Raw genomic sequence first — 1,153,433 nt, forward strand, 5'->3', positions numbered from 1 at the left:
TAATACTTGATAAAGATTTAAACTATATAACAATTTTAAAGAAAGTCTAAAACACCAGATAGTCTTGAAACCTCGCATGCTTCACCGTTTAATAAAATTATGACTCATTTTAGTAAGAACATGCTTTTTTAGTAAGAAAAAATGCTTTCTGAGCTAAGTTTGAACTGCTGGGGCACATGGGACACCCACAAACCCAGTCAGCAGAAGTCTCAAACTCCTAAAAGATTAAAGGAAAAATACATTAGTGTGTACAGAGAATGAAAAAAAAAAAATCCCCAATGGTTCTAATCTATAAACGGAAGTAAAACTAAAACTCCCCTAAAATCCCCCCAATCATCAATCCTTATAAATTCAGCACTTATTTTCTTCCTTTACTTCTGGAGACCCTCATTAAACAACACGAAAACCTTTGCTGACTTTTATCTCGTAAAACAGAGCCCTCAAATGACACTAAGCAGGGATACCGACCTCCAAAATCACAAACTGTTTTACTTCTAAAACCATGCATGCAAACGTGGGGTTTCCTGAGTTCTGCTAGGGGCGGGCTGTCTGGACCCCCGTGTATTTTTTTTTTTTTTTTTTTTTTTTTGGCAGGTGTGCAATCCAGGGTGCGCGCGCTGTGCAGGGAGGGGAACAGAGGTGTGCGGTGGGCACCGCCTGGCCCGGGCGGGGCGGGGTGGGTGGGGCCCGGGTGTGTGCTGGGGTGAGAGTGAAGGACATGTGACAATACGACGGTGGCGGCTGCAGGATCCGGGAGGGGAGTGAAAGCTCCGCCGGGGCGCTCCATTAGTGAGCGGTGATAGCTGCCGCCCACTTGTATTGAGGCGTCCTTTGTCACTAACAAGTTAAATTAGAGATGTTATTTATTTAAGAAGGAAAAAAAAACCCTAGCCAAACATCCTATGAATACATATGCTCACATCCCCTACTCCTCCAACTCCTAATTTCCCCGTCTCCAGAGGGCACAGTTGTAAACCTTGACGAAAATCCAATCTTCTGTGCGGGAATTTCCCCCCACCGCTTGCCGCCCCCGCGACAGTGAGTGGGAGCTGGAGGAGCTCTGGTCCCGCTGCCCGGGAGCACGCGAAGCCGGGCGACCGCGGTGCGGCGGCTGGGGAGGAGGGGAGGCGGCGGGACTTGGCGCGGGTCGGCGCCGCCGCGGCCCGGGAGCGGGGTTTGCTCAGGAAAAGGCGCCGCCGCGGCCCCCGGCCCTGGGCTCCCCGCCCGCGCGCCTCCCGGGCCTCGCGGCGCGCTAGGCGCACCGCGGCAGCGCGAGCGCCGAATGGGAGCGGCGGCCCGGCCGGCCCTGCAGCCCCGCGGGCAGCAGCCAGGGCGACCGCGGAGGCGGCGGGCAGGGCGCGTGCGCACTGCAGGGGCGCCAGATTTGGCGGGAGGGGGAGTGTCCAAAGCTCTTTGTTTGATGGCATCTCTGTTTACAGAGTTTACACTTTAATATCAACCTGTTTCCTCCTCCTCCTTCTCCTCCTCCTCCGTGACCTCCTCCTCCTCTTTCTCCTGAGAAACTTCGCCCCGGCGGTGCGGAGCGCCGCTGCGCAGCCGGGGAGGGACGCAGGCAGGCGGCGGGCAGCGGGAGGCGGCAGCCCGGTGCGGTCCCCGCGGCTCTCGGCGGAGCCCCGCGCCCGCCGCGCCATGGCCCGAAGACCCCGGCACAGGTAACGGGGAGCCGGGCGGGCGACCGAGGGCGGGGGCGCGCGGGGTCGCGCAGGGCGCCAGGCACCCGGGAGCAGGTGGAAATTCGTTCCGGGATCATCTGAGGGGCTGTCAGACTCTTGGAAGACCTGGAGCCCCTGCCTCGGCAGCAGAAGCCGCTCCAGAGACTGATGAATGGAAGAGTCTTTGCGGGAAATGTATCCGGACGTTGGGAAGCACGCCCTGCGGCTCATTTTGCAAGTTGCATGGGGATACATTTTTCTTTAGGGGGAAAAAGAAAGCAGCACGTTCCAGCCGGGGGCAGAGCGGTGCCCACCAGCCCCGGGGAGCCCACCAGGTGCTTGGCTTGATGCCGCGGGTGTCGGCGAGGGATCCGCAGCGTAATTGCTGGATGCATTGAGATATGTTTGGACTTGGAAGTGCAGAGCATATGGCAGATACAGGGAAAATGCTGGATTGTTTAGTAGCTGCAGGTAGTTCATTTAAATTTCATTCATTCTTTATGGAGGCGAGGACCAGTGTCAGCTGACAGGCGGCTGAAAAGCAGATTTTAGGGGGATAAAGGGGTCTTTACTTTTGCAAATTGTCTTAAGACCTGGTTTTGGAGGTTCGAATCATTATTCTCTGAAAGGCTTTTATTTCCACTGCAAACATTGCACGCGCACCCACACGCACCGGCGTCGCACATGTCACTGCACTTAGGGAGGCTCGCCGGGAAGATGGGTGCAATCCCTTCACATTTTTGGCCGGACAGATGGGAAGAGGGAGAGGAGGAGGGAAATGCTCGTCCGAACTGTCATTTGCTGGTTCCCCAGCCTCCACCGGCCTCTGGACTTCCCCAGCAGCACACGCCGGGGCTCCCTGCGAGCGGCGGGTGCCAGGGCTAGCTCGGCAGCCGTCGCGGTCGCCACTCGGCTCAAGGGGACCGAGGCCGGCAGCACCCAAGGCCGCTGCCGCGCAACCGGGACGCGATCCCCGCGGGCTCTGCTCCCAGGCGAAAGGTCCCTGCGCGGCGCGCACACGTGGATGCGGCTGAGGTCGCCGCGCCTCCTCGCACCCTCCTTCAGCCGCCTTAGGTCGCCCCGGCCGAGGCGCGGTGACCGGACAGACCCTCGCGAAGGAGTTCTAGGGAGAAGTCCGTGGAGGCAAAGCAAATCCATTCGCCTTTCCTTAGGTTGTTTGATTTTCTCCTACTGGTTTGTTGTTGAGCCTGCGGACGCTGGTCCCCGCGCGGCGCTGGGAAGTTGCAAAGAGCGTGGGTGGAGATCCTGCAGCAGCACCCGCGGGCTGGGCTGGGCGGGGAGCAGCGCCGGGGCTTGGCTGGGCTCTAGGGACGAGAGGGCGACTTGGGGGAGCTCCGGACTCCCTATGCCTCCCCCGGAACCTGGCCGCGCGGGGCGGTGTGCCCTCGAGGGCTCCACTTTTCACCTTTAGGACTTCACAGGACAGCTACTGGGATCATCTGTATTTTTTTTTTTTTTTTCCGAGAGCTGAAACTGGCAGCAGGAGGAGGGAGTCGGGCAGGGGTGCTGGGAGGAGGCGCGGCCGAGGCTCCGCGCCCCGAGGTCTCGGCCGCCCCCGCGGGGCGGGGCCGCGCAGGTTCCCTGAGGCTCCAGGTAGCCCTGAGGGGAGGCGGCTGGGAGGGGCGGGAGCCTTGAACCTGCCTCAGGGGGAAGAGAAACCCGACTGCGGGCTCGGAGCCGTTTCTTGCAAGGGCGAGCGTCAACTCGGCAGGGATTGTATTAACCAGGTCAGCGAAATGAGTTTGAACCCCTCCGAATCACAGTAGCGGCCACAAGGCACTTCCTCCCGCTCCCCTCCCTCTTCCCAACCCCCAGCACCTCTTTTCTTTTTCGTTTCTTTGCACGGTTTGTTTCCTTGACAGAATGTAACATTCATAGTTGTACTCTTGTAACCACACCGGGTCTAGCAGGTGGGGAGTCGAGTGCATCAACCCTGAAATCAGCCTTTGAAAATCCTCTGACTGTTGGGTCTGAGATCTTGTCAGAGCAGATAAAGGAAAAGTTATTTCAGGTTCCTTAGTAGAAATTAATCATGCTACTAGGACGACTTAGAGCAAGCAAATCGCATGCAAAGTTCAAAGGCGAGCCTGGGTGGCCAGCCTGGCAGGGAGACTCAGGAGCTAGGAGGGTGAGCAGCCCCGGACTCGCCCTGCTGCGTCCTGGCCCCTTCAGGTCCTGCAGAAGTCACCCTCCACCTTGCCCCCAAGACCTTGGTTTTGCACATCTTTGCCTCCGTGCTTAGCTTTTAAGAGGCACGGAAGGACATGGCATGGTCATGTATTAGCGCTGGAAAGTACCTTAGAAATAGGATCCAAGCAAGCCCTTATGTAAAGGCGAGGAACTGAAGTCTTGAGAGAGAGGAAGTGATTTGTCCAAGTCATACAGCTAGATGGAGGCTAGACTAGAACCTTTGCCTCCAGAACCCTAGTCCTGTTGATTCCCGTGCTCTCACCTGACGTTGGCTGCCCCCTGCGGGCGGCTGAATAGGTTGCTTGTTCCTGGGTTGTTAAACTGCTGCCAAGAGAGAGAGGTGCTCAATGACTACTCTGAAAAATGTCCTCAGTTCTGAAAATGTGACCTCTAGATCCAGCCAAACCTGAAAAGTTAATTCGACTTGAATCTATGACTGCAGTTTCAGATTCCTCTGGTTTTCTTGGTGTCTCTCACATTTCACAAGGGACTGCATTTGGGGGCTTTCCAAGGAGTTCCCTATGAATCTTTCAAAAGATGCAGACTTACACCTCTGGGCTTTATAGCATTTTTTTTTTTTTTTTGCTTTGCCATATCGTGTTTTATATTTTTGTAGTTCTTATTCAGAAGTTGTTTAGTGCCTCCTGTTGACAGTGAAAACAGAACTAGACTGTTGTTTCAAAATACAGACACTAAATGAAAGGAATTATTACAGATTATAAATATATATTTCCTGGGATTTTATTTGGTGGTGGTGGTATTTTAAATTTGGATTACATCATGTCACCATACAACCTGGACTCTCAGATTGTTGCTTAAAATAATAGCTTTAAATTATAAGAACCTCCAATTCAGGATTTTTGGTAAGCACTTCAACTTCACTTGTAGGGGGCTGGTAATATGCATATGCGAGTTAGTTTGGAAGGACAGAACCTGCAATGAATATAACTTCTTTTTAAAAACAATGATTTACATTATGATATGGCTTTATATCATTGTTTTTATTGGTCTTAGTTTAATGAGTTTCCCAACATTGCAATGACAAATTTTAGTGAAGTTTCTAAGATAGTATTTTTCCTATTTTAAGTTTTATAAGGAAAACTATAAAATAAACTGTGTCTGTAAAATTATTGTCATCTAACCAGTATATGATTAACAAACAGTAAGCATATAGTTACTTCTTCAAAAGTCATAAAATTTCCTAGGTTAGGTTAACTAAACAAAAGAAAAAGCTTTCGAAAATAGTAATGGGTTCTTTTAAATCCACGGATTTCTTCTGGGGAAATCCCTTCTGGATTAGGTTACATTTTATAATATTTCAAACACCATTCTGTCAGAGACAGAAAAAACAAGAGTAAGTAAGACTCTGACTAACAAGTGGCCTAATTATTCACTTAGTTACTCTAGAAACTAAGTATTGTAAACATGGGCACAAGTTGGATCAACCAGGCCTGGAGTTGTGAGCAATTTGGTATTAATTTTATTTACAAAACATTAAAGTTTGATCACTCAATGTTCTTATCTTTGCTTCGGTTTTAAAATCCCTTCCTCTTAGATTCTCCTAATCCTCTAGACTTTATGGGATCACTATAATTCTGTTTTGGGGTATACTACTTCTTGATTTTTTTCTTCTTTTGATAAAACAAAAACCCCATTGGAATAGCATAGTTGAATTGTTTATTATGTTTGAGAAATATTATTTAAACGAGGTGACAAATGCCAAAGATTTTGAGTGTGCACTTACATAAAGGACATGGGTTCTTGTTCCTTTTCTTGTCCTTAACCTTACGTTTTCAACTTAAACCACTGGTTGGAAGGTAGCCAAATGTGTAACTTGTCCCTGGTCTAATAGTAACAGCAGGTTCAGACATGCAGGGGAATAGGAAGGTGCCAGGTCCTTGGCCGTATCTGTGGATACCCATAACAGCAGAACCAGTTTACAATACTAGAGCAACAGAATGCAGCAAACAATCTTGTTGTGCAAGTTTTCAAAGTTTTGTCTTCATAACCTTTGAAAAGATTGTTGAGGAGTTTTGTGTAAGTTTTGTAATCCAGTAGTAGTCTAAATCCTCTTGTTTCAGCCCACGTCTACTCATTCTTATTTCTGCAGCATATATAGCAGTGACGAGGATGATGAGGACTTTGAGATGTGTGACCATGACTATGATGGGCTGCTTCCCAAGTCTGGAAAGCGTCACTTGGGGAAAACAAGGTGGACCCGGGAAGAGGTAACTAATCATTTTATCAAGATGCAGAAAATAGAGTGTATAATTTATAAAAAACAAAATTTCAACTAAACTACAGGTGCTCAAGCTCATTAGCAGGCTCCTTGAGATCTTATCCTAGCCCACATGTACAGCGTGCCCTATGCCCCCCACTTCATTATATTATCCATTTCCACACTATTTGCAGTTCTTTGAATGTCCTCTTCTCATTTTAGGCTTCATCTATGTTTCCTTCTGCCTGTTGAGTTCTCATCCTTTTGTCCCGCCTCTTCTTCCTACTTTTACATTACCCATGAAGGCATCACCTCTTCTGTGAAGCCATCCCTGGCTTCGCCGGACAGGATTGGATGCATCCTCCTGTGATCCCATGCATGGGTGCGTGTTCTACTTTATTATTGCCGGGACATATATACCTCCTCCAGCTGACTGCAAGTCTGTTGAGGGTAGGGCTCATGTCTATTCATCTTTGTGTTTCCTGAATTCACAAGTGCTTTGACCCAAAGTAGGATATTAATAAATGTTCTTTCAATAAGTGAATGACTTGCTACTCCCAAAAACAAAACAAACAAAAGAATAAAACAAAACACTCAGAGAACTCATCTTTTTACAGTGTATTCATTTAATATCCTTGATATACTTAACAGAGCCATCTGTATGAAGGTATGTTTTAACAGCATCCAATAATGGATGGAGACACATCTGCTTCTCCTGTTTCTTTTTCGGCTGGCTTATCAAAAGTTTGATTTTGTAGGAATGGAAAAATATTTTAGAAGCAAAATTATTAATATGTGGAGAAAAGTTTCTCTAATGTTCTTAAACATTTTTGCAACTAATTTTGGGTGATTCGTGTTACAATAAACGGTATTGGCTCCTCTTCAGTTTCACTGTTCTCTGCTTCATTTAAACCAGAGCTCCTTTTAACAGGCAGGTAGGATTCCCAGAGAGGCCCATAGGAAATTCATATTTTACCTATTAAGATTATCCACTTGGATAATCCTTATGATACAGAAGTTCTGTTGTCAACATTGGTTTCCTAATTCTTGTGTCTGTATTGTACCGGGGACCTCCATTGTGTGTGAATGTTAACCTTTGCAGAAACATAAGAAGGAATGCATTTATATACTTATGAACTGGTAGGATTGCGAATAACATATAAACTAAAAGAACTGATTAGCTGGAAATGCTTAGTGTCTTTTGTGTTCTAACACATTTGGCCTATCTAAATCTAACTGATTTTCTTATATAGCCTTCAAATTTAATTTTAAAAATGGTCTTTATTTCTTTATAAAAAGTTAAACTAACTGGAAATATTCTATTTCTTGCTCAAGATCCTATTTATTACCATAGGTAAATGTGTACTGAATCTAGCACTGGAATGCATTTTTTCCTAACAGAGTAAAGCTGTTATTTATAATAAACACTCAATATATGCCAGGCATTATGATAAATGTTTTGCAAAATTGCCTCATGTAATCCCCAAATAACCCTGTTAATATCAGCCTCATGTTAATAAATTGCCTCATGTAATTCCCAAATAACCCTGTTAATTTCCATTTTATAGATGGCAATACGAAGGCCCAGAAAGGTAAAATGGTATACCCACTTTACACAATTAATAGTTGAGTCAAGATGCCAACTCTGGTCTGACTCTAAATAAATCTATACTCCCAAGTCCATATATTACATTAATATCTGCTGTATTTGGATACTTTAGAGAGATTTTTTATTCTAGATTCGTTCCCTCATTCACTTTAACTTGAACAGAGTTATATAGTAAATAACTGATATCCTAGTATTACCTTTAAATGTCTTAGGATGAAAAACTGAAGAAGCTGGTGGAACAGAATGGAACAGATGACTGGAAAGTTATTGCCAATTATCTCCCGGTAAGTTAGTAATTTTTTCTTATAACAAAAGGAAAGCTTCTCCCAAAGATTTCTATAAAAGTATTCTAGGAGGAGTTATTAAGATAGTGTATAATTTACTCACATTTAAGAAATGGGAGAAATGCCCTACCCATAACTTATATTTTATATTATAATGCATATAATTAAATTATTAGAATTTAGGTGATTAGAATCAATTATTATAATTTAGATTATCAAATTTTAAAAACAATTGCTTCTTGTTTTATCTTTTCATTTATAGGATAATTAGTATTTTGATGATTTGTTACATGGTAGATGATTAAACTTGATATTTCCTCCAAGTCAGTTTTTCCTAAATTCCCTTTTTTTGTCAATAGCAATACTTTTGGCACCAAGGTTTAAAATTCTGGAGACCTTTCTTGACTTATCACATTCCCCCAACCCCTACATCTAAGCAGTTACTAAGGACCCTGGAATTCCTTTATAGTCAGTCTCGTCCTTTGCGTTCTCATGGCTGTGCTGAAGGTTAGGCTCCTGCCCTCTCATTTGGACTAATTTGGACTATCATATAACTTCCTAACTGGCTTCCCCACTTGTAGTTTTCCATTTTTCTTTCTTTTTTTTTTTTTTTTTTTTTTTCGAGATGGAATCTAGCTTTGTTTCCCAGGCTGGAGTGCAGTGGCACGATCTCAGCTCACTGCAACCTCCACCTCCCAGGTTCAAGGGATTCTCGTGCCTCAGCCCCCTTAGTAGATGGGATTACAGGTGCCCGCCACCACGCCTGGCTAATTTTTGTATTTTTAGTAGAGACAAGGTTTCACCATATTGATCAGGCTGGTCCCAAACTCCTGACCTCAAGTGATCTGCCCACCTCAGCCTCCCAAAGTGCTAGGATTGCAGGCCTGAGCTACTCTGCCCAGCCAGTTTTCTACTTTTCCATTCATCCCAAACACCATTGGCAGGTGGAACTTCCTAAAATGCAGCTGTACCTTATCTTTTCAAAACCAACCACAGTGACAGAATCTCACAAATTAAGTAAACTGCCTTGACCTGGCACACAGAGGCCCTCCTCTATTGCCCCAACTTACAGCTCCAGTTCTGTTTCCTACTTCCTCTCTCTAAGCAGGTTTGCTTGAATTTATTTCTGCTTTCCCTCCTCTGGGCTTTTGCTCCTGGTCTTCCCACTTCCTAGAATATTCTCCCTTTATGTCACCAATTAAAGTTCTGTCCATCCTTCGAAGTCCTTATGAAGGGCTCTTCAAGACTCCTCCCAAGGAAACCATTTCTCCTCCTAAGAAGATGCGTCTCTCCTCACTTCAGTATCATTTTGCTTTGGTCTTTTCTTCCAGATGAATCAAATTCAGCCTCTGTGATAGTCATCTACCTGTCTTTTTCCTTCTTAGAAGATTACAAACTCCTGTAACATAGGACCTATCTTTTATGCATCTTTATTCTTTCTGCAATATAAATACTTTGGTCCTGGATTGAAGCGCATCTGTTGTCTGAATGGGAAGCAAACTTTAGTCTTTTAGGGCGGTTTCCATGAAAGCCTGACAACATAGAATCTCTGTCAAGCCTCAGGCTATGTAGATACTCTGCAAAAGTATCTGAAGTTAAGGTTAACTTGGCAGGCACATGTGTAGTATGATGGTCCTTTAGATCATGTGGCAGGAATGTTTCCCTCAGGAGGCAGAGTGTCTAATTTAAATGCAACTTTGATATATTACTTGCATGTTCTGTAGCCTGTAAGTAATGAGGGATAGATGAGCTGTAAACATGCTCTCAAATGTTCTTAAATATTTTCACTGCATATGGTCTATGTGTGATTCCTATTACAACAAAAAATTCATGTGCTTATCACATTATATCTTGATTGTGGTGCATACTTTGTCTAGAATCGAACAGATGTGCAGTGCCAGCACCGATGGCAGAAAGTACTAAACCCTGAGCTCATCAAGGGTCCTTGGACCAAAGAAGAAGATCAGAGAGTAAGTTCTTTCTTCATTGGTGTGTGAATCATAATTAAGAATATTCCCAAAATGCTAATATTTTCCTATTTGAGGAAGCAGGTAAAATGGGCAAACAGGAAGTAGAGGACTCTATTCCCATATTTCCAAGAATGAAAGCAAATTTTGGAAATTTTCTAAAGATCTTGTAACACTGAAGAATGATTATACTGACTCATTACATAACTTTAAAACATAGGTTATTTTTGTGTGTTTGTCTGAAGGTGATAGAGCTTGTACAGAAATACGGTCCGAAACGTTGGTCTGTTATTGCCAAGCACTTAAAGGGGAGAATTGGAAAACAATGTAGGGAGAGGTGGCATAACCACTTGAATCCAGAAGTTAAGAAAACCTCCTGGACAGAAGAGGAAGACAGAATTATTTACCAGGCACACAAGAGACTGGGGAACAGATGGGCAGAAATCGCAAAGCTACTGCCTGGACGGTAATAATATGTCAAAAAATATATTGATCGGGAAGAATGAGGGAGTGGGTATTGAACATTCTGCTTTAAATGTATGGTGAGTAAATGATATTTCATCAGTCATAAGTGTTTTTATTAGATAAACCAGCTACATAGCTTTTAGAGATTGAAGACATCTTAGAGTTTATTTGGTTGAGAACTTCCAGGATCCGCCTGACAGTGAGCCCTGGGTGAAGACATTTAGCTTTCCCCAGCCTCAATTTCCCCATTTCCAAAATGAATCATACAGGGCCAGTGTTAGGATCAAGTAAAATGAATGTCAAAGGACTTGGTAAACTATAAAACTCTAAATGCATAGAAAGAAACTGAAGACAGTTTGTCTCTGGCAGTTCCCGTAGCTGGTTAAGTGACTCAAAGGAACTCAGCTACCATTTTCCTGATAACCATCATTCATTTCTTTTAATTTTTTTTAATTATTATTTTTTAGAGACAGAGGCTTGTTCTGTCACACATGAGTGACAGAGTGCAGTGGCATGATCATAGCTCAATACATCCTTGAACTCCTGGGCTCAAGGGATCCTCCCACCTCAGCTTCTTGAGTAGCTAGGACTACAGGTGCACCCCACTACACCCAGCTGATTTTAAAATATTTTTTGTAGAGATGAGATCTTGCTATGTTACCCAGGCTGGTATCAAACTCCTGGCCTCAAACAATCCTTTTGCCTCCCAAAGTGCTGGGATTATAGGCATGGGCCACCATACCTGGCCACCAGTATTCATTTCAGTATACCACTTTGCTTAATTTTTTACTTCATTGATTAAAGAAATAATGTATTTCTTGAATTCTCATACCACTTCCAGGTTTTTGAATAATGTCAGGGTAATAATGCTTTCTTTTTAATGAACAAGGCAAGAAAATGACCTCATTATAAGGGATAACTATGGAAGCTCATTTTTGTCCCATTTTTCCCACTTAAGTAGTATATAACAGATTTTGTTACTTTGGAAAGCAATACTTGTAATGATAAATCTTGCATTAAAATGATGTAGATCGAAAATATTAAAAATAGTTTTATTCTTGAGCTTCATAATCCAGGAGAAAGTTTATATAGTATTCTCTAGTGATGCTCCAAAGCATTTGCACCTCTGTAGTTCAGTATAAACTTAGAAATTTTAAGAGGTTGGTAAAAAGAGGCCTTTCCTCCCATATGGCCTGAGAGGATACACTGCTGATTCTTCTCAAAATTAACAGGGCTATTGAACTTCCTCTTTCTTTAGCATACATTCCCCCACCCCCATTGAAATAGAAAAAGGGAGGCTTAAACGGTTTTTTTGAATTGAGAAACTGTTTTCCTGAGAATGGAAAGACTTTAGTAAAAATGCGTTGCTGTTTGAAAATATACTAGGGGTTAGGATCTTTCCCTTCGGGATCCCATTTTCCACTCTCATCTCTGTCTGATTCGGAAAACAATTGGGGTGGCTTTCAAAGGGTAGGAGGTTTTTTGGTCTCAAAAGTTCTCACTAGTGCTTTGAGAGATAAAAGTGAAGTATTCTTCATCAGCAGCATCTTATCATCCACCAAACTTCACCATGTCCCTCTCGTGGTGTGTAGGCCCTGCTGTGCCACATTCAAAGGAGTAATTTCTCCAAGGCAGCTGGAACTTTACATTGTGTTGGAATCTTGTACCACGACCGGTCAGAATAAACATGAAGCATTATTGTATTGAAAGTACTCCTTTACCAAGGAAATGAAATGGTTAAAAGATACTGATATTTCTAGAAAACGACATGCATTCCAGATTGTGTAACTAAGAGCAGTCTATGGATTTCTAACTAGGCAATAGAGAAAACCTGATCTTAGGGGGTGGAGAAGAAGGAAACAATTAAAAAGAGAAAACAACTATTAGGTCCAAGGGAAAGGTCTCTGTTAGAAACAGTTTTCTGTCAATTCACTTTAATCTGAATTGAAATTTTTGTTTGTGAAATTTGTGTGATATATTTCTGTGCAGAACTGATAATGCTATCAAGAACCACTGGAATTCTACAATGCGTCGGAAGGTTGAACAGGAAGGTTATCTGCAGGAGTCTTCAAAAGCCAGCCAGCCAGCCGTGGCCACAAGCTTCCAGAAGAACAGTCATTTGATGGGTTTTACTCAGGCTCCACCTACAGCTCAACTCCCTACAACTGGCCAGCCCACTGTTAACAACGACTATTCCTATTACCACATTTCTGAAGCACAAAATGTAAGCCATTCCTGTGAATCTAGTGTAATGGGAGAGATGGTTAGATTAGCTCCAGGTAATAATCATACTTTGCAGTTGTATACTTTTCAGAGAACTTTCCAGAGCATGATCATGGCCAGTCTTCACCTATGCCCTTGAAGTAGATAGGGTGTAGGTATTGTTTGTTACCCCTGGTTTATGTCTCCAGAAACGAGGATGGTAAGTGCTTTGCCCAGGATGACGCAACTCATAGAGATAGTGCTGACTAGAAAACGAGCTGTCCGATTCTAACTTGCTGCTTCAAATCTAATTTGAAGGCAACCTTTGAATGTAAATTTACTTAAGGTACCATTGAAGAATAGGGGAATGGAGTCGCATTTGTAGATGTTTTTCTCTTCCAAAACGAAAAGGGAAGGTAGTATTATGTTTAAAGAGGAGAGAGTTTGACACTGAAATTCAGTGGTTATGGTACGTTTCATTCTGGCAGTGATCAGGCAGACTGTCTTAATTTATTCACTCAGTAAGTGTTTACCTTCTTACTCTGAGTCAGGAGCAGAACTTTGTGACATTCATTTTCTGATGTCTCCTTTTAGTCTCCATTGGATCAGTGTGATCCCTTCCTTATTTCTAGATATTTATATTTAGGGAAAGAGAAAATCCATAATAGGTGGAAAAAGAAGAAGAAAGAGGAAAAAAATTGAGAAACTTTAATCTTAAGACTAACAATAATAAATGATAAAACTTACCCAAGAATAGAGAGCTCATATGCAAATTATATGCAAAACATGTTCATAAATAGTTTTTATTCTTCTCTGTCTGTTCATGGATTTGACTACAAACTTTACAGAAAGGTCTCAGATGAATAAATTATCATAAGAAGTCCTGTGCTTTTTATTAAAACTCAAAATTATTCCAAGAAAAATATTTTTATTTACAAACAGCTGGTGCCATCAGTTTTTCCCATAGAAACAATTTTGAAACATTCAGTAATGTATTTTAGAATATATTTTTTATTTTTTTTATTGTGTTTTTCTCTAATTAAGGAACACTTCCCAAAATTTAAAGTACTCATCAACACTTCCCAAGGATTTTTCACTATGTTCCTTTAGCTGTTTAGCCATTTTAAAGGCCTGGCTAAATTTCACATTAAAAGGTTTTAAAAATTTGTTTAGTGTATTTTATCAGTAAAGTGTTTTTTTTTTCTCTCAGTCCCAGAACAGGAAGGCAAGTCCCCTGAAGCATACGTAGCCCTGAATGACGTGGCCTTTGTTTTGTCTTTTGCATCTAGGTCTCCAGTCATGTTCCATACCCTGTAGCGTTACATGTAAATATAGTCAATGTCCCTCAGCCAGCTGCCGCCGCCATTCAGGTAAGATCGTTGATCATTCACTGTTCAAAGCACCACTTTTAAGAAATGCTTATTTCTTTCATCTAAACACATATTTTCACCTGAGCAACTGAAGTAAAAAGGAAAGGGAACATGGAGAGGAGAGCAGAGTCTTGGCCAGCAATCTATTAATCTTGTCTCCTAGAATGAGTTTGCTCTGGAATTTTCTGATTCTTTGATGTTGCAAGGTGAAATAACTTATCAGTCAGCATCCACTCTAGCCTGAGATTTCACATCACTCCCTTAAGTCTGAAATAAGATTCACAAAGATTTCTGTAGGAGCCAAATTTGGTTGGTGGTGTTGTCACAGTGAGGCTCTTTGGGCTGTGTGGTACCTCATGACTGTATTGGCTACACCCATTGTATTTGCAGCTTCCAATCAGAACTTTGTCTTTATTTCCCTTACCTTGTAATTTCAGAGACACTATAATGATGAAGACCCTGAGAAGGAAAAGCGAATCAAGGAATTAGAATTGCTCCTAATGTCAACCGAGAATGAGCTAAAAGGACAACAGGCGCTACCAGTAAGACTGTCATCATGTGCTTGAATGAGGGGATAGCAGCTTTGCCTCAGTTTACCTAAACACTCTTCTCTTCTAAATATTACACTTACCAAGGCTCCATGTGTCCATTCAGAATGTCTCAACACAAGAAGTTGCTTGTAGTAAAATGTAGTTGGTATCAGATTATATGCTGATTAAATTGGAAGCAGTCTTTTTGTAATTGCAATAAAAATACAATATCCACTTATGATTGTTACCATCAATTTTTTTTTCTTCAGAAGGACTATAATCAGTTTAGACTAGCAAAGATAAAATGAATGAAAATCTGCATTTTCTACAGAGCTATGTATCTATATGGTACCATTTTTGTTTTTTCCTATTATTTTGTTAACCTATATTTTCATATTTTATAATTTCAGACATGATTTGATGCATGTTCAGTATATACATGTAAAAGGTTATATATAAAACCTCTTCATAAATAACATTAGCTGCTCTCTTTTATTTGCATGTGTGAAAGTTATGTGGGCCGTTACTGAATTCTGACATCTTTAGCGACTGGGCAGCCAACTGGGATGGCTCCATGTGCTTTGTAACATATGTAGTTAACCAACAAAGACAATAAAACAGAAGTGATGCCCAGTAGGTATTCCTAGGGGTAAATTTATTTTTTGTTAAATAATAAGATGATTATGTGCACATGCTAGTTCGACCACTTTTTAACTTTAGTTAATGTTTTGCAATTTCTCCTGTTGTGTGGTCATACTGTAAGGAGACTTCTGTTAATTTGCTCTTCTGCTTTCCTAACCACGTTGATTTGGCAGCGCTTCACTGCATCAGTGCAATCTGTAGCATTAGAAAGGGATAGAAGCAACAAGAATATGTGTAGATCAAAGCAACTCTAACTCCTGAGTCCTCTAGCTTTTTTGTGGTTAGAATGCAAATAGGACAGTTCTTCAGTTCTTCACTCACAGCAAGCATTTATGGACCTTTGGCAAATTATATTAAAGTGGAATTTTAAGACAATATGATAATTATACTTCGAAATATAGACATATGATTTGACATTTTTACAAAATGATAACAAGGTAATCATATAGGTACAACCTCTAGCACTATTAAAAACAGGGTCTTGCATTGATAAAAGGAAACATCTTGACAACTGTTTCATAGGCGTAAGTTTGGGATGATGCAACTACTCTTATCTTTCCTCCAACAGCATCTGATACCTTGTGCAACTTCATTGCTAAGTTCCTTCTCCCTTTCTTCTGTCCTCTCTTTATTTCTACACCCTTCCCCCTTCCTTAGACACAGAACCACACATGCAGCTACCCCGGGTGGCACAGCACCACCATTGCCGACCACACCAGACCTCATGGAGACAGTGCACCTGTTTCCTGTTTGGGAGAACACCACTCCACTCCATCTCTGCCAGCGGATCCTGGCTCCCTACCTGAAGAAAGCGCCTCGCCAGCAAGGTGCATGATCGTCCACCAGGGCACCATTCTGGATAATGTTAAGAACCTCTTAGAATTTGCAGAAACACTCCAATTTATAGATTCTGTAAGTAGAATTGTGAAGGGAAGTTAACGATTCTGGAAGATAAATTAGAAAACCCTTTTCTTAAATCATTGCCATTTTCTATAGCCAAGATGTTATTAGCATATATTAATGTAAAGGTAGAAGTATGATTTTCATCTTCGTGAATATGTTTTTTCAAAGATCTGATTTCATAGCCTACCGAGACAAAAGTATTTATAAATACTTACAAAATGGAACTTTTGAAGGAAGAGTTTTTTTTCACATTTTCACACTTTTCCTTCAAAAGTCATATTTTTAAAGATAGTCAAATTGATGACTTATAAAGCAGAGCTTGGATTATGGGAACGGAATGGTGTTTGAGTTACTTTTAACTTTTTTTTTTTCTTTGCTTACTTCATGGTGCTTCTCTAGAATTTTGTCTTGCTTTTGAACAGCACATTAATGATTTGGCTTACTCAGAGCTGAAAGCAATCTTTTAGTGTATTTGAAGTGATAATCAGCTCCTTGGTCATACCTGGCTCTTTCCACAAAATGCTGATTATCGATTACTGGTCCCATTGCTTCACTAAGATGAATCATCTTTTGTGAAACAAATTTGTATTCAGCACCTCCTCAGCAAACACTTGGTTCCTTTCCCAGTTGATTAAAAATCCTTTACTGCACACTCCTTGGATAGGAGATGACCATTGCCATAATATGCCATCTAGAAAAGGCCTTCATTTTGCTTTCCATTGCGTGCAGACGTAGAGTGTTGAGAGGTCCCTGCAGCACATCAGAGGGCCGGCCTCGAGGCAGCCCACTAGACCCCGCTCTACTGCAGTATAATAGAGCAACTGCTCATCTTGAAGCTGTTGCTCAAGAAGCCAAACCAACGGGCCCAGTGTTTGCTTTGTGTTGAGCATCTCTCTCTCAGTGCTGTGTTTCAGGTGATGATGGCACACACTGTCTCAAAGTTCTGTGCCTCCCACATTGTTTCAGGATTCTTCATCATGGTGTGATCTCAGCAGTTTTGAATTCTTTGAAGAAGCAGATTTTTCACCTAGCCAACATCACACAGGCAAAGCCCTACAGCTTCAGCAAAGAGAGGGCAATGGGACTAAACCTGCAGGAGAACCTAGCCCAAGGGTGAACAAACGTATGTTGAGTGAGAGTTCACTTGACCCACCCAAGGTCTTACCTCCTGCGAGGCACAGCACAATTCCACTGGTCATCCTTCGAAAAAAACGGGGCCGGGGCCAGGCCAGCCCCTTAGCCACTGGAGACTCTAGCTCCTTCATATTTGCTGACGTCAGCAGTTCAACTCCCAAGCGTTCCCCTGTCAAAAGCCTACCCTTCTCTCCCTCGCAGGTAGAACACAATTTCTGCACAGCTGTTACTCATTTTCAACAGACACCTGAGCCTTAATAATCTAGAAACTAATACTTCGGAACAAATGACTAATTACTGCTGCCTTCGCTGATTTCATTCCGTCGTTGAATCTAGCTGTTGCTAAGTTATACTGCCTCCCAAAGTTTAGGCTGTCTGCAGGCTAACTGTTGATTTTGGCATCATTCTCCCTCTTTTACTTTTTGGGTGGTTTTGACAGATAGTTGCATGAAACGTATTTTTATTTCCTTCAACACTAGAGTTTAACATTTCTGTCCCTTTCTTTTTCTCTCATCTGATCCCTCCCTTTAAAATTGTTAACATCATTTCTTCCTCGTTGTTCATTTATTCTTATGCGATTCACTGACCCAGGGGAGGAGGGAACCAAATTGTGTTTATATAACATTTGGGTTGCAACTAGAAAATTTAAAGCTAGAAAATTTAAAGTTTCCAATTCATCTTTAAGTGGAAGAGTTTGGGAAGAGGATGAGAAACAAATGCTTAAGGAAAAACATATTTTTAATTTCAGTTTCTCAACATTGGCTCTTTTGAGTTGTGCCATACTATTTTATTAGTGCAGTTTTTGCCAGCGAATATTTTTTTTCATACAGCTTTTTTCAGGCATGAAAATCACAGTTCTTATCAGAGATTTGTGTTCCTAAATTATTTAAATAATTAAAATTAATAGATAATTTGGCACTGTAAAACATTTTTCCAATTGTATCTGTTGAATTTGTTTTAAGAACAGATTTAGGGATGATATAGGTATATACATTTGGGAAACACCGAATCAAACAAACTTAAGAGTAGGTTTCTTAGCTGGGCATAGTGGCATGGGCCTGTAGTCCTAGCTACTGGGGAAGCTAAGGCAGGAGGATCGCTTAAGCCCAGGAGTTCAAGTTCAGCCTGGGAAACGTAGCGAGACCCCATTTCTTTAAATACTTTTTTTTTGAACTGCAGGCCTTCTCAGAGTTATTAACATGCCGTTGTGCCTTGTGAATTTCTGGGAGGAGATTACGATATGTTGTGTTTCCCAAATTTATTTTACCTTGGAATTGTTCAAGGAACACCTAGTTTTTTTCCCAGAACTTTAGTGTTCTGAGAGACCCAGTTTATTATTCAAGAATTTTCCACATAATGTAAACCTTCTGTAATACTAATTTTGGTTCATAGATTATTAAAGAGAAAAAACATAGTATGAAAGGAAACTATTAATTATTAACTATTATTTTCCCCAAAATCACTAAAGCCTTTTAAATGTTAATAAAGACCACATCTCATTCTCTTTAATGACAAGTGTCATTTATTGAGGGTATTTTCTCACAGTTTTGCAAGTTTTTCAGCATTGACCCTAAATTTTATTTCTTGGAAACCACACGCAAATCCTGGGTGCTCAATTGAAATAAAACAATACCCTAGTCAACATAACATGCTTGTTAGCATCTTTATTATTTAATATAGTGGGTCAGTAAAACATTCTTGTTATCTAGGTGTGATTTTTAAATTGGGGAGAATAAAGAATTACCATCTAATTTAAGTAATTTTTTTCTTTCTCTCCATATTTAGTTCTTAAACACTTCCAGTAACCATGAAAACTCAGACTTGGAAATGCCTTCTTTAACTTCCACCCCCCTCATTGGTCACAAATTGACTGTTACAACACCATTTCATAGAGACCAGACTGTGAAAACTCAAAAGGAAAATACTGTGTAAGTCTTTGGTTCAGGAATAAAATGATTTATCTTATTTACTTATATTTAATTAATGGAATATAGTTCCCAGATGTCTGATCCACTTGTATGTGCATAATTTTACTGACCATTTATATATAATCATGTCCATTCCCACATTGAATATATCTGTCCTGGGCATATTACAACTACCTACAGGTAGAAGATGGGAAGATAAACTAGATTACCTTTTGTAACTTGCTCCAAAATGTCCTATATATGCACAAGTAGTTTTCATAAAACTTTTCCATTCAGTTTGTTTGTTCCCTCCATAAGGCCTTCTTATGAAAGCCAGATTTTCAACCTCTTTCCTCTCTTATTATAAGCTTCAGAATAAGAACGAGTATGGTTTCTTACCTAGTTTGTATTTTTATTTAATTTTATTTATTTACTTTTAGTTTGTATTTTTTAATCTTATTTTTTCTTTTTGAATTTATGTGTAGATAGGACCTCTTCTGACATCCCCAGGAATATTATATGATTAGAAGCCAAGGGATGAGTAAGCAGTCATTTTTATTCAATAAAGCCTTAATCAATTCAGAGAAATGGTAGAGAAAGTGTGAATTATCAGAAACCTTGAAAAGAAATGCACTCTTATTTCGAAGTACAAAAAGTAAATTTTAAAAGGTTAACATGTTCTGTAGCATGGGCTCTGTTTTCATGAATAGGGAAAACTGATTTGTAAATGACATCAGGTCTTCTTGATGCTCATAGTCTTATACAGATCATAGGCACTACATGTGTCTTCAGAGCCATTAAGGAAAGATGTTAAATCATTTAATGCTTTTAGTCTTCGGGGTATAATATTTTGAAATCTTTGAAAATATGTGATATGCATATTCCCTTTTTCTTAACGAATAATATGATTAATCAGCATACCCCAATTCCATATCCGGAACAGAGTTTATTGTATTCAGTGGAAAAATATTAAATGTAACAGGTAAAGCCATGTAGGGACATTTATTCTTTTTTATTGAGCCACTGCTTGTTTTCTTTTTAAAGTTTTAGAACCCCAGCTATCAAAAGGTCAATCTTAGAAAGCTCTCCAAGAACTCCTACACCATTCAAACATGCACTTGCAGCTCAAGAAATTAAATACGGTCCCCTGAAGATGCTAGTAAGTTCTAGAAAAGTTCTTGGGTTTCATTGGTTTATTAGTCCCACCAGGAGTTCTCTCTGATGCAAAAATACCCACTCTTCCCTTTAGCCTCAGACACCCTCTCATCTAGTAGAAGATCTGCAGGATGTGATCAAACAGGAATCTGATGAATCTGGAATTGTTGCTGAGTTTCAAGAAAATGGACCACCCTTACTGAAGAAAATCAAACAAGAGGTAAACACGAAATCCTTTGGAAGCAACAAGCTGAGAATCCTGCCCCCTTTGTTCCTTGTGTGCAGCCTGATGTGTCTGCCTCAACACCACCACTTCTCATGCAAGATTTTCATACAAGGTGCAGTGAAAAGGTACTGCCAGACTGTAGGCATCATCAACCTTTCCTTTGGGAAGCCAAGCCATCTCTATCTACTTCATGTTTGAACAGAAAACATGCTAGAGAGTATCAAGAAGAGGGAGGGAAACAGGTTTTTAATGTACTTTTAAACATTACTGATTATAGAAAGTTGATATTTCATTTTTAGATTTGAAGAATTGGAATTTAAATTAAAATAATAGTATCTTTAATTAATTGTATCAAAAAAAGGGAGGCCAGGTGCGGTGGCTCACGCCTGTAATCCCAGCACTTTGGGAGGCCGAGGCGGGCAGATCACAAGGTCAGGAGATGGAGATCATCCTGGCTAACATGGTGAAACCCCTTCTCTACTAAAAATACAAAAAAATTAATCGAGTGTGGTGGCAGGCACCTGTAGTCCCAGCTACTCGGGAGTCTGAGGCAGAATTATGGCGTGAACCCGGGAGGCAGATCTTGCAGTGAGCCAAGATCGCACCACTGCACTCCAGCCTGGGCTACAGAGTGAGACTCTGTCTCAAAAAAAATAAAAATAAAAATAAAAAAAGGGAATCTAACCTGCAAGGATCAAAGTTTTAGCTTGTTAGCTGTTTTCCAGCAGGTTAGATACAGTGCTTCTTGAATTTATTTTCATGTAAAGATAAGTATTTGTTTTTTCATAGCTAAAAATCTGATTTGCTTATTTAGTAATGGAGAGTTTTACCAGAAGTGTGACTAAAAACCAGTCTTTTGTCACCAAAAGATCTTTCATGTCACCAAAATAAAATCCTTGACAGACACAACACTACTAGGTGTATCATTAAAATATATTCTTAATAGAATAAACACCTAAAATCAGAACATTGGTTGAAAACGTAGGAGCTTTACAGGGGCAGTAAATTTGGAGCTAGTCACATTTTAAATTTGCCATCAGTGGTTCTTTGTTGAATCCAGAAGATAGAGCAAATTGAGCTGATAGTGTAAGTTAGCAACATAGCTTTATAAAAGTATTTGAGGGACTGGCCAGAAATATACTCCTGACTGTACATGTTTCATAGGAAGTTCTAGAAACAACAAAGCACTTTCTATATGCTTTTAGGTGGAATCTCCAACTGATAAATCAGGAAACTTCTTCTGCTCACACCACTGGGAAGGGGACAGTCTGAATACCCAACTGTTCACACAGACCTCGCCTGTGGCAGACGCACCGGTAAGTACGTGTGCACCAGCCCCCCAGTTGTATGTGACGCTGGTGCCTCACAAAATCCTGTGTGTGGCATGTGGGGCTGCTGCAGTTTCAGCACTCCCTCTTTAAGGCATCTTATTTCTAAATATTCTCCTGCACATGATTTTTAAAAAATGATTATTAATGTAGAGTATAAAGTTGAGATTTTTTCATGTATTAGAAACATTGCAGACTTTTTCATTATTTGTTTTCTTATTATTTGAGTGCCTTGGCCATTTAAAAAAATCTGCTACATGGATATAAAAACTATGTTCATTTTTATATTTTCCTTTATTTGTCTTCTAAATAATACTGTCTTCTTGTTAAGTTGTCTCTTGTTTGGTTTGTGTAGCATCACATATGGTATCAACCACATTGTCTATAGTAGATGCCCAGTATTGTACCCAATTGCTTTGGGTTACTACCACCATTTTTAAAGTTTATAATTCGTGAATGGTTGTCCTTATGTCTTAAGGAAAATCAGAGCTAATAACAACTGCTAAGATTTATTTAGTAGGTACTAAGTGGTAAGTACTGTTCTAGGGGCTTTCGATGAATTAATTCAGTGAATTCTCACAATTATCCTGTAAGGTTGGTATTGTTTTTATTGATTTTTATTTTTTTTGAGACGGAGTTTCGCTCTTGTTGCCCAGACTGGAGTGCAATGGCACGATTTCGGCTCACCGCAACCTCTGCCTCCCGGGTTCAAGCGATTCTCCTGCCTCAGTCTCCTGAGAAGCTGGGATTACAGGCACCCGCCACCACACCCGGCTAATTTTGAATTTTTAGTAGAGACGGGGTTTCTCCATGTTGGTCAGGCTGGTCTTGAACTCCCGACCTCAGGTGATCCACCCACCTCGGCCTCCCAAAGTGCTGGGATTACAGGCGTGAGCCACCGCGCCTGGCCAGGTAGGTATTATTATCATTTCTATTATGTCAACTGGAAAACAGAGGCACAAAGAGGCTTAGTCATTTGCTCAAGATTATATACCTAATAAGGGATGGTGCTGGGCTGGAACTCAGAAAGTCTTGTTCTAAATTCCCTACTTTTCACCATTTTTTGCCAATAATTTATAGCTCTAAAATATTGATAGTTCTGTACCAATATATGAAATAAAGTGTTCTCTCCCCAGAACTTAGTAAATCTTCTATTTTGAAAGGCATGTATTTATTAATTCATTTAGCAGATGTTTTTTGAGTGCCTAACACATGCCTAGAACTCTGGGATCCCAAAGGAGCTTGTGTTGTGATGTTTGCGACAATGGGATTAAGGTTCAGACATAGTTGAGTTCTCCTTTTAGCTCATAGTGGGGAGAATTTCTGGCAGATAACTGCATTTTTTTATGCTAATGTGTATCATCTCATAGTAATCTACTCTCCACAGTGTTAGAAAAATGTTGGCTCTCATATTATCCAACCTCATTTAAATTTCAAATTATTCTCCTCCCGTTAGAATATTCTTTCAAGCTCCGTTTTAATGGCGCCAGCATCAGAAGATGAAGACAATGTTCTCAAAGCATTTACAGTACCTAAAAACAGGTCCCTGGCGAGCCCCTTGCAGGTAATTACTATTCCAACATTGGTATTTTAAAATTCATTCACTGAAAAACTGTCATCTTTGGTGGTGGTGCTGGTGGTGATGGTGATGGTAGTGCTGGTGGTCTGTTTTTTGTTTTCAACATTTTAGACATAGAGGAGTAATGCTTTTATACAATTCTTGATGTCTAGAAAAATCCAATAATTCCTTTTTGCTACTCATATGAGACATGCTAGAAATTTTTATGAGTGCAGATTCCCCAAAGCATGATGAAATGAAACATTTCTTACTGTGACTGAGACTAAGATGTATTACACGTGTGTCAATATCTTCTTCTGCCCTCAAATGTTTTATAAAAATATATCGATATAGTTTATGTTCCAAATTTTTTATTTTTTATGCTGTATCCCTAGGCAACCAAAGCTCAGAGACTGTTCCAATTTTAAATGAAGTCTGAAATTAGTCAGACAGAAAATAATTGCAATGTATTTGACTGTCAGAATAAGAAAGTCAACTGTCAATGTTGTAAGGTCAATCTGAAGTTGACCATCTGCTGTCAGGTTTTAATATCAAAAGAGATTTCCCTTGTAACCCTAAAGTGGGTGTGTGTTGATGAAATATAACAAATTCCAAATTAATCCTGAGCCAAATGTAAATAAGAATGCAAATTTTGCTTCCCTAAATTATTTAAAGCAGTTTCTAACATTTAATAGCCCAATACCCAGCCACCTGCAGAGCCCTTTCCTCCATCCCCCTGTGCCATGCAGAGGGAAACTTCTTAACCCTAGAGGAAGTGAAGAGCCTGGATTCAGAAGCTGAAAGTCATATTTCTTGCTGTAAGTTAAATGGCACGATCATAGGACAGCAACCTTTGAGAGTCTGCCCATTCCCTTAAAGGGTTTTCCCATTCTTGTGATAGTTTCTCATTCCAAGTTGTGAGAATCTGAAAACTTGCCCTATTTAAGTATTTGCGATGCTTAGTTTTTCAGGGTTTTTTGTTGATGTTGCTTTGTTTTTTGAAACAGGGTCTTACCCTGTGGCCCAGGCTGGAGTGTAGTGGGGTGATCTCAGCTCACTGCAACCTCCACCTCCCAGATTCAAGTGATTCTTGTGCCTCAGCCTCCCAGTTAGCTGGAATTACAGGTGTGAGCCACTGGCCACCCAGCTGTTTTTTTTGTATTTTTGGATAGAGACGAGGTTTTGCCATGTTAGCCAGGCAGGTCTCGAATTCCTGGTTTCAAGCGATCTGCCCACCTCGGCCTCCTACAGTGCTGGGATTACAGCTGTGAGCTACCGCACCCGGCCGGTGCTTAGTATTATTTTTAAATAAGGGTCGCAAGCACATTTTGTTTAATTAAATCAGATTGCTTCCTTCCTGGCCTCTATCTGACAGCAATTGTTTTGGTAAAATGGCTGTGGACTGGAGTGTGAGACAGGGAGTCAGTATTTATGGGGAATCTGGACAAGTTCCTGCATCAGTGAGGCTAGAGTCGGCCCCGTGTGGAGAAGACTCAGAATACCACAAAGAGGCTGACTCAGTGGCTCATGCCTGTAATCCCAGCACTTTGGGAGGCCAAGGCAGGTGGATAACTTGAGGTCAGGAGTTTGAGACCAGCCTGGCCAACACGGTGAAACCCCATCTCTACTAATCCCAGCTACTCGGGAGGCTGAGGCAGGAGGATTGCTGGAACCCAGGAGGCAGAGGCTGCAGTGAGCCGAGATCGTGACACTGCACTCCAGCCTGGGTGACAGAATGAGACTCCATCTCAAAAAAAAAGAATATCACAAAGAATTGGGAGATGAGGAAGAGAATGAACTCCACCCAGACATAAGAGGAACCCAGAAAGGGAGTTACAAAGATTTCAAGGCAAAGGGTAGCCATTTCAAAATTTTCCTGAAAGCTGTTCTTAGGTCCAGAAGGAAAGCTTTTGCTTTTTTTTTTTTTTATTCCCGCCTAAGTTACTTGGCCCTTGGTTTCTAGAGAACAGAATTCAACTACTGCTATTAGTGTTTTAATTAAGTTAGATTAAGTTTTGTGTGTATTTTCTAACCTAGCCTGGGGCCAACTTGTATTTGTAGTAGTATAGAAAAAGTCTGTTCTAAATTTCAAAAAGCCAACACATAAATATACTTGGGGACAATTACCATTACATAAGTTGAAACCCATAGTTCAGTATTGAACTTTATCAGTATATTTGTATTTTATTTAATGGAAATACTGGTTATCTTTGAAACTCAAAATTAAGTTGTAGCTGTTTTATTAATGTGTATTCTCCTATCAGTGAGTCATATTGGCACTTTATGGATTCTAACATCTGTACACTGAGATTAAGTTGTGTATGGTGAAGGTAATATTTGTCAATTCTATCAAACTGAATAATTGAGACTTGAAAGTTACTTTTAGAGTCAATACTCCTGTCTAAACTATATAGTTTACTGGTTTACACTGACCAGATATATTTTAATAATCTGCTATAAAGCCAGGCGCAGTGGCTCATGACTGTAATCACAACACTTTGGGAAGCCAAGACTGGAGGATAGCTTGAGACCAGGAGTTTGAGACCAGCCTGGGCAACATAGCGAGACTCAGTCTCTATTAAAAAAATAATTAGCTGGGCCGGGCGCGGTGGCTCACGCCTGTAATCCCAGCACTTTGGGAGGCCGAGACGGGTAGATCACGAGGTCAGGAGATCGAGACCATCCTGGCTAACACAGTGAAACCCTGTCTCTACTAAAAATACAAAAAAATTAGCCAGGCGTAGTGGTGGGCGCCTGTAGTCCCAGCTACTTGGGAGGCTGAGGCAGGAGAATGGCGTGAACTCGGGAGGTAGAGCTTGAACTCGGGAGCCGAGATAGTGCCACTGCACTCCAGCCTGGGTGACTGAGTGAGACTCCATCTCAAAAAATAATAATAATGATAATTAGCTGGGTGTAGTGGTGCACACCTGTAATCCTAGCTACTTGGGAGGCTAGAGCGGGAGGATCCCTTAAGCCCAGGAGTTTGAGGTTACAGTGAGCTATGATTATACCCCTGCACTCTAGCCTGGAAGACAAGAGCAAGACCTTGTCTCTAAAAATAATTTTTTTAAGGCCAGCCACGGTGGCTCACGCCTGTAATCCCAGCACTTTGGGAGGGTGAGGCAGGTGGATCACAAGGTCAGGAATTTGAGACCAGCCTGGCCAACACGATGAAACCCTGTCTTTACTAAAAATACAAAAAAATAGCCAGGCGTGGTGATGCGCACATGTAATCCCAGCTACTTGGGAGGCTGCGGCAGGAGAATTGCTTGAACCCAGGAGGTGAAAGTTGCAGTGAGCCCAGATCGCGCCATTGCACTCCAGCCCAGGCAATAGAGTGAGACTCCATATAAAAAAAAAAAAATTAATCTGCTATAATAGATACTAATTTATTTTAAGAAATACTTAGTGAATGTTGCTCTACATACTTGCCAGTTGGGAGGAAAAAAGAAATATTCACTAAATGAATGAATGCTATACACCAAGTATCTTCTTTATTTTATGTCCTGGAGTTCTAGCTTCTGATACCACAGAAATATGTGATTTCTAAAAGGTTCCAGACTATTGTGATTAAGTATTGGAAAATGCATCAAGTGACTCTAAATATTTATAAACATATATGGCCTATATTTCATATAATCCTGACTAATAATATTTCTATAGAAGTTTTTATGCAATTTGGTAATTTTGTTTGTTTAAAACACAGTGCTATTTCATATATTTCTATTGATAATCCAATTTGACCTAATTAGGCATATTTCTCACACATGGTATTATTGAACATATTAAAGTGATTATTTAGTTAAAGTTATTAAACGATATGTATTTTACTTGAGTACTTTATATAATCTATAATTTTTGTAATTTGTACTTAAAATAAATCAAATATTAAGTGGGATTTTAGCCAAATCATCTAGACATTTTTGTCATAATGCTTTTATTAAAACAGCAAAATAGGAGTTTCAAAATATTTTAAAATTTGAATACTTCTAAAATGTAAAATGTTTGCAACTGGTGTAATGCAGTTGATCGTCTATCCCTCTAAATTGTCTAAATAACTTAGGGGCAAGAACAGTTTATTGAAGAACACAGGAACTGTGCAGTTCTGTGTTTTATCATTTTAGTTTTAATCACCCCAGCTTGATTATGGTAATAACATTTTAGGCAAGCAATTATTACTATTTTTGAGGCCCATATACTGGGCCATTATGGTTTTGCTTCTAACATACATATAAATGCACATGCAATATGTATAAATTACGTTTGCTGTTTTAAAATTAGAAATGCCAAGAAGCTATGTGTTTGACATTTTATTATAAATTTTATACACACATAGAAGTATGGAAAATATACTATGTTCTAGAGTCAACAACTGTTATCATTTTGCCATATTTACCTCATCTCTTTTTTTTTTGAGATGGAATCTCATTCTGTCGCCCAGGCTGGGGCGCAGTGACGTGATCTCAGCTCACTGTAACCTCTGCTTCCCAGGTTCAAGCGATTCTTCTGCCTCAGTCCTCTGAGTAGCTGGGACTACAGACATCTGCCACCATGCCTGGCTAATTTTTGTATTTTTAGTAGAGATAGAGTTTCACCATGTTGGCTAGTCTGGTCTCGAACTGCTAACCTCAAGTGGTCCACCTGCCTCGGCCTCCCAAAGTGCTGGGATTATAGATGTGAGCCACCGCGCCTGGCCTACCTCATCTCTTTTTTATGAAGTTTTTATTTTTATTTTTTAATTTTTTTTTTTAATTTTTTTTTTTTTTGAGACAGTCTCGTTCTGTCACCCAGGCTGGAGTGCAGTGGCAGGATCTCAGCTCACTGCAACCTCCACCTCTTGGGTTCAAGTGGTTCTTCTGCCTCAGCCTCTCAAGTAGCTGGCGCGTGTCACCATGCCTGGCTAATTTTTGGAATTTTTGGTATTTTTAGTAGGGACGGGGTTTCACCATGTTAGCCAGGATGGTCTCAATCTCCTGACCTCATGATCGGCCCGCCTCGGCCTCCCAAAGTGCTGGGATTACAGATGTGAGCCACTGCACCCGGCCAGTTTTTTATTTTTTATTTTTTTGAGACAAGGCTTTGCTCTGTCACCCAGGCTAGAGTGCCGTGGCAAGATCATGGCTCACTGCAGCCTACCTTCTGGACTCAAGCAATCCTCCTACCTCAGCCTCCTGAGTAGCTGGGACTATAGGCACATGCCACCATGCCCAACTAGTTTTTTTTTTGTTTTTTTTTTTTTTTTTTTTAGAGATGGGGTCTCCCTGTGTTCCCCAGCCTGGCCTCAAACTCCTGGGCTCAAGCAGTCCTTCTGCCTTGACCTCCCAAAGTGCTGGGATTACAGGCGGGAGCCACCCTGCCCAGCCTGAAGTATTTTAAAGTAAATTCCAACTAATATAACATTTTATTCTCATGTACTTCCAGATGTGTCTCTAAAAATAGACATTTTAATATATAACCTAATACCGTCATTACATATTTAACAATAATTCTTTAATCTTCTCATTCTCAGGTATATTTAAATTTTCCCATTAATCCAAAAAAGAATCAAAATTGAAACAATTTCACACATTGCATTTGGTTAAGCCTCTTAAATCTCTTTTACTCTCTAGTCCAGTGCTGTCTAATAGAACTTCTACAGTGATGTGAAGGAAATATCTAATATGCTGCTATCCACTATGATAGCCAGTGGCTTTTGAGCACTTGAAATATGGCAAGTGCTGCTGAGGAACAGAATTTTCAATTTGAATGAATTTAAGTTGCTTTAATTTAATAGCCACATTTCCTTACTCTCTTACTGGAATCAGCCATTTCCGCATGGTGCTCTGAATCCTCTTAGTCAGAAATGGTACATAGACACCAAAATCAGGGTGCTAAGTCTGTCCATTGTTATGTGGGTTGTCATTGAGATACAAATAATTTTTTTTTTTTTTTTTTTGAGGCAGTCTCACTCTGTCACCCAGGCTGCAGTGCAGTGGTACAATTTTGGCTTACTGCAACCTCCACCTTCTGGGTCCAAGCTATTCTCCTGCCTCAGTCTCCCAAGTAGTTGGGATTACAGGCGGCCACCACCACACTCAGCTAATTTTTGTATTTTTAGTAGAGACATGGTTTCACCATGTTGGCCAGGCCAGGCTCAAACTCCCAACCTCAGGTGATCTGCCTGTCTCATCCTCCCAAAGTGCTGGAATTACAGGCATGAGCCGCCACACCCAGCCAAGACTCAGTGAATTTTAATAATCCAGAGCTCTCCAGGTATCCACCTAATCTATAATCTACAGTGCTTAAATAGAGGCTTTTATAAGCCGTTATGTACAATCATGTTATGTTTGTTTTTTCAATTACTTAGTCTTTTTCCAAAAGGAATTTGCAACAGCTGCATAATCTTATAATTGTTATGTTTCTTTTATATTTTCACAGTTGTTTTAATTTTAAATTGTAAAAGCAAACAGGATATTCTTACAATAAAAATGTTCTGAGATGTTTTTCATATTTGTGTCTTTCATGTGGCTCAGAATATATGAGATTTTCGTGTCATATCATTGTCAGTATTCAGCCTTTTCTCCACATTGTGTGGGGTAGAGGATAGAGTCTAGCAGCTTATAAAATGGTCACAAATGGGGAAGTAGTGAAAACATGCAGCCTAGAAAGCATGCATTTGTGGTAGGAAAGGCACTGTGGAATGCTGCTGGATTCTGCCGTTCAGTAGTTACCCGAGAGAGACTGAGGCAGACGCACAGCTCCCTCCTCAGCAAGGAGAAAAGAGTTGCCTGCTATCCTCAGCGTGCTTTCCATTTCCTTTGTTTTGAAATAAGCACATTATGCTAATCAACTTTTCTTAAGGTAGACATTTTTATTGGTAGATCAAAAACTGTACTTTAAGTTATAAGCCTTCTGAACTTCTGTATTTTTCTCTTAAATTATAATTTCCTTTTATTCCTATTTAAAACCCAAGTGTAAAAGATGTGTTCATAGGCTTTCTACTCACTCACTTTCCTCTTTTTCATAACCACAGAATGACAGCCTTAAATTTTAATTTCCTGACTTGGCTTGCCCATGGCCTGACTTTTTTAAAACGAGTTTAAGTTAAAGAAATTTCTCCGGCCATTATTATTTAAACACATTTACACAGTATCAAAGAATTTAAAAATATTGCTAGCAGTTGATACTCCCCTCAGCCTTCGGTTCAGCGTGTTTTAGATTGCTCCTATTATGTTATTTGTTTATGAACTTTTATATTTTTCAAAAAAATAAGGCAAGCCCTTTTTGCCTGATAGGCACTGCTGAGCAGTATAATAAACAAGGGTGGGGGCAACAGAACCTGGGTTCCAGGCTAGACTCCACCATTTTCAAATGTCATGACTTTAATTCATCAAGTGAACACAGTTAAGCAAACTATAAGTTTGGGACCATGGAATATCCTTCGCTCATCACACAGGTTACTGTGAAGATCAAATGGATATAATATTGCTTTCAAGATGGCGGCACACTTGCCACTATACACTGGTGGTATTATTAGACATAGTCCCTGTCCTTGAAATGCAGGCAAGGAGCCCTCACCAAAGGCCAGGGTGGTTTTTTGTTTTTCGGGTTTTTGTTTGTTTTTTTCATTGTGGTATATTATTTCCTCTGGCATGCTATTCCCTGTCCCACTCTTAGAGAACTGTGTCAGTGGGTCACCAAAAGAGAAAGCTGATTCAACTGATTCCTTGAAATAAAGGTAGTCAGACCTCGTGGTATGATGGAGATGAAGCAACTGATTTACTGGTGTCCTCTATTTTTCTGCTGCTCGTGTTATTTAAACAGACATGGAGACCGTCTGCACATGACAGAGATCTTTCTGAGCCCTTTTCATCTAGTGTGCTGTGCTGACCCGCTCCCCTGGATGCCTGCACACTCATTTGGTTCTCCCTTTTGGTCACTTTTTTCCACTTACCCTGGCAGAAATTCACGTGGCTGTCAGTAGTAATTCAGTGACCTCCTTCTAAAACTGTTATAAATTAAGCAGCTTTTCTGTGTATAGCTTTTGGGTTGAACTGAGAAAGGCTAAGTGAAGGGAGAAGCTATGTTGAGCTCAGAGTCAGAATGCCCTGCCCCAGACATTTTGAGATGTGGATTTTTCATTTGTTTTGTTTGGTGACACTTAGAGAGAATAAACATTCTGAGATAAAATCTTCCTTGGGCAGGCCAGCAAAGATAGAATTGCTTTAGAGCAATTTGGCACTGGTCTTAATCTTAATAGTTTGGAACTCATATGTGACTAAGGAAAAGGATATTGCAAAAAGTTGTGCCACCCTAGGCTATGTGATATAAACTTAGAAAGTCTATCAACATGAAAGGTGAAGAGACCTCTAGAGACATCTGGGACAAACTCCAAATTTGGGAAAGGTCCATCCACATTTGCAATTGTTAATTTAGGCTTGGGAAGTGGAGGCATTGGTGGATGAGGCAACTTCCAATCACCGTCTCAACTTTTATTTCCCTAACTTTTAAGATTATTTTCTATAGAAAATCAGTAGTGCTGAAGTTGGAGTCATTTAATTGATTTGTGCCAACCTAGGGAAGCATTTACTCTCGAGAAAAGTTTGGTAACCATTAACCTTACCTTAGCAACATTTCAGTTTAAGCTTATCCCTGACTTTCAAGAGACAATTAAAGATTTCTACAGTCTCTCTTATAACTGATCCGTTTTTTCAAAAGATGTCCCTTTGGGAAGGAATTCTCGTTTTTAGAATTTTAGTCCAGAGGAAGTATTTTTTTTTCAAATAGGTGAAATAGAATAAGCAGAAAATTCTTATTTTTTACTGTTTTAGATACCATTGATGCCTGCTTGTTTTAAAACAAAACACAATAAAAACATAATACCATCTGATGAGTTGCTTTGGTTTTACTTTTTTTTTTTTTTTTTTTTTTTTTTTAGTTTATACAAGTTTCTTATTAGGTCAGCAAATTGTAAAACACATAATTTGCCAAGGCTTTTGAAGCCAGCAGATACTGGGTGAAGTTGCTGTATGAATATAATAATAAGAACCGTTTTTGTTCAGCTTGATGAAAAAACTATTCATATTCTAAATGAAAATGTGAAGATCATCTAATTCTGACAGAAAACCACCTGTGGACATGGTCTTGTTTCTTTTTATTTTTTCTGTTTTCTACAAAGGATGGCAATATTTATTTAAAGTGCTTTAACAGGATATCCCAGTTAAAGCTTTGACAGACTGTTTATAGTTCACTTCTGCCCAGGGGCAATTAAAGGCACATTACAGGATAAGCGAGATGACTCCCCGGCCACAGGAGGAGGATGTGTGGGTAGGATTATTAATGTTGAAATGAATTATGATAGAGTGACATGTCTGCAAGAGCACCATGGGTTAGTAACTTAAGAATTCATATGCAGAAACCCATAATTCTCAGCAGTTCTTTAGGGTAAATGAAACTAAAGTTTAGGGAGAGAGAACAAGGAGAATTTGCAGAGATATGTATGACAGTATTTAAAAATGTTCTTCCAGCACAAAGACATTAATCTTCCTTTGTCAAAATAATTCTTTCTGCATGAAAAGCTGGCATGGGGCCCCCAGGCTTCAGGTAAGATGGGAGAAAGGGAGCATTTCTTTTTTTTTGTACCAAAGTACTCAATCTTCTGATCTTCCTTGACTTTCACGACATAGGCATATGTCTACTCTGACCAGTTTGTTTCATTTATTGTGGTAAGATGTGCTTGTCTTGTGCTTTCCTGGTGCAAAAAGGGAGCTGCCTCGCTCATGCTTGGTGACCTTTTTGTTCCTACACACAGCGGTTCTCGTACATGGTGGCTACCACATCCTGGTGTTTGTCTATACTGGGAGAATCAGGCGTTCCAAGTCATCTTGGCTGCCCTAGCTCTGAGCTTCGGGGGATATATTACTCAGAAATGCTATGCTTTCTGGAATTTGGATATTTCATTTTTATTTGTTTCTTGGTAAGTTCTTTTTTGACTTAGGAGAAGCTAACTATTTGGAAAGGTCTCTCAGAACTCAATTACAAATATATGGTACCTTCTTTATACTGATCTCATTTTTAAATACCTAGTCCTGGAGGAAGAGCTAAATATGAATACAGTGATGAGCCATGTAGGGGATCTCACAGGAACACAGTCAGATTTCAAGTTGAAAATAGATTCAGTTGATAATACTTAGTACTAGATTCTCCTGAATCAACTTTGGGAATTCTGAGTCAACCTAAGGACTATATTACAAAGGATCAGACCTTGACTTTTAGGGCAGGTATAGTGGCTAACGCCTGTAATCCCAGCACTTTGGGAGGCCGAGGCAAGTGGATCACTTCAGTCCAGGAGGTTGAGACCAGCCTGTGCAACACAGCGCGACCCCCACTCTACAAAAAATTTTTTTAAAAAAACATAGCTGGGCATGGTGACACACTCCTGTAGTCCCAGCTACTCAGGAGGCTGAGGTGGGAGGCTCGCTTGAGCCCAGGAGTTTGAGGGAGCTGTGATCACGCCCCTGCACTCCAGCCTGGGCAACAGAATGAGGCCCTATGTCTAAAAAAAGAAAAATAGAAAAGAAAATTCTATATTGATTGAAGCCCAGCTGAATAGAAAAAAAAAAAAAATTCTAATAGGCCATTTTAAAGACTTTGGAAAAATTCTTAGCTAGAGTAAAACAGAAACAATCCTTTCTTTCCTGGTTCTCACATCTCCATTCTCACCTTCATTCCCCTTCCCCTCCATTCGTTTCAAATATTTTTCTTTTCTATGTGTGTCCTTATGTAAATTTAAATTTGCATACAAGATATTATGATATTAAGATATTTCATTCTGCTTCCTGTTTTGTCACTTGTTCTTTAAGATCCAAGTCCGTGGCTCCATGTGCATCTAATCATTGCTATAAGCCCTGCATCGTACTTCATATTCACCATATTGAACTATTCACCCTCAAGTGGTCACTATTAAATGTCACACTGTTGTAGCGACTACAAATGCAAGCTCAGTAACTGAAAAGATAACATTAAATTTTGTTATTTAATTGGTTTCCTGTGTCAATTTCGTGTTTCGGGAATTTGTATGGACAGATAGACACCAGAGAGATATGTGTATTTCACCTGCATGCTTGAGGCTAGAGAAACATGATTTATTCAGAACTATTTCAAATACTGTAACTAATCTGGTAATTTTGTTTAGGAAAACATTAAATTTGGAATAGAAGGCAATTCAGAATACCTGTCTATTATCTTTGTCTTGTCATTTTGAGATACTCAGTTCCTGGAAAATACTATGATAATCCATCTTGCTATGTAGTATTTCAAGTTATACGTTGAGCCTCTGAGCTTTCAGAGTGAACATTTCTATTCATAGACAGTGCTGTTGACATCAGTGGGGAGATGGCACAAGCTTTGTGCCCTAGGAAAGTTTAAAAGCTAGAACATTACACTGCAAACCCTACGTCAGGAAACTTTGTTCCAGCAACTAGGCAAGGAAACCCTACCACTGTACCCATACCTTGTTTTAGTAGAATTATGTTTCTTTGCTAAGAAATCTGGTGACTCTCACACCCCATCTCAACACTTTCCTGGATTCCAAGGCCCTGGTGCCCTGAGCACACAATTTCCCAGATTCCTTTTATTGTTCCTGATAAGAACTCGAATAGAGGCAGTGTCTGGTACTCACTAGGGGTGTGGTCCCATGGGTGACATTCTTGCTCCATCATTTCTTACCCGGGTAACCTTGAATATGGCGCCTAAATCCTCTTTTCCTTTCAAATTGCCTGGTCTGTAAAATGGATGCAGTGAATGGTACCTATGCCACAGGTGTTTTGTGTGAGAATTAAATGAGAGGAGTTATATCAATAACACTTAGAGGCATGCGGGGCATATAGTGAGGGCTTGTTTTATGTTGTTGTTTAACCCTTTCTTTCTCTGCCCTTGCCCCCTCCACATCCCCTCCCACTGGCAATATACAAATTGCAGCTTCCTGCCTCTTTCCTGCTATCTCGCTCCCTGGATGACATCCCTGCGTTTCCATCTCTCTCTTCCCTAATCTTAGCTGTTTTCACCCTTTCCCTACAGCATTGCCTTGACAGTTCCTCATGTCCCATCCCCTCTTCCCATGGGCAACACCACAAACCTGCACACACGGCCTGTTATTATTCCTCCTGTTTCACCTGTGTCCATTCTGTCTCATAAAGGACACTGTAGGCTCTGAAGAGCTAAGGCCTTTCTTATTCTTTTATCCCATGGAAAATAATCCCTCCAGAAAGCAATACCAGGAATAGTGCTTTTTCTAACCCACTGGTTTCCTTTTGAGCTTACAGCCACCAAATCTTATATCTGTTTGTGTTTCTGTTCCCCTCTCTGCATTGACTGCTAGAGAGATCAAGCGGGAGGTTACATCTAGCTGGGGCACTGTGCTTTATGGCAGGTGTTTTGTGTGCAAATCTCATACCATCTTCATGTTACAGTTGTTCCTTAGTCTCCATGGGGGATTTGTTTCAGAACCCACAAGGACACCAAAGTCCAGGAATGCTCAAGTCCCTGATATAAAATAGCATTGTGTTTGCATATAACCTACACACATCTTCCCATATAATTTTTTTTATTATTTGTATACATTCATGGGGTACAAGTGTAATTTTGTTACATGGATATATTGCGTAGTGGTCAAAGTCAAGGCTGTGAGTGTATTTATCACTGGAATAATGTACATAGTACCCGTTCATTCCTGTATACTTTAAATCATCTCTAGATTACTTATAATAGCTAATACAATGTAAATGCTATGGAAATAGTTGTTATATTGTTAGGGGATAACAACAAGGAAAAAACCTATACATGTTCAATACACAGCAATTTTTTTTTCTAAATATTTTTGATCTGCCATTGATTGAATCTATGGATGTGGAACCCACAGATATGGAACCCACAGATGCAGAGGGCCAACTGTGTTTATTTTTTCCAAATTTGTTTCCCTATGACACTGCCGTGTACACATTTTTAAACTCTGTTGTCTTGTATTTCTTTTCTAATCATCTTGCGTCCTTTTGGAAACCAAGTGGGGCATAAATAGTACATGTTTGCATTTGAGGCAACACAGAGGCATCACAGGAGCTGGAGACAGCAAAGTTCAAAGCCAGTCCACCACTTACTTACAGAGTGGCCTTGGGCAAGTTACTTCCATTTTCTGTCTCCATTCTCTAGCCTGTCTAGAGAGAGAATGAACCTGCCTCCCGGGGTGATTGTGCTGTTTTAATGAAATAATGCATGTGAAATGTGAAGTGCCATTGTCCCTGGCATGGAGATGCTGTCCTTAGATATTAGGTCCATCTTGTATCTTCTAGTATATCTTTAAAAATTAAACTATACTGGCTTCATGCCTGTAGTCCCAGCACTTTGGGAGGCCAAGACGGGCAGATCACTTGAGTCTAGGAATTCAAGACCAACCTGGGCAACATGGTGAAACCCTGTCTCTACAGAAAATACAAAAATTAGCGGGGCTTGGTGGCACGTGCCTGTAGTCCCAGCTGCTTGGGAAGCTGAGGTAGGAGGATCACTTGAGCCCAGGAGGCTGAGGCTACAGTGAGCTGTGATTGCACCAATACTGATCAACCTGGTATGACAGAGCATGACTCTGTCTCAAAAAAAAAAAAAAAAAAGAAAAAAATTAAACTATACTGATAAATATTTCTAAAGTAATTGATGAAAACATATATACGACACTTAGCAGGTGTTGATCAATTCCAGCGCGTGCATGAGCTGCTTCGCACTGCGGCTACGGCACTCAGCAGTTTGCTTAGTGAGTAGATGGCCATAGCTCACCTTAGGTATCTGGAGAATAATGCTCATTCCTGTCTCCAGCTTGGTAAAATTGCCTAATAGATGGAAGGCATTAAATATGAAGATGTGATTATATCTTATGAAGCTGCTTGGAATGGGTTTTCCCTCTTAACAAATAATTTCTGATCATCCATATCCCTTAAGAACACCGGATTTCTGGGGGCCAGGGAGGTAAGATTCTATCTGACAAAGCCTTTCTGGTGTCAACCACTTGCCATCTGTTGGTCAGTGCTGGCCCTGCTGGGTCTATAGAATGAGCTTCTTTGTCTGACGTTCCTGTTGCCCTCCCTTTCCCCATCAGCCTTGTAGCAGTACCTGGGAACCTGCATCCTGTGGAAAGATGGAGGAGCAGATGACAGCTTCCAGTCAAGCTCGTAAATACGTGAATGCATTCTCAGCCCGGACGCTGGTCATGTGAGACATTTCCAGAAAAGCATTATGGTTTTCAGAACACTTCAAGTTGACTTGGGATATATCATTCCTCAACATGAAACTTTTCATGAATGGGAGAAGAACCTATTTTTGTTGTGGTACAACAGTTGAGAGCAGCACCAAGTGCATTTAGTTGAATGAAATCTTATTGGATTTCACCCAACTAAAAGGATTTTTAAAAATAAATAACAGTCTTACCTAAATTATTAGGTAATGAATTGTAGCCAGTTGTTAATATCTTAATGCAGATTTTTTAAAAAAACATAAAATGATTTATCTGTATTTTAAAGGATCCAACAGATCAGTATTTTTTCCTGTGATGGGTTTTTGAAATTTTACACATAAAAGGTACTCCAGTATTTCACCTTTCTCGATCACTAAACATATGCATATATTTTTAAAAATCAGTAAAAGCATTACTATAAGTGTAGACTTAATACCATGAAACATTTAATCCAGATTATAAATGCTCATTTATGGTTAATGACATTGAAGGTACATTTATTGTACCAAACCATTTTATGAGTTTTCTGTTAGCTTGCTTTAAAAATTATTACTGTAAGAAATAGTTTTATAAAAAATTATATTTTTATTCAGTAATTTAATTTTGTAAATGCCAAATGAAAAACGTTTTTTGCTGCTATGGTCTTAGCCTGTAGACATGCTGCTAGTATCAGAGGGGCAGTAGAGCTTGGACAGAAAGAAAAGAAACTTGGTGTTAGGTAATTGACTATGCACTAGTATTTCAGACTTTTTAATTTTATATATATATACATTTTTTTCCTTTTGTAATACATTTGAAAACTTGTTTGGGAGACTCTGCATTTTTTATTGTGGTTTTTTTGTTATTGTTGGTTTATAAAAGCATGCGTTGCACTTCTTTTTTGGGAGATCTGTGTTGTTGATGTTCTATGTTTTGTTTTGAGTGTAGCCTGACTGTTTTATAATTTGGGAGTTCTGCATTTGATCCGCATCCTCTGTGGTTTCTAAGTGTATGGTCTCAGAACTGTTGCATGGATCCTGTGTTTGCAGCTGGGGAGACAGAAACTGTGATTGATAGCCAGTCACTGCCTTAAGAACATTTGATGCAAGATGGCCAGCACTGAACTTTTGAGATATGACGGTGTACTTACTGCCTTGTAGCAAAATAAAGATGTGCCCTTATTTTACCTACTTTTGTTTTCTCTCTTATTTGTCACTATGGACAATAGTTACACTTTAAAGAAAATGGAGCAGACTCAAAGTGTTTTCCTCTAATAATTGCACACCATATGCACTTCGTGTGAAGAAGCCAGGAATCATTACAATGGAGAAGAAAGAACAAGCAAACCGAGTTAAATAGTTCATAAACAATCACATGGACAATGGGGAGGAATCTTTCAGAATGCATCAGTCAGGGCCTAGCGGCATTTGAGTGCGGATGCTCTAAGGGGAATTCGTTCACAAATGTACTGATACCACAGACGTGGGCAGGGGCTAGGAGAGCAACAGGGTGCAGGCCTGAAGGCACCTGGAAGGCCGCCTGGAGGGGGACAGTCAGGAAAGCAGGAGCCCTTGAGAGGAGCACTAGCCTTTGACGAGACCACTGCCATCAAAGGAGACCCCACAGGGAGGGAGCCAAGGGTAAACCCTAACTTTGTTTCCCCATTTCTCCTATCTCTGCCAGGGGGTCCTCACTGGTAGAACCAACCAGAAGCTGGAGGACAAGGGAGGTCCCGTATGGGAGCCGGCCTGTGAGCCTTCAAGGGTATGCAGAGTCGTTTGTTCAGAATAGCCCCATTTCACAGATGAATCTCTACTGGCTCCATCTTCAGCCTAGTGTTCTCTTCACTATGCTGTAATACCCCTTTTAACATAAATTCCTTTAAATTTCCTTTACTCACTCTGTTCCAGCTCTGAATTCTCATAAGCATGATACACTTGGTGTTCGTATAGCCAAGGATTTGTTATGCCTAATTACTAGTTTTTAAGTCGATTTGGTGGACTTTTACTGTCCTGCTGATAGATGACATGACACGTCTTCCCAGTGTTAGGAAGCTCTTTATATTCGTGCCCTCTCTGAGTATTTTTCCAAGCACTGACTCTGCCACTTACTAGCAGTTTGAACTTAGACAAGTCACTCACATCTCTGAGCCTTGTTTCCTTATCTGGGCAATGAGTTCTTTCCCACCGTGAAACTTTTAAGTAATGCACTATACAAATGTTTGTTATTATGTACACTTTCCACAGTCCAGTGATGCTTGCTGTGTGGTGTGTTGAATGCCCATCTTGCTGATAATGTGCACTGCCAATTACACAGTTAGACTGAGAGGTCACTTAATTATTAATGACAAGAGTGAACTCAACATCTTACAGAACTGAAATAGATATTTATATTTCCAACACACTTGTAACCCAATAACTAGAGACTAAAAACCTAACTTCATGAAAAGGCGTGTAAATTTAGCTGTTAGGGTCAAATACTCACACTCACAGAACACCCGGTTCACAAGCATCCCCCAAACGTTGATTGTTCTGATCAATTTTGAAAATCATCCTGCTCTCTACAGCAGGAATTCAGGTAGTATAAGTGAAAACAGTATTATATACTACTTAAATGAAAGGCTGCACTTGTGAGTTACTATGTGTGAAGTTGCTTCTGCATATGTCCATCCAGAGAATAGGAGAGACACTGAGAAGACTGATGTGTCCCCGGCCTCTAGATGGGACTGAAAATTCAAGATAAGAGAGATGCCCAGGGATAAACTTCCTTCTTTCTTTAGAAATTATACAATATTATAACTGAAAGGGAAGTTAGATATCATCAGGGCTTCCAATAAGGGGCTCACTGCTTTGCTTTATTGAAAGAAAATCAGTTTTAAAGCCAGACCAATCTTTTTTTTTTCTTTTTAAATATAGATGGCATCTTGCCATCTTGCCCAGGCTGGTCTCAAATTCCTGGGTTCAACCAATCCTCCCACGTCAGCCTCCCAAAGTGCTGGGATTACAGGTGTGAGCCACTGCACCCGGCCACCAATTTTGATTTGAATTCAGACCCTACCCTTTACCAGCTATGTGACTTTGTAGCTTCATTTTACTTATATTTTAATTATACTGGAGATAAAAATGCATCTCCAGTCAAGGTTGTTGGCTATTGTGAAGATTCTGCAAGTAAATACATTCTCGCATCTCTGTAAAATGTTGCAGTGCCTGTTGATTAGGTAAGTCACCATGATGACTTATAATCAATTAGAGAAAAATGTCTGTTACCCAGCGATGGGAAAGTGAATACCTCAGAGACCCATGTCCCCAATTGTGTGTTAAAACTATTCTATGTTAAAAACTTACTTTAAAACTCAATTATATCTTCTCAAAATATTCCTAATCATTCTAACATATTTTAGTTAATATGTTTCTCCTTCTTGTACAAATATGTATGTGGGAAGTAGGGGGCATATTTTTCCTTAAGCTTGCTGCTTTCTAATCCAAAAAAAATGTGATGTGCAGGTCTATTACACTCCACTTAAAATACTTACAACATTGGGGCTTATTTTTCTCCTTTGAACCATTACTATTATAAAAATCAATTCTTCCTTAGTCACCATTTTTAGAGGGTAGAGTTGAGGAAAGGAAGTCAGCTACAATACAAATCTCTTTGTAAAAGTAAAGTTTAGCGACTTGGGAGGCTGAAGTAGGAGGATCCCTTGAGCCCAGGAGTTTGAGACCAGCCTGGACAACACAGAGAGACCCCATCTCTGAAAATAAATAAATTTCAAAAGTAAAGTTTACTTATATACAATTATACATAGTAACTTTGCTCCCTATAGCAAAAGGAATCTAAACTATAAATCTTATGGAGCTTGTTAGTGTTCTGGTAACAAAGTTAATAATTTTTTAAAATTAATATTCAGTGAAAATAATCTTGGCCAGATGCGGTGGCTCATGCCTGTAATCCCAGCACTTTGGGAGGCCAAGGCAGGTGGATCACCTGGGGTCGGGAGTTCGAGACCAGCCTGGGTGGCCAACATGGCAAAACCCTGTCTCCACTAAAAGTACAAAAATTAGTGGGGCGTGATGGTGCGTGCCTGTAATCCCAGCTACTCGGGAGGCTGAGGCACGAGAATCGCTTGAACCTGTGAGGTGGAGGTTGCAGTGAGCCAAGATTGCACCACTGCACTCCAGCATGGGCGACAGAGGAACACTCCATCTCAAAAAAAAAAAAAAAAGACAAGAAAATAATCTTGATGCTAATATGGAAATTAAAGAGGTTGTTTGATATTTGTCTTTAGACTATATTTCTTTAATTCAACTAGTACATGTCGAGGCTCTATTTTGTGCCAGGTGTTGTATCAGAAGTTGGGGTTAGAGCTCAGAACAACACAGATCAAAGTCCCTGCCCTCTGTGAGCTTATGTTCAGATGGGAGATACAGAGGAGTAAAGGTTACTACAATATAATCAGAATAGGGATAACAGAGACCACAGGAGAGCACCAGATCTACACGTGGAGGAACAAGACAGGTTTCCTACAGAAATGACACGTAGGCAGGACTGACAGATAAAGTCAGGCAAAAGTTGGAAAGGACAGTAGAGTAAGATGTGACATCTTAAACTTGCTGAATAAAAACACCCAAATATAACAACTTATCTTTAAATTCATGATGATATATTGTATTTGGACGCTCAGGCAGTTCTACTCCCTGAGTATATCTAGTTAGTATATTCTTTTCCCATGCTCCAAACAACAGTTTCACACCCCTTTCTCTCAAACTCTCCATCCCATTTCTACCCAGTCCCAGCAGATAACTTTGGCTCATACATGAATGAGAAAAGAGAAGCCGTCAACAGCCACACCTGCATGCCTACTCTGTCTCTTGTTAGCATGGGTGAGCATGCCCAGCTGCAATCATGGACCAGCCCATCCATCTGGCCTCTGCAAGCCATTCCTCTGTATCCTCAGGGGCTTCATCTTGTGAATACTCTCTCTCTCCCCGACATCGTCATTGTCTTCCTCTCTCCCAATTATTCCATCACATTAACATGGCCTACAACTCCCAGCAGGAAAGACAATATTCCCTAATCAGTATAGTTTAATTTTTTTCTTTTTCTTTTTCTTTTTTTTTTTGGGCGGGGGGGACAGAGTCATGCTTTGTCATACCAGGCTAATCAGTATTGGCACAATCAGGGCTCACTGCAGCCTCAGCCTCCTGGGCTCATGTGATCCTCCTACCTCAGCTTACCAAGTAGCTGGGACCACAGGCACATGCCCCCAAGCCCCATTAATTTTTGTACTTTCTGTAGAGACAAGGTTTCACCATGTTGCCCAGGCTGGTCTCAAACTCTTGGACTCAAGTGGGCAATATCCCCTTATATACCCCATCATACCACCCCATTTATCTGCTCCTCAGCAAAACTGCTTAAGGGAATTCTATATGGCAGGTCCCCACTTCCCCAGGTTGCCTCCCCTCTGCCCACTCCACATGAACTTTCATTGCCCCCACTCCGCCATGCCTGCCTCTTCAGTGTCACCAGTAACCTCCACTTTGCCAAATCCTGTAGTCATTTCTTGGGCCTCATTTTACTTTACTTATTGGCAGCAGTCAACAGAGTTGACACCCCCTCTTTCTCGAACCATTTTTCTCTCTTGGCTTCAGGCATGACTCTCTTGGTTTTCCTGCTTCTCACTGGTTCCCTCTGTTTGCTGCTCCTCCTCACTTTGGGCCTCAAGTGGCCCTTTCCTCCTTCTCTCTCCATCATTCTTCCTAAAGGATTTCATCAGTGCTGTGGCTTTAAATACCACCTCTTCACCCCTGAGCCCACTCTGAAATTCTAGACTCCTGCAGCCTATTCCATGTTAACATCTTCCCCATATAAGCATCTTAGATTAAGTATGAACAAAACAGAACTCATAATCACTTAAATGCTTTTTTCTCATTAGCAGTAATTGGCCCTTCTATCTTAATTTCTTCATTTCTCAAGCCAAAAATTTGTCATCCTTGGTTTCTCTCTTTACCTTATTACCCTCCTTACACTCAAATGCTCAGAAAGACCTGAATATTCTATCTGCAAAATGTATCTTAAATGTGTCTGCTTTTTCTATTACCTGTAATAATATTATTAGTAATGACATAATATTTATGAAGTGCTCATAATATGCTAGGGAAGAAGAAAGAGGGAGAGAGAAAAGAAGAAGAAAGGTGATGTCTCAGAGGTGAGTTTTGAGAAACTGAAAGAGAAACCTTGTGGAAAAAAAAAAAGATATGAGGCTGGAAAGAAAAGCAGTGTAAATAGAGCTTGAACTTTGTCCGTAGAGATATGGGGAGTTATGGAATGGTTTCGGCGGGGATATAAGATTACTTATTTATAGCTGATTCATATAAATAATTTTGTTCAAATCCCTTTTTCATAGACAGTATAAAATTAAACCTTAGGTTAGCAGGGCCAAATGCTGGCAGAGCCTGAATCTTATACTCGGTTAATTGGATTGTACGTAGTGCACTTCCTACTGCTTCTTAATTTCAAAAGAATGTGCTTTAATCCCAGAAAAATCTTATTGAAAACATATCTTTTGATCCAAAGTTCATAAGGGCTGTTTTCACATTTTATAGTCCATAAAGTAATTAGTTCAGGAAGAACTGATTACTTAAAACTCTTTTCTTTTTTAAGAGCAGAATATTATCAACAAATAATTTCTCTAAAACTTTCCTCATCATTTTCAAAAGCCAAATCTTCTATTGAATTTTTCATATGGAATAATCCTTGATTATATTTTTATATTTTGGTCATTAAGAAATTCTGCCAATATTTGTTCTTGAAGGTGTTCTTAGCTTAATTTTATATTTTCTTTTGCTCTTTAATCTAGAATGCATTTGTAGAGTCAATGGTCCTCAGAAACACATTGGAAATTTGTTTAAAATGGAGATTCTGGACATCACCCTCAGGGATTCTGATTTATGAGTCAGGTGTAGACCTAGGAATGTTTAACAAGCTTGCAGCTGATTCTAATGCAGGTGATCTGAGAGGACCACACTAAAACACCCTGCCTTACTCCCCCCAACCCTGTGTTTTCTGTCTAAACACTTCCCAATAGCTTTCAATTCCTTTGGGGCCCATAATTTTTAATTAAAATGCCCATTTGTCTATAGAGTATTAGAAAAATATTAAGACCCTAACTATAAGTAGATTTTCTTAAATCCAGGGAATTATTATGTTCCAGATGTTGGTACTAATAAAGGCTAACCTTGGCCTCTGATCCATCTTTTGTTTGATTTTTATAATATATGGGGAAGCATAATTTTGTATATATCTAAACCTCTTTAGAAATATGGTTCAATTGCATATGATCTGTCATAAGGGAATTTATATCTCACGAAGTTAAGTGCACAAACAAAACAAGACCGAAAAAAAAAAAAAAAACACACACACACACATATTTTCGTTCAGAAATCCTTGGTTCTAAACCAGTCTCTAATCAACATGCCAAAAACCCTTGTTTCAAATCACTTTACTCCTCTGTGCTTTGGGATTTCTATTTAAATGGGGTAAGTATTTAATCCTGTATATGGTTACAAAGCCCAGGGAGAACCTCATATCAAAGACAAAATTGAAAGAAAGCTTTAGTAGCCCAGAGACATTGGAATACCAAGGATAAAATTGTGAGGTTTTTCTGCTAGAAAACATCCTCTGAAATGAACTTGTAAGTTAACAAATCACCCTTCATCTGTGTTTGGGGGCAGATGTTAGGCAGAGTCAGGATTTGTTTTCATTCGGTCACTTTTCTAAAGAATACAAATCCATCCACATTCTTTAATGGTTCTAAATAGCTAACGATGGACAGACAACTCCCTTCCCTTCCTCGGTCAGTTTCCGAGTCAAGGCACGCAGTGCTCAGTGTATGACCTGAAGCCTTCTGAAAACTGGTCATTTGTTAGGGTAGTCGCCAGTTTGGTCTTACTTTGAACATCCCAAATTTATTTCCTTCCCCTTTTCAAATATTCCAAAATGAAAGACATTAGGAGCACGTATTCTGGTTAAATACGGTGATTGAAAATATGAATGAATGCCGCTCCATCATGAAATTTCACTAAATGACAATGAATCAGCAAATAAGGGGCATAAATATACAAGTTAAAGAGAACAGGTAAGAGATTATTTGTCAAGAGCCTATAACTCATTTATTTATTCAACAAATATTTATTGAGCACCTCCTCTGCAAGCAAGACAGAATTCAAAACAATTAAATATGCATTACATATACAGCATATATGTTTACATATAAAGAATATATAACATATATATGAAGTTACTGGCAGAGTAATATTTTCTTGGATAGTCACAGATGTATTAAGAAACAGGCTTGTTTCAAATTTGCTTTTTTAATAACCATATTTCTTTAACATATTCTTTTTCGTCTTTTACCATTTCTGATATCAGACTGTGTCTTTAACATGGTCTGATTTTTCTTTTGTTGAAAATTTATTAAACCCATAGAGTCTTATAATTGATGATACCATAAAATAAAGGAAAAGCTTGGAAATTAACCAGCAGAAATTTCAGAAAGGACTCCTTAGGTTTCTTTCTTTTTTTTTTTTTTCTTCTTCTGAGACAAAGTCTCACTCTGTCACCCAGGCTGGAGTGTGCAGTGGTGAGAGCTCAGCTAACTTTCATTAGTAATGAAACCAGCAGGTGTTCTGCTCCCCAAAAACTTTGTCCATTGTCTCCAGACACTCAGAGCCACATGCTTAACTGTGTCTCATGGGTTAATGCATGTCTGAACCTTTTCAGGGTGGAAACTCCCTTTTTTCTTTGGTGTCTAACCCAATGCCCAACATGACATAAGTGCTCAGTAAATATTCAGACAATCCACGTATGAATGTGGTTGAGCATCTGTGAGTGGTCTCACCTCCACCCTACATGTGTTATTATGGTCAACCACTTCATCTCTGTGGGTCTCTGCTTGCTCAGCTATAAATTAGTTGGGATCAGCTCAGCCATAGATTCCCTCCAACTCTAATTATCTCTGAGTAAATGAAGTCATGAAGATATGGGAAACTGAGGCAGGAGAATAGGGTCTAGAGGCAAGGGAACCTAGGGCTGATTCACAATTAATTCCTAGAATTAAATCAAAAGGAAAACCCCCAACTTGCCATGCCCAACTATCAAAAGGACCAGAGGCTACTCCCTTTACAACCCCCCAACTTTTTCCACATGGCAGATGAAATATTGAAAGTACCTCTGATTGGTCCCCTCCGGCAACCAATCAGGTTGGTCATGGGTCAAGTCTTCATTTGCATAGTAGTATAACTTTGTAACTTCACTTCAGCCTCTAATTAATCCCCTCCCACAACCAGTAAGACTGATCATGGGCCACAACTTCGTTTACATAGGGTGTACACCAAGTAACCAATGGGAAACCTCTAGAGGGTATTTAAGTCCCAGAAAATTGTGTAACTGGGCTCCTGAGCCACTTGCTCAGGTCTGCTCCCATCCTGTGGAGTATGCTTTCATTTTCAATAAATCTCTGCCTGTGTTGCTTCATTCTTTCCTTGCTTTATTTGCACATTTTGTCCAATTCTTTGTCCAAGACACCAAGAACCTGGACACCCTCCACCGGTAACAAAACTACAGTGATTTTAGAGGGTTTGTTTGAAGTGTGTATTGCTCATGAAGGTAATGCCTTTGATAACATTTGCTAAACACCAAGTAAAGGAAGGGAGGCATTTCCACACTTTGGGTCTCCTCCCATCTCTATCCCGAAGCCTCAAAATTTCTGCTTAAATGGGAGTCGAAGGAACCCAGCAATACTCAGTTGTGTCACTTAAAGGCTGTGCAACTTCGGGAAGCTTTCTGTATGTCTTACAGCTAGTTCATATCACAAGCCAGCTGTTTCATCATGCAAAAGTCTAAAACAACTTACATCTATTTTCTAACATTCTTATGGAAAAACCAATACTGTTGAACAGAGATGGGCAAATTATAGCTCTTGGCCAAATCTGGCCCACTTCCTGTTTTAATAAATGCAGTTTTATTGGAACACAGCCACACCCTTTTATTTCCCATATTATCTATGGTTAGTTTTCTGCTGCAATGGTGGAGTGAAATAGTTGCAACAGAGACCATGTGACCTCCAAAACCTGAAATATTTACTATCTGGCCCTTTACAGAAGAAAAGTTTGTGACCCCAGCCCTAGAAGAAAAGTAATCAAAAATCACAGTAGCAGTACTAGTGGTGAAGATAATGGATTCTGCTTCATTTAAACAGTGTAACTGAGCTTGTGATTTTTCTTTTCTTTCTTTTTTTTTTTTTTTTTTTTGAGATGGAGTTTTGCTCTTGTTGCCCAGGCTGGAGTGCAATGGCGCAATCTTGGCTTACCGCAGCCTCCACCTCCTGGGTTCAAGCGATTCCCGCCTCAGCCCCCTGAGTAGCTGGGATTACAGGCATACTCCACCATGCCCAGCTAATTTTGGATTTTTTGTAGAGATGGGGTTTTTCCATGTTGGTCAGGCTGGTCTTGAACTCCCGATCTCAGGTAATCCGCCCGCCTTGGCCTCCCAAAGTGCTGGGATTACAGGCATGAGCCACCGCACTCAGCTGTGATTTTTCTATTACCTAGGTCCTTTTGTTGGCTACACACCATGACTGCTTCTGTTTGAGAGTTGAGAACATCTGGTAGGTTAAATTGCCAATATTTGACTGATTTGACCTACAATATGTGGTCAACTTCATGTGACTCAACCTAATACCTAATACTTTGGCTTCCTTCAGTGTGTTCAGTTTCAATTCCCTGTTCCCTTTGTAGTCTTCCAGCTACCTCAGTGATGCTTAATCTTAGCTGTGTATTAGAATCACCTGAAGAACTTAAAAAAAATTAATGCCCAGGCCACACCCAGGACCAAGTGAAGCAGAATCTCAAGGGGGAGAAACCCAGCTCTCGGTAATTTTGGAAGGCACCCCAGGTGATTCTGAAGTGCAGTAAGTCTTGAGAACTATGGAACTACCAAGAGCTTTTGGCAATACACATGTGCTGGGTGCTATAGACTCCTTCCAGCTGGAGAAAAGAATGTGGACAACTGTAATGAATAATTGAGGCAAGCCTGCATAGTGGTTCTCAAACGTCAGCATGCATCCAATCACCTGGTGGGCTTGTGAAAACACAGATTTTTGGTGCCAACCCCTCAGTTTCTGATTCTGTAGGTCTGGGTTGAGGCCTGAGCATTTGTAATTCTAACAAATTCCCAGGTGACGTTGATACCATTGGTCCAGGACCCACACTTTAAGAACCACTGTACCATTACCATCTCCCATGGGCACCGTGCCTAGCTCATAGTAAGTCCTTTGTTATGTGTTTGCTGAACAGATAATGGAATTCTGGTGGCGTCTATGCTGGCAATTCGTCTGTGTTAGATGCTAGGATATAGCAGTGAACAAGACAAACAGTATCTGTCTTCATGGAGCACACACTCTAGAGAGAAATACATGACCTCAAGGGTGGGTGTGAATACTACAAAAGGGAAGCATGGAATACTGTAGTGGCCCGTAGAAATCACCGAGCCCAGGGCATCCTAGCCTTCTGAAAATCCCTCTTTTAAATAGCATTTTCCCAGGGTCTATCATCACTAGGTCAACTGGAAGACAGGGAGAGAATGCTCACTTGGAAAGATCGGTGAGTTGTGTGGGGGCAGGAAGACACAGAGAGAGAGAGAACAGGTGCACTGCTTGATAGATTAAAAGAAGAGTAAAAAGTGAGCTTCACCAGGAGTCAGATTTAGGTTCCTACTTTGTTCTTATTGCCACTGGCTATAAACATAGGCCTATTTAATCAATTATGAAATTAGATTGCCTCTCATATATCTACAGTCCTCATAATTCCCAAGAGGAAGGCTGTGGAGGTGTCAGTGAAGATTATATAACTCTTTCCTCTGCCCCCCTCACACACGTACAGTGTCCAGAGTGCTAGTCTACCTTAGAATTAGAGGTCTCCACTTCCAGTTATTTGAGCTACTTAAGATTGCAAAGACCCAAGACACATTCAGACTCAGGTGGTCTCAGCTAATGGGGCCTTTCTGTAAGGACACAAAGAGAAGTGTGGGAGAGGCAAAAAGGGTTTCAGCAGCAACAATATTCAGGCCTTGAGCTGGTAGGTTGGTTAGCTGGGATACTGCGGTGATTCTGATGGCACAATTTCCCCTTTAGTCTTCATTTCCGTGGCTCAGTTGCTGTTCCCTCTGCCCACGCAGGTCTACAGGCCCACTAAGAGCACCCTCTGTCTCTCAAAATGGTTACAGCCTCATATTATCTTCATAACCAATAGGGTGACAGGATTGTTTTTGATCTGGGCTTAATTTTTGAATTTTTTTTTTTTCCTTAAGACGGAATCTCACTCTGTCGCCCAGGCTAGAGTGCAGTAGCGCGATCTCGGCTCACTGCAAGCTTTGCCTCTCTGGTTCAAGCGATTCTCCTGCCTCAGCCTCCCGAGCAGCTGGGATTACAGGCACGTGCCACCACACCTGGCTAATTTTTGATTTTTAATAGAGACGGGGTTTCACCAGGCTGGCCAGGTTGGTCTTGAACTCCTGACCTCAGGTGATCCGCCCACCTCACCCTCCCAAAGTGCTCAGATTACAGGCGTGAGCCACCAAGCCCAGCCGAATCTTTTCTCGTTTTTCTTTCTTTTACAAGCTAGTAGTATCAGAGGGCCTCATTTTTTTTTTTTAAGCTAAAGTCTCAGTAATCTTGTCCACAGGGAAATCCATGAATAAAGTACTACACCAATAATAGATTTTGGTGGAGTAGAATTTTTCCTGACTACTGCAAGACAATTGAGTAAGTTTCTCCACAATTCCCTCCTTCCGTCCTCTTCCCATTTCTCTAGTTGTTTTCCTCTGAGTGCTCTCTTGGTAGGTATTAACATTTTTTCAACGTCTTCTTATCTCCAAGCAGGATGGTGGTGGTTTTAGCAGGGAGAGGAGGAGGCGCAGGACTACACTCACCGGAGAAGCTCCCAGCAACCATAATCAGGCAGCCAGAGAGCTCACCCCACCCCATCTACGAAAACAACCAGTATATATTGAAATTTGTGGAGCTCCCTAAGTCACAAGTCTCAAATCTATTTATAATAATGATTATGGGGTCCCTTTGGTTCAATTATTATTTAAGAGAGTAGTCTGGGACATGAAGTAGCATGTGCTTGGGACAAAAAATCAATTATAGGGCTATGTGGGCCTTATTCTAGTTGAAAACAGTTGTGGAGTAATTCCAGGGCCCCACTTCCAGAACTCTGCCAGAACTCCAGCTCTGTAGCACATGCTGACTGCTCTTCCTCCTAACTTCTATAATAGCTGAATCATTCTTCTGGAGTTGCCTTACCTCTTCTCTCCACCACTATATGTGTTTTTTAGTTTTCTCTACTCAGTGGATTTCACCCTCTGTCCCACATATCTAACCCCTTTGGCAGAGCCGTGAGATAATCTTCTACCCTTCTACAGCCCCCTAGTCCATGATTTTCTTTCCTTATCTTTTATCTTTGTTTGTGTCACTATAGAGAAGGAAGTCCCGGGAGTTTAAACAAAAAAAAAAGAAAGAAAGAAAATAAAGACAGACCCAAAATATGACTCAGAATTAGAGCTTCAATGAAGGAACACTCTCTGGGCCACCGGGCAGGAGTTGCATTCTTGCCAACCCTTCCTATGAGCAGGCAGGCAATGCCACCATTCAGACTATGTAAGTCATTTTGAAACTGATTGCAGTTGGCGCTTTTATTGGTGTCCTTCCTTTGAAGTTGACTTACAGATCATTGGTGGTTTTGTCTGCAGAACCTGGTGCCAAGGTGAAGTGACAAACCTTTGCTCACAAAGCAATATTCTTAACAGTCTTTTGTCCTGGGCTACCTACCTATCCAATTAAAGGTGAATACAGATAGATTGGTGGATGGATAGGGATGGCTAGATGGATTGATGCTATGCTAGAGCAAGTAGTGTAAGATGTCAATTGTAGATCTAGGCCTAAGTGCACGGATGTTTGCTTTAAAAATCTTTTGACTAGGAGCGGTAGCTCATGCTTGTAATCCCAGCCCTTTGAGAGGCTGAGGCAGGCAGATCACTTGAGGTCAAGAGTTCAAGACCAGCCTGGTCAACACTGGCAAAACCCCATCTCTGCTAAAAATATAAAAATTAGCCGGGTGTGGTGGTGTGCAACTGTAGTCCCAGCTACTCCGGAGGCTGAGGCAGGAGAATCATATGAACCCGGGAGGCGGAGGTTGCAGTGAGCCAGGGTCTCACCACTGCACTCCAGACGGCGACAGAGCAAGACTCTGTCAAAAAAAAGAAAAAACTTTTGACTTTTCTGGACTTTTAAAATATTCATAATAAAATATTGACAGGAAGAGTGAACGCCATGCAGTGGTAAGGTTAGTGGTACATTATAAACATTTGAAAGCTGAGCATACAAGTAAGACTGGAGAGATGTTATGGGATTTTTTGTGGAGTTTTTGTGTGTGTGTGTGTGTGCGTGCGTATGTGTTTGTTTTTTTGGAGGCATGGTCTGGCTCTGTTGCCCAGGCTGGAGCATAGTGGCACTATCATGGCTCACTGCACCCTCTGCCTCCCAGGCTCAAGCTGTCCTCCTACCTCAGCCTCCTGAATAGCTGGGACTGCAGGCATGCGCCACCACACGGGGCTAATTTTTGTATTTTTTGTAGAGACAGAGTTTCGCCATGTTGCCAAGCTGCTCTCAAACTCCTGGTCTCAAGTGATCTACCTGCCTCCGCCTCCCAAAGTGCTGGGATTACAGGTGTGAGCAACTGGACTTGACCTTTTTAAAAAATTAAATGGCTTATAGTTATAAGTTAGTGATTTCTTTACTCCATATTTTCCAAATTAAAGACAGATGTTAGACTGGGTATGAAGGCTCACACCTGCAATCCCAGCACTTTGAGAGGCCAAGGTGGGCGGATCACCTGAGGTCAGGAGTTCAAGGCTATCTGGACAACATGGTAAAACCCCATCTCTGCTAAAAACACAAAATTAGCCGGGTGTGGTGGCACATGCCTGTAATCCCAGCTACTCAGGAGGCTGAGGCAGGAGAATCGCTTGAACAAGGGAGGCAGAGGTTGCAGTGAGCTGAGATCACACCATTACACTCTAGCCTGGGCAACAAGAATGAAACTCCATCTCTAAAAAAAAAAAAAAAAAAAAAAAGTATGTGCAAGAAGAGAAATGATGATTAACATTTTGAAGGCCTTAAAGGAAATACACTACCTGATGCCAAACCACTGATCATTTACTAACACGTGGAAAAAGGATGAGTTTTGGTGTCAGACGGTAATAAGAATATGCCTGCCTCTTCCATTAGGGGAAGTGACTTCATCTCTCTGAGCCTCAGTTTTTTTCATGTATCATGTGTTTTGTGGGGGAGGGTGTGGGGGAGGGTTTGGGGGATAATACCTACATCTTAAAGTTATAAGGTTTAAATGTTCTGTAAGAGATAAAGTAAAAAAGATAAGGTACGCTGTAAATATTACTTAAGAAATCAAGTAAAATAATTGTTAACACAAAAAGACTTTTTTGTTATCCAAACATTTCAGACACAACCCCCAAAATTTGGCCAATGCTGTGTGAATGGCACCACTAGAGCATTTTGAAAGGTCAGAGGTCCTGAAGACCTTCAATTAAATTCTCCTTTAAGTCTGAAGCCCCTAAAATGTATCATACATTTAATGGTTTTTTTCCACTCTTAGGAAAAAGATGGAAATAAAATACTGTGGCTTTTAACTGGAGTTCTTCGGTAAATTACACAAAATCTGAGTGTGACTTTCACAGAAAGATACTTTGCCTGTTATTGAAACATATGGAGTCTGTCGTGCTTGTGAAGTTTCTGTGAGAAACGTTTGTCCCAGACTACTGTTTAATGTTGCTCCTAAGAACAGGGTGGGACTTATCCGTTTGACCTGCCTCCAAAGAGAAATGGAACTATGATCATATTAGCAAAGCAACCCAAAATTTAGTGTCTTAAAATAACAACCATGAATTCCTTCTGGTGCATCTCCAGTTCTGCTGACCTCAGATACCTTCCCTCAAGCAACTGCCATCCGCTCTGCCTCTGGATTGGGCTGGATGAGGAGCCTGGGCTGTTCACAGGGTGGCTCAGCAGAGTTTGAAAGGGGCAGGTGGAAGCATGCATTGTCTCTAGAGATGAGGGCTCAGCACAGACAATCACTTCTTTTGCAGTCTCGTGGTCTAAGCAGGCCACAGGATCAGCTGAGAGTCAAGCGGAGTGGACACAGACTCCACCACTGCAGAGGGAGCTGAATAATTGCAGCCATTTTTGCAAACCATCCATCAAAGCGAGCACCACAGCAATCCTCTGCACCCTGAAATGTGCCACCAGAAGGGTCAGCACGTCTTCCCCTTTAAAGCATATGTGCAGTTGTTCAAACAGAATCCAGTTTCAAGATTGCTCATCAAAAGATGAGAAACCTGAAACAAGGAAATCTTGTGAGCAGATGGAAGGCCAGTAAGATAACATCTGAACATTCTATAATACTACTTTGGATGGAGAATAAAATAGCAATAGATAATCTGTTCGCTAGTCTCTGAGTCTCTTGACATCATGAAATTGATGATGTCATGATATCATGATTTATTTTTTATATATTCAAAATTTGGTCTAACTCAGAAAACAGAGTTATTCCTGTGTTGGACATCAAAGGGCCTTTTATATTCTGCAGTACATTCGTGTGCATATTCTAGAGAAACCTTGAGAAACAGCTTTTCCTTAGCTGAGATGTGTAAGTCCTGAGTGCCTGGTCTGCAGGCTTCTCCTCATGAGCAGGAGGCCCATGGAATCTTCTGGACTCCTGAGCTAGAAATAATCCTCCTCCCCTCTCACCTCAAAGAACAGTTTATGAATATTTTCATCTCTCTTTACCCTTTATACACATACTTCGTCTTCCTCACAAGATTTATTTATTTATTTTTTGAGACAGGGTCTCACTCTGTCACCCAGGCTAGAGTGCAGTGGTGCGATCATGGCTCACTGTAGCCTGAAACTCCTGGCATCAAGTGATCCTTCTACCTCAGCCTCCCAAAGTGCTGGGATTATAGGAATGAGCCACCATGTCTAGCTTCTCACAAGATTTTTATGTCAGACCTCTTTTTTGTATTCATCTTGGTGTCTCCCATAGCACTTAATACAGTGCCTCCTGGATACTGGAGCAGAGCAGGGCTGTTACTTAGCTGTGTGTGTCACTCATAGTTGGTGTCCATTCTGATTGCTTAGTGGCCATACCATATCACTGGTAAATAAACACACACACGCACGCATGCACACACACACAGGGAGAGAGAGAGATTCATTTGACTAATAGAGAATCTGTGGACGTTGAATCTATTATTATACGGGATTATATACTCCAAAATGCCCTCCTAGTCCAATATAACTAGCTCCTGTATACATTTCAACAAACATACTTTTAAAACGAATTTTTAGCCTCGCAAAAATATAGGAGGAATCTCTAAACCTCCCACCCAAGGAAGACAAAGAATAAGAGGACAGAGAGGCCTAGCAGACAAAATCCAAGCCATATGCAGCAAGTAACCCCAGAAGCAGAAGCCACTCTGGGAGAACATTCTCTTACTAGCTCTGGAACATGGAGACCTCCACATTCATCCGGGACCCCCAGAGGGGACTAAAGTGCTTCCAGGTTGGTAGCTGTGGTGGACAGAATTCTAAAGATGACCCCTTCATGCAGAGTCCTGTGCCCTACTTATGCAAATGCTAAGCTAGGCACAGCTATGAAAGAGTTTTGCAGTTGTCACTAAACTCCCGAGTCAGCCACCCTGCATGAAGATCATACTGGTGGGCTTAGCCCAGCAGGCAAGCCCTTTAAAGCAGATAATTTTCTCTAGAAAGTAGCAGAAGAGGAAGTCAGAGAAATTCAAAGCGTGAGGGGATTCACGCCTATTATTGGCTTTGAGGATATAGGGGTCCTCATGCCAGGAACAAAGAGAAGACCCTAGAGCTGAGAGTCACTCCCACCTGACAGCTAGCAAGGAAGGGGGTCCTCCGTGCTCACCAACCACAGGATCTGAATTCTGTCAGCAGCCTGAAGGAGCTTGAAAGCTGATTCTTCTTCCCCAGGACGTCCAGATAAGCACTTCATCCAGCATCTGCCTCCATTTCGGCCCTGTGAAACCCTAAGAACCCAGCCCTCTCCTCCTAGCCTGTGGACAACATCCCTGTGAGCTCATAAAGGAGGGCTGTTTTAAGTGGCTAAGTTTGTGGTAATATGTTATGTAGCAAGATGTGTGACTATGAAGTTTAAATGTGTGAAGTTTAAAGGGGAAAGGGAATACAAACCACCTACTCCTGATAACTGGTTAAAAGGAAAACTGTCACCAGATAAAATCAAGTCTCAGTGAAGGGAAAGAGATCAGGCAGCACTGAAGTTTGACATGTGCCTGTCAAAATGAGAAGATGATAGGATGACCAGAAAGATGCTCACAAACACAGTTATCAAATATCAAGTTCTCCTTCCTTCCTTCCTTCCTTCCTTACCTTCCTTCCTCCCTCCTTCCCTGCCTCCCTTCCCTCCTTCCCTGCCTCCCTTCCCTCCTTCCCTGCCTCCCTTCCCTCCTTCCCTGCCTCCCTTCCCTCCTTCCCTCCCTCCTTCCCTCCCTCCTTCCTTCCTTCCTTTTCTTCTTTCTTTCCTTCCTTTTTTTCTTTCTTTCCTTCCTTCTTTCTCTCTCTTTCTTCCTTTCTCTTTCTTTTTCTGTCACAGGATAAAAGATTACATTTATAAAGCTACATGAAAAGCACATATCTCTGCTTTTCATAAAGCAGAAAATATCACAGTCAGATGGAGGTAGATCTTCCTACTTCCCAAAAAGTTTCCCAAAGGGATAGATAGCTGTAACTGTACATTCCTACCATCTTAGAGTGAGGATTCTGCCAGGCATGAAAAACTCCTTTGTCCCCTCTTGCCTGATGCTGATGGAAACCCTGCCTTCCTGCCTCTCCTAACACCTTCCTGTTTGCTCTAGATGCAGCAAGATGAAGGCAAATGTCCCAAGAGCACCGTGAGCGGGCTTAGCTTCAGGCTGGTCTGAAGCCCAAACCCATGGTTGGTTTTGTTTCGTTTCATTTCAAGACAGGGTCTTACTCTGTTGCCCAGGCTGGAGTGCAGTGGTACAATCATGGCTCACTGCAGGCTCAAACTCCTGGACTCAAGCAATCCTCCCATCTCAGCCTCTGGAGTAGCTGGGATGATAGGCACGTGCTGCCTCACTCAGCTAATTTTTTTATTTTTTGTAGAGACGGGCTCTCGCTATGTTACCCAGGCTGGTCTCAAACTCCTGCCCTCAAGAGATTCTCCTGCCTCAGCCTCCCAGAATGCTGGAATTACAGGTATGAGCTGCCATGCTCAGCACCATGAGGGTTTCTTGATGATAGAAGGGGAGCTTCAGAAGGCTCAGGGAAAACAATACGAGGTGCATCTGAGAAGTGAATTAGCACTCAAAAAAGAAATGTGGGGTCGGGTGCAGCGGCTCATGCCTGTAATCCCAGCACGTTGGGAGGCCAAGGGAGAAGGACTGCTTGAGCCCAGGAGTTCCAGGTGGTGGTGAGCTATGATTGTGCCACTGTACTCCAGCCTAGGCAACAAAGCAAGACCCTATCTCTAAAAAAAGAAAGGAAGAAAAAAAGAAATGTAGGCCCTGAACATGACTCTGTCATTTTGGGCCTGGTGGTGCTAAGCCATTTAATCTTCCTGACATAATGTACTGTGTGGGGGGGTGGGGTCAGGGTGCTGAAGGGGGCAGGGCAGGGAGAAGACAGGAGCTCTCCCAAGTGTGCTGAGAGAATTGTTGTTTTTTCACTTGGACACATGAAAAAATGACAAAATTCATAAACTCTAGGGGAATTGTGGGATTTAAGTCATAGTTCTATTGGTCTTACAATGGTGTAAATATTTTTTCCCAAAGATGTACTACAGTCACTTCCATGTTGCTCAATGTGAGATGACAGGCCAGACACAGTGGCTCATGCTTGTAATCCCAGCATTCTGGGAGGCTGAGGTGAGAGGATCGTTTGAGGCCAGGAGGTCATGACCAGCCTGGTAAACATAGTGAGACCCCATTTCTACAAAAAATAATTTTAAAAAAAAGAATGTGAGATAATAGTCCAATTGTCCAGTGATACATCTCTCCTGCCTCCTTGTCTTCATACATTTTCTATTCATGTGAATATTTGCTTGTTTTTTTGTTTTTTGTTTTTTTTTTTAGATGGAGTTTTGCTCTTGTCCCCCAGGCTGGAGTGCAATGGCGCCATCTCTGCTCACTGCAACCTCCACTTCCCGGGTTCAAGCAATTCTCCTGCCTCAGCCTCCCAAGTAGCTGGGATTACAGGCGTGCGCTACCACACCCAGCTGAATTTTGTACTTTTAATAGAGATGAGGTTTCACCATGTTGGGCAGGATGGTCTCAAACTCCTGACCTCAAGTGATCCACCCGCCTCGGCCTTCCAAAGTGCTGGGATTACAGGCGTGAGCCACCGCGCCTGGCCATTTGGCCATTTGCACAGTTGAATATGTACTCGGCTTGCACATACTTTTTTTAACTTCCTTATTTATTGACTTGATCAGTTGTGATTTCTGTGATGGTGACTGTGTTTACTTGGGGAAAAAACCCAAAACAGAAGTCCTGGCTATTGTTTTTCTCAAAAATGTTTACGAGATTAGCAAGGCAAACTCTGTTGTCAGGAAAAGTCATGAGCAACCCATAAGTATTTAATGCTCATAAAATCATAAGTGTATGTAAGATGCTAATACAGTTGAGCTGAACTATAAGGAATGGGACTGTGTACCCCTGCGATTGCATACAAAGTTATGTATAACTGTGCTTTTCTCCACGAAAAGGGTCTTTAGGATTTGAGAACTCTTTAGTCTTGACCCCTGTAGTTATTGTTTTCTTGGATGCAAATGACAGGAACCTAACTTAACTATCTCAACCGCATCTTCAGAAGGTAGGCGTGGGGATAGCCTCAAAGGCAGCTGGAGGCAGAGACTACAATGGCGTCAGGGTTGTTTCTGCTTCTTCTGTGGGTCAGCTTCATTCTCTCAAGCCACCAGCAGCTTCAGACTCACATCCTGATAAGCTTGCTACCTCCCAGCTCCAAGTATGAACATCTCAGGGAAAGACACTCCCTCACTGGCCCAGCCTGAGTCCATGCTGCTTGGATCAGATTCACTAGAAGCAGACCCTGCCATGAGGCTGTGTGTGTGAGTGTGATGTATTAGGTTGGTGCAAAAGTAATTGAGGTTTTTTGCCATTAAAAGCAATGACAAAACGGGCAACTACTTTTGCACCAAACTAATATAATGAAAGTGCTCTAAGAGAAAGAAAATGGGAGGTAGGGGGCTCGGGGGAAGTACAGGGAACAGGACAGGGAATGGGGAAGAAGCCAAGCAAGAGTATGATTTCAGGAAAATTCCAGTCTTAGCCTTATCCTGCAAGGTCACTCTAGTGTATAAATGATGCTCTGAGTTATCCAGACACCAGACAAGTTTCCTGGGCTTTAAACTCCCAAAGCAGTCAGGCATTGGCTAAAGGCCACCCCAGGGAGCATGAATTTCAAGTGCTTCTGACTCTTTGCACTTGTCTGCAGGCAACGTATAAAGGCAAAACATCTTCAGTAGCCTAGGATAGACCTCAGAAAAGAGTCACAGATGTGAGCTCTTAGACACAAAGCACACAGAGCCAAGAGCACAGGCATGCAGAAATGGGTACGCCAGTGGAGTGGCACAAAGAACCAAGAGTGTCTGTTACACGAGGCTTTTTCGGGTGCCTTGGAATTCCATGTATCCTCTGTTGATTCAAGGTCTCTCTTCTTGAACAGTGATGTGGCCAAGAATGTGGGGTGACATAAATGATGGCTGCTAGCATTGGATTTCATGGCTAAAACTAGGAGAAGAAGTTCCTCCAAAGGAATGTGATAGACAGGTAAAATATAATTGTCTACTAAAAGTACTCCTAAAAGATTAAGAACATGAAAGCGCTTTCAAACCGGAATTCTGCAGATAACATTGAAGTTTCAAAGAGTCTTGGTCTTGAGATCTAACATTTGAATACAGTATTATAATGGATGCAACATTCAGTTCTTTATGACACTTGTTCTTTTGAATATTTACTCATGGAGATGTCATTTGTAAAAAGAGTTTCTAATAGAAATAAAAAGCTCTGGAGAATTTCAAAAACCATTCATAAATAAAATGTGTTTGAACTCATAGCAGCGTTTGAGTAAGGACAGATTTATGGGGAACTTATCTGGCTGTTCTCTGCTATCTTGATCTCAATTGAAGAAAATAGAATATACCTGAAATTTTTTGTTGAAAATATTTTAGTCTTAGAAAACAGTGTTTAGAGTTAAGAGACTATCATGTCTTCTTTATTTTTTAAAAAAAGCAATTTTGAAGTTGGAAAATTATTAAAGGTATATATTATGATTTACAGCTGATTTCAAGAGTACACATTTTGAAACAAAATATTACAGAATATTATAAAGCAAATGTTTCTTCAACCTATTAAAAAATACAGAATGAGGCAGCTGCAAGGAAAGAGGCATTCTCAATTTGCTGGAGATTTTTACAGAATTCATTAAACACTGAGATCACATTGAAGACTGGAGAAAGCTCAGAGGTGCTTGGATTTCATTCATGAGGACAGTTTACAATGGATCAGAAAAGCTTATTTCCAGTTTACAAAAATGATAGCCAGGCACAGGACAATACTGCTAAGATGAAGGGAAAGTCAATGGAGTTGTAGAAAAGTTCCAGGAGGAAGAACCAAGGGTTCGCTTATGCACCGATGGCCACGTAGCACCTATTTTCTGGTCTATTCTTGCTCCTTGGTTTTAAATGTCTTAATAGCCTTCATACCTTTCAAGGCTTGACTCACTCCCCTTGGACCTGATTCTTGACATTTCTCTGTGATGTGGATCTACAATCCTCTTATTGGCTATGATGTATATTGGCCTCTCCATTCATATCTGCCTCGGGCTGTTCTGAGCGAAAATTCATGTAGTCCAGCATGGCTCACAATATCCATTGCTAAAATATTCCAGTCATCGTTTGTTACTTTATTCCAGGTAGCACAAGAAATAATTTCTCAGGTTTAAAGCAATACCACCAAATCCCAACATGATGCTTTAAAGTTGATGACATGATTTCAAATTTCATTTAAAAGAAGGAATATGTTAAATATCAAAGAATATTCTAGAAAAGAAAAAGATGAAGAAGAAAGCCAGCACTGCCCTATAAGGGAGCATATTCCAAAGCGACACTAAATGCGTATGTAGCACTGGGTTGAGATAGCTCTGTGTTTATAAGAATTTAATATATCATAAGGGAGGCTGCATAAAATGACCAGGAAAGAAAGGAACAGTGGTTAGTAGTTAGTAATTGGAGTAAAAAACCCATTTATACTTGTATCATATGCTACATGATATAGTAAAAAAGCTAAATATTATTTTAATTTATAGAAAAAGTTGAATATCAAATATCTAATTGCTGGATTACTTTATTAACTTTAGAAGATGAAATCACAATGCCAAAAGTCAATAAATTTAGCTAAAGAAATGAGCTGGGCATGGTGGCTCACACCTGTAATCCTAGCACTTTGGGAGGCCGAGGTGGGAGGATCATGAGGTCAGGTGTTCAAGACCAGCCTGGCCAATGTGGTAAAATCCCATCTCTACTAAAAATACAAAAATTAGCCGGGCATGGTGGCACGCACCTATAATCTCAGTTACTCGGGAGGCTGAGACAGGAGATTCGCTTGAACCTGGGAGGCAGAGGTTGCAGTGAGCTGAGATTGTGCCATTGCACTCCAGCCTCGTGACAGAGCGAGAAAAAAAAAAAAAGAAATGTTGAGGACTGGTGCGATGGCTCACGCCTTTTAATCCCAGCACTTTGGGAGGCCGAGGTGGGTGGATCACTTGAGGTAAGGAGTTCGAGACCAGCCTGGCCAACATGGTGAAACAATGTCTCTACTGAAAACACAAAAATTAGCTGGGCATGGTGGCAGGCACCTGTAATCCCAGCTACTCGGGAGGCTGAGGCAGGAAAATTGCTTGAACCTGGGAGGCAGAGGTTGCAGTGAGCACAGATTGCGCCACTGCACTCCAGCCTGGGCAATGAGCCAGACTCCGAGAAAAAAAAAAAAGAAGAAGAAAGAAAGAAAGAGAGGAAGGAAGGAAGGAAGGAAAGAAAGAAAGAAAAGAAATGTTGAAAGCATTTACATTTCAAAAAAAAAAAATCTTCCTTAACCAAAGTAGAAAGTCATAAAAGAGGCTGTGAAAACTGAATATAGCAAAAATGTTAAATACAGCAATTCTTTACTATTTAAAACAGTCATACAAGCTAATAAAAAAAACACAGAGATCCTAGTAGATCAATGAATATTTCAACAAAAGAAGCATAATTAGTAAATAAAAGACTTAAAATTATGAACCTCACTAAAAATAAAATACATGCATCGAAGTGTGAGGATTTTTTGGCAATTCAAACTGTTAGAAGAGGGTGTGGAATTTGCTACTCTCATCTTCTGTTGCTGGCAGTGTGAATTGCTACAAATATTTTGGAAAACAAGTTAACAATATTATATAAAGAACAGTAAAAATCTTTATTTGCCTTGAGACAATAATTCCACTTCTGGAAACTCGGTATAAAAATGGCAAAATAAATAAGAAGAGGTAGGATTTAGCACAGGAAGAAAGGAAGAAAACAGGATTTGAAGTTAAGAAGTTGGAAGAAAGAAAGGAAGAAAACAAGCTATATATTCAACAATAAGACATTAATTAAATTATGGTACAATGAAGCCATTTGAAACATGACCAGGTGCAGTGGCTTACATCTGCAATCTCAGCACTTTGGGAGACTGATACAGGAGGATTGTTTGAGCCCAGGAGTTCGAGACCAGCCTGGCCAACATAGCAAGACCTCATCTCTACAAAAAAATTTAAAAAATTAGCCATGCTCAGTGGTGTACAATTGTAGTCCCAATTACTCATGAGGCTGAGGCAGGAGGATGGCTTGAGCTAGGGAGAATGAGGCTACAGTGAGCAGTGATCATGCCACTACACTCCTACTCCTGCCTGGGTGGTAGAGCAAGGACCTATCTACGTTTTAAAAATTTTATATATATATATATATATAGTAGCCTACATAAAGGAGGTAAAATGGCCACTGTGAAATGTTCAGTAAAGGAACACAGGGTCTATCATTATGCACATATGAAATGAGCTACCATGTAAACAAATGAGAATGCCTAAGAACTAATATTAGATGGAAATTTTCAAAAGGGAAAATAGTTGGGATTTACTGTGTCCATCTTCCAAATTTTCTTTACTGTTACTTTATATCCCTAACAATAGTAACAAATCATAGACAATGATGAGAAGGAAATTAATGCAAACCCCAACACCTCCAGGCCAGCAGACAGGACCCATTCTTCAGTGTTCACAAGGAGACGAGCAGCTTTTCATTGACCCTGCATATTGCTAGAATATGGATCACAAAGAAAACATAGGAAAATTAAAAGAAATAGACCTGGTCAGGCGCAGTGGCTCATGACTGTAACTCCAGCCCTCTGGGAGGCCAAGGCAGGTGGATCACTTGAGGTAAGGAGTTCGAGACAAGCCTGGCCAACGTGATGAAACCCCAACTCTACTAAAAATACAAAAATTAGCCAGACGTGGTGGCATGTGCCTGTAGTCCCAGCTACTCAGGAGGCTGAGACAGGAGGATCACTTGAACCCGGGAGGCAGAGGCTGCAGTGAGCCAAGACTGCGCCACTGCACTCCAGCCTGGGCGATAGAGTGAGACTCCATCTCAATAAATAAATAAATAAAATAGATCTATTTATGTATTCATTTAAGCCAGGAGATGCGGAAACACATCCCCTTTCTACATACACATGGAAGAATATTATTCAGGTAAACGATTATTCATATTTCCATGCAAGCTTTCAGCAAGCACCTGATAAAATCTTCTGACTAGGGATTGAGGATTGAGTCACTTATTGGCGCTTTGTTGTATTAATCACCAGCATCAAATAATAAACTATCAGTCACTCAGTTGTACAGGCTGCTACACGGGCCTTTATCTGATAACAATGCACTTCACCATAGTTACAAAGGTACTTTTTCTAAGAAAATAGGATAATTTGGCCTTTGAACAGGCTTTCTCCCTCTTCCTATCTACCTTACCCTTGTTTGATTGCTTTGGTGCCTGAATTTGGTCAGAAGGAGGGGAGCAAAGGGACTCACTCCCTGCTCTAGGTTTTTGCTGCTGGCATCAGGGAACAGGCTGTCCTTTGTAATGATTAATACCAACATGATGGAATTTTCCTATTGTTCAGTTGTCATTTCTAAGCTCTGTGTTGCTGTCAGCCTGGCAGCCAAGAAAAACCCCTCTAACAACCCTAGAAACCACTGCCCTGGCTTGGAATCAATGGGCAGCAGTGTTTCTGAGCTGACAGTTTCAGGTGGAAGAGACAGCAGATTTTCAGCTGTACCTGCTTTGGCCTCCTCAACTGTGAAACGCTCCAGGTGCCTATTTCCTTTAAATACCTAAGCCTGAGACTACAAGTGAAAAAGGATCTCCATTTCCTGCTCCCTACTTCTCTGGTTGCAAAACTGTCTTTTTGACAGATTATTAGAATCTTTAAAGCTGAGAGGTGAGTTTGGGTTATTTTTTTCATTTTTTCTTTTCCAGTGCTTACACTGATGGTTTTAGAACATCTGAAAGGCAGGGTACAATTTAGTTTCTAGGGCGGCATTCAGCCGCACGTCTGTCAGAATTCCACTGGCCCTGCGGTGGGGATGCTGGGAAGGGACACTTGGAGGAAGCCGTGGTTGTTAGTTAGCAAAGTGTTACTGCAATCTGCATTTTATATAAGGAATACGGGCCTTTAAAATACTTCTAGTACAGTTCCGGCTTCAGACTGACAGCTTGTTTACTGTTCTATATTGTATAGCTAATATAATTTGGGTCTTGGTAAATAATTCACTCCAGCTGGGCGCAGCAGCGGATGCCTGTAATCCCAGCACTTTGGGAGGCTTAGGCAGGAGGATTGCTTGAGCATAGGAGTTTGAGACCAGCCGAGGCAGCACGGGGAGACTCCATCGCTACAAAAAAAATAAAGAAATTAGCTGGATACAATGGTTCACACCTGTGATCCCAGCTACTTGGGAGACTGAGGTAGGAGGATCACTTGAGCCCAGGTTGGCCCAGGTGAGCCGTGATTGGGCCACTGCATTCCAGCCTGGGTGACAGAGCAAGACATTGTTTAAGGAAAAAAAAAAAAGAATTAACTCCCTTGTAGACACTGATATGAGCAATAAACTGGAACAAGACAAGAATCCTGACACTCTAAATATTGTGCTGAGGCCACAGATTATTTAAAACTTATGTATAATACAATGACAGGGTTCAGGACATGCTCTCCTAGATACGGCACCTTGCTTGGCACTTGAGAAAACAGCAGAGGCAGGAAAGCCTCCCTCACCTTCCCGACACTCTTCTTTCTGTAGCAGGTCATAAAACTCTCATTCCAGGGATGCTGTTCTATCCCATAGGGAAAGAATGTCCTTGTCTCTGAAGACACAAGGATATGGAGAAGAACCTGAACAAGCAGCCCTTGCTAAGTTCACCTTAGTTTATCACCATTTGATCACACCCCTTTTGTCCAATCTCACTTCTCCACAAGGATCTACTTCTTCATCAAACTTAGCATAAAAATACACAGGTTTCCTTGTCTCCTTGGGTCTTTATTTCTGAAGCCTCCCGTGTCACATAAAACTTATATTAAATAAATTCTTATGCTTTTCTCTTGTTAAGCTGTCTTCTGTGTAGGGCCTCAGCCTTGAATCTTGATGTGATGAAAAGATATTACTTTTCTCCTCTACAGTTTCTGGTGCCCAACGTGGGGCAACGGAGACATCATACTCCCTCTAAAGCTGGCAGAAAAGATCCTGAGACAACCGACAAAAAGGCAGCAGAAGGTAGGAATTCTCATCTAGGTCAGCTCTCTGCATCTCTGTCTATAATGCCCAGTCAAGACAGGAGGTAAGGCCGGGCGCGGTGGCTCACCCGTGTAGTCCTAGCACTTTGGGAGGCTAAGGCAAGTGGATCACCTGAGGCCAGGAGTTCAAGACCAGCCTAGCCAACATGGTGAAACCCCGTCTCTACTAGAAATACAAAATTAGCTGGGCATGGTGGCTCACACCTGTAATCCCAGCTACCTGGGAGGCTGAGGCATGAGAATCGCCTGAACCTGGGAGGTGGAGGTTGCAGTGAGCCACTGCCCTCCAGCCTGGGTGACAGAGCAAGACTCTGTCTCCAAAAAAAAAAAGATGGTGTAAAAACTTCTCCTAGTGCTTCCTTTCTCAATTCAGGCCAGCAGGAGAAAACATTTGTTTGGGTTGTGGTATTAAATAAATTTGTCTTCTCTTTTTCTTGTTATTCTGTCTTTTGTTATAGGTATGTTAGGGTAAAGGGGTCTGGATCCAGATGCCAAGAGAGGGTTGTTGGATCTTGTGCAAGAAAGAATTCAGGGCAAGTCCATAAAGTGAAAGCAAGTTTATTAAGAAAGTGGAGGAATAGAAGAATGGCTACTCCATTGACAGAGCAGACCCAAGGGCTGCTGGTTGCCCATTTTTATGGTTATTTCTTGAAAATATGCTAAACAAGGGGTGGATTATTCATGCCTCCCTTTTTTAGACCATATAGGGTATCTTGCTTATGTTGCCATGGCATTTGTAAACTGTCATGGCGCTGGTGGGAGTGTAGCAGTCAGGACGACCAGAGGTCACTCTCGTCGCCATCTTGGTTTTGGTGGGTCTTGGCTGGCTTCTTTACTGCAACCCATTTTATCAGCAAGGTCTTTATGACCTGTATCTTGTGCTGACCTCATATCTCATCCTGTGACTTAGAATGCCTAATCATCTGGGAATGCAGCCCAGTAGGCCTCAGCCTTATTTTACCCAGCTCCTGTTCAAGACAGAGTTGCTCTAGTGCAAATGTCTCTGATAGGTGCCTCAGCCATGGACCTAGTGATGGGTGAGAAAAAGATTGGGTTTTCTCCCTTACAACCCAATCAGTCAAAAAGATGCAAAATTTCGTTTTTTATGTAGATTATCAGACACAATTCTTTATGTGCCTCACTGAGGCAATATTTTTTAGAAAATATTTGCCTGCATTACAGTAGTCCCCTGTTATCCACAGTTTCACTTTTTGAGGTTCAGTATTCACAATAAGATGTTTTGAGAGAGAGACCACATTCACATAACTTGTATTACAGTCTATTTGTTCTATTTTATTATTGTTGTTGTTAATCTCTTACTATGCCTAATTTATACGTTAGACTTTCTCATGGGTATGTATGTATAAAAAGAAACAGAGTATATGCAGGGTTTGGGCTATCCAGGGTTTCAGACACACACTGTGGGGCTTGGGACATAATCCACCAAGGATAAAGGTGTGAGAGACAGGACTAGCTGGCCGACTAAGAATCCCTAAGCCTAGCTGAGAAGGTGACCGCATCCACCTTTAAAAACGGGGCTTGCAGCCAGGCGCGGTGGCTCACGCTTGTAATCCCAGCACTTTGGGAGGCCGAGGCGGGCGGATCACGAGGTCAGGAGATCGAGACCACGGTGAAACCCCGTCTCTACTAAAAATACAAAAAATTAGCCGGGCGTGGTGGCGGGCGCCTGTAGTCCCAGCTACTTGGAGAGGCTGAGGCAGGAGAATGGCGTGAACCCGGGAGGCGGAGCTTGCAGTGAGCCGAGATTGTGCCACTGCACTCCAAACTGGGTGACAGAGCGAGACTCCGTCTCAAAAAAAAAAAAAAAAAAAAAGAAAAAAAAAAACGAGGCTTGCAACTTAGCTCACACCTGACCAATCAGGTAGTAACGAGAGCTCACTAAAATGCTAATTAGGCTAAAACAGGAGGTAAAGAAAAAAGAAATAGCCAATCATCTATTGCCTTAGAGCACAGGGGGAGGGACAATGACCAGGATATAAACCCAAGCACTGGAGATGGCAACGGCAACCCCCTTTGGGTCCCTTCCCATTTTATGGGAGCTCTGTTTGCACTCTATTAAATCTTGCAACTGCGCACTCTTCTGGTTCGTGTTTGTTACAGCTTGAGCTGAGCTTTCCCTTGCCGTCCACCACTGCTGTTTGCTGCTGTCACAGACCCGCCGCTGACTTCCACCCCTCTGGATCCAGCAGGGTGTCCCCTGTGCTCCTGATCCAGTGAGGCGCCAACTGTGGCTCCCGCTCGGGCTAATGGCTTGCCATTGTTCCTACATGGCTAAGTGCCCGGGTTCGTCCTAATCGAGCTGAACACTAGTTGCTGGGTTCCACAGTTCTCTTCCATGACTCACGTCTTCTAATAGAGCTATAATACTCACCTCATGGCCCAAGATTCCATTCCTTGGAATCCGTGAGGCCATGAGCCCCAGGTCAGAGAATAAGAGGCTTCCGCCATTTTGGAAGCGGCCTGCCACTATCTTGGGAACTCTGGGAGCAAGGACCCCCAGTAACAGGTGGACTACTGTATTTAAATTTTCCCCTCTTCTCCCATAATGTAAACATCTCACAACATGCAGGTACTTCCAAGAAATGAGAACAATTTCCAAATGGAATCATGACACTAAAGAAAATTCAGAAATTTAAGAAATCTTTAGGTTCACATGGATACAATTTGTATTTTAGACAAAAGAAGTTCAGTTTCCCAGGAGTGACCACAGGATGTGCCCATGATATCTTGGCAGCCTTTACTGGTGGCTTCTTCAGTGAGGGCTGATGAGTATCTGTTTTTACTGGGGACCTTGACAGCTGACTTGGGCCTTCCAGGCTTCAAACTCCTTGTGTGAGGTTATTCAGGCCATCCTTCCACAGGAGAGTATCAGAGAAGAGGCCATGAAGGGCAGGAGACCCCAAGATCTGCTCCACTGTGGGGCCTGCTTTGTAGCAGACCCATATACTTTCTTGTTCATGTTCCTTTCTCAATGTAGATGGTCCTCAGTGTCCTCTTCGGTAAAATGGAGATAATAATTCCACCTAGCCGGAGCAGTGGCTCACGCCTATAATCCCAGCACTTTGGGAGGCTGAGGTGGGCGGATCACCTGAAGTCAGGAGTTCAAGACCAGCCTGACCAACATGGAGAAACCCCGTCTCTACTAAAAATACAAAATTAGCCGGGCATGGTGGCACATGCCTGTAATCCCAGCTACTCACGAGGCTGAGGCAGGAGAATCGCTTGAACCCAGGAGGCAGAGGTTGCAGTGAGCCGAGATCGTGCCATTGCACTCCAGCCTGGGCAACAAGGGCAAAACTCCGTCTCAAAAAATAATAATAATTCCACCTGATGTGATTGTTTTGAAGAATAAAGATGTTCCCATGAGTCAAACCCCTGGCACAGTGTATTGCCGATAGAACGAACTAAATAATAGCTAGAAATAATGAAAAAATTTAAATATTATAATCAGGATGTGAGGAAAGAGTTTAGTTAGAAAGTCTGTTCTATATTTCCTACAGGAGATAGACACTCTGTTACAAATCTTGAGTAGAGTTGCGGTTGGTTACAATACATAAATTTATTCTTACTTTGTACACCTAAACCTAGGGGCTCTTGAATTAAGATGAAAGGTTATGCAAAACTATGTTTTATTACCAGGGCCCAGATCCCTTTTTCTTTTTTTAAAGTAGAACTGCAGGATCCAGAAAAAGCTTAAAAAGACAAAGCACCCTATTCACTTCCTCCCACAGACCTTCCCATTTCCTCTGATTCCATCCTACAATAATCGAACAGCTGTTGTGCAAAGAAAGGAACAAGTGAGTCTCCTTCCTTCTTACCTCCATCTTGACTGGGCTCAGCTCTGAAAGAAGAAAGTTCTTTTCCAGTAGGTTTGATCTCTTTCCTCTCCTTTCCTTCTGCTAACCAAGGCTTAGTCTCATACCTTCCCTGACGTTTTTACAGATTTTATAGTGTTGGGATTTAAACTATCTCATTCTTCAGGAATCATCTTGCTATCAAAGCTGAGTTAGAGTTAAAGTAAATGGATTTTGTATTCACGGTTCTGTGTTTTTAACCTCTTTTGGCTACTTTATTTTCTTCAGAGAAGTATTGTTTGGTTCACTGTCTTGATATTTTACTTTTCATTCAAACTCTCTTGTCAATGGGTTAAACCGCAAAGTGCAATTTACAAAATGTTGAGAAATGAAGTATTATTCACTAATAATACGGATGATAACTGTCATGCACGTCTGTTTGAAGAGACCACCAAACAGGCTTTGTGTGAGCAACGAGGCTGTTTATTTCACCTGGGTGCAGGCAGGATGAGTCCGAAAAGAGAGCCAGCGAAGGGAGATAGGCTTGGGCTCAGAGGCCTGACAATAACTAAGATAAGTTTCTTATTTTGTTGAGCTGGTTCTAGAAGGTAAACAAAAGTTAGTTTAAGTACAGTGTTTCGTCCACATTTATGCAGGGCTCACTCTAGGCAGAGTTCTATTTTGGTGACTGTGGGAAATCACCAAAAATGTGGGAAAAAATGACCCCCACACACGAGTGACTCGTGTAAATTAAACGGGATGGGGACTTTCAAGAGAGTTTTTTTGTCCAGGTTCCCTATTTCTAAGTATGTCTATAGTTATGTCAATAAATAAGTAATGTCACCCGTGTTCCCATGTCTGTGGATGAGGGATGCTAAAGTGCATGATTGCATAACCACTTAAGATTGTTCTGGAGTGAATGAAGAAGTGTGTGTGTGTGTGTGTGTGTGTGTGTGTGTGTGTGTGAATGATACTTGACCATGTGTCTACATCATTTCCATGTGCTTCAGTGAAGGAGCCTCATTCATTCCATCTCTCTTGCCTCTGGCGTTAGAAACATCTCTGTGCAGGCCTGCCTTGAACAAGGGGTAGACACCGCCTTAGGGAATTAAAAGTATGTTTTCCAGTGCTTGAGATATAGTGAAGAAATGTGTCAGCTGGTGAAAAAAGCTTGGTCTTCTGGCGAGGTCCCGAGTGGGCCCACAGGCCTTACGGGGGCAGGGCCAGCAGCAGGTTCTTTTCCGGAGAATGCCGGGAGGATACTCTCAGCAAACAAGTGAGGCCTCCGGTAATGCAATCTGACAGTGTTCCCAGTGGTGGGCGGCCAGCGGGGAGGGCCAAGAGAGTGCTGGTGGTTAGGGAAGGATTTGCATAATTATATTCACCTGAGGGACTCCATTTACCCAACAATGCGTCTCATTGTGGTAAAGCCAGCAGCTGGCCATACAGTTAGAACAATGTGAGCTTTGGTCTTATTCTTCCAAAACAAATGCTTGGACTTTGAAAAAAAGTGACAATTAGCATTTCGAATGGTATAGAGTTATGAATAGTACACATGTTAGCATGATGTGTAACACTCTGTATTGTGAGGTGTGCATTTGTATGCAGGACTTCTGTTACTTCGTACTGCAGCAGAAGGATTATATACTAGTAACAGTACTATATTCCTATGTGCATGACCTATACTGTAGACATTTCGTATAATAACATGCCATAATGTATACTTGAGATTTATGCATTAAATGCCCATGAACAAGTGAGATGACCCCTGAAATAGGCATTCTCTCCCGATGTTTGGTAGAGTTAGATATTAAAGGCATTTTCAGTGTAAGGCACTTACTGTTTTAAGCTCAGTACAGTGGCTTTTGTTTTCTGACTGTGACGGATTACAATGGATTTGAGAGATGCGAATCAGGATTTCGAGGAGGCGCTTTATTGAAGAGGCTGCAGGGTTCACACAGGGCTGGCTCTCTGGCTGGGGGCATGTTTACCTAAGACTCCAAATAGACAGAGTGCAGATATGAGGACCTAGCGCAAATATTGTGCCCGGCTCATTTCCTGGTATTGCCCACATTGACATTCAAAAGGGAGGTGTGAGGAGTGAAGGCTGTGTAGGTTTAGAGGCAATTCTTTTTATTATGTCCAGTACTTGTTACATTTTGTCCCTCAAAATGAGAACACAGGATGCATTTCTAAGGGAAGAAAGCCCCTAAAGGGGTTTGTCTATTCTCAATTTTAATGAAGTACACGTTTTAAATATCGTGTTTGTAAGCACAGCAGCATTGGAATTTCTTTTCAGCATTTTATTGAAAAGTAGGGAAATACTGGAGCATTCCAACTGGGGAAGGAAACTAAGCTTCTCCTTTGAAGCTCCAGCTGCACTTAGGTCTAATGCAAAAGGCAGTATTTGCTTTAGCCACTTCCTGACTTTCTCATGCGATGTGGAAACTAGAAGTTAGCTGGATTCCAAAGCTGGGAGTCAAATCCTAGGTCCATGCCCTTGGCTCAGTCCCTGTCTTCCAGAGACGGCATCCTGAGTAAAGACAAACACCGCTGTTTTTTCTCTTCCTCCAGACCGGGTGGTGGAATGACAAGTGACTGTCGTTCTGCTGCTATGGAGAATGTGCACTCAGAGGAAGACAGCGGTAAGTAATAATACATCGCTGGATGGTGGGTCTGTGGTACCTTGCACACACAGGAAGCCTCCTCGGGAATGCCCCATATGGCAGGCCCTGTCAGTTCTCAAGACCCAGCCTCCCTCTGTGCCTCATCAGCCTGCCACCACCTTGCCACCAAAGTGAGCATTCTCAAACAAAAACTCTCTCCTTGAAATTCCCATGGCTCCCATGACTTACGGCAGTGGTCCTCAATCCTGACCGCAGATCAGAGCCACCTGGACACAACCGCACCCCAAACCTTCGCAAACAGAATTCCCGGGGACAGACAGGACACAGAAAGAAAATCTGTATTTGTCGTTTACTTTTCAAGTCTTTAACCTTTTTGGAATCAGAGATATAATTCCAGCCACACAAAAGAACTCAAGCTTCCATGATGTGTATTTCCAGAGGAATTCCATTTTCCTCCTGAATTGCCTCTGAGGAATCCTGGGTTAAAGGAGGGGAGTGATAGTTCAATTTTCCTTGATTTTTTCTTTTTCCTGTTACACCAGCTGAGACCTCCTGTCCTCAACTTTTTCCTTGATCAGTTTGGAGGTCTTGATATCTGTCTTTGTATCACTTTACCCTCTGCTTTCCCCAGGACATCCCCACCACCAGGCTGTCACTGAGCAGTGGTATAAAGCTTAACTAATAACCTGGTATAAAACTTAACTGAAGACCTTAAGGTATAAAGCTTAACTAATGCTGACACTGAGCAGTGGTATAAAGCTTAACTAATGACCTAATGGTGAAAGACAGCAATAGGAAACAACGTAATATTCCATACCAGACACCACTGCTCCCGTGTGACTTGGCCTTTCCCACCATTAGACAAGTTAGTGCCTGGCCATTGCTGTCCTGATGCCCTGACCTTATCCGCCCCCTGCCCCTTCTTCCCCTCTTATCTCCTCTCCTGTACTCCAGTTTCAAGTTCTTTCCCTTTCTCTCCAACCCAAAAATCATCTCCGTCTTCCTCTGGGAACCACCCAGATGATGCCCAAGTTGAAGGCATCTTCCCCGTGTCTGACCACCACCCTTCGTTTTGCAGAGCAGCTTTACACTTTTGGCATCAAGCTCCCCCTCCAGCCAAGCCCCACTGAGCCTTGTATCTAAGAAACAGTATCAGCATGCATTTCCTAAAGAAGCGTTCTCCGAAAACAAATTCTTTCATTTTCTCTACATGGTCAGATTTTTAAAATTACAAATATCTTTCTTGCTGGAACTGATTCTCAAAAGCTCTCCAGATGATTCTGCTACAGGTGATCCCCTGACGGTGTCTGGGAACCAGGGCCGCCTTCTCTGTGGAAGTGTTACTGGAAAGGGGGTCCCTACCCAGACCCCAAAAGAGAGTTCTTGGATCTTGCACAAGAGAGAATTCTGGGCGAGTCCACAGAGTAAAGTGAAAGCAGGTTTATTAGAGAAGTAAAGAAACAAAGGATGGCTATTCCATAGGCAGAGCAGCCCCGAAGGCTGCTGGTTGGCTATTTTTATGGTTGTTTTTTGATCATATGCTAAACAAATGATAGATTATTCTTGAGTTTTCTGGGAAAGGGGTGGAGAATCTCCCCCAACTGAGGGTTCCTCCCCTATTTAAGACATATAGACTAAGTTCCAGATGTTGCCATGACATCTGTAAACTGTGATGGCACTGGTGGGAGTGTCTTTTAGCATGCTAATGCATTATAATTAGCATGTAACAAGCAGTAAGGACGACCCAGGTCACTTTCATGGTATTCTTGGTTTTGGTGGGTTTTGGCCGGCTTCTTTACTGCGTGCTGTTTTTTATCAGTAGGGTCTTTATGACTGACCTGTATCTTGTGATACCAGTCCTGCCAACTTCCCATCTCATCCTGTGACTAAAAACACTTAAACTCCTGGGAATGTAGCCCAGCAGGTCTCATCTTCATTTTACGCAGCCCCTATTCAAGATGGAGTCACTTTGGTTCAAATACCTCTGGCAGAATATGCTAATGAGAGCCTCGGCCATCTTGTAGATGGACTCCTGCTTATCCCAGGATAATTTTTTCCACCTTTTGCTCCATGTAACACCAATGTAACTTTTTCTTTTGTCACACTGCTATACTTTGTACCTATCAGTCTGGAAGCAGTCATCTTGCAGTAAGGGGATTTGGGTGTTGTCACTTTCAGACTTCCCAACCGGTCCGAGAGCACCTTGAAAGCAAGTCTTGCTCATTATGATGTCTCTGGCAGTTCAGTATGCTTGGCACAGAGGGGAGTGTTCTGCAGTGTTTACTGAATGAAGATGTGGAATGATAATGCATGCTGGAGGAGGCAATAAGGAGGTCATTAGTGACAGTGGTCACTCTCCAAGAGATGCTCACTGGGGACAGGCTGCTCCCAGAGCTGCTGCTGATGGGACCTGTATACAAGTGTTTAACCGATGGGATCCTCCCCACCTCCACTCTCTAGCCACACCCTCTGATATGGCCTCAGCCCTAAGGAAGGATGTCATTTACTTACTGATCTACCCAGACAGTCATGGTTTTAGTTTGTCAGTGGGAGGAGGCCCCTGTGAACTCACTCAGAGGCACTGCCCCTGTAGCAGAGTCCTTGGCTGCTGTGTTGCTCCCATCTCCTGAGATAGCAGTCATGATTAGAACCCTACTGCATCACTGTATTCCATTTTCTCTGTGAAGGGGATAAACCTATCACAGAATGAAAGGAAGGTACTTTAGGAAGGCCATCATCACCTCACATCTGAAAAATGTTCAAAGAGCCCAAGATGTTCCACAGGCCACTCAAACTCCACATGTGCAAAATTCAAGTCTTCACCTCTCTTGGGCACATCTGCCCTCCTCCTGCGTGTCCTTCATTGGGTACACCTGATTGCCAACCTAGAAGTCCTTTTGCTTCACCACTCCTCTCAGTCTGCCCACAAGTCTTACCGGGTTCACCTCAGAAGGTTAGTTCCCGTTACCACCTCCCCTTCATTCTTCCCTCACGGCCCCGCCTTGGTCCAGCATCCTCCCTTGATTAGATAATGCTTTCCTCACAAGTTTCATTTCCAGATGCCCTCCAGATATCCTCTAAAAACAGGATCTGATTGCCCTGTGGTGTGGTTTGGCTGTGACCCCACCCAAATCTCATCTTGAATTGTAGCTCCCGTAATTCCCATGCATTGCAGGAAGGACCTGGTGGGAGGTTATTGAATCATGGGGGCAGGTCTTTCCCATGCTGTTCTCATGACAGTGAATAATTCTCACGAGATCTGATGGTTTTATAAATGAGAGTTTCCCTGGACACAACCCCACACCTGCACATGCTCTCACTTGCTGGCTGCCCTTTGTAAGACCTCCGTTTGCTCTTCCTTCACCTTCCGCCATGATTGTGAGGCCTCCCCAGCCATGTGGAACTGTGAGTCCATTAAACCTCTTTCCTTTATAAATTACCCAGTCTCGGGTATGTCTTTATTAGCAGCCTGAGAATGGACTAATACACCTTGCTTTAAACACTTGCATGTCCCTTGTTTACTCTCAGCCCACTGGACGAGTCCTGACTCTCTAGTTTGGTATACCAGCCCACTGACTTCTGTGCCCACCTACCCCTCTGGGCTTTTCAGCAGCGCCTGCACGGGCACAGTGTTTCAGCCAGGTTCCTGAGCATGACCAGCTCCTGCAGCCTCCTTGGCTTTGCACGCGCTGTTCCCTGTGCCTGCACCCTCCCTCCTGTGTGTTGGACTCATCACCAGATGACTCTGAATCCTCCTCCAAGTTCTCTATGCCTTCGCTGTGCAATTGTGCACACCTCATTGTCACACGTAGTGTCCACATGCAATCATTTATTTTATCTTCCCCACAGGACCTTGGTGTCATGAAAGGTGATGAGTTCTTCATTTTTCTCTCCCCACAATCTGTTGAAGTGTCTAGTATGTATTTGGTACAAAGTAAATCTTTATCAAATTGAAAGTCTATCGGGGCTGGGTGCGGTGGCTCACGCCTGTAATCCCAGCACTTGGGGAGGCCAAAGCGGGCAGATCACTAGAGGCCGGGAGTTCGAGCCTGGTTAACGTGGTGAAACCCTATCTCTACTAAAAATACAAAAAATTAGCTAGGCATGGTGGCATGTGCCTGTAGTCCCAGCTACTCAGGAGGTTGAGACAGGAGAATCACTTGAACCTAGGAGGTAGAGGTTGCAGTGAGCCAAGATTGCACCACTGCATTCCAGCCTGGGCAACAGAGAGAGACTTTGTCTCAAAAAAAAAAAAAAAAAGTCTATCAGCAGGACCTCAACAGCTGTACACTGGAATAATGGAATAGCAGGCAACTACCAAGAATGAGTTAGTTCCCCACATATTGATGATAATTTCAGGGTGATATTCACAGGTACCCTTATTTTTTTTGTAAAAATAGAAAAATAACTCTTTACATTTGCTTTTGCCTATCTGAATGTAGAGAAACGTACGGAAGCCATGCTTGATTGACCCAGTGAGCGAGATTGGAGGAAGGAAAGGAAGGGTGATTTTCTTTATAACTCTATTGTTTGACTCCTCACAAAAAGCTTTACTGCTTCTGTAAAACCAATTAGGCAAAATCAAGTAAATGGTTGCTGGATGAGTAAATAGTAAACTTCAGGAAAGAAGTTTTGAGAAAAGGAGGAACACTGATTCTGTTACCTCTGAAGAAAACCAAAATTGGCAGAACATATAATTACAGTATTATTATTCACTTTGCAAAGGAATTTTCTCTCCCCTAAAAGGATCTTCATGGGCTTCTTTTAAAAGGCAACTCCAGTGAAGCTCTGACGCATTTCATCCTCTTCGTCATGTCATTAACTGCAATACTTGACAGAGGGTGGGGCTGAGAAAGAGAAAGTTTTAAGAGTCGGTGCCAATTGAAGATCAATCTGCAATGAGATAAGCTCCATTGATATTATAATGTAATTATGGGGGGAAATTATTACATTGAAAAAATTCAAAGTTCACCTAGCTTTTCTGGAGGAGAGGCACCAGAGGAGCCTACCGGAAGGAGAAGGAAAGTTGTCCCGCTTCCCAGGGCTGGGGATCACAGGAAAGGTCATGGGCTTGAGGGTACTTCTCCAAACTCTAGCAGATAAATTATGCCCAAATCCCACATCTTACTGAGAAAGCAGGTGTCTGCAATTAGTCACGGAAGGGAGGTGGGTGGTCGTGGGCAGAGAAGAAAAATTTTTTTAATAAAAAAATAAAAGTTAGGCAAAATAGAACTTGACAGTCACCATGCAAACAGAAGAAACACTACGAAAGTGACATCATTAGCATGGCTGTGGGCCTGTCTTATCCTTTGGTCTCTAAAGCAGGAGACAATGAGAGCTACTTACTGACTCATTTTTATTATTTGATAAAAGAAAAAAAGTCAATCAGTCAGGCTTACCTTATTGACTTACTAATGTCCTTGTCACTAAGGGATAATTTTAAAAAGGATTTTTCTACCAAAAGAAGAGAAATCAATTCACAGACCTCTTTGGGCTCCCACCCACAATTCGTATAGGATAAAATCAAGTTTAAAACAGAGAGTGCACCCATAAGGTTGAGAAGACATCTTGCGGTGGATCCTTTGCATAACATGAAACAAGTTGGTTGGCCTTTCTCTGTAAAGAGCAAGATAGTAAATATTTCAGGCTTTCTGGGCCAAGAAATACAATCAAGGATATTATGTAGTTACTTGTATAACAAGAGCAAAACCATTTTTTCCCACAACTTTTAAAATTGATCAATTTCAAAACTTTATGACCAGTACAGTTTGCATTTTATATTGTTTTCATGTGTCATGAAATAATATTCTCATTAAATTTTCCTGCAAGCATTTGAAAATGGAAAAAGCATTCTTAGCTTGTGGGTCACACAAAAATAGGTTGTGGCCTAGATTTGGCCCTGGGGCCATCATTTGCTGACCCCCGACATAGAACACTTCTGAGTCATGTCAGGATCCTTAATCAGTTAGGTCATCCAAGCTCAGATTGAACTGGGACATGGTTTCAGAATCCTTCTCAACACTGCATGCCTGCTAGAGACAACCACAGGATGTGAGGAGGGAGAGGCTCTTGGCTCTGCAGTAGCCATCTGATGGCTGCCTAAAGGACCGTGAACTCAGTTATCACCAGCATTCTCCCTACTCTTTCCGATCTGGGTGCAGTTGGCTCAGTCCTCCATCCCCAGCCTCGGGAAAGTCTCTCTCCCAGATCTCTGCTCCTCCTCAGCAAGCTTGCACGTTGTGCCGAGGAGCAATCGCTTCTGCTGCTACGAATTCACTTGCCCTTGTGAATTCACGTGCCCTTCATCCTTGCCTCATCCAGAACAGGGAATACAATTATTTTGATATTTTAAGTATTTTTTATAAGCCCACAGAATTTTAATGGAAGTTTGGAGAGACAATGGCAGTTTACACAGCAGAAGTAATAGCATCTGATCAGCATCATTGTTTAAGTCACCATCATAGCTAACACTTCCAGGAAACTGATTTCTTTTGCCAGGAGGTTTTCACATATTATTTGATCCTGTAATAATCAGTAGAAATAGGCTTTTTCTTTTTAACAGTTATTATCCTGTTTTACAAAAAAGAAATGAAGCTTAAGAGACTGAGCAGCTTGCTAATCACAGAGCAAGTTAATGATAGAGATGAATTTTGAACACAGTCAAGTCAGACAGTGACTTATGCCTGTAATCCCAGCACTTTGAGAGGCCAAGGCAGGCGGATCATTTGAAGTCAGGAGTTCAAGACCAGCCTGGTTAACATAGTGAAACCCCGTATGTCTTAAAAATACAAAAATTAGTCGGGCATGGTGGTACACGCCTATAGTCACAGCTACTAGCTAGGCTGAGGTGGGAGGATTGCTCAAACCCGGGAGGTGGAGGTTGCAGTGAGCTGAGATCGCTTCATTTCACTCTAGCCTGGGTGGCAGAGTGAGATTCTGTCTCAAACAAACAAACAAACAAACACCACAATCAATGACCTAGAACGCAATCAATGACCCAGAGCCCATGCACCTAAACACAACACAGGTTCTCCCTCTACAGCACTTTAATTGAACATCAGACTTTTTTGTTGTTGTTGTTGAAAGTTCTTCTATCACCTACCTCCCTGGGAATTCTCACTAGCCTGACCACCTCATAGAGTGTCCTGGCTTCTGCTCACGCTCCTGGCTCCTCTCCTTGCCCATGTCTTTCTCACCTCTTCTCCCAGATTGTTTTCATGAACTCTTAGTACCTTGATCCAATTCTTTAGAGTAATTTAGTTCTTGCCAGCTCATGTTCCCAAACTGAACTCTAGCAGAAGCCTTCTGAGGGACATAATGTCATTTTACAGGAAGAAAATATTCATTGGCCAATTGCATGTGGAAAACTAGGAGAAGGCCCATAAGGAGAAGGTGGAAGAAATGAAGCACACTAGAAAATCAGAAAATTGAGTGATGTTTTCCTTTCTGAGAGAGAAGAGGGACAGTAAACAAGTGGGAGTGTATGAAGGCAGAGCAGATGTAAGACTTTTAAAAAAAGAGGTTGCTTTGCCCCAAACTATTTAGTCAGGTCTTCTATACACAAAAACGCCTTGTGAGAAAATGCAGAATGTGAGAAATCAAGAAACGAAGAATTCGCTGGAGATAAATGGTGGGAAATGAATGTAAGCTCCCTGAGCATTTAAAGAAATTCTATAAACTTTCCATATTGGATTTTTGACACTGGACTTTCTACAGGGCACACTAATGTTATCTAAATCCTTGGAAACAGGGTGAATCTACATGATAGAGTGGAAGCCACAAGGGAAGAAGAGATTCTATCTGGGTGTGGAGAATGAAAAAAAAAAAGGTGTAAAGAGGGTGAATGTATAGTCATCTGGAAGCCATGTCACAGAGAGGAGGGGAGAGATTAAAGGGGACCTGAATAAGAGCAGGATGGTAGGGCTTGAAAGGATGGGATGAACATGAGAGACGTGATGACTCTGGTCAACAGAGACCTCTCTAGGGATGTCAACCAGAAAGGGATGTAATGTAGGAAATTAGGTGTTTTTAGACTTCTTTAGGAGGGCAAGACAAACGGGCTCTGGGCTGACCTCTAGGAATGAACAACATTGCAGAATGGCCCTCCTGGGAATTGCACCCCTGACTCAACAGTGCTAGGGAATCAAGAGACCACTTTTAGCACAATAGATTTCTGAAAGAACCCACCCTAGCTGTGGGAGGTGCTGCGGTCCTGCAAGTACTAGCTGGAGAGCTACGCTAGGCTGCTCCATCTGCAACAGCAAAATGTGTAGAGCCCAGCCCCTGCCTTGCAGCCCCCATTGCAGCAGTGACTGGACGCGGGAGCACCACTGTGCTTGCCAGCAGAAACCAGCAGAGAAAGATCTCTTCCACTTCAACCTGCCCTTCAGATTCCACATGAGTGCTTCTTATGGGGGATCTTAATTCCATTAAGAACCCTGCCCTACCAAGCCGTATTGGAGTCAGAGGCAAAAGGAAATGTCAGCAATACTACATTACTTTTTATTTTTTATTTTAATTAATTAATTTATTTATTTATTTATTTATTTTGACAGGGTCTGGCTCTGTCATCCAGGCTGGAGTGCAGTGACTCAATCATGGCTCGCTGCAGCCTTAACTTCCAGACCTCAGGTGATTCTCCCACCTCAGCCTGTCAAGTAGCTGGGACTACAGGCACACACCATCATTCCCAGCTAATTATTTTGTATTTTTTTTTTTTTATAAAGACAGGGTTTCACCATGTTGCCCAGGCTGGTCTCGAACTCAAGAACTGACTGAGCTCAAGCAATCTGCCTGCCTCCTTCTCCCAGACTGCTGGGACTACAGGTGCAAGCCACTGCACCCGGCTACTTTTTAATTTTTCAAAATACTGCATTAAGAGTATTTATCTTGGCAGGGTGCGGTGGCTCACGCTGTAATCCCAGCACTTTGGGAGGCTGAGGTGGGCGGATCACAAGGTCAGGAGATCGAGACCGTCCTGGCTAACATGGTGAAACCCCGTCTCTACTAAAACAATATAAAAAATTAGCTGGGCATGGTTGCAGGCGCCTATAGTCCCAGCTACTCGGGAGGCTGAAGCAAGAGAATGGCGTGAACCCAGGAGGCAGAGCTTGCAGTGAGCTGAGATCGTACCACTGCACTCCAGCCTGGGCAGCAGAGTGAGACTCCATCTCAAAAAAAAAAAAAAAAAAGTGTGTTTATCTTGATTACTGAGTTTTTTGATGCCCCTTAAATTTTGTGCCTGGGATGCCTTGCTTGCCTCATCCTAGACCTGGCCCTGTTAAGAACTCCAGTTACAAGGGAGTCTTAGGAATACCGTTTTTAGCTTTTCATCCTCTGTGGTACTGACGGCACCAGGGAAGAGGCTGGGATGAAGGTAGCACCATCTACGAGAGCCATCCCTCTCAACTTGGCTAGGGCTGTGGAATCCAGCTGTTTGGTCAAACACCAGTCCAGATGTTGCTGTGAGGTATTTTAAATAAATATTTTATTTTGTAAGAAAAATAACAAACTTTTTTGGAAACAGTCTCTCTCTGTCACCCAGGCTTGAGTGCCATGTCACTATCATAACTCACTGCAGCCTGGAACTCCTGGGCTCAGGCAATCCTCCTGCCTCACCCTCCCAAGTAGCTAGGACTACAGGTGTGAGTCACCGCAATCACCTGGTTTCTTCATTTTTTGTAGAGACAGGGGTCTCGCTATGTTGCCTAGGCTGGTCTTGAACTCCTGGCCTCAAACAATCCTCCAGCCTCGACCTCTCAAAGTGTTGGTATTACAGGTATGAGCTACCATGCCAGCTGGTATTTTTTAGATGTGACTGACATTTAAGTCTCTGAGTAAAGCAGATGACCCTCCCTAGTGTGAGTGGCCTCATCTAATCAGTTGAAGCCTTTCATAGAAAACCGAGGTTCCCCTCACTCCTAAGAGGAAGGAACTCTGCCTCCAGACTGCCTTCTGGCTCAACACAACATCAGCTGTTGCTGGAATTTCCAGTCTGCCCTGCAAACTGCCGGTTCCCACCATTGGGTGAGCCAATTCCTGAAAGTAAATCTTTATCTCTATTTCTATTTCTGTCTCTGTCTCTATCCCTATCCCTATCTCTATCTCTCCTCTTTGGTTCTGTTTCCTGGGAGAACTCTGACCAATACACTTGGAGGAGGTGACAGAAGTGAAGGGCCAGTCTGCTAGCTCTACCGCGGTGGAGATGGAAGTAACAATACTGGGGTAACAATACCCTTCATATAGAAGGAGAGAAGGAAGAGGCTAAGTTGGTTCCCAGGTTCCCGTGTGGGTGACCGCGATAAGGACGACAGATAAGTACCAGATATCTCCATGAGAAAACAGAGCACATGCTCATTGTCTTTGGAAGATGCAGTTCCCTGATCTCCCACATGCAGCTCTGTTCCAGTGCATGAGATCCACCCTGTGTATTTCACAAATTGGTTGCCTGGGACAAGTAATTTGGTTATTGCTTGCTTATTCATTCATTAAATGCACGCTTATTAAGTGTGTCCTGTGTCAGGTACTGTTGCAGGCTTGGGAGAAACAATGGTGAATGAAAGCTGAGATGGCTTCTTTCATGATGTTTTCAATCTAATTCAGAGAGATGTGACAAACAAACACAACACAAACAAAGGGAACAGTCCCAGGTGGTGATGTGTGCAGCCGGAACAGTGAAACAGGGCAGTGTGATGGAGCTGCAGGGAGTAGGTGCTGCCTGACACGGCCACTCACATTGAATATGCCAGGACCCCCATTCCAGCATCACATATGGTCTAAGTGTGGGGGAACATTGACCTGTCCTGTGTGTGACCAGCTGGAATGACCAGCTGAAAGAGCCCCAGGCTTATATGACAAGTTACTAAAGGGGAACCCGAGCCCAGGACAAATGTCTGTGATGAACAGCTTCTTCCTCTCTTAGCCTATTCAGGCTAAAATACCATAGGCTGGGCAACTTAGAAATACAGACTTTTTTTCCTACCCATTCTGGAAGTTGGTTGCCAGCAGATTTGTTGTTTGGTGAGGGCCTGCTTCCTGGTTCCTAGGCGGTGTCTTCTAGTGGTGTACAAATGTGGAAGGAGTGAGGGTTCTCTCTTGAGCCTCTTTCATAAGGGCACTCATCCCATTCATGGAGCTCCACCCTTACGACCTAATCACCTCCTAAAGACCCTGCTCCCTAATGTCATCACCTGGGGGTTAGGATTTCAACATGTGAATCTGCAGGGGACATACACGTGCAGGCCATAGCTGTTCTCCATGCTGATGGGTAATGGGCAGTCACTGAATGAGTCTCTGTGAGGCAATGGAGGGGGAGCTGGGTGGCAAGGCCCAGGCCCAGGCTGAGTCTACAAAGAGCAGCATCAGGATCTGCCGGGAGACAGAAGCTCTTTGGGGTGAAGGTGATGCCTATTCGTTGTTGTGTTTCCAGCAGTGACACAGTATTTGGCACATGGCAAGTCCTCTGTAAATACTGGTTGATGAATTAAGGAATCCCTTGGCTGAAGGTGGAGGGGCCGGCTACTGTGGGACCAGGGAGCCTTTGCATTGTGGATGATTTCTTCATACTTGGGAGAAGTATTTTCCTCCTTCCATAAGACAAGTCCCAGAGCCTCCCAGATGGGAAGGGCTGTCTGGTCAAATGACTCTGACTTTGTCTTTTTAATTTCAACACTTGCTGTTCCCTGGGGGACTACGATTCACTTTAATGCTGCCACCAAAGTGAGGCCAGCCAGTCCTTCCCGTCTGGGAGGCTTTCCTTAGGTTTGCCACCTTAGCACCGCTGAGATGGCCTGGGAATTTAGGAAGACTTATTTAAATGCGAAGGGAGTGGAAAAGATGACTAAGCCAAGAGCATGCATGAGGAATAAAAGCTGTCAGGTTTCTGCTGTCTGGTTTTCTCATCTTTCTATAATTTTCTGGCTTTGGTGCTCCATACTATGCAGAAAGAACCCCAAAAGATGAGTACAGTTTTCCACACAACCTGACTCAGCTCTAGGCCCATCTTCACAAATAGGGAACAAATCTTACTTCCCTTCCACACTGAAACAGGTATTTGCCATTAAGAAAAGATCACCGGATTCAACAAATCAAAGTATAGGGCACTCAGTTAAATTTGAATTTCATGTAAATAACACAGAATTCTTTGATATAAGTAGGTCTCAAATATTGCAAGTTCCAAATGTGGCACGAGGCATACGTATCTTAAAAATGATTTGCTATTTATCTGAAATTCAAATTTGACTGGGAGTCTTGTATTTTATGTGGCAACCCAAGGGAAAGATTTGAACCCTGCCACTAGCATAGGGCCTTTCCACTCAGGGCTCATCCTGGGTTCCTGCCTGAGGCCTCCACACCTCCTCCAGGGTTTGGTGGAACTTTTATAACTGTTCCAATAAGTGGCTTCTCCCTTGACTGGAGACTCTACCCACCTCCATGCCTACATGTGCAGGGGTCCTTGCCTGTCTGGACAGAATCTCAATATCTGAATCATGCATGGAGCATACCAGCCACACAACAGGAATTACACACTTCGCCACAGTTTATCGGTCGGCATAGAAGAGCTTCGCATTTTTCTTTGGGAACACAAAGCTCAGTTCCCCCAATGACCATGCTGAAAAATCCCAAGGACAGTAAGCTTCATGATAGATACAGTGGCTATTCGGAGGAGAACACGTCAATTTCTCTTACATATCAGAGGATTAAATAGTCATCCAACCCTAAGACATGCCCAGGAGCTGTTTTCAGCTCTGTTTTAACCTGTTGAGCTCCAAATAGAAACTTCTATATTTTTATCTTATGTTACGCTTCCTTTGAGGGAGTCAGTCTATAGGGTAGTGAGGTTAAAAAGAAATAACAACTTTCAAGAAAACAATCTAAAATAAGCACCTGTGTGGCGATTATAAAAATATACAAATTTCCTTTGCCTCTAGTGGTCATGTTGAAGCCCACACATTTGTGATGTGCATCGAGCCACACAGTTCTTTTCCATTTGCCCTTTTAGGTCAGATCTGTTAGATTTCCTCCCTCCCCACCACGTGATCAGTGCAAGATTTCTTGCTTTCTCTTGTTGAAGCAGAGTGCTAATACTGTTTAACCCTTGATTCAAATATCCTGGGTAATGGTCACATGCCCCGTAATAAAATATGTCCAAAGATTAGCTGGAAGTCCCGGGCCTGCTTCTCTTACTAACTCTGGCTGTCTCAGTAGTGTTTACAAGTGTCTCTAGTTACCTCCCTTTCTCCTTTGCTTAAGTGGGCATGAGATTTTGAATTCCTTAATAGATTTTAAGTTCAGCAAGAACAAGGACCTTGCCTTGTTCACTGTTCTATTGGTTTGCTAGGGCTACCATATAAAATATCACACACTAAGTGGCCTAAGCAACAGAAATTTATTTTCTCGTAGTTCTCATAGTTCTGGGGGCTGGAAGGCCAAGATCCAGGTGTCGGCAGGTTTGGTTTGTGCAGAGGCCTCTCTCCTTGGCTTGCAGGTGGCCACCTTCTTTCTGTGTCCTCACATGGTCTTTCCTCAGTGCAGGAGCCCTTGAGTGTTTTTGTCTGTAAAATTTCCTCTTCTTAAAAGGACACCAGTCAGTTGGATTAGGGCCCATGCTAACAACCTTATTTTAACTTAATCGCCTTAAAAGTTTTATTATTATTATTATTATTTTAGAGACATGGTCTCGCTCTGTCACCCAGACTGGAGTGCAGTGGTGCAATTATGGCTCACTGCAACCTTGAACTCCTGGGCGCAAGTGATCTTCCCACTCCAACCTCCTGAGAAGCTGGGACTACAGGTTTGCATCAGCACATCTGGCTAATTTTTAAATTTTTTGCAGAGACAGGGTCTCACTGTGTTGCCTAGGCTGGTTTTAAACTCCTGGCCTCAAGTGATCCTCTTGCCTTGGCCTCCCTAAGTGCTGAGCCACTGCGCCCAGGCCTTAATCACGTTTCTAAAGGTCCTATCTCCAGATACGGTCACATTCGAGGTTCTGAGGGTTAGGGCTTCAATGTATGAATTTCAGAGGACATGTAATTCAGCCCATAACAGTCACCATTAGTCCAATAACTAATGTAGTGCCTGGTACGTGATAGATGATAAATTTTGTACTCATTTGTTGAATGAGTTCAAAAACTTTGATAATGTCATTGGTGAGGCACATTTACTTAGAGTTCCTTGTTAAGCCAGAGCATCGGGTTTTTAAGCTTCTTTCCTTCCTGCACACCTTAGTGGTCATCCGTTGTGTCATGGAAAGTCATCTGGCCATGTATATAACTTGTATGACACCCTCCCTTCCACAGAGGATGCTGTACAGTAAGTGTGTGCCTCACACTCGCAGGCAGAGAGCCTGTCCTGTCCAGGTTGTTGCCACCTGCCGTACATGCAGCAGGCTGCGATGGCGACCCAGACTCCCAGCTGTCATTCTCCAGCCCTCCTTTTGGCAAATGCTTGGCATGCATCTCCACATTTCCTTTATTTCCTTCAAATTGGGAAGAAAAAAAAATAGAATCTGTCAAAGATCTCCTGCTACTTGTGTAGGGAGAAGGGGAGCCTCAACAACTTACCCATTGTCTAGGCGTTGCTCTACCAGTCTTTCAGGAAAAAAAAAAGCCCCAAAACTTTGATCCCTGGGGAGGTGAAGCGGAAGTTGATCTTCACCATTAAATTTTTTTATAGATAGCAAAGTCCATGCTTCCACCTGCATCCAAAGCACGGAGGCAGCTGGCAGAACAAAGCACCAGAGAAAAATAGCTGACCAGAATCTCTTAAATTGCCTGTGTACAGGTGCAGCTTGTTTTTCATCTTGGTGGCAGCCACTAGTGATTGACAATGTTTTACCCAGAGGACTTAACTCTTTTTTTGCCTAGATGAGCCAAAGAGACAAGTCTCATGGTTTAGAAAATAGTTCATACCCCTCTGTAGGTTCTAAGCAATTCAGCCCAAAGGCATGGGAACCGTACTTCGAACTAATGCCACCTGCAACAAAAGAAGGAACGACACGATGTCAGAGAAAAAGTTTAAAAAAATATATTGCTAGGTCTCTCCAGCTTTGAAGCCAAGGCTGGGGCATGTCTTATTTTTTTAATCGATAGATAGATGGAGACGGCATGTGACAAATGCACCTCTGGAATAGGATGCGTTACAAGTTGAACTCTCTGGGTGTTGAGTAAGTCTTAAGCTACCTGTCCCAGAAAACCCATCCCTTTATGCCCTCAGCTTTTTTTTTTTTTTTTTTGATTACCATTAAACAAGTTATTTTAGATGGTAGACAAGCAGTAGAGAGGAGACAACATCGTGCAGCCTGGTTTAAAAACCTCCAAAGACAGAACCGGGCAGCTTCGCTGGTCCTGAGCTGGTTCGGTTGTGTTTCCCCCAGGACTCCCATTGCATCTCACCTGGGTTACTTTTCATAGTTGTGTGCAAGGACATTTGCCACTGGGGAGTCCCCCACCCAAGTGGTTGCATTTGTGTGGAGACGAGACAGACAGGACTATAGGTAGAATGCTCTCTCTCTCTGGCAGTCTTGTGGGAGCGTTGATGGAAGAATGAATTGGGTGATTATACTGGGATGTGGGCAATCTTTATCTAAGGAAGAAGCAAAAACTGTGAGTACTGCAGGAATAGCTCTCAGGACCATTACAAGAGTTAACCATTTGGAAAGAAGCTAAGCACAAGGGAGGAATAACCTCCTAAACACCGAGCCTTCCTAGGGAGAGAAGGGAAGTTGGTAACTGGTGATTATAAGCTAGCACTTCAAGGGAAGCCCCCAGAGCTGTTTGGGGTGGGGGGTAGGGGGCACTCCTCAGCAGAGTCCTGAGGCAAGGCAAAGAGCTTGCTTTAAAAGTATATATATTACTTTTTTTAGAGACAGGGTCTTGCTGTGTTGCCCAGGCTAGACTGCAGTGATGCAGTCAGGGCTCACTGTAGCCCTGACCTCCCGAGCTCAAGTGACCCTCCCACCTCAGCCCCCCGAGTAGCTGGGACTACAGGCATGTACCACCATGCCCAGCTAATTTACTTTATTTGTAATTTAATTTTTGTAGGGATGGGGGGGGTCTCTGTATATTGCCCAGGCTGGCTTCGAACTCCTGACCTCAAGCGATCCTCTTGTCTTGGCTTCTCAATGTGTTGGGATTACAGGTGTGAGCCACAGTGCCCAACCAAGAGCTTGTTAATGAAGTGTTAGTATTGTGGATCCCATGGCTTCTCATTCTGGTAGCTGCATTGTAAATCACCTTCTCTCAGCACAAGGAACACTACAGATGACCATTCTTGATGATGAACATGCCCGAAACATACCGTAACACAAGCACAGAGCGTGAGCTCAATAACTCACAGCCATGGAGCAGTGTCTTGGCTTCTGAATGGAAGAAATGACATATACACAACTCTGATACTTCCTTAGAGAGGCTTAGTAAAATCATCACACTTGCCCAGCCAGGGAGCTCCCCATTCTGTGTCTTTGGCTTTGACGTGGCCTTTGAAATGAGTACATGCTAGGTTGAAGGCATTTGTCTGGATGTTCTGGTCTCCATACTCACACCTGTTAACTTGGCAGTAAAATAATCAAAGGAACTCTGTGGCCTGGAAAGCAATCCATCTCATTGATAAATCAAACTTTTTGTATGAATCTTGATGAAACTGTGTGGCCAAAAGTGATTGAATTTAAAAATTTTGAATTTTCATGAATTGTTTTGATCTTAGACATAGATTACACCTGTTAGTGATTGTGCATGAAATAAACTACCAAGATTATGTGGGAATCATAGCCTTGGTACCATGGTGGTAATCCAAATGAGGCAGATGCTTGGATGCAGGTCAACTTCATCAGAACAAAAGGTGCCGTCAACCAGACAGAGATACTATAAGGAGTAGCCTCAGACATGCTACAAGCCGAGGTCAGGAGAAGCACCTCCTCCCCTTTGGAGTCTAGGGTAGGCGTATCTGCACCATGCCTCTGCTTCCATCCAATTCACAGAAGCTGCATAAATGGTAAGAAGATCTCTTTAAGTTCTGCTTCAATATTTATCCCTTTCACTTGTACTGCTGTCACCACTACAAGCTGGAAGCAGAGAACTCCCAGGCCCAGAGAGGCCCATGGGGACACTGAGAGCTGCCGATTTTCTTTTCCCTTTGGCCATTTTATGAGGGAGACACCGTGCACATTCTAACAGATTTGTGCACAAGGGGTTATAGCATGCTCTATATTCTTGGCCTTGAAAATTTTTTTTTTAAGTTTGTAAAGGTAATTATGACTGTTTACAGTACTGAGGGCAAAGCCCCACCCTGGGCTTCAGGCCAGGGGCTCTGGGAGTTGAGTGTAGTGGGCTGAGCCAAGTCCAAGACAAAAGCACAATTATGCTCACCTAAAAACCCACGCTGGTGGTAGGGGGATGAAGGAAACACCCACACAAATGGGAGGTGTGTGGAGGGAGGAGCTTCCTTTGAAGTTTTGCATAAATCGTGGAAATTTTTTTCCTATAGAGCTGGGAATGAAGATTCTTGGTTTTCATCCTGGATCTCTTATTGAGTATTGAGCTGTGCCATAAGGAAATGGGCTTCCTTCTTACTTGATTTACCAATGTTTAAAACTGAACTTTAAAGACAAGAATTTTGGAAGAATTTAGAGGAAAACGGGACACCTTGTACAAGGTTTCACAAAGCTTTCTTAATTTTTTTGGCAGAAAGAAACTGAAGTCAGCCCCGGTGCAGTGGCTGACACCTGTAATCCCAGCACTTTGGGAGGCCGAGGCGGGCAGACCACCTGAGGTCAGGAGTTTGAGACTAGCCTGACCAACATAGTGAAACCCCGTCTCTACTAAAAATACAAAACAAAAACAAAAACAAAAACAATTAGCTGGGTGTGGTGGTGTGCACCTGTAATCCCAGCTACTCAGGAGGCTGAGGCAGGAGAATTGCTGAAACCCAGGAGGCGGAGGTTGCAGTGAGCCGAGATCGCACCACTGTACTGCAGTCTGGGCAACAGAGCGAGACTGCAACTCAAAAAAAAAAAAAAAAAAAAAAAAGGTACTCAAGTCAGACACCAAAAGACTCTCTTTTTTAAGCCCATCTCCCTTCTTTCTGATCCAGGTCCATTTTCTACTTATGAAAGTTTAAACACCACGGGGTGAAAAATTGTTGCTACAGCCTATTGGGTTCTCTGGGTCAGGAGATAATTAGCAAATACTCAACTACTTGCATACATTACCTTCCTGTTAACTCTGCTGTACTTTTTCTGCCTGCCAGGATTAAGGCCAGATGATTATTTGTCCTAATGTTATGAATCATTGACAAGAAAAGCGTGTAATGGCAGTGTTGACATGCCTTTACATCCATTGGCACCACAAGGTAACCAGGAGCAATCAGTGACAGGGAAAACTGGAACATATTGTGGGGGAAGTGGAGGGGGGGCCCTCCCTGGCCTCAGAATGGCTGGAGCAGGAATTCCTCACCACCTGCTTCAGTTCCCAAAAGGCAGGCTCTAGAGATTTGGTACCATAGTTCACAGGGAGAAGAATTTTCCCATTTAGTCCAGGAGGAATATGATTTTTAGGAAACAGATGCAGAAACCTGACGTTGGCTCACAGCGGCCTTGGTGAAGCCAAGGGCTAAGTTTCGGGGCATTGGCCTGCCCTTCATTGCTGCACACACCCAGATGCACACACCTGACAGAACTTGAGCAATCGGCTCTGTGTGCCCAGCTCTCCACTGCCTGGCAGCAAAGAGGAAAGGGGAATTACAGGCAGGCTTGACTTGAAACACTGCTCTGGCCCCACCTGAATTCCAGGTGCCCCAGGGAGTCCCTTCAACCACCTGGAATTGAGGCTGTTTCAAGGTACAGATGCGGTGTGTGTTTGTCTTGCTTTTGTTTGCACCTTCTACCAGCTGGAAGCCAGAAGGTGTGGGGCTCTGCAAACAATTTTGATGTAAATAAAGAGAATGTAAGAATTAAAAAGACACCTTGCAGCTGAGCCCAGGGCGGAGGGGCGGGGGTACAGGCTAAGAGAGGAGGGAGGTGGAAAGCGGGGAGGAGTGGAAATAGAGTTCCTCTAGGAAATAGAAATAGACACAGGGCCAATGTGGGATGATGTGATCCTGTTGCATATTTTCCATATGTTAATATGCCTCCATAAGATTCCTCCTCAGACCGGTTATTGATAGATAGAAAATAAGCCTGTGGGCCTAGATCTGCCTCTGCTCTTTATTTATTGAATGTGCCTACTATATGCCAGCACTAAGGTAAGCACTGGTAATAAATGTGAAAACACATTATCATGTGACAGACAGCAAATTAACACCTACAATGAGGCTGTTTATGGTGCAACAAGGGCTGCGAGTGATAAAGGGCCATCTCTGTCTCCTTAGGACAGTGTGGGAACACACCAAGAAGGAAGATCTTCCACAAGGACCTCTCCTTTCATCCCAAAGCAACCCTAATAGTCATAATTCTCACAAGGGTGTGGAACGCATTGGGGATGGTCTTTTATTCATCATTCTTTTTGGACTAGGATAACTTCTCCGTATCACATAAATTTTGAAAAAAAAAAGTTTACTCAAACGTTAAAGGTTTTTTTTGTTTTTGTTTTTTTCTTTGTTACCCAGGCTGGAGTACAGTAGCACAATCACAGCTCACGGCAGCCTCAACCTTCTAGGCTCCAAGCGATCCTCCCATTTCAGCCTCCCAAGTAGCTGGGACCACAGGCACATGCCACTATGCCTGGCTAATTTTTTTGTATTTTTTTGTAGAGACGGGGTTTCACCATGTTGCCCAGGCTGGTCTCAAAACTCCTGGGCTTAAGTGATCGGCCCGCTTTGGCCTCCTAAACTGTTAGGATTACAGGCGTGAGCCACTGTGCCTGGACTAAATGTTAAAGGTTGATGTAAATATGCAAATATTTCCAGAACAATATGCAACCTTGAGATCATTTTGATCAACCTATTTTGTTGAAGATTGTTTTGTAAAAGGTATTAGAAATTTGGAAAATATTAAATGTTTAGCTTTCTTCCCTTTTTTTCTTTTTCTTTTTCTTTTTTTTTTTTTTAGAGACAGGGTCTCACTGTTACCCAGGCTGGGGTGCAGTGGTGTGATCATGGTTCACTTCAGCCTCATTCTCCTGGGCTCAAGCAATCTTTCCACCTCAGCCTCCCGAGAATCTGGAACTACAGGTGTGTGCCACCACGCCTGGCTATTTTATTTCTTATTTTTTGTGGAGACGAGGTCTCACTATGTTGTGTAGGCTGGTCTGGATCTTACACATTTTTTAATAATAAAAAGTTACTTTTTGTCAACTGTGAGTGGAAGAAGCATTTAAAAGAAGCTAGTTCATTTTAAAAGAAATACAGTGTATAGTTTGGCACACTCAAGGGCAGTAACCTAATGATTAAGAGGGGAATTTTGGAGTCAGACATCCCAGAAATCTGATCCTGACACCCCAACTTAAAAGCTGTGCGATCTCAGACACATTGTTTAACCTTTCTGAGCTTTAGGGTTTTTGTTTTGTTTTTAAATGGAAGTAGTAATATCTACCTTGTAAGTTTATTCTGAATATTAAATGAGATAGTGCACATAACTTTCCTAACAAGAATCCTAGTTTACCTAGTGTGTGCTCAGCAGATGCTAGCTATTATTAAAATTAGTCTATAATATGAATAATTATAACAATAAACACTTTTTCTTTTCCTGATAAATTATGACTATAGGACAAAGTAAATTGGAATAATGGCAATTATTTTGTGAACTTAATAGCTGCAGCCTACTAAAGTGGTTAAATAAATTTTTGAGCAGAGTGATGTGGTATCACTAAGAGTAATTTATTTATTTTATTTTATTATATATATTTTTTGAGACAGAGTCTCCCTCTGTTGCCCAGGCTGGAATGCAGTGGTGTCGTCTTGGCTCACTGCAACCTCCACCTCCTGGGTTTAAGCAATTCTCCTGCCTCAGCCTCCTGAGTAGCTGGGATGACAGATGCTCGCCACTGCACCTGGCTGATTTTTATATTTTTAGTAGAGACGGGGTTTTGCCACGTTGGCCAGGCTGGTCTCGAATTCCTAGCCTCAAGTAATCCACCTGCCTCGGCCTCCCAAAGTGCTGGGATTATAGGCGAGAGCCACCACACTTGGCTAAGAGTGATTTATTTAATATGATAAATGCCAAAATTACATTTCTCTAGCTGTGTAGACAGAGTGGGTGCCATAGTGAGGTTACCCACAATGGCCTCCATTCTTAAGGAGCTGACCAGACTAACATTTATACTTAGAAGTATAGTTACACAAATCCTCAGAAGGAGTATAAACTCAAAAGTTGAAAGCACATCAAGAGTAAATTAAAGGTGTTCAGCAGCATTGCTGTCAGTAGCATAGAAACCCGAGTGACAGTGCCCTGACCATGCGCAGATGCAGCTGAACTGAACCAGTGCCAGAGGACTTTGAGCTCCATGTCTTTCCTCCAGCCAGTCAGTGTGAGTGTGACTTCTATACCTCGGTCTCGTGGTCATCAGGGTGCTCTTGAAACTTTTTTTTTTTTTAGATAGTCTCGCTCTGTCGTCCAGGCTGGAGTGCAGTGGCGTCATCTCACTGTAACCTCTGCCTCCTGGGTTCAAGTGATTCTCCTGCCTCAGCCTCCTCACCTGCAGCTGGGACTACAGGTGCGTGCCACCACGACTGGCTGATTTTTGTATTTTTGGTAGAGATGGGGTTTCACCATGTTGGTCAGGCTGGTCTCGAACTCCTGACCTCATGATCTGCCTGCCTCGGCCTCCCAAAGTGTCGGGATTACAGGCGTGAGCCACTATATCCGGCCAAAACTTTTAATGTCAACACTGCTGGGCTGGATATTGGGCTTGCTTGTTGAACAAAGAGTTGTGTGATAAAAATATGGGTGATGCAAAGGACTAGGTTCACTTAATGGCATGAAGACTCATCCAAGGAACTGTGAATCCTTATCATTGGATGATCAGACTCAGCCACAGTGATGCTCTGGACTTTTGTTTATAAATCTAGGAATCTTTTCTCTCAGATAACTATTGAAATTGTAAAGAAAAAAGTGACCAAGATATCAGATTCACAGGCAACAGTGTTTAGATATACAAATTTTTAGAAGTCTTTTGAAGGCTATTTATCCACAGATGAATGAGAATGCAAAATATGATGCAAAGCAGATTTAACCTTCTGGCTAATTTGCCTCAATAAAAAAAGTTAAAGACATAAAAGGAAGATTACATCCACATTTTAAGATTGTGTCTTTATGTAAATAAAAAGTTACTCAGCATGCACTTCAGGCATGAGTAAAGGTCTCCAAGTTCACAGCGTGGAAGGGACTTCCATCTAGGATTCCCCAGCATCAGGAGCAGACTGAGACAGTGATCAGTAGTCGTGTTAATGGTTAAATTTTGAGTTCAGTGAATGCTACTGGCTGAAGTCAGGCAGAGAAGAAAAAAGGGAGCCAGAAATGAGAAAAAAAGAGAGTGTGATATAGGGAAGAGAGAATGAAAAAAGAAAGAAGACAGCTGTGACCACGGGAAGCTATGGTAGAATGACTAATGAAATATTTTTAGATTTCTCCATAAATTCCCTATTCTTGCTGGGCATTTAGCATTTTAAAAAGATTATATTCCATTTGAGAACGTTCTGTGATACTGAGCAATTATAAGAATTGTCTCAGGCAGAAAAGATATATTGAATAATACATGTTGATTGATAGATGGAGAATATTAGTAGATTGTTATTTCAACCTTTCTATTGTGATCCACACCCAGGTCTGAACAGCATTTTCAGCCTCCTACTGTGTGCCAAGTCAGTGGCTGGTGTCATGCATACTAAGATGTGCATGATAGCATTTCTTTTTTTTTTTTTTTTTTTTTTTTTTGAGATGGTCTCGCTGTCACCCAGGCTGGAGTGCAGTGGCGCGATCTCGGCTCACTGCAGGCTCCGCTCCCTGGGGTTCATGCCATTCTCCTGCCTCAGCCTCCCGAGTAGCTGGGACTACAGGCGCCCGCCACCTTGCCCGGCTGATTTTTTGTATTTTTAGTAGAGACGGGGTTTCGCCATGTTAGCCAGGATGGTCTCGATCTCCTGACCTCGTGATCCGTCCATCTCAAAGTGCTGGGATTACAAGAGTGAGCCACCGCGCCTGGCCGCATGATAGCATTTCTAACTTTCGTGAGCTCACAATCTATAGGTATGTCAGTTTCAATGTTCTGTGCTAATGTCTTGATAGGCATTAGGTGTAGGGCATAATGAGAACACTGGGAGGTAACTCACCCAACGTTAACAGATCAGGAAAGGAATCTTAGTGCATGTGACATTTGAGATGAAACCAGAATGGCAATACCCAGGAAAGGCACTGGGAAAAAACTGTTTTCAAGTAGCAAGAACTCAAGGGCTTGGAGTGTCAATGGTCATCGGAGGGAAGTAGTGTGGTCCTGCTGCCATGTGAGCAGAGGACTTCCACAGCAAGCCAATGAACCTGGAAAAGCCACAGGAGCGGATCCTGGAGGCTTTTGTCCACCCTGCTGAGCTGCTTGCACTTTTTCAGCTGAGATCGGGCGCATTCAGGGTGGTATGGCTGTAAACAATACTTGGACTTTTACAGGTATCAACCAAGTTTCTTAATTTTTCTGTCACTTCCAAGGTGACTGAATTTCATTTGTGGTATCAGAGGGCACAAAAATAGATGTATAGGAATTATTCTAGGCAAACAGGAAGATCTCAATTGATTTAGGATAATGGATGGGGCTTCAGTGTGGAGTTTTAAGGAGGCCGTGGTGTAGTCAGGCTTGCATTTCATGAAGTGGTCTGTGGTACTTCCAAGCTGGTGAGTTGATCTCATGAAGCTTTAGGTCAAATGGAAATATATTGCCCCTTAATAGAAAACACAATTTATTTGCATTTGAACAATAACTATTGGATTTGAATATACAATGCATTAAATGACTGTGTTTTGTTTGGCTCATAAAAAGGTTTTGAAAAAGGAATTCTGGTCTTTTCTGCATATTTCTTTTTCCCATCTACAAAACATAATTAAAAAAATTTAAATGCTCTTGATACAAAAACATAAACTGTGGAAAGGACACCCTATTTCATAAATGGTGCTAGAAAAACTGGATAGCCACGTGTAGAAGAATGAAACTGGATCCATATTTCTCACCTTATACAAAAATCTACTCAAGGTGGATCAAAGATTTAAATCTAAGACCTGAAACCATAAAAATTATAGAAGATAATCTTGAAAAACTCTTCTGGACATCGGCCTAGGCAAATAATTCATGACTCAAACCCCGAAAGCAAATGCAGCAAAACAAAAATAAATAGGACCTGATTAAATTAAAAAGCTTCTGCACAGCAAAAGAAATAATCATCAGAGTAAACAAAAAACGCACAGAATGGGAGGAAATATTTGCAAATTATGCACCTAACAAAGGACTAGTATCCAGAATCTACAAGGAACTCAAATCAGCAAGAAAAAAAACATCCCATCAAGAAGTAGGCAAATGACATAAATAGACATTTCTCAAAAGAAGATATACAAATTGCCAGCAAACATAAATAAATGCTCAACATCACTAAACATCAGGGAAATGTAAGTTAAAACCACAATGAGATATCACCTTACTCCTGCAAGAATGGCCATTATTACACTTGATCTTAGCCAAAAGGCTGAGAAACGATAAGAATGGCCATCATTAAAGTCAGAAAACAATAGATGTTGGTGTGGATGTGGTGAAAAGGTAACAGTTTTACACTGCTGGTGGGAATGTAAATTAGTACAACCTCTGTGGATAACAATATGGAGATTCCTTAAAGAACTAAGCGTAGATCTACCAGCAACCCCATTACTGGCTATCTACCCAAAGGAAAATAAGTCATTAAATGAAAAAACACATGCACACACATGTTTATTGCAGCACAATTCACAGCTTCAAAGATATAGAACAAACCTAAGTGGCCATCAACCAATGAGTGGATAAAGAAAATGTGGCATGTTGCGCTGGGCGCAGTGGCTCACACCTGTAATCTCAGCACTTTGGGAGGCCAAGGTGGGTGAATCACCTGAGGTCAAGAGTTTGAGACCAGCTTGGCCAACATGGTGAAACCTCGTCTCTACTAAAAATACAAAAAAAAAAGAAAAAAGAAAAAAATTAGCCAGGCATGGTGGCAGGTGCCTGTAATCCCAGCTACTCTGGAGGCTGAGGTAAAAGAAATCGCTTGAATCAGGGAGGCGGAGGTTGCAGTGAGCCGAGATCGTGCTATTGCATTCCAGCTTGGGGAACAAGAGCGAAACTCTGTCTCAAAAACAAAACAAAACAAACAACAAAAAAAGAAAATGTGGCATGTATACACCATGGAATACTACTCAGTCATAAAAAGGGACAAAATAATGTCTTTTGCAGCAACTTGGATAGTGCTGAAGGCCATGATTCTAAGTGAAGTAACTCAGGGATGGGAAACCAAATACCATACGTTCTCACTTATAAGTGGGAGCTAAGCTATGAGGACATAAGGACATACAGTGATATATTGTCTTTGGAGACTCAGAAGGGGGAAGGTGGGAGGAGGGGTGTGGGATAAAAAACTATATATGGGGTACAACATACACTACTTGGGTGATGGGTACACTAAAATCTCAGACTTCACCGCTATATAATTAATCCATGTAATCAAAAACCACCTGTACACTAAAAGCTATTGAAATAAAAAATATTTTTAAAAATTCTCTTATTTGACCTGTGTTTGGATTTCATATTTTAGGTTCTTGCATAAAAATAAAATAACACAGAGAATTGCAGCAAAAACACAAACAAAAATGACTACAGGAAGAGACCATAAGTTGATTCCCAAAAACATATATCTAAATTAGCCTTACTAATTCACAGTTGCGTCTTACACAGGGAACACAGATTGGCTTGTCTTATAATTTATTTCCACATTTCTCAGATGTCAGTAAAGAATTTTCCTGTTTGGAAAAACACACCACTGGGCAGAGGGCACCTGGGTTCTGATCAATGGTTGTTGGTCTAGTCATTTGACTTCTTTGTAACTGGCTTTTAAAAGTGGGAGAATAATGCTTTTTTTGTCTACTAAAGATTGTTACGAGGCTCAAGTTTGGTAGAGTATGGAGTTCCTCTGATAGCCACTGTAGGGTGACAGCAGCCATAATAAATATGTGACAATTTCAAGGTGAAACAGAGCAGAAGAGCCAGGGTTCCTGGTTCAAGTGTCTGTCAACAAAATGGGCATTCAGCAATTAAGCTGTTGAGTAAGTGAATGTGTACACATTCACATTTTGACATACACATACATTAAAACACATATTTAAGTGTTAAAATTATTGAGGATCCTAAATTATAAAAATATATTTAGGAAAGTAGTCCTTAATTCCAGCTACTGGTAGGTAAATAGAATTAGTCACACTATCTGTATCCAGTTGTCAATATAGTCAAAAAATGAAAATAAATGGTGGGGAGGGCGAGAGGAGGGAGAGCATCAGGGCAAATAGCTAATGCATGCGGGGCTTAAAACCTAGATGACAGGTTGATGTGTGCCACAAACCACCATGGCACACGTATACCTATGTAACAAACCTGTGCGTTCTGCACGTGCATCCCGGAACTTAAAGTAAAATAAAAATAAAAATAAAAACCTAACGTCCTCCTGCCATGTGTGCATAGAAATGTCATTTTTCCTGACTCTCTGATGCCACCTTGCTTACATTTTTTACCTACTTTTACCCTCATTTTTTTCAAACTCATCATTTGTAATAACCTGGTTTTATTATTATTTTTTTAATTTCCTTTTTTTCTTTTTTTTGAGACGGAGTCTTATTCTGCCGCCCAGGCTGGAGTGCAGTGGCACGATCTTGGCTCACTGCAATGTCTGCCTCTTGGGTTCATGCGATTCTCCTGCCTCAGCCTCCCGAGTAGCAGGGATTACAGGCACACACCACCACGCTCGGCTAATTTTTTGTGTATTTTTAGTAGAGACGGGATTTCACTATGTTGGCCAGACTGGTCTCGAACTCCTGACCTCGTGATCCGCCCGCCTCAGCCTCCCAAAGTGCTGAGATTACAGGCGTGAGCTATCGTGCCTGGCCTATAATAACCTGGTTTTAAAGGGGGATTTATCAGAACATAGACCGTATTCTATGAGGGATATTCAGTTTTAGTTGTGTAGGAGGTTGAGAAAATACAGGACTTTTCAGCATTAGGATTTGATGATGCTGCTTTAGGTGAGAATGTTCCCTGAACAGCGGGAGTTGGCAGAAGGAGGCAGGGTGCTGCCACTGGTGTCTGTGGTCCTGGACAAGTCAATTGTGTGAAAGAAGGGTCTTCGTTCTCATGTTTTTGGGCACACCCTCCACCTGATTTCCCAACTGTGACATGGAATAGCTCTGGAGGGGGTCCTTCTGGTGGAGGAAGCGGGAGTGCACACAAGCTTCTCCATGGTCTCTCATTCACGTTTCCCTTGAGCTACTCAGTTTGGGGATCTGCTGGATGCTTTTCTTTTAAAACTTAAGCCCAAGCAACAAACCTCTTAGGTCTTCGAGACAGGATCCATTTCCAATAGTAAGAATAAAGAAGGAAAATACAAAGAACACACAACTAGTCAAGTGTTTACGGTTAACCTGCAGTAAGCAGGCTGGGACCACTTGAGACCCCTTGCCCAGCTTCTCACCTCTTTCCCACTGAGCAGGACTCATTCTCCATCACCTGGGACCTTTCCCCAACATCTTTTCCCTCTCACTGAAATGTCCAGATTTAAGGTTCTCAGACCCCCTTGACTCCACTTGTTTGTAGACTGAGAAACTGATCTTCCCTAGGAAATGGGCAAGGCCGTGGACCGTCATACAATATAGGTCTCACTTTTCATGGGAAGTATCACTTCACTTCTGGAGCAAGAAGTCTCGTTTACTACACAGCTCCATCCTTAGCATCAGTCACTATTTCACCTGCATCAAATTACACACATCAAGTAAAGAGCGGCTCTTTCTTTCACACTGATATGAACCAACAAATAACATATTGTTAGATAGGATCTACTTTGGCCAAAAACCCCACAAGCTTTACATTTTCTTCTTTCTCTGGACTGGATGGGGTTGGAGCAGGAATAATTTCTGTATTATTTGTACTTTAAGTTTGCAAATGACAAGACTGCAGCTTCCAAAAGAGGCTGGCACATAGAAGCTGGTCTTGTGAGCTTGGCTTACAGGAAAAGAATGTGTTCGAGAGACAACCAAGAGAGAACTGATCTTCAAATCTTCCAGGAGAGAATCCATCTTATCTAGCCCGAGGGACATGGCAGAGAAAAGACTGAACTCATGATTTAAGTCTGGGATATTTTCCATATTCTATATATTGTTATTTTGAAATTCAAAAACTAAAATCTGTCCTTGGCTACAGGGTACTCTAAATATAACAGCCTTATATTCATGTATGAAGGCAAAAAAAAAAAATCTACCTTCACTTAATGTGACTACAGGATCTCTAACAACTATAGTATAACAGTCTGTCGCAAGTGTATTGGATGTTTCAGTTTGCCAGACCTGTCATGATAAATTAATTACAGGATGTTGCAGAAATGGCAAAGCTCCAGCAGCATCTTGCATAGTTTAATATAGACCCATTTCCCCATTTCAATGTATTTGTGGTTAGATAAATCCTCAGAAATTTACAGCTGCTATAGACTAGTTTATTATGTACTCTGCCTGCACACATGATAAGTATAAGAATTCAATGTGCTTAAAGTGCATAGATTTTACTGATATTCCTTTACCACCATGGAAATATTTAGTTGCTAAAAGTAGCTTCAGTAGACACTTCTGAACGTTAACTTTTGTATAATACGCAGGGATGGTTAAACACATTACTGTGCTTAGCTTTTATTAAAGAATCATAGTTCAGGAAAAGTTATGTGGAGCATTTATACAGAATGGCCCTGTGAACAAATTTAAGACAAAAAAAAAACACAAAACCTTAACTACTGATTCTCAGCTGAAAACATCGAAAAACCAAACTGAAGCTACCAAACTTTTCTCCAGGGAACCTTCTTCCTTTAGTCTTGTGACCACTTTGCGCAAGCTTCAGTTGCTTATTTTTGCTCTGGCAGCAAGTTATGTTCCTCAACTTCTTGCTTTTTCCTCCTTTCAGACTATTTTTTTCTTATCTTCACTAACATCTCCACTCCAAGCAATGTTAAGAAATCATCCTTTGATTGGCAATATTTGAGTTTACTTATATAAATGTTTTATAAGGAAGCCATTCTTAAATTTCCTTCTATTCTTTCATTGGGCTCAAATGATTTTTATGAAGAAATGAACTACAATGAGTAAAAATCATATTGTTTAGTATTTAGAAATAACACTGAAGTATATATTGGGCCATTTTGACCTAAGTGATAAGAGGTAGAACATGAATTATGTGTGATGTACATACCCCCTTTTTTTAGATCGAGGAGAAACTAAAATTGCTGATTGTTAGCAGCACTAGCCTCCCTAGCTTTTTGAGACAAAAATAACCCATCTATAATCAATATGAATTTGAGGTGTTAGGAAAGCAACTTTAGAAAACAGACTGCTCACAACATATGCTTGATGGAGATTTGAAGGGGATCATTAGAAAAATAGCATTCTTTGTGTTTACAAAACAAATGTTTTTGTTATACAGTTCCCGCCTTAGCTTAAAGTATTTCCTATTCACCTTAATAATTAGAGCAGAAGGATATGAAGAATGAAGTGCCTCATTACCAAGTTTGCTTCCTGGGTCTCGGCAGAGAGTAGCTGTCTGCTTTTGCCTAGTCAGGCCATTGTTAACCCTAAATGATGCTGACGTTTAATTCTCCTGCATATAATTGTGTCCATCCATAGAATGAGTTCTCCAGTCAACACAGCCTTTTGATTGACATGCTTCTTGATGTTTTTATTATCTCATATATGACTGGAATGGCGCCTTTTTGGTTTCTTGAATAAAATGTTACTGTACACGTAATTAGTTTGATTCTATAGAATCTGTTTCTTAAGGAAACATAATTATAGTATGGAGTAAAGATTTACTAAAATAATTATCTGATAAACAAATGATCAGTTTTTTAAAAGAAATGTTCACTCAGATATATTTTATTTTATTTAGGTCACTGTTGAATGACAAACATTTGAGATGTTTCTAGTCCCTGAGTGTGGTCACAGGCACATGCCAACTGCTTCCTTACTCTTGTGTGTGCTGTCATGTCCAAATATCAGCATTTTCCTCTCCACAGCAACTGAGATCCAGTACTTTACAGATCACCCAGTGGAGTCTGAGATCTCCATTTGCAACTAGCAGTGGCTGGAGTTGTGCAGTTGGAGAAGTTACTTAACCTTCAGAACTTGGTTTCCTTAGTTGTAGAGCAGGGAAGATTATATCTCATGGATTTGATGTGAAGAGTAAATAAGGTCATGTACATAATAAAGTGAAGATTTGGGGACTATTTTTGGTACAGTTCAATTAAATAGAAACGAACAAATATATAGCTTAAAACATTTGGATTGCTTAAAAGTGTTTCCATAATTCACTAAACAGATATGGCCATCAGATGGAAATCATTTGAATACATACAAAAGTGTAAGGTCACTAACTTTTGTTATAGTTTCTAGAACTTCCTCTTAAAAATGTTTGTGGCTAAATATATGACTAAAGTGACAATATGTCACATGAAGCTATAAAATGGTAAGTTATTTCTCAGATACAGTCTTGCTGAGCTTCCTAAAGAAATCTTTCTTTAAATTCTTCTATAATTTAAAGATAATATTAAGGTCAAGTATTCATTTGTATGTGACAGAAACCCTGCACAAGATTTCAGAAGTACCAAGCGTTAGCCATTTAAAAGCACTGATTTTATTTAAAATATGCATTTTAAACATAAACTTGCATTCACTGTGTAAAATATTTCATGTTTTAAATCTTTTAAAAACTTCATTTTTATTCTAGCTTTCCAAGTCCTATACATAGTATCATTTCAATATTGAAGAAACATTAATCTTCAAGACAGAGTTGGATCAATAATTGGGCAGTGCATTTCTAACAAAGGTTTAAAAATATTTAGATATAGAAGAAGATAGCGTCAAATTGTTACTTGTTTGGAGAAAAGAGATGACATGGGATAAAATTCAACACTTTCAGAATAAAGATAACACAAACCCAATTTGTTATAAGGAAATGTTTAATGCCATACATCATCAATTGGATTCTGGTGTCTGATTTTCTGCTTGATTATCAGCTGGATCTATTGCTTGGAGGGCACTGTCATGACCTCCCCCACTCCATCTCATCTCAGATTGTGTGGTAAAGACCTTTTATTAATCTATTCATGAACATAACTCTAGTCTTACTTTGTCAGCAAGACAAACGGGAAAAGGACCGGGCTTTCAGTAGAGCCAAATTTTCCTGGTGTTTGCTTCAACTGCTATTTTTGTCTTTAGTAGTTGCAATATAAAAATAACCCTTTATTTTTCATATAAACATCAAGATCTTAGCAAATGCTTAGCTCCCCCTGACATATTTTTCATTCATCTTAAATTATTTCTAAACCTGTTGAAATTCTTGGTGATTCAATCAGAAAATCAACATATATCTCAAAATTATTAGCTGAAACTGCAGAGAAACAGATATTTTTATTTTTAAATTATCAAGTGCATTCACACGACAGAAAAAAACAAGCTTGTACAAGAGTGACTCAAGCTGGCTGGGCCCAGCTGTACCTGACACACAGACTTATGCATTCAGAACAATGAAAATTCAGTGCCATCAGAACAGACTTTTGGACTGATGGCTATAGGCTTCACCAGTTATCAGTGCCACTCAACACTTTCAAAAATGCCTTTTTTTAAAAGTTCTACACAGCGGGACATGTTTACCAATTTTTATGCCTCTACATGTGCAGGGATAAGAGCCAAATATATTTTTATTAGAAGGTATTTCACACTGGGTATACATCTGGGCAAAATTTACACCTCAATGCCCAACATTGTTTTTCTCACTTCTTATTTTAATGGAATTGACTGTCTAATTTGGGTAAGTCTTTCTAATTTTATATTAGTTTTCACTTTCTTGGGGCTAAATATTTTATCAGCAGAGCTTATCACACAGTTGAGAAAGGAGTCAAGAAAAGAACAAAAAATGAATACCCCATTATAATATCAAACTTCAAAACATATAGTCTATAATAATGACACTATTATTCTGGAACTTAAAAATAAATAATGCAATATGATAATGTAAAAATATTAAGTTTAAAATAAATATTAAACAATGTAAGTCTACAAAATAGGTATGTGCTTAAATATGAAATGCCTTTTTTAAAAAGTAAAGACATTTGGCACACTGTTGCCAGTCCAGCCAAAAATCACTTTTAGTTTAGGTCTATGAAGTTACCTATATGATTTGTTTTTAAGAAACACAAAATTTTAATTAGAAAGTAAATTGTTTTCTTTTAATGTCTTTGTTACTGAGACCGTTTTGAATACGCCATATTCTAAAGCTGCTTATCTTTTTTGTTTTTTGGAGACAGAGTCTTGCTCTGTCGCCCAGGCTGGAGTGCAATGGCGTGATCTTGGCTCACTGCAACCTCCGCCTCCCGGGTCAAGCGATTCTCCTGCCTCAGTAGATGGGATTACAGGTGCCTGCCATGACACCTGGCTGATTTTTGTATTTTTAGTAGAGATGGGGTTTCACCATGTTGGTCAGGCTGGTGGTGAACTCCTGACCTTAGGTGATTCACCTGCCTCGACCTCCCAAAGTGCTAGGATTACAGGCGTGAGGCACCGTGCCCGGTCAGTTGCTTATCTTTTAAATAAAGTGAATTTCAAAAACAGATACTTCATATTCTGGGCATAACATCACACATACAACCACATTACCAATATAATAATATTAAATGATTACTTAACAGACATCCTAACAATGCAAACACCTTTTATTCACATTTGCTGAGTAGCAATTACAGTGTTTTCTTCATTAGTTTTCCAACACTGGTAATGTAATTATGATGCAATTACTAACAATATAAGTACCAATACTTTGACCAACAACAATCACAATGGTTTATAACAACTGAACTCAAAGGCCACATTGACTTTTCCACCCACAACTTGATTCTGATTTTTCTAGAGTCATTCATAAGAACAAGAAGTGGATCCTTTCTTCCTCCTTAGTATCTGAAAATTCTGAACTCTGAAGAGAAATTCCATTTGGTTTAATTTGTCATTTTTACCTCTGTGCATTTGGGCATCTCTTAACTTTTCTTCAATTCTTTACTGGAAAGAAAAATACACAAAATGTACTAAATAAACTTGAATAATGTCTTCTGACTACAACCAAATCTTAGTGTGCTCAGGCAACAGCACAGGTAATAAAGGACACTGTGTAAAACACAAACACATACAAACACAACCGAAAAAGACCAAAATACTAATTTCCTATCTTCTAGTTTGCCTCTCAAACATTGTTAGCATCTTTTTGTATCATTAGCAATTGTCTAAGGCCTGCTCCTGCATTGACAGGTTAATGTAAGCAAGAAAGAAATATAATTCCCAAATATAGACACTGAAAACTCCAAACCATAAGTAACTTACAGAAATGAAGAGCAGGCAATCAGAGTATATGAAATTCTTCATTCAATGGGAAAAAAAGCCCTCACGGATGATATTCAGGGTTAGTGATTCGGAAGGATATAGATAATTTTATTAAATAGCATTCTTTCATCTAGTCTATGGTTATGCCTAGTTTTATATAATTAGGTTATTACATTTTTCAAATCAATTAAAAAATGGGTTGTCTCATTTTTGATCAAGATAGCAATAATTAAGCATCTAGATGTGGCTTTGATGTAAAACAAGTTATACAATTCATAAAAATCAAGAACCAATATGCAGATGAAACAAGAAGTTGCTTCCTTAGAGAGCATGTAGTATTTGCACTACAACTAGTGTGAGATAAACTAGTGGGGCTAAACCTAACATTTTTTAATGCAATCATTCATACAGCATTGGTAAGTTCTGGACTTACACAAAAAGGTTACTGTCCTTCTTCTACAGAGAAAGGCTTAATACCTGGTTGTCCTTAGAAAACACATGGCAGTTTCAGAACGATGGCAAATCTGGTTAAGGTAGCAGTCAACTCCATCGACCACTTCTGAGAAAAGTGACAGCTGGCACACTGTGGCAAGAAAGGGCAATGGCTAACCATTCCTGAAGGGCTTTCCCTGGGGGCAGAGGAGGGGTAGGGGACACCTGTGCTTTAAGGAACAGGCCCAATCTTAAATCAATGGTCGCACTATCTTTTCATATAAAACACATTTACACATGAGGGGCAAAAAATTCTTTATCACTTGATGTTTCTTGATTTTAAATCTGTTAAGCAGAGCTACTCCAGGTAAGCTTGTATCATATATAGAAGCCCAAAAATATGTTCCAGTGAAGCTCATGAATGCACATGAAGTTGAGTATAAAAATGGTACAGATAAGGCATGCCAAGGTATAATACCACTAGGGGCAAAAAAAGTCTCCCTGTACATATACAGAAAAAGTACGTAAAACTTTCACCAAATTAGGATCTGATAAAAATGGAAAAGAAAGTAGTTTCAATGAAGGCTGGGCTAAAGTCACACAGAGACATATAAACTTCTGCAACAGGCAGTGAGGAGGGTAAAGGATCTTACAGGAAGAATAAGGCAAAACAAAGTGAGAGGAAGAGAAGAGTTCATGGTGGTGGGAGGACAAAAAAGAAGAAAAACAGAAAAGGGAAGGGGGAGAAGAGAAGAACAGCTGGAAATTAGTGAGATGGATCCTGCACATGCAGAAGATGTAGGACAAGTAAAATCAATCAGGTGGTGACTGCACTGTAAGAAGTAAACAGAGAAGCCAGAAGGACCTTCAGGAGCAGAACCCAAAGAGAAATTCAACTCGAAAAATCTAAAGTAGGCAGCAAAGGTAACATCTTTGAGGGAAATGACTCAGACTCAGAAGAGGAAGAAACACACTGGATAGAGAATGACAAAGATGGCACATAAACGGGAGAAAAGAGACAGAATAAAGATGGTCAAGTGCACCCTTCGGACATTGGCGGCTCCCTCCTGACGATGGGAGGAAAATCAAGAGTGGCACACTGGCTTGATGAACGCTAACAGCAAAGGGACCTGAAAGCTAGGAGACAGCAGGGATGTGCTGAAAGAGGGAGAAGACATCTAACCAAAAGACAAGAATAAATGCAAAGCCATTCCTTCTCTATCTTCTCGTAAAGTATCTCTGTAATCTAACAGAGGAAGAAAGTAACGAAGCAAAGGCCTTTTTAAAGGCTCTTGTGATGAAAAGAGAAAGAAACATTCTTCTTCTTTTTTTGTTTGAGATGGAGTCTCGCTCTGTTGCCCAGGCAGGAGTACAGTGGCCCAATCTCGGCTCACTGCAAGTTCCGCCTCCCAGGTTCACGCCATTCTCCTGCCTCAGCCTCCTGAGTAGCTGCGACTACAGGCGCCCACCACCATGCCCGGCTAATTTTTTGTACTTTTAGTAGAGATGGGGTTTCACCGTGTTAGCCAGGATGGTCTCGATCTCCTGACCTTGTGATCCACCCACCTCAGCCTCCCAAAGTGCTGGGATTACAGGTGTGAGCCACCGCGCCCGGCCTAGAAAGAAACATTCTTCTTAGCAAGCTTATGAAAACAAGTATGAAACTAGGTTAGTGTTTGCGTGTATGTTATGTCTGGGGAATAAGATTCATAAAAATACTGGGCAATGGCCAGGCATTGTGGCTCATGCCTGTCATCCCAGCATTTTGGGAGGCTGAGGCAGGCGATCACTTGAGGTCAGGAGTTCGAAACCAGCCTGGCCAACATGGTGAAACCCCATCTCTACTAAAATACAAAAATTAGCCAGGTGTGGTGGTGGCTGCCTGTAATCCCAGCTACTCGGGAGGCTGAGGCAGGAGAATCACTTGAATCCAGGAGGTGGAGGTTACAGTGAGCCGAGATCGCACCATTGCAGTCCAGCCTGGGCAACACAGCAAGACTCCCTCTCAAAAAAACAAAAACAAAACACAACAAAAAAACTTGGACCTTACCCCACAAGACATTCAATCCAATAGATCTTCCCTGAAGGTTTACTTCTGTGGCAAGACACCAGGCTAAGGGGGAGGAAAAAAATGTGAGTATGTATTAAATAATAGCCCCTGACTGGAAGCACTGGCCATCTAATCAGAGTTAATATACAAAGCAATGTGTAAGAGAAACAGCCCTGAACTTGGGGCAAGAAGATTAATTTCTAGTTCAGGCACTTTGTAGCTGTAACTTTGAAACCTTGGTTTCTTTAAATGTAGAAACAACAGGCTGTATTAGAAAATTCTAAAAATTACATTCATTTTGAAAGAAATGATCAAGTAGTAAATATACACTAAGATAAATTAGAAAATGCACAAAGTTAAAATAGAAGAAAAAAATTACTATAATCTTACTACTCAGATAATTATTGATGTCCTTTGATGTATATTACATAAACTATTTTATAATCTTTTTTACTTAAAAATCATAAACATCTTTTCATGTCCATAAAAATACTTCCATAATATGATGAATAACCATACAATATTCTGTTATACAAATACTTCATATTTTAATCAACTCTTTATTTTAAAAACACTGCTTGAAAGAGTAGCCTTTTAACTAAATCTCTCCATGTATACTTGAATACTTTCCTATAAGAGATTCCTTGAAGTTGAACTGTCAGGTCAAATAGATGCACATTTTGAAAACAAAACAAAACAAAACAAAACCCCTAACATATTACCTAATTATACTCCACAAAGAATGGATCAATCTTATAGCATTACCAGCAGTGTAAGCGGGAATCCACATCCCATTTTCTCATCAGTACTAGGTATGTATCGTAAGTTTGAAACTTGTCATTTTGAAAGGGTAAAATACCATCTCATTTTATAGTTTTAATTTTCATTAATTCGATAAATGGATGGTAAACATTTTTCATATGTCTGTTGCCATTTATATTTATCCCTTTAAGAATCCTTTAAGAATGTCCTGTGTATACCTTTGTCCTGTTTTTCTACTGGTGTGTTTTTTTTTCTTGTTGAAAAACCTCCTCTTAGAGCTTTTTATTTGTTAAGGGTATTACTCCTGGCCAGGCGCGGTGGCTCACCCCTGTAATCCCAGCACTTTGGGAGGCTGAGGCAGGCGGATGGCTTGAGGTCAGGAGTTCAAGACTAGCCTGGGCAACATGGCAAAACCCTGTCTCTACTAAAATACAAAAATTAGCTGGGTGTGGTGATTCGTGCCTGTAGTCCCAGCTACTCGGGAAGGCTGAGGCAGGAGAATCACTTGAACCTGGGAGGTGGAGATTGCAGTGAGCTGAGATTGCACCACTGCATTCTAGGCTGGGTGACAGAGCAAGACGTCTCAAAAAAAAAAAAAAAAAAAAAGAGTATTACTCTTCTATGGGTAAATCTCTTCCATTGCAGGTTATTGTTCATTTAAAAATTCTATGATTTTTTTTCTTTTTGACCTGCATAATTTTAAAGTTTCCATTATTTAAAAATCTGTTTTATAATGTTTTCCAATTCTGGTATCAAGATTAAAAATCATTCCTTAGCCCATGATTATATAACTATTCATCTATATGCTTCTGTACAATTAGATTTTAGTTTTCTACAGTGGAAAAATAAAAATATGAAAATTTTACATCTAGTTCCTACAAAATGACAAATTCATAAACGTGGACATGAACAGCTTTGTAACATTTCACTTTCAACAGAAACTTCACTTCTACTTAATAGAGAAAAGGCCTTCTGGCAGGCCTTTCCTATACCCCAACCCCTACCATCCAAACACATTTTCCCACTGGTGTGTCTCGGTGGAAAAACTGGCCCACTCTTGAGCTGTAATCCTCTGGAGTTCCTTAGGCCCCCAGGGACTATCACTCTGCTCTGACACCGCAGATGGCTCCTTCTCAAGTGGCTCTTTCCTCTCAGTTTGTAAATATTCTTGTTATTCCCCTCTTTATAAAGATCTTGTCTATACCCGGTGTTTTCCACTAGTTACTGCCTAGCTTTTTCTTACCTTTAAATTCCAGATTCTAAAGAGAGTAAGACTATCTTACAGTCTTTTTCCCTTTGGGCTGGAGACAATCTGATTTATGCTTCCGGGTTTCTCCATCAAAACTATCTTCTCCAAGGTCGCAAATGGCCTCCTGGTTACAGATCCCAAATGAGACTTGTCAGTCCTTATTTTACTTGCCTCTCTCTGGTATTTGTCCTTGCTGACCATGCTTTCCTAAATCTTTTCCAGTTGACAACATAGCGCAACTTTCTATTGGTTTTCCCCTTACCTCTATTAGAGTGACTTTTCGGCCTGCTTGCTTGTTCTTCCTCATCTGTGTATCCATTATGTGTCCTTGGTCCTCATGGCTCTGTTCTTTGCTCATTTCAGAACTATAGGAGGGAAAGATCAGAAACAAGGAGCCAGTAAAAGAGAGCTGAGCTAAAAGCTCAGACGAGGCTTTGATCTAGGGACGTGGCAGTGGAAATAAAAACGGGGATAAATGTGAGGATATGACAGAGAAAAACATCTGGCAGAACTAATGAGTATACATGGGGGTGACAGACAGGGAATTGCTTAAAATAACGTAAACAGACAAACCTTTGGCTGGTTGGGCTCCTTCTTAGCCATGATAAAGGGACAAGAATAAAATGTCAAAATCTTAAACTATTATCTGTGGACTTACAGAATAAAATAAATTTCATCTGTCTCAGAAAAATATTAGATGCTTGGGAAAAATCAGAAAGTTCTATCAACTTAGGTAGAAACACACACACACACACACACACACACACACACACACACACACACGTAAAAGTATAGGACATTCATTCACGACAAGAAAAGAAATGAAGGAAGATTATATATAAGAAAGCTGTAATATTCTGATCTGTGGAATGAGCAATGTAGCTTTTCAAATGATTCAATGGCAATAGCAAAATATAAAACAAATGTTTTGTGGATGAGTGTGTAGTAATGCACTTTATATTAGGAGAAAGAAAACACAAAAACAATGAAAAAAAGGAAAACTGAAGAATGGAACAGAGTATCTTCTCTCTAAGTTGTCTAGGAATGGTGAGAAACACCACAGAGGAGCTTGAAAAAGATGCAAGAATTTCAAAATCAGCTATTAAATAGGACTGAATAGGGATTCTTGTGAACCAAATGATATTTCCCCAAAATTCATATGTTGACGCCTGAACTCTTAATGTAACTGTATTTGGAGACAGGGGCTTCTAGGGAGATAACTAAGGTTAAATGGGGTCAGAAGAGTGGGGTTCTAATCTAATAAGACTAGAGTCCTTAGAAGATGGAAAGATGAAACCAGAGCGTGCTCTTTTTGCACAGAGAAGAGGCCATGTGAGGACACAACGAGAAGGCAGCCATCTCCAAGCCAGGAAGAGAAGCCTCACGGGAAACCAATCCTGCTGACACCTTGATCTTGGGACTTCTAGCCCCCAGAACTGTGTGAAAATAAGTTTCTGTAGTTTAAGCAATGAAGTCTGTGGTATTCTCTGTGGCACCCTGAATAGACTAATAAAGAAATGTATAAGTAAGTGAAATGAAGTCAGATGACTGAGAATGAAAAGGTCAGAAATTACAAAGAAGAAAGGACAGTAAATTTAGATAGAATGATAAAAGAACAAAGGAAAGGTTAAGTTCTGAAAAAAAGCACTGATAACACAATCTTAATCTTTCTGAAGTGTACCCTTTTGGCCTTCCAAGGAATCTATATTCTAGACTGATAAGGTGAATAAGGGAAGCAAGCCAAAGATAATACAGCAGAGACAATGATACAATGGACTGTGGCAAACTGGAGAATGGATGACTCATCTAAAGGAGGCAGTCCATCTCAGCTCATTGATGGATGTCATCAAAGAATGTAGAGCTGTGGTCCAGAACTCTGGATTATTTTCAAGAAGTCAGAAATCTGTATTTCTTTTAGGTGAAAATTTTTTTTTTTTTTTTTTTTTTTTTGAGATGGAGTCTTGCTCTGTCACCAAGGCTGGAGTGCAGTGGCACGATCTCGGCTCACTGCAAGCTCCACCTCTCGGGTTCACACCATTCTCCTCCCTTAGCCTCCCGAGTAGCTGGGACCACAGGCGCCTGCCACCTCGCCCGGCTAATTTTTTGTATTTTTTAGTAGAGACGGGGTTTCACCGTGTTAGCCAGGATGGTCTCGATCTCCTGACCTTGTGACCCACCCGCCTCGGCCTCCCAAAGTGCTGGGATTACAGGCCTGAGCCACCGCGCCTGGCCTTAGGTGAAATATTTAAATATCTGGGCAGCTAATTACACACACACACACACACACACAAACATACACACGAGACCCCATGCATACTTGCTGGTCTGAGAGTATCCCAGGCACTGCCATACTTTTGTGCCTTAGCTCCTGACTTCTAGGCCCTATTCTTCTTGTTTACCCTGTCGTGTCTATATGGTCTTTAATTCTGTCTTCATCTTTGGCTTTCTCTGACCACTAAAGCCCACTCTAGGAAGATCAGACTGTAGTGATCCTCTTTCTTCTTTTATCTCTCACAATCTATACACAATCTATCAAAAAGCTACCTTGAAAATACATAGAACATCTAGACCTTTGCTTGTAGCCCAGATAGAGTAGGAGGAACCAGATTTACCTCTTGTTTAAAACAACAACAACAACAACAACAACAACAAACCTGAACAAAATACACGAAACAACAATTTTCAAGATACTGAGCCACAGATGATGAAGATCTGCAAAAGGTCCCCCTCAAGTATCCAGCAGTGAACTGATGAGTGCACACATCTGGGAAAATTACTTGAGGCCCGGAACAGTGTTTATTCCCACTAGCAATGAACAGAACTGTTCCCGAGGAAGCCCAGACACTGGCCTTACTAGACAAAGACTTAAAATCCGTAATTAAAAATGTGTTCAAAGAACTAAAGGAAACATGTATGAAGAACTAACATATGAGCAATGTCTCATTAAATAGAGAATATGAATAAAGAAATAGAAATTACACAAGAAGGAATACTAAATCTACGCAAACTATTCTAGAAAATTGAAGAGGTGGGAATTCTTCCCAAATTGTTTCATGAAGCCAGCATTATCTTCTTATCAAAATCAGCTTAAGATGTTACAAAAAAAAAATTACAGACCCATATTTCTCATGAACGAAATACAAGAAGTTCTAAAGGAAATTTTAGCAAATCAAATTCAACAAGCGTTATCCTTTATAAAAAGGATAACACACCACTAAGTAGGGTTTATCCGAGGAACGCGAAGTTGGTTTAACATTTCAATATCAATGTAACTCACCATATTAAGAAATTTAAAAACAAAAACCATAGATTACTTAACCAATGCAAAAACACGTTTGAGAAATCAAACATCTATTCCTGACAAAAACTCTTAGGAGTTTTTGCCCTAATAAAGGGCATTTATAAAAAACCTAGAATAACATCATACTTCATGGTAAAAGATCAAATGCTCCTATTCATTTCCCGCATGATCAGGAACGTGACAAGAATGTCTATTCTAACTAGTTTTATTCAACATTGTATTAAAGGTTCTACCCAGTGTAACAGGGCAAAAAAAAAAAAGAAAGAAAAAAAAAGAAACAAAAGGCACCCAGATTGTGAAGAAAGAAAACTGTTTTTTATTTGCATGCTTGTCTGTCTACATAGAATATCTCATGGAATCTACTAAAAGCTATTACAACTAACAAGTGAGTTTAGTAGGTTGGCATAAAACAAGATCGACATACAATAATCAGTAGTATTTCTATCAACTAGCAACAAATACCTGTAAATTGAAACTTAAAAACAATACCATTTACATATGAAATATGTAGGAATAAATCAACCAAAGACCTATACACTGTATGTCCAAGACCTATACATTGAAAACTAAAAAACATTACCAAGAGAAATTAAACAAGTTGTACATAAATGCAAAGATATATCATGTTAATGACTCAGATGATTGAATACTGTTAAAATGTCAATTCTCCCCAAATTAATATCTGGATTAAATGCAATATCAACTGGAATATGCTATAGAAATTGATAAGCTAATTCTAAAATTCATGTGGAAATGGAAAGAACCCTAAATATTAAATAGCCAAGCCAACTTTGAAAAGGACAAAGTTGGAGGACTAATACTACCTGATTACAAAACTACTCAGTAACTAAAATAATGTGGTAGTAGCATAAAGATAGAGGAATAGAAAAATAATTGGCTGGGTGCCTTGGCTCACACCTGTAATCCCAGCACTTGGGGAGGCTGAGGCTGGTGGATCACTTGAGGCCAGAAGTTTGAGACCAGCCTGGCTAACATAGTGAAACCCCATCTCTACTAAAAATACAATAAATTAGCTGGGTGTGGTGGTGTGCACCTGTAATCCCAGCTACTCATGAGGCTGAGGCAGGAGAGAATCACCTGAACCCAGGAGGCGGAGTTTGCAGTGAGCCGAGATCGTGCCACTGCACTCCAGCCCGGGCGACAGTGCAAGACTCCATCTCAAAAAAACAAAACAAAACAAAACACCCAGCATTAGCTTGTGTAGTGGTGTATGCTACTCAGGTGGCTGAGGCAGGAGAACTGCTTGAACCCTGGAGGCAGAGGTTGCAGTGAGCCAAGATCACACCACTGCACTCCAGCCTGGATGACAAAGGGAGATTCTGCCTCAAAACAAACAAACAACCCTCCCCCGCCAAAAAAAACCCAAAAGAGAAATAGAAAAAAGACAGACCATAAACAGACCCACATTTATAAGAAGAGCTGATTTCAACAAAGGTGCAAAGGCCATTCAGTTGAGACAGAGTTGTTTTTCAAAAAATGATGCTGGAACAACTGGATATCCAAATGCAAAAAAAAAAAAAAAAAAAAAAAAAAGAAAAAAGTAAACTCTGATCCAAAACTCACATCACATATTACATATACAAACTAACTGAAAACAGTTCATAGTCTTAAATAAAAAATTATAAAACTTCTACAAGAAAATATAAGAGAAAACTTTAGTGGCTTTGGGTTGGCAGAGGTTTCTTAGATATTATACTACAGCATGATTTGGTAAAAGAAAAAATTTGATAAATGGGACTTCAACAAAGTAAAAAACAGTTTGCTCTTCAAAAGTCACTGCCAAAAGAATAAAAAGGCAAAACACAGATTAGGAAAAATATTTGAAAATCACAGTTGATAAAGAACATATTTAGAATATATAAGTGACTCTTAAAACTTAATAAAACAAATAACCTATTACAAATGAGCAAAAGATCTGAACAGAAATTTCACCAAAGAAGATGTATGCATGGAAGGTAAGCACATCAAAGGATGCTTAACATCATTAGTTGTTGGGGATATGCAAAATCAAACCACAATGATATATCTCTACATGTATTAGAATGGCTAAATTAGAAACACTGACCATATCAACTATTGGTGAGAAAGCAGAACTCATACATGTTGGTAGGACTGTAAAAAGGTACAATTGTACGGAAAACAATTTGGCAGTTTCTTAAAAAGTTAAGCATAAACCAACTATATAATCCAGCCATTCTACTCCAAGGTGTCACCCAAGAAAAATGAAAGCATAACCTTCTTCAATGCCTCTTTCAGTGATACGATGTTAAACAAACAAAAAACCCCCTATGTTCATACAAAGACTTGTACATAAATGTTGATATTAGCTTTATTTGTAGTAGCCACAAAAACTTGTACATAAATGTTGACATTAACTTTATTTGTAGTAGCCGCAAAGTGGAAATGATTCAAAGGTCCATCAACAAAGGTACATGAATAAACAAACTGTGGTATTTAAAACTCTAGACAGTGAGAGAAAGTAGATCAGTGATTATCAGGGGATGCGGCTCAGGGAGATGTAGGAGGGCAAAAATTACAAAAGAGCATCAGAAGTCTTGGAGAGATGGGTATGCTCATTACCTTAATTGTGGTGATGATGGTTCATGGGTATTTACCCATGTCGAAACTTAAACCGTTTTATTTTATTTTATTATTTTATTTTTTTGAGATGGAGTCTCACTCTGTCTCCCAGGCTGGAGTGCAGTGGCACGATCTCGGCTCACTGCAATCTCCACCTCCCAGGTTCAAGCGATTCTCCTGCCTCAGCCTCCTGAGGAGCTGGGATTACAGGCGCCTGCCACCATGTCCGGCTAATTTTTTTGCATTTTTAATAGAGACGAGGTTTCACCATGTTGGCCAGGCTGGTCTCGAACTCCTTACCTCAGATGATCCGTTTGCCTCGGCCTCCCAAAGTGCTAAGATTACAGGCGTGAGCCACCGCGCCCGGCCACAATTTATTTTATATCAAGTGTATCTCTTTATAAGTTAGAAATATATATGCATACACAAAATCTGACCTCTTTTCACTAACTTCATTGCTCCCACTTTTTTCCAAGGCACCACTGCCAAGTCTCACCTGGATAATTCCAGTATTATTTTAACTGGTCTTTCTGATTCAACCCTTGTCCATTAATGTCTATTATTATCTTAAATGTCAGAAGGATTCTGTTAAATTGTTAAGTCACTTCCTGTGTTTAATGGCTTCCTACTTCACTTGGTGTAAAAGCCAGAAGTCTTATAATAGTATATAAGATCTTGTTACTGTCTCTGATTTTATCCAATCTCTCCCACTTGCTTACTCTACTCTAAAAAGCCTAATTTCCTTACTTTTCTTTGAGGGTAACAGGTATGCTTCTGCTTCAGGGCCCACTGCACTTGTCTTCTACATACTCACATGACTCAATTCCCTGCCTCCTTCCACTTTTCCCAGGCCTTCTCTCACGCTCTGATTTACAACTGCAACCTTCATGTCTCCTTTCCTTTCCCCTACCCATGCTTTATTTTTCTCCACAGTGTAGCACACATCTGGTATAATTAGACATTTTACTTATTTTGCATATAAGTAAATAAAATGTTAGCTCCTTATAGCAGGGATTTTTATCTGTTTACTGCTGTATCCTCAGTGCCTAGAACACTGTGTGTGACATTGTAGGTGCTCAGCAAATCTATATTTAGCAAATGACTATTATATGTCTGTCTTCCTTGCCACACTGGGCACTTCCACAATGTACAAGTTGTGTATCATATCATTCGTCACTGCATTTCAGTGCCTAGTATAGCACCTGGAACAGAGAGCAGATGATCACATTTTCCCAATTGGACTGATGCTCACAAATGAACTACTGACACCTTGAAAGGCTAATCCTGATCCTTCCTCTTTATGGCAGTAGCATCGAGGTCTAGGACAAGACCAAATTCTTGATACAGACAAATAATGTTTGCTCAGGGTCATGTAAAATGCTGGGCAAATACAGCAAGACATGTCTCCTAGCCCCACCTTCCAATCATCAGATGCCCTCAAAACACTCACACTGCATTCTTCTAGAGCCACAATCTCTATCCTGTTTTTTTCTCCCACTGCAATTCCCCAACTCCAAGACACTAATCAGTCAGTCTCCTCCCACTCTCTCCCTTCTCTTCATAGCCGTATGCTCCTTTAGACTAGTTCTTTCCCACACCACATCCAAATGCCCTCCCATGAGGCAGACAAAAGCTCAGTTGAAGCCTTACCTTCATCTAGAGGCCTTCTCTAGCTATGCATATTCCTCCTGCCTTCTCATTCAGCTCTCTTCTGTAATTACAATTTGCATCACATCATTTTGCACCTAATTATATAATTGGTTGCCTTCTAAATGCTTCTTATTTCTATTTCCTCATCTGACCTGTAATGCTTCTTTAATATCTCTCAATGCATCTAGCTCACTGCTGAGCACACTGCGAGGTCACACACACGACAATAAATGCCTTTAATTTTAGAAATTGGGGGTGGGATGAGGGTTTAAAAAAGGCAGAAAATGGATAATAAAAGTAAAAATTTAGAAGAAAAGTGGTGAGTAGCAGGATTATTTTAGAAAAAAAATGTGGACTATAAACTACCTCTTCATAAATGAAAGAGCCTGGAATGGTTATTTTAAAGATGGAAAAAAATATACAGTGGAGTGACAGGATGCTTGGAATTGACATTTATAGCTGCACCATATTAAGAAGAGATTTCATTCATTTAGTTCAGATTTCAAGGTTTATAAATAAATGACTTTAATATGATTAACTATATGAATTAACCACCCTCTGAACAAAGCTGTTAATGAAATAAAGGATGCTATGTTAAAAAAAACCCAACAAAATTCAATACAGGCTATATTAGTAACGACGGAACATTAATACTACTTGTTAAGGATGACAGCATATTTATAGCAGCCTCATTACCAACTCTGACTTAGGCAGTAGATAATATATGAAGAACACCATGGGGCATGCAGTACATGTACAAAATGTAGAAGTTTAAGATTTTCAGGAAAATACCTTTGTTAAATTAACCTATAGAAGTTTCTTCTAGATACCTTAAAAAAGAGAATGTAACTTTACTAAAATGTGTATAAATTGCTTGCACAGAAGTGACTGACATTTCTCAAAAAAAAAAAAAAAGAAATTCAAGTGGAAAGTAATAAGAGGCTGTCTATGTGGCTCATTTACATATATTGGTCAACCAACTAATAAGCAAAAGTTACAAACTGAAAGGCAGGGCTGCAAAGAAACAAAAAATTAGCCTCTGTCCATTTACTTGGGTACAAGAAACTCATTTAGGTAAATCAAAGAAATGACTTCTTTGTACGTGCTGGGCTCTAGTGTTTCCACCACCAACTCGCCTACAGTTTTCAAGTCATGAGAAATCTATCTTAATTCATCCTTACTTCTAAGAAATTGTAAGTAGGGAAAGTCCAAAAGCTTTAGATGAACTTGGGCATTTAGACATATCTGAACTTCTCATGAAAATTTTTATTTTCAGAAGCATCTTCAAAAAGAGAAGTTAAGCTACACTGACATCCTTTAGAAGCCGAGATGTTTATGAGGTTTTATTGAACTTTAATCTGGAGGGCATGACATGGATCTCTGTATCTCGTGAAAACTGGTATAAAATGTAGACTGAGTGAGGAGTATGTAGCAGACATTTTTTCATTTGCATAATATTAAGTAAAAAGTTCTAAAAATTTTTATGAAACATGTTCAAAGACACCAAGATCACTGTTCCCATGATGTGTTAAACATGGTCATTTTTTTTGGTTGTTGAAACAGTCTGTCCTTATTGTTTCTAGTGTATTTTGTTGTTGAGTATACACTCCTTAGGGTCAGTGACTGTTTATCTACTATTACGTAAAATTTTAAATGTCCAGAGACTGGAACTAAAAACATATCTGACTGATAACAGTAAAACAAGAAACTATAAAAGCTGGAGAGATTATAGAAAGAATTTCTAAGGTATCTTCTAGATCATGATTCTGTGATTTTTAAAAATTACATTTGTCTTTCATCTGTACAGTGAAATATGTCTTGTTAAATGCTGCATGATTTTATTAGACAATTCCTGTAAATAACTGTCATCTGAATCAGAATTTTTGTACTGGAAGAGACATATTATTCTTCAAATTGCCAAAGCATATAGCAGGGTTAACTTGAACAAATATTTTCCCCAAGGAAGCTCAGCAGGGATTGTCTGTGCGCATGTGTGAGTAAGCAAGCACCCAGCAATGTATGTGGGGTGGTGGTGATGGGATGGGAGGGTATGATAGCTAAGCTGTTCAAGGCTGTCACACTTCTGTTATATTTTATTAGTAATGTAATTTGAATATAAAATTTGGACATAATGTTAGGTCCAAAAGATAATCTAAAATGATAAAAATTGAGAAATATTTTGGGAATGCTTTGATGTGAAATTTTTTTTTGAGGTAAAAGAGTGACTTCTGATGGGTACATTAAGTGACACAGCAAGTACTAATTAAAAATCTAAAAACTTTCCAGAGTTCTTTTAAAATAAATACTTCAAAATAAATTACCCAAATACATTAAGCATTTATAGAAAATATATAATGACAATGTTCCGCTTATTAGCTTTTTTCTTAATGCTTCAAAAAAGGCATTCATAATTTTACTTTTAACAAATCATTCACTTGTTTTCAGTTAATGTTATTTCAAAATAGTACTCAAATAAAAATAAATGACAAAATAGGTCCTCTAAAGTTTTGTGTGATACTAGTTTAATAGGATTTCTTATAACTTTGTAATAATGCACATTCTCAGAGTCCAACTATTAAAATATTCATAGTTTAAACAGCCGGGAGCGGTGGCTCATGCCTGTAATTCCAGTACTTTGGGAAGCCGAGGCAGGTGGTTCACCTGAGGTCAGGAGTTCAAGACCAGCCTGGCCAACATGGTGAAACCCTGTCTCTACTAAAAATACAAAAATTAGCCGGCGGTAGTGGCACATGCCTGTAATCCCAGCTACTTGGGAGGCTGAGGCAGGAGAACTGCTTGAGCCCAGGAGGTGGAGGTTGCAGTGAGCTGAGTCTGTGCCACTGCACTCCAGCCTGGGTGACAGAGCAAGACTCTGTCTCCAAAAAAAAAAAAAAAAAAAAAAAAAAAAGAAAAGAAAAAAAAATTCATAAACAAGCTAAACTCCTTTAAAATCAACTATCTGAAATTTAACTTATAGTTTGATAATGTTATAAAAATGAGAAATGGAGAAATTGTCCTTAAAAGAAAACCCCAACCATTTATCACTGCAAATTATTTTGAAGAAGTTGCTTACTGTGTTATAGATTCTGAGCCTAGTTTGAAGTCCTGGGACTTGTTCTTATTGATTGATTGCTGTGGAAAAAAAGGAAAAACAAGTAGTCAGTAAAAAATGAGAAAAGACAACACAGTCAATATTCACATGCTGAAAACCCACCAACTTCCTGAATGGGGAGAGAATATGCCTGTTCTGAACAGGAATATCTATGCCCATCCTGAACATATACTGTCTATCAGGACAATATATTTGCTCCCATGAAAAACCAAGGAAGTAGTTCTCCAGAGAGTTTAAGCACTCTTTATAAGTAAAGTCAGCTTTCAGGTATGTGACAAAAAAAAAATCAGTTGTGAATCGGTTTAAATTAATCTCCCAATACAATGTCGTATATTACTTAAGCTCTAAATATATCTTTCAGCCTGCATCTTTCCTTCATATTCTTTATCGTACACTCTACATTTTCATAGTGATACGCATTGAACTGTATGCAAGAGTTTGAATTTGAAAGCTCTTTAAATCTACAAAATGTGTTCAGTATATCTTGTTTTATTAATGGCACGTTTGTGAGAAAAACAATAAGCACTTTCAAGGGTACCAAATTATACCCTGAGCATTGGATACTTCCTTTAGAATCTGAAACATTAACTTCAAATTAAAGTATACTGTGGGAAATTGAGTTTGATATGATATATAATATTCTATAAATCAACCTAATGTTGCTATAAAATGAATTGCAATTTTTTTTTAGAGATAATCACGTTATGGAAAGGATCCGTTTAACACTCACAAAGAAAATATGAATTGTTACTATGTTGAAGTTCAATAATATACAAATGAAAGAGATATACCATATGTTCCTAATTATTTCAGTAATCCAGAAAACATAAAAACAAAATGAAATGAAAGAAAAGGAATAGAACCTTCTCTTTCAGTCTTGTTTGAGTAACTGCTTTCCCAGTGTTATCTCTACTGAAGCTTGTTTGGCCTTTTTAGATTTCCTTCTTCACAATCAGATTTCTGCAAGATCATCCTTCGGCAAGATTTGGCACTATCTTTAAACAAGCATTACTTTTCTTACAGATTTCAAGAGGACATTATGCTTTTCTGGTAATTATATGATTATTACTGCTAGCTGTATAGCTTTAAGTCAAGCATAGTAAAAACAATTAAAGAGCAAGGAGACTCTGTGGTGAAAGGTGAGTGTTGTAACAGGTGACCCATTTGGTAGAACAACAAAAGAATCCATGACATCTTAATTTTTCTCCACCAGTGGAATTGCTCTGACTCAGTTAAAACGTGTTTGGGAAAAAAGTACATACACATGGGAAATTTCAGATTCAACTACTAATTCAGACTGCCCTCATCCAATAGAGCAATAAGCAAAGAAAATCATCAAAACCTCAGAAAGCACCATCATAACAGAAATTATCTTGTTTCTTCCCAGACTTGTGAAATAAATTCTAAACACAGCAATCAAATTAAATGGGAAATGTTTTACTCTTTTCTTTTTTTTAAGAGATGGGGTCATGCTTTGTTGCTCAGGCTGGAGTACAGTGGCATGATCATAGCTCACCGTAGCCTTGAACTCCTGGGCTCAAGCAATCCTCCCGCCTCAGCCTTCTGAGTTGCTGGGATTACAGGTGTGCGCCTCCATGTCCAGCTATTCTTTACAAGGTCTCGGTATCATTTTTATCTCTTTGCCCATGGTAAGACCAGCATCTTACTATCAGTATAGGTATGTATGAAACTTGATAAAACTTTTCAAAAAATAACTCAACATAAGGGCTCTAATCAGAAATTCTCATCAATTTGAACCTATTCCAGAGGCTGAGGGGAGAGAAGTCATACTGAACTGTATACCAGTGTTAAGCCAATGTTACTTTTAATTATTTTTTGTTATCCTGAAAAATGAATAACAATATGTTGCCATGTGCAGGTCTTGCCAATTCTGCTAAGTCTGTTCATGTGAAATGGATACTGTGATATCCTCAGAAAGTTTGTTTTAGGTATGTTAAACATGGTCCCTGCCATCTTTTCTACTGTGTATTCCTATCACTGGCATACCCAAATCCTTTTTAATGATGCAGAGGCAGCTTAGCCTGTGTTCAAATTATATGATTCCTAAGTTAATAGGGGTTCCACATTACAAAGTTTACCACTTACTTGAAAAGGACACTGACTTAACTAGGACCAATATTTGACTTCTAAACACCTTTACTCACTCATTTCTTGGTCTCAGCAGCAGTACGTCATATAGGTAGTTACTCATGGAGGCAGAAGCAGGGGGAAGAAGGAGGTGTCTCTGTGAGCTGTTTTGTTTTATTTTACCTTTAAACCAAAAAGCCCCCAAGGCTGGTGTGCAATCAGCCCGCAAATACCCCCCACCATCGACAAGGCCAAAGAACATGACTGCCCTTCTTTCCACACACACTTCTCAGAAAGTTGTTTTATGACTTTGTTTCCTCTTCATGGATATCATTGATTTAGAGAGGAGGGGATGAAGAGAGGAAAAATGAGCAAAGCAAAAGTGATGAGTGAAAGGACCAGAATCTAGAGAGTTGTGCTTTCCAAACCCTCACAACTTGTTAGTGATGCTTTTAAATTTAAATGCAATGAGAGTTAACATAAAATAAATCATTAATGGAATGATTAAATGCTTCCACTGATTATGTGGAAATTTATAAGGAAGAAAACAACTCATAGATAGCTTTGTAAAAGAGAAATGGGCTATGCAAACAATTCCCCCAAATATTTTTATAAACTTGAAGAATGAATATAAAATTAGGTTAATGTTCAATCAATGTATGTTACATCTAGCACACGAGATTTAAATAAGGCAAATTTATGATACAGTATAGTTCTATTTTTACATGCGGCTTATATACCTCATGATAGATATACCTTTTCCATATAACTTCACAGTTTGTTTATATCTACTTTGTAGGAGTTTTTAAAAAAAGGATGCAAGAGAGGAAAAACAACTAAGGTTGGTGGTTCCATTCGTGTCTTGGTTCTGTCATTAACTCTATGTGGCCTGAGTAAACCACTTAGCCTCTCTTGGGGTCTTTTTTTTTTTTTTTTTCTTCACTTGAAAGTAGATGAGGGTTCAAAATAAAAACATAAGCATCATAGCACCATTCTCTTATTTTACAGACCAGGAATTGGAGGCCCAGAGTTACCAAGGTTATAGAAGTAGTCTGAAGGTTATACTAGTGTTTTTCAAACTGATTTAATGGCAAAACTATTTTCAATACAATTTTATTCAAAAGGCTCATGTATAAATATGTGAAAGAAGAATTACTCTGGGTGAAACTAGGTTTACATGGCCTGGCACCCCCTACTTCCCAATCCTATGCCCCCAGATCCCTGAGGAATAGGGCTCTATAAATGACAGTTTACAAACTATTGGAGTATACAAGCTCTAAACAAGACTAGAAAGGTTTCTTTCATTGCTACAACTCTGTTTCCAGGAGCACAATTTTAGGATTTTAAATATTCACATAAGTTTGAAGTTTTCTTTGACTTTAGAATGTATGTATGTGTATATTTGTTTATTCACTTACTTTCTAATTTGAGACAGGATCTTGCTGTCACTCAGGCTGGAGTGCAGTGGCGTGATCATAGCTCACTATGGCCTTGACCTCCTGGGCTCAGGCCAACCTGTGGGCTCAGGCCAATCTGTGGCCTCAGTCTCTTGAGTAGCTGGGACTACAGGTGTATGCCATCATGTCTAATTTTTTTTTGATTTTTTAGTAGAGATGAGGTTTCACTATATCGTCCAGGTTAGCCTTAAACTCCTGGCCTCAAGCAATCCTCCTGCCCCAGCTTCCCAAAGTGCTAGAATTATGCGCATGAGCCACCAGGCCCGGCCTGATTTCAGAATTACTGATAATGTATCTGGTTTACTTGATGTTAAATCCTCCAATTATAATGCTCTTCTTTAAGGGAAAAAATTCTTCTGTATTAAGATGCAGTTTCTAGAAGCATACTGTAACAAAAAGTGAAGACCGCCGGGTGTGGTGGCTCACACCTGTAATCCCAGCACTTTGGGAGGCCAAGGCAGGGAGATCACAAGGTCAGGAGTCCAAGACCAGCCTGGCCAACATAGTGAAACCCCGGTTGCTACTAAAAATGCAAAAATTAGCCGGGTGTGGTGGCGGGCACCTGTAATCCCAGTTACTCGGGAGGCTGAGGCAGGAGAATTGCTTGAACCCAGGAGGCGGAGGTTGCAGTGAGTCAAGATTGTGCCACGGCACTCCAACCTGTGAGACAGAGCGAGATTCCATCTCCAAAAAGTGAAGACCATCCTGATCACGATTTGTAGTTTTGGATACTAATTGTGCCAATTAAAAACAGTAACAAATACTTATCTGTGGGGCAGCATAATTAGGAGGGTGTTTTGGAAGATAAGGCAAAATAGGTGAGAAAGTCTATTTAATCTTTGAGGGGTGAGACCTAGATAAAAACTTATGAGATTTGGACTTTATAGACAAATATGGAGCCAACTAAGATTTATGCACCGGTAGGTCACATGATTTGTTTTCTATTTTAGGAAAGTATCTTCAGGAGGCAGGTAAAAGGTGCAATGAAGACTGAAGAATGAGAGAATGGATATTGTTATCAGCAGAGACCAGAAGGCTGTATACCAGGCAGTGGCTGTTACACGGAAATATCCTTCCCAAGTTCGTTCCCTTCAATTCACTCTAAAAAAAAATGGCATTCCTTAAGGCCCCGTCTTCTACCCTTTGTCATTTTCATTCTTGACACTCCTCTATTCCCATGGATTCAGATATCAAGTTTTCTTCAGAATGTAACAACTTAGCAATGGTTAGTTTTCAGCAAAGCAAGTTTAAATATAGCAATTTTTCTGAAAATATACTTGGATTCATAAATTTTAATCAAAACTATCTTGCAAATATGAGTTTTTAGCAAATCTCTCTTAAGCCTCATAGATGCCTGCAAGGTATCTGCAATTGGCTGTTGCAGGTGCTATGAACTTTACAGGTCTCAAATTGAAGTCCTTCCTATATTCTTACACACTGAGATGTTTCAATTAGAAAGTCAGAATTCTTTTCCTTCACATGGATTTAGTCATCAATTCCTAGCTCCTTATTATTTTTGGCTTGAATTATTGCAACAGCCCCTTCTGGTCTTACTTCTTTCAGTAGGCTTTTCCCAGTCTTTCAGAGCTTCTAGAAGGAGCTTTTGAAACAACCAATATGATCAGGTCATCCCCTTGCTTTAAATATTTGATGGCTCCTTACCACCTTCAGGATAAAATTCACCTCCTTAACCTGCCAGCCAAGGACCTCCTCAATCCTGTCCACTTGTTAAGTCCAGCTTTTTCTGCTTTCTACCTTGCATCCTAAGCTGCAGCCATTATGAAACATTTCTGGCCACAGTAGGCTTTTGCACATGCTGTTTCTAATGCCTCAAATGAATCCTCCCACCCACCCAGCTCCTCTTAAAACCTAATTCATCCACTTCTCACCACATGGTCTCATAGTTTCCCTTCACCGTCCTTTTATTGCTTTTGTGTTTCATTTTGTGACTCTCTGATTAAAGTTACTTTCACCTGTTAGACGTACGTTCCATAAGTGCAAGGACTATTTTTGTTTTATTGACCATTATACCATCCAGACTGTCTTCTACTACAGTGCACGGAAAACCAGCAGGCACTCAAAGTATGTGTTAAATGAATAAATAAAAATGCCAATGCTGGTAGGTGAGTGGGGATGGGGATCACTGATTGAATAAGGACCAGAAGAATGTGAGAAAGGAAAATGACCAAAAGCACAACTGGAGAGGTCTGCCATAGAAAGGAAAAGCAGTTCCTTCTCTGATACCCGAAAACAGCTGCAGGAGGGTAAAATTACAGAAATATAGAGAAAGTAGGGATGAAAATGTGAGGGGATTCATATTATATGGCCTCTCTTCAAGAAAGCAGAAGACCAAGTCAACTTGGAGTAAGAAATCAGCAGCTTGAGTGAGAAACGTGGACATTCTTTTCTGACCTGCTGCTGTAGAGAATGGGGTAGAGTCAGTAGGGAAGAACAAAAAAGATGACCAAGACCACAGGCCTCATGAGGTAGGTAATCACAAATCTCATGAAGAAACAGTGTCAATACAATACTATAATTTTTACAAAAGCTATGATTTAATACCAGAGTAGAAGTGAGAAAAATGGGCAACTTGTTGTGCCCCCACCAATCCTGGGCACTAGTGAAAGAAATGGACAACTAAATGTCCCCCCACCAGGCGTGAGGGTTGGTGAGACAAGTGAAACACTCCAAGTGCTACTGATGCATCTGGCATCATATTGCTAAATAACCCTGCTTTTATTTCCTAGTGGTCTGAGAGGCCTGGTTTGAGAAGAATGAAAACTGATGGCAGACAACCACGGAGGCAAGAAGCACCAGAATGCACTCCCTTTCTTAGAATTCCTGCAAACTGAAGGGTCATTTGGGTTACCCACTTCCTCTTTTGGGACTAAATTATTTCCTAATCTCTTATCACTAGGGAATAGTTCTTCCCAAACCAGGTCACCAAAATACAGTGGTGTGTAAGAGGTGGCTGCTTAAAAACGCCTATAGCAATGGGGAAGCGGTAAGAGAGGTAAAAAGAGAACAGACTCATTAAGTACAAAAAAATTCAAATAAAAGAGTAATAAAAGCAAATTTGTTCCAACATGTTGAAACATCTTTTATTTTATGCATGGCTTGTCTGAATAAAAGACACACTTAAATAAGAAAAAGTTCTTCCCTTTTTATGTACCTAAAGGGGAACCATATTAAAATGAGAGACCAATATGACCCATTATTGTGATTGCTAAGTAATTATAAAAATATTAGCATACAGTTGATTTTCCATAGTTTATGAAAAGATTAGCGTATGGTTAACTTCTGAAGCAAAGGAAATTAACATTAGTCAATAGATATCTAAATTTAATCATTAGACATTTTATATATACTCATCACTTTGAGTCTCACAAAGCTGGATATATCTTTATGTAAAATTCTTGTTTTTAAGTAGGGTAGTCTACAGCTCATATACCACTACTCATACACTGGCAGTTAATGGAATAATGTAAGCAAAATTACTTTACAGGATCTTAAAATGAAAAGTTTTTTATTTTACACTTATAAGTGTTTTTTCCTTTAATTACAATGTTTATATTGTAATTTATATATATTATACATAAAAATTAAAATAGAGCAGTGGTTCTCAACTGGAGAGTGAGGGGTGATTTTGACCCCTGGAGAAATCTGGCCGTGTCTGAAAGACATTTTTGATTGTCACAAGTGGGAAGAGGTGCATCTAGTGGACAGAGGCCAACAATGGCACTAACCATGTTATAATGCACAGCATATTCCCAACAACAAAGAATTATCCAGCCCCAAATGCCAACAGTGCCGAGGTTGAGAAACCCTGGAATAGAATGGTTGACAAAACAAAGAGGATAGCAGAGTTAGGGTGATGGAGAACTTCCAAAAAAAGGTCATGCTGCTTGTCAAGTCAGAAGATACAACGACTGATACTAGTCAATTTGGCCACTGTCTAAAGGACAATTTATGACTAGGAATGATTCGTGGGAAGTTCTCTCAATAACATCTTTCACATTTTAGATTTGTAATAGACTTTTAGAGGGATGTTACTAATATTTAGGTTAATCCTCTGCTTTTTTTTTGCGACACAGAGTCTTGCTCTGTTGCCCAGACTTGAGTGCAGTAGCACGATCACTATTCACTGCAGCCTCATCCTCTCAGGCTAAAGCGATCCTCCCACCTCAGCCTCCCAAGCAGCTGGGACTACAGATGCACACTACCATGCCTGGATAATTTTTGTATGTTTTATAGAGATGGGGTTTCACCATGTTGCCCAGGCTGGTCTCGAACTCCTGAGCTCAAGTGATCCATCCACCTTGGCCTCCCAAAATGCTAGGATTAAAAGCACGAGCCACTGTGCCCTGCCGAACCTTTGAAAAAACATCATGAAGAGCAAATATGTTACTTGATAAAAACAAGCCTTAGAATTTGAGAATTTATAGTATTCTCTAAACTAAGTTTTAACGGAAGATCTGTGTAAGAAAATGAGATGTGGCAGAGGCTGAGCTCAGAGACTCAAATCAGCTAAATAAGGAGTGGGTTGCTAAACAGAAAAGCAATTCATCCCTAGGTTATTCTGTCAAACTTTCAATTAACGAGAATTTAGGAAGATATCGAGGAAATGACACATTCCCTAAACCTTGTTTTGTAGTTAAACTACAGGGGGATTTTGTTATGTTCCCTTCATTTCAGAACCACTGGCAATTATCTAGGTACTGCCTTCAGGCTGGATAAACTGAGAAGATAAGCAGCCTGCAGGGTCTCACCTTGTAGAGAGTTAAGAGGGTCCTGGAAACATGGAGAGCACTTGCCCAAAGTGGCAAGAAACAGGGCTGTTGTGGGAGAAGAGACAAAGCAGGGGCTGAGGTACATATATCAAATACAATGGCAGAGGCACAGGTGGAAAAGAAGCAGTCAGATGAGTTGCCAGACCTTCAAGAGAATCAAGGCCTTATAAGTTCCTTTCAGAGTAGGAGAGAGTCCCTATGAACTTCTCGAGGCTTTGAGATTCCTCTGTGTAGGTCATTTCGGGACTCTATTGTTGGGAGTGGAATCTGTGGGTGTGAGGTAAAGGTAACTCACACAGCCTTTGCTGTTACATCACTGGGATACCACCCACCTTCTTTATGGGACACTTATCTCTCTAGACTCCAGAATATCACGTATTTTTCAAATGTAAATAACATTTATATGAAATTAATACTTTTTATTCAAAACAGGTGTTATAAGTTATTGAAACAAATTATGGGGAAAGAAAAAACAATTAGTGCTATCTGCATTGAAATTCTTCAAGGGACACAAATAAGCACTTTAGTTTTTTTTTTTTTTTTGAAACGGAGTTTCACTCTTGTTGCCCAGCCTCGAGTGCAATGGCGTGATCTCGGCTCACTGCAATCTATGCCTCCTGAGATCAAGCGATTCTCCTGCCTCAGCCTCCCTAGTAGCTGAGATTACAGGCATGTGCCACCACACCCAGCTAATTTTGTATTTTTAGTAGAGACGGGGTTTCTCCATGTTGGTCAGGCTGGTATCAAACTTCCGACCTCAGGTGATCCACCTGCCTTGGCCTCCCAAAGTGCTGGGATTACAGACGTGAGCCACCGTGCCTGGCCGCATGTTAGTTTTAACTTACTTATAAGGTAAGACTTCAGGTCAGTTTCATCACTATCCTTGAAATATATAAAGTTAGTTTTGATTCAGTTCTCTTCAGATAAAGAAAGAAAACTTCAAATACTACAAAAAGTTTAAAGCAAATCCAAGCATAAATTAATTTTATTAAATATAATGGAGATAAATCACTGTATTTTCTTTGATGAACAGAATTACTAAAGTAAAAAAATACAAATTGATATTATTCTTTAGCAATAGAAAAGAAGCAACAATTACGACCATATTTCCAATGATTTAGTGTATATTAACCAACTACTGGCTATTTGGAAAACCTGTTTCACCATAACAAAAATCTGCACTGTCTATTAAAAATTTGTTGTTGGACTTAACATAATAATAAATCATATTATTCCTATGATTAACAATAATTCAGATTCATTCCTGTTACAGGGATCAGTAAATGGAAAAAAATTTTCTCTATAAAGTGATATTTGAAAATAGTGTTACACAGCACAATTATTAGATACTTTGAAGACTAAGAAAAACACATGCACATTGAGGGCAATATATTTATTGCCTACCATTTTTCTGAGAGGCTGACAGATTCACCAATGTAAAATTTTGCGTGTGTGTGTGTTTGGCTAGAAGAGGAACTACCATGAAGTTATCTAATGCTTTTGGGTTCTCTGTTCTTGTTTTGAACTAGGCAAGAAAGCAGCTGTTCCTGAAAATAACTAGAGTGTACACTTTGGTTTAGAATAGTCTGTCCTTTGGAATTAAGCCAGCATGCTCTTATTGACTCTACATGCTTAATAAAATAATGAAAATTATTAAGACATTCCTCTGCTCATGTGAAGATTAGCTATAATAGATATTTTTGTAATTATCTTGAATAGCAAAACCAATAACTATTATTCATTTAATGAATTTTTAGAGAAGAATATAAGCAAAAATAACAGTAGTTTCTCCCCATCTTAAAAAATAATCTAACATTTCTGTGCATACTTATTACCGTACATCTAGCATTTATATAAAAACACACTTGACTGTATTAATGTTGAAACACTAATAGAAGGTAAATAGTACTTTCCTACTTTGGGTTTTGTTTTTTAGAAATAACAACAAAGAAAACAGCATTTTCGGGAATTAAAAAAACAGATTTTAGGAATCAAAAAAAGAAAACTGGGTATTTTGGTACCTAAAAATGGTTAAAAAATAGGATTGTCTCTGCTAATTAGAAAAGAGGCCAGGAGTGGTGGCTCGCACTTGTAATTGCAGCATTTTGGGAGGCCGAGGCGTGCAGATCACTTGAGGCTAGGAGTCTGAGATCAGCCTGGCCAACATGGTGAAACTCCATCTCTACTAAAAGTACAAACATTAGCAGGGCGTGGTGGCCCACACCTGTAGTCCGAGCTACTTGGGAGACTGAGGCAGGAGAATCACTTGAACTGGGGAGGCAGAGGTTGCAGTGAGCTGGGATCCCATCACTGCACTCCAACCTGGGTGACAGGGCGAGACCCCGCCTCAAAAAAAAAAAAAAAAAAAAAGATGTCAAAGATATATTGAGAAAAGAAAAAGCAGAATCTTAAGTATGATCCTAGTTTCATAAACATAAAAAATAGAAAAAGACATGTATTTATATATGCAAGAACATTTTTGTAAGCATATGCAAGAAACAGAATGAGCATAAATATTAGCAGGACAGAAGACTCATTTTTCATTTTATACTATTCTTTACTGGTTAAAATTTTAAAACTATGAACATATATTATTTTTTATAGTAGAACAACTCTAGTAATTAAAAAAAATTTTAGTAGTAACTTTCCTCCCCAAATAAATGGATCATAAAGGTTAATGCTTAGGCTAGCAAAAATAAAAAGGCTAAAACCAAAAAAAGTCCAAAATACAAAAAATAGAATAAAGTTTGTCAGCACTACTCGTTTTCAAAGCTTCTGAGTTTCTCTCCTTCCTGGTAACACTTATATTCTCTTTTCTGTTAGATGCAATTTGTAGCACACCTTGGTGAAAATGTTATGGAATGAACTTGGAGGAAAACATTTTCCTGCTCCCACTCCCCTGTGGTATAAGTTGTTACTGATTTGTTTCGGGATGATTAACTCATCTCGTCCCCTCCTCCTCCAGTGAAGAGCCAGCAACAAATGCTGCCATCACCCACTAACATTTCAATGAACCAGATGAAATGCTGGAAGGTACCTGGCACAATTAGCAACAGAGCAGGTGTGTTCCACTTGGAAGAACATGTAAGATGCAGCAGCTGCCAAGCTATTAAGAGGTATAATTTTACTTCTTATTCTATAGTTTGAAAAGAAATAATTTTAAAAAGGAAAGAAAATGATTGAGGTTTGTTTCCTTTTTTCATTAAAAATATAGAGTACAATTCTTAAAACTTACACATGAAGAAGGGTACAATGAAACAAACACCAAACGGATGTGGGCTGGGCACGGTGGCTCATGCCTATAATCCCAGCAGTTTGGGAGGCTGAGGCAGGTGGATCACTTGAGGTCAGGAGTTCGAGGCCAGCCTGACCAAACTAGCGAAACGCTGTCTCTACTAAAAATACAAAAATTAGCCAGGCACGGTGGTGCACGCCTGTAATCTCAGCTACGTGGGAGGTTGAGGCATGAGAACTGCTTGAACTTGGGAGATGGAGGTTGCAGTGAGCTGAGATCTCACCACTGTACTTCAGCTTGGCAATAGAGCGAGCCTGTCTCAAAAAAAAAAAACAAAAACAAAAACCAACCAATCAACCAAAGAAAACAAAAACAAACAAACCAAAAAACCAGGGACGTAAAAAACCAGTGTGATACAGAACCTGGCTAACTGTGCAGGTACCAACTGTATGTGTGTGTTGCTAACTAGGTGGTGGAGGAAAATGGGCACTGGCCTGAGAATATGGAGGCCATGCTCCTAATTAGCAGCATCATTTTAAATGAACTTCTTATAGCTTCCCGGATCTCAATTTCCTGTAGAATGAAGGAGTTGATTAGAATCACTAAAGATGATCTCTAAGGTCCTTTCCATGTCACTAGTTCTGTAATTCTATGAACTTAGATGCCCCAAAATTTTAGTCACTTTATCAGAGACTACTTTTCATGTTCTTTCTTAAAAAAAAGTGATAATAAAAATAAGACTTGCACATGAAATTAAATATCTGATGGACTCTGTGGGAGGTTTACAAGGTAAGGTCTTGATAAAATCAAACCATATATATTTTAATAAAGGAGCTAAATTTAAGAAATGCAACTAGCCAGGTGCTAAGAAGCTCAGTTACACATTTCTCAAAAGTTGGCTGTTAGTTCCATGACTCAGAGTGCACCCAAAGCATTTTAATTACTTGAGGCAACATTATATTTCTTAGGGGCTTCTTTTTACATAAACATAGATCATTTGTTATACCTTCTCTCACTGGGAAGTAAAATACTGTCTTACACACATAGCGCATTCCTAAGGGAAAAAAATATATGCAGGATTCTATTCTAACACATGGATTCAGATAGAGAAGATCAAATCATGTTCTTCAACAAAAGAAATCCACACATCTTAAGCTTTAAAGCCTAATTTGAATTCCATATCCGCCATGAGAACATTCCCACTCCCTTGCCCAAATGGAGTTTTATCCTCTGCAACTCCTTTACATGACTGTAAATTCCTTAAATCTATCAGAATTAAGGTTTGGGCATCAGTGGGATTAGCCTGAAGTAGACCTCAAGGGTGACTGACGATGGTATCTGAAGAACTGGTCTGCTGCAATATGAATATGAAGGTATGTTTGAAGCATGGAGATCAGTTTGGGAGGGGCAAAAGTCATAGGGAATTTAAAAAATCAACTACAGTCTAAACTAAGACTATGATGCACTGAGTCCACCTAAGTAGAAGAGTGGCACAGGCAGTGAGAACTGGGAAGTTTTGGAAACAAGTAGGAGGTCCCTATCCATAAGAACACAGGCACATCAGGAAGAGGAAGGGGCAATGCCAACTTCACAGGTAAGACACTGACAGAGTTCTTTTTATTTCCTCTGGCAGAGTCAGTGTTAACTCAAGGGTAATAGAAACATACTAAGTTGGCGGGGGGGTCAGGTCACCTCAGTTTCAAAGGTTAGCATTGCTGCAGAGTCAGGGACATGAGAAAATCACAAAAAGTCAAGGCTGTATCTTTCATATCATCACGCAGTTTTTAATATGGACTAAAAGTATTGTTAGCTGTCACAGCAACCGTTTATACCAATGTTATAAATGCTTCCACTGCATTAAAGGTTTTTATGTTGTAAATTTAGACCTCAGGTTTGTGTTATGTTTGTGTTAACCTCATGTTTATGTTATGGACCTCATGTTTGTGTAACCCCCAAATTCATGTGTTAAAATCCTAACTCTCAACGAGATGGTTATTAGGAGGTATTTGGGAGGTAATTAGGTCTTGACAGCAGAGCCCTCAAAAATGGTATTGGTGCTTTTATAATGAGAGACACAAAAAAGCTTGCTTCCTCTCTCTGCTCTCTGCCCAGTGAGGATAAGTGAGGCTGCAAACCAGGGAGGAGACTTTCACCAGACCCTGGATCTGCCAGCACACTGATCATGAACTTCCCAGCTTCCAGAAGTGTGAGAAAAAAATTTTGTTAAGCCACCCAGTCTACATTTGTTACAGCAGACACAACTAAAACAAGCATTTTCCTAAATTCTTAAATCTGCTGCTGAATTACAAACAATGGGTAATATTACACATGTAATATTTGCCCATAATCAAATTCCTGCCAATCCTCAACTGTATCCCTTAACAGTCCTTACATTGTTATAGGCAACCATCACCATATATCCTTGCTTATTTGAAACTGATGTTTTACCAAGAAACCATTTTTCTTTCAGTTCCTTACAGCACAGGCTACTCATTCTCACATACCCATTCTCACATAGTTCATGGTTCTCTCATGAACCATGACAGCCGGGAGTTAACAATGGCCTCCTCTTAGTTCCCTATTGCTGATTTTAGGGTATTGCAATGCCAAAGCACTTTTCCTTGGGTGCTCTGACACCTGGCTATTACATCTCCTGCTTATCTTTGCATCTGTGATCTGCAGACCTTGTGGTCACTCTAACACAATGGCTGTCAATATTGGCTGCACATTAGAACTACCTGGAAAGCTTTTGAAATCTGCCCTTGCCTAGGTCATATTTTACCAACTAAATGTATCTGAAGGGGTGGAGATTGTTATCCATATCTAGTTTTTTAACTGGTTTGGTGATTTCAATGTGAAGCCAAAGTTGAGACCTTTGTTCTAACCTAAGAATTAAGGATGTCAGCTCTTTGTTCATCAGTTTCCTCTTCATCCTAACTCTTGCTATCATCTTGGAATCTTAATGTTCAAGAGTACAACCTGTCCAACACTCTGGGTCCTAGTTCCTTGACCAGTTCAACTCTAATAACATGTTCCTCAATTTCACTTCAGCTTTTATACATACTTTATGAATTTATCATAACCTGAGCTGCTTGACATCTGAGATACTAAATAAGCAAAAGAGTTTATGGCCTTGAACACTATAGTTTCAGCTTGCTGACTCCTTTTCCATGTGACACTATGCGTCTACCTGGTCCCCGGTAGCTTGCTGTAACCTTGTAGAGGAGAATGTGCTTTCTAACTCTGCCAATCTTCTGATTCTACGTCCTTTCCAACTGGATAATCCTCTATGGTGCATCACTCTGGTAATTCTTACCAATGCTATCAAGTCTCTTAACCTCTTGTGTTCCTTTCATATTCACAACTCCAATTATATATTAAACCAAATCTGCCTTCTCTACTGCTATACCCTAGATGCTGAGAAGAGACTACTGAAGAAAAAAAATCCAACTGTACAGATTTATGCCACCTCCATTCTTATGGTATGCAAAACAGCAGCTCCCAGAACTACCAAGAAATCTTTTTATATATCCTAAATGAGCCTCTATTTTCCTTACTCAGATGGTTATTATTCTTCTTGTGCTCCTATCTCACTCCTTTGCCACTCGCATTAGAAATGAACCTCCCTTTTTGTTTTGGAGAACATAAAAATATCTTTAATTTCTAGACTTCAACCTTTTATTAACTTATCTGCATCCCTATCCACACTTACCTGTTTAGAGGGGCACTGCTCTAAGCTCCATACTGTTGACATTTTTGGCCAGAGAATTCTTTGCTGAGGGGAGCTGTCCTCTTCCTCTGCATTCTAGGAAACTGAGCAACATCCATGACCTCTACCCACCAGTATTATCCCCCACCTTGTAGTTGAGAAAACAAAAAACATCTCCAAACATTGCCAAATGACTCCTGGAAGGCACAATCACTCTCAGTTGAGAACCCTCTGCTTGGAGCAAGACTAATCTGTCAATCTGTCTTTCCAATAAAGTACTTCCTGCTTCCTCCAAGATCCACTGTGTCCTTGGTGTCCTTTCTTTGTCTATCTTCAACCTGAACCTGTCTATTGGCTTTGTCTCCTTAATATATAATTTTACGTCTGTCCATTATTTAAAAAATCATTCATGGACACCAGACCTCTCTTTAGCCACTGAGGAATATTTTTTTATTCTTCAAAGTGAAGCTTTGAGAATGGCTTCCATGAGAGTTCACATGCTGAGGCCTCATTCTACCTTTACTCTGCTCTTCAATCCTTGCCACTCTATTGATACTGGTATAAAGCTACCAGGGTCCTCTTGACGACCAAATGCTTCGACAATCTAACTGCTTGGCTGTTTCCAACTATACTCTTCTTGAACCTCTCTACCTCTTCTGGCTTCCAGGGCACTTTTTTTCTTTTTATTATTTTTTCTTTTTTTCCTTTTCCTTTATTCTTTCTTAATCTTCTCTTCCTTTGACTGTCCCTTAATACTAGTGTTTAATTAGGTTCTGTCCTTGGCCTTCTGCTCTTATAGCTCTATGACATACTTTCTGGGCTCTGCCTTCATTACAAGCTTCCACTTACTGATATAATAGAACTAACACACTAATTCTCATTTGATTTTGAAGCTCTACATTCTCTCAAATTACAATCCTGCATTTCTGGCTCCCAGTGAATATTTCTATCTGGGAGCACTACAGATACTACTAACAAATTGAGATATCTAAAACCGAGCTTATCATATCTTACTCTGCAAGGAATGGTGATTCCTTTTCCCTGTCTTCCCAAATCTTTCTTATTTATTTCATTACTTCTATGGCACCACTACTTGTTCAGTTGTATAAGTCAAGACCCTTAGCAAAATCCTAGATTCCACTTCACTAATAAAATCCAATCAATCATAAAATCCTGTCAATTACAGCTTATGTCCCCTGCCCTCCATCCCCACTAGTTCAGGTTTTTGTATTTTATTTCCATAGATTCCTAATTTCCTTGTGCTAGGTCCTTAGCTACCTCAAATTCAGCAACTATTCTGCTGCACTAGAATGACCTTTCTAACATGCAAATCTGTTCATGTCATTCCCTGAATTACGTCCTTCAGGGGATCCCCTTCGTCAGGAGTATAAAATTTAAGTGTTTTAGCAGAGTATGCTACGCTCTTCTGTGGCCTGGTTCCTGCATTTCTCCTGTTCTTCTATTAGAACTTATGCCCAGACATAATCATACCATCCCATAACTTACTCATGTTATTCCCTCTGCCGGAAAGCTTTTTCTAACTTCATTGACCTAACACATATTTTTGCATCCTAGATGCCTCAGGTCAAATATTTCCTCCTTGGGAATTCTTCATGGACTACCCCAGGGTATATTTAAGAGGGTTTCTTTGTATGTGTTCCCAATATACTGTGTACATATCTGCATTATAGTTTCTACCAGAGTCTACTGGACTTGCTTGCTTGCAGGTGTATGCACCAGCCTGTAAGCAACTTAAGGGCAAGTGCCTTGCCTACTCCTGAAACTCCTGTTTCAGTGGAGATTAATACAGTGCATGGATGAAGGCATTCAATAAATACATGCTGAATGACTGAACGATATACGTCAGGTTCAACTGTCAAAAAACTTTATTTTGACACTAATGATATGTACATGAAAGTATTTGTAAAAAAAACCTATGTTAGTTCATGGAATCAAGAAGTAGTGAGGTTATTCAGTCTAAGGGAAGAGCTAATGTAATATAATAAAACAAGTTTAGTAAGCAATATACATGATAGTACAGTGCTTATTAAACCTTTCTACCACAGTACTGCTAACATCAGAAGAATACTGATTAACATCCCTGAAGGGTCTGATGACACAGACTAAAATACATGACATTTCTCTGGCTGCTCTGGCTGATAATACATCCACATTCATTTTAATGTAAAAACATTTTAAATTATCTGCAAGTAAAAGGAATGCTCCAAAAAGATAGAACATCTTAATTTTGTGAACTCCAGTGATCTCCAGCATAAATGTTTACCTCCCAGGTGGGGCTGATGACACCGTCAATGTCACAGTTAAAGAAATAAGTGAAGAGTAGAAATAGCACACCTAAAGCCACAAGTTCTACTTTGGGTCCTTGTCCCATCACTTAGGCTGTGACTTGGAGTCTACTTTAACCTCTCTGGGCCTCCTCAGTTTCCTTATCTGGAAAATGGCTATAATATGTGCCTTATATATTTCATAATGATGTTTGTACCAAGACATAAAAAATAATGTGAACAATGAAGGATAATAAGCATAAAAAATAAAGTAATATTTTATCCAGAGAGAGTGAAAATCTTCTGAGTACATATGCAATACATATTCTCAAAAACATTTACCTTTTGAGGAGCTGGAGATTTTTCTATTTTTTCCTCAGGGCTTAAAGGAGGGGATCGCTCCTTTATCTCAGGAGGCAGTTCTTGATACAGTGCTGAAATTGGAAAAAGGAATTCATGTAATCAAACTGAGGAGCACTGCTCCATGGGGGAAAAACAACGATGGTAGGGGCAAATATGAAATTAAAGAAATTGATATTCAATTCCTTGGTGTACCAATAAGATACCTAAAACTTACTTGTTATGGCAATTTGCAATTTTACTCATTAGTTATCAAAAGAACTATGATTGGAAAATTTTAATCATCTGGATTTCAGAAATGCAGAAGGTGTCATTTTCACTTATTATGTGGTCAGACAGATGCTTATTTTATTTTATCTCAATACACATTTACCAGGAACCTGCTAAATGCCAGGATATCTGCTAGGAACTGCTGGAGAACATATGGAGATCATCAAAAGATAGTCTTCATTAGCAAGGAGCTTACAATCTGGTCAGAGAAAGACATGTTTACAAGTAACCATAAAATAAATGTGACATTATTTGAAAGTGAAATAATTACAAACTCTGATGTGGGGATGGAAAATGCTTAATGGAAGAAGTGGTAGGTGTATCAGACTCTGAAGACTAGGTAGGATTTTACCAGTCAGAGGTATGCAGAAAAAACAATTTGGGGGCAGGGCGTGGTGGCTCATGCCAGTACTTTGGGAGGCCGAGGTGGGCGGATCCCTTGAGGCCAAGAGTTTGAGACCAGCCTGGCCAACATGGTGAAATCCCATCCCTACCCAAAAATATAATAATTAGCTGGGCATGGTGGCGTGCACCTGTAGTTCCAGCTTTGGGAGGCTGAGGCATTGGAATTGTCTGAACCTGAGAGGTGGAGGTTGCAGTGAGCCAAGACAGCACCACTGCACTCCAGCCTGGGAGACAGGGCGAGCCTCTGTCTCAAAAAAAAAGAAAGGATAATTTGGGAAGATGATATGAAATCAATAGCATGGAGTTAGGACTATATATGATATTGAATCTATATACAGTGTTGAATTTAAGATTCTTATAATCCAGTATTCTATATCATCTATTGAATCTATACAGGGTATTGAATCTAAAGAGCTATGTGCAAATTTTAAAGGGTTAAAACAAAAATATATTTTGGTTAAGAACATCTCTGAATTGAAAGAAATTGCTGAAATATACTTGACCAAAATTGTACAACTAAGATTATGAGATATACTAATTGTCTTTGTATGTAGAGTGATTTTATTATTGGGTTTATCTCATATTTTAAGGGTGTTAGATGTGATGGGGGGAAGCTGATCATGTTGTTCTTTTCAGTGCCTTAAGATACAAAGAGAGTAAGTTCTTTATAACAGTGGGAGTACGAACTTCTTTTATTGTGTTGTTCTCTTAGAGGACAGGCTCTCTTACAGTATCTGCATGCATACTTCCTTAGATTCTGCTCTTATACTCCCTTAGATAATTTACTTTGCATAGTTGGCTTCAGATAAAGATCAAGGACAATTCTTCCTACTATTTTTAGACTAGAATATGCTACTGACGGTCATTTTTTTCTCTAATGTTAAAACTGGGCAATTGAGTTTTTTGTTAAATTCAGGTAAAAAAAGGATAAAAGGGAAAGGGAAATAACCCCTAATGAAGTGTGAGAGTTCAATCATTACAGTCTCAGATTTTCTAAGTTTTTTTGTTGTTGTTGTTCTGGTCTATACAAGGCTTTTTAAAGAAGCAGTGACTGATGCTAAAAGAAAACATAAATTATTCTGGGTTACAATAAGGAATTATGGCAGTTGAAGGATGGTCATTATTGAGACAAAGAATTAATTTCTGTATGTAGCCATCAACTCATCACTGCAATATGCTTCAGACGTCTGGCTTTGATCATCATGGAAGAAGAACAAATTTCATTAGCTTTTAAAAAAAATTTATTTTTTGTGGAGATGGAGTCTTGTTATATTGCCCAGGCTGGTCTCAATCTCTTGGCATCAAGTGATCCTCCCTCTTCAGCCTCCTGAAGTGTTGGGATTACAGGCATGAGCTGCTGCATCTGGCCTCATTAGCTTTTTAATTCACTGTAGCTCAAATATCTATATCCTCTCAAGATCTGCAAGCCTAAGAGGTTATTTTTGTAAACTAGATTCTCAAATTAAAGCACTTGATCCCACCCCGCCTAGAGATACACAAGTGAGAAAATTTAAAAAATATTTCCATTTGTATACGAAAAGAGTAATGGATTGTAATATTTCGTTAAAATGAGGCATACTCCAGAGTGACTACCATTGTGCCAGCAGATCTTGATTTAAAAAGTTTGATTTAAACAGAAGCTACCCCTGTTTAACCTCAGCTGTTAACCCTGTGGGAGACCCAGCGATGAGAAGAAGGAACTTGGCTATTTTAGATGATCTGGAAGTTAGAAGTGCTGAGCTTATAGAACTTATATGCTGTCTTATACCTACATGGGAATTAACTTGCCCTAAAATTTCTTCCTTTCATACGGCCTTCTGTTTTTTCCATTACACAATCTCATCTAAACACAAAAATATACCTCTAACAGAGTTTAAGAGTCATATGTCAAAATTAGCTGGGCATGGTAGCATGCGCCTGTAGTTCCAGCTACTCAGGAGGCTGAGATGGGAGGACTGATTGAGCCCGGGAGGTCAAGGCTGCAGTGAGCCATGACTGCATCACTGCACTCTAGCCTGGGTGACAAAGTGAGACCCTGTCTCAGAAAAAAAAAAAAAAAAAAAAGAAAAAAAAAGAGTTATATGTCATTTACTACTTACAAGAAGGTAACTAAAACAGATACACAGAAGAAATTAAGAATTTTATGAGAGTGAGAAGTAGTACAATTTTTGAGACACATAGCACTTTTTAGGGGAGGAGTCTGCTGACTGTGGCAGATAAGCTGAAGAAGGGAGCTGCAATGGGACTTAGGGCACTTGAGAGACTGGGGAGGGGAGCAATGGGAAGGATCTGGCTGAAGACAAGGTCGTGGGAAGGTGCCAAAGACAGATAATTATATCTAGGCTTAGCCCAGCATCCGGTAATCACGAAGGAAATTCTTCTTCTATTCCTTCATCTCTTTGGCTGTCAAAATTGAAAACTTAAGTTAGAATCAATAATATTTTGGTTTAGTCGTAGTTTTGGGTTAAACAGTTTCATGGACTAGCCTGAAAACAAATTATTATTTATAATAATTATTTCTTTGCAGAAACAAAAGACTTAAATATTCAAAAACACAGATTGTTCTCAATTTCAAGGCCGCCTATACTACAATTTTTTTTTTTTTTGAGACAGAGTTTTGCTCTGTTGCTAGGCTGGAGTGCAGTGGCACGATCTTGGCTCACTGCAACCTCCGCCTCCCGGGTTCAAGCGATTCTCCCGCCTCAGCCTCCCAAGTAGCTGGGATTATAGATGCCCTCCACCACGCCTGGCTAATTTTTTGTATTGTTAGTAGAGACAAAGTTTTGCCATGTTGGCCAGGCTGGTCTTGAACTCCTGACCTCAAGTGATCTGCCTGCCTCGGCCTCCCAAAGTGCTGGGATTACAGGCGTGAGCCACAGTGCCTGGCCTGCCTATACTACATTTTGAATCAGAACCAGAATTTTTGTGCTTACAGAAGAAAAGCTTACAGATGATATCATTTAATTCCTTCATTTTACAGAAGGTAACTGGGGCATATGAGTGTAAGATGTTGAGCTGAGGTTAGAAGTCAGTTTTCCTGACCCCTGAGTGTTGTGCTTTTCCTAGCATGCTATCAGGTTAATTGTGGATAGGATGTATTCTTCTGAAGAAGCACTACTGTACTTCTCCCCTTTAATGATAGTTTTAAAGTTATTATTATTTTTGTTTTCAGGCTCTCTGCGTTAGTTCTGTTTTCAACTCTCAAGGCCTAGTGGTGAATCTACAGCTTTCAGAAACTCATATTTAGATTTTCTTCTCTAGCTCTTTTTTTTGCATTTTTAAGCTATCATTTATTGAACAAAAACCATTATTAAAACACAAAGTAGAAATTAAAATACAAGAAAGGTTCATAGTCTTGTCACATCACATGGTAAGTTCCAGGCTTTGTCAACATGTGCACATAACTTTTAAATAATTGTCATTTATCAACTTTGTGCTTACATATTTTCAGCTCTAGCTCATTTTTTCCCCCATAAATGAGGGCTAAATTTACTTGAGAATGAAACAACTTATTGTAGTTTTGTTTTCACAGGTAACCAGCTAGGACTGAGGTATACAAAGTAAAAGAATGCAGTTGGGGAACTAGAAGCTCTTAAGATGCCAGTCAGCTGAGGAGTCACTGTGGCAAGAGAAGAACTGACAGAACTGTGCATGAGGCAGGTGGCAGGGTCAAATGAGTTGAATAAGAAAGCTGGTAGCTAGAGGGGCAGGGTCCCTGAGGATAAGAAGTCCACGAAACAAACATTCCAATCTCAGAATGTAGCAGCTTTCTAACGTATTAGTGCCTCCTCTTTTTATTTTTTTACATCATGAGAATGAAAAGCAATACCCATTGGTAAACATATGCAAAGGTTACAAAGACAGTAAATTAAAGACTAGAAAATGATAAAATCTTGGACTATCAGTTATACCATACTAGTAAACCAGGAAGGGAGCATAAAACTTACTTTCACTAGCCACATGATTAGCTGGAAAATAACCTTCCTGTCCCTTTCCTATGCTGCCATACCACCAGTCTTCATTATCTTTGAAAAACACTCGGATAATGTCTCCACGATGGATGGTTAGTTCATCTGATCGATTCGCTGTGTAGTCATAAAGAGCCACTACCTAAAAGAGAGATAAGACCACCACAGCTTTATCACAACTGTACCACAGAGAAAACCCCCAACATTCACTTCCTCTTGCAGAAGAGCAGCTGAAACCAAAGCAGTACTTTGGTAAGTGTGAGGCTGTCTCAAGGTTTGCTAATGGGATGAGGGGTGGTGGGAACACAGCAGGAGAAGCAAGATAAAAGACTGCGGGATTGAGAAATGGTTACGAGCATTCAATACACTAAGATTAGCTTCAAAATAGCAGATGTTAATTTTTTAAAGTAAATTACTTGTGAAGCAAATAAAAAAAAGCTCACACACCATTTACTTTTTTAGAATTGTTTTATACTACCTTTATGTCTCATTCTCTGTGCTAAGCAGATGCATCTGAAAAAAATTCTTCAGAAGGTTTACAGTTTTACAAAAAGGAAAAACTCAGTGGAACAATCTGATTGCACTGCTTAGTTTACTGTTAATGTCTTTTTTTGAGATAAATTTCTCTACACACGTACATATATATGTTTTATATCAACAACTTAAGCCTTCTATCTTTAAAAAGTATCCTTATAAGTTATTTTTACTTGATACGAATTTAAGAGGAAAAGCCTTTTCATGAGAATCCTCTTCTTTGTGTTACAGTAATCATTATATTTGATTTCCTTTTCTTTTGAAAACCCAAGTCAAAATGATATGGCAGTGGCTGCACAGGCATTTAAAAATCCTTGGCAGGGCATGGTGGCTCATGCCTGTAATCTCAGCACTTTGGGAGGCTGAGGCAGGAGGATTGCTTGAAGCCAAGAGTTCGAGATCAACCTGAGCAACAAAGCCAGACCTCCATCTCTATACAAAAAAATAAAAAAAATCAGTTGGCTGTGGCAGTGTGTGTCTGCAGTCCTAGCACTCAGGAGGCTGGGGTGGGAGGATCACTTGAGCCCCGGGGTTTGGAGGCTGCAGTGACCTATGACTGCACCACTACACTTCAGCTTGCGTGATGCAGAAAGACCTTGCCTCAAAAAAAAAAAGGAAAAGAAGAAACAAATCCCTTATAGTAGTTAAAGGCAGGAAGAACTCAATTCATTTTAGATTTAGATCTGATACACTGTATAAAGTACGACATAATAACATCTATATTAAATAATACATTTATGCTGTTTTCCCCTCTACTTAAACAGTATCTGAAAATGTATAGGTTATACAACTACATATGTAATGGAAAATTACATATATAGTAATATATATATATTTATAGCATGTCTCAGTGTGCACAGCACGTGAGAGTCCAGGGAAGAGAAACCTAAGAGTCCCACGTGGTGGGAACCCGGCATTAGACGTGAGAGCTGAGACAGAAGGCTAGGAGAAGCTGAGACTCATGGAGTAAGGAGGGCTCGGATCATGCATGTTGAAAAAGTTCAGACTTAATAATATGGCCAATGGAAAGGCACAGAAGGGTTTGAACCAGAGGATTCCATTACAGTTCACATAACTGTTTCTGATACCTTTTAATCCATTTGACAATATTTATTAACACATCAGGCAATTCTAACGAATGAGTTTGGACTTAACTGCTGTCACCATATAACGGCAGTAATGATAATTTAATTCAACTGGCTCAAATGCAATGCCTATTGTACAGCTTAGCATAGTATCTAATGTACAACATGCGATACAGGGTGTTATTTAAGGTTTACAACTTTTTTTTTTTTTTTTTTGAGATGGAGTCTGGCTCTGTCACCCAGGCTGGAGTGCACTGGCGCGATCTCGGCTCACTGCAACCTCCGCCACCTGGGTTCAAGCGATTCTCCTGCCTCAGCCTCCTGAGTAGTTGGGATTACAGGCGCCCACCACCATGCCTGGCTAATTTTTGTATTTTTAGTAGAGACAGGGTTTCGCCATGTTGGTCAGGCTGGTTTTGAACTCCTGACCTCAGGTGATCCGCTTGCCGTGGCCTCCCAAAGTGTTGGGATTACAGGCGTGAGCCACTGCGTCCGGCCACAAGTTATAACTTTAGTATACTGATGTTAAGTCACTTACATACAAGCGGAACTTTTAACTTTTCTCTTTGTTCTCCAAATTTCTCTTTCATTCTCTTACCTGGTACTATCATAGGAGAGGAAAGCTAATTAAAATGTGCTGAGTGCGCACCATGTTCTCGATACCATGCTAGTTGTTTAGGTGTCATTCTGCTTAATCCTTATGACAACTTGGTCAGGCCATGTATCCTTATTTCCATTTTACAAAAGAGGAATTTGATGTCCAGAGAAATTTAGGAACTTCTCTAAAGTCAAGTAAACTAGTAAGTGATAGAACCAAGACTTAAACCCAGTCTCAACCTCTTTCCTTCCTTCCCTTCTTTCTTTCTTTTCCCCTAGTTCCAGGAAACTCTGTGATGGTTTGTTCCTGTTGTTCCTTATCCTGGCTGTGGTACAAAACACAACTTTAATGAGTCTCATGCAAAGATGAGGTTAATGTATGCTTATTTGTTTGGAGTCCTAGGTGGCTGCTGGGAAGGAGAGCAGGCGAATTCAGCTTAGGCAACAGAATCACTTACGAAATCCTACATCAGGCTGTGTCACTGTGTGAACCTTGGAAAGTCTGAAGCTTATCAAGTGAAGTCTGAAAATTTTTCTTGAATTTTACACACAGGGATGTCTTGATAAAAGAATCCCTTCAGAGGCACAGGGGTCCAAAAAGCCTATAAGAGCCCACATTACACCTCTTCTATTACTGTACCTACTGATTACTCTCTTCTTACAGAATCAAATACACACATCAATTTTGCATGGCCCACTAGTACCTGTAAACATGTTCTGCACTCTGTGACTGTTATGGACTGAATTGTGTCACTCAAAATTCATAGGTTGAAGCCCTATCCCCCAGTGTGAATGTATTTGGAAACATGGCCTTTATGGAGGTAATTCATGTTAAATGAAATCATAGGGGTGGGGCCTGGATTAACAGGACTGGCATTTTTATAAGAGGAAGATACAGTGAGAAAGTGGCCATCTGCAAGCCAACAAGAGAGGCAGTAGGAGAAACCGACTGTGCTAGCACCTTGATCTTGGTCTTCTAGCCTCCAGAATTGTGAGAAAATAAATTTCTTCTTCTTTTTTTAAAAAATTATTTCAATAGCTCTAGGGGTACAAGTGGTTTCTGGTTACATGGATGAATTGTACAGTGGTGAAGTCTGGGCTTTCAGTGCACCTGTCATGTAAATAGTATACACTGTACCCCACAGGTAATTTTTTTTTTTTTTTTTTTTTTTGAGATAGAGTCTTCGTCTCTCGCCCAGGCTGGAGTGCAGTGGCGCCATCTCAGCTCACTGCAAACTCTGCCTCCCGGGTTCAAGCTATTCTCCTGCCTTGGCCTCCCGAGTAGCTGGGATTACGGGTGCCCGCCACCATGCTCAGCCAATTTTTGTATTTGTAGTAGAGATGGGGTTTCACCATGTTGGCCAGGCTGGTCTCAAACTCCTGACCTCAGGTGATCCGCCTGCCTTGGCCTCCCAAAGTGCTGGGATTACAGACATGAACCGCTGCACCTGGCCCCCGACAGGTAATTTTTCATTCTTCATCCCTCTCCCACCCTCCTTCCACTCTTCTGACTCTCCAATGTCCATTATACCTCTCTGTATGCCCTTGTGTAGCTTAGCTCCTACTTTTAAGTGAGAACACGTAGTATGTGGTTTTTTGTTCCTGAGTTACTTCACTTAGGATAATGGTCCCAGTCCCATACAAGTTGCTGCAAAATACATTATTTCATACTTTTTAAAATGGATGAGTAGCAGTCGACATACATATACATATCACACTGAGAAAATAAATTTCTGTAAAACCACCCAGTCTGTGGTATTTTGTTAGGGCAGCCCTAGCAGGCTAGTACATTTGTAAACCTGATGGTGTCAGATGAACCACTTACTACTACCCCAGCCTAAAACTACAAATGTGTAATGCCTCACTTGTATCCATTTCAGGTCCTCAGCAACTTACAGAACCATGTTCCACACTATTAAGCTGTCATCTCCAGATGTAGAAATGTCTTTGTCATAAAACTCTACAACCAGCATCCTTGGGAGGGTGATGACTGGTGAGGCTACGTTCTTTAAAGCAAAGAAATTGGAGCATGACATCATAATACCATTGCTGACATTCAAGTACAGGCGGACCTCATTTTATTGTATTTCACAGTGTGGTGTTATAATATGTATTATGTTTCCGTTTGCAGGTCCTGGTTCATAACTCCTATATCCCTTGTTACAGTTTTTTGGTTTAATGGTGGGTATGTTAGGCTTTAGGGGCAGGCCTCAGAAAACAGAATGTCTCTGATCTCCTTCTGCTCTCCTTTTACCTGCCCCAAGGTAGGGCTCTAATCACCACCCCCTACCTTTCTGACTGTAGGTCTTATGAACAATCAGAGGGTCCTTCCCCGCTCTACCCTGGAGGAAGGAATGCTGATGTCACGGAGCTTCCACAAAAACCTAAGAGGACTGGGTTAACAGAGCTTCCAGATAGCTGAACAAATGGAGATTCCAGGACAGTCGCGCCCCAGGGAGGTCATGGAAGCCTCCCCTCCTTCCCTCATAGGTCGCTCTATGTATCTCTTCATCTGTTTCCTTTGTAACATGCCTTGTAATAAACTAGTACATATAAGTAAGTGTTTCTCTGAGTTCCATGAGTTACTCCAGCAAATTAAGTGAACTGGAAGAGGAGGTTGTGGGAACCCCAACTTGAAGCCGGTTGGTCAAGAGTTCTGGAAGCCTGTACTTGTGAATGGTGCCGGGGGGGGGGGGTGGGCGGGGGTGCAATCTTGGGGACTGAGCCCTCAACCTGTGGGATCTGACATTGTCTTCAAGTAGAGGGTACTAGAATTGAATTGGAGTACATCTAGCTGGTCATGGAAGTCTTCTATGTTAATTGTGGTGTGAGAGCACAGTGAAAACGTGGTGGGAAAGTTTTTCCCAAACACGCAGATACTGCAATTTTTTTGCCAACTGAAGGTTTGTGGCAACCCTGCATTGAGCAAGTCTATCAAGGCCATTTTTTTCCAACAGCATGTGCTTACTTGTGTCTGTGTATCATATTCTGGTAATTCTTACAATAGTTCAAATTTTTCCATTATTGTTATATCTGTTATGATGATCTACGATGGGTGACCTTTGATGTTACCAATGTAATTGTTTTGGGGTGCCATAAACCATAGCCATAGAAGACAATAACTTAATTGATAAATGTTGTGCATGTTTTGATTGCTTCACCAACCAACCTCCACCCTCTTACCCCCTACCACCAGGTCTCTCTCCCCTTCTCCTTGGGCTTCCTATTCCCTGAGATATAATGGTATTGAAATTAGGCCAATTAATAACTCTATAACGGCCCCTAAGTGTTCAAACCAAAAGAGTTGCAAGTCCTTCATTTTAAATAAAAATCTAGAAATGATTAAGTTTAGTGAGGAAGGGATGTAGAAAGCTGATAGAAGCAAAAAACTGGCCTTTTGTGCCAAACAGTAAAGTTATGAATACAAAGGAAAAGTTCTTGAAGGAAATTAAAAGTGCTATTCCTGTGAACACATGAATGATAAGAAAGCAAAACAGCCTTATTGCTGATATGGAAGTTTTAGTGGTCTGGATAGAAGATCAAACAAGCCACAACATTCTCTTAAGCCAAAGTCCAATTCAGAGCAAAGTCTTAACTCTCTTCAATTCTATGAAGGCTGAGAAAGGTGAGGAAGCTGCAGAAGAAAAGTTGGAAGCTAGCAGAGGTTGCTTCATGAAGTGTGAAGAAAGAAGCCATCTCCATAACATAGAAGTGCAAGGTGAAGCTGCAAGTGCTGAGGTACAAGCTGCAGCAAGTTATCCAGATCAGGTAAGATCACTAATGAAGGTGGCTATACTAAAGAATAGATTTTCTCCATGGAGATTTAAACAGACTTATATTGGAAGAAGATGCCGTCTAGGACTTTCATAGCTAGAGAGGAGAAGTCAATGACTGGTTTAAAAGCTTCAAAGAACAGGCTGACTCTCCTGTTAGGAACTAATATAGCTGGTGACTTCAAGTTGAAGCCAGTGTTCATTTGCCATTTCAAAAATCCCAGAGCCCTTAAGAATTATGTTAAATCTACTCTGTCTCTCCTCTATAAATAGAAGAACAAATCTAGATGATAGCCCATCCATCTACAGCACAGTTTACTGAATATTTTAAGCCCTACTGCTTTGTGACCTTCTGCTCAGAAAAAAAAGATTCCTTTCAAAATATTACTTCTCACTGGTCTGCCAAAGAGCTCTGATGGAGATGCACAAGGAGATAAATGTTGTTTTCATGCCAGCTACCACAACATCCATTCTGTAGCCCATGGATCAAGGAGTAGTTTTGACTTTCAAGTTTTGTTATTTAAGAAATATATTTCTTAAGTCCATAGCTGACATAGACAGTGATTCCTCTGATGAATATGAGCAAGTAAGTTGAAAACCTTCCGGAAAGGATGCACTATTCTAGATGACATTAAGAAGATTTGTGATTCACAGGAGGACATTCGATTGTCAACATTAACAGGAGTGTGGAAGGTTTATTCTGACCCTCATGGATGACTCTGAGGGTTTTAAGACTTCAGTGGAGGAAGTAACTGGAGATTTGGTGGAAACAGAAGTGGAGCCTGAACACGTGATTGAATTGCTGCAATCTCATGATAAAACGAATGGATAAAGAGTTGTTTCTTATGGATGAACAAAGAAAGTGGTTTCTTCAGATGGAATCTAATCCTGGTGAAGATGCTGTGACTCTTGCTGAAATAACAGAGGATGTAGAATATCACATAAATTTAGTTGATAAAGCAGCAGCAGGGTTTGAGAGTACTGAATCCAATTCTCAAAGTTTTACTTCGGGTAAAATGCTATCAGACAGCACTGCATGCTACAGAGAAATCTTTTGTGAAAGGAAGAGTCAATCGATGTGGCAAATTTCATTTTTGTCTCATTTTAAGAAATTGCCACAGTCACCACAACCTTCAGCAACCACCAGTCTGATCAGTCAGCTGCCATCAACACTGAGGCAAGACCTGCCTCCAGTAAAAAGATGACTTGCTGAAGGCTGAGACGATCATTGGTATTTTTTAGCAATCAAGTAGTTTTTTCATTAACATACGTACACTGATCATTTAGACATGGTGGTGCTACTACATACTTAATAGACTACAGTAAACATAGTTTTAAACATAGTTTTCTATGTACTGAGAAAGCCCCGAATTTGTGTGACTTGTTTCACTGTGATATTCACCTTATTGCAGTGGTCTGGAACCAAATCGGCAATATCTTCAAGGTATAACTGTGCAGAATTGCTATGCAATGAGGAATCAGGGTGGTTTCACATGCTATCATCTGTCCACATGACAGCAGCCGAATCTAACCATTCAGTTAGGATTATTCCCTTAACATATGAAGGACAAAAACAACGTGGCTCATGGGAATCTGCTTGTATTTCAGCGTTTTTATCCAATGTGCTGTGAACTTCTCATATGAAGATCACTTACTGTCTTCTGATCATCATATTGTATGTAGTAAACTTCTTTGCTTGTTTTAATTTGGCAGTGGATTCTGGGTAAATCATAACTTCCCTATGTCCAATTAGATATTATTATTTCAATATTTTATAATAAATTAAAGTTCTACAAAGAGGTTAGGTGGCACAGTCCTATCCAGAGGTTTGTTCTGAAGTAACAGTCTATTTTCTCCTTGTTCAGTCAGGCATCACTATAGAAATATCTTTCTTGACCATTCTTTTGATGAATGTCTTTTATAACACACCATTTCTTGCACCCTGTGGTTTGGCATGTAGGAGAGTATCTTCAGCAATATGACTCAAATCTTGAGCTGACAGAGTAATTAGGAAATCTTTCTGTGACAGAAGTTTAAAGACACGAGCTAATATGTCCATCTTGGTAATGACAGGACTAGAAAATGAGATGTTTCACAAAATCCACGTGGTCAAATTTTGACCACTGTTCACATATTTGAAACAGAGTTCTTCCTTTTCTCAAAGCTTGAGGGGTTGCTTGGGCATAATCATGGTCTCAGTGTCACTGGACTGGCAAGTTTTGTTTTTTTGACACACTATTTTCAGTCTTTTCCAGCACTGCTCAAAAGCAGTGCTTTCCAAACACCATTTCTTGATTCAGGCAGAGTCTGCCAGGCTATTCTAAGACATTAGGGGAATTCCTTTCTGTATTTTCTTTCAAGGGATTAAATATTATTATAGTGGTCTCTGAAGAATTCTCACTGACGCCTGGTCAATGAAACCAGTGTACTGAGGGAACACCAACCAGCAGAGTTCAGCAGCATAGCTGTTCCTTACAGTTTTATCCACAATGCAATCCAATAACTGATGTTTGTAATACCTCCAAGTCATTCGACAAGCTAAGCACTGAATAAATTCACATGCTTGAGCACTTTTTCCTTCAGCACTACTTCAACTGGGCCCATAATCACTTGGGAACTTCTCTGTGCCAGTCTAATAAGGCAATGTGGCATCTGGATCCCACCACCTTCTTTATGCTTTCTCCTTGACTAACCTGATTTCAGACTTTGGGCTTCCAGAACTGTCAGTGAATAAATGTCTTAGGTTTTAAGCCACCAAGTTTGTGGTAGTTTGCTCCAACAGCCCTAGGAAACTAATAGACATGATTTTTACTTTGGTGAGTGCTGGATTTTCTTCTATTTCTTTAAAGAGTGTTGGACCTTGTTCTGGCATGCAATTACTTGATACCAGTTTTCAGGTTTAGGTTTTTTTTTTTTTTTTTTTGAGACAGAGTCTCACTTTGTCACCCAGACTGGAGTGCAGTGGTGCAATCTTGGCTCACTGCAACCTCTGTCTCCCGGGTTCAAGCGATTTTCCTGCCTCAGCCACCTGAGTAGCTGGGATTACAGGCGTGCGCCATTACGCCCAGCTAATTTTTGTATTTTTAGTAGAGATGGGGTTTCACCATGTTGGTCAGGCTGGTCTCGATCTCCTGAGCTCGTGATCTGCCTGCCTCAGCCTCTAAAGTGTTGGGATTACAGGCGTAAGCCACCGCTCCTGGCCCAGGTTTAGGTTTTGATAGAGCATATTCAGAGAAGACTTTACTCTAGGGCTAAATTAACCCTACTGCCAAGGTGTGATCTTCCTGATGATTCTACCTGATGCCCCAGGTATATTGCATATTGAATAAAAATTACAAGCCATTGGACTAAGCTCCTGAACTAGGCCCCAACAGACCAGACTAACAATCGAAATGAAGTCACTCGTGCTGAAGTTCTATGTCATCAAACCAAAACTAATTGTTAATTCACCTTCTAAGAAATTGCGAGAGAAAGAGAGCCAGTTTCCCAAACAGGCCAGTTTAAATTTCCAACCAGTATGGTAATGAAGCGCCCTCTGTTTTAATCCTGACAACAAAAAGTAGCCTGAAGTTAACCAGTTATTTTTCTATTATTCTGTTTTCCTTTTTCTGATATACAAGGAAAGTAACTTTAAAAAACCAATCTGCTCTTTATTCTTTGTTTCTCCCTCCATTCCTTCTCTGTCTATAAAACCAACTTCTTTTGCTCAGCTCATTGGAACATATATTCTATTTTATGGAATGAAATGCTGCCCCATTCTGGCAAATAAGCCAATTAAGATCTTTAAATTTATTATACTTTTGTCTTCTGACAGAAGGTTTATCATTCTGGCTATCAGAAATGTGAATTTTTGCCATCCTGTTGTTGTGTTTTCTACTCTCTGATGGTCCTTTTCTTACGAAGTTTTGCTCCACACATGTGCAGATCAGCACTCAGCCAAAGACTTCAGGGTACTCCTTAGGATTACTGGTACAATTATTACCGTTTAATATAGAGCCAAATATAAAGTAACATTTTAGTAATTATTTAAAAAGTGAAATAAAATAGGCTTTAAGAAAGTCCCATTTCTCAATAATGTCAAAGATAAAAAATATTTGTAGAAAACCAAATTTAACAATAAATCCTGAATTGTATAGAAGCACATTATTAAATATTCAAATGATTCCTTTACTAATAGTGACACTAGGACTATATTTTATTTCATAAGAGGAATAAAGAAACATATAGCCCTATTTCTAGCATCATGTAGTAGAAACATACAGTCCCTTACCATTATATCCAGGGACAACCCTAAAGATATTTATAAAAAAGAAATCAAGGTCCTATTATTTTTAACTGATCTTATCTGGATAATAATAGATTAAGAAAACAGAGATAAAGAAAGTAAATAATTGCACACAGTTTATTGCCTCTGTATCAGATAAATGATCTATTCCTATCTTGCTGTATAATGCAATGACATGTGAAACTTAAACACTTCAAACAAGCATTTGAAAGTATTTAATTCCAAATATCTTCTGATAAAATAATGACTAAAGGTATTGGAAAGAATGCCAAACTATAAATCATGAGAATTGGTTTCCAGTCCTGTGTAGGCCTCCAAGGTTTAAGTACTCAGACCACATATCTGTAAAATAAGAGGTCTAGACAAGATGATATGTGGTATACCTTCCAGCTTTAAAACTTTACCAAACTAAGTACTCAAATAATTATATCAAAAGAACAGCATTCATACATTTTAAGGTAAATTGAAAATATTAATTTATTGGACAAAATCATAGCTTTATTGTTTATGATCATACATTAACTGGAAAAGCTTTTGTCTGATTGCTGCAATAGTATACAGGAAAAGCCTCTTAGTAATATTAGACAACAATAACGATAAAGCATTTCCTCTGAATTCACCATTTGGAAATACTTTTCTTATTCTTTGACAAATAGGGATGACTTTCCAAGTTAGACTGAACTTGACCTTTGGGCTTCAAAAATAAAGCCACTTTACATGTGAAAGCTCATTTTTATATGATGGTGCTATCATCTGAATGTTTGTGCCCCTCAAATTCATATGTTGAAACTTAATCATCGATGTGATGATGGGGCCTTTGGGAGGTGATTAGGTCGTGAAGGCAGGAATGGAATTAAAGCCCTTACAAAAGAAACCCCAGAGAGCTTCCCTGCCCTTTCCACTCGTGAGGACACAGCACGACGACGTCATCTATGAACCAGGAAATGAGCCCTCATCAGACATCAAATCCGCCAGTCCCTTGAGCTTGGACTTCCCAGTCTCCAGAAATGTGAGAAATAAACTTCAGTCATTTATAAGTCACTCAGTCTATGGTATTTTGTTACGGCAGCCCAAACAGACTAAGACAATTGGTATGAATTAAACCTTTTCTTACTGCGAATCGCAACTCACATACTTTATTATAAGAAATAATCGGTGTTACATTGAAAAAGTTTCTAAAATACATCATTTTATTGGCTATTCCCTAAAAATAAATCAAGAGAATTCTGCAGACCTTTATACACTGGACTACAGATTTGTTAAGAGAAGAAAAAATCATAGTGTATTTTCATTTTCTTTCTTGGGAGGGATAATCTGCTCACTATAAAAATAAAATTATGAATCACTGATTAGGGTTATCGAAATGTACTCCGCAGACCTGTAGCAGCAACATCACCTGGAAACTTGTTAGAAATGTAAATTCTTGGGCTCTATTCCAAATCAAGTGCATCATAAATTCTGGGGATGGCCCAGTAATCTGTGTTTTAGCAAGTCTTTCAGCAATTCTGATGTACCTAACATTTAGTTAATACTTTATTTTACTGGTCTACTTTATAAAACATATATACTTATTTCTGCACATATCAAGTAGTAACTGAATGGGTAAGAAAGATAATTTAAAATATAAAGTCAAATCTCAGAATGTTATTGGCCAAACTTAAGAAATTAACCTACTCTTGCTTTCTGAGTTATTAGCTTTACTTATCTTGCTTAGTTTCCCACCCGTCACACTGAAATGCCCACTAGCTCCAGATTTGGTCAATTTAACATCTACTTTGTCATTTTTTTTCAACAAGCTTATGCTCAAACTGCAACTAGGAGTATAGTATATAATTTTTAGGTTTCCTTAAAATCTCTTAAAGATTAGCCAAATTTTAAAATAGAAAAATATGCAAACTTTAAAAATTGAATCTGTTCATCCAACAACAATCATCTGTTACCTATTATCAAATACTCCTACAGGCTAAGGAGAGAATAATGAATAAAAGAAATAAAAAAAAAACACTCTCAGAGAGCTTCCATTTTTTGGGATGTTACATCGTATTTGGTTTGGTATTCCTTTTCAAAAAAAAGGGTACCTCTAACATTTGTACAAGTTGCTCTTCTGTTTTTCTACTTTTATGTTGCTAATAAATAGTACCAAGGTGCATGCAGATATATAATATTAAAATAATAATTTGTGCATGAATTATTTCAGAAAAGTATAATGAATTTCTTTAAATTCTCTTAATGAACTGTAAGCTGTAAGTAAATGTAAAATTACTAGTAATAGACACAGACAGTATTTTTGAATGAGAATAAATCCAAGTATTTGTAAATAACATCCTACTCATGATTTAGATACAGTTTCAGTAGTTATAAAACATTTTAGAAATATATAAACAGGACCGGACGTGGTGGCTCACGCCTGTAATCCCAACCTAGGTGGGTGGATCACCTGAGGTCAGGAGTTCGAGACCAGCCTGGTCAACATGGTGAAACCCCGTCTCTACTAAAAATAGAAAAATTAGCTGGGCGTGGTGGAGCACGCCTGTAGTCCCAGCTACTCGGGAGGCTGAGGCAGGAGAATCGCTTGAACCCAGGAGGCAGAGGTTGTAGCGAGCCAAGATCGCACCACTGCACTGCACCCTGGGTGACTAGAGCAAAACTCTGTCTAAAAATAAATAAACAAATAAATAAATAAACATCCATATTTATAAATACAGACATACACTACATAATGACATTTCAGTCAGTGACGTACTGCATATATGACAGTGGTCCCATATGATAATGGAGCTGAAAAATTCCTATTGCCTACTTACATTATAGCTGTCATAATGTCACAGCACAATTAATTTTTAAATAAATTTAGTGTAGCCTGGGCTGGGGGCGGTGGCTCACACTTATAAATCCCAGCACTCTGGGAGGCTGAGGTGGGCGGATCACTTGAGTCCAGGAGTTCGAGACAAGCCTAGACAACACGGTGAAACCCTGTCTCTAGTAAAAATACAAAAATTAACCAGGCATTGGTGATGCGTGCCTGTAGTCCCAGCTACTTGGGAGGCTGAGGCAGGAGGATAGCTTGAGCCCTGGAAGTCGAGGCTGCAGTGAGCTGAGATCATGCCACTGCACTCCAGCCTGGATAACAAAGTGAGACCCTGCCTTTATAATAATCTCCTGTATCTTATGAGGTATTCTGTTTTTTAAACATTTCATTTAGATGCTTTAATTTTATTCAACCAAGGTTTTAGAACTCATTAGCTCTCAAACAATCATACAGACCTCAGTTGGGTTTTCTCTCAGCATTGATGTTCATTTACTGTTACTATTAATCATCTGATACATTATAGACATGCCTGTGTATTTGTCTAGATATATTTAGGAATATAGGTATCTACCATTTACTTAATGCTTGCTATGTGTCAGGAAGGTGTTAACCATTTTATACTATACATATATGTGTGTGCACAGATACACACACGCATACACATATATTCATAACTACCCCATTTAGTGTTTATCATGCCTTCGTTTCCTTAACTATAAACTAAAAGAATTGTTATTTTTAAGTTACACAGTTTAGCAGAATAGAGATGTGAGCAAGTCTGCTTTTCTCCCACGTCTATGCTCTTCTTAATCACTAGACTTACATTATAAGCCCTCATGGAACCATGGGAACACAAACCTGCTTGGTTCACTGCTTGTCACTTTCCTTAAAATTATGCCAAAAAAGGGGTCTTAAAGACTTGGCATTTCTTTATTAATAATGAAGACACCTGAAGAAGATCAACAAAGTACTTTTCTTCATACTCATTTCTCACTCACAATTTGTTGAGGCCACCAAACAAGCAAGCTACACAGGAAATTGAAATTAGACTAAGGTGGCAGCATACATGTACCACATACACATATATGTATACATTAACATACATACATATGTATACATTAACATTTCTGTCCATTTGATTACTGAAGTTGGTATTTAGGGGTGCAGGAAATTACTAAAATGACTAGAAGAAAGTTACTGTGGAAAGGCTGTGAAGAGGCCAAGTGCAGTGGCTCATGCCTGTAATCCCAGCATTTTGGGAGGTCAAGGAAGGAGGATCACCTGAGCCCAGGAGTTCGAGACCAACCTGGGCAACAGAGTGAGACCCCTATCTCTACAAAAAAATTAAAAAAATCAGCTGGGTGTGGTGGTGTGCATCTGCAGTCCCAGCTACTCAGGAGGCTGAGGTAGGAGGACTGCTTGAACCCGGGAGGTCAAGGCTGCAGTGAGCCGTGATGATGTTGCTACTGCACTCCAGCCTGGGTCACAGAGTGAGATTCTGTCTCAAAAAAAAAAAAAAAAAAAAGGCTGTGAAGAAATCTTGAGTACTAAAATTAAATGAGAAAGAGGATAGCCAAACATCAGTAATTAACTGCTTATTTTACTAAAATACCAAGGCTTATCTAATTCCAATGTCAATCCAAATATTCTAGGAGAAGCTTGTGTACATGCATATGAGCATTTGGTTTATGGGGAAGAAGATAAGGATATAATAAGAGAAAGGATAATGAAGAAGCATAGTAGAAAACATCCCTGGCTGGGTGCGGTGGCTCACGCCTGTAATCCCAGCACTTTGGGAGGCTGAGGCGGGTGGATCACCTGAGGTCAGGAGTTCGAGACCAGCCTGGCCAATGTGGTGAAGCCCCGTCTCTACTAATAATACAAAAAAATTTAGCCGGGCATGGTGGCGCACACCTGTAATCCCAGCTACTCAGGAAGCTGAGGCAGGAGAATCACTTGAACCTGGGAGGTGGAGGTTGCAGTGAGCTGAGATCGCACCACTGCACTCCAGCCTGGGCGACAAGGGTGAAACTCCAACTCAAAAAAAAAAAAAAAAGAAAAAAGAAAAAAGAGAAAAAATATCTCTACGTTAGCACGTTAGCATATAATTCTAATTGTGATACATAAGGAAATATAGACAGTTGATTAGGGGACTCTAAAACTTATCAAAAAGCATTTTGAATGGCTAAATAGAAAGTAGCAAATAAAATCTTCAGAAACAAATGGAAAACTCTGAGCTTAAGGATAAATGAGTAAAGGGGAATAACTTCCAGAACAGTGAAGCAGTGAAATGGGCTCCTCCATCAATGCAAGAACACTGGGATTAACTGTCAAAATCAACTTTATCAGAACTCTGAAAACTAACTAAAGGCTTGCAATAATCTCAAGAGTGTGAATTTAAAAATAACAGCCAAATATCAGTAAAAACAGCAAGCTTTGTGGAATTTTAATTTTCTCTATTCCTATCATCCCCTTGCCAACTCCGTGGTAGCTTTACAAGTCAACAATCTCACAACTATGGCCGTTGTGAAAACTAGCAGCCTAGCAGTTACTAGACAGGGCACAATGGGCCTGGAGCACCTCCAAAACCCAATCGCAAAGAAATGTCACTTTATGACCTGTGTAGCAGCTCCCTGAAAAGCTCCATTCCCAGAGCTCATCTTTCCTTTTTTTTTTTTTTTGAGACCCAGAGTGTCACTCTGTCGCCCAGACTGGAGTGCAGTGGTGCAATCTCGGCTCACTGCAACCTCTGCCTACCGGGTTCAAGCGATTCTCCTGACTCAGCCTCCCAAGTAGCTGGGATTACAGGTGCCCACCACCACATCCCAGGGCTCATCTTTTTAAGATGTGACTCATAGCATGCTGTGTGAATGATTATATCCCTAGGGCATTTGTCAAAAGCAATTAATGGTAACTGTTTAACACTGCACCTGCCTTAGGTGGTGACATGAGTTAGGACTAGAGAAGTTAATTTCCAGTTTGCTACATTATATAATCTCAAATATCCTCTTATCAAAAAATTACGAAAGATGCAAGGAAAGAGGAAAGTATGTCTCCATATGGGAGGCAAAATAGTTAACAGAATTGCTCCTGAGAAAGCCCAGATGTTGGACTTACTAGACAAATATTTTAAATACTATTATAAGTATGTTCAAAGACCTAAAGGAAAACTTGTCTAAAGAATTAAGAGAAAGTATACATGATACCTCACTAAACAAACAAACAAAAAATCAATATAGAGATATAATTTTAAAAAACAAGTGAAATTCTGCAGTTGAAAAGAACAATATTCACTAGAGGGACTCAATAGTAGATATAAACTGGCAGAAGAATCAGTAAACTTGAAGATGAGTAAATTGAGATGATTTAGTCTGAGGAACAGAAGGAAAATAGAATGAACAAAAATGAACAGAGCCTCAGAGAATTATAGGATGCCATCAAATGTACCAACATATGCGTAACGGGACTCCCAGAAGAAGAGTCACAGAAAGGGGGAAAAATGACCCCAAACTTCCCAAATTTGATGGAAAACATTAATGTGCACATTGACAAGCTAAATCAACTCCAAGTAGAATAGATTAAAAAAGATCCATATCTAGACAAATCATGGTCCAATGACTGAAGGCCAAAGATAGGATCTCAAAAGCAACAAGAATAAAACAACTCATCACACAGAAGTGATTCTCAATAAGATTAACAGTAGATATCTCATAAAAAAATGTGAAGGCCAGAAGTTAGTGGGATGATGCTTTTGATATTGTGTTGAAAGCAGACTCAACCAAGAGTTCAAACTATCCAGCAAAACATCCTTTAACAAAAGAAAAAAGGAAGGGGCCAGGTGCGGTGGCTCACGCCTGTAATCCCAGCACTTTGGGAGGCTGAGGCGGGTGGATCATGAGGTCAGGAGTTCAAGACCAGCCTGACCAACACGGTGAAACCTTGTCTCTACTAAAAATACAAAAAAATTAGCTGGGCGTGGTGGCACGCGCCTGTAATCTCAGCTACTGAGGAGGCTGAGGCAGGAGAATTGCCTGAACCTGGGAGGTGGAGGTTGCGGTAAGCTGAGATCGCACCGTGCACTCCATCCTGGGCGACAGAGCGAGACTCTGTCTCAAAAAACAAAAACCAAAACCAAAACAAACAAACAAAAAGGAAGGATAAGCAGTGTCCTGGGTTCCTGAAAAAATAAATGAAAAAAAAAAGGTGAAATAAATACATTGCAAGATAACTGATAATTCAGTAAGTTTGTTGCTCATGGACCTGCCCTTCAAGAAAAATAGAAGTCCTTCACACTGAAATGAAAGAGCATTGACAGTAACTAAAATCCATTTAAAGAAATAAAGAACACTGATAAAGGTAACTACACAAAATATAAAAACCAGTATATATATATATATATATATATATATATATATATATATATATATGTTTTTGTTTGTAATTCTTTTCTCTCCATCTAATTAAAAAAAACTTTGTAAAGAAATAGTTATAAAAATAAGTTGGTGGGCTTAAAATGGATAAAGATGTAATTTGTATAAGAACAGCACAAAGGAGGCAGAAGGGAAATGAACTATCTTGGAGCACAGTTTTTATATACTACTGAAATTAACTTGGTATTAATCCAAACTAGATTGTTTTGAGATGTTAATTGTAATTCTAAGGGTAAACACTGAAAAAACTCAAGAAAATATACTAAAGGGAAAAGAAAATTAAAATTATATAGTAAAAAAATACTAATTTAACGCCCAAAAGTAATGATGAAACAAAGGAAAAACAACAACGATAATATATCAGACATATAAAACTCCAAAACCAAATTGTAGACATCATCCTATCTTATCAGTAATTTCACTAAGTGTAAATAGATTAAACACTCCAAATAAAAAGCAGAGATTATCAGAATGGATAAAATAAATAATCCAATTACAAGCTATGTACAAGAACACTTCAGATTTAAGGACACAAGACTGTTGAAAAATGGAAAAAGACACACCATGCAAATGGAAATCAAAAGAGAACCGGAGTGGCTATTCTAATATCAGGCAAAATAGACTTTAAGACAAAAACTCACTCACTAGAGACAAAGAAGGACATTTTATAATAATAAAAGGGTCAACCAATCAGGAAGACTTAAAAAGTATAAACATATAAGTACATGATACAGTCTCAAAATAAAGATCAACATAAAAATAGATTTAATCAATGCTGTAATAGATGTCTATACAATGCTTCACTTAACAAAAGCAGAATACATGTTCTTCTCGAGTGTCCATAGAACATTCTCTAGGAGACAATATGTTAGGCCCAAAAATAAAACTTATTTAAATAAATTTTAAAAACCTGAAAGCATAGAAAGTATGTTCTCCAACCATGATAAACTGAAAAAGCAATCATTCACAGAAAATTTCACAATGTGTGGAACGTAAACAACATACTCCAAATAACCATTGGGTCCAAAAATAAAACCCCAGGGAAATTACAAGAGAATAAATGAAAAGAAAAACACGATATACCAATATGTATTGGGTGTAGAAAAAGCAGTAATTTGATGAAATTTTATAGCTGTAAATGTTTTTATTAAGAGAAAAACGATATCAAGTGAATATTTTTACTCTATACCTTAAAATTGTTAAATAAAAATTAAACCCAAAGGAAGCAGAGGGAAAAAAATATAGAGTGGAAATAAATAAAACAACAAATAGAAAAAGAGTAGAGAAAATTAGTGAAATAAAAATTGGTTCTTCGAAAGATCAAGAAAATTGACAGAACTTCAAATAGACTGGCCAGGGTAGAAAAAACAAAAGGTAAGATCCAAATTAATAAAATCAGGAATGAAAGAAGGAGTATCATTAACTACTTTAGGGAAATGAAATGGATTATAAGGAAATGAACTATCAACTGTATGTTAACAAATTAAATGGCTTATATGAAAGGGACAAAAAAAATCCTAGAAAGACGCAACTTAAAACTGACTGAAGAAGAGAGAAAATGTGAATAGGCCAATAAAGAGATTAAACCAGTAATCAAAAAACTGCCCAGAATGCATCATTGGTGAATTGTACCAAATGTTTAAAGAAATGCCAATCCTTCACAAACTTCCCTAAAATAAGAGAGAAATGAACATTTTCTAATTCATTCCATGGGATCGGTATTACCGTGATCCCAAAACCAGACAAGAAAATTACAGATCAATGTCCCTTATGAATACTGATGCAAAACTCTCAACAATATACCAATAAACAGAATCAACAACATATGAAAAAGACTATATTATACATCATAACAAGCGGGATTTGTCAAGGGAATGACAGGTTGGCTTAACATATGAAAATCTATCGATGTAACAGACCATATTAATAGTATTAAATGTAAGATCCACAGAATAAACTCAGTAGATACGGAAAAGCATTTAACAAAATTTAACATCATTTCCTAAGAAAAACACTCAACAAAGTAAGAACGCAAGGAAATGTCCTCAATCTGATAATACATAATAACCTGATATATAGCCTATAAAGGCTATATATAGGCTACACACACACACACACACACACACACACACACACACATAACAGCATAGCTAATTTCATAATTAATGGTGAAAGACTGACAGTTTATCTCCTAAGATTAGGAAAAAGACAGGGACATTCATTCACACCACTTCAACATTGTACTGGAGGTTCTAACTGGAAAAATTAGGCAAGAAAAAAAAAAAGGCACCCAGATCAGAAAGGAGAAGTAAAACTATCTCTATTAGCAGAGTATGCAGACAATCTCAAAGAACTGACCCCCACAACAAGAAAATCTAAAAAAAAAAAAACCCCAGAAAAACCTGTTAGAATATACAAATTCAAAAAGGTCTCAGGATACATGACCAATATACAAAAAACCACTTATCTTTCTATACCCAAGCAACAAACATCTTTACCTGAGTAATGAACAATCTGAACATAACACCAATTCCATTTGCAATGGCATACAAATAAATTTAACAAAAAAACGCTGAAAACCACAAAACACCATTGAAAAAATTTAAACAGACCTAAATAAATGGACCTATGCTAAAAGACTGAGAAGACTTAATGTTTTCACAATTTAATCTATGAATTCAATGCAATTCTCATAAAAAATTTTTGCAAAGGCTGAGAAAGTGATCATAAGATTCCTATGGAAATGCAAGGGATTTAAAATAGCCAAAACAATCTCGAAAAAGAACAAGGTTGAAGGACACACCCTGATTTTAAAACTTCTACAGAGGTACAGTAATTAAAACAGTGTAATGCTGACCATAGAACAGGCGTGTGTATGGATCAATGCAAAAAAATTCAGACTCTAGATATATAAACTCTTACATTTTTGTTCAACTGATTTTCAACAAGGGTGCCAAGACCATTAAAAAGAAAAAAAAAAAACACCAAAAAACAAACAAAAAAACCCCACTTTTTTCAACAACAGCTAAATGCAAAAGAATAAAGTTGGATCCTTAACTCACATCATCTACAAAAGTAAAGTCAAACTGGATTATAGACCTTAAAGGTAACAGCTAAATATATAAAACCCTCATAAGAAAATCTGAGAGTCAATCTTCAGATCAGGCAATGGTTTCTTAGATATAACATCATAGGTATAAGTGACAAAATAAAAAAGTAAACTAAACTTTATCAAAATCTAAAAAATTTTGTGTGTCAAAGGATATGATCAAGAAAGAGAAAAGACAACCTACAGAATGGAAGAAAATATTTGCAAATAATATACAGTCAACCTTCGGCACCCTTGGAGGACTGGTTCCAGGATCCCCCTTGGATAACAAAATCTGTGGATGTTCAAGTCCCTTATATAAAATAGTATTGCATACAACTTACACAATCCTCCCATACACTTTAATCTCCAGATTTATAATACCTAATACAATGTAAATGCTATATAAATAGTTGTTATACTATTTTTTGTTTATATTATTTTTATTTTCATATTGTTATTTTTTTTCAAATGTTTTCCATTTGTAGTTGGTTGAATCCGTGAATGCAGAACCTACAAACATGGAGGGCTGAATGTATCTAATAAGAGACGTGTATCCAGACTATACAAATAACTCTTACAAGTCAGTAATAAACAGGATAACTTAATTAGCTACAAATAATATAAATATATTTACATTAAAAATTTATATAGATTTTACAAAATTTTACAATTTATTTTTATATACTATATAGGTATATTTATATACTATATGCCTGGTATATATTAAGTACTCAATAAGAGTTAAGTATAATTATTACTAAATTCCTAAGTTATTCAAGTATTAACAAGGAATGATGTTTTCTGCGGAATACCTATAGCTATGTGACCATATTTTCCAAACCAAATATAGATTTGTTAACTTCAAACCCTCCCTCCCTTCCTTCCTCCCTCCCTTCCTTTCTTCCCTCCCTCTCTCTTCCTTCCTTTCCTTTTTTTTCTTTCTCTCTCTTTCTTTCCTTTTCTTTCTTTCTTTCCCTTCCTTTCTCCTTTCCTTTCTCTCTCTTTCTTTCTAGAATTACAGGAGAATCCATAAAGTGAAAGCAAGTTTATTAGGAAAGTAAAGGAATAAATAACGGCTCTCCATAGGCAGAGCAAGCCTACTTCAACTCCATTTCTGAAAACCAAAAATTATTTCTCAGTTTGGTGAAATAAGCTCTGATTCACACACACACACACACACACACACACACACACACAGTATATTAAAAAATCTAGTATACATAATTATATAACAAAACATAATTATAATCTCCCCAATTAGAAAATGAGCAAAGAATCTGAATTAGATATTTCTCCAAAGAAAACATAAAACTGTCATTTCAGAAGATGCTCTCATTATTGTCATTGGGAAATGCAAATGAAAATCATGAGGTGTCACTTCCCATCCACTAGGACAGCTATAATACAAAATCAGTAACAAGTTAGGGTGTGGGGACATTGCAACACTCATTCATGTCTGGTGTGATTGTAAAGTGGTTCAGTTGCTTTGGAAAACATTTTGACAATTCCTCAAAAGGTTAAACAGAGTTACCATATGATGCGGCAATTCTACTCCTAGATACATGCCCAAGAGAACGGAAAACTTACGTCCACGCGAAAACCTGTACATGAATGCTCACAGAGTAATATTCATGGTAGCTAAAAATGGAAGCAACCCAAATGTCCATCAGTGAATTAATGGACAAAAAATGTGGCATATCCATATACTTGATAATATTTTTGGTCATCAAAAGGAATGAAGTTCTGATACATGCCACGCCACAACATGGATGAACTTTGAAAACATTATGGTAAGTGAAAAAAAGCCAGACACAAAAGGCTACACAGTGCATTTATATAAAATATCCAGAATAGGCAAACCCATAGAGATGGAAAGTTGATTAGTAGTTGTTGGGGGGTGAAGAAATGGAAAGGATCATTGCTAATGAGTACGAGATTTCTTCTGGGGGGGCAACGAATGTTTTAAAATTAGATAGAGGTGGTGGCTGCAAAACTCTATAAATATATTAAAACCCACTGAATGGTACACTTTAAAAGGGTGCATTTTATGCCATGTGAATGATATACAAATAAAGCTGATATAAAAAAAGAACATCATAGAAATGATTGTTAAAGGAAGTGTAGTTGGTTATGATGAAGAAAGCAACAGTGCAAGCAAAAATACACGTAAGGAGACCATATTTCTCCATGTCAGAGAAGACAAGCTTGATCCTGGCCATGGAAATGGACAAAAGAGGTGAGACTGTGGAAATATAATCAAAGGAGAAAGCAACATCTGTGGGACATAAGAGAACTAGCTAAGCTTAACATATTATACCAAAGTAGTGCTCATAAGACCAAACAGCTGGTAGTACCAATGACAGAAAATTGAAGTGGAAAGGCCCAGTGAAGGTCCTGGGGAAGACAGGAGTTTTATTGAGCTGTGCTTATTTTTATTTTTATTTTATTTTTATATATTTATTTAGTTAGTTTTTGAGATGGAGTCTCACTTTGTCACCCAGGCTGGAGTGCAGTGGCACGATCTCGGCTCACTGCAAGCTCCACCTCCTGGGTTCACGTCATTCTCCTGCCTCACCCTCCCGAGTAGCTGGGACTACAGGTGCCCGCCACCATGCCCGGCTATTTTTTTTTTTTATTTTTATTTTTAGTAGAGACGGGGTCTCAGTGTGTTAGCCAGGCTGGTCTCGATCTCCTGACCTCGTGATCTGCCCACCTCGGCATCCCAAAGTGCTGGGATTACAGGAGTGAGCCACCATGCCTGGCCGAGCTGTGCTTATTTTTAGGTTCTTTAAATTACCAAGTGGTAACAGTCTAAGTATGGATTATAAAGATTTTTTTCTAGTAAAAGAGAAAGAAAAGAATTAAGATTAGAATATCAGCTGGACAGTCACTCATGCTTGAACATGAGCTGAAACTTAAGTGTATACAGTGAGCTTACCAAGTAGGTCTCAAGGAAGAGATGAAGCAGCCCCATCACCTCATTCTTGGGTGATACAAATAATCACCTCCTCACTCCTTCACTCCTTTTCTTCAAGCAGCTGTCTGTGGCATGTGGGTAGCCTAGTTTGAAGTGTAACAGGTGTTTGTAATTTCCTTTCTCAAGGTCACAGGTGACTCTGCCAGTGAACTTCAAAAACCACAGCTTCTGGGCCCCTTTCTTCCCACCAAACCCCAAGATCCCCTTCTCACATCCAGATTACTCTGTTACTTACACATCTTTAACCCACTCCACAGCTATTAGAACTGAAGTGCCCCTCTTCCCAGGAAATTGACTAAGGTTCTATCCACTAGCCTCAGATCGTTATCTGTTTGATACTTCTTTGTGGGTTGATGGAATGTTTTCCAAGAAATGTTTTAGAAATTGGCTTTCTTAGATAATTTCCATGGTGGATTTATTAAGAAGGAGGAAATCAAGGTCATCATGTTCTTTTTAGCTGCCATTCTGGTCAGCCTTTCCAGTGGTGCCTGTTGTCTCCGACCTTCATTATCACACTCCCTGCCTAATCCCATTGAAAGTTACAGTTATATTACAAAGATCAGATGAGATAATATATAGTATGTAGCAGGGCTTTTAAAAATATACATTGTTTCATACATGTTAACTGCTGTTAATACTACCTAAACTGCCCTCAATTTTCACAAAATTTTCCTTGTGTCACTGAATGACATTAGAGTTTAATGGTTTATTCACATAAACTGATTCTGCTTTTAAAGAGTTAATATTTTTGGCTCATTTATCATAATGAATTAACACATTAAATCTAAATGGTTCTAGAAGACGCTTGAAGATCTTTTTTCTGTTTTCCCATTGGCAAATGGTGATGATAATACTAATTTATCTCATAGAATTATTATGACATTCAAGTGAGATTATCTACTTTGCACAGTGCATAGTAGGTGCTCAATAAATGTTAGGTACAATTATTATTCAATTCCTAAAGTTCTTCAAATTATGATAGAGGAAAGGTGTTTTGTAGTGAAATATTTCTGTAGAACACCCACAGCTATAAATGTGATCATATTTTCTAAATCAAATGCAGATCGACTAACTGGAATTCCTCTGCTAAAAACCAGTATTTATTTTCAGATTTGGTAAAATAAGCTCTGAAGCCAAAAAGTGCTCCCAGAGAAGTCTGCATGTTGCCATAAGATAGTACCAGCCACAGAGATGCTGACAAGAAAACTTTATGAAGTTTGATTTAAAATACACAATAAGAAGGGTTTTTTCCCCCTCTAGGGATTTATTTTACTTAATCTTTATGCATCTAGCTAATCTGTGACCCAATTATGTAGTTATACCAAGGGTGTCTGTATTAGTGACTGCCGTGTGGCTATCTCTGTCAAAGACTAATCTCACTGCTGGGGACGCTGAGATGACAGGATAGAGTATCACAAGAAGATGAAACTTGGTGAACTCACATGTTTATCATGGCAAAAAAAACAATCTATGGAACATTAGTAGTGGCAGATGGTAGATGTCCATCTAGGCAGGAAAACCGGGGTACTAGCAGTTTGATAACCTTTGATTAAATTTCTCCCCAAATGGAAAGTAACGCTCCATAATAATGTGTGTTAAATTTTTTCTTTTCCAAATAATTGTTTCCTTCATTTCATAGCCTGTTAACTCAAGGTTTGCTTCCTGCTAGTGACTATATTACTGCTTCCTTAGAGTGGTCAAATTTTATTTTCCTTTTGGTAAAGGAAAATTTTAAGTAACTACTATATCTTATTTTAAAGGCATGCAGTAAATGCTTTGTTAAAGCACAATAAACACTGAAATTACTATTAAGTAGTAACACTCCTCATGCAAAATTACTTAAAAATAAAAACTTAAATTGCCTGCAGGAAAAAAAATTGTTGCCATTTTGATTTTGTGCACTGTTTAATATTTTTCTAATGTTTTTGAATAAAGAAAACTTGTATGAGGCATTATAAAACTTGTCAATGCTACAAAGTTTGGAAGGCAGCTATTAACACAGTTGAAAAAATAAAGATTCAAAAGAATTTTGACAAGCAGGGTAGCAAGTCAAAAATGAATCTATGAAATTCAGTAAAAAGAAATGGACAACATTGCAGTTAGGGTTAAATAGTAATAGCTAATGGCCGAGAGATTACTGTGTGTTAGACACAGTATTTAGTACTTGAAACAACAGAATAATATTAATAAGGCAGACACTATTATCATCTTCTTTCCAGATATAAGGATAGTATGAGGCACAAATATATAAATAATGAGAAGATTTGTCTTGACAGCATATCTTTAAAACATTAAGGACTTATGGTAGGTCACAATTCAGTAACAAACAAAATATCTAGATAATAGAAATCAATAATACCACTACACTTTTTTGTATTATAATTGGAACATTAAGTCTAGTTCTAAATGCCAGTTTTCTGAAGAACATAAATAAACTGGAAAGGAATCAATACTAAGAGAAGTAAAAAAAGAAAAAAGGACATAGCCTAAAAAAGGGAAGAACAAGATGAAACTGATGTCCTCAAACATTTTAAGAGCTGTATTTATATAAGAGGAAACTTATTTGTACTACAATGATCTAAATGCAGAGCAAAGCTAATATACTAATTATTTGTAGCAAAGAACAAAACTTGAGTAATTAATGAACACAGCGTTCTTAACATAGAACTAGTTTTTATATTTTCCAGAAAAGAATGTATCCACAAGGGTACACTTTCCTTAGTAACTAGTGATACTTTCTTTTCATATGCTGAAGTTAAATGACTAGAAATGTATACAGACTAGAAATGTCTCAATGCTCTCATCACAATATCCTTATTATTAGTAGATAACACAGTCTCTGAAAAACTCTTGATGGAAATCTCAATAACTTCAGAGACTTTTATGTAACATGTTAAGTAAAGAGAAAATAACTTCCTGGCTCTACATTTACTATGTGTGTGATCCTAGGGAAGCCTCTGTTCACTTTTCAGTGCCTCAGTTTCAAATTTATAAAATGGAAATAATAGTATCTACAAAATAGAATTATGCAGAATAAAAGAAAGGATACACAAAGATACCAGAACTATATACTGGTAACACAGTAAGTGTTCAATACATGTAAGCCTTTATTATATCATTAATGTTCACAACAAAGCACTACTAAGTTTAGTAATTTAATATTTATATGTCACCCAGGCTGCAGTGCAGTGGTGCAACTGTAGTTCACTGCAGTCTTGAACTCCTGGGCTCAAGTGATCCTTCTGCCTCAGCCTCCAGAGTGGCTGGGACAATAGGTGTGTGGCACTGCACCTAGCTAATTTAAAAAAAAATTGTTCTTAAGAGATGGGTTCTTGCTATGTTGTCCAGGCCAGTCTTGAACTCTTGGTCTCAAGCGATCCTCCCGCCTCGGCCTCTCAAAGTGCTGGCAGGCATGCGCCACCGCACCTGCCCCTTTTCTTATATTAGAAAAAGTAGAATTTATCAAATGAAGAAAAAAGATTACTGGGTGTTCATTCAATAGAACACTAGGCAGCCTGACCAGTGCCCTCCCTCTTTCACGCTATATACTACACGTGTTCTCCAACCCATCTGCTGGCTAAATTGCAGACATCTGGATCCCACATCCCACTTCTTAGCATTGTTTATCAAGCACTGAGCTTATGAAGGTGGAGAGACTGGGCCCTACAATGAAGAGACTTAGATTCTGATCTACCGACAAAAACTAACCTATGCCCACTTATTAAGCAGCATGAAGTTTTCAACAAAAATGGTGGTGGGCGTTAACTGTCACATTATAAGAGAAGGAAGTGAATTCTAACTGAATCCTAAGAATGAATAAAATGGTAAGTGAGCATTCAAAGGATGACCACTAGAGATGTGCTTCATTTTTCTGCTCTAATATATTGTCTTTGAGCAATAAGAGCAGTTGAAAAAGATTCATAGAACTTTAGACCCAAAAGTTGACTTTAAGATCAATTTTTTCAACTTTCCTCATTTTAGCAATTAGAAAAGTAAGTCCCTTGGCAAGAGACCTTGCCATAACTGACCTACTCTACTCCTTTGTCAAATGCTAAAACCCAGTTTATATCTTTCTCCTGCCTCATTCATATTGCTGGATCTTTCCTTCCATCTGAGAAATATTTATTTTGAATGGAATACTATTGTATAATTACCCAAACTGTACTTTTCACTTTCACAGAACAAGGAAAAAGAAATATTTATTTCACATTCTATATAGGTTTATCTCATGGCAGTCCTTTTGGCAAAATGCTTTCTTTTCTGAAATAAGTCAGTAACATATCCACAGGGCTAAATTAATTGCTATTCTATTTTCCATCTCCTCTCATGACGAGCCTCTTCAATTGCTTCTGATTCATCATGCCTCCTAGTGTGACCATCCAGCTTCCTTTCTGGGCCCTGCTCTCATTCTCCCAGAGATAGCATAAAAACACACTCCATTTCCATACTTGCATTGGTTTCCGAGATGCTACATTATCCCTGATCTCCTGCCTCCCTTTCTACCATTTATCTTCTTTGAGGGCTCTTCTTCCAGCTTTCAAAATATGAACATACATCCAGGCCGGCCCTCTGTTCTTACTTATTCTTATAGTTTTATCATATATATATTTATTCATTTAAGCAGTATCTACTGAAGGCCTATAAGTAGTGGTAAGATGGACATGGTCCATGCTGTTATGGAACTTACATCCAGTTGAGGAAGACCAGATAAGAAAATAAATAAAAAATTCCAAATTGGGATAACTGCTAAGAAAAAAAAAGAAGGTATAATAATAAAGACTAATGGGGGTGAAGGAAGGTCTTTTGAAAAGTTAACATTTACCTGGGATCTCAAGAAAATGCCTATTATACAAAAGGTTGGGTATATTCAAGGGCAGAGAGACCAAATGTTCGAAGGTCTTTGGGTGAGTGAGAGAAAGGTTGGTTGTGTTCAAGAAACTCAGAACAGTGAGTACCACAGGATGACGCTGAAGAGACAGACAGAGAGCAGATCATGCAAAGCCCTATAGGCCCTAGGAAAGGGTTTGGGTTTTATCCTAAACATAAGGAGAAGTTATTGAGGGTGTAAAGCAGGAGGTTATCCCATTCTGACTTAAAGATCACTTTGGCTATCATGACTTACAGAACTGATGAATAAGGTGATCATATATTTAGGGTTGCCCCAGATAGTCCCAGTTCATGCCTACTGTCCTGGCGTAACTGAACTTCTGCATTGATTCCAGGGAAGAGTCACAATATGCAATAAACAAATACATACATAAATAAAACAAAAACCAAAAAAACAAAAAAAAAAAGAAAGAAAATTGACTAAGACACAAGCAAGCTGTGGGAGGTAACATTCATCAGGTTTCCTTGTTCCTGATCTCCTTGACCTAACTGGGACCCTTAGGTCCTCCCTTTGATTCTTGACCTAGTTTTACTTCTCAAGCTTGAAATATGTTCTTGTCCTTAATATCTGGCTATCTCCTGTAATTAAATAATATTCAGCAGCTGGTATACAGAAATATATCGAGTGAGGTCCCATTTCCATAAATTCATTTACTCCTCATAACATTCCATGAAGTAGGTATTATCCCCATTTACAGATGAGCAAACTGAAGCACAGAGAGGTAAAGAAACGTGACTAAAGACAAACACAGCCAAAGAATCAGGACTTGACACCAGGTGATTTGGTTCTGGAATCAGTGTTCTTTACTTCTAACATTGCTTCTGAATGTGAGAAACCGCAGGCATATTTAGGAACTGCAAATAGCTCAGAGCAGCCAGAGTGAGTACTGGGACAAACTGGAGGTAAGTTTAGAAAAGTAGCAGAAGGGTTTCAAATGACATGCAAAACAACTAAGTTTTCATCTGACAGGTGATGGGGTACACCACAGGATCTTAAATACATGATCATATTTGTGCTTTGGATAAACAGCTCTGTGGAATAGGTGGAATAGGAGGTGGGTAGGAGGAGAATGGTTCCTGACTCAGCTTTTTCTAAAGACTGGACCTGCGCCTCCTTCCTGGATGGGGCCTTTGGATACCCATTGTGAAGAACCTGCACGCAATTATAATACATGACTTCCCACAACCTAGGCCTGGGCCTTCCAACAATGGGATCTCCCTTTTGAACTACAACTTTTCCTTTGAGTCCCTTTCATCACCTCTCATCTCCAAGTCTTTTTATAAGCATACCTCTATTTCCACATTGATCCGATAGTCTCCTTATTCTAATCCCTATCACTACAAATGTAGATTTCTGTAGCTTCACAGCTCAGTTACCTTCTTCCTATCACCACCACCTGCAATTTCATGAGCTGCTTTTATTTTAATCCTTTTAAAACATTACTCCCTTGATCATATTATTCTCATTATCAAATACCTTACTATTGCTTATACAGATAGTCTTAACTGTTAACCTAACATTCAATGATCTTTATAAATCATGCCCAAATCACATTTTCTAATCTTCTACTATCTCATCTATGCTGCCGCAGTCAAATTTTCTACCCATCTATAAACTGTGTGTACACAGTGTGTCTTTCTATAATCTTTGGTCACACTGTTACTCTGGTCTAGCAAATCGCATTCTTTTAAAAATCCCATCCTTTCAAGACCTGGTTTAACACTTGCCAACTCTAAACAGCCTTCCTAAACCACTCCAGTGCTGGGAATTCCTACAGCACTCAAAGCCTTACACCATATTCCTATATTTGGGCACAAACTGCCTCAGTAACATGACATCCCTTCCGTTATTGCTCTGAATTTTTTATTCATTTCATATATTAGGATTTAGCTGTTTACAGGTCACTTTTCTAATGACATCAAGAACTACTCAAAGACACATTGTGTGTGTGTGTGTGTATATATATATACACACACACACACACACTATAAAACCATGTTTTATGGTTTTTTTTTTGGCATTTCTACTTTTCCCATAGTATTTCCATACCTCACCAGTGCTTGGTATGGTACTATCCTATGTATATTGTATACCTCATGTTTCTTGATAATTTAGAAAATTCAATTTATGCTGCTGTTATATCTTCCAGTAACATAAAATTTTCAGAATTTTAAGAGTTTTTCAGGTAGAAAAATTTAGCAAAACCAAAAGAGAAATGGAGGAAAGAAAGTCTAAGAAAAACATAAATGCCAGTGGAGTATGCTAATGGGAAAAAAATCAACATAAGCTTCATAATTTATAATGTCTGGAGAAATAAACTGATGTGCATATACTTAAAAATGTTATATTATGGAAGACTACAAGTGGTTGTTAAAGAGAACCTATTTTGCATTTATATTTGAATTTCAATAGAACTGCTTTGAATTGCTACTTTATTGATAAGTGAAAACAAGTTCTTTTATGACAAGTTATAAAAGCTTATAGTTTATCAGTTCCCTCTCCACCCTGTAATTACCTACAGGAAGAGATTGGCCATGGGTTCTATTTTATGAGTTTTATAGGGGCCCATTCACCCCAGTTTACATACTATGAATTCTTGGAAAATGCAATAGATTGTAGAAAATAAAGTGCTTCCTTTGAATAAAGGACATTTCACTTGAACTCATACATGTATCTACATACAAGCTGTCCCAAATATTATGTTAAAATATGAAACAGCCATATTTTACATGAATATATGTATAAAGTATACAAAAGTATAATACTGCAATAGGTAGCAATCTTGTGAATCTACAGAATGGGCTAAACAATGATAACAATCTAACAACAATAACAACTCAACAGTTGTTCAGTAAGTACAAATATTATATAATCCAAGAGATTCAGGATAAAATTTAATTTATATGATTCAGATCAGTACATTTATGAATAAGTTTAGTGTTAATGGCAAACAACATTACAAACATCTCAGAAATATTTCAGAATAACAAAATAAGTCTAACGCATATTAAAGTTTACTACTGATGAAACACCATGTGACAAAAATTCATTCAGCCCTTAGAAAACTTTGAAGAAGGGTAACTGCAGAAGGAATAAATTAATAGTTTTAAAATTGGTCTTATAAATATGAAGAATAATGAATCAACATTTAAATTTCCAATCAGGTTAGAAGGCTTTAAATTCTAATAATTAAAAGAATACTTAAGACACATGGCAAGTGTTTCATAGTTGGTATAATCCTGATGAGACAGTCTGAATTTTATTTCAACCTGTTGTGATAGATGTGTAGGCCTCTGTGAAAATGCAAGCTGTAATTTTATATACTGCCCAAAATCCATTTGCTAAAAGAAGCTTTGTTCTCTCTACCAGGGGTTACAGGGTCACTGAATAAAAACTAAAAATATTAATATTAGTGTTACAAGTTTAGAATGTAGGAGCTTTACAAAAATTTAAGTTATTCATTTGAATAGGCCATATTGATGTCATTTGAATTTTATCATATTAGTTTTCACTGGAAGAGATTCAAAAACAATACTCCTCAAGACACTAGAAATTATATATTCAGTATGGCTTATCATGTTTCAATGTATTTTACATGTATATTAATTCTGCCAGAAAATATGAAAAGCTATGGGATTTGCCACGCATATGACTGTACACTGAAAGGTAGATATATTTTAACTATGTTCCTGGGGGAATACTTCCTTATGCTAGTTGCCATTTCCCTTTGATTTGCAAATAAGTCCTTCATTTAAAGTAAATACAGGACTCAAACTTGTGCTGACTTAACAATTAACTAACTTTTACACCTGCCTTTTAGGGTTCAGACAATAACCTCTGATTAATCTGGGCTGATATTATACTTAACTTACTATAGGCGATAAGCAGGTGCAGAGGGACTAATTCTTAAAGTGGCATGATGTAAGTCTCTTCATATAATTTAACATCATGATTATCTCATGTCTCATTTACTTTTTCTATTATCAATAGTACAGTGTCTGAATGAATATCATTCAGGACAAAAATTAGTGAAAAGAAAGCTACACATTTAACCAACAAATCTGGCCTAGGACATTAGGTATAAAGAAAATAAAACAATATCTATAATATACGAGCAGGCCACATAGGTTCCTTACACAAGACAATGACTAGCAGTCTGATGTCCAATGTCTCTTCTGCAATACTAAATGCCAGAATGCAAAGATAATCAATTTCCACAATGTTTTGTGGGGAAAAGGTTAAGTTCAAGTAATTAAAAATCTTGGCAAGCTGTCTAATAGTAAAGGCAATTGACAAGTATTTAAAAATATGTAGACTCAGATAATTCACTTCCCATTTTCTAATTCTTGAAGAACAACTAGAAAATGTACTCTGAGGTATAAACAAAATGAAGAGCTCCGCATGCCAAAAAAATTAAGTGATTATAGACAGTTAAAAATAGAGGTCTGATTCTTTTTGATGGAGGGGGTGTCATGTCATATGGAGATTTTTTTCACTTTCTATTAAAGGTATCTCAAAAAAACAAATATGGTACTATTTGTAAGAAAGAAAAAAGAAACCCAAACAAAAAAATCAAAGTTCATGTAGTAAATGAAAAACAAAAAGGAAACAAGTGAATTAAAAAGAGAGTGAGAGGTGACATGGAACAAAGGGACAGAGGTGGTTTTGTTCTCAGGCTGATCTTTATTTACTGAAGGGACACTGGATTGTATTATAGTACTATAGAATCAAACTCAAGTTTGATTGACCATAACCATATATTTACTGAAAACTTCATTTAGAATTCCAACTTGGAATGTTAAGAAACATATCGGCTGGGTGCGGTGGCTCATGCCTGTAATCCCGGCACTTTGGGAGGCCGACATGGGCGGATCACGAGGTCAGGAGTTTGAGGCCAGCCTGACCAACACGGTGAAACCCCATCTCTACTAAAAATATAAAAATTAGCTGGGCGTGGTGGTGGACGCCTGTAATCCCAGCTACTTAGGAGGCTGAGGCAGGAGAACTGCTTGAACTCGGGAGACGGAGATTGCAGTGAGCCGAGATTGTGCCATGGCACTCCAGCCTGGGCAACAGAGCGAGACTCTGTCTCAAAAAAAAAAAGAAACATATCTTTCCTTTGAAAAGAGGTCTGATAAATTCTCATTTGCTCATTTCCCTCACCCATTTAATGGCTGCAACTAGCATATACCACTCTCCTAGAACTGTCATTCATGGCAGTACTTGGAGCAAGGGGGATGTGGGTGTGAAAATGGGTAAAGAAGTAAGCTTGGAATTGAGGGTTGGGTCTGGGGTGGAGAAGTCACTCAGGGTCCCAGCCTCAGCTATTCTAAAATCCTGGCCCACTCCCTTTCTGTTTTTTTCTCAGGCTCTAACAGATACTTAAATCATGGTATCTCTTCTTTTTGGGTCAGTAGAATACACAATTTGGGGCTACAAATATCCTACTTTGATAAATTTTTAGACTCCTTTTTTTCCTCCCTATCCTAAACATTTTCTTCTCCTAAGCCCTTTAAAGAAAATAAGAGAATACAGGTTCAAGGATGGAAATTAAGTAAAATTACATTTCTGTGAAAATCAGACTTTACTTGTCCTGGTCTGGAACCAGAGGGCACTGGGTAATAATAATGAACAGACTTATGATTCTATTTAGAGGTTATGGAGAAAGGGCAAAGATTAAGTGTTGGCAAGCCAGGGGGCTGTCGGGGAGAGAGGTAGTAACATCCTTAGTTTGTAGTAGAGACACAGAAGGAGAAGAGCAGCCAATCCTTCCTCAGAAAAATACATCAAAAAGGGCTGAATATATTATTCAAATACTTTAAAATAATAAATTTTTCTTAATTGCCATTCTTTAATTTTTTAATACTAAAGAATAAAATTTCTATCATGTTATGGCTACTCTTTTAGCATACTTACTAAAGGATAACTGAAACATACATACTACAGTCAAGTACTTTTTAATGATTATGCTAATTCCTCATGTACCAGTCTTTTCTGAAGTCCCACATATTAAGTTATCAAACATGTTAAATCAATCATAGGGATTTATTACAAATAAAAAAGAGTCAATTTGCTATTGAGGCATATATTAATCATCAACACAATTCAAATACTTTAATATTATCTTTATTTATTTATTTTTGAGATGGAGTCTTGCTCTGACGCCAGGCTGAAGTGCAGTGGTGCAATCTTGGCTCACAGCAACCTTCACCTCCTGGGTTCAAGCAATTCCCCTGCCTCAGCCTCCCGAGTAGCTGGGACTACAGGCATGCACCACCACGCCCAGATAAATTTTTGTATTTTAGTAGAGATGGGGTTTCACCATGTCGGCCAGGATGGTCTCAATCTCCTGACCTTGTGATCTGCCCGCCTTGGCCTCCCAAAGTGCTGGGATTACAGGCATGAGCCACTGTGTCCGGCCATCTTTATTTTCTTAATTGGTACAGTTTGACTATCCCTAATCCAAAAACCTGAAATATGAAATCCTCCAAAATCTGAAACTTTATGAACATTGACAACAAAGAAAATGTTCATTGGGACATTTTGGATTTCTAATTTTTGGCTCAGGGATGCAGGAAGTGTAACACAAATGTTCCAAAATTTGAAAAAGACCAAAATCCAAAATGCTTCTGGTCCCAAGCATTTTGGATAAGGGATACTCAACCTATATTACCAAATCTTTCTCACAATAGGAAATGGAGAATCACAGGAAGTACTTGGAAGACTTATGAATACAAAGGATAAGAAATAAGAGTAGGATTAGGGAATGTACAGTGTACTCCATATCATCTTATAAGCCTTTCAATTGCAAACTAGCAACTAATATATGTTTCACACAAATATTCAGAGACTAAAAGGGAAATCTAATAATTATCTTCCTTCTATTAATAAAACTTTTTAAATATAGTGAATAGATGCTATAATTGTTAAATGCCTTTTGTTGAGAAGAGGGATAAAAGACTTCAGTTCTATAATAATAAAGCAAAGTAACCTGTAAGAGAAATGAAGCATAATGGCCTTTTTTCACTATTATAAAACATTCACTTTAAACAATGACGCTAGTGCACAAAATAACATTCATTTTTAGAAGGGTAAAAATCAATTTGCACAAATATTTACATTACATTATCAAAACTATAAATTATTTCTAAGTTAACAACATTAACATGAACAAATCTTGCAGGGATATAACTTTTGGCAAAAGAGAGGTTGTAAGAGTTTTCTACAATGGCACTGTTAACTATAACCAGTATAATTTTGTAGTTTCTTAACACTTTTAACAACACAGCAACAGACTGTCTTACCGTTGGTGCTGTATCTACCTGATGGTTACAAGGCTTTCTTTCTATGCTGATAATCCCTGTGAAAAGAAAACATTGTATTTGGTTATTAAGCCTGTCCATTTTATGTTGAAAATACTTATGCCATTTTGTGGGAAAAACATTTATTATGACTCACACAGCTTCCAAGAAAAAAGTCTCACTTGGAAGGCAGGATCCTTTTAAGATGTATCATGAATTCTTTGGTCAGAAACAGTTGGTCTAAACTGACTCAAGGTTAGCTAAGCCTTTTTTCCCATTCAAGTGATGTCTAGCAATAGCGCAAGATGTGTCCATATCCTGCTCTCAGCTCAAAAATTACACCATTATCTGGGCTCTGCTGCTTTTCTTCCATGAAAGTTTTATTTCTGATTCAAGGATATGAAGTTTTTAAAAAGAAGTATCACAAGGGCTATGAAGTGAATCACCACTGTCTTATTTTCTCAAAAGAATAAATAAATCCATCTGAATTTCTCTTTGATCATCTGACTTCCTACTATGACATACTCTATTTATTCAATCACCATGAGTATCTGAAGAAAAATGTTCCCCTGATTCCCTCCTTTAAAATGATAACACAGATGGCTAATCTTGAGAAATATTCTTTTATCATGTGTGGATTTATCTTTTTGTTCCCAATGTTCTCTACTGCATTTCTTTGTAATAAACACCCTTTCAGGACGTGACACAGGGGATCTCATCTGTAAAGATACTGGTTCAAAGTCTAACTCAAGTTAAAAATGAACACAAGTGTGGGTCTTGTTTAATTCCTAATTTCTGTCCACCAGCAAACTAACATATAATTTAGGATATTAACATAGTTTGTTCAAACAATGCTAAAGGCTGTCATATGCAGGACTAGAGGCGAGAACTACAATGTCTGTTAATAGCAATTAGTAAAATTCCTAGTTTAAATGTTAGTTCCTCTTCTACAAGCATATGACTCGTTTTTCTTAAAGTATGGTAAAGGATTAAGTGAGATCAACACAAACAATCACTTTCTATCGCTTTGCAAGAGTATTTTCAAAATGAATCATGAAACATGCAGTTTTTGTTTCATTAATTTTTTTAAACATTTATTGTTAGCCAGTGAAGTATAAAGCACTATACTACCTACATTCAATTGACTAATATTTTTGAGTGGTTATTCTTGGTACTCAGTGATAAAAGATGAATACATTACAGTTTCTGACTACAAGAGTCTAGTAAAACATGGATATCCTTTTTTGAAGAACTACCACAGAGCAAATGAACAGAGTTTCATCTTAAGTGTAATAAAATCTTCAAGGTAATTTTGATGGAAAGACATCATTCATAGAGTAACACCAGTTTTGGGTTAATTTTTTTCTTCAAGGGGGACAACATGCAGGCAAATACTCAAGTAACGTAGATTCCTATTGTAAGATTTTAACAATATAGAAATATAGAGAGAATAAATTGAGAAATCCCAACTTTGTCAGCCCCTACAGTCTCACAATCCTAGCTGCAACCACTGAGAATAGTGTGGCATGGCAACTGGCTTTCAAATGAGAGTGGTCATGCCAGAGTTCAGCAATTAATATCTTACACACGTCTTCTTACTATTGTAGTCTGACTGCTATGAAATTGACCTAGGCTGATTACTGATTTTTAAATTCTTATCTAAATAGAAAGTAATTTTAATTGGAGAAAAGGAACTTTAAAATAATAAAAACCAAAGCAAACCAGGCAAAAATCTATATATACAGTTTATACAATACCAAGAAAAAAAACAAAAAAAAAACTCTACAGATTTTAGTGTTTCAATTTTAGGATAAGAATGTGTTGAAAATTAGAATTTCAAAAAGTGGATTATCCAAAGTTATAATCTTAGTTTTAAATTTAGATTACATATATAAATAATATCATTTGGAAATATAATCATGCATGTTTGTTCAAGCTTGCAGTAAAAAATATATAGAAAGGAATAAACTTTAGAAAAAATGTATCAAAATGACTTCCTATTTTAGGTAAATTTTACTTAAAAATCTGTATTTGTATCTCATTTCACTTTTATTAAGGTGTAACAATAATTGAAAGCTCATAAGTAGCATACTATAATGGTTAGTATTATAGGTCTACTTAGCTAGGCCATGGTACCCAGATACTTGATCAAACATTATTCTAGATATTTCTTTGAAGGTTTTGGATGGAATTAACATTTAAATCAACAGGCTTTGAGTAAAGCACACTGCCCTCCATGATGTTAAGTGTGCCTCATCCAATCAGATGAAGGCCTTAAGAAAATGACAACTCACCTGAGAGCAAGGGGATTCTGCCAACAGGCTGCCTTCAGACTGTAACTGCAACTCTTTCCTACGTCTCCCTCCTGTTGGCCTAGCCTGTAGATTTTGGTCTTGCCAGCCCCCACAATGTTTGAGCCAATTGCTTAAAGTAAACCTTTCTCTCTCTATGGTCTTCCTACTGGTTCTGTTTCTCTGGAGAACCCTGCCTAACAATATACTTACTTTCTGGGACATATGAAATAAATAAAAATACTATTGTCTATACTCTAAATTATAAAAGTTATGTTCATTAAACATTATTGTGTAGGAATATAGTTAAAATGTTGATGTTATTATGAAATATTTTAAAATCTGCATATATCCGAATGAACTCAGGAATATAGAGTATAGGTAGAATAAATCGACCTATCAACAAATAAAAATGAAAAAAATTATAAAAGCAGTCTGTCAGCAGAGTAAAGAATCAATCTATCAATAAATATTACTGCTAGGTTGTCCAGTCTAACAATCTCTGCCTTTCAATGATTTGACTATTTACATTTAATGCAATTACTCATATGGCTTTGTTGAAGTTTAGCATTTTGCTATCTTATTGCATTTCTTTTTGTTCTTTTCTTCCTCTTTTTCTATATTCTTTTTGAATAGTCAAATAGTTTTACTCTTCCATTTTATGTCCTCTGATGGCTTAGCTACATCTCTTCATATTTTTTAATGGCTAATGTAGAGATTACAACATACAACTTTACTATACCTTGAATTAGGATTTCTTCTACTTCAAGAATAATATAAGCAACTTAAAACACTGTTAACCCCATTTATCCAACCACCCTTTATGCTTTTGCTGCCTTATATTTAACTTCTATATGTTATAAACACAATATATTGTCAGTATTGTTGTTTTAAACCGATATATTTATCTTTATTTCTTCTTACAGATCCAGGCTTTCACATGAGATCATAACCCCCTGTTATTTTGTAGTTTAAGTCTGCTGGTGACTATATTTTGTTTTTTCCTGAAAAATCTTTAGTAGGGATTCATTTACAAATAATGTTTTGCTGGGTATTAAAATCTAGGTTAATAGCCATTTTCTTTTAGAAAATGATTTCATTCCATTATTTCTTATGAGAAGGAAGTCATCATTCTTACTATGATTTCCCTGAACGTAACACTTTTCCCCTCTGGTTGCTTTTGTAATTTTTTTAGTTTAATCAGTACTGGTCTAATATCAGTACTATGCTGTTTTGGTGACTATAGCCTTATAATATAGTTTGAAGTTTAATTAGGTATGGTTTCATACACACACACACACACGTGTGTATATTTATACTATAAAGGAATATAAATTTTTCATTTTCTTCAGTTTAATTAGGAGGTATCTATGGTTTCATTTATATATATGTGTATGTGTGTATCCTTGGATTTTGCTGAGCTTTTAAATTTTATTTTTTAAAATTTTATTTTTTATTTCAATAGGTCTTTGAGGAACAAGTGGTGTTTGGTTACATGGATAAGTTCTTTAGTGGTGATTTCTGAGATTTTGTGTATCTGTCACCCAAGCAGTGTACACTGTACCCAATGTGTACTCTTCTATCCCTCACCCCTGTCCCACCCTTTCCCCCAAGTCCCCAAAGTCCTTAGAATAAGAGTCTCCAATTCTATCCAGGTTGCTGTGAATGCCATTATTCCATTCCTTTTTATGACTAAGTAGTATTCCATGGTGTGTGTGTGTGTGTGTGTAGGTATGAGTGTGTGTATATATATATATGTATAAAGAAAATGTGGTGCATATACATATACATACTTGTTAACTGATGGGCATTTGGGATGGCTCTGTATTTCTGCAATTGCAAATTGTGCTGCTATAAACGTGTGTGCAAGTATCTTTTTTGTACAATGACTTTTTTTCCCCTCTGGGTAGATGGTAGTGGGATTGCTGGACCAAAAGTGCTACTTTTATTAGGTTGGTGCAAAAGTAATTGCGGATTTTGCTAATGGAAACTAATGGCAAAAACCGCAGTAACTTTTGCACCAACCTAACAGTTCTTTAAGGAATCTCCACACTGTTTTCCATAGTGGTTGTACTAGTTCATGTTCCCACCAGCAATGCAGGGATGTTCCCTTTTCACCACATTTACACCAACATCTATCATTTTTTGATTATGGCCATTATTGCAGGAGTAAGGTGGCATCACATTGCAGTTTTGATTTGCAGTTCCCTGATCATTAGTGATGCTGAGCATTTTTTCATATGCTTGTTGGCCATTTGTATATCTTCTTTTGACAAGTGTCAATTGTCTATGCATGTCCTTAGCCCACTTTCTGATGGGATTTTTTTTTTCTTGCTGATTTGTTTGAGTTCCTTGTAGATTCTGGATAGTAGTTCTTTGTCAGATGCACACTTTGAGAAGATTTTCTCCCACTCTGTGGGTTCTCTGTTTACTCTGCTGATTCTTTTGCTGTGCAGAAGCCTTTTAGTTTAACTAAGTTCCATCTATTTATCTTTGTTTTTGTTGCAATTTCTTTTGGGTTCTTGGTCATAAAGTCTTTGCCTAAGCCAATGTCTAGTAGTGTTTTTCCGATATTATCTTCCAGAATTTTTACGATTCTGGGTCTTAGATTTAAGTCTTTCATCCATCTTGAGTTGATTTTTGTATAAAGTGAGAGATGAGGATCCAGTTTCATTCTTCTACATGTGGCATGCCAATTATCCCAGCACCATTTGTTGAATAGGGTGTCCTTTCCTCACTCTATGTTTTGTTTGCTTTGTCGAAGATCAGCTGGCTGTTAAGTATTTGGGTTTATTTCTGGGTTCTCTATTCTGTCCCATTGGTCTAATATCAGTACTATGCTGTTTTGGTGACTATAGCCTTATAATATAGTTTGAAGTTGGGTAATGTGATGCCTCCAGATTTGTTCTTTTTGCTTAGTCTTGCTTTCGCTACATGGGCTCTTTTTTGGTTCCATATTAATTTTAGGATTGTTTTCTAGTTCTGCAAAGAATGATGGTGGTATTTTGATGGAAATTGCATTGAATTTTTTATTGCTTTTGGCAGTATGGTCATTTTCACAATATTGATTTTACCCATCCATGAGCATGGGATGTGTTTCCATCTTTTTTTTGTGTCATCTGTGATTTCTTTCAGCACTGTTTTGTACTTTTCCTTGTAGAGATCTTTCACCTCCTTGGTTAGGTACATTCCTAAGTATTTTATTTTTTGCAGCTACTGTAAAGGGGGTTCAGTTCTTGGTTTGATTCTCAGCTTGGTCACTGTTGGTATTCGGCAGTGCTACTGATTTGTGTACATTGATTTTGCATCCAGAAATTCTACTGAATTAATTTATCAGATCTAGGAGCTTTTTGGATGAGTCTTTAGGGTTTTTTAGGTATACAATCATATCATTGGCAAACAGCAACAGTTTGACTTCTTTACTGATTTGAATGTCCTTTATTTCTTTCCCTTGTCTGATTGCTATGGCTAGGACTTCCAGTATTACTTTGAACAGAAGTGGTGAAAGTGGGCATCCTTGTCTTGTTCCAGTTCTCAGGGAGAGTGCTTTCAACTTTTCCCTGTTCAGTATAATGTTGGCTGTGAGTTTGTCACAGATGGCTCTTATTACCTTAAGGTATGTCCCTTCTACATCAATTTTGCTGAGGGTTTTAATCATTAAGGATGCTGGATTTTGTCAAATGCTTTTTCTATTGAGATGACCATATGACTTTTATTTTTAATTCTGTTTAAGTTGTATATCACACTTATTTACTTGCATATGTTAAACCATCCCTGCTTGATCATGGTACATTATCTTTTTGATATGCTACTGGATTTGGTTAGCTAGTATTTTGTTGAGGATTTTTGCATTTATGTTCATCAGGGATATTGGTCTGTGGTTTTCTTTTTTTTGTTATGTCCTTTCCTGGCTTTGGTATTACGGTGATACGGGCGTCATAGAATGATTTAGGAAAGATTCCCTTGTTCTCTGTCTTTTGGAATAATGCCAAGAGGATTGTTGACAATTCTTCTTTGAATATCTGATAGAATTCAGCTGTGAATCCATCTAGTCCTGGACTTATTTTTGATGGCAACTTTTTTATTACCATTTCAATCTTTGTGCTTGTTATTGGTCTGTTCAGAGTTTCTATTTCTATGCGGTTTTATCTAGAAGGATAGTATATTTCCAGGAATTTATCCATCTCCTCTAGGTTTTCTGATTTGCATGCATAAAGGCTTTCACAGTAGCCTTGAACAATCTTTTGTATTTCTGTGGTTTGGTTGTAATATCCCCCATTTTGTTTCTAATTGAGCTTATTTGGATCTTCTCTCTTCTTTTCTTGGTTAATCTCACTAATGGTCTATCAATTTTGTTAATCTTTTCAAAGAACCAGCTTTTCATTTCATTTATCTTTTGTATTTTTTGTTGTTTCATTTAGGTCTGCTCTGATCTTTGTTATTTCTTCTCTTCTGCTGGGTTTGGGTTTGGTTTGTTCTTGTTTCTCTAGTTCCATGAGGTGTGACCTTAGTTTGTCTGCCTGTGCTCTCTCAGACTGTAGGCATTTACAGCTATGAACTTTCCTCTTAGCACAGCTTTTGCAGTATCTCAGCGGTTTTGACAAGTTGTATCACTATTATCATCCAGTTCAAAGAATTTTTAAATTTCCATCTTGATTTCATTGTTGACCCAATGATCATTTGGGATCAGTTTATTTAACTTCCATGTATTTACATGGTTTTGAGGGTTCCTTTTGGAGTTCCTTCATTTATGAAGCTTAGTTCCTCTGGATACAAAATTCTTGGCTGATGATTGTTTTGTTTAAGGAGGCTAAAGATAGGACCCCAATCCCTTCTAACTTCTAGGATTTCTGCTAAGAAATCTGCTGTTAATCTGACAGATTTTCCTTTATAGGTTACCTGATGCTTTTGCCTCACAGCTCTTAAGATTCTTTCCTTCACCTTGACTTTAGATAACCTGATGACGTGACTAGGTGATGATCTTTTTGTGACAAATTTCCCAGGTGTTCTTTGAGCTTCTTGTATTTGGATGTCTGTATCTCTAGCAAGACCAGGGAAGCTTCCCTAGATTATTCCCTCAAGTATGTTTTCCAAACTTTTGGATTTCTCTTCTTCCAGGAACAGCAATTATTCTTAGATTTGGTCATTTAACATAATACCAAACTTCCGAGAGGCTTTGCTCATTAAAAAATTTTTTTGTCTTTGTCAGATCGGTCAATTAGAAAGCCTTGTCTTTCAGCTCTTATGTTCTTTCTTTTACTTGTTTGAGTCTATTGGTAAGACTTCCCAGTGTATTTTGCATTTCCCTAAGTGTGTCCTTCATTTCCAGAAGTTGTGATTGTTTTTTATTTATGCTGTTTCTCTGGAGATTTTTTCCATCCATATCCTGTATCATTTTTAAAATTTCTTTAAGTTGGTATTCACCTTTCTCTGGTGCCTCCTTGAGTAGCTAAATAATTGACCTTTAGAATTCTTTTTCGGGCAATTCAGAGATTTCTTCTTGGTTTGGATCCATTGCTGGTGAGCTAGTGTGATCTTTTGGGGGTGTTAAAGAACCTTGTTTTGTCATATTACCAGAATTGTTTTGCTGGCTCTTTCTCATTTGGGTAGATTATGTCAGAGAGAAGATCTGTGGCTCAAGGACCACGTTCAAATTCTTTTGTCCCACGGGATTCCCCTGATGTGGTGCTCTCCCCATTCGCCTAAGGATGGGGCTTCCTGAGAGCTATGATTGTTGTTTCTCTTCTGGATCTAGCCACCCAGCAGAGCCACCAGGCTCCGTGTTGGTACTGGGGAGTTTCTGCAGAGTCTGGTGATGTGATCTGTCTTCAGGTCTCTCAGCCATGGACACCAGCACCTGCGCTGGTGGAGGTAGCAGGGGAGTGAAGTGGATTCTGTGATGGTCCTTGGTTGTAGTTTTGTTTAGCGTGCTGATTTTGTGTTGGTTGGTTTCCAGCCAGAAGGTGGTGCTTTCAAGAGAACGTAAGCTGTGGTAGAACAGGGAGGATACAAGCTTGCCCCAGGGTCACCTGGATAAGTATTCCAGTTTCTTAGGTGGTGGGCGGGGCCACAGATCTGGTACCAGGACAGGTAGAGAAAGACCATGGTGGTGGTAGGGCGCGCCCGCAGGATTAGGTATGTCTGAACTCAGACTCTCCTTGGGCGGGGCTTGCTGCAACTGCTATGTGGGATGGGGATGTGGTTCTTAGGCTGACGGAGTTACTTTCCCAGGAGGATTATGGCTGCCTCTGCTGTGTCATATAGGTCACCAGGGAAGTGAAGGAAAGGCAGTAGTGACAGTCCTCACCCAGTTCCCATGCATCCCAAAATGCCACTCTCGTTCCCACTCTACCCCTCAGTAGCAAGGAGTTTATTTCCAGGCAGCCAGTGAGCAGGGTTGAGAACTTGCCCCAGGGTACAAGCCTCCCTTCTGAGAAAGCAAGCAGGGCTTTCAGATTTTGCACCTTACCACCTGCTGTGGATTCTGTGCTCATATCTGCACTCCTCATTTGCTCCCTCCTTTGGATTCTGTCCAGGAAACTTTGCCTTCAGTTGAAATTGTTACAAACTTCAGCTAGAAGTTTCCTTCTCCTTGTGGTCTTTCTCCAATTCCACTGGCAGCCCTCCCCAAGGACTCCTGCAAGACAGTCAGGAATGCAGGAATGGCTTCCCTGAGGACCAAGAGTGCCCATAGGGCTCTTCCCACTGCTTCCTCTACCCCTATATTTCACTCGGCTCTCTAAATTCGTCTCAGCTCCAGGTAAGGTCAAATCCTTTTCTGGTGATCTGGACCTTCAGGTTCCCCAGTGAGGATGTGTGTTCAGGGGTGGACATTCCCTCTCTCACACTTTGGGCACTCAGTTTTTCAGCTGTCTCACAGAGCATGTAGCAGCAAGCTGCCTCCTCTAACAGGTCTGTGGATTCTTTCGGCTTTTCTGGTAGTAGTTCTCGGAGCAAAAGTTCACAGTGTGATTCTCTGTGCGCTGCTCTGTCCGTCCAAGTGGGAGCTGCAAGTTAGACCTGCCTCCTATCTGCCATTTTGAGACAGCATCAACACAGTTATGGAAACAAGCTTTAAATGCTGAGGACTACTTCTCCTTGCTAAGCTTTTTATGTCTATAGGTTGTCTTTAATTAGAGAAAAACTACTAGCCCATTATTTCTTCAAATATTTCTTCACCCATATTTTCTGTTTTCCTTCTGCAATTCCAGTTGCATGTTTAATCCATTTCACAGGGTCACACAGATCTGACTCTTTCTTCTTCCCATGCCTCCTCTTCATCTTTGTTTCAATTTGAATAATCTGTATAATTTTTATTGTTTTGCCCTCCAGTTCAGTGGTCCTTCTTTTAAGGTGTCCTATCTGTTATCTGCTGTTATCTGTTGTTAGGTCCATCTAATGAATTTTCATTGTATCTCTTATACTCTTCATGTCTAGACTATAATTCATTTATTTTTTAGGATTTCCATTTAAGAGAAATGGAAATCCTGACTTCCATGAAATTCTCCATCTTTGCACTCCTTTTGCTCATGGTTCCTCGTAAGTTATTTAACATATGTGTAACAGATATTTTAAAATTCTTGCCTGCTAATTCCAACATTTTGATTATCTGTGGGATTCCTTTTATTCATTGTTCTTTTTCTTTGTTATGGGTCATCTATTTCTGCTAATTCACACGCCTCAGAATTTGATTATAGGTTAGAACTGCCAGACATGTAATCAGTAGACTGAAATAGCAAACGTCTTCCCTCAGAAAAGGCTCACCATTTCCTTTTTCAGAAAGCTAGGGTGAGGGGTAGATCTCTTTTCAAATCAGGAGCTGACTTGGGTTGGGGCTGGGCTGTTGCTTAGTTAATTTCAATACACCTATTATAACTCTCCCCAAAATGAGATGAGTTATTCCTTCTAGGGGGACTTTGGGATTTAAACTTCTAGAGATTATGGGAACTCTCTCTGCCTTACTCCCAGTTTCCCGTCAGTGCTTAAGCTTCAAAAGTCCTCTTGGGGAGAACTGATAGGCGGAGAGGACTGAGCGACATTCGGGATCTTTCAGATTCCAATCTGTCATGCCAGTCCACATAGTCCTTAGAAGTTCAGCTAATCTCTCCTTGCCTCAGCAGTAGCTCTGCTTATAGAAGGCTTGCTCCTCTGCTTGTCTGGTTTCTATCTCAATAAATGTTCCCATGTATTTAAGTGACTGCTTGTCTTTACTTCTTTATGCAGTAGGGTTCATTTCTCTTTGCAATTTATTTTATTTAGAATTCTCTGTGACCACATCTCTTTGATGGCTTTTTAGTTTATGTGAGGTGTTCTCAATAATATGGTAAGAGTGATGATCATTACAATGTACATATTAATTAGAAGCAAAACTCTACTTCCATTTATATTGTTGCTTTTTAAGATTTTCTTGTTTTTGGTCTATTTCAGTGGATACTCCTTTTTTTCTTGCCTGTTGATCTTGAATTCTTGTTTTCAATTTTACCAACACTTAAAATCTGCTATTAGTTCCCTTCTGGATTCTAACAGTAATAAATACATTTATTATTTATCCAAATAAATTTATGTCTAAACCTCTCTCCAACCAAGATACAATACATACCAATATCTCCTTGCTCCACATCAAGATTAAACTTTTAGAAGGCTTATTTCTCTATTCTTTTTATATAGTTAAGTTTAAAGAGATAAAAATGCATGGGAATTTGTAGAAGTGCTAAGTGTGAATTTATGAAACAAAATGATATAGTGTAAGAAAACACCTAATCTTTTCCTCTATGCCTAACAGAAGAATCTAATGTTTTCCTCTGTCTTGAGATTTCTGTTTCATTCAATTGTCATTTGGTTACAGTACTCTCTAAATCCTTGTATATCCAAATATGCCTTCCTTTGGATAAGAAACCCTTTATCTTGGTTGCCTATGTTATTCCACTATCAGCCAGCTTCTAGTGTTTTAGATATGTCAAGTGCTCATGTGATTTTCTTTCCTATGTAAAGAACCTGTTCCTACTCTATATAAGCTTGTAATATTTTTCCTTTACCTAGGAAATCAGGACTTTCACTAGAATATGGCTGAGTGCCTTTGTCATCATTAATCTTTTCCTGGGACTTGATAAACCCTTTGACCTGCAGAGTCTTATCATTCTTCTGCTCAGGGAAATTTTATCCTATTATTTAATTTTATAGCTCATCTTTACCTTCACAACTTTTATCTTCATGATAATCTTTTCAACTAATCTTCTATGTGAACATCCTTTTTACTCTAGATTTTAACATTTAAAGTCATATAGTTTAGTTTCTTTCTAGAGATCTACAAAGACTAAGACAAGAAGGCTGGCAAACCCTGGAGTATATATTAGAATAAAGTTTTCCTGGGATCTCAGTGCCAATATGTCAAGGCAAAGGGTGGGGGTGGGAGGACTTTGTTCTACTCGGTGTTAAGCAAGGATCTGTGCAGGGTAAGCAGGCTTTTTCCAAAGATGTGAGTAGAAAATTAAGTTTTCAGAGTTCATTGAGGGCTTTCAGCCAGCAGAAGCTATAAATCCCCTTAGAAATGGGCAATATCTGTAAGTGTAATGTTTGTAGTACATTAAGGACCTAGCAGATCCTACGAATAATAATAACACTAAAAAGGGTCTATACACCTGGAAGAAATGGCTTCTGGAAGAACTGGCATTCAGTCCCAGTCATTGGGAGATGGCTGTAACTTGCAACTAATGAGACTTGAGAAGACAGCCTCACTCTTGTGCCCCAGCAGAGAGGGCTATCAGTTGGGCAGGTTTGATTTTGCTACAACTCAGACTTCCATCAGTATAGTTGGGGCAACAGACCACGAAGAGGCAAAGAAAATAATTTTCTTCAAGAGCCTCAGTAGCCTGAAGAAGAAGAAATAAACTAGAACTGGTAGAGACGCTGATGCCAATGGAAGAATTAGAGAGTCTTTTAAATTAAACCAAAACAAACAAAAAATAACTATTAAGATTTCTTGCCAGGTGCAGTGGCTCATGCCTGTAATTCCAGCACTTTGGGAGGCTGAGGCAGAATTGTTTAAGCCCAGGGTTTGAGACTAGCCCTGGCAACATAGCGAGACCCTGTCTCTACCAAAAAAAAAAAAAATTAGCTGGATGTGGGTGTGCATGTGTAGTCCAGCTACTTGGGAGGATGGCTTGAGTTGAGCCTGGGAGGTCAAGGCTTCAGTGAGCTATGGTTGCACCACTGCACTCCAGCCCAAGTGACAGGGTGAGACTTTGTCAAATACACACAAAAGAAGTTTAAGTTAATTACTAAACAACAAGATAACCCTATTTTAAAGGAAGGAAACAGTGGCTTTCAGAAAGTAAATCAGAAGGTAGGTAACATTCCTAAGGTCATATAACTAAAAGCAGCAGTACCTGGACTGACGCCCACACCTCTAAGCCACAAACCCTTCAGACCCATTTATGTGTTTGTTTAGCCCCTGTGGTTGGGACCTGATTTTTTTCATCTTCATATCCACAGTGCCTAACCCAAATGCTTAAAATATAGAAGGTCTTCAAGAATTGACTCAAATATTAACTGAATGAATCTATTCTCCTATGCCACATTCACCAGATTCATATGCTACAATGCAGTGTTAGGTGTATTAGTCATCAGAATGCCTGAGTTAATGTACTAGGACTGTTTCAAAAAACGTTAATTTACCTTTGGTAATGTTCCTAAACTTAGTGCAAAACTGAAATGTATTACAGTCATGTGCTGAGTAATGAATGTTTTAGTCAATGACAGATCGCATATACAATGAGGGTCCCATAAGATTATAATACTGCATTTTGCTGTACCTTTTCTATGTTTAGATACACAATTATTTACCATTGTGTTACAAATGCCTACAGCATTAGGTATGGTCACATGCTGTACAGGTTTGTAGTGTAGGGACAGTTGGCCATACCATATAGCTTAGGTGTAGTAGGCTATACTATCTAGGTTTGTGTAAGTACACTCTATGATATTTGCATAATGAAAAAAATCACCTAACTATGCATTTCTTAAAATGTATCCCCACTGTTAAGTGATGCATGACTATAAACATTTCCCTAATTTCCCAGATACTAATACAGTCTAGAGAAGATAAAAGAAATTTTGTGTTTCTTGGGAGACACTTTTAGTATTTATTTTGTAGAAAATCAGATCATGACATTTTACTCCACTGTACCTAATCTGAACAGCTGAAAGCATACATTTTTTAGTTTTCCTAAACCCTACCAACCTTTAACTCAGGACTATGATCAAAGAAAGAAGAACAAAGACAAACAGGTATGCTGCAAAACAAAAACGGAGAGGAATATGTGCCAAGTTTTGAAGACAGAACATATATCCAGCAATCTTATGTATCATTACCAAATGGTTACAAGCTACTTGCTAAGCACAAGGCACTGTTCTGGGAACAGGAGAAGCTCTAACCTCCCTTTCATGACATCTTAAGAGTTACTTGTTTCGGGCAATATGATATCTATGCATCCTATGTCAGTTTTGGCAATCCCCAGGGATCTTTCTGTATAGAACAGAGATAGAATTATGCTTTGATTATCTGTGCCTATGAAAACATGAAATTTATTACATTCCAGTAGAATACAGTTATAGAAGGCAGAGATCTTTTCTGCTAGTTTATATATATATAAATATATATATAAATATATATTTAATTATATATAAATATATATATTTAATAATATATATTTAATTATATATAAATATATATTTAATAATATATATTTAATTATATATAAATATATATATTTAATTATATATATTTAATTATACATATAAATATATATTTAAATATATATATATATAAAAAAATATATATATATATATTTTTTTTTGAGATGGAGTCTTGCTCTGTTGCCTAGGCTGGAGTGCAGTGGCGCAATCTCGGCTTACTGCAAGCTCCACCCCCGGGTTCACGTCATTCTCCTGCCTCAGCCTCCCGAGTAGCTGGGACTACAAGTGCCCGCCATCACGCCTGGCTAATTTTTTGTATTTTTAGTAGAGATGGGGTTTCACCATGTTAGCCAGGACGGTCTCGATCTCTGACCTCGTGATCCACCCGCCTCAGCCTCCCAAAATACTGGGATTACAGGCGTGAGCCACCGTGCTTGGCCTTTTTCTGCTACTTTAATGTGCAGAAGTCATCTGTACTGAGACTGCAAGCCTTTCTTAAGAACTGGAAAAGAAGGTAAACTACGTTTTGCAGATAATATAATTTTATATCTAGTAAGTCCAAAAGAAATCAATGCTAAAATTAACACAATCAGTACCAGAACTAATAAACTGGAAAGTCAGCATCATATAAAATTTAATATACAAAAGTCAATTTCTCTTACATATTCAAACAAATTAGAAGATATAATGAAAGAGAATATTTCACTTATAAGGGCAATATAAATAATAATATGAATAAATACAACAAAAAAATGTGTAAAACAGTATGAAGAACACCTTAAAATACTTCTGAAAAACACAAAAGTCCAGGTGGTCCTTGATTTATGAAGGTCTGACTTAACAATTTTTCAACTTTACCATACTTTGAAAGTAACATGCTTTCAGTGGAAAGCATACTTTGAGTACCCATACAACTACTCAGTTTTTCACTTTCAGTGGAATATTCAATAAATTACATGAGATATTCAACATTTAATTATAAAATAGGCTTTGTCTTAGATGATGTGGCCCAACTGTATGCTAATGTAAGTGTTCTGAGCATGTTTAAGGCAGGCTAGGCTAAAGTATGATGTTTGGTAGGTTTGGACGCTTTTCTGACGTATTACGCGTTTACTAAGCTATAACTGTATTGTAAGTCGAGGAGTATCTAGTTGGAACATCCCATGTTGTGTGACAAGACAATGTAGCATCATATAAATGTGAGCTCTCCCCAAGACAATATATAAATTTAATATGATTTTAATTTTTTTTAAAAAGTTCTTTTTTTCCAGCACTAGACTAGTTGATTCTAAAAATCATATAGAAGGCTGGGCGCGGTGGCTCACGCTTGTAATCCCAGCACTTTGGGAGGCCGAGGCGGGCGGATCACGAGGTCAGGAGATCGAGACCATGGTGAAACCCCGTCTCTACTAAAAATACAAAAAATTAGCCGGGCGTGGTGGCGGGCGCCTGTAGTCCCAGCTACTCAGAGAGGCTGAGGCAGGAGAATGGCGTGAACCTGGGAGGCGGAGCTTGCAGTGAGCCGAGATTGCGCCACTGCATTCCAGCCTGGGCGACAGAGCGAGACTCCGTCTCAAAAAAAAAAAAAAAAAAAAAAAAAAAAAAAAAAAAATAAAAATCATATAGAAGAACGTGTTAGAATACCTTAAAAAAATCCTCAGGGGAAAAAAACGAGCAACCACTGGAAATAAACACTACTCAATATTAGTATATATCATAAAAAGCCTCTGTAACTAAAATAATGCAGTATTAACACGAGTAGCCATGTAGATGAACAGAATAAATTAAAATGTTTAGAAAAAGATTCAAGTACATATGGTTTATGAAGAAGAGATGTTTTCAAATACATGGTGTTGGGACAATATGTTGAGAACAAGTGGATGGACATTTTGAAAAATAAATTGAATCCATACTTTGCAACATTTGTACTGCAAAGTCAAAAGCCAAATGACAAAATGGGAAAAATATTTGTAGCCTTTATTATTGGTAAAATGACAAGGCTCCCTATTATGTCAAACAAAAGCATACAAATATACAATAAAGATAACTGGGAATATCAACATAAACTTGATTTTGTAAAAACATATTTTCAAGTTATGTTCACTGAAAGGATCTAAAAGGAATGATTCCCCAATAGCAATGAGTGTACTTAGTCCCAGATTTTAGTTTCTAAATTGCATTACCTACTAATAGTATCAGAGTTCTTTGGAGAAATGACTGATTTCAGCTCTGGGGTAGGGATAGTACCAGACGAACTTAGGACACTATAAGCACGGAAGTGCTCAAAGGCTAACTGGTTCATATCAAAGGACATAAGAGCAGGAATGAATGGGCTCTCCTTCGCCAAATTAGGGGACAATTTGAGCCACACTCAAAAAATGTTAGAAAAGTAGTACAACAAATTGAATGAAAAAAACCCATAGTACTCATATAGAAAGACAGGAACGGGGGCGGAGGGAGGGCAGTGGTGGGGGCGAAGAAAACACCCGACTGAAGAATAAGGGGTAACAGCACTAGAAAACACCATTTTGTATCCTCAGCCCACTACAATAATTATTTCAGGCCAGGATCATCAATGGACACTGAAGCCACTAAGTAGGGTTACTAAGCCCACTAAGTAAGGAACATACACAAAGAACAAAGGAAGGTTGGGAACAAGATATTCACATGGCCTTAAAGTATCATTCCACAGATTATTCAACAATTACAAAGAAAAAAATTAATTTTTACAATGAAGAGATCTGGTGTTCACCACCTTAATTAAGGACTAAACTTGACAACACCAAAAGTGGGACAAGCTGACATGATATGCACCTGATATGATGCAAACCATTTACACGTACTTTTTAGATTTTTTTAATAGTATTTTTGCCAAAAAAGTTTAGCCTGAATATAATCAGGATGAAATACATTAAAAATGTTGGACATTTTATAAGACAGTGGGTCCAAGGCCAGGCGCGGTGGCTCACGCCTATAATCCCAGCACTTTGGGAGGCCAAGGCGGGCAGATCACGAGGTCTGGAGTTCGAGACCAGCCTGACCAACATGGTGAAACCCCATCTCTACTAAAAATACAAAAATTAGCTGGGCGTGGTGACGCATGCCTGTAATCCCAGCTACTCGGGAGGCTGAGGCAGGAGAATCACTTGAACCCGGGAGGCGGAGGTTACAGTGAACTGAGATTGCATCATTGCAATCCAGCCTGGGTGACAGAGTGAGACTCCATCTCAAAAAAAAAAAAAAAAAAAAAAAAAAAAAAAAATTGGTCCAGTTTGACTCAAAAGTCAATGCCATAACAACCAAAAAAAGATTCTAGATTAACTGATATTAATGACATGACAAGCTATTTAAGTATGAATCTGGACTGGATGCTGAATAAAATAAGCAAGTAAACAAAAAACTGCTTGAGACTTATTTGACACAATTAGGGAAATCTGAATATGAACTGTTTATGAGATTAGAATCTTGGTTATTTTTCTTAGGTATGATAATGGTACTGTGGTTAGACAGTAAAATATCCTTACTTTAGCAGATGTATGATGAAGTTTTGGGAAGGAAGAAGCAAATGCAAATTTAGGGGTTTTATTTTACATATTTCCAATTTTTTATGGTTAAAAAAATTTCAAAATAAAGTTGGGGAATAATAGGCCCTGAACAGATATTTAATTATCTTAGAGTAGGCAAACCAAATCTTCAACAGTTTTGCCTGAATAGACGATTATCTTACAGTAGGCAACCGAATCTTTAACAGTTTTGAACACTGTAACATATTCCACATAAGCAGAGTAATCTGGTTTTGAGTTATTTATTTATTTATTTATTTATGATACAGGGTCTTGCTTGGTTGCCCAGGATGGAGTGCAGTGGCATGATCATGGCTCACTGCAGCCTTGATCTCCTGGGCTCAAGTGATTCTCCCACCTCAGCCATCCGAGCAGTGGGACTACAGGCATGTACCACCACGCTCAGCTAATTTTTAAATTTTTTTGTAGTAACGGGGTCTCACTATGTTGCCCAGGCTTGTCTTGAATTCCTGGCCTCAAGCAATCTTCCTGCCCCAACCTCCCAAAGTACCAGGCGCATGAACCACTGAGCCCAGCCTGAGTTCTCATTTTAAAAATGTCTCAGCATTATTAAAAGCAATTAGAAAACAGAGCACTCCTTCTCAACTCTGGATTTATCAGATCACTTTCCTAAAAATAAGAGAAAGCTAAAAAATTAACACATGAATGAATAAATATTCTATATTTATATTCTACATGTTGATTGCTCTATTCAATAAGTTTACTATGTTTATTGAAAAATAATGTTTTCTGGGAAAATTACTGTCCCAATCAGAGATATCAGTTATTTATAATTCTCCATGATTAGTATTTGTTCCTTTCCAAAAATAACATACTTCAAGGGATAATTTATTAGTATAATACGTCCTGACTCTGGGGCCATTCTGCATGTATTAGAAGACTGGCTCTGACAATTGTTAGATATGTGATCTTGGACTAGTTATTTGCAACTCACATCTCTGGGAAGACCTTCTTGGGCTATGCCAGTCTTTAATAATCTATATTATTTATTCCCAAATATTAGTCAAAAATAAATTCGCCGATAAAATGAATACATAAAGTTAGCAGAGATTTAATAGACTTCTAAACTCATGCCCAAATAACTTAATTGTGCTAATCAATAATCAAATACCAACTATACTAATTTCTACCTAAAACCATAAAGAGTTGCCTACAATTTTTAGTATTTGATAAATTTCCTCAGTAAATTCTAATATGGATTGAAGTCTGTTCAAATCATATCCTTTGTGACATGCTCTATATATTCTATCTGAGGTTAGTAGAGTGTGTTCCTAATAAAGTCTGCCACATATTTATTACACTGGCAAAGCCAACAAAATTCAATTCTGTGTGTTCAATCCTTAAAATATAATTTAATATCTGTCTTTAACATTAATATTAATTATTTTAACGATAATGTTATAGATGGAAAGTAGATTAACAATAGATTAACATAGATTTAACAATATATTATGGACTGAAAATCAAAAGTATAAATATAACAAGGATAAGAAAGGTAAATTTATAATTTCAGCATTTCCTTTTTACTGATTTGTTATTACAATGCAGAATTAAAAAAAATACAACACCAAAAGAAGCTTCTTGTATTTTCTTGTTTCCTCCTTTTTTTCCTTACTGTCTTTTTGGGTAACAAACATCCAAGTTATCCACCTCATAGTCACCCCTAATAGTTCTTAGTTTCTTTTCACTAAATAGCTTCTTCCAGCTTATCTCATTAACTCCCATGGGCTCAAATACCACACATATACCAATGACTCCTTCATCTATACTTAACACTCTAAGCCTATATTCCAAAATACACTGTAGAGTTCCTAGCACAGGGCTTGACTCATAGTAGGATATTTAATAAATGAGGTTCAAATGAATGAGCAAGCTATTAGATATCGTGTTTCAGAAATGCCATATCTTGTAGGCATTTCAAACTCAATATATCTAAAATACAATTCATTATCTTCCTCTCAATATTCCTGTATTTCCTATTTTCATTTATGGATTGCTATCTACTCATTCACCTAAATTAGAAGCCTCTGGCACCCTCAAATTCTACTTCTCTATCTTCGCTCACATTCTAGACCTCCATGTTAATGATTTAACATCTTCATTCTCTTACTTCAACCCCCTTCTCCTACCTCAATTGTTAAATCACCTTTTAACTGGCCTTCCTAGCTGTAATGTCGTAACACCTTTTACGATTCTTCTCATCTTACAATTAGTTCACATACTGTCTTCTCTATGAGGCCTTATTGTCTTCTTTAACACAGAATTTGTTAACTGTATCATCTGCATTCTCTAGTACACTTTGTTCATTCCTCTTACAGCAAATATCAAACTATGCAATCCCATCTACCTATCTTTTTAAAAATAGGTTTCCAGTGAATACTAGCAGTGCTAGGGATGGGGCTGAGTTCTGCACTTCATTCCTACAAGGTTCTGTACAATCCGGGCCCGCTGCTACCTCTCTGAACTTACTGTCTTCTACTCTCCTCCTTGTTCCCTCCAATCTAGCTATACTGACCTCTTTGCTGTTCAAAATGCATACCAAGTACATTCCTGTTTCAGGATCTTGGATGGGGATGCTATTTTCCCAAACAACTTAGTTTCCTAGCTTCCTTCCTTCCTAGCTTCCTTTTTTCCAAGCTCCCTTTCCTTTTCTTCCTTCTTTCCTTCCTCCCTCCCTCCCTCCCCCCACTCCTTCCCCCTCTCCCTCCCTTCCCTTCCCCCTCTCCCTCCCTCCCTCCCCTTCCCCTCTTTCTCCCTTCCCTCCTTCCCTCCCTCCCTCCTTCCTTCCTCCCTCCCTCCCCCCTCCTCCTTTGTCGTCGTTGAATTTTGCTTAATTCTCAGCTACTTCGTGAAGCTTTCCTTGACCACTCCATTTAAACAGCAACCTAACCCTACTCCTCAGGTGCAACTCCCTTCCCTGCTTTGTTGTTATAATGTTTTCATTTAACAACCCTCTGTATCCATGGGTTCTGCATCCATGCATTCAACCAACCATGGATTGAAACTATTCAGAAAAAAAATGCATCTGTAATGAACACATAGACTTTTTTCTTGTCATTATTCCCTATACAATACAGGACAACAACTATTTATATAGCATTTACATTGTATTAGGTATTATAAGTAATCTAGAGATTATTTAAAGTATATAGGAGGATGTACACAGGCAATATCCAAATACTGGCCATTTTATATTAGGGACTTGAGCATCCAAGGACCTTGCTATCTACAAAGGGTCCTGAAACCAACTACCCAGATACCGAGGGATAACCAGACTACATTTGCTTAATGTCATTCTCCATTAGAAGGTAAGCTACACAAAGATGTGGAGTTTTACCAATTTTGTTCACTGATACGTTCAGAGTATGTATAAAAGTGCCTGGGACACTGTAAATAAGCACTGAGTACTTACTGAATGTATAAATGATCTTGAATTCCCAGTACCTGCATGTGTACAAATTAAACATCTTTTTAAGTAAAATACACCCCCCCTCACCAAAAAAAAAGTACAAATTTAAAACAAGAAGGGATTTAATGATGGAAAACATTTTTTGGTCTATTACATTGGTATGGTATTGAGAATGTGAGATGGTGTGAATCCATTTTTTCCAGGTCTTTCCATAAAAAAGACATTTTAAGTTCTAGGGAAAACTTTTAAATTTAAACTTTGAACATAAGCATGATGATTTAGAAAAAGTTTTTCATATCCAAAGCAAAGAGAAGTCATTTTTAAAAATATGCTTATTATGTTATTTTTTCCCTGTAGTAGTTCAGTGAACATTAAGTACATTAATTTGTCTGTTATATGTGCATTTATATCTGCCTTTTACATTAGCTTTTAAAGTGTTTTACTTTCAACTCTTCATTAAATCTTCACTTCAAAATCAGACTAAAAAGACTGAGATAACATTATGCCTCATAATGTCACTACTGAAGGAGGGAAAAAAAGGAAAACTGGACTCCCACAAAAAACAAGCTTCACTGATTCTAAGTTGGCCAAAACAAAATACCTGTTCATGCCCTATATTTCTCAGACAAATTTAACAGCAATGAGATGTAAAAGACTTGATTCCTTTTAAAAAAGTGGCAAGTATATACAATAACACATATACATACAAACACCCATATAGAAATTAATATGAAATACAAACACACCCACATAGACATTAATATGAAATAAACTGGAGTCCTACTAAGTATAAATTCACTTATTCTCAGAATACTGTAAGATCCTTGGGAGGCAGATTTGAAGAAAGCATACTAACTAAGATCATTATATGACTTGTGACACATGAGCTTTACAAAAGGCCAGCAACAAAATCCAGATTCTGAGTTCTAAGCTATCATTTAGAGAACTCCAAAATAGATGATATTGTTGTATATTGCATGGGCAAGATAAACTTCTAAACAAGGCCATAAAACTAAGTGCACTTTATAAGGATGATACATGTAATTGGACATACTCTCCCCTCTGTGCTGCCACTGTGTTTTATACGCATGCCCTTATTATAACTATTTCTTTGCCTGCTGGACTCCCCAGATAGACTGGAAAGCCTCTGAGGGCTTTCATCTTCCATTTCTTGCAGTGCTTGGCAGAGTCTCTGTCACATAGTAGGCTCTCCATAAACAATGCTTGATGAACTGCTTCAATTAATTTTTGAAAATATTAAAAATGTTTTTATTTTTTAAACTGAATTAACAGTTTTCATTAGAGTACTTCTATTAAAATGTGGTATTTCTGGTTCTTCTCAAAAAAAGGATGGAAACCAGTTAGAAATCATTCTTAACTTTTATTCCTTATGAATTACAGTTGAATGTTTTCTTAGAGAAAGTTGAGGAAAAAAGTAAATTGTCTGAAATAATAACAATGTTCCACTTTTTACTTATTAACCATTTATAACACAAAAATCTCTTACATAGTTTAAAAAAAAATGACCAGTCACGCATATAGTCATTTGTCACTTTCCATATTTCTCAATAACTTTGCTCTCACACTGGTAGGCAAGTTGCTGACTAAGAACAACACAGTGATTCTTTACATTTTCATTCACTTTTCATTCAAGGAAAAGGCTTCTTAAAAATGTGCATTTAAAATTCTAGAAAATACAAATCAACATTATCTCTAAGTCTCTATCATTACCAGAAGGTCTGGTTCCTAAACCTAATTTCCATTGTTAGTTAACATCTTCAATAAGTGATGGATATTCATTTCCAGAAAACATTACCAGTAAATTCTATGATATCACAGACTGTTCACTATCCAGACCAAACTGACTAAACCACAAAATGCAAAAGTATGCACTTCACTTCTCTAAGGGAAACCTTAGGGCTATTCTGAGTATAGTTTTAGCAGATTATGACCTAAGGGTAAATGAGAGCTTAATTAGATAGCCTCCTTCTGAATTTCCAGAGCTTTCAGTAGACAAAAACTAAAACGTTTAAAAACTAAAAATTTCTTGTCACAGATTTAATTTTTTAAAAAGTTACTTTGAGACATAAGGATTTACAAAGGAAATAAAAAAACCTGTTATTTTTGTAATACAAGTGCTATTTCATTTTTCCCCCAGAGGAGGAAACATGAAGAGCTGCTTGCTTGGTTCCAGGCAGTGCCCATCCTAAGCAAAATTAGTAAAAAAAAAAATAAAAAAAAAATAATTTTTAAAAAATTGGATCACTTACCACAGAATCACAGAATATAATGCTGAAATGAACACTGATGTGAAATATGTGAAAACGAGTATATATGATTAATTCAGAGAAAAAGATCTCTTAATTGTGAATTAAAATATTTTTCATTATCAGAAATGTGTCCAGCATTTTGTATATATAAATATATACACCGTAATAGTGAAGAACTAAAGATGGCTTAAAATTATGATTCCTTCCTTCCTTCCCTCCCTCCCTCCCTCCCTATCATGGTTCACTGCAGCCTCAACCTCCTGGGTTCAATCGATTCCCCTCTGCCTCAGCCTTCTGAGTAGCTGGGACCACAGGCATGTGTCACCACTCCTGGATAATTTAAAAAAAATTTTTTTTAAAGAGACAGGGTCCCACTATGTGGCCCAGGTTGGTCATGAACTCCTAGCCTCAAGCGATCACTTGACGGGATTACACTGGTGTGGTATAGAGAATATGAGATGGTGTGAACCCATTTTTCATACCCAAAGCAAAGTGTTGGGATTACAGGTGCGAGCCATCTTGCTCAGCCAGAACGGAATACTCATTTTCTTCAAGGGCATGTATTAAGTGTATTATCAGAAAAAAAAAAGTTATAGAAAAACCTATTTTAAAATCTACGTATTTGGAAATATATTTTATAACAACATCATTTTGTATGCCCAATTATCTTAAAAATTGAACGGTCCATTTTGATTTGAGATTACAAAATTATAAAATGCATTTTATGGTTGATAGTAAACTATATTAATGTAGTCATATCCTCAAACTATAAAAAAATAAAGTTACGCCTGGTCAAAATAATTTAGCTACTTTATAACCAACCCTCTCATCTCACCTGTTGCAGCCATATGGCATTGTTGTAATTCTTCCTTCAATTCTCACCTTTGAGTAAACTGATTACTGAGTTTCCTTTACCCTAGAAGCAAAGCAGTGAGTTGCAAAACATTTACTACTTTCACCACGGGATAAATTATGTTCCGATAAAGTAGCTGAAACCTTTCAAGTCTTCTACTTTATATAATAAAAACCACTTATTGAAATGCTTTCAACAGTATGCCTGAAAGTTATATTTAGAAATAATACATATGTACCACAGGAATATAGATTTTAACATAAGACATTTACTAGGTTTAGTTCTAAGAACACAGTGCTTTCCCTTTCTAAAATTTAGTGGGAAGTTAGATAAATTTAAAATAAAAACGTTCAATGATTAAAGTAGTTCTGAATATAGTTATAAAGATACAATCTATTATTCCTATTGCACTGTAAGACAAACAAATTTTGGTATTTAAAAACTTTCACTTGTAATAAACATTTTCCTGTGCTCTATTTTCAAATGACAGGTCACTGAGATGAAATAATAACTTGCTCAAGTCACAGCATTAAGCAACAGAATATGGATGTAAATACAAATGCCTCTGACCTCTGGCTAAGTGCTACCAGAATCTCATGTATTTATTTAAATAGGAAAAATAAGACACTTCTAGAGTCCCTATTCGAGCTCATCAAAATTGCTTATTAATAGCATCTTCAAAATCATGATGATGAAATGCCACCACAAAATCTTCAACATTTAGGCAAGTTTTATTATTAAACGTGTTACCTGTATTCAGTTTTTTAAAAAACTGGTAATCTGTTCTTTATATTGTAACACCTGATTTGTTGGGAGTCAGATAATGAAGTGGATTTTATAAACTTGCACTGGCCCATATGGTACCTACTGGCCAGATGTGGTTTTTAAAATGTAAATTGGCCAGGCATGGTAGCTCACGCCTATAATCCCAGCACTTTAGGAGGCTGAGGTGCGTGGATCACCTGAGGTCAGGAGTTCAACACCAGCCTGCCCACCATGGTGAAATCCCGTCTGTACTAAAAATAAGAAAATTAGCTGGGCATGGTGGCAGGTACCTGTAGTACCAGCTACTTGGGAGGCTGAGGCAGGAGAATCACTTGAACCTGGGGGGCAGAGGTTGCAGTGATCTGAGATCGCATCACTGCACTACTGCCTGGGTGACAGAGCAAGACTCCATCACCCCCACCTCCCAAAAAAGTAAATTAATTAAAATGAAATAAAATTAAAAATTTAGTTCCTAAGTTATACCAGCCTCTAGCTACCATAATGGACTGTGTACATCTAGAGTTCAGAAAAGAGGTATGGGTTGAAGATAAATATTTGAAAATCACTGGCATATGAGTTTTATTTAAAGTCATGAGATCACTAAGCAAGTGAGCATATATAGGGAATAAAACAGGGTCAAATTGCAGTGAAACCATCTTATAAGACATGGAAGAAAAGAGGAAAAATTAGCAAAGGAGAATGAAGAGTGCCTAATGAGATAAGAGGAAAACCAAGAGAATGTGGTATCCCAGAAACCATGTATTTAGAAGTGATCCAATGTGTCAAATGCTGCTGATAGGTTAAGTAAGATAAGAACAACGAATTGACCACTGGAATTAGCAACGAAAAGGTCACTTTTGAGCTTGAAAAGAAGAGATTAGAGATTTCAACAAATTTATAGAAGATGGAAAACGATTAGAAACATCTGTCTGAAAACACTATTGGAGGGCTGTAGTAGATATAGAAGCTATCTGACTACGAAACCTGTGAATTTGGAATCAGCATATTTGGATGGGGAAAACCTGAGTGAAAACCAGAAGTAACAGAAGATTCATTTGTACAATACCTAAGCTAAACAGGCTGTGAAATCCCTGGAAAATGAAGGATGCCCAGCATTAACAGCCCGCCAGAAAACAAAAACAAAACAAGGAAACATTGATTGATTTAGGAAGGTGTAATGGCAGAAATCAGTGTCTTTAAATTCTTTAACTTACCCCAGACACATAAGTCTGAGCCTTTAATATATTCACAACATTTTTACCATTTTTATGATGTTATAGCATTTACCAATGGGAGAACACTGATCACACTGCAGTGAATAACTGTCTACTTCTAACAAAAAACTGTTGACTCTTGAAGGCAGGGTCTATAATTTTTTTTTTTTTTGAGATGGAGTCTTGCTCTGTCGCCCAGGCTGGAGTGCAGTGGCGCAATCTCGGCTCACTGCAAGCTCCGCCTTCCGGGTTCACGTCATTCTCCTGCCTCAGCCTCTCCGAGTAGCTGGGACTACAGGCGCCTGCCACCATGCCCGGCTAATTTTTTGTATTTTTAGTAGAGACGGGGTTTCACCGTGGTCTCGATCTCCTGACCTCGTGATCCGCCCGCCTCAGCCTCCCAAAGTGCTGGGATTACAAGCGTGAGCCACTGCGCCCGGCCAGGTCTATAATTTTTAATCTGAACAACTAGCACTAAACATATCGTCTGGCCTACTATAAGCAGTTCAGAAGCTGAATACATCAAGTGGTTTCTGAGTGATAAAGGCTGAATTAGAAATTTGTGTTAATTCCTAATCTGAAGTTCATTCCTCCACATATCAGTGCTTCTGTCAATAAACAATTGTAACAAAACATTTTTGGTTAAAAAAAAAAAAAAGCACCTTTTCTTCCATTTTGATGTTATCTACTATAGAAAAGTGTTTTTTCTCTTTTTTTTTTTTTTTTTGAGACTGAGTCTCCCTCTTTCGCCCAGGCTGGAGTGCAGTGGCATGATCTTGGCTCACTGCAAGCTCCACCTCCCAGGTTCACGCCATTCTCCTGCCTCTGCCTCCCAAGTAGCTGGGACTACAGACACCCGCCACCGTGCCCAGCTAATTTTTTATATTTTTAGTAGAGACGGGGTTTCACCATGTTAGCCAGGATGGTCTCGATCTCCTGACCTTGTGATCCGCCTGCCTCAGCCTCCCAAAGTGCTGGGATTACAGGCGTGAGCCACCGCGCCTGGCCTAGAAAAGTGTGTTTTCTTTTCTTCGTTTTTTTGAGATGGAGTTTTGCTCCTGTCGTCCAGGCTGGAGTGCAACGGCGTGGTCTCAGCTCACCGCAACCTCTGCCTCCCAGGTTCAAGTGATTCTCCTGTCTAAGCCTCCCGAATAGCTGGGATTACAGGCGCCCACCAACACACCTGGCTAATTTTTGCAATTTTAGTAGAGACAGGGTTTCACCATGTTGGCCAGGCTGGTGTTGAACTCCTGACCTCAGGTGATTGGCCCACCTTGGCCTCCCAAGGGGATCATAAGGCGTGAGCCACCCCACCTGGCCTTTTTTTCTTTTTTGTTTTTGAGACAGGGTCTTGCTCTGTCTTGACCTACAGGCTCAAGTGATCCTCCCATTTCAGCCTCTTGAGCAGCTGGGACTATGGGCACATGCCATTACACCTGGCTAACTATTTTGTATTTTTTGTAGATAGAGCTTCGTCATGTTGCCCAAGTTGGTCTCAAACTCCTGCGCTCAAGTGAACTTCCACCTCAGCCTCCCAAAAGTGCTGGGATTACAGGCATGAGACACAGCACCTGGCTGAAAAGCATTTTCTTAAGAGAGGAAAAACTACAGGTTGCAAAATGGAATTATATGAAGTACCTCAAGATTTTTTGATGCCTCTGGGGATTATGTTCTTAGAGATGGTCAAATTCTAAGAGAAACACAGGCTAGCAAATGGAGTTCTGTTGTTGCTTTTGTTCTATTTTAATGTCTGTGGAATAAAGGATTGTCCCCCAACCGAACCTATGCCCTATAGATTTTGGCCAGATTACACAGATGAGAGAGTACTTTGATTTTAATCATCTTAAAATCTCAATGTTATCTCATTACATGCCAAAGATGGGTTAAGGGTGGTACTCGTGTAGAAAGCTAAAGTTTGGAAAGTTAAGTGTTCTAGTGGATTATTCAAGTTTAAGATGCTTGACAACTTTCTTCTTGAACTTACTTCATCTTAATGTCTTTTTTGGCATGCTTCTAAAAATGCTATATCCATTATTTGTCTCTTTGACATGTTCCTTTTCCTATAATCAACACTTAAATTTTATTAAGTTATATCTTAAAATAAGATATCTTCCACTCTTTTGGCAACAGAACAAATTGCATAATTTCAAACTAAAAAACAAAATCAAAAAAGCCTCCCATAACCTTATACCGTTTATTCTCCCAATATTTCATGAGTTTCAAAGTATTAAATGTATTGTGTTGATTCTGACAATTCTATGAAGTAGGAAATGTGGAGACATTTATCCGAAGAGAGAAAGTGAACTACCTAACAAAACAGTTATCAAGTGGTGGGATCCCAGGTCAGGCTCAGTTCTTCTGGCTGGCTGACCCTGAGTCTACTGCTTTTTCCACCATAATATACATGTGTTGAATTCAGCAAAGTGACTGTTTGGAAAACAAATTCTTGTCGTTAAAAACTGCATAATAAAAACATTTTTGATTCTTTTTAGTACCAAAAAAGACATTTAAGGGCATTTGACTATAGAAATCAGTTAATTTTGTAGATTACCTATTAATCTACAATAGTGAATTAATGTCTTTCACCTATTATACCACCTGAAACACTGGAATTTTGAAAGTTTGAAACCAGAATTAAATCAAACATTCTTTTTCAATTAACAGTTTAAAGTTCATGAAGTAATACTAACAGAAAGCTCTGCCAATTCTGATGAGATGAGAAAGTCTTTGAAGCTCATTTTACCTTCCTTAAAATGGAAACCCCCTTTTACCATCAGCTGTGTTTATTGAGAGTCATTCTAATTATTAATTTTTGTCAAAATGTTTTTTCTTTGAAATACAAGAATCATCATGCTTCCAGTTTAGATGTAATCTACCTTCTACAATGGCTTATACAAGAATATCACAGAATCTCTGGTGAAATTATGATCCAGGATTCATTTCACATTTCAGTTGTCTAAAAAGTTTTACATTTCTCTATAAAAAATTAAAACTTCAATATACTAAAATCTTAAAAACAATAAAAAATTTAACTGGAACAATAACTCAATTTTAAGAGCTGGTCAAGGGAATGTAAGTATATACTTTCAAAGACACACAAAATGAATGAAAAAATGCAGTTCTTCGACCAGATGCGGTGGCTCATGCCTGTAATCCCAGCACTTTGGGAGGCCAAGGTGGGCAGATCACGAGGTCAGGATATCGAGACCATCCTGGCTAACATGGTGAAACCCTGTCTCTACTAAAAAACAAAAAATTAGTCAGGTGTGGTGGCAGGCGCCTGTAGTCCCAGCTACTCAGGAGGCTGAGGCAGGAGAATGGAGTGAACCCGGGAGGCGGAGCTTGCAGTGAGCTGACATCGTGCCACTGCACCAGCCTGGGTGACAGAGCGAGACTCTGTCTCAAAAAAAAAAAAAAAAAAAAAAAAAAAAAAAAAAAAACCAGTTCTTCAAATATTATTCAACATGTAGAAGCACAAGAGTTAGCTTGACAGATCTCTTAACCAATACCACAGTCACTGAATAATTTTATGATCTTGTTTAAATCAAATATTTTCACTGTGAAGGAAAACAGGATATGGCAAAACATTAGATTAAATGGTTGGTTATCAAGTTTAACATAGTTTTACAAGGTCTAACGGAGAACACAAATAAAATTTGGAGAAGGCAGAAGCTACTGATAGTTTTAAAAAATCATGTCATCCCTATCACCACACTGTAAGTTTACAGTTAATAAAGATAATATGAAGAGTGCATGAATAAAGTCATATTAATAAAATGATTCATTTTCTTTTGTTTGACTCAACTTATCGATTTAATATGAATTAAATTTAATTTAGAGCAATGCTGTGAAAATATATTCGAAGTCCATAAAAATGAAATATGCTGTCCTCCAAATATAAACATGCAAAGATGATACAACTACCCCATTGCCAGTAGTAACACTTCCTGCTAATTTCTCTCCCCTACCTACCCATAACAGTGATTGATTTTTATTACTGAATAATCCACATTTTGTTTTACAGCAAGCTTGTCCAACCCATGGGCCGCACGATGACTTTGAATGTGGCCCAACATAAACTCATAAACTTTCTTTAAATATTATGAGTTTTTTTTGCATTTATTTTTATTTTTATTTTTTTAAAACTCATCAGCAATCGTTAGTATTAGCCTATCTTATGTGCGGCCCAAGACAAGTCTTCTTCCAATGTGGCCCTGGGAAGCCAAAAGATTGGACATCCCTGTTCTACAGTAGGGACTCTTGAGATGGTTGAGTGTGATCTTGATTCAGATAAAATAACATAGAATAAAACTTCTGTGTACAGAGCCTGTTGATTTGACTGGAGACTACATACCATAATTACTGGAAATTAAGCCTTAAAAAAGTCTAACAACTGACAAACAGAATTATATTTAAAGGTCAAAGAAAGATGTAAGTTCATTAATCCTCAGGAAATAGGATGTCCTCCTTGACACCTCAGTCTCAAAAACCACACCTTTTCCAAAGAGTTATACTGTTTATATTATTACTTTGCAATATATCTCAGAACTCTAAAGCTAGTAAAAAAAAAAGAAGGTAATACTCATAGCCAGAGGGCCCACTTAGCAATGTGGCAGGACAACAAATGAAGGAGTGGCTCTAGACACAGTCTCCCTGAGGGCTGTGAGCAGGGACCCCACTTCATCTCCCTAAACATGTACTGTCGTCTAGGAATAGGCAGTTTGGTATGGTGAGGATGGGAAGTACTGAGCTAGACATGACGGCCACTAGCTACGTGAATTCTAACATGTCGGCCTCTCTGATTCTCGGTTTCACTGCACAGAAATTGAGTAATCAAAGTTTTAAGGTCCCAGAAGCTCTAAAATGATTTCACTCCCTATGATTTTCATGTTTCTCTTTATAGAGAGTTTTGCTGAGGATCAAATAAGGATATATATAAAAGCACTTTATAAATTTTCATACAAATGCAAGTTGCTGTTGTTTTATAGATTTTCTTCATTACACTAGAAAAGTATGGAAAGTTTTGAGATACAATATAAGATGTTTACTACATGGTGACGCATTTAGATGGGCTATGCCCTAAAATTTAACAAAAAATGTTAAAATTATAATTTTTTTCTTATAAAAATTACTCAGGGAAGATGCTATAGTTTTAATTTTTATAGGATTATCTGATTTGTTAAGAACTTAGACTAACAGCTTAATGAACAGTTCCTAAAATAAGCATCTCATAGGAGCTGTATCCAACTTTTCCGGATACAAGTAACCTATTCCTCATATAGATGCCAGCTGTATTCAAAGGAAAAAATACATTTTAGAATATCCCTTTAATATTCATTCCTTGGATAATTCTTTTACCTAGAGCAGCAGTACCCAACCTTTTTGGCACCAGGGACCAGGTTCCTGGAAGACAATTTTTCCATGGACTGGGGGGCAGGGGATGAGGAAAGGTGAATGGTTTTGGGATGAAACTATTCCACCTCAGATCAGGCATTAGATTCTCATAGGAGCTCACAACCTAGATCCCTACATGCGCCGTTCACAGTAGAATCTAATGATGCCGCTGATCTGAAAGGAGGCGGAGTTCATGCAGTAATGCTCCCAGCTCCACCACTCACCTCCTGCTGTGCACCTGGGGGTGTGGGTTGGGGGTCAGGACCCCGATCTAGAGAATAAAATGTGAATTCCTCAGTGCAGTATGATTTGACCCAATCTACCTCTGCAAACTTAGTTCACCTTAAACACATTCATCTCACCTTTTCCAGTTAAACCAAGACTCAAACCACTCCCTAGCCATACCAAGCTCTCTTCTAAGTATTGTTAAAAAAAAAAATTATTCAATGATCCTTGTTAAAGCACAGTAAGAAAGACTTTATTCAGGGCTACTGCAGTAGGTACAGGGACTACTGCAATGGGATTTTGTAGTTGGCGAGAAAGATTGGCTGAACTCCAAATACAGCATGGCAAATGGGAAAGAGGGATGTCTAGGGAAAAGGAGTAATCACGAATGGCTCCTAGTTATCTCTAAACAACTGGGTGAATGGTGCTGTGGAGTACTGGGATTAGGAAAACTTGGTAGTAGGGGAAGTAGAGGTGGAGGGAAGGGTGTCTGGGGCAAAAAAACCAAGAGTTCCATTGGAACACATCAAGTTTGAGAATATTTTAGCTCTCCTATCCCTCTTTATTCTGGTGACACTTTGTTTACACTGTGATTTCAGAATTTGTCACATTCTGACTTAATTTGGTGCATACTTATTTGTCTCCCTAGCCAGAATAGAGGTTCCTGAAGGCAGAGACTGTAACATTTACTCCACATGCTAAACAGAGGGCCTTAAAGTGGTCACTTAAAATGATTTTAGAATGAATAAATGAAGTATTCTAGAAATTGTGAGGAATACAAATCAAAGAAGAGAGAAATGCTTACTTTTCTAGTAGTCTCCATTACCTAGAACTCACCTTGAATAAGATCAATAAAAGTTACAACAGAACATAAACCCACTTCAGAGTCTAGCACTCTAGCATGTAAACCCACTTACATATACATAAAATCAACGCCTACTCTTAAGTCTCCTAGCATGAGTGCTAATGGGCTCATACTTACTAGCTCTGTGTAAATAGCTTTCTTTTATACTGTCCAAAGGCAAATATCGACAGATGTGACTTGTATATTTCAGATGGGTTTTCAGTGAGATTTTTATTTTTAAACATTCTATTTACACGATTTGTTTTTGTAGTCACGTATTTCAGATTCTAATAGATTATTTGTACAATCAACACTTAATTATTTATCCACTTTACAAACTGATTTGAACACTGAATAGAATCACAGAATTTTTAAAGCGAAACTCACCAAAGCCAGAGCCCTCATTTATTTGGAGGGATGAGAAAACTCTGGCCTGAAGAAACTGCTCAAGATTCCACATTTAGAAATAGAGTTAGGTCTGAAAACTAGCTCACCTGGTTCCTAAGGCAGGATTTTTTTCCATAAACACTGGCTTCTTAATAAAAGAGATTAATCTGGCCATTTTGAGATAGACCACATATTATGCTTTTGCAATTTTTCTGTTCAGTGATATCTCAATGACATTTCTAAGAAAGATACACCTTAAAATGAGGTTAGGCATATTAGTAACCAAATGGCTTAATGGTCATGCTTCTGAGATAGTATGTGCAGGGATATAAATATACCTCTTATGGTCTACATGGCCATGGAAACTGAAGCGAAATGGAGCCAATCCTATATATAACTGTGAAGTCTGAAAGGCTTGCCTTTATCATATCCCTCTTTCCCTTTAATTCGTCTCAGTGGTAATCCTTCTTCCCATTTCAAAAGCCTTCCTACCTATTCCCTCTGCTCTTTCCCTTTACAAAAATTGAAAAGAAAAATTTGTATCTATATCTATACCTTGTTGGCAGACAGACATAAGATACTGCTTAAATGAATTTTAAACAATATATTAACTCAACCAGATATTTACCTTCTAAGCTCTTAACCCTGAATTGTGGAATGAAAAGTTTGTTCCCAGTTAGTAGGGATAGAGTGGCGGAGAGAGGTTCCCTCCCTACTAGTTATAAAAATGACAAGGTCTGAAGCCAAGCCAAGTATCTATTTAGGGTGAAAAGAATAATCTAAAGAGGTAGTATGATGCAGCTCCACTGGAAATAACAATGGCCAACACTATTACTTTAGTTTCTGGCAGATATCTGGAACACTAGAAATTAAACATTTCTAAGGTTTGAGATAATTGTTATTAATTATTATAGTGACTTGAAATTAGATTTCAAAGTAGTTCAAAGTTGGCTTACACATATTCATCATGTTTACAATATAAATATGTTATATTCGTATAGCACCTTATGCTTACAGTGTTTTCCTATGTGCAACCTCATTTAAACTTCAATAATATATAATGTAAGTATCATTTTCAGTTTTCAAATGAAGAGCCTAAGGTTTGCAGGTAATAAGGGCTATAAAACGCTCAGCCAGGGTTGAGCATAAGAGTTGTGAATCCAAGTATTTTCTCACTATAACATGTAACCTATACAGCAATATTAAAATAACTTGTATATGTAAGTCCCAAATACTTTCAAGGTAAAAAAGTGGTATATATTGTCCTCAAATTTCTAAGTAAATTATGTTGATCTTCTCATACTTAAATTTTCTTTTTCATATAATTTTTGTAAAAGATAATTGTTGTTATTTTCAGCTTTCTTACCTTTCTAAAAGAATTCAGCAATAGAAAAAATACTATCAAAAACATATAGCTAATGAACAGAAAAAGTCATCTTTCATTACCACAAACAAACATTTCTCACTTAGATGTTTTTCCTTTGATATCCTTTAAAAACCTTATTGAAACTCATTTAAAACATTAGCCAAGGCCGGGCGCGGTGGCTCACGCTTGTAATCCCAGCACTTTGGGAGGCCGAGGCGGGTGGATCACGAGGTCAGGAGATCGAGACCACGGTGAAACCCCGTCTCTACTAAAAATACAAAAAAATTAGCCGGGAGTGGTGGCGGGCGCCTGTAGTCCCAGTTACTCGGAGAGGCTGAGGCAGGAGAATGGCGTGAACCCAGGAGGCGGAGCTTGCAGTGAGCCAAGATTGCGCCACTGCACTCCAGCCTGGGTGACAGAGTGAGACTCCGTCTCAAAAAAAAAAAAAAAAAAAAAATTAGCCAAAACAATTGTATAGTTCACTTCAGTGATTCAGTATAGTTTTGTTAACAAGCTTTTTTGCATATTTTGTTAATTTGCCCTTTAATGGGATGTCATATCACTACAGGTTACATCCCATTTCTGCCAAAATGTATTTTACCTTGGCTTTCCTTGAAATGAATTATAACACGGGATTATCCATCTATGATGGGTTCTTTATCTAATTGGGAAACTGAATCAGATTTAACATCATACAGGTTTAAAACTCACGTGTTTTGCTAGTTTTAAATTATTATCTGTTAATAGAACATAGGTTCAGTGTATCTACTGTTACCAAATCCAATTTTGAAATAACCTTGGTGGTTTTAAGGACAAAAGAGATGCTAGAATATAATTTGTCAAGTGTGAAAACCGACCATTATGAGCTTTATTTCTAAAGAAATAAGTGATATTAATCAACAAAACGAGCATCTGAACATTTAAAAGAATTGTCAAAGTAAGAAAGGGGCTCACCGGTCTGAGTGAAACCAAACTGATGTAGAATCTCTTGAGTGGTCAGCACGTTTGACTGCTTTAACTTAGACTGTTGTGAGGAGACTGCTGGTGGTGAAGTAAATGAGAGATTTTTGTTGACCTGTATTAGGAAAACAAATCAGAAACTACAGTGTAATTTCCTGGATTACTGATGCAAAAACTGGATGAGAAATATTTGCTTATTATACAAACCAGGACACATGATAGGTCAAAAGGAGTGGTAATGATGTATATGGTCAGTTTGTAAAGTTTACAAAAGAGAATCATTTTCATCAAGGAAAAAATATAATAGTAATTAGAACATAGCTACATGAAAGTAAATCAGCCTTACTAAGTTTACCATGGACTTGACATTATTAATAACTTAGAGTGGTCTTAAGTTATGCAAAGAAATGCAAGAAATAAAAATGACTCTTGACTGGTTCAATTAAGGAAGAGTAAAAATGTTTCATATTCACATTTCCCTAGCATTTTAGTGAAATAGCAAGTACTTCCTTTTCAGAGATACACAGAAAACACCTGTACTACTCATGTTTATATACATCATGGTGACACAGATAACACAGCTGTAACCTAACTTGCCATGTGAAATAGTTTCTATTGCATCAAAACACCTTACTCTTAGGATACTATTTAAAAATATCATTAAAATAACAAGGACAATTTCTGTAAGTAAATACAATGCTCTATAACATACAAAACCTAGTATGATTATCTGAGTGCACACTAGCCTCACAGAAATGAAATGCATAATAAACACAACATTTTAACTATAGCTCTTGTAGGAAAATAAATAGTTCACTGAAAAAGCTTGAAATGTTTATAGGCAAATTCATCTTGTAAATCAGGATTCGTTTCAGAAAAAAATTGTATCTTTTTTTCATTATTAACAAATCAATCATTTAATCTTTTTCATTACTTTCAAAAACCACAATAAAATGTGATCTATTTTGGAGAAACTGACAGTCTGATTTCTAATTCACTTCAAAAAGGTAATCTGTAAATTAACAAAATGATAATTTATGGCATATAAATATTACTATATTAAAACAGCCCCTTTCCCATTTTTTTGTTTAAATAATGAAAATCATACAGAGGACTTCTACTGTGCAAGTATTTAAAATTTTCCTTTTGATGTTCTGTATGAGACAATACCGGGCTCTTGTTACATGCCCTTTATCTGATTCATTATTTACATGTTTGTAAATTTTTTTTCTATTTTTGCTTTTAAACAGTGATAATAAACAGTATATCTTAGTTTAGGTTTTTCTCTTAGAGCAAAGAGTTAGCAAATTCAGTGAAAAAGTCAATTAAGACCATATGTTAATATAGTTCTAAAGTAACTAAACTATTATGTCATCTCATTAAAAAATAAAAGTATTTTCCAAAGTAGTTGGAGGGGTCGAATACCACATCAGTCCTAAAATATCACCCAGCTTTAAAAATTCTATCAAAATCCATTAAATACAGATCAAAATTGACCAGTTATAGTGATACAATACCTAAAACAACAAACTCATTTAGTATCTTTGAGCTTCACTTTCCACCTTTAAATGGAGATAAGAAAAATAATATCTATACTTCAATGGGAATGTGCCAAGAAAGCAATAATGATGAACTGGTATCATAAAGTGCTATTGGTATGTTAACCATAAAGCACTAATGAACATTAAATAAGAAATAGATTAAATAGAATATATTGTCAAGGGCAAACCATAAAGTAGTATACAAATAAGGTGTTATATTAGTTATTATTAACATCACTAGAAGAAAGGGTAATTAGGTATTTATGATGTAGTATGATGATATAGCCAATTTTTCAGAGTTCTGTGCTTTCAAATGGAAAAGAACATATTTATCACTTAACTATTTAATTCACTTCTTTTTGGAATCATTTCTCACTTTTACTTCCTGAAAATTTTTATCTTAAAATCAAGTAATGCATTTAAAAATCTGGTGCAAACAAACAGGTGTATGCTGGAGAAATGAAGATATATCTATATACACACACATCTTTGCACACACATACACACACCTACATATATCCATATCTATATAGATATCTATACAGATACACACAATAGCCATTTATAGTCTTCTTCTTCAGAAATTTGTGTTAAAAACAAAAAATACCAGGAAAGTTAAAATATGATACTTAAATGCCTCTGTTCAAACAGAAAGACTTGCCATTCTTTTAAAACAAAATGTTATTTCCTTTTTTTAAAAAAACCTATAATCTATAATTATATGTTCTTCCTAAACATTTTTATAATTCTGATCTTTCTTGACATATTTTTTTACAGACTATTCAAATGTCCAGAAAGCGATGAGAGTAGCAACGTAACAGAGCAGACAATTTCTAAAATTTGGGGTAACTCTTAATTATTATTGTTATTATTAGCGATTTGTTTTGAAATTAGAACTCAAATCATTTTCAAAGCTAGCTCATACATATTTATTATTCCATTTAGAGGAAGAAAAATAATAGTAACCATTAAATAGAGTGAAGCAATATCTATTTTTGAAATATGTGCTGTGGAAAAGAATTGCTTAATAATTTTACAACAACAGAAAGGTTGGTTAAGATAGTCTACCCTACACCAATCTACCCTCTTTTCACAATACCCTTTTCTGTTTGCTTCATGCAAAAACCACAGTCTGCCAAAGTCAGTTTAATACCTCCATATTGGAGAAAATTAAAAGCATAAAAATTTAATGAAATTCATAATAAAGAAAAAAAATCATCTGGAACTTCTGCCAAGTTAATCATAAAACTGTTTTGCCTACTCTTTCAGGGTATAAGCAGACAAGCAAGATATGCAAATTACTAATTCTCTAGATGGGGGTTAATTTTCCTGTTAAAAAACTTGCTGCTCTGAACATAAAATTGAATGCACAATATCAAGCAAGTTGACAGTTTCTCTTTTAGTGATTAGTTAAAATTTAAAACCATGGAACATAGTACTCATTTCCATGTATACTTACAAGTCTACCCTTTTAGCTAATTTTAGATAACATGCTACATTCACCTGAAGAATTGTTTATGAAGTTTCAAGTTGTGATGATATCTCAAGTTGGTTTTAAATTATAACCAAAAGAATGTTAATGCTGTCTGTATACTTAAAAGTTCACAAATTCATCTCTCTTTGCCAGACAGCTGTCATATTTTTCCACTAATCTGAACAATAATGCAGATAATATTTTAATCTGATGGCAGTTCTGGTGGCATCAGAAAAAAGAAAACAATAATACCCAGGAAGTTTTTTTTTTTTTTTGCAAATCATATATCTGTTGTAAAAATTAAAATACCAGTATTAAAGAAAAAGTTAAACAGAAAACTTGAGCCAAAGTGAGGTTCAAGATATTTGAAGTCAGGTATCTTTTACATTCTCATAATATAAACTTTAAGAGTAGCTTAAGCTCTTGTGATTTCTAGCTTAGTAAAGTCTAAGCAATGAGTAGCCTACGGTATTATAAAGGGCAATTCAAATATGACCTCTCAGTCCTCAGATGTTTTCTTTACAAGCCAGGACAGAGAAATGAGGGATTTGGAAGAAAATGCTGTAACTATTAAAGAAAAATTTCTACAGCAATAAGATACCAGAAAAATCTTACCCCCAAACCAGTTCATTACTACTACATTAGCTAAAACCAGTATTCAAATTTGAATCAGTCACTATCAAGTGTTTTGGTTATATTTAATCATGATTCTTGAACCTCTGATAGGTACCAAGGACTGATGGTTCATAGATTACTGATATGACACCTTCATGTCAATTTCAAAATTAAGATCTAGTCCTGGCTCAAACCAATTATCCAGCAATATTCCTTAGGGTAAAGCAATTTACCTCAATGCATCTTGGTTTTCTCAAAACCTTTACCTCCTTTTCTCTCTTAGTTCACTGCCTTGCTTCACAGAGAAAATTTGGTCTTGAACCCCTGAACTTCTCATTTCCAAACTTATGAAAGAATGGACCTCTTGCACCTATCCTTATGTCTTTACTTCTAGGGTTAGAGGAAGAGGAGCATTCTGTTCAAGATTCATCCCTCAGTCCCCTTAGGGTGCTCTTCCAAATTCTACTTTCAGGCCAGGCCCAACAACTAATGCCTATAATCCCAGCAATTTGGGAGGCTGAGGCAAGAGGATCACTTGAGTCCAAGAGTTCAAGACCAGCCTGGGCAACACAGTGAGACCTCATCTCTACAAAAAAATAAAAAATTAGCTGGGAGTGGCAGTGCACACCTGTGGTCTCAGCTATCCAGGAGGCTGAGGCAGGAGAACTGCTTAAGCCCAGAAGGTCGAGGCTGCATTGAGCTGTGATGACGCTACTGCACTCAGCTTCGGTGACAGGGAAGACCCCGCTTCAAAACAAAAAACAAATTCTACTTTCAAATTCCTACTGGCTATTTCCCCGCAGGCTAGAAGCACAGACCCTTCTATTTTAGTACAAAAACAAAGAGTAAACAAACCAACTAAAGCTCTCTCTCTGATTCCATTACTTCCTTAAGCTTTGTTAAAAGCTAAACTCCTTGAAAAACAGCACACAACTGCAATCCATATATCTGAATCCTTCAGTCTTCAACTGGGTACAACAAAGCTTGTCTCCATGATAAAACTAAATTGGACTTATGGTAACCCTGGACTTCAAATGATCAAATTCAGCAGATTCATTTAGGCCTCTATCCTTCTATCTTTCTTTCTGGGGAGCCATCTTCTCTTGGTTATTCTGCCGTGTCCAGCCATTCCTCATCAGTGCTATTTGTTAGATCCACTGAGCTCCTCTTCTTCCTTCACATCACATAATTACACTGGGCAGAAACATTTGTTTTCATCAATTCATCTGCCTTCTAATGTTGATGTTTCTTAAATCTAAAACACATCTCCTGATCATTAAGTTCAGAACTAAATTAACCTTTGCCCCACTGTTTACTGTCTTAGGGAAAGCCATCATTCTCCACTTACTTGCCAAGGCCAGAAAGCTGGGACTCATACTAGATTGCTCATCACGCTCCACATATAGATTACTATAGTTTGTACTACTCCTCCAGTTAAGCCAGTCTTCCAAATAGTGCCCAAATAATACATCTCTTTAAAAAAACTTTTCTTTTAGGTCTGGGGGTGCATGTGAAGCTTGCACAGGTAAACTCGTGTCACAGGGACTTGTATGGATTATTACATCACGCAGGTATTAAGTCCAGTCCCCAATAGTTATCTTTTCTGCTCCTCTCTCTCCTCCCACCCTTCGCCCTCAAGTAAACCTCAGTGTCTGTTGTTTCCTTTTTGTGTTCATAAGTTCTCATCTTATTTTGCAGTTATCCAGTTTTGGAATGCCATGAAAAAATAATTATGTTTAAAAAAAAATTTTTTTTTAAAGCCTTTGCAAATAATTGAAAAACACTATTCTACTCAAATCTCAAAAATATCCAAATATACGTTTTAAACAGAAAAATTAAAAAAATATTTTCTCTGGATTTTCTATTTTTTGAACCTTTAAAAAAATGTTTTCAGTGAATAATGAGGTGGATTCGACTACAATATACATTACCACTTTACCTTTACAGCATTGTTCCACCAAACATAACTCAATAAACTTCAACTTGGCTGAATTTATATTCATCTAGGGTAGGTGATGTAATATTTCAAAAAAAAAAAAAAGATGAAGTTTCCTGGCTTCAAGAAGCTTACAGAGGTGTGTGGAGGGACAGATATATAAAGATTAGAAGCGAAAGCAGTATTTTGTACAATTTAAAGAGACAGAAAAAGAGAATGTGTGTTATTCCTCCCTGAGGTAATTTATAATCTAACGCCAAAAAGAAAAAAATTAAGCTGAAAGCTGAGTCATGCAAGAAGTTCCTTTTCTTTTTATTCATAAGCAGATAGCTACAGATAAAAGGTTAAATATCTCCACAGGTAGCTTTCATGTTCACCTTATCTTTTGAAAAGTGTCAATTTACTGAGTGTGAGATGAATACATAATTGACTATCCTCCTACATGCGCCTTTTCTCTTGCAACTTGAGGATTCAGTAATGTGACCATACCCTTCTTTTCTCCTCCAGCCTGTTTTTTTCCCTTTAAATATTGAAGCCCCCAAAGTCATCTTTGGAGAAAGGCAGACCCACAGACTGTGTCTGTGATTTGTGTTTTTTCTTCTGGGTCCTGTCCTTAACCTCAGCAAAATAAACTTCTAAATTGATTGAGATCTGTCTCAGATACTTTTTGGTTTACAATTGTTTCCCCTTGCTTGGTCACTACATTACTTAAGCAAAGTGGTCTTCTTTCTGCTCTTTGAACATGCCAGTTTTCTTCCTAGATGAGGATTTTTGCAGGACATGACTAGCTCCTTGTCAAGTGTTTCTCTCAGCAAGGCCTTCTATGACCATCCTCTTGAGAGTAGCTTCCCCTCCCAGTCATTCTTTGTCCCATGAACCTATTTTATTTTCTTCACATCACTTATTATCTGAAACTACCTTATTTGTTTCCTTTTAAGATTATGTGTCTCTCTACAATAAAAGGTTCTTGTTCACTATTATATTCCAAGCACTTAGAAAAATACTTGGTAGATACTCAATAAATACTTGCTTAAAGAATGCTAATGGAAAAAACAAGTGAGCCTTCAACAATATAAAAATACTGTAGAAGGGCAAAAACTTACGTAACGGACACTTGGTGAAAATTTATTATCCTAGATCTAATAGATAATAAACTGCATAAATATACTCTGTTGTTAAGATTAAAGACTTTTGACAAGGGTGCCAACACCAGTCAAAGGGCAAAGCACTCTTTTCAATAAGTAGTGCTGAGAAAACTGGATAGCCTCATGCAATAGAATGAAAGTGGACCTGTCCATCATACCATATACAAAAATTAATGCAAAATAATCACAGACCTGAATGTAAGATTTAAAACTACAAAAATCTTCAGAAGAAAACATAGGAGTAAATCTTTATGACACAAGGCTAGAAAATTGGTTTTTATTACAACACAAAAAGCGCAAATGACAAAAGAAAAAATAAACTAAACCTCATAAAGCTTTTTGTTTCAAAAGACATCATTAAGAAAGTGAAAAGACAATCCACAAAATGGGATAAAATATTTGCAAATCATCTAACTCATAAGACACCTGTATCTAGAATATATAAAGAACTTAAAAGTAAACAATAAAACGACAAAAAAATCCCAATTTTAAAACCAGGTGAAATATTTAAACAGACATTTCTCCAGAAAAAGTACAAATGGCACATAAAAAATGCTCAACATCATCAGTCATAAAGAAAACGCAAATCAAAATCACTATGATACAACCACTTTTCACCCTCTAGGATGGCCACAAAAGAAGAGAATACAAGTGTTGATGAGGATGAGAAGAAACTGGAACCTCATTCGTACACTGCTGGTGGAATTCGAAAATGGTTCACATGCTCTCGAAAACGTTTTGGGAGTTCTTCAAAGTGTCAAACATAGTTACCATATAACCCAACAGTTCCACTCCTAGATACGTATCCCATAGAAATGAGTATATATCCACACCAAAACTTATACACACAGTGTTCGTAGGAGTATTATCTTAATAGCTAAAAAGTAGAAACAACCCAAATGTTCATAAACTGATCAAATATAACAATACGTAACCTATTCATACAATGAAATCTTATTCAGCAATAAAAAGTAGTGCAGTTGACCCTTGAACAACATGAGTTTGAACTGTGCAGGTCCACTTATAGGTGGATTTTTTTCAGTAAGTTACACCAAGTGTGCCTGCCTCTCCTGCCTCCCCTTCCCACTTCTCCACCTCTTCTGCCTCTGCCCCCAGTGACATAACAAGAGCAAACCCTCATTTTCCTCCTGAGGCTATTCAATGTGAAGACGAAGACCTCTACGATGATTCACTTTGCTTAATGAATAGTAAATGTATATCCTCTTCCTTTTAATTTTAATAACATTTTCTGTTCTCTGCCTTACTTTAAGAATACAGTATATAATACACATAACACATAAAATATGTGTTAACTAACTGTTTACATTATCAGTAAGGCTTCCAGTCAACAGCAGGCTATGAGTACTTAATCTTTTGGGGAGTCAAAAGTTATACATTAATTTTTGACTGCACAGGTGGTTGGTCCCCCTAACCCCTGAGTTGTTCACTGATATATATTACAAATAGAGGAATCCTGAAAACGCTATTTTGAGTAAAAGAAGTCAGTTATAAATGACTACATATCATCTGACTCCATTTACATGAAATGTTCAGATTAGCCAAATCTATAAAGTATATTAATGGCTGCCAGGAATTTGGGGTATGTTCCAAGAGTTTGTATTTGGAGTGTGTATGTGTAGGAATTGGGAATGACTGCTAAGAGATACAGGGCTTCATTCAGGGGTGATGAAAAACTCTAAAACCAGATAGTAGGGATGGTTGGAAAACTTTGTGAATATGGTAAAAACCAGTGAACTGTATATTTTAAAAGAGTGAACATTATGGTATGTAAATTATAGCTCAATAAAACTATTATAAAAAAAGAATAACTGAAGATACTAGTAAGGTTAATTTTTCCAGACACTGATTCATTTCCAAATTAATCATTTTTTCAACGAGTATTTATTCTACCTTTATTAAATACTAGGGATATGAAGATGAATGGCATGATCCTTCACCCTTGGGGAGTTTCCAGATTAGTAGAGGCTGTTCTCCATAAAGCCTTGCTCAATCTGTGCAGGACACTTTATTCTTTGGACATTCAGACAGCATTCCAAAAGAAGAGTATGCAGTACATTTGTTAAAGCAAAATAGCTTTGAATTGCTAGTCAGAAAATAAATTGTATTTTTGCCTCCGATTTTATACACAATGAGTACTTCAGAAGGTTTAGTAATCTTGGAGCTACAATCATTACACCAATCATTGCTATCAGGAACGTTTCCTGAACATCTGCAGCCCAAGTCAGAATATAGCTTGTTCTCTTTTCCCCCCTCGTCTTCCTTCCCCTTGTCTATATTCCATATCCTGTTGACTTGTGACAATTAGGTATAAAAGTGATGGGTTCTGTGACTGATGCTGGACAGCTCAGTGATAGGGTAAGTCTTGTATTTTCTGACACGTTCCTCCCTCCCTAACATGCCCCATCAGGAAAGAGACAGTAGCCTATTGCATTCCAAGTGTCTACTACCAAATGGTAGTAGGTGCCCACTGAATTAAAAAAATTCCATTGCACTGACATTATATGAAGCAGTCTCTAAATATACTAACACCATTCTAATTCTTTCCTTCTGGATGTTTTACCTTCTCTTTGTGATATATAATTATATTTGTTAAATGAATAGATGTCTAATTATTCAACTGAATTTTGGGAGTGGACAGACAGGAAAGGATGAACACATGTTGCCATTCCAACTCCTTATTTTCCCAACACTGAAGTTAAAAGTTACACATAAAATAACCTTGCTTGTAAAAGGAGGAAAGCTGCTATGTTGAAAGCATCTAAGATACAATTTAGTTGAAATTGTTTACTAATCGAGAGCCTTTTTGTACACTACGATTTTTAGACTAACTTGGGACCTTGGGCAAATCACTCAACCTGAATAAACCTCAGTTTCCTCCTTTCTAAAATTGGAATAACAATTATATCTAATCCATCTCTCAGGATTATTATACAGTATAGTTAAACGAGAAAAGAAATGTTAAAGACTTATAAATGAAGAAGAGCATTATCAGTACAATAAATCATTTATGTACAGCTTGCATGCATTTCAATGCTTATACAGTTTACTAAGCATATATCTACAGGAACTATATTGACTGGTGTCTTATACAAATTAACTATCTTATAAAATTTTTCTCAGAGAATGACATGACCTTGTTGAACCTTTACTGAAAGTATCTCAATCACTTAGTATTCTTAAATCTTTAAAAATGTGAAGCTACTTTCTAAATGATCACTCTTACTAAATTATCAGGTTCCAGTATTGTAATTCTTTGATAAACCTGAGCTCCAATTATGGAAGTACACATCAGATTAACTTTTATAAAGGTTCTAAACTCTATGAATGGTGCATTCTAGGTATAGCATTACTAGGTATAGCATTACTATACCTTTAAAGTTATCTTCTTGGTAATAAAAACTACTCACTTTTGCAGCACAGGATCGTATCACCTCCTAAAAGAAATACAGGAAAATAAGGAAGTATTCATAATTTCATTAAATAAAGTATTGACTGTTTTCAAAACACTCAGATGTTAATCTTCTAATAACCTAAATCAGCATTTGGAAGTTTCTTTATCCATTATCCTGCCATTGCCACTCTGCATTGTTTCCAATGAAAGAGACTTAATGACATGTTCAAGGAAAATCTAACTTGCCCAAACAAATGGCACTGTGAAACTCCTGAGGGCTCACAGGTTATCTGCCTCAAAAAAAACTTGCTCTTCAATCAACAGAATAATAAAATTCTATGCTAGAACACTAACAGGTGTAAAAGACACACGCTGAGTTAACTGCAATATATAATTATCTTTATAAATAATAATAGCCATAAATATCATTCCCATATTATTTGTATCAGATGAAATCTAATATTAAATAGTAAATACTACTAAATGATAAAATATGACTATTATTGAAAGAGCTACAGAAAGGAACTCTGTACAATTCATGGTACAAGGCCAAGAAAAGATCATTTTGAAAGAGAAACTAGTAAAAGTCGATGTATTATGGACAATTTGAAAATCTGCTGCTAAGGAGACAGTAAAAATACTCAAGTCTGCTAAATGACGAGTTAATGGGTGCAGGAAATCAACATGGCACATGGATACATATGTAACAAACCTGCACAATGTGCACATGTACCCTAAAACCCTAAAGTATGATTAAAAAAAAAAAAAAAAAAAAAAATACTCAAGTCTGGCCGGGTGCAGTAGCTCATGCCTTGTAATCCCAGCACTTTGGAAGGCCGAGGCAGGCGGATCACGAGGTCAAGAGATCGAGACCATCCTGGGCCAATGTGGTGAAACCCTGTCTCTACTAAAAATACAAAAATCAGCTAGGCATGGTGGTGTGCACCTGTAGTCCCAGCTACTCGGGAGGCTGAGGCAGGAGAATCACTTGAACCCGGGAGGTAGAGGGTGTAGTGAGCCAAGATCGTGCCACTGCACTCCAGCCTGGGTGACAGAGTGAGACTCCATCTCAAGAAAAAAAAAAAAAAAAAAAAAAAAAAAAGAAAAGAAAAAAAGAAAAAGAAAAAAAAATACTCAAGTCCAGTCCAATTAGGAGTTAGCCAGCATATATCATCAGCCTAGTACAGAGCTAGTGAAAAATGGTCATAATCAACATGGAGTTTAGAAAAAAAAGAGAACTGAAAAAAACAGGTAATTCTCAGTTATTGGGAGCATTACCATTTAGTTATAATATAAATCATTTAATTATTTATCAGCATACTTAACTGCATGCTGCTGCCACAGCAATACCCAAAAGCATTCTGCAACCTAGGTAAGACCTCACAGGTGGACAGTACCTTGAGAACATCGGTATATCTCATTCTAAGTTTTTAGATCCAGAAATTTGATTTTATCAGTGCATCCACAGTTGCTCAAAATCTGGAATATCTATTTTTTTTATCTAGAAATTTCTAAGAGCCAGATACTGTGTCTGAAGCATATCAGTAATTCAGTCACTAAAAGGAGACAGTTAAACTGATTGTGGACATGGGAGTCCAACTACCTCGGCTGAATCCCAGCTCCAGTACTTACTACTTGTGTGATCTTGGTTATGTGGCTTGATCTCTGTAAGCCTCAAAATCTTCTTCTGGAAAATGGGAATAATACTCACCCCTATAGGACGGTTTGAGAATTAAATACAATAAAATATAAAGCCTTTAGCACAGTGCCAGAAATATATCAATTATTACTAATAATTAAACAGATGTTAGTTATCATTAATCAATATATACGGTGGTATCTCCTGTGGGGTAGAGAAAATAAATCTTTTTTCAAAATTGGCATAAAACATTTTCAAACCCATTCAATCCATACTCCTATGGCTCTACTTAGCAATCAGTTCTGTGATCATTAGCCTGGGCTTCAGGTTAAATTTAGATAGGACGAGATCTTTAGTGTTCAGGCTGCCAGAATGGTCTACTTTTTATCATATTATAAGGTGTATTTTCATGGATTCTCATTTATTAATCAACTTTTTGTAGGACTGATTAATCTTAATAGATACTACAGATTCTGAGCAACACTGGATGCACTGATAAAATCAAATTTCTGCATCTGAAAACTTGGAATGAGATTTACCAATGCTCTCAAGATACTGTCCACCTGTGAAGTCTTACCTGGGTTGCAGAATGCTGTTAGGTATTGCTGTGGCAGCAACATGCAGTCAAGTGTGCTAATAATGAAATAATTAAGTGATTTATATTATGACTAAATGGTAATGCTCCCAATAACCGACAATTATCTATTTTTTGTATCTTTTACACATCAATGCCTAAACACCTATTATATACCTGCTGAACTGAATTTATTATGCAACTCACTCACACATACCCCACAAAAATTACACCCTAACCATGTACCATAATTTATTAGAAAAACATTCCTATTGTAATAACAAATAAATAAAAAAAGGAATTTGTGGTCTACTGAAATACAATTGCAAGAAACAAGAGAAAAGGCATAATGACAAAAGGTGGGAATTCAGTCAACCTAAATGTTTGCAAAATATAGAATGAGGCTGCCATGGGAATAAAGACGACATTTTGTTTTTATTCCCATACATACTATGTACATTCTGAAAGAAAATACAATGCAGATAGCATCAGAAAAATAAATTCAGTGAATTCTCTCAACAAAGGAAAAATAACGGTTTTTAAAAACCAGAGCAAAACTTTCATTTCCAAAGGCAGCTTCTATCTGCCTCAATACCAAAGCAGACATATTCTCTAAATAATTTTAAAAAGATATGGTAAAAGCTAAATAAAGTAATAATTCAAACTAAATTTTTTTATAATAAATTATCAATTTGCTTCTCTCTTGCCTTTGATTTCATTTCTTAAAAAATATTTTTCTGCCGGGCACGGTGGCTCATGCCTGTAATCCCAGTACTTCGGGAGGCCGAGGTGGGCGGATCACAAGGTCAGGAGATCGAGACCATCCTGGCTAACACGGTGAAACCCCGTCTCTAATAAAAAATACAAAAAATTAGCCTACTAAAAATACAAAAAAAAATTAGCCAGGCACGGTGGCGGGCACCTGTAGTCCCAGCTACACAGGAGGCTGAGGCAGGAGAATGGCGTGAACACAGGAGGCAGAGCTTACAGTGAGCTGAGATTGCGCCACTGCACTCCAGCCTGGGCGACAGAGCGAGACTCCGTCTCAAAAAAAAAAAAATTTTTCTGATTTTATTTTTCCTTTACATCTACTTTCTTTAGTTCTTACATCCTTTCATTTATCTGAGGACGACAGGTATATAAAATGAAATTAGAAAAAAGCTACAAGACTTAGGTGATTCCAGGATGTTAAGTTTTACAGTAAAAAGACCGATAGACTGTAGGAAACTTGTTTTTATAAATCTGTTGGTGAGTTGTTTTATGCCTGTAGATGAAGTTACTTTGCCATGCAAGTTTTGAGACAAGGAACACATTTTTTTTTTTTTTCCTGGTGAAGAAATATGTTTCTCTTCATCTTTAAAGCTCAATGTATCTATTCAGACTTCCTTTTAAAATCTAGAACAGCATGCATTATTTGATTATATTAAAAATGATAAAATACAAAGAACTGCATTATTGAAATAAATTTATTAATTTATAGTTATATATTCTAAAAGTTAACTAAGAAATATATATATTTTTCTCTATTCCTACATTTATTCTGGGTTTAGGTTAAATCTAAACCCAGAGATGGAATGTAATCTGCATCCTGGTACACCTTCAAGTCTCTATAAAGAAAAGGAGAGAGGAAGAGAGCATAGTCAGAACTAAAGCTGTCTCAATGTAGTTCCTTGTATAGTTTAATCAAGATCTCTATCAAGGAAGCAAGAAAAGGGATAGTATTCATTAAAGAAGGTAAGAATAAAACAATGAACAAGGCTGCACAGCCCCTGTCTTCAAGGAGCTCAAAGTAATTCTAATAAAAGGACTTCCACTTAATTCTACTAAAAGTATGGTCAAAGATATTTTTCAGGATGCTTAGGCTTCTTACTACATTTGACCATTTATCTTTGAGAAAAATTTTCTAGGAATTTTCACTAACAGAATGCTACACTACCTTTAACAAAGCATCTTCCTCCTCATCATTTTCATGATCTATTTTCCAATTTTATGGGCAATACCTGGTTTATGTGGTACTTTTCTTATGAGTAGTGAGATAGAACTTTTAAAACAGCATATGAAACATTTCTATCGCCTCCTTTTAGAAGAACAGTTTATTTCTTTTACCCATTTCTTTGTTAAAGATTTACTATTTTTCTTTACTGTTTAATTTTTTGCACGTTAAAAGGGCTGCTTCTTTAATACATTTTATGTAAACATTTCCCCAGGCTGGTGTTTGTTGCACATATATGTGTGTGTTTGTATGTTTTGTATATACACACAAATATACACATCCTTATATTTTTAAACAGAGAGATTTAAAATTCTATGTCAATAATCTATTAATATTTTGGGAGAGGATTTTCCACTGCTTTTAAAATTAGTATGTTATCATTCATTTGAGAAATATTTGCAAGCGTATTTCCCTAGTTTTTAAAAAGATCTGGACTTTCATATTTAACTCCTTGGTAAATGAGAATTTGATTTAGGTGAGTGACCTAAGATAGAGATGTAAACGGACTGTATTTTTCAGTTCACTCATAGTTAACAAGGTTTCCCAACACCATACAAGGGAACAATTCTTCCTTTCCCCATTGATTTATCTTTCTATCTTAGTGATTTTGAATTATACTGCTAGTATTATTTCAGCTTCATTATTACTTTGGTTCTTACGGAGAAGTTCGAAGATAGCTTAGTTCCTATGTAGATAACCAGTCTTTTCTTTCCCCCCATTATATCTATGAATTTTCTGTAAAAAATCTTTAAAAATCAAATGATTTCACTAGGATATTTCTAAGATACTGGCATCTTTTCATTAATTGGTCTGGTAATAGATACTTTCATTTTACAGATTTGGGACTTTAGCACAGGAAGGCCTTTTGTATTTGATCTTTGTTATCTCTTTTCACACATGCTGGTCTCTTCTTTAAGAACACTGATCAACCATGCGCACAATCTATCTCATATTCATCTCTTCTCTCATTATCAACAATAATAACTAACATTTATCAGTGGCACTATGTATCAGACACCCTGTTAAGAGGTTTACTTTTAGGGTCTTGCTGAATCTTAAAAATCCTGTAAGGTAAGAAATACTACAATCTCCATAATGGCTCATGCCTGAAATCCCAATACTCTGGGAGGCTGAGGCAAGAGGACTGCTGACTGCTTGAGGCTAGGAGTTGGAGACCAGCCTGGGCAACATACCAAGACCCTGTCTCTACAAAAAAAAAATTTTTAAATTAGCCAGGCCTGGTGGTGTGTGCCTACAGTCTCAGCTACTCAAGAGTCAGAGGCAGGAGAATTGCTTGAGCCCAGGAGTTTGAGACTGCAGTGAGCAATGATCACACCACTGCATTCCAGCCTGGGCCACAAAGTGAGACCCTGTCTCTAAATTAAAACAAAACAAAACAAAACAACCAAAACCCACCTCATTTTATAGATGAGGAAAACCAGTTTTACTTAAACTTCTCCAGTCAAAAAGCTGGCACAAGTTGGAGCCTACGCCATTCCTATGCCTAAGCAGCTGGACCCCAGAGCTACACTCTTAACCATAGTTTTCACCTATCTCTTTTATTCTGTATTCTTATGTGCTTCTGAAATTAGTTCTCTGTGCTACACTATTGATCTGGTATTTTAAAGTGTCAACTATCTCTTTTACCATTTGCAATGTGGAATTAATTGAAGCTTATCTTTTGATTTTCTTTAAATTCATTTTATCTTATATGTCTTTTTAAAATCAAAATCTTGGGACTCTCATCTCTTCATTAATAGAAATTCTGTTTTCTTCCATTTTATTGAGAACACACTCTAAATATTCTGTTTCTTACAGCAAAACATTTTAAGATATGCTTTGCCTTTACTTACTTTCCTTTTTTGGGGAAGCGGGGACACAGTCTCATTTTGTCACCCAGGCTGGAGTGCAGTGGCACGATCTCGCCTCACTGCAACCTCTGCCTGCTGGGTTCAAGTGATTCTTGTGCCTCAGCCACCTGAGTGGCTGAGATTACAGGTGTACGCCACCATGCTGGGCTGATAAAGTCACAGTTTCTCTTTCTTTCCTAGGAGATGGAGTCGTACCCATATGCTAAGTGTGGTCATCTGGTTCAGAGCCCTCCCTGATCACTAGGTGCTGGGCTAGTCTTTACAGAGATATCAAGTCAGAACAACATGATAGATTATCCTAAATTCAGGTTGTCTGTTGCAATTAAGGATTTAGGAATAAGTACCTGAAAGGAACCATAAAAGTATAAGAAGGTCTAATTTTAAGTAATTAACTTACTTCATTAAATGAATATTTATTGGCATGGCAATGTAAAACAGGAAATAGTTTAAAAGTTTCAACTGCATAAAATAAACTTACTGTGACAGATTCAAGCCTCTGTTTTACTAGCTGCATCTTTGTTGAAGAATTTTCAGTGTGGACAAATTCATCAATCTGAAAAGAGCCTTGATGGGGTAGTTTTGGACAGGTACATAGGGCATCTTGACTTTGGTGTATTCCAGGTAATGGAAATGTTCCATTGTAGCGTTTGAACATTTCAGCCTCCTGCTGGGCAACTGAAGAAATGAATCCATAATTAGTTAAATCATCACAGCAAAAGCATAATCAAGCCCTAAAACTGTAGCATTCAACAAATAATCAGAAACTGCATAACACATCCTAAAAACTGGGTGATAATAAGACACCATGATTAGCAAAATTTGAAATTATTCAATGCTATAAAATCATAATGAAGGAAATAGAATTTCAGGTCAGGCAGCATTATAATTGAGCTGTGAAGGCCATGTAAATTAAAGTTAGTATAAATATATGTATTTTAACTTTAAATATATGTATATAGAAAAATAATACTAAAAAATCAAAGGCATAACAGAATTAAGGGAAATGCTAAAATAATATTTATTCACAAGCCTCTCTAAAACAACTATTTTCATATTTCTGTACCCTTCTTCATTTTTACACACACATTCTATGTAAGATATCGCAATGTAAATACAATTTAACATTTCTCAATTTAAATGCAAGTATTTCTTACATTTCTACAATGACGTAATTATCATTATTAAATGTTTTACAGTATCTCATTTAATGAAGCGCCGTAATTTTTTTTTACACATTCTCTTATACTGAATACAGTTGGCCCTCTGTATCTGTGGGTTCCCTATCCATGAATTCAACCAACTATGGATAAAAAATATTCAGAAAAAATAACAATACTATAAAAACTACAGTATGATAACTATTTACATAGCATTTATACTATATTAGGTATTATAAGTAATCTATAGATGATTCCAAGTATGAGAGAAGATGTCTACAGATTATATGCAAAAACTATGACATTTTATATAAGTGACTTTAGCATCCATAGATTTTTGGTATCCCCAGGGGTTCTGGAACTAGTCCTCTATAGATAACAAGAGATAACTCTGTTTATAGTGTTCTCTGTTCTCCCTTATAGATCATGCAAGAATAATTACTTTCATAGTTGACTTTGTTTCTTAACATAATTCTTATTTTGGATTTAATTCTTTAGAGTGATGAAGATAGCTCAAAGGGTGAATGTTTTGATGATGATTGATAATGATGATGATGATGATAATAACGAGCACGGTAGCATCTGTGCTGCACTTTGTATTTTTTGGGGTGCTATCACTTACATATTACCTCATTTGATCATTTAAAACACATGAACTTGAAAAATTTTAAATGTCTGTCTATATATACAAAGGAGAAAAAATATATAAACTCATCACTTAAAAAAGTATTTCCTTAGTTATATAATCTTGAAATGGAAAGCCTTCCAAAACGTGACATGAAAAAAAGAAATCTCAAAACAGGGATTCATAATATGGAATCAATGGATGAACCTTCAGGGAGTCTATGGACTACTGAAATTACTATGGAAATGTGAGTGTGTTTATATAAGCGTTTCTGGAAAGCAGATTCATAATTTTTATCAGGTTATCCATCGAAGGATTACCTGAGTCAGAAAAGGTTAATAATTGTCAACATTCTTATGGACCAATGAACAGATTTTGTAACATGAACATTTAAAGAGTCTTCATTAAAATAAAAAAACTTGCCAGGCACAGTGTCTCATGCCTTAATCCTGGCACTCTGGGAGGCTGAAGTGGGAGGATCACTTGAGCCTAGGAGTTAGAGACCAGCCCTGGTAAGACAGTGAGACCCTGTCTCTATAAAAAATTGAAAAATTAACCGGGCAGGGTGCCATGTGCCTGTAGTTTCCAGCTACTGAGGAGGCTGAGGTGGGTGGGAGGATTGCTTGAGACTGGAGGTCAAGGCTGCCACTGCATTCCAGTGAAGACTGGATGACAGAGCTAACATGATTTTTTTTTTTTTTTGAGATGGATTCTCACTCTGTCGCCCAGGCTGGAGCGCAGTGGCGTGATCTCAACTCACTGCAAGCTCCGCCTCCCGGATTCACGCCATTCTCCTGCCTCAGCCTCCCGAGTAGCTGGGACTGTGATTTTTAGATCATATTTAAGACTTAAATATATAAATAAACTACCACAACAAAAATTAAAAAGGAAATGATGTAATAGGGTTCTTCCATTTCTGACCACAATGGAGTAGGGACTAAATTTACTCTGCTGCTCGAAACTACCAAAAAATGGACAAACTGTATAAAAGAAAAAAAAAACTGTCTGTCTTTGCAGACATGATTGTCTAGGTAGAGCTAAAGTGGAGTAAGGCAAGTGAGGCACACAGGCAGCAAAATTTAAGGAGGTTCTCTCTCTGAGGTCCTGGCTCTATATCTGTGTAAAAATTCTAAATGGAATCTAAAAAAACAAGGCACTAGAATTGACTTTAGCAATGTTGCAGGAGATGAGATCGGAACACAAAAATCATCTATATGTCTATAAACAAGCAATTAAGAACCAAAAATTGAAATTAAAAAAATATATATGCCATTTACTATGGCATAAAAAACATGACATACTTCGAGAAAAAAAAAGGAGAAAGATGTGAAAGACCTGTATACTGAAAACTAAAACTATTGCTGAGAGAAACTGACAAAGCAATTTGTCATTGTGTTCATGGGGTGGTATACTCAATATTGGTAAGATGTAAATTATCCCCAAATGATCTGTAGATTCAATGCAGTCCCACTCAAAATTCCAGCAGGTTATCTTTGGAGAAATTGTAAAATAAATTCTAAAATCGACATGGAAATGAATATTACCTAGAACAGCCAAAACAACTTTGAAAAAGAACAGAATACCTGACTTCAAATCTTATAAAGCTACAGTAATCCACACAGTTTGCTACTGGCATAAAGATACGTAAATAGATCAACAGAATAGTAGAGAGTGCCCAGGGTGTATAGACAAAGTATAAAGGCCATTCAGTGGAGAAAAGACAGTTTTTCCAACAAATGGTGTTAGAATAGTTGGATATTCATATGTGAAAAAAGAACTTTGATCTATACTTTACAACATGTACAAAAGTAACTCAAAATGAACCACAGATCTAAATGTAAAACCTAAAGCTATAAGACTTCTAGAAAAAAACAGAGAACACTTTTGTGAGCTTGGGTTAGGCAAAGATTTCTTAGATACAACACTAAAATGCATAAAAGAACAAGCTGATAATTTGAACTTCATCAAAATCTCAAACTTCTGTTCTTTAAACTGTTAAGACAATTAGAAAACAAACCAGACTGGAGGAAAATACCTGCAAATCGTATGCCTGATAAAATACTTGTATACACAAAACACAAAGAAATCTCAAAACTCAATAATCAGAAAACAAATAGGACAATTTAAGAAATGGACAAAAGATTTGAAAAGACAATTTACTGAAGAAGCTATATGGATGGCAAGCATGCAAAAAAAGGTGCTCAGTATCATTAATCATTAGGGAAAAGCAAATTAAAACCACAATAAAATAGCACTGCATGGATATTAGAATGGCTAAAATTCAAAAGATTGGCCATTTCAAAGTTGGCAAGTACATTGATACACTAACGGTGGGAATGTTAAATGTTAAATGGCGCAAACACTTTAGAAAATAGTCTGGCAGCTTCTTAAGAAGTCAAACATACATCTGCAATATGATCCAGCCCTTCTGCTCCTAGAAATTTGTCCAAGAGAAATGAAGGCATATGTCCATACAAAGACTTGTATGTGAATATTTGGAGCAGCTTTATTTGTACTAGCTAAAACCTGGATACAACCCCAATGTCCATTGACAGGTGAATGGATAAACAAACTGTGGCATAGCCATACAATTAAACAACACCCAACAATATAAAGAATAAACGACTAATAAATGCTAAAACACAGATTTATCAAAGTAATTATAAGTGAAAGGAGCCAGATAATAAAAGAGTACATGGCATATACGGTTTCACTTATATACAATTCTGGAAAATGCAAACTAATTTATAGTGGTTGCCTGGGATAAAGGTGAGGAAGCAACAGAGCACAAAAGGGCACAAAGTAACTTTTGGGGATGAAATATGTTCATTATCTTGATTGAGGCAATAGTCTCCCAGGTGTATAAATGCCTAAACTTATCAGATAGTACATTTAAATACATTCAGTTTATAATATGCCAATTATACCTCAATAAAGCCATTCACCAAAAAAAAAAACAAATGACAAAATTGTAATGAAAGGGGTAATTAATCTTACTATGTAGAGTTCCCATGAAATCCATTAAAAATTAATAATCGAATAGAAAAATGGGCAAAGAACCATTAAAGAAAATTCACAAAAGAACTATGTGCCCAATAAAAATATATTTAACTTCACTAAAAATTAATTAGTAATAAAAATGCAAATTAGAAAGTGCTTTTTTTTTTTTTTTTTGCCTGTTTAACTGACCCATTGTATCTCAAGACATTATTTCCTGAGGAATGTAAGGGTAGCTAGTGTGTACTGAAGCACTATCTAAATGTTGAAAAAGATATAACAGTATAATTGTGCAACAACAGTTGTTTAAACTATGGTGTATTCATTTAATGAAAGGGAATTTAGCCACTAAAATTATATAAAGAAATTTAATTATCACAGTGGAAAACTGCTCATAATATATTATTCATTGGAAAAAATAAGTTATAAAACAATATAGACAGTATATACAAAAGGACGACCACTTTTTCAAGTTACCGGCCTTGGTTTCATGAACTATGAGTCTGAGATGATGCATATAAACAATATTAGGCATTTGATCTTTATATTCATGTACTATTTCATTCAGGCACTCTAAATGAAGAACAGCTCAATAATAATTGGTGTTCTCTCCCTGCTAGTGAGTACCAAAGGATATTATCAAGCGAGAGGACCTGATTACACTCCACCCTTTTAGTGATGTACATTCCTCAATACCAATTACTGTTTTTAAGAAGTGTAGCCATTTCTCTGTAGATTGTTGTGGATTTGACTATTATTTTTCATTACACATTTTGAACTTTTCTCCAAAACAATCAGAACACTTACTAACCTCAACTATTCAAAGACTGCTTACAGAACAAGAGAAACTTTAAAGCTGTAAAAGAAAACAAGTGCTCCATGAACTGGAATTTGGAATGTTTAACATTAGTAGGTGGGTTTCAGGAATAAATAAATAAATAAATGCATATCATGTTTCATGATCTTTGTCTTATTTGCTTTTTAAAATTGTCCTTTCAACATTTAATTGTGTTTTGCTGCTATGAATGGAAAATAAAACTGGGTTTAATTATTTAATGACATTTTTTAACTCCCTGTATTTTCTCTGAGATTGTGTACCTACCAACCATGATTTCATTTTATTTATTTATTTTTTTTGATTTGTAATCTTTATATTGATAAAGCGTCTTGCCTCAATGTTGATAGCTGCTGACCGGTCAGGGTGGTGGTTGCTGAAGTCTGAGGTGGCGTGGCAATTTATTTTATTTTATTTTATTATTATACTTTAGGTTTTAGGGTACATGTGCACAATATGCAGGTTTGTTACATATGTATACATGTGCTGTGGTAGTTTGCTGCACCCATTAACTCGTCATTTAGCATTAGGTATATCTCCTAATGCTGTCCCTCCCCCTTCCCCCACCCCACAACAATCCCTGGAGTGTGATGTTCCCCTTCCTGTGTCCATGAGTTCTCATTGTTCAATTCCCACCTATGAGTGAGAACATGTGGTGTTTGGTTTTTTGTCCTTGCGATAGTTTACTGAGAATTATGGTTTCCAGTTTCATGCATGTCCCTACAAAGGACATGAACTCATCATTTTTTATGGCTGCATAGTATTCCATGGTGTATATGTGCCACATTTTCTTAATCCAGTCTATCGTTGTTGGACATTTGGGTTGGTTCCAAGTCTTTGCTACTGTGAATAGTGCTGCAATAAACATACGTGTGCATGTGTCTTTATAGCAGCATGATTTACAGTCCTTTGGGTATATACCCAGTAATGGGATGGCTGGGTCAAATGGTATTTCTAGTTCTAGATCCCTGAGGAATCGCCACACTGACTTCCACAACGGTTGAACTAGTTTACAGTCCCACCAACAGTGTAAAAGTGTTCCTATTTCTCTACATCCTCTCCAGCACCTGCTGTTTCCTGACTTTTGAATGATGGCCATTCTAACTGGTGTGAGCTGGTATCTCATTGTGGTTTTGATTTGCATTTCTCTGATGGCCAGTGATGATGAGCATTTTTTCACGTGTTTTTTGGCTGCATAAATGTCTTCTTTTGTGAAGTGTCTGTTCATGTCCTTGGCCCACTTTTTGACGGGGTTGTTTTTTTCTTGTAAATTTGTTTGAGTTCATTATAGATTCTGGATATTAGCCCTTTGTCAGATGAGTAGGTTGCAAAAATTTTCTCCCATTCTGTAGGTTGCCTGTTCACTCTGATGGTAGTTTCTTTTGCTGTGCAGAAGCTCTTTAGTTTAATTGGATCCCATTTGTCAATTTTGGCTTTTGTTGCCATTGCTTTTGGTGTTTTAGACATGAAGTCCTTGCTCACGCCTATGTCCTGAATGGTATTGCCCAGGTTTTCTTCTAGGGCTTTCATGGTTTTAGGTCTAACATGTAAGTCTTTAATCCATCTTGAATTAATTTTTGTATAAGGTGTAAGGAAGGGATCCAGTTTCAGCTTTCTACATATGGCTAGCCAGTTTTCCCAGCACCATTTATTAAATAGGGAATCCTTTCCCCGTTGCTTGTTTTCGTCAGGTTTGTCAAAGATCAGATAGTTGTAGATATGCGGCATTATTTCTGAGGGCTCTGTTCTGATCCATTGATCTATGTCTCTGTTGTGGTACCAGTACCATGCTGTTTTGGTTACTGTAGCCTTGTAGTATAGTTTGAAGTCAGGTAACGTGATGCCTCCAGCTTTGTTCTTTTGGCTTAGGATTGACTTGGCGATGCGGGGTCTTTTTTGGTTCCATATGAACTTTAAAGTAGTTTTTTCCAATTCTGTGAAGAAAGTCATTGGTAGCTTGATGGGGATGGCATTGAATCTATAAATTACCTTGGGCAGTATGGCCATTTTCACGATATTGATTCTTCCAACCCATGAGCATGGAATGTTCTTCCATTTGTTTGTATCCTCTTTTATTTCATTGAGCAGTGGTTTGTAGTTCTCCTTGAAGAGGTCCTTCACATCCCTTGTAAGTTGGATTCCTAGGTATTTTATTCTCTTTGAAGCAATTGTGAATGGGAGTTCACTCATGATTTGGCTCTCTGTTTGTCTGTGATTGGTGTACAAGAATGCTTGTGATTTTTGTACATTGATTTTGTATCCTGAGACTTTGCTGAAGTTGCTAACCAGCTTAAGGAGATTTTGGGCTGAGACAATGGGGTTTTCTAGATATACAATGAGGTCATCTGCAAACAGGGACAATTTGACTTCCTCTTTTCCTAATTGAATACTCTTTATTTCCTTCTCCTGCCTCATTGCCCTGGCCAGAACTTCCAACACTATGTTGAATAGGAGTGGTGAGAGAGGGCATTCCTGTCTTGTGCCAGTTTTCAAAGGGAATGCTTCCAGTTTTTGCCCATTCAGTATGATATTGGCTGTGGGTTTGTCATAGATAGCTCTTATTATTTTGAGATACGTCCCATCAATACCTAATTTATTGAGAGTTTTTAGCATGAAGGGTTGTTGAATTTTGTCAAAGGCTTTTTCTGCATCTATTGAGATAATCATGTGGTTTTTGTCTTTGGTTCTGTTTATATGCTGGATTACATTTATTGATTTGCGTATGTTGAACCAGCCTTGCATCCCAGGGATGAAGCCCACTTGATCATGGTGTATAAGCTTTTTGATGTGCTGCTGGATTGGGTTTGCCAGTATTTTATTGAGGATTTTTTCATCAATGTTCATCAAGGATATTGGTCTGAAATTCTCTTTTTTGGTTATGTCTCTGCCAGGCTTTGATATCAGGACGATGCTGGCCTCATAAAATGTGTTAGGGGGGATTCCCTCTTTTTCTATCGATTGGAATAGTTTCAGAAGGAATGGTACTAGTTCCTCCTTGTACCTCTGGTAGAATTTGGCTGTGAATCCATCAGGTCCTGGACTCTTTTTGGTTGTTAAGCTATTGATTATTGCCACAATTTCAGAGCCTGTTATTGGTCTATTCAGAGATTCAACTTCTTCCTGGTTTAGTCTTGGGAGGGTGTATTTGTCGAGGAATTTATTCATTTCTTCTAGATTTTCTAGTTTATTTGCGTAGAGGTGTTTGTAGTATTCTCTGATGGTAGACTGTATTTCTGTGGGATCGGTGGTGATATCCCCTTTTTCATTTTTTATTGCATCTATTTGATTCTTCTCTCTTTTCTTCTTTATTAGTCTTGCTAGCGGTCTATCAATTTTGTTGATCTTTTCAAAAAACCAGCTCCTGGATTCATTAATTTTTTGAAGGGTTTTTTGTGTCTCTATTTCCTTCAGTTCTGCTCTGATTTTAGTTATTTCTAGCCTTCTGCTAGCTTTTGAATGTGTTTGCTCTTGCTTTTCTAGTTCTTTTAATTGTGATGTTACGGTGTCAATTTTGGATCTTTCCTGCTTTCTCTTGTGGGCATTTAGTGCTATAAATTTCCCTCTACACACTGCTTTGAATGTGTCCCAGAGATTCTGATATGTTGTGTCTTTGTTCTCGTTGGTTTCAAAGAACATCTTTATTTCTGCCTTCATTTCGTTATGTACCCAGTAGTCATTCAGGAGCAGGTTGTTCAGTTTCCATGTAGTTGAGCGGTTTTGAGTGAGTTTCTTAATCCTGAGTTCTAGTTTGATTGCACTGTGGTCTGAGAGACAGTTTGTTATAATTTCTGTTCTTTTACATTTGCTGAGGAGAGCTTTACTTCCAACTATGTGGTCAATTTTGGAATAGGTGTGGTGTGGTGCTGAAAAAAATGTATATTCTGTTGATTTGGGGTGGAGAGTTCTGTAGATGTCTATTAGGTCCACTTTGTGCAGAGCTGAGTTCAATTCCTGGATATCCTTGTTAACTTTCTGTCTTGTTGATCTGTCTAATGTTGACAGTGGGGTGTTAAAATCTCCCATTATTATTGTGTGGGAGTTTAAGTCCCTTTGTAGGTCACTCAGGACTTGCTTTATGAATCTGGGTGCTCCTGTGTTGGGTGCATATATATTTAGGACAGTTAGCTCTTCTTGTTGAATTGATCCCTTTACCATTATGTAATGGCCTTGTCTCTTTTCATATTTGTTGGTTTAAAGTCTGTTTTATCAGAGACTAGGATTGCAACCTCTGCCTTTTTTTGTTTTCCATTTGCTTGACAGATCTTCCTCCATCCCTTTATTTTGAGTCTATGTGTGTCTCTGCACGTGAGATGGGTTTCCTGAATACAGCACACTGATGGGTCTTGACTCGTTATCCAGTTTGCCAGTCTGTGTCTTTTAATTGGAGCATTTAGCCCATTTACATTGAAAGTTAATATTGTTATGTGTGAATTTGATCCTGTCATTATGATGTTAGTTGGTTATTTTGCTCGTTAGTTGATGCAGTTTCTTCCTAGCCTCGAAGGTCTTTACAATTTGGCATGTTTTTGCAGTGGCTGGTACTGGTTGTTCCTTTCCATGTTTAGTGCTTCCTTCAGGAGCTCTTTTAGGGCAGGCCTGGTGGTGACAAAATCACTCAGCATTTGCTTGTCTGTAAAGGATTTTATTTCTCCTTCACTTATGAAGCTTAGTTTGGCTGGATATGAAATTCTGGATTGAAAATTCTTTTCTTTAAGAATGTTGAATACTGGTCCCCACTCTCTTCTGGCTTGTAGTTTCTGCCGGGAGATCAGCTGTTAGTCTGATGGGCTTCCCTTTGTGGGTAACCCGACCTTTCTCTCTGGCCGCGCTTAACATTTTTCCCTTCATTTCAACTTTGGTGAATCTGACAATTATGTGTCTTGGAGTTGCTCTTCTCGAGGAGTATCTTTGTGGCGTTCTCTGTATTTCCTGAATCTGAATGTTGGCCTGCCTTGCTAGATTGGGGAAGTTCTCCTGGATAGTATCTTGCAGAGTGTTTTCCAACTTGGTTCCATTCTCCCCATCATTTTCAGGTACACCAATCAGACGTAGGTTTGGTCTTTTCACAGTCCCAAATTTCTTGGAGGCTTTGTTTGTTCCTTTTTATTCTTTTTTCTCTAAACTTCCCTTCTCGCTTCATTTTATTCATCTCATCTTCCATCACTGATACCCTTTCTTCCAGTTGATTGCATCAGCTACCGAGGCTTCTGCAATCTTCGCGTAGTTCTTGAAACTTGGCTTTCAGCTCCATCAACTCCCTTAAGCCCCTCTCTTCATTGGTTATTCTAGTTATCCAGTCTTCTAATTTTTTTTCAAAGTTTTTAACTTCTTTGCTATTGTTTTGAATTTCCTCCCATAGCTCAGAGTAGTTTGATCGTCTGAAGCCTTCTTCTCTCAACTCGTCAGTCATTCTCCGTCCAGCTTTGTTCCGTTGCTGGTGAGGAACTACGTTCCTTTGGAGGAAGAGAGGTGCTCTGCTTTTTAGAGTTTCCAGTTTTTCTGCTCTGTTTTTTCCCCATCTTTGTGGTTTTATCTACTTTTGGTCTTTGATGATGGTGATGTACAGATGGGTTTTTGGTGTGGATGTCCTTTCTGTTTGTTAGTTTTCCTTCTACCAGATGGGACCCTCAGCTGCAGGTCTCTTGGAGTTTGCTAGACGTCCACTCCAGACCATTTGGCTGTGTGTCAGCAGTGGTGGCTGCAGAACAGCGGATTTTCGTGAGACCACAAATTCAGCTGTCTGATGGTTCCTCTGGAAGTTTTGCCTCAGAGGAGTACCTGGCCGAGTGAGGTGTCAGTCTGTCCCTACTGGGGGGTGCCTCCCAGTTAGGCTGCTCGGGAGTGAGGGACCCACTTTAGGAGGCAGTCTGTCCGTTCTCAGATCTCCAGCTGTGTGCTGGGAGAACCACTACTCTCTTCGAAGCTGTCAGACGGGACATTTAAGTCTGCAGAGGTTCCTGCTGAATTTTTGTCTGTGCCCTGCCCCCAGAGGTGGAGCCTATAGAGGCAGGCAGGCCTCCTTGAGCTGTGGTGGGCTCCACCCAGTTCGAGCTTCCCAGCTGCTTTGCTTACCTAAGCAAGCCTGGGGAATGGCGGGTGCCCCGCCCCCAACCTGGCTGCCACCTTGCAGTTTGATCTCAGACTGCTGTGCTAGCAATCAGCGAGACTCCGTGGGCATAGGACCCTCCGAGCCAGGTGCAGGACACAATCTCCTGGTGTGCCGTTTTCCAAGCTCGTCAGAAAAGCGCAGTATTAGGGTGGGACTGACCCGATTTTCCAGGTGCCGTCTGTTACCCCTTTCTTTGACTAGGAAAGGGAACTCCCTGACCCTTTGCGCTTCCCGAGTGAGGCAATGCCTCGCCCTGCTTCGGCTCGCACACAGTGTGCTGCACCGACTGTCCTGCACCCACCGTTTGGCACTCCCTAGTGAGATGAACCCGGTACCTCAAACGGAAATGTAGAAATCACCAGTCTTCTGTATCGCTCACGCTGGGAGCTGTAGACCGGAGCTGTTCCTATTCGGCCATCTTGGCTCCACTCTCAGCAATTTCTTAAAATAAGACAACAATGGGCCGGGTGCAGTGGCTCATGCCTGTAATCCCAGCACTTTGGGAGGCTAAGGCGGGCAGATCACTAGGTCAGGAGATCGAGACCATCCTGGCTAACATGGTGAAACCCTGTCTCTACTAAAAATACAAAAAATTAGCCGGGCGTGGTGGTGGGCGCCTATAGTCCCAGCTACTCAGGAGGCTGAGGCAGGAGAATGGCGTGAACCCCGATTTCATTTTAATTCGAGTGAGCAAACATGCACAGAAATGGCCCAGAAGCACATATACCTACGTAAGCAACAGTTACATAGTAAGTTAGTAAGATTTCAGTATTTTTCATTTTACTCTTTTTGTCAAACTATTTTCTAAGTATTATAATACGCTAAACATGTATTATTTTTCTTTCTTAAAAATGACACTGGAAAAAAAGTAACAAAAAGCAGAGCCTAATTATCTCTTTCTTGTTTTTCCAGGTATTAATATGCCTTTCAGAAGGATTAAAATGGCCCAAATGAAAGCAGGTAACACAAATAAATACAAACAATTATGAATACTTGTTTTTGTCATCTGAAGGAAATTTTCTATACAAAAGCCAACTGACTGGTATTCAAGGGTTCAAATTAAACACCCTATTTTATCTTTAACACCTTTAGTTCTGTGAAGGCAGCCACAAAAAAATCTGTAGAAATATTCATAAAGACTTAGTTTCTCAGATACTAGAAACAGAAGCTGTTCACAAGTTCTTGTGCTCTTCCCCCTCCTCTAGCCTCCACAAATATACACATCAACCTGTGTCAGACTATACAGATTATTTCACTGTAAAATATTAATAGGATTTAATAGATGACTTCTGATATTCCTTCAAGCTCTATGCTTTTAACATTTCAGGGGTTTCTAAAACACTTTGACACAGGCCATGGTTGGAGTATAATTTTGCAATTAAGTAACTCTATTTCTTCACTTTGTCATTACCTTTTGTGTTAATTTAACTTTGCACATTTAAAATTTAGCTCTAATCTAACCTGATATGTTTAAAACTCATAATTTTAAGTCTCACTCCCATCTTTTCCTCACTTTTTGAAGAGCTGTCATGTACCATGCACTAAGCAGATTCTGGAAATACAGACACTGGCCCCACCTGAGGTTTCGACCTTCTGAAGGAGTATAAATTACTGCAAGGTGCTAAGTAGTATAGCAGAGGAATGGACAGATGATGAGAGCACAGAGATGGCAACTACATTTGCTTAAAGAAATGTTATATCCATCAAAATCCTTCTAAATTTACTTCTAATAGGCTATCATTTGGGATTCAAAATTTTACAAAATTAAAAAATTCTTAAAATGTTTTTATGATGGAAAATCCTTTGATTTATATAATAAGCTTGGTGCTTTTGTGTATGTTCTTGAGTTAAACAATTATGAAAAAATAATGTGGTTTTCTCAAGAGATTTTTATCTTTATAGGAGGAAGGATGGAGGAAATAAGATATTTTAATCCACTGCCCTTTGCATTTGAAGCAAATGCAAAGTTTGCTATTATTACAATCTATGTACTTACATTATTGACTTTATAATAAAGTGAACCTGGAATCACAACATATTCTTTCTCTTACATTATATTAACAGTAAGGTTCCCCTTTGGTTCACCATTTAATTCCTTTGTTCAAGACATTTCATTATATATAGCCCTGTTACTTTATATGGTCATCTTAGTGGATACCTAATTTCTTTAGCTATAAACTATTATATTTCCAGTTATAATAGCATTCCTATAAGCTGGTAGTTCTACTTATTTAGTTTCCCAGCATTTAGCAGTTATATAGCATTCTCCTTCTCTAACAACTGTAGTGAATGTTCAGGACTTATAGTTTTTTTTTTTTTTTTTGTATTTTATCTGGCCTGACTTGTTCTTCCTTCAGCTAATCTTGAGATACTGAGTTGATAGATCCAAGAAGTTCTATAGACTTAACACTTCAATTCTGGTAGCCTGTGTTTCAGGGCCTGTTAGCAATTCTGTATTTCCTTGACATACCTTGTAAGTCAATTAGAACTTTGAAGTATTACTAATAAAACTGTTCAAAATCTATACAGTAATGTGTAGCAGATTCAAGTCTCACAACCAACCAAATGAGACAGCATCTACCAGCATCTGGCAAATTGATTAGCTGGATATCAAAATTGAATCAACTATCTGCAAATCCCCTGCAGTACATGCTATTCTGCTCTTGTTGGTTCCTATTCCATTATCAATCATCACACAGAATGTTATCCAACTGAAAATGTGTCATACATACCCTGCTACAGAGAATAGCTACAATTTCCTGACTGCAGCCTAGTTCACGAACTCTAATTAAACACAGGCATTACTCAGAGATACGAGGGGTTTGGTTTCAGACTACTGCAATAAAGCATATATCTCAATAAAGAAAGTCATATGTTTTAAATTTTCTAGTGCTTATAAAAGTTATGTTTACATGATACTATAGTCTATTAAGTGTGCAACAGCATTATGTCTAAAAAATCAATGCATTTACCTTAAAACTACTTTATTGCTAAAAAATGCTAACAATCATCTATGTCTTCAGTTAATGGTAATCTTTTTGCTGATGGAGGGTCTTGCTTTAATGTTAATAAAGGGTCTGCTGACTGATAAATGGGGTGGTTGCTGAAGGCTGGGGTGGCTGTGGCAATTTACACAACAATGAAATTTGCTGCACTGATTGGCTCTTACTTTCACAAAAGATTTCTCTGTAGCATGTGATGCTATTTGATAGCATTTTGCCCACAGAAATTGTGTCCTCTCAAACCTTGCCATTGCTCTACCAACTAAATATATGGAATTTCCTAAATCCTTTGTTGTCATCTCAACAACGTTCACAGCGTCTTCACCAGGAGTAGATTCTGTCTAAAAGAACTACTTTCTTTGCTCATCCATAAAAAACAACTCATCCATTCCAGTCTGATCATGAGATTGCAGTAATTCATTCATATCTTCAGGCTCTACTTCTAATTCTAGTTCTCTTGCTATTTTCACCAAATCTGCAGTCACTTCCCTTCATTGAAGTCTTGAAGCCCTCAGAGTCATCCATGGGGGTTGGAATACACTTCTTCCAAACTTCTGTTAGTGTCCATATTTTGACCTCCTCTTATGAATCATGAATGTTCTTACTTGCATTTAGAAAGGTGAATCCTTTCCAGGTTTTCAATGTACTTTGCCCAGCTTCATCAGAGGAATCACTATCTATGTCAGCTATGGACTTATGAAATGTATTTCTTAAATAATAAGACGTGAAAGTCAAAATTACTCCTTGATCCATGTCTTCTCCTCTCTAGCTATAAAACTACTGGAGGGCATCTTCCTCCAATAGAAAGCTGCTTCATCTCCATTGAAAATCTGTGGTTTACTGTAGCCACCTTCATCAGTGATCTCAGCTAGATCTTCTGGATAACTTGCTACAGCTTCTAGATCATCACTTGTTGCTTCATCTTGCACTTTAATGTTATGGCGATGGTTACCTTCCTTAAATCTCATGAATGAGCCTCTGCTAGTTTCAAACTTTTCTCCTGCAGCTACCTCACCTCTCGCAGCCTTTATAGACTTTAAGAGAGTTAGAGGCCTTGCTCTAGATTAGGCTCTGGCATAAGGGGGTACTGTGGCTGGTTTGATCTTCTATCCAGATCACTAAAACTTTGTCCATATCAGCAATAAGGCTGTTTTACTTTCCTGTCATTTGTGTGTTCACTGATGAAGAACTTTTTCTCTGCATTCACAACTTGGCTAACTATACGGCACAAAAGTCTTCGCCTTTGCCCTATCTCAGCTTTCCCCATGCCTTCCTCACTGAGCTCAATCACTTCTACCTTTCTATTTATAATGAGAGATGTACAATTCTTCCTTTCACTTGAATACTTAAGAGGCCACTGCAGGGTTATTAACTGGCCTAATTTCAATACTGTGTCTCAGAGAATAGGGAGGACTGAAGAGAGGGAGAGAAATGGGAGAGTGGCTGGTGGGTGGGGCAGTCAGAACACTTACAACATTTATCAATTAAGTTCGCCATCTTATATGGGTACAGTTTGTGGTGCCCCAAAGCAATTACAATTGTAACATCAAAAAGCACTCACCATAACAGACGTAATAATGAAAAGTTTTGAAATATTTTGAGAGCTACGAAAATGTGACAGAGAGACACGAAGTGAGCACACAATGTTGGAAAAATGGCACCAACAGACTGGCTTAACATAGAATTGCCACAAACCTTCAAGTTGTAGAAAACACAATATCTATGAAGCATAATAAAGCAAACACCAGTAAAACGAGGTCTGTCTGTATTTATGCTTCATGCCTCATTTTATAGTTTCGTTTTATCCTTTGATAAAAATATTGATATAAAATAGAATATATGCTATTCTAATTTTACGAGAGGAACAAAACAAGTGCAGAAAGGTAAATTATTTGATCAGGGTCAAATAGAGAGTGGTAGTATTTTGTCTAGAATGCCAGCGCTCTCTTACTCCAGTCTTTGTTGTTGTCTATTTTACATCATATCATTCATGCATTAGTGCAATTAAAAACACCACTGTAAACATTTAAAAAAAATGCCTTAAAGAGGAATTCAGGGCTCTGGTTTATGCTCAAAACTATCAAGTTGACTAAGTTTTCCATATGTCTTGAGTTCTTGAATGATATATACTTTCATATCAAAGTACCTATTATGTGAATAATATTAAAATAGGTACTTCAGCATATAACCAAGAAACAGTTTGGGCATGTCTTAAAATGTGGCATTTCTATCTTTTAATTTCTCCTACCAGGCTAAAAATAAATATTTAAAATTCTGCCCTACTATTAGTTATATTTTAATGACATAATCTTGTATAAGTATGAGAATTATGTTATCTGAATGTGCTTTTGAATTATTCATAAGTATTACAAATGAATGCCATATAGAATATAGAAAACAAATGTATTTCTACATTTGTAGATGTATTGTATGTACATGGTATTGCAAATGAATACATACAAATAGCTATGTCCAATATGGAAAACCACTACATTGTACCTATATTGTACATAAAACTGTGGATATTAAATTTATTTATACTAGACATTATCTGATTTCAAAAATATTGTAAAAGGAGTTATATTAAAATTTAATGAGGCCAGGCATGGTGGCTCACGCCTGTAATCCCAGCACTTTGGGAGGCCAAGGTGGGCAGATCACTTGAGACCAGGCCTAGGCTTGTCTCAAACACGGCAAAACCCTGTTTCTACAAAAAATACACACAAGAAATTAGTCGATTATCCTGTGGTCCCAGCTACTCGGGAGGCTGAGGTGGGAGGACTGCTTGAACCCAGGAGGTTGAGGCCACAGTGAGCTGTGATTGTGCTACCGCACTCCAGCCTGGGTGACAGAGCAGAGACCCTGTCTCAAGAAAAAAAAAATTAATGCTATATATTAAAGAATATTTGTATTTTAAGCTACATTGAGAACATAATGGCTTATTACATCATAATTATGTTACTCCTCAAAGTTTTATTTTTATGTATGTATGCATGTATGTATGTATGTATATATGTATGTATGTAGAGATGAGGTCTCACTATGCTGCTCGGGCTGGTCTCAAACTCCTGGCCTCAAGCGATCCTCCTGCCTCAGCCTCCCAAAGTGCTGAGATTACAGGTGTGAGCCACCACACCCAGCCACCCCCCACATTTTTAAGGGAGTCAACTATTAATAATACTAGATAAGCAAACTTCCTTTCTTAAGGGGTTCTCCTAAATGTTGAAATTGAAAACCAACAACACATTTTACCATAGGAATATTTAGCTACTTTTTAAATTTACTTCATGATCAGGAAATGCAAAGACTAAATAACTGCCTAAGACAGATAGCTTAATGCATTGAGAACATGGACTCTGGAGTCAGCTTAGAACAAAATGGTGGCTTTACACCAACTGTGTTACTTTAGGAAAATTATTGTTTTCTCTGTGCCTCCATTGCATCATCTGCAAAATGAGGATAATAATGGGACCTATAATGAAGAGTTCTAGAAGGATGGTATGAGATAATAATATATGTACAATGCTTATAAGATTGGTAGACACATTAAATGCTTGATAAATGTTAGCTACTACTACCACTGTTATTAGCCGCAAATTTATTGATGATGCCTCTCAGCAAATATTTTCATAAAATTTAAGGAAAAAAATGCTATTCTACAGGATTTGTAATTGTTAATGCCAACATTTATTCATTTATTGCATATTAGTAATATGCTAGGTACTATGTTAGACATATGGCATTCTAAATATCACATGCTTCTAGGCAATGATCAAGTTAAATAACAAATTTTATAGGAAACTAAAGGTATATGTTGCCCTGAACTCTGGTAAAGTGTGCCACAATATAAAAAATAAGTTTGTCAACAATGACAATGTAGGCTATCATTAATTAATATGAATTGTATTAATAAAATCATGTCAGTAGTAGAAACTGCTTTTTGGTTTAAATTTCTTTTAGAAATGTAATCAACTACTTAGGAAGTACAAAGGACTAGAAAAAAGAATGGCAATCTGAGTCTGATTCCTGCGTTTCATAGCACAGCTCAACTTGACACACAATAGGTGCTTAATAAAGATTTGTCTTGTCTAAGATACTACAACTATGTCTCCTCTGAACCACAGTTAATACTCTGTTATTAACTCTGGTTAATATACGCTGGTTAATATACTCAGTATTAACTCTGGTTCAGAGGAGACATTGCCACCTAGTGAAAAATCAGCCTCATTACCTAGAATTATCAAACAATGCTGAGAACTTCTCAAATTAGACTTGACTCCACTGACTTGACTCCACAGAAAACACTACATGCGTATTTATTCTGTGTCAGTATTCAGGGTAGGTACTAGTAGGAAAAAGATGAACAAGCTTCCATCTTTGCTTCTTACAAAGTATAGAAAATACAAGGAAACCACATACTCCACAGAGAAACATAGAAAAAATTGTACTGTAGAAAAAACAAGGTTTGATTATTGGACATTTAGAAACTAGTATTTCAAGAAATTTGCTGAAAAGGAAATTTAGTGTAGCAAATAAGAGCATGGACTCCAGGAGCAAACTGCATTTAAAGCCATGGCTCCTGTAAAGCGAGGATAACAGCCCCTATGTCATAAGATTATTGCAGAAACTTAAATATATGTAAAATGCTTAAAACAGAACCAGGAACAAAGAAAATGCTATGTAAGTATTTACTAAAATTATTATTAAATTTAGAACAATATCCTAGAGACTGAGGTGAATACTGATTAATAACAAAACATTAACTGAAGTTTAGCTTCATAAATTTAATTCAGTAGAAGCCGTTTCTCTGACTAGTACTCTGTTATTATGGGAATCCTAAAAGTACATTACTTGTGGTGCCCTGTGACTAAATTTGGTATTACTGGATGATTAACCCTTTCAACATCAGGCAAATAAAACTGCCTTCTGAAAGTAAAAATCATATTTCTTACCAAAAAAAGCAAAAAGTCAGTAGAATGAAAGACCCAAAAGACCACAACCTGAACATATGTTTACCAGGGAAAGATGCTTGCTAACTCTTCACAGATTTTGCTAGAACTGAAAGATGGATGATACATTTAGTTACCACTGTGGTCTCATTCACAACTTGTTTAGCTTATAGAAAAAAAAAGCTTGCTCCATTTTCCTGGAAAATTATCTGATAATTTTTTTTAAACACCACTTAAAAATCTCTTAAGTCTTTTGTGTTTTTTAAATTTTATACTATTAAAATATTTATGTAAAGCCATATGTAAACTTTATTTTCAAACAAAAAATTATGAGCAGAATATTCCTGTATTAAAAAATAAAATATAAGACAAAACTCTAATAGGTCAGTAATAAATATTACACTTTTCTTATGGATCTATACCATTCACAAGAACTCTGCTAAATCTTAGATGGCTTAAGATTACTTAACTTCTTCCTAAGCTTCCTCTTTTTAAAAACAGACAGCAACAAGTTGGGAAAATGTGTTGAAACATTTTTTAGTTTTAATTTGTTTGTAAAGGTGTGTTTACATATCAAAAATTGTGTTTGTGATATATTGCACAAATAATTTTAATTTAATGTGCCTATTATTTGAATATTTAAATTTCTAAAATGCTCATGGAAATCCTTCCTCTTGCACATTAAGATAGTGTGGAAATAACATTATGTTTTTAATTTTATGCGTTTATATTCTAATAAATTGACCTGGAAAGAAACATACTTTAATAAATAGACTGACCAACAGAGTAAAAGAGAGGAGAAAAAACTCTTCAACTCTTTTCCATATAGCGATGCTTATCAGCATATTAAAACAGAAATTCTTATATATAGTCAAGTGTATACTGGTTGGATGGGCGTAACAACCCATTTTATCTTTTGTTTCAATATTGTGCGTATCAATTTACCTAGTACTTTCACAGTCATGGTGTCATAGTATCTTCACAAATACCTCTCTTAGGTAGGACAGGTATTAGTACTGTAGTACCTTTTAATAGATAGGAAAATGGAGCTTCAGGAAGGCAAGAAGCTTGTGCAAGGTCACTAGAGTAACAGAATGGAGCCTAAATCCCATTTTTTTGGACTCCTAAAATGCTTAGCTCTTTCTCCTACTAGGCCTCTAGAATGGACTTCTATGCTTACTGTCTAAAAACCAAATTGGCAAACCTAACTATCCTGGGCTAATCTGATGATAAAATCCTGTCGGTGACAAAAAATAAATTGCTTGAAGAAAAGATAGAGTGGAACTTTAATGTGCATGTGTAGTGAAAATTTCAAAGGCATAAAAAGCAAATTAGAAATTGAATGAAGACTATTGTAAAACCTCTTAAAAGTCTGAGGAAATAACTGTGCTGCCTATTTCCTGTATAACAGTTCCAAATATAAAGTACTTTGGTATAACTCTTCATTTATGTGAAGATTTAGAGTGGGTACAAAGAGAGAACTGTTTCAGGATACATGTTGAAACTAGACACCAGATTTGGACACTGAATGATTTGAGGAATCCGTCTATTTTTCCTATAATCAGGCAGTGTTTATTTTTGCTAGCGTCTGCTTGTAACAGTAAACGGTACTGTGCTGCTTGGCAATTCTACCATTAGTAATGATGTTCTACAAATCTGAGTATGTGTTGCAGAAATGATTTCTTCTCTATAAAATTCTTTAAAATAAGATTAAATTTTGATTTTACACATTATTTTCTAGCATAATTCACCCTGGAAGGCATAATATAATCCACACTGTGATCAAGAACTTCAGATTTCTAACTTAATTGCCTAATAACTTAGTATTTATCACAACCATTAATCAATTCAATCTATATTAACTTAATACACTTAACTTTCCATAAGCAAATCAAAGAAACTAACAAAGACTTTTCATTTCTGTACAAGAATATATGAAGAAAATAGAAATGCAATTTTGAGAATGACAGCACTAATAGTATAATATAGAAGAGTGGAATCCTAATTTCAGGATAGAAATTAAAGAAATATATGAAAACCAGCATAAATCCAAAGAATTCTTAGACTACCATACTGTCCCTGAAAAATAATGTATCCAAACTTTTTATTTCCTTATTATTTCTCAGAATGATAGAGTAATGTAATTGCAGACATGAAAGACATTAGATTTCTAATTCCAGGTGATGTTTTCACTGACATGTGATTTTCCCCCTACTTTTTATGGTAAGAAACTCTCAAAACTACAATTTATTAAAACTATGTGCTTTAGTAACAACACAGGATAAAATATTAACTCAACAGTCAACTGAAAACATTAAAGATCTGTATTTCCTAAGTTTTATTTACCTTTTACATTTAGTTAACATATTCCAAATAATTTTTGGGTGAATTCTATTTACTTAAATTGATTTACAAAGAAACTGGTGGCTAGCTTTCTGTGATTCCAACATAAGGGCACAATTGTTATGTGTACTTTTGTCAACATTTAAATTCCAGACAGATTCCTGGTTTAGTCTAAATGTATAGGTTACTCTAAAAATTCTTTACTTATCAAGTGGTAGACTTACCATGGAAATCATAAATATACAGAAGAATTGGCTCATTTTGCCCAAATGCACAGAATGCAACCATATTTTCAAATGGATGATAAGAAATGTCTCGAACAGGTGACTTGAATGGCAAGTCAGAATACATGGCTACTTGTTCTCCTAAATAAAAACAGTGATTCAAAAATGTATATCAGAGCATATCTGTATCGATAAATCTTGTTACAAGATTATTCTGCCATTTATGAGAAAATATTTACAGCAATGATGCTCACATTATTTATGTGAAAACCTCAAATATTTAAAAATGTTTGAGTAACAATATCTTTATTTTACATTCCACTGACCCTCCTCTTTCTACTTTCTACCTCTTCAATGAGGTTTTCAAGGCACAAAATAAAGACAAAGGGCACAGACGGAAGTAGAGAGGTATATGACTCTGAGATTGGAGACTGGACAGAGCTAAGCAAACTCCAAATGACAGAGAACTCTGGGTAGAACTACGGAAGAAATTACAGGACTCTAAAACTAAAGAAACTCTAGTTGGGTGAGCTTTGGTGAAGGATTAACTTTTCCTTTTTTTTTTTTTCCCAGATGCTGTTTGAGGTACCCATTTGCTTGAAAGATACCTATGACTATGGCCTAAAAGATGTCTAAAGCAGAGATCTGTGGAATCCAGGAAAATCAGTCAGGAGTCAAAAGGCAAAGAATCTAGATTCATTTATTGAAGGTGAGACTTAATGCTACTGAATTGATGCTAAAGCATCAAAACACGGTACAGGAAACAAACAATCAAACAAAAATCTAAGTTACCTGACTAGTCAAAATGCCTAACAGAAAGAATAAAAAAAAAAAACAAGGAAAAAATCAAATACTGTTCATTAAAGAAATTTTAAAGTTAGTTCTATGAAATTCTCTCAATTTCTTATTAAAAACATTCATGTAGCTTTAGCTTTTCTTTTGAAAAGCAAAGGTGAGGCACAAGTGAGCTTCCCAATGTAATTGTTTACTGGAAAAAAACTGAATTGCAGTAATTCAGGCAACTTGCTATTTAAGTTTCAGACATCAAAACTTTCACAGGTATGTTTCTGTTACTCATGAAAATATAGATGTTTAACAATTTGTCTACCTAACCATATTCCAAATTCAGCTTGTAACATTTTGTACTTTGTGTTAGTCTCCATTAAATGCTTTTCTAAGATCAGCAACGTCTCATTATAGGCCATGACAGAACAAACCTTGAATTATAATGTGAAATTCTAAACCCATAAAGATATTAAAGCAATAGAGAACAAAATTTAATACAAGTTTAGACTGTAGCTGAGTTCCTTTAAAGGCTTTCTAATCTTAAAAAACATAATTGAAAACCCAAAATCAGAATTTCCTTGAAGATTATTCCATAAAATGGTAGAACTTTCACACTTCTTCAAACCCCTGTACCTCCCCAAATGATTTTTAAAGTTCAATAAATATTCACCTGTTTCTGGGTTCCAAACATACACTATACCATCCTCACTTCCAGCAAACAGAAAAGTCCCACATGGAGTCAAAGTACTATGAATCTTCTCCCGATAATTTGCTGCTCCTACAAACTTCCTTGCTACTAATCTACAAGCAAAAAAAGATTTTACAAATATAACTGTCTTAATCATGTAAGTGACTGGTGGTATAAAATCTTTTCTCTTAAATACTTAATTTCCATTCAACAAACATTTTTTGAGAATCTGTCATATGGGAGACATTCTATAATATAATGGATGCAGAATAAAGGAGAGCTAGTCCCAAGAGCCCAGGGAGTTTATAATTTAGCAAGAGAGGAGAAACATGTCAACATAAAATAGAAGGTGGATGTAGAACGTACTGCAAAAGAAAAACAGAAGAGTTCTTTTCAAACTTGGACAAGAGAAATTAATTCTAGCTACGGAGCAAGAGAGACTACTTTATGGAAGTAGCATTTGAGCTGGTTACTAAACTAATGGATAGAATTTTTATACTCATATATTCTTCTACCTGATGAATTTTAAAAATAATACAAGGAATATCTGATCTCTGAAAAAAATTAGATAAAACATATTATTAAACCATCTGCTAAATATGGTACATAGCTTTCCATATTTTTTCACTCATGAAAAAACAGTAAACACCATTTCAGCACACACTTTGTGCCAGGTAGGTATTATTATCATCTCTAAACAAAAGTGCACTAGAAGTCCATGTTGATTTTCCCAGAACGCTGCTTCCACCTTTTACAGGAAGGATATTTCCCTACATTTGCCATTATTTGGAAATAAAGAAAAAAACAAGGACATATAAATCAAAAGCCCTCTCCTGTAGTTACATCATATTATACTAATGCTGTAACAGTATCATAGTGATAAAATCAGTATCAATCAATATCATTGTTGAAGGTAGAAGTTTTTTTAAATTGTGAAAATAAAAGCAACTAACTACATTTCAGCCTTAGAACTACTCACATTTTCGGCTGGATAATTGTTTTAGGGGGGCTGTCCTATGGGCTGTAGGATGCTTAGCAATATTTTTTATCTCTACTCATTAGATACTAGAAGCAACATAAAAAAAAAAAACTCCAGATACTGCCAGATGTTCCTTGGTGAGTGTGGGGGCACTGCTTAGTTGAGAACCACTACCAAATTTTATAAATATAATTTAATTCATTACTTATTCTGTGAGTACTTATCCTGTCAACACTGAAATATACTTACATCCGGAGATCCATAATTCTCAAAGTACTGTCTTTGGTATGGATTAACAAACGTTTTCCATTGGGATGAATCTCCAAATAACTTATTGGAATTCCCTTAAACTCAGTTTCTTTAATTTCCTAAAATGATTAAAAAAAAATACTACTACTGAAAAGTTTGTCTAATGTTAAACTTTTTTGGGGGTACAAAATTAATCTTAAAATATCATTTCCAATTCCACTGTATAGGATGCTTTAAAATTGTTAGCAAAAGGATTCTGAGTAACCTCAGTTTAGGGTTGAAAATAAAGCTGATAAATTGTATTTTTGTGTTGTTATGCAATGTATAAATGCACATTTAGTTAGTATGTGTTTTTGTAGTATGCTCACTTTCCCAAAATTTAGTCAGTCCCAAACAAGAAGCACTTCCAACAAACACATTTTGTAACATTAAATTTTTTGTTTAAAATCATATAAGAAGCTTCCAATTTTTATAAATTCAAAACCACATGTAGAATTAATTTTCAAGTTTCTATCCCTATTTAGATAAGAATTTCTAACAACAGAATGAACTGCTTTTTCAACAGATCTGATAGACTCAACAGATTTAACTAAAATTCGTGGAAATTATTTTTCACTTAGGGTGTCTTTTTTCAACTACTGTCATAATTATATTAAGAAAAATTGAAGAAAAAGGTATAATATGTTAGGCAGAAACTGAATCAATTTATATAGAACAAATTCAAGTTTAATGATTCATTTGTATTCTTAAATAAAAAGTAAAAAATGTACACTAACAAAATTGCTTAACATACAAGCTGTTTTAAAAACACTCCAGCCCCCAAATGAAAGAACTTACTCATTTGTTTCTATTTAGCAAATTTCAAATGAAACAACTATTGTGATAAAATGACAGATCTTCATAATAATTGCGTAATTCTGAAAGACACCAGTGTTGATAAAATACTGAGAACACTGTTTTTAGAGATATAATTGGACCAAGGAAAAAGGATATAATAGAAAATATAAATTATTACTTATCGATGGTAATATAACATACATCTCATTTTAGCATAAATGTCACCCAATGTATTATTGAATGCCACAGTGCAAATGGGATATAAAAAAGCAAAATTAACACCTGGCCAAAATTTTAAAAATCTTCACTAAGTTGTTATATCATCAGTCAGCCATCAGGAAGGTGTGCTAATTAATTATTGATAACTAAGAAAAACTGTTAATTTTTTGAAATGAGAGAACAGAATGTCTGACGTCCTATCTTAAAGTCATGTGATTGGATTTTTCCAACTTCTTTAATTAAATCCCAAAATATAAAGTATGATTTTATACCTTATTTATAGTCCAGTGGCGCACTGAATGTTCCAAATCATCAACCTTGACATAGGTATTCCAAACAACAATCACCCCTGTACAGTCTCCTGAATACATATGATGACCTATTTAAAAAAATAAGATGACTCACTTATGAATGTCACACAGAGTTAGAAACAAATAATAGGAAATTGGGGGAAACCATACCCCAGTAAAACGGTCAAAGAATTGAAGGGCTATTAAAAGGTATTTCACTTTAAAAAAGCCAAAAATCAAAATGCAATTCACAAACAAACCCCAATTATCTTTAAATGAATTCTTTACTCTTTTAAATTATTTTTGATTACTTCTTTCCCTTTGTCACTTACCTGAATTTAACTACAAAAAGAAATGAGCCTCTCAGCACATGTGTATATGGCTCATATTCCAAAGCCAAATAATTTGAACCATCCGACATGTAACATTATTTCTCATCTTTATTAACCTATAAATCTGTTTTGGATTCCTAGAAAAATACCTATATTCTAATATGCAGTGTCAGTATAATACCCAAGACTCAGTAGAAACTCATTAAATGATCAAGAAATGAATAAAATAATAAATAACAGGTATTCCAGTTTAACATCAATTCTTTGGAGTCAAATAATCTTAAAGTTGACAGACCTCAGAGACCATTAAGTTCAACTTCATACCCACTCAGGAATATCTCAAACACCACCACTAACAGATGGCTGTTCAGCAACTGTGAATTCAGTATTTTACAAAACAGCTATTCTACTGGTGAACTGCTTCCTGTATTAAAATATTCTTTCTAATTCTGAACAAAGAAAATCTATCTTCTACAGCTTTGGCCCACCTCTACCCACTGGAGTAACATGGACCAATTGCCTTTTTTTTTTTTTTTTTTGCACATTTGGATAACTTATGGCCAAATAGTTGAAGAAAGTCTTTATGTCTCTTATAATCTGAACTACTGCTATTAAGATAGTTTTCAGATACCTTTCTATTCAGTCTTTCCTGAATATGTTCCAAATTTATTAACATCCCTACAGCTGAACTGAGTAAATCAGCAGTATTATCCTTTTGATCTGGATCCCATACCAATTAATTATAGCACTAGCCTACATGCCTAGTCTTTGAAATTATGTAAAAAGTGACTATTTAATAGATACAATAAATTTCTTCATTCTTTCAGATAATAAAATGATTTAGGTTTTACATCTTTAAAACATACTACATTATTCTTTTTTTTGAGATGCAGTCTCACCCTGTCGCCCAGGCTGGAGTGCAGTGGTGCGATCTCAGCTCACTGCAACCTCTACCTCCAGGGTTCAAGCGATTCTCCTGCCCCAGCCTCCCAAGTAGCTGGGACTACATGCGCATGCCACCACACCCGGCTAATTTTTTGTATTTTTAGTAGAGATGGTGTTTCACCGTGTTAGCCAGGATGGTCTTGATCTCCTGACCTAGTGATCAACCCACCTCGACCTCCCAAAGTGCTGGGATTACAGGCACGAGCCACCACGCCCGGCCACTATATTATTCTTGTATCAAGATAAAACTTTAAATAATTGCAAATTTCCCTTCTATATGTTTGCAAATTTTAAGGTTCTAGAAAAAAAAAGTAAGAATGATAATCACCAGTTCAAAGAAATATATTTAAGCAATTTGGCATATGACTGGTTGTTACAGCAAAGATTAATTGAATTAAATGTTTAAGAATTTAATAACTTAAAAATTAAAAACAGAAGTCCCTCAGTGTCAAATCTATCATATGACCTGCAAAATAAGCATAAACCTAAATATGCACAATCATCAGTACATAACCCGCTCAAGCCTAAATAACTATTATTCTGGTAAAAAAAAATTCTTCACATAGCTGGTCTTCATTCATAGTCTCTGACATACCTTCAGTATCAAAACAAAGTGAGTTGATAAAACTTTTGTGAACGTCAAACTGTCGGACCAATATGGCAGAATCCTCTCTCATCTCAACTTTCCATATCCGTATCATGGAATCATAGCATCCTGTAACTACCAGCTCTCTTACAGCTGGATGGAATTTGGCCGTGTAAACAAAAGAAGGATGAGGTAAAACTTTGAAAGTATTTGTATTATTTATTTCATTTTTCCATATCCTGGAAAAGGATAAGAAGTTACATATTGCTTCTGAAAAGCAGAAGTTTCTTTTAACAGTTTTTCTAAGAACCAACATAGCCAATGAACCTTAAGTAAGCAAGTGACAACAACCAATGGTAAACCAAGTTTTAAAACAATGAAAAATATAATGATGATCTCATATTTGATGACTGGAATTTTCACATGTGACAAAGTTATTTGTTATAGTTATTATCCAGCATATTATATCCACTAATTGTAATCTATAAAATTAATAACTTTTTTAAACCTACCTATTTTGCCATTGGTTAAACACACATTGAACAGTTGGTAAAATATTGCATTTAGTACAATATACATAAAAAGTATATAGGGAGAAACTAATGATTTCCCATTTAGGTTGTGTATACCACTTTTACAAAATGTTTATTAATGGGGGTTTAGAGAATAGAATAGTCTATTAACTTTTATATTTGTAATTTCAAAGCCTAGATAGTAAAAATGAAGATCGCAAAGATTTAAGAGATACTAAAATTATTATATTTTGAATTCTCAAGTAAAACAAGATTAAAATAATTATGACATTTTGATAGAAAAGACTATCCTACATTAAGCACGTTCTTTTTGTGTAACACTCATTATCCTGTCCTCTAAATAATGGCTAATTAAAAAAAATTAAGATTATTATCACTGCTACAGTCTTGACAAATGAGTAAACCCCTAAGGGTTAACCTCTTAGATACTCTGCATTTCTAGCAATGTATAAAACTAGGTGAAATCTACCAATGTACAGGTGCTATATAAGCATGAAGCATTGGATTTTTAAATATATTTTGTTAAATTATCAAAATTAGAAGAACATATTAATTTTAAATATGGGATTTGTATTCATCCTTTTAATTATTGCTTGAAAACTAAAGCAAATTAAGTCTGTTACAAGATTACTGATAAGAGAAAAAAAACAGTTTCTATTCAAGAATAATATTCTATGAGTTTCCTCAGCAGCTGCTTACAATATAGGGTATGATCTTCAATTACTAAGAATCCAAACTAATAATAGAGGAAGTGAAAGAACATGTTTTCGAGTAAAAATAAAGCCCATGAATCAATTGCACAAACATTTTTACCACAGTATATTTTCAATAAGCATATTTATATGAAATATGATGCCTATTAGAAGAAAAAAACCACTAATTTTGGGAAAATATTAAAAAGATAAAAGATTAAAAACTCAGTTTTTCGGTAATAAATCTTAGTAGCATTATTTAAAATACTATATAACAGGCAGAAATGAAGCAAATACATCTTCAAAAGAGCTCTATATAATTAAAACAGACATAATATTAAAAAAAATAAAAGTAAAGCTTTTTTTGTAAAAACTGAACTGGAATCAATGATGGTTTCTGTTACCCAGGCCATGGTAGAATCTGAGATTAAAAGAAATACATAAATGGGTTTGGGGAAAAAATATCAGACTAGATCACAGAGAACAAAGAAACACAAATTTGTAAAGACTGAATGAACACACACAAAAATTACCAAATTTTGGGAAAGATAAAACATAAAGTTAAGCCATATGTTTGAGAAGAGGGAATAGTGGGGACATATAGGCCAGTGTGGGAGCCATTACATATGCAAAAGTCTTTCTGACTGTATTAGAAGTTGTTGATTTGAGAAAAACACAGATTATTCTAGGGATAACTAAAGAAGGGTATTTAGGATAAACCCATATGGCAGAAAGCTACTCAAGTGGGAAATACTTAGGAGACACTAGCAATATTATGTGTCCGGGATCCTCAGGAATAAAGAAGAAGACATGGATAGAAATTCATACTTCTGCCACTTGTGAGCATTTGCAGTTCTAATTCTCTTTCTTTGGACAACAGCTATTTATTACAAGTATTCTTTACCTCTTTCAAAACTCTCCTTGTCATTTTGATGCTAGCCACAATGCTTCTTTTTTCACTCAGTTAATGCTTTCACAATACTATTTTAATGATGTAAAGAGTCCTAAATTGATATCAGTTTTAAAGATAAATAAGGAAAAAATGTGTGCTTTAGTATAATATACTACATATTGTGTGCAGAAACCTAAGATAGCTTCAAGAAATAATAGAATTTGGGCTGGATTTTAAATAATAACTACAAACCTACGAGTGCTCACAAAAGGCACTTAGTTTTTGTTGAATGAATGAGTTATTCAGGAAGGGTAGGAGAAGGTCATTTAAGTACAGGAAAAGTAGGTAAGTTTCAAAGGGCAGGAAGATGCCAAAGAAGATAAGATGCTAGGGTGTTTCAAAAGATTACGTGGGTAAAACAAAGGGTACAGGGGAAGCGCATGAGAGAAGAATGTTGGGTCAATGAGGAACATGCCTGTTAGGCTATGCTAAGGAACTGGAAAATTTTTCAATGGGCAATGGGTAAAGTCTTTTAAAAAATTAAGGCATTATGAAAGGTAGTTATGGAAAGATAATTTTAAACACAGCAGAGACAGAGGACTTAGAGACTGAACACTGAGGTCAACAGCAACAATTTAAGCAAGGAGTAATAGGGCTTGAATTAAAGCAAACGCAATAGAGAGGATGTGACAAAATTGTGAGTCTTTCAGGAGGGAGAATTGGCAGACTTTAGTGCTAGTTAGATGTGAAAGAAGAGATGAACACTATTCTGAGTTTTCAGCTTGGGAGATGGTGGATAAGGATGCCATTAAAATACATGTAAGAGAATTAAAGGAGTAAAACAAAATTTAAGGAGGTGGGTAAGTTTGGTTTTGGATTTGAGGTGGCAATGGGCCATTCAAATGGAAATGTGTAACAGGAAGTCAAATTCATAAAAAAGGTGTGCGCTAGAAGTCATTAGCATATCAGCAAGAGTCAAAGCTGGGAAAGGTAAGAGAAACTAGGATAAGCATATAAAACCAGGAGACAACCAACTAAAGGATCCTGGGGATAAAACATATAGACAATCGGCAGAGGAAAATAAATCATAGAAAGACAATGGATAGAACTGGTCAGAGTAATAAAAAGAGAAGAGAAGTGGTTGTCAATGAAAACCATGAATTCAAAATATTTCAAGACTGGTCAATAATCAATTACTACAGTGAAGGCAAGCATAGTAGGAGTTAAACTGTCCAAATGGATTTAAAAATAGCAAGAAACTGCCAACCTCTTGAAGAAAGAAGTTTATGTAGCATGGTGGGAAAGAAAGCCAGAATAACTGGGCTGAAGTAAAGACAGTATGTGTAGAATACTCCTGATGGTGTAGAAAAAGAAAAACAATGGGCTAGTATAGAAGGCAGGAAGAACTGAAAATGATGTTTTTAAGATAAGGCAATTTGAGCATATTTCTTTTTTTTTTTTGAGGCGGAGTCTCAATCTGTCGCCCAGGCTGGAGTGCAATGGTGCAATCGCGGCTCACTGCAACCTCCACCTCCCAGTTCAAGTGATTCTCTTGCCTCAGCCTCCGAAGTAGCTGGGACTACAGATGCACACCACCACACCCGGCTTATTTTTGTATTTTTAGTAGAGACAGGGTTTCACCATGTTGGCCAGGCTGATCTCGAACTCCTGACCTCCAGTGATCTGCCCACCTCGGCTTCCCAAAGTGCTGGGATTACAGGCATAAGCCACTGCGCCCGGCCCATTTGAGCATATTTCTAAGATGAGGGGACACAATCAATAGAGAGAAAGATATTAATCTGACTAGGAGATGTAATACAAATTTTCAGGGACTGAGATTAAAAGTACAGGTCAAATAACCTTTAAAAAGTCAGTCTCATGCCTCTTTGTTAAAAGAGATGGACAGAGATTAAAAATGGACATATCTATGGATATTAGGAGGGAAATCAGAAGGAAATATACGAAGTTCATGTCTGACTAAATTTCATCTAAATTGAAGACAGGGCCGGGTGCGGTGGCTCACGCCTGTAATCCCAGCACTTTGGGAGGCTGAGGCGGGCGGATCATGAGGTCAGGAGATCCAGACCATCCTGGCTAACATGGTGAAACCCCGTCTCTGCTAAAAATACAAAAAAAATTAGCCAGGCGAGGTGGCGGGTGCCTGTAGTCCCAGCTACTCGGGAGGCTGAGGCAGGAGAATGGCGTGAACCCTGCGGGGTGGAGCCTGCAGTGAGCCGAAATCGCGCCACTGCACTCCAGCGTGGGTGACAGCGGGACTCCGTCTCAAAAAAAAAAAAAAAAAAAAAAAATAAATAAATAAATAGAAGATAGTCATCTAATGAAGTGGGAAGACTGTGATTTACTGTAGAGAATGTTCATGGTAAGTTTGGATCTGCTGCTGCCAGAGGAAAAAGAAAAGGAAGCTGAGTAAAGTAAAAGGATTTCTCAGTAGAGATGACAGCTTAGGTGACATTAAGACTTACAAATCCAAAGTCACCCCTCAGCAAAGTTATGTATTTTTCTTTAGTATGGCCTGGCATTGGACAGAATGGCTGTGCTAAAAGAACAGATCAGATAGGTTCTTGAGGATATTGTCAAAAACGAGTAATAGTAGGTTCCCAGCATGATCAAGAAGGAAGTCAATTGTTACTAATTCTCATCTTTTTCATTTAAATAAAAACTAACCAATAATGATAACATCTTGGTTAGATATTTTATATAGAAAAGGAGGTTGGCAAGATCAGTAGAAGAAGTGGTCCGAACACTAAAAGCAACACGAAGTGTTAAGAGAGTAGAAGGCAGAAGTAAATGACAATGAATTCAGCATGGATCTCAACTGTTTACATGTCAGTTTCCTAGTGTGTGGAGAGAATAATGTCTGTCTACCTATAGCCGTAAGAATCAAATTAAGTGATGTATATAAAAGCACCTTGAAAACTAATAGTATTTTTAGAACACATTCAAGGTAGAACAAGCAACTAAAAAAAGTATAAATGAAACTTTAAAAGTTAGCTTTTAAAATGTTTTATTGTGATACTTATTAAATTGAAAAGGGATAAATTATTTTTAAGATTGATATTCTGAAAAACGTAAATGTTTAACCAATCTATAAAACTCTTAAAATATAAGGTACATATTTATTTCCTCTACTGTGATGTACTGAGCACCACTGGATTCTACCCTCTGCGAATTCAGCCAACAGTGAAGACAGTATCCCCGCCACTAAGAGCTTACGCTCTAGGAAAAATCTCAGGTGTTTAATAACCCCTAACCCCATCTCAAAGCATTAATCAGTTTACATAATGATCATTTAAAGATGGTGAGGACTAGAAATATTATATACTACATAAATAAAAGACATTTAAGAAAAATGTCTTCAAAAAGTGTTACTATAATTTATGGAATCAGTCTGCATAATGCATATTTATGACAGTCTCTTCTTGGGAAAATATGACTGGAGCATAAGAGTAGTTACATCAGTTTATATTCTCTTTGCTTTCCTTGACGGCAAACAGCATGCACATAAGTACTTCTCAAGGATACTAACCTGGCAGTGCCATCAGATGATGAAGTAAGGATGTAGCGATCATCTTTTGACCAGGAAAGATCATAAATGATATTGAGGTGGCCACACAATTCTCTCATGAAACGTCCAGAAGGAATTTCATATACTAGTGAAAATATTTAGAAATTAGGTTTCCAGACAGAAGATCCTTAATCCAATAATATACAAATACATAATTTAATATTATTTAGACATAAGCAGTCTATTACAAAATTATAACCAAAGACATTTGCAGCATAAATTTCAAAATTTACTTAAGAATAGTTTTTAATTTGCTTTACACAAAAATTCACATGCAAAATTATCAGTTATAATTTTGCTATAATTATCAATTATTTTCATCTCTTTAAAGAAATCCCCTAAGAATCTTTAATAATAAATTTATCAGTTGAATAATAACATTTACATTGCAATTCACTTAAAATATTCTGTAATTTGGGCTTTCATTATTATTTTACCTGAAAATCAACTAAATGCCAACCAAAAATTTAATTATTTGAAGTAAAGAGAAATTTAAATTGTGCTATTGTCAAAAGTAAATTTTAATACTAAAATGAACAGGGATAGTAATCAGGGATAGTATGGGAAATAACAATGACTCAATAAGACACAAAGCACTGTGGTATTTTACTATATGTTTAAACATACAATGAAATCTAAGATAATAACACGGAAAAACAAAGTTTCCAAGTCTCTGCTTCCATCTAGTGGTAAAAATCAATTGCCCTTTAAAATACTTAGCAGTTCAGAAATAACAGCAGTCCCCCCTTATGTGCAGTTTCACTTTCTGTAGTTTCAGTTACCTGCAGTCAACCATGGTCTGAAAATATTAAATGGAAAATTCCAGAAATAAATAACTCCTAAGTTTTAAAATGCACATCATTCTGAGTAGTGTTATGAAATCTCGTGCCATCTAGCTCCATCTCTCCAGCATGTGAATTATCCTGTGTCCAATGTGTCCATGCTATAGATGCTAACTGTCTATCAGAAACTCAGTAGCTATCTCAGTTATCAGACTGGTTGTCACCCAGCGCTTTTGTTCAAGTAACCCTTATTTTACTTAACGGTCCCAAAGTGCAAGAGTAATAATGTTGGCAATTGGCATATGCCAAAGGGAAACCATAAAGTACTTCCTTTGACTGAAAAGGTGAAAGTTCTTGATTTAAAAAGGAAAGAAAAAAAAATCTTATGTTGAGGTTGCTAGGATCTACAGTAAAAATCTTCTATCCGTGAAATTGTGAAGAACGAAAAAGAGGTTTGTGCTAGTTTTGCTGTCACACCTCAAACGACAAAAGTAATGGCCTTTAGTGCATGGTAAGTGCTTTGTTAAGATGGAAAAGACACAAATCTGTGGGTGGAAAGCATGAGCAGACATGTGTTTCCACTGATGGCAATCGGGCTCAGTACTACTTGAGGTTTCAGGCTTCCACTGAAGGTCTTAGAACATATCCCCTATAGAAAAAGAGGGACTACTGTACTTGTGAAATAGCAAAGTAAGAGTCTTAGAAAAAATCTGCTCCCCACAGAAGCAACAAGAACACTGGCAAAAACTGGCAAAATCAACATTTTCAGAACTCTGAAAATTAAGCAAAGAGAAAAATGGCTGAATTTGGTAAGAACATTGAGCTTTATGGTGTTTTAACTTGCTATGTTCTCACTCCTGTCTCAAATTTTAAAGAAGCCTTAAAAACCAATAAAAATCAGGAGACTAGCAGCCACTGGATGGGGCAGAACAGGTCTGATGCTCCCTAAAAGCCCCATCCCCAAAGACTTCTCACTATTTGACAGTCTGACCCTCCAGGAAAGATCCACTGTCAGGGCCTGCCTTTATTCGACCTGGCTCAGAGCATGCTCTGGGAGGACAGCCCTAACCCTAAGGTGCATGTCAAAACAACCCGTGGCATCATTTAATATCAAAGCTGCAAGTGAGGCTAAGAAGAAGCTCACCAAAGAACTTAAAATAAAAACAAAAACAGGCTGGGTGTGGTGGCTCACGCCTGTAATCCCAGCACTTTGGGAGGCTGAGGCAGGCGGATCACGAGGTCAGGAGATCAAGACCATCCTGGCTAACACGGGGAAACCCCGTCTCTACTAAAAATACAAAAAATTAGCCCGGCGTAGTGGCGGGCGCCTGTAGTCCCAGCTACTCGGGAGGCTGAGGCAGGAGAATGGTGTGAACCCGGGAGGCAGAGCTTGCAGTGAGCCGAGATTGCGCCATTGCACTCCAGCCTGGGCCACAGAGCCAGATTCCGTCTCAAAAAAAACAAAACAAAAGAAAACAAAACAAAAAACTGGGCATGAGATGTCCATAGGGGACACTGATAAACTCCAAAATATTCCTGGGTATCTAGAAGGATTCCCATGCATGTATGTGAAGGGAATACGCACAACCAAGAAAGATCTGAGAGGCTTTACCTCTCACTCAGGCTGACCTGAGGCAGCTCAGGACAAATAGAAAGTAAAGCTAAGGCAGAGCTGTAGATTGTCTACCGAAACATTGAAGGTATACCCCAACACACACAGAGTCCCTTGGCAAAGACCAGTAGACCTATCCACTCAAGTATTTAAAAATCTCTGTCCAACCACAACAGTGGTCTCTGACCACTAACTTAACCGAGCACAGACATATATGGTAACACAAGACAGAGAGTAAAGACTACAGAATTAGTCAAAAATCGCAAAGCTAACTGCAAAAATAATAAATCTTGGGTGGGTGTGAGGGGAGAAAGGGGGCGTCTGATTTCCAGAGCTGCCACACTGTATTATTAAAACATCCAGTTTTCAACACAAAATTATGAAAAATGGAAAAAACAGGAAAAGAGTGGCCCATACACAGGGGAAAAAAGTCATCCACATAGAAACTGAGGAAGCCTAGATGCTGGGCTTTCTCAACAAAGACTTTCAATCCACTATTATAAATATATTCAAAGATCTAAAGAACACTATGTCTAAAGAATTAAAGTGTGAAAAGGATTTCCCACCAAAAAGAGAGTATCAATAAAGAAAAAGATATGATTAAAAAAAAGTCCAACTAGAAATTTTACAGTTGAAAAGTACAATAACTGAAATAAATAATTCACTAGAGGGGTTCAAAAGCAGATCTAAACTGAAAGAATTACTAAATTTGACAATAGGTCAACTGAGATTATCCAGTCTGAAAAAAGCAGAAAAAGAATGAAGAAAAATAGAAAAATTTCAGAGACTTGTGGGCCACCACCAAGAGTACCAACACAGGCATAATGGGACTCCCAGAAGAAGAAAGAGAAAAGGGCCAAACAGAACATTTCAAGAAATAATGACTGAACACTTCTCTAATTTGTGAAAAACATTGAGCTGCATATTCAACAAGTTAAAGGAATTCCAAGTAGACACATCATAATCAAATAGTCAAAAACCAAAGACAAAGATTCCTCTTCCTCCTCTATTTTTGAGATTTAAGCAGTATCTCAATCTACACAGCATTTTAAGCAAGTTTAAGCATAAAGTAACATATTTATCACAGAAGCTTTTAAAACATAAAATCAGAATAAAATAATTATTTCACTATCCAAAAGAAATAAATTAGTAACTTAGGAGCATTTCCTAAGAACCTTTTTTCCCTCTACATATGGGTTTTTGGTGAATTTTAAAAATAGCATAGTGGTAATCAAACAACACAAGTGATTTTTTATTTTTAAAATTTATTACTATTTCATGGGCAGCAATATCTACTTAATAAATGCCAATCAAGTCAATTATAAGTACCTGATGAAAAAAAAGGGAATCAACCAAGTAATAGCAAACTGTGTTAAGCTAAGAAAAGTTCAATAAGATCTAGTGTTTAGGGCAGATGCCCACAAGGAGCTGGCTACTTCTGCAGAGGAGAGCTGGTTTTATTACTGAGTCAGAAGTAAAGGAGAGAGTATTTAATGCTTCTAAGTCTAGAACAGTATGATAACGCTCACTTTAGAATGTTTCTAAAGCTACAGAAATAATTGCTTGGCCTCTCTGCTGACTTCTCTACCATAATGAGAAGTTTTCATCCAGGTACTCTTGAGTCAATTATTGGTATTCCACCACACAGCAAATCTGGAGGCTTTTGTAACTCAAATCATCACTGCTATCAACTAGCCACATTGGACTAATGTTCCCCATGAGATTTATTAATCCTTGTTTCCAAATTTCTATATTTAAAATACAAAATGTTTACCAAAATCCTCCTGCATGTTTTAAAAATAAATTTACCATCTTTCATTTGATCATTCTCATTCTACTTCTGAACAGTTATTGTATAGAAAAGTGTAAAATCATTATAAAAGAATTTTCTTTACTTGAAGAAATCCGTTTTCTTTAATTTAGTAGTACAGGGGATTACTCAAGTTAAGATTTCCATGAATTTAAAAAACTAAAGAATGTCCTCCACACAGACTACAATCAGATTAAACAGGTAGGATTATTACTCACAAATAATTGGATATCCATCCCAGCTGGCACAAGCTGCTGCTAATATTCTTCCATTGTGGGAGAAATCAAGACAAAAACATCCTCGTTCTCCTGCATTTAGTGAGAAGAGGTGTTTGTTTGGGATACGGCAAGCCTAAAAAACATACATTTAAAACATATAAATTAGAAAACATTAAAAAGCAAAGGCTAGTTTTTAATTTCAATTACTGTAGTTCTTTTAAGTCCTTTTATGATGCAGAGAAAAACAAGTATGCAGAATGCTGAAAAACCATAGTAAATTACTTTGTAAAAAGAGAATGACTGCCCATGAAATTTTTAAAGTGGATTTGTTCTTCATGTTTAAGTAGTACTTAATTCACCTAAATATGAATAGAAAAATTTCAGTATCTGATACTCTAAAGCCGTCACTGCCACACTGCTTCTATATAGCTACTAAAAGAATGTATGTCACAGCCTTATTCTATGACAGCACTAGTAAGTCACTTTTGTTAAAGTCACAAGCTTTTTTTAAGACCACAAGTACCTATGGGGTCTAGCTTAAGCCAGAATGTATAAATGCTCATTCTCTCTCTGCCTATCTTAAAATAATCACCCTTTGTGGCTACCTTCTAAAATGTATTTTCAAAGTAATCAATCGGCCCTTATTGGTCTCTCATTCATTATTACAATTTCTTCAAAATTTTAATGTTTTCACCCTCTTCTACCAGATGAAGCCCAAATTTTCTGGGTATTAATAGAATAGAAAATGTAGAAAATACCAGTTACGTTTATTTATCCTAATTCTATCTCTTCCAACCTTCAGTGAGCCTTAGTTCTTCTGTTTCTTATAATTCAAAAAGTTGAATTAAACCGCATACTGGGCTCTTACTATATGCCATGAAAGTGGTACAAATGTCTTTGAATATATTCATCACAGCCACCCTATGAGTAGCTATTACTAGCTAACAGTAATCATTATTAGCTCTATATGGCTAAGAGGGATTATTCAAAGGGTCAAGCCTAGCTTAATGGACCTACTCAAAGACTATTACTTCAAGGGCATGCTTTCTAGACAGGTACCAGGTTTTTCACAAATAGTACCAAGATCTGGCAGTTCCTCGGGAGACAGCATTATGACCAGCTACTAGGAATGTGAAAAATTCAAAAGAATTTGTTAAGTGTCAATCATGTACCAGACTCCATTCTACCCATCCTTTCTCTGCATTCTCCAGACTCCATGGTACCCATCTTTTCTCTGCATCCTCCATTCACATAATTAAGAAAAGGGAGAGGAGGAGAACAAGGGAACAAAAACTGAAAGAAATGTCAGGAGGCTTTATAACCACTTGCTGCTGCTCCTAGAGTAGGAAGTGTAGTTAACGAAAACTGTGCCCAATCACCTAGGCTGAAAATGAAAACATTGAAGCCACTATCATGTTCTTTGTATTATCAGGGTTTGACACTGTGCCGTATCCAGAACAGACACTCAATGAAATTCTGATAATAACAATAAAGGTCCTCAAAAGCCTTGACTCTTTCCCCTCCTTTACTACCTTGTCAGTCACTAAATCATCCTGGTTCTTACTTTCTGTCTCTCGTATTCATTAGACCCTCATTACCTCACACATCAATGACTGCCATCTAATTCTGATGTTACTACTTCAAGATCTCCCCACGCCACTGCCTGCATTAATTCATCCTCAAATACAATTGTTATTTTTCTCACTCACCCGAAAACCTTCCATTATTCCTCACATCTCTCACAATCAAGTATTAGGCTACCATTTGAGACACTCCACAATGTGGGCCTCATCCAGTACACTTTATCTCCTCTTTTACAAACTCTGGTTTCCAACCAGCTAAGCTTTTGAGTGCCTAATGAATACAACAGGTCCTTTCCCACTTATTTGCAACTTTGCCTTCATATGAAATACCCTTCCTTGCCCTTCTTTCACTCACCCCTACCTTGGGCATCCTAGTCTGTCTCAAGCTCCACTGTTGAATGAGCCCTTCTTCCACCATTGTAGTTCACAGTCTTCATATCTGCAATTCTCAAATGTTTTTAGTTTCGAGATGCTTTACATTCTTGAACATTTTTTTGGAGGCTATTTAAAGTTTTCATAAAAATAAAATAAAAATAACTTGCTAACTTTAAATGTCTAGCTTAATAAAATCTAGATTTTCGTAACTGCCTCTGCTCTTTTGTGATATCACGTTATTTAGCCTCTAGAAAATGCTAGTACATACTTGTAAGAGAATGAATCTGAATGAGACTAGCAACACCTTATGACTTCAAGAACCCCCTGAAAGGGCCTCAGAACTCCCAGAGGTCTCCAAACTACATTTTGAGAACTGCTGATCTGTACTATCATCTTTATACCTACATTTCCTCATTTCGTCAAGACTTCTCTGAAGCATATCTGAAAATAAACACTGTAACTGCTTTCTTTTCCCACCTAAACTGGAAGTTCCCCAAGGGCATAATCTAAGTGTTATTCTCTCCATATTATGCATAAAGTATTCTAACTCAAAGTAATTTTAAAATGTATCTGTAAAATCGGCCTCAAAAAGAAAGTCAAATGTGATATAAAATATAGAAAATGAAGATGAATAAATAAGAATAGTAAGTTCTTATTTCTACATTAGATGTTTGAATAAATTAAGATTTTGGATAAATTTCATCTGGTAGCAGCTCATATGCATAAAATAAACCACTCCATTCTTTATAAAAACAAGTAAAACATTGCAAAATTGTATCAGCAATGCTTCTTGCCATTGCAAAAAATGCCAATCTAGTAAGAATACTTTAGCAAAAGCTTAAATTCTGCTCAGCTTGTGGTAGAAGTATACATAGGCACATATATCTATCAAAGTGTGATTCGGGAAGAAGCCAGGTGCTGTAAAGAATTTCATGAATCCATAAACATTAAGAGATACATGTCTTACAGACATCAAAAAAAATTTTTTTTTAAATTTTTAATTTTTTTTTTTTTTAAAGAGATGGGGTCTTATTCTGTCATCCAGGCTTAAGTGCAGTGGCACAATCATAGCTCACTGCAGCCTTGAATTCCTGGGCTCAATCTTCCTTCCTCAGCCTCCTGAGTAGCTGGTACTACAGGTGCATGCCACCATGCCCACCTAATTAAAAAAAATTTTTTTAAGAGGATAGGTCTTGCTGGCTGGGCAGGGTGACTCATGCCTGTAATCCCAGCAATTTGGGAGGCCAAGGCAGGCAGATCACGAAGTCAGGAGATCGAGACCATCCTGGCTAACATGGTGAAACCCCGTCTCTACTAAAAATACAAAAAATTAGCTGGGCATGGTGGCAGACACCTGTAGTCCCAGCTACTCGGGAGGCTGAGGCAGGGGAATGGCGTGAACCCGGGAGGCGGAGCTTGCAGTGAGCCGAGACTGCACCACTGCACTCCAGCCTGGGTGACAGAGCGAGTCTCTGACTCAAAAAAAAAAAAAAAAGAGAGAGAGAATGAGTCTTGCTATATTGCCCAGGCTAAAAATCTATGTTATCTGACTGCTGTTATAGGCTGAATTGTGTCCTCTCTCCTCCCACTCACGCCCCCACCCCTTGTCACTCAAATGAATATGCTAAAGCTCTAATCCCTAACACCTCAGAATGTAACAGTATTTGGAGATATGGTCTTTAAAGAGGTAATTACATTAAAATGAAATACTTATGAAAGAGTCCTAATCCAATAGGGGGAGAGACAACAGGGGCGTGCATGCACAAAGATCATGTGAAGAGGCAGCAAGAGGGCAGCCAACTGTAAGCCAAGGAGAAGCCTCAGAAGAAATCAACCCAGTCAGCACCTTGATCTTTGCTACGGACTGAATGCTATGTCCTCTCAAAAACCGTATGTTAAAGCTGTAATCCCCTATGTGATAGTATTTAGACGTGGGGGTCTTTGGGAGGTAATTTGGTCCTGAGAGTGAGAAGCTCATGAATCAGATTCTTGCCCTTATAAGAAAAGATGCGAGAAAGGTGATCTCTCTCTCCACCATGTGAAAATATAGCGAAGAGGAGGCTGGCTCCAAGTCAAAAAGGGGACCCTCACCAGGAACTAGGCTGGCTAGCATCTTCATCTTGGACTTCTCAGCCTCCAGAACCGTGAGAAATAAATGTCTGCTGTTTAAGCCACCCAGTTTGTGGTATTTTGTTATAGCAGCCCAAGCTAATACAATTGCCCAAGTGCCCAAAGAATGTAAGATAGTGCTTATATACACATGCTAGGCACTCTATTATTATTTGTCAAATTAATTAGTGGAAAGGCAAAATTGTGGTTAAAAACAAGGATAAATGGCAAGCATTTTAAGTAGCAAGCTAGATATCCTAGCAGTTATTGGAGTTTTTAAGGTAATAAATAAACATCTAAATAAATCCACTATTATCAAACACTTCACCTGCCCAGGGAGTCGTTTCCACTTTATTACTTCCTTTGACTCTTCTAATCCAGGTTCTGTGTCTACTGAGCTTGACTCATGGTGACGTTCACAATGCACTGGTTTACCTTTTTCCTCCTGAAGAGCCATCATAGAGCGGTAAGATGGCTTTATCTAAATATGTATTAAAATATGAAAATTTATATATCATGTTCACCTTTTTCTTTTTCTAGCATATAATTTTTAAAATACTGAAACAAATAATATGAAAATATTTTCAAAATGTAATCCAGAAAAAAATTCTACTTTTATTTGTACACTATTCTAAATAAAATAAAAAAGCTGCTTAAAACTACAGTCCTATAATCAAAAAGCCTTAAAAATTTTGGAGGAAAAATATGACTACAAAGGTTACATGAAATGATTTTAATAACTCTATCCTTTGTTTCTGCTTCTTCACCAATACTTATGAAGTTATGCCATGGCTCTGATATACTCTCATATCTCTGGCTTTAAAATCACAATACTAGTATCATAAAAATCTCAAGTTTTAAAAGTCCTCATTTCTCAAATAATAGATTTAACTCCATCTAAACCAATGCAAATCAGCCCCGTGGTGACAGTATATATCAGCTACAGGATGTGCAAATGACCTGAAAAATTAATGTCTTATAAGAAATAAGACAAAAGCAAAACTTTCTTATTTTAGGGCCAATTCTTTGCTAAGATTATTTATAATATTAATCTATGGAAAACAGCAGCAGTAGAAACATTACATACTGATTATTTGAATAATATTGTGAAAAATGTGCCTAGAAATCAGGAGTCTGCAAACTGCGGCCCACACACCAAATCTGGCCTGCTACCTGTTTTTGTAAATAAACTTTTATTGGAACACATCACACCCATTTGTTTAGTTATGGCCTACATATGTCTATGTAGCTATTTTCACACTATAAAGGCAAAATTGACTGAAACTATACGGCCAAAGTCTAATATTTACTATCTGGCCCTTTACAGAAACTATTTTTCAACTCCTGCTTTAAATCAACCTTTTATCTTTAATTTTTGAAAATCAAATTATAACAAAACATTTTTCCTAATACTAAAAGCCACATTTCATATTTAAAATTCATTTAAGCATCTTTTAAATATCAGCTCTTACAGGCTTAATATATAACCCCAGAAATCTATTAAAATTATTATTAGAGGCCTTATCTTTTTAGAAACGAAAAACATGTTATGTCACCATTTAATTTCAACACTAGATGATATACACTTATATGTACTATTAACTTACACAGTCTGGAACTTTCAGTCCTCTTACAGTTACGTACAGTGTTGATGGGTAACGATTTCTTGGACATTTTGACCACCATTCAAATGCCTCAACAACATTTAATTGGGATCGAGGCTTAGTAGGTGGGTAATACAGCTGCAAGCGAAGTTTTGAGTTGATGTTTGCATTTCCATTGGCTCCCAGAAGCTTAAAATAAGAATTCATATAAAATGTTACCTTCACTGAAAATAAATATATCCAATAAAGCAATAGCATAAAGTCAGAAACATTTTTAAAAGATTAATATGGCATGCTGAAATTTCTTAGTTTTACAAAGCAAAGAACATTACATAGTTAGTTAAGCACAGTTCCAGATCATTTTTGACAAAAGGTAACCCAAATGGCTTTTAAAATATTTTTCTGATAGCTCTCTTTTCACGTATACAACAATTTCAGACTGTTGGTACAGCATTTACACTACTGTGCCAGATTTCACAATGAACAAAGGAAGTGATCAATACACGTTTGAAATAATTATGGTAAAGACTAAACTGTATATTTACATAAGACAAATTTTCCATTTGTTTCATATCAGTATTTTTAATGGTTAAAATTTTATGTTTTAAATTTTTAAAAAGTTAAAATCATTTCAAGATAATTAAACTCATTCAAGCCATTTGTCACATTTTTTCAGTATTTTAGTGTACCTTCTTTCAAAGGTCTATTTTTAAAACCCTATTTAACAAAACTTATGTTTAAGCTAACTAAATGGAGGTTTTTTTTTTTTTTTGGGGCAGAATCTCGCTCTGTTATCCAGGCCGGAGTGCAGTGGTGAAATCTCGGCTCACTGCAACTTCCACCTCCTCTGGGTTCAAGTGATTCTTGTGCCTCAGCCTCCCGAGTAGCCAGGATTACAGGTGCATACCACCACACTTGGCTGATTTTTGTGTTTTTAGTATAGTCAGAGGTTTTGCCATGTTGGTCAGGCTGGTCTTTAACTCCTGGCCTCAGGTGATCTGCCCACCTCGGCCTCCCAAAGTGTTGGGATTACAGGTGTGAGCCACCACACCTGGCCCTAAATGAAAATTTTTACGAGAAAAATAAAAATCTTACCAACTCAGAATATGTTCTCTTTCATTAGACCATGACTCAAAATAGGAAATGAAACGTCTTTCTAACCTTTATGTCCTCTACAAATTAGGAGCAGAAAGACAGTTTGAACCCTTTGCAACAGTTCACACAAAACATGAAGTATCTTAAATTAGAAGAATAAGCACTGAGTGCAGGGAATGTATTTAACAACTGTTACTTGTAGACTCATGTAACTTAATATCTTAAATTAGAAGAATAGGCACTGAGTGCAGGGAACACATTTAACAAATGTTACTTGTAGACTTACGTAACCTGGAAAGTAAAAAAAAACAGAGTCAAGAAAGACTAAGATAGTATTGTCCAAGAGAGCTTTCTATAATGATGTATGGAATACTCTAACCAATTTGTGCTAACCAATACGGAATCCACATGTGGCTACCCTGCACTTGAAGTACAGCTAGCACAGATGTGAAACTAAATTTTTAATTATATTTAATTTGAATTCAAACAGCCATGTGACTTGTAGCTACCAAAACAGTGTAACTCTAAGTTCGTAAATCTGGGAGAGTGGACAGATGGTGGTACCACCACTTGAAGTAGCAGAGAGAGTAGCAAGGATACTCAGTTTGGGGGAATCTGACATATCTGTAAGTCATCCAAGCTGAAATGCCCAGCAGGTGACTGAATTTACAAATCTGAAGCACAGGTGAGAAAAGTGGTTCCAAGAAAAGTGGGTTAAAGATGAAACCATAAGTAGGACTGATATTAAGGAGGCAGGTAGAAGACCATGAAGGAAACTGAAAGAATGGTATAAGAAAAATTAGGAGAGGATGGTGTCAAGAAAACCAAGGTAACAGAGTTTCAAGAGTGTGATATGTTAAATGCATAGATGTGACAAAATAACTAAAAAATGTTCAATACATTTGGCGAATAGAAATCACTAGTGATTTGGCTGGAGAAGCTTTAGTGGCAGAGGCAAAATTCAGAACGTTGTTCAGGAATGATGAGTTCAGGAATGATGCATCAACAAGGAAAAAGAGATGGCAAAATACAGCCCATCTTTTCCCCTACCCCTTTAGGAAAGAACGTAAAGACAATGGAGGTTATAAGCTGAGTGGGTGACATTGTGATTAGTGTCAAACGACATACAGGGGTAAAGAACCATTCCAAATTGAGGAGTAGATATGTTCAGTCATTAAATCATAAGCACACGAGACTCCCTTCATAAACTCTCCTACAGCTCCCCAAAGCTTATCATGGTGATTTTAAAAAGATATTCCCCAGCTTCTAAATCATACTTTCCATAGATTATTTTAAACAGGCAATTTAGTTTACATTAATATGTTGCTTAGCATGAGTAAACAACTAAAATTCAGCCAAGACCCTGTCATTATGGTTATAAATTGTATAATGTAGAGCTCAAATAAATAAGGCTTTACTACTTTTTAGTTTAAAAGAATAGCCACATATATGTACTAAAAGAACTGAAAGTATCTGAGAATCTGAGGCATAGCTGAGAATTAGGATAAAGTCTCATTTGAACTACTGTAATAACTTAACAATTATCCAAGACATCCCTCGTACCAACAGGATAGGTAATAAAAGATTTAAATTTTAATTGTCTTCATGCCACTTCCCTTTTTTTCCTTTTTTTTTTTTGAGATGGAGTCTCACTCTGTCACCCAGGCTGGAGTGCAGTGGTGCAATCACGGGTCACTACAACTTCCATTCCCCGTGTTCAAGCAATCCTCCCCACTCAGCCTCCCGAGTAGCTGGGATTACAGGTGCACACCACCACACCTGGCAAATTTTTGTATTTTTAGTAGAGACAGGGTTTCACCATATTGGCCAGGCTGGGCTCAAACTCCTGACCTCAAGTGATCGGCCCACCTCACCTCCCAGCGTGCTGGGATTACAGGTGTCAGCTACTGCATCTGTCATGCCACTTTCTTGAAGATGAATTTTATCCTTGCCACTCTTTCCATCATCAATGATTAATTCCCTCAACATATATTCACCAAGCACTTTCTATGTGACATTAATATGCTGGCAGCTGGTGATATTATAGCATGGAGTTTCAAGAGAGTGATATATTAAATGCAAAAAGATCTAGTAAAATAAGGACTAAAAATGTTCAACATATTTACCCAAAAGAAGTCATTGGTGACTCTAAAAAGCTTACAGTCTAATGAAAAAGACAGATAAGTGTTAGAAGACGTGAAGCACATAGAATAGCTTACTCTTTCTGGGGGGGTGAGGATGGGATAAGAATTCTTGACTGCTATTTTTGCCAATGGCATAGATGACTAAATAAATAAAAATCCATATAGTACTTAAAGGTAAAAATGCCCTGAAATATGTTACTGCATCTCAAGTGCAACTTACAGTAAATTCTGCAGGTCTGCACAAATCTTAGCATAAAAGAAATGCAGTTTCTAATAAAACCACATGATGGCACTGTTTACTATGTGAAAGTGAATCTTTGCTTTTTTTTTTTTAATGGCTTTTTTTCTTTGCTCTAAATCAGTATGGAAGGTGGTATGGAAAAAGGCGTAATAGATTTATACAAGGGTGATCATAGATGGTACACTGGACCAGGTGATTCCTAAGGCCACTCTCAATTACTTACTCACCACAGCCAATCTGGCGGCTGTTCAGCCCTTTGACTATAATACTTCTAAAATCTCTAACCTCCAATATGGACTAAATGTCTCAACTGGATTTTCACAGCATCTGCTCTATAGCACATAATAATGTAGGTAACAGGTCTGTATAGAAATTAAATTGGAGGGCAGCTATATACAATGTCTAATTTATCTATGAATGTACTGAATTTAGCAGACTGTCTCACATTTTATAGATCGTATTTGTTGAATGAATGGATGCACAAATGAAAATGTTTTTATAAGATGGTACAAAATAATTACTCAAGACTTTTCATAATTTAAATTGATGTTTGAAGGAATAAAAGATAATTATAAAATTAAAATATCCTTTTTTTAAACATCAATCTACGTCTTTCATCTTTGCTGAAATATCTCGTCAAAGACATCCTAGTTAGAGACACCTAGTCAAAGACAATGTACAAAGATTTTTTACCTAGACTACTGTAAGAATTTCCTAATGTGATTTTCAAGTATCTACATTTGCTCCCTCTAGAATCTGTTCTCCACATAACAGAGTATGTATCTTTCTAAAACATAAATCAGATTATTTTATTGTTTTGTTTAAAATCCCGTAGTGGCTTCCCATTGCTCTTTAAATTCTATAATGGCTTCCTCTTGCTATGACTGAGAAGACCTCATCATAATTATCATCCTGTTGACCTTAGCAACCTCTTCATGTACCATTCTTCTGCCCTTAGTCTCTGTCCTCCAATCTTGGTGGCCTTCTTTTGATTTTCTGAATTAACCCTGCTCCTGACCCCACAGTTCATCATCCATCCCATACCTCTTTACGATATTTATAAAAATTTATAATTAAATGATAAATTGTGAAATCAATTGTTTTATGTTTGTGCTGCTGGAATATGAAGTCCAGGAGTTCAAGGAATTTGTCATCTTTGTCCACTGACAAGAACAGTAGCTGGCACATAGAAAAGTCTTAATAAATATTTGTTGAATTGAATAAATAATGGCATGGCTGTTTGTGTCTTTTTTAATGCTACATCCTCAGAACCAAATAGTGTAACTGGCACATACTGGGCCATCAATAAATATTTAAGAATCTGAATGAGCATAACCTGAGCTTGAATTAGTAACTCTTCATCCCTACAACCTTACCTTAGATTCTAATTCCTTATATGAGACCAAACTGACTTGGGAGCAAGCAGCCAACTACATTTGAAGATTATTTTAAAAGTGTTTAAAATGGATGAAAAACATACCTTAAGAAATGCCCAGGCAATTTTCCGAAAGCCACATTCTTGGTTTTGAACCTCAGAATTATTCTTAATTTCATCCATGCTTAAGAAATCAAGAATCTGCAAATAAATTCACAGAAGACTAGGCTACCTAAAATTTAATATTTTCTAATGGTATATTATTAAAAATTTAAAAAATCATTTGTATAGTACTTAAAAACATTAACCTTTACAGGGAATAAAAACATTTTTATCTCAATTTATTCACCTTAAAGTTAACTCATTCAGTTAGGGAGGGTCCATTTTCTGACTATTTTATCTTTCATTAATAAATACTAAGATTTATTTCAAATCCAAGGCAAAGTGTTAATCACCTCAAATATAACCTAGGTACAAATATACTAGGCATAGAATTCTTAAGCTTTCATTGTTTTTTATGTATCAGAGCAGACTTTAAAGGATTGTTTGTTTAAAAAACTCACAACCCTATTTCTGGGTCTTTGTCTTGGATCACCTTCCTGAATTTGGGGTTTTTCTCTTTGGATGTATGTTATAATTAGGCTTCTCAAGAGGATTTCTTCCATTCCTCTATCCTGTCTGGACATTAAAGCTCATGGATTTGCAACCAACCTGCCACAGAGACTGTATTCTAGATATTTATCAGAGGCTATCACTTCAAACTTACTGGTGCTTATTAAAAGCTCAGCTGTGAAAATGAGATCTTCATAGAAAGAAGACTGCTTAAGAAATGATACAGACTCCAGTCATCCGTGTTTTTTGGATACCTAAACCTTTTTTACAGATATAATACATGCTCAGTGAAAACATAATATAAAAAATATATATATGCAAAGTAAAAACGACTTGTAATCCAGACCCATAGATGATCACCATTAACATCTAATTTGCAGGCTAAATCTTTTTCTGTGCATTCCTAAACATATGTGTGGAACTACAAATCTAATAATGCTATTTCACAAATTATTTTCATATAGTATGTAGTGAGTATCTCTTCATGTCAATACACATGAATACCGTAATGTTAATGACTGCCTACTATTCTTCTGTCACAAATACCATAAATTTAACAAAAATTATAACTTATTTAACCAAATCTCTTACTGATCTAAATGTAGGTTATTTTATCTCCCTAAAATTTTTGCTATTATAAACAGTGCTGAAATAAATATCCTTGCACACACATCTTCATGGACTTGTCCTTTTTTTCCTTAAGATAAATACCTAAGAGTAAAATAATGGTTTTAAAGACTTGTGAGACATTATCAAGTTGTCCTCAATAAACAAAAAACTGAGATCAGAAAGCAGTTGCATAGGCAATAACATATTACATGAAAACTTAAGAAGCAACCAAAAGTGTTTATAATACAACAATCTATCCTTCTTCATCTCTTAATACTAAAATGAATATAGAAGAAAATATAACAAATGACAAATTTTGAAGACAAAGAAAAAATTCCTAAAGATACAAATTATATCCATTTTTCAACAATAACAGCTTTATGTAAATCACGCACAACATAATCACAAATGTAAATACTGGAATATTTGTATCATAAATACACATAGACAACCTGAAAGTCAAGGATCATAAAAAGAAGTAATTCTACAAAATGAATCTTCGGCACTGGTTATGCCAAGTCCCTTGCTGTTCCCATGCTAAACTTCTCCATCTAGCTTACACTGGAAGGGGACTTTCTCTATATTCCTTTGCTTATGGAGACAGAACAACACATGATAGAGAAAAGAAATGTGGTATTCTAGGTTCAAACTATCTCCAAACATATTTTTTAAACTTAAAATTTGAGTAACTTTGGGGAAATCACTTTTACTCCAAACCTTGTTATCATTTTCAGTAAGAAAATTATATAATAACAACTAGTCAGCTCAAAAGCCATCTATTCCATAAAGCTTTCCCTGACTCCTCTGACCCGCCACTAACCCTTCACATATCATAAGTTCTACATCATTTTTGGTTATATATTAAATTGCATTAATTAACTGATCTGTGTACATTTATCTTTATTTATCCAGGTGGTACACATATTCTTAGGGTGTCTGACATGGTTAAATGAGTTTATGCTTTGTGAAACGGGTTTAAAATGGAGAAATACATTCATATCGAGTGGATTTATCACTTCACTACAGTTAACAGTCACAGGGCTGTTGTAATTATTAAATGATACAAAGCAGGCCAAATAGTAAACACTCAGCAAATATGCTATCACTGTTTATAAAAGGGCGTCTCACTTGTATTCCACAGCATCCTACAAACACTAAATCCTAGAGATTAAATTCTCACACAACTTTTTTTTTTTCATTATTGGACCACTAAAAATAATAGCTTACATTTGTGCTATTAAATATTAACTATCATTTAATTTGAATTGCTCCATTCAATTCATACCTCAAAGAACAGGATGACTTTAGGACTCTCATCAGAGCCTCGAAGCAAATAGGGAAAATTTTCATTAAATACAATTTGTTCTTCCCACTCTGGAAGTCTTGATTTTAACTGTTTAAAATCATATGGCTGGGTCATAATAGGAAGAATACAATCCACATTCTCTTTTTCATAGTAAGATGAAACAGGCCGTTCACTGTACAAAAAAAGATACTTCCATTAACGCAATTTTTATAATTTTGAGGTGAGAAAAAATAGTGTACAAGGTGAGGCAACCAGAAATAATGAATAGTCATAATAATACAAAAGGAAAAATTATTTTGATTGTCCATCTAGAAACTTACAAATTTTATAAGACTTAAAAGTAACAGTCCATCTTACATTTGTATACTATCAATCGGTTTCATATGATTATTATAGAAATATAAAGTGAGAAGTATGATTATACCTTTGCCATATAAAGCTGGGATAAACTAATTCCTTCAGAATTTTATAAGAGTTTATAATAAAATAGACATTGCCAGGCACAGTGGCTCATGCCTGTAACCCCAGCACTTTGGGAGGCTGAGGCAGGTGAACTGCTTGAGCTCAGGAGTTTGGGACCAGCCTGGGTAACATGGTGAAACCTTGTTTCTATAAAAAATAGAAAAAAAGTTAGCTGGGCATGGTGGCACATGTCTGCAGTCCCAGCTACTTGGGAGTCTGAGGTGGGGGGATCACCTGAGCCCAAGGAGGCTGAGGCTGTAGTAAGCTGTGATTGCACCACTGCACTCCAGTCAGTGAGATGGAGTGAGGTATTGTCTCAAAAAAAAAAAAAAAAGACATAAAATTGATTTTACATAAAAAAGGCACAAGACTGTAAACCCTTTGAGGTGTCACATTTTCTTTGCGTGCCCTAAGGCAAATGAATAAGTGAATGGGCTTTTTTTGGACAATCTTCCTATTTCCGTTCCCCACTGGCTTTCCAAACAATTTTTTAAAAAATTCTAGTATAAATGTGTATTTCATTGTACTTTTCATTTGGATTTCAAGCATGCATTAGCTATAGAAGTACTCTTAGAAAAAACATTCAAGATTCATTTACCTTACCTGAAGCCCAGATAACATTACTTTCAAAAGAAAAATATGAGGTTAGACAATTAAAGCATTTACAATGCAATATAAAATATTTACAATGCAACTTTATGTCATAAATTATGTCTACTAAGCTGGCAGAAGCTCTCTACCACTTAAAATGAATTATTCCTTTCCACTTAAAAGTAATTACTTTTAAGTGCACCAGGTGTGGTGGGTCATGCCTGCAATCCCAGCTACTTGGGAGGCTGAGGCAGTAGAATCGCTTGAACCCCGGAGGCAGAGGTTGCAGTGAGCCGAGATTGAACACTGCATTCCAGCCTGGGTGACAAAGCGAGACTCCATCTCAAAAAAAAAAAAAAGTAATTACTCAATTAGATGTTCTCCATTTCTTCTACAACATTCTGATCAATGTTAATGATTGATGAACACCTACAACTAGTAGACTATTCTCTAATACAAATCCGTAACTCTATTCCCACTGACTTTCAACTACCAATGGCAGAAAAAAGACTTCTACTAGTTTGTTTCAAGAATTAGCTGTGCAATTAAAAAAAAATTACCTATCATCTTTCTTGACATATTGACCAGTATGCTCATCAACCACATGAATTTTTACCATTGGGTGAGAAATCATAAAATCTGACTTAAGTCTATCAGATCGGTGAACGTAAACTCCCAGGACAAGGTCATCATCAAGCAAACATTTGGGATAAACCGGGCTATCTCGGCTTGTTATTTCATGAACACCATCACCATCAACATCTTCGTTATTATCTGCAACTACACGCATGGAAAAAAAAAATCAATGTTATAATTAGTTGTTCCCATAGTTGTATTTACATATAACCTAATCTTTAAGATCTATGATGATTTCACTGTGTTCAAAGGAACTTCAAGGGGAAAGAAAGAAAAAGCCAGACAACAGCAAACCATAGTGTGAAAGTAAAATACTACATTTACTAATGCATTACAAATAAGGTGAAAAATCCTTGTTTATATTTTTCCTAATAAGTAGGAGAAACACAAAAAGAAAAGAGCGTCAAAGTCAGAAAAGTAACTTTATCTAGGTATTTTCTAAGTAGAATATATATGACTCAACTAGAATTTCTAATTCTGGGTAGGATGCAGTAGGATGCAGCAAGTAAACACTTTGGGTAACAACTGGAAAGAGCCAAATAAATTACAAATATCTTATTTTAAATTTTAAAGGCATCAGAAAAGTACAGAAAGAAGGTATAGTAGACAGATTAGAATTCCAGAAAGGGAGAATCAGTCAGAGGTCAGCTGATGGACTGGCAGCTGTTTTTGTCTCTGGTGACATTTGCTGATTCAGGGTGTGAGCTGAAGATCAGAGTTTGGCTTAGGCAGAAAGTCACTGCCAGGAGAATGAGAAATCAGCAAAACTTTTAGTGATTCCACAGGACTAAAATGATAAAACTTGAGAAGCCTCAAACACATGACCAATTTTTCTCACAAAACTGAATTCTGATGCTAAAGAGAAGCTAAAGAGGTAGTGAAATCTCCCAGGATTGTGGTGCTAGCAGACCATGATCTGCCAGGGGAAGGGGACAGAAATAAAACAGGCAAAGGTGAAGCCCTGGAGGGTGTGGTCAATTTACACTGAGGAACAAGAGCAACTTTTCACCTGGGGTCATCTACCAATTCTGGTCACAGTTCTAGGTTGATAATCCAGGTGTGATTTCTGGCAGAAGGTTGCTACTGGGGGACAGAGAAAACAGCAGAGATTTTGGCATGCTTGGGGGCTAGAGTGACAAAAATGGATACCTGAAGGATGTCTAACATATAGCCAGTCTCCTGCTCAAAGAATTTGCCAAATTTTGAAGCGGCATGAGACAGAAGACTAAATGGCTAAGTGGAAAAGCACTGAAGGGCTAAATTGGATCTTCCATCATATTTAGGGCTAAAAAATTATTTAGGGCTATGAATTATTAGAGATAAAGAAGGGCGCTGCATTATGATAAAAGTGACAAGAGATACAAGAAAAATAAACTCAAAATCGGAATGGAAATGTTAATACCTCTCTCAACAGCTGATAGAATAAGTAGAGCAAAAAAATTAAGAAGAAGAACTGAGCACAATTAAACTTGACCTAAATGACATACATAGGACACTGCACTCAACATTAGAAATTGCATTCTTTTCAAATGAGCATAGAATATTTACCAAATCTGACCATAAAATGGTCATAAAAAAGGCCTCGATAAACTCAGAGGACTGATATCATTCATAATATGTTATCTGACAACAATGGAAGACAGAAACCAATAAAAGATAACTAGAAAAGCATCTGCTGCCTGAAACTAAGCAACATACTTCTAAATAATGATCAATTAAAATGGAAATTAGAAAATATTTTGTGTTAAATAATAAAAATACATAATATTAAAAATTTTGGAGATGCAGGTAAAGTAGTACTTAAATGGAAATTTAGTCTTAAATGCATATAAAAGAAGACTGAAATCTTTCTTATAAAACCCAATTTTAAAGCTAGAAATAAGTAGCAAATCAAACCCAAATAAGTACAAAGAAGGAAAATAATACAGTTACAAGAAAAAAAATCACTAAAATAGTACATAAATGTACAATAGAGAAAATCAAAGCTAAAGGTTGGTTTTTGAAAAGACTCATAAATCTAAAATCCTAAGGCTGATTAAGAAATTGAGAGAAAACAAACTGCCAATACCATGAATGAAAAAATGGGACAGCCTTTCAGATGCTATAGAAATGCAAAATTTGGATTAAATAGACACATCCCTCAAAAACTACAGTCTATCAAATAGCTGAGAGAAGTAAAAAAAAAAAAAAAATTGCTAAGAAATTAAATCTTGATTTGTATCAAGGCAAGCAAAATGATAAGGCGTAAGGACTGAAAAAGGAGCGATAAAACTATCGTTATTAACGTATCACATGACTGCATATGTAGAAAAATCAAAACAATATAAGAATAAACTCTGTGGGCTGCGATGGCTCACACCTGTAATCCCAGCACTCTGGGAGGCTGAGGTGGGAGAATTGCTTGAGCCCAGGAGTTTGAGACTAGCCTGGAAAATGTAGTGAGACCTTGTCTCTATAAAAAATTAGCCAGGAATGGTGGTGCATGCCAGTAGTCCCAGCTACTTGGAAGACTGAGGTGGGAAGATCGCTTGAGCCTGGGAAGTGTAAGTTGCAGTGAGCCGAGATCACGCCACTGCACTCCAGCCTGAGTGACAGGGCAAGACCCTGTCTCAAAAATAAATAAATAAACTCTTGCAATAAGTGAATTTAGCAAATCAATGGATACAATGTTAACAAATTTTAAATACATTTCTACATATATGTACCAGCAACAAATAAAAAACAATTTTTTAAAATGCCATTTACAGTATCATTAAGAAACATCAAATCCTAGGAATAAATCTAAGGAGAGATTCTGCTGAAATGTGTATTGCTGGGATATATTAAATAAGATGCAAATAAATGGAAGTGCATACCAAATTCATAGCCTGAGAATCAATACTTCGTAAAAATGTCAAGTCTCTTTAGAGAGTTGTTATGCTGTGACTCTTTAGATTCACCCAGTCTAGATCAAAATCACAGCTTGCAAGACAGAATGAGGGTAAACAGGAAGAGGGAGGATGAAGAAGCTCTTCTAAAATCCATACAGAAATGCAAAGTAAAGAATAGCCTAGACAATGCAGATGAAGAAGGAAAAGGCTAGAGTATAATACTAAATAGCAAGACCTATTAAAAAGGTACGGTATTTAGACATGGTAGTGTTGGTACAAACTGTCTAATGTAAAAGAACAGAGACTACAAAAACTGATCTACACGTAACATAGTCATGTTATTTATGGGAAAAGTGACACTGCAACATAGAGGGAAAAAGACACTCTCTTCAGCAAATGGTACTGGGTCAATTATAATATATATTCACATAGATATCTTGATCACTGCTTCCTATCATAAACATAAACCAATTCCAGATGAACTGCATATCTAAATGTGAAAAGTAAAACAGAAACAGTAAAACTTTTAAAATAAAACTTTCAGAATAAAACTTTTAGAAAAATATCTTCAGAACTTGGGAAAGATTTCTTAAATCACAGAGAGCACTTACCATCAAAGGAAAAAAATGGATAAACTGGACAATACAAAAATTTCTGTTTTTCAAAAGACACCAATGAGAGAGAAATAATCAAACCAGAGTAGGACAACATTTGCGATATAAATGTGGGTAGGTATTTATATCTGAGAATAATCTCATATTGAGGTATATAAACCTATCACTACAAATCAGTTAGAAAAAGACAATTCTGTGTTTTAAAAAATGCACAGACAACTTGAATATATTTACAAATGTCAAAATCTAAGTAGTTAATAAACATGAAAACACTCAACTTCACTAGTTACCATGGAAATAAAATTAAAACCAAAATGAATATCACTATACATTCCTGAAGAATGAGGAATTCAGTCACTCCTAAGAATGACTAAAACGTTAAAAAACAGTATTACAAGTTGGTGAAGATATGGAGTGACTGGAACTCTCAAACACTGCTAGTGTCAACTGGTAAACCAACTTTGCAAAACAGGAAGTAATTATGAAAGCAAAAAATATACATAATCTATGACAGCAATTCTACTCCTAACAATATGCCCAAGATAAAGGCATGCATGTGCTTACCAAATACATGACTGCAATGTGAATTACCGCTTTACTTATAATTGCATACGACTAGAAACAACTCAAATGACCATCAATAAAATAGGCAAATTAATTGTGGTATACTCACACAATGGATAGCTAAATAATACAAAAACAGAATTAAGAATGAATAAGCTCAACTGTATGCAAGCAACAGTAGTATAAATCTTACAAAATTAACATTGAGTAAAAAAAGTCAGGCACAAAGAGCATAGTATTTATCATTCTATTCATATTAAAGTATAAAAATAAGCAAAAATAAACTCTCTTAGATGTCAAGGTAGTGGTTACTCCCATAGGGCAACTAATGGGAAGGTGATTTTTCTGGGTGCTAATGATGTTCTGTTTCCTAATTTAGCTAATGATTTTACAGGTACGTTCAGTTTGTGAAAAAACTTTAAAAATATGTATATGAGTATACTACTTAGTGCTTTATAAAACAAGTATACTGCTTAGTGCTTTTCTATATATATCTATATACATATTATGCTTCAACAAAAGATTTTAAAATTTTAATTATAGAAACCACAAAACATCATCACTTACATCTTCTAATGAATAAGTACCATAAAATCTAAAATTGCCCATTTTAATCCCAATTTTTGGCCAATCAAATGGAAACTGAAAGACTAAAAAAGGATGTATGAGTAGAAAAGAACATGTAAAGAAAAATAAGAGAAAACAAACAAGAAAAGGAGAAGACAGAAATCAACAAGGCAAAGAGAAAGTTGAGAAAGGAAAGAGAAGTGGTATTAGGCTGAGGAATTGGGAGGATACCATGCTGGACAGGATGCAGCCTTAACATCAGAAAGGTTTATTGGCTGCTGACCATTTATAGCTTTCAACAACTGAGTCCTAACCATTTAGCGGATGTAAACTCAATGGTTTAAAGAAGAAATCCTCTATGCCACAATAGCAACTACAAAGTCAATATCATTTTAGAGTTGAATTTAAAGTATGTCAAGAATCTGAGTAGGTCAGGCATGGTGGCTCATGCCTATAATCCCAGCATTTTGGGAGGCTGAGGCAGGCGGATCACTTGAGGTCATGAGTTCGAGACCAGGTTGGCCAACGTGGTGAAACCCCATCTCTACTAAAAATACAAAAATTAGCCGGGTATGGTGGCGTGCATCTGTAATCCCAGCTACTCAGGAGGCTGAGGCAGGAGAATCGCTTTAACCTGGAAGGTGGAGGTTGCAATGAGCAGAGATTGTGCCACTGCATTCCAGCCTGGGAGACAGAGTAAGACGCCATCTCAAAAAAATAAAAATCAGAGAAGACTCAAGTGATACAAACTCATCAGAGACCCACAGCTACAAATACATGTGTACTTTAATCTAGATGAATTCAAGAACAAGTACCAAATATCCTATATTGAATTATTTTCAAGTATACCCATCAGCTTTAGTTTTTAAGGGCTAAAATTCCTAGAATCAAGTTATTTCTACCAACGTACACAATTTTTCATTTAATTTGTATAGCAAACCTGCTTTAGTCTTCTTTTTTGTTTTTTTTCGTTTAGGTTTTGTATCATCTTGCATGCTGTCTTCTGTGCTTTGTTCCATTGAGCTTATTTCATCATCTTGATGAGAATCTGAAGAAACTGGTCTAACTGAAGATTCTTTCTTTTGTTCACCTTCAACTGTGTCACCAGAGATGGTCAATGTACTACAAATATAATCCAAGTATCAGCCATTACAGATATATTATTATTATAATTATTATTATTCATGATGCAACAGAGTGAACAGTAAATAGGAGCAAAGACAATCCTAAAATCACTATTATTGTCTCTTGAGAGATGCATATATTTTCTTATACACTAAAATGGTTAGCTGTCAAATAGGTATCATAGATGGTATTTTATACTTCATGAGGAGTTACACGATTCAACTAAAACTGAGCTCTAAACCCCAGGGGAAGGGGAAACTGTATTAATATTTTATGAGCAATTCATCTCTCTTTACATAGGACTTATCAAAGCATGCCCACCCTGCTGCCAAGTAAATGATTGATCAACCAATTTTTAAATTACCTTATTTAAAGGTATAAAGAGTATTCTAGGTTTGTTCTGTCTTCAAGAGGCTTCACATGCACAACTTTTGATTTCTCTTTTTTCTTTCTTTCTTTTTAAGACTGCGTTTTGCTCTGTCGCCCAAGTTGGAGTGCAGTGGTACAATCATAGCTCACTGCTGCCTCAACCTCCCAGGCTCCAGCAATCCTCCCACTTCTGCCTCCCAAATAGCTGAGACTACAGGCACATGCCACCATGCCTGGCTAATTTTTGTACTTTTTGTAGAGATGGAGTTTCACCATGTTGCTCAGGCAGGGATTTCTAGGTAAAAATTAATTTCTTTTATTTTCTGGCAGGCCTCTGGTGAGTCACTACATTTTCAGAAGGCTATTACTAAAATTAAAATCTATATCACATGAACTAGTAAATGGTTAAGAAATAGCAACCCGGAAGCATACTGAGTTTCAGAAAAACCAGCCTACTAACATTTTAATGTATGAAGTAAAAAATCTGCATGTAAATAATAAAAAATTAATTTCCAATATTTTTAGTCATGTTTCAAAAAAAAATGGGTTGAGGAAAATATAAGACTAGAGAAATAGTTCAAATTAGTCATTCCAGAAAGCCATTCTATTTGATCACATCACCAAACCCTGTTCTTTAAGAACAGCTACCCTTTGCATGCCACTGTCACATGTTACTTAAAATTCATGAGCTAACCCTATTTCATATTGACTATGCCTTACCAGTCTACCACAGAGGTGGTAGCTGTGAGAAGGAAGATTTATAGTATACTACCGTAGGAAGCCTCTAAGATGGACCTCACTGATCCCCACCTCTTCACATGCATGTCTTTGTGTAATCCCCTTTCTTTTGTGTGTGGGCTGGACTAGTGACTTACTTCTAACAGACAGAATATGATAAAAGTAATGAATGCCACTTATAAGATTAGGTTCCCAAAAAGACTGTGACTTCTGTCTTGCTCTCACTCTCTCAGAGCCCTTGGTCTGGGGAAGCAAGTGGCCATGTTGTGTGTAGACCATATGGAGGAAGTCCATGTGGCAAGGAACTGGTATACCTGGCCCAAAGCCAGTCAGGACCTGAGGCCTACCAACAACCACATGAATGAGCTTAGAACTGGATCTTCTAAGGCCTTCTAACGGCTATGTCACTTGACAGATCCTCCCCTAGTCAAGGCTTGAGGTGACTTCAGTCCCGGCTAACATCCTGATTGCAACCTGTGATTGACAGAGACCCAGTGTGAAGTCACTCCCAGATTGCTGGCCCACAGAAACTGTGAGACAATAAATGCTTGTTGTCTTAAGCTGCTAAATTCTGGGATCATCTTTTTAATGGAGCAACAGATAACTAATATATACTATCATGTCCCTGCAGCAACTTGGTTTGCCATATCTTTATTACCACTGGTCACCTAGCTTTTGAAAAGACGGGAATTATTTTTGGCTGAGGGCTTTAGGGGAAATTGATCCTGAATGCCAAGGAATAGTCACATATAGAATGTTCCCACCTCAAGTTGTTTCTCTAGAGGAGAACTGCAGGGGGGAATAACGTTAATTACAGCAGTTAAAAAGCATTTTTATCTTATTGTTTTCTCCAAATAGAAAACATATAAATATGTGTATGTTCACTTAACCTCACACTCTATATACAAGTACATACATATATAAGCATCATATAGAGAAAAAGATTAGAATACCAAATTGCCAACAGTGATTATCTTTGAATAGTTTTTCTACAATGAGCTAATGTTATTTGTCTAAGAAAAAAAGTTATATTTATATATCCAAACAGGTATTTGTAACTCAAAAAAGGGGAAGTAATTAGGTTTCTATTACTTTGAAAGCAGATGTAAGTGAGTAGTTCAGGGAAGGGACAAGGTTCTGGCTCAGCCTCTTACTAGTTCTGTACTTCCATTTCCTCATCAGCAAGATAGGAAGAATATTACTTTTCCTCATAAGATTGTCAAAAGAATTAAATGACTTAATTCTTGTAAAGCACCTAGTACATAGTAAGGTGTTATGTAAAAGTTAGCTGTTCTTATCTTAGTGCCAATATCTCCAAATAAAAGCCTAAGAATTTTCTTTGTTAAACCACAGATAATGTTCAAAACCTGAAAATAATAGAGTGTTTTTCTAAGAGGATATTTTACATTTATCAATGTAAAAATACCTTGTTTCAGCTTTAAAGACTGGAACTTCCTTTTTCTTTTTCCTTTTTTCACTGCTCGATTTGTCATCATGGAATAAAGTATCTGAGGGAAAGTAAGTCAACTGTTCTTTCAGTTTCTTTCTTATTTTCTTCTTAATCTCTTTTGCCATTTCTTCAGTTACATGGCACTGATATGCTTGCATCAATTCTTCGTCCTCTTCTAAATCATTCTCTTCTCTTCCCTCATTTGCCTTCTCACTTTTCTGATGATCGACGCCTGGCTGTGGCTTTGTATGCGTTTTCTGGTGTGTAGAATCAACCTTCTTCTCAGGAGTTTCTGGTTTCATGTCTTGTGTAGCCAACTGGCGCACCATCTTTATCACCTTTTTATTTGGCTTTCCTTGTTTGTCTTCCTCTACACTAGCATCACCATTAGGATTTTCATTTGCTGACTGTGTGTTCCTCAATTTGTTTTTAGTGACTCTCATGCTTTTCTTCAGGTTGTTAGTGTTAGCAGCACTTACATCATCACTTGTAGTTTCTTTAATATGGGGAAGATTGCTTCTAATAGTGTCAGGCTAGGAAAAGAAGACATGATAACAAAGTTTCAGTTACACATAGATTAGTTATAAAAAGAAAAACCTAATAATTAATATTTGACAATGTGGAATTATTGGGAGGATTATTTAGTTTTTCACCTGGACATAGTGAAACTATTTTAGAGCATTTGAGTACTCTCATAATTTATGCTTCCAGAACTGGATTAGTAATCTCTGAATGTAACTTCAGATTAAATGAGTTAATTAATTGACATGGGAAAAAAGTACTTAAGGCCCTATAAGAAGTGAATTAATCGCTCAACTCTCAAATGCTATTTTCCTCATGATCTACACTCTAATATAATTAATAGATATTTAAGAAATTGCTAAAAGAGCCATTGAATGTGACATTTCAGGTTACCCAATAGGAAATATACATGGGTCATTTATTTTGCTTCATAATTACACTCTAAAACCAAAAATCTACAGCTCTAAGATCACCCTACAGTAAATCTAAGTGTATCACTAAAATGCTGCTAAATATTACATATTAAGTTAAATCCAATGACAGACTAAGCACAATCTGGTACCTCTCTCCCCAATTAAAATTATTTAAAATGAGACATATTTTTAATAGAAAAAAATAAATAAGGATAAGAGTCAAGTAATATAAGGAGGAGGAGGAGGGGATAAACCAGAGGATGACCAATCAAGGAGCTGGGATGAACAGCTCTGTTTCCCACCTCCATTTGTGTTGACTTTCACCCAAGGGATTAAGCATCCCAGCACAGAGAGAAAGGGCAGTATGCTTCAGGTAGGGATAATTCCCATAAACTGCAGAGGCAGACCATGTCAAAAACAACCAACAAGGAAGAGAAGAGAGATTCTCAAATGTAAACATGGCTTGACAACTGAAAATTAACAAACACTAAAGGAAGGCAGCACAATGAAGGAAAGCCACCAAATAAAACACAATAAATAAATGAACACCAAAGGAAAATACATATCATATATAAGAATTTAAAATAAGTATAATTAATATTAATAAAGAAATGCAAAAGCATACTGGAGCAAGAAAACCCAACTGCTGATATTAAAATAAAATTCTGAATGATAGAAATAAAAGTTTAACTGATGTGTTGAAAAACAGAATGGACAAAAACTGACTGTGTATTCCTCAATTTGTTTTTAGTGACTCTCATGCTCTTCTTCAGGCTGTTAGTGTTAGCAGTACTTACATCATCACTTGTAGTTTCTTTAATATAGTGAGGATTGCTTCTAATAGTGTCAGGCTAAAAAAGAAGACATAATAAAGTTTCAGCTAAGCGTAGATTAGTTGTATAAAGAAAAACCCAATAATTAATGTTCAACTATGTGGAATTATTGGGAAGATTATTTAGTTTTTTACCTGGACATAGTGATACTATTTTAGAGCATTTGATGAGTACTCTCATAATTTATGCTTCCAGAATTTCATTAATAATCTCTGAATGTAACTTCAGATTAACATTTTGGCTTAACACTTTGGATTCATTTTGTCGTGCTGAATGTCACATTGTAATGTATGAACATTACATGTTAACATTCGGTGCTACAAGATGAATCTAAAATCAAAATGAAGAAATGTGCCAGAAATGAATAAATTTAACAATACATACTGGAGTTTGATCTTTGAAACTCCCCATATTTTAAAAGTAGTTTAAAAATATCCAATGTATATAAAAAGGTGATTTAAAAAATGCTGAAAGAACTAGTATCCCAATACATATCTAAGATTTTACCATCTCTAAGACTCTTTTGCTCACCTAAAATATATATATTTCCAAATTCTGTTCTTTGAGGGTGAATTATGATGCCATAGCCTCCAAAAAAACTTCACTAATCAAATCTAATAAAAATAACATTTCTCTTAGAAGTTTATTTTCACATGTTCTGTTTTAGAAGCAACATTTAATTTAAAACACTAAAAATAGATAAATAAATAAGGAAAAAAACCCAGAAAATACACACACACACACACACACACACACACACACACACACACACAACCCAAAGCTAGCAGAAGACAAGAAATAACCAAGATCAGAGCAGAAATGAAGGATACAGAGACACAAAAACCCTTTAAAAAAATCAATAAGGCTGGGCATGGTGGCTCACGCCTATAATCCCAGCAGTTTGGGAGGCTGAGGCAGGCAGATCACATGAGGTCAGGAGTTCAAGATCAGCCTGGCCAACATGGTGAAACCCTATCGCTATCAAAAATACAAAAATTAGCCAGGCGTGATGGTGCACACCTGTAATCTCAGCTACTTGGAAGGCTGAGGCACAAGAATCACTTAAGAGAAGAATCAAATAGACACAGTAAAAAATGATAAAGGGGATATCACCACTGACCCACAGAAATGCAGACAACCAACAAAGAATACTATAAACACCTTTATGCAAATAAACTAGAAAATCTAGAAGAAATGGATAAATTCCTGGACGCATACACCCTCCCAAGACTGAACCAGGAAGAAGTTGAATCCCTGAATAGACTAATAACAAGCTCTGAAATTGAGGCAGTGATAAATAGCCTACAAACAAACAAGCGAAAAAAGTCCAGGACCAGATGGATTTACAGCTGAATTCTACCAGAGGTACAAAATGGAACTGGTACCATTTCTACTGAAACTATTCCAAGCAATTGAAAAGGAGGGACTACTTCCTAACTCATTTTATGAGAACAGCATCATCCTGATACCAAAACCTGGCACAGACACGACAAAGAAAGAAAAAAAGGTTAAGGCCAATATCCCTGACGAACATTGATGCAAAAATAATCAACAAAATACTGGCAACTAAATCCAGCAGCACATCAAAAAGCTTATCCACCACCATCAAGTTGGTTTCATCCACGGTATGCAAGGCTGGCTCAACATACGCAAATCAATAAACATAACTAATCACATGAACAGAACTAAAGACAAAAACCATATGATTATCTGAATAGACACAGGAAAGGCCTTTGATAAAATTCAACATTGCTTCATGTTAAAAACTCTCAATAAACAAGGTACTTACGGAACATACCTCAAAATAAGAGCCATTTATGACAAATCCACAGCCATACTGCCCAAAGTAATTTATAGATTCTACACTATTCTTATTAAACTACCACTGACATTCACAGAATTAGAAAAAACTACTTTAAAATTCATATAGAACCAAAAAAGAGCCTGTATAGCAAAGACAATCCTAAACAAAAAGAACAAAGCTGGAGGCATCACACTACCTGACTTCAAACTATACTGGAGTAACCAAAACAGCATGGTACAGGTACAAAAACAGACATATAGAGCAATGGAACAGAAATGAGATCTCAGAAATAAGACTACACATCAACCATCTTATATTTGACAAACCTGACAAAAACAAGCAACAGGGAAAGGATTCCCTATTTAATAATGGTGCTCGGAAAACTGGCTAGCCATATGCAGAAAATTGAAACTGGACCCCTTCCTTACACCTTATACAAAAATTAACTCAAGATAGATTAAACACTTAAATGTAAAACCCAAAACTATGAAAACCCTAGAAGAAAATCTAGGCAATACCATTCAGGACATAGGCACAGGCAAAGATTTCATAACAAAAATGTCAACAGCAACTGCAATAAAAGCAAAAATTGACATATGGGATCTAATTAAACTAAAGAGCTTCTGCACAGAAAAAGGAACTATTATCAGAGTGAACAGACAACCTACAGAAAGGGAGAAAATTTTTGTAATCTATCCATTTGACAAAGGTCTAATATCCAGAATCTACAAGGAACTTAAACAAATTTATAAGAAAAAAACAAACAACCCCATAAAAAAGTGGGCAAAGGATATGAACACACACTTCTCAAAAGAAGCCATTTATGTGGCCAACAAACATGATAAAAAGGTCAGCATCACTGATGGTTAGAGAAATGCAAATCAAAACCATAATGAGATAACATCTCACACCAGTCAGAATGGCAATTATTAAAGTCAAGAAACAACAGATGCTGGTGAAGCTACAGAGAAATAGGAATGCTTTTACACTGTTGGTGGGAATGTAAATTAGTTCAACCATTGTGAAAGACACTGTGGCCATTCCTCAAAGACCTAGAACCAGAATTACTATTTGACCCAGCAATCCCACTACTGGGTGTATAACCAAAGGAATATATATCATTCTATTATAAAGATACATACATGGGTATGTTCACTGCAGCACTATTCACAATAGCAAAGACAAGAAATCAACCCAAATGCACACTGATGATAGACTGGATAAAGAAAATGTGGTACATATACACCAAGGAATACTAGGCAGCCATAAAAAGGAACGAGATCATGTCCTTTGCAGGGACACGGATAAAACGCAGGAACAGAAAACCGAACACTGCATGTTATCACTTATAAGTGGGAGCTGAACAGTGAGAACACACGGACACAGGGAGAGGAACAACAAACACTGGGGCCTGTGAGGGAGTTTGAGGGGAGGGAGAGCATCAGGATAAACAGCTAATGCATGTGTGGCTTAATACCTAGGTGATGGGTTGATAGGTTTGTTACCTATGTAACAAACTTGCAAGTCCTACACATGTATCCCAGAACATAAAATAAAATAACATATTTAAAAATTGCTATTTGTTTCAGAATCTTCTTTTTGTTTTCTATGTATTTATTCATACCTCAATAACCTTGAATTTCCATTATGTTAAAATGGGGCATATGCAAATTTTTATTTCTACTTTTTCAGTGAGTACCAATAATGTAGCACCAATATATACAAATTGTGAGGATACTCCTGAAGGAAATAATTAGAAAAAGAGCTAGTCAGGAATTAGAAAGAGAAAATTATGGTCTCAAGGAAAAAAATTTAAAATTGAAACTCCAGGCAAGCTAATAGGAAAAGGCTGTTTTTTTGTTTATTTACTACTGATCTGTCGGCCTTTGCACTAATAACATTAATTTTATGACTTAATACTTATTATTAATTATTAATTTGTCTTTTCCTTTAGTTCTGTTTTTTAAATACTGCAGTGAATGAAGTTCCCAGAGTATCTTCAGTAGCATCTCCACTTTTCATAGCATTATACTGATATTTTCATTGCTTTTTAAATAGCCTGTTTTTGTGGTTTTGATTTCTTTTTCCCCTCTAACAGCTTTATGGGATAAATTCCCAAGTAGTTAGTAAATTATAAACTTCTGTTAACTTCTAGTTGTACTGTACTATTGTTTAAAAAAAAAAGTTTCCTTTGTGGAATTCAACAGTTTCATGGATCAAATTATGTTTGAATTTTGAAACGTCCCAAATACATTTGCACATTCATGTTCCTATTGTATCTTTGCCCATCTTTTACCTCTTTAAACGGTTCAGGTTTTTTTTTGCTTTGGTTTGTCTGCTATTAAAATCAGCTTTATTAAGATATAGCTTACATCAATAAAATTTGCCCATTTAAATTGTATAATTAAATGAACTTTGGCAAATGTATACAGTCATGTGACCACCACCATAATCATGACATTGAATATTTCCATCATTCTACATGTCCTGTTAGAGTCAACGCCTTCCCTCCATGCTCTGTCCCTACTCAACCACTGATCTGGTATCACAAAAGCTTTGCCTTGTCTAGACTTTCACATAAATGAAATTATACCATCTACAGCCTTTTGTGTCTGGTTTCCTTCATTCAGCACAAAGCTTTTAGGATTCATCCATGTTGCTATATTTATAGCAGTTTATTCCCTTTTTGTGCAGTAGTATTCCATTGTGCAGTTACATGCCACATTTTGTTTCTCCATACACCAATTAATAGATGTGAATGATTTCCAGTTTTGTGCTAGTATTAGATACGTTTTCATTTCTCTTGGGTAAATACCCAGAAGAGGAATGGCTGTGCTACATGGTAAGTAGATATTTAACTTATTAAACAATTGCCAAACAGCTTCTCAAACTGGCTGTACTATTTTGCATTTTTATCAGCAATTTCTAAGAGTTCCAGTTACTTACCATTCTTGTCTGCACTTAATACTTCCAATTTTTGTTTTGTAGCTGTTGTATTAGGTGTGCAACAGTACCTCAGTATTGTTTTAAACTGCATTTTCCTAATTACTATGACAGCAGGACTCTTTACATATGCCTATTTGCTATCTACAGCTGTTCTTTGGTTAAGTGTCCGAATCTTTTGCCCTTTTTTATTAGGCTGTTTGTTTTCATATCAGAGAGCTGTAAGAGCTCTTAAAATATTCTAGATACAACATTTTATCAGATAGTGCTTGAAAAATATTTTATCCAAACCTATGGCTATAAACCATTTTCATTTTTGTAGCAATGCTTTCAATTTTCACAAAGTCCAATTTAGCCCTTTTTTCTTTTATGGTTCATGTTTTTGTATACTGAGAAATCTTTGCTTAACCCAAGGTTACAATTATCCTATGTTTCTCTTATAAGTTCTACAGTTTTAGCTCTTAAATATGTCTTTGATCTACTTCTAGTTAATTTTTAAACTGACATGATCCCAAGTTTATTATATATGAATATCTGATTGTTCCAGGACCATTTGTTGAAGATTATCCTTTCCTTTAGTGAATTACCTTGGCAACTTTGTCAAGAGTCAATTGAACATATATATTTGAATCTATTTCCATACCCTATTCTGCTCTACTGATTTATATGCCTATCTTTATGACAATTCCAGATTGTCTTCATCACTATTGCTTTATAATGAGTTTTGAAACAGAAAGTGTAATTCCAACTTTGTTCTTCTTTTTCAAAATTGTTTTGGCTATTCTAGGTCTGTTGTTTACATTTCCCAATAAATTTCTGATTTTTTGACTACTTGTTCTATTAATTTCTGAGAGAGGATACTGACATATCTAACTATAATTGCTGATTTGTCTATTTCTCATTTAGATTTTCAAGAAAAAAAAAGTCTCCTGACATATTGATTATGATTGAATTAAATCAACAGATCATTTGTCAGAGAATGGACATTTGACAATGTTGATTCTTCTGATCCATGAACATGATTATTTACTTAGGTCTTTATTTTCAGCACTCTGAGGGGTTCAGTGTACAGCTCTTGCACATTTTTGATAAATTCATCCCTGAATGCTACACATTTTTTTCTATTACAAATCATTTTAAAATTTAATTTCAAGTGATTCATTACTGGTATAGAAATACAATTGGTTTTTACACATTGACCATATATTCTGCTAAGCTCCCTAATACAGACGGTCCCTGAATCACAATGGTTCTATTTATGACGGTTCGACTCACGATTTTTTTGACTTTATGATGGTGCATGAACAACACACATTCAGTAGAAACCATACTTCCAAGTATCTATACAATTATTCTGTTATTCACTTTCAGTATAGTATCTAATAAATTATGTGAGATATTCAACACTTTATTACAAAATAGGCTTGGTATTAATTTTGCACAACTGTAGGCTAATGTAAATGTTCTGAGCACACTAAAGGTAGGCTAGGTCAAGCTCTGATGCTTGGTTGCTTAGGCGTATTAAATATATCTTCAACTTACAAACTTCCAGTTTACAAAGGACATAATCCCATCATAAGAACCATCTGTAACTTCTAGTAGCACTTTTTTGTAGATTTTTTTGGGATATTAACATAGACAATTATGTCATCTGTGAATACACAGTTTACTTCTTCCTTTACAATCTGTATGCCTTTAAAAATTGCATTACTGCATTCATCAGAGTCTCTAATACAATTGTGAATACACACAGTGACTGGCACATGCTCAGGCTTAGAGCAAAAGCATTCAGTTTTGTGCCATTAAGCATGATGCTAGCTGCAGATTTTTTAGATGTCCTTTATTAGGTTGAGAAAGTTAGTCTTTTTTTTTTTTTTAGACGAGTCAAATGCAGTACTGAGAGTATGAGTAGAATGAGGAGTTCAATCTGTAACTGACTGTGAACAATCCATTGAGATAACTCATTACCTTAGACAAGTCTCATCTATTGCTGGTTTAAGAATGAGTAATAAATGTTGTCTTTTTTCTCCATTTATTGAGATGATCTAATGGTTTTCTAATTCAATCTTTGGATATGGTGAATTACACTGGATGCTTTTTTTTTTTTTTTTGAGACGGAGTCTCGCTCTGTTGCCCAGGCTGGAGTGCAGTGGCGCAATCTCGGCTCACCGCAAGCTCCACCTCCCGGGTTCACGCCATTCTCCTGCCTCAGCCTCCTGAGTAGCTGGGACTACAGGCGCCCACCACCACGCCCGTCCAATTTTTTGTATTTTTAGTAGAGACGGGGTTTCACCATGTTAGCCAGGATGGTTTCAATCTCCTGACCTTGTGATCCACCTGCCTCGGCCTCCCAAAGTGCTGGGATTACAGGCGTGAGCCACCGTGCCCGGGATGCTTTTTCTAACGCCAAACTGACAGTGTATTCCTGACATAACTCCACCTAGACATGAGGTATTATCCTTTTTATAAGATCGATTTTCTACTATTTTGTTGAAGATGTTTGCCATCTATATTTAAAAGGGATTTTGGTATGTATTTTTCTTGCAATCTTTGGTTTTGGCAGCTGTGAAATTATTGCCCACAAAAAGGAGTGGACAAGGATCCCCTCTTATTTTACAGTCTGGAAGAGTCTGTATAGAATTGGTATTATTTTTTCATCAAATATTTGAGAAAAGTTACTAATGAAGCCACCTGAGAGTAGTTTCCTTTGACAGAAGATTTTTAACTACAGATTCCATTTTTTTAAAAGATATATAATGTTCAAGTTATCTATTTGAGTGAGCTTCAGTAGTTTGTGCCCTTCATGTAATTTATACATTTCATCTAAACTGCTAAATTTATTGTCGTAAAGTTACTCATAATACTCTTATTATCCTTTTAAGGCCCATAGCATCTTAAGTGAATACCCTCTTATAATCCTGATATTGGCAATTTGCGTCTTCTTTCCTTGTTTCCCAATCAGCCTGGTCACAGGTAGTACAGAAAACCATTAACTCATGAGCCTGGGTTGCTAAAAAGCTGCAAATCCCAAGAAGGGCATATTTTTAGGACCAGTCCTTGAAATGTTGTCCTTGATAAGAGTGTTTCTAAATGCCTGAAGCCTTGGGCCACACTATAACAGTTTCACCAGAAAGCTTATGTTAGCCATGTGACTTATGGTGAACATGTGTTTTTGCTTTGGGGGTTTGGAGTCTGAGCAGCTGAGGTCAGTGACACATGCACTGAATGCTCTGCCTCTACACAAAGCCCACATAGCCCTCTACACAAAACCATGAACATCAAGGCTTGGGTGAGCTTACCTGGGTGGCAACACTGCACATTTTGTCACATGTTGTTGGAGGAATTAAGTGAATCCCTTGCAACTCTACTAGGGGGGTGCACCTGAAAGCTTGCACCTGGCTTCTCCCGGGCTGTGTCCCACGCACCTTTTCCCTTTGCTGATTTTAATCTGTATCCTTTTGCGGTAATAAATGGTGTGGGTATAACAGCTTTTGAGTCCTGTGAGTCTCTCTAGTGAATTATCAAGCCTGGGGATGGCCATGAAAACCCCCAACACATATGATAATCAATTTTATTACTGTTTTAAAAAATTGCATCTGGATTTACTGAGGTTTTCTATTTCACTGATTTATACTCTTCTTATTTCTATCCTGTATTTTGTCTAATTTGTTCTTCATACCTTTTTAAGGTGAAAGTTTCAATGATGGATCTCAGACCATTCCTCATTTTTAATGTAATGCTACAAGTTTCCTTCTAAGTAATGCTTCAGCAGCATTCCATAAATTTTGATATGCTGTAATTTCATTTTTAGTTAGTTCAAAATATGTTCTAATTCTTTTGTGTTTTCTTCTTCAATATATTGATCTGGGGTCTTACTGAACTTTCAAATATTTGGTGACACTGCAGATAACTTTTGGTTAACTATTTCTAATTTGATTCTGTTGTGGCCTAAGAAAATATTTTGTATTATTTTAAAATTTTCTTTTATATTTAAAATTTTTATTTAATTTTTACATATAAAATAAAGCTATGTAGACTTGTTTTATGGCCCAGAATGATGTCTGTCTTGGTGAATATTCCATATGCACTAGAAAACAATGAGTATTCTGTACTTGTTGGGTACAATGTTCTCATAAAACTCAACTCAAATTTGTCAATGTTACTGAAATCTACATTCTTACTGTTTTTTTACTACTTGTTATATCAATTTCTGAGAGAGGATACTAACATATCTAACTGTAATTGATTTATCTATTTCTCATTTCATTTCTATTGGTTTTTGCTTTGCATATTTTGAAGCTTTGTTATGAGTTTCATACACAGTTATATCCTTGATACTGACACCTTTATCATTAAAAAGATTTCTTTTTACCTTTGGCAATATTCTTTATTCTAAAATATACTTTCTCTGATATCAATATAACAACTCCAGTTTTTTTTTTTTTACTAGTGTTAGCATGGTATATGTTTTCATTCTTTAAATACTAACCTACCTATGCCCTTATATTGAATGCAAGTTTCTTACAGTCAACATATAGTTGGGTCTTATTTGCCAATCTGACACTTTCTACTTTTTATTTGGACCATCCACATTTAAATTATTCTTGATATTGCTGAGTTTAAATATACTATTCTATTATTTCCTTTCTGTTTGTCCTATTTGTTCTTTGTCTCTTTGTCCTCTTTTTTTTTTTTCTTTGAGACAGAGTCTCACTCTGTCACTCAGGCTGGAGTGCAGTGGTGTGATCTCAGCTCACTGCAAACTCCACCTCCCGGGTTCATGCCATTCTCCTGCCTCAGCCTCCCGAGTAGCTGGGACTACAGGCGCCCAACACCATGCCCAGCTAATTTTTTGTATTTTTAGTAGAGACGGGGTTTCACTGTGTTAGCCAGGATGGTCTCTATCTCCTGACCTCATGATCCACTTGCCTTGGCCTCCCAAAGTGCTGGGATTACAGGCGTGAGCCACCATGCCCGGCCCTCTTTGCCCTCTTTTCCAGCTATCTGTCTCAACAGATTTTTGTGATTCCATTGCATCATTATTGGCTTTTTAGCTATCCTTTTAAAACAAATTTATGAAGACTCTAGGTTTTATAATACACATATTTAGCTTCTCATTGTTGCTATGGTTTGGCTCTGTGTCTCCACCCAAATCTCATGTTGAATTGTAATTTCCACGTGTTGAAGGAGGGGCCTGGTGGGAGGTGACTGAATCATGGGGACAGATATCCCTTTGCTGTTCTTGTGATGGAGTTCTTGCAAGATCTGATTGTTTCAAAGTGTGTAGCATGTCCTCCTTCGTACTCTCTCTCTCTCTCTCTCCTGCTCTGGACATGTGAAGTCCATGCCCGCTTCCCCTTCACCTTCCACCATGAATATAAATTTCCTGAGGTCTCCTCAGCTATGCCTTCTGTATAGCCTGTTGAACTGTGAGTAATTAAACCTCTTTTCTCATAAACTACCCAGTCTCTGCTCTGTTGCCCAGGCTGGAATGCAGTGGTGTGATCTTGGCTCACTGCAGCCTCCGCCTCCCAGGTTCAAGTTGTTCTCCTGCCTCAGCCTCCTGAGTAGCTGGGACTACAGGCATGTGCCACCACACCTGGCTAATTTTTTTTATTTTTAGTACAGAGAGGGTTTCACCATGTTGGCCAGGCTAGTCACAAACACCTGACCTCAGGTGATCTGCCTACCTTGGCCTCCCAAAGTGCTGGGATTACAGGCACGAGCCACAGTGCCCAGCCTCAGGTAGTTCTTTAGAGCAGTGTGAGAACGGACTAATATGAAAATTGGTACCAGAGAAGTGGGGCATTGCTATAGATACCTGAAAATGTGGAAGTGACTTTGGAACTGGGTAACAGGCAAAAGATGGAACAGTTTGAAGGGCACAGAAGAAGACAGGAAGGTTTGGAACTTCATAGAGACTTGTTGAATGGTTATGACCAAAATGCAGACACTGATATGAACAGAGATGGCCAGGCTGACGAGGTCTCAGATGGAGATGAAGAACTTATTGAGAACTGGAGTAAAGGCCACTCTTGCTATGCTTTAGCAGAGACTGGCCGCACTGTGGCCCTGCTCTAGAGATATGTGGAGCACTGAACTTGAGAGAGATGATGTAGGGTATCTGGTGAAAGAAATGTCTAAGCAGCAAAGTGTTCAGATGTGGCCTAGTTGCTGCTAAAAAACTATGTTTATTTGCATAAAGAAAGAAATGACCTGAAGCAGGAATTTATATTTAAAAGGGAAGCAGAGCATGAAAGTTTGGAAAATTTGCAGCCTGATCAAGAGGTTAAAAAGAAAAACCAGTTTTCTGAGGAGGAATTCTAGGCTGCAGAAATGTGCATAAATAAAGAAAAGCCAAATGTTAATACACAGACAATGGGGAAAATGCCTCCAGGTCATTTCAGAGACCTCCACAGCAGCCCTTCCTATCACAGGCCTGGAAGCCTAGGAGGAAAAAAGTTTCATGGGCCAGGGCCAGGGCCAGGGCCTCGCTGCTCTGTGCAGCATTGAGACACGGGGCCCTGTGTCCCAGCTGCTCTGGCTCCAGCTGTGGCTAAAAGGGGCCAAGATACAGCTCAGGCTATTAATTCAGAGGTTCAGTGAAAGCCCCAAGTCTTGGCAGCTTCCATGTGGTATTGAGCCTGTGGGTGTGCAAAAGGCAAGAGTTGAGGTTTAGAAACCTCTGCCTACATTACAGAGGATGTATAGAAACGCTTGGATGTCCAGGTAAAAGTCTACAGCAGGGGTGGAACCCTCATGGAGAACCTCTACTAGGGCAGTGCAGAAGGGAAATGTGGGGTTAGAGCCCCCACACAGTCTCCACTGGGGCACTGCCTAGTAGATCTGTGAGAAGAGGGCCACTGTCCTCCAGACCTCAGAATTGTAGATCTAGATAGTTTGCACCATGCACCGGGAAAAGCCACAGGCACTCAATGCCAGCCAGTGAAAGCAGCTGCAGGGGCTGTACCCTGCAGAGCCACAGGGTAGAGCTGCCCAAGGCCTTGGGAGCCTACCCCTTGTGTCAGTGTCGTCTAGATGTGAGACATAGAGTCAAAGGAGATTATTTTGGAGCTTTAAAATTTAATGACTGCCCTGCTGGGTTCTGGACTTGCATGGGGCCTATAGCCCCTTTGTTTTGGCCAATCTCTCACTTTTGGAATGGGAGCATTTACCCAATCCCTGTCCCCACATCATATCTTGGAAGTAACTAACTTGTTTTTTATTTTACAGGCTCATAGATGGAAGAGACTTGCCTTGTGTCCGATGAGATTTTGGACTGTGGAATTTTGGGTTAACGTTGAAATAAGTTAAGATGTGGGGAACTGTTGAGAAAGCATGATTGTGTTTCGAAATGTGAGAAGGACATGAGATTTGGGAGGGGCCAGGGGTGGAATGATATGGTTTGGCTCTGTGTATCCATCCAAATCTCATGATGAATTACCACATGTTGAAAGAGGGGCTAGGTGGGAGGTGACTGAATCATGGGTGTCGACTTCCCTCTTGCTGCTCTCATGAGTTTAAAAAGAAAAACCAGTTTTCTGAGGAGGAATTCTAGGCTGCAGAAATGTGCATAAATAAAGAAAAGCCAAATGTTAATACACAGACAATGGGGAAAATGCCTCCAGGTCATTTCAGAGACCTCCACAGCAGCCCTTCCTTTCACAGGCCTGGAAGCCTGAGATTCTGTTGTTTGAAAGTGTGTAGCACTTCTCCCTTCGCTCACTCTCTCTCCAGCTCTGGCCATGTGAAGACTGTGCCTGCTTCCCATTCCACCATGACTGTAGTGTCTGGAAGCCTCCCCAGCCATGCCTCTCCAATACAGCGTGCTGAACTGTGAGGTGACTAAATCTCTTTTCTTCATAAATTACCCAGTCTCAGTTAGCTCTTTATAGTAGTGAGAGCAGACTAATACAATTTTCTACCATTAAATAATGCCACTTCACATACATTTTAAGAAATTCAGCCAGGAGTGGTGGCTCACGCCTATAATTGCAGCACTTTGGGAACACAAGGCAGGAGGATCACATGGACCCAGAAATTCAAGACCAGCCTGGGCAATACAGTGAGACCCTGTCTCTACAGAAAAAAACAAAAATCAGCCAGATGTGGTGGTGTGCACCTGTAGTCCCAGCTACTGAGGGTGTGGAGGTGGGAGAATTGCTTAAGCCCAGGAGGTCAAGGCTGCAGTGAGCTGTGCTCTCACCACTGCACTCCAGCCTGGGTGACAGAACAAGATCCTGTCTTTAAAAAAAAAAAAAAAAAGAAGAAAGAAACTCACAAAAGTATACTTCTATTTATTTTCTCCCATACTTTGTGCTATGTTGGTCTTATGCTCTGAACATTTGTCCTCTCAAAAACTCATGTTAAAATTTAGTCCTTAATTTGGCAGTACTGAAAGTTGGGGCCTTTTGGTGGTGATTGAGTCATGAGGACTTTGCCCTCATGAGTGGATTAATCCATCAATGGATTAACCAATTTATGGATTAATGGGCTAACGGATTAGGGCAGGGGTCCTCATGCCCCAGGCCTCAGGCCAGTACTGGTCCATGGCCTTTTACAAATCAGGCTACACAGCAGGAAGTGAGTAGTGGGTGAGAGCATTATTGGCTGAGCTCCACCTCCTGTCAGATCAACAGCAGCATTAGATTCTCATAGGAGCATCAACCCTATTATAAACAACGCATGCAAGAGACCCAGGTTGCACGTTCCTTATGAGTATCTAACTAATACCTGATGATCTGAGATGGAACACTTTCATCCTGAAACCATCCCCCTCGGCCCACTCCATGGAAAAATTGTGTTCCACAAAACTGGCCCCTGATGCCAAAAAGGTTGGGGACTGCTGGATTAGAGGATCATCATAACAGTGGGGCTGGTGGCTTTATAAGAAGCAGACTTGAGCTAACACATTCAGCCCCCTTGGCATATGATGCTCTGCACTGCCTTGGGACTGTAGAGTCCTCACCAGCAAAAAGGCTTTCATCAGATGTGAATCCTTGACCTTGGACTTCTCAGCCTTAAAACCTGTTAAGAAATAAATTCCTTTTCTTTATAAATTATGTTTCTGGTATTCTGTTATAAGCAACAGAAAACTAAGACAGTTGTTAAATCATTTACTTCTACAAATAAAGGTTGAATATCCCTTATCCAAAATGCTTGAGACAAAAAGCGTTTCAGATTTCTTTGGATTTTGTATATCTGCATTATATTTACTGGTTCAACATCCCTAATTTAAAATTCAAAATCCAAAATGCTCAAATGAGCATTTCCTTTGAACATATTCGTGCTCAAAATGTTGTGGATTCTTGACCATTTTGGATTTCAGATTAGGGATACTCAACGTTTATTATAAATCCTACAAAAAAACAACTAATTATTCTTGCTTTTAAAAAATATCTTTTAAAGAGATTTTTTAGTAAGAGAAAATCCTTCTATATCATGTTTACTATTTGTTGTGCTCTTCTTTTTTGTAAATCAAAATTTCCACTTGGTATTGTTGTCTTTTTTTTTTTTTTTTTTAACACTTTCTAGTACTACAGGTTTACTGACAAATTCTTTCAGCTTTTGTACACCTCAAAAAGTTTTTATTTCACCTTCACTTTTGCAAGGAGACATATTGCAAAAATGAAGGTGAAATAAAACCTTTTTGAGGACAGAGAATTTTAGGTTGACAATTTTTTTTTCATTATTTTAAAATATGGTTCCATTGTCTTTTAGCTAGAATAGTTTCTGATGAGAAGTCTGCTGTCATTATTCTCCTATATAAAATGTCTTCATTTTCTCTGGCTACTTTTAAGATTTCTAATTTATCCTTCATTTTCAGAAACTGTAGTATGATTTTTTCATATTTCTTCTGTTTATGACCTGTTGAGCTTCTCTGATCTGTGGGTGTATTGTTTCCACATAGTCTACAAAGTTTTTAGTCATTATTTCTTCCAACATATTCTGTCCCCACTCCTCAGTTTTCAAGTACACATAAGTTAAAATGTCTAATATTGTCCTATAGGTCATTGGTGTTCTCTTCTTCCTTCTCTCCAACTCCTATTCCAAAGGCCTTTTTTAGTGGTATGCTGTTAAACTCTCCAGTAAGGATAGGGCAGTATAAACAAAAAGCCTAGTCTAGTGTTTACCAACTTCCATGATGTAAGTATTCACATAAATAGCGAATTTTAAGTTACTAATGGTTTAACAACCAGTTTACAAAATTCCCTAATATTTAACAACCAGCTCTTATAAACCCAGACAGGCCATGCTAGCCCACCACTGCTTTTTTTTGTGTTTGATTTGAATAATTTATATCGTTATTTCTTGATGTTTACTGGTCATTTTAATGCATTGTCCAGTATGCTAATTGCATACAGTCAATTTAAAATTTTGAATACTGCTATTTTTTTAATCTGTAGAAGTATAATTTGGTCTTTGAAAATATGTTCTATTTCTTTCTTTTACATCTTTTTTATGTTTTCCTATTCCTCTCCTAGAGTCTGTTTCTATTGATTGACTTATCTTTTGGTAATGGGTCGGGTTATCTTTCTTTTTTTTAAATGCCTGGTAGATTTGATCAAATATCTGACATTATCAATTTTATATTGTTGGTGGCTGGATTTTGTTGGGAATCCTTAAATACCACTGGGCTTTGCTCTGGGATACAGTTAAATTACTTCAACCAGTATAATCCATTTAAGGCTTTTTTTTTTTTTTTTTTGAGACAGAGTCTCACTCTGTCACCTGAGCTGGAGTGCAGTGGTGCAATCTCAGCTCACTGCAACCTCCACCTGCCGGCTTCAAGTGATTCTCCTGCCTCGGCCTCCCAAATAGCTGGGACTACAGGTGCCTGCCACCACACCTGGCTACTTTTCTTTTGTATTTTTAGTAGAGATGGGGTTTCACTATGTTGGCCAGGCTGCTTTTGAACTCCTGACCTCGTGATCCGCCCATCTTGGCCTCCCAAAGTGCTGGGATTACAGGTGTGAGCCACCACACCCAGCCCATTTAAGGCTTTTTAAATTTAGTTACCCCCTGAAAACATTGGGGTTCTAAATTTGTTTTTGACAGAGCCAAGGTAATTACAGATTTATAAGCTAAATCCAGGCCAGCACTTATATAGGTGAATGAACACATGAAAGATACTATTAATGCCTAGGAAAACGTGAAGATTTTCTACCCTTTTAAAATCAATTCACTGCACAAAACAAAAAGTTTTAGAGAATGTAATTCACAAGATGAAGAAGCTATCACCTCTGTAAAAGAACTATTATAAAAATAAAGTGAGAGAGGATAAAACCAAGATAATATGGTATACACAATAAAAGTGAGCAAAATACGGCTTAACTATCCCCTTTGAAAAGAATATATATGCAACTTCATAAATAATTATAGCTACAATTTGAGTGCTTACTCTTAGCAATTTATATTTATTTGTTCCAGTTACTATTGCTGAGTATCAAACCACTCCAGACTGAGCAGTGTAAAATAATAAGCAGTTTATTATGCTCTGAGCCCAGTATATTCTCTTTATTTATCAAGCCCCTCTTATCTAATTCCTGATGCTTTGATCCCACAATCCATCACTTCAATCATCACTTGCCATTTTCATGTACTTCCTATCCATCACACTTGTCTGGTAAAACTGCAGGCACTGTTCAAATTTAGTGAACTTTATTTCCATAATTATAACTAGGCTATTGAATACTGCTGGAAAAACCTGAACCACTTCAAAGACAGTGTATTAGTCCATTTTCACACCGCTGATAAAGACATAACTGAGACTGGGCAATTTACAAATGAAAGAGGTTTAACTGACTCAAAGTTCCACATGGCTGTGGCCTCACAATCATGGTGGAAGGCAAGGTGCAGCAAGTAACATCTTACATGGATGGTGGCAGGCAAAGAGAGAGCTTGTGCAGGGAAACTCTCATTTTTAAAACCATCAGATCTCGTGAGACTTATTCACTATGATGAGAACAGCATGGGAAAGACCTGCACCCATGATTCAATTACCTCCCACTGGGTTCCTCCCATGATGCATGGGAATTGTGGGAGTTACAATTCAAGATGAGATTTGGGTGGGGACACAGCCAAACCATGTCACGTGTTGTACTGTTACCTTTCTACCAGCATTCTACCAAAAAGCCTTGCTCGCTACCTTACTACTAATAAACTTTTAAATACCTTTTTGATAAGCAAAAATATCTTGGTATTCCAATCTCAATCTCTTTTAAAATATTACATTTTATTAGTCAATGTTATTTTCTTTTGTATCTGGTTTTATTTTTTCATTCCTTTTGCTCACTTAGCAATTATCTTAATATTTATGACATCAATTTATGCAACTTCTTTACAAGTTAACAAAAGGGATGAAACTTACTCATAAGGTTGTTCCAAGGATTATAGGATAATTATAAAATACTCAGAAGGTCCTTCTTATTCCACATTATGTAGTTGCTCAGTAAGTATTAGCAATTATTATCATTAGCTATATGTAAGAGTATTAATGCTATGACCATAAAAATATTACATATTTTTCTCAGTGAGTTGGTTTTTGACCAAAAAAAAAAAATCTTATACATTAGATTTATTCATTCATTCAACAAATACTTATTGAGTCTTCTGTGTGTAGGCAGAAAATGCTCTTTATTTGGGAGGTCGTTTATCCCTTTTAAGAACAGAATCTCTTTCCACACTGGAATGTTAAACCAGCCAGCCATTTTTAATTTCTTATGGAAATATCTGCCTCTTGGATTTTTACATTTAAGTTTTTTAGTTCTCTGAAATGTAATTTTTAGTTTGTGAGATAAAATTCCTTCCCTCAAAAGTTAAAGCAACCTAACAACACTATTTATTAATTATATTTACAATTTCTTTTTTTTTTTTTTTTTTGAGACAGAGTTTTGCTCTTGTAGCCCAGGCTGGAGTGAGGTGGCATGATCTAGGCTCACTGAAACCTCCACCTCCCGGGATCAAGCAATTCTCATGCCTCAGCCACCCAAGTAGCTGGGATTACAGGTACACAACATCATGCCTGGCTAATTTTTTGTATTTTTAGTAGAGACTGGGTTTCAACATGTTGGCCAGGCTGGTCTTGAACTGCTGGCCTCAAGTGATCTGCCTGCCTTGGCCTCCCAAAATGCTAGGACTACAAGTGTGAGCCACTGTGCCTGGCCTTTTGTTTTAAATATTTAAATATTTCAGTTAATGTTCCTTTTGTATTTTTCTGCATTAACTTTAGCCTAATTTTGCAACTAAAGAAATCATCCACTGGAAACTATTACAATTGGATTAAACCTAAAAATTAATCTGGAAACGACTGGTATATATAAAGTGCAACCTATGTGTAATATCTACTAATAAATTTTTTCTATTTGAATCTGTACTTTTGGAAAATTTACTTTTAAGATCTTTCAGGACTTTTGTAGTTTCTACGTATGTGGTATCTGTTAATTTTTGTATTTTCCTCCAATATTTTCTTATTGTTTCTAGCTATAATCTTTAATTTTGTATACTTATTTTGTTCACACAGGTTGATTCACATAGGTTTTCTAATGTTAGCATTCAAACCATAAATAATGATCACTCGTTCTCCTCACTAAGTGTCACATTATTTGCCCACACTGTACACTATACACTGGCATAACAGGGAGCCTGTTATGGCTCACACCTGCAGTCCTAGCATTTTGGGAGGCCAAGGCAGGCAGATCACTATAGAATCAGTAGGACCTGGATTCACTATTATTAGTTATATGATCCTGGGTACATTTCTTAACCTCTGTGCCTCAGTTCTTCAGTTTATACTGATTTTATAGGACGCATGTGAGAATTAGATGAGTTAATACATGTAAAGCACTTATTATGGTGCCTGCTATGCAACAAATATGGACAAATACCTATTGAAAAAAAGCTATCATATCTTTATGTTTCATGCCTTAACATATTTACTTCAAGATTATTAAACAGTTATGATGAAAAGACATCTTCCCTTACAGGTCCTAATTTTAAAGGAAGAACCTGTAGGCTAGGTGTCTCCATTTCCAAAGGAACCCATGGAAAACTATCGAAATCATACATAATATACCATGTATATGTGTGGATTTGAATTTTCCTAGAACCCCACAGCGTGCTCTAGGTTTGTTGCTCACACGTATGGTTTTCACACACATGAACACCAAAATGTTCTAAAAAATCCACTACTATCCTATTTCCAATTAAAATATGATAGCTTTTTTCCTTGTTATTTTTATATTATATGGTTTTATTCAATTTATTTGCACTAACATCTTAATATTGACTGATATCCAATTATTAAGCTATTCTTGAGTTCTTGGGGGGAACTATCTGGCAGAGATAGATTATTCTTTTAACATGATTAATTTCAATGTGTTCATATATTTATATAGAGTTTTTTGTTCTCTTAACACACATTCATAAATGAGACAGCTATAAGTCTCTTTTCAGGAAGAAAAACATAGACAACTGTCCATATCTTTACACACTTTTAAACTTTATGTCATTTTGTTTAATATGTGAATCTTGCAAGTAAAATACCTGATATTTTACTTTATTTATTATTAGTATTATTTTTGAGATAGGGTCTCACTCTATCACTCCAGTTGGAATGCAGTGGCATGACTATGGCTCACTGCAGCCTCGACCTCTGAGGCTCAAGCAATCCTCCCACCTCAGCCTCCTGAGTAGCTAGGACTATAGGCACATGCCACTATGCCCAGGTAAGTTTTTATTTTTTGAGAGATGGGATCTTATTATGTTGCCCAGGCTAGTCTTGAACTCCTGCACTCAAGCAATTCTCCCACCTTGGATTTCCAAAGTGTTGGGATTACAGGCATGAGCTACCATGCCTGGTCCTGATATTTTAAAAGTCTATTTTTGAATCCACTTTTTAAAATAGGAAGCTTAAACTATTTACATTTATTGTCATGACTGAGTTGCTCTTACTTAAATTTATTTCGTTACATTCTTTTAAAAATATCTCACTTAATTTTTTTAACTCTGACAACTTAGTGTAATAATCTATTTTATATATATCACTTGTTTTATTTATTTCAAACTCTAAGATGAAATAATAACTTTTAACTATACGCTAGGGATAAGAGTAATGGTTACATGACTTTTTCTTCCTAAGCTAGGACGCTTTGCTCAATCTTTGAAAACAATTTGGTTCTGTTCTCTCACATTATCATATACACATATCTAATGTAAAATCTTCAGGAATTATTCTGGACATATATAATAATTAAGAAAGTTCTATATATTTAACTGATTTCAAAGTTCATCCAATGGTATTTTTGGTTCATAAATTTCCCATTAAAAATTTTTTTAATTGATATATAATAGTTGTACATATTTTGGGGGTACATGTTATATTCTGACACCACATATAGTGTATAATGATCAAATCAGAGCATCCTATGTGGAGAAATAGGAACACTTTTACACTGTTGGTGGGACTGTAAACTAGTTCAACCATTGTGGAAGTCAGTGTGGCGATTCCTCAGGGATCTCAAACTAGAAATACCATTTGACCCAGCCATCCCATTACTGGGTATATACCCAAAGGACTATAAATCATGCTGCTATAAAGACACATGCACACGTATGTTTATTGCGGCACTATTCACAATAGCAAAGAGTTGGAACCAACCCAAATGTCCAACAACGATAGACTGGATTAAGAAAATGTGGCACATATACACCATGGAATACTATGCAGCCATAAAAAATGATGAGTTCGTGTCCTTTGTAGGGACATGGATGAAACTGGAAAACATCATTCTCAGTAAACTATCGCAAGGACAAAAAACCAAACACTGCATGTTCTCACTCATAGGTGGGAATTGAACAATGAGAACTCATGGACACAGGAAGGGGAACATCACACTCCGGGGACTGTTGTGGGGTGCGGGGAGGGGGGTGGGACAGCATTAGGAGATACACCTAATGCTAAATGACGAGTTAATGGGTGCAGGAAATCAACATGGCACATGGATACATATGTAACAAACCTGCACATTGTGCACATGTACCCTAAAACCCTAAAGTATAATAAAAAAAAGAAAAAAAAGAAAAAAAAAAAAAACAAAAAACAAAAAACAAATCAGAGCATCCTAGATACCCATTACTCCAAGCATTTATCTTTTATGCTGGGAACATAAATCTTCTCTTCTATTTTGAAATATACAATAAATTATTAACTGTAATTTCCCTACTGTAATACTGACTACTAGAACTTATTCCTTCTAACTATATTTTTGTACTCCTTAACCAACTTCTCTTCATCCCTCCCTCTAAGATCTTAAGATGTTCTGTTCTTAAATTCTTAACTTTGATTCATATCTAGAAATGGTACTATATCTTTAATAAACCTTAAATCTTTGTTTTTTTTTTCCAGGGAGGGAACACTGATAATATTTCTCTAGTAACGCACATATGTTTACAACTACCATCACAAATGACTGACAACTTAGGTGACTAGATTCCTCGGGCTACAATTTTTCTCTTAGTGCTCTATATATTTCTCCATTCTCTTTTGGATTTAGTGTTTTTACAGAGAAGTCTCAAATGTACTATATGTTTTTCTGTTTAGGTGTTTGTAATATTTATTTTACTCTTAAGATAAAAACAAAATAATTTTCTAGATATAGTTCTCAACATATAAATTTTGCCTAGAATGCAGGATGACTCATTTCTTCAGAAATCTCAGGAAGGTTTCTTCATCATGCTCGCTATTGTTTCTGCTCCACTAGTACTGTCTGGGAATACTTATTTGTGGGTCAAATATCTTTCTATGTCCTCATCATTTATTTCTTTCATTTTAGTTTTGGTCATTTCTTCCTACCTCGAATTTGTCTCCCACTTCAAGGATTAGATTTTTCCATAGTGTCAATTCCATCATTTTAGGCCTGAGATACAGTTTTAAGGAAGCAACTGAAGAAAGAACAAGTACTTTAAAATTGCAGAGACTGTGGTCTTAAATCCCAGTTATCCTATTTTAGATTAAATGACCTAAGGAAATCACTTAACATGTCTGTTTATAAAATTTCTCATGTGCAAAAAAAGTCCCAATATCTATCTTGCATGATTAACATGAGATTTAGAAATAATATTTGTAAAACTCTTATTATTGTGCCTTATATATAATTGGAACATAAGATGAACCTGCCATTATTATGAATCCCTATTTTGACTTTTTTCCTCACTTAATTTTATTTCAGACTGCTCCATTTCTCATCTCAGCCTGTTCTGTACATAGGATTCCTTGTTCTTCTTTAAAAAAGAGGTCCTATCTTTTCAAATTTCATTAAAATAGGTAATATTGGGTTGTGGTTAAGGCAGTGGATTCTGCACTCCCACTCTCAGTGTTTGAATCCTGGTTCTACCATTTACTACGTAACTTTCAGCAAGTTACTTAACTTCTGATGTAGTTTTCTCCCGTACAGAAATAAAACCCTGTAACTTCGTCGTTTGTATTAAATGACTAAATACATATAAAGTGTTTAGAAGAATGCCTAAAGATAGAAAGCATTTAGGCATCTAGCAAATGAAAGCAGCTGTTCCTCTTTTACTTCCTAAAGTTAATCATGTCAAAAATATTTTGCTCTCCTCCAAGTCCTCTAGAAATATTCCTGTTCTTTTGAGCTGCGAAATCTCTTCCCAAATATTTGTTCCTAGTGTACTTATTTCTGAAAGAAAAGAAGCCTATTCAGTCCTGGTGTTTGCCAAGAGAGGCTGGATAAATTATGCTTAGTCACCTCACACTTATGTGCCCCTCAACATTTAAACTGGACCTTAGGTAAATGGACATAGCCTCTGCCTATTCTGATTATCCATTTAATGTAAACCTTGGTTTAAATTGCATTTTGTTCATGGCTCACAACTCCCAGTTGTTTAATACTGAGAGACAATATGAGGTTCTTCTCTGAGCATAAAACATCTCTGCAGACAACTGTTTCCAGGGTTCTTTTTGCTTTTGCCCAACAAAAACCACTCCATCTGAGGGGAGCACATATACCAATAAGCAATATTTCATCCTCTACGTCACTATTCCCTACCATATTGTGCACTAGTACCACCAGAAAAAGTACATGCTATTTCAGAGCAGCAATCAGTATGGGAGTGCTAATCTGTCCCATTCTGTCAGTAGTTCGAAATTTTTGTGCAGTCGTATGCCAGTGTACATACTATGAACCCTCACATGTGTGCAGCTGGATTTTGGTCAATGTTAGTACTTATTTTTGCCTCACTTCAGAATTTATATTGTTACATTGACAGCTGCCAGACAGAATACTAAAATGAACAGGTCTTAAGAAAAAATGGGGCAAATCTTACTACAGGCAAAATGTAGGATTATAACTCATTGTAAAACTCCTGCCAAAAAAAAAAACTATGTACCATTTACACAAGAGCCTATTTATTTTTTTCTGTGAGGACAGAAGAGATAATGGTCAAAGTAGTAAAAAGCACAACTGAAGCAGTGAGATAGGTATACAGAGGGCATAGTGCATTAACTGTGGATGCCAACACAGACTCTTTATGATTCCACGGGGATCAGGTTGTAGTTAGTTGCTGATTTGCTTACTCTTTGAGCACTGTATTTTTAATTCCTTCAAGTGTGCTGCCAAAAATTCTATCATTTGAAAGTGTGCCTCGAACATAAAAGGATAATTATTACCATACGGCCATTGATTTCTCCTGGTTCTGTTGGGTAGAATCACACAGAAATAGTTTAAATAAGCACAAGCTATTCAATATCTGAAGTTACTACTTCCTAAGTTCTTCACAATTCTGGGTTAAAAATATTTTCTTCAAAAATGTTATCATGGCTAGTTTTGAGTTTCCCCACTATCTCTGGTCATTTTTCCCATTGTCTGTGTGTTCTTCCTGTAGGACAGCACTCAAGAATGAACTCAATATTCCCACAGTGATGTTGATTCTAATGTAAACTTTATTTTTACCATGTGTTATTGACCATGACATAGTGTTACTGTTTTTAATTTTTAAAATTCCTTAGAATTTTAACATAAAATGCAGCCATATCTGCATTTTATGCAGATATGTAAATCACCATTACCCAATGATCATATACTTACTGAGATGTTTTCTTCAGACTTGACAAGTTTTTTCTTCAGTTTTTTCTTTTCACGCACTAGATCACTGTGGGTCTTAAGCAATTCTTCAAAGCGAACTTTGGTTTTTACTTTTGCTTCACTCTCAGCTACAAAAGATACAGCCATGTGATTTTGTAAACGACTCTATTATAACACACAACCTACACTACTAGGATGTTAAGAAATAAGTTCTTGTAAATATCAGCATGAGTACTCTAGCTACATTAGAAAAACTCACCAATCTTTCTTTCTTAAAATATTTTTTGTTTTGACTTTAGTGACACAACATTCACCTGTATCCCTCCGACCTTTTTGGCCACTCACTCTAAAGTCTTCTTTGCTAAGTTAACTTTTTATTTCTGATAAACAGTAGCATCTACCACTGTTAGATACGTGTTATGTGGCTTTAGACAAGTTACTTAACATCTCTAAACTTCATTTTCCTTATCTGTAAAATCACAATTATCTTATGCCAAAGATCATTTTGCATGAAAAATGGCTAAGGTCTGCCTAGCCTGTAATCAGTATTCCACAAATATTAACAGGTTTTTCCTTTAAAACATGAAGATAATGCTTAAGTCCCTGAAAATTTCCCAATTCATTTAGGATAAAATAAGTCTTTTATATACCCTACAGGGTTCCATACCTCCTGATCTATCTCCAGGGCTTCAAATCAAGACAAATATCCTCTTAGATGCCTATGTTCTAGCTATAATACCCTTCCTTTAGTTCCTCCGTCACAGCAAGCTCCTTCCCACATGAAGCTGTTTCTGAGGCAAGCTTCCTCTAATTCCTCACCTGGCTGGTGTTAACCTGTCTGTTTAAATGCTGTCTGTAAATAAAACATCTCCTGAAAAACTCATCTAAATTTCCCCTTTTCTCACATAGCAGGTTGTTCTCTTCCTTCACAGCACTCAACCCAAATGGAAATTGTATAATTATTTTTATACCTATATAAAGAAATATATTTTCTGTTTCCCCCTTAACTACATCCCCAGCTACTATTATGAGGTCTGACATAGTATACATAGTCATTATGTTTTAAATTAATAAATGCTGAATGAATTTGCCAAGTGTTGGCAAACTATGGCCTGCAGGCTAGTCACTTGTTTTTGTAAAGGTTTATTGAAATCAGACATGCCCATTTGATTAAGAATTGTTACAGCTGCTTTCATGCTTTAAAAGAGACAGAGACACAGAGTTGGGCAGTTATAGCCGAAACTAAGCCTAAAATATTTACTAACTGGCCCTTTTTGAAAAGATTGCCAACGCTTGCAGTGGAGTAAAACACTCAATTTTGACGATAAAGAATAAAAACTAACCCTATGTTGTAATCATTATTTACCTTGTCCATCTGAGTCCCAAACTACCATCCATTAAATATATACTAACCTTAATCACAACATTAAATAGAAAACTGAATACAAAACCAATAAATATCTCTAAATGTAGTATATTTGGTCAATGACATCTACTGTATTCATTAATCTGTTCAAGAATCCCTTAAAATAAACCAAACTTAAAAGTAAATGTATAAAATATAAATTTTATACATAAATTTCATAGAAGTCTTACCAGTAGGCATCTCTCAGCTTTATGCAGAAGACTGAGAATGTAAAGCATTGACTCAATCAGGATCCTATTGAAACAAAGGAGATGTATTTGTAATATGGAACTTCCAAATAAAAATTATAAAACATTCTTCACACAAGACCATGCCATTGTATGTCCACTACTTCATTAAGTTTATACCAATAAAGCTATGTTCCCTTAACCCAATCTTATGCAAATGACTTGGGTACATTTGAATCAGTTTAGGGCCCTAAAATCAAGGGAAACAAACTAGATCATATCTGAATAAAGTACTTATATATTTGAAACAAGAAAAAACATTTTGAAGGCAGTGCACATCTAATGTCATATGTTAATAAACTTTTTAAAGTGTTTTAATACATTAATGAACATTTCAACACACTTTTAAGAAACAAAACTCCATCTCAGGATTGACTTTCCTAAGAGCATTCACTATTACATTAAAGCATGCTTGTGCGTAGCACACTCACAGACAGTGAATTTAAATACCTCCGTGTCTGCCATTGAAAATTCTGCTACAATAGAGAAGGATAGTACAAGTATTTGTACCATCTTTCTTTAATAAAACCTGGATGTGTATTACTGTGTGTCAGAACTACTCAAAACCATGGTTAAACTCAGTATGTATATTACTAAATTGCCCATTTTATTAAAAAATTGGGGTGTACGTCTAAAATGAACATATTAATTCTCACATCAGAACATTTAGAATGTAATATGCATGTTTTTGAGACTAAAACTGAAGAATGTTAAAAAAAAAAGAAAAGCTGGTTCAGGGATTATTGATTTGTTTGTTTTTGAGATGGAGTCTCCCTTTGTCGAGTGCAGTGGCGTGATCTTGGCTCACTGCAACCTCTGCCTCCCAGGTTCAAGAGATTCTCCTGCCTCAGCCTCCCGAGTAGCTGGGATTACAGGTGTGCACCACCACACCCAGCTAATTTTTGTATTTTTAGTAGAGACAGGGTTTCACCATGTTGGCCAGGCTGGTCTTGAACTTCTGACCTCATATGATCTGCCCGACTCAGCCTCCCAAAGTGTTAGGATTACAGGCGTGAGCCACCACACTGTGCCCAGGGCATTACTGGTTAATGCTCCAAACTCCCTGGAGATCCACATTCATGTTCCTCTTGCAGAAATGTCTAAGAAATTCTAAAAAGAAAGGAATGATTATGTAAACATACCTAACCATGTCAGTTAACTTAGGCAACAACTACGTGGCACCCAGTCAAAACAGACATCACTAAATCCATGGAGTAAAAACTCCTATACTTTAGTGATAGGAGCCTGTATTTACTCCTTCTAGCAATTATAAATCTAATAAATCTAGTCTTCTACTTTCTAGTCTATATTAAATTAGAAAAGAGAAGCTGCAAAGGCAAGTGCAATGACAGCATCAGTAATTGAAACCTGAGAGCACCGAAGTAGAAAAATCATAAAACAAATAAAAATTTAATATTTATACTACTTGACGGTCATCTAACAGGCAAGGAAAAAGCTGACCTATATTATGACTCTGATTCATCAAAAAAAAGCCTGCTGGGCGCGGTGGCTCATGTCTGTAATCCCAATACTTTGGGAGGATAAGGCGGGCAGATCACTTGAGGTCAGGAGTTTGAGTCCTGTCTGGCCAACATGGTAAAACCCCATCTCTACTAAAAATACAAAAATTAGTCAGGCACGGTAGTGGGTGCCTGTAATCCCAGCTACTGGGGAGGCTGAGGCAGGAAAATCGCTTGAACCTGGGATGTGGAGGTTGCAGTGAGCCGAGACTGCACCAGTGTGCTCCAGGTGATGGAGTGAGATAATATTTTAGAAAGATTAAATAACTAATGAAGAGGCAGGAGAAAGAATCGGAGATGATTCCCATGTTTCTAGAACTAGAATAAGTAGATTAGTAGTATCATTACACTGTAATATAATGCAGTGCAGGGGAGTAGCTTAAAACCCACATCCTAGAATTAGTTTCCATAATCACTTGCGTGACTTTTGTTTCCTCATCTATAAAAACACCCTACCAGTGCCGACTCAAAGGGTTGTTGTAAGGGTTAAATGATTTAGAACAGTACCTTAGACAGAAGCAGCAACAATAAATGTTAGCTATAATTGTAACAGGTTGTTAGGGTGCAGTCACTGAGCTTAGCATGGGTCGTGTTGAGTTGGGTATCTGAAGGGCACTGAGCAGCTACAAGCATCAGCTCCATTTTCAGATCCTTGGATCCAAATACCAGTTCTACCTGCCAGCAGATTCATCTCTATGGACATCAACTTCCTAATCTTTCACAATAATAAGAGTAAATCACTCACAGTGTTTTTATAAAGATTAAATGAGAATATGCAAGTAAAATACTAGGCACAATGACTAGCACATGGCAAGCCCTTCAAAAATAACAACTGTTATTACTGTGACGTGTGTGTGTGTTTATGTATATAATCATATTATGTTTGTTAGGCAATCTATTAATCCAGCAGGGAGACCATAGGCTGAAGATTTGGGAGTTACTTATAAATATGATAGTTCCAAGAAAATAAAAAGCCAATGAGAATCTTGTGAGCCTACAATATAAAGTAAAATCAGGGAGATAGGTGAAAAACTGGGAGATAGAAGCATTACAGAAGCAAAGAGTTTTAAAGGAGATGTTGCCTATATACTGTGTGGCATCAAAAGGGGCTGGAGGTTTTGAAGAAAGTCCACTGAATCTGCAAGTAGGAAGTCACCTGTGTCAAAGCTGTTTACGGAGAGGCAGAAACTTAGCAGGCTGGGGCTAAGGAATGAATGGAAGGTGACACCTGTAGAAGGGACATGTAGACAATTGTTTACAGAATTCTTCCAACTGTCTTCCCATCACCCCCAAAGTCAGTGACATGAGACAGTAACTCTGAGCAACAAAAACACTGTGGAAGGATTATGCTTTTTAAGATTGTTTCCACGCCGCTATCACCTTTCCCTTAAAAAAAAAAAAAATCATCATCTACACAGCAACTAGTGTAATTTTCTAAAATTCAAATGTGATGGTGTCGTTTCTTCACTTAAAATTCTTCACTAGCTCCCAATCGCACACGGAAAAAAATATCAAGTCCTTACCATTGAGGTCCAAGGCCATTTATGAAATGTCCCCTTCACACATACACTGTATTCGAGCCATGTGAAACTACCTGCAGGCCTTCACGTGTGCCAAGTTCTCTCTTGCTTTGTATCATTACACACATATCCCCTCCACTGAAAAATGTTCTTCCTCCTTTGTCTCTCTAACAAACTCCTCACTCTCCTTTAAAGGCAAATGATATCTTCTGTAGAGAGCATTCTCACCTTGAAGGGCATTTAAGAACTTCTCTTCTGTGCCTTAATCTTTGTAGCTCCCTCTACCTCAACCTTGAATTTTCACCCTGGTAAAATATTCTGTAACTCCCACCAAACTGCTAGCTTTGGAGGGCCAGGCCAATGCTCTCTTATAGTTATGTATCTGCCACTATGAAAGAAAAGAGAAGAGAGGAGAAGAAAAGAGAAGCGAAGTGAAGAGAAGCAAAAGCAAAGCAAGTAAAGAAGACTCAGGCTTGAGCTCTAGTGTCACCACTTACTGATGTGTGACCTTGGGCAAGCTACTTAATTTCTAATCCTTGGTTTCTCCTTGTCTGGGAATTTAAAATGGCACCTATTTTAGTACTGTAAGGAGAAGAGAAAATACCAAAAAGCAAAGTAATCAGTACATTGCAACAAAATTACTTTATGTCCATTATTATTGTATTAAAAATAAGTAAATAATTATAAATAAAATACATAAATCATATACTTACTATTAATAGCTTAAGACACAACTAAACTAATAAATACTAATATTATTTAATGATAACACAGCAAATACAGTACAGAAATCATCTCTAATTTTTTTTTTTTTTGGAGACAGTCTTGCTCTGTTGCCCAGTTTGGAGTGCAGTGGCACAATCTCAGCTCACTGCTGCCTCCGCCTCCTGGGTTCAAGCAATTCCCCTGCCTCAGCCTCCCTAGTAGCTGTGACTACAGGTGTGGGCCATCACACCCGGCTAATTTTTGTATTTTTAGTAGAGATGGGGTTTCACCAATATTGGCCAGGCTGATACTGAACTCCTGACCTCAAGTGATCCACCCACTTTGGCCTACCAAAGTGCTAGGATTACAGGCGTGACCAACTGCCCTCAGCCATCTCTAAATCCTAATATGTACTACAGCAAACACAAGATAGAATTAATGGCTAATATTTGATTAGTAACCTCTGCAAAAATTCAGATAGGACTTTAAAAGACACCTCCGAATCTTATATATTCCATTATTTTACAACTTCTCCCTCACAAACCCTTTCACAGGAGCGTCTAAGAGATATTGCATAGGAAAATTAAACGAATTACATTTCATCTCATTTTATTTTACAGACAACCTGATTATCAGCCAATATGTGGCTCAATATCAATGGGAGAAAAAACTGAGAGGCTTGATAATTCGCTCCTTAACCAAATGTTATCGCAAGGGAAAAAAAGACAAACCAAAATCCTGTATACAAAATTCAATGAATAAATCAACAAGATTCTTCATAAGTAAACAAGATTCTAACTTTATAAACATTATTCTTCATAAACAAGATTCTAAGTATGGTTTAAAAACACTTTTGGTATTTGAATTTCTTTCAAGCGTTCTTTAAAAAATCTCCCAGAGTACTCATAAGAAGCAATCTTCTTCCTAACGCCCAAGCAGTAACAGCAACTGTTAATGCAACAGGTGAAAAAACTGTTGGCATCTCTTTCTCAAAAGAAAGAGAAAAGCTTTATTTTCACAATAGATGTTTTCACAGGAATGCTAAACGCAGCACAACCTTTGATAAGGATTCTTAAATGGTCTACATTTTTGTTCTATTTTTATGCATCTCGAAACAACCCTATTAATATAATTTGGCTCTTATAAATGTAACAAATTGATCACCTTTTCTCAGGCGTAATTAAGAAGGCTTTGACAGGTGGAAGATTCAGCCCCAGGTTGACACTCTAAAAGGAAATAAACACACTCAGTATGCATCTGATTTAAAAGCATTTAAATAAGAATCGGGAGTAGGAAAGGCAAAGACTGAATTCTCTATCAGAGCACCATGCTCAACTCTCCGGAGACACGGAGACCAGTGAAAGAAGCGCAAAAGTACGGTGAGTACTCTCAGAAATCGCATTCCCCCGGGTCGCCCGGCCCACGCTCGCCGGTCACTACGCTATTAGCCCCCGCGCTCTCGGACTCCAGCAGCCCCGACACGCCGCCCCGGAGAGGGCCGGGAAGGCCGAGCACCCCGGCCCGCGCTCCCGCCACCAGCTCACCCATGATGTACTCACGGAGAGGGGTACGCAGAACCGCCCGTCCCGCCCGAGCCGACACCAGGAGCACTGCAAAACGACTCCCCCAGCCTAGCGGCGCGAGCGCGAAATGAGGAGGCCGCGCAGCCACCTAACTCGCCAGCGACCGGTGTTCTGAGAGCAAGCCGCGACTCTGTGCCGCAGTGCGGACAGAGCACCGCCTGTGACGTCAGCGCCTGCCTACGCCGCCGTTCCCATGGCGACCGATGCGCCCCGCGCTTTGGGCAAAGACCACGGCCCCGCCCCCGCTCCTTCACCGCCTTCTCCCAGGAGGAGGGGCTGTGCGGCTCCTGCCTGGGGGCCCTCAGGCCGCAGGCGGGCGTGAGCTTCGGGGACCTTAGGGGGCTCCCGCCTCCCCGGCCATGCAAGCGGGAACAGTCTCCTTCTCTCGGAGCGGTAAGGGACCCGGAAATGCGCGGGTGCCCCTACAGAGCCTGAGTTTTCCCCGCCCTCACCTCCGAAAATGCTCTTTCCGCCTTAGAATTGTAGTTAGCGCAGGGAAAAACTCACTGGGCAAAGGAAAACTGGGGAGGCTGTCATGGAAGCCGCCCAGAATAAGAAAATGAATGAATGAGGCAAAGAAACAGATTCGTCACTCCCCACGCGATCGCGCCCACAAAAGAAAACGGTTTTAATGCGTGGGAAATGAAGTTGTACAACAGACAAAATTTTATGAAAAAATTATCCACTATTCCTTTAGAGCTATCTCCCTGTTTGTGGAAAATAAAAGTTAAAACGCCATCCTTTTCTACACCTAATGCTCCCTCCCACTTTTCTGATTTCTACCACAGGCGCCATCTTCAGCTCTGAGTCACCAGGGCTGGAAAAATACTAGATGCGCTGCTCGTGGACTCGTGAATACAGGCCATTTCCTGTACCTACAGCCACGCACTGTAACCTGTTGCTTCATTTGTACAGTGAGAGTTTATGGAGGCCAGCTTTTCCATTCTTACTGACATCGCCACACCGTACAAACTACATCTCTATGTCTTGTGCTTCCCTAAATCCTGTGAGGAAGCAACGAGAAAGATTACTAATCCAATGCGTACCAAACTGAGCTGTTGAACTTTCCATTCTAAACCTACTCTCCTAGATTTCTATCTTGCTGTAAGCCACCACAATCCTCCCAGTGTTTTAGTAAGAACAATAGAGTATCCTAAATGCATCTTATACCAAAGCATATCCATTCTCTTTTTAACTTCCTCAGATGGGCCCTTTACCAGTCCTCTGACTCCAGTTTGACTCTTAAATTCTCCACACTGCTATCAGAATGACCTGACTAAAAATGTAAATTGGATAATGGCACTCTCCTGCTGAAAATTTTTGAAAGGCAATCTGTAAGAGAAAATGATTACTTTGCCTAGGATACAAGATGCTCCATCTCTCTGACTAGTTTCATCTCTCGTTAGCTTCTTGTTCCAATTTTATGCAATGTTGAATCATGTGTACCATGCAGTTTTATGCAACATTGAATTATGTGTACCATGAAAAACAATCCATAGCCTTTCACGCCCCGTCCTTACACATATTGTCCTGTCTTCCTGAAAATTCCTCCTTTTACACTCCTGCATGTCACAGCCAAATGTCTATCCTTTGACTCTTAAGCAGGTTGACTGACTCCTTCAAACACTCCTACTCCCTATTAGACTTCGGATACTCATTCTATATGTTAGACTTTGGATACTCATTCTATAGTTTCACAGTTTACTTTGTATTTTCTCTATCCCCAGCATCTACCACAGTGTCTATGAAGTAGTTGGCATTTCATGAACATTTGTTGAGTGAATAATGGATAATATATGTTGAGCTCCTTCTAGGAGGTATGCATTGTAGGTGTTTTATGTACTTTCCATCTGTCCTCACAACTGCATTTAAGTACCTGCTTTTCCATAGGGAAGTTATAACTCTGACTGCTCATTCTCAGTAGGGTGTGAGTTTCAGAATACAATCCCCAGACTAGAGGATTTGTAACCCTGTTATCATCTCTTGCTTCTCTCTTTACAGTAGCATGCAGAGGTGCTGTGGAGTGGGGGAGGTCAGGGAATATTTCATAGCAGAAGTGACATTTAAGTAAAGACCAAAATAATGTGTAGAGTTGTCCAGGTTAGGAAGGGTTTCCAGGTAGAAGAAGGTGGCGTATAGTGTTCACTACAAGAAAGTTTGGTATAATACAAGAACTGGAAGAAAAAAAAAAAGTTCAAGTTTGCTAACTAAAAGGTAGAGAATGAGACTAGGGGCTTTTGGAGGAAACAAAACAAGAGAGTTAAACAAGCTGTGAAGAGACCCAGACAGTATTGGTCAATGCAATACCATTGTAGAATTATTTGGAGTGAAATTTTCAAATTTTAATATCATAAAGATATCTCTGGCTGCAGGGTGGAGAACAGACAGGAAGGAAGCAAATCTTGATCCGGGAATACTATTTAAGATGCCGTTGCTGTAAGCCATGTAAGAGACAAAGGTGGTGTGGTCAAGGCTAAGAAAAATCAGAATGGAGAGAAATGGACCAATTTGAGAAATTTTTAGGAGGTAAAAATATCAGGACTTAGTGATTGATTGGATGGAAGAGTGAATGATAAGAAATAATAAAAAAACGATGACCAGCTGTTTTGCCTTCCCCTTGGCAAGTAAAGAGGTGGCAAGCATGAAAGGAGAGTGAGGAAATAAATATGTTGGGTCTAATGGGAGCCAGGTTTCTCACTGACAGAGAAGGAAGTTACAAATTGAGAGAGGAAGAATTCCACAGTGACCTTTGTGGTGATGTTGGATTGGAATTGAATATGTCAGTGTGAACTCATAGTTTTCAATATATACATAAACATATGTAAAAATAAATATAGAGGAAAGTATGTCTGTATATGTGTGTGCGTATCTAGCTATTATGCTCTTCCTAGCTCTATCTGCTGAAGGGGTTTTGGAGTAATGGTATGCTAGAAGCAATGAGCACATGTGCCTAGATCTTGGTTTCTGAACAGTATTATTCACTAAAAGTAACTGGGTCCCTTGGAGAAATGGTTGATTTTAGAACAGGAGCCTGGAAAATCTTGTTGCACCAGAAGTTAAGGAAGTTAATACAGAATGAAGAAACATATCAAAAGGTCACAGAAGCCAGCTTGAAGGAGCCACCATTGGCCACATCTGGGTCAATCTGAGCACCAATATAATGTTAATGAATTATAGTCCGCTAAATAAAATAGGAATATTTGAGCCCATACTAAAATGAATAAATGATTTTTTTTTGAAAAATCAGGATAAAGAAAAGCTCTTCCTTACATAAAAATGCCAACTAAATGTAATGAATGTAGATAGTGTTATATGTAGAAACATCATTATTTGGCAGTCATGATAGTAACAGTTGATTCAGACTAGAATCATCAGTGTATGCTAAAACTAGAGGGTGAGAGTATTAAGAGACATATAATATTTATATAGTCTCAAAGTATCTCTCCAGCAAATACTTATTAATTACACAGAGAAAAATTAGAAACTTGACAGTGTAGAAATCTGGCACTGGTGAGCGAAGTTACCATCAGCAGTCATGAGACAAATCAGCATCATGTATCTCCTGGTTAGAAGCACTTAGAACACACTTCTGTGACATTCCTGCCAAAAATGTGTAATCCGAATCAATCATGAGGAAAAAAATCAGACAACCCAAATGTCCCAAATTGAGGGACATTCTACAAAATAATAGACCTGTACTCTTCAAAGATCAAGGTCATGAAAGACAAAGGAACAACTAAAGAACTTTTTTAGATTGAAGGAGGATTAAGATACATGACAATTAAGTGGAATACATGATTCTGAATTGAATTCTTTTGCTATAAAGATATTATTGGGACAACTAACAATTTGAATGGGGTCTCTGGATTAGATGGTGGTATTTTAACAGTATTAATTTCCTGATTTTGATGACTATAGTGACATACGTATTTTTGGTTTTAGAAAATACGTATTGAAGTATTAAAGGTGATGAGGCTTCATATCTGCAACCTATTCAAATGGTTCAGGAAAAATATACATAAATACTGTAAATAAATATAAACGTAAATAATATACATAAAGAAAATGATAAAGCAAATGTTAACAGGGAATTTGGGTGAAAGTAGAAGTTCTTTATACTATTCTTGCAATTTTTCTTTAAGTTTATAATTATTTTAAAACTATAAAAGAAGTTTGAAAGGTGCCGAGGTTTCTGGCTCAGGTAACTGAGTGGAGAATGGCTAATCAGTTAACAACAAAAAGTCAGGAAGAGCAAGCATGGAGGAAAAGATGTTTAGTTTCAATGGGATGTATGGAGTGGGATGTTCAGCAGGCAGTTGAGTATATACTAAACATATCAATGAGCCCCATTCAAACTGAATAAAGCAGATATGTTGCTTTAGCTCTCATTACTCAAGAGTGTGAGACCAAGGGCACTCTGCTATCCTAGGAGAGGCAAACAATTAAGAGTGGTAGTATGGTAATAATTATAAAAATTGCTGAGTATCCATGAAAAAAATTGTGTATGTGTATATATATATATATATATATACACACACACATATATGTGTATATATATTTATACATATATGTGTGTATATATATAGATATGTATGTATATGTATGTGTGTGTATATATGTATATATGTATATATGTATATATATACACACACACACATATATGTGTATATATATACATATATATGTGTGTGTGTATATATATAGATATGTATGTATATAAATTGAACTATTTAGGAATAAAATAGATTTAGGGTATTCGACACATTTAATACATAATGAATAGTGAATTTGTTGAATAATATAATACATAAATGTGACTGATATGCAAAATATTTAAACCCCTGTACAGGATGTGCATTTACCAATCAGAACAGATGTTGGCTTTACTGCTTGTATTAGTTTGCTGTATTAGTTTGCTTGTATTAGTTTGCTGGGGCAGCCATAACAAAGTACCCCAGAAATTTTTTTTCTCACAATTCTGGAGGCTAGAAGACTGAGATAAAGATGTCTGCAGGGTTGGTTTCTTTTAAGGACTCTCTTGTTGGCTTGTAGATGGTTGTTTTCTCCCTGTGTCTTCACCTGGACTTCCCTCTGTACCTGCCCGTATCTTAATCTCTTCTTATAAGGACAGAGTCATATTGGATTAGGGCTCACCCTAATGACCTCCTTTTAACTTAATTACCTCTTTAGAGACTTTGTCTTCAAATACAGGCACATTCTGAGGTACTTTAAGGTTAGAACTTCAACATATGCATTTGGAACTGGGGCATAACTGAGTCCATAACACTATTGGAGAGGGTTCTGGAGCCATAACAGATGGAATGAATGGGCCTTGTTTGAATTCTGATTTAAGTAAACCAACTATAGAAAAACATGTTTTAGGCAGTCAGATTTTTTGTTATGGGCCAAATATTTAGAAGATATTAAGAAATGTTTATTAATTTCATTAGGTAAAATGGCAGTGTGGTTATTTAGAGTATGACTTACATGCACAGAACAGAATGATAAGATGTCCAGGATTTGCTTTAAAATATTCCAGATTTTTTTAAAAGGTGAGAGGAAATGACACACGTATATCTAAATTTTAATGGTTGTTGAAGCTGGCTGGTAGGTACCTAGTATTTTATTATACTTTTTCCTTTGTGTGTTTGGAAATTTTTATAATAAGCAGGAAAAATAAAAGTAAGAATATACATATTATAGATAACTTGAAATACATAGAATCATGAAAAAAAGGAAAAAATACTCAATACCACAACCCAAGAGAATCTAAATTAACTTTTTTGACAAATTTCATTTCAGTCTGTTTTCCATGCGTATTTTAATTTTGGTCATGTGTGTGTAAAATATTTATTTCTGCTTACTTGAATGAACATTATATTGTAATTTCATTTCCATGCTATTATAGTAGTGCCCCCTTAACCATGGTTTTGCTTTCTGAGGTTTCACTCAACAAGCTTGGTTTGAAAATTTTTAGAGAGAAAATGAGAGATTACATTCACGTAATAACTATCAATACAGTATATTGTTATAAATACTTTATATTGTTATTAGTTATTGCTGTTAATCTCTTACTGGGCCTAATTTATAAATTAAACTTTATGAGAGGTGTGAAAGTTGATTATAGAAATTGGGTCATTCTTGTCATACCCAACTAAATCAGAGTGAAGGGCCCAGGGGAAAAAGCATTTGGGGAATATAGCATCTGCTCCAAGAATTAAATTTTCCACAAGCCCAGCTACTGAAACTGCCTCTTGTAATCTGAAATCAGTTTTATCTGATAGCTAATGAAATAACCTGCTGTGACACTAAGATTAGTTTTACCCACTGCCATCACTCACCAATCAGAGCTTGCCAGCTCCCCAAAAATGTTACCCATTGTTTCTTTCCAAAACAATGGGTAACATTTTTCCTTTTTATAAAACCTCCAACCGTCTCTTTGTTTTTCAGACATACTGAAGACCACCCATTCTGTGTGTTTGCCTGGAAATGCAATTCTCATTTCCCAAATAAAATTTTTGAAATGTAGAAATTTAACTCTGTATTTTATTTGACTTTCAGAAAGGCATACAAGTATAGTAAATACAGGCTTTGCTACTACCTGCAGTTTCAGACATCCACTGGGGATCTTGGAACATATCCCATGCAGATAAGAAGGAGATGCTGATTTATCATCACTTAATCGTCACTGGAAATTCTAACTTTGTTAGTAATGTTCTTATGTGCACGTGGAAAAATTTCAAACAATCATTCAGATATTTATAATGTGGTAACCGAAAGTCAGCTGTGTTTTTAATCACTCATCAGTCTTCTATACATTCTTTCATACTTCCATTCATGCATATACTAAATATACTAAATTATAAAGATAACTTCTTACTATAGATTTTGTCCTGTCACCTTGTTTTTGTCCTTTATCAAGTATTATTATTCTAAAAGCCTTTTTATATCAGTAACATACATCTACCCCATTCACTTTAATGGCTTTATGCTGTATCACTTCTAATGCAAAGTGTTTTTTAGCAATTATAATAAAAGTGTCAAAACGTGATATGGTGGATTTTAAAAAATAAGATACTTTTCTTATAAGTCTCTCATATTATTATTTATTCCTCAGCATTTTATAGATTTTTGGTGCTATTTTGAATGCATCCAATTCTTATTACATTTTCTAACCGGTGATTGCACATTTTCCTGCTTTTCCTCTTTCTAGGGCTCCTTTACTAGTTCATGCTTATCATCTTGACCTCTTGATATTGGAATGTCCCAGAGGTACGTTCCTGGACTTCTCTATCTACATGTACTCACTCAACAATTTCTTACAGTTCTATAGTCCCACTGTCATGTAGACTACTCCCTAATATATCCCTTCTTCCCATTATTCTTCCTTGAACTTCAGACTCATAAATCTAACTGTATATTACATGTCTCCACTTAGATGTCCGACATATTCTCAAACTTAACTTTTTAACACCGAATTCCTCATCTGCCTCTTCAAACAAACCCCACTTTCTCCATCTCAAGTAATGACAACTCCATTTTTCCAGTTACTCAAGCCAAACACCAAATACCTTGGAGTAACTGTTAAATAAAGCTTAGCCTAAAACTGCCTCCTTACATATTTTAAATTCAGCCTAAATGTTTCTTTGTACATCTTAAACTATAACAAGTGGAAGTGTAACCAGATGTAGCCTACACTTGGGCCAGTCACCAAGTTTTGGCCAATCAAATCTCGTCAACTATTCAAACTATGTTTAAATAAGGCAAACACAAAGCTGTAACCAATCCAGCTGGTTCTGTACCTCACTTCCATTTTCTGTGCTTCATTTTCCTTTTTCTTTCCATAAATCTTCTTCCATCACATGGCTGCGCTGGAGTCTCCGAGCCTACTCTGGCTGGGAAAGCTGCCTGATTTGCAAATCATTCACTGCTCAATTAAATTCCTTTAAATTTAATTCGGTTAAAGTTTTTCTTTTATCATAACCTTTGACCTTTCTCCTTTTCTTATACCCCATATCCAACCTATCAGATTAGTATAGGTTTGAACCCAAATCCTATGAAACAGAGGACATGGTTATAATTTTGAGGGAAGATTTTTTTTTTTCTCTACCTGAACTTTAGCCCCTACAAACAAACTTCCTTGTTTCTCTTTGCTGCTGTAATCTTTTAAGGGTTCCACTTTTATGCAAACATCTTAGTTCTCACACTGAGCAAGGCCTTGAATCCTATGCTTTGGGAGGCCATTGCATTCTAAGACTACGTTCCTGGCATCAGCAAATGCACCTGTAGTAAAAATGCCCTCAGCCCCTAACTTTCCACTCTTGTTTTAGTTCTTTCTTCTCTTTGGCCCCCCAAGGAATTCAATGATGCAATTTAGTCAGCATTTCTAGCTGGTTTTCAGATTTTTTTTTTTTCAGAGTATCTTTGTGACATATTGGGAAAAGAGTAATTCCTTCTCTCTCAACTGTTAATACATGTTGAAAGGAATTTTATGAGTAATAGTAATGGCTTTGTAATAGTGATCGTTACTCAAATTTAGCAGATGACTTACTGAAGTAATTAAACCTTCCTTATACCCTTTCTGTGGGTGGCATGCCACGAAAACTTGATCAACCTGTCTGTGTACAGGTGTTAGGTAGAACCCACTGAGCTTTCCATTGTGTATAAAGCTGTCTGTAGATTTGTTGTGTGTGTATAAATACCATTTTATTAGGAAAATGTTTTGGTTTAGGTCTCAGAAGGCCCCATGAAAAACAGGAACTGCTGCAGAGACTAAGGGGAAGAGTTAAAAAATAGTAATAATTTAAAAATCCATTTCAGCATATGATTAATTCAGTTGTCTAAAGCAATGAGCACTAGATGGCAGCATATCAATGTGTATCGTTACCTGTGCCTGAAAGACCTCATTTTAAGGGTGTGTAAGGTCTTATTGCTGTTTTACCATGCACCGGTTTGCTATCCTGAACTATTTACTGTACTGTTTAATCTGTTGGTTTGAACTTATAATAGTTGATGAGATGCATTTGACACCAGGTTTGAAAATAGTTTCTAGATTAATAAATATACAGGATGATGCCGGTACCACCAGTCTGTCTAGCAAAATATACAAGAATTCAGAGCCCTTTCCTGTCATTAAAGGCCACCCTCCAGAGAGCTTATCTTTTATCTATAAGAGGTCTTCTGGTTGGACAAAAAGCACATTTTGGACACTTATTCCTGTCTTGAGTTTCAAACCTTTTGTGGCTGCTAATGTTTAACTTTTCATCTTACTATTCAAATGGCATCTCTTTACTAGATTGGAAACCACTTTCGTATCTCTTACCAAGTGTGAAAATAGGGGCCTCCCAAACCCTGTTGTGGGTAGTTACCAGGTCTTCTTCTCTAAAGGACTCAGGTCAGGTATCTCTATCACAGATGAGAAGGGAATTTCCTTCTTATCACATTTGATTGTATAATTAGTATTTAAAATGTAAAAAAGAAAAAATGATATAACTTTAATGTATAATTTAACTGGATGGCTCCATTTTTCTCTTGTTAACTCAGATCATTTATAATTTTATTTCTTTTAAAATGTTTAGAATAAATTATTAAAGTATATGTTAATAATACAGGAGGGGGCTGGGCACAGTGGCTCATGCCTGTAATCTCAGCACTTTGGGAGGCTGAAGCGGGCAGATCACTTGAGGCCAGGAGTTCAAGACCAGCCCGGCCAACATGGTGAAACCCCGTCTCTACAAAAATACAAAAAGTTAGCTGGGCGTGGTGGTGTGCGTCTGTAATCCCAGCTACTCAGGAGGCTGAGGTGGGAGGATTGCTTGAACCCGGGAGGCAGAGGTTGCAGTGAGCCGAGATTGTGCCATTGCACTCTAGCCTGGGTGATGCAGCAAGACCCTGTCTCAAAATAATAATAATAATAATAATAATAATAATAAATAGATAAAGGGCTTACAAGGGAAAATTCCAAATCCCTGCTTCACCTATTCCTTGCCACAGTTCTGTTCCTGAGACCAAATTGTCTTAAATAGCTTCTGTTTTTGTTTTTTCTGGTGATTACCCATCTCTTACCGCTATTTCTTGATTCATCAGTTTTAAATATTGTCTTAATCTATTGTGGAGAGAGATGGGCAATGATTTAACTCATTAGCATTGCCTTCTACTATCCCTATCCATCTCTTCCCAATAAAGTCATAGAAAGATGCAGAGCAGTAATAATAGATAAGAGCACAGACTCGAGTCCTACTTGCACCACTTGCTGGCTGTATAATCTTAGGCAAGTTATTCAAGCTCTCTGAGCCTCTTTTTTTTCTCATGTGTAAAATAGGGATAATAATAGTCAATTCCTTGGAGGACTATTGTGAGGATAAATGTGTCAATAAATTTAAAGCACTAAACAAGTGTTACTACATTTAATTTCTCTTTGCATGTTTAAATAACATACTTGCCCCTTTGTTTTTGAGCCCTGTATATATTATCTCTTGATACCTCCCATCGTAAGAAGATATTGACAGCTTTATTCTTCCCTTCACTCCCCCCTTCTTCTGCATCTTAATCTCACCTTTCTTATTTTCCATCTCTAACTGCTTTTCTATTCTCTGGGAGATTTTTTTAAACTTAATCTTCTAACCATATATTGAAAATTTTACTTTAGCAATAACACTTATAATATCTGAGAGTTATTATCTTATTTCTAATGTTTAACTTTATAGAATTTAAAGGCTCAGTATTTTCTTGACTATTGTGTTAGAGTTCAGTCAAAGAGCAAAAATGACCACACCCATAATTTGGATAGGGAAAATAACTGTGAACTAAGTAAAGGATGTATTAACAGCTAAGAGAGAACTCTAAAATATACTGAGGTAGTAGCTGCAAAAAGTACCTGCTACTCCTAGGATTGAGGAAAAACTGAATAAGGAAGGAACCTGGAATCTCCAGAGGCAGAGATTCAGGCCTGAGTGGGCATGGTTGCCGCAGGAATGCCCCTGTGCTGCGGTGAGAAACACCAGAGGGCCCCTTGCATCCCTCACAAGAGGAAAAGAACACCAGAACAAAAATCGCCTCTTGATCATGGCGTATGATCCTTTGGATGTGCTGTTGAGTTTGGTTTGCTCATCTTTGGTTGAGGATTTTTGCATCTATGTTCAACAGGGATATGGGCCTTGTCATTTCTTTTCTTGTAATGTCCTTGTTTGGCTTTGATATCATGCTAATGCTAGCCTTGTAAATGAGTTTGTAAGTGTTCCCTCAGCTTCAATTTTTTGGAAGAGTTTGACAATGTTGCTGTTTACAGTAATTACCAGTGAGGTGAAAGAGCTTTGCGCTTTTTGTTGTTGTTGTTGTTAGGAGGCTCTTGATTACCGATTCAATTTCCATACTCATTATTGGTCTTTCAGATTTTCTATTTCTTCATAATTCAGTCTAGGTAGGTTGTATGTTTCTAGGAATTTATCTCTGTCTTCCAGTTTATCCAATTTGTTGGCATTTAATTGTTCATAGTAGTCTCTTAGAATCCTTTGTATTTCTGTGGTGTTAGTTTTAATATCTCTTCTTTCGTTTACAATTTTATGTATCTGAGCCTTCTCACTTTTTTCCTATGTTAAAGTCTTCTCAATTTTGTTTATATTTTCAAAAGATAAGCAACTCTGAGTTTCGTTAATAATTTCTATTTCTTTTCTAGTGTCTATTTTACTTGTTTCTGCTTTAATCTTTATTGTTTCCTAATTTCTAGTAATTTTGGGCTTAGTTTGTTCTTTTTCTAGTTTCTTGAGGTGTAAAGTCAGATTGCTTGAGATCTTTCTTTTTTCTAAATTATTTTTAAAGCAAGCATTTATCTCTATAAACTTCTCTCCTGAAACTGATTTTGCAGCATCTCATAAGTTTTGATATGTTGTGTTTTCATTTTCATTTGTCTCAAGTTTTTTAAATTTCTTTTTTGATGTCTTCTTTGACCTATTGGTTGTTCAAGGGTTTGTTGTTAACCTAAATGTCTACTGACAGATGAATGGATAAAGAAAATGTGGTATATACATATGATGGAATATTAGTCTTAAAAAAGAAGGAAATCCTGCCATTTGTGACGTGGATAGACCTAGAGGGCATTATGCTGTGAAATAAGCCAGACACAGAAAGACAAATATGATCTCATTTATCTATGGAATTTAAAATAGTCAAACTCATAAAAGCAAAGATTAGAACAGTGGTTTCCAGGGACTGGGGGAAGGGGGAAGTGGGGAGGTGATGTTTAAAGAACATAAAGTTTCAGTTATGCAAAATAAATAAGTTCTGAAGAGCTACTGTGCAGCGTAGTGCCTATAGCTAAAAACACTGCATTATATACTACAAATTTGCTAAGGGGGTAGATCTTATGGTAAGTGTCCTTATAACAAAAAAAAAGGGGTGGAGGGCAGAAGAAATTTTCCGAGGTGATGAGTATATTTATGGCCTTGATGATAATGATGGTTTCACAAGTATATATTTATTCTCAGACTCACTGAGTTTTATACATTATATATGTATAGCTTTTTATATATCAATCATACCTCAATAAAGTAGTTTGAAATAAAATTAAAAACACCCCCTCCACTTCTGACCTCGCAGTATCCAACCTTGCAGTTTCTTCTCCCAGTGACCTCTATTAACAGAGCCTACATGGAACCAGCCAGCAAAGACAAGTTCCACTGTCACAACTAGAGAAAAGAGGATGGGTTTGGAATTGAAAGGTAATAGATTATTAACTGGCATAACTATCTGTGAAAATATTCAATAAATAGACTGTTTCCTTCAAATCCTTGAATCATTTTAACTTTCTCTGTGGACTTTTTAATCTTGGTTTATCTACTGGCCTCTCTTTAATTCTGGAGCCTTTAAAAAGTGTCCAGGGTTCCTTAGTTACTTGTTAAAAATAAGGGAATGAAAAGTCGATTGATTGTGGGCTGGGCTTGTCCATTGATCAACTTTCCTTTAGGGTGTTTGGATGGGAAACAAACATACTGACTACCCGGCTTTTGTCCATAACATGCAGTTTCTATAGAGAAGAATCTTCCTGCTTTTTGCTAGAGTGGTAAATCCTGGGTTCCCACTTCTTGGGGTAAGGGAGTTGGGGGGCAATTTTAACGAACACTGAACACTAATTTTCAATTAATACCTTCATTTTCTACTATATGTTTCCAATTGGTGTTTTCTGAGCTTCTCTGTATTTCTGCAAGGCCAATTTACTCAGCTTCCATAGAAACCATTTGCATTAATTTCTTGTGGCTACCTGTAACATATTGCCACAAACTTAGCAGCCTTTGGAACAATAGAAATGTATTCTTTCACAGGTCTGGAGGCCAGAAGTCAAAAAAATCAAGGTGTCAACAGCCTAGAGTTTTTGACTTCTGGCCTCCACACCTGTGCAGCCTTCCCTTCAGAGACTCTGCAGGGAATATGTTCCTTGCCTTGACCAGCTTTTGGCAGCCGTTGACATTCCTCAGCTGGCAGCTGTGTCACTCCAAATCTCCATCTTTGTCTTCACAGGCCCTTCTCCTTGTCTATGTAATCTGCTCCCTGCCTCACTGTTAATAAGGACAGTTATTGTTGAATTTAGGGCTGCCCAGAAAATCCAGAGTGACCTTCTCACCTCAAGACCCTTAACTTAATGATGTCTGCAAGACTCTTTCCAAATAAGGTAACATTCACAGGCTGAGGAATGAAGACATGAACATATCTCTTTGATTACCACCATTCAACTCACTACACCACTCTTCTAACTGCTTAATCTCTTTAAGAAATTTGATGACCTTTCTTGTTTGCTAATGGCCTGCTTTCTGTCCTTTTTATTCTTTATTGATTTTGTGTATTTCTCTCTCCTGCTCTCTCTCTCTTCATATATATGGAGAAACACACACACACACATATAAAGTATATATAACAACAAATATATATACAGACACACACACATATAAAATATATATAACAACAAATATAAAATATGTGTATATATGTAAATATATATAATAATGGTGTATGTGAATGTGTGTGTCTGTGTATGTATCCTTTATAACCAGTTACTGGGTTATTAGGAATAAAATAATATAAATGTGTGTGGTTAGTCCACAATCTTGACTTTCACATATATAGTTTATTTCAAAAGAATTTTTACTAGATAGTCTCTGAATAAAATCAAATTAAGCTGAAGTCTGGGAAAGTACAGAACAAATAAGCTAGGTTATGTAAAAGAGCTTAATTTAATTAGTAGTTTATGTATCTCTCTCTCCTCTCTCTCTCTTGCTGTCTCTCTCTCTCTCTAGCTTTCGCCTCTTAGTATTTTTCAACCTTTTCTGTCATGATTCCACAAATATTCAAGTCCTTCATGTTTCCAGGGTAACAGTAAGCATTCGGCAGTTTATCTGACACCTTCCATTTAAGATAGGAAAAAAATAATAGAAAGAAAATGTCATTAATGTATGCAAGGCTGACCATTATGACATTTGGCTGTCTGTTGTCTTTACAAATACGTTCTCTTCTTTCCCATGGTTCTGGCTGCAATTTTCTGACCAGCGATAGCAATAGGTGGCATGTATACTGCCCACTTCTCCAACTTGCTCTTGTCCATGATTTCTAATTGGTTATATAATTCATTTTCAGTAAGCCTGGATATAGGTTCAAAATTATTTTCTATACAATATTAAGCAGGCATAACAATTTATTGGAGCTGGCATGTAAATTGAAAATTGCTTGCTGTATATGCTCCAAACTTTCTACCTCACAGATCTCATGACTTGAATATATTTTACCACTATAGTTTTCTCCCATAGTTATAATTTTGTCATTGCTTCTGCTCTAACCAAGCAGTTAGAGAAGGCAGTACAATATAGTCAAAAGAGCACTAGATTGGGTGCAAAAAAGCTTGAGTTTTTGTTGTATATTAATTACTTGTGTTATAATGGATAAATTATTTATCCTTCTAGATCTCAGTTTTCTTGCTAAGGCAATAAGGCAATGGACTATGGTAATTCCTAAGATACTTAACAACTCTAAAAACTTTTAATATCCAGCAACCAACTAGATATTTCCACCTAAATGTTACATCATTACCCAAAATTCAACCTATCAAAAAATCTTAATTCAATGCCCCAAAAACATCTTTGCCCCTTAGGTTCTGTATTTCTCATACTTTGCACTCTAAATTCAAAATATTTTGGTGACATTTGCTTCTTGTCTTTTATTTACCTTCTATAGTTTATCTATTACCAAGTACTATAAATTCTTCCTTAAAAAGGCCTTTGGCTCTATCCATTACTTTATATATCAGCTGTCGCTACTCTGACTCAAGAATTTATGTTCCCAATGAACTTGACTTTTCACCTCCCTTGTTAGCCTTATTTCTAGATATTTTATCTGTTTTTGTGGCAATTGTGAATGGGATTGCCTCTTTGATTTGTCTCTAGGCTTGGCTGTTGTTAGTATAAAGGAATGCAGCTAACCAGGGAGGTGGAAAATCTCTACAATGAGAGCCACAAAACACTTCTCAAAGAAATCAGAGATGACACAAACAAATGGAAAAACATTACATGCTTATGGATAAGAAGAATCAATATCATTAAAATGGCCATACTGCCCAAGGCAATTTACAGATTGAATGTCATTTCTATCAAACTACCAATGACATTTTTCACAGAACTAGAAAGAACTATTTTAAAATTCATATGGAACCAAAAAAGAGCCCGAATAGCCAAGGTAACCCTAAGCAAAAAGAACAAAGCTGGAGACATCCCAGTACTTGACTTCAAACTATACTACAGGGCTACAGTAACCAAAACAGCACGGTACTTTTTTTACAAAAAGAGACACATAGACCAATGGAACAGAATAGAGAGCCCAGAAATAATGCCAGACACCTACAACCACGTGATCTTTGACAAAGCTGACAAAAACTAGCAATGGGGAAAAAGCTCCCTCTTCAGTAAATGGTGCTGTGATAACTGGCTAGCGATATACAGAAGATTAAAACTGGACCCCTTCTTTACACCATGTAAAAAACTCAGCCCATGATTAATCAAATACTTAAATGTAAAACCCAAAACTATAAAAACCCTGGAAGACATCCTAAGCAATACCACTCTGGTCAGAGCAACAAGCAAAAATTTCATGAAGACACCAAAAGCAGTTGCAACACAAGCAAAAATTGACAAATAGGATCTAGTTAAGCTTAAGAGATTCTGCACAGCAAAAAAAAAAAAACAAAAAAAAAAAAAAACTATCAGCAGAGTGAACAGACAACCTACAGAATGGGAGAAAATATTTGCAAAGTATGCATATTACAAAGGTCTAATATCCAGCATCTATAAGGAACTTAAAATTGCAGGAGAAAAACAAACAACCCCATTAAAAAGTGAGCAAAGGACATGACCAGATACCTTGAAAAAGAAGACATACTTGCGGCCAACAAGCATATGAAAAAAGCTTGGTATCACCGATCATTAGAGAAGTGCAAATGAAAACCACATCATCTCACACCAGTCAGAATGGCTATTATTAAAAAAAAAAAAACATGCTGGCAAGGTTGTGGAGGAAAGGGAACACTTATACACTGTTGGTGAGAGTGTAAATTAGTTCAATGATTGTGGAAACCAGTATGGCGATTCCTCAAAATCCTAAAAGGAGAACTACCATTCTGCCCAGCGATCCCATTATTGAATATCTACCCAGAGGAGTATACGTTATTCTGCCATAAAGACACATGCATGCAAATGTTTATTGCAGCACTATTCACAATAGCAAAAACACGGAATCAACCTAAATGCCCATCAGTGGTAGACTGGATAAAGAAAATATGGTGCATACATATAAAGGAATATTATGCAGCCATAAAAAAGAACAAGATCATGTATTTTGTGGGAATACTGAATAATCCTCACTGTCCCATGAAGTAGGTTATAATTACAGATAAGAAAACTGAGATACAGGGAAACTGAGCAAGTTGCCCATGATGGCTAGTAATGGATGGAGACATAATGTTTGAACTCAGGCAGTTGGATTCAGAGCCTGGATTCCTAGTCACTGCACAGTATCAGTGCCTGATAGATGTTACGAACGTTAACTGTTATATTAATTGCTGTACATTTTATGAACTAGATATCCATTCCATTCTCTCCACAGCCACTCATCATGCCTTACCTGGATGACGCAGAAGTCCCTGGAAACAGAAGGTCTCACCCTTCTTTATCTTTCTCATGGCTTTCCAAGGCTCTTTCTCATGTTACTCTCCTGCTCAGAATTCTTTAATGACTTGCCTCAATGACCAGATATATGTGATCTACAGTCAGCCTCCCAGCCTCATCATTCCTCTTCCATTTCCTCCCCAGAAACACTGTACTTTATGAAGCTCCTCCAAGACGTCAGTTTCTCTCATATTTAAAGGAGAGTTATGCCATATGCTCTCATAATCATGCATATTTCCTTGTCCATTTGCCGAAATCCTATTTCTCCTTCAAGTCTCCTTGTAAATACCATTTCTCCTTTGAAGGAGATTCAATTCTCGATTCCCCAGGGTAAACTAGGTATTGATACTTATGCTATGCTCTAATGGCCTTTGAACAGACATGCCATAATACATTTATATATACAATGAATGCTGGTATTTTATATCCCTTTTTTATGATAAGCACCTTAAGGACACGGCTGATGGGTATCTGTCTTAGTTGTTTTGTGCTATTATAACAGAATAGCTGAGACTGGATAATTTATAACAAACAGAAATGTATTTCTCATGGTTCTGGAGGCTGGAAAGTCCAAGGTCAAGGTGCCAGCAGGTTTGGTGTCTGGTAAGGACCTGGTCTTCATTTCCAAGATGGCACCTTAAACTCTGTATCCATGCCAGAAGAGCAGACGAGAGTGAACCCATTCCCCAAAGTCTTTTTTTATAGTGGCATTAATTCATTCATGAAGGCAAAGTCCTCATGACCCAAACACCTTATATTAGGCCCCACCTCCCAACACTGTTGCATTAGGGATTAGGTTTTAACGTGAGTTTTGGAGGGAACAAAAACATTCAAAGCATAGCACTTTATATTTTCAATATTTTTCACAGCACTCTGTACAGAGTAGGCACTAACTAATTACTGTATACCTTAACTGACTTTCATTCTTTCTATACGACTCAGAAAACATCAAAGCTATAGAAACTCAAAGCCTCCCTCCCACTAGGTTTTTATTTTAATCAGCAGTTCTCAAAATTTTAAGAAATGGGATTTCTTGGAAAAATTCAAAATATTTTGGGGAGAAACCACAACTGGGTCTACTAATAAATGCTGATATCTAAGTACTGAGCTAATTCTAACAAAATTAAGATTTGATTAAACTGACCTAGACCAACTGTGAGACTTGGCTGGGATGGCAGAGAATAACAAGAGAGAACAGAAGAAGGTGCTCTTGGGCTGACCACTGGTTCAATATTCCTAGGGTGCCCTTGCTGCCCAAGAATAATTATCATGTTCTGGGCTTTGTTCTATGAGTTATAGCTACTCCTTTTTTCCCACTTGAGTTTCTCGCATCTGAATCTCCCTCCTTTAAGCCTTATTTACCCTGTTTATAAAGCTACACTTCTGTTTTATCTCCAATCTCTTGTTTTTTATTTATTTATTTTAGTAATCTCAGACCTCTTATAGAATTGAGCCCCTGTTGTGTTCTTTCTAGCCTCTTTTCTGTAAAACCACAAAAATTCTCCTAATCTTAGCTTAGTTGCCAAGTTCCTGCCTTTAATGGACACAGTAACTAGAAAAAGAACTTCAGATTGCCTGCATTGATAATAGCATAGTGGACGTGTGTGTGTGTGTGTGTGTGTGTGTGTGTTGTGTGTGTGTGTGTGTGTGTGTGTGTGTTTTCTGCCCAGCATCCCTTTCCTCTAGTTTTGGTAAAAATACATTCATTTTAATATGAAAAATAATCGCCTCACCCTCTTCCATTGCATGTGGTCTTACAGGGGATGTCAGTGAAAGAGCCCTACCCGAGGCATGGACACTTGGCCTAAGCAAGAACAATCCATTATTTCTCTGGAAACTAAATCTGGAATGGTCTTAAACAGTTAAGACATTAGTGATGGTTAACCATCTTTAGGGAGCTGCCATCACACTAACCATCACTAACCATCTTAACTGTTTAAGAAATGGGATTTCTTAAATATAGAACCTAGCCCAGAACATGGTAATTAACTGTTTAAGACGGTTAGTGATGGTTAGCATGTGCTGGCAGCTCTTTAAAGAGACTATTCATTAGTCCTGAATACCAGATTATTGGGATTGTCCTGTTTCCTGTAGTATTCTACTTAATGCTTGATTAATGCATTAATTCTACTTAATGCTTTTTATTTAGTTCTGTGAAAGACCCCATACCTTTCCAATGAAGTATTTTTTGTGCCCTTAAATTAGATAGGGTTGGTTTACACTTTAAAACCCAAATTGACAAATGTAAATTCCTTGTTGCAGTGCTCTCTCAGCAGGTGGGACCCGGTCTTGGAATCTTAGTGTCAGCTATGATGAATCACCAACACTAACAAAAACATTATCTTTTATTGGGTTAAATAGTTTCTACTCTTCCCAAGACTGGGAACTGATGTAACAGGCTTCGTGCTTTCTTCCAACAAATTGATTCTGTGTGGTTAGCTCCTGTCATGATGATAGAACCCCCTGTACTGATTTATACTTAGGTGTATATCAGTGTCAGTCTAAACTTGTCCTACCTACTTCTACTGCCTGATGAATCTTTTTATTTTAATCTTTACTAAGGTAAAACTTACATATTACAAGATTCACCAATTCTAAGTGTATAGTTCAATGATTTTTAGTACTTTTACACATTATATAACTGTCACTGCAATCCAGTCTTAGATTGCATGCCCAATCTTGTTGTGTGTATTTTCCACGGCCTTTGATGGATCCTAGTATCTGTACTGCACGGGCTATACCAATGTCAGGCCCGAGATGTGTAGCAGTCAGTCCTGGAGGTCTTGTGGTGCCCTTAAATATAATGTAAGGGGAGAGTGGCAGTGTGGTAGATTCAGAGGCAATTACTATGCTATTGAAGAAGCACTGCTAAGAGTCAAATAGAAAAGACACTGGGCTCAAATAATAAAAATTGGCAAGGCAGACAAGGCCACAGGAAACAGGGCACTTGGAGGAAATGCCATTGAGTCCAGTCAGCTGCTGCTGGACAGATCTGACTGCTTTTCATAGATGTAGCATGCATCTGCTTGATGATGTCACCTGATGCCTTCTATGCCAGATGTTTCAACTTCATTTAATACAAATTTTTCACAAATTAGAATTCACATTTTAAATAAAAGGGGTTGAAAATATTAATAGATATAAGATTTACCTTGGGCTAGGATTGAATTTTTTTTATTCCTCCTTTCACCATTCATTTTAATGTGAACCCATCTGTGAGAAAAGTGGATAATTTATGTGAAGGATGTAATGATGCTGTATTCTCCTAGATAATATTATACTGTTTTTGAAATTATCTCCTGCCCCCATTCCAAACTTATTGATGAATGGCACTGTATAGGAGTATCAAAAAACTAAGTTTGCAGATTCCTGAGACTGACTATAGAGGGCTGATGTTAATCATAAGAAGATCTCATATTGAAACAGAACAACTGCAGTAAACTTGGAAGAGAATAAAGCTTTTTTTTTTTTTTTTTTTTTGAGACAGAATCTTGCTCTGTCACCCAGGCTAGAGTGCAGTGGCACAATCTCGGCTCACTGCAACCTCTGCCTCCTGGGTTCAAGCGATTCTCCTGCCTCAGCCTCCTGAGTAGCTGGGATTACAGGCGCACGTCACCATGTTTGGCTAATTTCTGTATATTTAGTAGAGACGAGGTTTCACCATGTTGGTCAGGCTGGTCTCGAACTCCTGACCTCGTGATCCACCCCCTTCAGCCTCCCAATTTATCACTTCTTTGGAGGCCAACAAAGTGCTGGGATTACAGGCGTCAGCCCCCACGCCTGGCCGAGAATAAAGCTTTTAATCTTTCCCCTCCCCTGATCTCTTTGCTTTCTGAAATAATCTCCTCACAAGGAGGTGAAACATTGAGTGGGCAGCCTGGCCTTGCTGTTGCTTCTGTATATCCCAGCCTGTCACTCTTAGGAGCACGATGAAGATCTATAAATATCTCTACTTTGGTCCAGCTACACCTCCCCTTGAAGAATATAGATTGGAAAATGTACAGAATATGTTTCCTCCTTGGTAATGTTAACCTTTTATTTCTTCTGAATAATTTAAAATTTGATGTGAAAGGCTATTTTTTGAAGTATCACATAATGAAACAACAGCCCTGAACAATATAGACATTAGAAGCATTTTTTTCTTTTACCTTACTACATGAGTTACCAAGGAAACAAAAGAAATTGGAAAACTGAAAGAAAACCAAAGGAGATGTAGCAATATTGGGGGTTATAATAACTTTGTGAAAAATTTCCTTGCAGAGATAAGTTCAATTAAGGTACCTAAAAGCATCTTGACAACTGACAACTCACACCGCATGGTGGATACAAAATGTCCAATGAAATTCCCAAGATTTTTTAAAGCAAATGGTGTCTGTTTCTCACCAAGGATGCAAATCCAAACCATTATCCAAGTCTTGTTCATAGTGCTTTCTAAGTATCTCCAGAATGCATTGATCTTTATTATTTCTTGGTCTCTGTTGCTCTTTCTCAAGCCTTCACGACAGTGTATGTCTTCCCTGGATTACTGTGATGATCTCCTCCTAGACTGCCTGCCCTCAATCATGCCTCTGTAATCTATAGTGTGCATGGTTGTCAGCAACTCTCATCATGGCCACCATACTTAAATTTTTAAATTTCTCATGTTTCTGAATAAGGAACCCTTTAACTTGACATATTAGGAAGACACTTCATGACCTAATTCCTATGTAATCTTTCAAACATCATCTCTCACAGCTGTCCTGCCTTATACTAGATGTGTCAAATGATGCAATTACTTCATTTGTTCATTCATCTACTTAGCAAATATTGACTAAGCATTCAACATTGTCAGGCACTGTTTTAGGTGTTGCAATATAATGGTAATACTTTCAGTTTCTAGAATAAGTCCTGGGCCTTATCTCTTATCTCTGGGCCTGTGCATCTGTTTTTCTCTCTCCCGGGAACTCTCCTCTTCCTTGAAAGTATAAATTCTGCTAAGTGCACTACTGCCTTACTTCTGTAAACCTTCTCTATTACCTAGGCTGAATTAGGTGACATGCTGGGTCCCCTTGAAATACCCTTCTCTCTCATGCATTTATCATACTACACCTTTCACTTCTCTGTCTGCACCACTAGAGTGTAAACTTCTTAAGGCAATACGCCTTTTTCATTTTTGTATTCGTAAGACCGTGCCTTGCATATTATAGATGTTATTTATGGGATATCCTCTGAAAAATCTCCAAGTGGGTCCTAAGATCCTAGACATTGCCTAGTAATAATTTTTCCTTCATGTGGTAGCAGATGGATCTATTTTTAATTTTTTTATTATTTTTTATTTTTTGAGACAGAGTCTCGCTCTGTCGCCCAGGCTGGAGTGCAATGGCACGATCTCCGCTCACTGCAAGCTCCACCTCCCGGGTTCACAGCATTCTACTGCCTCAGCCTCTCAAGTAGCTGGGACTACAGGTGCCTGCTACCACATCCGGCTAATTTTTTGTATTTTTAGTGGAGACGGGGTTTCACCATGTTAGCCAGGATGGTCTCGATCTCCTGACCTCGTGATCCGCCCGCCTTGGCCTCCCAAAGTGCTGGGATTACAGGCGTGAGCCACCGCGCCCAGTGTGTTTTACTGTTTTTAAAGTGACTTATGCAAAGGTGGCTATGCCTTTTTATAAAAGATTAGCACAAAGGGAGAATAATAACATTTGCAAATTATTTGCTTGAAGCTTTTATTTAGAAATCTGTTGCATGTCCTTTTTTGATATATATATATATATATCTATATATCTGTAGCTAGATTAGGGAGAAATTTGGGCCTAAATTTGAACTTTTATACACCAATTAAAGCAAGTAGAATTTGTAATATATTTCACCACAGGCCACAATTTCTGCCCTGGAGAAGGGGTCAGATCGTGGTCTCCATCTAGGGGATCAGTTACCTGATAGTCACATAAACTGCAGGTCAGGCCCCTCTGTGGTCTGCTCCTGTTCAGGTTGGATTTCCAAGAAAACGGGCTCTAAGGAGAAGGTTTGAATATGGAGATTTATTTAGGAAGGCTCTTGGGATCCATCCTTGGGGTGGGAGTGAACAGATGGGGATAGAGTGGAGTAAAAAAATACAGAATTGGGTGGAGGGAGAGAATGAATAACAATGCTGCCATAATAAACACCTCAACTAATCATATGGGGACGACTGGGGCTGGGATGACCCCAGCATTGAGAGGCAAAGGGGGCTGTGCCTTTATGCTCCTGCACAGACCAGTCTCCCAACCCCACCCAACTGCAACTTGATGAATGAGGGCCCTTTCTTCAACTGTGGTAAATTCCCAAGAAGGGAATCAGATGAGTACTGGGGGAGTGCTATAGTTTGAGTGTATGTGTCCCTCCAAAATTCATATGTTGAAACCTAATCACCAAGGTGATAGTATTAGGAGGTGGGGACTCTGGGAGGTGATTAGGTCATGGGGGCTCCAGGTTTGTGAATGGAATTAATGCCCTTACACAAGAGACTTCAGAGATCTGCCTCCCCTTTCATCTCCTTCATCCCTTCCATCCCTTCCACCATATGGGGAAACAGAGTTCATCCAGTCCTCCATATGAGGATGCAGCAACCAGGTATAATCTTGGAAGCAGAGACAGGACCCTCACCAGACACAGTCTCCTGGGACCTTGATCTTGGACCTTCCAGCCTCTAAAACTGTAAGAAATGATTTTCTGTTATTTATAAATTACCCAGTGTAAAGTATTTTGTTATAGTAGCAGGAATGGCCTAAGTCAGGTAGTGAGTGTTTCAGTTCTGAAACTGCAAGTAGAGATCCTGGTTGTGGACTCTAAGATCCTACACCTCCTCATCACTTAGTGGGAAAAGTCAGTTTTGGGGCTCAGGACCATTAGGAAAATTCAAGATTCCTGCTCATGGAAATGGAGGGCTAAATGCAGGATAGGAATAGCAAGAAGGTATTTGCTTTCAAGCCCATTTCCCTCTTCTTTCAAGCTGTTAAAACATATTCAGTTGTTCACCTGCTAGTGGCCATTGGCTCAGGGAAAGTTAATCAGATCCCTTGTTCAAGGGGATAAATTTAGTTACTCTCAGCCAATCATGGTGATTCTATTCTGCTTTTCAGAGACTGGTTTAACAAGAGTCATGTGATCCTTCTGGTCAATGAAAGATAAGGGGAAGCCAGCTTGGAGTTGCTTCAGAAAGGCTGCTCTTAAACAGAAACATATTTGAAGGAACAGTAACTTTATTCTGACTCTTTATGTGTGTGACGGAGGAAGTGATGCCTAGAGCTACTACAGGCACTTAGGCCATGAGGAGAACCAGTATAAGTCAGCAAGCCAAGATGCTAAAGACAGCAGAATAAGAAAATGGCAAGAATCTTGTCCTTGATGCTGTTGAGCTACTGAATTAACCAGGGCTGCAATTCCCTGTATTGGTAAGGGTTCTCCAGAGGAACAGAACCAATAGAATGTATATATAAGTATATAATAAGGAATTAGCTCATGCAATTACAGAGGCTGACAAATTCCAATATCTGCAGTTGGCAAGCTGGAGACTCAGGAGAACTGATGGTGTAGTTCCAGTTTAAAGGCTAGCAGGCCCAAGAACCAGGAAAAGCTGATTAAAGTTCAAAGGCAGGAAAAAAACCCCAATGTCCCAACTTGAAGGCATTTAGGCAGGAGGAATTCCCTCTTATTCATGAAACAGTCAGCCTTTTTGTTCTATTTAGGCTATCAATTGTTTGCGTGAGGCCCACCACATTAGAAAGGGCAATGCGCTTTGCTCAGTCTATCAATTTCAACGTTAAACTCATCCAGTATAATGTTTGACCAAATATCTGGGTATGCCATGGTTCAGTCAACTTGACACATAAAGTTAACCAACCATCAAAATTCCCTACTTTTGGTTTCTTGATAAATAAAATAATATTTCTCTTCTGTTTTAGTGGAATAAAGGTGTGGAAAACCCTTTGATCAGTTTCTGTCTTTTGTTGATCTGGAATTGCAGTATCATTGTGATTAAAGAAACTGAAATACAGTGAAATTAGAAAGGGGATTCACATCCAAATTTTGCAAACCCTTTGGTAATGTTTAGAATATCTGATTAATTCATTTTTAATTCAACAAATATGTGTTAAATACTAACTATATGTCAGCTAGGTACATGTTATATGTCAATGAAAACAAAAAAAGAAAAAATTCCCCTTGTGGGGCTGACATTCTAGTATATAAAAAAATGGTCAATTTTAATATAGTTTTGGGTTTATTTAAGCTTATTACAGAATAAAAAAATAGTGCCCCAAACTGACCACTCTTGCATAGCCATGCCCAGCAGCCAATACTACATAATGTCAACCTACAACACAGCACCATCAAGTTGTTACTCAAATGAGACCTAGGCTTGATGGGATGTTAGGAGGTCCATTTCTATCATCGCCCTAAGCCTGCCATTGAGGGAGCCCGATGTAAACATTTATGTGGCCACCAATAAATAGTAAGCCCCTCAATCCCAACCCTAACCTCACTGTGTTTCTAGATTCTTGCCTCTGTTCTTTGTTTGTACTTTATTCTTTGCTGGTAATGGATTCTAGTTCTGAACTCCAGCCAAATTGTCTGGGCCTACGAATTGACTAGTCTCGCCAACCTCTTCTCTCTGGGGGATCTGGATCCTATCCCAATTTTCTCCCCTCTGCAGCCCACTGGTTAAGGCCCTATTACAACCCAGACAACCTCTCCCATTCCAAACATAAAACTGTCATCTGTTGGATAATAACGTTTCCCACATAACCAGTTCCTGGTGCCGTGCTCCCACCTGGCTTGAGATGGTGACTGTCACCATTAATCTGGTTTGGATTCAGGTTTGGTATGTCCTGTTAGATGCTGAGACTTAGGGGAGCTTATAGTCATATCCCTCAGACCTCCCCTATCCCCACCAGTCTTGGCTTACTTCTCTCTCTCCTACAGATCTACAGCTGGGGTTCTCTTCTGGCTCTCCTGCCAAGGCCAATCAGGTCGCAATAAAAAAAGTAACATTTTCCAGCATTCTGTAGAGTCTGATTTTCTAAACAGTTCTTTAGATTTTAATGCATCTCAATAATAGTTATAAGTAACATTTTATTTTTTCTGTAGCAGATTAGGCCTCCTGCAAAATAGTAATTTTCAAAAATTGTCTAAGATTCAGATGCCGCACCCAATGTTTATGCTTTTTGTAGCAATATGGTCCTAATTCAACATCATGCAGAGTGCAAATCAGTGTTTCTTCTAACTTCAACAGTGATAAATATTTATTAAGCCTCCACTATGTTCATGGAACTATACCAGGTGCTGCTATAACTATTTTTCCTTTCCAGGAAAAATAAATTCAAATATGGAATAAAAAGCCCAAACTCATGAAACTGGACTGACTTTGCTTCTTAAAAATTCAACATGCTGCAGCTGCATGCTTAAAACTGGTTCAAACAGGATGATGAAATAAAACATTATTATTGTGGGAATATAATACTGTCTGAATAAATAGCCAACATGAAAACTGTCTCTAAAACCCATAGCATCTGTATGTGCAGACTGTAAGTAAGTTATATAATTCCTCCACTATTCTGTAACATGGCCAATTCAGAATGTCTTACCATTAATCTTGAAGACATTTAAAGATGTTCACTTTTCTAACTCTTCCCTTTGAAAATATATTTGAACCTTACTTGCAATAAAAATCTCATAATATTTTATTACTTTTTGATGTGTCATTTCTGTTAAATGATGCCTGGAATAAATCAGCTTTGACTTTTCAGATTACATGTGTTCTTCCAGAGTTTTAGTAGTTACAACATACATTTACATTTTCTAATGTCCTCACTATAATGAAGATAAACACAGGGGTAATTTTTCTCATGTCATGTGTATATAGGATAAGATTACCAGGCCAACAGTGTCACTATCAGATTTCTTTCAGAAAGCATTTAATGTTGAATTTTAATCACATGCTTGAACAACTAGGACTTTTGGGTTTTATTTTTCAAATATGTATTAGTAAGAAAGCAGATTGAAATGTGGAATGTACCAGATAAATCTCTTTGGTGATTTTACATATCTGTATGATCATGTTTGACTTAGAAATGCCGATCTTTTGATCTTACACTTCAAATGTTACATCTGTGAACATAAAAATCTATATGGCTATAACTTTCCAGGAAGAAATCTTGCTCAAGTAACTAATAAATGATCCAAGTTTTAGATAATTCTGACATAATTCCAATGTATCTCCTACAGTATTTTGCTTTACAAGACTTTCTGACCCAGATATTTATGGCTAAAGTCCATATTTTATAGATCAAATGATAATTACCTTGTAGAGGAAAGCATTTGTTTTTGAATAGTGCCAGGAGCAAGTAAGTGTAACTAATATTACAGGATAGATATTTCTGCAGATGAGTGAACTTAACTCTCGTGGTTAAAACTTATGGTTAAATTTCCACAGATTAGTAAAAGTTCTCAGTTTTATTAACAATTCTCCATTTTCATTAAAAGCCCTACTTTCCTGATAGTTAGGCTGATGAGAAGTTAGTTCAGAGGGCTGCCCATTCCCATATTCATCACTTTTTATTCAATAATGTTATTTTATGAATAATAATTTTCTTATTTGTTGAGGCACATATCATGACGTTTAGATGTACATTACTATTTGTCCAATACAACTAATTAGTTAAATAGGAATGAGTTGTAATGATCAGAGTTAATCTCAGAAAATATTTTTTCAAGCTTACCAACTTATAACTTTATAACTTTACAAGTTATAAAGAGACCTTCATAACAGTTAATTAAAGAATCCTTTAGTTGGACCATAAGCACTAACAGTCGGCATTCCGTGAATCCTTGTTGTATGTTTGGTATTTTGCTAAGCACTTCATTTTTTTTAAATGTCATTTAGTTTTCACATGAACCCTATGAAATATGTATCATTATTAGTCTTATTTAAATGTTGCTGAAGCTGATGCTTTGAGGAAATGTGTCATGCTTAAGGACAAACAGCTACCAGGTGGGGAACCGGGGACCTGAACTGGGTAATCTAACTTAACTTCTGCTTCAGTATGATTTTGGTTATATCTTTCTTGTACAAGTATGTCTCATCTTCCCTGTTAACTCTTCATTGATAGGAAAGACCATCTTTTTTAAATCTTCATGTTGCACTACTTGCCTTGGGCACAGTAGAGACCTATAAATGTTTGGTGCTCACATTTAATAAAAATGTAGTAATAATAGCACTATGATATATAGCAATGATTTTTTTTTTTTTTTTTACTTTTTAAGGGTTAAATAGAGTCAACGTGATTGACTCACTTGTTTTTTGCTTATTGTACTTAAACGTCTAATATGTTAGATTAACTCTATTATTAATGATTTGGCCACATAAAGTCAACTGCTATTCTGAAATAAACAAAATGGTCCATAAATCCCTTGGTATATTTTTGCTGCCAAAGAGTACAAACATTCATTCAATAAATATTTATTGAGTAGAATGAAGTGAAATCCAAGTGCAAGAAAACAGCAAAGAAGTAACAGAGGTGATTGAGAAAATAGAAAACAGTAGTGAGATTCAGAATGACAGCAGTGGCTTCCACTTTAGTGTAGGTAGTTGAAAAAAGCCCTACCACAAAGTTAAACTTCAGCTGAGACTAGACGGGTGAGGAGGACATGAACTTGGCCAGTTTGAAGTTAAAGATGGATGATGTGGCTACAGTATAGTGAAATTGTAATTTCTACCAATCTAAAATCCAAGGCAAGCTTTGCCTGAGCCATTCCAGACTTCCCTGATGGATATGAATTAGATAATTCCAAGTCAAATATTCATGTGTTGAAATCTAATACTAAAGTTCCCTTAAAAAAATTTTAGACAAATTTCAATGACCTTCCATTCTGGTCACTTAGGATAATGGGCTAAAATAGAAATCCCACTGAAACATTATTCTCTCTCACTCTTATGGTTCTCTGTCTTCTCTGGATCAACACGAATGGTACTCCCTCCACTGCCCCAAATATTTCAGCCGCACCTTGGAAGCCCATGGCACATCCTGTGTGTATTAAAAGAGGGCTCCATTGACTACCTGGTAATGACAGATGCTTGGTTCTCCTGGGAAGACAATTCTTCTAGGTCACTCACTTTCTCCATTCAAGACTGACATCTGGGTCACAATTTCATCCTCTGCTAAATCCTGTTATTATCTTCCCTGACTTCAAGGTTCTTCCTCCTCTCCAACTCCAGTGATTTTCACATACCTTTGCCACCCCATAAAATCCTGGCAACTGTGGATATACTCTGAACTTTGTTATTCCCTACAATTGTCCTGCCCTCTTACTTCCAGCTCTCTCCTCAGACCTTACTCTCCATAGACGTCTCTCTGACACCACAGACATCTCTTATTTCATGGCTCTGTTACCCCAGTTTATCTACCACATTGTTCTTGTTTATATCCCTCCCCAGCTTGAACCCTATAACTTATTTCTGGAACCACTTTTTTGTACCAACACCCCCAAATCTCTGAAACCTTGGACTTTCCTATGCATATACCTTGGCTGTTGAACAGTCTTAGGAAAAGGTCACTTGGTATTTGCTAGGGGCCAATATAATATTCAACTTAGCTGGAGTCTAATCAATGCTTGACTGTCCTATGCTTTGTTCTTGGTTAGTAACTCTTGCCACCCTTCCCAAGAACTTCTTTAGATTCCTGCCATTCCCCCTTAAGATCCTTTTTAACTTTTTCTTGGTGCCTTGGCCTTTTATTCTACTGACAATATTGAGATGTCGAAGAATGAAAACTTTCAAACACCCATACCTTCCCTCAAATTTTGAACCAGAATCATCCTTGACTCTCTCCCACCAATCTCAGTGAAAGCTCTCTTGCCTTATTCCCAAGGCCAGGCCTTCCACTTAGGATCTTGATTAGGATACTACTCTGTTTGTTCTCCAATTTTCTTATATGCCTTCAACTTTTCTGCTTCTCTTCATCTGTCTTTTCTTCAGGCTTATGTATCTCCCATTTAAAAAGTCTTTGAAATTGTGTGCCCCTTTAATGTTAGCCATGTCTGTATCAGCTAACCTTTATCAGCTGTTTTCAGAAAGAATAGTCTGCACTTGACCACCACCACTTCTTTACTTCCCCATTCATTCACCTATTAAAATCGGGCTTCCTCCTCTGTCCTCTGCCCTGACAATATCTGGCTAACCATAATTGATCTTCCTATTTTTAAATCCATTTATTTTATTTATTTAGCATACTAACCCCCTTCTTGAAACCACCTCTTTATTTTATTAATGCCCTCTTCTGTCATCGAAACTCTCTGCCTATTGCTTCCTTGTCCCCTTTTTCTATCTTTTTTCTTTGCATAATTCAAAATGCTGGTACTCTTGGAGGTCTTTTTTCAGCCCATTGCTCTTATTACTCTGCATATGCTTCTTCAGATGGGAGCAGACAGGATGTGGTTCTCATTTAATTTCACAGTATGTATTATCACCTATAAGTTGACGCCTCAGATCTGCCCAGCAACTTAGGCTTCCACTTGGAAGGACCATAACTTAGTGAAATAAAAATACCCCAATTACTGAAAATTTTCTACACCAGGTTCCCCTGCCACTACACATACTTCCTCACATGATGGTGCCAGCCTGCGTTAGAAACCAAAGCCAGACCGCTTGGAGTCACTTGAAATGCCTTCCCTCATGCTCACCTCACTTAGTCACTACATCTTGCTGATTTCACTTCTAAATATTGCTCCTCTGCTTTTCCTCCTACTTTTTAGCTTTGCTGTTACTCCTCTAGTTAAGGCATTCATCTTCACCCATGTTGATTATTGTTTTGGCCTCTTTTGTCTGCCTCATCTTTTCTGGCTTTGCACTCACAGTCCATCCTCCTTCCTCCCATCATGGCTATCCATTTAAAGGGCATATCCTCCTGTAGCAGAGGGATGACAAAAAAAAGGAGAAGAAGAAGATGAAGAAGAAGGATAAGAAGCAGAAGCAGAAGCAGCAGCAGAAGAAGCAGAAGCAGAAGCAGCAGCAGAAGAAGAAAAAAAGAAGAAGAAGGAAGAGGAAGAAGAAAGAAGAAGAGGAAGAAGAAGAGGAAGAAGAAGAGGAAGAAGAAGAGGAAGAAGAAGAAAGAAGAAGAAAGAAGAAGAAGAAAGAAGAGGAAGAAGAAGAGGAAGAAGAAGAAAAGAAGAGGAAGAAGAAGAAAATAAGAAGAAGAAGAAGAAAAGAAGAAAGGCAAACCCCACAACATCGCTCCCCTGATTAAATCCTTAATGGGTATACCTTCACCTGCCCACTGCTAGGTACTGCCCACTGCCAGGTGCCTCACGCTTCTCTTCACAACACTTACCACATTGATTGCAGTCCTGTTGCCCATTTGTAGCCAGAAGCACCTCAGTGGCCAACACCTTGCCTCACTCATTCTACAGGCTTGGTACCTGGGATACTGCCCAGCACACCATAGGCATTCGACAAATGTTAAACTAAACAGAATAGAGTTAAATGGAATATATAACCAAAATTAATTCCATATTGGAGAAAAACAAACATCATGACAAGTAATTATTTAGGGAACACCTAATGTATACCAGCACTGTGTTGGAACTTCACACATTTTATGCTGGTTTACTAGACATCTGTGTTACACAGCAGGGTGGAGTGGTGTAAGGAACATGATTTCTAAAAGAGAAAGATCTTGGGTTACATCCTGGCTGTGCCACTTCATAGCTGTGACCTCGAGAGAACTACTTAACATCTAATTTTTAATATCGCACTATTCAAGGGATAGCAATGCATTTCTCACAGGATAGTTGTGCAGACTAAAAGAGATTAAAAGGAAAATGTGTGGAGGTTAAACATGAATGCCACTGGGGCTTGAACCTTTCTCATAATTTGACAACTGCTGAGAAGGGCAGGACTTTTTGGCATGTTAAGGTCTCTGAGTTCAGGAATGAAGGGGCCCCCATGAGTCCCAAGTGAGACTTGCTCTGAGGCCCAGCGATTTTGTGTGAAACAGGATTTAAGAGTTTTTACTTTCCAGAAACCAAGGGTAACAGAAGTCTCTGTATTGTAATAGGAGGACATACATGCTTAAATACATAGATAGGAATTTAGTATTTGCTGGTGTAAATAGTACAGTGCTATTGGGGATACATTAGAAACCTTAGGAACATTATAAATGAAATCATAATAGACAAAACCCTTCAGAGTGTGCCATCTCTCTTTTTTTGCTGTGACCCTGACAGCTCTTACACTATTTCAAAGAGATTTGGAACAAATTATTGGTAACAATAAAGCCCCTCTAAAACTTTTATATGGAGATGTTTATTGCAGCATAATATTCAATAGCAAATAATTACAAATAACTTATGTGATCATAAAGTAAATGATTAGTGATGTTACACCAATATGATAAATAAAATGTTATTTATCTCTACAGTAAGACTTATGAAGACTGTAGGAAATAGAAATAAAGTGCCCAATGTGGCATGCGTCTAATTCCATAATTATAGCTAAGAAAATGTAAGACTATCTTTGGATAAGGGCTAATAAAAAAAAATAATAGGTATAAGGTAGTATGCAAATATGAATGTAATTAGGTTTGGGCAGTAAAATCTACCGATTTTTTTTAGTTTTGGAAGTTTACATAATTAAAAATTTTAAATTATTTTAAATGCTTTATGAGCATCAGTATCAGAATATTAAAAATATATAAACCAAGACAAATGCTCCAAGCAAGAGAAAAGCAATTACTAACTTCCCAAATTATTCTTCTGACATCTTTATTATAAAACCTAGCCATAATTTATTACCAGACCCTAGCTTCCCATTCTTATAACACAGAAAATATTATTTTATGACTTATAATCAAGGCACAATCTCTTAAATAATCTACTTTAGAATCAACTATAAGCAAAAGAAAATTTATCTATAGAGCTATATTATTAGATAACCTGGTTTGTAGTCTTGCAATGTGTATTCAATAGCCTTTATGTCTATTTGCCTGTCTCCTAAAATACTCAAATTTCAGATTTTAGCCTAATGCACTCACAATCATGAGACTGATTACATAACTGGATTTCAAGGAGAAAAAATAACAAAGAGGAATGAATGAATTATCTGAACTTTAGTTATATATTAGATTTCCTAAACAAGAATTACAGACAAATTTGTTTATTAAGAAAACACTGTTGAGAGGAACATGTCTTTGGAATTATGAAAAATGATCTTCCAGAGTATATGGAAAGTAAAGACATTCTGATGAAATGTCCATGATGAAAGTCCAAGTGACTATGCATAAACCACTATAACTGTAGATCTGATTGCTTGATGCTATAATTCAATTATCTTCTCACTACTTTACCTCTCATCTGATAGTGAAATACAGCCCTATTTTTTCTCTGGTATTTATTCAAATATTTTTCCAAGTACGACACAATGACTTTATCTCCTCAGTCAGTTGTCATTCTTGAGGTATGTAGACTCATCAACCACTAAACCGCTGTGGCGAGGACCCTGGTCCATTTGGCCAAAAATTCTGCCCTTGTTCTTCATCCTATTAACCGTAAATATATTAGGAATCTAGCTAGAAGATGTCCCCATTTATTTTATTATTCATTATAGCTCTAACAATATTAATGTTAACTATGAAGTATGAAGATGATTCTTTTTCTTTATTTTCCATTAAGTCATTTATTGAGTCACTTGCATTATGCCTGTAGTTTAGGTAGGATTAATCCATAATTTCTTCCCAAATTCCCCTGTGATTGGATTCCTTGCAGAGGACCATTAAATATATGATGAGTGGTTGGAAGGTTCCTTCTTATCCTATGGATAAAAAGCTCTAAATGTCTTAATATATTTAATTCTTCATTTAAATCACTTCTGATGTGTGTTTATTATATAGGTAGGCTCTCTTGAACATATAGTCCAGTGCAACTATTAATACTTTATTTTTTATTTATTTATTTTTCGAGACCAGGTCTCACTGTCGCCAAGGCTTGAGTGCAGTGGCAGGATCACAGCTCATGGCAGCCTCTATCTCCCAGGATGAAGTAATCCCCCTTCTTCAGCCTCCCAAGTAGCTGGGACTACAGGTGTGTGCCATCATACCCTGCTAATTTTTGTATTTTAGTAGAGACAGGGTTTCACCTTGCCCAGGCTGGTCTTGAACTTCTGAGCTCAAGCCATCTGCCTGCCTCTGCCTCCCAAAGTGCTGCGATTGCAGGCATGAGCCACCACGTCTGGCCAACACTTTATTGATAACTGTATGTATGTATGTATGTGTGTATAAGCATTTCTAGATTGTAACAATCCATTGGCTCTCAGTAGGCCCACCAGAGTACTCCTGCACCTACAGTGAAAACCTGTCTCAGATTTCAATCTGCAAGTGTTTTATTATGGGCTACTAGTAAATTATCCCACAAGAGGTCACTAAAGCTCCAGTTTTTTTGGTGTGTGATTTTTCTCTGACTTTTTCTCCTTCCTGCAAAAGAATTGCAAGAAATTTTCTGTTTCTCGGTTTTCTATTTCCCAGTCTGTTCCAACTTGACATGAAGGTAATCAAGAATTAGGGCTTAGTCATGGGGCAAGGCAGCTTACTTATGGAAGTTTGTAGCCATCTAGGGTTGCTCAAATCATCACGTGAACTTCAGAGCATTTCTTACCACAATTTATACTTGAAAAGAAAAGGAAATACAACCAGGCACCTTCTGACCTCAATAACTAAACTCTTAGCCATAATTTAGACCCCTTTAAAGGCACATTACCACTTTTCAGGCCCTGGGTTGACATTCCAGTTTCCTGCACATACCAGAATGATAGAATAGACATCTAAAAGAGGCCTGCACTCAATAAATATCTCCTTAGAGAAGATCTAATAAATAAATACTAGAGGTACTCTCAGTAATGGAAAATTGCTGCTACATCTATTTCTTAGGAGGATTTTTAGACTCAAGCAGGCAGATTCCTATAAAGAATTTGGCTTAAAACAAAGCTGATCTTTTAGAAACAATCTCTATTTTCTCCACAGAAAACATAAATATTTTTAAACAAGACATTTAAAATTATGTTTTAGAGAAAAATTGGCTTAAAATTTGAGAATATTTTCCCCCATCCTTAGAAGAATTTTCTCTTCCCCTTAGAAAAATATTGCCTGAATATAAAAAGGGAATTTTATGTTGATTTCTCTATCTCTCAATCTCAGAAGAAACAATGCCACTTTTCGTATTCTTGACTAGTAAGATTATTGGCTGTATATTTTCTTAGGAAGGGTCACATGTTACATTTTTAATAGGTTCTATTACATAGGGCAGAGATTATAGGCAGAGACTTCTCTAATGATATTTTCACTTCCCTTCTCTAAGGGGAATATTTAACTTAAAATATTGTGATTTAATCATATATAAAAAGAGAAGTGTTATTGTGAATCAAGCATTTGAACAATTTTATGTTTTCATATGAATAAAGAGTGTTAAAATTATAAATAACATCTGAATTATATGGATGGAAAAATCTTAACCTGGAAAGATCTTAACCCTATGAACATGAAGGATTTATATAAGATGATTTTGGAATCATTCCTTCTAGTCCTAAAATGTAATGACTTTACTTAAATTCTTATGCTTTTGGACTATAAAAGCCCATTTCTATTTTAATGAAATAACTTTAAGTGGAGGGCTTTTCTTATTTGAATAGCTGTCCTGTTATGATTTGGGAGTTAAACATCAGATAATTAAAATTTAGTTGTTTACAGTTACTGAGATTTTTGCATTATTTCCTCAGCAATAATTTTTTATATTTACAACTTCTATGTTAATGAACACACTATTTCATGAAGCGCTTTTGTAAAATGCTAACATAATTCTTTCCTCATGTCTTTTTGGAGGTAGGAGACTCATATACTTTTTATCAGAGATGCTCATAAACTTAAAGCCCCAAGTGAATAATAATATATGGATAATGAATTTCTACTTGACTTGAGCCATCACACAATAAAGAAGGAAAAATGAAACAGGCTAGCCAGGAGAGTAGGAATAGACCAGTCACAATGCATCAAAAGGCAAATCATAGTAACCAGAATCTCAAAGAATCATACAATGAGTCTTTTTAAAATACCACCACCATCTACTCCACTACTCTGGGCTTGTGTTAGCTGACAAGGCACATTGGTTTTCCCGTTTACTCACATTAAGCCCTGGGTAGGCACAGCCAGGGAACATTTCAAATATGTATGGGTTACGAATAATTGTGAGTCACCGACTTTTAGTCCAGCTGAAACTACATTGTCAGAAGAGTATTAAGCTGGCATTTGCAACCCACCTTGTGCCTGACACTGTGTTCTGTATTTAGGACAAAGGCTTTTCTAGTCCATGCACTCAGGTAACTCACAATACAATTGAAGAAAAGAGGTAAGAACACAGACAACTACAGTATTGCATCAGTACTAAAGCATGCATAGCACCCCCACCCCCAGCTGTCTTACCTCTTGGAAATCAGGTTGCATCTTACAATTGATGGTATCTTGCAAATGCCATGTCTAGGCTGCTGTCATAAGCAGTCTTGGGTTGTGTGGGTGCAAACTTGGTCATAGCTGTCGATCGATCTTGTCTTCTCTTCATTGAGGTATGTGCGCTGTTGATAATGCATGAGTTGAGTGAATTGCCATTTAAAATGCTTTAAATGTTACATTATAATTCAGCATTAGAAAAAAAAATTGCGGTATGTGCAAGAAGGGCTAGAAACAGTGCAGTGGGATGTATATTTAATGTCAGTGAGGTAAATATTTACCGTTGGAAGGATGATTCTCCTTATTTTCTTGCAAATTAATAAATGCTTTATGGGTTCTAAGAAAGGAAAATACATGTTGAATAAGTTGTGTAAAATGTGGTGACTATGCTGTGTGTCAAAGGATTGTCTATCATCTTGCTACAATCAAGTGTGGTCTCTGGATCAGGTACAGTTTCTGCATCAACATTATCTGAGAAGTTGTTAGATTTGGAGCATCTCAGGCCCCATGCCAGACTTACAAAATCAGAATCTGCATTTTAAAGTCTTTAAATGGTTCATATGACATAAAAGTCTGAGAAATAATTATGTCACATGCCAAGCAATTCAATGAAAGTCAGGAGAAATTGCCTTTGAAGAGATGAAAGAAATTTCAAAACAACAAGGAGTTGATGTGACCAATTCACTCATGCGGGACTACCATTAAGGTGTCAAACTTCAATATCAGAAACTTCCTGCTGAGTTTGAACAGCAGCTGCCTAACTTCTTGTGACATGTATTTTGATTGAAGAAAAATGGAAACGATCAGTTTATTGAATAAAAATGCTAACAAACCATGGGCTCTTTGATATGTCTCAGAATCACACTAAAAGAACCCTTTCAATATGTATAAAATAAAAATTCTAAGTGATAAGGCTGTGTAATAATTTTACTGGCAGCTTTTTTTGTTCCTTGATGTTACTTAAACTAATAGTGTGTTTTATAATTGATGGTGGCATAGACTTGATGAAAAACAGTATAATACAGTGTGATAGGTGCTATAACAGGAAGAAACGGGGGATGCTATGGAGTAAATAGGTGGTGGTCATATCTCATAATGAAGTTTTGTTACTTTGAGCAAAAGTTAGTCAGAGGGAGATGGGAATGAATTGAGGTGGGATGCAGGGAAGGTATTATTCCAAGAAGAGGGAATTACACATGCAAAGGCATCAAGGCTGTTTGTCAAGAAGCAGATAGAGGGATTGAATCAATTTTTAGGGGATAGTGGAGTTGGGATGCTGGATTGTGTTTTGCCTTAGCTTTGGTGTTACAGAGCAAAACCAAAGGGAAGTAGTACCTCCGTATGTCAAAGGAAAATTTGGTGTCCAAAAGCTCCCATTCTGGCTAGGAGAACTGACCTTGTGTATTAGGGTTCTCTAGAGGGACAGAACTAATAGGATAGATGTATACATATATAGGAGTTTATTAAGGAGTATTAACCCACGCAATCACAAGGTGAGGTCCCACAACAGGCTGTCTGAAAGCTGAGGAGCAAGAAAGCCAGTCAAAATCCCAAAGCTGAATAAATTGGAGTCTGATATTTGAGGGCAGGAAGCATCCAGCACAGGAGAAAGATGGAGGCTGGGAGGCTAGGGCAGTCTAGTCTCTTCATGTTCTTCTGTCTGCTTTTATTCTAGCTGCACTGGCAGCTGATTAGATTGTGCCCACCCAGATTGAGGGTGGGTCTGCCTTTCCCAGTCCACTGACTCAAATGTTAATCTCCTTTGGCAACAACCTCACAGACACACCCAGGAACAATACTTTGCATCCCTCAATCCAATCAAGTTGACACACCTTGTCTGGGACCAGTTTTGTGTAGAATTAGGTTCAAGGATAAAGTTAGCTCTGTTCTCTTCCAGGATTTTCTTGAATGAGGATGGTTTCCACTTAAGGAATAAAGACATTAGTTTTGATGGCTAAGAATGAAGTTTTCACTCAACCGTGTCTGCACATTGCCATCATCCCAAATAATGCCTCAGCCACACTCACAGAAATTTGATTAACTTGCTATGGAGAATCATGAGCATTGATATTTTTTATCCATTGTCTCCATGATACTACTGTGCAGTTTATTTTAAAAAATGGGCTTATGGTCAGGGAGGGTTAGGGTAGGTGAACAGCTGGTCAGCAGAAAACAGGAACTGCAGCACCTATAAGGCTACAAATGAAGCAAAGCATCAGTCAAACACTTGGCCTCTTAGGAGAAACCATTTATTTGGGCAGATATGGTAGGGAAGTGTGGGATAAATTTCTGCCATCATATGGTGAGCCCTAGGATTTACCAAACACCTTGGATCATCTTGGAATCCTCTCATTCTAAGATAACAGATCTCTCTTCTGGCCTCCTATGGGTGTTTGGATATAAAAGACAGATACACAACTTTCACATCCAGGCCCTCAGATAACACATTTCCCAGGGTAGCCCTGAGGTGGTGCTGCTGTACTTGTGGTCACATCTTGGTTTGAAAACGCTGGTAGAAAGAGTGGAACTTTTCCCTTCTTTTCACAAAGAGTATGGGGCTTTTGCAAGGCCAAACATAAAAAAAAAAAAAGAGCCTAAAGTTGGTGCCTACATATTGTGTGGAGCATTTAAGCTCAAACAGGGCATGTATATGTTGGGTAAGAAAGTGGACATTCACCCATAATGACAGTATACTGGTGATATCTCTGCTACGTCTTGACATAAATAGAATTCCTATAGTTTTACCTTGCTCAGTTGCAGGAGTGGGAAAGGCAGCTGAGTGGGGAAACTGAGTCAATGTATACAATGTTAACAGTACACTTTTGAGCCAAGTGTGGGGTGGACATATTCAAGAATGAAAGGAGTAGTGGGTTTGCAACTGCAGAAGCTGAGAGCAACATTAAGTAACAAGTCACAAACAGCACTATTCTCTCAACCCCCTCTGTGCAGTGCTAGTGTATACCAGTGGGGGTCCCCTGATAATGTCTACTCACACAGGAGCCAGCTTGAATCAGTGGACAGCTGGGTTGACCCTATCTGCATTTGTACTTCAAAGCTATGTGATACTTTTAGTGTATTATAGGCTGCACTTGGAGGTGTGTTGTTTTGAAGACAGATTTGTGGCTCAACCAGTGGAATATTCTCTGCTCAAGAGTGGCGGCTGAGGCATGTAGCTTTTTAAAAAAGCCTCCAAACTGGTCTCTCTGCCTCCACCCTTGCCCCTGAAAACTCTACTCTCAACAAAACAATAGAAATGATCACTTGAGAATCAAATTCTGTCTTCTCTACTCAAAAACCCTTCTGTGGCTCCTGTACTCAGGCTGAAAGTCAAAGTCAGTACCATGGCTTCTAAGGCCCTTTGTGATTTCTGTCCCCTCCCCTACTCCTCTCTGACCTCATCTCCTCTTACTGGCCCCCACACTTAACCTGCCACACTTCTGCCCCAGGGCCTTTGCATTTGCTTGTCTTTCTGCTTAAAATACTCTTCCCTAGATATTTTGGGGAGCTCATTCTTCGTCTCCTTTAAATCTTTGTTTGAGTGTCATCTTTGCAGAAAGGCTTTCTTTGACCACCGATTTCGATTTAAAGTGACATCTGACTGAGCCAGAAAGAAATTGATTCCCTGAATAGATCAATAATGAGCTCTGAAATTGAATCAGTAATAGCCTACCAACTAAAAAAGCCCCAGGACCTCATGGATTCATAGCAGCATTCTACCAGATACATAAAGAAGAGCTGGTATTATTCTTACAGAAACTATTCCAAAAAATTGAGGAGGAGGGACTTCTTCCCAACTCATTCTATGAGGCCAGCATCATCTTGATACCAAAATTTGGCAGAGACACAACAAAAAAGAAAACTTCAAGCCAATATCCTTGATTAACATTGATGGAAAATTCTCAACAAAATACTTGCAAACCGAATCCAGCAGCACATGAAAAAGTTAATCCACCATGATCAAGTAGGCTTCATCTCTGGGAGACAATGTTGGTTCATGAATAAATGTGATTCATCACGTAAACAGAACTAAAGACAAAAACCACATGATTATCTCAATAGATGTGGAAAAGACTTTTGATATAATTCAACATGACTTCAAGTTAATAAGTCTCAAAAACTAGGTATTGAAGGAACATGCTTCAAAATAGTAAGAGCCATCTATGACAAACCCACAACAAACATCATAGTGAATAGGCAAAAGATAGAAACATTCCCCTTGAAAACTGGCACAAGACAAGGATGCCTTTTCTCACCACTGCTATTCAACATAGTATTTGAAGTCCTAGTCAGAGCAATCAGGCAACAGAAAGAAATAAAGGGCATTCAAATAGAAAAAGAAGTCAAACTATCTCTGTTTGCAGAAGGTATGATTCCATATCTAGAAAACCCCATAGTCTCAGCCCAAAAGCTCCTTCAGCTGAAAAACAACTTCAACAAAGTTGCAGGATACAAAATCAATATACAAGAATCACTAGCTTTCCTACACACCAACATCAACCAAACTGAGACTCAAATCGGAAAGGCAATCCCATTCACAATTGCCACACACACAAAATAAAATACGTAGGAACACAGATAAGTAGGGAAGTAAAAGATCTCTACAATGAGAATTACAAAACACTGCTCAAAGAAATCAGAGAAGACACAAACAAATGTAAAAAACATCCCATGCTCATGGATACGAAGAAGCAATATCTCTAAAATGGCTATACTGCCCAAAGCAATTTCCAGATTCAAAGTTATTCCTATCAAACTACCAACTTCATTCTTCACAGAGCTAAACAAAATTATTTAAAAATTTATATGGAACCAAAAAAAGAACCCGAATAGCCAAGGCAATCCTAGGCAAAAAGAACAAAGCAGGAGGCATCATGTTACCTGACTTCAAACTATTCTACAAGGCTACGGTGACCAAAACAGCACAGTACTGGTACAAAAGCAGGCAAATAGACCAATGGAACAGAATGGAGAGCCCAGAAATAAGGCTACATATCTACGACCAACTGATCTTTGACAAAACTGATAAAAATAAGCAATGGGGAAAAGACTCCCTTTTCAATAAATGGTGCTGGGATAACTGGCTAGCCATATGCAGAAGATTGAAGCTGGACCCCTTCCTTACACCCTAAAATCAATTCAAAATGGATTAAATACTTAAATGTAAAAACCTCGAACTATAAAAACCCTGGAAGACAACCTAGGCAATACTATCCTGGACTTAGGAATGGGCGAAGATTTCACGACAAAGACACCAAAAGCAATTGCAACAAAAGCGAAATATGACGAGTGGGATCTAATTAGGCTAAAGAACTTCTGCACAGCAAAATAAACTATCATCAAAGTAAACAGACAACCTACAAAATGGGAGAAAATATTTACAAACCATGCATCTGACAAAAGTCTAATATCCAGCATCTATAAGGAACTTAATCACATTTACAAGAGAAAAAACAACCCTATTAAAAAGTGGGCAAAGGACGTGACCACTTTTAAAAAGAAGACATACATGTGGGCAAGAAGCTTATGAGAAAAAGCTCAATATCACTGATTATTAGAGAAAAGCAATGAAAACCACAATAAGATACCATCTCACACCAGTCAGAATGGCTATTATTAAAAAGTCAAAAAATAACATATGCTGGGGAGGTTGTGGAGAAAAGGGAACACTTTATTACACTGTTGGTGGGAGTGTAAATTAGTTCAACCATTGTGGAAAGCAGTATGGCATTTCCTCAAAGAGCTAAAAGCAGAACTACCATTTGACCCAGTAATCCCATTACTGGGTATATACCCAGAGCAATATAAGTCATTCTACCATAAAGACACATGCACACAAATGTTTATTGTCTCACTGTTCACAATACCAAAGACATGGAATAAACCTAAGTGCCCATCAATGACTGACTGGATAAAGGAAATGTGGCACATACGCACCATGGAATATTATGCAGCCATAAAAAAGAATGAGATCATGTCTTTTGTGGGAACATGGATGGAGCTGGAGACTGTCATCCTTAGCAAACTAACACAGGAACAGGAAACCAAATACTGCATGTTCTCACTTATAACTGGGAGCTATATGATAAGAACTTATGAATACACAGAAGGAAACAGCAGACACTGGGGTCTACTTGAAGGGGGAGGGTAGGAGGAGGAAAAGAAGAAGAAAAGATAACTATTGGGTACTCAGTTTAATACCTGGGTGGTGTAATAATATGTACAACAAACCCCTATGACATATGTATATCTATGTAACAAACCTTCACATGTACCCCAAACCTAAAATAAAAATTAAAAAAATTAAAATGAAAAAATAAAGTGACACCCAACACTTCCTAACCCATGTCACTGCTTTATTTTTCTATTTTCTTCATTCATTCATTCATTCGTAAGTTACATGAGAGCAGTGCTTTTTCTCTTTTGTTTTCTGCTACAGCAACAGTAAATGCCTAGAACAATAAGTGGTGATTAAGAACTAGCTCCTTGCTGAATAAATGAAAGAATATGTGTATTATCCCAAACCATAATGTTTCTTGGTGTCAGTAACACTGGGAGTGGGTACTGACCACGTGGTCCACATGCAGAATGTGCACAGCTATCCTCGCTGGTGACCTTCTTGCTTTGTGGATGCCAAAGAAAGTAGACAGCTATATGGACTCTGCCACCTGGATAACTCTAGAGGTGAGTGGTAGGGGTTATGAACAGCACTGAGAAGCTGGGGGTGGCTGTTTGTTGGGTTTCTAGCTTCAGGACAAGTTCTATGAGTTTCCTGAGCCCTCATGATCTAAAATATGAAGCATGATGGTGCTGGGGTGAACACGCATTGTGTTGCTTGCTCAGTACTCACTATCCTAACTTTGTTCTGAAGGACCCATTTCTCCCTCTGTGTGTTTCAAGTAAAATGTGTACTGAAGAAAATGCCACCTATTTTTATAAATACTGTGAACTAAGAATGATTTTTATATTTTTAAGTGGCTTCAACAAAAATCAAAATAATAATATCTAAATTTCAGTGGCCATAAATAAAGTTTTATTGTAACTTAGCCATGCTAATCCATTTATGCATGGCTGCTTTTGCCCTACAATGGTGGAGGTCAGTAGTTGTGACAGAGACCATGGGGCCTGCAAAGCCATAAATATTTACTATCTGGCCCTCTATGGCAAAAGTTTGCCAGCCTCCACCTCAGACTGTCGCTGTGGTTAGAGTCCTATGATCACAGTGAGTGGTTCAGCACAAGATCCAGGTTTAAACGTCTGGTCTTTTCTTGAACTACTTGGGAAGCTAGCTCTTCTGCTGCCTCAGGTGTGAAACTGAGGATGTCAGGAAGCATCAGGCAGCCCCTAAGGATGAGGTTGTAATCAAGTTTGATTGAAGCCATTCCAACTCCGGAATTTTCAGCTGTGCCAGTCAATACATTTTTCTTTAATCTTAAATTAGCTAGCATTTTAAGATCTTTGTTGCTTACAGCCAAAGAAATTTAACTGATAAAGTCATTTGGAAGAAATCCTACTCCAGGTATACAGGGAACAGAATTAATGAGTTCCCAAGATCATTGCCTTATGGTGGCAACAGCAGTTGCCTGGCAGAAGATAGGAAATCTGTCTTAATAGTGCCTTCTAGGACCCAAATTTATCCTGCTCTGGTAGAAATCCTAGGAGATCAGGAATACAGGAGATGCAGTTAGTGTTTAGGACCTTCATTTAACAGCACACATCTGTGTCTTCCCTTGGCATAAATACTGGGAGAATTCAGGACTCAGGATTTTTATATTCTCTTATTAGAATTACCCATATAATATATGATTTATTGCCTATAGACTTCTCAATTTATATGTACACAATAGCAGCACTACTGTATTTTTTAATTCAAATGAAATGCATGAAGGTGTTTGGGTAGAAGTAATAGAAAAGTTTAGTAATGAATAATGTTTCATTATTCTGTCTGAATTGTATTTTCAGAACATCAGTCATTATCAAATATAGACTCCAAATAATAATACATATACATATAATATTTGATTATGATGTTTTTAGAAACATACATCTCTTTTCTCTCCTACTGATTAATCTCACTCCCTGCTGTTTAAGCAGCAAAGCTGCTTTCCACCCAGTATCTCAGGGAAAGGATATGACATGATAGACAACAGAAAACAAATGAAATAACTCCCCCACACTCCTCAAATTCAGGAAACTTCCTGGCAAAAAGCTCACTCCTTTAGGACAATAGAGAGTCTCTGGCTACAGCCAAATTATATAAGAGAAACATCAAGGGTGACTGTTGCTTTCGCCTTCTGGAGAGGAAAAGATTCCCAAGGGTTTATACAGAAAAGGAAGGGGAAAAGAGGGAACAGGGAGGATGTGGTGGCAGTGCGTTTGGATGGGTTTCAAAGAGGGAGCCCCAGTTCCATTAAGGACCTTGGAGCCCCTGGAGGCTTCTCCCTCGGGTTCTGTGGGGCCAAGGAGAGGCGTCCCCTCAATCCCACCTGGATTCCCTGCTGGATCAGCCCTAGAAGGAAGCTTCCTGGGGCTCCCACTTCTGCTTAAGTGTGGCTACACCATGGAGGGTGGGTCCTGAGGAATGTGGCAAGGGCAGCAAGATTGAAGGGGCCACAGTGGTGCAGGCATGTGGAGGGGGCACAGGCTTTGGCCCTCGGGCCTGTGTTCCTATCCCTCCCTCTGTTGTTCCCTGTGACCAATGGGCGGAGGGCCTATTCTTGGCAGAAACCCAGGGAAGTGGCAAAATTCCCAGACAGTGTTGTGAGAGCAGTAGAATGTTCACAACCTCCTACCCTTGCCCTAGCATCAGGGTTTGACAGAAAAATTAGATTGAGTCAAATAAAAATATTTCTCACCCACTTGCATTCATGGATGGAGACTGATGACCTAGGTCAGACACATTTGTTTCCATTAGTGTGGAAAATCAAGAGTTGACTTCACTCCTCAGTTCTTCCAAGGTTGACAGTTAAATTTTGGCTGCACACCAGCAGCCAATGGCACGCAAGTGTTAGAGCAGGTTATCTGCATTTCATGTGCTGGATTTTGCTTCACTGCAATGCGCTATTGTTCATTGTGAAGAACTGCTTTTTCTTCATTTGATTATGAAGTCCATTCTTCACTGAGAAAGGGTGAATCACTGGGTTTCATTACGGAGCTCTTGAAGTTCAGGGAGAGCGATTTTCATACTAAGTTCATTTTCTTTAACATATAACCAGTGAAATAATAGAACAAAAATACATTTATCTTTTATAATTGTTTCCCTCCTCTAAGACATAACAGTATTAACATAACAGCTATGCTGCGTAATTCTTCCTCAACCAAAGAACCAGACGATTAATCTATTCTATTTATTTATAAAATCTGTTTGATATTTTGGATACTGCTTTTTCCCGTCATTCACCTGGTGGAAAAAGCAAGGTGGGGAAATAAACTATGTTGACAGCTTTTTGCTAGCAATGCAGAATGAGGCCCTTGATGTTGTTACGGCCCAAGGGAAAGTGTGAGTACTATATTCATCAGCAGTTTTCAATCAGGGGCTATTTTGCACATTAGGGGATATTTGGCAATTTTGAGAGATATTTTTGATTGTCAAAACTGTTGAGATGGGTAAGGTGGAAGGTATGCTACTGGCATCTAGTGAGAAGCGAGATGAAGCTAAACATCCTACAATGTAGAAGATAGCCCCGGCCTCTGGCGAATAGTTATCTGGCCCAAAATGTCAATAATAATTACAAGGTTGAGAGACTCTGATATAAAGTAATCAGGAAAGAAGGAAAGATCTGATTATGTTAGGATGACTGGCAGAGTTTTTGCAGACTGAGAGGAGCCATGTGGACATTTGTTGAAAAAGGGGGAAAGAAAGAGATACCTGAAGAGTTGGATAATTCGTTCATACTATGTAAGGCATATTTTAAAGGGCTACTGTTTTTAGAGGGTATGTTCTTACCAACTTTTAAGGAGAGGATAAAATTCTGTGAAATCAATATTATGGTTATTAAAAGCACAAAAGGACCATGATTGTTTCATGATTTGTCTTGCTAATTTCACATACTATGATGTTTTATGTGCTGAGTGGAGATAAATGTGTAAACAAAACTACGAAGGTGACAAAGCATGGTATATTTCTACCTGGCTAGATTGTATAATAGGCCAGTGAATGTCTAGGGAAAGGGTGGTCCTGGAGCCAGGTGAGAGAGATCTTGAATGGAAAGTTACAGAGTTTGAATCCATTCATTAGAAATGGAGGCAGGTGTATTATAGGGTTCTCCAGGTAAACAGAATCAATAGGGTGGGAGGGAGGGAAAGAGAGGGAAAGATCTCTCGATGAGAGAGATTTAGTTTTCAATTGAGGGCTGGCAAGTTCTAGATTTGTGTGACGGGCAAGCTGGAAATTCAGGTAAGAGTTGATGTTGCAATCTTAAGTCTGAAGTCTGGAAACTCTTCTGCATCTGGAGGCAGAATTCTTTCTGAGGGCAGTGAGAGGCAATCTATTCCATACTTCTCACCTAGCTTCTGATTGTTTACTGATCATTTTTGGCGTTCCTTGTAGAAACATCACTCTTATCTCTGCCTTCACCTCATATGATGTTTTCCCTCTGTGGTTGTCTGTATATAAATTTCCCCATTTTTTTCTATAGACACAAGTCATATTGGATTAGAGCTCACCCCAGTGACCACATGTTAACTAATTATAGCTCCCACAGCCTTATTTCCAAATAAGGTCACATTATGAAATACTGAGGGTAAGGACTTCAGCATATGAATATGTTGGAGGCACACAATTTCACCTGTAACAGGGGATTTGCATAGAGCAGTGACATTTTCTGAATTATTCCATGCTGGCAACATTGCACAGTTTTCTTCTCAGGGCCATCAGTTATAGGAAAATGCTATAGTGAGGGCAAATGGGACAGAATCTTAAAACATTTGTGAATCCTTATTTTTTCTTGTTCTAATGATAATGTAAATGTAAAAAACACTAACACACTGTCAAACACAGAAAGCAAAATAGTTATTATACTGCTCAGTTATTATACTGCTGATAACCCAATTTATCAGTAATAGGTATGTCTATATTTAAGTATCTAAAAGGACTATTTTTAAAAAAAATATGGGTCTTGCTATGTTGCCCAGGCTAGAGTGCAGTTTGGCTATTCACAGGTGCAATCATAGTTCACTGCAGCCTTGAACTCCTGGCCTCAAACAATCTCCCCACCTCAGTCGCTCAGCCTCACGAGTAGCTGGGACTACAGGTACGTTCCACTGAGCCCAGCTATGGAATATCTATTTTAAATAAAAATGTGAATCATAGCATACATACTGTTCTGTGATTATCCCTTGTTTTCTTTTTTTTTTTTTTACTTCAAAGTACATTTTGGACACCTTTTTGTGTCAGAACATAAAGACCTACTAATTCTTTTTTATTTACTGCCTAGTATTTCATTGAATGAATGTGCTATATCTGTTTAACCAGTCCCTTATTGGGTGCCATTTGGCTTATTTCTAAATTTTTACTTTTACAAGAAATATTACAGTGAATGTCATTGAACATACATCTTTGTACAGTAAGTATTTTTTTTTTTGCTGGGTATATTTTTAGGGATAGAATTGTTGAGCCAAAAGGTGTGATCATTTTAAACTATAACAGACATTTCAAATGCAAAAATGCTGCATCAAATTTTTTTCCCTCCCACTAAAAATGTATGAATTAGATTAGTAATTCCTACATAGAAAGAAGTAAATAGACTACACTGATAGTGTATTTAATGACACTATGCCAGCACAATAATTCCTATAATAATCAAAGAATAGTTACCATTGCTTTATTAATATACACTTATTTGTCCTCCATAGAGCTCTTGTCAGTAAATCTTAGCTTATTGCTAAGATTTGGGACTTCTTCCAGATGGAGTTTATGATTAAATGCTAATCACATTGTTACCAAAGTGTTCAGCTTTATTCATTTTTTTTTGATGTTTGCCATAAAAATTACAGCCCCTATAGCCCATTATTTTAGTTTCAACTTCTCAGAATGAATAGAAATATATGTTAAAAACTTAATGTTTGATTACTGTTTAAAATGCTAAAAAATATGATCCAAAGTATCAGTGCTTAGAACTAGAAAGCCCAAATAGCTTTAATCCTTTTTGGGGTCTTTCTTTTCACCCCCGTGATGTGTGGGTGTGTCAAACCTGGATTCCTTCCTGTTGTTCTGTTTGCTGGAGCCAAGAATCATGTCTTCGTAAATTCACAAGACTAGTGAATTTCATCTAGTGTAATACTGAGGAGTCCAGATCATGGAGAAGGTGTGGCTAGGACTGGTGCCCCCCAAATACTGTCATCTCCAATCACAATTCTGGAAAACAGTTTGATATAAGAACATCAATGAAATAGTAATTTATTACACCAGTAGAGTGGAACTCAGCTATGGAGACACAAAGCCTGGTGAGACTTGGAAATCCTGGGCTTAGGCCGTCAGTTTCTGGGGTCTGTTAAGAGGATGCAGAGTGCCAGCCACAGAGCTGAGTCTCAGAGAAGGGCCATAGAATAGGGGAGGAGAAATGGAAGAGCCACTTGGTGTTCTTGTTGTAGGAGGCACATTAACACATCAGAAACGTTCCAACAGCGACCAAACTAACAAACTGGAGACCTTGGAATGCATATAGTCTCTGGAGACTTTACATCCAATGTCTGACTTTTCTAATTTACTTTTCAAGGCAAAGTCATTGTTAATCATGTTTTTCTCCACAATATTCTTGTCTGTACCAACCAAGAGATAATATACAGCACTTCCTAAAACAATACTATTGCCTTCTGGATTTTCTTCCAAATCGTTGATACCTGTTCTCCAAGTTTTGATGATGACACTGTCTTTAGCTTATCAGAAGGTGGCCATGGAAGATGCTCAGTCAACAAGCAGGATTCATATTTCTTCCTGAAATGGTTTTGAAATAGTTGTTGAGGGAAATGTGAAGGGATTGTGGTTATGCAGTCATGTCACCAGAAATAACAACCAAATTTATCCGCAGCTGTTGTCAGATACAATCAATAGCAAGATAAGCCTCAATTTCAAAGATATTAAAACGTGAAACTTAGAATTGAATGAATTACTAAAATGCGAATCTTAGAACTGAATGAAATACAATAATGTGAAAAAATTTAAAATCGAATAGGACTATTTTTTTAAAAACATGGATCTCGCTTTGTTGCCCAGGCTAGAGTGCAATGGCTATTCACAGGTGCAATTATAGTTCACTGCAGCCTTGAGGTGGCTTCATTAATTATTTCCTTTAATCATTCAGCAAATATTCACTGAACTTCTTTATGTACAAGACCTTGTGGTAAAACTTGCCACCCATTTTTATTTGTTGTTTATGTCTTCTTCTAGGTTTCTTAATTAGCTTAGCTAATAGTTTATGAAATGTATTTTTTATTCCAAAGACTGAACTCTTCTATTTCTCTATTAGTTCTGCTAGTTTCTATTTCATTATTTTTATTTTAATTCTTGTTTCCTTTCGTTTATGTTTTTTACAACTTTTTAATTTAAATGTCTTACAAACTTATTTGTAATCTTATTTAGATATATAAGTATTTAAATACATACATTTCTCTCTGCTCTAGCCATATCCTATTATTTCTGTTATGTGGTATTTGAACTATTGGTATTTCCTAGATGCCTTACTATGTTGATTTAGAGTTTTTCCTTTGATGCAAAAGTTGTGTTAGAGAGAAATTGAAACTTACATGTAGCAGTGTATTTTGTTTTTCTAATTTTGTGATTAATTTCTATATTTATTGTAGTAGAGGATGTTATCTACATTATTTTTACTTTTAGGGATTCATTCTTTTTTTGTGGTTTGACATATGGTCAATTTTGAATATGTTTAATGTGTACTTGAAAAGTGCATTGAGTTTGATTTAAATTAATGTATCTATCTTACTGATTAGGTCATTTGGCTCATTATTTTTTCTTCTACTTAATCTGTATCATGAAGAGATGACTTCATCTCCTATATTTACTTGTGTTTCTGTGTTTCTTTTTGTATTTCTTGTTTCTATGAATTTTTTTATTATTTGTGTACAAATACTCGTAACTGTTAGATTTTTATTGTGGGTTGTAGGAATTGTTCCAACGTACCTCTCTTTGCCGTATTTTGCACATTTTGAGTTGAATTCCACATTGTCTGATATCACTATCTTGAACCTGCTTCATTTTGTATTTGCCAGGTAGGTCTTTGTTGATTCTTTCAACTTTCCCATGCCACTTTGTTCCAAACTTAGCTTTTCAGTACACCATGTTTTACTCTGCGATCTCTTTTTCTTTTATTACCTTTCTATTTATTTTCTCTAAAAGATATACAGTCTTTGGTTTCTAATAGGTATTTTTAGTAGCATAAAATAGCTACACAGAGCATTATTTAGACTGTACATGAGTTACTTGTTTTAAACAACAATTATCTCTTCTTCCCCTGACCCCTCACCCTCCCTCACAACCACCTTCCTATTTGGATGAGTCCTCTGTACATGGCACGGCCAATGGAGTCCACAGACTGACCTGTCACTGCCATGGCCACAGCAGTTCTACATTCAAATGGATTCATGTTCGCTGCCTCCACTTTTGCCATAGCTGCTTCTTCCTTTTATTGAATGGTTGAAGTTTGTTTCTTTAAGAAGTCTTCATAGGACCATAGTTCTTAAATTCATCCATGTTTGAAAATGTCTACTATTTGTCTCTTTATGCCTGGAGAACGCTTTATGCCTGGAGAACTATAAAAATCTCTGAAGTGCATAATCATTTCCTTGAAGACTTGACAGAAAGTTGAAATTTATCTGATTTTTTTCCCTCATAGATGACTAGATTCTTCCTTTATCTTTGAAATTTTATATATTCACCAGAAAAGATATATTACCAGTTTGATCGCTTTCATGCATTTTTGCTGAGACATCATGTGACATTTGAATTTGTAGATTCAAATATTTATTTCAAAATGATTTTTAAGTTATATTTTTGAGTACCTTTCTGGGTCTTATTGTTTTCTGTTTCATGGACCCTAAATAAATGTATACTTCATTTCCTTTGTCTGTCTTCCTTCCATAGCTTTATTTCCTCTCTAGTCCTTTTAAACTCTTTTTGTTTGGCACAGTATTCTCAAGCACAGTATTCTCTTCAGGTCCTTGAATTTGTTCTATCTGTCCTCCTTTCCGTGGTATCTAATTGTGACATTCATTTTTGTGATGGTCTTATTTTCCCCTTCCATTTTCCCCTAAGTTCTAGCATTTACAGAGGTGGTTCTTTCATTAAGTTCCCCTATCCAGGAAGACAGTTTAAAGTTTTCATCAGCTTCATGACAATACATTTGAGGTATGTGTTATGGGTTTGTATCTATTTTTGGAAGAGGTTGTATTTCTTTTCTTTTTTTAAGAGTGTTTTTGCTTTGATCTCATGCTTTAAAAAATCTGATCTTTGAATGAGAGAAAGTGTTTTTCTCAGCTCTTAATTGAACTATAGAATAATGCTATTTTACCCTAATCTGTCTCTAATATGATTATTTACAATGGTTCAAATGCATTTTCAGCAGAAAAATTGTTTTTTGAATAAGTTCCAAACTTGCTTTCCTTATTAAAAGAAGCTAGTTGAAACTTGAGTCTGTATGCTTAATTTTTAGTTTAATGTCTTTTGCTCAGAATGGAGCTTTACTGCTTTCATTGGTTATAAAATTAAACCACATGGGAAGTGTAAACATAAAAAGCATAAAGAAGAAAGTAAGAATCACCCATAATTTTTACCACTTAGAGATAATCACCATCATTTGGATGTATATAAGACTAATTTTTAAAGTATTTAAATTTATGTGACGTATATGTTTGTATATAAAGTATATATACACACATACACAGATAAAATGGCAGATATTTGCATGTGTGTGTATACACACACACATTCATACATATATGTGTACTTAGTATATATATACACATACATGTGCTCATACTATACATACATAATAAAGTGATCTAACTTTGCTTTTTCCCTAAAGGTCAGACCTGATGTTCTCAAACCTTGCACAGAGGTCAGCCCTAGGGCACTAGAGCAAATTCATAGGGGGGGTGCCATGGGAATTGAAAAAAATTTTTTTCTTTATTTTCTCTAATTCTGACCCTGACCCTGACCCCAAACCCTAACCTTAACCCTAACCGTAACCCCTGGAATTCTAAAATTATTGAGAAAAATATAGTGACATTTATATCTTTTAGATACTTTTTGAGTTACTAAATGGAAGTAGTTCATTTTATAGTTCTGTCTTTAGATTGAGCTATGTTCCTTTCAATGATGTTATCTCTGCAAATCTGAGTTGGTGCAATTAAAAGCAAGTAAATACCCTGTGAAAATTATCTGGGAACAGGAAATGAGGATGGCAGTATTCACTCTAAGTCCAAGGTTTGAGAAGTTGTACAGTGCCCAACATTAAACAGATCCCATTAATAAGTAATTTGGTTAAGAACGACATAAAAATAATATTTCAATTTATGTGTATTATTTCTTTCAAGCATGGAAATCTGTGCACAGCAAAACCATCAATCAAATGTATGGCATAAAAAAGATATTTTTAGACCCCTAAGATCTTAAAACAGTTACCTCTCTTCTAATTGGTCTAAAAACTTTCTCAGGAACCTGTTGGAGAATGTACTCCTTGGAAATAAGGAAGAAAGAGGATCCAGGGAACAGGAGGTTCACCACAGGGGAGCAGGAAAGGGAATTCCCAGTATGATGGCAAGTTGCTAAATTAAATCTTTTGCCCATTATTTTTTACTGGGCTGTTGGCCTTTTTCTTATTGACTTAAAGAGCTCTTTATGGTAGGAGATAAACCTTTGTTGTGTTGCAAATTATTTCTCGAAATGTTTTTGCCTTTTGATTTTGTCTTTGAGTTTCTTTATTCTTTGCTGTACAGAAACCTAAAATATTTATTTGATCAAATTGATTAACGTAAGGATAATTTTAACTCTCAGATCCTGTGACCCTGTTAAGTTAGATATTATAACTTTCAGAAACTAAGCCAGCTGTCTGACTTCTTCAGACTTTTAGATTTGTTATCTGTAACATGACGAGTCTTCTGCTATCTATTTGTGAAGTCCCTTCCAACTGTAATTGTTGATCAGTATTGACTTCATGTGATGGGAAGCTTTTGACAACAAATTTAAATTGGCTCCTGGAAAAATTCTAGAAACAATCAACAACAGGATTTTAGATAAAACCATGATATTAAACGTCATAAAACCACAAAATATACAGATTGAAGTGGCAGAAAAATTCAGTGACTACTGCTGAGACGACATGGAGAAAGAACACTTCCTCGTTTTGTCTGAGGCCTGGTGATTCAACGGCCGGCCGTGTGAACGGAAGGTAGGGCATCAGCAGGCCTGGAAATGTCAAACTGGTCTCTACCAAGCTTCTCACTAGCAAAAAGGAAAGAGACAGGAACATGTTGAAACTCCCCCTGCAACGTGCTTTGGGCACAAACATTTCTTATTGTTTTTTTTTTCTGTGAGTGACAACTCATTCACAAAAGAGAAAGGTGACCAGAGAGCTTTGAAACTCACTCACAGTCTATAGGGAACTTTCCTCACTCTCTGAGCTCCTCCTTAGCTCAGGTAGGAGATGGGGAAGGAGTAGGTGACAAAAGGGAGTTCATATTGCCATGCTTTTGCAACTCTTTCCCCTTCTTCCTAAATTGCTACCCCGTGGAAGCAGATGAACATCTGCTGTCCTTATGTAATGCTCTGATCTGGATGCAGCTTTCATTAGCAATATCTGCAAACAGGAATGAGACATTGCATGCATTTGTTCTGAAATGCTACTAATTTAAAAAATTATCTGCAAATAAATACAAGTGCTTCTCAACCAATGTACATCTTTCACATTTCTTTGTCCAGAACATGATCAGTGAAACTAAATCTCTAGCCTCTGCACCAGACTCTTTTTAAATTTTTCATATTTTCCATTGCTGGTTGGTATTTGTTCTCACATGTATATAGAGATAAAAGCATCACAGCTATATAACTTGTGAAGATTTCGTTTGGCCCTGTTGAAAATTACACAGTCAGAACCATTTCGTTAGTATCAAGCCTCTGTCAAGACGTATGGTTAGAAATTGAGTAAGCTTGAAAATCCATTGTATTTGCACACATTTGAGACATCCAATGGGGCACCAGACTATAAAATAGCTGGCTTAGCAGACTAAATGGAGTAAATGCATTAGGTTTTTAGAGCATTTAGAATCATCATAGATGAGTTCCAAATGAGAAAAATAATATATATGCATTTAAAGCAAACTAAAATGTATTAGAGAAACTCTATGTGTTAGAGCAAATATTCTGATAGTCATTGTAAAGCTGTTTTAATAATGATTTTATATGGCCACATGATGCCAATTACTTAAACATGCTAGATATCTTTCATTGTAAAAATAATGCAAAAATGTTACAAACTATTCAAATATAAGGAAGAACACAGTGTGACTACCTTAACACACCATTGTGTACATTTTTCTGTCCATCCTTACAGGTATTTGCCTTGTGCAGATTTTTTACATAGTTGTAGTTGTATAATTCAAGTACCTTTTTGCATTGGCTACATTTTTACAACTTTATTTATAAAGGTAGAAAGAGCGACAGTCTTTACGTATTTGTACTGTAACTTGCTTAAACATTACTCTTATGTTGGATATTCTTTATTTTATATTAAAATCACTACTATAAATATATGTTCATATATATACACATATAAAATAATTTTTTACTCAATTTAGATTATATTAATAGGAAGCATGATTACAAAGTTAAAGTGTGAAATATTTTTTATAGTTCTTGATACACACAGCTAAATTGCTTTTGGAAATGACTGTACATATTTAGAATGCAATTAGCAATGTATAAAACTGCCAGTTTCACTGCACCACCATCAAAACATGATTTCTTCAATAAACTATCTAATAGATTTAATACTTAATATACCTTCCTGGGTTTTTTTGGTTTCCTTTTGTTTTAAATTAATGCCTTGGCAGAATAGGGCCAATGCTGCTGTGGAAATACAGTCATGGAGCAAGAAATTCAAGACTTTTTTTTTTTTTTTTTTTTTGGTGTAGTTTAGCAGGAAAGGTGCAGAGAGTATCAGAAAGAAGCCATTTCATCTGGGTGTGGGGTGGAGTGTAGAAGGGTTCCTATTTAAAAATCTAGGGTTTTTCTCCTATGTTTTGGATTCTGGTTTTAAAATTTGGCCTATTCTCCTATTTCCTTATGACGGTGTAATGAAAAAATCCCCACCACCTGCCACTTTAATAAGAAATGTACTATTTTGTTCCAAAGGGCACTTGTTTTGTATGTGTCAGCTGAAGACAGAGGCTCATGTGAAGCTTAATCTGGACAGACCTGTGCAGTCCCTACCCCCATCACAGCTCTAGAGCCATGGAAAGTCCAACAACTAATTTCTGGGCACAGTGTACTGAGGAGGAAACTTTTGATTCTATAATCTGTCTTTGGGGACTCCAGTAGATTTTTTTGAAGTATGTTTAATGATGTCTGGTACATGGAAGTCCTGAGACTTCAAACAGCCTCAGATCATTTGGCTCTTGGTCAGTTAGAGCAGGTGATTCAACTATTCTGCAATAGGCAGCAGACAGGACACAAAAGGAGCTGGCCAAGGATTTATTGCAGTTGAGATAGGAAGGAGAGACTGCGACAGCCTGCTACCACAAAAGGTGTGTGTGTGTGTGTGTCTGCATGTGAGCTCATTGGCCGGGGTAGTAATGGTGTTTAGGACTACATTTGTTATCTAGGTAATGTAGGGGCAAGGGAAATGAGAGAGCCCTGTTTTTGTTTTCAGTGTTTTCCTTCAAGGCCTATTTTTTCTCTCTGGGTTGAGAACTAGGACCATTTTCCTGATTACTGTTTCTACTACTTAGGGAAGTGTAGGGAGAACACACCTTCCTGTGTATGAATTAGAGCAAAAGCCAAGTCTCTATGTGTGCATGTGCCTGCACATGCCAGTGTTCTGCAGTTGAAATAGGTCTGGTGGGCCATTAAAAGGGACACAGGCTTGAGTGTTTCTGGTCTTAAAGGTAGGGGTGACTTAAGCAATTATAGCCTTTGTAGAAAGAGTCCCTAGAACCGGACACATCGAAGGTCTAGGAGAAGAAAAAGTGGTTCTCCTGGGAGAACAACATTCCTGGGAGATAGTTTACCTACTAATGAAGATATGGCTGATCAGGCATTAAGAACTGAAGGAAACAACCCTTGATGGTGAAATTGGAAACCACAAGGAAGAGAAAATGATTGAAGTCATGGGGATGGTGTACTTGTCACGGAAAAGCATGTTGAAGATGGGAAGAAATAGAAACAAACTTAGATGTGGAGACCTGAGTGGAAGGAGCAAGGAGAGCAGAAACTCACAAATGTAAGGTCAGTTTTACATTTGTCACGTTAGAAAATCAGAATTAAATTTATGTTTTAGGAATTTTAGGATAAAATAAACAGGCATTCTTCTATCTTCTTAAGAGTATTGTGAGCATTATAGTAATTCAGTTTCTAGGTATATGCACCAAAGAATTGAAAGCAGGGATTTGAACAGATATTTGCACACCCATATTCATAGCAGCATTATTCACAATAGCCAAAAGGTGGAAGCAACCCAAGTGTCCACTGATAGATGAATGGATAAACAAAGTGTGGTACATACATACAGTGGCATATAACCCAGTCTTAAAAGAGAGGAAATTCTGATACATGCTAAAACATGGATGAACCCTGAAGACATTATACTGAGTGAAATAAGCCAGTCACAAAATGATAAATACTGTATGATTCCATGTAATCATAATTATATTCCATGTAATAAATACTGTATAATTTCACGTACTCAAAGTAATCAAAATTCGTAGATAGACAATACAATGGTGGTTGCCAACGTCCAGGGGAAGGGGGAATGGGAAGGTAGTAATGTTTGGTAGATACAGAGTCTCAGGAAGATTAAAAAGTTCTAGAGATGGATGATGGTGATGGCTGCACAGTTATATGAATGTACTTAATGCCACTAAACTGTATACTTAAAAATGGTTAAGATGGCAGATTTTATGTTATGTGTATTTTACCATAATGAAAACAGTGGAGGGCTCAAAAAATATATACATTTCATAAAATTAGAGTAATCTGACAACCACAGTTTTAGGACCACTAGAGTTCATTAATAGTGATATAAATTTTTATAACAATTGAAAAAATCTGAGATCTTTCACAAACACAAGGCTTAGTTTAGTCCTTTATAGTTGTTCCTAAAGTTGTCTATTAAAATTGCTTATTAAACTCCATAAACACACAAAATACAAATGTCTGGGCCCTGCCCCAGACCTATTGAATCATACTCTCCAGGGATAGATGCCAAACATTCACATCTTAACAGGTGCTTCAGAGGACCCTTATGCAGCAAAAAAATACGAGCGCCCCCCACACCCAGATTACTCTTCCCTCTTTAGACCTGGGGGTAGGCCTCTTGGGGATCATGCAGAGAAAAGATCTTTTAAATTTTATCCTTTCAACAAATGTATGAGAGACTAGTCTGGGGAAATAATACTTCTTAATCACCTTGATAATTTATAAAAATCCATAAGCATTTTATAAAAGGGAATAAGGGAGCACCAGTAATAAAAGATGTAATTATTGCCGTCTTTAGTGAGTGGAAGTTTAGTGTCAGGTATTTGATTTAGAAAAATAAAGAAATCTGACAGTCCTACCACTTCAAGTGTTGCAGAGGTATATATATGTCTCTGTGTGTGTGTGTGTGTGAAATATATATTATATATATTACTATTTCTTTTTTCCACTGCCTTTCATTAAAAAAATTTCACTTTAAGTTCTGGGATACATGTGCATAATGTGCAGGTTTATTGCATAGGTATATGTGTGCCATGGTGGTTTGCTGCACCTATCAACCCGTCATCTAGGTTTTAAGCCTCACATGCATCAGGTATTTGTCCTGATGCTCTCCCTCTCCACCTCTTCCATGACAGGCCCCAGTGTGTGTTGCTCGCCTCCCGGTGTCCATGTGTTCTCACTGTTCAACTCCCACTTATGAGTGAGAACATGTGGTGTTTGGGTTTCTGTTCCCGTGTTAGTTTGCTGAGGATTATGGCTTCCAGCTTTACCCATGTCCCTGCAAACGACATGATCTCATTCCTTTTTATGACTGCATAGTATTCCATGGTGTATATGTGCCACATTTTCTTTATCCAGTCTATCACTGATGGGTACTTGGGTTGGTTCCATGTCTTTGCTATGCTGCAATAAACATACATGTGCATGTATCTTTATAGTAGAATGATTTATATTCCTTTGGGTATATACCCAGTAATGGGATTGCTGGGTCAAATGGCATTTCTGGTTCTAGATCCTTGTGGAATCACCACCCTGTCTTCCACAATGGTTGATTTAATTTGCATTCCCACCAACAGTGTAGAAGCGTTCCTATTTTTCCACAGCCTCACCAGCATCTGTTGTTTCTTGACATTTTAATAATCGCCATTCTGACTGATGCGAGATGGGATCTCATTGTGGTTTTGATTTGCATTTTTCTCACCATCAGTGATGTTGACCTTTTTTTCATATGTTTGTTGGCCACATAAATGTCTTCTTTTGAGAACTGTCTGTTAATATCCTTTGCCCACTTTTTGATGGGGTTTTTTTTTTCTTGTAAATTTGTTTAAGTTTCTTGTAGATTCTGGATATTAGACATTTGTCAGATGGGTAGATTGCAAATATTTTCTGCCATTCTGTAGGCTGCTGGCTCACTCTGATGACAGTTTCTTTTGCTGTGCAGGAGCTCTTTAGTTTAATTAGATCTCATTTGTCAATTTTAGCTTTCGTTGGAATTGCTTTTGGCTTTTTTGTGATGAAATCTTTACCCATGTCTATGTCCTGAATAGTATTGCCTAGGTTTTCATCTAGGGTTTTTATGGTTTTGGATTTTACATTTAACTCTTCAATCCATCTTGAGTTAATTTTTGTATAATGTGTGAGGAAGGGGAGTCCAGTTTTAGTTTTCTGCATATGGCTAGCCAGTTTTCCCAGCACCATTTATCAAATAGGGAATCCTTTCACCATTGCTTGTTTTTGTCAGGTTTGTTGAAGATCAGATGGCTGTAGATGTGTAGTGTTATTTCTGAGGTCTCTGTTCTGTTTCATTGGTCTATATGTTTGTTTTGGTACTAGTAACATGCTGTTTTGGTTATTGTAGCCTTGTAGTATAGTTTGAAGTCAGGTAGCATGATGCCTCCAGGTTTTTTCTTTCTGCTTAGGATTGTCTTGACTATATGGGCTCTGTTTTGGTTCCATATGAAATTTAAAGGAGTTTTTTCTTATTCTGTGAAGAATGTCAATGATAGTTTAATAAGAATAGCATTGAATCTATAAGTCACTTTGAGCAGTATGGCCATTTTCACGATATTGATTCTTCCTATCCATGAAGATGGATTTTTTTTTTCTATTTGTTTGTGTCCTCTCTTATTTCCTTGAGCAGTGGTTTGTAGTTCTCCTTGAAGAGGTCCTTCACTCCCCTTGTTAGGAGTATTCTTAGGAATTTTATTCTCTTTGTAGCAATTGTGAATGGGAGTTCATTCATGATTTGGCTCTCTCCTTGTCTATTGTTGGTGAATAGAAATGCTTGTTATTTTTGCACATTTATTTTGTACACTGAGACTTTGCTGAAGTTGCTCATCAGCTTAAGGAGTTTTGGGGCTGAGATGATGGGGTTTTCTAAATATAGCATCATATCATCTGCAAACAGAGACAATTTGACTTCCTGTCTTCCTATTTGAATATGCTTTATTTCTTTCTCTTGCCTGATTGCCCTGGGCAGAACTTCCAATACTATGTTGAATAGGAGTGGTAAGAAAGGGTATCCTTGTCTTGTGCCAGTTTTCAAAGGGAATGGTTCCAGCTTTTGCCCATTTGGTATGATATTGGCTGTGGTTTGTCATAAATAGCTCTTATTATTTTGAGATATATTCTATCAATACCTAGTTTATTGAGAGTTTTTAACATGAAGGGATTTTGAATTTTATTGAAGGCCATTTCTGCATCTATTGAGATAATCATGTAGTTTTTGTCATTGGTTCTGTTTATTTGCAGGCTGTTTTGTGATGGATTATGTTTATTGATTTATGTATTTGAACCAGCCTTGCATCCCAGGGATGAAGCTGACTTAATTGTGGTGGATAAGCTTTTTGATGTGCTGTTGGATTCAGTTTTTCATTATTTTATTGAGGATTTTTACATTGATGTTCATCAGGGATATTGGCCTGAAGTTTCTTTTTTTGTTGTGTCTCTGCCAGGTTTTGGTATCAGGATGATGCCAGCCTCATAAAATGGGTTAGGGATGAGTCCTTCCTTTTCAATTTTTAATAGTTTCAGTAGAAATGATACCAGCTCCTCTTTTTACCTTTGGTAGAATTCAGCTGTGAATCTCTGTTCCTGGGGCTTTTTTGGTTGGTAGGCTATTAATTACTGCCTCAATTTCAGAACTTGTTATTGGACTATTAAGGGATTCAACTTCTTCCTGTTTCAGTCCTGGGAGGGTGTATGTGTCCAGGAACTTATCCATTTCTTCTAGATTTCCTAGTTTATTTGTGTGGAGGTGTTTATAGTATTTTCTGATGGTAATTTGTATTTATGTGGGGTCAGTGGTGATATACCCTTTATCATTTTTTATTGTGTCTATTTGATTCTTCTCTTTTTTCTTCTTTGTTAATCTAGCTAGTGGTCTATCTATTTTGTTAATTTTTTCAAAAAACCACTCTTGGATTCATTGTTTTTTTGAAGGGTTTTTTTGTTTGTTTGTTTGTTTCTATCTCCTTCAGTTCTGCTCTGCTCTTAGTTATTTCTTGTCTTCTTCCGGCTTTTGGATTTGTTTGCTCTTGCTTCTCTAGTTCTTTCAATTGTGATGTTAGGATGTCAGTTTGAGATCTTTCTAGCTTTCTTATGTGGGCATTTAGTGCTATAAATTTCTCTCTTAACACAGCTTTAGCTGTGTCCCAGAGATTCTGGCATGTTGTCTCTTTATTCTCATTGGTTTCAAAGAATTTCCTGATTTCTGCCTAATTTTCATTATTTACCCACGAGTCATTCAGGAGCAGGTTGTTCAATTTCCATGTAGTTGTGTCGTTTTGAGTGAGGTTCTTAACAGGACTGTTTGAGTGAGGTCCTCTCACTGTTATGATTTCAGTATTTTTGCATTTGCTGAGGAGTGTTTTCCTTCCAATTATGAGGTCAATTTTAGAATAAGTGCCATGTGGCACTGCGAAGAATGTATATTCTGTTGATTTGGGGTGGAGAGTTCTGTAGACATCTCTTAGGTCCACTTGATGCAGAGCTGAGGTCAAGTCCTGAATATGCTTGTTAGTTTTCTGTCTTGTTGATATGTCTAATATTGACGGTGGGGTGTTAAAGTCTCCCACTCTTATTGTGTGGGAGTCTAAGTCTCTTTGTAGGTCTCTGAGAACTTATTTTATGGATCTGGGTGCTCCTCTATTGGGTGCAGATGTATTTACGACGGTTAGCTCTTCCTGTTGCATTGATGTCTTTACCATTATGTAATGCCCTTCTTTGTCTTTTTTGATCTTTGTTGGTTTAAAGACTGTTTTATCAGAGACTAGGATTGCAACCTCTGCTTTTTTTTGCTTTTCATTTACTTGGTAAATTTTCCTCCATCCCTTTATTTTGAGTCTATGTATGTCTGCATGTGAGATGGGTTTCTTGAATACAGCACACTAATGGTTCTTGATTCTTTATCCAATTTACCAGTCTGAGTCTTTTAATTGGGCCATTTAGCCCATTTACATTTAAGGTTAATATTGTTATGTGTAAATTTGATCCTGTTCTCATGATGCTAGCTGGTTATTTTGCACACTAGTTGCGGTGGTTTCTTCATAGTGTCATTGGGCTTTATATTTTAGCGTGTTTTTGCAATGGCTAGTACAAGTTTGTCCTTTCTGTGTTTAGTGCTTCCTTCAGGAGCTTTTGCAAGACAGGCCTGGTGGTGACAAAATCCCTCAGCATTTGCTTGTCTGAAAAGAATTTTATTTCTCCTTTGCTTCTGATACTTGGTTTGGCTGGATAGGAAATTCTGGGTTGAAAATTCTTTTATTTAAGAATGTTGAATATTGGCCCTAAATCTATTCTGGCTTCTAGGGTTTCTGCTGAGAGATCTGTGTTAGTGTTATGGGCTTCCCTCTGTAGGTGACCTGGCCTTTCTCTCTGGCTGCCCTTAACATATTTTCCTTCATTTTGACTTTGGAGAATCTGACGACTATGTGTCTTGGGGTGGATCTGCTCGTGGAGTATCTCAGTGGTATTCTCTGTTTTTCCTGAAATTGAATGTTGGCCTGTCTTGCTAGGTTGCAGAAGTTCTCCTGGATAATATTCTGAAGTATGTTTTCCAACTTGGTTCCATTCTTCCCATCTCTTTCAGTCCAATCAATCATAGGTTCAGTCTTTTTACATAGTCCCATGTTTCTTAGAGATTTTGTTCATTCCTTTTCATTCTTTTTTCTCTAATCTTGTCTGCCTGTCTTATTTCAACAAATAGTCTTCAATCTCTGATATTCTTTCTTCCACTTGATTTATTTGGCTATTGATACTTTCGTATGTTTCATAAAGTTCTCATGCTGTGTTTTTCAGCTCTATCAGGTCATTTATGTTCCTCTCTAAACTGGTTATTCTAGTTAGCGGCTCCTGTAACCTTTTATCAAGGTTCTCAGCTTCTTTCTTTGAATTAAAACATGCTCCTTTACCTCAGTGAAGTTTGTTATTAGCCACCTTCTGAAGCCTACTTCTGTCAATTCATCCATCTCATCCTCCATGCAGTTCTGCACTCTTGCTGGAGAGGTATTGCAATCATTTGGAGGAGAAGAGGCACTCTGGCCTTTTGGGTTTTCAGCGATTTTTTTTTTGTTGATTCTTTTTTTTTTTTTAAGACAAAATCTCTCACTCAGTTGCCCAGGCTGGAGTGCAGTGGCATGATCTTGGTTCACTGCAACCTCCGCCTTCCAGGTTCAAGTGATTCTCCTGCCTTAGCCTCCTGTGTAGCTGGGATTACAGGCACATGCTACCATGTCCGGCTAATTGTTTTGTATTTTTAGTAGGGATGGGGTTTCACCATGTTGGCCAGGCTGGTCTTGGACTCCTGACCTCAGGTGATCCACCCACCTCAGCCTACCAAAGTGCTGGGATTATAGGCATGAGCCACCATGCCTGGCCTCATTGATTCTTTCTCATCTTCATGAGTTTGTCTAGTTTCAGTCTTTGAGGCTGCTGACCCTTGGATGAGGTTTTTGGGGGAACTTTTTTTGTTGATGCTGTTGTTTTGCTTTCTGTTTGTTTGTTTTTCTTCCAACAGTCAGGTCCCTCTTCTGTAGGGCTGCTGTGGTTTGCTGGGGGTTCATTTCAGGCCCTATTCATCTGGTTCACTTCTGTGCCTGGAGATGTCACTTGAGGAGGCTGGAGGACTGCAAAGATGGGTGCCTGCTGCTTCCTCTGGGATCTCTGACCTCAAGGGGCACTGACCTGATTCCAGTAGGAATGCTCCTGTACAGGGTGTCTGACAACCCTTGTTGGAGGGTCTCACTCAGTTAGGTGGCATGGGATGCAGGACCCAATTAATGAAGCACTTTGGCAAGCACCTCCCTTGCTCGGGGGGCTGTGCTGCAATGTGGGGGAAACCCACTCCTCTGGGCTTCCTGTATTCCTCAGAACTAGCAGGAGGAAACACTAAGTCTGCTGGTCTGTGGAGACTATGGCCACCCCTCCTGCTAGGGGCTTAGGCCCAGGGAGATCAGGGTTCTGTCCTTGAGCCCCTGGCTGGAGTTGTTGGAATTCCTGCAGTGAGGCCCCACCCAATGAGGAGGGATGGGTCAGGTTCAGGCCTGAAGAGGCACTCTGGCTGCAGTCTGCCACAGCCGGTGTGTTGGGCTGTGGAGGATACCTCTTGGAACCAAGCCATCCAGCCTCCCTGGCTCCAGCAGGGGAAAAGCATGACCTGGAGCTATGGAGATAGCTGCTGCCCTTCCCTTGCCCTGGGGGCTTAGTGTGTTAGGCAGCTAGCAGTGCCAGTGTTGGCTGCCACCCCTCTTTCAAGGAGCTCAAATGGCTTAGACAGCAGGAAGCCGCAGCTGTGGTGCTGGCCACCCCTTCCCCCAATAACTCTGCAGGCTTAGGCAGATTCTAGCTGAGTGGCTGTTGAGAATCTGCATGGCTTCATGGTTGGGACCCTAGGCCTGGGTGGCGTGGGCTCATGAGTGGGATATTCCATTGCACAGTTCCATGGGAAAAGCATGCTTTCCCAGGCTGAGTAGCATGCTTGCTCACTGCCTTCTTGGCTGGTGGATGGGGGCTCCCCTGACCCTTGTGGGTCTCAGGTAGACCACAGAACCACACTGCTCTTCCTTCCTTTTGGTGGGTCATGCTAGCCGCCTAGTCAGTGCTGATGACAGAACCTGAATACCTCGGTTGCCAGTGCAGGATTTGCAGGCTGTTTTGTTTCTTTTCGATGGGAGCCTCCGATTTTGGCTGCTTCTAGTCGTCCATCCTGGGCCTGCCCCCCAATTGCCTTTCCAGACCTGTGTAGGGCAGAGCCTTTGGGTTTATATATAGAAAGAATGCAAATGCAAAACATTAAATTTCAAGCCAGTAGATAATGGTTCTAAATCCTTTTAATTGGATGTCCCAACAGATCACAGAACAGCAAAAGGGGTTCTAGAACAAATGCAAAAGGTGCTCTGGTAGAGGACTTCCTGCTAGAACAAATTTTCAATGACAAATATGATCTGTTTTGGATAAGACGTCTTCTAGACTTTTATTTACTCTGCTTTTAAGTATTATGTATATTTAGCCCTTAATTTTTTGTTCCTGTCAAACCTTTTATTTTCCACGAAAAAGTATTGTCAACCAACCATTCTGCCAGCCCCAGAACTTTTCACATGCAACTTTTTCTCCCCATGGTTGGCAAGGGATCACTGTAATTATTTCAGGCATGAAAATAAGCATTTATACACTTACTTTTCATTACCTTAAGAAAAACTGAACAAGTAACTGGAAGCATTTTAATAAGTGTGGCAGGGCAAGGTATTAACAATTTACAGGAGCAATTTCCCTGTACACAATCCCTTCCTCGCCCCATTGGAGTAGTCTTATCAGAACAAAGAAAAAATAATAAGAGCTGATTATTCCCATGGAAGATTGTCCTGAGGGCATTTGTAAAGGGAAAGCTTTGAAGCTGCAGTCTTGGCACCTGTAGTTGAGAAGATGTCCCACTGAAGGGACCTAGGACAGACCCATCTCTGATTCTCTGTGGGCTGCTATGTTACCAGTTCTCAAAGATGGGGGAAAAGAATTGTGCTCAGGCTGAATGCTGCACTCAAATGAGGTACGGTAAGATGGCAACCACAATGGATTAAGAACCTGCCCTCCCCCACCCTTTTTCTCTAGACCTTGTCAGCCCTAGGATCCTTCTAAAGTCCCTCCCTTGAAGGGAGTGGGAGTAAGTATGTACCAATGACTGATATTGATCAGCTGCTTTCCTACCTAGGTGAGCAAGGGCTCAGATTCCAGAGTAATTTGATATAGAAAACTAAATTGAACAATTCCAGCACCTTGTGTTATGCAGGAATTTATTCATGTTATATATGATGATGGATATTGCTTACCATTTTTTAATAAAATTGGTTTCCACAAAACCTGTTTTTTTGAGGGGTTGGGTAGGGGGGCTTGATTTTTCCTACAGGAAGATGAGTCTTTCCCTGGATCAAGTGTGGGAGAAAGAGGGGAAGACTGTGGAACTGGTTCTGAGCAAAAGTGTAAGTTACACTATTATGGAAAAGATCTATGACACATTTTGGAACTTGAGGGTTTTCCAGAGTTATTGAGTTTATACAAATTCTGTTTTTAAGGCTGAATTAGCAGCTATCAGAATCCATTACAATTTTTTTGTTTTCTTTTTCTTTTTCTTTTTTTTTCTGTAATAGAATAGGCTTGCTGTTGAGGGAATGTGTGAAAATACCAGTGGGGGAGCAGATTTTTCTAACTGATTAAAATGTGTGGAGCTGCTGCAATGATTTCCTCTGTGTTTCCTTTGGCTACAGATAATACCACAAAGCTAACTCAGTGACGCACATGGCCAGCTGATAACAGCTGACACATGTGAATCGCAAGCCAAGTGTGTATTATCAGAAAGTGAGTTAAAAACCCATAAAACTCCCCACTGTCTGACTTGAAAACATTCCTCTTGAAATTTTAATGACATGGTAGGTAATATTTTTAATTTTGCATGCTAAAACACTTCCAGTGAAATCTGAGAGTAAAAGCATGTCCCTTTAATCAATATGAGCTAGATATACAACCTAAGTATTAATATATTCCTGCAATAGCAGGATTCCTGAGAATTGCATAAAATTGGTATAATTCATTAGGGTGTACAACTAAATATTGGACAATCTTGATTTGCCTTTTAAAATTTAATTTTAATGTTGTAATCAAACATTGACAAAGTTAAAGAACTCCAACAGTACCATAGCTTTAAAAAGAAAACCAGCAGTCCTCTGCTAAAACCCTTCCCATCACGGATTCCTGTTCCCTGGAGATACTTTCAATTATTGTAGTCGTTATGTTTATTGTTTACTGTAATATTTTAAAATAATCTTATACTATTATTTCTTCAATTTTAATTCATAAAAATTATCTAATGACTTCATATTACAGAAGATATGAATTTTGGTCTCTTCTACTGCCCACTTCTCTGTTCACACTTTTCTTTTCCTATCCTTCCAATGTGGCTTTTGATGAAATCAGTTTGGTACATTTTTCTTGGTTAAATTGCCTGCTTATTATGATTATTCAAACATAATCCACCACTGAGCCATAGCGAATTATGATCCTATTTCTTTCTTGTACAGCTTTTCATTTTTCGTACTAATTGCTGTTTGTCAAGTTTAGTCTTCTATGCAGCCATCATTAATTTATTCCCAAACTTCCCACAGGACTTCAGATCTTCTCGCATCTCTCAATATGTTAAAAATACACCTAAAAGTTAAATAAAAAAAAAACTAATAGGTACTAGGCTTAATACCTGTGTGACAAAATGATCTGCACAAGAAACCCCTATGACACAAGTTTAGCTACATAACAAACCTGCATACGTACCCCTGAACTTAAAATAAAAGTTAACTAAAAAAAAAAGTCCACCAAATGTGGGCCATGAAGATGCGCAGCCCAGATCTCCTTAGAGAGTCTGCTACAGGACACATGGGGATTGCCTTCAGTTGCTGCTCCTACAGATGCTTAGAACATGCTTCCCCTAGGTTGTTCTCGGCCAATGACTGAGCATGGCTAGGGTATTACGGTCTAGTCCTGTTCTAGTACCAATGAACAACCTTTGTGTGGGACTCCCCTCTCCACTGGCCTGGCTGCAACTTTCTCAGAACTGTGCTGTGGTCTGGGGCTTTTCTACCCAATCCTCCCTTCCCTCTCCTTTCAAAAGGTCATATCTGCAAACAGTTATCCCTGCCTAATCCTGGTCTGGCCCCCTTTATCCTTCACAGACATTCCCCCCAGTAAATTTCTTGCACATCCAATCTCATCTTGGCGCCTGCTTCTCAAAACGGGGCCCTGAGAGGAGTCTGAGAAAGCAGGCACTAAGATGGGCATGTGGATTGGCTTACTCTTTGCCCTGATGGTGGTAAGGAGGACCCCATCCTGAGAGTAATATGGGGTCAATGGAACCTGGTACAGTTGGAGGTGCAATTACTTAAATCTCACTTGTGGTGATTTGGGAAAACAGACAGCCAGAGGCTGATGATTGCTAAGTTATATTGATGTCCTACAAAGGATAATGAAAAACTGAGAGTGATTAACAAATAGTGAAAGGCTAAATATAAGTGCCAGAGGGACTGTTGGTAGTTCACAAATAGGTCCTTATCTTCCACAGTAGAAGAACATACACAGCTGAGAAGCAGACACGGGATTTTATAGTTAAAGTCACAAAGCCTCAGAAACATTTAAACGCTCAGCCGAGGCAGGTTCTGGAACCCTGACACATGCTATGGAGACATCTAGGAGAATGTCCTTGGGATTTTTTTTTTCTTTGAGACGGAGTCTCACTCTGTCGCCCAGGCTGGAGTGCAGTGGTGCGATCTCGGCTCACTGCAAGCTCTGCCTCCTGGGTTCATGCCATTCTCCTGCCTCAGCCTCCCGAGTAGCTGGGACTACAGGTGCCCGCCACCATGCCTGGCTAATTTTTTGTATTTTTAGTAGAGACAGGGTTTCACCGTGTTAACCAGGATGGTCTCGATCTCCTGACTTTGTGATCCGCATGCCTCACCCTCCCAAAGTGCTGGGATTACAAGCGTGAGCCACTGTGCCCGGCCAAGGGTTTTGACACTACAGACCCCCTGAACCCTCAGAGCTTACGGAGACATCTCCTTTTTCCATGGCAAGGACTAGTGCTTCCTCTTATTGGAAGATGCTGGAGAGGCCTCTTCCCAATCAGGCAAGCGCCGCCTCAGGAATGCCTCCATTCCTGAGGGTCAAATCCCAGTGCATCTTCATGGGGAATGTGCTGGGCCTGGTAAGAAAGGAAAGAAACCATGTACTAAAGGAACAGCAGGAACTAGTTAGCATGAACTAGCAGAAGCCAGGGGAGTATATTAGTGATTGGATTTTGAGGAGGTGATATGGTTTGGCTCTGAGTCCCCATCAAAATCTCATCTTGTAGCTCCCATAATTTCCACATGTTGTTGGGGGGATCCAGTGGGAGACTATTGAATCATGGGGGTGGATCTTTCTTATGCTGTTCTCGTGATAGTGAATGGGTCTCACAAGATCTGATGGTTTGAAAAACAGGAGTTTCTCTGCACAAGCTCTCTTTGCCTGCCACCAACCATGTAAGATGTGACTTGCTTCTTCTTGCCTTCCACCATGATTGTGAGGCCTTTCCAGCTACATGGAACTGTGAGTTCAATTAAATCTCTTTCTTTTGTAAATTGCCCAGTCTCGAGTATGTCTATATCAGTAGCATGCAAATAAACTAATACAAAAGGCTTGATCAAGGGGACTGAGAAATGAAATTGTATAAGCAAAATTTATTGACTTGGGGGTACTTTCTTGGGACTTAGGGTCCTGGCAAGGACCCCAAGTGATGGAACAAACTTCTTGCCAGCATGGACCTTTGAAACCTGGAAAAAGCAATGATCTGAATGAAGTGGAAATGCCAGACATCAGAAGAATTACAAAGGCTAAGGGAATCAGGCAAGGAGTGAAGACTTTAAATCAGATGTTAATGCCTACCAGAAAGCATACACCATGGAAGAGGCACTGAACAACTAAATTGACAAAATAACTTGGTCATTTGGCATTATCCAGTCTTCATGATTGGTCACTCTGGTACTAGCGGGAAAGGAATAATAACATAGTGGTCATCATGGTGGCAGAGATGAAAGATATACATGGGCCCAACAGCGGGAACTTTCCCACTTACCAAGGTCAATCTACCTACTGCTGCCTCTGAACATCCAGTTTGTCAATAACCAAGATCAACACTGAGTCCTGATATGGCATTATTACTCTAGGAGACCAAATAGCCACTTGGTGGCAAGCCAACCAAATTGGGTCTCTTATCTGGTGGATGGACCAGCAGTTCGTCCACTCTGGGATAGATACCTATTCTGGGTATGATTTCCTGTCCACTGAGATTCAGCTAACACCGTTTTCTGGGGGCTTAAAGAATACTTGACTCACAGGCATGGAATCCTGTACAGCATAGCATCAGACAGGGGACTCACTTCACAGTGATGTAGGTGTGGGAGTAGGGCTATGACATGGGATTCACTGGTCATATCACCTACTGCATCATTTAGGTCATAGAGGGTTGGGATGACTTTCTAAAGGCACAGTGAGAGTCCTAGTTAGGAGGCAATACTTTGCAAGGATGGTGTATCATTATTCAGGATATAGTATATGCATTAGATTGAAGAACTTCACCTTGTATTGTGACCCCAGGAGGACGAATACATGGATCTGGGTACCAAGGAGGTGGAACCAGAAATAGCTCCATCCCAGTGATCCGCTGGGGGCCTTTTTACTTTCCATCCTGCAACTTTGGGCTCTGCCTGATTGAAAGTCTGTACTAGTCTGGGTTCTCTAGAGAAACAGAACCGATAGGATACACACACACACACACACACACACACACACACACACCTTCCATTCCTGAGGGCCAAATCCCAGTACAGCTTCATGGGGAATGTGCTGGGCCTGGTAAGATGTGTGTGTGTGTGTATTTTTATATATAATATATGTCCTATATATTTAGAAGTATATATACCCTTATATACTTATATATACTATTTATATACTTATATATAATATATATGTTCTATCTATTTAGAAGTATGTATATGTCCTATATATTTAGAAGTATATATTTTTTATATAATATATATGTCCTATATATTTACACTTTATGTATACACATTATATTAAATATATATAAATTATATGATATACTTTATATTAAATACATAAAGTATATGATATATTTCCTAATATATAGGACATATATTAAGAATATATATTTTTATATCTCTCTATATATTTATATGTATAGAGACATATCCTATATGTATATTCTTTATATATATATACTACATAAAGGACATATAAAAATATATATGGTTTTTTTAATGTTTTTTTTATTTAACTTTTAGCTGTATTTTAACATATTGAGAGATGAGAGAAGATCTGAAGTCCTGTGGGAAGTTTGGGAATAAATTAATGATGGCTGTATAGAAGACTAAACTTGACAAACAACAATTAGTATGAAAAATGAAAATATACAAATGTATATGTCCTTAATCTATATAGGACATATATATTAAGAATATATCTCTATATATCTCTTATCTATCTATCTATCCATCTATCTATCTACCTATCTATTTATCGAGGGATTGATTTATTATAAGAAGTTGGCTTACAAAATTATGGAAGCTGAGAAATCCCATGACCTGTAGTCAGTAAGCTGAAGACCCAGGTGATCCGGTATTAATGGTATAGTTTCAGTCCAAGTCTGAAGGCCTGAGAACCAGGAGAGCTGGTAGTGCAAGTTCCAGTCTGAATGCCAGCAAATACTGATGTTGCAGTCTGAAAATAGGCAGAGGGAGCAAATTCTCCCTTACACTGCCTTGTATTCTACTTAGGCCACCAACAGATTGGGTGAGGCCCACCCACACTGGGGAGGGCAATCTGCTTTACTCAGTCTGCTGGTTCAAATGTTAATCTCATCCAGAAAGACCCTCACAGACACACCCAGAATAATGTTTAACCATATATCTGGGCACTCTGTGGACCAGTCAGGCTCATACATAAAATTAACTATCACAAAGTCTATGTCCCCAAAGGGAGTCATTCTTGCAAAGAGACACAGTAAAGGTCTCCTTGAATTATAGGCTACAGCTACTGCCAGACCACTTTGAATTTCCTGTGTCCAAGGACCAGAAAGTGGGGACAGGAGGCACCATCTTGGCAGGGGCAGTTGGCAGGAGAAAGCAAGACTGCTTTTCCACAATGGGAGCAGTAAGGAACTCATGTGGAACCAGGTGGTCCTCTGGGTACCACGCTGCGCAGTGTAACTGTGAGTGGGCACATGCAGCAACCCTAACCTGAAAAGGCTCTGATTAGAAAGAGCTCAGGCTCCTCAAGAGCAAAGTTTTGGGTGAAACCACCAGGTCAGCCTGAAGACTTTCTGAGGTGACAGCTGAAGATAAATGGAATTCTGAGTAGATAACGATGAAAGGAGAGGACGAGTGCCCATGGCATCCCTAAAACCACCTGCAGTGACACAACCATGGTGCATCCCACCAGCTTTCCTCTTCTCAGATTCCTTTCAAGAAGAGAGGCCCATGACACTTTGGAGGAACTGCTCCTCAAATGTGCCTGAAATGAATCTTTTTTTTTTTTTTTGGCTTCAGCATCCCAAGTAGCTGGGATTACAGGCATCCACCACCATGCCCGGCTAATTTTTGTATTTTTAGTAGAGACGGGGTTTCACCATGTTGGCCAGGCTGGTTTCGAGCTCCTGACCTCAGGTGATCCGCCCGCCTCGGCCTCCCAAAGTGCTGGGATTACAGACGTGAGCCACCGAGCACAGCCGAGAAGCGAATCTTTTAAGAAGTGTGGCTATAATGACAACAAGAGAGAAGGAAGTAACCATGTCAAGAAACAGTTTATTTAATATGAGGGGGTGTATTTTAAAGAACACAGAGTGGGAGCAACTTACTGAAGATATAAGAGAGAGGGAAGAAATAAGTGATTGACAATAAATTGTCCCTGAGAAGATAGGAAGAAATAGGACCTTGGCAGAGGAGTGGTCAGGAGAAAAGAGAAAGATGCTTCTACTGTGATCAGAGAAAAGAGTCAAAGGAGAGGTATGAGCCTACATTTATAGTTTTGGATGCAGATGGTGAGGGCATTCCTATCTGATGGGTTCTTTTTCTATTTGAAGTTTGAGGCAACTTCGCTTAGACTGAATGGCACTTGGTAGCATGAGAGTGGTGTGAAAAGAGAGGTGAGGTGATTGTGGGAGTAGTAGGTGCAATTGAGATATTTGTTCAAAAACAAGTGGATCTTTAAAATCATTTTTTTGAGCACTAACAATGTCAGGCACACTACTGAGCTCTTTTCCGCATTATTTCTAGTATTTAAACCTATCATACTTACTCTGAGAATTAATGAATATTGCCTTTAATTTATTGGAAAAGAATGGTTTCTTACTTGTCCAATTCATTCCTTTACTTGTTTAACATATATTTACTGAGCTTCAATTATATGCCAAGCACTGTTCTCAGCATAGTAAGTAAATGTATCAGTAATGCAAACCAAGGGCTGCCTGATTTCAAAATCCAATCTCTTTATAGTATGTCAATAAAAATGATCCAACAATACAAAATATTGACTCTGTGAGCCCTCTACCGGGTTCACCTATTCTAATGAGACAGGGAACTACTACTTTATACAACAAAGACAAATTGATTATTTATAGTTGTTTAAATTATTTCAAGTACATTTTCAATGCTAAGTTTGGAAGTTGAATTCCAATATAATTTCTTTACTGTAATTAAGAAGATGAATTAGTATCTTATTGAAATGTATTTTCCTTACATATTCAAAAGCAACATTTTGAAGATTTGAAAACTCCTATGGTAAAATTATGACTAATTCATGATTTAGTGCATCGCACTTCAGCTGAAATTTACATTGGCATTTACTTTGAAGAAATAATTTGATAACCAATGTAATAATTTGCACAACATTTAAAAAAGGTTTGTCAGTTTGAGGAGTGGTTGTGGTTGCATTTAACTCATCCTTTAAAACCAGCTTTTTTTATTGATCAGCATATTTCTTTGTTAATAACTCCAGTCATTTATTGAAGCACACTCCAATGATATTTACTTGCACAAACATGTTAGGGTTACAATATACCTTTTCTGTTTTTAAATTTCTATTTGTTGCAATTGTAGACAGATAAACATTATTGGCCCCCTGTGCACATGGGGCTCTTGTGGGAAAAGTGAAATGCTATAATACATTAAAAGCCATAATAAAAAGCAGTGATGAAGGGATGAGGGTAAGTGCCATCCCATGGTGTTATTGCTATAGCATCAGCTGTGGCACTGTTTTCGTGAACAGACTTACAGAGTTGAGTACCTCTCAAAGCAATTTTTATGTTTGAACAAATACAGTGATGGATCAGCAGAGTGAGTTACTCATCAAGAGCTTGGCAAGAAGGATGAGTTATGCTGAGCAAAAATGCTGCTGAGTTTAATGACTCTTTGGGAACATGTAGGCACTTAAGTCTCTGGGGTCTAAATCTGGTTAATTCACAAGTGTGAAATTGTCAGCCTACTTAAAAGAGGCAGAAATTATACAATGCTTTTAGAAAGCAATTTTGGTGTAAGAGGAGCACTGGAAGCCAGACAGGGCATAGTAGAATTATATTAATGACTTTTGTTTTGTCGTGGTAGAACAGTTAATTGATTCCACGAGGAAGATGGAACAAAAGAGACTTTCTAGAAATCTCATTCTCCTTCTAGGAGAGAAGAGATAATCAGGGAAGGATTTCTCATTTTAAATCTCTTTGAATTAGTTCTTATTCCTGATTCAGGAAAGGTTTTCTCTAATAAGTATGCACTCAGAGTTTGAAGAAAAATGTGATGTGACTAAAGAGAAAAAACAATAATATGAACTATCTTTGTTACCTTAAATAAGTAAAATTAGATTCAACATACCCATTTTTTAGATACCGGGATTTTTGAAGGTATGATTTACCATGTATAACATGTTCTCATTTCTCAATGTATTTCACTTCCTTGGTCTTCAAATATTGCACTTGTTACTATTCTTGCACTTTACCACTGAAATTAAATCAAGGCAAATAAGAGTTTTTTTTAACATGTTTTTAAAACTTTTTAGAGATAAATATGTTCCTTCCACTCCCATCAAAAATGAAGTAACAGGGACTTTCTACCAGAAGCAACTAGAAAACCAAGATATATACATCTGGTTTTTAAACCTTGAGCCTAAGATATCATAGGCTTGTGATTGCTTCAAGAAAAAAAAAAAAAGAAAGTGAGCTCTAAAATTGTGTTTTTTTTTTTGCATAGCAGGTAGTACAGGGAGGATGCATTCAGAGACCAGAGATTCTATAAATTGAAGAAAAAGAGAAACTAATGCACAAAGGCCAAATTTGTTAGAATTTGCAAGCAGTCTACCAGTGGGGAAGGAACAGCACAAAGACAGAGCTCTAGAAATCTGCAAAGAGGTTCCCACAAGTCTTTGGATGAATACTGATCTCTATAATGCATGAGAAGAAACTATCTGAGATTGGAGTGGGTGGAACACCACAAATAGAGTGAGGAGAACAGTTTCAGAATTCAAACTGGCTAGAAATAGTTCATGTTTTCACCATTCAAGTGAAAATAATTTGTCATACAAAGAGTATTGGGTAGAATGCTCAGAAAACTTTCACCTTTGTTGTGGGGATAAATTGGCTCTATGCTAAAGGCTGCTCTCAACACACACAAATAAAGCTTAAGAACAAGCATCAGAATGACTTAACTGGTTCCAAGCAACTTAACTGCATGCCAGAGCAAAGTCTAATGCTATTTAAAGGAATACAACAAAACCCAGTAAAGAACAACGTAAAAATCACAATGAGTGGCATCCAACAGAAAACTACCAGGCATACAAAAAAAAAAAAAAAAAAAAAGAGAGAGAATATGATTCTAGTAAGATAAAAAACAAACAAAATCTATAAAATAGACCCAGAAATGAAAAAAATAATAAAACCAGCAGATAAGGATGTTAAAATAGTGATTATAAATATGCTCAATATGTTTAATAAGGTAGGTAACAAGGAGATAAATAACCTAAATGGAATTTCTAAAGCTGAAAAACACAGTATCTGAAAGGGAAAATGCAATTGAATGGAGTCAACAGCTGATTAAACAATGTAGAAGAAAAGATCAGTGAACTTTAGGATGTAGAAACTATCCAAAATGAAGCCTAAAGAAAAAAAAATGGTTAAGACAAATGGATCTAACATCAGTGACCTGTGGGACAATATCAAACAGTCTAACGTTCTACATATAATTGGAGATAAAGGGGTGGGAGACATAAAAATAATCAACAAAAAATGGCCAAATATGATTCCAATTTGGTTATAAACAGAAATTTTGAGAAGAAGCCAGAGGGGGAAAAATAACTTATTATATACGGAAGAACAAAGAGAATTATCACAGATTTCTTGTCAGGAACTGTGCAAACTAAAAGACAAATTTAAAGTTCTGAAAGAAAAAAACTTGAATTTTGTACTATTGAATATATGTTTCAAACAAATGCAAAAGGAAGACCTTTTTACACACACACACACACACACACACACACTCTCTCTCTCTCTCTCTCTCTCTCGAGGAAATTTGTCAAAAGTACACCTGTACAAGAAATGTTAAAGGAAGTTCTTTAGGACAGAAAATTCATAACGTTTTTTTATTCGTTATGCCTTTTTATAAATGTTGACATTTTTCTTTATTGTAATGTATTTTTACCATGAAATTTATTTTACCCAAAATCAATATTGCTATTTTTATTTTACCTGATTTTTGTCTTAATTAGCTGCTGTTTTTTCTTCATTTGTAATATTTCTAATATATTTATTTAACATACCTTTTTCAAGGTGGAATAGTTTGAATGCTACTTTGTGAATTATGCTGTATGTTTGTCTCTTTTTGAATTGAATTTAAGCAAGTTGAATTTAGTTATAACAAATATATTTAGTCTGTCTCCTGTCATTTTGTTTTATATTGTCTAAGGCTTCATTTTCTATGCCAATACTTTCGTATTCTAAATTTTAGGGACTATTAGTTTATGTATGTGTATGTGTGTTGCTGTTGCTATATGGAGCATATTTTGTTTGCCTTTATAAATTGCCTACTGCATTAGAAGGCATCTGTATAGCTTAGATCCAATTCTGTTAGTGATCACTTTCACATTCAAAACTATGCTTGAATCTTTTTAAATTTCCCTATTTCTGAATTTCAAGAATGAAAAAAAATTGCTACCTCTAATATTACACGAATAATTTGATATATTTCACCATTCTTCTAGAAAATATACTCATTTTTGCTATTTCATTATGTTATTAACTTTTTAGGAGACTATCAAATTGTTTGCAAGGTGATGATGTCGTTTCACAGTCCCACCAACTATATAGGAAAGATGTACTTGCTATTGTAGCCTTAAAAATTTTTAGCCTTTAGAAGTTTTATAGTTTTAGTATTTATATTATGGTCTGTAACCCATCATTTTGACTTAATTTTTTAAAAGGTGCAAGGTAAAGATTAAACTTCATTTTTACCGTATGGATATCCAGTTGGTCTAGATCACTTGTTGAAAAGCCTATTTTTAACCCTGTTGAATTATCTTGACACTTTGATTATCTTGAAAATCAATTGACGATATATGTGTGGGTCTATTCTGAATTCTCAGTTTGGTTCCATGGATCTATGTATGTATTCTTATGTTGATACCATATTCTCCTGATTACTATATCTTTATAGTAAGTCTTGAGATTAACAAGTATAAATCTTCCACTTTTCCCCCGGCTATGCTGAGTCTTTTGCATTTCTACATAAGTTTTAGAATCAGCTTGAAAATTTATGTCAGAAAAAAGCCTGTTAGAATATTGATTAGGATTGCATTGAATCTACAGACCAATTTGGATATAATTGACCTTTGACAATTTCAATTTTCTAATTCATAAACATGTCTGCCTTATGTATTTGTGTATATCATGTAATTTTTCTCAAAGATATTTGTATAGGTGTTGCACAAAATTTGTTGTATTTCTTCCCTGTCTCAAAGTAGAAAACAATCACAGAGATGCCATTATAAAATATATAGATATAGCAATCCTCTAAAATTCCCATTTAATTCTGTAGTTTGACCAGAATGAAAGATGGCTATCTTGGAGAATGATGGTAGATTAATCAAGTAGTCACTCTAATAATAGCAACTGTTCCAACTACCATCTCCATATTGAAATCCTACAGATGTTTCCTCTTTAAAAAAAAATTCCAAAACAGAAGACACCAGCAGCATGTCTTTCACTAACTGAGTCAGTTAGCTCCTGGGGCAGTGATCATCTCCCCATGTTATAGGACATCATACTCATCCATTACATTGAAGATACCATATAGATTCTTGGATAGAATAAGAAAGAGAGCGCTAGGTGCCTTAGAGTACATGTACTGCTGAAAATACAGGAGCCTGACACTTAATTAAATTTTTTGGAATTTAGGAGCCTTGGTCAAGAAAGATAGATATCTTTATTAAAGTAACTAATTTTTTTTTAAAGACATGAGGTCTCACTTTGTCACCAAGGCTGAAGTGTAGTGGGCACAATCATAGCTCACTGCAGCCTAGAACTCCTGGGCTCAAGTGATTCTCCCACCTCAGCCTCCTGAGTAGTTTGGACTACAGACACATGCCACCATGCTCAGCTAATTAAAATTTTTTATTTTTTTATTTTTTATTTTTATTTTTAGAGATTGGATTTCAACTTTGTTGCTCAGGCTGGTATCAAACTTCTGGCCCCAATAGATCCTCCCACTTAGGCCTCCCAAAGTGCTGGGATTACAGGTGTGAGCTACCATGCTCTACAGCAATGATTTGCTGAACCTTGTCCATCCTTCAATGTTTAGGGGATCTTTTAGATTTTGTAGGCAACTTATCCCATGTATAGGTGTGTGCTGCCTAATTTATTAACTGAATGACCTAAAAAGCTTACGCATTAAGGCCCAGAACAAGGGAGGGCTCTCCTGATGGCCCAGGCTGCAGTGTAAACAGCTAAACCATTTGGCTCCCATGTTGCTTAAAGTGTCTATGGAAGATCTGAATGCTGTGGCAAGTCCTGTAAGAGGATTGCAGAAGAGACTGGTACCTTTGATTTGAGATGCAGCTGGGATGGAAATTTGTCTCACTTCACTTTCTGCCTCATGTCTCCTCCATCACCAAGGAAGCTGGTAATAACTTGGTCTGAATCCATGCACACCTCAGAAGTGTGGGTGAGTTAATACCCTCAAGGAAAACTTTTGACTAATTGGGGGAAGAAAGCAGATAGATAAATGCTTTTCCTGTTTCCCTCCTTCTGATAGAAAATCCGGGGAGGTATCTGGAAACTTCTCAGGAGCCCTCAACAGAACAGTGTGTTAATATACTACAGCCGAATACCACTAAGAACACATCTGTGTCAGAACAAGTTCAGTTCAAGGTTCATTGCAATAAGAGAGAACTCCCCTTATAGGGATCTTTGGGACATTTCTGTAAGATGGTGTTAAAAGGACGTATAGGATTTTTAGCTATGCCAGATATTTTAAGGAGAGTTCAAGAATGCAGGGCTTTGTTGTGGATTAGATGCTGTCAGGAAGTGAGGATAATTCTGACTGGGTGTCTTAAATCTTTACAAGGTGAGAAGACTAAAGTGAGGGTAAATCTAATTGATAAAGAATCATATTAGCAAGGTTAGGGAGACGCTTGGTCATTTGTGTGGTTTGGATAATGTTGTTTTTAATCTGTTTTCAGATGTGATTACAAAGTGATATTTTTGCTCTAATGCATTACAGTTATGGTGTGGCCTCGTTGATGTTGATGTTCTAGGAAAATTGTTCACATCCAACAGGAGAATGTTGAGACCTAGCTGTGAATGCCAGGCCAGCTCTTAGCAAAACCAAAGTCTAGCTGGTAGTTCCAGCCTATTCTTATCAGTTAACAGCTATTTTTCTTTCTCTGAAGAACTGCTTTTCTGGAAGGAATAGCCTCAAGAATACCCTCTTATAATGGCTTTTCATCCTTCCTGTTGCATTCTTTCTGGCCTGTCACTCTGCCTCAGTCTATACCTTCAGCCTTCTGTAGGCATGGTAACTCAAGTTGAGATACTCTTTCAGGAACACAAACAATATTCTAAATAGTATTCCCCTTTTGAAAAACAGCTGCCCATCATGAACTGTGCTATATGATCCATCTGGCCATAAGGTCAGGAACGTGCTAACTATGCTCCATCATTAAGTGGACGTAGATATTCTCAACAGGGCTCAATTGTTCCTGAAGGCAAAAGTACCTTTCCTGAATAGGACATTGACGCGTCCAGTGTGCCTTCACTTTATTACCCTTCAGTTTGCTCCTGTGGCCTGTGGACATTCCCAATGACTAGTTGGCTGAGGAGGTATGGCTGTGAGTCTGCTTTACAGATGGCTCTGCATCATATGGCATCATCTGCTATAACTGGCCAAAATAATTATGAAAAAGTTCAGCTCCATTCAGGGTTGGTTTAGAAAGGACATTCCTCATGAGGCAGAATTTGAAACAGAAAAACTCATTTTCCCAATTGTATCTTGAGCTAAGGATGTAAGGATGGGACAAGGATGGGGAAAAGTTCAGAGCTACTTCCTTGACAGCAGTTTTCTGTGGCTGCCATGTCAGAGGACAGTATCATGTTGACATCAGCAGTGGCATCAATCAGTCTCATCCTGGGTTATAGTGACGGAGGACCGGGCACCTACATGCTCCACATCTTTCCTGATGCCTTGGACTTACATAAACCTCTGAGATGAGACTAAAATCCTGGAAAAAAAGAAAGTATATAGGAAAACCCTGATTTCACTGAAGAAAAAATTAGAATAAACCACATTCACCATATATTGACTAACATTATGTTTTTACCACCAGAGAGGCTTGAGACAAAAAATAAGTTCAGTGATCAAGAAAACAAAGAAAATATCCACTCTCAAATTTGTAGCCTGATAATTCAGATCTGTAGTTAGAAGTATTGACAGTGGCTCTCTAGATAGAGACACTAAGAGAGAGACTAGGAAACTTAGGTTACTTCAGTTTTCTTATTTGTACTGTTTTTCATACATGTAACAAAATTTTTTGCAACAAATATGTATTACCTCTATAATCAGAAAACTATAAGCATTGCTTTAGAGGAATATCATCAAGGCAAAAACACTACTGAAAGTCAATGATGAGTATCTATGACTAGTATTACTATGGTTATTATTATATTTAACCTAATAGAAATGTTACTATACATTTACTGTTATAACCCTTATCCTAATAGAAGTTATAGTTGATTAAAACACTTAAATTTATCTTGTTGATATTTTCTTAGCTAATAATATTATACTATAAAATTAATACTTCTCAGTCTTTTTGCAACCTCTTAAAATATGAAAGACAAAATTCTTACCTCTTGGTCATGTGAGTCATCAATGACTGTGGAAGCTACTCATGAGCTCATGCTTATTTATAATCTTGAATATGTGCTCACACAGATTGTATAACATTAAGCAAGAAGCAATTCACTGGCAATGCCTAATATTGGGGCAGATAGATACTTAAATGGGTTACACAGAAAATATCACGACTCACTTTTGTGGACAGTGGGGGCAGGGAGGATTTGTTTTCAGCTCTAACTTCAGTCAGGAAATGTCTCTACTGTTAACAAGAAAAGCTCTAGACTTACTAAAGTTAACGGCATTTATTTGAGCAAAGATTGATTCATGAATTGGTCAGCACTCAGAACCAGAAGATGTTCAGAGAGCTCTGCTCTACAATGTGGGCGGTGAGTATTTATAGACAGAAGACCATGGAAGCACAGAAATAGCTTAATTGGTTACAGCTAGGCTTTTGCCTTATTTGGACATGGTATGAATAACTGGCTGCTTGTGATTTGCTGAAGCTCTGCTGCTTGTGATTGGGTGAGATCTGGCTATTTTAACTCCTAAATTAGATTGCCCTACAGGTTGCAGTTCTTTAGGTAGGAACTTCAAGTATAGAGAGAGCCTCAGGCTAATGGCCTTCTGCTTATTTAATTTAGCAGTACCAAAAAAGTTTCATTCTACCGTATCCCCTTTCCATTACTACAGTGTATGGAAAGCCACATTTATCCCACAGAGAGAATAGGGCTGGAGCAGAGGGATCTGACCACAGTGAGAGGGCAGGTCGCAGAGACTGAATAGGAGTACAGTGCTGAGTGTGTAGACAGGATTCAGAACCCTCCACAGCAATCAGCTGATACAGACTTACTGCCTAATGATTCAGAAAATGAGGGATCAAAGACTAGAATGGAGAGAGAAAAAAATGAAGTGTGGCAAGAGCAACAAGGGGTAGTGGGATGCACAGAAAGGATCCAAAGGACATCAGCACTAATCCCTCAATTGACATTAATGGCTATCTGGAAGCCACCTACCCCTGAGAAATTGTGAAGTACATGTATAGATCTCATGACACAAAAGAATACTTTTAGTGTATTGCTGCTATAATCAGTATGATTAAAAGGTTAACTACAAATTTGGAGCATATTGGTCACAAAACAGCTGACATTTCTTTCTGGATATGTACCAGGTAATGCTGAGCAGTTTATATGCCTTGGGTACATTTAATTTTTCCAACAACACTATGAGGTAGGTACTGTTTTCCTCATTGAGAAAAGTGATGAGCAGAATGAACCAGTGGCTTGCTTAAGGTCCACAGCAAATGGTTGGCAGGGCCAGATTCAGGCTGAGATATCTGACTTCAGAGTCTGAGATGTTAATTACTGCATAGACTTCCTGTCCAAACTGACGGATCTCTGTGAGGAGCATCATCGCATCTCTGTTAGAAGCAACTGTTAATTTATTAAAACCTACTGTAGGCTGGGCGCAGTGGCTCACGCCTGTAATCCCAACACTTTGGGAGGTCAAGGCGGGTGGATGATGAGGTCAGGAGTTTGAGACCAGCTTGGCCAACATGGCGAAACCCCATCTCTACTAAAAATACAAAAAATTAGCTGGGCGTGGTGGTGTGCACCTGTAATCCCAGCTACTTGGGAGGCTGAGGCAGGAGAATAGTTTGAACCTAGTGGGTGGAGGTTGCAGTGGGCCGAGATCGCACCACTGCACTCCAGCCTGGGTGACGGAGCGAGACTCCGTCTCAAAAAAAAAAAAAAAAGCCACCACTCTATATTCCTTAGAGTTTAGATAGTATGACTGAGTGGAGAAAATTTTAAGAGTGTGGATTCAGCATCTTCAACAGAATTTTTGGTTCTGTTTTCTTAATTTATCCTATAGAGTACTTTCAGGTACTGATATTTGTGGATACTTGGACCAAATGGACCATATCAAATATTATGCCAGAGATTCCGATCCCTAAACTAAGTAGAATAGGCACTTGATTTATAATTGTGTCTTAACAACATCGTTTCTCTCTTATCTTGTGTTACTCTTTGTCATTTATTCCTCACAGGAAGAAAGAAGTACCTAAGGCCCCACCATTAGAACTTTGTGTTTCATATGCTTCAGGCCAAGGAGGAAAACACTGTATTTAAAATGCTTGCAGTATTTCTATTCTTGCAAAATACTTACTGTTCCAAGCAAGTGAGTTTTCAAATAAAATAAGAAAAGCATTTTCCTATTTTTGCTGCTTACCTTATTACTTTATAACCCTTTACAAGTGTATCTATTTCCAAATCATTTCTCTCTGGGGAGGCTACATTTCACACTTCTACAACATAAAATACTACCACAGAGATTCTTAACAGTTGACATTTGTAGACCTCCTTGATTGAAAGGTTGTGCTGTGAATACATTTATTTTGGAATCAAATAAATATTATTTAAATTTGGAAATAGATACACTTGTAGAGGGTTGTAGAGCAATAAGGTAAGCACCAAAAATACGAGAATGCTTTTCTTATTCTATTTGAAAACCCACTTGCTTGGAACGGTAAGTATTTTGCAAGAAAAAAATTACCGCAAGCATTTTAAATACAGTGTTTTCCTCCTTGGCCTGAAGCATCAAAACCATAGAGTCAGGTTCTAATGGTGGGGCCTTAGGTACTTCTTTCTTGCTGTGAGGAATAAATGACAAGGAGCAACACAAGATAAATAAACCTGTTCTAATCTAGATCTAATACGACATAATTTACAAATACTCTGGTTTTAATTTTAAACAAATTATTCTGCCTGACCCCATGTTTTTATTGCACACTAATATTGATATTTGACACATCAGATTATTAGATATTCATAATAGTTGATTCTTTTGGCTATCATGGATCATTCTTTTATTCAGTAAATATTTATCGAAAGCCTTAAATGAGCCAACCTCTATTCTGATTCTGGGAATATAGTTGGTAACAAGACAGAAAAGATCACTGTTCTTGTGGAGTGAATATTCTCATGAGGAAAGACAGACAGTATTCAAAATGTAAGAGGAATATGTTAGATAGTGATGAGTGCTCTGACAACAATAAGGCAGGGTCTGATGATAGGGAGGGACTTGGGGGCTCCTTTGGAGTGAGTAGTCCAAGAAGACTGGAATGGCAAGCAGGGACCACTGCTGTAAAATCAGTGAAAGAGCATCTCAGATACAGGGAACTGACAGAGCTGCAGTCAACAACCTAGAACCAGGCTGTTCAAGGCAGAGAATGCATGAATCACAGATTGCTTTATCTAGACAAAAATAATCAAAAGATAGCCTGGCATTCCCCCTTCTGTTGTTGAGGCTCCAAGACCAACCTCACAAGACAAATGGTAAGACTGGTTTGTTTGGTAAGACTGGTTTTATTAACTACTCATAAAGATGGCAGAAGCAACAGAATTGGCTTTCTTGCATAGTAAACAGGAGACTAGTCTGTGAGTGACCTGGAGAGGCTTAGTACGGTTGTGGCCAGTTTGATAGTTAATAGGTTAATTATGATAATTGTCAGCTGAGTTGATAGTCCTATATTGAAATCCTGGAGGAGAAAGAATACAAAAGAGATGACATGGAAACCAGCTTCTTGTTAGCACTTGTTACTGAGAAAACACACTGCATAACACAACAGCTTAAATGCTGTTTGCTGTTCATGGGGCTTTAATTGGAGGGCCACTCTTCTGGAGGTTTATATCACAAGTGCATTCCAGTGGCACTGGTCCAAGCTGTTATTTCCACCTTGTAGCTCATGTGATTTTGCTATGGTGCTGATGTGCGTAAATGTGGTTGTTTCTGTGGTTTTCTTACAGGTCCTGGGGAATTACAAATCATGCAAAAGGTTATAGGTCAGCTTATCTTTACAGATATAGAACTAGGTAAAACTCCCCTAAAATACCGGTGCTTAGCAAAGTAACCTTGTAAGTTTACTTTGTCCTTCAATGATCAACAACAAAAACCAACCAACTAAACAAGCAAAAATTAGAAATCATTAGCTTAATGATCCATCATTCATTAATACTCTTGAGCTTATGGAGAAAACAACCAATATATAAAATATTCTTCAATTGTACCTGCTGCTTTTATTTCTTTTGAAAGTATTTTTTTAAGCTATGCTTTTCCTAAAGCCTGAGAATATTTTGTGTTATTTTTGATGCCAGAAAGGATAATATAATACACTATATGTCTTTAATTCATTGTAAATGGTGGAAAAAGAGAAAGATAATTGAAACCTTATAACAGCAGAGATAAGTGATCTAAGTTGTAGATGTGTTAGTAATTTGAGGACATTTAGAAATACCTCCTGATAAGGTTAATTGAAGGAATATTCTAATGAATGCAATAAATTAGTTGTTCCCAATCTCAAAATCTTTTAATATTCTGAAAGAAATTAAGATTTTAGTGAGAGATGTTCCACTTTATGGGACTACTTCTTTCTCCCTTTATCTCTTTATGGAAAATTCTACCTTAAGGAGTAAGGTGAATCTTTCTTGTTCTCTTTTCCTGCAAAATATTTGTTTTTAAAGCAAAACAAACTTACACAGAATCAATAATTTCTGTTATTAAATTATAGAATGGGAAGATGTATTGCTTATTATGATGACCTTCAACCCTGGCTGCACATTAGAATCTCCTAGAATGGGGCTTCCAAACCTTAGTGTGCTTGTGAATCATCTAGGGAGTTTATTAAAATGCAGATTTTGATTTAGGACTTCTAGGGTAGGACCTGAGAGTCTGCGTTTATAACAAACTCACAAGTGATGTTGATGCTTGATTAGCCTGTTCTTTCATTGCTATAAAGAAATACCTGAGACTGGGTAATTTATGAAGAAAAGAGGTTTAATTGGCTCCCAGTTATGCAGGCTTTACAGGAAGCATGATGCTGGCATTTGCTCAGCTTCTAGGGAGGCCTCAAGAAGCTTCCAATCATGGCAGAAGGTGAAGGGGGAGCAGGCACATCACATGGCAAAAGCAGGGGCAAGTGAGAGAGAGTGGGCCAGGGGAGGTGCCACAGACTTTAAAATAACCAGATTCCACAAAAACTCACTATTACAAAGACAGCACCAAACCATGAGGGATCTGCCCCCATGATCAAAACACCTCCAGGCCCTACCTCCAGCACTGGGGATTACAATTTAACATGAGCTTTGGTTGGGGACAAATATCTAAACTATATCCTGCCCTGCACTTCCCAAATCTCATGTGATTCTTACATTGCAAAACACAGTCATGCCTTCCCAACTGTCCCCTAAAGTCTTGACTCATTCCAACATTAACTCAAAGTCCAAAGTCTCATCTGAGAGAAGGCAAATCCCTTCCACCTATGAACTTGTAAAATAAAAAATAAGTTGGTTACTTCCAAGATACAATGGGAGTATAGGCATTGGGCAAATATTCCCATTCCAAAAGGGAGAAATTGGCTGAAAGAAAGGGGCTACAGGTCCCATGAAAGTTTGAAACCCAGCAGGGCAGTTGTCAAATCTTAAAGCTCTAAAATCATCTCCTTTGACTTCATTTTCCACATCCAGGGCACACTGGTGCAAGTGGAGGGCTCCCAAGGCCTTGGGCAGCTCCACCCCCATGGCTGTGCAGGTTTCAGCTCCCAGGGTTGTTCTCACAGGTTGTTGAATACTTGCAGCTTTTCTAGACAGAGGGTGCAAGCTGCTAGTAGAGCTACCATTCTTGGGTCTGGAGGGTGGTGGCCACCTTCTCACAGATCCACTAGGCAGTGCCCTAGTGGGGACTTTGTATGAAGGATCCAGCCCACATTTCCCCTTTGGCACTGCCCCAGTAGAGGTTTACTCTGAGGGTTTTGCCCCTGGAGCAAGCTTCTGCCTGGAAGCTTTCTCAGACATCCCCTGAAATCTAGACAGAGGCTCCCAAGCGTTCATCACACTCACATTCTGTACATCTACAGGCTTAACACCACATGGAAGCCACCCCAAGGCTTATATACTCCATAGTGGCAGCTGGAGCTATACCTGGGCCCCTTTGAGCCATAGCTGGAGCTGAGGTGGAGCATCCAGGATATAGGGAACTGTGTCCCAAGGCTGTGCAGGGCAGCAGGTCCCTGGGCCTGGTCCACATAACCATTCTTCCCTTCTAGGCCTCTGGGCCTGTGATGAGTGGGGTTGCTGTGAAGGTCTCTGAAATGCCTTTGAGGCTTTTTGCTTATTGTATTGGCTATCAGCACCTGGCTCCCTTTTAATTATGCAGATTTTTAATTTTGCATAAAATTAAACCAGCAAGTGGTTGCTCCATAGCCTGCTTGAATTCTCCCTAAAAAGCTTTTTCTTTCTCTGCCACATGGCCAGGCTGTAAATTTTTCAAACTTTCATGCTCTGATTTACTTTTAAATATTAGGTTGATGCCAAACAATCACAGTTTGCAAAAACAATTACTTTTAATTGCAAAAACTGCAATTGCTTTTGCACCAACCTAATATAAATTCCAACTTTGGGTCATTTTTTTGCACCTACGTCTGAGTGTAGGCTGTTAGAAGCTGCCAGGCCACATCTTGAACACTTTGCTGCTTAGAAATTTTCTCTTCCAGATACCTTAAACCATCACTTTCTAGTTCAAACTTCCACAGATCCCTAGAGTATAAACAGAATGCAGCCAAGCTCTTTGCTAGGGCATAACATGCATGAGCTTTGCTACAGTTCCCAGTAAGTTCCTCTTTTCCATCTGAGACCTCAACAGCCTGGCTTTCACTGTCCATATCTCTGCAAGCATTTTGGTCACAACCATTTAACCAATCTCTCAGAAATTCCAAACTTTCCCTTATCTACCTGTCTTATTCTGAGCCCTGCAAACACTTCTGACCTCTGCCTGTTACTCAGTTCCAAAGTTGCTTCCACATTTTCAGGTGTCTTTATAGTAATACTCCACTCCTGGTAACAATTTTCTTTATTAGGCCATTCTTGCCCTGCTATAAAGAAATACTTCAGACTGGGTAATTTATTTATTTATTTATTTAAAAAAGAGGTTTAATTAGCTCATAGTTCTGCAGGCTTTAGAAGAAACATGGCACTGGCATCTGCTTAGCTTCTAGGGAGGCCTCAGGAAGCTCACAGTCATGGTGGAAGATGAAACGAGAGCAGCCAGGTCACATGTTGAAAGCAGGGGCAAGTGAGAGAGAGAATAGGTAGGAAGGTGTCACACACTTTGAAATGACCATATCTCACAAGAACTTACACTGACTATTGTGAAGAGATCACCAAGCCATAAAGGATCCACTCCCATGATTCAAACATCTCCCACCAGGTTCCATCTCCAGCACAGTAGATTATAATTCAACGTGAGATTTGGGCAGGGACACATATTCAAACTATATCATGTAGACTTTATAGGAAGCATGGTGCTGGCATCTGCTTTCTAAGGAGGCCTTGGGAAGCTTTCAATCATGGCAGAAGGTGAAAGAGGGAACAGATGCATCACATGGCAAAATCGGGAGCAAGCAATAGAGAATGGTGGGGGACGGGGACGGCACACACTTTTAAATGACCAGATCTTGTGAGAAAGCACTATCATAAAGACAGCACCAAGCAATGAGGGATCTGCCCACATGATCCAAACACCTCCTGCCAGACTCTACCTCCAACATAGAGGATTACAATTTAACATGAGATTTGAGCAGGGACAAATATCCAGACTATATCAATGCTGTTGGTCTGTGGACCATAATTTGAATAGCAAGGAGAGAGAGCTTTTAGAAATTACCAATACAAAGGCCAAGACACCCATATATTTGGATTCATGGTATCTAACACGGGGTCCAGAAATCTGCATGTTAACAGAAACAACATGTGATTCTAATGCATATAATCCACAGATGGGAGTTTGGTCTGGCTAGAAGGCAGTACCAGCCCTGATTGTGTACAGGATTAGAATCCCATGCAAATCATTAAGGCTGTAATTCCTGTGCCTCTGTAGTCTTAATATTTTTATAGCAGACGCTGATGTAAAAAACCACTATTCTGGGCATTCAGGAAAGAACACTATCATCTTATGAACTTAGTGAAATGATGTGGGAATTTTGAGTGTATGCACAATCATAAGGTTGTGGTTCATAGCTATTAACTGAATGTTTCTTAAAATGTTTTTTTATTTGTATAAATTTATGGGATACAAGTGTAATTTTGTTACATGGATAGATTGTATACCAGCTTGTATGCCGGTGATGTCAGGGCTTTTAGGATATCCATCACCTGAATAATGTACATTGCATCCACTAAGTAATTTCCCATCATCCACCCACCCTCCCATCTCCCCACCCTTTATGTCTCCATTGTCTATCATTCCACACTCTATGTCCATGTGTACACATTGTTTAGCTCCTATTTATAAGTGAGAACATGTTCTCTTCCTATCAATTAATTTTTTCTTTAAGAATTTTCAGTTTTTACTTTAGATATATGTGAAGGTTTATTATACAGGAATATTGCATGAGGCTAAGGTTTGGAGTATGGATCCTGTGACTCAGGTAGTGAGCATTTTACCCAATGGGTAGTTTTTCAACCCCCATTCCTCTTCCTCCCTTCCCACCTCTAGTAGTCTACAGTTTCTATTGTTTTCAAATTTATGTCCATGTGTGCTCAATGTTTAGCTCCCACTTATAAGTGAGAACACGCGGTATTTGGTTTTCTGTTTCTATATTTGTTTGCTTAGGATTATGACCTGCAGCTGCATTCATGTTGCGGCAAAGGACATGATTTCATCCTTTTTATGGCTGTGTAGTATTACATCTTGTATATGTACCACATTTTCTTTATCCAGTCTACCACTGATGGGCACCTGACTTGATTCCATGTCTTTACTATTGTGAATAGCACAGCAATTAACACATGAGTGCATGTGTCTTTTTGGTAGAATGATTTATTTTTCCTTGGGTATATATCTAATAATTGGATTGCTGGATTGAATGGTAGCTCTGTTTTAAGTTCTTTAAGAAATCTCCAGACTACTTTCCACAGTGACTGGACTAATTTGCATTCCTACAAAGAGCATATGAGCGTTCCCTTTTCTCTGCAGCCTCACCAGCAAATGTTGTTTTTTGACTTTTTAATAAGAGCCATTCTAACTGGGTGAGATGGTATCTTATTGTGGTTTTGATTTGCATTTCTCTGATAATTGGTAGTGCTGAGCATTTTTCCATGTATTTGTTGGCTACTTGAATGTCTTCCTTTAAGAAGTGTTTGTTCATATCCTTTGCCATTTTTTAATGGGGTTTTTTTTTGCTTGTTGACTTAAGTTCCCTATAGATTCTGTTAATAGGCCTTTGTCAGATGCATAGTTTGTGAATATTTTCTCCCATTCTGTAAGTTGTATGTTTACTCTGTTAATAGTTTCTTTTGCTTTGCAGAAGCTCTTTAGAAATAAGAAATGTTGCCAATTAAATAATGAGATACTAATTATTAGAAGACAATCTAATTTTAAAGATGTTAAAATTTTTAAATATGCCCTGGAGTCAATGAAATATATTATTCAATTATGGAAATTCTCTGTACATAGAACAGTTCAGGAACACAAAGTTATCTAAAGAGAGTTTGGATTTTTACATAGCTCACCTATTTTTTATTATAATGTTTCTCATATGGACAATGTACAGTCAAGGTGAAAACACAGTTCTAATTCTGTTCAGGGAAAAAATAGTAGAAATTAGTTTCCTCTGGCCGGGCCAGGTGGCTCACGCTTGTAATCCCAGCACTTTGGGAGGCCGAGGCGGGCGGATCACGAGGTCAGGAGATCGAGACCACGGTGAAACCCTGTCTCTACTAAAAATACAAAAAAATTAGCCGGGCGTGGTGGCAGGCGCCTGTAGTCCCAGCTACTCGGAGAGGCTGAGGCAGGAGAATGGCGTGAACCCGGGAGGCGGAGCTTGCAGTGAGCCGAGATTGCGCCACTGCACTCCAGCCTGGGCGACAGAGCGAGACTCTGTCTCAAAAAAAAAAAAAAAAGAAAAAAAAAAGAGATTAGTTTCCTCCATTCTGTTCTATATTACTATTTAAATTTAGTTTGTTAAAGGCTTAAAGTTTAACTTCACAAACATACAAACTCATAGTTTTTTGTTATAAATAATAACATTTGAATTGTATAAATACTTTATTGTGTTTCTTAATTTATAAACTATATTAGCAACTAGAAAGAAATAAAAAATTTGACTTAGAAGATATTTTACACATTTACCTACATTCTTTATGCAACCTGAACCCTCATCTCTTTTTAACATTAGGGATGACAGTGGGTAGACAGTGGGTGGATCTGAATCTTTTAAGTTATTCTCTAGCAACTAGAGGAAAAATCTTACCAGATTATATAGGCTAGAAGCTCTTGATTGAGAAGACAGAGTATTATTAAGGGTTCTGAAAGAAGAGCTTTTCATTATTCACCAGCAGGTTTTACTATCTAAAATAGAATTATATGAATTTGTAAAATTTTTCACCAAAAGCTTCATCTACTTGTAAATAAAAAATCCTCTCAATTTTTGGCCAGGTGCAGTGCCTTACACCTGTAATCCCAGCACTTTGGGAAGCTCAGGTAGGTGGATCTCTTGAGCCCAGGAGTTGTAAACCAGCTTGGGCAACATGGCAAAACCCCGTCTCTACAAAAACTGCACACACAAAAAAATAGCTGGTGGTGTATGCCTATAGTCCCAGCTACTTGGGAGGCTGAGGTGGGAAGATCACTTGGGCTCTGGAGTTCAAGGCTATACTGAGCTGTGATTATGCCACTGCACTCCAGCCTGGGCAACAGAGCAAGACCTGTCTCAAAAAATAAATAAATAAATAAATATAAAAAAAACTTATGTCAATTTTGGATAGGTATAAACATCATGAAAAATAGTTTGAAAATTTACAACTGAGAAGTTGCTGAAAATCCTTGATCAAATCTCTACTTGCAGTTTCTGCATAAAAGATTTTGAGAATATATGCAATGCAAAATAAAGCATTGCTTTATTTTGAAAGATATTTAAAAATATTTTAAAGAAAATATTAAAAGAAAAATATTTTCTTAAGTCTTAACTATGTATAATTTTTTTATTTGAGAGAAGTTGCTCAAATCTGATATAGTTGTTTACTCAAGAGAATCAATAAAAAATCAACTGAATAAATAACACAGTTTATAAAATGATTAGTTATGACATCATTGCCTTCCTCATACAAAGAATGACCTGTTAGAAATTCTAATAAAAAAGAATCCTCTTGTAGTAGCAACAAAAATTATAAAATGCCTAAGAACAAATTTTAGTAGAGATATAAAGGCCCTATACAGTTAAAAATTCCAAAATGTTAATAATGAGATTGTAATACTTGAATAATTTTTTAAAATACGTTTAATTTTTCCATAGGTTATTGGGGTACAGGTGGTATTTAGTTACATGAGTAAGTTCTTTAGAGGCGATTTGTGAGATTTTGGTCCACCCATCACTCAAGCAGTATACACTGCACCCTATTCATAGTCTTTTATCCCTTCTCCCCTCCCACCTTTCCCCCCAAGTCCCCAAAGTCCATTGTATCATTCTTATGCCTTTGCATCCTCATAGCTTAGCTCCTATATATCAGTGAGAACATACCATGTTTGGTTTTTTTTTTTTTTTTTTTTTTTTGAGACGGAGTCTTGCTCTGTCGCCCAGTCTGGAGTGCAGTGGCACAATCTCGGCTCACTGCAAGCTCCACCTCCCGGGTTCACGCCATTCTCCTGCCTCAGCCTCTCCGAGTAGCTGGGACCACAGGCGCCCGCCACCACGCCCAGCTAATTTTTTTGTATTTTTAGTAGAGACGGGGTTTCACCGTGGTCTCGATCTCCTGACCTTGTGATCCGCCCGCCTCGGCCTCCCAAAGTGCTGGGATTACAAGTGTGAGCCACCGCGCCCGGCCGTTTGGTTTTTTATTCCTGAGTTACTTCACTAAAATTACAGTCGTCGGTCTCATCCAGGTTGCTGCAAATGCTGTTAATTCATTCCTTTTGATGGATGAGTAGTATTCCATCATATATATACATATATATATATATATACACCATGGTTTCTTTATCCACTCATTGATTGATGGGAATTTGGGTTGGTTCCACGATTTTGCAGTTGTGAATTGTGCTGCTATAAATGTGTGTGCAAGTATCTTTTTCATATGATGACTTCTTTCCCTCTGGGTAGATATCCAGTAGAGGAATTGCTGGATCAAATGGTAGTTCTACTTTTAGTTCTTTAAAGAATCTCCACACTGTTTTCCATAGCGATTGTACTGGTTTACATTCCCACCAGCAGTGTAGAAGTGTTCCTTGATCACTGCATCCATGCCAACATCTATTGTTTTTTGATTTTTTGATTATGGCCATTCTTGCAGGAGTAAGGTGGTATCACATTGTGGTTTTGATTTGCATTTCCCTGATCATTAGTGATGTTGGGCATTTTGTCATATGTTTGTTGGCTATTTGCATATCTTCTTTTGAGAATTTTCTATTCATTCCTTAGCCCACTTTTTGATGGGATTGTTTGTTTTTTTCTTGCTGATTTGTTTGAGTTCATTGTGATTCTGGATATTAGTCCTTTGTCAAATGTATAAGTTGTGAAGATTTTTTCCCACTCTGTGGGTTGTCTGTTTACTCTGCTGACTGTTCCTTTTGCTGTGCAAAAACTCTTTAGTTTAATTAAGTCCCAGATGTTTATCTTTGTTTTTATTGTATTTGCTTTTGGGTTCTTGATCATGAAATCTTTGCCTAAGCCAATGTCTAGAAGGGTTTTTCTGATGTTATCTTCTAGAATTTTTATAGTTTATAGTTTTATAGTTATACTTAAGTCCTTAATTCATCCTGAGTTGACTTTTGTATAAGGTGAAAGATGAGGATCCAATTTCATTCTCCTACATGTAGCTAGCCAATTATCCCAGCACCATTTGTTGAAAAGGGTGTCCTTTCCCCACTTTATGTTTTTGTTTGCCTTGTTGAAGATCAGTTGGCTGTAAGTATTTGGGTTTATTTCTGGGTTCTCTATTCTATTCCATTGGTCTATGTGCCTATTTTTATACCAGTGCCATGCTGCTTTGGTGACTATGGTATTATAGTATAGTTTGAAATCAGGTAGTGTGATGCTTCTAGATTTGTTCTTTTTGCTTTGTCTTGTTTTGGCTATGTGGGCTCTTTTTTTGTTCTGTATGAATTTTAGAATAGTTTTTTCTGGCCAGGTGCAGTGGCTCGCACCTGTAATCCCAGCAATTTGGGAGGCTGAGGTGGAGGGATCACCTGAGGTCAGGAGTTCGAGACCAGCCTGGCCAACATGATGAAACCCTGTCTCTACTAAAAATACAAAAATTAGCCAGGTGTGGTGGTGGACACCTGTAATTCCAGCTACTGGGGAGGCTGAGGCAGGAGAATAGCTTGAGCCCAGGCGCCAGAGTTTGCAGTGAGCTGAGATTACACCATTGCACTCCAGCCTGGGTGACAACCATAAGACTCTGTCTCAAAAAAGCAAAACAAAACAAAACAAAACCAAAAACCAAAAAGAATAGTTTTTCTAATTCTGTAAAGAATGATGGTGGTATTTTGATAGGGGTTGTGTTAAATTTGTAGATTGCTTTTGGCATTGTGGTCATTTTCACAATATTGATTCTACCTATCCATGAGCATGTGATATGTTTCCATTTGTTTGTGTCATCTATGAATTTTTTCAGCAGCGTTTTATAGTTTTCTTTATAGAGGTCTTTCACCACTTGGTTAGTATATTTCTAAGTATTTTTTTTTTGCAGCTGTTGTAAAAGGGGTTGAGTTCTTGATTTGATTCTCTGCTTGGTTGCTGTTGGTGTATAGGAGAGCTTCTGATTTGTGTACATTAATCTTGGATCTAGAAACTTTGCTGAATTCTTTGATCAGTTCTAGGACGTTTCTGGAGGAGTCTTTAGGGTTTTCAAGGTAAACGATCATATCATCAGCAAACAGTGACAGTTTGACTTCCTGTTTACCAATTTGGATGCCCTTTATTTCTTTCTCTTGTCTGATTGCTCTGGCAAGGACTTCCAGTAGTGTGTTGAAGAGGAGTGGTGGGAGTGGGCATCCTTGCCTTGTTTCAATTATGAGAGGAAATGCTTTCAACTTTTCCCCATTCAGTATTATGTTGGCTCTGGGTTTGTCATAGATAGTTTTATTACATTGAGGTATGTCCCTTGTATGCCAATTTTGCTGAGAGTTTTAAGAATTTTAATCGTAAAGGGATGCTGGATTTTGTCAAATGCTTTTTCTGCATTTATTGAGATGATCATGTGATTTTTGTTTTTAATTCTGTTTATGTGGTGTATCACATTTATTGACTTGCATGTGTTAAACTATCCCTACGTTCCTAGTATAAAACCCACTTAATCATGGTGGATTATCTTTTTGATATGTTGTTGGATTGGTTAGCTACTATTTTGTTAAGGATTTTAGCCTCTGTGTTCTTCAGGGATATCTTCAGGGTCTGCAGTTTTTTGTTTTTTGTTTTTTTCTTTTTTTGGTTATGTCCTTCCCTGGTTTTGGTATTAGGGTGATGCTGGCTTCATAGAATGAATTCAAAAGGGTTCTCTCTTTCTCCATCTTGTGAAATAGCATCAATAGGATTGGTACCAATTCTTCTTTGAATGTCTGGTAGAATTCTGCTGTGAGTCCATCTGGCCCTGGGCTTTATTTTGTTGGTAATTTTTAAATTACCATTTCAATCTTGCTGCTTGTTATTGGCCTGTTTAGGGTATCTGTTTCTTCCTGATTTAACCTTGGAGGTTTGTATTTTTCTAGGAATTTATTCATCTCTTCTAGGTTTTCAAATTTATGTGCATAAAGGTGTCTCATAGTAGCCTTGAATGATCTTTTGTATTTCTGTGGTGTCAGTTGTAATATCTCCCATTTTGTTTCTTATTGAGGTTATTTGGATTTTCTCTCTTCTTTTCTTGGTTGATCTTGCTAATGATGTATCAATTTTATTTATCTTTTCAAAGAACCAGCTGTTTGTTTCATTTATCTTTTGTATTTTTCTTGTTTCAATTTCATTTAGTTCTGCTCTGATCTTGGTTATTTTCTTTCTTCTACTGGGTTTTGGTTTGGTTTGTTCTTGTTTCTCTAGTTCCTTGAGGTGTGACCTTAAAATGTCAGTCTGTGCTCTTTCAGTCTTTTTGACTGAAAGAGCACAAAAAAGTTCATTTAGGGCTATGAACTTTCCTCTTAGCACTGCCTTTGCTGTATCTGAGAGGTTTTGATAGATTGTGTCACTATTGTCGTTCAGTTCAAAGAATTTTTAAATTTCCATCGTGATTTTATTTTTGACTCAATGATCATTCAGGAGCAGGTTATTTAATTTCCATGTATTTGCATGGTTTTGAAGGTTCCTTTTGGAGTTGATTTCCAGTTTTATTCCACTGTAGTCTGAGAGAGTGCTTGATATAATTTCAATTTTCTTAAATTTATTGAGGCTCGTTTTGTGGCCTATCATGTGGTCTATCTTGGAGAAAGTTCCATGTGCTGTTGAATAGAATGTGTATTCCACAGTTGTTGAATGAAATGTTCTGTATATATCTGTTAAGTCCATTTGTTCCAAGATATGGTTTAAATCCATTGTTTCTTTGTTGACTTCCTGTCTTGATGACCTATCTAGTGCTGTCAGTGGAGCATTAAAGTCCCCCACTATTATTGTGTTGCTGTCTATCTCATTTCTTAGGTCTGTTAGTAACTGTTTTATAAATTTGGGAGCTCCAGTGTTAGGTGCATATATGTTTAGGATTGTGATATTTTCCTGTTGGACAAGGCCTTTTCCCATTATATAATGTCCCTCTTTGCCTGTTTTTTCACTGCTGTTGCTTTAAAGTTGGTTTTGTCTGATGTAAGAATAGCTACCTCTGCTTGCTTTTGGTGTCCATTTGCATGAAATGACTTGTTCTACCCCTTTACTTTAAGTTTATGTGAGTCCTTATGTGTTAGGTGAGTCTCTTAAAGGCAGCAGATAGTTGGTTGGTGAACTCTTATCCACTCTGCAGTTCTGTATCTTTTAAGTGGAGCATTTAGGCCATTTATATTCAATGTTAATATTGAGATGTGAGTTACCATTCCATTCATCGTGCTATTTGTTGCCTGTATACCTTGGTTTTTTGTTTTTTGTTTTTGCTTTTTAAATTGTATTTTTATTTTATAGGTCCTGTGAGATTTATGCTTTAAAGAGGTTCTGTTTTGATGTGTTTCCAGGATTTGTTTCAAAATTTAGAGATCCTTTTAGCAGTTCTTATAGTGCCGGCTTGGTAGTGGCAAATTCTCTTAGCATTTGTTTGTCTGAAAAAGACTGTACTTTTTCTTCATATATGATGCTTAATTTCACTAGACACAAAATTCTTGGCTGATACTTGTTTTGTTTGAGGTGGCTGAAGAGAGGGCCCCAATCCCTTCTAACTTGTAGGGTTTCTGCTGAGAAATCTGCTGTTAATCTGATAGATTTTTCTTTATTGGTTACATGGTGCTTTTACCTCACAGCTCTTAAGAGTCTTTCCTTTGTCTTGACTTTAGATAACCTGATGACAATGTGCCTAGGCGATGATTTTTTTTTGCAATAAATTTCCCGGGTGCTTTTCGTGGCTTCTTTTATTTGGATGTCTAGGTCTGTAGCAAGGCTGGGCCGTTTTCCTCTATTATTCCCCTAAATATGTTTTCCAAATTTTTTATTTCTCTTCTTTCTCAAGAACAGTGATTATTCTTAGGTTTGGTTGTTTAGCATAATCCCAGACTTCTTGGAATAAGAATATTTTCTTAATCTTTTTTATTTGTCTTTATTGGATTGGTTTAATTCAAAGACTTTGAGCTCTGAATTTCTTTTTTTCTACTTGTTCAATTCTGTTGCTGAGACTTTCCAGAGCATTTTGCATTTCTATATGTGTATCCAATGTTTCCTGAAGTTTTTATTGTTTTTTCTTTATGCTATAAATTTCCTTGAATATTTCTCCCTTCACTTTTATTGTTTTTCGGATTTCCTTGCACTGGGCTTTGCCTTTCTCTGGTGCCTCCCTGATTAGCTTAATAACTAACCTCCTGAATTCTTTTTCAGGTAAATTGGGGATTTATTCTTAGTTTGGATCCATTGCTGGTGAGCTAGTGTGATTTTAGGGGGTGTTAAAAAGCCTTGTTTTGTCATATTACCAGAGTTGTTTTTCTGTTTCTTTCCCATTTGGGTAGCCTCTGTCAGAGGGAAGGTCTAGGGCTGAAGGCTGTTTTCAGATTCTTTTGTCCTACGAGGTGTTCCCTGGATGTAGTACTCTCCCCCTTTATCTATGGGTGTGGCTTCCTGAGCAGAGCTGTAGAGATTGTTATTTCTCTTCTGGGTCTAGCCACCAATATGTCTTCCAGGCTCTGGGCTGGTAACTGGGGGTTGTCTGCATAGAGCCCTGTGATGTGAACTGTCTATGGGTCTCACAGCCGTGGATACCAGCACCTGTTCTGGTGGAGGTGGCAGGGGGTGAAACAGACTCTGTGAGGGCTCTTAGCTTTGACGGTTTAATGATCTATTTTTGTGCTGGTTGGCCTCCGAGGCCAGGAGGTGGCGCTTTCCAGAGAGCATCAGCTGTGGTAGTATGGAGAGGAACTGGCAGTGGGCCAGGCCCTTGAGCTCCCAAGAGTATATGCCCTTTGTCTTCAGCTACCAGGGTGGGTAGTGAAGGACCATCCAATGGGGGCAGGGTAGGCATGTCTGAGCTCAGACTCTTCTTGGGCGGTTCTTGCTGTGGCTGCTGTGGGGGATGGGGATGAGATTTCCAGGTCAATGAAATTGTGTACCTAGGAGGATTATGGCTGCCTCTGCTGAGTGATGCAGGTCGTCAGGGAAGTGGAGGAAAGCCAGCAGTCATAGGCCTCACCCAGCTCCCATGCAATTTGAAGGGCCAGTCTCACTCCCATTGTGCCCCCGATAGAGCACTGGGTCTGTTTCCAGATAGTGGGCAAGCAGAGCTGAGAGCTTGCCCCAGGCTACCTGCCTCCAAGCTGCAAAAGAAAAGGAGGCTTCTCAACTGGTTCAAATTGTTACGAAGTTCAGCTGGAGACTTCCTTCTCCCTGTGGCATTTACCCTGTGCCTCTGGACCCCCTCCCAAAGTATCCCTGTGACGCTCCCATGGCCTTTCCTGCTGCTTCCTCTACCCCTGTATTTCACTCGGCTCTCTAAATTGATTCAGCTCCAGTTAAGGTTGGAATCTTCTCCCACAAGCTAGACTTTTAGTTTCCCCAGTGTGGGTGTGAGTTTAGGGGTGGAGGATCTCCCTTTCCCACTTCCGCAGTTTGGGCACTCACAGTATGTGGGGTGACTTCTGGGTCCTGCAGGAGCAGTCCGCTTCCTTCAGAAGGTCTGTGGGTCCTCTTGGGATTCCTGATTTATTCTTGCAGTCATTCTGGAGCTAAAACTCATGATGTGAGCCTCCACATGCTGCTGTATCCATGCAAGTCCAAGCTGCAATCTAGTCCTGCCTCCCATCTGCCATGATGATCCTAGGTATAGTCATATCTAATACCTGAATCATTTAGAATATATGTCATATCTCTAGATAAGAAGACTAAATATCATAAAATATTTATTTTCTCTAAATTAATCAGATCCAAATGAATTTTTTTCAAAACTCAAATGCTTTTAAAATTAACTTGCAAGAATAAATTTCTAAAATGTCATACATAATTTTTGAATTAAAACAAATAATCAATGTAGACTTCCTCACTAAAATTTAAAATTGCATAAAGTTTATCTGATAAAAAATAACTCACAGGAGCACTTGCATAGAAAAAGACTAATAACTCAGTGACACACAATATATAGGAACAAATGCAAGCATTTTGGGAGAATTTAGTACATGATGCACATATTATTTAAAATTGGTGGAATGAAGATGAATTATTCAGCAAATGGTATTGGAATAACTGGCTATTAAAAATAACATTTAATTTTATACTTCATATTTTTACTCCAAAATATATTCCAGATATAATAAATATTTAAGTGTAAAACCAGAAACAATGTAAGTACTAAAAGGAAATATAGGTGAATATTTTTAAAATCTTGGGATGGGAGGAAGGTCTTTCAAAGTAGGTGATCAAGGACAAAGTTAATAAAAATATTGATAGATTTAACTAAATGATTTTGTAATCTTTGCACTAAAATCAGCATATAAGGATAAAATACAAATAATATGCTAAGAAAATATTTCAGGATATATAATAGATGAGATGCATCATTAATAGGAGTTATTACAAATCAATAATAAAGTTTGCAATTCTAACAAAAATGATCAGTGGCATTAGCAGGGAAGCCATAAAAGAAATGTAAAGGCACAAAAAATATGAAAAGTAACCAAATACGCTGAAATTAATGGAGATCTTGTATCAGTTAGCTATTTGTGTGTAACAAACATTCCCAAAACTCAATGGTTAAAACTGCAATTATCTGTTGTAATAATTTACATTTCTTTTTGTTGTCTGATGGTTTGCTGGCTGCTTTAGGATGAGCTTAATTGAGCTTGCTCTTGTTTCTGTATGCAGGCTGGGGCCTATCTCTAAGCTGGGCTTTCCTGGGACAGTTTAGCTGGGGCATTCCTGCTCCATTTGTCTTTCATACTCTGCAAGGGCTCCATGTATTTCTCATCCTTTTTCTAGGACCAATGAGCCAGCCCAAGCATGTCCTTCTTGTGGAAATGGCAGAAGTACAAGAGTGTAAGCCTAGCTAGACAAGTGTTTCCTAAGCTTCTGCTTGTGTCACATCTGCTAACATCCCATTGGCTAAATGGCAATTACATGACCAAACTCAGAATCAAGGGGAAAGGAAATATATCTTGTCTTTTAATAGGACAAACTAAAAAGTCATATGGTAAAGGACATGGATACAGGCAAGTGCAAAGATTTGGGGCCATTAATACAATATACCAGATGCCGTCTTTTGCATGTTGGTTAGTAGAAGTTTTTTGTTTGTTTGTTTGTTTGTTTGTTTGTTTTTACCTTGCTTATAATAGTGTAGTCAAGAGTGTTAGGAAATGAGTACTCCCACACACTGCTGAAGGTGGGAGTCTAAATGGCTAATTGGAGTGACAATTTGAGTGTGTGTTTCAAAATTTTATTAAAGGTGTGTGTTTTGGGCTCAATACTTCCATTTTTAAGAATTTACTACCGGAAAATAATTAGGCAAATGTGCAAAGGTTGTACAAGTATAAACCTGGCTAATATAGAGCCAGTTGTCATGGCAGCAGGAGGCCATCTGGAGCAGCTGCTGCCATCAATGCTGGCTGTAGCAGAGAGGCGTAGCTTCGGCTGTATGCTTCATGGTGCTGGTGGGAACTGGGAACAAGTGGGAGCCCCGCCCCTTCTGAGTTGGGGCAGGAGCTCCCTGGGTGCCACTGAAGATGCCCAAGCCACAGCAGTAGACCCAGGCATTCCTGTGCTCTTGGGGCCCAGGAGCAGGCAGGAGCCTCACCCTCCTGGGCATAGCTGTGGCCACCCAAACTGTGGCTGCAGGCCCATGCCTCCTGCTCCATGGAGCAGGCAGGAACCCCATCCCCCAGAATGTGGCTGCAGCTACCCAAACCGTGGCTGTAGACCCAAGCATCTGTGCACTCTTAGGTGGTCTTGAGAAGGCCCCCACTGTTCTTATGGGCTCAAAAGTACCTGTTCCCACTGCCTGGTTTCTCCCTGCTGTTAGCACCTGCTTCTATCTTGGAGCAAAGATAGGGCCAAGCCCAGGCACTGTTACAGCCTAGCTGGGTATGCGCACACTTGGGGCAGTGCTGACATGCCAGCCCCTTGTCACCTTGGGCCCCTCCAGACTTTGGGCACTGATGAGCATAGGAGGAAAGCTGAGGCAGGCTGAGTGCAGCTCAGTGCTGGCCTGCAGGTGCCCCTTGGCTTCTACAGCCTGGGTGCCCTGAATGGCAGATTGAGGTAGACAGGTTACTGGACGGAAGGGGGCAGGTCACAGGTGAGGTCCCAAAGAGAGCCTGAAGGCTGGGGACTGGGCTGCCAGTACCGCTAGACTGGAGTAGAAACTTGTGGTGCGTTTTCCAGGCCTGCCCAGGGCCACCCATGGACCAATTGGCGTACACTTCCTCCCCTCTGAGGCCCATAAAAACCCCTGACTTAGCCAAAGCTTAGCAGATATTGAGATGACCAGCTGCATAGAGGAGCAACACACTCTAGGGCCTTCTCTCTGCTGACAGCTATAGAGACAATGAGATGACCTGCTTGCAGAGAGGAGCTACCCACTTTAGGGCCTCCTCTCTGCTGAGAGCCACAGAGATGAAGGAGAGATGACAGGGAGATGATGGGACTACCTGCCTGCAGAGAGGAGCACCTCATTCTACGGCCTCTTCTCTGCTGAGAGCTGCACAGACAATGGGACGACCAGCTGCAGAGAGGAGCTACCCTCTCTGCTGATACTTGAATACTTGTCGGGATGACTTGCCTTGAATACTTGTCAGGATGACTTGTCTAGCAGAAAGGAGCAACCCTCTCTGCTAGAAGCTGAACACATGTTGGGGAAACCCTGGCTGTGGAAAGGAGCTGCCCTCTGAGGGTTTCCTCTGAGCCATTCTATTGCTCAGTAAAGCTCCTCTTCCTCTTGCTCACCCTACACTTGGCTGCATACCTCATTCTTCTTGGGTGTAGGACAAGAACTCCGGACCCACTGAATGAGGCTAAAAGAGCTGTAACACAAATGAGGCTGAGATATGCCCCATTACTCACCACATTGCAAGCAAAGAGAAGGAAAGAAGAGCTGCAGCCTTTCAGAGAGCCCAGACCTGGGAGCTCCCCAAGCCAGGGCTGTGACTCCCTCTTTGGGTTCCCAGAATTTCCAAGCTACTGGGCATCACCATGTTCCCTGGTGCCATCTGTGGAAGCTGCTTTCGGTACACCTGGTCCAGCCGCAGGTGGAGAGCCAACTCTCGTGCTGTCACCTGGAGCTTCCTGCCCTGCTGCAGCAGCTGGCATGTCTGACTGCACAGTGGCTGGACCCCATGCTCACTCACACATCCCGTGTGCTCCACACAGTCTCCCTTGGCAGATATGGGATCCAGGCTGGTAGTGTGAGCTGAGCGCAGCCTGCCAGGCCAAGTGGGCGGAATGAGCCCAGCGGGCCTGAGTGAAACTCAAGGCAAAGGCATCACTGGCCACAGAGGTTTCTGGCCAGAAAATTGGCACCCCAAAGATCCTGTAACAGTTGCACATGTAAGGCTATACTTTTTTAAAAAGTTGACATCAATTTTGATTGATTGATTGACATTTCAGCCTGTTATATATTTTAAATATCACCTCTGAGTTCAATGATATTAATCACTAGATTGTTTATAATAGTAAACATTTGGAAAATTTCTAAGTTCCATTAATATAAAATTGATAAAAATAAATGTTTGTACATCCACACAATGGGTTGCTATACAAGTGTTAAGATAATGATGCTTGTATTTATTGTCATGAAAGAAATCCATGTCATAATGATTAAATGTAAGGTAGGGGCTTGTTTCAATAATATATATGGTTGTATGTTCATTAAATATATGAAAAAGCATTTATCAGGGTATTTCTTTGTGGAAAATTATGGGTGATTTTATTTTCTTTTTGTGCTTTTTAATGTTTTATTTGTAGTGTCATGAATTAACAGGCACCTTTTATGACCATTAAAAGACAGAAAGTCTACTTCTATTTTTGAAAAGTGATATTAAGAATTTAATTGTAATTAGTTTCAAGGAAAGTGTATGAGTAACAATACTCTATGTTACAAAGTCAAAACATTCCATGAAAAATAGCTATGAGTCTTAAAGGAAAGACTTCTCTAGTCATATCATAAATGATATCTGTTTCCCTTTTGAGCAAAGAGACACAACTCAATAAAATTAATGGTGGAAACTCAAATGTATAGAAAATAGAATATGAGTAAGAAAGGCATGGGTACTTTTATACTGTTTATATACACATGTACACCCAGCCATGCTTTCTATAAAAATAGTGCTTGCTTGGTTCTGTAAAAGGAGGAAATATTTCAGAGTTTATGGCAAAATCATTTTCGAGGTACAGAAGTTTGGTTTGGAAAGGATTACACATTTGTCATACTTTCTTTCATGCTTAATAAAAAAGTGATTCTGATCTGATGAATGGAACATTGTTAGAAGTCAGAAAATATTACTGTTTCTCATTATACTTTTCATTTGTCACTTGACTTTAATGAAGGACCCTCCTGTTAGCATGAGAGTCATTATCAACCAAAGGTGTATAGAACGTTTCCTTTTTAATGCAGACATTTAACAAACTAATGAATACTAAAAATAAAACTCTCTAAAAATCATTTTGCTTATATACTGTGAAGATCTGCTAAATCTTTTCTGCTTTTGAATACACAGTAAGAAAATTAATTTAGAGCTTAATCAGCCATCATAATTTTTATAGCAGCAGCAGGTAATTTTATTTAATTTTTCAAAGCAATGAGAGACTATTGGAGTGGGAGCAGGCATGCAGGTAATAAAGAACTCTTTGATTTTTATTGAAACATCCATAATTTAAATGACAGGTTTTGCGGATTCAAGACTAGTGGTTTGCAGAGGGTGCTCTGCAGAGCCTCTTGGGTTCCATGGCATTACCTTGGGGCCCACTGAGGGCGGTGGTTGGAAGAGCAGGAGGCTTCTGGCTCCCATGTCCACATCCTCCACTGTAGCTCTGATTTCATAGGTTTTGTATTTCAATGTTCTGTGTGAGTTGGCGTGAAAAATGAGTTCTATTGCAAAAATAATTTTGAAAATCTTTAATTTGTTCCATCTCCACAGTGTGTAGATGAAGAAACAGATTCAAAGTAGACACCTGCTCTATTTTAGTGACTATTAACTCCTGGTAGGTTTAAGAATGCACAAAATGCTTCAGCCATCACAGCAACCGTGTCACCTATGCTGAGTAAATATTAGCACCATCGTTTGCCAGATTAGGAAATGGACACTCAGAGGGTTTCAACAATTTGCCCAAGAGATGGTATGCCTAACTCCTACTCCTGCTTCTCCTCCTTCTATTCCTTCTTTAAAGTACTTTTTATCTGGCCAGGCTGTGTGGTTCTCTATGTTTGTACATGTTCCAACCCGGAGAAGTTGTAGTGTATAATTGATAGTATTTTAAAATGATTCCACTGAAGCTGCCATTATTAGAAATGATTGATCTCTAAACAGCAGCCCTATGTATGAATATGTCCAATAATGACAAACTCTAACCAGTAAGTGCTCAGAATAGTGTGAAAGTTTTATTTAGCAATTTTACAAGATTGGTGTGGAGAATATATACAAATTGCTTTCTGTGTTTTTCTTTTTTAGCAGGTTTTAATAAATGATATATTTATAATTTTAAAAGTTATATTAAAGACCTATAATTTGAACATTGTAACATTGCAAGCATAAATGTTCTTTATGTTATTCTTGATTTTAAATTGGTCTTTGTGTATATTATATTCCTCTCAAGTGCACTAAATTTCTATAGATTCTGTATATTCATTAAAAATATTTGCTCAGTTCAGTTACAGTTATTGGGATTAGGGGTAGCGGGTGGGAAAAATGTGTAAGTTCCTGAGACTTCCCTAAATGGGATGTCCTCTCTGCGGATTGAGACATGTCCAAAAACCCACATCGAACCTTCAAGGATCTATTAGTTGAGGGGCCCGAGAGTCTATGAAAAACAGGCATTTTAAGAAGAGTCCTGGCTCAAATTTTGTTTCATATCTCATCATATCAAAATAAATAAGAATAAAAAATTATAATTGTATTATTTTTCTATGTGAATATATATACACACAGCAGATTTTATTTAACCATTTCCTCTGTTATTAAGGAATTTAAAACATTTAAGATATTTCCGAATCTTTGCCATTGTTTAAAATAACACTGAAATGAGCATCTGGGTGCATATGTAATTGCATTCATCTCTAATAATTTCCATTGGAAAGACTCCTATTAATGACATTGTTGTACTAATTTACTCTTTCATCAATTTAAAATAATCCTTATACTGCCAAATTTTACTAATATTGAATTACACATTATTTTACTAATATTGCTGATGAAAAATTGTGTCCTGGTGACTTTTTTTCATATATCTACCAGTATGTTTTTGTCATCTGTAAGTAGCATGGAGAGCTTATAATTTTTGACATCTCTGATTTATGTAAAATCATATATGGAACTAGAGAACCTATGACATTAAATTAGGTTATCTCTGGATTGAGAAATGGTGATATTTGTTTTCTTCATTCTTTTTGTGAGTTTCTGCCCATGTAACATTTTATAATAAAAATGCAAAAAAGATGAATGTATCTTTTTTTACAAAAACACATACAATAAGACAAGATTCATGTGTATTATCTAACATTTATGAAATTTTATTATTAAGTGTTTTTAGAGGACTTATTCAACATATGAAGGGTTTTAGTCAGTAGACACAATTCCTCTTCACCTGCACTGGAGGCATTGTTTTTCTTCTCTGTAGCAGGGTGAATGGGGTAGGATGGTAAAAATTTCCACTGAGAATGTAGCAAAATTGATGTCTTCAAAACAGCTCCAGCATTTGTGAGATGACGAATACTCCACATGAAAGAGGTGACACAGCACAGTGGTTAGTGCACAGCCCTGGAGTCAAAATCCTTAGGTATTACTCCAAGCTTTACCACTTCTTGTGTGACCTTGAGCAAGATAAATTTTTTGTGCCTCAGTTTCCTCATCTGTGAAATGGGGATATAAACAGAACCTATATCTTAAGGGTATTATAAAGATTAAATGAGGTAACTATGCAGAAAATGTTTAGAAATTCTGACACTTAATAAATTGTTTTAAAATGGCAATTATAACTTTAGGAAGTGGTCTCATATTCTCTCTTTTTTTTTTTAAATTTTACTTTAAGTTCTGGGATACATGTGCAGAACGTGCAGGTTTGTTACATAGGTGTACATGTGCCTTAGCGGTGTGCTGATCACGGTCTTCTTATGCACATTTACCAAATTTCAGTTTGTTGGAAGACACAATTACCAGATATTTGAATGTGGTTGAGGTTTGTTAAAATTACAGTTTCACTTGCCTTTTGTGAATGTCTCTGTCACACCAGGGCATGGGGATGACGTGAACAAAGGCAGAGCAGTGGAAAAGCATAAACTATGTTCAGGGAATAGTAAAAAATCTAGGTAAATCCACAACATAATGCTATTGTAACATACTATTAATTAATGTTAATTAAACAATTATTTTTGTTTGGTCTTAATGTCAAGATGAAATATATTTAAATACTTGACTTTATTACATATATAATATTGATGTAATATACAATATTTGTAAAATAAACACAGTTATATATCATGTAAATATATTTCATGTATTCATTCTAATCTACCGCCAAGTAGTAAAGTTTCAGATTTTTTTTTTTTTTTATTTTTGAGACAGAGTCTTGCTCTGTTGCCCAGGCTGGAGTGCAATGGCATGATCTTAGCTCACTGCAGCCTCCGCTTCCCAAGTTCAAGCAATTCTTGTGCCTCACCCTCCCGAGTGTCTAGGATTACAGGCGTGAGCCACTATGCCCCGCTAATTTTTGTATTTTTAGTAGAGACGGGGTTTCGCCATGTTGGTCAGGCTGGTCTCGAGCTCCTGACCTCAGATGATCTGCCTGCCTCGGCCTTCCAAAGTGCTGGGCTACCGCGCCCAGCCTCAGACAATTTTTAACTCTGGAGGAGCAGCAATGAAGCACTGTCTGGAATAATTTTCCTACTAGAGAAGCAAGCGATGACCCTGCGTTACAAGGGGTTTATGTGCTGGCCTAGTATCTATGTTCTCTAGATAGCAGTGGTAGAATCTCACTCCCATAACACCCAAGAGTCACTGCATTATAAGGAGCCCAAAATTGCTTTCTCTCTTTTCCGAGACTGAGTTTCACTCTGTCACCCAGGCTGGAGTGCAGTGGCGTGATCTCGGCTCACTGCAACCTCTACCTCCTGAGTTCAAGCAATTCTACTGCCTCCGCCTCCTGAGTAGCTAGGATTACAGGCATGTGCCACTATGCCCGGCTAATTTTTTTATTTTGAGTAGAGACGGGGTTTCACCACGTTGGTCAGGCTGGTCTCGAACTCCTGACCTTGTGATTCGCCCGCCTCGGCCTCCCAAAATTCTGGGCTTACAGGCATGCACCACCATGCCCAGCCTAGAGTTGCTTTCTTAAAAGCATCAATTATGTATTAGAGGATACATTACAACATTTGCAATGAATAATCAAGCAAAGATTCAATATATCACCCTGTTTAAAGTGGAAATCCACCTCCAATGATTTTGCTGATAATGATAGAATGATATAATTTCAAAAATCATTCTTTTAATTTTTGCATTACAAAAATTTTTGGGCCATGCATGGTGGCTCACGCCTGTAATCCTAGCACTTTGGGAGGCCTAGGTGGGTGGATCACTTGCGATCAGGAGTTCAAGACCAGCCTGGCCAACTAGTGAAACCGTGTCTCTACTAAAAATACAAAAATTAGCCGGGCATGGTGGTGGGTGCCTGTAATCCAAGCTACTCTGTAGGCTGAGGCAGGAGAAACGCTTAAATCCAGGAGGCAGAAGTTGCAGTGAGCCGAGATTGTGCCACTGCACTCCAGCCTGGGAGACAGAGCAAGACTCCGTCTCAATAAATAAATAAATTAATTAATTAATTAATTAATTAAATAAACAAACAAACAAAAATTTGATATGAGTGATGGGCTAAAAATCTTAACTAAATATTCCTGGGACTCTTCATTCTGTTCTCTAACAGAACCTTCAAAGTGTATTTTGGAAAAATTCCATTAAAACGCTGCCTAGGCTGAAATAGTTTCATGATCAGTTTCATTTTTGCACTCACTTTGTAAATCCAGACCTCCAGGCAGGTGTCGGGCAGTTATCAGTGGATTAATCTGGTCAGCTGCTTCTGGTTGCTATTTTAAGGTTACTACCTAGTGTGTACTTTTAGAGACTCTCCCTAGTGTGCTGTCACAAAGAAGTCGATTGGACTTTTATGTAAAGAAGGGCTTGGTGAGCCTCTAATCCTTAAATCATTCCTTTGACCACATTTTATTTCATTGTAAACGGAGATTACCACACAGAGGAATATCTGATGCTGTCTGGCTGATCCATTTCTAACTAAACAATTAAGTCACTTGTATGTCAGAGCATACTCTCAGCAATTGGCATTTCCATTACTTCAGGCTTACCGTGAGACTATTTTGGAAATATTTCATCTTCTGCTAATTTTTTCTTCTAGACAGTTGTTATTTTATTTTTAGATTGACAGACAAAATTGTATATCTTCATCTGTACAATGTGATGTTTTGAAGTGCATGTGCCTTGTGAAATGACTGAATGTAGCTAATTAACATACGCATTACTTCACATAATCATCATGTTTTTGTGGTGAGGACACTTAACATCCACTCTCTGAGCATTTTGTAGGAATACAATATATTGTTATTAACTCTAGTTACAATGTTGTACAATAGAACTCTTCAATTTATTCCTTCTATTTAACTGAAATCTTGTACCCTTTGACCAATGTCACCCCAAGCACCCCACCTACAACTGCAACTGCCCCCATTCCTCTACTTTCTAGTTCCAGAAGATCAATTTTTTTACATTCCACGTATGAAGGAGATCATATATTTATCTTTTTGTGCCTGGCTTATTTCACTTAACATAATGTCCTTTAGGTTCATCCATGTTGTTAAAAATGGCAGGATTTCCTTCTTTTTTATGGCTGAATAGTATTCCATTATGTATCTATATGACAGTTTCTTTATCCATTCACTGATGGACTCAGGTGGATTCCATTTTTTTGGCTATTAGGAATAATGCTGCAGTGAACATGAAAGTACAAATAACTCTGACATACTGATTTCATTTCCTTTGGATATATACATGATTATATCCACTAGTGGGATTGCTGGATTGTATGGTAGTTCTGTTTGTAATTGTTTTGAGAAACTTCTATATTGTTTTCCACAATGGTTGTACTAATTTTTATTCCAACCAACAGTGTGCAAGGTGGGTCATTCACATCCTGGCTGACACTTATCTTTTGTCTTTTTGATAATAGCCACTCTAATGGGATTTTCTTATGTACATTTACCAAACTTCAGTTTGCTGCAGAACACAATTACCAGATATTTCAGTGGGGGCAAGGGTTGTTGTAATTACAATTTCACTTGCCTTTTGTGAATGTCCCTGTGATACCAAGGCATGGGAATGACATGTGTAGAGGCAGAACAATATCACTCCATAAAGAGGTGATCTCTCATTGTGATTTTAATTTGCGTTTTCCTGATAATTAGTGATGTTGAGCATTTTTTTCACATACCAGTTGGATATTTGTATGTCTTATTTTAAGAAATATTTATTTAGGTCCTTTGCCCATTTTTAAATTGGGTTTTTCATTTTCTTGACTTGAGCCCCTTAAATATTTTGGCTATTAACCCTTTACCAGGTGTATAGTTTGCAAGTATCTTCTCCCATTGCGTTGGTTGTTTCTTCACTCTGTTGATTGTTTACTTTATTGTGCAGAAGCTTTTTACTTTGATGTAATACTGCTTGTCTATTTTTGCTTTTGTTGCCTGTGCTTTGGGGGTCATATCCAAAAAATCATTGCCCAGACCAATGTAATAGAGCTTTTCCCCTATGTTTTCTTCCAGCAGTTTCATAGCTTCAGGTTTTACATTTAAGTCTTTACTCCAGTTTGAGTTGATTTTTGTATATGGTGTGAGAGAAGAGTCTGTTTTCATTCTTTTGCATGTGGATATTCAGTTTTCCCAACACCATTTATTGAAGAGATTGTCCTTTCCTCACTGTGTGTTCTTGGCACTTTTGTTGAAAATGAGTTGGCTGGAAAAGGCTGGATTTATTTCTGGACTCTTTATTCTGTTTCACTTGTTGTGTCTGTTTTTATGCCTGTACCATGCTATTTTGATTACTATAGATTTGTAGACTATTTTGAATTCAGGTAGTGAATACGTCCTAATTTTCAATTAGCAGAAAGCCCAAGCAAAAAACCCTGAGTATAAATGAAGCAGTTCTTTATGTTGCCTTCACGAGGATTGGACCCTCATAGGGCTCGGTTTTTGTATAACTCTTAGTTTTAACTACATCCTAACGTTCTAGAGAAAATTCTGGAGCTGAGACTTAGATATACATTTGTACAACTTCCTTGTCTGCCAATCTAAAAGTCAATCTTACTGATAATCCCTATTTTTCTTTTATGCTTATTTCCTCTTACCATTCTTTAGTAGCTAATATAATAAGTATTTCACTTGCTTATGTGTTTATTGTCTGTCAACCCCATCATAGCTGCATGAGCATAGCACCACGGGGGCAGGAATTATCTACTTTGTTCATTGTCATAGTCACAGTGTCAAGAAAACTGTTTGGCACATTGCATGTGTATAATAAATAATTTTGAATAACAGCTAGTCACCCTATTTTATATATCCTATTTTAGTATCTTGGCATGGGAGATATTTCATGAGTATTTATATATTTGCAAACTTTGGAAGAAAAAAAGAAAAAACACTCTATAGAAGGCAAATTGAGAGGCCTGAAAGTTTAGAAGTGACAAACAACCTAGAAATAGCTACACATTTTTAGTGATCAAAATCAGTTTTTGTCATTAATCTGGATTTGCTAACTTCTCAAAGTTATCATGGATGTAAAAGTGGCTTTAATCTGCTGATGCTCTGTGGTGTTCTACAAAATTGCTAAATTGCTTTTATGTGAAATTGGATAAGACATAACCCTTCTCCTACCTTATATATTATTTTTTACCCATGAGCCAAATTTTTCTAGCTAAGCCAATTTAAAAAATATTAGAAATGCAAATGTATTGCCATTGTTCTAAAATGTAGTTTTAAAATTCCATTTTTCAAGGTAGGATTTGTGATTATGTGTGAGGTGCTTCATTGTCTCTCAGCACTTCCCAGCCAAAATCAGTCCATTTTGCCACTCCTGAGGAAAGGTCTGCTCTGTGTGACTAACAGTTACTTCCATGAATATTTATCCTGCCTGTACTGTTGGAATCACCTTGAGATCATGTACAATTAGTTAGGGTTGATAGAATTAGTAATGTTACTGGTTGTGTTACAGCGTCTATGGCTCTCAATGAAGTGGGACTCAATCCCTTCTCCCCATTACTCTATTTTCTGTCCCTTCTTGATTCTGCTTGCCATTTTGGGGGTGCCAATTTATTTCCTTAGTAAAAACAACAGTAGTTATATATTAAGATACAACTGTATTATTTGCTTTTTTCTTAAATCCACTATTACTTTTTGTCTTTTCATTGATTAAACTTCAGGCAAAACTCATTTGGCTGTATTGAATAACATTTTGGAATTTTCTTTTCCCTGTGTCTTGCACACTTTGTAGCATTGTGCTCATGTATACTGTCTTTGTAAGTTCGAGTCTATTAACAGTTTGTCATAAATTCTGTATAATACTTGATTTTCATCATTTATTTATATTTTGTCACCTGTACTCTCTTGTCCTGAGTACAAAGAACACACATACATCTCTGTACCTTTTTTGTTTAGTGATAGTTTATACTTTCTTTGGACAACTTTTTTTAAATTTTATTATTATTATACTTGAAGTTTTAGGGTACATGTGCACAATGTGTAGGTTTGTTATATATGTATACATGTGCCATGTTGGTGTGCTGCACCCATTAACTCGTCATTTAGCATTAGGTATATCTCCTAATGCTATCCCTCCCCCCTGCAACCCCGCAACAATCCCTGGAGTGTGATGTTCCCCTTCCTGTGTCCATGTGTTCTCATTGTTCAGTTCCCGAGTATGAGTGAGAACATGCAGTGTTTGGTTTTTTGTCCTTGCAATAGTTTGCTGAGAATGATGGTTTCCAGCTTCATCCATGTCCCTACCAAGGACATGAACTCATCATTTTTTATGACTGCATAGTATTCCATGGTGTATATGTGCCACATTTTCTTAATCCAGTCTATCGTTGTTGGACATTTGGGTTGGTTCCAAGTCTTTGCTATTGTGAATACTGCCGCAATAAACATATGTGTGCATGTGTTTTTATAGCAGCATGATTTATAATCCTTTGGGTATATACCCAGTAATGGGATGGCTGGGTCAAATGGTATTTCTAGTTCTAGATCCCTGAGGAATCGCCACACTGACTTCCACAATGGTTGAACTAGTTTACGGTCCCACCAACAGTGTAAAAGTGTTCCTATTTCTTCACATCCTCTTCAGCACCTGTTGTTTCCTGACTTTTTAATGATGGCCATTCTAACTGGTGTGAGATGGTATCTCATTGTGGTTTTGATTTGCATTTCTCTGATGGCCAGTGATGATGAGCATTTTTGCATGTGTTTTTTGGCTACATAAATGTCTTCTTTGAGAAGTGTCTGTTCATATCGTTTGCCCACTTTTTGCTGGGGTTGTTTTTTTCTTGTAAATTTGTTTGAGTTCATTGTAGATTCTCGATATTAGCCCTTTGTCAGATGAGTAGGTTGCAAAAATTTTCTCCCATTTTGTAGGTTGCCTGTTCACTCTGATTGAAGTTTCTTTTGCTGTGCAGAAGCTCTTTAGTTTAATTGGATCCCATTCGTCAATTTTGGCCTTTGTTGCCATTGCTTTTGGGGTTTTAGACATGAAGTCCTTGCCCATGCCTATGTCCTGAATGGTATTGCCTAGGTTTTCTTCTAGGGTTTTTATGGTTTTAGGTCTAACATTTAAGTCTTTAATCCATCTTGAATTAATTTTTGTATAAGGTGTAAGGAAGGGATCCAGTTTCAGCTTTCTACATATGGCTAGCCAGTTTTCCCAGCACTCTTTATTAAATAGGGAATCCTTTCCCCATTGCTTGTTTTTGTCAGGTTTGTCAAAGATCAGATGGTTGTAGATATGCGGCATCATTTCTGAGGGCTCTGTTCTGTTCCATTGATCTATATCTCTGTTTTGGTACCAGTACCATGCTGTTTTGGTTACTGTAGCCTTGTAGTATAGTTTGAAGCCAGGTAGCGTGATGCCTCCAGCTTTGTTCTTTTGGCTTAGGATTGACTTGGCAATGTGGGCTCTTTTTTGGTTCCATGTGAATTTTAAAGTAGTTTTTTCCAATTCTATGAAGAAAGTCATTGGTAGCTTGATGGGGATGGCATTGAATCTATAAATTACCTTGGGCAGTCTGGCCATTTTCACGATATTGATTCTTCCTACCCATGAGCATGGAATGTTCTTCCATTTGTTTGTATCCTCTTTTATTTCATTGAGCAGTGGTTTGTAGTTCTCCTTGAAGAGATCCTTCACATCCCTTGTAAGTTGGATTCCTAGGTATTTTATTCTCTTTGAAACAATTGTGAATGGGAGTTCACTCATGATTTGGCTCTCTGTTTGTCTGTTATTGGTGTATAAAAATGCTTGTGATTTTTGTACATTGATTTTGTATCCTGAGACTTTGCTGAAGTTGCTTATTAGCTTAAGGAGATTTTGGGCTGAGACAATGGGGTTTTCTAAATATACAATCATGTCATCTGCAAACAGGGACAATTTGACTTCCTCTTTTCCTAATTCAATACTCTTTACTTCCTTCTCCGCCTAATTGCCCTGGCCAAAACTTCCAACACTATGTTGAATAGGAGTGGTGAGAGGGCATCCCTGTCTTGTGCCAGTTTTCAAAGGGAATGCTTCCAGTTTTTGCCCATTCAGTATGATATTGGCTGTGGGTTTGTCATGGATAGGTCTTACTATTTTGAGATACGTCCCATCAATACCTAATTTATTGAGTGTTTTTAGCATGAAGGGTTGCTGAATTTTGTCAAAGGCCTTTTCTGCATCTATTGAGATAATCATGTGGTTTTTGTCTCTGGTTCTGTTTATATGCTGGTTTACATTTATTGATTTGTGTATGTTGAACCAGCCTTGCATCCCACGGATGAAGCCCACTTGATCATGGTGGATAAGCTTTTTGATGTGCTGCTGGATTGGGTTTGCCAGTATTTTACTGAGGATTTTTGCATCAATGTTCATCAAGGATATTGGTCTAAAATTCTCTTTTTTGGTTGTGTCTCTGCCAGGCTTTGGTATCAGGTTGATGCTGGCCTCATAAAATGAGTTAGGGAGGATTCCTTCTTTTTCTGTTGATTGAAATAGTTTCAGAAGGAATGGTACCAGCTCCTCCTTGTACCTCTGATAGAATTCAGCTGTGAATCCATCTGGTCCTGGACTTTTTCTGGTTGGTAAGCTGTTCGTTATTGCCACATTTTCAGATCCTGTTATTGGTCTGTTCAGAGATTCACCTTCTTCCTCCTTTAGTCTCGGGAGAGTGTATGTGTCAAGGAATTTATCCAGTTCTTCTAGATTTTCTAGTTTATTTGCATAGAGGTGTTCATAGTATTCTCTGATGGTAGTTTGTATTTCTGTGGGATTGGTGGTGATATCCCCTTTTTCATTTTTTATTGCATCTATTTGATTCTTCTCTCTTTTCTTCTTTATTAGTCTTGCTAGTGGTCTATTAATTTTGTTGATCTTTTCAAAAAACCAGCTCCTGGATTCAGTGATTTTTTTGAAGGGTTTTTTGTGTCTCTATTTCCTTTCAGTTCTGCTCTGATTTTAGTTATTTCTTTCCTTCTGCTAGCTTTTGAATGTGTTTGCTCTTTCTTCTCTAGTTCTTTTAATTGTGATGTTAGGGTGTCAATTCTGGATCTTTCCTGCTTTCTCTTGTGGGCATTTAGTGTTATAAATTTCCCTCTACACACTGCTTTGAATGTGTCCCAGAGATTCTGGTATGTTGTGTCTTTGTTCTTGTTGGGTTCAAAGAACATCTTTATTTCTGCCTTCATTTCGTTATGTACCCAGTAGTCATTCAGGAGCAGGTTGTTCAGTTTCCATGTAGTTGAGTGGTTTTGAGTGAGTTTCTTAATCCTGAGTTCTTGTTTGATTGCACTGTGGTCTGAGAGACAGTTTGTTATAATTTCTGTTCTTTTACATTTGCTGAGGAGAGCTTTACTTCCAACTATGTGGTCAGTTTTGGAATAGGTGTGGTGTGGTGCTGAAAAAAATGTATATTCTGTTGATTTGGGGTGGATAGTTCTGTAGATGTCTATTAGGTCCACTTGGTGCAGAGCTGAGTTCAATTCCTGGGTATCCTTTTAACTTTCTGTCTCGTTGATCTGTCTAATGTTGACAGTGGGGTGTTAAAGTCTCCCATTATTATTGTGTGGGAATCTGAGTCTCTTTGTAGGTCACCAAGGACTTGCTTTATGAATCTGGGTCCTCATGTATTGGATGCATATATATTTAGGATAGTTAGCTCTTCTTGTTGAATTGATCCCTTTACCATTATGCGATGGCCTTCTTTGTCTCTTTTGATCTTCATTGGTTTAAAGTCTGTTTTATCAGAGACTAGGATTGCAACCCCTGCCTTTTTTTGTTTTCCATTTGCTTGGTACATCTTCCTCCATCCCTTTTTTTTTGAGCCTATGTGTGTCTCTGCACGTGAGATGGGTTTCCTGAATACAGCACATTGATGGTTCTTGACTCTTTATCCAATTTGCCAGTCTGTGTCTTTTAATTGGAGCATTTAGCCCATTTACATTTAAAGTTAATATTGTTATGTGTGAATTTGATCCTGTCATTATGATGTTAGCTGGTTATTTTGCTCGTTAGTTGATGCAGTTTCCTCCTAGCCTCGATGATCTTTACATTTTGGCATGTTTTTGCAGTGGCTGGTACCGGTTGTTCCTTTCCATGTTTAGTGCTTCCTTCAGGAGCTCTTTTAGGGCAGGCCTGGTGGTGACAAAATCTTTCAGCATTTGCTTGTCTGTAAAGTATTTTATTTCTCCTTCACTTATGAATCTTAGTTTGGCTGGATATAAAATTCTGGGTCGAAAATTCTTTTCTTTAAGAATGTTGAATATTGGCCCCCACTCTCTTCTGGATTGTAGAGTTTCTGCCGGGAGATCCGCTGTTAGCCTGATGGGCTTCCCTTTGTGGGTAACCCGACCTTTCTCTCTGGCTGCCCTTAACATTTTTTCCTTCATTTCAACTTTGGTGAATCTGACAATTATGTGTCTTGGAGTTGCTCTTCTTGAGGGGTATCTTTTAAATGTATATTTATTTATATTTGCTTATCCAATCTTTTAAAGAATGATTTCACAATTAGTTAGTCCCTGCTCACCTTCTTTTGATATTCCTAATATAGTCTTGTAATGGATTACTTGGGATTTTTATTCTTCTGTATTTTAAAATCATGAATCTCAAACATCTCTATCCACCAAAGAAACTTTTGAACTAAAAAACGCACACAGACAGATCACATTTTTGAAGGATTCAATTTCAAAATAAAGTTATTTCCTACTTAGCCCTGCAGAATGAGGTATCTTCTCTTGATAAAGTTGTGCAAATAATGAATTTCAATCATTGAAATATTCTAAAAATGTGTTATCTTGCCTAAGTAATTGTTTCTATGCCTTTAGCTATTAAAAACATGAAAACACAATCCTTTATAAAAGCACATATTTTTACCTTCCATTCGAGTAATTTTTATTAGTCAAGGAATTTTGTATAGGTATATCTTTGGTGAAACTTTTTAATATAATTGTGTTTTTCTGGTTATAAAATGATGCAGTTTCATTAAAAACATTTATAAAGCAGAAAAATACATAGAATATAAAAATCATCCATATTTTCATAGCCAGCAAATCATTATCTTAAAAAATCTTAAAATCTATAAATAATAATTTTTAATGGAATTGGGATCATTTATAAGTTTGTTTACTACTTGTCTCTTAACAATAATGTATAATCTAATGGTTAGTGGAAAATTCATCATATGATGTTTTCATTATTTAATAAATTCCTCATTCTTAGACATTTAGATTGTTTTCATATTTTTCACTGTTATATATAATGATGTGATGAACATTTTTGAAAATAAATAATCATGTGATTTTGTGTTAACTGCCTTACATACTTCATTTGGAGTTAAATCACTGAGTAAAAAGATTCACATCTCCTCCCACACTCTGCCTTCTCTTATGTGATTTAGTACCTTGTGGTTGCCTTAATCTCTTTCTGCAAAGTAAGAAAGTGATCTGAAAAACTAATTTATATACAGTGTTGTTAATTTGTATGCGTTTTCCTGCCCCTTTCCCTTGCTCAGCTGTCCTAGACCAATTTTGGGAAGCACACTCCACAGACAGAGGTTTGTTTGCAGAAGATTTAGTGGGGAATGTTGTCAGCAACAATACAATAAGGGGAGTGAGGGAAGGGGGTTGAGCAGGAGAGGCTGAACTCGCGTGCAATAACAGGAAAGTCTCCAGCCATCCCAAGGGGAGCTCTGGGGCTCAGAAGTCCCCTCAGAGTGTTCTTGAATTGAGATAGGTCTCTGAATCCAACTTCCTCCTGCCACTCCCATTGACCAGTCCTTAGTTTGGTATAGGGTGCCTTGGGCAAGGCAGTGGACATGCTTAATAGCTGGGTAAGATGAGGGCTTCATCCCAAAGTGGCCGTCTGGGGAGTGAACCACTGCGTGTTCATCATGTCAGCCTCGTGGATTTTGTGTTATCAACGAAGAAGGGGAGAGGGGGTGAAGTGTGAGTCAAAACAGATGATTCTCCACTGGGAAAATTTTAGTCTTTCTTGCCTGTTACCTGAATTGGAAAATGTATGTGAGGAGGATCTTCCTCAGATCTCTTCAGCCTCTTTCTCATAATCCTGCTCTAGAACTCAAAATGTCCTGCTCTACGACTCAAAACCAAACAAACATTTTTATTTGTTGGTGAAAGGGGCACCTAGAAGCATTTACTGACCGAGCAGTGACTTTAACATTATTTTATGTATCAGTGTCACCAGTTTAGAGGATTTCACTACATTAACAAGTCCTACTGTGAAAATAACTATAGTATTACTGATTATATAACAAGGAGAAATACCATATTTTGACCATTAAACTATTTTTTTTAACTAGGGTGACATTTAGCAATTTACCATTTCCAGCAATCTAAATGTTTATGTCACAGAAACCACATATTAAATTATCTGGAAATTTATTTCTCAGGAGGATCACCAGGGCGTCAGAAAATAATAATAATTAATAACACAACTATAACAACTTGACATTTTATAAGGACAAAGTATACAGGTTAATCACTAATATTGTAATTTTTTAACAGCCATTGAACTAAATTTTGACAATTGAAAAGAATTTAATTATGAACTCCTGATGATTTGCCTGCCACCTCCAAATAGTCCACCTGTCATTCTTTATGAAATATTTATTGTATGGGGGCTGGGGGTGGTGGTTCACACCTGTAATCCCAGCACTTTGGGAGGCCAAGGCATGAGGATCACTTGAGGTCAGGAGTTTGAGATTAGTCTAAGCAACAGAGTGAGATCCTCTGTCTAAAAAATATATATAATTTATTGCATAGGAAGTATTTTGGGGGGATAGTTTAATTACTCTTGTACCTGGTTGTACTTGATGAATATTCACATTTTTTCTGCTCTCTAAAATGAAAATTTAGCATCATTTAACAACACTAAAAGACATCATGGAAGCATAATTCTTTATTGCTATATTTTGGAATGGGGTAAATAGGATGAGAGTTGTTTAAAATACATTTTACTCTGTCTCTCCCACTGAATGAAACTATGCATCCTGGACAGAATACATAAAGCAGATATTTGAGGAATCTAAAAAATAAATAATAGCAGATGTAGTGGGAAGAAGACCAGAATTTGTTCATTTTTTCCTCTGGTATCTTCTGGCTTAGACTCAAGGCAGCCTGAGACCTGAGAGAGCACCTTGTCATAGACACACAGCTGCAGATGCCATTTAGTTCAGACTCAAAGAGCATGAAAGTGACCTCTTCTTAGTGGCAGTGGTGGCAGTGAACGCTCTCAGAGGCTTTAAATTCTGAAGGAAGAGAATTTTTATTTGAGGAAGTCTGGTCCCAAGATGGCAGAGCAAACCTTCTTGCTGTTTTTCTATCTCCATCCTCCTACCACTTAGTGTGGATGCAGCGGCAGGAAGTAGGTGGCAGAGAAGGGGATAAATAAAGCCCCAGCTTTTTGGCTGGAGGACTGAAAAGAAGAGCTCCTAGGAACCAGTAAGTAGGAAAGAGATAGCACAGAGGGAGAAGCTTGGGAAAGGGGTCCCATGGAGTTGTTCACAAATTTCTGAGCTCTTTTTACAGCCACAGTCCTCTGGTGAGGACTGATAATAGAATAGTATGCTTGCTTATGTCCTTATCTGTTGGATGCAGCCTTTATTATTTACTTATTTATTCAGCAAAATATCTTGTCCTTGTTGGCAAGGTGCCCTATGAAATGTGATGGAGTCTTTTTCTAAGGCGGAGTGACTTATGTTCAAAGGCTGTCTTTACATATGGGCTCCTTACTTAGTTGCTCAGTGTCTCAGGCTTGCCATCTGGAAAATGGATGAATTCTCACTACCTTCAAGAACTGTTATGAGGATTAAATGAATTAATGTACACTAAGCAACTGAACCTAACAAATGTTTCTTTCTCTGTGGCATTTAGTTTTTAGCTTTCCTATCCATTTCCTAAGTATCAGGCCCTTAGTTTTCATGTTTAACACTCCTTTAGTCTGTCAATTTTACTAAGTTGTAGGATAATTTAGAAGCTTCCTAAGAATCACATGTTAAATAAAAAAAGAATAAAGGTCTTAAAGGAAGGAGTGCTAAGATAAAATCTATGGTAACCTGCTGCCCTTTTTCTTACTTCTGAAGAGTTGAGGTTGTCAGAAAACTAATATTTAGATAGGGGCTTATCTGGTTCATAATATTCTAAACAACACTGCTACCATTACTATTATTACTAACTAAAACTACTTAGGATGTGTCAGGTATTGACATTCTACATATATTAATTTATTTAATTCTTACAATAACGTGATAAGGTGGGTACCATATTATTCTAAATTTACAGAATGTGTAACAAAAACATCACTTTATTGCCCTAGTCTTGTTATTTGTATTATTAAAAAAACAACTATTGAGTACTGGTCTTAAATTAATTATACAATTAGCTAATATTTGGTTATCTTTTTAGGAAAATGAGCCTTAATATGGGCAATGCCTTTTTTCCTGCTCCATAAAACAGACCAACCCTCCTTGCAGGCTTAAGGCTAAAAACCCAGAATCTAATAACAACTTGAATGTTGGAGTTGCACCAAGGTTTTTGCAATGTAAATTCCTTCCATTACCTTAGCTCAGGTCCTAAGCTTCTCTAGTTTAAATTATTACAATTGATTTCTTTTTATTTATTTATTTAGTTTTTTTGAGATGAAGTCTCGCTGTCTCCCAGGCTGGAGTGCGGTGGCGCGATCTCAACTCACTGCAACCTCCACTTCCCAGGTTCAAGCGATTCTCCTGCCTCAGCCTCCTGAGTAACTGGGACTACAGGCACCCACCACCACACCCAGCTAATTTTTGTATTTTTAGTAGAGACGGGGTTTCACCATGTTGGCCAGGCTGGTCTTGAACTCCTGACCTCAGGTAATCCACCTGCCTTGGCCTCCTAAACTGCTGAGATTACAGGCATGAGCTGTTGCGCCCAGCCTATTACAATTGATTTCTTACTGAGCATACCAATCTCTTCTTCATTGACTGCATCCTCCACCCTCCCTGCTTGAATTATTTTTATTATTTACATGCCTGGTTTAAAAAATAATGGCTGCTCAATAAAGTAGGACCTTTTTCTTTCTTTCTTTTTTTTTTTTTTTGACTGAGCACAGGGGACTTTACTAATAGGACATGATGAGGTGGAGCTCCCTAGGCCCCTCCCTTTTCAGGTGGTCTGCGTGGAAATTGTGAAGAGGAGAGATCCTCAGTGTTGTGAGGTCTGAGTGCGGCAGGGACTCCCCAGCAGCTGAGGGCCTCTCTCTTCCTCTTGTACTCTCGCTGGGGCTGGTGGTCCGGGGGCCTTACTCCTTGGAAGCCATGTGGGCCATGAGGTCCACCACCCTGTTGCTGTAGCCAAATTCATTGTCATACCAGGAAATGAGCTTGACAAAGTGGTCGTTGAGGGTAATGCCAGCCCCAGCATCAAAGGTGGAAGACTGTGTATCACTGTTGAAGTCAGAGGGGTGCTCAGTGTAGCCCAGGATGCCCTTGATAGGGTCCTCTGAAGCCTGCTTCACCACCTTCTTGATGTCATCCTATTTGGCAGGTTTTCCAGATGGCAGGTCAGGTCCACGACCAACACCTTGGCGGTGGGGACATGGGAGGCCATGCCAGTGAGCTTCTTGTTCAGCTCAGGGATGACCTTGACCATTGCCTTGGCAATGCTAGTAGATGCAGATATGATGTTCTCGAGAGCCCTGTGCACAGTTTCCTGGAAGGGCCATCCACAGTTTTCTGGGTGGTAGTGATGTCATGGACTGTCATCAAGAGTCTTCCCACAATACCAGAGTTGTCATGGATGACCTTGGCCAGGAGCGCTAAGCAGTTGGTGGTACAGGAGGCATTGCTGATGATCTTAAGGCTGTTGTCATACTTCTCATAATTCACTTTCATCATGAACATTATGGCTTCAGTAGAGGGGGCAGGGATCATGACCCTTTTGGCTCCCCCCTGCAAATGAGCCCCAGCCTTCTCCATGGCGGTGAAGATGCTGGTGGACTCCACAACATACTCAGTGTCAGCATCGCCCCATTTGATTTTGGTGGGATCTTACTCCTGGAAGATGGTGATGGGATTTCCATTGATGACAAGTTTCCCGTTCTCAGCCTTGACAGTGCCATGGAACTTGCCATGGGTGGAATCATACTGGAGCATGTAGGCCAGGTAGTTGAGGTCAATGAAGGGGTCATTGATGGCAACAACATCCACTTTACCAGAGTTAAAAGCAGCCCTAGTGACCAGGCACCCAGTATAGCCAAATTCGTTGACTCTGGCCTTCACGTTCACCATTGTGTCTCAGGGATGTGGCAGGCACTGTGCTGCACAAGAAAACGTGGCTGTCTCTAATGGGAGAAGGGAGCCAAAATAGGGCTTATTCTATGCTTCTAAGAACTGAATCCTGGCCTCACTTATTTCTCTAATGCTGTCTCCTCTGACTGAAAGTAGCAAACAGAAAGCCCCTTATCCAGTCACACAAATACAGTCATCATTCATGACTTTGCTGCAGAATTTATCTTTCACTCTTAATTAAGTTGTGATAATAATTTTATTGTTTACTATTTATTGAGGACTTACATTGTACCAGGGTTTGTTCTAAGCTCTTTATGTGGACCTATTTTATAGATAAAAGAGCTGAAGTTTAGAGAAGTAGTTTGTCCAGCATCATACATTCTGTAAGTGGGGTTGCTGAGATTTGAACTCTCAGCATTCTAATACAAGCCTGAGTTTTTAGCCATGATACATATTGCTACCTGCTTATTTCTCACATTGAAGAATGGAAAGGATCACACTGACACTGCAAACCTAACATATACATCTTGTTTCCAGGAGGCAATAAGATAAATTGCATGGAAGGTCTCTTGGGAGGAATTTGGATGTTGTTACTGTCCCTTACCCTGAAGGTAATTATAAGATCTTTTAGCCCAGAGCTTGGCAATAGTTGCCAGTGTTGATAAGCCAAAGGTGGGGTATTTTCCTTTTTCCTCTGGTTAAAGATCAATTCACTTCTTTCATGTTTTCTTTTTAGTTGATGATAAAGGAGAAGAATAAAAGGATAACAGATGTGAATACTTAATCATGTTGCTTAATATTATGGAGTGACATAAAAATATGGTTTGCTTTATCTAGACAGATGTGGTTTTATAAAATAATCATGGTCTTTTTGTTTGCCATGTAGAGTAATTATGCACAAAAATGGGAGTGTACATTCTGGAAAGGTCATCTTGACTTTTAAAGGGTTTCTTTAGGCATTCATGATTGTCACTTTCTGATCAGTATGGGACAAGTTGGGATACATAAAACTCTATTCTGTGTTAAAGGAATATTTCAAAGATTCCATGTTTAATGAAATAAAGTATTGCCTAGAAATTAGAGAGTTGTGGTTACTTGCACTAATTCATTCTGAAGTTTTCTGAATGCTCTTTTAAAAATCCGTAGCTGTTTCTTAGTTTCTTATTTCTTTCAGATATCAAGAAATGCGGATTTCCAATGCACTTAGCTTATGCTCAATATTGAGTGAAATAATTAATTTAGCATGTCCATGATGATACTAAATTAGTAATTCAGGGTAGTTAAAATTGCAGTGGATGCTGAACTGATCCAAGAAACAGTTTCAACCTTGTGAACTGGTTTGGCATTAGTAGTCTATCATTAAATAGTAATTAAACATCAAAGGCTTGAAATGGCCCATTATATGCAACAGAAAGTTTGTGTGTTAGAATAAGACACTTGAATTAATATATATTACATAATTTTATATAGCAATTATGTGGTGATAAACAGTATAATTATTTTATTTTTTATGAGTTCATTGTCTACATTTTATATTTTACATAGTAGTTATGGAGAAATTGCCTACTCCGTGATGATAAACAGAAGACTTTTTATTATTTTTAAACTCATTTTCTAAAAAGATAACACAAAATTGGTTATTTTATTTTATTTATTTATTTTTGAGACAAGGTCTCACTCTGTTGCCCAGGCTGAAATGCAATGGCTCAATCTTGGCTCGCTGCAACCTCCACCTGATAGGCTCAAGTGATCCTCCCACCTCAGCCTCCCAAGTAGCTAGGACTACAGATGCACTACTATACTCAGCTAATTAATTAATTTTTTTTTTTTTTTTTGGAGAGACAAGGTCTCACTGTATTGCCCAGGCTGGTCTCAAACTCCCGGGCCCAAGCGATCCTCTCATCTCGGCCTCCCAAAGTGCTGGAATTACAGGCATGAGCCACCATGCCCGGCTAATTTTCTTTTAAATCCCTATACAGAATATACTTTGAATATGGATTTTGTTTTTGTAACTCATATTTGAAAAATATCTCTTTTAAAAAATCATACAAATATTGAAAGTATTTGAGATTTTTTAACCTAAATCAGGAATTTGTTTTAACATCTGTTATCAGTCATCTGAAGCCACGATACTTGGTTTTTCGAGCCATTCCACTTTATGATGTGAACATGCATGATGCATGCAAGGAAGAGTAACATTTCATACTATGTGCAAAATTGTCAAACCTTGTATCTTTGGTATGTGGGAGGTTGGGGAAGTGAAAAATGAATCTGTTTTATTAGGGGCAGTGGTATATTATGGTGTATGGGTCATCATTGTGAATTACAGGGAAAGTGGCGTAGCATTTGGGATTGAGCCACATGCCACCAATAAATCTTGGCCCAAATCAAATCGAAATAGCACAAGAATTAAGATAGTTAACATTTGGCAGGGCACGGTGGCTCACGCCTGTGATCCCAGCACTTTGGAAGGCCGAGGCGGGCAGATCACGAGGTCAGGAGATCGAGACCATGCTGGCTAACACGGTGAAACCCCCTCTCTACTAAAAAAAAAATACAAAAAATTAGCTGAGCATGGTGGCATGCACCTGTAGTCCCAGCTACTTGGAAAGGTAAGGCAGAAGAATTGCTTGAACCTGGGAGGGGGAGGTTGCAGTGACCCAAGACTGCACCACTGGACTCCAGCCTGGGTGACAGAGCGAGGAGGCTCCATCTCAAAAAAAAAAAAAAAAAAAAAAAAAAAAAAAAGCTAACATTTATCAATGGTTGATTATGTACCTGGCACACTTCTAAGTGTTTAAAGTGTATTAAATCATTAATCCTCACAAAAACCTTTAAAAATAAATACTGTTATTAATTAGATACCAGCAGGGGTGAGCATTGTATAGAGGAGCAAACAGGTATGGAGTGGTTGAGTAGCTTGCTGCACAACTAGAAAGTGGCGGTGCTGAAATTGAACTCCGGCAGTTTGGCTACCCAGTCAGCACTCCTAACTATTTATTAAATAAATATCTCCCTTGGGACTTTGATTGAGGTCTAAGTCATAGAAATAGTCTGTTTTCCTGAGTTTTTCTTCGTTAAGATGAAAGTTCTAACTTCCTGCCAGTAAATGTCTAATTTATCCGGAATTTATATCTTCAGGATATTCGAGTCTTAGAGTTTGTTTTATTGTCCCAGTGGTCAGTTTAATGTTGAGCTTAAGTCATTTATGAATTCCGTCTTTTTGTTTTTATGAAGGTGTAGAAAATACTCTATGGCTTTCTTTTCTTTTTCTTTTTGTAGAGACGGAGTCTCACTCTGTCGCCCAGGCTGGAGTGCAGTAGCACGATCTCCGCTCACTGCAACCTCCGCTTCCGGGTTTCAAGCAATTCTCCTGCCTCAGCCTCCCAAGTAGCTGGGACTACAGGCACTTGCCGCCATGCCCAGCTAAAGAAAATATTCTATGGCTTTCCTGTGGGTTGCTCCTAAGCTTCCTCCAAGATATTTCTTCTGTCTTTCTCCTCTTTCCAGACGCACAGCCACCCATCTAGCTTGGGCTCTCTTTAGCCTCCTCCGTGGTAGTCCTAACTCTAGTCTCCTTACAATTTATTTTCTAGATTAACTTAAGCAATGTTCTAATCACAAACTTTACTATTGTCTCTCCATTTATCATTATATACAATCCAAGTCCCTTAATGTGATAGCCCAAAGTCTTGTTGCTCTGGATCTACTTTTCTTGTATTATCTTAAAATTCTTAATCATCATGGAAGCTAACATTTATTGAGCACTTACTGTATAACAAGCACTGTGCTTACTTCCAAACATACAAAGATGAATAATAGAACATACTTTCTCCCTTTGTGATTATCACAGGGATTATCTCCTTAATCTTTGTGGAAACCATATGAGCTATGTAATATTATTAACTCCATTTTATTGAAGAGGAAACGAAGGCTTGAAGAGTTTATGTAACTTATTCAAGGTCACAAGAGAACCATGTGGTAGAGCTGGGATTCACACCCTCACTTTTAAGCCCTATACAATACTCCCCATGTCAACAAATTTTCTAACCCTAACCCATCTTTAGACATATGGGGCTACTCACCTCTCCCTTTATATCCCTCACTTTTTTCCCTTCATTATCCTGTTTTATGTCATTTTATCCTCCTTGTATGTAGGTCTCAATTTTTTTCCTTATTTCTGACTATTGAGTAACAACTGCCTTCAACCTGTGGATATAATTGACTTCTCCCACCACAGAACCAAAGCTTCATTTATTTTCTGAACTCCCATAGTGCTATAACCGTGTATGCTGGTTATACAGACTATATGATGAGCTTTATCGAGTACTAAAATTTTTTTTAGGAATAAAAGCTTCTAATTATGTATCATAAGTAAATTCTCAGAGAAGCTGATTCAGACTTTCCACCAAAGGGTTGTGTTGGTACAGAAAACATAAACATCAACCACATTTTAGCACAATTTTCATCATTCTCTTGTGGTTTGACTTTTCTGATGATGTCTAAACTTAGACATAAAAGGAAACCCCGCCTTATATGGATGACATGGAATGGAAAAGAAGCTCCATGGCTTTCCTGTTTTGCTGGTGGGTTTGACCTTTTCCACACGTGCATCTACTTTGAACTCCTCCTAAGTTAGGTGCTACGTGAATACAAGTTATAATTAACAAGCTTTCTTTGGGTCTCCTTGAACAAAATGTTCTCTCTCATGATATGCTATGCATATTTACTTTGAATGAATAATAGTTTTGAATTTGGATTTAGAAAGCAGATAATGTGACTGAAATCCATGTTTCTTCTTTGCCTTTAATCTAGGGCTGCAGGATGGGGCCCAAATGTGAAGGGAATAAAACATGAGAGAACATTGTTTAGCCACGAAATAACCAGGGATAAGAGGTTTAGCTTATAGGCTCTAATCAAACGTGTTATTTTTCATTGAAAACTGGCGTATGGTATCACTATGCAGCTGTTAACCAGCTGTTTCCTTTCTACTGGGGTTCTTGTGTGCTCTCTGCTTTAAATTTATGTGTTGCTTGGGATCCCGAAGGATAAAATAGTACTTGTAGGTTCAACGTAGTGGTTGGAATAGTTGTTTGTGTGTTTTCAGATTTTTTAGTTTAATGCAACATGTTTAAAATGTTTTCTTCTAATTGCTATTGTGAGTATGTAAATGTTTATTTAATAATGCTCAAGTGAGAGAAGATATAGAAACAATTCATAGGCTAATTCAAACCATGTATTTCCCTCTCTTGTTTGCCCTACACTAATCTGCCAAGCCTCTATGATTGTCTCAGTTCTCCATTTAGCACCGAAGTTAGTTTTGAACCCTGAAAAAAGAGACATTTATATACTTAATTATTTACATATAATAATAAATATCATGGTCATGTAATGGCTACTTCAGTCATTTTATTTCCGGAATTGGTTCCTTCCAGTGGGTTCTTGGTCTTGCTGACTTCAAGAATGAAGCCATGGACCCACGTGGTGAGTGTTACAATTCCTAAAGATGGTGTGTCTGGAGTTCGTTCCTTCAGATGCTCAGATGTGTCTAGAGTTTCTTCCTTCTGGTGGGTTTGTGGTCTTGCTGACTTCAGGAGTGAAGCCACAGACCTTTGCAGTGAGTGTTACAGCTCTTAAAGGTGGCGCGTCCAGACTTGTTCATTCCTCCCAGTGGTTTGTGATCTTGCTGACTTCAGGAGTGAAGCCACAGACCTTTGCAGTGAGTGTTACAGCTCTTAAAGATGGCATGTCCAGGGTTGTCTGTCCCTCCTAGTGGGTTCGTGATCTCGCTGGCTTCAGGAGTGAAGCTGCAGACCTTCGTAGTGAATGTTACAGCTCATAAAGGTAGTGGGGACCCAAAGAGTGAACAGCAGCAAGATTTATTGCAAAGAGCAAAAGAACAAAGCTTCCACAGCATGGAAGGGGACCCCAGCGGGTTGCCAGGGCTGGCTCAGGTGGCCAGCTTTTATTCCCTTATTTGGCCCTGCCCACGTCCTGCTGATTCATTCATTTTACAGAGCGCTGATTGGTCCATTTTTACAGAGTTATGATTGGTGCATTTACAAACCTTTAGCTAGACACAGAGAGCTGATTGGTGCATTTTTACAGAGTGCTGATTGGTTCATTTACAATCCTCTAGCTAGACACAGAATGCTGATTGGTGCATTTACAATCCTTTTGCTAGGCAGAAAAGTTCTCCAAGTCTCCAGCCAACCCAGAAGCCCAGCCAGCTTCACCTCTCAATTTCATGCCTTCACTGGCCTGATGACAGAGTTTCACCAACAGAAGAAAATCTTTTGGTTTGTCACAGTGTGTATGGTCTGGGGTCAAATATGTCAAAGAATTGTAAACAAAGGCCTGTAGACGGTATATCAGTGCTATGGTTTGAATGTGTCCTCCAAAGTTCGTGTGTTGGAATCTTAATTCTCAATGCCATTGGTTTGAGAGGTGGGACTTTTAAGAAATGGTTAGGTTATAAGACCACACCTAGTCTCATGAATGGATTAATGCCATTAGTGCAGGAGTGAATTAGTTGTCACAGAAGTGAGTTCCTGATACATGGATAAATTTGGTCCCCTTCTTCCCCCTCTGTCATGCTCTTTTGCCCTCCTGTCTTCTGCCATGGGATTACACAGCAAGAGGGCCCTCACAAGATACAGCCCCTTGATTTTGGACTTCCCAGCCTGAGCCAGATACATTCATGAGCCAAATACATTTCTTTCTTTATAAATTACCCAGTCTTAGGTATTTTGTTAGAGCAGCATAAAACAGACTAAGACAATTAGAATTCCTACTAAGGATTCACATTGTATGGAGTTTAAACATAATGGAATATGTTTATGTTATCCTTTTTATTATTCGAAGGTTGAGATTTTATCATTACAAGGTTGAGATTAGGAAAATAATACATAACACTTATAACACTTACTACACACTAAGCTTTCTACATGTATTAATTTATTTAACCTTCTTGATAAGTACTGTTAACGTCTTTGTTTTATAGGTAAACTGAGACAAAAAATGTTAAGAAAAGTGTACATAGTTACACAACTTGTAATAATCAGAGAAGGATTTAAATGTAGGTAGATTAGTTCTTTATACTAGACTGCCTTGAGTTGTTGCAAGGAGTTAATAATTAATCAGATTACTAATTTCAGAAGTAGTCTAGTGGCATGTGCCTCTATAATTCCTGTGTTTGGTATGTTTGATTGACTTCCCCTAAACTTTTAGAACTCTTTTTCGTGATTCCTGGGGAGCACCAGTGTGGGGGCAGCAAAGCTTCTATCTAGAGGATCAGTTAAGTCAAGATAAGGAATTTACAGTAGGTGTATTAGGATATATCAGGGTATACTAGTCAATGTCAGCCAAATGCAGAGTGAGTTGAGCTGGGATTACTATATCATGCTCCAACAATTCAAAGTTTTCATAGGGATCTCTCTTTTCTGAAACCAAGTATAAAACTCTCATACTTTCTCATGTGAATTTATGTTAAATTTCAGAGCATTCAAAGATTTTCTCACCCTAATGTTCCCTTGAATTAACTAGATCAAACTGCTGAGCTCATAGGAGGGGCTTCTGAAATATGTTTGCTTGTTTGCTTTTGGATAGATGGGTAAGTGGATAATTGAGAGAAAGAAAAATAAAGTTCATATTAATAAAATTGTAACTTGCCGTGTTTCATTTTGTTACCAGGAAGTAATGGCAGTTTTTAAATGACTTAGTCTTCCTTCAAGGCATTGTCTCCTGCTAAGCCTCAATAGGCAGGTAGGGAAGAGAAGCTATTGAGAGAGGGAGTGCTCTCTAGATAGTTTTCTTTTTTCTTCCTGACCACAGTTAGCACAGAATATGGAATCATTTAATCTCCATGTTATCTTTGGTGTGGGCCAGGAATATAAGGAGGAACAGAAGCTAAAATAACACCACCACCACCAAACACAGAGAGGCTAAAATGAAATTACTGAGTTAATGACTGAGTCCTCTATAACAGCAACTTAATATATTGGCTGTGTAGGCCATGTTATTAAATTGTGGTTCCAGTGAGTATCGTAGAGCAAATAACTACAGCAAGAGTACTATTAAATTCTTAGCAAACCAGTAAATCCATACCTGCCAGTTAAGGGCAAAATATTTCTAATTTACACATTTAAGATGTATACATGCTACATTTGGCTTCAGAGCATTGGTTTCCTTGGATTTAAAGTGCATTTGTACATTAACTAGAAAAAATTGGTAGACTTTAACAATAGGGTGAAATACGCAAACCTGGGAAGAAATCAGTAGGCTTTAACTATAAGTTTAAAGAGCCAAAACAAGCCACCAAATGAAAAAGTGAAAGCTCATATGTGCTTTACACATAGCAGACATGCTAAAAATAATTAAGTAAATGTAGATGGACATGAATAGGTGGAGATAAACCTATGAATTAAGGCACCAAAATCTCAGGTTCTACTTGGGGAACAAGGATCTGCCGTCTGGGGAGGTAAAGTGAGCTAGTAAAATGACATGATCAACCATTGCTAGGATAAGCTGTTTAGTCAGAACACTAGCTAAGGTCTCAACTAAGGAGAATGAGTAAGTACTAATCATATTTAAAGACTCAGAGATCAACAGAAGCAAACTCCTTTATTATTTATTTATTATTATTATTAGGGATCTCACTCTGTCACCCAGGCTGGAGTGCAGTGGAATGAGTATAGCTCACTGTGGTCTTGAACCCCTGGGCTCAAATGATCTTCCCACTTCAGCCTCTTGAGTAGGGTGTAAGCCATCGTGTCCAGTGCAAAGTCCTTTATAAGGTGGCATACTTGCCTTGGGTAAAGACAAAGATGACCAGTGTTGGTGAGCAGTGTTATCCAGTAGATCCAGATGTTTTGCTATTAAGATCAAGAAAGTAGGTAAGGCAAAAGAACGGGCCCAGTCAGAGCAGAACACAGGGGCTGCCCTTGGGAGAAAAGTGGGACTAAACAGCATTTGGGATCAGAAAATCATTTTAATATAATGATTCAGGGTATTTTACTAGCCCACTTTCGAATTCTCTTCACCTAATCATTAAAAAGACTCCTATGGCTGGTGATTCAGAGAGCTCACAAAAGTCTAAATTGCATGTACAAAGGGATAAATGTAAAATTTTACACTTAGCTTAAGAAACAAGTGGATGATGGGTAGGGAGAACCAACTCAATCACACTTTGCAGGAAAACAAAACAAAACAAAACAAAACATTGCATTAGGAGTTTTAAAATTTAATCTCAACTGCCACAAGTCAACTGTGTGACTTTTGGCACAAGATCTTTTAAAATCTTAATTTTCTTATCTGAGAAAGAGGATGTTGGAAGAAGATCGTCTTTGAGGTTCTTCCTGGATTTAATTTTATAGTTCTATGGCGTCAAGTTTTCTTTTAAGTACCAATTCATATGAAGCAATGCTGTGGCATGTGATGCCAAAAATCTAATTAATTAGGAGAAATACAGAGACTAGATTATCCTACTGTATTCAGTGCAGTCGCTTCATTTGGCTGGACAATCAAGTTATGGTTGCCATGTATTTTGAAGTATATTAAAAAAATTACAGGAGATCTAAGAAGGTTGACTGAGGTGGTTATTATTCTAGAAGCAAGTGTATAGAAGAAATCATGAGATGAACTAGGGTTCATTAGTCCAGGCCAGAGAAGAAGGGAGTACTCAGTAACTTTCTTCCAGTATCCCCTCTCATAGCTCTAGGTGGAAGGCTGTAGGAAGATTTTCCCTAAAGTCTACATAAAAAGAAATAAAAAGACAAACCTTCAAATAATTGCAGTGTTCCAGTAGTAAACTGGATTGCTTTGTGATGAAACGATTTCCCTCACAAGGATGATGTTCAGGCAAAAGCTGAAAGACCATCTCTGTGGGGAAAGCTGGATTTGATGATCTTGAGGGTCCCAGGCACTCACAGGTGCTTCCATCCTGTGATTTGCTCAGTCTTGACATTAGTTTTGAAATTACAATAAAAACAAATTCATGTGCTAATATCAGAAATGATCAATTTTTATGGCAAACTATTTTCTGATTAATCAGAAATAAAATATTATAATTGTCAAAACTCAGACAATTTCATTTAGTTCTAAATAAAGAACTATTGAAAACAGCAACATGATCTGGAGGTTTTTACAGTTCCTCTTGCTCCTTGGCATCTTTATCCTTCAAGAGCATTTCTCTGAGTGTATTTCTTTCACATCTAATTCTGTCTTGGTGCCTGCTTCTTGCAGAATCTGAATTGACCTAGTAATAAACACACAATAAATATTAGCAATTTTCTCTTACTCTTTCCTCTGTGACTCAAAATTAATTTGTTTTCTTCCTGTGAATAGTTTGTTTACTGTTGGTGGATATAGAATTAAAGTGAGTTAGAATTTTATCTTGTTTTTCCTAACGGAACCATGGAAACGTTCTTGCTGTTTGATAGTTACAAAATGCCTCCTGATTTTAGGCGGATAGTAACAATTTAGAATTGAATTGTAAACAGCATTTGGGACCAGAAAATCATTTTAATATGATGATTCAGGGTATTTTACTAGTAAAAATACTTAATACCACTTAGTATTTAGACTTCACATCTAACTGGACTAGATGACTATTTATGTGTAGACAGGACTTAGAGGTGGAACAGCAGGAGGAAATGTAGAAAGTCAAACACCTGGCTAGGGAAAAGTCCTTACACTGTCTGGATTTGGTGTCAGCCTCCCCTCTGTCTCCACCACTAGCATTTCCATCCCTGATTACTCAAAGCCAAGCATTTCCTGCAAAGTAGCAGGAGGAATAGGAAAGAGCATGTGCTTCCTGGTCTGGGAGGTGGCACAGGACTGCGGGGCAGCCAGTAATGGCAAACACCTAAAGCGGGAAAGGATTTGGTGACCTTGTGAACAGAACTTTGCTTTTCAGCAGAATGACACGATCATCTGTAGCATTTTAGTCTGGATTTAAGTCATAACTACTGAGAACACACTCACTGTAGAATCTTTGCTTTTGGGGCACCAGTGTAATAAGATAGACAGGACCGATACTGACTTACCCAGGGGAGAGAAACAGAGATAGACCCAGCTCTTCCGGAGCATGGGGTGCCCTTGGTGGAAATAAGCAAACATTTTTTTTGCCCTGGGGTCAGTTAAGGTCATTCAGGAATCACTTCATTGAGAAGGAGAGTCTTGAAGAGAGTCCAAGAGAAAAAGCATAAAGTTATGCTTTGAGTGGAGGGAAGGGTGTAATCATTCCAGTTAAAGGGAATTGCTGTCGATCATAGCTCTGAAGCAGAGAGAGTAATTTGTTAACCGGGGCCATGAACTTGGGTTTACCTTTGAAGTTCTTAAACACGGTATAAGCTGCATATTTTAAGAAGTAGAGTGAGCCTTAAGTATTTAAATTATTTAAATGTGTATCTCTCTTGTAGGGCATGGGAAGAGGAGCATAGTTTCTGTGGCCTCCCTAAGATGGCCTGCCACCTCTCCTGATGCTGGTGACTTCTTGTGATGGTGGGATAATATTGTTTGTTAAAGGAAGAAGTTCTTATTCCCAAGTGAGAGGCCATATAAACATAGAAATTAAAGACAAGGGATTTGGATGAGGTGCAGATATGAATTACAGTTTTATTTCTTGCTAGTCATGTCACCCTGGGAGAGTTACTTAATCTTTCTGAGCTTCAGTTTCCTTATGTAAAGGAATGGTGACAATATTAGCTCCTATCACAAAGGATTTTTGTGAGAATTCAGTGAGATGTGCCATGTACAATGTTTAGCACACAGTGCCAGAAATATTTTATGGGAGCACAGATTCAAAAATGACTAATTAGAGCAGTTACTGAAGCGTCTCAGTGCAACAGCTGTGTTTATTATTGAATTGCTTGCAAAAATGGGCACACATGGCTTTTTAAAATTTTTTATTAAAAGTAATTTATGATGGCTTTATTAAAATACATGACTAGCATAACTGGCTTTTATCACATAGAACAGTTTATGTTTTCATTAGTGAGATAAAAAGAAAAAGAAGATTTCCTGCATCCTGAATTAGAGCTATCATCTGTTAAAAATATTTATGACTAAGAAACAAAAGATAATTGTTTTTACAGGATAGGGGCTCAATATATAATTATAAAATGAATAGATTCACCTATTTATTAAATAAATATTTGTTTTAAATAATGATAAGTGCTATAAAAAACAACATAGGGGGATATGATAGGGATTGGGCTGTGTGTGTTTGTAGATATCGTAGTGCTCTGAAATTTAGATTGGGCACTAGTCTTAATGTCTAAATTCCAAAATTACTTGAAAATTGCAACTTCTATTAAGTGTGCTTAACCTAAAAATTTCCAGAAGGTTTATGATAACACTCAAGTTTAAATTCAACATAATTGCAAAAAGTTGTATTTTGTTTATTTTCAGAGTTTATGAACTTTTTCTGATGTTTTCCTAATATATGAAAACGAAATTGGGAAAAAAATGTTACTTCCAGTTATTGGACCTACATCCTTCAGCATGGATTTGTTTTCCCCTTTGGCTAATGTTTCATTGACCTCTACAAGGCTAGCATTTCTAGAATACCAACCGAGTAAATTTTAGACTCTCCACAGTTGATTTTTGTTGACGCTATCAGAAACTGTCAAGAACTCATTTGGTAATTATAAGTTTTTGTGTTTGTATAATAGTTAATTTGCAATCATGTGCTGTTTTGTTGAATGTTTGAAGTTGGCTTGCTATTGATGTCCTTTTCCAGAATGCATTTTCCAGATAGAATAGAATACATGCCTGAGTTCTCAGGTTTATTTATTCATTTTAAAATAATTTATCAAGTGCCTATCATGTGCTACATGGTTCTAGTATTAAATTGAACCCCATGCCACTGTGGGTATTCTATCCTTTTTAGCTTAAAAGTCAGAAATTTGATATAGTTCAACTTACTCAAAAACAAGTCCCCTTTAAAGAGCTTTCAATCTAATGTAAGGGTTTAGGTGTATAAAAAAAGAATGCCTCTAAAAATGTTTGTACTTAATTAAAAATTTTGTGCCCGTGGAAATCTAAAATTCTGTATGTCAGAAATATTTCTGTATAATGAAATATACAATGAAAATATTTCGGTATAATGAAGTTATTTCCCTGATGCAAGGTCTTATTTAGAAGAGTTTGTTTTCTGCATGGAGCATCCAAAGTAATAAATGATTTCTTCATCCTTGCACCGTATCATCAAGAATTACTTATTTGTCCATTTTGTTGTGATTTTTAAAGCTAATTTAGAATCAAAACTGAAGTGAGAAGTTGAACAGTAGCCCAGTTTTGTTCCTGCTCGGAAGAAGTAATTAATCTTTAACTTCCCGTATTTCTACCTACTCTCTTTCAAAAGCACAAATAATTTTCCTTACCAGAAACCTCCTAAATTTCATAGCATTCACAGTATACACTGACATGATGTAGGAGAGGTGACATGTTATGTGCTTGAATTCAGAGTTTCTTCCCCCGTTCTTTTTGATTTAATGACTGAAAAGAGTAGTGGCATATGGCACTACTATAACTTCCAGTATATCAGGATGATCAGTAAGTTGCAGACATAATAAACTAAAAATACTATTGATACTTTTTTGGAGATAGAATGATAGTTTTCTATGGATATGTTTATTTTGGCTAATATTATCAGCCCACTCATATGGCATATGTTCTTATTCAAAGCCCAATTATGGTATGATTCCTGTCAAAAATGTTCACTATTATACAAGTCCACAGAGGGCTTTGAATTATTGACCCTACTCAGTAAACTTAAGAGAGCTCCTTGTTGTTGGTCCCACTGGGGAAGGGGGAGCACAGGCAAGGTAGTGGAAGGCTTAAAAAAGGAAAGCAAGGAGAGATGAATATGCAAAATGCTGTTATTTTAAGCCCTCTTGTTTTAGTTTACATTCAAGGAATTGTAATGTAATGGAGAGAGCACAGAATTAAAAACTAAAATGATAGGATTCCGAGCAGGCTAAACTTAAAGTACCTTCCTCACGACAAGCCTACCTGCCTCTGTACCCATTGTTTCCCCCTCCCATTGTGGTTGGAGGTGACATTCCTTGCCATTGGGCCAATCTTCTTACCAACATCAGAAGCCCATTTCTTTCTTACCGTGTTTTTATTATCCTCCTTCTCTTCTATATCTTCTCCTTCTCTCTTTCTACTGGATTTTCCTCATCAGCGTTTAAACATATAGAAGTCTTTTAATTTATAAATATCTCTTTATCCTACTTTCCCCTCCTCTTACCACCCTAATCCTCTCCGTCTTTACCTGTGCATAAGAAGTAGCACAGCAAGGTAACACTTGTCTTTACTCAACGGCTGCATTTCCTTAGCTCTCATTCATTAATTAATCTTCCTCTGAAAGGGCTAAACCAAAGTTATCAATCATCTCCCTGAAGCTAAGTTCCACAAACATTAATAAGTTTCTTATCACTTACCCTTTTATCAAAGCACAACAAAGCTGACCATGCCACTCCAGTAGATCCTCCACTGACTTGGTTTCCATGATACTAGATCCTTTTGGATTGTCTACTGCCTCTTGAATTGCTCCTTCTCCTTCTTCATTTACCAGCCAGTGCTCCTCCATCTAATCTGAAACGCTGCACTTCTTCAAGCTTCAATCTTCGGCTGTCTTTTCTTCTCCTTAGACCAAGATTTCTCAATAGTTTTTGGGTCTTAAAGAATCCTTGACAAAAAATTATTGCTATAACTTCCAGTATATCAGCATGATCAGTAAGTTGCAGACATAATAAACTAAAAATACTATTAATACTCTTTTGGAGATAGAATGATAGTTTTCTATGGATATGTTTATTTTGGCTAGTATTATCAGCCCACTCATTTCGTGTGGTTCTCCTCCCACTAAGGATATCAACTTGAATGTAAGTCAATAGTATGAGTAGCGCACACTTTAGTTTTTCTTTTTTTTTTTTAATTAAAATTTCTTCTGGATTTTTTAAACCTTATCCAAGTAGACTTAAAATTCTTACTACAAATGTCTACTATGTAATTAGTTTGTAATCCCAACACTTTAGGCAACTGAGAAAGGAGGATCATTTGAGGCCAGGAGTTGAAAACCAGCCTGGTCAACATAGTGAGACCTTGTCTCTACAAAATAAAAAAAAATTAGCCATATATGGTAGAACTTGCTTGTAGTCCCAACTACTCAGAAGGCTAAGGCAGAGCATCACTTAAGCCCAGGAATTTGGGGCTGCAGCGAGCTATGATTGTGCCACCACACTCCAGCCTGGGTGAGAGAGCAAGAGTCCATCTAAAAAAAAAAAAGACCAAAAAATGACCAAACCCCCCACAAACCCATAAATTCTACTATAAAAATTGCTAACACGGTATGGTATGTGGTACATGGTGAATGGCAAGAGTGCTTTTTCCCTATTTACAACTAAAGATGACTTTTTAGCTAACCTTTTTTAAAAAAAGAAAGGCAATAAGCTTAGCTTGTCTTTTAAAAATTTAATTCCTTTATTTTCATTAATTCTTAAAACCCATGGGTTAACATAATAAATTTCTGTTAATAACTGGCTTAAGCCAAAATAATTTTTAAATTGTATTTACTTGGAAGCATTCAAAATGTCAACAACATGGCTGCAACTCTGTTTTTTTTTACAATTAGGGAGTTGTATTCAGTTATCAAAACAACAGTTATTTTGTATAAACTGCATCAGAGACAACTGAAGATGAAAGAACTACCATCTCCACATACAACTAATTTGTGCAGTGCACCAGAAAGAACCTGTTTAAATTTCCATGCCAATTTACAACCTCCATACTCTGCCAGGTAAGGTTAGTGGCTATTGAAAATACTACCTAGACAGGGCTATCTAAAGACACATTGGATAGTGTGTTAACTATATAAAAAAAGACACTGTACAATTTAAAAACAAATTTTATTCAGCCTTACATTTCAATTTGTTTCTTTAAAAAGAGTCAGTTGTGTACAGGGGAGTTAAATGCTTTTAAGACAAGAAAAACACTGCACTAGAACCAACTTATTAACATTGTCATTATCTCCTCCTCCTCCTCCTTCTCCTCTTCCTCCTCCTCTTCTTCCTTCTTCTTCTCCCTCTTCTTCCTTCTTCTTCTCCCTCTTCTTCATCTTCATCTTCTTCATTTTTTTCCTCCTCCCCATCTTCATCTTCCTCCTCTTCCTTCTTGTTCTTACTCCCCCCCTTTTTTTTTCTTTGGCTACATCAGTCTTTCCTTTAGCTTAGTGTGCAGCAATATTCTTTGGGTATTTTTCCTTCAGCCTTGCATCCTTCTTTTTATAAGGCTGCCTGTCATCTGCAGCAGTGTCATTCCATGTCTCTCCCAGTTTCTTTGCAACAATGGATAGGCTGGGATGTTCTCTTTCGATTTTTGGGTGATACTCAGAAAAGAATGAGGCCGAAGGAGACCTCTTGGGTGCATTGGCGTCTTTGAACTTCTTTTTTCTTTCTTCTTTAGGAGGGATGTGGGTTTCATTTCTCTTTTGTAACGAGTATTGTCTACCTTTTCCGTGTCTTCAAATTTTTCTTTCTTCTTGGCAGACATGGTCTTCCACCTCTCTGGGCACTTCTTAGAAAACTCTGAGAAATTGACTGAACATTTGGGTGCTTCTTCTTCTGCTCCTCCCAGCAAGTTTGCACAAAGAATGCTGTGAAGATATTTTGCCTCTTGGCTTCTTAGGCTCTCCTTTGCCCAAGTTTAGTTGTTTTTCCTCAGCGAGGCACAGAATTATCCAGAATTACCCAGTGCCCATCTGGTTCTCACTTGCCCTGGCATTGTCTTTATGGAGCTCAATGTACTGCAACTGAGATTTACTTTTTTAAAAGTAAACTTGATAGATTTAATTAAATAAAATTTGCCAGTTGAATTTAATTAATATTATTTACAACACAAAGGTTTATTGGGAATGCTGAATAGTAAACCTCTGAAAATAATAAGTCAAAGCAGTGGAAATAAAAATACAGTTTAGGACATATATAAAAGTCAAAGTCTTTAGTTTAAAGCTGTAACAAATCATTTTCTTTGTGAGTGACATGATTAGGCTCAAATATAGACCTAGAAGTTACAAAATTGTTATGCAGATGTGTGTTGGTTTCCCAGTCTCTTTTATAGGCCTAAATATGCTTAAAAGTATTATTTGAATCAAAAGGAATGAAATTTACACATGTAATTTGAAACTTGTGCTTTGTTTTTGCTGCAAAAATACTCAATTCTAGGTCAAATATATGAAGTAAGCATTCAACTACTTCATTTTCGACTACAATCAGACAATTTCTGTCCTTGTTTTTGGTGTTTCTTAAATAAGAAAATGTTGCTCATAAATCAAAAAAGTTGAAAACCACAGCAAAATATTCACTGCTTCACTGTAAATGGCAGGATACTCTGTCTTCATAGAAACCCAGAACTCATATAGGGGCAGAACTCTTACTGTCATTTGTAAGAATAATCAGACTTCAGCTCAAAGTTCTTCCTCTTCTCTGAAAATCAAGTTCTCATGTGAGGAGGAAATCTAGAGAAAGCATCCCTCACCAAGTCAGACACTTGGATTGAAGGGAAAAGTACACTCAGTGTTGCTCTGCAGTTCTCTAGATGGTTTTCAATATGCTCATATCCTCCTTCAATTTCAAGCCCAAGCAGCAGTTGAAACATTTCACAATTTCCTTCTGTGACTTGTTTTTTCCTAAAGATTCAATTTCTTTAAATTCAAGAATCCTGTCATTTGAAATAAAAAAAAAAATTTCTGGGCCATACAAAGACTTGTTCATCTGGATAAGGTGATGGAAAATGGCTGCTAAATAGCCTAGTTTCTGCAGCCATTCTTTATCTTGAAACCCTGTAGCAAAATCTGACCTAGTAATTTCTTGAAAGTGCTACCTTTCAGTTCAAACACCGTGTTGAGAACTCTTCCTCTGCTAACCCACTGGATGTAGAATAAGGTTTGTTAGGTGGCCTCCTTCAAGATTCTCATACCATCTTCAAGCCATCTTCAGTGAACTAGTCTGTGTTTAATAGTAATCATCCTTGTAGCATTACTCAGACTTTTTTTTCATTTTGTATTTAAGAGTTTTCAACACCAGTAGCTCTCTGGAAAGAAATCAGTGTCTTGTGATGTCAGTGTGAAGATGAATTTTCTTGGGGCACCATCAACGCAGATGCCAGTGCCATTCTTGCAAAATAGACTTTCTGTTTTCAGATATAAAGATGAAGAGAAAAAGTACCTTGTCCTTTACTTGTTTTGGGCAACATTCTGCAGTAGAAAAAAAGGTCTTAAATTTCAACATTATTTATAAATCTTACAAGTGCTACAGCATGATGTTTATTGGTGAAATTTGTTTATTCATCAAAATGGACAAAGAAGCTGTAATTTTTCAATGTATTATAAAAATACCTTCAGCATCATGTGGCATGCCATCAGTATGACAGCTTATTATGCTGGTTGAGAGCATGACTTTTTCAGTTTCTTGTATGGAATCTCATTCTAGCATTTTCCTAATTATGACCTTACCTGCTATCATTATTAAGTTCTCACCAACTATACAACTTTTCCTTTTCTAGGCTATACTTTGTGCTTTTGGATAACTCCAAAACAACTTGCTTTCAGAGCCTTTTCCTTGAGTGTGACTTTTTTTAGAACAAAATATTTATTTTGTTTGAGATTCAAATTATTGTTTAAAATAATCAGCATCTTTATTTGTTAAATGGCTGTAATTTGCAGTTAAATGTCTTTTCAATTTTGCTAGTTATTGCTGCACTTTTAGTTGTTTGGTATTGACTATGCACAATAGAATAGATCAACTTGGAGGTAAAACTCATTGTTAAGTAGCTTTCATTGTAAAGGTGAACTTCCTTTTGGATTCTCTGCACTGGGGCAGTGAATTGACTCAAAAGATTTTATTTCCTTATCCAACCTTATCAAAACTGTCCAGAAGCCTAAGCCTAGAATCTTTTTTTTTAATTTTATTATTATTATACTTTAAGTTTTAGGGTACATGTGCACAATGTGCAGGTTTGTCACATATGTATACATGTGCCATGTTGGTGTGCTGCACCCATTAACTCGTCATTTAGCATTAGATATATCTCCTAATGCTGTCCCTCCCCGCTCCCTCCACCCCACAACAGGCCCCAGTGTGTGATGTTCCCCTTCCTGTGTCCATGTATTCTCATTGTTCAGTTCCCACCTATGAGTGAGAACATGTGGTGTTTGGTTTTTTGTCCTTGCAATAGTTTGCTGAGAATGATGGTTTCCAGTTTCATCCATGTCCCTACAAAGGACATGAACTCATCATTTTTTATGGCTGCATAGTATTCCATGGTGTATACGTGCCACATTTTCTTAATCCAGTCTATCATTGTTGGACATTTGGGTTGGCTCCAAGTCTTTGCTATTGTGAATAGTGCTGCAATAAACATACATGTGCATGTGTCTTTATAGCAGCATGATTTATAATCCTTTGGGTATATACCCAGTAATGGGATGGCTGGGTCAAATGGTAATTCTAGTTCTAGATCCCTGAGGAATCGCCACACTGACTTCCACAATGGTTGAACTAGTTTACAGTCCCACCAACAGTGTAAAAGTGTTCCTATTTCTCCACATCCTCTCCAGCACCTGTTGTTTCCTGACTTTTTAATGATTGCCATTCAAACTGGTGTGAGATGGTATCTCATTGTGGTTTTGATTTGCACTGTGGTCTGAGAGACAGGTTGTTATAATTTCTGTTCTTTTACATTTGCTGAGGAGTGCTCTACTTCCAACTATGTGGTCAATTTTGGAATAGGTATGGTGTGGTACTGAAAAGAATGTATATTCTGTTGCTTTGGGGTGGAGAGTTCTGTAGATGTCTATTAGGTCCGCTTGGTGCAGAGCTGAGTTTAATTCCTGGGTATCCTTGTTAACTTTCTGTCTCGTTAATCTGTCTAATGTTGACAGTTGGGTGTTAAAGTCTCCCATTATTATTGTGTGGGAGTCTAAGTCTCTTTGTAGGTCACTAAGGACTTGCTTTATGAATCTGGGTGCTCCTGTATTGGGTGTATATATATTTAGGATAGTTAGCTCTTCTTGTTGAATTGATCCCTTTACCATTATGTAATGGCCTTCTTTGTCTCTTTTGATCTTTGTTGATTTAAAGTCTGTTTTATCAGAGACGAGGATTGCAACCCTTGCCTTTTTTTGTTTTCCATTTGCTTGGTAGATCTTCCTCCATCCCTTTATTTTGAGCCTATGTTTGTCTCTGCATGTGAGATGGGTTTCCTGAATACAGCACACTTATGGTTCTTGACTCTTTATTCAACTTGCCAGTCTGTGTCTTTTAATTGGAGCATTTAGCCCATTTACATTTAACGTTAATATTGTTATGTGTGAATTTCATCCTGTCATTATGATGTTAGCTGGTTATTTTGCTCGTTAGTTGATGCAGTTTCTTCCTAGCCTTGATGGTCTTTACAATTTGGCATGTTTTTGCAGTGGCTGGTACCGGTTGTTCCTTTCCATGTTTAGAGCTTCTTTCAGGAGCTCTTTTAGGGCAGGCCTGGTGGTGACAAAATCTCTCAGCATTTGCTTGTCTGTAAAGTATTTTATTTCTCCTTCACTTATGAAGCTTAGTTTGGCTGGATATGAGATTCTGGGTTGAAAATTCTTTTCTTTAAGAATGCTGAATATTGGTCCCCACTCTTCTGGCTTGTAGAGTTTCTGCTGACAGATCAGATATTAGTCTGATGGGCTTCCCTTTGTGGGTAACCTGACCTTTCTCTCTGGCTGCCCTTAACATTTTTTCGTTCATTTCAACTTTGGTTAATCTGACAATTATGTGTCTTGGAGTTGCTCTTCTCGAGGAGTATCTTTGTGGCATTCTCTATATTTCCTGAATTTGAATGTTGGCCTGCCTTGCTAGATTGGAGAAGTTCTCCTGGGTAATATCCTGCAGAGTGTTTTCCAACTTGGTTCCATTCTCCCCGTCGCTTTCAGGTACACCAATCAGACATAGATTTGGTCTTTTCACATAGTCCCATATTTCTTGGAGGTTTTGTTCGTTTCTTTTCATTCTTTTTTCTCTAAACTTCTCATTTCATTTCATTCATTTTGTCTTCCGTCACTGATATCCTTTCTTCCAGTTGATCGCATCGGCTACTGAGGCTTCTGCATTTGTCATGTAGCTCTCGTGCCTTGTTTATCAGCTCCATCAGGTCCTTTAAGGACTTCTCTGCATTGGTTATTCTAGTTATCCATTCGTCTAATTTTTTTTCAAAGCTTTTAACTTCTTTGCCATTGGTTCGAATTTCCTCCTGTAGCTCAGAGTAGTTTGATCGTCTGAAGCCTTCTTCTCTCAACTCATCAAAGTCATTCTCCATCCAGCTTTGTTCCATTGCTGGTGAGGAGCTGCATTCCTTTGGAGGAGGAGAGGCGTTCTGATTTTTAGAGTTTTCAGTTTTTCTGCTCTGTTTTTTTCCCATCTTTGTGGTTTTATCTACCTTTGGTCTTTGATGATGGTGATGTACAGATGGGTTTTTGGTGTGGATGTCCTTTCTGTTTGTTAGTTTTCCTTCTACCAGACAGGACCCTCAGCTGCAGGTCTGTTGGAGTTTGCTAGAGGTCCACTCCAGACCTTGTTTGCCTGGGTATCAGCAGTGGTGGCTGCAGAACAGCGTATATTGGTGAGCTGCAAATGCTGCTGCCTGATTGTTCCTCTGAAAGTTTTGTCTCTAAGGAGTACCCAGCTGTGTGAGGTGTCAGTCCGCCCCTACTGGGGGGTGCCTCCCAGTTAGGCTACTCGGGGGTCAGGGACCCACTTGAGGAGGCAGTCTGCCCATTCTCAGATCTCAAGCTGCGTGCTGGGAGAACCACTACTCTCTTCAAAGCTGTCAGAGAGGGACATTTAAGTCTGCAGAAGTTCCTGCTGTCTTTTTGTTTGTCTGTGCCCTGCCCGCAGAGGTGGAGCCTACAGAGGCAGGCAGGCCTCCTTGAGCTGTGGTGGGCTCTACCCAGTTCGAGCTTCCTGGCCGCTTTGTTTACCTAATCAAACAACTAACTCGGCAATGGCGGATGCCCCTCCCCCAGCCTCACTGCCACCTTGCAGTTTGATCTTGGACTGCTGTGCTAGCAATGAGCGAGACTCTGTGGGCATAGGACCCTCCGAGCCAGGTGTGGGGTATAATCTCCCAGTGTGCCGTTTTTTAAGCCCTTTGGAAAAGCGCAGTATTAGGGTGGGAGTGACCCGATTTTCCAGGTGCCATCTGTCACCCCTTTCTTTGACTAGGAAAGGGAATTCCCTGACCCCTTGCACTTCCCGGGTGAGGCGATGCCTCGCCCTGCTTTGGCTCACGCACAGTGAGCTGTACCCACTGTCCTGCACCTTCTGTCTGGCACTCCCCAGTGAGATGAACCTGGTACCTCAGTTGGAAATGCAGAAATCACCTGTCTTCTGCATCGCTCACGCTGGGAGCTGTAGACTGAAGCTGTTCCTATTCGGCCATCTTGGCTCCTCCCCCTAGAATCTTTCTTTTCTATCTCATACTTCATCTTCAGAAATCATCAACCCAATGTTCAGATATATTTGTGAAACACAAATGCAGATAAAATATAAAACAGAAAGGTATGGCAGGGCACAGTGGCTCACGCCTGTAATCCCAGCACTTTGGGAGGCCGAAGCGGGCGGATCACAAGGTCAGGAGATTGAGACCAGCCTGGCCAACATGGTGAAACCCCGTCTCTACTAAAAATACAAAAATTAGCTGGGTGTGGTGGCACATGCCTGTAATCCCAGTTACTCCAGAGGCTGAGGCAGGAGAATTGCTTGAACCCAGGAGGGGGAGGTTGCAGTGACCTGAGATCATGCCATTGCACTCCAGCCTGGGTGCCAGGGCCAGACTCCACCTCAAAAAAATGAAACAAAACAAAACATAACAACAACAAAAAACAAAACAGAAAGGCACAATACCTGAGAAAACCTCAAGAAATGCAAAACCTACAATACAGTCTATTTTTAACTTACCGAATTCACATTCAGCACTTATTACAACAACAAGCAGCAGGGATCAGATGAGTCTTGGTGTGAATAAGTATCTTCTTTAGGGTGAAAAGATCCCACTGATTGTCTGTTACACCTGTAGAGCTTATTTGCTTCCTTGTCAGTAGGCTGTGTATAAAGGGAGGTGGGAAAGGTAACTTGGAGGGAGAAGTTGGACATCATTTTCCTACCTTCCTCACCTTTGTGCAGCATAACACTCAACAGATATCCAAGGCCTCCCTCACCTGGCATCAATATCTGAGAATGGATGTATCTAAATAAATATTGTCCTATGTACAGTAGGACAAAATCTGATGTTTAATATCTCTGTAATCAGTATTTCACATGGAAGCTCTCGAGAGATTTAGCAGCCCACTAGGATTCTGTAGAACTTCTGTTGAGAAAACTTGTTGAGACAATCTCACCTACACTCATGGCTTCAGTTATCTAACAGTTTCAAATTTATGTCTCCTGTTGGTTCTGGATTTAAAATTGCTGACTCACCATCTCCTCTTGAACATTTAATAGGCACATCAAACTCAGAATGCCTAAACTTAAATTCTCAATTGTGTCTCTACTCCCTCCCCAACCATGCAAAAAAGAAAATTGTGAGCCACTTTCAGTGTTTTTCCCCTCGGCAAATGGCACCAATGTCCACTAACTGCACACCCCAGCAACCTAGACATCATTCTTTACTCATTTCCCTTAACTGTACCTCCTATTCCATGTTTAATCAGTCTCTAATTCCTGTTGACTCTGTTTACTAAATGTCACAACATTGAATCTTATTCTATATTCCCACCACTCCGAATCAAACTATTCCCTTTTTTAGGGCTGAATTTCCAGAAGAGTCTCTTAACTGGTCTTTCTTATCTAGTAGATAAGAAAGAAACCAGTCCAAGCCATTCTCTACTTTGTTGCCAATTGGTTGATTTTCTAAAATGCAAAATCTTATCACGTTTCTCCCTGCTTAAAACTTCTCAATAACTACCAGCACATTGCTCTTAAGATGAAGACCAAAATCCTTAATAGGACATACAATGATGTGCATGATCGTCCCCTGCTAACCTCTTCTCTGACTATTCCCTTCCCTTATTGTATTCCATCCATGAAGACTTATCAATCCCCTCTTTTAAGAGGCTCCCTCACGCTGTCTTCCCTCTGCTTATACACCTCCCACTCCTTTCATCTCACTCTTACTCATCCTTCAGATCTGAGTTTAAATGTCATTTCCTCAGAGAAGCAAGAAGTTCCTTAGTACTGTGTATTTCTGCCTAATTTCACTTACCACAATTCTAATTGCACAGTTTGTTGGTTATTATCTATCCCTGAAGCAACTCTGATTGCTCTTGAAAGGCGGGGAGTGCATTTGCTGTGTTTACCACCTATCTCCAGCATTAACACACAATAAAAACAATTGGTGGGACAAATGAGTAAATGAATTATTAAATTCACTAATTTGCTTCTTTCATGCTATTGCTCTCAAGTTTAGGAATAAAATTACTATACTCATTACATAAAAAAAATATGAATTTCTAATTTTAGCATTTTTTATTAGTTGAACTTTTTACTATAAGCAAAATTGCTTAGCATTTGAAATGCCTTTTTAAAAAATGTTGCCTAGTCTACCATCTCATGTATGTTGTAAGTTTTATGTGATTAAATAAGTTTTGATATGCAGCAAAATAACAACATGAAATTGTAAATTATACTAATAGTCTATGACTTAATTAGCATGAAAAATACTCCCATTTGTTTATAAGACCAAATAAAAATATTAACTTGAGATTAGCACTGCAGCTGTTGAATATTTCAGTGCTATTAAATATTGGAGGACATAATTTAAAAATGTACAAATATCATACACAGATTGTTTTATAGTTTTATTTTTCTTACTATTATTTAGAAAAAGACATTTTGAAATCAGTGTTTCCCACAAAGAAAAATACTTAAATATGTAATTTTTATACATGCATATGCCAAAATTAATATTTATTTATTTTTGTTTGGATATAAGCCAACATAGACATGAATGTAGTTCTTTTCTCCTGAGATAGAAGAACACACTATTTAAATTCAATCAGAGCATCCAGATGTAAATGAGCTGTTCATCTATAGCCCACAGGATGTTCACTTTGGCTTCAATCCTTCCAGACTGGATCCATACCAAGACTTTCTATTATTACTATTAGTTAGCAGTTCTGGCAAAATTAAGAAATATTGTTATGTAAGCTTGAAATCCTTTAGACGGACTAGTGATCTCAAAAAAGTTAAGATTTGATCAATAATTATTCAAAGCATGATGATTAAAAATTAAATTCCTGATGTGATCCATGATTTTTTTTCCCTCTCTCACTCTATTTTAGAAAAACAGGGTAGGTATTTATCAGAGAGGAATCTAAAATCAGAGATAGAAAAGGGCATGGATTTTAAAGTCTTCTCTGTCTTCATTTAGTCTTCCCTTTCTTTCCACAGATTATAGATCCAGACTCCTGTGCCTGACCACTGCCCATGGCCAACTCTCTGCTGACGACCAGACTTGACTACACAAGTTGTTGGGTACTTTGACTAGAACACCAACCAAGTCATTGGAAATATAATGCTTTGTTCTTTCTAGCTCCAAGATATGAACATGTGACAACCCAAACAAACAAAATCCCAACAAGATTGTCAGATATGCAAATTACAGTTGACCTTGAACAACAGAGAAGGTAGAGGTGCTGATCACTGGCACAGTTGAAAATTCAAAAGTTTTGACTCCCCTAAAACTTAATTACTGATAACCTACTGTTGACTAGAAGCCTACTGATAATATAAATGATTTATTAACACATATTTTATATGTTATATGTATTAGGTACTGTATTATAATAAAGTAAGCTAGAGCAAAGAAAATGTTATGGATAAAATCATAAGAAGGAGAAAAGGTATTTACTCTCCGTTGAGTAGAAGTGGCTCATCATAAAGATCTTCATTCTCATCGTCTTCAAATTGGGTAGGCTGAAGAGGAGCAATAAGAGAAGGGGTTGGTCTTGCCATCTCAGGTGTGGCAGAGATGGAAAACAATCCACGTATAAATATGGACCCATGTAGTTCAAACCTGTGTTGTGCAAAGGTCAACTGTATTTACTTTAAATTACTTGTCTGACCTGAGATTTTCCTGACCATAATCCAAGAGATTGACACCTTTCTAAAGTTTGTTCTTATGTTTTCCAAAATGACAATTTGTTTTCCAGAAGTTACCAGCCACCATGATTTAAGACAGAAAAAGCCTGAGGTTCTCCCAAGGTCTATTGAGCATAAGAGTTTTTTGCCTTCTAGTAAAATAAACCCATATTCATAGAGTGTCCCAGTAGATATTGAAGAAAAATCCTCTCATGCTTCTGTCAGGGGAAGGGGGAAAGTAATCATTTAAAAGTATACCAGAGCATGCCATTCTTCTTTTTTTTTTTTTTTTATTATTATTATTATTATTTTTTTTATTATACTTTAGGGTTTTAGGGTACATGTGCACAATGTGCAGGTTTGTTACATATGTATCCATGTGCCATGTTGATTTCCTGCACCCATTAACTCGTCATTTAGCATTAGGTGTATCTCCTAATGCTGTCCATGCCATTCTTCTTAACAAGGCCTGCCCTCAGAAGAAACTGTTTTTACCAGAGCCTAACCTATTGGAGTTTTTCAGAGCCCAACTGACTGAGGAAAAGGAAATATTCAACTCTACCCCACTCTAGCCATTCTCTTCTACCTAAAAGGGGAGAAAAGTGAGAAGCACATACAAAGTCCACAGTCCAGAGGCACAGGCTCACTAAAACATTGAGTGCTCGTCACAGTACTAAAGAAATCTACCCTGACCCACACTGTCCCACCACATCACTAAAGGCCTATTTACTGCAATTCCTTTTACCCAGTCCATGTTCACCTTTCAACAAAGAAATTTAAAGCATACTTAGAGGCAAAATGTGCAGTTTGAAAAAAGTAAGCATCAGACCCAGAGTTGGATATAGCAGGAATGTTGCAGTTACCAGATTAGGAATTTTAAAAAATTATGATTGATGTGTTAAGGGCTCTACTGGACAAAACAGAGAACATGTAAGAATGGACTCATGATGTAAGCAGAGTGATGGAAATTCTAAGACAGAATAAAAAAGAAATACTAAAAAAAGAAATGCTAGAGATAAATAACCCTGTAACAGAAATGAAGAATGACTTTGGTGAGCTCATTAGTGGACTGGAGATAGCCAAGAAAAAAAATCTCTGAGCTTGAGGGTATGTCAGTAGAAACTTTCAAAACTGAAAAGCAAAGAGTAAAATACCACAAACAATGAAATGGAATATCTAAGAAATGTGATACAACTACAAAAGGTGTGAACACATGTAACGGAAATATCAGGAGGAGAAAGAGCAAACAGAAGCAATAATTGAAGCAATAAGGACACAGTTTTCTCCAAATTCATGACAGATATCAAACCACAGATCCAGGAAGCAGAGAGAATACCAAGCAGGATAAATGCAAAAAAAAACAAAAAACAAAAACCCAAACCAAAAAAAAGCTTATACCTAGGCATATCATATTCAAATTACAGAAATCAAAGACAAATTCTTGAAAGAAGTCATAGGAAAAAAATACCTTATCTTTAGAGAATCAAAAGTAAGAATTATATCCAATTTTCTCCAGGAATGCATGCAAGCATGAAGAGAGTCAATTATTTATGGTGTGTATTAGTTCATTTCATGCTGCTGATAAAGACACACCCAAGACTGGGTAATTTATAAAGAAAAATAGGTTTAATTGACTCACATTCCATGTGGCTAGGGAGGCCTCACAGTGATGGTGGGAGGCAAAAGTCGTGTCTTACATGTGGCAGAGAAGAGAAAATGAGAACCAAGTGAAAGGGGTTTCCCCTTATAAAACCATCAGATCTTGTGAGACTTACTCACTACCATGAGAACAGTATGGGGAAAACTGTCCCCATGATTCAATTACCTCCTATGGGGTCCCTCCCATGACACATGGGGAATTATGACAGCTACAATTGAAGATATGAGATTTGGGTGGGGACACAGCCAAATCATATAATTCTGCCCCTGGCTCATCCCAAATCTCATGTTCTCACATTTCAAAACCAATCATGCCTCCTCAATGGTCCCCAAAAGTCTTAACTCATTTCAGCATTAACTCAAAAGTCTCATCTGACACAAGGCAAGTCCCTTCTGCCTACGAGCCTGTAAAATCAAAAGTAAGTTCATTACTTCCTAGATACAACAAGGGTACAGGCATTAGATAGATACACCCATTCCAAATGGAAGAAATGGGCCAAAATGAAGGGACTAAAGGCCCCATGCAAGTCTGAAATCCAACAGGACAGTCAAATTGTAAAGCTCCAAAATGATCTCCTTCATGTCTCACATCCAGGTCAGACTGATGCAAGATGTGGGTTCCCATGGTCTTTGGAAGCTCTGCCCCCATAGCTTTACAGGGTACAGGCTCCTTCCCAGCTGCTTTCACGGGCTGGTGTTGAGTGTCTGTGGCTTCTCCAGGCACATGGTGCAAGCTGTCAGTGGATCTACCATTCTGGGGTCTGGAGGACAGTGGCCCTCTTCTCACAGCTTCCTTAAGCAGTGCCCCACTGGGGACTCTGTGTGGGGGCTTCAACCCCACATTTTCCTTCTGCACTTCCCTAGCAGAGGTTCTTCATGAGGGATCATCCCTGCAGAAAACTTCTTCCTGGACAAACAGGTGTTTCCATACATCCTCTAAAATCTAACCAGAGGTCCCCAAATCTCAATTCTTGACTTCTGTGCACCCGCAGGCTCAACACCATGTGGAAGCTGCCAGGGCTTGGGGCTTTCACCCTCTGAAGCCACGACCTGAGCCATACCTTGACCCCTTTTAGCCATGGTTGGAATGGCTGGGACACAGGGCACCAAGTCCCTAAGATGCACACAAAAGGGGGGCCCTGGGCTCCACCTGCAAAACCATTTTTTCCTCCTAAGCCTCTAGACCTATGATGGGAGGGTCTGCTGCAAAGGTCTCTGACATGCCCTGGAGACATTTTCCCCATTGTCTTGGTGATTAACATTTGACCCATTGTTACTTATGCAAATTTTTGCAGCTGGCTTGAATTTCTCCTCAGAAAATGGGATTTTCTTTCCTATTGCATTGTCAGTCCTCCAAACTATTCCAACTTCTGTCTGTTACCCAATTCCAAGGTCACTTCTGCATTTTTGGGTATCTTTTCAGGAGCATCCCACTCTACTGGTACCAATTTGCTGTATTAGTCTGTTCTCATGCTGCTGATAAAGACATACCCAAGACTGGGCAATTTACAAAAGAAAGAGGTTTAATGAACTTACAGTTCCATGTGGCTAGGGAAGCCTCACAATCATGGTGGAAGGCAAGGAGGAGCAAGTCACCTCTTACATGGATGGCAGCAGGCAAAAGAGAGAGCTTGTGCAGGGAAACTCCCCTTATAATACCGTCAGATCTTGTGAGACTTATTCACTATTATGGGAACAGCACAAGAAAGACCTGCCTCCACGATTCAATTACCTCCCACTAGATCCCTCCCACAACATATGGAATTCAAGATGAGATTTGGGTTGAGACACAGCCAAACTATATCAGTGCATTAAGGATTGTCATGTCTTTTTGGAGTATTGACCCTTTTATCATTTTGTTATGTCCCTCTTTATCCCTGATAACTTTCCTTGTTCTGAAATCTGCTTTGTATGGAATTACATAGCTACTCCTGCTTTCTTTTGATTGGTGTTAGCGTAATTATCTTCACTCATTTTCTTTTAATCTATATGTGTCTTTATATTTAAGATGAGTTTTTGTAGACAACAATAGTTTGGCCTTCTTTTTTGATCCACTTTGATATATGTATTTCAATCAGTGTATTTAGACCATTGAGTTTTAAAATGATTGTCAATGGATCTGGACTCATATCTACCATATTTGTTAATGTTTTCTATTCATTTACCTTGTTCTTATTTTGTCTTCTTTTCTGTTTCTGCCTTTTGTGGTTTTAAGTGAGCATTTTATATGATTTCATTTTCTCTCCTTTCTTAGCATAACACTTATACTTCCTTTTTTCCTTTTAAAGTGATTCTCTTAGTTTGTAATATACATTTACAACTAATCCAAGTCCAATTTCAAATAACACTTTACCACTTCATATTATTACCAGTACTTTGTAATAAAATATTCCAAACTTCTCTCTCCCATACCTTATATTATTGTTGTCATTTATTTTACTTATACATAAGCATACATAAGTATCATAAGCTTAAATATATCTATATCTATACATATGTACCCACATAAGCATACATAATAAAATATAGTTTTTTAAGCAAACTACTATGTTAGATCAATTAAGAATAAGAAAAAATAAGTTTGCATTTTACTTCCACTTATTTCTTCTTGATGCTGTTTTTCTCTTTTCATAGATGAGAGTTTCTGAACTATATCATTTTCTTCTCTCTGAAGAACTTCTCTTAATATTTTTGCAAGGCACTCCTAGCAACAAATGCACTCCATTTTTGTTTGCTGAGAAAGTCTTGATTTCTCTTTCACTTTTTCTTTTTTTTAATTCTTCACTTTTGAAAGATAATTTCACAAGGTACAGAATTCTAGGTGGTGAGGGGAGTTTCTCTTAACATCATGATATGATTTGGTTGTGTCCCCACCCAAATCTCATCTTGAATTGCAGCTCCATGAGTGGGGCTCTCATGGAGAATCTGTGCTAGGGCAGTGAGGAAGGGAAATGTGGGGTTGAAGCCCCCACACAGAGTCCCTACTGGGGCACCACCTAGTGTAGCTGTGAGAAGAGGGCCACCGTCCAGACCCCAGAATGGTAGATCCACCAACGGCTTGCACCATGTGTCTGGGAAAGCCCCAGACATTCAACACCAGATCATGAAAGCAGCTGAGAGAGAGTCTGTACCCTGCAAAGCCATAGGGGCAGAGCTGCCCAACACCATGGGAACCCACCTCTTGCATCAGTGTGACCTAGATGTGACACATGGAGTCAAAGGAGATCATTTTGGAGCTCTAAGATTTGACTACCCCGCTGGATTTCGGACTTGCATGGGGCCTGTAGCCCCTTTGTTTTAGCCCATTTCTCCCATTTGGAATGGCTGTATTTACCCAATGCTTATACCTGCATTGTATCTAGAAAGTAACTAACATACCTTTGATTTTACAGGCTCATAGGCAGAAGGGACTTGCCTTGTCTCAGATGAGACATTGGACTGTGGACTTCTGAGTTAATACTGAAGTGAGTTAAGACTTTGGGTGACTGTTGGGAAGGCATTATTAGTTTTCAAATGTGAGAACATGAGATTTGGGAGGGGCCAAGGGTGGAATGATATGGTTTGGCTCTGTGTCCCCACCCAAATCTCATCTTGAATTCCCACATGTTGTGAGAGGGACCCAGTGGGAGGTAATTGAATCATGGGGGCAGGTCTTCCCCATGCTGTTCTCGTGATAGCGAATAAGTCTCACAAGATCTGATGGTATTGTAAGGGGAGTTTCCCTGCACAAGCTTTCTCTTTTTGCGTGCTGCCATCCATGTAAGACGTGACTTGCTCCTCCTGGCCTTCTACCATGATTGTGAGGCTTCCTCAGCCATGTGGAACCTTGTCCATTAAACCTCTTTCTTTTGTAAATTGCCCAGTCTCAGGTCTGTCTTTATCAGTAGTGTTAGAACAGTCTAATACGTGCACATAACAACAGAGTGTCAAAATATGTAAGCAAAAACTGATACAAGTGCAAGGAGAAATAGTTAAATCCAGTATTATTATTGGAGATTTTAACACACCCCTCTATTAGAAATGGACAGGTCCAGTAGGCAAGAAAATCAGTAACAGCAGAGTTGAACTCAGCAACACCATCAATCAACTGGTTATAATGGATATCTATTGACTACTTCATCTAACAACAGCAGAATACACATTCTTCCAAGCTTACATGGAACATTCACCAGTATAGAACATATTCTGGGTAAAAAACACATACCTTAACAAATTTGAAGGAATGGGAATCATACAATCAATGTCTTCTCTCAGACTGCAATAAAATTAAACTAGAAATAAAAAACAGGTAGTTGGAAAATCCCCACATACTTAGAGATTAAGCAACATACTTCTAAGTAACACATAGGTCAAAGAAGAACTCTCAAGATAAATTTTTAAATACTTTGAACTAAATGAAAATGGAAACACAACTTATCAAAACTTGTGGGATGCAGCAAACATCCCACAAGTTTTTAAAATGCTTAAAGGGAAATGTATACAGTAGTACTTCCTCATTTGCAGTTTTACTTTTTGTGGTTTCGGTTATCTGTGGTCAACTACAGTCTGAAAATATTAAGTGAAAAATTCCAAAAATAAACAATTCTTAAGTTTTAAATTGAATACTATCCTGAGTAGCATGATAAAATCTCTTGCCTTCCCACTTCATCCCCTATGAGATGTAAATCCTTTGTTCACCTTATATACATTCACTACCTGGCCATTAGTCATTGAGTAGCAGTCTTTTTTTTTTTTTTTTTTTTTTTTTTGAGACAGGGTCTCACTGTGTCACCCAGGCTGGAGTGCAGTGGCGCAATCTTGGCTTACTGCAACCTCTACCTCCCGTGTTCAAGTAATTCTCCTGCCTCAGCTCTGCCCCCCTCCCTCCACCCCGACACCATCCCTGAGTATCTGGGATTACAGGCACGCCACCATGCCTGGCTAACTTTTGTATTTTTTGGTAGAGGTGGGGTTTCACCATGTGAGCCAGGCTGGTCTCGAATTTCTGGCCTCAAGTGATCTGCCTGCCTCAGCCTCCTGGAGTGTTGGGAATACAGGCGTGAGCAGTCTTGGTTATTAGATAGACTGTTGTGATATGGCAGTGCTTGTGTTCAAGTAACCCTTATTTTACTTAATGGCTCCAAAGCACAAAAGTAGAAATGCTGGCAATTCAGATATGAAGGAAGCCATAAAGTACTTCCTTTAAGTGAAAAGGTGAACATTCTTGACTTAATAAGAGAAGAAAAAAATTATATGCTGAACTTGCTAACATCTATGGTAAAAATGAATCTTCTATCCACGATATTGTGAAGAAGGATAAAGAAATTCATGCTAGTTTTGCTGTCACACCTCATATTGCAAAAGTATGGCCACTATAAGTGCCTAGTTAAGATGAAAAAAGTATTACATTTTGTGGCTGGAAGACAGAAATAGAAACATGTTCTGATTGACAGCATTTAGGCTGGGTGCTATCCAAGGTTTCAGGCATCCACTGAAAGTCTTGGAACATAGTGCTTGTGGATAAGGGGAAACTATTGCAGTATTGAATGCATATATTAGGAAAGCAGAAAGATCTAAAATCAATCATGGAAGCTTTTACCGTAGAAAACTAGAGAAAGGGCAAATTAATCCAAAGTAAGCACAAGAAACAATAAATATTAGAGTAGAAATCAAAGAAATTGAAATAGGAAATCAATAGGGAAAGTTTTTGAAACCAAAAGCTGGTTCTTTGAAAAGATAACAAAACTGATAAGCTTCTAGCCAGGCTAGGAAAAAGAAGGGCACAAATTACTACTTTTGGAAGGAGGAGATTTCACTTCAGAGCCCATGGACATTGGAAGGATAATAAAGGAATACTATGAATAATTCTGTGCCCACAAATTTGATAACCTAGAGGAAATAGATGAATTTCTTGAAAAATAAAATCTGATAAAACTCACACAAGAAGAAATAGACAATCCAGATAGGCCTAGATCTATTAAAGAAATGGAATTAATAATTAATAACCTTCCAAAACAGAAACCACGAGACCCCAATCAGTTCACTAGTAAATTCTACCAAATACTTAAGGAACAAATTATATCAATTCTCTACAGTCTTTTCTAAAAGATAGAGGCATATGGAATATTTACTAACTCATTCTATGAGGCCAGCTTCACCATAATGTCAAAATCAGACAAAAACATTATGAGAAAAGATCAATATTTCTTATGAACATAGACACAAAAGTCCTCAACAAAATATTAGCAGACTGAATCCAGCAATGTATAAAAATAATTATATTCCACGACTAGGTGGGATTTATCCCAGGTATGCAAGGTTGGCTCAAATTTGAAAATCAATTACTGCAATCCATCACATCCACAGACTAAGGAAGAAAAATGACATGGTTATGTCAAGAGATGCAGAAAGAGCATTTGTCAAAATTCAACACTTATTTGTAATAAAAACTCAGCTAGAATTTTAGAGGGGATTTCCCTCATCCTGATAAAGAACATCTACAAAACCCCTACAACTAACATAAGACTTAATGGTAAGAAAGTAAAAGCTTTTCTACTAAGATCAGGAGCAAGACAAGGATGTTCCTTCTCACCACTTCTTATATTTTACTGGAAATCCTAGCTAATACAATGAGACATGAGAAGGAAATAAAAGATATATTGATCGAGAAGAAATAAATAAAACAGTCTTTGTTCATGGATAATATGATTGTCGAGGTAAAAAAAATCTGAAGAAATCAACAAAACAATTCCTGGAAATGATATGTGATTATAGCAAGATTGCAGGATACAAGGTTAATATACAAAATTTAATGTCTTTTCCATATGCCAGAAATGAAAAAGTGGAATTTGAAATTAAAGACAAAAATCCATTCAGATTAGCGTATCCCCAAAATGAAATAGTTAAGTACACATCCAACAAAATATGTACAAGATCTATATGAAAAAAACTACATAACTCTGATGGAAAAAAAATCAAGGAACTAAATAAATGGAGAGAAGGCCGGGTGTGATGTCTCACGCCTGTAATCCCAGCACTTTGGGAGGCTGAGGCAGGTGCATCACCTGAGGTCAGGAATTCAAGGCCAACATGACCAACATGGTGAAACCCCATCTCTACTAAAAATACAAAAATTAGCTGGGCATGGTGGTGTGCACCTGTAATCCGAGCTACTCGGGAGGCTGAGACATGAGGATAGCTTGAACCTGGGAGGTGGAGGTTGCAGTGAGCCGAGATTGCACCGTTGCACTCCAGCCTGGGTGACAGAGTGAAACTCCATCAAAAAAAAAAGAGAGATAAATTAAGAGATATTTCATGTCCATGCAAGGAAGAGTCAATATTGTTAAGATGTCATTTCCTCCCACATTGATCTATAGATTCAATGAAATTCTAATTAAAATCCTGACAAGTTATTTTGCAGATATCAACAAACTGATTTCAAAGTTTCTGTGGAGAGGCAAATAACCTGAAATAGACAACAAAATATCGAGTGAAGTTGGAGAACTGACACTATTCAACTAGGTTACAAATGAAATGGGAAAACAGTTTCATAGGTGGCTTTGTTCTATAGTTTACATTAGGGTTAACTCTAAGTGTTGTACATTCTGTGGGTTTTGAAAAATGCATAATATGCTGTTTTGGAGAAACCAAAAGCAGTAAGTGAGCAATATATGCCTTACAACCTATCTTTATTAATTCACATATTTAGAGCCGACTTATTCATATAAAGCTTTGCTTCTTATAAGAAATAACTTTAATACTGGCTTTCTCTTTAAAATAAGCTGAAGCTGTATGAGATTGTATAAAACATTATATATTGACTAATAGGGAAAAACTTTCTTGTGTATATAGGATTTTGTCATTAAGGTTGAAAATGTAATCTTTAATCTTGAAAGACTTAAAAAAAATTTTATCCCCCACATGTAAAGTGAAAATGTGATGTTTGTCTTTCTGTGCCTGCCTTATTTCATTTAGCATGAGGTCCATCATGCTCATTCATGCTGCCTCAGATGACAAGATTTTATTATTTTTATGCCTAAATATTATTCAATTGCGTATATATACCACATTTTCTTTATCCATTCATCCTTTGATAGACACAGGATGATTTTATATCTTGGCTATTGTGAATAGTGCTGCAATAAACATGAGAGTGCAAATATTTCTTTGACATACTGATTTCATTTCCTTTGGACACATACCCAGTAGTGGGGTTCCTTGAACATATGGTATTTCTATTTGGAGTTTTTTGAGGAAACTTCACACTGTTTTTTATAATGGCTGTACTAATTTGCATTCTTACCAACAGTGTAAGAGAGTTCCCTTTTCTTTGCCTCCTCACTTACGTTTGTTATTATTTGTCTTTTTGACATGAATAATAGCCATTTTAACTGGGGTGAGATAATATCTTATTGTGGTTTTGATATGCATTTTCCTTATGATTAGTGATGTTGATCGTTTTTTATTATACTTGTTGGCCATTTGTATGTCTTCTTTTGAGAAATGTTCATTCAGGTCCTTTGCCTACTTTTTGATCAGGTCATTTGCTTTCTTGCTACTGAGCTGAGTTCCTTAAATATTTTAGATATGAACCCCATATCAGACATATAGTTTGAAAATATTTTCTCCCATTCTATAGATTGTCTCTTTATTCTGTTGATTGTTTTCTTCTCCGTGCAGAAAATTTTTAGTTTGATATAATCTCATTTGTCTATTTTTGCTTCTGTTGCCTGTGCTTTTGAGGTCTTATCCAAGAAATGCTTGCCCAGACCAACGTCCTGAAGCCTTTCCTCAATGTTTTTTCTAGTAGTTTCACAGCTTCAGGTCTTACATTTAAGTCTTTAATCCATTTTGATTTTATTTTTATATATTGTGAGAGAAAGAAATCTGATTTCAAATTTCTGATTTCTTCTGCATTTAGATATCTAGTTTTACTAGCACCATTTATTGATGAGACTGTTCTTTCCCTTATATGTTCTTGGTGCCTTTGTTAAAAATGATTTGGTTGTAAATGTCTGGATTTACTTCTGAGTTCTCTATTCTTTTTCATTGGTCTATGTGTCTGTTTTTATGTCAGTACCATGCTGTTTTGGTTACTATAGCTTTGTAGTATATTTTGAAGTCACAAAGCCTATGCAACTATTATCAATCTGGGCACATGGATGGCATTCAGTATACATTTTTTCTTTCTTAAGAGTCATTCAGTCATCAAAATTTGGGAAGTTTTTGGTGAATATAGGACTTTAACTTTTGTGAAAGTTAAAAAAGTAAAAGAAGATCTTCCCCCAAATAAGAAAGGATCTAGTGTTGGAGAGAACAGAAACACAGCTGAAAATATTCATGAAAAGATGTGGAATGAAAGCTCAGGGTCAACCAAGGATATTAATCAGACTATTAAATGTATTCTCTTCTAATTAGATCTGAAGTGTGTTTACCCTGCTTAAAAAAGTGGACGAGCTGATAAGTACCAAACAATTCTGGAGTGATATAAAGAGAGGCGTCACCCAAAGAAGGTCATGAGTACACTGGAAAAATGAAGTAACACTGTTGTCATGAGTGGCCAGAGTAATAGCCAGAAGAGATTGAATGTGCCTTAAGTTTAAGGATAAAAACATAATTGTGATGGGAGGTTGGAGAGGAAGCTAGGCCTGTAGCCAAAGTATGGGAAAAAAAAAAAAAAGGAAATACAGACAAAGGTAGCAATAGAGTTGGGTGATTTAGGAAGCTAGGTCTGTGAACAAAGGGAGTGTACCAGGTTCCTCCCTTCATGCAGTGCCCAGGGAACACTTTCCAGGGCTCAAGTGCCCTCTAAAGGCACCACTCTGCCAGGTTGGACTCAGAGCCTAATGTAATTGTGCTGCTCTCTTCCATTCAAGTAGGTGCCTTTGTTTAACATTAGTGACCACTTTTAAAGAGCTCAGTCTTCTTGGTTCCACTCTTGAACTTTCATTGTTATCAACAAAAACCTGTTTTGTTTTCACATTTTCCCCTCAGTGCCTTAGCATGGTGTCCCAAACACTTCTTGATGATTTTTAATACTTGGGATATAAACATAATGCCCTTCTCAATCTCCCTTTTACTTCCCCTCAAATAAAATAAAAAATTTAAGATACTGCATTCCTGAGTCCAAGGATTGTTACAGTTGTCACCCCCAAAATTAGGACAATAATCACACAAATTACAGTTCTTCTATTCAGAACATAAATCTGATATTCTTGAGCTCATTTGATAAATATTAAGTATCTTCATATGGTTTCTGGTTTACATACATTTGCCATGTATAATATCCATAAGCCATTCTGGGTGTGTGTCCCTATTTTATAATCTCTGGTTGGGAGAGAGAGCACCAAGCCTTTAAATTACCACCTCATGCAGAATAACAGCTCAGGGTCAACCAAGCATAATGATCAGACCATTAAATGTGTTCTCTACTGTTTGGATCTGAAGTGTGTTGACCCTCTTAAAATAGTGGACCAGATGATAAGTACCAAACACTTCTGGAGGGATATAAAGAGAGGCATCACCCAAAGAAGATCATGAATTCACTAGAAAAATGAAGTAAAACTTCTTCATTTCATATCAGCTCCTAAAGGATGTGCTGCAGGGTGTAGGGTGTGGCTTCACTGATTACCCATTACGGTGATCCTACCAGTTTTCATCAGTGAGAATATTGTCACCGAATCTTAGCATTTTTGAAATGAAATGTTGTGGCTCTATTATGTAGTTATTTTGCCAGTCTCTGAAATCAGTTTTTTAAATAACTTACCTCTAAACTCTTGCTCTGCATTCCCTTTTGTTTCCTGGATGTGAATGTGGATTCACTGGTAGATGTTAGGCCAAGGCTACCTTATCAATCATTTCTAGGCTCTTCAAGGTGAAGCAATGCCCACAGACAGAGTCTTAGAAGGGAATTCTGTTCTCTCTTTTCCTTATTTATTCAAAGACTTTCAGATTGTATTTCACTATTGCTAGAGAATTCTTTAGTAAAGCTGGATGGATTCTCCAATGCATTGGGAACATTCATTCATGGAAATTGGCTCTAGAGCAATATTTCTTAGACTTGTATATGCATATGAGTCCCCTGGGGATCTTGTGAACATGCAGATTCTATCCTGGAGGTCATTTAATTTCACTGAATTTGTGCAATGCAAAAAGTCCCTTTCTGAACCTGAATCCACGGATCACCAGCATTACCTGGAGCTTGTTAGAAAGGCAGACTTTCGGATCCCACTCCAGATCCATAGAATCAGAATCTGCGTTTTAACGAGATTCCAGAGAGAATTAGTTTGTACAAAATCTGGGAAACATCATCCGGAAAATCACATAAGATCAGCTATGTAATGGCGAAAGCAAAAGCAAACTTACCATACCTTCTCTTTGTTATGTTATTCTCTGATTATTCCTTGAGGATGCAGCTGCATATGATACAGAATCATTCATGTCAAGAGAAGCAACCTGTCCAAAATATCTTCCTTTTTGTATTGAATCTTGAAACAGTGATGTCATTTCCTATAATCTACCACATACTAACAGTTGCAAATTGGTATCTGAGGGCTGTGTCTAGACAGAAGATATGTTTTGTTGGTTATTTTGTTTGTCCTGTGCATGATTAAAAGGCAATGTTATTGGGCAGGTGTGAGCAGTTAGCAGCTATTTTCTTACATGGAGAAAATAATATAGAGGTGTTATGCATGGTATCTATAGGCATTTGAGTCTGGAATCCTTAAGAGTAATAATTCCCAACATAAATTCCATGGAACAGTAATGTAAGAATGATAAACAGGTATTATTTGAAAAAATAAAAAAACGTTTCTGTGATGCATTGGCATGATAAACAGTGAAACAAAAGAAATTTGGGGGGAGGATATTACAGAGGTTTTATATCATAATATACAGTTTGAACCTCCACTGCAACATTTCTCAAACTTATTTACTCAGGAAATTCTTTGTCTCAAATGATTAGAGTTCTACAGAACATACTTTAGAACAGGAGTCAGCAAACTATGGCCTGCAGACCAAATCCAACCTGCCACCTGTTTTTGTACTGCCTACAAGCTAAGAACAGTCATTACATATTTACATGTTTAAAACCAAAAGAATAATAATATTTCATTACACATGAGAATTCTGTAAAATCCAAATATCAGTGTTTATAAGTCAAGATTTTTTGGAACACAACTACACTCCTTGGTTTACATTTTGCCTTTGGCAGCTATCGTACTATAAGGGCAGAGTCGGCAACTGAGACAGCGATCACAAGGCCTGTAAAGCTGAAAATATCTATTATCTGACCCTTTAAAAAAAAGTTTGCCAACACCTACTTTAGAGCACACTGCGATTCGATTACCTCAACTTTTTTTTTTCTTGAGACAGTTTCCACTCTTGTTGCCCAGGCTGGAGTGCAATGGCACAATCTCAGCTCACTGAAACCTCCACCTCCCAGGTTCAAGTGATTCTCCTGCCTCGGCCTCCTGAGTAGCTGGGATTATAGGCACCTGCCACCACACCCTGCTATTTTTTTGTATTTTTAATAGAGACGGGATTTCACCATGTTGGCCAGGCTGGTGTCAAACTCATGACCTCAGGTAATCCACCTGCCTCAGCCTCCTAAAGTGCTGGGATTACAGGTGTGAGCCACCGTGGCTGGCCTGCAATTACTTTTGCACCAACCTAATAAAAAGGCCTGGCTTCCTCAACTGGGAAATGATAATAATAACATAGTGTCTTTTCTGATGAGTATAAGTGTACTAAAGATAACACTGTGTAGCAAATAAATATTTTCTCTTGTAGACACTTTGAAATCAATGTAAAATCATATCAAATATTCATTTTACTACATTATAATAAGAATTCGTTTCTGGGGATTACCACTGTTTTCAGACTTTTAAAAAATAGAGTTTAGATTTGATAACAAATTTTTGCAATTTTCAGTTATTACAACATGTGCCTAAGTATATTTTAAGCTGATTAATCTTTCAAACTTTTTAGTCTCAGGAGCCGTTTACACTCTTAAAAATTATAAAGGGCCTCAAAGATATTTTATTTTTGTAGGTTATATCTATCAGTATTTCAGAAATTAAAATTGAGAGAATTAAAAAACGTGTTGCTCATTTTAAAACAATAAACCATTTTATATAAATATCAATAACATATATCTTGTGAAAATAACTATATTTTTCAAAGAGTGGCATTTTTAAAACATATCTCATTAACATCTAGTTTGATAGGAGATAGCTAAATGCTCACATTACTTCTTTATTTAACTGTGGTGCTATTACACCTCATTAGGCCCCTGGAAAACTCCACTGATTCTTTGTGAAAGAATAAAAGTGATCTCAAAAAATTTTTTTAAAATAAATCATATCAAGTATCTTACCTGACCACAATGAAAAAAACCTAGAAATAAATAATAAGAGGACCATGGGACATTTGGAACTATACGAATACATGTAAATGAAACAAAAAGCACCTGTCCAACCAATTAGTGAAGGAAGAAATTAAGAAGGAAATGTAAACATTCCTTGAAACAAACGAAAATAGAAACACAACATACCAAAACCTATGGGGCACAGCAAACATAGTATTAAGAGGCAAGTTTATAGCAATAAATTTTTACATAAAAAAGAAATATTTCAAGTAAACAACCTAATGATATACCTCAAGGAATTAGAAAAGCAAGAACAAACTAAATTCAAAATTAGCAGAAAAAAAGAAATAATGAAATTCAGAGCATAAATAAAATTGAGACTAACAAAATAGAAAAAAACTCAATGAAACAAAAAGTTGCTTTTTGAAAAGATAAACAAAATTGACAAACTATTAGCTAGACTAAAAAAGAGAGAAGACCCAAATAAATAAATGAAATCAGATCTGAAAAAAAGGACATCACAACTGATGCCACAGAAATACAAAGGATCGTTAGAAACTATTATGAATAACTATATACCACTAAATTTGAAAACAGAGAGAAAATGAATAAATTTCTGGACACATACAACCTACCAAGATTGAACCAAGAAGAGAGAGAAAACTTAAACATACCAATAATGGATAACAAGATTGAATCTGTAATAAAAAGTCTCCCAATAAAGACAGGTCCAGAACTAGAGAGCTTCAATGCTGTCTACCAAACTTTTAAAGAACAAATACCAATTCTTCTCAAACTATTCCAAAAATTTGAAGTAGAGAGAATTCTTCCAAACTCATTCTATGAGGTCAGGATAACCATGATACCAAAACCAGATGAGGACACAACAAAACAAGAAAACTACAGACCAATACCACCGATGAATATACATGTAAAAATCCTCAACAACAGACTAGTAAACTGAATCAAACAGCACATAAAAAGATCAAACACCATGGTGTAGCAGGATTTATCCCAGGGATGCAAGGATGGTTCAACATACACAAATCAATAAACATGATCCATTAAAATAACAGAATGAAGAACAAAAACCATATATCATCTCATTAGATGCCAAAAGAGCATTTAATAAAATTCAACATTTCTTCATGATAAAAACTCTCAATAAACTAGATAATAGAAGGAAAATACCTCAATACAATCAAGGCCATATGTGACAAACCCACAGCTAACAACATACTGGACAGGGAACAACTGGAACAAGACAAGCCACTTTTACCACTCTTATTCAGTATAGTACTAGAAGTTCTAGCCAGAACAATTAGACAAGAGGCAGAAATTAAAGGCATGCAGATTGGAAAGGAAGAAGTCATATTGCCTGTGTTTGCAGATACCATGATCTTATATATAGAAAATCCTAAAGACTGTGCCAAAAAACTCTTAGAATTGATAAACAAATTCAGTAAAGTTGCAGGGTACAAAATCAACATATAAAAATCAGTAGTGTTTCACACAGAAACAACTAACTAGCTGACAAATGAAGAGAGTAATTTCATTTCCAATTGCTACAAATACAAATTACCTAGAAATAAATTTCACCAAAGAAGTGAAAGATTTCTGCAAGGAAAACTATAAAACACAGATGAAAGAAATTAAAGAAGTGCACGCAAAAAAGGAAAGACATGCAAAATCATCCCAAATTCATAGACTGGAAAAATTAATATGTTAAAATGACCATACTATCCAAAGTGATCTATATATTTAATGCAATCCCTATCAAAAGATCAATGATAGTCTTCAAAGAAATATAAAAAAATCTTAACATTTGTATGGAACCACAAAATACCCTGAATAGCCATAGCAATCCTAAGCAAAAATAACAAAGCTGAAGGCATCACATTACCAGACTTCAAAATATACTATAAAGCTATAGTAACAAAAGCAACATAGTACTGGCATTAAAAACAGACACATAGACCAATGAAACAGAACCCAGAACCCTGAAATTAATTGACATATCCACAGCCAACTGATTTTTGACAAAGGTGCAAAGAACATTCATTAGGAAAAAGACACTGTTTCAATAAATGGTGCTGGAAAAACTGGATATCCATATGCAGAAGAATAAAATCAGATCCCCGTCTCTCACTATATACAAAAACCAACTCAAAATGGGTTAAGAGCTAAATGTAAAACTTGAAACTATATAACTACTAGAAGAAAACATAGGGGAAATGCTTCAGGATGCTTGTCTGGGAAAATATTTTGTGAATAAGACCTTTAAAGCACAAGGGACAAAAGCAAAAGTAAAGAAATGGAATTGTCTCAAACTAAGAGGCTTCTGCACAGCAAAGTAAACAATCAACGGAGTGAAGAGACAACCTACAGAATGGGAGAATATTTTTTTCAAACTATTCATCTCACAGGAGGTTGAAATTCAGAATATGCAAGAAACTCAAAGATCTCAACGGCAAACAAAAAACCTCCAATTAAAACATGGGCAAACTACCTGAATAGATAATTTTCAAAAGAAGATAGACAAATGACCAACACATATATGAAAAAGTATTCAACATCACTAATCATCAGGGAAACAAAACCCGAACTACGATGAGATATCATCTCATCCTAGGTAGGGTGACTGCTATCAAAAAGACAAAAAATGACAAATGCCAGCCAGGATGTGGAGGAAAGGGATCTCTTACACACTGTTGGTGGGAATGTAAACTAGTACAGCCACTGCGGAGAACAGTATGGAGGTTCTTCTAATAACTCAAAATAGGACTACTATATGATTCAGCAAGCCCACAACTGGGCGTTTATTGAAAGGAAAGACCATTATTATATTGAAAAGACATCTGCACCATCATGTTTATTGTAGCACTATTCACAATAGCCAAGATATAAAGTCAATCCAAGTGTCCAACTACAGATGAATAAATTAAGAAAATGTGGTATATACATAATGGAATACTATTCAGCCTTTAAAAAGAATAAAATCTTGTCATGCATGGCAACATGGCTGGAACTGGAGGACATCATATTAAGTGAAATAAGCCAGAAACAGAAAGTTAAACATCACATGATCTCATTTCTATGTGGGAACAACAAAAAAAGTTCTTCTTGGAAGTAAAAAGTAGAAGATAGGTTACTAGAAGCTGAGAAGTGTAGGGGAAAGGGGGAGATAAGAAGAGATTTGTTAAAGTATACAAAATTACAGCTAGACAAAAGGAATAAGTTTTAATGTTTGATAGCACTGTAGAATGATTATAATTAACCATAATATATATTTAGAAATAGCTAGAAGAGAGAATATTAAATGTTTCCAACACAAAGAAGTGATAAATGTTTGAGATAATGGATATGCTAATTGCCCTGATCTGATCACTAAACATTGTATATATCAAAACATCAATATGTGCCCCACAAATATGTATAATTCTTATATGTCAATTAAAAACATAAATTAATTAAAAAATAAAAAACTAGTTAGTGTTGAGAAGGATGAAGACCATATGTAATTCTCACATATTGATGGTGGAAATACAAAATGGAACAGTTATTTTGGAATACAGTTTAGCAGTTCTTTATAAAGTCAAACATATATTTACCATATGCCCCAGTCATCCATCTCCTAGGTATTCATCCAAGATAAATGAAAGCATATTTTTGTACAACAATTTGTTCCAGAAGCTTCATTCTAGCCACAAACTGGAAACAACTCAAATGTCTTATAGATGATGAATGGATAAACAAAGTGTGGTACATCCATACAATGGAATACTATTCAGTAACAAAAAAAGAACAAAACTGGTACACACAACAACATGGATAAATTTCATTTCTGTTAAGTGAAAGAAGCCAGACATAAAAGATACATACTGTATAATTATTTTATGTGAAATTCTAGAAAGGGTGTAAGCATAGTGAGAGAAAGCAGGTCTGTGGTTGCTCACAGCCAGGAAAGAAGGGGTTATCTATAAAGGACACAAATGAACTTTGGGGGGTGATGGAAATATCCTATATCTTGGTTGTTGTGGTGACTGCACAGCTACATACATTGATCAAAACTCACCAGACTGTATACCTAAAGTTGGTCAACTTTAGCCTATATAAATTGTATCTCAGTAAAGCTGATATTAAAAATCAATCGCATGGCTATACAGCAGTGTGAATGTACTTGATGCCACTTAACTGTACAATTAAAATGAATAAAATGGTAAATTTTATGTCATGTATATTTTATCTCAATTAAAATACATGGATAATATCCCTCCCTAAAAATGAGAGTGAAAAAGGCAAATAATGTCTTAGAATTGTTATGGGCCCTCTGAAGGTGTGTCAGGGGCCTCCAGGGTTCCCTGTACCACACTTTGAAAACTGTTACTCTTTTGTAACTAAGAATGAATAATCATATACATCACACACACACATACACATGTGCACACTCATACACACGTTTATAGTGGTAAAAATTATCAACAATCTTCAGTTTAGGAATGTAGTGTTTCAAATGTTTGCTTATAAGTATCCTGTTTGCTTGTTGAGCCCAATTGACTTGTACTAATAGTATTTCAGAACCCATCTGTTTGGGTATTTGTGATTCTGTGTATAAATATATAGAGAGTCCAACCTGGATGACAGGAACATAACTCCCTTCTTGCTGACTAGTAATGGTGCTGGAACCTCTATCCCCGCATCACTCCTTACCTGTTAGTGAAATTTGGGATTTCTTCAGCCCCAAGCTACTACTGGGGTTCCCCTGGCCAGGGTTGGAGGTAAGAACCTGATGAAAATAGGGACTTGGGATATGAGTAGGTAGGTGTGAAAAACTTTTCTTTTATGAAATGCAGGGATTAGTGCAACATTTTGTTTCACCCTATTGCTTCTGTGTTTTGGATGAAGTCCTGTCTTGTTCTCTCCTGTTTCCCCATATCCTCCTATATTTGTTAGACCTCTTACAATTCAAACTAGCCTACTTAAAGACAAGATAATTTGTTGGTTCACATTCCTTGAAAAGTCTAGGTATAAAAAGTAGAGGAGCTAACTTCAGACACGTTTAGATGTTATCAGGACATTTTCTCTCTGTCTCTAAACTCTACTTCTCTGTGTTGGCATCATTTCTAGTTAAACTGGTCCTTTCCGTGTGGTGAAAAATAAGGCTAGCTGAATGCATAGTCATTGTGGAAGGAAAGAAACCTTCTTTTTTGCCAGTGATTAAATCAGTCCCAGATTAAATGATGCCAACTGGCCAACCAGGGTCACATTGCCAGTTTCTTAGTGGAAAAGGAGAGTCCTTGACTGGAAACCCCTCCAGAATACATGGAAAGGTGTAGGAGAATTGGAGAAGGGATTCAGGGAAGACAGCAAGGGAAAAATTTGTCCTGCAATTCTTGTATCTAAGTGAAATCAAGGACCTTTTGAAGTTTTCTAAATGTCTTTGCAATTTTTAAATTTTCATTGTCAATTCGAATTAATTTGCTATAATAATTAATTGCTTTGAAGGAAACTGAGAAATAGATTCCAAACTGTAGATAAGATACAGGCTTTTAGAAATGTCACTCTTCAACTGACCTAGTATTCTTCAACCCCAGCTAATCATGGCTGCATGCTGTTTAGCTTCATGATCAATGTATATAGCTCTCTGTTTCTGTCTTGATCATTTCTGAAGCTGCTGTTCCCTTATGTTTTCTCAACACAGAGGCTACTATGCCTTTTTTATTGAGGGGGAAGCTGAGACTCAGTGAAGTCAAATAATTTGTCCAAGGTCTCCATTAGTAAGTGATATTATAGAACTGAATCCTTTTCACCCCAAGCTAATTTTCCTTCCACCATAGGTTCTACCTTCCAATTAAATCTCTTGCTAGCCAAATATGTTCTAAACTTGTTTATCATTTTCCAAATATTTATTGACAGGCACTATTCTGGACACTGAGGGAGGATACACAATGAAGAAAATAGACAAGTTCTTGTTCTCATGGTGTGAATGCCCTAGTGGAAGGGCAGAAAATAAGCAAATAAATATATATGATGTCACATGGCAACAGTACTGTCAAGAAGAGGATGGGAAAAGTGTGCTTTTTAAGTAGGATGATTAAAAATGACGTCTTTGAAGTTACGCTTGACCAGAGCCCTCAGTGAAGCCAGGAAGCATGGCAGGGGGATAATGAAGGAAGGGCATCCCAGACAGGAGAACTGGAGGACAAAGACTCTGGGTGTCAAAGTCTTTGGCATATTTACAGGGAACAGGATAGAGGTGGGGGGACCTGGAACTGATAAGGGGTTGGGGTGGAAGCAGCAGGAGATTAAATCAGAGAGGTAGCCAAAGGAGGTTTTATCCAGAAAGACCAGAGAGATGGCAAATATTCAACTGTGTGTTCTCATTCTCTGGAAGAAGAAAACATTATATCATTTTACAGTGCTTACCTTGAGAATATGAAAAAAGAGAATCTTTTATCATTTCAGTCATCTATAAGTGAATATTCAAATTTATATGTTCAATCATTTAGTGGTTCATTCTTACAGTCAACATTTACTAGGCACCCACTGTACCCAAGATACTCAGCCGGATGTTAGAGGCTATGAAAAAGGAAAAGGGATACCATTTTCTATCCTCCAGAACCAGATGTGAGTATGTTGTATACAACTGGAGGATGATCAGGTTGACAAGAGCATCTTGTATTACTGTCCACACATTTTTTACCCCCCAAAATGTGTGGTTTCCAGAAGAACTAGCTGGAAGCCTGCCATTTACTGACATGTTGCTACAAATTTTTAAATTAAATGTTTTACTAGAAATGGATTCAGTGCGGTAATGGATCTGTCTGACTACTGTTTCAGAAGGGTTTAAAAGCATTTAATTTCCATGTCATGGAGAAGTGAATGATGTCATGCACTCCAGGGAGCAGTCCATTTCATAATTTAAAGTGGAACCAACAAAACACGACTCAAAAGGGAAATGAAGGTGACAAGGTACAGAATAACATGAACCAGTGTAGCTGCACCTGTCATGACCCTTCCCAGGGTTAACCTGGCGGAGAACAGAGTTTAAGGGAAATGAATCAGAGAACCAAGCCACATTCCATCTTCCTCAGAGAGAAAAGAGCGTAAATCAGGAAGAAATAAAGTTAATGTGATATGCAGCACACATTTTTAGCATTGGTTTCCTCCACACTGAAATGAGGAAAACAGAGCATAAGGATAGCCATGTAAGGGGACTGCATAATGAGCTGTGGGATTCCAGAGGATGTAGATCTCCATGAGCGCTCTGACTCCACACTTGAACTCTGAGGCCAACTGGCACCCTCCCTCCGTCTCCACACTGCCTGAGGCTCTTTGCTGTGCCTGCCCTTCTGAACAACAGAGGAAACCCAGGGATACGCTCTTCCCAATATTCACTCCCCTGCCCTTGCAGCTCCTTCCACCTTGTTTACATTTGTACTCGCGTATCTCATGTGGGTTGTGAAAGCTGGTAACGTTATGGCTACAGAGTGCTCTATTATATTTTCAAGGGCAGAAAAAGGCTGTATGTGAAGCTGCCAAATCAAATCCTTGCCAAAATGGTCCAAGCTAATGAGAAGGTTTGTAAATTACAGTTCAATGGATGAGATGTGGAGGACAAGGAATATCATGCCCACCCAGTAGATAGAATCACTGGGCATCACTAGCTTTTTTACTGGTATATATATACATATATATATATACACATATATATGTATATATATAATATACTGGCATATATAATATGATAATATATAATATAATATTATATATAATATAAAATATACAATATAATATATATATAATATACTGGTATATGTAATATACTATACTGGTATATATATAATATATATAATATATAATATATTATATATAATATATTATATATATTTTATATAATATAATATATATCTTTTTTGCACTATATATGTATTTTTGCATGATCTTAGTCAAAGTATTCAAAAATTTAAGCATTTGTAGAGTAAAGTTTCATCAATTCCTATACATTTAAGCTGGAACTAGATCAGGTGTTACTTAAACTGACAACTAATGCAATGTTTTATATAATACAGTTGATCAATTTCTGCTTAATGAAGGAATGTGTGTCTACAAAAATAAATAGATACATTTAGATTGCAGAACTAATAATTAAGGGCAACTTTACCATTTGAGTCTACTTCCTGCCCCACTTCCTCCCCACAGTAAAGTTTAGAATTTTCCACATATTCTGATATGATTTAATTTTAACCAGTCCTAACACTTATCAGCTCATTTCATTTCTAGACTGATTAATGGACATCGACCAATTTTAATTTCTAAATTGGTCTTTTCCCTGTTTCTTTAGATTTTGGAAGTTTTGTATGCATTTGCTTTGGAGCCAAACACGAGAAGAAATTTAAAAAATCACAGCTCTTTGAGTCTTTAAACATTTTTCAAGTTATAAAGTCATTTAGTTTCAGAGACTTTTCCATTTCCTAGCTGAAAGCAATCAACTTTAAGAGTCCCTATATAAGAATTCCTAGAAGTGCCTGGTCAGAAAATTAAAGCAGAGGAATAATTAATTTCTTTGTTATAGTTTCCATAATCATTTAATCAGAAACAATGCAAAAAATTAATCCATTTCTTAAAATTTTTACATGACACTTTCTATGCATATTCATTAGAAAGTATAAAATATTTTTGTAATGGATCAAAATTTAACAAAATTTAATTTATTTTATTAAACTAAGTTTTTTCTTTAATAAAAACAATATGATAATTGAGAAAATAGAAAGCATTCAAGTTAAAATAAAGCCAATAATATTCCACACTATAAAGCTTAAAACATCATCATGAAAATTTTGAAGATGTTAATTTTAGATGTAGGGAATGGTAATTGCTTGGGCTTTGCCTGCACATCAGTAGCAATGATAGTCAGATACAAATTTAGACTTTAACTTAATTCCTCTTTTCCTGCAGGTCCTTTCTCCTGTATAATTATACTCAATCATTAAAAAGAACTCAATATCTTAATGTATATGGAATTAATCTGTTGTATCTACAAGAAGCACATTCCCTATTTTCAAAAAGTTGGGTTGAAAAGAAAAGAACGCAACCTTTTGAATTATTTTGTAAAATGCAGTTAGTAAAAGCTTTAGTGTTGCTTTTTGTCTTTAATTTGTTTTGTTGGTTGTTTCTTTCTGTGGTATTCACTATGATGCATTTTGTGTTTCTGGAAACTAGTGGTAACAATGGAATAGACAAAAAGACAGGGGAGTAAAGAATGAAAGGAACAGAAGAAAAAAAGGAACTATGAGACTTTTCGTGTGATATGTTCTAGAGCTCAGTACAGAGTACTGTGGAGTTTGGTTTTAGGTGGAGTTACCTCTGCCTATTGGAGTCAGGAATGGCATCCACATAAAAAAATGTATCTGAAAAATGTCCAAAGCAATCTACAGATTCAGTGAAATGCCTATCAAAATCCTAATTTTCTGTTTTTACAGAAAAAGAAAAAAACAATTTCAAAATTCATATGGGACCACTGATGACCACCAATAGCTAAAGGAATCCCGAGAAAGAAGGACAAAGTTGGAGGCCTCACACTTCTTGATTTCAAATTACATTACAACGCTGCAGTAATTAAGAGTATATATTATCATAAAGATGGACATACTGCCCAGTGGAACAGAATGGAGAACCCAGAAATAAATTCACACATATATGGTCAACTGATCTTTGACAAGGGTGCCAAGAATACACAATGGAGAAAGGCTTTTCTCTTCAACAAATGGTACTGGGAAACACGCAAACGAATGAAATTGTACCTTTCTATTATATACAAAATCAACTCAAATATATTAGAAACTTAAACCTAAGACCCAAAACTGTAAATCTCCAAGAAAAACATAGGGAAAAACTTTATGACTTTGTCTTGGCAATGACTTCATGGATATAACATGCAAAACACTATCAACAAAAACAAAAACAACATGAGACTACATCAAACTAAAAAGCTCCTGTGCAGCAAAGGAAACAATCAATGGAGTGAAAAGGCAATTGATGAAATGAAAGAAATATCCATGAACCATCTATCTGATAAAGGACTAATCTCAGAATATATAAGGAACTTCTATAATTCAATAGCAAAAAACCACATGACCTGATTTAAAAATGAGCTAAGATTTTGAATAGACATTTCTCCAGAGAAGATACAAATGGCCAACAAATATAAGAAAAAATGCCCAATGTTACAGATCATTTGGAAAATGCAAATAAAAACCACCATGAGATTTTACTTCACACCTGTCCAGATGGGTATCATCAAAAACAACAACAACAACAGAAAAACAAAAGACAAAATGTGTTGACGAGGATGTGGAGAAATAGGAACGCTGGCACACTGTTGGTGGAAATGTAAAATAGTGAGCTACAGAAAATACTATGAAGGTTCCTCAAAAAATTAAAAATAGAACTTCCATATATATGATCCAGCTATCCACTTTTGGATATTTATCCAAAAGAGTTGAAACCAGGATCTTAAAGAGATATCAGCACTCTTACATTCATTGCAGCACTATTCGCAATAGTCAAGATGTAGAAATAACCTAAATGTCCATTGACAGATGAATAGATACAGAATATGTGATATATACATTGAAATATTATCAGCCTTAAAAAGGAAGGACGTTATATAATATGCAACAACATGATGAATCTGGAGGACATAAAGCTAAGTGAAATAAGCCAGTCACAGAAAGACCAATACTGCATTATTCCACTTATATGAAGTATCCAAAATAGTCAGATTCATAGAATCAAAGAATGAAACGGTGTTTGCCAGGGAATAGCAGAATGGGGGAATAGAGAGTTATGAATCAACAGGCATAAGGCTCCAGTCAAGCAAGATGAACGAGCACTAGAGATTTGCTGTACAACATTTTACCTAGAGTCGACAATACTGTATTGTCCATTTAAAAATTTGTTAAGCAGTAAGTCTCATGTTAAGTGTTTTTACCACAATAAAATAAAATAGTAAAATAAAATGTACCTGAGATGAGACTTGCAGTCCTGTGTGAGGGACAGGAGTTTGCCCACAGAGGAGAGTGAAGATGGAGAGAATGTTACAGACAGGCCACAGCCTGCTTTGGGACCTAGAAGTGAGTAAACAGGCCCCCTACAGGATGTGCAGACAGTTGGGCCTGGGGAGAGAGTGCCAGGGATGCTCTGAGGGCCATTGGGAGGTGAGGCTGTAAGGCAAGCTGTGGCAGACCATCACAAGCCCTTTATAGACCTGCAAGAGACTTCCAGGTTTATGGTTTGCCTGACATGAGGGGCTGCTGAAGAGTTTTGTGCAAGACATGTGATGAAGTATTTGTGACATGACAAAATGTCGTTTCAGCCATCTTAAAACCACTCAAAGCTGACAATCTCCTCTCCTGCCTCCCGCAGCTTCCATTACCATGGCAGAGATGGCAGAAGTGTCTGAGGTGGTATAGAGTACTGAAGCAAGGCTGTCTTGAAGAAGAGGAGACAATTCAGTAAGTATGTTAGTCAGCATAAGCTAGGTTATGATGTGGTAACAAACAATGCTTATATTTCAGTGGCTTAGCACAACAGGAGGGTATTTCTCACTCTTTCTGGATGCCCTACACAAGACAGCGGGAGGTGGGGTGGATCTGTTCTGCAGTGTGACTCAGGGACCCAGACTCTGCCATCTTTTGACTGCACTATGTCCAACACACGACCTTTTTAGTCACCACATCAGGGGAGAGACAACTGCAAGGGTTTGCAGTGGCTCCTTTATGCTTCACAGTGGAAGTAATACATGCCATTTCTTCTTGTAGTCACAGCCAATTCCGTGGCTTTGCCTAACCACAGGAGGCTGGAAAACGGGGTGGGGGGGAAGCAGATGGGTGCTTGGTGAGCACCACAGTCTCTGCCATGGTAATTTCAGGTAGCTAGATGGAAGCCGCAGGAGGCAGGAGAGGAGACCGTCAGCTTTGAGTGGTTTTAAGATGGCAGAAACGACAGGCCACAGAGACTGAGGCAATTTCATGGGAGTGAGAGAGGAGTGGCACAGGGTGATTGCTGGGTACTCACTGGTGGCAGCATACTCAGTGAGCAAAACTGGCAGAGAGTAGGTGTTGGGTAGAGATAAGGCTCATCTTGACCAGCACTGCTATCTGCGAAGCCTAATTAAACATGTCCACGGCCAGTCGCGGTGGCTCATGCCTGTAATCCCAGCACTTTAGGAGGCCAAGGCAGGCAGATCACGAGGTCAGGAGATCTAGACCATCCTGGCTAACACAGTAAAACCACATCTGTATTAAAATTAAAAAATTAGCCAGGCGTGATGGCATATGCATGTAGTCCCAGCCACTTGGGAGGCTGAGGCAGGAGAATCACTTGAACCCAGGAGGCGGAGGTTGCAGTGAGCTGAGATAATGCCACTACACTCCAGCCTGGGCGACAGAGCAAGGCTCCATCTCAAAAACAAAACAAACCAAAACAAGACCACAACAACAACACAACAACAACAAAAACCCCAAAAACATGTCCACTAGGAACTGCAAATCAGGAGTGCAAAATACAGTCAGGCCTAGCTATTGATATTTGGACGTCATCACCCAGTTACAGGCAGAGGTTGAAAACATGTAGGTGAATGAGTCTCCCAAAGGAGAGAATATATAATAAGATTACGTGAGAGTTTAAAAAGTTGAATTGCTCATGCAGTCTGGATCCAGAGTCATCGCACCCAGATGGATTTGAGATATGGAGGGTCAGAAGGTCAGCTTCCACAAGTCTATCATTAACTGGGTTTTGACATATGCTTGCAGAGGCTAGAGACACACTGAGAGATTTATCGAGTGCAATATTTATTTGACATCCAAAGAAATAAGACAAGCCTTCTTATGAACTCTTGCAGAGATTTACTTTAGATAGCGAAGAACAGCTTGACACTACAGATTATTAGACACCACAAGAGTTTATTAAATAAAGTGGGTGGAAGCATTGATTCTACATCTTAAATATATCTCTTTCGTCCAGGGGTTGTCAAATTGTGTTTCTTAGAGGGGCCTCAGGGGCTGCTGCAGCATGCCAGGAGCTGGTGCAGAGCAGAGTGACTCACATCTTCCACCTCTCCCTCCATCAGCTCTGCAGTTACTGGTTTTATATTGTAATGTTTCACATAATATTTCATTGGAGAAAAAATTCTGCACCACAAAAACAAAAAGTTTCCTTTCCATCTCCAATGTTAAAAAGCCTTAGGCCTTCATCATTTCCTGCTTGGATCGTTGTATTTTTCTTCCCCAGGGGGTCTGTCTCGCTGCCTCTGGTCTCGTCCCTTTGTCATCCACCCTCCGCGTGGTTCCCAAAGTGATCATTCTCCAACACAAATCCAAATCTGATGTTGGCTTCTGGGGCATTTATTGACTTCCTATCACCGATTGTAGAAAGTTATACTCTAAAGAATGGCCCCGAGAAAGCATTTCATGATTTGGCCTTCACTTGCCTTTCTCCAGCCCCCTTTTCAGGATGTCCCCTTTTGTTCCTTGTGCCTCAGCCATAAACAACAACTGGTGCTTGCAGTGCCCTGAAGGTGTAAAAGGCCTTTGGTTTAGTGAATCCAACTTCTCAGCTGCAGCTTCAGCATAATGTCATCTTAGAAGACTCTCCAGCTTCCAGTAGTTCAGTTAGAAGTCCTCCTCTGGGGCTCCTGTCGTGAAGAATGTGTACCCCTCTGACAGCACATTGCCCACAGTCTTGTGTTAATTGATATTTAGTTTATCTCCCTACTGGATAATCAGCAATTGCCTTCAGGAAAGGGACTGGCTCATCAGCTCTGTCTCCTCAGACCTTGGCTCTGCACTTGACCCTCTACCATGTTGTTAAACAAGAAATGAGTGTCCTCCTTTCTGGAAATCATTAAAATAATAGATTTTTATCTGCTTTATTCATTTGAAAAGCTTTGGTCTATGAATATAGACTATATGGCTCCTTAAGATTTTTGTCTATATTATTTTTGATTTTTTTGTTTTTTAACACCTTTAGAATTTCACAGCCTTTATAAATATAATACTTAAAAGTAACATTTCAGAGTATTTGGATATACTTTTTGACTAAAACATAAAATGTGAAATATGAAGTATAGTAAAGATATAAAACAATAATTTGGATAAAAATTCTCTCTTTCATGGAAAACACCACTGCATTATTCCTGTTTCAAATGTCCTAAAGCATTACATTTTTTTTTGCAGCAACTCCACTACACATTTGTTCATGGTGTTCACTTCCTACAAGATACAGTCAAAACTCTTTAGCCTGATTTCCAGAGCCTCTGTAATCTGACCCAAATGAGTTTCTCAACCACATTATACACTAATCTTTCACATATTTTTTTTGCTTTATTTAAACCTTTTCCCCTCATATTTCTATTTACTCTTCTTGGCCTTTGGTGAATGCTTTCAATCAGAGGATTTATACCTTCGGATTTCTGGAAAAGTCTCTATCATTATATTTTAGCATATTGTTTATTTGCTGTTTGTTTATTTATGTCTTTAGAATTTCTCTGAGGCAGATACTAGAGCATTTATGATTCCTAACTTCTGTTTTATATCCTCCATTCCTTTATTTTTGTCCTCCATGTCACGGAGATGTTCTGTTCCATCTTCTAACTCATCTTCAAGCATGATTTGTCTTGTATAATCCATTTGCTTAAATTCCTAAAGAGATTTAATGACTGTACTTACACTTGACTTTTAAGAGCCTGTTTCATAACTTGCTGTTTTTATTTTACAGATGCCATTTCTTCCTTTATATTTTAAACACTGTAAACATACTTATTGTCAGCTCTCTTTCATGTTCTATTCTTGTTCATTCCTCATGTCCTGTAAGCTGTCTTTCATGATGCTAAGTGTCCTATTTTTTAAAATTCTGTTTTATTTTGCATATGAGTTTACTTCAGAAGGAAGTATCTTTTCTAGAGATCCAGATAACCACCTGGGGTGGTTTCCACTGGTGTTCCTGTCAGCACCTTCAAGACACACTGATTCTGAATTATTTTTTGTGTTAGTTTTTCAGCCTGGAATTCTGAGTCTATTCCCACTCCCACATGTTGTTCAGTCTTGGGGTTCTCATATCTCTAGAAGACTCCTATTTTACCCACAGAGTGGGGCTATTGGCTCATTTCCAGCAGTTATCTTGGGTATGCAGGCAGAGATGATCTGGTTCCTTCAAGGTTAGTGCAGTGCTTTCTAGGGTTCTGATTCTGCACAGGAAGCCCAGTTCCTATTCCTTCTATAAACACATTTTCCTGGCCAGCTTCTGGCCTTGAATAGCCATGAAAATCTCAGGCTTTGAGACCTGTAATCTCCCTTAGTTCTAGATACATTGTCATGTTGGCTCTATGTTCTAGCATTTGGAGATTTCCTTTCTTGCTTTTGTGTTCTGCTATATATTTAATATGTAAAAAAAATGCTTTTAATCTCTCTATATAAATGTCTGGAAACGTTGTGTTCAATTCCACCTTATCCTGTTATTTCTTGACTGTCTGAATATGTAGTGTTTATTTCTCTCATTTTCTCCATTTTGAATAATCTCCCAAATGCTCTCTGCCTTTTGCAAATTCACTCATTCTTCCAGGACTTGAGGAGTCACTGAAGGTAATGCTTTTTTCCTCCAGGGACCAAATTAACCCCTAGGAAGGGTCTTCTATGAACTCCTTTGACATCCATTTGATACTTAATCATTTTCTGTTATAATTACTATATGGCTATTATTTGTTTTCTTGTGAAATTATAAACTCTTTGAAATTTGGGGCCATTTCTTAAGCTTCTTGAATTTCTTCACCTGGTCTCACAACAAATTCTTCCTAATGGAAGAAAAACAGAAAAGAAAGACACACTAGGATAGAATAATTTAAAATGTTTTAGATTTTATTTATGAGGGTCCAAGCACCCAGGAAAACAAGATTTGTTTAAATTTTGCTTACTCATTTTATTCAGGATTCATGAATTTATAAGGCCAGAGAGATTTCATATAAGATCCTAGGCTACTAAAGGAAAACTGAAAGATTTTATATCAAGCAATATAAAATTAATATGACAGATGCAACCTTAGAAAATGTGTTTCCTGAGATTCCTAAATTTGCTACTTTTGTGGGTGTCTGCTTAGTATTTGGTCCTGAGTAAATGAATAAACAAACAGCTACTTCTGAGAGCTACTTTCACAGGGAAATGTTTCTGAGTTCCAGTTCATGGGAGTTTAGGAAGGTATGGGATGCAAATTACATTTCAATACTGAATCAGCCAATCAATCCTTGAACACTTTTGAAGTCTTTAGCTTTGCCTGTGAACATGGGAACACCCAAGGGCACCTTCAAATTAAAAATAAACATACGTTCTAAAAAGTCCTAGATGTGTAATTTGGTAGAAATTTAAGGGATATCTTTTTATAGTAACAGAGTCTATAAAGAAAATACAATTCAGGTGAGGTTACGTCCTTTCCAGTCATAAAAATGTATGTAAATGACATTTAACTCGAAATTCGAGTACTTTGGGCATATCATTCCCGCTCCCTGCCCCAATCCCATAATTTCTTGGTAAAAACTCCTAGTGCATTTTTTTTCAGTTTCAGCCAGATTTTTATATCTATTGGGTGGATATTACATTAATAAAAAAATAGCTAACACTTATTATATGATTGTCTTATACCAAGCTATGTTCTTATAATTATCTAATATGTTGATATGATTTGGCTCTGTGGCTCCACCCAAATCTCATCTTTAATTGTAATCCCCACATGTTATGGGAGGAACCTGGTGGGAGGTGATTGGATTATGGAAGCGGTTTCCCCATGCTGTTCTTGTGATAGTCAGGGAGTTCTTACCAGATCTGATGGTTTTAGAAGTGGTAATTTCCCCTGCACACTCTCTCTCTCCTGCCACCATGTAAAACATGCCTTGCTTCTCCCTCCCCTTCCTCCATGATTGTAAGTTTCCTGAGGCCTCCCCAGCCATGTTGAACTGTGAGTCAATTAAACCTCTTTCCTTCATGAATTACCCCATCTCAGGTATTCTTTATAACTGTGAAAATGTACTAATACACAGATAACCCTATGGTGTTGCCGCTATTATTATTCTCCCTTTGCAGATGGGGAAAACTGAGATAAAAAAGAGTTAATTAATTTACCAAAGTCAAAAGAGTAGTCTTAAACTACTGTGAAATTTATGTAGGCCTCCTTTTTTTTTTCTTCAAAACCTTTAATGTGCTAATACACATTTTTGTGGTTTTTTTTAATTATACTTTAAGTTCTGGGATACATGTGCGGAACGTGTAGGTTTGTTACATAGGCATACACGTGCCATGGTGGTTTGTTGCACCCATCAACCCATCATCTACATTAGGTATTTCTCTTAATGCTATCTCTCCCTTAGCCCCCCACCCCACCGACAGGCCCCGGTGTGTGATGTTCCCTTCCCTGTGTCTATGTGTTCTCATTGTTCAACTCCTACTTATGAGTGAGAACATGTGATGTTTGGTTTTCTGTTCCTGTGTTAGTTTGCTGAGAATGATGGTTTCTAGCTTCATCCACGTCCCTGCAAAGGACATGAACTCATCCTTTTTTATGGCTGCATAGTATTCCATGATGTATATGTGCCACATTTTCTTAATCCAGTCTATCATTGTTGGACATTTGGGTTGGCTCCAAGTCTTTGCTATTGTGAATAGTGCTGCAATAAACATACGTGTGCATGTGTCTTTATAGCAGCACGATTTATAATCCTTTGGGTATATACCCAGTAATGGGATTGCTGGGTCAAATGGTATTTCTAGTTCTAGATCCTTGAGGAACTGTCACACTGTCTTCCACAATGGTTGAACTAATTTACACTCCCACCAACAGCGTAAAAGCATTCCTATTTCTCCACATCCTCTCCAGCATCTGTTGTTTCCTGACTTTTTAATGATCACCATTCTAACTGGCATGAGATGATATCTCATTGTGGTTTTGATTTGCATTTCTCTAATGACCAGTGATGATGAGCTCTTTGTCATATGTTTGTTGGCTGCATAAATGTATTCTTTTGAGAAGTGTCTGTTTATATCTTTTGCCTACTTTTTGATGAAGTTGTTTTTTCCTTGTAAAATTTTTTTTTTTTTTTTTTTGAGACAGAGTCTTGCCCTGTCGCCCAGGCGGGAGTGCAGTGGCACGATCTCGGCTCACTGCAAGCTCCGCCCACTGGGTTCACGCCATTCTCCTGCCTCAGCCTCCCAAGTAGCTGAGGATACAGGTGCTCACCACTACGCCCGGCTAATTTTTTGTATATTTAGTAGAGATGGGGTTTCACCGTGTTAGCCAGGATGGTCTCGATCTCCTGACCTCGTGATCCACCCCCCTCGGCCTCCCAAAGTGCTGGGATTACAGGCGTGAGCCACCACGCCTGGCCAAATTTTTTAAGTTATTTGTAGATTGTGGATATTAGCCTTTTGTCAGATGGATAGATTGCAAAAATTTTCTCCCATTCTGTAGGTTGCCTGGTCACTCTGGTGATAGTTTCTTTTGCTGTGCAGAAGCTCTTTAGTTTAATTAGATACCATTTGTCAATTTTGGCTTTTGTTGTCTTTAGGCCTCCTTTCTATTCATGTTTCTACTTTAGAAGACATATATATATATATATATATATATATATATATATGTCTTCTAAATATATATCTCTATAAATATGTCTTCTAAAGTAGAAACATGAATATATGTATCTAGAAACATATATGTCTTCAGAAGACAAGTATATATGTATATGTCTTCTAAAGTGTGTGTATGTGTGTATGTTTATATATGCGTGTATATATACGTGTGTATATGCATTTGTCCAGAGTTCTCCTGGGGAATCTATATTTTATTGAGATGAGAAGGAAACACGGTAGTGTTGGTTAACTTATCACCACCTTGTTGCTGTCTAAGCTCAACCACTTCCTATTGTGTCATGGTTTGATTATAAATTTCCTCTAAGCCTCTTTTTCTGGACACTCACTTATCACCACTAATCCTACATACAAAAGGTTGAATACTGGCAACTCTGAAAGTTGACAATCTAATATGGATTAAATGTAAAAATAAAGCTAGTGACTCCAAAACCCACCACCAGCTGGTTCATCACACTTGTATATTTTTACACTTTCTCAGTCCACACTCTAACCCAACTCATCTTCTTGGAAGCCTGACACCTATTGTCGGCTATCTAGTGGCACACTGCGAAGGATCTGATGTGCCTGGAGCCCCTGTTTGCATTTTTTTTCTTTTTTTTTTTTTAGAGAGAGTGTTGTATACTTGAATCTTGACAAGCAAAAGAAAAAGAATGATGTTTGGAAACCATCACTTCTAAAAAGCGGCCGGGCGCGGTGGCTCACGCCTGTAATCCCAGCACTTTGGGAGGCCGAGGCGGGCGGATCACGAGGTCAGGAGATCGAGACCATCCTGGCTAACACGGTGAAACCCCATCTCTACTGAAAAATACAAAAAAAAATTAGCCGGGCGAGGTGGCGGGCGCCTGTAGTCCCAGCTACGCGGGAGGCTGAGGCAGGAGAATGGCGTGAACCCCAGGGGACGGAGACTGCAGTGAGCCGAGATCGCGCCACTGCACTCCAGCCTGGGTGAAAGAGCGAGACTCCTTCTCAAAAAAAAAAAAAAAAAAAAAAAAAAAAAAAAAAAAAAAAGCTTGTGTTTTATTATTTAGAACAGACTTGTTTAAGGGAAAGATAAAATCAATATTTTTCCCCCTATTTTCAATAAGTGCCTAGATATTAGATTTTATGTTTGTTTGAAACAACGTTTTAAACTTCGGAGAATTTTGAGTAAGAAAATAAATAAATAAGTTGGATAGAAATAAACCTTTTAAAATTAAATTCTCTTCACTAAAGAATGTATTACTGGGAAAGATTTTAAAAACTTCACTAGAGGTCCTTCCAATTTTTTTCACCTGTTTCCTCAAGATGGGGTAGTCGAGGACAAATTGATTACTGTTTTAAGCTTCCTTCCAAATTTCCATTGCTGTTATTTATGATTCTATTCCAAATGTAAAATTTAGGCCTTTCCAATATTTGTTTTTAAAATGAAGAGACTTTCTGATTCCTATGAATAAAAATACTCCGTGCTGATGGAAAAATCAAGAATCTTGGTGCCAAAGTGCTTCATTCAAACTCTTAGACAATAAAATGGGCAAGACATTAAATTATAGCAAAGGTTCCAACCTTTTACTAAACTACACTCACCTTGAGGAGCTTATAAAAGTACAGATTTCTAAGTTTTCCCAGTCTACTCTTTCTTCCCATCCCAAGATTCTGAAATTAATTGGTTTGGGTGAGCTTGATCCAACACATTTTACTAAATATATATGTTTATTGTATATAGTCTATATTATAAAATAAATATAATTATAACAGAATAAATATAATAAATATAGTATAAATTATATTTATTATATAATTATTTAAGGCTGAAGATCAGTGTCCACAAAGGCATTTCATTTAGTTGCTCTTTGCTAATGCCAGACAAATTAATGCAAAATAAATGGTTGGATAAGAAGGAAGGAAAATGAAAAATAATATTCCTATTTATAATTTCTATGTATCTGTTTTCACAAAAATCACAAGTAGCTAAAGGTAGTCATTTTGCCTCAAATTGCCAATCAGATTTAAGAAGTTTTTTGTCTGAATTTCCTAATTCTAAGTGAGAGACTGAAAATGCAAATGAACTATGACCAGACCACCTATGACAACAGAACTCTGACCCACAATCTCTGTGGCCACCAGCCCAGGAAGCAAAACCCCACTTCTGTAGCCTTCAGCCCAGAGTGGTCAGGACTTGGTCAATGACTGCCAGCTTTCTTTTTTTTTTTTTTTTTTTTTTGGCTTCTGCTTCCAACTCAGGACCAAGGAGAGAAAGCCAAATATGTTACCCTTCTCTAAACAATCACTTAGGATGCCCCACTTCTAGTTAGTGCACTTCCAGCTTCCCTAAAACCTTCCTTTTTCTTCTACTGTAAAACGTTCTCATTCCTATCTGTCTTTGAGTCTTTGTCAAATACAGGTGATGGTGGTTGACTCCCTTGCTATGGCAAGCTCTGAATCAATAGCTTCTGTTTGTTCTCATTTTGGTGGTGTTTATTTAGTTCCACGTAACTAAAAATGGGGAACATAAAAATGGGAAAAAGTAAATTATCCTTGCACATACATGTAAGGTTATTTATGCCAATTTATGCAATTTCAGAAAATGAGAGGAGAAAGCAGATACCATCACCAAGGCAAGTGTTCAAAAGGGCAATAATTACAGTGACAAGAGGAATCCCAATAACATTTATTCTCAGCAAATATGGCTACACAGTCAAGAGTGTTGAGGACCCGAGAATGGGAAGTCACTGCTTTGGCTCCTGTGATTCCACCAATACTTGCCTGCATTCTCTTGAATCAATGAATCAGGCGTGGAAGACTAGAAGCAACAAAGAGAGGAGCAGGTAGTAGAGGGGGTAACTTTTAGAAGGCTGTAGAGTGGTCCCTTGATATCCACAGAGGATTGGTTCCAGGACCAACCACATATACCCAAATCCATGCATACTTAAGTCCTGCTACTGGGACTTCAGAATCCAGGTATATGAAAAGTCAAATGTGTATATGTGTGTGTATATAAGTGTATATGTACATACACACATATATGTATATATACATACACACACATACATGTGTGTATATATATGTATATACACAAAGACTTTTTCCAAACAAAAGCAGATCAAAAATACTGTATACATATACATATATGTGTATATATATGTAGTATTTTTGATCTGCTTTTGTTTGTATACACATATATATGTGTATATATATGTAGTATTTTTGATCTGCTTTTGTTTGGAAAAACTCTGTGAATAAGTAGACCTGTGCAGTTCAAACCCTTCTTATTCAAGAGTCAGCTGTAATTTCAATATTTTGTAACAGTTTAGTCACCAATATTGAAGTTGAGAGAAGGAAGTTCTCTCTTGTGGACAATATGGAATGCTCTAAAGCTTGAATCCAAATGTACATTCTTGGCATCACTCAAATAATGTGAGTGTGTAATATTTATTATATATTCAAGAGGCAAAACCCAGTTCTTTACACTGTAGACCTGTTTTGTTGTTGTTTTAGTTTTGAGAAGCCAAGGTTTTAAGGCAATTTAGTTCTAAAAGCATTACTGAGTATTTACTATTTGCAATTCACTGCACTTGGTAATAAACTAGAGAGAGATGCAGAAACTCTCTTTTCTCCACCAATTCTTCGAAGGAAAAAACGTTTCCATTATCATTAGGTGACAATCTACACAGCTAATTATCCATACGAATTCACTGATAATTTACAGTTGCAATATGGTGTCATAAAAGGAATCATAAAACTTTGTGACTTTGTTTACTTTTTCTCTGTAAGATATGTGCTGCAAATGCAAACTAACATCAAATAAATCCTATCTTTATTCATGCATGATCTAATACTTTCCACAACTCTGATATTTAGGGTACTTCCATTATGACTAGTTAATTGCATAAATTCAATAATTAATTATATTCTAATGATCAAGAAGAATATTTATCAAAAATAAAACTTGCAGACATTGGGGAGAAATAAAGGCATGTTAACACATTTTCTATATCAATCAGGTACTTTTGTGTAAATGTGTTATCAAGTGAACTGAAACATTAAATAGAGGAATTTGGTATCATTGTGGGAAAAATAATCTAATCAGTTTTCAAACTTGGCTGCCCTTTGGAGCCATCTGAGAAATTTTTGAAAAGCAAGACACAGGTATTCTAATTTACTTGGTCTGCAGTATGACCCTTGCCAGGTGATACTAACATGTGGCATAGAGTGAGAACCATCGTTATATAATCTAGAATCTAGTTTATTACTCCTTCAGTATTATACTTCTCCTCAAGCTCTTGAGACTTTTCCTGATTTCATAGGTTTGTTGAGCAGTTTTTGTTGTTGTTGTTGTTTGTTTTTTTAATGTTGACTTGTTTTCCCGAGTAGGTATTCTTCCTGGAAAGAGATAGTACTCACTGTAAATGATTAATTGACTTCCTAGTCAAATTAGTCCTTGATGAGTCTAAATAGTGGGTGGTAGACATATATCATCTCCCCAGTTTGATCAGCCTGGGATAGGCATGCCATCCATCCTTAAGAAAACAGACCTATAGAGCTAATAGGCCAATCTTAGAAACAAAAAAGGCAACGGTTATATCCAGGTCATTACAGCTTGTCAATTTGCTTCTCCCAAATTACTGCACTTCTTGTTTCTTCATTGGTTTACACACCTGTTTATTCATGTCCCTCGATCAGTTTTTCCTCAATCCTGGGTACACAACAGCATCACCTGGGGAGCATTTTAGATGCCTGATGCCTAATTACATCAGTCTCTGGGGGTAGGATCCGGTTATCAGTGTTCTTTAAAGCTGCTCAGAAGACACTGTGAACCATTGCCTTAGGCTGTAGTGCTCTCAATATTTACCTAAGACATTCATGAATCTGTATTTTCTTTAGTTGGTATGACGGAGCTACAGACCAGCTCTGACCCAAGCTAATTTATATAGTGGCAGATGGATACTATTAAAATCCTAAAAAAAATTTAATAGAAGTCTTTGGTAATGTACTTACAGAGCCCTTGTACTTTGGGCCAGGGGCTCTTGTAAGCACTATACATAGATTGAATTATTTACTCTAGCCACATCTTACAGAGGAGAAAATTTCCCAATGTTACACACTTAGTGTTTGGGCCAAGATTCAAATGAGGCACTCTGGCTCCAGAGTCACCAGTTAACCACAGGTGACCAGCAATGTGGCTGTTAAAACTACTAGATGTGATTAGATAGGTGATATCCTTACACTTCCATTTTACAGGTAAAGAATCAAGGTACAGAGAAAGTGTCCTAGGATCACACAGCTAGTAAGTGGCAGAGCTGGGATTTGAACTCAAAACAGTCCTACCCTAAAGATGATGTTCTATTAATAATCTAGCCTTTTATTTTCAGACAAATATTCAACTGACCCAGCTTTCCGTAAATTTGTATTACTGCAGATTGGAATTTGGTATTGCAAGTTTCATTTGCACTTCTGAACTTATTCTCCATGTTTTACCCAGAATTTTATTTTTAAAAAAAGAAATAAAACTTTGGTGGATTTTTCATTCTACTACAACTGACTGCACTGGAGAAGCAATTACTACAGAGATGCTACAGCTGCTTTCTTGATATTAGCCCATGGTTTAAGAATGTTCTTGATTTGTAAATATGTTAGGCACCACAAGTCCATCAAGATGGTATGTAGAAAGAAGAAAAGATTCTCCACTCCAAATCTTTATGTGCCTGAAAATCCCTTTGATTTCCCTTATTAGTTTGGTATGTCCTGAATTTTATATTAAAAATACAGATTTCTTCCAGTTATTGGACATTGTCCCACTTAAAACTTTTAAAAACAAATTAATCAGAGTTTTTTGATAATTATTATGTAAATAGGACAAATATATCTCAGCCCTTTGGCAAGCAGCCTTGAAAATTGAAACAGTTTCACATTGTGGATTTCAATCAATGTAACAAAGTTCCTGAGCACAGTCTAAAATGAATGAATTCTACATTGCAGGAGTTTTTAAAAAGTTTCTTGCTTCTCATATTTTAATATAAAAATCATCCCAGGCTATCGTTAAAATGCAAAAATCTGATTTGGGAGGCTTTAAGTGAGATGTTGGACTTCATATTTCCAGTAAGGTCTCAAGTGATGTACATGCTGCTGGTCTGTGAACCACACTTTGAGTAGCAAGGACACAGTGCTTGGTAAACTCGTTCTCCAAAGGAGGAAAACAAAGCCCTGGCTTGTAGTATTTGCTAATTTCCATGATATAAATGTTCCCACAAAGACCACATTCAAGCTACCAACGTGATGTCATTGAAAATGGAGTTGGGAAGAGACCTTCAGCACGCTGCTCACAATTAGCTCTCCAACCAGGTACAAGCCAGTTCCAGCACACCACTGGTCTACATACGTATAAGTGCATGCACCTTCGAGATCCCACAACATAGCTGTTTCACTCTGCAAAGGATTTCAGGAGGTGAGGGAGAGTAAGAATGTCACAGGAAAAAATGACAAGATTAATTACAAAGTTTTCAGAATAGGTGCAAAATAATCTAGTTCCAAGGCTATAGGCTGATGAGAGGGCATGTTTAAGAAGTTAAAAGACATGTGTGGCCAATAGTGGAGACTTTGGGGAAGATCTAAACCCTGTTTGGACTGTGATGGGTTTGGATGAGTTGGAAAGGAGAACACTCACAGAAAAGGAAGTGGGATAAACACTAGCAAAATGTCTGATGCTAAACAAAAGTGAAGGAAAACTTGGAATTCCTAAAGAGTTGAGAGTACAGTCATTGGTCCAGCAGAGTGAGGGCATCCTGCTTTCACAAATGTTTTATTCTCTGGCATGATTGAGGAATAACATGTTCAGATTAATCAAACATCCAGGTTAACAGAGAGTTGACATATGTACCAAAAAGAGATGCCAATGTTTAAAGTAATAGAATATATTAGAGTACACAGAACCTAATTTCTTTCTTCTTTGGTGAAGAAAGGACTTTGAAATCTTCCATGTCTCAGAGCCATGGTTCTGAGCACCTTTGGTCCCTTCTGGTAGGGTTCTGTGATGGACCCTGCAAAGTTTTGTTTGCAGTGTCCTGTAAGAAGAGTGTATTTTCAAGCTTTTCTCCAGGGCTGTAGAATGAAAGCATCCTAAGAAACTGACTCTCTTGGAGAGAATTTCTAACTGGCAGAAATGCTCTCCCTTGTAGTGCATTGAGTGCTTAAGAGCCCAGAATCATTTCCACATCTGTAATTGGGGCTAATAATAACGATCTCATATGGTTTTGGTGATTGTTAAATGAAACTTGGTCAAGAAATATTGGTGCTCAGTATTTGAATGAGCACTACAAATTAGTGCAGGCATTGTGGCCAAGCATACACTGTTACTAATTTTTAAATCAGAATTGTTTAACAGACACTGATTGTCTACAAGGCCATAAACAGGATGAGGCTGTGGGGAGAAAGTATTGACTGGTCCCCAAGCCTGCAGATCTAAGGTTTCGGCATTCTGCACACCTCTTTGAAAGAATCTATGACCACCTGTGCACAATGTTTAAATGCCCAGGAACCTTCCCTTGCTACCCAGGCGGAGGCTTTCCCTAGACGCTCTGACAGTTCCCTCAGTCAGCAACTATATGAAAGAATCTTCTTACATTTCTGAAATCTGAATAGAGGTTTATTTGGGAAAAAATCCTTTTCCCTCCTGTCTCTTGGAATAAATGTACTATTTCGTTTTCTTAATTTGTACTATGTTAAGAACCAGTAGAGGGAACTTAAGGTCAATCTGTCTCTCAGGTTGAGTAACTCTAAGCTATAAGCTCCAGAATCTTGTCTTTGTGTCTGATTCCAAATGGGCTTGTGGGGAAAAGTGATATAACCATGAGATCACTGTGTTCTTTTAGATGATTTCCTGTTTCCTGTGTATTTAAATACACAGGGAATAATCCCGCTATTAAAATGAGACCCTGTATGTGTGTATGGGCAGAAGTTCAATGAAAAAGGAAGAAAAATATGCTCGCTGAATACCAGATGTAGAATGCATAAATCCTGTCAGAACAAGTGGGGAATAGCTTTTATGGCTGACTTGCAAGAAACCTAAGGGAATTGGGAAATCAGATAGGCATGTGTCAAGCAGACTTATTTAAATCATCCACTTCCTCAGCAAAATAAAAGTTTGAGAGGGTTCTGCTTCCTTTTGTGGTTTGAAATTACAGTTGTAGGCCTCAGAAGTCCTGCTTGATTGAGGGCTTCCAAGCAAAGATGTTATACGACCTAGTTCAGGCGCCCGACAACACTGGGGTCACCCAATGCCTCTCCCTGAGGTCTCCAACCTTGCTTTGTTTGTACTTTGTGTCCTTTGTCATCTCAGAAGCAAATTGTAGTGCAGCTGACCACTGCTTCATGGACCTCCAGCTTGTCCCTACTGAAAGGCTTTTGCATCTGAAAGAGAGAGATGCCCACTGGCTTCCTTCTTAGACCACTGCTGTAGATCCTGAGCACAAACCTTAGCTCTGCAGGCTTGGAGACCAGGCAATGCTTTCTCCTTGCAGCCTCACTCTGTTCGCAGTTCACATGGGGTTTATGGCCTTATAGAAAATCAGTCTGTGGTAAGCAATTCTGATTTAAAAACTAGTAATCTGTGTATGGTTGGCTACAAGGCCCACATGAATTTGTAGTGAGAGATAAACTAGATACCAATTATTTCCAGGTATAATATCCTAACAGGTAAGTTTTTCAGGAGGCCACATTGTAGTTCAGTAGGTTACTGGTGTGTATAGATAGAAAGCAAAGGTATTTAAGTACAAACCATTTCCTTTAAGGTGTGGTAGCTCCCTAAATTGTTCTTCTCAGGATATTTCTGTTTTAAAATGTCCTGTTAAATATATTATTTTTATATACAGTATAATTTTTTAGAAGCATGCTGACATGGAAAGATCATGGACTTTGCAGACCCAGCATTAAGTCATTCCAAATCTACCACTTACTAATGTGTGAACTTCAGCACGTTACTGTACCTCTTTCAGACTCATTTCCTTATCTTCTTGCTGAGAATGTGTGTATAAAAAGTATTAATATGGAATCTAGCATGGTGTCTAGCATGTGAAACCCTGACAAATTCTTATTCCTCACCATTCATCTGTTCATCTGTATTAGTTTGTTTTCACCGTGCTGATAAAGACATACCCGAAACTGGGAACAAAAAGAAGTTTAATTGGACTTACAGTTCCACGTGGCTGGGGAGGCCTCAGAATCATGGTGGGAGGCAAAAGGCACCTTTTTTTTTTTTTTTGATGGAGTTTCACTCTGTCGCCCAGGCTGGAGTGCAGTGGCACGATCTTGGCTCACTGCAACCTCTGCCTCCAGGGTTCAAGCAATTCCCTTGCTTCAGTCTCCCAAGTAGCTGGGATTACAGGTCCCTGCCTCCATGCCTGGTTAATTTTTGTATTTTTAGTAGAGACAGGGTTTCACCATGTTGGCCAGGCTAGTCTCGAACTCCTCACCTCAGGTTATCCACCCACCTCGGCCTCCCAAAGTGCTGGGATTACAGGCATGTACAAGCGTGCCCAGCCCCAAAAGGCACTTCTTACATGGCAGCAACAAGAGGAAAATGAGGAAGAAGCAAAAGCAAAAACCTCTGATAAACCCATCTAATCTTGTAAGACTTATTCATGACCACGAGAACAGTATGGGGGAAACTGCCCCATGATTCAGTTATCTCCCACCAGGTCCCTCCCACAGCACAGGAATTATGGGAGTACAATTCAAGAGGAGATTTGGGCGGGGACACAGTCAAACCATATCACTACCCATCCATCCATCCATTCATTTATTCCTTCACTAAACGCCTGTTGAACACCTTTTATGTGCCAACCACTGTCAGTTAGCGGAGGCACAGACAAAAGTGAGAGGTGAGCTCAATTGAGAGTATGTAGATGGGTCTATTTCTGGGCTCTCTATGCTTCTCCATTGATCTATTTGTTTATTTTTTTCTGTTTGCCAAAGACTTTCTTAATCTTTAACAATGTAATTCCAGTGAGAGAAAAAGAAGTTTCAGAAGTAATATACCAAAGCATGGGGTGGGATTGTGGGGGTGGTGAGTGAGTTCAGGAGAGAGACAGAGACTGAGAGAGAGAGAGAGAGAGAGAGAGAGAGAGAAAATGAAGGCCATATAAGGTAAAGTGTTGAATGTTACGTGCTCTGTTGACTGTGGGCCCCAGGATGTGTATGATGGAATTTACTGAAACAGAATTTGCACATTTATAAAAAGGATGCAGTTTTAGAAAATAGCTAGTTATGCTAGCATCTTGTTTCTTCATTGATGCTGCAATGTTATATAAGCACTGAATCCACCCACATTTCCAGCTCTTATCTAAAAGCCAGAGTGTGTACCACCTGGGTTGAGAGGAAGATGAAATGAAATTGGGGAAGTAAATGGTAAAAAGCATCCTGAAAGAAACCAACTAGATATGTTCAAGTCAGCAGGTTATTTAGTATTTTGAGTTATTTAGTAATTTGAGTAATGTGTAAGGGGTGTACTGACTTGCTTTTTCTCTCATTTTCTCCCTGTTCCGCCTGTAGCAATTCTACCACTTTTGTTGACCTCTTCTTCTCCCCCCACTTATTGCTGTAGAGGCTACCTGAGCTCATTGTCCCTGGAGATGGACCAAATAGAAGAATAAGCAGTGCCTGTGTGGTGAGCTTCAAAAGGCATCTGTTCTCTGGGGAGTGGGTGGGTGGGTGGTAAAGCAAAGATGGGAGATGTGTATATTAGCTATCCATTACTGTATAGTTAATTATACACAAAACTAAACTATACACTAAACTAAAACTTCACAGCTTACAACAGCAAATATGTATTATCTCACACAATTTCTGAGAGTCAGGAATCCGAAAATGGCTTAGCTAGTTTGGTTCCGGCTCAGGGTGACCTATGGAGTTGCAGCCAAGATGTCATCTGGGACTACTATCATTGGAAGGCTCAGCTGGGGCTGGAGGTTACACTTCCAAGATGGCTCACTTATAGGGCTATTGGGGGGAGGCTTTAGTTCCTCTCCACATGGAACTTTCCTCATGCCATGGAACTGGCTTCCCTCAGAGTGAAAGACCCGAGAGAGAGACTAAGACAGAAGCTGCAATGTTTTTATGACCTAGTCTGTCTTGGAAGTGACATACTGTCATTTCTACTGTATTTTATTCATTAGAAGCAAGTCATTAAGTCCAGCCCACATTCATAGTGAGAGGATTTAAGCTGAACCTCTTGAAAAAATGGTATCAAAGTATTTATGGACATTTTAAAAACTACCACAATACATACAGGTGAACTTCACAAGGTGTAGACATGGGCTGAGACAGAATATTGGATAATATCTCATTCTGCAAACAGCAGCCTCATCTGTAATAAAATCCCAGCATTCGGAAATTATTATGTTCAAGTAGGAAAAGGGCTTGTTGGAAAAACTTATCAAAGATGTTACTTCATTTATCCATTTATTCTGAGCCATAGCATAATAGCGACAAATTGTGTGTCCTGTGTAATTTGGGTACCTCTGCTCAATAATAGCTGGAACAGATTTTATCCTATTTTTAGAATAGTTAATATATACACATGGCACAAAATTTAAAAGGTATAAAAGTTTCTGGTTCAAAAATAAGATTCCCTCCTTTTCTTTTTTTCTGATTCTTTGAATGCAATTAGATTTACTGATTTCTCATGTAGCCTTACAAAGTATTCTATGTACTTATAAACATATATGTACACATATTTTTTCTTTCCCACAAATACAATACTATATGCATTGTTTTATTCTTGGCTTTTTTTCAATGGACAGTATATCTTCAAGGACTTCTACAATAGCACATATAGACCTGCTTAATCCTTTTTTAAATGTCTGCCTAGTACTGCATTATATTTATTTAAGCAGTGTTCTGTTGACAGACGACATTAGGTTGTTTCCAGTCTCTTGTTACTATGGACAAAGCTGCAATGACTATCTCTGCACATTCATCATTTCTCACACAGGAGTAGAATTCTTGTTCATTTGTAACATTGACAGATATTGACAAATTTCTCCCCAAAAGGGCTTACCATTTTGCTCTCACTACAATATGAATGCCTGTTTCTTCAACCCTTGGCAATACAATAGGTTACCCACTTTTTGATATTTGCCAATTCTATAGGCACAAATGGTCTGCAGTTGTAGTTTTAATTTTTATTACCCTTATGAATGAGGTTGGGCCTCCTTTTATATGCTTAAAAATCATCTGTATTTGCTTTACTATGAATTATTTGTTCTTAATCTTTACCCATCTTTATATTGAGTTGGTGGGTTTTTATTTTCCTTACTGATTAGTGGGAGCTCTTTAGGATTAAAGAAATTAGCTCTTCTAAAGAATGGATATACATGGACAGACAGAGTGGAATAATAGACATCGGAGACTCTGAAAGGTGGGGATAAAATACTGCCTACTGGGTACAATGTATGCTATTTGGGTGATGGATATGCTAAAACCCTAGACATCACCTCTATGCAATATATCTATGTAAGAAAACTGCCCTTGTACCTCTAAATCTATTTCCTTTTAAAAGAAATTAGCTCTTCATCTAGAGTGTGAGTGGCACGTGTTTTTTCAAGTGTGTTTTATCCATTTGTGTTTTGACTTTTTATTGGTTTTCTTTTTCTTTTTCCATGTAGTAATTTTAAAAAATATTTTTCTGTGGTCACATTTATCAGTTTATTTCTCTTACAGTTTCTGGGTTTGCATCACTCTTAGAAAGTCTTCCCACTCCTCGGGTTATTAAGAATCCTCTTAAGGTTTCTTTTCGTACCATCATAATTTGATTTTTACATTTCAAATTTGACTGAACTGGTTCTTTTAATGATTTACACTCTACCGAAGTATAAAATACTGCACTGACTGTGTTTGTTTTGTTTCTAGTTCAGATATTTCTAGTTTATTCTCAGTTTTCTTCATTTGTGAAGTAGGGATAACAAGTATTACTGAGTAGCATCCATGACTTTTAGTGGAGAGATGCCATCTTGATGACTGAAAGCTAAACCAGAATTTTCTTCCTCATTCTCATTACTTAGAAACCTTTGCTGATGATTAGGTTTGGTGCCCTAATGGGACAATTGAGACTAACACGGTCTATAAGATAACTTGCTTCAATTTAAAAAGGCAAAATCAAATTAGCCATTTCATATCTGCCTACATAGGGGCTACTGCTTTCATTTGTAATGTTTAATTACATTTTTCTCCCCAAGAATACATACACACGGCTATCACTTCTAAAATAATTATGGCTCCCTATGAAGCAGAATTAGAAAGTGTCTTAAAGTTAGTTTTGAATTGGTTATTTGGAATTCAAAATGATACTTCATTAAAACAATACCTTGAATGTTGGTTAGGTTCTTGAGCCTTATTACAAATTCCATACTTATGTATTTATGATTCAGAATAGGAGGAATGGTGCTATGTCAATGACATGTAATGATATTTAATAACTGTGTCCCTGTTAATATGCATCTGAGTGGCATATCAGGAATCCCAAATATGTCTTCCCCAGTCCTTCCCGTGCATCCTAGCAGCAGATGTGAGAACCCCAATAGCCACTGGGAACTGGTTGCAAGGCCAGAGAGGACACTCTGGTCAGGAGAATACCTCTTTATATTAGTACCAGGGAAAGCTATTTTCTAATATTTGGCAGTTGTCCTGAATAGGATAACTAGAGAAATTAGGTCTGTGGTGTAGAATTTCAGAGGCATATCATATTTTTTCTTGGCAAATAATACGGTTTGGCTGTATCCCCACCCAAATCTCAACTTGAATTGTAGCTCCCACAATTCTCATGTGTTGTGGGAGGGACCTGGTGGGAGGTAACTGAATAATGGGAATGAGTCTTTCCTGTTCTCATGATAGTGAATAAGTCTCACAAGATCTGATGGTTTTATAAGGGGAAGTTCCCCTGCACACACTGTCTCTTGCCTGCTGCCATGTAACATGTCCCTTGCCCTTCCGCCATGATTGTGAGGCCTCCCTAGCCATGTGCAACTGTGAGTCAATTAAACCTCTTTTCTTTATAAGTCACCCAGTCTTGGGTATGTCTTTATTAGCAGTGTGAGAACAGACTAATACAGCAAGCAATTAGCTTTAGTGAAGCTGGCAAGCATGAAATAGGGTCTTAGCCACCAAGGTGGGTTTTAAGGGAAGGAAGGTCTTGGAGAAGAGAAGGCAGGAGGCAGATCTCCAAGACAGGGACTCAGTCATACACAGAAAGAAGATAGCAATGTAGGTGTCTGGCATGGGAAGCAAGGTGGAAATTGAGGCTTGGGAATAAGAAAAAAATCTAGATATCAGGACTAAAGTCTAAGACTACCTAGAAGAGTGAAATTACACTGAGCCCCACACTGATGGTTTGGAGATAATTCATCTCCAGTGTTTAAGGTAGGGACCTGGGAACTGGGCCAAAGCATGGGTGAAAGGTGAGAATGAAGTGGATCTGACTGTGGCGCAAGGAGAGGGCAGTGGCTGATGATGGGATAGGGAAGACGTTTACCACCTCTGAGTGGAGGTTTACCACCACTGAGGAAGTGGATGACCATTATTTGGCGAACTACTTATACTGCTGTATTTTGTGTATAGTATAAAATAAATAAATAAATATATATAAATAAATATATTTTATATATTTATACATAATACATTTATTTATATATAAATATATAAATAAATATATTTATATATTTATATATGAATATATAAATAAATATATTTTATATATTTATATATAAATATATAAAATATATTTTATATATTTATATATGAATATATAATAAATATATTTTATATATTTATATCTAAATAAATATATTTATATAAATAAATAAATATATATATATATATTTATATATAAATAAATATATATATATTTATATAGAAATAAATATATTTATATAAATAAATAAATAAATATATATATATATATATATATATATATATTTGTTTCAGGATTATTTAATGGTTTTGCCCGTGTGGAAAAAAGCATATACTTATTCTATTTCTCAATGACGTTTATGAGTGCTATAATTATAATAACAATGATGAAAGTTTGCCTAATCAATATGTAAATAGTACTTACAGTGAGCCAAATCTATTAGAAAGCCAGCCAGTCTAAAAGAGAATAAAGTTCCCATATTGCAAATACAAATTATGATAGTTTGGAATAAAAATCAAATTATATTTTGCTCTGTGATGCATTGTGCGTGCTATCTATGTTCTTTGCGTCTCCTTCCATCTGTCTTCCCGCTGTTTCCCTGCTCATTAACACCTCTGCTAGAAAGTGGGCAGGGTGATGACAAGAAATAAAAATACAAGTTGAACTGCAACTAAGAATTTAACATTTAAAAAATGCCAACATAAGAATGATATAAATATCTCAATTGTGAAAACAGACTGCGACCCTGGTATTTTAAATATGTGAAAAATGTGAGGAATTGGAGCACATCCCATAAAAAAGAACAAGTTCGTAGAATGTTATCAAGGGAAAGGACTGCAGAGATAGACTGCAGGAGCATCTCTCCGTACAGGTGGGAAATGCAGAAAAATGCATTAAAAAAAAAACGAATTAGCAAGTACGCATAAACTCTTAAGACCTAACCACATTTCTGGAAGCTAACTGCAAAGCTTGGCCTAAACATGGAAATGCTGAGGTCACTTGCTGGAGTCAGGTACGGCATCTGCAAGGGAAAGATTTTTTTTTTTTTAAAGAAGGTTATTTCAACATTTTCAGAAAGGAGGCTGGGGTGGAAATATATGACGCTAGATAAATATACATCAAAATATTCATATTATAATAGACATGTAGGTTATTTAGGCTACTTTATTATGTTTGTACTTTACATCTCAAAATTTCTACAATGAACATGTATCAATTTTATTACGGGAAAGTGGGCTTTAAATGAAAAATTTATGTTCTGCTCTCATTTGCTTATCTGTCAGTGGAGTTTATTCAGTGAATTTTACTAGTCAACCCCTTTTCACAATGGGATTGAGACAGGGATCAATGCTGGGAATTTCTGATATGCAAATGATTTTAATGATGAGAGCATGGAGTTTAGTCATAATGAGGTCATGTATGCATGCTGATTAGATTTATCAGACTGCTTCTAAGCAGGAAGGATTTTTAAAATTTAAAGATTGAGTGACCCAACTTATAGGAAATTCAGTGGCTCAAACTATATTTTCTAAGTGGTGTGATAAGACAATTAGACACAATTAACTTGCAGCTAGAAGACAATTACCACTACAAAATGTTAATTCTTTGTTCTAGAAATTGCCTGCATTCAGTCTCAAATTAGAAGTACGTATTAATATATATAATATTATACAAATATATTTTTCATTACATATTACATGTAAAAGCTAATTGAGTATTACACATATTATTTATTAGTGAATCTCCCTGAGCTTCGAGGAAATCATAGACTTCAAAAAATTTTTGTGGCCTCTGGTACAAATGAAGCCAATTTTAGAATTTCACAGATTCTTTTATGAGGATAAATAAGTTTTTGTTTATATTTTTGTGGTACAAACCTAATAAAGTGCCCGAATCATCTGCCTAAACATGGAACTTATTTCAAGATGTATTGATTGATTTAATAACACAAAGTTGCTGAAGTTTTTAAGATATATTATCTGAAATCAACTGGCAATTTCTGATTATATTTCCAAATCTGGGCAAACTTCGGTAAACCCTATGTCTGTGAAAATGCTCACTTGCTTATGAATCTGATAAACTTTATTCTGAGATCCACTGTGAGTAATGCAAAACTGAATTCAGAATTGAGGATGTCCTGAGTTTACCCCAGAATTCACCAAAATATTCTAATTTGTTAAATACAAAAACTCTCATTGAAATGGATGAAAATGATCATGATTAGCATTAAAGCCGTAAGTGTAGATGAAATAGCTTTCTATTAATGCTTCTAAATAGAATGCTTCTAATGATACACCCATGTTATTTTCTATTAAGATATATTCCACTCATGTTTATCAATAAAAGCTATATTGTATCACACACATACTGATTTCTGAAAATTGAAATTTATACAAGTAAAGTAATTTTTTCAAAATTACAGCATGGCTGGCTAGAACCTAGGTATGCAAAATCATACATAATCAGTGGTCATTCTACTAAACAATGCTACTTCTCCCTGTCGTTAAAGAACTAGGAGGGACCTTTGAAGGAATTTGATAGGAACTGAAAGTACTGTCATGTATAATCATAAGAAATAAAGGTTAAAGTGTTTCCCAAAATAACTTTTACTTTATAAATGATTGATTACAAAAAGATTAGAAGATAAGATTAGCTCACGCTTGTAATCCCAGCACTTTGGGAGGCCGAGGCGGGCGGATCACGAGGTCAGGAGATCGAGAACACGGTGAAACCCCGTCTCTACTAAAAATACGAAAAATTAGCCGGGCGTGGTGGCGGGCGCCTGTAGTCCCAGCTACTCGGAGAGGCTGAGGCAGGAGAATGGCGGGAACCCGGGAGGCGGAGCTTGCAGTGAGCCGAGATTGCGCCACTGCACTCCAGCCTGGGCGACAGCGAGACTTGGTCTCAAAAAAAAAAAAAAAAAAAAGAAGATAAGATTAATTGGGTTTGTATGCCTCTTTTACAATTTATTAATTGTCATTGTACAAGTTTTAAACTTTCTACCTTTTGCTTTTCATTTTTAAAATGGGGATAATAACTGTGCCTGTATCACACGGTTGTATTGGTGACTATGATTTAATAATACAAAAGGCTTGGACAAGGCAATATATCAGTGTAGCAAAATTTCATTTATACCCCATGATTATATACAAATAAAAAAGAGAAAAATAACAATAATAAAATGAAAATAAAATAAAAAATAGATTCGCAGTGAAAAATAATAATATAAAAAGCTTGGGACAGTGTTTGACACACCATAAGTGTTCAAAAAACATTAGATGTTATTATCACTATATGTGGAGCACTATGTTTTGCCCTTAGTATACATAATTTTAATCATTCCTTACAACAGCAGTGGGAGGATAAATATTATCATTCCCACATGGCAGGTCTCGTAAGTGACCATTTTTGCATGGCTAATATGATTAAAAGTCAACATTCATACCCAGATCTGTGTAAGTCTAGAACAGCAAGTTGGTGAATTAAAAACTATTTTACATTTTCAAAGAGTTGTTAAAAAAATGGAACAGAGACCATCTGTAGCCTGCAATGCCTGTAATACTTACTGTCTGAACCTTTAGAGAACGTGTTTGCTGACTGCCACTCTAGTGCAGTTTTTTCTTCTGTAATATCAGACTAGGCTGCCTCCTGAAAACCATATGCCTATTTTAATTGATAAAATCATTCATGTTTTCATTTATTTGACAGATATTTATTGAGTACTTGATATTTGTGAGGCATGTGTCAAAGTTTGTTCAGGCTGCTCTAACAAGATACCTTAGACTAGGTAATTTACAAACAACGGAAATTTATTGCTGACAGTTCTGGAGCCCAGGAAGTCTAAGATCAAGGCAGCAGCAGATTTGGTGTCGGGAGAGGGTTCATTCTCTACTTCATAGATGGTATCTTCTTGCTGCACCCTAACATGGTAAAGGACAAACAAACTTCTTTGTCCTCTTTTATAAAGGTACTAGCCCCATGACCAAATCACCTCCCAAAGGCCCCACCTCTTAAAACTATTGCCTTGGGAATTAGGTTTCAACATACAATTTTTTTTGGTTGGGTTGGGGGATACAAAATTTAGGTCATCACGGCATTTTCTAGACCTGTGGGTACCAGGTCTAGGAAAATGAGTGAGATAATAACATTTCCATCAAGAAAGTTGCAATCCTGTGAGGAAGTCTAAGAGAAAATAGGCAATTATGGGACAGGGTGAAAGGTATTTTGGCTTAATATCACAGGCTTCTGTGGAAACACATAGGAGGGACTTCGAATGTAGCATTCAGGAGTCAGATATACCTTCCTGGTAGAACTGATACTTGAAATAAGTCTGAATTTTTAGTTTAAGAGTAGGTATAGAGTATTCTAAATTAATGGAGAAGCAAATAAGTACAATGCAAAAAGAAGTATGAGAATCTGAAATGTAGTTGAAGTTTATGGTAATGGTGGAACTTGGGAGGAGGGTCCCTGTTAAAAGAGAGGGTGAGAAAGAAAGAGTGCGAAGTATAAATATCATGCATGTCGTGCTACTGTTTAAAATTTATCCTGAAGGCTATGAACATTGTCACACTGTGGGATTATTGGAAACTTTCAGCAGGGAAGTGACGCACTAAAATTTGCATTTTTGAATGCTCCTTCTGGAAGCATGGGAGATGAAGAACAGGGATTCAAGAGTGAGGACAGGGCTTGCAGCCATGGAGTTAAAGGGCCTGGATTTATCCTCATGTCTTGATCAATTCTAACATTACACGAAGAAGACTTCTTCTCAGACATTGGACAATAGGCAGCACAAGAAGGACTGTGAATCTCCGGGGAAGAGAAGTAAGTGAGGTGAGCCCTGCAATTGCCTAGGATTTCCTCCTGGAGGCTCATTCTAGACTGCAGAGCAGAGGGAGATTCCAAGCAAGGAAAAGTTGTCTTATATAATTGAGGAGGCAGCACTTGAAATTTAGGAAGTCTGGTGTCTGTAAATGGTGAGGCAGAGATCTGCAGAGTAGGGAGCTACACAGAAAAAGGGCTTGAGAAATACATACAGTGGGTCCCATGAGTCTTTGAAAAATATCAAGACAATGCACAGCGTGAAATGCTACAAGGCTGGGCAAAGAACAACTGTGGAGTTATGAGAGGAGCATATTTCCACAATTCACACAGACTGCAGAATCATTTGCATTACCACCAGATAGCATGGAGAGCCCTCATTGAGCCTCTTTACTTGGAGAATGCAGTAAAGACTCCATCCAGAAGGGCTACTCTGCAGTAGTGGGCTAACCTATTCTTAGAGGAAAGGTTTCTGTAGACCTGCCCAAGCACAACTTAAAAGCAAGTCTCAAAACCATCTGACTACTTATATTAGAAAAGAAGTAATATCAACAATCAATGATCTAAATTTGTTAGAGTCTAAATTCCCACCATAAGAGTCTGGAAAAGAGAAGAAAAGTTAAACCAAAGTAAGCAGAAGGAAGAGAATAAAAATGATAACAAAAATAGAAAACCCAAGACAAACTGAGAAAATTTATGAAACCCAAAGCTGGGTTTTTGACAACATCAGTAATATTGGTAAATATCTAGCTAAACTGATACAGGAAAAACAGGGAAGGCAAAAAAATTATCAGTCAAGAATTAAAGAGGGGACATCATTAACTATCCTACAGATTTTACCCAGATAGTAAGGGAATATTAGTAACAAATTTATAATGACAAAGTTGGATTGTTGGGAAAAGCATCCTGTGGTAGCAGTAAGTAGCCATCCAACAAAAGCCACTATAACAATAACAAAAACACATCATTCATTAACCAATTTTATGTGGCAGGTCCTGGTTAAAGAAAGTGGAAATAAACCAAAACCAACCAAAGAAGAAAAGCAAGGATTATTTATTCAGTGTTTGCTATAGCAAGGGGAGTCTGCCACTGTCACTTGTGTTTTGGGAGAGAATCAAAGGCAGGCAGAGGAGTGGGAAGCTTCATAGTGAGAAATAAAGGGAAGGCTTCAGTCATAACCTGACTGGAGGCTGTTGTCATGGGGAAGTTGGAGGTAGGCTAACCAGAAGCAGAACATCCTCTGTGATTGCTTGGGGGTGCATATTTAGCTTTCTCTGATTTGTCCTAAGTTTGGAGTGGGGACAGATGTTGGGGAAGCTGTCAGTTATGAATCAAGTCCTGGCCATTTTGAGCCAATTGTTACGGAAGTTTTTGCTTAGCTTCCCAGATTGTTTCTACAGATAGCAGCCTGACTTATAGCCGGCTGGCTTCCTGGACTATTTATTGAAGTTAACAGATTGGCTTTCTGGGCAAGATTCTGGAGGTTGATGGTCAAAGTTCTATTTTTATACATGGATTAGCTCATGTCAGTTTGTATATTCAATCCCTCAGTAATAAATGATATAGTGATACCCAATTCATTCTGAAAGCATAATGAAAAGAGTGACCCAGTCTTCCTGGGAGCATCCGAGAAGCCTTTACAGTGAAGCTAATATTTGAAGTTGCCTTAAATTCTGAGGCAAAAAGAAGATGAGAAGAAATCGCTACCAGAGATGACCACATTAAAAAAAATAATAAGCAGGTGGGTGTGTGGTGTGTTTGAAGATTAGTGACCTTTTAAAGAAGCTTGAACATAGGCGGGTGGAGGCAGATAGCCAGGAAAGGAAGGTGGAACCAAAATGTAATGGACTTTCAGTGTTGTTCTAAGACGTAATCTTATGGGCTCCAAGGGAGACAGGATGCTTTAAAGCCAATAGTTATAATATTAGACTTGTATTTTAGGAACATGATCCTTTTGATAGTGGAAAATATGCATGGGGTGGGTCAGGAAACTGGAAACTTGCACACAAGCTAGGATGGCATTTTACCAATTGGAGGAAGTGGTGGGAAAGGCGTTGATTTGGGCAGGGACGGTGGGGATCCAGCAAAGGGCAGATAGAGCAACCAGGGCAACATTTTGGACATGCAGTGCGTGCTCCGTAAATATCTGTTATATTTTTAAGTGAATAAATGGGACATTTAGGAAGTGGAATAGGTTAGGTTTGGTGACTGATTGGATGTTATAAGGACAGGAAATGGTCAAGAACTACTAAAGTTTTTAGCTTCAGTGACTGATTGTGTAGCAATGCTATGGGCCAAAGTGTGAAAAATAGGGGTGTGGCAGTTTATGAGTGACGATGCCAAGTTTCATTTGGGGCATGTCTTTAGGGCTTATAAAGTTGGAATCAGGGTTTGTGGGGGTCACTGATGGCACATAAGTAATAGCTGGAATTATGCAAAGAGGTGGGATTGGTCAGAAAGACTTTCCAAAGCTAGGGGAGAGGGTCCAGTCCTTGAATGCACTGATTTTCACTTTTTAAAATTATTTATTTATTTTTTTGAGCCAGAGTCTCACCCTGTTGCCCAGGCTAGAGTGCAGTGTTGCGATTTCGGCTCACTGCAACCTCTGCCTCCCAGGTTCAAGCAATTCTCATGTCTCAGCCTCCTGAGTAGATGGAACTATGGGGACATGCCCAGCTAATTTTTGTATTTTTAGTACAGATGGGTTTTGGCCCTGTTGGCCAGATTGGTCTCGAACTCCTGACCTCAAGTGATCCACACGTCTCAGCCTCTCAAAGTGCTAGGTTTACAGGCATGAGCCACCATGCCAGCCTGCACTGATTTTTAAACAGTGGATAAAAGAGGAAGAAACAGTGTTTGCCATTAAATACTGTTATGTGCTACTTCTTTGGAATTTTTCCTTTAGTTTCTTGTACATACACAGTTTAACCATTCATCTACTTGGATGTAGGGAGATTAAACAGAATACCTTTTAAGGAAAACTACAGAAATCACATTGGGTGTAATGTACAGAATTCGGAGAATCTGACTCTTCGAGTCCTGAGCTTTGCATGAGGGTGAATGACCTGTTGCACAAAGGGACCTGAGTTAAAATCCAAGCTTACCTAATTTCTGTGACCTTGGCCACATCACTTTTCTCAGTTATACACTGAGGTTAATGATATCTATTTTAAAGAGTTTTTAGGATTAAATGAGATAATTCTGCATAATATATGTAAAGTGCCCACTGGCATCTTGCATGTAGTTTGTGCTCAATAAATATAAGTTGTTATTATTTTTGAAGACCTAGAAGAATGACACTCAAGAAAAGCCATCAATGCATTTGTTTTTATAAAACAAAATTATGGTATTATTTTTGTTGTTTATATTGCAATGTTGATCATGTGAATTTCACATTTCTCTCTGTTAATTCTTCCCTACCTAAGAAAAAACAAAATCAGTTTTTTTTCTAGAGAGGGATTTTGAAAAAGTTTCAAAATAGCATTTTATTATTTCTTTGTTTCAACCTATGTGTTTATCCTTATCCAATATTACCCTGAAGATTATTTCCTAATATGGTGCTTCTAGGTTACAAGCATTTATTGGGTGCCTTACCATGCATCAGTTACTGTGCTCAATGCCAGAATACAAAGATGAGTCAGGAGACTTCTCTTGAGAAATTCATTCATTCATTTACTCAATTAATTATTATGTAACTCCTTCTAAAGGGCAGGTGTTTATCTCAGTGGTAAAGGTAGAGCAGGTATAGAATAAATACACAAAAAGACTCAGAGCTTTGGCAGACTGCATTAAAGTGAAGGGAGACATGAGAGAAAATAATAAACAGGTAAATCAAGAAGATAAGTTTAGATGTTGCTTAGTGGAAAAACAGTGAAAAGAAATAATAGGTAGAGAGTGATTGGAAGAGAACAGCATGTGTGGCCAGATGGCCTCTGGGGATTGGGGTAGGATTGGGGAGGAGGATGAGAGAAATGAGTCAAAATAATTATTATAAAACAAAATTATTGCATAATTGGAGGCAAAGGAAATTATAGACATCAGGCACACAAAAAAGCAGCCCAAGGAGGAAAAAGCTATAAATGCTTAAAATATATTAATTTGGAATCACATTTTAATCATTTTAGAGGTTTTATATGCTCATGACTCCCACTTTAACCTCATTCTTGAACTAATGATAATACTTAAGGTGGGGGAAAAAATAGATCTCTTTCTCTGTTCTCCCAAATATTCACTTTGGGTAAATATCCTGATTGCAAATTAACCTCAGGCATGTTGGATAGAACTTTTGTTATAAGTAAGATTTTTGTGTTGGTCATTCTCCCAACCAAGTAGATCTTCATTATCTGTATCTTTGAAATTCTAGCTAGGGTCTTTAAATTATCCAACCAGCATGTAGAATCAAAGTGACACTGAAAGTCATAAGACTTTGAAACTAGAAAGGACCATTTTGTCTAATTCATCCTTAATTTGCAGGAGGTGGAATGGAGGCTCAGAAATAAATAACAGAGTGAAAAACGGTAATTGGCAGAACAAGAACAGAAACCCTGGTTTCATATCACCAAATTCATTGATTGAGATCTTTCCAATTTTCTCATCTATTCAAGAAACTCGCACTTCCTAAATGCCAGGCACTGTAAGGCTCTGGGTTCCTGGATAAGTAATAAGTTTCTCTGCAAGAAAACACTCTCTCATTCCCTAGAACATTGTAGAGTACTAAAAGATGTCTCAATTAAGCAAATGACAATTCATAACCTCTCAAAGTACAATAGACATTATTGAAAATGTCAAATTGTCACATGAGAGCAAGTCTTCGACATGCTTATTCTTTACCCTTCTGCATCAAGAGTTTTAAAAATGGTATTTCAATGGAGAAGGCTTTGGAATGATAGATTTGGAGCTTAATCTAGACTGAGACTTACCACCTTTTGACCTAGGAAAAGTTGTTGGGCTTCACTTTCTAGTGGCAAAATGTGACCAAAGTTACCAGCCCAATGCCAGGGACTCATAGAACTTGGTGTGTTGATGGAACTGTCCTTCATTTGCACTGTTTGAGGTTAGGAGGCTGCAGGAGATTGGGCTGAGAAGGCCCTTGGGCCCACAGGACTCAAACTCCAGTACACCCAGCTCTTCTCTATTTCTCCAATGCTCTCAGGGCCCTTTGCAAACAAGAACTCATGCAGGACAGTGAACTCTGCCCTACATCCAAGGGAGAAACCTGAACTTGGGAGTTGGAGGTTGCAACGAACACTACATCACCGGCCATTCCTACTCAGCCTCTTTGATTAGCGCTTCTCACCTCTAATCTCTGAATGCTGTCATGTCCCAGGGCTTAATCTCTGTAGTGCTTTTCTTTACTATCTACATTACCCTCTGTCATATCATCCAGCCTTCTGATTTTAAATGCCATCTATACATAATTCTGATGTATATATTATCTCTAGAGTTGGAAGTCTCAACTCATATTTGACTACCTCCTCTTGGTTGTCTAATAGTCAATTCAAAATTAGTAAATCCATATCAAGCTCCTGATTTCCCTCACCAAACTTCCTCCTGTGTGGTCTTTCCCAACTCACTAACATGGCAACTCCACTTTATTTTTTCAATTGCTAAGGTCAAAAACTGTATTCTTGATTTCTTTTTCTTAAATCCAACATTCAACCTATCAGGAATCTTGTTGGTTCTATCTTCAAAATATGTTGAAATCTATCTTTTAACCACTTTCACCACTAAGAGTCTGGTTCAGACCCCGTCATCTCCTGCCCAGATGGCGCAAAAGCAGCGGTCTCAGTTTCAGTGCTCAGTCCCTCTGTTTCTGTATTTTCCCTCTTACTGTCTACTTTCAAAAGAGTGGCCAGAGTGATCAGAGTAAAATGGAAATCAGATGTTCCTCTTCTGCCCAAAGTTCTCTACTGTTTTTCTATCTCACTCAGTGAAAGCCAGAGTTCTTAGAATGGCCCTATATGATTAACAGGGTGTGTCCCATAACAATTCTTTATTTTTCTCTGCTGTTATTCTCCTACCCAATCTCTCTACTTCAGCCACACTGGTCACTTAATTTTTTTTTTTTTAACATATCATGGAAACTTCTGTCTCAGGGCTTTTGCACTTGCTGCTGCTTTTGCCTGAAATGATTTTCCCTCAGAGGTTTGCCAAGCTCTTCTTCCCCACCTTCTGAGTGAGGAATTCCCTGACTATCCTATCTGAAATTGCAAAGCTCCCTCCAACCCCAGTACCCTCCAATTCTCTTTCTAACTTTATTTTTCTCTCTATATTATCTGCCTATGTATCTATGTATCTATCTACCTATCTATCTATCATCTATCTTTCTATCTCTATTTATCTGTTGTTTATATTTCCCCAATAAAATATGAGCAATGTTTTTTTCCTTTGTTTTCCGTTTTATCCATTTCTATATCCCTAGTGCCTAGAGCTAAGTCCTGATGGGTGGGAGGTGTTTTGTAAGTATTTATGTGATAAATAAGTGGTGTTATCCTTAATAGCTGTACAAAAGTTTTTTATAAAAAGGCGTTTTGGGCCGGGCGCGGTGGCTCACACCTGCAATCTCAGCACTTTGGGAAGCCAAGACGGGCGGATCACGAGGTCAGGAGATCAAGACCATCCTGGCTAACACGGTGAAACCCCGTCTTTACTAAAAATACAAAAAAAAGTTGGGCGTGCACCTGTAGTCCCAGCTACTTGAGAGGCTGAGGCAGGAGAATGTCGTGAACCTGGGAGGTGGAGTTTGCAGTGAGCCGAGATCGCGCCACTGCAGTCCAGCCTGGGCAACAGAGCGAGACTCCATCTCAAAAAAATAAAATAATAAAAATAAAAAGGCGTTTTGCTTCATTTTAAGTTTATCTCTTTTTAAATAAATTCTAATTCTTTAGATAATAGTGGGCTTTAGGGTCAAGGATAAAGTGGGAGGATATATCAAAACCACCTGCAACACACCAAAAACAGAAAAATCATAGACAGTGAATTTTGCAAATGTTAAAAATAAACCATTCTACTCAACAAGGAGGGAGAGAGGGAAGAGGGAGAGAGAGAGAGAAGTGGGAGAGAAAGAGAGAGAGAGAGAAAGAGCGAGAGAGAGAGAGAGAAATTCCCAGGGGCTAGAACAGAGAAAGTCCATCAGAGTCGGGGCTAAAGTGTCATGCCCAATGGCAAAGAGGACCAAATTAGGAAAAAAGGGGCTGGGGTTTCAGTGCCTGTTCAGGAGGTGGAGTTAAGTATGTGTTGGCCAAGGTGGAGGACCACAGTGGGGCCACTAGTGGAAGGCTGGAGGTGGGCAGGGATGAGGGATTGAATTAGTTCCAATCGATGTCGAGAAAGAATAACCCATGAAAGGCTGGAGCTTGGCCCATATCACTTGCATGGGGCCCCAAATTGCACAATTCAGGTGGAGCAGTAGCCTTCAGGTTCTAATTTCAGGGTGGGTTTGGAGCCCTGAAACCCAGAGAACCAGACTGTGCACATCAAACTCATGATGGTCTTGCCTCTAGGAAGGGTGGGGAAGGGAGGTGGCAAAGAGGACTTTATCTACAGTATTTATTGAAAGGAACAATACAGATGTGAAGAAATTGTTATCAATTTTCAATTATTGTGAAAATGTGCATGTTTTTCTGCCATTCTAAGTACTTTTCTGTAATTATTTTAATATCACAATTATTTTCAAAGGAAAAAATTAAAGAAATAGGATAGTCTTTTAAAACTAAGAGTATCTAGTCTTTCTGTGATATTTCTAGTGACTTAGGTCCACTTCCCATATACTTTAACCGGTAGAATCAGGAGTGATTTTAAAAAAGAGCAAATGTCTATTAATATATGTTTTTCCTATTTTGTTTAAGTGATAATATATGAAAATCTGTTAAAAAGTACTTTCTTGGGGTAAAAGTAAAAAAATGAAATCTGATTTTTTCCTTTTGTTACCTTGATCAATTGTGATAGCAACGACTTAGAACGCAAACTATAGGACAACTCATACAATTCCCATCCTATGGCATTTTATAGTGAAGGAGAATTAAAGTCAAAAGAGGCAGTCAAGTATCTTCGGATATTTATACGTAATTGTCAAGTAGACTTTATATTGTGTGCATAGTTGTATGTGTTAGTATATTGCTTTATTATTTATTTATTTATTAAATTCCATTTTTATTTTAGATTTAGGGGGTACACGTGCAGGTTTGTTACAAGGGTATTTGCATAATGCTGAGGTTTGGGCTTCTATAGATCCTGTCACCCAGATAGTGAACATAGGATCCAACGGAAAGTTTTTCAGCCCTTGCCCCACTCTCTCCCTCCCTCCTTTTGGAGTCCACAATGGCGTCTATGGTTCCCTTGCTTATGTCTGTGTGAACCCAAGATTTAGCTCCCATTTATAAGTGAGAACATGGAATATTTGGTTTTCTTTTCTGCATTAGTTTGCTTAGGATAACAGCTTCCAGCTGCATCCATGCTGCTACAAAGGACACAATTTTGTTCTTTAAATTAAAATTTTAAACATTTTTTAAAAGAAATAATCCAAGATGTTTTCTTGCTTGGTGAAAACTGCTCAGGTGTACATCTGGAATATTTATTTACCGTTAAGGCTTCCTGGAAATTTCTACTGGATATAATAATGTACTATTGATATGGTTTGGATGTCCCTTCCAAATCTCATGTTGAGATGTAATCCTTCTTGGTGGGTGGACAGGCAGGGGGCCTGGTGGGGGGTTTTGGGGTCTTGAGAGTGCATCCCTCATGCCTTGGTGCTATCCTCACCATAGTGAGTGTGTTCTCATGAGATCTGGTTGTTTAAAAGTGTGTGGCTTCTCTCCCCACCACCTTGCTCCTGCTTTCGCCATGTGAAGTGCTTGCTCCCACTTTCCCTTCCACCATGAATGAAAACTTCCTGAGGCCTCCCCAGAAGCAGATGCTAGCATCATCTTAGGAAGGATGCAGCCTGCAGAACCATAAGCCATTAAACTTCTTTTCTTATCCAGTCTCAGGCATTTCTTTACAACAATGCAGAACAGCCTAATACAACTATTAATCCATATTCATGTCTATACCAACAGCAATACTTTGCTGATAGCAAACAGGTATGTATGTTAACACTGCTGAAAAAAAAACACCTTCCATTTTCCTCAAGGCTGATTTGGAATAAGAGAGGCATTGTTATTCTGCATCACTGCATCATACATCGTGCTTTCAGATATGGGATTTTGCTCTTGAAATTTCACCTTTTAAAAGAAAATTCTCTGCTTTTCAAAAATAAAGATTTTTTTTGGAGAAATAATCTCCACTCAAAATGTAATCTTTTTAAAAAAAAACATGCTTTTGAATCACACTCTTACATCCCCTTTTCACTTTTTGTTTTGGCTCACTGCAGATTTGAAAGCTGCTAAACAGATCTTACTCAAATTTTCCAAAACAATTCTTTATTGGAAAAAGATTAGGAATCAGAAATGTAAAATTATGAGCCCAAGAATGCTCTTCCAAATTTTAAGAATTTGATGAATCTAGATATTTAAAATAAAACTCTTTCTCTTGTATACACTTACTTAATTTTTCCATTGTAATTACTCGGCATTTCATGTAGATACACATATAGTCAAATTTTTATATGCTCTGCTTGGTTCTTACATCCAATCTTGGCAACTGTGGCCTGGGATGAAAGCCAAATCTGTTCCTAACAGAGTGATTATCCATTACTCCATTACTTATTCCATTTAGAGTATGTGGATATGTTAATGTCTGCAGAACATTTTAAGATGTTCAGAGTAAAAGAGCTTTATTAATTCCAGATTTGTGACCAAAGATGGGGATCTTTTAAATGGAAATGGCGATTGGGAAATCCAGGACATAAAAGTAGAAGGGGCATTTTAACCAAGGAGGGATGAGAAAGGTTATGAGAAATAGAAATAGAGAGATGAAAATATAAAAAGAGGTCTGGATCTAACATAATCCAAGGAATAACATTCCAGGAGTTCCAACAACAACTGATAATGTCTTAACATTGATATTCTCGTCAATCATAACTGTGCTTGGAAGTCATACGAGACACTAATAATACAGTACTCGTGATGGGCTTAGATTATATGCCATTCTTTTGGAATTTCAAAGGGTGAGAATAGCTTTCATGAAGTGAGAGTGATGCATGTATGCTTGTCTTCAGACCATCACAGCTGAGAAAAATAATTATATTAATAAAAGGGCTTAATTAGAAAGGAGCCATTTGAGAGGAATTAAGTCACTTTGATTAATATATTACCTTTCTCACATAATTAATCAAGATTTAACTTTAACATATAACCCCAGATCACTTGCTAGAATTCTGTGTGTCTGAAAACCAAGTTTTGAAACTCATTTGTCATGTAGATTCATTATCCTGGTGTTCCCAAACTCCCAGACCACTAACTCAGAATCCCTAAGATGGAGACTGGGAATTTAGGTTGCTTGCTTAACCCTCTAGGTCAGAGGTCTTTAACCTTTTTAGCACCGGGGCCAGTTTGATGGAAGGCAATTTTTCCACAATGGGGCAGGGAGAGGGGGATGGTTTCTAGGTGAAACTTCCACCTCAGATTATCAGGCATGATTTAGATTTTCATAAGAAGCATGCAACCTAGATCCCTTGCATGCACAGTTCACAATAGGGTTTGTGCTCCTATGGGAATCTAATGCCACTGCTGATATAACAGGAGGCAGAGCCCAAGCAGTAATGATCGCTCACCTGCCGCTCACCTCCTACTGTATTGCCCAGTTCCTAACAGGCCACAGACCAGCACAGGTCCACAGCCCTGGGGTTGGGGACCTCTGCTCTAGGTGTTTTGGCCCTTGCATAATGGGGATGAGTTTCAAATATCAAAACATTCAGCACTTTGAGTAATTTGTTAATCTTTGTTATATAACATCACAATAAAATCTATCATTTATTGTTGCATACTATGTGCCAGAGGATAACGTGCATTTTCTCCATCCACACCTTAATGCTTCCAGGCATCATTATTCCCATTTGACAGATCAGAAGTTAAATAGCAGAGCAAGTCTCTGGTTTGCCTAAGGTTTTACAGTTAGTAAAAGGCAGAGCAAGGATTCCGGCACAATTCAGCCTAGCTCTGGAGCTTGTGAGCTTCTCAGAGTGGCATCCATAGGATATTATGATCCTTCATACAATGGCCTGCCCATGTATATAAGGTTTTGTGTTGGCATATTTAATAAGAAGAGTTTTATATTTATTTCCAGAAAGTCCCAATAATTTTCAGCTGGTAAGAATTCTGAGTTGTGAGATGGTAACAGAATTCTAAGCCTGGTTGTCTCACAATCCTTTAGCTGATAAATGCTTTGAGATTTGCATTTTAATTATAACAAGGACAAAAATATGGAAAATACAAAATATATTTTCTCTCTTTATATGGAAGGGAGAAGAAATGTCTTCTCCCTTAGGAGCTTTGTGGTAAATGAAATGTCCCATTCTTAAGCTTTTCTCTCTTTGCCTTCTTACTCCCCTTCCCACGCTAGGTTTCAGTTCATTCCCAACAGTGCAGGTGGCTGTAGGAGGTCCAGCTTGGCTGAGGAGGAGAAAGCCCATTGGTAATGTTCTCATGTTCTTCTGTAGATAGAGAGTAAGCCTTTTCCACATCTAAAGGGCTTTGAAATTGGTGGGAGGATTGGAACCTCAATCCTCATTCCTGAGTAATACTTCTAGGTTTCCAGCAACTCATTTCATTTTTGATTCCTGTGATCCATTCTTACATAAGGTTATCCACAAATTTGATGTAATCTGCATTGTACTTCAACAAACCGCAAGTCAAGGGTTTCTTACTGTGAGTTTCCTATAGAAAGATAATGCTGTGAATAAAAATCCTACAAGAAATAAAAAATCATGACAGGCTACACAGAAGCAATGAAATATATCCATCTTTTAAATATAAACATCCTAAAATGTTAACGCAGAAAGAGTAATAGAAAATACGTGAACATTGAAATGAACGAATTATGCTTGCTAATAAAGATAGTCTTGCCAGTTTGCATCAAGCTTTTGGTTCTCAGGACCAGCCTGCATGTGTGTTAAGAGTTGCTTTGTTTATATTTTTATCTCTTTGCTACATGCTCCCCATCAAGTAAACATGGACAATTCCTTGAATTAGTTAGAGGAATGAACATGTTTTTCGGGCAACCTGGCAACCGTGCTGAGGGAGTGTATTTCACATTCAGTTTCTCCACTCTCCTGAAGTTGTCACGTTAAGTGCCTACCAGCTGGGTGTTTACACTTTGGGGCTAAGGAGGGGAAAATGTTTTGGCTTATATACACTGACACCAATGGCTTAAATCCCAGTCATTTGAGGGAGACCTGTTGTTCCGCAAATTCCTGCCCATCTTCTAGTTCACTTAAAAAATGCTGACAATTGTCCTGTATGTTCTATCAGAAAGGAGGACTCTGTCATTGAAGCAAAAAACCATTCTGAGCACAAACAGAGTGTGTGTGGCTAACTCACGTCTTTCATACAAATATGTATATATAATTATGTTTAAATATTTATGGAATAATGATCACATTTCTATGTGAGAGAGGAACAAAAATACCAATTAGATTGCAGCTTGGCTGTGGGGCATGTGTAATAAAGCTTACCCTACCCTTCACCCCTGCCTCCAGGTTATCAGTGCAAACTTTTTTGTTCAAACTTTTGTATCATATAAAATTTTAATAATATTTTGAAAGAATAAAGGGCTCTCCCTTTTGTGGCCTTATTCCACGTCCTGACCTCGTCTTTGGTAATATTTCTTCTTTAGAGATATGTACTCTGGCATCGTTTGAATTACGGAGCAGAACAATTCTACTAAAATGCCCAAGAATACAATAATAAAATGTAGAAATTTTAACTTCTTAGAGACAGATGCAAATATTCATTTCTCCATGCTCACAGTTGAAATTAGTAAATAAATGAAGAACATTGGTTTTTATTTTGTTCCTTTTAAAGGAACTTAACAACTGCACAGGAATGTAAAGATGTATGAAGATGTAATTATAGCACAAGCCAGAATATGATAAATACTACAGCAATGGTACAAGAACAGTCATAGGAGATTACAGATTAGGGGGCCTCTATTTCTAGCAACAGGATAAATGGGATCATCTAAAAACTTTCCACTCAATACATTAGAAAAGCTGGATACAATTATGACAAACATCTTTTTAAATGCACAGTTAATCATTTGTGAAAGTAATGTAAATTTCTAAATAGAGAGAATGAGAAGGGGATCTTGAAACCAAAAAGATGACCCCACACCATGCATAAAACTGTCCTGGGAAAATAAGCCACTCTTAGTAAACTAGAGTCTTGGATTTGAAATGGGTGCCCATGTGACCAAGAGCCAAAGCCTTTGGCATGTGCAAAGTGAAGAAGTATATCCCTGTATAAAGCTAGAATTCTTCAAAAGCTACACATTAGACTGGTGCAAAAGTAATGGCAAAAACCACAATTGGTTTTGCACCAACCTAATATTTAGCCAGTGAAATGGTGAATTACCAAAACAAACCCCCAAATAAAAAATATAGATTAGGAACACGGAAGACAAGAAAATGTATCTCTCTCCACAAGGGGTCTGGGTGAGTGAAAATCTCCTTCAAAAATCGATAACTACAGGCCTGTCCTTGTAGGGCAATTTGGAAACCTGAAGTGGAGAAATAGGCTTGCTAAGACCTTGCAGGATTTAGAGATAAAGCCCAGAAAAACATGAGTTAGCAATAAAAAAGCAAGCTTACCCTGAGGAATAAGCAACCTTGAGCTTATTTGCTCAAGCACAATTAGACTACAAGGACTTCAGATACTGGACTTATTATATCCAAAATTTAAATATATTTCAAATATATAAATACGTGATGCAGAGATTTAATAACATTAGCAAGGAAAAGAGTACTATAGATTGAGTATCCCTCATTTAAAATGCTTAAGACCAGAGTGTTTTGGATTTTGGATTGTTTTCAATATTGAATATTTGCATATACTTAATGAGGTAACCTGGGGATGGGAGCCAAGTCTAAACAAAAAATTCATTTTAAAAAATTGTTTTATTTTTATTGATTTTTTTTTAGAGACAGAGTCTCAGTCTCACCCAGGCTGGAGTGCCATGTGGCGTGATCATAACTCACTGCAGCCTCAAATTTCTGGGCTCAAACAATCATCCTGCTTTGGCCTTCTGAGTATCTGAGACTACAGGCATGCACTGCCATGCCTAGATAATTAAAAAAAAATTTTTTTTTTTTTTAAAACAGGATCTTGCTATGTTGCCCAAGCTGGTCTCAAACTCCTGGGCTCAAGCTAACCTCCCACCTCGGCCTCCCAAAGTGCTGGGGTTGTAGGCATCAGCCACTGTGTCCTGCCCATTTATGTTTTATATATACCTTATACACATAGTCTGAATATAGTTTTATGTGATGTTTTTAATAATTTTGTGCCTGAAACAAAGTTTAAATACTTAGGAGTGGAATTTTCTGCTTGTGGCATTTTTGTTGGCACTCAACAAGTTTTAGATTTTGAAGCATTGTGAATTTTAGATTTTTAGATTAGGGATGCTCAACCAGAATAAAAAAAGACTAATATGTAGATGTGTAAGAATCAAATAGATCTTCTACAAATTAAAACAAAAATGTTGAAATGAATTTTCCATTGGGTGGGATAAACAGATAAGATGCAGCTAAAGAGAGAATTAATGAGGTATAATATAAATTTAAATATATTTCCTAATGTGAGTAGGAGACAGACACTAAAACATAAAAACCAAAAAAAGAGATTAAAGGACATAAATAATAAAGGATATGGTGTAATAAATATCTCAGTAGTTCAAAAAATAGGCATTTAGAAAAGGCATGAAGATTTTGATTTTCAATTTGGGAAGCAGAACAAATCCCAATAGGACAAACTAAAAGAAATGCACACAAGACACATCACATTGAAATATTATGGTAATATATGCAGACTATCAGAGACACAAGTCAGATTGCAAACAGTGAGAAAGATTATCTACAAAAGAATGGCAATTAGGCCACGAGCTGACTTCTCAATGACAATAATGGAAGCCAAAAGTGGTCCAATAATACTTTCCAAATCTAGAGAGGAAAATTGTCAAACTAAATTTTTATACCTAGAAAACCAACTTTCAAGATTGAAGGGGAAATTGAGACATTTTCAAGTAAATCCAAACGGAAAGTTTATCACTAATGATGCCTTATAACAGATATTTCTCTGAAAGAGGAAAAATAATTCCAGAGGAAGAGTCTGAGATGCAAGAATAGGGAACAAAGAAATCTGTAAGTTTGTAGGCACAGCTAAACAAACATGTTATAATATGCACAATCTTGGAAGGTTAAAAAATATAAGATACCATGGTAGGCAGAATAATGAACCCCCAAGGATATCCATGTCCTAATTCTCAGAATCTGTGAATGTTGTTATATGACAAAGGGAAATTTATCTACTTATTTTTCTCTAAGTAGTCCCTCCTTTTTCATTTGCTTAATTAATTTTTTTAAATGTTAATAGCTTTAGGAGTACAAGCAGTGTTTGGTTACATGGATGAATTGTATAGTGGTGAAGTTGGGCTTTTAGTGTACCCATCACCTGAGTAGTATACATTGTACCCAATAGGTCATTTTTCATCCTTGAGCCCATCCCACTCTCCCTCCTTCTGAGTCTCCAGTGTCCATTATACTGCTCTGCATGCCTTTACATAGTCATAGCTTAACTCCCACTTATATAAATGAGAACATGCAGTATTTAGTTTTCTATTTCCGAGTTACTTCACTTAATTTGTTCTTTTTTATGGCTGAGTAGTATTTTATGGCACACCATATTTCTTTATCCACTCATCTATTGATGGGCACTTAGGTTGATTTTCTATCTTTGCAATTGTGAATTGTGCTGGAATTAACATGTGCACTCAGGTGTCTTTTTTATATAATGGCTTCTTTTCCTTTGGGTTGATACCCAGTGGTGGATTTGCTGGATCAAATGGTAGATCTACTTCTAGTTCTTTAAAAAATCTTCATATTGTTTTTCATAGAAGTTGACCTAATTGAAATTCCCACCAGGAATGTATAAGCATTCCTTGGCAAAGGGGAATTTACACTGCAAATGGAATTAAGGTTGCTGATCAGCTGACTTTAAAATAAGGAGATTATTGTGGATTATCTCCTGGGCCCAGTATGATCCAAAAGAGTCTCAGAAGTGGAACAGAGAGACATAAAACAGAGTCAGAGGGAGATGTGACTACAGGTGAAGTCAAAGTCAATGCAATGTGAGAAGTACTCGATCAGCAGGATGAAATAGAAATGATAAAATAAGACAGTATAAATCATTCCAAAAAATCAGTAGTAATGATAAAATAAAAATATATTCAACACACTAGTTTAAAAATATAGATTGTCAAATTGAGTAAAAACATCAAAATCTAGCTATTGCTTTTTATAAGTGATATACCTAAAGTATAAGAACATGGAAAGACTAATGGCAAAGTTATAGAAAAATTATACTTAGAAAATACTAACAAAGCATGTGGCTGGTATAGCTAGATTAAAAGCAGATCAAACATTTAAAAGTAAAAATAGTAGTAGTATCAAAGAGGATTACTATATAATGATAAGAAAGTATAATCTAAAGAAATACACAATCATTTCAAACTTTCACATGTCTTAATAATATGCAGTACTTTGAAAATTCCCAAAGCAAATCTTGCCAAATTTCAAAGAGCAATTCATAAGTCAACTGTTGTACTTGAAAGTTTTAATACTTCTTAGTGACTGGCAATTCAAGCAGAAAAATTAATAAGTAACTTGAACAATATAGTTAACAAGCTTAATATAATACACATACAGAGAAGCTAAACTCAAAATCACAAAATACATATTATTCTTAATTACACGTTCAACGTTTATAAAGTGTTACCATTTACATTCATAAATAGATTGCAATAGACAAAAAATTATATAGACTCAATTACATTATCAACTCAAATTAGTAATCAATAACAAGAAGATAACTTAAGTGAATCTATTCAGAAATTAAAGTTAAAAATTTATAATTAATTTATGAGTTAAAAAAATCATAATGGAACTTAGGAAACAGAACCGTATGCTTTTTTAGACACAATATTGAAACTTGTGAGGCAGAGCGAGAGTATTAAATACTTGCATTAGGAAAGAAGAAATGTGTAATACTAATGAGATAAACATACAAATTAAGAATTCTTCTTAATGAACAGAAAAAAAACCTCAGGGAAAGTTGAAAGAATTAATAAATGTAAGAAGAGAAACTCATTTAGTATGTATCAAAGGAGAGAAACACAAAGTCAAAGCTGTTTTGTAGAGAAAACTGATAAAATAGATAAAGCTATAGTAAATTTGAGCAAAAGAAATAAAGAAAAGGTACAAATAAACTATTAAGAATAAAATATGCAACATAACTACAGAAACGGAACAAATTTACTCTTTCATAATTAATACTAAAAACAACTTTGTGGCAATATATTTTAAAAATTAGAAAAAAATCCTAGAAAATTATAGCTTACAGAATTGATTCAAGAAGAAATAGAAGACCTAAATGGAACTATAATGAATATGGCAACTGACAGTACTTACAGGGCAGAGATTATTGCATGCTTACCAATGCTATTTCCTCTTCCTGGAAATACATCTGCCTTGCCATTAGATTGAAGCTACAAGTTTGGTACTAGTCAGTGGAATGAGGGCGAAAAAGATAATTACAGGACTATCCTCCAAAATCTTTCTTAAAATCTTTCTTAAAATCTTTGGCTTGCTTTCATTTGCAGCTGAAGGTAAAGAAATTTCATGTGGTGGATTCCTACAAAAGAAAAAGCTGCAAAAGAGTCAACCAGGAAAGGTGCTAGACAAACATCCAATGGCTGCTGAGTGATGAAAGAGAAAGAAACTTTCTGTGTAGTAAGCCATTGAAATTTGGGGAAAATTTGTAATAGCTGTTGCTGTAAACCTCTGCATTGCAAAACACACACATCCCAGATAATTAAAAGACAACTTCTACCAGATGTTGAAGGGCACATCATTCCAATCTTATGTAAATTATTCCAGAGAATAGACAAAGAGGAACTATTCCTCCAACAGATTTTAGGAAGCCAAAATAACCTTAATACCAACACTAGCAGAACACAGAGTGAGAAAGGCACAATATGATTTATATGAGGAAATCCTAAACAAAGTATTAGCAAATTGAATCCAGTGAAAAATATACTTGAATTGTGTGCACACATACGAAATCATTCTTCAATTAACAAATATTTTTAAGTATCTGACATATGCCAAGCAGCAACATAACACCTTGAGACATCAGAGATCTTTGCCCTTGTAAACCTACATTCCAGCAGACGAAAGTAGAGAATCTATAAATAATAGAGAATTCCTAGTGTCATCCTTGACTGAGGCAATCTTTTTCTTGGTGCTGCCTAAAAACGCCTTTGTTTTTTAAAAATTGTATATTACTGATGACTCATACTAGCTTATAGTTAAAAGGAATTCCCCAACCTTTAAAAAAAGTATATAAACCATTATGAGGACCAGTTTACTTATTATGATGTATGTTGAGTGTTCAAAACAGCAAAAAAGAGTAAAATAATAAATACCACATCCACCCACAGCTTATAAAATAAAACTCTGCCCATTCAGTTGGCTCTCCTATATATTTCTCTGTGCTATTTCTTTCTTGCTACATAGAGTTACCACTAACCTACATTTTTTTCCATTTTTGTTGCATGCTTATATGTATTTTTAAGCAATAGAAGGTACTGTTTACAGGTTTTAGAACCTTATTAAATATGTTTGTGGACAGTAACTAATTCCATTTGTTTAAAGGGTTTGGCATAAAATAGTAAATAAATAATTCACAGCTAGTAAAACCAAAAAACGAAGAGATAACAACTATTTGCTGCTTACAAGGAACAAATAAAATAAAAAACTTTAAATATTTAATTGAAATCGCGACCATCCTCATATAATAAACATACTAGCTATAAGACAGAGTGCTCACGCTGGATAGCATCGTCAAGAAACCCTCCCTGTGGTTTTAATTTGATCCCCATGACGTCTATTTTAAGCCTTCTTAATGACTTTCAATAACAACTTATAATTATATTTGTAAAGATCAGGCTCACTTTTTTTTAACAGATTGCTAAGTCTCATATAATTCATTAGGGCAAATTATATTGTTTCCAACAGTTCATTTTTCTGTTGTTGCTGGTGATTTCTATTGATATAATGAATTTCTATACCGATTTAAATCCAGCTATCTTCCAAAACTCTCTTGTATTAATTCTAATAATTATTTTGTAGATTATCTTGGGTTTTTCTAAAGATATAATTACATTTTCTGCAAAAAAAAGTCGGGTTTCTTTATAATTTTTATAAATTTTACTTCCTAGTCTATTCTTATTGGATGACCATTACTTCTATTTAAATGTTTAGCAGAAGCAGTGAAAGAAGGTATTCTTTTTTTTTTGAGATGGAGTCTCCCTGTGTAGCCCAGGCTGTAGTGCAGTGGCGCAATCTTGGCTCACTGCAAACTCCTCCTCCCGGGTTCATGCCATTCTCCTGCCTCAGCCTCCTGAGTAGCTGGGACTACAGGCACCCAGCTAATGTTTTTTTGTATCTTTAGTAGAGACAGGTTTCACCGTGTTAGCCAGGATGGTCTCGATCTCCTGACCTCATGATCCGCCCACCTTGGCCTCCCAAAGTGCTGAGATTACAGGCATGAGCCACCGCGCCCAGCCAAGAAGGCATTCTTGTGTTATTCCAGATTTTAAAAAGAACACTGCTAATAGTTCAGTTTTAAGTACATTTGTTACAAATTTTATCAGGTTAAGAAATTCCCTTTATTATATTACCAAGAATTGTTCTCATACAAATTATTTTTATTTCCACTGATTTTACAGATTTGGAAAGTGAGGCGTACACAGGCTAAATAACTTGCTTAATGTTACACTGGTCACAGAGCCAGAATCTGAAAAACAGGTTGTAGGCCTGCAAAGCTCTTCTGGGACTGTGGTCGTAGGCTTGCTCTCCACTTTGGGCCCCTACGTGGTTAAAAATGAAGGCTTAGGATATGTTTACTTGGCAAATCTCAACAGGAAGCAGTTGTGGTAATATAAATTTCAGACAAAGTAAAATGGAAGCCAACAGCATTAAAATGAGACAAAGAGGGTCATTTTATGTTATCAGAAGTTATGGCTCAGAATGGTATAAATTATGAATTGTAGCATATCATCAAGCTATTAGACAAATACATGTAAATTAAGAGAAACAGAACTCTCTAGGAGATTTTAACATATCTACCTCACCCTTTAACAGAATTAAAATAATAAAGAATAAATAATGACACAAATTATTTGAATACCATAATTAATACATTAATGTTATATATCATTTTCTCTTGGACCTCCTGAGTATTAACACCATTAACACCACAAATACAATCTCAATAAATTCCCCAAATCAAAAATTATACATATATTTCTTTCCATAAAGCAATAAATCTGGAAGTTAATAAATTTTTAAACAAAATAGTTTGTCTAAGAAATTTTTAAAAAATCACTCTTCTAAAGAACTATTGTGGCTGGGTGCAGTGGCTCAGGCCTGTAATCCCAGCACTTTGGGAGGCTGAAGCAGGCAGATCACTTGAGGCTAGGAGTTCGAGACCAGCCTGGCCAACATGGTGAAACCCTGTCTTTACTAAAAATACAAAAATTAGCCAGGCGTAGTGGCGGACAGCTGTAATCCCAGCTACTTGGGAGGCTGAGGGAGGAGAATCATTTGAATCCAAGAGGCAGAGGTTGAAGTGAGCCAAGATCACACCACTGCATTCCAGCTTGAGCAACAAGAGTGAAACTCAATCTAAAAACAAAAAAACTATTGTTTCAAAAATGAAATAAAAACTATAGTTGGTCTTTCAAAAAACAATATGTTTCAGAATACTAAAATTTATAGACTATAACCACATTGTCTATTTGAAAAATTTACAAGCATTAGTGATTTTGTTATTAAGCAATAAAGAATTAATATTTCATGAACTGAACTTTTTACTCAAAAAGTTTAAAGAATCAGCAAAGCTAAAGAGATAAGAAAGATAAATGCAAAGAAGAACAATAAATTATGGAGAAAAGCAATAGAGTGTATAGTATTAAAAACTGGTTGTTTGACTCTCAATAAACTTGGTATTGATGGACCATATCTCAAAATAATAAGAGCTATTTATGACAAACCTACAGACAATATTATACTGAATGGGCAAAAGCTGGAAGCATTCCCTTTGAAAACCGGCACAAGACAAGGATACCCTCTCTCACCTCTCCTATTCAACATAGAATTGGAAGTTCTGGCCAGGGCAATCAGGCAAGAGAAAGAAATAAAGAGTATTCAAATAAGAAGAGAGGAAGTCAATATTTCTGTGTTTGCAGATGGCATGATTGTATATTTAGAAAACCCCATCATCTCAGAGCAAAATTTCCTTAAGCTGATAAGCAACTTCAGCAAAGTCTCAGGATACAAAATCAAATGTGCAAAAATCACAAGCATTCCTATACACCAATAATAGCCAAACAGAAAGCCAAATCATGAGTGAAATCCCATTCACAATTGCTACAAAGGGAGTAAAATACCTAGGAATACAACTTACAAGGGATGTGAAGGACCTCTTAATGGAGAACTACAAACCACTGTTCAAGGAAATAAGAGAGGACACAAACAAATGGAAAAACATTCCATGTTCATGGATAGGAAGAATCAATATAACGGAAATGGCCATACTGCCCAAAGTAATTTATAGATTCAATGCTATCCCCATCAAGCTACCACTGACTTTCTTCACAGAATTAGAAAAAACTACTTTAAATTTCATATGGAACCAAAAAAGAGCCCATATAGCCAAGACAATCCTAAGCAAAAAGAACAAAGCTGAGGGCATCATGCTACCTGACTTCAAACTACACTACAAAACTATAGTAACCAAAACAGCATGGTACCAAAACAGATATATAGACCAATGGAACAGAACAGAGTCCTCAGAAATAACGCCAAACATCTACAACCATCTGATCTTTGACAAACCTGACAAAAACAAGCAATGGGGAAAGGATTCCCTATTTAATAAATGGTGTTGGGAATACTGGCTAATTGCTAGCCAGTACTTCTTCCTTACACTTTATACGAAAATTAACTCAAGATAGATTAAAGACTTAAACGTAAGACCTAAAACCATAAAAACTCTGGAAAAAAACCTACACAATACCATTCAGGACACAGGCATGGGCAAAGACTTCATGACTAAAACACCAAAAGCAATGGCAACAAAAGCCAAAATTGACAAACGGGATCTAATTAAACTAAAGGGCTGCTGCACAGCCAAAGAAACTATCATCAGAGTGAACAGGCAACCTACAGAATGGGAGAAAATTTTTGCAATCTATCCACCTGACAGAAGGCTAATATCCAGAATCTACAAAGAACTTAAACAAATTGATAAGAAAAAAGCAAACAACCCCATCAAAAAGTGGGTGAAGGATATGAACAGACACTTCTCAAAAGAAGACATTTTTGCAGCCAACAAACATATGACAAAAAGCTCGTCAATGCTGGTCATTAGAGAAATGCAAATCAAAACCACAATGAGATACAATCTCATGCCAGTTAGAATGGCGATCATTAAAGTCAGGAAACAACAGATGCTGGAGAGGATGTGGAGAAATAGGAATGCTTTTACACTGTTGGTGGGAGTGTAAATTAGTTCAACCACTGTGGAAGACAGTGTGGTGATTCCTCAAGGATCTAGAACCAGAAATACCATTTGATCCAGCAATCCCATTACTGGGTATATACCCAAAGGATTATAAATCATTCTACTGTAAAGACATATGTACATGTATGTTTACTGCAGCACTACTCACAATAGTAAAGACTTGGAACTAACCCAATGCCCATCAATGATAGACTGGATAAAGAAAATGTGGTAAATATACACCCTGGAATACTATGCAGCCGTGAAAAAGGACGAGTTCATGTCCTTTGCAGGGATGTGAATGAAGCTGGAAACCATCATTCTCAGCAAACTAACACAGGAACAGAAAACCAAACACCGCATGTTCTCACTCATAAGTGGGAGTTGAACAATGAGAACACATGGACACAGGGAGGGGAAAATCACACACTGGATCTTGTCGCGGGGTGGGGAGCTAGGGAAGGAATAGCATTAGGAGAAATACCTGTAGATGACGGGTTGATGGGTGCAGCAAACCACCATGGCACGTTTATACTTATGTAACAAACCTGCACGTTCTGCACATAAATCCCAATACTTAAAGTATAATTTAAAAAACTGGTTATTTGAGAAAAACATGAAATAGACAAATATCTATAAATTATAATGAAAGGAAATACAAATTTACAAAATGAGAATTGAAAAGGCAAAAAGAGACACAAAGTAGAAATACAAAAGACCAATAAAAAGTGGAAAATACGCTCACTAGTAAGCAAAATATAGACACTAAAGTACTGTTTTTCTCTATCAATATAAGAAATTCTGCCCCAGCATGGTGGCCTAAGCCTGTCATCCCAGCACTTTGGGAGGCTCAGGTGGGCAGATCACGAGGTCAGGAGTTCAGGACCAGCCTGAACAACATGGTGAAACCCCGCCTCTATTAAAAATTACAAAAATTAGCTGGGTGTGGTGGTGGGTGCCTGTAATCCCAGATACTCAGGAGGCTGATGCAGGAGAATTGCTTGAATCTGAGAGGCAGAGGTTGCAGTGAGTGGAGATCACACCATCGCACTCCAGCCTGGGCGACAGAGCAGGACTCCATCTCAAAAAAAAAAAAAAAAAAAGAAAAGCTTATAAAAATACTGAATTCAAGATCATAGTAATGTGTCTATTTTTTACATGGCAGCTAGAAGTTGGCACATCATTTCCCAAAAGGTAGCTTTTAAAAAGTCACACATTTTGACTCAATGTGAATCTAGCCCAAATAAAAAATTAAAATATCCCAAGACTTTTGCACAAGATCTAATTTTAATTTTTTATTTATAAATGAAAATTAGGAATAAATCATTATGTATAATAATAGAATAATTGAAAATTAAATGAGATAAAACCACATGATAGAATTTTTAGAATATGACTGATGCAGGAAAATGCTTACTAAATAGTTTTTAGTGAAGGAAAAAATAGGACACACCTGCTTTTTACAGTATGTACAGTAGTTTCATGGCATTTAACATTGTAACCTTTGATTACTTAACATTGGGTTGTTTGTGATGGACCTCTGTGATCTATGGTGAATAATATGTTTTCATTTGGGGAGAGAGCGTATAAAAGATTACAGAGTCTTTCCTAGTCAATGTTTATATATATATGTCTCATGTATAACAACTCATTTGTTATATAAAGCTCTATAAAGGCAGTCCTAAATTCTTTGATATGAGAATACTCAACAGATATGAGTATTTGACATATTTTGTTTTTCCTCCAGAACATCATCATCCAAATCCCCTTTTCCCCTCCCTGACCCAAGATATTTATTGGAACCTGCAGCATAGGAGTGGGTGTGCTGAGCTGGATACAGAACATTAGGCTGGCAGATTTTGACTGTCAGTTAATGTAGGAGATTTCTGATTTGATCTCACAATGTCCCAGCACCAAGTCAGTGAGGAAGTGGCTGCTTGGGGTTTGGGTAAGCGAGTGTCCCGGTAGAGCATACTGTTTTAAAGCCCAGCAACTGTAGAATGAAAGAATGCTCTGAAGCTAAGACCTCTTGACTCATTATGACTAATACATCTCAGAGCTGTATCGTAAGGCAAATTAGTTCTTTATAAATAATTAACTTGGGTCAACCTGAGGTCAGAGATAATTTGAATGCTACATGACTAAATGTTTCCTACCATCTAGCTAGTCTTGCTGACTCCTTGCCAAAGGCTGTGGGAGCCCACCTCTTGCATCAGCGTGACCTGGATGTGAGACATGGAGTCAAAGGTGATCATGTTGGAAATGTAAGGTTTAATGACTGCTCTATTGGATCTAGGACTTGTGTGGGGCCTGTCGCCCCTTTGTTTTGGCCAGCTTCTCCCATTTGGAAAGGGCGTATTTACCCAATGCCTGTGACCCCATTGTATCTAGGAAGTAACTAACTTGCTTTTGATTTTATAGGTTCATAGGCAGAAAGGACTTGCCTTGTCTCAGATAAGACTTTAGACTTGGACTTTTGGGTTAATGCTGGAATGAGCTAAGATTGTGGGGGACTGTTGGAAGGGCATGATTGCATTTTGAAATGTGAGGACATGAGATTTGGGAGGGGCCAAGGGGGGAATGACATAGTTTGGCTCTGTGTCCCCACCCAAATCTCACCTTGAATTTTAATAATCCACGTGTCAAGGGCAGGAGCAGGTGGAGGTAATTAAATCATGGGGGTGGTTTCCACTACGCTGGTCTCATGATAATGAGTGAGTCTCACAAGATCTGATGGTTTTATAAAGGGCAGTTCGCCTGCACAAGCTCTCTTGCCTACAGCCATGTAAGACATGACTTTACTCCTCCTTCACCTTCTGCCATGTTTGTGAGGCCTCTACAACCATGTGAAACTGTGAGTCCATGAAATCCCCTTTTCTTTATAAATTACCCAGTCTCAGTTATTTCTTCATAGCAGTATGAAAATGGACTAATATGCTTCTCTTCCCACTTCAGGCCTCACTTGAATGCCATTTCTTCCAAAGAGCCTCCTTTGACGCCCAAGAGAAATTGTACTCCCTTCTTATGTTCATGAGTTTTCAGTTTCATCACCTGCATCTCTTATACATCTTCATTCAGACTTAAATGCTCATAGAGTGAAGAAAGGATGGACATATTGTGTTTTCTTAATGGTTCCCAGTTAGTTCCATCTTGGGAATTTGAAGCTGGGAGTAAATATTTGATCTCTTGATTCTGCTTGTTTGTAAGAGTCTACAGTGTTAGTTTTCTGGAAGGCAACCCTATTGTTTGGGGCACCAAATCACTAGGAAACCTTAGGACTGAAAGACTAGGTGAACTTGAGATTACTATTGCTGAGTAGGATCGTAGGGTGCACTTTAGTATTTTGCTTGTGTTTTCTTATTATCAATTTAATACAAGTTCACTTAAAAATGTAAAAAGAATATACAATGTAAAGAGGAAGAAAATACCTCATATACCTTGTATCCAGAAGCAACCAGGTCATCTCTTAGCATTTTCATTTCCTTTTCAGCTGGTATAAAAGATTTTCAGCACTGAGAGAGCCCTTAGAATTCCTCTCAGGCTCACTCTAAGTCAGGACTCTCATCTTCCTGTCTGTCATCCTTTCTGTTACTTCATAATACCTTATTTAAAAAATTAAGGAAATTACAGGTTGGAAAAGATAAACCAGGCTGGAAATATGGAGAGTATGAAAAGTGGTAAAGAAAAACAAACGCTTTAACATCTATTTTCTCAGCATCACAGAGAGTTGAATTTGTATAGAGTTTGAACTCCCCTCAATTAGAACCTATAGGTAAATAATTACAAAATTCAAAATCCAAACATACCACAGCAAATCAAACCAAACTAAATCACTCCAACAGCCTGCCCTCCCACCCACCAAAGTGACCTATAAGAATTATCTGCCAAATGTATACTATATCTTGATTATTAAGTCCTTAAGTTAAAATTACTGCAGACAAATTTGGTTACTTTACTTTCCTACATTTACACAATATTTCATGCGCTTATAACAAATACTTTGATTAAAACTCAATGGTCAATACATTAGCCATTTTGGACAAGGTAATTTTGAAAGATGTAGTATAATTTAAAGTGATTATGGTAAATAAACATGGATTATACAAAAATTTATTTCCATAGCAGTAGTAATTATAGAATAAAAAATTAGAAATAGCAAAAATATTTCACAATAAAAGCTTGGTTAAATTCTTACATTTCAATAAAACATGTTATTGACTGTTGGATAGTGATATGGTTTGGCTGTGTCCCCACCCAAATCTCATCTTGAGTTCCCATGTGTTGTGGGAGGGACCTGGTGGGAGGAAATTGAATCATGGAGGCAAGTCTTTCCCATGCTGTTCTAGTAATAGTAAATAAATCTTGCAAGATCTGATGGTTTTAAAAAGAGGAGTTTCCCTGCACAAGCTTTCTTTTTTGCCTACTGCCATCCGTGTAAGATGTGACTTGCTTCTCCTTGCCTTTGCCTTCTACCCTGATCATGAGGCCTACCCAGCCATGTGGAATGCTAGTCCATTAAACCTCTTTCTTTTGTAAATTGCCCAGTCTCTGGTACGTCTTTATCAGCAGTGTGAAAACAGACTAATACAGTACATTGATACCAGCAGATGGGGTGCTGCTGAAAAGATACCCAAAAATATGGAAGGGACTTTAAAACTGGGTAACAGGCAGAGGTTAGAACAGTTTGGGGGGCTCAGAAGAAGACGGGAAAGTGTGGGAAAGCTTGGAACTCCGTGGAAACTTGTTGAATGGCTTAGACAGAAATGCTGATAGTGATGTAGACAATAAAGTCCAGGCTGAGGTGGTCTCAGATGGAGATGAGGAACTTGTTGGGGACTGGAGCAAAAGTGACTCTTGTTATGTTTTAGCAAAGAGACTGGCAGCATTTTGCCCCTGCCCTAGAGATTTGTGGAACTTTGAACTTAAGACAGATGATTTAGGGTATCTGGCAGAAGAAATTTCTAAGCAGCAAAGCAGTCAAGATGTGACTTGGGTGCTGTTAAAGGCATTCAGTTTTATAAGGGAAGCAGAGCATAAAAGTTTGAAAAATTTGCAGCCTGACAATGTGACAGAGAAGAAAATCCCATTTTTTTAGGAGAAATTCAAGCTTGCTGCAGAAATGTGCTTAAGTAATGAGGACCTGAATGTAAATCCCCAAGACAACGAGGAAAATATCTCCAGGTCATGTCAGACGTCTTCACAGCAGCCCCTCCCATTACAGGCCTGAAGGCCTAGGAGGGAAAAGTGGTTCTGTGGGCTGGGCCCAGTGTTCCCATGTTGTGTGCAGCCTAGGAACTTGGTGCCCTGCATCCTAGCCACTCCAGCCATGCCTGAAAGGGGCCAATGTAGAGCTCAGGCCATGGCTTCAGAGGTTCAAGCCCAAAGCCTTGGCAGCTTCCATGTGATGTTGAGCCTGTGAGTGCATAGAAGTCAAGAACTGAGGTTTGGGAATCTCCACCTAGATTTCAGATGTATGGAATGCCTGGATGTCCAGGCAGAAGTTTGCTGCAGGGGCAGGGCCCTCATGGAGAACTTCTGCTAGGGCAGCGTGGAAGGGAAATATTTGGTTGGAGCCCCCACCCAGAATCCCTACTGGGGCACTGCCTAGTGGAGCTGTGACACAAGGGCCACCATCCTCCAGACCCCAGAATGATAGATTCACTGACAGCTTGCACCATGCACCTGGAAAAGCTGCAGATATTCAACCCCAGCCCATGAAAGCAGCCAGAAGGGTGGCTGTACCCTGCAAAGCCACAGGGCCAGAGCTGCCCAAGATGTGAACCCACCTCTTGCATCAGTGTGACCTGGATGTGAGACATGAAGTCAAAGGAGCTCATTCTGGAACTTTAATGTTTGACTACCCTGCTGGATTTTGGACTTTCATGGGGCCTGTCATCCCTTCATTTTGGCAAATTTCTTCCATTTGAAATGGCTGTATTTACCCAATGCCTGTACTCCCATTGTATCTAGAAAGTAACTAACTTGCTTTTAATTTTAAAGGATCATAGGCAGAAAGGTCTTGCTTTGTCTCAGATGAGACTTTGGACTGTGGACTTTTTAGTTGATGCTGAAATGAGTTAAGACTTTGGGGGACTGTTGGGAAGGCATGATTGGTTTTTGAAATATGAGGACATGAGATTTGGGAGGGGCCAGGGCTGGAATGATAAGGTTTGGCTGTTTCTCCACTCAAATCTCATCTTGAGTTCCCACATGTTTTGGGAGGGACCAGGTGGGAGGTAATTGAATCATAGGGGCAGGTCTTTCCTGTTCTAGTCTCATGATAGTGAATATGTCTCATGAGATCTGATGGTTTTAAATCCCTGCACAAGCTTTTTTATTTTGCCTGCTGCCATCCATGTAAGATGTGACTTGCTTCTCCTTGCCTTCTGCCATGATTGTGAAGCCTCCCAAGCTATGTGAGGCTGTAAGTCCATTAAACCTCTTTTGTAACTTTCCCAGTCTCAGGTATTTATCAGCAGCATGAAAACAAGACTAATACAGATATCATGGGACTATGATCACAATATTTGAACTAAAAAGCTATTGTCAAATACTATAAGCAATATTATTCTATTTGTGGAAAAATATATTAACACTTGGAAAAGAGACTGAAAGAATATTGATCAAAATCTAAAGCAGGTTTATTTGTGGGTTATGAGATCTGGTGACTTGATATTTATGCTTTTTAGTATTTCCCAAATTTTCTACAATGAGTGTAGACTGTTCAGTAGATTGTTCTGAACATAAATAAGACAGATTATCTGTGTGAAAAATATCAGAGTATTTATGTAGAACAATCTACATAAACAGATTGTAGATTGTAGAATTATTAACCTGGAGTATTTGGGCTCCTCGAGTGCCCGTAAATGGGTGTCAAAGAGTCTGTGTACCCTGTGGAATAATTTGTATGTGTTTGTATATATTGTTGCTGATGGAAGGGGATCCACATCTTTCACGAAATTCTCAAAGTGGTCTGTGATCCTCAAGACCTAAGCAAAAGTACTTTGCAGCAACCTGTTCTAAATCTTGTTTATGACAATTTAAAGTAGGTGTCTACAGGCTCCTCATTTCAAAGACTGTGCATATATAAACTGTTTTGGCTCATGGGCCATTCACACTGAAAGCATTTGGGTTAAAGCCAGAATATTTATGGGAGTAAATAAAATTAGTATCCACTTGAAATGACAGCAGAAAAGGTAAGTTATTTTTTGTTTGATAAGAACTGTATCTTACTACCAAAACTCTCTAATACATCCTGAATTATTCAAAATTAAGACTCAAATTTTCACATTAAAATTGACTAGCATAATGACTTGTTTCTGTTAAAAATCCTCATTATGAAATACATTTCGAAACAATTACCTACTGAATAAACATTCAACTTTGCTTTCTTTTGATCCCTACTTAAATCACCATATAACACTGACTTCTTACTCTATAAGTCTTCACATGGTCTTTGATCAAAAGCAACATAACCTGAAAATGACCTTTGTAAATGGACTTACATTTTCCTCTTGTGAATGGAGATAGAGAGGGGCTAAAAGCTGCTCTGTGCTTCTTTGCTTACCAAGCCTAAAAATCTTATGGGGAAAATGTCAACACCACCCAGACATTTGAAACCCTGAAGGGCATTGGTTTGTCATTTATTCAAAAATTAAGTTTTTTGAAACCTTCTTTCATTTTGCCTTTACATTTTCATTTTGGATAATTGTGCACATAAACTTACACACACTTCTTTCATTCATTAACTGAAGAATTGCACTCTGGTTACAAAGACCACATCATAAGTACTTACTAAGTTATAAGTTAAAAAGAAGTGGATTCATTTTTAATTTATTATTCAATAAAATTCTTATTTCCCATTTGGGACAGATGCAGAATTTGTGGTTCTTTTAAAATAGCAGCCTGCAGGCTTATTTCTGTCCAGAGAACAGTACAGTCCTTTTGAGTTTGACTCTATAAAATGTTTTGCTTATTTACTTTTTAATTTCAGGGTTGATCCTTGCAGTCATTACACACACTGTTTCATGGTGAACATTGGAAGCTTGCCTCCATATTCTTTGGCCGAAGAAGGCATGTGGTGGTTCTCCCTTTTAAAAAAGTTCTTTACAACCAACTGCAGCCAGTTTTTGATTTTGGATAATTTATCTAGAACTCTGACATTTTGTGGAGTTTTATATATTGGAATGTCCTGTTCACTAACCCATTGATGGGAGAGGGGTGCGACCCCCTTGCTGCAACTCACTCACTGCTTCTCATTTGGTGATTGACCAAGTTCTACCATATGGACTACTGAAGTTTTCATTATGAACTGTCAACTCGTAACGATAAACAGCATTGTTCCAAATGACATCTTTTTAAGAACTAGGAAGAGTGGGAAGAATATTAGCCTCCTCCAAGTCAATAATAAGGATTCTGATTAGAGGATTCTGATGAGGCCACTTACACAGGAATAGAAAGACAGGGCCAGGTGCGGTGGCTTACACCTATAATCCCAGCAACTTTGGGAGGCCGAGGCAGGCAGATTACCTGAGGTCAGGGGTTCCAGGCCAGCCTGGTCAACATGGTGAAACCCCATCTCTACTAAAAATACAAAAAGTAGCCGGGCATGGTGGCAGGCACCTGTAATCCCAGTTACTAGGGAGGCTGAGGCAGGAAAATTGCTTGAACCCAGGAGATGGAGGTTGCAGTGAAGCCAATGTATTCCAGCCTGGGCAACAAGAACAAAACTCCGTCTCAAAAAAAAAAAAAAAAAAAAAAAAGACAAAAATCAAGGATCATGGAAGAAGAAGGGGTTCCCTGAAGATACTTCCGGTAATTTCACTATGTCTTGCAGGGCAAGACTTAATAGTGAAAATAATTCAACTTTTCAACTTAAAAACAAAAAACAAAAAAACAATTTTCTCCTAAACATGTAACTATTGAAAAATCTAAGATACAGGGAATCAGAAACAATGTATGAGAGAAGGCATATGTTTGGTTAATGTGTTTCATTATATGTTAAATGTAGTTCCCACTACTGATATTCAATAGATACAAAATAAGTAAAATGTGTGAAATAAAGTGCTATTATAGAATAGTGCAGCAACTTTCCAATGGAAGGCTCTTGTCTCTTTTCTATAGACTTGTGATCTGTGGAGATGTGCTCTCATGCTCTTCATTAATACCCTGCTCCACCCCATCATTAAATATTCCAGACTTTTCTAAGCAAATACCATCCAACAACAGAATACGCATCTTTCATTGTCACAGTTAGCTGATATCTATGGAACGCTCCACATTTCTCCATAACTTCAATACTGAAGCATGTGCCTATTCGTCATTCTTCTTGCCAACCCAGTGACTTCAACACTACTCTTGGTTTTCTTGGTTTTCCTTCTCTGGCTTACCCCTATGATCTTTACAAAAACCACGGTTTCCACCTCCATTCCAATTTAGCCACTATGTTTATAGCCATAATTTAAATCTAATCATCAGTCAAGATTACTTTATTGCTAACATCCTAAATTCTAACATTTCCTTTTTTTCTTCCACAAGGTTTTGTTTTACTGCTCCATTCATTTTCTTAACTTTACTAATCAATTAGTTATCCTTCTTTTCTACTTCAGGTCCTTATTGCTCCTCTGATTGTCCAATCCAGTGGCACTCAAGCTTTGGCATACATTAGAATCACTTGTTGAAACACAAGTGTAGATCGTACCCTCCAGAGTTTCTGATTCTGTAGATCTGAGATGGGGCCTGAGGATCTGCATTTTAACAAGTTCCGAGTGATACTGATGCTGCTAGTATGAAAACCGCACTCTGAGAAAAATCATCTTTGTTCAATAAAACTCTTGTTCCATTAGAGAAATAAGTGATTGGGAACTGGAACTTACAAGGGTGGTTCAACATATACAACTCAATCAGTGGGATACATCATATCAACAGAATGAAAAACAAAAACCATATGATCATTTCAATTGATGTTGAAAAAGCATTCTCTATCTCGTCTGTTTTTTATATCATCCATCTTTTAAATTTGGGGTAACCTATTGGGTAAAAAATAATATCTTACTCTTTAAACTGGTATAGTATTTTTTTCTATTATGACTCATGTGGCTAAGCATGTTTTTCATATTTGTTGGTTGATTGCCTTTCATTTATGTGAATTGACTACTGAATTAATTCCTGTTTATTTCTTTCTCAGTGAGTGATAGGAATTTTTATACATTCTGGGTGCTAATTCTTCATTTGTTATTATATAACACAATTTGATTAGTCTTTCACTTGTGTTTCAACCATTAATATGTATTTTTTATATATTTTAATTATTTTAATATAATCAAGGTTATCTATTTTTTTACACTACCATTTTTGGGTTTTTATCCTAGTTAGTAGGGCCTTCCTTGTCCTGGGGTCATGAACTAATATTAGACCTCTTTTCTTTTCTTTCTTTCCTTCTTTTCTCTTTCTTTCTTTCTCCTTTCTTTCTCTTTCTTTCTTTCTTTCTTTCCTTCTTTCTTTCTTTCTTTTTCCTTCCTTCCTTCCTTTTTCCTTCCCTTTTTTCTTCCTTCCTTTCTCTCTCTTTCTCTTTCTTCTCTCTCTCTTTGTTTCTTCTTTCTTCTTTTTTTCTTTGAGACAGAGTCTCACTCTGTCACCGACGCTGGAGTGCAGTGGTGCGATCTTGGGTCACTGCATTCTCTACCTCCTGGGTTCAGCTATTCTCATGCCTCAACCTCCCAAGTAGCTGGGATTACAGGCATGCGCCACCATGTCTGTCTAAACTAAATCTTTTCCTGATGCTTTTAAAGATTTAAAATTTTTTTGCTCCACTTTCTAAACTTTCCGAAATTATTTTTTCTGTATACTATGATGTAAAAAATCTAATTTTAATTTTGTCCTTATTAATAGTCCATCTTTTATTTATTTCCAGTGCTACCCCTCTCATAGACCAATATGTGAGTTTATTCTATTTGATTGGACAATTTACTTAATATGGCACCAATGCTACACTATTACCATAGCTTTATTAAATGTTTTGATATCTGGTAGAACAAGTTCTCCCATTTACTTATTTTTCACAAATTTCTTTTTTTTTTAAGTGAGAGCAAGTTTATTAAGAAAGCAAAGGAATAAAAGAATAGGCAAAGCAGCCACAAATTTCTTATATTCTCTTGTAACTTACTTATCTGTGTGACTTTTAGAATAGACTTGTAAAGTTCCATGAAAAATCTTGTTGAGACTTTTGTTTGATATTGTGTTGAATTCATGGATTAGTTTAGAGGAAATTCACATCTTTAAAAGTGTGGATTTTCTCACCTGCACACACCTTAACCTCTCCACCTGTTCCAGTGTTCTTTTATGCCCATCAGGAATGCTGTATCATTGACTTCACAAAGATTTAACCCTCTTGTTATTGTTAAATTTATTCCTAGATATTTAAGATTTAACTGAAAAAGAAAACATTCCTTTAACGTCAGTCGTCTCTCTTGATCCAATCCTGACACTCTAATTTCTTAAACTGTCCATTTTTTGAATGACCAGTTTGGAGAGTCTATTTCCTCCATTTTCATACCACTTGCTTCATTCCCTTGCAATATGGCTTTCTTTCCTGACGCTGTAGAAAAAGTATTCTTTAAAATGTTGCTGATGATACCTGAATTGCCTAATCGCATAATTTTTTCTTAGTTTTAATCGTTCTCAATTTCTCTGCATTACTTGTTGTTATTGATCCCTGCACCTATGTCAATACTCCTCCATTGCTGTCCATGGCATTTCACTCTCCTGTTTTTTTGTTTTGTTTTGTTTTGTTTTCCTATTACACTCTATTGCTTCTTATCTAGCTTTTTATTCTCCCACTCTGTGAACATAATGTTGTCGTGACCTCTTTCTATATGCTTTCTTCCCATGCATTTGAGGATGACAGGGATTTCTATATGCTCCCAACAATGATTTTCGTACTTGGCAGGTTGTGGGTGGTGAATGAAGGTTTCTTGAACAAATGGATCAACCAATCATAGCTTTCAAATGCTTATTAACAGGTAAGTCAGGTGACTATTGATTATTGGGCAAATTTGAACTCTGTTTACCATTTTTGGGGCTACATTATGGTCTCATTTTACTTTCAGTCGTATTTTTCTCCTCCACTGTAATCAAACTGTTCACTGCTTCATAATATTGCCTTTGTTCCTGAGGTTTTCTCTACCTGGGATTCCTTCCATTTTTATTTGTTGAACTCTTGTCCATTACTTAAGAACTATATCATCTCTCTCCTTTTCTTGGAAGTCTTTTCTCGGAAGTCTTTTCTCATTCCTCCTGGTTTGATGTAATCTCTTCCACTTTTGAATCTTCAGAGACACTGTCTGATTTCTGCTACTCTCATCGCATTTGTATTCATTAATAGTAAAAACTGTCTTTAAAACTGGCACAGATTAAAAAGAACGATAATTCCCAATCTTGGCAAGGTGAGGGAAGAGAAAGTCTCAAACATTGTTGATAGGAATTTCTAGAGCATAATTTGGCAACATGTATCAAAGCCTTAAATATGCAATTAGTCCATGGTGCAGCAATTTCCATTTCCATGAATTTTTCCTAAGGAAATAGTCAAAGATATGTGCAATATTGCTCATTATAACATGTTTTTGTAAAGGTAAAAAAAAATTGTAAAAACCTGTGTCCAATAATCTAGCTTTGGCTCAGCAAACCTTAGCATATCTATAATAGAAGACAACAAAACCAAAATCATTTTATAAAAGAATATTTATTTACATGGGAAAATGTTCACAATATGAAAAATAAAACAGGACATAGCACAATTTTTCCAGCATAATATCATTATTTCAGAGGAAAATAAATGTGCTTAGAAAATATTAGAAAGACAGATCTAAAATGCTATTAATGGTTTTGTGAGATTGTGGCTGATATGAATTTTTTTAAAGTTCTACTTTTCTATCTTTTTAAAATTTTCATATGTGTGCATTTTGTTTATAATTTATATCCAAATGGACTACATGATATGTTGCCCAGGTTCCTCCTCCTCTCTTCTCTACCCTCAACTATTAAGACGTAGGCTCTCATTCACCTGCTGCTGGAGGTACTGAAGGCTGACCTCCCCCTGTTGAGACCCAGTTCTCCAACTCCAGCAACTGCCCTTCACTGAGCAAAGCTGCCACTGGAGAGAGTTGCCTCTTCCAAGGTCACATGCCCTTCCCACAGGAGGTCTGCATCTAGTGACTGTAGTTACAGGACTCTAAAATCCTATCCCCTTTACCCCAATTTGAGAGAATGCTACAGGGCCATCCAGCTTCAGAGTTCACCGTGCAATTAGTTGTGGGCTTTCTTAAAACTTCTTCGCGACCCACTTTCTCCCTCTGTCTGATCATGGTTCTTTCCTTCCCCCTACAGCTGTCAATCCTGAGAGCCCACCCTAGTAAACTTCCTACATCTGCTTTACAGGGAAGCTCAACTGGAACATCTGTTTGCTTGGTACTTTACACTTATTACCTCCCAAAACCTTGCAATAGGATTTTAGGGCAGTTATTGGCGTCTCTGTTTTTCAGAAGAAGAAAACTACATTCAAAATGTTTATGTATTTTATGCAAAGGTACACTATTGATAAATTTCAGAGCTAGGTTTGAAAGTAGCTGTGTTTGGATATAAAAACTGTGCTTTTTCCATTAAGCCAAATGGCTTTCTGCAGTCAGTTTTGTGCTTTATTATTTTTGTGCTTTTCTAGTTCTCTCTGGTAGATGATAAATTCTTTGGCTGTAGGAATTTTGTCTTATTTGTCTTTGAATCCCCTGCAGGGTATTGCTTACTACCTTACACATGATAAGTGCTCCATGTTTTTGGAATTGACTTGAACTAGTTGAGGCTTGAAATGTAGTTCTACTTCTGTTCCACAAAAAAATAGATTCCCTAGGAGGAAAAGAAAATCATGATGGTAAGATGTAGAAATTGTTTTTTGATTTAAATTTCATGAAATAATCTCCTAAAAAAGAGTGATACTAATTTTCTTCTCTTTGCTTAATATTAGATAACAAAATGCAATTTTCCAGAACTTTGCTTATAATTACTAAAATAAACAAATCAGTGAGTGTAATAAACTTATACTGAACTGTGATGGCAAGTACTATGGTTTTTACCTTATATCCCTGATTCAGGCTTCTGTGAAATCTAAGTCATTGGAGAAGAGAATCTACTAAGAGTAGAAAAATGTAACAAGAAAATAAGCTTGCTCCTTACACAAGAATTGAAAGTATTCTGAGACTTAAAGTTTTTGTGGCAGCAGAGATGCGTGAGCTGACGTTTCCAGCAATCAATGGAATTTGCAAGTGCAAGATGAATTTTCCTTAATTAAAATCTACCAGATTAATCACATTTTAAGTACAAGTGAAATGAATATATAACTAATTAGTTATGCTGTTAGGAAAAAATGACATTAAGTTCATGTTTACATTTAGGGAGGCAGACATTTGAAAGTAAACTACAAAGACTGCTGCTATGGTCTGAATATTGATGTCCTCACAAATTTATGCATTAGAACTTAATTCCCAACGTGATAGTATTAAGAGATAGGGCCTTTGGGAAGCAATTAAGTCATAAAGGCTTTGCCATCATGAATGGGATTAGTGCCCTTATGGACAGTTGAAGGGAGTTGCCTCACCTCTTCCACTCTGTGAAGACATATAGAAGCTGCTATTTATGAGCAACAAGCCCTCCCCAGACACTGAATCTGCTGGCTCCTTGATCTTGGACTTCCCAGACTCCAGAACTGTGAGAAATAATTTCTGTTGTTGATAAATTACCTAGTCTGGGATATTTTGTTGTAGCAGCCTCAACAGACCAAGACAAATACAGAGTAGAGAAACTTTCCATATTGATTGAGTTTTATTGTTCTTGCACTCTAGAGAATCAACATGAAGGGATATGTCTAACACCAAATAAGGGTTAATTAGTTGAAGTTATTAATGCCAGAAGGCCCTGGCAAATGGCATAACATAGCTACAGCATGCATGGTTGGTAACTGACCCAAATTATGCTATAAAAATGGTCAATACTACAGCCTGGATATTCTCCTAGTGGATGAAATATGAAGCCACCTAGTTGAGATGATTTTAGGTACCACCACACCGAGTGGGTCAAACACCATGAGTCCTAGAATTCTACTGTTAGAAATTTATCACTTTGGTTGACCACTTTAGCTCCTATTACAACACTGAGAAGCTAATACTCATCAGTTCCTTAACACAAATATGCCTTTTATTGAAAAAAAAAACCTACAGAAATAGAGGTCTGGAAGCAAGAAAAATAGTTTCAAAAATCAAATCGGACAGGTCATAATTATAATTGCATATGGTTGTGATCAGTGCTGAACCTTAAGCCTAAGACCTAAAATCAATCTAGCTTTCAGTTAACTTACTTTAGTCTGTCTCATCATATTATTTCCTTTTATATTTAGCCTGTTCTAGAAGTTCTGTAAACATTTCCCTGAAAAAGTAAGCAACCATCTCTAAGGCTAGAAGATCAATCGCATTGATTACATTTTTCCCTGAACTCTAGTTCTTCCTTTTGAGCAGAAATATTACTGTCCTTAGTGGCTCAAGCCTGTAATCCTAGCACTTTGGGAGGCCGAGGTGGGTGGATCACCTGAGGTCAGGAGTTCAAGAGCAGCATGGCCAACATGGCAAAACCCTGTCTCTATTAAAAATACAAAAATTAGCCAGGCGTGGTGTTGTGCACCTGTAATCCCAGCTGCTCATGAGGCTGAGTCAGGAGAAACGCTTGAATCCGGGAGGCAGAGGTTGCCGTGAGCTGAGATCATGCCACTGCACTGCAGCCTAGGCGGCAGAGCGAGACTTCATCTCAAAGAAAAAAAAAAAGAAATATTACTGTCCTAGAAGAAAACCTCTTTAACTCTTCTTTCCCTGCTATTATAAAATGCCAATAAAAAGGGCTTCCACAGCATATAGGTATTTATATTAAAGCAATTAAAACTACTGTTTATCTATTAACTCCATATATTTTCAAAGGACCACTATTAGGTTGCCCGCATTCTGTCCATAGGCCCATCCTGATAGAGGCTTTCCTTCCAGTTCTAAGGTGAGATTAATATCTTCTTGAAAATGCTTAGAAATTTTGAAGTTTCTGTTTTCAGTTGAAATTTCTCAAATTGATAAACCTTTTCAACTAATAATTATATTAGTTTTTCATGCTGCTGATAAAGGCATACCTGAGACTGGGAAGAAATCAGAGGTTTAATGGACTTACAGTTCCATATGGCTGAGGAGGCCTCACAGTCATGGTGGAAGGCAAGGAGGAGCAAGTCACATCTTTTGTGGATGGCAACAGGCGAAGAGAGAGGTTGTGTAGGGGAACTCCCATTTTTAAAGCCATCAGATCTCATGAGACTCATTCACTATCATGAGAACAGTGCAGGAAAGACCTGCCCCCATAATTCAATCACCTCCCACTGGGTTCCTTCCATGACATGTGGGAATTGTGGGAGTTACAACTCAAGGTGAGATTTGGGTGGGGACACAGCCAAACCATATCAATAATCATTCTCTTTTAAAATTGCAAATACCATCAGTAAAGTCAATTGTAACTCTTTGTTATAATTTATATTTATAAATATGTTATATTAATATTAGACATTATAAGTTATATTAGTATTTATAAATATATTTGATTACATTTATTCTGTTACAGTTGACTTTACTGATGGTATTTGCAATTTTACCATTTGTAACATAGAGTCATTTGTAAATTAATACAAACTATTTTAAGCCTTTGATTTCTTTTAATTCCTACCTTAGGGCATTCACTGAAAGAATGAGATTTTTAACTTGAGGGAAAGGGAGAACACAGAGAATGGGGTGGTAAAAAGATGTTGCTATAAAAGTCTTTGGGTAGCAGAAAAAAAACTAGCACTGGGGCATAGGAAAAGACATGGGGTAGCGACAGACAAGTGTTTGTATCAAAATTCTGCCTTAGGTGGATTTTGATTAGGATGGGAGAGAGAAAGAGTGAGAATGAGAATTAGAATCACACACACAGAGCAAGCTCTTTGTTACTTCATTTCTGCCTTCTATCTTCACCCAGGGCAAGTGTCTTTTTGCTACCAGAGGACTTAAACTAGGCTTTTTTAAACCAAATTTGAGCTATATTCTGGGTTAATTGATTCTTGCAAGCTAGTCTGGCATTTATGGTGCCTGCTTTTGAGAAAAGATGCCTTTGCAAATCTGAACAATAAGCACTTAGGAAGCCTCTTACAACAAATTGACTTATAAATCAGGCACATAGTTACAGACAGCATTCTAACAAGAGAAAGCACCTACTAAAGAAGTCAGCTGCCCATCAGATGATGTGAAATAACTGTTTCTTATTGAGCAAGTAGAAAAGAATGGTGAGCTCATTCATTTTACAGTCAGACCATCCCCATGTGGCAGGGTGGGCCAACTAAAGAGGGAAATGTGGGCTGGTAAATATTTAGTAATTATTTGGTGTATAAAAACTCTAGCCATGGAAATAGCTTATCCACTTAAAATTGTAAGTATATTTTGTAGGAATTTTAATGATGTGTATGCATTTTGGGATCAAAAGATACATATAGAAAATAAAATGAAACAATAAACACATTGTTCAACACACTCAGAAAAGCTACTTGGCACCATTTTAAAAAAATATATGTTATGTTCATTTTGCCTTTGGCTCCTTCATCTTGTTCCCTTGTCAATTATCTGTCCCTCTCCAAATAGCCCTTTTCTCTTTCCCTATTCTTAGAAGGCTGTTTTCCCTGAGATAATTCAGCACTCTCTTTCCTCACTCCTATATCTTTCTAGGGAGTGTGGTGTACAGGGTGATGTTTTTCTCTGCTCAAGTCATTAACTTTGTTAGAAGGGCACCAGACAGAGTCAGTGGGATTCTTCTCTTCTCAGTAGTAACTAAGCACCTGTCAAGGTTATGTTTTCAGGCAAAGTTTATGGTTAGTACATAGAGGGTTAGAACCTTCACCATGACATTATGGAGCACATGGAACCTGAAACTTCCGAAGGAAACTTTCCACTTCAGTTTTTGGCAAGAAAAATAAGATGGAGAGAAGAGAGGGAATTAGATCATGACACATGTTACTCAGAGGAAAAAAAAAAAGCAGGAGGTAGTTTAAGAAAATAGGATGAAGGAAAGCCTAAGAGACGAAATTCTGGCATCACTTTCCTACCTAGGAAAGTGCTCTCTTCTTTCTTATATCTGGCTTCTAAGCTAATTTTTTTTATTATTCTTACTGCCTCTATGTTCCTCAATACTTCATTTTTAATGAAACACATGTTTAAGGTCATTTCATTATTTATTTTTCTAGAGAGTTCTTTCTCCAACTTTAGAACTCTCTCTAATATTCTTGTGATTATTCGGTCTTCTTTGATTTTTAAGGGATTGACAAGGTTCCCAAAGCAATGTATTTTCCTGTTCAGCACAGTGTTCAGCTGTGCTCAATTTTTGGATTATTCAAAAGGGAATATTTTGTTTTCCTTCTGGCGTGATTCAAAGTATGTACAGTAGTCCCCTCTTATCTGCAGAGTATATGTGCCAAGACTCCCGTGGATGCCTGAAACCACAGAGAGTACCTCACTCTCCATAGATACTATTACTTTTTGATCTGATAACTGAGACAACTACTAAGTGACTAACCGGTGTGTGGTGTACACAGCGTGGATCCACTGGACAAAGGGAGGAATCATGTCCCAGGCAGGATGGAGTGAGATGGCATGAGGTTTCATTACACAACTCAGAATGGCGTGCAATGGAAAAACATATGAACTGTTTATTTCTGGAATTTTCCATTTACTTTTTCAGACTGTGGTTGACTGAAGGTAACTAAAACCACAGAAAGTGAAAGTGCAGATGGGGAGGGGGAACTAATGTATAACATATACTTTAGTAATGCAAAAATTAATGCTTTAGTATATTTGCTAAGCAAATCTGGCAACAAGAAGGAAGATGTAAAACCTCAGCATCCTGAACAGTAGTTATTTATCTCAGAATGAAATTAAATTTTCAAGAGGGTGGGAAATTATATTCCAACGATAGGATGAAGAGCAGAAGGAGGGTTAATGTATGCTAATATTTTAGGGAATATGAGACATATGAATTTGGATAAGCTTTTTTGTTTTCCCTTTATCGTAGGAGAAAATAATGTTGTGTATGCATTGAAAAATGCCCATTGAAACCATATTTTACATAAGATGTATACAATGCTGACAAAGATTAGTTTATTTATTTATAATGAATAGAACTTTCATGGAATTACAAGATAAAACACTATTTCTGGTAAAAAGGCAGAATTAAGTAAAGTAAAAAAATTATCTTTACATTTTATAAATGGTCTTGGTATATGTAAAATAAAAAAGAAACTTGGTATATGTAAAATAAAAGAAAAACAGAACTGCATGTTGGAAAGAAATTCTCTAATATAAACTGTAAAATAAGGAAGATTGTTTTTTAAAATCCTGGATTAAATTACATTTTGATAAAATATTTGACTTTTTCAAATGATGCTGGTATCTGCTTCCATCTAAAGACAGCATATGCTTCAGCTTGAAACACATCTACTTCTGTTATTAGATTCTCCTTTTACCATAATTGTTCTTGTTTAAATCACCATTTACCTACCTTTTCATCATGACTTTAAAAATTCCTGTATTGATTCAATATTATGATATGAAACCTTTTAAAGAAGTATCTTTTTTATAGAAAAAAATCTGTTTATTTGGAAAATGTGTAAAATGATGGAAGAGGATACTAGTTAGTCATCAAAACATATTTCTTCTTCTTAATTAGCACACAGTTATGCCACATTTCCAAGTCTCCCTTGCAGTAAGGTGCAGCCATGTGACTGAGTTCTAGCCAGTGAAATGTGAGCAGAAGAGATATCTGTTATTTCCAGGCCTGGCTCATAAAATGCACCCTACATGTTCTCTTCCCTGCAACTTTCTTCCTTCAACTGATTGTGGTGGAAACAACTATGCAAACTTTGGAAGCCTCATTTTGAGGGTGTCAGAACATTCATCAGAGATATAAATATTTTTCTGTAAGGTATGAGGTATTATACATTTTTAGAGTCTGTTTTATATAAGCTTAGCCTAGAGTTATTAATAAACTACCTCAAGATAAATACCAAAATACAACAATATCCAATTTTATATAATGAACAATCGTTCCATTAAAACACTCTCTTTATAAATATAATACAATTCTGTTGACTTTGACATTACTTAATTTCATTACACTTTTGCCTCATTATTAAAACCAGATATCATTAGACTTCTCTGATAATTTATAGGTTTTCTTTCTAAAATTAAACCAGTGGTCAAAGTAGAATTGTTTCCATTATACTGATACCATGAAGCAATAATGTAGGTTAAGAGCTAAGTAAGAAGGCAAGATATACTGATGTTGAAAAGCTTACAGGACAGTTTCCATAGCAACCTCGTGCATATTATTTTATTAGTTTCTTACAAAAAGCGTATACCTGAAAAGGACTATGGAAATGGTGGCCCCAAATGTCTGACTTTCTCAAGGCCACAATTAGAATGTAACTGAATTCAGTTAGAACTTGATATTCTTTTGAAAGCTATGCTAGGAGGCTGGATAAGTCCACAGGAGAATTCATAATATCCTGTCTAATTGCCATATCTATGCTTGATTTGGGTAAGAAAATTCAGGAAGAGAACCCATTGACAAAAGGCATACAGAACCTGTCAATTAACACTTTGTTAAAACTTTTACCTTCCTACATAAAATCGTAGACTTTTAAACATGAGGACACATAGAGGCCATTTATTTCAACATGCTTGACAAAATAAGAGCTCAAAATCTATCTCTGATAGGATGTAGTTTTTCTAGTTGTCTATCTTGGGCATGAATATTTACCTGTGCTAAAAAGGTAGTCCATTCCACTTTTAGTTAACACTAATTGTTAGAAATTTTACCTTATGTTAATTGAAATCTACCTCCCTGGGACTTTAAATGCTCGAAGGCAATCAGATTTTCCTTTACTGTAGCTTTTACTCTGCTGTGCTTCAAATCCTTTCTGACCGCGTTTGTTTTACCCTTTTCAATTTGAAGATGAATCTCCTTGGGAGAGAAGAAAGAAGCAAAATCAAAATTGAGTGGCTTTACTTTCTCTCTGTCATTGAATAACATCTTCTTCAAGCAGGAAGGCTATTTTTTTCTTGTTTATTATCCTTATTTGTACATAGCTTTTAAAAAGTTTGCTGTTCACGGTACTCTTCAGTAGTTCAAGGAGTCTCCAAATATTTGTGCATGGCCATTATTTTGGTAACTTAAGAAAATAAAATTACTCCTCTTTCATGTTCTTTAAGTGATAGGGTTATTCTTTCAATCGCAGCAACCAGCAATGCTTAATTGTTTGTTTGTTTTTTAAGTCACACTAAACTTGAACATGATCTGTAACTCATTTTAGTGGCATCAAATTACTATCTCATGACAAGTAGTGCAAATGCATTTGTGTCCTATGCTTACCAGGCAGTGTAATTCATTCCACGCTGAATGAGCTTTAGGAGAAATTCATACCCTGACCCTGGTGCTGTCTAAAAACTCAGTACCTTTAGCATTCATATTTATATCTCTTGAGGATGCTGATCATTAGGCACGTGTGTATTTTATGACTTATTGTAATTGTTGCTTCAAACTTTTCTTCACGTGCTAGAAAATTATATATGTAGCATTTTTCCCTTTAATTAACTAGATCTCAAATTATGTTCTCTTTACAGGTCGAGAACACATTCATCACAATACAGGACCTGGGCACCATTTGTATTAAACTTGCACTTAGCCATATCTGATTTAATTTCCAGTTCTTAATAGGTATATTAGCTTATGTATGAAACACAAAGCATACCTAAAACACAAAGCATGGCATATATAGCTTTGAATTTCCCTGATCAAATAGCTAACGATCTGACACTAATTCTCATATTTCTTTTTAACCATGGCTATTTTGTTTTCTATTTAATATATAGGAAATGAAAATTTGCATTTATATCTCAGTACATGGTTTAAAATTGACTTTCATATACATCAAATCCTCCCCAAACCCTGTGATATAAGCAGGGTTGGTACTGCTGACTTCTGTGTTTAGAAGGAAACCAAAGCTTAAAAACTGAAAGATAAAATAAATGAACGAGGACTTTCCATCAATCCTGTTGAAAGATTTTCTATTATTATAATAGTAATTAGCACTGAAATAACACTATTTTCAAGGACCATTCTAAGTGCTTTACATATATTAACTCATTTCTTCACAACAATCTATGATGTAGGTTCTATTATTGTCATTCTTATTTTACAGATAGAGAAACTGGGGCACAAAGTCACACTGCTGTTAAGAACTGAGTTTTGAACCAAAGTGTTCTGTCTCTGGAGTCCATAGCCTTATTTCCCATATTTTCACCTTGGTAAACATTTATTGAGAACATGATCTGTGCAAAATGCTGTGTTATGTACACTGAGAGCTTTAACAACTAACAACATGTTTGAAGGGATAAATATGACTGTAACTTTAAAAATGAAGCTATCGTAAAAATATTACAGAAGTTAAATGTTTTTTCCATTGGTATGAGGTGGGAAGAAAGTGCCCTAGTGGTCAATCTAGGAAACCATTTGAAGGAGACATGATTTCAAGCTCTTTGCAATCTGAGAAGACCTTTGCAGCGTGAGAAGGGCTGTGACAGGTGGGCACCTGGGCAAGAGCATTGCAATAGGACAGCCTACATAGAGGCCTAGGGAATGAGACTGTGGGAGTGAAAGGTGAGATTTCTCATGTGGTTGAAGTTGAGGGTGTAGGAGTGAGGCAGGATTTAGTAACAGATAAATTACGAACATAGCCTCGAGCCAGATTGTGGAGAGCCTTGAACACTAAACTGAGAAGATTTGAATTCCTTCTATAAGCAGTCTGGACCCAGGAAAGGTTTTTAAGGACACGAGTTACATAATCAGATAAATTTTAGAATGGCATCTCTGGCAGCAAAGTATAGGCTTAATTGGAGAGGGCTGGGCTAGAGAAAGGAGAACCAGAATTGGATAAAGACACAATTGTCCAGGCAAGAAAGAGGCAATGAGTGTCTGAACTGAGCTAGTGAAAATATGAGTCAGGAGCCTTTTACCAAAGAGAAACTTGCTCAGAAATAGGATAAACTGTATTTGGAAACTCATGGGAAGGAGAAATAGGAGGTTACCTCACATTTTATAGTCTGAACAGTGGAGAAGTTGCCCCTATAGTCACGGGAGACAAATATACGTTCAGTTTTGGGGGTTTTGTGAAAAAGCCCAGCCCATAATAATCTTTCTTCTTCTTGAATTTTAACAATCAGCTTTGCACAGTTTGGTCCTCTGCTTGTATTATGTGTATCCCAATGTGTGTGTGTGTGTATGTATATATTACACATATATAACATATATATTATCTGGTATCTATATATACACACACACACATATATCTCATATCAGATCATGTCTCATAATGTCAGTGTGTATTATAGCTTTGACTGTCTGGTTAACACGTGAATCTACTCATCGCTGTATCGGAAATCTCTCTGATAGCCCAAGTCATCTCTTACTATTTTCATAGGTCGTGCTATTATTCCTAAAACACAAGTAAATATTTCTATCTTCTTGAATGTTTAAATATTGATATAAATTTGAAAACAATTGGTAAGTAAGATCAAGGGTTGGGTGATTTTGATGCGTGATAACAATCTATCGAAAGCATTTTTAGACATACGAGTTATGTTTTTTTGCATAATTCTTGTGGAAGACCTTGTGATAGTTTTCTGTGTCATAAATTATTTCAAACCCTTTGCAGTTTCAGTACAAAATACTTTCTAATGAACAACTCCTTTGAATTATACTAGCAACATTCTATGTGGCTATTTCAATGGATAGTATGTCTCTACTTTTGCTTTATGTTTTTGTACTGTTAACCACATTTAAACCATTGTTAACCTTGGAACATCCTAAGATCTGGCCCTGTATTTTTTACATCTTTTAAAGAGGTGACACACCCTTTATAGTGCGTATTTTTCACTTTTTAAACCTACCATTTACTTTTTAAGACATTTTGAAAGTTTATTTTATTTCATCCTGTTGTGATTTTTAATTTTTTTCCATTATCTCTTACAATGTTTATATATAATTTATAATAATAATGTATATTTACAATGCATATAATTCACCTTTTTGCCAATTGATCTTCATTAAGTTAGTCAACAACAGAAGCTTAATAATGTTCATGTCCTTTAAGATGCTATTTACCTTCATGGTTCAGTCTATCAAAATTGGGTCCAAGACAAAGGAACACACTCCAGATTAGTCAGACAATCCTAGCAATTGTTTTGTCAGTTGTATTATTATTAATATGTTGCTTACTTTTATCGAGTCTTTCTCTAACCTGGTTCCTTTCTGAGCCCTAAAATAATACTTGCTGCCCCATTGACTTCAGGCTTGGCAACACAGCTCGTTTGGCCAGTGAAATGTAAGTAGACATAACATGTTGCTCTTTCAAGCAGATCTTTGAGTTATTGTCTGATTTCCTCCAACTTTTTTGTCCTATCTTTCTGTAGGCTGGCATATCACAGATAGAGGCTGCAACTTCAGCCTTGATCTCAAAATAAAGTGCACCTGGAGCAGAACCTCAGTCAATATGTACCCATATAATGTAGTGAAATATAAACCTTTGTTTTTGTGAGTTACTGAGACTTGGAACTTATTTGTTAATTGCACTACATTTAGCTTAAACTAGTGCAAATAACTTTCTGCATACTTTATTCTTGTTTGGTGTAGATCAGTGTAGACATTTTCCCTACATATTTTCTGTAAAAATATTAGTATATTTTTATTAAATGGTATAGTACTATAAAATAATTGTTGTAAACTTTAAAAAGTCTTTATTATGGTTAACAGTGTACTGTGAGCATTAAACCAGGTGACTAAATGTATATTTGCCTCTTTAATGATTTAATAGTGTTCTATTTATGGAAAGTGGTATAGTGTAGTGGTTAAGAGTACAGTCTCTGGGCCATAAATTTCTGGGTTCAAGTCACCGTTCTATCACTTACTAGCTGTGTGACCATAAGATACTAAATTTATTTGTGACCTTAAGTAAGAGACTTATTTATCCTATGAAATAGTAATCCAATCCCTTATTTTGTTAAATAAATGATTTTTTCTATTATAAAGAATATGGTAAATAATATCATGGGTGCCACCCTCTCCCTCATCCTCACTTCTGGCTTACCTCAATTTCTCATGAGCCTTTATTATTATTATTTTTAAATACCTTTCATAACTTTTTAATGATGGCCATTCTAACTCGAGTGAGATGGTATCTCATTGTGGTTTTGATTTGCATTTCTCTAATGACCAATGATGATGAGCTTTTTTTCATATGTTTGTTGGCCACATAAATGGGAGGGGAACATCACACACCCAGGGCCTGTCGGTGGGTCGGGGGAAAGGGGAGGGAGAGCATTAGGACAAATACCAAATGCATGCGGTGCTTAAAATCTAGATGATGGATTGATAGGTACAGCAAACCACCACGGCATATGTATACTTATGTAACAAACCTGCACGTTCAACACATGTATCCTGGAACTTAAAGTAAAATTTTAAAAAATGTATATATATAAAATACCTTTTATATTCCTCTTTATATCTAGTACTACCACAACTACTTTAATAAAAAATATTAATATTTTGATTTCTTACCTGAAGTGTTAGTCTACTTTTATCGCTCTTATCATACTTTAATCTGCTCTCCATACTGTAGCCAGAATGACTTTTCCAAATCATAAACCTCGTCATTCATTCATCTTAAAACTCTCTGATGGTTTCCATTTTCTCTTAGAATAAAGACAAAATTTCTTACCAAGTCTTAATTATTTTCTTAGTCTGGTCTCTGCCCCTCCACCTTCATCTTTTCCATATTCCATCACGCTGTCTGTGCTCCATTTCTGAAAAATTACAAAAAAGAAAAAAAAATCAAATTATATACATTAGATTAATCAGGACTCCATAGAAAAACATAAGCAATAGTATATAGAGTCATGCATTACTTAATGATGGGGATATGTTCTAAGAAAGGCATTTTTAGATGGTGTCCTTGTTTGAAGATCATAGAGAGTGCTTACACAAACCTAGATGGTATAGCCTACTACACCCCTAGACTATATGGTATAGCCTATTGCTCCTAAACTATAAACCTGTACAACATGTTACTTTACCAAACCCTGTGGGCAATTGTAACACAATGCTAAGTAGCTGTATATCTCAACGTAGAAAAGGCATAGCAAAAATACAATCTTATAATCTTATGGGACCACTCTCATATATGCAGTCTGTTGCTGACCTAAATGTCATTATGTGATGCATGACTGTATATGTGTGTATGTCTGTCTCTGTGTTTGTGTGTCTGTCGAAAGAGATTTATTATAAGAAATTAGAAATTGGCTCATGCAATTATGAAGGGTGAGAAGTCCCAGGATCTGCAGCTGGTAAGCTGGAGACCCAGGAGAGGCAATGCTATAGTTTGTCTGAGTCCAAAGGCCTGAGAACGAAGAAAGCTGAAGTTGTAAGTTCCAGGCCAGGAGCAAGAGATTGATGTCCCAGCCTGATCAGTGAGGCAGAGAGGGCAAATTTTCTCTTACCTTGCCTTATATTCTATTCAGGCCTTCAATGGATTGGTTGAGGCCCACCCACATTGAGAAGGGCCATCTGTTTTACTCAGTCTACAGATTAAAATATATGTCTTAACCAGTGCTCGCTTTAGCAGCACATATACAAATATATATCTTGTCCAGAAACACCTTCACAGACATGCCCGGAATAATGTTTTTCGTTTGTTTTTGTTTCTTATTATTTTTAATTTTTGCAGGTACATAGTAAGTGTATATATTTATAGAGCATATGGAATATTTTGATACCAGCATACAATGCATAATAATCACATCGGGTAAATGGGGTATCCATCACCTCAAGCATTTATCCTTTCTTTGTGTTGTAGACAATCCAATAATACTTTTAGTTATTTTTAAATGTGTTATTTAAAAATCATTATTGACTGTAGTCACCCTGTTATGCTATCAAATACTAGAGCTTATTCATTCTATCTAATTATATTTTTGTACCCATTAACCATCCCCACTCCACCCACCACCCTCAGCCTCTGATAACCATCATTCTATTCTCTATCTCCATGTGTTTAATTGTTTTATTTTTTACCTCCCACAAATAAGTGAAAACGTGTAATGTTTGTCATTCTGTGCCTGGCTTATTTCACTTAACATAATGACCTCCTGTTCCATCCATATTGTTGCAGATGACAGGATTTCATTCTTTTTTGTGTCTGAGCAGCACTCCCTTGAGTATATGTACCACATTTTCTTATCCATTCACCTGCTGATGGACATTTAGGTTGCTTCCATATCTTAGCTATTATGAATAGTGCTACAATCTGCATGGGAGTGCAGATCTCTCTTTGATAAGCTGATTTCCTTTCTTTTGGGTATTTACCCTGCCACAGGATTGCTGAATCATATGGCAGTTTTATTTTAGTTTTTTTGAGGAAACTCCATACTTTTCTCCATAGTGGCTGCACTCATGTACATTCCCACCAACAGCATCTAAAGGTTCCCTTTTCTCTCCACATCCTTATCAGCATTTGTTATTGCCTGACTTTGAAATAAAAGCCATTTTAAAACTGGCATGAAATGACATCTCATTGTAGTTTTGATCGCATTTCTCTGATGATCAGTGATATTGAGCACCTTTTAATGTATCTGTTTGCCATTTGTATGTCTTCTTTTGAGAATTGTCTATTCAGATCTTTAGCCCATTTTAAATCAGATTATTAAACTTTTTCCTATAGACTTGTTTGAGCTCCTTATATATTTTGGTGATTACTCCCTTGTCAGATGGATAGTTTGCAAATATTTTCTCCCATTCTGTGGGTTGTCTCTTCACTTTGTTGTCTGTTACATTTGCTGTGCAGAAGCTTTTTAACTTGATGTGATCTCATTTGTCCATTTTTTGCTGTGTTTGCCTATGCTTGTGGTGTATTACTCAAGAAATCTTTGCCCAGATCAATGTTCTGGAGATATTCCCCTACATTTTCTTGTAGGAATTTCATAGTTTGAGGTCTCAGATTTAAGTCTTTAATCCATTTTGATTTGCTTTTTGTATATGGGGAGAGACATGGGTCTAGTTTAATTCTTCTGCCTGTGGATATCCAGTTTTCCCAGCACCATTTATTAAAGAGAATGTTCTTTCACCAGTGTATGTTCTTGGCATCTGTGTCAAAAATGGGTTCACTGCAGGTATATAAATTTATTTCTGGGTTGTCTATTCTGTTCCATTGGTCTATGTGTCTGACTTTATGCCAGTACCATACTGTTTTGCTTACTATAGCTCTGTAGTATAATTGGAAATCAAGTAATGTGATTCCTCCATTTTGTTCTTTTTGCTCACATCCAGAATAGTGTTTAATAAAATATCTGGGCATCACCAGACACATTAAAATTAATGATCACAGTATACTAAATTTGGAATATAATAATTTATATTAGGTCTTTGTCATTATATAAAAAATTTACTGAAATGAACAATTTTGGAGGAAGTATAAATTACCAAATAAATGCAAGAAGAAATAGGAAACAAAAATCTACCAATATCCTTGAAGAAAAATTTTTTAATATTTCAAATAATTACTTCAAAAACTAGTCCTAGGATTTACCAGTGATTTATTTCATGTTTAAGAAACTGAAAATTTATTTGCTATTTGTTTTTAGAATATTAAAAATTACAGAAAGTTATATAATGTGTCTTATAAAACCAACATAAATCTGAGGCCAAAATCTGACATAGAGAGCAAAAGAGGACATTCCAATACCTGTGAGGATAATCAGAATTTTATCTCTCTCTCTCTCTCTCTCTCTGTGTGTGTGTGTGTGTATGTAAGCCTAGTTTGAAAAAGTTTTTTCATTCAGGAGATTCCTCTATATATTTATTATCACAATTAATGTGTTCCTGCCTTGTGAACAGTAGTTTAGAAATATAAATATATATTCAAAACCTCAAAATACTAATAAATAAGATTTAAAAGTATTTTCAGGCTTCCACTTCCTTCTAAGAGTGACTAATAAGCACTGGATTTACTGTCCAACCTGAGACAATTGAAAAAACAGAAAAAAAAAAAAAAAGAAACCATGGTTTTCAAGACACTGGACATCAGCCAGTGAAGACCAGTGTTTTAGTTTGGTAGGGCTGCTATGTCAAAGTACCAGAAAATTGGTGGCTTAAGTAACAAAAACGTGTTATCTCCCATTTCTGGAGACTAGAAGTCCAAGATCAGGTTGTCAGCAAGGTTGGTTCCTCTGAGGACTGTGAGAAAGACTCTGCCCCATGCCTCTCACCTAGCCTCTGGTGCTTTGCTGGCGATCTTTGGTGCCCACTGATTTCTAGGAGCATCACTCTGATCTCTGCCTTCATCTTCATATGATGTTCTCTTATGTGCGTCTGTCTCCAAATGTCTCTCTCTTTTTTTTATAAGAACATCCGTCATATTGGATTAGAGGCCCAAGCTACTCTAGTATGACCTCGTTTTAACTGAACTAATTAGTACTGCAACAATTCTATTTCTAAATAAGGTCACATTGTGAGCTATGGGGGTTAGAACTGCAACAAAATAATTTTAGGGGACACAGTTCAACCCATAATTGATAGTGATCCCTGAGGATTGAGACATTAACTAAAGAAGTCCTATGATGGCTCCAAGTTACTTCCTGAAGAGAATTTCGTTCCCACAGAGCAGAAAGAGAAAACCTAAGTGAAGGTCAGTGGTCTCCCTGACTTGAGACAAAGCTGGAAGTCCAGGTGGGCCAAGGTGGCTACAGCGGTCAGGGCAGAGTCTTAGAAAGGAGAGAGTAGCAGAAAGAGGAAACTCCAGAGCCTCCTCTGAGTTTTCAGCTGAGCGCCAATCAGGGTATGGGTGTGAGGAAAGTACCCCTGGCCACAGAAAGAACCATCCTGAATGACTGAAGGAAACAATTCTTGAAGATCTCACAGGGTCAGGAATTGTTCCTCTTCCCATCAGCCAGAGGAGAAAGCCTTCATACACGGAGCACTGGTTAAAGTACCTAGAAGTGTTTTTCCTCAGTGATCAGGAAAGATTAGCCTTAAACTAAACACTGCTCTGACCCCACCTAACAATGCTTTAAAGCAGAACCTAAATGGTTCAAACATTTTGTAAGTAACTTCTTTAAATCTCAGAACAAAGCTCAAAAATATTTATAGAAATACAGAAACATATAGCACCCAACAAGGCAAAATTGACCAAATCTAGCATCCAATAAAAAAAATTATCATGCATGCAAAAAAGCAGGAGAATCTGACCCACAATTAGGAGAAAAATCAATTGATACCAACCCAGAATGACACTGATGATAAAATTAGCAGACAAAGACATTAAAACAATTATTATAACTAAATTCCATATATTCCAAAAATAACAGGAAGATTTCACATGTTATATAGACATGTGAAAAACCTAAGGATCTAAATTGAACTTCTACAGTGAAAAACTACAATGACTAATTATTAAAAATAACATTTATGGGATTAATGGCAAATTAGACTTTGCAAAAAAAAAGATAAGCAAACATAAATCATAGAAACTATAAAAAACGAAGCATGGAGAGTAACAAACTAAAAATATATTTGAAGAAATAATGGCCCAAACTTTTCAATTTTGACAAAAACTATTAATATTCTAAAAGAAAACATAGGAGATTTCTTAATTAGGACACCAAAAATATAGTCCATACAAGAAAAAAGAAATAGATTGGACTTTCTAAAAATTAAAAACATGTTATTTGAAAGGAACTATTAGGAGAATGAAAAGAAAAGCCACCGACTGGGAGAAAATATTTGCAAATCACATGTTGGATAAAGGAATTGTATCAAGAATATATAAACACCAAACTGGGAAAAAGGTCCTTGCAAACCACAAATCTGATAAACAGTTAATATCTAAAATTTATAAAGAACTCTTACAACCTCAATAGCAGAAAAACAAATAACTTGATTTAAAAGTGGGCAAAGGACCTGACTAGACATTTCTCCAAAGAAGACATGAAAATGGCCAGCAAGTAAATGAAAAAGTGCTCAACATCACTAATCATAAAGGAAATGCAAATTAAAACCACTGTGAGATATCACCCCACATCCTTAAGGATAGCTATTATCAAAAGGTCAAAAGATAAATGGTGGGGGTTTGGAGAAAAAGGAACCCTAGTACACTGATAGGAGGAATGTAGATTGGTACAGCCATTGTGGGAAACAGTATGGAGGTTCTTAAAGAAATTTAAAATAGAACGACCATATGACCCAGAAATCCCCCAAAGGAGATGAAATCACTACCTCATAAAGACATCTGCACTCCCATGTTCATTGCAGCATTATTCACAATAGCAAGATATGGAAACAATCTAAATGGCCATCAATGGATGAATGGATAAAGACAATGTGAGGCATATTTACCACAACATGAATGGACCTGGGGGATGTTAAGCTAAGTGAAGTAAGCCAAACTCAGAAAGGAAAATATTGCATGATCTCACTTGTATGTGGAATTAAATGAAAACAGAGAGCTCAAATACACAGAGATGGAAGATGAAACAGTGGCTACCATGGTGGGCAGAGGAGAGAGGAAATGGGAAGTTTGTAGGTCAAAGGGTACAAAATAGCAGATACGTAGGATAAAGAAGTCTTGAGATCCAACGTACAACATAAAGACTAAAGTTAACAAAATTGTACTGTATTAAAGATTTTCGTTAAGCAAGTAGATTTTAGCAGCTCTTGTCACAAAAAAGTATGTGAGATGGTAGACATGTTGATAGCAAATCTACATACAGACACCACTAGCTTTCCTAGTACAAATAAAAACAAAACTATATGATGATCTCAATATATGTTAAAAAGCATGAAACATTTAATAAAAGTCAAAAACTACTCTTTAATTTAAAAAAACTCTTAGAAATTAGTAAAAAGAAAAAAAGAAACATTAACATCAGGAAGACTATCAGACAACATATTCCCTGCTAGTGAAACACTAACCATCTTTCATTAAAATAAATAGGACAAAGATGCCATCATTTACACCAGTAGTGGAGCTAAAAGGCGTCCCTCTTGGAAAGATAGATAAATAGACTCTGCTGTTTGGAATACCCTGAGTTATGAATCAAATGGTCTTCAGAAGCTGCTCAGAATGCTTTCCTAAACTATTCCATTTTATTCTTCGTGCTATCAACTAAGCATAATGCTTCCTTTGACTATGAGTTGAGTCATTTTCCATTCATGCTCTAAATCTTTGGAATTAATAATGATTTCCTATACATCAGTAAGTACACATTGATTTGCTTCCCTTCCCCAGATGGGGAGGTTGGACTGAGTTGGTCCATGTAACAGGAGTTCCATGTCCCTGGGACAGAGACAGAAATGCCTCTCGGTCTCCTGAGGCTGTGGTTCTTCGGATTAAGGGAGGAGAGAAGGAAGTATCAGGCTGAATCCTGGCTAAGGATGGAATCCTGGGAAACAAGACTGAGTGTTCTTTACATCTGGGAAGGCCTGGAGTTGTTCTTTCAACTAGGAAGAGCCAAGTGAAAGAGATGAGAGGGATGATCACTAGAGGAATGTTGTTTGCTCAGATGGAATCTAATCCAAGGCCAATTATTTGAGCAAAACAGTTCCAAATTTACTCAGAAAGCTTCCTGTTATAACAAGTTTACATGCATCTCAGGTATGCTCAGGGTTCATAAGTTCATTGCTTGTCCATATTAAAATATTGCAGGGAGTGTGAGTGACCACCAGAAAAGGTAACTAAAGGAATATATCAGCTACTCTGATGGACAATTTGAAAACAAGGAAAAAAATATGCAGTATTAATTAATGTTTTCAGAAGTATCTAATTTAGTCTGGCAGCAGAAAGAGGGAATTCAAAAGAAAAATGGAATTTTGTTGGAGGGGTCAAAGTAGAAATGTTTTCTCAAGTGTTACAGTGTAAAAACAGAGAAATGTTAAACTTGATGGTGTCATACAAATAACTTTGACCTCAAAAAGCCAGAAACTTTGAAGAAATCTTGATGAGTCCTACAGATTCTATCATCACCTACATATAGATCTCAATGCCAAATCTCCAGGCAGGGTGTCCAGTAGCGAGCTTCTGGGACATGTGTCCACTGGGGCTGCAGCAAGGTTTGTGTTACGTAACACTGCTGGGGAGATTAAGCACACAGCAAGGAGGGTGGCAGAGCTGCAGTCACTCTGCTGTGAATACTCTCCATTAATCAATCGATCAACCGACAGGTAGATCCCGAGCACCTCACCTGTGTACAGGAACCAGACTTATGCAAGTTCGCCAAAGTGTTTCACAGAAAAACCTAAAACCAGCTTTGGTTTATGAGTTTGGATGGCAGAGGGCGAGAAAAAATTGTTGGAAAGAGGCACAGTTACCAATAGAAATAATTACCCCAGCCTCTAACAGAAGAATAATCTTTACATGCAACTTGTGTAGGAAGTATTTAGGATTCAATATTGTAAATAGAAATCACCATGTAAATTCAAATACAAAGAAAAATATTAATTTCTTTTATTATACAATCAGGGATCATTCTACATGTGCAAGACACAATGCAGTTTTATACTCTATACAATTTTTTTTTTTTTGAGATGGAGGCTTGCTGTGTCACCCAGGCTGGAGTGCAGTGGTGCAATCTCGGCTCACTGCAAGCTCCGCCTCCCAGGTTCATGCCATTCTCCTGCCTCAGCCTCCTGAGTAGCTGGGACTACAGGTGCCCGCCACCACACCTGGCTAATTTTTTGTATTTTAGTAGAGACGGGGTTTCACCGTGTTAGCCAGGATGGTCTTGATCTCCTGACCTCGTGATCTGCCCGGCTCGGCCTCCCAAAGTGACAAATATTTTTAAAGACCTAGAATTTGGCCTGACTTTCTGTATAATGTGGTATTTTCTAGCTCTGTCTTTAAATGGAATTAAACTTCTTAGGGATGTTTGATTTAGCTCTGAGCAGATTTGTTATAACTCTGAGGATTTTTTTCTAGCTGATTTTTCTTAAGTTCTCATGTTGAGGGTTCCTGTGAACTCAAAGGCCCAAACTCTGTTCAAATACACACCAAGAAAAATCTTGCCACTGATGACACAGTAAGTAAAAGGTGCCAAGGGAGAGATTCTGGCTAAGACTATTTCTCCTGTGAGAGAGGACACAGTCTGTGTCAGTTATGATGTCAACTGTTGGATAAAAAGCAACACTTTTACAACAGAAATCTTTTTTTAAACAGTCAAATGTCATGGCTGCCTGCACATTCTGTATGTGTTGTGAGGAGTCATCTAATTCCAAAACAGCCCTAAGCATATGTCAAATCAGTCTACAAGTTTTCTACCTGTCTTCATTAGGTTTTTCTGATTTGTCTTTGAATTTGCTGGAAACTCAATATGGGAAAGAAATTGTGTAGGACATCTTTTAATTTTTTATTCCTCAGCTCACACCCTCTGTCACTGCAGCCACCACCTTTACTCAGGTGAGGCTTGACAGTCCCTTGTCTCAGCTGCACAGAACATCTCTTTTTTCCAACCTTGGGGTTCCTCTGCCACTACCTGTGTGTCTCCTGTAAACTTGCTATGATGGTTAATACTGTGTCAACTTGATTGGACTGAAGGATACAAAATATTTATCCTGGGTGTGTCTGTGAGGGTGTTGCCAAAGGAGATTAACATTTGAGTCAATGGGCTGGGAAAGGCAGACCCAACCTTAACCCGTGTGGTCACAATCTAATCAGTGCCAGTCCAGCTAGAATATAACCAGACAGAAAAATGTGAAAGGAAAGACTGGCCTAGCCCCCTAGCCTATATCTTTCTCCCATGCTGGATGCTTCCTGCTCTCGAATATCGGACTCCAAGTTCGTCAGTTTGGGAACTCGGACTGGCTCTTCTTGCTTTTCAGCCTGCAGATGGCCTATTGTGGGACCTTGTGATTGTGTGAGTTAATACTTCATAAACTCCCATATATATGTGTGTGTGTGTGTGTGTATATACACATATATCTACATACATATACATATATATATATATATGTATATGTATTCCATTGGTTCTGTACCTCTAGAGAACCCTGACTTGCCCAGACATTCTCACGCAGGTGCAAAACGGAAGGGCAAAGACATACTTAACATACTTGGATGGGTGACCATTGACTAATGTAGGACAGTAACTGATTGATAAATTTTCCTCTCTTGAGAACTCCTTGTCTCAGGCAGGCAGTTCTGTGGCTTTGTCTACATGCTTCCTTAGAGTTTGCAGGCAGGGCTGTGTTCAGCATTTGTAGCCTTGGAGTGGTTTTCCTTCCTTCTCTGTTTCAACCTTCCCTTCTCTCACTTCTATTCCCTGGGATTTCTTCCCAAAATAAACTACCTGTACACAAGGTCTCTTCTCAGGTTCTGCTTTTAGGGGAATTAAGAGAGCAACTAAGTATTTTGTAGCGATTTGGTTCTTTTAATATGCCTTTGTGAAAAACCAGTAGGTCCTACAAGTATAACCTACTGGTTTGTCGATGGCTCGGTACAGTGGCTCACTCCTGTAATCCTAGCATATTTCAAGATGGCTATTCAGAGGGCTGGAAATACAAGAATGGCTGAAAAGCATTCACAGACAGCAACAAACAGGAGTTGTGGGTATTTACAACAAAAAAACAAACTTGTGTTACTTGAAGCCACTAAATTTGTGATAATCTGTTTCAGCAGCAATAGGAGACTAATATACCAGCCTGGCCCCAGTCCCCAGATGATACATGTAGCTGTTGGCTAGTAGAATGCCAGTGATATTTTATGTTTTTAACAGTTTTGAAAAGCATGTTTTTTATATGAAGCATCTTTTCCACCCTGTTTCCTCCACATCTCAAATATCCTTGTCCAATTAAATACAAGCTGTCATAATAAAGAAAAACAGTTTGAAATTTTAAGATTCCCAGACAGTCAAAAGGGAGACTCATAATTATATATAAGTGAATGCAGAATCTATTCTAATGGAAAGATTTGGAGATTTTATACACACATGCACATACATATCTATGTATACACATACAAATCAATATATATTCCAGTACATGTATTACATATTACAGAGTATGAACATATATGCATATGCATGCTTTAGTTTGTAAGTGTATATGTATATATACATGTATATTTGTGTACATCTATTTGTATATCTGTATCTATATATCTTCAACTAAGAGGAAAAAATCCAAGCCAAAGATAATCAACTTTCATATAGCACCATGCTACCAATAACTTTTTTTTCAAATAATATTTCTAGAAGGCAATTTGTCAGTACCTATTAAATATGAAAATGTGTACCTCTTCTGGCCTAACAATTCACTGTTCAGGAATTTAATCTAAAGAAATAATTTTAAAAATGTGTAAAGATATATGTATATATTTAATATTAATTGCAGTATGTTGTTTTCCAAAAAATAAAATAAAATGTATCTGTCATTATTTAAATAGGTTTTAGTTTATTCATTAAATGCAAAGAGTGAGATTAGGATGTATGGGCATCAAAGCATGTCCATGAAATATTGGGTGAGAAAAGGAAGTTTTAGATTAAAATATAGCAGATGAACCATAAAAATACATGCATTTTGACGTAAGGGTTTTCTTAAGGGCATAATTACTTTAAATATATCCTTATTTAAAACTCAGATAGTGCTATCATCAAGATCAGAAGACAAAAAAACTTAAGTCAGTGGATTTTAATTTCCATTTCCAGAGTTAAAGTCATATACATGCTGTACTCTATTTCTCTGTATATATGTTTTTTTCTCTCTCTTTTCTAAAGGAGAGAAAATATAGATCTTTTTTGCATTGTGGAGTTTGGGAAACAGTTAAGTCTCTGAGTGATTCTGAACATTTTAATCTGTTAATCTCACCAAAGGTCATCAATTAATGCTTTTTATTTATAAATAACTTCTGTTCTTTGTTTTGGAACTCAAAATTTAAGAATAAAATCAAACTTTTTTGAGGAGGTTGGGATTTAAAGTGTTAAGGACTTTTACTAAGTAAATGATTATTTGTTTCTTTTTCCATTATAAATGAGTTTCCATTTATAGGTGAATTGCTTCCTTAGCAAGCCAGCTTTTAAAACAACTATTTAAGCGAAAATAGATAAATAAAATTTTTGAATTTTTTTCCAGAAAAAAAAGAGTAAACATGAATGGAATTATACTGTGTGCCAGCCTTTGTCCTAGTGACTTAAAAATGGTATAACATTTAATGTTCACGAATGCCTATTGGGCTGGAATCATTTCTTAGATTTTTCTGAGGAGACACAGGGTCCATGAATCACAGAGTCACTTTGCCACACATTCATTTTCTTATTTTAATGTTTATTTATTTATTTATTTATTATTTATTTATTTATGTATTTATTTTGAGGCAGAGTTTCGCTCTGTTGCCCAGGCTGGAGTGCAGTGGCGCGATCTTGGCTCACTGAAACCTCCGCCTCCCAGGTTCAGGCGATTCTCCTGCCCCAGCCTCCTGAGCAGCTGGGACTACAGGCACCTGGCACCACACTCGGGTAAACATTCAGACATCATTATTTTTTTCTGTAACATGGAACATAAAAATATTCTATGGTTTTATGTAGGCTATTAGTGGAATTATTTTTCTTAAGCCTACATTGGCTAAACCCGATCACTTATCTTGGGCAAGTCCTGTTGGAAATATACTAACACAGAAAGTGCAGCCATTTAGAACATCTAAAATGATAACTTGTGAAACTGTATTGCTCTAAAAAAGAAGATGATAATTTAAAATGTATACCTTGAACATTTTTTTCTTGAAGACTATTATTAGACATTTAATCTTAGATGCTAGGAGATTAGAGCTTTCTATATCTTTTTGCCAAATCTGTATCTGTCAAAATCTGAATTTAGGCATATACCATTAACATAAATTGATATTTTTGGACAAAGCTCACATTATAACAGATCTTTCTAATACTAAGTAAGCCTCCAGATATTTTGCTGTTTAGTTTGGATCTTACATTTGTTCTGTAGTTGGATAAATACATACCTGAAATTTAGCAAGCAGTATGTAAACACTTGATAATATTATTAGTGTGATATGAATAATAGCATTGATCCTTCTATAAGAACTAAATGCCCACATTTATCAGAGTTAGTGCCTAATATTAGAGCTAGAATCACCTAAAGAGATTAAACAACAGGAGAAAAAAACCCTGCTCTCGATTTCACAGTTTAGTGGGAGAAAACCTTTTCCATTAAAACAGCACCCTACTTCAGTGCCTAGTATATGCTAGTTGTTATCGGGGTTACCTTCAAATTTGCTCATTTGATCTTCATAATAACCTGCCTTTGGAGGGGGATTTTCCTCCCCCAAGAATGTGCTTGCTTTTTGGTCCTTTGGAAACTCCTATTCATCCTTCAGAATTTGTTGAGATAGCTTCTTTATGAATTCTTTTGGCCAGGTGCTGTGGCTCACTCTTGTAATCTCAGCTACTGGGGAGGCTGAGATGGGAGGATCATTTGAGCCCAGGCATTTGAGACCAGCCCAGGCCACATAGCAAGACCCTGTCTCTAAAAAAGTAAAATAAAATAAATGAATTCTACCTTGGCCTGCCTCCTCTCAGCTGTCCCCTATAGGATTAATCTTCCCATCTCTTAATGATTTCTGCATATATTTCTATAACAGAAATAATCTGGAGCTGAAATTTCATGGTTATCTCTCTGTGACACAACAGTGAGATCCTTTGAGGAAGAGGATTTTGTCCTATTTTGTTCATTCAAGTCAACTCCAACACTGTTCTACTGGATGATCCATTCAAATCTTGAAAGGCGAACGTCTCCTCCTCACTGACAGTACTGGAGTTCAACACGTGAAAGTTCAATTTTATTCTAGGAAGCTTCTCTGGTGAGGCAGATTTGCCAGTGTCTGTATCTTTGTCAATCTTCATGGCAATCTTCTGAAGTCATCCCTTTGCTTTCTTGCATCCTCTGCTAGACAACTGGGTGAGAGATGACTCTTATTTGACTATCTAAAGAGTAGCTGAAGCCTGTGGACAGTCTATAAGTGTTTATCAAAATAAATCCTCCTTACCCTACTCCATTTTTTTTAAATCAACTTTATTTAGGCATAATCTACATACAATAAAATCCACACATTTCACATGCATGGATTGATGACTCAATAAATATATACTTCTGTACATTCATTACTCAAATCAAAATATAAAATACTTCCATTTCCCCAGGAAATTCCCTCATGCCCTTTTGTAGTTAATCTCCCCATTCAGCTCCCACTCCAGAGATGAGAATCTCCTTTTGTTGCAGTAGTATAGTTTTGCCTATTCTACATATTCATGAAAAATTGAATCTCATGATATGTACTCTTTTGTGTCTGGCTTCCTTTATTCAATTTGATGTCTGTGAGGTTCATCTATGTTTTTGCAAAAGGAAGTGATATATTCTTTTTTACTGCCGAATAGTATTTCACTGTCTGAATATGACAGTTTCTTTAACCATTCACCCATTAATGACATTTGGGTTGTACCCAGCTTGGCTACTATGAATAAAGATGCCATGAGTATTCATGTACAAGTTGTTGTTTTTTGTTTGTGTTTGTGTTTGTTTTTGTTTTGTTTTGGTTTGGTTTTTTTAGACGGAGTTTCTCTCTTTGTTGCCCAAGCTGGAGTGCAGTGGTGTGATCTTGGATCTTGGCTCACTACAACCTCTGCCTCCCAGGTTCAAGTGATTCTCCTGTCTGAGCCTCCCAAGTAGCTGGGATTACAGGTGCCTACCACCACGCCTGGCTAATTTTTGTATTTTTAGTAGAGATGGGGTTTCACCATGTCGCCAGGGTGGTCTCAAACTCCTAACCTCAGGTGATCCACCTGCCTTGGCCTCCCAAAGTGCTGGGATTACAGGCGTGAGCCACTGCACCCGACCTCACGTACAAGTTTTTTAAAAATGGGTATTTGTACCTTTTCTCTGGGGCAAATACCTGCCAGTGAGTGACTTAATATGGTAACTATATGTTTAATTTTATATGAAACTGCAATGTGTTTTAAACATATCTGCGGTATTTTACACTCCCGTCAGCAATGTAGGAGTTCCAGAAGCTCACTGTGTCAGTCCGTTTTCCCACTGGTGATAAAGACATACCCGAGACTGGGAAGAAAAAGAGGTTTAACTGGACTTACAGTTACACGTGGCTGGGGAGGCCTCAGAGTCATGGCGGGAGGTGAAAGGTACTTCTTACATGATGGTGGCAAGAGAAAATGAGGAAGATGCAAAAGCAGAAACCCCTGATAAAACCATCAGATCTCATGAAACTTATTCACTACCACGAGGACAGCATGGAGGAAGCTGCCCCCATGATTCAAATTATCTCCCGCCTGGTCCCTCCCACAACACATGGGAATTATGGGAGTACAATTCAAGATGAGATTTGGGTGGGAACACAGAGCCAAACCATATCATTCCACCCTTGGCCCCTCCAAATCTCATATCTTCACATTTTGAAACCAATCATATCTTCCCAACAGTCCCTCAAAGTCTAAACTCAATTCAGCAGTAATCCAAAAGTCCACATTCCAAAGTCTCGTCTGGAACAAGGCAAGTCCCTTCCACCTATGAGCCTGTAACAGCAAAAGCAAGCTAGTTACTTCCTAGATACAATGGGGATACAGGTAATGGGTAAATACAGCCATCCTGAATGGGAGAAATTGGCCAAAACAAAGGGATTACAGGCTCCATGCAAGTCCAAAATCCAGCAGGGCAGTCAAATTCTAAAGCTCCAAAATGATCTCCTTTGATTCCATGTCTCACATCCAAGTCACGCTGATGCAAGAGGTAGATTCCCATAGTTTTGGGCAGCTGCACCCCTGTAGCTTTGCAGAGTATAGCGCCTCTCCTGGCTGCTTTCATGTGCTGGCATTGAGTGTCTGCAGCTTTTCCAGGCACATGGCGCAAGCTGTTGGTGGATCTATGATTCTGGGGTCTGGTGGACAGGGGCCCTCTTCTCACAGCTCCACTAGGCAGTACCCTAGTAGGGAATCTGTGTAGGGGCTCCAATCCCACATTTCCCTCCAACATTGCCCTAGCAGAGTTCTCCATGAGGGTCCCACTCCTGCAGCAAACTTTTCCCTGGGTATCCAGGTGTTTCCATACATCTTCTGAAATCTAGGTGGAGTTTCTCAAACCTCAATTCTTGACTTCTGTGCACTCGCAGGCACAATACCATGTGGAAGCTGCCAAGCCTTGGGGCTTGCACCCTCTGAAACCATGGGCCAAGCTGTACCTTGGTCTCTTTTAGCGATGGCTGGAGTAGCTGGGACATATGGCACCAAGTCCCTAGGCTGCACACCACATGAGGACCCTGGGCCTGGTCCATGAAACCACTTTTTCCTCCTAGGCTTCCAGGTCTGCGATGGGAGGGGCTGCCATGAAGACCTATGACATGCCCTGGAGACATTTTCTCTATTGTCTTGATGATTAACATCCTTGTTACTTATGCAAATTTCTGCAGCCAGCTTGAATTTCTCCTCAAAAAATTGGTCTTTTTCTTTTCTGTTCTACTCCATTGTTAGGCTGCAAATTTTCCAAACTTTTGTGCTCTGTTTTAAAATGGAATGCTTTTATGAGCACCCAAGTCACCTCTTGAATGCTTTGCTGCTTAGAAATTTCTTCTGCCAGATACCCTAAATCATCTCTCTCAAGTTCAAAGTTCCATTTTGCAGGGGCAAAATGCTAAGAGTCTCTTTGTAAAACATAACAAGAGTCACATTTCCTCCAATTCCCAACAAGTTCCTCATCTCCATCTGAGACCACCTCAGCCTGGACCTTATCGTTAATATCACTGTCAGCATTTCTGTTAAAGCCATTCAATAAATCTCTAGGAGGTTCCAAGCTTTCCCACATTTTCCTGTTTTCTTATGAGCCCTCCAAGCTGTTCCAACCTCTGCCTGTTACCCAGTTCCAAAGTTGCTTACACATTTTCAGATATCTTTTCAGCAACACCCCACTCTACTGTTAACAATTTACTGTATTAGTCCATTTTCACATTGCTGATAAAGATATACATGAGACTGGGAAGAAAAAAGGGTTTAATTGAACCTACAATTCCACATGGCTGGGGAGGCCTCAGAGTCATGGCAGAAGGTGAAAGGCACTTCTTACATGGTGGCAGCAAAAGAAAATGAGGAAGATGCAAAAGCAGAAACCCCTGATAAACCCATCAGATCTCTCATGACTTATTCACTACCATGAGAACAGTATGGGAAAATGGCCCCCATGACTCAATTATCTCCCACTGGGTCCCTCCCACAACCCATGAGAATTATGGGAGTACAATTCAAGATGAGCTTTGGGTGGGGACATAGGGCCAAACCATATCATTCACTAAAAGTTTGGTATTATTAGGCTTTCTAATTTTAACCATTCTAGTGGGAGTATAGTGTTATCTCATTGTGGTTTTAATTTAGTTTTCCCTAATACCTAATGATGTTGAGCATCTTTTTATGTCTTATTAGCCATTCATGTATATTCTTTTGTCTATCTTAAAATTGGGTTGTCTTCTTATTATTGAGTTGTAATAGTTCTTTATTTATTCATCATATATATGTGTCTTTTATCATAAATATGTGTTCCAATATTTTCTCTTTTATTTCATGTATGTGTTTTATATTACATATATGTATTCCAATGTTTTTTAAACGTTTTTATGTGTTTTATATTTCATATATGTATTCCAGTGTTTTCTCTCAGTCAACAGCTGGCTTTTTATTTTTTGACAATGTCTTTGAAGACCGGAAAGTTTTTCTTTCAACAAAGCTCAATTTTTCGTCTATGATTAGTATTGTTTGTGTCTTATCTAAAAAAAAAAAAAAAAACCTCTGCATATATCAAGATTAAAAGTTTTTTTGTTTTCCTCTAGAAATGTTATAGTTTTAGCTTTAATAATCAGGTTTATTTTTACATTTTAAATTAATTATTTTGCATGGTGTTAGATAAGCATTATGTTTTATTCTTCTTCTTCTCTTATTTTTTTTTGAGATGGAGTCTCACTTTGTCACCCAGGCTGGAGTGCACTGGCGCAATCTCAGCTCATTGCAAGCTCCGCCTCCCAGGTTCACGCCATTCTCCTGCCTCAGCCTCCCAAGTAACTGGGACTACAGGCGCCTGCCACCACGCCTGGCTAATTTTATTTTTTGTATTTTTAGTAGAGATGGGGTTTCACTGTGATAGCCAGAGTGGGCTTGATCTCCTGACCTTGTGATCCACCCGCCTTGGCCTCCATTACAGGCATGAGCCACTGCACCCAGCCTTATTATTCTTCTTATACAAATATCCAGTTGCTTCAATATCATTTATTGAAAGAACTATCCTTTCCTTATTAGATTGCATTGCTGCCCATGCAAATTATCAATTGGCCATTATGTGTGAGTCTACTTCAGGACTTACTATTCCATTGATCTATGTGCTTATATTTAACATTACTACACTGTGTTGATTAATGTAGTTTTTTACTACACATTGAAACTGCCAACTTTGTTTTCTTTTTCAAAATTATTTTCTCTGTTCTGGTCCTTCACATTTCCAAGTAAATTTTTGAATTATTATGTCAATTTTTACAAAAGTCTTCTGGAAATTTGACCAGAATTAAGTTAAATTTGTAGACCAACCTAGGAAGAATAAACATCTTGACAATATCAGGTCTTCTAATTCATGAACAAGGTAGACCTCTCTCCATTTACTTACATCTTCTTTAGCTTCTATCCATAGTGTTTTATGGTTTTCAGTTTTGTCTGAATCTATCATGATATATCATTTTCCCCCCTTTTTCTCGTAATATGAGGAATACATTGAATTTCTTTTGCTAGCCTCATCTTGCTTTCTTGGTATAAAGCTTACTGAAAACCACAGCACGAGAACTATGTGACGAATGCACAAGCCTCAGTAGCCGATTCGATCAACTGGAAGAAAGGGTATCGATGATGGAAGATCAAATGAATGAAATGAAGTGAGAAGAGAAGTTTAGAGAAAAAAGAATAAAAAGAAATGAACAAAGCCTCCAAGAAATATGGGACTATGTGAAAAGACCAAATCTACATCTGATTGGTGTACCTGAAAGCGACGGGGAGAATGGAACCAAGTTGGAAAACACTCTTCAGAATATTATCCAGGAGAACTTCCCCAACCTAGCAAGGCAGGCCAACATTCAAATTCAGGAAACACAGAGAATGCCACAAAGATACTCCTCAAGAAGAGCAACTCCAAGACACATAATTGTCAGATTCACCAAAGTTGAAATGAACGAAAAAATGTTAAGGGCAGCCAGAGAGAAAGGTCAGGTTACCCACAAAGGGAAGCCCATCAGACTAACAGCAGATCTCTCGGCAGAAACTCTACAAGCCAGAAGAGAGTAGGGGTCAATATTCAACATTCTTAAAGAAAAGAATTTTCAACCCAGAATGTCATATCCAGCCAAACTAAGCTTCATGAGTGAAGGAGAAATGAAATACTTTACAGACAAGCAAATGCTGAGAGATTTTGTCACCACCAGGCCTGCCCTAAAAGAGCTCCTGAAGGAAGTACTAAACATGGAAAGGAACAAGCGGTACCAGCCACTGCAAAAACATGTCAAATTGTAAAGACCATCGAGGCTCGGAAGAAACTGCATCAACTAACGAGCAAAATAACCAGCTAATGTCATAATGACACCATCAAATTCACACATAACAATATTAACCTTAAATGTAAATGGGCTAAATGCTCCAATTAAAAGACACAGACTGGCAAATTGGATAAAGAGTCAAGACCCATCAGTGTGCTGTATTCAGGAAACCCATCTCACATGCAGAGACACACATAGGCTCAAAATAAAGGGATGGAGGAAGATCTACCAAGCAAATGGAAAACAAAAAAAGGCAGGGGTTGTGATCCTAGTCTCTGATAAAACAGACTTTAAACCAACAAAGATCAAAAGAGACAAAGAAGGCCATTACATCATGATTTTTACACATTATGGGATTTAATTTGCTAAAATTTTGTTAAGGATTTTTGCTTCAAGACTCATAAGGGACTTTAATCTGTAATTTCATCTCTTGTGCTATTTATGTCTGGTTTTGATATCAGAACCTTGTAAAATGAGTTCCGAAACGTTCTGTCCTTGTCTTGTTTCTGAAAATATTTGTATAGGACTGCTACCAACTCTTCCATAATGTCTTGAGTTATGATTGAGTTAGCAAATGAAACCATCTGTGCCTTTAAGTTTCATCATTATGATAGGACTTACTACAAATTCAGTTTCTTAATAGGCTTTCTATTTTCTCTTGTAAGTTTTATTTATAAATTTTCAAAAATTTATACATTTTATCTAAGTTGTCAAATTTATTTACATAAAGTTCACAATGTTTCCTTATTGTTTTAAGATTGGTAAGATTAGTCGTGTCCTCTCTTTTATTGCTGATATTGGTATGTGATATTTTTATCTCTCATTTTCTTCGTTACTCTTATTGAATGTTTATCAATTTTGTCATTTTTTTCAAAACACTAACTGTGGCTTTATTTTATGTATTGTTTATCTGTCTTCTATTTTACTGATTTCTGCTTTTATCTTTATTATTTGTTCCTTCTACTTATGTTCAGTTTACCATTTACTTTCTGTTTACTTTTTTGCTTCTTAAAGTTAAATATTAAATCATTAATTTTGACCTTTCTTCCTTAATATAGACAAAGATCTCTGAAAAATACCTTCTAAGCCGTGCTTTATAAGCATCCCAGAAACTTAAACACATTGTGTTTTTATTATTATTCAGCTCAAAATACTTCTTTATTTCTCTTGCAACTTCTTTAATCCAGTGTGTGTTATATAATATCCGAATATTTGAGGCTTTCTGCTATATTTTACTGATGTCTAATTCAATTTCTTTGCAGGCAGTGGACACACTCTGAAATCATTCAATAAAATGTACTGAGATTTATTTCATGGGCCAATATGTGATTTATTATTTCAGGTGTAATTTTGAGTTTTTGGATGTAAGGCCTGTAATGTGCATTAGATACAGTTGACTGAGAAGATAGTTTAGATATTATATTTTCTTACTGATTTTTGTCTACTTATCTTGAGAGGTTTTTAAAATCTCTGTACATAAATGTGGATTTGACTATCTTTTTATTTCTGTCCATTTTACTTCATGGATTTGACTCTTTGTTATTAGTTGCATATATATTTACAATTGTTATGCCTTACTGGTGAATGGCTGCTTTTATCATTGTGTATACTTAAAGTCTGCTTCACCTGATATTAATATAGCTCCTCCACCTTCCTTATGTTTACTCTTTATATGGTGTAGCTTTCCTGCCTGTTTATTTCTAACCTACCTCTGCCTTTATATTAAAAATACACGTTTTACATGGCACATTAGGGTTTTGTTTCTTTGTTTTTAAATTTTTTTATTTTTAATTTTTGTTGGTACATAGTAGGTGTGTATATTTATGGGGTACATGAGATGTTTTGATACAGGCATGCAATGTGAAGTAAGTACATCGTGGACAATGAGGTATCCATCCACAAATCCTCAAGCATTTATCCTTTGTGTTACAAACAATCTAATTACACTCTTTCAGTCATTTTTAAATGTACAATTAAATTATCATTGACTATAATCACCCTATTCTGCCATCAAACAGTATGTCTTACTCATTCTTTCTATTTTTTTGTACCCATTAACCATCCCCGTCTCACCTTCATTCCTCACCACCCTTCTCAGCCTCTGGTAACCATCCTTCTACTCTCTATTTCCATTAGTTCAATTGTTTTGATTTTTAGATCCCACAAATAAGTAAGAACATGTGATGTTTATCTTTCTGTGCCTGGCTTATTTCACTTAATCATCTCCAGTTCCATCCATGTTGTTGCAAATGACAGGATTTCATTCTTCTTTATGGCTGAATCAGACTCCATTGTGTATATGTACCACATTTTCTTTATCCATTCATCTGTTGATGGACATTTACGTTGCTTCCATATCTTAGCTATTGTGAATAGTGCTACAATCTACATTTTCTTTATCCATTATCTGTTGATAGACCCTTAGATTACTTCCAAATCTTAGCTATTGTAAACAGTGCTGCAACAAACATGAGAGTGCAGATATCTCTTCGATATACTGATTTCTGTTCTTTTGGGTATATATAGCCAGCGGTGGGATTGCTGGATCATATAGTAGCTCTATTTTTAGCTTTTTGAGGAATCTCCAAACTGTTCTCCATAGTGGTTGTACTAATTTACATTCCCATCAAGAGAGTATAAGCGTTCTCTTTTCTCCACATTCTCTCCAGCATTTGTTATTGCCTGTATTTTGGATATAAGCCATTTTAACTGAGGTGAGATGATGTTTCATTGTAGTTTTTGATTCACATTTCTCTGATGATCAATGATGTTGAGCACTTTTCATATGCCTGTTTGCTGTTTGTATGTCTTCTTTTGAGAAATATCTATTCAAATCTTTTGCCCATTTATGGATTCAATTATTAGACTTTTTCCTGTAGAGTTGTTTGAGCTCTTTATATATCTGGTTAATTAATTCCTTGTCAGATGGACAGTTTGCAAATATTTTCTCTGATCCTCTGGGTTGTCTCTTCATTTTGTTGGTTATTTCCTTTGCTGTTCAGAAGCTTTTTAACTCCTGGTGAACCAATTCATTTATTTGTGCTTTGGTTGCCTATGGTTGTGAGATATTGTTCAAGAAATTTTTGGTCAGACCAATGTCCTGGAGATTTCCCCCAATGTTTTCTTATAGTAGTTTCATAGTCTGAGGTCTTAGATTTAAGTCCTTAATCTAGTTTGATTTGATTTTTTACATATGGCAAGAGATAGGAGTCTACTTTCTTTCTTCTGCATGTGAATATCTAGTTTTCCCAGCATCTATTGAAGAGACTTTATTTTACCCCAGCGTATATTTTTGGCACCTTTTTTTTTTTGGTCCAGTCTGAAAATCTCTGTCATTTGATGGGTATTAGTTTATTTACTTTTAATGTAATTACTGATATGGTTGAATTCCTCTCTTGCTCCTAACATACCTTCTTTTTGGTTTATCAACATTTTTTAATACTCAGTTTTTACTTTCTCTAGTAGTTTCCTAACTATACCTCTTTTATTGTATTTTAATTGGTTTCTCTATGGCTAACGGTATGCATCCTTAACATACCAGAATTTATTTAGAATTAATATTGTACCTTTTAAAACTTCAACATATAACAAAATACTTTTGACTTTAACCTTTCTACTTTCCACTTCCCAATATACACTTTCCACTTCACAAATATAATGACCTTGCAACGTATAAATCCAATACTCGTCTCCTAATTCTTTGTGCAAATGCTATCGTAGCTTTTATTTCTATATACATATAAATTTCTGCTTCTAATATTATTTTTGCTTTAAACATAAATTACATTTTAAGTACTTTTTGAAAAGAAAATAAGCCTAGTCTTTTGTATTTACTCATTTATTTGCCATTTCTGGTGTATTTCATTCCTTCCTGCAGATCCAAATTTTCTTGGGGCATAACTTCCCTTTGGCCTCATGATTTCCCTTTAGAATTTCTGGCCGTGGCATTTGCTGGTGGAAACTTTACTCAGGTTTTATTCTGAAAATGTCTTTATTTTACCCTTATTTCTGAAGAAAATTCTCACTGGATATTGAATTCTCTATTGCTAGTATTTTCTTTCAGAGCTTTCATATCTCACATCATTGTTTTTTGGCCTGCATTTTTTAAAAATGTAATAAATTTATCTTTTTTTCCCTACAGGTAATGTGGGGGTTTTTTTTTTCCTCTGTCTGCTTTCAAGATTTTTTTTTTTTCATTTTTGTTTTTTAGAAGTTTGACTATTATAGGCATAACTATAGATCTCTTTACATTTATTCTTAAGTAAGTTGTAATTTCATCAAATTTGGAATATTTTCAGCCACTATTTCTTCAAATACATATTTTTCTGTCTCATTCACACTCTCTTTTTCTCAGGGACTCAAATAAATGTATTTTACACCATTGATATTGTTCAACAGACCCCTGAAGTACTATTAATTTTTCTTTAATCTTTTTAACCTCATATTTACATTGAATAAATTCTATTGATTGATTTTCAATGTTCCTGACTCTTTTTTTTTTTTTTTGCTGCCATCTTCACTGTTCTGGTCCCATCTAATAAAATTTATTTGTATTTCAATTACTAGATTTTTTATTTATAGAATCTCCATTTTTTTTGTGGTTTCCATTTTTCTGTGGAAACTCCCTATGTGTTCACTCATTAAGATCAGATTTTTCTTTAATTTTTGACCATATTTATAAAAGCAGCTTTAAAGTCTTTTTCTATTAAGTCCATTTTTTTTGGCCATCTTGGATTTGTTATCTATTTTCTTTTTCTTTTTTTTTTTCTTGACTGTGGAGCACTGCTTCTTTGTATGACTAAGGAGTTATGTATTGAACACTGAATATTGGCAACCATGTATCTTAAAGATTCTGGATTTTGTTAGTCTTCTCCAAAGAATGTAGATTCTTATTTTAACAAGGAATTCATTTGTTTTTAACTCATGTAGAGTTTGGTATAATTGTAAGCCTCGGATGGTCCTGCCTGGTTGTATGTACAAGCCCAACCCTTACTCATAAACCAGCAGAGGACCTCCACATACACCTCGAGGACCACTCTCTGCAATCTCCTTATTTTTCCGATGCCATATTTCACAGATTCTAGCTATTTCAGCAGCCCTACCCTCTGAATTCTGCCTCCTTAGTTCAGTTAGACTGTTAAGCTATGCTGTGACCCCTGTTCTCTGTGCAGCAATTGGGAAATTGTTCATAACAGAGATTCAGGGAAGTGATGGAACTAACCTTGTGAGTTGTCTTTCTCTAGGGGTCACAGTCCTCTCTTGCCTGAGTTCCATTGCCCAAAAACAGTTGACTCACATATCTTGTCTAATTTTATAGGTGTTTATTATGGTAGGGCTAATTTGGTGCCAGTTTTTTCATTCATGTCTAGAAGTGAAGTTCCACTACTTCTGTCTTTTTTCCCCCTCATGGCACTTATTACCCTCTCACATATTAGATAATTTACTTATGTATCAGACATTAATAGATTATTATCTGCTTCTTCTCACCACCTTACCAGAATATAAGCTTCATATGAATAAAGGTATTTGTCTGTTTTGTTCACTAGTGTATCTCAGGCACCTAGAACAGTGCCTGGCACGTAGCTGGTGCTTAATCAGTATATTATCTCAGTCATTTTACAAATAGGAGATGGTTCAAAGAGTGCATCTATGTATATTTTTTAACTTTCACATTAATAAGTGGTAAAACTTGCTTTTGCATTTGTTCTCAAACTTCTGACTCAAAAGCCTATGTTCTTCCCACAGTAGCCTTCTTCTTTTTCTAGTTTCTAAAGTAAGACAGAGAAGAGGAAATATTAAGGAATAAAAAAACTAAGGCAAAATGCACAACCATGTCTCCATGAGCTTCCTAAGAAGAGGCTAATTATAGGTTTATTTACTAATTAAATACAATTTACATTCTAGGTGGAAAGCTCTGTACACAATGAGTAAGACTTACTCCTGGGTTAGGATATTAGTGAATGTGATTTTGGAATTGTAGTTTTATAATGTTATTTATTTGTGTTTTACTTTTTAAAAACTAAATATGATTTTTGAATGAGAAACTGAAGTCTAGTCATGGCCTAGTCTAGTCATCTATTAACTGTGAAACTTTGGGTACATAGTAACCTTTATAGACCTGTTATTTTCCCCAAAAATTGTTCTAGCAATACGTGCTTATTCCACTACTTCTTTTTAATGCAGATGAAACAAGAAAAGGAATTCCAAATGCTTTGAAAATTATAAACTCCAATGTATTAAATATTATTTGAGCTGTTTAAAATTTAAAGTTGGTAAACCTTTATAAGTAGTATGTTAAAGATTACAAATAAAATGATATGTAAATAGCAGCAGTATTGAAGGAAATGTATTTATTTTGTGCTAAATTGAACTTTGCAGCAGGCCCTAATAAACTTAAACCAGAAAAGAAAAATTTCTTTTACTTATTTGCTTGAAAAGAATGTTGTAAGACAAATTTACCTCAAATTTCTTCAAAACTTTCAATTAAACTTTTTGTGGGTATAATTAGGGAACCTTTTACCAATATAAAAATATAAGACATAGAAATAGAGTAAAAATGAAAAGCTATTTCAGGGTACAATTTCAGAAAAGGATTTAAGAGTTTGGATCACGTTTCCACTTCAGAGCTCCTTCAACGGATTGAGGGGAAATGGTGTAGTTTTGTTTTCAGTTACAAATCAGCATGATATACATAATGTAAAAATTATGTGATATTAAACACCTTTTAGTTGCCCGAGGAGAAATGCTTCTTTCTTTCACATATAAATTCAACCTTGGCCAGGCGTGGTGGCTCAAGCCTGTAGTCCCAGCACCTTGGGAAGTCGAGGCAGGTGGATCACTTGAGGTCAGGAGTTCGAGACCAGCCTGGCCAACATGGCGAAACCCTGTCACTGCTAAAAATTCAAAAAATTACCCGGGGGTGGTGGCACGTGCCTGTAGTTCCAGCTACTTGGGAGGCTGAGGCAGGATAATCACTTGAACCCAGGAGGCAGAGGTTACAGTGAGCCAAGATTGTACCACTACACTCCAGCCTGGGCAACAGAGCAAAACTCCATCTCAATAAAAATAAAAATGAAAATAAAAGCAAATTCATCCTTAATAATTTTCTTTGTTGATACAAATACTTGTTCTGTTTGATTTAGAAAGTCTTGCATAATTCGGTTGTATTTCTCTTCTTTTACCTTGGGAATGCAATGAGGAACTGGTTATATATATACTTTGTAAAGAAAATGTGGTATCTTAGACTAAAACTACATTAGCAAATAGTAGTTGGTAAGTTAACACCAACTAATCCCGTCCAGAAAGAACCAACCACATAATTCTGGGTTTAGTATAGCATTTCTCTCGGCTTCTGAGATCACATTTTAAGGTGTTAAAATTGAATCTTCTCTTTGGGATGTTGAGGTGAGAATTGTTTTTTAAGAGAAAAAAATAGAGGAAGAATGGGCAAAGGAAATTAACAAGTAAAATCTAAATAGCTTGACCAAAATAAAATTCTTTTGAAAGGAATAAAAATTAATACTTTCAACCTAGTACAATAACTGAGAACTAGATAAATCTATGGACTAAGAGGTCTTTGTAGATACCGCATGTACTAGGATGAATAAAAGAGATTGGAATTAGCAAATAGATTATGTGTCAGTAAATATATGCTTTTAAATTACTTGAAGGCACACAAAAGAGTTTGTTTAAAATAACTTGAAGATCTTAGACATTCCCTCTCAAATATTATTTACCCACAGCCTCGCTTTGTTTCAGAAAGCCGTATTCCATTCTTTTGCTAGAATGCAAAAGTACACCCATCATCTTTGTCCCTGGTCCTTTAAGGTTAAGTAGAACAGCGACAAGTAATATTCCTCTAGTGGAGTCTAAATTAGGAGTAACACCTTCTCTTATAAGGATAAAATGAGCACTGAGACCTCAAGATTTTAAAAAGCCATCATAAGGGGTACTAAAAAGGGTTACAATCACTATATTGCATTGCATGTGGTGATTTTGGTTTGGAATATAGTAGTATATCAGTAGCAGATACTGCTTACTCTAAATCAACATTCCTTTTTCTTACTTACTAAAGAATCTCAATTTTCTACAGGTATCCACCTATGCCTCATGTTACTTGGAGAGAGGTGACCCTATCCTTGCCTTAGGGGAAAATATTAGTTGGGACGAACCAGTTATGATAGGTAGTCTCATCCTCACCCCCCATCCTGCACCACTGACCAGTTTAATGTTTCCCATGCCCAACATGTGAATATGAGAAGCAGGTTTTTTTGCTTTTTGGAAAGGTTTCCTTCTTTTTAAGACAAAGGTGTTAGAAGTAATGGCATCTTCGTGCTTCCATGTGGATGTAACGTGAGCTGCGGTAGCTGTCTTGCAACCCTGGGGAGAGCCAACTTTATCAGTTTATTAGGGCTGCCATAACAACATACCATGGACTGTGTGGCTTAAATAACAGAAATTTATTTGCTCACAGTTCTCAAGGCTGGAAGTCTGAGATCAAACTGTTGGCAGGGTTGCTTTCTCCTGAGGGCTCTCACCTTGAGTCTTCTCAGTGGGTTCTCACATGGTCTTTTCCTGGTGCACGTGTGCACCTGTTGTCTCTTCTTGGGTGTCCAAATTTCCTCTTTTTATAAGGATACCAGTAAGATTGAAGTAAAACCCATTGTAATGACCTCCTTTCAACTTCATCATCTCTTTAAAGGCTCTATCTCTGAATAGTTATAGTCTGAGGTACTAGAGGTTAGGGCTTCAACATATGAATTTTGGGGAGAGGCAATTCAGCTTATAACACCACCCATAGGACAAATGAGCTCGCTGACAATGGTAGAAAATATCAGTGGAAAGAACCTGGGTCCTGGATATGAGATAATATGTATCCTTATACTGTGTAAGCAAGTTGAATATGCATTTTCTCTTACTTGAAATTGAAGACACCTACCTTATATCTAAGAACCATGGAACAAACAAAAAACCATCAATGTCATTCCTCTTCCTAGACTGCAGAGTTTCACCAGTTAGTCTGTAATATTGAAAGAGCATCTGGAAGTTCTTCCAGTTGGAGAAATAGCGGCATGTGTTGAAGAACCTTCTGAAATGGCAGGAAATCTTCCTCTTGTAGCACTCCCCAGGAAAGATTTGGTACTCTTTGAACCCAAAGACAATGCTTCAAGTTTTTCAAGCTGCAAAAAGACTCAAGATAGTTACATACAGATTTAAAGTGTGCCAATGGAAAAAATGTTGTATTTGAGAAATATTTAGTTTCTTTTATGTGCACTTTCCCCATGACAATGCATGAAATGTGAATATTCATATTTAGACAGCATCTTAATGGTTAGATAGCTAGCAACCAGGCTCTGAATACTACAAGTAAAAAAAGTTCTACAGAAAGCTATTTCTTATAAATATTTTATTAAATGGCTAATGAAAAATAAATAGTCTGCATTTATCTAGTTATTGCACAAAACATTTTCATGCACATTATTTTAGTGAATCAGTACACCAGGGTGGGATTTTTGTGGACTTATTTTGCATACCAAGAACTTACATTAAATTGTCCATTCAAATGAATAGTAAGAGTAGGAGCCAGGAACCACAGGCAGATTGTCTGTCTCTAATAGGTAGAAATTCCAATTTGCAAAACAAATACATAAACAACAAAACAAAATATAATGCAACCATAAGCATGTTTTTAAAGATTCTTTTATCAAATGACAGACATTTTTACCAACTGGGAAAAATTAATATGGAAAAATGTTATTTGGCTTTAAAAGAAATGGAAGGTATAAAAGTAGAATCATGAAATTTCTAAAGTAAAAAATGTCTGGATTTGGGCAAGATGGCCCACTAGATGCAGCCAGGTAGAACTGCTGCCACTGAGGGACTGGGATGACTGGCACACTCCTAAAAGATCTTCAGAGGGAAGGCACTGACAGTGAATGGAGGGAAAACACAGAAACTGGGCTGAAGGGGAAGAAGCTGGGAACCACTTATGGGGCTTCTGCACACCAGGACTCATTCTTGGCCCCCAATTACTCCGGGGGAATGGGTGAGTTGAACTGGCAGCAAACAACTTGCACTAGCCATGAGCCTCTGGAATCCCGGCAAGAAGAAACCCCTCTCAACCACTAGGGACACTTGAGTTGGCAGGGAGAGCTGCTTAGAGAAGTGGTAGGGGCAGCAGGCCAGCTGATGAAGAGCCTATAGGGCTTGCTGTAGGAGCATCTGTAGTAGAGTAGGGCCACCCATCCCCTCAGGCTCAACTTGCTCCCGTAGGAGACTTTAGCCCTAGGGGAACTGTTGGAACAAAACTCTGCAGTTTTGTCTTGCCCTTCAGATGGGGTGGTGTGACCTGAGCACCCCTTGTTCCACTGGTGTCTTCTGGGTTCCCAGCCTGGCTGCACCTGTTTGCATTGCAGCCTCTGGTGCCCTGGGGGCCTGCATCATAGCTTCTGCACTGGTAGATCATTCCTGAACAGTGGACAGCTTCAGTAGGGCAGCCCTCACTGCCATACACCAGCCCGCCCACTCCCCCTTCCCACTGCAGCTTCCCCAGGGTCCATGGCCACCCCACATTGCTTTGCCGGCATGTGTGGTGGAGGGACACTTTGCCTTCTCTGCCCTACCAGGGCGCATGTATGTGTGGACCCTGCCAGCAGGAGTGCACTCTGCCTTCCCTCACGCACCATACTGCCATTGAAGTTGGAGCCTTGGCAGGCACAGAGCCCACTAGCCCCACCCCCGCACCAACACTGGGAGTGAAACTAGGCACACAGAACAATAGACCCTCCCTTGCCCTGAGTGGCCACAGAGGGTACACAAAGACCTGTGCCCGCCAGTGCTCCTCCCCTGTGCCAACACCACCAACAATGCAACCATGCATACAGTCACCAACAGGATGCCCCCTGCCCACACCAATAATACTGCCTCTGCCACTGCTGTGAGCACCTGCATGAAGGCAGGCACCCCAACACCCACTAGCACCCTGCAATAGCTGATGGGTGTGCACCCCACCACATTGCCACTGTTGCTGGCACATATGAATGAGAATGGATCCCACTGCCATCACCCTATGAAATGCTTTGTCTGGCAGCATGTATCAGAATGCAATCAAGAGTGGCCCAAAAGCACTTAGGCACCCCCGCCCCATGCAGTGGGTTCCTAACCTCAAGGAACCAGAGAACAAAGTTGGGGCCTGTTACGAGTCCTCCAGAGATAAAACACACAGTCCAGGAGTTGGGAGATGACTGTTGGTCCCCTAAAATCTTCCAAAAATGAATCCAGTAGACTGGACCCATCTTATACCACAATCAAACCCTCAATGCCATCAAATAGGATAAAAGAAAAAAATCTAGAGGACAGCAACTTCAAAGACTGAAGGAACACCAGTCCAGAAAGATGAGAAAGAACCAGCACAAGAACCCTAACAACTCAAAGAGCTAGAGTGCCTTCTTTCCTCCAAACAACCATGCTGCCTCTCCAGCAAGTGTTCTGAACTGTGCTGAGATGGCCAAGATGACAGAAATAGAATTAAGAATATGGATAGGAACAAGATAATTAAGATGCAGGAGTACATTAAAACCAAATCCAAGGAAGCTAAAATCACAATGAAACAATACAGAAGCTGACAAGCAAAATAGCCATTATTAAAAAGGACTTAAACAACCTGATAGAGTGGAAAAATGCACTACAAGAATTTCATAATGCGATCACAAGTATTAATAGCAGAACAGACCAAGCTGATGAAGAATCTCAGAGCATGAAGACTGGCTTTCTAAAAATAAGACAATCATGCAAGAATACAGAAAAAAGAATAAAGACATAAACAAAACTGCCAAGAAATATGGCATTATGTAGAGGCCAAATCTATGACTCATTGGTGTCCCCGAAAGAGATAGGGAGAAGGGAATCAAATTGGAAAACACATTTCAAGATTTCATTCATGAGAACTTCCCCAACCTAGCTAAAGAGGCCAACATTCAAATTCAGGAAATGCAGAGAACTCCAGTAAGTTACTTCACAAGAAAATCTTCATAAGTATCAGATTCTCCAAGGTCAAAATGAAAGAAAAATGTTAAAGGCAGGTTGAGAGAAAGGTCAGGTCAGCTACAAAGGGAAGTCCATCAGACCAACAGTGGATTTTTTAGGAGAGACCCAACAAGACAGAAGAGATTGGAGGCCAATATTCAACATTAAAAAAAAAAAAAAAGAAATTCCAACCAAGAATTTCCTATCCAGCCAAACTAAGCTTCATAAGCAAAGGAGAAATAAGATCCCTTTTCAGACAAGCAAATACTGAGGGAATTCGTTAATACCAGACCTGCCTTACAAGAGCTTCCAAAGGAAGCATTAAATTTGCAAGACTAATCAGCCACTACAAAAACACACTTAAGTACACAGACCAATGACACTGTAAAGCAACCATACAAACAAGTCTGCATAATAACCAGCAAATATCACGATGACAGGATCAAATCCACACATATCCATACTAACTGTGAATGTAAATGGGCTGAATGCCCCAATTAAAAGGCACAGAGTGGCAAGCTGGATAAAAACGCAAGACCCAATGATATGCTGTCTCTAAGAGACCCATCTCACATGCAGTGACACCCATAGACTCAAAATAAAGGGATGGAAAAAGTCTACCAAGTAAATGATAAATAGTAAAAAGCAGAGGCTAGAATTCTAATTTCAGACAAAACAGACTTTAAACAAAGATAAAAAAAAGACAAAGACATTACATAATGGTAAAGGTTCGTTTAAACAAGAAGACCTAACTATCCTAAATATATATTCCCCTAACAGAAGAGCACCCAGATTCATAAAGCAAGTTCTTAGATACCTACAAAGAGACTTAGACCACACAATATTAGTGGAAGTCTTCAACACCACATTGACAGTATTCAACAGATACATTGAGACAGAAAATTAACAAAGATATTCAGGACCTAAACTCAGCACTGGATCAAATGGGCCTGAGAGACATCCACAAAACTCTCCACTCAAAAACAAAAGAATATGCATTCTTCTTATCACCACATGGCACATACTCCAAAATTAATCACATAATGAGACATAAATCACTCCTCAGCAAATGCAAAAGAACTGAAATCATAACAACTACTCTCTTGGACCATGGTGCAATCAAATTAGAAATCAATACTAAGAAATTTGCTCAAAAGCATATAATTACATGGAAACTGAATAACCTGCTCCTGAATGACTTCTGGGTAAATAATGCAATTAAGGCAGAAATCAAAAAGTTCTTTGGAACTAATGAGAACAAATATACAACACATCAAAATCTCTGGACACAGTTAAGGAAGTGTTAAGAGGGAAATTTATAGCACTAAAAGCTCACATCAAAAAGTTAGAAAGATCTCAACTAAACAACCTAATATCACAATGAAAAAAACTAGAAAACCTAGAGCAAGCCAATCCCAAATATAGCAGAAGACAAGAAATAACCAAAATCAGGTATGGAGACATGAAAAACCATTCAAAAGATCAAAAAATCCAGTAGGTGGTTTTTAAAAAATATTAATAAAATAGATCACTAGCTAGACTAATAAAAAAGAAACAAGAGAAGATCCAAACAAACACAATCAGAAACAACAAAGGGAATATTAACACTGACCCAACAGAAATACAAATAACCATCAGAGAATATTATGAACACCTCTATGCACACAAACTAGAAAATCCAGAAAAAATTAATAAAATTCCTGGATATATATACCCTTCCAAGAGTGAACCAAGAAGAAGCTGAATCCCTGAATGGACCAATAATGAGCTCTGAAATTTAATCAGTAATAAGTAGCATATCAATCCAAAAATCCCAGGACCAGATAGATTCACAGCTGAATACTAGCAGATGTACAAAGAAAAGCTGGCACCATTCCCAGGGAAACTATTCCAAAAATTGAGGAGGTGGACTCCTCTCTAGCTCATTCTATGAGGCTACAATCATCCTGATACCAAAACCTTGCAGAGACACAACAAAGAGAAAACTTCAGGCCAATATCCTTGATGAATATTAATGCAAAAATCTTCAAGAAAATACTTGCAAACTAAATCTGGCTGCACATCAAAAACAATATCAACTAAAATCAAGTAGGCTTTATCTCTGGGATAAGGTTTAGTCAACTTATGTGAATCAATAAATGTGATTCATCACATAAACAGAACTAAAGACAAAAACCATGTGATCATCTCAATAGATGCAGAAAAGGCTTTCGATAAAATTCAACACTGCTTCGTGTTTAAAGCTCTTAATAATAAGAGAGCCATCTATGGCAAACCCACAGCCAACATCATACTGAATGGCCAATAGCTGGAAGCATTCCCCTTGAAAACCGGCACTAGGGAAAGATGCTTTCTGTCGCTATTCCTATTCAACCTAGTATTGAAAGTCCTGGCCACAGCAATCAGGCAAGAGAAAGAAACAAAGGGCATCCAAATAGGAAGACAAGCAGTCAAAATATTCCTGTTCACAGATGACATAATTCTATATGTAGAAAACCCCATAGCCTTGGCCCAAACTCTCCTTAAGCTCATAAACAATTTCAGTGAAGTCTCAGGATACAAAATGAACATGTACAAATCACTAGTATGCCTATATACCAACCACCATTATGCCGAGGGCCAAATCTGGAATGCAGTCCCATTCACAGTTGCCACGAAAAGAAAAAAAAAATCTATGACTATAGCTAACCAGGGAGGTGAAAGAGCTCTACAATGAGAACTAGAAAACATGGCTCAAAGAAATCAGAGATGACACAAACAAATGGAAAAACATTCCATGCTTATGTATAGAAAGAATTAATATCATTAAAATGGTCATGCTACCCAAAGCAATTTATAGATTCAATGCTATTCCCATCAAACTACCAAGGACATTCTTCACAGAACTAATGAAAACTATTTTAAAAGTCATATGGAACTGAAAAAAAGTCCAAATAACTAAGGCAATCCAAAAAAAAAAAAAAAAGCTGGGGGCATCACGTTACCAGACTTCAAACTATGCTACAGGGCTACAGTAACCAAAACAGCATAGTACTGGTACAAAAATAGATAAAGCAATGGAACAGAATAGAGGGCCCAGAAATAAGGCCATATGCCTAAAACCATCTGACATTTGACAAAGCTGACAAAAACAAGCAACGGGGAAAGGACCCTCTATTCAATAATTGGTACTGGGATAACTGACTAGCTTTATGTAGAAGATTAAAACTGGATCTCTTCTTTACACCATATACAAAAATCAACTCATAATGGATCAAAGACTTAAATGTAAAACCCAAAGCTATAAAAACCCTGGATGACAACCTAGGCAATACCATGTGACATAGGAATAGGCTAAGATTTAATGACTAAGACACCAAAAACAATTGCAAGAAAAGCAAAACTTGACAAATGGGATCTAATTAAAGAGCTTCTGCACAGCAAAAGAAACTATCAATGGAGTGAACAGACAACCCACATATTGGGAGAAAATTTTTGCAAACTATGCATCTTACTAAGGTCTAATATCCAGCATCTATAAGGAACTAAAACAAATTACAAGAGAAAAACAAACCCATCAAAAAGTGGGCGAAGGACATGACCAAATATTTTTCAAAAGAAGACATATGTGTAGCCATTGGGCATATGAACAAAAGCTCAACATCACTTATCATTAGAAAAATACAAGTCAGAACCACAATGAGATACCATCTCACACCAGTTAGAATGACGATCATTAAAAAGTGAGGAAACAACAGGTGCTGGAGAGGATGTGGAGAAATAGGAACACTTTTACACTGTTGGTGGGACTGTAAACTAGTTCAACCATTGTGGAAGTCAGTGTGGCGATTCCTCAGGGATCTAGAACTAGAAATACCATCTGACCCAGCCATCCCATTACTGGGTATATACCCAAAGGATTATAAATCATGCTGCTATAAAGACACATGCACACGTATGTTTATTGCAGCACTATTCACAATAGCAAAGACTTGGAGCCAACCCAAATGTCCAACAATGATAGACTGGATTAAGAAAATGTGGCACGTATACACCATGGAATACTATGCAGCCATAAAAAATGATGAGTTCATGTCTTTTGTAGGGACGTGGATGAAGCTGGAAACCATCATTCTCAGCAAACTATCGCAAGGACAAAAAACCAAACATCGCATGTTCTCACTCATAGGTGGGAATTGAACAAAGAGAACACATGGACACAGGAAGGGGAACATCACACACTGGGGCCTGTTGTGGGGTCGGGAGAGGTGGGAGGGATAGCATCAGGAGATATACCTAATGTAAATGTTGAGTAATGGGTGCAGCACACCAACATGGCACATGTATACATATGTAACAAACCTGCACGTTGTGCACATGTACCCTAAAACTTAAAGTATAATAAAAAAAAGCCTTAGTTTATCAACAAATTTAATCACTTTTATTTCTAGTGATTTGGGGAAATCCTTTATTATTAAACATACGTATTTTATTATAAATAAACATTTATGCTTATCAAAAAAAGTCAAAAAACAATATGTGTTGCAGAGAAAAAGGAATGCTTATACACTGTTGGTGGAAGTGTAAATTAGATCAATCATTGCAGAAAACAGTGTGATAATTCCCCAAAGACCTAAAAACAAAACTATCCTTCAACCCAGCAATCCCATTACTAGGTATATACCCAAAAGAATGTAAATTGTGCTGTCATAAAGACACATACAGGCATAAAGACACATACAGGCATATGTTCATTGCAGCACTGTTCACAATAGCAAAGACAAGGAATCAACTTAAATGCCCATTAATGGTAGACTGGATAGAGAAAATATGGTACATATATACCATAGAATACTATGTGGCCATAAAAAGAATGAGATCATGTCCTTTGCAGAAACGTGGAGAAAGCTGGAGGCCACTATCCATAGCAAGTTAACTCAGGAGTAGAAAACTGACAGTGCATATTCTCACTTACAAGTAAGAGCTGAATAATGAAAACAGATGGACACATAGTGGGGAACAACAAACATGGGGCCTACAGGAGGGTAGAGGGTAGAAGGAAGGACAGGATAAGGCAAAATAACTAATAAGTACTAGGTTTAATACCTGGATTACTAAATAATCTGTATGACAAACCCCCATAACACAAGTTTATCTATATAACAAATCTACACATATACTCCTGAACTTAAAATAATTTAAGTTAAAAAGAAAAAATTTGAACTGAAAAATTCTCTGGGTGTGATACATCAAGGAACATTTTAATATTTTTTTGAAAACTAATAATATAGAGATATCTTAATAACAGAAAGAGATAAAAGACATTATAGACAGGGGAGCTAAAATAAGAATGATTACTGAACTGAATACAAGCTAGAAGGCTATAAAATGACATATTTCATGTAACAAAAGAAAAATGGGCCAGGTGCAGTGGCTCATGCCTGTAATCTCAGCACTTTGGGAGGGAGACTGAGGTGGGCGGATCACTTGAGGTCAGGATTTCAAGACCAGCCTGGCCAACGTGGTGAAACCCTGTCTCTACTAAAAATACAAAAATTAGCCAGGCGTGGTGGTACTTGCCTGTAGTCCTAGCTACTTGGGAGACTGAGGCACAAGAATCACCTGAACTTGGGAGGTGGAAGTTGCAACGGCCAAGATGGAGCCACTGCACTCCAGCCTGGGCGACAAAGTGAGACTCCGTCTGAAAAAGAAAAGAAAAATGGAAAAGTCACCATTGCCAAACAATAATCAACAAGAAGCGATTAGATCTGTGACCGAAGATCTTATTAGAATTGTGATCAAAGAGTAAAACTCAATCATTAGAATTTTATTTTGTTCCCCTTCACAGGTACTATGTAGGAGGTACAAAACAACCAGACATCCGTAAACTAAAATTTTATTTTTCTGTTCTCAACTAACTGTGCAACTGTCTTACTGTCAAATCTCTAAAATAGGTAGTCAAACTAAATCTTAGACTCTTCTAAGATTCTTTGAAATTGTGATGAGGAGTAGAAGAAAAAAATATCAAAATTAATGCCTCTTTATAAAGCATCCAAAAATGTTTTCTAATTGCATATTTGATGCAAATGTACCCAAAGAATTTATCGTATTATCTAGACAAATTATATTCAGGCATATATATGTATGTGTGTATATATGTGTGTGTATATATACATATAGATATACATATAGATAGATACATATAGATATAGTTGCAACTTCCACCTCCCAAGTTCAGGTGATTCTTGTGCCTCGGTCTCCCAAGTAGCTAGGACTACAGGCACGCACCACCACGCCTGGCTAATTTTTGTATTTTTAGTAGAGACAGGGTTTCACCATGTTGGCCAGGCTGGTCTTGAAATCCTGACCTCAAGTGATCCGCCCACCTCAGCCTCCCTCCCAAAGTGCTGAGATTAGAGGCATGAGCCACTGCACCTGGCCCGTTTTTCTTTTGTTATATGAAATATGTCATTTTAACATTTGAAATGTAATTCATGACATTGGAACTGTTTTTGTATTGAATTAGATGTAAAATAAATTGATACAGATTCCATTTTAGGAAAAAGTTACCACATAGTTAAACTGTAATAATTTCCATTGATGGAAATTAATGCCACTGAATTATGTAAAACTGTAAAAAATATAGGCATGTTACTTTTGTTTTATTTAAGAACATATTTCCATACCAATGAGTAAATAATAATTTTATGTTTCTTTGTGGTAATCAGAAAAAAATGCACACTACTCTTTTATGCTGATTTAATTACCATATTTACATATTTTCTGCCTTTTGATTGGTTCATACATCTGTTCTTAATGTTTCTATGAAAATTATATTAAAACCACAACATCAAGGTTTTGATGAGTAGCTCAGAAGCAACCCAAATACAAAACAAACATTAGAACATAATGCTTTTCATGGCTAGTGATGGAGTGGGGCCATTTATCATAGAGCCAAAAAAAACAAAAATTAGAGATACATCAGCCTCCATGTTTGAGATTTTTAAAAATAGCTAAATGCTTCCAAATGTACAAATTTACCCAAAGCTACTTTAATTTTACTCTGTTTCTATACTAGGAATAAAAGTTTCCAAGGATGGAGTAATACTTTCTTATGAAAATTCCAAATCATCGTACTAAATATCAGGTCAAAAATCCTGTTTAAACGATATGAGGTGGTAGTGATTTTCTTGCATGTGAGCAACATGAAAATATAAAGACAAATCTTAAGAACTATTCAATGAACACATCATAAACAGTGTGTTCAAAATGGAGAAAATATATTTGACTATCTTTTGAATTTAGGTTGATTCAGATAGTAGCCTATCAAGAAAGAATGAACCAGTTTAAGAACCATGGAATAAGGGAATTAAGTAAGATGTAAATTGGAAATTATAGCACTGATTGCTTAATGCTGGAATAATCAGGAATACAAATTTATCCTGTGTCTTCTTGAGTGGTTCAAGTGCTTCTCCCAGATGGAACACTGAAGTGCCATCCTTTAGCTTCGCATCACTAATATGTGGAGATTCAAGTAGCCAGGTACAATAGACTCAAATACCATTATTCTGTTATTCTAAGATACATAATCTAAATACAGAACAACGAAGCAAATGAAATCTCATTACAACTTTCAATTATAAGATTCTTGGTCATTGTTTGATTTTGTTTTGTTTTATTTCGATGCTGAGACAAAATTATAACTAATATAAGCACCAAGTCAACAGGAAACTGAGTATTCACTGGGAATGGCTACCACTCCCTAGTCACCTTTCTACCATCACCATTCCAAAATAAGTTAAATCAAGAAAGAAAACATAAAAGGGAAAAAGGATTTATTGTTTATCAGTTATTATTCCCTATCTTTTCCTGTTTAATACAAATGGTATTAGACACCTGGAAATTTTTTAAAAAATACATAAAGAAGGATATGATTTTATGAATTGGTTCTACCACTTTGGAGAGCAATTTGGCTCAATGACAAATGTCTCCAAAACATTATATTGAGAGAAAACAATTGACAGTATATTAAAGCTTATTATTGGGTACATACCAACATAAGAATAAAACATGCATGTAAACAATAAACATGAAATCAGAATGGTGTTTATGTTGGGGAGGAAAAGAGGAGTAGAATATCCAGAGAGAGAAAAACACAGAAATATTTTATTATACTTATAATGATTAATATTTTAATAGCAAGTGTTAGGAGTGTTTATTACAGTACTATTTTACATTTTGGCATTTCTGAAATATTCCATAATAAGAAAGTTTGAAGAAAGCAAGACTATTTAGCTTGAAGCTAGAAGAGTGATTTCGTTTTTATGTGAAGCATGAGAACTAGCTGTTTTCTGCCTCCATAAATAGAATTGGAAATTTAGGCTAACTACAAGGTTTACTTTCCCAGTTTAGTGAGTTCTTAAATATTGCCATAGGTTGCAAAGAAAATTTATGTGGCTTTCTGTGAACATCTTGATGATGAGGCTGGATTCTTATCTTTCTTAAGGAGCTTGGGTGGCCCTGGTTTAAAGTGGACGACATCGCCCCTCTGCTCCTCTCTGACTTTTTAGTTCTTACTGCAAGATTACAATCGTTTAAGATGAGGAAGCAGAAGAGGGAGGAAAAAACATGTATGAGTATAAATATCAGAGATTAAAGCCCCCAAATGAGGCCAGATAATAAACATCAGAGAAATGGTCTCTTTCATTTTTGTCCTTCATTGTAGCACATTTCTAAGCCAACTAGATTTATCTTCAATTTTCATTTCATTCAATGTTTTGAATCATTTTTTTTTTATTATAGAGGCAGTCTCCTGGAAAAAGACCTTAAAAATATCCTCAAATATTCAGCCAAATGACAGAGTCAGTTGGAAAGAGCGCAGTCATTCACTTTTCCATTTCTATGTCCAGTTGAGATTGTTGCAGGAAATGCCCGTGTTCATTGTCTCTTTTACTGAGACAAGATTTAACCTCACAAAACATCTGGAAATATCAGACCTTTTACTTTCTGGTATTTCTGGATGAGGGACCACATGCACAGACTCTATTATGTAAGTACTGTATAGGAAGAGCAAGCATTTTTTCAATACCGTTTATCAATTGTTAATGCTTAAATTTCTGTTTTGGTGTGACATTTCTGAAATTCAGCCTCTTCTGTTACATGTTTAGAAATCAATGTGCATGTTTATATGGACAGGATGGAGTTTGTTTTACTTCTTACCCCCTGAATATTTGCTCACTAGGTCTGCTAGGGGACCTGCCAGTTAGAGGAAATGGCCATCATGAAACTAAGGCTTTTTGCATTAATTCATTATGCAGTATAGACATATTTCCCAGAAAATCAATTTTGCCAACCAGGAAATAATGCAAGCGCCATGACTGCCAGGATTTTTGTCTGTTGTGTGTGTGGCTTTTTTGTTCCCACTAGATATAAACAAAAATAGTTCTGACTTCTCAGTAATAAATGTTTAACCTAAATGGTAAGGGATGAGGTCATTTTTTAATGTTAGTGGAAGTTGGAAAATCCAGAAGTGCCTATCATATAATCTCAGTTATTTCTACAATAGTACAAACTTTGCCATTTTCTTGTGTCTTGTACACACACACACACCCACACACATATCTGCTAAGGAGAAAAATAACATATAGCATGAACCAGGTTATTCAGTAACAATCTGGAAAATTTCTAACTTCCTTATGCTAGGTCTTCCCAAATATTAGCTGTCTATGTATTTATTCCTGATACTATTCTGTTTCAATATGTTCTCAATGGGTCTGGCTTAATCCACTGTGTATATGCAGTACAGTTAAATGGTAGAGATATTTTAAGGCTTTTTCTAAATTTCTTTCCCAAACAGTAAGACTTCGGGTTCATAACTGAGCTTCATTCCTCTCTGTCTCCAGCATGATAACAGTACGATGATACTCAAAACCACACAAAGAAGAATCCAAGAGAAGAACCAGAGAGAAACAACACAAGCATGAGATCCCAGTTGACTAGGGCGGTGGCAGTAATGTGGATTGGACTCTGGAAGGTCTGAGTCTTAATTCTGCATTTGTCAGAAGTCTGTTGATGAACTGGGAAGTTACTTAGCTCAAGGAGTTTACTCTTCTTCTGTATAAAGTTTGGGAATAAACAATCTGAGGTTCTTATAAGTTCTCAAATTCTGTGAGCCTATTTCTACTCCACTTTTATGAAAAAAATAGAAATTATCCATGCAAAATATTGCCCTTTTTAAAGACGCTTTTTCTTACTTTTTTTAAATCAGCTGTCCTTCAGGTTTTTAAAAAATCTGTCAAAATTATTTGTAGTTTTAGTAAAAAATAAAACTTTAACTTCCAGATTTTAAGAAATTCTTATTTTTAGAATCCCAAATCAAAATTTCCTGAGATTCTTTAGTTTATTTCTTTTCTTATTTATTATTAAATCATTTTTTACAAGATGCAAGTATTCTACAGCCTGTTCTTTTAAATTTGTATGTGTAATTGTTTAGCATGTTCAGCTTATTAACGGCTAGGAATGAGGCTGTCATTCATTTTGATCAATAAAACAAGTATCTTTACTTTGGAGGAATAATGTATCCAAAACAATCAACAAGGGGGCACTTGTCAACCTTTTAGCTTTGGTTAAAAGAAAAAAAGTAGACTCATAACACATGAGTCTTGACCACAGTGATCTTTCCCCTGAGCTGCAAGAATTGTGAGGCATATTTTGTGAAAGCAACTCATATGCTCTCCTCCAGTGGTTGCCGTCTACACTTCAATGTCCTAGTCCTCCAGCACACTGAGATGCACCCCTACTCTCGTGTTCATCTGGAAAAATTGTTATTATAAAAACAAAATGGACTACGAAAAATAGCCTCTTTGAACACAAATTGATTTGGAGTAGACCTTATATAGTTATGAGCCAATTTTTCTTCCACAGAAAAACACAATTCCCTTTAAAATATAAACAATTGGTGGATTTTATAATAATTTTAAATCCAAAACCAAGTAATACCTTTGTACATGTATATATACATATGTTATTTACACATGTATATAGTATGTATATGTTATTTACACATGTATATAGTATGTATATGTTATTTACACATGTATATAGTATGTATATATTATTTACATGTTATTTACACACACACAAAGAGAGAGAGATTTTAAGAAATGAAGGAATGGTTCATAAAATTGCCGGGGCTGGCAAGACCAAAATCTGCAGGACAGGCTGCAGGCTGAAGACCTAGGAAAGTGTTACTGCTGCAGCTCCATTCCAAATGCAGTCTGAAGGCAGAATCCCCATTTCATTAGGGGACTTCAGTATTTTTCTTCTATCATCAAGTGATTAGATGAGGCCCTCGTACATTAGGGTGGGTAATCTGCTTTACTGTGCTCTATTGACGTAAATGGTAACTTGATCTAAGAAATACCTTCACAGAAACATTTAAACTCTTGTTTGACCAAATATCTGAGTACTGTGAGTTGACACATAAAATTAACCATCACCGTGCTCAAGCTAAATAACATTATTCTTTGCTAATTAAAAAAATAAACTGGCCAGGCACAGTGACTCATGCCTGCAATCCCAGCACTTCAGGAGGCCGAGGCAGGCAGATCACTTGAGGTCAGGAGTTTGAGACTAGCTAGGCCAACATGGTGAAACCTCGTATCTACTAAAAATACAAAAATTACCCAGGCATGGTGCATGCCTGTAATCCCAGATACTTGGGAGGCTGAGGCAGGACTCCAGCCTAGTCAACAGAGTGAGATTCTGTCTCAAAGAAAAAAAAAAAAAAGAAAGAAAAGAAAGAAACTAACACATCCAGCAAATGTCAGAGTAGTACAGAATCTATGGGTGGTTTAGGAAATAGTTACCAGAATGAAACTTTTCTCCTCCACACATTAAGCTTTTTGCTCTAGCACACTCTATAAACATTTGTAATTCTGAAATGTTTTTCATGAATTCTGAAACAAGAATTCTGAAGGAGCATATGTCTTCTGGAATAATTTTTCCACACTGGAAATACTGATTTACTTATGCTATACATGAGGAAGTTCCTAGAAATGCACTTTTAACTGAAAGTGTTCAAGGGCTGAGGGAGAGATGGGCTTTTTACATTGTATATTCCTTGATTCTAACTCAATTAATTTAAAATGCAGCAGGTTTAGTGTGTTAATAAAAGGGATCTCAGGTGCTATGGGAATAGAGTAAAATGATAGCCAGCCTGTGAGGGAGGGAACAGGGGAAGGAGGCTGTCCAGGGACCTGCACATCTGAGCTGAGAAATTGTAAATAACATGGTGGTTATTAAAGTGGCTCATGAGTTAGGTCAGCTAGGCTCAGATCCATGCTCTGGCACTAAAAAATTGTGTCATCTTCAGAAATTTATTTAATTTTTCTAGTACTCTGTCTTCTCATCTATAAACATACAGTTTCCAAAGTGTAGAAGGATTAAATATGAAAAGTATACATAACACACCTCACGCCTTGTAGTCAGTGGCAAATAGTGATTAATATTATTAATTATTATTATTATTGTCACTAGGTAGAAGATGAGGGACTAAAATGAACATGTGCTAGTTACATTGATTTGTTTCCAGTGTCTACATGGGATTGGATATAGATGTCAGAAGACATAATCAAATCGTAAAAGAAGAAGAAAAAAAGAGGAAATGATGATTTTCTGAAATCATTGTACATTTTAATGTGTTTAAAATGTAGGACAGGTGGTGGAGCCAAGATGGCCGAATAGGAACAGCCCCAGACTACAGCTCTCAGCGTGAGCGACGCAGAAGATGGGTGATTTCTGCATTTCCATCCGAGGTACTGGGTTCATCTCACTAGGGAGTGACAAACCGTGGGTGCAGGACAGTCGGTGCAGCGCACTGTGCATGAGCCAAAGCAGGGCGAGGCATTGCCTCACTCGGGAAGCAGAAGGGGTCAGGGAGTCCCCTTTCCTAGTCAAAGAAAGGGGTAACAGACGGCACCTGGAAAATCGGGTCAGTCCCACCCTAATACTGCGCTTTTCCAGTGGGCTTAGAAAACGGCACACCAGGATATTGTGTCCCGCACCTGGCTCAGAGGGTCCTATGCCCACGGAGCCTTGCTGATTGCTAGGACAGCAGTCTGAGATCAAACTGCAAGGCAGCAGCGAGGCTGGGGGAGGGGCGCCCACCATTGCCCAGGCTTGCTTAGGTAAACAAAGCAGCCAGGAAGCTCGAACTGGGTGAAGCCCACCACAGCTCAAGGAGGCCTGCCTGTCTCTGTAGGCTCCACCTCTGGGGGCAGGGCACAGACAAACAAAAAGACAGCAGGAACCTCTGCAGTCTTAAATGTCCCTGTCTGACAGCTTTGAAGAGAGTAGTTGTTCTCCCAGCACACAGCTGGAGATCTGAGAACGGACAGACTGCCTCCTAAAGTGGGTCCCTCACCCCCGAGCAGCCTAACTGGGAGGCACCCCCCAGTAGGGACAGACTGACACCTCACTTGGCCGGGTACTCCTCTGAGACAAAACTTCCACAGGAACAATCAAACAGCTGAATTTGTGGTCTCACGAAAATCCACTGTTCTGCAGCCACCGCTGCTGACACCCAGCCAAACAGGGTGTGGAGTGGACCTCTAGCAAACTCCAACAGACCTGCAGCTGAGGGTCCTGTCTGTTAGAAGGAAAACTAACAAACAGAAAAGACACCCACACCAAAAACCCATCTGTACATCACCATCATCAAAGACCAAAAGTAGATAAAACCACAAAGATGGGGAAAAAACAGAGCAGAAAAACTGGAAACTCAAAAAAGCAGAGCACCTCTCCTCCTCCAAAGGAACGCAGTTCCTCACCAGCAATGGAACAAAGCTGGACGGAGAATGACTTTGACAAGTTCAGAGAAGAAGGCTTCAGACGATCAAACTACTCCGAGCTACAGGAGGAAATTCAAACCAATGGCAAAGAAGTTAAAAACTTTGAAAAAAAAATAGATGAATGTATAACTATGATAACCAATGCAGAGAAGGGCTTAAAGGAGCTGATGGAGCTGAAAGCCAAGTTTCGAGAACTACGCGAAGATTGCAGAAGCCTCAGTAGCAGATGAGATCAACTGGAAGAAAGGGTATCACCAATGGAAGATGAAATGAATGAAATGAAGCGAGAAGGGAAGTTTAGAGAAAAAAGAATAAAAAGAAACGAACAAAGCCTCCAAGAAACATGGGACTATGTGAAAAGACCAAACCTACGTCTGACTGGTGTACCTGAAAGTGACGGGGAGAATGGAACCAAGTTGGAAAACACTCTGCAAGATATTATCCAGGAGAACTTCCCCAATCTAGCAAGGCAGGCCAACATTCAGATTCAGGAAATACAGAGAACACCACAAAGATACTCCTCGAGAAGAGCAACTCCAAGACACAGAATTATCAGATTCACCAAAGTTGAAATGAAGGAAAAAATGTTAAGGGCAGCCAGAGAGAAAGGTTGGGTTACCCACAAAGGGAAGCCCATCAGACCAACAGCTGATCTCTCGGCAGAAACTCTACAAGCCAGAAGAGAGTGGGGGCCGATATTCAACATTCTTAAAGAAAAGAATTTTCAACCCAGAATCTCATATCTAGCCAAACTAAGCTTCATAAGTGAAGGAGAAATAAAATACTTTACAGACAAGCAAATGCTGAGTAATTTTGTCACCACCAGGCCTGCCCTAAAAGAGCTCCTGAAGGAAGCACTAAACCTGGAAAAGAACAACCCAACCGGTACCAGCCACTGCAAAAACATGCCAAATTGTAAAGTCCATCGAGGCTAGGAAGAAACTGCATCAACTAACGAGCAAAATAACCAACTAACATCATAATGACAGGATCAAATTCACACATAACAATATTAACTTTAAATATAAATGGGCTAAATGCTCCAATTAAAAGACACAGACTGGCAAATTGGTTAAGGAGTCAAGACCCATCAGTGTGCTGTATTCAGGAAACCCATCTCACGTGCAGAGACACACATAGGCTCAAAATAAAGGGATGGAGGAAGATGTACCAAGCAAATGGAAAACAAAAAAAGGCAGGGGTTGCAATCCTAGTCTCTGATAAAATAGACTTTAAACCAACAAAGATCAAAAGAGACAAAGAAGGATAACATAATGGTAAAGGGATTAATTCAACAAGAAGAGCTAACTATTCTAAATATATATGCACCCAACACAGGAGCACCCAGATTCATGAAGCAAGTCCTGAGTGACCTACAAAGAGACTTAAACTCCCACACAATAATAATGGGAGATTTTAACACCCCGCTGTCAACATCAGACAGATCAACAAGACAGAAAATTAACAAGGATACCCAGGAATTGAACTCAGCTCTGCACCAAGTGGACCTAATAGACATCTACAGAACTCTCCACCCCAAATCAACAGAATATACATTTTTTTCAGCAGCACACCACACCTATTCCAAAATTGACCACATAGTTGCAAGTAAAGCTCTCCTCAGCAAATGTAAAAGAACAGAAATTATAACAAACTGTCTCTCAGACCACAGTGCAATCAAACTAGAACTCAGGATTAAGAATCTCACTCAAAACCGCTCAACTACATGGAAACTGAACAACTTGCTCCTGAATGACTACTGGATACATAACAAAATGAAGGCAGAAATAAAGATGTTCTTTGAACCCAACAAGAACAAAGACACAACATACCAGAATCTCTGGGACACATTCAAAGCAGTGTGTAGAGGGAAATTTATAGCACTAAATGCCCACAAGAGAAAGCAGGAAAGATCCAAAATTGACCCCCTAAAATCACAATTAAAAGAACTAGAAAAGCAAGAGCAAACACATTCAAAAGCTAGCAGAAGGCAAGAAATAACTAAAATCAGAGCAGAACTGAAGGAAATAGAGACACAAAAAACCCTTCAAAAAGTGATGAATCCAGGAGCTGGTTTTTTGAAAAGATCAACAAAATTGATAGACTGCTAGCAAGACTGATAAAGAAGAAAAGAGAGAAGAATCCAATAGATGCAATAAAAAATGAAAAAGGGGATATCACCACCGATCCCACAGAAATACAGTCTACCATCAGAGAATACTACAAACACCTCTACGCAAATAAACTAGAAAATCTAGAAGAAATGGATAAATTCCTCGACAAATACACCCTCCCCAGACTAAACCAGGAAGAAGTTGAATCTCTGAATAGACCAATAACAGGCTCCGAAATTGTGGCAATAATCAATAGCTTACCAACCTAAAAGAGTCCAGGACCTGATGGATTCACAGCCAAATTCTACCAGAGGTACAAGGAGGAACTGGTACCATTCCTTCTGAAACTATTCCAATCGACAGAAAAAGAGAGAATCCTCCCTAACACATTTTATGAGGCTAGCATCATCCTGATACCAAAGCCCAGCAGAGACACAACCAAAAAGGAGAATTTCAGACCAATATCCTTGGTGAACATTGATGCAAAAATCCTCAATAAAATACTGGCAAACCGAATCCAGCAGCACATCAAAAAGCTTACCCACCATGATCAAGTGGGCTTCATCCCTGGGATGCAAGGCTGGTTCAACATATGCAAATCAATAAATGTAATCCAGCATATAAACAGAACCAAAGACAAAAACCACATGATTATCTCAATAGATGCAGAAAAGGCCTTTGACAAAATTTAGCAATCCTTCATGCTAAAAATTCTCAATAAATTAGGTATTGATGGGACATATCTCAAAATAATAAGAGCTATCTATGACAAACCCACAGCCAATATCATACTGAATGGGCAAAAACTGGAAGCATTCCCTTTGAAAACTGGCACAAGACAGGAATGCCCTCTCTCACCACTCCTATTCAACATAGTGCTAGAAGTTCTGGCTAGGGCAATCAGGCAGGAGAAGGAAATAAAGGGTGTTCAATTAGGAAAAGAGGAAATCAAATTGTCCCTGTTTGCAGATGATATGATTGTATATCTAGAAAACCCCATTGTCTCAGCCCAAAATCTCCTCAAGCTGATAAGCAACTTCAGCAAAGTCTCAGGATACAAAATCAATGTACAAAAATCACAAGCATTCTTGTACACCAATCACAGACAAACAGAGAGACAAATCATGAGTGAACTCCCATTCACAATTGCTTCAAAGAGAATAAACTACCTAGGAATCCAACTTACAAGGGATGTGAAGGACCTCTTCAAGGAGAACTACAAACCACTGCTCAATGAAATAAAAGAGGATACAAACAAATGAAAGAACATTCCATGCTCATGGGTTGGAAGAATCAATATCGTGAAAATGGCCACACTGCCCAAGGTAATTTATAGATTCAATGCCATCCCCATCAAGCTACCAATGACTTTCTTCACAGAATTGGAAAAAACTACTTTAAAGTTCATATGGAACCAAAAAAGAGCCCGCGTCGCCAAGTCAATCCTAAGCCAAAAGAACAAAGTTGGAGGCATCATGCTACCTGACTTCAAACTATACTACAAGGCTACAGTAACCAAAACAGCATGGTACTGGTACCACAACAGAGACATAGATCAATGGATCAGAACAGAGCCCTCAGAAATAATGCCGCATATCTACAACTATCTGATCTTTGACAAACCTGACAAAAACAAGCAATGGGAAAAGGATTCCCTATTTAATAAATGGTGCTGGGAAAACTGGCTAGCCATATGTAGAAAGCTGAAACTGGATCCCTTCCTTACACCTCATACGAAAATTAATTCAAGATGGACTAAAGACTTACATGTTAGACCTAAAACCATAAAAACCCTAGAAGAAAACCTAGGCAATACCATTCAGGACATAGGCATGGGCAAGGACTTCATGTCTAAAACCCCAAAAGCAATGGCAACCAAAGCCAAAATTGACAAATGGGATCTAATTAAACTAAAGAGCTTCTGCACAGCAAAAGAAACTACCATCAGAGTGAACAGGCAACCTACAGAATGGGAGAAAATTTTCGCAAACTACACATCTAACAAAGGGCTAATATCCAGAATCTACAATGAACTCCAACAAATTTACAAGAAAAAAACAATCAACCCCATCAAAAAGTGGGCCAAGGACATAAACAGACGCTTCTCAAAAGAAGACATTTATGCAGCCAAAAAACACATGAAAAAATGCTCATCATCACTGGCCATCAGATAAATGCAAATTAAAACCGCAATGAGATACCATCTCACATCAGTTAGAATGGCCATCATTAAAAAGTCAGGAAACAACAGGTGCTGGATAGGATGTGGAGAAATCGGAACACTTTTACACTGTTGGTAGGACTGTGAACTAGTTCAACCATTGTGGAAGTCAGTGTGGCGATTCCTCAGGGATCTAGAACTAGAAATACCATTTGACCCAGCCATCCCATTACTGGGTATATACCCAAAGGACTATAAATCATGCTGCTATAAAGACACATGCACACGTATGTTTATTGCGGCCCTATTCACAATAGCAAAGACTTGGAACCAACCCAAATGTCCAACAATGATAGACTGGATTAAGAAAAGGTGGCACATATACACCATGGAATACTATGCAGCCATAAAAAATGATGAGTTCATGTCTTTTGTAGGGACATGGATGAAACTGGAAACCATCATTCTCAGTAAACTAACGCAAGGACCAAAAACCAAACACCGCATGTTCTCACTCATAGGTGCAATTGAACAATGAGAACACATGGACACAGTAAGGGGAACATCACACTCCGGGGACTGTTGTGGGGTGGGGGGAGGGGGGAGGGACAGCATTAGGAGATATACCTAATGCTAAATGACGAGCTAATGGGTGCAGCACACCAACATGGCACATGGATACATATGTAACAAACCTGCACATTGTGCACATGTACCCTAAAACTTAAAGTATAATAATAATAATAATAATAATAAAAGAATAAAAATAAAAAAAAGTAAAGTAGGAAGGATGTTTTTGTAAGAGACTATTCTGTAAGATGTAACTCTAGGCAAAATGCAATTGCTTTTAATAATTTATGATAGGAGATTTAAATGTTCCAGTTAATATATCTCTTTAGATAGTCACCTGGAAAGTAGCATTTTTATTCTAGAGATGCCTCCATTGACCAAAATGTTTTTATGTCATCAATTTTTCTGTTTGTACTGTTTCATTAGATTATGTCTTTTCTGTTTCTTTGGTGTTAGGAAATTGTTTACTTTTAAATGTAATTCTGAATTTTGGAAGCTGAAAAACCAGCTGGAAACAAATGGAGTGAACAATATGGATTATGTATTTTTTTAGTTTTTAATTTTTGATCACGTGGCTTGGTTCTGATTTCAAGGAGTGGCTGAAAAATTAACCAGGAAAGCAATTTTCAAGGAAGTTTAAAAAAACATTTTATGATAGAATAGTTGGAATATGTCTTTAATATCAAAATGTAAGAAACTGGAAGATACATAATAAATACTCCTTGTTTTGTTTTTAAAATAATAATTTCATCAATTTATATAGAAGCAAACATCCTTTTGTTCCTTTTTATTGAATATATACAATTTAAGTAACATTACTGAAGGCAAAACACTAATGGCCAAACCAGAACCCTAAATCCAGCAGGAAAAAAAATTCCACCTATGCATGTGCTTTTTCCTTTCTCACACAAACTTATACTTTATTGACATTGAAAAGATATAATATTAAATTAGGATGGACTTCTTATTATTTTTATATGCACAAAGTGTGGCAGCCTTTGCCTATGTCTAACGTATTGGAAACATAGTTAATAGGAGAAAGAGGCCTGGACCAGAAGCCAGAACACCAAGTTCCGGCCCTTGCTCTACGCATCTCAGAGTTATCAAGAGCAAGATGCTTAACCTCTTGATGCCTCAGTTTACTCATCTATAAAACCTGGCTAACAATATATGTCCTCATTCCCTCCAAAAGTTGTCATAAAAATTAAATGTAGTTGTACATTTTGAAAGTCTGAAAAATGTAAAATGCCAACCAAATGCTAGGTACTGCAATATATGTTCTTCATACAATTTCCCGGGGAAAAAGAGTCCCAACTAACAAATGCATTTTATAAGTCCCTTTATTTCTAAAATTAAGTAGATAAATTATATCCCAGTTATTTTAGTTTGTTTTCTCTTTGTCATCACATGTGTAAAAAGTTGACCTGTTTTAACTGTAATTAAAGATATAAAAAGCTCAGGTTTTTGGCCACACCCTTTTTGAATGTAGTAAAATGCAGAGGCTACTCACACTATCAAACCAATTCTGTAGGTTGAAATAGTGGTCTACACTAATTAGGTGTGTCAATGTAGAGAAAGTCTGTATGCTCAGAAGCCTATCTATTCATGGAGTATTATCTATGTTACCTACAAACAGGAATTTCCCCACAATGTACTGTCATCACAGAGCAATTAAGTATATGGTTTGCATACCTCTCAATGGTAAATATTTTGCCCGGCTCATAAGGTCATATATCATGCATTTGTTTCTATTTCTGGCTAGAAGACATGAATATAATAATTATATTCAATAAGACTGGAATGTAATCCCACCTATGGTAATTTTTTTTTCAAAACACATACATATATATGTATTTTCAGGAGAGTTATTTTATTAAAATAACAAAATTTAGAAATCAGTAATTTTTTTTTTTTTGAGACAGAGTCTCGCTCTATCGCCCAGACTGGAGTGCAGTGGCGCAATCTCAGCTCACTGCAACCTTCACCTCCAGTTCAAGCAATTCTCCTGCCTCAGCCTCCTGAGTAGCTGGGATTACAGGTGCACACCACCATGCCCAGCTGATTTTTTTGTATTTTTAGTAAAGACGGGGTTTCACCATGCTAGTCAGGCTGGTCTCGAACTCCTGACCTCGTGATCTGCCCACCTTGACCTCCCAAAGTGCTGGGATTACAAGCATGAGCCAGATAATTTATTTTTAAATATCAAATTTATAGACAGAAATTTGGGTTTTGGTTTGCTGTGCTTACCTGTCCTGAATTATAGTAGAAGCGAAATAAAATATTAGCATGTTTTAACCTATTTATTTGTTCTCTCAAAATAACATATTTTGAAGAACATCTATCACCCTGCTAACGAATGCTTAATTATTCATTAATAAAAATTCCTTATAACTTGAACTATGTTGAATAATTATTCAGACTATGAAACTCCAGCAAATATTCTCATTAATGTAACTCATGTTTTGGATGTAATAAAAATAGTGAATTCTATAATTATCCCAGGTGCTTTTAACATTTGCTGAACATGCAGAGCAAGGGGACTACAGACTTCTGCCAACACAAAGATAAGAGAAATTTGCTTTAGCAAATTTGCCTTCTATTTCTTTATTCAACCTGATTGAGTATGGTAGCAAGACAAAGACTTTTTACCTGTTTCTGGTGATTTAATTGCACTGTTAATGTTTCAGAACCATATGGAACAATTTCCCTTTAAATTAATATAAATGAGAAAATGCCCTACGGTCTCTTTGTATCTTTTGTTGTTTCTCCTTTAGAGCCCAATGTTTCATGGCAGTCGAGTTTCTGGAATTATAAAAAGTATAAAATTATTTTAAAAACAGTAAAAAAGATTGTGTATACAAAAATAATTCTTCTAAACCCATTAAAAATAGAATTACCTTTTTCTCAGAACTAATAAGCAAATAAAACTAGCTGAGATTACAATCACTTGATGTAAAAATTCTAATCTTACACGATTCGAAGACAAATATTTTTCCCTAAGTCATAACAATAAGCATATCCAAATGTTCTTTCCAGCAGAGAAGAATGAAATAAAGCTATACTCTATAAGCTTCAGTGCACGATGTGTCAACTCAAGGATTAGTGTGTATTTCAGAAAATAATATTGAAATTCTTGTTTTTATTACTTAGAAAAATTCACTTCTGTAAGTCAAATTTATGCATATCTTTTTGTTTATTAAACGCTAAAAGACTTCACATTAACATCATCACAAATATTTAGCCAAGAATGCCAGCTGTTGATTATGGGCCTATGACAGAGGACTTGGCATATTTCCAATCAGATGCTTCTACTGTATCCCAAACAGAGCATTTTAAAATACAGTGCTTCTCTGTTAACGGATGTTAAATTTTCAAATGAGCATTTTTGGGAGAATGCATCTAGGTATTGACACAAAACCACCAGACATGGGCATTGACATACGGCTGAAAGGCAAGGACATCTCCTGATGATACGGCACTGCCAAAAGCCAGAGAAGACTGGAGTCGCACACATACAAAGTCCCATGTGTTCATGTCCAGAACAGTGATAGCTCATATTTCTGAGTATTTGCCCTGTCTAGCTAAGTAATTTATATTGACTAGCTCATTTAATCCTTTGAAGCAGGAACTATTCTTCTCACCAGTTTAGAGATGAAAAAACTGATGGCACAGAGATGTCACATTGTTTGTCCAAGTTCCCAAAGCCATTTTAACTTCTAAGCCCACACTTGAAATCACTATGCGATGCAGTGCTATCTCACACACACTGGAATTCAGACACAGGGAAAAAAAAGAGTCCAATGAGACAATTGCAGCATCAGATTAGGCCTATGGTACTTCGGGAGTGCCTTGTCTAGCATGAAGTCAGAAAACAAATTGAGTGGCCTTTATCGCTCCGAGGCTTCTGTCTTTTGTTTAAGCATCACTGTGCCCAGAGTTGGCATTTATCATATGGCTACATTTAACTAAATAAAAATATCATCCTTTTTCAACATACGAAAATCTCCAAACGTCAAAGTTGACACCAAGATGTGCTTGTTTTTAAAAATTGGCCCTCAAGTATTTAGGGATAAAGGCTCTTTATGTTGGCAACTTATTCTCAAACAAGTTAGAAAAATCACTCATACACACATACACACACACATACACAGACAAAGAAAATCTGATAAAATATTAATTTGGGAATCTAAATGAAAGTATAGGAGAATCCTTTGTGTTGTATTTGTACTTTTTCTGTAAGTCTAAAATTAAAAGCTGCCTGGAGATTCAAATAGTCAAAAAAAATTTATTGAGGAACAGCAATAGGAAAATTAAGGATACAAATATATCCAGATTGACATGTCCAAAATAAAACATTATTCATTTTTTCCTGCATATGTAGAAGACTGCTTAACATCCCCTATCTTTTTTGCAATATAGACTAGAGGAGAAATTAGGGCCTAGATTATATTTTCCTTTCTAAGGCCTCTATTTCAGTTCTAGCTTTCTATTTGTGAGTTTTTTTCCCCTTCTAGGTCACCCAATCACCTTTCTACAAGACTGAGTTGCATTTGAAAGTTTTAACAGGTAAACAAATTAGAATGCAATAAAATAGCCCTAATATCCACAAAAGAAATATAATACATTCACCTTCCTACATTGAGGCTAAAATTGAATTTCAAGGCATTAGGTGAATTAGTGTACAGCCAAAACTATCCTAGAATAACCTTTACATAGCCCATCAAGTAGGGGATCATTGTTTTGTATAGTAATGATTATGCACAGTAAATTTTGACAACCGCTGACCTGAACAAAAGGAACAAAATAAAAACTTACATGCAAATGTCTAAGCATTCAAATAATTTTGCTTTTAAGATAATTATCAAATCCTGAGCAGTATAAGGTGAGGAATAGGGGGGCAGTGAGAAGAAAATGTTAAGTAATTTTGCTTGATGTAAAGTTTATTCCATTTGGCTTAATGTTAAGTCTCTACAAACATAATATATGTAAGTAGATTTGTTTGTCAGGGTTAAATAAGAGTACAGAGATAAATTCTGCTTCCAGCCATGAGGAAGGAACTCATATCACAGTAGGCCTCTGTCACAAGCAATTGTAAAAGTGGACAAAATGTGTGAGATCACTACTTTTAGACATTGAACAAAAGGCACCATGTGACTATGATCCCTGAAAGAAGGGCAAAAACATGAGATAAGTCCTGTAATTGTACCAACTTTCTGCCTGTTGTCACTTCCTAGGCTGTGGTTCAAAGATGGTGCCCAAACCAACACAGCCGTGCCCCAGAACAGAGGAGACAGAGATTAGAATTCAGGGCCAGCGAGGTGACTGGAATATGTATGGCAGGATCAAGAGGGAAGTGAGCTGAGCAGAGGAGGAGTTCCCAAAATCTGCACAGAGGTCCCCTTGAGTCTTTGAATAGCAAGCTGTTTATATTCGGATTGAAACTCTCTAAGGCAGGATAAAGTATAACTATCAGGAAGAGAACAAACACAGAAGAACTCTGTAGCTCTCAGAGCTAGACAGAGTGTGGAGATATTTGCATTCTGACTTGCCAGAGTGAAAGCACCTTACTAAACACTGTGGGTACAATATTGCTATAGTTTGGAGCTTTGTCCCCTCCAAACCTCATGTTAAAATTTGATACTCAATGTTGGAGGTGGGGCCTAATGGGAAGTGTTTGGGTCATGGGGGCTGATCTCCACTAAATAGATGAATGCCTTCCCTGGGGGCAAGGTGAGTGAGTTCTCATTCTATTAGTTCCCGTGAGAGCTACTTATTAAAAAGAGCCGGGCACCTCCCTCCTGTCTCTCTGTCTCTCTCTCTTGCTTCCTCTCTCCCCATGTGATCTCTGCACATGCCAGCTCCCCTTCACCTTCTGCCATTAATGGAAGCAGCCTGAGACTTTCATCAGATACTAAATCTTCCAGTCAGAAGAATTATGATCCAAATAAACCTTTTTTCTTTACAAATTACCTAGTCCCTAGTATTCCTTTATGACAACACAAATGGACTAAGACAAGTAGAAACTCCACACAGGCCATACCTTAGAAGTAGGGCTAATCTAGTCCTACAAGAAAGGTTATTCTTGACCTACCTTAACAACAAGACTTGAAAGTATCGAGCTCATCTACAAGTAAATTAACTGCCTATGGGAAAAAAACTTAACACTCTTATTAAGGAAGATGATAAAAATCCAGTCAACAATGAAGTATCTATAATGTTCAATGTATAATTTTAAAAAATGACTAGTCATGCAAAGAAGCAGGAAAACATGATCCATTGCCAGAATAATAGTCACTCAATAAGAACAGACCCAGAAATGACACAGATAATGAAATTAATAGACTTGTCTTTAAAATAACTACTATAAAAATATTCAGGAATTTAAAGAGAGAAGACAAAGAACGAAAAATAGAAAATCTCAAGTGGGAAACAAACTATAATTAGAAATACTAGAGATAACAAAAAATTTAAAATTCACCAAATAAGCTTATCAGCAGATTAAATACTGCAGAAAAAACTATCAGCAAACTTGAAAATAGAGCAATTTGGAAATTACTCAAACTGAAGCACCGAAAGAAAAAAATAGCTGAAAAATAGTAATGGATTCTCAGTAACTTATGGTAGAATTCCAAGCAGATTTAAGAAGTTAAACAATGCCTAAGCAGGAATAACACAAAGAAGACCATACCAGGGCCTATTAATTAGGGTTCCATCAGGTAAGTGGAACGACTATAAGTGATGTACAGTCAGGGATTTATTTTGAGGATTAGACCTTAGGCAATTGTAGAAGCTTCTTCAGTGGTCTATACAAGGCTATCAACTCTGTGCTAACATTAGGCTTGAAGTCAGCAAGGAAATATAGATATTAATTAAAGGGGATCCAAGAGTGAACCCTGAGGGAACTTGTGGGGGAAAAATGAAATCTATAAGGCAAAAACTAGAACCCACAAGAACAAATAGGAACATGTGTTTGTCCCACTCCCTCCAATCTTGATAATGTAAGGGAACTGAAAACAAAGCTGGCACTCTTCCCTGTGAAGCTATATATGACTTGGCCTGGGATTCAAAGATCTAACAAAGTATTTCTGGTAAGAAAAACTGTAAGCCCAGGTTTTGCTCCCCATTACCAGGGAGGTAAACCAGTAGATCAGTAACAGTATGCATGAGGTGCAACAGTACCTGGCTCTGTGCCAACCTCCGCAGTGTTAAAGACCAGGTGTTACTTCACTTCTACCTTCCCAATCTCACACAAGTTTCTGTTGTGACCCATCATAAACTAGAATGATACAGTGAAAGGATTCTTGAGAAACATTCCAGTTTAGCTAAACTGAACAGTTGCCACAGTCCACCCCCTTACAACTTGGCACTCCCATATACACCTTTCAACAATACTTAACTTCTAAATGAAGACAATAGTAAAATTATCTTTTTGCATAGCACAATACTGATATATACTAAAATACTGATATATAACTAAAAACATGCTAAAACTCTCTGAAAAGATGATACAAAATCCCTTTATTCAATTTTGGTTAATGTTTATTTTTCTTCTAATTGAATCACACTCCCCCTAAGATATACTATAACTTAAATACTGAAATATAAGCTCAGTTGCTGTTAATACTTCCTATGTTGTATGTCAGGGAGATGGAGAGAGGGAAAAGATAGTTGGATGGAGAAAAAATGTATAAATATCTTCATATAAAAATAAGAAAGAAATTCTCAAATATTATGGTGTTCATTTCTGCAGCTGGTGAAATGATTTCAGTTAATATTTGTTACTTCAGTCTTCTGCTACCCACTCCAATTCCTTTTGTCTTCAGTAAGCACTTTGCCTGGTCATAATTCTTTACCTAATGGGGTAAAACAAACCTTCATCCCTGAAGTGAGATAAACTGCTAATGGCCCAGCCATTTGCAGTTTTGCTGTAGTTTTTCTTTGACTCTTATCACAGAGCATGGAAGTATTAAGATGTGTCCCAAGATATTTTGTGAATTACAAACACATTCCTCCATACCACAATAGTGCGGTCAAAACTTAATTTCCTCTTGATGGTCAAAATCAGTCATTGCAGTCAGTATAACCACCACCCCCCCTTCTCTGCCCATTGATTTACCACCATGAGAATCCCTAAGTGGTCAGATGACTGCGTCAAATTTTCATGTAATAGATCCATTGCTATGTCCCCTGGTGGAAGCATTCCTCTCTTGAGAACTAAGACCTCTAGATAAGATGAGCCAAGGTTGCATAGATGAGAAGCAATAATTTTGTTAGTGATGGATTAGGGGTAAGCAAGGAGATAAGCCATTCACTTTCATTTCCACTTCTTGATTCCCAGATCTGTGTAATGAGAAAAACACCACAAATTGGACACAGATTCAGAGCATATGCTCTATTTTGGATGACATTACTCAAGCCCTACAAAGTGTTGCCATGCATCTGGCACCATAATTTAGTCTTCAAAAGGCCATTCTATCAGGCCAGCTGCTTCAGAGTGATGGAGAACATAATAATACAAGTGAAGTCCATGTTCACAGGGCCATTGCTGCATTTTGTTAGCTGTAGAATGAGTTTCTTGGTTAGAAACAATGCTGTGTGGAATACCATGTTGGTGAATAGGGCATTTTGTAAATCCACAGAGGGTGATTTTGGCAGAAGCATTGTAGGCAGAAAAGGCAAATGTATATCTAGAATGAGTTTCTATTGCAATGAGAACAAAGCATTCCCTCTTTTATGTTAGAAATAATTAACCTACTTGCTACCAAGTCACAAGCTGATCCTCCTGGGGGCTCAGTATCCATCTCAGGCAGCAGGTTGGGCACTCAGCAGTGGCAGTTGTCAGATCAGCCTTGATGAGTGGAAGTGAACATTGCTTAGCCCATGCATAGCTTCCTTCCCTGCTGCCCATGACCACTTTGTTTATGAGCCAATCAGACAAAGATAGATGTAGCTGCAGAAACAAGTTCATTTATGTCCCTAGAATGGACCACTGTGCCCACTTATTCATCTGAAGTGGCTCTTTGGTGAGCCTTGATATGGGACACAAATATCTTCATGATCTATGCCCAATGTGATCTGTGCCAAGATTCACATACATCTTTCCAGACCTCATTATCACCAAGTTACCAGTCATGTTCCTTTTAATTGAGAATCATTCAGCCAAACTCTTAGCCACACCGTTTAAATTAGTGGATATCTGACCATTCTCTTCCTCCAGATAAAACTTTACCCAAGGATTACAACAGGCAAAAATATCTTTTTTGTGTTTTAATCAGTGCTGTAAAACCAGGAAATAAAATAAATTAAAAGCATAAATGTTGGAAAGAAAAAAGTATACTGTCTTTATTCAAATATAACATGGTTGTGTATGGTAAAAACTATAAATATCTAAAAAATGTACTACTAGAGCTCATACATGATTTTAACAATGCCACAGATATAGGTTAAGATTAAAATAATTATTGTATTTCTATACACCAGCAAAGAATGGGAAAACTAAATAAAAAATCCAATACAATTTAAAATAGTATCAATGGACACAAAATACTTGGAAAACTTAAATAAAATATGTCTAAGATCTGTATGCTGAGAATAAAAAACATTGCTGGAAGAAATTAAAGAATATTTAAATAAATAGAAATATATACCATTTTCATGGATTTGAAGACCCAATATTTTTAAGATGCATTTTTTTTTCTAAACTGATCTGTAGAGTCAAAGCATTCCCAAACAAAATCTTAGGTGTTTTTTTATTTTGGTAGAAATTGACAAGATGATTCTAACATATATATGAAAAGACCAAGGCTGGGCACAGTGGCTCATGCCAGTATTTCCAGCACTTTGGGAGGCTGAGGCAGGTGGATCACCTGAGGTCAGGAGTTCAAGACTAGCCTGGCCAACATGGCAAAACCCCAACTCTACTAAAAATCCAAAAAAAATTAGCCGGGTGTGGTAGCACGTGCCTGTAATCCCAGCTACTCAGGAGGCTGAGGTAAGAGAATCACTTGAACCTTGGAGGCGGAGGTTGCCGCGAGCCAAGATCGTGCCACTGCGCTCCAGCCTGGGTAACAGAGTGAGACTCTGTCTCAAAAAGAGAAAGAAAAGAAAAGACCAACTACTCAGAATGGCCAAAATTATCCTGAAATAGAAAAATACTTTGTAGTACTTATATCACTTGATTTCAAAACTTATTATAACCAAGATGGCATGATATGATGTAAAGATAGATTAATAGTTTAACAAAAGCAAATAGTGAGTCCAGAAACCGAACCATATTTACCCAGTCACTTGATCATTTTTTAAATGAGTCATCAACATAAGTTAATAGGGGGAAGAAAAGTCTTTTTGACAAAAGGTTCTGTAAAAAATGACTACTTATAAGAAAAAAGTTGCGCCTCAAACTCTTCACCATTCATAAAAATTAATTCAAGAAAGATCATAGTCCTAAATGTAAAAGATAAAATTCTAAAACTTCTTGAAGAAAACATAGAGGATTATTTTTGCAATCCTGTGAGAGACAATCCAATGAGGCCCTGAACTGTGGGTTTCCATGTCTCTTTTTGCATTGCCCAATTTTAGCAAAAATTCTGTCAAATTTGTTTAACCAGAATCTCTCACCCTCCATAGCTGATCATTGTCAATATTTGACCAAACTCCTTAGCTCCCACCACCTCCCAGGTGATATCTGATTACTCTGGCCTGACTTCAGCAAGAATCTTGTTAAGCTGATTTAACCAGAATCCCTTCTTACTCCTCATGTTTCCTCTTAGTAGTTTTCCATCCACTGCCCCCACCTTGCTTCTTGTCTATAAATGCTCACTTGTCTTTCCTGGACTTTCAGAGGCTGGAAGTCCAAGATCAAGTTGTGAACGGGGTTGGTTTGGGGGCTGGACATGGAGAATGTGCAAGTACAAGTGGTCTCTGATGTCCCTTTTTATAAGGACACTAATCCTGTTTGATGAGAGCCTCTCACCATTATGACCTCACTTAACCTTAATTTCTTCCTTAGAGGTCTCATCTCCAAACAACCACACAGGGGATTAGGGCTTCAACATATGAATTTTGGGGAAATACAAACATTTTGTCCATAGCAGTCAGAAAAATGTCAGTTTGGATTAATTCTAAAATAAATAATGCATTGCTTTACTTAATGAGAATGAACCAATCTCTGATTCTCAAAGCTTGGGTTCTCATCAGCAAGCTAGGCCATTGAGTCAAATAGAAATAATTACACGTTCAAGATGTTATCTAAATATGATACAAATTGAATATTAGCATAACCTACTGACAGAAGCTTGCCTTGTTAACAGTACTTACTTACAAAAAAAATTTGAGTGTCTTTTGTGCAATACCCAATATATTAGGAACTGTTATTAAATGAGGTATAATGACGTGATAAAAACAAGCCATATGGTTATAGACATACTTCACTAGCTGTTCTGCAGGATGAACATGAACAGTAGCATTGTATAAACAATTCAGCATTGCCAAAATGAAGTAGCGATTTGAAGTGATTGTATGGATATATCAAAATAAAACTTGCTAAATGGAGTAAGACAGGTTTTAGCATGAATTAATGACATAATTATTTCAGCTTATAATTTAGCTACCAAGTCCTGGCATAGGTGTAATAGGATAGGGTACTGAGGAAGCACAAGCCTCTAAAAGTGAGAACTCAGATGTTCAAACACAGAAACCCAACAAGCCTGAAAAATATTGCCCTATGAGAAATTAGAACTCCAAAGAGTTGCTTTCCAAAGTTAAAATTTCTGTGGTGCATTTTGATTCTCATGAAAATGATAACTTCTTAGAATGGATACCAAAAAATAGCAACTCGGCACAGCTGGATGGCTGCCTGGTCTTTAGTGCAAGAGTCCTGATGTTTTTCAAACAAGTGGCCAGTTGTCAGAGAGAAGGAATTATTTAGTGCAGGTATACTCCTTACCCATTTGTGTATATACACATTTTATATATAGCTCTGTTCTATAACTGAGAGCTTATGACATAGAGTCATAAGTCTCCAGAAGAAGGAGGAAGAAGAAATGATAAAAGGGAAGCCAAGGAAAGCCCTGCCTGACAAATAGAACACCTGTAAGGGCAGCATTCCATGGGATCTAACAGTACACACTGGCACAGGCCCAATTAGCTAGGCAAATGATTTAGGTATTAAAGGGACATAAGTCATGAGAACAGAGTGTTGGTCAAAGTCAAGTTTAAAAAGTGAGACTTTCCTTCACTAATGAAATATTTCCTAATAAATTTCCTAATAAAATATGTCCTAATAAAAAAGGTAAAGGGTATTAAGAATCTTTGTATTTATTTATTTATGTATTAGAGACAGGGTCTCACTCTGTCACCTAGGCTGCAGTGTAGTGGTGCAATCACAGCTCACTGCAGCCTCAAACTTCTGGGCTCAAGCAATCTTCCTGCCTCAGTCTCCCAAGTAGCTAGGATTACAGGTGCACATTAGCACTCCTAGTTAATTTATTATTATTATTATTATTTTTGCAAATACAGGGTCTGCTTATGTTGCCCAGGCTGGTCTTAAACTCCTGGCTTCAAGCGAGCCTCCTGCCTTGGCCTTCCAAAGCACTGGAATTACAGCGATAAGTCACTACACCCAGTCAAGAATCTTTTCAAACTGATACCCGTTACAAGGAATTTTAACCTCTGGACTGCCAGTCTGATAAAACTTCTGTAACAGCGCTAGCATGTGATTTTTTGTTTGTTTTTTAAACAGAGCTTTAGTTAGGTAGATCCGAAGGAATGAGATCTGTAGAAAAGCCATTTGATCCAGCACTCAAATAACAGTTCTTGAAGGAAAGAATGAAGTTCTAACCTATAATTATTAGCCAAAATGTCATTATATATTTAAAAAATCCCATCTTTCCAGACAAAATAGTTGGAAAAAAAGAAATGAATCCAATAAAGGATTGTCTCTAAAAAATTCATTGGTACTGCTAGAATGATTTTTAACATAATTCATTTAAGATTTTATAATAGGTAACCTGGACATAGGAATGCTGCCATGTTTATAGGCCGCTCAATAGGAAAGATGAAACTCATCAACCAAGGCAGACATATTGCAGCCACCTAACCTTGTCTGCCACATAATAGTTTCCCTATAAAGATTTGTTGATGCATTGACTGCTTGGTTTAAAGGCCCTAATAGTACAGCATTAATTTCTTATGAGGTGCTTTCTAATAACTTGCATTTAACTTCTAAATGTAACCTTTGCTATATTATGGGACTGACTCTTTTATCACATTAAAACTAACAGATGCATATTGAGTAATTAGCTTTGCCTTTCTTTCTATACTTTCTCTTAAATCTTTATAAGGGATAGCATGGGAACTATATTTTTATCTCCAAGTTTGCCTCCAAGTGCAACTGTGTAGTGAAAGGGCAGCAGGAAACTTCATGAAGTATGCCTTCAGCTCAGAGTCAAAACCCGCATTCAGAACTTTGCTGGGGATGAGAGAAAGGTCAAACCTGTGGGTTAAAAGAGAAAGAGAGAGAGATAAGAAATTTACAGATTTTTATGAAGAAAGCTACAATAATTTGTGCTCTGGACACAGACAGACTTGGGTTAGGGTCCTGGCTGTACCACTGAACCTACATAGGCTTAGTTTCTATATTAATAAAGCAGGGCTGATGGTGAATATAAAGATTTTAAAGGCTCTAGAATATAGCAGGGACTCAAAAAATGTTACAATTATTATTCCAAAGAACATTTGGTGACATAAAAACATGAGGATAGATATCATCCAGGAAATATGAAAGATTCTGGGTAGGTTATAGTCAGTCCAAACACCATTCAGAAAGCCAATGCATGAGCAAATTGTTTTGGAGCCACGAAAAGCTAGGAATTAATGACTCTTAGGCTTCAAGGAAATAGTGGGGAGCTGATCTCCCACAGGTGTGGGAACCTATCCAAACTCTCTGTTTTCCTCCGTGTCCTCTGGCTGATGCCCAAATCCAACTTGGATGACTTGTCACACCTGTGACACTAGCACCCACCCAACTCTGATACTCACCAGTTTAGCAAGGCCCTCTGCCATATTCAGGCACCTAAACTCCAGACCCTTTGGGACACACTGACTTACACTTTGGGGCACTTTGTCCCACTGGAAGAATATGGGAGTAGGGAGAATAGAGAACAATGGTAAGAGAAGCTTACTCTCCCAGCCTCATCATCTCTGGCTTTCTCTGTCACTGAACCCTTTCCCCATAGACACTCCAGGTCTCGTGAGCTTGACTAGGCGACTCATGAATAATTCTCATTACTGAAGCCTGAGATTTCTCCCTTGCCTGCCAATCATCCTCTGTCTCTCCAGAGTCAGAACATTTGCAATTTCCTTCTCAATGATTATTTTAACAAGTGAATTAAGTTTGTTGCCCACTCTGTAGATTTAGGAAGGACACTTATCTATGAGTGATTTTGGTCTCACATCCCAAAAGTCCACATTTCCACCTCAGCAGACCCATATCATGTTTGTTCCACGGTTCAGAATATCTGAACTTTTAGTTTAGAACTGGCTGGTGGGGACCTGGAGGCAGCCTGCTATGGCGTCTGCGTCCTTATTCCCATTCTAGTCCACTTCCCTCTAACTAGAGTGGATGGGGAGGGGAGAGGAATGGAACAAAAAAGGTAGGTTAAAGTTGGATCGAATAGAATCTCGAAAGCTATTGTTCCACGGTTCAGAATATCTGAACTTTTAGTTTAGAACTGGCTGGTGGGGACCATGCAGGCAGCCTGCTCTGGAGTCTGCATCCTTATTCCCATTCTAGTCCACTTCCCTCTAACTAGAGTGAATGGGGAGGGGAGAGGAATGGAACAAAAAAGATAGGTTAAAGTTGGATTGAATAGAATCTTGAAAGCTAAACCAAAGAATTAGAATCTTACTATGTAGGCAGTCGGAATTCAGAGAGATTAAACAAAGTGGTTTTTGAGGAATAGTAATTGGTTGGCAGAACACAGGATTGAATAGAATAAGGAAGATATTAAAAGATTAAGAGACTGTTTAGAAGGTATTACATTAATCTAGGTTTAACAAGATGAAAACTCAACCTAGGAGGTAACATTGGGAACTAAAAAGAAGTGATAGGCATGAGCCAATTAACATCAGCATGACCTGGTGGCTGATTGGATTGGAGAGTAAAAGCAATAAGTCTGGTTTTAAGAGTAGATGATGAGGAGATCTAATTACATACACACACCCATAACTAAGGAGTTGTATTTGATAAATTATTTAATCTGAACCTAAATTTTTATTCCTTAATTTAAACCTCCTCTCTTTATTTTCAGCTTAAACATTGCTGTTTAAATCCTCCTTAACACTTGACACTTAAGACTAAATGATCCTGACATTGTTTTTTCTCATTCCTCCATTTCTTAAATACATATTTATATATATATATGCTAATTAATGGGCAGAGTTGGTATGCGTGTACTCTCTACTATATCTCTATAGGTGAAAGCAAAAAAGGGATTCTGGAGATAAAAATAAGAATGATAGCTCTCCTTTATTGAACATTTATTATGTACCTACTTCTGTGCTGAGCTGCTCATATGTATTATCTATTGAATGCCCATAACAACCCTAAGAAATAGGTACCATTATTGTCTTCATTTGCCCAGGAGGAGGCTGAGGCTTGGAGGAGTATAAGAACTTGCTGACAGTCATAACATCTGAAGGGGATTAGAATATGTCACACCAAAATATGCCACTTTGGCATAATAATTATTTTAAGTTGAAGGCAATTGAGAAAAAGCAGAAACAAGAAGAGCTCTTTTCCCTTCCCCTATCTGTCTAAACATAGGGCATAAAGCTTTCTTGTGAAAGTATTTCCCCACCTTCCATATCAGGAAAGGGAGAACAAACTGTACCACTGGAAAATGGAGACAGCACCTAAATAACTCTGTATCGACAAACCTTACTACATAACCTTTATGTACCAGTTAGTTTCCCCCATGTATTTACCTTCCCGCAATTTGCCATTCCTAGAAAGCCAAGCCCCTTTCTTTTGTGTAGTCACTTCTCCATAATTTATCACTCTTTGTTAAAATGGTATATAAGGCCAAGTCTAGTCACTTCTTTGGGCTGTTTCCTTCTGTTTCTTTAAAGCCCATGTACATGTACAAAGATTAACATCCAGTAAATTTTGTGTGTTTTCTTCTGTTAATCTGTCTTCTATTAGTTTAATTCACAGGCCCCAACTACAGAAGAGAAGAGGGAAAAGTTTTTCCTCTCTACAAGCCAAAAGTCACAAGGCTAATATTTACTCCCCTGATTCTCTCCTCCAGAGCCCACACCCTTCATCACTACTGATAAAGGTATGATGATGAATTCTAAATTCCTTTCTTAAAATCTGCTAATTGGGTAAAGAAGTAAAGCAAAGTTTGATATTCTCCTTCATATAATGGCTTATTTATAGCTATAACTCACTTGTCAAATACAAATGCTATTGTGGTACTATTTATGTGACATGTGATCCAAAGACTGTTACCACACACTACACTAAAACATGGATATGACATATTTCCTGTGAAGGAGAATTTGGTATCATTTAGAAAATCTTGAATCCTATTCAATAACTTAATTTTTTATCCAGGATATAAACATATAATTGTTTCAAGGTATAAACTCCTGTACAGAATGTTAGTGTATTATGGCACACCCCATAAAGAGACTGTAAAAAAAATTATAGTTTTATGCTCAATTAAAGAGAGGGAAATTTTTAAAAAGGGGCTATGTCAATCAGAAAGAAGTGTACCTAGAGCTCGTTAATTAAAGACAGTAATTGATACGCTTGCTTCAGGTGAGTGTTTTTCATATTATCATTAATCAACTCTTCATTTGAAAAACACACACAAGGGAATTGCTCAAAGAATAGGTATCACATTTAATTTTTTCCACTATGTTTTTCCTAGTTGCAAATATGTTTTTCAAATCTGGCATTCATGGTTGCTACTGCATTGGAATAATGGTAACAACAGGCTGATGAGAATCTTAAGTGGCACTTACTCAGTGGAGTAATTGGAACCTGCAATGGTTATACAAATAAATGCCCCTCAGAGGGAAGAATGAGAGATTTGCCTTGAAACTGCAGCTATAAAAAATTAGTGCTGGTAAGTGAAGAAACAGAAACTAAGTGATAGAGAATGGGAACTAAGGTAGAAATAACTAACGAAGATCACTGTGCAGAGCTGTGATGGTGTTGAGAGTAGATGTGCAAGTCCATACGTATGTAGCAAATACAAATCTCAACCCACAAAATAAAGTGAAGATGAATATATTTTAATTTTGTTAATAAAGTTATTTTAATTTCTGTTATAAGCTCTCTTCCACCAAGACAGAAGCATGGTCACATGCCTGGGTAAAAAGAATATCCCAGATACCCATGTCTAGACAGCACGCAGGGGTGACAGGCTTATTAACTTCACACTCACTGGGCCATCCGTACTTTACTTATAACCTCATTCATGGTTCTGAACTTTTTAAAAAAGGTTCCCACTTTGTTATTTGTTACTCCTCTCTTATAAGTGATTTTCAGATAAGCAGAAACACATTAAAGGAAAAGTTTATTTGATTCATTTGCAAGGCAGAGTCCATGGATTTCTTTTGGCTATCCCTTTTTGCACTTTCAATGGAACAAACAGTGCAATTTTTATCCCTTCTGTTTTTAGAGCAGCAGCTGTAAAAGTAATTAATGGCTAAAAAGACTCTAGCACATCCTACTGAAAGGCCATTCTGGGTTCAGCAGGAGCTCTGGACCCCATGCTCCTGCCTCTGCACGTTCACAGACTTGCAGAGAGCACTCTGATGAATGCTGAAGGACCCTCCTCCCAAATTTGGGATCTCCGCAGCACCCTGATCCATTTTGACCACTGCCACTCATAAAGAAAACTGGTGTCAACAGGTGTTTTCATACTATTTCCAATGATGACTTTGGTGCATATCCAGTATTTTTTTTTTTTAATCTCTGGGAGTTGACAATGTTCTCATGAATTCTATTACAAAATGAGCATTTCCCCTAATATGTTTTCTCTTCTTTTCAACCTCCACTTTCTTCTTTTTGTCTCTACCTTCCTTAAAATAGCATTGTGCAAAAACATCCCTGTTGTTAAACAATAATCATGTATAATGAGGAAGCATTCTGTGTGTGCCCTCTGCAGAGTCAGAGGCCTGATGTGGGACTGAAAACACAAGCTGGCCTCCAGGCCTGGTGAGGGTCATGCTCGCTGTGACCTCGAGTCAATTGCTCGACACTTTGGATTCTCGGTTTTCTGATCTTTAAAATAAGGATGACAGCACCTACCTGGTCTACTTCACAGTGTCCTTGAGGGATCATGAAAGTGAGTGTATTTTGTAAACTGCAGTGTTCCATAGGGACATAAGGAAAGTTGGTCTTACTGATTTTGTTACAATAAGACTCTTCAGAAACAGTGATGAGAGAGAGGAATCAGTCCGGAATTCCTCTTTTCCATCTCATTGACTCATCTGATAACACTAAGGCAGTGGCTTGATGCTGCATATTCCCTAGTGAACTGAGAGAACACACATTTGCCAAATATGGAGGAGAAGATGAGCTTTCTGAATGCCCTCCTATTGTCTGCGCTGGAGCTGAGCCAGGCCACATCTTCAGGATAATGATCTGAGGACGGTCAGGCTCAATTCATTTTGCCTGAGCTTTGCTGCTGCCCCTTCAAACTACTTAGGAAAGTGGTATTAGGTTGTGATGGCTGCTGCCCCACCCTTGGGAGAATGCCCAGGGGATGTGGACTGCCCTAGGCAGCCACAGGAAACTGGACCAGAAAGTGCAGAGTCACTGTGTGCCCAGGCGCCTGCAGGCAGATCTTTCTCCACCACATACATTTTTAGTGGGCCCTCTCACAAATGCCTGATATTTAACATTTGAGAAAGTCAGCAAAATGTGTTGTTAGTCTTTTATTCACCATTTTAAGAATATAACGTTTATCCAGTCGGTATTGGATAAAATCAGAAAAAAAATATGACTGCACTATAGACTCAGGGCCCAAAATTATTCTGATGATGGCCAAGTAAAAACATTAAAAGTTGAAAAATATAATAGCATCCAGGATATTACTGAAGATTAGTTTTAAGCTTAAGTTTTTTCCCTTTCTTATCGAGATTTGAGTATGAGAAGATTTAAATAATTCTATAAAAACTGTAAAAATGCATCTGCTAAATTAATAACAGTATCTATTTCACAAAAATGTCCTAAGTTTTGTAATGCCTCTAAAACAATTCTCAAACTTCTTGGTCTCGGTATCTCTTTAAAATTCATACATTATTTAGGACCCCAAAGGGCTTTTGTTCATGTAGATAATATCAATATGTATTTATTGTATTAAAAGTTAAACCTGAGAGTTTTTAAAAATTTATTTACTAATTCGCTAAAAATTAACAAAAACAAACTCATACTACCTGTTAACATCAGTGCAATGATGTCGTCATATTGATGTAGGATTTCGTGCTCCTTAGCTCAGCAAGGTCTGGGTTCTTGTCTCATGACCAGGAAGAAGTAGGCACCTGGGCACTCTGAGAGTGAGCAAGGCAGGAAATTTTATTGAGTGATGAAACAGCTTTTGCAGGAAGGGGATGGGAATGGTCCCCCTATCCAAAGGCAGGAGAGTTCTCAATATGGCTGAGCCCAGGTCTTTTTAAGGGCTCAGAACAGGGAGTGTGTGCTGACTGGTTTGTGAGTATGCAAAAAAGGTCAAAGCAAAGATGCCACTCAAAGGTGGGCACGACAGTGTAGAAAACCAATTAGGAAAGGGTAGGTATATGTAAAATGGGTGAAGGGTGGAGATCAATCAGAGGAAAGCACACCAAACAGGAAAGTGGATTCTCAGTCTGGTTCGAGGAGTTAACTTGTAGCTTGGCTTCCAGGCTTTAAACTGTCTTTGGCTTGGAGGTGGGATTTCGCTGGGGACCCACTCCTACCTGCTTAGGTATTTGGCTGCCTCCTGCTGCTCTCAATATTTCATATAGCTATGGGAAAACTCTACTCATAAGGAAATGACAGTGAGAAGGGCAAATGACTTCTTGGTACTTGCTTGTCAAGAGCCTGTTCGACAATGTTTGCTCTAAAATATTTTGAGCTCCATGAAAAAAGTGTTAAATAAAATGAGGAACTACAATTTATTATCCTAGGATTTTTAAAAGTCTGTTTCATTGATCTTAAAAAGTATATTTGCATTGTTAAAATTGTGGGCAATGAGTTTGAATCCTCATCCTGTCATGTACTGGTTGAATGACCTTGGACAAGCTATTTACGTTTTCTGGACTTCAGTGACCTCATCTGTAAAATAAAAGTGATAATTCTATACCTTCCCCTTGGGTATGTTGTGATGAGCAAATTACTTAACACTTATGTATGTCATGGTTGTCCAGAGGAATATATATAAAATATTAGATATGTTCTATATACGTGTGTGTGCAACAGAGATACACACACACACACAAACACACACACAGAGATTTATTTTAAGGAATTGGCTCACATTATGGAGGCTGGCCAGTCCAAAATCTGCAGGGTGGACTGGTGCCTGGAGACCCAGGGAAAAGCCAGTGTGGCAGCTCAAGTCCAAAGGTCATTTGCTGGCAGACTTATCTCTTGCTCCAGGGAAGGTTAATCTTTTGTTCTGTTGAGGCCTTCAACTGATTGAATAATTATGGAGGGCAATTTATTTTGCTCACAGTCCACCAATTTAAATGTTAATCTCAAAAACACTCTCAAGGTAACAACCAGAATAATGTGATTACATATACGGGCACCATGATCCAGCCAAGTTGATATAAGACACTTTCGTTGACCAAAAAAGCCAAACTTTATAAAATATTTGAAGATATTTATTCTGAGCCAAATGTGAGGACCATGACCTGTGACACAGCCTCAGGAATTCCTGAGAATATGTGCCCAAGGTGGTTGGGTTACAGCTTGATTTTATACACTTTAGGGAGACAGAAACTACAGGCAAAGACATAATACATATAAGATCCACATTGGTTCGGCCTGGAAAGGCAGGACATCTGGGGGGCAGGGGAATGTGACTTCCAGGTCATAGGTAAATTCAAATATTTCCTGATTGGCAATTGGTTGAAAGAGTTAGGTTATCATCTAAAGCAAGCTTGTCCAACCTGCAGCCTGCAGGCCACATGCAGCCCAGGACAGCTTTTAATGCAGCCCAATACAAATTCATAAACTTAAAACATCATGAAATTTTTTGTAATTTTTTTTTTTTTTTAGCTCATCAGCTATTGTTGGTGTTAGTGTATTTTATGTGTGGCCCAAGACAATTCTTCCAGTGTGGCCCAGGGAAGCCAAATGATTGGACACTCCTAATCTAAGGAGTTAAAGTCAGCAGAAAGAAATGCTTGGGGTTAAGATAAGGGGGGCTGTGGAAGTCAAGGTTCTTGTTATATAGATGAAGCCTCCAGGTAGCAAGCTTCAAAGACAGTGATCATGGTAAATGTATCTTATCAGATCTTAAAATGTGCTGAACTCTTAACTAAATCACTCATAGATCAGGAAAAGGCCTGGAAAGGGAAGGGGATTCTCTACAAAGTGTAAATTCTTCCCACAAGAGATAGCTTTGCAGGACCATTTCAAAACATGTCAAAGAAATATATTTTGGGGTAAAATACTTTGATTTCTTTCAGGGACTGCCATCTGTCATGTGATGCTATCCTAGAGTCAGGTTAGAAATTGTATCTTATTGCTACAAAGAGTCTGTTTTCTCAGTCTTAAGATCTCTGTTTTAATGTTAATGTGAGTTGCTTGTGCCTGAATTCCAAAGGAGGGAGAGTATAACAAGGCACATTCAAACCTCCTTCCCATCACGGTCAGAACTAATTTTTTAGATTTCTTCGAAATCCCTTTGACTGAGAGGAGGGGGTCCATTCAGTTAGTAGGTTGCGGGGCTCAGAATTTTATTTTTGGTTTACACTTTGAATGGTGTCTGGCATATACAAACTCTAAACAAATGTTATATATTCTTAGTATTGTATTGAATATATTGTTTTTAGGTGTTGCATGAAAAATCAAGTAATATCCAAAGCAAATTTTTATTTTTATAGAGAAAAAAACCATAAAACCCAGGAAACAAGTAATAAAGGTTAACATGGCTTTTTATACTTAATAATACTTCATATTTTTGAATTAATACATAAAAAGATGCAGAAAAATCAGTGGGAAAAATATTTAACTGTTGATGAAAAGAGTTAAACTACAATATTTGAAGAGATTTATTCTGAGCCAAATATGAGTGACGATGGCCCATGACACAGCCCTCAGGAGGTCCTGAGAACATGCGTCCAAGGTGGCTAGGGTACAGCTTGGTTTTATATATTTTAGGAAGGCATGTGACACCAATCAAATACATTTAAGAAATACATTGGTTTGGTCCAGAAAGGTGGGACAACTCAAAGCGGGAGACTTTCAGGCTACAGGTAAATTTAAACATTTTCTGGTTGACAGTTGGTTGAGCTTGTCTAAGACTTGGGATGGATAGAAATGAATGTTCACGTTAAAAATGAAGGATTGCAGAGACCGAGTTTTATTGTGCAGAGGAAGCTCTCAGATAGCAGAGTTCAGAAAGAACAGGTTGTAAATTGTTTCTTACCAGACTTAAAAGGATGCCAGGCTCCTAGCTGATTATCTTCTGGATCTGGAAAGAAAGGAAGGAAAACAAAGGGGAAAAGGGATTCTCTATAGAATGTGAATTTTTCCCACAAGAGACTTTGCAGGGCAATTTCAAGGTATGGCAAGGAAATATATTTTGTGGTTAAATATTTTTTCCTTGTCTTATAATGTTATGCCAGAATCAGATTGAAAAGTAAGTCACAAAATATAGGGTCAAATAAAATCCATCTGATGAGAACTTATGGTTTGTAGGGCATGATTCCCTAGACCCCTTAGGTAGGAATTTGGGTAAGATAAAAAATCAGAGCTTAGTCCTCATAACCCAGAAACAGATCTTATCATATAGAGTGATATGATAAAAATTGGCATCACAATGTGAAAGGTGAGTTAATCATTCAGTAAACAGTGTTTAAAAAATTAATTACTTGTTTTAAAAAATTACTTTATATCATCACTTTAACCACAAAATAAATTCCAATTCTATTAAAGAGTGAAATGCTAAACATACACACACACGCACACACACCCACACACACACACAAATTACAGAAAATAATTTATAAATTCATCTATAGAAATCCATAGATAAATATTTAGCTTATCTTTGGGTAGGATTTTAACTCAGAAATCATTGGAAATATTACTAAAACATTAAAACATTGATTACATTAAAAATTACCAATGTTAAAGGTAACAAATTGTGAAAGAACATCTACACAAATGTAACACATAATCGTTAGTATATGTAAAATATTTCAGGCTTACATAAATTGATAGGAGCAACATAAGACCCCACTGGGGGAAAAAAATGGCAATGGTATCATCCTGGTCTGTCAGTTTCCTTTGAGTCACAAGGATAATAAGTACAGATTCTTTAAAGTAATGGAAATTTATGTAGGATTCCTCAGAATGCAGAGTTAGGGAGAAAATCATCCCTTAAGTAACAGTCATCTGGGACCCCAATGTCACCTTAACTGGGATAAAGTGTTGGCTTCAAAGACAATTATGAGAACTGTCTTGTTTAGGACAATCTCTTGTTTGCCTTTCATTTGTACTTCATAAAAACTGAACATGATTAAATTGTTTGGTAACAATAGATGGATTGAAGAAATTGATTCATGGGAATACATTTTGGATTAGATTTGTCACACCCACAAATGAAAAATGGATGTTTTCTAGACTTTCACTTACTTTAATTGAGCACAATGGCTTGTTTAAAAATGTTTCAGCCTTAATCCTCCCTCTCCCTGCTTTTTGTGAGATTTTCTGGTCTCACCAACTACAGTTCTTTCCAGGTTTTGGGATGGAAAAAGCGTGGTACCTTTTCATCCCATCATAAGGGTCATAGCCAACACTCCTACAAGAAAAAACAGGTTAACATGAGAAAAGCATAACACATTTCTTTAATCAAAGTTTTATATGACATGGGAGGCTTCAGAAATGAAGACCTAAAGACCCAGGGAAAACTGTCTATTTTTTTGCTTAGGATCAATGAAGAATGGACAGCCGTGTAGAAATGTGATTGGACCAAAGGGTGTGATCTAATGGTGATAGGTTGCGGGGGAAACCCAGCAAGGCCTGACTGTTCCAATGCTTCTTGGCCTCTCTGTGGAGTATTTCTTTCTCCTGGGTTTGCAGCAGGACCCCTCTGGAATGAGGGTCTTATGACCTGCTTTCAAGCAAGGTAGGTCAGATGGCTTCCTTGTGGCCAGCTCCTACACAGGAAGTTTAGAGCAATATTTCTAGTTTCTATGACCCACCTTGGGAAAGAGGAATTCTCGTTTCTATGGCCTGCCTTGGGGAGCAGGAAAAAGAAAGGCAGGAGAGAGTCAGAGAGAGACTTTGCTTCTGAGACCCTTCCAATGTCCTTCGGTTTAAAGCACTCAGCATGCCAAAGTGCCATACTTCGGGGTATTGTTTTCTGAACCCCCAACACAGGACTGTGAGCTCATGGCTGGTAGGGACTCACTGTCTATGTCACTCTGTGCCTCACACAAGTGCATCATACCCCCATGCCTCAATACACATGTAAAGACAACTGCCTTGAAGGATTAATTGGCACTTTAAAATGGATGTTGGAAGAGAGAACCAAATTCTGGATGCTTTCTTTCCCCTACTATTTCTACAAGCGGCACCATGCGGGTTGACTCTTAGCCCTGGTTGTCCCAAACCAGAATGAAAGGTCTGGCTTGAGTCATGGAGATTAGCTTAGGCTGCTGGACAAAAGAACCAAACCCTGGTCCTGACTCTTGCATCAGAGCCTTCTGTGTGGTCTAGTGGAGAAAATACTTGCTGGGAGCCAGGAAATTGAGATCTGCTCCTTGTCCAGTCTTCAGAGCAGGTGGCAGGGCCAGCTTTGCCAGAGTCCAAGTGGGACACTTACGTTTGCAGCCTTCAGATTTCCCTAAAAATAGCAAGACCCCTGCATCCATGAATCTTTTTGTTGGAGTCTCAGTCACTTGTAAGCTTCAACGATTAAATTTACCTCCCTGAACCTCAATGTTCTCATCTATAAAATGAAAGAACTGCCTACATCATGCCCCTTAAGAAGATTAAATAACATTGCACTGCACACATAGAGCATGTGTTTGGTGTGTGATAATCTCAAGAAATGAACTTCTCTCCCCCTTAAGCTTATGTCACCATCTTATTTCCTAACAGATCTATTTTTGATTAATTTTCAGAGAGGAAAGGATCATATACATTCAAATGGTGTTTTATTGGCTAATAAGGCAAACTAAATGTTCCCTCCCAAACGTATTGGTATTTTAATATGAAAAAAATGGGAAATTATGCTATCATGGTGATATCTGAGGCAGCGAGGAGAAGCCAACGAGGACTATATCCAGAGATTCAGGAGAAATTATCCAGGAATTCTTTGCTTCATAGTATTTTTGAATCAATCTTTTGATTTAAGCCTTCTGAAACTTAACCTGCCAATATTTTGAAAAGTGCGCTATCAAGACTGTTGTCAATCACACCCTAGTGTGGTTTAGCTTTCAGATCCCTTTTTGGAAGGGAATTTTTATTTAATCCATGTGTTGAGAAGAGGAGGATGCAGTTCATATAACCTGGATATTTAAAGAGTGAAGGGAGAAAGAAGATACAGTGAATATGAAACGAAACTTTCACATAATTCACACATGTACCCAGAGTTGCAAGGAGAAAACAAAAGTATTGGTATATAAGTACTTTTATGTGAAATGATTTAAAATGTTTGTATATGGTATTTTTTGTTGTAGTTTCTGAGATGGAGTCTCGCTCTGTAGCTCAGGCTGCAGTGCCGTGCCACGGTATTTTAATTTATTATTCTTTATTTTGAATTTCTCTACTCAAAGGTATATTTTAAATACCCTTAATCATCATAATGATCCCACACTTCCTGCAAATTCCCATAGAAAGTCACACACCTTCCTCCTGTTGAACTATTGCTCCACAAATCATAGTATTTGCCTAGGATTTTGCTTTTTAAAGTTCCATTGCCGCATTTGTGGTAAATTCTATTGTGTATGGTAACACACGATAACAACAATGCATAGTGCCTAAAAGCTCTAATGACCAGCAATTCTGTGGTCAGTAAAAGGAAATTACATAACATTAGTAGCCAATATGCTGTTGAGGGAAAAGTCCTCACATTTCTCCTGACCATCCCTGCCCCTGTCACTTGCCACTAATAGTAGGTTTTGCAACTAGGTTTGGGGGTGAGTGGACACTGGAGTACTATTCTCTGTACCCCTAAACCATGCCCAACCCTTCTACTTGGTTATTTCAAATCAGTGGTGGGCAAGTTTTGTTGTATTTAACTCCTACACAACTTTACTCCGTCTGTTCTATCATAAACCATGTGTGCCTATCCAGCTAAGCATTTTCATTATTACTTTATTTACATAAAACCCTTTTAAAAGAATAATTTGACCTAAGATACAGGTCATCCTGGACTTTCCACCATGTGTATTCTGTTAGTGGTGGTTTGTCTTTTTGTTTTGGGGATATTTTGTTTTTTGTTTGTTTTGTTTTCAATTTTTTGAGTATTTACTATTTAAATAAAAAGCAATGGCAGCAATGGTTTCTATTTCCATGTCCCTTTGAGCTTTTTCCTTGACATCCACTTCTCTTACAAGGATCTGGCCTTCATGCCGAGTCTCTGCTGATCTTCACTGTGGAGGGCAGCTCCTCCCAGGAGAGGGTGCAGCCCCTCCATTGGCTGATGCCGGCCTCACATTTGTCCTGACCCTGTGTCTGGCTTGTGCTGCCGATGATTGTGGCTCCTGCTGGCTGCTCGGTGGCCCATGAGATTGTGGAGCAGAAAGCAGCAAAGGAATTTTGGATTACAGGGGGAAATGATGCTTTAAAAAGGCAATAGTTTTCTGATGTCTATTTTTTTTTTTTAATTCTAAGATAATTTCATACATTTCCTCTTCATTTCAACCAAGTACGCTTGGTTACACTTCCTAAGGAATTTTGTTCAACTAGATGGTATGTTTTGGTGAATTAATCCAAGAGGACACTACTGAAAAAGTATTATGTATATGCAGCTTTCTTCACAGAACATAAAACAGGATATATATTTGGGATGTTAACTTAAAAAACAATTTTAAGGTTAAAGAATGATATAGTGTGCTAGATTAAGATGTATTGAGCAAGTCATGCTTTATCTTTTGTTCATCATTTAAATGCCTTTTATGTGCTCCTCAGGGCAGTTAACTCTTTACATGTTTGATTCAGTGCTGGAAAGGCTATAGGTATTGAAAGGCTCTGAAAAGTTAAGTGATTAAATAGTTATGCTCATAATCTTTATCATATTTGATGTTTTAAATACTGCTAATAATTCATCTTACTTTATTTGCACTAAAAAGCTATTCTTGGATTTAATATTTCTAGTAATAAAAAAAGTGAAAACAGATATTCTCTCATTCGTGTTCCTCAAAGTTAATTCTTTATTATCTTCCTTCTCCTCAAACATGAAGTTTTATGATGCATTTTCTTGTGTGTTTCTTACTCTGTCAGGCTTGATCCAGTCGGACTCACACACCTGAGATGAAACCCAGGCTCCTGGAAGCTATGAAATTGTTCACTAATGTAGCCTTATAAGTAAGCAATTAATGCAGGCCCGGAGTCCAGTAAGGCCTATGCCATTGATACTGGCAACAGGCGATGTATTTTCCATCACTCTTTCCCCTTGCCCAGATACCTTCTCTCAAAATAGATGGTATGTTTTATTCTATCAAGCATTTATATTACCTTTTCCTTCCTAGCCATTTTAATGGAAATGGATAGAGAATACAATAACTCAATAAGAAGTCATAATTGCTCATTGTAGTACATCATTGATTGTGTGATTTTGTAATATAATTGTTATTGGTCTCTTATTGACTGGATTCTGGGTTTCTCCTGTCCTTGTTATCGTTTGTGTTGACTATTTTCTCTTTCTATTTTTTTCCTAAGACTTTTAAAGTGTTTCTCAAAGTATGGTCTTTGTTAAACTTTCTGCATCCCGTAATGTGGGTGTTCAAAAAATTCCTGGTCCCCACTCCCTACCCACTGCCAACGGAATCAGATTCTCTGGAAGTGGGAGCTAGAAAAACACATTTTGAGTAAGTACTCCTCCCCTCCTTAGGTGCTTCTTATGCATGCTGAAGTTATAAAACCATTGAGGAAAATAGACCCACCAGCATCACCTGAAACACAATTATCCTTCCAATTATGTTTTTTTCCCCTACACGTTCTCCTTTTTTTTAATCTATCAACTCTTCCATTTTCAAGAGGATTTGTGTGTCAGTGTAAATCTGTATTGCTGGGCCCTATGCACCAAATCTACATCCAGCCTTAGACATTACCAATATCAGGAATCATCTAATGGAAAGATTCAGGCTTATTCCATAGCCATAAATCCTGGAAACTGTCCTTAGTCATTTAGCACAGTCTTAGAGGAGGCCTCGGCATTCTGTGGCTAGTATTACACCATCCTTTAGCATCATGAATGTCAAAGTTGTGTTGAGATGAAGTGAAATGTACCTGAAATAACAAAAACAAACAAACCAAAACTACTTCCTACTTGTTGAGTTTCTCCTACTTCCAAAGTTACTCTGTTTCCAAAAGTTCCAGGTCCTGCAAGTGCTCTAGATTCTATCCTATGCCTCTTTCCCATGAGGCTTTTGGACATCTTCAGGCTGTAGTTCTTTTCCCTATTCCCGTACCCTTAGAACATAGTAAGTAGTTAAATATGTTCTTGTTATTATGCTCATTCTCATTGTGTTATGTATACGTGGGAAACACAACGGTGTCTTGCACATGAGGTCTATAATCTATAAATTTTAGTTATCATTATAAATAATCTTCAAAACTATACTCAAGTAACATCTTGGGTAACAGAGTATATCACAGATAAACTGTGAAAGCCCAACACCTATTTAACTGATTTATCAACATGCTGGTAGATACTTAAAGGATTTGGAATTTACTACATATTAAAGTGTATATCATGTTATTGAGTACCAACTCAAACTAATTAACAAAATTAGCCAGGTGTGGTGGCTCATGCCTGCAATCCTAGTAACTTGGGAAGCTAAGGCAGGAGGATCACTTGAGGCCAGAAGTTCAAGACCAGCCTGGGCAACATAGCAAGACCCTGCCTGTTAAAAAGTAAAAAATAAAATAATTAGCCAGGTGTGGCAGCATGCTTCTGTAATCTCAGCTATTCAAGAGGCTGAGATATGAGGATTGCTTGAGCCCAGAAGTCCAAGGCAGCAATAAGCCAGGATCATGCCACTGCACTCCAGCCTGGGCAGCAGAGTGAGACCCAGATCCTTAAAATAAACTAATAGAATTTTAATCAACCTAGTTATTCCTATTCTGTCATGACCAGTTCAGAAGTTTCTGTCCTACTTTAGTGTGTAATCATATTATTTAAAAATACCATAATTTTTAAAGGTGGGTGTTTGGTAACTCTGACATTTAGTGGAAAAAGATCAAAACAAATCCTTCCTTCGATTCTGGGCAATTAATGTCCACCCATTCTATGACTTTTATCTAGTCTGGCCCATGTGCATACTTGGCTAGCTTTTCTGGTCTCAGCACAGGTAACTTCTCTTTTGAGAAACTTTCCTCATCCAGCAAAATCTAGGTTCGGGGAAGCTCCCACAGGCTCTCACAGCGTTCTGCCTCCTCACACCACCAATGACATTTGTCACTGCCTCTTGGGCAGTCTGTGAATCTAAAGCGTTTCATATTATAACTTCAGTACCAAGACAAGAGCCTGGAACACAGGTGGATGCCTTGATCAGTAAATTAATGCAACCTGTACATGGGAAAACAAACCCTGTATACTTTAGCATCATTTATAGCACAGAGAGCCCTCTTTGCTTTACTCTGATTAAGTGGCCACTCATTCTCCTTTTGTTTGGCTCCTGCTCTTTTGTTATGGCCCCCAGTTTCTGCATCCATTCTGCACCATGAATGTATCAGTTAATTTCAGTAATCCTGGTCCCATCTTCTGGAGCTCTCAGGGGACTCTGGTTCAGGCTCAACACTCTAGAGATTCCCAGTTTTCACAGCTTTAGAACAATCCCCTGTTCCAGCCTCTTAAGCCAAACCCTGAGGGCCCCTTAAGAGAGAGGACCAAACACTCTATGTCCTTGTGGGTGTTTTCAATCTAGCATTCTAACCTCCTTGAAATCATGAAAACACATTTTTTTTCTTTGATTCATTTTATCTAAGTGTCTTGGACAGTTCCATAAATGGATCTGTTGACAATAACTATGAACATGTTTTCGTTGAAACTATCTCACTGATGAGTATTTGGTGGCTTTAGAAAGAGAAATGGTTGCATATTAGCGTGGGGTATTAAAACCTGAAGGTTAAATGGATGAAGAGGACTTTGAATGACCTTACTGAGGCAACACCGTGTGAAAAAAGTCTTAACGTTTTTTAAAGTCTTTTATTTGGTAGGTCCACAGAAAGGCATTCATCACCCAGAACTGGCTTTTGGAAGGACACAGACTTATATTTCCATATTTTCAATCACAGGTCAACAAAGTTTCCAGACTTTCCAAAGGTGTAGAACTGTACCTTAGGCTTGTTGGGTAGTTAGAGCAGAAGGAACAAGTTTATCATTTGACTGGTCAGTAAATCTGTTTGGTGTCTGGCCAGACCAAAAATATTTTTTGAAGGGGAGTTCTCTTTGCCATGTTATTCTTAGTTTTGGCCCAAATTGTCTTTTACATTTTGTTGGCATCAAGGTGGGCTGCCAAGGAGAAGACCCCAGACTCTGAGCAGACTGCTAGGCAGAAGCAATCAGAAGAACACAATGAGCCCTTGATCTGAAAGAACTGACAGAAGAATTCAGGGAGTGACAAGAGCTACTTCTATCCAGGAGGGCTAGTCTGAGTTCAATAATTAAGCCATCCTGGGGCACAGTGCAGGGCACTTGGTATTGATTCGATACATTTTTAAAAAAATAAGTGAATGGGGCTGGGCGCGGTGGCTCACACCTGTAATCCCAGCACTTTGGGAGGCCGAGGTGGGTGGATCACAAGGTCAGGAGATCGACACCATCCTGGCCAATATGGTGAAACCCCGTTTCTACTAAAATACAAAAATTAGCCGACATGGTGGCGGGCACCTATAGTCCCAGCTACTCGAGAAGCTGATGCAGGGGAATCGCTTGAACCTGGGAGGCAGAGTTTGCAGTGAGCCGAGATCATGCCACTGCACTCCAGCCTGGTGACAGAGTAAGACTCCATCGAAAAATAAATAAATAAATAAATAAATATGTGAATGAATGAGAAATTTTATTTATGTTAAATTTTTGACCAGAACATATTACTCTATTACTGAGCCAGTCCTGCGGAAATGGCTCGGAATCCAGCAGTCAGCAACATCATACCATTCAGGGTCTTCAAATACACCCTCGAGTTTGACCAACAATTCCAAGAAGTGACCAGCAAAGTCTGCCTTTATCCCCTTCCATTAAGCACGTCAAGGCCTGTTTTGTGAAGCTGTTGATTACAACCCCCAACCTCAGGCAACCAGTGGAGACACCTGCAGCTGAATCCCTTGACACCACTGAATATGAACTAAGGTGTTGGGCCTGGCCTTGTCTGTCTTACCCTTGAAAATGTACCCAAGAGACAATTTGGTTGGGAGTGCTGCTATTTGGGAGACCTGATTCCACCCTGGGTAGATTTTTTTTTTAAACGGAGTCTCGCTCTGTCGCCCAGGCTGGAGTGCAGTGGCGCGATCTTGGCTCACTGCAAGCTCCGCCTCCTGGGTTCACGCCATTCTCCTGCCTCAGCCTCGCGAGTAGCTGGGACTACAGGCGCCCACCACCACACCAGGCTAATTTTTTGTATTTTTAGTAGAGATAGGGTTTCACTGTGTTGGCCAGGATGGTCTGGATCTCCTGACCTCGTGATCTGCCTGCCTCGGCCTCCCAAAGTGCTGGGATTACAGGTGTGAGCCACTGTGCCTGGCTGATTTTTTTTAAGTGAAATTAAAGGCCCCTGACTTCAGGATGGGAGTCTTCTCTTCTCACTGATGGGCCAGCATTCTCATTGCACTGTCTTTATGGCACCATGGCTATAGATTTGCTTTGGGCTCTTTGTGCTAATAAAGGCAAAGGGCTAGAAAAGATGGACCTTGTAACATCTTAAAGGCTCTAAGAGACAATTCTGCATAGGGTAAGAAAAAGGAAATTGGACAGCTAGACCTATGGTTCCTACTCCATTCTTAAAGTGGACTTGTTCCTTGGATACCAGGGACTACAACATTGACATAGTATAGTCCAATGGCTAAAAGTGACCTTTCCGAGGAGCATGATGCATTCAGGATACTTCTGCTTTGTGTTAATGTTTCTTCCCTTCTAATCTATTATTTCCAAGCTTACAGATCAATGAATGGCTTTACTATTTAAGATTCCAGTTGAAGCGGGGGAGGGCAGGAATGTAAATTTGTAGGGAGGAGGGAAGAGCAATCAGCCGCTCTAAGGTCCCATGGGAGCTGGCAAGCGCTGGACCACAGAATGGAATGGGATGTGCTGAATGAAGCTCTGTCTGTTTTGTACACACCAGTCACTCCAGGGAGGGAGCCAGGAAGCAGGCAGCAGGGTATGTAGGCTGTCAGAGTAGATTCTGCTGAGAAACATGTGTAAGGGAGAACTATTGCTTTACCAGAAGCGTTGACCAGAAATAGAAGCTGAGATGTCATTGCAAAATAGAATGCACCCAGAGTAGCATTTGAATGTGAATGCAATCATTGAAGAACCTATAGAGAGGTCAAGACAAAGGAGGGAATGTGTGAAGCTTGTTTGAGAGTTGGGAGTGAGAAAAAATAGTTTGCTGCAATGAGTTGACAAAGGAGGATTTTTAAAAAACAACTACTACTCTTTTCAAGGGTGACCAGTAACTATCTTAGAGAGGCACATTTTATGAACCAGGCCATGTGGGAACTGAAGAAAATGCCTGCCAAATGTCTAAAGTAAATATACTTTTATAAAGAAAGTACATATTATATGTGCATTTTATAAAATATATTTTATAAAGAAAATGTAAAGTACATAATATGTGCATGTGTGTATTTCTTTAAAGACTTATTTATACAACTAGCAATCTTAGACTTTTTTGGTCAAACTGTTTGGTCATATTAGACTATTTAAAATTCAAAAAGAAATAGGCATATTGGTGTATATACAACTTTCTAGCATTGCTTCTCTAATTATTCTGTTTCTCTTTCAGTCTCTCACACATACACACAAACACACACACACACATACCATGCACAACTATTAGCAGAACTGTTGTTTTGCAAAAGTTTGATGGTTTTTACTTCTTGGGATTGGGTCCTACCAGTTTGTCTATTGCCCTTCTGGGAAATGTGTCCACCTGTCATAGATGAAAATATTGCAAATGTGTCTTTTGTGTTACCGAAAGACCTAAGGGGGTGAATTCTATTTTGTAACCAAGAAAAGACTAGAGCCAGTTCTTAAATGCTTCTTCTAGAATTCAAATAAAAACTTAGAACATATCTACTGGCCATGTTGTTCTAATTAAAATATATCAACGTTAATGCCAACTATTACTGTGGGTACCCGTAGAGATGAAAGTCACCAAATAAAGTGTGCAGTTTCCATATAAAGGCTGTTTTTATCACTATTTTAATTTTAAATGGAATATGGAGAAATGCATGAAAATAAAATGCTGTTTCTACCTTCAGTATTTATACTTATCACTCCTGGTACCTTTTCTAGAAACCCTTTATAAGACTCTTGTGTTTTTCTTTCCATCACTCTCCTCACTCCTCCAGGGCACCCTTTTCTTCTGAAGGCCAACTTGTGGAAACCCCAGGAGCTAGCTACCATGTTACAGGAGGCTGACCCTCATCTGGAGTCTCTCTTACGTCAGACTGTGGAATATAAATTTTGGAAGGTGCCAGGAGCTATAGTTTCTATCATGTATACAAAACTTCTCTGAAGTGAGAAAGACTGCAATTGACATACCAAGAAGAGCACAGACAGGACACGAAGGTATAGTCTTGTCAGTGTTCAAGCTCCTGGTCCCACTTATTTCTCTGAATTCCTACCCATCCTGGGATTTAATTGTCCTACAGTTCTTTGGGTTGCATGAGCCAACAAATGCCCACTTGTCCTAAGCAAGTATTGCTTGGGTTTTCCATCATTTCATCTTCTGTTCTATTCAGAAGATTCAGAAGATTTAACAAAGTCCTAGGTATGAATAAGGAAATAAATCTTAGGACAGCTTATTTCCAGGAGCAGTAATTAGAAATATTAAACTGTAGCCAGACCTGTCCATGGCATGATGTATAGTTAGGATATGTACCATTGACCACAACACAGGTATGGTGGTTTTAAAAAATATGTTGCAAATTCTTTGACATTGATTCTCTTTTCATTAGGTCAGATCTAATTCCTTCTCCTTTTGACTATGGACTTGACTTAGTGACTTGTTTCTAACAAATAAAATATGAGAGAAGTGATGTTATATGACTTTTGAGACTAGGTCTTAGATAGTTTCAACTGGCTTTCTTTCTCATGGATCACCTGTTCTTGGAGAAGTCAACCTCCGGGTCATGTAGACATGCAAAGAACCCAGAGAGAGGCCTATGTGGAGAGAAACCGAGGTCACCTTCAACAGCCAACACCAACTTGCCAGCTATGTAAGTGAGCCATCTTGAAATGGATCCCCCAGTCGCAGTTAAACCTTGAGATGATTGGTCAACATCTTGAATGCAATCTTATGAGAAACCATGAGCCAGAGCTACCCAGCGAAGCCACTGCTGAATTCCTAACCCACAGAGATAATAAAATGTTTATACTTTTTGGCTACTAAATGTATGGGAAATTTGTTGTATAATAAGGTAACTAATACTATGTCCAAGATTAAAGGAAATTACTCTGAAGAAGTTCGTCAATTAGCACCAGTCGTAAGTGATGGCAGGAGATCCCAAATAGGCAACTCAGCCATAAAAATAATTGGAGTTCATGATTACAGGTTTGGTCCCCAGGAAATAGGGCTCCAGGTAGAAAACATTGTTAGTGAAGAACACGTGGGAATAGAATCACTTAATAGTATAAAAAGGGTGATAGAATAATATAATGGCTAAGATAAAGAGTTTGAGAGTTAAATTTAGATTCAGATCTTGGCTTCACTAGTTTCTGTTTGAAGTTATTACTTGTCTGTATTTTTTAGTTTTACTTTGGGATAGTTTTAGGCTTACTAAAATGTCACAAAAATTATCAAAAGAGTACCTATGTACTCTTCACCCAGCTTCCCCAAATGCATAAGAATTTTGTGTAAGAAAAAACAAAACCAAACAAACAATAACAAAAACATAAGAGGCCTGGTACCAAGCCCCACGAGTGACTGAAATCTCAATTTGTATTCATAGAAAGTCTATTCATATCACCTTATCCTGTTCCCTTTTTCTTGGTCCTTCTTTTTCCAGGACACCTGGGTTGTCCTCTTCTCCCTTCTGTGCCAAACTGTCCTTTCTCATTGAAAATTAATGTATGCAGGCTCATTTCTCTCTTTAAAAGATGCAGTCAGGAGCTAAGAAGCCAGCATGAAGTTTCTTAACCTCTGTTTCTTAACACTTTAGCAAACAACATTTCCAAAATGAATGACCCTCCTCCATCATGCCCCACACCAAGAAAATGTGAGAAATGGATCATAAATTTCTCAGAAAAATGATAATTCAAGAAATTTCAAAATATAACAAACTACCAATATATGTATCATTTAAAGAAAACATTCTTTTTGCTCTCGCATCATAAAGTAATTTGTCTTCAAAACTTGAATTTGAGAACTATTCAGGGCATAAAAATGAAGACATCAGAGTCATATCATATGTATGTGCTGGTTGCCCACCTGCCTTCCCATCTTGAAGGTAAGCTTCTTGCAGGCAGAGCCAGCATCCTGAGTTCTCTGTCCTGTTTCTAACACAGTGACTCTCATAGAGAAGGCATGCTGATCAACTTTGATATGGTAGAGAAATTTCCTCTTAAGTATTCCATTTTTCAGAATTGATTCAAAAGTCAAATACCCATTTTTAAGACATCTTGCTAAGAAAGGAAAAATTCATTGTAAAGAGTCATTGTGAACATTCAGAAGGAAGGCCTAAGTGTTGAGTAAGTGAACAGACCTTTCTGCCAACACACCTACAGAGACAGAGGTCCAGGCCAGTTCCCCATCACCTCTTACCCCCAATGTTACAGGCTCTTCTCAGAGCTTTCTCCATCTGGGCTCTTTCTCGGTAGCTTGTTTTCACATGTGGCTGCAAGACTGAACACAGTTAATCCGGTTTCCCTGCCTTGCTGCACAGAAGGCCAGTCAACAGCTCTCTTTTGACTTATCTTTAAACATTTTTTTAAATGTTCATTATTGAGGAGAAATAAAAACTAAGCAACAGAGGCACAAACAGAGTGAAACGATAAGGCCTAGGAAATCTTACATTGTACTTTTAATCATGGACCACATTCTTTGTTTACCTTTGAGAAGGAGTGTCCCACCCCGTGCTGGGCAACTGATCCTGCACTGCTCTGTGCTCTACTGAGTTTATTTCCACATAGGTTCACATGGCCTTGGGGCACCATCATCGAGGGTCTTGTTCTCAGTGGACATGGCACAAGGCAGTATCCTCATGTAGTAAAGGTTCAATCAATAGTTGTTGAGTTAGTAAATGAATGACTCATATGGCTAATTTTTTACTGACCTGATGGGTGGATGCAATCCAACATTGCCAAAGTGAAGGGTTACACAGTGGGAAGGCAGTGGGGGTGGATGTAGTTGGCAGGCGGCAGAGAGAGGTACAAGACGATCCCTTACATTGTAAATGCAAAACATTCTCAGTGGAATTTGGCTTTCCCACATAGTAATTATGTGTCATAGTGTGTACATGCTCTATAGCTTATTTCTCAAAACATATTTGTGGGTATGTTTTTGCCAATGCTATTTTCATAAGACATGTCTCACAGAAATGGCCAGGAGCAGACAGAAGCAAAACCCACCAAGTCCTCTTTCATTCTTGTTGTCTCTTTGCTAATATGTGCAAGACTTAAGATAACTGAACTCATACTTTTCCTACCTAGAATAGAATTATCTTATAAATTCTTCTGTTAGTCTACAAGTAGTCTCCCTTGATCCTATGGAATTACAAGCCAGTAGAGCTGCTGTATTTTACTTGAGTGTGGTTACCACTTGGTTGGCACACACTAAGGATATTTTTGACTCTCTCTTTGCTGACACGAGCTACAGAGCCTAGTTGAGAAAACCCTCTGAATGAAAACAAACAAAAACCTACCAGAACAAATTAGGGACAGGGGAACTTGGAAGCCATGTAAGAGTTGTGAAACCATCAGAACATTAGGATTTAGGGTGTCCCTTTAAAGTTTTTTAGACTTTCTGGGAATACTCCTTAGGAAATGTTGTGTTTTCATTAAAAAGTTGCTCTGTGCCCGACAGCACGAAGAAGCACGTGAATACTGGAGACTGTGCGAATGTTTTCAGCAAGAGCCAGTCTGGTAGCAAAAGGCTAAAAATTGCATTTTCACAGCTCCGCCAGAATATGCAAAAATTTCTTGTCCCTATCTATTTTATGACATTAAAAATGATTTAAGGCAATTGACACTGCTATTTCTTCCAAGGGGAAAAAATAGATTTTGTAGAGTTCTGGCATGTATCAGTGCATGATTGTTTCAGATCACTGTAGCTGGAATGGGTTGTTGTACCAAAACTTATCTAATATACTTTGTTCATTCATTCAAAAAAATCTTCACTGAATGCCTGTTAAGTGGCAGACCCTGATCTCTTACTGGGTATATAGAATTCAAGAGGAGAGCCATGGTCAACTTAATCAAGAAGCAGTTCTAAATTTTTATCAAGCAACCATAGTGTAGAGACACGACAAAGTCAACCCAGTTCTAACTCCACCACTAAAGATTAAGAAGGAAATATTTTAGTATATGAGTTAGGTAACCTGGTTAGTAGTCATTTAGGATATGAAATAGGACTTGGAAAACGTTATTAAGATTTCAAAGTAATAGACTGAAACAATCAGACTTGGGAAAGAACACAGATCTCATTTTTCTGGATTAGCTGCGCTTGGTTGCTTGCGAGGTGAAGCTTTAGAGGAAAAGGAGAAAGGAAAAGAATTTCGGCAATCAGGTTACATGAATAGCAGGTTTCAGCAGATCTAAGTAGTCCCAGGCAGGCTGGGCCAGCATGTCCTTAGATAATCAAGTGCAGCTTTACTGGTATGGTTATTATCCCAAAGGAGACCTGCTAGAACAAGCTCAACTCTGCTGCTGTACAGCATGACCTTTGGTGCTTTCTCTTTTTTTATTTCTCCTGTAGGAGGCAAGAGCTACAGCTTAATGGATAAGAGCCCACGCTTTGTGGCCAGCCATGCCAGGGTTTGGGTCCTGCTCTGCTACTTACCAGAAAGCCCTGTGATTTGAGTTTCACAGCCTCCCTGAACCTCTGATTCCTGCCTCATAAAAAGGGCGTGGTGATCATGTGATACTTCATAGAGCAAAATGAGCTTAGACTAAGCACTTAGCCCAGAGCCTGACACAAGGCAAGGATCTAATTCTTTCTAGCAAGGACTCTCTTGCAAGGACATCAAGGCCATTTCTTGTTAATCAAAGTGAGCCAGCTGGCATCACAGGTTGAAAATCCCTTAGCAACTGGTTAGCACTCAGTACAAACTTGTTTACAATTCGTATATTGGCAGTTAGGAAGTTACCACTAATTCTGTCACACTTAACCATTTCATAATGGTGATCTATTTAGAGCAGTGATTGAAAAACAAGAACTCTAAATTTGGTAAAGAAGCTTTATGTTGCTTTGTTTGTTTCAGAAAAGGACAATACCTGAGTCATGTTCTAATAAAAACATGAGCATTTCTGAAAGTATCCTATGTGGACTGAATAGTGAAGAAGGAAAGGCACGTGAAAAAGGACATTATTATTTTAAAATGCTTTGAAATCACATTCAAAGTCACCAGCTGTTTTGTGGTGTTCCGGCCACTGAGGGACTGCCACGGTCTGTCTTCCTTTTTTGCCCATAGAGACCCCAGCCCTGCAGTACTGGTAGTGAGGCTCATGGTAGCTCCCACTCACTGGACTCATTCTGTCATTTTCAAAAGATGTTCAGTTCTTAAAATAAACTGACAATAAATAACAGATCAAGTATCTTATGATCTAAAATAATTCAATGGAAATTTGGAACGAACATAAAACTATACAGATCCCCATCTTCCTGGCTGTTTCTCTCAGATTATAAACATATTAAACTTATCCCCAGCCTAAAGTAGCCTGCTTGGGAGTTGGCAGTCTTTCAAGCTGCCCTTGCCCCCTCTGCTGTCCTCCACAGCCAAGATTACATAAGAAGTAGTCCTCCCTGACTCTATCCATTTCCTCCACTCCCATTCACTGCTCAACCTCCTGCAGTTCCCGCTACTCCCTTAAGATTCCTCTCTACCCAGCTAGAGGAGAGCTGGCAGCTCAGAACTTACCCTAGGCTTAAAGGAGAAAAACTTGATCCAGTCCCAGGAGAGCTCTACGCTATCCTGGGCTGATATCAAAGGAACGCAACTTTCCAACCCCATCAGTGGTCACCCACTACCAAACCCTGCCCTCCAAGGCAGGAAGCAGGTGAGTTGAGCTAAGGGATGAGATGGAAGCAGGCATCATAAAGGAAAAAAAAAAAGCGACACCTCTGGAAGTCACAAAGTTACCAGTCTCAAGAGGAAATATTGTCTTTTATCAAAGTTAGCGTTCATTCTCCAAGAACCCATTTGTATTTGGAACAATCTGAATCTCAATTATCTAAGTTCCTTAAAGCTACAATGATCATATTCACTTAATTTCCATAAATAGATACATTTGTTTGCTTTATGATAGCACCTAGGTTTTCATTAGAGAAATTTTGAGGAAGCACTCTTCTGTCTTTAATCAGCTTCCTAATTACACTAATTTTATTTGATTGATATATTAGGCTCTGGAGGAAAGGGAAAAGAGGCGAAGCGAGGTCACAATACAGTCCTTTATTCTCAGCTCCAGACAGCACAGGAAATCCTCAATTAAACTATACCACTTCCCTCAGCATGCCATAAAACCCATGCATTATATTTAACATCTTTAAACTCATTTATAATAATGGTTTTATGTGATGTGGTGAAGTTAACTCATTCCTTCTAGACTTTCTTTTCATTATTATTGCAGAACAAGGCATGCTTCTTGTGAAAAAAAAAATCAGAAGTTCAGAAGAGTAAGTCCTGAAAAATTAAAGTTTCCCCCCCGGTCCTCCTTAGGTTTTCTTTAGAAAACTTCCCTGTGACAATTTCCCTCCATTTGGAGAGGCAGACAAGAGGACATCTCCTCACTCACTGCCAGGACCCTGTGCGTCTCACATCGTGCTGGGACTTTTTCTTGACAGGATTGAGGAAGATTCAAAGTTCCCCAAAACCAGAGAGGAGCAAATGCATCAACACAGCATCTCAGACCCTGGAGAAAGTCCAGCCGTGGCCATGGTTTTGCTGTAGAATGTTTTCTTCTAATGCAAAGTCTGACTTAGAACAGTGTCTTCCTTGTGCCTTCCCTTTCAGGAAGGGTTGGCTGGACCCCGACAATTAGTAACTTAGGACAAAGCCTTCTGAGTTGGTGGCCCCATAAGGGCCAGAAGGAAGTGGTTTTGCTACAGCCTCTGTTCCTCAGCCTGGCCTGGGCCACAGCACAGGTGAAGGTTATTGGAGGAAGAGTTGTTTCATCTGGGAGGCTTTTCCTTCCCTTATTATCCACACCTGAGCAGCACACAACCTAGCGGCTCAGGTGGATCAGAGTTGTGGGATGCCTGTTTATTTTGTGGTGAGCAGCTGAGAAGGGTCATCCCCACCTCCAGAGACTGCTCAGCTCCCCATGAAGGGGTGGGCCAGTTCTGTCTAGTTCCTCCACTCTCTGCCCTGCATGGTATCTAGGAGTGGCACTTCCCCCTGAACTACGAATATCTAACCCTCTGTGTCTCCCTGTGAACCCCGTTGAGGTGAGTATTAATGTCTCTGGTCTGACCGAGCAGCGCCGGGTTTGCAAGCTCAGCTCCCAAACGGCCTTAAGCTTGTTCCCATCCAGGCAGAGAAAGGGAGATGTTAGAGAGGCTTGGGACCAAAAACGGGGAAAGAAGGAAGAGGTTCAGGGCAAAACTCTATCCAGAAGTGCTGTTTATTTAGCTAAGTGGTTTCTCTCTCAGAATGATAGATGACTATTGGAGGGGGGCGAGTGGGCAGGATCCCTGACAAACATACCCTCTTCATATGCTGCCGAAACATTCTTGGAGATGGTGCTCTAGGAATCACCCTGATTCTGTGATTTTCCACATTTCCATGACTGCTCGAGGGTAGAATTAGAACAAATGGCTAAGAGGATACCATTCCTTACAGCTTAGTAATGCTGATTGTCTCTGGATTCTGAGTAAGAAAGAAACTGGGAAACATCAGTATTTAAGTACCTCTAGTGATTGGGACGGAAATTTAGATGTCTGGCAAACTTTTTCTTTCTTTCTTTTTTTTTTTTTTTTTTTTTTGAGATGGAGTCTTGCTCTGTCGCCCAGGCTGGAGTGCAGTGGTGCGATCTCAGCTCACTGCAAGCTGCGCCTCCCGGGTTCACACCATTCTCCTGCCTCAGCCTCCTGAGGCAAACTTTTTATTTAACCTTCTCAAAGAAAATTCAATTAATTTTAATGACTTTTTAGCCTCTGAAAATTATTTGGTTATAAAATTAGCTTAATTATAATGATTACATTGATAAAGATATTATTTTAGCACTAAATCTGAGGGAAGAAAATTACCATGAGTTTCAAAATATGTTATTTTTGACTACTTCAAAAGATGAAGTGTTAAAATTATTTTTGCAGTTTCTCTTACACCCAGAATATTGTATTGTCTTAGTCCATTTGTACTGGGACAAAATATATAGCAAAATACCTGAGACTGGGTAATTTGTAAAGGACAGAAATAAATTTTCTCATGGTTCTGGAGTCTGGGAAGCCCAAGGTTAAGGCACCAGCAGGTTTGGGTGCCTTGTGAGGGCTGTTCTCTGCTTCCAAGATGGCACCTTGTGGCTGCCTCCTCCAGAGGGAAGTGACACTAAGGTAGAAGGGCAAGCTCCTCAAATGCTGTGTGAAGCCTTTTTTATGAGGGCACCTGATCCCATTTAGGAGGAAGAAGTACCCCTGGCCTAACCACCACTTAAAGGTCTCACCTCTTAATACCATCACATTGGCAACACCTGAATTTTGGAGAGGATCCATTCAAATCGTAGCACTGATCTGTATGAATCAGATTATTGACATCGTGTCTAAGCGGCCCATTGAAAAAGGTGGTAGACATTTATCTTTCTCGTGCTCCTTTGTAGTCTAAGTGCACGTTGTACATAATGAATGCTCAATAAATAATGACCAGACCTCTTAGACCTGATTTATTAGTGATTTAAACTTCCTACTTTGTGTTTAGAGAAGACAGAGAGGAAAAGTTATGCTGTTTGGAGAAAGCAGCACTTGAGCTTAAATTCTAACTGTAACTCAAGTGATTTTGGACAGGTTAGTAAACTCTCTGGGACTCTATCTGCTTATCAATAAAAGGCAGATAATGATCCTACTATCTCATAGAGTTATTATGAGGACTATGATCACACATGAAAACACCAGCACAGGACATGTTATTAGTGTGTAAAAAATGCCATCCCCTTCCTTTCCCCTTTACATGGTACAATTGACCTGACATCTACGGGTATTAACAAGAGTTCTAATAAACATTGAGGCAATATGTTCTTTCCCTGTAAGTGACACTAGAAGGATTATATATATGTAAGTATATATTCATTCATATGAATATGAATGAATTATATATAAATATATATTATTTAAATATATGAATTATATAAAATATATATTATGTAAATAATATATGAATTACATATATCATGTAAATAATATATGAATTATATATATCATGTAAATAATATGTGAATTATATATATCATGTAAATAATATATGAATTATATATATTATGTAAATAATATATGAATTATGTACTTATTCATATGTATTGCATATGAATAAATGGAAACATATTCATATGAGCATGAATGAATTATATGAATAAGTATTCATTCATGCATCCTTCAGCCCATTCAATGAGCTTTTTACAAACATTTTCCAAGTACCTATATCTGCCAAACAATAAAGTGAAGCAATGGGGCTTACAAAGAAATATAAAACATGATCCTTCCTTGGAGGAGCATCTTATGACTCCTCCTCACTGTCACCCACCTGATTTTCTACTGTGGAGACAACGGAGAAGTAGACCAAAGATTTGGGGGTGGGGGCTGGTAAAGGTAAAAACAAAGAGAAGCCCACTTCTGTTATATTCTTGAAAGCTGATTGGTATGCAAATGAAGATTTTTGTTAAAAGAAAGTAATAGAACAAAATTATCCTGTTTATAATGGAATAGAAAATTGTGGCACCACCTTCTGTCTGCAGGAGTTAAGCAAAGTTGTTATCCTTCAGTTTGAGGAATATACTCTGACATTTTCACTGAAGTGAATAATGTTTTGCTGTTTGTCCTAGTATAATTTTTTGAGTGTTTCTTTAAATTGTTCTTGTGTGAGCTGACAGATATTTTCTAGGATATAATTACTCAATATCATCCAATTCATAAACTCTTCCTTTTCAACAAATGTTCTCATCATTGTGGTGAGTAGCATCACGTCCTTGTACATTTCCTGGGTGTGTTAATATTGAAGGCAGGATATGCCCAGGGTGGTGGCTTCTTCAGTTTTCTTTATACATTTTTGCTATCTTTTCAGAAAGTCTTTTTGCAGCTTTAAATTTTGGATCAGGAACACAGCCGTACCTTGCTCAGGCATACCTGGTGCTGACCTACTACTGAATAAAAAACATTTGGACTTCTGTTTTTGCCTGACTTGGAAGGGGAAAGAGGTATTTGTTAGAGTTGTTTCAGAATGCCAAAGAGGATAGCATAAACAAGAATATTCCCCCAAATTCCTTTCTGCTCCCTCTACCACCCCCACAATGTGGGAGGGAGCTTGATTCTGACAGCCGTCTGCAGGGAGGAATTTTTAGCCAATCTCACCTGCAGTTATCTGTCACTGTTGATAGCATGATTTCTGAATAAGGAGATGTTTTCTTTTTAATGGAAAAAAGTTCTTTATATCCCAAACTTGGCATGTATTTTAGTGAGAAAAAGGGAAAAAAAAGTCTGATAATGAAGGCTATACTTGGTCTTAAACCCTATTTTTGGCCATAGCACAATCCTAACTGATCCCTAAAGACTGCAGTCCCCAGTAGGCTGCCTTTCCTTTCTGAGAGCCAGTAGAGCCCTGCCAGGAGGTCTCCACTGACTTCGTGCTGGGTGCTAGCGGGGCTAAGGAGTAGCTTTTACGCCACGCTCAGTCCACGGCTGCAGCAGTCCCATGGACTCTGGGAAGCATTCGCCTCCTTGCCATTTCTAGTTTTAGTCTCTTGGGTAACCATGCTCCTGCCCCTCAATTTCTTGGTATGGGGGTCTTTGAACAAGGCAGTCCTATCTGATTTCTCACCCAGTGGTCTGAGATCTCGTTTCCCTTCTTAGGTTCAGAACAAGCAAATAGCCACAATGAAAACATATCAGAAACTAACTTCAGTGTATCTCTTGCTCTTGGAGCAAGTTTAGGTGTTAAAATAAAACATGCAAACCAACAAGCAGATAAATAATGCATTAAGTAGGACCATTATTTTCAATTTTTAAAAATCAATGATTCTGTATTTTTGTTTTTGTCCATGAAGACAATTTTGAGAGATTTCATCTGCAAAGCAGACTGCCTCCTGCATTAATTTTTACTCCCTACTGAGGTTTCTCTTCCTGTCACACAAATATATCCCCCTTTTACTATAGTAATGAATGTTTTCTGTTCTTCTTAACAATAAAAGTAACAATCCACTAGAGCATTAAACAGCACAATGTAGTAGACAGTAACTTGTTAAGTTAATAAAGTTCCAACCAAAAATAAAGAACTTGACAATTTTATTGCTCTGTGAAGTCTTATGGTTTCAATTTAGCTTTTGAGAACTGTAAAATTGCTCTAGAAACTGCTCCCCTATCCCCCCGCTGCATTACTGCGGGATCCCTAGTTAGAATTTGTCAAAATGGATTTAGGCTTTTACCTTCCCATTTCCCGTAGCAGCCTCAGTTTTCATGGTTTGATGTTCACCGAGTAGTCAGAAAGATACAAATGCAATGTCCTGTGATCTTCACGCAAGGGTGTTCTATTGCCATCATGTGTATCAGGATTTTTGTACTACATGGCCTGGGATGGAAAGTACAAGAGAAAAGAGGGTCAGGAAGAGAAGGACCTGAACCAAAAGAATGAGCAAAATTTGACTTCCCCCTATAGATTTTTTCACTCTAAGTGCCATTCACAGAAATTTGGTATCCGTGGAAACCAATGCAGTACATGCTGAAGTTACATTTTCTCTGCAGATACAAAAGGCTAGCTATCTAAGCTGATGTTATGCTTAGGATTAGCAGAGAGAAAGTGTTTGAGAAAAGTATAGAATAATTAACTGGATACCTATCATGTGCAGGGAACCGTGATTTATACAATGAAGAATACAAAATATACAAGAAAGGGTGATAGATATGGGACCATTTATTTCCATGTAGGAATGCTGACAACCTTTAGCATTCTGGCTTTCCTTAAATTTATAATGTTACCTATGAAAATATGAGAAAATGTTCCTGTCACAGATTTAGATTTTATCCTCTGCTTTGGTAAAAAACAAAATGTTGTCAAACAGAAGATGGAATTTTCCTGAGACTTATTTTATAGTTGAATGATAAACAAGAAAGATTCCCAGAAATTGAATAAGATCATAACAACCTTGCAGGCTGTTGCCCAGAAATGAGGCAAAGCTGGGGACAGAGGGAAATAACTAAGAGAAGTGAGTGTTTGACAGCATGTTGATTTAATCAGGGGTAAAAGAGCTGCCACCACAAAAAGAAAAGAGTACGTTCAGAGGAAGAAAGAGTGAGGAACGATTTGGAAACAAGAACCCATTCAACGAAGTTGACGTAGGTTATGACCAGGAACGGGAAGTTCACGCGATTTCTGTGAGTCAGGGGAGGTGCACCCCTGGGCAGGGTAGATATTCACTGTGCTGCAATTCTGCCTGAATTCAAGGGTAAATCATAGAGAAGCCAACTAAAAGTAACTTTGCTTTCTTTACTGTCAGTAGAATTGGGTGAGAGAGTGCTGGCATAGCCTTGGGGAGTGAGCCTGGGTGTCTAGAAAATGGTGAAAAATGAAAGAATTAAAAGCTTAACACTGTTCTAACTGGACTTAGGGAATGATATGTTTGGATCAGTTTTACAGGTTAAGAAACTAGATAGTTTCTGACCCCTGCTACATATTCACTGGTCAGCACAAGTGGGATGTGAGTGTTCCTTTACTCTCTAGCAAACCCGGAGAAGGTGGTAAAGTCAGGATTGATTGGAAATCCTGCAGCATGGGAAATGTGGGGTTGGTTCGTGGCATGTCAACAAGCAGGCATGTGAGACACTGGGGAAAAAATAGACAACTCTAGAGAAAAATGCATCCACGCTTCCAACCTCTAGCTGAAACATATTCCTAGTTATTCTTTAATCTGAGAATCAAGACCATTTTCCTGTTGACAATGTCTACCCCAATAAATAAGGTGAAAGTACCATCTGAGGCACTTTAAATGCTGCACGTGTATGTATGCTAAACATTTGAAATAGTTTTCAAGTTACAAAATTAACTTTACATGTGATTCATTTAACATAATTTGACTCAAACATTTCATTTTAAGTGTTACAAAACACGTCAGTTGTAGCCAACATGGCAGATCCACACTACACCCAGGCCTGGCCGCTTGCTTCTCTCTTTAAGCATATGTTCCAGGTTGCCACAATGTGATTGTGAGTCAGAAGAGAAAAGTCACCCCACAGCTCTGTGGTCTTTGCCAGAAGGATTCTATAGTCTTAAGTGGTAAAAGCTCAATCGTTTCTAGGTGGACCGGATAATATTTAAAGTTGGTCATCACCCTAGACATGAAGCACAAGATGCAGACATTTGTTCTATTTCTTAAATGATTGGTTAAAGCCGTTTCAGAACATTATGATGAGAGATCTGAGGTAAATAAACTGTCTCTGCTAAGGCTCTGTTTCTCAGGGAGTATTGGTGAATAAGTACTTGGTTTGCTCTCACTAGAAGCTCCTATTTTTCATTTTACTGTCTACACCCAACTATACCAACTCTGCGTATATTTTCATTGTCCTTCCAAGGTCCCCAAAAGAAATATAATGAGGGAAGTTCCTGCTGCTAGCAACCCTCTCTGAGACATAATGTCTTCTAGCTCTTCTTTAATGCTAGGTGCAGCATCTGTTTTACTGCCCTGACCATCAAAATTTTTTTCCTTTTGCAAAAGAAAAGCCTCATGTCTTGATCATTCAATAAAGTGTCAATTTTCTTTCCCTTGAGTTCACATAATCTGCCCGGTTTAACTGCTGGGTTATTGGGTATGTTGTTGTAAGAACCCCCTTTTAGTCTCTTTGAATTACATGTTTGACTTACATATAACTTCTCCAGCAATCTCTTTTCCTCATCAATTCAGTCATTAGACAGCTATATATTGATGGTCTATTACATGCTAGGTACTGTGGTAGGTGTTGGGAACACACTGCACAGCTTTTTAAGTTTGGTCCAGTGGCCTCAAAAAGCTTACAATCTAATAGTGGCCTGTTACTGAATTCTTAAGAAGTATTTGGATGGCTATGTTTGTGCTTTCTGAAAATACAGGTAAAGTATTTCCCTACTCACCAGAAGACTCCTAAAAAACAATGTGTGAGTTAAACTTCTGTTAAGTGGAATTCAGGTTTTAAATGCTTCATACAGCTTGCTATTTTAGAGCCTCCTGCAAAGTTAATAAGCAAACTCTGATTTTTAATATGAATTTTAACTTTAGCACTGATACATTTTCTTAATGTTGATCAATATTATAAGCACTCAAAACTCTCAAACATTTTAAAATGCATGAAAAGAAAACCTTTGTAAATGGAATCTCTATTTAAATGCAATAAGAGTAAATGCTCTTTAAAGGAATCCTGATATAATATTGTAAGGGAAGTGGTTAATCATTAACTTATTTTTTAAATGTGGACTTTTATTATAATTTCTATACTGTAGAAAGCAAAACTTCTAGCAATACAAAAAATGTAACCAATAAGGAAATACAAAATATACTTTGTTATAATAAAAAGAACACACAAGTAGTACGCTACATGAGACCCTTTACCTGTTGTGTTCTGAAGAAGAAATCTTTCCCCAGAACATCTGCCTCAGAGTCCATGTTGTGGCATGTATTAGTTTGTTGGTGTGGCCATAACAAAATACCCCCTATGAGTGGCTTAAATAACAGAAATTTATTTCCTCCCAGTTCTGGAGGCTAGGGATCCAAGATTAAGATGTCAACAGGATTGATTTCTTCTGAGGCTTCTCTCCTGGGCTTATAGATGGCTGTCTTTTTTTCTGTCTTCACATGGCCTTTCTTCTGTGACTATGTCCTAATCTCTTCTTATAAATGCACCAGTCACATCGGGTTACGGCCCACCTGCATAACCTCATTTTACCCTATTTAATTACCTCTTTAAAGACCCTATCTGCAAATACAGTCACATTCTGAGACACTGGGGGTTAAGACTTCAACATATGCATTTTTTGGTTGAGGGAGGGACATGATTCAGCCTATAACATGGCACGTCTCTAGATTAGAAAATTCCAGTTTGCGAGTAAATAGCCATAGGAGTCACAATGCAATCTTTTTTTTCTCCTATAAAAACTTCAGCATGAATTAGGTTATCAGATAACTGCTATGTTCAGAATAGGCATTTCTAAAGATTCGTTGATGATATGATGACAGCTCTCACCTTGAAGAGCAGAGGGTAAAGGAGTAAAAAATGAACCCAGAAAATGGGTGGTAGATGGGGTTGGAAAAATGCCAGAAGGCACTGCTTCAAGAAGGCATGCTCACAGTGGCTGAGTGGAGGGCAGGGGAGGGCTGCAGATAGCTCCTGAAGCCTGCAGGCTAGCGGGGAGCTCAGTTACACAAGATGAAGGGCGTAACCAAAGCCAGGTTGTGATTTACAAATTTGCCCTGATGGAGAATATTTGATGATAAGCATTAAATGGCAAAGTTTAGAAGAAGTATTTTTCTTCTTGTTTTCCAATTGTTCTTTCTACTGGACACTTTGCCATGATTCTGAGCTAAATTAGCCCTTTGGAGACATGGTCGTAAGATAGTCTGTTGATCTGGAAAACAGTTTTCATGGAAAATGAGTAGGTGGTAGAAGGAAAAGAGAAATAATTTGAAATGCAAAGCACTGTAAATACATAGGAGAAAAATCCAGTATTAGGGCTGAATAGCTTTTGCTCATCAAATTTTAAGCAATTCATTCTTAATGTATTTGGTTGTTGATGACATAAGTTATGAATCACAGTAGCCAATAAATATTTGTAAACATTATTTACATTATCCTTATGGAATGATTTTTTGGTAAATGAGTAACAATTCTTTTTTTTTTTTTTTTTTTTTTTTTTGAGACAGAGTCTTACTCTGTCACTCAGGCTGAAGTGCAGTGGTTCAATCACAGTTCACTGCATCCTCAACTTTCCTGACTCAGCTTCATAAGTACCTGGGACCACAGGCACATGCCACCATGCTCAGCTAATTTATTTTTATTTTTTGTAGAGACAGATTCTTGCTATGTCACCCAGACTGGTCTCAAATTTCTGGGCTCAAGTGATCCTCCCGCCTCAGCACTCCCAGAGTGCTGAGATTACAGGTGTGAGCCACCATACCCGGCCCAGTTCTATTTTCAAAGGGATTAAAATGTGCTCTGACTGTATCACCATCTTATTGCCGACAGGGAGGAGAATTCAGATGGATGATAGGGTTATAATGAAGTGGAAATAAGTTGGTATAAGATATAACATCAATTGGCAGAAATGACAAGTTGCTAGATAGACTTGGAAGGGTGGCACATGCCAGAGGGTCAGGTCTAGGACTAGGTTTGAGAAGAGCACTGTACTGGGAGGAGGGGCTGAGAGCATGAATGATGAGCTGCCCCGGCCCCCACTGAGGATGTTAGAAATTAAGTCTGTACAATCTTTCGAAAGCCTTAAAAATCCTGAATTTTGAAACTCTGTCTGTACTACCCTTCAGAAATCTCACAAAGTCTGAACTCTAAAACCCTGGTCCCAAAGGTTTTAGATAAGAAGTTATAGATTTGGACCAGTTTCCATTCCCACCTGCAATGTACAATAGTTCTGTTGGCCTCATATTCTCATCCACATTTTTTATAGCCAGACTCTCTAAGTTTTATAAATCTAATGGAGATATATTAATGTGCAATTGTGTATCTTACTATTTTTATACAGGTTCAGATTTCTTTCCATTGATCTTTTGTCTTTTTACTCTATAATATATTTGATCTTACAGAAGACTATGATTTTGATGTTAGCTACTTTGCACATTTTCTTTGTGGCCTTTGCTTTTGTGTCTTTTGTAGGAAGGTCTTTTGCTTTTGATCATTAGTATATCCAATCAAATATTTTCTGAAAATTTGACAGTTTTGGTTTTTCACGTTTAAGTCTTTTATTTAATTGCAATTTATATTTGTATAATGGATTTTGGAATGAATCTAAGTTTAACTTGGTTGGATGTTATATTTTGCAGATGGCTAGCCTTGTTCTAACATCATTTACTAACTAGTCCATTTCTTCTCCACTCATTAAAATAATCACCTTTATCTTTTACTAAATTTTTATAAATTTATAAATTTATAAATCACCTTTATCTTTTACTAAATTTTTATATACATGTTGATTCACTTTTAGACTTTTTTCTGTTCCATTTTTTTAAATTTATAGATACCTACACAAATATTGCAATACTTACAATGTACAGCTATTTAATTCCTATAAAAGATGTCTTCTATTTTTCTCTAAGCAGATTTAACATTGACTATATTTTACATCGTTTTCCTTATATACTGTGATACCACATCCCTTTTATCCTCATATGTTGCCACTTCTCGATTTTTTAATAGGCTTCTCCTCCTTTCAATACTGGTATTCCCTTCAATTTTCCCCCAGACCCTCTTCTCTCCTCACTCTAAGCACACTTCGTGAGCTAATGGAGCTTAATTTCACCAATATGATGCTACTCAAAACTTTTCTTCTAGCCCAAGTTTGTTTTGTTTTGTTTTGCTAAGTTACATAGCCACATATCCATCTTCACTTTGATGTTAGGTTCAAAAGTGAACTTATCATCTTCCATGCCTGATATAGTTTAGATATTTGTTCCCTCCACATTGCATGTTGAAATTTAATCCCCATTGTTAGAGGTGGGGCCTAGTGGGAGGTGTTTGGATCATGGCAGCAGATCTCATGAATAGTTTGGTGACGTCTTTGCAGTAATAAGTTCTTACACTACTCGTTCTTGCAAGAACTGATTGTTAAAAAGAGATTGCCAGCCATGATGGTGGCACATGCCTGTAGTCTCATCTACTCGGAAAGCCAAGGCAAAAGGATTGTTTGATCCCGAGATGCAATGAGCTATGATCACACCACTGCACTCCGGCCTGGGCAGCAGAGTGAGGCCCTGTCTAAAAAAAAGGAAATAAAAGAAAATGGTTTTGGCCAGGAATGGTGGCTCACACCTGTAATTCCAGCACTTTGGGAGACCAAGGCAGGATTGCTTGAGGCCAGGAGTTCAAGACCAGCCTTGGCAACATAGCAAGACCCTCTCTCTACAAAAAAAAAAAATATTTTTTTTAAAAAGAGAATACAGACAGTTGAATTGCAAAGGAAAGAAAATGACTAAAAATGGTCATTACTATGAGTGATGGATCATGGGCTATTTAAGAAAAAGATTAGGATGAAAGTGAAAATAAAAAAGGTTACTCCTTTTAGATTATAACTAATAAGTTGCAGAAAGTGGGGTCATTTCAAATGCTGTGCTTCAAAGAATACTTTGAAGTATTTATTAAATAATAGTGCCTCTGCAGACAAATGAGTATGGTAAACCTAGTAGTCTTAGATTAATATTACTGTGTTTGGTGGAGATAATTAGATAGATACTGGGGAAGACATAGACAGGGACATGGACATGCATATCGATACAGGTGTAGGTATATCCTTAAAGTTTTCTCAAGCTGCAAATGGTGAAGTATTTGTATCACGGGAGAAGACAGTCGGCAGTTGCCTCTAGGAAACAGGGACACTGGGCATTGAATTTGTTAGGACACTTCCTATGATGAGCAACAGAAAGCCAACTTAACCTCAGACAAAAAAGAAAATCCATTGACTATCATAACTGACTGTATTAGTCTGCTTGGGCTGTCATAACAAAATACCACAGACTGAGTGGCTTAAACAACAGAGATTTATTTTCTCACAGTTCTGGAGAATGGAAGTCCAAGAATAAGATGCCAGCAGGGTGGTATCTGGTGAGGGCTCTTTTCCTGGTTTGCACACAGCCACCTTCTGTCTGTGTCCTCACATGGTGGAGAGAGAGAGACCTCTTGTGTCTCTTCCTCCTCTTATGAGGGCATCAGCCCCATCGTATTAGGAACTCACCCTTTTGACCTCGTTTAAGTCAGTTGTCTCCTTATAAACCTATCTCCAAATACATTTTAGGTAAGGACTTCAACATATGACTTAGGGAGGAGGCATAATTTAATCCATAGCACCAACTGTTTGAACTTGATTTCTGAGAGATCATTATCTTGGCTGTGCATCTGCCTTCAGGGCGCTCCTTCTTGATCTCCTTTGCTGGATCCTCCTCAATTTCCCATTACCTAAACACAGTTTAGCCTTGGGTCTATCCTCATTTCCTAAGTGATCTCATGCCCTCCCACAGCTTTCAATACTATTTCATCTGTCCATGGTGCTCCAGAATGCTATATAAGCTGCCTACATAAGATTTATATTTGGATGTCTCATAGATATTGCAAAGATAACATGCTATCTAGCATCACCTTAGTTAATGACAACCAAACTCAAATAGGGCCTAATACTCTTGGCCATCATATTATATTTCTCTGGTAATTTGGGCTCTTTACTGTGTTGGATGACATTTTATATCGCCTTTCCTCAAACCTCCATCACCTCCCCATCCCCTCTCTTAGACAATTGTTATTTCACTGAGAAATTAGAAGTCACAGAGAATGTTCACGTGCAGTGACGGTTGCACCGCCATTGCAACCCGCCTACCAACACCTGTACCATGTACTCTGTTTTGCCTTCTGTGTCTATGGATGAAACATCCACACTCTTTTCCAAAGCCAATAACTCTGCTAGTTATATATCACTGCTGAAACAAACTAACACAAAATATATTAGTCCCTGTTTCTCTAAGTGGGTTTGGCTAGGTACTTTGCTTAAAATCTCTCAAGGCAAGAAAACAAGGTGTCAGCAGGGCTGTATTATTTTCTGGAGGTTCCAGGGAAGACTCTGTTTCCAAGTTCATTCAAGTTGTTCGCAAATCCAGTTCCTTGCAGTTGTAGAACTTAGGTGGCTATTTTCTTGCTAGCTGTTAGTTGGGGGTCCACTCTTTGCTAGTAGAGACCTCTTTTGGGTCCTTGCACATGGGCTCCCAACTCAGAGACGTCAGCATCGTGTGAATTCTTCTTAAACGGAATCTCTATGACTTCTGCTGCATCTCTCTTCTGCTTCCAGCCAGAAAAGTCTCTCTGCTTTTAAGGGTTCATGTGATTAGATTGGGCACACTCAGATAATCCAAGATAAAATCTCCCTACTTTAAGATCCAGAACCTCAAAGTACCTTTTGCCATGCAATTTAACATGTCCCCACATTCCAGGAATTAAAGTGTGGACATATCTGGAGGGCACATAGCCTACCACAAATTTGATTTGTGCCCCAGCAATTTGCTCCCTGTCTTCTGCATCACCAATTATTCCCCTCAACTGCATTTTTTTCCATCAGTGTACAACATGCTGATATTCCCTTCCAATGACTGTTCCATTTCTCTGCTCTCTTTGGGGCAAAACACCTTGAAATAATTGCCTATACTCTCTGTTCCCAATTCTTCTTTCATTTTTATTAACCTTTCAGCTTTCTACTACACTCAACCTTCTTTTGTTAAAGACACAAATGATTACACATTCTAAGTTTAAGGATCAATTTTCAGTCTTCATTCAAGTGTCATTTTACACAGCTGATCATTGAAATATTTAATTTACCTTCTAAGACGCCATCCTCTCTTGATTTTTCTTATACTTTCAGGAGGCTCCTTGTCAGCCTCCCTTGCTAGTCCTTCTTTATATTCTTGACAGCATAATCATGGACTGCCTGCAGCAATTCCATCTGCATTCATTCCCTTGGTAACTGTATCTAGTTTCATGGCTTTAAGTACTGCAGGTATACAACGACTTCCAAATTTATATCTACAGCCCAGAACTGTACCCTAAACTCCATGCTTATATATTCCACTGCCTAGTCAACATCTCCATGTAGATATCTTACAGGCAAGGTTAACATATTCAATATCAAAGTTCATCTTCCCCAAAAAACCTGCTTCTCCCACCATTTCTTGGTCAGTGCTAGCTCTGTTCTACTTGATGGAACCCCAAATTTTGGAGATATCATTGGCTCCTTTCACTAATCTCCCTCCTTTGTACTTAGCACCCAATCCATTTAACAAGTCTTATTGTCCTTAACACCAACATATAATTGGAAGTAAACCACTTCTAGCCATCTCCACCAAAGCATCGTGGTAGATACCACTGGGAGGTCTGGCTTGTTTATTGCAATATATCCTTTATTAGACTCTCTTCTACCTTGACCTCCACATGGTTGCCAGAGCGATCCTGTCAAAATGTAAGTCAAATTGCCTCATTCCTCTCCTTAAAGCCCTGTTTCATGCAGACAGGAAGCCAAAGTCCTTACAATGACCTAGAAAACTCTTCATGATCTGTCACCTCTGCACCCATTGCCATCTCCTACTACTTACCAAATACTCCAGTCCCCAGAGCCTTGCATTTGATGTCCTCTTGTTTAAAATGCTCACCCTATGCCTCCCTCATCAACTTCCCCTTTGTGTCCAACATCACCTTTGCAGTCACACCTTCTCTGCATACGCACTTTAAAATTGCAAGCCTCTATCTGACTAGTGATCCTTCCCTCTCCTGTTTTCTCTTCACAACAGTATTACCACCCAATATCCTATATATTTTTTTATTTGTTGTTATGGTCATTCTCCTTTCAGAAGAATTTAAGTTTCGTGGGGTCAAAGAATTATGTGTTGGAGGGTGTGTATGTGTATTAGATGTTTTCACTGCATTCTCCCCAGCACCTAGAATAGTGCCTGGTACAGAGTACACAATCAAATATCTGTTGCTGTTCAGTGAAGGTCCAGAACTGTTCTTTATTTCACCTCAAAACCAGGCTCTTCTCCCAGGCTTCCCCATGTCAGTAAATGGCAACTCTAGTCCAGTTTGCCCAAGCCAGGAACCTGGAAATCACTCTTGATTCCTCTCTTTTTCTCGCACCTCTCATCTTCAAATACTGCCAATGCTCTCTGCAAATACACAGGCCCCCTTCCAAAATCTGGCCCTCCCACCTTCTCCACTGCTCTCACCCAAGTCCGAGCCACGATGTGCTCTCACTTAGGTTAGCACAGTGGCCTCATTTATCGGTCTCCCTGCTTCTACTCTTGCTCCCTAGGAGTCTGCCTTCCACAGAGAAAAGAGAGAAATCTTTTCAGAATTCGTGTCGAATCATAGACATTCCTCAGTTCAAAACACTCTGATAGGTAGGTTTTCACCTTGGAATAAAATCTAAGTCCTGTGCATGGCCTGTAAGACATGTCCTGATCTTGTCCCAGACATACCTTCTGAAACTTATTTCTTCCCTTTGCTCATTCTCTTCCAGCCACTCTATTTCCGTTCCTGTTCCTTGGCTCTGCCAAGCACTCACCTGTTGTGGGGCCTTTCCATGGCTTCCTCTGCATGGAAGGTAGAGGCACACAGTACCTGCTACATCCCATCATTCAGGCCTCTGCTCCAAGTTGCTTTATCAGAGGGCTGCCCTGATCATCTTTCCTAGAATAGCAAACACACACCACACACACACACATGCACATGTACACACACACCTCATTCTCCTTACCTTATTTTGAAGCCCTCATTACCACCTGACATTATATGTTTACTTATTTTTCTTTGACAGTTTCCCTGCTTCTCCAAAATGTAGACTCCATGGGGGAAAAGAACCATTTGTTTTGTTCACTATTGTAGCTTCAACACCAAAGATAAACCCCAACAACTACAGGGATGCTTAATCCTAGCACCTAGGCTCTTAGGGATATATAAATACTTTCTTTCTCAAAGAAACGATATTAGTATTTGAAAAAGGAATGTGGACATTCTTTAGTGTTGTGCCCACCCCTAAAACATAGTCCGCCTCGGAGCAATGGAGAAATCTGATTGGCCCCTGTTGGTCCCATGCCCTCTTGTGGCTCTGTTGTGGGAATGGGGCTGGGGGCAAAGTCCATGCAATCCATAGAAGATAGAGGAAGGAAAGTTCCGCCCCCTTCCCCCCACTCCGCCCGGCCCACCCCTCAAAAAAAAGGTCTGTTAGCAGAATTCAGGATGGGGATGGGGAAAAGGAGGAGGATGTGGGGAAGGCAGAAACAACAGATGGCAACTATGGAAATTTTTCCAGAGTGGGAAGTGTAACCCAGGGATAGGCTGGGGTCCCTGGTAAAGGAAGTATCCCTGAATAACTGGACCTTCATGCTCTTTGGGAAAGAACAAGCTGAGGCCCCAGGCACACCTGCATGGCATCACCAAATTGCTTCTTGAATGACTCCTGCGGGCATCAGGAGGCATCTCCCTGGCAGGAACAAGCCTGAGGCTTCACCACGGAACCTGGAGGAAACGCAGGGACCCATGGCACAAACTGACACAGGAGTTCTATGTTTCATTGCACATCATTTTGTTCACCAGTGCATTTGCACGTTCTGCCTCTATGGCTATCAAGATTAATAACTCATTTTTAGGTAAGAGTAAAAATGAATCAGGTAAAAAAAAAAAAATTAGCAACAGCTGCCAAGTGAGTATGTAGCACATACACTCACAGATGGAAAAAATCTACATCTTGCTGCTATGATTTAGCTCAGGGTTTTATATTTAATTTTTGTTTTGTTTTGCTTTTGTTTTTATACACCTCACCACAAGGTATTTTAAATTCTTTAAATGTTTTCCCGAATATAGAAAATGTTTCTTGGGCTCTCCTGAGAGTGGGGTGCCCAGGCTGACCACAGGCACACACACATTCTTCCCATAGTACAGTACTTTAAAATTAATAGCACATGCAGAGGAAAAACTAAACCCTTTGACGTCACTCTTGAAATGAGGAAACATAAACAGAAAAGGCTCCACTCCAGTAAGCTGCCAGAGTTGAAGCCGATTGGTCTCTGCTTTTCCTTGCCTGTGGCAACTGACAGCACCTCCCAGCCTAGCAGGCCGGCGGCTGCTCACCCAGCCAGTCAGTTGGTCTGGGCACTGCAGCAGGCTGGGCTCTGTCCCAGCACTTGTCTGGGAGAAAAGTGGTGTTACTCACCCAGGGAGAGCCTCTCTTTCTACCTTCCTTCTTTCTCGATCTCCTTCTGTGCTTGTGTGCTTTTGTGTTTCTTTATTTCTTTTCCTTTTTTTTCCTTTTTTTTTTTTTTTTGTTACTTAATTATATTCCTAATCCTGGATGAAGTTGCTGGATTCTGCAGCACAAGTCTTCATGAACAAGCAGCACCGCTCAGAGATTTCACGGCATTCAAAGGTCACAGAACTGCCACTATGGTTAAATGTCTTGTTTAATGGTTGAGGTATGTACAAGAAATTTAAGCGGCAAGCTCAGTTTTCTTGAGAGAATAGAGTCACAGAGAGATGGCAGGATTTTTATTTAAAATGAACCTGTACATATATGTATTTTTTGTCTGTGATTGTTACTACAGCAACCAGCTTTTGAATTTCCTTCCTTTTTCTAGGCGAACTGACTAAACATTATCACTTACCCTGAATTAACTGTTTAAGGGCAACAGGGTTTCATTCCAACCAGTGTAATGAGACTCCGGCATTTTCACTGCACTTTGAGCCCACAATGAGGTGGTCTTTAAAAAAAAAAAAAAAAAGAATGCAATATTTTTTTCTCCAACATAAATCTTGGGGTTGGGTAATTTTCATTTTTGGTAGGACAGGATAGGAAAACGCTGGTAAAGGGATTGGTAAGGTTTGCGGAACAGGGAATAAGGAAATCAGTTTTTTTCTTGAGTTTTTCATGTTGGTTGATAGCAGACTTCAAGATGAAGAAATTGGTGGCAAGAAGGGAAGAAGCTGATAGTGAGACTGAAGGTAGAGAACAATCAATAGAAGATGTCCAAAAAATGAACTCTTAAGACAAATCCTTCATCACCTTGTTGCATTTTTCAAAAAATGTTTTGGATTCAGAAGTCCAGGAGAGATGCAAGTACTAAGTTATATGACCAGAAATTTAGATATTATTATTTATAAAGGAAAGTAAAACTTCTTTATTACCACTGCAAATTTGCTAATTATCTTTTCCTACAATAGTTGAAAATGGAGTCAGATATTCAATTAGGGGCTTAAGTGATTGAGCCTGGGGACTAATTAATCATTTAAAAATTCTGTTCTTCATGTGCTCTAGCCAGAGTGACTATTGCAATAAGAGTAAACCTCTTTGCACCAGAGGCAGGCATATGCATTCACATACAGTAAACACACTAAATGCTGCAGGAAGCTTGGCAATTCAACACAGGGCTAATGTTGTTTTCAATGGCACATTATTATGTGTTAAGGGGGATCCCTGCTAAAAATCATTCCTATCCAGAGAGTCGGTTTTTGTAACAGCAATTTAAGTAATATATGGTTACCATGGATTTCCCTATTACCCTTCTCAAAGTTATGCAATAGCAAATAAGACAGGATTATTTGAAATCATTACCCTGTTCCAAAATTTCTAACCGATTTTCTTAAAGTTTCTATTCTCAACATTGAGAACCTGAAAGCTTTAAAACTGGGTCATGTTAGCAGTAATATTAAGCACGATTTCAAACACCAGGTGTATTTCAAAGGGTTAAAAAAAATTAACTGCATAAGACTGGAATGTACTAAGTTAAGAACTGCAAAAATATTAGCTCTGAAATGCAGAGGATGTGCCGTGAATGGACAATTGCTTTTCTGCAGCGCCTAGTGGGAAAACAAGGACTTTGTGTGTTGCAAACGCATAACTGCAGCTCCTCCATTTCCTCTGCTTTATCTTTTATTACTGGCTGGTGAAACAAAGACGGGTGTCAGTAGTTACGTCTTGATTGACATTTTCTCCAATAAAATGAAGTCACTTTTGTCTCAAGTAGAAGCCCACAGTTAACTAGTTGCAACTCCAAAAACTATCTGCCTTGTAAGAATTTTTACCTGACACTGTAAGCTGTCTAATTTCAGAATGTGCTCACTCTCTTGAACAACATGTGACAAAATCAGTGGGGACTATATGTCAGCAAATTAGCTGGGAGAATTTTTTTTTTTTTTTTGAATTAAGTTATTTAGGGCAAGGGTGGAAAAGTCTAAGGTGTGTCAGGGACAGGCATTAATTTAGGGAAAATAATTACACTAGTGCATCTTTTAATGCCTTACACAGTGTTCAGCACAAAGCTACTCACTGTCAGTTCTCCATAAAAACCTAGTTAAAATGTTTGCCTAGAATTTACTATCTTTCATACATTGTAAATTATTTACATAATTTTGGTGTTTTCATGTGTTTTTGAAAAGCACTTTTGGTGTCAGTCCAGCCTAAAATACTATCTAAAAATCAAGCCAATAATACAGAGAAGGACATTTCAAACACTGACACTTTATTTTCAGCCAAAGGACATCTTAAATGCAAAAGTAAAATGACCAAGTTTCCTCAAAGTGGGAATGTACCACCTGGAAAATGCCTCAGCCTAGTAATTATTCTTCTGAAGTCTAACTTGTTGTTAGACAGGCCCAAATCACAGGAGGAAGCTGTTTGTTGACTCACAGAAGATAGTGTTGGAAGGAATTTATTAAGTGGTAAGCTAATCCCAAGGAATACGAAAAGGGCTTTGTTCATATTCAAGAGAAGTGTGGAATTTAAGGATCAGAATTGACTTTGAAGCATCTAAATGTAGAAGCTAAGAGGTAATCTAAGTAGTTGACCTCACATTGTTGGGGTACATAATTGATTGGAAACTACAGAAATTCTTATCTAAATAATCCACTATCTTATGGATTCAGCTATGTATCCCCTCAAAAATCTACAGCTAAAGTAGGTATCTATGTTCTAGGGGGTACATTCGGCTGAGGAAGAAAGGACTTGGCATTTGGAAATGTCAGGTCTCTCTCAGCACAAAGACCATCTCTAATCTCTATTGGCACCTCCTCATGGCAGCAGCCCCATTTCCCCTAAGAATGTACTTTGGGGAGCACTTCCATTGTCCACAGGAGAGTAGCCGTTGGGATCAGCACCACTGGCTTCTACAAACATCCTCAGTGGCTCTAGGAATCCCCACTTTGATTCATGAGATGGTGCCTACTTTATATATTAGCAGTCTTTAACGTGGTTTACATACAAATTTGAAGAAGAGAAGGAGAAAAGGGATGTAGAAACGCAAACTGACTGAATACCTATTATGTACCAGGCATTGTTAGAAATTTGAATACAGAGAGTGAAATATGTCAAAGTTCTTATGTGTGGTCAAGGCATTTATACTTTCTACTTTCTCAAGAATCATTTGAGTATCTAAATGAGTTGATTTGTACTTAGAGAGTGATTTCATGAAGTGCACTAGAAAGGGTGGTGAACAGAGGTAGTGAACCAAGGTGGTTCATTCAGGCTCTAATGAGCTGGGTGACTCTGAGCCACTCACTCTTGACCTCAGTTTCCTCAACTGTAAGAGCAACTGGTTGTTCTGGGTTATCTCTAACATCCATTTTAGATCAAAATTTTTATAGTATTCTTATTCTCAACCTAGAATTTTTTAACTCCATTTACATGTAAATGTAGAAGTGTCAAACCTTTATTCCAAAAATCATTACTACATGTTTTCAGGATGTCAAGGGCTGTGCCTGTGAATAAGCAATGATTCCCACATTAGGAAACATATTCTGGTTGAGTATGAATATTTAAACAAATGACTAGAGTCTGTACAAAGAAATGAAAGAACAAAAGGAGAAGTTTGGGAGGGAGGCAGTGATGGAAAACTGCAGAGGAGGCAGCGCTATACAATTTGGAATTTAAGAAAAAAATAAATTGTATTTCTATTTAGGTATTTATTCTTTTTTTTTTTTTTTTTTTTTTTTTTTTTTTTTTTTTTTGAGACGGAGTCTCGCTCTGTCACCCAGGCTGGAGTGCAGTGGCGCGATCTCGGCTCACTGCAAGCTCCGCCTCCCGGGTTCACGCCATTCTCCTGCCTCGGCCTCTCCGAGTAGCTGGGACTACAGGCGCCCGCCACCACACCCGGCTAATTTTTATTCTTATATGATGATCTATAATGTGATTAAGTGCATTGTTATTAGTTTGGAAATCATGTATTTGCAATGGTGTTCTTAAAAATTAGAATGTTAAAGAAAGCCAAAATTTTCCCATAGGTTGATTCAGCTGCTGTACAGGCCTGAGTTGGTAAATCAAATCCGTACATTGGCGTCATCTTCATCATTCCTTGAACTTAAAACTGTAGGAGTTATAGAAAGCTGGAGTTTTTAGAGAGCACTATGGGCAGCCGTGGTCCCAGCAGGCATTTGATACACGCCAGCAAGGTTCATAGCTGCGATGGTCTTGAACACTGGCACAATGTGGTGTCAACATGGTAGGAAATTACCTCAGTGTCAGGAAAACTCTCATGGTGGCTCAGAACTTCGAGATTACTTGTGGGAGTGAAGACACATTTCTTCAACTCTGGAGCCTCAGTTTCCTCATCTTTAAGGCTGTTAGATGCGCTTTTTCTTTCCAAATTCTGTGATTTAACCTGACAAAATTAACACTGAATCATTAGCATGTGTTTACTTTTATTTTTCCACCTCTCCCGTTCCTTATTTCCGCTACTCTCTGTGTAGTTTGCCTTTACTCAGTTGTCCACATTTACACAATTTTACCTCCAAGATAATCTCATTGCCAAGGAAAAGCAAAAACAAAACAAGGACTTGGGTTTGAGAATTTCTCCCCAGAAAGACTATCACTCCCCTAAGACAGTCACCTCTCCCCGCTCCATTTCTCTTGTATCGGGTTGATGTGCCCCTCTGTGGCTGTGACACTCCTAGAGAAAGCAAAGAGGCATGCTTTGTGAAAATTGTAGCTAGGAACTTTAATATTACAAGACAAAAGTCTTTTTCCTAAATGCCAATCACGGTCCTGGATTTTCTATATTACTTCACTTAATATCTTCTCAACACTAATTCTGATTTCTTTAGAGAATAAATGAAAACCTGTTGATAACTAAGTTGAGGGAAGCTTCAGAAGAAATTTGTGGTGAATTGATTGTCCATTGAGTATCTACTCTGAGACCTTGCCCTGCCGGGCTGGCACAGGGTTGCTGCCGCTTACTAGTGATGTGATTTGGTGCAGTTCAACCACCTTAAGACATTTCTGGGATTCTGTGTGGCTCAGAGCATTCCAGCTGGTGTCTCCTCTGAGTGAGAGTTTACATTTAACACCTCAAGCATGGAGAATAGGGAGCTGGTTTTGTAGTTTTGGATGAACCTAAAAACAACATAACAGAAAACACACAATATTAAGCAATATATAATTCTTGATACTACTGTATAAATATCTCAGCATTTTAAAACCTTAAATCCTTTTATGAATGCTTTATATATTTATGTGTATACAGTATAGAAGTATGAAAATAATAGCCACAGTCAATATACCAGTAAAGAAACTTTGTCATGCATTTAAAGTTCCTTCCTTTCTGCCCTACCTCACTCCCTCTCTTCCTTTCTTCCCTCCCTCCCTTCCTTCTTTCCTTCTGCCCTCTTACTCCTTTTCCTCCTTCCCTCCCTCCCTCCCTCCCTTCCTTCCTTTTCATTCTCCCTCCTTTCCTCTCTCTCTTTTTCTTTCTTTCTTGAATCTGTTACGGAAAGAAGGGAAAAATAGATTGGTAATGAGGTTTTGAGGAGTCTTCCTTGTGTAAAATTTGGAGTAATACTTACTTTTTTTTCCTAGTGATTGGTGAATTCATATAGTTTTTCATTAAATTTCCTGCTCAGATTTTTTTCTTATTAATACCTTCTGTGTTCTACATAGTCATAATTTACATATAAATGGGAAGTATATAAAATATCCTTTTTACAAGATGAAAATTATTCCCATTGCTTTAGACGTGCTCAAAAAAGGATTCTGTTCAAAAATGAAGTTTATACATGACTTAAATATACTTAATCTCTAAGAATCTTCTTTTGTTCTGGCATGGGGGTGGGGTCCAGGACTAGTCTGGTGTGAGGAGTATGTTTCCATAGGTCCAGGCATAGACATGGAGAGGCTACCATATGGATTGGTCAAAATTTGATACCTGAAGGTATCAAATGGTCAGTGTTTTACATTCTCTTTGACTCTAGCAAATCTTTGTCTAAGAAGATATAGAATTGTTTATTTTTGCATTGTTTGTAACCTAAACAATATCAGAAACAACTTGAGCCCAATAATAGGTGAGTTATTGAAAAATTATTGCAAAATCATACAATAGAACACCATATAGTCATTTAAAAGAATGAAGTACCTCTACATGCAAAAATCTGGAATGATTTTTCAGATGTAGTAAGTGGAGGGGGGAGGCTACATTAACAGTTGTATAAATACATAGACACATTCATATATACTTATTAAAAATTTCTGGAAATTTGAATTAAAAACTTAACAAACAATGCCTTGGAGAACTTGGAGTATGGGATAGGAACAAGGCTTACTTTTCTTGTATATACTTTAGAATTGTTCGACTTTCCCCTCTATAAATGCATTATATTTATAATGGGAAAAAGTTACTGACATTTATTTATTGTGTGATATTTTAAAGTGACCAGAAAAATTTGAAGGTAAGAGAAGAAAGAGTTCTATTTTATGTTATGTTTTTCATTTTATTTAATTTAATTACTATTTTTTTGTTTGTTTTTGAGACAGAGTCCTGCTCTGTTGCCCAGCGTGGAGTGAAGTGGCACGATCTTGGCTCACTGCAACCTCCACCTCCCAGAGTCAAGCGATTCTCCTGCCATACCCTCCAAAGTAGCTGGGATTACAGGCATGCACCACCACACCTGGCTAATTTTTGTATTTTTAGTAGAGATGGGATTTCACCATGTTGGCCAGGCTGGTCTCAAACTCCTGACCTTAAGTGATCCACCCACCTTGGCCTCCCAAAGTGCTGGTATTGCAGGTGTAAGCCACCACGTCCAGCCCAAGTTCTGTTTTGCTTTAAAATTTCTTCATTAATTTCTTTCTTTGACCCTTACTAAATTTCTCCCATGTACCTTTGACATGGCTAGGGAGCAGAGAATTCCCTGGAAGTAAGAATCCAGGAAGCCAGAAGATAGGGAGCCCATCACTCTTGTTTGAGTAACTTTGGGCCAATCAGCCCTCTGGGCACCAGCTTTCTCATGTATAAAATGAGGGGCTTGGTCAAGCTCAAAGTTCCTTCGATCTGGGTCTAAGAAAGTTTGGCCTGTTACATGCCCAATTATTTGAGATCTTTCTCCATAAACAATAAACATATTTTACCATACATATTTTACTGGTTTGAACATCTTGGCTAAATTTTGTTTTAGAATTGGTCAGTTCAGTTTAATTTTTCACATTAACTATACATGCAAAATTAGTATCTATTCAAACCATGTTTAAGGAAATCACATATCATAGACTTTTAAAGGAAAATTATACTATAATATCAGTTATTCATAAAACAGTAGAAAACATTATATTAAGATGTACAGCTTGTGCAATTATGCAAGCAAGTAATGCTTCTTCTGTTTGGATATGATTTATACATTTCTTGGTTTTCCAGGAGAGAAAAAAAAAAAAAAAGACCTTCATTTCCCTTTCTCATTATGCCACTTGCCAGCTGGGTGCAGTCAGATGAAAGAACTCAGTCATTCACAAAAGTGTAGAAAGCATTCTTGTAAAAGGAGATGCTGCAGTAATACAGAGGTCTAAAGAATGCCTTGATTTAGAAAAGGTCATTAAATCTAAGAAAAAACTTATTTTCTGTGTGATAGAAATATAGTGTGTTTCCATGTTCTTAAGATGAGTGTTCATGCTTTTCCAATTAAATAAAAACCTAATTTCAATTGGGTTTTTAGCTTCATTTGGAAAAGTGTAGGTATTGCTCATTTTCCATATATAGTAGTTTTTATTTTCTATTTCTCTAGATCTTCATTATTGTGTTTGGAGTAAAAAATAATCTTTTTTTTTTTTTAATATTTATATAATATATAAAATATATATATATGTTCTTTAACTTTTTTTTTTTATTATACTTTAGGGTTTTAGGGTACATGTGCACAATGTGCAGGTTTGTTACATATGTATCCATGTGCCATGTTGATTTCCTGCACCCATTAACTCGTCATTTAGCATTAGGTGTATCTCCTAATGCTGTCCCTCCCCCCTCCCCCCACCCCACAACAGTCCCCGGACAATAGCAAAGAGTTGGAACCAACCCAAATGTCCAACAACGATAGACTGGATTAAGAAAATGTGGCACATATACACCATGGAATACTATGCAGCCATAAAAAATGATGAGTTCGTGTCCTTTGTAGGGACATGGATGAAACTGGAAAACATCATTCTCAGTAAACTATCGCAAGGACAAAAAACCAAACACCGCATGTTCTCACTCATAGGTGGGAATTGAACAATGAGAACTCATGGACACAGGAAAAAATAATCTTTAAGTTAAAATAATACAAAAGGAATAAACATAAAACAGGAATTTGTGTGATAGCAGTTTGGAATGACAAAAACTAACATTCTAAACTTTTCCCTATAAATCTCTTTTAATTATTAAAAATCACTAAGTATTAGAAATATAGTTCAATAGCTTATAAATAAAATAATTGAGGAATATTGTTCTCTTTTTCATTGAATATGTTTCCCCAAGTGCCCATGTGTGGGTGCATGAGAGAGGCCCTTCTTAAACTTGACAAAATGCATATAAGAGCTTTGTATGTAGTAGTAATACAAAAACAAATCAAAACATTGAGTTAGAGAATATAGCCTATTTAAAATATATTGTCTCCTTTAATGTAAATCTTTACAAACCAAATAATCAAATACATCTATTGGATTAAATGGCAATAATGAGTAATAATTTAAAATTCAATTTGCTTATTTTGTGTGAAAGGAGAAAAGGAAAAGCAGGAAAAAAAAAATGAGGATTCAATTTTTTTCAAGGAGCATTGAACTTGTAACCTAAAGCCCTGAGTTCAAGTTCCAGATGCTAAGAATGATACTGTTGGCAAGTTATTTAACATTTTTAGATTTCAGGTGTCTAAAATGTAAATGTAAACCTTTAGGTTCCAAAATTTCTGGCTTTCCTATGTAAGTAGTTAGTTCATAATACAAATGTCCTTTCTAGAACATTCCTGTTAGATGGGGATTTGTTATGCCCACTTGAAAGGCAAGAAAATTGAGACTCAGATAAATTGCAGCTAATAGTTGAAATTCAACTTCAGCTTTTTGCTGACAGTTTTTAATTGTTTTTATATGCTTAAAATCCATCCTTAATCATTCTAAGAATGAGTTAGGAAACATTTTTAAAATACACAAAACATAAAAATATCTGTTTTGAAAATGTTAATCTACCCACTATATTTTTATACAAAAGTTCAAATACATAGAAAAATAGCATTATTTCATTGTAAATGGATTTAAATGGATTAAATGGATTAATCTGATACTTCAAACTTCAGAAATTTTGCTCTGAGAGACAGTAGAGTGCATTGATCAACAGTGCGTAATTTGGCGACATTCAGTATGGTTCATTTATTAGCTCTGTGACCATGAAGAAGTTACTTAGTCTCTCTAGGCCTCGCTCTGCTTATTTGTTAGATTAAGGTGTTTCTAATATCTGCTTCTTGAGAGAATTCTTGAGAGAATGGAATGAGTTTTTATTTGTAAAATGCTTAGAACAGAGTATGGAAGAGTAAAACTTGATGTTAGTGTATCAACTGGTATTATTTGATTACAAGTTTTAGAAATTATTTCATGGAATTATTTTGTTTACAGTGTTGTTGGTGCTTTAAACATTTAAGAGAAATCTTGCTTTAAATTTTTTTTTTTACTTTCTGAATCAAACTATAGCACACATAACAGAAAATTATCTAACATATAATTATGCACCATTGAACCCCCTACATAGAAGTCAAGAGAGTCAAGAAATAGAACATTATTACATGTTTGGCACCTGAGGAAACCCATCATGCCTCTTCCATTCTTTCATGCAGTGTTATATCTGAAGACTAGATAGGTTGTTGCCTATCATTGTATTTTGTTCATTTTCATTGTTGCATGATGTTTAATTATCTGAATACACAGTATTTATCATTCTATGGTAGAAAACATGTATATCGGCCATGTAAATATCTTTTTTGTCAAGTCTCTGATCAAGTTATTTTGTATATTTATAGGATATTATATATACTTATATATATTATATACATATTTGATACCTTTGATTGTTATATACATTACAAACATTTTTTCCATTGGTAAAATCTCATGTTTTATTCTTCTCAAGACTGTTTTTAACATTTTTGATTCTTTACATTTTCATAACAATTTTAGAATTAGCTTAAGATTCTTCCCTAAAACAAAACACTGTTGGGATATAGATCAATTTGGGAAGACTGGCATCTTTTCTGAGTCTTCCAAATCATAAACATAATGTATCCTTCTATTTATTTAGGTGTTTGTTAATTTCTGTCAGTAATATCTTCTGGCTAGCTTTATGGTCATTTTACATATTCCTTGCCAGACATATTACTGGGCACTTAGTATTTTGATGGTATTCCAACTGGCATCTCTTCAATTTCTATTTTTAACTTTTTGTTACTGATACATAGAAAAACAATCAACTTCTGTATATCAATTAATTATCAGCAACCTTGCAAAACTCACAAATTCCAATACGTTATCTATGGGTTATTTTGCTTTTCCATAGAGGTAATCAGAGCATCCAAGAATACTGGTGGTCACTGGTTTTCCTTTTTAATACTGATAACTTTGTTTTATTGTACTACATAGGATTTTCAGTATATTGTTGAAGGGGTAATCGTGGCAACATTATCTTGTTTCCAGTCTCAGAAAGAAAGCTTTCAACATTCTACCACTAAGTTTGATATTTTCTATAACATTTGAAAGTTTCCTTTGATTCCTAGTTTCCTAAGCATTTCTTATTAAATGTTCTTTAAAATACTTTTCGTATGACTTTTCCCTTTTATTCTATTTATGGGCGATTGATTTTATAATTTCAAAACAAACTGAAATCCTAGAATAAATCTAATGGTCATGTTATATTATGCTTATTTTCAATATCACTCATTACTCTGTTTCTGAATTGCTAATAATTTTTAGGATTTTGAAACTATGTTGATGAAAACCATTAACCTAAAATTATCCTTTTTGGTTATGGCCGTATCAAGGTTCCATTGACTTTATTAAATTAGTTAGGAAATATTACCCTAGTAAAAATGCTCTGGGAGAGTTTTGTAAGTTTATATTATTTTTTTCCTCAAATATTTGATAGAAATTGCACATAAGTCCATCTGGGTCTGAAATATTTTGTGGGCAAGTTTTTAGTTACAGTTTTAATTCCATTTATTTTTATGGGCTATTCAGATGTTCTATTTTCATTGTCAGTTTTAGTAATTTCTCATGGATTTGTTGTTGTTGATTATTTTTCAGTGTTTCTTCTTTTTGAATATATACATTTAAAGAAGCAAATTTATTTTTCACGGTTTCAGCTGTCTCCCCTAGGTTTTAAAAGTTAGTGTTTCTGTTAGTAGTTAATTCAAGACAATTTCAATTATAATTTGTTTTTCACCTGTGAATTATTTAGGATTATATTGATTAATTTGCAAACAAATTGGCATGTCCTAGTTCTCTTTTTGTCTTTGTTTCCTGGTATAATTCTACTGCGCTTACAAGTCACGCCATTAAGATCTTTGAATTTTTTGAAACTTGAATGTATAACCGAATATACAGTCAGCTTTTCTAAACGCATTACATGTACTTGAAATAAATGTATTCTGCAATTTTTAGGCATAGTGCTCTATAGATGTCAATTAGAAGATTTATTCATCATATCATTGAAATCTTTTATATCTTTATTGATTTTTTTACTTCTATTACTGAAAGAGGTATATTAAAAAATTTTCCTCATGATTGAGAATTATTTTCTTTTATTTTGCCATCATTTGCTTATATATTATATTGAACAACGTAAAATTGCCATTTTTTTAGATCAAAGTTGAATATCAGCAATTTTATAAAATTTAAACTAGTATTTTGATACTGTGCTGTTATATCCTGCCTTCACAGCAGGGGCAATACTTGGTTCTTGGGGAGCCAAAAACCCTTAGACATCATAATGGTTTGTGACCTAAAAAGGTTCAGCACATAAACAGATATTCAGTCAAGTTGGCATTAAAATTTCCTTGACTTGGGGGAGTGCGATTAGGGAAAGAAATACCTAAAATGGCTCCATAAGGGGGGAGCAGGATGATAATGGAAAAAAGGTTGAGAATTCCTTATAAACAATATTAGAACTGTTGTAACTTCCTGGCGAAATGAAATTTTACCATAGTAAAATATCCCTTCCATATTTTTTTTTTTTTTTTTGCGTTCAATTCTCCCTGGGCTGATACTAAAATCTGTAAAACTAGCTTTCCATTGCCTAGTGGTTGCATGCCTTATCATTTTTCATTCTTTTAGTTTTAAATTGTCTATATGTTTATGTTTTAGGTGTGTCTCTTTACAAGCAGCAAATAAGTAAATTTTCTTTTGTCATTTAGTCTGACTATATTTGCCTTTTCAGTGAATATTTAATCCTTTTATAATTAATGGAAGCAGTGATATATTTGGGTTCAAATATGCCGACTTACTATGTACAATTTATTTATTCTTCTTGTTCTATATTTCTTTTTCTCTCCTCACTTTCCTAATTATGAATTAAGTATCTTTGTAATTGCACTGCCCCCTTTCCATTAGCTTTAGCTTGTTATTTTTACATTATTTTACATTGTTTTACTGGTGACTATTGCGGTTACAGGATGCATCTATGACCTAATACAAGCATAATGCATATTAGTACTTTTATTCCTTTGTGGCAAATTTGAGAACATTGGAATGCCTTAACTACTTTTGTCTCCCTCCTAAATTATATGCTATTGTTAGGTATTTAACTTTATATAATGTAAATCTTTGAATAATTATATGTTATTATGGTTTCCTACAATTACACATCTTCATTCTTTCCTGCATCTCTGAGGTCACATATAGGATTTCCTTTAGTGCAGTGATGATTTTGTTTAGATTTTGGTTTTGTATGAAATGGCTTTATTTTACCTTTATTTCTGATGTGTACTTTCACTGGTAATAAAATTATAGATTGTAATCCCCCTCCTCCTTACTTTAAAATATTATTGTATTGTCTTATCACTTTTATTGTTTCTGTTGATAAGTCAGAAAATAGTCTTTTAAAAGCAATCTGTCCTTTTCCTCTGTTTGTAGCACTATTTTTATGTTTGATTGCTTGTTTTGCCATGATTACTTAGGTATGGTTTTCTCTGCATTTATCCCAATTAGGGCTTGTATGGTTTCTTAAACGTGTGTCTTGATATTGTTTAACAATTTTGGAAAATTTTCATTAATTATCTCTTTCAATATTGCCTCTGCCCCATTCTCTCTAGCCTTTCTTTTATTATTATTTTATTATTATTATACTTTAAGTTCTAGGGCACATGTGCACAACGTGCAGGTTTGTTACATATGTATCCCTGTGCCATGTTGGTGTGCTGCACCCATTAACTCGTCATTTACATTAGGTATATCTCCTAATGCTGTCCCTCCCCCCTCCCCATAACCCACAAGAGGCCATGGTGTGTGATGTCCCCCCTCCTGTGTCCAGGTGTTCTCATTGTTCAATTCCCACCTGTGAGTGAGAACATGCGACGTTTGGTTTATTGTCCTTGCAATAGTCCAACAATGATAGACTGGATTAAGAAAGTGTGGCACATATACACCATGGAATACTATGCAGCCATAAAAAATGATGAGTTCATGTCCTTTGTAGGGACATGGGTGAAGCTGGAAACCATCATTCTCTAGCCTTTCTTAATGGGACTCCAGTTACATGTATGTTCGAATTTTGAATGTTCCTACTCCCGTTACTTACCTTCAATCTCTTTGGTCTTTTTTTTGAAGATTTTCTTTAGACCAATATTTTTATTTCCCTAAGTCTTTCTCCATCTGTATCTAATCTGTCATTTATCCCATAAAACAATTTCTTAAGTTATGGTATTTTTCGGTTTTAAAATTTTTAGGGATTTTTGGTCATTTCTAGCTTTCTGTCAAAATTCTCAATCTTGCCTCTCATATCCTTAAACATATTCTGCAAATCATTATAAAACTTTTGTTGCTTTTATTTTGATCTCTTGAGTGTTTATAGCTGTTGTCTGCTGCTGCTGCTGGTTGAATCAAAGTGGCTGGTTTTCATATACCTGGTTATTTTTGATGAAGCACTAGGCATCGTGTGTGTGTGTGTGTGTGTGTGTGTGTGTGTGTGTGTGTGTAGAGACAGAGAGACAGAGACAGAGAAATTACTTGAGGCCTAGTGTGATGTTATCTGTCTCTAGATAGGATCTACATTTGCTTCAGCAGTTACCAGTGGTAATAACAATCTTGTCTTAATCTGATTTCACATTGAATTAATACATATGAGGTGATTGAAACAGTGGTTGGCACTTAAGAAGTCTGCGCTATTCATTTTTATCTATTACTGTTTTCTTCAAAAGATATGGAAAGAGAGTAGGGGTAGTGAGGAGTAGTGAGTAGTGCATAGTGAGGAAAACACATATAGTATTAAAAGACTCCAATATGGACTAGAAGTAAATATTCAAAAATTTTTATTACTTTGTTGTATTTTATCTTGTATTTGAAACAAATTGTATCTTACTTTATTTTCAATTTAGCAGATTTATTTTAATCATTAACTTTAAAATACAAAAGTAGAACACACATTAGAAAATTCCAACTGTTCAGAAGGGCATAAAATGAAAAGTAAAAATCTTCCTCTTCCTCTCACCACCACCATTCACCTCAGTCTCTATCTAAAATTGTTTAGAATTTTTGAATATATTCATAAAAATGCATGTTTTATTTGTACCCATATGTACATGTACTCACCTACCCTTCTGTACAATTAAGAAATAAATTTTAAAATGAGAAGTATTTATCAAAATCATAAACTAAGTAAATAATAATATATTCACCTTCCATATTTCATTGTGGCCATTATAATATTATGCAAACATTTCTTTACAAAAGCATTACAATCTCATCAGAGTAACAACGTTAGTTTGTAATTATTACTTGCCAGTAGTACTTTTAGCAAAGTATCATTCTGAGGTTGCTAATAGGCTAGGGAGATCTTAGGTCAAAGAACTACTTGTTACAGTTTCTGCCTTTCATCAGTACCTCACATTTTCCAACAAATATATTTGGCAAACTACATTATTGAGCTCCTGATTTATGGCTTTCGTGCATAGAAGTTAGTGTTTTCTTGTATAGTGGCTGATATAAATTAGCTAAAATTAGCTCATAGCAGCTTTCTTCATTATCTAAATTGTTTCACAGTTTACGGTCCTATACAAGCTAATCTAATGTCTCAGAATGAAAATGATAGTGCATACGTGTTGTAAACACATAAAAGATTATTTCTAGTACACTAGCCATGTCCTGTGGAAAGAGCAAATAAATTATTTAGATGATTGCAAATAATATAAACCCTAGAGTAAGCTTCGCTATGCTACAGTAAAATTCTGGTCTAGTTATGTAAAACTAGGTCTTTGGTGTTCTGTATTTATCTGTTGCCTCTGGCGGTTTGTCAGCTTTTCTTGGGTGCTTGTGTTTTCCAGATACTTTATGCAGGTTTTTCCTGTGTGGGGGATCTTTCAAGCACAGGTGAACTTGAAGTTACAGCTAATAAATGTAAAATATGCTAAGTCCTTAGCCTAGAGTCCAATCATTAAGAATTTATGAGCAATTTACAAGTAACTTGAAAATATCTATGTGTAGAAGAGAAATAGTAAACAGTTTTAAAACTGTGTTTGCTGTAACTTTTTCAATAGGACAAATTTTCTTTATAAAAAGATACATATTTCTAATTTTTGTAACATTATGCAGTATTTTTGTTCTTTTTCAAAACAGAAATTAGAAAATTAAAATTTTTAAGAGACTCAATGCTCAACAATTTTAATAATACATGTTACTAAATGTATGCTAAAACATTAAATTGAAAACATGTTAATACATGGTAAGGTTTAAAAACTTTTTTTAACTTTTAAGGTTGGGGTACATGTGCAGGATGTGCAGGTTTGTTATGTAGGGAAATATGTGTCATGGGGATTTGCTGTACAGATTATTTCATCACCCAAGTATTAAGCCTAGTACCCATTAGTTATTTTCCTGATCTTCTCCCTCCTCCCATCCTCTGCCCTCCAGTAGGCCCCAGTGTGCACTGTTCCCCTCTTAAATGGTAAGTTTTATGAAATGTTACTCTTCTCCACTGATAATATTATATCTTACAGGTAACAGTAGAAGCTAAGGAAAAGTGACTGAATATTTAAGCCGAAGGACTAAGTACATTTTAATGTGTTACTCCATAAATTTTCTTAACTGAGAAAATATTTTTAACTTTGGCATATTTTAAAGTAATAACAAAGAGTTATTACAAACTGGAGCTACAGAAGTAGATAATAGCACTAAGATACAGTTTTTAATTGCTACTTTCTCAAATTCTGTGAAAAGGCGTATGAGTTGTTCCCTTTAATACAGCAAACATTTACAGTGTTTCTTCTTTAAAGTAATGCAAAAAGGTAACCTAAGAAATCCACACATAAATTTTTCAAAGCTCATTTTATGTGTTGAATTAAAAAAATTTATTAAGTCTAATAATTTTGACGTGCATTTAGGTTATTCATACAATCTTGAGTAAGCAAGATGACATTTATTTTCTAACTATGAAGTGAACCCTAAATTATGTCATTTATCTCCAAAGAGGTCTCACAACATAGCTTTTTTTTTTTTCTAATTAAATTTTCAGGCTAGGATAAGTTCTTTGGCACTACCAAGATGAGTTTCAAGTTCTACATAGCAGAGGGTTCTCTGAGTATTTGCCCTTGTCTTGGACCATTGTTCCACAGGTAGATACCAGCATGGCCATACCAATCATTCACCTCTGGTCAAGCTAATGGTTAAATATTTTTACTATCACCACCACCCCCACTCCAGTGCCTGTGTTTTATCAGGACAATGGTGGAAACATCAATTGGGGAAATAAACTTTTTTTTTTTTTTTTTTTTTTTTGAGACGGAGTCTCGCTCTGTCACCCAGGCTGGCTGGGGTGCAGTGGCACTATCTTGGCTCATTGCAACTTCCGCCTCCCAAGTTCAAGTGATTCTCCTGCCTCAGCCTCCTAAGTAGCTGAGACTACAGGCACGTGTCACCATGCACAGGTAATTTTTGTATTTTTAGTAGAGACAGGGTTTTGCCATGTTGGCCAGGATGGTCTCGAACTTCTGATCTCAGGTGATCTGCCCGCCTGGGCCTCCCAAAAGTACTGAGGTTACAGGTGTGAGCCACCGCGACCAGCCTTGGGGAGTACTTGTGTAGTGAACACAGTTCTGATGGTGCCTGTGCACTATTCATTAAGAATGAATTCTTACACCTGCTTAACTGAAATTGAATTTTAGGCACAATATTTTACATTGTCTTGTTTAGTATGTCCGAACCTTAAGTACACTGGCTCAATTGTTTTTTGACTATGACTGTCTCAGATAAATCATCACATGATTCTGTGTTTCCTACTGCTGAAGGCTGTGTACATATGTGTATGTATAAATATACATATATTATATATCAAGCCATTGAAATGATCATCTTTTGGCCAAAACAGTAAATATCAGCAATTTCATATGGCCCAATCATGTGTGTGTATGTATACTTGTACACATATGAGGGTATAAAACCAGATGACTGGTATATGATGTTAGTCTTTTAATTAATAGAATCTAAATTATAAGTAGTTTCCTTAGATTTTAGGATTGGGGTGGATATAGACTTCTTTCGATGGTGTGAAACTATAATTTGCACATGTGACAAACTATTAATCAGACCCAAATTTTAGTATAAGTATATATATATTTAGTACATATACTATTACTGCATGGTATATTTATGAAGTCTTGAGAAAAATTCTGATTCCTGCTTAAATCTCTCAAATAATCTCAGAAAATCTCTAATATATGGATAAAATTGTCCCCATCTTGATGAACAAACTCAGACTCTCATTACTTAATCAGCATAAAGTCAGTACTTTTAAGTGAGAGAGCCTAGATTTATTCATTCAACCATCAGGTATTTGGGGCCCTAGTATGGTCTAGGGACTGGAAATAAGTAGAAAAAAACAAAGTTCCCATCCCCATGAAGCTTGCATTCCAGTCAGAGATGACTGACAGTTACTACATAGACTAGTAGATGTGACAGTTAATTTCAGAGATTGCTAAATCTACGAAGAAAGTAAGGCAAAGTAATGAGACAACAGGTTGCTGGCTGTGGAGACTTGGCTCCGTAGCCCGAGAGCCCAGTGGAGTCTTTTCTCTGCTGAAATGATTGAGAAAGAGACAGCTAAACCTGGAAAAAGAGTGATCCCAGCAGAGGAGAGAGCAAGAGCAAAGTCCTGAGACGAAAACATGTTTTGATGTCTGAAAGACAGAAAGAGCAGTGCTTTTGGAGCAAAATGAGGTGATGGGATGGAAGGGGATGAGCAGGCATGGGAAGGTGACACACAGGGCATGCGGATCGTCACAGGACATGGTGGAAATTGTACTCTTCTCACAGTAAATGAGAAGCCACTGAAACCACGTAGACAGGGAGGAGAGACCAACTGATTCATACTTTAAAAGGAGCACTCTGACTCCAGTGTGGAGAATGGGTTGTCAGCCTAGGCTAGGGATGACATCATAAGCAGCTGATGGGTGTTGTAGGCAAGATGGGAGATGACAACGATGGCCTGGAGTAAGCTGAAACAGTAGAGTGGTGTACAGTGTTCAGATTTGGGTATTTACTATAGGAATATAGGACCCAATGGTGGATTGGATGAAAAGAAGAGGCAGCAATACACGACGCTGTGATCCCAGATTCTGGAGCTGGGCTCCTTGGGGGCATGTTCTGGCTCTGCCCCCTATCAGCTTTGTAACCTTGGTCAAATAGCCTCTTCTCAGTTTCTGCATTGGTAAAACTGGTGGAGGGTGCTAATAGTGCCTACCTTAGAGGATTGCCATAAGGATTAAATGTGTGTGTGTGTGTGTGTGTGCGTTTGTGCACACAGGCTTAGAACTGAGTTCAGTAGTAAGTACTACGACTATTTATTTAGGTGATATGTACTTGTGAAGTGTACATTTCACAAGTACATATCACCTAAATAAACTAAATTTGAGAAAAATTGATTGTAGATTTTTGGCCTCCATCACTAGGTGGTACCATTCACTGGATTAGGGAAGATAGAGGGAGGATCAGTTTGGAGGAGGGGAGATGCAGGAAATAAGAGTTGTGTTTAGGACACATTCAGCTTGAGAGGCCTATCAGTGAAATAGAGATGAAGAGTCTGGAGTTCAGAAGAGAGATCAAAACTGAATTTAAATTTATCAATATATATGCTATTTAAAGCCTTGGAACTGGATGAGCTCACCTAGGAAGACAATGTAAAGAGGAAGAGGGTGGAGAATAAAGACTCCCAGAAGCGTGGGGAGGTTGGGAAAGGAGGAGGAGCAGGAAATGATTCAAATGCATCCACATCTGGTTTTCCCATAGTGCTGCGTATATTATTGGAGCCCTTCCCGAAGAGCTCATGCTACAGAAGCTTCTGTAGACATGAAAGCCTCTTTAGACATTCTTACTGGTAAGGGGCTGAGGCTTCCAGTTTGGACCCTGATGACAGGAATTTTCCATTTATACTTGAGAGTAGCACAAAGAAGCTGTGGTAGGAATCTGCTGCTCTCTATTTACTCTGAGATGTTTTTAGTGCAGTCACAGTTATATGTGGCCCCTAATGATAGATCAATTGTTTTAAATTGTGTCATTATTATATATTTTCCTTTACATAAAGATATGGGCATCTCCAATTTACAAAGATGATTAGAACTGAAAAGAATGTTTCCATGGACACTATACTATTCATTATCATTTGATTCCCAGTCAGCCCACAAAAGCCTGTGTAACCCACAAGGATGTGAAATCAAAGTACAAAGACCACATAGATCCCACACAGCAGAAGCAACAGGGCTTACAGAAATATTTGCTTAGATTCCTTAAGATACCAGAAATACATTTTCTTCTCCTCTTATTTGGGCTCAGAAAAGCAAGGACAGAGAGTTGCCTATTGGGTGGGGTGGGAGGAGCTAGGGAAGGCACTTCTGTGGCCAGTTACTCACATAGGTAAAGTAGTCAATGACTGTAGAAAACATAAATGTTGAATTGAGAAAAAGAATTCTGGAGAAAGACAGGAAACTGGAAATCTACTCTTAGCTTTGACAGCTACCTGTGCTATGGCCTGAAGGAAGTCACTAACTGTTCCGTGCCTCAGTTTTCTTTCATTTTATATTGGCTACAATAATCACTTCCAATGTTGTCGTAAGAATAGGTGTATACACACACACACATACGTACATATAATATACACATTCACGTGTGACCGTGTGGATGGTGGAAAGATCTAAGTAACTATTAACTATTGTTTATTATTATTGTCTTGTAGCCTCATATCATCTCTTGGTTTTTTATTTTAATTAATGATTCTTAGGAAACTATGAATGGCAGGACTTTAACAATGTGGAGCGATAATAACAAAAATGAGATTTAAAAGAAAACAACTAATTCAAGCAATGCGGGAGAAATTTTATTCATAACATTGTGATTAGGTCACCTAGTTTCTCATTAGCTCTTCCAATTTTTCCTAACAGATGCCTCAGTGAGTTGTCAAAAATGATCTAATTCCAGCCTTTTTAAAGGCTTGGTGCTTGCAGCAAAGAGTTCAGTTGCTTTAGCAAGTTATCTTATGTAAATATAGCCAGTAGCATCCTGGTAATTTGCCTCCAGAAAGTAATCTAGAATTTCATTATAAACTCTTCTTTATTCGCATAGCATCATTCAGTGTACTAAGCAGGGAGAATTCCTGTTCAAGATTTTCATAATTTTATCAATGACTTCCCAACATTGTTCACACTTTTCTTGTGGAGTATCATCCACATTACACTAACACTGCAATTGTCTTTTTAAAAATATTTTCAATTTCACATATTGCAAAAAAAATCATACAGAAAAGATATATTTGGGCCTTGCAGTTTGTATAGCTTCTCTGAAGAATACAGTATGTCAAATGCAAGTGTTCATAGTATATTAAAAGTTGGTTAGAAATCAGTGTTTCTTTTTTATACTGTCTAATTAATGCTCTTTGCTTCAAGACCACACAGAAGAAAACCCAACATTATGGACCCTCCCTACCTAACAAAGTCTTACAAGGTGAACTCATTCTATGTTTGAAGTGAGTCTGTTGGATAAAGACTATCAAGGACTATGTAGACACATTAACTGAAGTCTATTATGGAAATTTTGTCTGAAAATTTACTTTTCTGCCCACTTAATAAACTTTCTGATAAGTTAATATATAATAAAATGCATTCAGTATACATATGAACTTTGGAAAACATAACCTTATTTAATACTAGTCATTTATATAGTAGTGAGTGTATGTGAATGAGTGAATGTGCTTTATTTCTCATTTCTCCACATCCAAATCTTATGTTCTGTTTTTGAAAACTTCATAATCAGCAGATTAAAATTATCTTGAACTTAGGGATGATTTTTCTCAGTTTATACTTCATTCTATAAATAGAAAGTTTCTATGTAATGAATAATTTTTGTGTACATGGACGGTCTATGTATACAATTGCTCCATACAATGAAGGTTCCTGATTTTGAAGCTGGGTGAGTGAGCTGAGAGCGAAACAAATCTAGTGATCTGTCAATAAGTAGCAATTGTTGTTTAACTCCCTTCACTCTTCTGTACCACAAGTTTCTAAATTTCTCCTGTCAAAAACACACCTAAATTTCTAAACCATTCACAAACACAAAATGACATGACAGACACAAATATCTATGAATGGGGGTAAAGGTGCCTTCCCAATATCTTCAAGTGTCCGCTTTGTCTCCAGGTTTTGCAAACTCAATATTTGAGTCCACAAATATGCACAAAATTTTTTCACTGAAATAATACAGTGTCTTGTGAGTAGTTTTATTTTGGAGTTTTTGGCTAAATTGTTTTTGAAGGATTATTAAATTCTCTTTTATATAGATCTTTAATATAGTATGATGTAGTTTTGGTAGTTTTATGAATTCTGGAAAATAATGGGTGCTTGGAGACGATAGTAGAATTTACTGAATATATGAGGTAGGCATTTATGATTGATTTTGGAGGACATTGTTTTTATCTTCGTTGTGATTGCAATAGCAACATAAACATGTTGTAAGTAGATAGGCAAATAAGAAAATGTAAATATTGATAATTTTTAACCTCTTATACTCAATATAAACTTTGGCTTATATTCACAGACATAGACAATGTTTTTTATTTTTAAAAGTTTAAAATTTTAATTGCAAATATTTCAAATATAAGAAAACTATCAGAAATAATATGACAGACATCCATGTATCCACCACCTAGATGGCCATCTATTCATTAATTCATTTATTCATTCAACAAATATTTATTGGGAACTACTAAGCTAGACATTGTTCTAGGCACCTGCAGATTCAGCAGTAAGCAAAATAGATCATAATAAATTCAATCCATATGTAAAAGATGATAGTTGCTGATGATTGCTATAGAAAAAAGAATAGCAGAGAAAATGTTAGCGAATGTGGGAGGATGGGCATGAAATTTTTAAGAAGGTGCTTGGGAGGTCTCACTGAGCAGATAATTTCTGAGACTTGAAAGAATTGAGGGAGTAAACCGTGCAGATACCTGGGGAAAGAATGTTCACAGCAGAGGACACAGCAAGTGCAAATGCCTGGAGGTGGGAATGCATCTGATGTCATGAGCCTCTCTGTTATCTCTCTCTGCTTCATCAATTTCTATCCTTGGTCTAATGGTTTTCTTTCTTCTACTGATTTGTGGCTTACTCTGTTGCTGAGTTTTCATCTTACTTTCTTTCTAATTTATGCCTTGCAAACTATAAATTTCCCTCCAAATGCCTTTTTAGCTGAACATCACAATCTTTGAAAGAGGGTATATTCACTGTGGTCCATTTCTAAATATTTTGTAATTTCTACAATTTTATTTCTACTCAGTAATTATTTGAAGTGGTTACTTTAGATTTCTAAAGTGTGACAAGTGGAAAGGAGATTGCTCTCTTTTATTATTGATTTCCAAATTTAATGCGTTGTATTAAGGGAATGCCGCTTCCGTAAAATGATTCCTAGATATCTTTGAGGCTTGCTTTGCAGCTTAAGTCACTAATTTTTATTTTAACAAATCCATGTAGAAATGAAAAGAACATATTTTCTGTAATTGTTGGAAACAGTGATTATATGTAGTCATCAGAGCAAACTTGTTAACTGTGTTGTCAAAATTGTCCATTTGCTTACACTGGGAATAGTCTATTCCCTTACTTATTTGCCTCTGGGTCAATGCCTGTAATAGGTAAGTTAAAATATCCTGCTATGATTATAGATTTGTAAATTTCTCCTTGTAATTCTGTCAATTTTTGCTTTGTATACTTTGAAGTTTGCCTGGTAGATAAATGTAAATTCAGAGGGATAATCTTCCTGGTAATTGTTACTTTTCTGCTATGAAGTCTATTCCATTTATTAAAATATTAATAATATTCTAATATTAAAAGCTTGTATTCCAGTTCTCTTTTGGTTACAGTTTTCCTGATAGATCTTTTTTATCCTCTTACTTTCAACATTTCTGTGAGTGCATATTCTTGGTGTGTCTTTTTAAAACAATATATAACTGAATTTAATTTTTAATGCAATCACTTTCTTTTAACTGTCAAGCTAAATCCATATATGTATTAAGAATTATTTATTCAAATCTCACTTTGTTTTGCTATTCATCATGTTTTTTTGTTACTTCTTTTCTTCTTTCTGCTTTCAACTAGATGGATTGAGGTTTTAAATACATTTTCTCTTATTGGTTTAGAGATTAGACATTTCTTTTTTGTGGTTTCAGCAGATACACTCACATTTTTAGCATTTTATACTAGAATAAAAATATAAATAAATTTACACGTATTTAATATCCCTATCATACCCCAGAAAAATATAAGAAACTTACTGAGATCATCTTAAATGAGATCATGTCCATCCCTAGAACTGTTATTGTTGTATATATCTGAGCTCTACTTTGTTTTGAAACCCTGAACTATTATCTTTTTAAATTTTTATAGCAAATGCTTATCTAAATTTCCTCATATGTTTCCCAATATTGCTCAACATTCCTTCATGCATTTCATTTTTCCTTTTCAGGTTCACATTCAATCTTTAAGGGTATGTAAGTGGTAAATATTTTCAGTGTTTAGACTCAAACGTATCCTTATTTAACCTTTGTTCTTGAATGATAATTTAACAGGATCTAGAATTCTCTAGGTTTTCGTTATTTTCTCTGAGCACTTTGAGGACAATATTCACTTGCCATTTGGTCTCTGTTGTTGCCGACAAAAATTCTTTTGTGAGGCTAATTGGTGTGACTTTGTGGTCATCTGTTATTTCTGGTTGCTTTTAAGGTTTTCTCTCTGTGGTGGTTCAGGTCTTCTGCAAAGGACACACCAAGACAAAATTAGAAACACAAGAGATTTGGGGAGGAAAGTGCCTGTGAAGGACAGTGCAGAAGGGGAAAGGAATAGATGGAGACAGCCTTCAGACCTCAGGACAGGTGTGACCCGATAAAAGGGCAGGGAGAAGAAACGAATTTGGGGTAGGAAAAGGCTCAAGTAGCAGTGCAGCCAGGCTCCTGGGGGTCTGCTAAGTAGAAATGGCTGTGAGAAGAGTTTGGCATTGAGCAGGAAGGCCTCAGCTGCAGTACCCCACCATGCCCAGCACAGAAGTGGAGCAGTCTGGGGGAGAGAGTGGCCTCCGCACACACCGGTGGATCTGAGGCTGTCGGCTGTCAGCTAACTGCACATCTGGTAGCAACTCTCCTTTAAGAGGAGAGCGGAGGGCCTCCACACTTGTCTTTCATGTTCTACAGCTTCATTAAAGTGTCTAGATTTACTTTTATTTTTCCTACCTTGTAATCTCACATTTCTTCTCTTACATTTCATATATTTCATCATAGCTGGTGAAATTTCAGCCATGCTTTCTTTGAAAATGGCATCTCCTACCTTTTCTCACTTTCTTGAACTTATATAGTCGATAGATATGTTAAATATCCTCATTCCGGGCTGGGCGTGGTGGCTGAAGCCTGTAATCCCAGCACTTTGGGAGGCTGAGGCAAGTGAATCACGAGATTAGGAGTTCAAGACCAGCCTGGCCAACATGGTGAGACCCCCGTCTCTACTAAAAATACAAAAAATTAGCTGGGCATGGTGGTGGGCACCTGTAATCCCACCTACTCAGGAGGCTGAGGCAGGAGAATCACTTGAACCTGGGAGGCAGAGGTTGAGCTGAGATTGCGCCACTGCACTCCAGCCTGGGTGACAGAGACTCTGTGTAAAAAAAAAAAAAAAAAAAAAAAAAAAAAATTCCCATCCATCATTCATTTTTAAACCACCCTTTCATATTTACCATATATTTATTTCACTGTACTTCATTGTGAAAATGTCCTTAGATTTCTCTTCCAGTTCAGTACTCCATTGAGCTGGGTCTAAAATACTTTTGCTTCATATTTGAGTTTTCCTCTCTAATTATCATATATCTCATTTCTAGAAGATACATTTGTTCTTTAAAAAAACTACCAAATTTTATTTCAGTGTCCATTCTTTCTCTATAATTTTGATCTTTTCCTTTATCTCCAGTCATCTGCAACCTGCTTGTTTTGTGGATTCCTTGACATTGTTCCATTAACTTGTGTTCTGATACTTCTGTCTGCTGACTCCTTCTTGATGGATTTGCTTTCTTTTTTTTATTATTATTTACTTCTTTTTCATGTCATGTTTGGGATTGCTTCCAAATAGTTTCCCAGAAATTTTGCCTTTCTAGAACCAGTTTACACATTCCTTTTTTTTTTTTTTTTAACCTTAGATTCCTGTACCATTCAGATGTCAGTTTCAGATTTGGGTTTTCAATTTTTTAAGTGGGTTGCTTATTTGTTTCCTTTTTCCATTCCTGGGATGACAGAAAGAAACTGGCTTGTCACTTCCCTGGAATGATGACCTTTTATTTCTCCTTTCCCTGAGGGGCAGCCCAGGGTCATGCTAACGCAAAGCTCTAGGTTCTAGTTCCTTCACTTTGGCTTATAAATGGACAATAAAACCCTAACCCTATACCAGAGGTCTCAGAAGTCATTAATATCTTTCTTAGATTTAGTTCCCCCAGAAGCAGATCCTGAGACTCAAGGGCATTCCATACTCTTTGGGAGGTACACAGACCTCCAGGAAAACAACAAAAAAAAGGAGGGGCAGGGAGACAAAGGAAATCAATAGACTGTTTTTAAGCCAGCAATGTCAGTGGATGATTAAAGTGGGAAACGGGAAAGAGTATAAAACACGTGCTTCAGAATGAAGCCACCCAGAGGGCTGAAGGAGCTCATATATTTATACACCCTATCTGGGTAATCATTGGTTGAGAGTTACTAGAGCAGAGGTGGGAGATAGTCTTTGACATCTCCAACATGCCACATGCAATTAGAGCAGGTTTCCAGAGTTCTGGGGAAAGGAAGCCCTAATTTATAGAGAAGGAAATCCTGGCAGTTCCAAGTCAAAGGGAACACCCTAAAAGGCCCAAGGGCTATGGACAGAGAACTTTCATCATCTGCCACAATATCCTGTTAGTTGTCACAGTTCTCTCATGACCATAACACCTGGATTTAAGTTACTTCTTTGCTATGGTTCTTAGAAATTTTATTTCTTTGATATTTGTTTAATGAATCATTTATATTTTTACTACATATTTTATCAGTCTTTTTTTAAAAAATAGTTATGTTTATAGTGGGAAAGAGGTCTGCTTATGTCAGTGCTCATGTTGTTAGAACCAAACTTCCAAAATATTTTAATGTACACTTTAACTTTATAAAATAATACTAAATATGCCATCACAACTTGCCTTAATATTCAAAATAACTTTGACAACTTTTCCATAACCATAAATGTAGGTCTACTTTACTTTGTAAAATGTATTTCTCCAAATTGATATAGATATTTGTCTACAGATGTCACTACTACAAAGAATGCAGTAAACATTATTTTACCTATTCTTTCATACTTATGCTTGTGTATCTTTGGTATAAATTCCTAGTACTAGATGGCAGGGATTAAAACTTTTAGCACATTTAAACTTTAAGTGATATTTGTGAAATCCGCCTGAATTGCTTTTAGCATTTTTTATTCTCACCCACAGCTTGGGAGGGTATCTTTTTTTCTATCCTTACCAAAAATCTATAAACATCAGTCATTTGATTCTTTGATGATGTGATGAGTCAATAGTGATCGATCACCTAATTTGTTTTATCTTAATTATTAGTGAAGGCAAAACATTTTATATATTCCTGGCAATTGATAGTCACATGTATGTATTTTTATTGGCCTGCCGCCTTTTTTAATTTGATTTGTAACAGCTTTATATTATGAACACTAGCCCTTTGTCATATATCTTGAGTATATTTTTTGAAGTTTATATTTCATTTTTTGAATTTGTTTATTGTGACTTATTACCCATGTAAAATTTTATGAAACCAATTTCATCCATTTTTGGCTTCATGGTTTCTCATTTTTCAAATAACACATTTTAAAAGCCTTCTATAATTATTAATTATAAAAAGATTTTATGCAGTTATTGGACGCCTCCCATGAATTGGATATACCATGGCATGAGGGGAAAGGGACAGAGATGAATAAGCCTTTTATTGCTTCAAAGAGTATCATATTAAATATAAAATATTTTGTTCTCTAGAAGGAATGAAGTAAATAGACCTTCTCCCCTCTACAAACAAACAAGGGAACAGATAACAAGTCTCTAAACTCGTGTATCTTTTTTAAAAGAAAAACTCCAACCAGTCAAAACATCAACAAATATAGTAAATAATAATATTCAGAACTGATCAGCGAGAAAGCCAGGCCTAGAACTCAAGGTCTGTTTATATACTGGTACTGTAAGACTGGCAAAAACAGTGCCAGTTCTTCATTAGCCACCTCATACTCTGCAGGACCTACAAAAAGAGGGTTTTTTAAAGTGTACTTTTAAAATTATTTAACCAATATTCATCTCAGTAGCATTTGTAGACCACTGTAATGACCATAATTTGCTAAATGTTGATGCAAGAAAAATACTTTTTAAAGACATAATCCCTGTCCTTAAGGAAATACAGTTGGAGAGGCAAACTATATATGAATGAAACAGCCTAAGAATGATATGAAGACCAGACAAAACAACGTAGGATAGATCTTGTGCTTACGGTCAGAGCTCAGGAAAAGAGTTCTCAGTACCCCTGTGGCAATCGACAAGTATTCATACTAACTCCATGCAGAACTTCCTTAAGCTGTAATCTTATAGATTGTATTGATGCTTGCTGATACAAAGAACTCTTAGACATTGGGAATGATATAAATCTAAACAAAGTTATGTATGTACCTAATTACGCAAAACTATAAATATCTACTCCCAAATTAAAGAAATAAGGACAACCCCCAAGTCTTGAGGTTTTAAATGTTAATATAGTAGAGCAGAAAAGTGAGCAAGCCATGAAGGCAGATGCTCTGGAAAAATCACTCTTGTTTTCATATGCATCGTAAAACATCACCCCACAAACCACATCCTGACATTGCTGACATTCACTCCTCCTATACACGCTCAGCCTGAGCCTGTTTGGCTTGAGTTGCCTGATAGTAAGACAGGATTCAGAGGGAAGATCAAAGGGAGAAAGCAGTGGACTACAGATAATCCACTAAACAGAAAATCAACTCAGGGAAGTCTCTGCTTGGGGCCATGTACTTTGGGAACAGGAATGTTGGTGTATAACTTGAGGTCTCATGAGTTTATTCATCCAGCAAACACTTATGAAATACCTACTACAAGCCAAACATCATATGTTTAGATGGATCGAGTCAAGAGGCACTTTTTAAGCAGTTAGGGAAGGAAAATCTCAGGCAAGGGTATGGTGAGTTGTACGCGTAGAACTAAGGAAAACATCACAGACGTAGTCTGATGGCTGGGAGGAGGCCTCGAATTGGCAGTAGAAAAACTGAAAGTAAAACAGAATTGAAAGCAACACTTGAAAGCAACACCATGAATATAAAGAAGTAAATTTGTCTTCATTCCCCTGTCCTGGGACTTAAGAAAAAGAGAATTTGGAGCTGATCTTCCACTGGGCCCTGAAGCTGAGAGAGGCAGAGGAAGTTAAAGCCAAGATTGCTATGCAAAAGAAATCTTTCAGCAAAGGGAATTTCAAAGTACTGACCTGAATAATTTCCATTTGGGGCTGCTGAAGAGAGGCAGTTGTGTTCACGGGGTGAAGCAAGGAGGAAATAGGAAGTTGTCTGGATGCTTTCTTTGCAATCAAGATAATACTAGAGCTCAGTAAGTGAAGAAAGAAAATTATAAGTTTGCTAATAGTTCTAATCCCAGAGATGCTGAAGAGGAAACTCTTTTTCTTTTCCAGGCAAGAGTCATCTCAGGGTAAATCTCGGACCAGGTGTGAAGTTTGCCCATTTCTCTCAGTCAGTGTATTTCAGAGCCTGGGAAATAACAGAGACCCCATGGGGAGGGTAGGCACCATTTGCTTTTATTGCATTTAAGCTTTTTGGAACATGCAAGTGCCCTATGCTGTTGTATGAGGCTACATGGGAGCATATCTTTGAGACTCAGAATCTGTTGGAATCACAATGATGTATAAAGAAACAGTAAGGGGCCAGGCATGGTGGCTCACAGCTGTAATCCCATCACTTTGAGAGGCTGAAGTGGGAGGATCACAAGGTCAAGAGATCGAGATCATCCTGGCCAACATGGTGAAATCCCGTCTCTACTAAAAATACAAAAATAAAATAGCTGGGTGTGGTGGCGCATGCCTGTAGTCCCAGCTACTCAGGAGGCTGAGGCAGGAGAATCACTTGAACCTGGGAGGCTGAGGTTGCAGTGAGCTGAGATCGCACCACTGCACTCCAGCCTGGTGACAGAGCAAGACTCTGTCTCAAAAAAACAAAACAAAACAAAAAGGAAATAGTAAGGTCAGTGTTGGAGTCTGCATGCTAATAGGCAGGTCCTGCAATATGTTTTTAATAACGAACACCTACTGCAATGACCTGTTAATCTAGAGCAGCTGTAAGCCTGAAAACTTAAGGGAATAGAAGCTAATAAACCCAAGCCAAAGTGTACTGTAAATAAGGCAACTTGTACAGACATCAGAATTGAATCCATTTGAAGTCACTAACATCTCTCTAGATTATTTCCTCTCTTTCTCTACATTACATGGGATTTTATTTTAGAAGAACTCAAAATACTCTAAAAGAAGGCAGTTGAGGTTACTGCATTGTATAACTGAAATAATTGTACGATTATATTTGTTACACATTATTTAAAAAAAACCAGACTTGAAAATGTGTTAGAAACAAACTTGAGAAATACATGTCTACCTCAACCTCTTCCATCTTCCCACATGCATGTTTAATTTGTAGACCAGGTTGAGGTGTACTCTTTATTTAGTATAGGTGAAATTCTTTTGCCATATTTTTCATAGTATGTTTTGGCACCATTCTTCAATTTAGATTTAAATTTGCAAGAAGTTATTAGGCTTGGGATAAGAAGGAAGGCCAGCAGGAGCAGCTGGCCTGATTTATCTAAGAGAATTACTCAAAGCCTGTTAGGTATAAAATTTGTGGTGAATTCTCCTATTGGATATCCACAGCCCACCAAATTCTCATTTATTACCATGTGGTGTGACCCCGCTGAGAACAAAGACTTTGACTAAATTATTTTCTGTTTCCCTGAGTTACTCACAGTGCTGACTAAAATATACGATGAACCACATGTTAAAAAAAAAAAAAAAAAAGTCTTCAACTAAGTAAAAATTATTTCCAACTTTCTCTCCCTCTGTGTTTCTCCTACTTCCTGGCTCTCCCCTTTGTTGTTTCCCTTCAATATCAAATCATATTCCACACTGTTTTTCTCAGTTTGAACATTCCCACTTTCTCCCTTTCCATTCATCAATCTTTCTGCCACCTTCCCCTTAAGTATTTCCTCAATTTAAACCTTATTCAATAAATAAATACACTTCACAGACTGAACAGATGGATTACAGGACTTTTTCCCTTGAGATTTCCATGTATAGCAATTTTCACTTCTCAAAGAAAATAACGGTGATGGTGATAGAGTGTCTATGCAGTTTTTTAAAGCAATTTTTGCACTGTGTGAGCTCTGCAACTTCAGAAGGCAGGCTCCTTATCACACTTGACTTGTAATTCCTATTTTGTTAACTATATCTGTTATGCTGAGAATAACAGATTGTCTTCCCCTATTTGAACACTTTCAATGACTAGTGGAGACCTGAATATTTCACTAATGGCTGGTAGTTTTATGGTTCCCATTATTATAAAGTTTTCTATTATAAAGAGCTGAAATCCATGTCTGTTTTTCACCATTGGTACAAAAGAGAACAGATATAATCTATTTTTTCGTAAGGTAGACATCGAAACATCAAAACACAATTCTTCTCTTTTTCAAACTACATATCCTCAGTTACTCCAGGCATTCTTCAGGTATCAGGGTGTCCAGGTGCCTTGAGTTCATGGTTTCTTTTTACTAATATACTCCAATTGGTTAAGTTTTCTCTTTAAATCTTGTCACTGATCTCGAGGAACGGCTTAGTCATACAAAATTTATGACCACCACTAAAGTACTAATGTGTATTCTACATATGGAAAATCCCCCTAAAGCCTGTTAAACATGTGGCTCAATTGAACATACACTAGGTGTCCTAACAGCTCTGTTTAACAAGGTGACACTGAGCCCTCATGAGAAGGACTTCAAGCCTGCCCAGCTCACATTTGCTTATGTTTTCTGCTGCTTAAATAATAATAATTCAGCAAAGTTAAGTGAGGACTGTCTCTCAATATCTAATATTTATTAACGAGCTATGTTAATTCTCCTAGGCCATCAAGTCCCAGGAAAAGAAAGTAAATTTCTATAAGAAGTAATTTCTAAGTGTGTCTGCAAAATCCGATGATGTTTATTGCTTAGAATGTGAGTCTGCAATAGATGGTGCTTTAGTCAACAAGACAATTACAGTAAAGAAATGTTGTCAATGAGATCAACAAGAAACCTGCTTTATTCAAAGAACTTTCATCAAGTGCTCACATGTGGCTGGCACTGAACTAGGATGTGTCCTCTGTCTTTGGTCTACACTCTTTGGGCTTTCAATGTGGGTCAGAATAAAGAGAGACCTCATATTTCCAGGTCACCGAATGTCCTGCACTGACACCTCAAGCATTTGTTTCAGGGCCTCCCTTACCATGCCGAAGCTCTTTCCTGCTGGGGTCCCTCATTCTGATGTACTCAGATCACCAGTGAAAGGAGCTGGCTTCTATTAATTATCAGGTTCTGCCCAACCTTGCTGGGTTAAATGGACATGACTAAACTTTGCATGGTTGATTTCCCCATCGGCAAAGTCGTCTGGGTTTCAGCTTTGTTTTGCATTTGGTAGGAAGGACTCATTTAATACACTGAATATGACTATATTTTATAAATGTTTCATGTAAAATAATCTCTGAAGCTTAGTATGTATAAATAAATTCCTGCCATTTGAATTATAGCAGTTCATATCCCACACATCTGCAGAGTTTGCTTGTCAATACTGTCCATGTGGGATAAATAAATATTGCTATATATTTAATGCGTCTATGTTAGCCTCATATTTTGCTTAAATAATGGGTGAAATTAAATATTCCAAATTCATTTTTTTAAAAGTAGATTCTACTAGTAACCACTTAGTATGTATTGACTTGTCAGAATTTTCAGAATTTAAAGCATGCTCCAGTGGCGCAATCAGCTAGTGTGCGGTACTTCGTATCACAATGTGCAAGGTATGTAGGTTCTTTCTTCTAGTCATCACATATGATCATTACAATTCTATTTTGTGCTCTTTTCAACCAGTCTTTCCAGCAGAATTTTCAGAATTTTCCTGATTCTGTATCACAAAAGTCCTTTCTGTGGCTTTTTGACTTCATGTCCTCGAAATCTCTATCCTGGTCCCAGTACTTTCTTAAGGTCACTAGCATCCTGTACACCAAATCCCGTAACACTTGCTGGTCTTATTCTCTATTGACTATGGCATTTAATAGTGTTGACAGTCAGTAGTATTTATAGAACGCTCTTCTCTTGTTCTTGGGGACACCTATATTTCTAATTTTATTGATTAGTCAATAGATATTTATTGAACACTGGGATTGTTTCATGTGTATCTTTCTTCTTGTCTCCTTCCACTGCTCTTTTCATGATCCCTGAACTCAAATCCAGTCTTTGTCTTTCACTGTCTTTCTCCAAGCTGTCTGCCTGTGAGTCAAATTAGTAAAATTACAGGAATTTTGAGTTAGAAGGGACTATAGTGACCAGTTAACCTAGTTAGCATTCTACAGATGAGGATATTGCACCCATTAAATTAAATGTCTGCTCTAAGATCTCACAGCTTGTCAGCGGCAGAACGCACATCAACTCATGGAAAAGCCAGGGGGATTTCCGTGCCGTCACTTAACTTGTGTAGAATCTGGTTCAGGGTCTTCTGAAGCCTGGATCCAACCCTCCACTCTCCTCCTGGTTTTCTAGTTCTGCCATCATATTTCTATTCTTCTCTATTTCAGAGTCTAGATTTTAGTAATATTTGATATCTCTCAATTTCTCACTTCCCCCTACTCTTAGAGCCAAATATTCATGATGTTTCATAAAGCCTGTTATCATGATGACTCATAAAGCCTGTCATCATGATGCCTTGAAAATGTGGAGAGGGTTTTGTCATTTGTCTGTTTTTTGTTGTTGTTGCTTGTTTGTTGTTGTTTTTTATCTCACTGCCACCACCGTGGCCCAGGGCTGCATCTCCATAACGGTGTGCACCTTTCCAATGATCTCTCGGGTATCATCAGTCCATTCTACACTCAAATGTTTGAAATACCACTTTTCCCACATCAACATGTCAGAAAACCAGTGCTGATCGCCATTTATAAACAGTTCTCTTTAAATCTTTGTAAATGTTCAGAAAAATAAAAGAGAGCCCTTTGGAGAAGCAATGTCTATTACAAATGAAAAATACATTCTGCTATTAAGTGTAACCCCATTCCAAGAAATTAAGCTTTGAAGAAGGGGAAAACAAACAAGCAAAAACAAAGAGGTTACTGAAAGAAAAGAACTAGCTAGCTGCTGGAAAGACTGGTTGAAAAGAGCACAAAATAGAATTGTAATGATCATGTGATGACTAGAAGAAAGAACCTACGTACCTTGCACATTGTGATACCAAGCAATGCTGAGAAAACGTGTGAGATAGAAAAGCAAAGCTAAGTCAAACCAGTTGTTTCTCATAAGTGTTAAGACGAGATGCTCTGGCGGACCCCTGTTAATTCACAGGCATACAGGCACATTTTGATCATGTGTAAAAACTTAGTCTATAATAGAGGATCCTTACTGCCCTGGAGATTTCTGTCAGCTTTGAGCAAAATGTACAACTTGACTCAATTTAGTTTGCTGCTAGTTTCTTGCCTAACCTAATATCAACCCTCGTCACATTTTCTGAAACATACGATGGCTTTGCTTCAATCAGCACAGTAAACAGCTGTAGTCAAATGGCAGCTGACTGAAGAGTGAAAAATACTTAGATACTGGTGAGGGCTTTTAAGGACACTGTAAAGTGTCCTTATACTGTAGTTGTAATGAAACTTTTCTTGAGTGTAGGGTTGTGAATCAACAGCACCTTTATCATGCAGGTGTGCAAGAAGCCAAGGACCTCTGCAGGATGATAACAACATGTTACAGCAATATTTCCTTCCCTTTATCATTTTTTTCCTACCTTTTTTCCCTTAACAAATATTTGCAAATTTTTTTATTTCAGTAGATTTTTGAGTATAAGTGGTTTTTGGTTACATGGATAAGTTCTTTAGTAGTGATTTCTGAGATTTTAGTGCACCTGTCACGTGAGCAGCATACACTGTACTCAATATATAGTCTTTTATCCCTCACTCCCCTCTCAACCTACCCTCTAAGTCCCCGAAGTTCAAACATCACACTTATGTCTTTGTGTCCTCATAGCTTAGCTCCCACTTATAAGTGAGATTATATGATATTTGCTTTTCCATTCCTGAGCTACTTCACTTAGAATAGTGGCCTCCAGTTCCATCCAAGTTGCTGCAGAAGACATTATTTCATCCTTTATGGCCTAGTAGTGTTCCATAGTGTATATATACTACATTTTCTTTATCCATTCATTGGTTGATGGGTGGGAACTTAGGTTGGTTCCATATGTTTGCAATTGCAAATTGTGCTGCTGTAAACACGCTCATGCATGTGTCTTTTTTGTATAATGACTTCTTTTCCTTTGGGTAGATACCTAGATACCCAGTAGTGGGATCGCTGGATTGAATGGTAGTTCTACTTTGAGTTCTTTAAGGATCTTCCATATTGTTTTCCATAGTGGTCGTACTAATTTACATAACCACCGGCAGTATAAAAGTGTTTCCTTTTCACCACATCACACCAACATCTATTGTTTTTTGTCTTTTTAATAATAGTCTTCTTGCAGGAGTAAGGTGGTATTTCATTGTGGTTTTAATTTGCATTTCCCTGATGATTAGTGATGTTGAGCATCTTTTCATATGTTTGTTGGCTGTTCGTAAATCTGTCGAGAAATGCCTATTCATGCCCTTTGCCCACTTTTTGATGGGATTATTTGTTTTTCTTCTTGCTGATTTGTTTGAGTTCCTGTGGCTTCTGGATACTAGTCCTTTGTTGAATCCATAGTTAATATTTGCAAAGATTTGCTGAGCATTTATACTGTGCAAGACCTTTTGTTAGAGGCTGGAGATATAACAATGAGTCTTGCTTTCAGTACTTTATAATTGCTCTGCAGATTAACTGTACAGACTTAAAATAATTTTCCCTAGCCTGTGACCCTACCAGAAAAATAAAGAGAACATGAAAGGATCTGCTTAAATCAGAAAAGTGAACGTACCAGTTAGATTAAGTAATGATGGTGAACACAATATTGACAAAGAAAAGATACTAAATATACACGTAAGTTTGATATTTATTTAAATGTTGTGTACTGTATTCTGCTTTCAAAATTATTAAGCAAAGATTTGTCCTTAGTAGTTAGCCAGTATTTACAGAGAATATATTAATTAGGGCCTTTATTTTATTGAAAAGGCTTAATTGGCTATGCAAATCTACACCCTCTCAATTATCTACATTTGGAGCAAGTTTACTTAGTTGGTCTAAATAAGCGAAATTTATGGCAGTTACTTTGGTGTTGTCAAATCTAAACCTTTAAACAATAAATAAATATCATGTACCCTTTTCTGAACGAATTCTCATTGTTTCTAGCAGCCAACTCAATCTCTCAGCCTGATGTTTAGATTCCCCTGTAATCCGATCATGATTTACCTTTTGACAGTTTACTCCCTACTACTCCCCAACTCTTTGTTCTACTGCGCTTACTATTTCCCTGGACATATCTTTGTGATTATTTATATCATCTTTCGTCTTGCAATGTTATCTCTTAATTCTCTCCAACTATAGTACTATTGGCATTTATCAAATTCTTACTACCTGTGAGCTACTGCACTGAGTGCTTTTGCCTATATTATCCCACATAATTGCTATGATGCCTCTATGACCTCAGTGAGTTTCGTTTTAAAGACTTAAAAACTGAGGCTTACAGACACTGTGTAACCTCTTTACAAGAAGAGGACTACTTAGTAAAAACGAGGACTAAGTAACCTGCTCAAGGTCACACAATTAGTGTGACCTTCAATTAGTTATTGAACCCAGATCTAACTACAAATCTACGTACCTAACCATTATGTTCTGCTGCTTCCAAGGACTTAGAACTATGTTACTGGATAATTATCTTTGGGACCTCAGATAAAGTAACTGACATTTCTGAGCTCCAATAAAGCTGAAATACACACACACACACACACACACACGTGTGTGTGTGTATGCGTGTGCATGTATAACACCTTATAATAGATTCCTGTTATTTATACTCATAGGTATAAAATATTATATAGGTGTAAAATAAACATCACTGTTCTGGACTATTTAGAAATATAGATCCAAGAAGAACAACTAATGTTGACAGTAGGTGTACTAGTTTAAAAAATAAATATTATAAAAAATAAGTAGTATAAAAAATAAATATTATAGGTATAAAATAAACATCACTGTTCTGGACTATATAGAAATATAGATCCAAGAAGAACAGCTAATGTAAACAGTAGGTGTAGTAGTTTTGGTTTTCCATGTTTATAAATATTTTTTCTAATTATGTAATTCTGGTGTCCAGAAGATAAATGTGATTAATATAGTCGACCACAAACACATATCCTTAAGGAAAACAAGCAGAAATAAAACAAGAAATACTATAAATATATCTAAAGTTGTGTGATTTCCATAAGTTACAAGTGAATTTTACTAAATATCTAGTCTAGATGATTTTCCCAATGATTCATCCCTAACTTCAGTTTTGGGCAGAAATTCGGTTCTAAAGTTTGCCTAATAATATAAATGGAATCTTTTACTCAGCAGGTTGATCTTCTAGGGGTCATGCCCAGTTGATAGATTCTTGAGGACATCTTTAAATTCTCTTAAATTCTAAAGGAATCCTGAGGTTTGAATACAATGACCCACCAACAGATACCACAGGCCTATGTTAGAGTATAGGTCTAATCTGACTCAGGCTCTCACTGAACCACCTTCAACCTGACCTGGGAAGACCTTGGCTCTCTAGCTCCACCATGTCCAGCTGTCTCCAGCTGAATAATTTTTTTTTTTTTTTTTTTTTTTTGACAGAGTCTTACTCCGTCACCCAGGCTTCTGACCTCAAGTGATCCACCCTCCTTGGACTCCCAAAGTGCTGGGATTACAGGTGTGGGCCACTGTACCCAGACGGTGCTACCATTTTTTTGTTTTTTTTTTTTTTGAGATGGAGTCTTACTCTGTCGCCCAGGAATGCAATGACGCGATCTCGGCTCACTGCAACCTCTGCCTCCTGGGTTCAAGCGATTCTCCTGCCTCAGACTCCTGAGTAGTTGGGATTACAGGCACCCACCACCACACCCAGATAATTTTTGTATTTTTAGTAGAGACGGGGTTTCACCATGTTGGTCAGGCTGGTCTCGAACTCCTGACCTCAGGTTATCCGCCCACCTCAGCCTCCCAAAGTGCTGGGATTACAGGCATGAGCCACCACACCTGGACGTTTTATATCAGTCTCAGTGTGTGAACTGGTCAGGGACATGAATGTACCAATTATTTGATGTATATAATTATTTTCTACGTCGTATGATACATGATTCACAATAATTTACAAACTGATAAAACAATAACGTTTTAAAAAATGAATTTCCATTATTAGAGATTTCTGAAGAAACATAATGTTGGGATATGGTGGATAAGTGAAGAATTTCCTTAGAAAATTATTCTTTACTGTCTGATTGTTTTAACACAGTAAGTTTATCAGACAGGTTCTAGATATTTCCTATGGTACTTAGGAAATGCAGATTGTTTTGTGCATTCAAACTGGTCAAAGTTGTGGACCAGAGTGCTGCTATTGATTTGTTTCACTCCGGTGAATATAAATCATTCATGTTTGGCAGCATTTGTCCTGCTGGAGATAAAACATAAGGAATATGTGCACAGCTTCAAAGGTGCAGCTTGACTGTGATGGTAACCCAGCACGCAGTGGGTATGACTGGCATTTTTGAGAATACATCAGAAACTCTCCAAGGAGTCAGCACCATCTTCCCTGAGATCATTATATATCCACCAAAATGAGGAGAAGGAGAAGAATGTGGCAAGAGATCAAAAGAGGCAGTCACTGTAAACTCACCTATTTTGTCGATGCAAGGCAAGTTGCACTAAGTTTAGGAAAGCAAAAAGATACTCTCCGAGGTCCAGGGAGGAAATGCAGAAACTGCTAATGGGAAAACGAGCATGGTCCACATAGGACTCTGATATTAGAGTTGTTTTTGCTCTACTAAGGCTGCTCTACCCTTGAGTATCCCCATCTTCAAGAAACTACTAAAAGTTGAAGTGTTTATTCACATGTTATTTTCGAACAACTAACTGTATAAAAGAAAGCCATATGCCAAAAATCTCTTGTTTAATATGTTTCTTAGGATTAAAAGGGTTTTTGCTGCAAACAGGGCTGGATTACATATGCATCTTAAACATGCCTCAGCTTTAAAGGGACACATTCCACAAGTGAAGCTGCATTTACAGGCACAATAGATTTTCACTCGGCATAAGCCAAAGAGCAGAGACATGCTTTAATATTTCTGACAAGATCTGAACTATAATATTGTTCTGTGTTTGGAAAACTAGGCTTCAAAGCAGAAGCCATACATTTAATTTCAAGATGAGAACCCAAAGAGTAATAAAAATGATTAGAAAAAGAATCTGAAAGAGTGAGACTCATTAAAATGAAAATCTTTATGTTGATGACTGCATATAAAATCATAGATCATTAGGGCTAAAGGAAGAATGTATTTGCCAGATGTTGAAATGGCCAGATAGTTTCATCTCTCCCTACCATCTGTTAAGAATTCCATCCACAGTTCTCATTAATAACCCTGGGGAAAACAAGGCAACCTTCAGGAGCATTGAGAAAATTATGGATGCATTATAATGAAGTCAGAGCAAAACTGAGGCGAGAAATTCAAACACCTTCTAAATGCGGAGCTCCTGACCAGAGGTCCACGCCAGAATTATCTGAACACTGTGTTTCAAAATGTGCATTCTCAGGCTCCACTGCCAGCCATTTTCATTTATTTGGGTGTGGAATGAAACCTAGGCATATGAATTTTGAAAAAGCCTTCCAAGTGATTTTGATGATAATCCTGGTTAAGAAGAGAAAGCATGTTCTACCTTGTCATTATGTATCTGCCACCTTTCCAGTAGATTGCAAACGCTTTTGAAAGGATTCTGTCATATTTACCTTGTGTCTTCTGCTGTCTGTAGCATAGCTGAACTGTAAGCTTGAGGAAGGAAGAGAGCATGCTAGTTTTGTTTATTATCGTAATTAGTCCTGCCCACCCCTCCCACTCCAGTCCACAGCTAGAAGAGCACATGGTCTATAGTTGGTACCCAAGAAATTGAATTAAAAAATGAATACTAGGAATTTAATTATATCCATATGGATTTGAATTGATTTTCCTCTTTTCTGACATCATTGTTTACTATGTACCTGGTGAATTCTCAAATGCTTATTGAGTGAACACACTGAGTTTTGGAAGTTAAATATGAGTCACTTTCAGGGGCTTTTGAGTGGTATTTGTAGAAATAAGTCTCATTACTTTATATTCCTGCCCTCTTTCTTTGGGCTTCTGTAAAATATATCTTTGGCCTATCCTAGACTTGCTGAGAGCGGCTTAATTATATCTGCTTTCAGAAACATGAGAATCAACTAATCTAGACTAACAAAACAAGCAGATACAGTTGATCCTGTGACTTCAAGTAGCTTCCCAAGTGGCATTGTTAATAAATCTTGACTCACAGTACTAGCATAATGCATTATTTTTATAGCTAATGCATCAAAAAGTTATTTGAACCATATGACCATATGATTTCTAAGGTCCTATAATCTGAGTTCTATTCTGAGGAGATATTTCCTATACTTTCTAGTGAAGCATATGAAAGGAAATGAAGCAGTTCTAGTCATTAAATAATTATTTCCATCAGTACATACATAGTATCAGGTAATAGGAATATATTATAATAGCTCACCTCTTCCATATTATTCAAATACCATTTGCTGATAACTGGAAATAAGCAAGAATGCTAAAATTAATTGACATCTAACATGAGTTGTTACTTATTATGGGTCACCATCGAAGCTCATATATAGAAGATATGATTTGAAATGTTCAGCTAGCCATCTTCATATGAATTACAATAAGCTGAATATTTCTCAGTATCTTTATTAAAGATGCCTATGCCTTAGGTACAGTGTATTTGCAATGGACCCAGCTGGAGCTGTATAAATGAGACATATGCTTTGTTTCCATCTTCACTATTGAACTTATGCTCCATAAAGTCTTCCTTATTCCTCTTCTACCCATAATCTCGCCTCTTTTTGAATCTACATGGCATTGATTTTATAGCTTATTTGTGCACTTTTCTTGTTCTGTCTTCTTTTAGATTTCTACCAAATTGTAAATACCTATAGGGATAGGAGCCTCTGTTTTTATTATTGTTATACTTTAAGTTTTAGGGTACATGTGCACAATGTGCAGGTTTGTTACATATGTATACATGTGCCATGTTGGTGTGCTGCACCCATTAACTCCTCATTTAGCATTAGGTGTATCTCCTAATGCTATCCCTCCCCCCTCCCCCCACCCCACAACAGGCCCTGGTGTGTGATGTTCCCTTCCTGTGTCCATGTGTTCTCTTTGTTCAATTCCCACCTATGAGTGAGAACATGCGGTGTTTGGTTTTTTGTCCTTGCGGTAGTTTGCTGGGAATGACGGTTTCCAGCTTCATCCATGTCCCTACAAAGGACATAAACTCATCATTTTTTATGGCTGCATAGTATTCCATGGTGTATATGTGCCACATTTTCTTAATCCAGTCTATCATTGTTGGACATTTGGGTTGGTTCCAAGTCTTTGCTATTGTGAATAGCAGGTGCTGGAGAGGATGTGGAGAAATAGGAACACTTTAACACTGTTGATGGGACTGTAAACTAGTTCAACCATTGTAGAAGTCAGTGTGGCGATTCCTCAGGGATCTAGAACTAGAAATACCATTTGACCCAGCCATCCCATTACTGGGTATATACCCAAAGGATTATAAAACATGCTGCTATGAAGGAGCCTCTCTTAATCATCCTGTGTCTCCTGCTATGATAAGCACATAGCAGGTATCTAATTATAGACTCTCTGAATTGGTAATCTCTTATATAGAAATTAATAATGACAATATCTTCTTAATCCCAAGAATAATTACACCATCATCATTGAAGTGAAAAGAGAGCATTTAATTTCAAGTTTTGAAGTCTTTTAAAAATAGATATTATAAGCTGATTTAAAGTAGATCTTTTAACCTGTCACCAAAAGCATTTATTCCAGTTAAAAACTTGATCCATTTATATATTCATGCATAATTTATATTCTACCCACTTCCAAAAATTAATTGAATAGGCCACTAAGGTGATGCCAGTTAAGGAAATTACTAAAATATCAGTAACAAAACATACCATAAAAGTTTTATTCCCAAAATCATCTTGGTATTTTTAAATGTTTCTAGGTTAAAATGTTAACCGCATCTATATGCTTAATTTCTGTACCAAATAGAGTTTGGGAAGGCTTATTTATTAGATGTTTTAAACTAGTTGCTAGTTTATTACATGATTCTGTCTCAAACATAGCATTTTATATTATTTTTCTTTTAATTGACACTGTTTGTAAATGTTAAGAACTATAGAGTGAATTTAAATATATATTTAAAAACCTAGGTGAAAGATACTTTAACTCCTGTCTTCAAGTGAATTCAAATAAGGAGAATTCCAAGGAGTAGGGAAATTAGCCAAACACTTTTCCGTCTCAGGAAAGCCATAATAACAAGAATTATAACCTGTTCCTATTTTTCTTGATAGGTGATTTGGGGTAAGGACTCCAAGGAAACAAGAGCGTTCTGTTCTAAGAGAAACATAAGGCAAATTGGAGACAAAAGGAGAGAGGAGACCCCAAGGACAATAGCTTCCCTCATTCCCTCCATCCAAGGCACACACGCCAAATTGCATTATTCCAATGAGCTCTGCACAATTAACCTGTCCAAAGGGGTTGCGTGGCTGATGTTTAACTTTCCACCCAGCTACGCTGAAATGTACGGTACATCTTGAACATGTTATTTAAATTGAAAATGAAACATCTGGACACATCAGTACAAGACGGGTCCCACTAAATATGGGAACATGTTTACCCAGGTGGGTTCCATCATAATTTCTACTCCGTGAAATAAAATTTCAATCTCACCTGCAAAAACTAAAAATTAATTTTAGAGTTTTCTTTAAGGAAATTTTTCTCACAGAAAGAATCATAGTTCAATTTTAAATATTGGATAATTGATCGAATGCCTTTATATTAAATGTGCTAAAAAGGGTTTAAGATAGGCTTACAATTAGAATTTACTAATAATAAATTTCTATAAATATAGTTATATATAAGCAGTCAAATCAGAGAAAGCAGGCAAATCCTGTTTGTCCAATAAAGATAATCATGTGATGAAACAAAAAAAAGGAGTTAGATACAACTTTTTTGAGATGTACATTGCCCATTGGCTTTTAGAAGGTGCATGTAACAAAAGAACTTTGTCATTCATAAAGAAATCCATAAGTAATTGGGCATCCATGAATAACGATAGTGAGCAGCAAAAGTTAAGGACTTCATTTTCAAAGTCAATGTTGTTTATCAAGCCCTGGAAAATAAACCCCTGTTTATTTCTAACACACCAAATGAAATCACTGCCAAGTGTGAGATACTGTGATAACCTGGAACGGGGAGAGAAAGATCTGCTTGTAGACTGGAAAGAGACCTGGTGTCCTGACCTCTCTCTGATAGCTGCCAACATTGCCGGGTCTATGAGTAATTCAGTAAACTAGTACACTCCTTCTTAACAACCCCACCAAAAAAGTCCTTTTTCCAATGTAAGTTCAGTGCTGGTGGGCCTGTAGGAGTTTCAGCAAAGATGAGAATTAAATATGCTTGCAGGCAAAAACATTTCAGAAATATTGGATAAAACGTAGACTCATTGTAACCTGGGAATGGAAATAAGGTCTCATGAAGACACTTAAAAGGACCAAGCAGAGCTTTCTACTTGTAAATAAAGGCTTCTGTTGTGTAGCACAGACAGGGCTTGCTAAGCCTTTAGCTTGAGTGTTCTTGGAGGGGCAAAGGGAAAAAAGGCAGAAAGGGAAAAGAATACAAGGAGGATTTGGGCAATAAAAGAGACAGCCATGTATTTGTACTTCCTCCTCCACCACCACTGATTCCATCACACTCCCTAGCTCACCCTAGGGTCTCCTGAAATCTGCCCCAAGGATTCCTTCTTCTTTAGTTGTACCAATCTTCGTATTTTCTGTGAATGGTGTCTTGAGAATGCCTCACAATTTTCTATGCATCCTTCTCTGCATTTGGTGTATTTTGTGTGTGTAGCTGCAAACTCAATGCTATTTACAAGAAGTTTAACTGTCAAACAAATAGAGGACAATTCTAGAGAGGTTGAGCCTAGAACACGCCAAACAACAGGTGTATGAAAAAGTGGGGAGAGAAGAGCCTATTCTCCTTATGCTGATGAACTCAATCTAGTGAAAAGCGCAAGTAGCAAGGTGGATTAGGGCTGGAGGTAGAGCTAACACGTATCAGCCTTGGTTCCTATGAACTTGTTCATACACGAACAGGTTGAGGACTGGGTCTCTGCCAGAAAAGAAAAGAACCTCCCTCGGTTCCCAAGATAACTACTCCAACCCATAGTTGCCTAGGATTGGCCTGGCCAATGCCTTCCTAAGCACTCTGTAAGACCTCATAACTTTAGCACTAACACCCATGGCCTTGATCTATTTTTCTGCACCCGTTCCTATCTGACCAGGCTAATCTTCTGCTTCAAAACTTTGCTACCATTTATTGGGTAGCTACTGTATGCCTGCTAATGTGTTACGTGTTTTACATATATTTGCTGTGATCCTTGCAACTTATATTGTTCCAACTGTAAAGTGTATGTTACTGTCCCCATTTTACAGATGAAAAAAAGGAGACGCAGAGAGGTTAAAAAAAATTAGCCTAAGCATGCAAAAAATGATGGTATAGCTGAGAATCAAACCAAATCAGTCTGGCTCCCAAGTCAACGTTCAACGCACCAAACCTCAGACTACCCAACAGGTCTTCAGTACGCTTTCCAAAGCCTTCCACGATTCCACTGCTCCTTCCTTCCAGCTCCATCTCTGACCCTCCTTGTGGAGGCAATAGTTAAATGCTTGTTGTCCACCATCCCCCATCTCTTCATTTATGCTCTTTCCTCTGCCAGAAATACCACTCTCCAATCAAGCTTAGCACCTCCTCCTCTTTCCAGATGTAGTTTCCTCAAGAAAGACACTCTGATACCTCTCTCATATACATAGCACCCTAAGCCATCTTCATCAGATCACTTTCAGTAGTCCACTGCCACAATGATCAACTTTAGGTGTGTTCCCACCTACACAGTAGCCTTCCAAGGTAAGAAACCTGTCTTTGTTACTTTCACATCTCCAAAACCAGGCACAATGCTTGGCATAAGCACAAACTCTGAGAGTGCTTGTTGAATGGAATTCATGTGAAACTTCAGAAGTGCCTTCCCATTGTGTCAGGGGGTGTGTGTGTGTGTATGTGTGTAGGCGGAGGAAGGAGGGACAGTGTGTGTTTAATCTTCTCAACTAACTTTCACATTTTTTTGAGAGTAGGGTCAATGTCTTCTACTTTCATTAGTGTGCTTGTCTTTCAAAGCTCCTTGCGTACTGCAGACAGCAGAGTGAATGGCCCTATTTTCATGTCATGTTAAAGACACCCATGAAGGTGAACTGAACTATACAGAAGAGAAAGGTAGCCAGGGAGCTGATAGCAACAGAGAAAATGAGAATTTACACAGCAGGTGGATCTCACCAACTTGCAGAAGGCTTTAAGATTCTAACAAAATTAAACAATATAAGGCTAGACAATTAAGAATAAATATTGAATGGAGACAGCCTAAAAAGAAAAGTAGGTATTAATAGGCATTTGAAATGAACCACTTACTTCAATTTAGGCACTAAATTTAGTAATGCTTCCTGATAAATAAAACAAAGTCAGAAGCCATTCAGTACCATGACTTACCAGTATTCATTCACAGTGGTTTAAACATGTAAGGGCTCATTCCTCTCATGGGGATCTAAAGCCAGTGGCCACCAGCCCTGATTCAGTAGCTGGATCATGTCAGGGCCAGCATTTCTGCAAGTCTGTTGGACTTTTCTTTGAGCTTCTTGTGCTGCAAGACAGCTGCTGCTGTTCCAGACATCACATCCAGGTTTAAGGCATGAAGAAGGGAAGGAGGCTTAAGAAACTATGTCTGATCCTTATATTAGGAAAAGCAAAAGCCTTTACAGACCACTTCTTATGTTTTACTGATTCGAACTATGTCACATGGTCACTCATAGCTGGAAGAGGGTTTTAAAAACATGTCTTACTTGCAGCCGGGCACATTGCTGCCCAGATCAAAACTGGCATTTTGTTTGCAAGGAGGAAGAAAGTAATATGTACTAGATTAAAAACTACACTAATTGCAGACTGTAGTTTTCATTGTCTGCCAACAGACTTCATGTAAACCCCAGAAGAAGTTACACAATTTAATAACTAGTTGATGAACTAATAAATACATGTTTGGTCACCTAACTGAATTCTTTGGAAAAAACACAAACTTTTTCTTTATTTTTTATAAAAGTACCTGTGAAAATTTTGGAAAATATATTAAATTATAAAATATAAGAAAATAGTGACCTATAATCATGTCCCCCAGAGACAGAATATTTTGTTTGAATGCTGTTTTTCTAATCTTAAAGAACGCAGTTATATATGTCATTATAGAATATTTAGAAATTACTCAGCACATATAATTAATATCCCATAATTCTACCACCCATGGAACATAGATCAATTTTGGTCATTTTGAAAAGAGAGAATAACTTTTCACAAAATTTTAAATTATATACTTTTTTAAAAAATACAGACATTTAACTAAAATTTTCTATAAAGCATAAATAGCATGGCCAGAAATTTGTGTACAAAATTTAATCTGTCTCCTATTATTGGGCATCTAAGTTGCATGCGTTATGAAGAACCCTAGCATTGACATTATTATAGATAAATTTAGGGACAAATTATTATTCTTTCCTAGGGAATAAATGCTAGAAGTAAAACTCTAGTGGCAAATGTATTAAACGTTTTCAAGATTTTTGATACGTTACCAAATTACATGTGATATGGTTTGGCTCTTTCCCCACCCAAATCTCACCTTGAATTGTAATAATCCCCATGTGTTGAGAGGGGCGCCAGGTGGAGGTAATTGAATCATGGGGGTGGATTCCCCCATACTGTGAATAAGTCTCCTGAGATCTGGTGGTTTTATAAATGGGAGTTCCCCTGCACAGTTCTCTCTCCTGCCATCATGTAAGATGTGACCTTGCTCCTCATTTGCCATCTGCCATGATTATGAGGCCTCCCCAGCTATGTGGAACTGTGAGTCAATTAAACCTCTTTCCTTTATAAATTACCCAGTCTTTTTTTTTTTTTTTTTTTTTTTTTTTTTTGAGACGGAGTCTCGCTCTGTGGCCCAGGCTGGAGTGCAGTGGCGCGATCTCGGCTCACTGCAAGCTCCGCCTCCCAGGTTCACGCCATTCTCCTGCCTCAGCCTCTCTGAGTAGCTGGGAATACCGGCGCCCGCCACCACGCCTGGCTAATTTTTTTGTATTTTTAGTAGAGACGGGGTTTCACTGTGGTCTCGATCTCCTGACCTCGTGATCCACCCACCTCAGCCTCCCAAAGTGCTGGGATTACAAGCGTGAGCCACCGCGCCCAGCCTACAATTTTCATCTTAATAATAATAAGACGGCCATTTTTCCTGAAACCTACGTAATGTCTATACTTATGTATCTGTGTGTATTTATGTATACTTATATGTATCTTATCCAATTGCAAGGTTATACATGGTCTATATATAGATTATTATGTATATATAATATAGATATAGATACATATGAGATCTATATGTAACCTTGCAGTTAGATAAGTTAAAAACTGGTATTAAATAATTTTGCTTAGTTTTTTGTGATTACTTGTATGAGTAAACATGTTCTAAAGTGGCTTATTAAAAATGTGTGTCTTTTTCCATATTGCCTGTTTATATACTCCTCCATTGTCCATTGAGATAGTTATATTTATTTGTATGTGTAGCTTCCTATATAAATAGTAATTCTTATTTATGAAATAAGTATACAAATATAATAGTTTGTTTTTGATTTCCAATTTTGTTTATGTTAGTCTTGGATTTCTCTAATTTTAAATATAGATCTTTTTGGAAGCTTTGAAATAAACACCCATGGGTAGTGTATTTTCAAAGCCATTGCACATATGATAAAATCTTCCTATTGTCTTCACATATGCCACAGACAGCAACTGTCTGGGTATATGATTTTTTGTTAGCATCCTTTAAGGTCAAAATTCTAGTTATTTCCTTATATAACTTCTGGAATTCTGTGTTATATACAATTCTTTGTTAGCACCCTTTTAAACTTCAAATTCTAGTTATTTCTCTATCTGACCTCAAGAAATTAATGTTGTAAACAAGCTGTCTAAAGTTAGTCTGACATGGTTCCTTTGTAGCTAACTTTTCCCCCGGGTGTCCTGTTTTTTTTTTTTTTTTTTTTTTTTTTTTTTTTTTAAAAAAAAAAACAAAAAAACATTATCTTTTAAAAAGGGAAAACCCCTGAGAGGTAGTTTGTTAGCATGAAGTCTTCTCTTTTTTATTAAAATTTAATATCTTGGGGGCACAGTGAGCATGTTTAACCTTAGCATGTGAATCTTTTTAGTGCAAAAAAAATTTCTTTAGCTATGTCTTGGTCATTGCTCCTTAAACAGGTATGCTCCTTTAGGAATACTGGTAAACTTTAAGTGGGTTTTTAATATATTCTTTTATATCTGCTATATTTTACATCCTTGTTCTCAACTCTTTTTGTCCTTTTTAGCTACATTCCTAAAGGTTTTCCAATGTTTTCTCTAGGTCTTTGATCCAGTTTTCTATAGTATTAATTCTGACCTTCATTATTTCCAATGATAATTCAGATAAGTCTATTGCACTTACAGTTTTCTTTCAGTTCTACCCTATTTTACCCAATTCTTGCTTAGTTTTCATCCTGATATTTTTTATTATTTTTTCCATTTTTTCATGCCTTTCTGCTCCTGTGTTATAAAAGGCATGTCTACTTGCTGCCTATTTCAGAAGCCAAATATTAAATGTCTTCTTTTAACCGTAACAGTAATTTTTTTTCCTATGTGTCCTTAGGATAATTTCCTTATTCTGTATTTTTTTGTCAAAATTCTCACATATAGGATAGACTGGCATACTCAGTATTTCCAATTAACAGGATATGTGATTGGCCTCAGAGCTCTCAGTTATTTCAGTGTTGATGGTGGCAGATTCTCCTAGCCCCCTGTCCAGTGTCTAGGTAGCATTCAACTGGAGTAGTTATGCTAGATTGGTGCGATATCTTTTATTCTCAATATCTGGTTCTTTGATCCATACATTTGAATGCTGTTGGCCCTTCTAAAAATTTTACCAAGTGTTTTCCCCAAAGATTTTTGAATGCCACCTTGGACTTCCATTTATAGAACTGCTAGAAATGTGACCATCACAGACGTTTACCAAAGAAATTAAAGTAGCAACCACTGCTAAGGTTTTTGAGCTGGCTGGCCACAGAGGGGATGACCTTCTACCTATAAAGAATTCTTCTCTTTAGGAAGAAGCAGAATGAAGCAAAGCAGAAATAGAAAAACTCTACTTTCATACTTGGGCTTCTCCTGTGGATTTCAATTTACAAACTAGCTAAATAATAAGTAATAATGTATACTCAGGAACATAATAAATCTAGGCATTCTCCTATATGATTCATCTATTCACTATTGACTGTAGTGTATATGGGATCTTGGTGGGGGAAATTGTAATTACTCGTATTTTAATAAAGACAGTGGTACTTTATTAAAATATTTGAATTTGAAAATGTTTTCAATAGGTGGAAAGCCACAGCCCAGCTCATAGCAGATGACTGAATGAGTACAGACCTTTTTTTGCAAGAATAAACCTGAAAGGGGTGGGAGCTGAGATCGAATTGGGGTACTCTCTTCTTCCTGTCTCTCAGCAATTGGAAGAGCACATGGAGCTGAGAAAGCTCTAGATAGACAAGTCAAGCTCCAAATTGAAACCCGGCAGCATACCCCAGGGCGCAGCTGTATGCAGAAGCACTTTATGAGCTTCCAATTGTGTCCACAATCTATTCAATTCCAGCGCACTATGCTTATTTACTGTACTTACAGCAATTAGTAGTTTTACTGTACACAAAATTCCTAGTTTTCATGGACAGTTGCCTCAGTGCTTGGGATTTATATAATGAGAGAGAAGTGTGCAGACACAATGATTATTACACATCCCGTTGTCCTGAGCTGAGCAATGAACTAGAAAGCAGAATGCCCACGTTCTAATCCAGCCTTGGGCCCTGTCTGACCTTGGGAGTGTTCCTGAATCTCTAAGTTTCAGCTTCCATATCTGGTTGAACGATATCATCTCTAAAATCCCTTCAGCTGTAACACCCTACAATTCTCTTTTCAAATAGAGAGGACATCCTTCCTCTTACCGGACACTAAGAGGGTTTACTTTGCAAATGTGGCTCTCAGAATTTTATAGTTGTTCATTTGAATGTAAACAGAAAATTTGTTTATGATGTTCTTCTCCATACTGTAGTTTGGGATAAGAAGGGTGCATTTTTTCAATATGTTCAACTTTCAAAAAGACATGCTGGAGGAAGTCAGCCAATTTCTGCCCACACAACTTCCAAGTGACGTCAATGGAAGCAGAGCACACAGATCTCTAGGCAAGTTTTGGCTCATTATGTGAAGATTTTTTTTCTTTTTTTAAAGAACAACTGCAAAAATGATTGCTCTCAACTCAAATTACACAATTTGTTCTTCTTTGTGCCCTGAGTCAGCAATAGACATAATGTGGAAAATAAAGCAAAATCTCCTTTTTACACATCAAATAAAAGAGTCCATAGTTATCTGAAACACAAAATGTTTGAGATTCTTGAGCAGTCTCTAAGCGATACTTCCCCTTGCTGTGGCCTTTGATTAATTTAATATAGAAGGTTGATCAATGATCATCAGATGGACAACTGGAAAAATATATCTACTTTTTCTTATTTTGATCCTAGATTTGTCCTTCAATCCTACAATTGATGTTGTATATCATTGGCTTATTGCTTAACCCTTGGAAGTATTTTAAAGGACTTACCTGACAAGCAGATATAACTGGTGTTTTGTTAGCTCAGCTTTTCACAGATAAATCAAATAGTTCTGTTACTATGACTAGAAGAAGAAAAATAGCTAATAGAAATGTAGCTGCTAGTATATAATAGGCACATACTGGCTCAATTATCACAGCAACCCTGTAAAGTTGATGTTGTTATTCTCCTCATTCTACTGATTAGGAAACAGGATGAGAGAGGTTAAATAATTTTCACAAAGTCACAGCACTGAGCAAGTGGTATTTGGATTCCAAACAAGGCAGTCTGGTTTCAAAATCTGTATTCCTAACCACAATGCTATCTAGAAAATAATTTATTCTTCTAATCAAAAAGCATTTAATGATGCCTAATCATTGTAGGCTCTGAGTAGAGTCAGTTACTAGGTAATGTGGAATAATGACATGGAAACAAAGGGCAAAGATAAGGGAGGGAATTCAGATTTTCTTTGCACCTAAACTGGCCCAAACACTGTACTCAACACCTCACATCTATTTCGTCTTTGCAAAAACTGTATAATCAAAGGTTGTATCAGTGGCATTTTATGGATGAAGAAACTGAATTGTAGGGAGGTTATCACTTGCTAAAGATTGCACAGCTGGTAAGGCTTGGTAAAGGCTTGAGTTCTAACCCATCTGTGTGTTTCTGCCACCTACACTTCCTTTACTCCAATATGCCATGTGCAAGTGAAATACTCAGTTTAGTGTCTGAGCTAGAATGAAGGGCACACAAAGTTTCTCCTAATATTGGGGATGCTCTAAAAATTGTTTAGGGGTAATGTCAACCAAAGCAAATTTCTACATTTCAGAGCTTCTCCTATAGTATTCTACTTTAGTCTGCATTGCCCAAACTGTGCTGGAAGGACTGCCTTCAAGTTCAGGGCCAAAGAGGTCCATGAACAAATTGGAACATAATTCCAATGAATAGCACACACATTAGAATTAAAATAGCATTGAAACATTAAATTCCTTTTTAAAGCAGTAATAAATGAGTTCAGTATTTTATGTACAAAATCTTGTATTTTTAGAGAAATTAATAGAAAACTTTCGCATGAACTTGCATAGTTTTTCATGAGCATGTACAGAAATGAAGACTGGCATCCTCTATAGGATGCCCTAGAAGGACCATTCTGTAAACATTAGAAGGTGAAATATATGAGAAATATGTAAGAAAGTACTTTTCATTTTTCCAAAGCAAAATGCAATATAGATTTAGAGTTGCTTTATTTGTCCCTTTTTTATTTGAATAGAATGCTTTTCCTAAAAAATATTACCAACTAAGTAAGAGGCAGTTTGGATTTAAATTGTTCTCCTTTCAGAGTTTGTTCCCATCACATTAAATGTCTTATTTATATTCAAATACCACAGGGAATGGGCAAGAAATTGTATGTTTAAACTGGACTTTTTCAAGGCTTTTAAGGCCAGAATATTTGCTTTGCCAAAGACTAAATTATTGCAAAGTGGGGCAAGCACCTGACCTTGTGGCGAGTCAGAATAAGTAAATATCTCCACCTGGAATTGGAAACCAATGCTCCCAAGACCCCAGAGCATCATTTATTAGCCTGATGGCAGCTTTCTGCTTGTTGCTGGCTGAGCCTGATTATACATATGAAAAACGGGGATCACCCAGAGATTCTCTCACCCTAACACATAGCCCACTTTGCTTATGTACTTGCTCTTGCAAATTCCATTACCTTCCATGCCACCACAACCCCTTGAAAACCCAGAAATACTTATAGACAACAGATTACCCCAGTCCATCCTTTCTCCATTTCCAAATGGACATTCTGATTACATTTCTAACCAACTGTCAATCAAGAGGGTCTCAATACATTCTCTTTCCAACCATCTCATGGTCTTCTAATAGTACGATATTAACTATATTATATCGAACATTATGATGTAAAATAACTTTGACATGTGTAGGGACATAGTCTTTTAATCATAGCATCGACAAAATTTTAATGCATTTCTTAACTTGTCTCTCCTTCATGGGGATATATAGGGTCTCTGAAACAGTCTGTGTATACCTGATCAGAGACTGGCCGTTCCTATCCATCCTGCATGAGTAACACAAGATATGACTCACTGCTATTCATTAACCTCATAGAGTTCATTTACCTTCTGCAGAAGTAAAATTGATTTGCTGTTTGTAAAGCTGGCTGACAGAACTTTTAGGATTCCTGGAAGTCACATTCAGGGGTGGTTCATGGGCATGGAACCTGTGCAGTTGCACAGGGTCCCATACTCAGAAGGGCTCATGTTTGGTTGGTTTAACGTTTTGCTGTCACCATCTTGAAATCATTAATATCTTCTGAACAAGGGGCCTTGCATTTTTATTTTGCGCTAGAATCTGCAAATTATGTGGCCAGTACTGACCACATTATAATGTCAGTGTAGCAAATACAGTTGATTGAAAATAAAAGAACTAAAAAATCAACCAAGTGCCACTAACATATTTGAGAGTTTTTTCCAAGTAAGATGTTGCATTTAGTAAATTTACCTGAATTTTATTTTATTTTTTGGTAAAATAGTCCCTTTTTTTAGACTAATGTAATTCTTAATGTGTTATGATACATGCATACATGCATGTGTATGTGTGTGTGTGTATATGTATATATATATATACATACATACATGCATACTCATACATGATTGGGCAATGAATACATTTTTAATGGTTGATAAGAAAATTGAGCAGGAGGGAAGTGACAAAAGAGAAACACTAACCAGATTCCAAAGTCTTTTAATTGTGGCTAAATGCTTAAAACATCCAATACGGTCTCTTTTCACTATAGTCTTCACATTGCCTCTTTCTCTTTCAGAGAATTCATATTCCTGTCTTATTTATTTTTGGATTATTGTAATTTATAAAAATATCGCAGATGTGCAATATGTCACTAAAGTTGAGCTTGAACATGGCCAAACATCTTGGAAGCCTAGCACCTGAATGCCTTCCTAACAGTCAGCCGAGCACAGCCCGTCTTGCCATGTTTCTCTTTCTTTCTCTGTGTGGGTGCGAGGGCGTGGGGAGTGGGCCAGCATGACGCTAAACGCACTACGCAAAAGCCAGCATGAATCCCAGGCCTTTTTCTGGACAGAAAGGACTGATTGTGTGGCGAGGAGCTGGAATGCGTGCCAGTCACTTTTGGAGTGGTGTTCGCAGGCATCGTTTTGCTGGATTGTTTGAGGAGAAGCAGAAGGACAGAAGGCAGCTCTCCTGCCCTGTGCTGCGGTGACCCTGTAATTTTCCTCCTCTTCTTTGTTCAAATTATAAAGAAGAGTCCCATATGTTCAGAAAACTTCAGCCTGGTTTTTTCAATTGGACGCTGCTGTTTCAAAAGTACAACCTTCTCTTTCTGGCTGCTTGGAAGTGACAGTTCAGGAAGTGTGCCCACAATGACATGAGTTAGGGAACCCCGCAGAGCAGGCCTATGGTGGAGACTCAGGATATTTTAGTCCGGGTCTGTGGATAAGGCCCATGTTAGGACAGTAAAAAGCTTGAAAAAGAAGCATTTTAGAGAACTTATTGTATAAATGGTTAACGAGAAAGCCAGAATGATTTGTGATATCTTAAAGTTTATTTTAAAAGTTTCAGATTCTTTACAAAACAAGCAAAATCTTTACCCATTGAACTACTTATAGATCTACTGGCTATGATTTTACAAAGTTAGGGAAACTGCAAGCTCTCCCTTTGTCTTCCTGTTTGATATTTAGCCATTATCCCATCAGTTGAGGTCTCAGTCTTCTGAACAGTCATCATTTTACACCATTCCCAAATGGATATTCTGATAACAGAACTTACCGCTCTTGCCCACCCAATCTCACCTACCAAGAAGAGAGATTATAGATGATTATACCATATAAGAGGAAGACGCTAGAAATATCTTCCCTATTTTGTTATTTTTGTTGGATTTTATTCTTCAAATTAAAGTAAGAGAGACTTGAAGTTCTGAATTATATATAAATTCTCTGCAAGCACTTGCTTGACTAAATGGTATGAACGTACTTATATAGTGTCCTGATGTAATGACTCATACAAATACTTTTCATAGCAGAAACATTTACATTTCTTCTTTTGACTCGAATGTTAATTAGGTTTTTTTTTTTTTTTTTTTTTTTTAATCCTCTAGGCTTTTCCCAGGACGTCATTGTGGAAAGGTGGTTAATGAGAAATCGTTTGAGTCTAAACGCATTTTTACCTTTCATATTATATAGTTGGTAGGGTAACCAAACTTAACCAGCTAAATTGACCCCTAATTGCCCACCTACCTATTCTTCCCAGCTCATGAAAATCTCTGAAATGACATGGCAAGGCCAGAGGAAAGCAACTGATGAATGCTGGTCCTTGGTGAACTGTAAACTCTGTCTCCTACATCAGGAAATCTCTGCTCAGCTCTCATTTGGCCTCCTAGCTACAGCTTTCTGCTGCTGCTTTTTATAAAATTCCTGGAGACCCTCCATGCACATGCAGGATTTAGGAGTCAGCCAACAATTTAAGAAGAATTGGTAGAGAGATTTTGACTTTCCTTCCACCTGGCACTTCTTTGAGAATACCTTCCATTTCCAACTCTTCTAGCAGCCCTAAACTCTGACCTCTGTTTCCTTAAACCAGTAAAATTGTGCCTTTCTACTTGGACTCTCTCCCCTGGCACCCCAGAGAATTACAGAGCTTAGTTTTCACGGATCAGGCCTCTTCCAGTTTCTGCTTGCTTTGGTTGCTCAGCGGTGCTTTTAGTCAATTATTTGTTTATATTTTATCTAGTTTCTATAGTTGTTATCAGAGGAGAATTAGTCCAATACAAGCTACTCGGCTATGCTCAGGCCTGCAAATCTCAAATTACTATAATTAATAAGAGAATATTAGAAATGTGCTGGTTAAAAATTGAATATATAACAATAACTGTTTCTATATGCCTAGAAAAAGTAGTTAGACAATGTAATTTTAATTTGCATTTACAACTTAGTACAAGGATATAAAGTACAGAATAATATTTCTAAAAATACAGGCAATACTCTTATAGATAAAATTATAAAACTTATTGAATAAACAGTTTTGAAAACTTTAAAGAAAACTTTAATAAAGAGAGATATATCCTGCTCTTGGATAGACTTGTTATGAAGAAGATATTCATTCCTCCTATAGGGAGGAAATGGGCAAAAGATTGAAAAGACATGTCATATCAAAGGAAACAGAAGATGGACCCTAAACATTTGGGAAGATGCTCTAACTGAAAACCTCAGGAATGCAAAATTAAGTTCTTAGGAGATGTTATTTCGTATTTACCAAATTGGCAGAAATTTGAAAATTAGATAATATTTTGTGGAGTATTGTGAAGAAACAAGAAGGTTTGTCAACTGCTTTTTTTTTTTTTTTTTTTTTTCTTGAGACAGAGTTTTGCTCTTGTCGCCCAGGCTGAACTGCAATGGTGTGATCTTGGCTCACTGCAACCTGTGCCTCCTGGGTTCAAGCAATTCTCCTGCCTCAACCTCCCAAGTTGCTGGGATTACAGGCATGTGCCACCACGCCCAACTAATTTTGTATTTTTTTTTAGGAGAGACCGGGGTTTGTCCATATTGGTCAGGCTGGTCTCATACTCCCAACCTCAGGTGATCCGCCCGCCTCGGCCTCCTAAAGTGCTGGGATTACAGGCGTGAGCCACCGCGCCCGGCCTATCAACTGCTTTTAGGAGTGTAAATTGGTCCAACTTCCTTAGAAACTATTGTCATCACCTATTTTACAATTTGGTAAGTTTACTCCTAGATATTTACCTAGAGAAACATTTACATGTATCTGTATAAAAACATTCATAGGAGTACGTTAAAAAAACAAAAATGAAACACTGGAAGCAACTCAAATGTCTACCAAGAGGGGAAAAGATAAGTACATTGTATTACATTCACACATCAGAGTACAATACCACAGGAAAAATGAATAAAATAGCGCTATAGCTCAAAATGGAGGAAACTTGAAAATCTAAGTTTAAAAGAAGGAAGCACAAGTATCCAATTTGTTTCCATTTGCAAAAAGTTCAGGCAATGTACAATAATATGCTGCTTGGGGAGTACCCATGTAGGTGGGTCTAGTGAGAAAGAAAAGAAAGAGAATAAAATAAATTTCTGAATGGTCAAAAAAACACCAGCATCAAGTCGAAAAGTCTGTTATAGTATGAATGAAATCACAGAGAATTTACCCCAAATTAAGTTTACCTGGTATCTCCAGTACCTAGAAATATTTGCCTTTTTCTTTTTTAAAAAAAAAAAATAAATGTTTTTATCAAATATATTAAAAATATTATCATTTCAACATGTAATCAGCATTTTTTTTTAACTAAAGGTAACACATTTTATTGAACTAGAAATTCTCAAGCCTAATAACAGTAACTGTTTTATCCACCTTCATTTACATAGCATCCATAGCAAGGACTCATATTTCAGAGAAATTCTTTGGAATGTGCTTTTTTTTTCCAGCACCATCTATTAAATAGGGAATCCTTTCCCCATTTCTTGTTTTTGTCAGGTTTGTCAGATAGTTGTAGATATGTGGCATTATTTCTGAGGGCTCTGTTCTGTTCCATTGATCTATGTCTCTGTTGTGGTACCAGTACCATGTTGTTTTGGTTACTGTAGCCTTGTAGTATAGTTTGAAGTCAGGTAACGTGATGCCTCCAGCTTTGTTCTTTTGGCTTAGGATTGACTTGGCGATGCAGGCTGTTTTTTGGTTCCATATGAACTTTAAAGTAGTTTTTTCCAATTCTGTGAAGAAAGTCATTGGTAGCTTGATGGGGATGGCATTGAATCTATAAATTACCTTGGGCAGTATGGCCATTTTCACGATATTGATTCTTTCAACCCATGAGCATGGAATGTTCTTCCATTTGTTTGTATCCTCTTTTATTTCATTGAGCAGTGGTTTGTAGTTCTCCTTGAAGAGGTCCTTCACATCCCTTGTAAGTTGGATTCCTAGGTATTTTATTCTCTTTGAAGCAATTGTGAATGGGAGTTCACTCATGATTTGGCTGTTTGTCTGTGATTGGTGTACAAGAATGCTTGTGATTTTTGTACATTGATTTTGTATCCTGAGACTTTGCTGAAGTTGCTAATCAGCTTAAGGAGATTTTGGGCTGAGACAATGGGGTTTTCTAGATATACAATCATGTCATCTGCAAACAGGGACAATTTGACTTCCTCTTTTCCTAATTGAATACCCTTTATTTCCTTCTCCTGCCTGATTGCTCTGGCCAGAACTTCCAGCACTATGTTGAATAGGAGTGGTGAGAGAGGGCATCCCTGTCTTATGCCAGTTTTCAAAGGGAATGCTTCCAGTTTTTGCCCATTCAGTATGATATTGGCTGTGGGTTTGTCATAGATAGCTCTTATTATTTTGAGATACGTCCCATCAATACCTAATTTATTGAGAGTTTTTAGCATGAAGGTTGTTGAATTTTGTCAAAGGCCTTTTCTGCATCTATTGAGATAATCATGTGGTTTTTGTCTTTGGTTCTGTTTATATGCTGGATTACATTTATTGATTTGCATATGTTGAACCAGCCTTGCATCCCAGGGATGAAGCCCACTTGATCATGGTGGATAAGCTTTTTGATGTGCTGCTGGATTCGGTTTGCCAGTATTTTATTGAGGATTTTTGCATCAATGTTCATCAAGGATATTGGTCTGAAATTCTCTTTTTTGGTTATGTCTCTGCCAGGCTTTGGTATCAGGACGATGTTGGCTTCATAAAATGTGTTAGGGAGGATTCCCTCTTTTTCTATGGATTGGAATAGTTTCAGAAGGAATGGTACCAGTTCCTCCTTGTACCTCTGGTAGAATTCGGCTGTGAATCCATCACGTCCTGGACTCTTTTTGGTTGGTAAGCTATTGATTATTGCCACAATTTCAGAACCTGTTATTGGTCTATTCAGAGATTCAACTTCTTCCTGGTTTAGTCTTGGGAGGGTGTATTTGTCGAGGAATTTATCCATTTCTTCTAGATTTTCTAGTTTATTTGCATAGAGGTGTTTGTAGTATTCTCTGATGGTAGATTCTATTTCTGTGGGATCGGTGGTGATATCTCCTTTTTCATTTTTTATTGCATCTATTTGATTCTTCTCTCTTTTCTTCTTTATTAGTCTTGCTAGCGGTCTATCAGTTTTGCTGATCTTTTCAAAAAACCAGCTCCTGGATTCATTAATTTTTTGAAGGGTTTTTTGTGTCTCTATTTCCTTCAGTTCTGCTCTGATTTTAGTTATTTCTAGCCTTCTGCTAGCTTTTGAGTGTGTTTGCTCTTGCTTTTCTAGTTCTTTTAATGGTGATGTTAGGGTGTCAATTTTGGATCTTTCCTGCTTTCTCCTGTGGGCATTTAGTGCTATAAATTTCCCTCTACACACTGCTTTGAACGTGTCCCAGAGATTCTGGTATGTTGTGTCTTTGTTCTCGTTGGTTTCAAAGAACATCTTTATTTCTGCCTTCATTTCATTATGTACCCAGTAGTCATTCAGGAGCAGGTTGTTCAGTTTCCATGTAGTTGAGCGGTTTTGAGTGAGTTTCTTAATCCTGAGTTCTAGTTTGATTGCACTGTGGTCTGAGAGACAGTTTGTTTTAATTTCTGTTCTTTTACATTTGCTGAGGAGAGCTTTACTTCCAACTATGTGGTCAGTTTTGGAATAGGTGTGGTGTGGTGCTGAAAAAAATGTATATTCTGTTGATTTGGGGTGGAGAGTTCTGTAGATGTCTATTAGGTCCACTTGGTGCAGAGCTGAGTTCAATTCCTGGATATCCTTGTTAACTTTCTGTCTGGTTGATCTGTCTAATGTTGACAGTGGGGTGTTAAAATCTCCCATTATTATTGTGTGGGAGTTTAAGTCCCTTTGTAGGTCACTGAGGACTTGCTTTATGAATCTGGGTGCTCCTGTGTTGGGTGCATATATATTTAGGATAATTAGCTCTTCTTGTTGAATTGATCCCTTTACCATCATGTAATGGCCTTCTTTGTCTCTTTTGATCTTTGTTGGTTTAAAGTCTATTTTATCAGAGACTAGGATTGCAACCCCTGCCTTTTTTTGTTTTCCATTTGCTTGATAGATCTTCCTCCATCCCTTTATTTTGAGTCTATTTGTGTCTCTGCACGTGAGAGGGGTTTCCTGAATACAGCACACTGATGGGTCCTGACTCCTTATCCAGTTTGCCAGTCTGTGTCTTTTAATTGGAGCATTTAGCCCATTTACATTTAATGTTAATATTGTTATGTGTGAATCTGATCCTGTCATTATGATGTTAGTTGGTTATTTTGCTCGTTAGTTGCTGCAGTTTCTTCCTAGCCTCGATGGTCTTTACAATTTGGCATGTTTTTGCAGTGGCTGGTACCGGTTGTTCCTTTCCATGTTTAGTGCTTCCTTCAGGAGCTCTTTTAGGGCAGGCCTGGTGGTGACGAAATCACTCAGCGTTTGCTTGTCTGTAAAGTATTTTATTTCTCCTTCACTTATGAAGCTTAGTTTGGCTGGATATGACATTCTGGGTTGAAAATTCTTTTCTTTAAGAATGTTGAATATGGGCCCCCACTCTCTTCTGGCTTGTAGAGTTTCTGCCGAGAGATCAGCTGTTAGTCTGATGGGCTTCCCTTTGTGGGTAACCCGACCTTTCTCTCTGGCTGCCCTTAACATTTTTTCCTTCATTTCAACTTTGGTGAATCTGACAATTATGTGTCTTGGAGTTGCTCTTCTCAAGGAGTATCTTTGTGGCGTTCTCTGTATTTCCTGAATCTGAATGTTGGCCTGCCTTGCTAGATTGGGGAAGTTCTCCTGGATAATATCTTGCAGAGTGTTTTCCAACTTGGTTCCATTCTCCCCATCATTTTCAGGTACACCAATCAGATGTAGGTTTGGTCTTTTCACATAGTCCCAAATTTCTTGGAGGCTTTGTTCATTTCTTTTTATTCTTTTTTCTCTAAACTTCCCTTCTCGCTTCATTTCATTCATTTCATCTTCCATCATCGATACCCTTTCTTCCAGTTGATCGCATCTGCTACTGAGGCTTCTGCAATCTTCGCGTAGTTCTCGAAACTTGGCTTTCAGCTCCATCAGCTCCTTTAAGCCCTTCTCTCCATTGGTTATTCTAGTTATCCATTCTTCTAATTTTTTTCAAAGTTTTTAACTTCTTTGCTATTGTTTTGAATTTCCTCCCATAGCTCAGAGTAGTTTGATCGTCTGAAGCCTTCTTCTCTCAACTCATCAAAGTGATCCTCCATCCAGCTTTGTTCCGTTGCTGGTGAGGAACTGCGTTCCTTTGGAGGAGGAGAGGTGCTCTGCTTTTTAGAGTTTCCAGTTTTTCTGCTCTGTTTTTTCCCCATCTTTGTGGTTTTGTCTACTTTTTGTCTTTGATGATGGTGATGTACAGATGGGTTTTTGGTGTGGATGTCCTTTCTGTTTGTTAGTTTTCCTTCTACCAGACAGGACCCTCAGCTGCAGGTCTGTTGGAGTTTACTAGAGGTCCACTCCAGACCGTTTGGCTGGGTGTCAGCAGCAGTGGCCGCAGAACAGTGGATTTTTGTGAGACCACAAGTTCAGCTGTCTGATAGTTCCCCTGGAAGTTTTGTCTCAGAGGAGTACCCGGCCGAGTGAGGTGTCAGTCTGTCCATACTGGAGGGGGGGGTGCCTCCCAGTTAGGCTGCTCGGGGGTGAGGGACCCACTTTAGGAGGCAGTCTGTCCGTTCTCAGATCTCCAGCTGCGTACTGGGAGAACCACTACTCTCTTCAAAGCTGTCAGTCAGACAGGGACATTTAAGTCTGTGGAGGTTCCTGCTGACTTTTTGTTTGCCTGTGCCCTGCCCCCAGAGGTGGAGCCTACAGAGGCAGGCAGGCCTCCTTGAGCTGTGGTGGGCTCCACCCAGTTCGAGCTTCCTGGCTGCTTTGTTTACCTAAGCAAGCCTGGGCAATGGCAGGTGCCCCTCCCCCACCCTTGCTGCCGCCTTGCAGCTTGATCTCAGACTGCTGTGCTAGCAATCAGTGAGACTCCGTGGGCATAGGACCCTCCAAGCCAGGTGCGGGACACAATCTCCTAGTGTGCCGTTTTCCAGGCCCGTTGGAAAAGCCCAGTATTAGGGTGGGACTGACCCGATATTCCAGGTGCCATCTGTTACCCCTTTCTTTGACTAGGAAAGGGAACTTCCTGACCACTTGTGCTTCCCGAGTGAGGCAGTGCCTCGCCCTGCTTCGGCTGGCACACAGTGCGCTTCACCGACTGTCCTGCACCCACTGTTTGGCACTCCCTAGTGAGATGAAACCGGTACCTTAAACAGAAATGCAGAAATCACCCGTCTTCTGTGTCGCTCAGGCTGGGAGCTGTAGACCGGAGCTGTTCCTATTTGGCCATCTTGGCTCCACCCATCCTCCTTTTTCAATTATTATAAACTAATCTATGCATGATCAAGATAAATGGATTTTGTTAGTCAGAACATTAAATTATCATAGTGAACTTTGGATCTTATGTTAGTCATGACAATATTTGAGAATTCAATTATGTTCCTTAAGTTTTAATATAAATGACTTTGTGTTTTGAATTGTTGTGGGGTATGTAAAATTGTTGTGAAATTACTGTGAAATTTTAAAAAAGAAAAAAATTTCGGAGTGGTCATTTCCTCTGGATGGATGAAGAGGAATGCGAGTGTGTAGAGAAACAGAAGGGATCTCAGAGGTGTGGTGCTGTCATATCTTCTTTCGTGCCCTGAAGATGGGAACATGGGTAATCTCTGATCATTCTTTAAATTGTGCATTAATAGTTATATATTCTTTCTATAATCCCAGCACTATGGGAGGCCGAGGTGGACGTATTACTTGAGGCCAAGAGTTTGAGACCAGCCTGGCCAATGTGGTGAAACTCCAAAACTACAAAAATTAGCTGGGAGTGGTGGTGTGTGCCTAAAATCCCAGCTTCTCCAGAGGCTGAGCCGTGAGAATCGCTTGAACTGGGAAGGTGGAGGTTGCAGTGAGCTGAGATCATGCCACTGCACTCCAGCCTGGGCCACAGAGTGAGACCCTGTTTCCAAAAATAAATAAACAAATAAATAAAATATTCTCTTTGTATGATAGTTCATAATAATCATATATGTTATTTTTATATTTTTAATTTTATTTTATATTTCAACAAGTAGAATTTTTAACTGCTTTCTGGAGTTGCTGCGGGAAGATGAAAGTGTCTACGCAAAAGTGGCCTGGTGATAGGGTGGGGTCCAGAACCCAGTGCTGGTGGAGACAAAAGTGCAAGGTACAGCATTGCAAGGTCAGCAGCCGTAGACTGGGATCCTCAGCAAACACAGGTGTGATCTTGGGACTAGCTCTAGGCTGAAGAGCTCACATCTAATTCTCCAGCACTATGAGCTAGTTAGTCTTGTAATGGCGCCCTCTACTGCTTACATTTGCAAGAGACTGTTCCTGTTGCTTGCTACCTAAAATCCTGACAGGTGTATTGCTTTTGTAGTGTCTGTGGGAACAGGTGAGGACATCCAATAAGGACACTTGCAATATGAGTTTGAAATTTAGGAATGATGTCTGACATGTGATATAGCTGTTACCAATATACAGTCATTTGTGAACACAGCTAAGTTCACCAGGGAGGGTGTGAAGCTCAAAGAGTATGAACCTCAAAGCTTACCCACTACAACATCCAAGGGGGGATCCAACTCCTCACTTACCAATATCTGTGATTAGATGGTGTTGGGACAATCTCGGTATCCACAGGTCCCATTCCTCTACAAGCCAGTATCACAGTCAGCACTTTAGAACTGTCAGTAACACTGAGGTTATACACGTAACTACTCACTAATTGTTTGTTTTTGTTTTGTTTTGTTTTTCACTTTTAAAGACTTTCTTTTTTAGAGCAGTTTTAGGTTCACAGCAAAATTTGGAGGAAGATATATTCCCCATATGCCACTTGTCCCCACACAGGCATAGCCTCCTCCATTATCCACATCCACCACCAAAGTTTGTTACAGTTGATGCATCTACAATGACACATCGTTATCATCCTAAGTCCATAGAGTCCCTTAGGGTTCACTTTTCGTGTTGTACCTTTATGAGTTTGGAAAAATGTATAATGATATCAATCCTTTATAGTGCCATACGGAGTATTTTCACTACCCTAAAAATCTTCTGTGCTCCAGCCACTCATCCCTCCCCCAACCCCACCTCCACCCACTACCTTCACCACCCCCTGCCCCCGCCATCTAACCCCTGGCAATTTTTAAACTTTTTTTATTGCATTATCTCCATACAGCCAAGGAGATTATTTTATGATAATATTAATGAAAATTTCCCCAAGAGTAACCCCATATTCTTAGAAAATATCTGACCATCATTCTGCATAATTAACCTACATTCTGGTCTCAGAAGCATGACTAAGAAGGAGTTTAAAAAACAGATTGGTGGGGCAGTAATTATGCAGTTGATAACACAAAGCTCTACCCTGTGTACATAAATCTTTCACAGGAGGAAAAATATTTAAAATGTAAGAATTAAAAAGCAAAAACATTTGGCTATAAAAAGAGATTCAGTAATTACAATGAACATCTCATTAAACACAGTCTTTATTTGCAAGAAGGCTGGGAGAGCTCTAATTAACTCATAAGCTGTCCCTATGAATCATTAGCTGTGGTAGGAAAACTCTAGGTGATCCATTAAATCTCCACACCCACAGCTTTTCAGGGAAAAATATAAGCAAACCCTAATTGCCCTGATTTTGGATGGTTGGTGAATTTTCTTCAGTGACCAACTGGCTGACCTTGGCCACCACACATCATATATTTCTTCTCCCCAGGGGAAAGTGAAGTCCTCTTTTTCTATAACCAAGAATAGGATTTTCTCAACACTCAATAAATAGTTTGTCCATCTTTGAACAAACTTTTAAACCAACATGATATAAACAATTTACAAAAGTTTATGGTAGACTTCAGATGCAAATCCTTGAGTTGACCCAGAAACATTCCACTGTTTTATTATGTCAGTTTCCTAAATCTGTGTTTGAATATGATTTTTCACCATGCTATCTTTGTGTTTTTGTGTTTGCTGTGTGTGAGAAGACATCATCTAATTATTAGGGGTCAGGCACTGTGGATCTATGCAGAAAACCACAGAAGTCCAAATCTGCACTATCCAATATGGTAGCTACAAGTCTCTTGTGGATTTTGAGCTCTTGCTGTGAAGCTCTGAATTGAGATGTACTGCAAGACTTCAAAGAGCTAGTACAAAAAAAAGTAAAATATCTCACGAAAAATTGTATAATATTTTTGGCTACTAGAAATATTTAGCTGCTAGAAATTCTTAAATTTCATATGTGCCTTGCATTCGTAGTATACATAATATTTATAATGAATGGCAGGACAAGTGGCTACTGTGAGCCCAAAGTACACATGGAATATTTTAGAAAAGAAGCCAGGAGTTCTAGAGCTATAGAATTTCCTATCTGGAAGAGACTTCCAAAAGTAAATAGTGTAAAACTGCTTATATTTGTCCAACTTAGCCCTCACTTTCCACCACACACACGTTAACACATGTAAATGTCCATGCATGCAACTCTGTGACCAGCATAAGTGAAGAGTTGCTATACGTTAAGAGTTTGGCATCACTGGCAGAATCTCCTACCTAGCACAGTTCTCTCTCTATATCCCTGGGTTCCACATCAGCAGATTCAACCATGGCAAAATGAAAATATTAGAAAAAATGAAAAATACAACAATAAAAAAATACAAATTTAAAAATCAATAGAGTATAACAACTATTTACATACATAGCATAGGATTTACCTTTTATTAGGTATTATAAGTAATCTAAAGATGATTTAAAGTATCCAGGAGGATGTGCATAGATTATATGCAAATACTATGCCATTTTATATTAGGGACTTGAGCGTCTGCCGATTGTGGTATCTGCAGGGGTTCTGGAACAAATCCTCCATGGATACCAAGGGACTATATTTCTAAATGTTGGGGGTTTAAAGGAAGAATATAACTGAAAGAAGAAACTGAGAGAACAAGCAGGAGAGATCACTGGCTGAATGAATGGAAAAGTGAAGGCCATTCCAGAAAAGGAAAGGAAAATGAGCAACAGCTGAGAGGAAAAAAATAAACATGGGTCTTTAGGAGAACAGTGACAGTTGGGCTATTAGTAACAATAATTAATATCTGAAAATAGCTTTTAATTTACATAGATTTCATCACAGGCATTATTTCATTTCATCATCATAGATATCTATTTTTATCATTCCCATTTTACAGATAAAGAATGAGGCCCAAACTTAAGGAGCTTGCCCAAGATCACACAGTTGGTAGTGCCAGAATTTAGGGGATCAACCATCCTGTCTGCCCTGGGCTGGGGTTTCCAGCACTCAGGACTTTCAGTGCTAGAAATGAGAACATCCTGGGCAAAGCAGGGAACTTGTTCACTCTACACTTGAACCCATGTCTTCTGACTCTAAATCCCATTCTCTTTGCATTGATAATAATGACAAACATCTATTGAATACTTTCTATGTACCAGGAACTTTATAATAAGAACTTCACATAATTATCTTTTTAATCTACAGAGCAACTTTACAAATTGAGTATTGATTTTGCACTTCCTCCTCCTACCACCCCACATAGTCCAGATATAAAAATTTAAGTCTCCCAGATCATTGATAACTTACCCAATGTCACACAGCTGGTAATGTCTGAATTTGAACTCAGGCCATTCCAGTCCAGGGCCTGTGCTGCTAACCACCATGAAAGATGCCCAGCCTGGTGCTGCCACCTCACCTGCTTGCTAAGGCCAAGGGTTCCTGCTGGACCTTTTGACCCACTCATTTATTTTTTCATCATGTTAGTATGGAAACATAGCTTGACTGGAATCCAGCGCCCACTAGTGCAGTCACTCTTTACTGCATAACACCTATGCCTTCTGGCTTTGATCTTCCCAGTCTTCTGTTTGAAATGACCTCTCATATTAACATCCTACCAATGCCTCTCCCACCTTTTAGTAGGTACCTTGATTCAAAAAGAGTTCTTAAAAAGTAAAAGAAAAAAGAATTTCCTTTTCATTTAACATGTACTGGCAAGAGTTGCCAGATAATTTGTCTTTAAAATTAGAACAATTATGCTTTTTTTAATAAAACCCTAGTTTTTTGTTATCACCTTTGATGTAATGTTTAAAAAGCTGTTCTTTGAAAGAATATGCATTATTTTTATATAGCAGAATTTTACACCATTTGAAGCACCAGAACAGATATAAAATGTTACTTCATGTTATCATTCTCAGTATGAGAATGATGAGCTTGTCATTTTCCTAAGACTGTAAATTCCTGAGTAAAAACAACTATGCCACTTTTTTTCTGTAACCCACACATCACTGACATAGTGATTGACATACATTTTCCAGAAATGAATTGAGTGTAGCATAGTGTTGAGTGAGTCTGAGATCTCACTGGCCTCACTGGCGCAGGGTTGAAGCCAGAGGATTTTGAGTTTCTTATTGTCTGTGGCTTTAAGCCTTGTCACTTCTTCCTCCTCATGCCTCAACCTTCCATAGGTGTGTATTCTAAACAGTGTTGATATGTAGTTGCCACTTTAGAAAGAAAAACTGATGTTGGATATTTAAATTATTTACCTTTTCATTGACATATAATTTATATACATTAACATTTGTCCTTTTAAATTCCTTGAGTTGTGACAAGCATATACAACTGCATGTAGAACGCAAGCAGAATCTAGAGCATTTCCATCACTAGAAAGTTCCCTGTGCTCATTTTTTGTCAACCCCTGCCCCACCCCACTTCCCAGCACCGACGTGAACTGCTTTCTGTCCCTATAGATCTGCCTTCCCAAGTCATGGAATTATACAGCAGATAGCTTTTTGGACTGGCTTATTTCCCTTTTTATAATGCTTTTAAGACTCATTCCTGGCCTGTAATCCCAGCACTTTGGGAGGCTGAGGTGGGCAGATCACGAGGTCAGAAGTTTGAGACCAGCCTGACCAACATGGTGAAACCTCGTCTGTACTAAAAATACAAAAATTAGCCAGGCGTGGTGGCAGGTGCCTGTAATCCCAGCTACTCGGGAGGCTGAGGCAGGAGAATCACTTGAACCCAGGAGGTGGATGTTGCAGTGAGTCGAGATTGTGCTACTGCACTCCAGCCTGGGCTACAGAGTGAGACTCCATCTCAAAACAAACAAACAAACAAAAAAGATTCATTCCTATTGTTGCATTCGTCAGTATTCTTTTTTGTTGCTGATTATTGTTCTAATGTGTGTATACCAAAATTATTATTCTAATGTGTGTATACCTGTTCCCCAGTTGACGGACATTTGGAGTTTTGTCTATCATATATAAAGCAGCCAAAACAGCATGTAGGTCTTTGTGTGGATGTGTTTTCATTTCTCTTGAATAAATTCTTAGGATGGAATTGTTGGGTCAGAGGGTGGGTGTATGTTTACGTTTATACAAAACTGCAAAATTGTTTTCCAAACTCCTTGTAAGGCTTTGCATTCTTGCCAGCAACATATAAGACTTCCAGATAATCCACATCTTTTCCAGTATTTGATACTGTCAATCTTTTTAATTTTAGCTATTCCAGTAGGTGTGTCCAATAGGTGCATCTCATTGAGGGTTTAATTTGCATTTTCTTGCAAATACCATTAATAGACCTTTTGGGGGTATAATTCATATACAGTACAATGTTCTCATGTGTCAGAGTTGGTTTAGTTTTGGCAAGTGCACGTCCCTTAGGTAACACACACCACGTCCAGGTATAGACCAGTGCCAGGCCCCCAGAAATCACCCTATGCTCTGTCCAGTCAATTTCCTCCATCACAGATAACCACTGTCACGATTTTTTCCACCATAGATTAGTTTCACCTGTTGAAGAACTTCATCCACGTAGAATTATACCGAATGTGCGTCTGTCTGTGAGCTGGCTCCTTTACTCAGCCTGATGTAGTTTGATGGTCATCTGAGCTGCAGCCTAGGACTGCTGTGCATTACCTTTCATTGCTAAGGAGCTTCCCTTTGTATGGATGAACCACAATTTGTTTAGCCATTCTCCTGTTGATAGTCACTTAGTTGTTCTCAGTTTTTGTCTACTATGAATAAAGCTACTATAAATATTTTTGTACAAGGATTTTTGTGAAGGCATGTTTTATTTCTCTTGAATAAGTAGCTAGGGGCAGAACTACACAGTCATAAAGTAGGTAAATTTTATCTTTATAAAAAGTCGCCAAGCTGTTTTTCCCGGTGACTTTCCCATTTTGCATTTCCACCCACGATGCATAAGAGTTTCAGTTGCTCCACATGCTGCCACAATTTGTTCTGTTTCTTTTTTTTTTTTTTTTTAAGTTTAGCCTTTCTAATGGGTGTGTGGTGGTTTTAATTTATATTTTTCTGATGACTAATCATGTGCTTATTGCCCATTTGTATTTATTCCTTTGTGAAGTGTATCTACTCAAGTCTTTTGCCCCTTTTTTCTTTTCTTTCTTTTTTTTTTGAGATGGAGTTTTGCTCTGTTGCCCAGGTGGCAGTGCAATGGTGCAATCTCGGCTCACTGCACCCTCTGCCACCTGGGTTCAAGTGATTCTCCTGCCTCAGCCTCCCGAGTGCTGGGACTACAGGTGCCCGCCACCATGCCTGGTTAATTTTTGTATTTTTAGTAGAGATGGGGTTTCACCATGTTGGCCAGGATTGTCTCGATCTCTTGATCCCGTGATCCACCCACCTCAGCCTCCCAAAGTGCTGGAATTACAGGCATGAGCCACCGTACCCAGCCTGTTTTGCCCTTTTTTGCCCTTTTTTATTGGGTTATTTGTTTATTACTAACTGTAGTTAATTGATTAGCTTGTAGTTTTAAAAAATATGTTCTACATACAATTTCATTGTCAGATATATATTGAGAATGTTTTCTTCCTATGCATGGCTTGAGAGAAGTGTAATATATCTTCATGGTTTATAATATATTTTTAATATAATTTATAATACATATTTAATGTAATTCATATCTTATAAAGTATCTGATGAACAGATGTTTTAATTTAGCAGTTTAATTTATCAAAAAATACTTATACTTCATCCTTTCTGTGTTCTATATAAGAAATCTTCGCTTATCCCAAGGTTGCAAAGATAATCTGTGTTTCCTTCTTTGTAGTTTTCACTTAATTTAGGTCTGCAATACATAAAATTTTTTGTGTGTGTGGTAAAGTAATACTACATTATTACGATGATTGCAGCTTTATAGCAGGTTGTAAAATCAAACAGTTTCCAACATTAGGTTTCTTTTCAAGATTGTTTTGGTTATAGTAAGTCCTTTGCATTTCCATGTGCATCTTAAAATTAATTTGTAGATTTTTACAAAAAGTCTGCAGGGATTTTTTTCAACCTTTTCTTATTCTTTGTTTGCATAGGTTGTTTTTTTTTTCTTCAAATTTTCCGTGTCACTTATTTTTTTCTTTTGCAGCATCAAGTCTGCTGTTAAGCCCTACCCAATGAATTTTTAACGTAGGATATTATATTTTTTAATTCTAAAAGTTTCATGTGGTTGTCTTTTACAGTTTCCAGTTTTCTACTAAGATTTGTTATCTGTTTACCCATTATATTTCTTTGGAATCCTTAAATGTGCTGTTAATAGCTATTTTAAAGGCTTCATCTGCTAATTTCAACATTGTCATTTCGAGTCTGCTTCTATTGATTTGTTGTTTTTTGTTGTTGTTGTTAGTTAAATTTTTCATTTCCTTTGCACATCTAGTAACATTTTTTGATATGCTGGATACCGTGAATCCTAACTGGAGAATCTGGATTTTGTTGTCTTCCTTTAATAATTGTTGAATTTTGCCCTGGTAGGAAGTTAATTTACTTATGAATCAGTTGCTCCTTTTAAGGCCTGTGAATAAGCTTTGCCAGGACATAGTCTGCAGGACTAAAGTGGCCTCCCTCTTAAAGTATGGTGATTGGAGATCTCAGCTGCATGCCCAAGGTGTCAGTGAGCCCTCTCTCGTTTGGTTGGCCAGAACTCTTGTGACTCCCAGCTCTTTGTGGCCCTGGCATCTTCATTTCACTCACAGCTCCCCAACAGATCTACACTATTGTACCTTGTAGTTTTTCCCTGGACATGAACGAGGAGGTTAATATTTGACCAAGTCTTAAAAGAACCTTTATGCAGATTTCTGGCCTTTCTTCTCTATGCAGTTTCTAGTTCTCTTCTCTCTGGGTACCTGGTCCAAAATTCTAGCCTCAAACTCAAAGTGTGTTCCTCCTCAGGTCAGCAAGATCCCTGGGTTCTGCTTTGGCTCCCCGTCCCTGTGCCTAGACAGAGAGGTGGGGCAACTGGGGGGCTCTTATCATGGTATTCCTTTCTCCTAGGAACCACAATTCTGCTCTGAATGTCTTCCAGCATCTGGAACAGTTGCTTCAAACATTTTGTTCAGTTTTGTAATAGTTTATGGCTGGATGAGTTCATCATTACTGATTATTTTGTTGTGGCTGGGAATGGAAGCTACCCATATCGTTATTTATGAATCTAAAAAAACATAAGTATACTAGGCCTAAGACATTTTCTTTATCTTTCACACCTGGTGTCATCTCTGAAACCAGAATTCCAGTTTTGTTTCTGTACCACTACTAGAATATGTGCAGCTATGAAGCAGAGTGAAAGTATTTGCAAAAGACAGCGTATCTCCTCCTATAAGATGAAAGTCCATTAAATAAATTAAATAAATAAATTTTAAATAAATTTAAAAATATTTGGAATTTCAATTTTATTTAAAGCAAGTTTACTTTTTTATTATAAAAGATAGCTCCTGTGGATGACTTATGCCACACAGGTGTTTAAGGTGGAAATACAATATCTTATGGCATTTTAAGGCATTCCATTTATGCGTGGACAGGGATTAATTTCAGATTTCTCTCATGTTTGAAATATAGTATCTAACATTTTATAATGAACGAAGTGTTTCCGATCAGATTATTACTATAAGTTGGCTAGTATGTTTTCACATGGGAATTGTTTTGTGTTGTGTTTATTTCCTCTGCGATATTATGGGAAATTTTTAAAGCTAACTGCCTTATGTATTCATTTTAAAAACTCCCCAAATTATTATTCCTAATAAAGGGAAATATGAAAGTATCAAAATATTATTATATCACTTTTTCAGTTCAACTAAGTATGGGAGTTATTCTCCCTGGTAAATGTGTGTTCAGCTTGTGGAAAGAATCATAAATGTCTTCTCAAAACAAAAGAACTCCTCTGGCTATAATAGGCAGGGAGAACAATCCAAGCCAATCTTTCCACTTGTGCTACCGAATGCCTCCTTTTTTGAAAGTTTTCAGTTTCAATGGAAAAATAAGGGCAGCAGATAATGAACCCTTTGTTCATTTTGACCTAACAAGAGGCCTTTTAGGAGACTCACCTAGGGAACCAGTCTTCCAGATATTACCAGTGTAACTCTGTGGCTTATTATGACTTCTTGAAGAACTTTGCTAAGAAAAAAGAAATATTTAAGATACTCACCCAATAAAATGTTATGAAAAATTTCTACACTTAAGTAATCATGTCCTCACTGTGAATTGCTCTATTAGTCCCTACAACCACATATAGATTTTCTCTCAACATGAGAGTAGTACATCCCTACTGTGACTACATAAGCCTCATTAGATTACTTGTGTTATATTTATTACATAGGTGGTCTTTAGGCAAAGCATACTATATTTTCTTATTCCTAGTGTTTCAATATGCACTGCATGGGCAGAGGCAGCTCATAATAGAAGAGAGTTTAAATTCTGATCCTGCCATTTACTAACCAAATGACTTTGAGCAAATTATTTAACCTTTCTATGATTGACTTTATATGTTAAAGGGTTATTAGGATAGTATCTGATCCACGAAGGAGTTGCGAAAATTAAAGGAGTTAATACAGGACAGAACAGTGCCGATCACATTGTAAGCACTGAAGAAACTCTGCCTCATCTGTTGCTTTTATTATTATTATCATTACTACCACTACTGTTTAGAGAACTCTTTAAAATTAGCTCATTTAGCCTTCACAAGAAATCTTTAAAGTAAATATTGCTGTCCTTATTTTATAAATAAGAAAACCAAACTTAAACCTAGGTCTACTGACCCTAAAAGGTTATATTCTTGTCTTAATTATCCTAGATAATGTTGAAACATTCAGATTTTTTAAAAAGGGACCATGAGCCTTCACTAATTATAGCTTAGTCATTTTCTTTAATAATTTTATAAGCATATTTGTAGTGTCATCCAAAAATTTCACTGGCAAAAGAGAATTCAAGATCATAATGCATTTCTATAAATAGAAAATGTGCCTATACCTGCTTCATATCTTTTCCAATTAGAATACAGAACACATATAGAATGAGAAAGAGTTTAAATATTTAACACCTAGGCTGGCATATAGCATGTCAAGTCCTCTCCATGCTTCTTTTTCCATCTAAATACATGTATCCTAAATTTCTGACCTCTTAATCTTTTGAGAAGTTATTTCTTTGATCCTAGTTTTCAACACCTAGGTACACATGACCCTCCCCATCAATGTGGACAATTTGCTTTTCAAACCATTTGCAGCTCCACCTCCTAAAAGACCAGTCTCTCTAGGACTATTTTTGTGTTACCCATATGATACTGAATGTTTTTGCATTCCTTGAGCAAAGTCTCCATGAGTCTAATGATGTTTCCGAAAAAGAGTCACCTAAATGCCAATAATTACATCAAGTTATCAACCGACAGAAAAATAACCACAGCATATGAAGTTCTCTTGGAATCTTTTTAAGAATCAACTTAGCCTGAGTCTGTGATTTAGGTTCCTTCCCACTTCTTTTAAGAGCTAGGCACAACCTAAGTAGAGGAAAAGTTTTTGAAGTGCAAGCTGGTTGACCATTTCCTGCGCAGAGTATCCAATCCCATTGAAAATGTCTTGGAATTGTCCCTAGCTTCATCCGTAAGTGCTGCGGGATGACGTCACTGTGGGATTTCAACCGAACTTTATGTTCTGATAAACAATGCGGTGTTGGTAGTGGCCACTGGTGAATTCTTTTTCTCTTGGGAGGTGCCAGCAAAGTTCCTTGTTCATTTTCAAGCTTTGTTGAAAGAATAACAGAGGGTAAGACAGAAAGAGCTTGGGGGTGATCAGGCCCCGAGAAGGATCGCCTATTAAAGTCAGTGAGTGTAGACGACAGTATTTTGGTTTAGTCCCACACTTCTTTGAGTATAAAATAAGGAAATAACTGCCATTTATTGGATAACAGGCTATTTCCAACTTACCATCACTTGTCTCCTGTGTCAGTCTTCATCCTAACCATGTGGCAGCATGCAGATGACAAGGGTTATCTTGAATTTAATCCTTTTCTTAGATGGACAGATATATCCAGGAGGCTGTAGAGTTCAAAAGTGGTGGTAAAAGCCCTTCCAGTGGCAACAATAACGATGAAAGAACCCAACAGGCAGTTTTATAAGCTTTACCCTGAACAAAAGCCAAGAGAACATTGTTTGTAACCAAACAAGGAATAAAATAATACTAGAGTTTCTACAGAAATCAGTGTGTGGAAATTCCCTGCTTATTAAGCTGTTTCCATTATGAGATATTCCCCTATATTAAAATTTTCATAGCATAATATATCCATCATCTGGACATTCTGAAGATTTTTTTTCAAGGAAAACTACTTCAGTGATTCTTTATAAAAACAGGTTTCCATTTTCTTTAAGAAACAAGGCTGATTTGCCAATGAAAATAAATAAATAGAATATATCTCCTAATTTTTATTCTAATACCTTTACAGAAAATTAAACCAGGTACCAAAAAATCATAGCTATTGGGTAGGTTGTGAGTGTTTCAAATTTGGACGAATATTATCAGTTCCTAAATTAATGCAATCAGAGTCTCTTTCTACCCTGTTCTCCACATCCCTTTCTACTATAAAAAAATACCCCTTATACTTTCATCCCAACCTCTAAGATTCACCACTCCTTCTATCCTTCCCAAAAGCATCCCCAAAACAATGAAAAATAAAACTTACTGGAGCAGACTGAGAACAAGCAGTTTAGAGTTCTCTCCCTCCTTCAGTTCAATGTACCTGAAATGAGCATTAGTATTAGAACTCAATTCATGAGGGTTATTTTTACTGTAGTTATATAAAATAAATCTTGGGGATTTGCCTTAGAGGTTGCATAAGGTCAATCTTGCATCCAAGTTGTTACTGACTAACATTGTTTATTCTAACTCCTGTTTCCTTTTACCCTCCTGTAAACTGCCACCTCAAGATCTCTCAAGCCTTTATTTCCTCACATGCAACTCTGGGTAAGGTAAGAGAAAACACAAGCCCAGAGTGGCATTTTATATGAGTCAGGTACACCCATGTCCCAAATGGCATGGGAACCAGGGAATCATTTTGAGTTACTAGGTTCAGTAGTGAAACTCTGTAGTTTTCTTGGCCCTTACAAAACCAGGTCACAGCTGCCTGGCTTCCTAATTTGGTTTGATGTACTGTGAATTCCCAAGGGGGTGAGTCACTCTCTTATTCATATGGAAGTACAGGAACCATTCCAAAACAAAAACCAGTCTGAGTTTATTTATGATTTTATATGCCCTTTACTGCCCCACTACACAGATGATCCAGAGTTGACCTTCGGCTGTTACTTACCATATTGGAGAGGAGATACATGGCATTTTTCATCGTTTGAGTTATATGACTTCTTTAATGTGAATATTCCCTAAGTGCTTGCTTTCTTCTGCTTTTGGAATGCTTCACTGAAGATGGATATCTATTATGAAACAATGAATGCAAAATCAATCACACATGGAGAAAATGAAAGTAGTAAAATTAACAACAGAATACCTTAAGAAACAGTCTATGTTAAGTCAGTTTAATAGCATCATTATACATTACTCTTGTTACCCATTAAGTGCACAAGAACACCATAAATACCTTGCTTTATAGACTTGACGAGGCAGAAAGACCTTCCCTGTGGGTCATCAAATTAAGATGCAGTATGACTTTACGATTTGTTCCATCTTAGAATTTGGCTGTGTTCTATCTCTCTGATTTCCCAGAGCCCTCCACTTCAGGGTGTTTGGGCTTCTGCCAGTGGCCGTGGCACAGATGCTTTTAATAAAGGGATCCAACCACCTTCTGGAAAACCTCCTTGCTTCACTAGAACTTTCAAGAGATATCAATCCTGTTTTATTAGTGTTTATTTAAAAAGAAGAAGAAGAAGAGAAAGAAACTGAAGTAGCCAACACAATCTATGTAGTCTACTTTATGTCCCTTCTTTTGTCACACAAAATAGAATATTTCTCTTGAAAAAGGCTCATGCAATTCCGTAGCTATATATTGAGTGCAAACTCTGCACTAGGCATGGAGACACCAAGAAGATGCATGACTTGCCTTAGAGCTATTACACAGATGCAGTATTACTTTATAAAAATATCTGATAACTAAAATTAATCTGTAAGGTATATAGAGATCTTTGTATAAATATCACATTTCATAGAATATTAAAAATATGTAAAATTGACACTAAGTGATTTGTATTAATATGAAATGTTTAATATATGATTAGTAAAGCTTCATAAACAATGGGAAACTGATGGGCCATTCGACAAATGGTATAGGCAAAACTGACTTTTTAGAAAAAAGTAGGTTATACCAATCTCAGATAAAACATAAAAAGGTAGATTCATAGCTGTTTGTATTAAGAACAATATAAAATAGAAACAAATGAACACATATAGTGGTCTTACCATACAGAAGGGGTTTCAAGGCATAAAAGTCGTGAATGAGAGAGCAAATGTCAAACTTGACAACATAAAAATGTAGAAATTATATATGGAAATTTTATAAAATTAAAACACAAGTGACAAACTTGATAATATACTTGTAAAATATGACAATGAATTAATATCCTTTATAATCAAAGAAATTTTATGAAACAATTACTGTTACCAACCAGTTGTTGCCAACAGTAGAAAAATAACAACTGAGATGGTTAGCAGTACACAGTAAAAGAAATTCAGAGAAATGATGGACACAAACATATATTAAACTTCACTAGTAATCTAAGAAATCTAATGAAAGCAATAATAAATACATTCTTATTTATCAAGTTGACAAATTTTTTTAAATGTAAAAATAATTAGTGATAGGAAGGTACACAGGCAATCTCATTCAATTCTGGCCAAAATTTGAATAAATTTTCTAGACATGTGTTTTACAGAAAGTATTTAGAAAAAAATTAAAGTTATTATTCTTTCATTCAATAATTCGTATTCCAGAAAAATTTCCTAACCTAAAAAACACGTAAAAATACATTCATCACAATGCTCCTTATTAGCTAAAATATTGGAAACAATTTAATTGTTCTGATGTAGAGAAATAGATATAGTCTCTCCAAAGGATATTGTACCATATGGTAGAGTTTTGAGGGTGGCCCCACATTCTGCTCCCTCTAGATTCTCTCTGTTTCAGCTCCATCCTAGCTTACTCAATTTCCCCAGAATGCCATAACCTGCCCTGTGTATAGGTGAGCAGTCTGAGAGCCTGAAAAGCAAGGTGACTTGTCCAAAGTTACACCGTCTACTTGGTGTATCTGAAACCAAACTCAGGTCTTCTGGTAGCAGGACCAGAAATTGTTCTACCACACAATGCCTGCTTAGAACAGCGGATTTCAAACTCGGAGTAGTGGAATCTCTTTTTTTTTTTTTTTTTTTTTTTTTTTTTGTGGGATGTCACCTCTAAGTATTTTTGTTTTTCTTTTTTTTTTTTTTTTTGAGTGGCAGAATCTTATGCACAATTTCCAATAAATGAAAGAGATCAAAGTATTATAGTACTATAAAGTTTTTAATGTAAAAGTATAATATTTACTTACGAAGTCAGTCAGTGAGTAGCATAGGAAAATACAAGGAAAATTTATTAAGTGTTTGTCATACAGTAGAAGTGGTTAGGTCGAGTGGGTAGGTTGGTTTCTAAAATACCAACAACAAAAAAAGAGGCTGTTCTAAAAACGCAAACATTTGAAGGCTGGGTGATGGATATAGTTTTATATCAAAGTCAGCACACACTGTATTTCTGTATTTGGGTGGTTTTTTTTGTAAAATGGGGAAAATCTTGTTTCATATGAATAAGTAGCTGAAAATGATGAACATTTTTAATAGTTTGTATGCCAACCTGTCTCAAGATATTATTCAATTAAACTGAAACAGAAGCTGAAAGAAAAGAAGTAGAAAATATTTAAAAAATAAATCATTAAAAATACCCAACAAACATTACGTTCCCTAACTGCCAAGGGTTCAACTTGGAAAGAGTCAGTAACAGGGTCCTCAGGCAGTTTAGATCTTGAGTGAACACTGGTCAGTTGAAATCCCTCAGATTATCCAAAAAGGGCATACCTCACTCTCTATTTCAGCTAGATAGTCACTTTAGCTTGTAGTCAAATTTATTTCATTGCTGGCACATTATTTAAAATTTTAAGTGTGACTACAATGTGATCTTACATTGCAAAACTGAGCTTCTTCTGTTTACTACAAAAATCAGCAAGACATGCAAACTAGTGAAATCAGTTTTTTGAGAACTATTTCACTAGATGAAATTCAGCAAAAATGAATTTTTGCCAGTACCTTGCCACAAAACACCCAAGGCACTTCAGCATGAAAAAAAAATTCTGAAATGAATACTGTGCATATTGTTTAAATAATTCTTAAAAGACAACAAGCAAAAGCCCTGGTTTAATAACATTTACAATTAGAATGATCTTAACGCCTTGCTTGAAAGATCTTAACAGCTTATGCTCTCCTATGCCACCCAAATAGCTTTTCAAAAATAGTGTTTCTGACTATTTTTTGACTATTTTTGACTATTTTCTGACTATTTTTTCCCGATATTCATTTTGCACAAACTGCATACTTTTTTTAAAAAAATGTTTTGCCCTTTTGTTTGTTTGTGTGTTGAAAATTGTAGGTGAGAGGCAGCGGATTTCCCTCACCCATTGCTAGGTTCATGGCTGAGGCCGCTATAATAGAAGACAGATTAACAAAAGAAAAGAATATAAATTTATTATATAAGTTTTACATGACCCTGTAGACTTCTTTAGGAAATGAAGCCTGAATAATGAGACATACTTCTGTATTTTTTTTTGGGTGGGTGGGGGGATGGAGTCTCACTCTGTCGCCCAGGCTGGAGTGCAGTGGCGCAATCTCCGCTCACTGCAAGCTCCACCTCCTGGGTTCACACCATTCTCCTGCCTCAGCCTCCCGAGCAGCTGGGACTACAGGCACCCACCACCACGCCCGGCTAATTTTTTTGTATTTTTGGTAGAGACAGGGTTTCACCATGTTAGCCAGGATGGTCTCAATCTCCTGACCTCGTGATCCACCCACCTTGGTCTCCCAAAGTGCTGGGATTACAGGTGTGAGCCACTGCGCCTGGCAAACCTCTGTATTTTTTATGAAAGGCTTGAGGAAGAGTGGGCAGTCACAAGGAAATATGATTAGAGGACAAAGGGTGTGGTCTAATGGTACTGAACTGGAGGGAGCTTAGTAAAACCTGTGTGTTCACATTCTTCTTGGTATCTCTGTGTCTTTGGCACCCATACCCTGGGTGTAGGGAGAGCACTTTTCAAAGAGGGTCATATGACCTGCTTCACGTGAGGATCAGAAAATCCCTCCTAGGTTTTATGACCTCCTTCAGGAGAGAAGAGCAGGGGTAGAGGGTGGTGGTCAGAAAGGCCTTCCTGTTTCTACTGCTTTCTCAAATGTCACGATGCACCACATTTTGGGGTGGCATGTCCTGAACCCCATCCAAACCAACCTAACCACTTCTACTGTGCGGCAAATGCTTAATAAATTTTCCTTATCTTTTCCTGCATAAACCTACTGAACAAAGAAGAAAAATCAGCAGTAGTGGTACTCTCAAAATGTTGACTCATAAAGATTCTGCATAATCTTTATGAAGTCTGAATTAATGTAGCTGTTTGAATTAATGAAGTATGTTGAATTCATGTTCTTATTAAATATTCTTAGGTTATATAGCACCATAATTCTAATTGTTTCTTCAATAGCAGCCTATTCATCTAAAATACTTGTTAGCATATAGTTTAATGAGCTTTTTCTGGAGAAAATGTGTTTCTTCTTCACAAACAATACATTTTGTCATTGCTTCCATTTTTTTCTGTAACATGTATGCTAAATTAATCTGATAACCTTATTTTTGTGCTCCCTATGCTTTGTTTTAAAATCATTTAACTTCATGTCTGCGTTCTCTCTTCTGTCCCATTGGTCTGTGTGTCTGTTTTTGTACCAGTACCATGTTGATTGGTTACTGCAGCCTTGTAGTATAGTTTGAAGTTCAGGTAGTGTGAGGCCTCCAGCTTTGTTCTTTTTTTCTTAGGATTACTTGGGTGACTCAGGCTCTTGTTTGTTTCTCTATGACTTTTAGAATAGTTTCTTTTAATTCTATAAAAAATGATGCTGGTAGTTTGATAAGAATAGCATCGAATCTATAAACTCTTTGGGCAGTATGGCCATTTTAATGATATTGATTCTTCCTGTCCATGGGTATGGAATGTTTTTCCATTTGTTTGTCTCTTCTCTGACTTCTTTCAGAAGCATTTTATAATTCTCATTGAAGAGATTTTTCACCTTCTTACTTAGCTATATTCCTAGGAATTTTATTCTTTTTGTGGCTATTGTAAATGATAATACCTGAAACTATAAAAACTATAGAAGAAAACCTAGAAAATACCATTTTGGCATTACATTGGCCTCAGCAAAGAATTTATGACTAAGTCCCCAAAAGCAATGACAACAGAAGCAAAAATTGACAAGTGGGACCTAATTAAACTAAAAAGTTTTTGCACAGCAAAATAAACTGTGAACAGAGTAAACTAACAACCTACAAAATGCGAGAATATATTCCCAAATTATGCACCCAACAAAGGTCTAGTATCCAGAATCTATAAGGAACTTAAACAACAAACAATAAAGCAATAATCCCATTAAAAATTGGGCATCAGTCATGAGCAGACACTTCTCAAAAGAGGACATACATGCAGCCAGCAAATATATGAAAAAATGCTCATCATCAGTAATCATTAGAGAAATGCAAATCAAAACCACCATGAGATACCATCTCACACCAGTCAGAATGCCCATTGTTATTAAAAAGTTAAAAAAACAACAAATGTTGGCAAGGTTGCAGAGAAAAGGGAGCACTTACACACTGCTGGTGGGAATGTAAATTAGTTTAGCTACTGTGGAAACAATGTGACAATTCTCCAAAGAGCTAAAAGCAGAACTACCATTTGACCCAGCAATCTCACTACTGGGTATCTACACAAAGGAAAATAAATCTTTCTACCAAAAAGGCACATACACTCATATGTTCACTGCAACAGTATTCACAATAGCAAAGATACAGAATCAACCTAGATGTCCATCAATGGCAGACTGAATGAAGAAAATGTGATTTTATATACATACATACATATATATATACACACACACACCCCTATATATACACATATATATATACACACACACACACACACGTATACATATACACCATGGAATACTACTTAGCCATAAAAAGGGACAAAATCATGTCCTTTACAGTAACATGAACAAAGCTAAAGGCCATTATCCTAAGTGAACTAACACAGAAACAGAAAACCAAATACCACATGTTCTCACATAAGTGGGAGCTAAACATTGAATATGCATGGATACAAAAGTGGGAACAATAATAAACACTGGGGACTGCTTGAAGTGGGAGGGTGGGAGAGGCAGTGTGGGTTGAAAAACTACCTATCGGGTACTATGTTTACTACCTGGGTAACAGGATCATTGGTACACCAAACCTCAGCATTGTTCAATTTACCCATATAACAAACCTGCACATGTACCCTCTGAACCTAAAATAAATAACAGAAAGTATAGACCTACTATGCAAAATTTTCACAGCCTAAAATACAGTAAGAACTGGGTTATTTTTATACCTCATAACACTCAAGGCAATTACCAAGTGCTATCTGGAAGGCCCTTCTGCATGCTACGTTTGTTTCGCACAATGTTGGTGTGGTAAACAACAGTAAAAGAATCCAGTATATCAAGTCATTGTTTTTGTTCAATATATGGTAAAATTTTATTTCCAAGTTTCCAGTTTTAGAAGGTGACTTGTTTCTAATTTGAGAGTCTTGTTACATCATATTTTTTTTTTTACAAAAATGATTCAAGAATACTTAAAACTTACAATGAGCGTACAGGAAATGCAAAATAAAACAAACAAGCACTTATTATTTCCTGTAAGAGTTTTATCTATAACTGTGCTGTCTAAATATGGTATGGAGCACTTGAAATGTAGCTTGTTAGAATTGAGTTTTGCTATAAGTATAAAATATACTGCAGATTTCAAAGATTTAGTCCAAAAAAGTAAAATACTTCATTGTTAATTTAATGCTAAAATGATAATATCTTAGATATCTTAGGTTACATGAAATATATTACTAAATTAACTTCACTGGGGTTGTTTGTTTTAGTTTTTTCCTGTTTTCTTTTCCTTTTTATAATGCAGCTACTAGAAAACTTAAAAGTACATATGTGACTTGCTTTATATTTCTAATGGACAACACTGAAAAGAAGTTAGAGGCCTTCCCTGATTTGATACTAGGAAATTCCATCGGTGTGATTGATGCCTCAACAGATGGTGCTACAAGGGCACTTAGAAGAGGCATTTGGCAGAACAGTGGAGGTTCATAAAGGCCTCCAGGAGGACCAGGTGATACCAGAGCTGTAACCTGAAGGGCAGATAAGGGGAAGCTCCTAAGAGAGGTGCAGGGGCTCAGAGGTAAGGAGGAATAGTGGGCACTAGAAAGTAGCTCAGTAAACCTAGAGCAGTGTGTGATTAGGGAGCAAGAGCCAGAGCTGAAGGCCTTGTGTGCCAGACTAGGAATTCTGGGTTATTTTGAGGAAAAAGAGTAGTCAGGTGTATTAGTCTGTTTTCACACTGCTGATAAAGACATACCCGAGACTGGGCAATTTACAAAAGAAAGAGGTTTAATGACTTACAGTTCCATATGGCTGGGGAGGCCTCACAATCATGGTAGAAGGCAAGAAGGAGCAAGTCACCTCTTACATGGATGGCAGCAGGCAAAGAGAGAACTTGTGCAGGGAAACTCTGCCTTATAAAGCCATCAGATCTTGTGAGACTTACTATCATGAGAACAGCACGGGAAAGACCTGCCCCCATGATTCAGTTATCTCCCACTGGGTCCCTCCCACAACAGAAGGGAATTATGGAAGCTACAAGATGAGATTTGGGTGGGGACACAGAGCCAAACTATATCACCATGGAAGGTTGTGGAGCAGGGATATGACTGACTCAGGCAGTAGTAGATCACTCTGGCTGCTATGTGACAATTAGAATGGAGTGAGGCAATACTAGGAAAAGAGGGTCCCTGGGGCAGCTGTGCAGAAATCTAAGCATAGGATGAGAATGCAGTGAGGACTGAGGGCCCACGGTAGAATAAGGAAAGCCAAATGGATTTGAGAAGTAGAAGTAAAAGTACTTGGCAATGCATTCAGTTGTTTGGAGTTTGGAGGGAAGTGGAGGAGGCAGGCAATGAGAGAAAGGATTAAATCAAGCGAGACCCTAGGATGCTGGGTTGTGCAGCTGAGCTGGAAAATAAGAATAATCAACGATGCTATAAAAATTATTTTCAAGATATTCAGCTTCCATATATCTTAATGGTACGTGGGTGACCAAGACGACAATATACTTTCATGATTTGCTGTAAGATTTCTGAGGCTACTTGGAGTTCTATGTGTCACTGAAAGTTTGCATAATAGTTCATTTCTCAAAAGTATCTTTTGCCAGAGCCCTTTGACTTTATTATTCTGATAATCAAAATAGTTTCCTTATGAAGAAGTATTCTTGCCAACTCACCTAACCACACATTTGAAACATCAGATGTTAATAGGTTGGCTGATATTTTATCTTTTGTGAAATTTGCCTTACCTTAAAGGTTTTCCACTTTAAAGTTCACAAAAGAGGTTTGCTTTCCTTTTTAGAAAGTAAAAACCACATACAGGTTCAAATTTGAAGATAAAGACTAGTAATGATTTCCTATAACTAACACATATGCCCAATGAGTAGTTAAAGATACTCAAGACCAGATCTTGATTTTAAACCTTTACGTGAATCCATTCCATAATTTTACTCCTTTATTCCTCAATTTCACCTAAGTGATCTCTGTAAAATAATATTCTTTGATTATCCAATGCGAATGATAGCACATGAATTATGTATGATGTTTGTATAGATGACATTGAGAATGTTATTTAATAACAAGATCATGTTTTTGAAAATAAAAATTACTCTTGGGATTTAGATGAAGAAATGTTTCACTAACAAAGGGCTCTGAAAGAATGTTGGCATCAGTTAAAGTAAAGGTATGAATGGTGGCAGGCCAAGAAAACAACTGATTTTAGTTTCTTGATTCCAAAGGTTTAATATTTTCATTTATAATAAATGAGTAACAATGATAAAATTTTTTTCCCAGAAATAAAAACAATGGAATATATTACGGGAAGTGTTACAAGGGAATGTCTCCTCTCTTAACAACTTGAAAATAATGAGAGATTTTTCAACATGAAGAACATAATTCCACAATGATAGCATGGTGCACAATACATCATTTTTTTGGAACATTTTGAGGCTTTAAGACTTTAGGTTTAATACCCTTGGCAATATCCATGTGTGTACATGTGTATGGGGAATGGTAATCTGTGTACAAACATGCACACAAACAGAAATGTACATTGAACTAAAAATCTTTGTACAATGAGGTGGCAGGAGTGGGGAGCAAGATTTTAAAAACAGATGTTCATTAAAACTTTTTTGTTACCACACACACACACACACACACACACACACACACACACTGGTATATACACTATTCCAAAAGCAGAGTAGAATATATTAATATAAATAAAGTAGACCTGGATTCAGGCCCTAAAGACCTCGTGGCTTAATAGACAAAGAAAAAAAAGTAAAGTAGAAAGTGGCTTAAAAATTTATAGGAAATTCAGGAAAGAAGAATGTTAACTTAGGCTCAAAAACAATCAGGAAAGTGTCATAAAAGATTGCCATTTCAGATATAAAAAAAATAGAAAGAATGAATCAGCCCTACTATTTGATAGCACAACAGGGTGACTCTAATCAATAATTACTTAACTATACATTTTTAAATAACTTAAAGAGTGTAATTGGATTGTTTGCAACTCAATAGATAAATGCTTGAGGGGATGAATACCCCTTTCTCATGATGTGCTTATTTCACATTGCATGCCTGTATCCAAACATCTCATACACCCCGTAGATATATACACCTACTATTTACCCACACAAATTAAAAATAAGTTTTAAAAAAATCACCATTTCAGCTAGACCTTGAATAATAGGGATAATTTGAACATATGGAGAAGGGGAGGCAAACACTGAAGTTTAAAAAAATGGAGAAAGAGACAGATAAATACATAGATGCACACATTCACGAAATCGTATTGAGCCAGGAGCTTTCCTGATCATATCTAACCCCAGGACAACCTGTGAGGAAGAAAGTTTTCTTCACATTCCAAAGACGAGGAAGCAGGTTCAGAAAGTCTCCTATGGTCACCGGACTGGAAAGTGCCATGCAGGAGCTGTTGGACTCAAAGCCCATGTTCTCTGGCTCCACTTGCTTACACTTCCTCAATGATTTGGAGACATGAGCTTGTAGGACAAAGGGAAGAGCAAATCTTCCCTTTGATTGGAGAGCAAGATAGCACAATATCCAAAGTGGAAAGTCAGGTTTTTCCTTCTTCATCTGTTTTACCTGACGAGGGCCAGAATTTAAGGGTCTATTAGTCATAGATGGCATGGAGTATGCACTCCCTGTGTGCTGGGTGCTGTGCTGAAAACCTTCTGTGTGTTATCTCATTTGATCTCTTAGGAGCTCTGTCTCCATGGTTTTTGGTGAAAGCACAGAGGGTTAGAATAAGGTCATTTCCAAGGTCAAAGAGCTAGGATTCGGTGGAGTTGGGATTCAAACTCACTGTTACTAGCCTCCAGACAAGAACCTGGGGTCCTAATCACTAAACATAGTGCACTACAAAGCACAGTTATGTAACATATGTCATATGTATCTGTGTATAAATATGCATATATATATACATATGGGTTTACTTTGTGTGTACACACACACACCTGCACAAGATACACCCCTTAAAAATTTCATACCTATTCAGTGATCTCCAAGTATGCTTGTGTTGACATGTTTGAGTTTAATACAATGTGTTTAACTAGTGATCGTGTTACTTGGTGATATTTTCTTCATTTGGCCATGAATTAAAGAGCATTTACTGGGCACCTGCTTTAAGCCAAACATCCTGTAGACAGCAGGATTCAAAGCTAAGATATAACTCTTGCCCTTAAATAAGCTGGTAGGTTTAATAATATTGGTCTATATGGATTGCATTATTTCAAAAGTTATTTGCTATTATTGTGTTCAATTTATTTTTTGGTTTGCTAAGAGTACATAGAGATAACAGTTTTAAATTACAAGGTTAAAAAGATTCAAATAAGCGAAAACCTCCTAGTTTGCTAACCATCGGTTAAATGATAATCATTGTTAAATGATGAATATATGTCATATTGCAATGTCAGTTTCACAGGCAGATTTACTAGGAAGCTAATGAAGTGTGATCTTCAAGATTCCTCAATTTCATTGACACCTTCTAAGATTCTATTCTTATTTTTGTGACCATTCATTTGTATTCCTTTTCTTAAGAGTCCTCCCTTTGTATTTTATAAATTTTAGGATCTAAGAGGACCAAATATGCCCCTGGTCAGTCTTTAATGATTTAAAGACAACCCAATGATTTGGGATTGATTTCATAGTCCACAAAAAATAAAGAACCATTTCTTTCCTATACCTCTGTTGGTACTCACCTCTATTTGTATTTGCATTTTAGTTACTCCAGTAGATACCCATACTAGAGCATAAGTACTAATAAAAATTAAAACTCACGTCAATGATTATCTCTACTTATAAAGAAGCCTACAGAGGGTCTTGAAGCAATAAAGTAATTTGAATAACAACTACAAACCATGAATAACACGGCACCTACTACCTCAAATAATCCCCAAGTGACCTTTATATAATTTTTCTTCTTGGACATTTGAAACACTTTTGCTAGTTTTACTCCTTAACCCTGTACTAATGAGATAGAATATAGGTATTACCTCCATTTACAGGATATGGACTCTGACCAAGGAGATTTAAAACAAATTTTATTTATTTATTTAATTTTGGTAATATTTGTCAGTGAAAAAAGCTGCTGTTTAAAAATATGTATATTTGGGCCGGGTGCAGTGGCTCACGCCTGTAATCCCAGCACTTTGGGAGGCCAAGGCAGGCGGATCACCTGAGGTCAGGAGTTCGAGACCAGCCTGGCCAACATGGCGAAACTCTGTCCCTACTAAAAAAAATACAAATATTAGCTGGGCATGGTGATGGGTGCCTGTAATCCCAGCTACTTGGGAGGCTAAGGCAGGAGAATTGCTTGAACCCAGGAGGTGGAGGTTCCAGTGAGCTGAGATTGCACCATTGCACTCCAGCCTGGCGACAGGAGTGAAACTCTGTCTCAAAAAAAAAAAAAAAAAAAAAAAATATATATATATATATATATAAAAATATATATATTTTCTCTATTTTATATATAGAGAGATGAGGTATATATTTATATATAAATATATATATATGAGACAGAGAATTTTATATATATATTCATGATTCTTACTCTCCAGGAAAAACATCTTTCAAAAACATTGAAAGATATTTCAACACTGAAAGAATGGAGAAATCTTTGCCTTCAGGTTTGACTCCACCTAAAGCATCTGTAATAGATTCACTGCATGGCCTCAGATGCTAACTTCTTAGTGGAGTAATGGCATCAAAACTTGTAATCTGAACTAATTTAAGTATAACTTTATTCACATATTCTTCTCTTTAAGGATTTTCATCTCACAGATTTTGATTGCAGTAATAAATGGATTCAGTGTATTTTTGCCCCAAATTATGTATTCATTCTTTCAGCTAAGCAATATTTATTGAGAATCTATGATGTGACGGATATTGATCCTAGTGCTGGAAGCAGCAATGAATTAGACAGAAAGCCTCTACCTTCATGAAGTGAGGGAGAACCTTGAAGAGGTGTCTTTCAAATATTGCTCTTGCCAAAGTCTGTCGTGGAGTTTAGTAAACTGTACCAAAGCAGTGTATGACTATTAGCAAAATATACATGATTTCATTTTCACTTGCAGCTTATAAAACCTGTCAGTCATTTCTCCAAAATATTGGATATTCTAGCTCTAGCTTGGGATCGCCATTGATTGCCAGTAGAATTTAATGAAATTTCCTTTCTGAGGTCAAATGCATGTCTCAGCGCTGTCCATGTGGAAATGGTCAATACAATTTGAGCAGTAACAGTTTTCTGATTGTCTATGGGAACATCTGGATCTTTGACCTCACAAGTAGTTAAACAACAAGCCCTTCTCCCTATGCAAAAGTGTTTGTTCCTCTGTGGCTCAGAGGCTCTGCGTTTGCATGTTGGGCTTCATGTTCTGGAAGTCATTTTCTCTAGCAGTGAGGTTATTTAATTCCAAGGACTAGTTTGAATTTCTTTTTAAATTATAAGTGTATAGGATTACATTTAATTGTTGGTTTACGTACAGGAGCATTGCTACACTGAGCTGCAAGGAGCACGTTATAAGTACTCATTTGTCCTGAGTAAATATTCATTCAGTTACAGGCTGGATGAGAGCCCATGCATCTCTGAATCATGATGTCTGGAGATCTGGACATCAGATAGGCAAATATCTGGAGATATTGCTGATATTATCGATTAACCTTTTGCTCTCTGTAGGGTCGTATAAAGTAGCTTGATAATTGCAGTGTAAATCAGGAAAAGGTATGCCTAAAGCTTGGACACGTCGACCAGATGGCTGGAGTTTAACAAGTGTGAGTACATATTTGTTGGCAACACACAGTCAGACAAAAAGGCGCTCGTCCCAGCAGCTCACAGTGTCGTCTGTCCAGGGGCAGCAGCAACACAGACTGAGGCCTTGCTGTACAATGTATCAGGCTCAGGGGCAGGAACATAGGGGTCCTGTTCTGGTTCAAATCTCCCTCTGAAGGTGACAGTCAAGTCAAGGAATGATTTTCTTGAAGTGCAGCATGCTCTTCCAGCAGTTTCTGAGAGGGAGATGTCCCTGAAAGGGTGAAGAGAGGGCATTTATTCCAGGACCCTGGTTCCTCCACCTGCCAGGATCCAGAGGCCTGACTGCTCATTACCATTTTCAGCGCATTCTCAACGCACACTCTCTGCATGATTCAGAAGGCCACATTCTTCATAATACAGTCATGCTAGACTTGGAATTTTGACAAGCCATGTTCTCATTTCTATGATCTATGCTTCATAAGGACCATATGGAGTATACTAAATCTAAAGAAATCTATCTGATTGTGAACACACTGTGTGAGACACTACTGAGAAGGGAGTCGGAGTGAGGAGGGCCTCTGGTGGCGTTTTCCAACTTGGCTGATTGACACAACTAAAAGTGTTAGACATAATTAGGAAGATGTCATTAGACATTCACTAACAAGGTGGTACCCCACTTAGCAGAACCCTTTTTCCACCTAAGGGTCCTGTTCAGTGTGGTGAGGAGCGACATTGGTCAGCAAACGTGGCTGCTGTGTGTGGTACTCATGTTACAGAAACTTCCTAAACCCTTTTGGGATCTCTCTATTGCCTTGAACAGATGGCCTGTAAGCTGCGGGGCCTTCTTCCAGATCCACAGCCTGCAGCATCTAGGCTTGTGTCCAATCACTAAATGGAGTCCTGCAGGGCCCTTCCTGATCTGGCCCCTGCCAACTTCCCTAGCCTTGCGTCTCTCCACTCTCCAGTTCTCCTGGTTATCTGAATCCCATTCCTTTCTAGCCATTCTTCATTTCCTTCATTTCCTCAATTGCCGTTAGAGCTTTGCATCCACAGTTTCTCATTCTTAGAGCAAACACTCTCCCAGCTTATCTTGCACCTCCAACCTCCACTGAAGACTTGTTTAATACTAGTTTCTCTCTCCCCTACTTAATCAGAATACATTATTCAGAAACTTTTCCACAACCCATCAGGATGTAGCCAGTTTGGCTGATCACCTAGAAGGGACCCCTTTTTCCCAAATCTAGGTGGGTTCTTCCCGCTTCCTCAATGCCAAGGATAAGGGCACATCAGACAGGGTCACTGCCTCCATCTGCCCCAATGACCTCTGCTCTCTAGACCTCTGGTCTTGCAGGCTAACCTCTGAAGGACCAGGGCTGTCCATCATGGGAGAAGCAAAATCTTCCCCTCATAAAACCCCATGATTTACATGGTAGAACTGTGCTTTGTATCTTGTACACACTGCCACCAAATGACCCTATTCTGCTTCTACCTCCTTCCTTCCACAAAACCAGATACACAGCAGGCCTCATTATGGTTTTAGGGTATATAAGATGGTTTCACATATATTATATTTCTGTAGAGGAGTGAACATTGTTACTCCCTCTACTCTACAATGAGTTTTGAAAGGATAAGTCAACCCTGACTAAGATCACACAGCTGTTGAGGAATAGGTTTGGGACTTGAACCCCGATATACTCAGTTCTTTCCATTATGTCCACCAATCTTTTCTTTTCTTTCTTTTTTTTTCTATATTGCCTCCTGTTTTCTCCAACACAAAGTGTCTATGGACTAAACCTTTTAAAAATGAATGACTATATATAAGTGAAATGTGTTTGGCTTTAGTTGTTTGCCTTCACAGCTATCTTTTTGAAAACGAAGTGTGGCTAGGTGTCAACCCTTGGGATTCCGAGACAATAAGTAAAAGATGAAATAGCATTGCAAAATTCTGACATTTTTGAACTGCATATCAAGATTTGTGGCATATGTATTTGTGTCTGCTACAGGAAAATTCCCAGAGCACATACCAGAATTATTCCCAAAGTACCTTGAACTGAGATGCCTAGTCAGTTCCTATAATGGGGTGCACTAGAGACCGCAGTGCACTCCATGCCATCAGCCTTCACAGGTACAGGTTTTTCTAAAATGGAGCTTGTGCAGAGACTAAAGTCGTTTTGCACAATGAAAGAGGCTGTCTTCAATGTGCATTTCGATGTGTGCTATGGGAATAAGGACTAACCATGATGCATGGAGACAGTGCTGCATGCCTTGGAGAGTGCAACGTAAGACACAATGACTCTGAGCCTGCACCACGCCATCTGACCTCAGGATCTCCCTGCAGGGATACAAGGGGATCTTAGCCATATAGCCTTTCTATTGCCCTCTACTGTCTAGGGATAAAATGACAGAAAACACAGTTGTGCATTTTGGAAGTTTGCTTAATAACTAAAAAAAATAAAAAATTACTCTTGGGCTGAAACCAGGTTTTCCAAGTTTTGGTTCATAATAAGTAGTTTTTAAACATTTAAAAATAGGGGTATGTAATAAAATGCTGAGAGACTCTCTGGAGACGACTGCTGCTGGCACTGCTCTAATAGAAAGCATACGCCATTGAGCTAACATTCTGTTCTTTGACTGAAGAAGAAAACAAAGCTGTTAAAAGCTGGTAAGCTCATTTTCCAATAGCAATAGCATTAATATCTTTCAAGTCACTCCTAACCATGCCTAATTAGAGGTTTATAAGGGATGGCTCTTCTGGAAGGGTCACCTCAGGTTACGTAGCCCACAGATTTGCTGTTGATTGTTGGCAACAATGGATTTGTGTAGAATTTCTGCTCAGCTCGAGGTGATTATCTTCTTTCTTTTTTTTCTCTTGCTGGTGTGTCTCTTATTTTGACTGGCTGAGGTTGGGCTGGACGATGAGGCCCTGATTTGAAAGCAGTGCCAGGTTGTTGCTGGAGATCTGCACTGACAGATTGTTGAAAACTTATTAGTCTCTGACGTTTTAACAGCCTGCAGTGGGATAGAAATCTGCTCTTTCACTGGAAAAGCTTAAAAAGGAAAACATGAGCACTAGCTGAAATCAGCCCCAGCTCCAAATCTGCCGTCCTCTGGCACTGGAGGGCTGAGGGCTGCCACAGTGTGTAGAGATTGAGCCCTGACTATGCCACCCACACAGTAGACAGGACTCTGCATAAAATGATGTGGACCTGGGCCACTGTCACGTAGGAGACCCTGAAAATGTATCTTCTGGGAGCTGGGGTGTTCTCAACACTAGGTGCTAATGGCTTCAGCAGCAGGATAAATCAGCCTCACTGAGGTTTCAGCTGGGTGGTTGGGGGGATTCTTTTGGTCATAGCCATTCTATAAGATAATTCAAGAAAAAGGACTAAGAACCACTTCGGCTTGGTATCCTCTTTGGGGTAACTTCTACCTCAAATGGGCAAAATGATGGCAGCCAATATCATTGGTGAGAGACATCTGGAGCCAATTAAGAGCTATAATACAGAGATAGCTATATTGTAATTACTTGATACAATGCTAAAGTAATTCATTAAGCATCCTGGTTCTTACAAAGCAAACCAAGCCTCTCCAGTCCAGTCCATAAAGATTTTTTTTTTAAATCACTATTGACCCCAATTTTTCTCCAATCCCCTCTGTGATGACCACTTTGATTAAGCTCTCTGCTTTCACCCCCAGCAGTTTTGCTCCCATCCTTGGCAGCTGCTTTCAAGATCTTAACCAAGGTTCTGGACTTTGCCCAGGCAGCTACCTATGCCTAGAGGAGTCCTCTCTTTTACCAGACAACTCTTTCCTATGCTCCAGACTCAGGCCTGCAGTCATCTCTTTCAAAGCCTTCTCCAGTAACCCCAGTCAGGGGTGGGTACCCAGCATTGAAAGTGCCCATAGCCTTCTATGTTCTGACTTCAGAGTAGGCTACAAACTTCTTAAGGAGAAGACCTGGCCTGAATCTCATTTCATTTTGTATCCACACTCATGGTACAGTTTTAGCACAGACTAGGCACTCAGTAATGTCTTGCTTGACTGTTCACTTATTCATTCACTCACTTGATAGACATTAATGGAGATCCAAACTTCCAGGCGCTGTCAGGGAGTTCAGTCTCTTAACAGGAGATATCCTTTTATGCTCTACAGACCTAAACTACTTTCTCTCCAGCCCTATCTTCTAGGAATCTGTCTTTGATTAGTACCATTCAGTTCTTGGTTGGGGAAAAGTGGGAAATGAGAAGTGATCCAGATGTTTGGAAATGTCATCTCAATGTCAGGTTTCGCCCTTCATCAGCCCATTGCAGCTGCACATCATGTGGCTGCATCTATGGCAGTGCTTACTGATGTGCATGCAGAAATGTCCTGGAAAAATAATCTCTTCTCATGCTACCCCAGAAAACTTCAGAATAGCCCACAGAATCACGGTAAGGAATTATTCATTCATTCATTTAATTAACATTGGGAGTGACCATTATGCATTAGTCATTGTCCTAGACATTTAGGGATTCAGTGGTAAGCAAATAAAATAGATGCAATCCCAATAGATATATCAGCATACAGGCATTTGCCTTGTTTACCTAAAACTTCATTTGGGAAATTCATGTATTATATGGCAAACTTGCAGAATCGAAGAAATAGGAAGTGAGGGTGGGAGTGAAGGCAGCCTGTGCTTAAGCTATGCCTACTCCAGATTCCCTTTGCCACTCTTGGGACTGACAAGGTGTACTTTACTTTCCACTAAACTTCAACAACTTCCCCATAGACTGACCATGGTTAGCATTTTTTCATCTCAAGAAACTTAGGTTTGATTTTTCTTTCCCCAGAAATGACTCTAGTCATATGTCAGGGATTCTTTTTGTTCTGGTTTAGTTTGGTTTGTTTTAACGGGCTGTCTAGCACAGTCATGGAGTGGGTTTTTCTGCATTTCTGCAATAGCATTCAGTGTTTAGTTCCCGGCTTCATGGGTATCAAGAGGCAATTGCACCAATAAATTTCTAAGCCCTGGATCACTGCCACAGTGCTGTGTTCTTGAAGTCAACAACTCAGTGATGCTTCCTAGTTTTCCACTTTGCCAATTGTGGCCCACTGGCCTAGTAAACTCCCAGCTTGGTGAGTCAATTTCACAGTGTTGTTTTGAGTGTCATTTCTGGAGGCCTAGCCTATAGCCTAATCCTCCCATAATTTCATAAACATCTAATTCCCTTTATTAAATTCCTTTCTGTTAAAAAACAATTATAAATGTGAGAAGAAAATAATAAAAGAACCATAGCCTATTAATTTCTTTCTGATAACATTTAACATTACCTACTTGCAGAAAACTGTTATCTTCTCAGCTGACACTCAGGCAAACCTCCAAGTATCAAGGATTTCTGTCTTTGGTTTTATTTGTTTGCTAATGTTTCCACTGTTCTGAAAATATCAAGACACATTCTCTAAAAAGATTAGTTGCTGGAGGCCTGCTGAGAGAATAATAAATTCAAGTTATAGTAACTACTCAGAAAAATAAAAAGATATATGAAAGCTTATCTGAAGCAGAAGAAACATTAACTGGTTTAAGAAAGCTGGAAGTGCTGTCGATTGAACAATGAGAACAAAAACGTGAGCTTTTCACTGTTTTTAATAACTCCTATTGAATATGATATGGGACTATTACCAATATTTTAATATTATCAATTGGATATAATTTTTCTTTAAGGAAAAGAGGTTCATTTAATACTTAAGGGTGATTTTAAAAATGACTCCTAATATCAATTTTTTTTATAACTAAATGTATGGTGAAAGTGATGATAAAATTCAGTTTACTTAAGAGAAATATATTTTGTGCACATTTTGCTAGAACATATTATTTGGTACATGGAAATTATTTTAATTTAAAAATTGTCTTAATGTAAGGATAGGTGCAGTAATTTTTATTATGTTTAAATGGCAAATTAAAATTATATATCTATTGTGTATAACATGATGCTTTGAGATATGTGTACATTGTGGAATGGCTAAATCAAGCTAATACTTAACATTTCGTGGTGAGAATACTTAAAATCTACTCTCTTAGCAATTTTCAAATATACAATACATTGTTATTGCTAGAGTCGCCATGTTGTACAATAGATTTCCTGAACTTATCCCTCCTATGTAAGATTCTGTAATATTTTACCAATATTTCTCCAATTTCACCCTCTAACCTCACAACCTCCCAAGCTCCTGGTGACTATAATTCTACTCTCTGCTTCTATGAATTCAATTTTTTTTAATTCTACATAGAAGTGAGATCATACAGTATTTGTCTTTCTGTACCTGGCTTATTTCATTTAACATAATGTCCTCCAGATTCATCCATGTTATCACAAATGACAGGATTTCCTTCTTTTTTCAAGAGTTAATAATATTCCATTGTGTGTGTGTGTGTGTGTGTGTGTGTGTATCACATTTTCTTTAGCCATTCAACTGTTGATGAACACTTAGGTTGGCCCCATGCCTTGGCTATTGTGAATAATAGATGCAATATTTTATAGCATTCACCTTTCCCTTCCTGAATAAAAGTCTAATTTTAGATTTAATGTGGAAAATTCTGAATAAATAAAAATTAGCAACCAACTTGTGAAATATTGTGACTTTTAAAATTAGAGGAATTTCTTCATTTTCAATCCTAAAATCTAATATGGGAATTAAAATAGAATTTTACTGGATAAGTTAAATTTGTTAATTTTTATTTTTGTATTACAATCTTATCCACAACAATTTAAATCAGTACATTCTTGTGCATAATGAAGTAAAAACTAAACTAGCAATGATACTATGATGTAGATTATATTACCCTGTTTTACAGATAAGAAGGCAGATTTGCAAAACTAAATGCCCATGATAGTACAGTGATAAGAGGAGGCAGCGACAGGATTTGAATTTTGATCAGTCTGATCCAAAGCCTGTGCTCTACTAGATGGCAGTTCTTGCAAACAGCCAGTGGTTAGTGGGTGAGAGAAGGGGATAAAAGTAAAGATAGTCTATTTGGCCAAGGCAATGAGCAGGTCAAAAGTAGCCAGTATTTGAGAATCTATATATCTTGGTCAAGCATCCAGTAAGCTGTCAACATTTATTCTATCCATCGTTGGAGAAGAGTATTCCATAGTGAGTGGTACTGCCTGTGCCTCAATTTTCTACTCTGCTAAAAGAGTACAATGAGAGTGTGAAAAGTAGAGGCACAGCACTTAGTACAAGGCTTAGCCCACAAGCCTTGTGGGCTTAGCAAGTCCACAAATATTTAGTCTACCTAATCCAGAAAGATTTATGAAGGCCCTGGTATGAACAAGGCAGCAGGGTTACAATAATGAGGCATGTTAGGAACACTAACAATGAACATGGTTTGACTCTTTATGGTCTCTGAGGGCAATGGACATTACACACATGAATTCACATCCTCTGTGCTATGGAAGGAGATCATATGCCAGCAAGATCCCTGTGTTGCTAGCGGAGATCCAGCCCCTTGCATGACGTCTTCAATAACTATGCCCTAATATCGGAAGGCAGTGTTGGCTGGGAGAGATGGGCACAAACAAGACAAGTTGGTCTCAATATTTCAGGCACAGAAGACAAGACAAAGATAGAATCCCTAAGGAGAGATTGGATCCTGAGAATTAGGCAGAATCCTGGTGAGCAGCACCAGGTACAAAGTCAGGGTCACCTGGCAGCAGGGTGCTTGGATGGGGACTCCCAGAAAGCTTGACTAGAGCATAGAAGGAGGAGGGTTGCAGCACCCGATAACCCAGCAGGGCACAAGACATTCCCCCAGGACACATCCTGCAGTTTTCTGAAACTTAGACACTGTGGCTTAGCCCAGTTAATCTCGTAAACTGGGTCATTACCCTGGGTTGCACAGCAAGCAGGAGCCTGGCAGCGAAGGCTGGATAAACACTGGCATCAATAGGAAAAAGCACTAGAAAGAAACTGGTTTTTTTCAAGCCCTGAGAACAATCAGATTCCCTCAGGTATTGCTTTCAAATCTGTTACCATCATCAGGTAACTTTACAAAACAGGGCAATTAAAGAGCTAGTTAAAGGTGCCTCAGCAATTTCCCAGACCTCCAGGGAGGTGAAGACAAGGAAGAGGACCACCTCATTGTCATTGGAAGGGCCACCACACCTGTTCTTGCTATTTGGTGATGAGCTTGTCTAGCCAGTGAACCCAGGCAGGCCATGACTGTTAAGAAATGCATGCTTCACAGGAGTTTCAAAAACTCCTCCTGAATTTGTTTATGGCCAAGAAAGAGAGCGAGACCCCAGCTCTCGTGCCCCTATTCACACCAATTTGCCTGTTGAGTGGCACATATAAGGCTGCCCTTGGGCTATGGTAGCAAAGAGAAGTTATGCAACCTCAACCCATCAACCCCTGCCCCTAGAGGCCCTGCAAGGAAAGTAGGAAAGCTCTTCCTTCACAACACATGTCTGGACTTTTTCCTTAGCAAATGGCAGGGGAGCACCCTAGGGTCCTGGAGTTATTTCCTTGTAGGACTCAGAATGTGAATTGATAGAGCTTCCTAGCACTTTGTTTTGCCAAGAAGTTTAAAACATTTAGGAAACCTCTGATCCTTCATTTAAAAATATTAACACTTTTAGGTCAAAAAATATCACTTTAAAATTCAGGTAATGTAGAAAATGCATCCTAGTAATTTGAAAAGGTTTAATGTCTGCCAAAACAACAAAATAGGAACAAATAATATGATCAGACTCCATGGGTCGTTAATCCTCACATTTGCTTCTCTGACCTGACTTGGTGGCATACATTGGCATCTCCATGTTACTTATGAAGAAATGAAGCATGAAGAGATTAGGTGAAATTATAAATATGACACGAGGTGAGCAGAGTAGCTGGGAAGAAACCTCAAGATCTAGGATCTCCATTGAGAACTCAATGCTCTTTTGCCTCCTTAAGCTGCATCCAACCTCCTTCCTCCATGGTCAGGCCTCTTGACTCACAAAAGCAGCTTTCTTTCTTTTCACATCACTGAACCAACTGTCCATCTCCTCCACATAATGTAGGCCATCTTAAAAAAAATGGATTGATTTGAATGTAACAGCATCATCCTTGCTCCTCTCAACTTGCCCCTCTTTGTACCAGAGGATGTCATAATCAGGTGTGAAGAACATGAATTCTCACATCCAGGAATTTTTTCCCCTTAAATTACTTTGTCTTATAATATATAATGTATAGATACAACAAAGATTGATGGGAATGGAATTAACCAAGTTGTGAACTGTAAAAGAAAGAGGAAAATGAGTGAATGTAGCTCATCTTCAGTCTCCTTAAGGGCAAAGGAAATATGTAGCGAGAACAAGTTATTGATGAAGACAGTCCAGTCTGCCACCAAATGGCCTGTCAAGAAAGACAGGTGCAGAGGTGTATTGTGCAAAGGGCCATTTTTATATTCAGTATTGTGAATATGAGGACAATTCTTATTTCAAAATATTTGAAATGAAAACATTCAGAGAATAATTTAAGGGACACATCATTATAGAAAAAATTGATAGCCCCAGTGTGCCCTCCAACATTTCATTTCTCAGCATTTCTTCCCCCTACCCTAAATTTGATGCTTCATTATTCATTGCATGTTTTTTGCTTTTTCTATAAATTAATGTATCCATAAATAATATGTACTATTTTCAGATATTTTCAACTTCATAAAATATGGAAAATTGTTTTTGGCTTAACATTATACTTTTATGTTTTAAACATTATATATGTCTTATATAATTTGCATATTATACATTTTATATTATTTGAATATTCCAGATTTTTAATATTATTTCAGATATACGTATTATATATATGTTTTACAGTATATGTAGCTGTAATTCATTTTAACTGTTGTGTAGCATTCCACTTATGAATAACACTTATTTATCTGTTTTGTACTAAGACATTAAAGTTGTATATGAAATTTCTCTAGTTATAAATCTAGAAGACAACTTGCTATGTCATAGGGTATGAACATTTCATCTTTGCTGTATTTTGCAAATATTTTTCTAAGGCAATTGTGTCATTTTATATTCCATCCCACAATGTGTGAGAGTATCCATTTCTCTACAGTCTTGAAAACACTTGTTATTGCCAGACTTCTAAATTTTGTGAAATTGATGAGTTGAAAATAAACCTCATTTTATCTTTAATTTGCTTGCTTCTGATCACAGCTATGGTTAAATATGTTTTCTATGTTTATTGACCATTCAGATTTTTCCTCTTCTATGAATTGCTTGCTCATGTACTTTATCCATTTTTCTATTCGATTTGTTATGTTCTCACTGATTTGAAAGATTTCTGTATATATTCAAGTACTAACACTTTGTCAATATACTCATCATACAACTGTGGCCTGTTCTTAAATAACTGATTGTATCTCTACAGGAATTTGCCTTGCACAAAAGTTTTAACAAGCAAGATAAAACTAAGATATAGATAAGAAAGTTGATATTTCCGTGAGTCTGTGAGTTCAGGAAAAGCATTAGGAATGCCAGTTTTTCATTATTTATCTACTTGTTTTTCCTTCCAAGTTCAGAGAGAGAAAATATAGGCCACCTAGCTTTATGTTTGATAGTATCTGTGCTTTGCAGAGTGGGTAGTGTAGAATAATATGGGAGATGAATAAGGACCAACTTTGAGAATAATTAGCTGCAGATTATTGGACCTAATAGATTGCATATCTTCCACTGAAATAGAAACTGTTTCAAACCAAATGCATCTCTAGTTGTGACTTCACATGGGAGCACGCAGAATCCACTCTATGCAGGGGCATAAGGCATGCAGAAACAATCTATTCCAGCTTATCCCTCAAATATTTTACTACCAGGCAAGTCTCTGCTCGTGACATAAGTCCCTAGACTCAGGTAACCAATGAAAACAAAAGTAGAATAATGTTATGGTAATGTCAGGTCACATGGATATATTGCCTTGGGAATCTTGATATGAAATCTTAAAATAACCGTGGCTATCTTTCTATTTCAGAGGTGTGGCGAAATCTTGTTTGAGAACCCCGATCAGAATGCCAAATGTGTTTGCATGCTGGGTAAGAAGGCTTCTCATTTTAAATATATTAAGCATGTCAATGTCATGTGGAGTTATCGTTCTGTTGCTTTTTTGACTGTCTCTCATTCTGTTTTGAAGAGGCTGATAGGTTCTTTTATGGTTATACAGACAGCTATAACATTTGTATGTGTAACACTTGATGATGAGAAAAGGTTTTGATTTTCTTAATTGTCAGTCAGTCAAGGACCATGCTTCTGAGTCTTTCGAAAATTTTCTTGGATCATCAGCATAACATAGAATTAGGTGGTTTGTATTCAGGCAGCTATGATGAAAAGGTAAGAAGCACATTGTAATTCCTAAACCAAAGATGGATGATAAGATAGATAAGTAAATTATTAAGTCCTCACATCACAGTACAAAACCCTTACTTAGAATTTCTGGAAGAAATGTATATTTGAACTACTGTAATCTGAAGTCAGCACAACTATTATCCACGCAGCATTTGTAACAAAATAACAACATTGTAATGAATAATCATTTGTTCTTGTAGGATGATATATCATCAATGCCTTTGACAAACTCTTTTAATATATACTGTTAGGTAATGAAGTTGGTATTATTTTCCTGATTTTATAGGTTAGAAACAATTATAGAGAATATAAGTGATGCACTTAACCTCAAAGTGAGAAATGGTCTAAATCATGATATGAAAGTTTCTAAACAGTAAAATTTTAGGTCTAGTGTTTAGATCTTATTTAAGCCACTAAACTATGTCCAATAAAGTTGCAATTCATTATAGTAATAGAAGTAAACAGTAGCATGGATAAATAAAAATAATTTCTAAATTTTATTTTCACCAAATTTTTACCTTTGTAGATTCTAACCTTGAACTGTATTAATAAGCAAAGAAAAAAATTATTCATTTTAGCATTTTCCATTTACTCTGCCCACTTCATATATTGACAGTCTAGATTATTGGTGAAAAGCAGACAGCAAGATAAATAGAGGCAGGCAAAGATCCTGGTAATTTATAATTCAAAATAATCATGTAACAAATAATCAAAGGTGGTACATGACTTAAGAAACAAACAAAAACCAGACCATATCAATCATATTTTTCTAGACTTCTAATCTTTCTTAAATTCTTTACTAATTTTTACATCTCTCTTTGCAGTTCTATGTTTTTATTTTAATTAAGATGGTGGCTATATAGTAATACATTCATTGAAAAATGAACGTTTTACTAGAAGCACATGAACAAAGAATATAGCATTGCATCCATACACCCATTTCAAATATCCAATATTCCTTCCCCTTGAAAGTGTGAAATGAAAATGTCTCCAAAGTTCTAATATTTCAGGTACTAGATAGATAGATACATAGATAGACAGACAGACAAAACAGGTACAGATGGAAGCAGAAAAAAAAATCCTTTGTTACGCCACGTGTCCCAATTTTGGATTTGGGAAACTGTTTTACCACCACATCAAATAATCTATTCAACAATTAACTCATTTAATTTTTCACAATAACAAGATGAGGTTGGTGCTATTGTTATCTTCATTTTATAAATAAGGAAATTGAAGGAAATGGTCTAATACTGCAGGTACCTTACTACCACTGAAATATTATTTGATTGTAGCTTTCACCTGGTCTAGTGACTTGAATCAGTGTTTGACTCATGATAATTTTAAGCACATGAATACATCATCTATTTTGACTGAATGTTTCTGTGTCCTGTCTTCCATGTAAGTTGCTTGATTAGTTTATAGCTAGGAGAACAGCAACAGACTTTCTACTACTGCCTATAGATTTGAATTCACTTAAAGTAAGATCAATTATCTTTCCATCTCTTCTAGATTGTATGGTATGGTTTATATAGCTGCCAGAAAACAATCCTGACCGCCAAATGTGTCTCTAATGAATCTGCCAGATTGCACAAAATTCTAAAATTAGAAATGTCTTTATATAAATCAGTTTTATGTTGCTACCACTGTCACAATAACTACAGTTAATTGAGCACTTAATATGTGGCAGGTGAAATCCATCCCAAACACCTTACATAATTAGATCATTTATTCTGAGTAAATTAAGAGAAGCCCTATCTTTCAAAATATAGATATTTCTGGCAATAGAAGAGTTTTAATTAAGCTGCTACTGGTTATTAACCTTGTAGATTTCATTAGTTTGTTAGATTTCCCTTTTTCATAATACAGAACTAAATAATAAAAGGAACTGTGAGAATGGACGTTTTTATTAGTTTCAGGACACATAGGAATAACAAGTATACATTTTACCTTTAAGATAGACAGTAAATAATTAATGACTGTTCAAAGATAATATTATGCTTAGTGAGTCTGGGTTGCTCACATAGTGAAAACTGTGCCCTTGAGAAGCTTATATTTAAGAAGGCTTAGATTTTTTAAGGGAATTGCTGCAACTTTTAATTCAGACACTTAGGAAGTCCTTTGAAATCTTAGATGGAAGAATACCAAAATGAAATCATCATGGATATCAATACACATGGATCAACCCCACCATTAACATACATCCACCTGAAGCCCAAGGACTGCCACTTCACAGCAAAATGATCCTAGATGATAAAAGAAAGAAGTAAAGTTTAATGGTTTATTCACTTAAAATAAACAAGAGAAATCAAGTTATGAGCATGTAAGTCCCTAAAACTGAGACCACATCTTGTATTTCTTCAAGAAAGAACATCTATATTAACACAAAAAGCACCTCTTCACCACTGTCTAAGGTATTAATTAGTTTGTTGCTATCTTCAAAAGGAATCTCAGATAATGTTCTTATGATTTCCTAAAGCATTTTTTGAGAAAACTTGACATCTCACACAACAAAGTATAAGGAGTCTCTGATATTGTGAAGGACTATTGTGTTTTATAAGCACTGCCAACCATAAATGTAGTTTTAATTTTCGTAGGTAATTTTATAACATTTTTATGAATAAATCAAAACTTCTAAATGAGAAAACCAAATATATGGGGCCACCTCAATATTCAGATTCCTGATGGGGGCCAACCTGAGACATCCTCATCTTTAACTGGTCAAGCCCTTGGCTCACTCCCCTGGAAACCTCCCTTTCTACCCACTCACACTCCAGGTTTGGGTGCCTGCTGGATCCTAACTGTGTGCTGGTTTCAGCACAGTTGGGGTGGAATCTGGAGAAGGGTCACGAGCCAGGGACTCCATTTGCATTTCCTTCTCTTCCACTGGCGAGTCCCCAGATCATTCTGAAAGGTACTGTTTTAATGCTTTGTGTTGTCTACCTCACGACTTCCATGAATAAGCCATTCTTACAGAAAATCACACTTCTGACTCATTCCGTTAAATGAGACGTAAGTGTAAAATTCACCTGGAGTTACTCTGGTGCGCCGGATTCAATGCAACTTTAAATGGAAACAAACTACTGTCATGTATGGGTCTTGCAAGGAGTTATTTCTGGCTTCAGGAGAATAGCTTATGTTGGATATGAAGGTAAATACAGGTGTACTGAAGAGCTGAATACACGGAGTGTTAACTATTTATTCCTTACAATTGTTCAGAGAGAGAAAATGTGGATGATCAAGTTAAACACCAAATTGTAATATATGTTGCTTTCTTTTTTCCTTCAGGCTTAGGGCAATGTGTGTAGAGCTTCTGCCTCCCTGTCCTCCCCTCTCCACCTTCCTTTTTATAAATTTAGCCATAAGATTTCACTTAAGTTCAAATTGGCCTCAGAAGTTTATATAATTATATCAATGGATATACAACTTGATAGCAAGACTTTTACCTTCTTCAGGTCTCATGAACAGATACTAAAAGAAAGAGGAAGTGGAAAAGACATTATCTCTCATTGTATAATTAATGCATGAAGTATGGAAAGTTACAAAAAAGAGTTTACTTTTCAAAAGCATAATGAAAACTGTTGGGCAAAAAGAGCCCAGAGTATTTAAAGAAATTATGTAAAATGATCAATGTTGATTCACTTCTCAGTTCATTTGTGACCTTGCTCTGTGAAATGATAAATCATGGGAAAAGAAACTTTCAAGAAGAAATTGCTGATCAGATTTAGTGCTTCTTTATATTTCCTCTTTTTCTTATTATTAGAATGGGATTTTTTCAAATTATATGCCTTAATTTTTAATTTATGATATTTTATTGGCTCAATTTCTCCATCCTCTTTATCAAGGTTTAATTTTTTTTAATTTGAAGTTTTCATTGGCCCTGTTTTTGTCTTATGTATAATTTCTTTCATGCTGATGAGTGTCATGACTATTAGAAAGTACAATAAGCACTTTCTTACCTGCCATAACTTAGAAGGGAGTATTCATATTAGTCAGTTTTCTGGTTGAAAATTATTATAAATGATTTAAATGATTGCTAATCTTCAGAACAACAGAACACCAGAAAATCAATATTTTATTAACACTCAACATAGGCATAGAGGGACTTGCTTTATAGCACTAGCTCTGAAAAAATTAACTGTGTACTCATAGAAGTTGCTTCATCTCTCTAGGATTCAATTCGTAGTTTTCCTGCAAAGTGGAAATAAAAACATCTGTCCTTCCTAGCCCAGGGGTTTTTCTGGTGAGAGAATGAGATGTTCTATGAGGAGAAGCCTGTTATGATGTCTGCCCTAAATGCTGTGTATGCATCAACAAGTTGATGCATAAATGATAAATAATTGAAAATGTAAAAATTGATAATAAGCAAATATAAATAAGCTAATAAAAATAAATTATTACTGATGATACCAATGGTGTTTAGAAAAGCAATTGAAAAGCTAAAACATTATACGAATATAAGGACAATTTTTTAAATATTAAATACATTCTTCAAAATTGCATGGTGCCTCCAGGGTAGAACGAGACCTTCATCTAATTTTAATTAATTGGGTGTGCATCAAGCACCTACAAGGTCGTGTGCTTAGCATTGGGAATCCAAAGACCAGTGGGGCATAGATTCTGCCCTTAGAGGGTTTGTTGTTCAGCAAGAGATTCAGGTCCTGAAGCCCAATGTATGCAACACCAACTCGGCTGATAAAAGCTACAGAAGAAATAAAGATAAACTATACTAGGACTTCAAAACGTGGATAGAGTGCATATAGCAGGGATGTGAAGACTCATCTATTTAGATATGAAAGTTGAGAAGGTGGCAGCACTCTAGATCGATGCAAAACCACTCTCAAAATCCCAGAGATAAACTGGGGAGTGTTCCTGGGGCAGTGTTTCAGGCCACGAGGTAGATGAAAATAAATTGAAAAGAAATTTGAGACCTGATTATAGAGAGCTTTACTGTCATCATTGGCCCTAAAAAGGACAGAAGTACCAGAAAAAAAAGAGAGTTCTGGTCTCTTTTATTTAGTTAGTTAGAGAGTCTTTTCGATTTAGTTATAGCGTATCAGAGAATACTCTATAAGCTCCTAGGTACTGGGTAGTATTAAGTACAGCCATTCATCAGCTACTTGTGAAATTAAATTATTTTAAACCAATGCATATTTAACCCAATGTGTATCTGACGACCTGAATTCTGGTTTGATTTTTTTAAAAAACATGTTAATTCTATTTTTCCTCTTGATATCAAATACTATAGTATTTTATTAAACAACAAGACAATATTTTCATCTGTGACAGAGAAAAATGATTTGTTTCACTTTTTTGGAACTTTGTCAGCTAATAAAGTTGGGAGTTATTTTATATCTATATTTTGCTCTTATCACTTGCTTCAGCTTTTGGTTTTTGCATGTGGACACTTATGAGACCTATATATTATTTCTTAAAAAATAATACACCGTCTGTTTTAAGGCAAAATAAGATTTGGTATCAAAGTAGGCCACTGTGGTGTTGGTAGAAAGAACAGGGCATTGAAAGACCTGGTACCAGCTAATAACTGTGTGAACAGAGGCGTGTCATTTAGGGGTTGTAGACCTGTTTACTCTTCTCTGAAACTGAATAATAAGCAATAATAACAATATTATTGTCTACCTTCTTAGGCTGTTGAGGATTACATGACAATAAATATTAAAACATTCAGTGAACTTTTAGAAGTACTATAAATATAAGTATTATATTTATTAACACTAATACTCAATTTTTTCTAAGTCCTTGCACTTCATTTTATATTAGTAGTATTTTTATAGCAAATTGACAGTATTGTAGATTTTAAATATTAAACGATCTCAATTTGGTTCAAGTGAATAGATATTTTCAAGTGCATGTTGGCAATTTACTAATAAACATCCTCATAGGTTATGAAATAAATATTATTGTAAAGATTATTTTGCATGCACTTGACTTTACAAGTAAAGTCCATGTTGAAAGACAGACGTTTTCAAGTTGCTTGATTTTGATTTATTAAGGTTAGAATGCCTCAGGAATTTGAATTAATTTTAACTTACACTTTCAAAGCTCTTCATTGCTGTCACTTGGATCTATCAATTCACTCTCTCTATATGCATGCTCAGACAACAAAATTGCTGAATGATATTTTCTTACTCTGCCCAAAGAGGGTAAATTGAACCTGGATATTCCCAAGGGAGAGTGGTGGGAGCATCATTCCCCATCACTCACCCAAGGCCCTGTCTTGTTTACTTTTCATTGCACTTATCACTAAAGGACATATTTTCTATTTGTCCATCGCTGTTCCCCGGCCTTGCCCTGCAACACACCCATACACGCAGAATTATCACAGAAGTAAGGACTCCGTTTCATTCACTGTTGAGTATCCAGCATCTGGAACATCTAGCTACCCAGTCCCTAAGAGGAACTCACTATTTGCTGAATGGATACATGCTGATGTGTTTGTGAGAACAGCAGAGTCATCCAGAGTGCATCTCTCGAGTGTGTCAAAGATGGGTTGGCCTAGTATTTAAAACTCTCTGCTAACATAGCCAAGGCCATTGGTCAGCTCCTACATGAACTAACTGGTGTCTTCCCAAGCACACTTCTCCAGGTTACAAGATAAGATAAAGTGGTTGCCTTCAAACAGGCAATGAGGAAATATCCTAAGAGGGAGATTAACAAGCATTCATTGAGCACTGCTGTATGCCCAAACCTCTGTTAGGAGTACTCTGAAAGTTGATATAATAATGAGCAAGGTAGAATAACTATTGCCACAGAGTATATTCTTGGGCAGATGGAGCATTGTGCTGAGAATACAGGAAGAGGCCCATTATTTTGTCTTCTCATGTTTATGGGAATATACAGAAAATTATTTCACCTTGAGGTTTATGGTTTAAAAGGCATTCTACCTTATCCTACTGCCTTTTAAAATTTTGGAAGTCAATATTGCTTTGTGTAAGAAAAACAAGTTTCCTAGCTTGAAGGTTTCTTTCTGTGGAAGGTTGCAGCATTTCCACAGCAACAGAACACCTCATTTTTGAATGCAGCTGGAAGCCAGGGCTCAGATGAGAGCTAGCTGCAGAATAACAACACAAGCAAAGTCCAAACTATCAGAACTGAAGTTGTCAAGCCCAAAAGTGATAGAAGTGTCAGTCTTGTATTGAATTAGCTTCATTTTCTGTCTGAAGGTAGAAAAAGGGTATTCAATGAGACCCATCAGCCTTACACAAAGCTACACTTTAGAAAACATGTTCAATCAACAAACACTTTATAGATACACATTGTGCGCCAGAGTAGGGATGCAAAGATATTGAAATTCTATCCTCAGCAAGCTCCCAATCTAGTGACACAGGGGCAACCACACAAACAATGACAACACAGCATGATAAACCACAATCAGGAGAGCCCAGGTCTTACGGGAAGGGGAAGGGTGGAGTGGTGTCAGGTAAGGCCTTGTACAAGACATGGTAAGGAGCTGAGTGTCAAAGAGAAGCTCCAGACAGCCCTGGAGCTTGCGCTGAGGACAGCCCACTGGGAAAGGTGTTGTTGGTATTTCTAAGAGCAACAGGTACCGGCAGCTTAATGTGACCAATTAAAAACTGTAAGAAAGTCTTTATGCCTGGAAAATAGAATAAGAGGAATGAGATAAGACAATCGAGTGTGGACACGAAGGCAGGAGAGATTATGAAGAGCCTTATAATAGGATAAATAACCATTGAAAGATGTTTAAGCAGAGGAGCTACAAGGTGAGATACATACTTTAGACAGATCATCTGTTTAGAGTGGAGAATGCACAGGAGGAGGATATCACTGAAGAAAGACTAGTTTAGGGAACAGTGGTATCTATCGGGTGAGAAATGATGAGTCCTACCTGAATTGAGACAGTGTCAGAGAGAACAGAAGGCGCAAAATACAGGAAACTTTTCAAGAGGGTGATAGAACTCTGCAATGGGTTGAGTGTATGAAATGTTATTAAACAGATCGAGATACTGCCTGTCCTGCAAAGAAGAGTCCGAGAGAATTGAATTTGCATGGGGTGGGGGCGGTGGGGAGAAGTTAAATTTTAGACACAGTAAATTTGAGATGCCCAAGAAACTCTCCACTGCAGCACGGCTCAGAAGGAGGGATCTTCACGTCAGTGGTGGTGATGACCTAACAGAAATGAGATCACCCAGGGAAAGGTGAGGAGTGAGATGAGGTTGCGCTTTGGAATGCCCAGAAGCATCCCCAAAAGGGTTGGGCAGGTTCAAAAGAAGCCTATGGAAGCCTAACTAGGTAGGAGACTAAAATAGAGTGGGCAGAAAGATAAAGGAAAAGGAGAGAATGGTATCTTAGCCATCTTAGCCAAGAGGAGAGAGTTTCAAAAGGTGGGGCGTGATACAAATGTAAAATACTGTAGAGATCAAATGAGATAAAGCCTAAAAAGTGTTGCTTGGACTTAGCAACCTGAAGGTAACAACAGCAAAAGCATCAGCAGCAGAAGGTGTGGTGAGGTGGGTAGTGTGGAGCCAGGCCACAGGGAGCTGAAGGCACTCCTCTGTCAAGAAATTGGTCTGAGAGGGCTGGGTGCAGTGGTTCATGCCTGTAATCTCAGCACTTTGGGAGGCCAAGGCAGGCAGATCACTTGAGCCCAGGAATTCAAAACCAGCCTGGGAAACATAGCAAGACTCCATCTCTACAAAAAATACAAGAATTAGCCTGAGGTGATGGCACGTGCCTATAGTCTCAGCTACTCAGGAGGCTGAGGTGGGAGGATCCATTGAGCCCAGGAGGTCGAGGCTGCAGTCAACCATGATGGCACCACTGCACACTCCAGTCTGGGTGACAGAGCAAAACCCTCTCAAAAAAGAACAGAAAAGAAAGAGAGGAAGAGAGAAAGGAAAGAAAGAAAGAAAAAGAAAGAAAGAAAAGAGAGAGAGAAAGAAGGAAGGAGGGAGGGAGGGGAAGGAAGGAAGGAAGGAAGGAAGGAAGGAAGGAAGGAAGGAAGGAAGGAAGGAAGGAAGGAAAAGAAAAGTCAGAAAGGGGGGTGGGGGATATGACAGTACCTCTCAAAGTCTGCTGTCACGAAGGGTTTCTTAGGATAGGAAGGATTTAAGAATGTTTTGATGGTGAGAGGAAAGAGGAGAAGAACTGGCTGAAGTTTTACGAAGAGAAATGGAGTAGTTGTGAGCCTTAAACCTGCAATTGTGAGAAGATGGTCCCCGTGGGGAGGAAGCGTGGAGATGGAGACAGGTGTGCCTGGGTGCGGCCAGGCAGAGCTGGGAGAGTTTCCATCTGATTGCTTCCCTTTTTTTTTTTTTTTTTTTGACATAATTATTTTGTCTTTTTACTTATTAGAACAATGTCTTTAATACACATTCGTTCTTAAAAAAACCACCCACAGGGAAAACAGGTCTTTTCATGGATCAAATGTATCTTCCATGTTAAAGATAACATAGCATTAAAATAAATGTAGCAAGGATTATTGGTTTTACAAGAAAAATTATCAGAAACACACAAATAGTAGTCCACATATCTACTCAGTGGGGTCTGTTGTGTACAAACCCAAAATATACCTTATAAACAGGCAATACTTATAAAATCTGATTACATATTTTGTAGCAAAACTTCAAAAATTTCCTTCAAAGTTAGGGGAGCAATCCACAAGAGATCACCTTCACTTCTGACCCCAACTTAAGAGTTCAGGGTTCCCAGTGAGAGGTGAAGCTGTCTGGGCTTCTGGGTCAGGTGGAGACTTGGAGAACTTTTCTGTCTAGCTAAAGGATTGTAAATGCACCAATCAGCGCTCTGTGTCTAGCTAAAGGTTTGTAAACACACCAATCAGCACTCTGTAAAAATGCACCGATCAACGCTCTGTGTCTAGCTAAAGGTTTTTTTTTTTCTTTTATTTATTTATTTATTTATTTATTTATTTATTTATTTATTTATTTATTTATTATACTTTAGGTTTTAGGGTACATGTGCACAATGTGCAGGTTTGTTACATATGTAACCATGTGCCATGTTGATTTCCTGCACCCATTAACTCGTCATTTAGCATTAGATATATCTCCTAATGCTGTCCCTCCCCCCTCCCCCCACCCCACAACAGTCCCCGGAATGTGATGTTCCCCTTCCTGTGTCCATGAGTTCTCATTGTTCAATTCCCACCTATGAGTGAGAACATGCGGTGTTTGGTTTTTTGTCCTTGCGATAGTTTACTAAGAATGATGTTTTCCAGTTTCATCCATGTCCCTACAAAGGACACGAACTCATCATTTTTTATGGCTGCATAGTATTCCATGGTGTATATGTGCCACATTTTCTTAATCCAGTCTATCGTTGTTGGACATTTGGGTTGGTTCCAAGTCTTTGCTATTGTGAATAGTGCCGCAATAAACATACGTGTGCATGTGTCTTTCTAGCAGCAGGGAATATGGTGTTCTGATGAGCTTAAGGAGAGGAGCAGGTGAATGCAAGCATACAGAACGGGGTTAACTCAAAACTAATGTTACAAGAAATTTAAAAAACTGAATAGAGGTGTTTAAAAAAATGTGGAGCAGTTTTGAGGACCCAACTGAGTTAGACACTGTAAATATCCCGGACTATTCTTTAAGGTTAAAAAATACAGAAAAGACAAACTATGTGTTCTTAACACTCATTTCAAGAGAGTAACTGTCCCATGCTCATAAAGACCCTTCCCTTTATTCTCCTTAACTGCTTCCCAGTCCTTTTCCTATGGCCAGCCAAGGTAATCTGCAAGGGGATGCCTTGACCCCAATTCACATATCCCTTTCCCTGGTATTGTACACGTGAAGTTGCTTCTCCACTTCCCCAATGAGCCTGCACATTCCAGGTAATAGGTCTCTGATTTAATTTTTTAGCACCCAGTGTCGGCCTAGAATTCCAAGAAAACACAAAAAATAATTCCTGATGAAGGTAGACGAAATGTGTAAGGTTACATATTCATATTCACCCCTAACATTCTCTCACCACCCATGGTGACCCTAGAAGCTTATTTTTTGACCTGTCTTGGCCTACAAGGGGATGCCTCTACATCCACCTCCCACTTTGTGAAGGAGACCAAAGATGCTAAGCCATTTGAGCTCTGGGAGTACAAATGTCCCCTGAGCTGGGCCCACCCCTGTCCAATCACATCAAAACTGCCTCTTCCAGCCAGGAACAGTGGCTCACATCTATAATCCCAGCACTTTGGGAGGCCGAGGTGGGCGGATCCCCTGAGCTCAGGAGTTCAAGACCAGCCTGGCCAACATGGCAAAACCCCATCTCTACTAAAATACAAAAAACTAGCCAGGCGTGGTGGCATGTGCCTGTAATCCCAGCTACTCAGGAGGTTGAGACACGAAAATCACTTGAGCCCAGGAGACAGAGGTTGCAGTGAGCCGAGATCGCACCACTGCACTCCAGCCTGGGTGATAGAGCAAGACTGTGTCTCAATAAAAGTTGAGAAAACTCCCTCTTCTTCCTCATCCTCTCTACTTCTGATTCATTTTCCCCTTCTATAAATTTGATTCAAAACTTCTTGCTTTCAAGATGAGTCCATCTAGGAATCTTTGCATACATCAAACTGTACTTTTTAAAATGTTCCAGAGACAATGTCATTTTTAATTTTGACCCCAAAACAATGTTAGGCTTTTTATTGGAAGGAGTATAGATTATAGTTATATTTCATTGTAAATTCATATTTTTAAACAAATTATTAATATAGGTTTATGAGATCTCAACCTGCTAATCTCAAACCACCTGTCTTAGCAACTATAAATATATGAGGTTTTCTAATATTTATAGATTATAAATATTCACAAAATATAGAAATTTTCGGAATGAGACAAATTGTGTGTATTGCAAAGGATGCACAAGAACAAATTTTGAAGTATTAAATAAATAAATACTTGTTCTCATTATATCAATTGCTATCTTTGAACTGTAGCATTTCTTTTTCATATCTAATTGCCAAAAGATATTTTGTTTCCTTACCAGGAGATCCATTCTAAAGAAGTAGCTAGCTGATAGTATAGAAAGCTCAGTTTTCATAAACCCAACATTTTCCCCCCTGACTGAATAATGCATGTTTTTGTGACTCTAGCATGAACACTATCAAGCTTACTGATTATTTCTTACTATAAAAACCTTAAAGGCAAATCTAAGGATATTTACAAATGAAAACCAAATGTGTAGAATTTTTTTGCCTACTTCAAGGTAGCCAACCACATATGAGCCTAATATATTTGATTTGTAGTCAACATTTTTTACATTTTCTGACTTGTGATTTAAGGAGATAGTTAACATGAAATCTTGCACATTGCCATTTTAGCTTTACCTAAATTCTGGGATTCTGGGAGCTCTAGTTCTTTGTGACACAATAGAAAAATTGAAGACATCATTCTAAATGAGGACCTGACATTCTGAAATATAAGAAAATAGTGCCAGAAATGCTCATAGGATATAGAATTCCATGAAGTTGGTGAACAGCACCATCCTCATTTTTTCAATGATAATCATATACTGTAAATCTGAGAGTTTTGGAATATGAATAGTAAATATAAGAAAAGAGTTACTATGTCACGCCGCTTTCTAAAATTTATGTCAAAATGTAAATTTCAGGAAAAGGCATTTTAATATTTTCTCTTCTTTTAGAAAATCAAGTATTTAAAAAAGAAATTGAACATCTTGGAAGTATATATTGAACTCAAAAATACATTTTCCTTGTTTCTGAGGAAAATAATTAACATCATATTCCTGAATTACTGCATTGTTTATAGAATGGGTTTGTTAAAAATTAATTACACCAGGCAGTCTACGGAAAGGTACCTTACTTTGTCTGCTATTTCACTCTTTGTGTCAGGAAAAATCTTCCCTCTTGAATCATGTTTACAAGATAGTTGACTAATGAAATGCCAAGAGGACTCTGGGTAACAGTATATGAATGACTATGATCATGTTTTGTATAATTTAACAGACATTTGGAATATCACAGAGTCTTTTCTTTAAAAAAAAGTTTATATTTTTGGAGACAGGGTCTCAGTTTGTCGCCCAGGCTGAAGTGCAGTGGTGTGATCATAGCTCGCTGCCTCCTGGAATTCCTGGACTTAAGCAATCCTTTCACCTGACCCTCCCAAGTACCTGGTACTACAGGTGTGCACCACCACACCTGGCTAATTTTTAAATTTTTTGTAGAAATGGGGTTTCAACATCTTGCCCAGGTTGGTCTTTAACTCCTGGGCTCAAGTGATCCTCTCACCTTGACCTTCATAACAGAGTCTTAAGCAAATCTCTGAATATCTGAAGGGGCTTAGTTCTTTCAAATATTGCTTTCATAGGACTTTAAGGTTGCAGTTCAAGTAAGAGGGAGATGATAACTTCTTCTCCCAGACTGGTCTACTTCCTAGGATTCTAGAAATTCGACGGACAGGTCTCCAACATGTGACCATACAAATCTGTGTACGTTTCTAGGACATAACAATAAATAAAGGATTTTTTCCCCTGTAGCAACTGTACTGTTGAAAATGGAGAAGTGTTTGACTAAAAACAAAACATGTGACTGCCATGTTTATTTTGTTTACTTTCCTATGGAAAAGTTTCTTAGAAGATCAGTTTCAAATGTCAGCATCTTTAAGAGAGAAAATTGTCAACTACTGTATTTAACATTAGTAAGTATAAACAAACAATGTGCACACACATGTGTAAGCTTATATTTATCAATAGCCTGATGTGCCTCAACAATTGAAATGGTAGTTTATATAGTTACTGGCACCTCTAATTCTCCTGCTATTCATTTATTTGGCTATTGGTTTATTCTGATAAAAAGTGGGGTTTTTAACTTTTTAATTGAAATACAGCTTAAATTCTGAGAAATATCTAGTTTTTAAGTGCAGCTCAATGAATTTTTACAAAGTTAACGTATCTGTATAAAACCACATGGATCAATACAGATAGTTTCCCTCATACTGCCTCCTAGACATTACCTCCCAAAGATTCCATTCCGAAGCACTGAATTCTATCACGATTCCCTAATTTTGAAATTTATATGGATGAAATTAAAGAGTATATTCTTTGCCTTCTTTCACTCAACACTGTCTATGGGATTCATGCATGCTGTTGCATATAGATGTAGTTCAATCTTATTTGTTTCTTTTGCTATAGAACAGAAGTCAGCAAGTCACAGCTCATGGGCTAAACCTGACCTGTTGCCTGTTTGATTAGAACACAGCCATGTCCATTCATTTACATATTGCCTATGGCTGTTTTCATGCTACAAAATGGTAGAGTTTGGTCATGATAGAGACCATCTGAGCCCCAATATCTAACATATTTGCTGTGTGTCCCTTCACAGAAAGAGATTGCTGATTACCACTATGGTGTGTAAATATTCTTGTGCATGTCTTTTTGTGCAAAAAATTACACACATTCTTTTAAGTATCTGTCTATAATTGCAACTTGCAATTGTTGGGTCATAGAGTGTATGTATATATGTGTGTGTGTGTGTATGTGTGTGTAGTTCAGCTTTATTCTGCCAAAAAGTTTTCCAAACTGGCTGTACCAATTTATCCTCCTACCAGCTGTGTACAAAAGTCCCACAAATAATTTAACACCCAATGATTAACTTAAGTCAAGGTTAGAATGTGTAATTCATCATTTGACTCAATAAAAACATTTTATGTAATAGCCTCTAATGAAGATCATGATTATCATTTAAGTAAACAAATCATCAGGTGTTACCATCAGGTTGATGATGGTAGTAATAAAATGAGTAAATTTTATTTGTTGATTATCCATGAGCATTAAAGAGTTGATGAAGTTTGTTGCATAAACTGAATTAATAGTTATTCTTTGTTGAACACTTGAAAATAAATGTCCCACAAATGATCCTAATAAGTGCTTACTCACCCACAGGGAACTATAAACAAAACCCTTGTTCATAAATAAAAACTGTTTTCTGTTGACCTAATTAATTTTCATTTTTTCTTTCTCAACAAAATATACAATTAACTATATTTTACAGATCTAAAGTTATATGAAAAGTTATGATTAAGGGAGTGAGGGGTAAATAGGAGGAACACAGAAGATGTGTATGGCAGTTAAAATATTCTGTATGATACTGTGATGGTAGATACATTTGTCTATAGACCATGCAACCTCAACAGTGAACTGTGATGTAAACTGTGGATTTTGGATGATAATGATGTGTCAATGAAGGTTCATCAGTTATAACAAATGGACCACTCTGATGGGGGAGGTTGACAGTGGGAAAGCTTGTGATATGTGGTATGTGGGGTATATGGGAAATTGCTTTACCTTCCTCTCAATTTTGCCCTAAAAAATCCAAAGATTTAAAAGACTTAAAAAATAATAGTTACAGCATCATATTTGGAAAAATCAATAATTTAGTCCTTTACTATGAAATGATACGGCCTAGCATTTCTAAACTTAACCCTCACATGTTGTTTTCATGGACTTTATACATACTTGCTCTAGGAATGAAACAGCAAAGTATTTTCAATTGGCCTTTTTTTATCAGTTTCTCTCAGTATTGGGTATGTGCAGGTGGGGAGGGTCACCTTTAGCTAGTATCAGAATTGAGTTGAATGTGAGAATTATAAATTTCCAATAAAAAAATTCAAGAAGCATTTTTGCTCCCAGGTGGTAAAATCATGCATATTTTTTATTTCCCTTTTTTTTTGTCTCTTTATATTTTCCAAGTGTTCAACAAAATGTGGTCATTCATTTTTCTAATAAAAGAGATTTTAGGTTATTTCTCTGATTTCTAAGAGTACAAGGAGCGTTTCTTATTGTTCGTTTGCATTACTAAAACCTACATCTCCCAAGTGTCATGGTTTTGATAACTGACTCCCATGGTGGAATACGCATAAATAGAGAGGTGGTTGTGACTATAACTGTGCCTTAAGGTAACCACTACATCAGTTCCTGCATCTTACAGATGAGTCAGGGCTTTTATGAAACCTCTCTCACAAAGTCACCTGACCCCAAACAAATGGAATTCCTGAGATCAGCCATCCTTTTGCAGAGGGCATGTGACCCAAAAATCCAGTACCTTGTATCATATATCAACATGCCGCCCATTGACATCCAGCCCATGACATAGCACAGAAGTTGCAAAACAATAGGAAAGTCAAGTAACTGAGGTTTGTGGTTCTGCGGCAAATGGAAGCCTTCCAGAACCAACACACTAAGAGTCTGTTGCAGTAGGGATGGGTGAGAGCTCATTGCACAAATGATATCAAATAATGTGGAACAAAACACTGTGGAACTTTCTGAGGTTCTCAAAATTGAAACATGTAACACAGATGCACTAGTGCACATGCATGCATGTGCACATACATACAAAGAAACACAGCCTGCCTCTGCCTCAGAGACACCCTCAAGATGTTATCCATACATGTTTCAATTATGCCAGGGGAATTTGCAGTTTTCATTAAACTAAGAGACAAACAAAAGGCAGTTGCACATTTCCAAGTTCAAGATCTCTATTTTCTTCCTTTTTTTCTCAAATTGGACCCAAAAAGCACAGTTTTGTCTGAGGGAATAAAGGTACAGTTATTTTGTGCAACCAATTTGTTTACTTTCACTGTTCAGAGAAGAAACAGAGAGAAATGCTACATAACTCTGAGTGTCCTAAAGTTTGCCTCAAATATATGAAGATCCTGCTGATACAAAACTCTATAAATAACTACAAATACAGTGTGATTTTCCAAAGACGAGTGGTTATGTATAAGTGTATGTGTGTATAGAACCTTAAGTGGTAGGAAAAAATTTAATTTGATTTGATTTGTCATATTTTTTCCTGCATTTTACAGCTTTTCTACCATCAACATGTATTACTTTCATAACAGAAAAAAGTAAACATGAAAAGGAAATAACCTGTTGGTAACTTTTTTAAAAAAACATAGAAAGGAAAGGTGATTGGCAATCTCATCCTTAGAACACTTCCCTCCTCGGGGAATTCTTTTTATACTTGATTTGTCTTTACAGTGGCTTTTTTCTATTTTTAGTGAGGGGGACTCCCTCTGCTTCTGTTTTTTCTCTAAAAGGGGATAAAAAGAAATGGGGGAAAAGGCTGACAGCAGTGTGCAGCCGAGGTCCAGTGAGCTCTAAAGAGGCCCTGAAAGGTTGTTCAGGGACAGCATCCTGTTGTGGAACTTTCCCGAGGACCAAGAGACAGGCAAGTCTTTGTTCAGGCTCTATCATCTAGTTCATTGTTCTCTCATTGAAAAATTAAAATGTGTTGCGACCACTTGTTTTTAAAATAAAAAGCTTTTTCTGGGTCTTTTTTTTTTTTTTTTTGAGACGGAATCTTGCTCTGTTGCCCAAGCTGGAGTCAGTGGTGCAATCTCGGCTCACTGCAGCCTCCGCCACCAGGGTTCAAGTGAGTCTCCTGCCTCAGCCTCCTGAGTAGCTGGGACTACAGGTGAACGCCACCACACCGGCTAATTTTTATATTTTCAGTAGAGACAGGGTTTCACCATATTGGCCAGGCTGGTCTCGAACTCCTGACCTCAGGTGATCTGCCCGCCTCAGCCTCCTGAAGTGCTGGGATTAGAGGCATGAGCCACCGTGCCCATCCCTCTGGGTTCATTTTTAAAGTAAATCATCATACTGGAGGGAAAATCAGTGGCTTCCCAAAAGTATATAGTGTCTTTATTGCACCCGTAATCATTGTGACTCCAAAGAGCAGTGTCAACTTAACAGTCATATACTAGGATTTCTAATGTACAATTATAAAGTAATGATAAAGAAAAAGTTGATTTGTATAATATTTTACTTATACTCTGAGCCTGGATAATCTAGAGCTTATATAATATTCTGTAGCTATATGATCTGATAATGATGGATTTGTCCAGTAAAAGTAGATAGAGTTCCAACCAAATAGGTGCACTCTTCTAGGCACCAGAAAAACAGTAGTGAATAAAACAGACAAAACTTCTGTCCCAGGAGTTTAGATTCTAGTAGGATGTGGGGGTGCAGTAAACGGACAGTAAACAGTATAAAAAATTAAATTAGATATTGCAGGCTGGGTGCAGTGGCACAGTGGCTCATGCCTGTAATCCCAGCACTTTGGGAGCCCGAGGTAGGTGGATCACCTGACCTCAGGAGTTTGAGACCAGCCTGGCCAACACGGCAAAACCCCATCTCTACTAAAAATGCAAAATTAGCTGGGTGTGGTGGCATGCGCCTATAATCCCAGCTACTTGGGAGGCTTGAGGCAGGAGAAATCACTTGAACCTGGGAGGTGGAGGTTGCAGTGAGCTGAGATTTTGCAATTGCACTCCAGCCTGGGCAAAAAAAGCGAAACTCCATCTCATAAATAAATAAATAAATAAGATATTGCATTGTTTTAGAAGGTGATGGACTATAAAATAAATAAAGCAGAAGTATCTGTGAGGAATGGAGTAACAGTGGTAGAGGTGGAGGTGAGGGTGCTGATTTGAGAAGGTGAGCAAGGATCTGCTTGTTCAGGAGCAGCAGGATCTGCTCAGGATCGGCAGCAAGTGTCCTAGGTAGAAGGCACAGCACCTGCCAAAGCCCTGGAGCAGGAGTGAGCCTGGAGAACCCGAGGAACAGAAAGGAACAAGTGTGGCTAAAGCTGAGTATATTAATCTGTTCTCAAGCTGCTGATAAAGACATACCCAAGACTGGGTAATTTATAAAGAAAAAGAGGTTTAATGGGCTCACAGTTCCACATGGCTGGGGAGGCCTCACAATCATGGCAGAAGGCAAAAGGCACATCTTACATAGTGGCAGGCAAGAGAGAACTTGTGCAGGGAAACTCCCCTTTATAAAACCATCAGATCTTATGAGACTTACTCACTATTATGAGAACAGCATGGGAAAGACCTGCCCTTATGATTCAGTTACCTCCCACTGGGTCCCTCCCATGACACATGGGAATTGTGGGAGCTACAGTTCAAGGTGAGATTTGAGTGAAGACATAGCCAAACCATATCACCAAGGAATGAGGATTAGGAGAGAAGAGGTCATGGGAGGCAGAACTGAGGAGTCCTCATGAAGACTGTAGATTTATTCTGCATGAGATGAGGAGCCAGAGGAAATTTTTGAACACTGGTGTCACGGGATCTGACTTCCTTTTTAAAATATTGGATATCTTCGGTTGATTTTGAAAATGAACAAAATAAGGAAAAACTGCCTGCAGTATATTGCCATTGTCCTTAAACAAGCACTGAAAGGGTATGTTTAGGGTAATAACAATAAACAGATTTAAAGCCATATGTTATATATGCTCCAGATAAGTAATATGGTAATTAATGTTCATCTAACATAGAAAGTTCAACTAGAGGACATATTTTAAAGGAGTTAGGACTTAGAAAGGAAAAATGATTGGCAATCTCATCCTTAGAAAATTCCCCTCCTTGGTGAATTCTTGCTATACTTGATTTGTCTTTAGAGTGGTTTTTTTCTAGTTTTAATGAAGGGGGCTACCTCTGCTTCTGTTTTTCTCTCTTTGACTCTCTATCTTTCTTAAAGAATAGCTTGGTATCATAGTTAATGGCTTACTCAGGAAACTAGTTTTACTAAAAAACAAAGGAAAGGGAAGCCTCTCCTTTTTCCATGATCTTTAAGGTAGGTGTTTACAAATACTAGCAGAGTTAAGCAGGCTCCAGAGTCTCGTTATAACAGAGCAGGGACTCTGCATTCTCAGAAAGTTGTCCACTGACAACACTAGTGGTGCCATTGACCTAGGCTAGAATGAGTAGCGCTCCCTAGAGTTGCGACGTGGCAGCCCTGGGCCTGAGAGATTGGTTCATCACAGACATCAGGCTTTGGCCTTTCTGATGCCCGTTTTGTCTGAGAACCATGGACTGACCCAAATACCCTCTCTTTGATTTATTCAGTCAGAAAGTGAGAATACCAGCATTTCTCTACTCCCATCCTCCTTAGTTTTACCTCCAAGGAAAAATTTGTGCGAATTTTTAAAGAAAGTCACATCTATACAGAATTTATAAGGTAACTCAGTGAAAAGGAGACCCAAAACACAATATGTAATTGTCCACTCAGGTTGGCCAGCAATTATTGAGCATCTACTGTAATCCTAGAACTATGTTTGATAGTAAGGATAGGAAGAAATGAGTGTGGCCCCATCTCCCGTGTTCTGTTTTCTGGCATTATATAGTCAGCCCCCTCTTCTCTGCAAGAGAATGAAACAGGACTGGCCCTTTCCCTGCAGTGGCATTGTTTTAAAAACTCATGGATATTCAGGTACACACATCAGCCTGGGACCTGGGCCTCCCCTATTAGTTGTTTCATGCTTATCCTGGTCAAAGCATTGATAGGCCCAGAAAAGTCTATAATGGGTAGATTCAATTGACAGTCTGGAGACCTGATTTTATGTCCTGGCTCCTTCCCCAGATTGTACACCATAATCTCTCTCTGTCTCAAATTCCCCATCCTTCAGACATGTCCAACAACCCGCTATGTAACCCCAACTTTAACTGCATTGCTTATGAGTTTGAATGAAATAATGTAATATGAGTAAAGTACACAGGAAAAAAAAACCAACTATCTATGCCAATATCAGGCATGTAAAGGGTATGGTCACTTTCTATCAAGAAACCATGGTAGTTGAGTGAATCAAATTTTTCTGTAGTGTGCCTTTAGTGACAAATGACTAATTGAATAGAATTGCTAGCACCAGAACTTCAGCTTTCAAAATACTAAGCTATTGCTATGAAGGAGACAGCGCTGAAATCTGTGACCTTGGATCAGACACAACAACCTATCTGCTCTCAGGCACCAAAAGCAGACTTGCCAAGCAAATATCCCTGGAGTCAATTTCCTGATGAATTCTTTAGGGTCTATGTCCATAATTGTCCTTCATAAGAATGAGGGATGCTTAATTTTGTAGGATACTAAATGGTTTGGCTTATCTGCTTTCTCCACAATACATGCTGACACTGTAGGAAAGCTCATGGCCAAATGAATACTGGTATAAGGAGAAGACTAAAGAGGTCATGGGCGAGAGCACATAATAGATATCTACAAGGGGCCAGTGCCACTTGGGCAGGACCTGAAGGCCAACCAAGACTGTGAATCCCCAAGCCAAGGTAGCTGAGAACAGAGAAAGTCAATGACTCCTGTAGAAGCATTCTCTTCATCTCTTTGGAAGCCTTGGCAAGAGTACTGTGGCTTTTGAAGAAAGGTTTTCTTTTTGGCAACACGGAAACAGATTTAAATTCATATTGAAACAAATGACGCAAGCATCTCAAGTTAAAATAGCTTTGTTGGGAGAACTGGCTAGCCATATGCAGAAAATTCGAACTGAACCCCTTCCTTATACCTTATGCAAAAATTAACTCAAGATAGATTAAAGACTTAAATGTAAAACCGAAAACGATAAAAACCCTAGAAGAAAGTCTAGGCAATACCATTCAGGACATAGGCATGGGCAAAGATTTCATGATGAAAATGTCAAAAGCAATCGCAACAGAAGCAAAAATTGACCAATGGAACCTTTTTAAAGAGCTTCTCCACAGCAAAACAAAACAAAACAAAACAAAAAACAACAACAAAGACAAAACAAAGCAAAAAAACTATCATCAGAGTGAACAGGCAACCTACAGAATGAGAGAAAATTTTTGCAATCTATCCATCTGACAATTCTAACATCTAGAATCTACAGGGAACTTAAACAAATTTACAAGGAAAAAAACACTAAGAAAGTGGGCAAGTAACATGAACATACACTTCTCAAAAGAAAATATTTATGCAGCCAACAAACATGAAAAAAAGCTCAACATCACTGATCATTATAGTAATGCAAATCAAAACCACAATGAGCTACCATCTCAGAACAGCGATTATTAAAAAGTCAGGAAACAACAGATGCTGGTGAGGCTGTGGAGAAATAGGAATGTATTTACACTGTTGGTGGGAATGTAAATTAGTTCAGCCATTGAGGAAGACAGTGTGGTGATTCCTCAAAGACCTAGAACCAGAAATACTGTATTTGACCCAGCAATCCCATTACAGGGTATATAACCAAAAGAATATAAATCATTCTATTATAAAAATACATGCACACATATATTCATTGCAGCACCACTCACAATAGCAAAGATGAAATCAACCCAAATGCCAATCAATGATAGACTGGATAAAGAAAATGTGGTACATATACACCATGGAATACTATGCAGCCATAAAATGGAATGAGATCATGTCCTTTGCAGGGACATGGATGCAGCTGGGAGCCATTATACCCAGCAAACTAACACAAGAACAGAAAACCAAACACAGAATGTTCTCACTTATAAATGGCAGCTGAACAATGAGAATACATGGACACACATCGAGGGGAACAACACATATTGGGGCCTGTGGTGGAGGGTGTGGAGTCGGGGAGTTGGGTGAAGGGAGATCATCAGGATAAACAGCTAATGTATGCTGGGCTTAATACCTAAATGATGGGTTGATAGGTGCAGCAAACCACCATGGCACAGGTTTACCTATGTAACAAACCTGCACATCCTGCACCTGTGTCCTGGAACTTTAAATAAAAATTTAAAAAATAATAAAAAACTTTGTAATATACATTTCACATATTAAAATATGCATTTTTTCTGGGGATAGCTTTGAAAAGAAACTTCTCTATAATGAGGAATGAATCAGAGCTTGTTAGCATGAAATCATATTTCAGAGTCTTCCTTGGCTCATTAGAGAGCAAAAGGGCTCATAGATCAAGAGATAAGGTCACAAGCTTGTAAGCAAAGCTTGAAATGTTGCCATCATTTGTGTTGAGTTTACTGACAAAATTTTACAGTAAGGTTGGACCTTTAAAATTTTCTTTGATTTCAAGAACTTCAAGTTCAGAAGCTCCAGCCAGTACCTGCCATACAATGAAATCATTATTAAGCATATACAATTTCATGTTGCTTTGGAAAGCTTAGTCTGAATTGTCTGTTGATTATTCTGAGCCATTGTTTTTTTTAACCACACGTCTACAACCATCTGATCTTCAATAAACCTGAAAAAACAAGCAATGGGGAGAGGATTCCCTATTTATTAATGGTGCTGGGAGAACTGGCTAGCCAGGTACAGAAAACTTAAACTGGACCCCTTCATTACAACTTATACAAAAATTAACCAAGATGAGCTAAAGACTTAAATGTAAATCCCAAAACTATAAAAACCCTAGAAGAGAATCTAGGCAATGCCATTCAGGACATAGGTACAGGCAAAGATTTCATGACGAAAACATCAAAAGCAAAAATTGACAAATGAGACCTAATTAAAGAGCTTGTGCACAGCAAAAGAAACTATCATCAGCATCTGAGTCATTTTTAATGTACTGTGTAATGGAAAAGGACCCCATGGCTATTCAGAGATAAAAGAAGGAAACGAGATGATAAGGAAAGGGAAACTAACCCAGGTGGGGAAATGATGAAGATGGTGTTGAACTAGTGAAGTGCCATGCTATAGCCAACAGTTGACAAGAGTGTTTTACTAGCGAAAACAATGATTGAGTCAGTGCAAAAAAAGTGACGTTTCTCATATCAAAAATCCAGCAATTTATTGTTTCAGTAAATATTTATTAAGTATTTACTACGTGCCAGCCATTCTTCTTTACCTGGGTGGAAATAGCAGTGATGAAAGTAAACAAAATCTCTTGGGTCTCATGAAGTTTACACTTCATTTGTAGAGATAAATAAAGTCAGGCAAACACGTACTTAAATCATTTCAGGTAGTGATACAGACTATGGAGAAAAGCAAAGCAGGATAAGGGGACAGGGAGTGACATGGTGGTGGCAGGTGGGTAGCTTTTGTAGAGAGGCTGGTCTAAGAAGGCATTCCAGGCAGAGAGGGCAACAGGTGGAACAAGAGGAAGGCCAGAGTGTGGAATGGGATGAACAAGAGGAGAAGCAGTAGGAGGAGATGAGTTCAAAGACTCCAGTGAGGCAAAATCATGTGGGGTCCTCTAGGCCAGTGCTTCTCAAACTTTAACATGCATGCAAATCACCTGGGCATATTGCTAAAATGCTGATTTTGATTCAGGAAGTCTGAAATGGGGCCTAAGATTAGGTCTATCAAGTTCCCACTGATGCTGATAATGCCAGTCCCCAGAATACATTGTGAATAGCCAGTTCCTAATCCATAATGGAGAGTTTAGATTTCATTCTATTATATGTGCAGTGTTCTGAACAAAGAGTGGCATAACTTATCTTTTTAAAGAGATCACATTTGCTTTTCTATGGAAAATAGATTCTACGTGGGCACTGGGAAAGAACTATGACATTCGTCAGGGCTGGAAATTAGTGGTTTGGCCTAGGGAAACTGTAGTGGGGCAGCAAGATGTTTGGATCCAGGCAATATTTTGACGGTAGAGCTGATAATATTTGCCAATGAATGGGATGTAGTAAACAGAAGAAAAGAGGGAAGCATGCATCCTTGGCTTAAGCAATTGAATAATGGTGATGCCATCAGCTGAGATGGGAAGAGGGGGGTAAAGGATAGTGGATGGCATGGCAGCAGAGCAGGTGGAGGTATGGATTGAGTTTTGTCCTGCCGAGATTCCCATTCTGAAGTCCTAATCCCCAGTACCTCAGAATGTGATCTTTTCTAGAGCTAGCCATCTTTATAGAGGTAATCAAGTTAAAGTGAGATAATTAGAATGGACCCTAATGCAATATGACTGATGTTCTTATAAAAAGGGGAAATTTGGATACACAGACACACATATACACATCTTCACGCAAACATGAAGGCAGTCAACGACAAGCCAGAGAGAAAGGCCTGGAACACATGCTTCTCTGAAGGAACCCACCCTACCAATATCTTGATGTTAGACTTCTAGCCTCCAGAACTGTGAGAAAATAAATGTATGTTGTTTAAGCCACTTAGTTTGTGGTGCTTTGTTACAACAGCCCTAGTGTCCTAATGTAGTAGCGGGAAAGAGAGATTGCTCTTTTAGGCAGACCCTGTCAGAGAAGGAGTCAATTTTAATGATCAGGGGAAGGAGCTTTCCAGAAAGAGAGAGCAGCCTGTGAGCATGTGTGAAAGCTGTGATATAGGAACAGATGGTGTAGAATAAAAATTTTATTTTGAACCCAAAAAGTAGTGACATTACTGAATTGGAGTGTTAAAATAAAAAATTCATTGGACTAGAATTCAAAAGGCATTGGTATGAGTTCTAACTCTGCCACTTACTTGTTGCATATGGTTAAGCAAGTGCCTTAAACTCTTTGACCCTTAGTTTCCTCACCGGAAATAAACTACCCATGGCATCTATTCACCAGGCTGCTGTGAAGTCCAAATAAAATAGGAATACATGTGAAAGTACCTTACAAAGCATGAAACCTTACGTAAATTTAGTTTTGGCAGCTGTTTTCTCATTGTTGCTGCGGCTGGTGTTATTGTTCCAGCCATAATACATAATAATGTACATAATGCTATAGTAAACAGGGATGTGCCAGGCACGGTGGCTCACGCCTGTAATCCTAGCACTTTGGGAGGCAGAGGCAGGCAGATCACCTGAGGTTGGGAGTTTGAGACCAGCCCTACCAACATGGAGCTACCCCATCTCTACTGAAAATACACAATTAGATGGGTGTGGTAGTGCCCACTTGTAATCCCAGCTACTTGGGAGGCTGAGGCAGGAGAATCGCTTGAACCTGGGAGGCAGAGGTTGCGGTGAGCCGAGATTGCACCATTACACTCCAGCCTGGGCAACAAGAGCTAAACTCTGTCTCAAAAAAAAAAAAGAAAAAAACAAAAAACAGGGATGTGTCCACTCCAGACATGCAACTCATGGGTTATGAGCTTTGATGTTACAAGAATGCTTAAGAGTCTGTTTTGGCAACTGTGAAGTCATCCGTCTTATTTTTTAGAAGCGAAAAAATCCAAGTTCATGTGATTTTAATTATAATCATACTTTTATTTAAAGTGGGAAGGAACAGAAGATTGTGGTAGCGTAAATCATAAGTCATCTAATCTCATTTAGGCTATATGAAAACAAGATGGAAACCTTTGAAGTTAGTGTATTTATTTGCTAATCTACTTCCCTCCTCCTGCTGCACACATCATACTATGGTTCTCAGAATTGTTCAGATGGGAAGTATTTTTTTGCAGAAATTTTTATTTTAAAAATAATAAGTTCAGTGTCTGCTCTAAAGCAATATCCCATTGGTCAGAAATGAACCATCTTAGCTACCACTGTTGCATCAAATTTTGCAGCTCATGGAAATAAGCCAAGAGGTTTTTCTGACCATTGATAATGGACTAAAAGAAAACCCAAGACAGATAGATGACAGCTGCAATGTTCTTGGCATGGCTAAGGTGGGATGGGAGTGGGTGTGAGGAGAGAACGATTCAGAAATACTTTTTAAAAAACAATCTTCCACCCCCACAATGTTTGGGGGCTTGTTTATATGTATCTTTTTGTATTTTTTGTAACATATTCTATTTTAATTTTACTTCATTGTGGTAAGACCACTTAACAGGAGATCTGCCCTTTTAACAAATGTTTGAGTGTATATACAGCATTAGTGACTACCGGTGCAATGTTTTACAGCAGATATCTAGAGCTCATTCATCTTGCATAACTGAAACTTTAAGCCAGTTGATGAGTGATTCCTGATTTTCCCCTCCGCATACACCATGGAAACCACCACTATTCTATTATTTGATTCTATGAATTTGACTAGTTTAGATACTTCATATAAATGGAGTCATACGGTATTTGTCTTTCTGTGACTGGCTTATTTCACTTAGCATCGTGTCCTCCAGGTTCATCTGTGTTGTCACAAATTGCAGAATTTCCTTTTTAAGGCAGAATAGTATTCTGCCATTGTATGTGTCTACCATATTTTATTTTTCCATTCATCTGTTGATGGATCTTAGGTTGTTTCCATATCTTGGCTATTTGAATAGTGCTGCAATGAACATAGAGGTGCTAATATCTCTTCAAGGTCCTGACTTCAGTTCTTTTGAATAAATACTTAGTAAAGGGGTTGCAGGATAATATTATAGTTCTATTTTTAATGTTTTGAGTAGCCTCCATACTGTTTTCCATAGCACCTCACCATTGTGCCTTCCCATCAATAGTACACAAGGGTTCCAGTTTCTCCACATCCTCACCAACACTTGTTGTCTTTTTTCTCATAAAAGCCATCCTGACAGGTATAAGGTGATCACTCATTGTGGTATTGATTTGTGTTTTCCTAATAATTAGTGACACTGAGCATTTTAAAAAATTCACCTGTTGGCCATTTGTATATGTTTAAGAGCTTAATCTATTTCATATTATCCTCTATTTTCTGTAATAAATTATGTTTTGTTAGAAGATGCCCATTTGAGTGGTGACACTTTAGTAGGCCATTGGAGAGTTATTTTCAGACTGAGTCACTATCAGCTGCATGTGCTGCCTTGCTATTCATGCCCCCACTCATAAGAGCAGAAAGACAATTCAGTCTCCATGTACTAGGGGCCTTCTGTTCCTCTGCTGATATTCAGACTTTATAAACTGAAGAATGACATGAATCAATGAACGAGACTAAACCATTCCTAACATCTTGGTAATGCAGTGTTCAAAAGATGTTCTTTTCAGATGCCTAGAGCAAGGCTAACCACCTGTTATACACTAACTAGTAACTGATCATCTATAACAATAGATAACATTGGCTGGACACTGTTATGTGATTCCCATACATTATTTTGTTAAATCTCAAAATAACCCTGTAATATTTTAAGTGCTATCAATATCCTCTCATTCCAATTAACCAAATCTCTTTGTGTGTCTAAATACATATATATATATATCTTATAAATGTGTGTGTGTATATATATGTATATATATAAAATTCAATCCTCTCTACAAAATACTACACTTTTCTTATTTTCATCATATGGGTGTTATATTCCCTGAGACACTGACCCTGAGAAATAATCAGCCAATTACAGTGGAAAATTTTAATGATTTATATTCAAAGATTGAAGTCTTACTATATGTAGCAATTTCTGGTGAAAGAAAAGAAAGTAAATGATTTCTCCCCAAATGGCTCAAACAGAAAAAACTTGGAAGTAGTTAGTGTTGCATGTGCAATTCTCTGCCTCTCTTTTCCAGGCTGATCATTTCTTGGCAGCATGCCTGATTATATCTAGGCAGTTACATCCCAGAAGGTATATTCTCATAGTCAGGAATATATGACAGACACCTGTCGTACTTTAAGTCAAGATATTATAGCTATCTTTACAGCTATACAATCATCATAATCTTGCAAATCTGGAGTCCTCCTGGTGTCACCTTTTCTGATCCAAAGGTTCAAAATCGCTTCAATTCTGTCAGCATGTCAAGTGCTTATAGTTTCTGAGATGGTGCTGGTGGTTTCTAAGGGTGAATTTGCAAGTCTCCAAAACTCCTCTCTGGAGCTTCTTCTGGAGATCACACACTCAAATGCCTCCAGGAGCCAAAAGGGTGAGGTGCAAGAGTGAGTGAAGCCAACTGAGTTCAATACGAGAGACAGTGACGGCTCTGAGGCCCCTGGAGAGTATGTGCCCCCAACTAGAGCAGGAGCTACTGCTCTGCTACTGCCACACAATGTCATGAGGGAATGCAGGCTCCATGTGGCCAACTCCAGTGGTTTTTTTTTTTTTTTTCAAGAAAATCTGGACATTCAGATGTCTGTGTAAAATATACTGATTTATAAATGTTGGCAACTAATACAGATTTCTTTCTTTTAAATACAATGCTGCAAGTTCACCAGGCCACTACTTTGCAATTTACACTTTAGGGATACTCAGTGGCGAAGAAAGTGCCAAAATATTCTCCCGTACTTCCCTCAGCAGCTTTTCCTCTCTGACCTCTCACAACCAGAAGGATATCATAAGCAGTACCTCCCTTCCACTAGGAAGGATATGAGCTTTGAGGAAAGTGAGGAGCAGGTCCTTCAAAGAAAATCTTGGGCTCCCAAATCCAGCCCTTTCCCTACTGCCTTTGGACAGAGCAGTATGTAACTCGAGATCATCATAGACAAGAATGTGTGCATGTTTGGGTTTCTCCAAGGAAGTACAGCCTTGTAGGGCCTCTGCACTGCAGGGCAGTGCCTTGTACAGCACTGCAGGGCCTCTGACTGAAATGAGGAAGTTGGGAAAGTAAAGAAAAGGATTCTATTTTCAATGTTCTGGGCTTAAGAGAACAGCAAAACTTCCAAATTAAAACAACTTAAGACATTTTGGGTAGATTCTCAATGAGATTTGAGAATAAAAATTATATATTTGGCAGCTATAAAAATAGAGAGAAGTGATATACTCATTCCCCCAGTGGGGATACCTTAGGTGCCATATTTGGTGCCACAGCCAGGACTGGGAAAGTTGGTAAATGAACGTGGACTAGACCCACCCATGGCAGTGAGACTTTACAGTGAGCTGGAGAGGATGTCTCCAACCAGGCCATGGAGTTGGTAGCGACAGAATGCAAGATTTGGAACCTTGGGAACTCCTAGTTGATTCTTTACAGAAAAGCAAAGTCTAGCCTCAGGGAACCCAGAAATGGTGGCATTCCAGTATCCAGACCTGCAGCAGATACCACAGAAACCTGTGTAGAGTGGGACCCTGAAAATAGCCCACTTACTAGATCCCAGATAACCAAACTAGTTAAAAATGAGTTTGGCAGGGAACTGTGTAATCCCTTAGAAAAATTCTCATCAAATGTTTCAAACGAACTCCTTCTGAACTTTTACTCTCTATTCCTCAAGCAGCATTCTCCACAGTTCAACTTTTGCTTTCCTGGGCCACTTGGGGAAGGAGCAGGAACAGAGAGAGTGGCAAAGGTCCTCTGGTCATCACAGTAGTTCTCAGCCCCCATAAAGGCCCTCAGGGGTCAATTGTACTGTTTCCCCAATGGCGCTGCTGGGAGCTGCTTGATTCCACACCTCTCCCTGGGGAAGGGCTGCAGTGATAATACACCTGTTTACAGGGCAGAGTGGGGGTAAGTAAAACAGACCTCAAGGAAGATGAAGGACAGCTTTCCATTTCTTTTTTCCTTAGGTCTTTAGAATTCATTTGTTATACCTTTCTCTAAATGATTCCATAAACTACATCTTGAGCACTTAAAAAGTAAAATGGGGAAGACAGCTTAAGCCATCTTTTAAATCATAGCAAATGCCAAGTAATGTCTCAGAGGCCCTGTGATATCCCTTTGCTTAGAGCTGTTTTCATTATTATTGTTATTTGCCCCGGCAGTCGAATTCTTTACAAGTAGTCTGATCTGCAAATAGTATGATAATAACTTTGGGGATGTCAGCCTTGACATTTTATTGGTTTGGGCTTCCTGCTGGTTCACCTAGGCTATTTTAGGATCTAAAGACCACACACTTTCTACCCCATTCATTATCTAGAGGTCCCCACATCCAGGCAGCAGAGAATGGGCATTGATGGCTTTACCTAGTGTAGGACCTCTATACATCTGTCCAGATATGGGGAAATAGAAATCCATCCTCTGAATTTTGTATATTCTGAGAGAGCTTGAAGTCAGTTTGTCTGACTAGCAATATCCTGGTCAACACAGGGAGGGAGGAAGTGAGATGAGACCAGCCAAGCAGAAGGAATGGCCCTTTATAGCAAGAAGCCAACAATCTATATCATCTGGTCCAAAGAGGTAGAATCCTCCTGCTCCAGGTTAAGACAACAGTAATGGCCAACTATTGGAGCAGATGGGCAGGGGCTTCTGAGAGGCTCAGAGCACTAATGATGTCTACACAATCATAGATCTAGGGATCCAGCCCTGATCATGGAGGATGGGTGGACATATGGTTCACCTCCAGAGAAATGAGATTGAAAACATTTGATGAGGGGCCAGGATCATTTTGCCATCAGCTTGGATTCAGATTCAGTTCCAGCTCCACCCATGAAACTTGAATAGACTCCAGGGGCCAAAGCAGAAAACTACTCAAACAATCTGCTTTCTCTTGGCATTAAGGACACTGCCTCCAAGGCATGCTGACCTTGAGGGTTATGATCTCCCTCAAGTCACCAAAGAGAAAGTACAAGTGGAGTAGCTTCCGTACCTTTGTCAAAGGGGGAGATGGATCTTTTAACCTACAGACCTCACTTTCACTGGGCCAAGGTGGGGACCGAGACCAATTGATTATCCCTAAGAGCTGCCTAGGCCGAGAACAGGAGCAATAAAGAGGCTGAGGTAGGAAAGGACAAAACGAGAGAAAGGGGGTGGGTTATTATTAAAAACATTGGCTAATTCAGATGACCATCTTCAAAGTGTCCCTGACTTAAAGTGAAATTGTGTGGGCCTAGCATAAAAGCTATTAGGTTGGGGCAAAAGTAATTGTGTTTTTTGACATGAAAGTAATGGCAAAACTGCAATTACTTTTACACCAGCCTAATAACTCCAACAGATTGAGAACAATACTGTAATTTATGAGTTAAGAAGGTCTGGGTAGCATTCACACATAATGAGTATATTATAATTTATGTCTACTTGGGCTAAAGCAGGCAAACCTGTATAGTCATGCATCACTTAATGGTGGGGATACATTCTGAGAAATGCATCACTAGCCTATTTCATCATAGTGTAAACATCAAGGAGTGCACTTACACAAACCTGGATGGTATAGCCTACTACACACCCAGGCTATGTGGTCTAGCCTATTGCTCCTAGGCTATAAACCTGTACAGTATGTCACTGTGCTGAATACTGTAGGCAATTGTAATACAATGGACAGAATTTGTGTATCTAAACATAGAAAAGGTACAGTAAAAAGATGATACAAAAGATTTTAAAATGTTACACCTGTCTAGGGCACTTACCATAAATGGAGCTTGCAGGACTGGAAATTGCTCTGGATGAGTGAGTGAGTGAGTGGTGAGTGAATATGAAGGCCTAGAACATTATTGTACACTTCTGTAGTCTTTATAAACACTGTACACTTAGGCTACACTAACTTGATAAAAAATTCTTTCTTCAAGAATAAATTAACCTTAGCTTACAATAACTTTTTTACTATATGAACTTATTACTCTTTTATAATTTTTTTACTCTTATACTACTTTTTTACTCCTTTATAATAACACTTAGCTTAAAACACAAACATACAACTGTACAAAAAATCCTTTATACCCTTATTTTATAAGCTTTTTTCTATTTTTAATTTTTTTTAACTTTTGAAACTTTGTGTTAAAAACCAAGACACAAATGCACACGGTGATATTGATCATCTTGACCCTGGGTAGGCCTAGGGTCAAGATGATCAATATCACTGTCTTCCACCTCCACATTTTTCCCACAGGAAGGTCTTCAGGGGCAATAACACACATGGGGCTGCCATCTCCTGCTATAACAATGCCTTCTTCTGGATACCTCCTGAAGGACCTGCCTGAGGATGTTTTACAATTAACTCTTTTTTTTTTCAGAAGTAGGAGTATACTCTAAAATAAAGTATAATATGGTAAATACATACACCAATAACATAGTTGTTTATTCTCATTATCAAATATCGTGCTGTACAAAATTGTACATGCTGTACTTTCATATGCCTGGCAGAGAAGTAGGTTTGTTTACACCAGCATCACCACAAACAGTGCGATGCACTGTGCTACAATGGTTACAATGACTATAAAGTCACTAGACGATAGGAACTTTTCAGCTCTATTATAATCCTATGGGACCATCATTGTACATGCAGTTTGTCATTGACCCAGACGGTCTTACACAGCCCATGACTGTACTTCGCCTGACCTCCCCTTTCTAGGTCCACGTCATACTCTTGCCACCCATGTTTGTTAAGAACTCATGGTTTCATGTATCAAGCGTATTGCCAAACTGGCTTAAGCATAAGGAGGGGATGTATTATAAGGACCTACCGCTTTGTAGAACTCAGGTTTATTAAATCTCTTGCTGAGACTTGGAAGGGAACTGGAAGTAAGAACGAGAGAGCCTGTTTCTGCTTCTCTGAACATCTGCTTCATTTTTTTCTCTCTCCAGACAGGCTTTCTCTGACTCTGAGGTCCACATGTTAGCTCTCTTTCTCTCTTTCTGCTGCTTTCTTCTCTCTGTCTCAACTTCCAAACACAGGGAGAGAATCTGTCTTGCCCAGCTTGAATCTGGTGCGCATCCCTTGTTCAATCAGGAACAGCTAAGGAAGGGGCAGTCTATGTATTACATCACGACCCAGAGGAATCTTAGTGACCTGTGTTTATTAAACTTTGACATGCATATACATCACCTGGTCATCTGCTTTAGATATAAAATCTGATGAAGTCTGGGATGAAGCCCAAGATTCTACATTGTTAATAAGCCCCTAGTTGATACTACTGCTGCTGGTCTATGAATCACATGTAGCAAAGTTCCAGAAGATGGGTTGCGGCAATTCTCAGACATCATGAAGCCATTTTTTTTCTGTGCCAAAGGCAACACGTGGCCTTTTTATGCCATTCTTCTGGCTCCTGGATACTCATCACACCTTGTCACAGAGTGAGTTTCTTCAAATGTGCTTGTCTTCTCTGAGTGGACCCTCATGTCCTCTAAAGACTTCTCCCTTAGACTCTTCTAACCACCAACCTCAGAATAACTCCCAGTCTCTGTTTTGTCCTTATCTAGTTTTCATGGAAAAAAGTGATCTGACGAGCACCATTAATGGTAGTCTAATCTATGAGTATTCAATCAAAAGTATTTATGAAATATTGATATATTTCCTTTTTTATTTACAAAAATAAAAATGCTATATGACTAAAGAAATGAATCTCTAATGAGGGAATTTCAATCATTGTGGTAGGTAGAAAAAAAATTTAAGACACACACAGTGCTACCCAATTGTGCTTTGGGGTCTGGAGAAACCGTGGATACTGGTTGCCACAATGACTGACTTGTTGTTGACTCAGCAGTGGGCTGAGTTCACCCCTACCATGGGCTGAACTGACTTCAGAACCAAGGGCAGTGACCAAAGAGACCTGTCCATGTCCTAGCTAAAATCATCCAGGTAATATATGTGAAATTAATCGTCTACATTCAAAATTACATTTTGTTGTGTGTAATATGAGTTGAGTATTTTCATAAAGAAAACCACCTACATTAGATAAACACTCAGCCAACAAAGGAGTACAGATGGGCAGTATCAGGTGCCTGAATCCTTAGTGTTGTGCAGGGTATAAGAAGTGTCCCAATTATTACATTTGTCTTAAAGCCTATAAATGTTTTTTTTAATCCAGTTGAGATAAGTTGGTCATAGCACTAAAGTTTCCTAAATAGGAACTGTCTTTTTGTGTCTCATATGTGAGCATTTTAATGAAAATATTCCCCCAGTATCCTATAGGCATTTCTCTAAGCCTTCCCAAGAAAGTGATTCTCTGCAGTCTATGTGAGAAGGATTCACTGATTTCTAAAGACAAAAATGTATTGATCTTCTATATAAACACCCAGGATCCATTTGAAAATGCTATAAGATTTTGTTGCCTCTTGTACCCAGTGGCACGAAAGGAAGATGATAGCTGCTTCCAGCAAGGCCCTATGTTTACTCAGGTTTCTTCATTTCCCATACGTGTGTGTTTGCATGCCAAGCCGGGAGCACGTATTCCCATCATTAGTAACCTCTTACAAAATAGACTTCTCAATTTACTGCAAATTCTGAAGGAATAAAAATGAAGCAAATAAATGTGGTCCATCTTTCTTCAGGACCAGATGCTCCTGCAGTGTGTATCTGGCAATTCTTTCATCCACCTATTAGACCAGCTGGAATGGGGAAAGAGGAATGCTTTGAATAAGAATACAACAGTTGCAGGAAGATTTTTCATTAGCCAGGGCTGTTGATAAAACAGTCAGCTTGAGGTTGGGAGTGACGCATATTGGAGTCTCTGCCTAAGACATCAAAGTTATTCATCGGAAGACCTGAAAGGAAATCACAGTCTCCCAACTGTTTTTTGTTTTTGTTTTTGTTTTTAAGCTAGTGTCATTCAGGCAATAGCATGCATCCAGGCTAATGCTAACCTAGAATTTGCCAGCTGATAATTCTACTAATAAATTTTCAAAGTATTTCCATCTAATCTCAGAGAGATAGACATTTTCAATTTGAGTAGTTAATTCCTCTAGTTACAGAAATTGCTTGCCAAATGTGCATATTACCAATTAAAGGAGTCACCTGGATGATGGCCAGCAATGTCTCACGTGGCACATGATGGCTCTCCCACACACCCAATCCAGGTCTATTCCAGGCAAAATACATAATTTTGTGTAGAAAATAAGACTTAGACTGGGGTTTAATATGAGAAAAATGAGAAGAATAAAGACAATTTCTTACTGTAGTGGTTGCAAACCTGGATCCTGGAATCACATATGAACTTGAATTGTGATGATAAAACTTCCTTACTTGGGTTGTTTGGGTTTGTCACCTGCAACATAGAAATGGTTGCTCTGAGGTACACTGAGATCAGGTGGGGGACATGTATACAGAGGCTGCACACGGGGAGAGCTCAGAGCTTAGAGCTGTTGCCACACTTTTCTGATCCCACCTGCCCAGCTCTACTCAATCTTCACCAGCCCTGAGGAAAAGATAACAGAAACAAACAAAAAAATGCAAGCAAAGGCTACATGGGAGAGAGAATGGGAAGAACTGTGAAGAACTTTCTAGAACTGTTGCCATACCCTCAGAAGTGATGGAATGAAGTTAAAGTCTTCTTTTCACTTGTTCTTTTGCAACCAGGCTGACCCAGTCTGAGCACCAGACTTTACACTTTATGTTTGCATTTCTCTCTTTGTGACTATTCTCGTAAGAAAAGGACTGTCATGCTGCCGTGTTTTCCAAAAATTCAGGGGCAAATGCCACTGGGGGAAAAAGAAACCCTCCAAATAGCTGCTTCCTTATTCAACCATGACTGTCCTGTAGTGCCATCTGCCCTTACAGCTGAGCTGAGCAGAGCTCTTGGGAGCTCCACAGACCCCTGGGATGCAGCTTTCTGAGGTTGGATAGGACAAGGTAACTAGAGGTCTCCAGACTATTCTAGAAATGTTGTTTCTTTGGAGGTCCAAAGTTTTCCATCATTTTTTCTACATGAGTAGAACAACGAAAATGAGAGTGAAGAGGAGGCTGAGGAGGAGCAAAAAGATAAGTCCAAGAATTATTTTTCTCATCTGCAAAGGGAACAATTTCTTTGGACATAGACTCTACTTTGACAAAGCTGCTGCATCCAAATTCTATACTGTGAACAACTTTCTGTCATCTAGCCACATTTCTGGCATACACACAAAAGGTGACAGATATCCATAGTTTGGAATACCCAAAAGTATTTCTATCCTTTAGAAGGATTTGGAATGTAGGAAAAACAGAGCAAGTTACTGTTCAGCTAGTTCCAGCCTGGCTTAATTCTAAGCATTTCAAATTCAGAGCATGTAGAACTTTCTTCGATGTACTACCAAGTACAGAGCTTAGAGAAGCATGAGCTTTGATAGTTCCAACCAGGGTGGCCGTATACAGTGCCACTGAGACCTTGACAACATGTTTTCTGTCTCCAGATCCCTACAGCCAGGTGTTTGTGAGGCTGGTTGCTCAGGCACCAGGCGGTGCTCTCCCTTCTGCTCCCAGCCCACTGCTAATAAAACTCGTGGGAGCCAATTATAATGCAGTTACTCCTCCAGCAGAGGTTCAGCCTGCGTTTTATAGAAGGCACCCATATTGCTCACTAGAGACCCTGGAATCAGAGTTCTGTTCAGCATCTGCTTGTATTCACTGGAACTATCACATTACTGAATCTGCAAAGAACACAAAACTTGCCTTTTTTTGAGTATATGTGGGTAAGGCTCGTTGATGGTGAGTGTGAGGTGCATTGACTTGTTTACCAAAACATCTTTGAAATGAGAGTAATTTCAGTAACTGAAGTGATGACATTTTGTTTTAGCCCTCTCCTCTGAGTGGATTATGTGAAAATGTCTAAACAAGCAAAAATGCTCTTTCTGTACATTGCAAAATGGCAGCCTTTAAAGCAACTACTAATATTGTTTATTTAAGGGAAAACATTTAAGAAAGTGTAGTATCCATGCAACTGGGCAAGATTTTAAAAAACTGCCTTCTAAGGAGACTCTATCCAGCTTTGAGAATCTGCAGAACTGGAACAGAATAGTGGCGAGGAAGTTAAAATGCGGTTATGTTTTCAGTGTGGACATCCTAGCTTGATGGATCCCAGCAAGATGACACAGATATTCCATTCACATTTTGATACTAAATCTGTCCTGGACAGCTCTGTCTGCCAAGTCTGAAAAATGCAGGTGTGAGAAAAGAGAACGAAACAGTCACAATTCTTCATACGTTTTCTGAATCTCCTTTATGGGATGAACCTGTATTAGTGTTACTTTCTTCAAGAAGTTTTCTTTCAGAAAGGAGTTTTATGCTTAGGATAGTCCATTTCCTCTTCCCAAAGCTTTGTTCTATCACAGACCAAGAATCTGATGGAATGGATCACAGTGTTTTGAGAAGAGACTGAAATATTCCCATTGCGTGACCAGTGCCATCTTAGGTTCAGACTTGTGGAGCAGAAGAAGTGAGAAGGGAAGACCTGATTGTTGTTTGTACATTTTTCACCTGCAGATAGCCTTGAAGCCTCTCCGAAGACAGAGCTATTCTGATCCTGTCAACTTTCTAGCTTTCTGTTATTAAAGGAGGGTGTGTATAGACCTCATATCTGAAAAGTAGTAATACCTTTATCCAAAATAAATTATCTTTGCAAGTAACTACAACTTGCCTTCCAAATAGCAAAGTGATCCTTAACTTTGAGACAGGTCTTGCTGCAGTAGATGACACGCCTTGAGGAGCAGACAATAAAGAACAGAATTTGGCACTTTTTTAAATGACTTGGTATAATCTCAGCTCAGGCGAAAGCTTTTCAGTCACAGGGAATGTCTCTGGATTGACAGCAAGAAAAAGGTTATGCCAGTTCATAGGAGTTGACAGCACCAACCCTCTGGACTCTGTATTAAGTATGAGTGGCCACTGCTCCCAAGTAACTGACTTGGGAGATGAAGAGCTCCTGGATTTGCTGACTAGGGGGTTTCCCTCTACAATTATTGTAAAATTAGACACAAATCCTGGGCTCGTGTTCATTCCGTTTGTGATTGTGGTATCTCAAATGGAGGCCACCAGACCTGAGTCTTCTTCCCTTGAGAATAGCACTTGAGTTAAGTCGCATAAGACAGATCCCACTTATTCCTGGAGATGTCTGTCTGTCCCAAAAGCAGAGAGCAGAGTGTGCTCGTGATCACACCAATGAGAAGGAGCCCCTGGTTGCAGGAAGTTCTCCCACTTCTTTCTTCTGAAGAAGAAAGAATAAGACACTTTTACTAAGCAGGACCTTTACATTTCTCTAAACAGTGTTGCTCATCTTTTCGCTTTTATTCACTAATAAATACATGAGAAGATGAATATTTGCTGAGCAGGAAGCAAATAATAAAGACACACACACACACAGACACACACACACAGACACATACACATACATATATAATCATCACCTCCCAATGACCCTATCTCCAAATACCAACAGACTGGAGGTTGGGAATTCAACATATGAATTTAGGTGGGGGCAAAGAGAGACAAAAATACTCAGTTCATAATACATGCCTATCACATTTGTGAGTTACACAGAGCCCCAAGGGAGACTATGCCCTGTAATTTTGTGTCCAGTCTGAGCTCTGTATATCATGTGAGAAAATGAAAAGCAGAACTGTATTTAGAGGAAATACATTAATTGGGCAATGTTCTAGAAACCATGTCATAGAATTAATTGAAGTTAAAGAAACCACAGTTCTTTATCATTAGGAAAGAACTAAGAGGGAGCACAACCCACAAATATTGTTTGTGGATACTTGGAGATTTGCCTGTAGAAGAATGATTTGACATCTCTGTGGTCCCAGTGTATGAAATTAGTGAAAGTTAGAAGGAGGTAGATTTTGGAAAAATAGAAGGTAGAACTTCCCAGTAAAGGAAGCTCCTCAAAAGTGTAAATTAGTAAGCTCTTTAGCACTGAGCTCATTTAGGCAGGCAATCCTCTTTCAGAGACGTTCTAATGGAAATATTTAAATTAGACAGAATTTGAAACTAGATTTCTCCACATTCTGACTCTAAGATGTTACGTTTTAAGAGCCCGCTCTTTAATAATAATCAATCTTTAAATGATTTGTATCGGTATAGAAGAGAGAATATAAAGACCGAAGTAATCTATAATATTATTTTTGTGTTGAATGAGGGGTAAGAAGGGAGATACAAAATGTGTTCTTCTTCCTTAGAGATACTATTAAGATGAAGCATTCAAAGGAAATGGAAGTGTTCTGATCAATTGGGTAAAAAAAGTTATAAACTTAGGAATGAGTTGATAACTAGGAAAATCTCACCTCAGGGAAATTGTGAGATAAGAGTTTTGTTGTCGCTGTTGCTTTGTTTTGTTTAAGGGCCTGCATTTTGTTTATTGCATGGCCTGTATCTCTTTTATAGAAAAGACAGACTGATGGATGTTTATTACCCAATAAATAGTTGGTAAGCTTGCTGCAAGAAAACTTAATCTCAGTCAATTGAAAATAAAATCGATCTGTCTGTTAGTTATCTGCCATCACTAAGGAAATGTAACCCTTACATAATCTTGCTTTTATGTAATCAGTTTCTACACTATAGTCCACTGTCTCTTTTTTCATGTTGGGAATATATAAAAATTCATTTTCTCCCAACAAAGATATGTGTTTCAGATTAATTTGCTTTCTCTTCTGAAAATTAAGTTCTATGTAATTAAACCAACTGAAAATACAAACAACCTAAAAGATATCAATTAGAAGGAACTTGCTAAAACACTTATGGATCCAATGGTTGACTAAACTTACTAGGAAATGAGATAATAAGGGCAGGACAGTGTCTATTTTATCCGTCACTGTATTGCTTGCCCTTCACGGTGCCTGCTGCCAAGAGGTCCTCAATAAAAATTTACGTTATCAGGGCCGAGCGCAGTGGCTCACGCCTGTAATCCCAGCACTTTGGGAGGCCAAGGCAGGCAGATCACCTGAGTTCAGGAGTTCGAGACCAGCCTGACCAACATGAAGAAACCCTGTCTCTACTAAAAATACAAAAATTAGCCGGGTGTGGTGGTGCATGCCTGTAATCCCAGCTACTTGGGAGGCTGAGGCAGGAGAATAGCTTGAACCTGGGAGGCAGAGGTTGTGGTGAGTCGAGATGGCGCCATTGTACTCCAGGCTGGGCAACAAGAGCGAAACTCTGTCTCAAAAAAAAAAAAAAAAAAAATTATCAAATGAATGCAAAATTATTTTCAGGGAAAATATCAATTTTCAGTTGATAAAATATATGAAAACATATCAATCAAATTCATTCTAGAGAATTGGTTTAATTACAGTATTTTATATTGGTTTTTCAAGAGTTAACTGCCCACTTGGTGGGTTTCTGGTTTCTCTCTATTTTCTTAGTTCTGTTTGCTGTTTTGTTATTGCATGGGCAACAGATGTTTAAGAAGATATGAAACTCAAATTCAATTTGAATATTGATTATGTCTCAAATTTAGTTATAGATTCTATTAATAGAAAGTTTGCCTTTTGAAACCATTATGGGTCCAAAACAAAGAATATCTAAAGCAAATATGTGGATAATATGGATTATGTGGGGAATGCATTGTTGCAGACTGGTTACAGTATGAAAAAAATTGAAACAAAAAATGTGTATTTGGATGTCTTAAGGTGAGGAAACAAATGCACAGTGTTATTACAGAAGGTAGAAGATTCAGTCAGAAAACATACTGAGCTGGGAGTTAGGAACTCTGAATTTTCATCGGAGTCACTGATGTCATTTATCATCTTGGACCCCAATTAACTCATTGATAAAATGAAGGCTAGGACCTAGTCACAGAAGATAAGACTAAAGCAATTGTTCTCAAAGTGTTTTCCTTCAGCCTCACTTGAGAACTTGTTGCAAATGCCAATTCTTTGGTGAGATGCCGGACCTATTCAATCAGAAACTCTGGAATTGGGACCCAGCAATCTGTTTTGATGTTTTTGTTTTTTTGGGGTGTTTTTTTTTTTTTTTTTTTTTTTTGAGACAGAGTCTTGCTCTGTCACCCAGGCTGGAGTGCAGTGGCGCGATCTCGGGTCACTGCAACCTCCACCTCCCAGGCTCAAGCAATTCTCCTGCCTCAGCCTACCAAGTAGTTGGCATTATGAGCGCCCGCCACCACACCCAGTAATTTTTGTATTTTTAGTGGAGACGGGGTTTTGCCACGTTGGCCTGGCTGGTCTCGAACTCCTGACCTTGGGTGATCTGCCTGCCTCAGCCCCCCAAAGTGCTGGGATTACAGGCGTGAGCCACTGTGCCGGGCCAGCAATCTGTTTTGAAAATCCTCCAGGTGATTCTGATGAATACTTAATTTTGAAAATCATGAGCTTTGGGTTCTCTGGGAAACAAGTGGTGAGGGTTTTCGAGGCTCCTTTTCCCCTCTGCTCCCAACAGCTCTTGAAACAGAACCTCCTACAACTTGGGCGGCAGCATCCTGCTAGCCAGGAGTTGAAGTTAGACGTATAGAAATAGCAGCTGTTCTTTCTGGAGATATATTGTGCAACATGGTGACTATGGTTTATGACGACATATGGTATGTTAGAAAATTGCTTTAAAAAGTAGATTTGAAATGTCCTCACCACAAATAAGTGATAAGTATGTGAGGTAATGTTACCAGAAAGGGGTCCCAATCCAGACCCTAAGAGAGGGTTCTTGGATCTTATGTGAGAATGAATTTGGGGCAAGTCCATAGAGCTAAGTGACAGTAAGTTTATTAGGAAAGTAAAGGACTAAAGAATGGCTACCTCATGGGCAGAGCAGCCCTAAAGGCTGCTAGTTGCCCATCTTTATGGTTATTTCTTAATTATATGCTAAATAGCAGGTGGATTATTCATGAGTTTTCTGAGAAAGGGGTGGGCAATTCCTGGAACTGAGGGTTCCTCCCCTTTTTAGACCATATAGAGTAACTTGCTTATGTTGCCATGGCATTTGTAAACTGTCATGGCACTGGTGGGAGTGCAGCAGTGAGACGACCAGAGGTCACTCTTACCGCCATCTTGGTTTCGGTGGGTTTTGTCTGGCTTCTTTACTGCAACCTGTTTTATCGGCAAAGTTTTTGACCTGTATCTTGTGCCAATATCCTATCTCATCCTGTAATGAGGAATGCCTAACCTCCTGGGAATGCAGCTCATCAGGTCTTTTTCCCAGCCCCTATTCAGATGCAGTTGCTCTGGTTCAAATGCCTCTGACAGTAATGCATGTGTTGATTAATTAGGTTGATTGGTCATTCCACAATTAATACATATTTCAGAACATCACGTTGTACACCACAAATATATACAATTTTTGTTTGTCAATTAAAATAAAATTTAAAAAAAAGAAAGAAAAAGATAGTTCCTCATTTCTCCTCCCTACAACTCACATTTGCCAATACCAGCAAATTGTTCTCAAGTGGCTACTTCCTGCTTGCTGATGGCTGAAATTCCTTCTGCTAGGAGAAAGCCTTTGGGTCCACAATTAGATTAGTATTGTTATATATTTATATGTTAATATTAGGTTAACAATATACTAATAATATAATGAGGTAATTTTTCTTCTAATGCTTTTTAGTCATGCATAAAAAATTGTAAGTGTGATGTCAGACAAGACAAAACCAGCTGAAGGCAGAAAGAATGATGAGGGCCATCAGAGAGCTGTAGAGAGAAAAAAGAGGCTGTGAGCTTTCAAGACTTTATGCCTGTGCCTTGAGTTAGCTTCAACATGCATGTTGATCGAGGAGACACGCATGAAGATAGATTATTTTCCTGTAGGTACAAAATCAAACTGTTCGCTTTCATATGATTCTTGAAGGCTTTTGGTTTGTTTTGGTTTTTGTTGTTGTTTAATCCACAAAAGAGCTTCCTTGCTGAAATATATGTTAATCAAATGTTATTATATCCATAGTTTATTCCTCTCCATCATCACTATGAGAAATCAAAGGTCAAAGGTGGCTGCCTCTTCATTCCTTTCCACAAACATTAGACGAGCGGTGTCCAACCTTTTGGCTTCCCTGGGCCACACTGAAAGAAGAAGAATTGTCTTGGGCCACACATAAAATACACTAACACTAATGATACCTGATGAGCTAAAAAAAAAAAAAAGGCAATCTCAAAAATCTTATAATGTTTTAAGAAAGTTTACAAATAAGTATTGGGCCACATTCAAAGCTGTCCTGGGCTGCATGCAGCCCATGGGCCGCAGATGGGACAAGCTTGTTCTAGATATTTTCACCATAACAGTCTCTTAGATATATTCCACTTTCTAAGTATTCTGTTTGAGGTAACATTTCTGTTTCATTTCAGGTTTCAAATATATATCATTAATTGCATTTCAGGTTATTTTTAGCTTATAATATGTTAAAGTTCAAATCAAGCTGGCACTGCACAGTGCCTAACACAGGGTCTTGGGCAGTAAACACTTAATAACATCTGTGATGATACTTCAAATTTTTTTTCCAAGCTTTTACGTATTAGAATAAACAGATTAGCTTTCCTTTTTACTTAATTGTTCCCTGTAGCTAGAGTTTGCAGATGGTTTATATTCAGGATAAATGATAGCAAATGAAGGAAAATGTGACTCAAAATATGTGCTACATGTCCATTTATGTTTCCTCTACGGATATTAAAATATTATTTCCCAGTGTTTGGTCCATGGAAAGAACACACTTAAGAAACTTCAAAGTAACTCTGTTCCATACGTGGGAATAGTAATTTCTATGAAGTATGAAACTTTACAGTTTATAAAGTGCTTTCAAGTACACAATCTCATATGCCCCTCCCAACAGCCCTGTGAAGTAAGTGTAGGGTAATGACTTCTTATTTACTCGGCTGGAGAATATGGTTGGAGAAAATTCAATGACTTGCCCAATGTCACACAGTGAGTTGTGAAACCCTTTAGTGCTCCAAATGCTCCTATCACCACGCCCAGTTGTTACCTCCTCCTTCCTCATCATGAACTGAACTCCCCTTCCTCTGCAGTCTGGTCAACTCCTGCTACACTGGGCCAGGTCACATTTCTGTAGGTGGCATGAAAAAAATGGAGACAACTCTGATAGGTGGACTCAATTGGTGAGACATGAAGGCTACCCTGAATGTGACTCTAAAGATAAACATCAAAAGTTCAGCCTTAGCCAACATCTTAGCATTCCACAATAGAGTTGAAGGTATCACCTATTTCATCTTTCAGAGGAATGTCTTCTTGGTTCTTAACTCCATTGTTTTCAAGCCTGGCTAACCCTTGGAATTACCTGGGAAGATTTTTAAAATTCAGATGCTCCAGTCTCATCATGCAGTGATTCTAGCATGAGGCTCGAGCGCTGATATTTTTGAAAGCTCCCCAGGTGACTCTAACTTGCAGCCAGGGTTGAGCACCACTGATACTGCTGAGATGGCAGCAAGACTGTTATAATCTGGCACAGAAGCAGCCTTTTTCTCCCTCAAACTAGGTAAAAAGAGCATGTCTGTTGACAGTTCTAACCATTTCTATGAGGAGGCCTTGTATAATTTTAAAACAAGTCAGAAGCTTGTGTCTACTCAAGAATTCCTGTGGGACATTATTAAAGGGTTTATGGTTAACTGATGGGCTGAATTAATGGTGAGCATTAAGGCAGATTGAACCTCAAAATTCGGGCAGATTAACAAAGGGACCAAGGTAGAGGTAGAGATTTCAAGCTTAACTTTGAGTTTCCTATCTTTCATAAGACAAGTACTGGTGGTAATAAAAAAGCATGCTTTCTTTCCTTCACCAGTCAAGTGGACATGGACCAGCCCTTATAAAAACTTGGGTCTATCCAAACAGACATAGGAGGAGAGGTATAATTAACTTGAGTAAGCAAATAATAAACAACAGCAGCCTGAAAAACAGCTTCCAGAAATCTAACAAGGATCCCGGTTTCTCGGTTCTATTTTTAAACTACCCCTTCCTTTAATCTCCTGCAGAAGTAAACTCCTAGAAATTATACTAAGAACTAAAGTTGCCTCTTCTTGTATTGGATCCATGTGTGTGTGTGTTTTATGTATATTAAGAAGGGAGGTGGGAAGGAGAGGACATTGGCCACTGAGATTGTGTCTTGTGAATTCCATTGAGGAAACACTTCAGAATAAGCACATTTGTTAAAGTGGATGAGTTATTTTACACTTCATACAAAAATGAAAAGATGAATGTATCATTCACAGTTATATTACTAGAGGGGAAAAAAATAGTGTGGTGCTCCTCAACAGGGCTGAGTTACACAAATTTTATCTGAAGCTTCTATTTCACCAAAGATACATTCGACTCCATCCTACCTAGAGTAAGGAAATATTTAATTATTAATCTTTTGCAGCTAAGCACATGTATAAATGGATTCAGAGTTAGAAAGCCATTAAAGCCAACTGAAATGTCTCCACAATTTACAGAAGTCATGGATACAACAGAGCCTATAATACACTCAAAAAGCCGATTGCAAGAGACTTTAAACTCAGGAAACCTGTCTTTATTATATTAGAAGACTAATGAATCTCATTTATTCAATTATGTTCAACAAGCACTTATTGAGGATCTAGCACAGGTTTGGCATTGTTGAGAGTAAAGAATAAGATAGCACCTCCTCATAATAACTACAAACACGTATTCCAGAATGCTAAGAATTATTATATTAGATAGCATGTACTAAAGCTTCATTTTAAAAAATACTACTACAGAAAATGTGGCTCACTAGAAACAGTGAGTGCTATCAGCAGTTCAAAGGATCTACAACAGAATTAGTCATAGTCATAAGGCTCAGTTTTTATCTTTCCTCATGCTCTCAAATCTTCCTAAAACAGCACTTTCATCAATAGTAAGCATTGGCTTCCCCATAATCAAAGATTATTCAGAATGAGACCCATCCATCTTGCTTTTTCATGTCCCCTCCCAACTCTGCATCCTCTCATCAGTGAAGCCAGATCCCTTCATGCTGCCCTGGCCTTTGGTCACACAAGTCCTACAGACCTCCAGCCCCTCTGGCCACCGAGTTCATGACCCAAACCTTAACTCTCCCCCAGCCCCACCCTCCATACATATATACCACTGCTACTCAGTCCCTACTAATCCGCCTAAATCCAGCCACAGACATGAAACTTCCTCTGACGAATCCAGGAAAAAGAACCGTGGGGTATATCAATAGAAATGTGTCTGAATCCCACTATATCTGAAAACATTAAAGATTCTAAAAAATTTATTTTTTAAAGGTTTACATCGGAAAGAGATACAAATAGTATTTTTTGTTGTTGTTGGCAGAACAAATTTCTGACTCTTGCTTAATCAGCCAGTGAAGACACTGATGAGTATGAGTCGATTCAGGGGTAACAGCAGAAAATGAAAGCCAGTGTGGACAAATGGGAAGTGGGTCTGTTCTGAGGAGAATAGAAAATTATTCCCTAGTGTTAGACCGTTGTGGTGAAGTTCTTAAAAGTGACCAGCATACCTATATGTTATGTGCAAAACAGGTTATCTTCCTCTGCTCTGCTTAGCTGATTAGTCTGAGAGACATTCTTACCAGCCCAGGGATACCAGCTCAAAGCCTTGCCCATATCCATAAACTAAAGACATTTTACTACAAGACAATTTGAGTGAATTATAAATAGTCTAAACTTATTTGTCAATGGAATAATTGGAACTACATTAAAATAAAAATTAATGAAAAGAGAATTAACATAAACCTAGAGGTTTTTTTCTTTAAAAGCCTATTATATAGGCATTGTTTTATAATTTAATTGTTAATTAACACCATAAATTTCTCAGCTTTCTTTAAATAAATGGATACACACATGCACACACCGAGAGAAGGAAACAGAGCTGGGTTTTTTTTTTTTTTATTTCTCGAAGTTAGATCAAATCTCATGAAAAGTTTACCATTGACTAAAATAAAACCTCTACTTGATGGTGATATATGCCTAGACAGAATCTTTACCAAGAGAACATCAATTTCTTAGTGTCAAATAGGCAAACCTAAATAAATATATTGAGAATAATAGCATAGAATTTTCTAATTTCAAAATTATGACTTTATATTTTGGCATAATTATTGGTCCATTTGTAAACAAGAATGTCTTTCAAACTGGTTTTTCTAGATTTCTAGATTTGTTTATTCAAACAAATCAAGCAAGGATACTTGCTGTTATGTAGATCATAAATATGTTAGAGCTAAAAATTAACTTCACTCAGAAATTCACTGATTCACCAACTAATATGTGATAGATTTAGATTCCCTTTAACTTAAATATTGTATAGACTCCCTACCACTGAGAAGTAACATAATACCATATTAGTTTTCTGTCCTTACAAAAGGCGAGAAAATAACAGAGGCAAAAGCACAGATTTTTATCAATATAGGACAAGGAGGACTGTTTTGTAAGTTTTTCTCACATTAACCCATTTAGACAATCTAGCTTTGTTGCTGAGAGGAGAAGTATCCTTTTCTCTTTTTAACTTATTCTCTGTCCTGGTGTCAAATGTTAAACAGCAGAAATATGTTCATTTGGTCCAACTGTAGTCTTTTATCTTAGTCTTGTTGTTTTGATCCAATACTGGGAAGAAAAATCCATCTAGTTACTCTACTTCTTTTCCAGTATGCACAGCCCTTGTGTGAGTAAATATGAAGGATCCAGGGTAGATTACAGCAAATATACTGTTTGGTATTTTCTCCTTCCGAGAAATAGCAATCCCCACTTAGAGAACAGAGATGCTGTGAGGATTAGTCACATTAAATTTGAGTATAGTCCATTGGAGATATGCTACTGTGATCAACTGTTAAATCTGATAAGAAACACTGAGACCATCATCCACTCCTCTGAACTATCCTTTAATAGCCCAGTCCCGATGGAAGCTGGAGGCCATCATTCACTTCAAATCTGTGACTTTATTCTCAGTTTTTTTGTTGTTGTTTTATTTTTTATTGACCATGTGGTAATTTCAAGAAGCAGGCTGGGCACAATGGCTCAACCCTGAAATCCCAGCACTTTGGGAGGCCAAGACGGGCAGATCGCTTGAGTCCAGGGGTTCGAGACCTCAGCAATATCCAAAAATTAGCCAGGTGTGGTGGCATGCACCTGTAGTCCCAACTACTAGGGAGTCTGAGTGGGGAGGATAGCTTGAGCCTGGAAGGTCAAGGCTGCAATGAGCCATGATCACGCCACTGCACTCCAGCCTAGTTGACAGAGTGAGACCCTGTCTCAAAAAAAAAAAAAAAAAAAAAAAAATGCCATAGAAAGCACTTTCTATAGTAAAAAGAACTCATATGCATTTATTCTTTTTCTGAAATTTCACTACTAGGAATCTATCATAAGAAAAAAATCTAAAATATTGGAAAACGCCCTTTATACAGAGATGTTTCTGCAGCATTATTTATAAGCACCAAACATTTAATAACAATCTACATGCCTGTGAATAGAAAAGAGATGAATTTAATTATCATAGAAGCATATGTTAAAACATCATTAAACACTATATTTGCAAAAAGTTTTTATGAAAAGGAGAACTGTTTTTCTTACAATGTTAAACGGAGAAGGAGAACACAAAATGGTATAAATGATACAATATCAACTATGTAATATATATGTAGGGATAAGACTCGAAAGGTAACAGAGTATTAGCAATCGCCAGTGGGTGGAAGGTTATTATGTGGTCATTTTCTTTTTAATACTGCCTTTTTACTCCTCACTTACTATAAGGATCATTTATTACATTTTGCAAAACAAACAAACATACACTAATGGAAATGGAGTCAGGAAACTTATTTTCCAAGCTACTCTACCATTGTAAAATTTATGTCAGGCAAGTCTCTAATGCAGTGTATTGATAGAATATGGCCATTTTACCTTCTAAGACTCCTATAATTAACAGATGTAATGTATTTGAAATCAGTTTTTATTTTAAAAGTCTAATATAATTACATAATTATATTTTTTGGAGGAGAAAAAGAGAGATTTTTATAGTTTTTCCAAGTAAAAAATACTTATTTACATAGTGAAAATAGAGGTTCACTATTATTCTTTCTGCCACCAGTTGGAATTCAGTTTTCTGAATAGTTTTTTACACAGTTTTTTTGTGTAGACTATGGTATAACACATTGTTCTCCTTGGTTCCTGTCAACTAAGTAGAAATATATGTAATGCAGATTATTTATCTTATAAAAATATGTTTTGGTTTATTTAAGTAATGTGATATTTATCTTGAATTATCTTTCAACCTTGCCTTAAAATTGACAAACATAATTTTAAAACTCCTGGCTGGGCGCGGTGGTTCACGTCTGTGATCCCAGCACTTTGGGAGGCCGAGGCGGGCAGATCACGAGGTCAGGAGATCGAGACCATCCTGGCTAACACGGTGAAACCCCGTCTCTACTAAAAATACAAAAAATTATCTGGGCGTGGTGGTGGGCGCCTGTAGTCCCAGCTACTCGGGAGGCTGAGGCAGGAGAATGGCATGAACCTGGGAGGCGCAGTTTGCAGTGAGCCGAGATCGCGCCGCTGCACTCCAGCCTGGACGACAGAGCAAGACTCCGTCTCAAAAAAAAAAAAAAAAATTCTTTAAAGTGATTCTAGGACATTACAATTTTCATTCTTTTTCCATCACTGACTTAAATGGTGAAAGAAAGAAAAAGAGAAAGAGAGAGGAAAGAAGGAGGAGGGGAGGGAGGTGAGAGAAAGCAGTATGGCTCTCAAATGTACTACAAGGGAGAAAATTTGCAAGGGAGGTTGGGAAAAATAATTTTGCTAATATAATATAATATATGCTGAGAAAGAGGAATAGAATGGTGAATTTATCACCTTTTCTCTGCCACAGACTCCTAGGCAAAGAGAGAAGAAATGTCTCCTCAGACCTAGAGGAATCAGAGAACTTCGGTCAATAAGTTGTCTGTGGTTCAGTCTAGTTTGGGAAGGACATAGATATTGTGTATCCTAAGAGATATTTCTGAAAACTGTCACAAACCATCAGATAACATTGAAAAAAATCACAGGCTTCATAAGCTGTAGAACCTTTGTTTATCTTTTTTCTTGTAACTTTTATTTTAGATTCTGGGGTACATGTGCTGGTTTGTAACACAGATAAACTTGTGTCACAAGGGTTTACTGTACAGATTATTTTGTCACCCAGGTACTAAACCTAATACCCAATAGATACTTTTTTTTTTGCTTCTCTCCCTCCTCTCACCTTCCACCCTCAAGTAGGCCCCAGTGTCTGTTGTTCCCTTCCTTGTGTTCATGAGTTCTAATTATTTAGCTCCCACTTGTAAGTAAGAATATGTGGTATTTGGTTTCCTGTTGCTGTGTTAGTTTGCTAAGGATAATGGCCTCCAGTTCCACCCATGTTTCCACAAAAGACATGAACTCATTCTTTTTTATGGCTGCATAGTATTCCATTGTGTATATATACAACATTTTCTTTAGTCTGTCACTGACGGGCATTTAGGTTTATTCCATGTCTTTGCTGTTGTGAATAGTGTTGCAATGAACATATGCATGCATGTGTCTTTATAATAAAATGATTTACATTGCTCTGGGTATATAGCCAGTAATGAGATTGCTGGGCCAAATAGTAGTTCTGTTTTTAGCCCTTTGAGGAACTGCCACACTGCTTTCCATAAAGGTTGAACTAATTTACATTCCCGCCAACAGTGTATAAGTGTTCCCTTTTCTCTGCAACCTCACCAGCATATGTTATTTTTTGACTTTTTAATAATAGCCATTCTGACTAGTGTAAGATGGTATCTTATTGTGGCTTTGATTTGCATTTCTCTAATGATCAGTGATTTTAAGCTTTTTGGCCACATGTATGTCTTTAGAAAAGTGTCTGTTCATGTCCTTTGCCTACTTTTTAATGAAGTTGTTTGTTATTTATTTTCTTGTAAATTTGTTTAAGTTCTTTATATATGCTGGATTTTAGGCCTTTGTCAGATGCATAGTTTGCAAATATCTTTTCCTATTCTGTAGGTTGTCTGTTCAATCTGTTGATAGCTTCTTTTGCTGTGACGAAGCTCTTAAGTTTAATGAGATCCCATTTGTCAATTTTTGCTTTTGTTGCAATTGCTTTTGGTGTCTTTGTCATGAAAACTTTGCCTGTTCCTGTGTCCAGAATGGTATTGCTTTGGTTGTCTTCCATGGTTTTTATAGTTTTGGGTTTTATGTTTAAGTCTTTCATCCATACTGAGTTGATTTTTGTATATAGTATAAGAAAGTAGTCCAGTTTTAATCTTCTCCATATGGCTAGCCAGCTATCCCAGCACCATTTATTGAATAGTGAGTTCTTTCTCCCCGGCTTCTTTTTGTCAGATGGTTGAAGATCAGATGACTATAGGAGTATGGCCTTATTTCTGGGCTTTCTATTTTGTTCCATGCATCTATATGTCTGTTGTTTTGTACTAGTACCATGCTGTTTTGGTTACTGTAACCCTGTAATATAGTTTGAAGTCAAGTTACATGATGTCTCTAGCTGTATTCTTTTTGCTTAGGATTGCCTTGGCTATCTGGGCTCTTTTTTGGTTCCATATGAATTTTAAAATCATTTTTTCTGGTTCTGTGAAGAATGTCACTTGTAGTTTGATAGAAATAATATTGAATTTGTAAATTTCTTTGGGAAGCATGGCCGTTTTAATGATATTGATTCTTCCTATCCATGAGAATGGGATGTTTTTCCATGTATTTGTCATATCTAGTTTCTTTGAGCAGTGTTTTGTAATTCGCATTGTAGAGATATTTTACCTCCCCTGTTAGCTGTATTCCTGGGTATTTTATTCTCTTTGTGGCAATTGTGAATGGAATTGCCTTCCTAATTTGGCTCTCAGCTTAGCTGCTGTTAGTGTATAGAAATGCTGGTGATTTTTGTACATTGATTTTGTATCCTGAGATTTTGCTGAAGTTGTTTATCAGCTGAAGGAGCTTTTGGGCTAAGACTACGGGTTTTCCAAGATATAGAATCATGTTGTCTGCAAACAGGGATAGTTTGACTTCCTCTTTTCCTATTTGGATGCTTTATTTCTTTCTCTTGCCTGATTGCTATGGCCAGGACTTTCAATACTATGTTGAATAGAAGTAGGGAAAGAGGGCATTCTTGTCTTCTGTCAGTTTTCAAGAGGAATGGTTCCAGCTTTTCCCTATTCAGTGTAATATTGGCTGAGGGTTTGTCATAGATGGTTCTAATTATATTAAGGTATGTTCCTTCAATACATAGTTTATTGGGAGTTTTTAACATAAAGCGATGTTGGATTTTATCAAAAGCCTTTTCTGCATCTATTGAGATAGTCATGTGGCTTTTGTCTTTAGTTCTGTTTATGTAATGCATCACATTTATTGATTTGTATATGTTGAACAAACCTTGCATCCTGGAGATGAAGCCTACTTGATTATGATGGATTAGCCTTTTGATGTGCTGCTGGATTCAGTTTGAAGTATTTTGTTGAGGATTTTTACATCAATGTTCATCAAGGATATTGGCCTGACGTTTTCTTTTTTTGTTGTACCTTTGTCAGGTTTTGGTATCAGGATGAAATGGGCCTCATAGAATGAGTTAGGGAAGAGTCCCTCCTCCTCAATTTTTTGGAGTGGTACCAGCTCCTCTTTGTATATCTAGTAGAATTTGGCTGTGAATCCATCTCATCCTGGGATATTTTTGGTTAGTAGGCTGTTTATTACCGATTCAATTTCAGAGCTCATTATTGGTCTGTTCAGAAAATCAATTTCTTCCTGGTTCAGTCTTGGGAGGATGTATATGTCCAGCAATTTATTCATCTCTTCTGGGTTTTCTAGTTTGCGTGCATAGAGGTGTTGATAGTAGTTTCTAATGGTTATTTTTATTTCTGTAGGGTCAGTGGTAGCATCCTCTTTGTCATTTCCTTTTTTTTTTAATTATACTTTAAGTTTTAGGGTACATGTGCACAACATGCAGGTTAGTTAGTTACATATGTATACATGTGCCATGTTGGTGTGCTGCACCCAGTAACTCGTCATTTAGCATTAGGTATATCTCCTAATGCTATCCCTCCCCCCTCCCCCCACCCCACAACAGGCCCTGGTGTGTGATGTTCCCCTTCCTGTGTCCATGTGTTCTCATTGTTCAATTCCCACCTATGAGTGAGAACATGCGGTGTTTGGTTTTTTGTCCTTGCAATAGTTTGCTGAGAATGATGGTTTCCAGCTTCATCCATGTCCCTACAAAGGACATGAACTCATCAATTTTTGTGTCTGCATAGTATTCCATGGTGTATATGTGCCACATTTTCTTAATCCAGTCTACCATTGTTGGACATTTGGGTTGGTTCCAAGTCTTTGCTATTGTGAATAGTGCCACAATAAACATATGTGTGCATGTGTCTTTATAGCAGCATATTTTATCATCCTTTGGGTATATATCCAGTAATGGGATTGCTGGGTCAAATGGTAATTCTAGTTCTAGATCCCTGAGGAATCGCCACACTGACTTCCACAATGGTTGAACTAGTTTACAGTCCCACCAACAGTGTCAAAGTGTTCCTATTTCTCCACATCCTCCCTAGCACCTGTTGTTTCCTGACTTTTTAATGATCGCCATTCTAACTGGTGTGAGATGGTATCTCATTGTGATTTTAATTTGCATTTCTCTGATGGCCAGTGATGATGAGCATTTTTTCATGTGTCTTTTGGCTGCATAAATGTCTTCTTTTGAGAAGTGTCTGTTCCTATCCTTTGCCCACTTTTTGATGGGGTTGTTTGTTTTTTTCTTCTAAATTTGTTGGAGTTCATTGTAGATTCTGGATATTAGCCCTCTGTCTGATAAGTAGATTGCAAAAATTTTCTCCCATTCTGTAGGTTGCCTATTCACTCTGATGGCAGTTTCTTTTGCTATGCAGAAGCTCTTTAGTTTAATTAGATCCCATTTGTCAATTTTGGCTTTTGTTGCCATTGCTTTTGGTGTTTTAGACATGAAGTTCTTGCCCATGCCTATGTCCTGAATGGTATTGCCTAGGTTTTCTTCTAGGGTTTTTATGGTTTTAGGTCTAACATGTAAGTCTTTAATCCATCTTGAATTAATTTTTGTATAAGGTGTAAGGAAGGAATCCAGTTTCAGCTTTCTACATATGGCTAGCCAGTTTTCCCAGCACCATTTATTAAATAGGGAATCCTTTCCCCATTTCTTGTTTTTGTCAGGTTTGTCAAAGATCAGATAGTTGTAGATATGTGGCATTATTTCTGAGGCCTCTGTTCTGTTTCATTGGTCTATATCTCTGTTTTGGTACCAGTACCATGCTGTTCTGCTTATTATAGCCTTGTAGTATAGTTTGAAGTCAGGTAGCATGACGCTTCCAGCTTTGTTCTTTTGGCTTAGGATTAACTTGGCAATAAGGGCTCTTTTTTGGTTCCATATGAACTTTAAGGTAGTTTTTTCCAATTCTGTGAAGAAAGTCATTGGTAGCTTGATGGGGATAGCATTGAATCTATAAATTACCTTGGGCAGTATGGCCATTTTCATGATATGGATTCTTCCTACCCATGAGCATGGAATGTTCTTCCATTTGTTTGTATCCTCTTTCATTGAGCAGTGGTTTGTAGTTCTCCTTGAAGAGGTTCTTCACATCCCTTGTAAGTTGGATTCCTAGGTATTTTACTCTCTTTGAAGCAATTGTGAATGGGAGTTCACTCATGATTTGGCTCTCTGTTTGTCTGTTATTGGTGTATAAGAATGTTTGTGATTTTTGCACACCGATTTTGTATCCTGAGACTTTGCTGAAGTTGCCTATCAACTTAAGGAGATTTTGGGCTGAGACGATGGGGTTTTCTAGATATACAATCATGTCATCTGCAGACAGGGACAATTTGACTTCCTCTGTTCCTAATCGAATAAATTGTGTTTATTTGTGTCATCTCTTTTCTTCTTCATTAGTCTAGCTAGTGGCCTATCATTAATATTTTCAAAAAACTAACTCCTGGAATCATTGATCTTTTGAATGGTTTTTCATTCCGTGACTACTTTCAGCTCACCTCTGATTTTGGTTATTTGTCTTCTGCTAGCTTTGGGGTTAATTTGTTCTTGCTTCTCTAATTCTTTCAGTTGTGGTATTAGGTTGTTAATTTGAGATCTTTCTAACTTTTCTATGTGGGCACTTAGTGCTATGAATTTCCCTCTGAGACACTGCCATGTCATATCTTTGTTCTCATTTGTTTCAAAGAACTTCTTGATTCTGTCTTATTTATCCAAAAGTCATTCAAGAGCATGTTGTTTAATTTCCACGTAATTGCATGGTTTTGAGCAATTTTTTTTATTGTATTCTATTCTTATTGCGCTGTGGTCTGAGACTGTGTTTGGTGTTTGCTGTTTAAAGCCAATACTTTGAAACAATCTATACCAGGTTTTAGGAATTCTAACCTGCAAGGGTGTGGCTAGGCATTGGATGTCATCCCATTATTCCGTTATTTTTTTTGTTTGTTTTATTTTTGGTTTTGTTTTTTGAAATGGAGTTTCACCCCTGTTACTCAGGCTGGAGTGCAGTGGTGCAATCTTGGCTCACTGCAACCTCCGCCTGCTGGGTTCAAGCAATTCTCCTGCCTCAGCTTCCTGAGTAGCTGGGATTACAAGCACATGCAACAACACCTGGCTAATTTTTGCATTTTTAGTAGAAACGGGGTTTGCTGCCCTTTTAGATGTATTTTTGCTTTTTTTTTTTTTTTTTTTTTTTCTGTGAGACAGTGTCTCACTCTGTCACCAAGGCTGGAGTGCAATGATGTGATCTCAGCTCACTGCAACCACTGGGTCCCTCCCTTGACACATGGGGGTTTCAATTTGAGATGAGATTTGGGTGGGAACACAGAGCCAAACCATATCAGAGGTCAAAGTTAGAGATTAAGGAAAAAGAACCATAGTCCTGGTTCCAGGGTTAGAACAAGTTCAGGACAGAGAAAAAAGTCTGAGTTCTGATGGCCTGTTGAAAGGCTGCACCGGGTGCTCCCAGAATTACTGCAAGGGAGGTTCATTCACCTGGGATTATACTTCATGCCGTGTGGGAAATTGCATGCTCTCTAGTCAACTGTTGATGTTGCGAAGACCTTCAGCCTTGGAGATTTACATTTTACTCACACCTCAGACATAGACACAAGCTGGGGTTCATTTGTTTGTTTTACTTTTTCAGATGTTGGATGGAGAAAGAGATTCTTAATAATGGTTTTTCGCTTCTAACCGCCCCTTTCTCCCCATTTAAAAAAAAAAAAAAAAAAAAAACCTCAAAATACTTTATTTTCCTTTCCCTTTCTTTATAGCAGAGATACACATAGAATTTGTACGGGGGGTATCAGGCTGCTCTCTTATCCAGATGGCAATACTCAAAGGTTCCCAAGATTTAGTCATCTCCCTTGTCAAGTGAATATAAAACATGGAGCATCTTTCTTTGCAGAGTAAGACTGACTTTAGGTCATCTTGAGACCATTTATCATTATTTGAAACATTATAGAATCTATTGGATCATATAGCCAAAGTTATAGAAAATATAATTTTCATTTTTAAACAGATCTTTTATTATGAATGGTTACTTGGGCTGCCTGGCCTTGGAATATCTCTTTCGCATGATTGCAATATCCTTGTGTCCAAATGTGGATCTTGGCCTCTTAAGTAATGTTCTCACATTTTACCCAAACTTGTCGGTGTTGGCTAACCAGAGGTTTAATGTGGACTAATCAGTGCAGGGAAGCATCCCAGTGTGTGTGTATTTCTAAGTGCCTGAACTAACATGGGGCAGGCATTATGCATAGTTGCTAACCTGATGAAACAGCTTCAATTAGAGCCTCATCGCTGACATTATCCAGAGTGGCTGCACTTGGAATCATAGGATGTGCAGGTAACTGTGGTCAGATTTTTACTTAAAACAGAAAAAAAGGAGAAGAAGTTTCAGAGTATAAGTTTTATTGGATTTGGGGAACTGGAGTTCTTGGAAAATGATAATGATTTAGAAAACAGTTTATACATCTCCCCTGGGTGAAACTTGAGGATCTTTGTTTTGTGTATGCCTTTCTCACAAGGTAGAAGATCGATTCTAAGTCAAGAACACATTTGTGGCAGTGTAATTACAGGTGAAATATACAAAAAGGCTCTTAAACAACCCCTTTAACTTCCTTGTTCTACTTGCCCTGGCTCAAACTATGCTGCTTCCCTCCTGTCTCTCGGCACCCCTCCCCATACAGAGTGCCCACTCCCTTCCCAGCTCCTGCCTACAAGCTCCCTTCCCACCCTTTGAATGCTCAGGGGGAACCACTCACAGCAAAATTAGGCCTCAGGGCTCCGTTCTTCCTAGGCTCCCTTTCTTGAGGTGTCTCTGCTGGTTTGCTCTCTCTTGATCTGCTTCTGGCCCCCGCACTGTGAATTTTAGTTCCCACTCTTTATCAGCAATGTCTGGGTAAGAGGAGAAATCAAGATTCCTGCAAAAAATGGACATGCTGACTCAGCCTAGAATTATGGAGCTGGACTGGCTTAAGTCACTGCTTCCTTTGTCCTAACTTACTCATTTTACTAATACAACCATTCACAAATAGTTGCAGAGTCATATGGAAAATTTAAGGAATGGGGAATATGTGTTTAATGTCTTTTCTATTTCCCTGTGAGTGCTTATAGAATCCATTCTCTTACATGGCAGCAGGAGAAAGAGAGTGAGCAGGGGAAATGTCAGACACTTACCAAACAACAACCAGATCTCTTGAGAACTCCCTCCCTATCAGGAGAACAGGAGAGCGGCAAGGTTTTCGGCAGCTCAGTCATTTTAGCTGAGAAATGAGGAAGGGAAGTGTTAAAGCCTACATACAGAAAGAGGTAGTCAAACAAATAAGGAAAATAAGGATATAATTCCTTTAGTTAAAGAGAGTGTTCTGACAATAAACTCTGATACGAAAGTAATTTCTCCCCTTTTAATTAATAGCAAACATCTGGATTCAAACGTGAACTTTTTTCTGTTATCTTTCACTGTGGAGAGCAGAATTAGCCCCATTCTACAGTTAGAAAAATGGAGACATGAAACATTCAAGGATTTCATCTAATATAAACAAAAACACCAGACAAAAGCTAATGGCTTACAGATGCAGGGTATTTTTCAAAGAAGAAGGAGAAATCATGTTATCTTTGATGTAACATGTGTAGAACTAACACAAGTGTTTGCCTTTGAGAATTACAATAGTCAGAGGGGAAAAAACTCTTTTTTCATCTTTTTTATTTTAAAATTCCTATGTGTATGTAGTCACTTCTCTAAGACAGGCCAAGGTATTTTTTTATGAATAACAAATTTTACTAAATCAGTTATGCAATAAGCTAAATCAAAATTTCCTCATAATAAATCTTTAAAGTTTCTCCCTCTTTTCACCGGTTCTTTTGTGGAAGAAAAACACAGGCATGCTGACAATGGCCAAGACCGAGGTGTTCCTCTTTCTTTCCAAATCCTGTAGACTGGAATAGTTATGGAACTGGGAGAAGTCACAGCAGTCCCTATCCAGTGAGTCACACTTAACTATGTGCCAGGCACAGGGATCCCTGCTGTCAAGTGGCTTTCAGTCCAGAGGTGGTGGACAAGACAAGCGTGCTGTTAGGAATGAACGTGGGGTGGCCACAGTAGCACATGGGAGGCCATTGAACTTGGCTTTGGGGACCAAGATGTGATTTCTGGAACATAAGAGCAAACTCATACCTAAGATACGTGTAGGAATTAGCCTGGTGAAGGAGTGTTCCAGGAAGGTGGAACAGGACATGAGAAAACCTGGAGTTGATAGGGCTTTCAGCAGATGAGAAGAACTCGAAGCAATCCAGCATGTCAGGAATAACGGGCAGTAGGGTTAACTTGACAGCCAGAATCTTCCTTCTGTACTTTTTGTGTGCGTTAAATTTGTTGACAGTAGTGTGCTACATTGAAGAGACAAGGCTAGAGGTAACTGCTTCCTGACATACTGTACAAACTTGTGGATAAATATAAAGACTTTAGATCTGGGCAAGGACTAAATATTTTCTTAAATGATAGGTTTTCTCTGAGCGGTTCTTCCTGTTGTAAACTAAGTTCAAACCCAAGTATTCTAGGACTGGCACTAAATTTGACCAATTCATTTATGTCTCACCCCAATCTTGTTCTTTTAGAATTCAAAGGAATTTTTTTCTTAAAAGCCCCATTTAAATTTTACCTGAATAATTTCCCCCTTTCAAGTTAGTTTTTTAAAAGATATTTATTGAGATTATTTTCATAATTTTGCAAGAATGACACGTTCATTTTAGGAAACTTGAAATATAGAGGAAAGCTATATCAATGAAAATAAAATCACCCACAATACCACCAAGGTGACAATCTTTGTCAATATTAACTTGTACAGGGTATTTGTGATGTAATTTTCTAAGTTTTTCTATGAAAATATTTTTTAACAAATATTTCAACAGTTTAGATGCATTTCCTGTTTCTGTGTGCATGTATACACATGATATATATTCCACTCATTTTAAAGTTCATTTGAATTATTTAATTTATGAACACACTCTTATTTGCAAGTTTTTGTAGAACTATTAACATATCTAGTGTGTGAACTTTTAAACCTGTTGAAAATAGCTTGCAAGCTATAAGCTGGTTATATTTCAAAGAGCTGGAGGCTCCTGTAGTTCTCTATTCATTAGTTTTAAAGCACCTCTATGACATGACGTAGGTGGCAGTATTATTATCCCTATATTGCAGATGGGGCAGCCAAAGCAGACAGCAGTTGCATAACCAAGGCAGGGCTAGAAACAGAACTGGGGTTCTTTTGAAAGTAGGTAGAGTAAAAATTACACATAAAATGAAATATTGGTGATTTGTACCTCTATTCAAAGCCTCATCTCTTCGAAATGACAGTGCATAAAACACATTGGCCCTCTGTTATTTTTCCATCAATTCAGAACCGAATCTGACCTTGAGGAGTCCACACAGATATCAATGGAACGTTTGGCCGATTGCATGTGAGAAGCTGCTGCCAGAACTTTGCCTGAAAGCTTAAATACCCTATGAGAGCTGCAAGGAATTCTGAAAAATTACGTTGAATATCAATGTTGAAGTTAAAATACACATATATGCGTGTCTGTGTGTAGGCACACAGACACGCACACAGAATTTGAAGCCCCAAAGTAGCACCAAAGCCAATTCCATGATATTTGTATTAGTAATCTTTACTTGGGCACAATTTCACTTGAAGCTGGTGGGATTCTTTTTCCTGAGTCAAGCCTGCAGAATGAAGCCTGCTGGGAGTCAGCAAACCACAACAGACGTCATCAGCTCTCTCCTGATTCAGGATATACATACTGATCACTGCGGGGGTCGGGGGAGAATTTTATTTTTGCTTGCGCAGGCTTACACAATTGTCAGCGGATATAACCCTTGCCTTTCTTTGAAGTGTGAGCTATCAAAAACTAAATAAACCAGATGGAGCCGTTTTCTGATTCAAGGTGACAGAGCAGACCAATGCCTGAATAATATTTCTTTTTAAAGATGGAAATAGAATTACAAATTTGCTACATCTAATTTGCACTTTCCTTTGAAAAGGTGGAGTCCAAAAAGAAATTTTTCTCAAGAGCCTTTTCCGCCTGAGAATAAGTAATAACATTTAAAATAAGAGAAAGGTCGGAAAATTGACCACACGATACATGAAGTTAGCAAGAGAATGAGGGGGAAATTGTCAACTATGAAAGTGACAAACTGAGTCGCTGGCATTCAGATAACCCCTCTTCTCCTTGCGACCAGAAAAATATACATTCTTGATTCCCGGATTCCTTCCATTCTTGGTGCAATACTTGAAAAAAAATTTGACCAGGTTTTTGGCATTTTCATCTTTTCTGGGAATACTTCTAAATGACCTAGGGGAAATTTTCTAAACCAAACAACAGTTTTGGCAGCAAAAACAAGCCTCAGTATGTATTATGATTGAAAAAAAGTAATTTAGCCTTTAACTCATGCAAGGATCTACGAGAACATCTATGTCAAACAGAATAAAATGAATTTGATATCTTTATTTTTAATGTGTGGAAAAGATGTTTTTCACTTCGTTATTTTAACGCTATAAAAGAAAAACTTGTTTGATGATTTACTAAACAAGAAGGAATTAACTAGATTTTTAATGTTAGTGTTATAATTTACTCTTATAGGATTGAGTTTCTCAATTGTACTAAATTTGTTCTATTCATCTCATGGCTCCCTCTAATATGTGGGAAAGTATAAAAACAATCTTTCTGGGTCTTTATTTTTCTCATCTGTACGATAAGGATAATAGGTCCTATTTCAAAGCATTGCTGAGATGATTAGATGATACAAGGAAAATGTCCAACCTAGTATCTGTACATGGGAGGTTCTTTCTGATTCATTCTCTTCTATCTTCTTTTCTACGGCATTTCAATATTGTGTGTGGACTTCAGCAGACTGATTGTGTGAAGTTCAACTAGTAAGGGCACAAAGCCAGGTACGTCTGAAGGACCTAATGTTTATATAAGTGCTAACTACGTACCTGGCACCTAATAAGTGCTCGACAAATATTAGCTATGGTTATACCACATACCTCACTTTATCCTCACTACAAGACTCTGGAGAGGTTTTATTTTCATTCTCATTTTCCAGTTGTCAAAACTAAGTCTTGGGAGGCAAAGTAACTTGCCCAATGTTGCACAGCAGGACTACGACAGAGCCAGAATTCCAGCGGAGATCTGCTCCAGAGCTCCCGGTCTCACTGATGCGGCCACACCTCTCCCTAAGTGTGGGGTGGGCAGGCCTCAAACAAGTTCAACCACCTGCAACAGAACTGGAAAGCCAGAAGGACTTCTGGGGGAGAAAAAAACATGGCTGTCATACCCATCTGCGCATTCTAAGAGAAATTCTCTTAGATACACCTAATTTAATTTCTCAGCGATGTTTAGAAATTAACTCTAAGCCTATTTATTTACAAGAATAATGCACTTCAAAAACACTGTTAACCAGCTTGGTTATCTGCCTTTGCAGCTTCTAGAAGATTCAAAGCAGTTGAATTGAAGGTAGGGACAGTTGCTACAGTCAATTGCCTTGAAAACAGTAAAAGTGACCTGAAAACCTGCTAAATGCTGACACAAAAGCTTTGAAAGCCATAGTAGCCTGGAGCCATTTAGCATAGGGGCAAATAGCCTGAAACCCTCAAATAGTCCTTGAAGTATGGTAATTGATATCATCATAAAGTCATTTAGATTATTAAACAGGAGTATATTACACATTTCATAGAACTAGAAATTTCATCCAAATATTATTTTTTAAGTTCAGTAACTTAAATAGGAAGTATTAGTGAAAGAGAAGAATCACTTAAATAAAACACCTCTTCTATTGAAACTACTAGCAAAATAAAACTAGCGATAAAACTAATTTTTTCAGCAAACCTGAAAACTTTTTTTTTTATTATACTTTAAGTTCTAGGGTATATGTGCACAACGTGCAGGTTTGTTACATATGTTTACACGTGCCATGTTGGTGTGCTGCACCCATTAACTCATCATTTACATTAGGTATATCTCCTAATGCTATCCCTCCCCCGTCCCCCCACCCCACGACAGGCCCCAGTGTGTGATGTTCCCCTTCCTGTGTCCATGTGTTCTCATTGTTCAATTCCCACCTATGAGTGAGAACATGCGGTGTTTGGTTTTTTGTCCTTGCGATAGTTTGCTGAGAATGATGGCAAACCTGAAAACTTAACCACGTAAACTTTAAACTCGGGCTTTGTTGGTCTTTTTTCTATCATATATAACTTTTTGAATTGGGTGACTGAAGTTATACCAAAGATGGGTGTTATATGAGGCATACAATGAATCATTCAAGCATCTCTAGTTAGTATAGGAAATGGGTTCTTGCTTGGCTTAAGGAGTCAGCAATTTTCAATATAAATTTTAAGAGAATTTTAATCTAAATATGATCAAGAAGAAAATTAACACATTCTTCTGGAAATACACAAACATACACACATACCCTAAGCATTCCTACATGAAGCACTGTTGACTAATGTTATATTTCAACTCACATTTACTTACAACATCAGTTCCATAGCCCTGGGATGGTGGGGACTATCATGGTAGTGGATAAGGCAGCCAGGGAAAATTTCAATCGCATCAAACAGTAATTTGGGATTTAAAAAGTCATAGCTGTCTTTTGGATTTTATCTATAGTTTCCATGCATCTTGGGACAAATCATTTGAATCTCACAGGAATCCCAATTTCAGCATGATTGGCAGGATGGAACGATTGGCAGGATCGAGGCAGAGTATCTTCAGTCCCAAGTAGCAGATCACTAAATCCAAAATCAGTCAGAGAGATACAGCCCTATTCCCAGAGACCTGTCTCATCTTTGGGCAGCCCATAAATTAAGAGTCAGGCAAAACCACACTGCACCTGAAAGACAGACTGATTTTCCTTTTTGAGTTGACTTCCTGGATGGTCTTGGATCGACACAGAAATATGATCCAGTGGACTTAACACCTGAGCATTAGAGCTAACCCAATTCAAAATGAGATCAACTCCTCAACATCACAAACAATCCTGAACCCAACTTAGTCAGGAAAAGAAGACCAACACTTGGCATGTGTCTGGGCCATCATGACATTCAAAGTTAAAGGAAAATCTTGGAACAGTCTAAGCAGTGAAAAGAACATGGTGCCTCCTCACCACAAGTAACTCAAAACAAAATAATACAACTCTTAAATTACTGTTAAGAGGTCCAACAAAGTTTTTATGTTTTTTAAATCTATTTCCACATTTATGGAAAGATAATAAATATGTGTACAATTTGCCTTTTGATAAATGTATTTATATATTATCTATACATATATACATCTCTATACATATACGTGTGTGTGTTTGTGTGTGTGTCAAAAGCCAAATCCTTATTTCGAGAAACTTTAGTGATCTTGCTTCATTGATCCCCTAAATATGGGCTTGGCCTGTGTTTTAACTGATTTTTGTGGCCAAGCATCTCCCATGTTCAGCAGTGTATGACTGGCCTTTCCTCTTCCCTCTCTCCCCCACTAAGCCCAGAAATGTCTCATGGCCACCCACCCAGCTCAGACTCTATTTTATTAAAAGGCAGTCTCTGCTTGTACTGACTTCATAGAGACAATATGCAAATTACTAAGTGGCTTCTTTAACATATAATCCTGGAAGTAAATACTGCAGAAATGCAAAGTACTTATTAAAATTGATCTTCCTCTGAGATTAATAAATGATTCTTTGGGAATAAATTGTTCAACCAAGTAAGATTAATAAAGTTAAGGGCTGTTAGCCAGTTTTCTTGCAGTAAATTACAGGGTGCTTTGCAAGAATTGCATTATTTCATATAAGTTAATTCATTGAAATTAATTCATTGAATATATATAATTTTAACTTTATAAGTAATGAAAATAACTAATAAAGAAGTTGAACAGCTAGTACAGCTGAAAAAAAAAAAGAAGGAAAAAGAAAAAGCCATCAAACTGCCAAAGCATACCTATCAGGGCTGGCATTGACACTATAAATATGCAAGCCACAGATACACAAAACAGGCACCACCAAATATGCTTTTTGTCATTTTGTCCCCTATATACTCCATGGTTTGAAATATTTTGTCTACAAAACTGCATTAACTTGGCAATACAGTTGATCCTTGAATAATGAGGGGGTTAGGGGAACCAACCTCTGCATAGTCGAAAATCTGTGTTTAACTTCTGAGTCCCCAAAATCTTAACTACTAATAGCGTATGTTGACCAGAAGCCTTACTGATAGCATCAACAGTCAAGTAACATGTATTTTGTGTGTTTTATGTATCATTTACTGTATTCTTACAATAAGTAGAGAAAGGAAAGTGTTATTAAGAAAATCATAAGGGAGAGAAAATATATTTACTATACATTAAGTGGAAGTGGATCATCATAAAGGTTTTCATCTTTGTCGTCTTCAAGTTGAGTAGGCTGAGGAGAGGGAGGAAGAGGAAGGGGGAAATTTGTTGTCTCAGGGTAGCAAGGAGACAGAAGAAAATCTACTTATAAGTAGACCTGCCCAGTTCAAACCCATGTTATTCAAGGGTCAACTGTAATTATTTTGTTTTTCCTGTTTATTCACCCAATCAGAGATTCTGCTTAGTAAGGCATAACAATATCGCTTCACTGAATTGATATAATTACCCTCTTCAGTGTGTCTCTTCTTATTGTGCCATAACCAGGTACTGTGACCTCATGCCTGGTTTCTTAGCTCTTGTGAAGATACTTTTGTGTGTGGATAGTTGTTCAAATGGATGTTTCTGGGGGACGAGGGAGACAATCACTAGAGAGCCCCATTCTGCCATCTTGCTCCACCTTCCGGCTGACTTGATATAATTAAAGTTAAAGAATTTGACTTTTTTGGCAATCTGCATAATCTTATTAAAGCTAAAAAAAAATATTTCATTTCTACTAGCCTTTTTATATATGTGTGTATCTACATATACATTTATAAATATATATGCATATGTTATACCATTTAATATACTGAAATATGCATGATAATATAATATAGCCTTTAAATATATTGAAAAATATATTCTTATGGATCTCCTTTCTTACCATACCATCTCTCTGGGACAGGAGACTGCTGATTAAATTCAACCCTCTCTTTTCACAGAGGAGCATGTCATGTCCCAGAGCGATTATTGCACTGCCCAAGATCAAACAAGACATTGAAGATTGAATTTTCTGTTGTCCATATAACACTTCTACAACAAACCCCATCTGTTTGCTGTGGTCTCTAAATAAGAACCTATATTAAGAGCAAGGGACTCACAGAAAATTATTCTAGTGAAATAATTATCTTTCAGGTCACCTCTTGTCTCTGCTGCCCCAGACACTTTCGGGCATAATTACTTGTTCTATAACATAGCTTTCTTTATATTTATGCCTACCTCCATTTTACCATTGCATTATAACAATAGTATTGTGCAATAGTAATAATGCATTTTACCATTGCATGATAACAATAGTATTATGGTCTGCCTCTCCCTCTATTAATAGTTCCTACAAGTGCAAGAGCTATGTCTTTCTGATCTATTTTTCCTTGGCACCTACTGTACCTAGTTTCCTAAGGGTTGATTTAGGGTGGATGAGATAAGATTGATCTGGCGCAATGTTTTGTTTTCTTATGTTTAAATACCTTCTGTATGCCAGTAATTTCCAAATTCATAACCAAGGACTGGCTTATCCCCTGTACTCTATACTCAGACTACCTACTTGACATCAACTTAGGTATCTCATCATTCCAAACTTAAAATATCCAATCAAGTGCCTGATTAAATATATCTAAGTATATTTCTTACTATCCCAGCAAATAACACTAGAGCCGCTGCTCTTTTTCCTTCGCATGCCGATCCATGTGTTTGTTCTAAAAATCCTACCTGCAAAATATTTCCTAGCTGGGTGCACTGGCTCACGCCTGTAATCCCAGCACTTTGGGAGGCTGAGGCAGGTGGATCACCTGAAGTCAGGAGTTTGAGACCAGCCTGGCCAACATGGTGAGACCCCATCTCTATTAAAAATACAAAACTGGCTGGGCATGGTGGTGCATGCCTGTAATCCCAGCTACTTGGGGGGCTGAGGCTGGAGAATTGCTTGAACCCAGGAGGCGGAGGTTGCAGTGAGCTGAGATTGCACCACTGCACTCCAGTCTGGGTGACAAGAGCAAAACTCTGTCTCAAAAAAAAAAAAAAAAAAAAAAAAAAAAATCCTGAAACTGTTTATTTTTCCTTCAGTCTCACAGCTACCGCCCTAGCCAATACATCATTCTTCTTTCTTGAATTGTATTAGCCTCCTGATTAATTTCTGCTTCTATTCTTGTTCCTATGCAATTTCTTCTCCACAGAGCTACCAGTGTGGTCTTACGAAAACTATTATATATTAGATCACATCCCTCTTCTTCTGAAAACCTTGTAATGGCTTGTCATCACACTTGGAAAGACATCCAAGATCATTCTCTAATCTACATAGCCCAGCATTGTCTGGCTTGGAATCTCATCTCATGCCACCTTTTCCCTTGGTCACTGAGTCTCTGTCACTGCCTTCCTTTGTTTGTCACTGGCCTTCTTTGTTTCTTTAGACATAGCAAGCTAGTTCTTGCTTTTGGGTCTTCCCATGGGTTGCTTTTTCTGCCTCAAGTCCTCTTCCGCCAAATCTCTGCCTGCTTGCCTTCTTCTTGTCCTTAATTTTCAGCTGAAACATCACTTACTTCAAGAGCTCCCTTCCGACCATACAATTAAATTAGTTTCTTAGCCACTATTTTATTAATTAATTATTAAATTTTTGTTTGAGAATTTTCTGGTTAATGTATTTGTGTGCTTTTCAACGTGTTTACTTCCTAATTCTCACTAATATTTGAAGTCTGACTTGTTCAAAACTTTGTTACATGCTTAGACCATGACTGGCCCATAGGCGGTGCTTAGTGTTGGGTGCTTAATGATGTTAAGTTCATTTGCCTGCCTTTAACATCCACAAGTGCAAGGAGAATAAATTCTTGTGCTCAGAATTCGCCTGATAAAGATTTGTCATCTAGGGTCAAGGACCTCATCTTTTTTCCATTTGGGGGCACCTATTTATTATTGCTTCTGTGGAGGTCGATATGTTAATGTGTAGTAACCTTTTGCACCCAGCAGTTCTGTCCTTTGAGCTCTACCATTGATTTTCCTCATCTCTGTGCCTGAAGAGCCAGAATGATTCCTTTTGACCCACTGTCCTGACAGTTTGCAGTGATACTCACTGTGCAAGTGGGAGCCATTGCCCTTCAGCTATCAGAAGGCTGGCCCTGCCCCAGAAGTGCAGGCAAGGAGCTTTGTACGGCAGGTGTTTGTGTCTGTGCACAAAATGGCATCCCTTCTTCCAGAGTTAGCCCATGGTCTTGGGAGGGTGGGAACTCAGCTCCTTCTGGATCAGATTCACTTACCCCACCAGGAAGCACTGGCTGAGAGGGTGGGAGAAGCTACAAAACAATGTTTCTATTAAGTCTTAGAGATTAGAGATGGAAACCAGAAAGAGGAAGAAAGGAAGAGAGGGAAACAGAAGGGTCTCAGAAAAAAAAAAAATCAGCTCACTCTTCCATTTTACCCCTCTGCCAAGGGACTCTAAAACCCTTTTTCCCAATTATCTATTTATTAAGTGTAGTTCCACACTGGCTGAGTATCCATCAGGCACTGTGAGACCCCAGCTGTTTCCCTAAGTGGCCCATGAGGCCACTCAGGGGTACACAGTCACTTATTCCTTAAATGAGTATTTACCGCACCAATGAATAACCTGCTCTGATTAATAGTTATAGCAGTAACGTCACTCTTGGTCCAGGCTCATCTCTTAGTGCAGAAGATCCCAGGACGAGCAGGACATAGACAAGGTCTGACAAGCCCAGAGACATTCTACAACCCCAAACTGGAATCTTGCCTTTACTAACCAGGCAGGACCCTGAAAAGAAGCCAGTACCTTGGATCATTTTATCTAAAGCTTTCATGTAGCACAGGGGCCACCAAATCTCTGAAGTTGTCCCCAGTCCCATACCACATTAACCGTATCACACTCTTTCTTCACTCCTCAACAGAGAGGCTGAGGAAAAAATAATTCAGAGTGGCTCCATAATGATGGCTCCCTTCTGCCCTTTGAGCAGAGCATCTTTCTTTTCCCATCCTGATTTTCTGAGAGTGAGGAAGAAAGCTATTTTTTGACTCTATCAGTCTCTGCAGTCTCTTTCAGTGCCCAAGTCAGCCAACACTCTTACAAGAAACTTCATTATAGGAGCCACATGGCAAAAAATAAATATCTATAGCTATAGAAATAGATAGATACAGATATAGATATCAATATAGATATAAATAGATATATCTATGTATATAAGACTTTCTGGAGTTGCTTTAGTTTTTTAGGCCACAAAGACCTAAAAGAAGAAAATTGCTACTTTCGTGCCCTAAATGATGTTCTTAAGGCCTGAAAAGGTAAGGAGCTTCCCAGAGAGCATTATCTATTTACCAACCAGGAGCAGGTTTTTGCAATGCCATTAAGGATTGACTTACGGGTGACAGTGCCCTATCAAGCCCGTGATAATTCGGTAACCACATCCTTTGACGGAGATCTAGGAAAGGATGACATTTTAAAAAAATCTCCTCTAGGAATAATTCTGTTATAATGGGTTTCTAGAGATTTAGGGAGAAACTAATTGGATATTCACTGTTGATGGCTATATATTTAGATCACATTAGAAAAAATAATGTTCATCCATGTTTTATAGAAATAGATCTGGATAATTTTGCAGATGAACTGAAACACATGTTAAAAGTTGAAACATGAGGAAAAGAAATGGCAGCAGATCAATAGTGAGGTAAAGGGCCCAGCAGCTGATCGCCTCCAGGGGGGCTCGAATTCACCTTTAGCATCATTGCTAGCAGAAATCTGTACTTTTTTTTCCTCTTTAGTTTTTATGTTATCTTTATCATCTTTTTCTTTCATCTCCTGACCACTTCCCACCAAACATATATCCTTTATTTTTCCTTTCTTTTTACCTTTACTATGTGTTTCCCTTTATCTATCACCCTTGTCTCATGGCTGCTGGTTCCACCGATGGCACCTAAGACTGAAGGGGTTACCAATGCCAGCTCCACAGAGAAGGGAGCAGATAATTTGGAGGTGATGTTAGTGGCTGGATTTCATGGAATGCCTACTTTGTGCCTGGCCTTGTTAGAGATGCTTGTCATGTATGCTTGCATTTCATCCTCTCAGTTGTCCTAAGAACTCAGTCTAATATTATGCAACACCCTAGTTCAATTCGAGAATAAAAGCAGTTTTGTTTTGTTGTATTTTGTTTCTGAAAAACTCTGCCTCCAAAAGTTCTAGAGAAAAAGCCCCCAAGAAATGCCAACTGGAAGATGGAAGTGGGAGGTCTGACCAACAGGTTAGAGATAAGAAAGTTGTAACAACTGGGTAAATCTCTGAAACCACAAGCAGATTTCTATGACCGGTCTGTTTTATTTGCACGTTTGTGCTCTTGGGGGAAAACGTGACTTTACCAACCATGTTAATGGGGGAAAAGTTCTAACCCTTCAATAATTTCAAGAAAACCAGAATATGATTTAGGTCAAAAAAGAGTACTTGATTTTGCAACACCAAATATCCCTTTTGAGGTTTCCCAAAAATGCTGTGGCAATCCCACAAAGAACTCTCTCCATATTTTTACCACAGAAACAATAGTGCTAATTCAGCATGCACTGTGATTTAGACCACTTTGGGAGGTGCTTTAAGGAAGATATCAAAGAAATGAATACCTGCACTCTTATAATATCTTAAAAATGCAATACAGAATATACCAAATTTCCACGTAAAATGCTAAATAAAATAAAATGCATTGATTATAATGTGTTTCAGAAGTGTAGAAAAACAAATGGAATCATTGGACTTAACTAGGTTTAGTAGGTCAAAGATTTAGAGTATCTACTATTAGATACTTATTCAAATAAGTACATGGGCTTATTAATAAATTATTATTAGGGACAGAAACGAGGAATGCAAAAAGTGGTTGAAGATCCTAAATGTCAGAATGATTTGCCTGAGGGTTTAGACTTTCCTTCCCTTAGGGATATTACACGGGAACCTAGCCTTTCTATCACTCTGCAACACCTTTGAAAAGAAGGAGCTATATAAGGGTGATGTGGAATTTATAGGTTTACATTGCCCTAGTAGAACTATAAATACACATGACTAGGTAACCAGATTTACCACGTGGAAATAGAAGAGATGTCTGATCCACCAGACACAAGTCTGTCTTCAGCTTCATCTCTGCATCTACTACCCCAGGACAGAAATCAGCCTAGGGCCAGACTTGAGTATCTGTTGTCCATGCAGAAAGTGACCCAAGTCATTTCCTCGACACTCGGAAACATTTAAAACTCTTTTTTTTTTTTCTTTTCCATTTCTGGCCAAGCTGTTTAGAAAGCACAGATGCAGCTGGCACTGTGATATTGTAAGCAGCCTTGCTAAATGGCTCCAAAAGGAAAATAACTGTCCAATGTCTTGGGTAGATCTGTGAGCGCCATTCACCAATGTCACATCATCATTCTCTGGTTCTTCAGACCCAAGAATCGAGGTCAGCGGCAGTGGAGTTGCTGCTGCAATTTTGTTTACATACCAACGTAAAGACTACTCTGATAACCCTCCATTGCTAGCCCCTTTTCATAAGAAATAAAGTCACCTTAGTGGTTTAGCATCTGATTTGAAGAAACCACCCCATTACTGAAGGGAGATCAGCTGTTCATTTAATTTTTTTTTTTTTTTTTTTTTTTTTTTTTTTTTTTTGAGACGGAGTCTCGCTTTGTCGCCCAGGCTGGAGTGCAGTGGCACAATCTCGGCTCACTGCAAGCTCCGCCTCCCGGGTTCACGCCATTCTCCTGCCTCAGCCTCTCCGAGTAGCTGGGACTACAGGCGCCCGCCACCACGCCCGGCTAATTTTTTTGTATTTTTAGTAGAGACGGGGTTTCACTGTGGTCTCGATCTCCTGACCTCGTGATCCGCCCGCCTCGGCCTCCCAAAGTGCTGGGATTACAAGCGTGAGCCACCGCGCCCAGCCTAATTTTTTAAAAATGTTCATGTGAACCACGTGCAACATGTTCTTCCTCTCTGGTCACGATGAGAGATGAAGACTTTTTTCAGCACTTTTTTTGATAAAGGTTGTGGCAAAGATCTAAAATCCACCCTGCTGGTCACAGTCATGACCCTGCTGGCAGTGAAGATGTGACTTTGGCTTGAGAAATACAAGGTGTAATTCTGCCATGAAGAACAGCTATAGAAAAAGGTGCTGGGGTGTTGTAATTATTCTTTCTTTTCTTCAATTCATCAGACTTAAATGTTTAGCAGCCAGATATGATGATAGGCCGTAAATCAAGCAGAGTTTCTACTGCTTTATACAATATCCCAACCACACGGGCAGTACAGCAGAGTGCTAAGAAGGTGTGCTTATCACCCTTCTAAAGCCTGATAGTATCTGCACCTTGAACAAATTACTTTCATAGGAGATCATGATAATGCCTACCTTTCGGGGGATTCTTGTCAGGATTCAATAAGGAATTGCATATGAAATGCTTAGTGCTGTATCTGGTACATAAGCATTCAAAGGAAGTGCTTGGGCTCAGGTCTGTGGGAATCTGAAGCTTCTGTTTTCTGGATCATGCTTCATTATTAGCAAAATTAGAAAATAATCTGCTATTGACTGAATGTGTCCCTTCAAAATTCCTATGTGTTGATACCCTAACTCCCAGTGTGATGGTATTTGGAGGTGGGACCTATGGGAAGTAATATGGATATAATGGTAGAGCCCTCATAATTGGATTAGCACCTTTATAGAAAGAGACACCAGAGAGCTTTGCTTTCTCTCCCTCTCCCCACCATGTAAGGATACAGCAGGAAGGCAACCGCCTGGTAGCCAGGAAGAGGGCCCTCACCAGAATCTGACCATGCTGGTGCCCCAACCTCAAACATCCAGCCTCTGGAACTGTGAGAAATGAACTTTTGTTGTCAAAACCATCCAGTCTATGGCACTTTGTTATAGCAGCCCAAGCTGACTTAACATGTGATCTAATGGAAATGGTCTATCTCTGAAGTCCCTTTAAACTCTCACATTATGTGATTCCTCTTTCTTTGCTTTGTTGTAATAAAACACTTTTCTTAAGCTCCCAGTTTGCTAGGAACACAGTAACAACTCACCTGAGGAAAGTAGTAAGAATGTTCTTGAAGTCTGACAATCATTAGAGCTAAGCCTTTAAAAATTCTATCAAATAAAAAATAATCAGCAAAAACATAATTAACCACCCATGTTTTCCTAGCTATAAACAAATTCTATACTATATAATTTCTATTTTTTAAAGTGTGAAGTAGAAATTTCTAAGACATTGTTTTAGTTGTCAAGACATAAAAAAAGAATGAAGAAAATTGGTTATCATTTTTTAATATTTATTTATTTATTTATTTAGAGACAGAGTCTTGCTCTGTCGCCCAGGCTGGAGTACAGTGGGCTATCTTGGCTCACTGCAACCTCCACCTCCCGGGTTCAAGCAATTCTCCTGCCTCAGCCTCCCGAGTAGCTGGGACTGCAGGCATGCACCACCAGGCCCGGCTAATTTTTATATTTTTAGGAGAGATGGGGTTTCACCATGTTACCCAGGCTGGTCTTGAACTCCTGACCTCAGGTGATCCACCTGCCTCGGCCTCCCAAAGTGCTGAGATTACAAGTGTGAGCCACGCACAGCCTGTCATTTTTAATAACAAAAACTAATTTGGATCTATTGCATCTATATTTATATCACAGCACTATAGTTCACCGTGCTTTATAGTTAGTTGTATATGTGTCTGTCTCTCCACCAAACTTGTAAACAATTTTAAGAGAAGGGGGCATGTTTTTGTATATCAAGCACTTGGTGTAGGGCAGGCACAATTCACCACTCAATAAATGCATGTTAAATGAATTAATGAATGAATTAAGGGTGCAGCACTGAGATTTTAAGTTACGAAGTATGGTTTAACGGCCTCTGCAATCCAAACTAAAAGACAGAGCATCAAAGGCAGATAACCAAAATGGATAAGAGGTCCTGCTTGTTTAAATAGAAGAGTCAGCTTAAAGGTGGGGCACAAAGACTTCATGAAAAAACATGGAATTTTATTTGAATTAGACAAATGGAAAAATCTTTCCCAAGAAGAAGGACCACGTGAGCAGTAACATAATATATTTGTTTCCTATTGCTGTTATAACAAATCACCACAAATTTAGAGGCTTAAAACAACACAACTTCATTATCTTACAGTTCTGGAGGTAAAGTCAAGGTGTCTACGGGTCTGTATTTCTTTCTGGAGGCTCTAAGGGACAATCTGTTTTCCTGCCTTTTTTATCTTTGAGAGTCTCCTCCCATTCCTTGGCCCAAGGCCCCTTTCCATCTTCAAAGTCACCAATGACCAGCTAGCTGAATCTTTCTCACATCACATCACTCTGACACTGACTCTTCTGCCTCCCTCTTCCACATTTAAGGACACTTGTGAAATTATTTTGGTCTCATCCAGATAATCCAGATATTCTCTGTATTTTAATGATGGCTGATTAGCAACCTTAACTTCATCTACCACCTTAACCTCCTTTGCCATGTAACCTAACATATTCACAGGTTCCCGAGGACTAGGATGTGAGCACCTTTGGAAGGCCATTATTCTGCCTACCATACATAATGTCAGATGCATCTGACATGTTTGCACAACAATATGACTTCCACAGAAATTTTGCATATTCAGTGTAAGTTTGAATGTGTTTACAGGACTAGGTGAGTGGGAGCCTATTTTTGAAAGTGCGGAATGCCCAAGAACGGGATTTGAACTATTTTTATAAGTAATAATTATATTTGCATCAAATTAGTATTAATATTGCCATTACTTTCCATGTTACATATTTGAAAATGACACGATTATAAATTATGTTCAATCCAGAATATCATAACTTTTAAAGGTAAATGAGACTTAACTGAAGTTTTCAATGATTAACGAGAGACTTGAAACACATAATTTATTTTTTTATTTTATTTTATTATTATACTTTAGGTTTTAGGGTACATGTGCACAATGTGCAGGTTTGTTACATATGTATCCATGTGCCATGTTGGTTTGCTGCACCCATTAACTCGTCATTTAGCGTTAGGTATATCTCCTAATGCTGTCCCTTCCCCCTCCCCCCAACCCATAACAGTCCCTGGAGTGTGATGTTCCCCTTCCCGTGTCCATGAGTTCTCATTGTTCAATTCCCACCTATGAGTGAGAACATGCGGTGTTTGGTTTTTGGTCCTTGCGATAGTTTACTGAGAATGATGTTTTCCAGTTTCATCCATGTCCCTACAAAGGACATGAACTCATCATTTTTTATGGCTGCATAGTATTCCATGGTGTATATGTGCCACATTTTCTTAATCCAGTCTATCGTTGTTGGACATTTGGGTTGGTTCCAAGTCTTTGCTATTGTGAATAGCGCCGCAATAAACATATGTGTGCATGTGTCTTTATAGCAGCATGATTTATTGTCCTTTGGGTATATACCCAGTAATGGGATGGCTGGGTCAAATGGTATTTCTAGTTCTAGATCCCTGAGGAATCGCCACACTGACTTCCACAATGGTTGAACTAGTTTACAGTCCCACCAACAGTGTCAAAGTGTTCCTATTTCTCCATATCCTCTCCAGCACCTGTTGTTTCCTGACTTTTTAATGATGGCCATTCTAACTGGTGTGAGATGGTATCTCATTGTGGTTTTGATTTGCATTTCTCTGATGGCCAGTGATGATGAGCATTTTTTCATGTGTTTTTTGGCTGCATAAATGTCTTCTTTTGAGAAGTGTCTGTTCATGTCCTTCACCCACTTTTTGATGGGGTTGTTTGTTTTTTTCTTGTAAATTTGTTTGAGTTCATTGTAGATTCTGGATATTAGCCCTTTGTCAGATGAGTAGGTTGCAAAAATTTTCTCCCATTCTGTAGGTTGCCTGTTCACTCTCATGGTAGTTTCTTTTGCTGTGCAGAAGCTCTTTAGTTTAATTAGATCTCATTGTCAGTTTTGGCTTTTGTTGCCATTGCTTTTGGTGTTTTAGACATGAAGTCCTTGCCCATGCCTATGTCCTGAATGGTATTGCCTAGGTTTTCTTCTAGGATTTTTATGGTTTTAGGTCTAACATGTAAGTCTTTAATCCACCTTGAATTAATTTTTGTATAAGGTGTAAGGAATGGATCCAGTTTCAGCTTTCTACATATGGCTAGCCAGTTTTCCCAGCACTCTTTATTAAATAGGGAATCCTTTCCCCATTGCTTGTTTTTGTCAGGTTTGTCAGATAGTTGTAGATATGTGGCATTATTTCTGAGGGCTCTGTTCTGTTCCATTGATCTATGTCTCTGTTGTGGTACCAGTACCATGCTGTTTTGGTTACTGTGGCCTTCTAGTATAGTTTGAAGTCAGGTAGCATGATGCCTCCAGCTTTGTTCTTTTGGCTTAGGATTGACTTGGTGATGTGTGCTCTTTTTTGGTTCCATATGAACTTTAAAGTAGTTTTTTCCAATTCTGTGAAGAAAATCATTGGTAGCTTGATGGGGATGGCATTGAATCTATAAATTACCTTGGGCAGTATGGCCATTTTCACGATATTGATTCTTCCAACCCATGAGCATGGAATGTTCTTCCATTTGTTTGTATCCTCTTTTATTTCATTGAGCAGTGGTTTGTAGTTCTCCTTGAAGAGGTCCTTCACATCCCTTGTAAGTTGGATTCCTAGGTATTTTATTCTCTTTGAAGCAATTGTGAATGGGAGTTCACTCATGATTTGGCTCTCTGCTTGTCTGTGATTGGTGTACAAGAATGCTTATGATTTTTGTACATTGATTTTGTATCTTGAGACTTTGCTGAAGTTGCTAATCAGCTTAAGGAGATTTTGGGCTGAGACAATGGGGTTTTCTAGATATACAATCATGTCATCTGCAAACAGGGACAATTTGACTTCCTCTTTTCCTAATTGAATACCCTTTATTTCCTTCTCCTGCCTGATTGCCCTGGCCAGAACTTCCAGCACTATGTTGAATAGGAGTGGTGAGAGAGGGCATCCCTGTCTTGTGCCAGTTTTCAAAGGGAATGCTTTCAGTTTTTGCCCATTCAGTATGATATTGGCTGTGGGTTTGTCATAGATAGCTCTTATTGAGATATGTCCCATCAATATCTAATTTATTGAGAGTTTTTAGCATGAGGGATTGTTGAATTTTGTCAAAGGCCTTTTTTGCATCTACTGAGATAATCATGTGGTTTTTGTCTTTGCTTCTGTTTATATGCTGGATTACATTTATTGATTTATGTATGTTGAACCAGCCTTGCATCCCAGGGATGAAGCCCACTTGTTCATGGTGGATAAGCTTTTTGATGTGCTGCTGGATTCGGTTTGCCAGTATTTTATTGAGGATTTTTGCCTCAATGTTCATCAAGGATATTGGTCTGAAATTCTCTTTTTTGGTTATGTCTCTGCCAGGCTTTGGTATCAGGACGATGCTGGCCTCATAAAATGGAAACACACAATTTAATAGTAGCCTCATCAATTGCCTCCTCAAAGTTTGAAACCAGGAAAAAAAAAAGTAGTAACAGCATTTAAAAGGCATTTATTAAAAGCCCAGTTATCTGTGGCTTGAAGTTGACCCTTGATATTCTAATTGAGACACACAAACATAAAATCAGCAAAGTATATGAACATATGCAAGTCAGAGGTGGGTGTATTTTACCTTGCACCTAAGTGGATAAAAGAATGTTGATGTCAAATGCAAAGATGTCTCAGAAAACATGGAATACAAGAAATCTTATCAGCAGACCACAAAATAGGTCCAGGAAGATCACGGAGGACAAACAGTAGATAGACCCAGAGGTCCAAATAAGCAAATAGAGCAGGATCAGTTAGTATCCATATCCTATAAATAGAAAGATATGCAATCATTTTGAAGTAATTTTCAAAATAGAAGGAGAAAAATGTAGTTAAAATTTCAATGTGGGGTGAAAAAAAATTACCAAAGTGAAATTCTTAGAGAATCTTTTGATAATAAAGATCTTATACACATGCCGAAGTTGTCAAATATTCTAGAGTGCTGGGCTTTTTTTCCTTGATTATGGTGCAATAATTCTTCTAGCAACACTGACTATCAAACAAAAAGGGTTCAGTAGGAATCCCTGTACTATACCATGCAAAGAACGTGTTGTATACATACTATATGTTAAGTGACCACCCCTTTAATTTTCACTCTGAATTCTCCTGCCATTACTGGGGAAAACAACTCCTAAAATTACCAGAAATAATAAAACATTCTGTATGCTAGTTTTTAATGCAATATCTTCCAACTTTCTCATTATTTAGTTACTCCCCTGGATTATATATATCAGGAAATATCGGTGTTCATAACCATAGCAAAGCACTTAGCCTTAGAAAGAATCAGGAAAGACAATGGAAAAAATAATACAGTGAACTGTGTTTCCAATTACCAGCAGATGCTTTCATTTATTCTAAGCGTTCTTATTTAGTTAACTGTACAAATTTTTAATCATATAAATCTGGTAATGTTCTAGACCCATGCTCTTAGTTACCCTGGTCTCCTAGCTGATTTCACATGTCTCTTGCTTCTGGCACCATTTTCCCATGAATACTGTGCCTAGGGCACATGAATTCCAGGTGAAACCTGTTAAAGAATGCAGCCTATGGCAAAGTTTACTTGATTCAGCTTTTATGTTATGTGTGTGTGTGTGTGTGTGCATGTGTTGTGTGTGTGTGTGTGTGTGCGTGTGTTGTGTGTGTATGTTTCGCTGAGACTGACATTGCTGTAGATTTCTCTGAATCAGCACCACCATTGGCCACTGGCTACAGCACCATGAATGCCTGCTTCCCTTTTTTTCCATCTTTATTTCTTTGAGGAATCATCTGGTCACCATTCACTCATGCCTGGAATATCACAGTGGGAAAGATTACCAGGCTTCATGGAGAGACCACTTTACATAAATCTTTAATAAACCAAATGAAAGAGCAGGTCTTGCTGAAAGTATCCCTGATGATGGAGATCAAAGACTCAGAGCCTTGCCTGTATTCCAACCATTCTGAAAATAGCAGGAGGGGTGCAACAAAATGCTGGAAAGAAGGAGTCATGGAGAAACTGGCCTAACTAAATTGCATTTGACATTTGATGAGAAAAGACTGTCAAAAATAGTATTTGTTTATGAAATTCTTTAAGATTCCATCACATATATTTATTGCATGGGCTTATAGTTGATAGTCAACCTTATCTTTAAAGTTAAGCCATAAGGGGAAAAAAAGAATAAAACAAAATTGACAAGCTATGGTTCAATGTCCCTGGATACAGCCTTTGTTCTTACCTAGCAGTTCTGGTTGCTTCTTTCCACTGAGAATGTTTGGCCTGCACCAGCATGATTGTTTTTAGAAGTCCTAATAGGTGTATCTGAAAAGACTGGGATGGTTGCTGCATTTTCTTTCATAAATAACTAATATGGAACAGGCATAAAACCCTTGCCACGTCGTTATACTCTAGCCTTGCTATTCAGAGTGTGGTCACGACCAACAATGTTGACATCCCCAGGAAACCTGTTAGAAATGTAGAGTCTCAGGTCCCGACCAGACTTCTGGAATCAGAAATCTGCATTGTAATGGGATCTCCAGGTTATTCAAATGCACATGAATATTTGAGAAGCCTTGATATAGAATAGCCTCTAGGAGATACCATTTGGCATAGCTGTTCTATGTAATTCATAATTACCAGGAGGTAATGAGTGAAAGAGAGGAAATAAAAATTAAGTGGAAGAGGCAGCAGGATCACACGCAATACACGTGGAACAGTTGAAATCTCCTTCTTCCAAATTGACTTTGGATTACATAAATATGAATGTCAAGGACAAAAAGAAATCTTGTTAGAAGGCTTGATTCCTCATCATTTTCTCACTTTCCTTTTGTTATGTCATTTATATAAAAAAATCTTTCTGTATCTTATTAGTGGTCTAGTTTATTTTTATTAGATTAAGAGGAAAGAACCCTCACTCAGGCATTTTCCAGCAGTTTTTTGAGAATGTCTGGATAATCTCTCCTCCAGTCTCCTTGAGATCTTCTTAACCTGGTCAAATTCTTGAGAGCATTCAAAATTTATGCATCTCACTTATTTAAAAAAATTAACATATTTCAGACTCTGTACGGGCCACTTTTTAAACATCACACTTGATTCTGCACACTACATTTCTTTTAAGCACATTTACAAATTAAACAGAGATCAGTTAGGAGCAATCAAAGTTATAAAAATGTTTGAGAAATAGACTCCAAACAAAACATTGAGGCCCTCGTCAGTTTGTCTAGGGAAATGAGGCCAGTAGGGGGCCTGAAGACACATGTTCACTACCACAGCATACGACACAAAGCTGCACAGCTCACGAACATCAAACACATTTTGTGTTTAGTTACTTTGGACTAAAAACAAAATTCCCTATTAAGAGAACCTATACAGCATTAACTAGAGCACTATATAATACATGATAAATATCATGCCAGATGAGACCCTAGACATGATTCCTGGGCTTTTATCATAACCTCCAAAATGCACTTACAAAGATTATTTATCTTATGAGCCACATACGTTGTTCTGTATCTGTCTATTCTCATTCATACTTTCACCAGGCCTACCTTAAGGACCTTGCGACCATCAAATCTCCTACTATCTTCTACCACAGGTCACTCCCCAATACCCTATATCCAACAGCCCTGCCTTTGATTTCCTTTACTCCTGCATTCTCACTGGGGAACCCAAGTTTCCGAAGTGAGACCTACTTCAAGGGTGGAAGGGCTTGACTTTGCAGCTTTCTAACAGATCCCAGGAAAGGATAGCCAAAATTTGTTTTTAATGAACTTGTCAACTGTGATATCATATAGCTTAAAAATAACGATATTAAATTTTTATAGCACATTACAGTTTAAAAATAACTGACATTCTAGTCTTATTTAATCCTTTCAAGATCCCAGTGTGATGGATAAAATGTTTATTGCCATCATACCCATTTATAGATAAGGCCCCAAATTTGGGGCAAAGCTCAGTGGTGAGTATAGATCAAAACCCAGTTTTTGTAACTCTCAGATAAGTAGTCTTAGAGAGTTACTTTAGAGATTTCCTTGTTGTAGCTGTTTTCTAAGAAGTTGACACACTTGAATGTGAAATTCTGAAAAGTGTACTCTACCACCACTATGATCTTTCACAATCAGAAATAAGTCCTGAAATCCTAGAAAGGCTATAGTCAGAGGGTGCCAGGGGCACACACCGAAGTATCAGATGTTCAGTAGTGGGACAGAATAGGAGGCTGTATTCATCAGCAGGCAGGAGCTGAGTAGAGAAAATCAAGTCTTCCTGCCATGTTATTCTCAACCTTTTGTCTCACTGGACCCGTTTTTGTTGGGAAATTCACAGAGACAGTAAACTTAGCATTAGTTAAGATCTTTAACAGCTAGCAGGATAGAGTGTGATGTTAGCTGAAATTCTAGTTTCTCTCTTAAAACATACAAAAATAAATGAATAAGTAAAGGAGGGAGAGGTCACTCACACTGAAAACCAGAATTAAGGCACAAGAGGCCGGGCAGGTCCCCAGTACCTGAAAAAGGACCCAAAGGCTGGGACAGAAGGTCTTCCCTTCTGCTGGTGCTCCCACAGTTAATATTCATTTGCAGAGTGAACAGGAGAATGATTGGGTATGGTTTAGACACTCCTCCTACTTCGCCCCACCTGTCTTTCCTCATCTCGCCCCACATGCTCTCCCCCTTTCCCCCATGACGATGGAAATACGTGCTGCCTCGTAGGGTCGGTCTGTAGACTAAATCATTTTTCCTACTTGCTGGCATTATTTCTTGAGATTAGCTAAGGCCAGAGTTATCACATTTCTATGTCTCCTAAATTGTTTGCAGTTCTTCTACTTAGACTGTATAGAACCAAGTTGAAAGACCTGTTTTTACTTCCCCGCTCATTTTGAATTTTTTTTTTTGAATTGCATTTGTAAAAGCAGAGTGGTCTTGTGTGTGCGTGTGTGCGTGCATGTGTGTTTACACATCCATACTTGAACTGATGGAAAGTTCAGGACAAAATAAATAAACTCCCTCCATAGTTTGCATTTTTTTCTAAAACACAGGCCACAGATATGGGTCAATAAGGGTATAAAACAATTCCAAAATATCTGAGTGAGAAAATTTTTAAAACTTTTTGTTTTGTAAGAATCTATTAATAGATTCAAAGTGAAAGAAAATGACAAGGGATATATGTTTCTAAGTTCCCATTTTTTTTAAAGGTACGTTCTCTAGAATTTTTAGAAATATTTAACATTATAAATGCCTTATTTTACAAATCATGTATAATAAATGCTTATCTGCCTAGTGACTGGAGCACCCATAGTCTACGAGATTTTTACATAGCCCTCAGAACACCAAAAATTCTTCAACATAATCCAGGTTCTAAATCAACTATATTTTTGACACTTTCCTTGGTTGTATACTTTAGTATTGGGGTTATCAATTCTTTTATAGCTTCAACCGCACAGCACAGTCTTTTTATTTTTAGTTTTTGGAAGAAGGAGCCAATGCAATGGCTAGTTTTTATTGAAAAGAAGAAACTTTATAGCACATTTTGAGTAACTTAGTGCAGGGGCTCAGTGGGCCAGCTGGTGGGGCAGTTTGTAATAGTTTCCAGTCAGGGCATCACTGGGGCTCACCTTTGTCCAGCCAAAGCCAGATGATGGCCCTATTCTCTTCACAGATGCTGCCCACTGCTGGTGAAGGAGAGGGGCTAAATTAAGGTCCTCTTTGGTACCTGAAGCTGCCTTTGGGGGTAGTATATTATATGGGTCCAGTCCCTTCCGTGCAGCCATCATGACGTCCCTCTCCAACCCAATCACCTGCTCGTTGTCAGTAAGAACATCACCTCCAGATGCCTTGGAGTGCACTTCAACCACCCCTCTGGGACCCTGGGCCCTCAGGGCCTGCACAGCTGGCACCCCAGCTCCTCAAAGTAACCTTGAAGCCATGAAGCCATCATACCCTCAACAAGTAGCAGTACTTCCAGGAACAGCAAAGTCTTTTTGATACAATTAGGTGTCCATTGTCCATTGGAACAAGCTGTTTTGACTTTGTTAGTTCTCATTATTTTGGGTTGATTCACAATGCCTGAAAAAGAACTTGGTTATTTTGAAAGTCTATCTTAAAATGTCCTGTCTGCAGCCCATTAATTACTGATATTAACATGTGTAAGATTCCTCACAAGTTACCTAGATGGGTCTTCTCTGTTCCATGATTCCTTTGATCACATAATAACCCCACCCTTTCCCCACCCTCAGTGATCCAAACTTCTGGCTGCAGATACCATATCAAGGTGAATGATGTCCACTGAATAGTGAAAATTGTAGGTTTACAGGCATGCTCTTCTAAAGTAACTATCTGAAGAACAAAAGAGATCCCAGTCTATGAGATGCTAGCTACAAAACGTAACAAAACCACCTTTCAGATAATTCACATGGTATAGAGGTTTTAGTCCAACAAGTACTAGCCTCGCATCAGTTTGTCCCAATCTCTTGAACCTGCAGTTGAGCCAAAAATTTCCGAGCCAAGCTTTCTCGCAAGATTTCCTGTACTTCCTGTTTCTATGTGAGCCAGAAATACCATGAGAACGACCTTTCTTGTGGTATTTTTGCCCTTCTACTCCAGGATGAAAATAATACCATATTGGGGGAACTTTTTTTAAATTGTGCAAATATTTCCAATTTTCAAACCTTCAAATGAAGTAGGTTCCTCCTTGGGAATGAAAATGTGAAATGGTGATTGCTTGGCCCTGACTCATCTCCACTAGGAAGTATTCGTGCTCAGTGATCCAACATTTTGTAATTTCTCTAAGATATTTTTACAAGGAACTAGATAAAGCAGTACAGAGGATACAATGGAAATGTATATCCTTGGATTTTTTTTAAAAAGTCATTCTTGAAGAAATGAACAATGAAGTGTTGTGTTCTTAGTACATTAGTGTATGTGATATATTATATCATATATTTGTTTTCTTTGTTCTTAACCCCTTTGTTCCAAGGGTCAGGATATCCTGATGCTAAGTACTATTGCAAAATAACTGAACAAAAATAAAAATAGTCAAACACTTAGGAAACTCTTCAGTTGCTATGTCAAGGAAGTTTGTGACTGAAGAGTGAGTTTAAGACATTATTCAGGAAATATTATAATAAAGCAAAACAGTCTACCTGTGATTATTAAATAAAATCATCTCAATCCTAGAGAGTCTTGATGCCCCCAGCCTAATGGAAGGGTAAGATAAGGGCTGTCAAAGTGGTGGAAGTGTTGAATTGATGCTTAAATCCTTTCATCTCTTATCAGAGAGGGAATAAGGAAGGGCACATCTTTCTAATCAAGTAGACCACTGATTATTCCCTAATTGTGTTGTATGTATATCTGGTTGTTATAGAAAGAGCTGCTAGATCAATATAAATTCAATAAAAGCAGTGTCTTCAATGTCTTTATTATTGTTTTATACCCTCTTGACCCTTCTTTACCTGTTAGGAAGGAGAGTAGGTTTGCCAGTATACTTTTCCATCCAGAAAAAAGAAAATTCACTTAATCCAGTATGGAAAACTAAACTTATTAACCATGGATTTAGAGAAATAATAAAACAACAATAAAATTACAGTTGTCTTTGCTGGTTTCAACTTTAAAAAAAGAAAATGAGGTGGGGGTAAGAAAATAAAACCCACTTTACAATGATCTTTCTCCTCTTCCCCAAGTTTCCTCCTCTCTCCCATGAAGAAATATCAAATAATTGTGTGATAAACCAGCCTTGAAAGGAATGTAGAGCAGAAGCAACAGATTATACATCAGCAAAATGGCATGCCAAGCAAAATAAAGCACTTTGCAATGTGGAGATGTGAAGAGGAGAGGAAGATGGGATTGTTACAATGTTCTCCAAGAAAACAGGGGCTATTCACTTGAATGTACAAGTTCAAATTGTTCCTACAAACCCAATTTGCTGGCAAAAGTGCCAAATACAATACTACCCCACTTTCGTTTCTGTCCAAGGCCTTTCACATAAGCTACAGGGGGCATCGCCTTTTGTTGAATTGGTTCTTACTTTCAGGGTTAGCGCCTCCATCTCTGAGACTAGGAACAAGAGGCATGGCCCACGGTTGAGGTTGCCCTCAATTCACCCACTCTCAGGTCGGGGACACAGTAGTCAGTGGCCCACATAATAATAAGTCAACAGCACTCTCTCTCCAGAAGGTGAATCGTTAACATTCTTTTCTTTCTTTCACTGCCATTTATGTCCCCTGTGAACATCCTTTAAAATGATTGTTCCTTTGAAAATGGGTTTTGAACGAGCCTGAGCCACATATCCAGGCTATGCAGGCCACTGCCCGTATGCATGAGGATCTTGATGCTTCCCGAATTCGCATCTTTTGGAGTTAACTGTGGAATGTGATTCAATGTTATTTCCCTTCCAGCTGAAGGGCAGCTGAGGTTATGAAGGGATTTGACTAATAGGTCATAACCCAGATAGGTTTGCTGAGAACCAAACGACACAAGGGGGAGGGATGTGGAGAAGGAGCGAGAGTGATCAAACTGAGGCACTGAGGATCAACCAAGCCCATCCCAGCACTGGTCTTGGTGACTGGGCAAGGTGCCCCCCAACCCCCATCACGCCCTCCAGGGAGAAGCAGCTGCAGATTGGTTCTGCAGACGCTCAGCTTCCTCTGTTTTTTTGAGAACTCCTTGGGGCTTGCAGGGCCTGAGCCTGTACCACAGGGGGGACTCCTCTCCTGACACCTCCAGATAACTGGCCTCCAGCAAGGGGGGAACCCCTCTGTGAGGTTAGCAAAGGGGAAGCCCCGCTTCTTTGCCTGAAGTCCTTAAGAGCTAAGCCGACAAAGAGCTAAGAGTCAACAAACTTTGACAAGCACCAAAAGAGAATTGAGAACAAATAAATCAGAAGAAAGAAGAGGAAAAGCAAATGCTAGAACCTCGATGGCTTTTTTTTTTTCTCTCCCTGCTGTCGTTCCAGCTGTAGCCTGGGATTAATTAAGTGCTGTGAACTCAGTGCCAGAGAGAGGAGGGGAAAAAAAATGCATTCTATCTCTAAGGAAGGAGTACAGTAACAGTTTCTCACCAGTGAGAAACCTAGGGAAGTGAATCGCTCTCATCGGCAGTGTTTGTGGAGGGCCTGAAGAGACAGGGAGGTTGTGCCAGGCTGGAGGAGGCTTGTCTTTCCAAAGCTGGAGAGGATCTTACGAGGGTTCGCCTTTCCCTGCCTGGGAAGAATTTCCCCTGTGGTAGCAGCAGCAGCAGCAGCAGCAACAGAAACAGCAGCAGCAGCAACAGCAGCAGCAGCACCACCACCACCACTACCTCCTCTTCTGGGGCACAAGACAGAATGCCTGTGCTAGAGCGCTATTTCCACCCAGCAGAGCTAGGCAGGAGGTGGACAGGCCCAGAAGGTGTGCTGCCCTCCTCCCCGGGAAGCCGGCCGGTGTGCCAGCAGGGGCCGCTGCCCTGGGACTTGCCAGAGATGATCAGAATGGTAAAGCTGGTTTGGAAATCCAAAAGTGAGCTGCAGGCGACCAAACAGAGAGGCATTCTGGACAATGAAGATGCTCTCCGCAGCTTTCCAGGTAAATTGACCATGGGGTGTAATAGGTCACAGGACCAAGTCTGATAACTAACTCCCCTTCTTTGGAGAGTCCAAGCCATAGGGAGGAAGATGAACTGTGTAGCATCAGGTCCGAGGGCTGTGACTTCCAAATGTCTGCTCTATGATAGAAATGCATCTTGAAATTAAGAGTGATTTAGTAGGAGGAGCATTTGACTGGAAATCAAGAAACTTGGGTCCCGGACTCAGCTTGACAAATGCTTGCCCTTTGGGCTTGCACAAGCCAAATTTCCTGAGTTTCAGTCCCCACCGAGGAGGGGGTGGAATTGGATGCTCTTTAATGGCCATCCTGACTCTAACATTTCTTGTCAACAAGTTAGAGATATCCCTAGGAGAATATTCTCCTCGGGTTGCTTTTTATCATTCTTTATATAAAGTAAAATACATTTTCCAATTTTTAACTATGCCATTTACAGCATGTATTATGTTCCCAGCACTGAGTTTGGCATGCAAGCTTTTTATGTCCTGGGCAAGTTGGTAAACTTTCTTGACTTGGTTTCCCCTTTGGCAAATGTCAGTAATACAAACACCTTTATTGATATCAACTCACTCACAAATGTGGAAATAATGATTCCCAGGGACTTTGTCTTGTCATAAGAATGTGCTGTGTTTGGGACGGTTGTGGAGAACTTCACTGTGTTTCTGACAGTGGATACAACCACCACCAAGACACCCAGCATGCCTGGGAAGGATCCCAAGGGGCTTCATAAACTAAGAAAGCCACAGCTGACTACAGGGCACTCTCTTTCTTTGAGGAATATGTTGCTAGATATTTGGAAAGTGGTGGGTTCACTTCAGAAGAAAGAACATGAGTGTGTGTTTATGCATCTGAAGTCTTGGCTAGCCCTATGCAGTGGAATCCTGGCGTGCCATTGGCGGTGAGGGATGGGGTAGATGGAAAAGATAGATCAAAAATTACCTCTCCCTTTCTCATGGAAACAGAGTAGGAAACAAAAATCTGGCTAGTTTTGATTTTAATGATTTATGCCAGGAACTCGTTTTAAGTTATGACTTAATAATCTGTAAAAAATATTATCAAGAAGTTAAAACTCTGGGAAAAGAAAAGATTTAAAAGGGAGAAAAAAACAAGGTTGATCTCCAGTAAACAATGAGTCCTTGAGTACGTAGGATAGTGAGGGAAACGAATAAAACTGAGGTTTATGTGGCAATTGAGAGAAGGATGCCCAGGGAGATGGGTCTTGGTTAGATGAAATGAGGTAACGCTAAACCAGTATTGCATGTGAGTAGGGTAAGAAAAATGGAAAAACCCACCTGGGCAGAAAATTTTACTCTGACACTTCAACTCTTAGCACTTTAGGTTTGTTTCAGTCAATTAAATGATTAAAATTCATATTACAAACTGCACCCTTTGAGAAAACTATCTAATGCAATAGTTGTTAGCATGTCTGTGGAGATAGGTGTACATTATTATTTATATTCTATATTAGTGAGCATCTAATTCCTGAAAAAGCAATACTCTGGAGAGAAAGCAGAACTCCTGTAGCTTCTTATTACTTAAAAGGCACACTGTTCTGGACATGATGAAGCAGGGCTTGTTGAGTCTTACTATACCTCTCTACCACTGCCTCACATTCAGTGGAAACTGTCTCTGAAGCCACTTGGATTCGCAGGGAAGCTGCACCCTGGTCTGCTGTTGAGCTTGCCTGCCTGTGTGGAGACAGGCTCTATAACACCTTTCCACAGGATGTGTGTTTGCCTCCTGTTCTTCCTCCTGTGCCTCCTCACTCTCAGGGAGATGAGGGCTCATCCTTACTGGAATGGGCATAAAACCTTATCATCATCATCCATCTATGCAGCAGAAGGTCATAGGATGCAACCCCAAAGATGAGTGGCTTCACTTTCCAAACTGTCTCCTATCTTCTTCCTCACTCATCCTATCCCTGATGCTGCATTTCCTCCAAGCATCTGGTGTCTTCAGCTGCATCATTTTCACCACAGCAGAACAACAATGGGGCCCTCAGGAACACTTAAAGACTATTTCAAAACTTCTGGCATTTTTTTGTTTGTTTTTAGAAAGTGGTGATTTAAGGCCGGGCGCGGTGGCTCACGCTTGTAATCCCAGCACTTCGGGAGGCCGAGGCGGGCGGATCACGAGGTCAGGAGATCGAGACCACGGTGAAACCCCATCTCTACTAAAAATACAAAAAATTAGCCGGGCGTGGTGGCGGGCGCCTGTAGTCCCAGCTACTCGGGAGGCTGAGACAGGAGAATGGCGTGAACCCGGGAGGCGGAGCTTGCAGTGAGCCGAGATTGCGCCACTGCACTCCAGCCTGGGCGACAGAGCAAGACTCCATCTCAAAAAAAAAAAAAAAAAAAAAAAGGCGGGGGGTGATTTAAGCTGTTTTCAGTTAATGCACAGAGGCAGAGGTTTATGATAGACAGCTCTTCAAAAAACACCAAGACACATGGTGCTCTCTCGCTATCTCTCTCTCTCTGTCATTTCATCCTTGCCTCAGTCTCCTCAATTTATACTTTCATAATCCTTTTAAGCAACTGACTGTGCATCAAGTGAGCCTTGCTTTATGCTTGAAATGTGTTTTCTTTGGCTCAGTCGACTGAAAATTTTCTATTCAAACAGCAAAGTCCAGGTCAAGCATCTCTCTCTTTAAAATGCCTTTCCTGATCTCCAATGGCCTCCCATCTCCCCCAGTGGTAATCTATTCCCTCCTCTTTACTATCTTTACCTGTAGCTACTTAACATTTTACATTTATAGCACACAATATTTTTGCTATGATAGTCACTAAAAACGGGAAAATTAAATGTTATAACATTCTGTGTATATTTTGATTGCTTGTGATAACGAATTGATTTAAATTTTTTTAAACCATGAAATTGCAGAAATTCTGAATCGAACCAACGGTTACTTTAGAGGACTTTAAAGACGGTGTCATTGGCTCTTAACGTGTTTAATGGAACCTTAAAAGTCTCAGTGTTTCTTTTCCTTAGCAAAGGGCATCATTATTCTTATGCACACTTCTTGAACAAGACTGGAACTTTGTTTCTCACAAGTGAAGTAGAAAAATGTTCTGAGATTTGGCTAAGGTAATAAAAGGAGAGAATAAAAAAATGGGAACATAAATATGTGTTCATGAGAGATTTTAAGGTGAAATACGCTGAATTGGGAGTATAGAATGGAAAGAACAGTCCCCTGGAAAGAGTGGAGGAGTGCCAGAGAGAAGGTGATACATAGAAACATCTTCTACCATCTTCAGATTGGCATGCTCTGCAGACTGTTGGGTGGCTGTCCAAAGCAATAGACTGTAGGAGGGAATGGGAGATGATAGAAGGAAGGAAGAGGAGCTTGTCACCTTTATGTGTTAGGGTCTATGCTTCTGGGAGTGCCCCCAAAGCTGGGCATTGGCCAAGGCATTGTTCACCCTAGCAAGGGGCTCTGGAAGCTATCAGCATGCTTGAGGTCCAAGTGTCAACTCTGTTCTTTGAACTGTACCCAATTATTTAATTGTGTTAATACTCATATCTTTTTCCCTTTATGAAGCAAACAAAGGATTATCTAATTATCTAGTTAACCCCTGTATTTTGGGGATGAGGTAAATAGTTCAGAGAGACTCAATAAGGCATCCAGGATCACACATTGAAACTGTATCAGAACCAGACCAGCATTTCGATTGCCCAACTCTGGTCCACAGAACTCATGTTGTCAGGGTACATGCTGGGTAATAGAAATTTAAATTTAAACCAAGACATGGCTTTATTGATTATATGTAGATGGGGCAAAATGAGAACTCATGATGTGTTATAAACCTTGGTCAAACCAGAAAAATAGTATTACTATGCAGAACAAGTCAAAGGATTGTGTCTCGTATACATTTTCTACTTATTCTGTGGGCTTTAGTCTTATATCCAAGCTTCAAATACTGAAAATATCCAGGGAAAGATCCCCAACTATTGTCAATAGAAAGTCAGCTTACACCATTGCAGTGACAGCATGCACCCATGTGGGGAGTGGGGAGAGGGATGAGGATAGAAAATAATTAAGTAGCTTCTCAGATGCTGTGAGGACAAATATGATGCTAATTATAATTCTAGTCAGCAACCTGTTTAAGACTAGATATCCCTTAGCAGGACTTGTTCTTAGTTGAATAAATAATCAGATTTTGGAATTCAACCAAATAACCACAAACTCTGCAACTGGGAAACTTACCTTTCATTTCAGTGTCTCTGGTCTAAGTTTTGCATTATAGTTTACTTATTTATTAAGCTTGTTCCCATTTCAATAAGCTTTGGTTCTAGGAAAATATAAATACACACAAATCCCTCAAAGAAAGAAACTCATCTTCCCCATAGCCATTGTAACGTCTCCTGCCTTTCAAGGAGAATACAAAATCAGAAATTTGCTTTATGCTCAGGCCTGAATATCAAATTATTTCAGAGAAGAAAATCTCCAAAACCATTCTCTGATTCCAGTACTCTACAATTCAAATTAACATTTAAACTACTATTTCAAAATGTCTCAAGTATCAAGCACGATATAAATCAAATATGTTGAAGAATGAACATTTCGATCATTATAATCAAGAAGCATTTATGGGATGCTTAGTGTATACCAGGCACTGTGCTAGGCACCAGGGACTCAGAGATGAACCAAAAGCTTAATGAAAGAACAATTATGGATTTATGAATCAGAGCTCTGTCTATAACTACAGTGTGAAAACAAGCACTTGTTAGTTTAAACCTGTCAACTCAAACTACTGGCTGTAAAACGGGTAAAATTCAAAAACACTTGTAAAAATTTATACATACTTTCAAATACTCATCGGTTCTAATGATTTCATTCAAAGCAGGACAAATTGCTTTGAGCAAGGAATCAATTAGTCTCAATGGCAGATAAGTATTAATTCATAACATTTTTCTAAAACTACTGCTTTTAGCAGCCTGTTTTCACTCTGTAGTGATGCTGGATAATAATCATTAATAATTTAATGCATCTTTTAAATGTGAATGCAAATTGAATCAATACTGGAGTACGTCATCTCACTTTGACCTAAACCTTCTCCTTCACCTGACTTATTTTCATGAATGACTCATGAAAGGTTCAAAACTGCTAACTCCAGCTCCCCAATTCCCACTAGTTCTAAGTCCATAAGAGAGGCTAAGGGTGCCAGAGTGGGATTGCAGTGTTGAGATCTTAAAAGTTTTAAATTCTGCATCTCTATTACTGAACTATGTGACCCTGGGTGGGTACTTCACCTCTCGGTGCCTCAGTTTCCTCTTATATAAAAAGAGAATTAATAATAGCACCTTTGCATAAGGTTGTTGTCGGGATTAAATGACATAATAGTAAAAAAAAAAAAAAAAGTGCCTAGAATAGAACCTAAGTTCCACCACACTCTCAGCAAATGTATACTCTCATAATTATTGGTGTTTGTGTTATTTTTCTCAACAACTTCTCTCATTCATTATCTTTTCTCTGTTCAGTTGCATGGCCCTTGGTCAAATCTCATGTTGTTTTGTCTATAATCTTGCAATAGCCTTCAACTCTCCCTATCCATTGTCATTCTATTCTGTGATTTAGATCAACAGTGTTAAAAGAAAAATCAAGATATGTCTCAACCCTTCCTCAAAATCCTTTAATAATTCTCTAGTGTCTACAGAGAAAATCCAAATTCTTTCCTCCTGCATTCAAAGTTCTCCATCTGGCACGAACTCACTTTTCCAGTCTTATTGTCATTATTGCCCTCTGGGTACTCATATTCCACCCAGACAAGACAAACCTCCCACAGCATCCTACTTGCTTTCTGCTCATTGTTCTCAATGCTTAAAATGACTTTGCTCCATGTCCCTAATTTATCCCATTCCTTACTTAATATCCCACTCGTATGCTAGCCCCTTCATGAATCCCTCCTGAGATTACTGAAGGAAAACATGCCTTTCTCTTCTGAAGTTCCACAGAAATTTCTTTGTATTTATTTAACAGGAAATCACTTTATTTTGTTACAATTAGTGTACATTTCTTCCTCTCCTCCTAGATTCCAGCTCTTTGAGAGTCTGGAGAACATTCTATTTTTTTCGTGTTTTCCCTAAGATCTGTCGCATGTCAGCCACTCAATACATTTTGATATGTGAAAAAATAAAATTATCAGAAGGAATAAAATAGCTTACAAATTGCCATCAGATGCATGAATGAACATCTTTTTAGGGACAGATTACTCAAGAAACATGAATTCTAGCTCTTGTTTTTAATGGAATCCTATTTAAACATATTCCAGCAGAAGATCAGGATTAGTCATTATAGCTTTTAAAATAAAAGAATACACAAGAGTGAAGTTCAGAACTATTAAAAAAAGGTATAAGTGCAAAACTAATATGAGACAGCTCTCTCTTCCTATAGAGAACTTGTAATTTACTGATAATTACAAAATTTTAGAGCAAATGCATGCATTTATAGACTTTTAAAATAATTACTCTGTTATGCATTTTGGAACACTTTACATAAACTAAAGTTTCAAAAGCGATGTCTTCCACAGATAACAGTCTGTAGACTCCTGAACATAATTTCAAAAATAGAGTGCAGAAGGTGTGTGTTTACCCAGCCCTATAAATGAGCTTTTGAGGGGCTGGTGCTCAATGGAGGATGGTATTCCCAAGCCCTCTGCTCGTTCCCTGCACACAGTTTCTTTTTTCTTTTCTTTCCCTTTAAAAAAAAAAAAATTAAACAAGGCTGGTTCAACTGGACAGAAAAGCATTGACTTTTGCATCAGACCGATTCCAAAAAAAAAAAAAATTAGTAGCTTTATTGTGAAAAGCCTGAAAGTTTCAAGTTTTTTTTTTAAACTCACGAAAGTAACTGAAACTGCGTACTGTCTTCTATCTGATTTTTTCCACTCTTTAATTTTCAGTACTCTTGATAATACATAGTAGGTACATCTCATCTTATCAGAAATAGTAAGCAGAGCTCACGGAATTTGTGATTTAATGCAATGCTGTAGTCTTGATATACACACAGTGTGAACTTTGTACTTCATTTTCCTGTTTATCCCTCTCTGCCTTTCCATACATTTCTCTTTGGAATTGACTTCAGTCACTAAAATGCCAAAAGACCACCGCAAGAAATGAGTTTTGTATCTTTGAACTTGTCTTAAATTTCCTCAAATTATAAAATTATTAGAGGCCCCTTCTTCTAAGCACTTCTTCTTACCTAAAAAATCCACATGACATATATTTTAGAGCTTATAAACCAAGTCACTGTCCTGAGCATTTTGTTACTTCATCAGCTGTAACATAAATACTGAAGGAGTACTCCAGTGAGTAGGTCACAGTTCTCATCATGAGTGACAGGAGAAAACTTGTCAGCCTTGTACGCAGTTGGAAGGCATGGCTGACAAAGCAGGGTTTAATTGTGGAAGGCCTTGGGTCCAAGGGGTCAAGGTTACTACAGAAAAATAGAATCACTAGAGAGAAAAGAAGGACAAATTTCAAGAGAGACCAAGTCGCAGTTGCATGAACATGGTAGTAGAAATTGAAAGGTACAGGAGCCAGAAAATTGTAAAATAAAATCACAGCTAGAGCTATGATGGGAATGAACGTAAATCTTCCGTAAAGGTATCAAAAAGGAAAATTAAATAACTAAGGGTAATAAGACACATATCATGCAATAATTAGAATTTTAATGTTTCTTAACCCCTGGAATTAAAGCCAAAGCTAAAGAGAGATTCTCCTTCTTGCTTCTTTCTCCAAATCTTTTTGGATGACACCCAAATATTTCACATAAATCTATAAACATAAATGACAAGCACTTCAGAAAACCTGAAGGACAGGTACATTTAGAGGATCCGTGATGGTCGTTCATTCAAAGAAGTGGATAGTTTGCTGAAGAAAATAATTTAGAAAGAAAAGAAGAAGGGACAGGCAGACAGCCAGGCCTAGAGCACCCAGGAAAAGGAAGTCAGGTAAGGTCACTACAAAGAAACATTCAAATATAAGAAGCGTAATAAAAAATACATACTGAAATGAGAAGGAAACAGTCACTGTTTAAAACATTTGTAACAGAGATTTCAAATTTGCGCACTCAAATGTGTGATGAAACGTAGCCTGAGTCTCTTCTTCAACCAAGAAAATTATCCTCTTGAGCCCACCCTGATGGGGAATAGGGAAATTTAAACTTGTTAATTAGCACCATGTTGGTCAGCCTCTTCTCAATTACTTCTTTTGAATAAATACCTTCCCACTCTTTGCTCCTCTCCAAGTTGGCATCTGGGTGAATATGTGCCTTGGGTTCCCACATACCTATCCAATGTTTCTCCTGCACACAACTGAGAGGTGCCAACCTCAGAGGGAGAAGCAAAGGCATGTTCATGTGCCACTGGGCTCTGCCTGTGACTCTTCCCTGCAATTCCCCAGGATATCAGGAGCAGCCTTTGCAACTGTCTCTTTGACATGACCTTACCCTGTGCCATATCCTTTCCTCCCAGCAGAAGGAAGCCTCAATGTGCCCATATCTACAGACCCACCTCTTAATATATTAAAGGGATCTAATAAAAGAATAAAGAAAATCCTTTTATCTTTCCACAAAGACAAGCTCTTAAGATTATTGTCCTTCTGCAAACTCACACACAAAACAAAACCCGAAAACCTGTTACTCTGAAGGCCAGACAATGAATATCATCTCCCTTCTTTTCTTCTCATTCTTGCTATAATATTCCAAATGATCTTCCACGTATGCCTCTAGAGGGGTGGAAGCAGAGGATATGCACAAGAGAGTGCAAAAGAAAAGAAAATGGCACACGGACATATATCAAAAAACATCTCTATCACACGCTGGTTAAGTTACTATGTGCTAGGCCCTATCCTTGAGCATTGCATATTCAACATAATTCGTTTGAGTTACATTCCCATGCATCAGCTAGACCTGATTCTTCTACCCTCTCTACTACCACTCTTTCTCTGTCTCTCTCTTAAAATAAACACATACATTTCCACAACCATCTCAAAATGTTGACACTGAAAGGTTTGACCAAATGACTGTAATACATGAAAAAGGATGTGTACAAATCTCACCTTTCTGGTTGGTTTTCACATTGAGAGCTGAGGTTTTGTATCTGCCACTCATTGGAATTGTGGTCCTAATCATACAATGTATTGTATTCTGGTCAGATCCGATACATTGTCACTGCTTAAATGTGCTAATTGGAAATTCTGAGAGCTCTTCTCCTCCTTTCTTTGGCCCTTATGCCCTAGAAAGAAAATGGGGAGGGAATGTAAATAGACAAAATTGGACTAAAACAAATTTTGTTTTGAAAAATTTTTGAAAATGTCTCAAATCCTCCAAAAATTGTTAGAAACATACTAGGAGGTCACAGAATGGAAAATGATGTTTCAATGTTACACACAAATACTGAACTTCTTATGCTAAACAGTAAGCATCAACCAAATAGGTGTTATTTCCAACTTAGAAATAGAAGAAATTGAGACTTCTATTTACTGGTTATTTATTTAAGATATTCAGAAAGAGAAATGAAAAATTCAAATTTCTAGTTTTCTTTACTCAGTGCATGGGATTGTGCTTTCTGTCTGGGACAGAATAAAGGAGATTATGACCTGTTAGAAGAGGTAGATATCAGAAACAACTCACTGATATCAAGGCAGAATGGCATATGCTTTACAATAAAGTGGAAATAATACTCTGTGGGAACATAGAGGAAGAATCAAAAGTGTTTATTCAACTAAGTTTGTTTAGTGCCTATCATGTGCCACATAGTTTCTTTATTCCTTAGAAAATAAATATTCATGAACCAAGAATGTTGAGGTAGATGGATGGATGGACGGACGGACGGACAGGCAGATAGATAGATAGATAGATAGATAGATAGATAGATAGATAGATAGATAGATAGATGTGATATATGATATACTAAATGTACATACACAAAGTCTGTGCCAATTGCCAACACATAAGAGAGTGATTAATTCTGCCTGTATGATGGTGGTAAAGGAGGTGTCAAGAAAGGAGATGATGGGCTGGGCATGGTGGCTCACAGCTATAATATCAGCACTTTGGGAGGCCGAGGCAGGTGGATCACCTGAGGTCAGGAGTTCAAGACCAGCCTGGCCAACATGGTGAAACTGTCTCTACTAAAAATACAAAAATTAGCCAGGTGTGGTAGTGGGTGCCTGTAATCCCAGCTACTCAGGAGGCTGAGGCAGGAGAATCCTCAAACCCGGGAGGTAGAGGTTGCAGTGAGCTGAGATTGTGCCATTACACTCTAGCCTAGGCTACAAGAGCAAGACTCCATCAAAAAAAATAAAAATAAAAAAGGTGGTGATTTTTTTGAGGTACCATTTAAGGTAAGTTACATTTCTCCAAATGAGGAAGAGATGGAATACACTATAGGAGAAAGAAACACAGGCCCAAATGCAAGAAATTCCAGGGAAAGCCAAGTTATGGGGTATAAAATGAATCAGGGGAGGGCTAGGATAAGACTAGAAAGATAGGCTGGGGGTCAGGTTGCCAGTGGCCTCATCTGTCTTTCTTTGGAGTTTATCCTATAGGGATAAGAAAACTTCAGACAATTTTAGTGGGAAGTGACATGATACATTTTATATTTTAGAAAGATCATTCTAGCAACAGTGGCTGGTGAAGAGGTGGAGTTAGGGTGAGCATACTAACGAATATGTATAACCATAGTGGCATTCATTGACCATATTTATAAGATGTTGAAAATTTTGAGATGCTGAATATTTTCTCTTCAACTTACAAATTTCCCAAGTGCTATAGTATTTTACACAGAGCCACAAGAAATAATATAGAAATAATCAAGCCAAAGCCCTTGACACATGGTATCATCCTATCATGAAGGATTTATATACCCTTCCATCTAGACATGCTGTTCCAGTCACGTTCATCTCCTCCCCAAATGCAGAACACAGGTTGTCGCCATAGTCTCAGAACAGTCTATCCTTCTTACATTGCCAACTCACATTTCTTCCAGTACTTAGATTGCCTGTTTTGTTTGTTTGTTTTTGAAATGAGGACTTGCTCTGTCACCCAGGCTGGAGTGCAGTGGCTCAATCACAGCTCACTGCAGCCTTGAACTCCTAGGCTCAAGCAATCCTCCCTCCTGCCAAGTAGCTGGGACTACGGATGCACACCACCACACCCAGCTAAGTTTTTTATTTTTGTAGAGACATGGTCTTGCTACATTGCCCAGGCTGGTCTTGAGTTTCTTGCCTCAAGGGATCCTCCTGCCTCTGCCTCCCAAAGTGCTGGGATTACAGTTGTGAGCCACCATACTGGCCCTCCATGTTTTTCTAAGCAAACAATTCTTCCCACACTAGATGCCACTGGATGGATGAGAAAACATTTAAGAAAAATATGATTTTTTATGTAGCTTATAATGTAGTATGTTAAAGTTACATCCTCAAAAACAAACCAAGTGTGATCAGTACTCTATGAGGATTGGGCATTAACTGACTCTTTGTTGGCTGACCTAGGAAGGCTCTGTGACGGACTGATCATTACAGCTATGTCTTTAGGATGGTTAAGATCTCAACAAGATGTGAGAAATTTGGTGAGGGAATAAACGTGAACATAGGTACAAAGGCAAAGAAGCCCAGGAAATGATTGAGAATGGAGATTAGTCAAATGCGCTTGGCACAGCGTTAGGAGCGAGGAAGAGGGGGAAACAGAGAAAGACATTAGTGGGACCAGACTGCGTATGGACAAGAAATCTTAACTGTTGTAGAACCATTGAAAATCTTTAAATGGAACAGTAAAGGGTACTTTCAGTTGAATTTTTTAATGAAAATGGGTCTTTGAGAGGATCTAGTTAAATCACCGCATTTTCTTTTATGGTGAGAAAGCTGAGACTCAACAGAAGTTACACAACATATGTGGGGCACAGAGCTAGTTATTGACTGCACAAGGGCCAACTCGAGGTCCCTTGACATCCAGCCATGCCATTGACTCAGCCACGCTGCTGGTCATGGTCTAACCCTGAAGCCGCTCAACTCCAGCCGAGGCTTCTCTAACATGATAATCTCTCTAAATCCAATTTTCTGTCCTTTTCACTCCCAAATACTTAACTCTGATGGCATTATATAAGTGTGTAGTGTCCATCTTTCCACAAGTAAGAGTTAGATGTTTACATGTAAACCTACATGTGATACGTACACACGCATTTTTCTTGTTTCCAAACTTAGAAATTGTCTAGGCAAGTCCCAAGCCCTCTCTTTGTGAATTTTCCCATCTACATTGCCTGCAATGTACTAAAGAGATAGATGTTCACCAGAAAATTTAAAAAAAAAAAAAAAATGCCAGAGGTGAGAATTTCACCAGGATTGTGAATTAAAGTTATATGTAAGAGAGATAGATAGAGGTGGTAGCTGCTGGTTGCTTAACCATTATAAATAAAATGTTACTGTGGTCCTTTTTGGGAGTTCTGCTGCCTTCTGCATTGTTGCCTGGAGGTCGAATTTCAAGCAGGGCCAGTGTAAGTGGCTATTGAGGCTTGGGTCTGTGGTACACGTGCCCATAAGCTACTGAGGATCAGCCTCTCAGTTCCTCAGGCTCTCTTTGCAAAAGTAGTGGTGACCATGATTCAGGGCCTGTACTCAGAATGCAAGTTGAAGATTTAGCTACATTTAGGCAAGATTTTATAAACTGGACAGGCCCAACTCCCACCATTTGTTTTTCTTTCCTGCTTCTATAAGGTGTTTGTAGCCCCAAAGGAACAGTGTAATCTTTGATGACCATTTTTCCTCCTTTATCCTCTGAAACTTTCTCCTCCTCCTCCTCCTCCTCTCAGACGCTTCCCAGGCTGCCTGCTAATGCCATTCAGAGCCTGTCTGCTTATGACTACCCAAATAAGGCAATACTTAGAAATACAATTGAAGTGGCTTCTTCTTTTAAATCAACAATAGACCTTGTTCCATTACAAATAAGATCCTACTCTGAACCATTGCAGAAATTTTTTTTTTATGCTTATAAAGAAATGTCAGTGAGTGAGGGGTGTGGGGGCGGGCAGAGATTTCTGATGTTATTCTTAATTATTTTTACTCCATGCTCTCTGTACCTTTAGATCTAGCTGAGGCAGAAACAGTGAAATGCCATAAAATAACCCTCTCTCGAAGTATATTTGGCCTCACAGGAAACAGGAAATACCAGAAAAGATCACAAGAAAAGCTGTAATCATAAGATTTCTAGCCTAATTCTTTTGACGTCAGCAGTTTAGATAAGTCAGATAAGCAATCGCGAGCATCCGCGAGTTCTTGAGTGCCAATCCAAATACCCACAGTGCATCTTCAACCCTTTGAACTCTCGCATTGTTGTTTAGCCCCTGCGAGGAGGCTCTCCTCTCTTCCCCGCAAGAAGCATATCCTGAAATTGTGAATTATGGATTTTATGTCAACATTAAGGTGTTCAAAGACATTATGCAGAGCTTCTAAATTGGTCCTGTAACCAATTCAGCTTGCTGGATGCATTGTAAACCCTGGATGAAGCCGAGTGTTAATAAAACAAAGGAAAACCAAGGCTGGTTCATCTCAAAGGGAGTTTGCTTCCTGAAGTTTAACTTTTCCAGTCTGGGCAACTCATCTATGGCCATGTAATGTCTTTGATAATATGCTAAAAGATTTCTTACCATATCCAAAGTATTTAGTAACCCCTTCATTCTTCATTATTTCCACCTTTCCTTCGCTACCACCACCTCCATTGCCCACCACAACAACATACTTACGGGTTGGTTAGATATAAATGATATTGAGGAATACACTCCCCTTCGAGACATTTTCCTAACTTCAGAACCAGGACCATGGAACTTGACCATTATATAATAAGCAGAGGCACGTGTATGGGCTGTTCAGAGGGATGAAGTAGGAATTTAAATCAAGATTTAAATAGATATTACATTACATGTGCATTTAAAGGAAAAAAAAGGCTGAGGATAAAAACTTCTTTGCACAATATCTACCTATTTCCAAAAAGATTTGTAAGCTTATATGAAGCTTACAATAAAATGTAAGTACACAAACACATAAAACCATTCTGTCAGGATGAGAGATAAATCCATATATAAAAAGTAGGAGGAAAGAGAAGAGTTACGCAAAGCAGTTGAGCAAAACTGGGATCTGAACTTCCTAGCAGACGGGGCAAAGGGGAAGCAAAAATGATTACTACATTCATTATCTCCAGGAAGATTTGCTGGGAAGAAGATATTTTTCCTGGCTTTGGGTATGTGGAGCAGTTTTTGATGAGGACTGTCAGTCTGCTACTGGAGGATGTCCTTCTGAAGAGGTGAAGTAAATGGGAAGAGGTGAGCCACCTGGGGAGAGTTTTGCAGGCCCTTGTAGTGAAAGACGGTTCCATAAAGAACTGAGGAGTTCCAAGTGGGGCCCATCCCATTGGCTCCCCGTGGAAGGTGCAGCCATGTGGGAAAAGTGCAAGTCTCCACCCAGAGCTCAGTTCTTGCGGGTGTATAAAGTTAGGGTACAGCCCCCCACCCACAGCATGCCGAACACATGCTGCTAATCCCATCATGGGCATACCTGCCATTATAATCTTTAAAATGGAAAGAGAAAAATTAAGAAGCAATGCTTCCTTTTAGATAGTAGAAGTGTTTTTGTATTTGCCTTTGGTCTGTGCCAGGCATTTGGCTTCAATTATATACACATCGGTAAGGTGTTCTAACTAACTCATAGGTGGATCCTGAGTCTTCTACCTGGTTTTTAACCCAGCACTTCCCTCATATGACTACACTCTTCCATCCTCATTCCCCCCAATTGTGGACATATTCTTGATCCCTTATGTCAGACCCGTCCCAAGGCACAAGCTGGGGCCTATCCCATTGATTCCACTGAATGATCTCTATGTATATTAGTCTGTTCTCATGCTGCTAATAAAGACATACTCGAGACTGGGTAATTTATAAAGGAAACAGGTTTAATGGACTCACATTTTCTTTTTTTTTTTAAGTTTTAGGTACATGTGCACAATGTGCAGGTTTGTTACATATGTATACATGTGCCACGTTGGTGTGCTGCACCCATTAACTCATCATTTGGCATTAGATATATCTCCTAATGCTATCCCTCACCCCTCCTCCTACCCACAACAGGCCCCAGTGTGTGATGTTCCCCTTCCTGTGTCCAGGTGTTCTCATTGTTCAATTCCCACCTATCAGCGAGAACACGCGGTGTTTGGTTTTTTGTCCTTGCAATAGTTTGCTGAGAATGATGGTTTCCAGCTTCATCCATGTCCCTGCAAAGGACATGAACTCATCATTTTTTATGGCTGCATAGTATTCCATGGTGTATATGTGCCACATTTTCTTAATCCAGTCTATCATTGTTGGACATTTGGGTTGGTTCCAAGTCTTTGCTATTGTGAATAGTGCCACAATAAACATACATGTGCATGTGTCTTTATAGCAGAATGATTTATAATCCTTTGGGTACATACCCAGTAATGGGATGGCCGGGTCAAATGGTAATTCTAGTTCTAGATCCCTGAGGAATCGCCACACTGACTTCCACAATGGTTGAACTAGTTTACAGTCCCACCAACAGTGTCAAAGTGTTCCTATTTCTCCACATCTTCTCCAGCACCTGTTGTTTCCTGACTTTTTAATGACGGCCATTCTAACTGGTGTGAGATGGTATCTCATTGTGATTTTAATTTGCATTTCTCTGATGGCCAGTGATGATGAGCATTTTTTCATGTGTCTTTTGGCTGCATAAATGTCTTCTTTTGAGAAGTCTCTGTTCATATCCTTTGCCCACTTGTTGATGGGGTTGTTTTTTTCTTGTAAATTTGTTTGAATTCATTGTAGATTCTGGATATTAGCCCTTTGTCAGATGAGTAGATTGCAAAAATTTTCTCCCATTCTGTGGGTTGCCTGTTCACTCTGATGGTAGTTTCTTTTGCTGTGCAGAAGCTCTTTAGTTTAATTAGATCCCATTTGTCAACTTTGGTTTTTGTTGCCATTGCTTTTGGTGTTTTAGACACGAAGTCCTTGCCCATGCTTATGTCCTGAATGGTATTGCCTAGGTTTTCTTCTAGGGTTTTTATGGTTTTAGGTCTAACATTTAAGTCTTTAATCCATCTTGAATTAATTTTTGTATAAGGTGTAAGGAAGGGATCCAGTTTCAGCTTTCTACATATGGCTAGTCAGTTTTCCCAGCACCATCTATTAAATAGGGAATCCTTTCCCCATTTCTTGTTTTTGTCAGGTTTGTCAAAGATCAGATAGTTGTAGATATGTGGCATTATTTCTGAGGCCTCTGTTCTGTTTCATTGGTCTATATCTCTGTTTCGGTACCAGTACCATGCTGTTTTGGTTACTGTAGCCTTGTAGTATAGTTTGAAGTCAGGTAGCATGATGCCTCCAGCTTTGTTCTTTTGGCTTTGGATTGACTTGGCAATGTGAGCTCTTTTTAGGTTCCATATGAACTTTAAAGTAGTTTTTTCCAATTCTGTGAAGAAAGTCATTAGTAGCTTGATGGGGATGGCACTGAATCTATAAATTACCTTGGGCAGTATGGCCGTTTTCACGATATTGATTCTTCCTACCCATGAGCATGGAATGTTCTTCCATTTGTTTGTATCCTCTTTTATTTCATTGAGCAGTGGTTTGTAGTTCTCCCTGAAGAGGATGGATTCACATTTTCACATGGCTGGGGAGGCCTCACAATCGTGGTGGAAGATGAAGGAAAACAAAGGGACATTTTACATGGCGGCAGGCAAAAGAGTGTGTGTGCAGGGGAACTGCCCTTTATAAAACCATCAGATCCCATGAGACTTATTCACTATCACGAGAAGAGCACAGGAAATACCTGCCCCCATGATTCAATTACCTCCCACCTGGTCCCTCCCAAAACATATAGGGATTATTACAATTCAAGGTGAGAGTCAAACCATATCACTGTGGAACTGTCTTTCATTGTGAGGGTCTGTAAAACTGTCCAAGTGGCTCATCTCTACAAATGTGTGTAGAATTAGAGCCAAATGTCTGGAACAGACCAAAGGCCAATCTAAAAACATTTCTACTATCTAAAAGGGAGCATTGCTTCTTAATTTTTCTCTTTCCATTTTAAAGATTATAATGGTAGATATGCCCATGATGGAATTAGCAGAACATGTTTAACGTGTGGGGAGTGAGAAGGGCAGGGAGATGATGTACTCTAACTTCTGTGCTATAAAACGTGGATTTGCCTTTCCAGTAGTAAACCTTGAAAGTATTCTTTACTTCTACTTTTTAATAAAACTTTTTGCTCTCTACCTTGAGTGCCAGCACTGAGTCTTTTACTTCATTGGTGTTCCCTCAGTGTAGGAGCACATGTAGATGGAGACACTCAAAAATTCATGTTGTGTTAAAAGTTCAGAGTAAATATCTAAATACATTTTTCATTTTATTTGAGCCCATTTCACACACTTTGCCCAACATTCTTCCTAGTGAAAATCCTTTTAGTATTTCCCAAAGATCCAGAAAGACTGGAAAGAATGTACATGTTTAGATTAAAAGATAAATATTACACTGAAAGTAGCACAGTAAATATGAAAACAAGTGGATCCACTCCTATTTAGTACAAAAGTGAGGAGCAGCTGGGTGCTAAGTGTACCTAGATCTGCAGTCCAGACATTGTTTCTGAGACCACTTCCAAAGAAACTTACAGAGGAGGGCTGCCCATGTGGCATGGGCAAGGGGGCAGGGTCTAAAGGAACCAGATTAACAGCAGAAACGAAACAAGGTTCTTGCTCCTTTGTACAAAGAACAAGTTTCTTTCTTTGTATTAGTAATACACTGGACAATGATCCTGCAAGATAAGGAAGGAGAAGAGTGGACTAAAAGATTCCAGAAAGTATAATTTCCAAAGTAACACCTGCTTTTTAAAAGGACAATGGAGTTCAGAAAGGAAAAAGAAGATGGGAGCTAGATAATGCCAGCGGTAGCACAGAGAATGAGGGGAAACGTAGAAGGAGGAGGAGGAATCTGGATGGCACTACAAAGACATGTTCTGTATTGTGTGTCTTAACTTCTTAGAGGTGAGCTGCTCCTATTCCTGACAGCTCACCAAGGTCAAGGTTGACAGTTGCTATACATCATCAGTCTTTCCCACACTAACCATGTTGAATAACTTTGCCCCTTCATTGGAAACCAAGCTTTAATTAAGGGCCAGCCAAGATATGTGCATACACAGGTGAACTGTTTATTTATAACGGTGATATGACTTCTAATTATATTAATGTGGTTTAAAGGCTTCTTGGGCCATCCTAAAGATTGTCAAGTTCTTTCTGCAGTTCTTGCTTTTTGGCAATTGCCCTACAAAGCTGAAAAGTTAGAAGCATACATTTCAGTAAGCCTTCAATTCTGAGCTCCTTTGCAGATAGAATCCTTTTTTTTTTTTTTTTTTTTTTTTTTTTGACAAGAGTTTCGCCTTTGTTGCCCAGGCTGGAGTGCAATGGCGTGATCTTGGCTCACTGCAACCTCTGCCTCCTGGGTTCAATCGATTCTCCTGCCTCAGCCTCCCAAATAGCTGGGATTACAGGCACCTGCCACCGCACCCAGCTAATTTTTGTGTTTTTAGTAGAGATGGGGTTTTGCCATGTTGGCCAGGCTGGTCTTGAACTCCAGACTTCAGGTGATCCACCTGCCTCGGCCTCCCAAAGTGCTGGGATTACAGGCATGAGCCACCACGCTCGGCCAACTCCATCTTTTTTATGTTTGTGGTTCTGGTTTATATTCTTTTTTGTTAATCTTATGAAAAATTAATAGGCTTCTATTTCCCTAACCCCTTCCCTTTGGCCCTATCATTAGGCATACTTCTCTTTAATTCATTATCATGTTTAAAAGGTGAGCTCTGGAGCCCAGTGGCCCTGTATCTTTACTAAACTCTTTGGACCTCGGTTTTCTCATGTGTAAGATGGAAATAACCAAAGAAACTGCATTGTGTTGCGATTGTGAAGGTTAAGCCAGTTAATCCACACAAAGAACTAGCACACTGCTGGTACATAATAAGCTAAGTGCTGTAAGTGCCAATGGTTATTGTCCCACACTATTCTCATTTCTACTGATTACCCAGAAATATTAAGTTGCCTTTTTAGCTTATCCTTGAAGATCAGGAAGTACTAACTCAATTCACATTCCCTCACCCATGGTTCATTATTCTGAGTCATAAATAGTGGGAAGAAAAGTCATAGAACAGACTTTTGGCTTAATTATATTTGCAATTCCAGTGGTAAATCTTGAAAGTATCCTTTAGTTCTATTTTTTAATCAAACTCTCACTAGAAAGCCTAATACCTCTAATCATAAAATTACGACAATGTTCTGAATGGTTTAGGGTGGAGATGCAGAGTTTAAAGTTTGGTTGGGTCAAATTACATGCAAAAGTAATTTTGTACACACAATGTTGAATTTGCCAGTATTTGGTTGTCAACTAAATCCTTAGTTAAAAGGAGAAGTTTGTGTTCTTATTTTTGAGTTGTCAATTATTCATAGTATGAATGGCCACTTAAGTCAAAAACCCATGTCATCACAAGGCTTTTACTTGAATCTAGATTCTAGATCACCATTTTGTTTGGATGATATCTGCTCACAATTTTTTGTTTGAGACAGAGTCTCGTTCTGTCACCCAAGCTGGAGTGCAGTGGTGCCATCTCGGCTCACGGCGACCTCCGCCTCCCAGGTTCAAGCAATTCTCCTGCGTCAGCCTCCCAAGTAGCTGGGATCACAGGCATGCACCACCACGCCCGGCTAGTTTTTGTATTTTTAGTAGAGATGGGGTTTCGCCATGTTTTCCAGGCTGGTCTCGAACTCCTGACCTCAGGTAGTCCTTCTGCCTCGACCTCCCAAAGTGCTGGGATTACATGCGTGAAGCCCTGCGCCTGGCCTCTGCTCACAATTTGATAATGCAAAAAGGCAATCTATAACACGTTGCCGTTATAATTCCAACCACTGCTTTTTAGGAATCAAGACTGATCACTCTTGACAAGTGTCAGAACTTTCCAAAGCACCGGGCCGGGGGGGGACTCAAAAATCAGGGGTTTTGTAAAGAGATCAATATACAGTAATAGTTTATCTCCTAATGAAATTGGCAGGGGTCAAGATCTTCCAGTTATGTTCAAGAAAAACCATTAGCTATCCTCATGAGATTTCAGAGTTTGGATAATCTTCAATTGGAAATAAAGGACATCCTGAAAACATGTAACATCTGCTCACCCACAAATGTCCAAAGGAGCCTGAAAATATTCAGAATTCCCAGCATGTTCACTGGACAAAGGCTATGTCCCCATCCCACCTCCAGTGTCTATTTCCCAGGAATTCAGTAGCCAAGTAGAAACAATAACCAAAGGGAATTAAGAAAAAAGAATACCTGTTTAATTACTTTTAGGTAATAGGACTAGTAAGAATTATCTGAGTTTTGGATGTACTACTCATTAGCAGCCCTAGTTTATGATATTCCAATGTTTTAAGCAATGGTAGATTCGGGAGGCTTATAAACCTCATCTTTTATCAACACACACGTTGACTGGTATCCTTCTGTGCTGTCAAATGTGGATTTGGGGAAAATGTAAGAGAGGGGATGAGGAAGAGAGATTTTAATGGGTGGTATTTTACAGAATTCAGGGGGAAAAATAGTATACCATGTCCATTTACTAGAACCAAATGACTACTAGAACCAAAGTCATTTACTTTAAATAACTACTCAACCATTGGGGACACTGATTTGGGGAAAAAAAAGTGATTTATATAAGGAATAGTTTAACAGAAAGTAAGCCTTTTAGGTTCTGCTATGGAAATAGCAGAAATAGGATTAGAGAGTCAGCAACTTAAATACAGATAATCCATGATTATGTCTTTTCAGATGCATGAATTATGAATGAGTCAGTCTGAACAGTTGTTTGGCATGAAGAGTGTTGACAGGTCAAGTTGACCTGTGCTTTGGGCCAGGGGTGGTCTAACTAACAGCAACTTTACAGTTTAAGAGTTAACCCATTTATGCCAGAGGTTGCAATTTATTTTTGTAAAAAATCAGACCTCGGTGATGACCTTGAGCAATAGGATATAAATAACTCCCACAAGGTTAGTCTTCCAATAATGGAACACTAGGCATAAATGGGTTGACTCACTTGTTTCTGAGGCAGAGAAAAGATGGAAGAATGAATGCAGACTTCATGTCTGACCCCAATTGCTCAATAATTCCTCAATGCAATTATACAAAATTAATCAAATCCCTGCATGGAGAATCAAAAGGCAATCTTACTACTTGCTATGCCGATGTAAACTTTCCTTCTCTGTGCACCAGAGCCAGACAAACTGGATGCTGTGGAGATCTGAGCTGTGGTGGAACCCTGCCAGGAAGGCACAGTCACTTGAAACAGAGCCCACATTTGATTTAAGCTCAGAATGACAACTTTGGCAAGGAGGGGTGGTGGCTTTGCTGCAGTTGAGCGGGAAAAGCCTAGATGCTCGGCATAAATTTGTAAGTTTTAATTATGCAAACTCCAAGAACGTAGTAGCTGCTTGAATACTATCCCAAAGTCTGCTCGATTAATCTCCCCAAAATCATGCTGCTCAGTTTTCATGACTATTTCACATTCAAAATTTTAACTCTTACCTCCTCACGGTTGAAATAAATGGATTGCTTCCGTAAGTAAAAGGCTAATCATCCTACATCTTAATTAAGGAAATAGTGAAGGTGGTGGTAGGAACATTGAACATCACTTATAGGAAGTATTTGCCATAAATTAATCATTCCTGATCCATCTGAACTCCACCAAGCTTGGAGAGGGATAGGAAGACACAAATTACAGCCCTTCCCTTTGAGAATTTTTAACCCAGTTTGGAATTGAGGAACCAGGCATGAAGAACTAACTAAAATACAAACCCATGTATTCTAATGTGGAATGTTAATCTTGAAAAATTGGAAGACACATATATCAGAATGAAAATGGATAATTATTTTAAATCTAGTTTATAAAAATGAATAGCTAATATATCCCTCCTTCTTCTTTAGCTAATCATCATTTTGCAGAGCGTTTTTCCTGAATAAGGATTATTTCTAAATCTAGATCATAATCCCAGACCTTCACCCTGTTCCTGACCTTATGGGGAAAGGGAGTGATTCTTTTGGCTCCCGTTTGATTTGTTATTTTTTCCTCTCCTTGTACTCTCTCCTCCAATTGTCTCCTCTGCCCTTTCTTCTTTTCTGCCCACTTTAAGGAAACATTATATTAAAATTCAAATGTATAAACAGTAGTATGCATGAGAGGTATGTAAGAACCTAAAATCATTTTATTAGCAGAATAAAAATGCCATAAATCAGAGAAAAGGTGTAAATTACAAGAAAATCTAAATTGTTGTAATATAAACAACAGATTTATTATAATAACTTCCATGAGACAGCAACTTAGAATGTACAAAAATCATTTATTTAGATTAGCTCCTTAATTCTTATAACAACCCTGTGAGGTAGACACAGAATTAGTACTCCACTTTACAAATGAGAAATTGAGGCTCAAGTCACATAAATGACTTGTCCCAGACCACATAGCTGGTAAAAACCTAAATAAGAAAGCTTTGTACAATAGCTGCCACTGTCTGTGCTAAGTAAATTCAAGGTTTTATCACTACGTGACCAAGCTGAGATTCTAATCCTCTCCTGATTCTAAGCCTAGAGTTCTTTTCACTTCATATGCTTCATTTGATGTATTCCACTTCTTTTTTAAAAAGAAGTCCTTGGAGTTGTATTGGCTGCTCTCTCAGTGAAGGCATCAGTAGGAGAATTGTCATACTATTTTCTGGAACATCGTGCCATGCATAGTGACTGTTGTGTAATAGATGCTCAATAATTATTTATTGAATGCATGAAGGTAAATGAATAAGGCAAATGCTATGAAGTTGGCTGGCACCCTCTGTTTTACATTACTTTAAAATAAATTGTTATTATCTAGTAGCATAACAGTTTTATTTTCAAATGAATCAATATTAGTGTCAATGGCACTGTTTGCAGGCATGTCAAATCAGAGATCATAAAAAGTTCTGCATATGTGTGTGTTTCTGTGTGTATGTGTTTGAATTCTTTTTCCTCTCATCTGGCTGATATATTGTCTTCACTTGTCCAGTTCTTAACAAAATATTCACACAGTTACATTTAGTTGACTAGATACGTAGTTTGGAATTCTTATTGATGAATTAAATAAACACTTTCTTTAAAATTAAATATAGATTTGAATACTCACAAAGAAAACAAAGAAATTTGGCACAGTTCAAGGAGAGTTGTTGTGGGTGAAGAGGTCTAAGGACGAGTCTGGATCAGGAATTCTTGGGCAATTAACTTTTAATGATTCCTCTTCCTCTCTCCCGCCCCCATATAAGAAATAAGGGCAGTATTGCCTGCTAAATATGAAATTCAGATGTAAAAATTGGGACAACAATACCCCTCACTGCCTTCAGCTACTTAGTACCCTGCAGAGGTCATATGTTTCCAAACTCATAAAGTAGAAGCCATCAAACCCATTCATCAAGTATTAAATAAGCATTGAATCAACGCTGGGCATAGTACCATGCTGGGTAGGGCAGTGATAGTTTAAGATGAGGGGACAGAGGGATTACAAAGACTAAGATAGTGCAAGTGGAGATTGAGAATGCAACTCAATATACCCAGCGCTGAATCCTGATCTAGCTCTTGCTACATATGTGATTTTTGGCAAACTAACCTCTCAGACCTCAGTCCTCTCATTTGTAAGTTAGTACAATTCCTGGTACATTGCCAGAACTCAGACATGGGATATTACCATTACTGTGCCAGTCCTTACGGAGCGTGCGATCTAGGGATAAGACAGAAATTGAAACAGTAAAATAGCATGTGATGCTTACTGTGATAGAGCCGAGCAAAGCTCTGTGGGATCGCCAACATGTGGAGGCCTAACTACCTCTAAGGGTATACTGGAGTGGTTGTGAACTAAACCATGTTCTAATGCTTTGCAGGCAATCCTCACACCATCCTCATAAGGTAAATATAGTACTATTGTCCTTTTTTAAAAATTTTTTCCACCTTTATTGAGATATAATTGACAAATAAAAATTGTATATGTTTAAAGTAGACAACATATTTTAATATATGTATACATTATGAAATAATTACCACAATGAAGCTAATTAATATATCCATCACCTCACATAGTTACCTTTTTGTGTTTGTGTGGTGGTGGGTGGTGGTAGGAATATTTAAGATCTAAGCTCTTAGAGAATTCCAAGTATAGAATACATTTTTTAAATTTATTGTTATTTCAATAGTTTTGGGAGTATAGGTGATATAATACATTATTATTATCCATAGCCACCATGCTGTACAGTCAGTCTCCAGAAGACATTCATCTTACAGCTGAAAGTTTGTACCCTTTTATCTTACTTGTGGATAGGGAAAAAGAAGCATCAAGATGTCAGGACAGATGTCAGGATCACTGAGGTGCCAAGTAAACAAGATGGAAGAAGATCCTTACAGGCACGAGAAGAGCAGCTCTAGGGTTCTGAAAGATCCCTTCCTCTCACCACCTCATCCTTTCCAGCTCCAATGCCCAGTTCGCCTGTGACCTGACCTAAAGGTCCAAATTGCTCTCTGGAGTGAATCTGGAGTAGTTTCCAAGGCCCCAGATTGAACTGAAGGCTGAGATTGCTCTAGGCATGCACTAGAATCTAACAGTTGATTCTAGGCCATCTTAGATTCTTGTGGAGCAGAGTAGACAGGAAGAGGAAGCAAGGAGAGCAGAGACTGTTAACACTGACCCATGTTTAGATTTTCTGTTGTCATTCTAGATTCTCAAGATATTAGTATGGATTTGAATCTTCAAAACTGAGACAGATTGAGAGACAATAATAAATAGTGATGAGAACCTTTAATTGAATATTTGGTAGTATAACTTTGATCAGGCTTTTCTGTAAAATTAGACTAGTATTAGTGACCTTGCCTACAAAAAACAAGGTTCTAAAATAGCAATGTGTGAATCTGAGTCTCAAGTAAATATGGGTAAATATTATTGCAAGGGCTTGCAAAATTGTAGGCGGTGACCTGGAAGAGCATGTGGAGTTACTTTAATGAACGGCATCTGATTAACCAGACCCATGGAGACTCTGGCTCAGTGGCTGATAAAGCCCTTAGATACATACCATTTTAAAACCACAATGGGATATCTTGAGATTAAAAGTAAACCACAAATATCTCACAAAAATCAAAGGAACTATGTATACTCATTAATATTTTTCCCAGCCGTATCCTCCTGATCGTTTCTTCCACCACCTTGGTAAGTAAGTCAGGACCTCCTCATTTTGCACCTAGACTACTGCAGTAGTCCCCTACCTGTGTTCCCTGCTTTCAGCATGGCTTAAAGATGAACCCATCGTAATACAAATTATTCTTTCCAAGGCGCAGCTCTGCTTATGCTATTCTCTGGGAAATCTTCCAGTGGCTCCCAGCTAACTTAGCATCCAGGGCAGGCCATAAGGTGGCCCCGCCCTTACTTTCCACTTCTCCGCCTCACTTTCCCCGCACACCAGCGAAACCACACAGTTCGTGTTTCTCGTATTCACTGTTACTTCTGCCTCTGAATGTTTACTCAAAATTGTCCTCCCTAGACATTCAAAACCTCATACCCAACCCTCTCATTTCCAAATTCCCTTATCCTTCAAGAATCAGCCCTACCCCGTCACCCATAGCATCTTCTAGCTTATGCTATAGTTATTTTTCAATATTCCATATCTTCCTGGCTAACATAATAAATTCCCCTCCAACACACATTTGTCCAGTCCAAGGTAGCTTCTCATTAAAGTTTTTTTTTTACTACATAATAATGTTGACTGAAAAATATAATTCTTTTTAATGCAATGTGTGGAGTATCATCTGGCTTTGGATTTTATTAACATGTGATAAAACTATGAAAATATTCACAACTTCTTAATTGAACAGCTTTTTACTCTGGGATTTGTTTTAGCGTGCAATGGAAGACTATTAGTATTTAAAATTTCTCTGAGAGTGCAGCTGTATTAACATTACAGCTATAAAGGAAAAGCACAAACAGGCCAAACAAATGCTTTGAGAGAAGAAAAACAAGCCAAATTACTTATGATTATTTTCTCTCTGTGCACAAGGAGCCAAAAATTACCAAACAGTAGGCAAAAATAAAAACTTCAGTTTTTTAATCTCATAAATGCAAAAGCTACCCACCTGCTTCTCTGTTGGTGGCAAGTTCATTGAATGCCAGGCTAGGAACAAGCTGCTCAAAAGAAGGAATCCGTAGGAGACCACTTAGGCTGTTACCCAGTGTTCTCAAATGTGGGGACTTCATGGAGACAGTTCTCCTTAAAGCTTGAGTGCCTCAGGTTCACTCTCATTCATCCCCTTGCCTGGTTCGGACCCCTCTCTCAGCTGTCTCTTTTAGTTTTCTCCACCTTCATCTCCGGAACCTTCACCAAGAACTTTACAACAGAGATAAGACAATCAGCTCCATGCATTTTCCTTCCTTCTGAAAGCAGGTCAATTCCCGTGGCCCATAAAGCATGGTTTTCGTTGTCTTTAGCTTAATTGTCACTCTGGAGGGCCTTTCCTGGTGCCCCAATTAGGAGTTTAGGCACCTACCCTTCATTCTCCTTCATGACATTCATAATTATGTTTCATTTCTGCCTTCCTCTCAAAACACTGTAAGCCCCCCAAGAGCAGAAACAGTATTTGTTACTGCTCCTATGCCTGGCACTTGGTAGAGATGCTCAGTAAATATTCATTGTGAATGAATGAATAAACAAATGCAAGTAACAGAGTCCAACAATTTGTAGGTTTACAAGGGTGGCATTTGTTTGTGTGTGCAAATGCATTTATACCTAATCATTGCCAGAGCACAATTTCACGTATGCCTAAAAGTCAAGAAAGAGACATCTACTTGAACCCCTCTGGGGCTAGTAGGACTTGACAGCAGCTACCTGGAAACAAAACACTACAGCTCGTATTTCTCGGTTTGCTTGTAGGGTTTTCTCAGTTTGCTTTGAAGATGCCATAAAATTATGTTATTAACCATTTCTCCTACACAATTATTTACAAATCAGCTTATCAAATTAGACGTTTGCTTCACAAAACCACCTTTGAGGCTAAATCACAGGGCTAGAATAATATGAAAAAACTGAAATTGTCATCCTTTCTTCCTCATCTGAGAAGTCATACTAATGATTATGAGTGTCTTGCTAATTTAAAAAGAGACTTTGGGCTTGATTTGGCTATTTCATAAACTTCTATTGTAGTTAATGGTATACTCTGTAGCCAGGGAGTGAGAAGGCATCACAAAGCATCTAATTGAATCCCAGGGTGCCAGGAATATTGCTGCTTTAACTTCAATTTCAGAAGCATTGTAGGATTCTGTTGAAAATCGGCTCACTCCTTCCGTATACCCTGAAGCCATACATGTTGCTTTCCGAAAAAACCAAACCAAACCCAACAGCAAACAAGAAATTCAGGGTATACAACTGTATATCAATTAATATTAAATCATAAAGTGTCTCAGATTATATTACATGGTGATTATGTAATGTTTTCATCTAAATAGTTTATTCTGGATTTTTCAAAGTCTGATTAGGCATAAATTTCAGAAAGATCAGATTTCTAGAATAGCAGCTATTATGGAACAGTTAATATTTCAGATTTTAACCACTAAAGTATGCTCTTTATTTTTTATCAGTTCTTAGTAATAATGTGAAAATAGTATTTCCCCCTGTGATCTTCAGAGTTCTAACCGGTGGTTTACAACAAGGTCACCAATTTTACACACCACTGCCAACGGCTTCCTCAAAGCTCACAATCCAGTGATTTCCATAAAGGCTTTTTTGTTTGTTTGTTTGTTTGAAGTTTTATCCAGGCATGTCTATATGTGGCTCTTTCCTTATTTTTAGCCAGTCTGACTTAATAGCAATTCAGAAGGAAAGACTCTTGTACCTGCCAGGCAATACAGCAATTCCTGTTTCCATTGCACAACAGCACGAAGGCTTTGCCCATAATATTATACTTAATGCTGGGAAATGTGACTCCCCCGGGATGACTCAATAACCCTTAGAGCAGACGTGCACCTTGGATTCCATGTTTGCTGTTTGGGTTTGGTTTGGTCCTTTTAGAAGGCAACATGCATGGCCTCAGAGTAGATAGGAGAGGTGGGATGACTCCGAACCAAATACTGAACAGAAATGAAACGTTATTGATGCTCCTTTACAAAGCCATCATTTTCTTATTATAGCACCCATAAATTATGAGAGATGCAAAGCCCTTAGAGAACATGAATGTGGCACTTTGGATCTTTGGATAAGTTCATGAAATAGGCATAGCCTGGGCAACTGCAAAAGAATAGATGTTCAGCTCTTTCACTATGCAGGTGCAAACCAGTTACGAAAACAGATATTTAAAGTTTTTACTAAAAATCCTTTTTAGGATTTTTAAAAAATCTTCAGGTATGCAATATATTCTGTTACACAAAGTCTCATGATAAATACTCTTTAAAAAAAAAAAAAAAAAGTTGAATATCACTTAGCAACCGAAGAACAAAAGCAGAAGAAATGGAGAGACAGAGCACAAAGCTGAAGCTAGAGAAATATGAATACTGGTTACATCCTTATCAATGACTCCCTGAGTATTCCTTTGGGTAACCATAACCTTTTTTTTTTTTTTTTTTTTGGTGAGATGAGGCCTCACTGTGTCGCCCAGGCTAGAGCACAGTGGCACAATAGATGGTAGCTCACTGCAGCCTAGAACTCCTGGCCGCAAGTGATCCTCCCATCTCAGCCTCCCAAGTAGATGGAACCACAGGTGTGTGCGACCATACCCAGCTAATTTAATATTTTTTATAGAGATAGGGTCTTGCTATGTTGCCCAGGTCTCAAATTCCTGACTTCAAGCAATCCTCCCACCGCAGCTTCCCAAAATGCTGGAATTACAGGTGTGAGCCATTGCACCCAACACAACAACCACATTTTTTCTCTGTAGGAATTCCTCCACACATTGGGAATGCACCTTTCTCCCTCATTCACAGAAATGTTCTAGATAATAAGATGAGGCATGCATGTAAAATTTTCAGCTTAAACCATCTTCAAATGAACAATTTACCAATTTTTCTCCAAACCAAATAATCCCAATTCTAAGTGAGACCTCATTGAATTTATTTGTTTCTCAGCCCTAATCATCTGCCTTTGCTGACTTCCATTGCCCACTTTCAAATCCCTACTAGACTTTATGAAGACCTGTATACCCAAAGCCCAGTGTAAATATTTTTAATTGAAATGAATGCATGAAATGTGTTAGAATTTAATATAAAACCTAAAACTACATAGGACATTCTAATTAAGACTTGACTAGCAATATCTAGGGACTTCTATGCCGGAAGCATAACTAGAATTAAAGTGTTTGACTTTTTCTTTTTAACTTTTTTGGTTTGCTTTGGTTTTGTATTCTATTTCAACTATTGTAAGTGTGATTTTTGACCAGCATTTCATGTTGATATATATGTGGCTTCACATCTAGGCAAGGAAGGTGTTTTTCAAGTGCTGGAAGTGAGCTGCCAGTATTTCCCACACATCAGGCCCTGTTTTTTCAACACCTTGTGGATCGCTAATTGGAGTTTGCATAATCTACCGCCAAATTGCAAGCATTCCTTTGAGATGTGTGGAACACACACTTCCCTTCCAGAGTCAATGAAAAGAGAAGGTCAGGAAGAGGAAAAGCAGCAAACAATGACCTAATTAATTTAGAAGAAACTGAATTTCTGGTTCTTGATTTCCTTAAGAAGAAAAAAATGAAATGCCATCTGAAAGGAATGTTTGTGATTCATGTTTTAATCCCCCAAACAGTTCAATTGTTAGCTGCTGTCGACAAAAAGAGTTAGACTCTGTAAAATATTTGAAGAGAGTTAGTCTGAGCCAAATATGAGTGACCAACAGCCCGTGACACAGGCCCAGGAGGGCCTGAGAACATGTGCCCAAGGTGGTCAGGCTACAGCTTGGTTTTGAGCATTTTTGGGAAACATAAGACATCCAGCAGTACATGAAAGATGTACATTGGTTCAGTCTGGAAAGGCAAGACAACTAGGAGAGTTGGGGCTGGGAGTGGGGGCGGCGTGCCAGGTCATTCGTGGATTCAAAGATTTTCTGATAGGCAATTGGTTGAAAAATCTAAAGACCTGGAATCAATAGAAGGGAGTGCCTGGGTTAAGAGAAGGGGTTGTGGAGACCAAGATTCCCTTTTTTTTTTTTTTTTTTTTTTTTTGAGATGGAGTCTTATTGCTACAAGCATCTGTTTTGTCAGTCTTAAGGTCTCTGTTTTAATGTCAGTGCGGGTCACCTGTGCCCGAATTCCTAAGGGAGGAAGGCATAATGAGGCATGTCCAACCACCCCTTCCCCTCATAGCCTGAACTAGTGTTTCAGGTTTACGTTAGAACGCCCTTGGCCCAGAGGAGGGATCAATTCAGTTGGTTGGCGGAGGTTAGAATTTTATTTAGGGTTTACACTGCCTATAGCAAAGGAGAAAGAAATAATTTTGAAATAACTTTAAAATGTGCTTTCGCTTTAAAGGCTGAGGAGCTGGAAGCAGTAAGCAGGCAGGGACAAATCATGAGGAGAAAACACTCTCAGCATGCAGTGAATCATCTTTAAACCATTCACAAGCACGTGCATAAGTAAATATGTACATGTGAGGCTACACTGATCAAATCCATGGAGGAATTAGAAAATAATCAGTAGTGAATGCATCCTCCTCAACAAGTCCTAATGATTTCCCCTTGAATTCAGTCCTTGAAATCGTACAGTTCAAAACTGTCTCAGAAAAGCAAGGCTAATGTTCTTTCAAAAGCATTTGATTATATAAATGTGCAGAGTTTTTAAGGCATTCGAGAATACATTATTGCCTATTTTAAATTTTTGAAATTAATATCTAGCCAATTAAAATAAACTAGGTCTTTTAAATGAGTCATTTTCAGCTTTTTTAAACATTTAGTTCTATAATATACAATTATAAAATGTGAAGAATTATCTTCAATTTTTGTTTGTTTTAAATTACTGTTAAAATCACAATATCTTCATCAGAAATTAGAGCAGAGATGAATTGCCTTGGTAAAAATATCACAAAAATTAATGTTAAAAAATTCAGAATGGTAAATGAAGTGCTTAAAGAATCAGTTTAAAAGATGGCAAATCTCTTTTTCTATCTATTGATCAGTGAATCTATCTCTAATCTGAGTCACCATTAAAGTGTTATGCAAACAGAAATCTGAACTAAAATGAGCACAAAAGACCCCAAAACTTTAAGTATATTAAACTGATAAATATCAAAAAATTAGAAATTTCCCCAAGTCAACTCTTTCTGAGCATACATATTAAGTTGCAGGGAACTGATCAGTTGAATAGCTCAACTCAACTATATTCAACGGTATTCAACTGCCCTGTATCTTAAAGTATGAAAGCCTATATGAAAGAAAAAAAACAGAAGATTTAAAATGAATTTTAAGAAACAGCTACTTAAACTCAAAACCAGTTGATAAACATACATTTTGATGCAACAACAGGAACAGTGTAATTAAAAGTGGATTAAGTCCTTGAATTCCAGTTGAACAGGAGAGAAAATCCAATACATTTAAATTCTTTTGGGTTAGAATCCATCAATGATATTAAACCAAATTATTTATAATTTCACAATGATATCCAGTTAGAATATTTATTAATCTTTATAAATACCCATTCAATTTGCTTTCAGGCCTATATTTTTCACATTTTATATGACTATGATATGTCATTCTCAAATAATATTAGCATAATCAAATCTCATGAATAACAATATTGTTGAAAAAATATTAAGTGTTCTCTAATCTGCTTTTTTATTTTAAAAGGTTAGTTAATGGCATTGATCCAGATAGAATAGCATTTTAGTCATTCTTTCATGACTGAATTCATTTAATTTTAAAAACATTGAAAATTTTTTAATACTTTAAGATACTAGAAAACACACTCATTTAGAATGGCATTATTTAAATGTATCATTAATAATTTGCAACATATTTTTTATTATGACCAAACTAAAATACCATAATAGATTGATTTTCTTACATGATAATAACAGCAAAGATTTGAATCAAAAAAATCTAAAGTCAATATAAAACAAACTACTTGGGCTTACGTAGAAACCAAACCCAAACTCTTGCCCAAATGAACAATTGAAATTCCTGTTGAGGTTTTGAAAAATCTCCACCACCCCTCAAGTGCCCTACTTTTCATGCAGCTCAGCACTTCCAAACAGAGCCAGCATGAGGAGCCCTGAGATCCCTGTGGTCGGCCCTTTCCCAAGTATTCCAAACCCACGCCTGGACCAAGAAGCTCCAGGAATCTCATCAGAAGCCTTGACTCCAGGAGGTTTCAAGTTAGATTTCCAAACCAGAGAGGTTTGGAAAAGAGCATGTTGAACCTTCGACCCACTCTTGACTTGCCCATCCATATTTCAGTTACAGGCACTCACCTAAGAGTACTGACTTCTCTCATGACAGCTGCATAGTTAATGTGCCATTTCCACTGTAAGAAACTTGGCTGGGGCCAGTCAAGACGGTTCAGTTTAACAACCTAATAAATATATTGAAAATAACCAGTGAAAACAAAATTACAGAGACTGCCTTGTAGCTCAGCTGCCATCGTCTCTGTAGCCAACCTCAGCCTTCACCTCAGCATTGCACAAAGTTCAGAATCACTAACACATCAGAAAGGTTGGACAAGGGGAAAAGTAAACTGGAAACACACACACACACATGTGTATATATAAGTTTAATTCTGAAGTACTGAGAATTTTATTTTCAAAGTTCTAGAAAGGCAACAGAGAGATAGTTCATTTCACAATTACAGAAACACCAAGAAATTATAAACTTCTCTGGATGTCAGTTTTCTTACTGGAAAAATTATGTTAAAATTATATCACTCTAGCCAAGTGTAGTGGTGCACACCTATAGTCCCAGCTACTAGGGAGGCTAAGGTGGGAGGATCACTTGAGGCCAAAAGTACGAGGCTTCACTGAGCTATGATCACACCACTGCACTCCAGCCTGGGCAACTGAGCAAGATTCCACTCAATAAATAAATAAATGAGTGCAGCATTCTAATGTTTTAAGGATTAAATGACATGATCATATAACAATGCCTTACAAGGTACACAGTGCAGTGAGGTGACCCTACAACAGTGCCTTAAAAGGTACACAGCACAAAAACTAAATATATTTTAGCTTCTTTCCTCAGTCCCCTTTAACATTTTTTTGTCATTCAGTCAGTCATTCTACAAACATTTATTGAGCATTTATTATGTAGCAGGCACCATGATTGGTCTTGAATATATAATGGCAAATACAATAAACACAGTTCCTGCCCTTAATGGGGAAAACAGAAAATAAATAGGCGGAGAGGTGAGGAGAAAGACAAATCGAAATTGTCCTAAGTTCTGTGAAGGAACTAAACAGGGTACAGTGAGAGGAAATGGTGGGAGAGGGGCACCTGGTTAGATAGCTCATGGCATAGCTGATACTTTAATTTTGTTTTTTAAGTAGAGATGAGGTCTTGCTGTGTTGCCCAGGCTGCTCTTGAACTCCTGGGCTCAAGCGATCCTCCTGCCCCAGCCTACCAAAGTGCTGGGATTCTGGGTGTGAGCCACCTCGCCCAGCCCTGCTTATTTTTCTATTGATCTTAAGAAAGAAAAAGATGTCTTCTAATAACCATTTTACCTTAATCAGTTTTAAGACAAGCTTTGCAGAGCTCCATGACCCTCTGAAGAGACTGTGGCCACCCTGTAGGTTACAGTATTTCAGACAGATGGCTGTACCACTGAGAGATTTTCTGGACATGGCCGTTCTGGCTAACTTTCCTCTTGTCATGACATTTCCTTTTCTGAGAAAGGTTGCAGGGGCAGTTTTGACAGTGATGCTGTTGGTATTTAGAATCCTGACTTTCTTGATCCTTTTCGGTGGAGCCTGCGGGACACATGTGCGATGGAAACTGGCCTGGTTGCCATGGTGGATAGTGTTCTGACAACAGTCACATGGGTCAGGTGTCCGTTTTGGATCTTTCAGGCTGTCAGCAGCTCTTGATAAAGCTGGCCATGTGGTTTTTCTTGGCTCACCTGTACATCCTGGTAGGAACAGCTAAGAGCCACTCAACACACCCTTCTCTTTTTTGGAGAAACCCCAGGGAGTCGTGTTGCTTGGGGCTGGGCCGCTTGGAGACCATGTTCTTTGTCTTTTTGGCCTGCTCTCGGGGCTAAAGAGTGTTGATGGAATATATGAGATGGTGGTGTCGGCAGGGATGGCCATGCTGAAGTCTGTTCGTATCACACAACTAGGGCCACAAGCAAAGTCCTCCATCTGAATGACATTCAGGGAGAGTCCATAAACTCAACGTGTGCACAGAGTGCCTCCGTACGCCATGCATTGTGACAGGTCCTGGGGTAACAGATCTGAAAGACTCCTCCTTTGTGTGTAAAGAACATGATTGGGTTAACTAAGTAAAGGTGAATATTTTCTTTACTGAGTCATAAAATTACGGGCATATGTCTTAATCAGCTAAGGCTGTCATAACACAGTACTGTCAACTGAATGGCTTAAACAACAGAAACTGATTTTCTCACAGTCCTAGAGGCTGAAAGTCCAGGATCAAGGCATCTGTGGAGTTGGTTTCTTCGGAGACCTCTCCCCTTGGCTTGTAGATGTCACCTCTATGGTCTTCCCTCTGGGCCTGTGTCTTAATTTTCTCTTCATATAAGGGCACTAGTCATAATGGATTAGGGCCCACTCCAATGTCTTCATTTAACTTAATTGCCTTTTAAAAGACCCCATCTCCATATGGGTCACATTCTGAGGTGCTTGGGTTAGGATTTTAACATATGAACTTGGCAGGGGACACATTCTAGCCCATAACAGCATTTTTACAGCCACGTATAGTAAAAATCTGGAAATATACCACCACATGTATCAGAGTATAAGTGGCAAAGGTTGAGCATGATACTTCTCTCTCAGTTGAGAATTTCAACGTGATTTCTAAAAACTTATTGTGAAAGTACAATGTGCAGAAAACTGAAATTTCACCAAAAGTCCCATATCTGAAGCAAATAAAAAATTTTAGTTCCCATATTCTTTCCAATAGAACTAATTCCTTCATGGAGAATTTACGCCTATCTCATTCCTATGACAAAAAGGAATTTGGCTGGCCTGGCCAACATGGTGAAACCCTGTCTCTACTAAAAATACAAAACAAAATGAGCTGGGCATGGTGGCACACACCTGTAATTCCAGCTACTTGGGAGGCTGAGGTAAAAGAATCACTTGAACCCAGGAGGCGGATGTTGCAGTGAGCCAAGATCGCACCACTGCTCTCTATCCTGGGTGACAGAGAGAACTTGTCTCAAAAAAAGGGAGGGGGGGTGGGGGATTTGGGTTTTTTTGTTGTTTAAGGGTTTTTTAATTTTTAATTTTTGTGGGCATATAGTAAGGGTATATATTTATGGGTACATGAGATATTTTGATACAGGCATACAATGCTTCATAGTCACATCAAGGTACATGGGATATCTATCGCATCAAGCATTTATTTCTTTCTTTGTGTTACAAGCAATCCAATTATACTTTTTAAGTTATTTTTAAATGTATGATAAATTTTGTTGGCTGAAGTCACCCTATTGTGCTATCAAATACTAGATCTTATTCACTCTATCCAATTATATTTTTGTACCGATTAACATTCCCCCTTCCCACTACACTTCCCAGCATCTGGTAACCGTCATTCTACTCTGTATCTCCCTGAGTTCAATTGCTTCATTTTTAGCACTGACAAATAGGTAAGAATATGTAAAGTTGATCTTTCTGTGCCTAGCTTACTTCATTTAATCTAATGACCTCGGGGTGAATCCATGTTGTTGCAAATGACTGGATCTCATTCTTTTTTATGGCTGAATAGTGCTCCATTGTGTATGTGTCCCACATTTTCTTTAGCCATTCATCTGCTGGTGAACTCTTAAGTTGCTTCCATATCTTGGCTGTTGCGAATAGTGCTGCCGTGCACATGGGAGTGCAGGGAGCTTTTCAATATACTGATTTCTTTTCTTCTGAATATATACCTAGAAGTGGAATTTCTACATCATATGGTACAAAAAAGAATTTAAGGGAATCTAGATTTCTTTTCTCTATGCAAGATCATTCAATTGTTTCCTCTAGTAAGGAAAAATTTCTGAAACAAATTCACAAAATTAATCAAGATTTTTGTTAATGAATAAAGTGTTCGCAAGCCACCATCTCACTCTGTCTCTCTGGGTGCTTTACCTACTGTCTTCTCCTGGGTGCTTTCCTTCTGACATAGCAAGAGCATACTTCAGACACTTTTAGACTCGAATATTTCAAAGCATTAAAGGAAAAAGGGGCATCTGAAAATTATCTTGATGTTCTCTGACAGCTCTAATACTATATAAATTATTACTAATGTACTAAGATTTCAAAGTGCTAGGCAAAGCCTCCCCAACCCCCTGCAGATTCTCACAAAAAGGAAAACGTGTTGAACTGTATTCCTCGGAGCTGTTGATGACTTCTCTTTGTACGTAATGAATGAGATGTTGTAGAAATGGCACAATCGCTGGGACACACTCAGGAACATGATGCTCCTCGGTCTCCCACACTTTATACCAAGGATCCTAGCTGTCCCATTGTCTACCTCAGCTATAGGGGGTTCATGTGCTCTAATTTGCCCTGGCACTGCTTTATCATTTAAAAACTTAGTTCTGGGTGAAGTGTGGTTGCATATTGCAATTCAGAGTGCCTTCAACACATACTGTTTCATGGCCATCACTTCTCCCTTTTTTCCCCTTCCCTTTTATCCTTTCCTTCTTCTTGGAGTCCCTCTTATTTGAGTGATCCCTGAGAAGGGTACTCACTGCTAAGAAGAACAACCTGGGTTATATAACAAGTCCTTACAGAACAATGCCTCAAGAGGCAGGATGGCTAGTCAAGGCACAGAAAGCAAAATCTAGCCCTAACAACACTACTCCTTTACCTAGGATCTTGATTATGTATCTTATTTTCTGTGACTTGACTTCTGCATCTTTGCAGGGATGACATGTTTTGTCTCCATTTTTTATAGGGCAGATAAATGTGGTAGGTTGAATATACCTGTTTATCCCCAAAGCCTTTGATAGAATAACAATAAAAAAGAATGAACTCACAAGAATAAAGAGTGGAAAAGGAAACGTCAATCAGCCAGAGGTACAATGGGAGGATGGAAAGTGGATAGATGGATAGTGACTGAGTTATATTTACTTCTTGGTACCACTAAGTGCCTGCAGAAGAGAGAAGCCTAAACAAAATAAACTGATGCAGCCGGGCATGGTGGCTCACGCCTGTAATCCCAGCACTTTGGGAGGCCAATGCAGGTGGATCACTTGAGAGGTGAGGAGTTCGAGACCAGCCTGGCCAACGTGGCAAAACCCCGTCTCTACTAAAAATACAAAAATTAGCCAAGCATCGTGGTGGTTGCCTGTAATCCCAGCTACTTGGGAGGCTGAGGCAGGAGAATTGCTGGAACCCAGGAGGCGGAGGTTGCAGTGAGCCAAGGTTGCACTATTACACTCTAGGCTGGGCGACAGAGCGAAACTCCATCTCAAAAAAATAAAAACAAAAATAAGCTAATGTACGCTCCCAAAACTTAGCCTCAGGAATTGAAGGCAGCAAGGAAATGTAAAGACAGGAGACAGGAGAACTGGGAGAATGCTCAAAATAAAAGAATTGGTTCAAAGTCTTTATGAGTTGCAGTTAGACGCCCAGACCTCTTCCCCCACCCCACACATCCACCCTGCCACTTTCACCCTGGCAGAAGACTAAGATGTATTCTCTAAAGAGGCTGAGTCAGGGAGCTTCTGAACTTAATAATACACTCCATAATGTTGAAAGTGTGCTATTCTGGACAATGGCAATGGGAACACCTGGGGAAGGAATGATGCACTATTCTAAGGTCATGGGAATGAAGGCAAAGATGTGTACTAGACGACAGCACCTAAAGCCTTTCTCCATGGAAAGTGGTCACCCAGGGAAAAAAACTAAGGTTATTGACATTTGGGGGTCCCTGAACAAAATGTCTCTCTCGACCCCTGACAATAAGTGAAGGTAAGAATACACCATGCAGGTATGCAAGATGTCAATTTCGTTCTTCTTATGTACCCTGTGCCAGGGAGCCTGGAGGATGTGTTCCACCAAAATCAGGATATAAACAGAGAAGTGGGGAGGTGGGGGTGAGAAGAGAGGGAGGGATAGGAAGAGAGAGCATCCAGCACAGGAGAGAAGAAAAGAGAAGGACCAGGAGGACAGTGACAAATAGCTATAGGAAGTAGACCTATAAGCAGAATAGTCCTGAGAAGAAAAATCTCCAATCTGTTGTACTTGACAATATTATAGTATTTTACCGTTATTTCAAACACACAGAAGAGTGAGCAGGCTAAAAACATAAAGATGTGTAGTTTTTTTTTTCAATAAATAAAGAAAGAAAATGTAAACATAGTATCCAAGGTGGTTTAGCTGTGAATTATTAAGACTATAATAATGAATGTGATTTAACCCTAAACTGGAATGATTGGGAAGTTGTGGGTGTAGGGAAGGGTGGTGAAAAAAGGGAAATGTTTTGGATCGTTGTAAGCCTTATAGTGTTAGTTGACTTTTTTAACTATGTACAGTATTACTTAGAAAAAAACTAAAATTAAATTTCAAATATAAAGTATGAAGCACATACTTCAACATGTATTTTAAAATGCAAAGGTATTCTTAATGAATATTAATCCTAAAGGCTTCGAGGTCTTCCAAAAGGCAGAATTTTACAAATGTAAATATTTAAAATTATTATGGTATTGTATAATATTCCTGCACTAATATGTGTTAAAAGAGTTCTATCAACCCTGGATTTTTATTTTTCAAATGTATGACATACTTTCTTTTGTTGTTTATTGAAAAGCTGAGCTACTTGGTAACGAATGTGAATATGTTTGGAAGCCCAATCCAGCTCATGTAGATGCATATTGGTTTCCATGATCATTTGAAATTCTATGGAGTCACCACTGCTGATTCAAACCTGGCCAGGCTTCCTGATTCTAATCTCATCCCAGGGTGAATTGAGGTTAGCTACTGGAGAGAATGTTCAGTTCAGTTGAATGCAAACCTAGCGCCAAGCCACATGTGAGCTGAGTGTGCCAGGATGCCAAGTGATAAATCGAGGAAAGAAAGATCACATGAGGCTGACATCTTAGCACTGGCACATGGCCCTCTTCTGCAGAAATATTGGGCAAAGAGCCGTGAGTCAGCTACAAAGAAGATAGGGCTTTCCACTGAAAAAGGCAGTGTTCAAAGGACTCATTCATCAGGAAAAAGAATTCTCATGCCAGTAAGAGTTGAATGTGAGCTACACTTATCTTTGGATAGGTATTTGATGAATACTTGTATGCTTGGAGTGACTTTCCAACATTTAACTAAGACCATTCAGCCTTCACAACCCATTTGACTTAAAGGACAAAAGTGCCTATCTGACAATTTTGATGATCAGACACTGCCTCCTTCCCCTTCTACTCCTGCTAGATCCATTCTAGTCCCCGTCTAGTTAATTCCTTTAAAAACCTCCATGTTAAAGTAGACTTCAATATCTAGCATCCTAGTTCCAGACGAATGATACCAAAAAGATATCTTAGATTGCACATCGTGGTGAAAATGTTTAAATATCCTGAAAAAAACAAAAGGTCGTATGTAAAAGAGACAAGAAAGAGGAAAAAAGCTCTTTGGACTTTTTGATTAGCAGAAGGTACACATCTTTATGTGCAAAAACCTGCCATCTCCTAAATATCCTTCTCTGGGGCAGTGTAGGTCATAAGGGGTAGAATTTATATTTCAAAAGTACATATACATTTTAAACTTAATAATGTTGAAAGGTATGCACTATATACTCATAAAATAGCCTTATAATTAAAAAAAATCTATATGTACTTATTACAAGTATTTTAAATAAACCAGAAGAGTCTAAATAAAAAGTAGCCCAAATTCTGTCACCCAGGGAAACTCTATTTTATTAATATCTTTCCAGACAGCTCTGTATGGCCACACATGCAATTTTATAATGGGGTTATAAAATTGGGGTTATACCCCTCATACTGTTGTCCAACCTGGAGAATTATATACAGATGCTCCTCAATTTATGATGCCACTGCATTCCCAATAATCCATTCTAAGTTGAAATCTCCAACTTACAATGGGTTTATCTGGGTGTAAGCCCATTGTAAATTGAGGAGTGTATGAATATGTATCATTTTCACATCATCATAAAGTCAAAAAACTGTAAATCAAACCTTCCGAAGTCAGTGACCGCCTGTTCCCTTAAACAATGAGATAAACTTCCATCAAGCATGGCAGTACTCTGGCTTTGTTCCCCTTTTGAAAAGCCATCACTTTATAGGCTTAATATATCTATTTTACACATGAAGACTATCTTCAAACTGTGTTGTTCCATACAGTAGCCCTAGTCATGTGTGGTTAAACTTGAATTAACAAAAATTGAATAAAATTTAAAATTCAGTTCCTGAGGTGCATTAATAACATTTCAATGGCTCCAGAGTAACATATGGCCGGTGGCTACTGTAGTAGACAATACAGAATGGTTTCATCATCACAGAAAGTTCTGCTAGACAGTGCTGAGTTGGAACCAGGTGTTCTTTACACACAGACCACTTAAGGACTGAGGTTTTATCTGTACACCTAAGTTTTCCGAGCACTTTGATCTTTGACTGTGGCCAACATTCTATAGGGCTAAATTCCAACTTTAGCAGCCAGAAGTTAACAACTGAAGAGACCAGCCATTTGGATTAGGAAGACAAAAAAAAAAAAAAAAAAAAAAAAAAGACTTTCCCACTGTTTCCAGTGACTTCTCGAAGGGTATGGCTTCCAGTTGTTCTGGTGACCAGAATGACACTCCCCTTAACCCTGAGCTTCCTTGGGACATGACAGCTCTTGCTCACTGAGAATGAGTGTGAGAGTTTGAGGGTGGATCCTTCTTTGTAGATTGGGACCCATCCTACGTCGGCCTGGGAAAATCACTCCAAATATCAGAAAATAAATAAAACAAAGACAATTAAAGAGCAGCAAGGTCTGGGAACTGGATCCAAACCAACCAACCACCTGCAGTTCCTCTAGATCTTACGCTATCACGAGGAGAGGGAAAAAATAAATGAAGAAAAAACCTCCATGTGTGCAGTGTTATGCTCTCAAGCTGAGCAAATAAATAACCCTCTCCCCCTTTTGGGTTCCCTGTGTCTCTAGAGAACAGGATGCAAAATTAAATTCCAAGCTTGTTCCAATAATTTGAGAAGATAAACTTCCAATTTCTTAGAATTATGTTCAATTTGAGTAAGCACCTAAAGTTACAGGCTCTCCAAACTCACACAAGTCCCCTACCTCCAGCTTTAAATCCCTGGAGGCTGAAAGTTTGGCAATGAGAACAAATATTCTCACAGACAATTTCTTATTCTTCCCTCTTCCACTTAAATTTTAACTTTCTCAACAATGCCCTTCAGAGATTTCCTTTCAGCACGTCTTCCTCCAGTCCTAGGAGGAATGTGGAAATATGAGAAGAAGAAACTAACAGCATGAGAAGAGATTTTCAATTTCTATGGGTCCCCAAAATGGTTCAGTCTGAAGTTCATAGGAAGATGTGGAATCATTTCTCACTTGTTGTAAACTGTCATATCTCTGCTTATGAGCCATTTTTGTTCAGTAGATACCCATTTGACATGGAGATCTATCCATTCTCTATCCTAAGGGACAGACTTTGGAAGAACTACTGGTTTTATTTTCAATTCGTTCATTTATTTGCTCAATAAACATTAATTGAGGAGCTGCTATGTACTAGGGACAGAGCCAAGTGCTATGTTGACAAGAACTAATAAGAAATGGTTCCTGTCCTTAAGGAGCTCTGAGGAAAAAGAGAAGCAAGATATGGCGATGAATGCTAGGATGGAGAGCTCCATGGAGGAAGGGCACCCATTGCAAAAGGGGAGAGGGGAATGTGGTCTGGGAAAGCTTCCTTCAGGAGAAGATACTTGAACTGAGTCTTAAAACATAGCTCTAAATTAGCCACACAGTGAAGGTAGATAGAAATATCCCAGCACAATGTTTGTGGAGGGACAAACAAATCAATGAGGTTGAGGTTGGCACAGCATAGTGGCAAGAAATAAGGCTGGAGAATTAGACAGAGTCAGATGAGGAGAGGCCCTTTATTTCACCCTGAAGGTGATATAGTCATAGAAGGGTTTTTAACATGGAATGACGGGAGAGTGTCATCATTTCAGAGAGATTACTGCAGTATGATTTTGGGAAATGGACTGAAAGTGAACACACATGAGGAGAGAGAAACACCACGGTAGATGGTGACAACAGTGCCTCGGGGAGAAACTAGGGGACTACTGAAGATCTAGAAAGGACCCAATGAGAGGAATCCAATAAATATTAAGGCAAAATTTTCAAGATATGATGACCAATTGGATAAATAGAGGGAGACTACCGTGACTTCTAAGGGCAACTGAGTGATAAAAAAATAAACTAGTCTTTTAAGATTTGTTTGGAGGGAGGATGGTGGTTATTAACAGAATATCTACTCTGGCTTCTGACATACACGCAAGCATTCCTAAGACAGGAAAAAGAGGACAAACTTTCCTATGAGCCTCACAACTGATTCTCATTATTCTAGAAAGCCTTGCCTCTCACATTAGTGTTGTTTTCTAGACTTCACTGACTCTTTCAAAACAAACAGATAGGCAAAGAAATCTAAGATATCATTCACTAGGTAAAATAATTTGCATTTTGGCATCAACCTAAATGAGACCCTTTCTGTTATTTAGTCAACAGTGTTTACTGGGATTTATTCTGTGCTGAGCACTGCAAATACAAGAAGAGATAGAACCCACATTCAAACTCTTCATTAGTCCATATTCTTTGCATATTTATGTTTTTGTTTACTTACACCTGGTTATGATCATACATTTCAGCAGTGGTCCTCAAACTAGAGCATAAATAGGAATCACTTGGAGAGCTAGTCAAACTACAGCTTCCTGAGCCCTGTCCCCAAAGTTCATGATTCACTAAGTCGGTCAGGGTAGGGCCCATGAATTTGCCTTTCTATCAGTGCAATTTGTAGTACTGCTGGTGGGAGGCTCACACTCTGAGGAGGATTTATTTACGGCTTTGAGCGAGAGTAACGTTGTGAAGCAATGTAAGGTTCTTTCCTGTGGTCCTGATGTATCCCTAATGTGGAATTGACGTCAATGAAAATTACGCAGGCCACAGAGGTGTCACACAGAAGCCTTAGGTGCTCATAACCAACCTCTCACCATGGAGCTGTTGCCTCCTGTTTTTCAGTTGCCTCTCCCATTGGGCATTGCTGTCCCTGTTGCTCCATACGTTGCTGCAGTTACGGCACTTGAGGAGGTCAAACAGTCCCCGTTGGAGAGACTGGAGAAATGAGAGCAAACCTGTCTCTGTCTAAACTTCTGTTATTCTATCTGACCTGAAGAGTAAGATTAATAATCTGATCACCTAGTCATCTGGAGAGGACAGTGAGATTTGGCAAATATTAACAGACACTGGAAAGGATGTGATGTTCAGCTGAGGGCTGGTCATGCAGTTAGCCTGGACCACAAAAAAGATAAATGGGTAAGAACCTGCCTTGCAGTTGCATTGTGAGTGTAATAGCTTGCCAAATGCCTCGGCTATGAATGAGTTTTCTTGTATGGGTCTCTTCTAGGTAGAGCAAAGTCCCTTCTGTTTACTTATAACATGCAGGAGTGTTTCTGATATTTGCCTTTAGGTATATACTTTTCAATCTCACATATGGGAAAATCAAAGAGGAAGTTATTGGGTAATTCAAGTATCAAATGAAGTGAGAGCAATGGGAGTGGAAAGAGGATACAAATTTCAAATTTAAAGATTGTTGGAAAACAAACAGTGAAAGACTTGTTTTCTACAACAGAGGGCGATGTGAGATGAGAAAAAAATAGTTGAAATTAACTCCTAGATGTCCACCTCTTTTGACCAGGAAAGGATGGCATCAATTACATAAAGATTGAAGAGGAATTGGTTTAAAAGGCTGAATTCTGTTTGAGACATCCAGGTAACAGTGGGACAGCCAGGTAGAAGTATTTTGAAATATTTGGAAATCCAGGACTAGAGTCTGAGTGAGAATGGTGGCTTGGAGGACAGTGTTAGAAGGCCCCTGCTTAGCTGTCACTTAGAATTGGTAACTGAGGCCTATCAGTGATGAGCTCACTGAGAGAGGGTCTGTGAGAGAACAGTCGGAAGACTGAGGGTGGAACTCTGATATTCCTTCCAGAAGGGTTCCAAATAAGTTCTTCTTGGATTTGATACCTTTGTGCATTCTCAGTTCACTGTTTCAGTTAAAATGTAGGTGGTATTCCTGGAACATAGTGTTGGGCTGCCTATGGAGACCTCCTCAAGTACCTGAGCATGTGCACATGACTATTTGCATCTATGCCCGCCTGTATAGAAAAAAAAAAAAAAAAAAATGGCTTTTCTACTCATTTTAGAGGGTGAATTGGGGCATTTTGAATTCTCTCAGAAAGACGTAACAGAAGAGTCTGAAATGGCATGCTAACTACCCTTAAAATGTCTGCAGCTTTTCTCCTTTTTTTCCATATTATTCATGCCATGCGATACTGATGTGGGGATACTTCCCAGCCACATTTGAAAGCCTCCCCTGAAGTCGCAAACCCGATGGTTTGGAAAAGATATTTTGAATAACTTAAAATATACAGTGTAAACAAACTGGCCTTTTAGTATGAAGTGTACTAAATTAAAGAAACCAGATGCTTTGGTTGGCTTGGAACAGCTGAATTATGATTGGCTCTCCTTCACTAACCATTTTCTTTGGGGCCTCCTCTCTCTGCTCCTTCTTCCCCTCTCTCTCTCTCCTCCCACATTTTCTTTTTTTTCAGAAAGCCATAAGCTCATCAGATACAAGAGACATAGCTCCTTAATATCAGCAACAAATGATTTCTGAAATTAGCATTGTTGTAAATTTAAATTGTTTGCCTGTACTCACTGAAATTTGCTTATAAAGACTTGATGTAAGAGTGAGTCATCCTTCAGTTACAGTTCTACATGCAAAGGACTTTTATATGTAACAATTTTGACTTCAAAATTAAATAATCCTCTTTCAATTAACTACCAACTGGGACATTGTGTAAGGGCTATAGGAAATCATTTCGATCCCTAACTCTCCAAATTATTTATCCATATAAAATCAAGAAGCCCCATAACCCTCTGAGATAGAGTTCCGAACCCAAATATCCCAATTCTCTAAAGTTAGATAAACCTCCATGCAACCGAGTAGCTTTCCCTGACACAGGATGGCCAAATTTATGCCATCTCTAATCAATTGATACCCTGGAAAATTACTAGTTAATGCAAATTGAAATCTGCTTTCCTCTGAAATATCTGCAGAACTGTGCCAGAAATATATATTCAGCTTGGACTCTAGGAATAGAATCTCTAGAAAGGGAAGGGGATGAAAGGAAGGAAAGAAAAGAGTAGGGAAGGGAAATTTTACACAGCCCAATAGCAGTAAAAATAGATCAACACTATTACCTCAATGATTAATATGCCACATAGTTGGGAAAAACTTTGTGTTTCTGTGATTCAAGATAAACACTAGCAGTCTCTGTCAGAAGGGTCAATTATGGCTTAGCTAATACAGGTAGTTGTGAAACGTTTTTTAAGTATAGTGTTCTTATTATAAGTATTAGATGTAAAAGGCAAATTGCCAGATGCCATCTCATAATTGTGGAATCCTACTGTATTTGAACTGGATAAGGGAATCTTATCTTAGACCAAGGCATCTAAAATGTACTTATCTTTATGTTCTCCCTTTAAGGATACCTTTTTATTGTGCTTTAGTAAATCAAGTCTCAGAATGGGATTGGTTCCAAATAATTTGCAGGGGGTTCATTTCATTTCAATTTCAAGGTGGTGAAAAAAAAAATCACTCCAGAAATTCTCCATGACCTCTTTTTTTTTTTTTCTTCAAAACACCCATCTCCTCCACCTATCCCCTTCACCCCTCTTTCCCTCTAGGTCTCGACTTCTAGTTGATGGCTGGTCCCTGGGGCTTCTGCCACTTGCAGGAGAGCAGGGTAGAATGGAGCAGGCATACTCTGGGATGAACATTCTGGGGTTTTTCCCATCCTAATTGAGCCTGACTGATCTTTTCCAAAATGTGCTATTGTATTAGATACACTTAAGAGGGTCTTAAAGTGGTAACTGGCTCACCAGAGTTACAGGATCTTTTTGTCATCAGCATTTTATTGCACAGTCTGACTTCACTTCCCAGTTCTGAGACAGGAAAAGAAAAATAGGTCTACCATTCTTTCCTGCCAAATCACTCAATGCTCAAGGCAGGGCAAAAAAAAAAAAAAAAAAAAAAAATGCATTTTGCTAGAAACTTCACATAGAAAGTGAGTCAGGATATTGTATTTGTGTCTTGACTTTGCATCCTTATGCCAAAGTGCTGTCCTGGTATTAATCTGTTTTGAAATGTGTTGGGGATTTGTGAAAAGCAAAGGCAAAACTTTTAAGCCTGGTAGCCCAGTTTGTCTTGCTATTCTAATGCGCCGGAGGGGGCTGAGTGTTCAGAGAAACAGCTCCGTGCCTGGCTGACTTTTGGTTGATGGAATCAGTTAACATCCACAAGCAGATACGGAAATCTTGACTTTCATCAGTAGGTTGCTGGCTATCTGGGGATGCAGCACTGAAGGTAAAGAGTGGAGGCAAAGTAGTGGAAAGAAAAGTCAATACCGAAAAGTGCAGGGAATTTACAAAGCTCTCACCCATTGTCCGGGACAGCTCCACTTCCAATACCGGGAAGTCATTGCCCCCACATTAATCCCTGGCTCCGTGGTATCGTAACTGACTGGGCCACAGGGAGATGAGAGCGTGATTGAGGAGCACAGGCCAACAGCACTTCAGGCTCAAGCAGTATTTTACAATTCATTACACCTTAGGGTCATTATTAAGCACTGAGCTTTGTGGATTCTTTGGATTACTCATCCTTGGAATGTTTGCCCATCATACTCTTACACTTTTGCTTTATTGGCCAAGTTTTACAATTTCTCCAGGCTGTGCTTCTTTCTTGCATAGGTATTTTTAACCTTTGCCCAACAGATAGTTATTGTGCAGTACTTTCTAATAGTTCCCACCAAAATGCCTCTTTGTCAAAGGAGAATTCTTTCCATTATTCTGTTTTCTGTAGTTGGATTGCATGTCTGGGTAACTGGAGTTATAACTCCTGTGCTTGGTGAATATTCTAGTACTGTGTCATCCTGAGCAGTTGATACCTTTTCTTTTGCATCTACTCTTATATCAGTACCTCTTTCCAATTCCATTATGAAGCTACTTGTCCATTCAGTATCTAATGCTTTTCTTAATGGCTGGGGGGGGGGGGGGGATTTAAGGACTGGAGAATTTAATAGGCAAGAAAAAAAGGAGGGGCTCCCCCTGTACAGAGACAGATGGAGGGGGGCTCCAAGCTGAACAAGGGAACCCCCTCGTTAATGGTTTTTAAATATTCCCTTATTGTATCTGCTGTTTTTCCTTCACTCTCCTACTCTTAAGCCACTTTGGCCCCAGACTAAAACTTTTCAAAAAGACAAACATCCCAATAGTGGTATATGTGGGAATCCAGTTTCTCTTTCGCCCATCAACACATTCAAAATAATTTTCGTAAACCTTGACACCAATCTGACTATGAACATGCATTTTCCCCGAGGGTGAATTTTAGTTACATCTCCTTTGGCTAAGGATTAATGATGCAGATATTTTACTCAGAATAAAAAACATAAAATGGAAAATACTGTTATTAGAGACATTCAGCAACAGCTTGAGAATGTCAGTAACTAAAGCAGCGTGTGTACGGTGCCAAGACAGACGGAGCAGCTGCTTCGGAAGAATATTGAGAAGCCAGCTGTTATTCCCATTGGCACCAGAACATGCCAATCACCACCCAAACTGTGGGCGTCCTGTGCCAGATTCTGGGGGAGGGAGCGCCTTCACAAGCCAACTAGAAAAGGGCCCTTGTTGTTTCTATGTGTCAAAGTTCTATCTGCAATTACTTTTATACTATTCTTTATCTACCCATTCTTCCTTCATAGGTTAGAATGAGAAAGACAGTATACTGAGGAGAGAAACATCTTTCTCTTTCACTTTACATTGTTATAACAAATAATTTTATGGTTTAATTGTTGATTGTGGCATGGCTGGGCATCTTACGTTGATTAATGGAGCAAACATGAACACATCCAAGTGAATTTCAGAGGGTGACTAATTCACCATCTGATATGGACCAGTCCATTTTCTAAAGCTGTCTATCTGGGAACCAGAAGTTTTGGCTAATAAAAAATAGTACCTCAAAATACCTGCACAATGACAGACATAAGAAAAATTTAAGAATAAAAAATTAAAAATATATATCCCTAAGAAGCTTTTTTACTTACAAGCAAAGAAAGAAAAAGAAAAGTTTTTCCCTAAATTTTATTATCACCAAGTAAGAAGGGCAAGAGACATTTTCCCCCAAAATTTATTCTGACTTGGAAATTAAGTGAATACCATAAAAACGAGGCCTAGTTAACTTTCACTTTGGCTCTATATAAACAGGTTTTTGAGACCTAAAAGCATTAACCTAGATAAGCAATTAGAAAGTAATAACTTCATCCTCCTACTTTTCAGTATGCTAAGGCATGCAAAGCTTTCTAATTAAACAGCATTGGCTTCTCCAGAAGGAAGGTGAAAAAGAATACACCTCATATCTACATATTCCTAGTTTGAGAAATATATGTATATACATAGTCCTACTTTGAGGGCAGTGTTGTTCTCCCATTCTGGTTTAGGGATTGTAATGCAACGTAGCCATGTGGCAAACAGAGTTATGTTCTAGAATTGAAATTGGGAACATTCTTGCTCTTAGAACTGTCTTGGAAACTTAAATAAATAAGCAAAAAAATATGTTATCCATGTTTCAACAAGTCAATATCAGTGGGAGAAAGGCTTTTTCTCTAAATCACATAAGGAAGAGTGGACAATCAGTGGCAAATCTGTGGGACCATCCATCCCATCGGCAGTATACCAGTGCTACAAGACTAAAGTTCAATGTCACTCTGGGTGTTTCTTTTACCAGGGACATCTTTAAACCTAGTAAGTAGACTGCTGCTAAGGAGCATTCCTGAAACATTGCACAGGATGGAGCTAGGAGCAGATGGAGATTGATGTCATCAGAACTCAGCACAAGAAATAAAGACCTGAGTTGTAGCAGGTTATAATATTACTATACCAGGTCAGGGAGAGAACGAGAAGAGGCAGCCCCACAACGGGGGAGTGGAGCCGTGGGATATTCCTTACGGAAATATTATAGACAACTTCTGCAGAACATCAACAATTAGTTCATAAATTTACAAACACTCATTGAAGGTGTGCTGTAAGTGATGCACTCAGCTGGGTGCCCCTGAATCCAGGAGAACACCGCCCTAGAAGGAGAAAAAGCAGGGACACATTAAAAGTCTTCAAACTTTTGAAGACAGCATTACTACCAATATCATAAGGCAGAATAGGATTAGAAGTCAAGTCAAGTGGACAAAAGACCATATACTGTATTGTTTGCATTTATGGATACGTCCAGAAACAGGAAATCTGGGGAGATAGATAGAAGGTAGAATATCGATTGCTTAGGGCTTAGGGCTAAGGACAGTAGGCTGGGGGGATAGGAAAGTGACAACTAAAAGGTACAGGGTTTCTTTTTATAGTGATGAAAATGCTCTAAAATTGACTGTGGTGATGGTTGCACGTATTCTGGGAATATACTAAAAGCCATTGAATCGTACACTTTAAATGGGTGAATTGTGTGGTATGTAAATTATATCTCAATAAAGCTGTCATTTTAAAATGTGAGGTAATAAAATTTGGCAGGGGGTGGAGGGGGAAGCCAAGTAAATGGAAGGAGCAATAAATACTCCAGAAGTGGATCCTCTTCCTCAGGTTCCCGTCCCCAGCCTGTATGCCTTCCCCACCACCCCCCCCCCCCAAAAAAAAGGAAAAAAACGAAACTCGGGGAACTATCAGATATTCTTGCTCACCTAGGAACCGCAAAACACAAGAAAAACTCTTTAGAGAACTTCAGTGCCTCATTTTCTATTACATTTGAAGCCCACTTAAATGTGAGACATGATAAGGTCCCACTTCAGTCCTAGGAGAACTGTGAGCTTGTGAATTATTGTTCAGCGCCTCTTCTAGACAAAAGGGCTTTAGCTCATAACAACACTAACCTCTGGATAAAAAGAGGAGACTTTCAAGCTCTGTGAGTCCCTCTCATAAATAACAAAAAAGATTGGCACCAGGTAGGTCATTCCAGAGACTAGAGCATTTACAAAGTTCTTCTATTTGAATTTATTTCAAGCAGTCAATAAATAAATGGTTCCATGTTATTAAAAATGGAGAAAAGAGAAGACTACAAACAAGTGCTTCTACCTCCTGCAATTTGGTCCATTTCTCCAGCTCCCTTCTCAGAGAAAGATGCAATTGTTCATTTGATGACCCTGGTACTCAGCGTATTTTCTTTGGGGCCATCTTTTGAATATTATTTTTGCATAAAACCAAGTAAATGAATGGGAAAGTTGAAAAACATAATCAGAATGTTATATTGACACTGTTGTAGATTTTCCGAATGTTGAAAAACAAGAAATGAATGGAAATGAGTTTGCCAAAGTGAACATTTTATGGATCTTTATATAGGGCATATTCCCAAGTGGAAAAACATACACTTGGATAAAGTAAAATGGCAAAATATTTTTGAAAATTTCAAATTTATGACAGTTATTGGTCATAATTAGGCAGAACCCTTGCCCTCAAAAACTTACATTTTAAATATTCACTTCTTTGTGTGTGTCTTTTTCTCCTTCCTTATTTTCTGTGTCTAGTTTTCAGAGAAGGCACTTTTAGCTATTTTGTAGGAGCTACAATATTCTGCCCCACCACAGGAATATCATCTTTCCTAGAGCCATCTGTCTTTCCAAAGCATCTATCTTAGTGATACACATGGTGATTACTAGTGATTGTGTAGGCCCTCTGATACACCAAAAGACACCAAATGAGATTGTTGTGTTTTTTTCTTTCACTGACTCAAAAAGTGCTGTATTAGTGTTAGCCTTGAATGACTCACAAGTGACGTTCTTTTTCATCATCAGAGATACAATCAGGGATCATCTCCTTCCACTGGGTGGGGTAGCTTGGGTTCCTGCCCGTAGCTATGAGAAAGGCTGAACTGTGGAGCATCATGATTTGGGGAGAAAGCCATGCTAAAAGGTCCAGAAAAGACCCAGGAAGACGTCTTCCATAAAGTTGGTGATCAGTTATTGCCAAAGGAACACTACGAATGTAAAGTTTCTCATTTAGGAATTTAGAGAATTTGTGCTTTTAGTTGAAGGGATTGTTGGGATATGAAATGGCTTCCCAGATGCTACTAAAATAAAATTAGGCTTTGTATCATGACCTGGTTTTTTCTTTTTCAGAACTTGCATTGCGCCTTCCCTACCGTAAATAATATGAAATGAACATACATCTTATTGTGCTCTTAATCTCATCAATAAATATTTTTCAACAGTAGTGTATTTTATTATTTTTGTTATTTTGCTTTGAGTATGAGTACATATTGTTGTCAAAGTCCTTTCTCAGCTCTGGTTTGGGCAATTCAAGAAAAGTGTGCCAGTTACCCTCTTAGTTTGAACCAGGTTATATGCAGAGTGCCTTGGGCTTTGTTAAACAACCAAGTCTCCTAGGAGGGCCAAGAAGTTTTCACCACAGATGCCCTAACCTCCCTGTCTCTGTCTCCCACTCCTCTGCCTCCCAAATTATCTCTCACCAAACAAACCACTGTACCACCTATTTCTTTATGCCAACCTCTAAGAAGTTCATACTCTATCAATCACTGCATTTTTCATTTCAAAATACTCTACAAGTCAATTCATTTCACAGAGCCTCCCCTAACACACCAGAGCAATGCTAATCCATTCCCCTAGCCAAAATGTCCAAATTCCAACAGGACACAATTCACAAATGACCAAAGATGATGCATATTATAAATATTTGCTTTCTGCCCTATTTGCTTTTGCCTCACGTGTCCTCTCTATTTTGTGCTTTGGGTGGGACCTTTAACATGTGGGTTCTGTTACAAAGTGAGATAGCCATCAGTGGTTCTCAACATCTCCCCATTGAAGTCACCAGGGAAACTCTAAAAAATATGCCCAGATTCACTCCTGCCCAATTAAATCAGAATATCTAATTGAAAACAACTGATCACAGATGGTTATAAAGGAGAGTAGAATGTTAGCCTAATCTCTTTTTTCCTCCCATACCGGGCTGAGGGGGAAATTCCTGGCCAGTTTCAAATATAATGAAAAAAAGTAAAGAAAATGTTCTGATAACAAGTTAACAACTGCAGAATCCTGTGATTAGAAGGTTAAAGGTGGGCAAAAGCTTATCTTTTTCTAAGTCACTGCACGTCAAACCAGAGAAATATAAACATTTGTTTTAAATAATGGTTCCCTTTTCCTACTAACTCTTACTATAAACTTTCCATGACCCACACCTCACCTTACTTAACTGCTGTTGATGAGTAGTAAGATTCTCTGAACATTGATTCTGTGAAGTGTGTTAACCTCAAGAAGTATATGTTTCAAAAAATCAAACACAGGATAAGCGATGTTTGAGGTTTGTTTGCAGGTAGTATTGTCTTAATTGTGCAGCTTAGAATTTTGCAACGAATGTGCTGTGAATGAATCTCCAGTGTGCTGAAATATTCAATTCCCTTAGCCTCCTGGGTGGCCAGGCAGGCCTGGGACAGCCAAGACTGGGAATCAAATATATTTTTTTATGTGTGGGAGCCATGGAAAGATACAGATGGTAGAATCTTGAATGTGTGAAGTAATAAGCAATACAGAGTATCAAGTTTGTGCTCTATGTAGAAGACATATACTACACATAAATCCATCCAACAGTTACAATTATACATATAGGAGTAAAGCCATAAGCAGCAGCATATCACTTATGAGAAACTAAGCAATTTGTACTAAAAGAAATTGTCCCCCGATTATCATCCTGTAGCATAAAAATTACTGTCATTACTTTATTTTGCTCACAGTCATAGTAATCTCCAATATAATAATACCTGAGTATAACAGACTTAGACTACGTATTCAATGAACATTGATTAAGAAAGAATGGACATTGCTGTTTATCATCTCCAAAATAATTTTTCAATATATATGTAATAGTTTTTCAGTTCCAATTATCAAATTCAAACATCAAAATCATGTAATTGGGTTTGGACATAAAGAACTACTTCTCTGGGTTCAATTATCACAAAAAAGGGATATTTGCAGATATGTTTGCAAAACTCCTGTCAATAATCCTAGTGGAATTATGAAGAGTGAAAAAAGTGCCAGAAAACTAGAAAAAGGCAAAAATTGTCTAAATTTTCAAAGAGGGAGAAATGGCAGATTCAGTTTTTTAAAAACTCAGAGTGAAGGCCGGGTATGATGGCTCATGCCTGTAATCCCAGCACTTTGGGAGGCTGAAGCAGGCGAATCACCTGAGGTCAGGAGTTCGAGACCAGCCTGGCCAACATGGTGAAACTGCGACTCTACCAAAAACACAAAAATTAGCTGGGCGTGGTGGTGGGCGCCTGTAGTCCCAGCTACTCAGGAGGCTGAGGCAGGAGAATCACTTGATCCCAAGAGGCGGAGGTTGCAGTGAGCTGAGATCACGCCACTGCACTCCAGCCTGGGCAACAAGAGCGAGACTGTCTCAAAAACAAAACAAAACAAACAAAACTCAGAGTGAAATGGGGAGATGTTGCTCAAGGGGTACAAAGTCTCAGACAGGATAAATAAATTCAGGAACTCTATTGTACAGAATGGTGACTATAGTCAATAATGAGGTACTGTATACTTGAATATTACTAAAAGAGTAGACCCTAAATGTTCTCAACACACAAACACACACACAAGATTTCTATGTGAGGTGACGGATGCATTTATTAGCTTCATGGTGGTAATTATTTCACAAGGTATACATACATCAAAACATCATGTCGTATACCATAAACAGATATAATTTTCATCTGTCAATTATACCTCAGTCAAGCTGGGAAAAAACACATCAAATGATCTCTGTAAAATATCTCCACTTCAGTTTAATTACCCAGTATGATGGCTGTGAAAACAGACAATGCTGCCTGTCAGGGGTATGTTTAATGCACAGTGGAGGTCTGACTTGGCAAATTAATATGACTCAGTCAATCCTATCATGAGTTAGTGAGGCCCTGTCACAGAAGGGCAGGTTTCAAGGACTATTTCTGCCCATGGGCAATGTTTTCTGAATTTTATATGCTTCCCAAATAGTCCTTTCCAAATTTCAAGAATATATGCTGCAAGGTCTTTCTTCCAAGGATGTATCTAGCACAGTCCAGCTTAATTAATTTTACAGATAAAATACTCCAAAATACACCTCTCCCTAAAATACATGTATTTGTGTGTTATATACTTATAAAATCGATGGTAAACTTGTGTGAATGAATAGACCCATGGCCATGTGCCACAATCCATTTTCTGCCTTCTCTGTGTAGCCAGGAGAATATTTATGGTGGCTTAGTTCCCTTTTCCAGAGAGGCCCATGAACACATAGGCCCTAGGAGAGTGTCTACACCACTGAGTGAGAAAGCCATCTCTGGGAGCCATGAGCAGAGAGAGAAGGGGGCACAGTAACAGGACTTGCCACAAGTGGAATGGGAAATGCAATGCAGGACCTGGTTTATAGGGAAAGATAAAACATTTGTTTGGGGATCTATTTAATGTATAAAATGCCCCAACAAGTCTGCTCTCAACAGAGCAGCCAGTGCAATCCTTGAGAAACCTTAGATCATGTCACTTTCTCATTCAAAATTCTCCTGTCTTCTGTTTCACTCTAAGTCTGTAAGCTATCTGCCACTCTCCTCCTTTCTTAGTTTAGTCCCTTCAGACTGCTATAGCCAAATACCTTAGACTGGGTAATTCATAAACAAGAGAAATTTCTTACCTGTGGTTCTAGAGGCTGGGAAGTCCAAGATCAAGGTGCCAACAGGTTCTCTGTCTGGGGAGAGCATGCTCTCTGCCTCATAAGACAGCACCTTCTAGGTGTCCTCTTGTGGTGCAAGGGGCAAGCCAGCTCCCTTCAACCTGTTTTATAGTTCCATTCACGGAGGGCAGAGCCCTCAAGACTTAATCACTTCCCAAAATGCCTCAGTTATTAATATCATCTATTGGGGATTAAGTTTCAGCATGAATTTTAGAGGAACATGTTCAGACCTACTACCACCTCCTTCACACTTGTTATCTCCTTGCCCTCATCCCCTCACACTCCTGCACCTCACTCTCCCTGCTCCACCATGTTGGCCCCCTTGCTGTGTCCAGAAAGTACCAGGCATGTTCCTTGTTGTCTTGGATTTGCTGTTCCCTGAGCCTGAAATGCTCCTCCCAGATAGTCCCCTGGCTTCTCCCACATTTCATTCAAGTCTTTGCTCCATGTCACCTCAGTGTGGCCTTCTGAGGCCCTGCCCTGTTGAAACTGCAGACCTACCCCACCCCTGCACAGTGGAGTCCACCCAGCACTCCCTCATCCCTTTCCTGCTTATTTCTCCCCATAGCACTTACATTATTTCCCTAGAGAGGGCAATTTACTTGTTGACTTCGTTTATTGTCTGTCTTCCCCACTAGAATCTCAGTCCCACAAGGGCAGGCACGTTTTATCTGTTTTGTTCACTGCTGTATTCCGAGCATCTAGAACAGAGCCTGGCACATAGTAGGCAAACAAAAACATGTTTGTGGAATAAATGAATAAACATCCAGTTGGTCTACAGTCCAAAAAAGAAATTAGAACCACAGGTATAGACCTAGTCATGCAGACAAGGATGCAATGGGTGATGATACCAGAGAATGGAGCTAGGGGATCTCTAAGTATTTCACACACACACACGCTCCACATACAGCAGTATCTACCTAATTATTTTCCCCAGAACAGTCATCTCAGCAGAAACTTGGAAAACACATTTCATAGATGAATGTATTTGAGAAATGCTATATGATCTCACTTTCTTGGCTATTCAGTACACATTAACATACTGAAGGGTCTGAGAAATTCTACAATTAAAAAAATTAATTTTGATAAACCTGCATGTTTCCCAAATTTGATAACACCCTTTAATTCATATGTTTAATTGCTTATCAAATAATGTTCTTCCCTTTAAACACACTTTAACACTGACCTAGATTTTTATAACAGTATCAATAATATGATTTATATGATATATAAAGTATAATAATGCAATATCAAATTTATGTAATACATTATATATGTTCTATATTTATATGGTAATATCAATAAGAATACTCTTAAAAATAAAATTTTATTACAAAGTGATTGGCAAAGCAGTTTTATCCAGTTTTACCCATGTGATTTCATTTGATTCCTACCCTCTGTGAGGTATACAGAGCAGATCCCTACTTAAAGAAACAGAGGATCAAATGAGGCCAAGAATGGGTAGGACTTACCAAGGTCACAGAGGGAATGGATCACTTTTCATGCCATTGACTTTACTTTGTGATACGATTTCAAAATACTATGTATTAATAATACTCATCCTCCCTTAACGATAGATCATGGCTGTCAGCTCAAGACATCTTTAAACAGAGATTGCACCACATTAGTTAAGGGCACAGGCTGTGGAGCTAGTCACCTTAATTTCCAGTCTGTCTTCATATTCACTGGCCATGTCATCTGGGCAAAGTAATTTAACAGCTTTGTCTCTCAGAGGATGATATTGATAATAGCACTGAGCTAAGGGAGTTGTGAGGATTACATGAGTTAATTCAAGAAAAGTATTTTAAACTATTACCTAGCACACACTCAAGGTTCAATAAACGCTGCCTATTACTATAGAAATATATGTTACTGTGTTTTTTTGTTGTTGTTTTTTTGAGACGGAGTCTCACACTCTCACCCAGGCTGGAGTGCAGTGGCGCTATCTCGGCTCGCTGCAAGCTCCGCCTCCCGGGTTCACGCCATTCTCCTGCCTCAGCCTCTCCGAGTAGCTGGGACTACAGGCGCCCGCCACCACGCCCGGCTAATTTTTTGTATTTTTTTAGTAGAGACGGGGTTTCACTGTGGTCTCGATCTCCTGACCTCGTGATCCGCCCGCCTCGGCCTCCCAAAGTGCTGGGATTACAAGTGTGAGCCACCGTGCCCGGCCACTACTGTGTTTAATAACAGCATTCTATAACATGGATATAACATAATCAATTCAACCACTTCCCTACCAAGTCTAGGTTTTGCCATCTGTTTCCTTTCTGAAAAACAAACAAAAAATGAACAACACTTGGAGTTTAAAAGAATCCCAAGTGCCATGTTGGCACAGACGTCTGGAATGAAGAACTCCCAAATACTTCCTGGTGCTGAGTGGGCTCCAGCGGTGAGTGTGGTGGTTGAATGGGCCTTCTCTGGTCAGCAGACTTGGTGTGGAAGTCTCCTAAGAACAGACTATCTCCTGGGACTTGGAGCATTTCCTATCCGTGATCAGCAACATCTTTTCTTGCAGTATTTGGCAAGTTTGTCCTTGTTCCCGGCCAGAATCAGGAAGTTCAGAAGCACATAAAAACAAACAATACATAAAAATGCTTCTCTCAAATTATTCACAGTTCAAAAAAACAAGAAATTGCCCGTGATATTGGGATCTACTTGGTATTTTATCTTACTAATTACATTTATTCTCATCAATGTGCCCATCTTTTCCTTCCCAATGAATGCTTTTTTTTTTTTTTTTGGCAGTGTTTTTCATTGTACTTTTTTTCTTGGAGTATATTTAAAGATAGGAAGTGGTTAGACAGGTTATCACTATATTTTGCAAAAATGTACAGGTATTTTCATGACATAGACTATTCTAGCCTCAGTTTTCAAATTATATTTTATTATTAATATCATTTTTAGAAATTACTCTTATTCTTAAGATCAGCATAATTTTCTAAGAATGTCATTTCAGTGATCATAGCTTACCAATTGGAAGCTAATACAATAAAGTGCTGCTTTTTGAAATTTTACTTATCATTCGAGATCCATTTAAGTATCAGCTCCTTAATAAAACCTTCTTTGTTCTGCAACTCCATGTGATACCCAAAGGACTATGCTTCTCTCTCTCTCTCTCTCTCTCTCTCACTTACTCACTTCAGTCACTCAACTAAATCCAATGGACTTTGTTCAATCACCGTTTCAGTTGTGCTTCTTCCACAAAATCCATCTGGAAACCACTCCCTTGCTCTTGAAGCGCTCTCTTCCATGACACAATTCTGGTTTTCCTCCTATCTCTGGCTCCCACTTCTCCTTTACAGACTCCTCCTCCTCCAACAAGTGATTAAATATTACAGATACTCAAGGCTGGATGCTAGACCCTATTCACTTCTCGCTCATTTCCTAGGCAACTTCATGATGACCCACAGTTTTATTTGATTTATAAATTTGTATCTCCATCCCAGAAATTCCCCCTAAGCCCCAGACCCGTATGTCCAACTGTCTACTTGACGTTTTTGCTTTGAAATCTCTTGAGGGCATGTATTTCTTTCCACAAACTGGGTCCTTCTAGAATTCCCTTTTTCTGTGACTAGCACAATCAGTCATCCAGTTATGCAAACCGGAAATCTAGGAATGATCCTTGATACTTACCTCTCCCTCAGCCCTCATATGAAATTTCTTACCATGTCAGTTTTACCTCCCAAACATCTCTAAAGCCTATTCACTTCCCACTGCCAGCATCAGCACCCTACAAACTACCATCTTTTCTCACCTGGACTCTTAAAATGATTTCCTACCTAGTCATTATTTACCCTTCCATTCCTTTCTCCATACTGCACCCAAAATTGTTTTTAATATACAAATCTGAACACATTCTCCTTCTATTAAAATCATTTCATGACTTTCTAATTCTCTCAGGAATTCTCTTAAGTCATCCTAAGTCTTTTCTTTAATCATCCTAAGTCTGTTAAAGTCATCTTCTAGAGCCTATCCTACAAAGTCCTGACGCTTCTCCAGCCTCATTTTGCACCGTGTCTTATCCCGCCGACCTTGTTCTCCTTGCTATGTCACACTTGGCTTTGTTATGATCTCTCTGATAAGCCATCCTCCTGCCACAGGTCCTCTGAATATGCCCCCACAGCCTAGATTGCTGCACTCAGGGTGACCATGCAAGGTATGTTCTAAAGCAGAATACTTTTGAGTGTGAAGGTGGCACTATTACTAACTGTGCCAGACAAGACAACATATGTTCACCTTAAATTAACTCCTGTTCATTTACCAGCTCTCAGATCAAACATCACCCCTTAAGGGAATGTCACAGCAACCTCCCTGGCAAGGTGAAGAAGAACATTGTAACTTTTGTAACACAATATAACTCTCTTTTGTTCCTGGGGGAAAAAAATATATATATATATTTATATATGTATATATTTATTTATATATATTTATATATTTATATATATTTATATATTTTTATATATTTATATATATTTATATTTATATATATTTATATATTTTTTATATATTTATGTGTATATATATTTATGTATATAGTTATATATTTTTTTATATATTTATGTATTTTTATATATTTATATATTTTTATATATTTATATATTTTTATATATTTATATATATTAGGTAGATACACACACACACACACACACATACAGGAAGAGAAGTGGGGAAGGAGAGGAAGAAGGCAAAGAAAGGAAAGGAAGAAGAGAGAGTAGGCTACAAAGAAAATGGACACTCAAAATGGAGAGTTAGTACACTCATCAGATCAGAAGAATATCTTTTCCTAATAACAAACATTAGTTTCTGAAAAGAGCATTATTAATTTAAATTGTTGGCCTATACTCGGAGAAATCTGCTTACTGGAGACACAGTGTAAGAGTCTAAGTAAACCTTTGATCATCAATCTAGAAGAAGGACTTTTAAATGTAAAAATTAGTTTTAAAATTTAACAGTAAATGATTTTCTTTCAATTCTAATAAGAACACTTTACTGGATGGCTAGGAAGCCATTTAAACCCAGATATTTCCAAGTTACTTATTCATATAAAATAATAAAGCCTCACAATGCTTCTGAGAGAGGAACCCAAACCCAAATATTTCAGTATCATTACAAGTGAGACTTCTCCTAGCTTATACCATGTCGACTCACTTCTGTGACTGTCTTCTGGATTGTTAATTATCTGAGTGCCAAGAGGACATCTTATGAACCTTTGCATTTCCCTTTTCCTCACCTACTTTTTTTTACTATTATTATTAAAGTTCTAGGATACATGAGCACAACGTGCAGGTTTGTTGCATAGGTATAAACGTGCCATGTTGGTTTGCTGCAGCCATTAACTCGTCATTTACATTAGGTATTTCTCCTAACACTATCCCTTCCCCAGCCCCCCACCCCCCAACAGGCCCCAGTGTGTGATGTTCCCTTCCCTGTGTCCATGTGTTCTCATCATTCAACTCCCACTTATAAGTGAGAACATGCAGTGTTTGGTTTTCTGTCCTTGTGATATTTTGCTGAGAATGATGGTTTCCAGCTTCATCCATGTCCCTGCAAAGGACGTGAACTCATCCTTTTTTATGGCTACATAGTATTCCATGGCATATATGTGCCACATTTTCTTTATCCAGTCTATTGTTGATGGACATTTGGGTTGGTTCCAAGTCTTTGCTATTGTGAATAGTGCTGCAATAAACATACCTGTGCATGTGTCTTTATAGTAGCATGATTTATAATCCTTTGGGTATATACCCAGTAATGGGACTGCTGGGTCAAATGGTATTTCTAGTTCTAGATCCTTGAGGGATTGCCACACTGTCTTCCACAATCGTTGAACTAGTTTACACTCCCACCAACAGTGTAAAAGCATTCCTATTTCTCCACATCCTCTCCAGCATCTGTTGTTTCCTGACTTTTTAATGATTGGCATTCTAACTGGCATGAGATGGTATCTCATTGTGGTTTTGATTTGCATTTCTCTGATGGCCAGTGATGATGAGCATTTTTTCATATGTCTGTTGGCTGCATAAATGTCTTCTTTTGAGAAGTGTCTGTTCATATCCTTTGTCCACTTTTTGATGGGGTTTTTTTTTTCTTGTAAATTTGTTTAAGTTCTTTGTAGATTCTGGATATTAGCCCTTTGTTAGCTGGATAGATTGCGAAAATTTTCTCCCATTCTGTAGGTTGCCTGTTCACTCCGATGATAGTTTCTTTTGCTGTGCAGAAGCTCTTTAGTTTAATTAGATCCCATTTGTCAATTTTGGCTTTTGTTGCCATTGCTTTTGGTGTTTTAGTCATGAAATCTTTGCCCATGCCTGTGTCCTGAATGGTATTGCCTAGGTTTTCTTCCAGGGTTTTTGTGGTTTCAGGTCTTACATTTAAGTCTTTAATCCATCTTGAGTTAATTTTTGTATAAGGTGTAAGGAAGGGATCCAGTTTCAGCTTTCTACATATGGCTAGCTAGTTTTCTCAGCACCATTTATTAAATAGGGAATCCTTTCCCAATTGCTTGTTTTTGTCAGGTTTGTCAAAGATCAGATGGTTGTAGATGTGTGGTGTTATTTCTGAGGCCTCTGTTCTGTTCCATTGGTCTATATATCTGTTTCAGTACCAGTACCATACTGTTTTGGTTACTGCAGCCTTGTAGTATAGTTTGAAGTCAGGTAACGTGATGCCCCCAGCTTTGTTCTTTTTGCTTAGGATTGTCTTGGCTATGCAGGCTCCTTGTTGGTTCCATATGAAATTTAAAGTAGTTTTTTCCAATTCTATGAAGAAAGTCAGTGGTAGCTTGATGGGGATGGCATTGAATCTATAAATTACCTTGGGCAGTATGGCCATTTTCACAATATTGATTCTTCCTATCCATGGGCATGGAATGTTTTTCCATTCATTTGTGTCCTCTTTTATTTCATTGAGCAGTGGTTTGTAATTCTCCTTGAAGAAGTCCTTCACATCCCTTGTAAGTTGGATTCCTGGGTATTTTATTCTCTTTGTAGTAATTGTGAATGGGAGTTCATGATTTGGTTCTCTGTTTGTCTGTTAGTGGTGTATAGGAATGCTTGTGATTTTTGCACATTGGTTTTGTATCCTGAGACTTTGCTGAAGTTGCTTATCAGCTTAAGGAGATTTTGGGCTGAGACGATGGGGTTTTCTAAATATGCTATCATGTCATCTGCAAACAAAGACAATTTGACTTCCTCTTTTCCTAATAGAATACCCTTTCTTTCTTTCTCTTGCCTGATTGCCCTGGCCGGAACTTCCAATACTATGTTGAAAAGGAGTGGTGAGAGAGGGCATCCCTGTCTTGTGCTGGTTTTCAACGGGAATGCTTTCAGTTTTTGCCCATTCAGTATGATATTGGCTGAGGGATTGTCATAAACAGCTCTTATTATTTTGAGATACGTTCCATCAATACATAGTTTATTGAGAGTTTTTAGCATGAAAGGCTGAATTTTGTCTGAGGCCTTTTCTGCATCTATTGAGATAATCATGTGGTTTTTGTCGTTGGTTCTGTTTATGTAATGGATTACATTTATTGATTTGCATATGTTGAACCAGCCTTGCATCCCAGGGATGAAGTTGACTTGTTCGTGGTGGATGAGCTTTTTGATGTGCTGCCGGATTTGATTTGCCAGTATTTTATTTAGGATTTTTGCATCAATGTTCATCAGGGATATTGGTCTAAAATTCTCTTTTTTTGTTGTGTCTCTGCCAGGCTTTGGTATCAGGATGATGCTGGCCTCATAAAATGAGTTAGAGAGCATTTCCTCTTTTCCTATTGATTGGAATAATTTCAGAAGGAATGGTGCCAGCTCCTCTTTGTACCTCTGGTAGAATTCGGCTGTGAATTCGTCTGGTCCTGGACTTTTTTTGGTTGGTAGGCTATTCATTATTGCCTCAATGTCAGAACCTGTTATTGGTCTATTCAGAGATTCAACTTCTTCCTGCTTTAGTCTTGGGAGGGTGTATGTGTCCAGGAATTTATCCATTTCCTCTAGGTTTTCTAGTTTATTTGTGTAGAAGTGTTTGTAGTATTCTCCAATGGTAGTTTCTATTTCTGTCTTCACCTACTTTTCAACATTTTGTGTAATGTTTTGCATAAGCATTTGTTGAAATGAACTGAATTAGTTTAGGATCCCCTCTGAGCCTGCCCAAGAACTGGCCCCTTTGCTGACTCCCATACCTAAATGTTCTACCAAACTGCAAGATACCTGCACACTCCAGTGGAGTCTACATCTTCCTGTAGTCTAACCTGCACCACTAGGGGTTCATGGGTCCCGAGCTGTGGTCCACAGCACACCTGTTGTCCTGGGCTTATAATGTTGCTGTGAAGAAACACCAGGATAAATGTTCGGTTTTCCTCAGGACATGGTTTTGGTGCTCACTTTTATTAAGCCTGGCATGTCCAGCAGAGAGAGAAGAAACACAGCCTGGGAAGACTGAAGGGATCTGTGAATTACATCATGCATAGTTGTTCCTGGTCTCTGTTGTGGAGAATGGAGATGCTGGCCATGTGCAGGAGTGCTTTAGAGAGTGAGGGCTCCTGAGGGCACCTGGAATCCCAATTTAGTCACTTTATAAGCTCTCTGTGCTCCTCTGGACAGTGGGGATGATACACACACCTATGCCTGGGGCTTGTCACAAGGACTAAAGGTGCTCATACACATAAAGCCCTTCAAACAGATCCTGACACTTAGAAAATCCTCCTAAAAATACCAGCAATTAAGGAGCTGGTAGGGGGGTGGGTGGGGGGGGCGGGAAGGAACACAGAATTTCAGAAGAATGGTAACAACTAAGTAAGAACAATAGCTACTGGTTTTTGAGTACCAACTATGTGCCAGGCACTGTGCTAAGCAATTTATATATAATGCATTTCTAAAAAACAACAAACTTTGCTTGGTTGAGATTCTGGAGATTAAAAGTATTATCCCAGAAATATATGAATGATGCATAATCTTATACCCATCTGTGTTTTCATTACTGAAGGCAGACCCAGATTACATAGTCCCCAAGTTGACTCCTCAAGTTGTTCTCCTTCTACCCAACCTTTATAAGAAGACATGTCTTTGTGTTCTTTTAAGTTCTTTTACAGCTTTTGAAATTCTCCTTGGGCATTCCCGCTGCTTCTTGTTCAATATCTTTTTTTATGAGACTCCTGTGTTCCCGGTGATTGAAGCTTACTTTTTTCTCATTTTCCCTCTGAAAAACTATCAAGCTCAAAAATGAGGATAGCTGTTGTTGACACTAGTCTAAAACCTGCCTTACCTTCTTTAGAAAACAAACACACTACTATTTATATATTCACTTTTGCAGCATTCAAGTTCCAAAATGCACATTTGTCAAAAAGTCATCATTTTAAGCTAAAGATGCAAGGTGGTGCAGTATTGTTTGGCAACTCTAACTTGGTGAAATTTCCCTTTTCTCTGATTTTGATATACAAATCAAGATTTTTAAGAAGAGAAAAAAGAACTTTTTTCACATGCAAAGAAAATTGTGTTTCATTCCTTTTGCCAAAAATGTGGTTTCTGGACGACTAACTCCTGGTTTGCCTCTTTCCTACATACAAAGCTCTCTCACTGACAGCCCAGGAATACACAGCTAGTGAAACAGACCAATGGACAGGAAGCCTCCTACTTAGCCAGTTCAGCACATAGTCCTTAGTAACCAGACAGGCCCAGCGTCACTCAAGAAAGTGGAAGATTGAACCCCCACAGGGGAAATTTGGGTCTAATCAGCCATCTTGGGTTCCTCCTGTAAGATCATGGTACTCAGAACAATAATCTCTGCCTGAATTATCTGAACTGGCTGCTTGTGCTATCCCATAAATCTATGGAGTGATTAAATTGCACAACCTTCCTCCTCTCTTTTAGGCCAGATAAACATCTTAGGAGAAATCGTTCACTTAGTTAATTTGGAGAGTAGTCAGCTGAAATAAACAAAGCTTCCAGCTGAGATGTGCAGTATGGTGAAAGTTGTCTGAGATTTGGGATCTGGGTTTTCTCTGTCTTTATTTTGCAAGTGGTGGCAGTGACATGAATTAGTAATGTGCTCAGCAAGCTCAAAGGAATACCTTTCATGAGAGCTGCTTCTTTCCCACCATATTTGGGCTGCTTTGCAGCTTCATCTTTCTGATACCAGCACTATCTCATCTTCCTGGTTCCTTAGTGATGCCCCTGCTATGAATCTCTATCCCATATTCCGTGCAACCTGTTTATACCAAAAACGTCACTATCTTCTTTATTCATCTCAGATGCCATGGAAGCCCAGTAGCTACTGCTCTGTCCCTGACACCTTTTCCTCACCCTGAAATGACCTTGACATACCCCGACAGGGGCCAGAGTCTGGTTCTTGTCACATGGCCCGTGTTTCAGCCACTGTAAGTTGTCATCGCTGTCAGAGTCTCCACCCTCTTTGCCAGTTACATAAGAGGCCACATAGACATCTGCTTCCTAGCACAAGCTTTTATTAACCAGGGGCAGCACGAGAGGCCAAGTAAGCAAGAGGTCCATTCCGGAGCCCTGTCCTCAGGGAGGGTGAGGGGCTGTCGTCAGGTCAGGTCGTGGCTCCTGGGGCAATTCAGCTCAGCTCTGGGCCTGTTTGCAGCCTTCAGTACAGGGGATGACATGTGATGTTGTCAGCCTGAAGGGGCAAAAAAAGCAACAGCCCTTTCAAAATCAGAATGCCCCTGCTGTTTGTTTCCTTTTGGAACACAATAAGAACAGACTGGGGACATGACTCTAGGCTGTCAACGCTTCCTACCAGCTTCCACAGCACCTTTCATTTGCCAGAAGAAAAAAAACAAGTTGCTTAAGTTAAACAAGGACTTAATTTATAGTCAAAATAATTGTTTAGCTTGGATATAAGGCCTTAGGTAAATAGATGATTGCCTGAGACCCTGGGCCAGGAAAAGCAGCTAGGCAGGACACCGCTTGTTCTGTCCCTCAGAAAACAGCCCAGTAGCCTCTGCTCCTCTGAGCAGACTCTTGTTACTGAATTAATTCTCTCTTTCCACCAGCGTATTAAAGCAATTTAATATCAGAACAGGCTCCTTAAAGCAGGGAGAAGGAAAGAAAACTTTCTATGTTAGAAATACATCATTAACACATAAATCTTGCTACATGGGCGCTTCCATTAAATAGAATGCTTCAGATTGGGAATGCCTGGTGTGTTTGTATTGAACTGTTTTCATGTTGTGAAATTTCTCAGATGCACTGTTAGCATACTTACAATTGTCCTGCCTCCTGCCTTACTGGTATTTTTAACATGATTTCATCCCTTTGAAAATGATTATTTACTACACCAAAGGGGCATTGTTAGGTTTATGAGGAATCAGCTTCTCAAAGCGCAATGTAGTTATGGACAGTGTCAGCACTGAAATGGAATCTTCCAGGTATGGTTTCCTTATTTGTTGTCACTGCTGATTTGTTTGGGTTTGTTTGCTTGTTTAGCTATCTTTGCTCTCACCTGGCTCCATTGTTACTTGTCTCTTCTTCCCAAAGTAGGATGCAGTATGAAAATTTGTTGCCAGCTAATTTCAGTTCTGCTGAAGAATATTTTTAATAATTGCTTTCTTACTTGAAAGTAAGAGATTCCTTGTTGATCCAGGACAGGATTTGGTTGTCTTGCTTGTACAGCCCATTTCCACTGAACTGCTCTTTGATTGAACCGTGAACTCATCAAGGGAGTGGAATTCTCCTGGTATTCTTTTTCCACAAATCATGATGACTGTATATTTGGTTTATCAGCAAACAGCAATCAAAGCATACATTATGTAAGAAAAAGTTAATGCTGGCCCGTTTAAACAATTTCTCATCTTGATAATGTAGGAGAGTGGTTAAGAACATGAGGTTTCAAGTCAGTTCTGAGTTTAAGCATAAGCTCTGCACTTACTAGCTCTATGAGTCTGAACAAATTATCAAATTTCCATTAGCTTTGTTTCCTCATCTGCAAAATAGTCAGACAATAATAATAACAACTACTTTGGGTTGTTGGGTTGATGATGTGAGATAATACATGTAAAATGCTCAGCACAGTATAAGTATTCAATGAATGTTATCTACCATATTATTTTCACATACCTTATAATTTCCTTACAACAACTCTGTGATTGATGTAGATAAAATTGCTATGATTTACGCAATTTAAATATTAGACAACTGGACTTCAAAGTGATTACTGATTCATCCAGGGTTACCCAAGATGGCAAAATGTTGGTCCTCTCAGTACAGGAGCCCCCAGGTTCCCAGTGTATTGCCCTCCCTTCATCCATTTGGCCACAGGGTACTCTTCCTCAGTTTCCCTGAATCTAAAACCTTGCGTAATAATGGGCCTCCTCTGCCCTAGACTCGGGTGGAGATCAGGAAAAAATCCTGTCACAGGCATTAAAACCTCCGTCAATATTACACAGACACTTTCTGGGGGAAATGGTAGCCTCATAGCTACAAAGTTAAGGGAACTCTTTGGTAATACTGAGAAGAAAATACTAATGGAGAAGTGATTTCCAAAAGGTGAGCGTGAAAGTGCCGGAAGGAGGCCATGAGATTACAGCAACAGGTCAACAAATCCACAAGCCCAGCCAGCTTTGTAGACAAAATCCATACAGTCTCCTCCATGCATCGTTTTTACTGTATGTCTCCCTTCTTACCATTGTAAAACATGAAATTTATTTAAAGTCAGTGAGTCTGTTATGTCATTTTAACATGCTGTATTTTCTCAATTGATATTAAAACTACAACTTATTTTATGTGAGGATCTAAGATTTTCATTTCTTTTTTCATTTTAAAAAAGAGGTCTACACACTCCCTAAGGTGTGTGTTTCTAACAAGGTTAGAAACCAATGATATTGTGGAAAGAGCTCTGCCTATGAAGTCTAACAGCCTAAATTTAAGTGCTAGCCCCACTGACTATAAGCTGAGAGCACCATAAACTTAGGCAGCTCAATTAAAGTCCATAAATATTTACTATATCAGGACTTTAAGGGGCTTGTGCCCTTACCTGGGACTACAGAGCGAATAGTAGTCCTTCACAACCATTCTTCTCTGAGCCTCTATTTTTCTTATTTATAAAGTAAAGAGAATAAAGGTGTCTCTCCTCACAGGGTTATTATGAAGATCCAATGAGAAAAAACAAGAAGATAAATATACTGTCATGTTGTGCAAGTGCTTTGTAAACACAGAGTGTTCAAGACAACTGCTGAGGAGAGAAAAACACTTCAACTTTTCTTGGTAGCTTTTCTTTATTGACCAGCCACCCCATATCAAAATACATAAGTACATTTTTTTAAAGCTAACAGCTTTACCCTCGTTGATGTAAGTTTATATTCAGACCTATAAAAGTACTTTTCCATCTATTTCCTCTTCCTCTCCCTTTGGTTTATAACATTTATCCATAAATTACAATATTCTTTCATATCAATATAGCAATGTAATATCAGATTATACGAAGCATTAAAGAAGGCATCAATATAAAATTCAAAGCAGAGAACAGCCCAAGAGCTCATGGCTTGCATTTTACAACTCCAAGTACACTCAAGGCCCATCTGTGAGGGACATTTTAAGCATATCAGCTGCATGAGTTGCAGCTGATGGGGATCTCACCCAGGCCCTGAGTTCCTCCAGGAACTAGGAAAGGAAGGAGAGAGGAATGTTCTTCCTTTCAGCTCCCAGGCTGGGGCCCCAGTGCCACCTTAGTTTGGGAAAAAGGTGATTTATGGGAGTGTACCCATTACTACTGGAATTGAAACCTTTCCTGATTCAGTTCTTCCAGAGATAGATATATTATGTCTCACGTATTTCTACCTCTCCTCTGATTCCATATTATATATAATAACTGGTAAATTTGGTCTTTATTTCTACTCTTGTCATCAGAGAACATTCACTTAGAATCCATTAAGTACCAGACAGCATTCAAAGTGCTATGGAGAAATGTAAATAACATGATACGCATGATCCCTGCTTTGCAGGAGTTTAGAAGGAAGCAAACCAGCATTTATTGCCAGGCAGTGAGTATTATTTTAGGTTCTCTGACAAGGAGACTTCGAAGTGGGTCTTAACTTTATTTTATAAATGAGGTGTCTGAGGCTCAGAGAAATAAATCTGCCAAGATCACACAGGTGGCAAGCGTCTGGGCCAGGTTTCTCCAAGGCCGACCTTGTTCTAAAGTCCATGCTCTTTCCACTCTACTCCATTGCCTGCCCTGAAGAGAAAGGCAGGACACATACCAAAAAGGAAAACGAACGCCGATATTAAATATTAAAGGAAACCAGCCGGGCGTGGTGGCTCATGCCTGTAATCCCAGCACTTTGGGAGGCCGAGGCGGGTGGATCACGAGGTCAAAAGATCAAGACCATCCTGGCCAACATGGTGAAACCCCATCTCTACTAAAAATACAAAAATTAGCCAGGCATGGTGGCGTGTGCCTGTAGTCCCAGCTACTCAGGAGGCTGAGGCAGGAGAATCACTTGAACTCGGGAGTCAGAGGTTGCAGTGAGCCAAGATCGTGCCACTGCGCTCCAGCCTGGCAACAAAGCGAGACTCCACCTCAAAAAAAAAAAAATAAAAAAATAAAAAAAAAAAAAAAAAAAAAAAAAAAAAATATATATATATATATATATATATATATATATATATATAACGGAAACCTACAAATAAATAAGTACTAGAAACCCTACAGACTATCCTGTGTGCAAGAGTGGCCGAGTGCCTGGAGCAAGGCTAGCCTGTGAGCCGATTCTAAAGCACATTAATGATACAATCTGGAAAAAAGGAAGGTGGATGCCAGTCAGAAAACAATTGTGCCGGAACAAAGAAAAATTATAGTCTGGGTGATTAACACTTCCAAGAACGAAAGCTACAATGCAACATCCATTTGTCCTTCTGGATTCAGAGTCTTTGTCTCTGTGGCCCTGGGAAGCATAAAAAGACTTTTGTCTTTTTTTGGAACTTTGTAAGTTGCTGTGATTTTCACAGACCCATCTTCTAAGCACATACAAGAGACCCGTGTTCTTTGTTAGTGTATTGCCAACCTCATTACACTCAGCATTAAATATCCCTTTCCACATGCACTCTCTTCGGTATGGTGAAAGGGAACCATTTTTCTCCTGACATCTGGGGTTGGTTTCATTGAGGATTTACAGGGGAAAAGTGAATGCACGTGGCAATGTTTTCAAGCCTTTGTTTGGATTTTCTGTTTTCTAGGAGATATACGACTAAGGGGTCAGACGGGGGTTCCTGCTGAACGCCGTGGCTCCTACCCATTCATTGACTTCCGCCTACTTAACAGTGAGTAATCAAGTGTACCTGGAAAGGAACAAACGTTTTCTTCAAAAAGAAAAAAAAAAATTCTCATTTCCCTCTGAACTTCAAAACCTTCTGGGGTCTGCCTTCCTTCCTGAATCTCTCTTCTGCCAACTAGAACTTAACCCTTTGTCTTTGAATTTCCTCACAAGTGAAGTAATTCTGGCCCTGCCCTGCCTCTCAGAGCTTCATTGAGGGTCAAATGAGATCAGGTCAGCTTTAAAAGTATAAATCTCTGGCCAGGCATTGTGGCTCATGCCTGTAATCCCAGCACTTCGGGAGGCCAAGGTGGGAGGATTGCTTCAGCCCAGGAGTTGGGCAACATAGTGAGACCTTATCTCTACAAAAAAATCAAAAAATTAGCTGGGTATGGTGGCGCAGCCTGTAGTCCCAGCTACTTAATTGGGGGCTGAGGTGAGAGAATAGCTTGATCCCAGGAGGTCGAGGCTGCAGTGAGCCAAGATCACACCACTGCCCTTCCAGCCTGTCTGAAAAAGAATAAAATTTTTTTTATAAAAGTGTAAGTCTTAAAAACTGTGATGCCCTATACAGGGAAGCTACTATTTTCATTTTCCAGCACATTCTCCCTACCTTCAGCCAGAGCTAGACTAGGTGAGATTCCATTTTGTTTTTAAAACCCTACAGGGAAACCTCTTCTACAGTTGCCCTTAGTAACCTACCTGTTATGGAATTCTCACTTCTTCGTCTAATATAAATCCTTGAGGTCTATTCTTGCCTTCCTGGTAAAACTCTTCACCATGGCAAAATCCAAAGCACTTGCTGCTTTCTCCCTTGAACCTTACAAGTAAGTTCGTTGACTTCTACCTTCCCCTCCCTAAACTACTCCTCATCAGGAGTTTTGCTCAACCTTCGGTCCACAATTTTCTTAATCTTAGGTTCCTTTGCAAACCCAAATCAGTGACCGATCATCCCTCCAGATTTCATGCCTTATAATGATCATAATCATCCTTCACTGTAGACTTGTGGGGGAGGTGGAAGAGCAAGTGGATAAATTTCACAATTTGCTCCAAGGTTTTCAGTGTTTGGTTCTCATATCACTTGCCATCTATGAATTTCGAAGTGCTAGATTATAACCAAAGAATATTACTTTCCTTTGACATAAATAAGCTCAGCTAAAGAGGTCATTTGATTTACTTCAACCCCTGGAAATTACTAGGAGAAATTAGAACTTGTTATTTCTGATCCTTCGATCCTTGAGAGGCCAATAGTAGGTGGCATGTTTGTATTTCTTCTGGCTTGTTAATCTCCCATATCAATGTGCAGTGTCTGGTTTTTTTAGCACTTTCAGGGACACAGAGACTTGGAGTAATTCTTTCCACACTAGAGATAACCTTCCCTACCCAGACCCTCAAAAATGCTTTTTGGAAGACCGAATTGAGCCATTAGACCAATGCAATATGGGATACAGCCTGCGGGAGCTCTGATGGTCTCTCTGACCTTTCCTTATACCCTGAATGGGCTGTTCCAGCTACCCATAGAAGTTACACCTTTGACAGTCTCTAGACTGAATGGATTTCCAGGTCCTAGGCATGTGGTTTCTCCAAGCAGGACAAGGATGAACAAGGGGTTCCATTTCACTGTTTCATATAGACCAGAACTCTCCAACAGCATCCCATTTTGAAAGTCGGGGGGAGAAAACAACCAAAAGGCCTCTTTTCAATAGTAGATGAGTGTTAGTTCATGGTTTCTAATATGAACCACAAAGGAATTAGGAAAATAAGGGGATATTTCTGTTTATAATTCCAAAGTTTCATTATTTTAAAACCTTAATCCCAGTGTTAATAAGCAACTTTACTGCTAATGGTGGTTATCTTTGCAGGTGGGACAGTGGAATATTTAATTATCTACATCATAGGATTCTGCAACACTTTTTTTTTTTTTTTTTTACAATTTGCCTCTTTTGTAATCTGAAAAACAACTACAAAGATAAATAACATTTAAAGAGAAACTCATTGCAGATAATATTTCAGTGTCATATTGTTCACCATGTAAGAGATCATCTGCCAGCAGCTGCTATCCTGTCTCCCCTCTGCTGGAGATCCTCCAGGACTTCTGAGTGCCTGGGCTCAACCCCAGTCTCGTTTCCCTGGCCCTGGATGCTGCCTGCCCCTCCACCCCCATTTCAGCCCACCTGGTGCTCACAGTCCTCCACTCACTGAGTGACAGTGCTGGCCATCCACCCTGAAATTCCCTTTAGGGTCTCCTCAGCATTCCATTCTGGATAACTCTTTCTTTCACCCATGTCTCTTACTCTGTAACATATTGCAGATGCAATATTAATTTTCCTTTAGCATATTTTCCTTTATAGGTGGTCTCTAGTTTTTTTAATGTATCAAACACACCCCAAATAGACTATATGATCCTAAAGACAATCTTCTCTTTATCCCTAAATAGACTATCAGATCCTAAAGACGATCAATTGCTATTGATCATTTACTAACTATAGTTAACTTACCAATTATTAAAGGGTCTCGTGAAAAACATTATATTAAATAACTATGAATATAAATCATCCCCTGTGTTTAACTGAACAACACAGGTAGGAATGAAGGCCTCTAAGATTTTCCTTTGTGATACGATTTACCTCTTGGTATAATGCACCATAGACCCCGTTGGTGAGTTGAAACTAGAACAGATAACATTACTGTGGTCACCCTCCACGGTTCCTAATTTAGTTTGCAATTACAGCAGCTTGTCACCATGGAGCAGAGATGTATGAACATCTGTGTTATGCACAGTCACATAAGGTATATATGTCATATCTCCTACTACTTCATATACTGTCTATTTAATTCTCTTTAATATCATTCACGTCCTTGTTGTGGTTTGCCTGAGTCGTTAGTGAGTGCTTTATGCCTAAAGGGAAACATCTCGGGACATTTGGGGATTTTGTCTTAGAACTTTTCTTTTTACCAGCTCATTCTTATTCTACACTGTAAGAGCTCAACTAGTTTAAAGTGATTCTTTAGATCACTTACCTTAATTTTGAGTCAAGTTTTTCCCAGTGTGGGCACAGACCCCAAACTTCATTTTCCTCGGGTGCTTGCAGTTTTGTTCTCTCTCCCACAGTAAAATCTAATCTAGGATTTTTTTAAACCATTTATAGGAAAAACCAAATCACCATAGCCGTCACTCCCCAGCTCTGCATCCCTGCAGCCTTCCTTCCAAAATGTTAGTGAAACCCACACAACTGCCATCCCCTTTCCAATGTGTCGCTGGGTGGGTGTCCCTCCCCCACCCACCTCAGTATATGCATTGAATCACTGGAGCACGCAAGAGCAGAAATGTATACTAAATAGTGAGGCCCATGCATTTCCCCATTGGTCCCATTAGTCACAGCCCCAGTCTGTCACAGGAGGGCAGGGGACGTCAGAATTAAAATCTAATATTACTTGTCTTCAACCGGAACAAAGTTTCTAGGCGTTAAAATGGATAACTAGAACAGAAGCGGACAAATGACTGTCCACACACCAAATCTGTCCCCTTCTCCTGCCTGTTTTGGTAAATAAAATTTTACTGGGATATTGCTATGTCCATTTGTTTATATGACATCTATGACTGCTGTCACTGAAACAGTGGCAAAGTAGTTGCACAGAAACTGTGTGGTCTACAAACCACCCCCCACAAACTCCAAAATACTCACCCTATGGCCCTTTACAGAACAAGGTTGCCAATCCTTAACTTAGATTTTTTTAAACAGATTTAAAAGAGCTTTTTGACAAAGCCACAAGCGCATTCAGTCCGGTGTGTTTACCTTTGTTAATGTCTTTTTTTTTCTGTTCAATTTCCAGTGCCATCACTTTACTTTCAAGAATGGACTCACGTTGACTAAATTTTTATGAACAGAAGAATAAACAGAGAGGGAACCTCTGTTATTGATGCAGATTTTAAATTCCAATTTAAAGTTATAATTTCTACTTGCACATTCTTCTGGAAGAGATTATTTTTGTGGGGAGGGGAAGCACATGTTTGGGGCAGAGGGAAACACAGTACTACCAATTTCATGTACCTGTTGTCTGCATATAAGGTGACTCTTGGTTTGCCTGGCATAGTCCTAGTTTGCACCTGTTGTTCAGGAGTATTTATTAATAGTGCCATCTTTCATTCCCAGAGTGTCCCGATTTGGACACTAAATTACAAGGCCAACTGCTTATATAGGTTTTCCCACAAAAGAGTATTTCAATTTAATGTTTCTCAAAGATCAGGAATAAGTTTATTCCTTATGCAGGAATAAGTTTAAAAGATCTATTGTATAATATAGTGTCTATAGTTAATAACAAACATATACTTGAAAATTGCTAACAGAGTAGGTTTTAAATTATCTCATCACAAAAAATAAGTATGTGAGGTAATGAATAAGTTATTTAGCTTTACTTAGCCATTCCACAATGTGTGTGTGTATATATACATATAGATCTTGAAATATGTTGTATACCATAAATATGTACAATTTTGTCAGTTAAAAATAATACCATATCATATGCATTCCAGGAATAAAGGTTAGAAAATCATTGTCATTAGGGATTCATCTAGATCAATAGAAATACATAGGACTCATTAAAAGCTAATTTCATTTCCTGTTTCTATTTTACACAATTTAGAAGAGAGTCATCTCTATGAACTTCTTGAAGCTTCTCTGGATACATAGCAGGAAACTGTGGCCTCAGCACCGTTTGTGTGGGACATAGGAAAGATAGATCTTTAAAGACTGTTATCTTTATACCTAAGCATAAAGAACCAGAACAGAGAGAAAAGGGGGACAATTGTTTTTATTCCAGATGATGTCCTAACACAGAGAACTGGAGGGACGGAAAAGTAACGGCTGTATTCTCCCAATGTCGATTTCCTATAGATTTATTTCATTTACTAATTCTGTTTGTAGGGGGGAAACAAAGGAGGAAAAAAATGTAGAGAAGAGTGTTCTGAGACTTGTGGACCCAGAGGGGAGAGTTGCAGAAGCAATTACAACCTTCTGCAGAGCAGGCGGCTCCAGCAGCCCCGTCTACAGCTCTGTCTCCTGATTTAATATAATCAGCAGCCTGAGTAGATAATGACTAGGTTGAGATGTTCCCGTGGCAACCATCTCAGAGCAACACAAAGTGATTTCCACACCGGCTCAGCAGAGGAAGTGACATACAAAGAAAACATGCTCAGGGACTGTGGAGCTTGAGGAAAGAAACAGCTTCAGCCTGAGGTTTTAGGGCACCAAATATCCGCTGCCACAGAGAACCCAGAGCTCCAGACCAGCCCCTGGGCTTTGCAGTAGTAGGTTAATTGGCTATTTGGCTTTTCCTGCCTGTTAATTTGCTAATCTTGATCTCTAAAACTCCATTCCTTCAGACTTGCCTCTCCTGTCAGGGTCATCTTAACTGCATAAGCATGAGGTCATTTTAGTAGAGCTACAAAAACATTTTCCTTTACTTATTATTTCCCAAATGGAACCAATATATACAAACATATATATTTGTTAACCTTTCTATGAAGAAGTAACCCAGAGACTCAAATATTTTTTTAAAGCTGCCATCTAAAACATATTATACCCTGCAGCCATTCTTTCTTTGACATATAAAACACGCTCTCGATGAAGGACTGTTGACCGAAAGCCACTCAGTATGCTGGAAATCATCTGGCCCTAGGTGATAGCCCCATCTTAAAGATGGAGGGACAGTTTCCTTCCAGACTCCATTTCCTATGAGAGAATTCTTGGCAGACAGTTACAGCCTTTTAGTAACCTTACAGATACCTTTTCCTGTCACCTATAAGAACTACACAAAATGCAAAGAATCTGAACTAAAATGTCATTGGATGATTTGAATTCAGTCATGCTGAGAAGATGCTATCCCACCCCCAGCCCTGTGTTCCCCAAGCGGACAAGGGAGGTGTCCGCTGGGACTTGTTCAGACTTCTCCTCACACTTGTGAGTGCCAAGGTAACACCCTACAATTTCAAAGTTCAATATTTACCTTCCTCTAGAAGAAAGGCAAGGCACTGGCTGTGGTAGTGGAGCTGGATCTTGCTCCATGATGGTGCACTCAGGGCTTCTGGCTGCAAGCTCCCAGCACTTCAGCTGCGGAAGTGCCAGGGCAGCAGGATGGTTAGCCACTGAAATGCCACTAGCTTGCAGAAGACAGAGTTGGCGATGTCCTGACTCTCCCTATTACTACCCCTCGACGGAGCACCTCCTGTGGTAGGCATTGTACCAGGGCTGGAGATACAAAGATGAAAGAGACATGGCCACTGCCCTTGAGGGATTTACAGTAGCATAAGCTACCTACTATTTATTTACAAATAAATTTTGATGTGGTGTGATACACCAAATAACACATGCCTGTATAATAACAGCATACATAATATGAGAAATATATGCATCTATGGGATTCAGAGGAGTTCAAGAAGGGAATAATTAACTCTGTCTTGGAAATCAAGGAAGGCTTCCTGGGAGGAGTTAAAACACAAGCAGGTTATGGAAGCAACAGTGAAATAAAAGAGGGCTGTATGCTAAGGCCAACTATTAGGGCCATTATAAAACATGCTTTAAGACTTAAGAAACCAGGAAAACATTGTCAACAAGTTTGCTCAACTAGATAAAAGTGTCATTGAAAGACAAGGTATTCTAGTGGGATCCAAACAGACAAGTCAGGAAAAATCATACAACATATGTCTGAGAAAAAACATATTCAAAAAGAAACCATTTTCACCTTCTACATCTAAAAGTAAAAACAGCCATTGCCTTCTGTTAACCTGCCTGACATCATTTAATGGATTACTTTTTATCTGAGGGATGAAAAATAGAAAATTGAGTTAGGGAGTCCAGTACTTCCTCTGGGTTTTCATTCATTTATTCATTCAACAAACAGAACACCTACTCTATGCTAAGAAGGCCATGAAACCAAGGTGCTCTGAGCCACACCAACCGCCACAGGACTGAGATAGCCTTTTGTATGATGGCTACTTTCTGTCACAGACAGCAGTGGGACCGGGGTCTACCAGAGACACCAAACAAAAATATCTGAACAATTCCTTTTAAGTCAACAAGGACTGGGGAGATGGGGGAGAAACCTGCTATATGCTATATCTGGGCAGAAAATTCTGAGGGCTAGAAAGGAAACTATGAGATATTATGCTACCCTTAAAGAGCAAACAATCTCATTACATAGACAAGGAAAATAAACATTACACCAAGTACCATACAACAGAGTAAATGATCTAATTCTAAAACAAGTAACAATAATCAGAGACAAGAGGAGGCAGAGATTACTGAAGTACCCTGAGCAGAAGAAGTCTTTATGGTCTTGTGCTAAACCCTGAAAGATAGATAAGACGGAGTGTTGACTGATTAAGGAGTTGTCTATAAGGGAGACTGACCTACATATGAGGACATAACGTCATTAAGTAGGAAGAAGGTCCAAAAAGTAGCAAATAAAGTTCATTAACTAGAGAGAAAGGCTTGGAATGTCAAGGTAAAGAATTCAAACTTGTCTCATTAAGCAGAGGGTCTCTAGAGAATTTTGCAAAAAAGGTGAACCGGATAAAACAGTGTTTGAGAAAATTAACTAACATCCATATGTAGGAGACACAGGTTCAATGAATCCAAAGAAATGTAATCAGGCTGCAGACTGTGATGGCTATAGAGATGAAAGTGTAAATCCACAGATTTCGTATAAAAGAAGACACAAAACTTGAGGATACTGAATATTGGGAGAGCCAGAGTTGGTCTGGCCATCTGAAAAATTGGAGCTGAGATCAACAGTCAGAAAAGTTAGAGGATGAGTTAGGGGAAAGATGGTAAGCTCCGCTGGGACAGGTTCAGTCTGCAGGAGAATCAAGTGGAAATGTCCGGAAGAAAGCTAGAAATAATGGACTAAAGTGCAGAGGAGATGTCTATTTTGGAAATTCCACTTGGGAATCATAATCATTCATGAGCCATCTGGCCAGAACAGGCATCATGAAGTCAACCAACTACTTTTGTTCAGGGGCCCCTGTATTTTTAGTTTATAATAAGCTTGATTTTGAAAAGCATTACAAGACTGTCCATGAGAAAGCCCACAAAGAAATGAGTTTCCTTTAGTGAGAAACTCTAAATTTTCCTCTGTGAGAAACTATTTAGACATTAGAGTTCAGGCACCACCTCACTCACGATGGATTCTATTGAGTACAAAAGTGACTTGTGTCAGATCCCAGCAGATTTGCTAACTCACCTGAACACAACACAGAGAAATGGCCATTTTCTACTACAGCACTTCCTTGAGCGAAACTCTAACCCACTCAAAGTATTTTCAGCATAGTGGCTTCTTTGGATTTCTGGAGACATTAAAATATAGAGGGAAGCAGAAGTAAATTAAGTTTTTTTGACTGAAGTTACCTATGAGTCACTGAGCTAAAATGACTTGTTTGTTCAATAAAATTAAATTCAACCTCCTACCCAGAAACAGGCAGAGCCTATCTCTGTGACCTCATTAATAAACCAAATGCCGGGCTATTTTTTTCATTGCCATCCCACCTTCAAAGTTTCAGAATATCTAAGGGATTCACTATGGTCCCCATTCTACTGTATGTATGAAAAACTAGAACATGGCCCCATCCTTAATATCTTTTGTATGTTTCCAAACTGAGATCCCAGGATTTACACATAAGATCAAAAAGATCTTGTTTTCTTTCTAACTAGCAGACCAAATTGCCTTGGGGCATCTGGGTGGTTTATTACTTTTAAGTAACCTGAGGAAGGAGGGCAGAAGTTATGGAGGAAAAGTCCCAAGAAGAAGGTGACCAATGCCACTACATCTAACAACAGCCACCGTAACAGCTCTAGTCTGAGAGGTGCTTAACCCCAGGCACAGAGTGTACGAGGCCAGGTGTTCACCCCTCTTAGGCAAGGTCCCCAGGCTGTGGGTCTCTTGGAAGCCTGGAAGCACAGGAGGATTGCTGTGAATACTAAAAATAAAAATGAGTCCCTTCACAACCAAACCACGGCTGCCTCTCTGCCTCTTCTACCATGGTTGCCCCACCCAGAGCTCCAAGCTCACTAAGTCATCATCAATAGAGGGAGCCCACAGAAAGACCATGAGCTTTGAAGTTAGACCTGGGTTTGAATCCTACTTATACTGTGAGCTTGAAAAAGATGCCCAAACTACTTAATGTTCACATACATGCAAGGAGATTTTAATTTGATTGGGTTGTGGTGAGGAGTAAATGAGATAAATGTGTCCAGAAGCCTGCCTTGCTTATAATAGGTCCATAAGAAATATAGTTGAGTTTTGGATGTCCCTTCTTTCTCTGCTGAGTATATCCCTCTCCAGCCACCTCTTCTCCTAGGAAGCATCTGTTCACCCTTCAAGCCCTGGCGCCATCATTATGTCATTTGTGAAGCCTTCTTCAATCCTCCCAAAGGAATGAACTCATCATTCTCTCTGCACTCCCACTACATCTCCCAGAAAGCATCCTCACATTGTAACTGCAAAGTCATTGAACCTAAATTTCTGGAGGTAGAGCCCAGGATATTTTCAAAACAGCCTCAGGCAACCTGAAGCAACAAGCCTGGCTCTGGGCCTTCCAGGAATATTTGGGAACCACTATATATGTCAATTATGGCATACAAATGATATCTATATGCTTTGCACAGATAGATTCATTTAATCCCCACAAACACCCTATAAAGTAGCCACTACTATTACAGATGAGGAGACTGAGACTGAAAGAGGAGAAGTAACTCAACCAAGGTCACACAGCTTGTAAGCCAGAATTTAAACCCCAAATATATAATTGCAGAGCACAAGCTTTTAACCATAGTAAAGTATAATCCTTTTTTATATATGAATTTTAATATTCAAAGGCAATATATGATGCAGTATACTCCTTTTACAATGAACATATATATGACAATTATTCCTTTTAAACATTTTTTATAAATTATGAAAATTTTCTTTTTATAGTATATTTAGATTATTTCTTTTTGGTATTAAATGACTTCAGTATCATTGAACAAATATTTCTATAACTGAACAAATATTTCTATAACTGAATGAGAAAATATGAGATTAAACATCTAAAATATCAGATTTTGCAATATTTCTACTGTATTTTCTAATATTCCTGCCACTCTGGTGGAAGATGCCAAATGACAGATTGCGCATTTCATCGCCTGACCTTGTGTTCTTTGATAAGACAGAGAAGGGCGTGGTGGTGACAACTGAGGATACTTGTAATCTGCCCCCAAAGAAGAAGGAAATGGAATTGCTATTGTGACAAATTAAAGTCAGATTTGTAGCTGCCACCAGTTGCTTTAATTTTTCTCAAGGGGGAGTTGGTTATTTCCTGTCGTGCAAACCATGAATCGCTGAAAGAAACAATTTCTCAAAATGTTTATAATGTATTAGATAAAAAGCAGAATAGAAAAGTCTATATCCAAAAAGAAGATCTCAGCTATGTTTATTAAAATATGCCAAAATCCGAACAAGGGTTCTTTCTAGATGATTATTGTGCTTCTGTTTTTCTATTTTTTCCCTACTGGACGCATGTATTCCTTTTATAATTAGAAAAAAATGAGTTTTTATTTTTAAAAATTTCAATGTCCGCCAGAAAAAGAACCTTTATTTTTATTCCAGAGGAATATCAAGATGCAGAAAATGAAATTGCAGCCATAGGCCAGAAAACATTATTTAACAGGCCTAAATTGGAAAATCGGTTGGAAATTGTGAAGTTGGGTGTTTCTCAAAAGCTATGTAAGCTACTTTGCTTGTCATTTAAAAGTGAAATTTATTCCAAAGAGCACAAAATCAAAGTTCTTATTCACATTTAAACAGCACTTTACACTTTGCAAAGCTTTAAATGAAGACACTCAAAAAATCATTGAGCCCAGTTTTTCATTTTATAAGCAAACAAAAACAAAACAGGCCAAGTGATTCATTGCAAAGCTATGAAAGAGTTAACAAGGGTTCAGCTCTTCTTACATTCTGTCTTTCCACTGAACCATATAAGGCTTCCTTATATAAGCCTTACCTTCAAGATATAAAATAACTTTTACCACTTGGAAAGAGAGAAAATAAAACACCAGGATTTCCCTTGAAGGTGGTTGGTGTTGGCTCCAGAGCCAGCTGCCTGGGTTTAGATTCCAGTAGCAGTTGCTACAGGACTTTGATCTACTGACCCCTGGTCCTCTGATTCCTCCAGGCTAGAAAAGATGGATTCACAAGTGCACATCTCACAGGTTATTTGGGGAAGTAGTGAGTAAGCGTGCTTAGAGTGCTAGTGTAACACCTGCCACGGTATCAATTCTTTTATTATTACGAATTTACAATACTATTAAGATATTAGTATTCCCGTTTAAGAAGGGCATAGGACACATAACAATATAAAGTACTTGACTTATAGTGAAGTAGAGAATGGCCTATTAAGGCTTTTCAGTTTTCCATTCTATAGCTTAATCTTTTTTCTGACAGGTATTTACTGAGCTCCCCCTACAATGCCTGCACCATTGCTTTCCAACATGTGGTTGTAAATAAAGTGGTAGAGAGACTGATGGCTGAAAAAGTGAGGCCAGGGAAGGTTGTTTTGTTTTTCACAAGACATTGAAGCAAGCTGAAATCATGGTGAGAAGGATCTAGTTGAGAAAGAACCATGGAATAAATAGACCAGAAAAATCGTAGCTGAGCATAAAGTGTCCTGAGAAGATGGGAGGGGATGACTGGCCTGAGAAAAGGAGGCAGCTCTCCTAACAGCAGGTGGGAAGAAGGAAAGAAGGGATGCAATGCAAGGGGTTTGGTAGTTTTTATAGCAGAAAAGTAAGGAATTTCCCATCTAACAACTTCTCATTTTTCCATGAAGTAGCAAGCCAGGTAGAGAACAGTAGAGATGGGGCAGCCCGAGGGGCCATCAGAGCTTTGTGGTCTTGCTTTTGTGGCACTATATGTCAGTATGGCCCAGAGAGATAGTTCTGTGCTCCACCTGGCCACCAGCAGTCAACACCATCAAAAGCATCACAGGGAAATTCCATCAGCAGTGTGGTCGCCTGGCTCGGCCTTGGTCATCTAAGTCTTTACCATTGTTTTCAGCTTTCCCCTCCTCAGTTTGGGCTGGTATAGACAAGCCTACCATTATTCCCACCCTCCCCTACATGCCCACATCTCCCTTAGCAATGCAAACTGAAAAACAAGAAAAATTATAACCTTGTGTCTGATTCCCCTCTCCTTCCTGAACTCATTTGTGCTCTGTGGGTAATATCATCTATAAGGAAGGTCTAGCAGTGGAAACAGGTTTTCCCTGTCCCTCGGTGTCTGGGCCCTGGCACAGCCACCCCATCCACATGACCATCCACTACTGGTCATTCATCACCTGAAGACAGCTGTGACTGCAGCTAGTTCACTTCTAGGCAGGGGTTGGGAGATGTCCCCTCCTTGCTTTCCTGTGATTCTGGATCCTATAATTCTAGTCTTTTCTCCCAAGAGATGCCGAGAAATTAGCCAAGGAGAAGCCCAGTATCCCCTTCCCTCTCCTACCTACCGTTTTTCGACAATTCTTTACATGTGAGGAAAAAGAATTCCCCATCTCCTGTCTTCTTTTCCCATTCTGTCATTTTGTGCTCTACCACATTAGCTTTATTTTCTGTTTTGGAGAGAATTCTTGGAAAAGACCAGAAAGCTAAAAATATATTTTTAGAAAGTCCTTCTTGGAAGACCTAAGATCATCCCTTTTTAAAAAAAGGAGAAAGGGTAAACTAGATTACACTATTCACATTTATTGAGCAACTACTGTGTACCAGGCCATAAGCGCTATAAGAAATAAAGGATGAACAAAACATTTTGGGAAAGGGCTGATGCAGAACTCACTAGAACACCAGCTAAACTGGCAAGTGTCAGGAGGTTCTAATGGAGAAAGCACTGGACATTCTAGTGAAGGACGTTGTGGAAAAGTTGGCATTGGCATTTGGACAATGACTGGATTTTTGTAAGTAGAAGTGTTTTTAAAGTGCATTCAAAAAAAGACCAGGTATGGGAAAATGCTGGATGCATTTAAAGGGTGAGCATCTTCAGATTCTGGGGTGAATGTGTAGTGCTGAAAGGGTATTGCATAGTTGGAGGGAAGGTAATCAGAATTGATGTAAAATTAGGCTGAAACCCTTACTAAATGTTATGGGTTGGTTAGAACCAGACCAGTGATGGTCTTGAGTGCCAATTTATAATTTAAAATTTAATTTTTTTTTTTTTTTTGAGGCAGAGTCTCGCTCTGTCGCCCAGGCTGGAGTGCAGTGGTGCAATCTCGGCTCACTGCAAGCTCCGCTTCCTGGGTTCACACCATTCTCCTGCCTCAGCCTCCTGAGTAGCTGGGACTATAGGCGCCTGCCACCACGCCCGGCTAATTTTTTGTATTTTTAGTAGAGACGGGGTTTCACTGTGTTAGCCAGGATGGTCTAGATCTCCTGACCCCATGATCCCCCTGTCTCGGCCTCCCAAAGTGCTGGGATTACAGGCGTGAGCCACCATGCCCGGCTATAATTTAATCTTTTTTAAATGGAGATTTCACTTAGGGCTTGTGAGTATAGACAAACGCATTTTCTTTCCCTTATATCTTATATAGCAAGTGGTTGCTCCTGCTTAATATTAAAAGTAAGTTACAAAGAAAGAGCCAGTTTTTCCTGGGTATACAATGAAAACACATTCCCTCTTCAATCCCCTAACCCAACCTTCTATGCCTAAGATCAAGAGTGCTTTTACAATATGCTTTATAAAAACCTCAAAAACTCATCTCAGTATTCAATTATATTTCAGAATTGTTGCATAGAAAGCCCAGGATCTCAATCCAATATCGGTGTACAATCTATAATTGTATATTGGAATTCTAAAATTAGCTGGTATCTATTGAAAGTTTTCTATGTGCTAAGCACTTTATATGTATAACATTATTTATTCCTCTCAAAAATGTGGTAGATTCTGTAAATTATTATCCTCAAGTGACACAAGGGACAACAGAAGCACTAAGAAAGTAGAGAGGTTCAGTAGTTGTATGGGGGCATAGTCAGGTTGCAAAGCTTCCTACAGAGGAAGACTCTAGATATCATCTTCTGTATCTCTCTGCAGGCAGCTCCCATCACCCTCCCTGCTGAGATGGATGCTCTTCAGGCAAGCCTCCAGACACACTAAGACTGCTGGGATATTCTTATTCATTCATTTATTCACTCAATACATATTTACTGAGCACCTGTGTGTCAGGCGCTCTTCTAATTGCTTAGCTCTTACAGTGGAAAGTGAACAAAGTTCTTTCCTTTGAAAGGCCTCTTCTCCATCTAGGTGCGGTGGCTAAGGCCTGCAATCCCAGCACTTTGGGAGGCTGAGGCAAGAGGATCACTTGAGGCTGGGAGTTCAAAACCAGCCTGGGCAACATAGCAAGACTCTGTCTTTACAAAAAATAAAAATAATTAGCTGGGTGTGTGATGACGTGTGCCTGTAGTCCTAGCTACTCGGGGGGCTGATGTGGGAGTATTTGAGCCCAGGAGTTCAAGACTGCGATGAGCTGGAAGATACCAGCTCTATAAAGTAAAATACCTCTTCTCTTATTTTCTTTATCACATTTATCCCTCTTGATTATAACAATAATTATTCTTTGAGAGGAAGTATCAGGTCTCCAAAATGTCAACAGTGTTCTTCATATCACTGCCAAACTATCTCAACATTCACATAGAAAATCATTTTTACAGGCAAATAGATTATAACATCTCAGAAGGAAATGTCTTCAAAGATAAGTGCTGCCTAATATATTAAAAGACAAGCAAGTTCCAGTTGGTCAAATGGTCTCTTCGTTGGGAATTGCCAAACAAGGATAACCTGTTTTGAAAGAATTATAGCATAATCAAAAACTCCTAACACAAAAGCTATTTGAGGCATAACTTAGCTCTTCCCCAGTGACTCACGACTTCTCAGAATCTTAGAATGTTTCAATTACTTTAAACAGCAATTATTAACTGGAACTTCAAAACAATCTTTGTGAAGAGTTTAGCTTTCTTATTGTTGCAATTTCCATTTGCTGAACCAATTAAGGCCAGTGGTACCACCTGAGATTTTGAAAATAAATCAGTGGGTTTTTATTTCAGCTGTTTGGAAATGACTAATAGAGTAATACAATAGATTAATTTTATCTAACATTAATAGCTGGATATGTAAGAAACACCCACTCTCTAGAAATTAAGACACATCACCATAGTCTTATGACAAGAGTGAGTCTCTTATTTTTGAACTTTCTATTGAACAGCTCTCACCACCTTAAATCACCCTTTGTTATGAGTTTTTAAGTGTCTTAAATAGAGAAGATTAAGAAAATGAATACTTATACTCCTTTAAATACTAAGAGGCCCTGGTAACCATTTATCAGTAATATTAATGGCATGAAAAATAAAAAAGTGTGACTCAAAGGTGAATTCAGGGCAATTTAAATTATATATAAAAAATAAAAACTTAGGTGGAAGAATTTAACAATTTTAAAATTCCGCCCAAATTGTGGAGTGCAATTTTATACACTGGGAAGAAAAATGACAGCAATAAAAATTTTAAAAAGAAAAAATATTTTTTAAAAAATTGTGCAACCCAATTTTAAATGGGACTGAGAAATATAAGCAAAGCATTGACGAAATAGTATGTTAGAAAAGCTATGCAAATGAAAGAACATTAAAATCACTTTGCTATATAAAACAATGTCAAATGACAGTATCAAGTGTCCACATCCTCTGATGCCAAATTTCAGTCATCTAGTCCATATGGAGAGTAGTGCTATGCCCTCAGCTATTTCCTTCTTAGGACTAATGGAAATCAAATTAGCTCCCTTTTCATATTATGTGAATAAAATATAAGTTCCACAAGGAAAAGGACTTTATTTTGTTCATTACTATATCCTAGTCCCCAGAACAATGCTTTTCACAACAATGCTTTTCACACAGAAGGATCTTGACAGATATTTGTTGAATTAATAAATATTGAAGGCATTTATTCAAAATGACTTGTTGCTATGGATGGCATATTTTATTTTTACTAAAGTTAAATTATATATAACATGCTGACAACAGTGGCTGGAGAGTTTGCCCTATTATGTGAAGTTTTTCCCAGAAGAGTTTAGTAAACAGCATATTCGTGAAGATTATCAATGTGTGGAATGGGTGTGATATTACATACATATCAAATTATTTGTATTTGTGATAAAACAAATATTTAAAGTACAATATTGAGGATTTATTTTAGTAAAAGGAGAATTTGTCTTTTCTAAACAAAGAAAATTATAGGGTATGACTAGATCATCCTTTATCCTTAAGTCATATTTTCCAAATCTTTAATCCTTTATAGCACCATTTCCCAAAGCGTGGTATGGGAACACAGGCGATATTTTTGTTACAGAAACAACCTTTTATCTTTTACTATAATCGTTACATGTATATTTTAACATGTACTAGAGAAAATGTAGTTAGCACATCAAATCTGTTTTTTATTGATACTAATTTTATATAAGATATATGTAAGTAAGGGCCCTGGGCATGGTCACCCACACTCCTGAATTAGCACTGTGGGAGGCCAAGGCAGGAGGATTGCTTGAGGGCAGGAGTTTGAGATCAGCCTGGGAAAAGCCATCTCTTAAAAAAATTAAAAAATTAGTCAGGCATGGTGGTGCACACATGTAGTTCCAGCTACTCAGGAGGCTGAGGTGGGAAGATCACTTAAATCCAGGAGGTCAAGGCTACAGCAAGCTATAATACAATTGCTCCAGTGCACTCCAACCTGGGAGACAGGGCAAAGATCCTGTCCCTAAAAAAATAAATAAATAAATAAATAAATAAAGAATACATATATCTATAGGTAAAAATGAATTTATTTGATTTTTTAAAAAATCTTATGTAAGTAGTGGTATAGGCAGATATGGTAAAAACCCTACTAAAGGCAAGAGAATGACTGAAATTGAGGAAACTCTGACCTTAGTTTCTACTTGGAGCAGTGAGACTCAGAGCAAATATTCCATTCTTCTTGTAAAGGTGTTCCCAGGCTTCGGACAGGAACCCATTACACAACACCCTTCCCAGGGCGTTTTTACCCAGCAGAAAGACTTCTAATCCTCTCAGACCCAAGGCCTCCTTTTTATAGCACATTGTATAATCTTTACTACCCTGATAGATCCTTTACCCTCTTGAAAGGAAATCTACAGCCTACTTATTCTCACAAGTTCAAAAAAAATCATAATAAGGCCCTAGCTTTTAATACATAAGGAATCCAAGAAAAGCAACTATGACAAATAATGTTTTCAATAAGTAAGTGCTTGGGCATAATCACCCTAGAAGGCCTAAGGATATGGTCTATATTGCACCCACATGCAGAATCCCCGTGAATGTGACAGTCCAGTGCAGATCGATACAGGTGTATTATGTTGGAAATGCAGTCAACTATCATAAGCAGTCTTGCCACTGGTAATTTCCTAAGAAGGGGAACAGCTTCTGGGAAAGTCATGTCCACCACTCCCTCCTCTCACCCACAACCCTTCAAAAACTTTCCTTAGTTTGCATAGTAGTTACACTTCTGAAAAGGGAATACTTGTATTAAAACTGTGCAAGAGAACAACCACTGTGGAAAACAGTGTGGAGATTCCTTAAAGAACTAAAGTAGAATGACCATTTGATCCAGCAATCCCACTCCTGGGTATCTACCCAGAGGAAAAGAAGTTATTATACGAAAAAGATACTTGCACACATATGTTTATAGCAGCACACTTTGCAACTGCAAAAATGTGGAGCCAACCCAAATGCCCATCAATCAATGAACAGATAAAGAAACTGTGGTATATATAAATGATGGAATACCACTCAGCCATAAAAAGGAATGAGTTAATGGCATTTGCAGCAATCTGAATGGGATTGGAGGCAATTATTCTAAGTGAAGTAACTCAGGAATGGAAAACAAAACATCGTATATTCTCACTCATAAGTGAGAGCTAAGCTATGAGGATACGAAGGCATAAGAATGTCACAGTGGACTCTGGGGACTTGGGGAATGGGTGGGAAGAGGTTGAGGGATAAAAGATTACAGATTGAGTTCAATGTATACTGCTCAGGAGATGGGTGCACCAAAATCTCACAAATCACCACTAAAGAAATTACTCATGTAACCAAATACCACCTGTTCCCCAGTAACCTATGGAAATAAAAAATTTTTAAAAAATTGTACAAAAGAATACTTTGTGATCTCCATAAATATATACATACCTACTATGTACCCACAAAAATTAATTATTTTAAAGAAAACAAAACTTTGAGCTTACCTATCAAACAGACAAATGGGGTTAGGTTCTAGGTTCAGATCATTATAAATAGGCTTTTCACCCATATGAATACCTGACCAGCCACTGAAAAGTTGAAGGTGATACAGGACAATCCTGTTGTGTAGAAGAGCCCCATATACTTTGCAACATCCCACATCCCTGGTTCCCTTCCATTAAATTCTGTTCTGGCCATTTCTATCATTTTGACAGCCAAGAATGCCCCCCAACATTTCCCCAATGCCTCCTAGGGGGTAATGCCTCCCACATCGAACTCATAAATCCCAATAGCACTCAAGGGTTTATTTGTATTTTAAGCTATCCATTACTACCTGACATGTAGTCATTAAGTCTCTTTGGGCTTTTTATTTATCAGTGATAGCTTTTGGTTCCAAAGTGTTTTAAACATAAAAGATGATGGCTTCTAAGGCTATTATCAATAATATTCTACTATTATTACAGAGCTGTTATTGTTTATGGCTTGTTATTAACCACAAAGTTTCTCTTTTGGCTTAAAGTTGGTAAAAATAAATATTGTTAAATAAATTTCAGAAAGTTTGGTTGCTCTTAAGAAAAATACTCAAGAGTTAGGGGCTCCTGAAAAATCTGAAATTCGATATAATTAGAAATCTGGTTACTGAAAACCAGATACTTTAAAAATTAAGCCTCTCAGGGCTGCAAATTTTGACAGCACAGTTTTAAAAGCAGATTCTTGGCATAATGTTGAGTGGGTTTTGACCAAGTCATGCTGAGAAATTTGCAACTGCAGCATTCAGTGGGGTGAAAGCAAAAGAGAAAAAAACACATTAATGAAAACTTTCCAGGATGAAAGACCTTAAACTTAGCTTAACTTCTGAACTTTTTGCTCTGCTGTGATCCTTCTGACACTTTGAAGGATGATTCTGGATGGGATCCAAATAGCACACTCCTCACTCCTCATTCTTAAACAGTGTGAAATCTGTCAACCCAATCAGGTCATCAAGAGGGCAGACTGCCACTTGTCATTACTGAGAGGGGTGTTCTCTAGGACACTGAAAATGTCGGGCAGGTCTTGCTCTATACCAAGAGCTAGGGCCTGGCATTTTGAGAAAGACACTTATTTCCACTCATTGGGAAAGCTAGCTTAGCACCCGTGTGCAAATCAAGTATGCCCTATTCAATTTACCAGAGTGATGCTTTGACATCATTCCCCTTAACAGAAAGCTGACAATCAACAATAGCCCACAGGGCTTTATTTGCAAAGATGGAAAGCTCAAAACACTTGCCTCAGCTCAAGATGGAAGCTAGTTTTTTTAAATTAATTCTAATGCATGAGATAAAGAAACAATATCAGTTAATGAGAAGCATGGGAACTGTTTGAATGCCTGTTCTACTTGTTACACGTGTTTTACTGAGTTTCTTAATCTTTTGGTACTCTGTTTCTCTGCTTATAAACCTGGAATAATGATAGGTATTATTAGCTCTGGTTATTTTGTTGTGAGAACTGGGACCCCCCCACCCCTGGGCAAAATTACCAAGTGGATTAAGTTTTCTTTTGACTTTCACCCCTTCCTTACTCACATCATTGAGCTAAGCACTAGGGATTATAGGTAAATAAGGCATAGGCCCTGCCCTCAAGGAACTAACAGTTTAGTGAGCGAGGAAGACAAGTAAATATGATAACACATATATGGCTGAAGAACTGCTTTGCTGAAATATAATTAGGATGGGGTTGCTTTGGAGCTCAGCACAAAACACTAGCCACCATGGGGAAAAGACTAGGAAGACTTTCCACCCAATCACCTTCTTTCTCCTCTCTCTGTCCCTTTGTCCCACCTTTCTGCTCCCCCCAAAGCCACCACCCTATGACTTCCCTTCTGAGATAGAACCCCAAGCTTTAGACTGTTCCTTCTGCCCCCTTCCATCAGAACCTATCCATCAGGCATTGCCTACCTAATTGCAAACTAATTCAAGCTAAGGCATTCATTGATTCATTAACTCTTTCTGAGTGATATTTGCATTCTGACTGGAGCTGTCCTTACACACTCTACCAATCTTTATTGGGCATATACCATGTAGGTTCATTTCAATATTTTACCTAAAAGACTGGTGAGTCGAAGAACCAAGCCTTGAACCTCATTCTAGGCCAAGTATCCTTTTCTCAGAAATAGTTTCTTATTCCATTTCATCACAGTCTGTAGGCTCTGCCTAGCTTGGCAGCACCTGTAGCAGAGACTCCATGTACAGCAATAGGATGGTGCTAAGGCTCATCTATGTGGAGATGAGACATACACCAGAGAGAATGGAGAATACTGTCATGGCACCATAGCTGCTCCTGGAGGTCCCAACCCCATGAGGGCACTGCTTAGTTATCCACCCACATTACTTGCCCACTAGAAGGGCAGCTGGAAGCCCCAGGAGAGGGCAGAGATTTCCTCCAACCACACCTCTCCCCACTCCCCACCCGAAGGCCACTGTTTTTGGCTGTTGCTGCTATGGAAGGACAGGAGTGAGCTCGCGCTCTTGACAGGAAACTCTCTAGGAGCAGAAGCTGTAACTTCCTCATCTTTGCATCATCAGCACCCAGCCCAGTGTCTGAGCCAAAGTAAACCCTCAGTTAATGTTTGGAGAACGGGAAGGAAAGGAAGGGAAGGGTGAGCTGTTGAGACAATCGAGGATAGTTCTTCTCTTTGGCCATTCTAAAAGTACTTAGCGAAATTTATTCTAAAATGCTAGGTCTCCACCTTCTGTTTCTCTCTGTCCCCTCCTTCAGACACAGCAATTAAACTCTTCATTCTGAGCAATCCAGTGTTAATAACCTAGGATGAGAGAAGGCAAGAGAAACCTCAGTGCCAACAGTGCACATCCTTTTTTGTGCATTTCTATGCCCCCTCACTTTCATCCCCTGCCAGTTGCATCTCCACAGGTCCCACCTGAGTGGGTTTCTCTGTGGCTTTAGCAGGGTATGTGTATATTCGTATTTTTTCCAATATAGGTGTATGTAAGCTTGTTCTCAGAGCTCTATAGTTTCCATAGTTGTAAGAATAAAAACATTTTTTTGACCGACCACCTCATCCCTGCCATGATGCTTTACCTCATCTGGAAGGGTGTGCAGGACCCAGTCCATTATCAGAAAGGCTACAATCTCACAGAGGGCAACTCTCAAGCCCATATGGGATTCAGAGGGTGGTGCCAAAAACTTCTTACATTTCTTCTCAGACTACCTTTCATTGGTACAGAAACCTCTTCTGATGGGTGCTTGAATGTCCCTTCTCTCTTGATCTCCCTTCCTCATTCCTTTTCTACTGCTCTGTCTCCTCACCCTCTCTACCTGACCACACCCCCTACATATACACCAGGTGCCATCTTGCCTCTATGCCATGTAGAAAGAAAGGCTTCTGACTCCATCAAGTGTGAGTGGCAAAGTAGATCATCACTTTCTTGAGAGCGGAGCACCCACTAGACAAATAATCTTTCTCTTGCTCATATTTTTTGCCTTATACAGTATTTTAATTTCTAGGCACTTTTATACTAAAACCTTCCTTACCTGCCACAGCTGAAGTAGAAACAAAAGTAGTGAAGGGGATAAAGAGCCAATCCTACCACCTTCCTATGGGTAGTTGAGGGCAGAAACATTCACTTGAATCTTCTTATATGAGTCCGTTTTCACGCTACTGATAAAGTCATACCCGAGACTGGGTAATTTATAAAGAAAAAGAGGTTTAATGGACTCAGTTCTACATGGCTGGGGAGACCTCACAATCATGGTGGGAGGTAAAAGGCATGTCTTACATGGCAGCGGCAAAAGAGAAGTGAGAGCCAAGTGAAAGGGGTTCCCCCTCATCAAACCATCAGATCTCATGAGACTTATTTACTACCATGAGAACAGGATGGGGGAAACCACCCCATGATTCAATTATCTCCCACCGGGTCCCTCCCGCAACATGTGGGAATTATGGGAGCTACAATTCAAGATGAGATTTGGGTGAGGACACAGCCAAACCATATCCATTCTGTATATTCAGGTACCACAGTGCCTTGCACAGAGCAGGTGTTCAATGGATATTTATTGGTGGAGGCTTCCCAGTATTCATCACACTACAAAAAACAAATAGCCAATTCATTCCTCAACTGCTTCCAGTTCGTCTGACAACTACCAAAGAATATTATATATTTATTATAGCCATTCCTAATTAAAACATTATGCAAAATTATCAAGGTAGGTAGAGATATTTAGAAAACACATAAAAGACCTATGTGTTTTCTAGGGGGAAGGAAAGAAGAAAACAATGCCCATGGGCCATGTTAAGCAGCAAGGAAAGGTTTTGGATTATGCCCTGACACCATAACTCTATCAACAGATGTCCCTTCAGGTAAAATTTCAGGAGACTATAAGGCTTGGCTCCAAAGGGTTAAACACAAGGCCTGTGTGCATCCCTGTGCATCCTGGCAAGTTTTTTTTTTTTTTTTTTTTTTTTTTTGAGCTGCCTGTTTGCCCAAGTAACTCCCACTCTTTCCCTTCCCCACAAGCTGCTGCTCCACTCTATGTACACAACAAAAATGTTTGTCTTTTCCAAAGCTGGGGGCACTAACCAATGTCTGTGAATTTCTTTGTGTAATAACATAATAAACAAATCACATTAAGTCAGTGTCAAGTGAGACATGTGTTTTCAATTTTAAAACCCACAAGTGATTTTTTATTCCTTAATACTTCATTTGTACATTTAGTGAGAGAAATAGGAAAGTCATACACACATAAAATCGCTTCCAACCTTTGCTACGAAGTTATTTCTCTAGTTGTTTTCTAGTTATTTTACAAGTTGTCTTTCAATATTAGCATTACAGTATTTCTCACTCTCTTGTTCACTGATACCAAGTTTAATTTTCAGCCTTTACAACTTTATTGATTTTTAAACACTTGTATTTATGAATTACACGGTTAGAAAGAATGAATAAGAAATGTCCTCTTATGGGTTATGTTTTACTATACTTCTTATGTGGTAAATAACTCATAATATGAGATCTACCATCTTAGCAAATTTTTGAGTATATAGTACAGTCTTGTTAACTATAAGTACAATGTTGTACAGCAGACCTCTACAACTTTTTCATCTTGCATGACTGAAACTCCATACCCCTTGAACAGTGATTTCCCATTTCCACTTCCCCCAGCCCGTAGCAACCACCATTCTACTTTCTGCGTCTATGAGTTTGGCTACTTTACTATACTTTTTTTTTTAAAAGACCAAAACTTAAAATCCTTTGGGTGCTGATACATCATTTTGGATCCCTATACCCCAGAGAAAATAGGGTCCTCTGCTAGACTGCCTTATGTCTCCACTCTTTGCCCTTTCCTGTAAAGAGCAGGATATAATGAGCAGAGCATCATCTTCAAGGTCAGAAAGACCCAGGTTCCAGTCCCTGCTCTGTTACTTATCCATTGCATGACTTTGGGTAAATTACTAAACCTTTCCAAACTCATTTCTTCATCTGTAAGATGTACCTATTTTAATATCAACTTCACAATACCTACTTTTATGAAAATTGGATCACAAATTTAAATTACCTAGTAGGTGCTCAATATTTTGGTTCCATCACCCCAGCTGCAAACTCTAGCCTCGTATGGATTGAATACATGGAATAGGAGACCCAGTGTATTTGTTCTAGATGAAATACATCAGATATGTCTTTGGGAACCATTCAGACACTCACGCGGGTGGACGCTGCAGTAGTCATCTAAAACAATTCTTTCTTCTCTCTGAACTAATTCAATGTGAAAATATATAGCTTTCCATGCCCTGTTACTATCTTAATGAGACCTGCTTCCTTAAGAGTGTCCTGCACCAAGAGTACAGACACGATTAGTCCTAAGGTGCCACTACAATCCATAGAGAGCCATGGGCGCTAAGAGAGAAATCTCAATGCACAGGTAAATTTCTCAAGTCCTCTGAGGAACTAAGGATATTTACATTTAAAGAGTTATATTCCAACCACATATAAAAAACACATAATTAAATCACAGAATCCACTCCAGTGAAATGTAATTCAAGCAGCCTTTGTAACCTATAAAGAAAAAGGAATTAGCTTCCAATGCATTCCGTTTCTAAAGAATAAAGCATAAAGGTTTTCTTTCTGGAAGTGTTTAGAGATCAAAGTTTCTATCTAGGCCTCTACCAATGGGTAAAGTTAGTACTAATCTACCATCATTCTAAAGATGCACTTATAATCATTTAGGAAAGTCCAACAAATTCAGAAAAGAAATAGAGGTTCAAGTTCTTCTACACAGGGGATCATCCCTGTTATCTGATGTGTTAGATGAATGAATCTTGCCTGTTCTGGACAATTACTTCAATTCAACCATTCCATGGTAGCACCTATCATGAGCCAGATAATGTACTACAATAAACAGAAGAACAGGTTACACTTCAATAAATAGTCATCTCATTCCTTCATTCCTTCTTTCGGTAAACACCTTTTCGGTAAGCTAGGCAACATAATAATAGGTAAGACATGGTCCTAGCCTAACAGGGTTTACAGCAGTGTGCAGCATCTGCCACATAGCAAGAGAGCTAAGTTACTGCAATACTAGGAGCAGAGCTGAATGCCTCTGACCAGGAACCCAGGAGGAAATACTTGAGGTGGGCTGCCGAAGGACAGATGGCATTTCAACAGGTGGGGAGAATATTCAATTGAGAAGGAATGTGGGAATCCACATAGAAACAGAAAACTGTGGGGGATGTGGCATAAAAACAGCAAGAGCAGAGATCTGTTTATCTGCAGGGTACTTTTGGGAGATAAAAATGGAAAAGTAAGTTGGCCTCATATTGTGGAGGGCCATGAATGTCAGAATAAATAATATAAATTAAGGAGACATTGTGGGGGCCATTGAAGGACTTGGAGCAGGGGGCTGACATGGTAGGAGTTGTGCGTGAGGAACAAATCCATTAGTAGTAGGTGAGATAGATTGAAAGGGATGACTAAAGGCCCTCAGAGGGGTTAATCCAATATCCTGGGACAGGGAGTAAACTAGCAGAGAGAGTGAAAGGAGAGAAGCAGTTGTAGTACGTTATGGCACACATCTGGAACTTTTGCAGTCAAATTTGACAGTCCAAACATATCTCCCAGATAAAAGACCACACTTGCTTTAAATGTATGCAGAGAACTAGAGAGTTAATGCAGCAGTTTTTAACCTCTGGAGACTTAGAATCAACTGAAAGTTTGGTCACTTCAATTTGCTCACCACAAACCATTGCCCTCAAAACTCTGGATTTGCTATAACATTTCAAACTCTGAGAAGCGGAGGGTTCAATAAAACCACATTGCGCCTGGCACGTATTTCTTCTTTAGGACGGAGGAAACTTGATCTGCTTCTTACTAATTCATTTAAATTTCATTCAAACTGGGATTTCGAAAAACCTTTCGATTGCCCAGAGAAGCCTTAAGAGATTACTTTTAAAGCCTTTTTTCCCCTCCTTACAAAAAGAAGCAATAGTTTTCCAACCAACCCTGAACCCCGGATGTCAGAGATTCAGCCCATTCATTGGGATGGAGTTTACGGTAGGCAAAAAAAAAAAAAAAAAAAAAATTGACTAAAAACGGCAGATTTTGCCAAAAATCCATGTGTTGCATGGTTAAGGAGACAAGCATTTGATCCTCTTGAACACCTACAAGCGATGCAGCAGGGGTGCAGACAGTCAGCTAGGAAGGAGCTCATTCTATTCCATGACTCAAATCAGCCATGTTGGTTTTCCCTTCACTGTCAAGAACATAAAGGAAAAATGGCAATTGAAAAAAAGTAAGCATGTTAAAAAAGAAAGTGAGAGAAACAATTTCACTCTGCCTTAAAGAAGACTTTCCTATTCCTCCCCCTTCTCCTCCCACTCGGTAGCAATGTTGAAACAAAGCTCTTCTTCTAGTGACAGCCATCAAGAAGTCGTGAGTATTTTTTGTACACAGAAGAGCTAATGACATAAGGCTTTAATACATTCTATTCAAGACCTGAGTTTGGAGAACTTACAATAATTTTTGAGTTCCTTTAAGCTCAAACAGATTTCCCAACTTCAAATTAAATTTTAAGATGATGGTTTATTTTATTTTGGTTTAGGTTTTTTCCTCTTTTCTTACTTTTTTTTTTTTTCTCTTTTTGGTGGTTTTATTATTGTTGTAGATGTTTTGTTGTGTTTTTGTTTTTTAATATTTACAACTCAACTTTCTTTGCTATTAAAAACTAAGCCTAGCAAATGCCCTAAATGTTAAGAAATTTGTTTGTATCTTAAATTGCTCAGAATTTCAAAGTCATTTACAAAGACTTTGTCTTAAAAATAGGTCCACCCATGTGAGGAAATATCCACACTTGATGATGTTAAGGGCCAAATAATATATTTGGTTGTCATCAGTTTCTACCCATCATTTTCTGACCACTGAGAATGTACACAGTAAGAAATAAACAATATGGCCACTTATGACCACTGGTGATTTCTGAAAGGCAGGGGGAGACGTAGTATTTTATTTTAAAAGGTTTTCTGGCAGCTATTTTATGAATAAATGCAACTTTAATGTCTAGAGATGCTAAACTGTGAAAGGGGTGATTTGAATACTGAAGTCATTACAACCAAGTCTAAGTTAGGAAATTTGCTAAAAGCACGTGAAAATGAATCGAAATGTTTAATACATTGAAGGGAGCACTGGTCTCATCCAGAGAATGACATCTTTAGCACCTCATCAAAGTCTATACTGTAAGTTCTGGAAATGAGTCAATATTGTTTTCTACACACAACCTCTTTAAATAATTTTTTTAAATTTCTTAGTCTATATAAAAATTATTTTTACAGGGCAACTGCATCTTATGCTAGGTTACTTCAATTTTAAAATCCTCATGTATGCTTTCAAGAAAACTGTCATCTTAGACAACACTAACCTTCTAATTTTGCAGGGATCCTGAACCCTGAACTAGTAGAATGTGTGAAAGAGTGAAAGAGCTGTGCTGTAAATCTGCTACTTCTGCTTCAGGACGCTGTCAAACTAATTAACAGTTTCTCCTGTTTTTTAAAGCTGCATATTGAAAACTAGAATTTCACCCTGATTTCTCCAGAGTTCAGCATTCTTGAACTTAGATGAGAGCACACACATCAGGAAAGTAATTTAATTCCGTTAACATGTATTTCACACCTACAACCTGCAGGACTTTGTGGAAATTCAAAGAAAATTTAACAGAAATCTGGTCTCCAAAACCTTACAGCCTAATGAGAAAGTCAGATATGTGAATAAGAGTGAACTTTGCAACCATACGAGGCACAACTGAGTGTTATAGCAAAAGTCAAAAAAAGCAAAGGACAAAGAGGGTGACTAGGGTCAATAATAATTGTACATTGAAAAAATAACTAAAAGAGTATAACTGGATTCTTTGTAACAGAAAGGATAAATGGTTGAAGGATAAATGGATGTCATTTTCCATGACGTCATATTACACATTGCATGCCTGTATCAAAACACCTCATGTACCCCATAAATATGTATATACCTATTATGTACCCACAAAAATTAAAAATAAAACAATTATAAGAAGTGAAAATAAAATAAAATAATGAAAAAAAAGCAAAGGACAGTGGCAGTGGCAAGAGGGCCTGGACCCTGGAACTCCATTTTGAGGTTGACTCAGAAAATGATTACAATGTGTATGTATAAGTTTTAGCATCTTCCACTTAAATTGGCTTATTGTTCAAAAAGAGCATTTAACAGTGATATTTCTGTAAATGAAGCGAATTTATTCAAATTTAATCAACAAATTTTTTACTGTTTCCATTACACATAAGATTATTATACACTAGATACCAGGGGTCAGAAAGGTTGATTAAATGGTTTCTGACTTTGGGGTGTAATAGTTGTTCACCAATAACTCTGTAGTACGAGACATATGGAACCAAAAAAGAGCCCGCATCACCAAGTCAATCCTAAGCCAAAAGAACAAAGCTGGAGGCATCACGCTACCTGACTTCAAACTATACTACAAGGCTACAGAAACCGAAACAGCATGGTACTGGTACCAAAACAGAGACATAGATCAATGGAACAGAACAGAGCCCTCAGAAATAATGCCACATATCTACAACTATCTGATCTTTGACAAACCTGACAAAAACAAGCAATGGGGAAAGGATTCCCTGTTTAATAAATGGTGCTGGGAAAACTGGCTAGCCATATGTAGAAAGCTGAAACTGGATCCCTTCCTTATACCTTATACAAAAATTAATTCAAGATGGATTAAAGACTTACATGTTAGACCTAAAACCATAAAAACCCTAGAAGAAAGCCTAGGCAATACCATTCAGGACATAGGCGTGGGCAAGGACTTCATGTCTAAAACACCGAAAGCAATGGCAACAAAAGCCAAAATTGACAAATGGGATCTAATTAAACTAAAGAGCTTCTGCACAGCAAAAGAAACTACCATCAGAGTGAACAGGCAACCTACAGAATGGGAGAAAATTTTTGCAACCTACTCATCTGACAAAGGGCTAATATCCAGAATCTACAATGAACACAAACAAATTTACAAGAAAAAAACAAACAACCCCATCAAAAAGTGGGCAAAGGACATGAACAGACATTTCTCAAAAGAAGACATTTATGCAGCCAAAAAACACATGAAGAAATGCTCATCATCACTGGCCATCAGAGAAATGCAAATCAAAACCACAATGAGATACCATCTCACACCAGTTAGAATGGCGATCATTAAAAAGTCAGGAAACAACAGGTGCTGGAGAGGATGTGGAGAAATAGGAACACTTTTACACTGTTGGTGGGACTGTAAACTAGTTCAACCATTGTGGAAGTCAGTGTGGTGATTCCTCAGGGATCTAGAACTAGAAATATCATTTGACCCAGCCATCCCATTACTGGGTATATACCCAAAGGACTATAAATCATGCTGCTATAAAGACACATGCACATGTATGTTTATTGCGGCACTATTCACAATAGCAAAGACTTGGAACCAACCCAAATGTCCAACAACGATAGACTGGATTAAGAAAATGTGGCACATACACACCACGGAATACTATGCAGCCATAAAAAATGATGAGTTCATGTCCTTTGTAGGGACATGGATGAATCTGGAAAACATCATTCTCAGTAAACTATCACAAGGACAAAAAACCAAACACCACATGTTCTCACTCATAGGTGGGAATTGAACAATGAGAACGCATGGACACAGGAAGGGGAACATCACACTCCGGGGACTGTTGTGTGTTGGGAGGAGAGGGGAGGGACAGCATTAGGAGATATACCTAATGCTAAATGATGAGTTAATTGGTGCAGCAAAACAACATGGCACATGGATACATATGTAACAAACCTGCACATTGTGCACATGTACCCTAAAACCTAAAGTATAATAATAAAAAAAAAAAGACATATGAAAAATCCTGTAACAGTTGGGTGCAGTGGTACATATGTGTAATCCCAGCTACTCTGGAGGCTGAGGCAGGAGGACTGTTTTTAGGGCAGGAGTTTGAGGTTGTAGTACACTATGATTGCACACCTGTGAATAGCCACCACACTCCAGCCTGGGCAGCATAGCAAGACTGTCACTTAAAAAAATTCCTATAAAAGGAAGATAAAGCCTATGAATAGCCACTAACCAAGCAAGAAATTTTATTAGAATTACTAGCTCAATAATTATCAAAGTAGGGCTTAATAACACATTATTAAGAGGTTCAGTTGGACTGATGCTCAAAAGTGCTAATATTAGGTTTATGTAGTTGGATCTCCATGGGTGCTTGACAGTCAGCTCTGCTCACTTAAACACGAAGTCTTTCCTTGTTCTCAGTATCACCTGAGCTACTTCTGCACCAGTTACTCACTACTCGACTTCTGGAAACAGTTGACATAGACCTATTTCAGGGAACCAGATATACAGTTGACAGAAACAGCATCATAATATGGATATATTTACAGCTTTCTTAAATCTCAGATATTTAGTCTAGGTTTAAGGTTTCTCCTGGTACCAAAATTAATCAGCCCCTATACAGAGACTATTCCATAAAGAAGGTACTCAAAAATGAAAATAATTTTTATTAACATATTTTTGCATTTAAGCCAACCCCAACTTGTAAAAATTTAAAAATTTCTGTACCGGCAGTGCCAGTACAATCTGTATTCCTAAAATTAGCATCAAAGTAGTGCAAAAATGTGTTAATATGTAGATATTTGTGATATTTACAAAAGAAAAGTGAACAGAAAATGAATTTCACAGTTCGGGTCAATGCTCACATGAACTAGACAATGAAACGTTCTGGAACACCTTTTTATAATTATTCCAAATGAGAATTTGGAAACCATAAAACAATAAAATCCAAACAAAGGTGCATTAGGATAACTGTAAATGCCTTTAAGTAATGATTTGTAAAATTGTATAAGGGTCTTAAATAAACCTAGCATTTTATTACCAGGCACATTGTTAACATTCCCCAGATTTTTACAAGAGGAATTTAGCGAGCTATCTGTAAGATTTAGCTTTGCTAATCATTTACCTTTCTACCCAGAAATATATATCAAATACATTATCATATCAAATACATATCAACACATTATCAAAGTAAATATAGTAGCTATGCACTGGGAGTACTTTTGGAAACAAATATATCAGATCTTTATCAATAATTGATCAACACATTTAAATACTTCAAAAACCAGGACTTTGTACTATTATACAGAGGGTGCTTTATTCAGATTGTTACATGAATTTTTTCCTCCCATCTTCAGCTTCTTATATCTTCGCTTTTCATTATCTCGCAAAACACAAATTGCTCCCTAAATGACACTCGATAAGTTGTTAATGTTAGTTTAAATAACATTGGATTGTTGCACGTTTTTCCCCTTTAGAAAGCTACCTTGAGGATTTTTTTTCTGGTTAGCTTTATGTATGTCCTCAAATAAGAAAATTAAGTGCTATTGTTTTCGCAAATGGCTATGTAGCATTGCTTCTGAATCATTTGCTTGTTAATTAAAGGATAACCCAGATGGAAGTTAAATGGAGTAGTCATGGCCTGCCTTGCTATTTTAGAAAATATTGGCCACCAGTTAACACTGCAACTTCTCAGATATCTACTTGCCCATCTGAGACAGTAGGTTTGAAAGTACACAAAGAATACACATCATGATGACCAATTCATTCAAAAACTTCGAACATTTTTATGGGGAAAGACATTATATGCTACATGTTTTAACCTAGAAGGCATCATAGAAAATTAAATATGAAAAGATTTGTTGGCTAGCTTTATTTAATTACTGGATTTTTTTTGTTGTTCTTTATTATACTTTAAGTTTTAGGTACATGTGCACAACGTGCAGGTTTGTTACATATGTATACATGTGCCATGTTGGTGTGCTGCACCCATTAACTCGTCATTTAACATTAGGCGTATCTCCGAATGCTGTCCCTCCCCGCCCCAACCCCACAACAGGCCCCACTGTGTGATATTCCCCTTCCTATGTCCATGTGTTCTCATTGTTCAATTCCCACCTATGAGTGAGAACATGCGGTGTTTGGTTTTTTGTCCTTGTGATAGTTTGCTGAGAATGATGGTTTCCAGCTTCATCCATGTCCCTATAAAGGACATGAACTCATCATTTTTTATGGCTGCATAGTATTCCATGGTGTATATGTGCCACATTTTCTTAATCCAGTCTATCATTGTTGGACATTTGGGTTGGTTCCAAGTCTTTGCTATTGTGAATAGTGCCGCAATAAACATACCTGTGCATGTGTCTTTATAGCAGCATGATTTATAGTCCTTTGGGTATATACCCAGTAATGGGATGGCTGGGTCAAATGGTATTTCTAGTTCTAGATCCTTGAGGAATCACCACACTGACTTCCACAATGGTTGAACTAGTTTACAGTCCCACCAACAGTGTAAAAGTGTTCCTATTTCTCCACATCCTCTCCAGCACCTGTTGTTTCCTGCCTTTTTAATGATCGCCATGCTAACTGGTGTGAGATGGTATCTCACCGTGGTTTTGATTTGCATTTCTCTGATGGCCAGTGATGATGAGCATTTTTTCATGTGTCTTTTGGCTGCATAAATGTCTTCTTTTGACAAGTGTCTGTTCATATCATTCGTCCACTTGTTGATGGGGTTGTTTTTTTCTTGTAAATTTGTTTGAGTTCATTGTAGATTCTGGATATTAGCCCTTTGTCAGATGAGTAGGTTGCAAAAATTTTCTCCCATTCTGTAGGTTGCCTGTTCACTCTGATGGTAGTTTCTTTTGCTGTGCAGAAGCTCTTTAGTTTAATTAGATCCCATTTGTCAATTTTGGCTTTTGTTGCCATTGCTTTTGGTGTTTCAGACATGGAGTCCTTGCCCACGCCTATGTCCTGAATGGTATTGCCTAGGTTTTCTTCTAGGGTTTTTATGGTTTTAGGTCTGACATTTAAGTCTTTAATCCATCTTGAATTAATTTTTGTATAAGGTGTAAGGAACGGATCCAGTTTCAGCTTTCTACATATGGCTAGTCAGTTTTCCCAGCACCATTTATTAAATAGGGAATCCTTTCCCCATTGCTTGATTTTGTCAGGTTTGTCAAAGATCAGATAGTTGTAGATATGTGGCATTATTTCTGAGGGCTCTGTTCTGTTCCATTGGTCTGTGTCTCTGTTTTGGTACCAGTATCATGCTGTTTTGGTTACTGTAGTCTTCTAGTATTAACTTGGCAATGTGGGCTCTTTTTTGGTTCCATATGAACTTTAAAGTAGTTTTTTCCAATTCTGTGAAGAAGTCATTGGTAGCTTGATGGGGATGGCATTGAATCTATAAATTACCTTGGGCAGTATGGCCATTTTCACGATATTGATTCTTCCTACCTATGAGCATGGAATGTTCTTTTGTTTGTATCCTCTTTTATTTCATTGAGCAGTGGTTTGTAGTTCTCCTTGAAGAGGTCCTTCACCATCCCTTGTAAGTTGGATTCCTAGGTATTTTATTCTCTTTGAAGCAATTGTGAATGGGAGTTCACTCATGATTTGGCTCTCTATTTGTCTGTTATTGTTGTATAAGAATGCTTGTGATTTTTGCTCACTGATTTTGTATCCTGAGACTTTGCTGGAGTTACCTATCAGCTGAAGGAGATTTTGGGCTGAGACAATGGGGTTTTCTAGATATACAATCATGTCATCTGCAAACAGGGACAATTTGACTTCCTCTTTTCCTAATTGGGTACTCTTTATTTCCTTCTCCTGCCTGATTATCCTGCCAGAACTTCCAACACTATGTTGAATAGGAGTGGTGAGAGAGGGCATCCCTGTATTGTGCCAGTTTTCAAAGGGAATGCTTCCAGTTTCTGCCCATTCAGTATGATATTGGCTGTGGGTTTGTCATAGATAGCTCTTATTATTTTGAGATACGTCCCATCAATACCTAATTTATTGAGAGTTTTTAGCGTGAAGGTAGTTGAATTTTGTCAGAGGCCTTTTCTGCAACTATTGAGATAATCATGTGGTTTTTGTCTTTGGTTCTGTTTATATGCTGGATTACGTTTTTTGATTTGCGTATGTTGAACCAGCCTTGCATCCCAGCAATGAAACCCACTTGATCATGGTGGATAAGCTTTTTGATGTGCTGCTGGATTCGGTTTGCCAGTATTTTATTGAGGATTTTTGCATCAATCTTCATCAGGGATATTGGTCTAAAATTCTTTTTTGTTGTGTCTCTGCCAGGCTTTGGTATCAGGATGATGCTGGCCTCATAAAATGAGTTAGGGAGGATTCCCTCTTTTTGTATTGATTGGAATAGTTTCAGAAGGAATGGTACCGGCTCCTCCTTGTACCTGTGGTAGAATTTGGCTGTGAATCCATCTGGTCCTGGACTTTTTTTGGTTGGTAAGCTGTTAATTATTGCCTCAATTTCAGAGCCTGTTATTGGTCTATTCAGAGATTCAACTTCTTCCTGGTTTAGTCTTGGGAGGGTGTATGTCTCGAGGAATTTATCCATTTCTTCTAGATTTTCTAGTTTATTTGCGTAGAGGTGTTTATGGTATTCTCTGATGGTAGTTTGTATTTCTGTGGGATTGGTGGTGATATCCCCTTTATCATTTTTTATTGCGTCTACTTGATTCTTCTCTCTTTTCTTCTTTATTAGTCTTGCTAGCAGTCTATCAATTTTGTTGATCTTTTCAAAAAACTGGCTCCTGGATTCATTGATTTTTTGAAGGGTTTTTTGTGTCTCTGTTTCCTTCAGTTCTGCTCTGATCTTAGTTATTTGTTGCCTTCTGCTAGCTTTTGAATGTGTTTGCTCTTGCTTCTCTAGTTCTTTTAATTGTGATGTTAGGGTGTCAATTTTAGATCTTTCCTGCTTTCTCTTGTGGGCATTTAGTGCTATAAATTTCCCTCTACACACTGTTTTGAATGTGTCCCAGAGATTCTGGTATGTTGTGTCTTTGTTCTCATTGGTTTCAAAGAACATCTTTATTTCTGCCTTCATTTCATTATGTACCCAGTAGTCATTCAGGAGCAAGTTGTTCAGTTTCCATGTAGTTGAGCGGTTTTGAGTGAGTTTCTTAATCCTGACTTCTAGTTTGATTGCACTGTGGTCTGAGAGACAGTTTGTTATAATTTCTGTTCTTTTACATTTGCTGAGGAGTGCTTTACTTCCAACTATGTGGTCAGTTTTGGAATAGGTGTGGTGTGGTGCTGAGAAGAACGTATGTTCTGTTGATTTGGGGTGGAGAGTTCTGTAGATGTCTATTAGGCCCGCTTGGTGCAGAGCTGAGTTCAATTCCTGGATATCCTTGTTAACTTTCTGTCTCGTTGATCTGTCTAAGGTTGACAGTGGGGTGTTCAAGTCTCCCATTATTATTGTGTGGGAGCCTAAGTCTCTTTGTAGGTCACTCAGGACTTGCTTTATGAATCTGGGTGCTCCTGTATTGGGTGCATATATACTTAGGATAGTTAGCTCTTCTTGTTGAATTGATCCCTTTACCATTACGTAATGGCCTTCTTTGTCTCTTTTGATCTTTGTTGGTTTAAAGCCTGTTTTATCAGAGACCAGGATTGCAACCCTTGCCTTTTCGTTGTTTTCCATTTGCTTGGTAGATCTTCCTCCATCCCTTTATTTTGAGTCTATGTGTGTCTCTGCACGTGAGATGGGTTTCCTGAATACAGCACACTGATGGTTCTTGACTCTTTATCCAATTTGCCAGTCTGTGTCTTTTAATTGGAGCATTTAGCCTATTTACATTTAAGGTTAATATTGTTATATGTGAATTTGATCCTGTCATTATGATGTTAGCTGGTTTTTTTGCTCATTAGTTGATGCAGTTTCTTCCTAGCCTCGATGGTCTTTACAATTTGGCATGTTTTTGCAGTGGCTGGTACTGGTTGTTCCTTTCCATGTTTAGTGCTTCCTTCAGGAGCTCTTTTAGGGCAGGCCTGGTGGTGACAAAATCTCTCAGCATTTGCTTGTCTGTAAAGTATTTAATTACTGGGGTTTCTTAAACACCATCTGAGTTTATGTTTCAAAGACTGGCCCAATATGGTAGCTCACAGTTATAATCCCAGCATTTATGGTAGGCCTAGGCAGGAGGATCACTTAAGCCCAGGATCATCAGCCCTAGCAACACAGTGATACCCCCATGTCTATTATATTTTTTTTATTTGAAAAAAAAAATGCAAGACAGGCTAGAGTCAGGGGAATGAGGCACTAGTCTTACTTAAAATTTAGGGGAATACCAAATAACTTGGTGATCACGATGTATTATATCTTAATGTAATATTTTTAAAAATCAAAATTAAAACCAAAAAAAGTCATGAGAAACAATATATCAAAAATTTATATAAAGATCCAAAGAGGTCTGCATTCTGTCATGTTGCTGAACTAATATTACTATTATTCATTTGACTCTAGGTGAAAAAAATAGGTAAGGAATCTTGCTGTTTTCTTCTTTGTTGTAAAGATAAAAACAGATCTAAACTTAATATCTCCAGCTCATGGCATCATTAGTTTAGTAATATTTTAGTCAAAATTAGTGAATAGTAACCATTATTTCCTATCATCTACACTTAGGATATGTCACTTAATTTCAATGTCATTATCTTAACTATGAATCTTCCTAAAGTACTACACTACTTGGAAAACTAAAGGGAAGTTTAAGAAGTAATCCATCATTTCAATTTGCTACATTTGTGGCATATTTCCATCATTCAGGGCTATTTTACTTGCTTCTGAGTTTATTATATAAATATAAGTATACTCTCAGCTACATAAGACATTTTCTTTTAGTATTTTGAGATGGGGGAATTTTATAGAATATGAAAAAAAGGAAAAGATCATCTATATTTTCTTTTATATTTTCCTTATACATAACACAGGAATAATTTATTTATTGAATAATTGATTTCATTCTATATAGAGCTATCACTACATTTCTTTACTTTCGTATGTAGCAAAACTCCTCAAAAGAGTGGTCTACACTTGATATTGTTTCAAACTACTTCTTCACATCTTTTCTCTTCTTAAACTTTTTATCATAAAATAACTTCAATTTATCAAAAATCTGCAAGAATACTCATATACTTTCTCCATATGCACCATTTGTTATATTTTGCAATCTTTGCCTTACTGCATACATTTTTTCTTAACACTTTATTGTACATATGCTACTTTATCACTAAATATTTCAGCATGTATTTTCTAAGAATGAAGGCATTCTTTTGTAACCACACTTCAATTATCAGACATTCAAATAATGTGTTTGGGGTATTTCTGGACAATCACTGTGATGTCAACATTCAAGTTTTGAAAGGCACATGTGAAACGAGTATTAAAATATTTATAAGTACTGTCTCATGCATAAATCCATATCCAAAATTGTGCTAATAATGTCATTTATGACCTTTTTTCTGATATAGAATCCCGTTAAGGGTCATGCATTGCATTTAGTGCACTGTCTCTGGTATTCATTATTATGAAACAATACCTACAGCTGTCTTTGTCTTTCATGATATTGACATTTTTTAAGAGAGCACAGGCTGATTGTTTCGTGGAGTGTCCTTCAACAATTTTTTCTAATGTTTCCTGTTTATTACAATCAGATGTGCATTTGGGGCAGGAACACAATATGTGTGAGGTTGTATCCTCAGTGCATTACATTAGGAAGGGCATGATGTCAGTTTCTGGTGGCATTAACTTGGATTACTTGCTTTTTAAACTTTCACTTAATAATTTTAGTATCCATTAATGATTCTTGCCTGAATCAGTCATTACCATATTGGCTGCAAAATGGTAATTTTCCAGCTCTATTATTTCTTCTACATTTATCAGTTGGCACATTCTACAAGGAAGAGATTTCACTTTTCCTTATTTATTTACTTACTTACCTTATCACCTGTATGAACTCATTCTTACTTCAGCCAATGGTTTATAATCCATTCTTTCGTTATTCATTTTGAGACTCAAATTTCCCATATTTTCTGAGAGATCCCTTGATGTTGTCACTTCTGTCATTTTTAAATGATTCCATCATTTTTTGAGCTCCCCCTTATTTTCTAGTATAACAAGATGCTACAGTTCATCTGATACATTTTCCATCCCTGCCCTAGAATTGGCCATTTCACCAAGATAAATCTGGTTCCTATTAGCAAAAAGTTATATTTAAAAACCAGAATCTGGGTGCTAGATGTGCTCGTTGCTACTTCTAGGCACTTCTAGAGTGTTGCTGCTTCTAGGCACACAATAAGATGTGCTCAAGTACTGTGTATAGTTCATGGCCAACTCTCAGTCTTCATGGTACCTGACCCATTAGCAGCACTTAATTTTAATGACCGCATCTTCCTCCCAGCAATACGATCTTCATGAAGCTTCTAGGAAATGATGCTCTCTTGGCTTTCCTCTGTCCTCATGGGATAATCCTTCCCAGTCCTCTTTAATTTTCCCTACTTTTCTCTAAACCCATCTAAAGTCAAGGTAGAGTCTAGAACTCAGACTTTGATCCTTTTCTGATCTGTATCTATACTTACTCCCTAGGTAATCTCATCTGACAACTTTCAAGTTTTTGTCTCAAGCCCAGTCTTCCCTCTCAAGCTCTGGATTTTATATCCATTTATTTCTACTTAGCATCTTCACCTGAATCTCTGATAGATGTCTAAATACATGTGTAAAATTGAACCACTCCAGACCTGGTCCACCTATAGCCTGCCCTTGAATTATGCCTTTGCAAGCATAGTGCAGCCTAAATAACAAACTGATTTTGGTCACTCACTGCCATCAGAGAGCACCCATTGTTTCCTCTGCCTCTGCCATCTGTTGTGATTTTTGAGTTCCACAGAGGAAAGGGGGAGATGGCAGAAGGCAGGACAGAAGCCAAAATTACTTTACATATGAGCCGTACATTTCCTACTAGACTGTTAAATTGACTCTACATTCAAAATTGGCGCAGACGTCACTAATGTGGCCTTAGAGTGATTCATATAATTTCAGCTGAGATAAGAAATATCTTGACAGACATTCAAATAATGTGTTTGGGGTATTTCTGGACAATCACTGTGATGTCAACACTCAAGTTTTGAAAGGCACATGTGAAATGAGTATTAAAATATCTCTACTGGTAAGATTAGATTTTTATGGCAACCAGTAAGAGAGAATACACCATTAGAAAGTAAACACTCTCTGCTTCTTGTCAGGGGCATCCAGGTCACTTTTTGTGCAAGATTATTGGTTCCTTTGCCAGTGATGTTCCTGGAATATTAGAAACCATTTCCTCACGTGTAAACTGGTGTATTTACAACCCTTCTAATTCAGGTGGAAAAATTCATCATACAAGTGAGAGTGTGGGCCTAACTGTTTGAGTCTCAATTCTGCTATGGTAGAAAAAGAATAACTGTTCATTTCAAATGCAGGCAGAAGTGTGTGAATTTCACTTAGCATACCAGCATCATTAACAAGAAAATGAAATTCTTAATTCATATATTTCATGGCCTTCCAAACTTACATTCTGAAACACACCTTGACATGTTAGTAAATGTAATATATAAGAAATATTAGTTAGGCCAGGTGCAGTGGCTCTCTCCTATAATCCTAGCACTTTGGGAGGCCAAGATGGGCACATAGCTTGAGCTCAGGAGTTCAAGATGAGCCTGGGCAACACGGCAAAAACTTGTCTGTACAAAAAATATAAATATTAGCTAGGCATGGTGGCACATGCCTGTAGTCCCATCTACTCAGGAGGCTGAGGTGGGAGGATCGCTTGAGCCCAGGAGGCAGAGGTTGAAGTGAGCCAAGATTGTGCCACTGCACTCCAGACTGGATGACAATGTGAGACCCTGTCTCAAAAAATAAATAAGTAAAAAATTTAAAAAAAAAAACAAATATCAGGTATGCTCATGAAACATTTCAAATGTAGAGTTCAATAGACCATATTTTTAAAAGTATGGAAAGTATCTTTTAAATTTCTCTTCTTTTAATACATTATAGTTTTACAAAGTGGAGAAAATTGGCTCTCTTTTAAATATATAAATTTCTTGACTTGATGACTTTCCACAGATACAACATACTCAGGGGAGATTGGCACCAAGAAAAAGGTGAAAAGACTATTAAGCTTTCAAAGATACTTCCATGCATCAAGGCTGCTTCGTGGAATTATACCACAAGCCCCTCTGCACCTGCTGGATGAAGACTACCTTGGACAAGCAAGGGTAAGCTGACTGCCCCTGTCTCCTCACAGCAGGCCAGTGGCCAAGAGCACGTGCCTCAGCTGATAGCACCAGTGTTGGAGTCCCACTCTGCCTCTGAGGAGCTCTGTGACCCTGAGCTCATTATTCCATACATCTAGACTTGTTCCTCTAATAGAAAATGAAATGAACACAAACATCCCCCTTATGAAGTGCACGAAGTAAACCATGTTTATATGCTTAATATACCCATGCCTAACACATACTAGCCATTTTCATTTTTATAAAGGTACAAAACATATTTGCACAATACTAAGTAAAGCAAAATTTTGGACTGGCAGATTACTAATGAGGGAATAACTAAATTTCTTAACTTATTAAATTAGCTCATTGTAATAGCTACACTAAAAATAATCCAATCATTATCAACTCTTAATTCTACTTCAGGCTGTTGATGCACTGCATTTTCCTTTTTATAATTTTTAATTCATTTGAATAAATTTTAATAACTCTACAATTACTTTTGTAATACATTGATCTGACTGAGGGTGGAAATTAATGCGTGACCATCTGAAAAAAGTGTTCAGGTTATGTCTACCCCAAACTGCCAAAGGAATTTAAATTTCAGCAATAAATGCCCCAGTTTAAACAGAAGTCGAAGATAGATTTTATAGCTTGCATGCTAAGTGATATTATGCTATTTATATACTATTACAAAATATATACCACTGGCAAAGCACAGTGCTTCATGCCTGTAAATCCCAGTACTTTGAGAGGCCAAGGCAGGAGGATCACTTAAGCTCAGGAGGTTGAGGCTGCTGTGAGGTATGATGATGCTACTGTACTCCAGCCTGGGGTACAGAGTGAGACCAGGTCTCAAAAAGAAAGAAGGAAAGAAAAGAAAAGAAAGAAGGAAAGAAAAGAAAGAAGGAAAGTAAGAAGAGAAAGGAGGAAAGGAAAGAAAAGAAAGGAGGAAAGGAAAGGAAAGGAAAGGAAAGGAAAGGAAAGGAAAGGAAAGGAAAGGAAAGGAAAGGAAAGGAAAGGAAAGGAGGAAAGGAAAGGAAGAGAGGGAGGGAGGGAGGGAAGGAAAGAAGGGAGGGAAGGAAGGGAGGGAGGGAGGGAGGGAATGAAGGAAGGAAGGAAGGAAGGAGGGAATGAACGAAAGAAGGAAGGAAGGAAGGCAGGAAGGAAGGCAGGAAGGAAGGAAGGCAGGCAGGAAGGAAGGCAGGCAGGCAGGCAGGCAGGCAGGCAGGCAGGCAGGCAGGCAGGCAACTAATATATGCCATTAGAACGTGAACAGCAAGTAATGTCAAAAGAGCTAATTCCCAATATTAGGTCTCCAAAAGGATAAAAAAAATCATTCCTAACAACTTAAGGTCTGAGATTGGGAAATTTTTGAATGTTTGCTTGCTTGTTTGTTGAGAGGAGAACAAGCCTAAGCTTCCCCAGCCCTGGAATGTCACTGACAGAGCACTCTTGGTGGTGTCTCTCCTCTAAGCAGCCACCTCTCAAGAAAGGTGATGTGAGATGTGGAAAGGACAGAGGGCTGGAAGTCCAGCTATCAGAGGCCAAGTCCTGGGGCTGTCTTTAATATTGTGTGAGTTAGGTAAAAGTCTCACACAATCTAAACCTCAAAAATAACCTAATATCCCTTCATTTTTCTGATGTGTTGTGAGGGCCTTTTTGTGTCACACTGAGGCATTTGGATTTTATTGTAGGACACAGGGAAACCACTCATTTGCACTAGATGGTAGTATGCTAGGATTTTCAACTTTTTAATTGTTCAATCCACTGTATCCCAAAGTAAATGTTTGAGTCTCCAGTGTGATTCATTTGCGTGCTGTTTTTTGTTTGCCTTTTCAGCACATGCTCTCCAAAGTGGGAATGTGGGATTTTGACATTTTCTTGTTTGATCGCTTGACAAATGGTAAGTTACCCAAAAGAATTCTCACTAAAATATACACCATAAAGTGGGATTAATTTCATGAAAAACAAAATTTATTTTTAAACACTGCTATTCCTTTTTCCTTATTTCCCCATTTTCATAAATCTACAGCTACTAAAGAAGGACCAGAGTAAGGGAAAATCAACTCAGATGAAGAATAAGGACTGAATTTGAACTTAGAATCTTAAGACAGTTTCCTTGTGACCTTGATCGTCCCAGAGGAATTTAGAAACCACAGATTAGATTATTTTCTTGCAGAATATTTTGGCCACATCCAAAAGTAGGGAGTTCATTGTTAGTTGATGAAAACTAGAAACAAAAGCACATCTAATCAGCCCTGACTTTTACAGGGCAGGGTGCTTATGCAGTTTTATTAAGTGAGCTAAGTCTGTCCTGTTGCGGGTATTGCTCAAATATGTTTGACACCACCAGAAGAAAACAATTGCTGAGGAAAGAATATAAAAGCTTAGACTGCAGCCGAAGGGAAAAGTAAACATCTTCATTGGTGTCACTTCTTAAATTTTTGTGCCTATAAAGACCTTCCTTAAGAAAATAATAAAAAAACCTATTATATTTTTATCTGGCCATTAAACAAAGCTGATGAGCTTTGAGAGCCAATGAAAGACATCACATTTAATGCTGATGTTGATAGATCTCCTTTAAGTCATTATATACGGTTTTCTCATCATTCTATTACTTTGCAAACAATATGCAGTTGAGAGAAATATAGCCTAAGACCATGAAATGGACCTTTACACTGTGGAAAGCAAACTAGGTCATGGAGAGATGAATCCCATCATCTTGCATGTCATTTTGCTCAAATCAACTGAGAAACGGGTACTGGTAAACTAAGTTACCTGTTGAACAAAAGAACTTGTTCAGTGGTATTTGTTTAAAAGAGAATATAATCATGACTCTCATAGACATATGAAATGACCACGTCAGAGATTTTCTTTAACTCAATTAATTAGAGATCCAGTAAGATGCTACAACTAGTTCAAAGGAGAAGTCAAAGAGCCTCACAAGTATATGAAGTATATACCACACATATATAATAAATGCTGCAATTGATTTATAAGTAGCTACAAAATCGAGAAGGGGAAATAAATTGTATTTCCACCTAACTGATTTCATTTCCTGTATGTTTTCTTCCAGTAGTTTCATAGTTTCAGGTCTCATGTATAAGTCTTAAATTCATATAGTGTTGATTTTTGTATATGGTGAGAGATGAGGGTCTAATTTCATTCTTCTGCATGTGGATATCCCACTTTCCCAGCACCATTTATTGAAGAGACTGTCCTTTCCCCAGTGTGTTTTTGGTGCCTTTGTCAAACATTAATTGGCTGCAGAAGCATGAATTTATTTCTGGGTTCTCTATTCTGTTCCATTGGTCTCATTGTCTGTGCTTTTAAAATTCAAAATCATTATTCCTAAATAAACAATATTTCTTCAACGCTTACAAGTCATTACAGCTGCAATTTTGCATCTCTTCTGACTTGAATTCTAAAATAGCTCATACTCAGATCTCCTCTTGAGTGATTTTCCATAGGAAGAAGAATAGGCTATGACTATTAAGCAATATGGTGGTTTAGATACACCTGTAAATGGAATAGTCAGTTGGAAGTGACTTAAGGAACATTTCAAGTGGCCATAAGCTGTGTCTTTAAAAAAAATACACATATACACATGTGTGCGTGTGTGTGTGTATGTGTATGTATCCCTGACACCTCAGTAGGCAGATTCTTTCTAACTCTTAATGTCTTCATTGTCTTTGGTGAAGGGAGAAGGTCTGAGCTAATTGTACTTGTACAATAAGAGAAAACCTCGGATCAGATCATAGTAATAATATGCTCTATACTTGAATAATTTCACTTCTAAAGGGGAAAAAGTATTCTATCAAAGAAACTTTATTACAGAGACTTTGGATCTTATTGTCAATCTTGATATTTTAGTGATGATCAAAATGAGTTAAAGGACGTGTCTGTTTTCCTGCAGGAAACAGCCTGGTAACACTGCTGTGCCACCTCTTCAATACCCATGGACTCATTCACCATTTCAAGTTAGATATGGTGACCTTACACCGATTTTTAGGTAAGTCCTTTTTTTCACATTTCTAGCCCCATTCTCTTGAATAATGGCAATGCATAATACTCTTTAATATAAAGTGGTAAGAACCATAGGACGATAGATGAAGACCTCCAATTAATCTTAAATGATCTCATCTTACTTTTAAAATATGGCTTGTTCATCCTAAATCATTTAAAAATTGTTTACTTGATTATAGTTGATCCAGAACAACTTGGGGGTTAGGGGTGCTGACCCCCTGTGTAGTCAAAAATCTGTGTATAGCTTTTGACTCTCAAAAACCTAACTACTAATAGCTTACTACTGTTGACTGGAAGCCTTACCAATAACAAACAGTTAATTAACACATACTTTGTATGTTCTTTGTATTATGTACTGTATTCTTATAATAAAGTAAGATAGAGAAAAGAAAATGTTCTTTTAAAAATTACAGGGAATCTCAGCACTTTGGGAGGTGGGTGTATCACAATGTCAGCAGTTCGAGACCAGCCTGGCCAGCATAGTGAAACCCTGTCTCTACTAAAAATACAAAAAAAAAAATAGCCAGGCTTGGTGGCAGGCATCTGTAATCCCAGCTACTCAGGAGGCTGAGGCAGGGGGAATCGCTTGAACCCAGGAGGTGGAGGTTGCAGTGAGCCGAGGTCGCGCCACTGCACTCCAGCCTGGGCCACAGTGCAAGACTCTGTCTTAAAAAATAAATAAATAAATAAATAAATTACAGGGAAGAGAAAATGCATTTTCTACTCATCAAGTGGATGTGGATCATCATAAAGCTCTTCATCCTTGTCACCTTCACACTGAGTAGGCTGAGGAAGAAGAGGAAGAGGAAGGGTTGGTCTTGCTGTCTCAGGGTGGCCGAGGCAGAAAGAATCTGACTACAAGTGGATTCACGTGGTTTAAACCCATGTTCTCAAGAATCAAGTGTAGTTACGTTTATAATAAATTATATATAAAGAAAACCATCAGGAACATATCGTTTTCAAAGAAGGTACTGGTCTGCTGACATATTAACAAACCTCCAGCAGCATGTGCCTTAAATAATTCTAATCAGGACATGAGTTGTTGAAAATTTTCAATAGGCTTTTAAAAAAATAATAACTACCATTTATGTAGTGCCCACCATGAGCAGAGCACTTCTGGCAAGTTATTTCTAACCACTTAAACAAATCTGCAAGTAGGATGTTATTATTACCATTTGTCCCACAGTTTAGGAGACGTACAAAAAGGCTTCATTACTTGCCCAAGGCCAACAGCTAGTAAGTGGCAGAATATGATCCCAAGCCTAGCTCTGTCGACTTGGGAGTCCACCATCTTTCTGCTCAACTCCATCATTACTCTGTATCAAAAGGCAGCCTCAGTTCTTATTTAAATTTGTGCATATTCTTATTTATCTGCCGGTGAATTTTTCAGGGCACATTTCTAATCACCAGATGACTTTCCTCTGCCATTTAGCATGTTTCTGGCTTCTTTTTGACTTGCCACATGGCTGTACTTTGATTTTGGAAGCTGACTTAATGCCATCAGAAGAAAATAACAGGTGTGACAATAATAATGGGAACCACAACCAGGTTTCTATGGTGCTTACATTTGCTGGAAGCTCTTCCAAGGACTTGCATATATTAATAAACACATTTAATCCTTACTCCACTTTGAGCTCAGAGCTATTGCTATCCCCAGTTACAGAGGAGGAAACTGAGGGAAATAGCAGTTAAGTAACTTGCCCAATACAGACATTAAAATGATAGAGGGTTTAAATATAATTGTAAAATATACCTGCTGAATAAAAGGTATGTGCGACACAACCGAAGTATTTGAAACTAGTCACAACATGGCTAATTTCCAGAAATCCAAATAACCTCAAGCTGATTGTATTTTAATTGATTGAGCAAAGTAATGGCCATGCATAGGGCCAAATAATTTTGATTTGTCCGAAAAGGGAGATACAGATATAGATACTTTGGACACGTGTGTCTACCCAGAAAATATGTAAAGAATACAAAGACTTGACAACAGAATTAACACTGTAATCCAGAGCCAGATTCATAGCAATGGGCTGAGAGTATCTGGCCACACTTGCAAATCAGGACAGTCTATACACACTGAATATATTGCATCCTAAGCATTGCCTTGATTATGCGCTGAAGCAGGTTAGCATCTTCCATAAATAGCAAACCAAAATTGCCTTGCCTGTGTCTCTACTTGGTTCCAAGAGTGCTCTAAGCCTTGCATAGGCTGCAGGAGCATGAAAGATGATACTCTAACTTGAATAAGGTAGAAATAAATCCAAGGAGTCCACAGTTGGATCAAGGCAGTACTCTGAATCTCTGCCCTAAGAGGCCCGGATTTGCTTTCATTGGTATTTGTTATTCAAGTGTTAAACCAGTCTTTGGATATCAGTATTCTGATGCTACTTGGGCTCTTTGAAGGAAATCTCATTTGTGGCATATTATTTATAAACAGCAGAAACTCAATTAAACTATAGTGTGAGATAAAGTTGTCCTTTTCCTACATATTTATTTTTCCTATGAATGACAGCCTTTATGAATGTCAGAAAGGGGGGATTTATGAAGGAGGTGAGAAATCCCAAGGCTTCACAAATCCTTTTGGCCTTTCTCCCCTCTGCTGTCCATCTCTGCTCTCTGCTAAAAACAGCCTAGCAGAACTGCCAAGCTTGCAAACCACGTTTATTTTTAAAGCATCTTTATGCTGCACATTTTGGAGGCACTGATATTTTTAAGCAAAAAGCACCCACAGTAAGTCTAAGCTAGTATACCACTCCTATTTGGGTTTTAGTTGATTGAGTTATCTGTTTACCTCCCAGTCATGGTTCAAGAAGATTACCACAGCCAAAACCCGTATCACAATGCTGTTCACGCAGCCGACGTCACCCAGGCCATGCACTGCTACCTGAAAGAGCCAAAGGTAAGGCAAGACCCGGCTGCCTCCTCAGCCACCTGGAAATGCCAAGGAAACTACTTGCTAGGCCCAAGTTACCCAACATCTCTGAGTAACTATGTTATGTGTCATTAACAATGTGAACACAAATTATTGATATTAAGGTTCCAGTATCAGCTCTGAAAATCTTACAATGTTCACGAAAAAGGATGGGACTCATCTGAGGTTTTCTTTCATATTTTGTATATTTTTGAGGCTGCATTTGGACAAAAAAAAAAAAAAAACTTCCTCTCTATGGCAATCTACATCTTAGACACCTTCAACAGTCCATAGAACTAGCTCCGTGCCTTAGATCTTTGCCACAAACAGCACCAGCATTGAACTTTGCTGGGAAAAGTCTCCTACCATATGAGTTTTGATCAACAAATGGAATCAAAGCTCCTCAAGTCTGATGTTCTATTTCCTACTGAGCCAACTGGATATCCTGATTCAGGGCCCAAGAAAACTTGTGAATGTCAAAGACCTCTTAGCAAGCATGTTCTAATGCAGTAAACCAATGCAAAGTTAAAAATTAAAAACATCGTAATAATGCTCAATACTCAACATTCAGGCAGTCCTTAGCTGTATAAAGTCTGTTGGTACAAGGTACAGGATGAGTTTTCTTAAGGTTTCTGGAAAATTATATTCTAAGACTGTTGAGTTCAATCTGTTTTTAACATCCCCCTACATACGCGGATGCTTTGACAGCAACCACTAAATATTCAGATGTCAAACAGGCCCTCTCAGGGCAAAGCTGGGTGGGTGCCTCATCCCTGCAACATATCCCAAGGACATTAATGGCTCTGTTTTTTAATTTCCAAGTAGTCTAAACATTGTACTATGTCATACAGTTGTATTTTTAAAGTTAGTATTGGATTCCCATGTCTCTGCTTATTTTCCTAGCTAACCAGAAAATCACAGATTCTCATACATTCTCCCACTATTTATTACACATTGAAAAAAATGCAGATCTTGCAAGTCGGCCCACTTCTTTCAAAGTGGCAAAGATATATTAGACAGTTGAAATACGCAAATGATTTTTTAGTAGGTCCATCATGTGACTTCAACTTTTTTCTTCATTTACACATTTCTCTAGGAGCAAAGCTGATTTGAGGCCCTGTCTTCTCCCTATCCACCCAACAGCACTGTTGCCAACAAGCAATGCCGTCACGACAACAAAACAAAACAGAGTGGAATAGGAAAAAGGGGATACCAGAATAATCTACACAATTTGAGTTTACCCAATATTTTCCACACAGTCCTTTCCTTTTTGCCTGCGATTTCATGTGACTAACACCTCATTTAATGCTTCAAAGGGTAAAGGTCTGGCTGATAGGCTTAAACAATGCCATGATGATTCATTGTGTTTGATTTGGCCAAAATGATTATGAGCCTATTTGTGAAAATACACCAATCAATCTCCCAATTTGTTTTTTTAACAGCTCGCCAGCTTCCTCACGCCTCTGGACATCATGCTTGGACTGCTGGCTGCAGCAGCACACGATGTGGACCACCCAGGGGTGAACCAGCCATTTTTGATAAAAACTAACCACCATCTTGCCAACCTATATCAGGTAAGGGAGCCCAACCTGGAGCCAGACACAGTGTGGTCAATCGCCTTAGGCCCGGTGCTCAAGCCTGAATCTTGCCCATGGAGAAAGCCTTGTTTTAGGGTCCTAGAAGTTCGAAGATGAATGAAACACAATCTCTGCCCTCAAAAATTTGTTCAGACTCAGATGCTCAAAATGAGCAAAATCCAAGCAAACTTAATCCCAGTTTGAAAGAAGTTTGAGGAATTAGCTCATGTCGATACAATTGTTTTTTAAAATCTCTAAAGAGTAAATACTTGTGCTGTTCTTTGTATCCAAAGACCTTACTAGAATAAAGTGAGCTACTGTTTTTCTTTTCCCATCAGTAAATATATTCTCTAATTCTCTGGCCTTGTCCCTGTAAGGAAAGAGAAGAGAGAAGGATCCATGGGTGTGTGTGTGTGTGTGTGTGTGTGTGTGTGTGTGTGTGTTTTCAGAAACAGGGTCTTGCTTTCTCACCCAGGCTGGAGTACAGTACTGCAATCATAGCTCACTGCAGCCTGGAATTCCTGAGCTCAAACAATCCCTCCACCTCAGCCTCCCTAGTAGCTCAGACTACAGGCATGTGCCGCCACACCTGACTAATTCTGTTTTTTGTAGGGACAAGGTCTCACTATGTTGCCCAGGCTAGTCTCGAACTCCTGGCCTCAGGTGATCATCCCACCTCAGCCTACCAAAACACTAGGATTACCGGCATGAGCCACCTGGCACTACAGGCATGAGCTACCATGCCCGACCCAGAAGGATCTCTTTGATTATGACTAGGGTGAAATTGGGGTATAGGTCTAGGGACCACATTCAGGATACTACCTATATCAGTCACCTGTTCAACTGGTCTTATGATCTCTTGGAGGCTGTAGATCCATGTATTTTAAGATTTAGGGACAAAGTTAAAGGCAAAGCAATATCACATAGCACCATACAGATATCTTCAGTGTCCTATAGCTGGCTAGAAAAAAAGCTGAAACTTTTCTTAGCCAAATTGGTACTTGTAAATACTAAAAGTAAAAATTGTTTAAAAAGACTTGAAAATAATAGGAAATTTCAATTTTGTCAAAAAATTATGATCCCTTTATTTTTGGCTATATACCATCACTATTAACTATATTAAGGAACATCAAAAAGATGAAAAAAATTTCTTTTAAAAAGTTCAGTTCAACAAACTATTTAACTAACCTTTATTCAACACTTACTATGACCCAAACACTGTGCCAAATGCCTTTGATGTAGTATATTATTAATCTTTATAATAGCCCAGTGAGATGGGTACTATTATCATACCTATTTTCCACAGAAAGGAAAATTGATACTTGGGAAACGTAAGTGTTTTTCCTGAAAACAGATAATTAATAGAACTGGAATTAGAACTCAACTTTTTGTTTCCAGAGCCAAAGTGCCTAAGAACTATGCATACTGCCTCTGAAATTCATATTGATCACCTACCACATACAAGAAACTAACAGCTCTCCTACAATGCTCCTATTGTAGTGAGGCAGACAAGAGGGTTCTAGAAAAGTGATCGAGGCCAGGCACAGCAGCTCACACCTGTAATCCCAGCACTTTGGGAGGCTGAGGCAGGCGGATCACTTGAGGTCAGTAGTTGGACAGCCTGGCCAACATGGTGAAACCCCATCTCTACTAAAAATACAAAAATTAGCTGGGCGTCGTGGCACATGCTTGTAATCCCAGCTACTTGGGAGGCTGAGACAGGAGAATCACTTGAACCCTGGAGGCAGAGGTTGAAGTGAGCCAAGATGGCGCCACTGTACTCCAGCTTGGGCAACAGAGGGAGACTCTGTCTCAAAGAAAAAGAAAAGAAAAGTGCTCTAAAGTGTGAGAGGCTTGGTAGATACTTTAAAGTATTTAGCTACAAACAAATGTGATGGGAAGAGGGGGGAAAGAGAAACTGATTCTGCAGATAGTTTCAGCGGGAAAAAAAAAGAACATAGAAAAAGAATGCTATAAACTGGGCCTTAAAGTGTGAGTAACATTTTTAATAGCTGAGATGAAAAGAGGGCATTAGAGTCAGGATGAGCTGATGTACTTTTGGGATTAAATTCCACAACTCCAGAATAACTGAAAATGGAATGTCCAGTGGCCTTTAGCCGAGTATGGTCCTGCCATCTACAGCCCTGTCTCTGATCAGTGTCTTGTGCATATCATGATTCAGTGCATATGCTCTCTTTTGTAGTAACTTCAGATTAGTTGTACAGGACATGACCTGGATCAAGAAATCTTTACTCTGCATTAAGTTATAGATGAGGAACTGGCAGAAATCTTAAGTTTTCAATATCAAAGGAAAAAATCACGTTACATAATATATAAGCTGAGCAAACCCATTAAAAACACATGGTATTTAAAAATCTTCGGAAATGTAGCCTTTTAGCCTCTCAAGGGCCTGTTTGCTGAGACACAAATGGGCTTTCAGGGAGCTATTTGCAAATTTTCATAGGATGTTTGCATGCACATTTTTCTAGGGAGAGGGTCTATAACTTACTCTTATCAAATTTTAAAATAAGTTGCAGATTCTGAAAATGTTAAGAACCGTGGTAATGAATGAAAAAATATATATATGTACATATATACACAAAAATTATGCATGCACACATGCACATTTGGTCAACAACAATACCATAGACAGGATGTGCCAGGAATTATGTGGCTTGGGGAACACGCTGTGCATGACTTTGCTACAATCCAGACTTACTATAAATGAGATAAAATGGAAGAGGGCTTCCTCTCCCTCCTTCTGTTGGCTATGCCTTTTTAGTTCTAATAAATAAGAGGATCATTGCATAACATCCAGCCTGTTATTCTGCCCTGAGATAAAGAGAGAGCAGGGCAGCTGGAGTGAAGGCCAGGTCAGAGGGCTCCCTCCCATGGTCTGTTCTCTGGGCCAGACTCGCTGAACTGCCAACCAAATTCAACATGAAGGCACTGAAGGCACTTCTACTTGGCACCTCTCTCATCAGACTGGAAGCAGTCCAGGTGTCCAGGGTGGACTGGGAGGAAAAACAGCATGTGAGAAACAGAACCAAGAATTTACTTTCTGTTCCTTCACCCTCCAACCCCACACACACAAATTTAATGGTGGGCTTAGCAATTGTGCAAAGTAAGCATTAAGTTACTTACAACATTGGTGATTATAAACTGTAAAGGAACAACTTTCAGTTCAATTTTAAATTTAACTCCTTTCAATAGAGTCCAACAACATGGACTCTAACATTTACTCATGACACAGCTTCCTTAAAATAATGACTTTAAAAAATTGTCCCATAAACATTATATTTATTACATTCTATAATGTCTTGCAGAAGTTTATAATCAGTTTTCTTAGTCATTTATCGCAAGCACTTAGAGGGGGATCAGCATTTTGAACCACTTTTTATTCTTTGTTTTTTTTTTTTTGGAGACAGAGTCTCGCTGTCACCCAGGCTGGAGTGCAGTGGCACGATCTGGGCTCACTGCAGGCTCCGCCCCCCAGGGTTCACGCCATTCTCCTGCCTCAGCCTCCCGAGTAGCTGGGACCACAGGCGCCCACCATCTCGCCCGGCTAATTTTTTGTATTTTTAGTAGAGACAGGGTTTCACTGTGTTAGCCAGGATGGTCTCGATCTCCTGACCTCGTGATCCGCCCACCTCAGCCTCCCAAAGTGCTGGGATTACAGGCGTGAGCCACCGCACCCGGCCCACTTTTTATTCTTAATGAGTCTGAATCACAAACATGAAGTTGACCCATCCGGGAGGAATATTCCTTCCACGTGGTCCTATGACCCCCCTTCCTCAAACAAACATCTGCAAAGACTAACATAAGCTCACAATTTCTACAGTATGAAAGGTGTTTTTGGAAAGTAGTGCTAAAATTATAAAAGGAGCCTCAAATTTCACTTTCTGTTCCATAAAGTTTCTGCCATCCCCAATCTGAACCCCAGCCTTCCCTGCAGACAGCAATTGGCATCCCCGCTCCCTGCTCTCAGCTATCTTGGGCAGATGCAGAACAAACAAGAGAACGACATCTTCAAACAGGCAGTAAACAAGGCAGTGCTATCGCTTCTTCAAGGGCCAAGGTCTTGTTTAGGACTCAAGGTGCTTCTATTCCACTGAGACCTCCTAGGCTGGGGCTCTCATAGTGTTACCAAGGAGACCATTGGCTTGTTAGGGAAGAACTCAGCAGCCTCCATTATCTCCTAAAGTCTTGCACCTTGTTTCATGAGCAATTAAAAATGAAAACACTGACAATGTTCCTGTTGTTTTTCTTTCTGTATCCTCTGGATTTAAAATGTTCAATTAACTTTGGTTCCTGTTGTACCCCAGATTCAGTTTATCATCGTCATTTGAAATATTTTAATCAAAGAAAGTATCCAATAAATAGAGGGAAAAACAGTTTAAATCTGCCTTGTATGATAGCAACTCTGCACTGCCAGATTCTATTTGCCAAATACCCTCTTAATTTGAAAACCTGTGTTGGTGGTGTATTAAAGACCAGGTGCGCTATTAGCAAACAAAGGGATTGTTTTGTTTTTAGGGTGAAAAATACTTGATAATTCAGGCACAAAGGGAAATGAAGGTTTTGCCTTAGAAGTTCGAAGGGTTTTGTTTTTTTCAAATTAAAGTTCTAATAGTTTTTGTTGTCACAAAGGTAGATGCTTACTCCTTCAACTTTAAGATGAAGATTACTCTTAAAACTGCAAGTAGGAAGAGTTTGAGCCACTAGAACACATTGTCATCAGGATAATGTGAAATTACTGAACCGATACTTCTTAAAGACAGACAGACATGGTACCTGACGTGGTATTCTAGAACCGGTGAGGGTTTCAAAGGATATTAAATGGTATCCTCTCACCACGTGTTTAGATCTCCATGACCATTTCTGATGCTTTTCTTCTTTTTCTCTGTCTACCTTTGGTTGATACGAGTCATTGAGCCTCTGTGAAAGATGAGTCTGTAGGAGTAGAGCTGCTTCTTGCTAGGGAGGATAGAGCATTCTTATCTCTGGCAATTCACTAAAAAACCCCAGTGTATGCAAGCCTGCTCACCACCCCTTGCCTCTCCCCTAGTTTAGGGCACACCAGCATAATCCTCTCATCCACCTACTCTCAGCCTTGCCTGGTTTCAGCCCTTTTTCCACTATGAAGACAGAAAGTTTCCTGAAACTCAAATCTGACCAAATCGATTCCTGCTTAAAACCCTACCATGCCTCAGGATTGAGTCCAAATGACTTAACACAATTTACCATCCCCATTCTGATCTGACCCCTGCCATTCCTTCCAGCCTCACTTCCCACCATTCCCCTCCCAGGCTTCTGTGCATCGAGGCTGAACTTCCAGTTTCCCAGACATATCACTCAATTCTTTATCCATTCAGCAGATACATATGGCATGCTGAATACATGCTAGGTGTGGGAGTATAGAAGATGAACAAAACAAAAAAGTCTGCTTTTTTCTAAGGGAAACAGAAAGTAAGTAAAATATGTCTTCTATTAGAAAGTGATAATTCATAGATAAAAACAAAACAAGACAAAGATATAAAGTATCCCTCTTGCTTACAGATCTTCACACCCATGCTCTTCCTTCTGCCTATTTGAATAAAATGTAGTATTCCATGGTATATTTTACTCAAATATAATATACAATAGAGTATGTTGTCTGTACTCTCTGATTCCTCTCTTACTTGCTCATCCTTTTGATCTCAATTTGGACATATTTCCCTCCTGAAAGCCTTCTTTTTCTCCAAAAGTCCATCTTACAAGTCCCTCCTATGAGATTTTCCAGTACTCTCTTACTTCCCTTATCACGGTATGTGTCACTGCAATCGCTATTGCCTGATTAGATGTCCACTTCATTGAAAGACAGTACATTTCTGGTCACCTAACTCATTCACTGTGATATCCTCAATACCCAGAACAGTTCTGATGTCCAGGGAATATTTAATAGCTTCTCCTGCTTATTATTGCAGTCTTACTAAGAATACACAGAAAGTACACCATGCAGAAGGAGTAGCAATGATTAAAAATTCTTGGAATGATCTTCTCATTGCATCTTGGAATTGACAAATGCAAGCTGATACATGTTATTTCTTGAGTCATTTACCTAATCCTGGTTGTCTGTGAATCAGCAGTGGGAGGGAACCAATTGCAGTAATAATTTTAAAATTTCTTTGGATTTTACCTAAGTCTAAGGATTTCACTACAGAAGATCCTAAATCTGGCTTCTATCAGGTATTGACCAAAAATTCAGATAGGACTCTTTTTCTTTTAACAGTTCTTTTAACTTTTGCAGCTACTGAACTTTGGGGTTTGGGGTATCAATTACTCAGTACCCATTCAACAAATATTTACCTATTTAAGTGGCACAGTGCCACATACCATGGCACAAAGATGAATACGATACACCACCTGTCCTCAATAACAGTCACATATGGCCACAGTTTTCACACAGGGTATGTGTGCCCATGGGGATATGTGAAGACTTTCCAAGGGGTACACAGGCATAAATAGTGTTAACAGAATCCATTTTTAGGTCCTTAAACTGACCTGCCTGGAACGTGCTTGCAGGGCAGTGAAGCCAGTTCCACTTTTCCACTTAACTTTCACAGTCACCCTATTTCCACTTTACAAAAGACAGACACATGTCTGACTCATTCTAAGTTATATTCATACTGACCTAGGTATAAAAATAGCAAGGAACTATATTAGTCCATACTCAACGCTCCTATAAGGACACATCTGAGACTGGGTAATATAAAAAGGAAAGAGGTTTAATTGACTCACAGTTCTGCAGGGCTGGGGAGGCCTCAGGAAGCTTACAATCATAGCAGAAGGGGAAGCAAACATGTCCTTCTTCACGTGGTGGCAGGAAGGAGAAGTGCTGAGCAAAAGGGAAAAAAACCCTTATAAAACCATGAGATGTAATGAGAACTCATCCACTATCATGAGAACAGCATGGGGGACCACCCCCATGATTCAATTACCTCCCACCAGGTCCCTCCCATCACATGTAGGGATTATGGGAACTACAATTCAAGATGAGATTTGGATAGGAACACAGTCACATATCATTCTGCCCCCAGCCCCTCCCAAATCTCATGTCCTCACATTTCAAAACATAGTCATGTCTTTCCAACACTCCGCAAAGTTTTAACTCATTCCAGTATTAACCCAAAAGTCCAAGTCCATAGTCTCATCTGAGATACAGCAAGTCCCTTTTACCTAGGAGCCTGTAAAATCAAAACAAGTTAGTTACTTCAGCCCAGCGACACAGAAGATGGGTGATTTCTGCATTTCTGCTTGAGGTACCGGTTTCATCTCACTAGGGAGTGCCTAACAGTGCGTTCAGGACAGTCGGTGAAGCGCACTGTGCACGAGCCGAAGCAGGGCGAGGCATTGCCTCACTCGGGAAGCGCAAGGGGTCAGGGAGTTCCCTTTCCTAGTCAAAGAAAGGGGAAACAGACGGCACCTGGAATATCGGGTCAGTCCCGTCCTAATACTGCGCTTTTCCAACGGGCCTGGAAAACGGCACACTAGGAGATTGTGTCCCGCACCTGGCTCGGAGGGTCCTATGCCCACAGAGTCTTGCTGATTGCTAGCACAGCAGTCTGAGATCAAGCTGCAAGGCGGCAACGAGGCTGGGGGAGGGGCGCCCGCCATTGCCCAGGCTTGCTTAGGTAAACAAAGCAGCCAGGAAGCTCGAACTGGGTGGAGCCCACCACAGCTCAAGGAGGCCTGCCTGCCTCTGTAGGCTCCACCTCTGGGGGCAGGGCACAGACAACCAAAAACTCAGCGAGAACCTCCACAGCCTTAAATGTCCCTGTCTGACTGACAGCTTTGAAGAGAGTAGTGGTTCTCCCAGCACGCAGCTGGAGATCTGAGAACGGACAGACTGCCTCCTAAAGTGGGTCCCTCACCCCTGAGCAGCCTAACTGGGAGGCACCCCCCCAGTAGGGACAGACTGACACCTCATTCAACCGGGTACTCCTCTGAGACAAAACTTTCAGAGGAACTATCAGACAGCTGAATTTGTGGTCTCACGAAAATCCGCTGTTCTGCAGCCACCGGTGCTGACACCCAGCCAAACAGGGTCTGGAGTGGACCTCTAGTAAACTCCAACAGACCTGCAGCTGAGGGTCTTGTCTGGTAGAAGGAAAATTAACAAACAGAAAGGACATCCACACCAAAAACCCATCTGTACATCACCATCATCGAAGACAAAAAGTAGACAAAACCACAAAGATGGGGAAAAAACAGACCAAAAAAACTGGAAACTCTAAAAAACAGAGCACCTCTCCTCCTCCAAAGGAACGCAGTTCCTCACCAGCAATGGAACAAAGCTGGATGGAGGATGACTTTGATGAGTTGAGAGAAGAAGGCTTCAGACGATCAAACTACTCTGAGCTACGAGAGGAAATTCAAAACAATAGCAAAGAAGTTAAAAACTTTGAAAAAAAATTAGAAGAATGGATAACTAGAATAACCAATGGAGAGAAGGGCTTAAAGGAGATGATGGAGCTGAAAGCCAAGTTTCGAGAACTACGCGAAGAATGCAGAAGCCTCAGTAGCAGATGCGATCAACTGGAAGAAAGGGTATCGCTGATAGAAGATGAAATGAATGAAATGAAGAGAGAAGGGAAGTTTAGAGAAAAAAGAATAAAAAGAAATGAACAAAGCCTCCAAGAAATTTGGGACTATGTGAAAAGACCAAACCTACGTCTGATTGGTGTACCTGAAAATGATGGGGAGAATGGAACCAAGTTGGAAAACACTCTGCAAGATATTATCCAGGAGAACTTCCCCAATCTAGCAAGGCAGGCCAGCATTCAGATTCAGGAAATACAGAGAACGCCACAAAGATACTCCTCGAGAAGGGCAACTCCAAGACACATAATTGTCAGATTCACCAAAGTTGAAATGAAGGAAAAAATGTTAAGGGCAGCCAGAGAGAAAGGTCGGGTTACCCACAAAGGGAAGCCCATCAGACTAACAGCTGATCTCTCGGCAGAAACTCTACAAGCCAGAAGAGAGTGGGGGCCGATATTCAACATTCTTAAAGAAAAGAATTTTCAACCCAGAATTTCCTATCCCGCCAAACTAAGCTTCATAAGTGAAGGAGAAATAAAATACTTTACAGACAAGCAAACGCTGAGTGATTTTGTCACCACCAGGCCTGCCCTAAAAGAGCTCCTGAAGGAAGCACTAAACATGGAAAGGAATAACTGGTACCAGCCCCTGCAAAAACATGCCAAATTGTAAAGACCATCGAGGCTAGGAAGAAACTATAGCAACTAACGAGCAAAATAACCAACTAACATCATAATGACAGGATCAGATTCACACATAACAATATTCACGTTAAATGTAAATGGGCTAAATGCACCAATCAAAAGACACAGACTGGCAAACTGGATAAGGAGTCAGGACCCATCAGTGTGCTGTATTCAGGAAACCCATCTCACGTGCAGAGACACACATAGACTCAAAATAAAGGGATGGAGGAAGATCTATCAAGCAACTGGAAAACAAAAAAAGGCAGGGGTTGCAATCCTAGTCTCTGATAAAATAGACTTTAAACCAACAAAGATCAAAAGAGACAAAGAAGGCCATTACATAATGGTAAAGGGATCAATTCAACAAGAAGAGCTAACTATCCTAAATATATATGCACCCAACACAGGAGCACCCAGATTCATAAAGCAAGTCCTCAGTGACCTACAAAGGGACTTAAACTCCCACACAATAATAATGGGAGATTTTAACACCCCACTGTCAGCATTAGACAGATCAACGAGACAGAAAGTTAACAAGGATATCCAGGAATTGAACTCAGCTCTACATAAAGTGGACCTAATAGACATCTACAGAACTCTCCACCCCAAATCAACAGAATATACATTTTTTTCAGCACCACACCACACCTATTCCAAAATTGACCACATAGTTGGAAGTAAAGCTCTTCTCAGCAAATGTAAAAGAACAGAGATTATAACAAACTGTCTCTCAGACCACAGTGCAATCAAACTAGAACTCAGGATTAAGAAACTCACTCAAAACCGCTCAACTACATGGAAACTGAACAACCTGCTCCTGAATGACTATTGGGTACATAATGAAATGAAGGCAGAAATAAAGATGTTCTTTGAAACCAACGAGAACAAAGACACAACATACCAGAATCTCTGGGACACGTTCAAAGCAGTGTGTAGAGGGAAATTTATAGCACTAAATGCCCACAAGAGAAAGCAGGAAAGATCCAAAATTGACACCCTAACATCACAATTAAAAGAACTAGCAAAGCAAGAGCAAACACATTCAAAAGCTAGCAGAAGGCTAGAAATAACTAAAATCAGAGCAGAACTGAAGGAAATAGAGACACAAAAAACCCTTCAAAAAATTAATGAATCCAGGAGCTGGTTTTTTGAAAAGATCAACAAAATTGCTGGACCGCTAGCAAGACTAATAAAGAAGAAAAGAGAGAAGAATCAAATAGATGCAATAAAAAACGAAAAAGGGGATATCACCACCGATCCCACAGAAATACAATCTACCATCAGAGAATACTACAAACACCTCTATGCAAATAAACTAGAAAATCTAGAAGAAATGGATAAATTCCTCGACAAATACACCCTCCCAAGACTAAACCAGGAAGAAGTTGAATCTCTGAATAGACCAATAACAGGTTCTGAAATTGTGGCAATAATCAATAGCTTACCAACCAAAAAGAGTCCAGGACCTGATGGATTCACAGCTGAATTCTACCAGAGGTACAAGGAGGAACTGGTACCATTCCTTCTGAAACTATTCCAATCGATAGAAAAAGAGGGAATCCTCCCTAACACATTTTACGAAGCCAGCATCGTCCTGATACCAAAACCTGGAAGAGACATAACCAAAAAAGAGAATTTCAGACCAATATCCTTGATGAACATTGATGCAAAAATCCTCAATAAACTACTGGCAAACCGAATCCAGCAGCACATCAAAAAGCTTATCCACCATGATCAAGTGGGCTTCATCTCTGGGATGCAAGGCTGGTTCAACATACGCAAATCAATAAATGTAATCCAGCATATAAACAGAACCAAAGACAAAAACCACATGATTATCTCAATAGATGCAGAAAAGGCCTTTGACAAAATTCAACAACCCTTCATGCTAAAAACTCTCAATAAATTAGGTATTGATGGGACGTATCTCAAAATAATAAGAGCTATCTACAACAAACCCACAGCCAATATCATACTGAATGGGCAAAAACTGGAAGCATTCCCTCTGAAAACTGGCACAAGACAGGGATGCCCTCTCTCACCGCTCCTATTCAACATAGTGCTGGAAGTTCTGGCCAGAGCAATCAGACAGGAGAAGGAAATAAAGGGTATTCAATTAGGAAAAGAGGAAGTCAAATTGTCCCTGTTTGCAGATGACATGATTGTATATCTAGAAAACCCCATTGTCTCAGCCCAAAATCTCCTTAAGCTGATTAGCAACTTCAGCAAAGTCTCAGGATACAAAATTAATGTACAAAAATCACAAGCATTCTTGTACACCAATAACAGACAGAGAGCCAAATCATGAGTGAACTCCCATTCACAATTGCTTCAAAGAGAATAAAATATCTAGGAATCCAACTTACAAGGGATGTGAAGGACCTCTTCAAGGAGAACTACAAACCACTGCTCAATGAAATAAAAGAGGATACAAACAAATGGAAGAACATTCCATGCTCATGGGTTGGAAGAATCAATATCGTGAAAATGGCCATACTGCCCAAGGTAATTTATAGATTCAATGCCATCCCCATCAAGCTACCAACGACTTTCTTCACAGAATTGGAAAAAACTACTTTAAAGTTCATATGGAACCAAAAAAGAGCCCGCATCGCCAAGTCAATCCTAAGCCAAAAGAACAAAGTTGGAGGCATCACGCTACCTGACTTTAAACTATACTACAAGGCTACAGTAACCAAAACAGCATGGTACTGGTACCACAACAGAGACATAGATCAATGGAACAGAACAGAGCCCTCAGAAATGATGCCGCATAGCTACAACTATCTGATCTTTGACAAACCTGACAAAAACAAGAAATGGGGAAAGGATTCCCTATTTAATAAATGGTGCTGGGAAAACTGGCTAGCCATATGTAGAAAGCTGCAACTGGATCCCTTCCTTACACCTTATACAAAAATTAATTCAAGATGGATTAAAGACTTATATGTTAGACCTAAAACCATCAAAATCCTACAAGAAAACCTAGGCAATACCATTCAGGACATAGGCGTGGGCAAGGACTTCATGTCTAAAACACCAAAAGCAATGGCAACAAAAGCCAAAATCGACAAATGGGATCTCATTAAACTAAAGAGCTTCTGCACAGCAAAAGAAACTATCATCAGAGTGAACAGGCAACCTACAGAATGGGAGAAAATTTTTGCAACCTACTCATCTGACAAAGGGCTAATATCCAGAATCTACAATGAACTCAAACAAATTTACAAGAAAAAAACAAACAACCCCATCAAAAAGTGGGCAGAGGACATGAACAGACACTTCTCAAAAGAAGACATTTATGCAGCCAAAAAACACATGAAGAAATGCTCCTCATCACTGGCCATCAGAGAAATGCAAATCAAAACCACAGTGAGATACCATCTCACACCAGTTAGGATGGCCATCATTAAAAAATCAGGAAACAACAGGTGCTGGAGAGGATGTGGAGAAATAGGAACACTTTTACACTGTTGGTGGGACTGTAAACTAGTTCAACCATTGTGGAAGTCAGTGTGGTGATTCCTCAGGGATCTCGAACTAGAAATACCATTTGACCCAGCCATCCCATTACTGGGTATATACCCAAAGGACTATAAATCATGCTGCTATAAAGACACATGCACACGTATGTTTATTGCGGCACTATTCACAATAGCAAAGAGTTGGAACCAACCCAAATGTCCAACAACGATAGACTGGATTAAGAAAATGTGGCACATATACACCATGGAATACTATGCAGCCATAAAAAATGATGAGTTCGTGTCCTTTGTAGGGACATGGATGAAACTGGAAAACATCATTCTCAGTAAACTATCGCACGGACAAAAAACCAAACACCGCATGTTCTCACTCATAGGTGGGAATTGAACAATGAGAACTCATGGACACAGGAAGGGGAACATCACGCTCCAGGGACTGTTGTGGGGTGGGGGGAGGGGGGAGGGACAGCATTAGGAGATACACCTAATGCTAAATGACGAGTTAATGGGTGCAGGAAATCAACATGGCACATGGATACATATGTAACAAACCTGCACATTGTGCACATGTACCCTAAAACCCTAAAGTATAATAAAAAAATATATATATATATTAAAGTAGAAAAAAAAAAAAAAAATCAAAACAAGTTAGTTACTTCCTAGATACAATGGGGTCACAGGCATTGGGTAAATACACCCATTCCAAATGGGAGAAATTGGCCAAAATAAAAGGGCTACAGGCCCCATGCAAGTCCAAAATCCAACAGGGCAGTCATTAAACCTTCAAGTTCCAACATGATCTCCTTTGACTCCGTGTCTCACATCTAGGTCACACTGATGCAACAGGTGGGCTCCCACGCCTTGGGCAGCTCCATTCCTGTGGCCTTGCAGGGTACAACCCCCTTCCCAGCTGCTTTCACGGGATGGCATTGAGTGTCTGTGGCTTTTCCAGGTACACAGGTGCAAGCTATAGGTGGATCTACCATTCTGGGGTCTGGAAGACAGTGGCCCTCTTCTCACAGCTCCACTAGACAGTGTCCCAGTGGGGACTCTGTGTGGGTGCTCCAATCCTACATTTCTCTTCTGCACTGCCCTAGCAGAGGTTTTCCATGAGGGTTCTGCCCCTACAGAAACTTACGCCTGGACATACAGGCATTTCCGTACATCCTTTGAAATCTAGGTGGAGGTTCTCAAACCTCAATTCTTGACTTCTGTGCACCCACAAGCTCAACACCATGTGGAAGTCACTAAGGCTTGGGGTTGCACCTTCGAAGCAATGGCCTGAGCTACACCTTGGCCCCTTTTAGCCACAGCTAGAGCTGAAGCAGCTGGGAGGCAGGGCACCATGTCCCAAGGCTGCACAGAGCTGGGGGTCCCTAGGCCCTGGCCAAGGAAACCATTTTTACCTCCCTAGGCCTCCAGGCCTGTGATGGTTCGGGCTGCCATGGAGGTCTTAGACATGCCTTGGAGACATTTACCCCATTGTCTTGGTGATTAACATTTGGCTTGTTACTTATGCAAATTTCTGCAGCTGGCTTGAATTTCTCCCCAGAAAATGGGTTTTTCTTTTCTATTGCATCATCAGCCTACACATTTTCCAAACTTTCATGCTCTGCTTCCCTTTGAATGCTTTGCCACTTAGAAATTTCTTCTGTCAGATACCCTAAATCATCTGTCTCAAGTTCAAAGTTCCACAGATCTCTAGAACAGGGGCAAAATGCCACCAGTCTCTTTGCTAAAGCATAGCAAGAGTCACTTTTATTCCAGTTCCCAAAAAGTTCTTCATCTTCATCTGAGACCACCTCAGCCTAGACTTTATTGTCCATATCACTATCAGCATTTTGGGCAAAGCCATGCAACAAGTCTCTAGGAAGTTCCAAACTTTCCCACATTTTCCTGTCTTCTTCTGACTGTTCCAACATCTGCCTGTTCCCCAGTTCCAAAGTCACTTCCACGTTTTCAGATATCTTTATAGCAGCACCCAACTCTCAGTACCATATTAGTCAATTCTCATGCTGCTATAAGGACATACTGGAGACTGGGTAATTTATAAAGAGGTTTAATTGACTCACAGCTCTACAGTGTTGAGGAAGCCTCAGGAAACTTACCATCATAGCAGAAGGGGAGGCAAACACATCCTTCTTCACATGGTGGCAGGAAGGAGAAATGCCAAGCAAAAGGGATAAAGCCCCTTATAAAGCCATCAGATCTCATGAGATCTCACTCACTGTCATGAGAACAGGTTGGGGGACCACCACCATGATTCAATTACCTCTCACCTGGTCCCTCCCATCACATGTAGGGATTATGGGAACTACAATTCAAGATGAGATTTGGATGGGGACAGAGCAAACCATATCAGGAGCAATTAAAAATGTTAAAGGAAGTCTCCTGCAACTGAGATATGATAACTCCCCCCATCCATCTCATAAACAGACACATGGCCAATAAATTATTATTCTTGAGCATAATTATTCTTTCCAAATTTGCAGTAAACGTGTGTTTTGACCAATGAGTTACTGATAAGAATTACACTATAAACTGAAGCTGGAAAAATATTTAGTACTTACGGCCTGATGTTACGAAATTTTTTTTAAATCAAATTTCAATTTAGACTTTTGTTGCAGAGAAATATGATAGGGTGACAATAAAAGATTTTCACATGTAAAATTATATTACATTAAAATAAAAATCTATGGAGAAATAGAATGAAAATATAAGCTCTAGAGGGAAAAGAATTTATTTAGTATTTCTGACTTAAATAATAAGTTAAATTATTCATGTGGGTTTTTTTCAGTGGGTTCTGCATGGGTATTAAATGCCATTGTTATTAGGTTCCTCTAGACACATTTAATGCCCAGAAGAGTGATATAGTAAGTTTATATTAAACTACCAACATTCACTAATACACTGGACATTACATCTTTTGTAACCACTTATATTTATGATTTTTGAAAGTTTAGATATCAACTCTGAAAAGTGTGAGGAAAGTATAGTTTTTCAAAATTCACTGAATGAGCAGACCACTGACATGTGGGAGCAAGGCCAGTGAACAAAGTTGTTACAAGGTGTTGTAGACACTAGGATAGAAGTTTCCCGTGGGTGTAGGAGGTCTGGAAGAGGAAGCTGTCAGTTCTGTTGAGAGAACCAGGAAAGGCTTTCCAAGCGGATCAATGATTTGTCTCAGAAATAAGTAGATAGGGTCGTGTGTGTGTGTGTGTGTGTTTCCAACTTTATTAGGGAGATTCTCCTCACTCTTTTTTGGAGTTATGTAATCCTTTATTATCATTTCCTATGCCCAAACCAAGCCTTAATATAAATCAAGATATTGAAAAGCCCCTCTCTCATTAGCTCTTTCAGGATGACATGGAAGACAAATTAACTTTAAATCAACTTGGTGTATTTGTGATTTAAACAAGATAGAAGTTTATTCCTAACCTTCATGAAAGTTGGGCAGTTGGAAGTCCAAGGAAGGCACAATAGCTCCACAAAATCATTAGAGACCCAGGATCCTTTTAGTTCTACAATCTGTCATCTCTTGGGTAGGGCACTTGTCCTCCTCACCCAAGGTATCTGCTGGAGGTCAAACCATTCCTGCTGCATTCCAGTGAGAAGATAGAATGGGGAAAAGCAAAAGAAGCCTCTCTCAGATGAGTTCACCTTTGGTTTAAACAACCTTCCTGGAAATCCCACACAACACTTCTGCTAACATTTAGTAGATCAGAACTTCATCAAATGATCCCACCTAGTTGTAAAGCAGGCTGAGAAATGCTGTCTTTATTCTGAATAGCCATAAGCCCATTTAAAAACTGAGGTTCTGTGAGTAGGGAAGAAAGGAAATCAGATAAATGGGATGAACAAACAGGAGTCTCTGTCATACCCGATGCTTAATCTTAAAGCTAAGGCCATCAAAATGATGACTTGGTGTGATCCTTCCCTTTATGTAACATTCTTCCTCTAACCCACCAATTACTACAGCACTTACATGACCATTGTGTTTTCCTTTTATTGTTGTTACTGCTTTGGTTATTTGATATCCCCACTGTGCTGCCATGTGTCTAATGGCACCTCAAACTCCCCATGTCCCACACTGAACTCTACACCTGCTCCACTGCAGCTTTCCCATCATGGTTAATGGGCACTCCATCCTTCTGTGCTCATACCAGAAACAATGGAATCATCCTGCAGACCCAGAAATCAACCACCTCTCACCACCTCTGCCGCTACCTCCCCCATCCACATCTCCATCACCTCTTACCTGGATGAGTGCTATTGTCCCAAACAGCCTTCCACTTGTATATTAGTCCCTTCTCATATTGCTATAAAGAAATACCTGTGACTGGATAATTTATAAAGAGGTTTAATTGGCTTATTGTTCCACAGCATGTACAGGAAGCATGATGCTGGCATCTGCTTGGCTTCTGGGGAGACCTTAGGAAATTTACAGTCATGGCAGATGGCACAGGGAGTAGGCACCTCACATGGCTAGAGCAAGAGCAAGAGAGAGTGAGGGCAAGGTGCTACACACTTTTAAACAAGCAGATCTCATAAGAATTCACTACTACAAGAACAGCATCAAGGGGATGGTGCCAAACCATTCATGAGAAACCACACTCATAATCCAATCCCCTCTCACCAGGCCCCACCTCCACTATTGGAGATTACAATTGAACATGAGATTTGGCTGGAGACACAGATACAAACCATTTCAACCTGTTTCTCCCCTTACCCCTACCAAAGTCTGTTGTCAACATACACCAAAAGTGGCCTTATTTAAATGTAAGTCATATAATTTTACTCCTCCCAAACCCTTGCAGTGGCTCCTTATTTCTCTCAAAGTAAAAACCAAATGTTTGTAATTGCCAGAAGGCTGTGCCTGGTCTGGTGTCTCATGACCTCACTGACTTCTTACTTCCCCTCTCTTGCTGTGCATTGACCTCACAGCTGTTAGCTCCTCCCTTGAGGCCTTTGCTCCAGCTGTTCTCTTTAGAATGCTCTTCCACCAGACAGGAATGACTAACTCCCTCCTGCCTTCAAGCTTTTGCTCAAATCTCACCTTTCCCCATGACTACCTTACCAGCCCCGACTATATCTGAAAGTGGGGACTCTCAGATGCCCACTATTCTGCTCTTCTCTCCATGCATTTACTATCTTCTAACATGCTATCCAACTCTTTCCAGCATGAAAGTATTTATTATGTTTATGGTTTATTGCCTGTCTCTCCCCATCTGATATGGTTTGGCTGTGTCCCCACCCAAATCTCATCTTAAATTCTGTGTCATGGGAGGGAAGAGTGGGAGGTAATTGAATCATGGGGGCAGGTCTTTCCCATGCCCTTCTCGTGATAATAAGTCTCACAAGATCTGATGGTTTCATAAAGGGGAGTTCTCCCACACAAGCTCTCTCTCTTCACCTGCTACCATCCATGTAAGATGTGACTTTCTCCTCCTTGCCTTCCACCATGATTGTAAGGCTTCCCCAGCCATGTGGAACTGTAAGTCCATTAAACCTCTTTCTTTGGTAAATTGCCCAGTCTCGGGTATGTCTTTATCAGCAGCGTGAAAACGGACAATACACCATCTCTACCACCACCAGTTTCTTGTCTGTTTTGTTCACTGATGTATTCCAAGCACATATCACAGTGCCTAGAACACAGTAAGTGCTCAATATATTTGTTGAATGAAATCAAGTAATTTGTTCTCTTACTTAGCAAATTTATAGAAACTGTGTGAGGCATAGATTTGAGTGGACACAAAAGGAACAAGGTTGGCTGCCTACTCATACCTAGCTTATAATGTAGTAAAAGATAAAGAACTCTAATACACATCAATGGGACTGAGTTTAATAGGACACAGGACTTCCAGAATGCCAGAGAAAAATTCAAAATGAGTATAAGACTCAGAAGAAAGCACATTTGCCTTTGCCTGGAATGATTCCAGATGGCCTTGTGGAGTATTTGAAGTGAATTTTGAAAGACAGGGGCTGGTTTGATAAGTGAACATAGAGAAAGAGGTGTTTGCAGATAATAAACCACCTTGGAAAGTATTAGAGTTAGCAAAAGGAAAGGACACCATCATATATTAATAATGTAATATTTATGTAAGTTATAGTCTTACTAACATATTTGTTTGGACTATAAGAGCTTTGTTGGAAAGGAGAGGTAAAGGTATTGAGTTATCTCAAACATTTAGGAACAAAGTGATAGTTGGGACAATTTCATAAAGCATTGAATGTCAAGCTAAGGAATTCGACTTAATTTGTCTTACAGGGATCCATTGTGGGGTTTGGAACAGGGCACTGGGGGAGGTGGATAGCATGATCATACCAAAGGCCAACAAGCTCCTTGAGAGCAGAGATTTTGTCTCATTTATCCTTGGATCCCCAGTGCACACCACAGAACCTGGCATATTAGTGGATGATTGATAAATATTTTTGTTTCAACTAGTGATTAGGGAGAATGTAGAAAATGTTGTCAAATAAACAGGTCACATTCTGGCAGCTGTAAGGAGGATGACTTGAAGAAAAACAATGAAAAAGGATGGTAAAACTCTGAAATAGGGTGGCTTCTATGAAAGGAATGATTGGGCACAAGTGACACTACGTAGGAAAAACCAAAAGGATTCAGACACTGATTGGAGATGAGGGTTGAGAGTGAACAATGAGTTCTCCCCCAAGACAACCTAAATCTACTCAGTCATTATTCAAACCACAAGATTTTTAGCAATAGAACCAGATTCAGAGGTAAATGCAAGAATTCCAATGTGGGTTTAGAAACTAACATCTAACTAGAACAATCAACCTTAGGTTTTTTTTGAGCAACAACTATAGGTAATTTTGGCAAATTCAGTATAATTCCAGGTATTTATCAGCTTGTAAATTTCAGGCTTCTGATGCTTGGATGTGGTAGCACAGAGAAAATTCTTGGGAGGCAGCAAGGGCTGTATGCAGAGCTTAGGTTTGAGTCTGCAGGCATGGGTGAGGCCTTCCTCAGCTACTCACTAGCTGTGTGGCCTCCCTAAGCAACCTGAGTTTTTTATGACCTATGAATTCATGATCAAAATAGTGGAGGGGTATGTGAGGTTTAGATGAGGGCATGGAAAGTGCCTGGCACAGAGTTACTGTTTGATAAATGTTAGTCTCTCCTCTCTATGCTGTTCTTCTTTTCTTAGTCTCTGGAATCCACCATGGTGCCCCTATTTCCACCACAGTCCTGGCCAAAACATGCTTTCATGCATAATGACTCTTCCACAAAGGCTGTGTTTGCAATCATCTACTCTATTGTCTTTTAATCTGTACCAGCTTCCAAGCTAACCCAATTTTCTAGCATTTCCCTAGTGCTCATCTCAAAATACGATTTCACCAGCAAATTTCGTAAGTATCCTTTTATTCTGTCTTCAGGAAGATTATTAATGAAGATGTTAAGTCAGGCTGGCATACATCACCATGCTTAAGGCCATCTTCCAGACATTTTTGTTGCACTACATGGGGATATGGTGTCATTTATCATCAGGTCTTGTTACAGCTTTCTGGCCCTTGAAAAACTCATGGGAGGGCACTCATGTCCACATCTACTTGAATTAGTCTTGCAAGTGAACTCATGAGCAACTGAATTAAATGTCATCGCAGGATTGAACATCTATTACATCACACTAATCTATCACTCTTCTCTCCTAAATCTTTACAATCAAAACAAATTAGCCTAGCATGTGATTTTCAATCAACCTTCTCTTTTGTTGTGTGCGGCTCATGCCCAAAAGGAAATAATAGACCAGTTGATAAAAGTAACAAAATTTCATTACTGCTTCAAACATGGTCAAGTGGTAAATAAAGAATAATGACTCCTTGGCAATTAGTGAAATGAATAGCAATAGGACAGACTCTACAGAAGATGGATATGAGACTCATCCTCGTGAAACTTACCTCATAACAAAGTCTTAGAGATAAATGAGTGTGTGGTTTTAGAATCAAGAATAGTTTTAGAATCAAGAATAGTTGCAGCTTTCCTGACTTGTGTTTTCCTAATGGAGCATTGATTGATTGTGTCACTAACAGAGATTCTCTTTCCTCATTTGCTGAAAAAGTTGAACATTATATGGGTGGCTCAGATACAGTAGGGGCATAATATAATGGGATGGTTTTTAGCCTCACTTCTGACTCCATTTTGTCACCATATTATTTTCCTTGCTTCTTTTCCCTTACTTTTGGTTTAATTGTGGTAAAATACATGCAATATAAAATTTACCATCTTAGGCCGGGCACGGTGGCTCACCCCTGTAATCCCAGCACTTTGGGAGGCCAAGGCGGGCGGATCAGGAGGTCAGGAGATCGAGACCATCCTGGCTAACACAGTGAAACCCCGTCTCTACTAAAAATACAAAAAATTAGCCGGGCGATGTGGCAGGCGCCTGTAGTCCCAGCTACTCGGGAGGCTGAGGCAGGAGAATGGTGTGAACCTGGGAGGCGGAGCTTGCAGTGAGCCAAGATCGTGCCACTGCACTCCAGCCTGGGTGACAGCGAGACTCTGTCTCAAAAAAAAAAAAAAAAAAAAAAATTTACCATCTTAACCATTTTCAAGTGTACAATTCAGTGGTATTAAGCACATTCATAATGTGCAATCATCACCACCACCCATCTCTAGAACTCTTTTCGTCTTGCAAAACTAAACCGTGTACCCATTAAACAATAATTCCCTGTTCCTCCCTCCCCTTAGTCCCTGGCAACCCCCATTATACTTTCTGTCTCTAAGACTGTGGCTACTCTAGGTACCTCATATATATGAAATTATACAGTGTCTCTAACTTTTTATTGAATGTTATTGTCTTAGTCCATTTTCTATTGCTTATAACAGAATACCTGAAACTGAGTAATTTACAAGGAAGCAAAATTTATTTATTACAGTTATGGAGGCTGAGAAGGTCAAGATAGAGGGGGCTATATATTGGTGAGAGTATTCTTGCTAGTGGAAACTCTGCACAGAGTCCTGAGGCATCTCATGGCATCACACAGAGAGGGGGCTGAGCATGCTAAAGTGTTAGCTCCTCTCTCTTCCTCTCTTATAAAGCTACCAGTTTATCTTCCAAGATAACCCATTAATCCATTAATCCACGAATAGATTACTCCATAATCCAATCACCTCTTAAAGGCCCCACCTCTCAAGACTGTCACATTGTGGATTAAGTTTCAACGTGTGTTTTAGAGGGGACATTCAAACCATAGCAACTATCCTTTTGTATGTTTTATAAGATTATAACTACTCTTGAAACAAAATGGAGACTGAATAAACAAAATATTGCCTGAGGTCGAGTTCTATTCTGTATCTATGAAGTCAATGGTACAGACATAATGTTTCCTAATTAGAACAAAACACAATCAAGTATAAGAAATATTCATCATTTAAATGGTTAATTGTTCAGATAAAAAGCATATTTAAAATAACAGGTCAAGGGAGAGATGGAATATAACACAGGTTCCCTCAAGGACAGGAATGTTAAGATAATTGAGCAAGGAAGCAATTGTAGATTCCAACTCAGATTTAATCAGCTAAATGCCGAGGTGCTGGTCACAAAGATTACCGGCAGAGCTGCCTGCAAGATAATGGTTCTCAAACCTTAGCGTACATATGAATTTATTACCACAAGCCTATCAAATCAGAACCATAATGACTGCGACTCAGGAGTCTGAATGTGTCACCAGCTACCCTGGAGGTTTGGACTTAGGAGGTTCTTATCAGCGTTGAGAAATGATAGTCAGTGCAGTAGATTAGACCAGAGATTGTGAGGCTTGCCTCCACTCAGTTTGCTAGTATAATCTTGGATTACATTATGCCTATAGTGTGATGGTATCCATTACTACCTATTTCACTGCGTCACTTTCTTTCTTACATTTAGCGTGGCCTGACTGAGCTATTGAAAGAGGGGCAGAGGCAGGAGTGAATGATGCTGGAAATAGATCCTCATTCAACCCTGCAGCAGAGGGTCAGCCGCGGGCCCTGCTGTTCTCCCATCATCATCATAGCCTTGAGACTAGACCTCATGGTTGTTTTATCTTGTGGTTTTTTTTGTTGTTTTTTTTTTTTCCTGGTCTGCCTCTGTGTCATCAGGTACAAACTGGAGGGAAAATGCTGGCGTCCGTGGAGCTGTGTTCAGCATGAAAGATCAGTATCTGGCTTCCCTCTCGTTTATAACTCTTATTTTCTTTCTTTCTAGAATATGTCTGTGCTGGAGAATCACCACTGGCGATCTACAATTGGCATGCTTCGAGAATCAAGGCTTCTTGCTCACTTGCCAAAGGAAATGACGTAAGTGCTGCCAAGATGAAACATACTGATGTGCATGCAGTAAAGATAAGCCACTTTCTCTAGGGCAGGCTTGGGACCTTTTGCGTGAATGGCAGAGAGCCCCCCGGCTGTGCTTCCTGCCTGCACTGAGCTGTCTATCAGAGGAGATTTGGTGTCAGTTACAGCCACCCAGAAACCAAAATCTCTCTGTGTGCTTTGAAAGGGCCTTGCAGAGTCAATGACCTACGGTCAGGAAAAGGGATAATAAACAGCTCTCAGTTTTCACACGCTTCAGTATCAGTGCTCGGCTTTGCCAAATTCCCGACCTTTAGTTTAGCAAAATTGTCCTCCCATGTAGCTCCAAATAATAAATATTAAGAAGGAACTCAGGCATTCTAAAGCTAGAGTTCAAAAAAGTATGTTTTGTAATTGCCAGTCTTAGCAAAAATAGAAGTCAGAAATTCTTTTCTAAAATGTCTTTTGCTAAGTGATTGAAATGGCCCTAGCATTTTTTTTCACCAATTAATTTACCTTATATCTCTTGCACTTTAAACAGAAGGGGAGACACTCATTTTCTGGTTTACTATTTAATAGCCATGGTATGTAGGCTGAGTCCCACTAAATCCGAGGCCATTGCTTCGTTTTCCTGGTGGCCCCAAGTTAGCTGCTAATACTGTCTTCCAAGGCCACCATTAATTCTGATCTGTTTAATGAACACATGCAGAACCCAAGAAACCTAGGTGAAAAGAGTACATAGATTGCTGTACCCTTCTTCAAGACAAGCACATAACTTGAGATCAAGGACCAAGTGGTGTCTCCCAGCTGAACAAGCAGTATACTTTCGGTTGTGAATTGATTCCTGGCCCTCTGATTTGATCTCATGCTGTTTCCTAGCACCCAGAGGAATGTGAAATTTGCAGGAAGAATTTCAGTTGATAAATTTTTACTCCCTGGAACTAAATAAAACCAGTTCTCATGCATGGAATAAAAACTCATGCCTCTTACTAGAATAATAAATTGCAAAGATTGAAAGAATTAAATGCAAAAAGAACTAAAAACTAGAGCAAAAGATCAAGTGAGAAGAAGAGAAAAGAGGTAGTAAGGGGAGAGACAAAGAAGAAAGAAGGAGAAGGAAAGGAAGAACAGTGAGGACAGGAAAGAAGAAAGTGCAAGGGAAACGGGAAAGGACTGGGGTGACCAGGCTTCTCCTGGTCAGTACCTGCATTCATCCTGTTTGTTACTCAATTAATATTTCTTTCCTAAAATATTCATTTCATGTCTATGGATTCCAATGAAAAATATATTTTTATGTGTCTTTGTGGAACACAGTGTTATAAACTGTTTTTGCCAGAAGAATAATTGTTATACAATAATACATGTGAAAACTTTATTACAAAAGCCATGATCATAATCATTATTATTCCTTCTACCACAGGTAAATGCTTTAATGTCATTTTTCTGATTTTAAAAGTAGGGCAGGTTAATTATAGAAAGTAAGGAAAATTCAGGAAAGTGTTAGTTTGAACTATGTGATAGTTGCTCTTTTTAAGGGCCAAAAACAGAAGACTTTTAGCACTTTCATATGCTTCAGCTTGATATGAAAGAGAAAACTGAAACTACTAGCAATCCTGTCATCCAAGGATAGTTCATGTTAACCTGGCTAGTTTATTTTCTTTTAGTCTTTTTTCAATACAAACTTATTTTAACAAAATATGGTTATTTGGGGAACTTATTTTACAGTTTACGTCCTGAAATTTTGTATTTACTATAAAGACTTTTTTCCAAATAATTAAACCTGTTAAATTAAAATGATTTTGTCAGCCGTATGGCATTATTGTGCCAAATGGCATTATTGTATACAACTAGTGGCTTTCATTTGGAATTTAAATGGTTTCCAGTATCCCAAACTTTGATACTCTGTTTTCTCAGGAAGTATTTGTAGATAAAAATTATTGGTCAGAAAGGTCTGAATTTTTAAGTTTCTTGTATATTATCCAATTGTTCCTCTAAAAGGCTGTATTCTACCTGTATTCCAACTGATGGATTATAAGAAAACGTACCAATGTACCATCACCAAAATTGAGTTTTGTCTTTATTCTTTTTAAAATATTTGCAAATTTGACATATATGTATGAATATATATACACAAATACATATGTATATACAGAGAAAGTGGTTTTCATTAAATTAGAATGCATCCTTTACTTACAACCAAGATTGAAATTTTTCATATATTTGCTGATCATTGCTATTTCTTCAGAGAACACATTTTTATATTTGGTCTCTTCCTATTTTCCTATCAGTGTTATTCATTTGTTAGAACTCTTTGTATATTAACTACAGTAACCAGTTGTTATATGTGGTAAATATTACTTGAAGTTTTTAGTTTGCCTTTTGATTCATGAAACATTTCACCTAATTAAAATAATTTTATTTTCCAATTATAAATTTAGTAAGTATTCATATCTTCAAATTCATATAATTTTGAGAAGTATAAATTAAAAAATCAACCATAATCCCATTATAGATCTTTTCATTTTCTATGACCATAGAGATCATGCTTTACATGCTTTGAATTTTGTTTTTAGCATTAAAAAGATGACATTTTTCAATGTCAATTACTATAGCTGTACATCGTACTTCATAATTGCATAGTATGAGTGTACCATGGTTTAACTAATCTCATAAATTTTTGTGATTTTTTCCCCCCATGGAATGCTTCATTATTGTAAATAACAATAGAATAAGCGGCCGGGCACAGTGGCTCACGCCTGTAATCCCAGCACTTTGGGAGGCCGAGGCGGGCAGATCACGAGGTCAGGAGATCGAGACCACGGTGAAACCCCGTCTCTACTAAAAATACAAAAAATTAGCTGGGCGCAGTGGCGGATGCCTGTAGTCCCAGCTACTCGGGATGCTGAGGCAGGAGAATGGCGGGAACCCGGGAGGCGGAGCTTACAGTGAGCCGAGATCGTGCCACTGCACTTCAGCCTGGGCAACAGAGAGAGACTCCATCTCAAAAAAAAAAAAAAATAGAATAAGCATCCTTGTCACATATCTTTACTAATTATATCTTTACTAACATGTTAATGTTAATTTCTAGATGGACTGTTGGTCAGTTTATGTTCATCAAATGCTTTTTCCACTAATTCCTAAATTACCCTCCAGAAACATTGTACTAATTTATACTCCCTAACAAAGAATGAGGGGAACCATTTTTCTCATACCATTGACAGCATTGGGTATTACAATCTTTCGTAATTCAGCAAATTACTTAGCAGTTACTTTTAATCCTCACCAATAAAAATGGGAGAAATAATATCACATAGTGGTTTTAATTTGCTTTCTGCTATACTAAGAATATTTAATATTACTTTATTTTTTGAGATATTTTGTATTTCTCTTGTGATTTTCTGTTTTATATAATTTTTTATGTTCAGAACTGAATTAAAGATGTATGTATGGCTTAAAAACAAATGTTCGTGGCGAAACTATAAATCTTTTAGAATATAATGTAGGGAAATTTTTCATCAGAGTTAGGAAAAATTTCTTAAAGAGGAGAAAAAACTAGCCATAAATAAAAAGATTTATAGATTAAGCTACATTAAAAATTAAGACTTCCTGGTGGCATTGTGGTTCACGCCTGTAATCCTAGCACATTGGGAGGTGGAGATGGGAGGATCACTTGAGGCCGGGAGTTTGAGACCAGCCTGGTCAACACAGTGAAACCCCCATCTCTATTTATAAATTTAAAAATAAAATAAAAATTATAAAAATTGAGATTTCATCAATAGACATCATAAAGACAGCTAAAAGACAAACCAAAGACACAATATTTGCAACACGTAGCTGACAGAGGACCAGTATTTAAAATATGTAAAGAACCTCAGAATCAATAAGAAAAAGGAAGACAACTTAATAGACAAAAACTAGAGTAGAAACTTCACAAAAGAAGTACAAATGGCCAATAAACCCACGAAAATATGTCTAGCCTCATTAGTAAACAAGAAAATTCATATTAAAACTACAGGGAGTTGCATGACATGCCCATCAAACTGGCAAAAAATGTAAAGGGTAAGAATGTAGAACAATGAGAATCTCATCTGCTACTGCTGGGAGCAAAAATTTATACCATCATTTTGGAAATAATTGGCATTATCTAGTAAATTGAAGATAAATATACTCTGTCATCCAATTATTGCATTCCTGAATATAGACCCTAGGGAGACTTCTGCACATGCATAACTAGAGGTATATAAGAATATTTACTGTGGCTTTTTTCATAGTAGCCAAACACTAGAAATATCTCAAGTGACCATGAAAAGTAGAATGGATAATGGAATGGATTTCATTATCAATGGAATTTTATACAGTGGCATACACTATAACGAATGAGGATAAACTATAGCCTACACATCAACATGAAAGAATTTCAAAAACAATGTTTAGCTAAAGAAGTCAGTCACTGATACCATATAACTTAAAGTTCAAAAGCAGTTAAAACTAAGTTGTGCGGTTTAGAGATGCACTCACAGGTGGTAAAATTATAAGTAGCAAGAAAATTGTTAAAACAAAGAGCAAGAAAGTGGCTACTTCCGGGCTTGGAAGGAAAGGGGATATGATGAGACAGGCAACATGACCTCTGGGGTACTGGTAGGCAGTGTTCTTGCCTGAGTGGTGATTACAAGGTGTTCATTTTCTATTTATTCATTAAACTGTATAGGTATTCCCTATGCACTCTACTTAAATATATTTCATTTTTAAAGGTAAGTTTTACAAATATTTATGGATCGTTCCTTTATTACTTTTTATATGTGAGGTAAAGCTCTAACTTGCTTTATCTTTCTAAGATATCCCATTTTCTCTATACCATTTGTTGACTAATATATCTCTTGCCCACTGGTTTGTAACAGTGTCTTAATTAGTTTTTGTTTTTGAAGTTCCAGAATCTCTTTCTGGCCTATGTATTGTGTTCCATTGATGGATCTTTCCATCCTATGGTACCATTTACTATTATTCTCTTCATTTTTATTACTATTGTTATGCCCTTTTCTCTCTCCATGCACATCTTCATTTTTGAACTCTAAAAACACACCACTAATTTCATGATTCTACAAGTCTTTTGTGTCCTCCCTAAAACATGCATTTCTATTTGGCTTTCAGGTTTTTTCACCCATAGGAATGTCTAAACTACCACAACTTTGTTTTTCAAGGTTTCAATCACTTTACACAGTTCTTGGCATGCTTCCTGTCCAAGGACGGAACTGGTGGGTGAGAGACTTGCTCTCAGGCAGTGAAGGACTGGCACATTGTGTAATAAACAGAATCAAAGGCAGAAATTAGATTACAAGCCACCTGATGATGATAAAATCAATCACCCTCATCAAAGGGATTTGCTTTGTGTGTTTTTCTCTTTCATTCTTGTGGATGCAGACAGGATATTGAACAGCAGCTGGGCTCCTTGATCTTGGCAACAGACATCAACAGGCAGAATGAATTTTTGACCAGATTGAAAGCTCACCTCCACAATAAAGACTTAAGACTGGAGGATGCACACGACAGGCACTTTATGCTTCAGGTAAACAAAACAATAAAAGCCATTCTTTTTGCTGAGTGAAAACACTCAGCTGGGCTGGGTGTGGTAGCTCACATCTGTAGTCCCAGCTACGTGGGAGGCTGAGGCATGGGGATCACTTGAGTCCATGAGTTTAAGGCTACAGTGAGCTATGATTGCACCACTGTACTACAGCCTGGGTGACAGAATGAGATCCTGTCTCTAAAAAAAAAAAAAAAAACCCCAAAACAACAAAAAAAATCCACTCAGGGCCATGATCAATAATTTTAGCATGTTTGAGAAGGAGTTATCTCCAATGGTATGAGTTAGAACAGTGACCTATTTTAGTAAAGGCTTTGAAATGCATGAAAGTTATAAGTGGTTCCCAACTAAGCAAAATCTGGGTTTTAGGTCAACAAGTTGATAATATCTCATTTTTCTTGTTCAGTAACTGATTTATCACAGAGTAATCCCGCTGGATGCAGTAAAGGTCTACCACATTTTGTGGCTTGGTATAAAATCAGCCTCTGCGATACCCATGCAATTTTAAAAGTCTGTTTCTGAAACACGAAAGCATATTACGTTAACTATAGTACATACAAAAATTGGAAAACAAGTGGCCTCCCTTTACCTTAAACCTATTTAACCTGCTTTATTTCCTTTTGCTACCTAAACTTCTGTTTTCATCTGAGTCTTAAACATTTTTATCTGGTCTTATTTTTAGGCAGCAAAAAATAAAATTGAACTGAATTGAATTACATTGGATCAAGTCCATTCCTTTCTGTTTTACTCCATGGCAAGAATCCATTTGTGACATGACAAATTACATCAGGGCAGAGTGGATGTCACAAATAAAAATGTGACCTGGTATCCAAACCAGAACCTTCTTTCTTGACCTTCCATTTTCTCGTCTTCCTTCTTTTCTTTTGGTGCAAAAAACAAAGTGAATGGACCTAGACTCATCTAGATAGATGAGATGGAGCTACACCTGGAGATTGAATCATGCAGTCTTTTTTGTTCCAGGCTTTCGTGCTACCCTTTGTAGCTGTCCAAAGTGCTCCATCTTTGCCAGGAAATACCCTACTCCCAGCTGTAGAACTATGATTCCTTCCTTATTTCTTTCTAGACTAGGCTTCTAGTCCCTGAATGCCACAAGGATCAACCAGGTGTCTGATTTGAGTGACTAAAGCCAAGTTGTGAATAGCCGAAAGATTTGGCCTGGAACACTTGCATTTCAAAAGAAAGGCTTGCTAACTCAAATGCATCCCTTAAGGCAGAGGCTGGAGGAGGCTTCTCTGACACTTACCTCTACGTCAACATGTACTGGTACCCCCACTAGCCAGGAAATAAATATAAACAACTAAATTTGCAAGTTGATATGATCCAAGGCTCTTCCAGACCCCAACATTGCTATCTGTTCTGTGATGCCAAGGAATTGGGTCAAACCAATGGACACTGCTGGTCTCTTGGTAGCAGGTGGTGGTTAAAAGGGATAATCTGCTTCTCTGGGAATTCAAGGTAACCCTCATAAGGTCATCATTACTGACAAAAAGCTGGCATCTCACATCCAGACCAGTGTGAGGCAAGTCAAGAAGGCCCTAATTTAGCTGTATAAACAAAGCATTCCTAGGTTTGATACAACTTCGTTCCCTGACTGGCAGTCTGAGCTTACACAGGCAGACATAAATGCCAACACACATAATTTAAGTGATGTATGGAGTTCGTCAGTGTGGCTACTGTGAGAGTGAGGTCCAGATGACCTCACTTGAGCCTGGCCAGGGACCCTGCAACCTCCCTGCATGCAGGAGGTGGAACTACGGAAGAAGCCAGGCCATGGCTTTCCTTGGCCTGCCCACCCAAGTCTCTTCCAGCAAGCTCCATGTCCTTGGACTGTGGCTCTTCTCTCCTCACTGCTATAAAGCCAGCATTCTCAATGCAGGCTTTGTATCATGGTGAATAAGTGCAGTTTCCTGAAGAGGCATGTCAGGGAGGTACTCTGTAAATATGGGCCTGGTACTGAGAGCAGACTGAACAGCTTGATAGCCTCTTTGGCTTGGGGTGTTTTTGCAACTGAAAGAACATCCTCTCACAATCTCTCCCTGCCCTGTCATTTCTCAGATCGCCTTGAAGTGTGCTGACATTTGCAATCCTTGTAGAATCTGGGAGATGAGCAAGCAGTGGAGTGAAAGGGTCTGTGAAGAATTCTACAGGCAAGGTTAGTAGTGATCCAACAGCTGAGATTTCATTGCCCTGTCTTCTTTTAAGCATTTATCCTAATAAAACAGGAAATGGCTGATCTATCATGACATTTGTTCTTTCATCAACTCTTGTTATCCTAACCTTTCTCTTTTACTTTCTTGGAACTCATCCAACCCTTTTTTGGAAAAGTTAAAAATAAATAACATTGACGTATTGACTTACTACAGAAACAGGTAGTAATGAGGCAAAATAAAAATGAACGAAAGTGGGACATTGATTATAAATGGCCCTCCTCTGTGGATATAAGAATGTGTGGGATAGTTTGATTTTGACTTTGACCTTCATTTTAATGAGCTGAGTGCAGCCTAAAGGCTAAATGTCATGTGAGGTCAATGTTTTCCACTCTGACAGAAGGACTTAAGATTCCTTTTGTATTCCTTCTCCTTGCTTTCTTAAAAAAAAAATTAATAATGAAATAGGACACAGCTGACCAAAAAGTGAGTTCTTCCTTTCAAATATAGTTTCAACAGTGAGGTAGAAGGATTTTGCTGTGAAAAGACAAATGGCCCTGAATTAGGGCATAATTTTTAAAAGATTAACCTCATTCAGAAATAAAGCAATGAATTAGCAAGCAGGATCTTGATGTTGGGTGGGGTATCAACCTTTAAATACAGCCTTGTTTCTTCAGGCTGGGTTTCAATGTGCAGGATGTTTGTTCAGGCATCAACAGTGCCCTCATGCTAGTGACAGAATCAGGTTTGAGAAGCTGAGAACAAATAAAGCTTGAAGTGTCCCACATACCAGCTCTGTGGGGAGGTCAAATAGCAACAGTGAGCCTTTTGGAGAAGGCACCATTGAAAGATGCGTCAATGACATCTTGATGGCCCCAAAGACAGAAGAATTGATTGAGCTCATGTGGGGCCAGAAGGCTCTGCTCACTGTATCTTTCTCTCAGAATAAAAGTGCTCATGTAACTCCTACAACTCTGTATATAATTTCACTTGAATTGAGCAAAAGTGGTTAGAAATCAAAATATCAGCTCTAGTTGCCCCTAAATAAAATCTCCAAGGAGGGTAAAACAAAAGGAAATAAGATGAAATTGGAGCTGGGGGCTTTAAATTAGATATAATCAATACTCTCTTTACTGTTTGATATGTTAAATATTGAAATAGCATAGTGAGAGAGGGGCTAAGATCTCCATCCTTGCAAATCAAACAATGAGACAGAGGAAAGAGTCTACTCTAGCCCACTTGGTTTTGACTCAATCACGCCCAGCATGATTAAAGTGCACAAGTCAGCATTGACTGCAGTGTAAACCTTTTATTTTCTCATCTTGCACCTTATTTGGATTCTGAGCACCTTAGGGCAGGACCATGTCACTTAGGTAGATAGTAAGGCCCATAGTGCCAGTAAATCAAAGTTGTCAACTAAGTACAGTAAATGGTATCAACCAAGAAATGTAACCTGTAAGTTCTCTTTTCTCGGGCCTGGTGCAGTGGCTCACGCCTGTAATTCCAGCACTTTGGGAGGCTGAGGCAGGTGGATCACCTGAGGTCAGGAACTTGAAGCCAGCCTGGACAAATGGTAAAACCCAGTCTCTAATAAAAATACAAAAATCAGCCAGGCGTGGTGGCACGCACCTGTAGTCCCAGCTACTCAAGAGGCTGAAGCAAAAGAATTGCTTGAACCCAGGAGGCAGAGGTTGCAGTGAGCCAAGTTCGTGCCACTGCACTCTAGCCTGGGTGACAGAGCAAGACTCCATCTCCAAAAAAAAAAAAAAAAAAAAAAAGAAAACTCTTTTCTCAAAACTGCTTATTGTCCTAGTAATATACACACGCATTATAAGACAGAAAAACCTAGAACGTTTGTAACATTGATCTCTAAAGGCAAGCTTCCATGTACCTTCCTCTGGCATGTTTCCTGGCAGAGGAAGAAAAGAAAGTATATCTAGTCCTTTTTATTTAATAGCCTTATGGTCTAGTAGAAATTCTGCTTGTTTTAAGAGAAGATTATAGGCTGGGTGGGTGTGGTGGCTCATGCCTGTAATCCCAGCATTTTGGGAGGCCGAGGCGGGCAGATCACAAGGTCAGGAGATCGAGATCATCCCGGCTAACACGGTGAAACCCCGTCTCTACTAAAAATACAAAAAAAAATTAGCCGGGCATGGTGGCGGGTGCCTGTAGTCCCAGTTACTTGGGAGGCTGAGGCAGGAGAATGGCATGAACCCAGGAGGCAGAGCTTGCAGTGAGCCAAGATCACGCCACTGTGCTCCAGCCTGGGTGACAGAGTGAGACTCCATCTCAAAAAAAAAAAAAAAAAAAAAAAAAAAAAGAAAGAAAAAGAGTAGATTCCCTGGTCATCCAAACTGCCTGTCCTCCCTACTGAATTATTTTTTTAATTCTATAAGGATGACTTGTATCATTTTGATTAATCTTTCAGTTTAAGATTTGGACTCAAATCTCAGCTCATTCCAGCACGCTCCTGGCAGGCAGGCTTCCACAGACTACTAACTGTCCTGGACAAAGTATCTTTAATGTGATCCGTGAGGTTAAGCAAAGGAAAACCCTTAAAATCAAGGTTGAGGACACAGGGGGAAAGGAAAACAAGACCCCATGAATCAGAAAAACTGTTATATTCTCAGAACACAGATTAGGATTTCAAATACCATATACCTCCCCCCTCCTCTCCCCGAAAAAAACTTTAAAAAGTAGACTTTGTCCTCTTGTGACTACAGATTGATATCATCTCAATCAACCTAGTTTCCCAGAACCTTGTATTGAACGTCTGCTTCCAGCCTTGTCTAATCCTCAGCAAAACTGATTGTCCTATGTACAAAGCCCCACTAGAGATATTATGAAGAATACAAAGAACTACATGTAGTCTATGCTTTGTACTCTCAAAGTACTAATTAGTATAGTTTCTAGAGGAAAGAAACTATGCAAATTTCCCCTTTATATTCTCTACATTGGTAGCAAAGTGTCTGAAACATATAAGCGTGTTGAATAAGTGAATGAATAAATGATCTAATTGGAAAACCTCTAATGATAGAGGTCACAGGAGAAGATCCAGTACCTTGAAAGGTAGAATCTGAGCTCAGTTTTGAGTGATGTGCATTGTTCTATACTTCCCAATATGGTAACAAGACACATGTGACTGGTTAAATTTAAATTAAAAGTTAATAAATAAAAAATAGAGTTCCTCAGTCTTGATCGTATTTCAAGGGGCTGCCACAGTGGGCAATGTAGAGAACATCTCCATCATTGCAGCAAATCCCACTGGACAGCACTGGTCTAGATAGAATGGAATGGAAACCACTGAGGCCGGGATGCACCCTGCCTTGTCGACCAGCTCAGTCTCATAGAAGATAAGAACGAGAGGATTGTGGAGGCCCCTGGGCACCAGGCTACAATAGAGAACATGACAATGGGAGTCATCTCAGAAAGTGCATTTAGGGCAATATATGTAGTTGAAGTGGAAGAAGAATTGGAGGAAGAAAACTAGCTAAGAAGCAACAACCAAGAATAAATTATCAACACACCAGACCAGGTTAAAGCAGAGTGAAAGGGGGCAAAAAAAGTCTTCTAAGAGGGAGAAACAGGATGTAAAACAAGATTTAAGAGGAAGAAACAAGCAGGGACCCTTGCAGGGTCCCCAGCCAGGCTCAGATGAGATGGAGGGTGAAGGGAAGGGAGAAGTCAAAGACAACTCCTCCAAAGTGTCACACTTGACTGAAAAATCACTGTTAACAGAAATACAGAGGTGAGGAGTGAAACTGGCTTTAGGAGAGTTCGTCTTAATACTATTTGGTGTCCTGGCCTGCCCTCAGAAGGCTATGATCATCTGGAGTTGAAGAGTTAGGGTGGCCAGACTGCCCTGAACCACTCAGGTTAAGCCCGAATGATTTCCTCACTTCAGCCTTGAGGATTACCAGGGACAAGAGACCCCAGGAGGCAGACTACAGTCTTAAAATGACAGAACTGTGGCCTCTGTAGGGCTTCAGCTCAATGGTTAAGTGCAGACACTTTGAAACCAAACTTCCTGTGCTGGAATCTAGGCTCCCCACTTTACTAGTGGTGTGACCTACTAGCAACATACTGAATCAGTATACTTAACCCTCCCTGTGTCTCAGTTTCTTCATCTGTAAAATGGGGATTATAATAAGGTTGTTATTTGGATTAAATTAACATATGCCTGGGAGGGGGGCTCACACCTGTAATCCCAATGCTTTGGGAGGCTGAAGCAGGAGGATTGCTTGAAGCCAGGAGTTTGAGACCAGCCTAGGCAACGTAGAGAGATCCTATCTCTATTTTTTAAAAAAATGAACAAAACAATATTAGCCAGGAGTGGTGGTATATGCCTGTAGTCCCAGCTACTCAGGAGGCTGAAGCAGGAGGATCCTTTGAGCTCAAGTGTTCAAGGGTGCAGTGAGCTATGATGACACCACTGCACTCCAGCCTGGGTGACAGAGTGAGAGCCTGCCTCTTACAAAAAACAATGACAATTTTTTATTAACATATGTAAAATACTTAGAACAGCGCCTGGCACACAATAATCACTATATAAATGTTGTGTTTTTATCTCTTCTACTTTAGCAGAGTAGATTCGTAACTGAACCTTCTGCTGATTAACCAGATTGTTTTTTCCAACACAAAAATTACTCAATTTTTTATGCTCAGGAAGGACTGATGAAGTATTTCAATAAAGTTTTATACAGTGCATTTCTCCTTTGAGCTTCTATTAGGTTGGTGCAAATGTAATTGCGGGTTTTGCCATGGAAAGTAATGGCAAAAAAAAAACACAATTACATTTGCACCAGCCTGATAGCTGACAAATGCATTAAAAAAAAAAAAAAAAAAAAAAAAAAAAATTTCAAGCTGGGTGCAGAGGCTCACACCTGTAATCCCAACAGTTTGGAAGACAGAAGCAGGAGGATTGCTTGAGCTCATGAGATTAAGACTAGTCTGGACAACATAGTGAGACCTCGTCTCTACTAAAAATAAAAATTTAAAAATATATATTAGCCAGGTGTGGTGGCGCATGCCTGTAGTCTGAGCTACTTGGGAGGCTAAAGCAGAAGGATTGTTTGAGCCCAGGAGTTCGAGGCTGCAGTGGGCCGAGATCATGCCACTGCACTCAAGCCTGGGTGACAGAATGAGACTGTCTCAAAAAGAGAAAGTACCATTCTGACCTTTATACTTTTTTTCACCTTCAGTTGCATTAGGTAAAATTCTAATGAATCAGAATGGAAGATTCTGATTAATTTTGTGGTTACAGACTGAGGTGCTACTCAGATGAGATCTTTCCAGTCCTTCTACCTCATTTCCTACCTACTTACTCTTCCTGGTTGTCCTCAGGTGAAACAAGACTAGGGTCAGGCAGCATGAAAGTAGAGGAGGGAGAAGGAAGGATAAAGCCTGTTTTCTTAACCTGTCACTTAAAGCCATGACTTTTATTTCATGTGAGGAAATTTCTCATTGGTTGTTTTCTTGTTTTTATAGGTCTTGTTCAAAAGTTTATTCTAGTCCCAGAGCACACCTACTAGCAATGAGCCATTATGAACGGTCATTGGCACTGTGGTATTTTAAATTGTTACGGAAACTACCGAAGTAAGGCAGAGCAAGTCAGTGCTGAAGGGTCCCTAAGGGATAACAAGTCAAGAAACAGTAATTCCCAGAATAACTTCTTCCGACGAGGTCATTAAAATTATTAATACTCATTTTATAAGTTCTAGATTACCAATGTGGTTTTTTTTCTTTCTTTCTTCTTAGGTGAACTTGAACAGAAATTTGAACTGGAAATCAGTCCTCTTTGTAATCAACAGAAAGATTCCATCCCTAGTATACAAATTGGTGAGTTGAATTCAGTGTTAATTCCAAATAAATACCTTTGGCACATCTCACAAAAGTGACAAAGAAAAGATCTAAACACAGCTTTCAAAAGATCGGCACTGGAGGTTTAATCAACATCCTTTTGAATGGCTGAGTCCAAATTAACACTTTAATCATGACTAATCTACTAGCTAATTGTCTATTGAGAACTTATGAAACCTAGGATCGAAGCTTTGTTATAGGCCCGTAACTAACTTGTATTATTTTAATTTGGTAGTTTAGAATAGAATCAAAACCAAAAAGAGTAGAAGAAAAGTAACAGGAATCAACTATTCGCACTCTCTTCAGGGCTTGAAGGTGGGAATCAGCAGCATCTGCCTTTAGGACCCTTCCAATCTGGGTCGCTACCCCTCATCCCTAACGCTCACTCCCAAGAACCCAGTCTCTAGGCCTACAGCCTGTGAGCCATGCTATTCCACCACATCCTGGGATCCCCAAGTTTCACTAGTCCTTCCTTCAAAACTTATTTTCAGGTTATTCTCCTAAAACCACACTCTCTTTCAAGTGTCACTGGTGGGAAACTGTTAAAGTATGATGCCAATGCATCCAAAATAATTACTGCTTTATCTAATTAAGTTATGCATTAGACCAAGAAGCAAATCAAACTGTGGAAATTTTAGGCACTTTAGTGGAGGAAATATTTTTGCTTCGGTAAGACTTTCTACCACACCTTCAGACACTCCATCAAGTCCACCCCACCTTTAAAGCAAGTCTTTCTTTTCCTTGCAGTTCCCTTCCATTGAATCTGAACTCAGAACTTTAACTCTTTTCATTATAAACTCTGACCCTGACATGTACCAGTTCATGTTTTATACCTGTTCCTATAGACTTCAGACAGCTGAACGCATTCACAGTGCTACAGACCTTTGCAAGGCTCAAAGTTTAATGCCTTGACATTGGTAGGGAAGGGGGTATCTGAAAACATAAGCTGAAAATTAAGAAAACCAGGGTAAGTTAGAATTATATAATATCACTGAAGGTCAAATCTAATCCACCATCCCACAATGGAGTCATAAAATCATCCTCAGGAAATAAGGACAAAATAAATCTAGCTATAAAGATTTCAATGGAATATACAACTGTTAAAATAGGTATGTTCGATTATTGAGCATTTTTTTTCAAATTGTCCTTAATATTGTTATGTAGTTTTCACAATCAAACCAATTCCTCCACCCCAAAGTTGGGAGCTAGGGATGGTGGCATAAAAAAAATAGAACCCAGAAAAGATAATACAGAGTTGCTGGGTGGCTGGCAGGGGAGTATCAGCAACAGAAATGCAGCCTCAGCCTCCTGGGAGGCAATTCTCTCCTATCAAGTGCTTTAGCCATGGAAGTTCTGCAGACGTGATTCAAAATTAGATGCTAACCAAAGTCCTAATCCTGAGGCTCCCTGTGTTAAGCTCTAGTTGGAAAGAAATTTACCAGGCAACTGTCAATGACATTTTGAACCCCCCAAACAAAAGGACTCACGTGGTTCAGCACACAACCTGGATTTGTAAGACAGACCCGATTTCAGAGATTCTGTCCTGTTGTTGTCATGAGAACACACTTATTTTGTCAGATCATATGTCCTGATTTTCAGCTCAGGAAAATGTGGTTACCATAGATACCTCTTTTAAAAAGGGGCTGGGGGTTGAGTGAATAGGGAAATCCTATGGATGCTAAACCAGCACACCAATAATAAAGAGAAAGGGAAGGTGATTATAAAACAATCCTTAGTACATAGATCTTTCTCTGCCTTTGTTCCACATCTGCCAGCTCGTAGAGATTGAGGGTTGGGAAGTGGGGTGGCAGGGACAGATCAGGCTAAACCGGAAAAATCCAAAGAGATAAACGGAACTTGGTGGATGCTACAGGCTCTAGCCCGAGACAACGATTTTTCCAGTGGGTCTTAAGTAATGCAGCTATTTCCTCTGTCCTTATTCCTCTCTGACCAAAATATTCCCCTCTTTTTCCTGCCTCAATCCAAAATGAGAATTTTCTGAGATCTACTCTCAGGCTTAGATCTGATTTTTCTTTTTAAGTAATTTATATCTACCCAAGTGGAACTAGGGCTTAATATCTCCTCCCCAACTCCACGCTTCCCTCTCTCTACCAAATTTTACATTTTAAAAGGAAGGTATTAGCCAGGCGAGGTGACTCATGCCTATAATCCCAGAACTTTGGGAGGCTGAGGCGGGCAAATCCCTTGAGGCCAGGAATTCGAGACCAGCCTGGACAAGGCAAAACCCCGTCTCCACAAAAAATACAAAAAAATAAAATTAGCTGGGTGTGGTGGCATGTGCCTGTAGTCCCAGCTACTCAGGAGGCTGAGGCAGGAGGATCACCTGAGCCCAAAGGGTCAAGACTGCAGTGAGCCATGATCACGCCACTGCACTCCAGCCTGGGCGACAGGGTGAGACCCCATCTCTTAAAATATTAATTAAAACAAAAAAAGGTATTAAATCAAATGAATCTCTAATTGGTGAAATCTATAGAAGGCTAAAGAGAAAGAGGTTTTCCTTCAATCCTTGTCTACTCTGAGGCTACCATTCCTCCCTACTACCCCTTCCTCCCCCCAACCCCCCACCATCCCACCATCCCTCCAGGAGGACAACAGCCCAGCAATGTCAGCTCATCCCTTGAGGAGGGTGAGGTTGACAGAACACACTGATGGAACAGGTTTCCAAATCTGATAATGTGGAAGCCTTCCTTAATTTGAAAAACTGCCTCTTGGTGTCTATTCGGACTTTAAAATCAGTTTCCTACCTAGCATAAGAAGTCTTTATATCTGAAAGTATAAATACAGATATAGTGCCAGGGTCACTTAAGAAAATGAAGCTTCTCTTTTTTTCGAGTTGGATTTTAAAATGTTGGATTTGTAACTTTTTTATACTGAGATAAACTTGATAAATATTCACACCTTGAACTTTAGAATAGTATAATTTTGCAAACTGTCTTTTTAGATATCTAATATCTCATCTCTTTGAAGGTGAATGATATTAGAAATTAAATATGGAGATTGTGGAGGAGGTAAAGAAAATTCAAGAACAGCAAGCAAAACATGAAATCCTCATCTGCTGACACCCTGTACAACCTTACCAAAATTCCAAATCCAAGACATCGAGTCACTGGTTTAACTTTGCCCCTCCAGTTCAGATTCTCTACTATGATCTCACAACACTTAAATCATATTTCACCTAAGATGAGACAATGCAGAAATGTACGGTAACACTGTGTGTTGCTGCATCCCTCTTCCATCTCTATGGCGTTCTCAAAGGCCAACCGTCTGCTGTTTGTCCAACAAAAAGATAATCAAATCTATCCTTGTAATTCACACGCCTATAAACATACAGGAGTAGCTGCTGGAAATTTTTGTTAGGCTGAAAAACATTTGCCTTTCTTCCCACAGCTACATGTCAAGGAAATACAGTAAAACCTCAGTAAGTTTGTGATGATTCTAACAGTTCTTAGGCTGAAAGTTATCTTTTCATAATAAACAAGTCATGTCTGTTATGAAAAGCACATTAACGCGGCAAAACACGATTAGAAAGCAACAAATCTGCCGGGCGCGGTGGCTCACGCTTGTAATCCCAGCACTTTGGGAGGCCGAGGCGGGCGGATCACGAGGTCAGGAGATCGAGACCACAGTGAAACCCCGTCTCTACTAAAAATACAAAAAAATTAGCCGGGCGTAGTGGCGGGCGCCTGTAGTCCCAGCTACTCGGAGAGGCTGAGGCAGGAGAATGGCGTGAACCCGGGAGGCGGAGCTTGCAGTGAGCCGAGAGGGCGCCACTGCACTCCAGCCTGGGCGACAGAGCGAGACTCCGTCTCAAAAAAAAAAAAAAAAAAAAAAGAAAGCAACAAATCTTAAATATGTAAGAGAACAGACACGCAAACAAAGAAGTCTCATATCAAACAATCTTATCTAGCCATTAAAGCGGGACTTTCATACAGGTAAAAATCTGTATTGAAAATGAGTGAACTTTATTTAAACTTAGTTATTTAACATAACTGAAAGCAAGACAGAACTGTAAAATGATCATCTTGAAAAAGAGATCCCATAGGGTAAGGGTATGAATTAAGCAGCTGATGTAAATTCGTGAGGTGTCATTTTCTGGTGTCATTTGCCCTCTCCATCCCTTCTCCGCCTGCCTAATCTTTAGCGACAGCACATACTTTTTTTTTTTTTTTTTTTTTTACATTTTTTACTTATATGTCTTTCTCCTTCTGCAAGTAATAGCCAGTATTCACTGGGAGTTTACTATGTGCCAAGAGTTTTCTAAGCATTGTACATACATTAAGTCATTTAATTGTCATAACAACCCTACGAGTTTAGTATTCTCTTTAGCGTCTTTTTACAAATGAGGAAACTGAGGCACAAAGCCATTCAGGGACAAGACCAAAGTGACACATCTTATGCTCCTAGGCTGAGGGTAGCCACCATTATCTTGCTTGCCCTTCTGACCCCAGAGCTGGGTATTTTTATTAGGCTGAAAACATTTGCCATTCCTCCCCACAAGTACACATCAAGGAAATACAATAAAATCTAAGTAAGGCCGGGCACGGTGGCTCAGGCCTGTAATCCCAGCACTTTGGGAGGCCCAGGCGGGCAGATCGCTTGAGGTCAGGAGTTCGAGACCAGCCTGGCCAACATGGGGAAACCCCATCTCTACTAAAGATACAAAAATTAGCCGGGCATGGTGGCTCCCCAGTCATGCTTGGGAGGGAGAAAGGAGCGGGTTCACCACCCTGTGATGCTGAGCCTTGCCTTGCCTGTTCTAGGTTTCATGAGCTACATCGTGGAGCCGCTCTTCCGGGAATGGGCCCATTTCACGGGTAACAGCACCCTGTCAGAGAACATGCTGGGCCACCTCGCACACAACAAGGCCCAGTGGAAGAGCCTGTTGCCCAGGCAGCACAGAAGCAGGGGCAGCAGTGGCAGCGGGCCTGACCACGACCACGCAGGCCAAGGGACTGAGAGCGAGGAGCAGGAAGGCGACAGCCCCTAGGGGCCGGCCCAGCTTAGACGCGGAGAGGACGCTCTCCTCCGGCAGGGCCCCCAGAGGGCAGAAGCAGCGTGGAGGGGCCCTCACCCAGCAGCCCAGCCACTTTCTGAGTGTCGTCCTGGGGCTCTTTGGAACGCCACCTTCCTCCCACTTACCTGCCTCCCCTCCTTTTTGCAAATGTACAGAAGCCATTTGTCACCTCAGCATTCGCTGCCGAAATGAGCAACTCCATTCAGTAACGTGGGAGCTGATCCCACCGGCAGGCTCTCCCTGCTCCAGGAGAAGACTAGGAGGAAGAATGAGGTGCTCCTGCCGTGTCCGCCGTGGCCCCGGGTCGCACCGGAACAGGCAGCAGTTCCTAAGTCCGGAGCGTTTGAGCGTTTGCCATCTGACTGCTGATCTGCGTGACAGAAACACCAGCATATTTGCAACGCCAAGGATATTGGTCTTAAGTGCAAGAGCACAAATGAGAGTGTGAGAGAAAGTACCTTCTATTTTAATAATAATTATTATAAAAATAATAAATCTTTTTAACTTTTATATTTTATGCACTAGACAATGGATCTGCAACTTTGAACTAAGATCATTCAATGTACCCAAACTTGAACAGGGGGTTCATTGTTTTGCTATTGACTTTATTATGCCACTTTGGGGCAGAGACTTGGCATCTTCTCAGTTTAAGAAACCACGTTTCCTATCCAGTCCGAAGGGAAGGTGCTGTACAGTTCATTCCTTTGCACCATTAGCCAATCTGTCTTTTATGGATTCCGTGACATGTTTATATTCACCCATGTACATTTTCTGTAAATACCAAACGCTACTGATTCCCATGCCAAAATACATGAGTATTATGGGATTGCTACCTGTATAAACAATGGCACTGTGAACAGAATACTGTTAGTTTTAATACAAGAGAATGCATTTGTAAATATGGTATAGAGTTTATTAATATACTATTGTTTGCAGATAAAGGCCTTAACTTTAAACGTCTTTCATCTTCTGAAAGCTGCCCGACTTAAATCCTCATAGATGTCTTTCTCAACTGCCTTCCCATGTTCATCTGTATGTTTTCCAGCTAAGGTCACAAACCAAAACTGAATAAAGTCTTTGAGGAAACATTTTGGAAACTTCACATGCATTCCGCTTGAGACCATAGTGTTTAATCTATGGCACCAAGCATCGTTTCCTCAGATTAATGAGACCCTTCAACAAGCCTGAATCAGTCACTTTTCAACACAGCGATGTTTTAACAAGCCAGCTGCTAAGCTTGTGTTTATGTGACTCTTGTTACAGAACATGGTGGTGCGTCAGCCTCATAGGAGACATAGCAGGTCTCAAAAACCTTCTATGACCCTGTCATCTAACCATCAGGGAATTCCCTGCTCCCATGCCACACATTTGTCTATTATGGCTACAGTACCAAAGTACTTTTGGTGTTTGGTTGGTGTGCATTTCTTTAGTGTCAATAGTAACTGGATTTTTCTTTTTCCTTAATCTCATGTGAACAACTACCCAATGTTTAGTTGAAGTTCATATTATTTAAGTAAAGAAAATATTTCAGTTTTATAACAGACTTTACCTTCCTGGCAGGTCATTGTAGTTAATTATGTCTCTAGCTTGGAGTGTCACCTTGGAATTTCGTTGCCATTTTTTCTGCAGACACCTGGCCGTAAAATCAGTTTGTTACAGCATTCTTCTCTAGGCTGCTAAACGCTGTGCATTGAACCTTTTCTTTAGAAGTTTCAGCGTAACTAATGTTAGATGAAAATTGTTGATGCCCCTTTCTTTTTACCTTAAACAATGTGGTAGTGGGAGAATGACTGTTTCTGCCACTATCAACCTGATCCTCATGCTGATAGGAAATGAGTGCTAGCTGTCATTCTAAGTGCAACTGTTTTGGAGATTTTTCTCCTAACATACAAAGGAAATACTGATTGGCCTATAATAAGTTCCTATAGAGAGACTAAGGCTTGCAGAATTAAGGTTCAGGGGAAATTTTGGAAAGTTCGTTGTATTTTCATTGAAGTAGGAGAGATTATCAGATGGTGCTAAAGAAAGTGTGAAGATCTTATGAAATAGGTGGATGGTAAGTTGAAATTATTGATGTGGATAAGAAGGGAGGTTGTGGAAAGTTAACACTAGCTTTGTATTTTTTTTTCTGTAAAACTGTGAACTGATATATTTTTCTTTATCACTTTAGTATTCTGCAGTTCTCAGCTTGGTGAGGCCCCAGAAGAGAGTATGTCAGATGTATTCCTATTTCCAAACCTATCTTACTTTGGTTTGATGGTACAGATAGGGCTTTTGAACAGTCTATTTTTAATGTATATGAGGTCAAATCGAGGAAGGCAATTGCTGGGGACAAGAAAAGTAAAGGTAGGAAAGAAGATACTGTTTTAGCTAATGGGGTTTCTACCTTGGGACTAAAAAATGGCTTTGTTTAAATTATAATTATATAATAACTTAAATAAATGAGATTGGAGGTGTTCTTAGTAGTTGCGAGTTGATAGGGCAAAAGTGTTTATATTACAATTAGGTCTTGAAGAAGAGCTCACAGAGAAAAAACTACCAAATATCCAATGGGTAAGCCCATGATGTAGCCACTAGTACAATAAAAATCTGAAGTACCCAGGAGGCGGAGCTTGCAGTGAGCCGAGATTGTGCCACTGCACTCCAGCCCGGGCGACAGAGCGAGACTCTGTCTCAAAAAAAAACAAAAAAAAATAAAATAAAATAAAAATAAAAATCTGAAGTAAAATGAGGCATAAACTTGATGCAGCTGCCTCCCTCATTCAACTGGAGAGTTCTTGAGTTCCTCATTTGTTGGTAAAAAGAAAAAGAATGTGAAAATGCCTTTTTTTTTCTTGCCTATTATTGGCTCTCTTGCAATATTTCAATAGGAGTCCAATTACTAGTTAAAACACAGTGGTCGGGCATGGTGGCTCACACCGGTAATCCCAGCACTTTGGGAGGCCAAGGTGGGCAGATCACAAGGTCAGGAGATCGAGACCATTCTGGCCAACATGGTGAAACCCCATCACTACTAAAAATATAAAAATTAGCTGGGCATGGCAGTACGTGACTGCAATCCCAGCTACTCAGGAAGCTGAGGCAGGAGAATCGCTTGAATCTGGGAGGTGGAGGTTGTAGTGAGCTGAGATCGCGCCACTGCACTCCAGCCTGGCGACAGAGCTAGAATCCGTCTCAAAAAAAAAAAAAAAAAAAAAAAAAAAAAAAACAAACCCACAGCTATTGGATCATCCGTAGATTTTTTTCTTTGCAATCTTGTTCTCCTTGTTCATGGACCAACAATAGTTGACTCGCCAAGTCTAATTCTTTCATTGCTTGAGAAGAAAGGAATCAAAGGACTGTGTGTAGTAAGCTGATGGTAAAGTTAAGATTAAATTAAGACAGAGAGAATACATATCACTGCCAGGACTGATAGGAAAAACCTGCTCTTCCTTTTAATAACAGTGATGATAACAGGATGTTATTTATGAAACCCTGACCTACCCATAACTCCCTGCTAGGCTAAGTAAAAACCAGGCTTTTTCTTCCTGCTTATGGCTCCCCACAAAGGGACTTGCAGCGTGTCCTGCAACTTTGTCTTCAGATAGTGCTTCCTACTAAACTAGGACTTGTTTTGTAATCTTTTCTCGTGTTGAATCAGATCTGCCTACTTATTTAGGTTTGGTTATGACCTTGTATCTGACTGTATTTCTCATGCTTTGTTCTTTTAAACAAATCCTTTAAACTGTGTCATTTTGTATACACATGTGAGATTTGAAAAAAAAAAAAAAAAACCACCTTGTGAGTTTTGCTCAAAATGTGGCCTAAGTAGCCATTGGCATGTCTAGATGAACAATTAAAAATAAAGATAATTTCTTTAAAATATCACAAGATGAAAATATCCTAATTCTCACCAGGTAACACGTTACCAGTCAACGAGTTGGATTCCATAAAAGGATCCCACTGCTCAGGAGAGGAAACATTCAAGGAAAGAACACAGATGCAAACATGGTCCACGTGACTCATTCCACTTTGGGGGCTACAGAAACGCCCATGTCCATGAAAGTATCACTTGCTCGTTAGTGCCAAGTTAGGGAAACAGGGCCACCATTCAGCTTTACATTTCCCCAGAGTCCTGGTATTTTTCTGACTCATATTTGTCAAACTCATATATGAATGAGAATGAGGTACAATGTTTTAAGTTGCAAAAACATAGCCAACTCAGTGCAAGAATTATTTGTGAGAAATATAGTCTCACATTTCAGGATTACAGGCCATGAAGAACAATAGAACAGTTCAGGCAGAACTGTTCTATTCTAAATCTGGTATTCTAAATCCATCTGGAAATAGAGAAGAAAAAGAACACTGCCAATGTTTCCAACGTTTTCTTGTATCTTTATGTATTCTCCCATATTCATTTTATTAAGATTTGTGTTCAGAATCCCTCTGATTCCTTAATGACTCCCATGTTTGAATGCAAAGCTACTTTTTCATTTGTGGATGTTCTATATCGCAAAGCTAATATCAAAAGAGATGCCCCACTAGTATTTCATGTAAAGGTCAGGCATGGTTTTCAAATGTACACGGGAACCTAGCTGAAACACTGTCAAATAGGCCAAGCCTACATGAGCAGTTAGATTTCAATTAAAGAAATACTGATTGAGGAGCTACTATGTGCCAGATGTTGTGCTAGATATTGGGATTTAAAAAGACCCAGTCCCTCCAGGAGCATTCAGACTTGTGCCAGAGACTGGTGTTACCGGTGAACACTTCTTAGAGAATTTGTGAAACACCTATGATTGCTCAAATGCAGCTAAAGCTCCCTCCTGGCATACAACACAACAGAAAGCAGATACACTTCCAACACAGAAATGGATCCCAATCCTAGTTCTGTCACTAACTTATCCTCTGACTAGAGAGAAGTTAACTAAAACTGCTATAAAATTATTTCAAGACAGCTGGGTGTGGTGGCTCATGCCTGTAATCCCAGCACTTTGGGAGGCCAAGGTGAGGTGGGGGTGGATCATGGGGTCAGGAGTTCGAGACCACCCTGGCCAAAATGGTGAAACCCCATCTCTACTAAAAATACAAAATTAGCCAGGCGTGGTGGTGGGCTCCTGTAATCCCAGCTACGTAGGAGGCTGAGGCAGGAGAATCACTTGAATCTGGGAGGCGGAGGTTGCAGTGAGCCAAGTTTGCACCACTCTGCCTGGGCGACAGAGCAAGACTGTCTCCAAAAAAAAAAAAAAAAAAAAATTATTTCAAGTCAATATTTTTTATAGTATTGTTGTAGCAATTAAAAGAGTTTGCATACAAAAAGGCACCAAAAATTCTCTCTGGTACATGGTAGATGCTCAATAGATACAGATTCTCCCTTAAATTATAAACAACTTGCCAAATAGCCGTTCTTGCATGAATAAGAATGGGGAGAGTTTACAGTGGAGAAAATACGGTAAAAAGTTGGTGGTTTCACATTAGGAAGTTAAACTTCTAATTAAGCCAGAGAGATTATTACAAAAAAAAATTATAGCTGATAATGGTTTGAAAACGTTAAGATTGACTTGTCTTAGTCATCTAAGCAATGATGCATCATTGATTCCATTGCCTGAAATTCAAATTCTCATATTAAAAGTGCTGACATAATCTTTAGTATTTTCTTTCCTTCTAAGGAAGCAATGCAGTAGGGTTTTAAAAGCATTGTCAGGGCACGGTGCCTCACATCTGTAATTCTAGCACTTTGGGAGGCTGAGGCAAGAAGATTGCTTGAGTCCAGGAATCTGAGAACTGCCTGGGCAACATAGACCCCATCTCTACAAAAAAATTTTAAAAATAATACATAAAGTGTAGGCTTTGGACTGGGTACAGTGGCTTACCCCTGTATCTTAGCACTTTGGCAGGCCAAGGTGGGAGAATCACTTGAGGCCAAGAGTTCAAGACCAGCATGAGCAACACAGCAAGACCCCTGTCTCTACGAAAAGTAAAAAGTAATCAAAAAAAAAAAATGTGGGCTTTGGAGTCAGACCAGAATTTAAATCCCTCATTATCATTAACTACCTAACCCTAGGCAATTTATTTAATCTCTCTGAGCCTCCATCTCGTCATGTATAAAATGATAGCAACATCAACCTCCTGGGTGGTCATGAAGGTGAAATTAAATAACATACATAAAATATATAGCATAATTTCTAGCAAAAAGGGAGTACTCAAAAAATGTAAATTCCTACATCACTTAAGGAAAAAATATCTACGAAGTGGAAGTTAGGATGCATCTTTCACTTTCTGTAGATTGTGCCAATTTTTGTGCAAATGGAAACAAGTTGCATTAAGAGAGACAGAGTGACTATATCTACGGGTGGCCAGGTCGGTCATAAAAATAATCCTTGTATTATGGACAAAAAAAAAAAACACTATTTTAAAATGTGATTAAAGAAAAAAGACAGTGACCCAGAGGTGCTAAGGATACACTGATAAGACCAAGGACAAATAAGGGACTATTTCTTACAGTTTTAAAGTAAATATTCCGCAGCTCAGCCAGGGAGAACTAGTCCATCTGGTTAATCTAAGACTTTCCTGGAGTGGACAAGAATACAACCCTGGCTAGACAGAAGCATTAGTTAAATAAGTAAAACTTGATAACCTGTCAAGTTTTCATGAAGTCCACTCAAATCCTACAATTCCTATCCATCAAGGTTCCTGGTAGCCCTTTCCCTTGTCACCTCTTCATCAGATCCTTTCTGGCCACTGACAGTAGAGGCTGAAGACTCCTGGGAAGTCTCTGCAAATAGATGGCCCTGGGCAACATAGAAGACCCCATCTCTACTAAACATTTTAGAAAATTAGCCAGGCATACTGGAGCACAGCGGTGGTCCCAGCTACTTGGGAGGCTGAGGTGGGAGAATCGCTTGAGACCAGGAGTACAAGGCTGCGGTAATCTATGATTGTGCCACTGCACTCCAGCCTGGGTGACAAGACTTTGTCTCAAAAATTTAATTATTTAATTTTAAATTTAAAACTCAATTCTAAACTAACATTTTCCAAGTTGCATAAAAATGTATATGCCCAAAGATGTTTGTTAAGTGTTCCCTGAAAAAAAAAAAAAAAAAAACGGATTCGTAGCCAAAGAATTATGAGAAACGATGAATTAAATACATAGGTTTTGCTCAAAGATATTTGTTAAGTGTTCTCTGGGGAAAAAAATGGCTTCATAGTCAAAGAATTTTGAGAAACAATGGATTAAATGCATAGGTTTTGCTCCTGTCTGCTTCCCAGAACTCTCAAGTGCTAATGGACATCTTCAACAAGGTGATACAGATGACATTGTCTGGATCTAGTTTTGATTTCTTATCACAAAAATCTTCCTTAACTATTCCAACTCAGGATGATCTACCATTTTATCATTAGTGATTGTTAGCTGTTTTGTATTATCATTAATGATGTATGTGTATGTGTTCTGCCCAATTTGAGGTATAATTTGGCATGGTGGTTAACTTGCCTGAGTTTGTGGCTTGACTTTACCACTTAATAAGTATCTGACCTTGGGAGAGTTTTCAAACTTTCTGTGCCTCAGTTTCTTCATCTGTAAAATGGTGATAAAAATATGACCTATTTCATAAGGGTTTTGAAGATTAAGTGTTCAGGCATAGAAAGCCCTTTGAATGATGCCTGCCACAGAGAAAGCACTAAGTATTAGCAGCAAAAACCATCTTCTCCCTTCATCCCCCTCTTGACTTGTAAGCTCTTTGATAACAGGAATAACTACCCTTTTAAAAACTATTCTTGGCCAGGCACAGTGGCTCATACCTGTAATCCCAGCACTTTGGGAGGCTGAGGCGGGTGGATCATGAGGTCAGGAGTTCAAAACCAGCCTGACCAAGCTGGTGAAACCCCAACTCTACTAAAAATACAAAAATTAGCCAGGCGTGGTGGTGGGCACCTGTAATCCCAGCTACTCAGGAGACTAAGGCAGGAGAATCGCTTGAACCCAGGAGGCAGAGGTTCCAGTGAGCTGAGACCACACCACTGCATTCTAGCCTGGGTGACAGAGCAAAACTCCGTCTCAAAAATCAAACAAAAAAACTATTCTCCATAGCGTAGCACAGGAGATACTGAATAAATATGTCTTAAAGAACATATTTTTCACTGGCAAATTGGAAATCATATCAGATTATGTTAACATTTAAATCCAAACAAGTAAACTCCAATTGTAACAATAAATGTCCCAATAATTTGAATGCAGATGCTGTTTTTTCAAGTCCACAGTTGCTATCTGGTAGACCTTTAGCGTTTTGAAGAACATAGTTTAGAAAAACAATAGTTTTTCTCCTCTCAGTTTATGAGCATACTCTTCTGAGTGGTGACAGTAGAAATAATTTCTCTGAAGGACTTGATATCCAAAGATCTCTAGGTTTTTCTCTATCCAACTGGAAAAGAAACCTACAGAAACACCACTAAATTGCTTTCTTTGTGGGACAAATATGAGTCTATTGTAATGCACAATCCAAGAGAAGACAGAGACAAATCCCATTGCTCATCTTTAAAAAAGAACAGGGAATGGCAGATGAGTCTCTTATTTCATCCTTGTTAAAAGCACTTCAGATTACATATAACCTACTCCTACTCTTCTTCCCAGTAAGCAATTATATGTGCATTTTTTAAGTTGTCAGCAAAGTAAGTCTAATGGACCAAAATGTATGATCAGTTTTGGCGATTATTTATTTCTTCCTTCTTCCCACTGCTATAATTTACTTTGAGCCTTTTTTTCTTTTTTAACACGAGAGTCAGACTTTACATTTCAATGAATTCATTTCCTCAGAAACATCTGTCTCAGTCCACATTTAAAAAAAAAAAATATATGAAAACAAAAGACCTATAGTGTTATAGAATACCATAAGTGAGAATTATACTCTATCAGTTTTCAAGCATTAACCTTACTGAGATGGAGACAACAAAAAGTTCTGATCTTTCAATACTTGAGTTATGTAACATGTTCTGAAATATTTCTGAGATGCCTCTACTGACTTTAGTTATTAAAAATGTGTTATTTTAGAAATAGCTTATCAAAAAATACCTTTTGGCATCTGGAGCTTTATCTTAAACTCTAATCGGAAGGTTGAGATTTTTTTCTCTTATCAGTGTAGGCTTTTTTGTTGTTTGTTTGAGACAGAGTCTCGCTCTGTTGCCCAGGCTGGAGTGCAGTGGTGCAATCTCGGCTCACTGCAACCTCCTCCTCCCGGGTTCAAGTGATTCTCATGCCTCAGCCTCCTGAGTAGCTGGGATTAGGACTACAGGAACATGCCACCATGCCCAGCTAATTTTGGTGTTTTTAGTAGAGACGAGGTTTTACCATATTAGCCAGGCTGGTCTCAAACTCTTGACCTCAAGTGATCCGGTCTCCTAAAGTGCTGGGATTACAGACCCGAGACACCATGCCCAGCCTCCATGTTTTTTTTAGTAGTAGGTTTCCAGTTCTCAAGTATGATTTAGTGAATGTTCAGCCCCACCACCAACCTGCAGAAATGTCAGGCAGCCAGGCACAGGCCCTATCCCCACAGTGATTGTCTGATCACTGCACAGACTGAAGTCCCCAGGCACCAATGTCAGCCTGTGAGGAGGACGGGATGAGAAGAGCCTTCAACAGGGTGGGCAGGCCACAGTGCAAGGGCTGCATTCCAGGACCTCATTCTGCTGAGAGTTGGGGTATGTACAAGTGTCACTGAGAAAGGCCTAGGATTGTGGAGGGAGGTGGGTAACCTGACTTGAATATCTAAAAGGTATGTGACATGTCAATAAAGTTTCATTTGGGCTAGCAAGCAAACCAGAAGCAATTAACTAGACATCATTTTTTCTTCTTTGTATAGTCAGAGCTAAGTGTTCTAGGAACACTTAAACATTTTTGTACACATTATTGGTAAAGGCTCTGACCAGATGTCAAGGATATTGGCAAACTTTGTCCATACAAATCAGGTGGCTTGTAAGAAGTGTTCACTGAGGCTTAATTTTATTTCAGAAACAACGGCATTACTGCCTAGTTTACAATTTATAGTGAGCATTAGAGCTGATGTTATGTGTTCCTTGTACTGTATTGACACTTGTGAATAGCAGGCATTGGCCAGAAACAACGCTGGTGCCATCTATGTTCCATTTGCTGCAAGAGATTACTCAACTCTTATTCTAACTCAAATGAGACTGTCAACGAAGATAGGAGGCATGGAGGAGAACTGACAGGAGTAAGCTTATATTGATTCTGTATCCTGTGAGGGAAAATAAGCATTTAAGGAAGAATAACCAAGATGAATCAAATTACTCACCGAGTATGAGTTTCCTAGGGCTGCCCTAACAGACTACCAGAGTGGCTTCAAACACAAAAATGTATTCTCTCACAGTTCTGGAGGCTGGAAGTCTGAAATCAAGGTATCAGCAGGTCTCTGAGCTCTCTGAAGCTACCAGGGAAGAGTCCTTCCCTTCCTTCTTCTAGCTCCCGGAGGTCACCAGAAATCCATGCCGGTCCTTGAGTGGTGGCAGCATAACTCCAACCTTTGCCCCCATCTTCACAGGCCTTCGTCCCCATGGGTCTGTCTTCCCTTCTTATACGGACACAAGCCAGGGACTAGGGCCCATCCTAATCCCATATGGCTTCATCTTAACTAATTACATCTGCAAAGACTATTGCCAAGTAAGGTCATATTCTGAGGTTCTGGATAAACACGAACTATAGGGGGCAGTATTCAGCTGAGGACACCTAGACACTCCTCACTCACTCACCCAATGCTTTACCTCCTACCCATCCCCAGCATACACACACACACACTCCATACGCATCTGTCAGACTCTTTTTTCAACTTTTTATTTGGAGATAATTGTAGATTTAAATGTTCTTGTAAGAAATAATACAGAGTTGGAACTTGGGGGTAACTGGTCAAAATGAAAATAAAAGAAATAGAGAGGCTGAGTGCAGCTGCTGATGCCTGTAATCCCAACACTTTAGGAGGCCAAGGCAGGAGGATCACTTGAGGCTAGGAGTTTGAGACCAGCCTGGGCAACATAGCAAGACCCCATCTCTATTAAATTTTTGTTTTAATTAGCTAGTGGCACACACCTATAGTCCCAGCTACTTGGGAGGCTGAGGTGGGAGGATCACTTGAGCCCAAAGGTTGAGGCTGCAGGGAGTTGTTTCACACCACTGCACTCCTGCCTGGGGCAACAGAGTGAGACGCTATCTCAAAAAAAAAAAAAAAAAAAAAAAAAAAAAAGAGATCCTGTGAATTCTTCACCCACTTTACCCAATTTTCCCCAATGGTAACATCTTGTATAACAACTATATTAAAACCAAGAAATCAACATTGATAAAAATCCAGTGACAATTCAGACTTCAGCAGTGTTACATACATTTGTGTGTGTTTGTGTGTGTGTATTTGTGTGTATCATATCTTGCAGATTTCACCTGAATGACAGCATTGAGATAGTGTTTCAGGTTTGAGTTGTGGTTGTTTTTACATATTTGGAGGTAGAGTGAGGAAGTGTGGAGAAGTTTCATGGAAGGAGGAACAAAACACATCTTTGTTTCTCTCCTCCATATCCTTTCCTTACTAATTCAGATCTGGCTCAGGAAAAAAAAACTTTTTAAAATCCCAGTGGCGGTGGAGCCAAGATGGCCGAATAGGAACAGCTCCGGTCTACAGCTCCCAGCCTGAGCGACACAGAAGACGGGTGATTTCTGCATTTCTGTTTGAGGTACTGGTTTCATCTCACTAGGGAGTGCCAAACAGTGGGTGCAGGACAGTCAGTGAAGCGCACTATGCGCGAGCCGAAGCAGGGTGAGGCATTGCCTCACTTGGGAAGCACAAGGGGTCAGGGAGTTCCCTTTCCTAGTCAAAGAAAGGGGTAACAGACAGCACCTGGAAAATTGAGTCAGTCCCACCCTAATACTGCGCTTTTCCAACGGGCTTGGAAAACGGCACACAAGGAGATTGTGTCCCGCACCTGGCTCAGAGGGTCCTATGCACACGGAATCTTGCTGATTGCTAGCACAGCAGTCTGAGATCAAACTGCAAGGCGGCAGCAAGGCTGGGGGAGGGGCGGCCACCATTGCCCAGGCTTGCTTAGGTAAACAAAGCAGCCAGGAAGCTCGAACTGGGTGGAGCCCACCACAGCTCAAGGAGGCCTGCCTGCCTCTGTAGGCTCCACCTCTGGGGGCAGGGCACAGACAAACAAAAATTCAGCAGGAACCTCTGCAGACTTAAATGTCCCTGTCTGACTGACAGCTTTGAAGAGAGTAGTGGTTCTCCCAGCATGCAGCTGGAGATCTGAGAACGGACAGACTGCCTCCTAAAGTGGGTCCCTCACCCCCGAGCAGCCTAACTGGGAGGCACGCCCCAGTAGGGACAGACTGACACCTCACTCGGCCGGGTACTCCTCTGAGACAAAACTTCCAGAGGAACTATCAGACAGCTGAATTTGTGGTCTCACGAAAATCCGCTGTTCTACAGCCACCGTTGCTGACACCCAGCCAAACAGGGTCTGGAGTGGACCTCTAGCAAACTCCAACAGACCTGCAGCTGAGCGTCCTGTCTGGTAGGAGGAAAACTAACAAACGGAAAGGACATTCACACCAAAAACCCATCTGTACATCACCATCATCAAAGACCAAAAGTAGATAAAACCACAAAGATGGGGAAAAAACAGAGCAGAAAAACTGGAAACTCTAAAAAGCAGAGCACCTCTCCTCCTCCAAAGGAACGCAGTTCCTCACCAGCAATGGAACAAAGCTGGATGGAGAATGACTTTGACGAGTTGAGAGAAGAAGGCTTCAGACGATCCAACTACTCTGAGCTATAGGAGGAAATTCAAAACAATAGCAAAGAAGTTAAAAACTTTGAAAAAAAATTTAGACGAATGGATAACTAGAATAACCAACGGAGAGAAGGACTTAAAGGAGCTGATGGAGCTGAAAGCCAAGTATCGAGAACTACGCGACGATTGCAGAAGCCTCGGTAGCAGATACGATCAACTGGAAGAAAGGGTATCGTTGATGGAAGATGAAGTGAATGAAATGAAGCGAGAAGGGAAGTTTAGAGAAAAAAGAATAAAAAGAAATGAACAAAGCCTCCAAGAAATTTGGGACTATGTGAAAAGACCAAACCTACGTCTGATTGGTGTACCTGAAAATGACGGGGAGAATGGAACCAAGTTGGAAAACACTCTGCAAGATATTATCCAGGAGAACTTCCCCAATCTAGCACGGCAGGCCAACATTCAGATTCAGGAAATACAGAGAACGCCACAAAGATACTCCTCAAGAAGAGCAACTGCAAGACACATAATTGTCAGATTCACCAAAGTTGAAATGAAGGAAAAAATGTTAAGGGCAGCCAGAGAGAAAGGTCGGGTTACCCACAAAGGGAAGCCCATCAGACTAACAGCTGATCTCTCGGCAGAAACTCTACAAGCCAGAAGAGAGTGGGGGCCCATATTCAACATTCTTAAAGAAAAGAATTTTCAACCCAGAATTTCATATCCAGCCCAACTAAGCTTCATAAGTGAAGGAGAAATAAAATACTTTACAGACAAGCAAACGCTGAGTGATTTTGTCACCACCAGGCCTGCCCTAAAAGAGCTCCTGAAGGAAGCACTAAACATGGAAAGGAACAACCAGTACCAGCCACTGCAAAAACATGCCAAATTGTAAAGACCATCGAGGCTAGGAAGAAACTGCAGCAACTAACGAGCAAAATAACCAACTAACATCATAATGACAGGATCAGATTCACACATACCAATATTCACGTTAAATGTAAATGGGCTAAATGCTCCAATTAAAAGACACAGACTGGCAAACTGGATAAGGAGTCAGGACCCATCAGTGTGCTATATTCAGGAAACCCTTCTCACGTGCAGAGACACACACAGGCTCAAAATAAAGGGATGGAGGAAGATCTATCAAGCAAATGGAAAACAAAAAAAGGCAGGGGTTGCAATCCTAGTCTCTGATAAAATAGACTTTAAACCAACAAAGATCAAAAGAGACAAAGCAGGCCATTACATAATGGTAAAGGGATCAATTCAACAAGAACAGCTAACTATCCTAAATATATATGCACCCAACACAGGAGCACCCAGATTCATAAAGCAAGTCCTGAGTGACCTACAAAGGGACTTAAACTCCCACACAATAATAATGGGAGATTTTAACACCCCACTGTCAACATTAGACAGATCAACAAGACAGAAAGTTAACAAGGATATCCAGGAATTGAACTCAGCTCTGCACAAAGTGGACCTAATAGACATCTACAGAACTCTCCACCCCAAATCAACAGAATATACATTTTTTTTCAGCACCACACCACACCTATTCCAAAATTGACCACATAGTTGGAAGTAAAGCACTCCTCAGCAAATGTAAAAGAACAGAAATTATAACAAACTGTCTCTCAGACCACAGTGCAATCAAACTAGAACTCAGGATTAAGAAACTCACTCAAAACCGCTCAACTACATGGAAACTGAACAACCTGCTCCTGAATGACTACTGGGTACATAATGAAATGAAGGCAGAAATAAAGATGTTCTTTGAAACCAACGAGAACAAAGACACAACATACCAGAATCTCTAGGACACATTCAAAGCAGTGTGTAGAGGAAAATTTATAGCACTAAATGCCCACAAGAGAAAGCAGGAAAGATCCAAAATTGACACCCTAACATCACAATTAAAAGAACTAGAAAAGCAAGAGCAAACACATTCAAAAGCTAGCAGAAGGCTAGAAATAACTAAAATCAGAGCAGAACTGAAGGAAATAGAGACACAAAAAACCCTTCAAAAAGTTAATGAATCCAGGAGCTGGTTTTTTGAAAAGATCAACAAAATTGATAGACCGCTAACAAGACTAATAAAGAAGAAAAGAGAAGAATCAAATAGATGCAATAAAAAATGAAAAAGGGGATATCACCACCGATCCCACAGAAATACAGTCTACCATCAGAGAATACTACAAAGACCTCTATGCAAATAAAATAGAAAATCTAGAAGAAATGGATAAATTCCTCGACATATACACCCTCCCAAGACTAAACCAGGAAGAAGTTGAATCTCTGAATAGACCAATAACAGGTTCTGAAATTGTGGCAATAATCAATAGCTTACCAACCAAAAAGAGTCCAGGACCTGATGGATTCACAGCCAAATTCTACCAGAGATACAAGGAGGAACTGGTACCATTCCTTCTGAAACTATTCCAATCGATAGAAAAAGAGGGAATCCTCCCTAACACATTTTATGAAGCCAGCATCGTCCTGATACCAAAGCCTGGCAGAGACATAACCAAAAAAGAGAATTTCAGACCAATATCCTTGATGAACATTGATGCAAAAATCCTCAATAAAATACTGGCAAACTGAATCCAGCAGCACATCAAAAAGCTTATCCACCATGATCAAGTGGGCTTCATCCCTGGGATGCAAGGCTGGTTCAACATACGCAAATCAATAAATGTAATCCAGCATATAAACAGAACCAAAGACAAAAACCACATGACTATCTCAATAGATGGAGAAAAGGCCTTTGACAAAATTCAACAACGCTTCATGCTAAAAACTCTCAATAAATTAGGTATGGATGGGATGTATCTCAAAATAATAAGAGCTATCTATGACAAACCCACAGCCAATATCATACTGAATGGGCAAAAACTGGAAGCATTCCCTTTGAAAACTGGCACAATACAGGGATGCCCTCTCTCACCACTCCTATTCAACATAGTGCTGGAATTTCTGGCCAGAGCAATCAGGCAGGAGAAGGAAATAAAGGGTATTCAATTAGGAAAAGAGAAAGTCAAATTGTCCCTGTTTGCAGATGACATGATTGTATATCTAGAAAACCCCATTGTCTCAGCCCAAAATCTCCTTAAGCTGATTAGCAACTTCAGCAAAGTCTCAGGATACAAAATCAGTGAGCAAAAATCACAAGCATTCTTGTACACCAATCACAGACAAACAGAGAGCCAAATCATGAGTGAACTCCCATTCACAATTGCTTCAAAGAGAATAAAATACCTAGGAATCCAACTTACAAGGGATGTGAAGGACCTCTTCAAGGAGAACTACAAACCACTGCTCAGTGAAATAAAAGAGGATACAAACAAATGGAAGAACATTCCATGCTCATGGGTTGGAAGAATCAATATCCTGAAAATGGCCATACTGCCCAAGGTAATTTAAAGATTCAATGCCATCCCCACCAAGCTACCAATGACTTTCTTCACAGAATTGGAAAAAACTACTTTCAAGTTCATATGGAACCAAAAAAGAGCCCGCATCACCAAGTCAATCCTAAGCCAAAAGAACAAAGCTGGAGGCATCACGCTACCTGACTTCAAACTATACTACAAGGCTACAGTAACCAAAACAGCATGGTACTGGTACCACAACAGAGACGTAGATCAATGGAACAGAACAGAGCCCTCAGAAATGATGTCGCATATGTACAACTATCTGATCTTTGACAAACCTGACAAAAACAAGAAATGGGGAAAGGATTCCCTATTTAATAAATGGTGCTGGGAAAACTGGCTAGCCATATGTAGAAAGCTGAAACTGGATCCCTTCCTTACACCTTATACAAAAATTAATTTAAGATGGATTAAAGACTTAAATGTTCAACCTAAAACCATTAAAATCCTACAAGAAAACCTAGGCAATACCATTCACGACATAGGCGTGGGCAAGGACTTCATGTCTAAAACACCAAAAGCAATGGCAGCAAAAGCCAAAATTGACAAATGGGATCTAATTAAACTAAAGAGCTTCTGCACAGCAAAAGAAACTACCATCAGAGTGAACAGGCAACCTACAGAATGGGAGAAAATTTTTGCAACCTACTCATCTGACAAAGGGCTAATATCCAGAATCTACAATGAACTCAAACAAATTTACAAGAAAAAAAACAAACAACCCCATCAAAAAGTGGGCCAAGGACATGAACAGACACTTCTCAAAAGAAGACATTTGTGCAGCCAAAAAAATGCTCATCATCACTGGCCATCAGAGAAATGCAAATCAAAACCACAGTGAGATATCATCTCACACCAGTTAGGATGGCCATCATCAAAAAGTCAGGAAACAACAGGTGCTGGAGAGGATGTGGAGAAATAGGAACACTTTTACACTGTTGGTGGGACTGTAAACTAGTTCAACCATTGTGGAAGTCAGTGTGGCGATTCCTCAGGGATCTAGAACTAGAAATACCATTTGACCCAGCCATCCCATTACTGGGTATATACCCAAAGAACTATAAATCATGCTGCTATAAAGACACATGCACACGTACGTTTATTGTGGCACTATTCACAATAGCAAAGACTTGGAACCAACCCAAATGTCCAACAACGATAGACTGGATTAAGAAAATGTGGCACATATACACCATGGAATATTATGCAGCCATTAAAAATGATGAGTTCATGTCCTTTGTAGGGACATAGATGAAACTGGAAAACATCATTCTCAGTAAACTATCACAAGGACAAAAAACCAAACACCGCATGTTCTCACTCATAGGTGGGAATTGAACAATGAGAACTCATGGACACAGGAAGGGGAACATCACACTCCGGGGACTGTTGTGGGGTGGGGGGAGGGGGGAGGGACAGCATTAGGAGATATACCTAATGCTAAATGACGAGTTAATGGGTGCAACAAAACAACATGGCACATAGATACATATGTAACAAACCTGCACATTGTGCACATGTACCCTAAAACCTAAAGTATAATAATAAAAAAAATTAAAATTAAAAAAATAAAAAATAAAAAGTAAATGCTTTACAAAATAAAAAAATAAAAATAAAAAATAAAAAAATAAAAATAAAAATAAAATAAAATCCCAGTGGCATCAGCCATCTGGAGATGACAGTATGATTCTTGTTCTACTTTTCAGCTTCTTCACTATTTCATCATTGATTTCCCAGATACTTTCATTCATTCATTCATTTGTGCAACAAATATACATGAAGCACCAAGTTTGTGTTAGGTGTTGGGGATACAATGATAATTGTCTTCTCTGTGCTTACAATAAAGTGAGCAACTAGGGAGAATTCATAATAGCAAATCATAATTAGTGAAATAACAGGAGAAGTAGGAGCAGGCGGGATCACATAGAAGGGAAACCTAACCCACGACAGGGTATGGGAGAAGTCAGGAAGCCCTCCCAGAGGAAGGGATGCCTAAGTAGAGATATAAATGAAATGAAGAGTGAGGCAAGGGGAGGAATCTGGGAAGAACTGGTCCTGACCGAGGGACAATAGTTGAAGTGTTTCTGAGGATGGAAAAATATCCCCAGAAACACCAAGAAACTGAAAAAAAAAAAAAATCAGCGCTGAAGGGAGATATGTAGGTAGTTGTGCAGATAATAAGGAAAAGTTAAAGGTATAGAAAATGATAGATACACCAGTTCCTGATAAGGATGGGACTCAGAGAGCAGGAGGCTTTGGAGATGAAGTCGACTCACCACCATCGTGATAGGTGGGAAGGAGATGAGGCCATGTGGGACACAATTATGTTCATGCATTTTGTGGCAAAAGTTGCAGAATTCTCGTCTGGTGACCTCTGCATTCTGGGTCCAGTACAATGCACAGGCATCTGCTGGAGTGAAGGGGGCCAAAAGCGGGAGAAAAAAAGAGGAAATCAATAGCATATCCGTATATGAGAGAGTGTTGACTCAAGAAAGAGCATAGCAGAGAGAGTTCACTGAAGAAACTTCACATGATCACGTAGAGCACCAATGCTAGAAGTCGGGAATTGATAGTCACAACCATCTTAAGCATCCTGCAACATCTCCAGCAGCTCTCAGCCCCCGGATGAAGATGAGAAGGTAGAAGTCAGATTCTTCCAAGGTTTGGATCTTGCCCAGAGGAAACAAAGTAGAGCAGCAAGGCAAGGGAGTTGATTGTAGTTGTAACTTAAGCTGAGCAGAAAAGGCAGTAAAGATGAGAAGCTGTTGGATAAAGGCAGAATCAAGAGATAAAATAGCTTTAGAAGACATGCTGAGAAGAAAGAAACAGAGAACTGGAAGGTTAGGCTTGTGTGGTCCGAGGCTGTGGAAGGTCTGAATGTATTATTTTAGAGGTGAAGTGGTTTGATGTGAAGACAGGTCCAGGAGCTTTGGGGGCAGACAGCTTCAGGAGTATGGAGAAGTTTATTATAGTTAAGGAATCAAAAGTACGTGGTGGTAGGTGAGTTATCCACTTGGTTACTGAAGTAACACAGTATTGGCAGCACTTGAAGTGAAAAGAAGCCTGGAGCTTCTCCAGTAACTGAAGTGGAAGGAATGAAATGTCAAATGATGTCGCAGACATGAGGTGGTAGCACCCACGACAAGAACCCCAAGGGAGACGGGTTCTCAGCTTTGAGTCCTCCCTGAGGGTAGAGGACTAATGGTCTAGAAGTGGCAGTAACATGCAAGGGAGACGCTGATCCCATGTCCCAACACTGACATGAAGGACAGTTGGTAATAAGTAGCCTCCATTTGAGAGGCTTCCATAAGGCAATGTTGTCAGGGGACTGTTCAGATAAAGGAATGTCTAGTGCAGACAGTGGTCGTAAGAGTGTTTATATCCTGGTTTGGGAGTCCCAGGGAAAATAATAGAAGTGTCAGGAAGGAGGATTGTGACAGGAAATTGTAGGATCCAAGTATCATGGAGCATGAGAATGTGGGAGAAGATAAGTGAAGGAATCATTCTTCTTAGTTGGTAAACAAGGGTTACAGGGATGAGAGGTAGGGTGGATTAAGCTGGCCACTAGACTGCCAATAGAATTAATCCCACCATCCGCCCTGTAGATGGGAGGAGGCTCTCAGGGATTCACATAGCCCTGCCAGATGTACTTCCAAGCCTTAAAAGAAAGGGGAAACTCTTAGCTGTTGGAAGAAGTGACCTTTGGTCTGGATTGACTGTGGTGGTCTCGGGGAGGTTGTGGGAATGAAGTAACTTCCACTCAGGTACCCAGGGAATGGTGAAGGACACCGCACCCAGAAAGCCTGGCTGGGAGTGGGCAATGGGTCCAGCTCTTTGAGGGAACAGTGATGACCAGGAAATACTGTCACACAACCTGCTCTGCTTCTCCCTCTGGGACTCCAAGCTCAGCAGTGCTACGGTTAGAGATTCCGTGTGCAATCTGCAGGTGGTAATAAGGATCTGTAGCTACCAATTTTCAATCTCTCTTCATACTACATCCCCAGAGGTCAACTGAGAGCCTGGCAGCTTGCTGTTACAGGGACGGCCGTCAGACATGTCAGTTTTCTGAATGAAACAGAGTCCTGGTGTGTTTGAAAAGTGGAAAGAAATCTGTCTTCAATTAACCAAATGGTCATTCTTCAATAATGGAAAAGATAAGGTAGCAGCGAAGACCAAAAGTGGGCACTAAAAGGTATGTGATCTTTTTTTTCAGGTGAGACAAGGGTCTATATTCCTTTCCATTACAAGTGGGGTCATTTCTATGACTCAAATCTAAACAAAATACAGGTAGCAATCTAAATTCAATCATGACAATAAAATACTTTCCATTCTCCAAGTTTGATGGTAATAAATATTTACGTTTTAAAAAATAATTTGTTCTTTGTTTTTAAAAAAGACAACATGCTCAAGGTTACACAGAATCTGGAAAAAAATCACTTCATCTGAGAGATCAACTGGCAGTAAAAAACACTGTTCTTACATAGTAACCCAATTCAAGAATATCACCACGGAGTCTAACATGATGTTTATTTCGAAGACAATATTCAAGTATGTCATTTAGAACACTATGTCTAATGTATCCGTAAAGAAGCAAGCATTGCTATCCAAGAGCATTAGGATAAGTAGTGGTGCCAGCCGGGAGAAGACCCCATGTGCCGTTAATAAGGCACTGATGGGAAGGGTGCCTGACAGGGAAGGCCAGCCGAATGAAATTAAACCACCACCCCCCAGAAATGCCCCCTTGACAAAAGAGACAAGAAGGCAATGGTGGTTGGGGTGGTGGTGGAGGTGGTGGTAGAGGAGGGGGTGGGGGTGGAAGAGTTGGCTGGGGGTGGTGGAGGAGGTTGGGGAGGTTGTGGGGGAGGGGGAGAAGGGCAGTGCGGAAGAGGTGATGGTAGAGGAGGTTTCCAAGGCAGGGGAGATTATGGTGGAAGAGAGGGCTGTGGTGGAAGAGGCTATGGAGATCCATATGGAGGAGGAGGTGGTGGTGAAGGTAAGTAATTTTTAATGAACACTTCCAATCACACATTGAACACCCAGGCAATCGCTTTGTTAAGATACAAATCAAGCAACTTCTAGATTTTAATCCAAGTTCACGGTCCTGTGCCCAGTTCCCAGACACACTCAGTTGAGAAAGAAAAACAGGCTCAGAAAACGGCTAGAAAAAGCGGTTCTACTCCAGCTCTCTTACATCTGATCAGAGCTGGCTCCCAAAAGCAATGGATAGCATAAAGAAAAGAGATCACTTAGACAGCATCCTCTTTATGCAGTGATTTCTTATTAACCCTTAATGTAAGAAAGAGACAATTCTTAGAATTTAAGAATTTGCTAAAAAACAAAATATTTTTTCCCTGAAATTAACCTTTGTGTTTCAAAGCTTCCAAGCCTTCCTGGAATTATTGTTTATTATTCCAGAGGGTTCAGTGAAGATTCTCAAATGCAACTACGTCCTCTGCTAACATTATATGCAGAGGCCTTCTTCCTCCTACAATGACAGGGTATGTCATGCAATCTTCTCTAGAAACAAAAAGGCAATATGATAATTCTACTACCAACAACAAGCACCAATTCAACCAGAGTTTAGTTTTGAAATTAAGACTCACTTTACATGAGATCTAGTCTCAACAAATATTTAAGTGTACACTATATTACTGTTGACTATAAGTATAAATGCCTATTTTTCTTATAAGAACTCTGACATCTCAAAGTTGTAACCATTCATTTTCCAATCACATAAATAACATATAGAGGAAGGATCGCCATCAGAGACTTACACAATTTATGGAACGGAGAATGAGAAAGCCATTTCCTAAACCAAACTCAAAGGGATTCAAGGGCCAGGGAGTCTGTAGTCTTGAGTCAAATAATTAAAATTTGTTCACTAAGGGGACTATAACATCTTATCAAAACATAACAAGAATAATTTGGGGCTAGGTGCAGTGGTTCACAACTATAATCCTAATGCTTTAAGACACTGAGGCAGGAGGATTGCTTGAGTCCAGGAGTTCAAGACCAGCCTGACCAACATAGCAAGATCCTCTCTACAAAAAAATTTAAAAATCAGCCAGGCACGGTGGTACATATCTGCAGTTTTAGCTACTCAGGAGGCCGAGGCAGGAGGATCACTTGAGCCTAGGAGTTTGAGGCTGAAGTGTGCTATGATCACACCATTGCACTCTAACCTGGGCAGTGGAGAGAGACCCTCTGTGAGGGTTATCAGTGAGGCTTCCGCTTAACAGTAGACTATTAGTAGTTAAGCTTTTGGGGAGTCAAAAATTATATGTGAATTTTTTACTGTGTGTGGGTGGCACCCCTAACCTCCCTGTTGTCCAAAAGTCAACTGTATTACAATTCATTCTGCCAACCCGAGTCTTTCTAAAATGCTAACGTAATTAACCTTTTTGCAGTCATTTAATGATTCCCCTTGTGGCTTTTCAGATGTATTAGTCCATTCTTATACCGCTAATAAAGACATACCTGAGACGGGGGCGCTTATAAAGGAAAGAGGTTTAATGCACTCACAGTGCCACATGGCTGGGGAGGCCTCACAATCATGGTGGAAGGTGAAGGAAGAGCAAAGGCAAGAGGGAGTGTGTGCAGAGGAACTCCCTTTTATAGAACCATCAGCTCTCATGAAACTCATTCACTATTATGAGAACGGCATGGGAAAAACCCACCCCCATGATTCAATTACCTCCCACCGGGTCGCTCCCAAGACACGTGAGGATTATTACAATTTAAGGTGAGATTCAGGTGGAGACACAGAGCCAAACCATATCATCAGAAATCCAGTTCCTTGGGTTAGAATGCTAAGTCTTCATAATCTGAACCCTGCCAATCTCTACAGCCTTCTCTTCATTCATTTTCCCACCCTCCTCTTGCCAGCCACCCCATTCCCCCAGTCTTAGGCTCCAACCATTCTAAATACCTGCAGGTCTCCAAACCCCCCTGCTATTTCCCACCTACGAGCCTTCCAACAAAAGTTCCCTCCACTGAGAATGCTCATCCTCCAACCCACCCTTTCTGAGTTTTTCCAATTCAAATAACAATACCTCTGTCTGATGTGGCTATCCTCCTTTAGACAATCATAGCACCCTCTATCAGGGCACTTCCTGCCTAGTGTCTTGATCACTGATTATATATATGTTTCTCCTACTGGACTTCGAGAAACTTGAAACTATCCATTTGCTATTTTAAATTCAACACCTAAAACCACAATGCTTAACAAAAGTTTGTTGAATAAAATAATGAATAACCCCATGGGCAAATGATTTAATATATGGAAACCAGATGGGCTGGCTGTAAATGGTTTTATGAGCTTTATTCCTTAAAGTTGATGTTTTCACATTTTAGAAGCTAGAGAAATTTCCAGAGTAGTGAGAATGAAAGCAAGGTTCGCACTGATGAGGAAAAATATGTGAAGAAACTTAGTTTAAGATATCTATGATTAATAAAAAAAAAATTAATTTTTTAAAAGGCCGAGTGTGGTGGCTCAAACCTGTAATCCTAGCAGTTTGGGAGGCCGAGGTGAGACGATCACTTGAGTCCAAGAGTTCAAGACCAGCCTGGGCAACGTGATGAAACCCTGCCTCTATCAAAAAAAAAAAAAAAAAACCACTAGGATTTTATAAATGTGTTTTGAGAAGGATTTTTACAAAATGCTATTAAACTGTTTGTTGAGTGAATAAAGCAAGCATTGCTTGACTGCCCTTGGGCCTATGTCACTGAGGAAGTGAGCACACACCAGGAAATGTTTGGCAGACTAAGAACAGGACACAATCATTGCCTCCAGGAGCTACTATCTGGTTGGGAGACAAGATATGCAGGATAACATTCAATGAGGACCTCACAGAAGAGAAAGAGAAACATCTTGCCTTGGTCTAAGTCAAAAAAGACTTCACAGAGGATGCGGGCCTTAGAACTGGTTTTGAGAGAGGATCTGTGTTAGTCTGTTCTCACACTGCTAATAAAGACATACCCAAGACTAGGTAATTTAACTTAAAAAATAAAAAGTTTTAATTGACTCACTGTTCCTCATGGCTGAGGAGGCCTCAGGAAATTTACAATCACGGCGAAAGGCGAAAGGGAAGCAGACACCTTCTTCACAAGGTGGCGGGAAAGAGAAGTGTAAACGGGGAAATGCCAGACACTTATAAAACCGTCAGATCTCATGAGACTTACTTATTATCACGAGAACAGCTGGGGGGAACCGCCCCTATGATTCAATTACCTCTACCTGGTCCTGCCCTTGACACGTGGGAATTATGGGGATTACAATTCAAGGTGAGATTTGGTTGGGGACACAGCCAAATCATATCAACATCTAAATGAGAGTGACAGTGAGTGAGAAGGAAGAAATCTACACTAAAGTGTAGGAAGAAGACTTACCACAAGTAAGGGCAAAAACTTGCCACTGTGTTCACCTGGCGGTGAGGCCATCAACAAGATGAAGCTGAAAGTAATCATAAACAGAACTACAGGGTCAGCTGAAAAGCTACAACAGGTTCAAATACATAGGATCTTGAATGCCTAACTAAGGGCAAAGGTCCCCCTAGAGTGGTCAGGACATGAGGAAAATAGTGTTGACTATGTAATTGGCCCCCAAGCCTACTGAAAGATAAAGAAAACAGAAAGCAATCAAAATATTTTTGTTACCATAGTAATACAAGCACTGAAAGGGGAAAATTGGAATGCTGTATCTTCAGGGAGACCTCATTGAATGGAAAGTCTCCACAGCTGGTGCAAGGAGGGGGCCATGGGGTGTGATCCAGCCAGACTACAAATCAAGAGTCCAGAACACAGACCAGCATGGCAGAGGATGGGGTAGCACGACAGATGAAATAACCAAGCAGAAGAAATCCTTAATCTCTGTGAGGAAGGTCCATATTGAAGGAACACATTTGTGTAAAAGAGATAATGCATTATCACATAATCAAGAAAATTAGCCTAAGTTGGCTGGGCATGGTGGCTCATGCCTGTAATCCCAGCACTTTGGGAGGTTGAGGTGGGTGAATCGCCTGAGGACAGGAGTTCAAGACCAGCCTGGGCAACATGGTGAAACCCCGTGTCTACTAAAAATACAAAAATTAGCCGGGCATAGTGGTGGCACATGCCTGTAATCCCAGCTACTCAGAAGGCTGAGGCAGGAGAATCGCTTGAACCGGGAAGGCAGAGGTTGCAGTGAACCAAGATCAAGCCACTGCACTCCACCCAGCCTGGGTGACAGAGTGAGACGCCATCTCAAAAAAAAAAAAAAAAAAAAGAAAAGAAAAGAAAATTAGACCAAGTTTGTAACAATGATATTTAGGCAACTGTAGAAGTTGCCACATAATAATAAAGGGGGACTTTGATGTCATATCAGGACAAGATGTAGAGCTGAGCTTTCCTTAAACAACAATGACTGCTTCACCAGGGCAGGACGAGCTGCCAGGGCACCTGGCGAATACAAAAGACCTGAGAAAAGGCAAATCCAGACAGAGGCTAGAAACTTTAGACAAGTGCCTCCAATCGAATTATGCAGAATGTTTATTCCAAACTGATAAATAAGTTCATATTTCTTTATGTTTGCTTTTTTCCATTTGTTTTTCACATATATTATTTCATTGGCACCTCAAAATGACCCTGTCAAGTAGATGGGGTAGGAATTATTATCCTCATTTTATGACCAAGGAAACCGGGACTTGACATTAGTAAATTACTTCCCAAGATCCCACAGAGAGTCAAACATGGAGCTGGGTCTTGATTTCTCGTTTCTAGTTCAGCTCTCCTTCTACTATAACAGGAGGCCTCTCTGATTTAAGGCTCACCCTATAGAAATAGAAATTAAGGAAGCGTGTGGAATAAGGAGGCATCCTGGCAAGGCTACAGCTCCAGGCCCTTGTGGGAGAAGACAAGTCAGCAAGCAACAGATCTATGGGAAACCCTGGAAGAGGATGGAAACCTCAGTCACCAGGTATCCCTTGGGGTGACAGCAAGAGGGCAGGGTCACCAACTCATCCCAGTTTGCCCAGCTCTGTCCCCATTTTCAAATCGGAAGTCCTATAGCCTGGGAGCTTCATGCTGGTGGTCTCAAGCACACCAACATAGTGGTTGGGAGCCCTGTGTAGGAGCAGAAGCTCTGGAATCAGAAGCAAGGCCCAGCTTTCAGACCACGCTGTCACAGGACAATGCATGCAGTCTTCAGTGTGTCACTTAACTCTCTGAGTTGCAGTATGGAGATGCAGTTGGTCATTAGCACCTGCGCCTTCTTCACCTCCTGCCATGATTTAGTTGAACCTTTTGAAGTTGCCTCTTTTTTTAGTCAAAAAGTGTCACATATTTGTATGGTTCTACCTAATACTTCATACTGCAATTAGAAAGACAAACGAGGTTGTGTTTATGAAAATACTTATAAACAGTAAAGAGCTTATAAATGTAAGTTATTATCATTATTACTCTAAAAGGACCCTTTATTATCAATAGCAAAGTGGACACAGGCTGGAGTGACCATGAGCTTCACTCAGTGGGAAAGCCTTGTTTTGTAATATTTTTAAGACTTCCAGGAAAAATCACTGTTCTTTTACATTTTCTCACGTAAAATTTTTTCCTGCCCAAGATTAACGGTCATTCAGATGCCTACCAGATAGACAGCAAACCAAGAAAACCAGAGGGTTCTGACATCTGGTTCGCTCTTAAAACAAGAACACATTTCTAAAGTTGCATTGTAGATATGTATCACAATGGGAATAAATACATTCATGAAAAGACTAGTGAAACCAAAAGCAAACCACAAAAATGACCCTAGTTAGGACACTGGGAAATATATTGGGAAATATAATGACCCCCCATGGAGGCCATGTTAACTTTGTGTTACCCAGAAAACTTTGTGTAAATAATTGATTGGGAAATGTCATAATATTGCCTCTGTCTCACACACATCTCAGAGAGATGCAGAAAAAAGAAGACAGAGCTCCTACCCTCCCATTCCTTATAAAAGAAAAAGGAAAAAACAAAAAGCAAAAGTCCTACAGAAAGGGCACGATCTATCTTCTGAGCCAGACATGAGCTCAGACAGGGAGAGCAATTTAGAGCTATTGAAATAAACCCCTTTGGCCAAAGGCAGCTCTGTGTACCTTCTCTAACTTCACAGAACACTCACAGGCTATCTATAATACGTATACAGCTTCTAGAAAATCTGACTGCTTCAAACACACGTGCTGATTTTGTGAAAGTGACATAAACAAAACATACATGGAAAAATTCAGGGCCCCGAGCAAGTAGTCTTGGCAGCCGTGCTGTAAGGAGGGCTCAGCTAACATACCACAGTCTCCCAAATGGAGGACAGCATGGACCAGACTCCAGGGGCTGGTTTCTGCTACTTGAATTATATTTATATGACTCTATGCTGATGTGTTAATTTGCAAATAATGCCCTTATAACATGGAAAATGTTCTCCTTATAACCCTGAAAATTGTCATCGCCTTTAGGGAAAGAAATTTTTCTCAAGCTCAGAAGGAATGACACATTATTTTTGACACATTCAGCACTCATATAGTAGCTTCGGGAGTTAATATTGCGGCCAAAACCCCTTTAGAACATGGAAAGTGAGGTCTAGAGCCACGGCCTATTAGTCAGTGAGAAGGGACACCTGCTCCTCCCTCCCACCACTTGTTTGCCAGCCACAGTACATTGGCAAGGTCCTGGCAACTGGACCTTGTCTGTGGGCTCTCCATAGGACAGGGCAGGCAACTGCAATCACCCCATGCCCCAACCCGGCAGACACACACACACACACACACACACACCTGGAACTATGCACATTGCTGCGGTCTTCATAAGAGGCAGTAAAGAACTCCACCTTTAGAGAAAATAAATAGCATAAGTCCAAGGAGGTCTCAAATTCTGGCAGCAAATCAGTGGCAAGTTATACAGGGAAGCAAAGTGAGAACTGACCACAACTGTCAGTTCCATCTGAAACCCCCTGATCTGAGGTGCAGGGCCTAAAATGTGAAACTTTCTCAGGCCTCATTGAGGTTTTCAGAGACTCTATCCAGAAGTCCAATAATACAGTAATGATGATGAAGAAGAGGAGCAAGAGAAAGAGGGGAGAATAGGTAACCTTTACTAAGCACTTACCAAGGCTTTGTTTAGGAGCTTTGCATGTATTAACTCACAATGACCCTATGCAGTGAGAGCTACTATTTTTTCCCAGTTTCTACATAAAAAAAAAGTTGAGAACCAAAGGGTTAAATCATCATCAGGGTCCATGAAACCAGGCCAGCTGGCTCCAGAGCCTGACAATGTTGTATGGTCATTCAAATGCTCCTAGAAGAGTCCCCTCTACTTGAATACCTCCGAAGCAGGCAACTCTACATCCCCAGCCAGCCCTGCCATTAACATCATCAGTGTGAATGTGCGCAACTGCACGCATTCTAGCCACGGTTGCACCTCTGGGAATTTGAGATACACATGTGCATGTAGGCAGTTATTTGTTGGTGCATGGTTATAGTTTATACAGAAAATAATCCGCATTTCCATCAACAGATAACTAGTTAAATTCATTGCCGTGTGGCCACACAGGGCATTAGTATATAAAGCTGGCTTCTCCCTTCCACTCCCTGCAACCCTGGAGGCACGTGGCTTCATCAGTGGATAGCACTTTGATGGGAAGAAAGCTGTGCCCTTTCCTCCAAGTGGAAGCAGGGCACTTGTACTGCAAGCCATGCAGCCCCATAGCCTAGCAATTAATTACCATGCAGCAGCAATAAAAAAGTAAGTGGTGCGCACACATCCACGCACAGAGTTTGCGCAGACCATCTCCGGAAGGACCTGTGGGAAACTGATGACCGCATTTGCCTCTGAAGAGGAGACCTGGAGAACTGGGGGTGGGAGGGTGGACTTTTTACTTATAAGTCTCTTTGCTATGTTTGCATTTTACATGTATGTGTAAACCAAGCATACCTTTTAAGAAAGACTAAAATTTCAAGTTAAAAATTTCTAGCATGGGCGACATGACAAAATCCCTTCTCTACAAAAAAATACAAAAATTAGCCAGGCATGTACTTGTAGTCCCAGCTGCTTGGGAGGCTGAGGTGACAGGACTGGCTGAGCCCCAGGGGGTCAGGGCAGCAGAAAGCTGAGATCATACCACTGCACTCCAGCCTGGGCCACAGAGTGAGACCCTGTCTCGAAAAAAATACAAAAAATAAATTTAAGAAAAATTTGAATAAACCAGGGAAAAATAAAATATTCATTAATAATCAGTCACAAGCAAAAAATTAGAAAAGGTAAAACAAAAAAAAAAAACGAAGTGTCCAACAATTTGGGAAATGGAATACAAAAATTAGCTGGGTATGGTGGCATATGCCCGTAATCCCAGCTACTCAGGAGGCTGAGGCAGGAGAATTACTTAAACCCAAGAGGCGGAGGTTGCAGTGAGCCGAGATTGCGCCACTGCACTACAGCCTGGGCGACAGAGGGAGACTCCACCTCACAAAAAAAAAAAAAATTGGGGAAATGGATAAGAACGTAAGAGGATAAGTCTTCAGTGAAATATCATGTCATCATTAAAAGTTGGGGAAGCTATGTAGCAACGAGGGAAATGTTTAGATTACAGTGTCAGTGAAAGAGCAAAATGCCAAACTGTATGTTCCATGTGATTACAATCACGATAATATGAAGAAAATTGTCTTCTCTTAGCAGCTAGAATAAGTATTTCTTCTAAAGGTGGGGGTAGGGCTGAGTGAGCTGAGATCGTACCACTGCACTCCAGCCTGAGCAACAGAGTAAGACCTTGTCACAAGAAAAAAAAAAAAAGAGGCAATGAGAAGCAAATATGTTCCAGCTCTAAAAGGCAGTTGGAAATCTTGCAGAAGACAGTGACAGCAGGGATTAGTAATGAAACCTCCACGTTTATCAGATCCTCAGGGCGCTTATGTTCTTTCTGCCACCATGTCCAAGCCCCTCACTCCTGGGATCAGGTAAAAGTGAAAAAGCGGCATGAGCTGCAGGAGAGAGGGATGGCTAGGCAGCAGGAGGAGGAAGGAGTTATTTTTTATTTCCTTGTGGGACGGAGTCTCACTCTATCACCCAGGCTGGAGTGCAATGGCGCGATCTCAGCTCACTGCAACCTCCGCCTCCCAGGTTCTAATGATTCTCTTGCCTCAGCCTCCCAAGTAGCTGGGATTACAGGCGTGTGCCACCACACCAGGCTAAATTTTGTATTTTTAGTAGAGACAGGGTATCACCATGTTGGCCAGGCTGGTCTCAAACTCATGACCTCAGGTGATCCACTCACCTCGGCCTTCCAAAGTGCTGGGATTACAGGTGGGAGCCACCACCCCTGGCAGGCTGGAAGGAGCATTTTGGAAAACACCTTACCCTACCAATGCATCTCAAATAGACAACTGATCCTGATGGAGAAAATAAGGCTCAAGAATGGAAATAATAGGTCTTTCTCGATTATATTCGTTCTGTAGAGTATATAACTAGACAGTCATAAGGTTGCTTACCTCGAACAGCACATGTGATAGCTAAGTAGGTAGATAACAAAGAGCATGCAGTATTTTATAAACCACAGTTCAATCCTTTCTCCTCTGCTCTTCTTCCCCACTCTTGTTCCTCTTTCATCCTTCTGCCCACAGATTGTAGAATTGACAGTGAACCACTGAGCCTCAAGCCTGATACTTAAACAGATCACAACTTTCCACATCACTTAAGCCTCCTCAGCCTCAGAATCTCCACGAATAAGATGGGAACAATAACAATATTCAGCTTTTGAGGTTATCTTGAACATTAAATGAGATCATGGATGTGAAAGGCCCCTGGGATTTTAAAGCATTCTATAACATTATTTTATCAGGGGTGAAAAAGCTTATGCTGTTTCAGAAAATGCAGAAAAATATCCCCAAGAAATATGATGGCTAAAACACACAATTTTGGGATACCACATAATTTTATAACATTAGAAATTCAAATGTTAATAAACTTAAAACTATATATTGCCATCTTGTTTTTATTTTATTCCCATATGTACTTATAAATAGAATCCAGCTTAAAGAAAAATGGGCTAATTTGACTCCGCTTTTACTTTAATTAAGGCCTCTTAAAAGTAAAAAATAAAATAAAATATCTTTGAAAGGTTGTTGTTTTAAAAAAAGGGACGATGTTATTTTCTTGAAGTCACCTTTCAAAATGCAGCAACAAAGTAGGCTTCAATTTAAATTGAGTGGAAAATTCAGCGATAGCTTCCTAAAAATTTCATGCAGCTTAATCAGAATATTTCCCTTTGTACTTTGATTTTTCTAGGTAAAAATATTCTTTTTTTTTTTTAGACCCAGGTTGGAGTGCAGTGGTGGGATCTCAGCTCACTGCAACCTCCACCTCCTGGGTTCAAGGATTCTCCTGCTTCAGCCTCCCGAGTAGCTGGGATTGCAGGCACCTGCCACCACACCCGGCTAATTTTTGTATTTTTCGTAGAGACGGGGTTTCACCATGTTGGCCAAGCTGGTCTCGAACTCCTGACCTCAGGTGATCCACCCACCTCAGCCTCCCAAAGTGCTGGGATTACAGTCGTGAGTCACTGCACCCAGCAAAAATATTCTTTCTAAGTTTACCTTTCCTTTTCATCATATTGAATATAAGCATATTCATTATATTAATTGGTAAACTGCTGTGCATTATCTTTACTATTATTACTATAAATAAATTGGTGTTAATCAATTGTAAGTGAATATTCTAAATGAAATTCAATATCTAAACCAGGTCACAGAGCCATGAGGTCATGGCCAAAGCCCCTCTGGTAGTGGTCCACAGTCATAATCCCAATCATTCTGCCCATCTCCTCTACCCAGCACATATTTAGAGCTGTTGGACAGAAAGGACCTCCAAGGGAGGCCTTACAATGCATCCAACTCCAGGCTGAACAGCTCCTGGCATTAGAAGGCCCTCTTGACTCTGAGCCTCTATCTACCATCCTTTGACTTCCAGCCATGAACCTAGAGCTTCCATCTTGAGCAACACATAAAATCAGTCCCCCTCCATATGAAGAGAACTACCATGTTCCCCATCAGTATCCTCTTCCAAATTAAATACATCAAATTGCATTAACCCCTCCTTATAAAACACAATATCCTGACTCCTTCGCCATCCTGGTGAAACTTCTCTGGACACAAACTTCTCTGCATCTTCCCAAATGGATATACTATTCCAAACATCCTCTAAATTATTCTGTGTACAATGGAATTCACTCTTGTTATGAATGAATATTACCTATATAATTGTAACATAAATTTGCATGCATTGTATTGTTTGCTTGTTTGTTTTGAGAAGAGGTGTTTGTTTTGGAATCTTTCTCATTCCAGGCTTATGTTGAGCTTGGTGCCTTATAGTTGGAATTATCACGATTATATGAATAAATTTGTCTTTAAAATTTTCAGGAAATATGTCTACATTTTTACTTAAATTCAGCATTCTTACATTCCTCAAGGTCAAAGAGAAAAGAACTACATACGTCTTAATACTAAGTATTTTCAGAAAGGATGCCACAAATCTCTGCAAAGAGTAAGAGACTTCTTAAAAACGCTGTGTAGTCAAAGTAAAGATGATTTTTCATCTTCAAAGTATATACTAGCTAAGTGTCTTGAAGGGGGACATTATAAGAAAATAGACTGACTGGGTCCTGTACCAACTGGTGATATCTCATATAAGAAATGTTTTAGCAAAACATGTGATAATCATAAGCTAATCTAAGCAAGAGATGCAATTGGGGTGAGCTTTAAAAGTGTTTTATTCTCTCTCTAGTATGGTACCTGGAAGACAGGAAGCATTTTGGAATCAAGCCTTGTTTCAATGCCAGAGACACACCTGTGAATAAAGCAGACACAATTATCTATCTACACACAGCTTACACCTACACACATAAGTATGTATATGGTGATGGTAAGTGTCTGTCTTAGTCCATTCTCACACTGCTATAAGGACATACCTGAGACTGGGTAATTTATAAAGGGAAGAGGTTTAATTGACTCACAGTTCTGCATGGCTGGGAGGCCTCAGGAAACTTACAATCATGGCGGAAGGGGAAGTAAACACTTCCTTCTTCACAGGGTGGCAGGAGAGAGAAGTGACAGCAAAGGGGAGAAAAAGCCCCTTGTAAAACCATCAGATCTTGTGAGAATTCACTCCTTATCACGAGAACAGCATGAGGGTAACCATCCCCACGATTCAATTACTTCCCATCAGGTCCCTCCCATGACATGTGGGCATTATGGGAACTACAACTCAAGATGAGATGTGGGTGGGGACACAGCCAAACCATATCAGTGTCAATGAATTCATAAAAGCAAAATTCAGAAATTCATGTTCCCCCTCATTTTCCATCAAAAAGAACAAACCAAGACTAGGCATGGTGGCTCCCATCTCTAATCCCAACACTTTGGGAGGCTGAGATGGGAGGATCATTTGAGGCCAGGAATTTGAGACCAGCCTCGTCAGCAGAGCAAGACCCTGTCTCTACAAAAATAATAAATTAGCCAGGCATAGTGGTGCACCCCTGTAGGCCCAGCTACTCAGAAGGCTAAGGCAGGAGGATTGCTTGAGCCCAGGAGTTCAAGGATGCAATGAGCCATGATTGTACCACTGCACTCCAGCCTGAGCAACAGAGCAAGACCTTATCTCTAAAAAAAAAAAAAAAAAAAAAATTATAGGCACAATTCTGAAATAGAAATGTTACAGGGTTCATTGTCCTTGAGGGATCATTGATGTTCTATGAATTAACTGGGCAAGAGAAAATATTCCAGGCTTCAAAATAAAATAAAGAATAAACATGACATCTTGGATTTGTTTACTTTACAAAATAAGGTCAACATACTTAGTCATTTGTGCAGTTACCATAAAGGAGACTAGGTAAGTAATGTATCTTTTAAAAATACACACATTCTATATTCTCTAAGTATTTAGTCATAGGGTTTTTTTCTAAAGTCTGCATTGTATAAAGAAGGAAACTGAGGCCAAAAGACATTTAAAGACTTGGCTAATGTGACTCAGTAAATGAGGGTCATTGCAGGGGCTAGCTCTCCAGTCTCCCATGCTCAGTATGCTCTTTCTACTCACTCCAACTTCTACCTGTGACTTCAGACAGAGGAAAAAGAGATGAGCAACTCTAATAAAATGCAGAGATCATTCTCTTTTTTAATTTAATTTAATTTTTATTTTTCCATAAGTTATTGGGGTACAGGTAGTATCTGGTTACATGAGTAAGTTCTTTAATGGTGATTTGTGAGATTTTGGTGCACCCATCTCCCGAGCAGTATACACTGCACCATATTTGTAGTCTTTTAACCCTCGCCTCCTTCGCACTCTTCCCCACCAAGTCCGCAAAGTCCATTGTATCATTCTTATGCCTTTGAGTCTTCATAGCTTAGCTCCCACATATCAGTGAGAAAATATGCTGCTTGGTTTTCCATTCCTGAGTTACATCACTTAGAATAATAGTCCTCAATCTCATCCAGGTCACTACAAATGCTGTTAATTCATTCCTTTTTATGGCTGCATAGTATTCCATATATATACATGGTTTTATATATATATATGTGATATGATTATCACATATATATAGATAAATATGTATATCACAGTTTCTTTATCCACTTGATTGATGGGCATTTGGATTGTCCCACAATTTTGCAATTGTGAATTGTGCTGCTATAAACATGCATGTGCAAGTATCTTTTTCGAATAATGACTTCTTTTTCTCTGGCTAGATATCCAGTAGTGGGATTGTTGTATCAAATGGTAGTTCTACATTTAGTTCTTCAAGGAATCTTCACAATGCTTTCCACAATGGCTGTACTAGTTTACATTTCGACCAGCAGTGTAGAAGTGCTTCCTGTTCACCACATCCATGCCAACATCTATTGTTTTTTGATTTTTTCATTATGGTCATCCTTGCAGGAGTAGGGTGGTATTGCATTGTGGTTTTGATTTGCATTTCCCTGATCATTAGTGATGCTGATCATTTTTTCAAATGTTTGTTGGCCATTTGTATATCTTCTTTTGAGAATTGTCTATTCATGTCCTTAGCCCACTTTCGGATGGGATTGTTTGGTTTTGTCTTACTGATTTGTTTGAGTTTGTTGTAGATTTGCACAGATCATTTTAATATGTTTTTCTAAAACTCTAGATCTGAAATCAGGTTGAAAGAGACAAAAGCTGGAATTCTTACAGAACAAAACTTGCCCTAAGCACTATGAATCTAGTGCTCAACACAGCATATGGTAGATTAAATGGTCAAAGATCAGCAGAATTCAACAAAATGTTTTCATTCATTTCAAACTGATTAGCACCAGTATTAACAATTTAGGCAGTCAGATTCCTGGTGGCAGGCATGTGCCATTAATGAAAGAGAAATTAACATCAGTGATATTTTACCTTCCATCTGCTCCTTTAGTGACTGAATTTGGTCATAATATTCAGTTCAAGTAGAAAATAACAGATGGGTATAAAAGTCCCACGTGAATTACTTCTTGAAGAATATAGGAAAATGCATGTATTTTTTATGCACTACTTCAATGGCTTTTGTCAAAACTAACCTGCTTTTAACATAAATAGTCAAAAATATTTTCATCTTTCTTCAAATTTTACTCTATCATCTGTTAAAACTAACTTTAAATCTTGGATCCAAACTCCTATCCAGGCAATATCGATCACAACATATGTTGATGATTTTAAAGTCTTATGACTGATGTACTGACAACACTCTTACCAGAAATTCTGAAAAATGAGTAAATTCTTTAAAATGAGTCGTATTAGTTCTCACACTGCTAATAAAGACACACCCAAGACTGAGTAATTTATAAAGAAAAAGAGGTTTAATGATAAAGGGGATATCACCACTGATCCCACAGAAATACAAACTACCATCAGAGAATACTATAAACACCTCTACACAAATAAACTAGAAAATCTAGAAGAAATGGATAAATTCCTGGACACATACACTCTCCCGAGACTAAACCAGGAAGAAGTCAAGTCCCTAAATAGACCAATAACAAGTTCTGAAATTGAGGTAGTAATTAATAGCCTGCCAACCAAAAAAAGCCCATGACCACAGCCAAATTCTACCAGAGGCACAAAGAGAAGACAGTATCATTCTTTCTGAAACTATTCCAAACAATTGAAGAGAAGGGACTCCTCCCTAACTCATTTTATGAGGTCAGCATCATCCTGATACCAAAACCTGGCAGAGACACAGACACAAAGAAAACTTTGGACCAATATCCCTGATGAACATTGATGCAAAAATCCTCAATAAAATACTGACAAACCAAATCCAGCAGCATATCAATAAACTTTTCCACCGTGATCAAGCCAGCTTCATCCCTGGGATGCAAGGCTGGTTCAGCATACACAAATCAATAAATGTAATCCATCACATAAACAGAACCGAAGACAAAAACCACATGGTTATCTCAATAGATGCAGAAAAGGCCTTTGATAAACTTCAACATCCCTTCGTGTTAAAAACTCTCAGTAAACTAGATATTGATGGAGCATATCTCAAAATAATACGAGCTATGTATGACAAACCCACAGCCAATATCATATTGAATGGGTAAAAGCAGGAAGCTTTCCCTGTGAAAACCAGTACAAAACAAGGATGACCTCTCTCACCACTCCTATTCAACATAGTGTTGGAAGTTCTGCCTAGGGCAATCAGGCAAAAGAAAGAAAGAAAGTGTACTCAGATAAGAAGAGAGGAAGTCAGGCCAGGCACAGTGGCTCATGCCTGCAATCCCAGCACTTTGGGAGGCCGTAGCAGGAGGATCACGAGGTCAGGAGTTCAAGAACAGCCTGACCAAGATGGTGAAACCCTGTCTCTACCTAAAATACAAAAAAATTAGCTGGGCATGGTGGCAGGCACCTGTAATCCCCAGCTACTCAAGAGGCTGAGGCAGAGAATTGCTTGAACCCAGGAAGCAGAGATTGCAGTGAGCCGAGATCGTGCCACTGCACTCCAGCCTGGGCAACAGAGTGAGACTCCATCTCAAAAAACAACAAAAAAAGATGAAGTCAAATTGTCTCTGTTTGCAGACAACATTATTTTATATTTAGAAAACCCCATCATCTCAGCCCAAAAACTCCTTAAGCTGATAAGCAACTTCAGCAAAGTCTCAGGATACAAAATCAATGTCCAAAACTCACAAGCATTTCTTTACACCAACAATAAGCAAGCAGAGAGCCAAATTATGAATGAACTCCCATTCACAATTGCTACAAAGAGAATAAAATACCAAGGAATACAGCTACAAGGGATGTGAAGGACCTCTTCAAGGTCCTCTCTTATTTCCAAACCACTGCTCAAGGAAATAAGAGAGGACACAAATGGAAAAAACTCTATCCTCACGGATAGGAAGAATCAGTATTGTGAAAATGGCTATACTGCCCAAAGTAATTTATAGATTCAATGCTATTCCCATCAAACTACCATTGACATTCTTCACAGAATTAGAAAAACCTACTGTAGGCCAGGAACGGTAGCTCATGCCTGTAATCCCAGCACTTTGGGAGGCCGAGGCAGGTGGATAACCTGAAGTAGGGAGTTCCCGACCAGCCTGACCAACATGGAGAAACCCAATCTCTACTAAAAATACAAAATTAGCCAGGCATGGTGGCACATGCCTGTAATCCCAGTTATTCGGGAGGCTGAAGCAGGAGAATCGCTTGAACACGGGAGGTGGAGGTTAAGGTGAGCCGAGATCGCACCACTGCACCACTCTAGCCTGGGCAACAAGGGTGAAATTCCATCTCAAAAAAACAAAAAACAAACAAACAAACAAAAAAAACTACTTTAAATTTCATATTGAATTAAAGAAGATCCTGTATAGCCAAGACAATCCTAAGCAAAAAGAACAAAGCTAGAGGCATCACACTACCTGACTTCAAAGTATACAAGGCTACAGTAACCAAAACAGCATGGTACTGGTACCAAAACAGACATATAGACCAATGGAACAGAACAGAGGCCTCAGAAATAACACCACACATCTCCAACCATCTGATCTTCGACAAACTTGACAAAAACAAGCAATGGGGAAAGGATTTCCTATTCAATAAATGGTGCTGGGAAAACTGGCTAGCCATATGCAGAAAACTGAAACTGGACCACTTCCTTACACCTTATACAAAAATTAACTCAAGATGGATTAAAGACTTAAATGCAAAACCCAAAACCATAAAAACCCTAGAAGAAAACCTAGGTAATGCCATTCAGGACATAAGCATGGGCAAAGACTTCATGACTAAAATGCTGAAAGCAATTGCAACAAAAGCCAAAATTGACAAATGGTTTCTAATTAAACAAAAGAGCTTCTGCAGAGCAAAAGAAACTATCATCAGAGTGAACAGGCAACCTACAGAATGGGAGAAAATTTTTGCAATCTACCCATCTGACAAAGGTCTAATAGTCAGAATTTATAAGGAACTTAAACAAATTTACAAGAAAAAATCAAACAACCCCATCAAAAAGTGGGCAAAGTATACGAACAGACACTTCTCAAAAGAAGACATTTATGCAGCCAACAAACATATGAAAGAAAGCTCAACATCACTGATCATTAGAGAAATGCAAATCAAAACCACAATGAAATAACATCTCACACCAGTCAGCATGGTGATGATTAAAAAGTCAAGAAACAGATGCTGGTGAGGCTATGGAGAAACAGGAATGCTTTTACACCGTTGGTGGGAATGTAAATTAGTTCAACCATTGTGGAAGACAGTACAGTGATTCCTCAAGGATCTAGAACCAGAAATACCATTTGACTCAGCAATCTCATTACTGAGTATATACCCAAAGGAATATAAATCATTCTACTATAAAAACACATGCACATGTATGTTTATTGCAGCACTACTTACAATAGCAAAGTCATGGAACCAACCCAAATGCCCATCAATGATAGACTGGATAAAGAAAATGTGGTCCATATACACCATGGAATACTATGCAGCCATATAAAGGAATAAGATCATGTCATTTGCAGGAGCTTGGAAGAAGCTGGAAGTCATCAACCTCAGCAAACTAACACAGGAACAGAAATCCAAATACCACATATTCTCACTCATAAGTGGGAATTGAGCAATGAGAGCACATGGACACAGGCAGGAGAACAACACACACCAGGGCCTGTTGCAGGATGGGGAAAAAGAAGAGGGAACTTAAAGGATGTGTCAATAGGTGCAGCAAACCACCATGGCACACGTATACCTATGTGACAAACCTGCACTTTCTGCACATATATCCCGGAACTTAAAGTAAAATAAAATAAATAAATAAATAAATAAATAAATAAATAAATAAATAAAATTAGATTAAATTTTTAAAAAGAAGAGATTTAATGGACTCACAGTTCCACATGACTGGGGAGGCCTTACAATCATGGTGGAAGCCAAAGGAGGAGCAAAGGCATGTCTTATATGGTGGCAGGCAAGAGAGCAGGTGCAGGGAAACTGCCCTTTATAAAACCATCAGATCTCATGAGACTTATTCACTATCACAAGAACAGCACGGGAAAACCCCACCCTCATGACTCAATTACCTCCCACCAGGTCGCTCCCATGACACGTGGGGATCCAGCAGACACCACCACCACCTCAACCCACTTCAAATGTGGTCTCCCATGCTGGAGAAGCGGTGCTCACCTTCTGGTCTGCAAAGCGCCATCCTGGCATAATTTGCCTTGGCATTTGTCTTTTAAACGATCTTTTAAACGAATATAGTATCTTTGGAAGCCCTTATTTGCATGTATTAGTTATGATATACCTAATAAAAATACCACCACTCTAATTTACCAATCTTTACCAGTTATAAAAGCAGAAACTATAATCATGTCTTTCGAAATAAGCCTTGGGCTATTTTGTAGCAGTGAAATAGATAGTTGCACTTCACCTAAAGAACCTGCGAGAATCCCACTGCAGTGCTGAAGTTTAACAATAAGCAATACTACCCCTGGCTTTCATCATTGAATTTCACAAAACATGTATTTGCTGGGAAAACAGTTGAATCGGCCTGATGACATGAATAATCTCAGGCCTGTCAAGGATATAGCTGTATTATAAATCCTTAGTGTCCTTAAATGTAAGCTGCTTTTGCAATTAATACTAAATCTAACCTCGCTTTTTCCATAATTTCTATAATTTCATCTGAACGTCGTTAACAGGTTAGCAGGGGCAATCAGCCTGGGCGCTCTCGGTGTTATACTGTCCTCTCGTGGTAAATATGGAGAACTGCAGCCTGACGGCTTTTTCCTCTTTTCAGTTTCCTGTTCCATTATTTTGCCGTGCTATACATATCCTTGTAAACTGCCTTAAATTCTTTCTAGGATACAGCAAAATCTAAAATAAATAGACAAACAAATGTATAAGATGAGAACTGTTGACTAGGAGCTTAAAACATGGGTTGGAAAACCCATCTGCTTGGGTTCAAATCCCAGCTCTTAAAGCCCAGCACAGTGGCAAGCGCCTGTAGTCCCAGCTTCTTGGAAGGTTGAGGCAGGAGAATGGCTCAGGTTCAGAGGAAAAATAAAAAATGAAAATTCCAGCTCTGCCACTTAATCAGCTGTGAGAACCTGGGTTATCTACTGGGGTGAAGATCGTCTCTCTCTATGCCTAGTTCCTCATCTGTAAAATGAGGATAACAATAGCCTACATTGCACAGTGCTGATATACCTCCATGGCAAGCACTAGGAACAGAGCTGGCACATGGTAGGTGCCATTCAAAGTGAGAGCTTTATGGCCGGGCTAGGTGGCTAACACCTGTAATCCCAGCACTTTGGGAGGCCGAGGCGGGCGGATCACTTGAGGTCAGAGGTTCGAGACCACCCAGGGCAACATGGTGGAACCATCTCTACTAAAAATACAAAAATTAGCCGGATGTGGTGGCCCATGCCTGTAATCCCAGCTACTCTGGAGGCTAAGGCGGGAGAATCACTTGAACCCAGGAGGCGGAGGTTACAGTGAGCAGAGATCGTGCCACTACACTCCAACCTGGGCAACAGAGCAAGACTCCTTCTCAAAAACAAACAAAAAACAAAAAACCAAAGTGAGAGCTTTATCACCTAAACGGTCAATTATAGCTTATTCTTACATACAGTGGAACAGAAGTTCTCTGGGACCCACAGACCACTTCCCCACTGTGTCCAAATTTGACACAGAGTGCAGAAAACTGAAATTGCAACCCAGCTGAGCTGTGATTGTGTCTTTTTTCACTGGAGGAAGTAAATCATAGAATGTTAGTGTTGTACATTAGACTCTGGAACACATTCTGTTTGGCCTCCTCATTTTACAGTTGACGAGTTTGAGGCCCAGAGCAGTGATAACTCAGTTCTCCTGATACATTTGCATGATGCGATCACTGCTTCATGCTCTGAGTCCTTATAAACACAGGAATTTCCATGAAGAGGGAAGGACAAAGCTGTGACCAACCAGCCATAGGTTTCCCAGCCCTAGTTTTCCCCATGCAGCTACAGAAGTCACCGTGGAATAACCCACGAGCAAGGCCACAGGCACAGACACTTTGGGAGCTGACAGGAATAGATCTTTAGAGACAGGAAGGCTTTCCTATCCAACCCCACCACCAATTTTTTAAAAGCAAACATTTCCCAAAAGGTAAATATAAGAACTAGTCTGGTCAAAGGATAACAAGGCAGTAGGTACTGGAAATTCCGGACAATTTGTACTACTCAAGCTAACCGCAATGCAAGACAGGCTCTGGAACCTAAGGCAAGCTATTATGTCCGGATCTGCAACAATTTTAGAATCCGCGTCCTCTGTAGTGGACTGTGATGCACCACTATGTTCTGTCCTCAACAGAGGTTGTCCTCTGACAACCCTCTCTGAAAACTGCCCTCAGCTCAAGAAGGTTGCTTTGTTCAAGGTCAAGCCCCCCAGTACTTAGTCAACGAGAAAGTGTAGAGACTCAGCACTCCCAGAGCAATGGGGGACAACTCCAGAGCCCCCAAGGTTCTGCTGAGGCCCTGCTGAGACTGCATCACACCCAGCTGCCCCCTCACCTGAGTATTATCCTGAGGACACGCCCAGAGAGATGTCCTGCACGTTCATCTCTACTCAGAGCCTGTTTGCCAGAGAAACCAAATCAACAGCCCTTTTCTGATATAAAATCTCACACGTCACTCTTCTTGACCTGTTCGGGTTTTGTGGGGTTTTTTTGTTTGTTTTTTTTGTTTGTTTGTTTGGTTGGTTTTTTTGAGGCGGAGAGGATCAATTTAAAATAAATCCATTGTATACTTAGCCTCTCCAATCTGAGAAGAGAGTGTGCTTTATATCTGGCAAAACCTGTTTAAAATGCTCTTTCCTGATTGCTGCCATCTAAATTACCCTCCGTGTAAATGGCTGTTTCTCCCCAAACCTAATTCCAATGGATGGAATGCTTCTGTTCCCCCAAAATTCACGCGCTGAAATCCTAACTCCCAAGGTGATCGTATTTAGGAGGTGAGGCTTTTGGGAGATGACTTAGGTCAAGAGGGCGGAGTCCTCGTGATTGCGATTAGTGCACTTGTAAAAAACCCCAGAGAGCTCCCTTTAGCCACGTGAAGACACAGCAAGAAGATGGCTGGGCCTTCTATGAACCAGGAAGCAGGCCCACCCCAGACACCAAATCTGCCAGCACCTTGACCTTGGGCTTCCCAGCCTCCAGAACTGTGAGAAATAAATTTCTGTTGTTTATAAGCCCCTCTGTTTATGGTATTTTGTTATAGGAACCTTAACGGACTGTTGGAAATTTTTATTTAGATTTCATAATTAAAACACAAATACATATTCATTGTAAAAGTATGACCTTTTGATCCCCCCTCCCCAGGGGGCCCATGCCACCGTTTCCAATCTGGGTCCTGTCCAGATTTTGATACACACTCCTAGGTAGTCACGTCTCCCCTCCCTGCTTTGAAAACCACTATCATCTGCATATCAACCAGTCAAGATTTTGAACATTAACTTCTTGCAGTCTATATTATAAAACCCTTTTTAAAAATTTTTCCAAATATAAAATACTATTAGAATGCCTTGTGAAACGTCCTTGCTCAAACACCTTAGTTTGAGGGCACTAACTAACACCCAGTTTGGAGGGAAATGCAACCTACTCAAAGGCATTTGAGGAAGTGGGGAGAAGAGACTCTTCCAGGGCAAGCGAGAGAAGTGTTTCAGAGTCAGGAAAAGCAGCTATTAACATGACTTGCAAGAGAACGCTTCAGCATTTACAGTAATTTCATCAAATTTAAAAGTAATCAAATCTGGATTTTATAACATTTGGCATGAGGTCATTTATGTACAGGCTCATGAGGAAGGCCTAAACTGAATCCCCAATCCTCAAGAATTCTAAAGTGAACACAACAGTTACTGGGAGCCCAAAATTAGGCCACTGCAGATTTTAGGGCATATGGTCATGTCCTCCCAGATACCAGGAGTTACACTTCGAAACACAGGGGAGCATAAAGTCAACTCAATTCTAATGCATCACTGGTGTTGAAATGTGCTTTGGGAAGGCAGGAAATCCATTCTAACGAAGAACAAAAAAGCCCACCAAAAAACCAACTTGGGGTTTGTCAAGAAATAATATACTTCACTTGGCTGCAGATAGTATCTTCCAAAGATTCCTGCTGGTTGTTGACGGATTGTCGATTACACATTTTTGAACAAGGAAACTAGAACACTAAAAATGCAAGCCTACCTACTTGAGAAATAAAAAAGTTATTTCAAGAGAAAACAAACTCTTATTACAAGGACAATGAGACAAGTCAGGGTGGGGAAAACGTTTGAGAGGGGCAGGAACAACAGCAAAAACTATTGGTAGCTAGGTAAGAAATGTCAAAAACAATCATAGGCTGGGTGCAGTGGCTCATGCCAGTAATCCCAGCACTTTGGGAGGCTGAGGCGGGTGGATCACTTAAACCCAGGAATTTGAGACTAGCCTGGGCAACATGGTGAAACCCCGTCTCTACAAAAAATACAAAACTTAGCCAGGCGTGATGGCATGTGCCTGTAGTCCCAGCTACTCAGGAGGCTGAGGTGCAAGGATCACTTAAGCCCAGGAATTGGAGGCTGCAGTGAGCCATGACTGCACCACTGCACTCCAGCCTGGGCAACAGAGCAAGACCCTGTCTCCAAGAAAAAAAAAATCACAGAAGGAATAAAAAATAACAGGCAGGCACTGAAAATACACTATGACAGGTGCAGTGACTCACACTTACAATCCCAGCACTTTGGGAGGCCAATGCAGGAGGATCACTTGAGGCCAAGAGTTCGAGACCAGCCTAGGCAACGTGAGACCCTGTCTCTACAAATTAGCCAGGATGGTGGTACACACTTATATTCCAGCTACTTCAGAGGCTGAGGAAGAAGGATCGCTTGAACCCAGGAATTTGAGCTTGCAGTGAGCCATGACTGCACCACTCACTCCATCCTGGGCAACAGAGTGAGACCTTATCTCTCAAAAAAAAAAAAAAATTACACTACTATACTTGCTGTATCATTACAAATGCTTTTGGCTGCATGTAACAGAAAACACACAGGGCATATTTTTCTCATATATCTTTCTGACAAGAAGTCTGCAAACAGGACTTGTTGATGTTGGTTCAACAGCTCAGTGATGTCATCTCTGTGATTCTAACCCTTTTCTTCATGGTCATAACTGCCACACAGACACTCCTAACTGGAATATGGCCAGGAGAAAGGGTTGCGAATGGAGGCGGGGCTAGGCAAGCAAGTCTGCCACAACAACAAGAAAACTGTAGGAAACCTGGGCTTTGCTGAAAGTGAAGAGCTTGGCAAAATGGGTGGGGCTGAGTCCATTCCAATGGTGACCTCAGCTCCCTGGCTGTTGCACACAGTCTGAAGGGTCCAGGGAAACGTAAATTTCCATATCACATTAGTATGTGGGAGAAGAGGGACAAAATATCTGTTGCAAACTTATGTTTCATTTCTATTATCCAAGAAACTCTACCTATGGAATTCCTCACAAAAAACAACAAAAAAAGGTCAGACTATGTGGTGAGAAAACATGAATTTGAGTTGCTACAAAACACAAGCAAGTTCAAAAGGAATGTTTATTTTAAGCTCTATGTACAGAAGAACAGAGTATCAACGTAAAAAGGAACAAAGGAAACAAAAATGACAGGCGTACATATTTACATAGCAAGTGTAGGCAAAATGTGTCAAGAAGAGTCTTTAAATACATCTACTTTTAGCCTTTAACATTCTGAATCAGTTTCTAAGAATAATTTATCATCCAGGAAGAAGTTTTAGAAGTTTAAGGCTCAACCTTAAGTTGAGTTTAAATCCTTGAGTTTAGAAGGCTTGTGTTGCTGATACCTTGGTCAACAGCTTTTGTGTTGACCATTTCTTCTTTAGTAGTTTGCTGTCCTTCTAACTGTGAAATGTGATATCCAAACTGAAATAAAGCAAATATTTGACACAGAAATTATTCTAATGTTAAAAAAAGAAAGAAGGGCAAGACAAAGGCCCGATGGCCCTCTGAGGTTTCATTCACAATATTTATTTACTGTAGTTATTACTATAACGCGTAGTTATTTGGCTATGTATCAGGTACTACGCCCACAGCCAAGGACAAAAGCGAAGAGACATTCTCAGGGGCACAGATCGAGCTCTTGGGCAACTAAACTTGGAGTCCCTATGTGCCCAGTGCTAAAAACTATGTAAAAAAAAAAAGAAGATTCTCTAAAATACTTGTAATTGGCTGGAAAGAAAGTGCTAAGAGACACGGAACTAATAGCAAGCAGTAAATGACAACCTAGTAACACTTCGTTTACCCACTATCACTGGGAAACAGTGTGTTCCACCTACGGGAACTGCTTAGATAACTGCAGGTTCTCAAACATCCTCAAATTTTAAGAAACCAAGTTCTAGTCTCTGCTCTGCCCCTTAGATATGGGATTATAGGCACTACAGGGCTCATTTTCCTCACATTTTGGGGGACAGGGGGATTACTGCTGTGAAGATCTAGTGAGGTGAGTAAAAAAGGTACTTTGCAAGTTACAAACTGCTCTACAAATGTTAAAATTAAACATTTAGTTTAGACACACTTGCATTTTTATAGTAATAGTTCTAAAGTGAACTTTTTGTCTTCTTAAATAGTTAAGAGAATATAATTTTCTAAGTCAACATGCTAAACATCAGATACAGTACACACACACACACACACACACACACACACAATGCTGAGCACAGAGGCTGCACACACTGGAGTGGGAATGTGTGTGTGTGACAAGTCCCTCCACTCTGTTACACTCTTTTTTTTTTTTTTTTTTTTGAGACAGAGTCTCGCTCTGTCGCCAGGCTGCAGTGCAGTGGCACAATCTTGGCTCACTGCAACCTCCACCTCCCGAGTTCAAGCAATTCTCCTGCCTCAGCCTCCCCAGTAGCTGGAATTAATTACAGGTGCGTGCCACCACGCCCAGCTAATTTTTGTATTTTTAGTAGAGATGAGGTTTCACCATGTTGGTCAGGTTGGTCTCGAACTCCTGACCTCATGCATGATCTGCCCACCTCAGCCTCCCAAAGTGCTGGGATGACCACGCCCGGCCCTGTTACACTCTTGGAGGGCTCAATGCGTCTGAGTCTTCCAGTCTCTTCCTCTGCTGAGGTCTGTCCTTCCTCAGTGCTATCTAGCTGACTTTAGATGCTGTTCCTCTTCCACACTCCTGTCATTCTCAAGGCTTATTGTTATGTGTTAATACTACCTCAACTAAATTAAGACATGTGAAAACCACCCCAAAATTAGAATTACTTCTAAATTTAAGAAAAGAGACTTCAAGTAAGGAGTAATCTTAAGGCTCAAATGCTTAAAATCCAGTGTTTGTCATCCTAGGCATCCAGTAAGTGCTGTCACTAAAGATAACTATAATCCCATTTGCTTTTTTACATGCAGAGTTAACATTATATTCAACAAAATATCCAAAGTCTGTACATTTGACAGAGAAAAATCTTGGCGTATTCACATTCCATATGGTTAGGGGAAATCTATTGCACCATTCTTCCCTGGCCCTCTCAAACTGTCAGACACCCAGTTCATACTGCAGATGGCAACATCAAATTGGCACCTGTCTAAGATAAGTCATTATAAACATATGCACAAATATTTTTCAAATTAAGTATTTTATTTCAAAAGAGCTCATGATAGGCTAAAAGTGAAAATGAGCATATAAAATTAACCACAAAAAAAACACCCCAGAAACATTAGCAGCATCAATAAACAATTATATAGCCCATTCTGCACAATTACTTCAAGAGAACTTGAACACAAAGCTGCAACATAAACAATACATCAGAGAAAAACTGAAAAATTAATTTTACATTAGTGTAGCTTACCCTTGAAGTTTCTGGACTAGAAAATGGAGAAGATTCCCAAGATGTATTCTCTTTCTCAAAAGAATCATCTTCTTGAAATGCAAATTTCTGCTTAAGTGCATGAGATATTAAAGAAACTGGATCCCAATGTGAATTCTGTCTTTTCCTCTTATGAATGGGTCTACCGCCAGGTGACCTATTTTAAAAAAAAAAATTGAATTTATTAAAACTTGGATGTAATTGTAGCTCCTTGTTGATAAACATAGCAGGAATACAAGCATAATATCTTACAATTCAATTAGTCTTCAAGAGATTGAAAATAATCTAATCTTCAAGAAATTTTTGCAATGAAATAAGGCACAATGAATGAAGAATCAGAAAACCAAAAACCCATGTGACTTGAGACACTGCCATAACCTTGCTGTCTGAGATCTGTCAGATGTTACTATGCTGAAGATCTTTATTATTATAATTTTCTAATTTCTTAATGGGTAGGAAAATTCAAATAAATAAGAACTTTTAAAAGGACTAGAGTTCATGCCAAAAAAAAAAAAATTAGGCAAATTGTTCATTTGTTTGGTCATTCATTCATTTAATCTTCATTGAATGCCCACTACTACATCCGACTCCATTTTACGCTTTGGGAGTATTCTGCTCCCAGTTCTTACAGCAAGACTATCATCAATATACAAGTGAGCAAGATCATTTGGATGGTAATAAGTGCTGTGAATAAAACAAAATAGAGGCTGGGCATGGTAGCTCATGCCTGTAATCCCAGCACTTTAGGAGGCCAAGGTGGGAGGACTGCTTGAGCCCAGGAGTTCGAGAGCAGCTTGGGTAACATAGTGAGACCCCGTCTCTAGAAAAAATTTAACAATTAGCCAGACAACTACTTGGGAGGTTAAGGCAGGAGGATCACTTGAGCCAAGGAGGTCAAGCCTGCAGCAAGTCGTGGCACCACTACACTCCAGCCTGGGTGACACGACAACACCCTGTCTCAAAAAAAAAAACATTAAAAAGTAAAAAATAGGGAAATGTAATAGTGATTAGGGACAGAAGCACTTCAGATGAGGTATGATCAGAAAAAAAGCCTCTTTAAGGAAGCAACATCCTCTTTAAGAAAATGACAAGGGGTCAGTTTTAGTGTAAACATCTGGGGGTACAGCAGGAAGGAGCTTCGCATGTGTGAGAAATGGAAAAAGGAAAGCAACTGCAGCTGGAGTGCAGTGGGCAAACATGGGACGTAGGAGAGGAGCTCAGCGAGAGAAGTGAGGTCTGGCTCCTGGAGGGACCTACAGACACAGCAAGGGCTCTAGAACTGATTCAAACACAACAGAAATGCACAGAAGAGTCTGAAGCAGGAGAATGGCCTGATCTGACTTCTGGTCACTATCTGCAGAATAAATAAGGAGGCAAGAATGAAAACAGACCACTGAGGAGGCTGCTGTGGAAGTCTAAGCTAGATAAGAATGGGCTTAGCCTGGGGAGTTGGCGGTGGAGGTCAAGAGGGTCCACAGAATTGAGCTATGCGCTGATGGGAACGGTGGGAGATAGAACGGAAAATAAAGATGAAGGATGATTTCTAGATATTTGTTTTTGTTTTTTTGAGACGGAGTCTCGCTTTGTCACCAAGGCTGGAGTACAGTGGCTCACTGCAACCTCCGCCTCCCGGGCTCAAACAATTAATTCTCCTGCCTCAGCCTCCTAGTAGCTGGGATTACAGGTGTGTGCCATGTCAGGGTAATTTTTGTATTTTTAGTAGAGACTGGATTTCACCATGTTGGCCAGGCTGGTCTTGAACTCCTGACCTCAAGTGATCCGCCCACCTCAGTCTCCCAAAGTGCTGGGATTACTGGTGTGAGCCACCGCACCTGGCCTGATTCCTAGATCTTAAGCAACCGGGTGATCGTGTTGCCATTTGCTAAGATGCAAAAGACATGAGAAAGAACAGGTTTTCAAGGTGGTGGAAAAGAACAGGTAGGAAGGAAAAGTCCTGTTTTGGACCTGTGAAAAGAGATACCTGTGAGACAGGCAAATAAAGATGTCAAGTAGGCATTTCAGTATATGCATCTGGGCTCAAGAGGAGAGGTCAGGGCTAGAAAAATAAACGTTTGAGTCATAAGCATACAGCTGGTATGTAGAGCCATAGGACTAGGTGAGCTCACCAAAGGAAACAGCATGGACAGAGAAGAGAGGGGGCTGAGGTCTGAACCAGGTACTTCAACATTTAAAGACCAGGCCCAAGGGGAAGAGTTAAAGGCATAAGAACGAATAGCTGATGAGGTCAGAGGAAACCTCGGGGTATGTTTTCCCAGAAACCAAGTAAAGAAAGTGCTCCCAGCTGGGCGCAGTGGCTCGCGCCTGTAATCCCAGCACTCTGGGAGGCCAAGGTGGGCGGATCACGAGGTCAAGAGATCGAGACCATTCTGGCCAATACGGTGAAACCCCATCTCTACTAAAAATACAATAATTAGCTGGGCATGATGGCACATGCCTGTAGTCCCAGCTACTCGGGAGACTGAGGCAGGAGAATCACTTGAATCCAGGAGGCAGAGGTTGCAGTTAGCCAAGATTGTGCCACCTCACTCCAGCCTGGCAACAGAGCGAGACTCCATCTCAAAAAAAAAAGAAAGTGCTCCAAGGAGGTGGGGACCATAGGCTGTATCAAATGCTGCCAAGAGGTCACGGAAGACGAGCAATGCGAAGAGACCACTGGATTTAGCCACATGGAGTCACTGTGGGTAGAAGGCGGCAGCGATAGATAGAAACAAATTATGGACAACTTCAAGAATTCATATCAGAAAGGGGAGCAGAACAACAGAACAACGGCTGAGAGTACATGTGTTTTGAAGGTGGGAAGTACTCAGGTGTGAGGAGAAGGACGAGGTAAAGAAGGAAGATTCAGTGATGCAGAAGGGCTCATTTTAAGTGAAATCCTTGTGAAGAGGAAAGAGAAGGGAAACCAGTAACCAAAGGAAGAGCCTGGCCATGAATGATGACACTTCACTCCCAACAGCAAGATGGAAGGCAGAGAATCTGCATGGGGAATCTGTAGGTGTAAAGAGGTGACAGAGCTCATCTGATTCCTCAGCAATGTACAAAACAAAGTTAGCTGTAGAGGCAACTCAGGAGAGAATAGGGGGACAGGAGGCAGAGGCTACTGGCCTTTTAGTTGTTTTTCCAGTGATGGTAACAGTCACAGAGTTGCCACTTGATATTGACTAAGCCCAATGACAAAAGTACAAGATCTAGTTGGGACCAAGCATGCACCTACAGCCATGAGATTTTTCTCAACAAGCTGCCTCATGCTCTTCCTGTGGTTACTGGTTTCCCTTCTCTTTCCTCTTCACAAGGATTTCACTTAAAATGAGCCCTTCTGCATCACTGCAAGGATCAAACTCACAACCTCATTAAAAACAGAACTGACTTATCTGTCCTAGGACTATTATACAGAAAATATATCTATTTTCTCACCAAAAGCCTCACTGAGGGACTTCCAGGTAAGCATGGCAAATCCCTTGTGAAATCCTACTAAAATGACAGTAAAGAAATGAAAAAGATCTATATATCCACAAGGACAAAGAGATTAGAAGGGGAGACAGGAGATAAGAATTGCAACCAGATGCTGGAAGCTGGAAAGCTGATGAAAGTGAGAGCATGGGGCGTGGGCGCCCTGCTGAACACAGGGCGTGTGCTGAATAAGACACTTCTCTCTTGCTCGTCTTTCCCCACTCAGCTCTCCAATGACCTGGCTTGCACCCGCTGTGTAATCCCCATCCCTCCTGACCACAAGGGAGAATGAAGAACTTTCTAAGGAAAATCCTGTAGCCCAAAAGAAAAGACATACAGCTCTGGGGTGTGGCCAAGAAAATGGTCCTCTCCCTAATCACTAAATTGTGAAGCCCCTAAGTTGATAAGACCACTTCACACAAAGAACATGCAATCAGCTTTTCCTTGCCTCATTTTTAAATAAGAATCACCAGATGCTTACACAAGGCTACAAAACTAAAGATAGAGATCAAAGCTAAAAGGAAAAAAGAAACTCACAAAAAATACAGTAATTCAAGAACAGAGGAAAACTTAAAACAAACCTACACTTTTAATACTGTCAGTGGGATAAGACCAACAAAACCAAAAAGATTTTAAAAAGAAGCATTTGAAGAAAAAGAAACAGCTCTTAAAAATTAAAAATGTGGGCCAGGTGTGGTGGCTCACACCTGTAATCCCAGCACTTTGGGAGGGTGAGGCCGGCGGATCACAAGGTCAGGAGTTCATGACCAGCCTGGCCAACACGGTGAAACCCCGTCTCAGTATACTAAAACTACAAAAATTAGCTGAGCATGGTGGCATGTGCCTGTAATCCCAGCTACTTGGGAGGCTGAGGCAAGAGAATTGCTTGAACCAAGACCCCGGAGGCAGAAGCTGCAGTGAGCCAAGATCATGCCACTGCACTCCAGCCTGGGCGACAGAGCCAGACTCTGTCTCAAAAAAAAAAAAAAAAAGAATAAAAGAACATTTTTGGACATGCAAAGTAGTAAACTAATCTACCTTTTATGTTTCTCAGGAAGCTATAGGAAGATATGACATTTAGGAAATCAGTGATGCAGCATAGAAAAAAAGGGGGCAAGAGGCCAGGCGCGGTGGCTCAAGCCTGTAATCCCAGCACTTTGGGAGGCCGAGGCGGGCGGATCACGAGGTCAGGAGATCGAGACCACGGTGAAACCCCGTCTCTACTAAAAATACAAAAAATTAGCCGGGCGCGGTGGCGGGCGCCTGTAGTCCCAGCTACTCAGGAGGCTGAGGCAGGAGAATGGCGTGAACCCAGGAGGCAGAGCTTGCAGTGAGCCGAGATTGCGCCACTGCACTCCAGCCTGGGCGACAGAGCGAGACTCCGTCTCCAAAAAAAAAAAAAGAAAAAAGGGGGCAAGAATGCTCAAGAGGTAAGCGAAGGAAATCCTTCGGGCACAGAGGGATCCTTGAGGACAATCACCAAGAACTAAATGGAGGGTCATCCGAAAATCAGAAATAGAACTACCCTGTGATCCAGCAATCCCACTTCTGGGTACTTATCCAAAAGAAGTGAAATCAGTATCTCAAAGAGATATCTGCACACCCACATTCATCACAGTGCTATTCACAATAGACAAGACATGGAAGCAAACTAAATGTCTATCAATAGATGAATGGATTAAGAAATGGGATATATACATATAACATACAGCATGCTAAGTGAAATAAGCCACTCACAAAAAGATAAATGCTGCATGATTCACTTATATGAGGCATCTAAAGTAATCAAACTAGGCCGGACACAGTGGCTCTTGCCTGTAATCCCAGTACTTTGAGAGACCGAGGCAGGAGGATCACCTGAGCCCAGGAGTTCAAGACCAGCCTGGGCAACACAGTGAAATCCTGTCTCTTTTTTTTAATAAGATAAAATAAAAAATAAAGTAATCAAACTATAGGAGTAGAAAGAAGAATGGCAGTTGCCAGGGGATGAGGGGAGAGGGAAGAGATTACTGTTCAGTGAGTATAAAATTTCAGTTATGCAAGATGAAAAAGCCCTAGAGATCTGTCGTACAACATTGTGCTTAACGATACTGTATTATACACATAAAAATTTGTTAACAGAATGGAGCTCACTATGTTTTTTCACCACACACACAACACACACACACACACACACAAATGGAACTCAGACAGGCAATTATTAACTCTAAAAAAATTATTCAATAAAATGTAGTCAAAATATATGAAATGGGGCCAGGCACAGTAATCCCAGCGCTTTGGGAGGCCAACATGGGCAGATCGCTTGAGCTCAGGAGTTCGAGACCAGCCTGGGCAACATGGCGAAACCCCATCTCTACAAAAAAATACAAAAATTAGCCAGGCATGGTGGCACATGCCTATAGTCCCAACTACTAAGGAAGCTGAGGTGGGAGGATCACTTGAGCCCAGGAGGTCGAGGCTGCAGTGAGCCGTAATTTCAACACTGCCCTCCAGCCTGGGTTACAATATGAGAAATGGCTTACTGTGGATGTTTACTGTTATAATAAGGATATTAATTTTGAATACTCTTTTAACTAAAGATTGTGGTTTATTTCAGGAAGACGTAGCAAGATGTGTGTGTGTGTCCTCGGTAGAGTATCTAAGAAAATATATTCCTAATATCCTACAACTGGAAGTCAATATAATTAAAATATCAAGAAATAGCAAATAAGTATGTTGTTTCAAAAATATGGTGATAAGAGACTAGAAGAAGAAATAGTCAAAAATAACTGAATGTCATTATCTCTGGGAGAGGTATTCAGGTGTGAAGAAGAATAAGAAAAAAGACATATATGTTAACTTTCATAAACATAATAATTTTTCTAAACATAAAATTGACAAAATTTCAGTTCACTTTTCAAATTACAACAACATACCGCTCAATTGCACGAAGCTTAACCTTATTCATATCCTTTAGAACGTCCAACATGTTTGGAATATCTTTATTTCTCTGGCTTTTTGAATGATGACTATAATTGGTCTTATTAGCAGCCGGGTTCTGTTTGCTCATTTCAGTTGATGGATTATCTGAGTCACAAATATGATTAGATCCTGGTTGTATGGGAGGAAAACATGGTGGCTGGAGAGATGAAAACTGAGGAGGAAGTGGTGGTGGAGGAGGAGGAGAAGAAAGTACTGAACTTGGAAACTGATCTGGCTCCACACTCAGATGGGCAGCCTGCGATGATGACAACTGACCCAAACTAATGGGCTCGTCATTCAAGCCAAAGGAACCTACAAACAAAGTGGTTTATTACAAAATCATTCACAATTATCTCTAACGTAATATATATTAATAACACTAATTAGAGCCAAAACAGGAGCAATTTCTGTAATGCTACTAAAGGTAGCGATATGGTAGCAAGGAAAGAGTATCAATCCCATCTGCTTAGTAATTTAAGAGTCAAGTCAAACTGTGAATTCATTTTTAATCCAGTTAGGAATTTTCAGTGTAGGTCCAAGAGCAGAGTGGGGAGGAGAATGCATTTTAAACAAACAAAAAAAAAACGAGTTTTTTCTGTAATGCACATACACTCTGAACTTCATCCTCTATTTTAAAAAGCTAAAACATGAATCAACAACTTGTAGTTAGAAACACAAATTGATGTATTCACTCTATAATGACATTGGAGAAATAAGCATATTATTTTCTAAGCAAAGCTTAAGATGGGTACTGAGTATTTAACTTTTCCACAACAGATTTGCTCTTAAAGGACTGTGGGTAAACATGACTGCTTAGGAAAACTGTGTATAGTTATATATCATTTTATTTATTATGTATAAATATAAGTTATTGTATATTATATGTGTTTATATGTAAATGTTATAAATATACACTGTATAAATATCTTAAATTATATGTGTATTTATGCATTTGTATATATACATATATATTAAAAAATTTTTAGCAATTATATTTACACACAGCCCTTTACAGCCAAATCTGTTGTGAAAAGCATTCAGTACCTAGATTGCTTTACATTTTATACACACGTACATACATTTTGTGTGTGTGTGTGTGCATATGTTTGAAGCAAGTTGTATCTCTAAATTTATAAAACAATCATCTGGAAAACATTACTCACCTCAACTTGGTGGAAGCGTAGCAGCAATAACTAAAAACTATAAACATATGATGACTCAAACCTATATCCTCTTTCAAACCAATGCATTCTTCCTCTTTAATATCCAATGCTTTCATGAAGAGTTAGAAAAGCTTACTGAGGGCCAGGCGCGGTGGCTCATGCCTGTAATCCCAGCACTTTGGGAGGCCAAGGCGGGTGGATCACGAGGTCAGCAGATCGAGACCATCCTGGCTAACACAGTGAAACCCCGTCTCTACTAAAAATACAAAAAATTAGCCGAGCGTGGTGGCAGGCGCCTGGAGTCCCAGCTACTCGAGAGGCTGAGGCAGGAGAATGGCATGGACCCGGGAGGTGGAGCTTGCAGTGAGCTGAGATCGTGCCACTGCACTCCAGCCTGGACGACAGAGCAAGACTCTGTCTCAAAAAAAAAAAAAAAAAGAAAAGCTTACTTAGAAGACAACAGACTTTTTAATACAAAAATACAATCTTCTAGTACAGTAAAGCTAGTTCTTCTTTAAATCAAAGCCATCCCCTCACTACAAATGTGTCTTAATTCATCCTGAATAAACATCAGATATAATAATTTTGTATATTCAACATCCTTTTACGTACATTTAATGTTTTCATGGCACTTATTCAGAATTGTACTCACTTAAATACTAGATGTTCCTGTATGCTACTATATGTACTATATTCAGTACAGTATCATGCTGTACGGGTTGGTATAGGCTATACCATGAGTATCATCTAACTGAAACAAAAATCCTAGTGTTACTTACTAGAATTTGTACTGTTTTTCAGTTCCTGCATTTCCACAATTGCTGCAATCTGAGAGCGAAGAAAAGTCAGCTCATTTTCAAGGGCAGCTATTTTTTTAATTGCAGCTTCATTTACAGGCAGATCATTTTTCACTGTTTCATTCTGTCTTACAGCAGGTGACAGTGGATCCCGAACTAGTCGCAAAGGCTGAAAAATTTCCACTTTCTCTTCTTCATTTTTCCATATACTATTTCTGTGGGTGAAAAAAAATATGAAATGGAGGGAAGATATATTTCCAATCAAAAGAATTATAAACTCTTACACTCCTACGTGAAAATCAAAAGACAATAAAACAAAATAAAAGCTACTCTCAGGCCAGGCACAGTGGCTCACGCCTGTAATCCCAACACTTTGGGGGCTGAGGCAGTGAATCACCTGAGGTCAGGAGTTCGAGACCAGCCTGGTCAAAATGGTGAAACCCTGTCTCTACTAAAAATATTTTTAAAAATTAGCCGGGTGTGATGACGTGCCCCTGTAGTCCCAGCTACTCAGGAGGCCAAGGCAGGAGAATCACTTGAGCCTGGGAGGCAGAGGTTGCAGTGAGCCAAGATGATCGTGCCATTGCACTCCAGCCTGGTCAACAGAGTGAGACTCTGTCTCAAAAAAAAAAAAACTACTCTCTATCCCCCATGATTGTTTCTAGAGTCACTGAGGACAAGGAAAACATCTTATTTAGCTTTGTATTCCCAATATAAACAGAACGTAGCCTCCAATGGAGGACCAGTCAATGACCAGGAAATGAACAAAACAAACCTTGCTTTTAGATTATAAAACAAAAATAATTATCCTGCAATTGTTCTACTTATTAACTTTAAACGCAGGTAAGTTAATTTATTTAGAAGTTCTATATAAGTTAATAAAGAGCCTTACATTCAGGATTATGTTAGGGTGAAATGTATGTTATTTTAACTATTTGAAAGTTGGTGCCAGTTTGATACATAATAAATCAGCCGGAATACTTAAATAATTGACACTTAACATGCTTAGAGCCTGTATCTGAATATACTAACATACAAGGTAATACTCCCTAGGAGTAACACATCCAAATTTTGAAATACATTTAACATCATTGCCTGGTGCACAATAAACAGTATATAAGTTTTGGCTAAATACATGATTCTAATATCTCTTTAATAACCACTCCCTCCTAGGCCTGGTATTAGGTTTAAATGTGCACTAAAAAAAAAAACTGGCTAAAAAAATGAAAAGCAACCAGTCTTCTTTATTAGGAAGATACAGTAGGGCACAGCACAGTTTGAAGATAAAACAAAAAAGCTCAATCAATCTGAACAAGCTTTGACACATGCAAGAATTCAGTTTATAGCCCACTTCCCAAGATAAGCATATAAAATTACCGAAATCTGAGATAACTGACTTCTTCATCATTTGCCACATACAAAATATCAGCAAAAGATGGAACCACAGATCCACGATTACCAGAGTCTACAGAGTTCAAGAGAGGGATTAACTAAAGTAAAAAAAGAAAAAAATAGTCAGAGCTCTGCAGGGAGTCAGGAGAAGACACATGCCCCATGGTATTAAATTAGTTAACAATCCAAAAGAAAGAAAAAGAAAAAGAATATTCAATAGAAAAACATGCACCTGTTAGCAAGAAAGAACACTGGAAAAAATGTTATGCTGAAGTCTAAGCACTAAGGAATATTCTCTCCCCTGGTTAATTTCATCTATCATAAAATGCAAAATAAAATTAAACTCTTCAGTTATTGTTCACACTTGCCCATCTGTGAATGTCATTACAGACATGTACCACATAACGTTTAGGTCGATGACGGACTGCATATACATGGGGTCACATAAGATTATAATGAAACTGAAATATTCCTATCACCTAGTATTTACTATATTATACTTTTTATTATTATTTTAGAGTGTATTCCTTCTACTTAAAAAGAAAAGTTGGCTGGGCATGGTGGTGCATTCCTGTAATCCCAGCACTTTGGGAGGCCAAGGCAGGAGGATCAATTAAGGCCAGGAGTCCAAGACCAGCCAGGGCAACATAGCAAGATCCTGTCTCTACCAGACCAAAAAAGTCAGCCAGGTGTGGTGGTGCACACCTCCCAAGTAGTCCCAGCTACTCAGGAGGCTGAGGTGGGAGGATCACTTGAGCCCAGGAGGTTGAGGCTGCAGTGAGCCGTTATCATGCCACTGCACTTCGTTTGGCCTGGGTGACGGCAAGACCTTATCAAAAAAAAAAAAAAAAAAGAAAGTTAACTATAACACAGCCTCAGGAAGGTCCTTCAGGAGGTATTCCAGGAGAAGGTATTGTTATTGTAGGAGATGACAGCTCCATGCATGTTATTGCCACTGAAGGCCTTCCAGTAGGACAAGATGTGGAGGCAGAAGACAGTGATACTGATGATTCTGCCCTGGGTAGGCCTAGGCTAACGTGTGTGCTTGTGTCTTAGTTTTAACAAAAAAATTTTAAAAGTATAAAAAATTTAAAAATTTTTAAATCATAAAAAGCTTATAGAATAAGGATATAAAAAATATTTTGTATAGCTGTACAATGTGTGTTTTAAGATAAGTGTTATTACAAAAGTCAAAACTTTTTACAAAATACCTAAAACCTAAAGTATAATAATAAAAAAATTAAAAAATTAAAAAAATTTAAAAAACATTTATAAAAAGTTACAGTAAGCTACAGTTAATGTATTATTGAAGAAAGGGTTTTTGTATAAATTTAGTGTAGCCTAAGTGTATAGTGTTTATAAAGTCTACAGTAGTGTACAGTAATGTCCTAGGCCTTCAAATTCACTCACCACTCACTGACTCACCCAGAGCAACTTCCCATCTTCCATTCACGGTAGGTGCCCTACATGGACGTAACATTTTTTATCTAATTTTTACTGCATTGTCACCATACTTTTTCTATGTTTAGATACACAAACACTTACCATTGTGTAACAACTGCCTACAGTATTCAGTACAGTAACATGCTGAAAAGGTTTTCAGACTAGAAGCAACAGGTCATACCATATAGCCTGGGTGCATAATAGGCCATATACCATCTAGGTTTGTGCCAGTATACTCTGTGATGTTTGCACAATGACAAAATCACCGAACAACGCTTTTCTCAGAATGTATCCCCCCCATCATTAAACAATGCATGATTGTACTTAAATAAAACCACAAAAACATATATGAAATGGCCTGTTCCCAAGGGTAAACTAAAGGTTTTTGGCTTGCAGGAAATGTTTCTTCGTTGGCTGTTCTACCCCATACCTGTTAAGAGTACCTAGGATTATTTTGTACTTGGTACTTAAACAATTTATGTTGACTGACTTACCTCAAAATTAGGTCTTCGACAAGGTTCCAATGGAAGCATTTTCCCAATAATACGAACAATACTCCTAGTTGATCCATAGTCTTTATTTTCCCAAATCAGCAAAACCTATTTTAAACATAAAGTATGAATTAAAATGCACTCTGATTAAGCACATTTATATAAGTATGAAAAAAGGAGACGTAAAAAAGATGCAGTGGCATTTTTTTTTAAATACAGGGAGTCCTGTAAAATAACATTTATTTTTAAAAAGAAATATAGAATGGCAGAGCCTTTCTTCAAAGAATAGAACTTTATGAGTATTTGTCCAAAAAAAAGATGGTAGTAAACTTATATACATTCCAGGAAGATCTTTTAAAAACCACAATTCATTTTGTTCTATTTCTGATATGTCCAAATACCTTGGGAGAAACTTTGTTCAAAAAAATTGCATCCCCTCCCCCAGCTACAAATCCCATCTTTTTGGCCCAACCAAAAATTGACAATTTCAAATTATCAAGCAACGAGGTAATATGGAGTATACTTATGTAACTTCCTTTAAAGGAGAAATAAAAAAGGGAATAAATCAGGTCCTAGACAATTCAGAGTTATTTACATAAAGTGAAATATATCCGCTGGCAGTCAGCTCTTGAAAAGGCATTAGAAGTAATAATGTGCTACTATAGCTCAAATAATACTTTGTCCTTTGGTGTGGGCTTCCCAAATTAGTGTAAACCATTGCCACAGGAACCACTCTCCCCCACCAGCCAAAAGATACGACATAATAAATTGGACATTTTTCCTAAGATCCCAACAGATACAGGTAGCCTCCTATTAGCATCCTCATTAAAACATCCAATAAACAGCCTGTCTCAGCTGTTAAACAACAGCAACAACCAACGACAGCAGGCTAAGTAAACTTGTGCACCTGCGTTTTGATTGTGACCCATCATATGAGGTCAGGTGTAAAATTTTCCCATTGTGGTGTCATGCTGGCACTCAAGAAGTTTGGGATTTTGGAGCATTTCAGATTTCAGGTTTTGAGTGATGCTCAACCAATAATATTTTTAAATTGCTAAGATTATTTTACATTTTTTTCACACTCAGTCTTCAAAATCCCTTATATAGTTTACACCTATAGAAGATCTCAATTCAGATATTTTGAGTGCTTAAAAGTGACATGTGGCCAGTGGTTATCATACTGGATTGCACAGCCTAGAGGATATAGATCCCAGACCTATTACTAGTAGAATATTTGGAGGATTGACCATTTATATTTAAAGTGTTCTACAGACCATTCATCTGCATACCCCTGCTAAGAACAACAGGCATAGAGGCTTTGCTACCATGAGGGCTACCTACGACATATATAGAGTCACCCAAGAGTTGGGTTAGCTCTTAGTTAATTTAAATGATACCTTCCTATCTTGCTCGGCAGTTTCCATCCTAATAAACTCCTGTCCTTCCTCTCATTCCTTCATTGCCCCTGGCCATCTTCACCACTTTCGTTGTTGTTGTTGTTTGCTTCTTGAGGTTTTTTTTGAGATAGGGTCTCACTTTGTCACCCAGGCTGGAGTGCAGAGGCATGATCAGGGTTCACTTCAAACTCTACCTCCCGGGCTCAAGCAATCCTCCTACCTCAGCCTCTGGAGTAGCTGGGACCACAGGCGCACACGACCATGCCTGGTTAATTTTTATATTTTTGATAGAGACGATGTTTCATCATGTTGCCCAAGCTGGTCTTGAAAACCTGAGCTCAAGTGATCCTCCTGCCTCAGCCTCCCAAAGTGTTGGGATTACAGGGGTGACCCACCACATCTGGCTATCTTCACCATTCTTATTATTTCATCTTCCCTCTATTCCTGGTCTAGCACCCACATTTTGACTTCACTAATTTTCCTACCAAGCATGGATTTTCTGGTTAATTATTTCAGTAATATGTTCAATGCCACTCAAAAATGGTTCGTTCTTTTGATATTATGTGATCCCACACTGCTAATGAATACACTACCCTAATTACTCTTAGCTAGGAAAAAAAAAATCACAAAACGACAATATTGAGAAAAACTACAACTCCATGATGACTTCAGCTGGGTTCTCACAGGTATTCTGAAATCCCTTCATAACGTGTTAGATTCTATACCACATTGTCCAGAGCAGTCTCCGATCTCTGAAATCCCTTCTCAAATCCCACCACTTCATTACCTGCAAGTGACGTTGTCTCTGCTCTTACAGAGAAAACCGAGAACTTCAACTTGACATACCTCAACTTCATTTCTGTTACTTAGCTCCATTCAAAATCTCTTTTTAGACCAGGCGCGGGGGCTCACGCCTGTAATCCCAGCACTTCGGAAGGCCAAGGCAGGTGGATCACTTGAGGTTAGAAATTCAAGACCAGCCTGGCCAACGTGGTAAAACCCCATCTCTACTAAAAATATAAAAATCAGCTGGGCATTGGTGGCAGGCTCCTGTAATCCCAGCTACTTGGGAGGCTGGGGCAGGAGAATCACTTGAACCTCGGAGCAGAGGTTGCAGTGAGCCAAGATTGCACCACTGCACTCCAGCCTGGGCAACAGCAAGACTCCATCTTAAAAAAAAAAATCTCTTTTCACTCTCTCTCACTTTCATTCTGTTCTTTAAGGCAGGACAGTCTCTCTCCTTTCCAAGACTTATTTAATTAGATCCCTTGCCCAACTATCTTCTCAAAGGCGGTGCTCAATCACTCTCTCATGTGGATCTTAAATTTCTTCCTGTCTGTTTCTTCCAGAGTGATGACAAATATGCTGAAGTTACTTCTAACTTTAAAAGAAAAATAAAAATTCCATCCTGCAGCCCCTTCAGGTTGATGGCCTCTCTCAATTTCTTTTCACAAGCAAACTTTTCAAAAGAAGGTTGCTGATCCCACCTCCCTTCCTGACATTCTTCAAACTACTCCAACACAGTCCCATTCTCCACTTACAGAAATTCTTAAGGGCACCAATAACCTAATAGTGATAAACAAAGTTCAGCTGTTATCTTCAGTCTCTCAATTACTGAAATTTAAAATGTTTTTAGGCCAGGCGCGGTGGCTCACACTTGTAATCCCAGCACTTTGGGAGGCCGAGGCGGGCGGATCACGAGGTCAAGAGATCGAGACCACGGTGAAACCCCGTCTCTACTAAAAATACAAAAAAAAAAAAATTAGCCGGCCGTGGTGGCGGGCACCTGTAGTCCCAGCTACTCAGAGAGGCTGAGGCAGGAGAATGGCGTGAACCCAGGAGGCGGAGCTTGTAGTGAGCCGAGATTGCGCCACTGCACTCCAGCCTGGGCGACGGAGCGAGACTCCGTCTCAAAAATAAATAAATAAATAAAATAAAATAAAATAAAATGTTTCAATCACATCTAATGACATTTGCCATTATCAAAGTCCATGGCTTTAAGTATCAAGACAAAGCAGATAACTCCCAAAACTGAATCTTTTTCTTTCCTACATTTTAAAACCATATATATATCCAATTGTCTGAAGGATATTTCTACTTATATGTTCTAACATCACCTCTGACTCACCTCATCTCCATATTCAAACTAGTTTCTCATACTAAGATGCCCATTTATAATAATGGTACCATGATTCTTCAACTTACTTTTGCTTTAAAAAAATCTTAAATTATCCTTGACTACTTTCTTCTAATTCACCCCACCCGTCTTCCTTATAGTCAATCTCATATTACAGTTATCTTTATTGTTTCTTATTCCTCATATTTTAAGCATTATGAATACAACAATCATGTATTACTCCTCTGTATTACCTGCAGAAACAAGCATATTGTCTTAGATACAGTAGATTTTCAACAAGTAGATAAAATTTGATTTGCTTATGATATGGTTTGGCTGTGTCCCCACCCAAATCTCACCTTGAATTATAATTATCCTCACGTGTCAAGGGTGGGGCCAGGTGATGATAACTGAATCATGGGGGCAGCTTCCCCCATACTATGCTCGTGGTAGTGAATAAGTCTCATGAGATGTGATGGTTTTATAAACAGGAGTTCCCCTGCACAAGCTCTCTTGCCTGCCACCATGTAAGATGTGACTTTGCTACTCATTTGCCTTCAGCAATGATTGTGAGGCCTCCCCAGCCATGTGGAACTGTGAGTCAATTAAACCTCTTTCCTTTATAAATTACCCAGTCTCGGGTATGTCTTAATTAGCAGCATGAGAACAGACTAATACAGCTTATAATTCTCAGGCCTAAATCATCCTCTTTCCATTAGATTTATTCTGGATTTATTGAGCTTTAAATATTGAACTTGTTAATAAATTACCTTGAATATAAGTTTGAATGTATCTGTGCAATAAATGTAATTCTGTGAAGGTCATGTCTATATTTTGCTTCCTTTGTATCTTCTGTTGGCACTTGTCCTATCAGGTAAATATGTTCTCAATAATCTTATCCCTCTTCTAACTCGAACCATCAAAGCTATACTGTTGCAAACTCACCTTTGTTCCATCTAAAAAGAAGGAACAATTTTGCCTTAAATCAAATGATTACATATAAGTTATTTTCAAAATGAAACCCAAGAACAAATACAACAGATCCACTCCAATCCAAAAGGACATTTACCTGTTCTACAGGAACGCCAAAATATTCCAGCATCTCTCTTAAGATACTCAGTATGAGAGACATTGATGAAGCAAATACAGAAGCCAATTCAAAGGAACATTATCAGTTTCTTGGTGCCTTTGGGAAAAATTTTAGAAAATGTTACTCTTGACAAATAAATGCCACACAAATTGTACTACATAACCTGGAAAAGTCCTCCTGATATACATTACACTGTCAACTAATTTCTCCTAGCCAGCATTATTTTAAGTCAAAGAAAAAGAAAGGAAGAGGAAATCTGGGGGAAAGCGACGGTTGTAAAAGAAATTTCAATTTATTGGTTAGACTACATTAAAACCTCGTAGGATGTTTGAGCTCATGAAGAGGCCTAGTTAATAGAGACCAATCAACAACAAACTGGACATCTACTTAGTAGGCAAGGCTTCAAGTTACATGCCACAGCGAAGCTCGCTCTTTCCTGAAAGCTTTGGGCTGAGACTCTTAGCAGATTGGTGAGTTTAGCCGACCCTTGAAAGCAGGCAAGGGACGACTCAAAGTTTTTTTTAAAAAAATAAACAGTAGCTCTTCTCACACACCTATCGAAGTACCGCCCAACCCTCCTCACTCTTTTAAAATAAGGAGCACGAATTCCAGATAGGGGACGTGACTTGGTCACCCATCTAGTAACAGGCCGTGACCAGAGCCGGATCGCGTCCCTCGCTTTGGCCACAAGCTTCCTGGTGCTCTCCAAACACAGCGTGGTAGCCTTGCTCACCTTCCTCCGAAGCCGAGCCCCCGGGAATCACCAGAACATCAAGCGGAGGGCGTTAGGAATCCTCAATCAAATTCCAGACTGCGCCACTCCTTGTGCAGATCGCTCAGACGTCTACCCAGACATCCACCCAGTTTCCGCCCACGCGCCTCGGCTTGCAGCCACAGGAGGTAACGATGCCCTCAGCGAGGAATAAGAGGTCAACCCAGTGCCCAGCACTGGAGCCTCACGCTCAGCTACGGTAACATTACGGAAAGCGCGCCCACCTCCTCCGGCGCCCAACGAACCCACCTGCTAGACCCTAGCACCGGACTGCTACTTCCGCAGGACCGGACTGCTACTTCCGCATCCCAGGACGAAATCAAACTCCGCGGGCCAGGACCCGTACGCAGTCTCATTGGGCAAAACTGAAGATCGCTGCTTCTGATTGGTCATTGCATGATGTCAGGCAATTCGGGAAGCGACTGCTTTTCCTTCCCAAGAGGCGGGTCTTCCGAGAGTCAGCCAATAGGAGCTGACGGGCGGGGCAGGTCGCGTTAGGACGGCTGCGCTCCCGCAGGGCAAGGTTTTAGGTACAAACCCACGAGCTGAACTCGCAGTTCGCAGTTCGTACCCCAGGTAACTCTTCGCAGGGAGTGCGTTACTCACTAGAGCCGGACCCTAAGCGCATCCGCCTTCCCAAGTTCATTTGACACAAAGTCGCGATTTATTTCTTGGTCATTTCGTTTGTTCAGCTAATATTAAAATACTTGTGGAACTGGCAGAAGCCAAGCACTACACCCGAGGGTTTTGCAGCTTTGCAGTGGTTGGATTCATTCGTTCGTTCACTAAATACACCTACGTATCCAGGCTACCGAATATGGGCCGGACACTCTCCTGGCTTAGCTGAGGATGGCAAGTGATATGACAGGTGATATCCCAGTTTTCATTTCTGATTTGAGGTTATTGGCTTCATACGAAATAGCTTCCTCTTCTGAATTTCAGCAAGACGTGCACCGGAGTGATATAACAATTTAAGATGTGTGCCTGCTACTGACATAATTTGAAAATGTAAGTTTTGAACTTATTTATCTATGGTCAACACCATTTACTCATTCAACCAATAATGGATATCTACTACGTAGCAGACACCATTCTACGCCTGGAAAATGCCTTAATGAGAGGGCAGGTCCTTGTCCTCCTGGAGCTTATATGCCAGTGGGGCATCTCGTTCCATTCTAACCCTAATTTGCTTTTCTCTATAGCACTTATATGTTTAGTTATGCTTCCACCACCACCAAACAAAATTGTAGACTCCAGCAGAACAGGAATTTGTTTTGATCCATGCTCTTTCCCCAGTGCTTTAGAAGAGTGTCTGGTATATAATAGGCATTCAGTCTATTTGTTGAATAAAATACTTAAATGTGGAATGACAGAAAAGATGATAATGATTTGGGACTAAGCAACTAGCAAAACAATTGATAGCAATTATAGTGATATGCCCAGTAGTCTGAGCTGGATACGGCTGAAAGTGAGTGCAGAACAAGGATGATGACAGATCAGAAACCCTACATGGAGTAATTTTCTCAAGTTCCTTGTCCTTCCCTTTGCCCTTGTGAATAAATCACGACTTTATAACACCCTCCCTTTCTCACTCTCTTATCAAACAGCAAACAGGGCCAGAATGAAAACGTCCCTCCAGAATGAGAAGGGAACCACTACTGTTCCAGCTGCACTATTAACATAGGTTAATATTCCAACTGATTTAGGTAGCAAGGACGACCCAGGTCAAATACTACATCCATAAATGCTTTGCTGACAACTTTCTTCTAAATTCTTCAGAGATATTTCCTCCACTGTTTACTAAAGCATTCATAATTCCATTTTGACAAAAAACATTTTATGTGATTGGACATCTTTTTCCCTTGCTCATTTTTACATGAAATTAGATTTTCCTCAACTCTTAGAATGAGATAGTGTCCAAGAAAGCTTTTCTGACACCACAAAGCTAGCTTTTCTGTTGTCTCTGAGTAGTTTTCAGAAATATGGTGGCTTGCTTTCTGGGGTTTTCCTGTGTTCCCCTCCCCCAGTTTGATCCAGGTAGAAAACTTGCTATTCACAAGCTGCATGTAACACTTTTTAAAGTATCTAGTTGTCAAGTATTAGCTCATTATATTGAATTAGCTCATTATATTGAGCTAGTAAGTCTATGTCCCTAAGATTTTTTACCTACTGACTCCGATTTCTGTCCTTTAAATATGTAACATTTTTAAATGAGGAGATCGGACAAGGAAGTATCAAATAACAGTCTCCTGATCCTATGTGATTTGAACATGTCTCTTCTCTGGGAAAACCTTTTAAGGATTTGAACACAGCAATCAAAAACCTATCTCGGCTGGGAGCGGTGGCTCACGCCTGTAATCCCAGCACATTTTTAAGACAGCCCAGATTGTATGTTTCAAGCAGCAGCAGCCATAAAATTAAATCAAGCCTTTATAAACATGCAATTATCATTTTCATTTATACACACTCAAGGACCATTTATTACGTAACTACAGTATGTGTGCCACGCACAATACTAAATGCTAAAATTTTATTCTGGTGGAGACATGTAAGTAGAATGAATTACTAGCCTAAAGGTATGTGCTGCATTCAGTGGCCTCAGAACAAAAAGAGGAATTGGAAATTTTTTGCTAGGGTGTAAGACTTTAAGATAGGTAACTGAACAAGGAGTAGCATAAGGCAAAGTGGCCAAAAACAGTACATAGGGAGTTCCTATAGTTCATCATGACTGAGATTCAGACAACAGGAAGACATCGATGCGCAAATTTTGGTTTTAAAATGATTGTAATTTTGCACTTGAAAAACATCCCAGGGACGGCAATATAAAGATGAAATTTATGGGTAGAGTCCAAACTAGGAGACCAATGCAGCAGCTAGGGATAGTGATGAGCATCTATTATTGGGGGTTGAGGGGGGATAGCGAGGCGGCGGTGGAGAGAAGACAGAACACTTTATAGGGATGTCCAACTAGCTTAATGGATAAAGAACATCAGTTTGCAGTAGGATGGGGTACAGATGATGACAGTTTGGAGTGCTGAAGTTCCAGCAGAACTATCCAGGGAAGAGTTGGAGAGAAAAAAATGGAGTTCAGGAGAGAAGTTTAAGAGGTAAATTTCAGAGTCACCTGCATGTAGATAAAAATGTTTGAAAACCTGTCATTCACAAAGTACTTCCATTCTTGTTCCTTCCACATACCAATGTTTACTATTATTTACTAATTTTTGCTACACCCCCCCCCCCCTTTGTAAACTTAGCCAGAGACAGTAGCTGTGAAATGCTGGATTTGAAGTGCTAGAACATGTTTAACACTAACCTGAAATATGACAGCACCAGAAAACTCTTTATGGCTGTTCCAATTACTTTCAGGGCTTCATCTGAAATCTGTATTGCCTTTCTACTTCCTTTTAAACAATGGGTTATCTTTTATCCTTTGGAATATTTGGAATATTCAAATGGCTTAAAATGGCAAGAGAACTTTGTATAATGGTAAGCTTGGAAATTTTGAATAAAAGTGGTATTTAAAATAATGTGAGGAAAGTTCGACATTGAAAATGAATTAGGCCGGGCGCAGTGGCTCACGCCTGTAATCCCAGCACTTTCGGAGGCTGAGGCGGGTGGATCATGAGGTCAAGAGATCGAGACCTTCCTAGCCAACATGGTGAAACCCTGTCTCTACTAAAAATATAAAAATTAGCCTGGCGTGGTGGCCAGCGCCTGTAGTCCCAGTTATTTGGGATGCTGAGGCAGGAAAATCACTTGAACCCGGGAGGTGGAGGTTGCAGTGAGCCGAGATTGCGCCACTGCACTCCAGCCTAGCGACAGAGCAAGACTCTGTCGCAAAAAAAAAAAAAAAAAGAAAGAAAATAATTAGCAGAGGTTTAGTTTGATCACTTACATTTTTCTCCTACACCTTATCCTACTATACATAATACCTTACGCCAGAAACTCTATTAACTCAAGAGATGATCCATTTTTGTCTAAAATCACTCTTATGTAAGGCAGTCATATTCCTTGATGAGCTTTAAACAATTTAGCACTGGGTTGGCATTATCAGGGGATTCTGAGGTATTAGATTTTCTCAGATGGATATTTAACCCTTTAGACAGCTGTCACACCTTAAAGCTTTTTCATCAAAATTTTTATTAAATATAACCACACATTTCCAACTAATCTTTTATGACTTAGGATTAACACTATATTGTGTTGTTCCGTTATGCAGTGATACTCCTAAACATTACTTAGCCAGGTGGGACTTAGCTTGACTTTTCAACCCACTAGGGTATTTTAACTTTAGTTCTGCTGTCCTTTTCCTTAATGGCGACTGAGAGTATCATAGGGCTTCTGCAAACAGTACATTCAAAACAGGCTGTTGCTGTTATATATATGAAATTTATTACTGGGCAGTGTTGAGAACTATTTTTGAAACTTCTCCATAAAGGATCTGCTCCTTACCTGCTTTGTTGTATCAATACTCACATCTTATTTCCAACTTATTCCCTCAGTGTAACACAGTGCAGGACTGACATTTGTCCAGGATACCAAAAAATTATGTTTAAAAAAAAGTCAACATACCATGTGTCTAAAATTTTTAGGCTTCCCAGTGTTTAGGAAAGAGGTGGGTCTAAATAGATGAACTCTGAATTAGAGACAGAGAACTTGATCCTCAGAAGTATCAAAGAGTTACTAAAAGAATCCTGATTTGCATATTAATACCCCATTATTTGGAGCTAGCTCATTCAAAAACTAGAGCCTATGAATATATTAAATATATAATGCAAGAAAATATTTTCACTATTATAGTGCAAGAATAAAAATGAGAAAAGGACAAAGCCTTATCTTGTTGCTCTAGTGCCTAGCTCACACTTAACTAGTGAAACATAGAACTTTAAAACTGCAAGTTATATCCATGTAACAGTTGCTTTAAGAATATACATCCTAATCCAATTACTCTGCTAGATATTCCTAATACCTGGAGCACTACCATATTCAGATAAGATGGTTTTAAGACCTCTTATTACTGTTACACTCTGGCATCATGCCCTCAGCCACCAGAAAAAAATGTTGCAAGAAACACTCATTTGAAAACCTGTTCCTATTCTAGGAAGACTTATTCTAGGAACATCAACATCTAAATGAAAACCTAAGGACAAGTATCTCAGTATTTGGTAGCAGGAATAGTTCTGCTTCCCAGAAGTGGTTTCATTTGACACTGAAAATTGCATACCTTATTTCCCTTTTTCATATAGCTAGTATTGGCCAAATCAAGCTCTGAATCTTTTTCCTTTAGTGACAGACTAGCCAAATACTTATTTCCTAAAGTGTTGCCCAAGTTGAGAATACAGAACAAAATCAAGATGTAATATTGTCCTGAGTGGGCCAGACACCTAAATCTTTAACTACATGAGAAGCCATATGCTTTTTTTTCCCCAATTCTCTGACCTCCCCACACCTCAACTGGAGTTTTACATACTAAAAGCTAAGATTCCAGAATCATTTTATATAACTCAGTTCTGTTAACTGAACCTTATCTTTTGTAAAGGACAAACATTCATGTTTATAAATATGGAAGATTATCTTAAGGTTGTATCAAGGGAAAAAAGTATGCTTTGAAATCTAGAAAGGACTCCAAAAACAATGTTTTAGTTTTCCAGTAAGTCATGAATGGAACTGTTGATTTTTTCCTTTTAAATAAGCAGCCATCAATTTTTCACTCCAAGTTCTATCAAAGACTTTCATGACTTTTACATCCCATTTTCCAATTAAAAGTACAAATTTTTAAGTCATTTCTCCCAGCTGACAAATCCCCTTACTGCAGTATCTGAACACGATTACTCAGAAATCTGATTCCTCAGTTATACGCTGAGGTGGTATTACTCCACAAGTCTGTATCTTCAAGCCATTTGAACAGTATGCTGACGTTAATCAGTTAATTACTGTATTTTTTTTTTTTTTTTTTTTTTGAGACAGAGCCTAGCTCTGTCACCCAGGCTGGAGTGCAGTGGCATGATCTCCGCTCACTGCAGCCTCCACCTCCCAGGTTCAAGTGATTGTGGTGCCTAAACCTCCCAAGTAGCTGGGATTACAGGCACGCGCCATCACGCCCAGCTAATTTTTGTATTTTTAGTAGAGGTGGGGTTTCGCCATGTTGGCCAGGCTGGTCTCGAACTCCTGACCTCAGGTGATCTGTCCGTCTCAGCCTCCCAAAGTGCTGGGATTACAGGTGTGAGCCACCACACACAGGCCTATCTTTTTTTTTTTTAAGTACATTTGGTAATGATATTCAACTTCTTCTAAAAACAATTCTGGAGTGGGAAAACCTTTTGGTAAGGTAAAAAATAAAAAATAAATTAATCCTGCAGGCTGGATATGTGAGACGTAAATTAAAATTTAAAAACTCTGGCCAGGCACAGTGGCTCATGCCTGTAATCCCAGCACTTTGGGAGGCCAAGAATTAGACTAGCCTGGCCAACATAGTGAAACGCCGTCTCTACTAAAAATACAAAAATTAGTTGGGTGTGGTAGTGCACACCTGTAATACCAGCTACTCAGCAAGCTGAGGTAGAATTGCTTGCACCTGGGAGGCGGAGGTTGCAGTGAGCCGAGATCGAGCCACTGCACTCTGGGCAAGACTCCATCTCAATAAATAAATAAATAAATAAATAAATAAATAAATAAATAAATCAAAGTGCATTAACTTTCTTTTTCAAGGCCACCTTACAAGTATCCTGAGAACTCATCAGAAAGTTTAGTTTTCCCTTCTAGTACAAATGAGACTGAAAAATTATTTTCCATAGTGAAGGACTCAATAAGGTAGCAAGTAATCCACTATTCTGGAGGGTGAGTGGTATTTTTTATTTATTGTGGCTCTTCGCATTCCATGAAATTTGTAATCACTATGACACTACCAAGCAAATACACAGTTCATGCTGTGATTATAAATCATTTCACACCACCTAAACGTACAGTGTAGCTATGATCATGTACTTTTATTAAAGGCAGAGCTCATTATTAATGAATTTGGAAACTGGTCAACCCCAAAAGATTAAGAAAAATTTGATGTATATTCTTGGGGGAAAAGCATTAAAGCCTGCTCACCCAACCTTTTTCTATTTTCAAAATTACCTTTTGCACTTTGTAGTGCTACAAATCAGTTCACTGTGGTAAAACACCAAAAATATCCATAGGAAAAATTTTCCTACATACAGATTACAATTAAGACACATTATCTGAATGTTTCTAGTTGTGGTGGAATGCTGTCCTAATATTGCCTGTTCTCTTTAATCAGTGAGATTCATTTTTAAAGGCCAAGGTATAGTCTGCTAACATAAAAGAGAACTGGTACCCTTAATTAAATGTACAAGTTTGGTCTCATTACCATCACTGACACATGTTAATCATTACTGCATGTTTCTAAAACAATAGGAGTCCAGCTCATAAATCAACACAATCTCTGTGGCTCTCAAGTCAATTAAATACAACTAGATTCCATATATTCCCGAATCCTAAGAAATGTAAAACTTGTTCATTTAAACTTCATTAGGACAGTGTACTAATTTTTAGTATCTACCCCAATAAAATTTGAAACAGATTTAATAATAGTATCAACTATTTGAGAACTCTAAACATATAATGGATATTACTTTCTCATTTTAAGGCTTAAGAGATTGAGTCTAGCCAAATTAATCCCAATGACAATGAAGTTTATTTCTCCATTTGCCTTCTCTCTTCAACTTTGTAAATTGAGAAAGCCTCTGAACTTCTCTTTCTGGATGTGAAAGTGTATTATTCCACAAGGAAACTTAAGGTACATCCCCACCAAAGGGATTCCAGTTGAAACCCAGAAAAAGAAAAATAAGAAAAGTTAAACAAATGTTCTTAATAATACAGCATACTTTTATATAAGAAATTTGTATATAACATTATAATTATCCAGGATAATTAAGCTACCAGTGATCTTACACAACCCTTTACATGCATATATATGTACACACAGAGTTCTTATTTCTCTCACAGAATTTTTAAGGACTAATTTGCCATTTGTATGAGTCAAAATGTGTCAATTTGTCTTAGCACACAAATTTCTGTAAAAATGCTTTGTTAAAACTGACAGGATGGCACGTGGTAAGAATTATACCAGATCTTACTCAAAGTGAATGAAAAGACAATTCTTTTTAGTTATTTACTAGCTACTATGTTTTTAGAGAGAGAAGTAATCACCATCTTATTATGGGTGATAAGGTCCCAGATTAACGTTAAGGAAAAAGAGGACTAAACTAGAAATCCAGAATTCCTGTATTTCAAAGTAATGGCTTAGATTTACCAACTGTAAAATTTCCCATTTTCCCAGGGGAGACAAGGGAAAAAACAAAAAGCAAAACGAAACAAAAAAACAGTAAAGAGGGGTTTGAGGGAGTTTATAAAGCATTTATCAAGCCTTACCACACCAGTAATCTTCCTAACAGATATGCTGATATTCTAAAATAAGCCATAGAAATAAGGTGTGAAATAGACACAGGTAAACAAACAGCAGTTATTACTTGTGACATTTTATTGGCGTATGACAATTTACAAGGGTCCCTGTTGCATTATACATCACACTGAGTAAGAATCGTTTAGCCATCTACATTCAATGTTACTGGGTAATATTTTTCTCAAATTATAATTCCCAACACTGATTTTACCTGTGACAAAAGGAACAACAGTAATTCCTTGAAGTAGACTGTAACTGGAAAAACATTTTGCTTTTAGTATAAAAATTCCTAGGATGCTGAAAGGTACACCATACACACCTAAAGAGTCATGGCCTTCTTAAACCGCTTTCTTAATCCTTTCTGGAAATATCCTTTGGTTCATTTTTATTGCCCCTCTTTAGGCAAAACAAAGTATGTTGACACAGGTATCAATGAGTTATTTCCTAGCACTTGTAAGCAAATATCCTTACCAAGAGGAACCATTCAACTTTTATAATGTCGTAAAGCGTGGAGTTAAGATGTGTTTTAAAAAAATATACAGGCTACTTTTTATATGCTTGGATCTGAAAAAGGTAACATCCACAATGACATTCTATTACAGAGTTCTTACAATCACCCTAGCCTACTACACTCTGGTATAATACTCTTTCCTCAATTTTGTTTAATAGAATAAAAGTAACCAAAGGTTAAAGCAATGCATTTGAACTTAAAATGTAACCTCCCCACAGGAATCAAGTAGCTTTATTCCCATTCCCTATTACATAATTTCTCAGATCCCCTTTTACCTACTGTCTTAAGTGGATAAGCACATAGTCATGCACACAGATTTGATGTCTAACCAAGTAACTGTTAGGGTATTCATTTGTATACAATAAAAGGGTCATGAAAATTCTGTGCTGGGAATCACATCCATGTTGCTTTCACACGTAAATAAGTATTATTCTGAACAGGAGAATATTAGTTATGTCCTGATTAATGCAATACATACTTCCTTTGGCAGGTATTTCCTCTGCTTTAATAGACAATTTCAGAAAGACATGTTAACGGGGGAAAAATCACACAATACTAAGGATCTGAGGGCCATAAACATCACATATGATGAGTTTGCTTTTAGTTTTGTTTCCAATAGTTCTTCACCAATGTCCCTGGCTATAACCTAGGTGCTAGACGCATTGCAAATCCTCGAAAGTGTTTAAGATGAAAGAGCAATACACTTAAGATCTTCAAAAGTTTACATTAACAGAATAAGCATTAGCTCCTTTTAACACACACAACTAAATTAACAAATGAAATGTGTCTACTTTTATATATGCCCATAAAGCAGACAGACTTAACATTGAAATTTACTATTTTAGATTTTCACTCCTTTAAGAGCTATCAATATAGACACAAAAGATAACTCACATTTGAAAAGTTATCTACCTGAAGAATAGAACTCTTAAGAGGAAAAAGAAAAAGCCATTCTACAAACTGCAACTGAAATAGGGGGGAAAAAAGTTAGATCAATGCGGCAACAAGCTTCCTGCCAAAACTTTTATTGGTGACATTTGAAAAACAATTTTCTTAGAATACTATTAATGAACAGTATGCTGTGTTTCTCTATTTTTACTAATAGTTACACTACAAACTAATGTTCAGCTCAAATAAATATGTAAGATATTAAATCAGGTACTAATGTATCAACTTATTCTGCAGGATAAACCTCCTCCATACCAACCCCAGGATTACAGTTTTTCTTCTGTTTAAAAGTAGGATGTTCAGTAGAAATGGGGTTTCTATTTGCAGTATTATTACAAACCAGTTTCCTCTCACAAATAGCTAATATCTAAGACCATGACTCAAACTATCAAATAGGAATAGAAAGAGAACACTCAGTTTTGAACACAAATAGAAAAGGCTCCTAAGAATGTTCTTTATAGGCCACTGCTTGCTTTCAGTAAAAATAACATTTTCTCAGAACTTTTCAATCTGATTTTTAATAGCTTTTACTTTTTAGCTATTGGCAAAGCTTTTTTTTTTTTTTTTTTTAATTCCTTCTTAAGCATTTGCTCAAGTGTTAAACTAGCTTAGTTTACCAAAGTAACAACTTTTTGTCTGTGGTATACTTCAAAAATTAGTCACCCTACAATGTAGTGTGTTCAAATTAAACAGATGTATACAGTTAAAACAATTAGTGTAGTCTCTATAAACAATTTCTGTTCCAGGATTTTTATGTAGAGCTAACGTTTACTTCAGAATAAAACATTGACAAACAGGGAAGGAAGAGAATCAGAACTTTCACAGAGCTGTACTTGACCATATCTTAAAGACAAAGCAGAATTACAATGCATGTAACAAAAACGTTAAAAGTTTTAAAAGTTGATAGTTACAAATATGGTACGTAACAATTTTCTACTTTATTTCAGTACAATTTTCAACATACAGTCTACTATTTCTCAAGATATTTGAAGACTTAAAACAAAATTTCTATAGACTACTTGCAAACAGTAAAATTTAAGTAAAATGCTTACATTCTTATTTGAAAACAAAAATCAGGTAAAAAATGGTGGGTGCAAGTTCTGCTCTGTTGTAATCTTACTTCATATTTATTATTCCTAAAAGAGAGAGAAAAAATTAAAATTAACAAAAGACACGGAGAGTGAAAAGGAACCATATTAATAATTGTTCCTAAAAATGAAATAATTAACTAATTCACCCACCAAACCTATATCAAAAAAATCTGTCAGAATCACAAGTTGAAATTTTATACCTTTTCTTCCTTGCGTCTGTCCTTCTTTTCTTCATTATTTTCCATGGTCTCTTCCTCATCTTCAACAATCCCATCCCCTTGGTATTTGTCATGAGTCCATTTAGGACTGCTACCTGATTTTTTGAAGTTAAAGCGCCCTCTGCCACGTTGAAAAGTACCACGACCTCTTCCTCTTTTGGCCCAATAATCCACACCATCATCTCTGTCGTCATGCTACAGAAAGGTTAAAAACAATTGTCAATGAAATGTTTCTTGTAAAGATGATCATTTCTCCAATCATAAATCACAGTATTAATCTTCTGAAGATTGGGTATATGAGATTGGTAATATTCTAAAACACAATAAAACAAAACCAGTAAAACTGAATTTTTCAACAAAAATATATTCCATCATCAAGAGAATAACTACATCTTACTACTTAGCAACCCAAGCACTGAAGGTAACCCAGACAATCATTTGGAAAATCTCAACTGCTAAATTACCACTGATTTTCAGAATCCTGAGTTTTGTTTTTCTATTATGTCAATCCAATTCCACTTATTATTACACCAAATGCAGAGATAAAATAGTTTTTCCCAAAATTACCTTAGTCATAAAGATGCAGCAGAAAGTCATAAAAATATCATTACAATATTAACGTTCACTAAAATGAAACTGGTGGTATGAATTTTATACTTTACATGTAAAAGTAGATTTTAAATCTACTGAGATTGAAATCTAGATCAATGTATAGTACATATCGATGTTCTGGGCTACAGAATTCAATGGTAAGTCATGACATGGTCCCTAGAATTAACACCTCAGTTCTTCTTCATCAATCTAAAGTACTGCAGTTATCATCTCCCAGCTTTAATTATTAATTGTATTCAAATACAGATGTTCCCCAAATTATGAAATTGTTCTATTAAGCAAAACAATCTGCAAAACTGAAAAGTACTTGACTCTGTACATGAGTAGAGATGGGTATTATATTCATACAAAAGGCAAGGGAGTCCTGTATGTAATTTAATTAATTGCTAACTTACTAACTTTGTCACCCACAAAAATGGGAAATAAAGCAAAATGCCCCTTTATTAGAAAAGGGGTATAATGCAAACGGAATGTTGTGTAATCTAGATATTAGCAGTGAGCAACCATCCAAAAGCCACTAAAACTTTTTTTTACGTAGTATGTCATATGAGTATTTTTTTTCCAAAACATAAGACTGTGCCTTTGGATATATTCATTTAACTGATTAACCCCCTTCATGACTTGAAAAGTTCAATTATATGGGTAACTAACAGACCATATGAAAGAGAACTTACCAACTGCTAATAATCTATCTTTACCAAACCACTGAAAGATTACTAGGTAGAGGTGTACATGACTCTATAATGAATGGATTTGGGAACTATCAAAAGTGTAAATTTAAATACGGCGGAGTTTATTGAAAACCCAAAATAAACTACTTTAAAATAGTCTGCCACTAAAAATAATGCCCACTCCACTACATAATTTCATGCTCCCTTAACATACCCAACTCCAGAGGCTGTTTTTTTTTTTTATGATATTTACACAATATGCCATGGATTCTGGGAAGAGGTTTTGGAGTAGAAGCATGGGTTTAAATCTGATCAGAAACTGTGTGACTTTGGGCAACCTCTCTAGAATTTACTTCATTTTAATAATGTGTGCCTTGAGGGAACACAGATCAGTAGAAAGTGCCTGGCCCAGTGTCTGACAAGCAAGCACTCAATAAACGGTGGCAAAAATGATGTTTCTATAGTGTGTAATATGGATCTGGCCCTGTTCTGAACCCTTCACATGTATTTATTCATCTAATCCTCACAACAACCCTCTAAGATACTGTTACTGCCCTCATTTTAGAAATAAAGAAACTGAGGCACAGAGAAATTAAGTAACTTGCCCAAGGTCACAGAACTAGCCCTTTCTTCTACCCCTTGTGACCATCACCCATAAAACACATTTCCCAGATACCTTGGTGGCAGTATATGATTACCACACCAAGTAGCCAAGAGTTGGCAGAAATAGAAAAGCCAAGAGCAAAGCTAGACACTAGGGTTAAACTAGCCATTGCTTTTAATATACAATCATCTGAAACTTGGTAAACCAACAGCACCTGAACAATTAAACTGTGCCTTTCGTAGGGTATCCTGGCAGCTACTTGAGATTTTTGATGCTAAACATATTCTTAATACTCGTTTTATATCAAAGATTTCAATCTCATTATTAAAATTTTTAATTTTTAATTACCTCAGATTAAAAAGGGCCAGAAGTTAGATATTTATACACAGCTAAGAACATGTTAACAAAGGAGTCTGTATTAGAACTAAGACCTTCTGAACCATCTTCTCTCTTCTCCATACAAGGATCAAGTTTCAAAGGAATAATTACCAAAACTCCAATCCTGAACCCCCTTCCCCACCAGGGATTTTCTCTTCCTTTGAAGACAGCAACTCAACACTGAGAACCTGCCTACTTCAGTACTTTCCCACTTGCTCCAACTCTTCACACTCACCCCTCCATAGAATTTCAGGTTCTAACTAAAACTAGTATCTTTCCTGGAATTTTTATTATTGAAAACATTACCACACCTTTGCATAAAACAAAGCTTAGAGATAGGAAAATTCAGAAAAGAATGCAACAAAGATTACTGTAACTCAGTATTGGACAACAAATAGTACAAACAAGACTTTCAGAACCCTGACTCTGGAGCCTAATGCATAAGTCCTGACCCCACTGCTACTAGCCACATAACTCTGGTTAAGCTACTCAACCTTTGTACCTCAGTTTTTTCCATCTACAAAAATAGAATAACGGCCCCAACTCAAAAGGCTTTTTTAAGTATTCATACATACAGAACACTCAGAACAGCACCTAGCATGGTACATGATGCTTAATAAATGTTATCTATTATTACTAAGCTTTTTTGTTTGTTTGAGACAGATTCTCGCTCTGTCGCCCAGGCTGGAGTATAATGGCGCAACCTTGGCTCACTGCAACCTCCACTACTTGGGTTCAAGCGATTCTCCTGCCTCAGCCTCCCGAGTAGCTGGGACTACAGGCACGCACCACCACGCTCGACTAATTTTTGTATTTTTTGTAGAGACAGGGTTTCAACATGTTGGCCAGGCTGTTCTTGAACTCCTGACCTCGTGATCCGTCTGTCTCGGCCTCCCAAAGTGCTGGGATTACAGGCGTGAGCCACCGTGCCTGGCCTGTTAGTTACTAAGTATTAATGTTTCATCCAAATGGGCAAACTCTCTTAGACTGGTCAATTGTTCTGAAAGAACCTAAGGGAATGAATGTCTAGTTTTAGACTTTTCTTCTGAATCATATTTTTCTTTCTTTTCCCTCAACATTCCTTTACATACAAGATACAAAATCTTTGAAATTCAACTATTCATGTGAAAACCAAAGTTGCCATTTCAATGGCTCATAAGTAAAAACCAAAATAATTAACTGTGGGAATTGATTTATAAGGAAAAAGTGTGTAATTCTGCTTGATATTCTAGTGAACATCATCAGTCTGTGGCAAATCAATGTTTATGTTTTATACAGAGACCAAGATTTTTAAATATAACCCAGAAAAGCAACATGTAAAAATATTACTGCTACTTATAAATGGCTAAATTCTTAAAATAAGACAGTTCTTAATGAAACTACTGCCTAAGTAAACGCCAACCCAAAATGAGTATGTACTTTAAGGGTTAGCAGCCTCTTAAGAGAATGCCATAGAAAAACGGCCTAAATTTTATATTTCTAAATTGTTAAAAGTGTTAAACAACTACTATCTACTTGTTCACCTCTCATTCCCTCTTAACCTTCTGACCTATCTATCATACCTGGTCTACTTCTCTGGCATTTTTACTCTCTCTCACTTTTCACCCCACGTTTGAAATGCTGGTCTTTATCTCTTCTCTTCTGTGATCTTAACACAGCTTTAATGGTGACCTATAAAATTACAGCACTTAGATGTTTTTGTTTCTCTAAATTTGAATTACCAACTATCCACTGGACAGCTCCATTTCTCCCAGGCACTTCAAATTCAACCTGTTCAGAACAGAACATAATCTTTTGAAAGGAGCTTCTTTCCTACAGATTTAGATTCCTTCCTCTCACTACCAACTCCCTGAATTCAAGTCCCCATAAACGTTACTTTTTCTCAAATCTAGCACCTTAGTTCAGACACTATATTCTCTCAAATTGCTTAACTTTTAACACCCATGATTTTTGTAAACTCTGCTTAAACCTATTTTCTTAAAACTATTAAGACCTTTCACACTGACTCCTTGTGCTCAATTTTCCCATACTTATACCAACCATCTAGCCATCTGAGTACTAGAGTTATCTATACCATGCTGTTTCACTCCTGCTATGTGCAGTACACTTGCCTACCTCTTAACCTCAAGATTAAGGTCAAGTTCCTCTACAAGTCTCTCCTAATCACTGTCTCCTTTGCGAAAATCCACCTATTTCTTCTTTGGGAAAAGTGAAAAGCCACCATATATATTCAGAATGTTTGTTTCTCTATTACTAGTAGTCTCTAAGTCAAAAATTAGAATCACATCCTACTTGTCTTTCCATCCTTAGTACCTGGCATAAACATGAGTCTGTTAATACATAAATTCTTGAACCAAGTAGATGGATCTTTCAAATTTTTCTACACATCAAATGCCTTTTACTTTCCAGAATGTCAATTCAAGCCACTCAAGAAGCATAAACTGAGAAAACATTATGCATAACGCATTCTATAACTTTTTTTTTTTTGGTTCTTGGTCATTAACATGCCAAAAAAGAGGCAAATGGAAATATATTTTTGAAACATATATATTGTTTTTCCAGACAAAATAGGGTTCCACTTCAAACTATAGCTATAACCTCTAAGTAGGTATGTCACGGACATTCAGGTTTATACAAATATATTCATAAAAAGCCAACTGAAAAAGTCAACAATTCCTCAAGTCCAACACAATCTTCCTCCACGGAAGCAACTAGTTTTCAGAACTAGTCTCTGAAACATAAATTCTCTGAAAAGCCATGACAAAAAAATGAATACTTCTGGTAATAGTTTTGGTATATTCTTGTCCACCTCTATAATGCAGGAGGGAACCTTTTCCCTATGCCAAACAGCAGAAAATCCCCATCCTTATCTAGAGAATCCTTCAGGACCTACCCACCTCTAGCTTCATCCTTGAAAAACTATTTCAGAGGGAAAAGCACCTCTACCACAGGAAGCACCAAATTAGTGTATCTAGCAGCAACTTTTCTGTAATGTAATTTTTCATCATCTTTTTTCTCCAGTGAAAGTTGACAGCCTCCCTAAAATTCTTAATTACACGTACTTTGAAAAAATTCTTCTCCTTTTCATTTAAACAAATAGCTATGATAATGGAAGGTACATCTTAATGTGAAGTTTCTACAACTGTCATTGTCTTATAGACAGATATAAAACAAACATTAAGCTCAATAATATAATGTTTTTCTCTAAATGTGGGTAACAAATCAGGTATATTTTTCGCTTACCCTGATCAGCCTGTGTTTAATATCAAGAAAATATGAACAGGACTAAAGGGACCCACATTTTTCAAAATTTCAAATCATCTGGGTAATTATTTTAAAAAAGGCTTCCCACATAACGGTGAATCTTCTTATAGTAGTGGTTATCTGTACTCAAATGTATTCACCTAGTATGCTTCGAAAATTAATGCAAACCAAATAAACACAGATGTCTAACACCCACCAAGAAGTACTTCTTGCTCTTTGGGGTATATTCTGGATCCCATTCCTCTTCCTTCGGTCTCTTTTGAAAAGTAGTATTTGAGTTGTTTGGACCAGTATTTGTCCCAGCAAAAACTCCTCTGGCTCTTCCTCTGCCTCTAATTCGAAACTGATTAACATTAACAAAGTTGTTTAGTGATGCAATCAAAAGGTATTTAGTTACATGCAAATTCTAATTTTACTGCAGTAACAAAAAACATATGCCCTAATTTCCTATCTAAATCTCATGGCCATTGAGGATGAAAAGGATGGCCATTTTATATCACAGGCAAAAAATTTCTGCCAACTACAAGTTGAGTAGGTTAAGAAGAAATGATAAACCTAAGTGTTAGAATACTGTACTTTCATGGACTGAACTAATATTTTTAAATAATCCAGTTGTTTTTCCTTTTTACTAGTCAAAAGTTGTCTAATTTCTTTGAATTATCATAGAAGCCCCAAGTATTCAGCCATACCTATCACCATATAAGCAAAGCTCTTCTCTTTCCCAAATTATCTAATAAATGAACTCCACCAAAACCCAACTAGATACTTGCTCAAGGTAGGAGTGTGAATCTCAAAATTAAAGAGGCAAGAAGATGCACTACCATGAAGTCATTATATCAATAATTATAACGACTTACGGAAACGGGGATAATGTATATGCTATGTGAAATATTTATATGATTTCTATGATTGATACCCATATAAGAAGGATTTGAAGAAAGCAGACAAAATGAATGTAACTATAATACAGAGATGAACATACAGGGGTTTTATTAAGGCGTTAAGGTACTTTTTCAAAAACTAAGTGATTAAAGAAATGTTATTACCAATCAGTAACTTTCCTTGACTCTTGGTCTTTAAGGACTAGGTACAGTTATTGATCTCGAAGTCAAGAAAAGTACCTAGTTTATATAGATGCTTCTAGATCTCAAAATGGCATTTCTAAATGAAGACAGCACTTCAAACACCACTTCATGTTTCAATACTACCTCTGACTTCAGGAATAATGACACACATAACAATCTCTAAATCATGTATATGACCTTCCTTATGTACAGTACTCTAAGATAAACTCCTATCAAACAATCAAAGATAATTTTTTCACTTACAAAGGTTCCTCGTGGTCGGCTAACTCCTGCAAAGCCTGAGTATTCTTTCATTTCATGGTGAGTTTTAAATTCTTCTTCTCTTTCCTTCTTACTCTCCTTTTCTTCTCGAGAACTGGGAGAAGAAGGTGATGCTGAAGAGGATGAAGATCGAGAATGATCTTGCTCTCTACTTTTATGTTTACTGCAAAATAAAGAAAACAAAAAATGTGCTACTTTTAAAAAGATAAAGACCCTGCTGAATCTTACAATAGAAGAGATATTTTTCAAGTCAAAAACACTATCCCCTAATAAAATTATGTAAATAAAATAACTGGGTGTTAAACTTTGACACAGTCTGTTTCCATTCTCCTTCAATATGTGTTTTACATCAATAATGAAAAACATGCTAGGGCCTGCCAGTTAGAAAATAGTACTCTGTAAAGATCAAGAATAAGGTTCAGTTCTTTAGTATTTTTAAATTAACTTATATCTTTTATTACTTTAACGAAAGGAAGAGAAGAGTAGGAAAAAGTAAGGATGTTCTTAAGGCCAAGTTTCAAAATGACTGCAGTTTGTACACCCTGGGTGAAAATAGTTGGTATAGTTTGGGCTATAGTACCATTATAGCAAATAAAAAGCATATGACATTACAAATAACAGCCATAAATTTAATAACACAAATAAAATCCACCATTTACCTAATGAATAGCAAGGAAAAAGATTATCTATAATACTTTGTGTTCCTATTTGACTCTATGATGATCAAATTTACATGATTTAATGCAACACCCGAAAAGGTCATACCTGTGGTTAACTCTTACCACTGCTAACAGTTTCCAAGGAAATATTATTTTGAAAGACTAATACACATTGCTATTTCTAGTCCTTCCTCCCCCCCATCTCTCCCATGTTAAACCACTAGATATCAGTTTAAAATTCTTGTACTCTGGGTGTTATGAGTTGAAAAAGTGCGGAATCAAGCATAACGAACCAAAGTTCTTACACAAACTGTTTCTAGAAATGCACTGCATTGAAGTCCAACCTCCTGATGTAGCCTGGATAATAGGACACATTAATTTGTCATTTTTTTTTTCAGTGTTAGCTTGCTATTCCAAAGTTTTTGTCCTCATCCACCATAAGCCGTGTAAAAGACAAATACATTTTTGCTGTAAAACAAATAATTTTAATTGTTTAAATTTAAACATTCGATTACACAGTCAAAATTGAAAGCAATTAAGCTGACAATTATTAAAGGCTAATTAGAAGCTAAAACCTATCTTAGTCAGTTTGAACAATTACCTGTCATCTTTGTAAGATTTGTATTCCTTGTAATCTTTTGGAGTTTTTTCCTGCTTTCTTGATCCACTGGATTCCCTGGAGCCCTTGGAATCTCCCCGTTCTTTACTTCTTTCTTTTCTACGGCGATCAATGTCATGCCGAAGGTCAGCAGAGTCACACCTTAATTTTTTATCTCCCTATAAAAGACAGATTTAAAATACAGATTTCAGGAGAGAAATAGAAAAAATATATACACATATATTATAAATTTTATGCCAGCTTCTAAACTGGCATTTTAGTATCAGAAAATAATGAACCATATAAGATACTATCACTTAGTTTTTGTTAAAAAATGTACTTGATATTTACTAAACATTTGTGTATACAAAGTGCAGTGGGACTGGGGAAATTATTAAAAGCTAATTATCCTGAGAATTTTGCAGGTTTTTATCCAAAACAATCTATAATAAACTTTTGTACAGTAAATGATACAAATATTTTTTCCACTCAGCATATCCTTATTATTATCCCTCATCCTTCCAAATGGTTTTCAATAGTTGAACAGTAACAGATGTTATAATCTGTAGTTGTGATGTAGCCTTCTACCTAAATAAAAGATATCCTAACATAATGGTTCTCATTACTTAAGCCTCATTATGATCAAGCTCTTCCCAAATAATCTGACCAACCCAATAAAAAAAAACACTTCAAAAGTAAGAATTCTATAATTTCCATAACATGCATGTAAAATATGATTAATGAAACCAATTGGTTGAACAAGGGTAGAAACAAAGCCAGAAAGATATTCGCAATCCTGTACTCAGTATCTTGGGCCATATACTGCCCTTTCTCAATTCAGGTATTGCAACGGACATTAGTTTAACTGGGTCACAATTCACCTCCTTCTTGTTCCATTGCTTTTTCAAATACTATATAATTTAGGAAGATGGAAAGAGGCATCTAGGAATGAAGAGAAATTATACATCAGTAAGATGCTAAGCAATGTGGACATCCTTGCTAGTATTCAACAATAAGTAGTATTTACTCTGGGAAGTCTGGCTATAATATTCATAAGCATTCATAAAACTGAAAGTACGTATCTCCAAATGATATCAACTACTCACCTATTTGCTCCCAGAGTCACAAAGAAAAAAATCTAATCAAGAGCAAAAAAAACCCTTCCTATTCACCTAGGTATTACCAAGTCCACAAATAACAAGATAATGTGAAACTACTTTGTAAATTACAAATGATATATACGTAATTACATATTAACATGTTATTCATCCAGACAGGAGGATAAAAACCAATGGCATATCCTCTTGTCTATTCATCATCTCTACTTTTTCTCCTCTGGATCAAAATCTGGTCTACGTAATGAGGAGAGAAAATACTCACTGTCAGAGCACAAGGACAGACTAAAACTGTTGGGAAAACTAAATTAACAACTATGAACCCAAGATATTATTTAAGTTAAAAACCAAAAAAAGTATTCACTTCTCAGAATCTGTTCTTTCAAGATCAATACGCCCCATGCGAAACAAAAACAGAAACAAAACAAAAAAGAAAAACCTTCTTTGTAAGCTCTACATTCCACATCTAGTAAGTTAATAGCATGCCCTATTAAACATGTATAGTACCACTGTCCATAACAGCTTCTAGTAACAAACATGCCTATTTTCAAAATAACCCAATTATTCAACAACTGCAAAACAGATGCATTCTCATTTTTCTAATTAGAAAAGCAAGGTTCAAGAGGGTATTTTCCAAGTATCATGTAGATAGTACTTAGTGACAGCCAGAATTGGAACCAAGCAGTACTTCCAAGTCCCCTAATCTCTTCAAAACAGTTGCTTCCTTTCTACCTTTCCCCACATTTCTACTCCTAGACATTTTATGGCCTGATACAGATTAGTCTACCTGGCAAAGGTCATTTTGAATTGTCAGAGTATACTGGAGACCCCTTAACCACTGAATTCCATTCGCACCAAGACCCCTCAATATCTTTCACAGGCTCCTCTCTCATGTTTAAAAGACATTCCCCCAATCCCCAAATATTCCAAGAGTGACAACAGTCTTTGTTCCAAACGTTCATTTGTAAACCAGTTCTTAGAATGCTTATTTCTTAATCCACATCAAAAATGCCCAGTAGCATGGGGATTACTTCTTGTTATCTGTGAAGAACCTAGAGATATTAATTTAGACACACAAATCGAAAAATATTTACTCTGGCTAATGAATCTCATCTCAAAATTCTAATTTGTATCTTTGATTTTATAATTTCCCTTTGTCTACCCACTGATACTTTACACTTTTCTTAGGACTATTTTTTTTCCTTTCGTTAGTGTTTTGAAAAAATACTCTTGGTTTAAATTTGAGACACTTAGTATAGTGTCACCTTAACTTCTTCCAGGAAGGAACAGTATGTACACTTCCATAATATAGTTATGAATTAAAAGTAGAAGATACCTATAGACATTTTGCCTTGAGAAACTATATTTGGTACAATATCATTAACTAAGCTGAACTTAACATGAAAAAAATTACATCCAAAAACATACCTTTTGATTTTCTTCTTTAAAAACTCTCTCTTCCCCTGCTAAACGGGTATGCTTCCTCAGCGTACTTGGTGAGATGTCAATTCTCCTTAATGTAAAATAAAATATAGTTTTAGTCATATTATTAACTTTTTGGTTCAAAAACATCCACACGACTATCCATTTTCCTAAGACAGTTATTTCTCTCCCAATCAACTAATTTAGCACACCAAGACTATTAATTTACTTTATAATACAGAATTAAGGAAAAATATCCATGAGGAATAAATTAAAGTGCTCCAGATATTTTTATATAGAAGTCTGCCCTTTAAAACATCAAACTTATTTTAGCCATCAAAAATAGAAAAAATGTTTCGATTAAACTGGATATGATTTTAAGCATCAACAAACACACATGAATAGGATTATTTGCTCCTGTCTTCAGTATTTTTAGATATTCAGTGCCCCTTTAGTTTTATTCTGCGCCTTTCCTTTTTAAGTCAGTATTGGCTGTAACTACCCAGTGCTTCTTTAGCAGTCATCACCAAAACCACACCAACTGTGTACAAAGTACCGAGTCAGATACTTCATAGCCAATATCACTGTCACTGCCACCCTGCAAAACTGGCATGATTATCCACATTTTGTATATGAAAAAATTGACGTCCAGAGATTAAGTTGTTCATCACAATGCAACAAAGAGACACAGCCAGGATGTCAACACAACTATCTGACTTCAATGCTCATGCTTTTGTTCTCTCTCACCAAACATTTTTTATTTCACAAACTTACTAGAAATTCGAAGGTAACTCTAGGCCTCCACTGTCCCTCCCAAAAACCAAACTAACTGATAACTATTTAATTCCATACTGCAAAGTAATAAGGGTTAATATTTCAAGTTCTAACAACCAGTTTCAACTAAGCTGAAAATCGAGAATTATAGAATTTTCAAGATTTAGAAATATATTTATTTAAAGTATAAATGAGGAATAAAACCAAAGTTTTTAGTTGTATCAATGACAAAAACAAACTTCCAATACGATGTTTTAACAGTGTCTTCCTATCAAAACAACGTTTTTATATGCCAATTCAGCAGGATACATACCTGTGTATTTCAGGGCTCTTTTGCCGAGTACTATGCTCTTCAGTGGCTTTCTGATACGAAGTGAACCGCTCGTTTAGGGTCACTGCAGCTGACTTGAAGTATTGCTCTGTTGATTTAGAAGAAATACTGTCCGATTAGTTAACTTTACTTTTAAGAGAGATCTGTTTGTGACAGAAGGGCATGTAGCAGGTGAAAAGAAAATAAAAATACTCAAGAAACCTAGCAAAAGAGAATCAAGTGTTACAAGGAACTCCTACCCTTTCAATTTCTTGTACCTCAACAGGAAAGTGCTTCGAAAGTTGCTCACAGGTCCCTGTCAATACTACATCTAATCCAAGAGCAACTAATAGATTAAATCAAGAGTCTCTAATTCTACTTCATTAATACACTACTTCCTCAGAACAAAAAGGAACATAATCTATGGATGTTCTAATACCTTGCCAATATGAACCAATGACATTACTTCAAGTAATCCTTTGCAGAAAACAAAAATTAACAGGAAAATATGGAGTTAACTAAAAAGCTAGTTTGGGTAAACTATTAAATTTCCTCAGTGACTATACTGCCATATCAACAAAAATGGATTTATAAAAACACTGAATACTATCACTCAAATTGGAAAAATATTTTTAAATCAATTAGCATTCAATAATTACTCCAAAAATCTGGCATCTTGGCAAACCCAACAGCACATTTGATATTGCTGTTTTGTCTCTCTTTAAACAATTTTCAAACTAGTAATATCAACACTGATTATTTTTAAAACCAGTTCAAGATATGCTGTAAATGTAAAATAGACGTATAAAGTCATGAGCTATGAAATGTCACATTATGAAGCAAGCTATCTGCTTAACAGGTCAACATACATCTGTGTCAACTTACCGCCCAATATCCAGCACATGTCTCATAACCAATCATTAAAACTTGAAACGGCCACTACAAGGGTAGTGCCTCAATCATAATTCCATGAAACCCAGGAATTTGAGCTAGCAACTCAGTTTTTATGCCATTTTTGCCAGGAAGACAGAAGATTCAACTTTGCCTGTATCTTTCAACAGCTATTTTACTTTGAAACATGGATTTTGCCATTTCAAAACATATTCCAGGACCTAGTTACAATGAAAAAGAAAACATCACTGGGCATTTTCAGCTCTGTATAAAGTAAGAGCTGTTCAGATCGGTTGCACAATACCAATTATGAAACATCACTACAGTTCTTTAAAAAAAAAAAAAGAAAAAAGAAAAAGGAAAAAATTTATCAAAACCTGATCTCAAAATTCAGTACTAAACTGTAAAATGTGGAGATAGGCCAAAAAAGATTAAAAAATTTAAAAAAATGAATGTTTCATATTTTATGTACCACAGTAATATGGTCATAAACTGGTTCACAAACCTACTTAGAGCCAAATAGCAAAACTGTCTTGTTACCGTGTTTAAATAATTACAGCCCAAAAGAAATTCATTTAACTATTCACTGTTCTGATATATCAACTGCATAAAGAACTGCTAGAGGCAAGTTTCATCTATTACAGTGAGCTGTTCTCACATCAAATGACAGATTTTTTAAAAGCGGGGAGGAGATTAATTTTAAAGGCCAACAGTCTTCGAAGTTCCTGAGAAAGAACATGTCTCATAGTAAGTTGCTTTTTAAAAACAAAAACAAAACAACAAAAACAAAACTTAACCTAACTGCCCAAAAGACATACCTGAAAATCTTTGAAAATTATTAGTAACTTTGCAACTATAATTACATACTGGTAAAACTTTAAAAAAAAAAAATCATTACTTTAGTTGAAATAAACAACCTTATCTTTAGGACCTAAAGAAGTGTCATCATTATCCTAATTAGTCACTATTCATGTAATCAGTATTTATATATCATACTTCTAAATTCCTTGAACTTTTTTCCTTTAAAAATCCTGATAAATTTTCTTGTTTTATCATTTTAAGATTTTTATGTATAAAAAATTAAGAGCAAAAGTGTTTTCCACCACTTCAGATTTCTTTAAAAGTTGAAAAGAAATTCTTAGTAATATTTAATAACAATACTGTCTGACTTTGTTATAAATCTATGCCAAGATTATCACAAGCCATAGGCATGCAATGAAAGACTATCTGTAAGCCTTCTGCACTTCAAGTACATTACAACGACATACTTAAAAAACACTTTTAGCATTCAACAAATCTACATCATGTTCTACCATGATACAGATTTTTAGCGTATGGTTTCTCCAGCATTTCAATTACTTTTTATTAACTATCTTCTTAAGTTTCAATGCTAGCAAGACTAGGGGACTCCCTTCTATGAAACTACTTTTCCAAGTTTTAATAATATTGATGTATATTTGCTAGCCCTGGGGTACATGAATTATTAAGCATAATTACACATTTTTTTATTTGCATGCAAGAGAAATTTAATTCACAATACTAAACATTCTAAGCATACCTTTAACATGATGAACCAAGGACACAATGTGTTGAATAAATGACTCTGAAGTGCTTTTGCTGGCCTGTGGCAACTTAATGTGGTCAAAGATGGATCGGAATTCTTGCTCCTTCTTGACAGAATGGACAAGTGTACTAGCAAGCAGCCTGTCTTTAGTCAAGGAAGCAGGTCTGGAACATATTGATAACACACACACACACACACAAAATATACCATTGGTTTAAATATAAAAATGGTATGTTCAGAAAGTTTAAGATAATTAACTGGAATACTGACTACCCACAGATTATTTACTGGGCATCAATATGGAATTACCTGTTAGAATCATCAAGAGGAACAGGTGCCATTTTGAGTTTGACTTCAGGACGGTGAGAATCACTCGCTATCATTTTGATCCTAAGTGGGCTTTCCTCTCTGAAGGTAGACTTTTCTCGTGCATCCAGATTCTTGTGTAGAGGGGGACTGTAATCAAAGAGGTCTTTGAGCTTTTCAGACTTTACCTGCTCAGGTGACTGAGTTTCTTTCTTTACTGTTATTCTTTCAGAATTTTTGTCTTCTTCTTTGTGCTTATCTTTTGTAGTGCTAGGCCTTTCCACTACATATCCAGTCTCTTTAAGTTTATAATTTTTTTCTTCTCTAAATCCATCACTTTCTCTATTGCCTTTCAGTGAAACTTTGGACTTGTACTTGAGTCCTTCCTCCTCAGTATTCCGGTGAGATGCAGTAGCAAAACTTTTACCCTGATCTGCGAGGACTGACTTCCTGAACTGTCTATAATCCTCTGTCTCCTCTGTGTCATCCCCTTCTGAATCATTAAACTTTTGTTTTCCAGACTCTTTATCACTGAAGTAATCTAGAGCTTCCTGATCTTCCCATTCTCCCTCTGCCCTCCCTTTCTCTGATCCTTTCTCTTTTGAAGCCTCTTTATCCCTGGTATTACCCCTATCAAGCAGGAATACTCTAGACTCTTCATCTGTGAACCTGCGAATAAGCAAAGAAGAGGATAGTAACTCTGGATTGCATTCACTGTAGATCGCTTCCATATTTAAATGTGTTGCCCAATCCCTCAGGACCAGCAAGAGAGAAAATAACCCTATTGAAAAGTGCTTTTTCAGATTCCACTTTTAAAAATCATTGAAAGCATCCATATAGAACTTATGTACTAACTTTTAAAATAAATTTACAATTGACTTCTGAAGTTTAAAACGCAAAGCCAACCACAAAAACCTGTCCTATTTAGTCACAATCCGCAATTCTGCACTAACACGAACTTCTAGAGATTGCCTAAATTTAATTTTTGAAGCTAAGAACCACTAATAGATAATACGCATTGTTAGAATTCTATTGATAATTATCCCCAAAATTTCAGACTGTTTCAATTACTTATCTATTAATATAAACAAGAGTTCACACAAATGGATTTAAATACCACTACAGTAATTTAATACTTTATGAGAATCACAAACAGTTCATATATACTTGCTCTCGAAAAATAATGATTTCTGGCACTATTTCATAGAAACTAGTGATCAGTTCAATAATAAATTCTAGATTGTGCAGTGCTATTCCACAAATAGCATGTTTCCTCTATTTTCTCACTTTTAAGTCAAATCACAATACATGAAGCAACCAATTTTCATTGTTAGCAACTTTCAGCAACACTTGAAATCAGAATTTAAATAATGTATCTGTTTCAAATGTCATTAGTCAGTGAGAAATACCATTACCTTTTGTATAGTCAGGCTGAAATCATTAAATATTGACAGCCAGACTGTTTATGCCACCTAAGAACATGCAATATAGCTGCATTATCTATGTAGCTCACATTCTAATAGTGAAAAGAACAAAATAAGCCTTCAATGCTTTAATAAACTTAATTTCTAAAAGGTTTACGGTTATTAGCAACATGTATCATTTAGTTATGCTCTAAGCTACTCAACTTCTCCTCATCTGTATTTTTAATTCTGGACCGAAAATGGTAAAATTAAGAGGAGGAATAGAAATTAGTGTTTTTTATTCTTTTTAAAGAGACAGGGTCTTGCTCTGTCACCCAGGCTGGAGTGCAGTAGGCGCAATCATAGCTCACCACAGCCTTGAACTCCTGGGCTCAAGAATCCTCCCGCCTCAGCCTCCTGAGTAGCTGGATAAATTAATTTTTATTAAAACACTTAGCTTCCAAAGTTCACCAGATAAGAGTAAAAACAATTTGGAATTATCTTAAAATGAAGGAAGAGTAAAAACCGCTAGTTAAATACATATCACAATTTTACGTTTATAATTCCAAACAGAATTCAAAGAACAAAAACAATATTATAATCTAGATTCTGTACTTTAGTTTTTACCTTTTTAAGAACTTCCCAGTCTTTGCAGTTTCCTGATCTCCACCATCAGGATAAAATGAGGAACGGCCCCTAGACTCATCTCTTGGAGCATTCTGTGGTGCGATTGTCTTTGCAGGACTTCTTCGTGAAGGGATGTGATGAATTGGACTATTCTGAGAAGGACTGTATCGACTAGATCCATTTCCAACAGAACCAGACCCAGACCTTTCAGGACTATGCTGAATGGAATGTGAATGCTGAGAAGGAGTATTTTTTGCAGAGTGAACTGTACTGAGCATGGGAGCATCAGAGCAAGATGAACTCTGACTAGGTGGTGTAGCAATAGGTGAAGGACTATGGGGTGATCTAGGACTATTATCATAAGCTGAAAGGCCAGGCCAAATATCACCGGATGTGGCTGATGACTTATTAAATTCATCGATAGACTCAGATGGGTCATGTTCAAATGTATCTTTCGGTTCCTCCTGTGATTTACTTTTCAACGGACTCTCTTCTTGGGGTTCCCCTTCAGCTTTTTTGGTTTGTTTTTCCTGAGACCCTCGTCTTTTAGAAACAGGAGATTTGCTATATGGGGATGAAGAACGAGAAGAGGATGATCTTGGAGACCTAGAAGATCTATATGACCGGCGAGATCTGCTTCTGGATCTTTGAGAAGAAACGGATCTTCTTTTTGGACTCCTGGAACGTGAACGACCTCGTCTAGGACTCCTAGAGTGCCTTCTATTCCAGACAGGTCTATAACCACCTCGATGATATCTACCACCTCCTCCTTGATAATACCCTCTACCCCTTCCTCTGTACCCATAAGGTCGTCTCATTCCTCTATTATTTCTGTAATCGCGACGATAATCTCTAGAATACATACGATCTCTACTACGAGACCTTGAATATGTTCTGGAACGAGACCTAGAACTAAAAATGAAATAAATATCAATGCAAGAAAAATAAAGTATTCCATCCTACCACTCTAAATACTCTGGTTGAATATAACATGCAAATAAACGGTAAAGGTAAAAATAGACTTTTTAAAAAAACTCATCTGTACAAAAGTTTATGGTCTCCAATCAAAAAGCCTAAGGTAAATACTGAGAGAATACCTTAAAGACCTTACAAACGAAGGCATAAAACACACACACACACGTGCGTGTGTTATATATATATATCTCACACATTAGGAAATATTAGCAAATTGTAGTACATCTAGGCAAGCACTTAAACTGATGTTATAAAAGAATATTTAATGGTATGGCATAGTATATAGTTAAATGGCGGAAAAGATTACAAAAAACTATCAGTGAGATACTATTAATTAAATACATACATAATATAAAGTTAAGCCTGGCAGGGGAAAAAGAATAATCATCAACTACTATTAATTCTTAATGGTATTATGGTCATTTGTATTTTCAACTTCTGGTTTCTGTTTTCTATGCTAAGTATGTATTACTATTTTAACAAAAATAACCAGAGTTGTTAACTTTTTAACAAAAAAAAAATTATTTTGTTAGAATTCAAAGATTCACAGTCAGAAATGAGAAACTATAAAACAATATGCAGAGATTGTTTACTGTCAAATTCTTGCATTACCCAATTCATCTCTCAACATTGTGGACAAATACAAAGAAACCTACCATATATTATACAGTAAAATTTGAGACCTGGAGTCAGACTAACTGGACTTCAAGCCAAGCTCTGCCATTTACTAGAGCTTGTTACCTGGACATTCTCAATTTCTCGCTTACAATAAGGATAATAGATCCATTTCACAGGGTTCTTTGAGAATAAAATACATTTTGGGGTTTAGCACTGTGTTTATGATACGCATTCAACAAATATTAACTGATATAATTATTTAAAAAATTTAAAGCACATTAAATCACCTGTATCGCTTCTTTCTAGAATGAGATCTTGATCTTGATCGAGAACTAGACTGTGATCTAGACTTTGACCTTGAAGAATGTGATCTAGAATTGGAGCGACCCATTTCTTTTCTCCTAATCAAATGATAGGGCAAAAAAGGGTTAAAATTACAATATGATTTTTAAAATTTTACATTATTACTTATTTTCAGATAAAATATGATTTTTACAAAAGTTTCTCAAAGGCTATTTATTATTCACCATCCTTTTCAAATCAGTATTCAGAAGACAAGCCAATTATCCCTGACTAAAACTGTTTTCACCTACATGACAGGTACTGTAAAGACACAACTGAAGATTTTTATGGACTGCCCCACTTATGTGCCTCAATCCAAAAAGGCAGCAGCTGCAGAAGCCAAAAAAAGCAATGAGACTGCAGCAGCATGTTATGTGTTATTCCACACCCAATACAAATGCCTACCTCTCCTGTAAGAAAGATAAATAATAAAAGTACTACAGACAAGGCAACTGAAATAAAGTGTCACAATACCAACAAAAAATAAACCTACCAGACTGTTATCATAGTGCTTTATGGCCTTGAAAATGAGACTGAGCTGACCATTCCATATACACAATCCAGTCTGGAGTGGTACTAGATAGTATCCTAGAACAATACAGGACACTAAGTTTCTGAACACCTGGAGCCATGGCTCTGCTCTCAGTACTCCATGACTCCAGAATAAAGTGGACTTATGTGACAATGCCTAGTTCACCCTGAAGCTTTCTGTTAAGATTTAAAAATAAAAGACAAAGAATTGGAAGGATTACTTCAAGAAAGATTTATTAGAATTACAAGAAAAAAAACTTGGGAACCAGTAGTTTAACTTTTCTAAACACTACATGGTATCCAATGCTATAATTAGACCTCATTGGGTACAGAAATCAGTTAACTGTCAGAACTAATTGATTTATAAGATCTACCAATTGAAAAAATATACATATATAGCAAATCACTGCATGCATATCCCAAATGTCACATTTTCAACTTTTCAATGATTAATGAGATTATATATCAGCCTCTCAAGCTTGTTTTTGCTGCATAGAACTATTTCCAAATTTACACTTACTCAAAAAGTATTCATTTCAATAAAAATCAACTTACTAAATTTCTAACAGCTTGCAATTCCCATAATACTTAAATAGTATCTCCTACAACCAAGTATTTTTGAAGGCACTTATTTTACCTACCTAGACTTTGTTCGGTATAATAAAATAGTATTTGGAAGTACTAAGATGAGTTCAGTTATAGAAGAGGTAATGGTAATACTTGGATAGTTCCTCATCAAGCAATATAAATAACAAATTCAAGATGTTTGAGATAAATGCTTATTTCAAAATAAAACATAACTATCCTCTAATAGACTACCACCTTTGTCTTCTCTCACTCTTCTTCTCAATCCCAAGTGAGCAAGAAATACATAAAGACAGAAATAAAACATAGGTTCAGGGTTCAAAAAGGCAGAATAAGAATTCTACAACACATAAGAAACAAATTTAGCATTAACATAAGGAGATCTGATACCTTGTAGAACACAAATTTGGTTTAGCAACTGTAGTTTTGACAACATAACGCAATCGGCAAAAACCACATTTACAGCCTGTAAAGGAAGGAATCTCGGCCACCGGGAACTGTGACATTCTTTTGCATTTGATTTCAAAATTCTGTCCCTCCCAAACTTTTTAAAAGAATATAAATATGTAATTTACATTCATTGTGATTGAATTTACTTCAAGATATTTATTTTTATCCCACTCTGAGATAATCAGACACACTGTAAGAAGAAACCAGAGCTGCAAATGATTTTGGAGATCCAGTCCAGCAATAAGACAACATTCTTTTTCATTGTATTAATCAGTAAATAAAACACTATTTTACTAAGAGCTAGAGATGCTGTGTTGTGCTGTATCTCCAGAACCTCTGTTCTTGGCTCTTGAGGCTTTTTGGATGGTAATTTCTGTTAAGGGATTCAGGAATTCTGTAGGCTTTTTCAGCCACCAGGATGTAGTTGGACTTGTGGCACATGAGCACAACAGGTATTTAATAAATAACTATCAAATGAATGCATTCCCCAGAACCTGGATATTTTTTAAAGCAGCATGTTTATTTGTAAAGGTTTGCGTTTTGCTTTAAGCTACACCTGAAACTTCAAAAACTAATGGAAAGAAAGCATGCCTATCAAATAGTTAGCCGTCCAAAAGAAATGGATTGATATCTTCTGCTCTACTGCAGAAATACTTAGGAAAAAAGCTAAGAACATGGTCTCTGTATTTAAACTACATGAATTCAAATTCCTAAGCTCTCTGAGCCTGTTCCTCAACTGTAAAACGAAGAAAATAACAGTACCTACTTCACAGACTTGTAGCGGACTTAATGAGTTGATAAACTTAATTCACTTAATACATCTAACACATTAGCAATCAATTTGAATTACCTAAACACTACAGTAGAGAGAAACAAGTTATGAATCTCCTCGTTTACATTAGGGAAATGGGTTAAGTAGCAGTCTTTCTATCTTGTATGTCCTGAGTCTTTTAGGAGATGTGCTTATAGAAATAGAAAAAGCAGGAGCACAACCTGGAAGGAGACAGAAAAAGAACCTTTTTCCTAAAACTAACTTAACATTTGACTTACTTCATACAAGCCACCAAAATAAACAAAAAACAAAGCTTCGGACCACATCATTTTTAATCACTCCATCTGAATCATCAATTCAGTAGTGACATTTCCTCAAAAAAGTCAAAAGTGAAAACTAGAAAAATGAATGCTCTTTTACCTTGGGTTTATGCAGGATCAAGAAGTCAAGTGAAGTCTTTGAGATACTGTAAAAATTCTTCCTGGAGAGAATGCTCTGAGAAATTAAACTCTAAATTCAAATTCCTAGCAAAGACAAAAAAAAACATTATTTTGATTTATGTTAAATTAAATAACCATTATTTACAATGCATATAATGGGCACTGCAATAAACTCTAATAAACGTACTTACAATTTCAGGGAAGGAAAAACTAATTCAGGAAATAGGAAACTTTTAACCGTAAAAGCTTAAAACTCAACTTTTTTGTAAACCACAATGCAGCAGCGTTTCATGAAACTGACAACATCTTTTTAATTTTAACTACTTGAATTCTAATTTTAGCAATTTGAGCTTTAAAAATCATATGATATGTTGTCGTTCCATCAGAAAATTCCAAAGTAGCTAACATAATGCCATCTTGGTAGCGGGGCAAGGTAGCACAAGCCTGTAGTCCCAGCTACTTGGGACGCTGAGGCAGAAGGATCACTTGAGCCCAGGAGTTTCACGCTGCAATTGCACTGTGATCACACCTGTGACTAGCTACCGCACTCTAGCCTTGGCAACATAGCAAGACCCCACCTCAAAAAAAAAAAAAAAAAAGGTAATCTGTAGTTAATTTTCATAATGCTCTACTTTGTAACATCTAAAATATAAGTTTAATGCTCTGCTACTTATTCTCTTTTGGTACTTCCTTTCACACAATTTAGTTTCATGTGAAACTGATTTTAAAATCCACGTTAACAGCCATCATAGTAACTTTAAATTCTGTGCCTAAAAGCATCTTGATACATCTACATTCAAATAAAAGAACAGTCAGCAATGAAACTTTTATCTACTGAAAGTCAACATTCTTCCTAAAATAACTTATCATTACTCTGTAAATAAACTTTGCACAAAATATTCAAGTTACTAATACTGAAAAGTTTAGCTTTATGTATATTCACATCAAGTATGTGCAAAGGATAGTCAAAAGCACCAGGGGAACAGAAACTAAGGAATACAAGATTAATATATGTCAGCACTTAAAGAATTCATGAACAAGTTTAAATGGAAATCTGTAACTCTTACCAAGATCCAATTTTAAAAATAAAACGAGACTGGAAATACAAAGAAGAAATGGTAACATTAAACTGGTGAATCAAGAATAGGGTCTCCTAAAATATCCATGGCCCTCCAACTGGGGAGAGATTTGAGGTTCAGCCTAGGAAGGAGGAATCGGAACTTATTAAGGAAAACACTAAAAAAGTAGCAAAGTCAAAAAGCCAAGCAAGATTGGTTACAAAAACAAAGGATTTCTAAAGGACATATAAGTTTAGTTTTTAAAATATCAAAACCCCAAGTGGCCAGAGAAAAAAATGGCAATCTTCTAAACTGGAGTACTGTTATAAAACTGTATTCTGACCTGGAAAGTCATTACTACTGATTCACTCCTAGAAGTGGTACAAGGCTCATTTTAGCTAACACTTCCCTAAACAATTCCAAAAGGCTAATTTCTATATATATATATCCAAAGACTCAACTGCCAGATCTCTTTACTCCGTCATGGTATTTTGAAGTTCAAAGAAAATAAACACTAGATATAAAAAACTGACAGAACAGGGAACATAGGCTGTTAGACCAGTGGATATACATTCCTGTTCACAATCTATAAATATATTCAAGTATCCACACCAATAACTCAAATAATACACAAAATGTGACACACAATAAATAAGTCAGTATCAAAGACTGATTAGTTCAACTAATTTTTAAAAAATGAAAGTCTATATACAAAGCACAATGCTAATTACTATAGGAAATATGTCTATGTAAGTGGTCCCTGCCTTCCAAATACCAAATCGAGAACAGTTATCAGCAACAAATCATAGTAAACTAAACATCTAAATACCAACCATGTGCCAAGAACTGTGCTAGGTGACTTAAATAAAATAATCTCATATTTGATCCTGATAATCTCATCAGCTACATATTAATCCCATCTTTCAAATACAGAGAACTCTAAACTTTCCAAATAACTTGAAATAAGTGCCTTACATGCCAGGCACTACTATTCTAATGTTGGGAATACAGAATTTTAAGTAAGATTAAGTTCCCTACTCTCTTGAAGCTTTCAGAGGGGGGAAGACAGAAAACAAGAAAAAAATCAAATAGTGGCAAGGGCCACATTGGAGGGGGGGAAAAAGTAGAAGTCGACACGCAGAGGAGGTGGGCAGGGGGGCTACTTACTTAGGCGGATCCTTGGGCCCTCTTTAAGGAGGTAATATTTGGGCCTAAAGACAGGGAACACTGCAAAGATCCACAGAAGGAAGTGCATACTAGGCAGAGGACACAAACTTAGCAAATTCAGGACAGAAAGACCAATAAGAAGGTTGAGACAACGTGATCAAGGAGTTGACGGTATGAAATACGGCAGGAGGAGGAGGAACGGACCAGATGAAATAGCATCTAGTAGATCATCAAAAGAGGTCAGGATTTTACTCGGCTGAGAAACCCTTGCAGGGTTTGCTTGGGTGAGTCACTCATCTGATTTACATTTTAAGATGGCTGCTAACGGAAAAAAAGAGGCAAATCCAAGATGTGGTTTGTCAAAATGACTTGTTAATGGATTGTTAGGGGTGTGAAGTGCAGAGAGTGAGGAAAAATGAAAAATCACTAGTGCCCTTAAATTCTAGGTTTCAGATTCAAGCAACTGGGAGAAGGACAAGTTTGGGGGAGAAAACAAAAGATGTGTTTGCCATTTTTCGTGCCCACAGTCGGAGTGTAAATTAATCCAAAATTTGACTGAAATCTCCTGACTCCAACTCCAGTGCTCTCTCTTCAATACCCTGAAAGGTGCCTGATGTTTCCAAAACCCAAATACAGAATTGAAAATGCCAAATTAATCTTCCCTTTATTACAACCAAGATCATTTGTTAATAGATTCCCACTTGTATAGAGATAAGGAATAAATTGCCATATGTATCTTTAGCCAATTGATACACCAACCAATGAGGAACACAGGATAAAATAAAACAGGTTTTATTTTTAAAAATAACGTTCTTAAATATCTAAACAGAGCCTATCTTTCATGAAATAATACATAATGACCAGCTAGAACATAAGTGATCAGAAACCAGCTAGAAAACAATTATACCAGGCCAGGCATGGTGGCTCACGCCTGTAATCCCAACTCTTTGGGAGGCCGAGGTGAGCAGATCCTGAGGTTAGGAGTTCGAGACCAGCCTGGCCAACATGGTGAAACCCCATCTCTACTAAAAATACAAAAATTAGCCAGGCGTGGTGGTGCACACCTATAGTCCCAGGTACTCCAGAGGCTGAGGCAGGAGAATCACTTGACCCAGGAGGCGGAGGTTGCAGTGAGCCAAGATTGCACCACTGCACTCCAGGCTGGGCAACAGCGAGGCTGTCTCAAAAAAAGAAAAAAAAAAAAAAGATCAAAGTAACTGGGTTCAACAAAATATCCAAGACAAACCACCCAAAATGAATTCTTTAAGATTACTATTTCAAGCATACTTGATCCCAGTCTTCATTTCAGCAGGCTCAAGGAGTTTGGTCCCCAGATTGTTGTAAACAAAGTAATGTTATTTCCATCTTTTCAAATCCTAAAAATATAGCCCATGACTATTATTCCAGTAGACTAGATTCAATTCCTGGCCAGCCATTAACTAGCTGCCCAACACTGAACAAGTTACCTTAATCTGTCAGCTTCAAATTCTGTAGGTGTTTTTTGTTGTTGTTTTTTTAAAGGCTACTAATGGTACTTCCTTACAAGTACAGGGTTAAATGAACTAAGTAAGGCATGTAAACAGCTTAATGTTTGGCCCGTGGTATACAATCTAGCATTAGCCATCATTATTGGTAAACCTTGTTTAGGCAGCCTTTCTGTAAGCTAACCACGTTTACTTAAAATGATTCTTGCATGTATGGTTACCTAATATTTTTGATACAGCATTACTCAGCATCATTTAGAAGTCTTTCCAGACATGCTTAATAACATGTCTGGGCTGGGTTCGGTGGCTTACACCTGTAATCCCAACACCTTGGGAGGCCGAAGCGGGCGGATCACCCGAGGTTAGGAGTTCGAGACCAGCCTGGCCAACATGGCAAAACCCCGTCTCTACTAAAAATACAAAAATTAGACGAGCGTGGTGGCGGGCGCCTGTAATCCCAGTTACTCTGGAGGCTGAGGCAGGAGAATCGCTTAAACCCATGAGGTGGAGGTTGCAGTGAGCCATGATCATGCCACTGCACTCCAGCCTGGGTGACAGAGCAAGACTCCATCTCAAAAATAGAAAAAGAAAAACTAGCCGGCCTTTGTGGTGTGCACCTGTAATCCCATGTAATCCCAGCTACTGGGGAGGCTGAGGCACGAGAATCAGTTGAACTTGGGAGGCAGAGGTTGCAGTCAGGCAAGATTACGCCACTGCACAACAGCCTTGGCGACAGAGCAAGACTGTGTCTCAAGAAAAAAAAAAAAAATTAGCGGGACATGGCGGCGGGACATGGCGGCAGGCCGGCGCCTGTAGTCCCAGCTACTTGGGAGGCTGAGACACGAGAATCACTTGAACCAGGGAAGTGGGAGGTTGCAGTGAGCCGAGATGGCGCCACTGCACTCCAGCCTGGGCTACAGAGCGAGTCTCTGTCTCAAAAAAACAAATAAATAAAATTAAAGTGTTTGGAAACTCTAAAATATTACACAAATATAATCTAGTATTATCTTCGTGTTAGTATATTCGTTGGTTTTCAGCCTTAGGGACAGTCAGATAAAATACTAAATGCTATGACTGAGGTAACACTTATTACCTGAGTGTAAACAATTAACAAATTCATATCCAACAAGTACCCAGAGATTTTAGCTTCTTAATTCCCTCTTCTACTTATTTGGTAAATAACAAATCACTGTAAATTACACAGCTGAATTCAGCTAGTGTGCAACTACTGATTTCCAACGTAGTTTCCAGAAACTCCCAAACCAAGTCCTATGTAGAACTGATAAAACTTTCTCCATTTCTAAGTCTTCTCATCACATAGTTAACCCCGTACAGCTTGCTGCCCATAAAAGTTGTTTAATAAATTCAACCGAGGCCAGGCGCAGGGGCTCACCCCTGTAATCCCAACACTTTGGGTGGGCCAGGCGAGTGGATCACCTGAGGTCAGGAGTTCGAGGCCAATATTGTGAAACCCCGTCTCTACCAAAAATACAAAAATTAGCCCGGTGTGGTGGTGGACGCCTGTAGTCCCAGCTACTCGGGAGGCTGAGGCAGAAGAATCGCTTGGACTAGGAGACGGAGGTTGCAGTGAGCTGAGATTGGGCCACTGCACTCCTGCCTAGGCGATAGAGGGGCATTCCGTCTCAAAAATCAATCAACCAGACCTGAGCCTACCAGTGAGTAGTACTTTTTACATGTCTGTCACCAAGTCTTATACTACCATTGTTCCTCAAAGTCAAGAAGGGCTCTGGCTAAACAGTTTCCTTTGCCACCATTTTAATTACCTGAATTAAAGAAGATATTTCAGTATTCACCACAATGTACTGGTTGAAGTATGAAATCACTAAGAGAAGATGCTCCAAGGTTGTTTACCATGAGCTACCTTTTTTTAAGTGACAAGGTCTCGCTCTGTTGCCCCCGGGGGAGGGCAGTGGGACGAGCATAGCTCACAGCAGCCTCAAACTCCCGCCGAGGGGCCACTTTTTCCCTCCCATCAAATTACCTATCGTGAATTGGTCATGATCAAACAAAAATACAAAAACCTTGTAGCAGTTTTTCCTACGTAAAGGTTATTTACTGCCTGAACAGTATCCTAACCATTCCAACTAGAGTCAAACTGACATGAGAATTCACAAAAGGAACAAGAAATTTTGTTTTGCTTTGTAATACCAAAAAATTTAACAGAGGCTGTTGCAACGAGGTACAAGTCTGAAGTAGCTCATCTTTTTCATCAGTGTTAACCACACTTGCTTTCAACTTCAGTCTTAATTTTTTTCCAATTCTAAAATGCTTTTTTAAAAAGTCTGAGGTAGCAAAGTAGCTGCTGGTACTTCAGCTTGATTCTGAAGAAATAAATCTTAAAACCGAATCAAGCCAACTCATGAATTTAAAATGAAGGCAAAGTCCAATTCGCCACTCCCACCCATTTCTCACACCAGCTGTCTACCAATCGTGGCTGCAACATTTCTGACACGACTAAATGGGCTGAATCACTTGAAAAGACTCGGCTTCGCTAGTACTCATGAAGAACCGCACTTTCAGCCGGATGGGGCAGGGCCACGCTCAGAACCACAAGCTAAGACCCAATCCTCTCGCTAGGGAACCGTAACTAGGCAACCAGCACGAGTCAACAGCGCGCGCTCGCTTCAAAACAGCAGGTTGCCGGGGGTACCGAAATTAACTCCAGAGAACCAGGGTCAGCAGTGACGGGCAGAACAGAGCCTCAAAACCTAGCAGCATCACAAAAATGAGGCATTAACTGACGGGTGGTCTGAAGCCGGAGAGCAGTTTTAAAGACCACGCGAAAAGGGGTAGACCTACTCAACGCACTTTGCTGCGGGTCACAGTTATTTTCTCAAAACCCCACAGGCCACGAAGAAAGGTGGCAGTCCCAGCCAATGAGAGGCGGACACAAGTTGCACCTCCAGCGGCCGTCGGCGCGGTAGGCGGGGGAGAGAGAAAAATGAACGAGCGCGCGTGCGCGGAGCGTTCAGTTGGGCGCGCGCAGAGGTACGGGCTGAAGAAATGGGGGAAGGGTGGAAGAGGAAGATATGCGCACGCGCACGGGAGGCCGCGCGGGCTCTGGGTCTCCAGCCAGGTTCGCAAACACGCGCGCGCCCGCCGTTAGCAATGCTCACCGCCCCCGCCCGGCCTTTTCGGCCCGTAGTGCCTCGAAAACCTGAGGGAAGCTGACAAAAAAACGCATAAATAACGGCGCAACGTCTCCTTGGTTCTCCTTTCGCCGCCAACCCGACACCACCCACAAAAGAGTCAAAAATATGGCCTGTCCTCGGTCTTCACTGCCCCTTGAGTAACTTGAATACAGCGCGAGGCCTACCTGACACGCCGAATCGCGGTTCCGGGGATTTATCTCCGTTGCAACCACACAGCGGCCATTTCCCGACTCAAGAACGCGAGGAAAACCATAGAGCTACCTTCGACGCGCTAGCTCGTCTCCGTCACTTCCGATCTGGGCGTGGTCTCGGCTGCCACTAAATATGCGGGCAAGCCCCGCCCACCCTTCCGCTCTGGTCCGGCTTCCTGGCTGCTATTAAGATGTTGCCTGCGGCCTTCTGGGAAGTCGCGTGGCTGGTCTCGCGCGAAGATGTGGCGGCTCCGCCCTCTGGCCCGTAGCGACAGCCTTGGCCGGAGAGGCGGCAGAGTGGGGTGGGTGTTTTGTTAGGCCTGAGTTAGCTTGGGCATACGGCGCTTTTCGCTGGTGTTTCTGCCTCGTTCTGAGTAGACCCTCTAGACCTCACCGCCGCCCCTACTTTTTACCTCAGTAAGCTCGTCTGGTCTGTTCTTTCTGTGGGGCCAGCTCAGACCAGGCAAAAAACAAAAAGACAATCCCACACTGAGGAAAAGATCAGGAGGCGAGACGTGGCTGTAATTGCAGACACGCTGCTCCCTCGGCCAGCAAGCGCCACTTTTCTTCCTCTTGGACGTCTAACTGGAGATTAGAAAATGTGGCTTTTGCTTTGCTATTAAATGCGGCAGACGCACTTAGTTGAAAAATGGCCACGATCTAAATCCCTTTCCTGAGTGGCGTCTGATCAAATCGGAGCTCACGCCGCGGCAGCCGGAAGCCTCTTAGGCTGCTCGCGCCAGAGGAGGCCGCCCTTCTGGCGGCGTGGTGACAGCTTTACTACATCGGCAACGTTGGCATAGGCATAAAAAAATAAAGAGCACGAAGCAGTTGAGCTTTCAGCCTGTGACGATGATTTGTGGCAGCCGAGGAACACAGCCCAACGTAGCTTGGTTGTCCAGAATTATAAGTCAGATTATAAATAGGCAAGCCACATTCGATTTGAATAGAATTTAAATAACAGCCTTTGCACATTTTCCATTAATACTTCTCCGGACTGCACTTTCTTAGGGCCTAAAACCGCTATTGCTTTGATGTTTAGAGATGTTAACTACCTTGATGGATTTCAGACTTGTAATTAGCAACCAGGGTGTCAGTGAGTGAATAGAATCTAGTATTGGGCCCTGGTTGTGAATTTAACACTGTGCTTAGGGCATTCTTTCTTCACAGTCCAATTTACCAGCTCAACTAGAAAAACGACAACATTTTCATGGAGTGAATCGTAGGTTTTTTATTGTACAGTCTGTCCCTCACCCCGTTACCACCTCAGGATGTGGACACAGAAATCTTTGGCCTTTTTGTTGTGCCCTGATGTCCCAAGCATTCGCAGGTTCCCAGTAAATATTTGTGGAGTGAATGAACTATATTAAAAAAAAAAACTAGGGGCTCAATACACCTCTGCTATTCTGCATGTATTGGGAGTCAGGGTGCTCCCACAAAATACCCCAAATTGCAGGCTAGCATATTATCTTGAGCCTCCCTCTGCAATTCTATTGCACGTGTTGAAAATGAAGTCATCTATTTAAGGCAATATAACTGATTATGATTTTATTTACATAACATGAGGTAGTAACAAAGGAGATCCTTTGGAACAAAGCCTTGAGTAAATGGAAGTTATACAGACTTCCCTTGAAATAGATCCATTTGATACGTGATGCTTTCCCAATCTACAAAGTAGGAGGTTCTTGAATTTAGATGTTTTATGCACATTCTTATTTTCAAAACTTGAAATTCCACCATTACAGATTCATTCTTTGTAATAAATTTTTTATCCTATTAAAATACAAACGCTGAAAAGAGCAGAGGAAGTAAGAGCCCATTTAACAAATGGGCATTGCAGAAAAATAGAACATTATCTCAAGAAGAAATACAAGTTGTAAACAAATGACCAAACTGCTAAGAAGATACAAAAAGAATGCTGAGATAAATTAGTGTGCTGATTTTAATTTTTTTTTTTTTTTTTTTTAAAGACAGAGTCTCACTCTGTCGCCCAGGCTGGAGTGCAGTGGCGCGATCTCGGCTCACTGCAACCTTCGCACCCCCAGATTCAAGCAAGTCTCCTGCCTCAGCCTCCCAGGTAGCTGGGGTTACAGGCTCCCGCCATCAAGCCCAGCTAATGTTTGTATTTTTAGTAGAGACAGTGTTTCACCATGTTGGCCAGGCTCGTCCCAAAGTCCCGGCCTCAAGTGATGCACCTGCCTCAGCCTCCCAAAGTGTTGGGATTACAGTTGTGAGCCACCGCGCCCGGCGAGGTGATTTTAATTTATGGTCATGGAGAAGTTATTGTTAATATGATTATAAAACTCTTTCTTGAAAGATATTGCTTCTGTTTTGGTTTGATTTTAATTTAAGATAATTGAAAAAGAGAAATGGGCCAGACGCTGTGGCTCACGCCTGTAATCCCAGCACTTTGGAAAGCCGACAGGGGCGGATCACTTGGGGTCTGGAGTTCGAGACCAGCCTAGCCAACATGGTGAAACTCCATCTCTTCTAAAAATACAAAAATTAGCCGGGCTTGGTGGCGGGCACTTGTAGTCCCAGCTACTTGGGAGGCTGAGGCAGGAGAATCGCTTGAACCCGGCAGGTGGTGGTTGCAGTGAGACGAGATCACACCACTGCACTCCAGCCTAGGCAACAGATCAAGACAGTATTTCAAAAAAGAAAGAAAGACAGAAAGAAAGAAAATGAAAAAAAGAAATGGAGACAAGAAAAGGAAAAAGAGAAATGGAGAAGAATGGATATGTGGAAAGGACAAAGACAAGAAGATAGGAATGAGGATGGGGTTGGAAGTCTAGCACGAAGGCAAGCTCCAAGACCTGACTGGTTTTGCTTGGTTTGTTTTGTTTATCTTTTTAGGTGGAACATCTGAACTATTTCCGTATTTGGGGAAACTGAAGTTGAAGTGGTATTTGGAGTCTCACTCTTCCCACTCCCTGAAAATACTGGCATTGGGAACCCAACAGTAGTAGTGAGAAGCAGGCAGCAGAGGAAACGTGACCAACAGAGATTCCCTAACTAGAGTGCTGATGGGGCCGGACTTTGGCTGTAGTTCCTGCTGCATGGCCTCCACTTGTGCATATCCCTCTACAGGCTTTGTGCTAATTTCTTTTTTAATTTTAAGTAATAAAATATGCATTGATTCTTTGAGTTAGCTGGTATCCTTCCAGTAAATTTCTTTTCCTGATGAGTTAATCAGAGTTGGTTTCTATTGTTTGCTAAGAACCCTGAACTCCATGTCACAGTTTTGAGTAGAAGCAGGTCCTATTTATGAGGTCAGTTTTCCAAATGGTCTGGCATTTTTTTAGATCTGTACCAGTGAAATAAATGGTTCCCCTTGTCTAGACTGTTTCATTCCTACTGGTGAATAAATTGACTAGGATATTTTCCTTATTTTTCTATCCCCTTTTACATACTAAGAATGTAGAGTTATTTATTTTATTTAAAATATTTTAATTTTATTTTTTCAATTTTAATTATTTTGGTTTAAAATTACCAAAATTATTTAAGAATTATGTATTTACAGTGCTGTTCCTTAATATTCATATCTCCATTTTGAAAAAAAAATTGAAATATCAAAATGAGCCAGGTATGGTGGCCCACACCTATAATCCCAGCACTTTGGGAGGCTGAGGTAGGAGGATCACTTGAGCCAAGAGTTTGAGACCAACCTAGACAATATGTGAGACCTTGTCTGTTCGAAAAATTTAAATATTTGGATTTTTTTGTTGTTGTTTTTTGGTTTTGGGTTTTTTTCTTTTTGAGACAGAGCCTTGCTTTGTCGCCCAGGCTGGAGTGCAGTGGCGGGATCTCGGGTCACTACAATCTCCACCTCCCAGGTTCAAGCAGTTCTCTGCCTCAGCCTCCCAAGTAGCTGGGATTACAGGCATGCACCACCACGCCTGGCTAATTTTTGTATTTTTAGTAGAGACAGAGTTTTACCATCTTGGCCAGGCTGGTCTTGAACTCCTGACCTCGTGATCCACCTGCCTAGGCCTCCCAAAGTGCTGGGATTACAGGCGTGAGCCACCGCGCCTGGCTGAAAATTTTAAATACTAACCTAGTGTGGTGGTTCCTACTTGTAATCCCAGCTACTCAGGAGGCTGAGTTAGGAGGATTGCTTGAGCCTGGGAGGCGGAGGCCACAGTAAGCCAAGATTGTGCCACTGCACTCCTGCCTGGGCGACAGAGCGAGACTCTGTCTCAAACAAACAAACAGAAAAATATCAAAATGTGACTGTTAACTATTGTTTCTAAGTTCTACCAAGATTAATGCGCATCTTTCAGAAAGATGGAAACAACAAATAGAACATTAAATTCTTTCAAAGTTTTCATAAGAAATCTTTGCCCAAAAATTGTGCCAGCTTGCTGTTTAATGTAACTATTGAAGAACAAAGAGGGAACCCCTCTAAAATGGGGCAACAGAATTGTGATGAGATTCATACCCAGAAATCATTTCTTCCTTAAGAAAGGTTATAAGAGTTACAGAACAACTCCTTCTTTTAAAGCAGTTATCCAGTTGCCAACAAATATGTCTGTTTGCCCCCTGAAAAGTCTGAAAACTCAGTTCTACCCAGACAATTTATCTCACAGAAGGCTAAAATCACCTAAGCAAAGGGCTGCAACCAATGATGATATTTTAAAGTAGTGAAATACAGAGCATAGAGTATTGGAGGTAGGAGTGAGGTAGGGGAGCCTCTCCAGATGTCATGGGGTGCTGAAATTTCAGCCTCATTGCTTATTTTAAAAGAACTGAGAATTAAGCCTGGCCTGGAGAGGGAGTCACCATTGATATTGACAAGCCCTAATGCCGGTTTTCTTAAAGTGTAAAACAAAAGCCAACTCATGAGAATAACCTAGGTTGTTTAAGAGAACTGAGTCTCATTACACATTTATTGAGGCAGAATCTATGGGGGTAAGGATACACACTAAAGTTTTAGAACCGCTGATTTATTGAACACCTGTCATATTCTAGATATTACAGACCAGACCAAGGGTCTCCAACCCCCGGTCCAGTCCACACAGAAGGAAGTGAACATCAGTCCAGCGAAGCTTCATCTATATTTACAGCCACTCCCCATCACTTGCATTACCATCTGAGCTCTGCCTCCTGTCACATCAGTGGTAGCCTTAGACTCATAGGAGCATGAACTCTATTGTGAACTGCAAGTGCAAGGGATCTAGGTTGCAGGCTGCTTGTGAGAATCTAAGGTCTGATGATCCATCACTGTCTCCCATCATGCCAACCTGTGATCATCTAGTTGCAGGAAAACAAGCTCAGGGCTCCCACTGATTCTACATTATGGTGAGTTGTATAATTATTTCATTATATATTACAATATAATAATAATAGAAATAAAATGCACAATAAATTAATGCACTTAATTCATCCTAAAACCATCCTACCACCCTCAGTCTATGAAAAAATTGTCTTCCACAAAACCAGTCCCTGGTGCCAAAAAGATTGGAGACCGCTGTTACAGACTACAAAGCAGTATGAGACATCATTGCTGCTTCTCTGTTGTAACTCAAAATCCAGCAGAGAGAGGGTGTAACTCACATCAGATCTACATGGGAGCAAGTGCCAATGGTGAAAAAGGGAAAGAACTAGCATTTTAAAAATCAGTGGGATTTCACCTGTCATTTATTCATTTGTTTATTTAGTCAGCAAATATGCCTGAAGCATATGCCATTTATAGGTACTGAGCCAGGTGCTCAGGATGGAGCAGTGATGAAGCCTAATGCTGACACTGCTGCCAGGTAGACTGCCTCTCTGTGAGGGAGACAGAACACATGTAAGCAGACACAAATTCTGCTATCAATCAGGAAGTGATAGAAAATCAAAGAAGGAGACCTTATTTATTTATTTATTTAACTTTTAAGTTCAGGAGTACAAGTGCAGATTTGTTACGTAGGTAAACTTGCATCCTGGGGGGTTGTTGTAAAGGTTATTTCATCACCAAGGTATTAAGCCTAGTACCCATTAGTTGTTTTTACTCATCCTCTTCCTCCTCCCACCCTCACCTTCCTAGAGGCCCTAGCGTGCGTTTTTTCCCTCAACGTGTCCATGTGTTCTCATCATTTAGCTCCCACTTATAAGTGAGAACATGTGGTATTTGGTTTACTGTTCCTGTGTTAGTTTGCTAGGGATAATGGCCTCCAGCTCCATCCCTGTCCCTATAAAGGACATGATCTCATTATTTTTTTATGGCTGCATAGTATTCTGTGGTGTATATGTACCACATTTTCTTTATCCAGTTCATCACTGATGGACATTTAGGTTGATTCCATGTCTTTGCTATTGTGACTAGCACTGCAATGAACATGTGTGCATGTTCTCTTTATAATAGAACGATTTGTATTCATTTGGGTATATACCCAGTAATGGCATTGCTGGGTCAAATATTTCTCTTTTTTTTCTTTTTTTTATTTGAGATGGAGTCTCGCTCTGTCGCCCCAGGCTGGAGTGCAGTGGCGCAATCTCGGCTCACTGCAATCTCTGTCTCCCAGGTTCAAATGATTCTCCTGCCTCAGCCTCCTGAGTAGCTGGGACTATAGGCGCGCACCACCACGCCTGGCTAATTTTTGTATTTTTAGTACAGATGGGGTTTCACCATATTGGTCTTGAACTCCTGACCTCATGATCCACCCACCTTGGCCTCCCAGAGTGCTGGGATTACAGGCATGAGCCACTGTGCCCTGCCTGGGTCAAATATTTCTGTTTTTAGATCTTTGAGGAATCGCCACACTGCCTTCCACAATGGCTGAACTAATTTACACTCTCACCAACAGTATATCGAATTTCTTTTTCTTCACAACCTTGCCAGCATCTGGTATTTTTTTGAGTTTTTAAGAGTAGCCATTCTGACTGGTATGAGATGATATCTCATTGTGGTTTTTATTTGCATTTCTGTAATGATCAGTGATTTTTTTTTTCTGTTTTTTTTGAGACAGAGTCTGCCACTGTCGCCAGGCTGGAGTGCAGTGGCACGATCTCAGCTCACTGCAACCTCCGCCTCCCGGGTTCAAGCGATTCTCCTGCCTCAGCCCCCCAAGTAGCTGAGATTACAGGCGCGCACCACCATGCCCGGCTAATTTTTGTATTTTTAGTAGAGACTGGGTTTCCCCATGTTGGCCAGGATGGTCTTGACCTCTTGATCCACCCGCCTTGACCTCCCAAAGTGCTGGGATTACAGGTGTGAGCCACAGCACCCGGCCCGATACCATTATAATAATTGGAAAGATTGGAGAGAATGATAGGGAAGGGAAGAATGGAACAGATTGGGAAAAGAGAAGGAAATCAGGAATTCTATTTTGAATATATTAGGCTTGATATGTGTGTGAAACTTTTAAGTACAGAGGCAAGGTATGAAGTTAAATGTGTGCATCCATGGTTCAGAGGTGAGTTCTAGCCAAGAGATAAAGCAGAAAGATTATATTTAGAATTATTGGATGAGGCTTGGTGCATTGTCTCACACCTGTAATCCCAACAATTTGGGATGCCAAGGCAGGAGGATGGCTTGAGCTTAGGAGTTCAAGACCAGCCTGGGCAACATAGGGAGACCCCGTCTCTATTAAAAGTAAAAAAATTGGCTGGGTGTGGTGGTGCACACCTGTAGTCCCATCTACTTGGAAGGCTGAGGCAGGAGGATTTGTTGAGCCCAGGATGTTGAGACTGCAGTGAGCCATGATTGCACCACTGCACTCCAGCATGGGTGACAGAGCGAGACTCTTTCTAAAAAAAAAAAACATAAAACAAAATAAAATAAGATAAAATCATAGGATGAGAAATATAGGGAGACAAGAGAAGACAGCCCAGGACTGAACCCTAAAGAATCCCAACATTTAGAGATTTGTTAAAAGAGGAGGCGGAGCCAATAAAGGAGACTGAGAACAGCCTATGAAGTAGGAAATAAGTGAAATCAAATGTATTGGTTGTCTACTGCTGTGTAATGAATGACCCCAAATTTACAAGCTTAATGTTTACTATCTCACAGCTCCTGTGGATCAGAAATCTGAGAGTGATTATTTGGGTGGTTCTGGCTTAGGGTCCCTTGAAGTTGCACTCCAGCCTGGGCGACATAGGGAGACTAGCTCTAAAAATAAATAAATAAGTCATTTTAAAAATCTCATTTAAAAATTTATCTATCTATGTAGAAACAGAAGAATCAACCTCAAAATGATACTGTTCTGTGTTTATATTGAATGGCCACATTATTGGCAATTTTTAAAATATTTTCTTCCTTTGCTCTTCTGTATTTTCTAAAATTTCTACAATAAAAATTACTTTTATAATATTAATATCAAAAAACTTTTAAAAATGTAGACGATTGAATTTTATTTGAATTGCGTAAGATAATGAAGACCTAAAAACTGAGAGGTTTTGTTTTTGTTTTTGTTTTTGTTTTTTGAGACAGAGTCTCGCGCTGTTGCCCAGGCTGGAGTGCAGTGGCACGATCTCAGCTCACTGCAACCTCCACCTCCCGGGTTCAAGCAATTCTCCTGCCTCTGCCTCCCAAGTAGCTGGAATTACAGGCATGCACCACCACACCTGGCTAATTTTTGTATTTTTAGTAGAGACGGGGTTTCACCGTGTTGGCCGGGCTGGTCTCAAATTCCTGACCTCAGGTGATTTGCCCACCTTGGCCTCCCAAAGTGGTGGGATTACAGGCGTGAGCCATCGCGCCCAGCAAGAGTTGGTTTTTTTTTTGTTTTTGCTTTTTTTGTTTTTTTGTTGTTGTTTGATTTTTTTTGTGCGTGTGTGTGTGTATGGTTCTTCCAAATCAAGTGTAAAAGCTCTCATTTAATAAAGAAGAAGAATAAGGATGGGTATGGTGGCTCATGCCTGTAATCCCATCACTTTAGGAAGCCGAAGCGGGAGGATTACTTACACCCAGAGTTTGAACTGCGTGAGCCACTGCACTCCAACCTGGGTGACAGAGAGAGAACCTACCTCTAAAAAATACAAACATACATATATACATAATAAAATATCCATTACTAAATCACAATCTTGATAAGCCTAATTATGAACTGCTGCTAGGAGAATATTTGCTTCCAGAGAGAATCTTTTAGATTTGTTTTTGTGGGATTTTTGGGTTTTTTTCCTAGAGTGCTCTATAGTCCTCTTTTAGCTGCATGTATCTTCTATTGAGCAATGAAGGGGAGTACTTGGTTCAACAAGAGAAAACCATATATAAAAGTGTTTGCTTCCATTTAAAAGGAACCTTTATACTGAATTCCAACCAACTGTGATAGATAGACCTAAAAATGGCTTAATCCTTTGCAAGACAGTTATTTTTTAAAGTTCTATTTGTCATATTAGGGTCTGGCTAATTAGTTTAAAAGCACCACTGGCTGATTTCTTAAGTTCCATTTTAGAGAGTATAGTAAAAGCACAGACCTGACTTTGTGTTTCTAGTATTTGTGCCATTATTTTTTAATCTACATTTTTAAGCTTAACTTTGTACTGCAATGAGATTAATTTCTGCCCACACAAGCCCATCCAGTAGCTTTTCCTAAACACATTCATTCTTCATTATATATTCCGGGGAGATATTTCTGTCAATGGCATGTGAGATGATCTATTTACCCCATGATGAGATGCTTACTGTTTGAAAACAAATTCATTCACATGCTTAAAAATTGCTCAGGAGCAGGAACTATACAAATATTTATTGTTATTGGCCGTTTATAATTTATTCATAGTGATCCAGCTGACAACCGTCTGGTGCATAAAGCTGAAAATTGGAAGAAAAAAAGAGTAAAAGTCCCTGGAAAAATATAATTTAGTCTCCGTATGTCTTTGATACATATTCAATTCAATTTATTACTTGCTAGTGGTATGAGATGCTCTATAATAATAGATACATATATGAAATTTAACACAAAGGGAAATTGAAATTTTACTCAAAAATGTATGTTGAAGGACCGAGTGAAGACAGTAGTAATAATACAGTAATTAGCAAATGTATATTGGCAAAGATAGTATAAACTAGGCTGTGGTAACAAATAGACTCCAAAATACATAATGACTTACATGCAATAGAAGCTCTTTCTCAAACAGTCCAAGACAGTTGAATTAGGTTGGTAAGTATTTTCTCCATGCAGTGATTCAGGGCCCTAAGCCATCTTGTGACTCCATGGATAGAACTCAGGGGTCTACCAATTCCCAAAGAATCCATGGATAGAATTCAGAGCTGTCACTATAATTTGTTGTTGTTGTTGTTGTTTTTAATTCAATAGTTTTTTGGGTACCAGTGGTTTTTGGTTACATGGATGAATTCTTCAATGGTGAATTCTGAGATTTTAGTGCACCCATCACCCAAGCAGTGTACACTGTACCCAGTATGTAGTCTTGTATCCCTCACACCTCTCCCAACCTCCCAGAGATGTCGCTATATTTGTATGGGAAAAATTACATCCCTGTTGGGGCAGGGTGTGGTGGCTCACGCCTGCAATCCCGCACTTTGGCAGGACAAGGCGGGCGGATTACCTGAGGTCAGGAATTTGAGACCAGCCTGGTCAACATGGTGAAACCCCGTCTCTACTAAAAATATTTAAAAAATAGCCAGGCATGGTGGCAAGCACCTGTAATCCCAATTACTCGGGAGGCTGAGGCAGGAGAATCACTTGAACCCAGGAGGCAGAGGTTGCAGTGAGCCGAGATCGCGCCACTGCACTCCAGCCTGGGCAACAGAAAGAGACTCTGTCTCAAAAAAAAAAAAAAAAAAAAAAATTACATCTTTGTTAACTTCAAACTGAAATTTATCATTTCCCTTAATTATGAATGTAGGCAAAACCACAGAAGTATTACCAGTACCTATGACTTTGTAATAAATAAAAATCACCGATTTTTAAAAAATCATTACTGTTAGGCCAGGCATGGTGGCTCATGCCTGTAATCCCAGCACTTTGGGAGGCCAAGGCAGGCAGATCACGAGATGAGGAGTTGGAAACCCGCCTGGCCAATATGGTGAAACCCTGTCTCTACTAAAAACACAAAAATTAGCCGGATGTGGTGGCACATGCCTGTAGTCCCAGCTACTCGGGAGGCTGAAGAACCACTTGAACCCGGGAGGCAGAGTTTGCAGTGAGCTGAGATGGCACCACTGCACTCCAGCCTGGGCAACAGAGCCACAGCGAGACTCCGTTGCAGAAAAAAAAAAAATTGTTTTGTAGATCTTTCAAAGAGTCATTTCTACTTGGAATGCTTTCGAAATTATAGTAGTTGTATACCCGCCTCTAGATCCTCTACTTTAATGTATTTTTTAAAAAGCGTATTATCTTAACCTTTACGGTAGCTCCCAGTGATCCTGGTTTCCTGGCATTCATACCCTTGTGTAATCCCCTTCCAGTAACAGAATATGGCAGAAATGATGGGATGTCATTTCTGAGATGAAGTGTACTGAATGTCTGTTCTGTACCCTCTCTTCAAGCACTTGCTACAGGGGAAGTGAACTGCTATATCCTGAGATAACTGAGAGGTTGTGGAGAGTGACTCCATGAGTCTGTGGAGAAGTCAATATGACAAAGAACTGAAGCTTGCCAATAGCCATTTGAGTGAGCTTGGAAGTGGACCTTTCCCCAGGTAATGCCTCCAGATGACTGCCTACTTAGTTGGCATCTTGATTGTAGCCTTGTGAGATACCCTGAGCCCCAACCACCCAGCTAAGCTGGTCTCAGATTCCTGACCCCCAGGAATGTGAGAGAATAAATGTTTTAAGCTACTAAGGTTTGAGAGGATTTATTATATATCAATAGAGAGCTAGTGTATACATATATCATTGTATCACTAACTTACTTTTTTTTTGAGACAGAGTGTAGCTCTTGTTGCCCAGGCTGGAGTGCAATAGTACAATCTTGGCTCACTGCAGCCTTTGCCTCCCAGGTTCAAGTGAGTCTCCCTACCTCAGCCTCCTGAGTAGCTAGGACTACAGGCGCCCGCCACCACACCCAGCCAATGTTTTTTGTATTTTTAGTAGGGACAGGGTTTTGCCACGTTGGCCAAGATGGTCCCAAACTCCTGACCTCAGGTGACCCACCAACCTCGGCCTCCCAATGTGCTGGGATTACAGGCATGAGCCACCGCGCCCAGCCCATATCACTAACTTTCTAAATGTTTTTATAATTGTATTCATTATAATTTGTTTCCTTTATTAATCTATCATTTTGTTTTATGCATTTTAAAACATTATTTTGCCAGGCATGGTGGCTTGTGCCTCTAATCCCAACCATGCAGGAGGCTGAGGCAGGAGGATTACTTGAGACCAAGAGTTTGAGACCAGCCTGAGAAACATAGTAAGACCCTGTAAAACAATAAAAATTAAAATTTAAAAAATAATAAAATGTTATTCTGAGAAGGGATGCAGAGCATTCTTCAGTGTGCCAAACAATCCATGCATGGCACAAATAAGATTAACCCTTTCTGGCCAGATGCGGTGGCTCACGCATATAATCCAGCACTTTGGGAGGCCGCGGTGGGCGGATCACGAGGTCAGGAGTTCGAGACCAGCCTGTCCAATATGGTGAAACCCCATCTCTACTAAAAATACAAAAGTTAGTCGGGCGTGGTGGCATACACCTATAGTCCCAGCTACTCGGGAGGCTGAGGCAGAAGAATCGCTTAAACGCGGGAGGTGGAGGTTGCAGTGCACCCCAGCCTGGGCGACAGAGTGAGATTCCATCTCAAAAAAAAAAAAAAAAAAAGATTAACCCTTCCTGTGGCCTCATTGTTGCCTTGTACTAGCTGGCAAAAGGAGGACAGAACAGGGAGGAGGCATACCTCTTTTTAATATCCTTAACCTAGGAGTAGCAGACATTTCTAATCACATTTATTGCAATAAACATGGACACATCTTGATGCAATAGAGACTGGCAAATTGTCCTGGGTAAACTGTCATTTGCTCTATATAGCACAAGGACCTATTTTGATAGTACCAGAGCAAATGCCCAAAATGTTGATAAAGCAATGAAAATAATATCTGCCAGAATAGAATCTTAGGGTTTTTTGAAAAATAAACACAAGGAATCAAATTAAAGAAAATGGTGATGACATAAAAAATTTTGTGAACTTTTATTCCGAATGATATTTGTAGATCTGAAGATGTAAAGAACTGATTTGGATTTAGAATCCAGATCAGAAATATCAGAAATCAAATTATTCTTCAGTCTTCCTTAAGAACGAATAAATTTTGTAAGATTAGAACATAAAGTCTTAATTTTCCTGAAGTCACAGAAAAAAGAATAGGATAGTATCCTTGTTGTTTTATTCAGTAAACATTTGCTGAGGGTCTACTGTGTAACAGGGGCTGTATTAGTACTGGGGAAAATGAGACTGCCAAAAATATTACAGGACCCCTGCAATGGACTGAATGTTTGTGTTGCCCCCAAAATTCCTATGTTGAGAACCTAATCTCAATGCGATGGTATTTGGAGGCAGGGCCTCTGGGTAGTAATTAGGACATAAGGGTGGGGCACTCATAAATGTATTAGTGCCCTTATAAGAAAAGCCTGGAGAACTAGCTAGCTTTTGGTAGAATTATTGAAAATATACTGTGATGGTTAATGAGTGTCAACTTCATTGGATTAAAGGATGTAAAGTATTGTCCCTGGATGTGTCTGTGAGGGTGTTGCCAAGGGATATTAACATTTGAGTTAGTGGACTGGGAGAAGCAGACCGACCCTCAAACTGCATGGACACCATCTGAGCAGCTGCCAACCAGGCTAGAAAAAGCAGGCAGAAGAAGGTGGAAGGAGATGACTCACTGAGTCTTTGGGCCTTCATCTTTCTCCCATGCTGGATGCTTCCTGCCCTCAAACATCATACTACAAGTTCTTCAGCTTTTGGACTCTTGGACTTACACCAGTGATTTGCCAGGGACTCTTGGGCTTTCAGCCACAGACTGAAGGCTTTACTGTCAGTTTCCCTGCTTTTAAGGTTTTGGGACTCGGACCAGCTTCCTTGTTCCTCAGCTTGCAGATGGCCTATTGTGGGACTTCCTCTTGTGATCCAGTGAGTCAATTCTCCTTAATAAACTCCCCTTCATATATACATCTATCCTATTAGTTCTGTCCCCCTAGAGAACACTGCAGAAAACACTGCATTTATGAAACCACATAAATGGTGTTGTGTGAAAAAATTAGTTATCTTGATGACTAATGACTCCTGAAGAAAAATCAAGACACGGATAAGTTGGGCTGCCGATAGCTCATCAGATGTCTTTGAGAAGATGAGGCAAAACTACCCTTGCTTGGACTCTCTGCCACTTAAGGATACAAGGAGAAGTTGTCAGCCTGCAACCCAGAAGACCCTCACCAGAACTGGACCATGGTGGCACTCGATGTCAACTTTCCAGCCTTCAGAACAGTGAGAAATGTTTATTTTGTTTGTAAGCCACCCAGCCTATGGCAATTCATTCTATCAACCTGAACTGACAGTCAGCCTGTTTCCAGAGATCTTATGTTGAGGGAAATGGCTCAGCAAAGTAAATCCGTACAGTGATCCTTACTAAGTTCGGTGACATACATAAACAGAGTGCTAAAAGCAATGTGCTAACAGCAAAATCATTCACAGTTTTTTAATTTCAACATAATTGGACTAAAAAGATTAAATTAAATTGGAATGTCAGGCTTCAGTTGTTAAATAGGGTAGGATTCCTATGGGGATAATTTTTTATGCCTTCCCAGGACCCTGAATCTACAAAGTAAAGCTGTCCCCCAATGTTCACAGAAAGTTTTCAGAAAAGATCTTAGGCCTCTGCTCATGGGGAATGACAAGAAAGACTTGAAAATCCACAGTGTGGTTCCATAAATGCAGTGTCATGTGAAAAAACTAGTTATCCTCTGCTCCCTCCAATGTTCACAGGCTGACTCATGACTGATGACTCCGGGGAAAAATCAAGACAAAGGTAAGTTAAGCTGCCAATAGCTCATCAGATGTCTTTGAGAACATGAGACAAACTTACCCTTTCCTCAGGCTGAGGCATCCCCACGCTTAGGCATGTGGCTTGAGGAGCAGGTGAGCAGAGTGCAGGCTGGAGCTTGGCCCTATTTGAGCCTTTGGCTATACATTCTGGCACAAGAGAGGCCCTGCCACAAGCTCCTTGGCAAATTAACACCTCTCCCCACTGCGCCCTTCCTTCTGAGCACCTATTACTTTGTTATTCAGCCCTCAACAACTTGGGGTTCCTGGGACTATGTCATTCTTCCTGCTTAGTTGACAGTGTTATATAAGATTATATTCATTTTCATAATGTTGAGTATTCATTCTTCAATCAACAAATATTTATTGAAGAATAAATGAGGTATTTGAAGAAATGAAGTATTATACACTTATGACAGATAAATAATAGAAAATTATCTCGTTGAAACCCAGGCTCACATCAAGTAACTGGTATAATCTGTATTTCATTGAAACATCACTCTTTGTCATTGCATGTTTCAGGAAAAATAAGGGAATAAGCAAATGAATATCCCAGTTCTATTTAAGGAAATATTTGATTTTCAAGAGGTGGTCTTCAAAAAGATCTCATTGCCTCTCAGGAAAGATACTAATGCTGGCATTCTGCCCAAGTGATTGTATTTGCCTCTGTGATATATGTATATATATGTAGATGTCATAATGTATATCCTCCCTTCACTAAACGGTTTATAACAGTGGTACTCAAGCCTGTTGTTTTAACATACTGATGAGTTGTACAGCATTTTCAAAGTGACTTACTACCAAGTGGGCTGAACTGAGATAGTCCTTCCTTCTTCCTTCTTCCAGAAGAGGAAGGGTATTCCCATTCATCCCAGTAATGCTAATCAAGGAAATGGTCCTTGGACCTGCAGCAACAGCGTCACCTGGGGACTTGTTAGCAACGGAAGTTCTCAGAATCCGCCATAGAACTACTGAATCAGAAATGCTGGGATAAGGCCCAGCATTCCATGTTCTAACAAACCCTCCAGGTGACTGTAATGTACATTCAAGTTTAAGAACCACTGTAATAGACCCATTCCTTGGTTGATTAAATGGTTCTTATATTGTAAATAAGCAGAATAGTCAAATGTTTCTTCACACAATAGGCTAGGGCTGTTATTTGACAGGATCATGGTCGTTTTAACAGGAGGAATATGATGAATCTGAAAAATGGAAACAATATTTGCAATGGCAGCTGTGTGTCCCTATGCAACACGAGGTGGGGAGGCCTTGAGGATTCCACTGATGGAAAGAATTGAGCTGAAATCTGAGCACCTGCCATCCTCTTCCTCCTCTCCCCTCCCAACATCTGCATGGAACCACAGCCCTCCCCTCTTTCCTTTGGAGCCAGTGAAGCATGGAAAGGGGAAAGTCATTCTCAGCATCCACCAAGGTTTAGAGGTAGTGTCATAAGCAAACATCTATACCAGCAAGTTCTCCAGTAAGGAGGAGCAGAGGCAGCGTGTGGGCCACAAACTGAGTTTGAAAAATAGCAAAGTTTGAAAAGGAGTTAAGGAGTTATGGGCAAGAGATTAGGTGGCCAGTGGGAGGAGATTGAGAATAAAGCAAACCAGAAACCCTCAAAGACCTGAGGCATGTGGCTTGAAGAGCAGGTGAGAAGTTTTTGCCTGCCCATGCAGTTAAAAATCGCAAATCCCAGTTCATTCTAATTGATGCAGCTTTAGGAATGATTTTACAGTAAAAACCCACTGCTTAGAATGTCATTATAGTTCATTCTGGGAAGACAGCTGAAGTGGCACTCCATCCTGGAAAGACAGCTCCGCTTTCTGATCAAGTAGGACTTTCTCACTCTCTCTCACACTTCAAGTTGAAAATTCAACAGCCAACTAAACCAAACAGCCCACAGACAGTTGCCTCTGACTGACCATTGTCAACAGCAATGTCTCTTTGTTCTCTGTGAAGTAAGTGGAATAAATGGAGCACTGCCTTAATGCCCTTGCCAACTGAGTACTCAATAGTTCTGTTGTTTAAGGGCTCAACCCCTCCCACTACCCACAGAGTAATGTGCTCTGAAATCTAGTGACAACCCAAGGTAGACTGGGCACTCTGGAAAGGAGGCGTGGCCTGGTTGTTACAATGCTTGTGATATCAGACATTTTTAGGACTAGAGTGAAGTGAAGGATATTGAAAATTCCAAAAAAGGCCAGGCACAGTGGCTTATACCTGTAATCCCAGCACTTTGAGAGGCTGAGGAGGGCAGATCACCTGAGGTCGGGAGTTCTAGACCAGTCTGGCCAACATGGTGAAACCCCGTCTCTACTAAAAATACAAAAATTAGCTGGGTATGGTGGTGCATGCCTGTAATCCCAGCTACTTGGGAGGCTGAGGCAAGAGGATCACTTGAACCTGGGAGGCAGAGGTTGCAGTAAGCCAAGATCATGCTGCTGTACTCTATCCTGGGCAACAGAGCAAGACTCCATCTCAAAAAGGAAAAAAAAATTAGCAGTGCATGGCGGTGCATGTCTGTAATCCTAGCTACTCGGGAGGCTGCGGCAGGAGAATTGCTTGAACCCAGGAGGTGGAGGTTGCAGTGAGCCGAGATTGCACCACTGCACTCCAGCCTGGGAGACAGAGCGAGACTCCATCTCAAAAAAAAAGAAAATTGCAAAAAAAGTAATATTCACACATAAGGTTAAGTCTAGGTTAAATGTTGCCTTAAACCAGGGGTGGGTAAACTATAGCCCATGAGCCAAATTTAGCCTGCAGCCTGTTTTTGTAAATAAAGTTTTATTGGAACACAGCCAGGCTCATTCATTTAGGTACAGTACATGTCTACTTTTGTCATAAAACAGCAGAATTGAATAACTGTAATAGAGAACAGATGGCCTGCAAAAGCCTGAAATATTTACTATCTGGCCTTTTGCAGAAAGAATATGCTGGCCCTGCCTTACACTCAACTGTAACCTTTGGGGCTTGGAAGTCACCACAGGCCCTCCATTTTTACGGCTTTTT

The 1,153,433-nt window shown here is 38.2% G+C and overlaps 5 protein-coding genes, 7 long non-coding RNA genes and 1 pseudogene across 52 annotated transcripts; 6 read left to right on the plus strand and 7 right to left on the minus strand.

Annotated features, from left to right (window-relative positions):
* Positions 1-1,264: 1,264 nt before the first annotated feature.
* MYB (MYB proto-oncogene, transcription factor) lies at positions 1,265-38,808 on the plus strand. 11 transcript variants are annotated; one of them, XM_055264758.2, is made up of 16 exons: positions 1,265-1,673; positions 5,995-6,112; positions 7,924-7,995; positions 9,873-9,965; positions 10,208-10,428; positions 12,417-12,651; positions 13,919-13,999; positions 14,437-14,532; positions 15,829-16,083; positions 17,041-17,409; positions 18,994-19,136; positions 20,160-20,274; positions 20,365-20,490; positions 21,702-21,812; positions 23,281-23,388; positions 37,505-38,808. In XM_055264758.2, exons 1-16 carry the CDS (start codon positions 1,651-1,653, stop codon positions 37,619-37,621), a joined length of 2,283 nt encoding a protein of 760 aa, XP_055120733.1. In that variant the 5' UTR covers positions 1,265-1,650; the 3' UTR covers positions 37,622-38,808. The 11 variants fall into 11 exon arrangements, with proteins under 11 accessions (XP_055120733.1, XP_063478372.1, XP_055120743.1 ...); XM_063622302.1 differs by lacking the exon at positions 37,505-38,808 and adding an exon at positions 33,173-37,492 and having other exon boundaries at positions 14,437-14,541; XM_055264768.2 differs by having other exon boundaries at positions 1,289-1,673; positions 14,437-14,541; positions 15,829-16,035.
* Positions 38,809-51,785: 12,977 nt separating this feature from the next.
* Positions 51,786-55,782, minus strand: LOC134735872 (uncharacterized). The gene is made up of 3 exons (XR_010119436.1): positions 55,647-55,782; positions 53,668-54,085; positions 51,786-51,921 (listed from the first exon to the last, which is right to left on the minus strand). It is a non-coding gene; the product is annotated as an uncharacterized lncRNA (long non-coding RNA).
* A 16,299-nt stretch (positions 55,783-72,081) lies between these two features.
* On the plus strand, positions 72,082-125,406 carry LOC134735626 (uncharacterized). Its single transcript, XR_010118913.1, has 3 exons — positions 72,082-72,146; positions 121,907-121,933; positions 125,379-125,406. It is a non-coding gene; the product is annotated as an uncharacterized lncRNA (long non-coding RNA).
* On the minus strand, positions 103,749-324,708 carry AHI1 (Abelson helper integration site 1). Of its 15 annotated transcripts, XM_055264819.2 has the most exons (31): positions 324,565-324,708; positions 324,170-324,231; positions 322,529-322,688; positions 319,204-319,267; positions 317,611-317,735; positions 293,725-293,778; positions 291,969-292,525; positions 289,251-289,432; positions 283,620-283,839; positions 281,986-282,178; positions 279,585-279,680; positions 274,628-274,813; positions 273,349-273,501; positions 268,954-269,086; positions 264,493-264,616; positions 258,838-259,067; positions 256,948-257,054; positions 255,620-255,738; positions 254,374-254,504; positions 252,918-253,058; positions 231,155-231,351; positions 224,616-224,642; positions 214,471-214,591; positions 179,224-179,279; positions 143,430-143,592; positions 138,790-138,881; positions 120,845-120,903; positions 110,793-110,813; positions 110,482-110,584; positions 108,209-108,271; positions 103,749-105,408 (listed from the first exon to the last, which is right to left on the minus strand). In XM_055264819.2, exons 4-30 carry the CDS (start codon positions 319,211-319,213, stop codon positions 108,248-108,250), a joined length of 3,624 nt encoding a protein of 1,207 aa, XP_055120794.2. In that variant the 5' UTR covers positions 319,214-319,267; positions 322,529-322,688; positions 324,170-324,231; positions 324,565-324,708; the 3' UTR covers positions 103,749-105,408; positions 108,209-108,247. The 15 variants fall into 15 exon arrangements, with proteins under 15 accessions (XP_055120794.2, XP_055120821.2, XP_055120786.2 ...); XM_055264846.2 differs by lacking the exon at positions 322,529-322,688 and having other exon boundaries at positions 110,793-110,810; XM_055264811.2 differs by lacking the exon at positions 322,529-322,688.
* Positions 324,709-324,816: 108 nt separating this feature from the next.
* LOC129473943 (uncharacterized) lies at positions 324,817-474,121 on the plus strand. 3 transcript variants are annotated; one of them, XR_008654441.2, is made up of 5 exons: positions 324,817-324,981; positions 325,377-325,692; positions 326,316-326,405; positions 326,961-327,114; positions 331,039-331,120. It is a non-coding gene; the product is annotated as an uncharacterized lncRNA (long non-coding RNA). The 3 variants fall into 3 exon arrangements; XR_010118880.1 differs by lacking the exons at positions 325,377-325,692; positions 326,316-326,405; positions 326,961-327,114; positions 331,039-331,120 and adding exons at positions 358,763-358,877; positions 463,741-463,905; positions 473,594-474,121; XR_008654442.2 differs by lacking the exon at positions 326,961-327,114.
* Positions 447,097-448,097, minus strand: LOC129462352 (glyceraldehyde-3-phosphate dehydrogenase-like; annotated as a pseudogene).
* LOC129473959 (uncharacterized) lies at positions 456,701-462,801 on the minus strand. Its single transcript, XR_008654444.1, has 3 exons — positions 462,548-462,801; positions 457,876-458,352; positions 456,701-456,970 (listed from the first exon to the last, which is right to left on the minus strand). It is a non-coding gene; the product is annotated as an uncharacterized lncRNA (long non-coding RNA).
* A 5,131-nt stretch (positions 474,122-479,252) lies between the features above and the next one.
* Positions 479,253-628,468, plus strand: LOC134735611 (uncharacterized). The gene is made up of 6 exons (XR_010118879.1): positions 479,253-479,406; positions 500,715-500,803; positions 518,495-518,609; positions 616,940-617,070; positions 619,751-619,852; positions 628,235-628,468. It is a non-coding gene; the product is annotated as an uncharacterized lncRNA (long non-coding RNA).
* Positions 570,058-572,056, plus strand: LOC134735624 (uncharacterized). The gene is made up of 2 exons (XR_010118907.1): positions 570,058-570,289; positions 571,990-572,056. It is a non-coding gene; the product is annotated as an uncharacterized lncRNA (long non-coding RNA).
* Positions 628,469-683,495: 55,027 nt separating the features above from the next.
* Positions 683,496-1,035,119, plus strand: PDE7B (phosphodiesterase 7B). 2 transcript variants are annotated; one of them, XM_055264864.2, is made up of 13 exons: positions 683,496-683,892; positions 783,889-783,949; positions 940,971-941,054; positions 980,885-981,036; positions 982,876-982,939; positions 984,953-985,048; positions 987,864-987,964; positions 989,419-989,550; positions 1,012,513-1,012,604; positions 1,018,017-1,018,161; positions 1,020,256-1,020,352; positions 1,026,105-1,026,185; positions 1,030,988-1,035,119. In XM_055264864.2, exons 1-13 carry the CDS (start codon positions 683,872-683,874, stop codon positions 1,031,212-1,031,214), a joined length of 1,353 nt encoding a protein of 450 aa, XP_055120839.1. In that variant the 5' UTR covers positions 683,496-683,871; the 3' UTR covers positions 1,031,215-1,035,119. The 2 variants fall into 2 exon arrangements, with proteins under 2 accessions (XP_055120839.1, XP_055120840.1); XM_055264865.2 differs by lacking the exons at positions 683,496-683,892; positions 783,889-783,949 and adding an exon at positions 870,045-870,501.
* On the minus strand, positions 841,429-1,000,333 carry LOC134735621 (uncharacterized). The gene is made up of 6 exons (XR_010118902.1): positions 1,000,268-1,000,333; positions 996,334-996,430; positions 879,577-879,752; positions 845,812-846,071; positions 841,946-842,031; positions 841,429-841,689 (listed from the first exon to the last, which is right to left on the minus strand). It is a non-coding gene; the product is annotated as an uncharacterized lncRNA (long non-coding RNA).
* A 41,405-nt stretch (positions 1,035,120-1,076,524) lies between the features above and the next one.
* On the minus strand, positions 1,076,525-1,096,486 carry MTFR2 (mitochondrial fission regulator 2). 2 transcript variants are annotated; one of them, XM_055265022.2, is made up of 8 exons: positions 1,096,184-1,096,486; positions 1,095,142-1,095,258; positions 1,090,563-1,090,667; positions 1,088,611-1,088,723; positions 1,087,216-1,087,448; positions 1,085,228-1,085,585; positions 1,078,824-1,078,998; positions 1,076,525-1,076,886 (listed from the first exon to the last, which is right to left on the minus strand). In XM_055265022.2, exons 2-8 carry the CDS (start codon positions 1,095,202-1,095,204, stop codon positions 1,076,770-1,076,772), a joined length of 1,164 nt encoding a protein of 387 aa, XP_055120997.1. In that variant the 5' UTR covers positions 1,095,205-1,095,258; positions 1,096,184-1,096,486; the 3' UTR covers positions 1,076,525-1,076,769. The 2 variants fall into 2 exon arrangements, with proteins under 2 accessions (XP_055120997.1, XP_055120986.1); XM_055265011.2 differs by having other exon boundaries at positions 1,095,896-1,096,251.
* A 7,978-nt stretch (positions 1,096,487-1,104,464) lies between these two features.
* On the minus strand, positions 1,104,465-1,136,415 carry BCLAF1 (BCL2 associated transcription factor 1). 13 transcript variants are annotated; one of them, XM_055264903.2, is made up of 13 exons: positions 1,135,476-1,136,415; positions 1,128,410-1,128,513; positions 1,125,597-1,125,710; positions 1,123,717-1,124,628; positions 1,121,690-1,121,836; positions 1,121,375-1,121,544; positions 1,118,929-1,119,034; positions 1,117,848-1,117,932; positions 1,115,308-1,115,483; positions 1,114,030-1,114,210; positions 1,112,898-1,113,044; positions 1,107,155-1,107,367; positions 1,104,465-1,106,999 (listed from the first exon to the last, which is right to left on the minus strand). In XM_055264903.2, the coding sequence occupies exons 3-13, from the start codon at positions 1,125,698-1,125,700 to the stop codon at positions 1,106,994-1,106,996; spliced, it is 2,247 nt and encodes a 748-aa protein (XP_055120878.1). In that variant the 5' UTR covers positions 1,125,701-1,125,710; positions 1,128,410-1,128,513; positions 1,135,476-1,136,415; the 3' UTR covers positions 1,104,465-1,106,993. The 13 variants fall into 13 exon arrangements, 11 of the variants coding, with proteins under 11 accessions (XP_055120878.1, XP_055120847.1, XP_055120848.1 ...); XM_055264872.2 differs by having other exon boundaries at positions 1,121,690-1,122,355; positions 1,135,476-1,136,398; XM_055264873.2 differs by having other exon boundaries at positions 1,121,690-1,122,355; positions 1,123,717-1,124,622; positions 1,135,476-1,136,394.
* Between the last annotated feature and the right edge of the window lie 17,018 nt (positions 1,136,416-1,153,433).

This window comes from Symphalangus syndactylus, chromosome 2 (genome assembly GCF_028878055.3).
Source record: "Symphalangus syndactylus isolate Jambi chromosome 2, NHGRI_mSymSyn1-v2.1_pri, whole genome shotgun sequence".
Lineage (NCBI taxonomy): Eukaryota > Metazoa > Chordata > Mammalia > Primates > Hylobatidae > Symphalangus > Symphalangus syndactylus.

Coding starts and splice junctions, on each gene's coding strand:
- MYB (XM_063622302.1), top strand. CDS start 1,651: ATGGCCCGAAGACCCCGGCACAG. Junction 7,996..9,872: donor TTATTGCCAATTATCTCCCG/GTAAGTTAGTAA, acceptor TACTTTGTCTAG/AATCGAACAGATGTGCAGTG. Junction 16,084..17,040: donor CACTCCAATTTATAGATTCT/GTAAGTAGAATT, acceptor ACATTGTTTCAG/GATTCTTCATCATGGTGTGA.
- BCLAF1 (XM_055264872.2), bottom strand. CDS start 1,125,700: ATGGGTCGCTCCAATTCTAGATCACATTCTTCAAGGTCAAAGTCTAGA. Junction 1,122,356..1,123,716: donor ACTGGGAAGTTCTTAAAAAG/GTAAAAACTAAA, acceptor GCTTATTCGCAG/GTTCACAGATGAAGAGTCTA. Junction 1,115,484..1,117,847: donor TTAAAGAAGAAAATCAAAAG/GTATGTTTTTGG, acceptor TGTCTTTTATAG/GGAGATAAAAAATTAAGGTG.
- MTFR2 (XM_055265022.2), bottom strand. CDS start 1,095,204: ATGTCTCTCATACTGAGTATCTTAAGAGAGATGCTGGAATATTTTGGC. Junction 1,090,668..1,095,141: donor TTGGCGTTCCTGTAGAACAG/GTAAATGTCCTT, acceptor TGTTTAAAATAG/GTTTTGCTGATTTGGGAAAA. Junction 1,085,586..1,087,215: donor GAAAAACAGTACAAATTCTA/GTAAGTAACACT, acceptor CTTTGTTTGTAG/GTTCCTTTGGCTTGAATGAC.
- PDE7B (XM_055264865.2), top strand. CDS start 870,264: ATGCCTGTGCTAGAGCGCTATTTCCACCCAGCAGAGCTAGGCAGGAGG. Junction 941,055..980,884: donor TGACTTCCGCCTACTTAACA/GTGAGTAATCAA, acceptor GACTTTCCACAG/ATACAACATACTCAGGGGAG. Junction 989,551..1,012,512: donor ATCTTGCCAACCTATATCAG/GTAAGGGAGCCC, acceptor CTTTCTTTCTAG/AATATGTCTGTGCTGGAGAA.
- AHI1 (XM_055264811.2), bottom strand. Junction 259,068..264,492: donor TCATCTGATGGCACTGCCAG/GTTAGTATCCTT, acceptor ATCCTTTTCCAG/GATATGGAAAAATGAAATAA. Junction 254,505..255,619: donor AGAATTATGGATCTCCGGAT/GTAAGTATATTT, acceptor TTTTGCTTGTAG/ATTAGTAGCAAGGAAGTTTG.